The sequence below is a fragment of the Pongo abelii genome, chromosome 22 (assembly GCF_028885655.2).
Source record: "Pongo abelii isolate AG06213 chromosome 22, NHGRI_mPonAbe1-v2.0_pri, whole genome shotgun sequence".
Classification (NCBI taxonomy): Eukaryota; Metazoa; Chordata; class Mammalia; order Primates; family Hominidae; genus Pongo; species Pongo abelii.
This window is the reverse complement of record NC_072007.2, coordinates 38,441,727-39,488,297: the sequence shown is the minus strand read 5'-3', so window position 1 is coordinate 39,488,297 and position 1,046,571 is coordinate 38,441,727. Positions and strand designations below refer to the sequence as shown.

General features: G+C 38.5%; 7 protein-coding genes, 2 long non-coding RNA genes, 1 other non-coding gene and 3 pseudogenes across 27 annotated transcripts; 8 read left to right on the top strand and 5 right to left on the bottom strand.

Moving 5' to 3' along the window:
* Positions 1 to 104,923: 104,923 nt before the first annotated feature.
* LOC112130542 (small nucleolar RNA U3) lies at positions 104,924 to 105,138 on the top strand. The gene has a single exon (XR_002912792.1). It is a non-coding gene; the product is annotated as a small nucleolar RNA U3 (small nucleolar RNA).
* Positions 105,139 to 109,654: 4,516 nt separating this feature from the next.
* On the bottom strand, positions 109,655 to 163,547 carry MAP3K7CL (MAP3K7 C-terminal like). 2 transcript variants are annotated; one of them, XM_063720799.1, is made up of 6 exons: positions 163,330 to 163,547; positions 154,633 to 154,761; positions 152,143 to 152,251; positions 136,286 to 136,347; positions 125,525 to 125,640; positions 109,655 to 110,817 (listed from the first exon to the last, which is right to left on the bottom strand). In XM_063720799.1, exons 1-6 carry the CDS (start codon positions 163,342 to 163,344, stop codon positions 110,637 to 110,639), a joined length of 612 nt encoding a protein of 203 aa, XP_063576869.1. In that variant the 5' UTR covers positions 163,345 to 163,547; the 3' UTR covers positions 109,655 to 110,636. The 2 variants fall into 2 exon arrangements, with proteins under 2 accessions (XP_063576869.1, XP_063576870.1); XM_063720800.1 differs by lacking the exons at positions 152,143 to 152,251; positions 154,633 to 154,761; positions 163,330 to 163,547 and adding an exon at positions 139,945 to 140,135.
* A 33,702-nt stretch (positions 163,548 to 197,249) lies between these two features.
* On the bottom strand, positions 197,250 to 204,289 carry LOC100446570 (uncharacterized). The gene is given in 5 exon segments (XM_024239408.3): positions 197,250 to 197,517; positions 198,210 to 198,240; positions 198,243 to 198,302; positions 198,396 to 198,471; positions 204,004 to 204,289. Coding segments are annotated over 5 exon segments (492 nt in total). The 5' UTR covers positions 204,061 to 204,289.
* Positions 204,290 to 216,329: 12,040 nt separating this feature from the next.
* Positions 216,330 to 233,355, top strand: CCT8 (chaperonin containing TCP1 subunit 8). 2 transcript variants are annotated; one of them, NM_001132213.2, is given in 15 exon segments: positions 216,330 to 216,446; positions 219,639 to 219,729; positions 220,466 to 220,545; positions 222,254 to 222,403; positions 222,888 to 223,068; positions 223,182 to 223,243; positions 224,853 to 224,990; positions 226,415 to 226,593; positions 227,388 to 227,454; positions 227,532 to 227,619; positions 227,704 to 227,819; positions 228,379 to 228,450; positions 228,529 to 228,693; positions 229,283 to 229,402; positions 233,127 to 233,355. In NM_001132213.2, coding segments are annotated over 15 exon segments (1,647 nt in total). In that variant the 5' UTR covers positions 216,330 to 216,386; the 3' UTR covers positions 233,205 to 233,355.
* Positions 233,356 to 235,187: 1,832 nt separating this feature from the next.
* On the bottom strand, positions 235,188 to 266,781 carry USP16 (ubiquitin specific peptidase 16). Of its 6 annotated transcripts, none has more exons than XM_054542870.2 (19): positions 266,622 to 266,755; positions 265,622 to 265,684; positions 263,448 to 263,549; positions 260,646 to 260,824; positions 254,851 to 254,954; positions 253,405 to 253,508; positions 252,311 to 252,495; positions 251,357 to 251,452; positions 250,631 to 250,761; positions 250,219 to 250,306; positions 249,099 to 249,177; positions 247,680 to 247,771; positions 247,254 to 247,310; positions 246,183 to 246,359; positions 242,434 to 243,094; positions 240,788 to 240,882; positions 239,475 to 239,561; positions 235,720 to 235,876; positions 235,188 to 235,612 (listed from the first exon to the last, which is right to left on the bottom strand). In XM_054542870.2, exons 3-19 carry the CDS (start codon positions 263,506 to 263,508, stop codon positions 235,491 to 235,493), a joined length of 2,475 nt encoding a protein of 824 aa, XP_054398845.2. In that variant the 5' UTR covers positions 263,509 to 263,549; positions 265,622 to 265,684; positions 266,622 to 266,755; the 3' UTR covers positions 235,188 to 235,490. The 6 variants fall into 6 exon arrangements, with proteins under 6 accessions (XP_054398845.2, XP_054398844.2, XP_024095189.3 ...); XM_054542869.2 differs by having other exon boundaries at positions 252,311 to 252,498; positions 266,622 to 266,754; XM_024239421.3 differs by lacking the exon at positions 265,622 to 265,684 and having other exon boundaries at positions 252,311 to 252,498; positions 266,622 to 266,781.
* A 5,302-nt stretch (positions 266,782 to 272,083) lies between these two features.
* Positions 272,084 to 285,316, top strand: RWDD2B (RWD domain containing 2B). The gene is given in 5 exon segments (NM_001133950.1): positions 272,084 to 272,180; positions 281,083 to 281,309; positions 281,397 to 281,464; positions 281,581 to 281,943; positions 283,055 to 285,316. Coding segments are annotated over 5 exon segments (960 nt in total). The 5' UTR covers positions 272,084 to 272,113; the 3' UTR covers positions 283,290 to 285,316.
* A 4,918-nt stretch (positions 285,317 to 290,234) lies between these two features.
* Positions 290,235 to 290,826, top strand: LOC112130502 (large ribosomal subunit protein uL14-like; annotated as a pseudogene).
* Positions 290,827 to 295,290: 4,464 nt separating this feature from the next.
* LTN1 (listerin E3 ubiquitin protein ligase 1) lies at positions 295,291 to 359,815 on the top strand. Its single transcript, XM_002830588.5, has 30 exons — positions 295,291 to 295,529; positions 301,396 to 301,599; positions 302,092 to 302,190; positions 303,401 to 303,631; positions 305,962 to 306,014; positions 307,025 to 307,205; positions 316,533 to 316,706; positions 317,245 to 317,435; positions 318,393 to 318,528; positions 320,807 to 321,616; positions 322,081 to 322,122; positions 327,260 to 327,449; positions 328,282 to 328,521; positions 329,445 to 329,598; positions 330,510 to 330,654; positions 331,038 to 331,224; positions 334,604 to 334,763; positions 335,714 to 335,818; positions 340,347 to 340,489; positions 341,672 to 341,807; positions 342,008 to 342,152; positions 343,351 to 343,564; positions 344,030 to 344,267; positions 344,602 to 344,676; positions 346,535 to 346,721; positions 351,223 to 351,394; positions 352,590 to 352,810; positions 355,256 to 355,450; positions 356,624 to 356,791; positions 357,440 to 359,815. Exons 1-30 carry the CDS (start codon positions 295,350 to 295,352, stop codon positions 357,500 to 357,502), a joined length of 5,439 nt encoding a protein of 1,812 aa, XP_002830634.4. The 5' UTR covers positions 295,291 to 295,349; the 3' UTR covers positions 357,503 to 359,815.
* Positions 359,816 to 384,464: 24,649 nt separating this feature from the next.
* On the top strand, positions 384,465 to 386,679 carry LOC100443610 (THUMP domain-containing protein 1-like; annotated as a pseudogene).
* Positions 386,680 to 392,103: 5,424 nt separating this feature from the next.
* On the bottom strand, positions 392,104 to 402,295 carry LOC129052445 (uncharacterized). Of its 2 annotated transcripts, XR_010138802.1 has the most exons (4): positions 402,090 to 402,172; positions 398,288 to 399,189; positions 394,867 to 394,892; positions 394,114 to 394,556 (listed from the first exon to the last, which is right to left on the bottom strand). It is a non-coding gene; the product is annotated as an uncharacterized LOC129052445 (long non-coding RNA). The 2 variants fall into 2 exon arrangements; XR_010138803.1 differs by lacking the exon at positions 394,114 to 394,556 and adding an exon at positions 392,104 to 392,246 and having other exon boundaries at positions 394,867 to 399,189; positions 402,090 to 402,295.
* On the top strand, positions 398,275 to 402,120 carry LOC100443247 (60 kDa heat shock protein, mitochondrial-like; annotated as a pseudogene).
* N6AMT1 (N-6 adenine-specific DNA methyltransferase 1) lies at positions 402,152 to 896,228 on the top strand. Of its 10 annotated transcripts, XR_010138799.1 has the most exons (20): positions 402,166 to 402,331; positions 404,477 to 404,563; positions 405,288 to 405,378; positions 407,586 to 407,669; positions 409,207 to 409,348; positions 411,018 to 411,197; positions 414,775 to 414,901; positions 464,946 to 465,014; positions 658,825 to 658,916; positions 692,657 to 692,721; positions 719,528 to 719,634; positions 722,815 to 722,960; positions 740,232 to 740,287; positions 741,595 to 741,711; positions 765,206 to 765,406; positions 851,978 to 852,160; positions 867,520 to 867,710; positions 869,990 to 870,142; positions 880,749 to 880,832; positions 895,458 to 896,228. XR_010138799.1 is itself a non-coding variant. In XM_002830586.5 (6 exons), exons 1-6 carry the CDS (start codon positions 402,198 to 402,200, stop codon positions 411,122 to 411,124), a joined length of 645 nt encoding a protein of 214 aa, XP_002830632.1. In that variant the 5' UTR covers positions 402,152 to 402,197; the 3' UTR covers positions 411,125 to 412,865. The 10 variants fall into 10 exon arrangements, 1 of the variants encoding a protein (XP_002830632.1); XR_008517487.2 differs by lacking the exons at positions 692,657 to 692,721; positions 867,520 to 867,710; positions 869,990 to 870,142; positions 880,749 to 880,832; positions 895,458 to 896,228 and adding exons at positions 533,423 to 533,573; positions 853,632 to 863,885 and having other exon boundaries at positions 719,528 to 721,722; XR_010138800.1 differs by lacking the exons at positions 692,657 to 692,721; positions 765,206 to 765,406; positions 851,978 to 852,160; ... (2 more) ...; positions 880,749 to 880,832; positions 895,458 to 896,228 and adding an exon at positions 533,423 to 533,573 and having other exon boundaries at positions 719,528 to 721,722; positions 741,595 to 750,441.
* Positions 896,229 to 900,584: 4,356 nt separating this feature from the next.
* LOC134760808 (uncharacterized) lies at positions 900,585 to 906,879 on the bottom strand. The gene is made up of 3 exons (XR_010138804.1): positions 906,754 to 906,879; positions 905,965 to 906,316; positions 900,585 to 902,592 (listed from the first exon to the last, which is right to left on the bottom strand). It is a non-coding gene; the product is annotated as an uncharacterized LOC134760808 (long non-coding RNA).
* Between the last annotated feature and the right edge of the window lie 139,692 nt (positions 906,880 to 1,046,571).

Sequence of the window (1,046,571 nt, the reverse complement as noted above, 5' to 3'; positions counted from 1 at the left end):
TCCTGAGATAGGGGCCAGGAAAAACCCTTTGCAAGTTCCAATTAGCATGATTGCCAGGGTAAACTGAACAAGAACTCAAGTGTGTTAGTCCAAGTCCTCTAACAAGCCAACACCTAGAACAGGATTAAACATGCAAGGAATTGATTAGAAGGAATGCCTGTGTGAAAGGAAACAGCAGGTAGAGCAATAAGACTCCATTGCAAGCCTAATCTCAAGCAAAGAAGAGAGGAGGGAAGATTGCATGGAAGCATCTTAGAAATACAGTGCAGTCTAACGAAGGTTCAACAAAGTTAGCAGAAAGTCCTTGAGCCTAAGTGGACACTGGTAGGAGTCCCATGGCTCTGTGAATGAGTCTGCCTTTGTATCCCCACTACACTGCATCACTGGCAAGGAGCAGCCCATGGGAAGTATAGCCTCAAGCCTCAAGCAAAGGTACCCATGCATTTCAAAACTTAGTAGCTGGTGCCATAGGCCAATTACAAATGGCCTTCCACTATGCCCTGTGGTAGAAGGTCTGGGAGGTGCATTCTCATGGCCTCTTTATCAAGTTTCCAAAAAGTCTTTGTTTGAAAGCTACAAGGCAACATCCCTTTTATTCTCAATGTTTCACAGAAAAATAATGCATCTAGTCACCTTTTATTGAGCACTCATGTGCACCAATCACTGTGCTAAGCACTTTATATATTTTTTCTTTTAGAGTCCTCACAGCACATTGAGGAAGATATTATTCCCACTTTACAAATGAAGAATCCAAAGCTTGAAGAGGTTAAAGAACTTCCTCAATAATGCAAAGATAGTAAGGGGTAATGCCAGGATTCAACTCAGACACACTGACTGCTGTTGCAGATCTCCATGTGGTAACTCATAATAATAACGCCAACTATGCTATTAGGTAGGATTGTTGTGAATACTCATTGAAATCGTTCATATAAAAGCCCATCACACCTTGCCTGGCCAGGCAGTAAGAGCTCAAGGAATGCTGTGATTATTCAGTAGTTGTGCCAAGATGCAGATCCAGCTCTGATTGATGCCAATATCTGTGCTCTTGGCCACTGATGCTGAACAGCCATCAGTGTAACTTCAGTGTTTCCATCAGATAGTATTGGGAACAGCTGAAAGGCATTAAAAAAGAAAGAGGAGGACTGGAACTAAACATTTTTTCAAGAATTAGTTTCAGTCACACAGATAGAATTCAATGATAGGAAATAATTGAAATGTAAGGAATGACTTCCTTTGATTCCCTGAGGAAGAAAGTCACACAGGTGTGGCCCATTTACTACTTCTTCATAAATAGAAATCTGTCAGATTTATGAGACTAAGTGCCAATGGGAGAAAACAAAGAAAAAATGTGTTTGCAGAATGTGTCTGGATTTCTGCTTATGACCAAGATAGGGTAACAGAAACAAGGTTTTACCCTCTGATGTGGTTTGGATCTGCATCTCTGCCCAAATCTCATGTCAAATTATAATCCCCAGTGTTGGGAGAGGGGCCTGGTGGGAGGTGATTGGATCATGGAGGTGGATTTCTCCCTTGCTATTCTTGTAATAGTGAGTTCTCATGAGATCTGGTTGTTAAGAAGTGTGTAGCATCTCCCCCTTCTTTCCCTTCCTCCTGCTGTGAACATATGAAGACATGCCTGCTTCCCCTTCATCTTCCACCATGACTGTAAGTTTCCTGAGGCCTCCCCAGCTATGCTTCCTGTACAGCCTGTGGAACTGTGAGCTAATTAAACTTTTCTTTATAAATTATCCAGTTTTATATATTTCTTTATAGCAATGCAAGAACTAATACACCCTCCCACCAGAAACTAAAAAATCAGAAAAAAAAAAAATGAAACAATGGTTTTTCTATTGGATTCTAGCAACACAGGACAGTGTTCCCTGAGAGTGGGAAAACAAATAAAATGAGTCCTATGGGTGCCCCAGATTACTGCCTGAACAGAGGAAACCCAAGTGGAGCCTGGTGGTCAACCAGAGTTAAGAAGCTGGAGCTGGTCATCTGGAAAAACCAAGGCAGCTGGAATTTGCAGAGAAGAATGCTGAAGAAAGGGAGCTTCATAGAGAACTCCAGTGATCTGCAGAGAGTCCCCCTCATGTCTCCAGCTTAATAATGTTCACTGCATGCCTGTGAGGCAAAGGTTGATGGATAGGCAAAGAACCATATGAAAGGAACAAAGGAAGCAAATACTGGAGCTCACAAGACAGGGAATAGTTCAGGTGTCTCCCAGCGAGAGTGGAAAACTTCATTCATGAAGCATTGGATAGAGAGTACTCAGAAGAGTATTCTTTGAGTAATGGGGCAAAATTAGCCGTAAACTAAAGGCTGCTCTCCTCCCAAATCACAAAGCTTAAAAGTTTGAAAGGCTCAGACTATATTCATAACTGCATCCCAATAAAACTCAAATATTTACAGGAATACAAAAATATCAATAACCCCAACAAGATAAAATTTTCAATGAACAACATCCAATCAAATATTACCAGGTACACAAAGAAGCAGAAAAATATGAAAACACATAATGAAAGAAAAAGTTAATCAATAGAAATTGATCCAGAAATGATGGATCTACAACTGATAGAATTTGATCCAGAAATGATGGATCTACAACTGATAGAATTAGTAGACAAGGATATTAAAACTATATTGTAACTCTATTTCCATTGTAACTATATTCCGTATGTACAAGAAGGCAGGAGAAAGTTGAAACATTTTTAATAGAGATTTGGATATATTAAAATGACCGAAATCCAACTCCTAGAAATAAAAAGTACAATGTCTTAAATAAAAATTCCATCTGTTGTATGAGATTAACAGCACATTAGACACTGTATGGATACAAAAGTACGGATTTGCCCACATTATTGTGTGTATCAATAGTTCATTCATTTTATTGCTGAGAAGTATCAATTTGTGACTGTACCACAAAAGAAAGGACTAATGTGAAGACAGAGCAATAGAAACTCTCCAAAATGAAACAGAATAAACTGAAAAAAAAAAATGAACAGAGCATCACTTAACTGTGAAACAATCTTGGGCAGCCTAACATACATGTAATTGGAGTTCCCAAGGATGGGAGAGAACATAAAAAAACATTTAAAGACATAATGCCTGAAGAATTTTTCCAAATGTGATGAAAACCATAAACATATATAGCCAAGAAACTCAACAAAGCTTGATATGGTTTGGCTATGTCACCACCCAAATCTCACCTTGAATTGTAGTAATCCCCACGTGTAGTGGGAGGGACCCGGTAGGAGGTAACTGAATCATGGGTGCAGGATTTTCCCTTACTGTTCTTGTGATAGTGAATAAGTCTCATGAGCTGATGGTTTTATAAAGGGGAGTTCCCCTGCACACGCCCTTCTGCCTGTGCCATGTAAGATGTGTCTTTGCTCCTCCTTTGCTTTCCACCATGATTGTGAGGCCTCACCAGCCATGTGGAACTGTGAGTTAATTAAACCTCTTTTCTTTATAAATTACCCATTCTCGGGTATGTCTTTTTTTTTTATTTTTATTTTTTTAAGACAGAGTCTCGCACTGTCGCCCAGGCTGGAGTGCAGTGGCGTGATCTCGGCTCACTGCAAGCTCCGCCTCCTGGGTTCACGCCATTCTCCTGCCTCAGCCTCCCCAGTAGCTGGGACTACAAGCGCCCGCCACCACGCCTGGCTAATTTTTTTTTTTTTTGAGTAGAGGTGGGGTTTCACCATGTTAGCCAGGATGGTCTCGATCTCCTGACCTCGTGATCCACCCTCCTTGGCCTCCCAAAGTGCTGGGATTACAGGCGTGAGCCACCACACCCAGCCACTCGGGTTTGTCTTTATTAGCAGTGTGAGAATGGACTAATACAAACTCCAAGCACAGAAAAAGGCATCTTATAGTACAATGCAAACAAATTTAGAATAGAATGATTACACAACCATAAACGTTGCTTAGATAAGGAGATAACATCCCCAAATTGTATTCCAAACAAACAGGAGCTTTAGTGCAGGAAGTCAGGTGAGGTTTGAACTCTCCATCCAAACTATTTAAAAAACAGATGAGGTTATACATAAGGAAGAAGCAATCAGAAGAATCAAAGAGATTTAAGAAAGAAAAAAAGCTTACATACTAGACCAAAGTGTAGAATAAAGCCAAGGTGAAATTGGCAAGAAAGGATGACCTAACTACCTCATATAATAATGATGGGAAGACAATATCCTCCTCCCTAACCTATTTCTAAGCTTTCAGATCTTTACTTTTTTTCTTCTTTTGAGACAGAGTCTCTCTCTGTCACCCAGGCTGGAGTGCAATGGCGCAATCTCAGCTCACTGCAACTTTGACCTCCTGGACTCAAGTGGTTCTCCTGCCTCAGCCTCCCAAATAGGTGACTACAGGCATGCACCACCATGCCCAGCTAATTTTTTTGTATTTTGTAGAGATGGGGTTTTACCATATTGCCCAGGCTGGTCTCAAACTCCTGGGCTGAAATGATCCACACTCCCTCAGCCTCCCAAAGTGCTGGAATTACAGGCATGAGCCACCATGCCCAGCAGATCTTTACTTTCAGTGGCCCCAGGCATAACCATAGTCCCAAAGTTTCTTAATTCTGTACATCCATTTTATGATCCTACTTCCTCCATCACCCCATCTCGTTCCTCACCTCAAACTCCTTCGTTGCTTATATTTTCAGTCTCCATTGATGATATCACCCTCTTCCACCAGGCTAGCTTGTTCTCATCTCTGTTTCATCTGGATTCCTCAAAACCAATCAATCACCAAATCCTATGGAATTTACCTCTGAAATATCCTTAAAATCGGGCACTTTTCTCCCCTTCTCTCTATTAACATTACTTCAGGCCTTCATTATTTCTTTCATTTTAATTTAATATAAATCTTTTATTAAAATGAAGCATGCATATAGAAAGATACATAAATCGTAAGTATAAAACTTAATTTTTTTTTTACAAAGTGAATACACCTATGTAAACACCACCTAATCAGTATGTAGAATTTTTCTATTATCCCAGATGACTCCCTGGTGTCCCTTACCAATAATTACCTGTGTCCCCAAAAGATAACCATTATTCAGCAACCAAACACCACAGATTAGTTTTGCCAGTTTTTTTAACTTCATGTAAGTTTAAATTAATTTTTAAGTAGAATTATACAGTATATAATCTTGTGTCTGGCTTCTTTAGCTCTATTTTTTTTTGCAAAATTTATCCCTGTTATTAGGAGTAGCAATAATATCCGTATTTCATTGCATGCATGAATGTACCACAGTGCATGTATCCATTGTACGGTTGGTAGGCATGTTTGAGGCCATTATGAATAAAGTTGCCATGAACATACTTGCAAATGCTTCCTGGTACATTTATATGCACATTTGTTTTGGGTATAAAACTAGGAATGGGATTACTAGATCAAAGGGTATGCAGAGGATCAGCATTCACAGATGCTGCCCAACAACTTTCCTAAATGGTTCTTCAATTAACATTCCAATGAGTGGTGTATGAGAGTTCCAAGTATTTCACATCCACTAAGACACCTGGCACTGTCAGTTTTTGAAGTTTTACCCATTCTGGTTGTTGAGTAATGATATTTATTGCGGTTTTAATTTGCATTTCCATGATGTTAAGCCACATTTCATAAACTTATTGACCATTTTAAACCCTGACATGTGAGGCCTTGCTCAAGTCATTTGACTTTTTTCATTGGACTGTCTGTATTTTTCTTAATGAGTTCTAGGAAGATTTTGAAAATATATAACTTAGGGATATATGTCTTTTAGATTTTTTCTCATTCTGTGGCTTTTTCAATCTCTTAATTGGATTAGTCAGTGTAAAATTTATTACCGTAACTGCACAGATTTTAAGTGTACAGTTCTGTGAGTTTTGACAAATGTATATACATGTGCAACTCCAATCATGATATAGAACATTCCCATCATGTCAGAAAATTCTCTCATGCCCCTTTACCATGACTTATCCTCCCTCTCCTCCAAGCAACACCTGATCCGATTTCTTTGACCATGGCTTAATTTTTGCTGTTCTCAAGCCTCAATTAAAAGAATTGGAAAGTGTGGATTCACCCACCTTATTGTGTGTATCAATAGTTCATTCATTTTATTGCTGAGAAATAGTCATTTGTTTGACTGTATCATAAATTTGCTTATCCATTCACCTATAGAAGGGCATGTGGGTTGTTTCAGGTTTAGACTATTATGGATAAAAGTGTTATATTCATATACAATATTTTTTATGAATATTTGTTTTTATTTCCCTCATTTCCCTAGCAGTGGGATTGCTGGACCTAAGATAGGTGGTTCCCCCCGCCCCTTTCTTAGAGTACAGTGGCATGATCTCGGCTCACTGCAACCTCCACCACTCAGGTTCAAGCGATTCTCGTGCCTCAGCCTCTGAAGTAGCTGGGATTACAGGCACGTGCCACCATGCTGGGCTAATTTTTGTATTTTTAGTAGAGACAGGGTTTCACCATGCTGGTCCAGGCTGGTCTTGAACTCCTGACCTCAGGTGATCCATCCACCTCCGCCTCCCAAAGTGCTGGGATTACAGGCGTCAGCCACCACACTGGGCCAATAGGTGTATTTATAACTTCATGAGAAATCCCAAACTGTTTTCTAAAGTTTTGTAACATTTTACACTCCCATCAGCAATGTGTGAGCTCCACATTCCCTGCAACTCTTATATTGTCCATTTTTTAAACACTAGTTATTCTAGTGGGGATGACATGTTCTCAGTCAGGTGTGGTGGCTCATGCCTGTAGTTCCAGCACTTTGGGAGGCCAAGGCAGGAGGATTGCTTATGCCCAGGAGTTCAAGACCATCCTGGGCAAAATGGCAAAACCCTGTCTCTACAAAAAATACAAAAATTATCCGGGCTGTAGTTTCAGCTTCTTAGGAGGCTGATGCAAAATGATTGATTGAGCTCTGGAGGTCTAGGTTGCACTGAGCTGTGATCATGCCGCTGCACTCCAGCCTGTGTGATGGAACGAGACCCTGTCTCAAAAAAGAAAGAAATGTAGTCTCATGGAGATGTATTTCCATTTCACTGACAACCAATGATGTTGAACACCTTGTTACCTTTCCATGTATTTATTGGCCATTCCTATATTTTCTTTTGTGCAGTATCTATTCAAGTCTTTCCCTATGTATTACTGTCTGTTTATACTTTTATTCTTGATTTTTAAGAGTTCTTTATGTATTCTGGATTTAAGATGCACATGCTCGCACATACACATGTGCACACACACAGAGAGCAAGAGAGATATTTTATTCTTGTTTATTCTGCCTTTTAATTATCTTAATGATGTATTGTTCTGAAGTCTTATCAGTTTTTCTTTTTATAGATAGTGTTTGTGTCCTAGCCTAAAAATCGATGGCAGTGGCAAGAGCACAAAGACATTCTCCTATGCTTCTGGAAGTTTTACCATTTTATCTTTTACATTGAGGTCTACTTCCCATCTTAAAAAATGTTGTGGATGATGTGAGGCAGAGGTCAGGGTTAATTTATTCTCCCATGCAGATACATAGATGTTCCACATCATTTGTTGAAATTGTTCTTTTCCCATTGATTTCCTTTGGCACTTTGCCAAAAATTGGTTACCGTGTAAGTATGGAACAACTTCTAGATACTATTTTTTTTTTTCTTGGATCTACTTGTCTCTCCTTATACTAATGCCATATTGTCTCAATTATAGAAGCTTTAAAGTATACCTTGAAATCAGGTGTGTGAATTCTCCAATAAAATTTTTTTTCAGAATGTGCATATTCTAGGTCTTCAGCAATCCATAAATATATTAGAATTGGCTTCTAGATTTTTTTTAAAGCAGGCTGAGATTTTATTTGGAATAGTGTTAAGTTTATATTTGGGAGAGAATAGATGTCCTAACAGTCTTGAATCTGCCAACGTATAAACATGATATATTTCATTATTTATTTAGATATATTTTATATTAGGTATATTTAGATATATTTTACTTATTCTCTGCAATGTTTTGTATTTTGTGCTATACTAGAGGTAATAGGCAGTTCAATAAGGCAAAAATACGTAAATAAATATAATAAAAAGTGAACAGAAGACTTCATATTAATAGTTGATATGTTCTTTTATGTAGAAAAATCATAAGAAAAAATTTTTAACTTATTAGAATTAATAAGTGAACTTAATGAGGTCAGAGAATACAAAGCTGATATAAAAAAAGTGCCTGCCACACATTTGGCTGAATTTATTCTTAATATGTTATGATGGTTGATAGTATTGTAACTGGTATTGTTTTGAAATTTTATTTTTTCAGCTTTCTGTTGCTTTATAGAAAAAATTGCTCTGTACTTTTTCACCTGCTATCATCTCATCCTGAATGGAATTGTACCCAAAGTCACCCACCTCACCTCTTTTTCACTCATTACTTGCTTTCAAGACCAGCTTAAAATTCATCTCCTGATTGGAACCTTCTCCAACCTTCCTAATAGCTCTATGCTACATGCTTACGAAAATATCCAATAGGAGAAATAAATGAATAGGAGTCAGTCAATAGGGAACACTTAGTATATACTTAAGTCACATTTAAGATTTGCTATTTGTCATTACTTTAAATTCAATAAGGAAAAATTAAAGAGAATAAGATACATTTAACACTGCCCATAAGGAAAGTGATAAAGATGTTGGAGAAGGCTGGAATCTGTTTTTAGTTTAAATTTTCACTCTCCTGATTTTTATTAAAATCATATTAACAGTCTCGGTCTTTAAAAAGTATGTCATGACTGTCAATGAATTATAACATTCAACACAGAGTTATATCTTTCTTTAAAAAGTAGAAGTATTCAATTGGGAAAAATACAAGTAATTATGAGGAATAAAACTTAGTACTTCAAATTTTAAGAGATAAAATTAATATTTTATACTTATTTATTTCCATAATAAAGTAGTTCACTCACTAGGTTAGTGTCAATCACCAAGCTCTAGTTATACTATCTACTATGCTAAAAACTTAAGCTTTCACTGTATATTAAAGATTATCATTTTAAAAGGTAATATTTTAAATGTAAACTATAAATTACTTCTTATGAAGATGAAATGCATTTTAAATTGAATGAAATTGCAGCTAAATGACAAAATGTAAGTGTTTCAATTAAGAAAAATACAATATAAAAAGAAATATATTTTAATGAAGCACTATGAATGCTCTTCAAAGAACCACTGAAAATAAGGAAAACATGTCATTATACATTTGTCCAAACTCATAGAATGCAGAACACCAAGAGTGAACCTGAATGTAAACTATGGACTCTGGGTGATAATGATGTGTCAATTAGGTTTATTGACTGCAACAAATGTACCACTCTGGTAGGGGATGTCAATAATGGTGGAGGCTATGCATGTGTGGGGTGGGGAGACATGGGGGATCTCTGTACCTTCCTCTCAATTTTGCAGTGAACCTAAAACTGCTGTAAAAAAAACAAAGTCAAAAAACATAAGGAAAACAAACAACATCATTTTATCTTTCCCTTTCTCATTCCTACTTTCTGGATAATACCTCTTCCTGGTGATTGCTTTCCTTTCTGTGGTGATTGGCTTCCTTTCTCATCTAATTCTTCTAATTGCATGACGAAATGAATATAAAAGCCTTAGCACAACCTCTACCCCTGATAAGTGCTCAAAATTGGCAGCTATTATTCATTATATAAAGAATTTCTAGGCACCAGGACTTCTGGTAAGGAACTAATGGATGATATAGAGGTTTTAATTTAATCAATGGGGAGAAAGGAAAACTAGAAAAATCCATAGGAAAATTCACTAAAAACATAAAATCCATAATTTGCTATATCCATTCTAACGCAATGTTTAAATCTTTTTTCTTTTTAGTAAAAGTTTTAAAATGCCTAAAAAAAGCCATTTGTGTTACAAGTTAGATATTTAAACTAACCCTTTCATTTCTATTATGTGACCTACTAAAACTGCAAAACTCAGTGACACATTGAGATATAGGGGCCAGCATTTATATTGTGTAAAGTGACACATAACAGAGCACGAGTTATTTTGAAATAATTTATTATTAATATGTTGAATGTCAAGGCGCTTGGTATGAAAAAAATAGCCACTGGAAGCATAAGTATAAAAGAACCATAATTAGCTAATTTTGTATTAGTCTATGGTTGTGTAATTACTGTAAATCATAACAGCTCAAAATAGCAATAAATATGTATTAACTCCCAGTTTCTGCGGGTCAGGAATTTGGGGACAGTTAGCTGAGTGGTTCTGGCTCAGAGTCTCTCATAAGGTTGTAGTCAAGATGCTATCCAGGACCACAGTCACCTGAAGGGTTGGATGAAGCTTAGGATTGTTCCCAAGAAAGCTCACTCACCTGCTGCTGTTTCCCGGCAGGCGGCTTCAGATCCTCCTCTTCTGGGCTTGCCCATGGGCTGCTTGAGAATCCTCATGATATAGTGACTGGCTCCCCATAAAAGTGAGAGACCCAAGACAGAGCAAGACAGAAGCTGCATTGTTTTTCATAATCTAGCTTCAGAAGTCACACATGGTTATTTCCACAATATCCTATAGCTACAAAACTCCATCCTAATCCAAGTAGGAGGGTACTGCAAAAGGGCATGAATATGAGGAGTTCAGGATCACTCAGGACCATCTTGGAGGCTGGCTACCATGAACCTTAATTGGAATCTAATGCTTAAGTACTACATCAGGAGAGTATCAGTTTTTAAAATTATATTACGTTCAGTGCAACAAAAATGTTGTTTTGCTCTTTTAATTTTTACCTATATATAAACATAAATCTATATACTTGTATTTATTTATTATTAAATAAATTCACTAAAAACATAAAATCCATAATTTGCTATATCCATTCTAACACAATGTTTAAATCTTTTATCTTTTTAGAAAAAGTTTTAATATGCCTAAAAAAAGCTATTTGTGTTACAAGTTAGATATTTAAACTAACCCTTTCATTAGTTAGATATTTAAACTAACCCTTTCATTTCTATTGTGTGACCTATCAAAACTGCAAAACTCAGTGACACATTGAGATATAGGAACCAGCATTTATATTATGTAAAGGTAGTATGCTATAGATAATGTCCTGGTAACTTTTTTCCATTGGATAGTATATTAAGTTGATGCAAAAGTAATTACGGCTTTCGTCATTGCTTTTAATAGAAAACAACACAGTTACTTTTGCACCAACCTAATATTTGTAAGATTTATCCAATTGTGGGTGTTGTAGTGTCTTATTAGGTAAGAATACTATGTAATATGTCATTATGTGATTACACAACAATTCTTGAATCCACACTCCTGTTGATGCGCATTTGAGTTCTTTCCAGGTTTTTGCTTTTAGGAACAGTGTTGCTGTGACCAGTCTTAAACATGTGCAAGAGCTTCTCATATATTCCTAAGAATAAAACTGCTAACTCACCTGGTATATGAATATCCATCTGTTTTCCAAAGTTATTGCACCTGTTTACCTCCCCACTAAAACTTCAAAAGATTTTCAAGACTTTTAATTTTTATTAATTAAAAACTATAATGACCTTATATTATCCTAAAAAGTAATTAAGAAATATAACCCTGTCCTGGAGAACATAATCTAAACTAAAAGAAAAATTGTATCTAAAACATATAGGCAAACAGACAATTCCAAGATATTACATATGTAAGGATAGTTCCTTATAGGGTGATAATACATCTCAAACAAGCTTTTCTGGGAAGGTACCCCTAGTGATAGAGAAACATGAACATGCAGTTTGTCTCACCTTATACCTATTCCCACATCTCCTCACCAAGTCTGAAGATATGGCAAAAACTTCAGAATTCATTTGAAGTTTCATGTTTCATTGTAAATGTTGCTTTTTTATTTTTGCCTGTTACTCCAATATATGACTATTTTGTGTCAATATATTTTATTATGAAACTTTGAGTATAATTGATCACCTAAAAATATGTGGCATGTTTATCTCATGTTAATCTACTGTTCCTTGGCCAGGCACTGTGGCTCATGCCTATAATCCCAGCACTTTGAGAGGCCAAGATGGGCAGATCACTTGAGGCCAAGAGTTAGAGTCCAGCCTGGCCAACATGGCAAAACCCCATCTCTACTAAGAAGTACAAAAATTAGTCGGGCGTGGTGGCACATGCATGTAATCCCAGTTACTCAGGAGGCTGAGGCACAAGAATCACTTGAATTCGGTAGGTGGAGGTTGCAGTGAGCTGAGATTGTGCCACTGCACCGCAGCCTGGGCAACAGAGCAAAGCTCTGTCTCAAAAACAACAACAACAACAAAAAAAAACACTGTTCCTGGCCATACTCACAAATACAAATACATCCATTTAAAAAGTACAACTATAAGTGGTGGGAATGTCTTGGATTTTCTTGCATAATCCAATATTCTTTTTTTAAAAAAAAAATTCTAGAGACAGGGTCTCACTTTGCTGCCCAGGCTGAAGTACAGTGGCTCAATCATGCCTCACTGCAGCCTCAGACTCCTGGGATCAAGCTATCCTTCCACCTCAGCTTCCTGAATAGCTGGGACTACAAAGCATGCACCACATGCCTGGCGAATTTTTAAAAATTTTTAGTAGAGATGGGGGCCTCTCTATGTTGCCCAGGCTGATCTGAAACTCCTGGCCTTAAGCAATCCTCCTGCCTAGGCCTTCCAAGGTGCTGGCATTACAGGATTAATTAACATCCATTTTTAAAATAGAATAAGTTCACACTAGAAATATTTTCATACTATTTTGAAAGGCTTTTTTTATACCATAATTTTCTTTTGAAAAATTAGTGCTTTCTTACACATTGTTGAAATGTCATATTTACTTTGAAAGGACAGACTGTGTTTATTTGCTCAAAATATTTGCTCCGTAACATGATTCTAACAGCCATTTATCTTTACAGAAAAAGTCAGCAAATTTGGATTGTTTGTGTCATGCATACATCTTTTAAATGCTTTGCCAGAAATTGAGCCAGGAACTTCTGGGTTACAAAACATTTTAATGGTTTACTAGTTCCACCTCTGTGATTGCTTGCAACATAGACATAAATTCTACCCATTCCTGCAATGTGATTTTGCAGACCCTACAAGAAAAAGGCAGAGTATTTTTCTCTAACCTTTGAACCTGGGCTTGGCCATATGACTTGCCTTAGCCAATGAGACATTAGCAAACGTGATGCAAGCAAAGGCTTGAAAAGGGTGTGTGCTTCCTCTCTTTCTGCCGTTTGCTCTTCATTAATCGGCAAGTGAAGAAATCCAGACTAGGCCAGGTGTGGTGGCTCATGCCTGTAACCCCAACACTTTGGGAGGCCAAGGCGGACAGATCACCTGAGGTCAGGAAATCGAGACCAGCCTGGCTGACATGGTAAAACCCTGTCTCTATTAAAAAAAATACAAAAATTAGCTGGACGTGGTGGTGTGCCCCTGTAATCCCACCTACTCAGGAGGCTAAGGCAGAAGAATTGCTTGAGCCTGGGAAACAGAGGTTGCAGTGAGCAGAGATTGCACCACTGCACTCCAGCCTCGGTGAGAGTAAGACTCCATCTCAAAAAGAAAAAAAAAAGAGAAATCTAGACTAGTCTGGTAGAGGATGAGAGATCATGTGGCACAGGGGATTGTCCCAGCACTCCCAGCCCGCCATACTTACTAATAAAGTAATAAAGTCGTCCTAGATTAACCCACCTCAAACAAGGACGTCAGAAGAACCACTCAGCTTTCGTTCAGGCTTCACACAGAATCATGAGAAAGAATAAAAGTTGGCAGGGCGTGGTGGCTCACGCTTGTAATCCCAGCACTTTGGGAAGCCAAGGCGGGTGGATCACCTGAGGTCGGGAGTTCAAGACCAGCCTGACCAACATGGAGAAACCCTGTCTCTACTAAAAATAAAAAAAATTAGCCGGGCATGGTGGCGCATGCCTGTAATCCCAGCTGCTCGGGAGGGTGAAGCAGGAGAATCACTTGAACCCAGGAGGCGGAGGTTGCGGTGAGCCAAGATGGCACCATTGCACTCCAGCCTGGGCAACAAGAGTGAAACTCCATTTCAAAAAAAAAAAAAAAAGAATAAAAGTTGTTGTTTCAAGCCACTAAGTTTTCAGGTGCTTTGTTACACAGTAAAAGCTGATTAATACACTCCATCTCAAAAAGTATCACATATTCAAAGGTCTCATTTTTATAAATTAACACAAAGATGACCTCCTATAGTACATCGCTGATAATACACCCTAAGATTCTCAGAAATAAACCAATGGCAGAAGGAACCGATGTCACCCCATCCTCCCTCCAGAAGTATGCATTCTGACTTACTGGTCCACTGAATACATTAGTATCAATCTGTATATTACACATCAGTAAAGCATAATTTCTATTATTCAGTTTTAGGAAAATTAAATCAATAAAAATAGAACTGTTAATATTGGCTTCATTTACCTCCGTTTTGGAGCTCAGAGGTTTAGTGAATCATAAAGGCAATGTCTATTTTTCTGCTTTCTCCCAAACAGGCTATAACACAATATTAAGAAAGGGAAGAAAAAGACGATGGCAATTTCTGTTTTTCTTTTTACCAAATACATCTTCTATTCATTTGATACTATTAAATTAACATTTGATACTCTTTGGTGTTGAGTTTTAATATTTTGGGAGGATTTTCTTTGCAAGTAGCAAAATAAAACCCAATATTGTGTCACAATTCTGTGAAACCCATTTTTAAAAATTAATCTTTAGTGACTGTATTAGTCCATTTTCATACTGCTATAAAGAACTACCTGACATTGGGTAATTTATAAAGGAAAGAGGTTTAATTGACTCAAAGTTCAAGATGGCTGGAGAGGCCTCAGGAAACTTACAATCATGGCAGAAGGTGAAGGGGAAGCAAGGCACCTTCTTCACAAGATGGCAGGAAGGAGACGTGCTGAGCAAAGGAGAAAGAGCCCCTTATAAAACCATCAAATCTTGTGAGAACTCACTATCACGAGAACTGAATGGGGAGACTGCCCCCATGATCCCTCCGCCTAGTCTCTCCTTTGTCACATGGAGATGATGGGAATTACAATTCAAGATGAGAAGTGGGTGGTGATAGAAAGCCTAACCATACCAGTGACCTAGAGTGACTAACCATTCCAGTTTTCCAGGAACTGAGAGGGTTCCTGGGAATTGGGACTTTCAGTGCTAAACCCGGGAAAGTCCTAGGCAAACTGGGATTATTGTTTGGGATGATGATTGTTCAGCTGGCTTTCAAAGGACTTGAGTCCCTTGGTAGTTCTTTTTTTTTTTCTTCCCCCAGTGGCTTCTGTTTGACCTTTGCTATACAAAATCTCTGAGGAAACTGAAAAGGCTGGGCAGTGCCAAGTAGGGGTATTTGAGGTGGTTTCTATTTTCTAAGTGTTTTTAGTAAGAAAAGTGCCACCAACCTTTGCTGAAATAACACCTCAGTACTCTGAGTAGTAGTTCCTGAAAACTCTAAGATAATCAGGATGATTCTGAGTGTTACTTGTCCTCAGAGAAAAAGGTTGTATGTGCTGAAATAAAACTAGATGGTTTTTAAATGTGGCCTGGACAACAGACAGACAAATGTCACATGTTCTCACTTATTTGTGGGATCTGAAAATAAAAACAATTGAACTCATGGACATAGAGAGCAGAAAAATGGTTACCAGAGGCTAGAAAGGGTACTGGTGGGTGAGGGAGGTGGAGATGGTTAATGGGTATAAATAAAGCAGTGGGGATAACACCTACTATTTGAAAGCACAACAGGGTGACTATAGTCAATAATAACTTGGTTGTACAGTTTAAAATAACTTAAAAGAGTTTAAGTGGATTGTTTGTAACTGAAAGGATAAATGTTTGAGGGGATAGATCCCCCGTTCTCCATGATGTGATTATTTCACATTGGATGGCTGTATGAAAACACCTCATGTACCCCATAAATATAAACACCTACTATGTATCAAAATACTAAAAATTTAAAAAATTTTATAAAAATAATAAATGAATAAATAAAAGTGGCCTGGAAAATTATGAATTTTCTCATCAAAATGCAAATACAGTCATTTAATTAAATGTTTAAATAATGCTTATAATTGGCATCCTAATTTAAAGGAAATTTACACTGGAGTCATATTTATATACTATATATCTTTTTTACAGCAAATTGAAGTTCTTTATATACTTTACAGTGTATTTTTTACTCATTTTATTGGAGTTGAAGCATTAAATTTCATATTTTAAAAGGATATATAGAAATTTTACTTAGCTTTTCTTTTATGTTCCTTTTAGTCAGTGCTATGAATTGTTTCATGTTGAATCAGCAATATAACCCCCAATTATATCATTAGTCTAATAACATACTGCTTTTAAATGATGAAGTTTCTGAGAATACGCTGCAAATAAAATTAGGAATTTTGGGTTTTTTGTTTTTGTTTTTGAGACAGAGTCTCACTCTGTCGCCTAGGCTGGAATGCAGTGGCGTGATCTCAGCTCACTGCAACCTCCACCTTATGGGTTCAAGCGATTCTCCTGCCTGGGCCTCCCGAGCTGGGACCACAGGTGCCTGCGACCACGCCTAACTAATTTTTGTATTTTTAGTAGAGACGAGGTTTCACCATATTGGCCAGGCTGGTCTCAAACTCCTGACCTTGTGATCCACCCGCCTTGGCCTCCCAAAGTGCTGGGATTACAGGCGTGAGCCACCACTCCCGGCCAGGACTGTTCTTATATTACAATACAACACTTCAAAATGCAAAGTCCGTATTTTTTATTTATGTACATATATTTTATGTTTGTGTGTGTGTGTGTGTGTGTGTGTGTGAATGGGCAGGGGAGAGAAAGAGTGAATCTTGGCTGCTAGCAACAGAAACGTGCCCTCTGCTGTTCAGTGCCCCTCACATTTTAATGTGCACTTGAATCACTTGGGAAGCTTCTTAAAATGCAGATTCTGAATCTGGGGTAGGTCTCAGGTGGTTCCTGAGATTCTTTGTTTCTAACAACCTTTCGTATGACACCGATCCTCCCCGGCTGCTGGCCACCCTTTGAGCGGCAAGGTTCTAGCAAGCCTGTAGGAAGTAAGATGCACCGTCTCCCTGGTAACTCCTGTGGCTTCACCGTCATATATTCTTTATTGCACTTCCCTACTGCATCGTCTTATTTCCTTCTTTGTTTACAGGTATGCTGTCTGTCTTCCTAGCATGGCATTAACTCCTGTATCTCCCGTATCTGCCACTAATGAATAATGAGCCACCAGTACTAAAGATCTATTGGTTAAATAATGTATATGCACAAACACATAGTGTATGTGTGGTGCAGGCTACCAGACAGAATCCTTGTATATATTAATACAAGGCAAAGTGTTACTGGTTAAGAGCATGGGCTCATAAGTGCATCCCCCAGCTGCGACTGGCAAGCAGATTAAAGCCTCCTGCTTCTGTGTCCTCATCCATAATATAGGAGTGATAATAACTGCAGTCACAGTACTGTTGTGAGACCGAACAAGTCACTACATGTGACATAGAAAGGTGACTGCCACATAATAAACACATTGTAAATGTGAGATCATAAGTTACAATGTTTTTAACACTGACAGGTGTTTTATTTATAAAACCTGGAAGTGGCTGCGCGTGGTGGCTCACGCCTGTAATCCCAGCACTTTGGGAGGCCAAGGTGGGGGGGATCACAGGGTCAGGAGTTCGAGACCAGCCAGGCCAATATGATGAAATCCTGTCTCTACTAAAAATACAAAAATCAGCTGGGCGTGGCGGCGGGCACCTGTACTCTAAGCAAAAATAGCTGGGCATGGTGGCGGGCGCCTGTAGTCTCAGCTACTTGGGAGGCTGCCTGGGCGACAAAGTGAGACTCCATCTCAAAAAAGAAAAAAAAAAAAAGAAAACCTAGAAGCTTCTTAAGGTGGCAGGCATATCCTCTGCTGTATCTGAAAGGGATCAAGACTAAATGGGTAGTTTCCAAACTGTCCTTTGCAGAGATGCACAGGGTCTGTGGAAATCTCTAAGGGCTATCTCTGAGGGAACAGTGGACAGAAAGGTGGACAGAACCCAGCAATCAGGGCTCTGTCCCCACCACCAATACCGCACAAAGTAGCTCCACCCTCTTTTTTATTACCTGCTGACATTTCAAATAAGCTTCCCAAATAAAGGGATGTGTCACGCTAAATGAAATTAACTTGAGAAGCACAGGACAAGGTAATTTTAAAATCTTTGTTCAACTCTATAGTCTTATCAATTCCTAGAGACTCAGGCATTCAATAGCCCTTCTTATGACCCACTGCAGTCTTCAGGTAGGTCTTCAATATACATTAATGTTATATATTAGTTATAAATTACATATTAAGCTATAGTAAATAAATTATTGATTGAGGCTTGGTAAGATCAGTTTCAGGAGGATGGAGATCATGACTGTTGGTTTAGATGGATTAAGAAGTGGAGGGAATAGAAACTTTGAGCAGCCTCTACTCTTTAGAGACAAGTAGGTCTGGAGAAGGAGACAGCATCTGAGGAAGGTTAAAGACCAAAGGAAGATTCTTTCATGGATGCTGTGCAGATGAGGACATTGATTTTTTTGTTTGTTTGTTTGAGATGGAGTCTCACTCTGTCACCCCAGCTGGAGCACAGTGGTGTGATCTTGGCTCACTGCAACCTCTGCCTCCCAGGTTCAAGCGACTCTCCTGCCTCAGCCTCCTGAGAAGTTGGGACTACAGGTGTCTGCCACCATGCCCAGCTAATTTTTGTATTTTTAGTAGAGACAGGGTTCCACCATGTTGGCCAGGCTGGTCTCGAACTCCTGATCTCAAGTGATCAACTCGCCTCCACTTCCTGAAGTGCTGGGATTACAGACAGGAGCCACCACACCCGACCAAGGGCATTGGTTTTAAAGTACTGAGTACTTAATCCGTTTCAGCAAGTATTTATCGTCTGGTTCAATTAGGTGCTTCTACTTTTTTAGGCCAGTGATTCCCAGCCCTGATGACTCATTAAAATCCCCTGGGGAGGTTTCAAACAGTATCAACTCTCCCATGAGTTAAAACACCATCTTTGCGGCTGAGTCCCAGGCATGGGGTGGTGGTGATGGTTGTTGTCCCCACAGTCCCAGAGCTGCCAGGCAAATCTAATATGCAGTCAGGTTTAAAAATGGAAGTTTCATTTCAAATCAAAATGTCTAGGATTTACATCAGTGAGCTTTTAATATGTTGTATTAGTCTGTTCTCATGCTGCTAATAAAGACACACCTAAGACTGGGTAATTTATAAAGGAAAGAGGTTTAATTTACTCACAGTTCCATATTGCTGGGGAAGCCTCACAATCATGGCAGAAGGGTGGAGGAGGAGCAAAGTCACGTCTTACGTGGCAGCAGACAAGAGGGCACGTGTAGGGGAACTCCCCTTTGTAAAACCATCAGATCTCATGAGATTTATTCCCTACCACAAGAACAGCATGGGGGAAACCCACCCCCATGATTCAATTATCTTCACCTGGCCTGGCCTTGACATATGGGGATTATTACAATTCAAGGAGAGATTTGGATGAGGACACAGCTAAAACATAACTCATGTTAATCAAAAAGTATTACATTTACCTCTCTTTTTTTTTTTCTTTTGAGGCAGAGTCTCACTCTGTCACCCAGGCTGGTGCGATCTCAGCTCACTGCAACCTCCGCCTCCTGGGTTCAAGTGATTCTCCTGCCTCACCCTCCTGAGTAGCTGGGATTACAGGCACCTGTCACCACACCCAGCTAATTTTTGAATTTTTAGTAGAGATGGGGTTTCACTATGTTAACCAGGCTGGTCTCGAACTCCTGACCTCAAGTGATCCACCCACCTTGGCCTCCCAAAGTGTTGCAATTACAGGCGTGAGCCACCACACCAACCTAAATTTACCTCTTAAATAGTTCTTGTTTACAGGTTTGTTGCTGTTTACATGTGATGTGTTAAATCTTGTGATCAAAGAATATTTAATGAACACGTTTATAATGAAATTATAGGAAAAATAGATGTGGAAATTTAAGTAAAATGTATGTTTTTCTTTCATTGGGAAAAAAATGTATACATATAAATATATAATATATATTATATATGTAACTATATACAAAATGAATTCCAGTATATTAATCACATTATTGAATCCACAACCTGATAACTGGAGAACGAACTGGAGAACATCTTTCTATGCACACACCCTACCCCTCCCCACCATACTAACCTCTGCTTGGTCTTCTTTGGCAGTACAGAAATCTTCACTGAGGAGTGGAAGTGCTTCAAAATGGACCGATCTGGCTTAAATGCTGGCTCTGCCCCCAACTCTCTAGGACAAATTCTGAACTTCTCTGAGCCCAGTTTCTTCACCTAGAAATGGAAATGATGTCACCTATTTCCCATGGTTCCTTTGAGGAGTAGATATGATAACTATAAACGACTCAGCAAAGCATCCAGCATATTTCAAAGACACATACCTCTCCCACTAACAACAGTAAGAGCAGATAATGTCCACTGATCATTTTCTATGCGCCACACCTGGCTATGTACTCTTTATATATCAGTTCATTTTATTGTAATGCAGTGTAATCCTTCTTTTAAAGTAGGAGATGGAAAAAGAATAGGATTATAAAGTGAGGTCAAGTTTATTTCAGATTCCTTGGCATAGCAAGGTCAGGAGACCACCTTATTGCATGTTGTGAAACTACAATACTTGTAACATAAAACACATCTCAAAAATAAGTGCCTTATCTAAATAGTCACATGTACTGTAAACTCTCATTAACTATGAAAGTATCTGTCATGAATTGTGACATTTATAAAATGAAATATGCTTTCTTACCAGATAAGCTTGGCTTAGTAAATATAGTACATATAAGAGAAGGTGAAAATGTCCTTCAAACTACAGGCATATCTTGTTTTCTTGCACTTCACTTTATTGGGCTTCGCAGATACTGCGCTTCGCAGATACTGCGCTTTTTACAAATTAAAGGTTTGTGGCAACCCCGTGTTGAGCAAGTCTATCAGTGCTATTACTCCAACAGCATGTGCTCACTTTGTGCCTCTGCGTCACATTTTGGTAATTCTAGCAATATTTCAAACTTTTTCATTATTATTATATCTGTTATGGTGATCTGTGAGCAGTTATCTTTGATGTTACTACTGTAATTGTTTGGGGATGCCACAAACCCCGCCCACATAAGACGGCAAACTTAATAAATGTTTGTGTTCTGACTGCTCCATCAACTGGCTGTTTCCCATCTCTCTCCCTCTCTTCAGGCCTCCCTGTTCCTTGAGACACAATATTAAAATTAAGCCAATTGATAACCCCACAATGGCCTCAAAGTGTTCAACGCTCAAGTGTTCAGGTGAAAGGAAGAGTCACACATCTCATATTTTAAATCAAAAGCTAGAAATTATTAATAAGCTTAGTGAGAAAGGCATGTTGGAAGTCAAGATAGGCCAGAAGCTAGGTTTCGGCACCAAACAGCCAAGTTGTGAATGCAAAGGGAAAATTCTTGAAGGAAATTAAAAGTGCTATTCCAGTGAACACAAGAATGATCAGAGAACAAAACAGACGCATTGTTGACATGGAGAACGTTTTAATAGTCTGGATAGATCAAACCAGCCACAACACGCCCTCAGGCCAAAGTTTAATCCAGAGAAAGACCCTAACTCTCTTTAATTTTATGAAAGCTGAGAGCAATAAGGAGGCCGTACAAGAAAAGTTTGAAGTTAGTAGAGATTAGTTCATGATTTTTAAGGAAAGAAGCCATCTTTATAACATAAAGTACACGGTGAAGCAGTGAGTGCTAATGTAGAAGTTGTGGCAAGTTAACCAGAAGATCTACCTAAGATCATTGATGAAAGTGGCTACACTAAACAACAGATTTTCAGTGTAGGTGAAACACTCTTCTACTGGAAGAAGATGCCATCTAGGACTTCTAAAGAGAAGTCAGTGCCCGGCTTCAAAAATTCAAAGGACAGGCTAATGCAATTGGCGACTCTAAGTTAAAGCCAGTGCTCATTACCATTCTGAAAACCCTACAGCTCTTAAGAATTATGTTACATCTACTGTGCCTATGTTCTATAAATGGAACAACAAAGCCTGGATAACAGCACATTTGGTAACACCATGGTTTATCAAATATTTGAAGCCCACAACTCACTGTTGAGACCTACTGCTCAAAAAAGGGATTCTTTTAAAAGCATTACTGCTTACTGACAATGCATCCGGTCACCCAAGAGCTCTGATGGACATGTACAGGAGAATAATGTTTTCATGCTGCTGACACCACATCCATTCTGCAGCCCTTGGATCAAGGAATAATTGTAATCTTTAAGTCTTATTATTTCAGAAATACATTTCATAAGGGTATAGCGGCCATAGTGATTTCTCTGATAGATCTGGGAAAAGTAAATTGACTATCTTCTGGAAAAAAAAATCTTCATTTTAAGTGTCATTAGGAACATTCATGATTCATGGGAGACGGTCAAAATATCAACATTAACAGGAGTTTGGAAGTTGATTCTAACCCTCATGCATGACTTTGAGGGGTTCAAAACTTCAGAGGAAGAAGTCACTGCAAATGTGGTGAAAATAAGAGAACTAGAATTAGAGGTCGAAGCTAAAGATGTGACCAAATTGCTGCAATGTCATGATGAAACCTGAATGGATAAGGAGTTACTTCTTATGGGTGAGCAAAGTGGTTTCCAATGTAATCTAATCCTGCTGAGGATGCTGTGAATATTATTGAAATGGCAACAAATGACTTAGAATATTACATAAATGTAGTTGATAAAGCAGTGACAAAGTTTGAGAGGATTGACTCTAATATTGAAATAAGTTCTACTGTGGGTAAAATGCTAACAAACAACATTTTCTACAGAGAAATCTTTCGTGAAAGGAAGAGTCAACTGATGAGGCCAACTTCAATTGTCTTATTTTAAGAGTCAGCAACCACCACCCTGATCAACATTCCACCAGCAAAAAGATTACAACTCACTGAAAGCTCAGGTGTTTGTTAGACTTGTTAAGCAATAAAATACTTTTTAAATAAGGTATGTACATTTTTAGACAATGCTACTGCACACCTAATAGACTATAATATATCATAAATATACTTTTATATGCTCTGGAAAACAGAAAAATTTATGTGACTTGCTTGATTGTGATATTTGCTTTATTATGGTGGTCTGGAACCAAACCCACAATATCTTTGAGGTATGCCTGTATTGACTTGCAGTAGAACCCAGACGCAGGCCGTCTGACTCAAGCTACACTGCCTCAAGGCAAGGGCAGGAACTCTTGTCCATTCCTGTAGCCGATGTTACATTGAACACTGCCTCTCAATCCAAAAAGCTGTTTGCTATGGGCAGAAGTAACTAAAATGAAGAAAATAAGATACACTACGGTTTTCATTTAGTTAATGCTATTTTTCCAAAATAACAAAAACATAAATCCTAAAGAAGATGACATTCAAACATTCAATATCATTTATATTAGTACCTACATAGAGTTGTCTCAGTTACTAACTGTGAACATTTCTGAATCACTGCTTAACCTAATCCTGGTTTTTCCCCTGGTTCAAGTAAATCTAATTCATGCTGAATCTCGTAATTTGAAGATTGAGCTTCCCAAAGCTTATCTGGCTTCTCACCGTCTTTATATCCAAAGACCTTGCAAGCACTTTTATCCCACCTTTGATTTCCTTAAAAAGTGTGATTGATAGCTACTCCTTATAATTTGTGATGGAAAATACTCCTTCGAAGTTTTTCTCTCTCTTGCTCCCTCCCTCCTTCTCTATCTCCTTCCCTCCCTCCCTCTCTCCTTCCCTCCTCCTTCATTTCTGGACCCAGTAGAAAAAAGTGTTAATCACACCATCGCTGTTGACTCAAGTGAAACATGATTTATCTCTAATTTATGAACTTTCTGACAGTTTTCTTCTAAGTCTTAATCAATATTTTCTATTTGAAAAATTCTACAGCTTCCTCTACCCAATTTCTGGTATCTTAAATATAGTTTTTAGAGAACATTATTTAACATGGATTTCTGTCTGTCATCAAGACTGTGTTAACTGAAAATTCAGCCTATAATAGATCCTAATTCCTTAAAACATACTTATCCAGCACATATTAAAAACCTTCAAGCAATGATATGAGTTGTCTTCTCCATAACTGTAATATTAAATTATAATATAGGATACTTTTTAAAATCATTTACGACATTGTTGTAGAAATCCAGCATTTTAAAAAAATCAATTCTTGTGAATCCCTCATGGAACTAAGAGTGGACAATGCCTCATAAACTGTGCCAGGTGCTACGCCTCCACTTTGGCTACTAAGTTGCCAGATTAGTATTTAGGCAATAATAATAATAATAATAGCTAACACCTGAAACTGTATTCTGTGTAAGTACCATTCTGTTTATATCTATTAACATTTAATCAAAATAATTCAATGAGATGTTTCCTTTTATAATCTCCATGTTACTGGTTAAGAAACTGAGATGCAATAACTTGCCAGAAGTCACACAGTTAGTTAGGTGTAGAGCCAGGATCCAAACCAAGACCACCTCACTCCAGCTTCCTTAACCTTTGAGCAACACTGCCTCAAGGCAATGTCTTCATTCATTCACTCACTCAGTTAACAAATATTTATTGAGTATGTACCTCATCAGGCCAGGGCCCTGCCCTAATGCGGCAGTCAAATAATTTGAAAAGAGTATGGTATCGTGATAGGCATAGAAAATAGGAGTAATAAAAGAGCACAAAATCAGTCTAGGGACATTAGAGAAGGCTCCCAGAAAGAAGTCATGCTTAAGTTGGGTCTTGCTATGGTTAGAATATTTACCCCCTCCAAAACTCATGTTGAAATGTAATTGCCATTTTAGCAGTATTAAGAGGGGGACCATTAAAAGGTGATTAGGCATGAGAGCTCTACCCTCATGAATGGATTAATGAGTGTCATGTTGCTGGAGTGTGATCATTATAGAAGGGTGAGTTCAGATCTCTCTCTCTCTCTCTCTCTCTCTCTCCCTAGGCCTCACTATTGTGAAGACACAGCAAGAAGACCTTCAATCAGATGCAAGCACTTGATCTTGGACTTCCCAGCCTCCAGATATGTGAGAAATAAATTTCTGTTCATTTAAACATTATTCCATCTATGGTATTCTGTTAGAGCAGCACAAAACAAAGACAGGTCCTAAACAATGAGTAGGAATTAAAAACAGGCCAAAAGTAGCTACAGGATGAAGATGAGCTTCCCAAGGCAGAGAGAATAATAAGTGCAGAGGGTAGGAGGGGAGAAAGAGGAAAACATTCTTCAGGTAACTCTTAAGTCAGCATAATGGCCAGGCATAGAGTGGGGTGGGAGCACATGAGATGGGCTGGAGAGACAGGTAGGGGCCAGATCATGCTTCCCTGAGTCTGATGACCCTGTTGAAAGATACTAAGCAGATATGATCAGGTTTTCTCTTCAGAAGATGACTCGTCCAGCTTCAGTATATGGAAGATGGGAAGGTGAGCAAATCCAGGACCAGGACAACTAGACAGGAGGCTGATCTGGTAACTGGAGCAAGAGATTACACTGATCGAACTGAGCTGACCATCCCCTGAGCAGTGAAGCTAGCCAGATGATGCAGATTATTATCTTATGATATAAAGCTGTGATACACAAAAATAATGATGCACAAACACTATGTCTGATGAAATATATATGTAAATAATATATATATTTGCATATACAAAAGATATATATAGAAGATATCTTCTTAAATAGAGTACTTTGGAGAGGTTTTGGAAAAAAGATATACAAGCTGCTGGTAGGTATTTTTCAAAAATTATACAAAACACTCAAGAGAGAAGCAGCCGAAAATAAAAGGCATTTAAGAATGAAAAATAAAAAAGAGGATACATCAGGAAGAAATCCTCAAGAATTCACTAAATTGTAGTTTACTGTAAATAATCATGTCCCAGAGGAAATCTCAAGGGATAATATTTTCCTGCCAGAGACAAAGGGAAGGAAATCCTAACAAAAACAAACCAGAAAGGATTGCACAATTTTCTATAATAAAAAAAAGAGAGCTGACTGATGCGAGCTATGCAACAGGCAAAAATCACGTAGGCACAGCCTCCAGAAATTGGAAGAACAGTATGAGCACATGCCAGGAGGCTGCACCCAAATTCCAATCTCCTGTTCCATGAATTTTCTTCCCCTTCTCTTGGCTGATTCAAACAGAAAGAAATCAGAATTCCTGCAATTGATCCCAAGTCCTAGGTTTCTCCCATTCTCTGTCATCTATATATCTTCTTGCCCCTTCTCTCCTAAACTTTTGGAATTGTATTTTAAATATTCACTAAACATATTGATTTGGGGTGTCCCATGTTTGTGAGTACCATTGCACAGCATCACTTTATGTATAACTGATCAAATTACCTCAAAACAGGACTAGTTCTTAGCATTTTTCCTGTGTGATTCATACTCAGCCTCACTTGAATGTCTCAGGGTTAGTAAAATAATTGTGGCTGCAATAGGCAAAGAAGGACTAACATTTACTGGATTTCTCTTGTGAACTAGGCTCCAAGACAGATGCTTATCATGTTTGATCATATTGTATTAAGCCTCATATCCCATAAAGGAGGTGGTATTATTTTCATTTTACAGGTAAGGGCACTATTTTGGTGGGGGGTGGAGTTGGAGTCTCACTCTGTTGCCCAGGCTGGAGTGCAATGGCACACTCTCAGCTCACTGCAACCTTCGCCTCCTGAGTTCAAGAGAATCTCCTGCCTCAGCATCCCAAGTAACTGGGACTACAGGCGCATGCCACCATGCCCGGCCAATTTTTGTATTTTTAGTAGAGAAGGGGTTTCACCATGTTGGCCAGGCTGATCTTGAACTCCTGACCTCAAGTGATCTGCCTGCCTTAGCCTCCCAAAGTGTTGGGATTACAGGCGTGAGCCACTGCACCTGGCCAAAGAGCATTATTTAGAAAGTTTCCTGAAAGTACTTAGATTTTTAGCATCTGTCAGGATTAGAGCTTCTGTCTGACTCCAAAGTCTATACTTTTTCTACTATGCCACATTCTAAAGTTCTTTAGTCTAATGTCCTTGGAAAAAAGAATGATATTTTCCTCCTTCATACTTCATAAGGACATTGTGAGGATTAAAGAGGAGTTTAAAATTAATTTACCCCAAGAAAAGTGGCAAAATAGGAAACCTGAAGGTCACTTCCTTGGAAAATTCCAGCAACTCTGACTTTTGTCCACTTTACAATTTAAGTAACAAGGTATTTTTAAAAACTTGATTTGAGAATTACATGTTAACATTCTTGAACAAAGAGGCAGGTGGTATAGAGAAATGACAATGGGTTCCGAGGTCAGACAGAAATCCTGCAGTGCTGACTTCACCACTCAGGCAAGTTATGCGACCTCCCAGACTATCAGTGTCCTGCTCTGAAAGAGATAGGTAATAGAAGTTGCTTTATATAAATGTTATGAAGATTAAGTAATAAAGGTAAAAGGCCTACCATAGCACCCAGGACATTATAGGTGTTCATAAATTATGCACATAAGTTAAATCACTGGGTTTTTAAAAAACACAGATGATTTTCGTGATAGCTGTATTAGTCAGGGTTCTCTAGAGGGACAGAACTAATAGGATGTATATATATGGAAGTTTATATATATATTATATAATATATAACAAATGTCACCAAGTATATTGTGATCTAACCTTAGAAGTCACACAGTATCACTTCTGTTGTTCTCTGATGATTAAAGCAGCCCCAAATTCACACAGACTCAAGGAGAGAAAACCTAAACTACCTCTCAATGGTAAAAGAGTCTCAGATAATTTGCAAGTACCTAAGTAGGTCCAAGCTAATACCTAGAGTGATAAGAAGTTAGAAAATCTGACCAAGATGTTGGTAAGAGTGAATATACCCAGCAAGAAAGGAGATGGTAACTGTAGTGCAGTTGGGGAGAAAGAAGTCATTGAAACAAAAGTTTTCTGTTTATACCATATCATGTTGAGAATTCTCAATAAACTGTTTACAACAATTTACCATATGCAAGAAGAAGCCAGAGTCTGTGCACTTATGTGAAAGCCAAAACCAAAAATTTTATCATTCAAAAGCGACCTGTTGGTCACATCCTTGCCTCTTTGCTTAAGATTCTAGTTTCTTTTGAACATGTAATAAGTAAAAATATTTTGAACTTGGTATCTTTTTTAAATAGAAGGCATATATATGTGGTAAGGATTTTTATTGGCTAATCTCTTTACAAATCTTGTTAGTACCTAATCCTACAAACATGCCATGATGTGTTAGCATAATTAGCCCCATTTCACAGATTTTTAGCAAGGAGATTTAGGAAAATATCAAACTCACTGAAGATCACAAAATGAACTTATGCAACACTCATATGTTAGCATATGGCTCAAGGCTGCTAAGGCAAATGCTGCTTAGAGAGCAATGGTTACTTCCTGAAATAATATATCTTGTTAAAAATAATTTCAAAGCGTCCTTTGTCACTAGAATGGATAGGGAAGCTAAGTGATTGGATGCCCTCCCTTACAGCTGGTAGCTCCAATCTGCTGAACTTTTTATTTTCCTAGAGGGATGATGACTGTGAATCATATGAGCTCTTGCTTTGAAAATAGTCCACAGACAATGGGAGCAGATGGGCTTTTTGGCAGCAGTACCCGTCTTTCCATCTGCCACAGGTGAGTAGTAGGCCACTTTCTTACATAAGCCCCAATGGCTACTTCAAGTACTAGCAGATTGCAAACATCATAGCCAACTTAGGACAGCATAAGATATACATTTAAAGGAGGATGACAGTTCTTGGACTTAGACGAATTGACACATACTAGAAAATGGTAGCCAGTTCCAGTGTCATAAATTGTGCCAAGTTTTTATCGTTGCATATTATCTAGGAAGTGAGTGGTGAACCTTTCCTTCAGAAAAGTAAACATTACAGATGACATAGTCAGATTTTGAAATATTGCGGTAGCAGAAAACAGTGTAGTACAAAAAAAGGAGGAACCTGAAAAAAACACTGAATCAAAGAGCTAATAGGCCAAACCAATTTCAGCCAAGTGTGTGGGAAAATCTACAACCCATAGGCAAGTGAATGTGAACTCCCCCTAAACACCAAGCCCCAGTGCAGGATAAAGCAGGCAATTTTAACTACATGCCATGTAGTATATGCACACAGTAGGTCGAGAACAAGAGTTGGGGAGAGGAAAAGGAGGAGGAATCATTGCTCATTGGATACAGCACACATAGCTTAAACGACCTCCGGAGAATGTAAGGAAAATGGAAATTCACACATGCCAGTCACAATGTAAAATGGTTCAGTCACTTTGGAAAACAATTTTGCAGTTTTTTAAAAAGTTAAACATATACTTATGGTAGGACCAGCAATTTCACTCTAAGTATTTACTCAAGAGAAATGAATATGAATGTTCATAGCAGAATTACTCAGAATAGTCCGAAATTGGAAACAACCTAAATCTCCTCCAAATGGTAAATGAGTAAACAATTTGGTACATTCATACAATGGAATACTACTCAGCAATAAAAGGAATGGACTACTAATTCATGAAAAATCATGGCTGATCCTCAATATTACGCTAAGTAAAAGAAGCTAGACACAAATGACTATATATATATTTTTGTGTTGTTGTTTTTGAGACGCCGTCTTGCTCTGTCACCTAGGCTGGAGTGCAGTGGCATGATCTCGGCTCACTGCAACCTCTGCCTCCCAGGTTCAAGCGATTCTCCTGCCTCAGCCTCCCGAATAGCTGAGATTACAGACGTGTGCCACTACGCCCAGTTAATTTCTATATTTTTAGTAGAGATGGGGTTTCACCATGTTGGCCAGGCTGAACTCCTGACCTCATGATCCACCCGCCTCAGCCTCCCAAAGTGGTGGGATTACAGGCATGAGCCACTGCACCCGGTCACAAATGACTATATATTATATGATTTCATTTTATATGAAGTCTCTAGAACAGGCAAAGTTATAGAAACAGAAAGCAGACCAGTGGTTGCCTGGGGCTAGGTGCAGTAGTGGAAAACGACTATAAATAGGCAGCAGTGAAGTTTTTGTTTTTTGATGAAAGTTTTCTTATTATCCATGTTTTAATCAAAAAGTGCTAGTCACACAAAAAACCAGGAAAGCCTTGAGCTGAATGAAAAATGCAAGCAATAGATGACAGCACTGAGATAACAGAGTCTGAAAAGAATTAACTTAAAAATTTTAATAGTAGTTTATATATTTTTACAAGCAAAACTTAATAGAAGAGTGGTTATGAGAATTTAGAAGTCAATACATTCCAGTATTGATGTAAGCAAAGACATGTTGTACACTTATTTATTTACCCCAGAGAAATAATACCATGTCCACAAAACGGGTATACAAATGTTCACAGCAGCTGCGTTTATAATAGCTAAAAATGAAAAACCAACAAAATGTCCATTTATAGGTGAATAGATAAACTAATTGTGGTAAATCCATACAATGGCATACTATTTAACAAGGAAAAGGAACAAACTAATGATATATGCAACAACATGAATGAATCTGAAAAACATTATACTGAGCAAAACAAGTTAGATGTAAAAGAAGACTTACAATGTGATTCTATTTATAGGAAAGTCCGAGAAAACTAATCTATAGAGATAAGCAAACATCAGTGATTGCCTGGAGCTAGGCAGGATAGGAAACTGAATGCATAAATGCTGGAAGACAGTTTTTGTGTGAAGGAAATGTTCTATATTTTGACTGTGGTAGTGGCCATTGTCTAGTTTGTAACAAGGCCCAGTCTACCTGATTTGTATCTTGGTTCAGACACTTACTTGGTGATATGGTTTGGCTCTGTGTCCCCACCCAAATCTCATCTTGAATTGTACTCCCATAATTCTCACATGTTGTGGGAGGGACCTGGTGGGACATAATTTGAATCATGGGTGTGGTTCCCCTATACTGTTCTTGTGGTAGTGAATAAGTCTCATGAGAGCTGATGGTTTTATCAGGGGTCTCCACTTCTGCATCTTCCTCATTTTTCTCTTGCCGCCACCAGGTAAGAAGTGCCTTTTGCCTCCCACCATGATTCTGAGGCTTCCCCAGCCATGTGGAACTATAAGTCAAATTAAACCTTTTTTTCTTCCGAGTCTCAGGTATGTCTTTATCAGCAGTGTGAAAATGGACTAATACAGTAAGTTGGTACCAGGAGTGGGGTGTTGCTGAATAGATACCCAAAAATGTGGAAACAACTTTGGAATTGGGTAACAGGCAGAGGTTGGAACAGTTTAGAGGGCTCAGAAGAAGACAGGAAACTGTAGGAAAGTTTGAAACCTCCTAGAGATTTGTTGAATGGCTTTCACAAAAATGCTGATAGTGATATGAACAATAAGGCCCAGGCTGAGGTGACCTCAGATGGAGATGAAGAACTTGTTAGGACCTGGAGCAAAGGTGACTCTTGTTATATTTTACCAAAGAGACTAGTGGCATTTTGCCCCTGCCCTAAAGATTTGTGGAACTTTGAACTTGAGAGAGATGATTTGCAGTATCTGGTGAAAGAAATTTCTAAGCAGAAAAGCATTCAAGAGGTAACTTGGGTGCTGTTAAAAGCATTCCATTTTGAAAGGGAAATAGAGCATAAAAGCTCAGAAAATTTGCAACCTGATGATGCAGTAGAAAAGATAAACCCATTTTTTTGAGGAGAAATTCAACCTGGCTGCATAAATTTGCATAAGTAACAAAAAGTTGAATGCGAATCCCCAAGACAATGGGGAAAATGTCTCCAGGGCATGTCATAGGTTTTCATGGCAGCCCCTCCCATTGCAGACCCAGAAGCATAGGAGGAAAAAATGGTTTCATGGGCTGGGCCCAGGGTCCTCATGCTGTGTGCAGCATAGAGACTTGGTGCCCTGTGTCACAGCCACTCCAGCCATTGCAAAAAGGGGCCAACATACAGCTTGGCCCATGGTTTCAGAGGGTGCAAGCCCCAAACCTTGGCAGTTTCCACATGGTGTTGAGCCTGCAGTTGCACAGAAGTCAAGAATTGAGGTTTGGGAACCTCCTCCTAGATTTCAGAAGATGTATGGAAATGCCTGGATGCCCAGGCAAAAGTTTGCTACACAGGTGGGGCCCGCATAGAGAACCTCTGGGCTAGGGCAGTACAGAAGGGAAATGTGGGGTCAGAGCCCCCACACAGAGTCCCTACTGGTGCACTACCTAGTGGAGCTATGAGAAGAGGGTTACTGTCCTCCAGACCCCAAATGGTAGATCCAACGACAGCCTGCCCTGTGCACCTGGAAAAGCCACAGACACTCAATGCTAGCCCATGAAAGCAGCCAGGAGGGGGGCTGAACCCTGCAAAGCCACAAGGGCAGAGCTGCCCAAGACTATGGGAACCTACCTCTTGCATCAGCATGACCTGGATGTGAGATATGGAATCAAAGGAGATCATTTTGGAGCTTTAAAATTTGACTGCCCTGCTGGATTTTGGACTTGCATGGGCCCTGTAACCCCTTTGTTCTGGCCAATTTCTCCCATTTGGAATGGCTGTATTTACCCAATATCTGTATCTCATTGTATCTAGGAAGTGACTAGCTTGATTTTGATTTTACAGGCTCATAGCTGGAAGAGACTTCCCTTGTATCAGATGAGTTGGACTGTGGACTTCCAGGTTAATGCTGAAATGACTTAAGACTTTGAGGGACTGTTGGGAAGGCATGATTGGTTTTGAAATGTGAGGACATGAGATTTGAAGAGGCCAGGGGTAGGATGATATGGTTTGATTCTGTGTCCCCACCCAAATCTCATCTTGAATTGGACTCCCATAATTCTCACGTTGTAGGAGAGACCCAGTGGGAGATAATTTGAATAATGGGGGCAGTTCCTCCATACTGTTCTCATGGCATTGAATAAGTCTCACGAGATCTGATGGTTATATCAGAGGTTTTCCCTTTTGCATCTTCCTCATTTTTCTCTTGCCTCCACCATGTAAGAAGTGCCTTTCACCTCCTGCCGTGATTCTGAGGCCTCCCCAGCCATGTGGAACTGTAAGTCCAATTAAATCTCTTTTTCTTCCCAGTCTCAGGTATGTCTTTATCAGCAGTGTGAAAATGGACTAATATACTTGGGCAAGTTATTTAACTTCTCTGTGCCTCAGTTATCTCATCTGTAAAATGGATATCATAATAATACCTATTTCATAAGGTGATTGTAATTGTTAAAAAATGAGTTAATAAATAGAGAGATTGTAAAGTACCTGAGATACAGACATTTCCATGTGTTACCCATTATTATTTTTAACAAAGGATAAAGTTACCTATGTAAATATGTTTGTCAAATAGGTGTTTACAAAAGCAAAAACTGGCTTGCATAGGTATATAAGCTATAATGCTTTTCACCTGATGAAATATTATATAGTCGCTACATTGGTGAACATTACAGAATCTATTATATAAATTCTAATTTTAGTAGCTCACATAAAAAATCAGGTAAATATTGCAATAAATGCAGAAATGACATAAAATACAACACCCATTTCTGACACAAAGCAAAATTGATCAATTCTTACACTTAATCACATCAAAAGCTAGCAACAAATTTAATAGTAAACTTCCAATTTTCCATTCAAATTTCACAAACAAAACAATGGTGCTATCACAATTATTGTCCATTGTTCTGGAAGTAAAATTTAATGCAAGCAAATAGATATAAATAAGGAGAGTATATGTACTAGAAAAGAAGATGCATAATTGTTATAATTTGTAGATCACAGGACTGCATAAAAGGATAAAATAATGTGGCTGGTTAAAAATGTTATTTACAAAAATGAGTAGTTTACCTATCCACAAAATCATAAGAAAAAAAGGATTAAACAAAACCCCGTAATAACAAGACAAAAATAATTAGAAATCATCTTAGCAGTTAACATACAGGACAAATAAAAAGAAAATATTACAACTTTACTGAAGAGACATAAAAGCAGAATTGAGTAAATGTCCCTATACAGAAAAACTCAAAACTCTAAAATTATCAAATCAACTTTCAAAAATTCAAAAAAAGCAACAGGAATTCTGGAGGTATTTGAAAAAATTATAATAAGTTCGCCTGGAAGATTAAACGGAAAAAAATGTGGAAAAAATAAGATGAGGCAGAATTATTTTTATCAAATATCAAAGCATATAAGACTACAGGAACTAAAGCATTTTGTGGCAGGATTAGTGTGTTAGTTAATTATTGCTGCATAACAAATTTCCCCAAAACATGCTGGCTTAAAACAACACACACCTATTATCTCATAGTTTTGTGGGTCAGGAATCAGGGCATGATTTAGCTGAGTTCTCTGACTATGGGTGTCTCACAAGCCTGCAATCAACATGTCTACTGGGGCCACAGTCATCTCAAGGCTCAACTAGGGTAAGACCTGCTTCCAAGCTCACTCACTTGGTTGTTGGAAGGATTCAGTTCCTTTCAGGCTGTTGGACTGATGACCTCGGTTCCTCATCAGCTGTTGGCTAGCGATCTTGCTCATTCTCTTGCCACATGAGTTTCTCCACAGGGCAACTCACAACATGGCAGGTGGCTTTAGCAGAGCAAGCAAGTGAGAGGACGAGAGAGCGAGCGACAGAGTACCAGTAGGATGGAGGTCTCAGTTTTTGTAATCTAATTGCAGAAGTGACATCCCATCACTTTTTCAGTATTCAGTTCATTAGAAGCAAATCACTGGGTCCAGCCCACATTCAAGGGGAGGGGATTACACACGGGTATGAATACCAGGAGGCAGGGATCATCGTACAAATCTGCCTGCTACCGCTAGAGAGATAAACCAATAGAAGAAAACAAAGTATAGAAATAGACCCAAATTCCCTTGAGAATCTAGTATATAATAAAGATAGCATTCTAGATTAATGATGACAAGCTCTATGAATTATCATGCCATTGGCCAAATCAAATCATGTCCAAATGATACTTCCAAATAATTAGCTAGGCATCTATGAAAACCATCTGGGCACCTATCTCTGTCCCAGAGATATAATAATACTGATATAATAATTCTGTGGAAAATACATATAAAATTAAGGCATGGAAAAATACATATATACTATAATTATCAAACTGTTTTAAATATATATATACAGGGAAGCAAAAGAAACTACCAATAAAGTAAACAGACACCCTACAGAATGGGAGAAAATATTTGCAAACTGTGCATTCAGCAAAAGTCTAATATCCAAAATATTAGGAACTTAAATCAACAAAAAAAAAATTCCACTAAAAAACTGGCAAAGGAGATGTACAGATACTTCTCAAAAGAGGATATACAAGCAGCCAACAAACTATGAAAAAATACTCATCATCACAGATCATCAGATAAATGCAAATCAAAACTACAGTGAAATATCATCAAATACCAGTCAGAATAGCTATTATTAAAAAGTCAAAAAGAAAATTCTGGAAGGCTGCAGAGAAAAAAGAACACATATACTGTTGGTGAAACTGAAAATTAGTTAAGCCACTGTAGAAAGCAGTTCAGAGATTTCTCTAAGAGCTTAAAACAGAGCTACCGTTCAACCTAGCAATCTCATTACTGGGTGTATACCTAAAGGAAAATAAGATCATTACACTCAAAAGACACATGCACTCATATGTTCATCACTACACTATTCACAATAGCAAAGACATGGAATCAACCTAGATGCCCATCAGTGGTGGATTAGACAAAGAAAATGCAATACCTACATACCATGGAATACTATGCAGCCATAAAAAACAATGACATCATGTCTTTCACAGGAACATGGACGGAGCTGGAGGCCATAATCCTAAGCAAACTAATGCAGGAACAGAAAACCAAATACCACATGCTCTCACTTACGAGTGGGAGCTAAACATTGAGCACACATGGACATAAACATGGAAAAAAGAGACACTGTGGACTACTAGAGATGGAGAGGGAGAGGGAGAGAGTGTGGATTGAAAAACTACCTATTAGGTACTATGCTTATTACCTGGATGAAATATAGCCATGTAACAAACCTGCACATGTACCTCCTGTGTCTAAAATAAAAGTTGAAGTTTAACCAATCAATAAGTAAAAACATATAGAGGGGAGAAAATGTTTAAGAAAAGAAAAAGAAGTACTACACATCAACAGTGGTTGTGTATAGTTGGGATCATTGGCATGTTTTAAGTCTTTTATATGTTCTAAATATTGTTAATAAAAACGTGGTACTTTTATAATGGAAAAAGAAAGCCTTCTAAGTGATGGTTTCAGATTTTTAAAGAAGTGGGAATCTCTTCCAAATGAATTCTTATACAGAATCCTAATCATAAAGAAGACATGTAAATAATTTCTGAATGAATTTTGAAGGTTTAAAGTTGAAAATATTTGAGAATACCTAATGCAGTAAGATATTAAAACCTCTTCAATGTCACTACGGTAAAATAGATATCACTATCAATCATTACTGAATTTTTTTAAAAGTACATACTCATACTTCATGCTTTTTAAAAACAAAGTTCTGGCTTCTTATTTTTATTCTTCACCAAATAATCGGATTATAGGAAAAAAAATTTGAAAGCTGGAAAGGGTTACTTTAAGTGTGAAAATAAATAAAAATTTTAGTTCTAGCTGAAGCTGAACAAGTCTTGTTCTAAAAATCTCTGCATATAGCCTTCTTATCAGGAAAGCAGAGATGGATATAAATTACATGATTTCAGGAGCTCAGATGGAACTCCAGATTTATAGAATCTGGAACAGGAGAATAAAGGAGTGTTTGTCTTTTTAAAAAATAAATAAATAAATAATGCTAACACCCACCCACACAGCTCTCCACACAGAATGAAAGCTATGTTATAATAAATTCTGTTTCTCATTTATGACTCAATGAAACATCAGAACACTTGATATACAATATAACTTTTAAAGGAAGGTTGACCAATTTTCTTCTTGGAAGAAGAAATGAAATCATCTAAAAAAAGCACTTTGGGAACTATGACAAAAATGAGGAAATAAGCTCTTCCTCTTATGAATAAAGATTCAGTGTCTCTGTATCTAATAGTAAATAGACTGAAAATAGGAGACATTCAATAGGGAGCTTAATGTCTGTTACTAAAATAATAAATAAAAATAAAAAATTAAAGATAAATAAAAATTAAATTATCTAGAAACTCAAAATAGAAGTTCATGTAACCAAAAGACAAAAGTTCTCTTAGAAAAAATAATCATTCAACAATATGTATCCCACTTTTAGCTATTTTCTATATGCGAACAAAAATCATTATACAGTCAATGGGAAACAGCAATTGAATACTGCATGAAATAACATTGGACAATTTTTATTTTCGATTAACTCAAGAAATGTAGAGTTATAAGGAATTGAAATGTAGGACAGAAACCAGTTTCCCAGTCTGGAAAATGGTGAAACATGCATTGTTACCAGAGGTCAAATCAAAGCTTACTAGCTACATTTCCTCATCTTAATCATAAAAATTTCAAAGTATGAGAAATCTTCATATGGACATTCTTAAGACAAGTGAAGAAATATTTCCCATTTGCACCTTGTACAATCAATTTAAAATATGAATTTTAAATGTAAAATATGTTACTATAATTTCCTGTGTTATTTCTTGATGGGGAAAAAATATACCTCAGAAGCACATCCAAGTTCTTCTCTGCAGAAGCATAGCCTTGGGAGTGGCCAACCTGAAATTAATTTCCGTGAATAAATTTTGCAAAGCTGCCAGGTGGAGAAATTTTCCTTTAGAAGAGAACCTAGGGTTTGCTAAAACCAGCAAATGGCTTACTATCAGAAAACCTGAAATCATCATATCAAAAAGATACTTGCACTTGTATGTTTATTGAAGCACTAGTCACAATATCAAGGATATGAAATCAACCTAGATGTCCATCAAGGGATGACTGGATAAAGAAAATGTGATACACACACACACACACACACACACACACACACACACGCACATACCATGGAATACTATTCAGCCATAAAAAAGAACAAAATCATGTTTTTTGCAGCAACATGGATGGAACTGGAGTCTATTAAGTGAAATAACTCAGAAAGTCAAATACTGCATGTTCTCACTTATAAGTGGGGCCTAAATGACGTGCGTATGTGGACATAAAGAATAGAAGAGTAAACACTGCAGACTCAGAAAGGTGGAAGGGTGGGAAGGGGGTGAGGGATGAAAATTACTTAATGGGTACAATGTACACAATTCAGGTGATGGTTACACTAAAAGCTCAGACTTCACCACCATACACTATATTGATGTGACATAATTGCACTTGTGTCTCCTAAATCTATAAAAATTAAAATAAAGAAAAATAAAAGAAAATCTAGGTTTTGGACTCAGCTTATCCTTAGAAGCTTGAGCAAGACATAACTTCAGTTGGCTTCAGTTGCTTCATTTGTAAGATTGACAGGCTGTCAAATAGCTGTCACATCCTGTGATTCCCATTGGACATCATTATGTAATCATTCATCCGAACAAATCCAGGATCAAGAGAAGATTGCTCTATAACCTGGCTCTTTGTTATCAATCTCCTCTCAAGATCATTTATGTAAATATTTTAGTTTACTCAAGATAATGGCCATTGATAAGCCTATAAAATAATTATTTTCTCAAAACTGAACATTCCAGTGAACAGATACTCTTTAGCAAAGTAGCCTGCGCACAACTAGTTCTTAACACATATTTGAAAAATGTATTTAAGATTATAGTCTGGGCTGGTCGTGGTGGCTCATGCCTGTAATCTCAGGAGTTAGAGACCAGCCTGGTCAACACAGTGAGACCCTGCCTCTACCAAAAAAAAATAAAAATTAGCCAGGCATGGTGGCATGCACCTGTAGTCCCAGCTACTCGGAAGTCTGTGGCAGGAGGATCACTTGAGCCCAGGAGGTCAAGGCTGCATGCAGTGAGCCATGATGGCACTACAGCCTGGGAGACAGAGCAAGACCCTGTCTCAAAACAAAACAAGACAAACAAAAGAAAAAGAAAAAAATCTAAGAGTATAGTCTGTACTTTTTCTCACCAATTTTTTCTTCATATTTGTTAAAAAGCATCAAATAAAAATATGTGGTATATTTTCTCTTTCTTAAACTATTTCTCATGAATACAAAATTTTAATTGCGTAGAAATCGTGAATTTTAGGCATATTCATAGAACATTTCTCAAAACATATTTGCAAGTCATATCATTCCCTTTTAGCATACAGTCACTCAGATGTAGTAATAGAAACTTCAGTAGTATTCTTCCTACGAAACTTAGGTAAATTAATATTAACAAGACAGCTCAAAATCCTAGGATGAAAATGAAACATATATGGAAATATATTTTTGGGCTTGTTTTTAAAATTTGACTGATACTGTAGTGGAATGAAAGGGTAATGAATTCATGGGCCAATTCTGTCGCTGTAAGCTGTAACTTTGGGCAACTGATTTTAACTTGGCTTTCTTATCTGTAAAATGGCCATCATGCCCTTCTACCCACCTCACAGTCTGATGTGTGGATAGTGGGGAAAATCTATACAATGCCCATTTGACACCACAAATATTAATGCTGATGGCACAAGGAGCTTGTTCATTTGTTCTGGCCTGAGAGATACAGCTTGGGAATGGCGTCGAACCATTGAAATTGGTTCTGTTGTTACAGTGGTGGGGTGGTTGTGGTTTCAGTGACTGAGTTTAGAGAGAGTGGGAAGAGAGTGGGAAGTTCACTGCAATGTATCTGACCAAGATCTGCTGGAAGGTGAAAGTGTGTAGCTTCTCGGTGCAGTTGTGTTGCAAAAGGGAGACCATTTGTAAGACATAGTTGAGTTAGGTCTATGCTTAGGAGAGTGGATCTTTCAGTTGTTTACAGCAACGTGCCTAAAATGAGCTCACCCTCTTCAGCTGACAAGATAAATGTCCCTGTAGAGCAGGTCTGAGCTGTTCTTTTTAGGGGCACGGCACAGGCAAGCTGCTGAGAAATGTGGCCTGGTGTGCACAGGATTCCCGGCATAGGCAATTAAGGCTGATGGTCCAGTTTCCAGAACTCTCCAAAATTACAGAGGAGGCTCATGTGAGGTCTGGGCTTGCCTGGCTCTGTCATCATTGCTTCCTGTCTCGCTGGTCAAGGGCCTGGGCAGACAGTTGCCACAATGGGCACAGGGAGAGACCAACTTACCTTCACAGTTGGAGGAGGAGAAACAGAAACTCAGATGCCTGAATTTTAACCTCAGGTATTTCCCAACTACACTTGGGGAGAGTAAATAAACCATTACTATTTTAATCATTTAACTACGAAAATAATATTTCTGGCTTTCCAGCTGGATAGAGGATGCGTCGAAACAGTGCCCTCTGCCTTACGCTCTGTTTGTGAGCAGTGCGTGACCACAGACTTATTTTGGGGTATCCTAGGGTGGCTTCTTAAAATTTACAGATATCCATATGAAGCTTCCTGAGGAACAACATGTTACAATACACGAAATCTTCCGGGCCTCATCTTCCTGCTCTCTAATGCACCACCTTTAACAAAACTGATTCATATTTTTCAACTATGAAAGTATAAAAATGCAATGTTTGTGAGTTCTGAGAAGCATCCTTTCTGAAAGTGCTTACTTAAAAAAATTATGGGTACATAGTAAGTGTACATATTTATAGGATACATGAGATATGTTGATACAGGCATACACTGTGTAATAATCACATTAGGGTAAACCGAGTATCCATCACCTCAAGCATTTATCATTTGTTTGTGTTACAAACATTTTGCTTATACTCTTTTAGTTATTTTTAAATGTGCAATAAGTTATTGTTGGCTGTAATCACCCTATTGTGCTATTAAATATTAGATCTTATTCAAGTGGAGAAAAAGGAACCCTTGTATGCTGTTGGTGGGAATATAAATTAGTACTAAATTGGAATGTAAATTATTCTCCACAGCCACTATGAGAATAGTATGGAAGCTCCTCAAACAATTAAAAATAGAACTACAACATGATCCAGCAATCCCACCGCTAGGTATATACGCAAAAGAAAGGAAGTCAGTTTATCGAGGGGATATCCACACTCCCATGTTCCTGCGGCACTGTATATAATCGCGAAGATTTGGAAGCTTCCCATTTTTTTTTTGATTAAATTATTCAAGAATAAGTACATGCCACGGAATCCTAAATAACAAGAAATGGAATACCACCCTTGCTCTCCACACAATTGTGCATCTTTTGCACCTTCCTACAACTGCCAATTGTTTAAGGGGTGAGTCACTGGGGTGAACAGCCTGGCCAACATGGTGAAACCCCATCTCTACTAAAAATACAAAAATTAGTTCTGCATCATGGTGCCTGCCTGTAATCTCAGCTACTCAGGAGGCTGAAGCAGAAGAATTGCTTGAACCCGGGAGGTGGAGGTTGCAGTGAGCTGAGATCATGCCACTGCACTCCAGACTGGGCAACAGAGTAAGGCTCCTTCTCAAAAAAAAAAAAAAAGAAAGAAAGAAAGAAAGAAAAAAGAAAAAGAAACATAGGATAAATCTTTTAACACTATGTCACTTATATATTTGCTATGGTTTGGGTGTTTGTCTCCCCAAAACCCACATTGAGCTTTGATCCCCAGTGTTGGAGATGAGGCCTAAGGGGACGTGTTTAGGCCATAGGGGTGAATTTATCATGAATGGCTTGGTGCCATCCTTATGGTAATGAGTGAATTCTTGCTCTATCAGTTCCTGTGAGAGCTGATTGTTAAAAAGAGCCTGGCACCTCCTGCGTCTCTTGCTTCTTCTCTTAATGAATGATTTCTGCACACACTGACTTCCCTTCACCTTCCACCATGAGTGAAAGCAGCCTGAGACCCTCACCAGATGCAGATGTTGGTGCCATGCTTCTTGTATGGGCTACAGAAGTGCGAGCCAAATAAACCTCTTTTCTTTATAAATTACCCAGTCACAGATATTCCTTTATAGCAACACAAATGGACTCAGATAATTTTCAAACAACATAATCTGCATTTCTTCAACTTCCAGTCCCCTTCAAAAGTATAATGAATATAGTAAGCTTCCTATGCTGCCAGAATTTTTGGATGGTCAATATGTTTTATAAGTTATTTTTTTCTAGATCAGCAATTAGGACCATTATTTTAAATCATGAACAAATCCACTTCACCTGAAAGCATATTATTTGAAGATAACTAACATACTGTTTTAAGAAAAGTTTATTTTGTTTCCTGACTTTGCATATATATCTTATAGAATGGAGACTGGAAGACAAACAGCAATAAATTATTTGCCAAGAAATGTAGTACATTAATAATGTAAACTGTAACTGTGTAAGGCCTTTTGAAGATGCTTAATACATACATCTACACTCTGATAATTTATTTTTTTTGAAACAGTTTCACTTTTATTGCCCAGGCTGGAGAGCAATGGCTAGATCTCAGTTCACTGCAACATCTGCCTCCCGGGTTCAAGCCATTCTCCTGCCTTAACCTCCTAAGTAGCTGGGATTTCAGGTGCCTGCTACCACGTCCAGCTAATATTTCTATTTTTAATAGAGACCGGGTTTCACCATGTTGGCCAGGCTTGTATCAAACTCCAGACCTCAGTTGATCTGCCCACTTCAGCCTCCCAAAGTGTTGGGATTACAGGCATGAGCCACCACGCCCGATCAACACGCTGATAACTCTGAGCTATTTAATCCTTAAAAATTACCAGCCTCATTTGCCAGAATGTGTTGTTTTGATGCCTAATGCCAGAGTGTAAGCTCCCTAAAGGTAGTAATATGTGTAGGATTTGTTCACCAGGAATTTCCAGTACTTGGAAATGGGCCTGGCACATAGAACGCATTCAATAAATAATTTTAAATAAATGCTGCCATACATGGAAAGAGGATTAACATGATTTAGCTACTTAAACAATCAGCAACTCATCTGAATATTACTGGTTGGGCAAAGTCCCCAGTGCCTCTTGCTCAGGGATAGCTTACATAATGAGAATCTCTCTGACCACGAAAATTATTTGGGAATTCCTCCAAATATGTCAGCTTAACAAAGACACATCAGTGAGTTATCTTGAAAATTCATTGTCTTCCTTATGTCTAAAGAAATATAGCACATTTTGACAGATAGCCACCATTTATGATTTCATGACATAACTGACACAATTGCAGCACTTAAAATAAGATTTTCCTGCTTTTGGATAGGTCTTCTCATGCCCAATGTATTTTTTAAGAAGTTATAAACAGTGAAAAACAAATTCGTTGCAATTATATAAAGTATGTTAGCATAGTTCTTTTTAGAGAAAAACATCCTCATTATAAGTATGTTACTGTAAATGTATATTTATATTGTAAAATCCTAATTCTAAGACACTACTTTTGTTGGTAGGGTAGAAGTAAGACACTAAAGGATCTAAGGGATTCATAGGGAAACTAAGTGGAAAATATTGGGAAATAAGATGAGGCAGACCAGCCAAGCTTTGGGTTTTTTGTTTGTTTGTTTTTTGAGATGGAGCTTCGCTCTTGTTGCCCAGGCTGGAGTGCAATGGCACCATCTCAGCTCACTGCAACCTCTGCCTCCTGGGTTTAAGTGATTCTCCTGCCTCAGCCTCCCGAGTAGCTGAGATTACAGGCACCCACCACCATGCCCAGCTAATTTTTGTATTTTTAGTAGAGACGGGGTTTCACCATGTTTGCCAGGCTGGTGTCGAACTCCTGACCTCAGGTGACCTGCCCACCTCAACCTCCCAAAGTGCTGGGATTACAGGCGTGAGCCACTGTGCCTGGCCATGCTTTGGGTTTTTATGGTACCAATAACCACTTCTCTGAAGTTAGAGGTGTAAACTTCACCTGCCTGTTGTACTTTTTGGAAGAGCCTAGGTTGGAGAGAGGTATAAGGGATGAGAGGGGTGAGCACCAGAAAAAAACTTATAAAGAAAAGCCTGTGTTTGTTTTGAAAACAAGTAACCCATGGCTGGGAGAAGAGCTACTGCCAGATGCATGGGCAGAAAATCCAGGCAACCTGACTGTGAAAGGCCTACTCAGCAACAGCTGCAAGGCTGCTCACTGAGTCTTCAGAAGAGGGAATTTTATGCTAAGTCAATCTCTTCACTGCATAAACTAGAATTATTTTACTTAGCAATGCCTGCTTTTCAAAGTATGGGTTGTAGAATGAAATAAACATTGTTCTCATCCCAAGCTTCACCACTGACCAGCAGTGGGACACAGGACAAGGAAAACTCTTTCCAGGCCTCGGCTCCTGTATTAGTCCATTTTCATCCTGCTGGTAGACATACCCAAGACCAGTTGATTTATTTAAAAAAAAAAAAAAAAAAAAAAAGAGGTTTAATGGACTCACAGTTCCACGTGGCTGGGGAGGCCTCACAATCATGGTGGAAAGCGAAAGGCACGTCTTACATGGCAGCAGGCAGGAGAGTATGAGAGCCAAGCAAAAGAGGTTTCCCCTTATAAAACCATCAGATCTTGTGAGACTTATTCACTACCACAAGAACAGTATAAGGGAAAACACCCCCATGATTCAATTAACTCCCACTGGGTCCCTCCCATAACATGTGGGAATTATGGAAGCTACAATTCAAGACGAGATTTGGGTGGGGACACAGTCAAACCATATCAGTTCCACACCTCCAAAATGGAGAGAGTAATCCCTCTTCCCATGTCTGTAGAAACCTTTGCACAGTGTCCCGTGTACAGGAAAATGTCAATTAGTGGTAGGCTGTTATTTTTCATCTTTTGAATGGGAGTTGTAATTTTTTTTCTTTTTACATTTTCTTTTAGAATTGTAGTCAATTTTTAAAATATTGGGTTCTAAGAGTGCTAACATGGAGTAAAAAACGTGATACTGTCATTGCTTGGAGTTGGAAGAGAAAAAGCAAACACCAGGAGTCCTGGCACAGTAGCTGCAGGTCCGTGAGGTAACTCAGCATGGAAGGCAGAAAAGCCAAGGAAAGAAGGTTGGGAAACTGGGGCAGGCAGGCATTCCCCTATCTATTGCCTGGTCTGCATTTGTTGTTCTTTTGTTTTCTGGAACAAGACTGTGTATTTTGCTCATTCATTGGCTTAGTTATTCATTCCATTCAATACAAATGCCACAAAAGGCCGGAGGCAGAGGTTCACACCTGTAATCCCATCACTTTGGGAGGCCAAGACAGGCAGATCACTTGAGGTCAGGAGTTCGAGACAAGCCCGGCCAACATGGCAAAACCTCATCTCTACTAAAAATATGAAAATTAGCCGGGGGTGGTGGCAGGCACCTGTAATCCCAGCTACTTGGGAGGCTAAGGCAGGAGAATCGCTCGACCCCAGGAAGCAGAGGTTGCAGTGAGCTGAGATCGCGCCACTGCACTCCAGCCTGGGCGACAGAGGGAGACTCTGCCTCAAAACAAAAACAAAAACAAAAACAAAAAGTGCTACAAAAGACATTGTGCAAAATGTGGAGAGAGGGAACAGAAAATGGCTGGAAATTGAACTTCTCTCAAATCTCAAGTCCCTGTAGGAGATCAGACAAGGAAACTGACAAATGCAAAACCGGATGGTGAAGGGAAGGGGTTTAAGCAGATGTTCCCATGCAATTCTTTTCCCAATAAAAGACCACTGCTTTGGGTGCCAATAACCATGTAGATATGGAAAAAAAATTAATGACATTATGTATTATAAATATCTATTCTTTTACAAACAAGCCAATAAAAATAAATAATAACTGGAGGGTTTATATTACTTTATTAGCAAAGATTGTTTTACATATGCTGGAAGTAATTTTGATTTCTGCAAAGAGGAAATTTTCTGATTATTATATACTGCAATCAGATTTTTTTCCTATTTCAAGTTATTATACAAAATTCATTGTTGTCACAGATCAGAAACACCCATCCTCTTTGACTTTCCAGAAAGTCTAAAAGTCAAGAAAAATAATTTCACCATCTAAGCTATATGTTCCACGAGAAAGACACTGCTAAAACAGCAAAATGGTCCAAAAAAGATTCACCTGTGGAAAGTGAAGAAAAAAATGTTAACTTTTATAGTCTCTTTTAAAACAGGGAAATAGATGCATTTATTCCTATGTCTAGCTCTTCTCCTGTAATCTTCTACTTCTTGAATCTGCCTGAGACCAAGAAGCCCACATCTCTGCTGATACTGATTCCTACATCTTCTGGTCTGATGCCAAACCACAGTGATTTTGCATCTGCAAGAGCACATTTGAGAGTCAGCTGAAAGAAGAGCAAAACATTTATTAACGCCAAAGCCATCCACTGCAATCAAAAGATGAAGCCAAACAAATCGAGCAATTTGCAGAAGAGGAGATACCGTCTAAGGCAGGAATAAGTGAACCTGAAGGGTGTTAGAACAAAAACAGATCCCATCTCATAAAAGGAATCTTGGCACAGGCCTTCCCAAATATAAAAATCAAAGAGCTATTCTCCCCTGTCTTCCTTACATAACAGCACTCAAGGATAGGAAAGATAGATTTATGGATCAGAGGCTTCTGTCCAGAGCATGGCCTTTCTCATGAAGTTACCTGTCTAGCACGTGAACCTGATGATCGATGGGACTGTTATTCCCCATATTGGCTTTCTTCCCTGTAAGTGATTATACATCCAACCCATTTCCGAATGACTTGCAGTGCCTCTCCATACTTGGAGAATATTTCTCTGCCATGTTTTCAGGCTTGGCAACATGAGGTGTCTGGGCCAACGAAATGTAAGCAGAGGTGACAGTGTGCCAGTTCAAGCAAACACTTTGAAGCATGACGTTTTCCAGCCAATTCTCTGTTTTTCTCTCTGCCACAAAAACAGCAGTCCCAAAGCCAGGCACAGAAAGATAAATTTTGCAGGTTCTCACTCATATGTGAGACTTAGGAATCAAAACAATTGAACTCATGGAGGTAAGGAGTAAAATGATGGTTACTAGAGGCTGGGAAGAGCACAGGGAAGGGGAAGGAGTGCAGACAGCTACTGGGTACAAAAATGCAGTTAGGAAACAAAAATAGCAAGTCCCATTTATACATGGCTACGTTTCTGATTCCAGGAAAGAGAAGACACTGGGAGCAGAACTGTAGCAATCAATGCACGACCCTCACTATGTAATGCAAGTGGGAAATGAAAATTTGTTGGCGTGAGCCCCTGAGATTTGGAGACTATATATTATTGCAGTGAAACTGACTAATATATATGACACCACGAAGCAGTAACACAACTGCATTGAAATAAGCATTCTATCTCTAAGGGCATCCCAATCCATGAGAGGCTTGGCTTTTATTCTAAAAATGAGTGGAAAGAGATTAGATAGGATTGGTTCAAGCACTATGTCATCTGTAGTCAGAAGGTACCAGGGATAAAGGTACAATTTTTCTATCCTAGATTAACTATGTTGCTATAAGATAAGCCATAGTTATCCTGGAGGTCATCTGTTGCACAATTCTGGAAGTGGCCATGAAATAGATCAGCCTTGAGGGAATGGGGCATAGCATAGGTTTATATTTGCCCCACTGCAACCATTTCTTCAAACACATAGTAAGTTCACTTGTCCTCCATTTTAGGAGTCCAGGGAATAGCCACACACAGTCAGGGCTATTAGAGTCACTAAACAGAAAGTGCTGCTTTTGGCTTCTAGTTCTGCAACTGCTTTTACGGCTCCACCTCTTCCTTTTAATTTGCTTATTAATGGCTCTTTGACAACCCCACAGCTAAGTCAGTGGCCTTGGGGGGTATAATTACAAATACTTTAAAACTCAAAGTTAGCATGTTTTTCCAATCAATTAAAAGTACTTAAAAATATCTAGAGAAGCCAAAAGCAACCTAGGTCCTAACCACATGCACCAGGCCACAGGAACTCAACAGGGCCTGACAAATTCAGTCTTGCCAGGACCAGCAGGGAAGGGCAAGAACTGTGAGATTCAGAAAATGAGTTGGAAGGCAGCGATGCATGGCTGAGCAAAGGGGATTTGTTCCTAGAATGCTGCTGCCTAATCCAAGAAGGACAGACAGGGCTGGGAAGCAGATCTGAAGCAGAGCTATGGAAGGAACACCGCATTCCTTGGCAAGCTTAGCTCTGATGGTGGGGCCTGGGGCTCATAAGGACAGCCAGCCGCATGCTCACTGGCTCCATCAGAGATGGTTCCTCCTGCCTCTGGAGTGAGTTATTCTTCAGAAGATTAGGAGCTAAGAGGATTCATTCTTTGGCTAGCCCAGCTTGATTTACTCTTTGGCTAGACTCACCCTCCGGGTCTTACAGAATCTACAAAAGGACGAAAAGGAACTCACTGGCAAGTAAAGCTTAATGGGAACAAAACAAGGATTGTCCAACAAGGATGACCTATCACAAGGATGCTAGAACTCCTGACAGGCCAGTCTTCTTCTTTTAAGGATGGGGAAACTGGGCCCAGAGATGCAAAATGACCCACCTAAGGCCAAAGTCAATGACAGCATGGCAGAGGCAGGGCTCAGGGCCTGACTGATGAATTCCTGACTGATGCTGAGAGCTCTTCCTTAAGTCTCTCCACTAGCCTATTCTGAAATAAATACAAGGACTTTGTAAGAGCCCCTAAAGTCAGAGAGAAGGTGTGACTACAACAGGAAGGGCTTATGTATCTGAAACACTGTTGTTATTGAAAATTGATCCACCCAAGACATCGACTTTTCTACGTAATGTTTTCACAAAGAACAGGGGCTGAGATACTGTTATGTGGATATTATCCACATGTGGAAGGAAAGAAAATCAACCATGTGATGTACAAACCACTGAAACTTCATATTTGAGAATTCTGCAAGTCAACCATTATTGTCAATGGACAGGATCCTCCCTAATGAGAATTTCATAAAGCGTAAGTATAATACATCACACTCCATTAGAGGCTGGGGTTGGGGACCTGGAGGAGGTTGAAAAGGAGGGGCTCAGAGAGGAAGGAAGATGAGGGAAGTGATTAAGAAAAAACACTGACAAGTAGTGAAAACAAAGAACTTGCCTGGAGAGGATGCAGCTAAATGAAGTTTTCCTATGAGAAACAAGGTAAAGGACTCATTTAAAATGCCTGCAGGTAGACTGAAAGTTGTTTCCAAACACCGGATTGACGAAAAGATCTTAGAAATAGACAGAAAATGCCAATGCCTGTAGCTCTTTCTGACTCTTGCCAGTGGTCATACTTTCATTTCCTCCCAAATCAGATCCTAAGTACCTATTCAGCAAAATAGAATACATGAGATCACAAACAGACACTTTCAACCACCAGAAACACAACTTCACTTAATTCTACAAATATTGTCAAGCCCCAGTGGGAGATGTTCTTTCCCCTGGCATTTGGTTGCATTTGAGTTTCACAAAATAGTGAACTTCTCAAGAGGAAATGCTTCTCTAGAGCTTGCTGGATTGATTTAGTCACTTCTCCTGACTGCCCCTCAGGGTCCCCGTTAATTGCTACTTGGGGCAGACTATGATCAGTTTCTCTTGGCATAAACCACACAATAACCATGACAGCATAGCTTTGAGGGTTTACTAACCTGTGACACACTCAAACCATGCGAACTAAAGGGTTTCAAAAATCCTGAAGCACCTGAAATGCTTCTGAAAATGATTCTATGACCTGGCTATTAATAGGGATGAAAACAAGTTTGAAAATTAAGAGAGAATGAGAAGTTAGATAGGAAGTTGCACGCAACTTGGGTTCTTTCCCTGCAAAGTAAGGCAAAGCAGACATAAGAGAGGACTTGAGCTTACACTCATTTTGGAGGAAAATTCCTTGAGACGCTACCCTCCCCACATCCCTGGAGCCCCCACCCCAGACCATAAACCTGATCCTTGAAATAATTAAAATCCACTTCTACAAAAGGGTAAATACTAAGTAGATTGATTTTAAATCTTCCACAATAATGCAGTATGTATCAGGGCAACAGTGGTGTTAGATTGATACTAGGACAGAAATTCAGTCTTTGCCAGAGCAGTGACTTTATAGCCAACTCCTCATTATGTCAACCTGAAATAATCGAAAGGGTCAGATTCCAATTTTAGAGAGTTTATTCAAGCAAAAACCTGGGAATGGCCATTTCTGGATGCTCCATCCCAGAGAAATGGGGGTAGTGCTCTGAAGTTAAAAGCTAAATTCTCTTTTATATAAGAAAAAGCAAAGAAGTTTAACAAGATTACAACATTTTCAATACAGGGCCGGTTTATGAGTTACAACAAATTAATCAGTTTCTTTTCTTTTCCATGCAGCTTGTTTTCTTTTCTTTATCGCTCCTTTTCGTTTCCTTTTTATTTTAAAAGAGTGTGCTTAACATTCCATCTTGAGGCATTGAGATGGCCATAAAGTTTTTGTGTGAGAAGAAAGTGGTCGATCTATAATGAAAGTCAACAGTAAGAGGGAAGGGGTCTCCTCTGGCATCCTTCACTGATATGGACAGGAGACAGGGAAATACTGGGTAGAAGGGGGCGGTTCCCCAGCAAACGGCCCACCCTCAAGCCTGAAGACCCACAGCCCTAAAGGAGGACAGGCATTTCTGTTTTCACGGTCAAAATTTGCCTTTTGGCCTGCCATGCACCCCCCATCCTGCCCCCATATAAACCCAAGACCTTAGCGGGCACATACACAAGTAGCTGGTCATTAAGACCAGCAGACCAGTGGACCAGTGAACCAGCAGACCAGCAACAGTGGAACAATGCGGCAGAGAAAGAGAGAAAAGGAAGGATGTCTGGACTCGTAGGCGAGCTCGGCCAGGGGTAGCTGGAGAAGAGTTGGGCCGCTGGATGCCCGACTCCAGAGAAAGACCACCTTCCCACTCCATCCCCACTTCTGCCTCCCCATCCATCTCACTGAGAGCCACCTCCACCACTCAATAAAACCTTGCACTCATCCTTCAAGCCCATGTGTGATCTGATTCTTTCAGGACACTGGACAAGAGCTTGGGATGCCGAAAGCTGTCATGCTGGCCCCCTGCCCTTACAATAAGGCAGAGGGTCCGTTAAGCTGATTAACACACAAGCCGTCTGCAGACAACAAATCTGAAAGAACTTTGTAATACATGCCTACATGGGCTTCGAGAGTCACAGAGACCCACCCCTAGACTCTGCCGTGGGACAGGAGCCCGAAAGTGCTTGTACTGGCCTCTGCACCTGCCTGTCTGCATGCTCCTCGTAGGGGTTTGAGCTTTGGGGCGACCAAGCAGGCGAGCTACACCTGTCGCACGTCCTACAACCATTCACAACATTTTACAAAATAATGTAGGTAAGGGAAAAGACAATTCAGACAATCAAAAATATTACAAAAACTTCACAGCTGCCTAGTTTACAGCTGCCTGTCTTGTGACTCAGGCCCCATAATTCACATTTCCTTATGGCTCAAAATAATTTAAAGTTCCAACAGCTTAGATTTTGAATCACTTATTTTCACAATCACAAAGCATAGTAGGAGTCCCAGAGAGAGAGCATAGCTCACATATAATCCAAAAGTCTTTTCTAGCCCGTAGTTTCAAAATCACTCTTCCCAAGAAAGGTGAGGAAAGCTGGTATCATAGAAACCAAATGGGCCCGTCTGAGTTTCATTTCCCTCCCCCTGAGAGGTAATGATGAAACAGCACACAAGTACTGCTTTGAAAAGCACCTGGATTCCCCAGGTTCTTTTAGATTACCTCATGGGAAATAAAATAGAAACAAATTTAAAACTATAACTAGGTTGGTTTTTTGTTTGTTTACCAGTTAAGACCTCAGGTAGGTATATGCTATGGGCTGAATTGTCTTCCTGCAACCTCCCCCAAATGTATATGTTCAACTCCAAACCTCTAGTACCTCAGAATGTTCCTGTTTTGGGACATGATAAAAGAAAAACTTCAGCCGATTTAAATTTAAAGGAGTTTAATTGAGCAATGAACGTTTCGCGAATCAGACAGCCCCCAGAATCACAGCAGATTCACAAAGACTCCAGCGCAGCCATGTGGTGGAAGATTTATAGACAAAAAAAAGAGAAATGACATTCAGAAATTGGAAGTGAGGTACAGAACGGCTGGATTGGTTAGAGGTTGGCGTTTGCCTTATTTGAACACAGTTTGAGCACTAAGCAGTGTATGAATGGTTGAAATACGGCTGCTGGGATTGGCTCGGATTTAGCTATTGTTACAGGTGCATACTACTAAGTTAGGTTTTCAATTTTATCTGCCTATTAAGTTAGGTTACGGTTCATCTACCAGGACTCAAATACAGAAGTAGGGAGTCCTTCTCAGGCTATATTTAATCTGCTTTAACAGACATAAAGCCTTTAAAGAGGTAATTAAAGTAAAATGAGGTTATTGGCATGGGTCCTAATGTAATCTGACTGGTGTCCTTATAAGATTAGGACACAGACACACAGAAGGAAGACAATCTGAAGTCACAGATCTACAAGCCAGGGAGAGGGGCCTCAGAAGTCAACCTGCTGACACATTGATCTTAGATTCACAGCCTCCAGGACTGTGAGAAAACAAATTTTTGTTTTCTGAGTCACCTAGCGTCCTTCTGGCACTTTTTTATGGCAGCCCTAGTGAACTAATACAGTATATTAACTTCTCCACAATTTTAGTGCATATTTAAAAATCCACCCTTAGGGAGTTGCTTACTAATCTGTCTCTCACTTTTAATGCTTTGTTGACATCCACATTGCATCATAACCATGTCAGAATAACTGAAATAATGGCACAGCCAGTCTGAAGGTTTGGGCTGTCAGATTCATAACCCTTGATCCAACTCTGTGGACATCATCGACATGTACAGTTTGTTACGATCTCCATTTTACAGATATGAAAAATGGGGCTTGAAGAGGCTAAAATACTTGTTCGAGTTCAGCAACTGGCGAAGGGAAGGGCTAGGATTTGAACACAGATGGCTTGAGTCAGAGGGTGTGCTCTTAACAATTATGGGACACTGCCTCCCTAAGCAGGGAGGAGAGGAACTGTGATATTGAAACTGCCTTTGCAAAATTATGACTGAGACAGTGAAAGAGATCTGACCTAACCAACTCCATCTTCCTTCTAACCTTTAAGCTGTCCTTGTTCCTTCCTGGGCATAGACCAAACTAACTTTGGGAGGAATTTCGTTTATAGTTTACAACAAAGACCATAACAGCCCTTTCCCAAAACAACCCTCCTTGCCTGGGGACTAGACTGCCTTTCTAGGACCAATTAGCCACAAGATTTGAAATTATGTTTTAGGACTTATGCAGCTGGAGGCTACAGGATTCTGACCCTCACTAAACTGCTTGTAAGATTAGTGCTTGAGATATTTTGCAGATATTTTGATGGATCAGCTGGCACCACCCAGATTGATAAACTGGCTCACCTGATCTTGTGGCCCCCACCCAGGTATTGCCTCAGCACAAGAGGACAGCTTCAACTTGCCATGATTTCATCTCTGACCCAACCAAGCAGCACTCTCAATTCACTGGCCTTCCCCCACCCACCAAATTATCCTTAAACACTCTGGGCCAGGGCCAGTGGCTCACGCCTGTAATCCATCACTTTGGGACGCTGAGACAGGCAGATCACAAGGCCAAGAGATCGAGACCATCCTGGATAACATGGTGAAACCCCATCTCTACTAGAAATACAAAAATTAGCTGGGCATGGTGGCAGGCACCTGTGGTCCCAGCTACTGGAGTGGCTGAGGCTCCCACTTGAACCTGGGAGGCAGAGGTTGCAGTGAGCTGAGATCGCGCCACTACACTCCAGCCTGGCAACAGAACGAGACTCCAATCTCAAAAAAAAAAAAAAAAAAAAAAAAAAACCGCCGATCCCCAAATGCTCAGGGAGACTGATTTGAGTAATAATGAAACTCTGGTCCTCCACACAGCCGGCTCTATGTAAATTATTCTCTCTCTATTGCAATATTCTTTCTCTATTGCAATTCCCCTGTCTTGATACACTCTGTCTAGGCAGCAGGCAAGGTGAACCCACTGGGTGGTTACAATGTATCTGAGCTTTAGTGACTAAGAGAAAGGTTGAATCACTAGCAGAAACAGAGAAGATCCCAAAGTCTTCTTGTGAGGAGAAACATGATGATGTGGATATTAGACCTGTTAATGTCGATTTAGAGCCTTCACACAGAGCTGGGAGATTCATGGCAGGGCCATGGGTGAAGAACTGGGGCTTCTCCATTTAAGGCATGGTAGCAGAGGAGACCTCTAAGCAGAAAATCGCAAAGAAGAGAATTATAAATCCTTCCTTTGGGTGTGGCCACAGTTAAGATCAGAATGAGGGAGCAGCAGCTGTGAAGAAGCCAAAGAGGCCGAGCATAACCAGAAAACACAGAGTCCTGGGATTCCAGGGTAAAATATGTCAGGGACGTGGTAGTAAACACTCAGAACAGCAAACTGCTGACTAGTGCTGTCAGCAGACTGAAATAAGTGCTGCATTGAGGGCAGGCAATTGGTTTAACTCCAACATGCTCAACTTTTCATTATTGAGATAATCTGGGCACCATCTAATAAAAACTAGCATTTTCCAAAAAACTTCTTAATTCTCTGCGCTCACTTACATATTGAAAAAAATTGTAAAATACACAGAAACAGAAACATATGATTGGCTTTGTAAATAATCATAATGATCTGAATATTCAAGAATACTGTAAAATCACTTCTTAAATTCAGAAAATATTCAAGCATTTTAAAAACCAACAGAGATAGCTATATGTTGACAAAATAATGGATATTAGTAATGTAACTGTCTAGTGATCTCTAACAAACTGTAAAAAACAAAACTGTAATATAGTAAGAAAGAATTAGAAACCCCATTGTTTGGCTTAATCTGTGAAAAGATATTTTAGTAGTGTTGTCGATAATGAAAAAAGTGCATATAGCCCAGATATTTATTATTTTTTTAAAAAATTAGACTAGCTCTTACTACCCAATATAGAGTCTTTGAGTTGGAAAGACGATCCAAGCTAAATCACTACACCAAATATATAGATAGAAATTTTCTCTACAACATGCCTAATAGATGGTCATGCAACGGTCCTGATATGGTTTGGCTCTGTACCCCTGTCCCCAAATCTCATCTCAAACTGTAATCCCTACATGTCAGAGGAGGAACCTGGTGGGAAGTGGTTGGATCACTGGGGCAGGTTTCCCTCTGCTATTTTCATGACAGCGAGTTCTCACGAGATCTGATGGTTTAAAGTGTGGCATTTCCCACCTTGTTCTCTCTCTCTCTCCTACTGCCTTGTGAAGAAGGTGCTTGCTTCTCCTTTACCTTCTGCCATGATTATAAGTTTCCTGAGGCCTCCTCAGCTATGTGGAACTGTAAATCAATTAAAACTCCTCTCTTTATAAATTACCCAGTCTCGGGTAGCTCTTTATAGCCATGTGACAACAAACTAATACAAGTCCATATCATTGTCTTTTATTAATTATAGGAAGCTCTTCTTAATACTGAGTTTAAACCTGCCTGCCTATAACATCAATCGGAATACTTCCCTTGGGACAGAATAAGACAGTCTGTAATAAAATAGCCTGTCTCTTATTAACCTTCTCTTCTGTACTCGTCTGCTTCTTCCATTGGACTTCCTAGTATGTGGTTTTTAGACCCTCTTTGCTGATCTATCATTATTTGTGTGCACTCCAGGTTAACAACTGACCATTAAAGTGTAACAGACAAATTTTAATTTAATACTCCTGCAAAGACCTGATCATTATAGTTGTTACTGAACAAATAATAATTAAGAATCTACCAAACACAATACATTGAGCTGAACATTGGGGATAAAACATGTGGTTTAGAATGCAGATCTTCAATATCTGCAGTGACTGTCTCAGCTTTTGGGGGCCATATGGCATTTTGGTCTCACAGCAAATTCGTAATTAATTTATTTGTTTATGTCTTATTTTTGTTTTTACAAAAGCTGCTGCCACAAAGATTTTCAGATCTTATATCTTATCATTGTAGATTTGCTCTTTTAAAGCTGACAATAGTAACTTATATATTTCATGCCATTTCATAGCCAGTTGTCCAGCCTGGTGAGATTACTTAGAATTTTCATCTTCAACTAGCAGCAAAAACAAAACAAAAAAAAAATAGTTCTTTTCACTAAGCTGGCAGCTTTTTGCATTACAAATTTTTAAATTTGATAAATGTGGCTTTTATGCTTATATTCAAGTCTCCAATAACATTTTTCACAGAAGTCCAAGAACAAAGAACTAAAGAAACTTCTTTTAAGGTTGACCTCCCTTGGTTTATACCCTTTTTGTGTGATTGTCCAACTACTTAAAAAATCATCTGGAGCATCAGATGTAGCCATCCCACATGCTTTTATCTCGCTCATAAGATTATTAAAATAGGCTTTATTCATGTATAATACAATAATAAAGGTTGCCAGGGGTTCATTTGTGCTATTTGTTGTTACTTTTATGGAAAGAAGAAAAATGAAGAACTGCACAGATTATCTAATGGATAAGAAGGCAAAGGAGGAACCAACCACAAAACAACAGCAAAAACAACAGCAGAAACTGTCTGTAAGGAAACCACAAGGCCCAGATAGTGGGACACACCACCAAATCATGTACAAAAGGTCATGACAATGAAGAAATCCTTATCCCTTCGAAAACTCCCATGTTTCTAGGCAATATGCCTCTTCACTCTGCTAGGATATTGTAGAAATGTTTAAGGTGCATGAAAGGATAAGTACATTACAGGATGCAATAGATACCATACAATGATAACAGAGATAGAGGCCACCCACTTGGGTCATGGAAGATGAAGCCTTTGAGGACTTAGAGTTAAGATCTGATCATTCTTTTTGTAGACAGTCTTGAGACTGGTCCTTGCTAATTCATTTGAATTTGCTGGTTACTGTATCTTATTCTGTGTGGATTTTGGCCCAATGATGACAACTGGTGGGGGGGGGGAGGGGTGGTCCCAGAACAAATAAGTGAACATTTTGTCTGCTATTTTATTGTGATCATACAATCTAGGAAACTTAGAATAGAAAGAAAATCGGAGTTTACTTTACCTGATCTATTCGAAGGAAACGTGTGTCAGTCCTGACTGATTGCCATCTTCTATTCCAAATGTTCAACAACGATCTAGCTAATAAAAAATTCGGAGAAAAGGATTTCTCAGATACACTTTTTAAATATTTGCACATTTCCAAGCTTCTTTCATCTCTGCAGTTCCCTACTGTCTCTGACAACACATCCAGGAGACCTTTATACCCTGAAAAGTAATTTACCTAATACTGGGGGTATGAGCACATTTAAAACATCTTCAGGTTCTCTTACTCCTTATTCTCCTATTCTGGGCTTGATGTTAGAGTGGGAAGAAAACAGCTTTAAATTAAGACCACATACCAGACTCCTGGTTCTGCCACTTATTAGCTGAGTTACTTTGGGAAAATTACCAACCCTCCCAAGCCTCACTTTGTTTCTCTATTAAATTGAGGATTCCTGTTAATTCACAGAGTTACTATAAGGACAAAATGAAAATATGCAAGCAAACAAAATTAATTAAAGATATTATTCTCACATTACAATTGTTAACTTTTCCAGTTGGAATATCATATCCCTTAATGCAGAAGATTTGAACTTCACTCAATAATTATTGAGTACTTACTACGTACCAAGATAAATATGAAAAAGATACAGTCTCTGCCTGAAGCAGGCTTAGACAAGTAAAATATAAGTGTCAAACAGCATATACAGGATATTTTGAGAGTACACAGGGGACTGAGATGAGGAAGGTCAGGGAGGCCACCAAAGGAGCTTATTCTTGAATCTTCTAAGCATGTCCTAGACAGGAGAGGAGCTGTGACAAGGGAGAGTACCCCAAGCATAAAGAACAATTTGTGCAAAGGCACAGAGATGAATAAAAGCTTGGTGAAATAAATGCAATGGCTGGAGTACAAAAACAAGAGAGTGTCAACATGTGAAAATGGACACTGGCAGGGGTCTGATCACAAACAAACAAACAAACAAACAAACAAAAAACAGAAAGAGCAAATGTGCCTGGGAGTTTATTCTCTAACTCAACCACTGCAGAGGGCCTCTGCTATACACTGTTTGTATCCCCCAAAATTCATATGGTGAAATCCTAACCCCCAACATGCTGATATTAGGAAGTGTGACCTTTTCTGGAGTGATTAGGTCATGAGGGCAGAGACTTCATTAATTGCACGAGTGCCCTTGTAAAAGAGGCTTCAGAGAGCTAGCTTGAGCCTTCCACCATGTGAGGACACAGCTAGAGGGTATCTTCTATGAACCAGAAATAGACCCTCCCCAGACACTGAATGTATTGGCATCTTGATCGTGGACTTCTCGGGCTCCGGAACTGTGTGAAACAAATGTTTGTTGTTTATAAGCCACCTAAGTTTATGGATTTTTGTTATAGCAGCCTGAAAGACTAAGGCAAACTCTAAAGGATTTTCATGATAGTGAGGGGTAGATAATATTCCTAGAATCATACTTTAAAAATATGGCTTGGCTACAACATAGAGAATAGTTTAGAAGGAAGCTAAAGCCAAAGGCAGAAAAATCATTTAGAGGCTTCTGAAATAATCCTGGAAAGAAGTAAAGGGAATCTGAACAAGTGCAGTGCAGATAGGCTAGAGAAAATGGAATGCCTCCTAGAGATATTAAAAAGGCAAACTTTCAAAACTAACACACCAGTTGGGGGATTAGGGAAAGGGGGTAGTGAAGTACCCCAGTTTTTGTCTTGGATAAGTGACATTTGAAAAAGAATGGTATGTAACAGGAAAAGGAATTGGAAGACAGATGATGAAATTCATTTTGAACATATTAACTTGAGATAAATCGATTTCAAGATCTAGAGGTCTTATTTTGTTTCACTTTGAGATAAAATCTGATTTTCTTGGAATTCTATCAACTGAAAATTTCTATTATTTGGAACTGACTTGGCAAGATCAGGAATGAAAGAGAATATATGACTACAAACCCCATGGATGTGAAAAAAAGACAATATGTAATGGCTACAAATAACTCTATACACATACATTTGACAACTGAGATAAAATGGACCAATTTCTCCAAAATCAATAAATACCAAAGCTTACCTAAGATGAAATAGATAACCTGGATAGTCCTAAAACTATTAAAGAAATTGAATTGATAGTTTAAAACATCTGAAAAAGATATCTCCTGCACAAATTATTTCACCAATCAGTTCTACCAAACATTTAAAAAAGAAATAGCACAAATTCCACATAAGCTCTTCCTTAGAAGAGGAGGAAACACTTCCCACTTTATTTTACTAGACTAACATTAGCTAGACATCAAACAAACAACCTAATCTTAAGGGGAAAAAAACCAAAGCAAACAAGAAACAGAAGGAACATTTTCTTTAGTTTTCTTTTTAAAAAAATTCTCTTTTATATTTTTGTTGTTTATTCTTTTATATGACTCAACTGCAGCAAGAAGGAACATTTTCAAAAGAGCTTTGAGTAATAGGACAAGCTTACAATAGCCACTTGAATTTGACAAAATGAGAGCAAAAAGATTAGAATATAAAGAATGCTATAGTATGAAACAGGAAAACACTATGCTTAGAAAACAAAATAAGAACCAAAATAATGTCATCAAAAATAAGCAAGCTAAAAACACAAGTTAAAAACAAATAACATCGAAAGAGCAGAAAACAAAATCAATATACTTACATTTAGAAAAAGATTGTGATAATTACAGTAATGCAAATAAACATGAGGTGCTTAAAGAATCATAGAGAAACTACTAGATATGGAGGACAAAAATAGAGAGCCCAACAAATGTTAATTGATGCCTCAGAAGAAAAAATAACTCAACAGTGGAATAAAAAAAGTATTACAAAGATATATCACAAAATAAACAACAGTCCTGAAATGAGAACTCAATTGGCACAGTGAATGAACATGAAAATTAAGTATGGACCTCTTTGATATATATCTTTGTTAAGTTATTGAATTATAAGAATGAAAAATAATTGTTCAGGTATCAGAAAGCTAATCACCTACAAGGAGAAAAAAAAAACCATACAGACCTCAGACTTCTGCAAAGCCAAACGCCCAACTAGAAATGAGAACTATCTGCAGTGTGCTGTTCAATATGACAGCTACATCTGTGTTTTGAGCACTTGAAATGTGACCACTTCAAACTGAGTTTCATTCTGAATGTAAAATACATCCTGAATTTTGAAGACATTATGAATAAAAAGGTAAAAATCTCATTAACATTTTATGTTGATCACATGATGAAACATTTATATATATTGGGTCAAATAAAATATATTAGTAAAATTAATCCAATTTAGAAATGGGCAAAGGACATGATTAGATTATTTTCTATGCCGCAGTATTAACAATATGACTTAACTGTTGCTCTTTAGCTCTTTTATAACCATATACCACAAAACGGGCAAAATTGCTTTTCTTTAAAATAGTCATTGAAAAATATTCTTACCCAGCAAGATTTCATTTAGAACTGAAAATTTTCAGGGTATAAAATAAGCAATTGTGTTACAAATAGGATCTGCCATATGAGGCTCGAGCTTCTCCAGATTTTGACCGTGTTTGTGCTTTCTCTGCCTTTTCTCCAAGTTACTTACTGCTTTCCTCTATAGCATTAGCTATTTTAAAAAAATAAGCTACTATTTTTGTTTTTCAGCTTAGGCTCTTTGGTCAACTGAGGTCAACTATCCTGGTACCGTGAGATCCCCATTTATATCATCTCACCCTAAAAATGTATCCCTCCAAAGTCAAAAGATGTCTTTTTCTTTCTGAGTCATTGTATATTAGTCCGTTCTCACAGTGCTACAAAGATACTACCTGAGACGAGTAATTTATAAACAAAAGAGGTTGAATTGACTCACAGTTCCGCATGGCTGCAAAGGCCTCAGGAAACTTACAATCATGGCAGAAGAGGAAGGGGAAGCAAGGTATGTATTACATGGTGGCAGGAAAGAGAGGAGCCCGCAGGGGAAACTGCCACTTATAAAACCATCAGATCTCATGAGAACTCACTCACTATCATGAGTACAGCATGATGGAAACCGCCCCCATAATCCAATCATCTCCCACTAGCTCCCTCCTTCAACATGTGGGAATTACAATTCAGATTATAATTCAAGATAAGATTTGGGCGGGGACACAGATCCAAACCATATCACATTGTGACAGGTATCTGACTCTTGAAGAATTGTAACTACTAGAATTTCAAGCAGTAAGAAAGCACTGGGGTGAGAAAATCCTTTTGTCAAAATACCTGTATTTCTTGCTGTTTCTGCTTCAGTTTTTCTCCCATGGTTAGAAAAGAGATTTTCCAGTCTTTGGGGTGGAAAGCTGTCCACAGAACAAAACAAAATTGAAAGGGGCTTCCCAGTTCTCTGAGAAAAGCAACAACTGGAGCTTTATAAGAAAGTGCCAGTAACTCATAAACAACTCAGATATTTTTTACAAGGGAGCTTAATTTCCAAAATGATAAACCCATTGCCTGATACTGATTCACATATGAACATAAACCATCTGAACTCTTTATTAAATACTATCTTTCAGTATAATTTCTTTTCTTTTTTTGAGTACAGGAGACTTTATTGATGGTACACAAGGTGGGGCTCCCTAGGCCCCTCCCACTTCAGGGTGTTTGCCATGGAACCAGTGAGGAGGGGAGATTCTCACTGTGGTGGGGGACTGGGTGTGGCATGGACTCCCCAACAGCTGAGGGCCTCTCTTTTCCCTCTCGTGCTCTCGCTGGGGCTGGCGGTCTGGGGACCTTACTCCTTTGAGGCCTACCACCCTATTGCTGTAGCCAAATTCATTATCATACCAGGATATGAGCTTGACAAAGTGGTTGTTGGGGGCAATGCTGATCCAGCATGGAAAGTGGAAGAGTAAGTGTCACTGTTAAAGTTGGAGGAGTCAGCCTGGTGCTCAGTATAGCCCAAGATGCCCTTGAAGGGGCCCTCCAATGCCTGCATCACCACCTTCTTGATGTCATCATATTTGGCAGGTTTCTCCAGATGGTAGGTCAGGTCCATGACCGACACATTGGTGGTGAGGACATGCCGGTGAGCTTCCTGTTCAGCTTGGTAGATGCAGCACCAGTAGATGCACAGATGATGTTCTGGAGAGTCCCGCGGCTGTCGCACCACTGTTTCCCAGAGGGGCCATTCCCTGGTCTTGTAGGTGGCAGTGATGGCATGGACTGTGGTCATGAGTCATGATGCCAAAGTTGGCATGGATGACCTTGACCAGGGGGGCGAAGAAGTTGGTGGTACAGGAGGCATCGCTGATGATCTTGAGGCTGTTTTTGAACTTCTCATGGTTCACCCCCATCTCGAACATGGGGTCATCAACAGAGAGGGCGGAGATGATGACCATTTTGACTCCCTACTCTCAGTATGCCCCAGCCTTCTCCATGTGAGTGGGAGTGAAGATGCCAGTGGGCTCCCCAACATAATGAGCACTGGCATCACCCCATTTGCTTTTGGCGGGATCTTCCTCCAGGAACATGGTGATAGGATTTCCACTGATGACAAGTTTCCCATTCTCAGCCTTGCCAATGCCACGGAATCATACTGGAATATGCAGAGCATGTAGTTGAGGTCAATGAAAGGGTCATTGATGACAACAATATCTACTTCCCAAAGTTAAAAGCAGCCTTGGTGACCAGCAGCTCAATATGGCCAAATCTGTTTAGTCTGACCTGCACTTCCACCATGGTGTCTCAGGGACACAGCTGACACTGCACGAGAAAATGTGGCTGCCAAACCGGAGGAGCAGTAGAGCTTAATTTCCTTTTAAATACCTTAAGGATCTTGCTTATGAGCCTACGCGTGGCCAAGATGCCTTAAGCAAGTTTGCCATCATTCATTAAATGACAAACATTTCAATTTTACTACTTTTAATAAGTTCTACCATATGTTTAAATATTGATCTAAATATAGTACTTTGGGCTTAAAAAGAAAAAAACACAATCTTTTTTACCTGAATGATCTACACTGTGCTTCACAAGTAATCTCATGTCAATAACCATCCATTTTCTGAAACTCACTAACACTGTAATGGAGCCAGTTTATTGCCAAAAAGGAAAAGAAAAATGAAGCCCTTTGTGCTCTACCAATTATTTCAATTTTCTTCTGATATCAGCATGGCTCTGAGGCTGTGCCATCTTGGTGGCATGGTAAATTATTAGATATTTTCATGACAGATACATTTTACTCAAAGTCCATTCAAACATTAAAAAACTAACTTTCTCTTGAAGAGAAAAATCTATTCTGGACTTCAGATAGGATAATTCTCCAGCATTCCTTAAATAGTAAGGTGCGTCATCAAACCCAAAGCGCCACACACTCAGGGTCCCTACAAAAATAGTCATTTTGTTTGTTCAGCTGCACATAACCCCACAAATCTCAGCCCCATACATGTTTGGTATATTTATTTAGTAACTGCTCAAGTTGCTTATCTTTCTTCAGCATATTCTTTAATAATCCTAAGTAAAAAGCTTCTGCTGCTCCAAAAACACATTCCCATTTTGCTTATGATCAATGCGTCTTGTGGTTTGAGATTCTTTCTCCCACTCTTACATTCAGGGAAGGTTATCACTTCTCCACAAAATTCCATTAAAGGAGCTCTGATAAGAGATGAGATCATATTTGCAATGCAGGAATTATTGGGCCTCTGCATCCACAAGTATAAGCATTGTGGTTACCACCCGCAGGCAGTATGACAGTCAAAATGGCTGGGCAGATGGAGGCTGTTGCTTAGCTCCATCCAGTATGTCTTGATTCTTACTTCTTGGTTGGTGATAAGGTGATAAGGAAAATGAATGAGCAGGGTGACTTTGTATCAGTATATCCAAAATGGCCTGGCCCAGTGGCTCACGCCTGCAATCCCAGAACTTTGGGAGGCCCAGGCAGGTGGATCACTTGAGGTCAGGAGTTCAAGACCGCCCTGACCAACATGGTGAAACCTTGCCTCTACTAAAAATACAAAAATTAGCTGGGCGTGGTGGTGGGAGCCTGTAGTCCCAGCTACTTGGGAGGCTGAGGTGAGACAATTGCTTGAACGTGAGAGGTGGAGGTTGCAGTGAGCCAAGATTGTGCCACTGCACTCCATCCTGGGTGACAGAGTGAGATTACATCTCAAAAATAAAATAAAATAAATTCAAAATATTCGTGGTGCTTTCCGGATTTTAAGGAAAAGGGATATATACCAAATGATTTCTAATAAAGCTTCAACTTATATTTCTAGGAAGACCAGAAGGAGGTGGTTGTATTTGTTCTTTTTTTTTTTTCCTGTGAATAAGGAAGGAAACAGAAAGAAAGATGTTTAAATAACAACATCTGAGATCTAGATTCAATTGTGGAAGGATTTTTAGACCTATCAGTTAAATTTAGAGGTATTTTACTGAGTGAGACTTTTATTTTCCCACGTGGCAGGGTTCTAAGAAGAGCCTGAGTATTCATCAGAAAATAATGACTCACTTTAAACTCACAAATAATTGCTTTAACAAAATGGACCCAGAAACTTCCTTCTGTCTCCTTCATTAGTATTGATAGGTTATCTAATATTATGGTTAAAAATACAGACTCTGGAGCCAGCCTATCTGAGCTCAAATCCTAGCTCTATCATTTTTGAGTTTGGTCAAGTTATTCAACCTTTTGGTGACTCAATTCCCTCATGTGTAAAAAGAATATTCATAGCACCTACATCAAAATGTTGCTGTAAAAAGTAGATATGTGAATTTAAGGTGCCTGGCACATGGGGGGCACTAGATGTGATTGCTGCTAGTTTCAATAAACATCTTACATTTCACTTCTTATCAGGATAAAATAGTTTAAATTTGACTTTCTTAATTTATTTATAGATGTGGCCTAGAAACACGGCATAAAGACAGAGAGAGAGGAACTTTTCTGTCTTTTTTTTAGAGTCTCACTCTGTTGTCAGGCTGGAGGGCAGTGGCGTAATCATAGTTTATTCCAGCCTGGCACTCCTGGGTTCATGTGATCCTCCTGCCTCAGCCTACTGGATAGCAAGGACTACAGGTGCACACCACCATGCCTGACCCAGGGGAACTATGAAATTCTATTATTCCTACTATTCTGTTATTTCTTATTATCCACCCATTTTATGTATTCACTCATTCATTCATTATTTGGCTTGTATTAAATGCCTGTTATGGACCCTGCAAAGCACAGGACCCTAAGGACACAAAGATAAATAAAATATAATCTTCAAGAAGGAAAAAGGACTCATGAACACAATGTAAGCACACTAGTGTCATGGGTCTTATGGTTTAAAACTAAACAGTGTGTGGTGGAAGTACCAGTGAGGGAGAGACTAATTCTAATCTGGAGAAAGGTTTAAAAAAAGGTCAATGGAGAAGCGGATGCTCGGCTGAGTATGAAGAGCAAGGTTGCCCTGCAGTCTGGGTTGGTTTGATGACAGAGTGTTCCATGTAAAGGAGGACGTGGGAATAACCACAGCAGGTAACACAGAGGCCCTCCAACAACCTATTGGACTACACTGACACCAATTCTCCCACATGCTAGATAAAACAGCTTACAGAAAAATGGTTGAGCTTGAAAAAAGAAAACAGAAACAAACCCATAGGTTTAAGCAAGGAAGAGGGAAATTAAATACAGGCTAGTAAATAGAGCTGATGCAGCAGCCTCTCAAGGGGTTGTCAGGCCTGCTTAGCAATACAGCTGAGTTTTAATGTCCAGGCAGGAAGAGGGTAAGGACACTGACCCATGTGAGATGTGAAGTGGAGAGCTAGAGCTGAAACCTCTACATTTAGCCAGGCCCATCTGTTAAAAGGGAACTAGAAATACTCCACCCAAAAGCCTAGAGAGGTAGCAAGGAAGTTTGCCATCTACCTGCGACTCAGTAGGGAAAAAACAAGAAATTCCAAACCTAAGGTACACAAGCATGTAAGGCTCCAATTTATATTGTCCCCATGCTATCAAAATCCCAAGCTGGGACATTAACATAGAGCTGGTCTAGGACCCATAAAACCACTAGGAAACTGGCAAAACTGGTACTTCTACTACCTGGGAGTGGGAAGCGAATCAATCCCTGCTGAAAATGATCTCACAATAAAATAAGCAAATAAAACAAAACTCACCCACACACAGGCACACTAGGAAAAAATCCATCTCCACCACCATGAGAGTCAGTAAATGTAACAAGTGGAGAATTCACCTGTCTGTAAAATATGGTTTAAATAATCAGGGAGATAAAAAAAGAAATAGAAAGAACAATGAAAGAATAGGACAATGATGGAAAATGGCTACAGAAGTTCCTGCAGTGTGGTCCATTTAGATAATTACTTGTAATTCAGCATCTATAAAGCAGGTAGGTGGGGTGGAAAGTGCAGGGTTGTGGGGTAGTTGTGTGTATTGGTGGGGGACTGAGGGGAGAATGGAGAAGACGCATCAAGAGATAAGTCATGGAAGGTCGAGAGGATTAAATTAAGTAAGGTCTTGGATGCCATCCTGAAAAAAATTTTATCCTTTAGCAAGGGGAAGACTTCGAAGACTTTTAATTAAGAAAGTAATAAACAGATTTGTTTGGGAATATTCTCTTTGGCAGGAATTGGAGAATAATTGAAAGGAAACATGAATAGAGGAATAGAGACCATTCAGAAGATTTTTATAGTAGACCAGATGTCTTTAGTTCCAAGCTGCATTTATAGGCCCGAGAAATATTCAAATATACTTATTAGAGTTCCAAACTTGGGTTTCACTGAGAACATCAACAAAATCCCAAAGCTGAAGGACTATTCTCAACTTTACAGTTAGGAAATATTGAATACACATGGAGCATTTATGCTGTCAGCTGGTGCACACGTTGGGCATACAGACATGAATAAAATATAGGCTGTGTGTTTTCTCTTCTTCAAGAGCTCACAAACTAGCAGGATAATCAGACATGTAAATAAACAATCATTACACAATGTGATGTGGATAGGAGAATTATGAGCTGAGCACTGGGGAGACTGGAGGAAGTGGGGTGTTGACAAAGGCGTTACAGAGAAGAAGGCATTTGACCTGAATCATGAAGGGAGAATAACAACATTCAATATAGGAGGAATTTTGTAATCGCAAAGATGCATAAATGTGTCATCAATATGATGTAATTCCAGGAAAATCTCATAAACCATATCCTGATGATATGCTGTCATATGAATCATTACGTGACATGAGAGGAGTCCAAAACTTGATCCTCAGGGAGCTTTTAACATATAACAATTCTTTATTTTGGAATATCATAATAATTTCAGAGGCATTCCATATGTGCTTTTTTTTTTTTTTTTTCCCCTGGAGACAGAGTCTTACTCTGTCACCCAGGCTGGAGTGCAGAAGCTCAATCTTGGCCCACTGCAGCTTCTGCCTCCTAGGTTCAAGAAAATCCCCTGCCTTAGCCTCCCGAATAGCTGGGATTACTGGTGTGCACCATCATGCCCAGCTAATTTTTGTATTTTTAGAAGAGACGAGGTTTCGCCATGTTGGCCAGACTGTTCTCGAATTCCTGACGTCAAGTGCTCCACCCCCCTTAGCCTCCCAAAGTACTGGGACTACAGACACGAGCCCACTGCACCTCGCCCACACATCCTCTTATTTTATCCCCACGATAACTCCATGAGGTTGATCTTATTCTATCTACCTTGAGAGGAAGGAATTTCTTCATAAAATAGTAACTAAAAACAAGACTAACCCATGAGAAATAACAACCATTAGAGGCGAAGCACTGTGTGTAACAGCAGTGGTAGGTCCAGAGTTGTTCCATCTCACAGGGAAATTCCCAGCTGTTCTGATCAGTTGCATCTAGGCCAGGACACCATGTTTTTCTTTCATGCTTTCTGCCCTGACAAGGCAACCAAGAAGCCTACCTTCTGTTCAGGGGACAAATAAGGACCCAACACTTTTAGAAGGTGTATTGTCCACGGGCATTGAGTCACTGAGGGCAAGTTGATTTCAAGCACAGTGTGGCATTGACTCCTTCCACTTCCTGGGCCTCCTTCCACTTCCTGGCCCTTCTTCCACTTCCTGGCACTCCTTCCGTTTCCTGGTCCTACTTCTACTTCCTGGTCCTACTTCTACTTCCTGGTCCTACTTCTACTTCCTGGTCCTCCTTCCACTTCCTGGCTTCACTCTGAAAAATCTGTTGCCTCCACACTTTTCTCTCATATCCCAATCACCCCTCTTCCATCTTCTCCTCACAGTCTCAGCCCCAGGTCCAGGTAGTCTTTACAAGCAAGCATCTGAAATGCTTAGATCAATGTGTGATTAGAGTTTACGGGTGCCCCTGGGTTCACTGAAGGTAAGAAACAGAAGGAGAGGGAATCACACAGAGATCAGATTAATAGCCAAGATAATCCTGCCATATGTGTTGCAGCAGCTTGAAGTCAGAAAAGAAACAGCTAATTTAAACTTAGATAATGTTCCAGGCCAAAAGGGGCTTGCATGGAAAAGATGCATTTGAAAATAGAAAATAGCTAATAAATTTGAGGACTGCTTGGGACCTTGGAGATCTTGGAATCTATCCTCTGACACCCCCACATCCTGGTGGGAAGAGCCATATACGCAAAGATCCAGCCTGGACCACATGGAGCCCTGTGAGGAGATAGACCTACCAGAGGAAGTCTTTAATGCCAAGAAATGGTTGGGAAACAGGCATCAACTCAGGAAGATGCTGATAAATATACATCTGTGAATAATGAACGCTTCCTTTGACAGGCAGAGCCAATATTACCATTTTATTGAGCACATAATTCTTGTCCATTAAAGAGTCCATTCTCTTGATGACCTAGGAGACCATAGGGGAACAGATTGTTCTTAAACATGTACTATTTTCTTAACATGATATTCATTGTATTTTCCCACTCACAAGTACAGTAGAATTAGTGAGGCTTAACTTGCTTCCTCTTAGTAGTAAATTACACATCTTTGATTGAACATCAGATCTTTAGACCACTAGCAAACTACTGAGAAGATTACTATTCCACCACAATATACTATCATTCAACTATGTAAAAAGACTTTGAGTTTTGCCATACACAAATATACTCTAGATGTGAAACTAAGTCAGTAAACCACTCTTAGTTTAGTACAGGAGAAGCTGCAAACTAGAGCCCTAGAAGGAAATCTGTGTGCCATCTGTTTTGTAAATAAAGTTTCATTGGAACACAGCCACACCCAGTCATTTACAGATTGTCTATAGCTGCTGTCCTGCTACAACAGCAGCGTTAAGTAGTTGTGAAAGAGTCCAGGTGGCCAACAAAGCATAAAATATTTACTCTCTGGCCCTTTACTGAAATAGTTTGCCCATTCCTGGAGAGCGTTAGTTTTCTTGCTTGTAAAATGTGATCAGAAATAGATCCTAATCTTACCTATTTCTCTCTATTCAATAAACATTTATTGAGCACCTACTATGTGATAGGCACTTTGGAAGAGGGGTAACAAAGAAGAATAAGACATGGTTCCTTCCGAGAACATTGTAAGGACTGAGAAAGAGGTAACATGAATAATTTCAAGGTGCATATGAAGTATTGAGATAAGGGTATGCATTAATACTATCAAGTCAAAATAGGAGAACTTAGTAGAAACTGGCAAAGGCATTATGGAGAGATGAGACCAGAGCCAAGTGATAAAGGACGAGTAGTGTTTTTTATGTTGCATAACCTGACAATATTGTATTGTATACTTACAAACCTACTAAGAGTATTTTTCATGTTAAGGATTCTTATCACCAAAAATATAAGAATAATAAATGAAGAGGATAGATGGAAACTTTCGGAGGTGATGAATAGGTTTGTGCCATAGATTGTGGTGATGGTTTCATGGGTATATACTAATCTCCAAACTCATTAAGTTGTACACATTAATTATGTATGGCTTTTTGTATAGCAGTCTTACCTCAAGTAATTTTTTTTAATGAGTAGGAATTAACCAATGAAAGTGCTGAACAAAAATTGGGAGGATTCAAGGGACTTTTTTGCAGCCAAAGGCCAAAAATGGACTCTTTTTGCATTTCTGCTAAAACAATCTTTACTAAGTTCATGGACGCCTCCGGCTGCAAGGGAGTGGGAAGAGTGTCTTGTATATTACACGCTTTGCATGGTTTATTTTATAATGAGAACTTGCTGCTTAAAGACTAATGAAGACAAGGAAAACAATGAAAAGCTTTAAAATTAAACTTGTGTGAAAGCTTTAGTCTCCATAAAACTCTAGTCATTTTTAAAAAGCCACTTAGGACTTACTGATAAATAATTCTACTTGCAAAGAATAGAAACATCATATATTAAATCTGGACAATATCTACTATATAATAGGGTATGAAATAAAATTTTTCCGTTATCTTATTTTTGGCTGAGCCCCCAAAACCAATTCAATAGATGTCAAATAACTGCCTAGAAGGAATTCTTTATAGGCTCGTCTATGTGGTGTGAACTGAAGAGAGCAAAGAAGGTCCTGACATTCCCTAAGTACTTCTTCTATGATCAGTCCCTAAGTACCTCTTCTATGGTCAATCCCTAAGTACCTCTTTACGGTCATTCCCTAAGTACCTCTTCTATGGTCATTAGAGGCAATCTTGTGGATTCACACAGTAAATTTCCAAAGGCCATTTGCCTGTCAGGTGTACATTTGGTGCCTGAGAGATATCACATAAGAATGTCTTTTTACCCCCACCAAGAACACTATCAGGAATTACTTTTTCTTGGCAGTGAGTAGAAAGTGAAGCCCAAAGGCCTAGGACAAAAGACACACAAATGTTGTCAGGATTTACAAGGCATGGGAGATCCAGAACATGGTAAATGGCATTGGAAGATTGAAATGGAGTATACGGTGTAGAAGAAGGGTCAGGGGACAAATAGGAAGCGGAAAGACTAAGGGCTTGTTTTCCCATACACAGGTGTGTTTAAGTGTCTGTGTGTGTGTGTCTCTGTGTGTATCTGTGTGTGTCTGTGTGTGTGTGTGTCTGCGTGTGTCTGTGTATATATCTGTGTGTACATGTCTGCGTGTGTGCCTGATGTGACTGTATGTGTGTCTGTGTATATGTGTGTATATGTGTGTGCCCGCGTGTGTCTGTGTGTCTGTGTGTCTGTATGTGTGTCCGTATGTGTGTCTGTGTATATGTCTGTGTGTCTGTGTGTCTGTATGTGTGTCCGTATGTGTGTCTGTGTATATGTCTGTGTGTCTGTGTGTCTGTATGTGTGTCCGTATGTGTGTCTGTGTATATGTCTGTGTGTGTGTCTGTGTGTGCATGTGTCTGTGTCTGTGTGTCTCATATGTGTCTGTGTGTGTCTATGTGTGTCTGTGTGTCTGTGTGTGTCTGTGTGTGTGTCTGTGTCTGTGTGTGCCTGTGTATGTGTGTGTGTCTGTATGTGTCTGTGTCTGTATGTGTCTGCGTGTGTGTCTGTATATGTCTGTGTCTGCTGTGTCTCTGCTTGTGTGTGCGTGTGTGTCTGTGTGTCTCCATATGTGTCTGTGTGTCTCTGTGTCTGTGTCTGTGTGTATGTATGTGTGTGTCTGTGTCTGTGTGTGCCTGTGTATGTGTGTCTGTATGTGTCTGTGTATGTGTCTGTGTGTGTGTCTGTATATGTCTGTGTGTCTGCAGTGTCTGTGTGTGTCTGTGTGTGTGTCTGTGTCCGTGTCTGCATGTGTGTCTGTACATGTCTGTATGTGTGTCTGTAGTGTCTGTATTTGTGTCTGTGTCTGTGTCTGTATGTGTCTGTGTGTGTCTGTGTCTGTCTGTGTCTGTATGTGTGTCTGTATGTGTGTCTGTATGTGTCTGTGTGTGTGTCTGTGTCTGTGTGTGTCTGTGTCTGTATGTGTGTTTGCATGTGTCTGTGTGTGTGTGTCTGTGTGTGTGTCTGTGTGTATGTGTCTGTATGTGTGTCTGTATGTGTGTGTATGTCTGTGTGTGTGTATGTCTGTGTATGTCTGTATGTGTGTCTGTGTGTATGTATGTCTGTGTGTGTCTATGTGTTTGTGTGTTTGTGTGTGTGTTTCTGTGTGTGAGAGAGCATGTATCTGTGCCTCCATGTGTGGCAGGAGCAAGGAATGCAGAGGGTTGCAGGGGCAAAGCAGGTGGGATATTGACAAAAAGAGGAAATCAACTCTTTTACATGAGTGCATTAGAGTTCAACTTTTCCACATTTCAATGTCTCTTTATCCATTTTCCAAAATCATCTTAATTCTAGAATTGAAAGGTAAATATATTTAAATCCCATGAAGGTATGTCCACACGTTAGTGTACATCGTGGGCTATTCTGAGGTGATTCATGCTTAAGAGAAGATGAATATTGGTTTTTATTTGCATTTTAGTACGGAGGGTTAGAAAAAATATTTTAAATGTATTTATATTCCTTGTTCTTTCTAAGTCATGTACCTCACAATTTTGAGGTTTCTCCAACCAGAGACAATTAATTATTTCGGTGGAATTATCATGGTGCACCATATTTCAAAACCTAAAGAGAGCATTAGAATATCTGTGCATGATTTGCTAAGAGGTGACTTGAACCTCATCTACTTCACCTTCCTTCAGTTTCCATTCAGGAGGAGTACAAAGATTAATAGGGATTTCTTTGTATGTTTGTCCCATCTACCCCTGGGAGAGTAGCTGGAGCGCTTCTCTCCCATTCTCATATTGCCTTAGTTAGTTCAGACTGCCATAACAAAAATGTCATAGGCTGAGTGGCTTAGGCAACAGAAATTTATTTCCCACAGTTTTGGAGGCTGGAAGTGAAGACCCAGGTGCAGGCTGAATCAGTTCTTGGTTATGTCCTCATGTGGTGGAGAGAGGAAGCAAGCTCTCTCATGTCTCTTAAAAGGACACCAGTCCCATCATGAGGGCTCCACCTAATTACCTCCTGAAGTCTCCACCTCCTAATACATCATCTTAGGGATTACAGTTTCAGCATATGAATTTAGGCGGGGCGGGGGACACACGTTCAGTCCATAGCGCATGCCAAATGAGAGTCTTCAGAATAACTGCTTATGGAGACTGGGGTGTCTGGCAGGAAGGGAGTAAGACAGCTTACCATTACCACACCCTTCCCATCGTCCCCCACCCCTAGCCAGCTGGTGCCAGCTAAATTGGAGCAGGTTCTGGGTACCAGCAACAGCATGGGCCCTGAGAGGAACTAGAGTTTCCTGGACTTACAGGGACACAGGACAGGTGCCTGATTCTCATCTGACAAAGTCTAATGAGAGGCCGGCTAGAGCTCCCTTCTAAGCAAAGTGAAGAGAAGCGGCCTACACCTTCATACACTGTCTGAGGCCAGGTGCTGAGTGCTCTACGGGTTAAATGGAGACTATGGAAGGTAACCATCTTGGGAAGACTTGGCCATATAGAAGGCATCTGCCTGACAGGGCAAAGCAACCCCTAAAGGAGAGGCTATGGGATCCGATCAGATGAGGTTGCTGAGCAAGGCTCATAAGCAGTCATCTGATCACATAGCTTACTTCACAACCAAGTCTTTCATACTCAAAGCCAGAGAACAAGGTAGTGAGAGGACCCTTTGGGCATTTTCAGAAACCACTTCATGAGAGAAAGTGTGGAGGGTGCCTTTGGGCATCTGCCTCTCAGAGGGCTGGAAATAGCCAGTTGTAACAGTGCCAGCCAACTAAGACTGTGCTATGCCTCTAGTCTTCCCACTCTCCTGCATTCTACCCTAGAGGCGTGAGGAACTGTGGGTGAGAGAAAAGGTGTTCAGGAGGACCAGAGAAGCTGACCGCAACACCCCTTCCCCACTGTAGGCTTCCAGGACCCAGGCACCTGAGCTGTGGGGCATGGGAGAAGGTTTAAATTGGACAAGTGATTGAAAGTTTAATGTTACCCTAGGTGGGACTTCTTCTTTCCAATTTTTTAAATTGTGTTAAAATACATATAACTTAAAATTTACCGTCTTAGTCATTTTTAAGTATGTGTTCAGTGGTATTAAGTACATTTATAATGTTGTACAACAATTATCACCATCGATCTCCATAACTCTTCAGTAAAACTAAAATTCTGTACACATAAACCACTAACTCTCCATTTTCCTCTCCCCGCTGCCCTTGGGGAACACCACTCTACTGTCTCTATCAGTTTGCCTACCCGAAGTGCCTCATATAAGTAGAATCAAACAATATTTGTCTTTTTCTGACTGGTTTATTTCGTTTAACATAATATCCTCAAGTTCATCCATGTTGTAGCATATTTCAGAATTTCTTTCCTTTTTAAGGCTGAGTAATATTCCTTGTATGTATTTACCACATTTTGCCTGTCTAGCCATCAATCAATAGATAATTGTGCTGCTTCTACATACTAGCTATTGTGAATATAATGCTGCTATAATCATGGGTGTACCATTTTCAATTCTTTGGGTGTATACTCAGAAGTATAATTACTGGATCATATGGTAATTCTATTTTTTAATTTTTTGAGGATCCACCATACCATTTTCCACAATAGTGCACAATTTTGCATTCCTACCAATAGTGCACAAGCGTTCCAATTTCTCTACATCCTCACCAACACTTGTTATTTTCTGTGTTGTTTTAAATAGTAGCCATCCCAATGAGTGTCAAGTGGTATCTCCTTTTAGTTTTGATTTGTATCTCTCCAGTGACTGGTAATGTTGAACATCTTTTCACATGCTTATTGACCATTTATACATCTTCTTTGAAGAAATGCCTATTCAAGTTCTTTGCCCATTTGAATCAGGTCATTTGTTGTTGTTCAGTTTTAGGAGTTCTCTATATATTCTGGATACTAATCAACCCCTTCTGTGAGTTGCAAATGTTTTCTCCCATTCTGTGGGTTGTCTTTTTAGCCAGTTGATATTTTCTTTGATGTCCAATTTTAAAATTTTTCATGAAGCCCAATTTGTTTATTTCTTCTTTTATGGACTTTGCCTTTGGTGTAATAGCCACCAAAAGATCATTTTCAAATCCAATGTTGTGAAGCTTTTGCCCTGTGTTTTTTCTAAGATTCATATAATTTTAGGTTTTACAAATGGATCTTTGATATACCTTGAGTTAATTTTTATATATGATGTTAGGTAAAGATCCAGCTTCATTATTTTACATGTGAATATTGTTTTCCCACGGGCTGGACTTTTTAATACCTGAAAATGGGATCTTTAAGAAAAATTTACCATAGACAGGAAAGAGAAATCCAAGAGGGGGTTTGAAAGAACAAGGCTGACTTCTACTTGGCCTCCTATGTCCAGCCCATTCAAAAAATTGGTTCCATAACCAAAGCACAATTATCAAGTAATGAAACTGGTTTCCTGTGTGGTATATAAACCAACCCTGAAGGAAATACTCCAAGAAAAAAACAGTTTTAAGAAACTCCATTAGCAAGACATTTAAAAATAAAGAAAGAGCTCAAAGGGAGCATTTTGGAGGCTATCACATGTACTAGTTCGTTATCTAAAGGCTTTGCCAGTGGTATGATGACAGGTGGGCAGTGTGTGCCTCAAAAAAATGGGTCACCTTATTTAGACTAATCTCAGATTTTAAACATCAGAAAAGGATAAAATATTTAATCTTTATCACAAAATAAATCAAAGGGCTCAGTAAAGTCATTTAAAAAGAACATAAATCACAATAGAAGAAAACAGAAGATCCAGACATATGGCACCAGCAATGATTTTACCTCCTTCCCTGTGTTCATAATTTCCTCCACCTTTTTTCTATATACAAGCCTGCCTCACAGACCACATGTATGAGGATATTTTGGACTTCATATCAAGCATTTCTATGACTCATATAACATCATCTAATGGACCACTTATGTCATTATTTCCAAGAAACTAATCTCTAAGGAATGGCACTAAAACTTTGTTCTCATCTAAGGTATTAAAGGTTTTTTTCTATATACATAAACTAGAAAATAGTATTAAGACATAAAAATAATGCTTTAAATTATATGTTAACACCGTAAAGAAAATATTCCTAGGGTTGCATTATCCAACCCTGTAGCCACTGGCCACATGTAGCTATTTAAACTTAAATTTTAATTAATTGAAGTTTAAAAAAATTAAATATTCATTTAGTAGTGGCCACCACATTAGACAGCATATACATAGAAAATGTTTATCATTACAGAAAGTTGTTTTTTTTTCAGAGACAGAGTCTCACTCTGTTGCCCAGGCTGGAGTGCAGTTTCATAATCTCGGCTCACTGCAACCTCTGCCTCCCGAGTTCAACCGATTCTCCTGCTTCAGCCTCCCGAATAGTTAGAACTACAGGGATGCACCACCAACCCCAGCTAATTTTTGTATTTTTAGTAGAGATGGGGTTTCCCATGTTGGCCAGGCTGGTCTCCAGCTCCTGACCTCAGGTGATCCACCCACCTTGGCCTCCCAAAGTGCTGGGATTACAAGCATGAGCCACCACACCTGGCCTATTACAGAAAGTTGTTTTGGACAACACTGTTCTAGAATTTCAGAGCCAATCACTTTGGAAAACTAAAAAAACTCCTGTTTTCTGTGCATGACTAGGTTCTTAATATCTTAATGTTCAATGAATTTGAGCTTTTGTAAAGTAAGAAGATACGTGATGTCACAGGCTTGTAAAGGCAGAATATTATTCCTCAATTTAGAGGCAGGCTGAGTATCCCTTGATACTTTATTTTTAAATTGCTGTATTAAGGCCAAGAGACAGGCAAAAATTCAAAGTTGCAAAACTTCTTCCTAGAAGCCTGAATGCCCTTCAGATTGCTTGCAAACCATGAAAATTCAGCACTGAGGGATTTAAAATGTTGAGTTAGTGACCTCATGCACTTAGCTTTTTCACAGAAGTTTTCACGGTTTCTCGACTAAACACATAATGCACTTCTTTGTATCACATTTTTTCCCATATTTGTCATTTTCACTTCCCTTTTACATGATTCATCCTTTAATGTGTTAAGATTACATTATTTACTGGCATGCATAGACATTTGTAAGAGTACTGAAGAAGGGAAAACTTACGGGAAGTTTTTTTAAATTCTGTTATCTAGAAACTCATTATTTACTTGGAACAAGGAAAATTAGGAGTTTTGAATAGTTGACATTTTACTATTCAGCTCCCTTTCCCCACCAAAGAACAAGCTGAATAAATCTTTGTCAGAATTTAAATTTGTCTTTAACTGCTTCCTCCGGAAACATGCAGAGTATTAGATCATCAAAAATTACATTCATTTGTCTAATGAAGGCATGTCCAAATCTCAGAAGCTTTATCTAATGTCTAACCAGAATATGTGATTTCATCTGCCTACAGTGGAAAAATCTATATGTAGCCTAAAAATTCTCATTATGATATTCTTAAAACTTTATCATAGGGAGACTGGAAGGAGCAAGTACAGTCTCTTTACAAGCAATGTGGCTACCAATGCCCAGCAACACCTCAACCCCATCCTGGAGCAGTGGCGCCGTTAAGGAAGCGTCTTTGCTAGAGAAATCTATACATGGGCTTTTTGGTTCTCATTGTGGCTCTCACTATATGGTTCTGACAGTCTGACTTCTGAAACTATTGTGTGTCTACGGCCATACCACTCTGCACATGCCCAGTCTCATCTGAAATTAAACTATTGTGATAATGAATGTTATTTTTTGTATAGGCAGAACTTAGATTTTTAACTCTTAGCAACCTTTATTAAATGGAAAGGGATTGTTAACACACCCAGCCCCATACCTTGTCCCTTCCTATAACTAAAGAAAGACCTAGAGAGACTGACTTTGGAAAATTAATTGACAGTTGCTATGTTTTGAATGTCCCCACAAAAACTCATGTTGAAATTTAATTGCCATTGTAAGGGTATTGGAAGGTGGAACCTTTATTTAAGAAGTTAACACTATAAAAAAATATAAGGGCTCTGCCCTCATGAATGGATTAATGCCAGTATATTGGAAGTGGGTTAATTATCACAAGAGTGGGCTTCTGATAAAAGCTTAAGTTCAGCCTCTATTTCTGTCTCTGTCTCATGGGCTCAATCCCACCTTCCACCCTTCCACTATGGGATGCCACTCGCCAGATGCCAGTGCCATTGGGACTTCCTAACCTCCAGAACCATGATCTAAATAAACCTTTCTTTATAAATTATCCATTCTGTTATAGCAGCAGAAAACAACAGTGTTGAACAATTTATGGAATTTTTAAAATTTTATAAAGTTTACTGTGGTCTTCTGAGAAATTTCCCAGGTCCAGGCATACTATTGACATTAAAAAAAACACACACATATAATATTAGAACTCAGGGAAGGAAAAGAGGAACAAAATTTCAATGGAAGTGAATGGTAAAGATTATGAATTTCCAGGAAGAGAAGTATTGCAAAGAATTCCAGATGGGGTAGGCAACGAAAGGAGGTAGAAGAAATGAACCTAAGATATGTCAGGAAGAGGAAGAGTACAAGAGGCTGTAATCAATGCTTTTCAAACTTTAACATGCCTCGGAATCACATTTTGCTACAATGCAGCCTTAAATAAAATAAGTCTGGATTAGGGCCTGAGACTCTGCATTTCTAGCAGGCACTCAGGTGATTCCAATGCTCTGCTTTCATAGGCCACATTTTGAGTAACAAAGCTGCAGTCAACTCAGTTACCGTAATCACTGAATAACTCACATTTATGTTGATCCTTTGTTGCATAGGACGGTCCCTCACATAATTTACCTCTTTTGATCACTAGATGAGTAAAACAGGATTCTGTGAAATATCTAGTCTTATTTTATCTCTGTTATGGAAACACAGGGAGGCTTTGAGGACTCAGCATCGCACCACACTCCTGGATTTTTAAGAAACTCTCCTTTTAACAAGTTCTAAAGATCATCTCAAATATTCTACACTTGCCTTTCCCAAACTGGATGTGATTGATATGCCAGTGACAAAAATGTTTCATGCTCAAATAAGTTTGAAAATGTGAGTTAAACACAGTTAGATGTTTCTTTACTATAAGACTCTCAGAGCGTTTGATACGAATGTACATCAGAAGTCTTTGAGAGATTTGACCACAGACATAATGCTTTCTTTGTAGTAAACCTATTAACACCTGCTGGAGAAACTTCCCTACATTGTGAACAGTGAGGTTTTTGACTACTAGTTCTGAAGTCTCATTGTTCTTAACTTCATAGATATTACTTTGACCAATGTAATCAGTGACCTATGCTTAAATATAAGTCATTGCTAAGAGGGTTTTCAAAGCTGGCCAGGGCATCCAGTTAGAAACAATGATCACCTTTGCACCAGTCGATTAGATGGGGTTGAGCAGAGAACAGCTACTGTAGAAAACGCTGGAAAGAGCATCATGCTGAGAATGTACAAAGGACACATAATACAATTAGGATATTGAAAACCATCATTTTAAATGGTGCACCATAGCTGTAAACCGTAAGGAAATGATAGTGGCAAACAGGACCAGTCTACTGTGTACCAAACAAACAGAATAGCTCATCATAAGTAAGCAGAGAAGCGCCCAACCCAAGGACTGTTTATACAGAAGTTTTCCAAGCACAGCCCATAGTATCCTGTAATCACTGCCTTTGTGAGTGAAGAGAAATACCAAAAACTTTCCAGCACAAGACTTCGGAAGTCTGACCTCACCCTTCCCCACTATGATAACTAGGAGAGAAGTTTCTAACTATATAAAATATATGAAACTCAAAGCTACAAAAAATACCTCTCTGACCTTTCTTTGGACTGGTTATGTTAAAATAAATTGAATTGAGGTTTTGCCTACAACAAATGGACATAGAGCAATGATAAGCTACTCTCTATAATGAATTCTGAGTAAGCAGAAATGAGCTCTTTTTTTTTTTTTTTTGAGACGGAGTCTCACTCTTTTGCCCAGGCTGGAGTGCAGTGGCACGATCTCGGCTCACTGCAAGCTCCACCACCTGGGTTCACACCATTCTCCTGCCTCAGCCTCCTGAGTAGCTGGGACTACAGGCACCCACCACCACGCCTGGCTAATTTTTTGTATTTTTAGTAGAGACGGGGTTTCACTGTGTTAGCCAAGATGGTCTCAATCTCCTGACCTCATGATCCACCCGTCTCGGCCTCCCAAAGTGCTGGGATTACAGGCGTGAGCCACTGTGCCCCACTGAACTCCTTTTTTTATATAAAAAATAAAAAGAGCTTTAAACAAACTGACTTTCTCCTTTTACACAAAGAAATAATTGATGCTTTCAAAGTTTAGGAGAAAATTCTAAATACGCTGTCACGATAGCTAATGAGTTTCCTTTATATCTGTATTAGTCTATTCTCACGCTGCTAATAAAGACATACATGACACTGGGTAATTTATAAAGGAAAGAGGTTTAATTGACTCACAGTTCCACATGGCTAGAAAGGCCTCACAATCATGGTGGAAGGCCAGTGAGGAGCAAAGTCACATTTTACACGGCAACAGGCAAGACAGCTTGTGCAGGGGAACTCCCATTTATAAAACCATCAGATCTCGTGAGACTTATTCACTACCACAAGCACAGTAGGAGGGAAACCGGCCCTATGATTCAATTATCTCCACCTGGCACCTGGCAGGGGTTATTACAATTCAAGGTGAGATTTGAGTGGGAACACAGCCAAACCATATCATATCAATATCAAAGTTCCATCTCGTAGAAAATTGATATGCAATGGTTCTCAAAATTCAGCTGCATCAAAATCACTTAGAGAGCTTGCTGGGATCTACCCTGGAGTTTCTGATTCAGTAAAACTGGGATGGGGCCTAAGGATCTGAATTTCTAACAAGTTCTCAGGTGATACTGATGCTGCAGGTCTGGGGGCCACATTTGAATACAGCTGGAATGGGATGAGCCTTAGCAATCAGCTGATCCATATCTTTACCTTACAGATGAGGAAGTGGGGCATAGAGAAGAATTCATCACTGAAGGCGAGGCCAGCAACAGCTACCTTGAACACCGCTGCACTCTGCTCTGTCCTCTTCCACTGTTTTAGTCACATGTCCAGGGTCTCAAAATGTTATACTGCTTTTCTCTACACTCTCCTCTTCATTCCCTTATCAAGAAAAACTATGAAAACTTTACTGTGGGGAAAAAAGGTTACCAGGACTCTGTCTATCTATCCTTCTAGTGTATCTTTGCCTTGTACTCTCTTTCAGCTGCTTCACTACTCTCAATATTGTCAAAAACTAATAACACAAATGATGCTTGCCTGAAGAAATGAAAGTGAATTGGGCCCTGTGAAATATAATTGATATTGGGCTGTAGGTATTAACCCAATATGCCTGTAAAATGATTTCAGCATTCTCAGTTCCCTCTGTGTGTATGTGTGTTTAATTCTCTTTTGAATGTATAATATCTTAATATGCTCCACAATAAATAAAGAGTTAAATAAAGTCTTTGGCGTGTGTTCATTTACTATTTTTATAATTTTTGTATCGTGGTTTATGTTTTTAAAAAAACTTATCTTTTAATATGCTAAAAAAAACAGTACTTCTTGAATGGTAGAATAAAGACCATCAAAAATCTGCTCATCCAATGAGATCAGTGGCAATGAGATCAGTGGCAAAAATTGTCAAAATTAACTTTTTCAGAATTCTGGAAATTAACTAAAAGATTGCAAAATGTCAAGGACTGTTTAGTCAGGAAAAAATGGCTGAATCTTGGTAAGACCAGTGAGCTATTCTGTGGCATTTTAACTTGATCTAATCCCACTTCCCCACCCCAATTCCATGGTAACGTTGAAAACCAACAGCCTCGCAACTATGGTAGCTACGAAAACCAGCAGCCTGGCAGCCACTGGAAAGGGTCAAATGGATATGGATATAAGACTTCCCCCAAATCTCGTAATTGTTAAGACTTGACCTGTGTGGCAGTTCACTGAAAATATCCATTCTCAGGGCTTTTCTGTATTTGACCTAACCCAGAATTTGCTCTGTGCCAACAGCCCTATCCCTAGGGCATTTGTTTAAAAAAAAAAAATAGGTGGCAATTATTTCACATTGCAGCTGCCTGAGACAATGTTACTGGTTGGAGCTAACAGGAAACCAACCGAAACACAACAACCAAGGAATTAAGATGTCCATAAGAGACTTTGGAAAGAAACACATATTCCTGCAAATACAGAAGGTCATTCACATGTGCAGGGCTGTGTACCCGCAGAGGAAAGACCTGAGAAGATCCCAATTCCTCACCTCTGGCTTACCTTAAGATTACATACAAGCAGGAAGAAAGTTTAAGGCAAAGGTGTAAACTGCCTGTAGGAATATTAAAGATATACCCCAACCTACACATATATCCCATCACCCAAAACTGGGAAACTTATTGGTTCAAGGAATGTAAGGAAATATCTGTCTAATCATTAGCTGACTACCAATCTAACCAGGCAGAGACTTCAATGGCTGCATGTAAAAGAAGAATATAGACTTTACAGAATTAGTGCAGGAAAGTCACTAAAAAAATGAATAAACAAACAATAATAATAGTAAGAAAAAATAGCAACAATAACGACAAACTTTGGGGAGAAGAGAGCATCTGATTTCCTGAATAGACATATTATTTAAAATGTCCAGTTTTTAACAAAAACAGAGAGACACACATACACACACAAAAAAGAATGTCCCATGCAAAAGAAAACAAGCAGTAAATTCTCCTTGACAAAGTCCAGACTTTGGATTTAGCAAACAAAGATTTTATTTTGCTTCTTGTTTTATAATTTGACATTTTATTTTAGACTCACTGGGTACATGTGCAAGTTTGTTGCATGGGTATACTGTGTGATACTGAGGTTTGGGGTATGAATAATCCTCACTCCCAGGTAGTGAGTATAGTACCCAATAGTTGTTCTTTTTTAACCCTTGTCCCCCTCCCTCCCTTCCTCTTCTAGTAGTCCCCGGTGTCTATTTTTGCCATATATATGTCCATGAGTACTCAATAAACAATGACTTTTAATCATCTAATGAACTAAAGGAAACCGCATCTAAAAAATTAAAACAAAGGGTGAGAATAATGTCTCATCAAACAAAAATATCTATAAAAGACATAAATTATTGTTTTAAGAGAATAGAAATTCTGAAGTTGAAAAGTATAACTGAAATTAAAATCACTAGATGGGATTAACAACAAATTTGAACTCATAGAAGAAAGAATCAGTGAACTTGAAGATAGGCCAATTGTGATTATCCAGGACCAGAAAGAAAAAAGATTAAAATAAAAAATAACAAGCTTCAGAAACCTGTGGGACACTATCAAGCATACCAACATATGGCAGTCCAAGAGAAGAAAAGATTGATAAAAAGACAGAAATATCATTTGAAAAAATAATGGCCAAAAATTTTCCAAATTTGGTCAAACATATTACACAGTCAAAAATCTAAATAAATTCAAGTAGAATAAACTCAAAGAGATCCACAGTGAGTTACATTGTAATCTGACTGTAAAAAGACAAAGACAAAGAAAGAATCTTGAAAGCAGCAAGAGAGAAATGGCTTACCACATACAAAGGATTCTTAGCAAGATTAACTGTTGGTTTTTCATCAGAAACCATTGAGATCAGAAGGAAATGGGAGTTAATATATTCAAAGTGCTGAAAGAAAAAGATTGTCAATCAAGAATTCTATATTAAGCAAAAGTGTCTTTCAAAAATGAAGGAGAAAGTAAGATATTCCCAGATAAACTAAAACTAAAACTAAAATAATTCATCAGTAGCAGACATGCCATATAAGAAATACAAATCACTCCAATCACTAAAATCAGAAATGTTAAAGAACATTATTAGGGTGTTTAAAGAAATAAAAGGATTATTAGAAAATACTACAAACAATTGTGTGCTAACAAATTAAATAACCTAGATGAGGTAGCCAAATTCCTAGAAAGATACAAACTACCAAAACTGACTCAAGAAGAAACTGAATATTCAAATAGACCTATAATAAGTAAAGAGATTGAATTAGTAATCCAAAAACTTCTCACAAAAATCCAGGCTCAAGTGATTTCAATGATGAATTCCACTGAATAATTTAGAAAGAATGAAGATCACTCACAAACTTTTCTGAAAAGGTGGAAGAGAAAGGAACATTTCCCAACTAATTCTATGGAGGCCACATCACCATAATAACATAATCAGATATAGATATCGAAAGAGAAAAAAAAAACAGACTAATATCTCTTATGAATATAGATGCAAGAATCCTCAACAAAAGTGTAGCAGGCCATATTGAACAACATATAAAATGGATTATACACCATGACTAAGTGAGATTATCCCAAGAATGCAAGGTTGGCTCAATATAAGAAATCTATCAATGTGATATACCATATTAGTAGAATTAAAGATAAACCCACATAATCATCTCAATAGATTTCCTTAAAGCAATTGATGAAATCCACCCCCACCCCCACAGCAAACTAAGCATAGAAGAGAAGTTTCTCAACCCAATAAGGGCCATCTATGAAAAACCTCTAGCTAACATCATGCTTAATGGTGAAAGAAAGTTCAGGAACAAGATAAGGATATCTACTTTCACCACTTCTAGTCAACATTGTATTGAAAGTTCTAGCCAGAGCAGCTAGGCAGAAAGAAAGAAATAAAAGGTAAGCACACATATATCCCATCAGCAAAGACTGGGAAACTTAGTGGTTCAAAGCATTTAAGAAAATCTCTGTCTAATAATTAGCTGACTGCTAATCAGACCAGGCAGAGACTTCAGTGGCTGCACATAAAAAAGAATACAGACTTAACAGATTACAAAGGAAGAAATAAAATTATTTCTCTTTGCAGATGATGTAATCTTGTATATATAAAATCCTAAGGAATATCTACCAAAAAACTATAAGAATCTAATAAACAAGCATAATAAGGTTGCAGAATACAAGATCAATATATGGAAATGAATTTTATTTCTATAAAATAGCAATAAACAATAAAAAATACAATAAAAAACAATTTTGTTTGCAAAAGTATAAAAGAAAACCTCAGGAATAATTTTTTTTTAAGTAAAAGACTTGTACACTGAAAATCTGTAAAAGATCATTGAAAGAAATTAAAGAAGATCTAAATAAATGGGAAGATACCTCATGTTCATGGATCAGAAGACTTGCTTGTGTTAAGGTGGCAATATTTCACAAATTAATCCACATATTCAACTCAATCCTTCTCAAAATCTCAGCTATGTTTTTTCAGAAATTGACAAGCCAATCCTAAAATTTGTATAAGAACTCAAAGGAACCACAATAACCAAAACAACCTGGAATTGTAGGACTTAGGCTTATCAGTTTCAAAACTTATTACAAAACTGCAGCGATTAAGACAATGTAGTACTGGCATAAGCATAGACATACAGATCAACAGAATAGAATTGGATTCAGAAATGAACTCTTACATTTATAGGTCAAATGATTTTTCAGCAAAGATGTCAAGAAAATTTAATGAAGAAACAGTAGTATTTTCAACAAATGGTGCTGGGACAACTAAATATCCATATGTAAAAGAATAAATTTGAAGCCCTACTTCACACCATATACAAAAATTCATAGACCTAAACATAAGGGGTAAAACTATAAAAGTCAACCATAGACCTAAATATAAGAGGCAAAACTATAAAAGTCTTAGAAGAGGCCAGGCATGGTGGCTCATGCCTATAATCTCAGCACTTTGGGAAGCCAAGGCGGGTAGATCACCTGAGGTCAGGAGTTCGAGACCAGCCTGGCCAACATGGTGAAACCCCGTCTCTACTAAAAATATAAAAACTAGCCAGGCATGGTGGTGGGTGCCTGTAATCCCAGCTACTCAGGAGACTGAGGCAGGAGAATTGCTGGAACCCAGGAGATGGAAGTTGCAGTGAGCCAACACCGTGCCACTGCACTCCAGCCTGGGTGACAGAGTGAGACTCTATCTCAAAAAAAAAAAAGTCTTAGAAGAAAGCATAAGAGTAAATCTTCATGACATTGGGTTAGGCAATGGTTTCTTAGATTTGTGAATCCAAAGGTACCTGAGACAGGTCTCAATCAATTTAGAAAGTTTATTTTGCCAAGGTTAAGGATGCACCCGTGACACAGCCTCAGGAGGTCATGATGGCATGTGCTCAAGGTGGTCGAGTACAGCTTTCTTTTATATATTTTAGGGAGACATAATACATCAATCAATACATGTAAGATGTACATTGTTTCGATCTAGAAAGGCAGGACAACTTGAAGCGGGGCTTCCAGCTCATAGGTAGATTTTAAAGATATTCTGATTGGCAATTGGTTGAAAGAGTTAAGTTATTATCTAAAGACCTGAAATTAATAGAATGGAATGTCTAGGTTAAGATAAGTGGTGGTGGAGACCAAAGTTTTATCATGCAGATGAAACCTCCAGGTAGGAGGCTTCAGAGAGAATAGATGGTAAATGTTTCTTATAAGACTTAAGGTCTGTGTTGATGTTAATGCTGGAAGGTTTTTCCTGAATTCCAAAAGGGAAGAGGATATATAATGAGGCACTTCTGACCCTCCCTTCCCATCATGGCCTGAACTAGTTTTTCAGGTTAACTTTGGAATGCCCTTGGCCAAGAGGAGGGGTTCGTTCAGATGGTCGAAGGGCTTAGAATTTTATTTTTGGTTTACAGACTGATACTGTTTGGCTGTGTCCCCAGCCAAATCTCATCTTGAATTGTAGCTCCCATAATTCTGTTGTGTTGTGGGAGGGACCCAGTGGGAGACAACTGAATCATGGGGGAAGCTTCCCCCACACTGTTCTCATGGTAGTGAATATATCTCATGAGATCTGATGGTTCTATAAGGGGAAACCCCTTTTGCTTGGCTCTCACTCTTCTCTTGTCTGCCACCATGTGAGATGTGACTTTCACCTTCTGCCATGATTATAAGGCCTCCCTAGCCACATGGAACTTTTGAGTCCAATAAACCTCTTTCTTCTGTAAATTGCCCAGTCTCGGGCATGTCTTTTTTTTTTTTTTTTTTTTTTTTTTTTCTTTTTTGAGATGGAGTCTAGCTCTGTTGCCCAGGCTGGAATGCAGTGGTGCAATCTCAGCTCACTACAACCTCCACCTCCTGGCTTCAAGCTATTCTCCTGCCTCAGCCTCCCAAGTAACTGGGATTACAGGCATGCACCACAATGTCCAGCTAATTTTGTGTGTTTGTGTGTATTTTTAGTAGAGATGGGGTTTCACCATCTAGGCCAGGCTGGTCTTGAACTCCTGACCTCATGATCCACCCACCTTGGCCTCCCAAAGTGCTGGGATTACAGGTGCAAGCTACCATGCCTGGTCATGGGTATGTCTTTATCAGTGGTGTGAAAAGGGACTAATACACAGATATAACACCAAATGTACAAGCAACAAAAGAAAAAGCAGATAAATTGGATTGCATAGAAATTTAAAACCCCGTTTCTAAGGACACAATCAATAAAACAAAAAGACAGTGCACAGAATTTGGAAAAATATATGTGCAAATCATATATATAATAAAAGACTGAATATACAATGCAGAGTATATGAAGAACTCCTAGAGATCCACAATAAAAAGACAACCCAATTAAGAAATAAACAATTTGATAGACACTTCTTCAAATATGTCCAAATGGCCAATGAGTACATAAAAAAATGCTCGTCATTAGGGAAATACAAATAAAAATTACAATGCAACACCACTTGACACCCACAAGTGAGGACAGCAAACCAGTCCTCACTGTCCTAGGGGTTATGACTTTTCATTCTGTTCCTCACCAAGACCATCACTTCTCACTGCCCCACATTTTCTCCTGCCTCTCCTCCTTTTTCCCATCCCTAGTGATAGAAATGACCCAGGCAGTTGCCCCAAATTGAAACGGGAAAGTTTCCTGATCCCCCTCGCAGGACATGCAACAGAGGTGTGGCTCGCCTGTTCAGTCAACACCACTGCTCTTCAGTTGTCACCATTGCTCAAACCCCTGATGGGAGGGGAAACACACAGACTGACAGGTGTAGGAGCCGGGGCAAGTGCTTTGGGCTCCAGCCCCGTATCTAGGGGTGGGTGCCTGCGGCCCCTTTTTGCAAGGGCAGAGGACCAGTATGGCAGCTTTCTGTATCCCGAGCTCTTGCTCAGCATCCCAGAAGAATCAGGTGACCCATGGGCTTGAAGGATGAATGTGGGGTTTTATTGAGTGATGGAGGTGGCTCTCAGCAGGATGGATGGGGAGCTGGGAGGAAGATGGAGTGGGAAGATGATCTTCCCCTGGAGTTTGGCCATCCAGCGCCAAACTCCCCTCCAACCACCCCCAGCTGAGCTCCTCTCAGCGTTCAGATGTTCCTTCTCTTCTCTTTCTCTGCTGCGCTGTTTGTCTGTTTGTCTGCTTGTCTCCTCATCTGCTCATCTGCTTCTGGAGCCTGGGGTTCAGGGTTTATATGGGTACAGGATGGAGGGGCATGGCGAGCCAAAAGGCAACTTTTGGGGCACATAATGCCTGTTCCCGCTTACGGCCACGGGTCTCAATGCTTGAGGGTGGGGACTTTGCCGGGGAACCCCCCTCTTCTACCCAGCATTTCCCTGTCTTCTGTCCATATCAAAATCACCTTCTCTCCTCCACAACAGAAATCAGGGTTTTCCCCTCTTCCTTCCCAGATTTATCTATGTGGCAAGTATTTTTGTCTCCAGAAGTCCTATTCTCATTGCCCAGCCAAATGGCTAAAGGAACATCACCCCACCAGCTGTTAGAACCGTGGTGAAGGATGGGAAAATATGTCCCTGGTAACCAAACGGGAAAGCCAACTGAACCTTCCCCACAGAAACAATATTACACACACCTCAGCCATTTGGGTGTAGGATAGGCTTGAGTGGATAGTCTAGCAGTCCTAACAATCATCGAGGATGTATACGTAAAAAATGGAAACTACGTTTTCACTTTCAAACAACCAGCTCATAAATGAATGTTTGGATCAGACCCATTCTTCTATTTTTCAGTCAAATAATTTTTTATTTCTATTTTTTGGTATCTAACCTTGTTTCGATTCTTGTTGTCAATCAATTCGACACTGCATTCCTCCAGAAACCCATGAGTATGTTTTGAAAACTTCGCTCCTGTCACCCAGGACCTTGGCTAGAAAGAGTCATCGTAGCACAAGAGGAAGATGGAGCAGGGGTTTTCCTGAGTGTGTGGCAATAGCAGTGACTCATGCTACTTCCTTTTTCTAACCCTTTCCATTAGTGGGGTGGGGGAAAGTCACAGTCAGACCTGGGGAAAGCCGTCTTTATTTAGAAGGTGCCCCTAGTGTAGTGAGTGCTTTTTGCTTTCTTTTTGCCACAATGCAAAGCAGGGAAATAAAAATGCACAGCACGATAGCGAGAATTTAGAACTTTAACTATAGGACAGCCAAAAAAAAGTCATTTATAAAAGAATGCAACATACGCTAAAATTAGTTCCCTAGTGTATGCAAAAAAGAAAGTCAAACTCAGCACATTTCTTTTTGTGTAGTCAGGTACTAAATGTCTCTTGCAGCATATGAAGTGGATAAAGAGAACAGAGACAAAGAAGAAGAAAGGAGAGAGAGGAGTGCAAAGAAGAAAATAAATGTGAACATAAATTAGCTTTTCAGTGTGTGTAGTCTAGATACTATCTTAGTTCCCCAGACAATGTTTGCTTTGTGATCTCATTGCATAACTCTTTCAGATGTTTTCTCTCTGAATGGCTAGAAGTCAACAGCTCTAGACCCTAACTCTGTAAAAGCAAAGGATTCAAGTCCTCTTCAAGTCTTTCCACTCATAAAAAGGGGAATAAATGAGAGTTTTATATCTTGTGAGCTTTTTAAAGCATTTCACAGAAATTAAACATCAGGGATTACATAAAGCTATATATAACTTTTCAAACTGAGGGGAAAGAAGCCAAGTTGTTGAGGAAATCATAGCCAAAGAAGGATGGCTGTTTAGTTCCCTGAACCACGCTTTTGAAATACTATAATCGAGATCATTCAATGAAACTTGTTTGCTTAAATTTTTTTTTACCTTATTGAAAAGAGGGGCTGAGAGGAAGAAAGGCATGAACTGCTGTTTCACAAATTAGCATAATTACATCCACTGTATATGCTATGACGGAAATTAAATTTAAGAAATTATAGCAAAAACACCTAGCACGGCGTCTGGCACCTGTTAAGGGATCAATAAGACTCAGATGTCACAGTTTTTATTATTATTGCTGTTATTATCATTGTGATTATTATAGAGGGGGATCTGTGAGTTACAAGGAGATTGCTGGTAGTTGGATAACTGACTCAAATCATTCCAAATGCTTATATTGTATTTCATGGACCATGTACAGAAAATAGAATGATGGTTCCATTTTTGTGTCAAATTGTAATTAGTTAACGCCATGCCCTCAAAAGAAACCTTGATTTTTATATTATTATCCAAAATGAATTTCATTCCCAAACTCTTGAATGTGAATATCTTTGACCTGTAGGAGATGAAAATATGCCTGTTTGGCATAAAGATTATTTTGAGCTATTTTGAGAAACTGCAGACACAGGAGAAGCTCTGAAAACAGAGTAAAAGTTACCCTTTTGTAAGAAAAATTTATATCTGTAAAGGAAATCTCCATTTGTAAGCGTCTTCCTCTCTGTACCAGGATGAGAAGGATGACTAAATCATCAGAGACTCAGTGGAGAAGGCACCAACTTAGATCTGCATAGCAAACTTGACCTTTGCTTACTGTGTTTTCCTGGGCGTCTCACCGTAACTGGCCTTCCCCTCACTCTTCTGTCTTTGTTTCAGTGGAAGATAGGATTTAAGCCTGAATTCAAAGCCATGTCTTTGAGATTTGTTCATTTCTCTAAGTTTCTCCCAGGTATACAGAAGATATACATGTTATGAAACGTCTGTTTTTCCCTCGTTAATCAGTCTTTTGTTACAGGGGTCTGCCCCAGCTAAAAGATATGCAGAGTAGAGAGAAATGTTTTCCTCCTACAGCCCCCAATACTTAATTTTATTCACTAATTTCTGGATCTTGATTTATTAATCATTGAAAAGGTGTCAGATGCACCAAAATCACCCTGGTAAAGAAAAAATACGTAGAGAAAAAAGGTGAAATGCTTTGTCTAGCTCATCCGTCCGGGTTATCTGTGCCTTTGTTTCCCTCTGACTGGGCTATTTCACAACTCTTTAGACACAGAAGTTACCTTGGAGAAAATTGATTGGAATGCAAATAATCTCTGTCCATGAAAATGCAAATTGGGTTTGTGTGGATATTGACCAGTTTTGCCAGTTTTGCGTTTGTTTGTAAATTCATTTCACATTCCTTATTTAACCATAAATGTGTGGTTCTCTTTTGAACTCCTTGCAACATCTATTTATCACCTTATTAATTCCTGAGTTAAATAAAATCTGACACGTGTTTATTTTATATTGTATGAAAGTTGTAATTTTCTCCTCATTTAAAACATATTCCTTAATGAATATAAACAGCAAACTTACGTGATTCATTGAGGAACACATCTGAAATTCAAACATGTTCCTTTCCTTGCAAGTTTTCTCTCCAAGGCCAGAACTGCATCCTTCCTGCGTCATCCAGATAGTCATTGTTAAAGAATCAGTCAATCAAAGATGGCTTTGTAAGCTTGCTGAGTAAATAACAGAGTCCTGGACATTTCTGAATAGCTTTTTCTGTTAAACAAAAAACAACTTGCAGGGCTAGGTGCGATGGCTCACGTCTGAAATCTCAGCGCTTTGGGATGCTAAAATGGGCTGATTGCTTCACCTCAAGAGTTCAAGACCAGCTGGGAACATGGTGAAACCCCAACTCTACTAAAAATGCAAAATAAAAATAAAAATTAGCCGGGTGTGGTGGTGCATGCCTGTAGTCCCAGGTACTCGGGAAGCTGAGGTGGGAGGATCACTTGAGCCCGGGAGGCAGAGGTTGCAGACAGCCGAGATTGCGCCACTGCACTCCAGCCTGGGCAACAAGCCTGGGCGACAAAGTGAGACCCCGTCTCAAAAAAACAAACAAAAAAACAAAACAACCTGCAAAGCTTCTAAGGCAACCTATTGTTCCCAGTGGTTACTCCAATGTACTGGTGGTGAATCCACAGGCGTCTGCAGCAACTTCAGTTCTTGCCTCCTCAGATGAAAAAATTCGACTGAGGGGCATAAAGCAGAAAAAAAGACCAAGGCAAGTTTCAGCACAGGAGTGGAAGTTTATCTAAAAGGCTTTAAAACAGGAAAGAAAGTTCACTTGTAAAAGACTCAAGAGGGTGCCTGAAGGTCAAAAAGAGAGCGTTTAACCTTGATCCTCGGGCTTTACAGGCTTGCCTCTTTCCCGTAATTCTTCCGTTAGGGTGGGCTTCCCGCATGCGCAGTGCCCTCCTTATTTCTGGGAATTGAGCACACAGTGAGTTTAAGAAGTTGTACACAGCCCCGTCTGATCCTTCCTTCCCTTTTTTCCGATGGAGTGTCCCCAAAATGTCATACTCCGCCAACTTGTCTCTTAGGGTACATGCCCAGGAGGCTGCTTTCCCTGGCATCTGCATTCAATTAACACTTTAATGTTAACAGCTGTGGATCATCAGGAGATTGTCTCCCCCTGGCACCGGCTGCTGAATTATCATTGCTAGAGAGGCAGTGTGATAATTGTCAAACCATCCCCGGACATTCCTAGTGGGTGGGGGAAGAGCCCTCTCCTGCCCCACTCATGCCTAGCTAACTACCTGTAACAATACGAATAAGTTGCTAACAGATCATAAGTAAGCATTACCAAAAGGAAAGTAAGATCTGTTTAGGGGGCTTCTTGGAGAGAGTATTTGCAAACAAAATTTGGTTTAAAAGGGGATGATAATGTTAGTTCATCTTATCGGAGTGTATGCAAAACAAACTCTTCAATGTTTTTATTAAAATTTGGCTAATGTCTTTTGAGAAAGCAAAATTTTGAAAAATTTTGTTTTTAGTTTTTATTTTTACAATTGTATTTTAAAACTTATAGGAACACAACTGTTCAGCAGCTTTTCTCTAGAGAGTATGTTGCTAAAATTTTAGGCCTTCTTTTAACTGAATTTAATTTTACGTAATTACAGACTTGAGTATTTTATAGCTATAATACCATTCCAGTTATGTAAGTAATATTTTATGTAATTGAAATAATTATGTGGGAGGAATTTAGTCAACTGAACTGTATAACCATTCATGTAGTTTATAGAATTATAAAAAAGTTTTAGACATATTTCTATGTGAATGTGTAGTGTTTTTGCAAAAACAGCACCAAACTATAATCATATAAGTAGCTGAAGGTTTTAATGATTTAATGAAGATTTAATTATTTAATTTAATAAATAATGACCATCTAATAAATATGACTAATGATGTTTGTGGTAGCAAGTATAAGAATTTGTGTTTGTTGGCCGGGCGAGGTGGCTCACGCCTATAATCCCATCACTTTGAGAGGCCGAGGTGGGCGGATCACCTGAGGTGGGGAGTTCGAGACAAGTCTGACCAACATAGAGAAACCCCGTCTCTACTAAAAATACAAAATTAGCCGGGCATGGTGGTGCATACCTATAATCCCAGCTACTCGGGAGGCTGAGGTGGGAGAATCGCTTGAACCCAGGAGGTGGAGGTTGTGGTGAGCCGAGATGGTGCCATTGCACCCCAGCATGGGCAACAAGAGCAAAACTCCATCTCAAAAAAAAAAGAATGTGTGTTTGTCACCAATGTGATCAGCGTGGAACATTTAATAAAAGGTTACAGAAACCTAATGAGAGCTTATTAGGGTGAAATACATGTGTTTTTAAAACTATTAATATTTCTCTTACTGGTGAATATGTTTCATGCATTGCCTGTTATTAACCTTATTAGAAAATGAGATCATTTTCATCAATCACCACTCAAGCATCATCTCCTTCCAAAGCCACCCTTGATGTCCTCAAGACAGAATTAGATGCTCCGTCCTGTCTGTTCCCACAGTGTATCTGCCATAACTGCACCATAATTATTGTTTATCTGTGAGTACCTATCTATAGGTGTGGTAAATGGAAACAATATAGATGTTGAAGTCAAACCAGATTTGAATTTCAAAATAACCAGTTGCTAGTTGAGTGATCATAGATGAGCAAATAAACATTGTGAAATTCAGCAAGATGCACATTAAAATCATCATAGTATATACCATAGTATTATAGTATTGTTATGAAGATTAAGAGAAATAACATATGTTGCCACCTGGAACACAGTAGGTGCCCAACTTTATTATCTAAACATTTCCCCCTCTTCTTAGAGTACAAATAAGCTATTTGTATCTGTTTTATCCTATATTTACTATATAATGCTAAACACATGTTATAACAGAAGAGAAAGACAAAAATTACAAATGCTGTAGAAGTTAATAGCATTTCCCACATCATCACATCTTGTTTTGATAAGTCATCATTAGTTTTCACTTTTCCCTCAACTTTGCTAGACATGCTGTTTTGACACCAGTGTTTTTGAAAAAATGCAAACATTGAGCAATGTATGACCCTTGCAAAATGTTCCTGGTGTTTCTTCTTCACTATTTCCAGAGAGAGACTAATGTTCAAGCCTAATTAACTAGGTAAGGATGAAACATTTGCCCAGGCAGCAAGATCTAGTTCTGCTTGTTCACAAAGCGTGGCCAAGGCGAAGGGGGCAGGGTGCCCAGGAGACTGAGGCTTTGGAACATATGGAGTCACCAGGCCCTGCCCAACCCTCTAGTTGGGTTTCTCACCACCCTTTCACACTCTGGCCAAACCAGACGTCAGCCAGTCTCTGATCCTGCCACAGTATCACCTTTTCATCTGAGGTTTCTTCTACCAGAACTGCACCTCCTCACATTTTGTCTTGTGATCTTTGCAACTCAACTCAGTTCCTATCTTTTCCAGAAAACATTTCCCAAATCATTTACCTTTCTCCAAGACCTCCATTCCATCCCTGAAAAAATGAAAAAACAAAAACAAAAGCAATCTCTTACAGCTCCAGTTCTTCTCATTGAGAGTTGATAAAATATAGGATATCCAATCAAATTTGAATTTTAATAAGCAATGAATAATTTTTAGTATTAGTATCTCCCAAATAGTCCATGAGATATATACATACTATTTATTGCTTACCTGAAATTCAAATTTAACTGGGCATCCTGTATTTTTATTTGCTAAATATGGCAATCCTATTCTCTTGTCTTGTGTTGTAGTACTGTATTATGTCACATGTCTTGTATTACACCATTATTCACAATTATTAATAGATTACATGTTCTCTGAAGCCAGGAACAGTGTTCAATTTTTTGGTTTCACTACCACCTCTACCTCACACTTCCTGATGCCGCCTTACCGAATACTCAGCACAGTGTCTTAAATGTTGTTGGGAGTACAGGAATCAAGTCCTCATTCATTCTTTCATTCCTTCTTTCACATAGCATATATTTACTAAGCTTGTAATTTCTGGGGATACGACTTTAAACAAGAAATAGCTATTGTCATTAAGGAGCTCCCAGCTCATTCAGGAAAACAGACATGTCAGAAAGCGATTTCTTTTTTATTTTATTTTCTATTTATTTATTTATTTATTTATTTTTGAGATGGAGCCTCGTTCTGTTGCCCAGGCTAGAGTGCAGTAGCGCAATCTCGGCTGGCTGCAACCTCTGCCTCCTGAGTTCAAGTGATTCTCCTGACTCAGCCTCCCAAGTAGCTGGAACTACAGGCCCCCACCACCATGCCCGGCTAATTTTTGTATTTTTAGTAGAGACGAGGTTTCACCATGTCGGTCAGGCTTGTCTCGAAATCCTGACCTCGTGATCCGCCCGCCTTGGCCTCCCAAAGTGTTGGCAATACAGGCGTGAGCCACCGTGCCCTACCAGAAAGCAATTTAAATCAGTGACATAGTTCTAGAGTAGGGAGACATGAGAACACAGGGGAAAAGCACCAAGCCCAGTCTTTAGGGATTAAAGGAGACTTTTGGGGAGGAAGTAACAGCAAGGCTGAGACCTAAGAGTTAATAGGAGTTATTAATAATAAGGTGATGGCAGACAGCGAAGACATTCTACACAGAGATAATAGTTGGAAAAAAAAACACTTGAAATAAGAGAAAATGTGGCATTAATATTTGATTCATTAATCAAATCTTCCTTGTAGTTCAAGCTTGTTCTGACTCATGCATGCAATGTCTTTGAGGCCTCAAGCCTCTTCTTCACATTTTTTTCTCAAGGAATTCAGCAATGACAATTCTTATTTCCCGTGCCACATCCACCTTCTCTGAGCTCTAGGCTGGTTTTTATCCCCCATCCTTGGTGTAGTCTAAACTACTTCTTCAAGAATTTAGAGCTGAATGTGACCAGCTATCTCAGCCCTCCTCACCCTTCTCCCATTCAGTCTCACTCTGTCTGCTCCATCCAATATTCTACTGATTTTTTCCCTCAGTTTACTCCTTCCAACTCCTGTTGCCCCACTGAGGCTGATGTCTATGACCATAGCTGCTTTCTGATCCACTTTTGAGTAATTCCACTCACTCAGTCTTCTGCATTTCCTACATAACCAAACCATATTCCACATAGTAGTGCTGATGGCACTCATAGGATTCCAACTTTAAAAGTGCAATCACAAGAGAAAATAAATCACATCTCTGACAAGAAGGACTAAAAGTATAGGAAGAAACTCTCAGGTAAAATCCACTTAATAAAGCTGTTTCTAAACCAATGTCCTGCCAGGTGCGGTGGCTCACGCCTGTAATCCCAACACTTTGGTGGGCTGACGCAGGTGGATCGCCTGAGGTCAGGAGCTCAAGACCAGGCTAACCAATATGGTGAAACCCTGTCTCTACTAAAAATACAAAATAATAGCTGGGCATGGTAGCGAGTGCCTGTAATCCCAGCTACTAGGGAAGCTGGGGCAGGAGACTCACTTGAACCGGGAGGTGAAGGTTGCAGTGAGCCAAGATAACGCCATTGCACTCCAGCCAGGGCAACAAGAGCAAAACTCCATTTCAAAAAATAAAAATAAAAATAAAAATAAAATTACTACAATGTCCGTTGTAGTAATCAGCCATTTGCAGTCATCTTTGCAGTCCTAACCTGTGCCTAGCACAAAGCAACCAACTGATGTAAGAATTTACATCTAATTACATCTTTCGTTCTAATTAAACTTTGTTCTAATTAATCTTAAGTTACGGCCAGGTGTAGAATTAAACAAATGATGAACAGTAACTAACTTTCTGTACCAAGTATGAAACCAGGAATTTTAAGTGCTATACAGAGTTTCTGACAACAGGATATCTGTGGTACCTTAATTTCATGTGTCAACTTGACTGGGGCACGGGGTCCCCAGGTATTCAGTCAAACATTATTGTGGGTGTTTCTTGGGGGTGTTGTTGAGTGAGACTGGCATTTAAACAGGCAGACCAAATAAAACAGATGGCCCTTTCCAGTGTGGGCAGGCCTCATCCAATCATTTGAAGGCCTGAATAAAACAAAAAGACTACTGTCCCCTAAGTAAGAGAGAATTCTTGCTGCCTGGCTACCTTCAAACTGGGACATCAGCTCCTCCTCAGTCTTGAGCCTGCCAGGGTGGGTCTCTAGCCAAGCTTGCTGACTCACCTCCAGATCTTTGAACTTGCTCACTTTCATAATCACAGGAGCCAACTCCTCACATGTAATTCCACTCACTCATCCTTCTGCATTTCCTACATAACCAAACCATATTCCATATAGGAAATTTATATACACCCTATTGATTTTGTTTCTCTGGAGAACCCTGACACTGATAATAGAGTATTCCAGGAAATAAAGCAATCAGAAGTTACTTTGATGAGAATACATGCCTTTAATTTGCCTTATAAGTCTTTTATGATCCAGATATATGCCATCTCCCTTGGTAATTCATCCATCTGTGTTACATGTGGATGACTTAATTCTTACAGGTCATTTTTTCATATTCAGTCTCAGGACCTTTGAAGAATCCTCTCAATTTATTGATGCTAATCCATTGGCTGCAAATAGCCACACAAATGTTCACCACATGCATACACAGGACTATGAAGCTTTGTATGATACGGAGTTGTATTAGGGTAAGTCATAAAATAGGGAAAAGGGCTATGAGTGCTGATATTCAGAAATAAAAATGAAAAAAACCTAGGTTAAAGCCAATTAATACTTTCTCATCAGACCCTGTCATGTTTCATAGTGTTGTACACAAGTAAAGTTTTGGAAAAAAACAGAAGAGTTGGGGACTTGGGTGGGGAGGGGAGGAGGTAAGAGTTTTGTAAGGAATTCAGGGACATCAAGGTGCTAAATGTATAACATTGATCAGCGTCTGCATCCTAGCTGTGCTACCTGTGCAGTTACACAGAGTCCTGCGCTCAGGAGGACCCTGAATTGGCCTTGAAACTCTGTCATTATCTTGAGATTCTTAATATTTTTTTAAACAAGGGACCCCAAATTTTCACATTGCGCTGGGCCCCGCAAATTATGTAGTTGGTCTTGCTGCTATGTAAAACTTTCTTAAGTTAAGTAACCAATTAAAAGTCAAAAGTAAATGTTTATTCAACTTTCTACCTAATGATTAGTTTGATGTCCTAACAATAACAAACCAAACTGAGGCTCCGTACTCCCATGCTCTTCCTGCACATGGAAAGAACAGCTGGCAAGAAATGGCTGAGCAATAACCATCAAGAGCTATGGATAAGTGGTTCTTGTACAGAACTTGAGAAGACACGCAAGTTCCTATCATCAGTTCTTATAAGAGCTTGGATAGCTGCTTCTGAACTCAAGGACTAGACCTCTTATATTATAGTGGCATCTGCCCCTAGATTGAAAATCCCCAATCTAGGAACTGAGGAAGGTAATTTGGCACTACTGTCAAAACTTTTCTTTATCATCCTTCACCCTTGACTCTGTCTAGTATAAGAAAAAGCAAATGCCAACCATTTGGGAGTTTATTACTTGCTGTACAAAAGTAATCACCATTACTTCCATTCCAGGGATTAAGGTAGACCAAATATCCTATTTCCATGTTTTGCACGCGCACACACACACACACACTCAATCATGTAAACACCAACATATATCAATGGACAAAGTGCTATTTATAGAGATACTGTATTTAAAATAATCTGGATAGATAGTAAAAATGAAGGAATTTGGAAATGATTAGTATCTTTCATAAACTTTCGTCTGGTAGGACAGAGGAAGGCACTATACTCAATTTGATAAATGGAAGACATAAACTGCTAAAATGACAATACTTTTCATTGGCTCCTGAAATAAAATACTGCACCAACATTATTGCTGAGTCATAACTGCCCTCAATGACTTGAACTCCTCTCCTGCAGCAAAGTCTTTTAGCTCCACTCCTATATATTTCATCCCATATACTCACTCTCTTTCTTGCGTACTAAATTCCAGACAATAGGATTGTATTAGTCAGCCTTGTCCAGAGAAACAGAACCAATAGACAGAGAGGTTATCAATGACAGAAAGATAGATAGATAGATAGATAGATAGATATCAATATATAATAAGGAATTGACTCATGAGATTATGAAGGCTGACAAGTACCAAAATCTGCAGCCAGCAAGCAGGAGACCCAGAAGAGCCATGGTGTAGTTCCAATCCAAAGGCTGGCAGGCTCAAGATCCAGGAAGAGACCAATAATTTAGTTTAAGACTGAAGGCAAAAAAGAGCCCATGTCCCAGGGTCAAGGCAGTCAGGCAGGAAGAGTTCTCTCTTACTTGTAGGAGGGTCAAACTTTTGTTCTCTTCAGGTCTTCAGTAGATTGGATGAGGCCCACCCACATCAGGATGGAAAATATGCTTTTCTCAGTGTGCCAATTCAATTGTTATTTGCATCCAAAAATACTCTCACAGACATATGCAGAATACTGGTTGACCAAATATCTGGGCATCCTGTGGCCCAGTCAACTTGATACATAAAATTAACCATTTCAAGCATGTAACTGAAAGCATCTTGTCTCAGCTTCCAAGAGAGCCAGCCAGCCACCCCACTGCCTCAGCCGCTTCTTTGTTCCTTCCTCCTCTGGTTGCCTGGAACATATATGCCACCATCTTGGACCATGAGATTGAGGAACATTGCTCAATAATGGTAGAGAAGTTTGAGGCCTTGGAGATTTGATGGAGAAGAGACTCTATTTCAGCCCAGGACTACACATCCCAGTGTTTTGCATGAGAGAAAAGGAAACTTCCACCTTGTTTAAGAAACCGTTATTTGGAAGGTTTCTGTCCTTCACAAGTAATTCTAATCCTAACTCATGTACCTCCTTTTCACTTCCACTGCATACAGCAGGGTGGAATTACAGACTGGACAGCAAATTAGATAAAATACCTATGACCAGAAAGGGAGAAAATTGTGAAAAGCCCATCAACTCTACAGGGAGGGTAATTCGTATCCTCGCAGTAATATTTGCACAGCCTTTCACAACATTACTTCATTTCTTTCCAAAAATAACCTTGAGAAGCAGACAAAGCTAATGTTTTTATCCTCATTTTTCTCTCTGAATAATCTAGGATTGTTCCTGCTTAGATGATAATTTGGTTTTAATTGATTCTTCATATTAAGCTAAGCAAAACCAGTATCAAGTGAACAAGTTAATAGCTTATTAAATACAATGCTATTACTTTGCAAACATTTATAGAGAGCTTTAAAACATCTTTGTAAATATAAATTTAGTCTTAAAGCAAGATTATGAGGTAATAGTAAAATTTTACTTTAACATGATAGACACCAAAATGACTTTTTAAAATTTAAACTGCATTTCAATGGAAATCTATGGTCACACTGAAACAGATGAATATTGGGCCGTTTCTTTGTTGTGATGGTTTTCAAATAAAGCAAGGAAAAATGCTATTATTGCTGTCACAATGCATGTTAGCATTAAGTCCCAGGAGAAATCCTAAAGCTGTGAGAACTATTTAACTTTATTTTAATCCAGTGTTTTTTTAACTTCTTTGACTATGAAACAGTGTTTAGGATTTTTTTTGTTTATTTGTTTGTTTGTTTGGAAATACTTAACATTTCAAACATTGGTGTTGAAAGAACAAGGTTTCAGAAATGCTATACCATATTCAAATTCTAATTCTAGTATCTTTAGGGAGAAGGAAGTGCCCTTAGAATTACCATATTTATAAAAATACGGGATGCCCAGTTAAAATTGAATTTCAAATGAACAACAACTCTTTAAGTATAAGTATATCTCACGCAATATTTGGGATATACTAAAAAAAAAAAGGTTATCTAGTTTCTGAAATTCAATTTTAACTGGATGCCTGTCTTTTCCCTGGCAACCCTACTGTCTTAGTCCATTTTGTCTTGCTATAACAGAATACATGAGACTGGGTAATTTACAAAGGAAAGAAGTGTATGTAGTCCACGGTTCTGCAGGGTGAGAAGTTCAAAAGTATGGCCATGGCTTCTGGTAAGGGCGTTCTTCTGTATCATAACATTGCAGGGCAGAGTAGGTCAGAGGGGAAGCAGACAAGTGAGAAGAGAGAGGATCAAACAGGAACAGGAACAGGAACTTTGCTTTATAATAACTCACACTTTAGGGAACTAATCCATTCCCACAAGAACTAATGCAGTCTCACGAGAGGAAGAACTCTCTACCTGGAAAACTGCATTATTCATAAGGCCATGCTCCTGGCCCAAACACCTCCCACTAGGCCCCACCTCTCAACACCACCATATTCGTGATCAAATTTCAACCTGAGTTTTGGTGGGGACAGACAAGCCAAATCCATAGGACCTACCTTTGATCCATTCCTAGGGAAGAACAGTTGCTGGTCCTTCTGATTCAGACTTCCAGACATTTAACGGGGCTTTACCACTAGGCAAGATCCCATGATTAAAATCACAGGCCTGGCCGGGTGAGGTGGCTCACGCCTGTAATCCCAGCACTTTGGGAGGCCAAGGTGGGTGGATCATCTGAGGTCAGGAATTCAAGACCAGCCTGGCCAACATGGTGAAACCCCGTCTCTGCTAGAAAAAAATACAAAAATTAGCCGGGCGTGATGGTGCACGCCTGTAATCCCAGCTACTAGGGAGGCTGAGGCAGGAGAATTGCTTGAACCCAGGAGGCGGAGGTTGCAGTGAGTCAACACTGCGCCATTGCATTCAAGCCTGGGTGACAAAGCAAGACTCCAACTCCACAAAAAAAAACAAAACAAAACAAAAAAAAACACCGACCTGGCCATCCTGCTTTCTTTTCTGAAGCATTTCCATCTCTTTCGTTTGTCAGTGGTCTGTGCCCGACACTTTCCATGTTCCCCTGCAGATCCACTCTCCACCCTTTCACTCTGCTTTGCACCCTGAAAGACTGGCTGTATGATGGACCCCAGCAACCAAGCTCCCTTGTTCTGTCGTTTGTAGTTGGGCTTGGCCAGTGGCAGCCACCAGGAGAGGATGGAAGGACAGAAGGAGAGAGAGATTTTCTGCTAAGCCCTAGGTTGGCTGTAGCCCAGCTCCCTCACCAAAGTGCAAGTTTGTGAGAAATGTCAGTGGTCCTTTGCTTGCCCTTGAAAGTGTAGAGAAGACTTGCCTGAAGTAGCCACCCCAAGGACCTCATCAACCCTTCTTATTTCCCTTAACTCTTCCTCTAACTTTATAATAATCCCTTCATTACTTTCTCTTTTTATCATGCCTTCTTAAGTGTGCTCCTCTTTCCTCCCAAGACCCTGACTAATACAGTGTAAGACTGAGATGCAGGGTAAATGGAGATTCCCTACTTGAACCTTAATCCTGAATCTTAAACTCACTCCTAGTTTTGACAAACAGTCCTACTTGGGGAGTTTTAGCACTTGAGTAATAATAAAGAGGTCACTCATTTTCCATTTCTAGATAGGCTAGTTAAAGATCAACAAAAGCCATTCAGTAGGCTTAATATAAATTATTGTTGTTCCCAGCACTTGTGTTATTTGGGGGTGGGGCTCAGCGTATTTAAGTGATGTCAACACTTCTCTCTCTCCACTTTATAGAAAAGGAGATCATATAACCAAATTCATATTTGCCTGCAGATCACAGTGACTGTATGGTGAACCTTGTGTCTTGTTATCTTTTGTTTTTTGTTTTTTGGGTTTATTTGCCTGGGATCTGAGATCTGCCCAGCACGTTCATACTGTTAATTTCCAGAACCCATAAATCCCTAAGATTTGCTTGGCAAACTAGATGTTGTGAGAATACTTAGGGTGAGATACAATAACAATTTAAATGATAAACAAAAACAAACAGAAAAGAATTCATCCTAACTTACCCAGGACCAATTTCTTGCTGTTTTTTTCCCCAGCTATTTTTAAATAATCAAATCACTGTAGTATCTATGGCATTTTAGAGATTGCAAGGTCTGTGAGTCATATCCTTATTTACAGGAATGATGGGAGAAAGTCAGCTTGTTCAGCATTTACTCCATTTATGAGAAATGTGCAGGCAAATAAGAAGCTGGGGAAACGCTGTTTTGTGTATCATTTCACCTTGTCCTACAATCTCTTTCTCTTTCCCTTTTCAGGACTCAGACCTGGGAGAACAGCCACTGCCCAGACATGTTCAGTGACAGATAAAACAGTATAACATTTTGCAAAGGCAAATTCCTCCTCTTCTGCTGTAGAAAAACTTGGTTTCTTCTTCATACACACTGAGTCCTTCTGCTCATAATGCTGGTCCTAAATGCCTTAATCCAAAAGCAGCCAATAAAAAGTTTTTAAAAGCCCAACTCCTTAGGGAAAAACTTTGTTTTCCAGTTTGTGGGACTCAGGTCATCAGCTCATGGTCATTGTCAGAGCCCCAGTCATCTACATGTGTCAGCACCACCCCTTTTATCTCTCTGTCTTCAGTACTGCCTGAGAAGTACACAAAAAGGACTGAACAGAGACATTTTCAAAGTTTCAGAGAAAAATGAAATGATATGATTTTAACACTGGAACTGAATACTCTCTTACGCATAAATTTTTCCTCTAGGGAGCATTTGTTTGTAATTATGAGAAATTAAGGAATATATTCCCAGTGAATTAAAACGTAGGAAATTAGAACTGGAAGGGTATTCAGGAAATCTAGAAGTTCATGCTATCAGCTTTGTGAGTGATTTCATCTCTCATTTTGTGCATTTCCCTTTCTATGTTCATGTCTGATGTGAGCTGCATTCCCAGCTCAGATTATTCTCATTCTTTAAAAATAAGAGGGGCTGAGCACAGTGGCTCACACCTGTAATCCCAGGACTTTGGGAGGCCGAGGCAGGCGGATCACCTGAGGTCGGGAGTTCGAGACCAGCCTGACCAACATGGAGAAACCCCATCTCTACTAAAAATACAAAAAACTAACCGGGCATGGTGGTGTATGTCTGTAATCCCAGCTACTCAGGAGGCTGAGGCAGGAGAATTGCTTGAACCCGGGAGGGGGAGGTTGCAGTGAGCTGAGAACGCACCAGTGCAATCCAGCCTGGGCAACAGAGCGAGACTCCATCTCAAATTAAAAAAATAATAATAATAAAATAATAATAATAGACCAGGTGTGGTGACTCATGCCTGTAATTCCAGCACTTTGGAAGGATAAGGCAGGAGGATTGCTTGAGCCCAGGCCAACAAGTGAGACCCCCATCTCTACAAAATATTTTAAAAAATAACTGGGCCTCATGGTGCATTCCTGTAATCTGAGCTACTTGGGAAGATAGCTAGAGCCTGGGAGATCGAGGCTGCAGAGAACCGTGATCACACGACTGCACTCCAGCCTGGGTGACAGAGCAAGACCCTGTCTCAATAAATAGACAGATAGATAAATGATAGATAGATAGATAGATAGATAGATAGATAGATAGATAGATAGACAGATAAAAACAGAGAGGTGAAAAATACGGTTTTAAGGGTTCTGTTTAAGAATACTCTGTTCCAACATGGAGTTTGTCAACTCTAAAGTGGTAAAAAACAAGAAGGATTGTAGACATTTTCATAAAAGGCAGGATTATTTGGTGTCACCAAATTCAATATGCTAATGGTCACAGCGGAGGCCGACTCAATCTGCCTTTTATTCTGCCAGGCTATTTGATACTGCTGAGGGCTTACCTATTTTCTGAGGAGAAAAATAGTCATTAAAATGACCTTACAAAGACGACGCTTGAAGGGATCATTTCTATAGCTCACTACCAGATAAGTTTCTCCGAACATGTAGAGCACCAGAAACCACAGGTGGCGGTGCAGCACTCTCTCGGGAGCCTGACGCTGGCTCTGGGTGCTGCTTCACTGCAACTTCCATTTGCCATTGAGAACCGTTCCGCTCTTCCTCTGGGAAAGTAAGAGAGAGAGGATGCAATCTGAGGGGTTTCCCTTCTTGTAATACAAAATAATAGCAACCATCGAGGACATTGCAAGTAAAATGTGTGTAACAACCCCATCTAAAGAACCCTATCATCTTTCTACTATCTGTCTACCTAAATATGTATAGTATAAATAACCCTATATATCACTCTAAACAACTTAAGTTAGGTAACTTAGAAAACTCTTTTTTTTTTGAGACTGAGTCTCACTCTGTCACGCCCAGGCTGGAGTGCAGTGACGTGATCTCGGCTGACTGCAACCTCCACCTCCTGGGTTCAAGTGATTCTCCCATCTCAGTCTCCCAAGTAGCTGGGATTACAAGTGCGCCACCATGCCCGGCTACATTTTTTTTTTTTTTTTTTTTTTTAGTAGAGATGAGGGTTCACCATATTGGCCAGGCTGTTCTCGAACTCCTGACCTCAGGTGATCCGTCCGCCTTGGCCTCATGAAGTGCTGGGATTACAGGTGTGAGCCACTGCACCCAGCCAGAAAACTCTTAAAAAACATGCTATCCTAGCAAAAAACATGTTACCTCTGTAATATGCTTAAAATTCTCCCAATGGCTTCTCTTTGCTTTTAGGCCAACATTCTTAATGTGATCTTCAAGTTCTTGCCCTATTCTACAACCGTACCTTATACTATACTACCTAATACTATATTCTCCCTACCCCTTCATGCTCAGCCATCCTGGCCTTTCTTCAGGTCTTTGAGCATGCCACAGGGCCTTTGCACATGTTTTTACTCTGTCTAGGTTGTCTTCCTCCACCTGCCTTCTTTGCCTCTTTAGTTCTTACTCATCCATTAGATCTTAGCTCAGTAGACACTACATTAAGCAGCCATCCCAGACTCCCTATCTCAGTAAGATTTCATGTTTGCTTGTTTGTTTGAGACAAAGTTTCACTCTTGTTGCCCAGGCTGGAGTGCAATGGCGTGATCTCCACTCACTGCAACCTCTGCCTCCCAGATTCAACCGATTCTCCTGCCTCAGCCTCCCGAGTAGCTGGGATTACAGGTGCCCACCACCATGCCTGGCTAATGTTTGTATATTTAGTAAAGACAGAGTTTCACCATGTTGGCCAGGCTGGTCTTGAACTCCTGACTTCAGGTGATCCACCCGCCTCAGCCTCCCAAAGTGCTGGGATTACAGGCATGAGCCACCGCACCAGGCAAGATTCTGTTTTTAAGGTGCATTCATCAACTACATTTTGTCACTTATCTCATTTATGTGGTTATCTTCATTACCTATTGCTGCAAAACAAATCACCCCAAACTTAGCAGCTTAAAACCAGTATTATTGCCTCAAAGTTCCTGAGAATCGGGAACCAGGGGCAGTTCAGCTGGGTGGTTCTGACTCAGAGACTTTCGTGAGGCTGCACTCAAGATGTCAGCCAGACTGCAGTGTTTGAAGTCTTGCCTGGGGCTGGCAGATCTGCTTCCAAGTTCACTTACGTGGCTGTTGGCCGAAGGTGTCAGTTCCTTACCCTGTGGGCTTCTCCGTGGCAGCTGGCTCACCCCAGGGCAAGTGATCCAAGAGACAGCAGGTGGGAAGGAAGCTCCAATGTCTTTCATGACCTAGACTTAGAAGTCACATGTTGTCACTGCTGCTTGACTCTATTTGTTAAAAACATGTCTTTAAGTCCAACCCACACTAAATGGGAGAGAAATTAGGCTCTACCTCTTATGGAAATTTTTTGATATGTTTTAAAACTACCCCATTTGGGTATTTAGATAAATATCTACCTCCCTTACTAGACTAAGGGTTCCTTGAGAACCCAATAGAACCCTTGTTTCTAGTGTTCACTTTTGTGTCCCTTGTATCTTCCAGAATGCCTGGTAGAGCGTGGACTTTCAATAAATATTGACTATATGAATTAATGAGTGAATGAAACTTTGCACTTGAATCCCAGCTCTGAGGACTTTCTACAAATTATACAATATTAGTTTCTGATTTTGGAGAAAAGGGATAATCACAGCTGTCTCTCAGGTGGTTAAAATAATAGAGCCTATACAAAGCACCTAGTATAGTCTGGCACTGAAGGAGGTCATTAAATGTTCTTTCTCTTCCTCTTCCTTGCCTCAATCACACATGCAATCCATCCCAAGCCCTGTGGAGTCTACTTCCCATTATGTCTTTCCCATCCCTCTTAGTCTGTTACTCTCTTTCAATTGCTGCTGCTCTTAGACTTGCCTTGCACATGCTTTTCTATTAGCCTTCTATCAGTTCCCTGTGCCTCTGTTCTCTGTCTAGTGCAATCCATCCCTAAATGTGCTAGGACCACATCATCTTTGTCATTTTTGCATCTTCTATTGCTGTTGCTCTGCCCTGCACCAGCTAAGTGTATAATAAATTTTTGTTGAATTGAATTTCAGTTCCAGATCTCTTTTATTTAGCTCCTTACTTGCACTGAGTTAATCATACACTCAAACTCAGGTACCAGGATGAGATAGAGAAATATGCCCTGCCCTTACCAAAGGTTGTAAATTTTCTAGCTACATGTAACCACATTCTTTTCATGTCTACACAAAATAAATGGCCCATAAATGACAAATTCTTTAGTAGAGCAATTACAGAATATAATGTGAGTTACATTTTAATTCTATCTCTAAAGCAAGCACCCTCACCCTAATACTATAGTACTAATAACACCATAATACTTCTGTGCTTGTTTTCATGCTCTATAATATTGTCATTATTGCTAATAGCAAGAATATTGCAAATATAATTGAAGATAGAAAATTCTTAAATGGTCTTCATTATATAGATAATATGCAATGGTAAATAAGATTGGTGGAAATTTGTCAAATTAATGAAAAAAAGAGACAGATAATATAAGAAATTCTACCTTCTGACATGAGATTTCTCTGACATGCTACAAAAGTAGATGATATTTTCATGTTCTAATAAACAAAAATCTGCTTACAACACATACACCTAGGGAAATGCTTGCTTTTGAGTCACAAATATATATCTTTTGGAAATAGTAAAAAGTCAAGCTAACACCAGCAAAGATAAGAAAACTATCATTGACTCTTTAATGTAATAATAGTTGTGTTCAAATACTTTTACTTTGTTAAATTATTTTCATTCTGGTAAAGCAAAGAGATTTTGGAACCGTATTTCCCAGCTTCCCATTTACTAGAAGGGACTGTGACTGCTTGAATTCTGTAAATATATGCAACTGTCTTCAGATGAGCAGTGTCCAAAAACTAATCTTTATATTTAAAGATGAGTAACTTACCTTTCTTCCTCTCATTCTGCTAACTTTGTATTTGTATTAACTTAGTGAACAATTCCTCCCTTATACTGGTGTTTATTAGCCTTATACTAAAAAGAGGAGGTGGGTTACTGAAACAGAAGGTTCTCCCAGAACAGTAGAGAATTTCACCTTTGGTCAAATGTTAAAGCAGCTTAAGGGTGAATAGGCTCACATAACATGAAAACTTTGAGGTCTATCAAAAAGCTTCATTTCACAAATGAGGAAATTGAAGATCAACATGCATAAGGGCCTCCCAGCTCTGCATCACGTGGCAAAAAACCTGTGGCCCCGCACCATGCCTCCCTTCACATTTGCCCAAACTGTCCAGAGACTTGTCTATCCCAGGGCACATCAATCTCAGTGCTATTGTCACACTGAGGTGGACAACTCTTTGTTGCAGGTGCTGTTCTGGGCAGGATGGTTACAGTATCCTGGACTCAGTCCTCTAGATACAAGTAGGACCCCCTCATGCTAGCTGTGGCAACAAAAACTATTTCCAGACATTGTCAAAGGTCCCCTGGGGGCAAAATCACCCCCGTTTGAAAACCACTCATTTATCTGAGGTCATCTTGTTTTAATGAATTATTCCTTTTTTCTGTTTTTGGGGCAAATATCTAAAGATACAAATGCATCACATTCAATATTGAAGTTCTGAGTTGTTCATATGTGAAATCACAGTCTTCCTAAGAAATGGGACTTCAGGCCAGGTGTGGTGGCTCATGCCTGGAGTCCCAGCACTTTGGGAGGCCGAGGTGGGCAGATCACCCAAGGTCAGGAGTTCCAGACCAGCCTGGCCAACATGGTGAAATCCCATCTCTACTAAAAATACAAAAATTAGCCAGGTGTGGTGATGGGCACCCGTAATCCCAGCTAATTGGGAGGCTGAGGCAGGAGAATCGCTTGAACTCGGGAGGCAGAAGTTGCAGTGTGCTGAGATCTTGCCACTGCACTCCAGCCTGGGTGACGGAGCAAGGCTCTGTCAAGAAAGAAAGAAGAGAAAGAAAGAAAGAAAAGAAAGAGAAAGAAAGAAAGAAAGAAGAGAGAGAGGAAGGAAGGAAGGAAGGAAAGAAAGAAAGAAGAAAAGAAAGGAAGAAAGGAAAGAAAGAAGGAAAGAAGGAAAGAAAGAAAGAAAAAGAAAGAAAGGGGACTTCACTTCTTTTTTTTTGGCACACACAAATACAGCTAAGAACCAGTTTCGGACCAGGGCTAGGTCATCCCAACGTCTAGCACAAAGGAGGTTAAGAAAGGAGCAAACTGGAAACTATCAGTTTTGATCCATGTTTAATGAAAAAGAAGTTACATGAATAGAAATGGACATATAACAAAGAGTTCAATTTGAGAAAATGTGGTGATAGGTAGAACAAGGAGAAATTGTTTCAATTCTGAATTTACTCATATTCCTGTTAGCTGTTACTGATCTAAAACATCTCCTTAAATCCAAAACAAAACAATAGTTACAAGTTCACTGATGTTTTCATGGGCACTCACCCAAGTAATGTCCAAACAATATTTTTCCATGTGCCCCCTCCCCCAGAACACACACAGGCAAAGGCAGAGATGTTTACTGTGAGGTCACATGGCATGAAGCAAATGCAGCCTTATCTGTTTATTATTACAAGAGCCAGTTAGCATTGGCAAATGTGCTTTGGTTACAAACATGGTTTCTGCTAATAATTTCATGAAGAAGCTTTTAGGATGTGTGACCATTTATTCTTAGTATAATCAATCATTGAAGGATAAAAATCAGAGTATAAAAGTTTATACTCTGGCGAATATAAATACAGGCAGAGAAGTTTCTGACAGTTTAAATTTGAGCATATTTGAAATATTAAAGGCATGAAATTTAAAAATACACATACGTGAAACTACGGTGAACATGTTATGGGTTTGTCGCATGGTTTAACTCTGCTCAGCCCACAATTCTTAGCTGGGTCAGTCAATAGTCTATTTTTATCATTTTCTACCCTGTTGTACAGCATGATAAAAAAGAAAAAAACATATATCTTTGGAAAAGAATTCTGATCTCCAAAAACATATACTAGTAATAGTTTCACGTTAATGATCTCATTTAAAATATCCCTTCTCTCAAGCTAGAAGCTGGCAAGCAGTAAACTCATTATAGACAGTTGTCATGTGGGTAATACAGAGAAGCAATAGATCTGACTCACTATTCGTTTAAAATAAAAATATTTTGGCCAGCACAGGGCAGTCATCAACCTCGTATGCTCACACTGAAAAATTTAAAGTTAGGACGAGCCCTGCCTCTTCTGATACTGTATTCGAAGTTTCTCCAGTTGTTCCACACATTGAGACTGGGCCAACCTCAACGTCCGATTCTCCTCCGTCAGAGCCTCGAATTCCCGAACCAGCTCAGCAGCATCCACCTTCTCCTTTTCTGCCTGATCTAACTTGGCAATTAGCTCCTTCCTGAAGATTCGGGGTAAAGGGCAGGAAGAAGCACAGAATTCAATGCAAGCAAATTAAATTATTCAGTAATAGCACGATGGAAATAGAATGATTCATTCTGCTGTTCTGAATTTTTTCCCATCTCTACTTGCCTCCAATGACTTTTATTTGTCCAGCTTTGGAAATTTTGTATCCCTTTATTCTAGCACCTCTACCAGACACTTCCAAAATACTAACCACACACCAAAAGTCCCATAGGTTCTTTAGTAGTCAAAAACATGATCATTTTAAAAATACAAAAAAATGTAAAAATAATTTAGAAAAAAATCTGTGTAGAATTTTTCATAATTTAAGATGCTGCCTATTGTCTTGTAGGGAGGACAACTATAGTTTTCTCTTGGCTGAGTCTTTGTCCCCCAAATTCAGTTGTTATCTTCCTTTGTTTCCTATATCTGAGTTGAACAAATCTCCAATAGACTTCTTTGAACTACAGAATCCCAACTCTGTCCTTGTAGATAGTACCTCCTCTGTCTTTCCCTAATCCTTACATATGTATTGCAGCCCAAATTAACAAAACAATGTGTCCACATTTGATGCTGGCCTGACTCCAGAATTGAGGAAGCAGGCTGAAGGTACTGTAGGAAAATTGTAATGACAACATTTTAAAGAAACTCAGTTCTTAGTTAATATTTGTAAATAATTCATTGATTTAAATATACATTATAAGGAGCTAAAGGCTGGGCACAGTGGTTCATGTCTGTAATCCCAGCACTTTGGGATACCTAGGCAAATGGATCACTTGAGTCCAGGAGTTTGAGACCATCCTTGGCAACATAGCAAGACACCATCTCTACAAAAAATTGGGAAATTAGCTGGGTATGATGGCTGACAACTGCAGTTCCAGCTACTCGGGAGGCTGTGGCAGGAGGATCACTTGAGCCTGGCAGGTTGAGGCTGCAGTGAGCTATGATTGTGCCACTGCACTCCAGCCTGGGCAAAAGAGTGAGATCCTGTCTCAAAAAAGGAAATAAAGTAATGAGCTAAAGATCTTCAGTCCATGTGTAGATTTAATAAACACGACAACCCAAAGGATACCAGGTCTGTCTCTGTCATGGAGGTCAGGTAATCCTAACCTAGACAAAATCTAACTGAATTCTCCTTTGCCTTACATTTCTTCCTCCTCTGTAGGGCAAAAAACAGTTGGTAAATGTCCTTCAGATACATAGTTTTCTAGATGAGTTTTCCAAACGGAAGGCTTTGTACTGCTGGTGTTAGCATTAGATGACTGTAGGTTGTACTGAAAGCTTCATTAGACTTTTGAATTAAATTAAATAAATGTGTATTTTTAAAGATAAACCAACACATCTAACCCATGATTTCAAAGATCTTGTGCCCTAAAAGGAGGCTAATTAAAAGAAGATCTACGTAAAGATGACTTACAAAAAAAGTTTGAGTCAATAATAATGTAGATGTGGAAATATCTGGAAGTTACTTCATGATCATTCACAGAAGTTGTACCCAAATGACCAAAGCTTAGGACACACTGCCACCAGTCTCAGTTCCAAGCCTTCTCCTCCTAGGTTCCCCCTACCCTGAAAAGCTTCTGAGGTTTTACAGTTGTGTTCCTAGGAAACAGTTTTGAACCCTTGTTTTAAAGTAGTAATAACATTGCTTTAGCATAAAATACGTGCAAATACTATCTTCCTTACATTCTTTCATCACTACAGTTGGCCACATTTCTAAAAGCCTCTCCTCTTCCTTCTTCCACTGATCAGATACTGATCTGACACTACATAATATGAAAAGAAGAAAGGAAAATACATATATTCCTGAAAAGCAATAATATTCAAGTTTATATTGGAAATAAGCCTGTGGCCACTGGGAACAAGGGGCGGGGGGAGGGGGGGTTGTTCATCAAAACACAACCTGTAATGTTTCAATAATCCAGAGCTAGAAAACAGCCTGACCATCTCATTCAATTAGGTCTCCAAACACGTATTATTATATAATACTATTGGTTAAAAAAAATTGAACACAAACCCAAACTACTTCTACATATGTCTGCATATTCATTCATAAATTATATATCTGCCAATATATTACATACATTATAAAGCATACCCAAATATGGATATGTAACAGGATAAGACCGGATGCTAAACCCAGGGGGTGAAAGTCTGATAAGGAACAAAATATTTACGTAACCTCAGTGTCTCCTACAAATTACTTAATTGAAAAGGGAAATGTGTGATGAAAACTGGAAGGCCACTTTCACCAAATGACCAAAGTTGACACTGCTAGTCATGAGATAAATAGACATCACATGCACTGTGAAACACACATCATTTCTGTGGTATTCCTGCCAAAAATGTACAATCTATATCTAATCATACAGACAAAATCAAATTCAGGGAAATTCTACAAAATTGTTAACCTGTATCTTTAAAAATGTTAAGAACTCCTCCATATTTAAAGAAACCAAAAAAAAAAAAAAAAAAAAAAATGACAACACAGGCAATGTGCTCTTCTGAACTGAAAAAAAAATAGTTTTGAAGAACATTATTGGGAAATTGATGCAATTTGAATATGGCCTGTGAATTAAATAATAATACTGTATCAATGCTAAATTTCTTGATTTTAATTATTATACCATGGTTAAATGAGAGAACGTTATTGTTTTAGAATATACTTACTGAAGTGTTTAGGGCAATGTGGAGCATGATGGTATGTGTATGTATATACACACATATATGCATATGTATACATACATGTATTTACACACATATATACATACACATATGTATATATGTATGTGTGTGTGTATGAGAGAAAGAAAACCCCAGTACTGTTGTGGGAGGAAGAATAAGGCACAACTGGGGAAAGTTTAGTAACTGATGAATCCAGTAAAGGATATATGGGAGTGTTTTTTTTTTTTTTTTGAGATGGAGTCTCACTCTGTCACCCAGACTGGAGTGCGGTGGTGTGATCTTGGCTCACTGCAACCTCTGCCTCCTGGGATCAAGCGATTCTCCTGCCTCAGCCTCCCGAGTAGCTGGGACTACAGGTATGTGCCGCCACACTTGGCTAATTTTTGTATTTTTAGTAGAGATGGGGTTTCACCATGTTGGCTAAGCTAGTTCTGACCTCAGGTGATCCTCCCACCTCGGCCTCCCAAAGTGCTGGGATTACAGGTGTGAACCACCGTGCCCAGCTGGGAGTTCTCTATACTACTTTTGCAATTTTTCTCTAAATTTGAAACTATCAAAATGCAGTTATCCTGAAAAAAAGACAAGGAGTAAATAAGGATAAAAGTTCTAGTATTTTCTTCCTGCACCCAATGGCCTGCCTTGGATACCCACTTTGGTGTCCACTGAGCAAAACCAGACATTAGAAAGTGTCCAAAACTGGAAGATAATGTACATCACTGATATGCATATAAACAAAGTTCCTTTGGGCTCTTACTGATTTTTGGATCTTCCGTGCTGTTTAGAATAGAATAGGCTCACAATAAATACTTACTGAATAAATAATTGAAGAAAAAGGTAGCTCAGAGATACAGTAATTTATGTTTTAAAAATGAGGAAATAGAAACTGAAAGTGCTCCATTTAAAGGAAAAAGTCACACAGCTAATAAGAAAGAGCCAGAAATCAAGCCTATCTTCTGATTAAATGTTTAGAGTTTTGTGTCCCTAAGCATAGCTTAGGTAGTAAATGTCAATAATTAAATATCGATTAGTAAAATTCCTCATGTAATTATTTTTAAACATTAATGAGTAAAATCTATATAAATTAAAAAAAAAAAAAAAGAGAGACCAGGCACAGAGGCTCACACCTGTAATCCCAGCACTTTGAGAGGCCAAGGCAGGCAGATCACTTAAGGTCAGGAGTTTGGGACCAGCCTGGCCAACATGGTGAAACCCTGTATCTACTCAAAATACAAAAATTAGCGAGGCATGGTGGTGTGTGCCTATAATCCCAGGTACTCAGGAGGCTGAGGCAGAAGAATCGCTGGAACCTGGGAGGCGGAGCTGCAGTGAGCCGAGATCACATCACTGCACTCCTGCCTGGGTAACACAGTGAGACTCCATCTCAAAAAAAAAAAGAAAAAAAAAGAGAGAGAGAGAGAGACATGCTTTAAATCCCCTACGCATCAAACAGATCATCTATTCCTGTTCTATTTTTCTCTTCAAATTACTTGTGTCATATAAACAATTTAGGTGGACTTTGCTTTCAAATTACAGTCTGGGAGGTGGTGCTAATGGGGATAACAATGGCTATTTCCCTGGCTCCATATCTAACCTCATGTAAAACTCCTGAAGCTATCTGTCATTAATTTTGATTGTCAGAGATAAAAAAATCACAAAATCATAGATTTTTACAATTTGAAAGAATAGTCTAAATTGTCTAGTCTGATCTTCTTGCATTGGAGAAAGTCAATAATAATTTCTTCTTTACTGGAACCCAGAAGACTCAGTGGATATGTTTCTAAATTAGTGTCATGTATTTGATAAGTAATTATACAGACATCCAATGAAAACTGTCAAAATGTCTATTGTTTCCTGTCCAGGACCTATTTATATAGACATATTTATGCTCATCCATTATCTAGTCATAATTAAACCTTGGCACATCAAGCTACAAAAACAATCTTATAGATAGATGATCTGAAGAACAAATCAATATTTATTATAGGCTAGAATGTGGTTCTGCCTTTGATTTATCGGTTCTATTTGTATCATTTCCTTCAATGTAATGTAATATGGGGGTAGAAGACCACAGTTAGAGAGATCTTATTTCTGCAGTCACGAATCTGTAACATAGCTTTCCACATGATGCCGTTCAATAGCCTAAAAGGTCATAACTTTGGAGTCCACCATAGCTCATCTGTTGTCCCCATCCTAAGCCACATGCCTGGAAAGATTTTTAGTTACTAAAACAAACAGGGGAAGGGAAAATCCAAGTGAATTGGTTAAGAAAACTTTCAAACTTTATGGAAATTAATTCCAAAATTAAGGAGATTCTTTACATTGCAGGAGTTTGAGAATGGATTCATCACTGGAATAAATATTTCTCTGTGCTGAGGAGACCACTACAAGGGATCATGGCCCTTTCAAAGTTAACTAAGGACTTTTATTTGGGAAAGGCAAAATTCTAGACAGTTTGGCCCCAGTGAGCTAAAGAATTTGGGGAAATAATATAATAAAATACCTTTATCACAGGGAGAATTTTACTTTTAAATAGGGATTTAGACTGTATTGTTGGTAGATCTTGAGAGACTTATGTCCAAGTAAAAGCATTCATACACAGGAGAGGAGTCAATGCCTCAAGATGACAGAAAGGATATCAAAGTCTACCTTCATTTTATCCAGGTGGAGGAATAATAAATGATATTGAACTGAGATTTCCAATGCTCAGTCTAGACTATGTTGTTGAAGCTGTACAAATGCTTAATGCATGAACAAATGTACTAATATCTATTGGGAAGCAAAGGGCAACCCTGCACCTGTGCAGGAGGAAGTCAGACTTGCTCCAAAGCAGGATTTCTCATCCTTGATACAACTGACATTGTGGGCCAGGCAATTCTTTGTCGTTGGGCACTGTCTATACATTGGCGTTGTAGGAAGTCTAGCAGCAACCTTGGCCTCACTCACTAGATGTCAATAGCAAACCCACACTCACCAACCAAAAATGTCTCTTAAGTATTGCCTCTTAAGGCAATGTAATTGCCTTAAGTAAATGTCTCTTAAGTATGTAGGGTGGGGCAGGTGTGGAGAATTTCCCGGTTAAGAACCATGACCTAAAGGAAGTGGAGATTCCCACTATCAATCAACCTGACAAGAGTTAATCCTGGGACAGGAAGAAAGTGAACGGCAAAAGGTTTCTTCACTCTGCTTCCCCAGAGATTGGATTGGAGCCTCTTTCCTCAGCAAGGGAAATCTACTTAAAAGAGCTCTCACTGAGAAGAGTAAATATACTGTCCCTTTTAACCCACTTAACGCCTGAGGTTGCAATTTTTTGAACTTGAAAAATCAGACCTTGGCAATGACCTTGAGCAGTAGGATATAAATAACTCCCACATTTAGTGTTCCAATAATGGAACACTAGGCATAAATTTAATATAGTTTTGGGCAGACAATTAGGTGTAGAAATACCTGGGAATGAAATTCCCATTAAATGACTGGGCTGCACGTAATTATGTGGTGTAAAATACCCAAATCATTGTGATTGGGGCATTAACAGCTTAATCTCACAGCCTGATGGCATCTGCGATATTGAAATTTCACAAAAAACTAAATACTAAAATGAAAGAATACCTTTGGTTACATCTCTGTCTCCATAAACAAAGTAAAGAACTGAGGCAGGCCTTTGCTCTTCTACTCATTTGCTCAGCAAGTATTTATTGAAAGTCTGTTACAAGTCAGGCACCGTCTTCTATTCTTGCTAGCCAAGTCAGTCTTGGGAAGCGCATCTCCATAGCTGGAAAATGAACTCAAATCTCATATCTTACCCGGAAGGCATCTTACTCATATCAGACATCATAGGAAAGAGAAGATAGAACTTTTCCCCACATTACTATATATCCTGCAAACACTTGTGGAGAAATATCTCCATTTACTGTGTATTTATGTTAACGAAAATGTAATTTCTGGAGGCTGAGTAAATATTTAAGAAAAATATCTTAGGTATATAAAAGTGAGGTTTGGTTTTCAGTGTTACCTTGCTGTGGAATCCTTTTTCAAAGAAAGTCATACCCTGAAGGGATGCAAATAAAATGGATAAAATTGGTCCTTCTCTGCCTGGCGCGGTGGCTCACACCTGTAATCCCAGCACTTTGGGAGGCCGAGGCGGGTGGATCATGAGGTCAGGAGATCGAGACCATCCTGGCTAATATGGTGAAACCCCGTCTCTACTAAAAATACAAAAAATTAGCTGGGCGTGGTGGCAGGCGCCTATAGTCCCAGCTACACAGGAAGCTGAGGCAGGAGAATGGCGTGAACCGGGGAGGTGGAGCTTGCAGTGAGCCCAGCCTAGGTGACAGAGCAAGACTCCGTCTCAAAAAAAAAAAATTGGTCCTTCTCTGGTTGATCTTGGTATAGTCCCCTGCCTGACACCCTCTCCCTCCCGAATCTGTGAGAGACTCCTCAGAACACAGTTTAAAAGCCTCTGCCTTTGGGAATATCCTAAAGAAATAAACACTTCTGGTTAAACATAGAAAAAAAAATTAAAATCTCCTGTTATTAGAAATCTCAGAATAAATGATGACTAAAAACAAATCAAAATTGCACTAATTTTAATTTATGCCTTTGCAAATTACATATGCACCCTTTTGCCCCATCCTGATATATTCCCCTAGATGAGATGTTACTCCCCTAATCATCATTTTATACATTTTAAAAAGACATGAGAATATAAGTCTCACATTGATTTTGATAGCCTCATATGAAAACCCTTTTCTGATGTTTTGCCTGAACACACTAAAATTATGTAACATTTTTCACCTCAGAAACAAAAAGACAACCAAATTTAAAAATGGGCAAAAGATCTTTGAGATATTTCTCCAAGAAGACATAGAAATGGCCAATGAAGCACAGGAGAACCTGTGTAATGTCATTAGCCATCAGAGAACTGTAAATCAAAACCACAATGACACATTGTTTCACACCCACTAGAGATGGCTAGAATCTAAAAGGTACAGGAAGTGTTGGCAAAGATGTGGAAAAATTGGAACCTTGATATACTGCTGGCAAGAATATAAAATGTCAACCCCTTTGAAAACAATCTGGCAGTTCCTCAAAAGGTTACACATTGAGTTATAATATGAGCCAACAATTCTACTGCTAGGAACCTACTCAAGAGAATTGAAAACACATGTCTACCTCAAAAATTGTACACAAATGTTTATAGCAGCATTATTCACAATAGCCAAGAACTGCAAACAACCCATTAAATGTCCATTAGCCTATGAAAGGATAAAATATTGTATATTCATACAATGGAATATTATTCAGCAATAAAAAGAATGAAGTACTGATGCATGATACAAAGTGGGTGAATCTTAAAAACATTATAGTAAGTGAAAAAAGCCAATCACAAAAGATTACATATTATATGATTCCATTTGTATGAAATGTCCAGAATAAGCAAATCCATAGAGACAGAAAGTAGATTATTGGTTGCCAAAGTCCAGAAGTCAAGGGTCAGTGGGGCGTAACTGCCAAAGGGTGCCAGATTTATTTCTGGGGAGAAGGAAATGTTGTAAAGTTGGTGATGGTTGCACGATTCTGTGAATATACTGAAAACCACCGAATTGTAATAGCCAGGATATAGGATCAGCCTAAGTGTCCAAGTGTTTACCAGTAGAATAACAGATTTTTAATGTGATATATCCACACAATGGAATATTATTCAGCCATTTTAAAAAATGAAATCCTGTCATTTGCAACAACATGGATGAACCTGGAGGACACGATGCTAAATGAAATAAGCCAGGAACAAGGACAAAGACCACATGATCTCACTCCTATGTGGAATCTAAAAAAGTTGATCTCACTGATGTAGAGAGTAGAATAGTGATTACCAGAGGCTGGGGAGGGTGGTAGGGAGAGGGGTATGGGGAGGGGTTATTCAATGGGTAGTTATAGTTAGACAGGAGGAATAACTTCTGGTGTTCTCCTGCACAGTAGGGTGACTGTAGTTAACAATGATGTACACTTCAAAATAGCTAAAAGAGAGGATTTTGAATGTTCTCACCACAAAGAAATGACAAATGTTTGAGGTGATGAATATGCTAATTACACTGATTTGATCATTACACAATGTGTCCATGTATGAAAACATTACACTAGACCCCATAACTAAGTACAATTACTACATGTCAATTAAAAACAAAATAAAACTGTCCAGGCACATAGCTCACACCTGTAATCCCAGCACTTTAGGAGGCCGATCACTTGAGGCCAGGAGTTTGAGACCAGCCTGGCCAACATGGTGAAACCCTGACTCTACTAAAAATATAAAAATTAGCCCAGAGTGGTGGCACACACCTGTAATCCCAGCTACTTGGGGGGCTGAGGTGGGAGGATCACTTGAACCCGGGAGGCAGAGGTCACAGTGAGCCAAGATCATACCACTGCACTCCAGCCCAGGCGACTGAGCAAGACTCTGTCTCAGAAAAATAACATAACATAACATAACATAACATAACAAAATAAAATAAAATTGTTTATTAAAAAATATATAACATGAGGATGCAAAGACATAAGGATAATACAATGGACTTTGGGGACTCAGGAAAGGGTGGGAGAGGGGTGAGGAATAAAAGAATACACATTGTGTACAGTATACCCTGCTTGGGTGACAGGTGTACCAAAATCTCAGAAATCATCACTAAAGAACTTATTCATGTAACCAAACACCACCCGTGCCCCAAAAACATATTGAAATTAAAAAATTAAAAAATTAAAATGAATAAATAAAACAGTCTTCAATCTGACTTTTCTGAGTCTGTCTATTTTTCTGACATTTAGGTTAATCTTCTAAACACCAAAGTACCCAATACAATATTTCATACCAAAAAAATAAATAAGTGGTTTCTCTACTGGACAAGATAAAATGCTTTATCTGGAACAAAGCAAACTTTACAGTTGATTGTAGTTTAATAATATAATTTTAAAAATTTCTGTCAAACAATTTGGTAATAGATTTCATTTTTTTATTTTTTTTTCTAAATTTGGTGATAGATTTCAAAAGCCATAAGATGTCTATATCTCACTTCAATGACTTTCATAGTACATACACAAAAAGCTAGGTATGTTGTAGAAAAATGCTTATAATATTTACAGAAAAAATTATGTTATACATTCCATGTTACTGTATATGCAATTATATTAAATGTCTATTCACATGCAAAAGGCCTAGAAATAATTAGATAAAAATGATAGCAGGAGTTCTTTAAAGATATCAGAATTCTTGGTAATTTTTCAAAGCTTTCAAGAAAGTCCTTCCCACCTTTTTCACACTGAGAAGAAAAATAAATCAGTAAAAATACAACAAACCTCTCATACATCATTGGTCATAAGCCAGAAGTGATTCTTTAAATTGGATTCAGCCAATGCTGAGTTTATAATTCTAGAAAATGTTTAACTCTCTTTCTCCATCCAACAGATATGATTTAAAATAACAGTTTCAGCATCTTCTCATCACACCTCTTCAAATTCTCCCAAACTTGATCCAGGGAGACCTCCTCTGGAGATGAGAGAGAAGTTCAGTTTGGAGTTCAAACCTTAAGCAGTGTCTGAACGACTCCAATAAAGAAAAACTCTCTTTTAAAATACCTTAGCGTCTTTCTTTGCATCTAGCTTATGCCAGCCAAGCTAGAGGCAACATAATCAGCTACACTTTATGAAATAATGAGAAAGAAATTCTCAACAGAATCATCAAAAAATGGAGAGCTAACTACTTGGGTCAAATTCATTTGGCCCAATATATCTTGCTTGAAAATAAAGACTGTTTAGGAAAAGATATGTTGCAAAATGAATTTCCACTTCAGTAAAGTCTTAATGAAAATAACGAATATTAATAATCTTTGGAAAACCAACTCATGTATTTATAAATATAAGATATTACCATATTTCCCAATTTAACAATACATCCTAGCAGTTCTTTTTTTTTTTTTGAAATGGAGTCTCGCACTGTCACCCGGGCTGGAGTGCAACGGTGTGATCTAGGCTCACTGCAACCTCCACCTCCCAAGTTCGAGCAATTTTCCTCCTAGCAGTCCTTTATTGCTGATATTGACTGTGTAATACCAGCACTTTGGGCGGCTGAGGTGGAAAGATTGCTGTAGGTCAGGAGTTTGAGACCAGCCTGGGCAACATAGCAAGATGCCATGTCTTTAAAAAAATTTTTTTAATTAACTGGGCATGCTGGCATGCACTTGTGGTCCCAGCTATTCAAGAGGCTGAGGTGGGAGAGTTGCTTGAGCTCAGGAGGTTGAGGCTGCAGTGAGCTATGATTGCACCACTGCACTCCAGCCTGGGTGACAGGGCAAGACTTTGTCTCAAAAAAAAAAAAAAAGGAAGAAAGGGGCCTGTTAGGCCAACAGCTTGGTGTAAACAGGGGCTCAGTGACTGGAGGACCCATCTCCTGCCCCGGGAGAAGTGAGGAGGCCAATGCAGCTGAAGTTGAGAGATGAGATTGGAAGTTCTACAGAGGTTCCAAGGCATCCCCAGGTAGGTCTTGAAATCTATGCCAAGAACTGACTGTCATTTTCTAGCAACAAGAAACCCTAGGCAGGGAAACTAGTTACAATATTGCATCAACCAAGATCTCAAGTAATAAGTCCCAAGCCCAAATGGTAGAAGTGAGAATGAAGAAAAAGGAACTTGAGACTTTATGAAAAAGAAAAAATATATATAATGAAAGAATTTGGCCTTGGCCCTACATCTAGCCAATTATTTAGGGAGAAACTTCAAGTACTTTGGGGAAGGAAACAAGATGAGTTCTGCAGAAACACACACAGGCATATAAGTTATTAAGGAGGGGGTCCGGCCCACTTGCGTGTGGTCTCGAAGGTCGTATAAAATACCTCCACTAGCCTGCTAGCCATGTTATTTCTAGAAGTTGACTTTTCCTTTTTTTATTTTTATTTTTTATTTTTTTGAGACAGAGTCTCACTCCGTCACCCAGGCTGGAATGCAGTGGCGTGATCTTGGCTCACTGCAATCTCCGCCTACTGGGTTCAAGCAATTCTCGTGACTCAGCCTCCTGAGTAGCTGGGATAACAGGCACGTGATATCTACCACTCCCGACTAATTTTTTTGTATTTTTAGTAGAGACAGGGTTTTGCCATGTTGGCCAGGCTAGTCTCGAACTCCTGACCTCAGGTGATCCGCCTGCCTTTCCTCCCAAAGTGCTGGGATTACAGGCGTGAGCCTCTGCGCCTGGCCCCTTTTTTCATTTTAATATTGTTGTAGTGGTACCCAGAGTTATCATTGCTTTCAATGTGAACAGTAAGGATATATTTCAAACATTAGATAAGAGTCACTCTCATGTCATTATCCTACCATATCTTTTTTTTTTTTTTTTTGAGACAGAGTTTTGCTCTTGTTGCCCAGGCTGAGCACAATGGCACAATCTCAGCTCCCTGTAACCTCCACCTCCTGGGATCAAGCAATTCTCCTGCCTCAGCCTCCCGCTGGGATTACATGCGTCCGACACCACACTGGGCTAATTTTTGTATTTTTTAGTAGAGACAGGGTTTTGCCATGTTGGCCAGGCTGGTCTCGAACTCCTGACCTCAGGTGATCTGCCTGCCTCGGCCTCCCAAAGTGCTGGGATTACAGGTGTGAGACACCGCGTCTGGCCCCTACCATATTTTTTTTAATGCAACATAAAAAAAACTTATAGAACATGTAATTTAGGGGATGAGTATTGCATTTCCAAAAAAAAAAAAAAGCTACACATAAATTTAATTTAAATAACAAAGTCCTCCAGTACCTTCAGTCTGAAGAGTTTAGAAATAGAGACCTAATTACTGGGGATTTTTCTATCATACCACCACACTTCATACACACACACCAGAAGACATGTTTACAGGCTATTCATCATATAGATCTTCTTTGACCTCAGTATGGGTCACATGATTAATAATCCTCAATTCCTTCATGAAATTTTTTGTAGGACTCCAACTGTGTGTAACCATGCAACCTGAGTATTCCAAGCAACTTTATCAAAACTCTTAGAACAAAAAGAAAGTAGTCAGACATAGGAGAGAAAAGTTGTATTTGTGACCTCCTAATAAACATCTTTTAATCCCCTGTAGCCAAAAATCTAGATACAATTTTATGTTTGAAGCATGGCAAACCAAGCAAGGAAGGAAAGGTTTGTAAGGTACTAACTGAGGTTTTGCAGAAGTCTGGCCCCAAAACCCATACTGTCCACCATCATGCTATACTGTCCGACCACCATTCTGGGAGTCTCAAAAAAATTCTAAGGATTTCAGAAATTTCTCAACACAAAATATATTTCATTCACATTTTGTAAAAATTAAATTTTGTGTGTGTGTGCGTGTGTGTGTGTATTTTTATTATACCACCACACTAAACATACACACACCAGAAGATACATTTAGTTACAGGCTATTGATCATATAAATCTTCCTTTGACTTCAATATTGGTCACATTATTAATAATCTTCAATTCCTCTATGAAATTTCATATCTATATTAATGAAAATAATAATCATTAATAACTCTTGGAAAACCAAGCTCATGTATTTATAAATATAAGATATAACCATATTTCCTAATTTAACAATTCATCTTAGCAGCCCTTTATTGCTGATATTGACTCTGTAATACCAGCACTTTGGGAGGCCAAGGTTGGAGGATTGCTTGAGGTCAGAAGTTTGAGACAAGCCTGGGCAAGATAACAAGATCCCATCTATAAAAAAAAAAAAAATTTTTTTTGAGATAGAGTCTCACTCTGTTGCCCAGGCTGAAGTATAGTGGCACGCGATCTCAGCTCACTGCAACCTCTGCCTCCCAGGTTCAAGTGATTCTCCTGCGTCAGCCTCCCGAGTAGCTGGGATTACAGGTGCCCGCCACCACATCCGGCTAATTTTTGTATTTTTAGTAGAGACAGGGTTTCACCATGTTGGCCAGGCTGTTCTCAAATTCCTGACCTCAAGTGATCTACCCGCCTCAGCTTCCCAAAGTGCTGGGATTACAGGCGTGGGCCACTAAGCCCGGCCCCCACAAAATATTTTTTAATTAGCTGAGCATGGTAGCATGTTTATTTCTTCTCCCCTTCCTTTTATTAGGGTGACATGTGATATATAAGAAATAAAGAATCACAAGATGTTTGTGTTCTGTTTCACACATTCAACAATAATTTACTAAGCCTCTAGGTGCCACATATCATACCAGGCTCCAGGAATCTGATGGTGACAACACCTGACTATCAGTGCTTTTATGGCACTTACCACCTAATAGGAGATGTAATCAAAAGGAGATCTGATTAGATCCTAGTAATCAAAATATCTCATTAATAAATGGGAAATCCCAACCGGCTAGTACTGTGAAGGAAAGGTGTCTACTCTGATGCTTTGCAAGTATAAAAGAATGGGATTCACTGGGGTAGGCACTGGTGGAATCAAGTGCAATTAAAAAGAAGGATTCAGAAACAAAAAGTTATGAGTGAGTAAAATCAGAATGCTTTAATTAATAGAACTGTATAATTCCCTACAGCAGAACTGTAATAGTAATAAAAGCTATCAAGATAAAAACTTACCCTACTATAAAATGTAGTCAGTCAACTAATACGTTTAGGTTATTTTGAAGAGCTATCCCAGTGGCTTCTTCACGTGATGTGGGAATGCCATCATTTAAGCAGAAATTAAAATTCACAGCAAGCCACAGTGCTCTGCAGCCTCTGGACACATTTACAGAAAACATAGTATGGTTTTGGGTGGTATTTTGGCATTTTTAATTTCCTGAACTAAAATGTCTTATTTAAAAAATTAAGTTTTGAGTAGGAAGCATTCCTGGTATTCCTTTTGCTACTCCATAAAGTAAAGCACTTAATCTCCAATAGCACCACTTGAATCATTGCTATAACCCCCTTGCCTCCCTGTCATCCTCACACTCAGCCTGTCCACTACCCACCACCCCTGGTCCTTGCCCAGTAGGCAGTGCTCAGATGTAGAGTGAAGGGGGTAGGTACTTACTTCCTTTGCTCAAGCAGGGTGATTTCCTTTTTGACCTCATGGTATTCTTCTGCTATTTGGCAGTGCTGTTTGAACACCTCCATGGATTCCTCAGAGTCATGACAAGGTGGCAGGGGCTTGACAAACAACAAGAAGAAATTAGTCCATTTCTTTGCATCAGGATAAATTACCAACCATTTTGCTCTGCTGATATTCTCTAAACGAAGGTTTTTTCTTTCTTTCTTTTTTTTTTAACGTGAGAACAGCATTGTCAGTCAACATTCAACAGAGTTCAGCTGATTCTATTTGACTGAAAATAGAGAGGTGGACAGATAGTCTCCACATTTATCTCCCAGTGTCATTCATGGGCATCTCAGGCCTGAGCCAGAGCCCTGAAATCCATTACATGTCAGTTACCTGTCATGTGATGGAGTAAAAATAAGTCTCCCAAAGATTCTACAGTACTCCCTGGAAATCAGACTCTGCTTTAGAGAAGAGCAGTGGTGGGGAAATAGTTCAGTTGTCTGTTTCAATTACCCCTTGCTTTCTGTTTCTGTAGCCAGGAGGTATAATCTCATCTTGCAGAGTAGAGAAGAAAAGCTCTCTTCTGAGAAATGCATCTGGCCTAAAGAAAGATGCTGAGCCAGAAATAATGCTTGCAAGGATTAACCAACCTGTAAGAAAGGCCGGATCTCCCTCCCCCTAAAAAAAAAAAAATCCCTATAAGATTCATGTCTTTCTTTTTCTCCCATCCATGAAAGAGGCAAAGGCCAGCGTGGCAAACCTTTCTGACCGCAACATGGTGAAAACCCTACTTCTAGGAATTATTTTTAAAGAACGAGTTTTCCTCAAGTTTATTTTTCTAATTTCTTGTTTAGCAATGAGTGATTAAAAGTACTACTTTTAGGCCAGATGGATCACTTGAGGCCAGGCGTTCGAGACCAGCCTGGTCAACATGATGAAAACCCATCTCTACTAAAAATACAAAAATTAGCCAGGCGTGGCAGCACGCACCTGTAGTCCCAGCTACTTGAGAGACTGAGGCAGGAGAATCGCTTGAACCCAGGAGGTGGAGGTTGCAGTGAGCCGAGATCATGCCACTGCACTCCAGCCTGGATGATAGAGTGAGACTCCATCTCAAAAAAAAAAAAAAAAAAAAAAAAGGACTACTTTTAGGAATACTAGTTAAGAGGTTTTTTTAAATCACCCTTTTCAATTACATATAGAAAAAAGTATATAAAATCTGAGAAATATCAGTTTATTGTGAAATAGGCTCTTCAATCTTATCCTTTCTTCACAATGGTCTCTATATATAAACTATGTATCTGACAAGGTCATATTGCCACTAATTTTATATTAGGAAATTGAGAACTAATGAATTTTTTACTATTTGTCCCTCTCATTATATTCTTCAAGAACACAGATTTCTGTGGGTGTCATATTTATTTCTGTTATCCCTCCCATGATGTAATAGAAATTCAATAAAGTTTACTGTCTGATTGATAGATAAGATGACCTTCCCTATTTATCATGAGGCCTCTGAGTAGAGATGTTTAAAGGAAATAGAATTCTAAATAGATTTAGATCAAATTTATCTTCACGTGGAACATCTGTTATGTCCTAGTTCATGGAAAATCTAATAATAAATCATATTAGGTAGCATCTTTCTCTACTGCCCATGAACACATTCACAGCATAAACTCAGCCTGTTGGAACCATTATCCCTTTCTATACAGGATTAAATTGAAAAATAATGCACAGTAGTACTACAGTATAACTCGCCCCATGAGATAAAGCTGTTGCCAAAGGAATTCAGAACTCCTGGCTCCTCCAGTCTGTGCCCCAGAAATTGCTACCCACTCATCAATTTTCACCTGTTACACTGGCAACTTACCAGGTATAACAGTAAGGGGAATGAAAGCAATTTATTCTGGGCACCATAGCCAAGCTGTTAAATCATCCGTGCCCTGTTAAAGAATTTGCCTCCTGGAAGGCCCTAACACTCTACACATCAGATCCTGTCCTTACAAACACCACACGGGCTATACTCAGTTGAAACAAGAGCTCAGTACGTGTAGGTACCTGAACCATAAAATCAGCGCAGTTAACTATGTGACAGCGAAAAAGTTCTAGAACTCTGCATAAAGGATTCACAACTTTAAGAGAACATAGAGAGCAGCCGTGTAAAGGGAGATATGTCTTTTGCTGCTGTAATTTAAAAGGAAAACTGAAAAGTACATTAATAACTTTCTTAAGAAGGGAGAGGCCTTCCCTGCCTCACCCCCAGCTTGCCACCTGTAATGCTTTTTACTAAGTGGGAAATGTTGTCATTTGTTCTTTTTTTATTATTGGCACCTCTTAATTGTGGGAAATTCGAAGATGTTATTATCTATAGGTAGCGTGATCATGCCACTAAGGGTATGTGATGGTAGTACATATTTCAAGATATCCACATGTGCTTTCAGCAGCATGATCATGCTATCTATACATAATAATATTTTCAAGACTTCCCATCATAAAGAACGGACAATCAAAAAAGAATAAGCCTAAAATACTTTGTATCCAGTTTTCAGGGAGTACAAAGATTCCAGGGGTCATTTCAGCCTCTGGATCCTGAAAACTAAGCCTTCAAATTGACATACAACTCAGCACCATTTCAAATGCTCCCAGTTTGTATGAAAACATTAAAGAGCAATATAGATTTCTCTTTTTTAAGCAAAGAGGAAGGTTATATTGCATAACCCACCAAAACATTGTAAAATTCTCTCATTAGTTGCCATAGGAAGAGGGAAATAAGGACTTGTTGTTTAATGGGTACAGACTTTCTATTTTGCAAGATGAAAAAGTTCTGGAGCTTGGTTGCACAACAGTGTGAATATACTTAACACTACCAAACTGTACACTTAGAAATGGTTAAGATGGTAAATTTTACCATATGTGTTTTTACCCATAATAAGAAAAAAATTAATGCAAAAAAATTATTTCATTAAACCTTTCTGCTGTCTCTAGCTCATCTTCTTAGCAGCGCTACCAGGGTTACCTAGGAGAGGCTGACTCCATTTGTACTCAATCTTTCTCTCTTTCCCAAATTTCTCCCCAGAGAACTTCAAATTTCTCACCCCTTTATAATCTCGAGCCATTCACTGGTAACCCCAAACATTGCTGAGCAAATCAAAGTGCTCTCGGGTCAACAGAATCTACTGTTCTTAGAGGGCAGTTGACATCATTGGCCATTTACCCCAGCCAGGAAACTGATCAAAGAATTTGCTTAAATATCTATGGTTCTCGTCCCAGCAGGAATTCTGGTGAATACAAGTATTAAGATATTCAGGTTTTATACCTAATATAAAAAGTGGCACTATAGAATAATGTGATGTATTCTTCCGTGTAGGATGGAATAACTCTCATTGCTTTGTGATATAATGTATGTATGTGTGTTGTACCATCAGGTCCTGACTGAGGGTAATTCTCTCTTACCTTACCTTTTGAGAGGTAATCCCTCAAAATAAGAGACAATATATGGCCAAAAGTATTAATCAAACACAAGCTCCTGCCTGAGGAAATCGATTCCTAGAATTCCAGAATCAGGTTTCCAGTTTAAAAATGGAACATCAGTATGCTTAAGTAACATGACATGTAAAACACCGGCACTCATGAATTAATTGGCTGTACGTGGGTTTATGTAACACATGCTCAAATTAAAAACTGAAAAATAAAAGAATACCTGTGGGTAACTAGATGAAAAAACATCTATTAAATTCTTGGAATAAAATTAACACTATTTCAGTTCTCATTGCTTGATTTTGACTTTTCTTGTCAGAGAGATTTTCATAGTTATAAGCCCACGCTGGGAATGGATGTACGATAAATAAACTCTTAATGTTGATAGTTAATTTTTTTTCACATCAGGAGGAAAAAAATTCCCTTGTTATTTTCTCCACAATGATGCTACATCCTCCAATTTTGGATACACTTATCCCACCTTCCTGCTTAAAGAATGAAATATTGCACTCCAAAGAAAAGGAATCCAAAGATAGTTGAGTTGACAAATTGAAGAGTAAAGATACTGCTAATGTACTAGAGCACAAATTCTGTGTGGTCACAGCAGCAGCTTTTCAGATGCACTCCCTGCCATCGTATCTGGTTTACTATACAACGCAGCCAGTCCTAAGGAGGTGAAATTAAGACCTTCTCCTAACAGCGCCTCAAGCCAACTTTGAAACACATGTTTCCAAGACACAGATTGGGGCTTGGGTGAGGTCACAGCCCAGGAGGAGATACTTCCTCCTCACCCCCTTTTCCTCCATCTCCGCCTCCTCCCGCTGCCGCCTGAGGATGGAGCTTGCAAGGGCTTAATATCTCATGGCAGTGCAGCGTGAAGGAGCTGCTACTATCTCTGGTATCCGCCCCAATTATCAGGACCGATTTAACAAGATGAAGTAAGAGAGAAACCGCAGGGTCCGGTTCCAAAAATGCCGGCTTGAGCCACACGGTGCTATTCTGCTCTCTGCCTGAGCTGCCGGTTCATAGCAAGCTCCTCCCGAAGTGGATTCCACTCCCTGGAACAGGCCCCATGGGGAAGGACCCAGCCAAGCCACCCTCGGCTAGGAGCAAAGCCGGCTCAGGCGTTTCCGTTTTCTATTTGGCTTCTGCGAATACTACTGGCCCCATCCTCTTCAAAAATGTAAGAATTTAATTTTCCTATCCCAGCTTCCCACACAGGAAATATATTTAGGAAGCTAAACATTCTACACTCGCTGAGCAGTCTTTGTATTTATTCCTTGATTCTCAGGGTTACCTACTTTGGGGAAAGATGGTGCCTGATTTAAATTTACATTACATTTTAATGTCTTAAAATTAACAAGAATCGTTTGTTAAAACTGAGAGGAAAAACACAGTCCATGCTGATTTCGATATTTAAGAACTCTATTATCTTAGAACTTTAAATATTTTAAGAAATGACATTTATATAGTATCTACATTACAGTACAAGTTGAGCACTATCAATTATACTACAGAACTTATACATCATGTTACATTGGAGTAAAGTATATTTAAGTCATTTCTGTTGACATAAACAATATCAAAAGGAGAAAGAACACAAGAGTAGCAAAATTTTGAACAAGCCATACCCAAATGACATCTGAGCTTCTCAAAACAAACAAACAAACAAAAAATTAAACGCATTATTGAAAAGCTCCAAAGTATCTATATATGTTTTCTGTGTGGACACAGCAATCAAAGAAAAATTGCAGTATAAGATACTTTTCAATGTGTGTATGAGAGAAAATGTCAGCTACATCTGGTGCTTTCTATGAGAATATATCCTAACCACATTTCCAGATGGATGTTAAAGACCAGTGTAGCAGAATCCTGGAAGGCTAGACTTCTTCATTTTCTATCATTTTCATTTCCCATATGTCAAGCAATATATTGATGCAAAATCTAAAAGAAATTTCCGGAGAGGCTGCTCAGATAACAGGATATTATGGTACACAACTGAAGCTACGAAATTGTTTATTTGTGGAGGTGACATCAGCTTCTGGACATATCAGACTCTGTTAGTTCAGTGTGTACCACAGAGACACCTGTCACTGTCATCTCAGATTAGATAGGAGGACTTTAAGGAGGGATTGAAGCTATTGCTCAATTTAGTTAAAAAAAAAAAAAAGTCATATTGTTCTCGAAGCACTTCGGCTTAATGAAAAGAAGAGGGCATCAGAACTTCTATCCCTAACTTAAAAATCCAAGGAGATGCTTTTATTTCATTTTACATGAATAAAAATAAATTACTTATTCTTAAGTATTTCATTCAATATATAATTTCACCAGAGAATGAAATTTACATTAATTGAGCAATTATTTTGTCAAGGACTGTGCTAGATCTACTCATTACCATATTTAATTCCCACAACAATGTGAGATTGATATCGTTATCTCCACTTTGCAGTTGAGGAAAGTGAGCTTTCAAGAGAGTAAATAACATGCTAGAAATCACAAATTTAGCTGAGATCCAAATCCAGGCCAACCCAATGCTAATGCCCATGCTTTGGTCATTGTCATTCTCATTAGTTATCATGTCCTCTACCTGACAATAAAATGTATTTCTCATTCCAATGCAGTTAAGACCATGTTATAACATAGTTTTGAATCATGTGTAAGTCAAATCATGGTTCCAAAAACATAACATGCTTAAGCAGTAAGACAGGCTTGGTCTTGACCCAAACACTGGAACCATGAAAGGATGCCACTATCTTTTAGAACAGAGAGAGACAGGTCAAACAGAAAGAAGCTGAGACCTGAAGAAAAGTAATGGCTGGGTGCAGTGGTTCACATCTGTAATCTCAGCACTTTGGGAGCCTGAGGTGGGTAGATCCCTTGAGCCCAGGAGTTTGAGACCAATCTGGGCAACATGGCAAAACCCCATCTCTACAAAAAATACAAAAATTAGCCAGGTATGGTGGCATGCACCTGTGGTCCCAGCTACTCAGGAGGCTGGGGTGGGAGGATCACCTGAGCTCGGGGAGGTTGAGGCTGCAGTGAGCCATGATCATGTCACTGCACTCCAGCCTGGGTGACAGGGCAAGACTTTGTCTCAAAACATAAAAAAGAAAGAGAATAGTGATTTTTCATTCATTCTTAGAAATGGACATAGAATTGGGCGCCCTTTCTTCTGACTATATCATCTACACTAGCTCTACTCAAATACGGTCCCTGATGGGCATGGGAAATTTAGAAACCTAGTCCCAAGAAAGGAATCTGCACAAATAGAATTGACCTTCCACCTACCCCTGGACGGAGGCCCAAGGCTCACAAATGAACAGTATAAAGAGATGTTCATTTTAACACCTACCTTCTCCTGCGGTCTCTTGCTCAATATTTTGCATTAATAGAGACGTCAAGAGAAATGTTTTTCACTGCTATTCTTGCACAAGGCTTTTTTTGGCTTCTGTGAAAATAGAAGCACTGCAAATTACATGCTCAAACTTGTCCACATTCTTGGCAAAACAACAGAAAAATCCTGGGGGTCAAATAGTGATTGAGTGTCTACCAAATAGCTATTTTATAGCAGCATTTTATAAACTACCAAAGCATGCGTAATGGATATCAGAAAGTCAAAACAGATTTTACAAGGTTATTCTATAACTACATTATGGCAATCTTGCAAACCAGAAGCAAACAAAAAAAGTTTCCACTTATCAAAGTAATTTAAGCAGCCTGTATGTTCCTTAAAAAGCGTAAGGGAAAGAGGGGAATAGTAAACGTATTTAGACCAAAATTTGGCCTCAAGTTTCTCATCTGTAAAGTGGAGACATAATAGTTAGCTTACTAATTATTGCAAGGATCAAATGAGATCATATGTAGGGAAACACCCCTTGCCTAATAGGTACTCAGTGTGCTTCGGTGGGACTTAAATCTGAGGTTTTGCAGAGAATGGGGCTGACAATACCTAGCATCATCTATTTTCCACCAAGAAAATGTTTAAGTCTCTGATAGAGGTAATCAATTCATTCTCAAGAAAATAGTTGCAACCACAAGGCACTTCATATGCCTTTGTAACCCAACTTTTACTCTTCCATAGTGGATGATGATAGTCGATAAAATTTCAAGAGCCATTACTGTGTAATGAAAGCACATGAGACTGACTATAAAGATGGCCTGCTCCGTGTAATAGATTGTTCCTTTTGTACATAAAGCATTTTCACTGCTTTCAATACAGAGACTTCCTGCAACAGACGGCTTAAATGTATATGCTTATGCTAAGCATAGAAATAAAAATCTGCTTTTAGATGTCATTTTCGATTAGATTTCTCCTCCCAACCATCATCGTCTTGCTGTTTAGTCACTCACGCCCTGGAGTACAGAATAAAGATAATAGGCAACAGCTCTAGACAGAGGCAACCCTACCCAAAAGCCTTGACAACTGGTAAATGTTTGTAACACTCACTCCTATCCTTCACTCAACAAACAAGCACTTACTGAAATGTGTTTAGTTGTATTGCTGGTAACACACTCTCCATTCACAAAGAGATAAAGCACTATCATACTTTAAGGGGGAAAAAAATCAAAACCATGAGCCAGAAACTCAAAGATCAATGAAGATGAAATAGTTTCATTGGAATAAAATAATTAAATAGACTTAATTTCTAATATATGTCAAGTGGAATTAAAGCTATAAAATTCAAATGGACCTGGCAATGCTTTAACAGAAAAATTATCTGGATAATTGCCAGAGCTACTGTGAGTCTTGTGGAGAAGGATCCACGAGCCAGAGAAGACCATTAAAGTTTCCAAAGGAAAAAATGTTCCAAAACAAAAAAGTAGAATTAATGATCCATAATTTGATGAGAGAACAATAACCTGAATATGCTTTTAGTGTTTTATTTTCAAAATATGTTTACTCCTTATTTTCACCTGATTTCCATGATAATAAAATAGCTTTGACGTGACCATAGAATAAAGAGGAAAAAATGTGACTAGGGGAAAAAATAGCTATTAGGTTGGTGCAAAAGAAGTTGTAGTTTTTGCCATTACTTTCTTTTTTATTTTTTTGAGATGGAGTCTTGCTCTGTTGCTCAGGCTGGAGTGCAGTGGTACGATCTTGGCTCACAGCAACCTTCGGCTCACTGCAACCTCCGCCTCCCGGTTTCAAGTGATTCTCCTGCCTCAGCCTCCCTAGTAGCTGGGACTATAGGTGTGTGCCACCACACCTGGCTAATTTTTGTATTTTTAGTAGAGATGGGGTTTCACCATATTGACCAGGCTGGTCTTATCCACCCACTTCAGCCTCCCAAAGTGCTGGGATTACAGGCGTGAGCCACGGCACCTGGCCAATGGCATTACTTTCAATAGCAATCCCAATTACACCACCAGCAGCACATAGACAGCCTCTCCGTGAGAACAGAACCTAAGCAAGAACTATCATTTGCAGTGTGAACAGACCAGAAGAAAATGCAGGCCAGGCGCGGTGGCTCACGCCTGCAATCCTAGCACTTTGGGAGGCTGAGGCGGGCGGATCACTTGAGGTCAGGAGTTTGAGACCAGTCTGGCCAAGATGGCAAAACCCCGTCTCTACTAAAAATACAAAAATTATCCGGGCGTGGTGGCACATGCCTGTAATTCCAGCTACTAGGGAGGCTGAGATGGGAGAATCGCTTGAACCCAGGAGGTGGAGTTTGCAGTGAGCCGAGATCACATCACTGCACTCCAGCCTGGGTGACCAAGGAAGACTCTGTCTCAAAAAAAAAAAAAAAAAAAAAAAGGAAAGGAAAGGTAGAGGGAGGGCTGAATTGTTCTTCATGCTGAAAAGAAGAGATATTGGTGGGCGCAGGGGAGGGAGAGACTATGGTTAGGTATTAGAAGCCAGGAGAGCTGGGTTGAGAACCCTGCATGAAGGATAGAAAAAAGAGGGAGACGTGATGGCTGATAGCTAGAGAGGAAATTTTAGGTGATGACAGAGCTCTTTTGACAGCTGTGTGGTGATCAGTGTAACCCTCCAACCTCCTATACAATTTTCAGTAATACCTACATAATTGATAATGCTCTGTTGAGCAGCTTTCTGTTGGAAAGCTAAGACAACGCCCAGGACTGCTACAAAGGTGAGAACGAGGACTCCTCCAAGTGGCCAGGTCACACCTGAGTCACCCTCAATTGGTTTTTAGAGACCACCCTGGCAGTAGAACACCAGCTCTTCAAACCTGACCTGGTAGCTCCCAGGTTTTTAACACAGTGCTCTGCATACTGAGGTAAGAACAGAAGCAAACAAAAAGGAACAGTATCTTGGCTTGTGGAAGGGCTCATTCTTGGTTCGTCTTCCACCTCTGTTGAAGGCTGTCCAGGAATAAGAATCCCAAACTCAAATGACCTTAGGACACAAGGCACACCCACAAATGGGAAAAGCTGCTGTGTATAAGATAATAGGATATGTCAGGGCCTGTTGGGAACTGGAGGTTACAAACCCCTCCTAAAGGCTTTCAAAATCAATATTCAGGAGAAAAAAGTGGTGACCAAGAAATGTCTGTGTACAGGATTCAAGACCCCTATTGGACTTGCCTAAATGTGACTACAAATTTAAGTATTCAAGTGAATGGCTGGCCCAAGGCCAGTATCCCAGTATTTTAGACAGAACCTCTTCTGAAAGCCATTTTTGCCTGGAATCACCATGGATAATCTAAAGAAAATTAAAATGTGATAAATGAGCTCCTTTCAAATAATTCTGGTGTATTAAAATATCTTTCAATAGATCACTCAGAAACTACATATACAAAATAATTTGTCATGGGTCCAACAAGTCAATTTTCAGAAGGTTTAAGTTAAAATAGTTATATTCCATTAAAAGTTGTCAGAGAACTGGGGAAGGGGCAGGGAACAGAGAAAGGAAGGTTCTTCCAAAGTCTTGGCAAACATGGTAAGTTTTCTCTGCAGAGTTTAACACTAAATCACTAACCCCAAACAAGCCAAAAATGCAGTGACCTAGAGACAGCCATACCGAAGTAGAGAAGGGACCCGTCCTTTTCCCAGGCTCCAGAACTCCTTAAAAATAGGAGCCAGTTTACGCTATAAGCACTTGGTGTCCTGGTGCCATAGCCAGATAACCAGACAGGGGCATTCCATGAGGGCTTCAGCCTGACTTTGGAGCTCTAGAAATGTAATCCTTGATGACTTCAAAGCCCCACATTCTGGGTCCAAGTCAGTCTCCCCTAGTCAGGCCACTCTCCACCCAGCTCGCTATACTTTATGACACTAGGGAGGAAAGAAGAGAGACTTTAGAAAAATCCTTACCTGTAGCTGCTGGTCTAATTCTGGAAAGACCAAAGGAATGGAGTCTTCAGTGGGTGTATCATCTAAAACAAGGAAATAAAATGATTCTTCACTATGGAGCTCTTTCTTGTAGGAGAGGTGTCCTTGGACTCCCCCATAGTTAGACCATCAGTATACACTGTTTCAGTCATTTCATCACTTCAGTTGGGGACAGACAGAATGTAAAGGACAATTTTGCTCGTTTTCTGTACACACAGATGCGTGGAGAGCTTAGGTCGCCTGAACAAAATTTTGCAAGCAAATATCAGAATCCTCAAATGTCCAGGCTGGCAGCTCTCCAATTAAGAAGGACTGCTTGTCTTTCAATACTCTTACATTGGCCAAAACCAAAAAATACGATATGAAACAAAATGCTTTAACAAGGTGCTAATGAGGTAGCCAGAAGGACTTTAATGGGACAGGAGAACATGTTAGTGAAAAGTAGAAGCGTTCGTTCTGCTCTGAATGACTCCAAGTGCCGAAAGCTGTGATGGTATTGCTGTCTGCTCCTACCACAAACCACACTAACAGGCAGTTAACCAGAAACTCATTCTGGGTTACAGTGAGAAGCAGGCAGCAACCCAAATGGGGCGTTTCTTTCCAATACACTAGGCAGCGCTCCTACCCTGCAGCAGAACTCACAGCTTTGTTAGGGAGCGCCAGAGCCCAGAGAGTCCCGAAAGACCTCCTAACTCGTGCTTACGTTGACTGGTTGGCAATAGGCAGCTGTTGCTGGATTGGAAGATGCAGTTCTAAGAAGCATTTGAGGAAACCTGACCAAAATATGGGTCAAAATATCCAAGTCACCCCCAAATCTCTTCAAGAACATAGTGCTAACCCAGCCTTGGTGCTAGAAAGCAGAACTTCCATTATCTCCAGGTACTCTCAGGCTTTAAGGTCCATTGGCCACTCATTTCCAATCCCTACCCCAGTACATACACAGTACACATATACATACAGTACAGGTACAGTACAGATACATATACAGTGCACACACACATACAGTACACCTACACATACATATATAATAGAGATACAGTACAGGTACATACACAGTACACATATACATACAGTACAGGTACAGTACAGATACATATACAGTACACACATATACAATACAGATACACACAGTATGCCTACACATACATATATAATAGAGATACAGTACAGGTACATACATAGTACACATATACATACAGTACAGGTACAGTACAGATACATACACAGTACACACATATACAATACAGATACACACAGTATGCCTACACATACATATATAATAGAGATACAGTACAGATACATACACAGTACACATATACAGTACAGGTACAGTACAGATACATATACAGTACATATACATATGCAATACACACACAGTACACATACACATACACAAACATATATAATATATAATAGAGATACAGTACAGATACATATACAGTACACATACATATACAATACAGATACAGTACACATACACATACATATATAATAGAGATACAGTACAGATACATATACAGTACATATATATACAGTACATATAGTTAGATTTATACAGTACTCATATATATACAGTGCAGATACAGTTAGATATATACAGTACATATAGATACAGCACAGATACATACACAGTACACATACATATACAATACAAATACGCATACAGTACATTACACATACAAATAGAGACAGTACAGATACATATACAATACACACATACATACAGTACAGGTACAGTACAGATATACAGTACACATATACATACAGTACAGGTACAATACAGATACATACACAGTACACATACATATACAATACAGATACAGTACACATATACATATATAATAGAGATACAGTACAGATACACAGTACACATATGTATACAGTACAGATACAGTAAGATATGTACAGTACACATACAGATACATATGCAGTACATATACATATACTGTACACATACATATATGCAGTACAGTACATATACATATACAGTACATACATACATACAGTACACATACACAGTGCCGATACATATACAGTGCGTATACGTATACAGTACAGATACAGTGCATATACTACATATACAGTACACTTATACATATAGTACACATACATATATAGTACCTATACATATATACATTTACAGTACACATACGCATATACAGTACACATACTATGCATACACAGTATGTATGCAAAATATAAGGTGAAAAAATAATTTTAAAACCAAACTATTTTAAATTATAATAAAGCAAGAAAAGATAACAGTTTTTATGTTTTCATAGTCATCACCAACTTTCTTGATAAAAACTTGTTGTTCTTTTTGAACTAGAGGAAGTGACATGGGCCAGATACAATGTGGAAACAAGTATCCTCTCCCAATGCGCTAATAGTACAGTCCAGAATAAAATGCAGCACACAAGGCATTTCTGGCATCTAAGGCATTGAAAGCATCGAAGATAATCACCAGAAAGATAATTTAAACAAGCATGGTATTCACTTTGACCAAACCCCTCAAGGGTCATATCACTTAATAGTCTCTGGTATAGTTTAGTCAAGAGTAGTATAACAATACCTCCATTTAAAAGTAGTTTAAAATAATGACAATGCATCACCAAATTTGAATCTGTTTTGTATCTGCTCCTGTGCTAGACAATGGCTGTCCTCAGATTCAGTGATATCACTTAACTTTAGCTCACAGAACAAGTAGAAACTGAGAAATTTCCCAAGGCCCTTGCTGCAGGTTAGAGGACAGTCTTCAGAGGAATTGAGATTCCGTCCCCAGGCCCTTTGAATGCTCTACTTAGACTAGAAGTGACAAATTCTGCCAATTACTGTGCCTTGTTAAATCCACCCCAACATTTGCAAAGAATTGGACAAAAGGCAGAAATAATGCACTTGTCACTACTGAACCTTTAGAGGTAGGCTTCATTATAAAACCTATGCTTTGTGAAACTGATTTTGGTCTTAAGTGCATTTACATTCACTGCAGTACAAGTTTAATAACCTAGACATCACGACCATTTTAGCTCATTGGGTCCAAGGCCAGAACGATTTGGCAAAGGTAAATGGGAACATACTATACTTGTGCATCCCAACCCTAATAATCATAGACAAGCAGGCACTTGTTGGAAGGAGAAACCACTCTGTAAAGTATGAGAGCAGCTGAGACATTCTAGAATTCTAGAAGACAGCCAGGAATGAACCTCAAGGCTTCCTGAGACTTAATCCGCCTTGCCCCCTGTGGAGTCACACTCCTTCCTGCTTAATTATTAAAAAAAAAAAAAAAAAAGTTATCTATTTACTTTACTACAGTAATGTAAATAGCAAACACCTGGTATAACAGACTTAATGAGGCCTGTTGTGGAAATCTGCGTCCTTATTTATGGTCACACCATGTCGAGTCACACATATGTGACCATACTGATAAATTTACAGATAAATAAAGTAGCTTCAAATTGGACTCCTTGAGTTGAAATAAAAGTCTAATTGATTAACATAGAAATCAACATACAATGGATGTTTTAGAGAGTCGAGCAAAATAAAAAGTAAGACTTTTGTTAAAGAATGGATCAAGTTGGATTAACCCAAGCAGGAAATAGCAACGGAAACAAGAAAACCAAAGACAGATGTATGAAGCCTACCAAGTCTGAAAGCCAGGCCCGTATTTCACTGTTTGATGCCATCTGGTTTAGCTGGCATCCCTACCAGCCAGAAATTTCAGGGCTTGCGAAGCTGCTTACAAAGCTGCCCCAAGTTGATGTGTGGTGTGTTTACTTTTAAACAGTGGCTGCCTTCTTTGACTGGTTTTAAAAATAGGCAAATATTCTAAAAGCAGGATGATGAATCACTGGATTGGGCCAAAAGGAAAGAAGGAAAATGACTCAGGCTGACTAGTAGCACAGCTGTTCCAAAAACATTTGGCTGAATCGTTGTAAAACATTTTGACAGTGATACCGGATCAGAGTTCCTGACAGCAGTTAAGTTTGTTTTGACAATTCCAGAAGCATAAAGTAGACTGTACAGTAGCTGTACAAGAGACCCTGTAGCAAATTTAGCTTTTTTTGAAAAAAAAAAAAATAGTTGCTAGATATGTTTATAATGGGACAAAATCACAGCACAAGTACATTTTTATTAAAATCTATTTACCAAATACTTATTGTGCAAGACTGGGACTCAGACTTATGCAAATTGGCAAATCACTTTATCATATTTTTAATGCATTAAGGAAGTAATTTGAAGGCTTCTTCTTCAAAATGGCACTGTAGACTTACTAGACCAAGCAAAATGTATCCTAAGAAATTTTTTAAAAGATGAAATATAAAGGAAAGAAGTGGAAAATTCTTTATATAAACAGATGTTCACTGCCTGTTTGGCAAATACAATATGACTAAGCCAATGTCCTTAAGCTAGAACTTTCTTATTGATAGCCCAACCATTATGATGTACCATAGTACATTTCATGATGGGCTCTTTTCAACATCTACTGAGCAGCTGTTGGGTTGGTTTCAGGATTATTTTGTTTGTAGATTCCCTTCAATTGTCTTCTCTGTGTTTCTCCATAACTTGAATAAATAGGACACTGTAATCCAAATCCTCCCTGTTATTTAGCAATGAGAGCTAGCAATCAGTTAGCAGAGAATATTGAAGCTGGAAAGGACTAGGCAACCATGTGGTCCAGCCCCCTCAGAGTAGAGCTAAAGACAAGGACCCCAAAAAGGGAAAGAAGCTACCCAAGACTCCACGATTCGTGGCCATGTAAGACTAAGGTGTGTCTTTCCACCATACCACTCCGCTCTTCTTCACTTACTAGTCCTTAGGTTCTCAGACTTGTATTTCATGAACCAGTAAAATTTTCCCTAAAATATTCTGGCCAGGCACAGTGACTCATACTTGTAATCCCAGCACTTTGGGAGGCCCAGGCGGGAGGGTCGCTTGAGGTCAGGAGTTCGAGACCAACCTGGCCAACATGGTGAAACCCCGTCTCCACTAAAAATACAAAAATCAGCTTGGCGTGGTGGCACATTCCTGTTGTCCCTCCTACTCAGGAGGCTGAGACAGGAGAATCGCTTGAACCCAGGAGGCTGCAGTGAGAACTGGAGGTTGCAGTGAGCCAAGATCAAGCCCCTGCACTCCAGCCTGGGCAACAGAGCTAGACTCCACCCCAAAAAAAAAAAAAAAAAAAAATCCCGAAAATATTGGGAATTATGTCTTAAGAGCATCCAACTTTTTATTTAGCTAGTGAAGATGATTCAAAAATGACCACCGGATATCATTAGTATCCCTTTATGACAGAGAGAACATTTCAACCAAAATCATAAGGCAATCATTATTAGATACAGATAAAAATAAGCATATACCCAAAACACCTCACTGTCGTACCCTTCTTTCTTTCTTTATATCAGAGGGGTGAAAACTTCATCAAAGCCAGACCAGGTTTTGAGAACCACTGTTCTAAACAGCATTTTCACTGGGTTTTACAATCAATCATCTCCCCCTCCCACTGTGCTCCCCATCATAGACATAACTGGGGTGTAAGTTGAGACGCCCTAAATCCTTGTTAAAAAGTGTTCAGGTTGGGCCGGGCATGGTAGCTCACGCCTGTAATCCCAGCACTTTGGGAGGCCAAGGTGGGCGGATCACCTGAGGTCAGGAGTTCGAGATCAGCCTGACCAACATGGAGAAACCCAGTCTCTACTAAAAATACAAAAATTAGCCAGGCATGGTGGCACATGCCTGTAATCCCAGCTACTCGGGAGGCTGAGGCAGGAGAATTGCTTGAACCCAGGAGGCGGAGGTTGTGGTGAGCCAAGATCGCGCTACTGCACTCCAGCCTGGGCAACAAGAGCAAAACTCCGCCTCAGAAAAAAAAAAAAAAAAAAAAAAAAAAAGTGTTTAGGTGTCCACACGGAGAAGACCTCAGGTGAGGGAAAGCCATGCCCAGAGGACATTCCCAAGCCCACTCCACTCCCCAGGCAGAACACAAGAGGCAGCCTTGCCCAGGATCCACTGAATGTTGACATTTCCTGCAGTTACAGCTGGCTTCATGGGCATTGGACCTATGTGATCACACAGAGCCCTCCCTCCAGATGGGCCCCATGCTTAATTTAATGTTCTGCTATAATGTCTTGAATTTCTTAATAATTTTTGAATGAGGAACCCTGCATTTTCATTTTGCACCATGCCCTGCAAGTTATGAAGTCGATTCTACCTGCAGTATGACCTCTGAGTGCTGGTGTCCTGTAAATTGTCCTGCAGGTCACCAGGGACAAACTGACACAAGGCAAGTGAATCTGAGTAGTGGCTTAAGTGTTGAGGCTCATACAGAAGCTTTCCTAGGAACTGTTTGCCTATGAAGGCTCCTAACCACTAAGAACACAGCGGGTCAGTACAACGTTCAGTAGGACACAGACTTGCATTTGAATCTCAGGTTGGCCACTTTTTAATTGGTGAATGTGAAGAATTGGCATAATCTTCTGGAGACTCAGTTTCCTCCTCTGCAAAATGAGAAGGGTATTACCTGTCTCTGAAAATTGCTATTGATAAAGGAATGTATATGTCAATCACTAGCCTAAAGCCCAGCACCTAGGAAATAACCAGTAATAATAATGAATGCTTAATATAATTAAGTTCACTTTTCATTCCTTTTCACCATAAACCCAACCAAAGGAGTAATGTGGAGACAGGAGAGCTGTGTGTGTATACATGTGAGTAGTGGCACTTTTTCCTCTAACCCATGTCTATTCTATCAAGCTAAACTTCTGAGGTGGGGAATTATTCTTCATCATCTGAATAATACAAAGGCAACACACAGGGTTAAGGTCACTGACTCTTAATTACTGAGTTCTCCCTCTGCCACTTAAGGGAGATTTCCTGATGCAGCCATAACCTCAGGTCTTGTGGATTTACTCTCTTCATTTAAATCTGAACTTAAGAATCTTCTGTCCAGGTGCAGTGGCTCATGCCTGTAATTCCAGCACTTTAGGAGGCTGAGGTGAGAGGATTGCTTCAGTTCAGGAGTTCGAGACCGGCCTAGGTAACATGGCAAAACCCCGTCTCTACAAAAAATACGAAACAATTAGCCGGGCATGGTGGCGCACACCTGAAGTCCCAGCTACTTGGGAGGCTGAGGTGGGAGGATCGCTTGAGAATGGGAGGTTGAGGATGCAGTGAACAGAGATCATGCTACTGCACTCGAGCCTGAGTGACAGAGTGAGACCTTGTCTCAAAAACAAAATTTACTTCCAAACACTTTTTATATGAAAGATTGTAAAAAAAAAAAAATTAACTTACTCATGAAAGGTCTTTGAGTACTGTCATTTTAAATCTAAATTTAAATTAATATTTTATTTTTAGGAATAAAATATGTGATAAAAGGTAGCCAATGCACATTCCCAATATATCAAAAAAATTTAATTTCTAGATACCTAAGTCCTTGTTAGAGTATCACATAGTTTTAAGACACATCAAAAGCTTTTTAAAACTTTGCTTCCTTCCTGCTTATTAAACACTAGAGACGTGAATTATTTAATATACATTAGATTTTCAGGGCCCATAAGATTACAAGTATAGCTATAGAGATGGATGCGGATATTAACACAGATATGGATAAAGATAGAGATTTGGGATGACAAAGCAGGTTTTCAATTCTTTGTAAATTAATAAACATGATGTTATCTTAACCAGTACCTAAAATTGTCCCGCTAACAAGACCATGCATCAATAGACTGGTTTTGCTATACAAAAAGAGACTTGATTTAGTTAAGGACAATTTCTCTTTTTTTTTTTCTTTTTTTTTTTTGAGATGGAGTCTCGCTCTGTCGCCCAGGCTGGAGTGCAGTGACTCAATCTCGGCTCACTAAAACCTCCGCCTCCCGGGTTCAAGCGATTCTCCTGCCTCAGCCTCCTGAGTAGCTGGGACTACAGACACCCGCCACCACACCCGGCTAATTTTTTGTATTTTTAGTAGAGATGGGGTTTCACCATGTTAGCCAGGATGGTCTCCATTTCCTGACCTCGTGATCCCCCAACCTCTGCCTCCCAAAGCGCTGGGATTACAAGCGTGAGCCACTGTGCCCAGCCAAGGACAAATTTTATGTTTCTTGGAAACACCTATTCACTATTATTATAGCTATCATTTTGTGAACGTCATCGATTTATCCTGTTGTTAGAATATTTTGACTGACTTAGGTTATAACATACTCACTGTCCAAAAAACACCTGCCTCAAGAAGAACTTACTGGGGCCAGGGGCAGTGGCTTACGCCCATAATCTCAGTACTTTGGGAGGCTGACATGAGTGGACTGCTTGAGCCCAGGAGTCCAAGCCCAGCCTGAGCAACATAGTGAGATGCTGTCTCTACAAAAAATAAACAAGAAACTGAGTATTGTGGTGCATGTCTGTAGTCCTAGCTACTTGGGAGGCTGAGGTGGGAGGATAGTTTGAGCCCAGGAGCTTGAGGCTGCAGTGAGCCAAGATTGCACCACTGCACTCCAGCCTGGGCGACACAGTGAGACCCTGTCTAAAGAAAGAAATAAATAAGCAAACAAACAAGAGCCTATTGGAAGTATATTTATCCTTCAGCACACCACAAAATAAAATTTACCCCTTTTTTTCTTCTTTCCTACCACAACATACCAGAAGTAACCTTCCTCCATCAACCCCATGGCCCTTGGGAAGCTATTTGTTGTCAGGAAGCTTTGAGCTTTCTCTTATAACATGAACTCTGCCTCTAAATGGGCAATGAAGTAACAGTCCTGAGGACCTGGCTTTGAACCCTCCTTTTATTTATTAATTGCATGATTTGAAGCAAGTCACTTTGCCTCACTTAGCAAACATTTATTTCCACTTTTGTGAAAATGAGTGGAATAGCACCTTCCTATGGGGTTGCAGCCAATATTAAATTGATGAGAAGATGCCAGTAAAAGCACTACTCCTAAGTACTCAACAAACACTCACCTCCTTTCTGGCCTTTCTTCACAACTTTATATAACACATTCCAACCAATAAATCCCATAGTATCTCAGACTCTTCATCTGACACCAGGATAACGAACCCCAAGTGGTTATAGTGTATTACTGATTTTATAAGTATTTGATAATTCAGTTTCTACTATAGTTCTCAACTCTGCACTCCATCAGAAATGTAAATACAGGAGACACCCACCTTCCACCGTGCCCTTAAGGCATTTGTGACTGAATGTTGTCACTGCATGCTGAGGCAGTTTTAAATGTAAGCTCATGTTGGGACAGAAGGTGATTCGAGAGAGTTCATAATGACTGTCTGAGCCTCGGTTTCCTGCAAATGCCTGGTTCCTGGTTTCTAAAATCCCAGTGGGAACTTTATCCCTTGACTTCCTACAGAGTTCCCTGTGAATATGCCAAAAAAAAAAAAAAAAAAGCCAGAGACGGGGCCTGGGCGTCGTGGCTCACTCCTGTAATCCCAGCACTTTGGGAGGCCAAGGCGGGTGGTCACCTGAGGTCAGGAGTTTGAGACCAGACTGGCCGACATGGGGAAACCCCATCTCTACTAAAAATACAAAAATTAGCTGGGCGTGGTGGCACGCGCCTATAATCCCAGCTACTCAGGACGCTGAGGCAGGAGAATGGCTTGAACCCTGGAGGTGAAGGTTGCAGTGAGCCGAGATCACACCACTGCACTCCAGCCTTGGTGACAGAGTGAGACTCCGTTTCAAAAAAAAAGAAGAGAGGGGAAAATGGTAAACTCAATATTCATTTATAGCTTAGTGTGGATGAGGTTTTGCAGAGTTATTCCAGAGAACAATGATTAAAAGTGTGGAGAGAGGAGATTACTAGATCCGAAGATTACTTCGGATCCTGAGGAGGACAAGGGGAATAATACTGAAGGTAGAAAAGGTTGAAGGAAGAGGACAGTGACAAAAGACACTTTGTGGCTGGTCCGAGTACAATGGTGTTTACAACTAATTAATCACAACCAACTACAGATTTCTTTGTTCCTTCTCTTCTCCCAGTGCTTCACTTGACTAGCCTTAAAAAATAATGATAAATAAAAAGACACTTCACCTGCACCACAATTTTGCTGAGAGCCAGTTTTAAAAGTGTACACAAAAAGATTTCACATAACACCCAACTTGTTGCATTGGAGTCAAAGGTGGCTATTGCAACTACTCCATGTAATTCTCCCTACCACACAAAACATCCTGATATTTTAGGAGAAAATTGTATTATTTAAAAGTGACACCAATGGTATGGGTTCTGGATTACAAAACAAAAAACAAAAAAAAAACTAAGTGTCATACGATTAATTCATATCCAGATATAAAAAATTTCTAACAACTTGAAAGAATTTTTTTTGAGATAGGGTCTTGCTCTGTCACCCAGGCTGGAGTGCAGTCGTGTAATCATGGCTCATTGCAGCCTTGATCCCCCGGACTCAAGCAAGTGCCCCAGGAATTGGGACTAAAGACATGCACCACCACGCCCGGCTTATTTTTTGATTTTTTTATAGAGATAGGTCTCATTATGTTGCCCAGGCTGGTCTTGCCTGGCCTCAAGTGATCCTCCTGGCTCAGCTTCCCAAAGTGCTGGGATTATAGGTATGAGCCACCGTGCCTGACCAGAAAGAATTTTTAAAAACAAAATATTAAAAGCTACCAGCTTGAGCTGATACTAGTATTCTTGACTCTTTCTAAGTAAAACAAAAAACTGTTCTAAAAAATGCAAAAGACAGAGATAATTCCAAAGCCAAGGTCTAAATTTACAAAGGAGCATGCCAGATTTTAGCTTAGCTGAAGATGAAGAAAAGTCTCATATAATTGACATGAAATCCTAATGTCTGTCCAACTCTAAATTCCCTCTAGCTGGAGAAGGGCCAGTGATTCTTGAATAACCCAAGAGGTGGGATTCATATTTTTCTTCTGCACTTTTTCTATTAAGAAAATTAATTCCATGAAGTTTCCAGTTTAGAAAGTTTCGACTCTTTGAAATTTCCAGTTTAGAAATAATACTGATTATCATTAATATCATTAGCTCATTAAAGACAGGCATCACTGCCTCTGGGAATTACCATTAGCTAAGTTTACTTTAAAAAGCACTCTGATGATAGGCTGAAAATGGAGATTGCATTGTAAAGGAATATATATATATTTGTGTTCTCCAAAACCTTGTTTCCTTTATTTAAGGACCCCTGGAGGTCCATGTTCTATTCAAAGTCTTATGGCTCATTCTGCTATCACTGAACAATGACCAACTCCTCATCTACCAGGGCCAGTCTGTCACCAAGTCCTTTCAACCCTTCTTTCAAAATGGACTCTGAATTAAGTCATCCCATTACATTATCTAATGCAGGCTCTCATCACTTTGTACCATTATAAAATGCCTCTTCCATTCTCTCATCTCTCCACATTCTAGACTATTCCACCAAATTTTTACTATTTTCATCATATTATTCCCTTTTCTAAGGACTTTTGACACTTCATTGCTTTTGATCAAGTCCAAACCCTTTTGCTGAACTTTGAAGATTGACTTGGTAACCCTAGTCTATTGCTATCTAAACAGGTACCCTATGTAAGTATCCAAAACAATGGCTGGCTCAAGCAGGGCTCGGTAGACAACACGTTACTCTTCCACAGTTCAGACCTCTGCTCCAAACGACTAGTTTTAGTCTTTTCTGAACACACCATGTTCTTCCTGACTCTTACGTTTTGCTCCTGCTTTCTGTTTAGAGGGAAAAGAAAGAAAACTGGTTACAAGATATGTAGCCCCTTTTTTGTAACTAGTACCCAGGAATGGCATCTGTCCTGTACTGCTCCTCTACACTCTACCTGCCCTCAAGCCCAGTTTGACTATCACCTCTTCCAGGAAGCTATTACTAACTGCTCTGGGTGACACAGACTTTTCTCCAAACATCTTTGCCTTACAAAGCCCATGGGAGGTCATGCTGTTCTCTTTTGCACATCCCACCCACCTCTGGCAGAGTGCTGGAAACACTGAAACCAAATAAATTCAGCTAATTGACTAGAGGTAAAATAGGATATGAACAATCTACTAACTGCATAACTAGTCCCTAAATGACTGCAGGTCAGTAATGCTATAAAATCTACCTTGACATCAAGGTGAGATGTAGGTGAGACACAACTGCTTAGTGGTTTACATTTCCCTTATACTCCACAATCAATTATCATAATTTCAGGGATAAGTTGAATGCTTAATTTGTATCAAGCACTCTGCTAAATACTTTACCTATAAGATGTCATTGGCTTCTTATTACAACCCTGTGAATTACTACTATACGCATCTTACAGGAAACTGAATTTCAGCAAGGTGGAATGATCATACAAATAGTGTTGGAGGTAAGTCTAGAAATCACGCCTCTCTGGCTCTAAAGCCTATATCCTTAACCTCTACACTAAATCACCTCAGGAATATATAGTCCTGAAATGACTGGATGAAATGAGCACTAGGCTAGGCTTATCAGAAATGAACATGTCGGGCCGGGTGTGGTGGCTCACATCTGTAATCCTAGTACTTTGGGAGGCTGAGGTGGGCCGATTGCTTGAGGTCAGGAGTTCGAGACCAGCCTGGCCAACAAAGTGAAACCCCATCTCTATTAAAAATACAAAAATTAGCCATGCGTGGTGGCAGGTGCCTGCAGTCCCAGCTACTCAGGAGGCTCAGGCAGGAGAATCGCCTCAGGGAGGCAGAGGTCGCAGTGAGCCAATATCGCACCACTGCATGCCAGCCTGGGTGACAGAGAGAGACTCTGTCTCAAAAAGAAAAAAATGAACATGTCAACATTCACAAGCAAAGATGTTTCCTTTTCTCATGGACTCTACTTATTCATCAACAATAAATCCAACAACGTAGAATTACTCCCAAAAAGTCCACCTTAGTGCCCTCATTTACTATGAAAGTCTAGGGGGTTTTCCTTTGTTTCCCTCTACATGTGTGGTCTGCAGGCCACATGCACTGGAATTCAAAAGGCACGCACAGCTCGCTTGATGGCAAGTGTTTTCCTGTGTGACACTCCACATGTTCCTTATTCAAGAATTCAAAGGGAGTGTCCCAAATATCTGCAAAGCATCTTTTTGTGCACTCAGCCGCATGTATATGCAAAAATAGAGAGTCCTGGGCCCTGACTATTCTTTGAAATCTTGCATTTGTGATATGCATAAAACATAGGAGGGGGTTTTCTTTTTCTTCTTACAACAATAATGGGTCTCCTGAATCAGAATATATAGGAGTGGGGCCTTAGAACATGTGTTTTCAATGAGTGTTCTCAGGTAATGATTTTTATCAGGCAAGGTTGAGGAACACTGAACCTCAGCTCCTGCCCTAGGTTCTCCAGGTAGGTGCCCTTTCTAGAGATATGAGGACACACTGACCATAAGATTAAAATACTTAATTTGGGGAGTTTTTTTCATAAGCATCTTTTGGTGGGGCTAGAGGGTAGGAATTATTTAAAATAAATTATAATCCCTTTTTGAGGCTACCTATTAAAACCATGAATTTTGAAAGTGGGCATTCTGGAGTCATTTGAAAGAGAAGAGAAAGACACTGGAACAAACCAATCTAAACTGATGGATGAAAAACATCTGTGAGCTCCTAGTCAAGGACCAAGAGAGTTCAAAGAATGGTGACAAATTAATTGCAAGTTGTACATCCTGTACTTCAATAAAGAGGTTATTCAGGCAAACCAAAGATGGAGATTCACCTCTCCACGGCTCTTTTCTGTACATAAATTAAATTCTGTTAAAATGTTGACAAGGGAACCGTACATTTATTTGGTCCAAAATTAATACTGCCTGAGATAAATAAGCTTTATATACTGAAATTTTCTTTGTGAGACTGTTGATTGTAACAGGACTTGTTCTGCTCACATGCAGCATGAGTAAAAAAGAAAGGAAATTACACATTTTCCTTCCCTCTGGATTTTGGGTTTGCATGCGTGTGTCTTGAGAGCTAGCCACTCAAGATGCCATGAAAAGCACTGACTATTCCTTGAAATCTTGCCTTTATGAAATGTATAAAAACAGAAAGGGCTTTCATTTTTCCTTTTAGAGAAGGAGCATCGAAAATAGAGAAAGTTCAGACTTCAAGCCTAGGGCCCTGAGTTACCAACAAACAGTGTGGTCTCTGGGCGGCAATCTCTGTGTCTGTACATAAGGAATACTAATGCTTATGTTGCATGGTTGGGTTTTGTTTTTTTTTGTTTTTTTTTTTTTGTTTTTTGCGACGGAGTCCTGCTCTGTTGCCTAGGCTGGAGTGCAGTGGTACGATCTCAGCTCACTGCAAGCTCCGCCTCCCGGGTTCAAGCCATTCTCCTGCCTCAGCCTCCTGAGTAGCTGGGACTACGGGCGCCCGCCACCATGCCCAGCTAATTTTTTTTGTATTTTTAGTAGAGACAGGGTTTCACCATATTAGCCAGAATGGTCTCGATCTCCTGACCTCGTGATCCACCCGCCTCAGCCTCCCAAAGTGCTGGGATTACAGGCGTGAGCCACCGTGCCTGGCTGCATGGTTGTTTTAAGGATCAGAGATAATATAGGCGAATGTTTATTATGACAGAGAAGTATAGTTAATGGCAGTTGTCATTTCTATGTTGGGGTGGATTGATTTGCCTGTTGGGAGGATTTCTTCTCACCACTGTCTTTCAGGGTGACCCTGAGTGAGGACATAGTACAACGGCAGATCATGAGAAGAGGTTTGGAAAAATCGATTATGAAGAGTCAAGCCTTCACCTCTTCCTACTATGGAATATATCCTCCATTGGAGGCTAACAGTCTAGGAAACTCCAGGTTAAATGTGTCACCTGGCATAGTAACCCCAAGCCTGCAATGGTTGTGTGACATCAGATTTCACAGAGCTCCTTACTTTGCATTATTTTGGAATGATTCTGTCCGTTTTCAATTACTACTTTTTTTTAAATAGAGATGAGGTCTGCCTGTGTTGCCCAGGGTGGTCTCAAAATTCCTGGGCTCAAGGGATCCTCCTGCCTTGGCCTCCCAAAGTACTGGGATTACAGTCGTAAGCCACCATGCTTGGCCAATCATTACTTTTTAAAGCATCATCCCTACATGGGCATTATAGTAACAGAGAGAGTCCTCAAAAGACCCAAGGTTTAAATGGTAATGTTGTTTAAGCATGTGATTTTAACAGATGACATTAAACTAAGAGCAATGGCGGATGCCAGTGGAAGAGAGCCAAGCCTTCCTTTCCTCAGCACCATGACCTCCCGCCACATGAGGTCCTTTGTTCAAAAGTGGTGCAATTCAATATGTGTGTTAAGAGGTCATTGAGGGGAGCCATGACGAAGGGCTCTAAGTATGGCAGTTTCACCTCAGACCTTACTATTTAGAGAGGCTCCTCCTCACCTGTCCCATTTATCATTCCTGCTGAAGTCTGTTGATTTAGCCAGAATTGTGGGAGCACCAGTGAGAAACCAGCATTTCGAACTTACGCTTCAGCAAATGTTGCTGGAAACTGAACAGGGATATTTTCATATTACCTAACCAACTGCCAGCTCCTAATAAATGTTTCCTCATGCAGTTTTAACACTAACACACTTTGCTATTGTTAGAAATTGTTATAGCTCAATGAATTTTATTCTAAAAGAAAGCTAGAATGGGGAGGGAGGAGAAAAAAAATCAGTTTAAATGACCCAAGGACTCAAGGTGGAGGAAAGCATCACTAGAGGCATTTCTGGAAGCCACCATCTAACAATGCATGATGAAATATCACATTCCCCATCATCAGGTCATGCGAGCATGCAACTTTAAGTTTTCCACAGAGGCGTGGCATTAGAAAAGATGCTGGAAAGGTGGGGTATGAAGGAAACAACCCTTCTTCCAGAGCAGGGTATACCTGAGGCGTCATTGAGGCTAAAGGCGATGCGTACAGGCTTGTCGGCAGGTACCCTGGCTGTGCTGATCATGTGGGCACCTGAGCCCCCGCCTTCTCCTGGGTCTTCCAGCTGTGACAGCAAGAGAGAGCCATTGTCACTTTATCCAGCATCATCCCCCTAAATACTCAGAGGCCCTTGGAAATTACAGGTGAAGTTATTAAGGTTAGTAAGCATTACCTGCTTATTCTAAAGATACTCCTAGTTTTGAGCTTTCTTTTTCTATGTCAAAAGTATTCATCTGCCCCATTTAAATCTTTTTTTCTTGGCTCAAGAAAAAATTGCTTTTGCAATATACATCTAGAATGAATGAAATATGGGAAATATCTCTACCTGCCTTATTTGCTCAGTATCGTTTTACACTGACCAGTTCAATCCTGCCCCTTTAAGGTCATATAAAGTATTTTACTTTCAATTGAGGAGGATAAAAAGAGATATAGTCTTAGTAAGGTATCAGATGGCTTCAGATTAGACTAGCTTTTCATGTTCAAAAGCCTAAATTAAATCTGAATTATTAATCTGAGAGTGGTAAAGAATGAGTTTCATGGAATCATTTAAAGAATACCAAAAGTCGCTGGGTGTAGTGGCTCATGCCTGTAATCCCAACACTTTGGGAGGCCGAGGCAGGCGGATACCTTGAGGTCAGAAGTTCAAGACCAGCTTGGCCAACATGAGGAAACCCCGTCTCTGCCAAAAATACAAAAATTAGTGGGGCATGCTGGCAGGCACCTGTAATCCCAGCTACTTGGGAAGCTGAGGCAAGAAAATCGCTTGAACCCGGGAGGCAGAGGTTGCAGTGAACCGAGATCGCACCACTGCACTCCAGCCTGGGCGACAGAGCGAGACTCTGTCTAAAAAAACTAAATAAATAAAGAATACCAAAAACCACTTTAAAATATCTGTTATATGATGAATATCATATGCTTTAAATATCTGATTAACTACCTGTAAGTCTATCAAACATTTCTAAGGTTGCACATCTTAACAATCTATAAAAGCAAAAGACAAGACTCAAAAACATCCTATAGATATTCTACTCCAGCTATCGAATCATCATTTAACTAAGGTAGAATGAATGGAAAAAAACATCCTGCAGATAAAATGGAATGGGCAAAAACACATGAATATTTCTGGTTATAATCAGAGAACTTAGCCCAAATATATTTTAACCAAGATATTTGATAATTTGATGTCTATAGGGGACTAGGAAAACATAGTTATAAATACATGATATCTTTCTTATTTAAAAACGTATATTTAACTTTTCTATTTTTAGTCCCACCTCCCCTAAACCCTCTACTTTCCTTCTCATGTAGACAGTAAACCAAAAAACCTGAATGATATTTTAAGGGAAATATCTCTAAAAATGGCGAAGTATAAATAATCTCTTTAGCCATCCTTAAAGAGATTCTGGGAAATGCTTTAGCAGGACATTTTCTCACAGCACGGTTTCTGACTTTTTCCCATAACTTTCCTCTATCTAAAAATAGTGTCCAGAACACTGAATTTTGTTTTTAAAAGTATTTATAGAGCCAAAGCCAATGCATATATATATATACATGTATATTTAGACATACATACATATGGAATCATCTTACCCAGCATATGAAAAAAAATCAGGCTTATATTAAAACCCTAGTATAGCTTTGGAGAAAAACTAGCAACTGTTTATTAACCAGTTAGAATCATAATTTGGCCCATTTATTTAGCACTACAAGTAGCAATGCATCAAAAAGCTCTCCACTGTCCATATCATGTAATTCTAAGTTAGAAAGAAATAGTAACATGAAACATTTAATTTTAAAAAAGGGTAATATAAAATATCTGTTATTTGATTCAGGATTTGTTTTATCTTAACTCTGCCACCCTTCTGTCCAGTCTTACCTGCTCAGAATCAAGCATTTTTTTTAGCCACCTAGGGAATGGCATGGATTGTCTCAAATTCAACAGAAGAAACCATTAAAATTCCCTTAACATTTTAGCTAAAAAGAAAAGTTTTACTGTTATGCATTGTACAATCACCGAATCACTTTAGCATAATATCTAAGGATGGAAAGTTGCACTCCTCTTTTGGCTAAATCTCCCAACACTTTCCCGCACCAAGAAATCAAGCACAAGAGGTAGAAATTTGCCTCAAGGATTTTGTAAATAGTCCTCTGGTATGGTTTCCAGCTACAGGAAATAGAATTAATAAACACAGCTAATTAGTGTCCCTCCCCTCCGCTCAATGGAGAACATCTGTCTGCCTGTGAAAGGATGGTGGCAAGACTGAGTGGACTTTGAGTTCCACACCATGTTGACCACAAGAGCCCCTACACCAACTTGCCTTTTCATCACACCGTCTGGGGAAACGAACCACAGGTTCCTTCTCTCGGCTACAAGCTGTAACAGAGCTTTGGTTAAGTTGCTGCTGATCTGAGCATTTAGTTCAGTTTTCACACCTGTTGGCTTACCTCACTTAGTTGAGTGTCTGCACTTGTGTAACCCAGAGCCAGCCACTGCCTTGGCCAGTCGTTGCCTTTGTGGAGTAGAGACTCAGTGAGAGACCAGGCTGCACCTGCTGCATAGCAGCCACTGACAATCTGAGGAGTGGAGACAGCTGTCAGGGCAGCACGCTGCTACCTGCTCTGCCCCAGACCCCAGCATCCCACGGGACCTCCCTTCCCTTCCCTTCCGTTTCCCTTCACAACCCCTCTCTCCTTTCCTTGCCTCTCTAACAGCCAGGATGTTGTCATGTTTCTAGAAAAAGCAAGAGCAAAAGAAAACCCTCCTCCTGTCAGAGGCATTGATAAACAGCAAGTTGTGGAGAGTCCAAATGTTTTAATTCATTAGTCCTGGCAAACTTAAAATACAAACAGACTTGCTTCACAAGACAGGAATGTCTTCAGCATGACCCAATCGGTGTCTGTGTCTATTCCAGCAAACTGGCAAAGATAGCATGACTCCAGTCAGCAAAAATGTCGGCCGCTCCAATCAGCTCAGCCAGACCCAGCCAACTTGGAAAGGCCACAAGCTGACTCTCAGATGATAGCAGCGATGATCCTGGTTAAGAATGTGAGGTTTGAGGTTGAGCCCATGTTGGGCTTGATGACTTGATTCATTCTTCAAATGCAACCGACCACAAAAGGAGTCAATGGTAAATAAGAATACAGCATTAGGATTTGTCAACCTTTTTAAAAACTGTAAACCTGGATGTCATTGGTACTTAAAAAATAATTGGATTGTGATTTTGAGGTTAAATAAGTAAAATAAATATTAGGAGAAGGCAAAGACAAGCCACAGACTGGAAGAAAATCTGCAAAATACATATCAGATGATGGACTGGCATCCAAAATATACAATGAACTCTTAAAATTCAACAACAGAAAAACAAACAACCCAATCAAAAAATGGGCAAAAGATCTGAAAGATATCTCACTACAGAAAATATACAGATGGCAAGTAAGCATATGAAAAGATGATCAACATCATATGTCATTAGGGAATTGCAAACTAAGACAACAATGAAATACCACTACACACCTATTGGAATAACCCAAATTGAAAATACTGACAACATCAAATGTTGGTGAGGCTGTGGAGCAACAGGAACGTTCATTCCGTGCTGGGGGGAATGAAAACATAATAGTACATCCCACTTTAGTAAACAGTTGGGCAGTTTCTTACAAAAGCAAACATACTTTTACCACATGACCCAGAAATCACACTTCTTGTTATTTCCCCAAAAGCCTGCATACAGATGTTTATAGCAGGTTTATGCATAATTGCCAAAACTTGGAAGCAACGAAGTTCTTCAATAGGTAAATAAATCCTGGTATATCCTGACAATGGAATATCATTCAGGGATAAAAAGAAAAACTATCAAGCCACAAAAAGATATGGAAGTATCTTAAGTTGCATATTACTAAATGAAAGAAGCTAATCTTGAAAGGCTACATGCTGTATAATTCCAACAACATGACATTCTAGAAAAGGCAAAACTGTGGATACTGTAAAAAGATCAGTGGTTGCCAGGGATTCAGGACGAGAAAAAGGAAGGATGAATAGGTGGTGCATGAGGGATTTTTAGGGCAGTGAAACTATTCTGTATGAGACTGTAATGGTAGATACACGTCATTACACAATTGTCCACATCCATAGAATGTACAACACAGAGTGAACCCTAATGTAAACTACGGACTAATAATGAATAATAATGTATCAATATTGGTTCATTAATTATGGCAAAGATGTTAATTAGGGGTTACAGGGATGAGGAAATATATGGGAATTCCGTACATTTCACTCCGTTTTTTTCTGTAAATCTAAAACTGTTCAAAAGGTATTAAATATACGAGTAAAAGGACTCAGCACGTTTTCTTAATCTAATGAATGGAAGGCTAATTTGTTATGATATATACAACAATAAAGCTGTATAGACTCAGACAATTAAAACATTCACATATAAGCTTATTCTTTTCAGGAATTAATATTACTGTTTTAATATTATTTTATGGTTATAATAAAACTTACTAATGCATTATAATTTCTCAAAGTGAATTTCTTATTCACGACCTCATTTTAATCTTCCAGAAGATCCTATACAATAGTCATGGTCAGTATTGCCATCCCGATTTGACAGATGAGCAGACTGAGGTGCAGACAATTCAAATAACAGGCCTGAGGATGAATGACCCTAATAGAATTAAGAACCCAGTTAGGATCCAGGTTTTCTAATTATTAGTTCAAGCTACTTCCACTACACCAGGATGCACTCTGTATCAAAGATTTAATTGGCCCGGCACGGTGGCTCACGCCTGTAATTCCAGCAATTTGGGAGGCTGAGGCAGGCAGATCATGAAGTCAGGAGATCGAGACCATCCTGGCTAACACGGTGAAACCCCATCTCTACTAAAAATACAAAAAATTAGCTGGGCGTGGTAGCGGGCGCCTGTAGCCCCAGCTACTCGGGAGGCTGAGGCAGGAGAATGGTGTGAACCCACGAGGCGGGGCTTGCAGTGAGCCTAGATCGCGCCACTGCACTCCAGCCTGGGCAACAGAGTGAGACTCCATCTCAAAAAAAAAAAAAATATTTAATTGAAATTTTTTAGAATAAGTCTGACTCTCAGCTTTTGTTTGGAGGAGACAAAAGTATCACTTTCTTCAGTGGTCCAGCATCCAGGTTCATCTGACACAAGCCATCTTTATCGTGACACCCAAGTTCCACCCCAAGAAAATCAAAGTTCTGCATCACTATGTGTGCCAATGGGAAAGCAGATACCACATCTGTGCTGTCTCTCAAATTGGCCCCCTGGGTCTGCCTTCAGAAAAGCTGGTGGTGACACTGACATTGCCAAGGCAGTCAGTGACTGGAAGTGGCTGAATTCTAGTGAAACTGACAGTTCAGAATGGACAGACCTAGGATGAAGTAGCACCTTCCTTTTCTGCACTGACCATCAGGCTTTCAAAGAACCATATGGAGATAGAAAGAGACAGTTACATATTAAACACAATGGAAATATTGCCTTCTATGATACTGTCAACAGCTCCTGACCAACACAGCATAGATCTTTATCCACAGAACTCTCTGGAATCATTAAAGTGAACCTGGGGATTGCCCACTGTGTGGGCTGCAACATTGACAGCTATATCCTCATGACATCAAAAATGACATCAAGAGAGGTGTGGTAGATGCCCAGTTGGTAAAGGGCTACAAAGAAAAAGATTTCATTAAAAGATAATTTGACAACAATGAGAAAGGAACAAAAAAAATACGTCTAAATTGTCTAAATGTTCTCTTTCTGAATCTGATAACATAAATTCAAGGTTTTCACAGTCGCAATTAATATTTACCAGCTTTTCTGTTCCCATATGAGCAACAATGTATTTCTTGGCTCTTTATCCAAACACTTTCAAGAGAGTAACAAATCTGAAATCCAAGTGAAATCCCTTCCCATAACTGAAACCCAAAATAACTACATGGTATTTTAAGAATTTAATAGAATTATATAAATTCAATCCAGAAAGGATGTGTTTCTGCATCAATATATAAACAGATTAACAGTATGTTTCTTGGTGGTGGCAATAATGTATAATTTTTATTTTATTATTTTCAGCAACAAATGTGTTTTTACAGTTATTTGGAAAGTTATTTTCAATAATATTCAAGGAGCTTTTCACATACTGAGCTCTAGACTTGCTTCTGAATTATGATCAATAATACACTCCTACCACAGACTATTGTCACAATTATGTAATATCAATTCCTCAGTACAACTCAATATGTATGTAGCTTGGTATGTTCCAGGCTAGTGTTTCTCAAAAGTACCTGATTACTAGGTGCCTTTAAAAAATGCCCATTCCCAGGCTTTGCCATAGTGACTCAATAGTCTGGGTAGACCCTCATTCTGGAAATTTTAAAAAGAAATTTTAATGGCTATTCATAGCATTTAGAGAATAGTTGAGAAGACATTTTCCCCAACATTTTAAAGTCAGCTCTGTATTGCTATGTGACATATGCAGCTGGTAGTCTCCAACAAAGAAATATTCCATGATGGCGAAGTAATCACTCTTCCATTATATCCAGAGGTCAGCACAATTTTTCTCTAAAGGGCCATATTAGAAATATTTTACACTTGTGAGCCAGGCGCGGTGGCTCACGTCTGTAATTCCAGCATTTTGAGAGGCTGAGGTGGATGGATCACCTAAGGTCAGGAATTTGAGACCAGCCTGGCCAACACGGTAAGACCCCGTCTCTACTAAAAATACAAAAATTAGCCAGGCATGGTGGCGAGTGCCTGTAATCCCAGCTACTCAGGAGGCTGTGGCAGGAGAATCACTTGAACCCGGGAGATGGAGGTTACAGTGAGCCGAGTCCGCACCATTGTACTCCAGCCTGGGCAACAACAGCAAAACTCCATCTCAAAAAACAAACAAACAAGAAAACAGAAAGAAAGAAATATTTTACACCTGTGAGCTCTTAAGGATCTCTGTCACAAGTACTCTTCTCTGCCTCTGTAGCATAAGGGCAGCCATAGACAACATGTATAGGAATGGATGGGCTCTGACTTTATTGACAAAAACAGGAAACAAATGCACATGGCTGTGTTCCGAAAACACTTTATTTGCAAAGAGAGAACAGCCTGGATTTGGCCTGCAGACTATAATTTGCCAGCCTCTCCAGATCGAACATCCAGTGGACGGCCTTATCCTGATTGAACATCCAGTGGATAGCCAAGGCACAGCTCCCCCCACAGTGCCGTACTTCACGGGCAGAATCCTCTGGGAGAAAAGTAACTCTTCTTTTGCTGCCACCTTCTTCAATTCATTCTTCCCAACTCCATCCCCATAAAAAAAATTTTGTCAGATTTCTCAGTTAGTAAAGCAAAAGTCCCAAAGTTACGTATTAACCCTGCTTTTCTATAAAGCACTGATACATCTGTTTGAAAAAAACACCAGTGAATAAACACCTCTTCCAATTGGTTCATGAGACTGCATGTGCAGGCCATGGTGAGAAAGTGCCACGGGGACCTGTTCCATATTGTGAGCTGGTCTTGTGCCATTGTTCTTTGGAGGAGCCTCTTCCTCTGCTCCTGACCCCAGTGAAACATCAGGTAAGGTTTCCCAGGTTTCCCAGGAAGCCTTCTTGCAGTGCTAACTTGTAGTAATGTTGTTACTCCTTCTCAAACCTTCTCGTAAGGCAATGCAATGAAAAACCACAAAGCAAGGATCAAGGCTCAAGGACAAAAACAAGACACCACTTCCCCCAGGAACTTCATTTTATTTTAATTGACAAAGAAAAATTGTACGTTTCTAGTGTAAGGATTTCTGATCATATACTCTCACAGCCTTTGATTTTAAGGGTAACTGGGAGCCACTTTTCCTAATCCAAGTTCACTTCCGGCTTAAGATAGCAGAATGATCAACCCTATATCATTTGTGCCCCCAAAGCTCAAGAGAGGAATGACACGGGTTAGAACCACTGAACCACTCAATGGTTTCTCTTTCACTAGCTTTGTGGTTCCCTTAATGAAGGAGACAGAGCAATGTGCAACATTTAAGTCAGGCCACCTGGGTCTCCAACCCAGCTCTGTCTCTTACTCATGTAGGACTTTGGTTAAATTACTTAATAAATTATATGCCACAAATTCCACAAGTATAAAATGCGGGATAATTATAGTACCTGTCCTACAGGTTGTTATGACAATTAAAAGAGCAATACAAGTATGTGCAACAATGCCAGAAATAAAACAGGCACTATGTAAATAGAAATCATTTTTTCAAGGGGGCAAAAACATAGGAAAATACCACATCCAAAGGGTACCTAGATTCAGAAGACCTAGGTTTGCATTGTGATGCTGCATTCCAAAGCTGTGGAAGTTTAGACCAGACACTTCATACCTCCAGGACTCAGTTTTTTCATCTAGGTTGACAAACTTTTTTTGTAGAGGGCCAGGAGATAAATATTTTAGGTTTTTCAGGCCATACACTTTCTGTTACAATTACTCATCTCTGCTGTTCTAAGTTGAAAGTAGTCATAGACAATATGCAAATGGATGGATGACTCCAGTAAAACTTTATTTACAAAAACAGTAAATAAATGTGTATAGCTGTATTCCAGTAAAAGTATAGACACTGATATTAGAATTTCATATAATTTCCAAATGTCACCAAAGATTATTCTCCTTTTGATATTTGTCAAATATTTTAAAATATTAAAACCATTCTTAGCTCCTGGGTCATACCAAAACAGGCTATGGGACACATTTTACCTGATCCTCAGAGTTTTTGGACCCTTGATTTGTATAGCCAACAAGCAAGCATGGACTAACGCAGGGTTTCCCCAGATGGGAATAATGTGATGTGTATGTAGCCACTGTTTTGCCTTTTTAACTTGATTTAGCCATCTATTTATCTAAATGGATTAATCTTTTATCTAAATATTTTATTTACAAAAACTTAAATAGTTTTATATAATTTGAGTTTACCATTTAAAGTTAATTAAATGTGACATATGTGTTCTTTTTTTTTTTTTTTTTTTTCTTTTTGAGACGGAGTCTCACTCTGTTGGCCGGGCTAGAGGACAGTGGTGCGATATCGGCTCACCGCAACCTCCGCCTCCCAGCTTCAAGCGATTCTCCTGCCTCAGCCTCCTGAGTAGCTGGGATTACAGGTGCCTGCCACCACGCCCAGCTAATTTTTGTATTTTTTAGTAGAGATGGGGTTTCACCACCTTCGCCAGGCTGGTCTTGAACTCCTGACCTCATGATCCACCCGCCTCAGCCTCCCAAAGTGCTGGGATTACAGGCATGAGCCACCACCCTCGGCCTGTGTTCCTTTTCTATAAACACCTAGACAGCAGACTCTTGCAGAAAGAATAAATTTCCTTTAATATTTTTGACTGTATGAGAAAATAATGTTTATCCTATATTTTAGTATTTATATCTTTCCCAAGAATATAACCTAGAAGGACTAACAGCACCAAATTTTAAAGCTTGTTATTATAGTATAGATAGATTTACTTTACTTTCTTAATGTTATCCTAAGGAAAATATAAACTTCTCATCATCTGTTAATATCCCAGTGTGTACCCCAAAAAGGAAGAGCACTCTCTTCATTAACAGAACCAAATAGCACCATCACACCAACAACCACCAGAGTAATTCCCCAACATTACCCATCATCAGACAGCATTCAAACCTCCAGTTTTATCACAAACATTTTCCATTGTTTTCTCCATTAATTTTTAAATTTTTAATCAAGATCCAAAGTCCAGACACATGATGGACTGCTAAGTTTTTATATTTATAAATCTACAATTACTCTTCCTCCCTCTTTTTTTGCAAATTTATTTGTTAAAGGAACTATAGAGGTCCCAAAGTTGCACCTCCATAATGTTTTTTAATATGCTTCTCTGTTCTCTTTGTCCACTGTAAATTAGCCATTGGATCTAGAAACTCGGTCAGATTCAGATGTGACTTTTTTTTTTTTTTTTGCAGGACTACTTCATAGACAGCGAATAACATTTATTTAAAAGATCAGCCGGGTGCAGTGGCTCACGCCTGTAATCCCAGGACTTTGGGAGGCCAAAGGCAGGTGGATCACCTGAGGTCAGGAATTTGAGACCAGCCTGACCAACATGGTGAAACCTCGTGTCTATTAAAAATATACAAAATTAGCCAGCCCTGGTGGTGGGCACCTGTAATCCCAGCTGCTCCGGAGGCTGAGGCAGGGGAATCGCTTGTACCCAGGAAGCAGAGGTTGCAGTAAGCCAAGATCACGCCATTGCACTCCAGCCTGGGCAACAAGAGCAAAACTCCATTTCAAAAAAAAAGATAAAATATTCTCCAGTATTGACTTCATTTTAAAAATAACATTACTTAAGTATAAGCATAAAACTATATATAATCTTTTTATAAAACTCTTATAAAATCAAATCTACAAAGCTCTTATAAACCAATTTTATAATTTAAATTCAAAGTAACAAATTTAAAATACAATTGATATGGACAGGAGGCAGGAAAATACTGGGTAGAAGAGGGCAGTCCCCAGTGAGGACCCCACCCTCAAGCCTGGACCCATGGCCCAAAATAAGAACACGCATTCCTCTTTTCCCACTCAAATGTTGCCTCTTCCAAAATCACCCTGGCCTGCCCTGACCCCCATCCTGTACCCAGAAAAACCCCAGCCTCCACTGGCAGCAGAGTGGCAGAGAAGTAGAGAAAAGAAGCAGCAGCTAGACGTCGGTGAGAAGCAGCTTAACTTAGGAGGGACGGCTTGATGGCAGGGCCTCGAAGAAGAGTTTGGCAGTGGACGGCCAAACTCCAGGGGAAGACCACCTTCCCGCTCCATCCCCTTTCCAGCTCTCCATTCCACTAACAGCCAGTTTCATTGGCAATAAAATCGCCCACATTTATCATCTTCAATTCGTTCGTGCAACCTGATTCTTCCTGGACACTGAATGAGAGCTCAGGATACAGAGGGCTGTCACATTGAGCTGTTAAACACTTAAGCCATCTGTGGACAGCAAAGCTAAAAAAGTGCAGTGTAACACACGCCCTCTAGGGCTCCAGGGGTCACGGGTACCCCCTCAGATGCTGTCACATGGCCGCACAAAGTTCTGCTCCCGCTGACATCCAGAAACACTCATCCTGGCCCCCGCACCCACTTACCTGCATGTTCCCCATCCCATGAGGGACTGAGTGCTGTGGGCTGAGTAAACAAGCCACCCCTTTCACAAATCCTGCAAAGGGTCAAGGAAGATTTCCTGTTTTACAACTTAACTACATAAATTTAACATGAGGGAGCACTTTCCAGAAACCAAACAGGTGCACAAACATGGGACACATTCTGTAGTGTACACTTGGTTTGAGTTCCTCCTCCCCTTGCTGATGACTGAGTCCTTGCAGGACTTTCCCTCTGTGGCCTGCTTTGCAACTCAAATTTGACTGGTGCCTGTGACATCCTTGGTCTTCATGCAGCAAGAACACATTGTGAGGAAAGTGCTGAGTGCCTGGTGTTCATAAATGTTGGTCCCTCTCTTTTTTCCCCAACCACAGCTACATTTACCCATGAATACAAGCCTCTTAAAATCAGAAGGCCTATGAGATGTAGCCTAAGTACCCTTCAGACGTTTCTCAAATAAGCTTCAGTATTAAGGTCATATCTTTACTGAAATTATAAAGGAAACTCATTGAAGTATTTCTAAAAATCCCAAACACTGAACTGCATGGCTCATTAAAGATCTGGCTCACTACCTTTCCGGTTTATGTCTTTACTTAGACATCCTCCTACTGCAAGAAAGGACCAAATGCCAACCAAACCTCCCATGTGAATGACAGAAAAGAAAAAAGAAGTTGAGCTCTGAATGAGCCTATATTCTTTCAGTTGCAGGAGTCAAGAACCAACTTAACATTAGCTTGAATACCAACAGGTAATTATTGGTTCACAAAAGTAGGAAATCCAGGGGCCTTTTTGTTTAGACATTGATTTACCAAAGGCACAACTGATACCGTTAGGGAACTAACTTACTCCACTTCATGGTCAGCTTTCTTTATATTAGCTTCATTCTCAGATGGAGTTTTCCCATGAGTTGGCCACCAGCTGCCTACATTTATGTCCTACCAGCTTTACAAACCCATGAAGAGAAGACCTTTTCCTTCAGAATTCCCAGGTAAGACAGTCATTGCCCAAACTTGAGTGCCATTTCCTTCACTGTAGATAACGGGTAGAGTACTTGAACAGATGAAGCCTGCAATAGGGTCTCATGAATGAAGTTGGGAAGACATTTTCCCTCAGAATTCCCAGGTAAGACAGTCATTGCCCAAACTTGAGTGACATTTCCTTCACTGTAGATAACGGGTAGAGTACTTGAACAGATGAAGCCTGCAATAGGGTCTCATGAATGAAGTTGGGTAAGAATGGCATTATTCCTCATATATACACTATATATATATATATCTTTTTTTGATACAGGGTCTGACTCTGTTGCCCAGGCTGAAGTACAGTGGCACAATCATAGCTCACTGATGCCTCAACCTCCCAGGCTCAAGTGATTCTCCCACCTCAGACTCCCAAGTAGCCGGAACTACAGGTATATGTCACCATGCCTAGCTAATTTTTGTATTTTTTGTAGAAGTGGGGTTTCACCATGTTGCCCAGGCTGGTCTCGAACTCCTGGGCTAAAGCAATCCACCCACCTTGGCCTCCCAAAATGCTGGGATTATAGAAATGAGCCACCATGCCCAGCCTATTCCTCAAATTGATTAAAGAAAGAAAAGGAAGGAAGGAAGAAGGAAGGAAGGGAGGAAAAGAAAGAGAAGGAGAGAAAGAAAAGAAAGAAAGAAAAAGAAAGAGAGAGAGAAAGAAAGAAAGAAAAAGAAAGAGAAAAAGAAAGAGAAAGAAAGAAAAGAGACTCAAACATTCTATGCTAATACCTTCATGAGTAGAATATGTCGAAATCCCATGAAATATTCTGGTTTTAAGGTGATGAGAAATGAATTATGTGGGGCAAATACTATGTCCCAGACACTCAGCTAGGCCCTTTTCATACCCATGTTGTAATTTAATGCACAAAACACCCCTTTAAGACAGCTAGTATAATTCCTGCTTTATAGAGGAACTAACTGAGACTTATAAAGTTTCAATGATTTGCCCAAAGTTCCAGAGCTCATAAAGTGTAAGAGCCAATTTGTTTGCCAAAATTAAATCTCTTCATTGACACACCAAAATCCTGTTTATGGTATATGGCTCAAATTGCCTTTGTAGGAGATACCTTTTCATTGGTGCCAAAGATACAAATATACAAAGATACAAATACACAAATATACAAAGACACAAAGATACCAATAGATTGCGAGACTCTGTCTCAAAAAAAAAAGAAAATTCCCCAAACTGGAAACAAAAGATCAAGCTTCCAAGGAGGAAAAAAATAAGATCTCATAAAAACAATCAATAACCAGAAGTGTTTTCATATTTCTTCGTAACAATGCTGGAAACCAATAGGAAATGGAACTAATTTTCAATATTCTAAAGGAAAAATTATTTCCAACCTAAAGTTCCATATCTGACCAAACCTATCAATCAAGTTTTAAGATTAAAGGCCAGGCATGGTGGCTCATGCCTGTAATCCCAGCACTCTGGGAGGCCGAGGTGGGTGGATCACCTAAGGTCAGAAGTTCAAGACCAGCCTGGCCAACATGGTGAAACCCCATCTCTATTAAAAATACAAACAAATTAGCCAGGGATGGTGGTAGGCGCCTGTGATCCCAGCTACTTAAAAGGCTGAGGCAGGAGAATCCCTTGAACCCGGGAGGCGGAGGTTGCAGTGAGCCGAGATCATGTCACTGTACTCCAGCCTGGGCAACAAGAGTGAAACTCCATCTCAAAAAAAAAAAAAAAAAAGTTTTAGGATTAAGGTCTTCAACAAAATTTTTATATCCCGTGCATGTTTTTCAAAAAGCTACTGGTGTAAACGAGGAAAGAGAAAGCCTGGAACACAGGAAACACAAAGGCACAACTGCACACAGGGTAAAATGGCCCTTCAGGACGACAATAAAAGGGAATCACAGAGTGACCGTGTGCCAGACCTCACAGAAGCAGGTCTGAAAGCCGCAAGAATGGCTCCATTAGGAATAGGAAATGGTTAGACTGCTGATTGATGCCATATTGAGAAGACATTTAGGCAATTGGCAGAAGGGCAAAGACCTTTAGGGTTGAATTAGTGATGAGTACATGGAATAAAAAGGCAAGCAAACAAACAAAAAAAAATTTAGCCTGCCCTTCAGGGACAGGGCTGAAACTCTACTGTCAAGTAAAAATAACCATCGTTGACTATTTGCCTCAGCTGTGAATACATTTACATGAGCCTGATACTGTCAATACTGAACGTTGATCTAACAAAAATTACACTGTGGAAAGGAGGTGGCAGAGAAAGGGTGTTTGTGTGTGGGTTGGTGTGGGGATGCAGGGAGAGAACCAAATCCTCATCCTCCATGGGGAGAAGCCAATAGATAATGGCCGAGACTGGGAAAAGCAAGAAATAGTCATGCAAACACATCTCATAAAAGTGGGAGGTAAAGACCAACACCATCATTAGACAGTGTTTACCTCTGGAATGGGGAATATGGGAAGTAGGAGGGCTGAGCCCTCTTGGGTTTTTTGTAATAAATCTTGCAGAACTATTTGACTCCTTAACATATGTGCATGCAAAACTTTAACAAAAATTAAAATGTTTAAAGATCCATTTGTTGGCTCACTCTTGCCTAAAGAATCACGTCTTTAGTTTGGCATCCAAAGCCCTTCATAATTTGTCCTCCTTTCCTCCATACACATCTCATGCTCCCACCCTCCCTACAGTGGGGTCACACTGAACTTCTCTCAGTGTTTTCAGATACTATGGCCTCGTTGTCAACTTTGTGCCTTCACAGATCAAGGCCCTCACTCCTGTCACCTCCTCTGTGTAGTCATTTCAACCCCTGTCCTCCCAAAACCTTTTGTTCATTCTCCTGCTAATGCACTGAGTACCACATTGTGTTGCTTCCATTTACCACCCCACTGTCACCCCCAATTCAACCAAAGACACATGATCAGTGCCTTGCCCTTAGCAGGGCCTCAGTAAATATTTCTGGAACTAAATTGAACCTGGGATGCAAGTGCCTAATAGAGAAGGTACCCATAAAAGTCAGGGACACATGGAGAAAAGTTAAGACACATGAAGAAAAGTTAAGACACTTTGGGAGGCCGAGGCAGGCAAATCACCTGAGGTCAGCAGTTCAAGACCAGCCTGGTCCACATGGTGAAACGCTCTCTCTACTGAAAATACAAAAATTAGCCAGGTGTGGTTGCACACACCTGTAATCCCAGCTACTCAGAAGGCTGAGGCAGGAGAATCGCTTGAACCCGGTAGGCAGATGTAGCAGTGAGCCAAGATTGCACCATTGCACTCCAGCCTGAGCAACAGAGTGAGACTCTGTTTCAAAAAAAAAAAAAAAGAAAAAAGAAAAGTTAAGAGATCCTGGTTTACTTTGCCAATATCTGTAGTTTTGTCTACTGCCAGACCCAGGTCCAAGTTAACCTTTTTTTTGAGACGGAGTCTCGTTCTGTCACCCAGGCTGGAGTGCAGTGGCGCGATCTCAGCTCACTGCAAGCTCCACCTCCCGGGTTCATGCCATTCTCCTGCCTCAGCCTCCTGAGTAGCTGGGACTACAGGCACCCACCAACACACTTGGCTAATTCTTTTTGTATTTTTAGTAGAGACGGGGTTTCACCGTGTTAGCCAGGATGGTCTCGATCTCCTGACCTCGTGATCCGCCTGCCTCGGCCTCCCAAAGTGCTGGGATTACAGGTGTGAGCTATCGTGACCAGCCCCAAGTTAACCTTTTAACTTTAGATCTGTTTTTGTGAAGAATCAATATCTCAAACCCACAGGTATGGCCAAGTGAATTGAGGCATCCTTGCCCCCAAAAGGCATGTAAGAAGAACATGCATGCTCATAGTTTACCACAGGCTGTTGTTTAGCTGGTGGGAGGTGGGGGAACACATATTCTTCAGGCTGCAGCCAAGTGACTACAGATGATAAAGAGGATTTTAAAAACTGTGTGAGGAAAGGGGAGGGGAGAAAGGGGACAGGGAGAGAAGAGAAGAAAAACATTAATTGTCACAGACAGAGGTCCAAAAAAACAATCTAAGCTTTCCTGTGGGCCATGTGATGAAACCATCCTCCCCGTACCACAATGAAACATCCAGTAAAATCCACATCATTCCCCAATGCTTCTGGAGTTCTGTATTCTGGAGATGTAAAGAGGCAGTGAGGCTTAACTCGAAGTTGGTTGTGGGCTGACAACATAGGCTACCCAAAGGGTGCAGTCGATTTGGGGTATGACTTCATTCCTGCACAGTGTCACAAAGATGTCTCTCCGATCTGGTTGCAGTCATGCTCACCTTGAATAAGGCTTTTTGTTGTTTAATAATGCATACTTTTATTTCAAACACAGAGCTCCAAAGACATGGAGAGTTGCAGCAATCATCAAAATGAGAGGCTGCTGCTATGGAAACATTTTGCTGTTGATGGTGGCAGTATTTTCTTTCTTTGTTTTCTTTTTTTTTTTTTTTTTTTTTTTGAGACGGAGTCTCACTCTATCGCCCAGACTGGAGTGCAGTGGTGTGATCTGGGCTCACTGGGAACTCTGCCTCCCCAGTTCCCACCATTCTCCTGCCTCAGCCTCCCGAGTAGCTGGGACTACAGGCGCCCACCACCATGCCGGGCTAATTTTTTGTACTTTTAGTACAGACAGGGTTTCACCGTGTTAGCCAGGATGGTCTCGATCTCCTGACCTCGTGGTCCACCCATCTTGTCCTCCCAAAGTGCTGGGATTACAGGCATGAGCCACCGCGCCCAGCTGGCAGTATTTTCTTAATAAAGTCACCAAGTCAAACTTTTTCATTTGATTATGTATTTAGATATATTCAATGTTTTCAGAGGTGGGGTCAAAAGTGAAATGGCATAGAGGTGGAGTGTGGGGGTGGGGAACACCTTAGCAATTTGCCTTTTAGTGGAAAAAGCCATTAACACACAGATATAAGAAAGAGAACTCTAGCTTCATGAATGGCATCAAACTGTCTTCAAATCCTTTCATCTTGGTTTTGTCTGAACTCATTTGGCTACAAGAATGTTGTCATTTAATGTCTCTGAGCCTTAATTTCCTCATCTGGAAGGAAGAGATTTAAAATTAATACTCTCCGCCGGGCGCGGTGGCTCATGCCTGTAATCCCAGCACTGGGAGGCTGAGACGGGCGGATCACGAGGTCAGGAGACAGAGACCATCCTGGCTAACACGGTGAAACCCCGTCTCTACTAAAAGTACAAAAAAAAAAAAAAAAGCCGGCGTGGTGGCGGGCACCTGTAGTCCCAGCTACTCGGGAGGCTGAGACAGGAGAATGGTGTGAACCCGGCAGGTGGAGCTTGCAGTGAGCCGAGATCGTGCCAGAGCGAGACTCCGTCTCAAAAAAATAAAATACAGTAAAATAAAATTAATTACTCTCTGGCTGGGCACAGTGGTTCACGACTGTAATCCCAGCACTTCAGGAGGCAGAGGCAAGTAGATCACCTGAGGTCAGGAGTTTGAGACCAGACTGGCCAATGTGAAAGGAAAATAAATCTTGGGGCCCCTACATCACTGGGCTAAAAGGAAAAGTCAAGCTGGAAAACTGCTTAGGGCAAATCTGCCTCCCATTCTATTCAAAGTCACCCCTCTGCTTACTCAGATAGATGCATATCTGACTGCCTCCTTTGGAAAGGCTAATCAGAAACTCAAAGGAATGCAACCCTTCATCTCTCACCTATCTGTGACCTGGAAGCCCCATCCCTGCTTCCAGTCTTCCTGCCTTTGCTTCAAGTTGTCCCGCCTTTCCAGATCGAACCAATGTACTTCTTACATATATTGATTGATGTCTCATGTCTCCCTAAAATGTATAAAACTAAGCTGTGCCCCAACCACCTTGGGCACACGTTGTCAGGACTTCCTGAGGCCATGTCACAGGTGCATCCTCAATCTTGACAAAATAAACTTTCTTTTTTTTTTTTTTGAGACAGTGTCTTGCTCTGTCACCAGGCTGGTGTGCAGTGGCGTAATCTCGGCTCACTGCAACCTCTGCCTCCCGGGTTCAGGCGATTCCCCTGCCTCAGCCACCCGAGTAGCTGGGACTACAGGCGCCCACCACCACGCCAGACTAATTTTTTTGTATTCTAGTAAAGACGGGGTTTCACTATGTTGGCCAGGATGGTCTTGATCTCCTGACCTCGTGATCTGCCCGCCTCGGTCTCCCAAAGTGCTGGGATTACAGGCATGAGCCACCGCACCCGGCCCAGCAAAATAAACTTTCTAAATTAACTGAGACCTGTCTCAAATTGTGGGGGTTCACACCAATATGGAGAAATTCTGTCTCTACTAAAAATACAAAAATTAGCCAGGCATGGTGGCACATACCTGTAGTCCCAGCTACTCAGGAGGCTGAGGCAAGAGAATCACTTGAACCAGGAGGTGGAGGTTGCAGTGATCTGAGATCATGCCACTGCACGCCAGCCTGGGCAACACTGCAAGAGTCCGTCTCAAAAAAAATTTTTTTAATTTAAAAAATAAAATTAAATTAATACTCTCTAAAGTTTCTTACAATTCTAAATTGTAGTAGATGGAGCCAGACCCTGAATAAAAAAATAATTATCCACAGAATTTCTTCTCTGGTTTTAATTATGTAAAGACTCAACTGGTTTGTAACAAACCAAAAATACATTTTACAGCAGTCGTCAAGAAAAGAACAGAATAAAGATAATCTCTTCTTCTTCCTGTGGAAGGTAGTTACCAACACAACCCTCAATTTTACTGCCAAACCCATTTAGTCACCAGATATTTGGTACCTGAATAAAATCCATTCAGTCTCTGATCACACTGTGAAACCTGAGGACATTCAGAAAAGTGACAAGAAAGAGATCATGTTTTGTTCATAACAACATTTTTCAAATTAAGCCATCACATCCTAAAATAGTAGATTAGAATCACCCAGCAGGACTTCTTCCTGAAAGCATGCAAATGCACAATCCTTGTTTAGAAGTGAGTGTCAATTACTTGTGCAGACACAAAAATGACTAATCGCTGGGGCCTAATAAGACACCTGTCAATTTTCCTTTTTTTAGCCTAGCTACTTTCAATTCATAGGAGTTGTCCAATACAAACAGCATTTTGCTGACAGTTTTGTGTGTGCTTCAGCAGTGATAGCATTCAAACTAAAATGGAGCATCAGATATTTCTATCCACTTCTTAAAAATACATTTTAAGAATTACAGTATTAACCACAAATGAATGGCTGCCCAGCCTCACAAATGAGATACAGAAATAGCATTAAGTCCATCAGAGAAGGAATAGCTTTCCATCACTGCTCCAGCTAAATGGGAATGAAGATTTCCTAGAAGAGTCCACAAATAGAAAATGACATTTTCCTGGAACAGAAAAATTCTAGTGAAGGACAGGAGATTATCTTCTTTTGAGATTTAAGGATCTTATAATTTATATTAATTATATTAAATTAAATTATGTCAAATAGAAGAAATATATTGATAGTTAAGACAGATTTCACAGATGCTTTTGTGTTTGAAATAAGAGTATGCATCATTAAACCACAAAAAGCCTTACTCAAGGTGAGCATGACAATAATTAGAATCAAAGTGATATTTCACCCGTTGCCAAATTAATCTAAACAATTCAAATTAGACAAGTGTGTTCTGCAGTGCCCTTTATGGCCTAAGTACCATGGAAATGGAAGTTATTTACATATCAGGAAATCATTCCTGAACATGAAAAAGTATATTGCTTTAAAAAGCCTTTTGGACTAACTATAGCTGATTCACACCCTGAATGATAAAATTATTTATATATTCAAATTTTTAAAGAACTCTTTGAAGAGCCTAATTAACATGCTTTTAGTATTCTTTTTCCAAATTTAGATTCTGAAATTCAGAATGAACAAGAATGACATTCCCTGTTTATCAAGAAAAACTAAATGAAGATGAATCAGAATACAGATAGAAGTTTGTACTCTCTTTGGATTTCTTAAAGGAAGACTTTAGGAAAATTTTATCTGTTATTGACCTGAGATATTTTTAATGATTTTCTTTAAGGACACATTAGGAACCAAAAAAATAGTCATTTTAACGAGATCTTTCCATTTGTGGCTACATGGGCAGTAGGAAAGAATTGAGGACCATGTGATTCTGTCACTAATGTTAGAGCTAGAAGACTTCTTTCAGATCATCTAAATCATCCTCTGATTTTACACGAGAAAACTCATCCATCATTTATATTTACATTTATATTTTTTAAATATTTGTACTTATAAGTTTTCTTCACGTGTTGATACCAAGATCCCAGATGTCATTTACTTGACTCTTCTAAATTCATGTGACTTAATAAGGTAAGAATCGCATGGCTTGTTCAGTGACAGTATAGCTTAAAATTTATTGTAGCCTGCTATAGCACTGGAAATAGAAATAACGAATAAAAACAAAACTCATGAACTACCCATTGCCACTGTTTACTGTTGCACATGGGATATAGAAAAGCATTCAAAAATGCTGATTCAATGAAAGAGCTTCACGGAAGAAACCACTAGAGTATACATAAATAAACTATGCAGAAAGCTACAGAACAGATCGAATCCAAGGCTCGCTTTACCACCAATTCACTGTGTTACTCTGAGCTAGTAAGAATTTCTCTGGTTCCCAGATTACTCCTCTGTCATTTTTTCGATTTAATTAATGTTTACATAGATCGCATATGTGCCAGGTAGTACATTAAGGGCTTTAAATACAATAATTAATTTAGTTCTCACAATGATCCTGGGAGCAAGGCCAGCTTCCTGGTAAGTGTCACAGGGCCCATGCTCAGAGGGGTCCCACACTTGGTTTGATGTTATGCTGCTGCCGTCTTGAAAGTTGAACAAGGGCCCCAGCATTTTCATTTCATTGAGATTTGAACAAGAGTCTGGAAGCTATGTAACCAGTCCAACCTATGAGGCAAGAACTATTATTACCCCAGTTTTACAGATGGGGAAACGGAGGTAAAGGGAGGTCAAATAACCTGCCTACGGTCAAAAAGCTAGTCATTTTTGAAGTCAAGTTTCACATCCAGGCCATGACTGTGACCACTCTGGCCCCCTGCACTCAGGGATAACTCTGGAGGCCTTTATTGCTAAGTTCCCTGATATTTCTGCAATTCCAACTAAGGCCCTCTACTAAAAAGAATGTTGATTTCACTCTTTCCTCCTTCCATCAATGCTTTTTATAGATGCAGAATTGCAGTGAATAGAGAAAAACACAAACAAGCCAAATTTGAAAAAAGAACTGCTTAGCTAAATGAAAGGTGAGATGGTTTTAAATGGTCGTGGCAGGGGCTTAGCTATTTAAATGACAAGCTAAACAGGATACCTTTTGGTCTATTTCAGACTCTGATCCTCAAATTAGAGTTTTTAGGAGTGGGATCCAGAGCCCTACATGGGGAAGACCAAGTTAGCCCGGCATGGTGAGGCCACAGCACAGGCCGGACACATCAAAGGAAGCACTCTGCACTGCCTTTTATAGACATGAAAACAGCCCAAACCCCCTGCTGTCCAATGGGCAAACATAAATAAATGGTTTGCATCAGCTGAGGATCAAATACTAAAGAAAACAGTCAAGATTTCCTCAGGGCTCTGTGTCAAAGGTCAAGTCTCCTGTAGAGAGAGGCATCTGGCCTCCTGTGGCTCCTAGATTTTCTTGTCCAAGCCTTTCCACACCCACCTTCTATCGAAAGTAACCTTGGGTGACTCACTTTGACTAGAATATTTGAGCTCAATGGGATGGAATGTAGACATTCCCATTAATTCAGGGCCTGGTCTACACCCTACAGTCTCTGAGAGTTTATTATTATTATTATTTGCTGTCATTTAGGTTTCCATCTACACTCTGCTTTTGAATTTTAAAAATCATAGCCGGGTGCAGTGGCTCATGCCTGTAATCCCAGCACTTTGGAAAGCCAAGGCAGGTGGATCTTTTGAGCCCAGGAGTTTGAGACCAGCCTGGGCAACATAGCAAGAACCTGTCTCTACAAAAAATACAAAGCTTAGCCAGGTGTGGTGGCTCACACCTGTAGACTCAGCTACTTGAGAGGCTGAGGTGGAAGGACCAATTGAGCTCGAGAGGTCGAGGTTGCAGTGAGCCGTGATTGCACCACTGCCCTCCAGCCTGGGTGGCAGAGCAAGACCCTGTCTCAAAACTAAGTAAATAAATAAATATAAAAACAAAATAAGGCCTGGCGCAGTGGCACACACCCGTAATCCCAGCACTTTGGGACACCGAGGTGGGCAGATCAATTTTGACCAAGAGTTCAAGACCAGCCTGGTCAACATGGCGAAACCCTGCCTCTACCAAAAATACAAAATTCAGCTAGGCATGGTGGCGTATGCCTGCAGTCCCAGCTACTTGGGAGGCTGAGACATGAGAATCTCTGGAACCCAGAAGGCAGATGTTGTAAAGAGCTGAGATTGCGCCACTGCACTCCAGCCTGGGCGACAGAGCAAGACTCTGTCTCAAAAATTAATTAATTAATTAATTAATTAGAATAAAACTCTCCTTTTATTTGAGTTAACTCCCAAATACAGATCAATGAAAAGGCACCCCAGATTTGGGCAGAAATGATGCCTCTAAAAAGAACCACAGAAGCTATTCTAAACCAAGCACACTCCTTCCTCATTGCCAAATGCCCTCACCCAGTGCAGACCAGAACCATGTGAGCAACGCTGAACAGGTCAGCAATTGATGCTTAAGTAGGCATTATATGGCCGGGCATGGTGGCTCACACCTATAAGTAATCCTAGCACTTCGGGCGGCTGAGGCAGGCAGATCATCACCTGAGGTCAGGAGATTGAGACCAGCCTGACCAACATGGTGAAACCCTGTCTCTACTAAAAATACAAAAATTAGCTGGGCATGGTGGCTCACCTGTAATCCCAGCTACAGGGGAGGCTGAGGCAGAAGAATTGCTTGAACCCGGGAGGCAGAGGTTGCAGTGAGCCGAGATTGTGCCACGGCACTCCAGCCTGGCACGAGAATTGCTTGAGCCCAGGAGGCAGAGGTTGCAATGAGCTGAGATCATGCCACTGCACTCCAGCTGCAGTGAGCAGAGAGCGAGCAACCAGATAGACTGTTCAGATTTACACATGCCAAGAGAAAGAGAGATGGGGGAAGGCCTCTGGGAGAACAGTGAAAGAAGTCCAAATTCAAGTCTGACATCAGTCTGGAGCTAAAAATTACAACTTCCCAACTAATATTGCATGAGTTGGAAGAAAGGAAGGCCACGTTGAGGTCCAAAATAGTGGCATAAAATATTTAATAGAATAAATATCTTAAAGCACAAAGCAAAAATATACACGATGGAAATTATGAAGGAAAAGAATTTTGAGAGAATATGGTCACAATCCAAAAATCCTATATCCAAACCACCTGCCAGTTTAAATCATAATGAAATTCCAAGGCACAGAGGAAGAGGAAAAGAAAATAAGATATAGATAGATGGGGCCGGGTGCAGTGGCTCACACCTGTAATCCCAGCACTTTGGGAGGCCAAGGCGGGTGAATCACCTGAGGTCATGAGTTTGAAACCAGCCTGGCCAACATGGCAAAACCCGTCTCTACTAAAAGTAACAAAAATTAGCTGGGTGTTGTGGCACATGCCTGTAATCTCAGCAACTCGGGAGGCTGAGACAGGAGAATCGCTTGAACCCAGGAGGCAGAGGTTGCAGTGAGCTGAGACCGCGCCATTGCACTCCAGCCCGGGCAACAAGAGTGAAACTCCATCTCAAAAAAAAAAAAAAAAAAAAAAAAGATATAGATAGATGGATACATAGATAGATAATATATATGCACACACACAGACACATAAATATATCTTAATAATATATCATAGAATAATGATATAATATTTACGAATGTGTTTTAAAATGTTAATAAGTTAACATTTATTGAACTGTGAATCAAGTACTGTTTTAAGTATTTTTCATAAAGTAACTAATTTAACTCTCACAAAATTCCTGTCAGGGGCCAGGTGCGGTGGCTTACACCTATAATCCCAGCACTTTGGGAGGCCAAGGCAGCCAGATCACTTGAGCCCAGGAGTTTGAGACCAGCCTGGGCAACATGGTAAAACCCTGTCTCTATAAAAATTACAAAAAAATTATCTGGGTGTGGTAGTGTGTACCTGTAGTCCCAGCTACTCGGGAGGCTGAGGTGGGAGGATGACTTGAGCCCGGGAGATTGAGGTTCAGTGAGCCATGATCATACCACTGCACTCCAGCCTGGGTGACAGAGTGAGACTCTGTCTCAAAAATAAAGAAAGAAAGAAATAAAAATAAAAATTCTATGAAGATGGTACTAGTGTTAACTCCATTTCCCCAAGGTGAAAACAGAGGCACAAAGTGATTAAATAACTGATCCATAGTCACAAAATCAGGAAATGGCAGAGTCAGGATTCAAATCCAAGCAGTCTGGTTCCAGATACAAAGTTTCTAAACACACTATCCAAGGATTATTTTCAAATAGGAACCCTTAAAGAAGAAGCATACCAGAAGAAGAAATTCTAATGGGAGTACAGAATCAAATGCTCTCAACTATTTTGTCGAGGTATTGGAGATGAGAGTCGAATGTAGGGGTGAGAAAGATGTAGCATAAAAGTTCCAAAGGTCAGCCGGGCGCAGTGGCTCACGCCTGTAATCCCAGCACTTTGGGAGGCTGAGGCGGGTGGATCACAAGGTCAGGAGATCGAGACCATCCTGGCTAACACGATGAAACCCTGTCTCTACTAAAAACACAAAAAATTAGCCGGGCATGGCGGCATGCGCCTGTAGTCCCAGCTACTAGGGAGGCTGAGGCCGGAGAATCGCTTGAACCCGGGAGGCAGAGGTTGCAGTGAGCTGAGATCGCGCCACTGCACTCTAGCCTGGGAGACAGAGTGAGACTCTGTCTCAAAAAAAAAAAAAAAAAAAAAAATTTCCAAAAGTCTTGTTTGCTGGGAGGAAAGGCAGAAGAATGAGGAAATGTATTCTGATGGAGGGAGAAAGCATGAAGTTTAAAAGACATCTGGATTAGGGAAATAATTGGTATCTTGTTTTCAAAAATCATAAAGAAATGTCTATGTAATTATGAGAGATGGGAACGGAACACAGAATGGAAAAATATACTAATTATCAAGGGAAAAGAAACAAACTGAACTTGATCAAACCTACCAAAGAAAGGGAAAAAAGAAAATAACATAAAAATGTATAAAATAAATAAATATAAAGTCAGATATATGAGATAAAATCTAATACATCAATCATTAAACTACAAAGCAGAGACTGGGTTTTAAAAAAAATCCTAGGTTAATACTAATTGCAAGGAAGACACATAAAACAAAGTAATAAAGAAAAATTTGCTGCTATAAGGATTGAAGAGTGTATCTAATTTCAGTCCTTCCAAAAACTATAATGAAAGATTTTTTTATGTTTTATTTTATTTTATTTTATTTTTTTGAGACAGAGTCTTGCTCTTTCGCCAGGCTGGAGTGCAATGGTGTGATCTCAGCTCACTGCAACCTCTGCCTCCTGGGTTCAAGCGATTCCCCTACCTCAGCCTCCCAAGTAGCTGGGACTATAGGTGCACGCCACTACACCTGGCTAATTTTTTTGTATTTTAGTAGAGATGGGGTTTCACCATGTTGGCCAGGATGGTCTCGATCTCCTGACGTCAGGTGATCCTCCCGCCTCGGCCTCCCAAAGTGCTGGGATTACTGGTGTGAGCCACCGTGCCTGACCTAACAAAAGATTTTGCAATGAAAGAAGACAGAGCTTTAAGGACATGGAGCACTGGAGAGGAGACAATACAAAGTCTGGGTTTGGAAAGCAGACATAAGAATGAGAGCTGGCTTAGTACATCAGCGGGTTTAAGTCATCCATGGGAAAGGTGAAGAATCAACTTGATTTGCAACACAGTATTCACCAAAAGCTCAGGAATGGGAGGCACTAGGTGCCGCTGGAAGTGGGGGCAAAGTGAGAAACTAAAATAAGGATGGTTTGAAATCTGTTTAAGACACAATCAGACTCTTCAATCCCTTTCTACTCCACCCTCCTTTCCTCACCCCAGAGTTAGGCTTCATTCTTTGGAGAAGGGGGAAGAAAGGCTGTCTCCCTACACCAGCCTGGACTTAAGGGGGATTAAGTGAAAACACGTAGACTTCCAGTCCTTCTCAAAATCCACAATGTGAACAGTCAAGCTCTTACCCTCCAGGCAAGAGACTGAAGATTCTTCTCAAGAGACTTGGACAAGAAGATAGATCTAAACATGTTGATGTGGTGCAGTGGGAAGGGGGACAGTGGAGGGTAGGGAATAGAGCTCCTCACAAATCCAAACAGTGGGGTCACTCTGTACTCCACAAGCCCACCTAACACACCCAGAACACCAGCCACCCTCTTAGCTCCCCACTGTTAAATAAGAGCAGACAACTAAGGATGACGAGACATCCAAGGAACGTTTTTTGTTGTTGTTGTTGTTTTGTTTTTTCTTTTTTTGAGAAGGAGTCTCGCTCTGTCGCCCAGGCTGGAGTGCAGTGGTATGATCTCGGCTCACTGCAACCTCCACCTTCCAGGTTCAAGCAATTCTTCTGCCTCAGCCTCCCAAGTATCTGGGACTGCAGGCACCCACAACCACGCCCGGCTAAGTTTTTGTATTTTTAGTAGAGATGAGGTCTCACCCTATTAGCCAGGATGGTCGTGATCTCCTGGCCTCGTGATCCGCCCGCCTCGGCCTCCCAAAGTGCTGGAATTACAGCCGTGAGCCACTGCGCCCAGCCCCCAAGGAACGTTTTTTACATGGAAGACAGGGACCAAAAACAGCAATTAGAGAGAATGCTGAGAGTGAGAGAACTCTTTCTAAAATATATACATTCAGATTTAAGATATTGCATCCATGAAATACGAATAGAATAGCATTTTTAAAAGAAACATTCAGAAAACAAAAAGCAGTTCTTCACAATTAAGAACATGAAAGCAGAAACGAAAAATTCAATAGAAGGAGTGGGACATGAAGTTTAGGAGCTACCATCAAATAAAACAAAAAGGTACAGAGATGGCCGAGCGTGGTGGCTCATGCCTATAATCCCAACACTTTGGGAGACTGAGGTGGGGGTGGATCATTTGAGATCAGGAGTTTGAGACCAGCCTGGCCAACATGGTGAAATTCCATCTGTACTAAAAATACAAGAACTAGGTGGGCCTGGGGGCACACACCTGTAATCCCAGCTACTTGGGAGACTGAGGCAAGAGGATTGCTTGAACTGGGGAGGTGGAGGTTGCAGTGAGCTGAGATCACACCACTGCACTGCAGCCTGGGCAACAGATAGAGACCCTGCCTCAAAAAAAAAAAAGATACAGAGATAAAAAAATGGAGCAACAGGATAAGAACATTAGAGCATTAGTACCCCAAGCATCTGAATATAGAAATTTCAGAAAGTGAAAAAGTAGACGTACCTCAAAGTTAATGACTTTAGTCAAAATTGTAACTGATGTGAGTGATGGAGGGATATAGTGGCAAAGAAATATGAATATATGTTCTAATAGTGGATGTGTTTTTTATTTATGGAAAATAGATTAATTTTGTGTTTAAAGAAAAATGGCTGGTTGCTGTAGATGTAATGGAAGATAGTAAAAGAAAAAACTCGAATGGTTAAAAGTTATACAAAGCTTGAAGAAGAGTAAAAATACGCTCAAATTTACTAATAGTCATAGAAATGCAAGTAAGTACACAGTATCATATCACTTTATACAGCATTGTACTCATAACCTTCTAAAAATAGCATCTCTTGTTGGTGGGTTTGCAGGAGAAATGTACTACACACATTGCTAGATTAATGTCTTCTTGGAGAGCAATCTGACAATAACAGAAGACAAATTCAACATACCTTTTGACCCAGAAATCCCACTCCTGGGAGTCTACACTATGTATATATATAAGAAGCAGCATCAGAACATAAGATATAAGTAAAAGATAATTTATTAGACCATTTTACAATTTTGCCTAGGGCCAGCTTAAGATATAACTGTTTGTATAAGGTTTGTATAAGGTTGCAGTGAGTCGAGATCACGCAGAGAGCTCTAAATGCAGAGTAATTATCACTTATAGACATTCATCATTACTATATCAACTCTGTGACGAGGGGAATAATGTGCTATTTACATTAAATGCGCAGTTTATAAATCAAAAAATGGATTTCAGTAGAGTAAAGTACTTATGGAATTGCTGGTCAAAATCTATTCCTGTATCTCTGTCAACAACTGTTAACAAAGAGAACAACCGAATGCTGAGATGGAGGTTTTGCCAGAAGTCTCACGCTTAGTGAAATACTTAACACCTCCTGGCTGAGCATTTTTTAAAGCTCTCTCTGATTTCAAGGAGTTGGTCTATCTTTCTATTACTAATGAAAATCAAATGAATTACTAGAAGCAATAGTGATCATGGCATTAATTAAATGGGCATAAAATAAGCATTACACACACATGCACTATCTGGTTATATACATGGAATTTCTTCTTCCTCAGAGCTCATAGCACTTAATACTTACCCACCCTTCCCTATGTCCATACCTGCAGTCCGCACTGGTAGAAAGGGCGTTAGGGAAGAGGAAGAAACAAGCATCTTCAGTCAGACCCAGATGGTCTTCATAATTTGGAAATGAAATGATGAACAAGGTTTCTCTGATAGGATCCAGGAAGGTTAAGAATGTCAACCTAGTAGGAAGATACAAAGTAGCAACATAGGAATATAATTCTGCAATGAGGAAAGGGAAGTCCATAGACTCTTTGGAGCTACTTTTCTAGAATCAGAAAATTATTTGGGTCCAGCCGACACTGAATTCAGATTCAAGTTGACCTTCGAGACTAACCAAAGCATTCATGCATTTCTCATTTTGACTAATTTTCACACCGTTGGAGCTGACTGAATACTGCAGAATTATATTTGACCTCCTAAACATTCTACAGTTTATTCTACTGAGGCAGGGAGATGAATAACACCACCAACAATACTTATGTTTTCCTTTACAGTTTGCAAAACATCTTCTCATACTTCATCTCATTGGAACTCCCAACAGTGCTGTGAGATGGCACCAACAAGACAGGGATTATTATGATGCTAATTTGACAAATGAGGATACTGGGACTCAGAGAGGGGAGTGGTTTGTCCAAGCATACCCAGATGCTGTAAGGTATACTGCAATTTAAATTCAGTTCTTCTAAGGTTACATTCAGTACTGGTATAAGCACAGGGAAATATGTATTTTTTTATATGCTACTGGTAGGAATGCCAACTGGTATAATGTTTCTGGAGGACAATTTGGCAGTAGGTATCAAAAATCTTTTAGTCAGCTTAGGCTGCCACAAGAAAATACGATAAATTAGAGGGCTTAAACAACAGGAATTTATTTCTCACAGTTCTAGGCTAGGAAGTCCAAGATCAAGGTGCTAGCTGATTCCATTCCTGGTGAGGGCTCTCTTCGTAGCTTGCAGACAACCACCTTCTTGCTATGTCCTCACATGACCTCTTTTTTGTGTGCGCATGGAGAGAGGGGCTATCTGGTATCTCTTCTTACAAGGACACTAAGCCTATCTGATCAGGGCCCCACTCTTACGACTTTAATTAGGTCCTAAAGACCCTGTCTCAAAATACAGTCACAATGAGGGTAAGAACTTCAACATATGAATTCTGGGGGGACACAGACATTTAATCAATAACGATATGTATACTCTTCAAGCTCGTAGTTTCCTTCCTAAGAAATTAACTCAAGAAAATAACTAATCCCATTTATCAAAATATATGTAAATAAGTATGTTCCTTGCAATGTTGTTGGGCAAAATACATTTCTGAATTTCAGTTTACTCATATACAAAAAGAGAGATAACAGCAAGATATACTGCATAGAGTTGTTATGAATATCATGAAGTCACAGCACAATGCCTAGCAAACAATAATTTCCATATCAGTTATTTTCACTAACCTTTAATAGAATACTGAACAAAAATAGTTTAACCAATGGACATTTATCCTCTCACATAACAAGAAGTCCAGAGACAGGACTGATTAATGTAGCAGTTCAATAAAGTCAACACTTTGTTTTAGTGTCCCTGTTTTTTTCATAACTTTATTCGCTCACGGTCTCAACATGGCTGCTGCAGCTCAAGATACCACATCCCCAAGTGACAACTTCCAAAGGCAGGTAGGGGTGGCGAGGGAAGAAAATCTTTCCCAGAAGCTCTCATTAGACTTCCCCAGAACCAGGGCACAGGCCTATCCTAAATCACTGCAGAAAGAAATAGGATTATCATGATTCACTTACACCACTTTTCCTATGGAAACAAAATAGGATCACAAAAGGGAAATCACTCTTGTTTGGGCTGCTGGCAGTCTCTATACTGTTGCTTTCTGTTCCTGAGAGTTCATCCTTCATCTTAGACCAATTTTCTTTACAAGTCAGACTTTTTTGTTTTCTTTCTTTCCTTTTTTTAGATGGAGTCTCGCTCTGTCGCCCAGGCTAGAGTGCAGTGGCGAGATCTCTGCTCACTGCAACCTCCGCCTCCTGGGTTCAGGCAATTCTCTGCCTCAGCCTCCTGAGTAGCCAGGATTACATGTGTCCACCACCATGCCCGACTAATTTTTGTATTTTTAGTAGAGATGGGGATTCACCATCTTGGCCAGGTTGGTCTTGAACTCCTGACCTCATGATCCACCCGCCTCGGCCTCCCAAAGTGCTGAGATTACAGGCGTGAGCCACCGCGCCCGGCCTAAGTCAGACTTTAATACACCCCAGACTTTGAATGCCAGCCATCTTCCTTCTCTTAGCAGTCAGCCCTAAAGCCCTACACAGGCCTGCCTTCTTTCTTCCCCAACAAGCCGCAGCTTGGACAGAATTGGACAAAGCTATCAGAAAGAGCAAGATCCTGTGCTTCAAGGACTGGCAGAATAGACAAGTGTTCAGGATGGGGCTCGGGGCGGAGAGTAGGGCAGAGGCCTGCTCCAACAGCTTGGCCACATGAGGCTCTGTGCACAGAACCACAACAAGGCAGAAGCTAGTCTGGGATGCAGAGACAAAGCCCACTGCTCGGAGCTGGGACATCAGGCCAGAGAGGGACTAGTGGCAGCAGTGACTCAATTCTAAACCTTTCAATACTGAACTCATGTCTGATCCTTAAAACTCTCTGGCCAGAGGTCATGTTCCCGAGCTGCCACACGTGGTTGTACAGATTGTGATCAGTGCAAGGGCCCCAGACTGAGAGAAGTGGATGGGGATAAAACCGAGCTCAGCAATGCTCTCCAAGCCATAACCCCATTATTGGATTCTATCATCCTAAAGAAGTAGGTGCCTCTTTCTTCAGAAGTACTGCCTTTTTCGGGCGGATCACCTGAGGTCAGGGATTCGAGACCAGCCTGGCCAACATGTGAAATTCTGTCTCTACTAAAAATACAAAATTAGCCAGGTGTGGTGGTGCATGCCTGTAGTCCCAGCTACTCGGGAGGCTGAGGCAGAATAGCTTGAACCCAGGAGGCAGAGGTTGTGGTGAGCTGAGATCATGCCGCTGCACTCCAGCCTGGGCGACAGAGCAATACTCCATCTCAAAAAAAAAAAAAAGTACTGTTTTCTTAGTACTCTCAAAGGAGTCTTATCCTTGCCATGCCCTGGACCACACAGAAGAAGATGCCTTTTCCTGATTTGTGTGGAAATTCCATATAGGTTACTTATGCCCCAGTCTGGCTTGATCTTAGAGCCTGGGGATTAGTGTGAGCCTATAGATGAGAAGACAGGGAGGTTCATGGGGTCTCAGTTTTGTGAAGAAAAGGCCAGGAACCATGCAAGACCTGGCCAGGGATTAATTTTGTAGAGCTACCTTCAGCAACATTTTAAGAAAAAGAATTCATAAGGAGTAGAATTTTTTTCTGTCTCCCTCTATGTAGCCCTCTTCCAACAATCAGAGTACAGGATCATATGCATTTTTTCTATCCAAGCATCAACTCCAGACAGGACTCACCTTAGTTCCATGCAATGTGGGGAGGTGATTTAAAATGCTCATGAATGTCCCCGCCCCTCCTCCCCGACTGGCCCCTTCCACACAGAGCTTCTAAGATGAGATTTATGAAAAGACTTTCTCTGAAAGAACTGCTTATAAGCCCTTCTCCATGTGGTTTCATGGCCCTGTGCCTCTATCTGGTATGTTTTTTCCCACTGCCTGGAATCTCTTGCCCCATCCCACTTCTCCAGATAAATAATTACACACTCCTTCCTCAAGGATCCCATAGTTCTTGAGTGTCCTTTAGATCATTAATCACACAGTACTAGGATTATTCCTTTATAGGTATAACTGGATAACTAAGCAGGAAGCTCCTCCCCGAGGCCAAAGACCTCATCCTTATCATCTTGGTTTTCAGCTCAGAGCTCGAGAGGCTCAGTGGAATGAGCAACAGGAAGAAGGCAGGGCAGAATCAGATCTGTTGAAGGTTAATCATCAGCGTGGCATGGGAAGGCGGAGGAAGAGAATGAACGATCACCTGTAGGAGGACCGAGAAAGATCAGAGAGCAAGGCCTTTTTCAATATAGCATTCCCCAGGGCAAGCTCCACTTCCAGTGATGGGGTCATTGTAGATGGAAAGCAAAAAATGAGGAATTGCCCAGAGAATGATTGGTGATTAGATCCCACCACTAACTCAGAGCTGGATTCTTGGGTGGAAATCAGACAGCTTCTGCCATTTGAATGTTAGGGGGCTTCCAATGAGACCTTCTTCCCTTTTTAGGAAACATGTGGGAAAGTCTTACCTGTGGCTTATTTCCAGTTCCCTATGCATGGTTCTTCAATAATTAGAACCCTGAGTTTCTCCAGGAGAGCTGGTGATTCATGAAAAACTATCGAATGGATCTGGTGGGGGCAAAGCTAGGCCTGTGTCCAGAGTCTTAGGCCAAGGCATGAAAAGACTGCAGGAAGGATACCACTTCGAAAAGAGGGTACATGTAGAAAGAGAATCCACCTCAGCTAATGAGGATTAGCTGAAGGACACGCTGTGGTTCATAGCAAGCGCACTTTTGGGGTGATGCTTCCTGGAGTGCTGTAATTGGAGACAACCGCACACACATTCTGCCGTTCAGGCAGGTCAACAAATACCCAGCCTTTCCTGTGTGTGATTCCAAATACTGCAGCTCAGGACAGTGTCAGGTTTCTATGGAGGACTTTTCTAATCCAGACAAGCTTTCCCGGCTTCGGCAAAGGAGGTTCTCAAATTCACGGCATGTGCGTAAGGCTGGTTAGCACAGAATTGAAAACAGCAAAGCTTGCCTCCACGTGGAGGATTTGCTTATTGTTCTGTCCACCATGCAACTGGAAATGAAACAACTACTGCAGGCATCACCAACACAGGCCACGAAAGATGGGATGAGAAGTCAACTCATTTAAAGGTAGGGAAAGTGATTTTCTTCTGCAGAGACAGCAATAGTTTACATGTAAACCACAGCTCTTGCCGAGAGGAGAAATGAAGAATAGTTTTGAAATGAGAACAGAAAAAACCCTGAGAAAAAAAAATGTCTGTTGTTTTTAAAGGGTTGTCTGTGCTGGTGCTGATGCTGCTGGGACCAAGTACCACCTTTGAGCAGCAGAGCCTCATAGGACACAAGGCCTGATACTGATTTGCAAAAAACCAAACAAACAAAAAACACACAAACTACAACAAAATAAATACGTATCAAGAAGGGGAAACAAGTAAACAACATCACGGCAAGAGTTTGTGTTGCTGGGTGCTCCCAACACAAATTAAAGCACTGTCAGTTTCCTCCATATTAGGTATCTACTGCTGTGCAAGAAAAAAAAATACTCCAAAAGCTTAAAACAGGAATTGCCAAACTTTTTATTTTAGTTTAGTTTAGTTTTGAGACAGGGTCTCACTCTGTCACCCAGGCTGAAGTGCAGTGGAGCAATCACAGCTTGGCTCACTGCAGCCTCAACCTTCTGGGCTCAAGTGATCCTCCCAACTCAGCCTCCCTGAGTAGCTGGGACTACAGGTGCATACCACCATGCCTGGCTATTTTTTTTTTTTTTTTTTTTGAGACAAAGTCTCACTCTGTCACCCAGGCTGGAGTGCAGTGGCACGATCCCGGCTCACTGCAACCTCCACCTCCCAGGTTCAAGCAACTCTCCTGCCTCAGCTTCCCAAGTAGCTTGGACTACAGGAGCATGCCACCACGCCTGGCTAATTCTTTTGTACTTTTAGTAGAGATGAAGGGTTTCATCACATTGGCCAGGCTGGTCTCGAACTCCTGACCTCAAGTGATCTGTCCTCTTCGGCCTCCCAAAGTGCTGGGATTACAGGCATGAGCCACTGCATCTGACAGTAATTTTTAGTTTTTTTTTTTTTTGTAGAGATGGATCTTATCATGTTTCCCAGGCTGGTCTGGAACTTCTGGGCTCCTGTGATCCTCCTGCCTCAGCCTCCCAAAGTGCTGGGATTACAGATGTGAGTCACCATGCCCAGCCACGAACTTTCCTTCTGTAACATACGGCCAAATGGTAAACATCTTCAGCTTTGTGGGTCACGTAGTTGCTATCACAATTACTCAACTGTGCTGGTGTAATGGGAAAGTAGCCATAGACACTATATAAACCAACAGACATGGCTTTGTTCCAATAAAACATTATTTACAAAGACAGGCTGCAGACTGGATTTGGCCTTGGAGCAGTACTTTGCCAAGCCCTGGCTTAAAATAACAAATACCTATTTCCTCTCACGGTTTCTATGGGTCAAGAATCTGGGAGCAGCTTAGCTAGGTAGTTCTGGCTGAGAGTCTGTCTCGCAGTTGCAATCGATCTGTTAGCTGGGGGGCAGCAGTCCTCTGATGGCTTGACGAAGGCTGGAGGATCTGCTTCCAAGATGACTCACTTATATGGCTGTTAGTAGGAGACCTGAGTTCCTCATTACATGGACCCCTCTATAGGGCTGCTTGAGTGCCCTCACCACATGGCAGCTTCCCCCAGAGTCCATAATCCAAGAAAGAATAAGAAAGAAGCCATGAGGCATTTTATGACCTAATTATACGTATTCTGTCATATTTTATTCTTTAGAATTGAGTCATTTATCCAGTCCACACTTTTAAAAAGGGAACTTAGTCTCCCCACTTCTGGAGCTAAAAAGATGAAAACAAGAAGGTCATAGAATCAATTCAATTTCAGCCAGGCACAGTGGCTCACACCTGTAATCCCAGCACTTCGAGAGGCTGAGGAAGGAGGATCTCTCGAGCTCAGGAGTTCCAAACCAGCCTGGGCAACATAGTGAGACCCTGTCTCTAAAAAAAAAAAAAAAAGAGAGAGAGACAAGTCAATCTTGATGTCTTGGCCAAACGTGTGATCTATGTCTTAAAAAGCTGAGATTTAGCCTTATTTCTGAGGCTTGTTTCCACCATATACTTAATTTTTCTGTTTCTTGAGCCTCAGTTAAGTCAACTGACTTGAAATTCCAAGAACAGCCTCTTTGATAATGAGAAGCCACAGGTCTGCCATGGATTGTTGTACCTTTTGTGCAATGCACAAGAAGAGGCACAGATGAGAAGTGACTGAAATCCAACCTGCATTCAGTTCACCACACTCTGTTCCCAAAAGGAGATAATCTTTGTCTTTCTTCTGCTCAAAGAGGGCACCTCTGCAAGGATCCCCACAATGTGATTCATGTGCCAGCAGTGCCCCGGGATGTTGATTGTTTACATGATTTAGCCCCAATCTTGGTACTTTCTTTAGATCCTGACTGTGACATTCACCACATTCTCCATCTCTCAGTCACTTTCTCTGTTGGTGTGTTTTGCACACCCAGAGAGTACATAAGAATCCTTTGGGATTCAGGTGAAAAAATAATGGAACTTCTATTTGTAACTTTTTAAATCTAAAGAAAGAATGAAAGTAAGTCACTATTAGTTAATAGATTAATACTGGCATATGTGTTAACTTATAAATAAATATATATATTTGAAGTGAACACTTACAAGTTTTTACTGATACATAATCAAGAAAAATTAGAGACTATTGTTTTATATCATCATCTAAGTCACTGATAAAAATGTTAAATGTGGCCAGGCACGATGCCTCAAGCCTGTAATCCCAGCACTTTGGGAGGCCAAGGCAGGCAGATCATGAGGTCAGGAGATCGAGACCATCCTGGCTAACACAGTGAAACCCCGTCTCTACTAAAAATACAAAAAATTAGCTGGGTGTGGTGGCGGGCGCCTGTAGTCCCAGCTACTCAGGAGGCTGAGGCAGGAGAATGGTTGAATCCGGGAGGTGGAGCTTGCAGTGAGCAGAGATGGCACCACTGCACACCAGCCTGGGTGACAGAGCGAGACTCCGTCTCAAAAAAACAAAACAAAACAAACATGTTAAACAAGACCAGGCTGAGAACACAGCCTTCAGGTGAACATTGATCCAATAATCTGTGTGGGTGACATTATCACTTGACCCAGCATCTAATCCCAAATCAATCATTATGAAGCAGATACTCTGTGCTAGACAGCCTGGAAAATGGTCCCCAATGATTCCACCTCCTGCTTTTCACACCCATGTAAATGGCATTTTGCATGACCTATCATGCAGGTTTGTAGTAGATCCTGAGCCTGAGGTATCCAGCTAATCCATACCCAGATTGCTGACCCACAGAAATCGTAAAGATAAAAAATGTTTGCGGCCGGGCGCAGTGGCTCACGCCTGTAATCCCAGCACTTTGGGAGGCCAAGATGGGCAGATCACGAGGTCAGGAGATCGACACCATCCTGGCTAACGTGGTGAAACCCTGTCTCTACTAAAAATACAAAAAATTAGCCAGGCATGGTGGCGGGCCAGCTACTCGGGAGGCTGAGGCAGGATAATGGTGGGAACCCAGGAGGTGTAGCTTGCAGTGAGCCGAGATCGCACCACTGCACTCCAGCCTGGGTGACAAGAGTGAGAGACTCCGTCTCCCCCGCCAAAAAAAAAAAAAAAAAGGTTTGCTGTTTTAAGCTGCTAATGTTGGGGCTATCTGTAACACCGTAATAGATAACTACTACACTTTTCCAGGTGATGCGCAATAGATTGCAATAACCAACAACTCTATGATCTAACTATTGTCATCTTCATTTTACAGAGAAAACGGAGACTCGGAATATTTACATGACTTTCCCAAATTCAAAACAGCTAGTAAATGACAGTACTGGAAGTTAAACCCAGTGTGGCTCTGAAATCCACACTCTAACTAGCTGTATGACTTTGGGCAAGTTACTGCAACCTCTTAGTAGTCAGTTTCCTCATCAGTAAAATTAAGGACTGAAACAAAGTATTCATGTCTATTTTTCTAAAATTTCATACCCCTCCTCTGCTTTAGCCCAAGAAGCGAACTGAAATGATATTTATACTAAGAAATGTGGAGTGGGGAAACAAGGGTTTGAAGATTACTCAATTGAGATGAAGAAATGCGACCATGCCGAAAACCAGTGAGGCTTGTGACTCTCCAGGGCATACGTGGCTGATGCTGACAGCTTCCTATTCATTCTGGGGCTGCCACTCAGAGAACAAAGGTGGGAGGAGGAGATCCATTTCCTTTTTTTTTTTTTTTTAAGACGGAGTCTCGCTCTGTCGCCCAGGCTAGAGTGCGGTGGCGCGATCTCGGCTCACTGCAAGCTCCGCCTCCCGGGTTCACGCCATTCTCCTGCCTCAGCCGCCTGCGTAGCTGGGACTACAGGCGCCCGCCACCACACCCGGCTAATTTTTTGTATTTTTAGTAGAGACGGGGTTTCACCGCGTTAGCCAGGATGGTGTCGATCTCCTGACCTCGTGATCTGCCCATCTCGGCCTCCCAAAGTGCTGGGATTACAGGCGTGAGCCACCGAGCCCGCCCCCACCCCCACCCCCCCGTTTTTTTTTTAATTAGTCTGTCACAGGAAGATGGAGATCTGTTTCTTAAGAGGAAAGGAAGAAGAGGTTTCTAACCTGCTCTGACCAACTGTTAAGTTGCAATATCTTCACAGAGATCCTTCCAGCTGCAATAAAGGTAATAAAAGGAATACAACATACTTTTGCTACAACTCAGTACACAGACTCTTAAATACAGTGAGGCCAGGCAGATGGAACATGTGGAACAAAGCAGGGGAAGGGCGTAATAACAACCATGATAACCGTGGCTGTACTTATATATATTGAGATGTTTTATTTTATTATAATTTGTTATTATTATGCTGGCTTTTTGTGTGTGAGCTGTTTTGAATCTTTCAACTCCTTTAAATGCCTTCAAACACCAGTATTTTAGCTGGGCGCAGTGGCTCATGCCTATAATCTCAGCACTTTGGGAGACCAAGTAGGAAAATGGCTTGAACCCGGAAGTTCAAGATCAGCTTGGGCAACATGGCAAGATCCCATCTCTAAAAAAAAAAAAAAAAAAAAAAAAAATCAATTAGCTGGGTACAGTGGTGCACACATGTAGTCCCAGCTACTTGGGAAGTTGGGGTGGGAGGATTGCTTGAGCCCAGAAAGTCAAAGCTGCCGTGAGCCGTGATTACACCACTGAACTCCAGCCTGGGCGAAAGAGCAGGCCCTGTCTCAAAAAAAAAAAAGAAAAGAAAAGAAAAGAAAGCTAGTATTTTAAACTGTGCCTCAGACCTAAAAATGAGTGAACCACTGCCCTGAATCGTGGAAGAGCAAGCCCAACTTGGTTGGGAGGAGGCCCTTTCCATATGGGGTCAAAACTGTACCTGCCACTTTGGCATCTCTGAGAATTAAAAGAATAGAGACCTTCAACTTCACCCTGAGGGGACTGCTATACTCATAACTGAGGAGGCAAAGTCCAGATAAATGAGCAGATAAGGTAGAGAAAGATACAAATGATTTCTCTCTTCCTCAAAAGAAAGAAGCCCAATAACAAACCTCCTTCAGTGCTTAATAATGTTTGTCGAGGTAGTCTAGTCGAAAGCTTAGGACTTGGCTGTTTAAATCATCCATTCATTTCTTCAAAGGGTTTGCCACTTACTAGCTAGGTGAACACAGGCTAGTTATTTGCCCTGAGTCTTAATTTCCACCTTTGCAAAAAGGAATTATAATACCTCCCTTTTCCTTTATTATTGTAAAGATTAAAGAAGATCGTTTCCTTGAAAGAATGGTGCACAGTGGCACAAATAATGGAAATTCAGAAAATATTGTGTCCTTCTTTCACATTCCTTTTTTTCTAAAGAAATTTAAAACCAGTACATGTTTTTTAAAAATCATTCCAGCTGCTCCATGGAGACCATATATAAACTGAAAGAATGGAAATAGAGGGGTGAGTCAGGAGACTATTGAAGATGTCCAGATGGGAGATAAAAATGGCTCAGGCTCAGAGAGTAACAGTAGAAAAAAAGAGAAGTGGGTAGATTTGGGATGCATCTTAAACACAGAGTTGACAATACTTACTGTGGAGCACACGGAGAGAAAAATCCCTCTTAAAAATTTTATTTATCTTATTTCATTCCAAAGAAAGGGAACTGACTCACTGGTGCTGTGTAGATTGGTGCTCTCCAACAGAACTTTTTGTGATGATGGAAATGTCCTAGATGGTTATTGTCCAGTATGGTAGACATGAGCCTCATGTGCCCCTTGGCACTTGAAGTATGGCTAGTATGACCAAGAAACTAAATTTTTTATTTTATTTAATTATAATTAATTCAAAGTTATATAGCTATCATACTAGACAGTGCAAATCTAGGTAATAGACAACCTAGATTTTTTCCCTATAATTCCTTCAAATTATACAGACACAACAGTTTATAGAATGTACAGTTTGTCCCCACATACATTTTTTATGATGTAGTCCAACCTTAACTGTTCAACCAGTTTATGTTAATTGAGCTAAAATCTGGGTGCGGGGGGTAGAAATCAACATTCTTTCTACTTCTATTAATCCCAATATTATAACATTAATCAGTAAGCCATTTTTGACCAATTAAAAACATCATATAAATTATATCTTTGCATGTTTTCATCATGTTGCTCCTTGGCTTAATTTATGTGAAATCAATTGCTATGATAACTACATATCGTGTTATTTGACCATAATGTCTACAGGAGAAATGACTAATAAAAAAAAAAAACTTGTAAAGGAGACTATGTAGCAAATCTGACTATTAGCCTAAGAACTGAAGTAATCATTACACCTTAAATATTTAAAAGGTATATCAAGGTTGACGTAAGGGGAATTGCAGTGGCAATAATAAAATTTAAAATAAATTTTAATTTTGTTCTACCTCCTATGTTTCATGAACAATAGTAATATTTTTGATTTATAAAAGCCTTTTTCTCTCTTCTTCCTCTCTGTTATTTTTCTTTGGATAATAAGTTCTAAATATCTATCTACTACCCTATAGTTTATAGATACTTAATCAGTTTCTTCAAAACTAAACTTACCATCTATGCTGCAGTTAGGAAAAACCATGATTACTATAGTATGCATACTCCCTCCAAAGTCCTACTAGATACTCTGAGTGAATATTTTTGGGTTCTGTCTGCCCAGTATTATGTGTCCCTCTTTTCCTGATAACTGCAACTCCTTTCCCACTAAGGTAGTATCCCTTACCCCTACTTGTGATTTTGGTGGGATAGCCAATCACAATACTCCTCTCATCCCCCAGCCACAATCGTTAGCCTAGGATTAAACATAGTGCTCTTCCAAGTTCCTATCAGAGTTCTTAGCCGAGATTTTACACGCATTCTGAAAGAAAGGTGACCTCCTATTTCTTTTCAGTTGCTAAACTGGGTTGCTGTACACCTTGAGCTATCTGTAATCATACTGTCATTTCCCAACCATATGAAGGAAGCGCTCCTGAAATGGGGAAGAATAAGAGCAGCACATGGAGGGAAGTAGAAGAGAGGAAGAGAGCAAAGAGATAGATCGGACGATTTCATTTCTCTGCCTAAGGCCAGCTCCACCCAATGGACTTCCCAGTTCAGTAAACCAACAATTTCTCTTTTATACATAAGCTTCTATGAGTTGGCTTCTGGCATCTGTAATCAAATGTGTCCTGTTGAATATAGTGCCTCTCCAAACTCATAGCCATGCTCCCCTTCACTCTCTGCTCAGCCATACTTGAACACAATCTGGTCACTGTGCTCTTTCATCCCTGGACCTTGGAATATATCATCCCTCTGCCTGGAGCCATTGCCTTCAGATCTCAGCTTAAACATCACTGTCTTAAGGAGGTCCTACCTGACTTTTAGATGTAGGTCATTCACCTGCTATAAACTCTTTGTGCACTTTGTGCTTTCCCTATCATCAACCTCACCCTAGTTATTATTATTATTGCCTCTTTGATGTTTCTCTTTACCACTAGACTCTGAGCTTTGTGAGATCAGGGAACTGCATCTGTCTTATTCACTGATATATTCCCCAGCACCTAGAATAGTGCTTGGCCCAAAGTACGCACCTAAGGAATATTTTGAATGAACAAGTAAATGAATGGTGTTTTCTATGTGTATCGTCAATATATTTTCAAAACTCAGTGTACATTTTCAACCCTACTTCCTAGCAGAACTAAGCTGGTAGACACTAAATTTCCTAAGATCCCACAGCTCAGAAGGCCAATTACCAGGCTGAAAATGTGACTTTCAACTCCTAATCCAGCCTACTTCTCACTATAAACACTTACTTCTAAAAACATTTTTTCATGCAGAAAATAAATAATAAGCTTCTCAGTTGCAGCCAGAGTTAAGTACCACTGTTTCAAAATCACCTCATTTTTCCTCTTAGAAACAGCTGATACTATCAAGTGGCATTGCCCTAATTGTTTTGTGTTTCTCTGTATATTAATTCTAATTCTTTTAATGAAATTGTTAATTCCTTGACACTTTAGTCTTGCTACTCAAAGTGTGGTCCCTGGACCAGTAAAATCAATATCCCTCCAGGAGCTTTTCAGATATGCAGAATCTCAAGCCCCATCCCAGAACCTATAGAATTAGAAACATTTTAACAAGATCCCCAGATAATACCATGTACAGTTCTCAACCACTGCTCTGGAATAGTCGGTCACAGCAGATGTTTTTGTACCATAACATTTGTATTCACAGCACATAAGCTGGGAGACCACAGGTGAAGGAAAATATTTAATACCGGCTTTTGAGGAATCAGATGTTGAGGTGGTCAATTAATTCAATGAGCCAAACTGAGAGTAACAATCAGACCTTTATTTTCTTCTACAACAGTGCGGGCAAGAGGCAAAAGAGGACGGCTCCAGCTCCCCCACATTCCCCTTATCCCCATGGAACAGCTCTAGGTGAGGATCGGATGACACGGAGAACAGACAAGAAAAATGAGCCCCTGCCCCACACAAAAGGCTCCTGCCTCTTTTTACAGCCCACAGGCTGGGAAACGGGAAAGGGCTAGGAGTAGAAAGGCGCGGAGTCCAAGTGGAGGAAAGTGCCTCAGCCAAGGCCCCCAACAGACAGCCTCTGAATAGAGACACCTGGGCTAGGCATACATGCGGGTGCGGGGGTGTGGGGGTGGGGTGGTAGAACAGAATCTTTTTTTTTTTTTTTTTTTAAATGAATGAGCCTAACCTTCCCTTCCCCTACCCTCCCCTCTCCTCTGCTCCCTTCCCCTCCCCTTCCATTTCCTTTCATTTTTGAGACAGGATCTGGCTCTATCACCCAGGCTGGAGTGCAGTGGCGCAATCTCAGCTCACTGCAACCTCCGCCTCCCAGGCTGAAACCATCCTCCCACATCAGCCTCCCAAGTAGCTGGGACTGCAGATGCATGCCACCATGCCTGGCTAATTTTTTTGTATTTTTGGTAGAGATGGGGTTTTGCCATGTTGCCCAGGCTGGTCTTGAACTCCTGGGCTCAAGCAATGCTCCCACTTCGGCCTCCCAAAGTGCTGGGATTACAGGTGTGAGAAGAAGGATACCAGCATGAATCCTTGAATGCAACTCCCTAGAGGAAACCGTAAGGCACTGGCTGTGCACCGAGTCTTGTGTGGGAAGGGCAGCTTCTTCCTTCCATGGAGCTTGCCTTGTCATTATCTCAAATCACACATAGATCACACAAAGGATTTTGGCCTAGAGTCAAACTTCTCAACTAGTTGATACAAATTTTGCACCATTTAATAAGATACTACTTTGCTCAGTAGGCTAAGCAAAGTAGTCTATCAAAGCGACCCATGCATATTGAAGAATTTCTCTTCAGAAATGGTGCTCAAAGAGCAATGTCTGGACCAGCAACATTAGCATCACCTGGGAACTTCCTAAAAATTCAAATACTTGGGCCCCACCCTATACTTTCTGAATCAGAAAATGTCGGGATGGAGTCCAGCCATCTGTGTTTCGATACTTCCCCCGGGTGACTCTGACAGATGCTGACATTTGAGAACCCACTGCTATCTAGCAGAGTTTCTCAAATTCAGCACTATGGACATTTGGGGCCAGATAATTGTTGTTGGGGGAAGCTTTTCTGTGGATTGTGGGATGTTTAGACAAGCCTCTGGCCTCTAGCTACTAGATTCTTGTACCATATCCCTGGTTGTGACACCCCAAAATATCTCCAGCCATTGCCAAATATCCCCTGGGGGAAAAATTGCCCCCAGTTGAGAACCATTGCCCTAGAGTAATTACTATGACCTAGATTGGTCCAAGCCTAAAGCATAACATATAAACTTACAAAAATGATATTCACAGATACATGACAATGTGACATAAACTAACCTTTAAACACTTAACAGTTTACAAAGCACTTTCACATATAGGTCATTTGCTCCCCACAGTAATCCTAGAAGGAGGGTAATTATCATCATTCTCATCTTAGTGGTAAGGAAATTGAGATTCATACAAGTTACTTGATATGACCAAGGTTACTGCCTGCTAAGTGGCAGAGACGGAACTTAAACCTAGGTCCTTCTCGGCCGGGCACGGTGGCTCACACCTGTAATCCCAGCACTTTGGGAGGCCAAGGCGGGTGGATCGCGAGGTCAGGAGATTGAGACCATCCTGGCCAACACAGTGAAGCCCCGTCTCTACTAAAAAAAAATACAAAAAATTAGCCGGGCGTGGTGGCGGGTGCCTGCAGTCCCAGCTACTGGGGAGGCTGAGGCAGGGGAATGGCGTGAACCTGGGAGGCGCAGCTTACAGTGAGCCGAGATCACGCCACTGCACTCCAGCCTGGGCAACACAGCGAGACTCCATCTCAAAACAAAAATAAAAACAAAAACAAACAAACAAACAAAAAAACCTAGGTCTTTCTTTTTCATAAATAAAGAGAATTACCTTATTAAATGAGCTATGGAGGGGTTATTTCTAGTCTTTAACAATATTATTGCTCTTGGAAAAAATTCAGTATTAGCTGAGAAATAATAGTTGTAGGGATACTCTTAACAGATTATTCAATATGAAAAATGGATTGTGCATCCAAAATAAGGGAAGCCTATCTATAGATATTTACACAAGTTATTATATGAGCTATTATTTGGAAATAGAAGTCTTATGATAGTCAGCTGGGTGCAAGGGCTTACGCCTGTAATCCCAGCAATTTGGGAGGACGAGGCGGGCGGATAACTTGAAGTCAGGAGTTTGAGTCTAGCCTGGCCAACATGGTGAAACCCCATCTCTACTAAAAATACAAAACTTAGCTGGGCGTGGTGGTACATGCCTGTAATCCCAGCTACTCAGGAGGCTGAGGCAGGAGAACTGCTTGAACCCAGGAGGTGGAGGTTGCAGTGAGCTGAGATCGTGCCACTGCACTCCAGCCTGGGTGACAGAGAGAGACTCCTTCTCAAAAACAAAAACAAAAAAGTCATAGTGAGCCTGAGTCAGAGATGTTGGAGAAATTTGTAATCAGTTAAGAGGAGTAAAAAAACAGCACAATCGAAGAAACTCAGGAATAGTCTTTCTCCTGTAAACTGCAGCCCCTGCCTGGTGAGAAAGTGAAATCACAATCCTAGCACATTGACTGAAGGAGATAGAAGAACACCCAGCACATCGTAGAGCCACTATCCTGCTCTGACCCAGATCCCTGCAGAATGAGGTGCTGCCCAACCAGCCTTAGGCTCCCATGGTGCAGTGTGTAAAAAGCCTTCAGAGCCTGAGACTTCCAGAAAGTGAATGGAATACTCACCCAGAGGGGAGATGGGGATTTCCACGGGCACAGTAATAGACTTTGGCTTCAGAGTGAGCATCCAATCGCCAGTAGCCAACTTGCTGACCTTTGGATGGTCCTCCAACATGGCCAAACTTGTTGCAGAGCATAAAACTGAAATACTAAATAAAGATCAAGGCCAAATCAAAGTCATGATGAGACAAATGACCCCACACAGACCTTTTGATGTCAGTTCTTTTTTTCCCTGAGAAGAACTTGAAACCTCTTGCCTCCTCTTTAGAGAGGGTTGTTAATGGTCCTATAAACTGGAGTTTAAATCTGGAAACGTTTCTCATCAGGGGAAAGAGCACTGGGCTTGGACTCAGAATCCTGGATTCTAGTCCTGGATTTTCAACAGAGAAACCACTCAGCCTCGCTCTGCCTCAGATTTTTCTTATAAAAACAAAGACAGCTGATTATAAGAACTCTAGGATTTCTACCACTTCTACAATCCTACCCTTTACCAACATCTTAAATTTGCATTTAATATACTCCCCACTTGGGAGACACCATGCATAAAATTACAGAAGGCAGGATTTGGAGTCATGCAGGCCCAGCTTGCAATCCCAGCTCTGCAGTATTCTAGCTGGATTATGTTAGACAACTCACCTAGCCCTCCCCATGCTCAGTTTCTTCATCTTTAAAACAAAGGTGATAACAACAGTATCCAACTCAAAAGGACTTTTGTGAATATTAAATGGAATTATATGTATAAACAATTAATACATAGTACCTGGTACACAGGAAGCACTCAGTAGATGGGAGTTACTATCATGTATTTGAGAATGGACAGGCCAGGTGCAGTGGTTCATACCTGTAATCCAAGCACTTCAAGAAGCCAAAGCAGGAGGGCTGCTTGAAGCCAGGTGTTCGAGACCAACCTGGGCAAAATAGCGACACTCCATCTCTATGAAAAAAAAAAAGAAAGAAAAACTTAGCTGGATGTGGTGGTGCACGCCTGTGGTCCCAGCTACTTGAGAGGCTGAGGTGGGACAATTACCTGGGCCCAGGAGGTCAGGGCTGTAGTGAGCCATGATTCCACCACTGCATTCCAGCCTGGGTGACAGAGCAAGGGGCTGTATTGAAAAAATAAAAAAGAAAAAAAGAAAAGAAAATGTACACTCAGGAAAATAAAATTGAAGGACTTTTATTAAGAGCTATAGCTCATTTTGTGATGGAGGGAACTAGAGTGACTTAAAAATCAACTGGCTAAAAACATTCTATTTTTTAAAATCTCAAAACTGTAAACGACAGTCTCTTAGAAGGAACACAGGCCATTTCTCATGTTTCCTGCATGATTCAAATTGGTGGATAATTAGTCATAAAGATTTTCTGAGTAAACAGCACCATTTTGTAATACACTGTTTTCTGCTAGTTTGGTTAGGGATGGAGAAACTGTGAATGAAAAAGGAAGGTATATAGATGTGTTGTCCAGTACAGTAGCCACTGGTACCATGTGGCTATTCATAGCTTAAAATGTGACCAGTTCAAGCTGAGATGTGCTGTAAATACAAAATTCACAGTAGATTTCAAAGATTTGGTACCAAAAAAAGTAAAATATTCAATAATATGTTTATACTGATTATATGTTGAAATGATAAAATTGGTAAGTTGGAGTAAATAAAATATTTTAAAATGAATTTTACCTCCTTTTTAGTTTTTTAATGTGACTATTAAGCAATTTTAAATTACATATATGGCTTGCATTATATTTCTATTGACCAATGCAGTGTAGAGAGGAAAAATAAGAACACACATACACAAAGAGCAAGAGAAAAAACGAAGTCCCGGGGATGTAGCAATTTAAAAAAAAAAAAAAAGTGAGGAAGGCCACAGGCTTGATGATCCTGGCTTCATGCAAAGAAAGTCACTAAAATTGATTTTTCTATTAACAAAGAAGCTGCTGGGCGCGGTGGCTCACGCCTGTAATCCCAGCACTTTGGGAGGCCAAGGCAGGCGGATCACGAGGTCAGGAGATCGAGACCGTCCTGGCTAACACAGTGAAACCCCATCTCTACTAAAAATACAAAAAATTAGCCGGGCATGGTGGGGGTGTCTGTAGTCCCAGCTACTCGGGAGGCTGAGGCAGGAGAATGGCGTGAACCCGGAAGGCGGAGCTTGCAGTGAGCCGAGATTGCACCACTGCATTCCAGCCTGGGCGACAGAGTGAGACTCTGTCTCCAAAAACAAAACAAAACAAAACAAAAAAAAAAACAAAGAAGCTAATAGAGATTGCATTCCCTATGCCTTTTACGTATTTCATTTTGTAACATTTGGTAGAAGAAAGAAAAGAGAAGTTGTGCCTTCCTCATCTCTTTCATTGAATAATCTCTTTTAATCTTATAAAATGTGTCCTCTTTTGGTCATAAGTGGATGGAAAGACATAAAAATAAGGAAAGTGCACCCTCTGCAGGCTACTTAGTGATATAGAAATATTAAACAGCAAAGTTCTGTAAAAAATACTGCAGAATGAATAAATGAATGGATGAGTTACATTTCACATTACTGCATCTACTGCTGTCATCACTGATTCAATAATGGTGAAAATAAAGGCAAGGAAATGGGTCGAATAGTATCAAAATTATTAGGTTATATCAATTCTTTTTTCCTTCCCTCCTGCCTTCTTTCCCTCCTTCCTGTCTTTCCTTCTTCTTTCTTATTCTCCTTACTCCCTTCCTTTCTCCTTTTTTCCCTTCCTCCCTCCCTCCCTCTCATCTTTCCCTCCTTCCTTCTTCCCTCCCTTCCTCCCTTTCTTCCTTTCTTCCTTCCTCTTTTTTCTTGCTTTCACTCTTGAACAGCTTAGACACATCTTGTTTGGAAATCCTATATAAAGACAGAGGGCAAAAGGCCAAACTCAGCCTAGAGATTTATGCTGTTTATTTCGGTACAGTTTCTTTATGAGGTTAATGCTTCATTCACGTTTCTAAATCCAATCTGGCAGACAAAGTAAAGAAATAACAAGGCCACAAACATCACCAGCCACAAACTTAATGGTGTCAAGTATGTGATTATAAGCAGCCCCTAACTTAAGAAAGGGTTACCTTCCCAAAGGCAGTTTATATTTTGGTTGCTTGGAATGAGAAATCTTTTTCTCATTTTTTCTGGGCCAGTTCACAAGGGCACAAATACATATTAACCTATAATGTATGTGAGATAGATAATAATAACATCATTATTTTTACTTTATAAAACACTAATATATAACAGTATTTTTATGGAAAAAGACAAATGTAAGGCCCATCTTGGGCTCTCAGAAGATTATCCTTCTTTCTCCAGGTGGTATGAGCAGTCTTCCCCCAGTTTCTTGATTCAGAGATGATGGTTACGTCTGGGAGATCCATGCCAGACAACCCCAGGACCAGTGTCTTTTTTTTTTTGAGACGGAGTCTCGCTCTGTCACCAGGCTGGAATACAGTGGTGCAATCTCGGCTCACTGTAACCTCTGCCTCCTGGGTACAAGTGATTCTCCTGCCTCAGCCTCCCAGGTAGCTGGGACTACAGGCGTGCACCACCACATCCGGCTAATTTTTGTATTTTTAGTAGAGATGGGGTTTCACCATGTTGGTCAGGCTGGTCTCGAACTCCTGACCTAATGATCCACCCACCTCGGCCTCCCAAAGTGCTGGGATTACAGGCATGAACCACCACGCGTGGCCAGTATCTTGTTAGCGCTCTTTAGTGCAAAACAAGGAAGCTAACTCACAGGTACAGTCACACCCCAAGATTTCTGAACTGGAGAACAAAGAAAAATTAATATCATCATCAGTGAAAGCAGCGCCCAAAAGGTGGACTCTCTCTGCTTTCTTCAACACACACACACGCACGCACACTTTCGTGTGTCACCAACACTCATTTCATAGATTGGGCATCTGTAGGTTAAGACTGACTGTAATGATAACCGGGCTTCAATAGCTTTAAGAAATACAGCACTAGTGTTATGGAATATATTTCCTATTAGCATTTTTATTATTCACAGCGTAATTTAAGACCAATTTAATTCCTTTTAACCTATTAAACAAAACTAGCGTGGTTAAATTAAACTTTGCAGTGTGTAAAATAACTTAAGGAGAGCTTATGAAAGGGAATTTGGAATAACCCAGAAATTATATTTATTGCTTACACATAATTCAAAACAGTGCGAAAATGTAATGCAATCTGTAAACTTGTGTTTTTGTCAGATTATATATTTTAAAATAAACACTTGCAGGAAAACACAACAAAAGGTGATAGCATTTATTATTTGCTTTTTCTTATGGTTACATTTAAACTTTTTGATCCAGAATATATACAACAGCCTAAATTGTGTGCCTATTAAAGCTTCACCTCTCATAGTTAAAATGCTGGAAAAAAAAAAGCATCTATCTTGATCAGAGTTATGAGAACATAAGTGAAACGTTTTTGCAGCTCTGCTCTCTCTTGAGTGCAGAGACATACAATTTGGAGCTTTTGAGAAATATGGTCCCTATCTAATGCACAGTGGTTCAACGAAGAAGCTCTTACTCACTTAGTGAGTAGAGTAAAATACAATTGGAATTTCCTCTTTGGGAAGCCAAGTTTAGTTTTAAGCTATAATCTTTATGTGATTCCAGGTGTGATGTACAGAAATCTCATAGTGTTGTATAGCATGATCATTAAGAAAATGATCATGACCGGGCACGGTGGCTCACACCTGTAATCCCAGCACTTTGGGAGGCTGAGGTGGGTGGATCACGAGGTCAGGAGATGGAAACCATCCTGGCTAACTCAGTGAAACCCTGTCTCTACTAAAAATACAAAAAATTAGCCGGTTGTGGTGGTGGGCACCTGCGGTCCCAGCTACTTGGGAGGCTGAGGCAGGAGAATCGTTTGAACCCCGGAGGCGGAGCTTGCAGTGAGCAGAGATCGCGCCACTGTACTTCAGACTAGGAGACAGAACAAGACTCTGTCTCAAAAAAAAAAAAAGAAAAAGAAAATGAGCATTAGATTTACAGTTAAATCCTGCATAAACCATTTAGGAGATATATGACCTAAGACATAGCTTAACCTCTCTGTTCTTTAGCTTCTTCATCCAAAAACTGGGGTTCATTCATTTATTGAATACTTGACATGTGCCAAGCACTGTTCTGAGAACTGGAAACATAATTAAAGAACATATTTGGTCCAAATTCTCAGGAAGATTACATCCAAATTGGCAGAGATAGAGAGCTTTTAAAATTAATTAATGTGAAAATGTTTAGGGAGTATTAGCTTTTAGGATAAAAATAAAATAGGGTGATGTAAAAGGAATATTGGGGAAGTTCCTGGAGACAGAGTTGTCAAGGACACCCTCTCTGGGGAGATGAGATTTAATCTGGGACCTGAAGGAGGCGTCAACCACACTAAGGTCTGGGAGAAGAGAGGTCCAGGCAGAAGGAAAAGCTGGTGAAAAAGTCCAACAGAGAGAATGAGTGTGGCATGTCACAGGAACAAAAAGAAGGTAGTGTGGCTGGGGCAGAGCAAGTGGAAGACGCAGGACATGAAGTAGGCAGGAGCTAGATCATGCCACTCCTTAGAGGAACTGGTTTAGAGTTTGGTTTTTATTTTAAGTACAGTTCAAAGGCATTGGAGGACTTTCATCAGGATGGTCGTGAAGACTGAGATAACACGCATAAAGCACTCAGCACAACGTGCAGAGTGAACACTCAGGAAAGGGGGACGTCATCATAATCATTGTTGATATATGATAAAACCCTAACATACAATATGTGAAGTCCAAAATATTTATTATTTTAAAACTCAGGGTCAAGTTATTGCAAGATTAATGAAGAAAAAACAGGGCCTTAGCAGAGGATAGGAGTCTATTGCCAATCACCACCTGGCCAAATTCTCGTTATTGTGGAGCAGGCTTTACTATATTTCTTGTCATCATTATCATTCTCACCATCAGCTTTATTATCAATGAAATTTAAGTAAAATCTTAGGCCAGCACTGCTCATCACTGAAGTGAAATGTTGACCAGCCCACAGCAAAATGAATCTGAAGGAGTAATACTCAATGCTGTGGTCACTATGAAGTAACACCAGCATTCCTTAATTTCCCCTAGAGCATCATCAGGTAAGCGGACTTTCTGTTTTCCAAGCTGGGTGGGAATCCTTCCACCCATTTTCCAGAGCTGGTGGGCAGCAAACACTTACGGGGCCATGAACCTCGAGAAGTTCATTTCAAGCTGGAACTCACATAGATGTGCCAATGATTTTTCCTGGCCACATTTTATCCTCTGTGCCTGCTCTTTCTCTAAGAACACCATATAAAGCAGTCCTTACTCCACGGATCATTTAGTTTACTAAATCATGGTTTATTTTTTCCGCAGGATATCACATGCTATTTTAGAATCAGTTTTCAAAAGGTCTTAAATGACTTGGCTCAAAATTGGTTTTGTATTAAGGGAAAGAACTGGTGTCCCAGAGTTTCAATCAGCACCTTAACAAATAGTCTGCCGACCTCCCACAGATTGCCAACAGTAATGGTTAGAGACTTCCAAGGTCCATTTCTCTCTGCTTCTTTCCTACATTTTTCCCACCCTGTTTTCACTGAAAACAAGATTATAGTCGACAGTTTTACAGGAAGGGGTTGGGGGAAGGCGGTCATACCTTAAGATCTGCTGCCTCGTTCCACATAACTTCTAAAGGTGCAATCAGCTGAACCATCTAGTCGCTTTGCATGACAGTAATTTAACCACTCAAGTTGTCTTTCACCTGGGGGATATAGAGAGTTATGATTCTGCATCAAAGCCATCACAACATTCCTTCAAACAACATACTAACCATGCTGTTAGCATTCAATTAATGTTAAATACGGTAACATTTCATTCACATACAATATTGGGGAGAATGAGGTTTTCTACATAAATGAATTTTGCAGACAAGCAAAGTTCACCCCAACAAGAACAAAAAGATATTAGTAAACTTTAAATCATTTTTGATAGAATTTAAATGCATTTTTTTTTTTTTTTTTGAGACGGAGTCTGGCTCTGTCGCCCAGGCTGGAGTGCAGTGGCATGATCTCAGCTCACTGCAAGCTCCGCCTCCCGGGTTCACTCCATTCTCCTGCCTCAGCCTAAATGCATTTTTTATGTCCAATGACCACTTAAATAAGGTGCAGGGATCTTTATTTTGTTTATTCATAGCCAATGATCACTTTAAGCGTAATACACGGCTACATGCAATGCAATGGTTTCACCTAAAAGCCTCAATTATGTTTCTCAAGTTCTGGTGAGCAAGTCTCCTTGAAGCATGTCAAGCCCTTGTTGGTCTAGCTGTCGCTTTTGCTACTATTGGCAGGTTTGACTGCTCTTGGCTTGCACATTCCCACCCCATTCTCATTTGCTCTGTGTGAGAAACAAGATTATAAAACTTACGAACCTGAGCAGTATTACTTTACAACAATTCTCAGTCCAGAAGGACCCCGCTAAGGGCTTAAGGGTTATTCCATACCTCAAATGAGAGAAAATATGGGCTTAGAGACAGGTATTTTCCTTGCTGACTTTTTTTTTCCTTTGTGAATTTTTGGCAAAGTTTGAGAATCATCTTGAGATAAGTTGCATTATTACATTTCCCAAACATATTCTCCTCTACTTCTCGTTTCTCACTTCCATTTCCTAAATAAACTTTCTTACTCATCTCAGAAAGTTAATTTCTAATTGCTTTTAGACTATATTTGCCTAAGTTGTCAAAAATCGCTGTGTGATGATGTCAGGGAATGAAAAGATCTTTTGGAAGGGATTTTTGGTAACCATTACCCTCCTTCTTCATTGAGATTCCTGATGTGATTTAACTTTCACCTCGATGGTGCATTTGGCATAGAGTCAGAGAGTGAATATCTGGTAAGAAAGAAAATAGTCTAATCAAATAGCAATGAGAAAATGTAATTGCTCTAGCAGACTGCTACATAAATAGACACATAGATCCTCCCTTGATTTTATTCCCCTGAGGCTAATGACTGACCCTAATGAAAATCCCAGAGGAAATCATTGTAATAAAAATAGCCAAAACATTAAGAACACGGCAAGTGAGAATGATGACGGCTGATAAGCATTTGAACCATCAAGCATCCTTACTAATCCAACTACAAAAATAAGTACTGGCTCATGGGCTAAGTACCTAAAACAAATCAGGGACCATCTTACATGAATCAATTAGTGTGTAGACCTTAAGAAAAAATATTCTACAATGACCCTCTAGTTCCCATTATTGTTTTTAATAGAATCTATATATAGTAATGTAAGAAGGTCTCAAGATTGCTTTTTATGCTTTAGTGTTGTGCTACTTATGATGTGGTAGTGTTTCTAGTTTAAGCCACAAATTATAAATTCTTCCTTCTAAGTAAAAAACAAAATCTTTCTAAAGTGAAATTGCTAATCCCTTTAATCAACCCCAAACCATCTGTGAATTCATAAACTAGCAATTTTGGTAAAAAATATATATATACGTATTATACATGTATATATACATTTAATATTATATATAATTATATTACATATATTATATGTCATAAAATATATACATATACATGTGTGTATACATGTTATATACAATTATATATATTATATATTATAATATTAAATGATTATTTCAGAATGAGTAAAACAGAGATATATATATTATATAAAGAGATGTAATATATATATATTACATATACACACATACATATATATATACACACACACACACACACACATCCCAGCTGATTCCATAAAGAACTTGATGTGGCTTATAAAAACAAATAAAATCACTAAGGATTTTTTTTAAGTTGAGATAGTCTGAGCAAAAAAGAAAGAACAATCAGGAAAATAGTAAAAGCAAATGTTAAGAGTGGTAGACAGAAATGTTGCACCAGAGCCCTGTAGAGTTGGTAGAGATGGGCTACACATTTGGCTCTAAGTTTCCAGCAGTTAAAGAGAGAAACAAAACATTGGAAGATTCATAGCGGCCATAAAATAAAAACCATGGTTGAAAGATGAGATAAATTTTTCCCACAGGTCATATAAAAAGGATACCATGTAACGAAATGATTGACATCCATTAAAAACAGGCATCGAGGAGAGATAACAGTCTATGATAGTTTGCCGTTCCTTTTAATTTTCCTTATTATAAGACAATGGCATGATACCAAAATGCAATTTATCAAACTCAGTTCTCCAAAGGACTAAAACTTTAATGGTCTGGCTTCTTCCGAGGGCAAAATTAATTATCTAAATGAGAATGTACTGCATGGCATTGAGGGAATTTTGCTCAAACATAAATTTTTGCAATTAGGCATTTGATAAGGATTGGCTAAGGAATGGTTAGAAATTATCTTCTCAAATTAGAGTCCAGGGTGCAGATTTCTGTGTAATAGAGTAAGGCAAAGAAAATTGAGGAACTGCCCAAGGCAAAACACCCAAGTACCTTTAGAAAGGACCAATATCACGCCCTCCAAACATTTCTGAATTCATTTCAAAATATAATTAAATGGGAAAGTAAGACACCAATGCTCTATGACACAAAGAACGATGACACTTATGTTTAGCTAGAGTTTTTTTTTCAATACAGATATTAATAGTCACCTGCTGTGGGGGCTCAAGAAAAAAAAAAAGCTCAGTGAAACATCAAAATGACACCTTAATTTAAGCAATATTGCTTTCTAGTGAATCCTGCAAAGTAAATTGATCCCAATATTTTCTTAAGAAACCTGTTGAATGAAGTTGTTGAACACAAAGTAAATGAATGTTGGAAAACTCTTGCCAAAAACAGGGACTGGGGTTTTAGAGTGTCCGTGGTAGACTGACTGCACTATTGTCCTCAACTTACATGCCTCCATGTATCTACAGTCTTTGATACTGCCCTGCCACACTGATCCTGGGTGTGGCCACATAACCTACTTCAGCCAATGGGCTAATAGCAAATTTAACAAGGTGCTTACACATTTCTGTTTGCTCCCTTGGCACCCTCTACTTTCATGAGAGCAAGCCCAGGTAACCTACTGGAGGCTGAGCCCATGTGATGCACAGCTGAACTGTTGCAGCTGAGACCTCCAAGCCTGCCAACACTGCTCCCCAACCCCAAGCCCACCCACCAGCTGACGGCAGATACATAAACAATCCCTGCCTAATACAGTAAAGCTTGGTCAGATCAGCCAAACCACCCAACCAGTCCTAGGCATGTGAGAAATAAGAAGTAGCTGTTGTTTTAAGCCACTGAGATTTGGAGTGGTTTGTTACACAACAATCGCTAACTAATGCAGTGCCTGAACTTAAGCCATTTCTTTATGTAATATTAGGAAATAGGACCAAGAGCTGCTAGAGTCATCTATGAACTTAATAATATTAGTAGATAATAATTATTACTTTTACTCTCAGTGGAAAGAGGGACAGATTCAGTTAGCTCATCCAAAAGTAATATTATATTATGAAACAAAAAGAAACAAGGTAGTCAAAACATCCCTGTTTTACTCATTTTGAAATAATCATTTAACTTATCAAACCCAGGTCTTTGCACTGGTGTTAAGATGCAAATTCTATATAAGAATCAGGACTGGGTTCAATATTGTACATAAGCAGGCTCGCCTACAACTGGTTCCTATGCACAGAATCAAATATTAAGTAAAGATCAGTAAAAGTTGCAAACAATCTTATCTTGTTATTGAAAGATTTCTGCATAAAATATACAGAAAGAAAAGTAATTTGATGTGGAAGAAACTTGCCAAAAGCCTGCGTCTTCCATAGAACAATGGTCTGAGGAACGCAAACTTGCAATCTGTGGTGGGAAACTGGCTAAAATATAAAAAAGAATAACCAGTAGACTGATGAATTCATAATAAAAGAAAGAGTAAATTTACCTTTCTTTACAAAGGGAGAGATGGGAAATATACTATATTTTGGTCCATCAGAATCAAGTTGGGAAGGCCAGATACTAACAGACCATAAACAATTTTTTTTTTTTTTTTTGAGACGGAGTCTCGCTCTGTCACCCAGGCTGGAGCGCAGTGGCGCGATCTCGGCTCACTGCAAGCTCCGCCTCCCAGGCTCACGCTATTCTCCTGCCTCAGCATCCCGAGTAGCTGGGACTACAGGTGCCCGCCACCACGCCCAGCTAATTTTTTTGGTTTTTTTTTAGTAGAGACGGGGTTTCACCGTGTTAGCCAGGATGGTCTCAATCTGCTGACCTCGTGATCCGCCTGCCTTGGCCTCCCAAAGTGCTGGGATTATAGGCGTGAGCCACCGCGCCGGGTTGACCATAAACAATTTTAATAGCAGAAAACCTCCTCCAGGTAATTTACATAATTTGGCTTTTTTAATCAGCAAAACTATGAAATGAAATGTTCCCTACATGTACTAAGGAGAGGAAATTTACCTCAAAATATAAGCCTGAGAAAAGAGGCCCTCTTGTATTTCTAGATATTGTGACTACTTCAACTTTCTTCGTCAGGTTTGTCTTAAAACCTTTCCTGATATTCAATTCTAACTGCCAAGTCTGGGCGAGTCACAATAATTAATTTTTAAAAGTAAAATGTTTTTAAATCAAGAGTAAAAACTGGATTTGGTAAGATTCTGAATGACTTCTGAATTTCATTTCTGATGTGAGCTCACAAGCCTGGCCATGGCTGTTTTTAGCTTTGTAACAATCATAAACACAGGAATTATGTCATACAGCATGTAGGAAACAAAAAGCACTCAAGCAGAAGGGCTTTAATACAGGAATCAGATCCTTCAAAAACTCTTGATGGGCTGGAGAAGCAAGCTCTAAAATGGGCTTCCGGGAATAGGTCCCAGATGTAACAGAATGACTCACCTTGGGGGCTACACTACGAATGATCAGCAAGGTGGGAGGGATCAAACAATGCCACTGGATGGACTGAGATCAAGAACACACCACCAGGGCTGTGACCAAGAAAGCAGGAAGCCAGGATTACGAAGCTGTCGCCAGCTCCACGGCTGCCCTTGTACATCTGTAAGCATGGAGAGCAAGATGTATTTTTGGCAAAGAGGTGCCAAAAATGCATCATCTCATCACATTCCTTACACTAAGTTTACAAAAGACCCTGGCCCCTGGACACCCATAAGTGCATCAGGAATTCTTGTTTAAACCATGGCAGCCGTAGGGGCTTATGACAGAAATGCCAAAACAGCATGAAAATAGGCTTTGTTTTCCTACCACCTTCCAATCCTCGCATGAAAGTATCTAATTGGTGGAGGCTTATTTGTACCCACAGCCATAACTGCAACAGAATCCAAGAAACACAGTTTCTGCTTCCCAGCTTTGCAGTACAAGACCCCACGTGTGCCAGTCTAGCACTGATCAGGGGAACTATGACAGTAACTTCTATCTTTGCTGAAAGAGAGACTGATAAACACAGTTTTAGTTCATCAACAGTTGATTCATAGAGGCTCAAGAGAACCTTCTCTCTCAAGTCACCTGAAATAAAGATTTCATCTCTAGATATCTAAGATATTACCAATAGGATTTAAATGCATCTCACTCCATTTCACCCTTCTCATTCCCATTAATCTAACCAGCTCAATCACACCTAGGCACAAAAGACACCAGGACAACTAAACCAACATTTAAACTAAGAAAAGAATCAATCACTTTCATCCAGTTCAAGATCTTCCCTCTTAGAATGGTAATAAACAGGGAGTGATTATAATACATTTCATTTCTTGTGACTTTGCCCTAACCTGGAGAGACTTTAAGGGAGCTACTCACTACAGTACAGCCTCAAGTAGACTGATTGGACTATTCTTGAAACTCTGAATGTGGGCCACACACAGAGCCCACTTTGGAACAAAACAGCCACAGAGCATTCTCACACCAAGGTTACAGATGACCCACATGACCCTGGCCCTCGTTTGCCATTGAGTGCACCACCAATTCTTGCTTAAGCCAAAGCAGCCATGGAAACTTGTATTTTCTGAAGTTGCTTGACTTGAAAATTTAGCAGAACCTGGGGGCTTTTTGTGGCAAAGCAATAAACTGAACCAATCAGATGCTCCCTCTTGCGATGTTTGAATATGAAACACGTAGAGACCTTCCTGGGGGGAGTGGAGAGACAGTATGGGGAAGCTGAGAGACCCACAGAGAAAAGGAAGCAAGCCAAAGCTAAGAAATAGCTTGGCATTTGGCCAAGACTCAGATTAGCTTGGGCCTTTGCCTGCATGCCCTTTGTGGATACACCAGGGCAGAGCCACTTCCTTCCTGTCTCTTGGCACTGCTTCTCCTGTGGCCTGAGTCTTGCCAAATGCCTTGTGATCCACCTGGAACACAAGAAGATGGAGACCTGCAAAGAGCTTCTCCAAGGCCATCTTCCTTTCACCTCCTGATCTCACCTGGGAAGCTGTCATGAAGCAGTTTCTCATTACCTCCAGTGTTCTGATGAGACATAGGTCTTCCTGTTTCACCCTCTCTTAATAGAGTGGCAGAACATAAAACCACCGAGCTGCATTACCCAGCTCACATTGCAATCTCCAAGTCCCTTTGGTTTCAGTGTCATTCTTTTTGATGAGCAGAACAATGACTTCAAGGAGTTGGCACATTTGGCTAGTCTTCCTTTTGTCATCTATGTAACTAATAAACTGTCTGATTCTAAAAAAGTGTCCTTGTATCTTTACCAGTCGAATCAGTCAGGACTTTACCTTAGCCATGCCTTGTCTCATGTGTGCCTGACAGAAACTAAGTGGAACTGTGGGACCAACATGGTAGTCCTAGGCCCAGTCTCCCCTCAACCTCATCCCCACTCCATAGATAAAAGGCAGAAGAGTGGGAGGGAGGTTTACAGGGAGATTAACAAAAGTAACAATTATATTGAGAGGAGAGTATTGTTTAGTCTTACTCTTTTGGTTCCCCCCAGTTCTCGGCCTCTCAATCCACTCCTTCTGACCCACATTGGAAGTTACCTCCCTGGTAAGGGATTGACATGGGGCCACCTTTCTTGATTGCATGGAGTTAACCCATTTAAAGTCTCTCCTTCTCTGAATTCAGTGCAAAGCAGTAATGATGCCCAGCATGCCTGTGCTTTCACTCTAGGCCACGTTCTCCGTAGTCCAGCGAGACTGAATTCCAGCCTCCTGACCCCTCTAACTATTTTCTTGTTGTTTCCAAACTCAGAAAATGAATAAGGGTATAAATTATTGTGCCCTCTTAAGCCTAAATAAATTCGATTAAAAGAGAAAAAAATTTAAATTTATAAAGGAATATTAAAAGATTTTAACAACAACAAAAATATCCTGAAGCAAAATAATGAGCCAACACAAAATGAGTCAGACTCCAAAGCCAAACAAAAGAATTAAAATTCAACAGAAAAATATTGAAACATAAGATGATATAGTAACATGAAATACACAATACAAATGGAGGAAGAAAAAGAAAAGTCAGGAGGTTAAGGATTTAATGGGAATTGGGAAAATTAAATAATAATACAAAAAAAATCAAAACACATAGACAAGCCAAAAACATTAAACAATTCTGACGTACAGGGGTTAAAACTTTAACATAAACAAACAAAAAATGAAAAAAACAGAAACAAAGTAAGTAGAAACAAATAGTGAACTGAGTCCTTATCAGAATGCTAAGACGGCTCAGACATCCCCAACCCCCAATCCTCACAGCTTTTAGCTCTCCTGGAGGCTGGAGGCCACGTTTTCAGGCAGCACCTAACATGAGGATCCCAGGCTTTTGAATCACTATAACAGAAACCTACAGTCTCCTTGGCCTTTTGCAAACTCTGCAGCAAAAACCCTCTTGATTGCTTTGTGTTGTTTTCTGGTTTTACTTCATATACGTCTGGATGGGAAGAATAGAGACCATACCTCCCATGTCTTAATCTGTTTGGGCTGCTATTGAGAGGTGACAGCGTGCTGGCAGTCCTCACAGCCCTCCCTCGCTCTCGGCGCCTCCTCTGCCTGGGCTCCCACTTTGGCCGCACTTGAGGAGCCCTTCAGCCCACCACTGCACTGTGGGAGCCCCTTCCTGGGCTGGCCGAGGCCAGAGCCGGCTCCCTCAGCTTGCGGGGAGGTGTGGAGGGAGAGGCGCGGGCGGGAACCGGGGCTGCGCACAGTGCTTGCGGGCCAGCGTGAGTTCCGGGTGGGCGTGGGCTAGGCGGATCTCACACTCGGAGCGGACGGCCGGCCCCACCGGCCCAGGGCAGAGACGGGCTTAGCACCTGGACCAGCAGCTGCTGTGCTCAATTTCTCGCCCGGCCTTAGCTGCCTTCCTGCGGGGCAGGGCCAGGGACCTGCAGCCCGCCATGCCGGAGCCTCCGCAAGGAGCGCCGCCCCCTGCTCCACTGTGCCCAGTTCCATCGACCACCCAAGGGCTGAGCAGTGCGGGCGCACAGCGGCGGACTGGCAGGCAGCTTCACCTGTAGCCCTAGTGCGGGATCCACTGGCTGAAGCCAGCTGGGCTCCTGAGTCTGGTGGGGACGTGAACAACATTTATGTCTAGCTAAGGGATTGTAAATACACCAATTGGCACTCTGTATCTAGCTCAAGGTTTGTAAACACATCAATCAGCACCCTGTGTCTAGCTCAGGGTTTGTGAATGCACCAATCCACACTCTGTATCTAGCTACTCCTGTGGGGAGGTGGAGAACCTGTGTGTCTAGCTCAGGGATTGTAAACGCACCAATCAGCGCCCTGTCAAAACAGACCACTGGGCTCTACCAATCAGCAGGATGTGGGTGGGGGCCAGATAAGAGAATAAAAGCAGGCTGCCAGAGCCAGCAGTGGCAACCCGATTGGGTCCTCTTCCACACTGTGGAAGCTTTGTTCTTTGCAATAAATCCTGCTGCTACTCACTCTTTGGGTCCTCACTGCCTTTATGAGCTGTAACACTCACTGCAAAGGTCTGCAGCTTCACTCCTGAAGACAGCAAGACCACGAACCCACCGGGAGGAACAAACAACTCCAGATGTGCGGCCTTAAGAGCTATAACACTCACCGCAAAGGTCCGCAGCTTCACTCCTGAGCCAGCGAGACCAGGAACCCCACCAGAAGGAATAAACTCCGAACACATCCGAATATCAGAAGGAACAAACTCCGGACATGCTGCCTTTAAGAACTGTAACACCATGAGGGTCCATGGCCTCATTCTTGAAGTCAGTGAGACCAAGAACCCACCAATTCCGGACACACTATAACAAAATACTACAAACTGGGTGGCTTAGAAACAGTAGAAATGTGTTACTCACAGTTCGTGAGGCTGGAAGTCCAAGATCAAGGTGCTCCAGATACAGTGTCTGGTGAGGGCCTGCTTCCTGGTTCATAGATAGCACCTTCTAGCTGTGTCATCACATGGTGGAAAGGCAAATAAGCTCCCCTGGGCCTCTTTCCTAAGGGCGCTAATCTTTTATAAGGGTGGAGACCTAATGAACTAATCATCTCCCAAAAGGCCCTACGTAATACCATCAGTTCAGGGCCTAGGATTTTAACAGGTGAATTTTGGAGGGACACAAACATTGAGACCACAGCACCTCAATTCTTCGATATCCTCTTCTGGATATCCATTTGGTCACCCAGTAGTTCATTTGATGCCGATTTATTGACTCCTTACTCCGTGCATTGTCCAATTACAGTATAAGTACTGGTGATTCATCACCTACCTGCTGGTGGAGAAAGATGACAAATAATTCTGTCATTACAACTGTGGTAAGTGCTATGAAGGAGAAACACAGAAGCTATGAGAATGACAAACAGCGAATGTCTTGGGAGTCATCAAAGACTTTCTAATGAAAGTGTCTGCATACTGAGGTAGAATTAATTCAGCCAAAAGGGAATAGAAGAGCATTTTAGGTAGGAAGAACAGCAGAGGCAAAGACCCTGAGGCAGAAGTGGTAAAGCAGACAGCACGAACTATTCCAGGTACTGGGGCCAGAATACAAGACATTAATGCCAAATGGAGAAGATACCAGTGAGACAAGGACCAGAACCTAGGCCTCGAAGTCACTTTAAATATAGATTAATATGTATATTAATATATATTAATCAGCTGTCATTTTAGCTCCTTTCAGTTTTATTTCAGTTTTATTTTGTGTTAGCTGTTTTTATAAGTAATATTATCTCTGAGTCAGAGGAATGTGCTTTTGTTTATTTCTTAGCTAATCCAGGGAAAAATCTTGGATTGTTCTGTTGTTCGGGACTGATCATTGCAGTAGTTCTCTAACATATCAGTCTCAGAACACCTTTAGACTCTTAAAAATTATTAACTTCTCCAAAGGTCTTTTATTTATGTGGGTTATAGGTATCAATATTTTCTATATTAGAAATTAAAACCGAAAAATTTTTAACGTTATTTAAAAAATAACAATAATCCTATCGCATGATAATATGTATGTTTTTATTTAAAATATCTCTATTTTCCAAGAATGAAAAGGGTGGCTGTATTAGTCCGTTCTTGAATCGCTATAAAGAACTACCTGAGACTGGGTAATTTATACAGAAAAGAGGTTTAATTGGCTCACAGTTCCACAGGCGGTATAGGAAGTATGGCTGGGGAAGCCTCAGGAAGCTTACAATCAAGATGGAAGGTGAAGGGGAAGCAGGCACCTCCTACAAGGCTGGAGGAGGAGGAAGAGACAGGGTGGGGAGGTGCCACACACTTTTAAACAACCAGGTCTTATGAGGAGTCACTCACAACCAGGTCTTATGAGAAGTCACTTATGAGAAGTCACTCAGCTGGGGATTATAATTCCACATCATATTTGGGCAGGCAATCCAAACATATCAGTGGCATTTACATTTTTGCAAAAATCCAAACCATATCAGTGGCATTTACATTTTTGCAATTTTTTTTTTTTTTTTGAGATAGGGCCTCACTCTGTTGCCCAGGCTGGAGTGCAGTGGCATGATCTCAGCTCACTGCAGCCTCAACCTCCCAGGCTCAAGCAGATCCTCCAATCTTAGCCTCCCAAGCAGCTGAGACTACAGGTGCATGCCACCAAGCCAAAGGGATTTATATTTATCTATAAATTCATATATAAATCAGATATATTTATATAAAATGTATATATTAGATATATATAAATCAGATAAATAAATATGTATTTATATCTGATCTTAAAAGAGTAAAAGGGATTTATATTCCCAGGAAGAAGTAGAAAAGAGGAATATAGATAGTGGTTAAGAACCGGCATTTTGCAATAAGTCTGATCTGGATAGGAATTCTAGCTTTAATATTTACTAGCTCTGTGATCTTGGGAAAATTATTTGCCGTTTGTGAATTTCAGTTTCCCTTCTACAAAATAGGGACAATACCATTTAATTTTTTATTTTTAATGGTATCGTCTCCATTTAATGGAAGGAAAACTAAATGGTATTTTAATCGACAATTCATTAATTTTTAAGATTGACCATTAACAGAGATACTGCATGTAAAGCAGATCACACAGAACCTGGCGCATGTAAAGCAGATCACACAGAATCTGGCACACGTGAGCACTTGATATGTACTACGTTACCCTTAGTGACGACTTTAATTATCATGCGCATTCCCAGCGCTTCCTATGGTGCCCAACACAGAGCGGACGCCCAAAGACAATTTTGGGGGATGGGGCAGATGCTCTGCCTCGGGAAAAAAAAGCACACCTGCCCTGATGTTGGTGGCTGGGTCTGGAAGATTACGTGGAAATTAAGCTAAGGATGTGTGGCTCCCAGACCAAAAACCGCAAAAATCTAACGCCCCGACTACTGAGTATGGTCAGAGAGCACAGACTGGAGCAACCTCCCACGACCTGGGATGTCTGCGCGTGCGTGAGCCAGAGCCCAGGCGCTCCCTGGGCCCGCCCTATCGATCTACCCGATCGGGGATCGTCAGCTTGGTTCTGGCCACAGAAGTTGCTCTTCTCGCGATGCTTCAGACCTGGCGGCGGGGAAAGGGTGGGCTAACTGGAGAGCAAGGAAGAGCGTGAGGCGGCCGTACGCTGCTTCCCCAGAAGGCTGTGCGTGCTCCTCGCTTCCTCCGCGGTCTTCCGAGCGGTCGCGTGAACGGCTTCCTGCAGGCTGGCAATGGCGCTTCACGTTCCCAAGGCTCCGGGCTTTGCCCAGATGCTCAAGGAGGGAGCGAAAGTAAGGGCTGAAGGAAAGGAATGAGGTGGGAGAGTCAGCATAGGGCTGCGGCGGCCGCGGCGAAGTAGAAGGGCCTACTAACGGGCTGAGCGTGCTGCCCTGGCACAGCGGCCGGGGGAAGAGAAGATTCCAGAAAGGGAGGTGATTTTGGAAGGGCTTGGCCCCCGGAGCCTGCAGGCACTTCTCTTCCTCCGCGACCGGGAGAAGGCCCAGGGGTTGGCGGCACGATCGATATTGTACACCTTGAAGGTGGACGGACGTGAAGCCCCGCATGCGTTTTGCCTCCATCCATAAATAGGGCTAAGGCCCGTCACCCTTAAAAGGGGTTGTGAGGGTGAAATTGAATAACGTAGATGAAATTGTCTTGAGAACTGCGACGTCGATTGACACATAGCTCGCGAGTTGTAGGATGGGAAAGAACGAAAACTAGGCGATCCAGAGAAGAGACTGGGAAAAAGGGCTGGGTCTTGGTTGCTTCCTTCCCAGTGAGAAACATACGGCTTTCAGCTTAGTTGACAGAAGCCACGCGTTGTAGCCAAATGAGTTCCGGTCCCAACTTATGTTAGCTGGCTTAATCTAAAATCTAACTCTCTTGGGTTTTGTTTTCTTCGTCTTTAAATTATGGAGATTGGACCAAGAGGTGGTGTCTGAGTTCTGTGTAATCTGCAGGATAAGTGGTACAGGGGTGCAGTTAACACTGTTTTGTTTAATGGCCTTGTCTTGAACGTTAGTTCGGTAGCATAGTTTTAAAAAATATCTTACTGCACTATTGATAAATTTGTCTCTTGTGCTATTCAAATTGCGTTCCTCTGTATGTCCTCCAGATTTTGTTAATTCAAGAAATAGATCAGTGTGGTTGAATTTAAGGTTTTATGCGAGGTACGGGGAGCATTAACAGTTTAATAGAACTAGGTTCATGTTTGTAGGATGCACTTTTCAAATAATGTCGGTATAGTAAGTAAATGTCAGGGTTTAAGGTAAGTGTTGGTGGAATAATCTTTTGAAAATGATATGGGCTGATTCCGTTGAAAAAATCAGGCTGCGATAATAGCTTCCAATTTGGGTTTTTTTCACTAATACAGTTTTGGAAAACTCGTGTATCACAAAACATTGTCATTCCAGTGCTAGTAGTTTCTTACAGAACACTGAGCTATTTCATTCAATAAATAGGTACTGAAGGAACTGCAGTGAAAGACAAAAGTCCCACTTCTCGTAGAGTGTATGTCCTTCTAAGGCAGAAATAATGATTACATAAAAAGAGAATTCCAAATAATGATGAAAGAAACTGCGCTATAGTAGAGGATGACAGGAAGTAAAAATGTCTGTAAAAGAAGGATCAGGAATAGACAGAACACTTAGATGTTTAGGGAAGAACTCTTAGCTCAGTGCTTAGTGAGAGAAGCCCTTGAGCCTGGGCTGTTTCCCCCCACCTCTTACTTAGGGGGAAATTCCAGGCTCAGGGACTAACTAGTACAAAGACCTTGAGGAAGGAATGATTTAGACCGGTTTTTTTTTTTTTTTTTAAACAACAACAACAACAGGTTATAGGGCTGAAGCTTACCAAAGAAAGGAAGAATGGTAAATTCAGAGGAGGAGCCATACAAGGGCCGGGATATGTAGGGCCTTGTTTCCTTGAAAAGGGATTTGCATTTTATCCTAAGTGGGTTGGGAAACCATTGAAGGGTCTTAAGTATGAGAATGAGGGGATCTGATCAGATGGTAGTTTCTCACAGAATGGGGAGTGAGGGGAAGAAGCAAGAGTGTAAGCCAGGAGTTCAGACTTAAGTGTTATTGCTGGAATACAGTTCTTATTGCTGAAGATGGTTTTAAAGTAGTGGCTATTGGCAGCGGTTGGTGGCTCACACCTGTAATCCCAACACTGGGGAGGCCGAGGTGAGTGGATCACTTGAGGCCAGGAGTTCCACATGGTGAAACTCCGCCTCTCAAAAAAATACAAAAAAAACAGCCTGGTGTGGTGGCGCGCGCCTCTAGTCCCAGCTACTCAGGAGGCTGAGCCTCCAGAATTGCTTGAACCCGGGAGGCCCACGTGGCACGTGAGATCATGGCACGATCTCAGCTTACTGCACTCCAGCCTGAGCGATAGAGGAGACTCTCTCTCTCTCTCAAAAAAGAGTAATGGCTATTAACCTTGGTTTTGGATCACAAAATCATGGCTTGTATTGTAAAGCAGTGCTATGTAAATAGAACTTTTTGCAGTGCTGGACATATGCTGTATCAGTGCTGTCCAATGTGATATTCACTACCCACATGTATCTACTGGGCATTTGAACTGTGGCTCCTGCAACTGAGGAACTGAATTTTTTAATTTTAATTACTTGAAAATTTATTTTAATTGCTTTTACTAGCCCCATGTAGCCAGTGGCTACTGTACTGGGCAGCGCTTCTCTAAAGAAATGTTCTCATGCACAGTAGATTAGTGAAATACATCTGAGGACCCAAGTAAACCTCAACTCTAAAAAAAGTCCAGTGTAGAATTTGTGAGAATTTTTAGTACTGTGAGCAGTTCACTTTTTCAGTACATATACATTGGGATAATGTTGCAATTCAAAAAAAGTATTCAGTCTCTAAACACTTCAGTGGCACATACTTAAAGAACTTCTGGCTTTACAGAAGCCCAGATTCTAACACAATAAGAAAAATATTCCACGTTTCAACAGTTAGTTAGAAAATACTGATAAACTCTGGAAAGGTATTCTACTTGAAGTACCTCATACCCATTCTCTAATTAGTCTTAGCATGGTTCCGTGTACTTTTCACTACTTTTAATAAAAAAATTATAAGTCTTATGATTTGATGTGTAAGTAGGTATCTGCGGTCCCCCAAAATGTTATACTTTATTCATTCAACTAGAGAGGAAACGTATGCATCCTTTATGAATATCAAATGCTGTGTTTTACATTAAAAAATCTTGTTTGATTGTCTCAACAATCCTATGAGTTAGGTACTATTATAATTACCTCATTTTATAATGAAGAAATATTAAGAAAATTGCCCAAATTTAAAAAGAGCCAGAAAGCTAAGATTTGTAACCAGCCCTCTTGTGCCAAATACCTAAGCTATGCTCCTCCCTCTTTATTAGAGGCAAGATATAAGCAAAGATATCTTGTATTTGAAAATTCTTGTTTCACTGTCCTGTCTAATTAGCGGGGTTTTTTGTTGTTTTTTTAACAGCACTTTTCAGGATTAGAAGAGGCTGTGTATAGAAACATACAAGCTTGCAAGGAACTTGCCCAAACCACTCGTACAGCATATGGACCAAATGGTAATTTCTAAATTAATATTTGTAAAGATACAGTAGTAGAATATTGTGTACTACGTCTTCTTTCAAACTTGTTCTGAGGATGTTATAGTATGGCTTCGGAAGTTAATTTGATAGCTCAGTGAATAGTTCATTTCCAATTTTTAGTTATTTCTAATTTTCAATCAACTCATATCTCTTTAGAAAAATGGAGGTCAATATATTACTTTTTATCCTGTTGAGAGGATAGAAAAATTGTAACACTTTGACTAGTAAGATAGTACCTAATGTTCATTCTGACAAACACTAAATATAAAAGTGACATAGTTTAAGGAAGAAAATTCTCTCCTTCCTCTTGCCTTCTACCACCAATTAAATTTAAGTGATACAGTTTCATGGAATAAACATACAACTAAATATACTAAGTAGATTATTTTGGCCTTTTTACATGTTAATTTCTGTTGAGCACTTGCTGCATGACAGTCATGTTGCAAACAGAAGATAGAAATTGGCAAAAATGTGAGATTTGGCATCTTATGTAGTAAATATTGTAGGACATTAGAAAAGAAAGAAAGAATATGGGTCTGCAGTCAGAGAATGCCCATGGGGCTATAAGATAAACTTGAAGAATAGATAGTATGTGTTTTCTTGCAAAGCTCTTTTTTTAATATACAAATCTATATTTTTTTTTACTAGATTTTCCTGGGTATTTGGGGAAGGATTTGATTAATAATGGCTTTCTTTTTCTGTTACTTTTGAGGAATGAACAAAATGGTTATCAACCACTTGGAGAAGTTGTTTGTGACAAATGATGCAGCAACTATTTTAAGAGAACTAGAAGTAAGTTGTTTCTTTAAAAAGTCAAGAAATATTTTGGTGACATCGAAATTAAGTAGATTTTAACTAGAAGAAATCTCTTATTTCAGATTGGATAAGGGACTGTTTTTCCAACTTGAAAATTTATTGTACAGATTGTTCTAAAGAGTCCTCTTTAGATGGAACGCTTTAGCCACTGAAATCTTAAAAATCTCCTAAGTTATTAATTTATGGAGGGATTGGTTGTGATACATTGCTAATTATGATATGAAATTGATTACCATTGTTTTCATTCTGTAGAGTGACTCTGAAGTGAACTATTCCACAATGCAAAAACGTATACATGTAACAGTGGTTTTTAAAAAGATCCAACCATTAGGTTTTGTGAAAATAAAAACAATCAGTTGATGGCATTTTACTTTGTTCAGCTTCATTTTTACTATTAGAGTCTATAAAATAGATACTGCCTGCCAGCAGGGTTATAAGGAAGATCTGGCACCTGAACAGGCAGAGAGAGCCATTCCTCATTCCCGCCTTGTAATTATATTCAACCTCAGGAAATTTTCCTGAACCTTAGCCCTTGAAAGCACTAGAACTTAATCTTTTGTTTTAAATGAAACTATAGAAGAATCAACATTTTTCTAACCTCTTAAATAATATATTTTTGGTTGGACGCGGTGGCTCACGCCTGTAATCCCACCACTTTGGGAGGTCAAGGCAGGCGGATCACCTAAGGTCAGGAGTTTGAGACTAGCCTGGCCAACATGGTGAAACCCCATCTCTACTAAAAATACAGAAAAAAAATTAGCTGGGCGTGGTGGCGCACACCTGTAGTTCCAGCTACTCAGTAAGCTGGGGCTGGAGAATCACTTGAACCTGGGAGGCAGAGGTTGCAATGAGCCAAGATCGCGCCACTGCACTCCAGCCTGGGCGACAGAGCAAGACTCCATCTCAAAAAAGAAAAAAAAATACATATTATATATATAAATTCTTAAAGAACTTAAAAGTTAAATTTTAGCTCCACAAAACATTTGTACAAGGATTTGTCACTGTGAATGTTAATGTTGCACACTGATGATCTCAGGAGTTACATCTCAGGAGTTATTAAAGTACAGTGGTGATACTGTCAAAATAATAAAATCACAGGGCTGACTTTTTATAGTTTTCTCATTGCTCTCAGTTCTTACTCCTTGGCTTGTTTCTGTAAAGGTATCTAAAATCCTAAGAATAAAATCCACATAAAATTATGTTATATTTTAAGAAAAATTTTATACTCCTCCTTTTCTTTAAATCACAAATGATAACCCTTACAACAAGAATATATAGTAAAATAGATATTGAGAGTCATGACCAAGTTAAGTGGTATCTATTTTAGTTCTCCTGAAGGCTTTTAAAAAATACCTAGGTTTGGTGGTTGTAATTACTTTGTTTTTTAATTTAGTGAAATATAATGATATGCTGAACCATATGTGTGGCACTGTATGTAGAGGCCACCAAAAGAGGATGCACTTTGAAATTCTTATTTATAGTGATACATTTGTGCTGATCGGCATAAAGGGACTTGGATTTTTTCTTGTGACCACACTATAAGTAGCGTATAGCAGTGTAACAGTGTGATCAGATGGAGTTACCTAATCTACAAGAAAATTGAGTCTATTTAAGAAATGGAAATGAACAATTTTATGTTGCTTTAAGGATCAGATGTTTAACTTGATATTACCTTTTCTACTAGGTACAGCATCCTGCTGCAAAAATGATTGTAATGGCTTCTCATATGCAAGAGCAAGAAGTTGGAGATGGCACAAACTTTGTTCTCGTATTTGCTGGAGCTCTCCTGGAATTAGCTGAAGAACTTCTGAGGATTGGCCTGTCAGTTTCAGAGGCAAGTGTTCATTTATAATTTACTCCTACTTAATTTTTGCTTACATATACACCTGCTTAAAACATAAACTAAAATCATTATTATAGTAGTAGCTAACATGCACTGAGCAGTTTGCTCTGTACCAGCCATTATAGTACATAGGCTTCACATGCAGTATCATTTCAGTCTCACAAAAACCCTATGAGTGAGGCCTTATAATCCCATTTTATCTGGTTTTTTTCCCACTTTATTTTAGATGAGAAGAGAGACTAAAATTAGAAAAATCTTGTCCAAGATCTCATAGCTAGTGAGTTAGGTAGAGTTAAGATTCAAATTTGGGCTGTCATCTAAGCCTCCATTCATAACTAGTAGAGTCTACTATATGTATTATTCCGAAGTATATTCTTTGTCATTTTGTATCAAAAATAAACATCCATATGCATTGGGTTACCAAAATAAGCTACTTTAAGTCATGTCAGAATAGGAAATGTTGTTTATGTTTTAGGTCATAGAAGGTTATGAAATAGCCTGCAGAAAAGCTCATGAGATTCTTCCTAATTTGGTATGTTGTTCTGCAAAAAACCTTCGAGATATTGATGAAGTCTCATCTCTACTTCGTACCTCCATAATGAGTAAACAATATGGTAATGAAGTATTTCTGGCCAAGCTTATTGCTCAGGCATGCGGTAAGTAAATATCAGTGAATGAAAAGATCCAAAATAAAAATGTCTTTAACATGACTAGATACTTTCTCTGTTGTCCCAAAATAATCTTTTGATATGTCTCATTTTCTTAACAGTATCTATTTTTCCTGATTCCGGCCATTTCAATGTTGATAACATCAGAGTTTGTAAAATTCTGGTAAGTAGAAAATGCATTAATGCTACATATCTAGGTCAGTTTTTTTGTGTTTTTTTGTTTTTTTTGTGCAAAAAGAAGAAAAATGTGTTCATCTAAACCTAAATGTTAACTTCATGATTTGGACACTTAGGACTTTTTTTGAGGCGTTATTTTTATTTGTGTATTTATTTATTTTTGAGACAGAGTCTTGCTCTTGTTGCCCAGGTTGGAGTGCAATGGCATGATCTCGGCTCACTGCAACCTCCGCCTCCTGGTTCAAGTGATTCTCCAGTCCCAGCCTCCCGAGTAGCTGGGATTACAGGCATGCACCACCACACCCTGCTAATTTTGTATTTTTAGTAGAGATGGGGTTTCTCCATGTTGGTCAGGCTGGTCTCGAACTCCCGACCTCAGGTGATCCACTTGCCTTGGCCTCCCAAAGTGCTGGGATTAACAGGCATGAGCCACCGGGCCTGGCCTTTGAGGCATTATTTTGTAACATTTTGATGTTGCTAAGTTGTAATAATACTACTACCTATTTAAGTTTAAAAGGATATTGACATATTATCTCCTTATAAAGTCATTTTCTCTGATGTCTTGTGGGTTTAAGAACAATGTATAAACAAAATACTAAATTTTTTTTTTTTTTGAGACGGAGTCTGGCTCTGTTGCCCAGGTTGGAGTGCAGTGCCGCGACCTCGGCTCACTGCAACCTCCGCCTCCCAGGTTCAAGCGGTTTTCCTGCCTCAACCTCCCAAGTAGCTGGGATTGCAGGTGCATGCCACCATGCCCAGCTAATTTTTGTATTTTTTTAGTAGAGGCAGGGTTTCACCATGTTGGCCAGGCTGCTCTCAAACTCCTGACCTCATAATCTGCCCACCTTGGCCTCCCAAAGTGCTGAGATTACAGGTGTGAGCCACCGCGCCCAGTGCAAAATACTAATTTTTTTGTGTTCTTCATAATACTCTGAATTATAATAAGCTTATAAGACGGTGTTGAGTGGGGTGGAAATTGTCCTATTCCTCTTCAGTAATAGAATTCACACTTTAATGTTAGTATTAAAATATTAAAGTATATTTTTGATAAAATGTGCTTGATAGAGTAAAACCTATCATTGGAGTCGTTTTGGTTTTGCACATTGGCATTCTGATTGTTAATGTGAATTTAGCGTAACATAAGTACATGTGCTTTCCCCGAAGATACTCATGTGTTCTATGTTTGCTGTCTCCCTCCACGTACTGCCAGCTTTTCCCATTAAATGTAACCTTGTGAGAACAGAATCTTTGCTTTGTTCTGTGTTGTACACATTTGCAGTACTGACAGCTGTGGCTGGTATATTGGCACCAAGTTCTAGGTAACTGAATGGCTAAGAGCAGTTCTCTGCCTTTGGTTCTTCCCAGTACATGGAAGGACCTCCCCTCCCTAAAAGTAGCTCATTCCCTCAGTGATTTCTGCCTAGAGCAGAAGGGTGTGCTGTATGTCCACCACTCCACCCCATATCCCAGGAGTCACTGCCTTGGTTTATGACTTTATTTTAGAAAGGGATATTTTTGGTATATGGAGAATCAACAGTTTGACTGTAATGTTATTTTCATGAGATTGCTGATGGTTTTGGTATTCAATTCCTTAGGGCTCTGGTATCAGTTCCTCTTCAGTATTGCATGGCATGGTTTTTAAGAAGGAAACCGAAGGTGATGTAACATCTGTCAAAGATGCAAAAATAGCAGTGTACTCTTGTCCTTTTGATGGCATGATAACAGAAACTAAGGTATGTAGACTTCAGACCTTAAAAGTAATAATTGGGGTTGCACTTTCAGATTGTTTGAGTTAGCTCTTAAACCAGTAAGTACTTCTTAAAAAAACTGAACATTGCAGGATCTTACCTATTTTTTTATGCCAGATTTATAGTCTTTGAATATCTAATTCAACTACTGAACATTAAACTTGCAATATAAAGATGGTGGCCGTATTATTTATTCTGACACACAGCCCTTCTAGTAGAGCTTATACATTCAGCAAGTGAAAGAATATGAGAATGTGAGTATTTTGTGTGCTCTTCACAAAAATAAAGTTGACATTCTGTAGCATCCTGAAACAAGATAAGCTAATGTAATTTGAAAATGGTAGGTATGTTTCTAAAAATACATGTTAGAAAGTTTGAAGTTTGTGTTTATAGTCAATAGTGGCTGACTTCATCTCTAGAATTCTTGAAATCCAAGTTGTTGATAGTTTTAAAATTTTGTAGCATGAGGTGGGTCTGGTCATTTGGTCCACATTTTATTGTATTTTATTCTTTTTCTTTTTTTTTTCTTAAGAGTCTTGCTTTGTCACCCAGGCTGGAGTGCAGAGGTACGATCTCGGCTCCCTGTAACCTCCACCTCCTGGGTTCAAGTGATCTCTGGCTAATTTTTGTATTTTAATAGAGAAAAGTTTCACCATGTTGGCCAGAGTGGTCTCCAACTCCTGACCACAAGTGATCCACCCGCCTCGGCCTCCCAAAGTGCTAGGATTACAGGCATGAGCCACCACGCCCGGCCTAGTCCACATTTTAGAAAAAGTTTGAGAACCACAATGTTGTTTTGGTAACACCAGTTAGCCTTTGTCAAAAGACAAACACCAGGACACCTACCTACCTGACATATTTAAAATAAAAGCACTTCTTGGCCGAGCACGGTGTCTCACGCCTGTAATCCCAGCATAGGCCAAGGCAGGCAAATCACGAGGTTAGGAGATCAAGACCATCCTGGCCAACATGGTGAAACCCCGTCTCTACTAAAAATGCAAAAATTAGCTGGGCGTGGTGGCGCTTGCCTGTAATCCCAGCTACTTGGGAGGCTGAGGCAGGAGAATCGCTTGAACCAGGGAGTCAGAGGTTGCGGTGAGCCAAGATCCTGCCACTGCACTCCAGCATGGTGACAGAGTGAGAGAGTGTCTCAAAATAAATAAATAAATAGATAAAAGTACTTTTCCACCTAAGTACTTATCAAAAGCAGATGCATCTGTTTTGAGAGGGGGTTCTAGAAGCAAGCTGAGTTTCTATTTCACACCTACAGTATTCTGCTGCTTCATAATATATGCACATTTATCATTTTTTTTGCCAAACCTTTATTTCTTCAGTAAACTATTATCTAATGACTTTGAACGCCAACGTAGTGAAATGATTTTAAAGGGAATGTTTACTTGTTTTGCCAGGGAACAGTGTTGATAAAGACTGCTGAAGAATTGATGAATTTTAGTAAGGGAGAAGAAAATCTCATGGATGCACAAGTCAAAGCTATTGCTGATACTGGTGCAAATGTCGTAGTAACAGGTGGCAAAGTGGCAGACATGGCTCTTCATTATGCAAATAAATATAATATCATGTTAGTGAGGTAAGAAAAAGCCGAATTCTTTTTACCTATATATCATAAATGGTTTTTTGGTGGTGAAAACACTAAACAAAATAGACCATGAAGACTGTTAATAAAGGGAAAGTAAAGGTACTAGGTCAAATAGCAGAAGGACTTAGTTTGGGGAGGGGTCAGGAAACACCTCTGAGAAAACATAAATTTAAGCTGAGAGCTTGAAGAACCAGTTACCAGATAATTGAAGAGGGAAAAGCATTCCAGGCAAAAGGAACAACTTGTCCAAGAGACTAGACACAAGCTTGGTGCATTGCCTATCAGAGTGTGGAGTCAGGAAGATCCCTTTTAATCCATGAACACATTTATGGTGCACACTAGACAACTTACCCATTTCTACCTACCACCATCCCTAGTACCTAATAAAATGTGCAAAATAAATCACTCTTGTTCACAGAACATTGATTGCACAAAGTAAAGCAAAAATTTTCTATATGCTGTTGAGTTTTATAAGGGTTTCTCTGGTGTTTTAGAACTATAAACCACTGACATCCTAAAGTGACTTCCATTCTCCCAATTCTAGAACAATGCTGTACAACACAGGCTTAAGATGTGGTACTATTGGCCAGCTGGACTCACTCACAGAGTCAGGAATCAGCTTCCTGGACTCAGTGTTCATTGCAATCCAGACATGTTCCGAGTTAAAATCCATTGTCAAAGGAATGTGACGTGGGGGCTGGTATACAGGTTCCTCTTTAATTTGAACTTTATATGCTATCTGAAATTGATTAAAACTTTTATTAAGGTCTTTGTGTTTTTTAAAGGCTAAACTCAAAATGGGATCTCCGAAGACTCTGTAAAACAGTTGGTGCTACAGCTCTTCCTAGATTGGTATGTATTTTGGAAAACACTAAAAGATAGTTGAAGATGATGGAATTTTTATTACAACAGTCACTTTCTTATTACAGACACCTCCTGTCCTTGAAGAAATGGGACATTGTGACAGTGTTTACCTCTCAGAAGTTGGAGATACTCAGGTGGTGGTTTTTAAGCATGGTATGTAGGAATGGTAAAACATGTTTAAGTGTAGGGCTTTAGCTTCTTGTATTTAATCACCAAATATATTTAATTTTTTGATAGAAAAGGAAGATGGCGCCATTTCTACCATAGTACTTCGAGGCTCTACAGACAATCTGATGGATGACATAGAAAGGGCAGTAGACGATGGTGTTAATACTTTCAAAGTTCTTACAAGGGTCAGTATTAGCAATAATCTTAGTAGTTTGTAAGGTCTGAGTAATTTGTATGGTCTTAAAAGTACGGTTTGCAGACTCTTGCACATCATGAGAACTTCAGAATGAGTGGTTTATATGAAATGAAGCACCTGTTTTTGTTTTTACCTAAGACTTAAGTGTCCACTGTTACTGAATATGATAGTTTCCAAAAAAGATTGTACAGAGTTAACAGCAAAACAGAGCTTAAAAAAAAATTGTTTATAGTTGTTTTCCATTGTAATGTACTCTTAGTTGCTAAAGTAGTTCTTAGTGCTGTATCTGTGGATATGCAAAAATGATATGGTGCTATTTCTATTCTTCACTTTGGTCCTTTTCATATACCAGAAACTGTGCACTAAGAAAATTTGCCCCACCCACTCATTTTTACCAAATTTGTAATATGTATTTGAGTAACAGTGACTGATAAAAACTCCTGTTTGGTGGGGTACTGGAATGTGTAAGGATTAGAAAACTGCAAACTGCTTTTGAGTGAATTTGTTTTGTGTTCATTTTTTTTTTTTGGTGGGGTGCTACATAACAGGATAAACGTCTCGTACCCGGAGGTGGAGCAACAGAAATTGAATTAGCCAAACAGATCACATCATATGGAGAGGTACAGCTTTTTCTGTATAAATTGACTTTCTTTCCATTGCTTGAATAAAAGACAGTAATTAACACATTTTTGTTTTAGACATGTCCTGGACTTGAACAGTATGCTATTAAGAAGTTTGCTGAGGCATTTGAAGCTATTCCCCGCGCACTGGCAGAAAACTCTGGAGTTAAGGCCAATGAAGTAATCTCTAAACTTTATGCAGTACATCAAGAAGGAAATAAAAATGTTGGATTAGATATTGAGGTATTTGAAAAAACACTGAACTTAAATTGCTTTATTTGGGGAATGCACAACCTAAAAATAGTATGAGTTTAAAAGAAATATCAATGAGAAACAGTGTTCTGATTTGGGAGCAGATTTTTTCTTAGTTTTTTACATAGTTTGTCTGATGGAGGAATGTTTCATTTTCCTTCTGTTTTATTGATAGTCTTTTGTTCTGTAGTGTGTAGTCAGCCCAGTTCTGTATCCATTGATTCAGCCAACCACAGATTGAAAATATTTGGAAAAACTAAAGACATTTAAAAATACACTATAACAACTATTTACACTGTTATATAATTAATCTGGAGACGATTTAAAGTATATGAGAGGATGTGCATAGATTATATCCAAACACCATGCCATTTTATATAAGGGATTTGAGCATCCACAGATTTGGCATCCTTGGAGGTGCTAGAACCAATCCTCACATACTAAAGGATGACTCTGTAAGGTAGGACTGTGCTTGGTTACTTTCCAGTACTATTTAAGGAGCTATGTGGGGCTTTTTGTGGGTATAAACATTTTCACATAAAAGGATTTTAAATGAAAGGATGAAAATTGTGTTTGACAGGCTGAAGTCCCTGCTGTAAAGGACATGTTGGAAGCTGGTATTCTAGATACTTACCTGGGAAAATATTGGGCTATCAAACTCGCTACTAATGCTGCAGTCACTGTACTTAGAGTGGATCAGGTGAGCAAAGTGAAATTTTCATCTTTAAAATACTCATTTGCATACGGTTTAATAGTATATTTTCCCAGAACTAGAACATAGCATAGTTCTAATTCAAAGGATTCTTAGTCCTCCAATTTTTTTCTGCTATTATAAATTGTATTGAATATATTACAACTAATTTAAAATGGAGATCTTTCCACTGGAAGAATCCTTTGCCATTTTAAGTTGGAATCAGTGGAACAAATGTAATTTAAATATAACTTTCAAACCTTTTAGCCTTAGAACCCATTTGTACAAATAATTTAGAGAGTAAATTTAATATATAATACTAACATGGAATTTGGAAGGACCATAAAGCCCTCAAGCAGACACTGCAGACCACCAACTTGAAGGAAAATGGAGTCTCTAGCTGTCTGCAGATAAGAGGACTGGGCATTGAAAATTTTTTCTGCTATGACAAATTATAGCTTGAGGTACTAAAAGATGTTAAAGGTGTTTAAAATCATATTTCTACCCTTTTTTTTTTTTTTTTGAAGAATTGTGGTAGACTGTTCTATATATAGAAGTAAACCTGAAATCATAATTATTTTTCCAAAAGGTGTTTTCTGGCAAACTTAATTAAATACATTTCCCCACAAAATTCTGAAGTAATAAGCAATGACTATTTATAAGTACTTAATAGAAAATTTTAATTTGCTAGAGGGACAGCATACATCCGTTAGGTAAAAGTCATGTCATATTAAAGGTGAAGTAAGTCCTAAGTAGAAATCAGTGGAAAGACATTTCAGCTTTTAAGTACAGTAAGGACCAGTTGGTGGTAATTATAACAAATTTATTGCAAGAACTATGATAGCAAGAGATGACCAAAAATGGAACTGGATATTTAGTTTCAAGTCATTGGAAATAAGCAGAAACTAGATGTCTATGTACCAGATTAACAGGGATTTCTCTGTCAGCTTATTAGGTGATTTTCAATGGAAGAATATGTTTGAGTTCTTAAATAAATAGAAACCTAAGAAAATACTTACTCTAGAAATTAGAATGTGGCTGAGAATAAAAGGGGAAACCAAAAATAGCAGGGATGGAAGAAGCTAAGTAGACTGCAGCATAAGGTACGCAGAAATTCCAACTGTGTTAGTTAGGAACTTTGAATGTCAATTATCCAAGCAAGACAATAACCACCACCCTTGGTCACAAAGGCACTTTGAATTTTGGCTTTAAACTAGGGAGTCTGCTTTATCTTATGGTAGGGGAAGTTGTTGGTTGATCTGTTCCCCCAGTCTTTGCACTCTATGTGAAGTATGTATCTAAAGAACTCATCCAACTATATTAACCAGTTTGTGTACATAGTGTATAGTATAGTGAACCTAAATTTATATAGTATATATTCTAGAAAAGGAATTGCACATCAAGCTTTAAGCATTGGATAGTGTAGTATGGACTGGATTAATCTTTGTTGGAATGTCTATTTCACTAGTTCTCAAAGTATGGTCCCAAAATAGTATCAACATCACCTGAGAACTTGTTAGAATGACAGATTCTCGGCCAGGTATGGCAGCTCACACCTGTAGTCCCAGCTAGGGAGGAGGCTGAGGTGGGAGGATCACTTGAGCCCAGAAGTTGAAGGCTGCAGTGAGTTATGATCACATCATGGCACTCCAGCCTGGTTGACAGAGTGACACTCCATCTTTTGAAAAACTAAAAATAAATAAGAAATACAGATTCTTGGAGGCCAGGCGCAGTGGCTCACGCCTGTAATCCCAGCACTTTGGGAGGCCGTGGCAGGCGGCTCACGAGGTCAGGAGATTGAGACCATCCTGGCTAACATGGTGAAATCCCGTCTCTCTAAAAAAAACAAAAAATTAGCTGGGCTTGGTGGCAGATACCTGTAGTCCCAGCTACTCGGGAGGCTGAGGCAGGAGCATGGCGTGAACCTGGGAGGTGGAGCCTGCAGTGAGTAGAGATGGCACCACTGTACTCCAGCCTGGGCGACAGAGCAAGACTCCATCTCAAAAAAAAAAAAAAAAAAAAAAAAAAAGAAGAAGAAATACAGATTCTCAGACGTCACTCCAGACCCACCGATATCAGAAGATGCTGGAAGAGGCCTAGCAGTCTGTTTTAATGAGCACTTTTGATTATGGTGCCCACTAAAGTTTGGGAACTACTTGTTTTAGTGTTTTGTTTGTTTGTTTTTTGAGACGGAGTCTCGCTCTGTCACCAGGCTGGAGTGCAGTGGTGTGATCTCAGCTTACTGCAACCTCCACCTCCCAGGTTCAAGCAATTCTGCTGCATCAGCCTCCTGAGTAGCTGGGACTACAGGCGCATGCCACCATGCCCACTTAATTTTTTATTTTTAGTAGAGACGGGGTTTCACCATGTTGGCCAGGATGGTCTTGATTTCTTGAGCTCGTGATCTGCCTGCCTTGGCCTCCGAAAGTGCTGGGATTACAGGCGTGAGCCACCGCACCCAGCTTTTAGTTATTTTTTAAAATCAAGGTGTACTTAGGTTCTAAAAATTACACTTAATGCCTTTATTTCAGTCTGAAATTACTCTCAATCAGTAACATGTTATTCTGAGAATTTCAGGTTTAGGTATCTTTTTTGTTGTTGTTGTGATAAGGTCTTACTCTATCACCCAGGCTGGAGTACAGTGGTGCAATCATAATAAGCTCACCACAGCCTCAAAATCCTGAGTTCCAGTGATTCTCCTGCCTTAACAACCCGAATAGCTGGAACTGTAGGCAGGTGCTGTCATGGTTGGCTGATATATATATATATATATATGCCCAGTTCAGGTTTGCAGATGGTAATTAAGATGTTTTCCAGCCGAGCACAGTGGTTCACACCTGTAATCCCAACACTTTGGGAGGCCGAGGCGGGTGGATCATGCAGGAGTTTGAGACCAGCCTGGCCAATATGGTGAAACCCCGTCTCTACTAAAAGTAAAAAATTAGCCGGGCGTGGTGGCGGGCACCTGTAATCCCAGTTACTCAGGAGGCTGAGGCAGGAGAATTGCTTGAACCCAGGAGGCAGAGGTGGCATTGAGCCAAGATTGCACCACTGCACTCTAGCCTGGGCAACAGAGCAAGACACCGTCTCAAAAAAAAAAAAAAAAAAAAAGCTAAAACTTATTTATTTTAGATAAAGTAAGGTGAGGTTTGTGGCGCTTTTTTTAAGTTGGGAACTGAGGGCTTAGATATTTGTTTATGAAAACTTCTGGCTGCTTGAATGATTCTCATTTACAGGTTTTAGAAAATTTCAGTGTTAAACTTTGTATATACTTAATGTATCAACTACTTTAGATTATAATGGCAAAGCTGGCAGGTGGACCTAAAGCTCCTAAACCACAAGGAAATTGGGACAGAGATGGTTGGCAAGACGAATCTCATATATAAATAGCAAATCAGGTGCCAAACTGACTGACCGACTTATACCAGTGATGCATGCACATATTTTCACTTTCAGCTTTTTGAGTTATTGAAGTGCATGTCTTGGAATGTTCACTAATCTCTGTGGATTTTGTTGCGGTTATCCATAAAAGCAGTAAACTTTCTCATGCTGCTGAAAGTTTACAATTGAATTTCTAACAAGGGAGCTAGCAAACTCTGTGCTGTAGTGTTTTATATGCAGTACATAATTATATCAAGAAGACTGCTTAATCTTAAGTCATGCTAATAGAAGCATTCTTTTCATGCTAAAGGTTAAGTTTAAGCATACTCCTGTGTGATTCTTTTTTATGCAGATCATCATGGCAAAACCAGCTGGTGGGCCCAAGCCTCCAAGTGGGAAGAAAGACTGGGATGATGACCAAAATGATTGAAATTGGCTTAATTTTTACTGTAGGTGAAGGCTGTATTTGTAGTAGTACTCAAGAATCACCTATGTTTTCTTATTCTCCTTAAATTAAGAGGTATTTTGTGTTTGTATTCTTGGCTGGATGTTATAATAAACATATTGTTACTGTCAAAGCCTTATTGTCTAATGACCACGGTTATTGGCTCTAAATGATGTGTTCCTCTCAACCTTGTTAATCACATTAGCTGTGGGACTTAAGGCAAGTCACTTATGTAAGTAAGTAGAGGCCTATTACCCATGTATATCTGGCCTACTGCCTGTTTGTGTAAATAAGTTATTGGAACACAGCCATGCTCATACCATTACATATTGTCTGCAGTTGCTTTCTAACAAGGGAGTGGCAGAGTTAAGTATTTTTGACAGAGACCAAATGGACCTACACAGCCTAAAATATTTACTATCTGGCCCTCTACAGGAAAGGTCTGCCAACACCTGGACTAGATTTCCAGAGTGTTTTTGTCACAGCTCTGGAATTCCTGACTCAAGGTGACTTGTTTCAATAGCAATTAATAATTTGTTGAATGGAAGACACTCTACTTAGCAAAGTACAAAAAAAAAATGCTTATAACAGAAAATAGATAACCTGACATACAAAATTAAGTCAGTTTTCATAAAGTAGATTCTATTTTGTTAAAATCAGTAAGGAGTGTTGAAAAAGCCAAGAACATTATAAATAAATTATTATAAATAATTATACTGAATTTTATAGGACATGTGCTACTACATGTGTTGGTTATGTAAGGTCCATAATACTGTTTGAAATTGTGTGTGTATGTATTTCTTGAGACAAGGTGTTGCTCTGTCACACAGGCTGGAGTGCAGTGGTGAAATCTCAGCTCACTGCAACCTCTGCTGTTGGGCTCAGGCAATCCACCCACCTCCGCCTCCTGAAAAGCTGGGACACAGGCACACACCACCACATTTGGCTAATTTTTAAGTTTTTTGTAGAGATAGGGTGTTACTATGTTACCCAGGCTGGTCTCAAACTCCTGGGCTCCAGGTTTCCTACTGCCTTGACCTCCCAGAGTGCTGGGATTACAAGCATAAGCCACTGTGCCAGCCTGTTTTTAGTATTCTTTCCAAGAGATTTTAGAAGCAGTATGACTGACTGGGTCTTACATAAACTCAACAGGTGTTAGGAATGATAACAACTCTCATTACTGCCACAGCAAGTTAGAAGTGTTCATTGTATGTTGAAGTCGTCCTCAGAGAACCTTTCAAGAAGTTCAGAGACGCTTGGTGTCCCTAAGCTCTTTGCGTTGCATGTAACTCAAACAGTGGCTGACTTGGGACAGTTCACAGGCTTTCTCCAGTATGCTGGTATTAAGGGGTTTGGTACCCAGTTATACTCATAGGAGTGAGACTGGTTTGTCTTACATCTGTCCCAGATAGTTGACCACTGGCACAGAGCAAATACAGAGTAAGGCCTTATATACCCCAGCTTATGCACACTATGGCATCAGAAGGATTATAAAGAAACATTGCTCCCATTTATATTCTGCTGTCAATATAGATGCTTATAAAATTAACACGCTTGTATGGCCAAGCACAGTGGCTCAAGCCTGTAATCCCAGCACTTTGGGAGGCCAAGGCAGGTGGATCACAAGGTCAGGAGATCGAGACCATCCTGGCTAACACGGTGAAACCCCATCTCTACTAAAAATACAAAAAATTAGCTGGGCGTGGTGGCGGGCGCCTGTAGTCCCAGCTGCTCGGGAGGCTGAGACAGGAGAATGGCGTGAACCTGGGAGGCAGAACTTGCAGTGAGCTGGGATCGTGCCACTGCACTCCAGCCTGGGCGACAGAGCAAGACTCCGTCTCAAAAAAAAAAAAAAATTAACACACTTGTAATGAAGCTTCATTAGCCAGTCTGATGAAACATTTTTTGAAGTGTTACCTAGTAGGGTAAGTCAATAGAAGTTAAAATCTTCCCAGTAATAAAACAAGATTTTAGGGTAAGTCAGTTTATTGATGTGTTGTGATCCATCACCCAGATATATTAAACACAAAGGACTTAAGTAATTCAGGATTTCCTTTCCAGAAACAAAGCAGGAATAAAAACCACTATATGACAATATAAAACCTTTGTACATTTTTCGGTTTTTCCTTTCAATATTTAAATAAACATGATTTCTTCTGGCATGTATTTAATGTTAAGTGAACATGATTTTAATTAGTCTTTACTTTTTTTATTGTTATTTCAGCCATTATAAAAGCCATAAATGTGTTTCCAGAAAAAGTACTTTTGATATTACAGTATTCTCTCATAAAATAGGAGGTACGCTTGTGAGTTTAGTACTTTAGTTGTAGGCACAGCTTGCACATGTGTGTCGCTGATGTGAAACCACTGCCCTTTTGATTCCATTTCAAAATCTGTCAAGAGGAAATGAAAAATCAAACATAAATGGAAAGATTCAAGTTGATTACTTTTTGGTTTTGCCATAATCTGCTGAGTGCCTGAATTTTCCAAGACATCTTACCTTGTGGAATATCACCGTGAAGAACAAGATTAGAGAGATGACTATTTGCGGTTCTTGCCTTGGCATAGGCAGTGTAATGCCCCGACCTCATAGTACCACTGTGTTCAACAACTCCATATAAGGAATAGAGTACCCTTGTATTTTCTTCTGCAACATTCTTTAAAAATGAGTAGAATCCAAAAGTTAGTTCTAGTTCCATTTACACAGATGTCATGGGCAAGACAAGTTTACACTATGCAAAGGGTCTTTAAGCATTACTTTGAGAGTGCAGAAATCATTCATGAGTCTACTCTTTTCTCCATACCTCTTCTCAGCCTGAGACACTTCCGTTTTTATTATAAATTTACCATTGTTCCCCTGGTAGAAAAGCTATAAGCCACAGGCCACTTGATGCAGTTACCTGGCTCAGATACTAAATAACTGAATTCAACTTGCCAGTTTCTTTAGGAGCCTGAGGATAATTCCAAAATATCTTAACAACCCTAGCTATTAACAACTCTGAATACCCTGTTTAAAAAAAGGTAAGCCCTGAACAGGAAGAAAACAGTATTTTAGGTTGTGCCAAAAATTACCCTTACATCTTTAAATGTCCCTAAGGGAGTTGGTGAGAAGCACATTAAACCTCTCAAGTGTTCACTTTCCCCACCAGAGAGTGCAGGCTGCTTATTCTTCAGGCATTCTCTAGACCAGGAGCCACTTTTCAGACAACTATTTATGTTCTCATGTAAAAAGTCCGTAACAGGCATCACTGCCCTTCAGTAGTACTGTCTCTATACTCAGCTTCCCAATCTGTGCCTCCATATTCACTGAAGAACTTAGTACTCCTCCGTCCATCTATGATCCTCACAGGACTTTAAATGCCATTCCATTTTAGTCAACCACACCCAGGACTAGAGTCTGGGCTTGTCATCACTCAAAATTGTTCAACTTCATAAAATTCTTTTTGAGACAGGGTCTCCGTCACCCAGGCTGGAGTGCAGTGGCGTGATCTCAGCTCAATGCAACCTCTGCCTCCTGGGCTCAAGTGATCCTCCCACCTCAGCCTCTGGAATAGCTGGGACTACAGGTGCACACCACCATGACCTGCTAAATTAATTTTTTGTAGAGATGGGGTTTCAGCATGTTGCCCAGGCTGGTCTCAAACTCCTGAGCTCAAGGGACATAAATCTTATTTTTAGTCTTAGTCCACAAGTTTTCTATTTCTTCAACTCTCATCTCACCTATTCTGTACTCTTTAACCTAACAGGATCTCCAATGCTTATATTCTCCTCGCCTATGAAGACTTTTGGCTTCATTCCTGATATGGTTTGGCTGTGTCCCTACCCAAATCTCATCTTGAGTTGTAGCTCCCACAATTCCCACATGTCATGGGAGGGTAGCCATTGGGAGGTAACTGAATCATGGGAGCAGGTCTTTCCCATGCTTATTCTTGACAGTGAATAAGCCTCACGAGATCTGATGGTTTCATAAGGGGGAGTTTCCCTCCACATGCTCTTGCTTTGCCTGCTGCCATCCATGTAAGATGTGACTTGCTCCTCCTTGCCTTCCGCCATAATTGTGAGGCCTCCCCAGCCATGTGGAACTGTAATACCAATAAACCTCTTTGTTTTGTAAATTGCCCAGTCTTGCCCAGTATATCTTGCCCAGTATATCTTTATCAGCAGCATGGAAACTAATATAATTCCCATATGCAGTCTAGACCATCGCTATTCAAAACGTGGTCCATGAACAGCCAGCATCAGCATCACCTGAGAGTTTACATTAAACATGCAGAATTTTTGATCCCATACCAGACCTACAGAATCAAAATTTGTAGGTCTGATTCCCACATACACATTGAAGTTTGGGAACTTCAACCACATTTATCACTTACAAATAATCTCCTCCATATCCAATTCATCAGAAAGCCTCACCCTGAATCCTATAATGTACCTGCCATGCCCCAAACCCAGACGGCCGCTACTGCTAAGAAACAAAAGTATAATAAATGATCATGTACCTTGTCATAGTCCTCAATGTGACCAAATCTTATAAATTGTCCTTAGCTGCCTCTTCCATTATGCCCATCACAGCAACTGGCCCAGACTGTTTTTTTTTTTTTTTTTGAGGGAGTTTCCTGCTCTGTCACCTAGGCAGGAGTGCAGTGACGCAATCTCGGCTCACTGCAGCTCTGCCTCCCGGGTTCCAGCAATTCTCCTGCCTCAGCCTCCCTAGCAGCTGGGATTATAGGCGCACACCACCATGCCTGGCTAATTTTTGTATTTTCAGTAGAGACAGGGTTTCACCATGCTGGCCAGGCTGGTCTCAAAATCCTCACCTCAAGCGATCCACCCGCCTCGGCCTCCCAAAGTGTTGGCATTACAGGCGTAAGCCACCATGCCCAGCCCCAAATTCTTCAACATGGAGATTCTTTGAGATCCTTTGTGGTATCCTCACTTTCTACCCCTGCCTCTTCCACTCAGATACTTAGGAGGGTCCTGTCATTGGCCATCTCCTTTTTCTCTCTTCAGACTCTATACACAAGGGATCCCATCTTCTCATAGTTTAAACTACCACATATGTACTGATTTCTAAATCTTTGCCCTGGGCCCATCCTAACCTCTCTGCTATAGGTCTCAGATATGTATATCCAAATGTTTTCTAGACTAAGCACATTAATTTCTCAAAGGTATCTGACACTCAAATGTATCTAAAACTGAAGTCATTATCCTTTCTCTACCCGCTTTTCTCAACCTGCTTTTCTCCCTATATATCCTATCTCAATTTACAGCACTCCCATCTGTCATGCCAGGCCTCAGGAATCATCCTCAACCCTTTCTCTGCCACCCTCAGCATCCACTTATAAAAGGCCTCTGCCTCACCTTACAGTGCCAATCAATCATTAAGTCTGGTTAATTCTACCTCCTGAAATATTCCTTCTATCTCCCCATCTCCTGCCCAACTTTAAGCCCTCATCAACTACTGGCTGAATTAATACAACAGCCTCCAAACTCATGTCCCCACCTCTAGTCTTTCCCTCCTAAAATTCAGCCTCCATAAATCAACAAGTAACCTACGTCATATGAAGATCTGACCATGCCACCCCAGTGCTTTAAACTCCTCAGGGCTCCCCATTGTATACCTAATGAAGTCCAAGTTCCTCACCATGAGAACCCTCCAAAACTTCATTCCTATCTCACTTCTCTGGCTTCATTTCTCAACTCTCCCTATACCTTGTACTGTAAACTCTAGAACTACATACGTTACCAGTCTCTGGCAATCACCATCCTATTTTACACTGCTGTTTTTACTCCTGCTGTTCCTTCTGCCTGCAAAACTCATTTCATCTTGATTCATCATACTTTTACTCCTTCTTTAAATATAGTTGAGGCATGGTTTACTTAACAAAGCCATTCCTGAACCACCAACATGCTGGGTTAAGTGTATACCACTCCTGACCTATGTTCACCAGCCTTAACATTCAACCACATTAAACAGATTATTCATTAATAGATCTGCTCACCTTTAGTTTTATGCCCTCCGCTCACAAGACAATGTATGCCATAATAAAGGGGATTCCAAATGTTGAAGTGAAATAACCCATTCTTCAAAATGATTCATCACTAATCTTCAAATTATAAAGGTACAATGATCAAAGACCCACTCTACTCAATAATTGTTATCAACTTCATACTTAAGTGAGTTGCTACTGGAGCATTAGGTAAGCTATGATTTGACTTTAAAGGACTTTCCTGAAAAAGACCACTTCGACTTACCTTACATTTAAGGGTGCAAAAAGGAGCCAAATCTAAGATTTCCGGAAACTTTATGTGTTTGTTAACTTTGCGTAGGTTAAAACCAGCCTAAAAGAGAAGCATAACAGATTGACTTCTTTTCCTGGAAAAGCAATACACGTTAAGTAAACCGAAGTCCCCTCCGATGTCCAAAAGAATATCAACATTAAGTCCTAGTTCAATTTTCTTTGGAGACTCAATTCTTCCTGACCACTAACTGATTCCAAGTTGGTTTGCTTTTGCTAAGTACACACGTATCACACAAAAAACACACACCAACACATTAAGAAAGCTATTCCCAGCTGGACACGATGGCACATGCCTGTAATCTCAGCACTTTGGGAAGCTGAGGCAGGAGGATCACTTGAGCCCAGGAGTTCGAGACCAGCCTGGGCAACACTGTGAGACTGTCTCTACAAAACAATTAAAAAATTAGCTGGACATGGTGGTAGTCACCTATAGTCCCAGCTACTATAGAGGCTGAGGTGGGAGGATCGCTTGAGACCGGGAGGTCAAAGCTTCAGTGAGCCATGATCGTGTCATTGCACACCAGCCTGGGTGACAGAACAAGACTGTTTCAAAAAGAAGAAAAAAAACTTCTCTCATGAGAAAATTCTCAATGTTTCTGCTTCAGCCATCCAGAAATGCCAAATTAGACCACAGGTTCTGAGTGCTTAAAACTCAGCGATAGCATAATACTTTTCTGTGAAACACACGCTCTCAGCCTCATGCTCGAACCAAGCTTAGTGAATTGTTAATAAAGGCCCACCCAATTAGTCAAGCCCATACCAACCACAAGAGGAAAAACGTTCTGAAGATACTGAAAGTACTTTCAGAATTTGCAACACAGTTTAGAAGTTATACAGCTATAGCAAAAGTTTTCCAGAAAAGACGAGGTCACCAAAATGATGACAATCCAAGACACCAATGTCTTTTTATCAAGGGTCCGTAAAAACAAGATGCCACACACAAAACAGAAAAAATCACTAATATTCCTAAGCATGAGATATATGTAACACACCAGTCTTTTTCTTTTTTTAACCTGAAATAAAAGATGCCAATAGTACTAAAAAGAGGGACATGAGTTCTAGGAAATCTGAGGAGATTGTGCCTCCACCTTCACATGTGCCTCTGCCTAGCCCCTATGTTTTTCCCTTTCTGACTTCATTGACATTAGAGTTAAGAAACAACAGAAAACCAAAGAAACAAAGTAGTATGTTGAGACAGTAATGAAAAAAATAGGTAATAAAGTAGGTGTTACATATTTAAAACAAATTTTGGGTAACAAGGAGTACCTGCTGAAATCTCTTTAAATGAAGAGTAAGAACAGGAGGAGCAAGAGAAATTAGCATCTGCTTTTTGGCATTGGTGTAAACATGCTTCCTTTCACCTAAAGAAAAGAAGAAATTTTTAACAGGGAGAAAATCATTTTAGACCCCTACAGCATTCAGATTTGCTATAAAATCATTTCAAACATCTAAAGCAAGGATCAGTAAACTTTTTCTATGAAGTACTAGATAACAAATATTGTAGAATTTGTGGAGTAAGAGGCAAAATCAAAGATATTTTATAGGTATTTATATATGAGATAAAAATGTCCATAAATTCTTACGATGAAATCAAAATACAGTAATAACTGAGAATGATTACAATCAGAGAAAAATTGAATTACTGTGGAGAGACACATATTTTGGTTAATGAGGTTCAAAGTTTAGTATATTCCATCACATCAAATCATTTGCAAATGCTCATCTATAAAAAATATTTTTTAGGCTGGGTGCAATAGCTCACGCCTATAATCCCAGGACTTTGGGAGGCCTAGGCGGGCAAATCACTTGAGGTTAGGAGTTCGAGACCAGGCTGGCCAACGTGGCGAAACCCTATCTCTACTAAAAATACAAAAATTAGCCAGGTGTAGTGGCGGGTGCTTGTTAAGTCCCAGCTACTTGGGAGTCTGAGGCAGGAGAATCTCTTGAACCCGGGAGGTGGAGATTGCAGTGAGCTGAAATTGGCCACTGCACTTTATCCTGGGAGACAGGGCAGGACTCTGTCTCAAAAAAAAAAAAAAAAAAAAACATATATATATATACACACACACACACACACACACACACATACGTATGGTCTCTGAGCTGATACATATATAGACAAAAAGTAAGCCTATTTTTGTATGGTCTCTGAGCTTATACATCTATCTGAGCTGATATATATATAGACAAAAAGTAAGCCTATTTTTGTATGGTCTCTGAGCTTATATATATATATATATATATACATACACACATATATATACACATACACACATATGAAATACATATATACACACACACACACACACACACACACACAGGCTTACTTTTTGTCTCTACATGTAAATAAATGAAATTCTACTTAGAATTTTAAAACGTTTCAACAATTCTACTAAAAATCCTTGGGAATCCATGGCCCCTCCACATCCTATTTACCCAAACTCAAAAAAAAACGTAGTAGGGAGATAAGGGAAATTGTCAGTATGATCCTTTTTCCCATTTGAGGAAGACTGTAAGAAAGCACTGTCTTCCCAGTGCTTTGCACTGGGCATGTCATATTAGTTCACTGATAAATTCAAGTGTGGCATCCTGGGTGCAAGGGAGATAAGAGTGGAAAAAAATAGCCACTATGTGTCAGGATGCTGTGGTGACTGCATTCCAAGGGGATAATTCACCCACAGGTAGAGATGTCAGGGAGAAAACTGTCCCATTTAACTGCTGCTGGGATGTCACAGTGTATTAGCCACTTCAATAAAGTCCTACTTCTTCCATCCTTCTATTAAAATATTTACACAGAAAAGGACACTTATTCATGCCATCCAAATCCTGATACAATTAGGAGTACTCTACCTATGCAGTGCAAAATGTGCCCCTGAATATTAATTTTACTTACAGTGACAGCATTAAAATACCTTTTATATTTGCCTTTGGTCCATTACACTGTCTCCTTGTGCATACTTCACAAAGCAGTTTATTCGCATCTCGAAGTTTCTCATTACGGGTGAACTGATATAAACAATGTTGGATTGAACACTCATCAGTATTGAAAACTTCCCTGTTTGCAAGAGTACAGAAAGCAGTTTCTGGATCTTCATTTACAACCTCATACACCTTTGTTCCAGGAGTATGACTATCATTCAGAATCTCTATATTTATTTCATCAGGATGAAGAGCAGCATTCAAATTTAGGTTTTTGAAACCATTGGAAATGTCCACTTCTCCATTGCTCCCTTCCGTTAGGTAGGCACCATTTAAATTCCTAGTACAGTCAGTGGGAGATGGTAAAACCACCAGATCATTATCCATGTTGATATTTTTCATATCTACTTCCTCTGTGGATTTTTGATTGTCAGTTACACTTTCGATCATTTTTGCTTGGCCATTCAAATCTTTCTGGTTGATACAATATTCTTTATGCATAACACCCTCTTGTGAAATATGGTTGGATTTAATATTTACTTCTCCTTGAAGTGACATTTCAGCTTCATATTCACTGTCTTCAGGATGGTCAATAGTACAAATATCATTTAAATGAAGAACTTTTCCTTGAATTTTTTGTTGTCTTCGTTGGTTCTGGGTAAAAAGTATATGGCATTAAAAAAGAAAGAAAGAAAAAGAAAGAGCGGGAGAAAAGGAGGGAGAGAGACAGAGGAAGAAGGAGAAAACACACACATGTACTATATCCAGTTTTGCTGCTTGTCAATCAAAAATAATTTCCTAAGGAAGAGTTCACTCTCACAATCTGATCCTAAAAAGTTCCTTTGCTATCAAGGATCAAAAAAATTATGACGAAATTGGCTGGGCATGGTGGCTCACACCTGTAATCCTAGCACTGTGGAAGGCCAAAGCAAGAGGATCACAAGAGGATCACTTGAGGAGTTCAGGACATGCTTGGGCAACATACTGAGACCCCATCTCTAAAAAAAAATAAAAATAAAAATTAGCTGGGCACGTTGGTGTCCACCTGTAGTCCCAGCTATTCAGCAGGTTGAGGTTTGGGCTCAGCACTTGAGCCCAAAAGTTCAAGGTTACTGTGAGGTATGATCATACACACTATACTCCAGCCTGGGTGGCAGAGCAAGACTCTGTCTCAAAAAATAAATAAATAAATTATGAAGAAAAGTTATTTAGGCCAGGTGCGGTGGCTCACACCTGTAATCCCAGCACTTTGGGAGGCCAAGGAGGGCGTCTCACTTGAGGTGAGGAGTTTGAAACCAGCCTGGCCAACATGGTGAAAATCCATCTCTACTAAAAATACAAAAATTAGCCAGGCGTGCCTGTAATGCACGCATGGGTGGTGCGTGCCTGTAATCCCAGCTACTCGGGAGGCTGAGGCAGGAAAATAGCTTGAACATGGGAGGTGGGGGTTGCAGTGAGCCGAGACCACACCACTGCACTCCAGCCTGGGCAACAAAGTGACTCTGGTCCCAAAAAAAGAAAGAAAAAGTTATTTAAATGAAATCAGGAATAAACCATCACCAACCATCAAAAAATCACCCTACTGTAGAAATAAAAATATGCAAGACATGGTCTCTGTGCTAAAAGAAGTAATCCAGGCAGAGTACTAAGACTGTTAAACCCAGGCAGTCAAATGTTATACCACACGGTGGGTCTAACCCCACACGTAACAGAAAGAAATGTATCCATAGGAGTTACTGGGTCAAGGTTTCACTGAGAGAAAAAAAAACCAAACTGAAAGAAAACTCAAGGATGCACAAGTACAGGACTGCTTTGGTCAGAGGAATGGACAAAAGTATTCTGGGAAAAAAATGGCCTGAAGTTAGCAAAGAAGCAAGGTAGCCACACACACAGAAGAGAGTAAAGAACTTTTCCCTTTAAAATCACTCTTGCCACTTGCAACCTACTTCCAAATAGAGGAAAAGAAGGCATTTCATCAAGATTCCTGTTACTGAAATGCCTAAAAACCCAAAGGCATTTCTGGTTGTAACTGAAAGAACTGAAACAACAGCCCCCGTGAGGCTACTCTGTAATACCAGAAGAATGAAGGGCAGCAAACAGGATGGGACCCAAACATTTTCTGATGTGTTTCCGTAAAAACAGAGGAACACATGAATAAAAAATGAGAAAAGAATATAAGCAAAAACTTCAAAGAAATGAAATGCAAATGGCTCTGAAACATAAAAATATGCTTAATCTAATTTATATTAAAATAAATGCAAAATAAAACTGCACTGAGATAGTATTTTCCATCTAACATACCAATCAAAATCTGGAAGTTTGATAACACACAGCTGTCAAGGGTCAGGAGCAACCTTTGTGAAGGACAATTAGTATCAACGAAAACTACAAATGCAATCCCTCTTCTCAAAATTTACCCTACAGATGACTTATGTATAGGGTTATTCACTAGAGCACTGACCATTATAGCAAAAGACTAGAAACAACCTAAATCAATAGAGAAATGGTTAAATGAATTATGGCACATCCATAACACAGAATCATGCAACTGTTAAAAAAAAAAAAGGAAAGAAAGAAAGAATGAATGGGCCAGGCACGGTGTCTCACATCTGTAATCCCAGCACTTTGGTAGGCTGAGGCGGGCAGATTATCTGAGGTCAGGAGTTAGAGACCAGCCCGACCAACATGGTGAAACCTGTCTTTACTAAAAATACAAAAATTAGCCAGGCACGGTGGCACATGCCTGTAATCCCAGCTACTCGGGAGGCTGTGGCAGGAGAATCACTTGAACCTGGGAGGCAGAGGTTGCAGTGTGCCAAGATCTCACCATTTGCACTCCAGCCTGGGCGACAGAGTGAGACTCCATCTCGGGGAAAAAAAAAAAAAAAAAAAAGAATGAAGAAGTTTTACATACTAAAATGGAAAGGACTCCAAGAATCTAAGTATAAACAAACAACACAATCCAGAATGGTGCGAATGGTAAGAAAGGGGGGAAAAAACCAAGGCTGCATATTTGTATTTGCTCATATTTTCCAAAAGAAACTCCAGAAGGATACGTAGGAAAAAACAAAAATGTTTATCTTTGTCATAAAAGGAAAGTGGTGGTCGGCCAGGCGCAGGGGCTCATGCCTGTAATCCCAGCACTTTGGCAGGCCGAGGAGGGCGGATCATTTGAGGTCAGGAGTTTGAGACCAGCCTGGCCAACAATGGTGAAACCCTGTCTCTACTAAAAATATAAAAATTAGCTAGGCTTGGTGGCATGCGCCTGTAGTCCTGACTGCTCAGGAGGCTGAGGCACGAGAATTGCTTGAACCTGGGAGATGGAGGTTGCAGTGAGCAGAGATCGTGCCACTGCACTCCGGCCTGGGCCACACAGCAAGACTCCGTCTCAGGGGAAAAAAAAAAAACAGTGGTGGGAGGGGGACTTATTGTTTACCTTTATATATTTTTAAATTTGTGGGTGTCAATAATATTAACTCCAAAAATTAAGTTAATTAAACTTACTATAAATACTTGTTACAAGCAATGCAGGATTGAAAAAAAAAGAAGCACGACGTTTTCTTCACATATATTCAAAGCAATTTCCCTGCAGAGAATACTAAATGAGCTAAATTCTGTAATTGTCAAATGAAAGTGCTATATCTAAAATAACAGACATGTCTAACCAATGTCATTCAGACTACAAACTCAATAGTTCAAAATATAAAATTAGAAGCATATGATTTTCCTCCTAATTACCCACCTTGGCTTGCTTTTTGGCTTGTTTCTTTGCTTTTTTCTGTAAGTGCTTACTTGTTCCAGAAGGAATATCACTTCTCTCTTTCATGTAACTGTCATTATCTTTTTCTTCCTCGCTATCTTGATCTTCATCCTCCATTGTCTTTTTCAGATTTTTATCATTTACACTTTTCTTACCGCTCTTAAAATATAGATAACATAGGTCAAAAACAAAATTTTACAACTACCGTTTCGTGAAAAAAAATCCACACTATGTAAATATTTTTCTACTTCTATTATATACTAGCTTTTTTTTCCACAATATTTGAAAATAGATGAGACAAAATTTCTTTATCTCATATACTAGAAAGCAATCTTCATATAATGAGAAAACAAGCAAACAAAACAGCAAAAGGCAACATCACATGCAAGTGTAATAGAAATATAACGAAATTTATTAGATACATGCTGTGTCACACTGTAAATACGTCCATTTCCAAATACATTTTCTAAGTGACTTATATAAGTCACCACGGTGTATTCTTTTTTATTCTTTTCTTTCTTTGCATGCATATGACAGTTTCAGAAAAAGAGAAAATAAAGTTTGGTGAGACTTTAATTGCCAAGTAACAAGCCAAGGGTCTCATAATTCATACGAAGTTGAAGAATGATTTATCCAATACTCATAACATCTCTTCTTTTTTCCTATTACTACTTAAAAGGAACCAAATTAAAACGAAATAATACTCTTTATTTAACATTTATGAACTTAGGTGTGTGCAAGGGATTCGTGATTAGTCTTAAATAACAAAAATAAGTATTAATTTTAATATAAGGAAAATACTTCCCTGTATGGAAACCAATCAAACTAATTATGTGTACAGAATTCTGAATACATCATCTTTTTTTCCATCCTTGTTTTTAAAAGTAGTTACCCTGTACTTTATTCAAATCCTAAAAATCATTCTACCTCAAATTAAGAAAAATTTCTGCATGGGCTAGTAATACACAAACTTAAAAAGAGTAACAAGGCTTCCCCCCATAAAATCTTACAGGAAAAAAAACTACTTGAATAAAATAAACTCAATAGTCTTACCTGATCATCCAAAACTGGGAGGGACAAATCAAGGAAAGATTCATGAACCAAGGAGACCTTAACCAATCAGAAAAGACAGTGTAAAAATATAAATACTGTAAATGTTACATAGTAAGATCCTCCCTGCCCTGTGGGATGGCGGGGGTAGGGGGTGGGTTTCAAAATAAACAAAGACTTAAGAAAATTTGAAATGAAAAATTACACAACAATGAGGACTTTGGGTTGGGGGAAATAAATCAAAATGTTTAACTTCTTCAAGATTTAAGGAGTGCTGACATTTCCCACAAAGAACCATGCACATCTGAATAGCACCTGAATAGTTTAAAAAGATATCCTATGAAGGTAGAGATTTCTGCTTTTGAAATAAACAATTGATAAACTGTTGAATATTAGCGAATAAACCCAGTACACATGACATCTACTTACAGTTCTGCATTGATCACACATGATCATACTAGTTAGTTCACCACCAAAGATGCGGTCAACAAAACTTGGTATTGATTTTTTCTTCTCATAATCTATGGAGAAAAAAAAGTCTATCAATTACCAATTACCATTATATAATTAAACAAGAAAAGCTAAAACTACTTACCTATCTAACTCTAAAATTTTATTTTAAATTTCCTGTCCCACAGACTTCTTCCTCCATTCATAATCACCGTTATTTTTTTACGTGATAGAAGTCAGTATTATATATTCCACCTCTGAGCATAACGTAATTGAACACAATCACCTTTTATGAATAAGACAAAAAAGTCCTTATCCAAGATCTAGTCAGTGGGAAGTAAACTGTGCAAGTCAGTGAGACTTCTATGTCTTTCTCTCTCTCTCCATTAGTATAAAATGAACAGCTCGGAGTAGGCTGAATGACAGTCTAGTTCCTTAGTTCTAGCTCTAACATTCTAACATTCAAGACTGATGAAAGATACCAGAGTGCCAAACTGGGAGAGAAAATGCATGTAACTTGTTTTGTGAACTCTAAGACCGAACTCCTTTGATGTTTTAAAAACAAAAGAAAAACCTCGGGAAAATATTTCAAACAAAATCTTCCTTTTATTTCCCTATGCTCCCAGAAATAATCTTGATAAGTTTAATATAACTAAAAGCCATAATTTTACTACTTGCTCAGCCAATTTTCCAAATACATGAAACCTATAAGCATTATTCAAATGATAATTTATGCAGAACCACACTTTTCTGACAGAAAATGCCAGTGGGGGTAATTCTTTCCATTACTGGCCAGGCTCTAAAGGGCACCAAGGAGGCAAAGAGTTGCTATAAGTTGATTCAAATCTGTGCTTTATAATACAGTAGCCCTTAGTCATTTGTGGCTATTTAAATTTAATTACAATTAAATAAAAATAAAAATGTAGTTCCTCAGTTTCACCAGTCACATTTCAGGAGCCACATGTGCCTAGTTTCTTCTATGTGGAACAGCAAAGATATAGAAGAGTTCCATCAACATAGGAAGTTCTACTGGGCAGATCTGTCCTAAATCTTTACATGCCACATAATAAGAACTAAGTTTGCTCCATGATTAATAAACCAACTACTGACAACTCACAGTAACAAATATAATTCATGTATTACTGCTAATTATAATTTTAAGCTTTTGAAAAGTAAAACTGTAATTCATCTTAGTTCTATCTTTAATACATAAAAAGAATACACCATGGGTTAAAACTGTTCACTTCTGGAGCACTGAATAATTTTTACTAATCAACGTTGATAAAGAGAAATTATACATTAATAATTGTGGACTTGGAAATACATGTGCCAGCAATCTTGTTCTAAGGTACAGAGGAATTCAACTATAGTGTTTTAGTTCAAAAAGTCAGACATTACCTTTAACTTTATTTTTTAGTTCTTCATCCAATTTTTCTGTAGAATTACCAAATGCTTTAAGTATTCCTTTACTCACTCTCTAAAAGTAATAAAATGGATATATATATACTATTAAATTTTAAATTTTATTTTCCTTAGAAAATATGTAATCAAGTCAAGAAAGTGATCAGGATACAGCTCCCATATTTACTAAATAATTCCAAAATCACATTTTCAAACTTAATTCAAGGAGCTAAAAAGGAATTACGCCACAAAGCAATCACTAACCATTGAATAAAGGTATTATCTTATCATTTCAATATCTTAAACCTCTTCAAACCAAAGCTTTTCAGAACATGCCCACCTCCTTTGAGAAGAAACTGAAATAGCTTGTCCTACAAGCAGAATGATTACATGACAGCCACAGGGTCGGACTCCAGTGCTTAAAGCCCAGCTCCATTATTTCTGGGGGACCTTAAACTAGGTACTGAACTTCTCTACAGCCTAGATTCTCAATCTATGGAATAGGAAAAAATCACAGTATCCACCTCGCAGAAACCTTGTGAGAACAAAGTAAGGGAATTAATACAAAACACTGAAAACAGTGATTGGCATAAAAATAAGTGCAAAATAAATATTAGTTATTATCACTATTATTAGTACTCATTAATTCATATCCCCAAATACATTATTTTATATTCTGGCAAGTAACAAAAATTTTAAAATGCAACAAATGTTCCCTGACTCTTACAAAATGAAAATACTTCCTAGGTTCAAAAAACAGTGTTAAATCAGACTCAGAATTAAGAGTAAGGGTGTGCTGCACCTGGGTTTGGGAGAAATAATTTCCAATATTTGGCAGCTCTCTTCGTACAGGTTAGTACAACAGAATCTTTCAAGAACATTAATGCTGTAAACATCAACTAAACTTAAGCCATCATGAGAAAGAGAATCACTGCTAATTCTCTGGATTCATTCTAATGGTGAAAACATACTAGTTGAAAAAGCTGGTGTAAGAAAAAATTTAAAAGTATGATGGCCTTAATAACTAGCTTTCATTGTTTTAACTCGTAAGATATCAAATGAGACAGAAAGCTTATGAAGATAAGATTATAAAATACAATGGTCATAACATGCTAACTTGGTGTTCTTCTGCTCTCATCCCATCCAATAAATAGCGAAGCAGCTCCTGGCTGTCTTGCTGCTGATAGCCTTTAAACCGCACTGCTCTAGAGAAAAACAAAAAGACAGAAAAGCAGTCTTCAGTCTACTAAGATCTGAAGCTATTTTTAGAAAATCTTAGGATCATATCCAAAATCTCAGAGACTTCTGGTTTCTACAAATTTCTGTTTAGTCCATTAACACCCTTGGGAGATTTAACTATCACATAAAATATATTTTAAAATCCAAATGAAAAAAAGCTATATCTTTTGTATATAGAGGGTTGACTAAATGTAATGCTATTAATATTTTTATATTTTACTATTTAATATTAATATTATTTCTCAGCATCTCAGTGAGGCACTGAAAGCACAATCGAAGTGGATACTCACTTTTTACAGACCTGAGAAAAGAGTTCTTTCGGTGTCACAACCCCCTTTTTGGTCTCTTGCATCTCATTAAGAAACTGGCTCATGGCTAAAGTAAGAGGGCCTGGAGGCTCAAGGTTTATTTCTAACGGTTCCTGAATATGGGAAAAGAAATTACTTCCTTCAGTCAAATTTTGGAATCACTGACTTTACTAAAATCTAATTAGTTAACATATACTGCCAATGTTCCTCACAGAACTGCCCCATTTAAAAGTTTAAAATGTACATCAAAAGAGATAGAAACTGTTTGGTCACAGACTGTCTTATGCAGAATTCAGCTCTACTATTTTAGTTTTAGATTATCCGGAACACTTACTATCTAAGAATTGAAAGAGCCAAAGCAAAATGTAAATAATAAAAATGGATAAGGCAATATTTATTTGGTTACACGGCTGTTAAGTCACCTTAAAGATGGTAAAAATAATAATGTAAGCCTAAGGCTTCACAAACATATACGCATTCCCAAGAAGGAAGCTTAACACTCGAGCATAGAAAAACAGAGCACGCACAGAGCAAACAGATGTAAAGGCTCCTTATAACTTCTATTAGCCTGAAACTGTTCAACTTAGTAGCCTAAAGTAAAACAAAACAAACAAAAACAGTGGAAATGAGTGTCAGTTATTTAAAATAATTTAGAAAACACACATTCAGAGAAGAAAGTTACAGACTAGAAAAGTTTAAAGAACATACTGTTAATGCCAAATCAGGTGGTTCAATTTTTACAATTGTTCCAGACATTTTCACTTCTTTTAGTAGTTCTCTAAGCACTGGTGTTTGTGACAAGTTCTAGAATGTAGGGTGAAAAAAAAAGAGAAAAATTATTTAAAGGCAAATCAACTCAGATACTTCTTAAGTATCTATTCTACCAAAACAGAAAATCATGACCAACACTGAAAACTCTATACTTGGAAAATGAAAAGTTACAGATGCTTCTCTCCCTACTCTATTTGGGTCATAACTACTTCAGTTCTGAGCTTATTCATCACCTCAGTGGGGCATTCTCCAACCACCCAATCAGAAGTAGCTATCCCCAATCCTCCACCATGACTCTCTCACAACCACTTACCACCACCTGTAGCTACGTATTTGCTTCTATACGAGGTTATCCTGTGTTTCCTCCACTCAAGTGCAAGCTCCATGAAAGCAGCAGCAATATTTCACTGCACCCGAGTGCTCATCAAACTGTTTCACTGTCATGCAATAAAACTTTCCTGAAGTTTTCTTTGGCCAAGCGTGGTGGCTCACGCCTGTAATCCAAACACTTTGGGTGGCCAAAGCGGGTGGACTGCTTAAGCCCAGGAGTTCAAGACTAGCCTAAGCAACATGGCGAAACCCCGTCTCTACAAAAGATACAAACACTAGCTGGGAGTGGTGGCGCATGCCTGTAGTCTTGGCTACTCTGGAGGCTAAGGTAGGAGGATTGCTTGAGCCCAAGAGGTAGAGGCTGCAGTGAGCCGAGATCGTGCCACTGCACTCCAGCCGAGTGACAGAGTGAGACCTTGTCTCCAAAAAAAAAAAAAAAAAAAAGTTTTCTTTGTATACATAGAAATAAATTACTCAGCGGGGGAAAAACTCAATAATGTAAGTAGCAGATTCTATGTGGAAAAGGACAGTTTTTTTAAAGGGAAAAAAATGACAATGTACCTGCATAACTGCATTGAAGAAACATGTGTTTCCCAAATTACTGAGTCCTTTCACGGTTATTTGGCAAGGAGAATTCATGGGAGGATTCTCTTTAGCCATGTTTTCCTTCTTTTCTCTCTCTTGTTCATTCTTACTCTCTTTTTCTAATTTTTTATTTTCAAGTTCAATATTTCCATTATCTTTCTCTGCTTTAAAAAAAGAAGAAAAGATTTAGCAAAATGTGTAATACAGTCATATCGAATGCAGAAATATACTTGGGAAACAGTACTAGAGTTTGTGAGTTTACCTAAAGTCATTCTTTCCAACCCACCCACCCATGTGATTTTAAATAGATACAGGTAAATTGCCATCCAAAAAAAAAAAAAAAAAAACCCAATAAACAAAAAATACTCAGACCTAAAGTAAGCATTAGTTTGATAAATGAAACCAAACAGTATGTGCTTTGGTATAAATCTCCCTTTTTTACTGCACAAAAATTCTTTACAAATGAAAACATCTTATCTTGTGAAATTAAGAATATAAAACAATCAAGAACATGGACATGAAATAAATTTTTTAATGAATTCTGTGGGTCAAAAATCAATCCTAAAGTAACAAACAAATAATTCTGGCTCTGACAAAGATACTTGTGACAATAAAAACTTAAAAAACATGCTTAAAGCAAATGCTGTTTGTCAGCCAATTAATTTAATTATGCATGGAAAGAACCTAAGAAATATCTGACCATTAGAAGGAATCACAAATGCTTTATGTTATCCCAGCAGACAGACTGAAATCTTGCTACTACAAAATGTACGACAGTAAGAACAGTGTAAGGCAGGTGTATAGGAAGCCTGGCTAGGGTTATGGGAATTATCTTAGTCTTAGCATTATTGGCCATTACCTTAGTCTATGGCCTTCATCACATCTGACTAGATCATTTCTCACAGCCCTTCTAATACCTTATAGTTAAACCAAAAATAGTTTCATAGTTTGAAATCAACCATAACTAATGTTACTCAGCTGTATGTAACTCTAGGTAGTATAACAAATCTAAGTATCAGCAGATACATAAATCAACATTTGGTGTATATTAAAGAAACAAATTATTTTACCTGGCTTTGGAGTTGTAATGCCGGCTTGTTTTCTGACATAATCAACCACTTGACCCAATTGGTTTGAACTACAATACTGGACCTCATTATCACATATGTAACACCTGTGACCCAAAAAGCACAGATGAAAAATGACAAAATGACAACTAAAAAGGGGGAGACAAATAATAATTCCTGGAATCAAAGTGTGTAACTGCCAACTTATTCTATTAAAGAAACTGAACGTAAAAATTCTGTTTTCCTGAAGAAGACTATGCATATTAACTCTGGTTTATTATTAATAAAATTAGCCAGAATTATGGCTGCATATAAGTAGTACAATGAAATACTCCAAACGTTTTACTTTACTGGTTATGACATTGAAGTCAAAAGATTTTTCTACATATATTTTAAAATACAGAATTACACTAACAAAAATAATAACTTTTTTTTGTTTTGTTTTTTGTTTTTTTTTTGAGACGGAGTCTCGCGCTGTCACCCAGGCTGAGTGCAGTGGCAGGATCTCGGCTCACTGCAAGCTCTGCCTCCTGGGTTCACACCATTCTCCTACCTCAGCCTCCTGAGTAGCTGGGACTACAGGCGCCCGCCATCACGCCCAGCTAGTTTTTTTTTGTATTTTCAGTAGAGATGGGGTTTCAACGTGTTAGCCAGACAAAAGTAACAACTTTTACAATTGAAAGATGCCATTCAAGCCAGGCACGGTGGCTCATGCCTGTAATCCCAGCACTTTGGGAGGCCAAGGCATGTGTATCACGAGGGGATCACAAGGTCGGGAGTTTGAGACCAGCCTGACCAACATGGTGAAACCCCATCTCTACTAAAAACACAAAAATTAGCCGGGCGTGGTGGTGCATCCCTGTAATCTCAGCTACACAGGAGGCTGAGGCAGAAGAATTGCTTGAACCTGGGAGGCAGAGGTTGTGTTGAGCCGAGATCGCACCACTGCACTCCAGCCTGGGCGACAAAAAGAGATTCCATCTCAAAAAAAAAAAAAAAAAAAAAAAAAAGATGTCATTCAGTGAAGACTACTGTGAAAATGATTTTTAAGACGTAAAAATCTGTTTCAATGATGTTACAATGCAGTATCTATAACATACCAACCTGACATTTATTTTCATGCAAATTCATAGCCAAAATTTTATTACAATTTTATCTGAAATTTGTTCTTAGCGTCCCTATCTCCACTATATGCCTTATAATATCACAAGCAAGAAAAACAAAGGGGTAAAGATTCTTAAGTCTTCTATGTTACAATTTTTGTGTTTGTGCAAATGTCCAAGTAAAAGCTTCTCATAATACTGCATTCTTTAGCTTTGTGAAAGTGATGGTATTTTAAAACATACTACAAAAATTTTAAATTGCTTTCTTCTTAAACATATTTAAACATTTCCATTCTCTAATATTTCAAATAATTTCCACCCAAGAGGCAGAGGAACTGAAACTCACCATACACTCCAGTTGTCCAAACTAAGAACCAGACAGTGAGGTTCAGATCTTGGCGTCAGATAGTGCTTCAAGGCATGCTGCTCCTGAGAATTTCTGCCACAGCCCTAAAAAAATCATAATCATAAACCTCAAAGCCATAAAAATTCAGCAAGAGGGGAGAATGCATAATCTATCATAAACAAGGAAGTGGCTTATGAAATTCTGCCATTCTTACAATCTTGAAAAGAAAATGTTAGACTCTAGAATCAGTATTTTGTTAAAACTTAAATATGCACAGGCAACTGAGAACATTTAAGTCAAAGTATTTAGAAAACCATGCACTCGCTAGGCGCAGTGGCTCACACCTGTAATCCCAGCACTTTGGGAGGCCGAAGCAGGGGGCGGGGGGATCACCTGAGGTCAGGAGTTCGAGACCAGCCTGACCAACATGGTGAAACCCCGTCTCTACTAAAAATACAAAAATTAGCCAGGCGTGGTGGCGCACGTCTGTAATCCCAGCTAATTAGGAGGCTGAGGCAGGAGAATTGCTCAAACTCAGGAGGCAGAGGTTGCAGTGAGCCAAGATCACGCCTGGGCCTGCACTCCAGCCTGGGCAACAAGACCAAAAACTCCATCTCAAAATAAAAAAAAAGAAAACCATGCACTCAAAGTACTCTTCCTCTCCAACTTTCCAGCCCAAATTAAACCACACTAATGCAGTCAAGTCTGGTTTGGATTCCTTAACAGTCTCCTAAACATTCCCCTAACTTCAGCCTTCTTCTTCACATGCATATTCTTTCAGTTTAATGTTCCTAAAACAAAGCTCTGTTCATATACCATTCAAAAACTATGAATTGCTCTTTTAAACTCCTAAAAAACAAACCTGACATCCTCTGACCCCGACATATCTCTCCAGTGTTAACTCCCACATTCTCTTATTCACAAACCAACAACCAGCTAAAAAACACACTGAGCACTTTTCACAACTATGCAATTTTGTTCACATTATTCTATTTATCCAGAATCCTTTATGAACACTGCTACCTAACCAAATCCCACCCACTCTTCAAGATCTTGCTCAAAAGCCACCTCCTCCCAGAAGCCTATACTTATCTCCCAGATGAGAAAATACTGTCTCCTTCCTTTAAACAAATTCTATAAAACATGGTGTAAATTCCTAGTGGCATTCCTTATTTTTTACCTTGTACTAACATTATTGATATTTATATCCTTTCTCACCTGGTCTATAAATCCCAAAGGCTCAAAGCAATAGACTTAATCTATTACCAAATATTCTAGAACACAGGAGGTGGTCAAAAAACACTATTTAAACAAGTAAATGGGAGACTTTTACCTATAAGATATATAGGCTTATTCATAAAAGAACATGACCAAAACTTCTGCTTCCAGCTAGTCAGATCACTGCTAAGAAACATATCTTCACTGTGTATCTACTGGAACCAGTCTATCAACTTTTGGACCACAGTACAACAACCGGTCCTGTTTCCATTGCAGCCAGATAATATACTTTGGAGAAGAAATATACATTGGTAGTTTCTAATTCCTTAACTATGATCCCAAACACTATTCGCTTACTTTATCCCACTGAACATTTAATTACAAAATAAATTAACATTTGATACTATTTTTGAAAATTACAACATCATTTGAGATCATTTGAAACATAGTTGTCTTGAGACAACAGTTAAGAATCATTAGCTAACAGTGCCAAAGGTATCTAGTGGGAAAAAAGTTAGCAGTTTATACTGACATGTCGTATTCTTACAAATTAAAAAGGTAGCAAGTAAAATTTGTAACACAAAATATATTCTGAAAAACCGAAATAGCAAAGTATATTCATACTCACCATATGTATTTAAAAGGTTACAATTAAACCTTTCAAATACAAGTAAACAATATTCTTTTCTAACATACAGATTTTTTTAACTGACCACAATGAGATATCAGTATTTAACTATCATGATGGCTAAAATAAAAAACCGTGACAATTGTAAATGCTGACAAAAATGAAGAAAAAGTGAATCATTCACACACTGCTAGTAAGAATATAAAAGGTAGAGTCACTGTGAAAAAACAGTTTGGCAGTTTCTTAAAAAACTAAACATTAAATTGCCATAGGACCCAGCAATTGCACTCTTGGACATTTATCCTAGAGAAATGAAATCTAAGTGCACACAAAAACCTGTACACAAATGTTAATAGCAGCTTTATTTGTAATCACCAAAAATGGGATCAGCCCAGATGTTGTCATTCGACAGGTAAACAGCAAAAACAAGCTGTTGTACATACATACCATAAAATATGCTCAGTAATAAAAAAAAAGAGCAAACTTGATACACACAGCTTTGATAAATCTTCGGGTGATTATGCTGAGTGAAAAAGCCAATCCTGGCTGGGCATGGTGGCTCACATCTATCATCTTTGCACTTTGGGAGGTCCAGCGGGGTGGATCACTTGAGCCCAGGAGTTCAAGACCAGCCTGGGCAGTATACTAAAACCACATCTTTACAAAAAATACAAAAATTAGCCAGGAGTGGTGGCATGCAGGTGTAGTCCCAGCTACTCAGGAGGCTGAGGTGGGAGGATCACTTGAGCCTGGGAGGTGAAGGCTGCCGTGAGCTGTGATTATACCATTGAACTCCAGCCTGGGTGACAGAGTGAAACCCTATCTCAAAAAAAGAAAAAAGCGCTCCCTCCCCCTCTCCCTCCCCCTCTCCCCTTTCTTGGGTCTCCCTCTCCTTCTTTCTTCGGTCTCCCTCTGTTGCCAAAGCTGGACTGTACTGCCATGATCTCGGCTCGCTGCAACCTCCCTGCCTCGGGCTCCTGTGATTCTCCTGCCTCAGCCTGCCGAGTGCCTGGGATTGCAGGCACGTGCCGCCACGCCTGACTGGTTTTTGTATTTTTGGTGGAGACGGGGTTTTGCCGTGTTGACCGGGCTGGTCTCCAGCTCCTGGCCTCGAATGATCTGCCCGCCTCAGCCTCCCGAGGTGCTGGGATCGCAGACGGAGTCTCGCTCACTCAATGCTCAATGCTGCTCAGGCTGGAGTGCAGTGGTGTGATCTCGGCTCGCTGCAACCTCCACCTCCCAGCCGCCTGCCTTGGCCTCCTAAAGTGCTAAGATTACAGCCTCTGCCCCGCCGCCACCCCGTCTAGGAAGTGAGGAGCGTCTCTGCCTGGCCGCCCATTGTCTGGGATGTGAGGAGCCCCTCTGCCCTGCCACCCCCTCTGGGAAGTGAGGAGCGCCTCTGCCCGGCCGCCATCCCATATAGAAAGTGAGGAGCGTCTCTGCCCGGCCGCCCATCGTCTGGGATGTGAGGAGCGCCTCTGCCCGGTCGCCCCTTCTGGGAAGTGAGGAGCGCCTCTGCCCGGTCGCCCTGTCTGGGAGGTGAGGAGCGCCTCTGTCCAGCCGCCGCCCCGTCTGGGAGGAAGTGAGGAGCACCTCTGCCCGGCCGCCCCATCTGGGAGATGAGGAGCACCTCTGCCCGGCCGCCCCGTCTGGGAGGTGAGGAGCACCTCTGCCTGGCCGCCACCCCGTCTGGGAGGAAGTGAGGAGTGCCTCTGCCCGGCCGCCCCATCTGGGAAGTGAGGAGCGCCTCTGCCTGGCCTCCCCGTCTGGGAAGTGAGGAGGAAGTGAGGAGCGCCACTCCCCGGCCGCCCGTCTGGGAGGTGAGGAGCACCACTGCCCAGCCGCCCTGTCTGGGAGGTGAGGAGCACCACTGCCCAGCCGCCCTGTCTGGGAGGTGAGGAGCGCCTCTGCCCAGCCGCCCTGTCTGGGAGGTGTACCCAACAGCTCCGAAGAGACAGCGACCATCGGGAGCGGGCCATGAGGACGATGGCGGTTTTGTTGAAAAGAAGGGGGGGAAGTGTGGAGAAAGGAAGGACAGATCAGATTGTTGCTGTGTCTGTGTAGAAAGAGGTGGGCATAGGAGACTCCATTTTGTTCTGACTAGGAGAAATTCTTCTGCCTTGGGATGCTGTTGATCTATGGCCTTTCCCCCAGCCCCGCGCTCTCTGAAACATGTGCTGTGTCAACTCAGGGTTAAATGGATTAAGGGCGGTGCAAGATGTGCTTTGTTAAACAGATGCTTGAAGGCAGCATGCTCTTTAAGAGTCATCACCACTCCCTAATCTCAAGTACCCAGGGACACAAACACTGCAGAAGGCCGCAGGGACCTCTGCCTAGGAAAACCAGAGACCTTTGTTCATGTGTTTATCTGCTGACCTTCTCTCCACTATCATCCTATGACCCTGCCATATCCCCCTCTCGAGAAACACCCAAGAATGATCAATAAATACTTCATAAAAAAAAAAAAGAAAAAGAAAAAAGAAAAAGCCAATCCCCAAATGCTGCACACTGTATGACTCCATTTACATCACATTTTTGATGAAATGACTAAATTTAGAAATACAGAATAGAATGGTAGTTGCCAGGGGCTGCAGAGAGTGGTGGCAGCAGGGAGGTGGGTATGATTATACAAGGGCAACACAAGAGATCCCTGTGATGTTCAACTATTTAGTATCGTGACTGTGGTGGTGAATAATCTACACAGGTGACAAAAGTGTACAGAATGTAATACACATATACACACACACACATGCACAAAAAAGAAGTCAAACTCAGGAGATCTGATTGCGATTGGTGTGTTGTTTCAATCTTAATATCCTGGTTGTGATATTATACTCATTTTGTAAAATGTTACCACTGGGGGACTCTGAGAAAAATGCATAGGGATTTCTCTGTATTATTTGTTAGATCTGCACATGGATCTATAATAACCTCAATAAGATTTTCAATTTGAAAACGTAAAAAAAAAAAAAAATCCTGGCTGGGCACAGTGGCTCACGCCTGTATTCCTAGCACTTTGAGGGAGCCAAGGTCAGTGGATCACTTGAAATCAGGAGTTTGAGACCAGCCTGGCCAACATGGCAAAACCCCATCTCTACTAAAAATACAAAAATCAGCCAGGCATGGTGGCACACACCTGTAATTCCAGCTACTTGGAGACTGAGGCAGGAAAACTGCTTGAACCTGGGAGGTGGAGGTTGCCATGAGCCAAGATTGTCCCACTGCACTCCAGCCTGGGTGACAGAGTGAGACCCTATCTCAAAAAAACAACAAAAGACTGGCTATCTGCTTCATCTTGAAGCCTCATGACTTCATGACTACTGCCTAGTAGCCCAATTTCCTAACATATAAGCTTAACTTGCCACCACTAAGGGTAACTGAGAGACCCTGACTTTAGTACAACAGTAATAACTGTGAGCTGGTAGAGTAGACACTGTGATGTGCCAGCCAGACATGCCCTCACTGCCAAAGATCAAGGTACTACTCATTCCCCCAGGTGCTGAGAATGTGGCCGGCTGAGAGCTCACAGTCTAGTCCATCCATCCCCAGGAATCAGTCTCAACAAAAGGGAGCTGTCTTGCCCAAGGTTACTTCCTGCTCTAGGGACAGGCCACATCCAATGACTGGTCTATGCACAGGTAGAAAGGTCTAGCTCCTTGCCTCAATTCAGGCAAGAGATCACTGTGGGATTGGCTGAGACCCTGTTGCCACTGCCTCTTCATTCAACTTCTCCCTATGCTTAATCTTGCTTCCCTTACTTTTACTGATGTGGTACCAGAGAACACTCCACCACCTATACACACATCTCAGACTCAGAACTGGTTCCCCAGAGAACATGATCTATGTTACTAGTATCCTTTTATCCATACTGTACTTTCACGTAATACCTTCTAAAGTAAGTTCAAAGAGTTTTCTAAAATCCCATGTTGATTTTAAAACGTAAGCATACCTGATGGCCACATTTAAGACATAGCCAAACTGAAGGCTTTTCTTCTGTTTCTTCTTCAGCTTTATCTTTCACTTTATTGTCAGTCTTACAGTCTTGGCAGATATTCCATTCCACATTCACTAAAGCCTTTTTCAAGTTACCTTGTTCCAATCCTTTTCTAATGTGTCTGCACACAGGTTCTATTAAAACAAATAATAGACAAGGAATATATAAGGTCAAAAATGACTTTCTTCAGTTAATCTCAAAACTTACCCTTGATTCACATTTCAAAAATGAAATTTACTCTATAAACTGTTAAGATATTCTGAACTTAAAATTGTTTGATATTTGAATAATATGAGATAAATATGTGAGAAAGAGATTTGACACAAATTTGTGAAGTTTCGCTTTCTTGAAGTCCTAAATATAACCACCACTGTCCCCCACTACAAATTCATTTCAATTTATTTGGCTATTTCCTTTAAATTAAGGCCCTTTATCATATTTATGATTCTCTTTATCTTTAAAGATTTGTAGAAAACGTCCTTCATTCAGTCAATAATACACCTACTATAGGGCAGGCACTGTGCTAGACGCTCAGGAGCCCAAAATTGACCAAGTCACAGCTGTTTTCTTTGAGTAGCTCACATTCTGGAAGGAAAGGCAGCTAAATAAATTAATGTATAAGAATCTCCAAAACATGGTATAGCAGCACAAGAAGAGAAGGCTAAAGTCACCAAAAGTTTCACAGGGGAGGTAACATCTGTGCAATCCTAGAAGATAATAACAGTAATAAAAATTGCTGATATTAATTAAATACGTCCTATGAACTTTGTTAAATGTTTTGAATACATTATCCCATTTAATCCTTACAATCACCCTAGAAGACACTATTATTCCCAATGACAAATGAGAAAACTAAGATTTAGTGCCCACATAACTACTGAGTATCTATGCCAGAATTTAGACTCAAGTCTTTCAGACTTCATACCTCACACTTTAAACTGCGACCTCAGGGAGTGAAGGGCAATCTGAAAATGCCAATGCCAAGAACAAAAACATGTAAAAGTGCATGCTGTCTCCCCAGATGATGGAGTTACACAATGTGCAAAAATGAGCAGCTGAACCTGAGGCTGAAAACTCTGTTGGGACCAAGATAAGTAAAGAGCTTTGCAAACCACTCTACAGTGCTGAGTTGTTTCAGGAACACTGGAGGTTTAGAAACTAGTCAAGTGGCATAATTAGCTTTATGTCCAATGATCTTGCACCAAGAAAAGAAATATAAATGCAAATGGGATCAGGTGGAAAAACTACCAAATCTCAGTAGTCAAAGAAATACAAACTAGAAAAAGAAGGTACCCTTTATTTTTTTTTTTTTTTTTTGAGATGGAGTCTTGCTCTGTTGCCCAGGCTGGAGTGCAGTGGTGCAATCTCGGCTCACTGCAAGCTCCGCCTCCCAGGTTCACGCCATTCTGCCTCAGCCTCACAAGTAGCTGGGACTACAGGCGCCCACCACCACGCCCAGCTAATTTTTTGTATGTTTAGTAGAGACGGGGTTTCACCGTGTTAGCCAGGATGGTCTCGATCTCCTGACCTTGTGATCCGCTCACCTCGGCCTCCCAGAGTGCTGGGATTACAGGCATGAGCCACCGCACCCGGTCAGAAGGTACCCTTTTTTAACTATCAAATCAGCACAGATGTTTACAGATGATACTAACCAGCGCTGATGAAGGTTCAGGGAAATGGGCACTTTACTACGCTACTAGGGGGCCTGGAAATTAGTAAAACATGTCTGGATGGCAATTTAGCAACAGAATCAAAAGGGTCTTAAAAATGTTTACACCCTTCGATTCAAAAATTATATATGTGTATTAGGAAAATATTTGGATGTACACAGAGATTTAGCTATAAAGTTGTTTACTACTGAGCCATTCATGATACTAAAAAGTTAAAGATTACCTAAATTTGTAACAGTAGAAAATTATCTAAATAAATTGTGAAATATGCATCCATGGTCTTTGCTAAATGCAATAATATGCCATTAAAAACGTTGTTGAAGGTAGGGCACGGTGGCTCATGCCTGTAATCCCAGCACTTTGGGAGGCTGAGGCAAGCGGATCACTTGAGGTCAGGAGTTCAAGACGAGCCTGGCCAACATGGTGAAACTCTGTCTACTAAAAATACAAAAATTAGCTGGGTGTGGTGGAGCACACCTGTAATCCCAGCTACTCATGAGGCTGAGACAGGAGAATTGCTTGAACCCTCAAGGCAAAGGCTGCAGTGAGCTGAGATCACGCTACTGCACTCCAGCCTGGGCAACAGAGCCAGACTCCGTCTCAGAAAAAAAAAAACAAAAAAGATGTAGAAAGTCAGGTGCAGTGGCTCTCACATGTAATCCCAGCACTTTTGGAGGCCGAGGCAGGCGGATCACTTGAGGCCAGGAGTTCAAGACCAGCCTGACCAACACAGGGAAACCCCATCTCTATTTAAAAAAAAAAAAAAAATTAGCTGGCTGTGGTGGGATGTGTCTGTAATCCCAGCTACTCAGAGGCTGAGGCACGAGAGAACCATTTGAACCTGGGAGGCGGAGGTTGCAGTGAGCTGAGATTGCACCACTGCACTCCAGCCTGGGCGACAGAGCGAGACTCTTTCTCAAAAAAAAAAAAAAAAAAAAGTAGAAGACTATTAAATGACATATAGATACAAACATTATATTAAAATGCAGATAACATAACAATAATATGCAGCTTTATACCATTTTCATATTTTAAAACATACTCATTTAGAGATATAAACATTAAAGATTCAATCAATGAAATATACCTAAAGTTTCAGAGGAATCATCGATCGGAACAGTTTTTCCCTTTGTCCGTTTCTTTCCCATGTTGGCACTTTATGGATTACTTACTGACACAGAATAACAATCTAGAAAACAAGATAAAGTTAGCTTGACCAAAAAAAAAAGTATGTCTTATATTTCTCTAGGAGACAGTAATATAACTAAGCCACATATATTATGCATGTCTATCACACTGTAATTTACAAAGACCAATCACATATAATCATCTAATTTTCAACAGGAACTCAAGTAGATAGAATAGTTATCTCCCGTTTTTCATAGCATAGGAAAGTGATTCTTAGCAAGCTTAAGAGGTTTTCAATACACGTAAAGTTCAGGAGAGAACCTTGGTCATCTTACACAGATCTTGAACAGTTTCACAACTTGATACTCTTAGGCAGGTGACTCCTCACTACATACATGTGAAATAATGGTGGCACTTTAATCAGAAAACTGATTTTCTTCCTTTCTAAGCTACCTTTCTTAGCTCTGCAGTCTATGCAAATTAAACTGATAATTTCTCTAATAAAAATTAAAAATAATTCTAACAACCTCCTGAAGGGAGTTAGAAAATTTCCAAAATGGCTTCAAAGCCAAATACAAAAAGTGATACACTGTTGTGCATTTTCCACACCAGGATTTCCTATGCGTATCAGCTAAATGGAAATTGATTACAACTGCATTCTCAACTATTTACATTATTATATTATTGCCAAAACCACTTTGGAAGGCTATGACAAATCTAGCTGCACATCAAATCTTCACCTTTTTAGTCAACAATTCAAACTTAGAAAACATGAAAAGTGCTAAAAGTACATACAGGTCTACCTAATTATACAGAACTATAGATTTTAAAAATAAATACAAAAAATAGCACCCAAGTTCTTGCCTCCAATCCAACTCACTCTAATCGGTGTAGGAGTTCAGTACTAGATTCATCTCCCAGTTATGCCATTTTTATCATATCACTCTCTTGATTGAAAGCATTTAACAGTTTCCCGGACCACACTCCCTAAACTTTGCACTCATAGGCCTTTATAAATTCGGCCCCAATGCTCGGCTAATCCTGACTATTACGCCTCAACAACAACAAAAAAAACCACTAAAGTTATAACTATATAGTGCTTTTGATCTTCAAAGCCCTTTCACAAACATTACTACATTGGATTTTCATAACACTTTAAATAGAGGCATTTCACTCAAGGAGAAAAGTCATGAAAAAAAAATGGTGAAAGATCACACAAACGATGAGCTAAAAGGCAGATGTTGTCTGGGTGCGGTGGCTCACGCCTGTAATCCCAACACTTTGGGAGATCGAGGTGGGAGGATGGCTTGAGGCCAGAAGTTCAAGACTAGCCTGGGCAACAAAGCGACACTCTATCTCTACAAAAAAAAAAAGGTAAAACGCGGATGTTTGGGTTTCAAGACTACCACTTTTTACCTGCCAATCAAGTCCGTCTCTTTTTTTTTTTTTTGAGACGGAGTCTTGCTCTGTCGCCCAGGCTGGAGTGCAGTGGCACGATCTCGGCTCACTGCAACCTCTGCCGCCCGGGTTCAAGTGCTTCTCCTGCCTCAGCCTCCCGAATAGCTGGGATTACAGACGCCCACCACCACGCCCGGCTAATTTTTGTATTTTTAGTACAGACGGGGTTTCACCATCTTGGCCACGCTGGTCTGAACTCCTGACCTCGTGATCCACCTGCCTCGGCCTCTCAAAGTGCTGGGATTACAGGCGTGGGCCACAGCACCTGGCCAAGTCCGTCTCTTGTACTCCACTCCAAAACACTTCGTACCCTCCCCGCCTTGATGTCTTTGATTTCTAGCTGTAATATTCTATCTAAATCTTACCAATCTTGCAAGCTCTCCATTTCAAGGAAGCCTTAGACAATCATTCTACTCTAAATAAACCTCTCCACTGAACTTCCCCAGTATTTATGGTATGCTCTAGTCATCTTGTCCCCTTATCCCATATTCTAGTGAATTTCTTAAATCTTTAATCTGGGTTTATGTTATTTCTCTAAGCAGAATCTAAAGTTCTTAAAAAATAAATGGTATCAAGCATAGTTTTGGAACTGCCTATAATATCTAGCATAATGTTAGTACATAGCAGGTCCTGAAGAAATACTTCGTGCATTGAAATAGAAAAATAGAATAGTACCTGAGACATAAAGGATGATTAGAAGGTGCAAAAGTAGGTACATAAGAATGAAGCAAACAAGTTCTGGTGAAAAAGAAAAGGGTGAAAAATAAGAAGTCAGAAGTCTGCGGTAGTGAAGACAGGCAGCACTAGTAAATCTGGTTTGAGGATTGCAGCAGCTTAGACTCCATAGGAAAACTTGAAAGACGAATTGTTAATTACTGCAGGCAGAGGACATAGAGGGGTCACTCCAGTGCTGCGGAAAGAGCCTCAGTAAAGTTCTGACAACTATAAAGGCAACTAATGAGTCATGAGGAGAGAATACTGTGACTTCCATCAGCTATAAAACATCAATAAACTTAATACACTTTTCAAGTAGTGTCATCGGATGAGCATTAACGTCTTAGTGAAATGACTCTTCGCAGGACTCCATACAAAATCTAAATCAAAGATAGTCTTGCCGGTTCTCATATTATTCCAAGTCTCTTCTCTCTCTGCACTCCCAGTCTTCCCCTGCCTACTCGGTTCCATTAAAAATGTAAGCGTGTGGAAAACTCTGTCAGCAGGTCTTAACGTGGCTTTCAAGTTTTGTGTATATCAATCCTCTCCTAGGTAGAGTCAATTGGATAAGTGACAGATCCTGCTTTTCCTACCAGCCGTATGAACACGGCTGCAAATCCAGCCCCAACCCATAGGGTAGTCCCTGCCACGCGCCACCCACCCATTTGCTCGGCGCCTGCCACACCTTCCCTCTCCTCCCCTTCTAACTGCTCCGATCCCACGGGGGAACCTCGGGGTCCACGGGGTCGAGAAGGCCGCCAGCAGCGGCATCTCATTGGCCAGCTTCTGGAACTGACAGGACATGCAGCCAATGAGATCGCAGTACCGGAGAGTAGCCGGGTTACGCGCTTCAGGAGAGGGGCCTTCAAGAAGAGAACGAAGTTGGGGCGGAAAACAGGGGCTCTCCCAGCGCAGGAAGCCAGGCGAGCGACGACTGCCAGGTAGTGGGACCAGAACTCACCCACGGCAACAGAGCCCATAACTGCATCCCCTCATGGGCCTTTGGGCTGTGCAGCCAGCTCCGTCTTCCTCCTGGTGACGAATTGAGAGCGACGGAGTCGAAGCCAGAGTGACCCCTGGAAAGCAACAACTTCCGGAACGCGGCATTATGGGAAGTGACTAGGCCACCACCACCCCACCCCCCACCTCCCGGGACCATCGGCTCTGACGCTAGTAAATCTGCGCCTGCGTGCGGCTTGCGCCGGATGTTCGGGCTTAGGGGTTTGGTTGTCAGTGCGTTTTCTGGTCTCTGACATAACCATGAAGTTATACAAATGCTTCTGAAGTGTGGGCATCCGGTGGTGGTCTGAGCCTTGGAGTTTCCTAGATGGTTACCTTAACATTTGGAGGCTAAGAGGGGGAACGCTTAAATTTGTTTCCCTAATTCTGTCCTGTCGACTTCTAAAACTGAGTACTTAAGTTGTCTTGAATTTACCTTCCTGCACCATGTCAGAATAAAAAACGCAGCGAGTGATTTTTTTTTTTTTTTTTTGAGAAGGAATATCCCTCTGTCGCCCAGGCTGGAGTGCATTCTTCTGCCTCAGCCTCCCGAGTAGCTGGGACTACAGGCGCACTCCACCACGCCCGGCTAATTTTTGTATTTTTGGTAGAGACGGGGTTTCACCAGTTGGCCAGGCTGGTTTCGAACTCCTGACCTTGTGATCCGCCCGCTTCGGCCTCCCAAAGTGCTGGGATTACAGGCGTGAGCCACCGCACCCGGCCGCGAGAGTGAATTTTTAAAGCAAAACTGAAAGACGGTGTCAGATAAATTGCGGGGGAGGAGGGGATTTTCAAATATTTACTGTTCATTCTTTGAAAATTTGTAAGTGCGAGCCCTGGCGCGGTGGCTTACCCCTGTAATCCCAACACTGGGAGGCCGAGGCGGGTAGATCACCTGAGGTCAGGAGTTCGAGACCAGCCTGGCCAACGTGGTGAAATCCCGTCTCTACTAAAAATACAAAAAATTAGTCGGTCGTGGTGGCGGGCGCCTGTAATCCCAGCTATTCGGGAGGCTAAGGGAGGAGAATCGCTTGAAGTCTGGAGGCAGAGGTTGCAATGAGCCAAGATCACTCCATTGCACTCCAGCCTGGGCAACAAGAGCAAAACTCCCTGTCAAAAAGAAAATATGTAAGTGCACACTTTGTGCCAAGCCTTCCCTCAAATGAATTAAACATAGGCCTCTCTGCCCTGGAGTCTTAGTTTAGTAGAGAAGATAGTAATCGCTACCGTGGGGGTCGGGGGTTGGGGGTCGGGGGAGTTGCAGATAGCTATAGAAAAACAGGTATGTAAACAGGTAATTCACCATAAAAGAACAATTGGTCATAAAATAAATGTCCATCCTTACTAATCAGATAAAAGGAGTTTAAGATGGTGGCATACTAACCACCAGAGTAACATTTGGTTAAATTTGGGGGAAAACTAGCTCTCTTGCTTTTTACTGCTGAGATAATATTTATTTATTTATTTTTTATTTTTTTTATTTTTTTTTTGAGACCGGGTCGCACTCTGTTACCCAGGCTGGAGTGCAGTGGCACAACCTCAGCTCACTGCAACCTCCATCTCCCGGGTTGAAGCGATTCTCCTACCTCACCCTCCCCAGTGGCTGGGATTATAGGCACATGCCACCGCACCATACCCAGCTAACTTTTGTATTTTTTGGTAGAGGCAGGGTTTCAGCATATTGGCCAGGCTGGTCTTGAACTCCTGGCCTCAAGTGATCCACCTGCCTCAGTCTCCCAAAATGCTGGATTACAGGCGTAAGCCACCGGACCCAGCTTAGTTTTATCTTTCTCTGTATTCTGACAACATTATGACATTAAAGTCCAAGAGATATTGGGCTGGTCCTTGTTTGGATAACACGAATGTATTATCTCAAAAAGTTAGTAGCAGCTACTGTGCAAAGTTCGAAGGCCCAAGTCAAATCCTGGGCATATCCACGGATGTGTGGTAGGGCATAGGCTCCAGCTCTCATGCAAGAAAGAGCAGGAGTGGGATGAGATAATTTTTTAAAGCTTTCTTCTCGAAGCTCCGGAAATGCAGGCTTTTTGCCCCCACCCATTTTAAAACAAAGCCTTAGGGTCATTGTACCACGTGCTTCCTGTCTGAAAGCCTCTTCCCCCTGATCTTCTGGGGTTGGTATCTTATTGTCATTCTGTTCACACCTTATTTTTAATTTACTTATTTTAGAGACAAGGTCTGGCTTTGTAGCCCAGGCTGAAGCGCAGTCATAGTTCACTGTAACCTTGAATTCCTGTGCTCAAGTGATCCTTATGTCTCAGCCTCCCGTAGCTGGTACTGCAAGTGTGTGCCACCTCATCAGCTAACTTTTTTTTTTTTTTTGAACTCACCGTGTCTCTACAAAAGCCTGCTGCCCAGGCTGGTCTCAAACTCCTGACCTCAAGTGATACTCCAGCCTCAGCCTCCCAAAGCACTAGGATTCCAGGTGTGAGTCACCACATCCAGCCTCTATACATGCCTTAAAAGTCACTTCCTTCCAGTTACAGGGCAATCTAAGTAACATAGTCATCTGATCACTCACATCACCTTACTTTACTTCTCTGCCCAGCAATTATCCACTATCCGGTAATTTTCTTTTTTTTTTTTTTTTTTTTTTTTTGAGACAGAGTCTTACTCTGTTGCCCAGGCTGGAGTGCAGTGGTGCAGTTACAGCTCACTGCAGCCTCAACCTCCCAGGCTCAGGCAATTCTCCTACCTCAGCCTCCTGAGTAGCTGGGACTACAGGCCTACAGGCAAACGCCCCTACGCCTGGCTAATTTTTGTGTTTTTTGTAGAGATAGGGGTCTCTCTCTGTTGCCCAAGCTGGTCTCAAACCCTGGGCTCAAGTGATCCTCCTTGGTCTCCCCAAGTGCTGGGATTATAGGAAGTAGCTATCATACCCAGCCATAATTTTCTCTTTTTTTCTTTTTTTTTGAGACACACTTTTGCTCATTGCCCAGGCTGGAGTGCCAATGCCGCGATCTCCGCTCACCGCAACCTCCGCCTCCCAGGTTCAAGCAATTCTCCTGCCTCAGCCTCCCCAGTAGCTAGGATTACCAGCATGCACCAACACGATGTCCAGCTGATTTCTGTATTTTTAGTAGAGACGGGGTTTCTTCATGTTGGTCAGGCTGGTCTTGAACTCCCAACCTCAGGTGATCTGCCCGCCTCGGCCTCCCAAAGTGCTGGGATTACAGGCATGAGCCACCGTGCCCGGCCCATAATTTTCTTTTATTTTTACCTTTATGTTTAGCCCTCTTCATACATACACAGAAATGTGCAAATATAAGCTCTTTGAGAAATGTGACATCTTTGTCTTGTTCGTGGCTATAATTAGTACCTGGAAGTGCCTGGAATATAGTAAGTGCTCGATAAATATTTATTAAAAAGAAAGTCCTGAGTAATAAAATGGTATATAAGAACATTCACAGCAGCTTTATTTATAATAGCCAAAAAACTGAAGACAGCCCAGGTTTCTATCAAAACAAGAATGGAACTGGTATATTCATATGATGGAATACCACTGAGCAATCAAAAGAAAGTGATACACATGATATCAGATGAAAATATTACCCTGAGTGAAAGAACCCTTACACAAAAATATCTATTGCATGACTCCAACCATATGAAGTTCTAGAACAAGAAAAATAAGTATGGTGGGGGAAAAAATCAGAACAGTGGTTACCTTTGGGGAGGACTGGGTGGGAACTAAGAAAGGGCATGAAAGAACTTTCTAGGGTGATGGTAATGTTCTATACGTTAATATGGCTTGAGTTCCATAGGCGTGTGCATTTAAAAACTGACGTGTGTTTAAGGTATGCATTTCATTTTTACCTTAAAAAATCCTTAATTTGAACTCCAATGATGTGCATTAGAGGTGCTTAGAAGCATACTGTCTGCAGTTTACTTTTAAATGTATGAAAACAGATGGATTGATGAGGTATGTGACAAAGCTGGTAGAGTAAAATTCTGTACTCTCCAGGTCAGTGTTTTTCAACCTCAACACTATCAACATTTTGGACCAGCAAATTCGTTGTTGTCGGGGGATGTCCTGTTCGTTGTAGGAAGTTGAGGAGCATCCCTCTGCTCTACCTACCCCATGCTAATAGCATCCTTCCAGTTGTGACAACCCAAAATGTCTTCAGCCACTGCTAAATAGAGGGGAAATCCATCCTTCCCTTTCTCTTGAGGTCTGCTCCACTGTAAAATTTTCTCGACTTTGCTTTACACTTGAATTTTTTCATAATAAATGTTGGAGGAAAAAATAAATGATGACATTGAAAAACGCTCATGAAACACCATGCAGAAGATGTAGTTTATGAAGACCTACAATACATACTGTCATATTTTTGTTTAAAAAAAAAAGTGGAGGGGAGAGCTAGCAGCGATATTTAGTATTGCTAAATGTCAATGTTTACAAATCTTATCTATGACATTTCTAAAATGAATATTATAAAGTGTATTGCATATAGTTGGATTGGGAAGAAAAACATTTCCAATTATTCTCCTGTCAGCATCTCCTTCAAACTACCCTTTTATTAACAGGGATAAATATGCATTCCCACGGTTCCTCTCAGCTTGGTTAATGGGCAAGAACACCTAAGATAGCCAAGGCCACCATGCATCCAGGCTCACATCTCCCTAATTGCCCTCCTCCATGATTCAGAGACAAGGAGGATCACCATCGTGTGGGAAGATACTAGAAATGTAGAATTTGGAACCCCACCCCTACCTACGGAATCCTGATCTGCATTTCAACAGGATCCCCGAACTATTCCTAGGCACATTCGAGTTTGAGGAGCATTAACGGACCAATTATTTGTCCCTGAAAAGTGCCCGTTATAGAGTCAGCCGCTGGGAAATGACAACGGGGTTGGCATGGAGAGGTATTAAGTAGAAAAACTCCGGCCGAGGGCGGTGGCTCAGGCCTGTAATCCCAGCACTTTGGGAGGCCGAGGCCGGCGGATCACCTGAGGTCAGGAGTTCGAGACCAGCCTGGCCAACATGGTGAAACCCCGTTTCTACTGAAAAATACAAAAATTATCTGGGCATGGTGGTGGGCGCCTGTAATCCCAGCTACTCGGGAGGCTGAGGCAGGAGAATCGTTTGAACCCAGGAGGCGGAGGCTGCGGTGAGCCGAGATAGCGCCACTGCACTCCAGCTTGAGGGACAGAGCGAGACTCCGTCTCAAAAAAAAAAAAAAAAAGAAAGAAAGAAGAAGAAAACTCTGCGACTGAAAAGTACCTAGCAGGGACAACGCATTCCCTACGTCGTTCCAAGTGCAGACACCAACACCGGCAGACGCGGCTCCCGACAGGCGAGCTCCAGCTTCCGGCCCGCGGCCTTGGGCGCGCATGCGCCGCATGCTTTTTTTTTTTTTTTTTCCGGTAGGTCGCCCGCTGAGGCGGTTTGTAAGTTTTGGGTCGCAGTATGCTAGAATTTTGAGGCTCCCTTCCGATGAAAATTGAGCTGTCCATGCAGCCATGGAACCCAGGTTACAGCAGTGAGGGGGCCACGGCTCAAGGTGAGTCTCGCCTCAGCTAGCGCCAGTGGTGAGCGCCACGGGGGTTTCCCATGCTGCAGCGCCCAGTGCAACCCTTTGGGAACTTGCCCGGCATCGCGGCCCCGGTTCCCCTCCACTGCATGCGCCCATCGGTCGGCTCGGTCCTCGGCGTTGCTTCCCGGCATCTGCAGCCCCAGTCCAGCCGGGGACCTCGCCCCGGGGGCAAGCAGGGTGCGAGGGCGGCTGCGTGCTGGGCTTTCTTCCTGAGAGCGTCGTGGCTTAGGTCGCGGGGTACCCTGCTCTGTTCTTCAAAAAAAATCTGCAAGGAAAAGATATTATTCCACTTAGAAATCTCAAGTTTCAGTCTGCGTTCTCTTAAATATATTTTATGTTTTTAAAAAATAATAAAGGCGAGCTCTCACTATGTTACCCAGGCTGATCTTGAACTCCTGGGCTCAAGCAGCCCCCCTTTCTCTGCCTCCCAAAGTGCTGGGATTACAGGCGTGAGCCACCGCGCCCGGCCACAGTCTATTATCTTACAGCATTCGCTGAAATCTTGAATCATAAAATTATCTTGAGGGTTTTTTGGAAGGACTGAAATCTCTTAAGCGAAAATAATTTGGCAGATAAATGACCTGTGACATCACTCCCGTAGTTGTCCGTTCAAGAGTCCCTCCGTCCCGTTCTTCTTTGCTAATTCCATTTCATCTTCGATACCTCCAATTCAATAGGACCCTCTCCCAACTTTACTCACTCCCTGGGAGACTTTAAACAAATATATAGCTCCAAATAAGTGTTGACTCCCAAGATTATATATCTAGCTGAGTCTCTCGTAGACTTCAAAATTGTATATCTAACTGCCTGCTAGACACCTCTATTTAACAAGTGTCTTAGTAGGCACTTCATTACTTGTGTCTAAAACCAAGCTTCAGCTCTCCATGACCATCAACGTCTAAATAAATGGCACATCCATACTTTCAGTACCTTAAAGCCTTGGAGTCATTCTTCCGTATCTCATGTAATTCATCTGTAAATCCTGTTGCCTCTGTTCTCTGCATGTATCCAGAACCTGAAGCTCACCAACTTGACCACTATAATCCTATCAAAGCCACCATCCTCTCTCCCTAGTTATTGCAGTGTCTATATCTGGTCACCCCACTTTTCCTTTCACTTTTCTCCATAGCAGCAAGTGTGGGGATCTTCATAAGTCAAACCTCTGTTGTAGCTCTTACATGTCAGTCGGGATAAAATTCAAAATTCTGGCCATGCTTTACTAGTACCAATGTAAACTGCCCCACATTTCCTTACTAAACTCTTCTATTCCCCCTGTCCCCAGCTCACTGTGCTCTGGCCAGCTGCTCTAGCACTCTCCTGCCTCAAGGCCTTTGAACATGCTGTTCGCTTTCCCTCGAACACGCTTGGCCAAAAAAAACCACATGACCTCCTTTTTCAGTTCCTTAAAGTCTCTTCTGTACAGTCACCTTAGGAGAAAGGCCTTACCTGACAACCCTGTGTGCAGTCTCACCCCCTGCTGCCTCATTGTTTCCCTTATCCTTGTTTTCTTCTTCAGGTTTCTTCATAGCAGTTATTCACTGGGTATAAAAATTCTTTTTTGTTTTTTTTTTTGAGACAGTCTCACTCTGTTGCCCTGGCTGGAGTGCAGAGGTATGATCTTGGCTCACTGCAACCTCTGCCTCCCCAGTTCAAGCGATTCTCCTGCCTCAGCCTCCCTAGCAGCTGAGACTACAGGCGTGGGCGACCACACCTGGCTAATTTTTGTATTTTTAATAGAGATGGGGTTTCATCATGTTGGCCAGGCTGGTCTCAAACTCCTGACCTCAGGTGATCCGCCCACCTCGTCCTCCCAAAGTGCTGGGATTACAGGCGTGAGCCACCGCACCTGGGCTGGGCGTATAAATTTGTTTTTGATGTCATGGTATCCTCCCACCAGTAGAGTTGTTTTATTACTTTCATTCATTGTTATCTTAGTACCAATGCTTGAACATAAGTGCTTGAGAAACATTTGTTGAAATGATGACCAATAATAATAATAGTAATAAGCGGCCGGACACGGTGGCTCATGCCTGTAATCCCAACACTTTGGGAGCCCAGGGCGGGTGGATCATGAGGGCAGGAGTTTGAGACCAGCCTGGCCAACGTGGTGAAACCCCATCTCTACTAAAAAACCCAGAAAGCAGAGGTTGTAGTGAGCCGACTCTGCACTCTGGCCTGGGTGACAGAGCTAGACCCTGTCTCAAAAACAAAGGTTTTTTTAATTAATAATAATAGTAGCAAGCACGCATATAAAATTTACTCTGTTGCCAGGCACTTTCCACAAATTCTCATCTAATCATCACAGCAACCCTGTCATCCCAGTTATGGAGTTGGGGAGACTAAAGCACAGATAAATTAAGCCACTTGCCTAAGGTCGTGCAGTTGGTAAGTGGCAGAACCAGGAGTTTGCACCTTGGCAATCTGGTAATAGAATCCAAACGCTGGTAACAGAGCCACTCCAACAAAAAACAAAGTAAACCACTTCCTCTAATAACCACCCAAGGAGTTGTTTTTTATGTTTCTCAACTCCAAAACAGACTAGCAAATACATATATGGAATTCCAATAAGTCCAGGGATTTTAAGTATGTATGAGGATTTTGTTTAAAAAAAAAAAGAAGGCCGGGCGCAGTGGCTCATGCCTGTAATCCCAGCACTTTGGGAGGCCAAGGCGGGTGAATCACCTGAGGATGGGAGTTTGAGACTAGCCCAACTAACATGGTGAAACTCCATCTCTACTAAATACAAAAAATTAGCTGGGTGTGGTGGCGCATGCCTGTAATCCTAGCTACCTGGGAGGCTGAGGCAGGAGAATCGCTTGAACCTGGGAGGTGGAGGTTGCAGTGAGCCAAGATCGCACCATTTCACTCCAGCCTGGGCAACAAGAGCGAAACTCCGTCTCAAAAAAATAAATAAATAAAAAATCTGGAAAAAAAAATGCGATTAAAGGAGGGAGGAATATTTGCATTTCCAACAGTTATTAGAAAAGGAAAACTTCAAATTAAACATGAATAGACATATTAATACATATATGTTAATATATGTGTAAATATTATCAAGACTACCCACCGTCTTTTATGATACTTTAAATGCTTATATTTAAACTACTTAAATTCAGGTGACTACATGGCAAAGCAAGGAATCCTTCTCTGTTCTGTGCAGAGGAGGGCTAATGTCATTTGGCCTAAAAAAACATGTTCTGGAGTCAGACAGAATACTGAACACCCCTCTTGGAAATTCACAGTTTAAGACTCTGAGAAGTCACAAATAAGAATTGTGCCCATATAATCTATTGCCTAATTAGGATTGCTTTTGTCTAGGATAAATACCTAAACCATATGGGGCCGGGCATGGTGGCTCACGCCTCTAATCCCAGCACTTTAGAAGGCCAGGGTAGGTAGATCACCTGAGGTCAGGAGTTTGAGACCAGCCTGGCCAACATGATAAAACCCTTTCTCTACTAAAAATACAAAAAATTAGCTGGGCGTGGTGGCAAACACCTGTAATCCCAGCTATTCGGGAGGCTGAGGCAGGAGAATCACTTGAACCCAGGAGGCGGAGGTTGTGGTGAGCCAAGATTGTGCCATTGCACTCCAGCCTGGGCAACAAGAGCAAAACTCCATCTCAAAAAGAAAAAAAAAAAAAAAAAAAGCCTAGGTGTGGCAGCTCACGCCTGTAATCCCAGCACTTTGGGAGGCCAACGCGGGTGGATCACAAGGTCAGGAGTTCGAGACCAGCCTGTCCAACATGGTGAAACCCCGTCTCTACTAAAAATACAAAAATTAGCTGGGCGTAGTGGCATGCGCCTGTAATCCCAGCTACTCAGGAGGCTGAGGCAGGAGAATTGCTTGAACCTGGGAGGTGGAGGTTGCGATAAGCCAAGATTGCGCCTTTGCACTCCAGCCTGGGTGACAAAGCGAGACTCCCATCTCAAAAAAAAAAAAAAAAAAAAAAAATACGCATCATAATCAAACTTCTGAAAACCAAAGACAATGAAAAATTCTTAAAATTAGTGACAAAAATGAACCTTATCTATAAAGGGAAACAATTCAAATGAGAATGATTTCTCATCAGTAACCAGAGAGGCTAGATGAAGAGGTACAGCATTTTTCAAGTGTTGAAAGTAAATACCTGTTAAGCCAGAATACCATATCCAGTGAAAATATTCTGCAGAAATGAAGGGGAAATCAAGACATTCTAAGATGAAGGAAATCTAGGAGATTTGTCACCGGCAGACCTATCCTAAAAGAATGGTTAAAATAGGTTCTCTAAACAGAAAAGAAATAATAAAAGAATTATTATTAAAGAAATATAATTTAGACCTATTTTATTTTACTTTATTTTATTTTTATTTATTTATTTTTTTTAGAAGGAGTCTTGCTCTGTCGCCCAGGCTGGAGTGCAGTGGCGCTATCTCATCAGCTCACTGCAAGCTCCGCCTCCTGGGTTCACACCATTCTCCTGCCTCAGCCTCCTGAGTAGCTGGGACTACAGGCGCCTGCTACCACGCCCAGCTAATTTTTTGTATTTTTAGTAGAGATGGGGTTTCACCATGTTAGCCAGGATGGTCTCGATCTCCTGACCTCATAATCTGCCCGCCTTGGCCTCCCAAAGTGCTGGGATTACAGGCGTGAGCCACTGCGCCCGGCCATTTAGACCTATTTTAGGACTGTTAAGACTGAGATGCTCTCTGCTGTGGTTTAATGTGTGCCCCAAAGTTCATGTGTTAGAAGCTTTATCCCAAAGCAATAGAGTTGAGAGGTGGGACCTTTCAGAGGTGATTAAGTGATATGCAGGGATATAACAAAAAATGTAACATTCCTGTCATCAGCGTTTCAGAAGGAGAAGAGAAAGAAGGCAGGGTTGAAAAAGTTCCCAAAGAACAGAGCCCTCATGAATGGATTAATGGTGTTACTACAGGAGTGGGTTAGTTATTGTGGGAGTGGGTTCCTGATGAAAGCATGCGTTTGGCCTCTTCATCTCTCTTGCTCTTGCTCTCATTCTCTGTTGCCCTCTGCCTTCCACCATGGGATGACTCAGTAAGAATGCCCTTGCAAAATGCAGGCACCATTCTCTTGGATTTCCTAGCTTCCAGAACAATAAGCCAAATAAATTTCTCTTCATTGTAAACTACCCAGTCTCAGGTAGTCTGTTATAGTGACAGAAAATGAACTAATATAACATCCAATAGAAATATATAGATATAGTTAAATTTACAAATATGGGGCTCGAGAATTTGGAACATCCTAAGAATTTGAGAATTGTGGACATTTAATATTCAATAATACTTGGTACCATGAGACAATAGAGAAGATAAAGACATCCTCAACCAAACCTTAAGGGATGCTAACATTTTAAAGATCTTGCTTGGCAGTAGTATGGTATGGTATATAAATTATACCTCATTAAAGCTGTTAAAAAAAACAACTTTACTGAAGGGAAAATTCTACGTTATAAACATATCGTCTTTTTCTGTATTAATCTTTAATTTCAATGCAATTACCGTTTTTTCTTGTTTTCAAAACTTAACAAAATTATTCTAATGTTTACATGTGAGAAGAGCCAGGAAATACCAAAAAAGAATTCTAGAAAAGAAGAGTGATGGCTATGAAGAGACAGAGTAGGAGCAATTTACTAACCCATCATAGTGATTTCAAGAGTTGAGTATTAGTTAGCTGGGTATGGTGGTAGCATGACTGTAGTTCCAGATACTTGGGAGGCTGAGGCAGGAGGATTGCTTGAGCCTAGGAGTTCGAGGCTGCAACGAGCTATAATCACACCACTGCACTCCAGCCTGGGTGACAGAGTGAGACTCTGTCTCAAAAAAAAAAAAAAAAAAAAGATTATTAGGACATGATATAGACAGATCAATATAACAAAATGGAGAATCCAGAAAAAGACTCAAATACATATAGGCGCTTAACATATGTTGAAAGAAACATTTCAAATGTATTATAAGATATACTGGTAAAAATGGCTAGCTAACTGGAAACAAAAATAAGCTGGAAACTTCCGTCACCTTTTAAACTGAAGTATATCCCAAATGGATCAAATATTTAAATGCAGAAATTGAAAATGTATTCCAGATAGAAAATAGAAGATTGTTTTTCTGTTGTTTTTTTTGTTTTGTTTTGTTTTTGAGATGGAGTTTCACTCTTTTTGCCCAGGCTGGAGTGCAATGGCACGATCTCAACTCACTGCAACCTCTGACTCCCAGGTTCCAGTGATTCTGTCTCAGCCTCCCGAGTAGCTGGGATTGCAGGTGCCCACCACCTCACCCAGCTAATTTTTGTAAAAAAAAAAGAAGAATTTTAAAATAATCTTGCAGTAGAGAAATCCTTTCTAATCAAGATATTTTAGGCCGGGCATAGTGGCTCACGCCTGTAATCCCAGCACTTTGGGAGGCTGAGGCAAGCAGATCACCTGAGGTGATACAAAAACAAAAAAAATTGGCCAGGCATGGTGGCATGTGCCTGTAATCTCTCCCCTTGGGAGGCTGAGGCACGAGAATTGCTTGGACCTGGGAGGCAGAGGTTGCAGTGAGCCGAGATCGCGACACTGCACTCCAGCCTAGGCAACAAGAGCGATAACTACATCCCAAAATAAATACATTAACAAATAATAAAATAAAAATATAAAAATTAGCTGGGGGTGGTGGTGGGTGCCTGTAATCTCAGCTACTTGGGAGGCTGAGGCAGGAGAATTGTTTGAGTCCGGGAGGTGGAGGTTGCAGTGAGCTAAGATCACGCCACTGCACTCCATCCTGGGCACAAAGCAAGACTCCGTCTCAAAAAAACAAAAAAACAAACAAAAAAAAATAAAACTTGAAACCTGTAAAAGAAGAGATTGATAAAAAGAACTATGATTTAGGTTGTTTATTTGTTTGAGACAGAGTCTTGCTCTGTCACCCAGGCTGGAGTGCAGTGGCATGATCTTGGCTCACTACAACCTCCACCTCTTGGGCTCAAGCAGTCCTCCCACCTGAGCCTCTCAAGTAGCTGGGACTTCAGGCACGCACCAACACACCCGGGTAATTTTGTTGTATTTTTTAGTAGAGACAGGGTTTCGTTATGTTCCCCAGGCTGATCTCGAACTCCTGGACTCAAGCTATCCATCCTCCTCGGCCTCCCAAAGTGCTGGGATTACAGGTGTGAGCCACCGTGCTAGGCCAAAAGGAAGTATGTATTAAGAATTTTCTTTTAAAGAAAAGAAACAGGGGACTGAGTACAATTGTAAACTTCTGTTCTGTATGGCAACTTTCTGGAAAGCAACTTGGCAATATCTATCAAAATTAAAAATGTACATGTTGATACAACAATCCACCTCTGTAAGTTTATTATTGAATACACAGTATTCAGTTTACCATACTATATATATAAAAAGAACTTGCATTATAGGATTGTTCATATTAGTAAAAATGTGGAAACAACCCAAGTGTCCATCAATAGGTAAAGAATTAAATAAGTTATGGCATATCTACCTGATTCAGTATAACAGCCAACAGTTACAAAGAATGAGGTAGACCACTATATGTTGACAGTGAATAGATCTACAAAATATATTTGGTGGGGAGGGAGATAGGAAATAGGAGGAAAAAGTATATATTATCCCCTTTGGATACGTTTTAAATATGTATACTGTATATATCTCACATTGTACACACTTATACATTATACCAGCATTTTTCACATATATATGTATAATGCTTAAAATGTTTTAATGTTAACAGGGGTGACTTAAGCTACAGGACAATTAACATTTATTTTCTCTTTATGTTCCTCTGCTTCTTAAAAACTAATAAATAGGCCAGGCGCAGTGGCTCACGCCTGTAATCCTAGCACTTTGAGAGGCCGAGGCGGGCAGATCATGAGGTCAGGAGATCAAGACCATCCTGGCTAACACGGTGAAACCCCATCTCTACTAAAAATACAAAAAATTAGCCAGGCGTGGTGGTGGGCGCCTGTAGTCCCAGCTACTCGGGAGGCTGAGGCAGGAGAATGGTGTGAACACGCCGAGGTGGAGCTTGCAGTGAGCCGAGGTCGCGCCACTGCACTCCAGCCTGGGTGACAGAGCAAGACTCTGTTTCAAAAAAAAAAAAAAAACTAATAAATGCCATGCACAGTGGCTCATACCTGTAATGCTAACTTTGGGAGGCCAAGGCGGAAAGATTGCTTGAGTCCAGGAGGTCGAGACCGGTCTGGACAACATAGCAAGACCTTGTTTCTACAAATAAAAAATGAAGCCAGGCGTGGCAGTGCATACCTGTGGTCCTAGCTACTCAGAAGTCTGAGGTGGGGGGATTGCTTGGGCGTGGGAGGTTGAGGTTGCAGTGAGCGGGGATCATGCCACTGCACTCCAGCTGTGGTGACAGAGCTAGACCCTGTCTCAAAAAAAAACTAATAAAGATTAATATTTATTTAAAAAGAAGAAATTGACTATCCACATAACAAAACTCTCTGACTTACTCTGTTCATTCTAGGTTTCCAGTGTAACCAGTCATATCCTCTCTTCTGGCTACATTATTGATACAGCTTTTTGACTACATAATTGGTTTACTTTGATGAAATTGCCCATTATGGTAGCTCAAAATGTCCACTCAACTATCTAGACACAGAAGAATGTGGTGTCTACTTACTATTAAGAGTTTTTTGTATTTGTTTTTTAATAGATGGTCTCAGTATGTTGCTCAGGCTGGTCTTAGCATAGGACTTAGCATGTTATATCTGAAAGTAGAGTAATAGGGAAAGAGACTAATTAAACTGTACAATTTATGAAGAAACCAAATACAATTTTAGTAAGTACCCATGTTGATGTATTCATTTCTTCCAAGACTGCATATGTAAATTGTCTCTCTTATCTTTACCTCCTTAGAAACTTACACATGTCCAAAAATGATTGAGATAGAGCAGGCGGAGGCCCAGCTTTCCGAGTTAGACCTGCTAGCCAGTATGTTCCCTGGTGAGAATGAGCTCATAGTGAATGACCAGCTGGCTGTAGCAGAACTGAAAGATTGTATTGAAAAGAAGACAATGGAGGGGCGATCTTCAAAAGTCTACTTTACTATCAATATGAACCTGGATGTATCTGAGGAAAAAATGGTAATTCAGTTTTGCTTTTAGAGGGACTGAAACATGTTGAGACTTAAAACATTGGTTAGTGCCCTTTTTCTTCTTCTCTTTAATCAGGCGATGTTTTCTCTGGCCTGTATTCTTCCCTTTAAATACCCGGCAGTTCTGCCTGAAATTACTGTCAGGTACGTTACAGAAGCTCTGGCCAACTTTAGAGGTCAAAATTAATCTGAGAATAAAAGCAATTCTCGAATTTGTTTTCTGTTTCAAGACAATATTTTTCTTGTATCTTTTCTATTAGATCAGCATTATTGAGTAGATCCCAGCAGACTCAGCTGAACACAGATCTGACTGCATTCCTGCAAAAACATTGTCATGGAGATGTTTGTATACTGAATGCCACAGAGTGGGTTAGAGAACACGCCTCTGGCTATGTCAGCAGAGATACTTCATCTTCACCCACTACAGGAAACACAGTCCAGTCAGTTGACCTCATCTTCACAAGACTCTGGATCTACAGCCATCATATCTATAACAAATGCAAAAGAAAGAATATTCTAGAGTGGGCAAAGGAGCTTTCCCTGTCTGGGTTTAGCATGCCTGGAAAACCTGGTGTTGTTTGTGTGGAAGGCCCACAAAGTGCCTGTGAAGAATTCTGGTCAAGGTTTGCTTTTACATATGTATGTGAAGTCATGTCAATAATGTTAATACTAAACAAGATATAGTCATGTGCTGCCTAGTGACGTTTTGGTCAACAGTGGACCACACATAAAACAGTGGTGCCATAAGATTATAATGGAGCACATATAGAAACCTGATATATGGCACTTGATCTTCCCACTACTGAATATCAGAGTGATATTCAGTAATGGTGCTGGGACATTTGGTTTTCTATATGAAAAAATATAAATGCAAAAAAAGTACCATCTAGGTTTGTGTAAGTACACTCTATCGTGGTGGTACAACAACAAAATAGCCTAAAGATACATTTTTCAGAATGTATCCCCGTTGTTAAGCAACACATGACTATTAGAGATGTGGAGATAAGTATGTCCCAGGGGTTGTGTCTTTATGGGGATTCAATCTCAAGTTGATGGATATGGCAGAAATCACATGTAATCAGCATTTTCCCCCTCACCTGACAAGTGCATGTAGGAGACATTCTGTAAATATACACTGAATGAATTGAGCTCCTGCCCAAGACACTCTGACCCCATCCACTTCCATGGATCTGGTCCTTCCCTCATTTTAGTGATGCTGCAAACTGTATACCCTGTGAAGTAAGGAGCTTTCTAGAAGCATTAGAATTGCCACTATTCTTCTCATTTCTCTACTGATATACTAAATGAATTTCTGAGAAGGTCCATAGTAGTTTGGGATTCAGTAATTCCTACATTTCTAAACTACTGATACAAGGCGGTAGTAAGGGCAACAGATGAGTTCAGGGATGGGATTATGACCAGAATCATATTTGATTAAAATAAATCCCTGTGAGATAAAAGTAGACTTCTTGGACAGGGTGTGATGACTCACACCTGTAATCCCAGCACTTTGGGAGGCTGAGGCCGGAGTATCACTTGCAGCCAGGAGTTTGAAACCAGCATGAGCAACATAGCAAGACCTGCCTCTACTAAATCAATAAGTAAAAGTTATAAACATTTTAAAAAGTAGACTACTTCTAGGAAAAGGCATTGATAAATCTGTTTTATAACTTCTGTTTTAAATGCTCTAGAATATACATTTTGAAAATGTTTACTTTGGAAATTTCTTTTCAGACTCAGAAAATTAAACTGGAAGAGAATTTTAATTCGCCATCAAGAAGACATTCCTTTTGATGGTACAAATGATGAAATGGAAAGACAAAGGAAATTTTCCATTTTTGAAGAAAAAGTGTTCATTGTTAATGGAGCCAGGGGAAACCACATGGACTTTGGTCAGCTCTATCAGTTCTTAAATACCAAAGGATGTGGGGATGTTTTCCAGATGTTCTTTGGTGTAGAAGGACAATGACAGCAAGAGTAGTTGAAAGTATCTTGCCACTGTTGGCCTTTTGATTTTTTTTCCCACTTTTTCTTGAAAGATTAAGTAATTTTATTTTAGTTCCATTCTGGAATGTTGGGGAGTGGGGGACAAGAAAAAATAGTATAGCTGAAAGGCATCTGTTAAAAATGTCATGATTGAAAGCAGAACTGAGTTTCAAATTACAACCTTAAAATTGTTGTTAGATATTTCTTCACATATTGGCTGCCCATTTTGAAAAAGAAATTATCCACAAAGGTAATGTTGGTGCTCCAATTTGCCAGCCATTCCCAACCCCCTTCTCCCTTACCTGCCTTCACTAAAGAACCCAGAAAAGCTAATTGCTCCCCTTTCAGCCTCTGTTGCAACTAACAACTCTCAGTGGCCTCAGGACACAGCTTTGGCCTTGGGAATTCTGGGAAAACTTTTACTTCCTGATTAAAGATACATATGAAGCTAGGCCACCTCCTCCTCCTCTTACTGCCATAAACACCTAAGTGATGACTGGAGCTGGAGGAGTTATTTGAACGATGACAGAAGGAAGGGCCAAGAGAACCACGAAGATGCCAGTTGCCATATTGTTGAGCTGCTGACCCAACACCAGCCGTTGCCTATCTCTAAACATCTTATGAAATAAAACCAGTTTTGTTTAATTTCTAGGCTTTTTTTTTTTTTTTTTTAAACAGACGGAGTCTTGCCCTGTCGCCCAGGCTAGAGTGCAATGGTGCAATCTCCGCTCACTGCAACCTCCACCTCACAAGTTCAAGCGATTCTCCTGCCTCAGCCTCCCAAGTAGCTGAGATTAGAGGTGCCCACCACCATGCCTGGCTAATTTTTGTGTTTTTATTAGAGACAGGGTTTCACCATGTTGGCCAGGCTGGTCTCGAACTCCTGACCTCAGGTGATCCTCCCACCTCGGCTTCCCAATGTGCTGTGATTACAGGCATGAGCCACCGCGCCTGGCCAATTTCTAGGCTTTTTACTAGCAGTTGAAAGCTAGTTTGTCAGAGTTTTTCAGAGCTTTAGTTTTGCATTTACCCCAGCCTTTTGATACACAAATAGGTGAAGTTTTTCTGAAGTGGAGTTTGCAGTTCATCTCTTTTTGTATACTCACGCTCTGCCCCTGCTCCTGGGCTTGCCTCAGACAAGGCTGAGGCATGAGTAGGGCTTAAACTTTTTTAACAAGCCTCAACAAGTCATCAAATTAGTAATTTAGAAAATTTGTTTGGCAAATTGTATTCTGACATTTTTTGTTCCGGAAATGGCTTTCTGTACATTTATTTTTGCCAAATTGACCTAGCATTAAATAAACACACCACCCAGTTTTTGACGACCTCCATAAATCAGTTCCAAAAGCATTTATTATTTACTAATTTGCTAGCATGCAGGTTGATACCAGGTGTTGGATATTTCTTGACCAGTCAGACTTGGTTGAGGAATGGGATTGGGGTGAGAGACAATGCATTAAGTTAGTAAAAAGTTGTAGGCAAACTATGCTCATCACAAAATGAATCAGTAAGTAAAAGATAGCATATATTATGTAATACAATGTAGAAATCTGAAGGAATAAAATGGAAGAAGGCAATGTGGATAGATCTTAAATATAAAGGTGGTTAAACATAAATGAGAATCAGAATGGTATTTAAAGCACGGTGCTTGTATTGGAGCTAAATGTTATGTACCTCCCCGGATTTCCTCCCTGCTGCCCTGTCCTATCACCCTGTCAGTTGCCCTGGAAATCCCAGTTCCTCTGCTGCCACCAGACAGCCAGATGGACCAGTTGTGTGTCTAGTTTCTGATTCCTCCAGCGACTAACAGATTTGTATGAAATATCCTACAGAGAATGGAATCTGACATCCCTACCACCAAAGGGGGCAGATGATGCATATATTACTTTAAGCAGCTAAAGTGGCAGCTAAACTGCTAAAACTTTTTCAGTCTCTGTACATTATATTAAAAACCAGATTGCTATGTATAATATGCAGATTTCAAATGTCACATAAACACATAGAATGCAACAGAGCAGTTTTATAAGTTTTCTTTCCTGGGACATCTGTCACATTTAGACGTTTATGATTAAGTCATACTAAGCCAGGGAAGTACAGACTTTCCAATCTTGTGATGACCAACTTCCTTTGAGAATGGATAAATGTAGTTAAATGTTAGAAATGTTAGAGTATAAACAACATAGCTTTCTTAGGTTTCTTTCCCTTTTTTTTTTTCTGGAGACAGAATCTGGATCTGTCACGCAGGCTGGAGGGAAGTGGTGCAATCTTGGCTTACTGCAACCTCCACCACCAGGGGTTCAAGCAATTCTTCCACCTCATTCTCCCGAGTAGCTGAGATTATAGGTGTGTGCTACCACGCTCGCTATTTTTTGTATTTTTAGTAGAGACGGGGATTCACTATGTTGTCCAGGCTGGTCTTGAACCTTAGATGATCCACCTGCCTCAGCCTCTCAAAGTGCTGGAATTACAGGCGTGAGCCACCGTGCCCTGCCCAGTTTCTACCAATGATTATATACTTGATATATAAACATCCTTAAATATAAAATGTTCCGTATGATTGCACATAAAAAATTTGTTCAGCAACGACAATTTGTCAACATATTAATGTAATAAATAGTTTGAACTGGAATCACCTATAAAAAATGATAAATCCTGAAAAGAAACAGTTTCAAGTCAAATTATGTTTAAAAGTTACATTTTCTAAAGAAAACAAATATAGGCGGGGAATATTGGCCACATGCCTTTTTTTTTTTTTTTTTTTTTTTTTTGTTCTAAGACGAAGTGTCGCTCTGTAGCCCAGGCTGGAGTGCGAGTGCGGTGGCGTGATCTCGGCTCACCACAACCTCTTCCTCCCAGATTCAAGCAATTCTTCCTCAGCCTCCCGAGTAGCTGGGATTACAGGCGCGCGCCACTGCACCCGGCTAATTTTTTGTATTTTTAGTAGAGACTTAGGTTTCATCATGTTAGCCAGGCTGGTCTTGAACTCCCGACCTCAGGTAATCCGCCCGCCTTGGCCTCCCAAAGTGCTACTTATTTTATTATTATTATTATTAAGAAAGATGCGTATCAGGGAAACTAAAAAATAACAGACTATGGGTGAAATTCCATAAAAGCGGCAATGCAGCCAAGGTTTAAAGGTATTTAAGGGCAGACGCAGAAATTGCGTTCCCGCCCCACCCCCCCAGCGATTATTAGAACTACTTGAGAAAACTAAGTCCATAAAAATTCAGCAAAGGGGCACCACTTAAACACAATCTGCCAATCTGAAGTCATCAGATCGGAGAAGGAATGTAGGTCGTAAAGTCCTTTGCCATCCCTGCGAGGGACAGAGCTGGGCGACGGAAGATTCCAGATCAGCTTGGAAGTGTCTCCTGGCTGCCTACAGACACCCGGGTATCGCAAGGCTCCCAGGCGCTCTGGGGCTGTCATTGACAGCTAGGCTTTCTCTTGTGACCGCGGCAGCTCCCGAGCACTCGCAGGCCTCACACGCAGCCAAAGAGCCCGGAGTGACGCGTGCCGTGCTTCGCGCGTGCGCCTTCCTGGGCCGGCGTGACCCGGAAGCACTAGCTTGTAGGTTGCCGGGATGCTGTGAGCACGGGGACTTATGGGCAGGTCGCGTCACTGCAGCTGCGAGCGCTGCGTTTCGGATCTCGGCAGTAGCTTCCGACCCCGGGCTTGAGTCCTAAGCTGCGGACTCTCCTCCAGAGTGGGCATCTCGCAGGCCAGCCAGATGTTGCTTTGGGGCGAAGTTGGACTTTTTGTTTATTTTTTGTTGTTGACGCTTATTATCTTTTGGAAAAACAGGCATCGATCCCCATTCTCGGGACTTCCCAGATGTTGCTGCAACTGGGGGATTAGAGGAATGGTGCAGCCTGGGACCCGGGTGGTGCCTTCGAAGTCCAGGGTGTTCCTCGATTTTAACCAGGGAATTACCAAAATCGAGGGTTTTTTCCCCACTGGGGCATTCGGCTTTTCGGATTTTGTAAACCTGCTTTCCCTTGTTCCTCCCACCAACAAATTATATATATTATTTATATGTTATATATAACGTATTACATATATGTATTATATATATGATTACACATAATATGTATCATTATAGGAAGAGTAGAAATAACCGGATTTTAAAGTCACCCACAATCCCGTGTCCAAAAAGACAATATTAAATTTTGGTTTTACATTTTATTTTCTAGTATCTTATTTTTGCATGTGTGTATATGCGGGGTTTTCTTTAAAAGAAAAAAAAACAAATTAGGCCGGGTGCGGTGGATTACGCCTGTAATCCCACCACTTTGGGAGGCCGAGGTGGGTGGATCACCTGAGGTCAGGAGTTCGAGACCAGCCTGGCCAACATGATGAAACCCTGTCTCTACTAAAAATAGAAAAAATTAGCCAGGTGTGGTGGCAGGCGCCTGTAATCCCAGCTCCTCAGGAGGCTGAGGCAGGAGAATCGCTTGAACCCGGAAGGCAGAGGTTGCAGTGAGCTGAGATCACGCCACTGCACTCTAACCTGGGTGACACAGTGAGACTCCTTCTCAAAAAAAAAAAAGAAAAGAAAAGGTGCAGCAATGACTAGCCTTGTGCATTCATTCTTTTCCCCCATCTTTAACACTTATTTTTTTAACAGAATTATGGACCGACTATAGTTGAAGATGGAAGTTTCGTGGGAAGGGATGATATTCAACATAGTTAACAACCAATATGACCTGATCACCATCCATTGGAATAGCCACATGTCTAGGGCTGGAATGGGGTTTTAGAAGCCTAGTAAATCAGCAATTAACACTTTAGCCAGGAATCAGGGGGAGGTCAGAAACGTCCTAGGGAAACGGCAAGGGCAATGAAAGAACGTTTCAGAGGGTATCAGAGAATTTTACTATTTTAACAACCATTTAGTTAAACGGCGTATAATAATCATCAGCCCAATTTAAATGTTTGCTATTGAAAAGATAAGGATTATAATCTGATTATCTTGTCCTGTGAAATTGGAGGAAAACTCATCTGTTGAAGTCAAGGAGGAAGGTAGAATGGTCAGAGTTTTGAAGAAGTGTTCAAATAATTAATTGCTGGGAGTCCTAAAACATTACGGAAGTATGGTACATTTGTTGGGCTGTAATGAAGACACAACTAAGGCATGGGATAATTAATTCTTAGTGGTCTAAAGCTTCTGTTGACTAAATTGTTTTCCAGGTAGTGTTCAACTTTTCTCTGGAAAAAAACAACCTGAAAACAAATAATTGGCTTTGTGTAGTGTTTGGTTTCTCCAGATGAATAGGCTGAAGGAGCAGATGTACAAGAGACTTTGTGGTATTGGCAAGAGAGTGATTGACACAAAAGATCATGAACTCTAAAGTGAACAATGAAGGGAGTAAAGAGAAAAGAGTCCTTAGAGTTAGGGAGAAAATATAAGGGCCAATGCAAGGTTAAGATTTCCTTGAAGAATGTCTAGGTGGAAACAGTTAAATGAGGAATCTGTCAAGAGAGATTGTGACCCAAGAGTGGGGTGAAATTGGGAAAATTTAAGTATTAATATCAGGATGTGACTGTGGTGTGGTAGATGAAGTGGAATGGAGGAAAAGGATATGAGAGATGAAGATTTTTATAACCGAGAGGCCAAGCAGTGGACAGATATACCACACGAACCTAATTAGGACTTTAAAAAGACCATCCAGGATGATGTTTGGAATGAGGGTGGAGAGCCAAGTGCTAAGTCTTTAGAGACTAAAAGGGAGTGACCAGGAGGCTGGTAAGAGGACAGATGTCAGAAGGTGTATTCTGTTGACAGCAGCCCGAAAAGAATGATTTATTGTTTTAAGGAAAGTGGAAGCAAAGAGGATCCTATTCTTATCTGCAGACCCCGAGGTAGGTAGGATTTTAGACAATAAACAGCACTCATGAGAGGCTGCTATGGAAGCACTGTCATTAGCTACACTGTAAACACGTGTTGAGAGTGAATATTGGCTAATCACGGAAGCTGCAATTCCAAAGAATATGTGGGAAGAAAGGGCTTTGTAGGGCACATAGGAGTAGGGGTTAGACCAGCAAGAAAGGACACAGTTTTTTGTTTTGTTTTTTTTTTTGAGACGGAGTCTCGCTGTGTCGCCCAGGCTGGAGTGCAGTGGTGCGATCTTGGCTCACTGCAAGCTCCACCTCCTGGGTTCACACCATTCTCCTGCCTCAGCCTCCCGAGTAGCTGGGACTACAGGCGTCCGCCACCACGCCCGGCTAATTTTTTGTATTTTTAGTAGAGACGGGGTTTCACCGTGTTAGCCAGGATGGTCTTGATCTCCTGACCTCGTGATCCACCCACCTCAGCCTCCCAAAGTGCTGGGATTACAGGCGTGAGCCACCGTGGAAAGGACACAGTTTTATGTGGTAAGGAAATATATATACATGTATCTGTATCTCCTTCCTGCCTTCTTGACTTCCTGAGTCCAGACTCAGTATTACAGTTTCCTTCTAGATTCCGGAAATCTTTTGTTCATCAGTTTTAATTTTAGTTATGTTGTTTTTGTCTTCTTCAATGTTTTCATCAATTTTTTTGTGTGTATGTGAATTTGAGAGGGGCTGCTAGAAGATGCTATTTTGAACTGGAAATTCACCTATATATTCCTCTAGTACTATTATGGTTATTTTCTTTTCTTTTAAATCCCTCTGATATAGTTTGGACATTTGTCCCCACCCAAATCTCATGTTGAATTGTGGTGAGTTACAGCTGGTGTATACTGAAATTATTCTTATTGTACATTTATTTTGTAATGTTAGCAAGCTATTATATCTTATTTTCTCAATTGACTCTCTATAGATCTCAGTTGAGAAACAAATGCTCTCCTGGCACATATTACCTATGTAGTGTTGCTGCTATTTAAATAAGAAGTTTGCTTAAAAAAATTTAAAAATACTTTTTTCCTTCTTTCCAGCGTTCAAGATGTCAAAGCGAGGACATGGTAGGTCCTCTTGGTGTGAAATTCTGGACTTCCTTGGGTCTTCCAGTAGGAGCTGTGATCAACTGTGCTGACAACACAGGAGCCAGAAACCTGTATATCATCTCCGTGAAGGGGATCAAGGGACAGCTGAACAGACTTTCTGCTGCTGGTGTGGGTGACATGGTGATGGCCACAGTCAAGAAGGGCAAACCAGAGCTCAGAAAAATGGAACATCCAGCAGCGGTCATTTGACAATCAAAGTCATACCAGAGAAAAGATGGTGTGTTTCTTTATTTTGAAGATAATGCAGGGGTCATAGTGAATAATAAAGGCAAAATGAAAGGTTCTGCCATTATAAGACCAGTAGCAAAGGAGTATGTAGACTTGTGGCCCCGGATTGTGTCCAATGCTCGCAGCATTGCATGATTCTCCAGTAGATTAAAAAAAAAAAAGAAAAAGAAAAACTTTAAACCCATTAAAAAGTATTTGTACCCCCCCCAAAAAAATACATCTTAATAACAGTTGAAGGTAAAGTACCACTAAGTTTAATAAAGATTAATTAATGCTGAGTTGTTTTGTTTTATTTTGTTTTTGTTTTTGTTTTTGTTTTTTTTTGAGGCAGAGTCTCGCTCTGTTGCCCAGGCTAGAGTGCAGTGGTGTGATCTCGGCTCACTGCAAGCTCTGCCTCCTGGGTTCACGCCATTCTCCTGCCTCAGTCTCCCGAGTAGCTGGGACTACAGGCGCCTGCTACCACGTCTGGCTAATTTTTTGTATTTTTAGTAGAGACGGGGTTTCACCGTGTTAGCCAGGATGGTCTCGATCTCCTGACCTCATGATTTGCCCACCTCGGCCTCCCAAAGTGCTGGGATTACAGGTGTGAGCCACCTCACCCAGCTGAAATATATTTTTAAGCGCTTGATGTCTGATTTTCCTCCTCAGAAACTTGTCTGGATGGGTAAGATTATTTTAACATCAGAGTTCTGTAAGGCATGCCCAATATTTACTTAGGGAAAAAAGGCTATAATTCTGATGTGTAACTCTTAATCTGTGAAAACAAGAATTGATAATATTAATAATTATGAATGAAGAAAGGAGAGTTTCAAATCTTTTTTTTTTTTTTTTTTTAACTCCCAACCTGATTTCTGAAGAGTTTCTAATCTTGGCCTTAAAAGTATTGACATTTCTTTTTTCTTTTTTTCTTTTGAGACAGTCTTGCTCTGTTGCCCAGGCTGGATGTGACCTCAGCTCAGTGCAACCTCTGCATCGTGGGTTCAAGTGATTCTCCTGTCTCAGACTCCTGAGTATGTAGGATTACAGGCACGCACCACCACGCCTGGCTAATTTTTGTATTTTTGGTAGAGACAAGTTTTCACCATGTTGGCCAGGCTGGTCTCGAACTCCTGACGTCAGGTAATCCTCCTGGCTCAGCCTCCCAAAGCGTTGGGATTACAGGCGTGAGCTACTGCACCTAGCCGACATTTCTTGACATAAACTTTTACATTTTGACAAAAATTAAACATTATTTTTAATGTTCTTCTGTCCAAACCTTTTCTGCCTATCACCTACTGTATTGATAGAAACAATTATTTTCTGATTTCTAAAACCTTGTATGAATCAGTTAAAACAAATTTGCGGATATCTACTTTGGCAGGCACTGTTTAGAGTACTATGGAGACAGCCTCACCTTCAAAGGATTTACAGACTTGCTGGAAAATCTAAGCATGAGAAACTGTTAAATCAATGAGACTATTTTCAAGTTCCCAAAGCAGTAATATCCTACTGACTTCTGGGTAAAAAAATAAACCAGTTATAAGTTGATGTCCTAGGAAAATCGAAGAGAGATCTGTGTGGCCTGGAGTAGTTGAGGAACATGGCAAGAGGCATGCATCCCTGTTGCGAAAGGTGGAAAGTCTCATCAGAATACAAGGAAATGAAATCAGGAGATATTTCCAGCAAGAACAGACAAAATTTAGGAAACAATTAGTAAATAGGAGCACAGATGATCATGCCAGTCTTGTCCTTCAAGTTTTTTTTTTTTTTTTCCTGGGTAAGTCTGTACTGAAGTCAGGCTAGATTCTTGACTGTCCTTTCCAAAATCTGTGCTAATCCGACTCACTGTCTCTGTCCCTCTCTCGTCCCCATTTTGAATGTTCTCCCTTTTATTTTGCTTTTCCTAATGTTTTCCAAGCTTTGGGCTTTGGCTTGGAAAGCCTATCTGACTACTCAAGCACATGTAAATCTTCCCCTTCTGTAGCATTTTTGATATGTGACACCCACATTTTCAGTGAATGGCATGATATCTAGTAGTGTTTCCAATGTGTTAAACTGTTTGCAGCTATATTATATAACTCTCGAGAATGAGGACACTACAATTTGTATAACCAATGTACCATGATTTATGTAACCAATGATTTATTTTAAACAAACAATTTAATATTTGTTGAGTTGATTTTTTTTTTTTTTTTGAGATAGAGTCTTGTTCTGTTGCCCAGGCTGGGGTGCAGTGGCACGATCTTGGCTCACTGCAACCTCTGCCTCCTGGGTTCAAGCAATTCTCCTGCCTCAGCCTCCCGCGTAGCTGGGGTTACAGGTGCGTGCCACCGTGCCTAGCTAGTTTTTGTATTTTTGGTAGAGACGAGGTTTCACCATCGTGGCCAGGCTGGTCTTGAATTCCTGATCTCAAGTGATCCACCCACCTTGGCCTCCCAAAGTGCTGGGATTATAAGCATCAGTCACTGCGCCCAGCCTGAGTTGATTTTTAATTACATAATTAATACATGAAGATGTTGTCCTTGTATAAAACAAAATCTTATAGATAAGGCTTAATTTCCTTTGACTATAACTCATAACGCTAATGTCTTTTCTTGCCACTTTTTCCCACAAAAACTACAATGATCAGACTGGTATGTATTCTTGCAGATCTTTATTCTATTTTTTTTTTTTTTTTTGAGACGGAGTCTCACTTTGTCACCCAGGCTGAAGTGCAGAGGCGCGATCTTGGCTCACTGCAACCTACACTTCCTGTGTTCAAGCAATTCTCCTGCCTCAGCCTCCCTAGTAGCTGGGATTACAGCCGCCTGCCACCATGCCCAGCTAATTTTTGTATTTTAGTAGCAACGGGGTTTCACCATGTTGGCCAGGCTTGTCTCAAACTCCTCACCTCAAGCAATCCACCCACCTCGGCCTCCCCAAGTGTTGGGATTACAGGTGTGAGCCACCGCACCCGGCCTATTCTCTGTATTTATATAATATATATATGCATATATATATATATATATATATATATAATTGTGTTGTGGGTTTTAAAAACAAATAGTATCATACTGTATATATTACTTGGTATTTGCTTTTTAAAGAATGTGTCTTACAATTCTTCCTATGTGTGTACAGATAAACCTTATTCTTCTTAAATGCTGCCTAATAGCTTATTGAATACATATAATTTATTTAGCAGTTCTCCAATATATAAACATAGGTTGCTTACAATTATCTTCCTATTATAAAGTTTTTGTGAACATCCTGTAATATGTCTCTTTGTGTGACTTTTTTCTGAGACAGTCTGCTCTGTCACCCAGGCTGGAGTGCAGTGGCGTGATCTCGGCTCACTGCAACCTTCGCCTCCCGGGTTCAAGACATTCTCGTGCCTCAGCCTTCCAAGTAGCTGGGATTGCAGGCACCTGCCACCACGCCCAGCTAATTTTCGTATTTTTAGTAGAGATGGGGTTTTGCCATCTTGGCCAGGCTGGTCTCGAACTCCTGACATCAGTCAGGTGATCCACCTGCCTCGGCCTCCCAAAGTGCTGGGATTACAGGCGTGAGCCACCGCACCCGGCTTTTGTGTGCATTTTAAAATCAGGGTCTAGTCAGAAAAACAAATCACATTAGTTATTGACAAATATTTTAATATGGGAAATTGGTCAAAAGGAATTATAAAAGATAACAGGTAATCACTGCAGGTAGCAGCTACCAGTCCTAGAGTTAGGAAAGGATGGAACAAAAGAGGTGGTTGGAGTCATCAGAACCTAAAAGCTTGAAGGAGGGCCCTGAACACCTTAGTTCAGGCCTATGAAGAATGAAGAGAGGGTGATGGCTGGCTGTTACTGGATCTCTGAAGCACAAAGAAGGGATCCCACGGTGTTGAGGCTCAAACTTCTGAGGAGGTGGCTCAAACATTGGCTATCTCAGGAGCTCAGGGGAGGGGCCGCATGAAGGTAGAATTCAGATCTCTGAGGAGAGCACTGACTGCTGCTGTGATTTCTGAGAGGTGCAATAAGGCTGATTCTGTGATTGTTGGAAAAAGGATGGAGATTAAAACCACCTGCTGGCTAAAGCAATTGCTCCTGCCACTGTAAAAGGCAGCTGCTGCTGGCATGATGCTCACAGAATGGAGCAAGTCCCTTCTTCCTCTTGCCTTTGTTTCCCTCTAGTTCGTCCTGTTGGTGGAATCTAGCAGAAGCCCCCCAGTAACATGGAGTTGAGTATAAAAGGGTGACTGCGTGGACAAGAAACAATAACCAGCACACATTTACTTGTTTCTCTGGTGTGATTCTGAGTCGCACAATCAGTAGGTTACAGGATTTGTACATTTCAAATTTTAAGAGGGACTCCCACATTATCCTCTTTCCTAAACTGCACGTTAACAGTTTCAATATGAATAAAAGGCGACGGGGAGGGGAGATTTAGAGAGAATATTGCCTACAGCAGTAATCAAATTTTAACAAGACTTGGGAATACTGTCAAAATGCAGGATCTGATTCAGGAGTTCTGAGGGGCCCGAGTTGGCTTTTTCTAACAAACGCCCAGGTGATACTGATGATTGCATCATGCTGGAAGTCTAAAACATTCCTATCTTCCCACAGCCTCTACCATAACATTCTAATGCTACCCTTATGTGAAACTGCCCTCTGATGATTCACGCCAGTTTCCTACTCGCTAAGCAAGGAACAAACCTAGCTTCTGAAAACGGGGAGGACAGGATTTGGCGCCACGGGTCCAATGCTTGGCTTCCTATTGGCCAGGAATGACATCACTCAGACAGGCGTGGCTTTAGCTGTGACGTCTCCGGTGGCGGATGGTCAGGGACACAGGGGGAGGCGGGAGCGGAAGTGGGGCAGCAAATGGACAGGGTGGGTGGTGGAAAAGGGCCCGGGGGAAGTTATTACAGGGAGTCCTCTTCCGGCGCCAGAGGCCGGAAGTTGTGTCCCGGACGTGTCAACCGGGGTCTGAGTGCTCAGAGTACAGCTGCAACCGCGACCATGGGCGGGAAGAACAAGCAGCGAACTAAAGGGAACCTGAGGGTGAGCGGGGGTTGGCTCGGCCGACCCGGGAGCCTCGCTTCGAGGCGGCTGGCACCGCCCAGCGCGTTGCTGGAGGGTGTGTGGAGCGCGGCTGTGGGGAGGCGTGTGTTTCCCTGTCGAGTGTGACCTGTCTGTTGTGTGTGCGTCCCTGAGGGCGGTTTGGGTTATCTCTGAGCAGATTGGGGAATCGTGAGAGAAAAGATGTACCATGCCAGAGCTGTCCGCATCCGAGCACACACCCACAATATTCATGAAGAAATGATAATGTGTCAGGTTCACTGGAAGGTGATCTGGCCGAGGTAGCGGGTTGGTTGGGGGAGGGCGGCGCTAGGAAGAAGGAGAGTTGGGAGAATGTTAAAGTGAACCTACTGTGGAGGTTACCGCAGATTGTGCCTCTCCTTTGCTACCTACAGTGGCAGCTCCTAAGCTAAAGCTCTTAGGATGGTATATTTGGTTTCTGGACTGCCTGTTACCCCTTTCCATCTGCAGTCCCATCTTCAGCTCCCTCCTCTTGGCTTACTTCATCCAGCCACACTGATCTCTTCACTGTGCCTTGACTACCTGGCCGGCTCCCAGCGCTCTTCAGTTAGGTGGCTCCAAACTTTGCTCTCGACACCTCAGTGAGGTCTCCCATGATCACCCTCTTGTAGCCCTTCCCCACTCCCTGTTCTTCCTACTTTATTTTACTCCATTGTATTTATGACATTTATTGTCTTGGTTCACTAATGTAAGTATTTTGAAAGCAAATGTTTTTATCCTCGGAGCCTAGAACAGACTGGCACCTAATAGAAGCTCACTAAGTACTTGTTTAAAGACGACCTTAAAGTGGATTCGTGTAAAACTACACTATGAGGGGTTTCGTAATGGTATTTTTTTATGGCGTTAGATTTATTACAGCACAGTCCAATTTTATGAGAATGCTTTTTTTTTCCTGTTTCTGATATAGTTAATTCTAGTGATTTCAATGTCACCTTTTCTTAAATCTGTCACTTAATCTGTTTTGGAAGATAATAACAGTATTAACAATTATAGCAACCTATTGTGTTACTGTGCTAAGCACTTTACTTGCATCCTCATTTAATGTTTTTTATTTAACAGATTTTCTCAAATGTTTTATAGTTGAAAAGTTCTTATGAGGAAAAGTTGCAAGAATATTAGAACGACATCCCATATACTCTTTACCTACATTCACCAATTGCTAATACTTGGTTGCATTTGCTTTCTCTCTCTTAATTTATGTATTTTTCTGAACTGTATGAGAGTTAGTTGCAGAAGTCGGGACTCTTAACTCCTAAATACATCAGCATGTATAATTACAATACATCCTAAATACATTAGCCGTTCATTACAATGCCATTTTCTAGCCTGCAGCAATTATAATAATGGTTATAGCATGCAGAAACTTTGACTTTTGTGTAATACTGTAATCCAGGATACAGCCTTGTATTTAGACTTCTGTAGTTATCCCAATAATGTTCTTTTTTTCTTTTTCTTTTTTTTTTTTTTGTAAGACAGGGTGGCTCTGTCTCCAAACCTGGAGTGTAGTGGTATAATCATGGCCCACTGCAGTGTCAACCTCTTGGGCTCAAGCAGTCAGTCCTCCCACCTCAGCCTCCTTAGTAGCTAGGACTCCTGGCTAATCTTTTTTTTTTTTTCGGGACAGAGTCTCACTCTGTTATCCAGGCTGGCGTGCAGAGGTGTGAACTTGGCTCACTGCAATCTCTGCCTCTCGGGTTCAAGTGATCCTCCCAGCTTAGCCTTTCCAGTAGCTAGGACTACAGGTACAGGCCATCACGGCTAGCTGATTTTTGTAGGGACAGAGTTTTGCCATGTTGCCCAGGCTGGGACTTTTTTAAAAAGATAAACTGTTTTAACATTTGAGATTCAGTCAAGGATCACTCATTCCATTTAGTTGCCATTTGGGTTTCTTTGATCTAGACAGTTTCTCAGTACTGTTTAAGCGGGGAGAGGAGTGTCTTTTTTTAACAAAATTTGGAGGAGCCTGGGCCATTTGTTTGATTAATTCAGATTCATCTAGTTGTTTCCTTATGATTAGATTCAGGCTAAACAATTTTGAGAAGGAATTCTTCATAGATGATGAGTCTTTCTCAGTGCATCACACCAGGGGCACTTTGCACCTGTTTGTCCCCTTATTGGTGGTATTTGTTTAATTACTTGGTTAAGGTGTTGTCCATTATAAAGTTATATTTTTCCGTTGGCCAATAACAAATAATATGTTAGTTTGAAACTGTGAATGTCCTGCTCTTCCACAAACTTTCACCTAATGGTTTGAGCACCCTTTGATTCTTGCTGGAATCAGTTATTACTATGGTGATTTAAAAACTTATGCTTAATCATGAAAACAACCGAAGTAATGAATTAATTACTCATATCTCATTTTAAATGCGGTGAAACTGAGGTTTAGAGAAATTAACTTGCCTAAGCTCCTGTAGCCAGGAAGTTGTGGAGTTGGGATTTTAACTTTAATGTGGCAAAGTCTTCAATAGAAGACTTTGATACTGGATGTCAGGTATTCAGAGATAATAGATGTCTGCTGTTCTTGAACTGTTAGTTTGATGATACAGACACATATGTAAGCAAATGTTATATTAAAGAATTATGATGCAGGTATTAGAAGAAAGAATGTGGGAGAATGGAAGAGAATGGAGGAAGGCAAGTGTTGCAAACATGAGTTTGAAAGATGAGTAGGAGTTTGTCAGGCAGTGAAAAGAAAGGAAGCGTTTTCAGGTAGAGAGAAAAGGTTGTATAAAGATCAAATTGTGAAAGGCCATCACATAGATAACTTTTTTTTTTTTTTTTTTTTTTGAGACGGAGTCTCGGGTCACCGCAACCTCCACCTCCCAGGTTCAATCAGTTTTGTTGCCTCAGCCTCTGGAGTAGCTGGGATTACAGACGTGCGCCATCACACCCGGCTAATTTTTTTGTATTTTTAGTAGAGACAGGGTTTTGCCATGTTGGCCAGGCTGGTCTCAAACTCCTGGCCTGAAGTGATCTGCCCAAAGATACGCTCAGCCTCCTAAAGTGCTGGGATTACAGGTGTGAGCCACCATGCCCTGCCTCAGAGAACTTCGAATTTGGTTTGGTACTAGGGCATGAATGATGGCAAGGTAATTTGGAGAAGGGAGAAGGAAGGGGCAAGGGAAGGAAAGAGTGGCAGGAGATAAGACTGGGAAAAGTTGAGGTTAGATGGTGAAAGGTCTTGTAAGTCTTCCTTGGTTTGGTCTTTGTAGACTCAGGATTTGCCACCACAAATAACTCTAGAAGCTTGGCATGAAAGAGTGTAGACAGAAGTAGGCATAGTACAAAAAAGAAAAGTGCCATAAATAGAATTGTTTCTTAATTTTTATTGAACTATGGGTATAGCACTTAACATACAAAGATCATAAGAGTAACTATATTTTAAATTTAAAGTAGACATTCAAAAAAGATGGTGCATTTAAAAGTAACTTGTTACTTTTAAATTGGAGACGGGAAATTTGATACCTTCTCTTTTGCCCCTAGTTATCAGTCCTAATTCTGTTATTTCAGCCTCAACTCCTTTAGATTTTAGCAATAATTAGTTTTTTATTCTGTTTCATAATAAAACCATTTACACATGAGATTGTAGAAGATTCTGATATCCTAAAGTCATCATATTTAGGTTTTAGAATTGTAATGCACTAACTACTTCCTTTGTGGTTCTTTATTCATGTACCAATATTGAGAAAGGGGAATTGAATAATTAATATTAATTCATTTTAAGAAACTTAAAAAATAGAGAACAGCTGCTTTGCCTATGGAGTAGCCATTCTTTTATTCTTTTCTTTTTTTTTTTTTTGAAATGGAGTTTCGCTCTTTTTGCCCAGGCTGGAGTGCAATGGCGCGATCTCGACTCACTGCAACCTCTGCCTCCTGGGTTCAAGCAATTCTCCTGCCTCAGCTGGGATTAAAGGCATGTGCCACCATGCCTGGCTAATTTTGTATTTTTAGTAGAGATGGGGTTTCACCATATTGGCCAGGCTGGTCTTGAACTCCTGACCTCAGGTAATCTCCCTCCTCAGCCTCCCAAAGTGCTCGGATTACAGACATGAACTACCGCGCCTGACCTATTTTCTTAATAAACTTAATTTCACTTAAAAAAAAAAATAGAGAACCTTTTTTGGAATTAGTCTTAAATGCTACAGGGTGAAAAAAAAAATGTATTGCAGGCCATCATTTTCTTTCCTGTTCACTCAATTCAGTTTAGGAAGTAGGCCAGATTATTCCTTGTCAGATGAATTTTCCAAACACACTTTTGCTAGGTATTAGCAATTTTTTTTTTTTTTTTTTTTGAGACAGAGCCTCACTCTGTTGCCCTGGGTGGAGTGCAGTGGCACGATCTTGGCTCACTGCAACCTCAGCCTCCCAGGTTCAAGCAATTCTCATAACTCAGCCTCCTGAGTAGGTGGGATTACAGGCACATGCCACCACGCCTGGCTAATTTTTGTGTTTTTAGTAGAGACAGCGTTTTGCCATGTTGCCCAGGCTGGTTTCGAACTCCAGGGCTGAAGTGATCCACCTGCCTTGACCTCCCAAAGTGTTGGGATTATAGGCATGAGCCACCTTGCCTGGCTGGTATGAGCAATTTGTTTTTTTTGTTTGTTTTTTTTTTTTGAGATAGAGTCTCGCCCTGTCACCCAGGCTGCCAGGCTGGAGTGCAATGGTGCAGTCTTGGCTCATTGCAACCTCCGCCTTCTGGTTCAAGCGATTCTCTTGCCTCAGCCTCCCCAGTAGCTGGGATTACAGGCGTGCGCCACCACGCCCAGTTAATTTTTTGTATCTTTGGTAGAGATGGGGTTTCACCATGTTGGCCAGGCTGGTCTCGAACTCCTGACCTTGTGATCTGCCCGCCTTGGCCTCCCAAAGTGCTGGGATTACAGGTGTGAGCCACTGTGCCCAGCTGGTATGAGCAATTTGAATCACACATTTGAATAACTGTTGGCAAACATCTTTATAGAGAAATAAGAAATAGATGAGTTTAGATGGCTTGTGATGTCAGCTTGGTGGTCAAACTGAAGCATTTTCTGTTTAGATAACAGTAAGTTAATTTCTTTTAGCAGTTCAAATATTTTCTTTCTCTGTATCAACTAACCTCCTTTTAGTAGAAGACTACTATATTGTGTATCAGTCAAATAAACCACTAACTATGATTCAAAACAAAGGAGTCTGTATTATAGATTGACTGTTGTATTGATTTTTATGGCTATAATAATGTAATTTTAGCCCAAAGAGGTTAGGCTAGGTTTTGGAGTATGTGGAAATGAGTGTATCCACCCTCAAGGAACTCCCAGTCTAGAGGCAGCTATCATTAGACCTGGGCTATTGTGATTGTTTAATAAATATTTGTTCATTTAATGGGTGAATGAAGGGATGGGTTCTATTTATGAGTTAATTTTACATCGTTACATAGTATACATATGTGTATACATACTATTTATATGAAAGTTGGAAATGAAAAATTCATAAAACAGCATTTATGAAAATTTTACCACGTGATACATTCTGATTTTAAAAATTTTAATCAATTTCTTTAAAATTCTGTCATGGTCCATTATATTGATATCATGAGCCACTAATGGATTGTATCCACGGTTTACAAAACATTCTAATGTTTAGGAAACGGAATAATTTCTAGGATCAGTATTGATGGATTCTTGGCAACAAAACCATTAATCTTTGGGGAACCTTGCAATAGATGAAATTTTAGGCTAGGAAAAAAGAAAATAAAATAAAAGCTCATTCTGACCATGGGAATAGCCAAGGAATTACAAAGTTAAGTTTTGAACCCTTTCTGGACTCTGACTTTTTTTCTCCGTAATTTTATCAGCCTTCAAACAGTGGCCGAGCCGCAGAACTCCTTGCCAAAGAACAGGGAACAGTGCCTGGATTTATTGGTTTTGGAACATCTCAGAGTGACCTAGGCTATGTTCCTGCTATTCAAGGAGCTGAAGAAATTGACAGTCTTGTAGATTCTGATTTCCGAATGGTGCTGCGGAAACTTTCAAAGAAAGATGTCACCACAAAATTAAAAGCAAGTTTTCTTGTTTTCATAAAAATTATCAAGAAAATCCCTTTGTTAAAATAAAATGTTATTAGCATGTTTTATGTAAAGAAAAATGAACAATTTATTGCTAAGTTCTTTTATAATTGTACTTTTTTCTGACACAGAGTCTTAAACTTAGTTGATATTTATTTTCTAGGTTGTAAATTAGTTTGTTACACTGAACTTTTTTAAACTGCTTTGGAATTTTGGCTGTATAGTTTTTCCCATTAGGGAATGTAACTTTGACCTTGTAACTGTAAATGAGGTTTTTTTGTTTGTAGATGTTTTATTTTTTAAAAAACAACTGAAGAGTTTCTACCATAGTAGCCTGTGAAAGAGCTCTTCAAACTAGTCTCATATGGCATAAACAGAAATAGTGTATTCTCCTATTACATAAAATAGACAAAGCTTCCAGAACAGAATAATCAATAGCCAGTATTATGGTTGTTAATCCTAATGATGTTAATAACTTACTTTTAGGCTATGCAGGAATTTGGAACCATGTGTACAGAGAGAGACACAGAAACTGTGAAAGGAGTTCTTCCATATTGGCCTAGAATTTTTTGCAAAATTTCACTTGTAAGTATTAAAACTTTGCTAGTTTATTTCTGTTGTATATTTTTTGCTTGGAGTCATGGAGACTCTCAAATTTATAATGTTGATTTTTGGTGAGGGTTATTAAATGTTATGTCAGCATTGTTATGCAGATTGAATTGTTTACACTTGAGAAGAGCGTGGAAATAAAAAAAAGAGATTGAGGCCTGGTATGGTGGCTCATGCCTGTAATCCCAGCACTTTGGGAGGCTGAGGTGGGCAAGATCACTTGAGATCAGGAGTTCGAGACCAGCCTGGCCAACATGGTGAAACCCTGTCTCTACTAAAAATACAAAAATTAGCCAGGTGTGTTGATGGATGCCTGTAATCCCAGCTACTTGGGAGGCTGAGGCAAGAGAATCGCTTGAACCTGGGGGGCGGAGATTGCAGTGAGCCAAGATTGCACCACTGCACTCCAGCCTGGACAATAGAGCAAGACAATGTCTTTAAAAAAAAAAAAAAAGGGATTGGATTGTGTTGGGTTATGAAGAATATTTAGGAAGTCTGTTTTCAGAAATTAGGTTGTTACTAGAGAATTACCCAGGTGCTTTCCAGTTTTAATAAATTTTGACAATGATTTTATTCCCTGTATATTTGCTGCAGAAGAATGAGTGAGTTGCTTAATTATTGAAGACCCAGCTTTTTTTTTTTTTTAATTGAGATGGAGTCTCATTCTGTCACCCAGGCTGGAGTGCAGTGGCGCGATCTCTGTTCACTGCAGCTTCGTCTCCTAGGTTCAAGTGATTCTCCTGCCTCAGCCTCCTGAATAGCTGGGATTACAGGTGTATGCCACCATGCCCTGCTAATTTTTTGAATTTTTAGTAGAGACAGGGTTTCACCATGTTGGCCAGGCTGGTCTTGAACTCCTGACCGCAAATAATCTGCCTGCCTCGGCCACCAAAAGTACTGGGATTATAGGCGTGAGCCACCAGGCTCGGCCTCAAGGCCCAACTTCGAATCTGTCTTGAATACAATCCTATCTCACTGGGAGAAGGGGAGAAAGAAAAATTAATAAATTATTTTACATAGTTTCTGATTTAAAAACCTCCAAATTACTGATTTTAAAAAAATGATTTCAGTTTAGCTTAATACATAGGTGAATTCTTGGTAATGGGTCATTATAGCATATCCAGAAATGTCTGTGATTGTTTTTATGGGCTAGAGCTATTTTAAATCACATTTATATTTTTAATAGGATCATGACCGTCGGGTCCGAGAAGCCACACAACAAGCTTTTGAAAAACTTATCCTTAAAGTAAAGAAACAGTTGGCTCCCTACTTAAAAAGTTTAATGGGATATTGGCTAATGGCTCAGTGTGATACTTACACACCAGCTGCATTTGCAGCAAAAGATGCATTTGAAGCGGCTTTTCCTCCAAGCAAGCAACCTGAAGCCATAGCATTTTGTAAGGATGAAATTACAAGTGTAAGTTCTGGAATCATTCTGAATCTATTTTTTTTTTTTTAAGTATTTAAGGGTTATAAGCATAATGACAGCTCTTTTACTTGGGATTGTAGGGGAATGAGTAAGTATAGTATTTCCAACTGAAGGTTGCCTTTTTAAAATTCTGTTTAGTAAAATAACCATTTTGGATCTTTAACAAAATTAACATTTTGGATTGGATCTTTCTACAGTATTTACATTTTCCATTTTAATTTTGAAGTCTTAATTTATTATATTTTTAAAAAGTAGACATGTTTTATATAATCTAAACAAGTAATACATCTAAAAAAAATCTAAAATTATTTTCTCTCATGTTTCCATATCTATATATATATACAGATCTAACTTAGTGTCTTTTTCTTTTTATTGGCTCTCTGGTATTACTATACATGGATGTACAATAGTTTATTTAACTCTTTTTAGATTAATATACATTTGGATTTTTTTCCAATTTTTATCATAACAAATGCTATTTCAGTAAACATTCTTGAGTAGATCTCTTCATACCCTTGTGGGAGTGATACTTACTAGAACTTCTAGTAAGCATATGTTGGGCCAAAGAATAAGAACATTAAAAATTTTTATAGATAATGATAACTGGCCCTTCAAAAGGCCAAACAAATTTATACTCCCATTTTCAGATAAAGTTTCTCCACACTGGGCCAACACTTTTGCCATAACTTTCTCATAAAAAGTTACCAGCCATACCTATTTGTGGCTTTCAGTGTGTCTGTTTCTAGTAGTGTCTCATTTCTTCCCCCTTCATTTGCTATTCCCAATATATGGACTAGAAAAACCAGACAACAGAGTTGTTAGAATTATATTGAGAAATAAAAGTAGATGAAGTATAAGTGAGGAGGGAATTGATAATTTTTTGAAAAATCTATGCTTGCATTTATTCCCTTATTTAGTACTCCTATGTTTCCACAACACCCTGTGTATAACCCTACTTAAACATTTCCATCTGACCCTCTCTCCCTGCTTTGCTTCCTCCTTTCAATTAGCCATCCTTCCTGTGGCTCTCCATTACACTTTAAGTTCAAATTTCTTGTCTTGACATACAAGGCTCTGCATGATCTGGTCCCTGCTTACCTATCTAATCTCTTCACCCAGCACTCCCCGACACATTACTTGATTCTAGTACCCCATTTGGGTTCTTCCATTCTTCATTTCTCAGGTGTACCAAGCGTGTTTTTCTAGAGAGAGTGTTTGTAGCTTTAATCATATGCTCAAATGGAGTTTTCTAACCCATCTGTAACATAAGAATCATTGGTTCATTTAAAATGCCAAGTTATAAATGTTACAAGAGTGAAGCGTCATGAGTTTGGACACTAAGAGCTTTAGGAAATGGATTTTGAGACAACTAATTTGGCTCTTCATAGGCTTTAAAAAAATAAATTTGTTCTTGGCTTTGTCATGAATGGATAACTAATCATTGAACATGTGGGTTATTTCTTCCATTTTATTTTCCTTTTAGTTGGCTATGTTACAGTTCATTACAGCTATTGGCATTGAACTGTCTCTAGTTCCAAACCCATGTATTAGAGAGGAGTTAGGCAAATGAAAATCAAAATGTCACCATTATGATAGTATATCATACTGTCTATAAGACATGGGCTCTGGGTCACACCATTGGTTCTAGACCCACTCTGCCATCAGCTAGCAACTAGGTATGTGACCTTGGGCAAGTTTCTGTGCCTTCATTTCGTATCTATAAAGCAGGAATTAACTTGTACTTCATGGAGTTTTGAGGATTAATTTAGTTAATGCCTAAAATGTGCTCAAAGCAATACCTGGCACATGCAAAAGCTCAATAAGTGTTAGTTATTTTTATTTCTGATAAAGCAGTTACTGGAACAGTGGACTCCCTTGCACTGCACCCCAGGAGGAAACAGACTTCCCCATATTTGAAAACCTCATACCTTCCTCTGTGATGGAGCAGAGCACAATGTATGGTGTTCTTTGTGGGCAAGCAGGCTTACAGAAAGAGGGGAGAGGAAAGCAGAGCCTAATTTCTCTCCCAGATTCACATTCACTTCATTGCTGTGTGCAAGAGAAATGGAGGAACAAGTGGTCAGGAGTATTTATAGGTGCGTGGGGAAGAAGTATCTAAAGCAGCTAACCTTGGGAATTGATAGGAAAAGGAAAATTGGTAAAATTCAAACCTTTCAGTTTTGCTACTTGATTCTGCTCTTAGGTAAGATGAGGTTTATGGGGATTTTAAAAAATGGATTTTATTTAACTAGGCTCTGTCTGTTCACCATTGACAGTTCAGTAAAACCAAAGGCTTTGGTATTTTCCCCCCTTTGTAGGTGCTGCAGGATCATCTTATAAAAGAAACACCTGATACACTCAGTGACCCACAGTAAGTTGTATTGTTTCATTGTAACTCATGTTAAGGATTTGTTTCACTCATAAGTAATCAGATGATTTCAATGTGACGTTTTGTTTTTTTTTTGAGACAGAGTCTCACTCTGTCACCCAGGCTGGATTGCAGTGGCGCAGTCTCAGCTCACTGCAACCTCCAGCTTCTGGGTTCAAGTGATTCTCATGCCTAAGCCTCTCAAGTAGCTGGGATTACAGGCATGCACCACTACACTTGGCTAATTTTTTTGTATTTTTTATAGAGACGGGGTTTCACCATGTTGGTCAGGCTAGTCTCGAACTCGTGACCTCAGGTTATCCACCCGCCTCAGCCTCCCAAAGTGTTGGCATTCCAAGCATGAGCCACTGGGCCTGGCCCAGTGTGACATTTTTAAAAAGAAGGAATAATATATGTAGAGATGAAAATAACATAATGCTATATGTGAGATGCCGTATTAAGTGCTTTTACTTGCAAGTTGTCCTGCTATTTAACTTGAATTACCTGGGAGCTACGCATTTGGTTGTATTAGAAAGAGATGTTTTTATATGTTTCCTGCTTTACTTTTTGACAGTTGTAGGAGGAAGTAGTTTAAGGTCTGGTTGAACATAGTTGAAGAATATAAATAGTTCTGTTGAAAGAGTAGTAAAGTATTTTGTTTACTTCTATATTCTAATTAAAATTTTAAGAGTCCTTGAGGGAAAATAGTCTTAGATGGCTTGATATCCATTCCCTGGGATCACCCTTGTACATGCTACTGAGAGCGGTATACTTTCTCACTTATTGCAAGCCTTGGCTTTTCATCTACTTTCACCTTGCATTAGTAGTAAAGTATGTGATTAAATTTCTTTGTATGTTTACATTTTGAGGGGCGTTGGCACAGGGGAAATAGAAGATAGAAATAAAGCAACTTTGGTAGATATTTAATGATAAAACGTTTTAAATAGAACCACCAGATATATAGTTGGGCTAATTCTAAATTTTTTAATATATTTATTTTGTTTTATATCAAGAACTGTTCCAGAGGAAGAAAGAGAAGCTAAATTCTACCGGGTTGTAACTTGTTCCTTATTGGCATTAAAGAAATTGCTTTGCCTTTTACCTGATAATGAGCTTTATTCTCTGGAGGAGAAATTTAAGTCTCTTTTATCACAGAATAAGTTTTGGAAGTATGGAAAACACAGTGTACCTCAGGTATATTAATCTTTTTTATCTTAAGACATTTCTCTGATTCCTTACCCCCATCTTCTTAGTTTATGTTTTATGTGTATTGTTTATACTTAGAACTCTGCAAGCACATCTCAGTGGTAGGCTATTCATTTACTGAATTACCTCTCTTACTAGAATGTTACTCTGTTTTTACTTTTTTATTTAGTTTGGGCCTCAGATTTAGAATTATCAGTATGAATTACCATACTCCTTTGTTCATAGCACCTTAAAATTGGTGTGTGCAAGTCTCTTTTCATTTAATTAATTTATTTTTTCCCTTTTGTCTATCTCTCCATTCTCTACTTTCACTGGCTGACTGGTCTGCTATGTTTAATATATGTGCTTTTGTTTGTGCAGTTGATTATCATCATTCTTAGTAGCTACTTTCTATAAACTCATCATGAATACTGACTTAGTGAATGCTGAGGCATTGCCCTTACGGGAAATACAGGGTTAGGTTCTTGTGAGCTTCTATTCACAGCATTTTTGTCAGTTGATAACTGACATGACCAGTACATAACCTTGTTTTATGTGTGTTTCTGTTTAAAGACACCTTTTTTCATAGCTATTGTTGATTCATTAGCATTGAACTCACGGCCAACAGCACTAAAACTCATGCCTGAATAAAGCCTATCTAACTCATATTTTCTTTGTAAGGCACATCATAGCGTTCTTGTGCTTAGACACAATAGACAGCACTTCAGTGCTGCTGCTTGGAGGCCATTTAAAACATGAAATCACCAATCAAAAGCACAAAAATTTGAAAAAATACTGTGAAAAGGACACTTGTTTACAGTATGAGAGCTGAAATAAGGGAATGTTGTCTTGTTCAACCTCAGCTGGGAATGTGCACGTGGGTGACTCAGATATTTTGCCATTCTATGCATGTCCACAAATGACTGCAAGACACTGCAAGTTTTTTGTTTATTTTTCCAGATGGAGTTTCGCTCTTGTCACCCAGGCTGGAGTGCAATGGCGCGATCTAGGCTCATTGCAACCTCAGCTTCCTGGGTTTGAGTGATTCTTCTGCCTCAGCCTTCCAAGTAGCTGGGATTACAGGTGCCCGCCACCATGCCTGGCTAATTTTTTAATATTTTTAGTAGAGACAGGGTTTCACCATGTTGGCCAGGCTGGTCTCAAACTCCTGACCTCAGATGATCCACCCACCTCGGCCTCCCAAAGTGCTGGGATTACAGGTGTGAGCCACCGCACCCGGCCTAAGACACTGCAAGTTTTGTTTTTGGGGTTACAAATAAATTTTAGCAAGTAGGTGAACTGGCAAACATGGGATTTGTGAGGATTGACTGTATTTTTGAAAAATGTGCTTTTGTATGTGCTTGAGTTTTTAATTCACATAAATGATACTGTTATATTTTATTCCATTTATTACTTTTTCTTTATTGCTTTTTCAAAAAAGATCCCTCATGTTCCTGTATGTACATCTGACCCATGACTTCTACCTGCCTTGTAGTATTCAGAAGTTTGCATGTACCTATTCATTTAACCTGCCCATTCCTCCAGTGATAGATCCTGATTGCCTCCAACTCCTTGCCTTCACAAGTAATGCAGCAATGAACATCTTCATTCATGTGTCCTTGGATCTTAAGAAATTATCTGAATTGCTGAGTCAGTGAAGTGTGTGCATACCTAATTTCCTAAAATAGTGCCAGATTGCTCTCCTGAATGGCTGCATTACTCTAGACTCAACCATCAATACATGATGACTCCTATACTGCATAACCTTATATTCTAGCCATCACTAGGCAGCATTCAGCTGCTACCACATAATCTTATATTCTAGCCTTCAGTAGGCAACATTCAGCTACTTAGTTTTTCATCAGCCTAATAGGAATTCAGGTGATATCTCTCTTTAATTGGAATTACTTTCCTTATTGGTGATTTTGCATCTCTTCAAGAATTTTTAGCGTTTTTGTTTTTGTGTTTCTTGTTCATTTTTCCTTTTTTGGAGTTCTCTTTTTCTTTTTATGCAGGAGTCCCTTTTATAATTTAAATATTAGTCTTTTTGTCTTTTTAAAAAATTCTAATCTCATGACAGATTATCTTTTGTCATTTTTAGGCAATGCAAAAAAGCTCCCATTCTGTCACCTCTCCCATGTGTCTTATGTCAGAAAGAAATCTTAATTTTCATGTGCTCAAAGTCACTGATTTTTGCCTTATGAAGGCTATTCCCACCTTTAAGTCATAAAGATATTCTTATATTTTGAATTTTTTAGCTTTGTAGTTGTAGGCTTTATATGCAATTTTAACTTTCATATAAAATCTTTACTTCATCAATAATCTACCTTTTCATTTGGTGTTAAGTATAGATCTGGTTACATTTTTCTTCATATATGGTGAGTCAGTTTTCCTAACATTACCTAGTAAACTGTTTATTTTTTTTCCCTGTTGATCTGTGGTCATGCCATTACAAGACATTAAGTTCTTATATATTGCTGGGCACAGTGGCTTATGCCAGTAATCCCAGAACTTTGGGAGGCCAAGGCAGGTGGGTCACTTGAGCCCATGAGTTCCAAACCAGCCTGGACAACATGGCAAGACCCTGTCTCTACAAAAAAATAATTAAAAAATTAGTTGGGTGTGGTGGCACACCCCTATTGTCCCAGCTACTTGGAGACTGAGGTAGGAGGATCGCTTGATCCCAGGAAGTCAAGGCTGCAGCGAGCCATGATTGTGCCACTGCACTCCAGCCTGGGGGAAGAGCAGGAACCTATTTTAAAAAAAAAAAATCATACATTCAGAAATTTGCCCTAAATTATGTTCTGATGCATTGGTCTCTGTTTCTTGTTATACCAGTGCCACTGTCAGTATGACATTATGATATGTCTTTTTTTTTTTTGAGACAGAGTCTTACTCTGTCACCTAGGCTGAAGTGCAGTGGCACGATCTCAGCTCACTGCAACCTCTACCTCCCAGGTTCAAGCAATTCTCCTGCCTCAGCCTCCCGAGTAGCTGGCATTACAGGTGCCCGCCACCACACCTGGCTAATTTTTGTATTTTTTAGTAGAGACGGGGTTTTGTCATGTTGGCCAGGCTGTTTTCTTGAGACAGAATTTCACTTGGTCACTCGGACTGGAATATAGTGGCACAATCTCAACTCACTGCAACCTCCGCCTCCCAGGTTCAAGCTGTTCTCCTGCCTCAGCCTCCCGCGTAGCTGGGATTAGAGGCGCCTGTCACCATGCCCAGATAATTTATGTATTTTTACTAGAAACAGAGTTTCACCATGTTGGGCAGGCTGGTCTCGAACTCCTGACCTCAGGTGATCTGCCCGCCTCAACCTCCCATTTGGGATTACAGGCATGAGCCACTGTGCCTGGCCTTATGATATGTCCTAATACCTGCTCAGGTTAGTCACATTTTTTGGGTTGTATTTTTATTTTATTTTTTTTTTTTGAGATGGAGTCTCACTCTGTTGCCCAGGCTGGAATGCAGCAGCACGATCTCAGCTCACTGCAACCTCCACCTCCTGGGTTCAAGTGATTCTCCTGCCTCAGCCTCTCGAGTAGCTGGGATTACAGGTGCCTGCCACCACGCCCAGCTAATTTTTGTATTTTTAGTAGAGACAGGGTTTTGGCGTGTTGGCCAGACTGGTCTCGACCTCCTGACCTCAGGTGATCCACCTGCCTCGGCCTCCCAAAGTGCTGGGATTACATGCATGAACCACTGCGCCTGGCCAGAACTTTATTCTTTCATAAAAATTTCAGTAAATTTGGGCTGAGCGTGGTGGCTCATGCCTGTAATTCCAGACCTTTGGGAGGCCAAGGTGGGAGGATGACTTGAGGCCAGGAGTTTGAGACCAGCCTGCGTGACATAGTTAGACCCCATCTAAAAAATGTAAAAAAATTAGCTGGACACAGTGGGGAGTGCTAGTAGTCCTAAGTACTTGGGAAGTTGTGGTGGGAGGGTCACTTGGGTCTGGGAGATTGAGGCTGCAGTGAGCTTTGATTGCACTGCCACTGCACTCCAGCCTAGGCAAACAGAGTGAGATCCTGCCTCAAGAAAACAAATTCCAGTACATTTATTGAATTTCTCAAAAAAGTCTAACTAGAATTTTAATTGGGGTTATACTCAATTTATAGACCAATATGGAGAAACTTGCTTTCTTTATGTTGTTGAGTCTTCGTATCCATGAACTTCTCATCTCTTTCAATTTTGTTTTTGTGTTTTTTTTTTTTTTTGAGACAGAGTCTCACTTTGTTGCCCACGCTGGAGTGCCATGGTGTGATCTTGGCTCACTGCAACCTCTGCCTCTTGGGTTCAAGTGATTCTCCTGCCTCAGCCTCCGAAGTAGCTGGAATTACAAGTGTGTGCCACCATGCCCAGCTAATTTTTGTATTTTTAATAGAGACAGGGTCTCACTGTGTTGGCCAAGCTGGTCTTGAACTCCTGACCTCAAATGATCCACCAGGCTTGGCCTCCCAAAGTGCTGGGAATACAGGGGTGAGCCACCATGCCCGGCCTCTCTCAATTTATTTGGGTACTTTAAAATATCCTACAACAATTCTAAAAAAATCAACTTTATTGAAGTATAATTTGCACACAGTCCTATAAAATGCAGCCATTTTTACAGTTTAAGTTTTGACAGATGTATACACCTGTCTACATGTATATATACCCATATAACCACTACAATAAAGAAATATAACTTTTTTACCCAAAATGCGTTCCTTTTGTCCTTCCAAGTCATCCTCTGCCTTTATCCCAGGCAGTCATTGATTTGCCTCCCATCGCTACAGATTAGGTTCGTCTTTTCTATGCTTTCATATAAATGGAACTAGACATTACTCTCTATCTAGCTTCTTTTGCTTAGTGTAATGTTTTAAGATTCATTCATGTTGTTGCATATATCAGCAGTCCATTTTATTGTTTAGTTTCATATAGTTTTCGTGTGAACATATGTTTTTATCTTTCTTGAGTGAGGAGAGGAATTGATATGTCATATGGTAAACCAGTACACATTTATAGGAAGCTACCAAGATGTTTTCTAAAGTTGTAGTACTCCTACCAGCAATGTGTGAGATTTTTGCTCCATATCCTCATGTTTCATATTGTCAGCCATTTTAATTTAGGTCATTCTTCTGGGTGTGAGATCAGGGATTGCAATAGCGCGTGTGTCAAATCTGGCATATCTGTTTTTGTTTTTTTCATCCGCATGGACACGAGGGAAACATCTATTTTTGTAAATAGTTTTATGTATTATCCATGACTACTTTACTTCTACAAAGCAGAGCTAAGTAGTTGCAACAGAGACGACATGGCCTGCAAACCCTAATATATTTACTCTATATTTCTTTATGGAAAATGTTTACTGGCCTCTGGAATAGAGGTTTCTCATTGTGGTTTTAATTTGCACTTCCCTGATGACTAATGATGTTGAATATCTTTTAATATGTTTATGGGCCATTTGTATATCTTCTTTTTGGAGGTGTCTCTTGTAATCTTTTGCTTATTTTTTATTTCATATATTTTTTATTCCTAGAACTTCCACTTGGTTTTTTATATTTTCTGTTTCTTAGATGAAATTGTCTATTTTTTCCCCATTCATCCTCATTGTATTTTCCTTTACCTTATTGAGTATAGTTTTAATAGCTTTTTAAAATGCATGTCTGATAACATCTGGGTCATCTTGGGGTTGACATCAGTTAACTGTCTTATCCCTTATGATGAGACCACATTTTTGTGGCTCTTGGTATGTTGAGTAATTTAAGATTGTATACTGGACATTGTGAATGTTATGTTTTGGAGACTGGATTATTTTATATTCATCCAAATGGTATTTTTTTTTTGTTAGCAGGCAGTTAACTTGATTAGACCCATACCAAACCATTATGCCTGTGGTGGGAAATGGCTTAGCTCTCAGTTCATTTCTTGTTTTAGCTTTAAGCTGCTTCTAGTTTACTTGAGGCCAGGGGTTCAAGACCAGCCTGCGCAACATAGTTAGACTCATATCTCTAAAAAAAATTTAAAAATTAGCTGGGCGTGGTGGAGTGCACATGCATGGTTCAGAGATAAGCTGTAGATTTAGGCTGTTAAAATACAGAATATAGGGGTTCCTTTCTGTGGCCGTCTCCTTTCTAGAGTCCCCTATCACTCTCCTGCATCATCCCGCATTATCCTGGCCTTCTTTCCTGGTTCTTCTAGTTCCTCTGGCCAGAAAGATGTCAGTCTTTCTACTGAAGTTGTAGCTGGTCCTCTGCCTTTGTGATGGCGAGCACAGCCACGTTTGGGCAAAGCTGCAAAAATTGGGATCTCAATCTACATGGATCACTTACTCCCAGTATGATTCTCTTCTAAAATGCATCTGTATTTCAGTCTCCAGTGTCCTCAGGTAGTTGTTTTTTGTGTGGGTTTTACCCACAGAGCCTCCTTTTAGGAGGATTGATATATTGGGCTCTCACTCATCCATACTTTTTGGTCCATTTTAAAATTGCAGTTTGGTTATTTTTGAGTTGCAAGTGTGCTGTATTTATCCTGAGTAGAAATATGTGTCAGATAAAAGTATGATGAATGATTTCTTCCAGTATGTGGCTTGCCTTTTAATTTCATTAGTGTTTTTGAAGAGTAGATGTTTTAATTTTGATGAAGCTTAATTGATCATTTTTCTTTTATGGTTGTGCTTTTGATGTCTTATTTTTTATTTTTATTATTTGAATGGCCAGTTAATAGATTGATGTCTTATCTAACAAATCTTTGCCTAAGTTTGCAAAGATTTTCTATATTTTATTTTAGAAGTTTTATAGGTTAGCTCCATGTAGTGGATTTAGAGGGTTTTTTTGCATATAAACTGAAGATGAGAGTCAAAATTAATTTTTTGGTTATGTAGTATTCAGTTGCTAAAAGACTATCCCATCCTTACTCTGGCATCTTTGTCACAATTCACTTGACTGTATATGTACAACTTTAATTTTAGACTCTGTTCTGTCCATTGATCTGTATGTCTATCCTTACACCCAATACCATGCGCTTGATTATGAATGTTTTATATTGTGTTGAAAACTTCCAACTTTGTTCTTTTTCGAAATTCTTTTGGTTATCTTAGGTCTTTTGCGTTCTAGAATAATGTTTTACAATCTGCTCAGTCCTTATGGTTTTTGTTTCTTTCATGAATGAATGCTTGATTTCTAAGCAAAGCAGAATTTTCTTGATTTTTCTGATGTTTTATGATCAAAGTTTCTCAGTATAGCTAGAAGTTTGCTGTCTTTATAAATGTCATGTCTTTTAAAATACTTTGCTAACTTTGATTTGGTAATATTTTATATAAAATATACATAAAATATTTTGTGGGGTTAGATATGTATGTATTTTTAAATCTCACAAAATATTATACTCTCAATCTTTGTTTAGATTTGCCTATATATTTGCCCTCATTCTTTTTTTTTGAGACAGAGTCTTGCTTTGTCACCCAGGCTGGAGTGCAGTGGTGCAATCTGGGCTCATTGCAACCTCTGCCTTCCAGATTCAAGTGATTTTTGTGCCTCAGCCGCCCAAATCCTGGGATTACAAGCATGTGCCACCATGCCTGGCTAATTTTTGTATTTTTAGTAGAGATGGGGTTTTGCTATGTTGGCCAGCCCGGTCTTGAACTCCTGGCCTTAAGTGATCTGCCCGCCTCAGCCTCCCAAAATTCTGGGATTACAGATGTGAGCCACCGTGCCCAGCCTTCATCCTCATTCTTGAAAGAGATATTTGCTGAGTATCGGATTGTATGTTGGTAGTTATTTTTGTGTTGAAGATACTATTCCATGTCTTCTGATTAAATTATTGCTGTCAAAATTAACTATCAGTCTTACTGTCCTTCTTTTGAAGATAGTTTATCTTTCTCCTTGGGCTACTTTTAAGATCTTCTCCTTGTGTTTTCCCAGTTGCATAATGTGTCTTTGTGTGGATTTCCTTTATGTATCCTGCTTGGGATTTGTTGGGCTTTTTGAATCTTTGACTTGGTGTATTTCATTGGCTCTGTAAAATTCTCGGCTATTATCTCTAGGTATTTCCTTCCTCATTCTTCTCTTGTTTTGGGATTCTGATTAAATAGATATTAAACCTCACTGTATCCTCTATGTCTGTTACGTTTTCTTTGTTGTTTTTCATCTTTTTGTCTCTCCATGATGCTTTGCGGATAATTTCTTTTGCTCGGTCTTCTAGTTCACTGATTCTCTCTTATTTGTATCTAACCTCCAGCTGTCTTAGTCCATTCAGGCTACTTTAACAAAATGCCATCAGCCTTCCATATTTGCAGATTCTGCATATGTGGATTCAATCAACTGTAGATGAGGAACCCGTGGATATGGAGGGCCGACTGTATTATGCCATTTTATGTCAGGGACATTTTATGTAATTCCTGAGAATTTGGTATATGTGTGGGAGTGGGAGGGTGGGATGTCCTTGATCCAATCCCCTGCAGGTACCAAGGGATAAACTGTACCTTAGATGGAGTAATTTGTAAATAATAAAAATTTATTTCTCACGGTTCTATAGGCTGGAAATTTCAAGATCAAGGTGCCAGCAGATTCAGTGTCTGGTGAGGGTTGCTTTCTCTGTTTCAAAGGTGGCTCTTTTTTGCTGTGTCCTCACATGGCAGAAGGAGTAAATGTGGTCTCTCATACCCTTTTGTAAGGGCCCTCTGATCCTATTCATGAGGGTAGTGCTCTCAAGACCTAATCATCTCCTAGAGTCCTCGATTCTTAATACTATCACAGTGGTGATTAAGTTTCAACATATTAATTTTGGAGGGAGACATTCAGACCATTGCACTGTTCTTAAACTATGAGTTGAGCTTTAAATTTTAATTATTTTTAGTTTAGTAATTGTGCTTGATATTCTTCAGATCTGCTCTGCTTTTTCCAGGATCCTTTTTCCTACAAGTTTTTTAAAACTTTTGTTCCTTTAAATATAATAAGCATTGTATTATAGAATTTGTGACTGATCATTCTAAGATTTAAAGTCTCAGATCTTTTATTTCTCCTGATTATTGCTCATGGTGTCATATTTTCTGTTTGTTTGGCTATAATGGAGGCCCCAAATGAAGGCTTCTGCTACTAAAGAGGATTTGTGTTTGCTTCAGTCAAAGAAAGAGAAAGTTGAATTAATTCTTTCAGCCTTCACTTTTGCCTTGGTAATTCCTTATGCCTTTTCAGCCATTTCATACTCTTTAAGATTTTAAAAAGTATTTTTTCTAGCTATTTTAGTTTTCTTAGTGGGAGGGTTAGTGTGAATAATCTACTATTACCATAAATTAAAAATCTTATCAAGTTTTACTAGGTTTTAATTTAATTCAGCTTTGCATTCTTTTAGATTCGCTCAGCTTATTTTGAGTTAGTTTCTGCATTGTGCCAGCGCATTCCACAGTTGATGAAAGAGGAAGCATCCAAAGTGAGCCCATCAGTTCTACTTAGCATTGATGACAGTGACCCAATTGTCTGCCCAGCTCTCTGGGAAGCTGTACTCTATACACTTACAACTATTGAGGTATGTAAGAGAGGCACATTTAGTACACTGAGGAATGAACCTATGAGATAAGAATATCCAAAACTTACTGGGAAAATGCTTTCTTGGAAATAAAATAATCTAAACTTGGCATGAATCTGAAAGTGACTAAAATGGCATAGAGTTTTTATTTTATTTTGTTGTGCCAGTATTAATTATTCTTTAAACCTTATGTGGCCTAGTGCAGTCATCATATCTGAATTTTATATTTAAGATGAAATATAATTAAGATTGAAATATAATTGTCCCTTTTAGAAAGCAGCTTTTATAGAAATAGAAGTTAAATAATTATTTCTAATTATTTCTAATCAATACTGTCTTGTAAGCATGTCGAATATATGATCATTATATGTAATACATTTATAATTTCAGTTTTAGTTTTTAATGGTGGTGAAAGATTTTAGCTTTTTTTAGGTAAAATACTTGGTTTTTCTTTTTGAGAGCCTATATGTTTTCTCTTTTAATTGAGAAAAGTATGTTTATGATCACTAATTACTACTATAATCTTTTGTTTGGTTAGGACTGTTGGCTTCATGTAAATGCAAAAAAGAGTGTGTTTCCCAAGCTCTCAACTGTGATTCGTGAAGGTGGTCGGGGTCTAGCTACTGTCATATATCCTTACCTTCTGCCATTCATCAGCAAGCTCCCTCAGTCCATCACAAATCCAAAGTTGGATTTCTTCAAAAATTTCCTCACGTCTCTAGTTGCTGGGTAAGTAATTGAAATTTTCGATTTTTAAAACAAAACAGGTTTTCTTGTTTTTGTACTCATTTTCTTTCTTACTTAAATTTCTCCAAGTTGTTTTACTATTCATTAAATACTTTTAAAGTTTTCAGAGAATTACAATTGGTATTTTTTTCTTGAGTACATTCAAGACTTTAGTGGTAGCACACAGCAGGAAGTTAGATAAATAAGGTAAAGCTCCTAGTTGGAAATAGGTCAACTAGGCTATTTTTCAAATTAGCCATTTTTTTAACAGCAGAATGCGCTAACCAATTGCACCACAGACACATGTAGCCATTTTTTATTTTTTATGTTGATAAATACAAATGTCTAAATGCAGAAAATTAGCCAGTGAAATTTGGAAAACATCCACAATTTTAACTACTATAGATGTTTAAATTCACACTTAAAAAAACTGTTTCAGTACATTTGTTGAACTTAGAAGATACATCATTTTATTAATGATTACAAATTTTTTTTACTACACCATTATCTTTATTTGGTTAATAAGTTATCTCGAATTTGCAGGTGGATTGGTCCATGACTAGAAAATTAATATCTCGGCTAGGCGTGGTGCTTCACAGCTGTAATCCTAGCACAGGCCAAAGTGGGAGGATTGCTTGAGGCCAGGAGTTCAAGACCAGCCTGGTCAAGATAATAAGACCCTATTTCTGAAAAAAAAAAAAAAAAAGAAGAAGAAGAAGAAAAAGGAAATATTCTCTTATTTTTATACTGATACATTTTTTGAAAAACTTCTTCAAATTTTTTAAGTTCATATTCTCATTGGGCTATATGTATTTTTGTTGGTATTTAATTTGTAGTTTAAGAAACTGCTTTAAAAATGTTTCTTCTGTCATGATGCCTTTTTGAGGTCTTTATTTTGATAATTCTGAGTTCTTATTTCTTCTTCATGAAAGAGTAATCCAGTTATTAATTATTTCTTAGGCTGTCAACAGAGAGAACTAAAACCAGCTCTTCAGAGTCCTCGGCAGTAATATCTGCTTTTTTTGAATGCTTACGTTTTATAATGCAGCAAAACTTAGGTGAGGAAGAGATTGAACAGATGCTCGTCAATGATCAGGTATCTATAATGTAAAAGTCGTCAGTGTCTTTGCATACTGATTATATAGGATCAAGCTCATTGTGTCTTATTGCCATTTTCAGTAATAAGCCTTCCTTGTAAACATTTTATTTTTATAATTTACTAATTGAGTAATGTGTATTTCTGACCAGATAAGTAAAAATTCTGTACTCTCAGTTGCTAGCATGGTATGATACCTAAGAGACTAATCAATGTCTGGATGCAAAAATCCCTTTTTTTTTTTGAGACAAAGTTTTGCTCTTTGTTGCCCAGGCTGGAGTATAATGACGCGATCTCGGCTCACTGCAACCTCTGCCTCCCGGGTTCAAGCTATTCTCCTTCCTCAGCCTCCCAAGTAGCTGGGATTACAGGCACCCGCCACCACCCCCAGCTAATTTTTGTATTTTTAGTAGAGACGGCGTTTCACCATGTTGGCCAGGCTGGTCGAGAACTCCTGACCTCAGGTGATCTACCCGCCTCGGCTTCACAAAGTGCTGGGATTACAGGCGTGAGCCACCGCGCCCGGCCTGTAAAAACCCTGTTTTAGAAAGATATAATGCAGGTTGGGCGTTGTGGCTCACGCCTGTAATCCCAGCACTTTGGGAGGCCGAGGTGGGTGGATCACCTGAGGTTGGGGGTTCAAGACCAGCCTGACCAACATGGAGAAACCCCATCTCTACTAAAAATACAAAATTAGCCAGGTGTGGTGGTGCATGCCTGTAATCCCAGCTACTCAGGAGGCTGGAGAATTGCTTGAACCTGGGAGAGGGAGGTTGCAGTGAGCTGAAATTGTGCCGTTGCACTCCAGCCTGGTCAACAAGAGCGAAACTCCATCTCAGGAAAAAAAAAAAAAAAAAAAGATGTAATGCAAAGCAGAATTTTGAAGTTGCTATTTATGGTCTTTTGTAGTAAGTTTAAATAAATCATGAAGCAATCATCTTGTTAATTCTAAAATACTCAAATTATGCTTTGTGAAAGTTTGGCTTGGCTTTTAGAACCAGAGATGAGAGAAGGTTATGGAATATGGTTCTTTACAGCAGGAAATTAGTGAGATTATAGAAGCCCAGATCTTAGGATGTCTCTACCCTTATTTTTGTAATTTAGGAAATAGGATTCCTCACTCTGTGAGTCCTAGGTATCTTTCATATTGACTGATAATCTCATATCTTAGATTTGCCTGTAGTTAAGGCAGAAAAGCAAAACACTTAAATCCAGAAGATGCAAAGAAAACTAGATTGTTAATGACCAAGAATCCCAGTCAGTTTTATCATGAAAAAGGAATAATTGAGGTGAAATCATTAAGCTCTTGTATGATATGAAAGGGATCTTTAGGTTAACTTTTTCAGAGTTCTAGGGGAAAATTTATGTTTTTCAGTTATTAAATATGAAATTTTATAGTGTTTTACAAATACTTTGTTTAAATTTTATTTCTCTTGAAAATTGAACTTTTATATTTTTTACCTTCTGTGAGTGGAAAAAACAGTTTTTCCTCTACTCTCACATCATAGTAATCAACACAGAAGACTTCTGTGACCAAATATGTGGAGATTTCTCCCCACCCAGCAAGCAGTCAGTTTTGCAGCAGATACCAGCTATGTGTCCTCCAATTCAATTCAGATCTCACTGGCTTAGGACTCAGTCCCACAAGACCGCTCCCCACTTCTGATGCCAATCGCAAGCCCCAGGCTGTTTTACCTGGGCTTCGGACCAACCAGCTGTACATCTAAATCAGGGATCCCATGACCCCCTCCTGGGGTTTGCTTAATTTGCTAGACTGGCTCACAGAACTCAGAGAAACAATTTACCAGTTTATTATAAATTATATTACAAAGGATACAAATGAAGAAATGCACAGGGTGAGATACGGGAAGGGGTGAAGAACTTCCACGCCCTCCCTGGGTGCGCTACCCTCCAGGAACCTCCACATGTTCAGCTATCTGAAAGCTCCCTGAATGCTGTCTTTCTTGCATTTTTGTGGAGGCTTCATTACTAGGCATGAATGATTAAGTAATTGCCACTGGTGATCAGCTTAACCTTTAGCTGCCTTTCTATCCCTGGAGGTTGGGGAGGTATTGAAAGTTCTAGCCCTTTAATCCTGACTTGGTCTTTCTGGTGATCAGCCCCCATCCTGCTATATAGGTGCTGCCAGCCATCAGTCAGCCCATTAGCTTACAAAATGATATCACTTTGGAGATTCCAAGGATTTTAGAGTTGTGTGCCAGGAGATGGGGGTTGAAGACCAAATATATATTTTATGATATTCTACCTTTTCTTTCAGTTGATCCCTTTTATTGATGCAGTTCTCAAAGACCCAGGGTTGCAACATGGGCAGCTATTTCACCATTTAGCAGAAACTCTAAGTTCCTGGGAAGCCAAAGCAGACATGGAAAAAGATGAAAAAACAGCTCACAACTTGGAGAACGTACTGATACATTTCTGGGAAAGACTGTCAGATATCTGTGTCGCGAAAATCAATGAGCCAGAAGCAGATGTTGAGTCCGTTTTGGGTGTATCTAACCTATTACAGGTGCTTCAGAAGCCAAAGAGCTCATTGAAATCAAATAAAAAAAAAAATGGTAAGGTTAGATTTGCTGATGAGATACTTGAAAGCAATAAAGAGAATGAAAAATGTGTATCTTCAAAAGGAGAGAACATTGAAGGCTGGGAATTAACAACTGAACCTTCTCTCACTCATAATTCTGCAGTCCTTTTGTCTCCTCTAAGGAAAAAACCTTTGGAAGACTTAGTCTGTAAACTCGCAGATATAAGTATTAATTATGTCAATGAACGAAAGTCAGAGCAACATCTAAGGTTTCTTTCTACTCTGCTTGACTCCTTTTCTTCAAGCCGAGTATTTAAAATGCTACTTGGTGATGAAAAACAGAGTATTGTCCAAGCCAAACCTCTTGAAATAGCCAAGCTTGCACAAAAAAATCCTGCGGTGCAGTTTTTATACCAGAAACTGATAGGTTGGCTAAATGAAGATCAAAGGAAGGATTTTGGTTTCCTAGTGGACATTTTGTACAGTGCTCTCCAGTGCTGTGACAATGATATGGAAAGAAAAAAAGTCTTGGATGATCTAACCAAGGTATTCCTGTTGTATATCTTTTCAAACTATTTTAATAATAGATGAGTAGAATGAGCCTGCATATTGTTGTCTGGTTGTTTCTTCACTGTGAGTGTCAATTTTAGGACAAGCAATATATTCTTGATCATGATTTGGGAAGTATCTAGGGCTGCTGGGTAGATGTTCAGCAGTACCAGGGTGACAAATACTTGTAATTAAAAGGTGAATTCTTTTAATCTATACATTTAAAAAGTTGAATAAGAACATTTTAGTTTTGTATTGGTTACATGGGTACTTCATTTACTTTTTAAAAGTTTTAGCTGGGCATGTTGGCGCATGCATGTGGTCCCAGCTACTCAGGAGGTTGAGGTGAGACATTGGCTTGAGCCCATGAGTTCTAGACTAGCCTGGGCAACATAGCAAAACCCCATCTCAAACAAAAAGTTGTTCTAGCAGATTGTTTCTAACTCTTTTTTTTTTTTCAGGTGGACTTGAAATGGAATTCTCTTCTTAAGATTATTGAAAAGGTATCTTAGGGATTTTTTTTCTTTTTTTTTTGTATTTATGGGAATAGAAATATTATAACCATAGTCCTATTCACACAATAAATATGGTCAGATAGTCAGGTTCTGTGTTAGAGAACTTCCTCATTATTGTAACTTTCTTCCTATAATGTGGGAAGATATTTGTTCTTTTCCTTTCCTGTAGTAGTATTTTTCTGGTTAGTAATATTAGGGAAAAATGAACAGGCTCTGGAAAATCCAGTGTTTCTTTCCTAGAAGGTAACAAAGGCAGATTTAAACATTTTTTTATCTTTTAATTAAAGCTACAACTTTCTGCTCTTATCCTAGTTACTTTTTCTACTGCAGAAATGGATTGGTGGTTCTAGCTTTGGGTAGAACACATGAGAAAATTAAGTTTTCTCTACTCTGGAACACTATGTATGATTGCCACTGACTAAGAAAATTAGTGGTAAGAATAATGAAAAGAAATGAAAGAACATAAACAATTTACAAATTTTCAAAACGGCTTAAGTATTCTTTCCTAATGAGGATGTAAACGTTATAACTAACACTTTTCCAACTGTAGTGATGTTATGACTAGCTACCTGAAATTCTTACTCCTTTTTAAAGCATTTTCAAATTATTTTTCTGTTTTCATAGCTAACTCTTGAATTTGCAAGTTTTTTTCTATTTTTTAAATTGTAGTAAACACATAGCATGAAATTTGCCATCTTAACCATTTCTAAATGTACAGTTCAGTAGCATCAAGTATATTTACATCGTTGTGCAGTTTCCATAACTTAATTCATCTTGCAAAACTGAAACCCTGTATCCATTAAACAGTAACTCCCCACTTTCCCCATAGTTTTATTTTTACAAAATAAATACAGAATATTTATTATTTTTCAATGAGGAATATGACTTATCAGGCACACTATTTGCCTTAGTTTACCTGGTGCCTTCTCTCCCTGTAGCCAAGTTACATGAAGAGCTAAATTATCAGAAAGCTCCTTGATAAGCCTTGATTCAGAGCAGGGGGTGCAAATAATTTGATAAGAGTAGACTAATGTATCCATTTCCAACTTAGGAATGTACCTGCCGTGAAGTGCAAATACTCACATCTGTGTGGAAGAAAATCCTCTTCCTGAGCAGTGATTGGAAGTTCCTAGCCAGTGTTTGCTGCCTGCGCTTCCATGACTCACTAGCCTCCTCATCTCCTTACAGCTAGGCAGCTTCTTTCATTAGATATGTTCATACTGGCATATCTCAGAGACATCGTAAGTTCAGTTCCAGACCACAGCAATAAAGCAAATTACACAAGTATTTTGGATTGCCAGTGCATATAAAAGTTATGTGTACACTATAGTCTATTAAGTGTGCAATAACATCATATCTGAAAACCAATGTACATATCTTAATTTAAAATTACTTTATTGCTAAACAGTGCTAATGATCATCTGAGCCTTCAGCGAGTTGTAATCATTTTGCTGATGGAGAGTCTTGCCTCGATGTTCATGGCTGCTGACTGACCAGGGTGGTGGTATCTGAAGGCTGGAGTGGCTGTGACAATTTCTTAAAATAAGGGCAACAGTGCAGTTTGCTGCATTGATTGACTCTTCCTTTCATGAAAGATTTCTCTGTAGCATATGATGCTGTTTGATAGCATTTTACCCAAAGAAGAACTTCTTTCAAAATTGGAGTCAATCATTTCAAACCCTGCCACTGCTGTATCATCTAAGTTTATGTAATATTCTAAATCCTTTGTGGTCATGTCAACAATGTTCATGGCATTTCGCCAGGAGTAGATTCCACCTCAAGAAACCACTTTCTTATCCGTAAGAAGGAACTCCTCATCCATCCACATTTTATTATGAGATTGCAGCATTTCAGTCACATCTTGAGGCTTCCTGTCTCATTCTAGTTCTTTGCCTCTTTCCTCCACATCTGCAGTTACTTCCTACACTAAAGTCTTGAACCTCTCAAAGTCATCCATGAGGGTTGGAATCAACTTCTCAACTCCTATTAATGTTGCTATTTTAGCCTTTTCTCGTGGTTCATGAGTGTCTTAATGGCATCTAAAATGGTGAGTTTTTTCCAGAAGGTTTTCAATGGATTTTGCCCAGATCCATCAGAGGAATCACTGTCTATGGCTGCTATAGCTTAATGAAATGTATTTCTTAAATATTAAGACTTGAAAGTTAAAATTACTCTGATTCATGGGCTGCAGAATGGATGTTGTGTTAGCAGGCATGAAAACAACATTAATTTCCTTGTACATCTCCATCAGAGGTCTTGGGTTACCCAGGTGCATTGTCAATGAGTAGTAATATTTAGAAAGGCATTTTTTTTCTTTTTTTCCTTCGTTTTTCCAACAGTGGGCTTAAGATATTCAATAAACCACGCTATAAACGTGCTGTAATTTAGTCCTTGTTATTCCGCTTATAGAGCACAGGCAAAGTAGATTTAGCATAAGGTTAAGAACCCTAGGATTTTTAAAATAAGAAATGAGCATTGGCTTCAACTTAAAGTTACCAGCTATATTAGCCCCTAACGAGAGTCAGCCAGTCCTTTGAAACTTGGAAGCCAGGCATTGACTTCTTGCTACCTATGAGAGTCTTAGATGGCATCTTCTTCTAATATGTGACTGTTTTACCTCCACTGAAAATCTGTTTAGTGTAGCCACCTTCATTATTGATCTTAGCTAGATCTTCTGTATAACATGCTGCAGCTTCTACATCAGCACTTGCTGCTTCACCTTGTACTTTTGTATTGTGGAGATGGTTTCTTCTTTTAAACCTCATGAACCACCCTTTGCTAGCATCAGTCTTTTCTTGTGCAGCTTCCTCACCTCTCAGCCTTCATAGAATTAAAGAGAATTAGGGCCTTGCTCTGGATTGAGTTTTGGCTTAACGGAATGTTGTGGCTCGTTTGATCTTCTTTCTGGACCACTAAAACTTTGTCCATATCAGCAGTAAGTCTGTGTCACTTTCTATTACTCTTGGGCTCACAGGAGTGGCACTTTTAATTTCCTTCAATAACTTTTCCTTTGCATTCACAACTTGGCTGTTTGGCACAAGAGGCCTAGTTTTCCACCTCTCTTGGCTTTCAACATGCCTTCCTTGCTAAGCTTCATCATTTCCAGCTTTTGATTTAAAGTGAGAGATGTGTGACTCTTCCTTCCACTTGAACATTTAGAGGCCATTGTAGTGTTATTAATTGGCCCAATTTCAGCATTGTTGTATCTAAGGGAATAGGGAGGCCTAAGGACAGAGAAGAGAGATTAGGGAATGGTCGGTCAGTGGGGCAGTCAGAACACACACACAATATTTGTTGACTAAGTTTGCCCTCTTATATGGCAATGGTTTGTGGCACCCCCAAACATTACAATCGTAACATCAAAAGTCACTGATTGCAGATCACTATAACAGACATAATAATGAAAAAGTTTGAAATATTGTGAGAATTACCAAAATGTGACACAGAAACACAAAATGAGCATATATTGTTGTAAAATGGTGCCAATAAACTTGCTCAATGCAGAGTTGCCACAAATCTTCAATTTTTAAAATTGCAGCATTTCCAAAGTGCAATAAATATTAAGCCCAATAAAATGAGGTATGCCTGTACATTATGTTGAATTTCTTATCTTGCTAACTCGAGAGGCATTTTATTCAGAAGTTTATTTTGTTTACCAGGATTCTGCAGAATAGATTGGTTTTACTTGGCAAACTACACTGGTAAAGCAGGTATCACAGCCATCTAAACTCTAAAGTAGTTTTTCTTGTTTTATGGAACCTTAATACTTTATGAGCAGAGTCTTAAAATCATCTTTTTTTTTTTTTTTTTTTTTTTTTTTTGAGACAGAGGCTCACTGTGTTGCCCAGCAGGCTGGAGTGCAATTGCAACATCTCGGCTCACTGCAACTTCTGCCTCCCGGGTTCAAGTGATTCTGCTGCCTCAGCCTCCCGAGTAGCTGGGATTATAGGCACCTGCCACCATGCCCAGCTAATTTTTGAATTTTTAGTAGAGACAAGGTTTCACTGTGTTGGTTGGTCAGGCTGGTCTTAAAGTCATCTTTTTAAAAAACCATCAATTAAAAAACAGATTTGAGTTTTGGAACCAGAAAAGGACCTTAGAGTTTTTCTAAGTTAATCTTTCCAACTTTCAAATTAGGAGATAGGCCCACGTTGATTAAAAGATTTGTCCAAGGTCATAGGCTAGTTAGTGATAAAGCTTGGACTAAAATATAAGCTCTGGTTACCTACAATTTTTAAATAAAAGGATAAAGTTTTCCAAGCACTTCCCAATCTGCACTTGGATTTTTTTTTTTCTTCCAGATTGCTTTGAAATGAACCAAGTTGCAAATTCCTTACTTCTCAGCCCTTAAAGCAAAAGAAGCTCTGGGAACATGGATCAGCATGCTTTGGGGTGGATTTACAGTTTTTTTTTTCTTGCTTCCCCACCTCATGAAAATAAGTTGCTGTCAGATATCTGGCCCTAGTAACTCTATATCAGAGAATTTGGGGAAATAAATCCCATTGTTCATATTGAAGTAATTTACCATTATTATACATTAATTGTTCTTTAATTTTAGCAAAATTAATGAACAAAAATTTATAGAGCATTTATAAATCTATCTTCAAAGTTTATTCATTATTCATTGAACATATCTACAGTGTTGATAGCAGGTATCAAAGAAGTTTAAGACAGTCTCTACTCTCAAGGAACTTACAATCTCATTGGAAAGACAAGATATACACAGATGAAACATTTAAATAATTATACAATCCAGTAAGTGCTTTAGAAATTCAGAGAAAAGCAGTGATCATTGTGGGCTGGAGTGGATGGGGAGACTCCATAAAGTAGGTGGGATTTGTACTGATTTTCAAAGAATGGATGGGATTTTAAGTTAAAAAAAAAAAAGGGGGTGGGGGAATATTTATGGCTGGGAAGGTAGCATAGCAAAGCATGGAAATGAACATCATCCAGGCTTAGTGGGGAACAGGGAGGATACCAGTCTTCCTAGAACTTCAGGAGGAGGAGGAGGGGGGATAGAATTGGATCCATGATAACGAAGAGATAGTAATATGGTACAAGTAATATTTTGGACAGAGAGTATTTGATCTTGCTGTTAATCTTTGCTTTAATTTTATGGTTTTAGGCGTGTTCTAGTTCAGATAAACATGCTTTAGTAACTCCTTGGCTCAAAGGCGATATCCTTGGTGAGAAATTGGTCAACTTGGCAGATTGTCTTTGTAATGAGGACTTGGAATCCAGGGTATCTTCAGAATCTCACTTCTCAGAAAGATGGACTCTTCTAAGCTTGGTATTATCCCAACATGTTAAAAATGGTAGGACAAATATGGCTTTTGTTTTCTAATGGGGAATAATCCATTTCACCTTTGTGGGGGATTCCATGGGGCTCAGCTTATGTGTTATTGGTTGAAAATAACAGGACTTATTCATTCAAATTTTTTTTTTCTTTTCTTTTCTTTTTTTTTTTTTTTTTGAGACTGAGTCTCCCTTTGTCATCTAGGCTGGAGTGCAGTGGTGTGATCTTGGCTTACAACATCTGGGTTCAAGTGATTCTTGTGCCTCAGCTTCCCAAGTAGTTGGGACTACAGGTGCATGCCACCATGCCTGGCTAAATTTTATATTTTTAGTAGAGACGGGGTTTCGCTGTGTTGGCCAGGCTGGTCTCGAACTCCTCACCTCAGGTGATCTGTCTGCCTCAGCCTCCCAAAGTGCTGGGATTACAGGCGTGAGCCGCTGCGCCCAGCTCATTTACATATCTTAATATTGTAAGCACCCTAATTGTTTATTAATCTTCATACCATGACTTGGAAGATATTTAATATTTTTAGTTCTATATCCTAAACTTTTTTTTTTTTTTAACTCATATAAAGTTGACTCATGGCTTAAAGGGTTTTCAGTGTAGCAAACTTGCTCACCCTAACTGTGTAGACCATTTCTGTTTTCTACTTAATTTAAAACTGCCTTTTTTTACCTGAGGGCCTTTATGTGTGAGAGAATGTGTTGATTTGTTGATAAAATTTTGTCTAATACATAAACACCATTTTAAAATCCAGGAAAGACCCATAGAATTATTAATCCAAAGTAAGATATTTAAAAATACACATTAATATTTTTATTTTTTGTCTGTTTGAACCTTTTTTTCTCTAGATTACTTGATTGGAGACATATATGTTGAAAGAATCATTGTTAAACTTCATGAAACTTTATTCAAAACAAAGAAATTATCAGAAGCTGAAAGTAGTGACTCATCAGTGTCTTTTATCTGTGATGTGGCCTATAACTATTTCAGCTCAGCGAAAGGATGCTTGCTAATGCCATCATCTGAAGATTTATTATTAACTCTCTTTCAGTTATGTGCTCAGAGCAAAGAAAAAACACATTTGCCAGGTAATAGCCTACTGCTCAAATGTTTTGTTGGGAATCTCCGGCTCTGACCTTCATAGTGAGTGTAAGTGCCCAGGCTTTATTAATTGAATCATAATGTGTTTGAAAGTTTAAAGCATTTTGGGTAAAGGGCTACAGTCGTAAACACTTTCAGCCTGAGAAAGCAAGTTAAAGATGTACGTAGATGTTATTTCTAAAGATCTTCACTTGATATTCAGAGAAATTTGGAATGAGCCATAATTGGTTAGGTAGAATCTTAGTCCATTCAGCAGTTCTGGCATGTTCCTTAATTTCTCGATGTCTTAGTTTCCTCATTTGTAAAAAGGGGATAAAAATATCCCTTTATTATAGTAAAAACATTCAATCTTTGGTGTATATCAAAATAGAATTGAGATTATCTTTTTAAGGACTATATTCTTGCCTTATATGCTAATTCAGACTTATTTGTGAAAGGAACATAAAAAAATACTATCTATAGAGAGCTCTCCTCCTCCGACCCTTCATTCTTTCCTTTCTTTTTTTCTTTCCTTCTTCCTTCCTCTTTCTCTCTCTCTTTCTTTTTTTTCTGCCCATCATTGGCTACGAACCCTTTCTTAAATACTAACTTCTGTATTTGGAAAAGGTGTAATAATTTTTTTTTTTAAATGTCTCCAAAAGGACAACTCTTGTAAATAAGTTCAAGCATAAAAAATGTAACTTTAAAAATCTTACCACTTTACATTTATATGATACGCGCTAGCTTGTATGATTGCATGTTTATGGCACTTGCTTTGTTTGGCAATTGAATTTTGAAGGGCAATTTAAAATTTGTCTTTTTTAAATGGTATTTTAAAAAATCTCAGATCTGTAGAGTTGTTTCAAACATTTTGTGCTGATTAGAGTTAATTCAGTGAGATTACAAATTCCTGTTGACATCTTGATTTTAGATTTTCTTATCTGTAAACTGAAAAATACTTGGCTCTCTGGTGTAAATTTATTGGTTCATCAAACTGACAGTTCATATAAAGAGAGTACCTTCCTACATTTGTCTGCTCTGTGGCTGAAGAACCAAGTTCAGGCTTCATCTTTGGATATCAACAGGTAACCTTTTTTGAGCTTGGTTTCAGTGTCTCTTTTATACTTGAACAGTGTCCTTAAATTAGATTCCATGATCAGTGTGAATGCCTATGAAAAATGACTTGTAGGGCTCGTCCCTATAATCCCAGCTACTCAGTAGGCTGAGGTGGGAGGATCAGTTGAGACCTCCAGGAGTTCAAGACCAGCCTGAGCAACATAGTGAGATGCCATCTCTTAAAAAAAACAGAAATGAAAAGTGACTTGTTAGGTAACAAATCTATAGGACTCTTATGAAAAGATCCAAACAAATTTTTCCAAAACCATTTTGTTTCAATGACCATCCATTTAAACTGCCAGTTAATGGAAGGATAATTTGCTATAACATACCTTCTGGACTCATAACTTATAGACAGTAAAGTGATGGTGATACTATCCTTTGTCATAGGCTGGTGTGCATTGTAGCCTCTCATGGTCACCACATATACTGATTGTTCCTGGTTATTTATTTTTGGGGGACAGGTAGGCAGTGTTTTAAGATGTTGAATTGCAAGTATATTTTACATCTCATACCTAAATCCATGTAATAAAGGAGAAGAGAGAATGCATTTAGAGGATATTGGGTTTAGGTAAAATAGTGCTGCATTTCATAAGGTAGCTATATTTCTGAAATACCTGGTCTGAAATAGATCAGGTCCTCTACATTCTGAGATAGATAGGAAGCAACACTAGATTTCAAATGATAAATATTGGATTACCTCCCCAGTTTGACTGTGTTATGTTGGTGTGTCATCGGTGCAGGAACATCACTTACCTCTTTTTATTTTCATCATTTCTTTTTGTTCAGGTGAGCTATTATAGGGTATTTAATATGTATTGGGGTATTCAAACTAGTCATAGCGTAACTACAACAGTTAAGTTCTCTGCATTATTTTTAGTCTCCAAGTCCTCTTGTCTGCTGTTGATGATTTACTAAATACACTTCTAGAGAGTGAAGATTCTTATCTTATGGGAGTTTATATTGGAAGTGTAATGCCAAACGACAGTGAATGGGAAAAGATGAGGCAGTCTCTTCCTATGCAGGTATTTTTGAAATTGAAGAGTACATATCTCATTCTGAAGTTTGGATTTCATGCAAGCTTGAATAATTTTATTTTGGGGAAGAAAAACATAAATAAAATGAATATTTTGCTTTGCTTTGATGTCTTTGTATGCTCATATACTGGATGTTTGGTTTTTGTAAGACACCATTTGACAGTGGCAGTGGCCATGGTACAAAGACTTAAGACCTAGTTCTGTACATAAGGAGTCTTAAAGAAATACACATGTTGATAATTTCCTGTAAAAGAAAACAAACTTCTAGGTTTCTGTGGTTTTGGTAATAAATAGTCTCACAACTTCATTTTTGTTCAGTCTCAATTGCTTACATAATGAATAATTTTGTATATAACGTATTCTTTTCACAGTGGTTACATAGACCTCTTTTAGAGGGAAGATTGAGTTTGAATTATGAATGTTTCAAAACAGATTTTAAGGAACAGGACATAAAGACACTTCCCAGCCATTTGTGTACTTCAGCATTATTGAGCAAAATGATCTTAATTGCACTGAGAAAGGAAACAGTCTTAGAAAATAATGAGCTTGAGAAAATAAGTAAGTATATATGAGTATTTACATATAACATAATACATGAATGAATATAATTTTGAAATAATCTTGATTATACTGCAATTTAAATCTTTAATTCAAGAATCTTCAGCTTTCTTTTTCCTATTTTAATGATAAGAACCTTGAAGTTACTTAAGTGGTGAATGTGAAATTGCAAATTAGATACAAATATATTGGAATCTTGCTATAATCTTGTTAACTGTGGATCATAATTTGGTGTTAGCTACTCAGGCTGTCATGACATCAATATAAACAGATCCTGTGGCACATACCCTAAAGAAAATGGGTGAGGCTTTGGTGTTTTATCAAGGATTCAGAATTTTCTGTTGATTAAAAAAAAAATTGATACCTGATAATTTTACATATTTATGGGGTACATGTGATATTTTGATATATACATAGAATGTGTAGTGATCAAATCAGGCTAAGTAGGATATCCATCACCTCAAACATTTATCATTTCTTTGTGTTGAGAACATTTCAAATCTTCTAGTTATTTTGAAATATAAATCATTGTTAACTATGGTCATCCTACCGTGTTATTGAATACTAGGTCTTATATCTTCTCTCTAACTGTATTTTGGTACCCATTCACCGACCTCTCTTCATCCCCTGCTCTCCCTGACCCTTCTCAGGGTAACCATCAGTCTACTTTACTACTCTATCTTCATGAGATCCACTTTTTTAGCTCCCATATACAAATTAGAACATGTGATGTTTGTCTTTCCGTGCATGGTTTATTTCATTTAGCATGATGATGTCCAGTTTCATCCATGTTGCTGCAAATGACAGTATTTCATTCTTTTTTTTTTTTTTTTTTTGAGACAGAGTCTTGCTCTGTTGCCCAGGCTGGAGTGCTGTGGCGTGATCTCAGCTCACCACAACCTCTGCTTCCCAGGTTCAAGTGATTCTCCTGCCTCAACCTCCCGAGTAGATGGGACTACAGGCGCACGCCACCATGCCCGGCTAATTTTTGTATTTTTAGTAGACATGGGGTTTCACTATGTTGGTCAGGCTGGTCTTAAACTCCTGACCTCATGATCCGCCCGTCTCAGCCTCCCAAAGTGCTGGGATTATAGAAGTGAGCTACCGTGCCCGGCCTCATTCTTTTTTTAATGGCTGAATAGTATTCCATTGTGCATATGTACCGCATTTTATGTATCCATTCATTCATTGATGGACACTTAGGTTGATTTCATATCTCAGCTATTGTGAATAGTGCTGCAGCAAATATGGGGGTGCAGATATACCTTTGATATACTGATTTTCTAAATACTCAATGGGATTGCTGGATTGTGTGATAGTTCTATTTTTAGTTTTTTGAAACACTTCCATATCGTTTTCCAAAATGGCTTTACTAATTTGCATTTCTACCAACAGTATATAAGTTCCTGTTTCTCTGCATTCTTGCCAGCATTTGTTATTTTTTGTCTTTTTTTTTTTAGAGATGGGGTGTTACTATGTTGCCCAGACTGGTCTTTATCCTGGGCTCAAGCAATCCTCTTGCCTCAGCCTCCCAAAGTGCTGCGATTACAGGCAGTGCCACCATGCCCAGCTTATTTCTTACCTTTTTGACAAGAGGCATTCTAATTGGGGTTTTGATTTACATTTCCCTGATGATTACTAATATTGAGCATGGGATTTTTTTTTTCCTTTCTTGCCGTTGAGTTGAGTTCCTTATATATTCCTTATTTTAGCCCCTTGTTGGATAAATAGTTTGCAGATATTTTCTCCCATTCTACAGATTGTCTCTTCACTTTGTTGATTGTTTCTTTTGCTGTGCAGAAAGCTTTTAGTTTAATATAGTCCTATTTGCCTGTTTTTGTTGCCTTCGCTTTTGAAGTCTTAGCCATAAAAATATTTGCCTAGACCAATGTCCTATAGCATTCCTCGATGCTTTCTAGTTGTTTTATATAGTTTCAGTTCTTATGTTTAAGTCTCTAATCCATTTTGAGTTGATCTTTTTAGATGGTGAGAGATAGAGGTCTATTTTCACTTTTCTACATATGAATATTGAGTTTTCCTAGCACAATTTCTTGAAGAGGATGTCCTTTCCCCAATATATGTTCTTGGCATTTTTGTTGAAGACTTTGTCAGTTGGCTGCAAATATGTGGATTTATTTCTGGGTTCTCTAGTTCTGTTCCATTGATCTGTGTGTGTCTGCTTTTATACAAATACCATGCTGTTTTGATTCCAATGGTTTTGAATACTTTTGTATTTCATCGGGCTCTAATTTTTTTTCTGGCAAGTGGACGTTCAAATGTTGAACCCTAAGAGGACTTAGGGCCTCAGCAGATTTCCCTGTTTCAACAAATGGTTTAGAATTATAGGTGGTGGAGTGACTTTTACAAGATGGTATTAAAGGTAGAGAATTTGCAGAAACCCTGTATCAGTCTTGTTTGTAAGCCCTCAACTGTAACACAGTTACTAGAAGGGGGAATATATGCTCTGTGGAAGAAAGTTGAAACACCTCTTTTGGGCAGCCACCTTCACATTTAGTTAAGGGAAAGGAAATAAGCCTGTAGTTTAACATTGCTCACAGAGTGAATCTGTGCAAATCCAAAACTAGTAAGTAGAGTAATAATTTTTTGTGTTACTAATTACAAACTGGCAATATTATTTCTTTAATTTTTCCGAGCTCATTAGTCAGATATTATTGTTGTTTTTGTTACCATGACTTGATTAGAGCTGCTTAGCTGGTAAGTGTAGGATTAGATTTTGAACCAGGTCGCAATGCTTCTGACTCCAAAATCTATACATGGCTTTATAAAAGGGAGTTGTGACTGTGTATTAGAAACCTATGATATGCCAGGCTTCATGATAGATACTTGGCCATTTAATTATCACAGCAGTCCTGTGAGGTAGTTTGTAGTATCCTAATTGATAACTATTTATATAGCTTGAGAGAGAGATGCAGATTTGAATCCACCCCAATCTGTAATTGAGGCCTCATGTTCTTTTACTGTATCATACTGTCTCCCATTTCTCCCATTTGCCATGACCTTCTCACCTCAGGTCTTGGGTCCCTTAGTTGTTTTTCCTGTCTGGAACTTTTTACCAATAGTGCCAAAATGGTAGGAAGATTCTTTCAGTATCTCTAGTAACTTAGGTTCTTGTCACATTCTTAACTAATCAGAAAAGAGACCAAGTAAAATTTGGGAAAAGGGTGGTATTTTGTATCAGACAAATATTCTCAGTTTTCATTATCCTTGAACATCTCAAAGCAGATTTGAAAAATCAGTTCATAGGTGTTTTGAGATGAGTGGGCACAACAGTGTTAGAAAACAAGGTGGAGAAGTGAAAATAATTGAAGGGTTTGTTCACAAAATACTTTTGATAATTTAGTGCTGTCTCTTCTTTTAGTTGCAGAACTGCTTTATTCACTGCAGTGGTGTGAAGAATTAGATAACCCACCTATTTTTCTAACTGGATTTTGTGAAATGCTTCAAAAAATGAATATTACGTATGATAACTTACGTGTACTTGGTAATACGTCGGGCCTTTTGCAGCTGTTATTTAATAGGTAAGAATCTCTTTCAATTTCTGTTTTTAAAATGACGATGCTACTTCTTTATGGCTTTGCCTTCTGTAAGAGGTAACCCTACTTCATGCTAATGTTTCAGACAGGATTGATCTAAATAATTCCTATTCTTAATAATAAATAGTTTATGAATTCTAAATACTTGATTTAACCTTCTCAGGGGAAGATATTTGTATTCTGCCTGTCTTATTAAATCCGTAAATACATACAGGGGTCAGATGACGAAAAAGAAGTAGAAGCTTGTAGAGGTTGTTTTGATTTATCTGTGACTCATCCTCCCAGTGCTCTCAGATTCATCCTTTATCTTACACGTTGTTATAGGTATGTCTTAATGTTATGACCACAAAGCCCTCTTCCCTAGATTAGGAAGGCAGGTATGAAAACAGTCCTTGTAGAGGTTGTAGTAGTAAGATGTTTAGCTTTTTGAAATTACCGTATTGAACTGTTTTCTCTTTAAGAGTTTATCACTTGCCGATAGTATTTTGAGTATGCTTTGCTGTATCAGAGGACCCAGGCTTCCTTTTCAATCCCATTCTACTTAGTTGACACTCACAACTTTCCTCAGAACCAAAGAACCTCTTTGATCAACTTAAGCCTGCCTAGGTGTCCTCTGGGAGATGTCTTTTTCCCAGCTACAGCCTCTGGTCTTCAAGCCTAATCTCTAAGATCATTTCCCCTATTGGGACTGAAGAGACTGTGGAGTTGCCTAGGGATGAGAGCTCAATACCAGCTGTGAAGGAGTGCTGAAAGCCTAAACTCTCAGTTCTTTGGATAATTACTGGCAGTTGCTTGGGTGCAAAGTCTTAGGTGAATTGATGCCATCACAAGGTGCTTTATTTAATTCTGTAAAAGGAATCCAGCTAGCCAGTGTTTAAACATTTTATTCAGTACACTTTCAAAATGGAATATAATTTTTTTCTTTCCTTTTTCAGGTCCAGAGAACATGGCACACTGTGGTCTCTTATTGTTGCTAAGTTGATCCTTTCCCGAAGCATTTCATCTGATGAAGTAAAACCACATTATAAGAGAAAAGAAAGGTATTCTTATTTAAAATGTTTTTACTTTGTAATTTACTGTAATTGGTCACCTTGGCAACCCCTAATTCATGAATAATTTCTAATGAATCAAGAAAACAGGTTTAGGAAATGAAGAAATTAAAGACTTCAAGGCAAATTAAATTGTTTTAGGTTAGGGACATACCTTTGAATTTATTTATTTATTTATTTTGAGACAGGGTCTCACTCTGTTGCCCAGGCTGGAGTTCAGTGGTGCGAACATGGCTCACTGTAGCCTCAACCTCCTGTGGTCAAGTGATCCTCCCACCACACCCTCCTGAGTAACTGGGACCACAGGTGTGCACTACCACACCTGGCTAATTTTTTAATTTTGTAGGGATGGTGTCTTGCCATGTTGCCCAGGCTGGTCTTCAATTCCTGGGCTCAAGCAGTCCTGCTGCCTCAGCCTCCCAAAGGCCTGGAATTACAGGTGTGAGCCACCATGTCTGGCCGACACCTTTTTTTTAAAGTAAGTAGTTTTAACTCTATAGCCTTTTGTTGTAGAATTTTATACTGTACTTTTTTTTTTTTTTTAAGCCAACAGCATTTCATGAACTTGTTTTCTTTTCCCCAGAAATCTTTCTGATAGAAATCTTTTCTTTTGCCCTTTTCTAATACTCTTTTTCCATCACTTTATTTGCTATATGGAAGTGATAGGGAAAGTTACTCTTCTCTTAAATAACATCATCCTATTGAAATATGTTCTAGAAATGTAACAAATGTGTTCTGTTCTTAAGACAAAGAAGTAGATTGTGGGTTTGGGTGTGCTGGTGAAGCTCAGCATTCAAATTACTTAGCTGAGATTTACCAAGAGGCATTTTGAATTTACTGATTTACCAAGAAGAATTCTGAAATGATAGATACATATTCTGGCATAGTAGAATTCTAAATTAAATTTTGGCCGTTTTTTATCTTAAAAGTTTTAAAAAACTTTTTATTTTGAGGTAATTGTAGATTCACATGAATGTGTAAGAAGTAATACAAAGAATAAAAATCATACATCTACCCAGTGGTACTGTTTTGCATAATTTTAGCATAGTATTACAACCAAGGAAAAGGCATTGATACAGTCAGCTGACTTAGTTTACATGCACATGTTTGTGTATGTTTGTGTGTGTGAGATAGAGTGTGTGTGTGTTCTATGTAGCTCACATCTGTGGCCACCACCACAGTCAAGTCCAGAACAGTTTCCTTATCAGGATCCCTTGTGTTATCCATACATAGCCTCAGCCACCCCGCTTCCCATTGTCCTAATCTCTAGCAACCACTAATCTGTTCTCTCTCTTTGTAATTACGTCATTTAAGAATATTTTATAGATGGAATTTGCCGGGTGTGGAGGCTTATGCCTGTAATCCCAGCACTTTGGAAGGCTGAAGTGAGAGGACAGCTTGAGCCCGGGAGTTCGAGACCAGCCTGGGCAACATGGCAAAACATCTCTACAAAAAATACAAAAATTAGCTAGGTGTGGTGGTATGCACCTGTAGTTGCAGCTACTCAGGAGGCTGAGGTGGGAGGATCACTTGAGCTCAGGAGGTGGAGGTTGCAGAGAGCAGAGATCACGCCACTGCACTCCAGCCTGGGCAACAGAATGAGACCCAGTCTCAAAACAAGACAAAAAACAATATTATATAAATGGAATCATACTGTATGTAACTTTTTGACATTAGCTTTTTTAGCATAATTAACGTTTTTTTTCTGATTAGAAAAGGAATATGGAATTAGCTAAAGAACTGTTGGAACTAATTACTAAGGAGATGGATGTATACTTACCACACAAAAATGAATAGCTTTCTTATTCACCCATAGCAATCAATTTAAAAAATGGTATGGGAGAAAAAGAAGATTCCATTCACAATGACAACAAAAACTATAAATACTTAGAAATAAATTTAACAAAAAATTACAATTATAAAACTTGAATAAAGATCACAAAAGAAGGTGGGAAGATAAATTGTCAAAATGGTTGTGTCAGTCTATAATTTCAGTGCAATCTCAAAATTTCAGCAGTTTTTGAAAAACTTAGTAAACTGTTCTGAACATAGTATACATTTGAAGGAAAAAGTTCTCAAAAATAAGAAATTTTTGAAAAAAATGTAAGAGACTGCATGCCAAGTATAAAATATATTATTGAATTATAGTAATTAAGCAGTATGAAATTGAAGAGTAGACCAATCAGTGGATACAGTCCAGAAACCTATCCTCACATATATGTGAATTTAGTTTTTAATATAGGTGGCATTTCAAATCAGTGTGGTGAGTAAATAATAATGATAGGAAAATTGGTCGTGTGTTTGGAAGAAAAATACTGAGACCTTCTCCTTTACATTTTATGTAAATATATATATATTTGATTCTGTAAAAATGAAAACTTCTTGCAACCTAAGTGCCCATCAGTGGATAAATGGATAAATAAAAGTGTGGTATAACCATATAATGGAATATTATTCAGCCTTAAAAGGGAAACAAATTCTGACATGCTACAGTCTGTATGAACCTTGAGGACATTATGCTGAGTGAAATAAGCCAGTTACAAAAAGGCAGATACTCTATATATAGAGTAGTCAGATTCATAGGGATAGAAAGTAGAAGGTGATTGCCAGGGGCCGAGGGTGAGAGAGGAATGGAGCATTCGTGTTAGTGGGTAGAGTTTCAGTTTTGCAGAATGAAGAGTTCTGGAGATTAGCTGCACAATATTTTGAATGTACTTAACACTGCAGAACTCTACACTTAAAAATGGCTAATACATAAATTTTATGTGTATTTTATGACAGTTAAGATTTTTTATATCGTATTTCTGAAAGATGAAAACTGTGACAAAATATGAAGATTACAGGGACAAATGACAAAATGGGAGATGACATTTGCAAATCAACAAAAAATATCTGTAATATGTAGATAGTTTATATAAATCAGTAAAACCCTCCAAATTGAAAAATTTATCAAAGACTTAAAGAGGCAATTCATAGATGAAATGGTCAAAGGTAGCTCAATACTGAAATGTGAAATATGAAAGGATTTGCCTTACTAATAATGACAGAAGTACAAATTAAGAGCAATGGTTTTATCCACTATATTGCCAAGAATCAAAAAGATTCATTAAGTGTGCAGCTAAACAGTCACACCTGTGCATATTTGGTGAACATGTAAATTGATTATGCGTTTTCAGAAGCAATTTGAAATCACCAACATATAATACATTCAAATCCTTTGAGCTTTCAATTCCACTTCTAGGAATTTAGCCTAAAGAGGTATTTATACATACACAGAATAATATCTTCTTAAGGATATTTATTGCAGCATTATGTGTGAGGGCAAAAATTTAGGGGTGGGGAAGAAACCTAAATGTTCACTGATAGGGAAATAGTTAAACAATGATACATCCATAGTATGGAGTTTTAGGTAGATTTTGTTCATTTTTGTTATGTAGCTTTAAAACAGAATAATTTATATGTTCTGACAGAAAGTATATGTAAGTGGTAAATGATAGAACAGTATGTTTAGTGTCATCCTTTTTATGTGAATAAAACCCAACTATATATATATGCGTAAATACGAATATCAGTTCAAAGAAAGGACACACAGGCCTGTAATCACAGCACTTTGGGAGGCCAAGGCGGGTGGATCACCTGAGGTCAGGAGTTCACGACCAGCCTGACTAACATGGTGAAACCCCATCTCCACTAAATACAAAAAAAAAGTTAGCCGGATGTGGTGGTGCATGCCTGTAATCCGAGCTACTTGGGAGGCTGAGACAGGAGAATCACTTGTACCTGGGAGGCAGAGGTTGCAATGAGCTGAGATCGTGCATTGCACGCCAGCCTGGGCAACGAGAGTGAAACTCCGTCTCAAAAAAAAAAAAGAAAGGACACACAACTGGTACTATTTATTTAAGTTGAATCAATTGACTCTTTTTTTTTTTTTTTTGAGACAGAGTCTTGCGCTATCGCCAGGGCTGGAGTGCAGTGGCGCGATCTCAGCTCACTGCAACCTCCGCCTCCCAGGTGCAAGCGATTCTCCTGCCTCAGCCTCCTGAGTAGCTGGGATTACAGGCGCCTGCCACCACACCCGGCTGATTTTTTGTATATTTAGTAGAGATGGGGTATCACTATGTTCGCCAGGCTGGTCTCAAACACCTGACCTCATGATCCGCCCTCCTCAGCCTCCCAAAATGTTGGGATTACAGGCATTAGCCACCGTGCCCGGCAATTGACTCTTTTTTTTTAAAAGAGAACATAATGTCATGTGGCTAGTATAATTTTAAAAAATCATATATGGGGAAAAGTTATATATGCTTATTTTAAAAATTTATGCAGAAAAGAGAAAAGGAGCAAAAAAAAAAAAACCAATTTCATCAAGTCAGCACTTGTTAAATCTATCATAGTTTCTTTTTATGTAATTATATGTGATAGAATTATTCATCTATCTTTTTCAATAGTCCAAATAAAAGAAATATATAAAATAACTGTATGTTTGGAAGAAATCTAACTTGTGTTTTTTTTCTTTAAACAGTTTTTTCCCACTAACTGAAGGCAATTTGCATACCATTCAAAGTCTATGTCCATTTTTGTCAAAAGAAGAAAAGAAAGAATTTAGTGCTCAATGTATACCTGCTCTTTTGGGCTGGACTAAGAAAGATCTTTGCAGCACTAATGGTTAGTTGCTTGATAATAAATATTTCATTAATTTAATTATTGCTTGAGATGAAGAACTGTTTCTAATATATAAGACCATATCTAGCAGAGGTAAATTGAATTACAGCTGATTTGTTCTGAGATTATATGGATGAGTGTCGTTAGACAGTGGCTGTTACCATTTTACAGTACAAAAATGCTGGGCCTTAAGGGAAGACTTACACCCAGAAATACCTTCTAAGCATTTCTTTTCTATCTATAGCTTTTTAAAGCTGTGCCTCATTTCTCCCTAGCCAATCAATGATTGAACATATAAAGGCAAAAATAGCATCTGTTGTATTTAAAACACTGCACTTTTCATTTGTTTGTTAATTGAATAAACATTTATGAGCACCTGCTACATGGTAGTTCCTGTTGTAGAGAAGACAAACATAAAGTTGTATCATGTGATAACCGATGTAGCAAAAAGATGTACTATGTATAGAAGTGGCAGAAAGGAAGGAGTTTCCACTCTGCTTTGAGGGTGTTAGTGGCAATTTCACAAAGAGAAATATTTCTACTGGGTGTTGAAGGATAAATAGTTTTCCATATGGACATAGTTGGGGAAGGGCATTCCAGGTACACAAAAACATACAAGGGTACAGATTGTTCATTTTGGCTGGTATGTAAGATAGAAGGTTGGGGACAGAGGGTGTTAAGATACACCAGTGGATGGATTTTGAGGAATGGTAGAGATTCTAAAGAGTGGGTCCACATCAGAGTTTACCACATATAATAGCTGCTATTGAGTGAATGAATGTATAAATTATGAAACAGTATGTTCTATTTTCCATTTGCTGTTTCCAGCTACTCTGTAGCTGTAGGTTTCTTTTTTTTATTTGAATGACGAGTTTGCTGAATATGTCCTGCACTTAAGAAACCAAAACAAAAACAGCATAAGTCAGTTTAAATTACAGTATCATTCACTCTTTCCCCTCCCCCAAATTCTCTATTGTGTGCTAGGTGCTGGGTATGGAGACAGGGTCTCTGCCCTTTGGAGCTTATAAGCTCATTTGTTGACTCTTACATAAAAGTCATTTTTAGAGTTCTTAACCTGAACACTTCTCAAGAAAGTTTTTTACTTCTCAAAGTGGACTTTTTTTTTTTAATAGTAGCGATATAGTTCTTAAAAATTTTTAATTTTCATTTTGAATTTTACTTTAGGAGGTTTTGGACATCTTGCCATTTTCAATTCTTGTCTGCAAACCAAAAGTATAGATGATGGAGAGCTATTACATGGAATATTAAAAATCATAATATCCTGGAAGAAAGAGCATGAAGATATTTTTCTTTTCAGTTGGTAGGTGATACTTTATACTACATTTTTCTTTCAGTATACAATTCAGACAAAGATTACGTATCTGTGTCACAATTTTGTAGAGTAATTATGGTAGACATTTAAGTCAGTTATAAATATGTAAGATTTAAAGTAGCATATTTTCTAATTGAATGTCAATATAATTATTCTTTTATTGTCATTTGTTTTTATCTTTATCACAGTAATCTATCAGAAGCAAGTCCAGAGGTACTGGGTGTAAATATAGAAATAATCCGATTTCTTTCCCTATTTCTGAAATATTGCTCATCCCCTTTGGCAGAGAGTGAGTGGGACTTCATCATGTGCTCCATGTTGGCTTGGTTGGAGGTAAATTAACCCGATATGTCATCACCTCTTGTGGGTCTTTGTACATACTTTTGCATCAGAACTATTTACTAATCTCATTCTTTAAGTGATGATTGTAATTGGTTCCTTTGTATAATTTAAAACACTTTATAGATGTTGTTCTTACCAGCTACTATTTGACAGAATAGTAAAGTGATAGATTTTTAATGACTACCAGCATCATTCAGTGACCAAATCTCCCGTTATTAAAATGCTTTCTCCATTAGCTTATTATAATATTTGCAGCACAGCCCTTTCAGGTTTTATGTTAATGACAATTATTTTGGTCTTTTTTGGTTATAATTAGATTATTTCTAACACATACTGTGTGAATATTGTGAGAGTAATGCATTAAATAGTAGCAGATTCAGAGGGAATTAGTGTAATTTTATGACCCAAAGCAACCAGAGGTATATTACTTGTGGGCTCCAAGGCAGCGAGTCAGTCAGGGTTGAATTGGTCTGAATCTCTGCTTTGCTTGCTATTAGCTATGTGACTTAGAGTTTTAAACTTAAACTATTTGAGACTCAGTTTTCTTTTTTTTTTTTTAATTTGAGATAGAGTCTCGCTCTGTTGCTTAGGCTGGAGTGCAGTGGTGCGATCTTGGCTCACTGCAACCTCCGCCTTCTGAGTTCAAGCAATTCTTGTGCCTCAGCCTCCCAAGTAGCAGGATTACAGATGCCCACCAGCATGCCCGACTAATTTTTATATTTTTGGTAGAGATACGGTTTCACCATTTTGGCCAGGCTGGTCTTAAACTCCTGCCCTCGTGTGATCCACTTGCCTCAGCCTCCCAAAGTGTTGGGATTACAGGCATGAGCCACTGTGCCTGGCTGATTTTCTTATTTTAAAATAATAACTTACAACTTGTAGGGCTACTGAGAAGATTATAAATGTGTATTTAATGTGTCTGACTTAGTGTTTTCTTCCATAGGTTAGAAATTAAAAAGGGTATTTAAGAATAAATTGTTTATTAATGATTCTAATTCATGGTATTTGATTTTGAAGAAAAAAGTTATTTTGATGTAAAATTTTTATGTTTCTCCTGAGACTACACACTTCAACTGCTTTTCGTTGTAAAATTCAAAGAAATGAAAGAGGGGCTTTTCTTTATATTGGCTTTATTTGTAGTGTTCTGGTAGAAGTCTGTTTACCTATTTCATTTTTGTTGTTTTTTCAGACAACAAGTGAGAATCAGGCATTGTATTCTATTCCACTTGTGCAGCTGTTTGCCTGTGTCAGCTGTGATTTGGCCTGTGACCTCAGTGCTTTCTTTGATTCCACAACTCTGGATACCATTGGCAATCTTCCTGTAAATCTAATCAGTGAATGGAAAGAATTTTTTTCCCAAGGCATCCACAGTTTGCTTTTACCTATTTTGGTGACTATTACAGGCAAGTGAAAAAGGGAATAATAATGAGATTGATTCATTGGAAATGACTTACTGAAAAATTCAAAACCAAAAATTTTGATGTTTAAATCAAATAATACTAAATAGTAAAAGAAAAAGCCAGAAGAGAAAGCTTGGCTTCTCAGAAGCATCATCTATGCTTTACTTTACAGACAAAAATTGAAAAATGGCAAGGTATCCAATGACTGTTGCAAATTAAAATAATAATAATTCAGATAACATGAGTTATTAAACATTTGCTTTCTTTTTAGATAAGGATCAGATAAAAATCATTAAAACAGTTGAGATTAACTGGAATATATATTCAGTTCATGTTTCTAGTTAAGACTGCTTTATTGTTTATGTCTAGTTTTTATTTCATTTTCTTAAATGACATTTGATTGTGAATCATTTAAGCTATACTAACTTACTTTTGAGACGTGCATGTTTCTTTCCTTTTTGTCATTAGGAGAAAACAAAGATGTGTCTGAAACATCCTTTCAGAATGCAATGCTGAAACCCATGTGTGAAACATTAACTTATATCTCAAAGGAACAGCTCTTGAGTCACAAACTTCCTGCAAGATTAGTTGCTGACCAAAAAACAAACTTACCAGAATATCTCCAGACTTTGTTAAATACATTGGCCCCATTACTCCTCTTCAGAGCTAGGCCTGTGCAAATTGCTGTTTATCATATGCTATACAAGTAAGAATTCATCCAATTGAATCAATATTACAGTGGTCTAAAAAAATAGAATATATGCTTAGTTTTTACTTTTAATTATTTAAAAAAGTAAAATTTTTAAAAGAAGGAGATCTGACTGCTTCACTTATAGGGACCCTAAGTTGCCTCCATCTTTTAGGTTATTGTTCTCTATACACAATTTATATTTCAATAGTCCTGGCTATAGTAGTTATTTTAGAGAAAACTCATTAAAACATTTACTCATTATAAAATAAGTATTGGTCTTTCTGCTCTTGAGCATGACTTAATAAACAGTTTAATATCACATATTTAAAAATAATGTTCTAATTTCTAGATTGATGCCTGAATTACCACAATATGATCAGGATAATCTAAAGTCATATGGAGATGAAGAAGAAGAGCCAGCCCTGTAAGGTTTTTTTTAAATAATTTGTTTTATTAAATTCTTATAATCCATCTCACTTATAATGTCTTTAGAGGACTGAAGCAGCACAGAAGCTATGAATTAGAGTTATATTCATTCTACAGATAGATCTTTTTAGTTGTCTATAAGATATAAATGAAATATAGATTTCACCCAAAAGATTGTCTCTCTCTCTTAATTGTTCTTAAATCACATTTTCCGTTTGCTACTGTTCAGTAAAACTGTCTTTGGCCATATGGTGGCTGTGGAAAGAGTGTATCGGTTCAAATATTTATTGAGCGTCCACTTTGTGCAGAGTATTAATTAAATGCTGAGGGGAGTATGCAGTGTTTAGTGAGCACTTTCTTTTTCTTAAGGAATTTATCTGATACAGATGATACTGTAGCATTATAGAAAATATAGTATATGATAAGTGCTAAGAAAAAGGATAGATAACTTTTTTTTAAAGGTCAGTTAGGCCTATATAAGATAGCATGTTATGAGGGCACAATTAATGTACATCAGGAAGGGAAGACTTTCTTTTGAGGAAGAGGCATTTAAACTGGACCTTTAAGGTTAGGTAGCATTTCTGCAGGACAGGAAAGACAATGTAAGTTAAGAGAACATATGTACAAAGGCACTGAGTCATGAATATGAGGATATGCTTGGAGAATATTGAGTAGTTACCACTTAATGTATAGTTTTATTGATAATATCTTTCTTTACTAGAATGTAAGTTCTGTGAGGGCAGGAATTTCTCTCTCTCATTTCTGAGAGAGAAATAGGCTAGAATGCTATAGGCCAGAATGCTTCCTGGCCTATAATGAATGGCCTTAAACATGACTTTTTTGGGGGGATTCAGTCATTACTTGGTAGGAGATAGGGCGCCACCAGCTGATTCTGACACTAGTGTGAAACATGAATTGTAAGAAGCAAGCAGAGGTGGAGGTGATTGCAGAAGTTAAATGACAATGCATGGAGGGCAATGTGAAAAGTGGAGAGATTTTGGAGCTGGTATTTTATAAGATCTAGTGACTATCAGTATGGAATATAGAAGGCTGGGTACATGAGATGGAGGTGTTGAAGGAAAAGACCTAAGAGCAGAAGTTAGGAGAGGGCCTGTGCTTGTGGGCTGGGAGAAGGAAGCCACAAGGGAAGAACCATTACAGAAGTAAAAGGAGAGAACCAGGCTAGAGTATCATGGAGAAGAGAGTTAAGTATTTTACTTTTTGAGAATCTCATAGGTTCCCCTGAAAGTATAAATGAGTAGAGTAGTTCAATAAAGAAGAAAATTAACTTACATTGTTGTGAATTAATCTGAATGGTACATTTATTTTCCTAAAAAGATACAATATGATTTTTTAAACAGGCACATAATTATTTTCTGTGTTTATCTGATTAATAGTATCATTGTGATATTTCTTAATAGTACTAAGTAGATAATATGCAATAAAATAGAAACTAGAATGAAGTGACAAAGTTCGAAGTCTTAATCTTCACTTTATCTTTTATAAGATGATAAAAGGCCTGGTGGGATTTAGAATCCCTAACAGTTTCCCCTACTAACTGAAAGACTTTGGACTCATCATTTGGCTTTTCTGGGTGTGTGATTTTTTTTCACTTATAAAACAGAAAATTGAAAGAGACGTTTTCTAAAAATGTCTTTCCTTCAAGTGCTATGTCTTTTTTATTTTACTGTTATGTGAGATTAGGAGTTAAAATTGGCTCAATAGAGGGGAATTTTTAAAACGTTTTTTGGAAAACAGAGAAATTTTTCTAAAATGCTTGACGTTTACAAGTACTGTCAATTTGTTAAGGAATGAATTATAAAAAAAACTTGTGGTGTTTAATCATTGATTCTTAGGTCACCACCAGCACCACTGATGTCTCTTCTTAGCACTCAAGAGGACTTACTAGAAAATGTTTTGGGGTGTATTCCTGTTGGACAGATAGTTACTATTAAACCACTGAGTGAAGACTTCTGTTATGTTCTGGGATACCTTCTCACTTGGAAATTAATACTAACTTTCTTCAAAGCTGCGTCATCACAGGTAAATAAATATGTGACAACTTTCCATAGTTCAGTCCTAATATGCTTCTGATACTGTTCTAAATACCTTCCTTTCAGTTTAATAAAAGGGAAATCCTTATGTTTTAATCTCATCTTTTAAAATTTATTTTATTTTATTTATTTGAGACAGGGTCTCACTCTGTTGCCTGTGCTGGAATGCAGTGGCACAATCTCGGCTCACTGCAACCTCTGCCTCCTATGCTCAAGCGATCTTCTCACTAAGTACCTGGGACTACAGGTGCAAGCCACCATGCCTGGCTAATTTTTATATTTTTGTAGAGATGGGGTTTCACCGTGTTGCCCAGACTGGTCTCAAACTCCTGAGCTCAAGCGATCCACCCACCTTGGCCTCCCAAAATGCTGGGATTACAGGCATGAGCCACTGCCCCCAGCCTAATCTCATTTTATCCAGCTAACTTCAATCTGCTTAATAAGTTTACTCCTGTCCCTTATACCTTACCCTCCAAGCAAAAGTAATTACTCTGATAGGTGGCCAGATCAACTTTTTTCTAACTGAATGTAGTCACCAGGTTCTTTTATTTTAGGAAATAATGTTTATATAATTTAATTTTGTACTATCATAGTAATGATTTCAAAATAATTGGATCTTGTGTTTTTTGTTTTTTTTGGGAGGGAGTCAATTTTTCACTCTGTTGTGGAGATTTAACTTAATACATCATCGGAAATTTACCTCACTTGAAAATCACTGTTTGGAGAGAGATCTGTGAAACATTACCTATGTAATAATTCAAACTGTTACCTAAGTGGTGAAAAATCTGAAATATTTTGTCCAAATTATTCTAGGAGCCACTAGATGTCTCTGTTGTCTCATGTTTAGGAAGTAAGACCTTGTCCAAGAAGAAACTGGAAAGATCTCTCTAGTTTTTCTTTTAGAAGGATCCCCACTTGTGGATAGTTTGAGCTGGGGAAGTGGAGGTTGCAGTGAGCTGAGATCATGCCACTGCACTCAAGGCTGGGCGACAGAGCCAGACCCTGTCTCAAAAAGAACAAGGAAGATCCAAATCTCTGTCAATCTTTGATTGAATTAACCTAGTAAAATATGTGCCTTCTTTTGACAGGTCAGTACAAAAAGATTTAGTTTATCACTTAGTGTGATTAAGTATTCATGGCATTCATTTCCAATGTGACTTTTTGGAATTTTTAAATTATAATTTATGTTGTTGCTCATAACCTATACCCTGGTACAAAGATATCAGTTTTTGCATCTTTGCATTTTATATCTATGGGGAAAAGTCAAATCACAGAAGCAGCATTGATCTAGTTGTTAAATAGATTAGTTTTCTCTTTAGGCCTGTCACTTCTTTTTGTGACTTAAGCTAGTTTTATTTGCTGATGATATATTTCAAGAGCTCCTTATTTGGCTTTTACATCAATTTCTTAAAATATTGTTGATCATTAAAAAATAGCAGCAGATTGAGGCATTTGTGTATAAGAATTTTGTTCTCATTTTATGTTCAGAAATTAGGAAAATGGCCATGCATCACCTTTTTCATTAAGCTGGGATTGGGTTAGGGTGAAAAATTATACGGCAGCATTTATTATTATTGAGTCTGAAACTTGAACTGAGCTGTGGGCAGATAAACCAGAATAACCCACTAAGTAATACTAATTAGATGAATCCTGAAATAAACAGAATTTTTCTTCGGAAAACTTTAAATGTTCCTAAATCATGGGTTAACTTTTTTCTCAAAAAAACTAGCAAATCAGATTGAACTGGAAAAAGTTGTATATCTACATGTGTATGTTTATGTGTCTGTTTTATAAAGCTTTACTGAGATATTGCACATAGCATAAAATTTACCCACGTAGCATACACAGTTGGTGTTTTTAATATGTAGTCATCCCTTGCTATCTGCCGGGGATTGTTTCCAGGCTCCCTCCTATGACCCCCACCCCAGCGAATACTCAAGTTCCTTCTATAAAATGGCATATAGTATCTGCATCTAACCTATGCACATCTTCCTGTATACTACTTAAAATCACCTCTAGATTAGTTATCACTGATACAATGTAAATGCTATTGAAATAGTTGCTATACTGGATTAAAGTTTTAGTATTTTTATTGTTTTATTGGTTTTTTTAAATCACTTTTTTTGCCCCTCAAATATTTTCAATCTGCGATAGGTTGAATTCTCAGATGTGGAACCCATGGAAGTGGAGGGCTGACTGTATTCACAGAGTTGTGCAACTGTTACCACTATATAATTTTAGAACATTTTCAACATCCCATTGTAATTGATAGAAATCACTTCCCATTTCCTCTCAAACCCCACAGCTCCTGACAACCATTAAACTGTGTTTTGTCTCTGTGCATCTGCCTGTTCTGGACATTTCACATATCTGGTCCTTTGTGTCTGGCTTTTATCTTAGTATATTATTTTCAAGATTTGTCAAATTGAAGCATGTATCATAAGTATTGCATTTATTTTTGTGGCTGAATAATACTCCATTTTGTAGATCTATCACATTTTGTTTATCTGTTTATCCATGAATGGACATTTAGGTTGTTTCCTTTTTTTTTTTGGCTATTGTAAATAAAGCTGCTGTGAACATTCATGTATAAGCTTTTGTGTTGAAATATGTTTTCATTTCACTTGTGTTGTATACCTTGGAGTGGGATTGCTGGGTCATATATGTGTGTTTTTTAAAGTCCATTGATATTGGTGATTAATTTTTTAAAAATCTCCAGCTTTTTATTTTGAAAAATTAAACAATGAAGTTGGAAGAATAATTCAATGAAAAATCACATACTCTTTTAGATAAAAAAGTTACATACATCTTTTAACATATTGCTACATTTGCACATACTTTCTCTGTATTTACTTTTTTCTTCTGATCTACCTAAAAGTAAGTTGCAGACATTATGATGCTTTACCAAAAGTATTTAAGCATATATCTCCTAAGATCACGGACATGTTTCTACATAAGCGTAATTTTTATACTCAAGAAATTTAATTTTGGTGCAATACTATCTAATTTTTATTTAGATACTTTCAGTTGTCCTAGTAATATCTTTATAGTTTTATTTTCTTCTCTATTGAAGATCCAATCAAGAATCATGTTTGTATTTGCTTGTTGTATTTCTTTAGTTTCTTTAACCTATAATTTCTATACCTTTCTTTTCTTTCTTGTCATTGTTTTGGCCAGCTGTTTTTAGCCTGTCAGACAATGTGAATTTGTCTGCTCGTTTCCTCTTTAGATTGTGGTTAATTTTCAGCAACAGTACTTACTGCACAAGTTGTTATGTGTTCTCAGTGTCTTACCTCAGGAGCCATATAATGTCATTGTGTTCTTTTACAGGTTGAGTATCCCTTATCCAAAATGCTTGGGACAAGTAGTGTTTCTGATTTCAGATTTTTTCAGATTCTGGAATATTTTTGTTACACTTACTGGTTGAGCATCCCAGATCCGAAAATCTGCAATGCTCCAGGAGCATTTCCTTTAAGCATCATGTTGGTGCTCAACAAGTTTTAGATTATGGAGCATTTTGGATTTTGGAGTTTCAGATTTGGGATGTTCATCCTTCATTAGTGATGTTAAGTTTGATGATAAGAGCATATTTTAAAAATCAATTCCAAATCCTATGACTTGATCCTCGTACTTAAGTATTCATAGTGTTCAGAAAATGCTATATTTTACACAAAGAAAGGATAAATGCTTGAGGTGATGAATACCCCACTTGCCCTATTACATATTATATGCCTATAAAATACCTTATATGCCCCATAAATATCTACTGTGTACCCACAAAAATTAAAAATACAAAATTTTAAAAAAGAAAACGAAAATGATATCTTTGTACTGTGAGGAGATATGTGATATAGTAGAAGAAATTATCTTAAAACCAATACAGATACCAAAGAACTGCAAAGTCAATGTGGAAAATGCAAGCTGCATTATGGAGGGAAAGCAGGAGTTGTGAAGCACAGGTCTCACACAGATACCTGCAGTGCTCCCACTGGTGGCTCGTTTTTCTGTTTTTAAAAGAGAAGCCAGAAGTCCATATTTTTATGTGAAATTTCCTGATTGAAAAAACAACTCTGAGAAGACCCCCATGACATTTTGGACCACTAGTGTGTGCTCTCTGTCGTAAAGGGATGTCGGAGTTTTTGATACAGGGTGAGGTCAGCCATAAAAGTGGGATTAGTTGTAAGCAGGAATTTGAAAGGTTAAGGACAATGGTGTGGAAGGAATGTATGGAAGATTTGGGAGGAGAGTGAGGGAGTCATCTGTGGGAATGGTGAATAGATTTTCTTGTCTCAGACATTCTAAGCCAAGGTGAGTGTATTGTAATACAGGAAGACAATTTGAGAAATATATTAGAAATGTGTTACAATAATGAGGGGATAGAATGTCTGCTAGTTTATGAGGAAAGGAAATTTGTTACACTTTGAGTTGTTCTTTTATACCAATTGTCTTGATGTGTTTGGTTTACTAACAAATTCTTTGCTCTCCACCAGCTTCGGGCTCTGTATTCGATGTATCTTCGGAAAACAAAGAGCTTGAATAAATTGCTCTATCACCTGTTCAGGCTTATGCCAGAAAATCCAACCTATGCAGAGACAGCAATTGAGGTCCCAAATAAGGACCCTAAAACATTCTTTACTGAGGAGCTCCAGCTGAGTATTAGAGGTCAGTAAGATATGTGTTTATGTTCTTTCTTGGACACTAGATTCAGACTAGGTTGAATTAAACTTTTCCCTGAGAATGTGGAGAATAACCCCAAAGGTGGGTCCTGGCTATGAGAATGTTGAAATTGACCATTTTCCATACTTCTCTGAATAGGATGAATAATTAGTTTTTACCCATAAGACTGTGAGGAATTTAATACATTTTTGAAGCTTAGTGTGGTGAGACTATTAACTTTTGACTCTGTAAACAAATATTTCTTACGTGATAACATTTTATAGGCATATAAATAAGGGGAAATAAAGTTGAATAACATTTATTTCATTCTGGGAGCTCACATGTGAGCTGAGAGGATAGATATGCATGTATCTGGTTGTACTACATTATTGGAAACAATTTACTAAGAATGTGAATTTTTTAAATGCCTTGGAGATCTGAGGATGGACTGCATCTTGTGAGTATTGAGTTGGGTATTCCAAGACTTCTGCACAGCAGTTCAGCGAGCTCTGGGGAAAGTAAAGGAGGCCAAACTCCTTTTCATAATTTATAACAGCAAGCATCTTTAATTTTTCCTTCTTTTCAAAATATGTGTATTCTATTTTATTTGTGGTCTTCATGTTAAATACAGAAATCTGTTTCTAGGTAGATTTTTCAGTGTCAATTGGGATTTTCACTTTTTTTTTTTTTTTTTGAAATGGAGTCTCGCTCTGTCGCCCAGGCTGGAGTGCAGTGGTGCGATCTCGGCTCACTGCAAGCTCTGCCTGCCGGGTTCACGCCATTCTGCCTCAGCCTCCCAAGTAGCTGGGACTACAGGCACCCGTCACCACGTCCACCTAATTTTTTGTATTTTTAGTAGAGACGGGGTTTCACCGTTTTAGCCAGGATGGTCTTGATCTCCTGACCTCATGATCCACCCACCTCGGCCTCCCAAAGTGCTGGGATTACAGGTGTGAGCCACTGCGCCCAGCGGGATTGTCACTTTAAAAAAAAATTCTTTTGCCATTCTTATGGTTCATTTTGAATGTGTGGAAAGATGCTCATACTCCAGAGTTCTGGTTTCTCTGGTATGTTTGTTTTATGAGCTATAGCTCTATTGTTGAGAAATTAAGGATCACTTTCTAAAGAAAATACTAATATTAGTCTGTTATTCTATATAAAGAAATATATGTTACTAATCAATAATTTGTTTTTTCCTCAGAAACAACAACGCTTCCATACCACATTCCACACTTGGCTTGTTCAGTCTATCATATGACATTAAAAGACTTGCCTGCCATGGTTAGGTTGTGGTGGAATAGCAGTGAGAAGCGTGTTTTCAATATTGTGGATAGATTTACAAGCAAGTATGTCAGCAGTGTTCTTTCTTTTCAAGAAATATCTTCTGTACAAACAAGTACACAACTATTTAATGGCATGACGGTTAGTATTGTCTTGACTTTCTCTAGAAAAGTTGTTTTAATATTGGGTATGTCTGTCATTGTTAATATCATAACAGACTGTAGCTCTTAACTCAATTTATAGAAACTGGCGGCCAGGAGTCGTGGCTCTTGCCTTAATCCCAACACTTTGGGAGGCCAAGGTGGGAGGATCACTTGAGCCCAGGAGTTCAAGACCAGCCTATTTTATTTTCTAATTTGTGTGTCAAATCTCAACATTACTTCATGCGTGGATTGAAACAGTGGTATAATTTCATTCACACACTGTATTAGTCTATTCTCAGATTGCTATAAATGCCTGAGACTGGGTAATTTATAAAGAAAAGAGGTTTAGGCTGGGTGCAGTGGCTCATGCCTGTAATCCCAACACTTTGGGAGGCTGAGGTGGGTGGATCACTTGAGGTCAGGAATTTGAAACCAGCCTGGGCAACATGGTGAAACCCCATCTCTACTAAAAAAATATAAAAATTAGCCATGCGTGGTGGCGGGCACCAGTAATCCCAGCTACTCAGAAACTTACAATCATGGCGGAAGGCAAACAGGAGTCAGCACTTCACATGGCCAGAGCAGGAGGGAGAGAGGCGGGGAGGTGTCACACAATTTTAAACAACCAGATCTCATGACAACTCACTCACTATCACGAGACTAGCACCCGCGGGAAATCCATCCCCATGATCCAGTCACTTCCCACCAGGCCCCACTTCCAACATTTGGGATTATAATTCAGCATAAGATTTGGGCAGGGATACAGATCCAAACCGTTTCACCCACCAAATAGTTTTTGAGCATTCATTAGTTCATTCAAAATCTGTACTGGAATACTTACAGATGCCAAGCACTGTGTTCCAGTCACCAAGGATATGAACAATTTAGTAGGACCAGATTCTTGTCCTGTAATAACATACAGTCTAATAAAGGGAAAAGAGCGAGACTGATAATGATTTTTGCATTGGAAAGTAGCATATTAAGAGAAAGAGTGCCTCGTGATCTGAGTGGGAAAGATTCATCTGGCTGAGGGGATTAAGTGAGATTTTATGGAAGAAAATCACTTGGAGGTGGGCAGGATTTTGTTATGGGGAAAATGAAGGGAAAGGCATTTACAATAAAGAAAATAGACCGAGTGTGGTGGCTCACGCCTGTAATCCCAACACTTTGGGAGGCTGAGGTGGGTGGGCAGACCACCTGAGCTCGGGAGCTCAAGACCAGCCTGGCCAACATGGAGAAACCTCATCTCTACTAAAAATACAAAATTAGCCGGGTGTGGTGGCGCGTGCCTGTAATCCCAGCTACTTGGGAGGCTGAGGTAGGAGAATCTTTTGAACCTGGGAGGCGGAGGTTGCAGTGAGCCGAGATCACGCCGTTGCACTCCAGCCTGGGCAACAAGAGTGAAACTCTATCTCAAAAAAAAAAAAAAAAAAATAGAGAGAAAATAGTATTGCAAAAGCAAAAAGCACAGAAGTGAGAATGTCATTTCACTCGTTGCCCAAGAAATGATAAATAATGCAGTACTCCAACTCTAATAATGCATAGGAGTCCCAAGGGTGAATAGACTCAACAGTGAATTAGAGGTATGTTGGGAAGGACCTCATATAACAGTCTAAAGTGGTACAATTCCGCCACTGAACATTTTTCATTCGGGCAGTAGCACGATCAGAGTTATAATCTTTGAAATTGCTCCGACCACAATCTATAGCATGATCTGTTGGCAAACAGTTTGGATTCAAATGAATGGTTAGAGGAGACTATTGGGGTAGACGTGAGCAAAGGACTAAGGCATGGGTGAGGCAGTAGCAGTGGGAATATAAAAGTAGGGATGTGAGAGATTTTGTGCTAGTGATTTAGTTAATATCTAGGATGAGGTAGAAGCAGAAATTTAAAATGATGCTATCATGATTTTTTAGCCTGGAAGTAGGAAATTCAGAAGATGAAGTTTGTAAAGGATGATAATGTATGTGTTTTATGTTGAGTTTGCAATGTTGGTTTGAAAACCAAACAAATAACTATAAATGTTCTGGCAGTTGATGGTTGGCCCCAAAGCTCAGGAGGATAATATGGTACAGGAAGACTTGTTAGACGTAGAAGTGACATTCGATACTCTGGATGTAGAAGAGAAGGCATAATAACCCATTCTGTCACTTACCTATTCAAGGTTTATTGAACTATTATGTGACAAGCCTAATATAATAAAACTTTTTTATGAGCAATTAATTTCTTTTAAAACAAACTTTGAATATCACAAAATCACTGTAAAAATATACCAGGCAGGTATTTAAATGTATTTCTTAATTATCTCATGTCAGATAAGTGAATGTATTTACCTGCGTTGTCCTTGAATGAAGTCTTTAGCTTTTAATAGTCAACCTATCAAAATGTTTTCTGGTTGAAAGAAAGAAATTTGGCAAACAAAATATCCTTTGTTGTATTGCAGGTTAAAGCTAGAGCTACTACTCGAGAGGTAATGGCTACTTATACTATTGAGGACATAGTTATTGAACTTATAATACAACTGCCTTCAAATTATCCACTGGGTTCAATAACAGTAGAAAGCGGGAAAAGAGTAGGAGTAGCTGTTCAGCAGTGGCGGAACTGGATGCTGCAGTTAAGCACTTACCTCACCCATCAGGTAAGTTTCTGTTTACACATTTGGCTTTACAAACTTGAAAAAGATGATCTATTTAAAAGGGCATTTAAACATAAAATATATCTTTTCTGCTTAAGATAAAAGTAGATATTAAACTTCCTTGGATAAATACAGATATATGCCTAAATGGATTAAACCTGCCTTTCTGTTTTAATTGTTAAGGTTCTGTAATTTATTTTCTGGTGTTTGAGAGGGATTGACTTTATTTCATTAACACTGTAGAAGATGTAGAACAGTACATGGTATTAACGAAATTGTTTCAGAGAGGATCTTTTGAAAGATACTGGACAGATGAATGCCTTCTGAGCTACTTTCACTTTTATTCTTACATTTCAACTCCTCTTTGGTTAGAGAAGTCCCAGGACTCTCAAAGACCTTTGACCTCTAAACACATTTTAAATCTTCAGTTCTGTTTGCACACTGTGTATCTCAGGCATTCTACAATAAAGAAAAACTTTTTTTTTTTTTTTATTGGAGTTTTTGCTCTTGTTGCCCAGGCTGAAGTGCAATGGCATGATCTCAGCTCACTGCAACCTCTGCCTCCCGGTTCAAGCGATTCTGCTGCCTCAGCTTCCAGAGTAGCTGGGATTACAGGCACCTGCCACCACACCTGGCTAATTGTTTGTATTTTTAGTAGAGATGGGGTTTCACTATGTTGGCTATGGTGGTCAATGAACTCCCGACCTCAAGTGATCTACCCACCTTGGCCTCCCAAAGTGCTGGGATTACAGGCTTTACCTACCGCTCCCGGCCAAGAAAAACTATTTTAAAACAAATATGGTCACCAATTATTGTAGAGCTGGAACAAATCATTTGAGATAATTTCATCATTTTCAGTTAAACATTAGAACTAACCTAAATGATTTAATTATTAAGAGAGTTTTATCAAGCAATAAGCTTAAGACTATAACACTTTCAAGTATTGGTCCAGAAGCCTTTAAAGTATGTCTTTAATGGAGAAAAATTACATCTGGTTCCGAAAACTTGGGAGGTTATTTTAAAAACCAACATTCATAAAAGTTAGGAGACATGAACATAGCCAAGCAGATTCTCTTCTTTCAGAATTGTAATTCAACTTTAAAATTTGTGAAATTGAATAAAAATAAAATTGGTGGTCATCAGTGTGTAGTGACTTGTTTTTCTTCTTGTTAACAGAATGGAAGTATTATGGAAGGCTTAGCTTTGTGGAAAAATAATGTAGACAAACGTTTTGAGGGTGTTGAAGATTGCATGATCTGTTTCTCAGTCATTCACGGTTTCAACTATTCCCTTCCCAAAAAAGCCTGTAGAACATGCAAGAAAAAATTCCATTCAGCCTGCTTGGTAAGTCTAAAGAGAAATTAACTTACCTATATTTTATGTATTTTATACACATACACACACACACACACACAGACATGCACACACACACACAGACTTACACAATGTCTAACTTTGGAAGAGAAAATGTATGTTAAACTTAATTGTAGCTAATGGGAGATATATTAAAAAGTGATTTTTTTAAATCTGCAAAAGATAATTAGCAGTTTACCGAGACTGGTAGAATCAAGGCCCTCTAATAAATGGGTATTTCCAGTGACCTTTTACCACTCAAGAAGTAGAAGGTCTTCCGAGATCTAGACCGTGAGGGAGACTGCAGGAGTCGGTACGGGAAGCCATCTGGCATTAGAGCCCTGTGCTCTTTTTAAACATACTGAAAAAGAAGTTGCCATTTGTTCATTTGTTTCACAGGAGATTTCTTATATCTTAGTGATTGTGTGCATGAGCCTAAGTAGAAAGAACTTAGTGTAGCTATCGGAAGTAATACTCATTTGTGTTGATTTTAGAGATACAGAAAGAGCAAAAATTTTAGTATTCTTCCCTTTTCACTTTATCATTTGAAGCTTACTTTAGATGTATATGTACTTTATGATGTATGTTAGAGGAGAACTTGAAAAGTTCTTTTAGTATTTAAAACCTTTTCTTTTTCAGTATAAATGGTTTACATCTAGCAACAAATCTACTTGTCCACTGTGTCGTGAGACGTTTTTCTGAGATTTTTTTCATTGGAAGGGATCCCTGAAGTACATCAAGCAAAGGCATTGGATTTGGATCCATCTGAAAGTGTGGATGTGGGGAAGCCAGTGAGCATTACTTTTAAATAGGACCTTCTCTGGAAAATTATTTTGGTTAATGTAATAATCCTAAAATCAGGTTTACTTAACTTTAGATTACTTTGTAAATGTTTGGAAACTTTCTTTTACAAAAGAATATTACATATTTGAGAGAAAATATTTCTATTAATGGTTTAATCTCTTTGTATATTTAAAAATAAATATGAAAAACCCCTAAATTACAGAATTGGAATTTGTGAAAAGATTGCACAACTATATTATTGATAAACCCATTCCGTTTGTTGATCTGTGTTTTAGATAGTCCAAGTGAAGCAAAACGAACTGAGAGAGCTGATTTACATCTATAGATATTTTAAGCCTTATTTATTAGTTATGACAATAAATTAGTATTCTGATATTTGTAGATTATTTTAATGAAAAAAATGACACTAAGCTATTAATACGGCTTGTCTTAAGATATCTGGAGGCATGCTCTGAAATCCTATATAAAAGAGTTTAAACTGAACTTTAAGGTGCCTCCATTTATCAAAGGTTATGAAACTCAGAAAATTAAATTCTTGAGCTGACCTTTTTGCTTGTGGGAGAATTATTTCTATATATTAGTGAAATTTGAATTGTAAACTTGTCAGTGAATTTATTACTCTGTTTGAGCGAGTCTCTAGAGGGTGAGAATTTGAGAGAAATAGTAATTTGATTATTTCATTCATGAAGCAGAGTGGTAGTTATCCTTCTATTGAGAGGGAAGAAATAAATGAGTATTACTGAAACTTAAAGATCAGTGGAAAAAAAACATTTAAAAATGTTGTAGGAGACTTTCAATTTTGGAAGCAAACTTAGCTATTCTTACCAGCCAAAATTACACTAAATAAGAGACTTGGGGGAGCAAATGTTTTTCAGCCTTCAGAAATGAAAGTTAAGGATTTTAGCACTAAGTAAAATTCAGTATAATAGGCTGAAGTGGAGTAAGTGAAAACCTGCCTTTTGCCACTCTTAAAAATTGTGCCCAAAATATAAAAGTGTGGAAGTTTAGAACTTGGAATAATTTTATTGCAATCTTCCATTACATGGAAATAGCATATCTAATATCTAGGTTACTTGAGAGACCAGCTAATCATCTCTGTTGCACATGCTTAATTGGCAAAAAGCAATTCATGATAAATAAAATTACTGCTTTCCATCTACTGGGTAAAATGACTATTGAAATAGTATGAATGTGGTCAGAGGATTATAGTTGAGAGTAAAGTACTATGTGTGAGTTATAGATCTCTCGAATTATATTTATAGATGCAGTGTCCTGCCCAGTTTTGTTTGCCTCCTACATTTTTCTGTAAAATATTTATTGTCTTCTAGCCTTGAGACTCTGAGGGTCAGTAAGTGAAGTACAGATAGCAAAATTTTACTACCTCGTTAACCCTTTTCTTAAAATATTCTCTATCTTTCTATGTCTCTCTCTGACATAGTAATCCCAAAGGATTGTGTTACTCCCGTGAAAGTTATTACTTTTCCTTTAAAAATGGTTTTATAATAAGACTGTTTAAAATCTTTCCAGTATTGGTACATCTTGGCTTCTGGCCCAAACCTCAAGCAGAAAAGAAAATGGAATAATGGAGCATTGTTTTTCCACGTTAGTATTAGGGCATCAGATTCTTGGTGAAACACTATAATTAAGTAGCTATAATTAAATAACTGTTCTTCATACTTAGGACTCTTAATACATTTCTTTAAGACTTGTAAGTATAATTGTAAAGCTTGTTAACTGTTTATGTACTAAAGAAAAAGCTTTACAAGATAAGACTGAAATTCAGAATACCACATTCAAATTTTATCTGTACAGTGTTGACAACTCTAACAAAAAGGATTACAGCCCTTAAAATTTTAGCTTAAGGACATTTTAAAATTGCATGAGATTAGTAAAGTTATTAATTTAAAACCCCAAAGTAAATTGCAAATTTTAAAATTTATTTTTGACTCTTTTATCACATGCTCCAATGTATGTACATAAGTTTCTGTGGCTTAAATAATATGTTGTTATTTGCTACATTTTTGTGGTGCAAGTAATTAATGTTATTATTTGATTGTTATACCATATGTGCCCATTAAAATTCTTTTTAATTAAAAATATTTCAAATATACGGAAAAATAATAATATAAATGCCCTTGTACCCTTCACATACTATTTTGCCATATTTGCTTCTGATTTTTAAATAAATAAAATGTTACTCTTTTGTACTTCTCCCTGGCGCCATTCTCCTCCTTCTTTCCCTAGAGCTAAGGTACTATTCTGAAGTTGGTGTGACTCCTTCCTGTTTAAGATTTTATACTTTACCATGTGTTTTTATCCAGAAACAATGTATAATAGTTAACAAAAATTATGTTAGTGGTTTTACTGTATGTAATCTTTTGTAACCTGATTTTCCACTTAACATAATGCTGTTCAGTGTCTTATCAGTTTACTTACCAGTTCCCTTACTAAAGATTGTTTAAATTGTTAATTTTTTTGCCATTTTGAACAGTGCTGCAAGTGTACATTCTTCATCATGTCACCTCATGCAGATGTGCTAGATATTCTGGACATATGTCTAAAAATGGAATTTCAGCCCGGCACGGTGGCTCACGCCTGTAATCCCAGCACTTTAGGAGGCCAAGGTGGGAAGATCACCTGAGGTCAGGAGTTCGAGACCAGCCTGGCCAACATGGTGAAACCCCATCTCTACTAAAAGTAAAAAAAAAATTAGCCAGGCATGGTGGTGTGCACCTATAATCCCAGCTACTTAGGGAGGTTGAGGCAAGAGGATTGCTTGAACCCGGGAATTGGAGGTTGCAGTGAGCCCAGATTGTGGCACTGCACTCCACCTTGGGCAACAGAGCAAGCAAGACTCAGTCTGAAAAAAAAAAAAAAATACATATATATATATATATATATATATATATATATATATATATATATGGAGTTTCAGGTAGTAGGATGTGTATACTCTGTCACTTTAGATGTTATCAAATTGCCCTCCAAAGTGATATGCAAGTTTGCTCTCCCAACTGCAGTTTAAGAGAATTCTGGTTTTCCTATCTTGTCACCAACACTTAGTCTTATCAGAATTTTTAAGTTCTGCAGTCTGAAAGCTATGAGATAGTAGCTCTTTGTTTTAACTTATATTTCCTTAAGAAGCCTAGCTTCATTTCATATATTGGTCATTATTTGACAGATTTTTGTCCATAATCTATACCTATTTTTCTGCTAGGTTACTTGTATTCTTGCTGATCATAATGCTTTAGCTCATAGGACTTCTAATATGTGGCTTGTCTTTAACATTTTCTGTGACTGTCTTTAATCTCACAGAATTTTTTGGTTAAATTTAATCAGACCTTTTTTTTTCTTTTATGATTGAGCCTTTTTTATGTTAGGTTTTAAAATTTTGTTATTTAACTGAGGTTTAAAAAATTCCGTTATATTTTGTTAAAAGTTTTAAATTTCAAAATGTGCCTAATTTACCTGGCATTAATTTTTTTTTTTTTAATTTTACTTTAAGTTCTGGGATACATGTGCAGATGTGCAGATTCATTACATAGGCATACATGTGCCATGGTGGTTTGCTGCACCTGTCTACCCGTCATCTAGGTTTTAAGCCCCACATGCATTAGGTATTTGTCCTAATGCTGTCCCTCCCCTTGCCCCCAACCCCCCAACAGGCCCCAGTGTGTGATGTTCCCCTCCCTGTGTCCACGTGTTCTCATTGTTCAACTCCCACTTATGAGTGAGAACGTGTGGTGTTTGGTTTTCTGTTCCTGTGTTAGTTTGCTGAGAATGGTGGCTTCCAGCTTCATCCATGTCCCTGCGAAGGACACAAACTCATTCTTTTTTATGGCTGCATTGTATTCCATGGTGTATTTGTGCCACATTTTCTTTATACAGTCTGTCATTGATGGGCATTAGGGTTGGTTCCAAGTCTTTGCTATTGTAAATAGTGCTACAATAAACATACATGTGCATGTGTCTTTATAGTAGAATGATTTATAATCCTTTGGGTATATACCAAGTAATGGGATTGCTGGGTCAAATGGTATTTCGTGTTCTACATCCTTGAGGAATCGCCACACTGTTTTCCACAGTGATTGAGCTAATTTACATTCCCACTAACAGTGTAAAAGCGTTCCTATTTCTCCACAGCCTTGCTAGCCTTGATTGTTTCTTGACTTTTTAATAATCACCATCTGACTGGCATGAGATGGTATCTCATTGTGGTTTTGATTTGCATTTCTCTAATGATCAGCAATGTTGAGCTTTTTTTCAAATGTTTTTTGGCCACATAAATGTCTTCTTTTGAGAAGTGTCTGTTCATATCCTTTGTCCACTTTTTGATGGGATTGTTTTTTCTTGTAAATTTAAGTTCCTTGTAGCTTCTAGATATTAGAGCTTTGTCAGATGGGTAGATTGCAAAAATTTTCTTCCATTCTGTAGGTTGCCTGTTAACTCTGATGACAGTTTCTTTTGCTGTGCAGAAGCTCTTTGATTTAACTAGATCCCGTTTGTCAATTTTGGCTTTTGTTGCAGTTGCTTTTGGTGTTTTCGTCATGAAGTCTTTGCACATGCCTGTGTCCTGAATGGTATTCCTAGGTTTTCTTCTAGGGTTTTTATGGTTTTGAGTTTTACATTTCAATCTTTAATCTATCTTGAGTTAATTTTTGTATAAGGTGTAAGGAAGGAATCCAGTTTCAGTTTTCTGCGTATGGCTAGCCAATTCTCCCAGCACTATTTATTAAATAGGGAATCCTTTCCCCATTGCTTGTTTTTGTCCTGTTTGTCAAAGATCAGATGCTTATAGATGTGTGGTGTTATTTCTGAGGTCTCTATTCTGTTCCATTGAAGACCACAATTTTCTAAAGTATGCCTTTAAAATGTACAATCATTTCTATCCAGTGTGATAATTTTTCTTCTTAATTGTAACATTTAGTTCATTTATATAATGTAATTACTAAGATAGTTTATAATTCGTTTTCTAATTGTATTCCATTTCTCTTTTTTATTTCTATTTTCCCCTCCTATTAGTTTCTTTTCTTTCACATCATAAAATATATTATTTAAGGTTATCCTAGAGATTCCAACATTAATACTTGACTTATCAACATCTCATATAAATTCTTTTTGTCACTTCCTGGAAAATTCAAAGTACACACCTTCATCCCAGCACTTTGGGAGACCAAGGCAGGAGGATCACTTGAGCTCAAGAGTTCAAGACCAGGTCGGGCAATGTGGCAAAACCCCATCTCTACAAAAGAAAATACAAAAATTAGCCAGGCATGGTGGTGTGCACCTGTAGTCCCAGCTACTTGGGAGGCTGAGATGGGAGGATTGCTTGAGTCTGGGAGGTCAAGGCTGCAGTGAGCTGAGATCATGCCACTGCACTCCAGCCTGGGTGACAGTGGGAGACCCTATCTCAAAAACAAAAAATTCAAGGACCTTAGAATAACTTCAGTACTATTATTATTATTATTATTAATATTATTATTATTATCATATTTTGTGATCAAGTCTCATTCTGTCACCCAGGCTGGAGTGCAGTGGGGTGAACTCGGCTCACTGCAACCTCCACTTCCTCGGTTCAAGTGATTCTCTTGACTCAGCCTCCCAAGTAGCTGGGATTACAGGCGTGTGCTACCACGCATGGCAAAATTTTGTATTTTTAGTAAAGACAGGATTTCGCCATTTTGGCCAGGCTGGTCTCGAACTCCTGACCTCAAGTGATCTTCCTGCCTTGGCCTCTGAAAGTTCTGGAATTACAGGCATGAACCACGATGTCCGCCCCAGTACTATTATTTTTTATACTGTTGTTTAAATGCCACAGGACATTATTATTGTTTTATGAATCTATATATTCATTTATATTCTTCTTCACATTTATCCTTTTTATATTTCTTCATTCCATTTTGCATCTGGTAATTCTTTCATCATCTTGGCAGTATTACTCCTTTGTCTTTTGGAGTTCTACTGTTTCTGTTGCAAAGTCATCTGTGAGTCTTATTCCTTTTAAGAAAATGTGTACCCTACCCCACTCTACCCCCAGCTGCTTTTATTTTCCCTTTGTTTTGGGTTTTAAACGGTTTTACTATGATGTCTCTAGGTGAATCTGTGATTTGGTGTCTTTCATTATTTTTGGAAAATTCTCAGGCATGATCTCTTCTTATATCACTTTTGCCCCAGTTGTCTCTTTCCTAGCCTACTCAGTTAGGGCTTTTCACCATTAGCCATACGTGTGTTAGATTCTTTTCTGTTTTGTTGTTTTATTCGTTTTTTCTCTTCATGCTCATTCTGGATTTGTATTGACCTATTTCGTAATTCACTGAACTTCTCTTCAGCTATGTGTAAGCTGTCATTTAACTCATTTACTGTGTTCTTAATTTCAGTTCTATTATTTTTAATTTCTACAAGTTCCATTTAATTATTTTTACTGATTTGGACCCTCTGCTGAAATTCATCATCTTGTACATTTTCTAGAGCATATTAATTACAGTTACTTAGAAGTAATTTGGAAGCCCATGCTTGATAATTCTTAATACAGTTTCCACTTTTCTATTTTCAGTCATTTGGTCTTATCTTTTAGTATGGTCAATAATTTTTGTCTGAATGCCTGACATGTGAATGAAAAATTATTGAGTTGATGACATTAACTCTTGATACTATCTTTTTTTTCACAGACAGTTTTCTTTTTGCTTCTAGCAAACAGTTTGGATAAGATCAGATCAGTGTGGCAATTAGCTGATTAAACAGCTGAGCTTTAGTCCTTTTGAGGGTTGGTATATTTACTTTTCATTCAAGGTTCTTTCACCTTGATTGATCCTGAACTTGTTTTTGTATTCCCAGACATGTAAGACAGCCTAAAATTCTGCTCACCTTTTCAACCTCTGGGCTTCTGTTTTCTGCTAATTATTTCCCACTATTTAGCTTCTTAGCCTTAGGCTACTGCTTATGAATTGGCAGTTGCCTCAAGGGGAAAACAGGTGTTAAATGTCATTCTCACCTTTGCACTTCCCTTTTGGACATGGTCTTGACCCTTCAATTTCTTACTGCCTTGGTGGCTCTCTTGTTTAAGCGAATATCCTCATCTATGTTTCTGTATCTGTAAGTATATCTAATTTTTGAGTAGAGTCACTGGCCTCATAAAAGTATATTCTAGCCAAAATAAGATAAGTCCCCACAATTTGTTTAATGACAAAAGCTCCACTAGAGAGAAGCAGTTACCTAGATAAGTCTTAGAATGTCAATTCCATTCTTTCTCTTTGCTTTTTATGGATAACTTATAACCTTTATAGCAATCATATATGCACATACAATGTTTTGGTATCCCTGCTTGAGCACTTTTGGAAAACCTTTACCATCTGTGCCTTAAATCCACGTAGAGCTTGTGAACACAAAATATCTGAGACAGGTCTCAGTCAATTTAGGAAGTTTATTTTGCCAAAGTTAAGGATGTGCCCATGGCACAGCCTCAGGAAGTCCTGAGACACATGCCCAAGGTGTTTGGGGGTACAGTTTGCTTTTATGCATTTTAGGGAGACATGAGACATCTATGTGTAAGATGTACATTAGTTCAGTCCGGTAAGGCAGGACAACTGCTGGTAAGTGGCCCCGTTAGAAGTAGATAAGAGGCAAAATGTTGCATTCTTTTAAGTCCTAGATCAGCCTTCCACTGAATACACAATTTAGTCTGGTTCAGTGGATCTGCATTTTCCCAGAAACAATAGGAGAGAGGAAGCAATCAGATATGCATTTGTTTCAAGTGAGCCTCAGAGGGATGACTTTGAATAGAAGGGGAGGCAGGTTTGCCCTAAGCAGTTCCCATCTTGGCTTTTCCCTTTAGCTTAGTGATTTTGGGGTCCCAAGATTTATTTTACTTTCATGGGCTTTTATATGCATTCACCAACTCAAGCTTAGCTGCACAGAGGCTGGGATGTGAAAGCAATGGTTAAGTCAGCTGTGGATTGCACATGCCCTTTCTATCTGATCTCTGCAAACCAGGATACCATCTGGCTTGGTTCAGAAACTTTCACTGTGTATTTTAGTTTGAATTTAACTTTTTTTTTTTAACCTTGGATACTTTGGCAGACTTTATGACTATTTTAATTCACAAGAGACTCACCTTAAGAGATATTATAATATTCAATTTATTGCAGGGCAAGAAAACATAAGCAAGTTTTCTTTGGCCAAATCCTCACCATTGTCTTTATTGTTAAGACTAGGACACCCTTTAAAAGGGCTTCCTAACTAAGTAATGATTGCCTTTCACTTCACTGTACACCCCTCCACTCTCCAGATAAGTTCATCAGTTTAACTTCAGCCAATATGCACAAGTGAATGCACCTTAATTCATTAGCAGAAATACTAATTGATATACATTTATTCTTAAATCCTAGATGCAGTATGTACCTTTATATCTAAAACAGGGGTTAGCACAATAGTGCACACCAAGACATTTCAAGAGGTACTTGTGCAAGGAGAATTTTAACACATTTTCATTTCCTCCACTTCCTCGGTACTCTTTCCAAAATTTGATCTTCCCATTTATATACCTGTCTCAGACTGCTTCTCTTTTCCCACCTGCCCTTTCACGTATGTCCTTCTTTTTTAAAAGAAAGGCATACTTTTCATCCTTCTTTCTCAGTTTCACCATTGTCAAGGCGGGAAAAGCAAAACAAAAAAACACTTGGAGTATATACAGGTCATTTGAAAATGTGTTGAGAAAGAGACTCCAATAATGGCTAACCCTTTTTTGCAACTCACTGGTTTTCAGTTATTTGCTTTCAATAAAATTAAAGAAAAGCTTAGGCAGGCTGTCAGCCATTAAATCATTAAAATTTATTTCATTTTTGACATACTACTAAAAAAATTGATGGATGCAGTGGCACTGAGTGACAAAGAATTGAGTTATTACAAATCTCCATTCTCTGGATAAAGAAAATGTACCTCTGCACAGTGGAGTGCTATTCAGCCATAAAAAAGAATGAGATTCTGTCATTTGCAACAACATGGATGGAACCGGATGTTATTATGCTAAGTGAATTAAGCCAGGCATAGGAAGGCAAACATTGCATATTCTCACTTATTTGTGGGATCTAAAAATCAAAACAATTGAACTCATGGACATAGGGAGTAGAAGGATGGTTACCAGAGACTGAGAAGGGTAATGGCACAGGGGGCGGGGTGGGGGGTGGAGGTGGGGATGATTCATAAGTACAAAAAAATAGAATGAATAAAACCTAGTATTTGATAGCACAGCAAGGTGACTATAGTCAATAATAATTTAATTGTACAAGTTAAAATAACTAGAGGAATATAATTGTAACACAAAGGATAAATGCTTGTGGGGATGGATATCCCATTTTATATGATGTGATTATTACACATTGCTTGCTTGTATCAAAACATTTCATATACCCCATAAATATATACACTCATGTACCCATGAAAATTAAAAGTTAAAACAAAAACAGAACAAAATGACATTCTCATCTATTTGTTTTACATTAGCAGTGATCTCATCTATAGATAGGAAAAATGGGAATATAATTTGTGTTGACTGCTATGTCATGCTAGTTGTAAATAATATATACCCACGGAAAGATGAACTAAAAAAAAAAACAACACTACAAATTGGTCTTGATTCTCAGATGAATTTCAGGTAAGATTTTTAATGTTTTATGTTTAATACTTGAGTGTAAAAATATTCATGTTTGTGATATCTACTGCATTCTAATAGTTATTGTAATAATTTAGAAAAAAGTTATTTTTAATACTTATAGCCTTTTAGTCACAGGAAATTTTTTAAATTTCAGTTTATGTTTGTTGCAGAGAAGTACCTTAGGAGATAAATATTTTAAGCAGTAAAATATACTATAATTCTGTGAGGAAAGCAAAATATATACAAAGATCCAGTGAATGATGTTTAATGTCTCACTATTGAAGAGCTTGTTTATGTATTATGTTGATAATGGTGGGAATCAAATTACCATGGTACTTAGATTCTATTAGATACATTTAAAAGAATGATATAAAAGTTTTTATTTTTGAAAATGTAAATATTTACAGTATACCGCTGGAAATTATCTTATTTGCACTTAAATTTATGATGATAAATGTTAGTTATCAACTTAAAAATACATGAAAGTGTACATACTTTCTTCAATTTTATTTAGAGGTATGCAGGTGATAAAGTTTGAAGATACTCTTCTGGCAAATATGGTAAGTGAAAGTTTAGCAGGTTCCCAGACCAGAGTTAAACACACCAGCAGATCTTTATTGACTGTCTTATAGAAATTTAAAAATATCTCTCAACTTTAGATTTGGTGTTAGGGAATCTATCATGAATAGAATCTCACACTGTCTTGCAGGTGAGCCAACCAAGTCCTAATGCTAGAAATGTTGAAAAAACTGCCTTACTCCTTGGGTGAGATCTTCCAGAGACTCTGTTGCTAGGAATCTAGCCATTGTTGGAAAAAAAGGAGAAATGAAATAGAAATTCTATGTAATCAAAGCCTAATTCTTCCCTAGTAATAGAACTGACAGCTTTTACAAAGTGAAAAGATTACATTTTCTATCACGGAAAGAATGTATTATTAAAAGTGGTTTTCTAGCTGTTTGTCACAAGATTATAATTAAATACTTACATTTTTGGAAAGCACTTTCCTTCATTTAACATCTCCTTATCCCAATACATACTCCCTCTCATGCCTGCATAACATGAGCTTTGTCATAGTCTGCTTGACAGTTTTGAAGACAGTGCCTATGAATTTCACATCTTATTTTGTTTTCTTGTCTTAGCCGGGAAGACTTCTTAGTAAGCAGTTACCTTTGTCTTTTGATTGACTTTAAAATGGAATATTTTAAGTCATTAAATGTGATGTACCCCAGCTTTGAGCTACTTCCACTATATTAGGTTAGGAAGTTTCTATTTGCTTATATTTTTAAGTCCTGAGTGGATGATGAGTTTTATAAAATGCTTTTCCTACATCTATTAAGATGGCAAGTGTTTCCCCCCTCCCCTCCTTCTCTCTATTACAGTGGATTACATAATTTTGAACCATTCTTGCATTCTGGGATAAATCCAAATTGGTCATGATCAGTAGTATTACTAATAATATACTTGTAGATTTAAAATATTTTATTTTTCAAATTTTGAACCTTCATTTACAAATAAACTATAATTTTTCTTGTTCTGTATATTCATGAGATTAATTTTCAATATATTCATAATTTTTTGTTTTTTGTCATTTTGTTTTCATTTTTTGAAATAAATGTCTACATGTACTTCATGTGATTATTGTTTTCTCCCTTCCATACTCTATTCCTTGGAAATGAACCACTAAGTCCATCTCACACTCAAGTGCTAGAGAAGTAGACTTTACTTTTTTGGACAGAGAGGTGTCAAAGAATGTGTGGACATGCTTAAAATCCCCACAATGCAGGTAATGCATGTACAGATTATATGCTAAATATGGTGTTCTTTCTAACTTAAGAAAGTTATAATGCCAAAATGAATTTGAAATTGATTGTGATGTCTATATAATTTATTACTTTATCCAAAGTCTGATACTTTGTCAATCAAAACAGCTTTGTAGTTATCAATTTACACACAGATATTTCATACTAATGGAGATATAGAACACTTAAAACAAGCTGCACTCTAGCCTGGGCAACAGGGTGAGACTGTTAAAAAAAAAAATTCTGATTGGGTGTGGTGGCATGTGCCTGTAGTTCCAGCTACCCAGGAGGCTAAGGCAGGAGGACAGCTTGAGACCAGGAGATCAAGGCTATAGTGTGCTATAATAGTGCCTGTGAATAGCCACTGCACTCCAACCTGGGCAACACAACAAGATTCCATCTCTTAAAAAAAAAAAAAGGCATCTGACCACATCGATCCTAAAGTCCACTGGTCATGCCTTTTTTCGGGTGGCTGACAATATAGCTCTCCTTTTCAGAGCAGGGGGTTGGGGGCTGTCTGTCTCCTTTACAGCACAGCTTTAATTTTCTTTTTTCTTCCTTCATTCATCTGCATTTGGGTTTACACCTCTTGCCATCAGGAGTGTCCAGTAGCTTTGGTACCGCCACAGATAATATGGTGTCAGAATAGGCAGAAAAGAAGCACCCCTTCCTCAGTCATCAATGGACAAGGACAGCACCCTTTTTGGGGACCATTGAATCACTGTGACTGGGTCCATTGCCATCACTGGGTGACATGCAGATGATACTTATAGCTTGAGAAGTGGTAACATCAATGAACTGGCACATGCTCAATATGAAGGAGGAAAATAAAAAATATATAAAAGAAGGAATGGGCCTGTGATGTAAGTTAAAATTATAGCTTACATTTTAAGTTCTCACTAAATTACCTTTTTAACCATGAGTATTAGGCTAGGTGATCTCTAAGTTCTCTTCTAGTTTTATAATTTCTCGGGCTAGGTGATCTCTAAGTTCTCTTCTAGTTTTACAATTTCTCTTTATTTTAGGCCAGGTGCGGTGGTTCATGCCTGTAATCCCTACTTTGGTAGGCCTAGGTGGGTGGATCACTTGAGGTCAGGAGTGCAAGACCAGCCTGGCCAACATGGTGAAACCCCATCTCTGATAAAAATACAAAGAAAAAAAAATTAGCCCCACATGGTGGCGCACCCCTATAATTCCAGCTACTCGTGTGGCTAAGGCAGGAGAATCATTTGAACTCAGAGGTTGCAGTGAGCCGAGTTCACGCCACTGCACTCCATCTAGCCCGGGTGACAGAGTGAGACGACTCCATGTCAAAAAACAAAACAAAACAAAACAAAAACAAAAACTTCCTCTATTTTATTCCAGCTCTAGAGTTATGGTATTTCTGTATCATATATTGCTTTATAAATCAAACTATAAAGTCTTTAGAAACCATAGCTGTGCCTCAGACATGCTTTCACCTCCCATAGAATCTATGTTTCTATACACAGAAGATTTTGTCATACACACTGATTGATCGCTCAGTATTTTAGTCTCTGGATTTCTCCATATTCACTTAATTATTTCAATAATTGACATTACCCACAACCAACCAAAGGTGATAGTTCTGGCAAATGGAAGCATGAGAGTGCTATTTCTTACCGACATTCATTTACCCTTTACATGTAAAGCATTCATTTATCCTCTTCATTTGTTCAGCACTGGCAGTTCCATCTATTTTACAAGACTTTTTGCAGTTATTATACCTATTCATAATTATTCCTGGCATATGTTGCTTAATGATGGAGATATGTTCTGAGAAATGTGACATTAGACCATTTTGTCATTGTGCAAATATCATAGAGTATACTTACACAAACATTGATGGTATAGGTATACATATATATTTAATTTCTACATATTTTTCATATGGAAAACCAAATGTCTCAGAACCTTAACTGAATTATCGGTCATTTCCCCTACTTAATCTGCAGTGCCAATATCAAGTGTTATATATCAGGTTTCTATTTATGTTCTATTATAATCTTATGGGACCATTGTCTTAAATGCGGTCATTGTTGGCTGAAACATCATTATTCGGCACATGACTGTACTTGGGTTAAATAATTGTTTTGGCTACAAGACTGGGCACAGAGGAATTTCTGGGGAATAATAATCAACTGCAAGAAACTGGTTACCCAAAACAAGCTGGTCATTAATTTTGTTGAAATGTCAAAAGCTCATATCTGAAAAGGGTGGGCAAAATAAGCAAATAGGTAACTTTTAATAGGTAGTACACTCCTACTGCTGCTCACATGAAGACATTAATAAATGTTCCCAATCCAACCAAAATAGCTTCTTAGCATTCCATCCAATAGAGCCAGGAATCTTTATTAGCTTCTGAGAAGCTCTCACATCCGGAAACTATTTGAAGTGTTTCCACCTGACTTAGGATTTATTAGATTTTCTAGTTTAGTTTTTCGTGTTAGTTTTTTGGGGGGTTTTACGATTTTGGTTTTTGGGTTTGTTTGGTTTTCATTTTTGTTTTGGTGTCACATAAGTATTTCAATTTTGCACAACAATGTTATGGACTAGAAAGGGAATTTGCAACAGGTGATTCAAGTTATGGTCTTGGTAATTCCAGACAGAAGCTATTGACCTGGAAGAAGTCACTGACCCCCTGGTACTTTTTGGGAAAATAGGAATAATAACCTTCCACTCCAGAAAAATATTATAAACTCTGATGACATGAAGAATGTTTACATATTTGTCTTCCTTGGAATACACCTTGTAAAGGCATAATGTTATTTCTAAAAGCTGTATTTTCAGAGGCAAAGTCTTGCACTTATGTTACCAGTTAAGTCTCTGAGGATAATTAAGTTTATTACAAACACACTGCTAGAGACACAGGCCACTAAGATTCTAGTGAAGTCACAGATGCAAATCAAAAACTGCAGATAGCAAGTTAATGGTTGGAGTGCTGGTGTGTACAGCATAAGGCTTGATGGGTAAGTTTAATTTCTACAACAAACATATTCTAACAAATATAATTTTCCTTAACATAATAAGAAAATATAATTTTTTTTAACCAACAAAGAAGGATGGCAAGCACACAGGTTGCTTTACACAGCCACATGTAAAGTCAGAACATCCAAAATTAGGTCAGCGGTCTTTAGAACTATTAAATCAAATCTCTTATGATTACAGCAAAGCTCTTTTCCATTTGTAACAAACAAACTTGGAAAAAACTCAATTACAAATAGAAACTAGCTATGGATAGATATAATTTAAATTTTATGACAACTCGTTCTTCATTAAACTGCTGCCACTCGCAGCTGCTAGAGTCAGTTATAATTTCTAATTAGGGCTGAATTAAGCATGAGGGTTATAATTTTCTATTGCCAACCTGTACGCCAATAATAATAATTGTTATAACAACAACGATAATACCAAAAGTAGGTAACACTTCTGGAGTGCTTACAATGTGCGAAGATTTTAACTAAATATTTTATTTAATCCCCAGAACTACCCTATGAGGTGGGTACTATTGTGATATTCATTCAACAAATGAGAAAATGACAGTTTAAAGACGTTAAGGGCCGGGCATGGTGGCTCACCTGTAATTCCAGCATTTTGGAAGGCTGAGGCAGAGGATTGCCTAAGTTCAGGAATTTGAGACCAGCCTGGGCAACATAGTGAGGCCTTGTCTCTACAAAAAATTTTTAAAATTAGCTGGGCATGGCAGTGGCTTGCCTATAGTCCCAGCTACTCTGGAGGCTGAGGTGTGAGGATGTCTTGAGCCCAGGAGTTCAAGGCTGGGGTGAGCTATGATCAAGCCACTGCACTTCAGCCTGGGTAACAGAGTAAGATCCTGTCAAAAAAAAAAAAAAAAAAAAGGTTAAGGCCACAGAGCTAGGAAGAGGTAGGTTCTTATCTGATAACTCATGCCCTCATGCCCTTAAGGATCAAACCATGTCAAAGGGCCAGGCCTGGTAGCTCACGCCTGTAATTCCAGCACATTGAGAGGCTGAGGCAGGAGAATCACTTGAACTCAGAAGTTCAAGATCAGCCTGGGCAACACAGTGAGAACTTGTCTCTACAAAAAATATTAAAAATTAGCCAAACATGGTGATGCGTGCCTGTAGTACCATTTACTCGGGAAGCTGAAGCAAGCAGATTGCTTGAGCAGCAGGAGGTCGGGGCTTCAGTGAGCTGTGATGGTGCCACTGCACTCCAGCCTGGGCAACACTGGGCAACAGAGCAAGACCCTGACTCAAAAACAAGACAAAACAAAACAAAAAAAAACCCCCAAAAAACAAAAACAAAGGGTACAAACTTTCAGATAGTGTAAGTTCTGGATATCTATTCAACAGCATGGTGATTATAGTCAGTCATGATGTATTGTAGACTTGAAACTTGCTAAGACAGTAGATAAGTGTTCTCACCACACACATAAAATAACTGTGAAGTGACAGATATGTTTGATTCAATAATTTCACAATGTATACATATACCAAAATATCACATTGTATACCATTTAAAATATTAAATAAGATAATAAAATTTAACCAATAAAGCAAACGAGTTAAAGCATTTGTACCTCTCATCATTCTAGAACCTGATGTTTCTGAAATGCCCTCTTAACAGAATTTAATATGATAGTGTTTTTAATGGAGCATACTGCCTACTTTATGTGGGGTCATCACATGTTTCTTTCCACAAAATACTACTTTCTGATCTCTTTCTCATCATCATACTGCCTTCCTTTATCTCTCCTTTATTCCTTTTATCTATTATTTCTTCCCTTAGCCAATCCCCATTTTCCCAACTTTTATCCCATTTTCCTTGTCCATGCAATTAGCTTGTCAGGAGCACGCAGCATACTCCAAAACTCCAGAAAGCTGATTCTCAGGGCTCCAGAGGGTGGTAGTCCTTGAGCCAGAAATGAGAGACCAGGAACAGAGGCTGGGAAAACAGAACTGTTTTCCCTCCTGCTTATTTTGTTTTGAAAATTGCTTCTAGCTCCCATTTATCTTGGTGTAATTATCAAAATAAGAATAACACCTGCTTCATATAAAAGTAATGGGCTCTGTGTAAATTTATTTGCATTTGGGGGTAGAATATTCTGAAAAAAATAGAAATTGAGATCAAATGGTCATTTATTTTGGCTCTTTTAGGAGATAAGTGGTTATGATCTCATTTAAGCTTCATTACTTCCTTAGAGGCCCATCTCCAAATATAGACACATTGAAAGTGTTAGGGCTTCTGGGTATGAATTTTGGAGGGATACATTCAGTTCATAACACACAACTTAATTTTTTTTAAAGACTGAAAGTAAAATGATGGAAAAAGCTAAAATATGCTAAATATAAATCCAAAAAAACCTAGTGTTATGGACTGAATTTGTCCCTGCAAAATTCATATGTTGAAATCCTAGCCCCCAGTGTGATGGTATTAGGAGGTGGGGTCTTTCGTAGGTAATTTAGTACACCAAGGTGGAATCCTCATGAATAGAATGCATGCCTTTATAAAGGGATCCAAGAGAGCTCTCCAGCTCTCTTTCTCTCATGTGAGGATACACTGGGAAGATGGTAGCCTGTAACCTGGAAGAGAGCCCTCACTCCAACCCAGTCATGCTGGCACCCTGAACTCAGACTTCCAGCCTCCAGAACTATAAAGAGTAAATTTCTGTTGCTTAGAGGCCAGTCAGTCTATGATCCTTTGTTATAGCAGAGCAAACTGACTCAGACACGTACTATACCTATGCTAATGTCAGACAAAATAGGTGTTCAGGTAAAAAGCTTTACTAAAGATAAAAAGGAACATTTCCACAATGATAAAAATTCAATTCACAAAGAAGATAAAATTATTCTAAATTTGGTCACCTACTAGCATAAGTTTGAATTCTATGATGCAAAAAATTGAAACAGCTAAAAAAAATAGAATTATCCACAATCACAGTGGGAGACTTCAACACACCTCTCTCTGTAACTGATGGAACAAGCAGACAAAAATAGGTAAGTAAGGGCATAGACATTTCAAACAATGTGAAAGTCATCAAAGGGCTAGGACCAAAACAAAGAAAAACATAATATGTGTCCGTATATATTATAGCGGCAGTAGCTACAGAGGCATATATTGTCTTTATTTTCAGTTACAATTTCATTTTACAGAAGGAGAAACCAAGGCTCAGAGAGGTGAAATAACCTTACACAGTCCAAGTGGTAGAGCCAGAAAATTCACTGTTTCTTAAAAGTTTAGTAGAACTCATCAGTGAGTTTCTTACCCAATAAAGATAATATATGCCCCTACAGCTACTGACATTGGGGCAAAGATAAGCCTATCAGTATTTTTGAATTTGACTTATGGAAATAGATATTAGGTCTTGCAAGCATGAGAAATATTTCTTGGTGTGATGAAATTCGGAGAAATCCAGCTACTCGGGAGGCTGAGGCAGGAGAATCACTTGAACTCAGGAGGTAGAGGCTGCAGTGGGTGGTGATCGCGCCACTGCACTCCTAGTGACTCAGAATTATTCTAGAAAATATAAGCAAAAGATGTGAGATAGCAGTGGGAAAGAGAACAAAGTGACATAAAGCCCACTAAATTATTTAGTTCAGGGGAAATAAGGGCATTGAAAAATATAAGAACTCAATAGAAGAAAATAAATACGGCCAGACACAGTGGCTCATGCCTGTAATCCCAGCACTTTGGGAGGAAGAGGCCAGTGGATCACCTAAGGTCAGGAGTTCACGACCAGCCTGGTCAACATGGCGAAACTCTGCCTCTACTAAAAATACAAAAAGATGCAGGAGAATCGCCCGAACCCGGTAGGTGGAGGTTGCAGTTAGCCAAGATGACACCACTGCACTACAGCCTGGGCAACAATGTGAGACTCCATCTCAAAAATAAATAAGCCCAGAGAAAAAATTTCAAACTATTCAATTAAAAGTGGGAAATTGAAATTATAGTCAAAAACTTCCCCTCTCAAAAAAAGCCCACCCAGATGGTTTCACTGGTGACTTCTATTAAACTTTTAAAAAACAATGAATTTTCTGGCTCTACCACTTGGACTGTGTAAGGTTATTTCACCTCTCTGAGCCTTGGTTCCTTCTTCTGTAAAATGAAATCGTAACTGAAAATAAAGTGCTTAGCACGGTGCCTGGGTAGAAAGCATCCAGTAAATACTATAATTTCTGCTATTTTTACTACTTTTACTATTATGATTGCTACTTCTACTACTATTATTCATGAATCTTTAGAGTCTCCTGAGTCCCTGACAGCTACTGACATTGGGGCAAAGATAAGTCTATCAATATTTTTAAATTTGACTTATGGAAATAGATACTAGGTGTTGCAGGCATGAGAAGTGTTTCTTAGCGTGATGAAATCTGGAGAAAAAAGTTTGAATTAATTCTAAAGTAAATCAGAAGTAATAGTTGGTGGCACTGCTAATGGAGCTGAATGCATTAGAAAATGTCAGTTATAAAAACTGACTGATTCGGGTGTGAAATCAGTCCAGTTACAGTATTGCCCAGTTACAGTAAGTTAGAAAGAGGAATGGGATGGGAAGAGTTCATTCTTGTCAGTGATTTACTGGTGGGAATAAGGGATGACATCGCTAACTAGGTGCCTACCCCAAGCCCCTACATCTTTGCTTCTGTTTAGTAGAGAGCAAATTTCATTTGGAAGTTTGGCTTTGCGTATAGTCACTGCTCAAAAATATGTTTATCCATTTGTCAATTTTGGTCTATCTGTCAATTTTGTTCTGTCAATTTAACAATTTCAATAGCTTTGTCTACTTATCAACTAGGTCATTCATGATTTGTCACTCTTCTTCAGATAGCCAACATTTTCAAAATTGACTTCTTTACTAATATCAGATCCTCAGACGGTAAAGACTCTACTAATAAAGTGAAATTCACACCAGGGGTTTGTGTTCCTTATTATGAACAAATAAAAGAAAATGTGCATTATAATCACTCTCTACAAAAACATGGTGACCAAACTACCTTTCCAGAAGCTTGACTTAAAAATTTAGTATTTACTGAGAACAAGAGAGATGAACACCTGAACAGGCTGGAAAACATATGAGGATAAATGCCTGAGTTCACAGAAAAATGTCTGGTAAGAGAAAGAATGTTAGTGTGAAATATACAGAAATTTTGGTTATACATTTTCCCACGAAAGTTTCACTTCAAAAAACAAACAGTGCAGACTAGTTGTTGTTTCAGAATGGAAAAAGAGTGTACCTTAGGAACTAGTTCAGGAGGATATTTTAGTTCTCTTGCTTTGTTTTTTTCAATCAATCATGTGACTAGTTTGTGTATTTCCTTTCCTTGGGGAAATATTCTAACTCTGATCCAGTGTTTTTTAAAAGCTCTTTCATCGTGTGCAAAATATCTTTGGTTTGTGAATTTACAAAATGTTCTTAACCTCAGAGAAAATAAATAAGTTAGAGAAAATTAAAATAAATCCAAATCATTAAGTACATTTTTTGAAATCCCTCTAGCGTAGGAAGAATGTAGGTGGAACAGAACAACAGTCAGGCTTGGGCCAGAACCTAGAGAAATCGCCGAAGATGTCAAAAATGATTTCATATGAAGAGTTGTGTTCTTTTTTTCTTTAGGACTTCTTCAAAAGCAGAGGAAGAGCTGGAGAAAAACATGAAAAAGAAAAGCTTATCAGAATTCAAGGTCTGGCAAAAATACTTTCCCAAGCCCATCCAGCTTACCATCAATGATAATTCAATTTCAATCAAATCAAAGAGAAGGTGCCATGCTATGTGCTGAGCTTGTATAGAAATATGAACAAGACTGTATGCTCACCCACACAAGCTGTTTAAGATGATGAAGCTGGGTTGAAGATGAAAGATAATAACTATAATATTTTATGAGATTATAATATAATAATATTATGGAGAGGATTTTCAAGCCATCTTCTCCCAGAAGTCTAAGTGAGAGGAGCTCTATCTCTCACCTGTTCAAATCCTTCCTATCCCTCAAGGGCAGCATTAGTCCCACATCTGGTTCAGACTCTCCAAAACTTTCCAGCCTGTTCTTGTTTATATCACAGATGTGAGGCCATTATAAACACCTCTTGATTTGGGTTATAAAAACAGGAAAGGAGTGCATTTTACTCTGAGGGAGAAGACAGCATAGTATGCAGAGGCAACAGAACAAAGTGGTCAAGAGAACAGATTTCAGGGCCAGCTGACTTTGCTGCAAATCCCAGGATCACCACTGGGGAACACTGGAAAAGTTACTTAATCTTTCTAAGCCTCAGTTTCCCCATCTTCAAAATGGAAATATTAATAGTTCCCACCTCATGGAATTGTGAGAATCAAATGAGGCAGCAACTGTACTTAAAATACTAGGGGGCAGGCTGGGCGTGGTGGCTTACACCTGTAATCTCAGCACTTTGGGAGGCTGAGGTGAGCAGATCACTTGAGATCAGGAGTTCAAGACCAGCCTGGCCAATATGGTGAAACCCCATCTCTACTAAAAACACAAAAATTATCTGGGTGTGGTGGTGCACAATTGTAATCCCAGCTACTTGGGTGGCTGAGGCAGGAGAATCACTTGAACCCGGGAGGCAGAGTCTGTAGTGAGCTGTGATCGCACCACTGCACTCCAGCCTAGGCAACAGAGCAAAGCTCTGTCTAAAAAAATAAAAAATAAAAAACACTAGGGGGCACAGTCAAGCACTGTGGCACATGCCTGTAATCCCACTTACTTGGAAGGCCAAGGCTGGAAGATCAGCTTAGCCCAGGAGTTCGAGTCCAGCCTGAGCAACACAGCAAGACCCCATCTCTAAAGAAAAAATGATGGGGGGGGAATAAATATTAGACATGTAAATGTTTGTTGGTTATGACTAATGTTCATCTATGCACTTCACAAATGTTCCTTAGGTGCCTTTTCTCTGCAAGATGCTGTTCTAGGCACTATATCCCAACAGTGGATAAAACAGACAAAGTTCCAGATCTCATGGAGTCTCCATTCACATGTCAACCAGAAAACAAGCTCTATGGAAAAGAGAGCATATAAAATATCATTGTGTATTTCCTATGGTGCTTTACACAAAATAGACAACCAGAGTCTGTGAAGGAATTCTAAGTGGAAGAAGGAAGACGTGCTTGGAAAATCTTGCACTCCTGCACAAAGAAAAAAATTATGTGAACAAACCATCTGTATTTTATGAAGGTCTTCTAGAATCTAGTCCTTTAATATTTCATAAAATTCAACTCCTCGGTAATTTAAAATAGAATGGATTACACAACATTTCCACTGCACCATGCCACGCTTTGCTCACGTGGCAGAGTAATGCATGGCATGAAAAACATTTCTGGATTACGACGCTCAGCCAGGTGAGCTCAGGTTACTTGTGTTTCACGGCCTTTCAGTCTGGAGTTTGATTGCCAGTTGGAAGCCTTGGATTGGCTCCTTGATCTTAGAGCTACAGGAGGTTAGCCATGTGGCTAGAGTGACTGCAGGAGGCCAGGGAGGCTCAGGGATGCCTAGCTAAAGAGTTTCACTTCTTTAAGACTTGGGTTACTATTAAAACACATTCCTCAAACGCCGGGTGCGGTGGCTCACACCTGTAATCCCAGCACTTTGGGAGGCCGAGGTGGGCGGATCACCTGAGATCGAGAGTTCAAGACCAGCCTGACCAACATGGAGAAACACCATCTCTACTAAAAATAGAAAATTAGCTGGGCTTGGTGGCACATCCCTGTAATCCCAGCTACTCGGGAGGCTGAGGCAGGAGAATCGCTTGAACCTGGGAGGCAGAGGTTGTGGTGAGCCGAGATTGCACCACTGTACTCCAGCCTGGGCAACAAGAGCGAAACTTCATCTCAAAAAACAAAAAACAAAAACACATTCCTCTAGGACAGTTAGTAATTTGGGCTATTAACAGTTATTCAGTCTTCACAGAAATAAGGACTAGATATATTCTCTTTTTTTAAAAAAAGAACTTTGGCCAGGCATGGTCGTTCACGCCTGCAATCCCAGCACTTTGGGAGGCCAAGGCGGGCAGATCACTTGAGGTCAGGTGTTCGAGACCAGCCTGACTAACATAGTGAAACCCCGTCTCTAGATTAAAAAAAAAAAAAATTAGCCAGGTGTTGTGGCACATGCCTATAGTCCCAGCTACCCAGGAGGCTGAGACAGGAGAAAGCTTGAACCCAGGAGGTAGAGGTTGCAGTGAGCTGAGATTGTGCCACTGCACTCCAGCCTGGGTGACACAGTGAGACTCCATCTCAAAAATAAATAAATAAATAAATAAATTCAGCCTAATAATAAAAATAGTTTTGTTCATTGTAGGCAACCGGAAGCTATAACTTTACCTACATCTACAGTCTTAAGAGCAAGTTTTTAGAATTGTAGAATCACTTAGAGGTAGCTTGAAAAAACACTGGCCTAGGAAGTCAAGAGACCTGAGTTCTAGTTTTGACTAAGTAAGCTGACTGAACTTAAACAATGGATATAATTTTCAAGCCCCAGTTCCCACATCTGTAAAATGAGAGTTCTTAGGTACCCCTTCCATCGTTTTTTTTTAAGTACTTATGAAATAATTATCCATCATATACCTACCTCTTTCATACAATATTCAGAACAACGACCTTGTATGATAGTGTCTTAGTCTGTTTTGTTCTAGTACAACAAAATACCTGAAACTGGGTAATTTATAAAGAACAGAATTTCATTTTCTCACAGTTCTAGGGACTGGGAAGTCCAAGATCAAGGCACCAGCATTTGGTGTCTGGCAAGGGCTTTTTTGCTGTGTCCTTATATGGGGGACGTTAGACGGTCAAGAGAGACTAACTCCCTCCATCAAGTCCCAGTTTGATGGCATTAATCTATTTATAAGGGCACAGCCCTCATGATCTAAACACCTCCCAAAGGGACTCACCTTTCAGCACTGTTGCATTGGGGATTAAGTTTTCAATACATGAATTTGGGGGAACACATTCAGACCAGAGCAGATAGTTACATTTGACATTGAGGAGATTAAAGCTCAAAGAAGCTCATTTATTTACCCAAGGCCATAGGCCATGGGGCAAAGGTGTGATTTAAGGTTATCTGCCAACTAAATCACATCCTCTTCCTCCCGAAGTACAGCTGCCTTTAATTTGCTAGTATATGAAATAGCTCTGGGTTTGAAAAGAAAGAATGACTCTGACAAAAAAAATCTCATTGCCTACTTGACCCTTTTGCTTAAGATTCACTCTGCTCTGTCACTTAACCATAGGGCAATATTTTTTGTTTACATTTCTGCAGTGAATAGGTTACAAAGTTAAGTCTTACCTAGAGAGGGTATCTGAGTTTCATTGAATGGATATTCAGAAGATTTGCTCTCAAATAAAGGGGATCTTTATCTTCTTTCCACTTGTGTTCCAATGATTGTGAAGAAGTGTAATCAGAAAGTAAGATGGCATGCAGATCTAACTTACCCATAACAAACTCTCAAGGACTGTCAGGCATATCATTCATTATGCCAGTCACACCCTAGCAAAAGGAAGTTGTCCACCCATTCCCCTCACTGAAGGGCAGCCTTCTTAATGAACATCTTTAATTGGATTAGGAGTAAAGGCCTGTCTGTCCCATCACCAGCCAATCCATAAACTAGTGATTGGGCTAAAATGTGACCTGGCCAATAGGTCTGTGCTCAAACAGGCTAGAATGCCTGTTTCGAGAGCCTGAATTGTGAAATACAGAAAACACAAGCCCTTTGGTGGACAGGGGAGCACAGAGAAGACAACAGATGCATAGTGTCTTCACATTAACATTGGGCGCTCAGAGTGAAATTAATGGACTTCTACTTCTGAGGATCCCAGACTTGTCTTGGGTTCCAAATCACTTCCACTAGAAATTGTTCTATTACAAATCCTGTTCTTGGATTTCTAAGAGATGATCTTTCTCAAATATATATATTTGTGTGTGTGTATTTATCTATAGATATATATCATACTGATACATTAAAATTCTTTTAATTGTTGGAATAGGTGACTTTCTATTCTTTAAAACCAAAAGAACTGAATAAAACTCTGTACAACTATTTTGTTAAACTATATACTGTAATTCTACTCTGTTAAATAACACTGAAATTAGTAGGGATTTGGCACCTGGTCTGTCAGTTTCAAGGCCTGATTTATAATTGCTGCATTATACCATCTGAAATTCTTTTTGCTACTGCAATTGGCTCAATCATACTCATTTAGATCAGAAGAATTCAGTAGGACTTTCCAGTAAGAGATATCTAGTATGCAACTTACCTCTCAGCTCAAAGACTACCATTTTCTAAGACCAATTCCCTATTCTCTGGGGGATGAATTTTAAGCATTTGGTTTTAATCCATCTATAACTTCTATACCATGAAGAAGCTGAAATATTTTAAGTACGATGAAACTATATGTAAAGATATGTGGTATTAATTATTTATAAAAGCAATGACTGCTCTTCCAGTAGGGCAAACAAGCTTCTTCTCTTTAGAGGCTTCTTTGCTCACCTAATGAAGATTGGCCAATAAAGTTGAGCCAGAGGATTTCTAACTTCTGACTTAGTCAAGGCACTCAGCCTTGTTGTTTTTGCTTCCATCAACAGTAATGAGTTCTGCATGCCTTAGAAAGGAACAAAGCACTTGGTTATTTCCCAGATTTTCACTCTCAATGTTCCTACCCCATCTAGCTTATCTGATGCCTGGAGGAATCCTTCTTCACATATTTAAATTTAATGTTAGCATTTCCTTCATTGGCTCATTAACTGCCCTCTGGTGCAGGTTAACCAATGACCCTAAAAGAGGTCTCCAGTTGCTCTGCAAGGGTGATGAGCAATTCTCACCCTGCATTTCAGCCAACAAAAATGTTGTGCCATTTTACAAGCAGCAGAAGTCCCAGAAGGCCACACAGTTCCATGGCCTGATATATGCAGAAGAATAATAAAAAATTTTATGGCTCTGGGGAAACCAATCAATCCCAGGAGTGCCCCGAGGCAGGTAAAGCTGGTGTGTCCTCACTCAGCCTCCTGCTTTGACAACTTTACCCGAGAACACTTAGACTTGCAGTGCATGGTCTGTAAACATAAAAACAGTCCTGGGTTTGAGATAAACACATGCACCAGATTCTGCCTATATGCATTCACAGCTAACTGTATCTTACCTTAGAAATCAGGGGAATTGTTTATTTGAAGCATGAAACCTAAGTTAATGAATGGGATATTTTTGTATTCTTGCAAAGCCAAGAAATATACATTCTACTGCCCACCGGGGAAAAACCAGGACATGTGCCAATGGAAGTCCAGTTAGGATGTTAGCCTCTGATAGCAGCTGACTTCCATCTTATCCAAGCACTCTTTCAAAAGTTTTCCCTACTTTCTGATAACTTTTCTCTCTCTCTTTTTTTTTTTTTTTTTTTTTTTGGGACTGCATCTCACTCTGTCGCCCAGGCTGAAGTGCAGTGGCGTGACTATGGCTCACTCAATCAATCCTCCCATCTCACCTCCCGGGTAGCTGGGACTACAGGCATGCACCACCACACCTGGCTAATTTTTTTGTATTTTTTTGTAGAGACAGAGTTTTGCCATGTTACCCAGGCTGATCTCGAATTCCTGGGCTCAAGCGATCCTCCCGGCCCTGATAACCTTTCTGTACATATACCACAATGATAAATGTACACGGATTTGTCAGGAAGTGGGGAAACTTTTCATTAAAACACCACAAGTGGTCAATACTTACATCAATTAGTAGATGCAGCCCCTAGATGAGTGTGGCAGCCCCTACAAAATAAAGTAAAAAACTGGTGATGGGTTGGGGGAGGGATGATCCAAGTAATTTAAAGAGAAATCCTTCCACTAATACTAATTTATGACACTTATTTACTTATTGAAATTATAAAGCTTGTACAAATTTTCTGTTTTTCTTTTTCTTTTCTTTTTTTGGAGACAAAGTCGTGCTCTGTCTCCCAGGCTGGAGTGCAGTGGCACAATCTCAGCTCACTGCAACCTTTTGTCTCCTGGGCTCAAGTAATCCTCCTGCCTCAGCCTCCCAAGTAGCTGGGATTGCAGGCATGCACTACCATACCCAGCTCATTTTGCACTTTTAGTAGAGACAGGGTTTCGCCATGTTGGCCAGGCTGGTCTCGAACTGCTCGCCTCTAGCCTCACCCACCTCAACCTCCCAAAGTGCTGGGATTGCAGTTGTAAACCACCACGCCCAGCCTAAATTTTCTTAATATATATATTTTCATGCTGAGTGTCAAACCATGAACCTCATGTCCTAGGTGATATTTAGCACTCGCAAAATGGTATGGAGTGCCCAGAAGGCAAATGTTTTGTCTTTTACCAAACATACATCACTTTGCTTTATATATATATATATACACACACATGCCTAATATACATATATGGTTTTTTCCACACTGAACTCTAAGGTGATCGCCACGCAAAACATAATTGCTTTCGGATCCTGTTTAGTTCCCTAAGATTTCTTGATCATACAAACATAACTCTGGTCCAGGAAGCTGCACTAGCTAGATGCCTTCATGAAACACTAACAGGATTTCAAAAGAAATTTGTTTCTTCGGAAAGAGAAAGATGTGTCCATGAAGCCTTTGTGAGAAGACAAAAAGCACTTAAGTGATTCAAAACTACTTATGGTCTGTAGGTAAAAAGGCACATGTATGCCAAATGTTGAAGCCATCATACTTCTTCTATTCACACCCCTAAACCGTGTAGAAGTTCGCCGGGAGGTGAGAACGCCAACAGCGGTGGAGAAACGTTTCTCTTTCCTCTCAGCTTGCACACATCATGGCGGCTGCTGCCCAGCAGCCTCCTCAGCCTGGCGGCAGGAAGCACAGAGGCAAGGCTCAGTATGTGCTAGTCAAGCGAGCTCGGCACTGCGAATCTGGCGGGCCCAGTCAGCTAGAGCCCGGGCTACGGGGCTTCCTCATCACATGCAACATGAACCAGCTCAAGTGTGTGGAGGAGGCCCACACCCTGCTCAACGAATATGGCGATGACATGTATGGGCCAGAAAAGTTTACAGACAAGCATCAGCAGCCCTCTGGGAGTGAGGGAGAAGATGATGATGTGGAGGCTGTCTTGAAGAAAGAAGTTGGTGACATTAAGGCATCTACAGAGATGAGCCTAAGAGGATTCCAGTCAGTGGAAAGTGGAGCAAATAACGTCGTCTTCATCAGGACACTTGGGATAGAACCTGAGAAACTGGTGCATCATATTCTCCAGGATGTGTACAAAACCAAGAAGACTCAAGTTATTCTACGAATGTTACCCATCTCAGGCACATGCAAAGCTTTTTTAGAAGATATGAAAAAATATGCAGAAACATTTTTGGAACCCTGGTTTAAAGCTCCAAACAAAGGGACATTTCAGATTGTGTACAAATCTTGAAATAGCAGTCATGAGAGGTGAAGCCAGCTGGACTTCCTGGTGGAGTGGGGACTTGGAGAACTGTTCTGTCTTACAAGAGGATTGTAAAATGCACCAATCAGCGCTCTGTAGCTAACAAGAGGTTTGTAAAATGCACCAATCAGCGCTCTGTAAAATGGACCAATCAGCCTCTGTAAAATGGACAAATCAGCAGGATTCTAAAAGTAACCAATTGCAGGGAGGATTGAGAAAAGGGCATTCTGATAGGACAGAAATAGGACATGGGAGGGGACAAATAAGGGAATAAAAGCTGGCCACCCCAGCCAGCAGTGGCAACCTGCTTGGTCTCCTTACATGCTATGGAAGCTTTGTTCTTTTGCTCTTCACAATAAATCTTGCTGCTGCTCACTCTTTGGGTCTGCGCCACCTTTAAGGGCTGTAACACTTACTGCGAAGGTCCGTGGCTTCATTCTTTAAGTCAGTGAGACCACGAACCCACTGAAAGGAACCAACTCCAGACACAGTCACATAAATAGAGAAGTTATCAAAGAATTGGCAGGAATAGTGTGCACTCTCAATTCAGAAAATAAAGTGGATCTCACCAATCCACAGTATACGGTGATAGTAGAAATCATGTTGCCTGAGTGTCATGAAAGATTACATGTAGTTTAGAAAATAGTTTCCGTCTGGGTGCGGTGGCTCATGCCTATAATCCCAGCACTTTGGGAGGCCAAGGAGGCAGGCAGATCATGAGGACAAGAGATCAAGACCACCCTGACCAACACGGTGAAACCCCATCTCCACTAAAAATACAAAAATTAGCTGGGTATGGTGGTGCAGGCCTGTAGTCCCAGCTATTCGGGAGGAGGCTGAGGCAGGAGAATCACTTGAACCTGGGGGCGGAGGTTGCAGTGAGCTGAGATGGTGAGATGGTGCCATTGCACTCCAGCCTGGCAACAGAGCATTAAAAAAAAAAGAAAAAGAAAATTCCATCTCCAGGAGGTGATAAAGAGCTCTAAGGATCCATCACAGCTTAATTCAAAGCAGGGAAATGGGAAAGAAGGTAAACTGGAAGCTGCTGACAAATCAGATCAAAACAATACAGCAGAAGGGAAAAATAACCAGCAGGTACCAGAGAATACTGAAGAGCTAGGGCAGAAAAGAACGTCTAATCCGCAGGTGGTAAATGAGGGAGGAGCCAAACCTGAACTTGCAAGTCAAGCCACAGAAGGGTCCAAATCAAATGAAAATGATCTCTCGTAGGAGGCCATTTCGTGCTGGAGGTGGGTTTCTCAACTGGGGCTCTATGAGATGTTGCTGGGGTTTCACCTTAAATTGTGACTAAAAACAGTTTTTTATTTGTGTGCTGTATTGTGCTATTCTCACAGTAGTGAACAATGATTGCACCGCCCTGTTAATCATTTTGTTAGGGAACTTTCAGCCCTCATGGTATTATGTAGAGGCGGACCCATGTGCCACACTATTGCAAAGAGGGGAGGATGGGAGGAGAGGGGGACGTTGGCCTCTCCCAGGCTCCTCTTATCGGTGTCAGCTGACTTACTGTAGTGAACTGACTGTAAAGTAGAAAATCAGAGGGGAGTTTTCATTTGAAGGAAGGAGGTTTTACATGCCACAGCTCAGCTGTCCCCCTGCCATTTTGTTGTAAACATTGCAAAAATGTGGATCATGTAGGTTAGATCATGAATTGTTTGGTGAAGTTTTTGTACTTTGTGATTTTCTTGTTTGGTTATGTCTATGTGTATATATATGTATTTTTTTCCTTTTCTTTTCTTTTTTTTCTTGAGACAGAGTCTCGCTCTGTCGCTCAGGCTGGAGTGCAGTGGCACGATCTCGGCTCACTGCAAGCTCCGCCTCCTGGGTTCACGCCATTCTCCTGCCTCAGCCTCCTGAGTAGCTGGGACTACAGGCGCCCGCCACCACGCCTGGTTAATTTTTTGTGTTTTTTTCAGTAGAGACGGGGTTTCACCATGTTGGCCAGGATGGTCTCGATCTGACCTCGTGATCCACCCGCCTCGGCCTCCCAAAGTGCTGAGATTACAGGCGTGAGCCACCACACCTGGCCTGTTTTTATATTTTATTAACATTTGTGTGTAACAAAGCTGACAGTTCAGTGCTGCAATTTTGGAAGGTAAGATGTGAGAAAGAAGAGAGGCATTTTAGGCACAGAGCTACAGATATTTCTGAAAAGGTTGGTGATTAAGAATTTTGGTCTTCTGAGTATACTTCAGTATTCTAGTACTACAAGGGACACAAAGAAATTCTGTCTTTATAATGAAAGCTACTCCTCAAGGGTTTTATATGGACTCAGTCCAAGCTGTCCTATCCCACTGTGCATTGTCTGTGGCATGCAACTTATAAAACTAAAAATTGTAACTATAAATCACAGCCACTTGACAAGAAAGGATATTCATTATTTTCAAATGGCTCTCGGACTATCAAAACAGTAAGGCTTTTGTTCAAAAATCACTTTTAGTCAAAATGTTTTGGAAGGAAATTATTTAGTAGAAGAACTTATCTCAAGAAAGAAAAATATGCATAGTTGATAAGAATCTAATAACATTAAAATGCTGGGGCAGGATGCAGTACAAAATTGAAAAGACTTTATTCTCAGTAAGTTGATTTACTGATGATATCTCATATGATGCTAAAAAGGTTTTGTGTCATTAACTGAAAAGCAGCAGCTTCAGGCTGGGCACAGTGGCTCACGCCTGTAATCCCCGCAATTTGGGAGGCCAAGGCAGGAGGATCACAAGGTCAAGAGATGGAGACCATCCTGGCCAACATGGTGAAACCCTGTCTCTACTAAAAATACAAAAATTAGCTGGGCGTGGTGGCATGTGCCTGTAGTCCCAGCTACTCGGGAGGCTGAGGCAGAACTGCTTGAACCCAGGAGGCGGAGGTTGCAGTGAGCTGAGATACGCCACCGTGCTCCAGCCTGATGACAGAGCAAGACTCTGTCTCAAAAAAAAAGAAAAGCAGCAGCTTCTCTATCCAGGATGATGAGTCAACAGGTTTCACTAATATTTGTCATGCTGTAGCATTTGTAAGATTTGTAAATGATGAAATTCAAAGAAAACTTTTTCTATTGCTAGGAGCCTGCCAAAACAAAGGCCAATATACAATGTTGTGACATCACATCTGATAACCAGGGGTCTGTTATCTACACTCCTGGTGCCCCATCAATGGTTGTCTCCATAAGTCATTTTGCATCATTAAAAAAAAAAGAAATCCTGATGTTGACGCTATAGCACACTGCTTTCTTCACAGAGATGCTGATATCAAAAACTTGAAGATACAATGACATTCTGAATAATGCTACAAAACTGGTTACCTGTATCAAAGACCCATTTATGCAAAAATGTTAAAAAAATAAAAACACCCAAAACAAAAACCTGGACAAACAGCACATAAACCTCCTGCACCATACAGACATCCAGTGGCTTATCAGAGGAAGAGTTCTCTACAGGACATTTGAGTTGAAAGGTGAATTGCCAGCGTACTTACAAGAAAACAGCCAGCTTTTGCTGAATGCTTTGGAAATGAAAAATAGCTACAGAAACTAGCCTATTTAGCAGACAATTTTCATCACATGAACAAATGAACAAGTCTCTGAAAGGTTCTGGGGAAAATTTTTTTTCTTAAAGTGACAAGAGTCTTAGATCGAAAAGGAAACTGATTTGCTACCTTGCCAGGGGAATCATTGAAATGTTTCTGCAGCCATTTGGATTTGAAAATGAAGAGTACAGCTCTCAAATCTTGCTATAACCCACCTGGAGGAACCACAAAACACAATTAAGTAGTATTCTCTCTCCTTTTCCCAGCACTAGTATATGACTGTATGGGGAACCCTTTCTCCAAATCTGCTCAGCTTGAAATTTTGTCTCTGAAGGAAGAGAATGAACTCAGCCCTGGTCTGACACTCCTACATTTCTGTGAAATAAGAGTATTCTTCAACTTAGTGCTCACACTCACACACCATGAGGGTTCCCTGCAGGGGTTTCCTGAATTTGAAAGTTTTTTCAAGGCCTATTTTTGGGTAAAATAATTGAAAAAGGCAGACACCAACAAAGTCTGCAAAGTAAACCGTCCAGATTAAGAATATTAAGGAGCTGTAAAGTTAGCTTGTGGAAATGGGCTTATCCTTAAGTTTTAAAAAGTTAAGAAGTAGTAAAAATGTTAGGCTTCCTGCACAAGTGGCTATGTTTATTTAATGGCTAGTGAACATGGGAACATATTTCTATCCTCCTAGCTAGTGGTTCTATTTGGTAAACCAGACTAGAATGATTTGAGAGGGGCAAAGAGAATAGGCAGGACCTTCCTTCTATAGCTTTACATATTTAGAATATTAATTCTTAATGGCGTTGAAGTTACCTTGAAAGGATTGATAAGAGGTTTATTAATACTATTTAGGGGAATAGGGAGGATAGAATTTTGGTGCCTTCTTCAGCTGACTTGCTCCAAGACAAAGATTCTTTTATTTTGATGGTGCAAGACAAAAGGACTCGGAAAAGAATTGACCATATGCCTACAGAACATACAATTCTGGGGAACGAAGTTGTTTTTACTTTGTGAAAGCTGCCACTCTACGGAAATATTTTGATTTTATAATTTGCTTTTAATTGCCTTTTATATCTATTTGTATTTGGTAAGGCTTGGTTGTTATACAAGCTGTTCTTTCCCAGCTACAAAATCCTGTGTTCGGTTGTAACCTGAACTCATTAAAAGACTTGTTTTCAGGTTTATCAACTGTTTATTTTCACTGACATTTGAGCATGTTATTTTATAAATAATGAGATTCCAGGGTAGGAGGTAAGTGCTTTTTATTCCCCTCTAGTTTTTTCTTCTAAAAAATTATGTCAGTTAAAAAAAAAACAAACCTGCAGTCTTGTGGTTTAGAAAACTTGTTTAACTCTATAGAGAAAAGAATGTTAAACTTAGTATTTTAAAACATGTTTCTCTAAGGTTAAACATGGTTTTCAAATGTTATTTTTACTTGTACTTTGCTTTTGGTACAGCCAAATATCAACCTTGTTTTTCATAGTTCCTGATATTTTCAGAAACATCAAAATAAATTTGTTTCCCCCCCCAAAAAAAATTAGTTTGCCAATGGTCTAGGAAGCTCTAACCTAATCATTCTATTGGTAGCATATTCTATTCCTAACCAGACACACATGTGTTAATGAAGCCACAAGGTTCAGGTCTTTCCTAATGGCTTCAATTGGGTGATTTTTAGCCAAGCAAGCTGCCTCCTCTTTTTAATTCTGTGTCTTCCCTGAAAGTATTCCTACACTAAAGGGAAAAAATATGTTTTTCATTTTACCAAAAAAAATTACCTAAATTAAGGTTTTTATAGTAACAATGTCTTCATAGGTATGGACTACTTTTCCTTCCTTTAAAAAAAAAAAGCAACAAAACATCCACAAAGGTCACTTTCACCCAACACAGAAAACCCTACCTCCCGCCATCCAAAAATGCCACCTTTGAGCTGCCAACAGGATTTCTCACTATTCCTTAGGCATTCATCCAGATATTTTTTTCAAAGTCTGACTTAACTCACCACAATTTAATTTGAGATTTGTAGAGGTCAGACTCTAGCAAAATATGACTACAAAAACTGGAGATGCTAGTTTTAAACTGCATAAATATATATATAAATAAATCCATTAACTCTCTCAACTGCAGCAGTCTAATCATTAATCAATAATCTATCAATTGACATAAGTAACCTACATTATATTAATTACATCATTACATAGAATTCATCTGTTTAGAGCAACACTGTCCAATAGAAATAAAATATGACTTATATATGTAATTTAAGTTTTCCTATAACAGCATTCATAAAGTTAAAACAAGTTAAAATTAAAATTAGTAATATATTTTATTTAACCCAATATATCCAAACTAGTATCATTTCAACATGTGATCAATATTTTAAAATTATTGCCAGGTGCAGTGGCTCAAACCTGTAATTCCAGCACTTTGGGAGGCTGAGGCAGGTGGATCACTTGAGGTCAGGAGTTTGTATCAGCCTGGGCAACATAGTGAAACCCCATCTCTACTAAAAACACAAAAATTAGCCAGGCATCATGCCATGTGCCTGTAGTCCCAGCTACTTTCGGGAGACTGAGGCAGGAGAATTGCTTAAACCCAGGAGGAGGAGGTTGCAGTGAGCTGACTTTGTGTCACTGCACTCCAGCCTGGATGACAGAACAAGATTGTCTCAAAAACGAAACAAAACAAAAATTATCAAGGTATTTTGCACTCTTCTTTACAAAATCCATAGTGTATCTTAGACTTCCTGCACATCTCATTATATTCTAGATACATTTCCAGGGCACAGTAGCTCCACGTGGGGTGGACAGTGCAGGTCTAGAGGGTGCTGGGTTAAAGGGTTGGACAAACACTGGGTGAACACTACCAGTTCTCCCAGTCTTCAGTGTGCCCATAGATGTCAGAAGGTTAAATTAGCCTCTTATATTCACTTAGGTTTGTCTCTTTAGAGAATTTGACAACTAGTGTGTAAAGTTTAAATTGCTTTTAGGTTGGTATTAGTTGCACCACGTTAAGAAAATAAAATCAGTGTTGATTTGCTGTATTCTTCTCCTATTGCTACTATAACAAATTATCACAAATTTATTGGCTTAAAACAACATATATTTATTATCTTGCAGTTCAGGAGATCAGAAGTCTAAAACAGGTTGGCATGGTTGTGTTCCTTCTGGAGGCTCTTGGGGGAATTCATTTCCTTGCCTTTTCCAGCTTCTAGAGGTGGCCTGCATTCCTTGGCTCAGGGCCCCTTCGTCCATCTTCAAAACAAAACCAGCAGCATATCATCTTCAAATCTCTCTCTCTCTTTCTCTCTCCTCTGCTCTAACATCATATATCCTACTCTTATTTCTGACTTTCTTCCTCGCTCATAGGAGACTTCTGATGACATTGAACCCACCTGGTTAATCCAGGACAATCTCCCCACATCAAGATCCTTAACTTAATCATGTGTGCAAACTCCCTTTTGCCATGTAAAGTATCATATTCACAGGTTCTGGGGATTAGGATGTGAATATCTTTGAAGGACCACGGCAGACAGAACTGTCTACTATAATGAAATAGGCTGATATGCTCAACAGATCTACAGGTGAGATTTTATCACAACACATCTAGTTATGACATAGCTATGGCAAAAACTAGCTGTGCCCTCGATCAGTGGTCCCCAGCCTTTTTAGCACCAAGGACCAGTTTCGTGAAAGACAATTTTTCCATGGCCAGGAGGCGGAGGGGATAGTTTCAGGACAAAACTGTTCCACCTCAAATCATTGGGCATTAATTAAAATCTCATAAGAAGCACACCGCCTACATCCCTCGCATGCGCAGTTCGCCATAGGATTTGTGCTCTTATGAGAATCTAATGCCGCCGCTGATCTCACAGGAGGCGGAGATCAGGCAGTACTGCTCATTTACCTGCCACTCACCTCCTGCTGTGCAGCTCAGTTAATACCAGTCCGTGGTCCAGGGGTTCGGGACCCCTGTCCTGGGTGACTATTTGTTTCAATCAGTATTTCATAAAAATAAAAATGTAATGTAAAAAATATTAGATGCATGCTTGGCATTTGTGTTTAATAAGTGAATGTGGTGGTTTCTAGAATTTAAATATATATGCTTAGGGAAAGTCAAGATAGTAGGTATATGAGTTGAATCTGGAAAGAAAGACTCTTCAGCTGTGTATTACCTATTTTTTAAGCTGCTGTTCCAAATTTGCCAGGAAAAATCTTCACCTTCACACTCAAGTAATTAGTACCACATTTAGCATGGAGGATACTTTGTCACAAGAATGTGATAAAATTCTTTTATAAGAATTTACTCTGCTAAATACATGTGATGAAGTAAAAAACATCTTAAATCAACAAATATTTAATAAGAATATTATGAGGAAGGCACAGTGCCCAGTATAAAATATACCATAACTTAAACTATAAATGTAACTTTCTTAAGAATAACAACTACTTTTAAAATTTTCCTTCTTAGCAAATCAGTGCAAACAAACAAGTAATTTTACTTATAAACTGTTCATGGATTCCACTGGAATACTGCCCTTTAATGCTTTCTCTTCAATTTAATCTTATTTGGAGGTTACATTTACACACTGAAAGAGAAAATAGAGGCAACAATTCCAATTTTAAAACATGTGTTCCTGAACTGTCTGGACCAACATCTGAGTTTGCACCATCCCTGTGTGCTCAGGCTCCAAGTCTCTTGTCCTTGGGGGATGGACAGATACACCTTGACTTGTGATGGGGTTATGTCACAATAAACTAATCATAAATTGAAAATATCTTAAGTTTAAAATGCATTTAATACACCGAATCTACAGAATATCGTAGCTTAGCCTAACCTTCTTGAAACATGCTCAGAATACTTACATTAGCCTACAGATGGGCAACATCACCTAACAACAAAGCCTATTTTATAAAGTGTGGAATATCTCATGTAATTTTTTGAATACTATACTGAAAGTAAAAACCAGGATGACTGTATGGATACTCCAATTACAGTTTCTACTGAATGCTTTTCACTTTTGCACCATCATAAAGTCAAAAAAGCATAAGTGGAACCATCGTTAGGTTGGGGACCATTTCTATTCCTCAGCTCATGCTGCAATAACAAAATACCATAGACTGAGTGGCTTAACAACAGACATTTATTTCCAGTTATGGAGGCTGGAAGTCTTCATGCACCAGCATGGTTGGAGCTAGATCCCTCTTTCTGGCTGGCAGATGGCTGCCTTCTCACAGTGTCCTCACAGTGGCAGAAAGAGACACAGCAAGCTCTCTGAAGCCACTTCTTTTAAGAATATTAATCCCATCATGAGGCCATGGCCTCATGACCTCATCTAAACTTAATTATCTCCCAAAGGCCCCATCTCCAAATACCATGACATTGGGGGTTAAGGCTTCAAAATACGAATTTTACAGGGACGTAATTCAGTCCATAGCATGGAATATGCAGGACCTAGGCAAAAAAGGGCCTCAGGGCGATGGACCTAATCTGGCAAACTGGATCAAACTCAGCCCTTTAGTCATCCTCCAGCTTTCTTGGTGGCTTCTTCCAGATGCCCCAGGCTGTGGGGAGAAGAGTAAATGTGATTACTGCTGAAAGCTCATTTCTCAGGTTCTCTAAATATGGGTTCAATGTGCAACCCTCAAAGGGAATTTTCTACCCAAAACTGTAGCTTTGCAGCTAAACAATTATATTCTTGAAATGATGTCTAGGGGACTGAGTTTTCTTAAATAACACCTCTAAGGAGAAACCAAATGCCTAGCAAGCAAGACGACTTTCTTGCCTAACTTTACTTTTTAAAATATTTTTACTTTTCTTGAAATAGAAATAAATAGGGTGAAGTTTTATAAGCCAGGGAAAAGATTCACTTACCAATTCTTGAACTAAATATCACTGAGCTGAAAAGAGAAGTAGATGATGAGTGTGTATATGACAATCACTTTCATGAAAATTCAATTCTAGAAAGACACTAAATTTCATTCATTGTTTGTTCAAAGAGAAAGTGCAAGCATAGAAATTAATGGGCAAGACGGCCAAAAAGTAACTGTTCTAGTGCTTTATTCTGGATAAACGCAGTGTAATTTTGATTCTTGTGAATTTCAATAAAGCATGATTTAATACTATAGCAAGGGTGCCATTAAAATGTGGGTATTAACTTTCCAATAATTTCTAGAAATTGAAATGGAATCTATTTGGCAATAACATGACATTTTGACACCAATGAAAATATTTTATGTAGTTATGTAAGTGATAAAAATAAATGCTATAAAAATGTGTCCAGAAGGACTTATAACTAGGAAAAACAATCATAATTAACAAGATTTTGTGAAGTGTGCAGCAGCCAAAGACAACTTTAAACCAGCTGAAGGTGATGAGGTAATTTCTGGTCCTAAGTTCATAGAATCTGACCACCTGTAGAGATTTTTTTTAAAGCACTTAAAATAATTAATTTTCCAAATATGGAGAAGCTGAGAGAGTCTCCCTCTTTTACGTGACTTTCTATTGTGCCAACGTAATGGAATCAAATACACACTCCAGCTTTTTAAGCAGCTGTTCCTATGGTGCAGGAGTAAATGTGTAAACTCTACCAGTACCAGCTGGAAAAAAAGAACATGAATCTATTATTTCCGAATGTATTATGAAACCTAGATTTTGTTTCCAGTATAGAATGTGTCCAAAGCAACCAAATGAAGAGGAGGATTGTGAAATTATCCAGTGGCTAAGGAACCATCTTGACATTTCAACTGGCTGATACAAACAAAGCTATATGGGCAGGTAACCATGCCTCTTGTTGCATGAACTGTGCAGAGTCCACCACAATATTGAAGAGATTCTTTTTACTGTTTTTAACTGAGATCATTACAGCACAAGACTTTTAACCACAGTAACGCCAAAAGAATAAGAAGCAATTTTATCAAGTATATGTCTTTTTCAACATGAACATGACTGATCTCTAATTTCATAATGTCTACTGAGGATTTCTAAGTCAAATAATAATAACTATGATGATAGTAATAACAATAGAAGATATTTCACTAAAACATGCATATCTTTTGACTCTACTTTTAAATATAATCTTAATAAAATTGTATTTCTAAGTATTTCCAAATAAGGACAAAAGAAGTTTTAGTGTGTCATAGTGTTTTTCAAAATAAAATTTATCTTTTAGAGAAGTTTTAGGTTCACAGCAAAATTGAGTACAAAGTAGAGGGTGTTCCCATCTACACCCTGTACCCCCTGACACACACACGCAGCCTCCCCGACTATCAGCCTCATACGAGAGAGTGGTACATTTGTTACAATCAACAAACCTACATTTATACACGTTTATGACCCCAAATCCGTAGCTTACATTAGAGTTCATTCTTGATGTAGTATATTCTATGGCTTTGGACAAATGTATAATGACATGTATCCACCATTATAGTATCATAAACAATAGTTTCACTGTTCTAAAAAATCCTCTATATTCCATCTACTTATCTTTCACTCCTCCTTAACCCCTAGCGAGTCCTGTTCTTTTTACGGCCTCTATAGCTTTGTGTTTTCCAGAATGTCATATGTTAGAATCATACAGTATATAGCCTTTTCAGTTTGGCTTCTTTCACTTAGCAATATGCATTTAAGTTTTCCCCATGTCTTTTCATGGCTTGATAGTTCATTTCATTTCAGTTTTGAATAATATTCTGCTTTCTGGATGTACCACAGTTTACCCATTCACCTAGAGAAAGACATCTTGATTGCTTCTAAATTTTGGCAATTACGAACAAAGCTGTTATAAATATCAGTGTGCAGGTGTTTGTGTAGACACAGGTTTTCAACTCATTTGAGTAAATACCAAAGAGCACTGTCGTTGGAGTGTATGGTAAAGGCATGTTTAGTTTTGTAAGAAATTGCCCAGCTGTCTTCCAAAGTAGCTGTACCATTTTGCATTCCCATCAGTAATGAATGAGAGTTCCTATTGTTGCACATTCCCATCAGCATTTGTTGTCAGTGTTTTAGATTTTGGCCATTATAATAAGTGTGTAACAATATTTCATTGTGGCTTTAATTTGCAATTTCCTAATGCCATATCATTTTCAGGATCCTTACACATGCGTATTTGCCGTCCACATGTCTTCTTTGGTGAGGTGTCTGTCCAAGTTGTTCCTTTTCTTATTGTTGAGTTCTAATACTTTGCATATTTTGGATAGCTGTCCTTTATCAGATACATCTTTTGCAAATATTTTCTCCTACTCTATATTATAGTGTTTTAAGTGTTGGTCAACCTTGAGGCTTTATAGCAACAAAAAACAATTTGAACAAATTATATTTGTTCTTGAAGCTGCATTTAAAATGATTCTTGAAGATGCATTTAAAATGATCTATTGGCTGGGTGCAATGGCTCATGCCTGTAATGCTAGCACCTTTGGAGGCCAAGATGGGAGAACTGCTTGAGCCCAGAAGTTTGAAATCAGCCCGGACAACATAGGGAGACTCCATCTCTACAAAAAAAATTAAAAATTACCCAGGTGCAGTGGCACATGCCGGTAGTCCCAGCCAATTGGGAAGCTGAGATGGGAGGATTGCTTGAGCCCAGGAGGTCAAGGCTGGAGTGAGCCATGACGGCACCACTGCACTCCAGTCTAGGTGACAGAATGAGACCCTATCTCAAAATAAAAAATAAAAATAATGAAAAAAATTATCTATCTTAGATTATTATTTCACTAACTACTGTGAAAGTTGTCAGAATCAAAATGGAGTCACTAATGTTAAAACACACACACACACACACACACACACACACACAAACCTGACATACGAAAACCAGACAAGGACACAATAAAAAAAGAAAACTACAAGCCAATATCCTTGATGTACATAGATGCAAAAATCCTCAATGCAATATTAGCAAACGGAGTGCAACAACACATTAAAAAGGTCATTCAGCATGATCAAGTGGGATTCATCCCAGGGATACAAGGATGGTTCAGCATGTACAAATCAATAACAAGTTTGATACATCATGTCAACAGAACCAAGAACAAAAGCCATGTAATCATTTCAATAGATGCTGAAAAAGCATTCAGTAAAATTCAGTGTTCCTTTATGATAAAAATGCTCAACATGTTGTGGGTAAAAAAATACACACAAACTGGGTATACATGACAAACTCACAGCTAACATCATACTCAACGAGGAAAAGCTGAAAGCCTTTCCTTTGAGAATTAGAACAAGCCCCCTCGCTCATCACCGACAGCCTGCGTCAGCGTGCGCAAGCCCTGCCACCGCCCTGCAGAAATGATTCAATTACCTGCAGTCTTAAGTCAGATGACACCAGCGTCGAGGGTCCTGGCTCCTCATGTCACTCGGGTTTATGCCAAAGATGTAAAATTTTTGATGCAGATGCCTGAGTCTTAATGCTTCAAGGTGTAGACCTTTCACTCACTGCTGTAGCCATTACAATGGGGCCAAAGGGAAAAACAGTGATTATTGAGCAGAAGTGGGGATGTCCCAAAGTAACAAAAGATGGTGTGACTGTTGCAAAGTCCACTGACTTAAAGGATAAATATAAAAATATTTCAGCTAAACTTGTTCAAGATGTTGCCAATAACACAAATGAAGAGGCTGGGGATGGTACTACCACTCCTACGGATGCCAAGCAAGGCTTCAAGAAGTTGAACAAAGGTGCTAATCCAGTGGAAATCAAGAGAAGTGTGAGTTTAGCTGTTGATGCTGTAATTGCTGAACTTAAAAAGCAGTCTAAACCTGTGACTATCCCTGAAGAAATTACTCAGGTTGCTACAATTTCTGCAAATGGAGACAAAGAAATTGGCAACCTAATTTCTGATGCAATGAAAAAGGTCAGAAGACAGGGTTTCACCACAGTAAAGATGGAAAAACGCTACTGATGAATTAGAAATTATTGAAGGCATGAGGCCAGGTGCGGTGGCTCACGCCTATAATCCCAGCACTTTGGGAGGCAGAGGCGGGCAGATTACGAGGTCAGGATATTGAGACCATCCTGGCTAACATGGTGAAACCCCATCTCTACTAAAAATACAAAAAATTAGCTGGGTGTGGTGGGATGCGCCTGTAGTCCCAGCTACTCAGGAGGCTGAGGCAGGAGAATTGCTTGAACCCAGGAGGTGGAGGTTGCAGTGAGCCGAGATTGTGCCACTGCACTCCAGCCTGGGTGACAGAGTGAGACTCCATCTAAAAAAAAGAAAAAAAAAAAGAAATTATTGAAGGCATTAAAGTTTGAGGATATATTTCTCCATACTTTATTAATACATCAAAAGGTCAGAAATGTGAATTCCAAGAAAATTTCTAGTGTCCAGTCCATTGTATCTGATCTCAAAATTGCCAATGCTCACCGTAAGCTTTTGGTCATAATTGCTAAAAATGTTGATGGAGAAACTCTAAGTACACTCATTTTGAATAGGCGAAAAGTTGGTCTTCAGATTGTAGCAGTCAGAGCTCCAGGGTTTGGTGACAATAGAAAGAACCACCTTAAAGGTATGACTATTGCTACTGGTGGTGCAGCGTTTGGAGAAGAGGAGTTGACCTTAAATCTTGAAGATGTTCAGCCTCATGACTTAGGAAAAGTTGGAGAGGTCACTGTGATCAAAGGTGATGCTATGCTCTTAAAAGGAAAAGGTGACAAGGCTCAAATTAAAAAACGTATTCAAGAAATCATTGAGCAGTTGGATGTCACAACTAGTGAATATGAAAAGGAAAAACTGAATGAACGGCTGGCAAAACTTTCAGATGGAGTAGCTGTGCTGAAGGCTAGTGGGACAAGTGATGTTGAAGTGAATGAAAAGAGTTACAGATGCCCTTAATGCTACAAGAGCTGCTGTTAAAGAAGGCATTGTTCTGGAAGGGGGTTGTACCCTACTTCGGTGAATTGGTGCCTTGGACTCATTGACTCCAGCTAATGAAGATCAAAAAATTGGTACAGAAACTATTAAGAGAACACTCAAAATTCCTGCAATGACTATTGCTAAAAATGCGGGTGTTGAAGGATCTTTGATAGTCCAGAAAACTATGCAGTTCCTCAGAAGTTGGTTGTGATGCCACGGTCAGATTTTGTGAATATGGTGGAAAAAGGAATTATTGACACAACAAAGGTTGTGAGAAGTGCTTTACTGGATGCTGCTGGGGTGGCCTCTCTGTTAACTACAGCAGAAGTTGTAGTCACAGAAATTCCTAAAAAAAGAGAAGGACCGTGTATTGGGTGCAATGGGTGGAATGGGAGGTGTTATAGGAAATGGCAAGTTCTAATGATTAGAATAGCGTTTTACTTTAATTAATGAACTGTGGCAGGAAGCCCAAGGCAGTGTTCCTCACCAATAACCTCAGAGAAGTCAGCTGGAGAAAATGACTGAAGAAAAGGCTAGCAGATGTTTAGGAAATCACTATAACAATCAGTTACTGGTTTCAAGTGACAAAATATATAATGTTTTACTGCTGTCACTGTTCATGCCTACAGATAATTTATTTTGTATTTTTGGATAAAAAGACATTTGTATATTCCTAATACTGGGTGCGAGAGCACCTATGGTTCCACTTCCAGCTACTCAGGAGGCTGAGGCAGGAGGATCGCTTGAACCCAGGAGATCAAGTACAACTCTTTCTCTCTTTCTATATATATATATTTTTCATATTTTTACATAATAAAATTCTATATGGCAGTTAAGAGGAGTAACCTAACCATATATCAAAACATAAATCTCATATAATGTTGACTGAAAAAGAAATTTGAAAAATGTCCAACATAGTACCAGTTACGTAAATTTTAAAACAAATACACCATATGTTGCTTATAAAGATATGAACGTCTATAAACGTATAAATGCAAGATCCATGTTTTTACATGGATTAGATGGACATACACTAAATCCATAAGAGCCTTAGAGAGAATGTTACACAATTAAACTGAAGGCAAGTAGAGAAAGAACACCCATCTTATTTGTAATATTTTAGTTCTTGTATTCAAAAAATATTTTAAGGAAACATGAGAAAATACTGTCATTTCTGGGTTTAAAACTTGGGGTTTTGAAATTTGTAACCTAGCCGGGTGCGTTAAAGGCTCACACCTGTAATCTCAGCACTTTGGGAGCCCAAGGCGGGTGGATCACCTGAAGTCAGCAGTTTGAGACCAGCCTGGCCAACACGGGGAAAACCCGTCTCTACTAAAAATACAAAAATTAGGCAGCCGTGGCTGCAGGCGCCTGTAATCCCAGCTACTCCGGAGGGTGAGGCAAGAGAACCGCTTGAACCTGGGAAGCAGAGGTTGCAGTGAGCCTAGCTCGCGCCACTGCACTCCAGCCTGGGGGATACAGCGAGACTCTGTCTCCAAAAAAAAAAATACATAAATAGAAATAAAATAAAATAAAATTTGTAACTCAAATACTTTTCTGTATTTTTATTTCTCAAATTTAAAAAACAAGCTGTAAAAATGTTTCATTGCGAAACAAATTTCAGAAATCGACTCAAAAAGAATGCAAATACTTGAATAGTCTAATAACTTATAGATGTTGCAAAACATCAAAGATCCATTCACTCAAAAAGGCACCAAGCCCATCCAGTTTTAAGGCTTTCTACCTAATGTTCCAGAAACAGCGTCCTAACTCATATAACGAGGGTAGCGTAATCTTGGTAAAAAAGCGGAGCCAGATTATTAGCGTCCCCAATTCAGCAGTGTATTAAACCGCATCATCTTGCTTAAGGTTTATAAAAAGAGTGCATTCGTGATTCATCAGGAAGGCAATTTATAAAGTACAGTAAAAAAAGAGAAAAGTCTTCATCTTTATAGTGTAAAGCTTAAAGTTCAGCTGACAAAAAAACAGTAAAATTTATTATGTATTTTTTCAAATCCTTGCAAACTAGGAATAAAACAGAATTTCCATATATCATTAGAATGAAGAAAGAACATCCACCTTAGTCAAAAACAACTCAGAATGCCCACTATCAGGTTCTAGTTCACAGAATAAAATTTAAATGTTCCAAAGAAGAAAGCAAATGTCAATAGTCACGGATTATACAACTGTCTACTTAGGAACTTCAAGGACAGCCACAGACAAATTTAGAATTAAGACGCAACAACACACCGGCCGTCCGGAACTCCAGCCCCACTCCTAGGCCTGCGCTTGAGAGTATGCGCACGCGCATGCGCACGCCCTGCGCACGCGCATGCGCATGGAACGCAGTGAAGGACTATGGCAGGGCAGAGCTTTCCTACGCCGTTGCACGGGCACGTGGGCCGCGGCGCCTTCAGCGACGTGTACGAGCCCGCGGAGGACACGTTTCTGCTTTTGGACGCGCTCGAGGCAGCGGCTGCCGAGCTGGCAGGGTGCGAGGAGGGGAGGGGCTCTGACGGGAAAGGGTTGCGGCGTTCTGAAGAAGTGCGGTGGAGGAGGGCCGGAACGGTGACTATCACCGCCCTGAGCCGGAGGAGGCGGGGTCCACTTGCAGATGATTGACAGCCAGGACGCCGTTAATAAGAATTTTCCTGTAGATACAAGTAATGAGTGTGCCGGGGACGCGTCTCCTTTGCCAGGGGGCTGCTCTGTCTCATGAACTGCCTGACTGCTTACCATGCAAAGGCGTATCTTTTCCTGTCACCTGTTAATCTGAAGAACACATGTCCCTGAGAGAAGCGATAGTATAACACGTTTGGAAACAAAATATTCCGGAAACATTGCTTATTGATATTTTTAAAGTATTACATATTAAAATTGCATGGTATTATTTGATTTACTCAGCACATAGAAAGCACCCTTAACAAACATGAAAGAAAGTTGTGTTACTGGAGTGGGGAAATATTTTTAAATCCACTGAATAGCATAGTCTAGCATCAGCCAGTCCTCACATGTGGCTACAGAGCGCTTGAAATGTGGCTAGTGCTACTGAGGAACTGAATTTTTCATTTAATTGTTACCAAGAAAAAGTTACATGCAGCTAGCAGACAATAGTCTACCCTAGCACTTTATTTAAATGGATTTGTTGAAGTGATTGCCATCAATTTTAAATTAATAGCAGAAAGAATGAATACTGACATTGTGATTTTTAAATGTAAGGAATTTGGGTTGTTAGATTTGTTTGAAGATAAGATGAACTGGGTTTTCTCAGGATGGAACAAACAGCTTTCAGGTTTCTAAGATTTATATTGTATTTATTTATCCCTCTTAAACTTGGTCATATTTTTCCAGTATAAAATGCCCCAGCTCTTATTAAACTAGTCTTTCATTGTAGATGATGGAACTTTTGGATTTACTGGAATATACAGTGGAACAGTACTGTTTTATAACTTGTCTTTTCTTCTCAAGATAGCCCAGAAAGATTTACAAGCACAAATTGCACTGCAAAGTATGCTGTAAAAGGAGCTGATTTTGTTATAAAGTCTTGGGTTATTTCTAGTTTGGAATTCTAATTATTTATGAGACCATGATAGTTATTTTCAAAGAGAAGCCACCTGGTGAGATTCTCAGACCTTATTACCACCTAATAAAGACTTGTCAGATGTGTAGACTGGTTCCAAAAGTTTAAAACCTCTGGAGCTTGTCACTGGGTAGTTGTTTTGGGAGTTCAGTGCTAAAAATTTCCCTAAATGCTATCAAGCTGATCTTTGTAATGGGGATGATTTATGCTTTTGATGCATGTATAACATTATAGAGGGCTGGCACTGTGGTTCATGCCTGTAGTCCTAACTACTCGGGAGGCTGAGGCGGGAGGATCACTTGAGCAAGCCCAGGAGTTAAAGGCTGCAGTGAGCTATGGTGGCACCACTGCCCTCTAGCCTAGGTGACAGAGCAAGAGCCTGTCTCTAAAAAAGAAACAACTTCCAAGATTATAGGCAAGAATATAAATTTAATGGAAAGATAAAGTACAGTAGAATGAAGATTTTATAGTTAACAGCATTCTAAGATGGTTAACATTCAAAGATCAGATACTGTTTTCCCAATTAGCATATAGCTGTCCAGAAAAAGAATTTTTGTCCTGCTCTATTATTGGGGGACCTTTTAATTCTCTAGGATATACTGATGGCTCTGTGAATGTTAGGTATTAAAAATGATAGAGGAACTTTTTTCAAAAATAAATTTTGTAATAATACAAACCTTATTTTAGGAAATACTAAGCTAGGAGCTCCTTGTGTGAAGGAATGATGTCTTTCACATTAATATTTCCAACCCTAGATTAACATTTTTCCATACTTTTTAATGTAATGGTTTGTTGAAATTAACTGAAAGCCATGTTTGGTAATATATAACTTTTATGGACTTAAAATATATTATGTACCCAAAATATTAGTAATTTTGAGTTATGCAATATTAAGTACAAAGTAGTTGTCAGAAATTATAAATTTCTATTTTCATATATTTCCAGGTGAGTGATGATGCTAGAGAAATATATATGCTAGAAATAAAACTAACATGAGCGTTTTCTGTGAAGAGTATTTTGATTCTACTATACTAATATTTATTTATTTATTTTTTAGAGTGGAAATATGCCTGGAAGTAGGGTCAGGGTCTGGTGTAGTATCTGCATTCCTAGCTTCTATGATAGGCCCTCAGGCTTTGTACATGTAAGTAAATCATATTCATCTAGATCTTCCACCGACAGGTTAACTATGATAACTCTAATGAAATAATTTTTAAATAGTATGTATCTTATAGTATTTAAGCGTAGCAAAAACTCAGATTACGAACTATGCTTCCCTAAAAATTATTCATGTTCAAACTGCTCCATCATACTACGTAATTGTAGAAGCAGCATAATTTTAGATCATCTCTAAATTTGATTTCTTAGGTAAATAATTTGATATCATAAGAAATTTAAAGTTGCTTAAATTTATGGAAGATTGGAGAATGTAGAAAAGTATAAAGAAGAAAATTAAAATCACCTATAAATTTTACTATACATGGTCCAACTGTTTCCTTCTGTTTTTTTTCATTTCCTGTGTTTTTAATTTAATTTTGTCTCATAAACATTTTCCTATCAAAAATTCCTTTTAAATTTCATTTTTGGTGGCTGCATAGTACTCCTTCATTGGATGTATAATTTCATAAATTCCTTCAGATGCATGTATGTGTATTCTTCTACTCTTGGACATTGTATCAATATTAACAGTCTTTTTCATCAATAGAACAAATCCTTGTTCTCTTTTTCTTTGCCATTATTGAATACATTCTAATTTTTTTTTTCTAAATCTGTTCTGTGTAGAATTAACGGAACATTCCTTGAAATTACTCAGTAACAGATTTGCCTTATGGACATAGGATATAGTTTCCTTCCATTTCTGTTTATAGGTGCACTGATATCAACCCTGAGGCAGCAGCTTGTACCCTAGAGACAGCACGCTGTAACAAAGTTTACATTCAACCAGTTATTACAGATTTGGTAAGATATCTTTGTCCAGTAATAATTTTCTTTTCAAATAAGGTTAAGATGCTTTAGGTCAAAGAAACTTTGGTAAATAATTAACTTTTGACCCACTAAGCAGTATACCATATACAAAGTAAATTCTTTGTTGATGTAATCCATCTTTTCCACAATTCAGGCCTCTTTCAGTCAGAAGTGATAGTGAACCCCGTTCAAACTGGCTTAAATTTAAAAAGTTAGTCCGGGTGCAAAGGCTCACACCTTTAATCCCGGTACTCTGGGATGCTGAGGTGGGATGATTGCTTGGGCCCAGGAATTCAAGACCAGCTTGTACAATATAGTGAGAACTCGTCTCTACAAAAAATAAAAATTAAAAAAAATAGCTGGACATGGTTGTGTGCACCTGTCGTGCCAGCTACTTGGGAGGCTGAGGTGGGAGGATCGCTTGACCCTGGGAGGTTGAGGCTGCCTTGAGCCATGATCGTGCCACTGCATTCCAGCCTGTGGAACAGAACAAGGCCCTGTCTCAAAAAAAAAAAAAAAAAAAAAAAAAAAAATTGATGGCTTCAGCACAGCTACTTCTAGGACCTCTAAGAATGCTATAGACATCTTTTTCTTATCTCTGAACTTCTCTCTGGTGGCTGTATTCCTAGGCAGTCTTTCCCTTCATGGTAACAAGATGTTTGCATATCTGTATCTTATTTCTCAACACCTTCCCAAGGAAAGAGGCCCTTTCTATTCAGTTACTCTAGAAGAGGCCCCAGAATGAGTATTATCTGGATCAACTTGGGTTATGTGCCTATCTCTCAATCTTTTGCTGTGGCTGAAGGAGATTTGAATATGGAGATGATTGGCTTCAAACTGGCTCATAGTTCCATCCCAGGAGCTGGATTGGGATAAACCCTACTCAGGCCACTTAGATTGAGAATGATGGGAGGTAGAACTTCCCTAACAAAAGTCAAGGAAATTAAATCAGAAGAAAGGGGCAGTGGGTCCTCAGTAGGTAAAAACAACAAATGACAACTGCACAACCATTGTTTTAAGAAGTTAACAGCACACATTTTCAAGTGGCAGTTTTAAATTTGTAGGTTTTTAATTTATATATGTCAAATACCTTTTTATAGGCAAAAATAATAATAGCATGCACCAGGTAGACATATGAAATACAAAATACTTCTGTGCTGCTTAACCTGCACTTTTCTTACAATGATGAGGGTAGGTAGCTTTCCTGTTTTTTTTTTTTTTTAATTTATAAATGATTTTGTAGCTTGGAATTAAGCCAAAGAGATAAGAAATTATTTTCATATTATTAGAAGTTGTTACTGCTAATAAAAGCTAGAGTATCAAGAAAGGTACTCCAGTGATTTACATGATATCAATGTGGTGATTTTTTTTTTTTATTTTAAAAATTTCTTCTTTCTTTCTTTTTTTTTTTTTGAGACAGAGTATCACTGTCGCCCAGGCTGGAGTGTAGTGGCGCAATCTTGGCTCACTGCAGACTCCGCCTCTTGGGTTCAAGCAATTATCGTGCCTCAGCCTCCCCAGTAGCTGGGATTACAGGCACCCACCACTGTGCCCGACTAGTTTTTGTATTTTTAGTAGAGACTGGGTTTCATCATGTTGGCCATGGGTTGGTGAGGCTGGTCTCGAACTCCTGAGCTCAGATGATCCGCCTGCCTCGGCCTCCTAAAGTGCTGGGATTACAGGCATGAGCCACTGTGCCTGGCCTAAAAATTTCTTTAATGTTTCCATAATTAGTATTAAGTAAGTGTTTTTGATAGAATGGTGAAACACCAGAGATAGAAGAAACTATAGAACAGTATCCAGTAAATAATGGTAGGTATCTGTACAGATATCGGAAAAATTGTGAAAATGTTAGCAAATATAGTTGTAAACTTATATCCAAGTCTATACAGATTATACAGAATTAGAGTTTGCTTTCTTATTTCATTTTCTAAAAGTGAACCCAGAATATAAATATATGTGCTGTTGAGGAGTACAGGCTTTTTAATATTCATTCTGATAGTTTAATTTCCTTATTTTTATTTAATTGCATGTATCATTTTTCTGAATGAAAACATAAAAATACTTCATTTCTCTCTGCAAGTGTAGCCCGTAACACATTATTTTCCCAAAAACATGGGAGATTATTTTTAAAGATTGATTTGTCAGTTATTTAATTCAGAGTTTAATGTAAAATTCTTACTGTTGTTGAATACATTTAGGTCAAAGGCTTGCTACCAAGATTGAAGGAAAAAGTTGATCTTCTGGTGTTTAATCCCCCATATGTAGTGACTCCACCTCAAGAGGTAAAACATACAACAAAATTTAATTATTAATATTTTCAATTATTTTGTTTGTAAAATCAAATGAATGTTATCCTATGACATCAGTCAACTGCTCTTATCACAGACTACTCTGATTTTACTCCTAATTGTCAGTAATTGAGTCCTATTAAAAGACCTAGGAAAGGAACCTTAAATGATGGAAATACAAACTGTGACACATATCTATCCTTAAAAATCACATTCATATCAGGCCATGGTGTTTATATTCATATATTCGAATATACATGTACATATATATTACATATATCCTTTATCATGAATAAAAAATTTGCAAAACAAAAGGTTTTAACCGGCCGGACGCAATGGCCCACGCCTGTAATCCTGTACTTTGGGAGGCCGAGGCGACAGATTACCTGAGGTCAAGGGTCAAGACCAGCCTGGCCAACATGGTGAAACCCCACCTCTACTGAAAATACAAAAATTAGCGGGGCCTGGTGGCACACACCTGTAATCCCAGCTATTTGGAGACTGAGGCAGGAGAATGGCGTTAACCTGGGAGGCAGAGCTTGCAGTGAGCCGAGATCGAGCCACTGCACTCCAGCCTGGATGATAGTGCGAGACTCTGTCTCAAAAAAAAAAATTAGCCAGGTGTGGTGGCTTGCGCCTGTAGTCCTAGATACTTGGGAAGCTGAAGTGGGAGGATCACTTGAGCCCACAAGGTGGAAGCTGCAGTGAGCCGTGATTACACCACTGTACTCCAGTCTAGGTGACAGAGCAAGACCCTGTCTCAAAAAAAAAAAAAAAAAAAAGAAACAATATACAATGATAAGGATCTAAAGATTTTTTAATACTATATAAACTCTTATGGGTATTGTTTCTAAAATATAATTAGATTGTTAGAGGAAACATGCTTCAGTATGCCTTTATATAATATATAATAAATATATTTAATAATATATAAATAAAATAAATAAATAAATGAGTTCCTTAGAAAAGATCTATGTGTTTCACACTTTAAACTACAAGAGGGCCAGATGCACTGGGACATTTTGAAGCTTTGTTTCTGTACAGTAGGTCTCTTATAATACAAGCTGTTCCTTCTAGCTTCTTTCTATGTTAAGTACAAAAGCTACCCATGTCTCTCAATGTTAAGCATTGTATTAATAGTAATAACTTATTAAGCCCTTGATATATGCAGGGCAATGTTCTCAAAACTTTAAATATACTTCCTTATTTATTCCTAACAGTGGATAAAAATATTTTTTTATTAATAAAAACATTTTTTATCCACTTATTATTTTTCTAATTGTACATATGGAACTATTCTTTTTCTAATTTTACAGATAAAGGAGGAAAGTAATTCACAAACAAGATTACCAATTTACCCAAGGTTACACACTAGAAAATGATCAAACTTAGATTCAACTTTACTGCTCCTTGATCAGCTGTAAAATGCAAAATATATACTTTTTTGGTGATATTACTTGTCAAAAAGATTCAGCTTGTGATCTAAATCAAACTTGAGTTAAAAGAAAACATTCTTTCTAATTGTTCACAGGTAGGAAGTCACGGAATAGAGGCAGCTTGGGCTGGTGGCAGAAACGGTCGGGAAGTTATGGACAGGTTTTTTCCCCTGGTTCCAGATCTCCTTTCACCAAGAGGATTATTCTATTTAGTTACCATTAAAGAAAACAACCCAGGTAATACAGACCAATTTATTGTTTAAGCACTTATGTTGCTGAAATCAAAAGTTAATAATGTAAAATGCTTTAATTTATAAGACAACCTGGCATGTTAATGAATCACTTAAAACAGTTAATCACTGACAGTAGCTTATACAGGCATAAATTTATATTGAAAGAGAAAAGAGGTTTTCAGAGGTAAATTTTTCTGATTTTAAAAAGTATTATCTTCTCTTTTCCCCGTTTATAACCTAATATTCAAGTATAAAAATCTCTAATGTTTTCTTCTAACACCTCACCCTCAGTATTATGAATTTTCTCTCTACCCTCCAGTCTTCATGCCCTTGACAATTGTGCTGTACTCTTTAGTTCGTCAGTTTTATCATGAAAGCTATTGAATTGTATAGATTTTTGTATCTTTGTTTTCAGATTGCTTTATAACTAAATTGACCATAATCTTTCTTCTCTTTTTCTGTACACTTCAAGTTTGATTTTCAGCTTATACTAAAAATCCTCAGCCCTTCAAATAACGATTGCTAGTTTTCTCTTGTCTTTCTTTCTCCCTTCCTTCCTTCCTATTTCTGTCTCTCTTTTCTCTTTTTTCTTCCTTCTCTCCATCTTTCTTTCTTTCTTCCTTTCTTTCCTTTCCTTTTCTTTTCTTTCTTTTTCTTTCTCTCTCTTTTCTCTTCTTTTTTTCCTTCCTTCTGTCCGTCTTTCTTTCTTTCTCTCTCTCTCTTCTCTTCTTTTTTTCCTTCCTTCTGTCCGTCCGTCCTTCCTTCCTTCTTTCTTTCTCTCTCTCTCTCTTTCTTTCCTTCCTTCCTTCGTTCTCTTTTCTTTTCTTCCCTTCCTTCCTTCTTTCTTCCCTTCTCTTCTTTCTTTCCTTTCTTTCTTTCTTCCTTTCTTCCTTCCTTCCTCCCTTCCCTTCCCTTCCTTTCCTTCCTTCCCTTCCTTTCCTTCCTCTCCCTTCCCTCCCTTCTTCCCTTCCCTCCTTCCTTCCTTCCTTCCTTTCTTTCTTTCTTCCTTCCTTCCTTTCTTTCTTTCTTTCTTTCTTTTTCTTTCTTTTTCTTTCTTTCTCTCTCTCTCTTCTCTTCTCTTCTTTTCCTTCCTTCTGTCCATCCATGCGTCCTTTCCTTTCCCTCTCTTTCCTTCTCTTCCCTTCCCTTCCCTCCCTCCCTCCCTCCCTCCTTCCTTCCTTCCTCCATTTTCTTAGTTCAGTCTTCTTAGTTTTATTTATTTATAAGGCATGTTTTCTTTTCTCAATATGCCTGAAAGAAATAAGCTACTTCTTTCACTCTCACTGTGCAATGTCTCTATTCAGTTTGTCCACACCTTTATTGTCTTTTGTCATCCAAAGAGAAAGACATAGGGCAGAGATTGGAGCCCATCAACTAAAACACTGATCACTTGCTATAATAATGACAGTTAATGTTTCTGCTGAGCCAAAAGTAGGCTGTGACTGCAAAGCAAGCCATTTATTCTGATTAGACTCACCAACAACACTGAAAATACAAAGTGCTCCCATTTAGCTGAAGACCAAGTTCACTTTAGTAGACATTTATTTGATATACATTGTTTTGTCAGATGAATACAATTTATAAATCATCTGTGTTTAACTTATTAAATTGCTTATTGATCATGCACACTACCAAATGGCTTAATGGATTTTACCTTTTGATTTTTATTGTAGAAGAAATTTTGAAAATAATGAAGACAAAAGGTCTGCAAGGAACCACTGCACTTTCCAGACAAGCAGGCCAAGAAACTCTTTCAGTCCTTAAGTTCACCAAGTCTTAGCGTACAGTGTGTGCCCAGAACTACTGGAAACTGAATGCATTTAGCATATTTTGAAACTGAAGTCATTCATTAGGTAACAAGGAATTTTATCAGAAATTTGTCATTAAAAAAAGGTAGAAAGGTGGAGCATTCCCTTTCAGTCAGGCCTATAGAATTATTTGCACAAGTACAAGTAAATATGTATATTATACTTATAATTTGCATTTTAAATATAAAAGTTATGTATAAAATATTTATTTCAGCATTATGTGGTAAGGCAATGGAATTGATCTGGCAAATGTCTTTTTTTTTCATACCAGTCCATAAAGGCAGTTTGCTTTCAGATGGCAGGGCCAGCAACACACCTTCATTGTCGTATCTCCTGTGTGTATCAACTCTTCAACTCTATGTCACGATTCAGTTCATGGGGATCTTGATTACTTTTCCCTTCCACAAAATATTACACTGATTGGTTATATTGATGACATTATGCTGATTTGACCTAGTGAGCAAGAAGTAGGAACTACACTAGACTTAGTGGAAAGACATTTGCATCACAGGGTAGGAAATAAATATGACTACAATTCAAGGACCTTCTACCTTAGTGAAATTGGTAGGGATCCAGTGACATGGGGTATGGTGGGATATTTTTTCTACGGTGAAGGATAAGTACTTGCATCTTGCTGCTCTTAAAACCAAGAAAGAGGCACAATACTTAGTGGGTCTCTTTGGGTTTTGGAGGCAACATTTTCCAATTTCATTATGTTACTCCAGCCTATTTACCAATTGACTCAAAAAGCTGCTAGTTTTGAGCAGGGCCCAGAACAAGAAAAGTCTCTGCAATAGGTCCAGGCTGCTGTGCATGCTGCTCTGCTACTTGGGTCATATGATCCAGCAGATCAGTGGTGTTTCAGTGGCAGTGGCAGATAGGGATGCTGTTTGAAGCTTCTGGCAGGTGCCTGTAGGTGAATCTTGGTTTAGGATTTTAGAGCAAAGCTGTGCCATTACCAACAAATAACTAGTCTCTTTTTGAGAAACAGCTCTTGGCCTGCTACTGGGCCTTAGTAGAGACTGATACTTAATGAGTCACCAAGTTACCATGCAACCTGAGCTTCCCATCATGAACTGGATGTTATCTGAGCCACCAATGCACAAAGTTGGATATGCACAGCAACACTCTGTCATCAGATGGAAATGGTATACACATGATTGGGCCTGAGAGGCCCTGAAGGCACGAGGAAGTTACATGAAGAAGTAGGCCAAATTTCCATAGTCCCCACTTCTGCTACCTGCCTTCTCTCTTCCAGCCTGCATCTGTGGCTTCATGGGGACTTCCCTACGATCAGCTGACAGAGAAAGAGAAGACTTAGGCCTGGTTTACAGAGGGTTCTGTATGATATGCAGGTACCACCCTAAAGTGGATAGCTGCAGCACTACAGCTCACCTCTGGTCTACCTTGAAGGACAGTGGTGAAGGGAAATCCTCCCAGTGGACAGAACTTTGAGCAGTCCCCCTGGTTGACTTTGCTTAGAAGGAAAAATAGCCAGATATTCAATTATATGCCAATTCATAGGCCGTGCCCAGTGGTTTGGCTGGATGGTCAGGGAGTTCAACATAACTGGAAAATTGGTGACAAAGAAATTTGGAGATGAGATATGTGGATAGACACTGAATGGGCAAAAAGGGTGAAGATATTTGTACCCCATGTGAATGCTCACCAAAGGGTTAGCAAAAAAGGGTTTTAATAAAGTGGACAAGATAACCTGTTCTGTGGATACTAGTAGGCCTCTTTCTGCAGCCACCCCTGTCATCACCCAATTGTTTCATGAACAAAGTAGCCATGGTGACAAGAATAGAGGTTATGCATGGGCTCAGCAACGTGGACTTCTACTCACCAAGGCTGACCTGGCCAGGGCTATCTCTGAGTGCCCAGTCTGCCAGCAACAGAGACCAACACTGAGCCCCTGATATGACACCATTCCCCAGAGTCATCAGTCAGTTGCCTAGTGGCAGGTTCATTACATTGATCTGCCTCTATCATTGAAGGGATAGTGTTTTGTCCTTACTGAAATAGATCTTACTCTGGATACAGATTCGCTTTCCCTTCGTACAGTGTGTCTACTAAAACTACCATCCATGGACTTACAGAATGTCTCGTCTATGACCATGGTATTCCACACAGCATTACAAGAAACTCAGTTCACAGCAAAAGTGTGGCAGTGGGCCCATGATCATGGAATTTTCTTAACATGTTGCCTACTATCTTGAATCAACTGGCTACATAGAGCAGTGGAATGGCATTTTGAAGACAGTAATAGCACCAGCTATACAGCAGTTCCTTGTAGGGCTGGGACAAGGTTCTCTAGAAGGCTGTCTATGCTCTGAATCAACATCCAGTGTATGGTGCATTTCTCTTATGACTGGGATTCACAGGTCCAGGAATCAAGGGGTCAGAATAGGAGGGACACCATTTGCTATTAGCCCTAGTGACCCACTAGCAAAATTTTTGCTTCCTGTTCCCATGACTTATGCATTGCTGGCCTAGAGGTCTTACATAGGGTGGAATATTTTCCACTGAGAGACGCATTCATGATTTAATTGAACTGGAAGTTTAAGACTGCTCCTCAGCCATTTGGGGCTTCTCATGCCTCTAACTCAATAGACAAATGAGTTACAGTGCTGGCTGAGTGATTGTTCCTGACTATCAAGTAGAAACTGGAATACCCCTGAATGGTGGTAAGGTAAAGTATGTTGGGAATACACAAAATTCCTTAGGGCATCTCTTAGTGTTATCATGCCCTGTGATTAAGGTCAATGGAAAACTACAGCCTAATTCAGACAGGACCACTAATGATCCAGACCTTTCAGGAATGAAGGTTTGGGTCACCACCGGGTAAGTACCATGACCAGATGAAGTGCTTGCTGAAGGCAAAGGGAATACAGAATAAATGGTAGAATAAATACTAGCTTTGATCGTATGACCAGTTACAGAAACACAGACTGTGATTGTCATAAGTATGTCCTCCATATTTTGCTGTAACTACATTTTGTGTGTGTGTAGCTTTGTTTTCTTTCTTCTAATTTCCTTATTCTCTAACATAAGATGCATTGATTTTATAGCATAGTGTTTAAATATTGTTAATTTTTTTAACTGGCTCCAATGTTCAACCTTGATTAATTTTACATGATAGTATTTAAGTTATGGGATATCAAGGAGAGAGTAAACATCACATGAAGACTTTACCTCCTCTTCTGGGAAACGGGTTAGTGTGTTTCTGGTGGAATGCTGGATTGTTAATTGTGTTAGATGGAATTATGACCTTGTTGTTGTCTTTATGTGGCAGTTAAGTATGGTTTAAGGAGATGTGTATGGGTGCCAAGTTGACAAAGGTAGACTTGTGATGGTTAATTTTATGTCAACTTAAATAGGCCACAGGGTGCCAGATATCTGTTTAAACATTATTCTGAAGTGTCTTGAGTGTGTTTACGGAGGTGATTTGCATTTGAACTGGGGGACTCAGTAAAGGAGATAGCCATCCCCAAGGTGGGTGGACATCATCCAATTTGTTGAGGGCGTAAATAAAATAAAAGGCAGAGGAAGGAAGAACTCACCCCTGCTTTTTTTTCCTGCCTCATTGTTTGAGCTGTGACATCTCATCTTCTGTCCTCAGATGGATTTACATCACTGGCTCCCCTGGTTCTCACGCCTTTGGATTCAGACTGAATTATACCACAGGGCTTCCTGGGTCTCCAGCTTACAGATGACAGATCATGGGACCTCTTAGCCTCCATAATCATGTAAGCCACTTTCTTGTAGTACTGGTAAAAGATATATTAGACCAATCTATAAAACAGATAGCTATGAAAGAGAAGGGCGACAGGCACAAGCCTAGGCACATAGGGAAGGGTTCCTGGAGAGCCTCTGACTTGCCCAGGTCATTGTGCACAGGTGGCTTGCCTGAACATGCCCACTGTGAAAAATTCCATTTCTCAACACATGTGCAGTAACGGAAATAAATCAATGTGGCTCAGACTAAGCGCCCACACATGGGGTGGAGCCACGAGGAGTTTGCGCCTTATGCAGGGGAGAAGCCATGCCTCTTCAGCTTGTGTGTGGTGGCCTGGCATTCAATTTGTGAGGTGTAAAACCTGCATGAAGGACCCCTCTTTTTGTGGAGAGCTTTCCTTTTGCCTAATAAATTCTGCCCTCCTCACCTTTCAGTGTGTACGCTTGCCTAATTTTTTCTGGTCATGTGATAACCCAAATTTAACTGAACTAAGGAGCAAAAAATCCTGCATCAGCTACATTAATAGCTGATTGTACTGGATTGAGTAGTGTCCCCCCAACAAAATTCGTGTCCAACTGAAACCTGTGAATATGCTCCTATTTGGAATTAGGGACTTTGCAGATGTAATCAAGTTAAGACAAGGTTGTACTGGATGAGGGTGGGCCCTAAATCCAGTATCACTTGTGTCCTTGTAAGAACAGGAAAATCTGAACACAGAAACAGAGACATAGGGCCATATGAAGACAGAGGCAGAGGTTGGAGTGATGAGTCAACGAGTAAAGGAATGCCAGGGGTTGCTAGCAACTGCCAGAGGCTGGAAGAGGCAGGCAAGGATTCTTCCTTCAAGCCTTCAGAGGGAGCATGGTCCAGCCCACACCTTTATTTCAGACACCTAGCCTCAAGAACTGTGAGAGAATGCATTTGTTTTACAACAAACAGTTGTAGAACTGTGAGAGGATGTGTTTGTTTTACAACAAACGGTTACCCAGTTGGTGGCACTGTTACAGTAGCTCTCAGAAATTAATACGCTGAGTAGAAAATGAAAAGCATGATTAGGAATAGACATGGACACTGATGCGGTTTGGATTTGTGTCCCCACTCAAATCTTCTGTTGAATTTTAATCCCCTAGTATTGGAGGAGGGACATGGTGAGAGGTGATTGGATCGTGGGGGCAGACTTGCTCCTTGCTGTTGTCGTGATAGTGAGTTCTTAATGAGATCTGGTTGTTTAAAAGTGTGTAGCACTCCTTCGCTGTCTTCCTCCTGCTCCAACCGTGTGGACGTGCCTCCTTCCTCTTCGCCTTGTGCCATGATTTTAAGCTTCCTGAGGCCTCCCCAGCCATGCTTCCTGTACAGCCTGTGGAACCGTGAACCAATTAAACTTCTTTTCTTTACCCAGTCTCAGGTAATTCTTTATAGCAATGCGAGAACAGACTAATACAGACACTAAAGAATGATAAAGGTTTACACTTTACTAAAATTGTGTCTAGTAGATACAATTTTAAACTTTAATCCGACTAGGAAAATTGCTTCATACTATGTAAAATAAAAATTTGCAAGAATAAATTTGCAAATTGATCATACAGGAGGATTTCAAATCATCTGTCTCAATTAGTACTACATCAAGGAGACCAAAAAGGCAAAGAGGAGATTTGAACAATAGCGGTGAGTTTGATATCATAGACTAATATAGAACTCCGAAACTAACAATCAGGGAATGCATATTCTTTCTCAAGCACTCGTGGGATGTTTACAAACATAATTACATATTAGACCAAAAGTAAGTCCCTATAAAATTCAAAGAATCGATATGATATAGCTAATCTTCTGTGACTATAAAGTGTTTAGGTTATAAATTGATAACAAAAATAAAATTGTAAAGTCTCCATACATTTACAAAATTTAAAACATGCTTCTAAACAATTCATATGTCAAGGAAGAAATAATGACATTTTAGGCTGAGCGCGATGGCTCATGCCTGTAATCTCACCACTTTGGGAGGCTGAGGCAGGCAGATCACCTGAGGTCAGGAGTTTGGGACCAGCCTGGCCAACAGGATGAAACCGCATCTTTACTAAAAATAAAAAAATTAGCTGAGCATGGTGGCATGCACCTATAATCCCATCTACTCGGGAGGTTGAGGCAGGAAAATTGCTTGAGCTTGAGAGGTGGATATGGCAGTGAGCTGAGATCATGCCATTGCACTCCAGCCTGGGCAACAAGAGCAAGACTCCATCTCAAAAAAAGAAGAAATGACATTTTGAAAATTACTGAACAGAGGGTGAACCCTAATATAAACTGTGAACTTTAGTTAGTAATAGTGTATCAATATTAGTTCATCAATTGTAACAGATGTACCACACTAATGCAAGATGCAAATAATTGGGGGGAACTGTGCTTGTGTTTGTGCAGTCAGGGAGAGGAGGTTTGTGTAAAGTCCGTACTTTTTTTTGTTTTTTAACCTGTGTCTACAACAAAACTCTCTGTACTTCCTTATCAGTTTTCCTGTAAAGCTAAAACTGTTCTAAAAAATATTTGAAAGGTCTTTTAGTATAAGAGAAAACCAAAACAAAGCAAACAAACAAAAAGGCAACAACATAATGATAAACAAAAAATTCAGGCTAGTGCTAACCAGTTGGATGAGAGGAGGTAAGGATTACTGGGAGAAAGGCTAGAGGAGAACCAGGCACCCAGATAAACAGCATAAAGGGACTGGCAGTGTTCCAGTTCTAAAGTTGGCCAGAGAGTTTCTTGGGTATACGTTTTATTATTTTAAATTCATGTGAACTGGGCCACGATCTTACAGTCTGTGTTATTCTCATGTACAGAGGTTCAACTGGTGTACCAAGTTCTTTATTAGTGACACACTAAAAATTTATTGCTTATGCATTTTATAATCTAATGTGCTTTGTCCGGGGCGTAGAAAGTGTTCTATTCCATTTAGTCATTTGGAGACTCAGGATCCCTCTGTTTTGTGCCATCATCACATTCAGCCTGTAACCTCTAAGTCAGCATGGATATGGAAAAAAGAGGAAGATCATGCATGAGAGATTTTTGAGCCAGTCCTGGAAGTAGCATAAGTGACTTCAAATTCCAGTGGCCAGGGCTCATTCAGATGGTTCCAATATAGTTGAACTGTATGCCCAAGAAGAAGAAGTGGTTCTTATAATTCTTTCCCCTAAATAATTGTGTTAGACAAAACCTTGATAACAAAACCAGGTAAGGGTTATGTAAGAAAGGAAAGTGACAGGCCAACCACATTCACATAGAGGAAAAAAAGAATAAAACTTCAACAAACTAAATCTAGCAGTATGTATAAAACAGATGATACACTATGACCAAGTTGAGTTTATCCCAGGAATGTAACCACAGTTTAATAGAAAAATCTATAAATTCCATTTATCATTCTAATAGGTTAAAGGGAAGAAAAATAACACATTATCACCTCAACAGATGTGGATGTACATTTGTTGAAATTCAATACACTTGGCAAACTAGGAAGAGAAGGAACTTTCTTAACCCAACATGGTCTGTATACAAAAAAACTGTGGCAAATATTCTGAAAGTAGAAATACTGGAAGCATTCCCTATAAAAATCAGAAACGAGAAAATTGCCACCTATTACCACTCCTATTCAACATTTTCACTGGAAGTCCTAGCCAGCAAAATAAGAAAAAAAAAAAAAGTGAAAGGGAAAAGGATAGGAAAATATGAACAAAATTGTCATCATTAACAGATGATATTATTTACCAAGAAAATATTTAAAAAACCACTGACTTATTATAATAAGAGGGCTTAGGAAAGTGGTTGCCTGTAATAACAATATTCAGAAGTCATTTGTATTTCTATACGTTAGTCCCCCAAAGCAGGAAAATGTATTTTAATAATACCACTAAAAATGATAAATAAGGCATCGTGGAATAAATATAACGTGTACAGGACTAACATGCAATTTGATTAAAATACTTTTTTGTTTTTTGAGACAAGGTCTTGCTCTGTCACCCAGGCTGGAGTGCAGTGATGTGAACTTGGCTCACTGCAACCTCCACCCTACAAGCTTAGGCAATCCTCTCACCTCAGCCTCTTGAGTTTCTGGGACCAAAGGTGTGCACCACCACAACCAGCTAATTTTTCGTATTTTTAGTAGAGACGGGGGTCTCACCATGTTGCCCAGGCTGGTCTTGAACACCTGAGCTCAAGCGATCCTCCCACCTCAGCCTCCCAAAGTGCTGAGATTACAGGCATGAGCCACCACGCACAGCCTAAAAGATACTTTAAATACCTAAGTAAATGGAAAATTATTTTATGTTTATGACTAGGAAGACTCACTGTTATAAAGATACCAATTGTTCCTATACTTAGAGTAAAATTCCAGTCAAAATCTCAAAAGTGTTTTTCATAAAATCTGAACAGATGACCAAGAACAGCCTAGACACTCCTAGATAATAGGAGGAGCATGAGAGAGCTTGAACTACTCAGATGCCAAATACTTATTATTAAACAACAGTAATTGAGACAGTTTTATATTGACCCAAAGATAAATAAACTGAAACAGAATGGAAAGTCCATAAAGAAACATGTACATATATAGAAATGTGTATATGGTGAAATGGACTGCAGAACAAATGGAATAGTACTGTATAAGTGATTATACACAAAGGGAAACAATGAAATTAGATTCTTACCTCACACCATATACAAAAGTCCACTAAAATGGATTAAGTTGTAAATGAAAAGGTTGAATTTTAAATTTGGAAAAAATATAGGAGAATATTTTTATGACAATGGAATGGGAAAGTGTATCTATAAAATAAAAAGGAATCACAGACCCTAAAAGACTGATAAATCCAGTTACAGTAAAGGGTTTTGTTCATCAAAAGGCATTATAAAGAAAATTGAGGCTGGGCGTGATGTAATCCCTGCACTGTGGGAGGCCAAGGAGGTTGGATCCATCTGGGCCCATCCATGTTGTCCCCATAAGACTTGAGGCAAGGGGAAACTGATGAAACATGCTGTTGCTCATGCTAATTGTTGTATTAATACTATGAGTAATAAAGTTCCTTGTCTCTGACCCAAAAGCCTTGTTTTTTTCTGCCAATAGTGAAACTGTGGCAGACTAATTTGGGTTGCAGGTGGAGTAAAATCTCAGATCCTTTACATTTCTCGACAGTGCAGTGTGCTGCAATTTTCCCTTGTTAGAACTTCCTTTAGTGCTGCCTTACTGGAGCCAACAATTTTTCACTTGCCTTTGGTGATGGCACATTGGGATTTTTTTATAGATTATAAATAGATTTTTATACATGTCTCAAATTGAGTTTTCTGCATAATATTTTTGTGCAACTTCTCCATGTTGATGAGTTATTCACTCATTTTCACCAATATATTCCACTATTCATTTATTCATACTTTGGTCATTGAATTTTAGGTTGTTTCCAGTTTTCCCTATTATGAATAATGTTGCTATAAACATCTCTGTACATGTCTGTTGGTACTCTAGTCAATACCTAGAAGTGGAATTTCTAAATCATACGGTACAATTATGTTTCATTTTACCTGATAATGCCAAATTGTTTTCCAGAAAGATGCCAGTTTACTTGCCAGTAGTGTATATGAGTTTCTATAGCGCCATATCTTCACCAATATTTGGGACTGTTAGACTTCTTAGATTTTGCCAATCTAGTAGGTCTAATATAATATTGATTTGTATTTTCCTAATGAATAATATGGTTGAAATTTTCATATGTTTATTAGCCATTAGGTATTTTTGCTTTATTGTCATTTAAGCATTTTTGTATCAGATTTCTGTTGTCTTTTTACTTGTTGATCTGTAAGAACTAATTATTCATATATTCTGGCTACTAATCTCTACATTTTGCAAACATTTTCTACTCAATCGTCTCAATTTTCTTTCTTTCCTTTTTTTGTTTTTTGAGACAGCATCTTGTTCTGTCACCCAGGCTGGAGTGCAGTAGCGCAATTTTGGCTCTCTGCAACCTCTGCTTCCAGGTTTCAAGCAATTCTCATGCCTCAGCCCCCCAGATAGCTAGGATTATAGGCATGTGCCATCACACAAGCCTCTGGAGTAGCTGGGACCACAGATGTGCATCATCACAACTGGCTAATTCTTGTATCTTGAGTAGAGAGGGGAGTTTCACCATGTGAAACTAATGCTTATTAGACTGTAGAGAAGAATGTGTGCTCCTTATTTATTTATTTTTTTTGAGACAGAGTCTCACTCTGTTTCCAAGGCTGGAGTGCAGTGACATGATCTTGGCTCACTGCACCCTCCGCCTCCTGGGTTTAAGCAGTTCTCCTGACTCAGCCTCCCGAGTAGCTAGGATCGCTCTGTTGCCCAGGCTGGAGTGCAGTGTTGTGATCTCAGCTGTCTGCAGACTTGACCTCCCAAGCTCAAGTGATCCTCTCACCTCAGTTTCCCTAGTAGCTGGGATTACAGGTACGGGCCACTATGCCTGGCTAATTGTGTGTGTGTGTGTGTGTGTGTGTGTGTGTTTTTCTGTAGAGACGGGCTTTTGCTATACCATGTTGCCCAGGCTGGTCTCCAATTCCTGGACTCAAGCGATCCACCCCTGCCTTGGCCTCCCAAAGTGCTGGAAGTACAGGCATGAGCCACTGCGCCTGCCAAAACTTGGACTATTCTTATTGGCTAATAAAAGGACAGTGAACTGTGATTGTGTCACTGCTCTCTAGCCTGGGTGACAGAGTGAGACCCTGTTTCAAAAAAGAAAAGAAAAGGACAACTTTAGAATTTTGGAAGCCTGAAACAGTGGGGATATGTGGCTACAGTTTGATGATAGAGGAACGCACAGAGAGTTTTGGAGACTGTGAAGTTGATACATCCTAGAATTGATAATGGCTAAATTGAGTCTAGAAAGGAGAATGGGATTCAGGCAAGTGCAAAAGAGGTGAGAGGGCATTCAGCAGAGGGAAGAGTGCATGGAAAGGCCTAGAGGCTTCAGGGTCAGAGTCCAGCATATTCAGGGAGTTGCAAGTAGCTCAGTCTGGCTAGGTCCAGGGTTCAGGTGGAGGACTAGTCAAAGAAGAGTCTAGGATAGAGCAGGAAACAGCATTGAGTGCTCACAAATTATGGGAAAGGATGTAGTCTTTATTCTGAAGATGTGCTTCTAGAAGCAAGGAGTCAACAAAATCAAACGTGCTTTCAAAAGATCATTCTGGGCTGGGCGTGGTGGCTCACGCCTGTAATCCCAGCATGTTGGGAGGCCAAGGTGAGCAGATCACTTGAGGCCAGGAGTCCGAGACCCAGCCTGGCCAATAGGGTGAAACCACCTCTCTACTAAAAATACAAAAATTAGCCAGGCATTCTGGTGTGCACCTGTAATCTCAGCTACTCAGGAGGCTGAAGGAGGAGAATCACTTGAACCCAGGAGGCGGAGGTTGCAGTAAGTGGAGATTGTGCCACTGCAGTCCAGCCTGGGCAAGAGAGCAAAATTCCATCTCGAAAGCAAAAACAAAAACAAAACAAAAGAAAAACTAAAAGATCACTCTGGCTGTGGGGAATGGACCAGAAGCAGGTTAATCAGGAGATGGAGGACCCTCTTGAGACTGCTGTGGTTAAATGAAGAGATGGTAGTGGCCTGAACTGAGGTTAAGGCTGTGGGAATGGGAAGGGGGAACATATTTGCATAGGGTAAGGAAGGGACAGCGCTTGGTAACTGATTGAATACCTGTATCTATAGATTCTGTCTGTCTGTCTGTCTATCTATCTATCTATCTATCTATCTATCTATCTCATCTATCTCTATCTATCTCTATCATCTATCTATATCTACCTATCTATCATCTGTCTGTCTATCTATCTATCTATCTATCTATCTGTCTATCAGAGAGAGAGGTAGGACTGAAGGTGACTTGTGGGTTTTTAACTTGGGAAGCTGAGAGAATAATAGTGCCATTCCCAGGAATGGAAAACCAGAAGGAGGAAGCTTTGTGGAGGGAGAGTAAAATGGAATAGGGGGAAGATGATAAGGACAACATGGGGACAAGTTAGGATTGAAGTGAAACTTTTTAAGTGGACATGTCCAAGTGTTTATGCATATGGGTCCAGGTTGAGGAGAGAGGAAATGAACTAGAGTTACTGAAATAGGAGCTATTATCATATGAGGAGGGTTTGAAGTCATGTGATTGAATGAGCTCATCAAAGGACAGTCTTCATGGGACAACAGTTTTCAGGAAAGATTAAGCTGGTGCAATGCTCTTTTAGGACATACATCTTAAATGCTAATGTAAGACGCATAGGGGTCAAATTAATACACTTTTTAAAGTGTCTAATATTTGAAGCTGTAGAAATCTTTTTAGCTATTTACCAAAGGTGTCTTTTGCTTTAGAAGGCCTTTGGTTTTATAGCTCTCTCTCTCTCATCTCTAGATTTATGCAAAAGGAGGTGGGTGGTTAAAGTTCTAGCTTGGGAATGCCAGCTCTTATGTTGCTATAACTTGTAATCCTTTCATCCAGCCAAGGGGAGGATTCTGTTCAAAAGGAACATTAAGACCGTTTCTGGGGGCCAGGCACTGTGGCTCATGCCTGTAACCCCAGCACTTTGGGAGGCCAAGGTGGGTGGATCACTTCAGGTCAGAAGCTCTAGACTACCCTGGCCAGCATGGTGAAACCCCGCCTCTACTAAAAAAATACAAAAAATTAGCCAGGCATGGTGGTACACATCTGCAGTCCCAGCTACTCGGGAGGCTGAGGCAGGAGAATTGCTTGAATCTGGGAGGTGGAGGTTGCAGTGAGCCAAGATCGTGCCAGTGCACTCCAGCCTGGGCGACAGAGCAAGACTGTCTCAAAAAAATAAATAAATTATAGAAAAGACTGTTTCTGGCACCAGAGCAGCAAGTGTTCAGTGAGGCCAAGGAATAAGAACAGTTTCAACGGTCCTGATAATCTTACTCTGAAAAACAAAGAAATGACAGACAGTCTCTCCTTGGTGGTCTCTTAATCTGAAGTTTATGGACTTCCAGAAACCTGGCCACCCTCTGTGTATACGTAAGGGCTTTTTCCTTCTAGAGAAAGTATGTCTAGCTTTGTTTAGGTTTTCACCAGTGTCTGTGATCTCCTATAAGTTAACACCACTTACCATTTTCTCAAAGCCTTGTAGTAGAATACAGTAAAACGGAACCTTGGTGTATTAGCATTCTCTAGAGGGACAGAACTAATGGAATAGATACATATATATATATATATATAAAGGGGAGTTTATTAAGTATTAACTCACACAATCACAAGGTCCCACAATAAGCCGTCTGCAGGCTGAGGAGCAAGGAGAGCCCATCCAAGTTCCAAAACTGAGGAACTAGGAGTCCCGTGTTCATGGGCAGGAAGCATCCAGCATGGGAGAAAGATATAGGCTGGAAGGCTAGGCCAGTCTCTCTTTTTACATTTTTCTGCCTGCTTATATTCTAGCCATGCTGGCAGCTGATTGGATTGTGCTCACCCAGATTAAAGGTGGATCTGCCTTTCCCAGCCCACTGACTCAAATGTTAATCTCCTTTGGCAACACCCTCAGAGACACACCCAGTATCAATCCTTTGTATCCTTCAATCCAAACAAGTTGACACTCAGTATTAACCATCGCAGATCCACCCCTTGTCAACTTGAGCCTATACACATCTGCTGAGATCACACATAATCTTCAAATAAAGACAATAATAAGGTCATAATGACACCTAACATAATTCAACTATCCTTCGTACAACCAGAAACGCACCAATCCCCGACCCAAATACATAAAGTTAACAGTAATTAAATGGTGATGTGAAGTCCATAAATCTTATGTCACATGATAAAGGAGAAAGGAAATAAAATGAAGATATTTTCTTAGTACAAGTGTATGCATGCAAAAACATGTTTTTAACAAAAGGAGGAAATACTCATGACAATTACAGTCCTTGTTTCTGCAGTTGGTCACGTTGTCGTAGCTGGTACTGATGACTACCTTCTTCTACTACACATTCTGTATTCCCTTTGCCTTCAGCAAGCATCTCAGCAGGTCGTGGTTTTTTTCCTGGTGGAGTGACCCAAACCTTTCTTCCTGCAGGGTCTGGGTCATTTGTAGTCCTGCCTGGATTGGGCTGTTGTAGTTTCCTACTGACCTTAATCACAGGGCATGGTAATACTAAGAGACACCCTAATTAATCTCCTGTATTCCATGCAAACTCTTCCTTACCTCCTTTGCGAAGTAGTAGACTGATTTCATCTTGAAAGTCCAGGTCAGTCACCCCAACCAACACTGTAACTCCCTTCTTAGCGTGTTGACTTAAAGGTAGGAGGAGCCCAAAGTGTCCAGGTGGCAATCTTAACTTCCAGTTTAATGGAATTGTTGTGTCTCCTGGTGGCAGCATTTCTCCCTCTGCAACTAAGACCTCTAGGCCAGCACAACGTAATGTGGTGGGAACAGGAAGCAAAAAATTTGGTAGCTGATTACTAAAGGTGATGGTGAGTGGTGCCCCTTCCACTTCCACCCCTTGATTCCTGGACCTGTGAATCCTGGCTGTGAGAGAAACAGTACCATATATTGGACACTGATTCACAGCATACATAGCCTTCTGGAGAACTTTGCCCCAGCCCTGCAAAGTATTGTCACCTAGTTGGCATTGGAATTGTGACTTTGAAAGGCTAATCCACCATTCTATCAATCCAGCTGCTTCAGGATGGGGAACATGGTAAGACCAGTGAATTCCATGACCATGATGTCTCCTTGGGGAAGGATGGGAGAATCACTGCATAAAGTGTTGGTAATATGGTGGGGTCCTTCCTCAAGGGGAAGTAAACCGTAAACTGGCTCAAGTCTGGAAATTGATTGAGGGGCCGTGATTCTCTGTATTTGTAATTCAAATTAGTCTTTTGTCCATTTGACCTAGAAGTTTTCTGCTTATATAAATTAAGAATGCAGCAGGCTTCCTATCAATTTCACTTCTAGGAGCACCATGATTAATTAGCCAGTGCCAGAGCTCTACATGAGTCAGACTATTCTGATTGCTGCTTTGCCTCTGCTGTCTATTACAGCAGCTATGCCCACCTTGCCTTTGATAGTTGAGTGCCACCACTTGGCCCCTGCCACCTTGCGATCCAGTTACTCCCATTGTACTTTAATTTTGTAGTTGAGTGTCTGCAGTTCTCACTGTTAGATCTGACATACAGACAAGAGCAATTACAGGGCTCTTCAAAGATGCAGGTGCTGCCTTTATGAATCTATTTCGTAAGACATTGGTCAAGGGTATATCTTCTGCACCCTCCCAGCTGGGATGAATAGGTCTAAAGTGTCTAATTCATTCCACCATGCCAATTTCCCTAAGCCTTTGGATCCCTTTCTCTACATTAAACCAAGGAAGATCAGGCATTTCCAGCTCATTCACAGTGGGCCATCTTTTAATCCATATTTCAGCTAATCAAGCAAATAAACTATTAGAACCTTTTTTAACTCCCTGAGCTGCAACATTAAATGCAGAATCCCTACTTGGTGGGCCCAAATCAATAAATTCAGCCTGATCCAACTCCATGTTCCTTCCACCACTATCCCACACTTTTAATATTCATTCCCATGGCTGTTCTCCAGATTTCTGTTTATATAAATTAGAAAACTCAAGCAATTCTTGTGTCTGTTTTTTCACAGTTTCAGCTCTTTCTTGACAGTAGATTAGACTGTCACTCAGGGCAATCTTAGCAGATTTGAGGCTCAGTATCTGCTTCTGAAGCCAGGAGATAGAATCCTTGAGTTCATAATTTTTTAAAATTTCTTTATTCAGTGAACTTAGGAGTAACCAACTAGGTTCATTGTGTTCTCTCTCTCTCTATATATATATTTTATATATATTATATATGTTATATATGTTATGTATATATATTTTGTATATATAAATGGGAGTTTATTAAGTATTAACTCACACAATCACAAGGTTCCTTCATAGGCTGTCTGTAGGCTGAGGGGCAAGGAGAGCCAAGTCCGAGTTCCAAAACTGAAGAACTTGGAGCCCAATGTTCAAGGACAGGAAGCATCCAGCATGGGAGAAAGATGTAGGCTGGGAGGCTAGGCCAGTCTCTCTTTTTATTTTTCTGCCTGCTTCTTTTCTAGGCACGCTGGGAGCTGAGTAGATTGTGCCCACTCAGATTAAGGGTGGGTCTACCTTTCCCAGCCCACTGACTCAAATTTTAATCTCCTTTAGCAACACCCTCAGAGACACGCTCAGGATCAATCCTTTGTATCCTTGAATCCAATTAAGTTGACACTCCGTATTAACCATCACACTCAGTATATCTTGTTTCGAAAGATGAAGCTCAAATAGTTCATTTAGTCATTAATTAAAGACAAATACTGGGGCAAAGGATGCACAGTATCATTTTTGGGGACATAGTGACCTAAATTTGGTTACTTGTTTTCTATATGGAGAGCCAGGGGAGGGGGATGTGAGCTTGAGGTTTCCACGCTCAGGTCTGGGGTGGTGAGGGCAGCTGCTGCTTCTCCTTCCAGCATCCATGGGAGTCCAGCCATTCAGAATTCTCCACAATACACATGAGGTCCCCATAACTATCAGAGATAAATAACCACAAATATGAGGGTACCATAGATGAGAGATGAAAATATCAGACAAAAATTAGAGCACAAACCCAGTGGAAGAGAATTGTTAGAAGAGCAGAAGAATGGCTGAATTGAAAAAAAGTAACTGCACTTAAGGCAGCGGATAAAAGACTTCTTTGACTTTAACACCACGATTTCTCAAATAACTCAGTAGATACATTTAAGATAAGGATGGTCATTATTGATCTCTGAATTGGTAAACTGGATGATCAGGTGCAAGGCATAGCTCAAAGCACAAATGAAAATGTTGGCAACTTGAATGCAAGATTTGAGGATCCCTACCATAAAAATAATTGGAGATTCTTGAGGAAAAAAAGCAGATGGAAGATAGGCAATCATTAAACAAAAACTAAAAAACAATTTATCTAAAGTAAATACAGTTTTGAGACTTAGAGTGTAAGAGCTTTCCAAGTTGCAGGCTTTACTGATGAGAAGAGATACACACCAGATATGTCCTGAGGGAATCCTGGAACTTTAATAATGAAGATAATATTACAGGCTTCTAGGTAGAAATAACAAACAACCATCAAAGGAATATATGAACAAAGCACTGGGCAATGGAATCCCCTGTTATTTTTTAATTAATTTACTGAAAGCTGGCTGATAGTGAAATAGCATCAATTAAAGAATTGGAACCCAAAGTATTCTCAAATAAGATAATTGACATGTCAGAGTGACAGAGAGATATGTGAGGATAAATAAAAATTCATGGAGTATGTCAGCCATGTACCCCTTTTATTTTATTTTGTTTTGTTGTTAACATTTTAGAGAGTTGCTCAGACACCCAGGCTGGAGTGCAGTGGTGCCATCATAGTTCCCTGTGACATTGAACTCCTGGCATGGTCCCTTTTAAAAAATTTCTCGAGAAAATACTCTAACTGAGCAATAAATGAACCACAGCACAAACCTTAGGATGGAGAAAATAAAGAGGCAAGGCAACAAGGCCACAGTGGTGAGCAGCAATACTTGTCCTTCCCTCCTTCCTTCCCTCCTTCTTTCCCCACTTCCCTCCCTCCCTCCCTGTCTTCGTTACTTCCTTCCTCCCTCCCTCCCTCCTTTCCTCCTTTCCTCACTCCCTCCTTCCTGTATTCATCTAAACATCTATCTGAATAAGAACATAGTATCTCAAAATGTGATCCATAAGCAAGTCTCTTGAAACAGGAAGGATAAGACATTTCTAAAATGTACTACCCAAATTCAGAAAACTTAGGAGCTGGTGATTTTGGTAACAATGGAAAGTAGAAGCATCCCAAGGTTATAACTGGTGCAGAGAATGAAGTTGGGGAGGAGAGAGGAGAAGTGAAGGTAGTCTATGGGCTTCAACTTATTGGGCTTAAGGAAGAAGTAGAAGTGAAGTAGGGCATACTGATGGGGGAAAAGAGTGGTTAGGGACATAGTTGACAGAGATTGTAGACTAGGGTACAAACAAATCATAGCTATTTGCTATGTACAAGAAAATAAAACCTCGCTTAAGCAGTGTTAACTGCTTAAATTGAGAATTGAGCGAAAAGATAAGAGACATATTCAAATAAAAAGAAAGGAGCATGTGGTAGAACCTTACAGCTGTTTTGTTGTTCAGTCACATAAAGATAAGACCAAGGATAGAAGATCTTCATTGTAGGATTGTAGGCTAAGTGGGTCAGCATGACCTGTGAAACAAGAGGCCTGTTCCTGTTGAAAAGTCAAAGCCAACCACAACACCTGACACAATCTGGATAGTGTTTGTATGAACAGTGGACTGTGTGGACCCTGTTCTTAGAACATATATAGCTTTGTGACATAAGTGTATGCTAGTTAAACAGTAGAAAGATTTAACATAGAGAGTAGCTCATATAATCTCTTTCCCTAAAGGAGGGAAATCTTTGGTTGTTCTTAATAAGACCCAGAACATCTATGTTCTGACAGGATTGCAATTAATTTTACATAACAAATGGCAATATTAATAACAGACAAGGTTAAATGTAAAGTTAAATGCACTGAAGAGGCATGTTATATAATAATGAAAGGAACAGTTTATGAAGAGTATATTACATTTATAAATCTGTTTGTATTAAATGACACAGCAGCTAACTACATGAGGAAAAAATTTGGGAAAATAAAACTATCATGAGAGACAAATTATTTCTCTTTCAGAATTACACAGGTCTAGTTAAAAACAAGCAAAAAAAAGTTATACAGAAAAGAATCATACAATCAATAAACTTTATTTAATAGATGTACATTAAACCTTACATCCTTTCAACGAAGAATCTTTCTTGTATATGTTCATTGAACATTTACAAAATATGTTTTGTACTTGTATGGTGCTTGGTTTCAGGAAAACCTCTACAATTTTAAGGTAGAAATTTTGTAGTTTATGTTTTTTTGATCAAATTCAATAAAATTAAATAACAAATTCAATAAAATAAAGAACTTTATACAAAGTTTGCTAAAAAGTTTAATCTCCTTGGAAATTAATAAGCATACTTCTGGGTAACTCTTCAATCAAAACAAATTTAAAAGGGAAACTATAAACTCTGTGTAAAACACATGGTCATCTTGGGCAATCTCCAGCCTGCTGCTGCTGCTGGCTGGCTAGAATTCCAAGCCAGTGGGTCTTAACTTGTGAGGTGCTGTGGGAGTGGGGCCCAATGAATGATGCCACTTGGCTCCTTGGCTTCAGCCACTTTCCTAGGGGAATGAACAGATCTCCTGCCTCACTGGAATTCCCGGGGCTGGAGTATGCAAAAACTCCTGTGTCTCCATGTATGCCTGAGCAGCTGCTGGGATTCCGCACAGCTCAGTGCTTCAGACCCAAAACCCTGGTAGCATGGGCTCACGAGGGGATCTCCTGATATGCAGGATGCATAGAACCATGGGAAAAGTACGGTTTCCTTGGCAGGGTTGCACAATCACTCATCGCATCCCTTGGCTAGGGGTGGGGGATCCCTGGCTCCGTGCTGCTCCTGGGGGGACTGTCGCCTGACCCTGCTTTTCCTCACTCTTTGTGGGTTGCACCAATTGCCTAGTCAGTCACAATGTGACAACCTGGATACCTCAATTGAAGGTACAGAATTTACTCGATATTTTCATTCTTCTCTGTGAGAGGTGCAGACTGCAGCTGCTTCTAATTGGCCATCTTGGACCACCAGATTTTTCATTCATCACATGGATTTTATCAACCCAAAATAACCTTAATTCTTCTTCTTCTTTTTTTTTTTTTTTTTGAGATGGAGTCTTGCTCTGTCAATCCAGGCTGGAGTGCAGTGGCACGATCTCAGCTCACTGCAACCTCTGCCTCCCAGGTTGAAACAATTCTCCTGCTTCAGCCTCCCAAGTAGCTGGGATTACAGGAACCTGCCACCACTTCTGGCTAATTTTTGTAATTTTAGTAGAGTCAGGGTTTCACCATGTTCTCCAGGCTGGTCTCAAACTTCTGCCCTCAAGTGATCCACCCTCCTTGGCCTCCCAAAGTGCTGGGATTACAGGCATAAGCCGCTGTGCCCAGCCCAAAATAACTTTTAAAAAAGCTGCCAAAGGTGTCCAACAAATAAAATAAAAATATATCACTCTAACAAAGGAATATAGAGGATAATTCTTAATACATTTTACTTAATAATATCTGCAATGTATTTAAAAACATATTATTTTTTGTCTTCTGCTAGTTTGATTCGGTCTTGTTTCTCTAGCTCCTCTAGGTGTAATGTTAGGTTGTTAATTTGAGATCTTTCTAATTTCTTGATGTGGGTGGTTAGCATTGTCAACTTCCCTCTTAGCACTGCTTTAGCTGTGTCCCAGAGATTCTGGTATATTGTATGTTTGTTCTTATTAGTTTCAAAGAATTTCTTGATTTCTGCCTTAATTTCATTGCTTACCCAAAAGTCATTCAGAAGCAGATTGTTTAATTTCCATGTAATTGCATGGTTTTATATGATTTTCTTAGTATTGATTTCCATTTTCATTGGACTGTGGTCTGAGAGTGTGTTTGATGTAATTTTATTTTCCATTTTTTGAATTTGCTGAGAGTTGTTTTCTGATTGTATGGTTTATTTTAGAGTATGTGCCATGCGCAAATGAGAAGAATGTATATTCTGTTGTTTTAGGGTGGAAGAGTTCTATTAGGCCCATTTGGTCAAGTGTTGAGTTCAGGTCCCAACACTTATAATTAATATCTTTGTTAGTTTTCTACCTTAATGGTCTGGCTAATACTGTCAGTAGGGTATAGAAGTCTACCACTATTATTGTGTGGGAGTCTAAGTCTCTTTGAAGGTCTCTAAGAACTTGCTTTATAATCTGTGTCCTCCTGTGTTGAATGCATGTATATTTAGGACAGTTAGCTCTTCTTGTTGACTTCAATCCTTTACCCTTACGTAATTCTTTTCTTTGTCTCTTTAGAATGTTGTTGGTTTAAAGACTGTTTTGTCGGAAATTAGAATAGCAACCCCTGTTTTTTTTTTTTTTTTTTACTGTTTGCTTGGTATATTTTTCTCCATCTCTTTACTTTGAGCCTACAGGTGTCATTATATAAGAAATAGTCTCTGGAAGACAGCATACAGTTGGGTCTGCTTCTTTATTCATCTTGCCACTTTATGCCTTTTAATTGAGGCATTTAGCCCATTTACATTCAAGGTTGGTGTTGGTATGTGTGAATTTGTTGCTGTCATAATGTTGTTAGCTAGTTCTTATGCAGACTTGATGGTGTGGCTGCTTTATAGTGTCAGTGATTGTAATGGTTAATATTGAGTGTCAACTTGATTGGATTCAAGGATACAAAGTATTATTTCTGGGTGTGTCTGTGAGGGTGTTGCCAAAGGAGATTAACATTTCAGTCAGTGGACTGAGAAAGGCAGGCCCAACCCCAATCTGGGTGGGCACAATCTAATCACCTGCCAGTGTGATTAGAATATATGCAGGCAGAAAAATGTGAAAAGAGAAACTGGCCTAGCCTCCTAGCCTGCATCTTGCTCCTGTGCTGGACGCTTCCTGCCCTCCAACATTGCACTCCAAGTTCTTCAGTTTTGGAACGTGGACTGGCTCTCCTTGCTCCTCAGCCTGTAGATGGCCTATTGTGGGACCTTATGATTGTGTGAGTTAATACTTAGTAAATCCCATTTATATATCTCTATCTCTATGTATATCTGTAGATATAGATATATAGATATATTTATTCCATTCTGTCCCTCTAGAGAACCCTGACTAATACAGATTTTGGTACCAGGAGTGGTTCTAGAGGAACAAAATATTAAGGTTGGAGTTCTTTCATTGGTTTTAGGGTTTCTGGACTTGGCTGCTTAATATGATTAGACCCAAAAATGTTAAGGACTCTACTTCTAATAGTGTGGAGAACACTTATAATCCTTGGCATGAATTATATAGAAAGTTATGCAAAATAAATGCATTTGACATTCCTGATTCATCGGTTGTGAGAGGCAAGGAACTTAGCAACTCTGTATGTAATACCTTTGATCATATGTGGGGAACCAAGGAAAATAATGAAGCTGGTTGGTTGCTCCTAAGTTCAGTGGACAAAATGATGAAAAAAAATAATGAACTCAGGGATTCTGTCTCCTGGCTTCAGAAGCAGATACTGAGCCTCAAATCTGCTAAGATAGCCCTGAGTGAGAGTCTTATCTCCTGTTGAGAAAGAGCTGAAATTGTGGAAAAACAGACACAAGCTCTTATCATGTATATGGCTGACCTGCAGTGAAAGGTGCATGTACAGCCTCACCAGGTGTCTACTGTTAAAGTGAGGGCCTTGATTGGAAAAGAATGGTACCCTGCAACTTGGAATGGGGACATGTGAGAGGACCCTGATGAAGCTGGGGACATTGAGCTTGTAAACTCTGATAAACCTTTTTTTACCTGAAGAAATAGCTTCCTCAACTCCAATAGTGGCAACATCCCCTCCCCAAACCATGCTGCTCTCAGCGTTTCCACCTTTGTCTGAGGAGATAAACCCTATGTTGCCTGAGGCAACAGTGATGGCCTCCCTTGAGGCAGTTTCCAGGCAAGATAATGTTGATTCTCCTTAGGAGCCACCCCCAACACTCCTGTTGGCTTCTAGACCTATAACTAGTCTAAAGTCCCAGTAGGCCCTTAGAGGTGAGGATGAGAGTGTGACCCATGAGGGGGTGCACTACACCTGAAAATAACTGCTTGAGTTTTCTCATTTATATAAACAGAAATCTGAACAACAGTCATGGGAATGGACATTAAGGGTGTGGGATAATTGTGGAAAAAACATAGAGTTGGATCAAGCTGAATTTATTGATTTGGGCCCACTAAGCAGGGATTCTGCATTTAATGTTGTAGCTTGGGGAGTTAAAAGAGGTTCTAATAGTTTATTTGCTTGATTAGCTGAAATGTGGATTAAAAGATGGCCCACTGTGAGCGAGCTGGAAATGCCTGATCTTCCTTGGTTTAATGTAAAGAAAGGGATCCAAAGGCTTAGGGAGATTGGGATGCTGGAGTGGATTAGTCACTTTAGACTTACTCATCCCAGCTGGGAGTCCAGAAGATATACCCTTGACCAATACTTTGTGAAATAGATTTGTGAGGGCGCACCTGCCATCTTTGAAGAGCTCTGTGATTGCTCTTCTCTATATGCCAGATCTAACAGTGGAAACTGCAGTCATTCAACTGCAAAATTTAAATGCAATGGGAAAAATTGGATCCCGAGGTGGCAGGGGCCAAGTGGCAGCACTCAACCATCAAAGGCAAGGTGGGTGTAGCTACCAGAATGGACAGCAGAGGCAAAGTCGCAATCGGAATAGTGTGTGACTTATGTAGAGCTCTGACATTGGCTAATTAATCATGGTGTTCCTAGAAGTTAAATTGACAGGAAGCCTACTGCATTCTTACTTAATTTATATAAGTGGAGAACTTTCAGATCGAGTAGACAAAAGACTAATCTGAATTACAAATACAGAGAATCACGGCCCCTCAATCAATTTCAATACTTGAACCAGTTTACAGACCTATAACCCCTTGAATGAAGGAGAGGTTGGGTCTTTTTGTGGAAGGACTCCGCTACACTACTAACAATTTATGCTGTTAATTCTTTCTCCAATCATTTCCCAAGGAGACCTCTAGCTTCTACCAGGGTAACTATGGATTGGGGAAATGGAAATGATCAGACATTTCAGGGACTGCTGGACACTGGCTCTGAGCTGACATTGACTCCAGGGGACACAAAATGTCATTGTCATTCTCCAGTTAAAGTAGGGGCTCATGGAGGTCAGGTAATTAATGAAGTTTTAGCCCAGGTCTGACTTAAAGTGGGTCCAGTGTGTCCCCGGACTCATCCTGTGGTCACTTCCCCAGTGCCAGAATGCATAATTGGCATAGACATACTTAGCAGCTGGCAGAACCCACACATTGGCTCCCTGACTGATAGGGTGAGGGCTGTTATGGTGGAAAAGGTCAAAGGGAAGTCATTAGAGCTGCCTCTACGTAGAAAAATAGTAAATCAAAAACAATATCTCATCCCTGGTGGGATTGCAGAGATTAGGGCCACCATCAAGGACTTGAAAGATGCAGGAATGGTGATCCCCACCACATCCCCTTTCAACTCTCCCGTTTGGACTGTATAGAAGACAGGTGGATCTTGGACAATGACAGTGGATTATCGTAAGCTTAACCAAGAGGTGACTACAAGTGCAGCTGCTGTACCAGATGTGGTTTCATTGCTTGAGCAAATTAACACATCTCCTGGTACCTGGTATGCAGCCATTGACTTGGCAAATAACTTTTTCTCCATTCCTGTCCATGAGGCCAACCAGAAGCAATTTCCCTTCAGCTGGCAAGGCCAGCAATATACCTTTACTGTCCTACCGTCAGGGTGTATTAGCTCTCTGACTTTGTGTCATTGTCTTATTTGGAGAGACCTTGATCACTTTTCCCTTCCGTAAGATATCACACTGGTCTATTACACTGATGACATTATGCTGATTGGATCCAGTGAGTGAGAAGTAGTGAACACACTGGACTTATTGGTGAGACATTTGCATGCCAGAGGATGGAAAATAAGTCCAACTAAAATTTAGGGACTTTCTACCTCAGCAAAATTTCTAAGGGTTCAGTGATGCGGGGCCTGTTGAGATATTCCTTCTAAGGTAAAAGATAAGTTGCTGCATTTGGCCCTTCCGACAACCAAGAAAAAGGCACAACTCCTAGTGGGCCTATTTGGATTTTGGAGGCAACACATTCCTTATTTGAGTGTGTTACTCTGGCTGATTTATCCACTGACCTGAAAAGCTGCCATTTTTCAGTGGGGTCCAGAACAAGAGAAGGCTCTGCGACAGGTCCAGGCTGCTGTGCAAGCTGTTCTTCCACTTGGGTCATATGACCCATCAGATCCAATGGTGCTTGAGGTGTCAGTAGCAGATAGGGATGGTGTTTGGAGCCTTTGGCAGGCCCCTGTAGGTGAAACACAGTGGGGGCCTCTAGGATTTGGAGTAAGGCCCTGCCGTCCTCTGCAGGTAACTACTCTCCTTTTGAGAAACAGCTCTTGGCCTGTTACTGGGCTTTGGTAGAAACTGAATGTTAGACTATAGGTCATCAAGTCACCATGTGACCTGAACTGCCTATCATGAACTGGGTGTTTTCCGACCCATCTAGCCATAGGTGGGGTGTGCACAGCAGCCTTCCATTATCAAATGGAAGTGGTATATACGTGCGTGACTGGGCTCAAGCAGGTCCAGAGGGCACAAGTAAGTTACATGAAGAAGTGGCTCAAATGCCCATGGTCTCCACTCCTGCCAGCCTTCCTTCTCTCCCCTTCTCTCCCCCAGCCTTCACCGATAGCTTCATGGGGAGTTCACTATAATCAATTGATAGAGGAAGAGAAGACAAGGGCCTGGTTAATAAACTCCCCTTAGTAAACTCCCTTTTATGTGCACATCTATCCTATTAGTTCTGTCCCTCTAGAGAACCCTGACTAACACAATGGTTTATGTATTTAAGTGTGTTTTTGTGGTGGCCAGTAATGGTCTTTTGTTCCAATATTTAGCACTCCCTTAAGGACCTTTTGTAAGGCAGGTCTGGTGGTAAGAAATTACCTTAGCATTTGCTTGTTTGAAAAGGAGTTTATTTCCCCTTCACTTAGGAAGCTTAGTTTGGCTCCATGTAAAATTCTTGGTTGGAATTTCTTTTCCATAAGAATGCTGATCACACCTGTAATCCCAGCACTGTGGGAGGCCGAGGCGGGTGGATCACGAGGTCAGGAGATTGAGACCATCCTGGCTAACACAGTGAAACCCCGTCTCTACTAAAAATACAAAACATTAGCCGGGCGCGGTGGCGGGCACCTGTAGTCCCAGCTACTCGGGAGGCTGAGGCAGGAGAATGGTGTGAACCTGGGAGGTGGAGCTTGCAGTGAGCCAAGATTGCGCCGCTGCACTCCAGCCTGGGCAACAGAGAGAGACTCCATCTCAAAAAAAAAAAAAAAGAATGGTGAATGTAGGTATTCCGTCTCTTCTGGCTTGTGGGGTTTCTGCTGAAAAGCTGGCTGTTCACCTGACAGGATTTCCTTTGTAGGTAACCTGCCCCTTCTCTCTAACTGTCTTTAACATTTTTTCTTTCATTTTGACCTTGAAGAATTTGGTGACTACATGTCCTGGAGATCATTGTCTTGCATAGTATCTCACAGGGGTTCTGTGCCTTTCCTTAATTTGAATGTTTCCTTTCTAGTTAGGTTAGGAGAATTTTCATGGATGATATCCTCAAATATGTTTTCCAAGTTGCTTGCTTTCTCTCTTTCTCAGGGATGCCAATGAGTCGTAGATTTGGTCCCTTTACATAATCCCATATTTGTTGGAGGTTTTATTCATTCTTCTTTATTATTTATTTTTGTCTAGTAATTTTGGAGAACTGGTCTTCAATATCTGAGATTCTTTCATCAGCTTGTTTTATTCTGCTGTTAGTACTTACTATTGTATTATGACATTCTTGAAGTGAGTTTTTCAGTTGTATCAGATCCGTTTCTTTTTTTCTTAAAATGGCAATTTCATGTTTTATCTATCGTATCATTTTATTGAATTCCTCAGATTCCTTGGGTTGGGCTTTGACTGTCTCTTGGATGTCGATGATCTTTGTTCCTAACCATATTTTGAATTATATTTCTGTCAACCATTTAAGCCTGGTTAAGAATCACTGCTAGGGAACCAGTGCAGACATTTGGAGATGAGAAGACACTCTGGCTTTTTGAGTTTTTGAGTTTCCCGAGTTCTTGCTCTGGTTCTTTCTCATCTGTGTGGCCTTATGTTCTTTCAGTCTTTGAAGTTGATGTCCCTTGGATGGGTTTTTTTTTGTTTGTTTTTTGTTTTTGCTTTTATCTTTTTTGATGCTCTGGGAGTTTGATTGTTGTATAATGTGGGTTCAGCTGACTGGGGTTTTTTTTTTTTTTCTGGAAGATACCAGGGAGCCATACCTCAGCTCAGCACTCCTGTCTGCATACTGTAACTCTGGGGGGCTGGTACTGGGCCCCTGGCTTTTGTTCTCTGGCCCCTCAAAGTTAGGAACCTTCTGTACTGGAGGGGCTGAGGTCTTCCCAGTCCACTGGCCACGACACTCTGATGGGTGGTTGTGGCCAAAGCACGTTGTCAGGGTGGTGGCTGTAGGATCTGTGCTAACTCACATGCCAGCAGCTGGGGCAGCACAGTGGGGTGCATTCGTGTCAGCTGGGGTGGGGTACTGGCGGGAGTGGGGCTGCAGAGTTCCTGCGTGCACTCGTACCAGTGGCAGAGCGCAGTCAGGGGCAGGGTTGCTGGTGTCTGTGCTTGCACTCACACTGGCAGTGACCAGGGTGGGGTGCTGATGGGTGTGAGGCTGCTGGCCTCCATGTGTGTATTCATAGTTGGTGGTGGCGGCACAGCTGTGGGTGGAAAAATGCAATTCACAGAGCGGGTTTTTGTTTTAGATTTTCAGTTGTTGAACATTAGGAAATTTTATAAACATAATCTATTATAACAACACATTAAAGGAAAACTGTAATTTTATCAATAGATGCCTAAAGGAGTTTGAAAGAAATGAATCATTTCTAATAACATTGCTAAGTAAAAGAGAATATAATAAAATTAGAAAACATAAAGCCATTCAGAAAATACTTTAAATTTTAAAATGCTAAAACTATTTTAATTAAATTAGTTACTAGAGGAGGACACTCATTATCATTCTATTTAACATTACCTCAGAAGGGCTACTGAATATAGTAAGATAAGAAAATTTAAAAAAACTGATATAAACTTACAAAAAAGAGATCAAATGATCTCTTTTTGTTGATAATATTGTATGCCTAGAAAATTTAAGAAACCATGGTAAATATTACTAGATTTAAAAATAAGAATTTTCTACAGTGAGAATTACAAAACATGGCTAAAAGAAATCAGAGACCACATGAACAAATGAAAAAACATTCCATGCTCATGGATAGGAAGAATCAGTATTGTTAAAATGGCCATAATACTGAAAGCAATTTATAGAATGAGTGCTATTCCTGTCAAACTATCAATGACATTTTCCACAGAATTGGAAAAGACTGTTCTAAAATTCATTTGGAACCAAAAAAGAGCTCGAATAGCCAAAGCAATCCTAAGCAAAGAGAACAAAGCTGGAGGCATCACACTACCTGACTTCAAACTGTGCTATAAGGCTACAGTAACTGAGACAGCATGGTACTAGTACAAAAGCATACACACAGACCAATGGAACAGATTAGAGAACCCAGAAATAAAGTTTCACATCTACGCCTATCTGATCTTTGACAAAGTCAACAGTAGCAAGCAATGGGGAAAGGACTGTCTCTCTTCTGTAAATGGTGCTGGGATAACTGGCTAGCCACATACAGAAAACTGAAACTGGACTCCTACCTTTTACCATACACAAAAATCAAGTCAAGGTGGATTAAAGACTTAAATGTAAAACCTAAAACAATAAAAATCCTAGAAGAAAATCTAGGAAATAGCATTTTGCACATTGGCCATGGCAAAGTCTTCATGATGAAGATGCCAAAAGCAATTGCAACAAAAACAAAAATTGATAAATGGGACCTAATTAAATGAAAGAGCTTCTGCACAGCAAAAGAAACTATTAACAGAGTAAACAAACAACCTACTGAATAGGAGAAAATGTTTGCAAACTAAAAATATCTAATTGCATCTGAAAAATATCTAATATCCAGAATTTATAAGGAAATTAAATTAACAAGCAAAAAGCAAACAACTTTGTAAAAAGGTGGATAAAGAACATGAACAGACACTTTTCAGAAGAAGACATAACCATGGCCAAAACGCATATGAAAATATGCTCAACATCGCTAATCATTAGGGAAATGCAAATCAAAATCACCATGACATGCCATCTTGCATCAGGCAGAATGGCTATTATTAAATGTCAAGAAATAAATGATGCTGGTGAGGTTGCAGAGAAAAGGGAATGCTTATACATTGCTGGTGGGAATATAAATTAATTCAGCCACCGTGGAAAGCAGTCTGAAGATTTCTCAAAGAACTTAAACAGAAATACCAATCCCATTCCTGGTTGTATACCTAAAGTAATATAAATTGTTTAGCCATAAAAATACATGCATACATATATTCATCACAGCATTATTCACAATAGCAAAGACAAGGAATCAACCTAGATGCCAGTCAATGGTGGACTTGATGAAGAAAATGTGGTACGTATATACCACAGAATACTACACAGCCATAAAAAAGAACAAGATAATGTTCTTTGCAGCAACATGCACGGAGTTGGAGGCCATTTTTCTAAGTGAACTAATGCAGGAACAGAAAAACAAATGCTACATACTCTTGCTTATAAGTGGGAGCTAACATTGAGTACACATGGGCACAAAGATGGAACAACAGACACTGGAGCTTACTTGAGGGTAGATGGTGGGAGGAGGCCAAGGATTGAAAAATTACCTATCAGATACTATGCTTATCACTGGGTTATGAAATAATCTGTATACCAAACCCTTGTAACACACAATTTACCTATATAACAAATCTGCACATGTACCCTTGAACCTAAAATAAAGGTTAAAAAAAATTGACAAAGGGCATGAACAGACACTTCTTAAAAGAATACATACATGTGGCCAACAAACATGAAAAAATACTCACTATTACTAATCATTAGGGAAATGCAAATTGAAACCCCAACAAGATACCATCTCGCACTAGTTAGAATGACTATTGTTAAAAAGTCAAAAAACAATAGATGCTGGCAAGGTTGCAGAGAAAAGGAACACTTATATATTGCTGGTGGGAATGTAAATTAGTTCAGCTATTGTGGAAAGCAATGTGGAAATTTCTCAAAGAATTTAAAACATAAGCACCAGTTGACCCAGCAATCCCATTACTGGATATATATCCAAAGGAATAGAAATCATTTCTACCATAAAGGCACATGAATGCATATGTTCATTGCAGCACTTTTCACAATAGCAAAGACATAGAATCAACCTAGACGCCCATCAGTGGTAGACTGGGTAAAGAAAATGTGGCATATGTACACCATGGAATACTGTGCAGCCATAAAAAAGAAAAAGATTATGTTCTTTGCAGCAACATGGATGGAGCTGGAGGCCATTATCTGAAGCAAACTAATGTAAGGACAGAAAACTAAATACCACATAGTCTCACTTATAAGTGGGAGCTAAACACTGAGTACACATGGACACAAAGAAGGGAACAATAAACACTGGGCCTGCTTGAGGGCAGAGGGTGGGACGAGGGTTTGAATTCTAAAACTACCTATTGGGTATTATGCTGACTATCTGGGTGACAAAATTATCTATACATGAAACCCCCAAGACACACAATTTACCCATGTAACAAATCTGCACATGTACCCCTTGAACTTAAAATAAAAACTTTAAAGAAAAAAAAGAGAATTTGGTAAGGAGATGAATAGAAGATAAATTTTTAAAAAGCATTAGTTTATCTCTGTGTTAACAAAATACTTAGAAATAGAAGTGAGAAAAAAATTTCTACTTACAGTTATTGGAAAAATATAAAATACTTAGGAATAAATCAGACAAGAAAAGAAACTGCATAAAGAAAAATATAAAATCTTACTGAAAGAAAATAAGATTTGAACAAATGGAAAGGCATATCACGTTGAATAGAAATACTTAATAAGAGAAGCATTAAATACACACACCTAGTGAGTGTATAAACATAAGGCAGTAAAATTAGAATTGGCATTCTTTGGAGGTATGATTGGCCAAAGAAGGTTGAAGTTTAAACTGAAGAATAAATGCTTCAGAATAGCTAAGAAAATATGCAAAGGAGGAATAGTGAGAGGTCTTGTCTTACTGGATATTAGTATAAATAATAAAACTACTGTATCATAATCATGTGGTTGGGAAAGGAATAAAAATTGCAGAAATAGAACCCAGTATAGATGAGTTTAATATATTTCCAAAGTAGTAGTTCATTTTAGTGTGAAATGAGTCAATTATTTGATAAATGATGTTTGAACAATTGATTATCCATCTGGGAGAAAAGAAGAGAGGATCACCATTTTATTCTACCTTTAAATATAAATTCCAGATGGCTAAGAAGCTTACATGATCAAAATAAAATTGTAAAAGCCTTGAAAGAAGATCTAGAAAACTGAATGTATACAAATGTATGAACTGAGAGCATCTTTTCTAGAAGCTATAAAAGATAGACATATTTGAACCTTGATGTCACAAAGGGTATCATAAATAAAACAATAGACAGACATTCAATTTTCAACAAATATTTGTAACTGATTTTTTCAAATAGCTGAACATTTGGCCAAAAGTAACACAATCCAATTAAAAAATGGGCAAAGAATTATGAATCCATATGTCCAAAAAATATGTAGAAGGATTCTCAAGTTTGTTATTAATAAGGAAAATGCAAATTAAAAGGAAGTATAATTTTACATCAATCAGATGACAAAAATTGAAGAGTTATAATAAATATTACTGGTGGTGATTTAGGGAAAGGATTAGTCTCATGGCTGGGAAAAATATGAGGTGTTACAGGTTTTGGGAAAGCCATTTGCCAACATCTATTGAATTTTAAAATATATGTGTGCTTCTTGGCCCAGCAATTCCAGTTCTTGGACTTTATTCCATAGAAAGATATTCACATGTAAGGCCATGTGTTTGTAGTGGCAAAAATGTCATTAAAAATAATGATTAGTGCTATACCTATTGACCTGTAGTGATTTCCACAAGGTATTCCACACAAAAGTTTGAGGAGACAAGATATGGAAATTGTAGGATCCCTTTTTGTAGAATAAACAATAATACTTATATATGTAGACTTACATCACATTTCTATATGGGATTGCATGGTCAGGGAGAGAAGTATGGAATTAGGCTAATATGATTTATTAGAAGATGGATAGCTTCTCCGCTTTGAAAGAATGACCATCAGCCACTGTTGAGTATATTTAAAATCAGATGGTATTGACTGTTAATAAAATTCCTAATGAGAAATTCAAACAATTAAAGCTTACCAAATTGACCACTATGGAGGATATATATGCTTGAAATTTGTGTGTATGTATTATGTTTAAATGTGTATATACATATAATTCCTTTGTCATTTCTCTTATTGCTTCACATATTGGAAGTAGGTATTATATAACCCCTAAATAAGCAATAGATTATTAAAACTTTGACTTAAAAACAATCACACCTATAATATGCTCTAATAGTGCATATAAATATGTTTTATTTTTGAGCATTTTAAAATTCAGATTCCCTTAAAATTTCTTAAAAACACTAATTTCACATTATACGGCTTCCCAGTCCTGAATTACACATTTTACTACTATGTGAAGCTGGATGCCCTTCGGAGAAATTGGCAAAGGATAATGGCATGTTAAATACTGTTCATTTCTCATTTCCCAACCATGAATAGTAATATCCACATTATAAACATAAAATATACTCCTCAGACTTCATGTCCACAGAACTGGCTTATCTGCACAGAAAATTTCATGTTTAATCAAGAAGATCTTTAATCTGAAAGGAGACCATGACATGCTTTAAAAGACTAAAGAATTTTCTGGTTCTATCTTCCTACCTTTCTTTGCAAAAATAATTGGGTTCTGATTGAAGTTTGTTATTATTGAGTGTGTCTTTTTTGGAAGAAGATCATTAAGTTTGAATTGCACATGTGCTACCTTTTCAGAATTCCCAGATAAGGACTTAATATGGTTTTGGATTGTAATCCGAATTATAATCACCACATATCAAGGGAGGGACCTCATGGGAGGTAATTGGATGATGGTGGTTGTTTCCCCCATGCTGTTCTAGGACAATGAGTGAGTTCTCATGATTGCCTTTCTTCCCCTTCGCCTTTGCCATGATTGTAAGTTTCCTGAGGCCTCCTCAGCCATGCAGAACTGTGAGTCAAGTAAACCTCTTTCCTTTACAAATTGCCCAGTCTCAGGTAGTATCTTTATAGCAGTGTGAAAATGGACTAATACAGGGCTGTGCATAATTTGTCTTTACAAAACACGTGTTGAAACCACATGTGTTTAAAGTTCATGAGGATACTATTAGTCTCATGTAAGAGAAGACTCAGCCAATAGTGACTAGACAAAATGAACATTTACTTTTCTTGTTTAAAGGAAGTCTAAATATAAGTAGTTACAAAGTTACAGTTCAACAATTTTATCAAGATCAAACTGTCTATCTTCCCATTCTTCCATCTCCAGTAATTTGATGCTATCTCCCATTGTAGACTTGGGATAACAACTGCACACTTAGCAGCAGGTTTTTACATATCCATCTCCAAAGTTAGGCAAAGGGACCCTCCTAACTAACATCTACCTGATTCTGTGTATACAATCAGAGGAGGAAATATTCCCAGTTGCTTACTGGGATATTCTACCTTTGTCTCATCATTCATAACCAGGTCCCATGATCACCTGAAATAAATCATTGGCAAAAGGAAATGCGACTACTAGCACTAGCTTAGACTAGCCAAGATTTATCCTCTGGGACTGGGCACATTGTTGCTGAACAAAACTCGGCTTCTGTTAGGTGGGGAGAAGTAGTAATGGCTTTGGGTAGGCAATCAACAGTGACTGCCACATAAGCAAATACTTTCCAGGTATCGTCTGGTTCTACCCTCTACAAGTCATCAGGAAGGAACAGTAGAAAGCACCATCAAATACTATCAGGCCAGTTGCTAACAAGCATCCAGTTATTTCATGGCATCTGTTGATAGTCTGAGAAGTTAGGATATTAGTTGATGTGTTCAGTAGAAATACAGCTAAATCAACAAAGGGTGAGAGAGGTAAATGTTTAAGGAAAAATAAGACAAGAAAGAATTATCTCAGTCTTTTATTAATAGTGTATAGAAAACTGAGTTATGTAGTTATATATGTGATATAATAAGATATAATTTTATATGAATAAATAATGTAATATATAATAATGATGCCAATAACACCCATGGAACACTTTAGGCTAGCCATTATGTCAAGTGCTTGATATGCATGTTGCTGTTTAATCTTCACAATTATCCTTTGAGATAATGTATCAGGCATCTATCCCTAAGACCACCCCAGGTTCAGTGACTTTCTAGAAGGACTCATAGAACTCAGAAGTTGTAATAGTTACAGTTACAGTTTATCGTAGTGAAAGGATATACAGCAAAATCAGCAAAGGGAATAGGCACATGTAACTAAATACAAAGGAAAGCAGCCTCAAGCTTCCAAGAGTCTCTCCCAGTGGAGTTGCACAGAATGTGCCTAATTCCTCCAGCAATTAGTTGAGACAAGTGTGAAATGTTGTCTTTCATCAGGGCTCTCCTAGCCTAGGAGTCTAAGGGATTTGTTTTTATTATTTATTTTTTCATAAATTATTGGGGTACAGGTGGTATTTGGTTCCATGAGTAAGTTCTTTAGTGGTGATTTTGTGAGATTTTGGTGCACCTGAGCAGTATACACTGCACCATATTTGTAGTTATTTATCCCTCATCCCCTCCCACTCTTCCCCACAACTCCCTAAAGTCCATCGTATAATTCTTATGCCTTTGCGTCCTCATAGCTTAGCTCCCACATATCAGTGAGAACATATGATGCTTGATTTTCAATTCCTGAGTTACTTCACTTAGAATAACAGTCTCCACTCTCATCCAGGTCACTGCAGATGCTGTTAATTCATTCATTTTTATGGCTGTGTAGTATTCCATCATATATATTATATATCTAATATTTATATATAATATTTTATATATTATATATAACATTTTATATATTATATATAATATTTTATATATTATATATAACATGTTATATATTATATATAATATTTTATATAATATTATATATAACATATATTATATAATATATAATATATAATAATATATATTATATATTATATAATATATGTAATATATAATATTTTATATTTTATATTATATTTATATTATTTTTATATAATATTTATTTATATATAATATATAATATTTATATATAATATATATTATTTATTTTTATATAATGTATATTTATTTATATATAATATATTTATATATTATATATTTATTTATAATATATAATATTTATATATTATATATTTATTTATAATATATAATATTTATATATTATATATTTATTTATAATATATAATATTTATATATTATATATTTATAATATATAATATTTATATATTATATATTTATAATATATAATATTTATATATTATATATTTATATATAATATTTATATATTATATATATTTTATATATATATAATATATATATAATATATATGTATCTATCACAGCGTGTTTATCCATCCATTGATTGATGGGCATTTGGGTTAGTTCCACGATTTTGCAATCGTAAATTGTGCTGCTATAAACATGCTTGTGCAAGTGTCTTTTTTGAATAATGACTTCTTTTCCTCTGGGTAGATACTCAGCAGTGGGATTGCTGGATCAAATGGTAGTTCTACTTTTAGTTCCTTAAGGAATCTCCATACTGTTTTCCATAGCAGCTGTACTAGTTTACATTCCCACCAACAGTGTAGAAGTGTTCCCTGTTCACCACATCCATACTAATATCTACTGTTTTTGATTTTTTGATTATGGCCATTCTTGCAGGAGTGAGGTAGTATCACATTGTGGTTTTGATTTGCACTTCCCTGATCATTAATGTTGAGCATTTTTCATGTTTGTTGGCCATTTGTGTATCTTCTTTTGAGAATTGTCTATTCATGTCTTTATCCCACTTTTTGATAAGATTGTTTGTTTTTTTCTTAGTGATTTGAGTTCATTGTAGATTCTGGATATTAGTCCTTTGTCAGATGTATAGATTGTGAAGATTTTCTCCCACTTTTAGGTTGTCTGTTTACTCTGCTGACTGTTCCGTTTGTGATGCAAAAGCTCTTTAGTTTAATTAGGTCCCAGCTATTTATGTTTGTTTCTTTTGCATTTGCTTTTGGGTTCTTGGTTATGAAATCCTTGCCTAAGCCAATGTCTAGAAGGGGCTTTCCAATGTTATCTTATAGAATTTTTATAGTTTCAGGTCTTAGGTTTAAGTACTTAATCCAACTTAAGTTGATTTTGCATAAGGTGAGAGATGAGGATCCAGTTTAATTCTCCTACATGTGGCTAGCCAATTATCCCAGCACCATTTGTTGAAAGAATGTCCTTTCCCCACTTTATGTTTTTGTTTACTTTGTCAAACATCATTTGGCTGTAAGTATCTGGGTTTATTTCTGGGTTCTCTCTTCTGTTCCATTGGTCTTTGTGCTTATTTTTGTACCAGTACCATGTTGTTTTGGTAACTATGGCCTTATAGTATAGTTTGAAATCAGATAGTGTGATGCCTCCAGATTTGTTCTTTTTGCTTGGTCTTGCTTTGGCTCTGCAGGCTCTTTTTTGGTTCTGTATGAATTTTGGAATTGTTTTTCTAATTCTGTGAAGAATGATGGTGGTATTTTGATGGGGGATTGCATTGAATTTGTAGATTGCTTTTGGCAGTATGGTCATTTTCACAATATTGATTCTACCTATCCATGAGCATGGGATATATTTTCATTTGTTGATGTTGTCTATGATTTCTTTCAGCAGTGTTTTATAGTGTTCCTTGTAGAGGTCTTTTGACTCCTTTGTTAGGTGTATTCCTAAGTATTTTATTTTATTTTTGCAGCTATTGTAAAAGGGGTTGTGTTCTTGATTTGATTGTCTGCTTGGTTGCTGTTGGTGTATGGAAGAGCCACTGATTTGTATACATTAATCTTGTATCTGGAAACTTTGCTGAATTCTTTTATCAGTTCTAGGAGCTTTCTGGAGGAGTCCTTAGGGGTTTCAAGGTAAACAATCATATTGTTAGCAAACAGTGACAGTTTGACTTCCTCTTTACTGATTTGAATGCCCTTTCTTTCTCTTGTCTGATGGCTCTGGTCAGGACATCCAGTACTATGTTGAAGAGGAGTGGTGAGAGTGGGCATCCTTGCCTTGTTCCTGTTCTCAGAGGGAATGCTTTCAGCTTTTACCATTCAGTATTAAGTTGGCTGTGAGTTTGTTGCAGATGGCTTTTATTACATTAAGGTATGTCCCTTGTATGCTGATTTTGTTGAGAGTTTTAACTATGAAGTGATGCTAGATGTTGTTGAATGCTTTTTTCTGCATGTGATTTTCGTTTTTAATTCTGTTTATCTGTTGTATCACATTTATTGACTCACATATGTTAAATCATCCCTGAATCCCTGGTATGAAACCCACTTTATCATGGCAGATTATATACATATTTTTATTTATATATATATATATTTTTTTTTTTTTTTTTTGAGGTGGACTTTCGGAGATTCGCTCTTGTTGCCCAGGCTAGAGTGCAATGGCATGATCTCGGCTCACCAGAACCTCTGCCTCCCAGGTTCAAGCGATTCTTCTGCCTCAGCCTCCCGAGTAGCTGGGATTACAGGCATGTGCCAACATGCTCGGCTAATTTTGTATTTTTAATAGAGACACGGTTTCTCCATGTTGGTCAGGCTGGTCTCGAACTACCAACCTCAGGTGATCCGCCTGCCTCGGCCTCCCGAAGTGCTGGGATTTCAGGTGTGAGCCACTGTGCTTGGCCCTAGATCTTTTTTATATATTGTTGGATTCAGTTAGTTAGTATTTTATTAAGGATTTTAGCATCTGTGTTCATCAAGGATGTCGGTCTGTAGTTTTCTTTCTTTTTTTTTATTTTGAGACAGAGTCTCACTGTCGCCCAGGCTGGAGTGCAGTGGCGCTATTTCGGCTCACTGCAAGCTCCGCCTCCTGGGTTCATGCCATTCTCCTGCCTCAGCCTCCAGAGTAGCTGGGACTATAGGCACCCGCCACCACGCCTGGCTAATTTTTTGTATTTTTAGTAGAGACAGGGTTTCACCTTGTTAGCCAGGATGGTCTCAATCTCCTGACCTTGTGATCTGCCTACCTCGGCCTCCCAAAGTGCTGGGATTACAGGTGTGAACCACCGCACCCGGCCTGTAGTTTTCTTTTTTGGTTATGTGCTTTCCTGGTTTTGGCATTAGGGTAATGCTGCCTTTATAGAACAAATTAGGGATGGTTCCTTCTTTCTTTATCTTGTGAAATAGTGTCAAAAGGATTGGTACCAATTTTTCTTTAAATATCTGGTAGAATTCTGCTGTGAATCTGTCAGGTCCTGGGCTATTTTTTTATTGGCAGTTTTAAAATTGCCATTTCAATCTCGCTGCTTGTTATTGTTTTGTTCAGGATATCTAATTCTTCCTAATTTAAGCTAGGAGGGTTCTGTTTTTCCAGAAATGTATGCATCTATTCTAGGTTTTCTAGTTTATGTGTGTAAAGGTGTTCATAGTGGCCTTGAACGATCTTTTATATTTCAGTGATGTCAGTTGTAATATCTCCTGTTTTATTTCTTAGTGAGGTTATTTGGATTTTCTTTCTTCTTTTCTTGGTTAATCTTGCTGATGGTCTTTCAATTTTATTTATCTTTTCAAAGAGCCAGCTTTTTGTTCATTTATCTTTTGTATTTTTTTTGTTTCAATTTCCTTTAGTTCTGCTCTGATCTTGGTTATTTCCTTTCTTTGCTGGGTTTGAGTTTGGTTTCTTCTGTTTCTCTGGTTTCTTGAGATGTGACCTTAGAGTGTCAGTTTGTGCTCTTTCAGTCTTTTTGATGTAGGTGTTTAGGGATATGAACTTTCCACTCAGCACTGCCTTTGCTGTATCCCAGAGGTTTTGATAAGTGGTATCATTATTGTCATTCAGTTCAAAGAATTTTTAAATTTCCATCGTAATATCATTTTTGACCCAGTGCTCATTAAGGAGCAGGCTATTTAATTTCCGTGTTTTTGCTGGCTTTGAAGATTCCTTTTGGAGTTGATTTCCAGTTTTATTCTGAGAGAGTGCTTGATATAATTTTAATTTTCTTAAATTTATTAAGGCTCATTTTATGGCCTATTATATGGTCTATCTTGGAGAAAGTTCTGTGTGTTGTTGAATAGAATGTGTATTCTGCAGTTGTTGGATGAACTGTTCTGTATATATCTGTTAAGTCCATTTGTTCCAAGGTATAGTTTAAATCCATTGTTTCTTTGCTGACTTTCTGTCTTAATGACCTGTCTAGTGCTGTCAGTGAAATATTGACGTCCCCCACTATTATTGTGTTGCTGTCTATCTCATTTCTTAGGTCTATTAGTAATTGTTTTATAAATTTCGGAGCTCCAGTGTTAGGTGCATATATTTTCAGATTTATGATTGTGGTATTTAGGGTTTAGGATTGTGATATTTTCCTGTTGGACAAGGCCTTTTACCATTATATAATGTTTCTCTTTGTCTCTTTTAGCTGCTGTTACTTTAAAGTTTGTTTTGTCTGATATAAGAATATTTACACCTGCTTACTTTTGGTTTCCATTTGCATGAAATGCCTTTTATTTTAACCGCTTTACTTTAAGTTTATGTGAGTCGTTATGTGTTAGCTGAGTCCCCTGAAGGCAGCAGATGATTGGTTGGTGAGTTCTTATCCATTCTGTGGTTCTGTGTCTTTTAAGTGGAGCATTTACATCATTTACATTCAATGTTAGTATTGAAATGTGAGGTACTTTGCATTCATTGTGCTCTTTGTTGCCTGTATACTTTGCTTTTTTTTTGTTTTTTGTTTTTGCTTTTTAGCTTGTATTTTCGTTTTATAGGTCCTGTGTGATTCATGCTTTAAAAAGGTTCTGTTTTGATGTGTTTCCAGGATTTTTTTTCAAGATTTAGAGCTCCTTTTAGCAGTTCTTGCAGTGGTGGCTTGGTAATGGTGAACTCTCTCAGCATTTGTTTGTCTAAAAAAGACTATCTTTCCTTCATATATGTTGCTTAGTTTTTCTGGATACAAAATTCTTGGCTAATAATTGTTTTGTTTGAGGAGGCTGAAGATAGGGCCCCAATCCCTTCTAGCTTGTAGGGTTTCTGTTGAGAAATCTGCTGTTAATCTGATAGGTTTTCCTTGCTAGGTTACCTAGTGCTTCTGTCTCACAGCAGTTAAGATTCTTTCCCTCGTCTTAACTTTGGATAAGCTGATGATAATGTGGCTAGGTGAAGATCTTTTTGCGATGAATTTCCCAGGTGTTCTTTGTGCTTCTTGTATTTACATGTCTATGTCTCTAGCAAGGCTGAGGAAGTTTTCCTCAATTATTCCCCAGAATATGTTTCCCAAGCTTTTAGAATTGTCTTCTTCCTCAAGAACACTGATTATTACGTTTGGTTGTTTAGCATAATCCCAGACTTCTTGGAGGCTTTGTTCATATTTTCTCATTTTTTTTCTTTGTCTTTGTTGGATTGGGTTAATTTGACGACCATGTCATTGAGCTCTCAATTTCTTTCTTCTACTTGTTCAATTCTATTGCTGAGATTTTCCACAGCATTTTGCATTTCTAAAAGTGTGTCCAAAATTTTCTGAATTTTTTATTGTTTTTCTTTAAGCCATCTGTTTCCTTGAATATTTCTCCCTTTACTTCCTGTATCATTTTTTGGATTTCCTTGAATTGCACTTCGTCTTTCTCTGGTCCCTCCCTGATTAGCTTAATAACTAACGTCCTGAATTCTTTTTCAGGTAAATCAGGCATTTCTTCTTGGTTTGGATCCATTGCTGGTGAACTAATGTGGTTTTTTGGGGGTGTTGAAGAGCCTTGTTTTGTCGTATTACCTGGGTTGGTTTTCTGGTTCCTTCTCATTTGGGTAGGCTCTGTCAAAGGGAAGGTCTAGGACTGAAGGCTATTGTTCAGGTTCTCCCACGGGTTGTTCCCTTGATGTAGTACTCTCCCCCTTTTCCTATGGATGTGACTTCCTGTGAGACGAACTGCAGTGATTGTTGTCTGTCTTCTGGGTCTAGCCACCCAGTGAGTCTACGCAGTTCTGGGCTGGTACTGGGGGTTTTCTGCACAGTGTCCTGTTATGTGAACCATCTATGGGTCTCTCAGCCATGGATACCAGTGCCTGTTCTGGTGGAGGGGGCGTGGGGTGCAATGGACTCCATTGAAGGTCCTTTGCTTTGGTGGTTCAATGCTGTTTTTGTGCTGGTTGGCCTTCTGCCAGGAGGTGGCATTTTCCAGACAGCATTAGCTGTGGTAGTATGGGGAGGAACTGGTGGTGGGTGGGGCCCTAGAACTCTCAAGATTATATGCCCTTTGTCTTCTGCGACCAGGGTGGGTAGGGAAGGACCATCAGGTGGGAGCTGGGCTAGGCATGTCTGAATTCAGGCTCTCCTTGGGTGGGTCTTACTGCAGCTACTATGGGGGATGGGGGTGAGATTCCCAGGCCACTGGAGTTGTGTACCTAGGAGGATTATGGCTGCCTCTGCTGAGTCATGCAGGTTGTCTAGGAAGTAGGGGAAAGCCAGCAGTTACAGGCCTCACCCAGCTCCCATGCAAACTGAAGGGCCCGTCTCACTCCCACCATGCCCCCACCACCAGATCCCCATTCATTTCCAGGTGGAGAGCAATATGGGTTTGAAAACCTGCCTCAGTCTACCCACCTCCACGCTGCAAAAGAAAGGGGCTTGGGTCTTCCCTTGCCTTTGGAGTCTGCACGCCGGATTTGTGCCCTCCCCTGAGTTCTGGCCAGGAGGCTTCTCCCCCCATTCTAATTGTTACAGAGTTCAGCTAGAGATTTCCTTCTCCCTGTGTAGTTTTATCCCCTGCTCCTCTCCTGTTGGATCCCTGTGGTAACAGGCAGGAATGGCCTGCTAGGGGACCCGGTGAGCTCCCAGAGCCTTTCTGCCACTTCCCCTGCCCCTGAATTTCACTCAGCTCTCTAGATTGACTTAGCTTCAGGTAAAGTAAGAAAATTCTCCTGCAAACAGACCTTCAGCTTCTCCAGTGGGAGTGTGAGTTCAGGAAAGGAGGGTCTCCCTTTTCCGCTTCCAAGGTTGGGGCACTCACAGTTTTTGGGGGTCTCCCAGGTCCTGTAGGAGCTGTCTGCTTCCTTCAGAGGGTCTGTGGGTCCTCTCAGGATTGCTGGTTTGTTCTTGCAGTTGATCTGGAGCTAAAACTCACAATGCAAGCCCTTACACAGTGCTCTGTCTGGAGTTGCAATCTAGTCCTACCTCCCATCTGCCATGATTGAGCGAGTCTAGGGTTTTTATTGGGGATCTTTCACACAGGCACATGACTTGTGCCATTGAAGCTCCAGGCTCCCAGAAGCAAGCATAAACCACGTTGCACAAGTATCCAGACAAAGTGGTATAGTATGGCTCAAGAACCCATGTGAGAAAAATACTCTTAGTTCTTGGAACATTCTAACAGTTTAATTCCCAGAAGCTGGTCAAAGAGCAGTCATGAAAACAGGCCTTTCTTGGGAATGTGCAAGGTTTGAACAATTCAGCCCTGCTGAGTTAACTCTTTTCTGCACAGGTGGATATCGTTGCTGTACCCATTTTACAGATGAGGAAGCAGAGACTTAAAAAAGTTCAGTGACTCACTGCAAATGTAGTGAGAAAACGATAGAGGCAGGATTCAGTCCAACCTTGCCTGGCCTTGTCCAAACCTGAGCTTGTAACTCCAAAGTCCATACTTTTCCCTAAACATGGGCATATGTGGCCTCTTTCCATAAATTTAGAAAAACATTTTTAAGTTAAAAACCTCACAAAGTTAGAAATTTGAAAATGGTAGAGCCAAAAAAGAGGGGTAATGTAATTTATGTTTGTTTAGTTGAAAAGTAGTTTCTGTTTAGTTAAAGCACTGGCATGTACCTGGTAAGTCATTCTTGGTCTTGGACATGTTCTTAGAGTCATTGAGAAAGATCTTGAGATTATGTAACTGCCATTACTGGATTTGTCACATCCATCTGTTTATGTTTATGTCTCTGCTGTAAAATTATTAGGGCACAGTACTTCTAGGAATGAAAAGATGTGATGTCACCTGCCACTTGGCACATCTCCACATCACATCTCTGGAGCCTGTGGTTGCTTGGCCTTGTGTGGGCAAAGCTATCAGCCCATAGACAAAGCTGGCTAAAATTCTGTGTGGTTTTATTTCTTTCTAATCAAGCTATAAGTGGCTTTGTTTCTTTCTGATCAGATATTCTTTTACATAGAGGAGGAGAGTAAAAGCATGGACCTAAGACAGACAATACTACCAATTGGAAAGAGCCAGAGAGAAGACTCAGGACCAAAAAGCCAGTTTTAAGTCTTGACTAATTTTATGACTTCAGGCAAGTCACTCACCTTTTCTGAGTGTTAGTTTCCTATCTATAAAATAAAAAATGCCAATGCCTACCTAAAAGGTTGTTATGAAGACCAAATGAGATAATGTGTTAAAGTAACTAGTTCAATACCTAGCACATGATAGGCACCTAAATAAGACAAAGTCTTTAGCTCAATACCTAGTGCATGGGTGTTACTCCAGAAATATTAGCTGAATCTGAATTTGAGTTCCTTCAGAGCAGGCACTCAATTCATCATTGCTGTTTGAACATACGTATCAATACACGAATGGTTATGGTTAACTTAGTAGTCTGTATGTAGGGCAACACTTGTTTGTTAAATCCTCTAGTAACGGATAAGTGAGATAAGCCAGATATTTAGAGTATGAGTATTTGTCACACAGGTTGTGAGAATGGGAGAGTTAATGGTTCTTAGGTGGAACATGATGTTTAGAGAGAGTTGTAACTCTGAATATAGGAGGAGCTAGATCAGAACAATCTTCTCAATTTATATCATAATACAAGTTCTTTGTTGCAGCACAATCTACCCTCAATTCAATGATTCATTTGTTAGTTTATACTACTGCTATTAAATTTGTGTTCAAAAGAGTTCAAGTATTTCAACATTTTTGCTTCCGGCTCTTATTACTAATTATTTACATCAATGGTAATGGAGACTCTTGGAGAGGTAGAGAGAAGAACAAGAAGACTCCAGGTAACAGAGACACACTCAAGACTGCTCCTGATTGTTATTTCCTCTCTCAACCCAGCTTTGTGATTGTATCACCTTTGGCTAAAACCACATCCTGAAACATGACTGTGCCTCTTTGTACTGCCTCAAGCATGTTTGCCCTACAATGTGAGATCTTTTGCCCTTTCCAGGGAAGGATACTTAAGTCCAGTCCTGATAATAAGGCAGAGTGACTCCAGGGAAAAATGCCTGGTGTCTGGGCTCTGCTCTGTTGGGTTTATGATGAAAAACTGCAAATCAAAATGCTTTATGTACAGTAATGGTGCTTTTAAAGTCTGAGAGTGCTACATAAATATACATTCCTTGTTAAAAAAATAGTTAATTCTCTTTAGCAGTTTGCTAGTATATTAACTTTCCACCTCCTACAAATATATTTTAGTAAACAGTTATACTATATACCTTACAAAATCTGAATTAAACAGTGTTTTTTGTTTTCTGTCTTGTGTACCTATAGTAAAAATGACACAGAATACAAACAGCTATGGAACATGAGTGTGACAATACTCAGCATATAGGTATTAGGGACCCATCACTGTTTGAAAGGTGATACTGTTCTTTCTTTCTTTCTTTCTTTTTTTTTTTTGAGATAGAGTCTCGCTCTGTCACCCAGGCTGGAGTACAGTGGCATGTTCTTGGCTCCCTGCAACTTCTGCCTCCCAGGTTCGAGTGATTCTCCTGCCTCAGCCTCCTGAGTAGCTGGGATTACAGGCGCCCGCTACCACGCCCAGCTAATTTTTGTATTTTTAGTAGAGACGGGGGTTTCACCATCTTGGACAGGCTGGTCTCGAACTGCTGACCTCAAGTGATCCACTCACCTTGGCCTCCCAAAGTGCTGAGATTATAAGCATGAGCCATAGCTCCCAGCTAATACTGTTCTTCTTTGTGAGTTTTAATCACTAAGTTTCTTCTGTTTGCTTAGCTATGACACATGGCATCCCTCCTGCCCCTACAAATTGATTTCTACTCCTTTACTGAATACCAGTGGTCCTGGGCTCATAAATCTACAAAGTGGAATCCAGAAGAAATCAGAATAAAAGACAATACATATTTTTAAAAATTTTCCACAGATGGATAGAATACTAATTTTCCATTTCCTTTCTTCCTTTCACCTTCTATTCTTTCTGCTACCCATCTTTTTTTTTTTTTTTTAAGATGGAGTCTTGCTCTGTCACTCAGGCTGGAGTACAGTGGCACGAACTCAGCTCACTGCAACTTCCTCCTCCTGGGTTCAAGCGATTCTCCTGCCCCAGCCTCCCAAGTAGCTGGGATTGCATGCGCCTGCCACCATGCCCGGCTAATTTTTTGTATTTTTAGTAGAGACAGTGTTTCACCATGTTAGCCAGAATGGTCTCGATCTCTTGACCTCGTGATCTGCCCACCTTGGTCTCCCAAAGTGCTGGGATTACAGGTGTGAGCCACGCGCCCGGTCCCCATCCATATATTTTTTTTTAAATAAACAACATTTTGAAGATATTGTAGAGTCTTCTCACACTGCTATAAAGAACTACCTGACCTGGATAATTTATGAAGAAAGAGGTTTAATTGACTCACAGTTCCGTAGGCTGTACAGGAAGCATGGCTGGAAGGTCTCAGGAAACTTACCGTCATGGCAGAAGGTGAAGGGGAAGCAAGCACGTCTCACCATGGTAGAATGAGAGAGAGAGTGGAGCAGGGGAAGTGCCACACACCTTTAAACATTTATCAGATCTCATGAGAACTTACTATCGCAAGAGCAAGGGAGAAATCTGCCCCCATGATCCAATTACCTCCCACCAGATCCCTCCCCCAACATTGGGAATTACAATTTGACATGAGATTTGAGTGGAGACACAGGGCCAAACCGTATCAAATATTTTCTGCTGTAAGTGTCTGGATGTACCATACCCAGGGTTCTCAGTTTTAGATAACATAATTGTTATCTAATTATACAGACATAAGATATACTCTCAGCCTGGAGGACTAGTCTCTGGCAAGAATTCAGGGAGACAAAATGTGGCTAAGATCTTAGTGTAGGAAGAGCCCACCCTTCTCTGACTGGGAGCAGACAGATATTCTCCCTCTTAGGATTCCATATCGGGAGTTGGGACCTCTGCCTACCATCTTTCCAGGAATTTTCTCCAAGTGAACAGGACATGTCATGGAAGTTTGCCAAAATGAAACGTTCATTATAATGGGTATCAATGAAATTTTCACTCTGATATGAACCACATCTTTGTTTTCCAAAGTTTTAGAAACAGATAGAGAGTGTATGTTCTTGTAAACTAATTGGTCTAGGGAAAATACCTCTTTGAGAGGACATAATTAACTGTCCCTACCCAGATGTCTTAAAATCCATGGAGTTTTGTCTTAAAAAGAATTGCTGCAGCTGAGAATGGGATATTGCCTTAGTCTGTTTTGTGCAGCTGTAACAGAATACCTGAGACTGGATAATTTATAATGAACAGAAATTTATTGGTTCATAGTTCTTGAGTTGGGAAGTCCAATATTGAAGCACTGGTATCTATCAGGGACTTTCTTGCTGTGTCATCTCATGGTGAAAGGCATAGGATGTCAGAGGGGCAAAAAGAGGATGGGAGAGAGGAAAGGTGACTGACCTCATTCTTTTATAAGGAACCTACTTCCATACATTCATCTATTCATAAGTGCAGAGCCCTCATGTTCTAATTACCTCTTATTAGGACCTACCTCCCAACAAACACTGTTGCATTAAAGGTTAAGTTTCCAACATATACTTTCTGAGGGACACATTCAAACCTTAGCAGATACCAAGGGGCAACTCCCAACTAACAAGACTTGGGTAATGGTAGATGACTAAGTGCTTACTATGTAATTAGCAATTTCACTTGTTCTAAAGAAGGATTTCTCAAGAGACAGCTGCAGTCCATCTTCATCAAAATCGTTAAAAATGAAGATTGTTGAGGGTCCCTCCAGGCCTTCAGAATTAGAAATTTTGAGAGGAGCTCTTGAAGTCAGCAATTTTTATAAATCCCCAGATGAACTTTAAACCCACTAAAGTTTGAGAAACACCAGGAATGTAAAGGAATGCAGGTCTATTAAAAATTGTTAAAGCTCTTGTTAAAATCACTCATTTTCAGCCTGTCCTCTCCCTGCTTATAATAATCACTGTATATATAGTTTTATTAAATATTGCATTTAGATTTTACAAAGAAAGATGCTATTCTAAGGCTTAATGAATTAAAAAAAATAGGTTGTTGCAGCTGAGTCGATTTCTTTACAGAGGTGGATATTTGTAAAGTGTTAGGTGGCTATTTGGGTGAAAGATCAACAAGCCTACTGGAAACTTTTGGAAGGTGAGCTGGCATGGAATTTCTGGAAGAAAGGGAACGTTTTCTGACAGTGGTTGGTCATGCAGAACTTTCAGATAATGATGGATTGGCAGTCGAAGGGCTACCTAAGCTAAGTGTCACCAAAGTGCCTTTGGTCTGTTTGACCTGCTTAGTGTCTAGTAGCTTCTTAGTTTAGAAAAAACTGAAGGCTGCTTCAATTTATTTACAAATGTGTTGTTCAGAACCGGTGCCACTATTATGAGTGTTCACCTAGTAGTTCTTAGAGCCTCATTCATATTAGAGTTACCTACATTCTCTACTTCTTGTTGGCACATGAAGCATTAAAATGAGGGCTTCAAGGTCACTTTAGAGGAGAAAAGCCCCTCAAATCAACTCCCCTCTTTCCTTAGCTTGAAATCTCTCATGATAAGCCCAACATGTGCATCTGAATCCCACTTCCTCCCTACTTACTGTGTCTTGGGGTTTTAAACCCTTGGAGTTGGGCACATCTGCACACAAATCCTGTTTCCATCACCTGTAGTCTGCAGGGTTGGATCAGGCTTTGTGGGTCTTAAGCTTATATCAGTTTTGAAATACTCTTGCAAAAATAGATAAGAAAATATATGACCGTGCAAACATGTTTCTAAGAACCCTTTCTGGGACCTTGGAAAAGCCTATGCTAGTGGACGATCTGTAGCCTAAGCTACCAGGGGTAAGTTACCTGATACTCTACATTACATATACATATATAAGAATATAAGTATACGCACATACCTACATACATACCCCTCAGAGAACTATGGGAATTGACAGAGATGATATATACTGGCTCAGAGCAAGTTTTCAATAAATTGCAGCTATTGTGGTTAAGTCCCACAGAGATTGGTTCAAATAAAATGGTTGCAAATTATCAACTCAAATAAGGAAGTATTAAAAGCAGCATGCAATTTCTTGTAAGAACTCATCAAAGCAAAAACTAGATGCATGCAATTATAACAGTAGAATACAAATCATCAATATAGACATTCTAATAGTTCACTACATAAGTGATTTCAACATAGTGGTTAAGATCTTGAACATGAAGCGGACTGTCTGTGTTCACTTCCTTGACCCATCATTGACAGACCGAGGGTAAACTAGTTAATCCAACTGTGATTCATTTCCCCTTGATTTCTAAAGTGGAGAGAGCATGCTGCTTGTCACGCAGGGCTGAGGATTGAGTGGAGTAATGTGTGCAAAACACACAGTGTAGTGCCTAGCACATAGTAAGTATTCACTAAATGGTAGCTGTTGACAGTCTTAGAATAACAGTAACATTTGATGAGATTCTGATCTCTCAGAAAAGCAATAATTATTTTTTTCCCAAAAGTGACTCAAATAAGAAGCTTCTGAGAAGGAAGGGCTTAACTCTGGTATCAAAAACAGTTAGTTGCACTGAGAATAATACAAGGCTGGGGAAAATTCTCTCTCTTCTGTGCTTCTCTGAGGTTGCATATATCCTTTTATTATAAAATGTCTTAGAGGTACTGCAATTACTTGTTAATTTGTCTGCTTGTTCTATTTGATTACAAATACCTATAAAGCAGTTCCATTAGACTTCGTAGCCTTTCTGCCTAGCATGGGGTCTGGCATTGAGATGGCACATCATAACTATCTGTTGAATGAAAGATTGAATGGATGGGCAAATTCCTGTTTCTTCTGGCATTTTCTCCCAGGTTATCTGGGAGATTTTCAATCTTCTCCACTCTGCTCTGAACTCCCACTTCAGCTCTGGGAGAGTCTTCTCATTAGATCCCTCTGTTTCAGCCTACTTACTGGATGACATGGCTCATTCCAGAAGGACATAGGGTACTTGCATTTTGAAGATGCTGGTTATGCCAGATTCTCCTTGATCATGAAGACTCAGCACATTGGGACACTCAATTCACTGCGTGAATATTTGAAGTGTGATTGAGAAGATTATTTCTACATAAGCAGCATTTTGCAGGAGTTAGTTGCTGGGAGGATGGATTAGTTCAGTGTTTGCTTTTGGATTTTGTGATGGTTTAGGTACTTTCCCTGGTGATGATCCTTGTTACTGTTAAATGTTTTTTGTTATTATTTTTATACAGTCTGTGGATAACGTTAGTGAAGAACATCTTAAACATCTCTCACGATTAGTAGGCTGTGTTCCTGTCAGTAGTGGCCCTCATGCTCCCCATTCTGGTGGAATATTAATATTTGGTTATGAAAGAGATTTGAAATAACTCTGGCATGCTGGGAATGACACTAAGGATCTTAGGTGAAATCCACATTCCCAACAGAGAGATTATTTCCCCAGATTTAAATGTCCTTTAGTGTTTTAGTCATTTTGAACTGTGTGTTCATTCCACTTAGCTTATTTTTGTGTGTGAAGGAAACCAAAAGAACATGGGAAACTGCTAATATTTACAAATGGGTTTTAGTTCCCCTACTGGTGTGTACTTATCAGGGCTCTTTAAGGCTATACTTACAATGAGATCTTAACTGTGTGTGATGATTGTCAAAAGGCAGTGAGAGAGACTTCCATCTACGGGGTGTCTGGATGGTTCTGTTTGTGCTGAACTTTTCCACTTTCATGAGTTTAGAAAAACTGCAGGCCTGAGGAATCATTTAACGTGTTTTGCCCATTTAAAGCAAATGCATTTCAGCATTTATAGACAATATTTCTGGGTGCCCTTTTATCCTCTCTTGAAGGCTATAGGTTGCAATGAGCATCCTGGCTCTCTGCCTCGTTTTCCAACTGGCTCCTCCTCTTCTCATGTGTGCTTTCTTTTCTTATGGCTCGAGTCAACTGACCCAGAGATGTAGGTGGATCTAGGCTGTAGTCTCCTAAGAGCACAATTAGGGTGACCAGATGTCTTAGGACTGAGGGGTTTCTAGGCCCTGCACTTTCAGTGCTGAAGTAGGGAAATTCCTGGGAAAACTAGAATAGTTGGTCACCCAACTTTTATGGTTGTCAGGGGATCTTTAAAATTCCTAATTCAGGAACTCTAGTGACTGACCATTAAGTCTGTGCTCCTGAATGATTGCTTACGCATTGAATTTTGCCTTGTTCCTAAGGCCAACACCACACCTTGCACCCACATTCAGTAGAAAGATCTTGGTCATACTTCTTTAAGATGGAGCTCCTGTTTTGTTTATCTGCCTAGTACTCCAGATCCTCTTAGCCTGGTCCTGCCATGTTAGCTCAGATTTGCTCAGTGCTTTGAGTCCTGCCTTTGGTCCCTATCTTGTATCTCTGCCTAATGTGGCCTGCTAGCTCCCTGGTGCCAAGACATCACCTTCACACCTATTACTTATGCTCAGCTGAAAGTCTAGGCCAGCACTCAGAGCAGTGGTTCTCAAGGCGTGATCCTGGGACCAACAGCATCAGCATCACATGGGAATGTGTTAGAAATGCAAATTCTAGGCCCCTCTCCAGACCTACTGAATCAGGAACTCTGGAGGTGGTGCCCAGCAATTTGTGTTTTAACAAGCCCTCCAGGGGGTTGTAATACACACTCAAGTTTGAGAGCCTCTTCCTTGGGTCATGCACTGTGCCTCCTCAGCTAGACTTCAAAGCCTGAAGCCAAGTCTACCCACCTTCATGGATCTTTAGATTGTCCCACTCCCTGCCCGTTGCTGGCCTGGCTGATCTTCCTAACTAACCTTAAACTCCCATTCCTACATAGATCTTCAAAGCACTGTTTATTTCCACTGCTGATAGGGATTGTCCAGGTTTGCCCAAGACGGGTTAACTGGGCACAGGACTTTCAGTAGTAAAACTGAGAACATTCTAGGCAAACTGGGAGGGATTAAAAACCCTAACTGAGCAAGCCTATTAATACATTCAGTAATGTTGCCTTATGGAGACAGAAAAATGGAGAAATAGAAGGAGGATTATTGACCCTTTAGGATATTCTCTTCTTTATAATAACAACAACAAAAAAGCCAAGAGGAAGACTGTCCATTATGGAGTGTGGATGGACTACTTATTTGAATAATTTTTAGTATTGAATAGGCTACATTTCAACTAGGACTGTTCAAAGACTATATCTCTCTCTCTTTTTTTATTTCTGGGAAGCAACTCCAATGAAGTCAGAATTTTAGAATGAATTTGTTGTGTGATCTCAGGCAAAGTACTAATCTTTTGCTTTATCTATAATTGGAATACTAATACATTTTTCTTCTAATTACATTACAGCAGATGAATTAAAGATAAATGAAATTTTGTGCCATCTGTAAAAATTGTTCCTTGGATGGGTGCTATATAAATATGTAATTTTTAAAACAATAACAAACTCAACAAACAAACAAAAATTTAAAACAAATAAAACTTTTCAAAGAGAACATGAAGTCTTTTGCAAGATATGAGAGGAAATCAAAGGTAGTATCTGACCACTTCAGATAGAAGTGATTTCTTCCTGTCGTAAATTCTGATAGAACCTAAAGTCTAGAACCATGGTTCACAGCCTTGGATGCCCATTAGAGTCACATGTGGACTTAACAACAACAACAACAACAGCAGCAACAACAACAACAATGACTGATGCTCAGGTTCCCCCTTACCCCAGAGGGTCTGATTTAATTGGTCTGCTGTGGTACTAGGTCATTGGTGGTCCTAAATTCACCAGGTGATTCAAATGTGCAGCCAGGTTTGAGAATCCTGAGTCTAGAATAGTTCTCAAACATTACTCATAAGCATCATTTGGGAGAAGCTTATAAAAAAATGCAAATTTAGCCCCCTCCTCCAATCAACTAGATCTGGGGTGGGATTCAGGAATCTGCTTAATACACAAGCTTACCTGAGGGTTCTGATGGAGATGATTGGCAGATCAGGTAACTTTTAGAAACCTTCTAGAAACCTTCAACTGTGACTTTTTTTTTTTTCGCAGTATGTAACACATAGTTAGTAGAGGGTTAACATATGGCAGGTACTTAACATGTGCTGAATGAAGTTTGCTGATTTATGTCCAAGAGACAATGATTTTAGCTCTTAGATTGTAGGGTGCTAGGTCCTAGGATTTGTGGGCTACTTTTTAACTTATCTATGGTCTCAGTTAAGTCTGATACGGACAAGGTAATATAAGAGCTCAGTATACATCTCTATAGTGCTCAGATCCTTACCCAGTTGGAAAATGCCCCAACAGTAGGAAGATAACCCCACATTGCGGATTAGGTTGTAACCCAGCTTTGTGTTTCAGTGTCTGAGATGGTTCAGTGGAAACAGAGATCCCATGTAAACTTTAAACAAACAAACAAAAAAAGCACCAGCCAAAAGAAATTAGCAGAGCATACTGTGATATCCAAATCTATGTTTTTATACAATGATTTTTCTTTCTCTTAGAACCTAATTTTTAGGCTTGGATTCAGCAAACAATGATCTATTGAGTTTTCGAAGTGTTATCATGGACTCGGAGATGAAAATCCCCAGAGCACTTTGAGCTTTCCTGTTGAAAAATCACAACAGAAAAGCAAAGCCTTGGATATAAAATTGTCAAAAGCCTTTGGATATAAAATTGTCAACTTGGCAGTTTAACAAGGCCCACCCTGTTTGCAGCAAAAGGCCAAAAGTCCAAGACAAGCAAAGGCCTATAGCAATCACTTAACAGAATTAACCCTGCTGCCCTGTTCACATTACACTGCATTTGTCAAGCTTGATAGCCATCTCTCTTCCTGGAGGAACCAACTTTTTTTTAAGTTGACTTTTGTTTTCTGAGCCATGCCAACATTCCAGCTACATGAGAGAGCCTGAACAGATTTAAACCCCAAATTCAAAAATGCAAAGTACTATTTGTACTACAAACATATTACAGTTGTTAGCAAGTAGTACACAAACACATTAGAAGGGGTGAATGGAAATTGAATGGACATTAATATCTGGGATTAGCCATCAGGTGGAATGCTACATTTCAGAAGGTCCATCTGAATTGTAATGGGCTTCCCAAAAGTTTATATATCAAGTCATTATGGCACAGAGCTTTGTTGATGCTAATTACAGCAGCTCAGCTAGATAATTAAATATAACCTTCAGTAATAATTGGGGAAAGGAATGGCTCCAGCTGGAGTTCCTCAGCTTTTTCATAGCAAAGCTAGTCTAGCAATCTAACAATTACGAGGGCTCAGGGATATATATATGTGTGTGTGTGTATATATATATATATATGCATTGTAGCCACTTTTATGGTGTGGCTCATTTAAGGAAATAAACTAGGAAATTCCTTACATATTTTATTCCACACATGTTTTATAAATTTTTTGTTGCAATTGGTCTCCTACGATATCTTTTTAGAACATGAGCCAAGAAATTCAGCATTTTTAAAGCAAATTACTATTTCATATGATGTGTGATTTAAATTGTGGTATCTTAATATTGTAATAGGACTTGGGCCACAATTGCCAAATGATTAAAATAGTCGAACCTTATATTCTGCTCAATTTGGAATGATATCATTAGGTAAATTTGTAACTGCTAAGGAAATGAAAAAATACTTTATTTTCTTTGTCCCAGATGGTATATAAGATACCTCCCTGAGTGCTTCTAAACCGATTGGCTCCACTACAAGTCAAAAAGGAAAATGACTCTTCAGAGTGTGGCTAAACTAGTGATTGGAATTCTGTAGCAGAATAAAATGTCCATAAAAGGGAAGCAGAGAATGTAATATTCTACATGATAGAGTATCTCTCTTCTTCGCAGTTGTTTGTCCATATTGCCTCATTCAATTATACTAATATTTGTGTTTATCTCACTTTGTGGTCCTCCAGGAGGTATTACTGAAGTAAACTTCCAGTATCCAGATCCAAAGAGGTGGACAGTGAAAATAACCGGAACTAGTAAGTGTTGCCACCGACAAATGGAGAAAGGGCAAGGTCTTGAAATACCTTCTGATGTGTAAAAAAACCTTCTAAATTATACTTTAATTTGAGTATATTTGATTATGTTACATTTTTCTTTGAAGATTGAGCCACCAGTATATTCTAGCAGCAAACAGATGTCAGAATTGTTGTTTTTATTATTAGTGGTTGGGGGAGGGACACTGGAAATTCTTGGGAAGAGTATTCTTGGGTTTTGTGAGACTGGAAATTTGGCAGAAGTCTACTGATTTTTTCAGATAAACATTTTAGCCTCTTTTCTTTGGTACTCTGCCATTGAACTTTCATTTAGATTGTTAAGATAAAGGGGTACGGTGGAAAAGTGGTATGAGTTTATAGACACAATCATTGTTATTCCTCCTTCCAAATTCCTCAAACTAGGGAAGAGAAACTAGAATTTACTAAGTATCTATTAAAAGTCAGTTTCTTTCACATAGGTCAACTCATTTAAATATTTCCAGATGATTACTCAGTTTTGCTATTTTCTCCACTTTTACAGATAAAGGAATAGAGGCTCAGAGAGGTTAAGAATCCCTCAGTGGGGCAGCAGAGATTCAGACTGAGGTTGCCGATTCTGGAGCCCACACCCTCTCCCTCTGTAGTGCAGTGTAATCAGTGCTAGACAATGGAATAGGTTTTGGAAGGTGTCAGTGAACCAAACGGAGGGGGCCGGGGTGGGGTGATGGTGGGTGGAGTGGAAAGTTGGCAGGAAAAATCTTCAAAGAAAACTGAACAACGGAATAAGTCCAAAGTCAGACAAAAACTGCATTTCAGGCATTTATTGTTTATGGTTTACTATCTTTATTAAGAGTCACAGAATTATAAATATAAGAAATGAAAACATTTGATTTATGGAAAAGTAAGAAGAGGAAAGGAATACACTGATAGGTAGGGGAGAATGCTCAGACAACTGGGATACCTTTGGAATTTAGTCCTTGATGTACATGTTGAGAAACCACTTTACTTGTGTATTTCACATAGGAGGTAAAACAAAAACATATGATTGCTTCAGATTCCCTGCATTTCAGCTTCCCCACATTTTTATAAGACAAAGAAAACCCCCTATGGAAGACATTCAAAAAATAAGAGCCAGAAATATAGTAACCCAAAAGTTACACACTTTTTGTATGGGTGAAGGGAAAGCTTGGAAAAGTTTGCAAAAAAATCAACTCACAAAAATTTAGATTAATAAAAGAAAAGGCACACAGATTTATTACTATTATGTGCATGAAGGGAATCTCAGAGTGATTGTCCAATATTCCAATGGGATACAGGTGTTTATATACTCTACTTCTTAGGGGAAATGGAGATGGGGAAGTGTGGATAATTTTAGGAGGATAGTAAATGATTTTTAGGGGAAATCAGTGGGCTTGAAGAATATACAGTGGTCTCTTGGGCCCACAGAACAGTCAAGAGTTTGTGACAAAAGTCTGTCGAGGTCTGTTGACAGACTTTAGTCTTCCTTTTCGCAATATGGGTTCAGTTAATGAAAACTCAGGGAAGGGACCGGAGGTCATTGTTTTCTTCTTTGGTAGGTCCAGACTTTGGGCAGATGAGGGAACTTCAGCTTGTGTTTGGGAGAGGCAGAGGATTGAGAGGCAAGAGGTAGGGGAGGAAAACAATTCCTCTCTTTATGGGTCTGTCTGGTCTTTATGCAGATAGGGAAAAAGTCTGTTGATCTAAAATCTGTTGATCTCTAAAGGCCTTTAGTTCAAAATACTCATTATACCAGGGAGCCATATTTTGGGGTCAAGTTCCCTGAACTCCTTCACTTTAAAGCATTTGTACATCATGATGAAATCTGGAGATTTTCTTGTACATTTAACTTTTTATGAAAAAGACATAAATTGTTAACCCATGAATTCTTATCACTTAATAAACTGACAGCCAGAATGATATTTCTGAGGCATTTTTACAATAAGAACTCATTGGTTAAAAAGTTATGTACCTTAAGTGAGATAAAGCTACTAAGTAAAGGACCTGGGAAGACTTGGTAAAGAAATCGTTAGAAAATAAAGGTGGAGCCAGGCGCAGTGGCTCATGCCTGTAATCCCAGCACTTTGGGAGGCCGAGGCGGGTGGATCACGAGGTCAAAAGATCGAGACCATCCTGGCCACATGGTGAAATTCCATCTCTACTAAAAATACAAAAAATTAGCCAGGCATGGTGGTGCCCACGCCTGTAGTCCCAGCTACTCGGGAGGCTGAGGCAGGAGAATCACTTGAACCTGGGAGGCAGAGGTTGCAGTGAGCCGAGATCGCGCCACTGCACACTCCAGCCTGGCGACAGGTTAAGACTCTGTCTAAAAAAAAGAAAAAAAAAAAGAAAAAGGTGGAAAGCTGAAGGAACTCTTTGGTAAATCCTCCACTAACTAGAAAATTCAATAAGCCAAAAGATTACCCAAATATTCTCATATATTTGAGTTAATCGAATTTTTTGGTTATATAACTTTTACCTATGCTTAAACAAAAAAAAGTTAAAAGACTTCCTATACAAAGCATATAAAAATATGTATAAGCATATGAATGGCATAAATTTAAATGACCAGGGCCTTTTTTTTTTTTTTTTTGAGCTAATAAACTGCATGGTTGCTGTGTAGTTTAGATGGCACATTTTGACTCAGCAAAATGAAAGACTTTATGTATCCTTACATCATGGGTATCCAACAATACCCATCTAGTTTTACTTGAGGCTTTTCTATACCCTATTATTTGTTGGCTTTTCCTTGAGCAACTACCAGAGCTTCGAGAATTTCCAGCTTCTTTAAGTATTCACTAACTGAGGGTAACGAAAACATTAATGACTGATTATAGATAACCCACAGTTCTTAGGCTTGGAAATGGTAAAGACAGGACATGTGAGGAAGAACATTGAAAACAAAACAGCAAATGTAGGTCTTAGGTCAACATACCAAAAAGCAACTTTTACATTAGCCAGAACATTCCTCTGTAATTATGTTACTTCTGGAACTAAGAAATGAATCCTAGTTTCTTTCTTTCTGGTCCACTTTTTTGTAGGAATGATCCGACATGATTTGGGGAGGCCATGAAAACCACAGTTCTTTGCCTCAATGTGGTAGCAATTAATGGTGAAGCTAGGCTGATGCTGAAAGAGCTTATTATTGAGCCCCATGGACTGTGATGCAGTCCCTGTGAGGCTTCAGGGAAACTGCAGTGGGGTCCAACTGTGGCAAGCCCATCAGGCCAACTCCTCCCTGCAACTTTCTCAGAGTATGGATTGGCTGAAAATTCCTAAGGAGAGGGTGGGCAAAGAAGGGGAAGGAGAGAAAAACACAAGGTGCTTTGGAGGTGAGGAGGGTCTCAGGCTCTGTCTAGACATTGCTCTATATTCCTGTCTGTATTAGTCAGGGTTCTCTAGAGGGACAGAACTAATAGAATATATATATACACATATATATATATGAGTTTATTAATGAGTGTTAACTTACGCAATCATAAGGTGAGGTCCCACAATAAGCCATCTGCAAGCTGAGGAGCAAGGAAGCCAGTCCAAGTCCCAAAACCTTAAAAGTAGGGAAGCCAACAGTGCAGCCTTCAGTCTGTGGTCAAAGGTCCAAGAGTCTCAAAGCAGAAAAACTTGGAGTTCGATGTTTGAGGGTAAGAAGCATCCAGCGAGGGAGAAAGATGGAGACCAGAAGACTGAGCAAGTCTAGTCCTTTCATGTTCTTCTGCCTGCTTTTTATTCTGGCCACATGGCTGCTGATTAGATTGTGCCCACCCAGATTGAGGGTGGATCTCCCTTTCCCAAGTCTACTGACTCAAATGTTAATCTCCTTTGGCAACACCCTAACAGACACACCTAGGAACAATATTTTGCATCCTTCAATCCCGTTAAGTTGACACTCAGTATTAACCATCACACTGTCCTTATGTGCAGGTGGTTGGTCACCAAGGGAGGGTTGACTTATTTATCTACACGGCAATTTTACAAGATTTTATTAATTCCACTTTAACAATGGACACACCAGAGCTCTGAGATAGTAACTGTCATGAGTAAGGACATACAGCTAGTGAATGGGAAGCTGGGACCTGAGCCCCATCTGTTTTTGATTACTGCACTGTCTCCCAACACTAATGGCCAAGGGATAGAAGGCGCAATTGAGAAGGGTCAGTGTTCCCTGACTTTTATAGACGTTTTCTTCACTCCATCAGACATTTATTAGCAGTTACATGGTATAATTACTACTCTCAAGGAAATCCTTCATTTCTCTTTCTTAGTGACTTTCAAAGTATATATATTTCTCAAAAATGAATACTTAAGCTTACGTTTTTCAGTTGAAGTCTAGAGTTAGTAAACAGGATCCCCAAATAAGAGAATAGTGATCCCATTTTTGTCCTCTTTGCCCAACCCTACACCTGTCATGGAGAGATCACTTGTGATTTTGTTTATAAAAGGTAATTAAATAAAAATAATATATCAATAACTTTTGAAATAGCTACTTTTTAAATTTGTTTTCTACAGTTTATTGTATTCCATATCTTCCTCTTCATTATACGTTATCTTTAATTTTTTTGGAATACATCCTTCAGAAACTATTTCAGAAAGGGTAAACAAATAAGCTTTCTGGGTCCTTGCATATCTGAAAATGTCTTTGTGTTTGAAATTGGGCTGGAAATGGGATTCTAGGTTCAATGTGAATTTTTCTTGAGAATTTTGAATATAATATTCCAACATTTCTTAGCACCCAGTGTTGCTGTTGTGATTACAGACAGTAATCTAATTTTCATTCATTAGTTTATAATTGCTGCCCTACCCCCTGCCCAACTGGAAGTGTTTAGCGTTTTCTTTTTCACTGGATTTTGAAGTTTCACGTGGATGTGTTTTACTGTGCTTCTTTTATTCACTCTGCATGACATGTGATGGTCCATTTGAATGAAAACATTCACGTGTTTCTTCAGCTCTGAGGAAGTTTCTTCAGTGACTTCTAAGTTATCATCTCATGTCTTCTATTTTCTCTACTTTCACTCTGGAGCACTTACCAGGCAGCTGCTGAAGCTCCTGGATGCACCCTTCATGCCTTCTAGCTCTTCCTTCGTACTTTCTACTTCACTTTTCTTTGCACAGCATTTTAGGAGAATTTCTTAGCTTGATCTCCCAGCTCACTAATTTATTCTTCAGCTGTATCTCTTCTCTTAGGTAAATTTTAATTTTTTTAAGAGACAGGGCTCACTCTGACTGTTAGGCTGTAGTGCAGTGGTGTGCTTATATTTCAGTGCGGGCTCCAACTCCTGTGCTCAAGCGATCCTCCTGCCTCAGCCTCCCAAGCAGCTGGGACTACAAGTGTATGCCACCATGCCTGGGTAATTTTTCATTTTCATTTTTATTTTTTGTAGAGACAGTGTCTTGCTTTGCGGCCCAGGCTGCTCTTGAATTTCTGGCTTCAAATGATCTTCCAACCTCAGCCTTTCAAAGTTCTGGGATTACAGGCATGAGCCACTGTGCCCAGCTGGATAATTTTAAAAAAATTATTATTTTTTATTTCCCTAGGATATAGATCCTGACACAAATTAATTTTAACACTCACATTCTAAATTTCCAAACTATTTAGTTTGTTTTTCCTGGTAGTAATATTCTTGTGACTTCTTTCTGAGAATATCGCTATTGTATTAGTTTGCTAGGAACAAAGTATCACAGGCTGGGTGGCTGAAATAACAGAAATTTATTTTCTCACAGTTCAGAAGGCTGGAAGCCCAAGATCAAGGTGCCAGCGCAGTTAATTTCCTCTGAGGCCTCTCTTCTTGGCTTCAGATGCCATGTCTTGCTGCCTCTTCACTTAATCTTTCCTCTGGGTGTGTACATGTCTGGTGTCTCCGTGTGCCCTCATCTTCATTCAGATTGTGTTACAGCCCACACTGACAGCCTCATTTTACCTTACTTAACCTCTTTAAAGGCCCAATTTCAAAATACAATCACATTTTTGAGGTACTAGGGGTTACAGCTTCAATATATAAATTCAGGGGGACATAATAATGCAGTCCATAACAACTATATGTATGATTTACTGTAAAGACCTTCCTCCCTCAATTCTTCTATGAATTCTGTTTTCTCAGATGTTAGTTATTTAGTTGGTTGGATTTGGTGCCATTTTTTGATGCTGTTGCTGTTACTCAAATATTTGGTAATTTTCATTTTTGTTTTGCTCATCTTTGTCTTTGTCACCTGCTTAAAGATGCTGACTGTGATAACTGTAGCTCTCCTTCAGTGAATGTGTTGGAGGCATGGAATGTCCTGTTGGTGAAAGGTGCTATGTAAGGTGGCACCCTGTTCCTCCTTGGGTCAGTTTTTACCTGGACACCACTGTGTTTTGGGGGCCATGGAGCTGATATTGGTGCTTTACTCCAATTGCCATTTTTTCCTGGCAGCTATTTAGTAGGATGTGGGAGAGACTAACCAAACCAGCTTAGCATCTTCAAGGCTGCTTTTAGACCCTTCCCTTTTTTTTCTTTCTTTTTTTCAATTATTATTATCCTTTAAGTTTTAGGGTACATGTGCACAACGTGCAGGTTTGTTACATATATATACATGTGCCATGTTGGTGTGCTGCACCCATTAACTCGTCATTTAGCATTAGGTATCTCTCCTAATGCTATCCCTCCCGCCTCCCCCCACCCCACAACAGTCCCCGGTGTGTGATGTTCCTCTTCCTGTGTCCATGTGTTCTCATTGTTCAGTTCCCACCTAGGAGTGAGAACATGCGGTGTTTGGTTTTTTGTCCTTGTGATAGTTTGCTGAGAATGATGGTTTCCAGCTTCATCCATGTCCCTACAAAGGACGTGAACTCATCATTTTTTATGGCTGCATAGTATTCCATGGTGTATATGTGCCACATTTTGTTAATCCAGTCTATCATTGTTGGACATTTAGGTTGGTTCCAAGTCTTTGCTATTGTGAATAGTGCCTCAATAAACATACATGTGCATGTGTCTTTATAGCAGCATGATTTATAATCCTTTGGGTATATACCCAGTAATGGGATTGCTGGGTCAAATGGAATTTCTAGTTCTAGATCCCTGAGGAATCGCCACATCGACTTCCACAATGGTTGAACTAGTTTATAGTCCCACCAACAGTGTAAAAGTGTTCCTATTTCTCCACATCCTCTCCAGCACCTGTTGTTTCCTGACTTTTTAATGATTGCCATTCTAACTGGTGTGAGATGGTATCTCATTGTGGTTTTGATTTGCATTTCTCTGATGGCCAGTGATGATGAACATTTTTTCATGTTTTTTGGCTGCATAAATGTCTTCTTTTGAGAAGTGTCTGTTCATATCCTTCACCCACTTTTTGATGGGGTTATTTGTTTTTTTCTTGTAAATTTGTTTGAGTTCATTGTAGATTCTGAATATTAGCCCTTTTTCAGATGAGTAGGTTGCAAAAATTTTCTCCCATTCTGTAGGTTGCCTGTTCACTCTGATGGTAGTTTGTTTTGCTGTACAGAAGCTCTTGAGTTTAATTAGATCCCATTTGTCAATTTTGGCTTCTGTTGCTATTGCTTTTGGTGTTTTGGACATGAAATCCTTGCCCATGCCTATGTCCTGAATGGTATCACCTAGGTTTTCTTCTAGGGTTTTTATGGTTTTAGGTCTTACATTCAAGTGCTTTTTTTTGAGATGGAGTTTTGCCCTGTCGCCCAGGCTAGAGTGCAGTGGCATGATCTCGGCTCACTGCAACCTCTGCCTCCCAGGTTCAAGATACTCTCCTGCCTCAGCCTCTCAAGTACCTGGGACTATAGGCATGCACCACCATGCCCAGCTGATTTTTTGTATTTTTATTAGAGATAGGGTTTCACCATGTTGGCCAGGATGGTCTCAATCTCCTGACCTCGTGATCTGCTCACCTCAGCCACCCAAAGTGCTGTGATTACAAGTGTGAGCCACCGCGCCCAGCCCATGTTTAAGTCTTTAATCTATCTTGAGTTAATTTTTGTTTAAAGTGTAAGGAAGGGGTCCAGTTTCAGTTTTCTGTATATGGCTAGCCAGTTTTCCCAACACCATTTATTAAATAGGGAATCCTTTCCCCATTGCTTGTTTTTGTCAGGTTTGTTAAAGATCAGATAATTGTAGATGTGTGGCGTTATTTCTGAGGCCTGTGTTCTGTTCCATTGGTCTGTAAATCAGTTTTGGTACCAGTACCTGCTGTTTTGGTTACTGTAGCCTTGTAGTATAGTTTGAAGTCAGGTAATGTGATGCCTCCAGCTTTGTTCTTTTGCTTATGATTGTCTTGGCTATATGGGCTCTGTTTTGGTTCCATATGAAATGAAAAGTAGTTTTTTTCTTATTCTGTGAAGAAAGTCAGTGGTAATTTGATGGGGATAGCATTGAATGTATAAATTACTTCAGGCAGTATGGCCATTTTCACGATATTGATTCTTCCTATCCGTGAACATGGAATGTTTTTCCATTTGTTTGTGTCCTCTCTTATTTCCTTGAGCATTGGTTCACATCCCTTGTAAGTTGTATTCCTAGGTATTTTATTCTCTTTGTAGCAATTGTGAATGGGAATTCACTTCATGATTTTACTCTCTGTTTGACTATTATTGGTGTATAGGAATGCTTGTGATTTTTGCACATTGATTTTGTATCCTGAGACTTTGCTGAAATTGCTTATCAGCTTAAGGAGATTTGGGGCTGAGACAATAGGATTTTCTAAATATACAGTCATGTCATCTGCAAAGAGAGACAATTTGACCTCCTCCGTTCCTATTTGAATACACTTTATTTCTTCCTCTTGCCTGATTGCCCTGGCTGGAACTTCCAATACTATGTTGAATAGGAGTGGTGAGAGAGGGCATCCTTGTCTTGTGCCGGTTTTCAAAAAGAGAGAAGAATCAAACAGACACAATAAAAAATGATAAAGGGGATATCACCACTGATCCCACAGAAACACAAACTACCATCAGAGAGTACTATAAACACCTCTATGCAAATAAACTAGAAAATCTGGAAGAAATGGATAAATTTCTGGACACATACTCCCTCCCAAGACTAAACCAGGAAGAAATCTAATCCCTAAATAGACCAATTTAGGTCTGAAACTGAGGCAGTAATTAATTAGCCTACCAACTAAGAAAAGCTCAGGACCAGACAGATTCACAGCTGAATTCTACCAGAGGTACAAAGAGGAGCTGGTACCATTCCTTCTGAAACTATTTCAAACAATAGAAAAAGAGGGACTCCTCCCTAACTCATTTTATGAGGCCAGCATCATCCTGATACCAAAACCTGGCAGAGACACAACCAAAACAAAATTTTCAGGCCAATATCCCTGATGAACATCGATGTGAAAATCCTCAATAAAATACTGGCAAACCGAATCTAGCAGCACATCACAAAGCTTATCCACCGCAATCAAGTTGGCTTCATCCTTGGGATGCAAGGCTGGTTCAACATACCAAATAAATAAATGTAATTCATCACATTAATAGAACAATGACAAAAACCACATTATTGTCTCAATAGATGCAGGAAAGGCCTTCAATAAAATTCAACACGCCTTCATGCTAAAAACTTTCAATAAACTAGGTATTGATGGAATGTATCTCAAAATAATAAGAGCTATTTATGACCAACCCACAGCCAATATCATACTAAATGGGCAAAAGCTGGAATTTTATATCAATATTAAATAACTCTGGGAATGCCATTATACTATCATTCAATAGCATCAGATATTCAAATACTTTAAAAATGCCATTAATACCTCTGGCTAGACCACAAATACTTGATGGCTAATGCCCAGCAATTTTCGTTTCTATCTTCCTAAAAATATTTACTTCTTCTATTTTTATCTCCACATCTCTTCCTAAATGTTTTCAATAGTCATGTGGATCCATAAGACATCTGGACCTTAGGATTTTTCCACCATTCTGATGAACCACATTATTAAAAACCACTACTAACCTTTTAAGGGGAGAAAGTTTTAAAGAACAGATGAATTTTATTTTAGATATGTGGTGTCTGAATGGCTAAGCAATATGTTCATAGGAACATTAAGCAACCAGTTGGAGATGTGGTAGAAAATTTTTCAAGCTCCATCTTACTGTTCCATTTATTCATGAAAATCCTGCTATATAATTGGCATCATATTATGTAGCAAAGATACAAAGCTTAGCAATGTACCTACAACCCAGTGAGAGAGTCAGACACATGAATATTCAGACACATACAGAATTATTGTAAAACTGGTATGTTCAAAGGGTAGGGGAGGATGAGTGGGAGTAGTGAGGATAAGCTACTCCCAAATCTATATGCTCTGTGGATTCTCTTTGGATTGGAATATGCCAAAGTATGTTAAATATGAATGTTAAGATCATTATTCTTAATAAGAATGTTAAATGTATATCAGCCTTCTTGGCTTTCTTTCTTTTCTTTCTTTCCCTCCCTCTCCCTCCCTCCCTCCCTGCCTCCCTCCCTCTGTCCCTTCTTCCTCCCTTCCTTCTCTCTCTGTTTCTCCTTCCTTCCTTCCTTCCTCCCTTCCTTCCTTCCTTCCTTTCTCCTTCCTGCCTTCCTTCCTTCTTTCCTCCCCTCTCCTCCCCTCCCCTCGCCCCCTTCCTTCCCCTCCCCTCCCCTCTTCTCCCCTTCCCTTTCTTCTTCTTTCTTTCTTTCTCTTTCTTTCCTCTTTCTCTGTTTATCTCTTTCCCTCTTTCTCTCTTTAGAGATGAGATCTCAATTTATTGCCTAATCTTGAATTCCTGGTCTCAAGAAAGCCTCCTGCCTTGGCCTCCTAAAGTGCTGGGATTACAGGCATGAGCCATTGTGCCTGGCCTATGTCTGGATTTTCTGTACATAGTTGGTTTTCTGTGCATAGGCTGGTTCACTGAAACACTGTTCAGTGTGTATTGCACAACTTAGCCTTTTCATGTTAGGGACTTAATCTTTGGCTTAGTGAAAGTCTCGCCACATGATTCCTTCTCCATCTTTGAACCTGCAATAATGCATACACTGTTATTCAAACTCTGGAAAAGTAGCCCTTTGGAAGATCAGATGTGGACGATGCTAGTTTCCACTGGGGAGCAGACATGCTTATAAGAAGGACTGGCAGAACACAGAATGCAAAAGGAAGAAGACTGAACTGAGCCTCTGAAGGGAAATCACCACAGTGAGAATACTGTGGAAGAACGAGTATTTTTGGGGAGTGGTTTTGGCTATGGGTTATGAGGTAAAGGAAGATGTGCTCGATATTGTCTATTAGTTTTCAGCAATATCCTTGCCAGTCTTAAGTCCCACCCTACATTGTAGGGCTGGAATACTAAAAATTACATTCCCAGTTTACCTCATCAGCAAGATCCAGTTTAGATTATCCCAATGTGAGGCACATGTGTGAATCTGGAAAAACAGAAAAGGAAGGCCACTGATCTTTGGTTGCACCAGCAGGCAGGTGACAGAAGTGAGGTTTGGAAATGATTGCTGGGTGAGCTCCTGAGAGTCAGCCCCTCTGGTACTAGTGGATATTTCCTTAAATTCATGCCCTTTTTGATTTATTGACTGTAAATGAAAGCTTCTGTGACTGTTGCTCTCTCAGTCCTTTTAACAGTTTTGTAAGTCCCTGAGTCCTTCTATTAAATTATTACTGGTTGAATTACCTAGAGTGGCTTCAGTTTTCCTGATGGAAAGCTGAGTGACCAAATGGAAATGACTGCTTCTTGAATGGGTGGGAAAAATTTGTGTCCTATTGGGGAGACCTAATCTAGCACTATACCAGAGATAGTTTCCCCAAGAGCTAAAGACATTGATACTGCTTAATGGAGAGAAGCACATTTCTGGCAGAGCAGTATATTAGCACTGGGCTGAGGGAATCTATGGATACTCCATGGCCATGGTGGCCCCAGGCATTCAGACTAGTATGGTTTTGTTTTATACCATTTCAATAGCCTTGTAGACCATGACATTATATAGAAGAGTAAGGCAATGAGAGAATACAAGGAAATTTGTGCCCAGAAATGAATAACCTTACAAGGATTGGATCAACTGCTACTCATTCCTTGAAGCGTTTGCTTGTGTATTTTAAAGGTGATACTCCCTTTGGATGGCATTCAAGATAGATACAACTGTCTATGAATTCTACTCTGTAATTAATATATTTATTATGAATTTTTAGCACTATATATCAAAGCCATTTTAAAAAGCATTAGAATGCAAGATTTTTTTTGTCTTGGAAAATTTCATCAACATAGCAGAAATTGCTTCTTCATTTCTGAATGTTAACTATGTATCAGCCTTATATTAAGTCATTCTTACAGGATTTGACATGGGAACTTCCAGCTGTTGCGTTTTAAATGAAGTTAGTAGCCTGTCTTCAAGAACATAAATTATTTATTTGGCTTTGCAAAAGCACTGGTATGGGAAAACTGTTCAGCTCTTACATGAACTGTTAGCCGTACAAGTATTTATACCTATTATCTCCTCTCAGAGCTCAAGCTTTCTTTGGCTATGGTCTAGTTGGAAGATTTCCTCTTGTAATTCTTCACTACTTAAAAACCTTTACATAAGTAGACCATAAAATCCAAACTCAGTAGCTGATCATTTGAGACCTTCTGTTATTATGTTACTGATACATAACAGTATGATTTGTTCTCTGCCTCTATATTTGGAACTTGTTTTGTTAATTTCTCCCTCTACCTGTGCTTACTTTATGCCTGTATCTTTCCTACCACTAATTTGACTGTCTAAAATTTCTTCAAAGGCTAGCTTAGATATCTTGATCTCCAAAAGTTTTCTTCAGTTCATACTACTAATCAGCAATCCCTCTCATTATTTGAAATTATGATGAATATGTCACCTCTATAGAGCAATTGTGAATTTTTCTAGCACAGTTCATTAAAGACAAAATTTTATTTTGCTTTATTGCCACTCTTTATGCACAAACTAGCAAAAGTAAAATTTGATGACTGAAATGACAGTTTTAATCTGTTGTTCTTGAGTGCTTTGAAAAATGAGTTATCTTGATGAACATTAATAATACCATTCTCTTAATTAAAACTATTAAATTTGAATAAGTTGAAATGCATTTTGTTAAATACTAATATAAAGAGCAGACAGAAAAAAGTAAAATTGTCTTTATTAGCAAATGACATGGTTGTTTACATAAATAATTCTAAGAGATCTACAACCACTAGAACTCATAAGTGAATTTAGCAAAATCACGGTATACAAGGTTAATGTAAAAGATCAATTTTATTTCATATACTAGCAGTACATAATTGAAAAATGAAATAAAAACAACTGCATTTATAATAACATAAAAATATAATGTACTATAAGCTCTCTACACTGAAAACTACAAACCAATGCCAAGGGAAATTAAACAAGACCCAAATAAAAGGAGATATACCATGTTCATGGATTGAAACATTCAATATTGTTGAGATGTTATTTCTCATCAAATTGATCTACTGATTCAATGCAATCCTCATCATGTTTCCAGTAGGCTTTTTTTTTTGGAAGGGTAGAATTTGACAAAGTAATTAAAAAAATATGGAAATGCAAGCAATCTGGAACATTTCAAAAATATTGGAAAAGAAGAACAAAGTTGAATGAATTACATTACATTACCTGACTTCAAGACTTACTATAAAGTTGTAGTAAACAAGGTAATGTGGTCCTGAAGTGAGGTTTGAAAATCAAACATCACTGGAACAGTACTCCTCATGGGAGTTTTTGTTGAGATGTTTGCCCTTGTCCCTGTCCATGCAGCCCAATTTAGATTCTGCCCTTTTGTTGGGGCCCATGACTTCTCTGCTCTCATCATCTTCCTTGTGTCTCCTCTTTCATCTTGGGGGCAATCTTGTTTCAAGGTTTTGGGGGAGGCACTGTACTCTCTTCAAGCCATTTGCTCTAGCTCTCTGTTTCTCTCAAACATTCTTTATAAACCCAAACATTTCTTAGCATCCCAGAAAGACCCAGCTGATGGAAATTCATTCTAGAAGACTCTTTCACATCACCTCCTGTAATTAAGAACACAGAAAAACTGGCTGAGTGGGAAAATGGAGGGGATGGACAGGAAAAAAGTTAATCATTAGTTTTCCTGAATTTTCACAGGTATTTAGTTTTACAGGATTTATCTGGTCAGGATATTTCTTCTTTCTCTTCTAGTATAGCAGTGGTATGCTATCCAGATATTTTTTCTGAACCAAGGTACTTATTACCTTAGCTGCTGAAAAATTTGGAGGCTGATGGCTCTCCACTAAGGACTCTCTCCAGGAATTGCTCTCTGCCAAAAAGAACCATGTCAGCCAAGGCTACATTCCCTTATCAGGGATGACCTGCACTCACTAACTGGAGTTGGGGTAAAGATGACTCAAGATAGGGGCCCTCACAGATCCAGAGTTCTTTGTAGGATGAACTGAGGTCTCTGTGGTGACTGCATTGCAGTTCAGCTTCTCCCTGTGTCTATGGATGTTGATTCTGAGGGCAACCCCTGATAACAATTCTGCATGCTAATCTCCACCTCAGAGTGTGTCTCCCAGGAAACTGACCTGGACGTAGAATTTAGAGGACACACAGATGGATTGGATATGGTGGGTAGGCAGGAAGGAATTAGGATGACTTCCGGGTTTTTCTTTAAATAACTTAGTAGATGGTGATGTCTTTATTTAGATGCAGTAGACTAGGGGAAGTATGGGCAGGCAATGAATTCAAAGTCCTGCTTTGGTTGTGCTAATTTTGAGATGCTATTAGGCAAGAGAAGCTACCTATAGGGTGGTTGCAGATTTGATTCTGGAGCTCAGGAAGTGGTAATGACAGTAGATAATACCTTTGGAAGTCATATGATATAAATGGCGTTTAAAGTCCTGTGCTGAATAAATTCACTTAAGCAGGAACCTCAGTTTAGTTCTGCCTGCCTCTGACACTTTCCAGCTGAAAGTACCTTCAAGGGCTCTGTATTTGTTTCCTAGAGCTGCCATAAAGAAGTGCCACAAACTGAGTTGGTTAAGAACAGCAGAAATTTAGTCTCACAGTTATGGAGGCTAGAGGTCTGAAATCAAGGGATTAGTAAGTCATGGTCACTCTGAAGTGACCATGGTCACTCTGAAGCATCTGGGGAGCATCCTTCCTTGTCCTTTCCTAGCTTTTGGTGAACCCAGGCATTCTTTGATGTGTGGCAGCATAATTTGAATCTCTTCTTCCATTTTCATTCGTCCATCTTCTCCCTGGATGTCTCTTCACATAACCTTTTCTCTCTGCATGTCTATGTCTGTCCCATTTTCCCTTTTTAATTTTATTTTCTTGTCTTTTGCAGACCAGGAAAGATGCACCATCCAGGCAGTCCAGCCTCTGTGGGACTGCCCAATACCTCCTTTTTACAAGTTCACCAGTCATATTGGATTAGAATTCATTCATGACCTCATCTTAACTAATTTCATCTATAATTACCCTATTTCTAAATAAGGTGGCATTCTGAGTTACTGGAGGTTAGGACTTCAACATATTTTTTTTTGAGAGAACACAGTTTAACCCGTATCAGGTTCATACAAGGATTTTCTACCAAGTTTACTGAGTTAAAAGAATATCCTTAAGTTACAGTTATGTTACATATGGCATATGACATTTTACATGAACCAGCATATTAAATTCATTAAACTATTGCTTTGTAGATTTATTCTGAATAACTAAAAGCCCACAATTCCATAATTATCTATCGTAACAACATTTCCCTTAGAAAGTAGGTGCAGAACACTTCAGAGGCATCACAGGCTGATCAGGCAGTCATGTGGGGGCACTGGAGACGTAATTCCTGGAAAACACACTCAGATTCCATGAATACGGTACTTTACCAAATTTGTATATAATAGTTGAACAGCTGACTCATGTTTCTGGATTTTTGGAAAACAGACACTATGCCATGGGACATACTGATGAGTGTACTCAAAAACAAACAAGGGAAAAGAAATCACAAAACTGCTGAAAAATCAGAGTAGGCAGAAACACTATGTACTGGCTGAGTTTTTGGACAATCTCAATTTCAACTTTCCGTCAAGGTTTTGCTTGTTTCAGTGTTACATCATTTTTCACAGTTGTAGACTTTTAAAACATGTAGCACCTATAAATACATTAGTTTCAGAGAAAAGAAAGCGGAACTTTTAAATAAAACAATGTAAAGTCGTACAGAAGCATCTACCCAGCCGAAAGAATCAGGGATTCAAAGTCAGAGACTTTTAAAGCATGTAGCACCTATAAATACACTAGTTTCAGAGAAAAAAAAGCAGAGCTTTTAAATAAAACAATGTAAAGTCGTACAGAAGCACCTACCCAGTTGAAAGAATCAGGGATTCAAAACATACCCTGAGACTGCTTTGTTTGAGAAGCTACTGAGCTGACGGCAGCCTCCAAATTTCTGACAAGTTGTGTCAATTAGGAATAGCTTGTTGTAATTCCCAAACATTTTGGTTTCAATCCACTCTTTTTACTTTATAGAGGTATGGTTTGAGACAATTAGAAAATAGGATATGATTCTCATTAGTTTGTCTTCCTGCTCAAGTTGCAATGCAAAATTTTATCATATAATAACCAATAATATAATTCAAGAGCCTATATGGTGCTGGATTTTATGGGCGGGTGGTGGGAGGGAAAACAGGCAGTAAGAAGCTATAACTGCTATAGATGGGGAACCGAAGCCACTATTCCAGTCATAGAGTGCAAATGGAGTTTTACTGGGATGTGGCATGGCCCAGTGATAAAGTCAGCTTTAGAGCCAACCCACTTGAGATTGAATATCCAGCTCTCCGTGTGTCATCTGGGTGCCCTGATAAATTGTTTAGTTCTCACAGTTTCCTTGCTTCTGCAAGACAGAAACAGGGAAAATAATTTTACAACATCGTAATGAAGAGTACATTTTGTTAAAACACAGATTTCTGGGCCCCAACCTAGCCCAACTGAATCAGAATTTTCAGGGGTGGGGCCTGGTAAGCTGTATATTTAATGACAACCCAGGTTTCTGTAGATTTAAGAAACTCTCAGGGTACTTTGAGAAACATGAATTACAAACAGTAAGTAAAGTGTCTAGAATAGGGTATGTAGCATACTTGTCACTCAACGAACGCTGGTTTTCCTCCCAGCCCTTTCCATATTGTGTGTGCAGGAATGAAAGAAATGTGCACAAGCCAGGTGGTCCATCTAATGTTAGATTATCAAGTGTTCTGAGTGATGAAGCTTTTGGATAGGACTTTGGTTTATGATCCATCAGCCTACCAAGTGCCATTGTCTCTTTACCACAGGGTAGATCCTTTTAGGGGCATATGTATTACCTTTAAAAATGATTTCAATGTTTATTTATTATTTTATTTTATTTTTAAGTTATATTTAGAGATGGGATCTCCCTGTGTTGCCCAGGCTGGTCTTGAACTCCTGGGCTCAAACGATCCTCTTGCCTCAGCCTCCCAAAGTGCTGAGATTACAGGCGTGAGCCACTGTGCCCGGCCTCAACATTTAATTATATGAGATATTCAAACCTATTGCTGGAATTTTTCTGTTGACAGCTAAAAAGAAAATCTGGCTGTTCTTATCTTTATTTTGAATTACAAAATGTTCAAGTCTTGTTTTGCATTTTTTGAAGTAATGGAGCAACTGTAGATAAACATAAGCAGTACCAAAGTCACAGATAGTAACTCTTGGGCTAGTTGGAACAGCACAGAAAATCAAGTAAATTTGTCTGAACTTCCTGATTCTAGAAGAGATGGGAAAAAAGCTTTTTCATATGAAGATAGCCTTTATCTTTTCGAGATAAAGCTAATAAATACCATATGTTAATTGAACAAGATTATTTAGAATGTTGGCTTCATTTTTTAGACACTGATAGAGTACTTGTGCTTCATTTCTTCATTCCAAAACAATTGTCAGTATGAATTTCCTAAGAAATATGCTACAGTCATTTTGGAAGAAATTCTATTAGCAGTACAATGTTGATAACTGCAACTGTAACAAGGACAGAAATTATTTGTGAGTATGCATAACTCGTTGCCCTTCTCTTGCCCATGAAAGACAATTCTGGCATTGCTCTGAAGTTCTGCCTCCCCCAACCCAACCCTTATAATTCAGACAATTACTCTAATTGGGGTACCCAAGAAATAGAAATGGATGATTCACATTTGAATAAGTGAGAAGAGGGAAGAGTAATAGAGGTAGAAAGAAATGAGGTAAGGAACAGAAAATCTATGTGGGTGAAGGTGGGGTATAAACAGGAGGAGAGAGTTTTGGGAAGCAGCTACTATTAATAGCTTTATGGAGGAACCTAATAGAGGTAGTGATGAGACAGAATTTAAAATGTGTTTTTCTGGGCATTAAGAATATATTTCCTTCTTTGGCATTTTCTTAAGAAGCTGAAAAAGAAAACCTTGGAAGTTTCTTTCAGTACTTTCTGGCTGCTAAGCTGTGATTCTTTGACTATAGCAGTAGACTGAGATTGGACCACATTGGACTCCAGGCTTTATTTGGGTTTCACAATTTAATTGAGTGCAGTAAAATAAAAACTTATTATTTCAAAAAACTGACTATGTATACAAAGTCCATTTCTTAAGATTCTATTATTTTGCATGATCACAAATTTGTGATCAAAGATGGTTAGTCTCCAAAGCTTGAGATTTTAGGATGTGTATGTTAATCCCTTGGGATCAACACCCATATATATTCAGGCTAATTGCTTAGGAACCAACAGAACATGAAGTGTATGTGAAATCGAGGGAAATGATTTTTTCCAAGACTTCTGCTGCCTGGGTTTTTGAGAAGCCAGTTGCTTCCCTTTGGGAATGACATTAGTATTCTGAATTTTATATTCTGATGAGTACGGTTGTGTGCAACCAGGGCTAACTTCACAGGTGCCCGACCCATTCTTAGAAGGGCCCCAGTTATTGGTTTAATGCTCTGCTGCTGCCATGTTGAAGTTCTTAAAAAGTTTATAACAAGAGGCCTCATATTTTAATTTTCTCAGAGTCCCACAACTTACGTAGATGATCTAGTGTATAAATGATATAAACAAACATCTACTCCAAATCCTTTATTGATCATTCATAAGACTCATTTATTTATTTTTAAGTTAAAATTGTTTTGAATAGATAATGCATTCACCTGGTTCAAAATGCTAAAATTATTAAAAGGTTGACAAGAAAATATATTTGTCATTTCTTTTTTAATTATTTATTTATTTATTTTTGAGACAGAGTCTCACTCTGTCACCCAGGCTGGAGTGCAGTGATGTGATCTCAGCTCACTGCAACCTCCTTTTCCTGGGTTCAAGTGATTCCCCTGCCTCTGCCTCCCAAGTAGCTGGGACTACAGGCTCACGCCACTATGCCCAGCTAATTTTTGTATTTTTTTTAGTAGAGACAGGGTTTCACTATTTTGGCCAGGCTGGTCTTGAACTCCTGACCTCAAGAAATCCACCCACCTTGGCCTCCCAAAGTGCTGAGATTACAGGCCTGAGCCACCACACCTGGCCTATCTGCCATTTCTGTTCCCCATTCCAGCTCCCTCTCTATGTAACTGGTATTATTAGTTTTTTATGTTGTATCCTTCCAGAATTTCTTTATGCATAGAGAAGAAATATGAATGTAGAGACTTATTTCTCTTCCTTTTATTTTAAACAGAGGGTAACATACAACACACGCTGTTCTGTATTTAATTTTTCCACTTAATATTTCTTGGAGATCTTACAGGTATGTCTGTACATAAGAAACTTCTTCTTACTTTTTTACAAGCTGTATAGAAAGTCATTGTACCAATGACTCATTATGTTTTTAACTGGTCCCTATTGCTAGGCACTTGCTTATGTATTCCTACTCTTTTGCTATTATAAACAAGGCTGAAATGAGTAACTTTGTACACTCATCATTTTGCTCACGCATTTATACAGGATACATTCTCCAAAGTAGAATTGCTTAGCCAAAGCTTATATATATATGTAATTTCAATAGATATGCCAAATTGGCCCCCAAAGATAAGTTAATTTATACCAATGATGTGTGAGAGCCTCTGTTTCCCCACAGCTCACCAAATAGTGAGTTTCCAAATTTTTGGATTCTTTTTTTATTAATCCAACAGTGATGTTCTAATTTGCCTTTCTCTTCTTACAAGTGTTATTGAACATTCTTTCATATGTTTCATAGCTATTTGTTTAAATCATTTGAAATTGCCAATTTTCAAACATTTTTAAAAATCAGTTTCATATGATTTAACCTAATCTTATACTCTTTTTCTCTAAACTCTCTGTTTATATCCTTTGCTATATTGTGTTGGTCTTTTTCTTGTTGATTTCTAGGTGATCTTTGTGTATCAGGGAGAGTAGCCTTTTGTGATATAAATTTCAAATATATTTTTTCAAATTTTCATATTGATTGGCTTTTAATGTTTCTGTCCATGAAGAAGTTTGTCATCAAATTATCGTTTTTTCTTTTTTCATTTATGTATTTTGAATTATGGCTAGAAAGATCTTCCCTAGTCCAAAATTATAATTTATTTTTACAACTCCAAGATTATAAAGAAGTTATCCCTTTTTAAAAAAGATATTTATAGTTTTATTTTTTACTATAAAATATTCGATCCATTTGTAATTTGTCCTGGTATAAAATGTGAGGTATGAATCCAATTTTATTTTATTCTTTCTAATTGGCTCCCAGTTGTCCCCAAACCATTTATTGAGTAGCACCTTCCCCCCATGGGTTTGATATGCCACCTTTGTCATATGCTAAATCCCTGTCAACATGCCTCTCTGTGCATTTGGTTAATAAATGTTTAGAGGATACCTCATGTACTCAGAATGCTTTGACAAAGCTGGCCTGAGGCACAAGTATGAAGCTGGTGCCCTGTTTCTTCCACAGTGTGTTCTTTTCCTCTTTCCTGGTATCTGTCCTAACCCTAGTACCCTGTCCTGACCGGTAAACCTCTGTCTGTTCACCCTTTCTCCCTACCGTTCTCACAATGCTGCTTCATTTTTATTAGGAAGAGGCTGTATGAGATGAGTAAAAAGGCTACTTAGTCAATGATGGGCCCACAGGTCATTTTATTTAGGAGACCATTTATTCTGCTTTTCTTTTGGCTACTTTTGAAGGCTGAGATTGTTACTGAATAACATGAGCTACTTGAAATCAATGAAAATTGGCCTTTTCTAAAAGAGTATTAATCCAGGAATTGACATTATTACTCTATATGTTGAAAAACAGCTCCTTTTAAAAAACACAGGCATTGTTTGATACTTTATCAATCTTGTGAGGTCTCAACAATCCTCCACTACATACACACATATACATAGATTTACGGATATATACACACATAGGCATACACATGCACACATATATATTTACATACACACAGATACATCTATACACATAAAACATACGTATGATAAATATATATACATTTATATATAATGTGTATAAGCATATATATGTACATGCATTTACAATTATGCTTTTAATATAATGGGTACAGATCAGGACCTGCCAAATGCAGGGAAACATAGGGTGTGATCTGAAAGGGTCCTGAACACAGAGCTTACACATCCTCTCCTCAATTCCACTACATTAAAAAAAAAAAAAGATTACATTAAGGCATTGTTTTAACTGGATTTCTTAGTGGTTGGGTTGGTTTTTCTGTTACAACATGAAGCAATCCAAGATTGTGTAGTGCGAGAATTTCACATGTACGTAAGCATGAGATGAGTCTGTCTGGTGTTTAAGCACCACTGCTTTAAAACAAAGGGGCCCACTTGAAGGCAAGAGACAGCTAACTCAGTCATGGTGACAGTGTTTTGATTTCCCAACCAATGTAGGTCTGGACTGATGGGTACAGCCATTAGGAGTTTCCCTGTCTTGGAAAGCACGATTGCACGTAAACTGCAGCATCACGTGCATAAAACAGGATTGCCAAAGCTACAATGTGAGTTTCAAAGTGTATACTGCTAGACTTGAGTGTTCTTGGAAAATGCTTTTACTTGTAGACATAAAAAATGGGTATCTGGTTATGTACTTGAAGCTGGGTCCTCTCATCACTGAACTACACAAAAAACAAAACCATAAAAGAAGATTCCAAATTTGGGCATGCCAAACATTTTACCTGATCAAAAATATGGATAGTTTTGCATAAATAAAGATACAGATAGAAAAATGAGAGGATAAGTTAAAAATAATATTTTGTATTCACATTGGGAAAAATAGGGAGCATTTTTGAAAATCTCATAGGGCTTTCCAAACCTTCAGGAGTTAAGCACTAATATGGTTGATGAAATCCTTCAGAGGGTTTAGAATTGTGATTTTATAGGAGGAAACCAAGTTTAGTGCTTTGGCTTTCGCAGTCATTTGAAAACTGTGAGCTCTTTGTCTACAAAGTTTTCTCAATGAGATGATGAGGAGAGGACAATGTTGAAACAGATGAATGCAGACTCACTCTGGGTGAAGAGGGTTTGAGTCTTGGAACCTGATAGGGTTTGGCTGTGTCCCCCACCCAAATCTCGTCTTGAATTATAGCTCCCACAATTCCTACATGTTGTGGGAGGGACCTGGTGGGAGGTAATCAAATCATGGGGGCGGGTCTTTCCTGTGCTGTTCTCATGATAGGGAATAAGTCTCATGAGATCTGATGATTTTAAAAAGGGAAGTTTCCCTGCACAAGCTCTCTTCTCTTGTTTGCCACCGTGTGAGACATGGCTTTTACCTTCCTGCATGATTGTGAGGCCTCCCCAGCCATTTGGAACTATAAGTCCATTAAACCTCTTTCTTCTGTAAGTTGTGCAGTCTTGGGTATGTGTTTATCAGCAGCATAAAAATGGACTAATACAGAACCCAAATTGTTGATCATGCCACCAGCCCTGGCAATCCTAGGGAGGTGCTGTGGAATTTGGAAATCTCTGTTGTGTGCACAGTGCAGTTGGAAAACCACCAGTTCAGTGTCAGTTTACATTCTTAGGACAGCACTCAAATTAGGATTCCAGCAGGTTGAAAGAGCATCCTGAAAGATCCTTAGGAAGGCACAGACATCTCAAATTACTGGTGAGGGATAGGGATGCCTTTTGCTGCAGGAGATGTAACTGCCCTAAGGCCGCACACATCTCTAGCTGTAATAGTAGTGGCAATGAGCAATGCATGGAGATTTGTGTCCTTAGCACACTCCTTGGCACAACCCAAGGAGTTGTATTAGCTGTATTAGCTATTACTACAGCTTCTACTACTAGTGGCACAATTCCTACTATGACACCCACCATGACTACTATTCATCTCTATTAATTGACGGCTCTGGTGCTACCATTTCTTTTCCTGTCCAGGCCCGCAAAGAACATAGGACAGGGATCAAAAGGAAAAAACGAGTGGCCACACATCCCTTATTTAGTTTCCACTCAGGCTACAGAGTTACAGACTTTATGGGTGATAAATAGAACAATTATAATAAATAAATGAAAACAGTTGGTCTCACTTATTCAGTTATTAGCATGGTGTCTAGCACAGAGTAACTGCTGAACATACAGTATCTCATTTTATTCTCACAGAAACTCTATGGGGTGGGTATACCTATATGCTCACTTTACAGATGGGTAAACTGAGCACAGAGAGATCAATTAAATTGCCCCAGGCCACAGGGTTACCATGCGAAAAAAGTATGTCTGCAAAGTTCAGTGCTGTTCTGTTTATCTTTTGATTGTTCTTGAATTTCATCTGGAAGTGGTCAAGAGGCATGGAGGTAGTGATTTTAAACACCCCCCTCAAACCCCAAGCCGAGCTTCACGTACTCGGAACCCGTCTATACTCCGTGTGCAGAGAAGCACTGAAAATAGTGGTTGCTGCTTGATGAACGAAGGAGAGAAGGGAGAGCAGAAAGATAACACAGTGTCGCTTGCCTGGATCCTCAGGACTGGCTGTTGGCAGAAACTAAGCCTAAAAGGAGGCAGGGTGCGTGGTGTTCCAGTTAGAAGTGAAAGGATTGAAAACTCATGGAGCATGAGGGAAGAATGTTTGGTGGGATCAGTAAGTCCAGCCATGCAGATAGGAATCAACAGAAACTTTGATTATCTGTATCAGCTCCAAATACTCCTTTAAGCCTCTCAATAGCTCCTTTTGCACCCACATGTCACAGAACCCCTTATTTTTACCTCTTAGCAACAACAGGCAGTACCTTTTTAATCTTCCAACTGTCATCTCCTGTTTAACACAAGCTAGTTTTCCTCATTATTATGATGTTGGGTTTTATTATCTTGTGCCTATTTCAACCTAATAGCTCTTACCCAAGTTATTTTTTTCCCATCTTTTAATACTGAGAATTGGATTCTTCAGTCTCTAGGTTTCTCATTTTCTTTTTTTTTGAGACACAGTCTCATACTGTCACCCAGGCTGGAATACAGTGGCACAATCTCCACTCATTGCAACCTCCACCTCCCAGGTTCAAGTGATTCTCCCACCTCAGCCTCCTGAGCCGCTGGGACCACAGGCACGCATCACCGTGCCCAGCTAATTTGTTTTTTTTTTGTTGTTTGTTTGTTTGTTTTTTTTGGTTTTTTTTTTGGTAGAGACAGGGTTTCACCATGTTGCCTTGGATGGTCTCCATCTTCTGGGCTCAAGCAGTCCGTCCACCTTAGCCTCCCAAAGTGCTGGGATTACAGGCATGGGCCACTGGTTCCGGCCTTCCTTTTTCTTTTTGATACATATCTTGAAAGCTTTTTCCTCACTGGGTTCACTCATTTCCTGTCCTTCCTTTGTTCCTTCAGAACAGGAGTGCAATGTGCATTCAACAGTGGGGATGGCTGTGGGCCCCAGTGAAGAGTTAGAGTCTGCAGATGGTTGTAGATGACTTCTGCTAAGTGTACATAAAACAAGAATATCTTGGCATCCAAGGCAGTTTACCAATTCCTCATCTCTGTTGGGAGAAAGACCCATTTTCAGTCCTAGAAACTGTCGGAAGGATCAACCAACAGCCTAGGGAATACTTGGGTGCTACCAACAAAACATAGAATAAACTAAAAATATAAATATACAAAATAGTGACCCTGGAAAAAACTTAAATTACAATTTGAAATTTATATTGAAGTGCCTTTAATATTAATTGTTATATCCTAAAGGAACAACCAATAGGCCAAGTGCAGTGGTTCATGCCCGTAATCCCAGCACTTTGGGAGGCTGAGGTGGGAGGATCACTTGAGCCCAGGAGTCTGAGACCAGCCTGGGAAACATAGGGGGACTCCCGTCTCTACAAAATAAATTAATAAAAATTAGCTGAGTATAGTGGCATGCACCTGTGGTCCAGCTACTTGGGAGGCTGGGGTGGGAGGATCACTTGAGCCCAAGAGGTAGAGGCTGCAGTGAACTGTGATTGCACCACTGTACTCCTGCCTGGATGACAGAGTAAGACTCAGTTTTTTTTTTTCTTACTCATCCATCAATAGTTTATTAATTCTGTGCATTTTTTTGGAATAGTTCTAATGGCCTCTGACTGAAGCTGAAGTCTGAAATTTCAGAGTCTAGCTAATTGGAACATATATCCCAGATTTAAAATACATTTATTTGGCTGGGTGTGGTGGCTCACGCCTGTAATCCCAGCACTTTGGGAGGCCGAGGCAGACAGATCACCTGAGGTCAGGAGTTCTAGACCAGCCTGGCCAACATGGTGAAACCCTGTCTCTACTAAAAATACAAAAATTAGCCAGACGTAGTGGTGGGCACCTATAAATCCCAGCTACTTGGGAGGCTGAGGCAGGAGAATCGCAGAGAGTGGGGCGGGTGGCGGAGATTGCTGTGAACTGAGACAGCGCCACTGCACTCCAACCTGGGCGACAGAGTGAGACTTGGTCTGAAAACATAAAATAAAATAAAATACATTTATTCTAGCTGTGAAGTATCACTCTTCTGTTTGTCTCTTAAGAGCAGGAAAATCTGTGTAGAGTCAAGGCAGAATAAGAAATCTCATTTGTTTTCAGAGAAAACAGGAGGAAGAGGGCACAAGGCCCCCTGGGACACAGTAGCTAGCAGCTGGAGACTCAGTTTTAAAAGGTAAGGAACAACCAACAAACCTTTAAACAGTCAAACTGCTGATCACTTTCTCACTCAGATTTCCAATATTGTCATCAGACTCAGGCCAAGCCTTCAATATCACTTTAGGATAATTAATTATCATATACCTGATAATTACAAAATCATAAACCAAATTTCCTTTTTGATCAGCCTCTAAGTTATCAAACCTATGCTCCTAACTCATACTGCAGATAGTTTGCATTTCCTGAACACTGGGCTCCTCTTAATATATTTTATGAATCATCATGATTGGGATATTTATCTATGATTGACATTTCCACATGGAAATGGCAAATACTTCTGAAATGTTTTGTATTATTTTTCCTGAGCCCTTTCCCTTTTTTCTGTACCTTTTATCTGTTCACCCAGTAAACACATATTGAGTGCTTTATTATGAATGATCACCATGGTAGGTATTGCAGATAAAGAGATGAAGAGACTAGGTTCCTTGTCGTTTGTGACTTTGTGACACCAGCAGAGTCTGTTGGAACTGGAGAGGGGAGGCACTTGACCAATGGCCAGTTCATTAGAAAGATTTTTTTTTGAGGTCCTTATTAGGCAGTGTTTTGGCATCAGCCAGGAAGTAGCAAAGGTTCTGGGAGAGAAGCACCTTAGTTATTGGCTCTGTGATATTGGGGCAAGTTCCTCACCCATTCTTAGTTTTAGATTTCTCATCTATTAAGAAAGAAAATTGATATTACTTTTCATGGATTTATAAATGACAGCCATCATTATCAGAGTAACTCTCTTGCTTTCCTTCTTTCTCAGTGTATCTATCAATTGTTTTTAAAACAGTGAGAACAAAAAATAATGGAATTAATTCAACAAAGAAAGCACTTTGATCTCATAGGGATGTTGTTCATTCTCTGCTCAAACTTTCATTTGACCCTACAAGGCCCTTTACATTTTTATGTAGTGTTCTATTTGAATATATTTGTTCAGAAAAACGGCAGAACCTAAGCCTTTGACACATCAAAGTGCTACGGCACCAGGTCTGGACTTTAATGGCACTCATTGTCAACTCTTGGGCTCCAGAATTCTATCAGCACATTTACTGGAACCATCCCATGAGCATACCACAGAATCCACACTTTTTGCTTGAGTCTCATGTTACATAGAACCCCCAGTTCCGTAGGAAAGAAACAGCCTTCACAGAGTCAGATATGAAACAGAGGCATCTGGTGCCCTGTCCCATTGTTCTTCAGTGGTTATTTGTCAACTCTGTAGTCAGTGAACGATTTAAAACAGACATCTTCATGCATTATTCAGTAAAAGCAAGGCTGTCATACAATATGTGGATACCACATTTCCTGAAGGGAATTTTCTGCCTTTGATTATTTGTACATTTCCTTCCCTGAAATTCTCAAATATGCAGTTACAAGATTACCTGCTGATCTGAACAACAGTTTTATGAATGCCTCCATTTAATTGTATTGACATTGTTGTTTTTAGTGTTCGCATACCTTCCAAATACTTCACATGATAAACAACTCATGAACATTCCTGTTGAATTGACTATGCTGTCCCAACTGGACATGAAATTTGAGTTATTCTCATTACGCTCATCAATATTTAGGCAAAACTCTTATTGCTTCATGTCCTATCTTAGAAAGAAGAATTTTAGTTGATTAGTCTTTCAGTTAAGGTACTTGTAGTGAAAAACTTCTGAAATGAAAAGTTTGCTATCCAAAATACTTTTGAAAATTGTAGGTAGACAGTGAAGTATTTATGCTGTTGATTGAATACCATCCTATAATATTGTAGAGCAATGAACTTATATGTATATTATTAAAAAAACTTTAGGTACCTAGGTCATTTCCAAATATGCTAGTTTTGTTTTCTGAAGGAGTGTACTGAAAAGAAAGGAAGAGGAAACCATACTACTTTCTCAAGTCTGCTGTAACAAATTACCACACAGTGGATGTCTTAAAACAACAGAAAATTATTTTCTCAAAGTTCTTCAGGCTGGAAGTCTGAAATGAAGGTGTCAGGAGGGCTACATTCTCTCCGAAGGATCTAGTGGAGATTTCTTGCCTCTTTCAGCTTCTGGTGGTTTCAGGTGTCCTCTTGGCTTCTGGCTGCATTAATTCCAATCTCTGCTGTTGTCTTCATATGGCCTTTGACTCCTCCCTGTTTTTTCTCTTCTTCTCTAACATAAAGCACTTGTGTTAGATTTAGGGCCCACCTGGATAACCCAGGATGATCTGTTTTCAAGATTCTTAACATAACATAATAATGATATGGACCAAGACTCCATTTCCAAATAAGGTCACATTCACTGATTTTGGGGATTGGGATGTTGACATACTTTCTCAGGGGCCACCACTCACCTGACAGCATCCTCTAAGGTTTTATCACTAGTCATTTCACTTTGGATGTGTATGAACTATTTCATAACAACCACTTACTTTTATCAGTCACACAACTTCTGAATTCACTAAAACACACTTATTTGACAGAATTATGAGGTTGGTTTTCCTTCATAAGTTCAAATAAATAGCAATAATTTATCCTGGGGGTGTTTACACACACAGATTGGAAGTGGCAAAGCTCTGTTGACAAATAGGTGCATTTTGTTTTAGGCAAATGAGTTATTGAAATTGACCAGCCACTTCCCAAAAAGTTTTGTCATTAATAAAAGTTGAGAAACCTTGTATTTGCAATTCAGGGGTGGTTACCACTAGATGGGAGTCTTGGCTCATTAGAGAGCCCCTTGTACCAAATCTCTTGACTAGTGGCTTAAAGACCATCACTTCAGAAGGCGTGTTTGCTTTCCTTTAAGTACGACACAGTTAAAATACTAAAATCCATGTGAATAAATGTGTGCTCTATAGATAGAGAAACAAGACATTGAATTAAAATAAAATGCAAGGAGAACAGAATTCCCAGGCATTATAAGTTACCTTCTCCAGTTTTCTTCCTTTTGGGCTAAGGCGGTAATTATAAATCCAAGTTGCCTTACTTGTACCCTCTGTTTTTTGGTGCAGTGGTTCTCTGCTTGGTTGCACATTGAATCCTCTGGGGAGCTTTAGAAGATACTGTTGCCTAGGTGCCCCTGATTTACCTGGGCATTGGGAGCAAATGCTGGAAGAATCCAGATGGAGATGAAAAACAGTGAGAACCCTAGGAAGGCATAGGAAGCTGTACTCTCGAGAAAGCAGGCATAATGAGGTAGAGAAGACGCAGTACTGATAAGCTCAGCAGTTGCTGAGCAGGTAGAAACCAAGACAGGGAGCATTGCCATGTCACCCTAGGGGCAGAGGTTCAATACACAGCTGTTGCTGAGTTAGACCATTTCACAATTTGGGGATTCTTGTGGAAGTCACATTTCTCTTATTGTACCAAATATTCACCCAGAAAGACATCATCTGAGATAGACCATGGGACTCTGTTTCTTACAACCACAAGAGCAGGGCACAGAGGACCTTCCATTGAATAGTCTTTGGAGTTCCTGAGCTTTTCCCTCTAAGTGGGGACTTAAGAGATTTTGTTACCAGAAAGGGATTCTGGTCCAGATCCCAAGAGAGGGGTATCGAATCTTGAGCAAGAAAGAATTTGGGACAAGTCCACAGAATAAAGTGAAAGCAAGTTTATTAGGGAAGTAAAGAAACAAAAGATAGGCTACTCCATAGGCAGAACAGGCTATGTTGATACGGAGAACAACCAGAGGACTGCTGGTTGGCATTTTGATGGTTATTTTTTGATCGTATGCTAAACAGGGGGTTGATTATTCAAGAGTTTTCCAGGAAAGGGGCGGGCATTTCCTGGAACTGACCATTCTTCTCCTTTCAGACCATATAGGGTAATTTCCAGACGCTACCATGGCATTTGTAAACTGTCCTGACATTGGTAGGAGTGTCTTTTAGCATGCTAATGCATTATAATTAGCATATAATGAGCGGTGGGGTTGATCAAAGATCACTTTCGTTGCCATCTTGGTTTTGGTGGGCTTTCTTTTTTTTTCTTCTCTGCATCCTGGTTTATCAGCAAGGTCTTTATGACCTGTATCTTGTGATACCAGTCCTGCCAACCTCCTATCTTTTCCTGTGACTAAGAATGCCTAACCTGGGAATACAGCCCAGCAAGTCTCATCCTCATTTTCCCCATCCCTTATTCAAGATGGAGTCACTCTGGTAATTTGGGCACAGTGGATTGGCCAATCCTCCTACTGCTGCTTAAAGTTGCCAATGACTCCCTCGTGGTCAACCCAGGCACAAATAAATCCACTAGCAGAAGACACCAGAGTAGTGGGTCTCAATTTTGACCTTCCCCGACACAAAATGCTAGTAGAGATTTCTTAAAATTGTTTGTATGTTTCTATTAAACATTAACTTTTATAAGATTATGTCAAATAGAGCATGATAAGAGGAATCTTGTTGGAAGAGGAAATATTGAATACTCAGCTTCCCTTAGCCCCACTCTCTCACCCTTTTTTTGAATTATGTTTATTTTTTGTTTCCACTTTATTCACCTCCCAGTTGGGAACACAGTGTAGAAAAAGGTGAAAGCTTCTTAGCCCAAGAGGAACAATACCCCACCATCTCAGAAACACAGGGTGAATTTTCATCCATTGCTTGTCTCAAATGTAGCTTTCTGCACACTATTCCATGGGACAAGAGAAGAATTAGAGTCATATCTGTTATTCTCAACCTTGATTGCATAATGAAATCACTTTTTAAAATATTGATGCCTGTGTTCTACCCACACAGATTTTGATTTCATGAATGTGGGGTGTGACCTGGGAATTGGGATTCTAAAAAAACAACTGGGGTAATATTAACATGCAGCCAAGGTTGGGAACTCTTGGTCTACATGCTGTCCCTAATCCATCATTTTCTATGTCTAATCACTGGCTCAGAAATGGAGTACTGTCAATCAGGGGTGTTTCTTTTACTTTATTTGAAAAATATTCTTTAGAAAATACAAAAAAAGCATTTAGAATACACACATATGCAATATTATTTAAACTATTTCCAAAATGTTCTCAATGAATCCAGAATTCATTTTTCCTTCATTAGTATTTTTTCCTAAATTTGGAGGGAAGCTACAGAAGTATTTATTCATTCAATGACTATGGATAGATCCCTTACTCTGTGCCCGGAATTGTTCCATCAGATAATTCTGCTATGCTTTTCTCACACCAGCCCTGGGGTAATCTTGTGCTGTGTCTTTCATGGTTAATGCCAAATGGAAACTGTTGTATTTAGAACAGTCACATATTGTCCAAAACAAAGGATCAGCAAAACACCTGAACTTTGGTACTCTCTGTGGCAGTCTGCAAGACGCTTGATGCTTGACAAATGCAGGTTTCACGGATTTAAATTCTTTCTGAATAATAAAAACCATTAACAACAATTAATCCCCCCCTTCCCACCTAACCAAATAGCAGTTTGATGTGTAATGAAACCGGGAGAGTGGGTTGAAAAAATATTCCTAGTTTATTGCAGGTGTTTATCATCAAAATGGAATCATATTTCCGAGTTTTTGTTTTGAAAACTGACATTCAAAAAGATTTCAGAGATGTTTTATGATGTAGTTCATTGCTTCAAATTACCAAAATTCATTTCATTTCTGTAAATAAACTATATTATAAAGTGATTAGCCATGAAGTGTTTGTGAAATGGCCAAGTTTGTTTTTAAAAATGGAAACACTATGTTAAAAATGTAGTTAGTTAACTAAGTAAGTTAAAGTTAACTCACAAGGCAGTGGGTTTACAATGCTATGTTGGTGTTTAAACTTTTTAGCATTAGACCAATGTTGTTTAATAAAAAAAATCTTCATATGGGTATTGTTTTCTATGAGTGAGTGAGTGAGTGATTTTAGTCTGGTCTTAGTCTAAACACTCTGCTTTTAGTTGCTCAGGAGCTATCAGTTACTGGCCCTAAGCAGGGCCTTATCTACTTTGGTTCACATTTATTCAGGGTGGTTTTGCAGACCTGCCCATTAGAGGCTGAAGCAAATATATGTCATATGTGGGCTTGCTGTTGCTTGCAAGACTTTCTCCAATTATTCATATAATCTACATGTTGGCTGTTTTGTGTCAAACTTTAAGTAGGACTTGATATCATTTAATGCCAAGGAAGAATCCACTCTAGAAAGAATTTACCTACTTCTACCCCAAGGCATTAGTTAGCAATGTAGATTTTACTGAAATGCACTTGTAGAAGATTAGAAGGATGATTTTATCTTTTAAGAAAATAGCATAACATTTCATAACTGTCCCTCATATCCCCTCTCCCATGCCCCTTAGGCCTCTGCCAAGCATCTTGTCTTCTTCCCCCTCCTTGCTAGTGCTAACTTCCTGGCTTTCAGTTGGGCATCCATATCTTTCCACAATTGAGAGCTATACGCCGTTTATTGAGCTATTTCTCAGCACCTTACAGCCAATCTTACATCCTCAAACCCATAGAAAGCAGTAGAGCATTAAAAATAAAAAAATAGCCTTCTATTACCAAGGTTGCCACATATAGAAGATAAAAATACTGCCAATGTTACCTGGGACATCCTTACACTAAAAACTTACTTGATATCCATCTGAAATTCAAATTTAACTGGATATTTGCCTTTTTTTATTTAACTTAAAACGACAAAAATTTATTTTTCACAATTCTGCAGGTCAGAAATCTGAAATCAAGGAGTCAGCAGGGTTTGTTCCCTCTTAGGGGGTTGCAGGGAGAATCTGTTTCCCACCTCTCTCCTTGTTTCTGTAGCCCCAGCAATCCTTGGCATTCCCTGGTTTGTAGATGCATCACTCCAGTCTATGCCTGCGGCTTCACATGGCTGTCTCCACTGGGTGTCTTTATATGGCCTTCTTCTAAGGACATCACTCATTATATTAGGGCCCTACCTAATCCAGTATGATCTCATCTTAACTGATTACATCTGCAAGGACCCTATTTCCAAATAGGGTTACATTCTGAGAGTCTGGTGGACATGAATACTGTTCAACCCAGGACAGTGGCATTTTTTTTTTTTTTGGAGTACCTAAAGATTTTTATTTTATTTTTCCATAGGTTATGGGGGGTACAGGTGGTATTTGGCTACATGAGTAAGTTCTTTAGTGGTGATTTGTGAGATTTTGGCTCACCCATCACCTGAGCAGTTATACACTGCACCATATTTGTAGTCTTTTAACCCTTGCTCCCCTCCGATTTTTCCCTCAAATCCTCAAAGTCTGTTTGTATCATTCTTATGCCCTTTTGTACTCATAGCTTAGCTTCCCCATATCAGTGAGAACATACAATATTTGCTTTTCCATTCCTGAGTTACTTCACTTGGAATAATAGTCTCCAGTCTCATCCAGGTCACTGCAAATGCTGTTAATTCATTTCTGTTTATGACTGCATAGTATTCCATCATATATGTATACACATATATATGTGTGTGTGTGTGTGTATATATATGATGGAATATATATGTATATGTATATACACATATATGTATATTTACATATATACACACACACATACATACATACATATATATATATATGATGGAATACTATGTTCCATTGGTCTATGTGCCTATTTTTTATATCAGTACCACGCTGTTTTGGTAACTATGGCCTTATAGTCTAGTTTGAAATAGTGTATATATATATATATATATATATATATATATATATATATATATACACATACCATAGTTTCTTTATCCACTCATTGATTGATGGGCATTTGGGTTGGTTCCATGATTTTGGAGTTGTAAATTTTGCTGCTGTAAACATGCATGTGTAAGTATCTTCTTCCAATAATGACTTATTTTTCTCTGGGTAGATACCCAGTGGTAGGATTCCTGGATCAAATGTTAGTTCTACTTTCAGTTCTTTAAGGAATCTCCACACTGTTTTCTCTAGTGGCTGTACTAGCTTGCATTCCCACTAGCAGTGTAGAAGTGTTCACTGCTCACCGCATCCACGCCAACATCTACTGTTTTTTCATTTTTTAAATTATGGACAGTCTTGTAGGAGTGAGGTGGTATCACATTGTGATTTTGATTTGAATTTCTATGATCATTAGTAACGTTGAGCATTTTTAAATATGTTTGTTGGCCATTTGTATGTCTTTTTTTGAGAATTGTCTATTCATGTCCTTAGCCCACTTTTTGATGGGATTGTTCTTTTTTTTACTGATTCGTTTGAGTTTGCTGTAGATTCTGGATATTAGTCCTTTGTCAGATGTATAGCTCGAGAAGGTTTTCTCCCACTCTGTGGGTTGTCTGTTTACTCTGCTGACTGTTCCTTTTGCCGTGCAAAAGCTCTTTAGTTTAATTAGGTGCCAGCTATTTCTTTTTGTTTTTATTGTATTTGCTTTTGGGTTCTTGGTCATGAAATCCTTGCCTAAGCCAATGTCTAGAAGGGTTTTTCCAATGTTACCTTCTAGAATTTTTATAGTTTCAGGTCTTAGGTTTAAGTCCTTAATCCATGTTGAGTTGATTTTTGTGTAAGGTGAGAGATAAGGATCAAGTTTCATTCTCCTACATGTGGCTAGCCAATCATCCCAGCACCATTTGTTGAAAAGCGTGCTTAGATCTCTTGGTCCTGATCTCATTTCCATTCAGTTAACAGACATTTAACAAGCATCTAGTCACTGGGTTATGCACCAGGAATCAAAGATAATGCAAAGTTCTTGTCCATAATGAATTTGTTGTCCAGAAGTAGATGGGTGCAGCAAGTGTGAAAGACCACAAGGAAAGTGTGAACAAGGAATATAAACAAATATCTTAAAATTCACTTTTAAAGTTTTCTCAGATCAAATAAGACATGAGTATGAGTTGACTGATGAAATTTTGAGTCAGGCGTCCTTTTAGAAGGTCTAAAATATGCTAATGGTAAGGGGTATGGTGTATACAGGAGACAGTCATAAATTTTGAGTCAGCAATTTAGGCTGGGCTCAGGAGGGTGGTTCTTCTGGTCTCATTTGAATTTGTTTATGTGTAGGGAATGACTGAGTGTTGGCTGGGGCTATGAGGATGATTTGACTTGCTCTAATGCCCCTTATTCTCCAGCACGCTAACCTGGGCATATTCACATAGTGATGACTGAGGTGTAAGAATGTAAGCAGAAATGTGCACCTTTTCAATCCTCTTCTTGTGTAACATTTGCTGATATCTCATTGCTACAAGAAGTTACAGCACTGAAGCAAGAGTCAAAGTGGGAATACACTTAATGTTACATGGCAAACCTTGTGGATATACGGAGAAGCAAAGAATTGGGGACATATTTGTGATTTATCATGGGGTAAATGCTAGCAGTAAAATTGCTGTGTTAAGTTACATGCCTAATTTTAAAGTTTGATACATATTGCTTTATTGTCTTCCTGAAAAGTACCAAATTATATTACAAGTTAAGCATCCCTGATTTAAAAATTTGAAATCAGAAAATCTGAAACTTTTTGAGTAATGATATTGTGCCCGGAATTGGTGGGTTCTTGGTCTCACTGACTTCAAGAATGAAGCCGCGGACCCTTGCGGTGAGTGTTACAGTTCTTAAAGGTGGTGTGTCTGGAGTTTGTTCCTTCTGATGTTTGGATGTGTTTGGAGTTTCTTCCTTCTGGCAGGCTCGTGGTCTCGCTGGCTTCAGGAGTGAAGCTGCAGACCTTCGCGGTGACTGTTACAGCTCTTGAGGCATCTTGTCTGGAGTTGTTCGCTCCTCCTGTCTGGGGTTGTTCGTTCCTCCCGGTGGGTTCGTGGTCTCGCTGGCCTCAGGAGTGAAGCCGCAGATCTTCGCAGTGAGTGTTACAGCTCATAAAGGCAGTGCAGACCCAAAGAGTGAGCAGCAGCAAGATTTATTGCAAAGAGTGAAAGAACAAAGCTTCCACATTGTGGAAGGGGACCTGAGTGGGTTGCCACTCCTGGCTCCGGCAGCCTGCTTTTATTCCCTTACCTGGCCCCACCCACATGCTGCTGATTGGTCCATTTTACAGAGAGCTGATTGGTCTATTTTACAGAGAGCTGATTGGTCTGTTTTGACAGGGTGCTGATTGGTGTGTTTACAATCCCTGAGCTAAACACAAAAGTTCTCTAAGTCCCCACTAGATTAGCTAGACACAGAGCACTGATTGGTGCATTTACAAACCTTGAGCTAGACACAGGGTGGTGATTGGTGCATTTGCAAACCTTGAGCTAGACACAGGGTGCTGATCGGTGCGTTTACAAACCTTGAGCTAGACAAACCTTGAGCTGATTGGTGTATTTACAATCCCTGAGCTAGACACAAAAGTTCTCCAAGTCCCCACTAGATTAGCTAGACACAGAGCACTGATTGGTGCAGTTACAAACCTTGAGCTAGACACAGGGTGCTGATTGGTGTGTTTACAAACCTTGACCTAGACACAGAGTGCTGATTGGTGTATTTACAATCCCTTAGCTAGACGTAAAGATCTCCAAGTCCCCACTAGACTCAGGAGGCCAGCTGGCTTCGCCTAGTGGATCCTGCACCAGGCCACAGGCAGAGCTGCCTGCCAGTCCTGCGCTGTGTGCCCGCACTCTTCAGCTCTTGGGTGGTTGATGGGACCAGGCGCCACGGAGCAGGGGGCAGTGCTCGTCAGGGAGGCTCAGGCCGCACAGGAGCCCACGGCGGTGGGGGGAGGCTCAGGCATGGCAGGCTACAGTTCCTGAGCCCGGCCTTGTGGGGAGGCAGCTGAGGCCTGGTGAGAATTAGAGCACAGCGCTGGTGGGCTGGCACTGCCGGGGGACCTGGCGCACCCTCTGCAGCTGCTGGCCTGGGTGCTAAGCCCCTCACTGCCCGGGGCCGGTGGTGCCGGCCGGCCGCTCTGAGTGCAGGGCCCACCGAGCCCATCCCCCCCCCGGAACTCGTGCTGGCCCGTGAGTGCTGCATGCAGCCCCAATTCCTGCCCGCGCTGCTCCCTTCACACCTCCCCGCAAGCAGAGGGAGCTGGCTCCAGCCTCGGCTAGCCCAGAGAGGGGCTCCCATAGTGCAGTGGTGGGCTGAAGGGCTCCTCAAGCATGGCCAGAGTGGGTGCTGAGGCCAAGGAGGTGCCAAGAGTGAGCGAGGGCTGCCAGCACACTGTCATCTCTCAATATGATGCCACAAGTGTATAAGTTCTTATCTGGCCTTATGTGACAGGTCGCAGTCAAAATACAGTCAAAACTTTGTTTTATGCACAAAAATATTAAAAATATTATTTAAGGTGGGTGCAGTGGCTCATGCCTGTAATCCCAGCACTTTGGGAGGCCGAGGTGGGCAGATCACCTGAGGTCAGGAGTTCAAGACCAGCCTGACCAACATGGTGAAACCCCATCTCTACGAAAATTACAAAAATTAGCCGGATGTGGTGGTGGGTGCCTGTAATCCCAGCTACTCGGGAGGCTGAGGCAGGAGAATTGCTTGAACCCAGGAGGTAGAGGTTGCAGTGATCTGAGATCTCACCATTGCACTCCATCCTGGGCAACAGAGCGAGATTCTGTTTTAAAAAAAAAAAATTCTTTCAGGCTATGCATATAAGGTGTTTAAGAAACAAATAAATTTTGTGTTTAGATTTGGGTCCCATCCTCAAGATAGCTTATTATATATATGCAAATATTCCAAAATCTGAAAAAAATCCAAAATCCAAAATACTTCTGTTCCCAAGCGTTTTGGATAAGGGATACTCAGCCTGTATCAGGGCTGTCTGTATGAAAGAGATCATTATTCTACACTGTTACCAGCACTTGCGAAAAAACATTTTACACACTGGTCAACTGTTAATTTAATTTATAGAGAGATTGGCCATTTAAAAAAGTAATAGTAGTTTTATTGAGATATAACCACTGAGGTATAATTATTGAGGTAATTCAAATACTATACAAATCACTAATTTAAAGTGTACAATTCAGTGGCTTTTAGTATATTCAGAGTTGTGTAACCATCAGCACAATCATTTCTAGAACATTTTTTATCACCCAAAAAAGAAACCCCATACTCATTAGCGATCACTCTCCATTTATCCCCATGACCACTTAAAAATTTAAACATTTAACAGTTTTCTTTTCATGGGTTCTTTATATATCAAGGATATTAAGACTTTTCCCTATTACATATGTTATAGTTATTACTTAAGGTTTTTTGATTATTCGTGTCTCCTTTTATGACATGAAGAAGTTTTAATTTTTATTTAACTATTTATATTTTCCTTTTGAATAGGTATAATTGAATAGGTATAATTTGTGGGTTAGTGAAGGCACAAGGTAATGCATTTACAGATAATGTTTCTGAACTATATGTGTACATTGAATGTACTGGATTTATTGCATTTAGCTAGGAGAGGAACCTAAGCCTTGATTGTTCCCTGAAGATATAGGTCCATTCCTTTTGCCCAGAGTGTCTATAAATGTTGAGAATCAAACAGAAACATTTTAGGCACAATATATTTTCCTAATATTATGTGTATATTATAGTATTAGGTGAACCTTGACTGCTGGGTGCAGTTCTGTTCTCTATGTGTCAACTAAAATAATTAAAATAAAGAAGGGAAATGACCAGAGGAATAAAGTCACTGTCACTTGGGAACACACTGCAAAGATTAAGACTATTCAGTTTTGAAAAGTTAAAGGGGAGAATGGCTAGAATGTGATTCATGCTTATGTTGATGATTAAGCAATTTTTGCATCTTGAATGAAATAGTTTTTTTAATTAAGAATTATAGGTGGCCCCAATGAAACTCTATAGTAAAGGATCAGCTCAGCAGATTGTTCACATCCTGCACAATCCAAAGAAAGGTTGACCCTTTCTCTGGAGGTAACCTCTAAGCCCTTAGAATATCCTCCCTGATAGCAGTGTCTGTTTACCTAGAAGCCTCGGGGCCAGAAAATCTATGCAAACAATTGCATTATGTGTGACACTGGGCCAGGCAGTGTCAATGTGACCACTAGAGGGACTGGAGACTGAAGATCAGCCATGTGCGTGGAAAACTATGCCCATATAAATGACTCCCAATAAAAACTCTGGCCTAAAGGCTCAGGTGAGCTTCCCTGGTTGGTAATACTCTGTGCATGTTGTTCCACATTGCTGCTGGGAGAATTAAGCTGTTCACACAAATTCACTGTGAGAGGACAACTGGAAACTTGTGTCTGGTTTCTCTTAAAATTTGCTCTATGCACCTTTTACCGTTGCTGATTTTCATCTGATTCCTTTCACTGTAGTATTACCATAACTGTGAGTATTACAGTTTTCTGAAGTTCTGTGAGTCCTTCAAGTAAATTATTGAGCCTGAGGGTGATCTTGAGGACCTCTGAACACACGAACATGCCTTGGGAGCTCTGGCGTGGCTTCATGGGTAGCTATATGTCTCATTTGCCCAGTTACTCAATGATCCTTCTGGGAGAAATAATAAGAATGATAGAGATGGATGAACAGGTTGAAAGCCTCTAAAGTTGATATAGAACAGAAGCATACAAAGCTATCTTCTAATTTTCAGGGAGTACTTTGAGTTGATAGGTAATTTACCTGCAGGAAGAAGTCAAATAATAAAAGAGTGCTTTTGGATTTGATTTGATGAGTTGCCTCTTTCATATCTGCTGTCCTGGCCCTGGGTGAATGTACTCTAAGAAACTTGAGATAGAGGCTTGGAAAAAAACCTGAAAAATGAGGATAATAAAGCCATATTTGTAGAAGTTATTTAGGAACCAGAGAGAGAAAGGAAAATGCTTTTGGGAAACTCTTAAGATCTATGAACATGATGAGAGAACTCTTCCTGTCTCATTGAAAAGTCTTGACTGCAGGATAAGTGTAGCCTGTCTGGGAGCTATGGTGATAAATGAGTGATGTCCCTGAGCAGTGACGTCATAGTCACCAAGGAGGGGTGGTGGTCAAGAGCCAGAGCAGCAGGGGAAGATAGAGGCCACCAGGAGGCGGGGATGAAATAAAATACAATTGCAGAAGAACTGTAATGGCTGCTTAAAGGAATTCTTAAGTCTCTCATGACGTCTAGGGAGTTGGGACTTGGATTTGAACAACTTTATTTCATAGACATTGGGTCTGACTACTTTAGTGAGCAAAGCTTTAGTTGACTATTGTGGTGGTCCCTTTGAATCTCAAGGTTAGAATGAACTTTAAAAGTTCTCTGGCTGGGCTTGGTGGCTCACGCCTGTAATCCCAGCACTTTGGGAGGCCGAGGTGGGCAGATCATGAGGTCAGGAGATTGAGACCATCCTGGCTAACATGGTGAAACCCCGTCTCTACTAAAAATATCAAAAATTAGCTGGGTGTGGTGGCTCGCACCTATAGTCCCAGCTACTTGGGAGGCTGAGGCAGGAGAATTGCTTGAACCTGGGAGGCAGAGGTTGCAGTGAGCCGAGATGGTGCCAGTGCACTCCACCCTGGGAGAGAGAGTGAGACTCCGTTTCAAAAAAAAAAAAAAAATTGTCTAGATCAGTCTTCTAAAGTCACCCAAGCAGAACCCAGTGAAGTCTCATTAGCTACTCATAAGCTCATAGCTCATGGGCCTGAGTTATAGTGCTTACAATGGGAATCCAGTCTTTGTTGGTCAGTGAGACTCTTCCTGCTATGGCAGGTTTCAGTTTGTGGGTTTTTGTTTGTTTAAAGTGACACAGATGATGAGTTGGCAGAGGGAGTTATATGTCTAATAAAAAATAATGTAGCAACAAAAGAAATGCTCAGGAAACAGCAGCACTAATCTCAGGTGTAGATGGCTTTTTTTTAAACAAGAAAATTCTTACAATAAACTCTTTTTGCATACTGAAAGAGGAGCCCAGGAGCTAAGTCTCAGGTGAGTGTTTGGAGTTAAGTTCCTCCACCTTGTAAAGAAATAGACACCTTGGAATTGTCCTTTGGTGCTTGAGAAGTTGAGAACTGGAAGAAGAGAGATGACAGAGAAGATCTAGAGAGAAAGTTCCTGGGAAACATGGCAGGAGAAAGTGACCCAAGGAGACAGAAGATCTCACTTACCCATTATATTTTTGTGGTAAGATGTTTGAAATGTACTCTTAGCAACTTTGAAATATGCCATACCTTGTTATTAACTATACTCACCCTACTGCTCAATAGATCTAAAAGCCTTATTCCTTCTGCCTAACTGAAGCTTTATACCCTTTGATCAACACCTCTCCAACACCCTCCTCCCAACCTCTGGCAACCATCATTCTACTCTCTATTTCTAACAATTTGACTTTTTAAAATCCCTCATGTAAGTGAGATCATACAGTATTACTCTTTCTATTCCTAGCTTATTTCACTCCTCATAATATCCTCCACATTCATCTGTGTTCTCACAAATGACAGAATTTCCTTATTTTTAAAGGCTGAATAGTGTTCCATTGTGTATATATACCACATTTTCTTTATCCATCCATCCATCCATTGATGAACACTTAGTTTACTTCCACCTGTTGGCTATTGTAAATAATGTTGCAATGAATGTGGGAATGGAAGCTATCTCTTTAACATACTGATTTCCGTTCCTTTGAACATCTATCCAGAAGTGGGATTGCTGGATCATATGTAGTTCTATGTTTAGTTTTTTAAGGAGTTAAGGAGGCTAATTTTAATGTCTAGCTTCAAGTCTCCTTGTCTTATGGCTTCCTTTTGGGTTGATCTGGATACCAAAACATGATGCATAAGAGGAAAAATCGATTAAGTTGGATCTCATAAAAATGAAAAACTCTAGCTCTGTGAAAGCCCATGTGAAAAGGATGGAAAGATAATATATAGACTGAGAGAAAATAATTGCAAACCACATATCCAGCAAAGTCTTGTTTCTAGTATATATAAAAAATCAACTAAACCCAATATATGAAGAAAAAAGTCAGGTAAAAAAATTTAATTAGTAAAGTGCAAAAGACATGAATAAACACTTCAATGAAGAAGATATAAGATGGCAAAAAGCACATGAAAAGATATTCATTGTTAGCCACTGGGAAAATTAAACTGGAAACTACAGTGGGATACTAGCACATACCTATCTGGATGGCTAAAACATGGTGATGAAACCTAATGCTGGCAAGGATGCAGAGAACCTTGACCACTTCTACATAGCTGGTGGGAATATAAAATGGGACAACCACTCTGAAGAAGTAGTCTCTTACTTATAAAACTAACCTGCAATTGCCATAGGACACAGCAATTGCAGTTTTGGACATTGGTTGCAGATATATTGAAACATGTTCATATAAAAATATGTTGATGAATATGTATAAAAGCTTGGTTTACCTTCAACAAATGAATAGTTAAACCATGACACATCCATAGCATGGAATACTACCCAGCAATAAAAAGAAATGGAAGACTAATACATTCAACAACTTGGATGAATCTTCAGGGAATTAGGCTGATAGAAAAAAGCCAACCCCTAAAGGTTAAATACTGTATGATCCCACTTACGTAATATTTTGACAAAATTTTAGAATTGGAGGATAGCCTAATAGTTGCTGGGAGTGTGAAAATGGGTAGGGTAAGGAGGTGAGTATGGTCATATAAAAGCTGAGCCATTTCTCATTGTATACAAATTTCACAACATCGTGTTGTCCACCATAAATATGTATAATATTTGTCAATTAAAAATGTAACACCAAAAAACTTACGACAATTCTTTTGTACTACTGAGAATGTTTTCAAGGGTAAACATTTATTTTTTAAAGTAAAGGTTCTCATGGGATTTTGGAAGTCTTGCTCATAAGTAAATATGTTATTTAAATTTAGGAAATTTTCTTTAGAACTTTATAGATGTCTCATAGATACAAATACCCCATTAACTTTGTTTAATAAATAAATGAATTCACTAGCTAGGCTTTTGAAGATATCTCTGAAATCAAACACTGTTTGATGACCTTATCCTTCATCTTTTGGAGGACAAGAATGCTTTATACTCTAACAACAAAGGTCCTTCATTTGTGACCAGACCTCCTCCTCTTGCCAAATGTGTTCTTTAATTCTGCTGTGACAGTTGTTGGTCTATCCTAAGCCATTTCATCCACTTTTCCTTGAGGGCAGATACTTGATTTCATCCTGGTGTCACCTAGTCATGAGTTCAGGGTAAGTGACAACCTCTCTGGACCCCCGAGAGTGAATTATGTTTGGGCTAAGGCAATCATGGTGGACTCATTTCCTTTGTAGACATTGATTTAGGGATGGGCATGTGACTACATCTAGCCAATAAGACCTGAGGAGAAGTCAATTGGGGGAGTTTCTGGAAACTTCCTTGCTAAAAGCAATTGAGATACAGGAAGAAATTCACCTTCTCTTCGCTGGGTATTTTTGTGTCCGCAGTTGTTGGCTGATGCTGCTGATACCATGTTTGGACTGTAAAGAGGTCACATGACACACTAAGGATGACAAAACTGACATAGAGAAGGCATAAGGGTTCTTGATGATATTGCTTTTTTGCTTCATTGCCATATCATAAGCCTTCTTAGTGTTTGAACTACTTCAAATTGGATAGTCTGTGACTTGCATCAAAAATATTCTAATGGATTACTTAATGCTTAAGGAAAACTGAATGAACACATTTTAGTGAAAAACATGTTCAGTAATACATAGAATAACCACTGTGATGGTTAATATTGAGTGTCAACTTGATTGGATTGAAGAATGAAATGAAGTATTGTTCTGGGTGTGTCTGTGAGGGAGTTGCCAAAGGAGATTAACTTTTGAGTCAGTGGACTGGGAGAAGCAGACCCACCCTCAATCTGTGAGGGTACCATCTAATCAGCTGCCAGAGCAGCTAGGATAAAAGCAGACAGAAGAACGTGGAAGGACTAGATTGCCTGAGTCTTCCAGCCTTCATCCTTCTCCTGTGCTGGATGCTTCCTGCCCTTGAACATTGGACTCCAAGTTCTTCAGCTTTTGGACTCTTGGACTTACACCAGTGGTTTGCCAGGGACTCTCAGGCCTTCAGCCACAGACTGAAGGCTGCACTGTCAGCTTCCCTACTTTTGAGGTTTTGGGACTCAGACTGGCTTCCTTCTCCTCAGCTTGCAGACGGCCCATTGTGGGACTTCACCTTGTGATCATGTGAGTTAATACTCCTTAATAAACTCCTCTTCATATATACATCTATGCTATTAGTCCTGTTCCTCTAGAGACCCATGAGTAATACAACCACAGTCCACAGCCTTTCTTTTACTCTCACCACACTTGTGTGAGCCTCTCTCAGAATAGGATTATACACAGCAGCCTACTAGTAGGGCAAGAATTTTTTGAATTGCACCTCATTCTGGGCTGGTGCAACTGATTCATCAGGCAGATAAGCCACTGGCTCTGTGGCATCCACTCTTATGTTAAAAGATGTCTTGACTTCAGCTGGGTTGCCTATAGAAGGCACAAGAGATACTTTCATGTTTTCTTCATGCTTCAAGTTTTGAGAATAAATCCTAATCAGGGCTGCTTACCCTGTTCCCAGGCTTGAGGCATCACCACTGAAACTCCCAGAAGTCTACAAATTCTTCTTGATGCTGCCTGTCTTTGCTAGACTTTTCTCCCCATTCCTTGAATTAAAAAGGGACCCATTCCCCTTAAGAACTTAAGGGTTAAAACCTATAACTCCTCTGCAGGATCCTTTTCTGCCAATTCCTGTTAAAGGCCATTGCATATTTTGTCTTCCCTCTTTTTCTTACCCTCACCTCTACAATTTCCACCATTCTACTGAATCCTTTCCAATGGCATTTTAACAGTCACGCCCTTCTTAATAAAATCCTCCATTTACTTCACTTTGCTCTCTATTTTCTCTTAAATAACAACTTGAAAGGGTTGTGTACACTTAGTTTCCATTTTCTTTTCTCTCACTCACCATTTATTTAATCTTTTATAATCTGGCTTCAGTATCCATCACTCCACTGAAACAACTCATGTTATTGTCAACAATGACCTTTTATGTCCTTAAATTCAGGTACCTTTTACTGTCTTTCTTGTTGAACTTCTCAGAAGAATTTGACATTGTTGGGGGAAGAAAAGCATTATTTTTTGACTTCCATGGAGCCTCATTCTGGGTGTTTCTTCTGACACTTGGATAGTTCTCCCTTTGTCTCTTTACATTCTTTCTATCAATCTCTCATTCATGGCTATGGCTAAAGCTTATGATTTACATAGCGATACTTTTACACATGTGTGTATATTTCAATATTTTATGTACACACACACACATTTTAAATTCTCCTCAGCTCAAGACCTGTATATCCATTTCTTTTCTGGACTTTTTTTTCCTGAATGTTCTGCAGGCATCTCAGTCTCAACAAGTTCAAACTCTTGACTCATCATTTCTTCTCTTCCTTCACTCTGTCTGCCTCCTCACCTGTACATCATTTCTAGAGCTCTCAATTTCAGTAAATGATCATCTCTAGAGCTTTCAATTTCTGTAAATGCCAATATCAGTCACCCATTTGCTCCAGCCATAAATCATGGCTTTGATTTTCCTAACCTCCAGAATAAAAGGGTGGCATAAGATTATCTCTAATGTTACTTTCATTTCTTCAAGTATGCAAAATATTAAATGAAAACCGAATAAAAGGAATTTGAGATGTGTTTTGCCTGAAGGGCCTCCTTCCTTATACTGTACATTTTCCCATTTTGAAGGAAAGTCCTTTCTTTCTGGAATATATTAGTTTCCACTTATAGGATTCTTTTCTGCCAGGTTTTCCTCATGAAATTATTAAAAACAAGATGGATCTAAATTTAGATGCATCTTGAAGATAAGTTGAGGAGACAATCTTTTCAAAATTAAGTAAATATTACAAAGATGCTCATCTTTTAATTGCTACATACTAATCAGGAATACATAATGTAGATTCGAAAGAAATAATACTTATGTATTCAAAAATAGATTTGAAATAGGAAAATATTTCTACTCTTAGTGACCTTGGTAAGGTTTTTATGAGATCATCATATCACTAGAGAGAAGGAATAAGAAATTTAATTTGCTAATTTAATTTACAATATTTCAAGGGAAGTCTGAATAGTTCTGTATATGGGTATTTCTTTTTTCTTTTTTTAGAAGCAGGGTTTTCCTTTGTCACCCAGACTGGAGTACAGTGGCATGATCATAGCTCATTGTAACCTCGAACTCCTGGGCTCAAGCGATCCACCTGTCTTAGCCTCTTGAGTAGCTGGGACTGCAGGCATGTGCCACCACACCCGGCTAATTTTTAAACTTTTTTGTGGAGACAGTGTCTCACCATGTTGCCCGGCCTGGTCTTGAACTCCTGGCCTCAGTGATCCTTCCACCTTGGCCCCCAGAATGCTGGGATTACAGGTGGAAGCCACCACACCCGGCTTTTATGGGCGTGTCTTAATATTGGTAACAGTTTTTAGTAGGTATGCTTGATTCTCCAGATATCCTGATAGTATGTTCCAGGAGAAGCCTGAGACATCTGAACTTAAAAACCAAATAGTCATAGGCCTCCAGATTTGGAGTGTATCTTAGAGATAACCTTGTCAATCTCGTTTATTTTGAAGATAAGATAACTGAGTTTGAGAAGTTAAGTAGTTTGCCCAAGCTCATACAACTTGTGAAAAGCCTAAACAGAACCAAAACCCATGTCTCTGGGTTTCCAGCCAGTGTTGCAGGTGTAAGAATTGCAAATGATAAGGAAAACTTGGACTCTACTCTTAAATTGTGGCTTAGTTCCTCTGTGAAAATAAACTCACAGCTTCAGAAAGACTTGTACCGTTCTTGATATTTGCAAGCAGAATTCCAGCCACAAATTGCAGCTTGGGAGCAGTTTTCCTGCTACAGGACATCAAGTATCAGGCCATAAGAAAACAAAATCAAACTAGATTGGTGAGGTTCTGGCTTTCAAGTAGAAGCCATGGAGAATCTGATACAGAATACCAGTAGAACATTGCAGCTGGGATTTTCCCAGAGATGATCCTTGTCTTTGAATTAATCTTTGCAAATCTCTTCCCATGCATGGCTAGAGATCTTGGTCTGCATTATTTATGGGATCTCAGTGGCACATCGTGTATATTTAAAATGCAGTTACTAGGAGAGTACCTGTTTCTCTTGGAAACAAACTCTACTTGCCCGCTCAAGTCACATTGTAGGTCAATATTTTCTGTTAAACAATCTTTTCAATCTTTTAGATATTAAAAGAGAGAATCTTCTATTAATATGTTTCTACATTTGTTCATATGAAGTCAGTTCTGTGTCTTTACTGAGCTCTGTATTTCTAGTTGTTAAAGATGCCTAGTATGTATTAGGTGTTTAAATATCATTAGTTGGTAATGAGAATTGCCGAGTGAGAGAGTGTCAGGGAGTTTTGAAATGAAGTAAATACAGAAGATCCTGCTTTAATTAATTATTAGCTAGCTTGCCTGCAATCAGCCAAATCAGGCCAAATATTCAGTGCATTATTCACCTACTTGGACTGTGGTATTTGGTGTGGTCCCAATCTGAGACAATATTTGCATCAGAAAATGTTTTGTTCATATCCTGGCACCAGTGGAAACTCAAAATTAACTCTAGAGTGGGAGAGGCACTAGAGCTACCTGTTCTAAGAGATTGAGGCTTGGGTCTCATGTAATTATTAAAATGAGCAAACTACTTCAAACAAACCAAAAGAACAAACTTGAAGCATTTTTTATTTGATAAAACTCATATGATTACATGTAATTTAATCAATCGTTATTGGATGCTAATTCCAGACACCCTGTCAGTTTCCTCAGATGCAAAATGAATAACATGCTGTCTTTCCCACCGAAGGTACTTTAATTACTTTAATTAAAGAAGAAAGACAGAGACAAATACAATGTAGAGCAAAATGATTGTTACATATGCTTAGTGAATATAGAAGCAATATGGTTGGGAGCAGAGAAGCACATTTGGTTAATGCTGATGTGGGAGTCAGGAACAGATTAATGGAGGAATTGGTATCTGAATTAGATTTTGAGTGATAAGGAAAATTTTGAGAGAATGTGAAAGGGATAAAAGATATCCTAAGCTTAAAGAAATGAATGAGCAAAACTTGCCAAAATGCTATAATTTGAAAATACATTAAATGAGGCAATACTTATAACTTATTCCATATTTTTCTTTAATATGAAGCAATTAAGAGCATTCTAAGGTATAAATAACCTTTACCCAGAATGGGATAAAATGTGGAATGCTTTTCAGAGAAATGCATGTGAGCATTAATAAATCTTACGGCATTAAGACAGTATAATGAGCTGCCAAAACCAGAGACCAGCCAGGCAACACTTTAAACAAGTTGGTCTTGCTCTTATAATAATATTTTAAAGGCCAATTAAAATATTTTATTCACTTGATTGCATGCTTTCAAAGTTTACATGTGAGTCCTGTAATGTAAACAAAGATGTTCTCCACTAAAGTTGCCTTATCATTCTTTGACTTTTAGGACTTGCCCAACATAGGCATGATTGAAACAGGTTTTATTACTGAAGCCCATGGGATTTGTCTTCCGACTAATTAGGCTTTGATTTCAGAACCACAGACGATGCATTTTCTCCACATTGTCTCTTCTGTTCCTGCAAACCCCAGAGAACATGCTGTATGAGTGTGATGGAAATAATTTCACTTTCTCTGACTTATGATTAGTGAAGAGGATTTCAGGCTGGCATCAAGTTACAGGTTTGTTGTCTTCATTTTTTTTTTCTTTTAAGATTTCTCATAGAAATGGTATGTTCCAGGGTAACCACTCTCCTCACCCCTAGCCCCTTTCTTGGGACAGGATTCCAGGAAGCAGGGGTAGTGAGCGGGATTGGATGTGTAAGTGGCAGACGATTGGCTTGTTTGGTCACTGTTCCCAAAATAGTGTTCACAGAGCATTTTGTTCCAAGCAGGGTGCTATTTCTCAGGAGATTCTTTGAATGTCAGTTTTTCCTTCAGTCACACTCCCCTTGCTTCCTAAAAGGACCTTGGAAAGTCATAGTAAAAGATTAACCTAAAACAAGACTGTTAAAATGGACACAAAGAATTAAAATCCAAAGAGAAGAATGGGTAGGGGAAAGGAAAATATGCCAACTAAACCAGACCCCTAGAGCTGGTGTCTGGATCACAGCACTGTGGACATTTTGGAGTAGGCAATTCTTTGGGGGGGAGGGTGCATCTTGTGCATTATGGAATTTTTCACGGCACCCCTAGCCTGTACCCACTAGGTGCCAGTAGCAGTCCCCAGTTGTGACAACCAAACATGTCTCTGGCCATTGCCAAATGTCTCCTGGTCAGGGTGGTGGGAGAGGGATGCAAATAACCTCTGGTTGAGAACATTTGACCTAGATTTAATATGAAAATATCTGACTTTATACTTCCAAATCATCTCTCCCTGAATCGTAACTCCAGAGAGTATAAATTCCAATATTGTAATATTAGTACTTGGCCATCATAAGTCCTGTTCACAGAGCACAGTGGTGACCTCAAACTGGGATTCAAACCTTGGCTTGCCACTTGCTATTTGTGTGGTCACTGTGTCTCAATATCCTTGCCTATAAAATGGGAGTAACAGTTGTTTGTGAGGATTAATTGATATAATGTTTCTGAAGCACTTATCACAGTGTCTGGCATGAAGTAACTGCTCTATAAATTCCAGTAAGTTGCGTGTGTGTGTGTGTGTGTGTTTTAATCTTATTTCTCCATCCAGAGTCATGGCTAGAATAAGGAAGAGAGACAGCATTTGGTACTGACTCACAGTGGAGAAAGAGGTGGAGAATTGTAGCATGATGCTACTCAGGAGATATTCTAAGAGGAGTCTGATCTAGGTGCTCAGTGTGTAGGTCAGTTTGATGCTGCTATGAGAGAATACCACAGACCAAGCAATTTATAACAAAGAAAAATGTGTTTGGCTCATGGTTCTGGAGGCTGGTAAGTCAAGGTGTCAGCATCTGGCAAGAGCCTTCTTGCTGTGTAATCTCATGGTGGAAGGTGAGAGCGAGTGAGAGAGAGAGAGCTGAACTTGCTTTTATAACAAGCCCACTCTTGAGATAATTAATTCACTCCCACAATAATGACATTAATCCATACATGATGACAGAGCCCTTGTGACTTAATCACCTCTCATTAGGCCCCACCTCCCAACACTGTTGCATTGGAGATTAAGTTTCTAACACATAAACTTTGGGGGACACATTCAAATGATAGCACTTGGAAAGGTCTCAGTATCATAAAGATACTGGACATATCCTTGGGAAGCCTCATTCCCCATCCTCTTCCCTTCACTTGGAAACAAGTTGAATTGAATGGTAAGGAAAACCTAAGAAGAGCCCAGAGGGAAGAAAGTAAAGGGGCTTGATTACACTAGGTGGCCATGGGGTATAGAGAAGAGGAAAAATCCTAAAGGAAAGGGTTTCTTCCTACCAACTCTTAACATGGTGACCTGTTGAGGAGTCAGGATGTGGGTGAGGATTTGTGGGATGCACAAGAGTGGAGAAGCAATCCCCAAACTCTACTTCCTTGTGAAATCTTTTGAGAGATGGAAAACACAACTTACAAATTCAACGTCACAAAAGCCTTGCTTTAGGGAAGGCAAATAAAAATCATTTATTGATGGTACATTCTGCAGAAAAAATTCAGCTCTCAGACAGTAGCTACTATTGCCTTAGAAGTACTGCCCCACAATGCTGAGGGTGCTGGCTGATGACTTTGAGGCATTCAAATTGAATTATGATGTAATTCATTAGCCCAAAGGCAGGAAATGTCTAGTCAAAATGTGACCCTTGTAAGCAATTGATTCAGTGCAAACTATTGCTTACAAAGGAAGCCTATTTAGAAATTATTCAGAATAAGACAGCTTTAGAGTTAGAAAGCTTTGAATTCTTGTCCTGGGAACTGGACAGCTAAAACTTTCCAAGATAACCTAGATAACTTTAGTATGTGCAGGCTTTTCCATGTAGGACAAGAAAGCTTACACTTTGTAGATTTGGTTAAGAAAAATTTCAGTTCACTGGTTCCCTTTTGAGTCATTATAAGCAAGTGAGAGAGAAAAAGGGGCTCTGTTTCAATGGGAAATACTTAAATTCAAAGGGATTAAAATATCTATGATTATTTTGTATCAACCTCAAGAGAATCCACAACCTTACTTTAATAATATTCTAGAAAATTTACATCTGGAGTAGAAAAGACAATGAAGTCCAAATATGGGTCTTCCAGGGCATATATCTGCTGCTATTAGGAACCAAGTATCTGGATTCATTATGCTTTTCTGAAGGTTCTAGTAGGATCTTTGACGTTCATTTTTGGGGAGAAAACAAAGACCTCCCTTATGCTACTGAGCTGAGAGGTAAATTCCAAACCGTATAAGTTAGCTATCTGACAGCCCAGCACACAACTTTTGCAATAGAAAAAGTACTTACACATCATCTAGGGGTAATGCCAGAAGCTTCAGGGTAGAGATTGGGTCTTGTTTTGAAACCTGGGGGTCCCGGGTGGGCCTAAGATCCCTGACATCTGGAGAGATCTCCTGTCGGCTAGTAGACCAGTCAGGATCCTTGCCAGTTTGTAAAATTCAACCGGACCTCTGTTTGTTTGCCAGGGCTGCTATAACAAAATACCAACAGTCTAAGTGGCTTAAACAACACAAATTTATTTTTTCACAGTTCTGGAGGCTAGAAGTCCAAGATTAAGATGTTGGCTGGTTAGCTCTCTCCTGAGGTCTCTCTGCTTGGCTTGCAGATGGCCATATTCTTGCTGTGTCCTCACATAGCCTTTTCTCTGTGCATGCTCACCCCTGGTGTTTCTTCTTTGTATAAGGACAGGAGTCCTATTACGTTTGGGGCCCACCCTTATGACCTCATTTAATTTATTACCTTTTTAAAGATCCTGTGTCCAAATATAGTCACATCAGAGGTTAGGGCTTCAACATATGACTTTTAGGGGGTCAAAATTTAGTCCGTAACAGGACCTTAGAGCAATGACCTTCAATCCATCAAGAAACTGGAGGGAAAGGAACTCATCTCACATGACCATGAGATGCTCCATTAGTTGTACTCTAGAGGAGACTGACGAGGATCTGCCTCTTCCTTCTTGTCCCCTGTCTAGGAGTGGGTGGTAGGCTGAACATGAGGAGAAGGGTACTTCTTGGATGGAAGTTGAGGAAAGGGAGAATATGGTCTGATTTCCTCTGAGTTGAGTGTGGGATGATGGAGATCTGAAATGAAAAGGAAGTGGTATTTCCATATGGGAACACTCACAGGAAATCCTTTATCTCTTTGGCCAATCCATGAAATAAGGTGAGCACAAACTGAGTGGACACTCTGCAAGTGGCTGGATGCTGCATGCTACACAGTAAGAATCCCCAGTATTCTGTGTCTGTGGTGGGGAAGAAGTAGAATGTACCCTTTGGACAGGCTTCAAGAGTTAGGTTAGGTAGAGGATGGCCTTTTGCTTCCACCAACCTCCAGTGGCCTCCATGGCATGATACGTGGCTCATAGAGGGAAGCCTAGGGTAAGAGAAGTGCATCCTGTTTGGGCAGAGGAATAACATCTCTGCTAGGAGACTACCTCTAGCTGTGAGAGGTCTCAGCCTCTCAGAGATACAATGAGAGAGAGAGACCCTCTTCTAACTCTTTTTCACATTTTCCCGACACCCTAATTCCTTGCTGCTCATCCATAGAGGACGCATATGGACCCGAATAACTGACAATCACATTGGAGGCTGAAACAAAAAAAAGGGGGGTCGCTGGAGGGGCACATAGAAAAGCTAAAGGGACTGTGGGGTCCTGTGAGAGAAGAGTTCTCACAGGACTTGCCAGCCATGAGACAGGTGACTGCGAGAGGATGTCTCATGAGCCAATGTTAAAGAATCCATGATTGTAAAGGAGTTGGGCAGAATGAATTTATGGAAGGAAAGAAGTCACTCCTGAGACACCAACTACTGCCTACCCCAAGGCACATCAACTGTTATGTGTTAGATGATATGACTTGACTATAGAGTAAGACCTGTTTCATATGCTCCTCTCGGCTCTGTGTGTGGTTACAACAGATTCCAGTAAAGTCATTTCATAATAAATTTTATAACTCCCTTCTTTCATTATCAAGGGTATTATGTGAGTTAGCATAATGTTGTTGCTCTTGCCAATTGTTTAACGACTACCTTTTATCAGATAGGTTTATGTGCAGACTGGAGTCCTGAATTCTCCTGGGTCTTGGTCAGTGCCCTGTAGTCTCAATAATTTTTCAAGAACATAGTTCTTTTTTTTAAAATCTCGTGCCCTTTTTGTTTCAAATCATAGCTCTTAATTTTTTTTTTAAATTTCAATAGTTTTTGGGGTGTGGTGCAGGTGGTTTTTGGTTACATGGTGTATTAGTCTGTTTTCATGCTGCTGAAAAAGACATACCCAAGACTGGCAATATACAAAAGAAAGAGGTTTAATTGGACTTACAGTTCCATGTGGCTGGGGAAGCCTCACAATCATGGTGGAAAGCAAGGAGGAGCAAGTCACATCTTACATGGATGGTGGCAGGCAAAGAGAGGAGCACTTGTGCAGGGGAACTCCCCTTTTTATAACCATCAGATCTCATGAGACTTATTCACTATCACAAGAACAGCACAGGAAAGACCTGGCCCCATGATTCAATTACCTCCCATCAGGTCCCTCCCACAATACATTGGAATTCAAGATGAGATTCGGGTGGGGTCACAGCCAAACCGTATCACTTGGATATGTTCTTTAGCAGTTACTTCTGAGATTTTAGTCCACCCATTACCCGAGCAGTGTACAGTATAACCAATACATAGTCTTTTATCCCTCATCCCCTCCCAACCTTCTCACCCCTGAGTCCCTAAAGTCTGTTATATTGTTCTTATGCCTTTGCGTCCTCATAGCTTAGCTCCCACTTATAAGTGAGAACATACAATATGTTCTTTTCTATTTCTGAGTTACTTAAGATAGTGGCCTCCAGCTCTATTCAAGTTGTTGCAAAAGACATTATTTCCTTCCTTTTTATGGCTGAATAGTATTCCATGGTGTATATATACCGTATTTTCTTTATCTATTCGTTGGTTGATGGGCATTTAGGTCGGTTCCATATCTTTGCAACTATGAACTGTGCTGCCTTAAACATGAGTGTGCATGTGTCTTTTTCATATAATGTCTTCTTTTCCTTTGGGTAGATAGCCAGTAGTGTGATTGCTGGATAAAATGATAGTTCTGCTTTTAGTTCTTTAAGGAATCTCCATACTGTTTTCCATAGTGGTTGAACTAATTTACATTTCCACCAGCAGTATAAAAGTGTTCCCTTTTCACCGTATCCATGCCAATATCTATTGCTTTTTGACTTTTTAATTATGGCCATTCTTTTTTTTTAAAAAAAATTATTATACTTTAAGTTCTAGGGTACATGTCCACAATGTGCAGGTTTGTTACATGGGTATACAAGTGCCATGTTGGTTTGCTGCACCCATCAACTCATCATTTACATTAGGTATTTCTCCTAACACTATTCCTCTCCTAGTCCTCCAACCCCCAACAGGCCCCAGTGTGTGATGTTCGCCTCCCTGTGTCCATGTGTTCTCATTGTTCAACTCCCGCTTATGAGTGAGAACATGCAGTGTTTGTTTTTCTGTCCTTGTGATACTTTGCTGAGAATGATGGTTTCCAGCTGCATCCATGTCCCTGCAAAGGACATGAACTCATTCTTTTTTATGGCTGCATAGTATTCCATGGTGTATATGTGAATTATGGCCATTCTTGTAGGAGTATGGTGGTATCCCATTGTGGTTTTAATTTGCATTTCCCTGTTGATTAATAATGTTGAACATTTGCAAATCATGGCTCTTTAGCTAGTCATTACTCACACTTGGCTTTCTGAAATTTCTCCTGAAGCTCAAGTGTGAGGGAAATGGAGCTCACGGCACCAAATATTTCCTGCTGTTTGGAGGTTGATTCTGACCTACAGGGGCACAGTAAGACTTGTCAAGTTATTCCTCATATCTGGCTATTATCAGGGTCTCTCTTATCACTCACCCAAGGAATTGTGTGTTGGTGGAAACCTTTTTGGCTGATTTGGTAGCCTGTATTTCAAAAAGGCAATGACAAATCCAATAATTTGCAAACCCCATGGTTTATTGGTTTAAAAGTATTCAATATAAATAGCAAAATTCTTAGGACTAAAATCCAGTAAGTCAATACAAGATTATAGTTAGCATATTATTTAGCTATTGCTGTGTAACAATATTAGCACACACTTAGTAGCTTAAAACAACACACATTTATCATCTTACCTTTAGCAGTTTAAACCAACACACACTTATAAGTTTCTGTACATCAGGAGTTTGAGTGTACCATAGCTGGCTCTTCTAGTCCTTGGCTTCATGAGGCTGAAACCACAGTGTTAAATGGAGCTGCAGTCTCACCTGAAACTCGATTGGGGAAGGATCTGCTTCCAAGCTCATGTGGTTGTTGGGAGAATTCAGTTCCTTGTGGCATGTTAGGTTGAGGGCCTCCATTTCTTGCTGGTTGTTAGCTGGAGGCTATTCTTTCTTCCCAACTTACCCACTTGGTCCCTCAGAGGCCATAAGGGTGAAACTTTCCTTGAAAGAAATACATCAGAATCTTATGTAATGTAATTACATATATTCTATCAACTTCATCATACTCAGTTGGTTAGAAGCAAGTCACAGGTCCTGCCCGCACTCAAGGGGAGAGAATCACACAAGAGATTAAATGCCAGTAGGATATTTTGAATATCAGGTGGATCAAGGGGACAATTTATAGTGTGCCTGACAGTTAGCAATACTGAAAAACTAGTAATACTCATGTCCAGAATTAGAAGTAAATGTAGCTGTCATTATACATTTATGATTTGCTGAAATACCTAGTGGAAGGAGGTGAAATAATCACATTACCTGATTTCTGGCCACTGAGAGTGGTTGAGCCTGTCTCCCTCTCTTTCCTGACAGCTGCAGCCTTAAGTTATAAAAAAGGAGTTATCAATTTGCATCTGTGAGTTCTAGGAGGGGGCAATACTGGATAGGAAACGAGATGCCCTCGCTATTCTCTCCTGAAGATGCTGAGTGCAACTGATGGCCTGCCAAAGGGACATGCTTCTTTATCTTTTATAGGACTTTTGTGTTCTCTGTGTATATCCTGATAAGACATAAGTGTGCTAGAAGTAAAACAGGTTTCATTGTAGCTTTTTTTTTCTGTCTCCTATATTCCTTGTTTATTATAAGGGGCGTTCTTGTTATCGTCTTCTTTTGCTGATTTTTGGGCCTGTGTGGAAATATTTCTTGCTCAAATTCTCTCTTGTCTTAGCAGCTTCTGCCTCACTTTAAAATTTTTATTTAAACTCACTCTAGCCACTCGTTTCCACATAGCAAATATGAATGCACAACAACTTGCAGATACAGTTTGTCCTGCTGACACAACTCCCAGGCTTGGATATTAGACTACCTGCTGGGTATTTCTACTTGGCTATCTTAGGTTGGCTAAGTACCCAGTAACAGACTCTAAGATAAGGATTTGAGTGTAAATAGTTTATGTGGGAAGTGCTTCCAGGAAACAGCAGCAGGGAGTAGGGAGGTGAGTTAGGAAAAAAAGAGAAAACTATTAAAGAGTGTGATATTAAGTAGGTCACTGCTGTGTACAGCTGAGGTTTGATTCTGCCGGGGGAACACTATGCAACATGCTTCAGAGTTGTTGCGCCTGCTCCTATCCCAGGATGAGGAAGCTGGGGTTTTCAGTCACTGGTTGTGGATTGCTTCTAGGGATACATCAACTCCCTAGTCTGCTCCATGTGGTCCATGTGGGCTACAATGGCCAGAGATCACCTCAGGAAGAGAGTAGATGGTGTTGGCAGTCAAACGAGTTGGTTTGGGAGCAACAATCACATCTGCTTAACTGTACCTTACTGTGTCTCCTGAAAAGAACATGGTCATACTCATCAGCTCATTCCCTTTTATGATGACATAGCTTCCCCTTTTAACACCTATATCTGTCGAGCATTACCACACCTCCATCATTAGGCTTGAGTTTACTGGGTTATCCTCATTCTTTTGATAAGGCTGCTGAGGCTCAGAATGTTTAAGTGTGATATAGTTGAGATGTTCGTCCCCTCCAAATCTCATGTTGAAATGTGATTCACACTGTTGGAGGTGGGGCCTGGTGGGAAGTCACTGGATCATGGGGTCTGATCTCTCATGCATGGCTTAGCACCATGCCCTTGGTGATGAGTGAGTTCATGCAAGAGCTGATTGTTTAAAAGAGCCTGACCTCCTCCTCTTGCTCTCTCTCTTGCTTCCTCTCTCACCATATGACATGCTTGCTCCTGCTTCATCTTCCATCATAAGTAAAAGCTCTCTGAGGCCTCACCAGAAGTGAGAAGATGCCAGTACCATGCTTGTACAGCATGCAGAACCATAAGCCAATTAAACCTCTTTTCTTTATAAATTACCCAGCCTCAGGTATTTCTTTATAGCAAAACGATGGACTAATACAGACTGACTTACCCAATGTCCCATGACTAGTAAATGACAGAGTTTTGCACTACTCTACATAGCAAGGGTGTCCCATTGGTGGAAAAGGGCTGAAGCAGCTTTGTGTGCAGAAGCTTTTACCTTGTGAAGTCAGATGATCTAACCTGAGGCAATAGGAGTCACAGTTCAGTGCCATTTTTCTCTGGGCTTCCTGTTTCTGAATTTCCTGTTTCCCCTAAGCTGAAATTGGTTCACTAGCTCTCTGTAGTTACATAGATAATTTAATAAGCCTACTGAATCTTTGTCCTGTGTCTTAGTCCATTCTCTTTTGGTGTAACACCATATGACGGGTGGAGTAATTTATAAAGAAAAGAAGTTTATTCAGCTCACAGTTCTAAAGGCTGGGAAGAGCATGGCACCTGCACTTGGTGAAGGCCTTCATGCTGCATCATAACATGGTAGAAGGGGAAAGATGAAGAAAAACAGAGCCAAGGGAATTTGCTTTTAAAACAAAGCCACTCCTGCAATAACAGACCCACTGCAGTGATAGCAACATTATTCCACTACTCCTTTCATGAGGGCAAAGAGATTAGGTTTCCAACACATGAACTTTTGTGGGGCACATTAAAACCATTGCAGCTTGCTACCAATTCCATTTAGTTCTGGAACACTAGTCAAAGTACATACTCTCTCTGGAGTTAATTTTTCACATTCAGTGATTTTTGGTGACCCTTTCAACCCCAACAATGTGAGACAGGTGAGAGAGGCCTTGCTTTTTATAGTGGGCTGGATATAAATAAATAAGGTGAGACTCAGCTTTATTTGTTTTTAATGTAGACCATGGTTTGGATAACCTTCATATGTCAAGCAGAAAATATTGTAGACATTTAAAAAATATCCATGGGTATGTTCTTTGTTTCCTTGTGCAAGCCTTTAAAGGATTACAGGAATAGCAAGTGATGTGGGTAACTTGGGCCAATAATGGTATTAATAAATGCTGTGAAACATAATGTGCTAGAGATAGCATCTCCAGGAGTCAACACCCAGGCGGCATTCCTCTCTTCTTGTGTGAATTTCTGCAGGTTGTCAGCAATCTGAGGGCAACATCTTTTCTTAAGGAAAGCTAAGATATTCAGATTTACCCCAGAGTGAGTATCAAATTATCTGTGGGTGTAAGGAATACACAATGGTAGAGATTTTATTCCTAATGAGCAGAGACTGGAAACACATTTGGAAGTATATCATGATGTTTCTTTTCCTACCTCAGTCTAGTGATCTCATTGGGTTGAATTCTCTGTGGTTTGGCTTCAGACTCTTTTCATTCCAATCTTCATCTTTTCAATTTGCTGCCCCATTTTATGGTCTACATCTTTCCTTCAAAGTTCCTGCTGCTTTTCATCTTCTTGATGCCTCATCATTTATTCAATCTGTTGTGTGCCTTCTCTGTGTCTTCCCTCCATTTCATTTTATAAGGCATTTTAGTGCATTGTATGTGGCAAATGGGGGAGGAGACAGAATGAAGAGAGACCAGTAACCCTTCCCAGGCCAGTTTATACAGTTTTTCTTTTTATTTATTTATTTATTTATTTAGTTAGTTAGTTAGTTAGTTAGTTATTTTTTGAGACGGAGTTATGTTCTTGTTGCTTAGGCTGGAGTACAATGGCGTGATCTTGGCTCTCCAAAACCTCTGCCTCCTGGATTCAAGCGATTCTCCTGCCTCAGCCTCCCAAGTAGCTGGGATTACAGGCATGCACCACCACACCTGGCTAATTTTTGTATTTTTAGTGCAGACGGGTTTCTCCATATTGCTCAGGCTGGTCTCGAACTCCCAACCTCAGGTGATCCACCCGCCTCGGCCTCCCAAAGTGCTGGGATTACAGGCATGAGCCACTGCGCACGGCCACTCTTGTCTTATTTTGAGAAGTGTCTGTTCGTGTATTTGTCCACTTTTTAATGGAGTTATTTGTTTTTTGTTTGTTGAATTCTTTAAGTTCCTTATAGATTCCGGATATTAGACCTTTGTCGAGTGCATGGTTTGCAAACATTTTCTCCCATTCTGTAGGTTGTCTGTTATTTTTTTTTTTTTTTCAATTTAGTATTAAATATATGGGAAGCCAGTTTTTCTAAGGCTTCCCATATATTTAATACTAAATTGAAAAAAATAAAAAGCTTTGTAGAGCAGATAGAGAAACTGAGACACCAAGTGAAGAAAGGACTCAGTCTGAGTTATGTGACACAGGTAACCAAGGGAATAAACTTCAGGTCATCCGATTTTTACTGTAATCTGTGATACAATGAGATGCCTCCTTTCTCTACAGCAGGGCTGGCAAATTTTGACTCATGGGCCAAATCCTGCTCAACACAAGTCCTTGCAATTAAAAATACTTTTAATATTAATTTTTTTGCTTTACTTTTAAAAATTTTGGATAATTTCTTACAGAAAAGTTTTTAAAATAGTGCAAAATAATGAAATAAACACGTGCATATGTATTTTTTTCACTGAATTGTTAAAGAGTAAGTTGCAAATATGGTGCCCATTTATACCTAAATTCTTCAGGGTCCATTTCTTATGAACTGATTCTTGAAGGACATAGATGATTCAGAAAACCTCAGTCAATAAGTTTCAGCTAATTTATATTTGTTGAACATCACATTTTTCAAAAATAATCATATACTGGGCCATAAAAGAAGTCCCCTCAGAACAAAGCAAACAGTAATAAAATCACTGGAATTATTTTTTCTGATTATATATAATTTAAGGTGAAAATAAGTAGTAACATAAACTCAATAATAAATGAATAGATCTATGACAAAAGGTAAATCTGTATATGTTTGAAAGGGAAAGACCGGATTATCCCCGAATAAAGTAGAAAGAAACAATAAACACACAGTAGAAATTATTGAAATAGAAAATAAATGCGAAACAGAATGAAGACCAAATGTTGGCTTTGTCAAAACATTGTTAATTCAGTGTATATCTGGCAAGATTGGACTTTGATCAAAAACACAAATTACCCATGTCAAAAATGAAGGGGCCATCATAAGATGGGACAGTCTACAAAATAAATGACTATCCTCTAAAAATATCAATGTCATAAATATAAAGAATGATACGGAAAGTGTTCAAGATTAAAGGGAACCAAAGAGTTATGTTGAGTTAATGCTATATGTGATATTGGATATTATTTTGTAACTAATGGATACAGTCAAAACAATTTACAAAATATACAGAAAGTCTGTAATCTGTATAAAAGGTTTTTTTCCAGTGTTAATGTCCTTGGTACCTGGGTTGTGCAATTAAATTTTTAACAGAATACAGACATAACTGTTTAGGTATTGTCTGTGTCTGCTTTCACATTGTCACTGCAGCAAACATCACATGTGCCACAAAGCCTAAAATTTTACTCTATAGCCATTTATGGAAAAAGTTTGTTGAATCTTGAAAGTGATGAAGGCCTTGATATAGCATGGGCTTGATATTCCTGATAATTGACTCTAGAAATATGCTGCAAAGCCTAATTGAAACTTTCAGAGATCACCAAAAACCTCATCCATCTACAGGGATTTCCTTTTCCATCATCCTTCTCACCCTGAGAGTTGGGAGTTGTTATTGCACCCTCTTCTTCACAGTCAAGATAGAAGCAGTAAGATGCCTTGGACAATTGCTGCATTGTGAGATTTTATACATTTGGTGTGGTAGTTTGTACTGTAAGGAAAGAAGTCCGGAAAGAAGTCCAGAAAATATCCCACAAGTGATGGAAATTCAGTCCTTGTTCAGTTTTAGTGCAGGACACAGATCCCAGGCAGGACCACTTACATAATTTGTGATGTTCAGTGTGTAGTAGACTGTTTTGACACTGCTGATAAAGACATATCCGAGACTGGGTAATTTATAAAGAAAAAGAGGTTTAAGGGACTCACAGTTCCACATGGCTGGGGAGGCCTCACAATCATGGTGGAAGGTGAAAGGCATGTCCTACATGGTGGCAGACAAGAGAGAATGAAAGGCAAGTAAAAGAGGAAATCCCTTACAAAACCATTAGATCTCATGAGACTTATTCACTATCTTTAGAACAGTGTGGGGGAAACTGCCCCATGATTCAGTTATCTCCTATTGGGTCCTTTCCACAACATGTGAGAATTATGGGAGCTACAATTCAAGATGAGATTCCACCCCTGGCCCCTCCCAAATCTCATGTCCTCACATTTCAAAATCAATCATGCCTTCTCAACAGTCCCACCAAGTCTTAACTAATTTTAGCATTAACTCAAAAGTCCACAGTCCAAAGTCATACCAAAGACAAGGCAAGTCCCTTCTGCCTATGAGCCTGTAAAATCAAAAGCAAGTTAGTTACATTTTAGAGACAGTGGGGGTACAGGCATTGGGAAATACAGCTGTTCCAAATGGGAGAAATTGGCCAAAACAAAGGGAATACAGGCCCCATGCAAGTCTGAAATCCAGTGGGGCAGTCAAATCTTAAAGCTCCAAAATGAGCTCCTTTGATTCCATGTCTCACATCCAGGTCACACTGATGCAAGAGGTGGGCTCCCATGCCCTTGGGCACAGTGCAAGATGAAAATGCTGGGATCTTGCTAATAAACTGTCAAGAATTTTAAGATGGTAGCAGCTGAGCATTAAACCAAGTGCAGGACCCACTGGAGAACAGAGCCTTGTGCAAATGCACAGATTGCATGCCCAGAAAGCTGGCCCTGATCCTAGGACTTTGGAGCTCAAAGGGACATCAGAGGGCACCTCTCCATTTATTGTGACAATTGCATTTTGAAAACCAGCTATGCCAGGCTACTCAGCTGACTACCAGGAGTGAGAGTGCAGCAGACATTGGTAGCCCTGGAGAGGGGCTGCAGCAGGTGTACATACTTCTCTAACTTGGAATGAATTGCTGGATTGTGTACTTTCTGGATCTAAAAAGCCTATCTGGATCCACAAATCACTGAGCTCCAGCCTATTCACCAGCTTCCCCTGGTACCTGGAAGTTATTTTTAGGTAACCTGTCATGGGGAGGTTTGACATGTTATTTTCATGCCCGAGGGCTGGGTTTCATGGGAAGTGTTCCAAAGAATTTAATATAATGCAACACACATGTTATTAAGGGCACGTTGGTTTTATTCTTGTTGCCTTACTATTAAGACTTTCTCTTCTTAGTCATCTTCTCTTCTGCTTGTTGCCCTTCCTAACTTAGTTTTCTCCAACTTCATAGTTCTCTCTTGTGCCAGTTGCTGAGCTCCTCACTGCCACACGGATTTCTTTTCCCTCATCTGCTGCCAACTCTCTGGTTCTCTGCGATGGATGAGTTACTGTTGTGACCAACGTCCTTTTTGTCTTTTCCAGATTCCTTTCTGCTTTTACTCCTTTGCTATGATCATATTTGCCTCTTAATTTCTAGTTCTTAAATCCAAAAATTGACTTTCTCTTTCTGTCCCGCCCAACCTGATTGCACAGAGCAACTCATTCTTAATCATGGCTCCTGCCTTTCTTGTTCTGTTGTTTTCTTGGCCTCCTATTCAGTCTTCCATCTACACTAGAATACTAAGGTGTTAGGAAATAACTGACCAGCTAGTCTGTATGCCTTAGCTCCTTCATTTTTTGTCTTAGGACCACAATCTAGCTGTATTTAATCTTCCTTCTTAGAATCTTACTTAGTTTATTTGTCCAACTCTTCCATATGGCTAAGAGGAAAATCATCCGTTATACATCCTCTGCCCCTAAAGTAAAAAGAATTACTGAGAATGCATATTTAAAATGAATCTCAAAGTGAATTTTCATTTATAATAAACAATTGAAAGCAATTGAGATCTTTACTCAGTTTACTGAGAAAATGATGGAATGGAGAAATTCATTCATAATGCATAGCCTTACCTGCTGTATTTCCTCTGGTTGCAGTCTCTCTCTTATACCCAGGAAAAGCTCCTGAACAAACTCTGTTTCTGCTGTCCCAGAATGCCCTCCTCACACTCCTTCATGGAAACCCCCTCTGGGCCTTACACCTACGCTTATCCTAGTCAATACTGTTGTCCACTGTCTTGTCCTGAGGCACCTGACCAACTCAGTTCTTTCTTCTGGCCCTGCAGTCACTAGGGAATTCTCTGTTTTGTTGTATCTGCTGTCGATTGTTGTGTAGCAAACTACCCTGCAACTTCTCATCTGCAGACAACAGTGATTTAACAACAACAAATTTAAACAACAAATTTAAATTAAACAATTTAAAACTAACACATCTGTATTTGGGCAGGGGAGTTCCTTTGTTGTCTTCACTTGGGCTCACTCATGCAGCTGCATCTGTCCAGAGGGTCCGCTGAGATCTCGGCTGCTGCTGTCATTGATTCTGTTCAGCAGATGGAGGAATGGGGCAGGCAGGAATGAGAAAATCTAACATATATTTCTTTAAGGAAACAAACTAAAATTTGTTTCCCTTTCATCTTTTCCTCCATTCTGCTCCCATGGTATGAAATATTCTTATAAATACATAAAAATGTGCCAACTGGTTTTATTATTTGAAAAATTTAACCATAATTGGATTCTCTTCATTCCTGTCATTTAGTTTGAATCACTTACATGATACCTGAATTAAGCATGGATGACACCTTATAAATAGATCGACTTAGAGTGTGCTGGCATAATTTGATATTCGTAATACTGTATGGTATAGCATCTTTACTATAGAAAATATTTAATAGACATTTGCTGAATAAATTAATGCAAGAATAGCAGTATGTGTAGTGGAGTTCAAAGCAATACTGACTATCCAGGCTATTCCATGTACAACATGATGAAACTAAAATATTGAATTTGCAATGAATGATAGAACAAAAGTTATTAAGTGAATTATTTACCATAAGTAGAAAATAGCATTGATTACATCAATCTTCGACACCCTTCTTGAGAAAAAGCTATCTAAGTCAGAACATTGTCTATATGCTGAAGGAGACTTATGAGTAGTTTTACATGATATTACTATTGGAAGTTTTGGTTTCTTATGTTAATTTCATGTCAAAATGTAAAAATTCTCCTTTCTTATTTATAGCAGATGAACCATTAGTACTATTGTTTTACCCTAGAAGGACAAAGTGTTTGGGAATCAAGAGGCCTTGGTTTGTAGACCCGTTCTTTCACTTACTAGCTAAACTCTCTGGCAAAAGGCACTTGTCTTCTCTGTAAATTGTGATAAGTGATATCTATCTCACAAGGTTGTTTGGAGAATCAAGTGAAATGGTACATATTTAATGTGTTTTATAATACAAGGTGAGACTCAAATAGGAGCTAAAGAATAAAATAAATTTTTGGTTTATTGTTGGAATGGATGGAGATTTTCCTGAGATCATATTCTACATGGAATGAAGTAGAGAGTGAAGTGTGAAAAAAGGCTGCCTGAAGTGACAGTAAATGGCTACAGGGTGCGGAAAGACAGAAAAACTGGGCACATGGTATGTGCATGATCTGCCTCTGTAGGAAGGTGCAGTGAGGAAGAGATTGGAAGTTAAACCACTAAGTGGTTTAGCCACCAGTGGGCTGTTGGCTAAGGTTGGTTGGTTGTGACATTAGGTGGCCCCAGGGTAGACAGATGCATAGTTCATAGGGAATGCATGGTTGAACAACTCACCTGTTGCTCGGAAAAACAAAGTGTATCTATGGCCACTAGTAATGAACCAAATGCCAGAACTGGCCTTGTGTCTGTCTTCTTGAGTTATGGAGTTATGGAGAACACTCATGAAAACTGTGCCGATGATCAGAAGTTACTTGACTTCAGCTGCTACAATTCTGGCCTTAGAAATGTGAAAATTGGGCTCACACATGTATTTTAATGTTTGGTTCAATATACCTTTTGTGCTAGAATATATCCTTTATTTCTAGCTCTTCTCTTCTTCGTGCATATAGGTATAAGGGTATATGCATATAGGCATCTGGGTATAAGAGAGAGACTGCAATCCATCAGTAGACTGACCAGTCCTGTTCTCTCACACACAGAAATGGCGTTGCTCTTATTTCTGTCTTATTAGGCATTTCTCAGGCACAATTTTCATCGCCTCATACCTGTGTAGACAGTGAGCACTGAGTAACTGTTTGTTGAATGGCTATGCAGTAGCGCCTGGCTGGCTCTATCTGGTAGTGTCATAACTTGGCAATCAGTCTTCCTGACAATTGCTAGACAATTATTCTTTAAGTATCAATTTACAGGTAAACATAAAGGTGATTCCTGAGCAAGCCTTCCAGATCTCTTACCACAGAAGATAGACATCACACCTCTTGTATTTACTCCCACAAACTCTATGGTAGAAACATAAATTGCAGCTTCTTGGTCAATCTGTAATGAGAGGGAGATACCTAAACTAAAAGCCAGGACAAAGAGTACATCAGTTGCTGAAAAAGGAAGAATTGCTGTAAGGTGGCGTGCCTAGAGTGTGTTTGTGTGTACATGTATGTGGTGGACACACATGTTTTTAACATGTTCAACAAATGAGGATGAAGCCTTGCCTCCCTCTGGCCTAATTTATCACTGTTGTGGCTTTGGCAGTTTCACAGAAATGATACCCTTCCTTTTGTTTAGAGTCTACCGCACTGTAGTGCATTTTCTAGGTGCCATTAGCCTTCTCATTTTGAAAAAATCCTATCCCTGGTGATGATGAAGACCTCTGAAGACCTCACACGAATTCTTCTACTGCCCTGGACTTCCCATCTCTGCACACACCCATGCTGCTCCCTCTGCCTAGAGCACTCCTCAGCTCTGCTTGGCCAACTCTGTCTACTCTGAAAGGCCCACATCAAAATGCCACAACCCTCAAGAAGCCTTTGCCAGTCCTTAGCAGAAAATTAATTCCTCCCTTGTCCCTTTCTCCCTAGCTCTTGTTTCTTGCCTCTTCTAAAGCCTGGATCGTGGTTTGCCTTGCCCAGAGCAGCTCATTCTCAGGAAAGGTTTTAACGCTTTTCTTATTGCAGGCACATTAAAAATAAGAACAGTTATTTATTTGACCTTATGGTCGCTGTTAAGCCCAACAAAGTGCCTTGTTTTTAATAGGCTCTCAATAATTATTTGTTAAATAAATTATATTACATTTTATAAATGTTTACAAAGGAGAGATCATTGCCTTACTTGGTTTACAAAAACAAAATTCTGTTGAGATAAAAATAGACAAACAACAAGAATTTAAGCTGAAGGGTTACTTCTTACACAATGAGGTTGTGTCGTTTTGGATATTTGGAACGCCTCTCAGAATTTCCGCTTCCTAAAGAGCCTGCTGCTCTAGCATTTTGCCCACATGCTAAAAGGCATCAGAATAGATTTTGATAAAACAGAATATTTTTAGGCATTGTAATCAGCCTTGCTCTGCCAAATTCCTGGCCTTTGGTATGTGCTGCTGAGTAATGTCAGACGCTCACACGTACACACACTGACATTTACAAGGCACGAGGTAGGCTCCGCCAAGTTCAGAACAAAGCCCCCCTGTTGATTGGTTCACCAGAACTTCCTCAGATGCATTTATTGTTTGCTACTGGAGGAACTGACAGTCTGCTGGTACCGATTGAATTTCCATTCTTTTCTTCACTTCCATTCTTCTCTTCACTCGGGGAGGTGAAGTTGTGGACTCATGAGGTTATATACTCAACTGCACGAGGGGGCCCTTGGGCCTCTCTGGCATTGACACTGATGGAAGCTACACATAGGAGTGGGGCTGCATTAGATCTTTCTGGTATGAGATTTGTAGAAATGAAGGTGAACAGGGCTTCACTCCAAACACGTACTGAATGATCTTAGAAAGTTCCTTCCTGAAAAAATACTTTTACCTAAAAAGACAAAAACAGATGAAAAGAGAGCACTATTTTATTATTGCACGCCATGAAAAAGCCAGAGTATATTTAGTAACCTCTGGAATTCCACTGCCTTTTTAGATGGAGGCGCATCCCAAAAAAGGAGACAGGAGGGCATTGCATGTGCACATGTGTTTGAAAGGACCAAATCTCTATCTAGACAAAAATAGTAGATAGGTAGGTTATAGAAAAGAATTTCATAAAACTAAGCAGAATAAATTCTTTTTCCAAAATAGTGCTGTTTTGTGAAAGGTGTTTCTTTTCACATTACTGCGTATGGCTAACTCTGAGATTTGTAAGTGGCTACCCTTGGAGATGAAGTTACTGCTGAGGATTCAAATCACCTGCCTTAAAAGCTGATACAGGATTTATGATGTATTGGGCATTATTTTCTCTTTAGGGGCATCCTTTCTCCAATGATGATTGAGAATGTCAATCCTTCTGCTCCCATAATGACCCTGGGAGTTAGGGGTGAACTCTGGGAGGTGCCAGACGATCTATTCTGGCCATATGCAAGAAAGCACATGCTCTAGTATTGCAGGCACTAAGGATTCTGGAAAAATGTAAACATGTGCGTTACCTTCTACTTTTTTTTTTTTTTTTGAGACAGAGTCTCACTGTGTTGCCCAGGCTGGAGTGTGGTGGTGCAATCTCAGCTCACCACAACTTCTGCCTCCTGGGTTTGGGCGATTCTCCTGCCTCCACCTCCCAAGTAGCTGGGATTACAGGTACACACCACCATGCCTGGCTAATTTTTGTATTTTTAGTGGGGACGGAGTTTCACCATGTTGGCCAGGCTGATCTCCAACTCCTGACCTTAAGTGCTTCGCCCATCTTGGCCTCCCAAAGTGTACCTTCTACTTCTTAACCCTGAAGAACCATTCTTGGTTAAGAGCCATCTCACCAAGGCATCACACAGCCTCATTTCCATAGCAGGGACTGCAGAACTTAACAATAATGGTTCTTCAGGGGTAAGAAGAACCATTCATGGTTCATGATGCCAAGCACGAATGGAGAAGGATGGGCTCAGTGTGCACACAGGTCATCCGTTGATACCTGCCCCACATCCCCATGGGCCTCTGCCGTGGCCCTCTGTGTCATGACAATGGGGTGCTCCTGGCTTCACCCTTTGCATTGTAACAACAGCAATACCTTACGTTTTGTAGTGCTTCTGCTTTTCAAGAGGCATGTAGAGCTGGCTTTATCCCTTTCTCTCTCATTTCTGCCCCCATCAGATGAAGACATGTGGTGCAGAGACTTGCTAAGGACACAAGGCTGGGAAAAGACTGAGTTGAAAGTGGTCCCTGTTCTCCTGATGGCTAACCCAGGGCTCTGTTCGCTGTGTGTGGACACTCAGTATCCAGAGTTGGAAGGGTCTGTCTTTAGGTGAGATTGAAACTTTTCCATTTTTTTATGACGGTGGAAGTAAACATATACTATATTGCAAGAATAATAGTATTCAAGACATGACTATGGAAGAAGCATCAAGATTATTATAGGGCATTTCTATGTCTCTGAGGTATGTTGGAAGCCAGGCTCACATACCTAGATTAGAAACGTCTTAGAAGGACTTTATGATGTGCTCAGTCAAGTGAGGTGCTATTAACTGGAACAACAGCTGTTTGTTTGGTCGTTTGGCCTATCCTGGGATCAGTTGATTCACTCTCTGGTTATTATGATGACCAGATAACCAGATAATGATGCTCCTTCCAGTTATTTTGATTTTCTATTTGTTTAGCTCTGTAAGATTGGACTTTGTTTGGTTTGGGGGCAATTAGTCTATTCACTGGTAAACAGGAATTGAGAAAATGTACATTAAAAACTGGTTTCATGACTTACACATGGTACTTTAATTTTAGAGATTTTAAAACTTAAGTGGGAACCAGAGACTAATCCAATTGTTTTTAAGACAGTGAAAGGGTTTTATGTTCTGTTCAATTTATTCTTTCCCAATTTCTTGTCTATGAAACTGACATTTTTTTTTCTTTTCTTAAAAATAAATCTTGGCCAGGCATGGTGGCTCACGCCTGTAATCCTAGCACTTTAGGAGGCTGAGGCGGGTGACCAGCCTGACCAATATGGAGAAACCCTATCTCTACTAAAAATACAAAATTTAGCTGGGTATAATGGCCTATGCCTGTAATCCCAGCTACTCGGGAGGCTGAGGCAGGAGAATCGTTTGAACCCAGGAGGCAGAGGTTGCGGTGAGCCGAGATCATGCCATTGCACTCCAGCTTGGGCAACAAGAGCAAAACTCTGTCTCAAAAAAAACCAAAAAAAACAAAAAAATCCAAAACTTTTGCTTATGATGGTTCTGAACAAAGCATAGATGTTAAAAATTGGCTTTGAAATTTTTCTGTCTAAATCTTCATTTGCAACATCTCTTCTGCCCTTAACTAACTGTTGGTTTTAGACACATGATTTCAAAAAGAAAATGAAAAAAATTCTGATCTACTTCTGGAATAACCCACAGTGGAGTTTTTAATCTGCACATGGTATGTGCTCTGACATTAATCTTCCTCTGTTTAAATTCTAAGCTCAACAAAGTTACTTTGAACAGTAGATATGTTTCCAAGCAACATTCAGAATGATAGTGGGTTCTTTTCAAGATGATTTAAGAAGAATTCACGCATTTGATAAGAAGCCCACACCGTTAGAAGTATTAGGTAGTGAGTAACTTAGGATCTCTCTGTGTCATGAAAGTGAACTAATGAATCTTTTTTTTTTTTTTTTTTAATTGAGACAGAGTCTTGCTCTGTCGCCCAGGCTGGAGTGCAGTGGTGCGATCTCAGCTCACTGCAAGCTTCGCCTCCCGGGTTCACACTATTCTCCTGCCTCAGCCTCCCAAGTAGCTGGGACTACAGGTGCTCGCCACCACGCCCGGCTAATTTTTTGTATTTTTCATAGAGACAGGGTTTCACCTTGTTAGCCAGGATGGTCTTGATCTCCTGGACCTTGTGATCTGCCCGCCTCGGCCTCCCAAAGTGCTGAGATTACAGGCGTGAGCCACCGTGCCTGGCCGAACTAATGTATCTTAATGCTCTCTGAAGTTTCTAAACATGGCGAGTGGAGAAGAGATGGCTGAAAGGTTCTGTATCACAACATTTTAGGCCCAACTGCATTTCTGTTGTCAACAATTCTTTCTTTCATTTTTGTGAAAGACTGAACCAGGTTGTAGAGTTGGCTCTGTCACTAATGAACTGTATGAGCCTGGGAATATTGCTTAACTTCTCTGAGACTTTGTTTGCCTTTTTTTTTTTTTTTTAATTTTTTTGAGATGGAGTCTCACTTTGTCACCCAGGCTGGAGTGCAATGGCGCGATCTCTGCTCACTGCAACCTCCGCCTCCTGGGTTCAAGCAATTCTCCTTCCTCAGCCTCCCGAGTAGCTGGTATTATAGATGTACATCACCACATCCAGCTAATTTTCATATTTTTTTTTTAGTAGAGATGGAGCTTCACCATGTTGGCCAGGCTGTTCTCGAACTCCTAGCCTCAAGTGATCTGCCTGCCTTGGCCTCCCAAAGTGTTGGGATTACAGGCATGAGTCACCACTCCTGGCTGAGACTTTGTTTTCTACTCTATGAAACGTGTTTGGCCTAGTTGACATCTACAGTTATTTCTGAAGTTATTAAATTAGTCTATTAAACTGTGTGTCTGTACTGGGATGTTCTACACAGTGGTCTTAGAATAGATTATCTTTACTTACAGCTAAAAATTAAATATGGCGAGGGAACCTAATTTCATATTTAGAAGATGTTTCTCCTCAAATCTCATTCTATAGGATATTCATGTGTTTCATTTGCTTAATTTAGCCTAATATATGCCTGGGTTTCTACATATATTAGTGTATTTATTCACTGTGTTGTGAATACTGTTGGTTAGTGTACTCTCTGTGTATTTCAGAACTATTTACTCGGCTATTAGTCCTAAACTTCAAGATGAGTGACTTGTCTGCTTCTTGTAAAAGCATTGGCCTGTTCAATTAGATTGGTGAAAATAGCAATGACAAAACAACTGACTTAATAGCAGATTATTTTTATTTCTCAACTAGTGGTTTTGGCATGTCAATCCAGTTTGCTGTCCTTTTAGAGAATATGCCAGTTTTTGGAAGTGAATGTCAACATTACATAGCTGTAGACACTCCTTTGATGTTCTCGTAAGTGATACCCTATCTCTCTCTGGTTATGTTCATTTTAATTTCTTACAGACTGATCTGTTAAATTGGCTGAGAGCCATGTCCTCTTAGCCTTGAATTGCAATGCTCATCCTGCTCCTGAAATTGCTATCCTCGTGTGCTGTGAGCAAAGACCATGTTAAAACAGATTGCCTTTTAGAGGATCATACTCTGACGATCAAGTTTAAGGTCACCAAGTGCTGAACAATATCAGTATTCACACTTCTTGATTGGATTCTTGCACATTTAAAAAAGTGACAGGGCTGTTAGGAATTTTGTGTGGAGTTTTGGCTGTGTGTCATTCATGGCAGAAAACAAGTTTATACTTTCAAATTATCTTAAGATGGGCAGGTACTTTGGATCCTCTGACTTTGAGGTAATCATTTCAACTTTCTCTACCTCACTCTTCTCCTCTAAAAATGGGATGATAATAGTATTTACCACATAAGTTCTTACGAGAATTAAATGAATTAATTTGAACATGGATGCTTGGCCCGTATAACATAGTAACAATATAAGTTGTGCTATTAGGATTATAAAGATATATATGTATATGTAATGATTTTCATGACTGAGAAGAAAATCGTCTCCTTGTTCCTAGTCATATTCGTAGTCTCATAAAGTTTTAGGGTTCCAAGAAATCATAAAGGGAGGGTAGTCCATTCTTTTGGCCAATGCTGGAATCTCCCACAATATTACAGCTACATTAGGAGGTAGAGCAAACTCGTACAGCAGAATGTAGCTCACCGCTGGTTAGCTAAATTAACTCTGCTTCTGGGGATCTAAGGAGCCATGTCTCCAAGGTCTGATAATATGTTAAACTCAGATCATAAAGTGTGTGATGTTTATTGGACAACAAGATTTATCAAGAATCTAGATCAATTTGCTCAAATATGGCTCAGTTGGTGGGACACATATCTTCGTGAGTTTGGTAATATGAGTAGTTCAGCTGACCTCCAAGTCTTTGGAGAAAGCAAACTAGAAAATGGAAATGCTATAAAAGTTCTAAGGAACAGGGCAGGAATATTACCAATCTTTGTAATCTTTCTCTGACAGTGGAAAGAGGAACCAATTTTTAAAATGAAGGTTAGCTCCATATAATTGATAATGGTGCATGTTTTCCCAGAAGATGGAATATTTATTTCCATGTCTCTGTTTCCTGTTAATGTATGCTTTGTCCCAAATCCTTTTGGTTTCCGGAATTTTCTTTAGAAAACCCAGATATCACAGCAATAATCCCCAAACCTCACAGAATCCTTCAAAAGTAACTTGAGGGAAAGAATCAAGGCCAAGTGGTTCAATACTTGATGGAAACTTGTGTGAAGAGCAATGTCACTGCCAAATGAAAAAGAACTTACTCCAATCTACCATGTTTATTTAAAAGCACAATGATACTTTTGTTATCTAGAGGACTTTTTAAACTGAACTCATAATTATTTTTTACCAAGGTATAGTAAAAGGTGAATATCATTGTTAATTTATATTCTTATGCTTCTCTTTTAAAAATAATTTCAATGTTTATTTTATATTTTTCAATGTTCATTTTAGATTCAGGTGGTACATTTGCAGGTTTGCTACCTGGGTGTATTGCGTGATGCGGAGACTTGGGGTTCGAATGATCCTGTCACCCAGGTAGTGAGCACGGTAGCCAATAGGTAGCTTTTCAGCCCTTGCTCCTGTCCCTTTCTTCCCACTCTAGTAGCCCTCAGTATCGTTTCCATCTTTATGTTCGTGCATACACAATGCTGAGCTCCCACTTATAAGTGAGAATATGTGGTATTTGCTGTTCTTTTCCTGTGTTAATTCATTTAGGATAATGCCTCCAGCTGCATCCACGTTGAGAAGAGAATGTCAACATTACACAGCCATAGACGCTCCTCTGATGTTCTCATAAGAGATATCCTATCTCTCTCTGGTTATGTTCATTTTAATTTCTTACAGACTGATCAGTTAAACTGGCCGAGAGCCATGTCCTCTTAGCCTTGAATTGCAGTGCTCATCCTGCTTCTGAAAGCATGTTGGTGCAAAGGATAAGATTTCCTATCCACGTTAGTGCAAAGGATACGATTTTGTTTTCTTTTTATGGCTGCATAGTATTCCATGGTATATGTGTACCGTATTTATCTAGAGGAATTTTGACTCCCAACATTTTCAGGATTATGTAACATAAAAGTCTATTTTAAACAGGTAGTGGAGTAGGAGTATTGTAACTCTGAAAGATAACTTCATCTTCACTTCTGGACATTTCCTTTGAGGGTTGAATAGAACTATTTTGTTTTCTTCTGCACAGGATCCCCCAAATTAATTTTCATATGTATTTGCATCATTAGCCATTGGCTTGGAAGGTTTTAAAGTCCTTCTGTGTCAACTTCAATTAAATCCCACGAGACTCGGAGAAGCTGATCTGGCAGGAACTTGCTCCTGCATTTTTACAGATAAGTACATTAGGGCTCCGTGAGGTCCAATAGCTGGACTGCGGTCAAACAGGAAGACAAAATGGGCTTCTCCATCCAGGCCTTGTAGGACAACTCTAGATTTGCTTCTTGCCACCCAGAAACTTTCTCCTCCCACGTCGTAGCAATTCCCATATCTAAGCATGACTTTCAGTTCATCTTTTCCCTTCTGTTCCACATTGAAAACATCAAGTACACCTTAGATTCCATGGCCACAACAAACCTGGATCTTCTAGATCTGTCCATTTCCATTGCTAGTCAAAGATGGTGTCTCTTGAGCCTCTATTGCACGTGATTTCTCACTGGGTATCTTGCTTTTATGTTCTCTGCTCCATAAATTCCTGTCTCCATGGAGCAGCTGGAGTGATCTTTTTGATAGGCTCAGAGCCTTTTAAGAACTTCTCTTCCCATCTGGTAAAAAACCTCATTGCACCGCCCTGGCTTATCAAGCCCTCCATGCTGTGGCTGTGTTTGGCTCTCAGCCCTCCCTCTTCCACCCTCTCCCTCCCCTTCTTCACCCCTGCCAATGGCCTTATTTGTGTTCTTCAAATATGTTGAAATGCTTCCCCTTTCAAAGTTTTTGCACTAGCTCTTCATATCTTTCTGGAATGTTCTCCATAGATCATCATATAGAGAGTTTTTTTTTTTTTTTTTTTAGATTGGCCCTACTTTAATATCACCTCTTCTTGGACCACTCAATGTAAGATAGCCTGTCAGTCACTTTCTATCACGTCACCCGATTTTGATTTCCAGTATAGTTTTACATTTTATAAGCTACATTTATCACTCATATATTCCTTTAAAAATATTTATTTTCTGTTGTTCATCTCCCTACCTGCACACATTGTCGTGAGCAAAGACCTTGCTTGTCCTGATCTCTGCATTCTCAGTGCTCAGTGATATTTGTTGAATGAATGCAGGGCAATGCTATGTCTATGCTTTGTCATTATCTTCTGACTCACTGCAAAGACAGGAGTTCCCCACGAACAAGGAACGGGCAAGGAACATACTAAGAGTAGTATGTACCTCATGTTGTTATTGAGACATTTCAAAACATGTAAATATATTTACAGTGATAAAGTATACAGAATACTGCCTGCCACAGAAGAAGCTCCAAATAAGTATCAGCTGTTGTTACTGTAGGATGTGTACATATTTTTATTTATATTCATATAGTTTTGTTATACATATAAAACAAAACGTTTTATCAGTTTTTATTACTTACACGTCTACATTATATATGGTGTTAGCTATTGTTATTCTGTTATTTGATAGAGTATCCAATAAAATATGTTACAAGATTTTGCAAAGTGCCATAAACTAAATGCCAACCACTTCTTTCTCACCTGGCTCTATTTCAAGATTCAGCCAGGTTTCTCTTTCTGGGAGTGTTACTATTTCAGCCAGGTTTCTCTTTCTGGGAGTGTTACTATTTCTTAGCTAAGCCGCTGCAGTACCTGCGCTTACTGAAATCGTCCTGAAGGTGGCAGCGGAGAGCTAAGGTTTGGAAAGTGCGCCTATGTTCTTGTATATATGCTAGGATAGGATTTGAAGGGGGTGAGAAAAGTTATTCCATGGGCCTGTTTTTGCATCTTCAAAATTCCTTTCATCATTATTATTGTTGGGAAGGGGTGTGTCATATGTCGGGAAGCTGCTCAAATGCAAATGATATCTGGGAAGTGGCAGCCCACTATTATTCATGAAACCTCAGGCAACGTGAGAGCATTAGAGCATTCATCCAGATGCAGGGAAGTGGAACTGCTGGTGAGGTGAGATAGAGGGCAGGTCAAGGGAAGAAAAGGGCTTGGTTTTGGATGGGCACTTTCTTGGTTCCGAGGACTTCTTGATCTGTGGAGAGGGGTACAGGTAGGGGAGGTCAAAGCTGAGCCCTCTAACTGGCGGGGCCGGGGCAGGGCCCCTCTCGTCCGGGTCTAAGGCAGTAAACTCCTGGAACAACGTCATACAACATCCATCTGCTTGTTTAAATAACAAGCCGATGCTATGATGTCTATGTGTACAGAGCAGATTCTCTGGGGAGTAAGTATGTGAAAGGAGACTAGAAACATCGTGAACGATTTTCAGACATTTTCTCCAACTAAATCTGAAATACTGCATACTGACCACGAGATGACAGTATTGCACCACTAAATGCTTACACCACAAGATTCCATCTTGTAAGCTCTTAGAAATCTAACACAAAATCACTGTGCTTCCTTCCACTCGCAGCAGTCATTGGAATTATGCTTATAAACAGCAATTATTCTTTATTTGCACTTTTTCCATAAATGAGGAATACATTTTTTGCCAGTAGTGGCTACTGTACGTATACTTCAGTTATTGCGTTGGGAAAACGGGTGTTGAAAAAATTGAATTGTCTGTGACTCTACGCATTTTATAATTCAAAATTTGTGAATAAAATTAATCAGCATGTGAGCTAAAGTGCAGTATTCCTTCAGCTAGAACTGCAAGACCAAAAAAAAAACCCCATAAAAGTGTTTGGTTTATAATTTACTGTTTTTAATTTATGGTCTGTAGTAAGATTTTCTAAAAGCATGAAACAGAATGGTTCTAAAATATGGTTTTATATAGTTTACATATTTATAACTATGTCTATCTAAAATAGCTCTCTAATGCATTTATGTGGTTGAAGAGTTTGAAAAGGTGATTATCAAATGAAATAATGTATGTAAAATACCCAGCTCAAGCCTCACACATGGCAGGAATCATAATAAATAGAGGCTCTTGTTTCATTTATTAAGAAGAAATCATAAATTAGTGGATAAGTGCAAAAATCCTTTGCTACTATGGAACAGGAGAGGCCAAACAGTGAAATATCATAGAGTGAGTTGCCTCTTACTCCTTTCTAGTTGAGTAGTCAGAGAATGGAAAACTACTTAAGGTTCTACCCTTCCACAGACACTGCAGATGAAAGTGTTCGGCAATTAACCATGAATGACTTTCAGGAACAGCAAATCCATGCCTTTCTATTTTACTCAACTTGGATTACATCTGTAGTGCAAATTTAAAAGAATACTTCCGGGGACAGTTTTTCGCAGGATCTATTTACTGTCTCATTTTTTTCTTTTTTTAATTGTTAATTTATTTTATTTTTGAAAAATATTTTAATGTTTATTTTAGGTTCAGGAGTACATGTGCAGGTTTGTTATATAGGTAAACTCATGACTCAGGGGTTTGGTGTACAGATTATTTAATTACCCAGGTACTAAGCATAGTATCAGATAGTTTTTTCTCTTCTGAACCTCTCCCTCTTCCCAGCCCCCACCCTCAAGTAGGCCTCAGTATCTGCTATTTCCCTCTTTCTGTCCATGAGTTCTCATTATTTAGCTCCCACTTATTAGTGAGGACGTGTGGTATTTGGTTTTCTGTTCCTGTGTTAGTTTGCTGAGGAGATAACAGCCTCCAGTTCCATCCATGTTTCTGTAAAGGATGCAATCTTGTTCTTTTTCATGGCTGTATAGTATTCCATGGTCTATATGTCCCATGGCTATTTTCTTTGATAGCCTCAGAACAGTAAAACATTCAGTACCCACAGCAACCCTTGTAGCTACCAGACCCATTTGCATGATCCAAGCATAACAGTTAAAGATGAATGGCCTTAATGTCTGGGGTCATCCAACTTTTACCATCTTCTATTTTGGACTTTTTCCTCCTCCTAATAGGCATAGATGGGATGAATTCCTTAATTAAACAAGATCTCTTGTTTGAACCAGTTTAGACTGCAATCATTCATCAAACTTTTCTTTCCTCCCTCCCTTCCTCTCTTCCATTCTCCCTTCACCTTCTCTTCTTCCTTCACTCTCTTTTTTCTTTCCTGCATCCCGATGACTTGTTACTTACTGTATTCTGTTAAGTTTAGGTACAAACAATAGAAGCAAGTGCTTTATTTAACTCCTTATTTCCTGTTATGGGCTGAATTCAACCCAGTCAACACCTTAATCTTGGACGTCTAGCCTCCAGAACTGTGAGAAATAAATTTCTGTTGTTGAAGTGACCCTGTCTCTGGTACTTTGTTATAGTAGCTCTGGCAAACGTACACATCCCCTTAGATTCTCTCTCTCTTTTTTTTTTTAAAAACACGGAACGCTTTTAGGAATGTGCATGTCATCCTGGCGCAGAGGCCGTGCTAATCTACTCTAAACTGCTGCTGAAGCAAGCACTCCTGTTAGATTTTTCAACCCCCACATTTTCCAAGACTTCTTAAAATACTGGCTTTTCAGACCTTTGGGTCTCATCCCTGCTGTTGCTACACTCCACCACTGCAGCGCATTTGACATTAGTGACTGCGTTTGTGTGAACGTGAGCAGATAGTAAATCCCAACATTTTTGAACAGTTTCATTGCACTCCTACCAGGTACAGCACATTCATTAATTTTAATATTTACTGTCACAATGGGACCTAAGAAGTTATGAGGAAATGGAATAAACTTAAAAATGGTGCGTAGGAGAAGACGACGGAAGACTGTGACCACAGAGAAAATTTTAGCCTAAAGCCTCCTTATACTGTTGTGCTAGCAAAACGTTTCTCCCTCAATAAATAGGTATGTGTCTATAGGGCTTCTTCAGATTCTGGTGTTTGGGTGAAAATATTGAAATACTGTAGATGGCACCATGACATTGCACATGACTGTTTTAGAACAAAACCACTGTGTCGTTATCTCCCTCCCCCATTTTTTTTCCTTTTTTTTTTCTTAGTGGGTAAGTTATTGGAATCTCTTAAAAAATGATCATTTATGATTAAAACTTGGAAAAGGAATTATGCCCATTTTTTTCATGTTTACTCTCATGGCCTGTACTACAAAGCACTAGTCAGTAACTTCCCCTTGAAAAGTCTTTGGATAAGTACATCATTATTCTAGCTACCAGCACTTGGTGAATCCCCATGTTAAACTCAATGTGTTTTGAAATTAAACCTCAGAGATGTTCCCAACCTTCTTTTATGTCCCTAGAGATAAGTTTACCAAATGTTAACAAAGAAATAATTGTTCTGAGAACTTATGGCAGCAAAGTGATGAGATGTAAAGTTGCTTTAAGACCAAGGCACAAATGGTGCTCCATGGCAAACATAAAGAAACTGTTCAATAATTACTGTTTTCAGCAAATGTAAAACTCGAAACCAGGGGCCAGCAAACTTTTTCTGTACAAGTCCATCCAGATAGTAAATATTGTCAGCTTTATGGGCTACATGGTCTCTGTCCAAGCTACTCAGAGCTGCCATTTTACCCTGAAAGCAGCCATAGACAATACATATACAAACGGGCATGGCTGTGTTCCAACAATACTTTATTTACAAAAACAGGTGGCAGATTTGGTCCTGAGCGATAGTTGGCTGTCACCTCCTCAAACCCAGGCTTGCTTTCCCTCTAAAGAAGGCTCTCTCGTGGTGATTCCTCAAAGACCTAAAGACAGAAATACCATTTGACCCAGCAATCCCATTACTAGGTATATACCCAAAGGAAGAAATATATATCATTCTATTACACAGACACAGGCACACATATGTTCATTGCAGCACTATTTACGATAGCAAAGACATGGAGTCAACCTAAATGCCCATCAATGATAGACTGGGTATAGAAAATGTGGCACATATACACCATGGAATACTATGCAGCCGTAAAAAGGAATGAGATCATGTCCTTTGCAGGGATATGGATGAAGCTAGAGGCCTTAGTATCCTCAGCAAACTAACACAGGAACAGAAAACCAAATACCACATGTTCTCACTTATGAGTGGGAGCTAAATGATGAGAACACAGAGACACACAGAGGGGAACAACACACACTGGGGCCTAGTGGAGGGTTGTGGGTGGCAGGAGGGAGAGGATCAGGAAAAATAACCAATGGGTACTAGGTCTGATAACCTGGGTGATGAAATAATCTGTACAACAAACCCCCATGACACAAGTTTACCTATGTAACAAACCTGCACATGTGTCCCTGAACTTAAAATCTTAAAATAAAAGTTAAAAAAAGAAACCTCTCTCTGTATTAGGTTTGAATGCCTAATACACACATTTTCCCTCCCCTGCCTTTTAAAACTTCATGCTTATGCTTTCCCCGTATGTTTCAAGCATGATCTTGTGTCATCTTTTTTGGAGGTAAAATGTTGGGTTGAGTGGGTTAGGAAACTGACTTGTGAGTGTGACATTGGAGATGGGTCTAATCATGATGTTGGCCTGGACATATCTCATTTCTTCCCATGGGACCCGTCTGATTTGATCCAACTTTAGAATAAGAGTTCAGATTTGGGATTGTGCTTGTTTGGAGCTGGCTTGGTAAGCATGAAAATGCTTTTCAGTTATCTTGGAGCTAACACATGTGTATATTAACCAAACAGAAACCAACTTAGGAAGTAAATTATAGTAGTAATTGTATTAGAGGTAAAGCATATATACAGTTATGAACAGTGCCCTGTGTCCAAAAAAATGCATTACATAATTTTCAAAAATGTAATGAATGTATTAACATATTTATCCATAGTCAGGTTCCACAGGAGCTAATTCTGAATATGGTTCACTCAAGGCCACTCTGGCCAGGAAGTTGGGCAGAAGGGATCAATTCCCTTAAGAGGCATTGATCTGTTAGGTTCTTTCTTGCCTATCTAGACTTGAGCAGACTCCAGAAGAATAAAGCCAATAATTTCTAGGAATTCAATCTTGTAAACTTCTGGGTCAGGTAAAGATAGCAGGTTGCTTTTGATAGTTTTTGGCCTCGTTTGAATTCTAAGCTTATGAGAACACTGTAGTTGTGAAATACTTTAGCATGAAGCCGAGGCTGGTGAAGGAAGGGTACTTTTTCTCTCCCACAAAAATCCTCTCCAACTAGATTTGATATATTTTGCATGGATTAATTCATAAACAATCGCTATTGCCCATATGGAAGCTATGATAGCCAACTGACTGAAAAGTAGGCTGAAATCTGCAGCTGGCCCTCAGGTTTTGACCCACTGTCATTTGAATTCCTGCTTTATTTCAGCTCTCATAGGGAATAAGACATTCCAAAGGGTTACCCACACAATAAAGGACTTTGTCTATGTTCATGTGTTTTGGCCAGTTTGAAAATCTTATTGCGTGGTCTGGGCTACACAAATAGACAAAAGTAAACAGAGAAACCTGCTTCATGGAATAGCTTTGGAAACTGTGGTTGCTAAGATATAGATAGGCTTTAAGTAGAGAGAATTTCCGTTATAAATATACTAAAAGGATCAGAAAAGTGAATTTACATGAAAAACATACACTGGGTGTCTGGAAAGTGCTTTTTCTATAGACGGTGTGTAAAACGCATATCAAGGGAACTCTTTGGGGGAAGACAAGAATTTGCACAAGGTGTTGGGATGAAAAATATTGCTAACTTGTTTTAATTATTGGCTGAAACTTGATGGAAAGAGGAAAAAATCCTCCAGATGATACAAAGTAGACCTTTCTCCTCATGCTCCATAGAGGTCTTTCGGGAAAAATTTCCCATTTCTACTCATGTTTGGAAAACCTTGGGTGTGTATTTTCACTGTGTATTTAAGCTTCTTTCCTGGCTTCTAGAACTGTGCTGTCCAATATGGTAGACACTGGCCATGTGTTGCTTTTGAGCACTAAAAATGTGGCTACTGTCGCCGAAAAACAGAATTGTTCATTTTATTGAATTTTAGTTAATTTAAATTTGAATAGGCATCTAGGGCTAATGGCTATAGATAGGGACAGTACAGATAGAGGACATTTCCATCATCACAGAAAGTTCTGTTTAGACAGCGCCCTGCTCTAGAGGGTGACCGGACAGAAATTTTTGCTCATAAGACTTGTTTTTAATATTGAAGATTTAGTTTTCTCCCAACTGATGAAGTTTAGGGAAAAATGCCACGAAGATGGCATTCAGATCTTATTAACATTTTCTCACTACTCATTTTTTCCCTCAGTTCTGAGTAATTCTGTCTATTTTTGTCTATACCATATTATATTTAGTTCCTTCTAATGTAATTAAACGAAAATATCTTAATTTCAGAAAACACTTCTTTAATTAGTTGTGCTTGAAATGTCCTTACTAATCCTTACTGTAATAACTGAATGGCCAATTTCACAGCCTCAGTGAGAAAAACAAAAAAAGAGAAAGACCTGTGTTCTTGATCTGTGCCAAATGGGAAAATACTGTGGTTCAGCAATAGAAAATGAAGAGCGAGGAAATGTTTTAGGTCATCAAATGGGGTCAGAAATACGCATGTCAATGTACTTTTGCTGCTCTCGCGAATTTCTCAAAAGGGTATCTGTGAATACCTAATTTAGGTTTTTTTGGTTTCACTTTAAGTACACATGAGCTTCTGGAAAGGGCGACATTTATATATTTTTTTTCGCTGTGGTTTACAATCCAGTGTAGGTATATTTCAGGATGTCACTCACGATTTCAATATGGTCATAGAATTATTCAGAAAAAGCTAATTGAAAGCAAAATGCATTAAAATGACTAGGATTAAGCTTCCCACGGACACCAGCTGCCTGTTTTGTACCCATTGTAAACACAAGTGCCCCAGAAGTGCTTGTGCTGAAGTTGGCCCCTGTTGAATGAATGCATTTAAATGTGAAAGTTTTTGTATTATTATAGGGTAAGAAATGTTGCAATTGCAAAAATGCTGGGGACTAGAGCCATCTCTGGGAGGTTTTCCTAGGACGTAAGCTCTACTGTTTCGGAGTTCGGGGAGTGGGGCAGTGACCTGCATAAAGAGCCCCCAGGGTAAAGGCCCAGGGTCCTGGCTTCTCCTTGGGACTGTTTCCTGGGTCACAGAAAGGCTTCTGAAAGGGAGACCCAAGTGTCAGAGATGGGCAGATTGAACTGTCCCTGCTGGTGTTTACAAGAGACACTTGACTTTGATGGAAAGCAGAGGGAGGACAGCAAGAGGGAGCCGTTCTCTGTGTCCACATCAGCACCCTTTCCCCCTTCCTTGCCCTTTATCTTGTCTCATCCTTACCTTGTTGGAAAAACACATTGGCAACGTCACACCCCACTCAAAAGGTTGCCAACACCTTCTCCCAATAATAGCGATCAACATATGTAATAGACTTCAGCTGTTTTTTTTGGGCGATCTGGCAACAAACTTAACTGAAAAAAGTCAGATTTTTACAAAGAAACACTGCTTTATTGCTTAAATGTGGAAATAATACAGAACACTAGCTAAGCTAATAGCTTTCTGAGAAAGAAAGTTCAAAGTGTCCATTGCTACTTCAATAACACATACATAAGCGGAAGGTGACAAAAAAGATGAATACGTAAAGAGGAGCCCTCCTGTGTCAGCAAATTGTTGCTATTCTGAGCTCTCCACTTACAGCAATTATCTGACTGTCCTCGGAAGAGGCTAAGAAACAATACTCCAGCTCTCCCATAATGCCCTCTCCAAACAAATGAAAACACAGTGCAATTGACTTTTCAGTGTTTGCTCCCAACCTGCCCCTTCCTGTGTTTCTCCCTGAACATGATTCTTTACTTTGTAGGTCATCCTCTCACCCTTGCATTCTTTGTGTATATTACTGGCTAGCTGCCAATCAGCAATGGACACCTCCCAGAGTTCTGGCAGACCTGGCTTGTGAAGTTAAGCAGGGCTTGGTGAATTTAGCTCATTTAACTGAGATATGAGAGCAGTGAAGTAATGTATGTAGAGAAAGGCACAGTTCTCCAGAGCTCTTGAGAATCCTTAAAAGAAATATATGTCCCTTACAATTTTTCATTGTAAGCTTGGTGCACATTTCTAAGGCGGCTGGGGAATCATACAGCAGCTCATCTTTTTTTCTTTTTTTTTTTTTTAACAGTCTATGGACTAATTAAGCTCTGAAAACCCATTAAAACAAGTAGACCATGAGCTAAAGAAAAAAAAGAGGCAGAGTTTTGAAGTCTTGTTTTCTCTGGCTCTGCCTCTAAAGCCTCAAAAACATTTTATAATAAGTGGATAAAACTCCACTGAGGGATTGGGCGTGGTGGCTCATGCCTGTAATCCCAGAACATTGGGAGGCCGAGGTGGGCAGATCACTTGAGGCCAGGAGTTCAGGACCACCCTGGCCAATATGGTGAAACCCCATCTCTACTAAAAATACAAAACTTACCTGGGTGGGGTGGTTCGCACCTGTAGTCCCAGCTCCTTGGGGGGCCGAGGCCCAAGAATTGCTTAATCTCTGGAAGCAGAGGCTGAAGTGAGCCGAGATGGTACCACTGCACTCCAGCCTGGGTGACAAAGTGAGACCCTGACTCAAAAACCAACCAACCAACCAACCAACCAAATTTTACTGAGGACAGAAAATCCACCTCCCCAACCCCAATCATTTTGTATTTACTGGGACCCTTGTCTCTTTTTACTTCTGAGTTTATGGGGAGCCTCTTTTAAATCTCCCCAGCTGCTCAAATTTTATATATGGAAGGGAGGTGGGAACTATTCAGTCTTAGAAGGACAAAGTTTAAACCCCTGTGAATCTCAAAATATCAATAAATGAAAGGACACCTAACTGTCAATTCTGAGTTTCCCAACCGGATCAGTTGTGACTTTTATTTCCTTTGCACCTGCCTCTCTCATCCTTTTTTTTTTTTTTAAATTGTATCCAAACACAGCCAGCAGGTTTCTGAAAGGATATTATTTTTTATTTTTTGAGATAGAGTCTCACTCTGTTGCCCAGGCTGGAGTGCAGTGACACGATATTGGCTCAACGGCAACCTCTGTCTCCCAGGTTCAAGCGATTCTCCTGCCTCAGACTCCTGAGTAGCTGGGATTACAGGCATGCACCACCACGCCCAGCTAATTTTTCTATTTTTAGTACAGTGGGGTTTCACCATGTTGGCCAGGCTGGCCTCAAACTCCTGACTTCAGGTGATCTGCCCACCTCGGCCTCACAAAGTGTTGGGATTACAGGCGTGAGCCACCGCGTCCGGCCACTGAAAGGATATTAACATACTCAGGCTTCAAGTTTGTGAACAAGCAGCTCCCCACTTCTAGGCTCACTTAAGAGAACTGTGAAAGTATCCTGATTTGCTGTTCTATTGCACTGATGAAAGAGCAGGAGGCAAAGATAGCTGGGCTTTGTGAAGTGGAGCAGCTAGGAAATAGAGATGGGTGAGCCTACTTCACGGACAGTGTGGGCCTGACATTTCTTGCTTGTCCTTCCATATTCTCATCCTAATAACTAGAAGTGGGCTCTCTCTGCAGGCCACCTTGTTGCAGCAAGAGCTATTATAAGGCATTGAGCTGCCTGGATTTTGTTAAGTCTCATATATCCTGTCTGTAGCAGACTGCAAAGTCTGGTGTTGATCCTATACCCCTTCCTTGTGTCTACCCTCCTTGTAATGTGCCCTTGTAGCTCCTTCCTTCAAAAGGTAGAATCTGTTTTCCCACCGTTTAAATTTGGGCTGATCTGCTTTAGTTTTTACTATGGGGTAGAAGGGCCAATGAGCCAGTCAAGCCCAGGCTTCTGCAGGAGGCTGAATTCCAACATGACCCTTACTCTTGTGTAATCTCCTTGCCTTCACTGTGGTTGGCACTTATGAATATGATGAGCTATTACTCTTGTGATTATGTTATGTTATATAGCAAAAGGGATTTTGCAGATATAACCAACTTTCCAAATCTGTTGAGCATAAGATAGGGAGGTTATCTGGGTAGACCTGACCTCATCACATGAGTTCTTTAAATCTGAGTCTAGTGGTCAGAGACAGAGGCAGTCCAAGGTCTGAAACATGGGAAGAACTTGACATACCCTGACTGTCTTGGAGATGGAGGGAGCTTTGTGATAAGGAATGTGGGTCATCTTTAGTGGCTGAAAGTGGCCTCTCACTGACAGTCTGCAAGGAATCAGGGACCTCAGTCCTACAACCACAAGTAACTGAATTCTGCTAACACCAAGAATGGGATTGGAAGCAGATTTTCACCCCCAGAGCCTCCAGCTAAGAACTTAGCCCAGGTGACACCATAATTTCAGCCTCATGATACCCAGGGTAGAGAACCCAGTCCTATTGCACTAGACTTCTGATTTACACAACTGTGAGCTAGTAAATGAGTGTTGTGTTAAGGTGCTAAGATTGTAGAAATTGTTATGCAGCAACAGAAAACCAACATAGCCCCAAAAGACCTCATACACTTCTATTCTCTCTCTTGGAACCTTGGCAAGATCAGGAAGCCATGCCCAGACTAGCCTTATGGGGAATGAGAGATCAATGTAGCAGTGCCAAGGAGCCCCCACTGAAGCTGGCCAACTTCCAGAAGCAGGGCCACCTGACCAACCCACAGTTGATCACAGATGCCTGATGGAGTTCGGCCGAGTATAGAACCACACAGTTTATCCTACTCTGACTTGCTGACCTCCAGAACCATGAGTTATGCAAGTGATTGTTGTTTGGGCCATTATGCTTTGGGTTGGTTTGTTACAGAGCCATATCTAATTGATATAAAGTCTATCTTTATAAGCAGACACCAAACTTGTCTTAATGCTGAGCGTGCACACTGCCTCATTTAGAAAGGTTGGAACTGATGATTCTTCAGATAGAAAGCTTTTGTTGACTCATGATGAGACCCACCCATTTCAATGAGGTACTTAAGCAGCACACCGTCACAGAGCTGATCAAAGCTGTGGCATGGGTTCAATCAGGATTATTCCATGGGTCATATCAAAGTTCCTCACTGCCCCTTCACTTCATGTAAAAACAATTCATTTATAAACTTCTTTTTATGATCAGGAGCTCAGGGTAAATTAGTTTACCAACTCACCTTTTCACCATTATAAATATGATTGCAAATTATAAATAAAATATTAAAAAAAAGTTGTCTTGCCAAATTTCTGATTATAGTTGAAAGCAGACATGCCGTGGCAGACAACAGATATAAAAAACAAAGATGAAAACATTTCAGTGGTGTACTCATGCTGTCAGAGTTTAAAACTTATATTTATAAATATATGCAATGTGTCTCTGTGTGGAGTCTAAACTGTTTGCAATGAACTCAGCCTGTTTGCAAACTTGGATGTCTTCTTCGGGGGGCTACTGTCTACTTTATATTCCTAAGATAATCAGGCAGGTGTGTGAAGCAAATGTGAGTGGCTCAGTTTCATTTTGAACTCGTGATATGGATATTAGGGATCTTGGACTTAGAAGGTTTGATTGCTATAGTATTTCAGTAATAGGAGGGCTGCAATGGCATCTAATGTTAATACCCTCTCCCAGGAAAGATGATAATGGCTTTTCTCCATCCCTAAATGAACCAAGAAATGATAGAACAGACATCTGTGGATGGAGGTTGCTGCAACATTAGTGTGAAGGAGAAAAAGAATCAGCAATAGGGCTGCTGTTGCTGGGAAGGGGGTGAATGAACCATTCCTAAATGAACCAAGAAATGTTAGAACAGACTTCTGTGGATGGAGATTGCTGGAAGATTAGTGTGAAGGGGAAAAAGGATCAGCAATAGCGCTGCCGTTGCTGGGAAGCGGGTGGGGAGAGGCTGTCGCAGAGGAAGACTAAACAGTGACGAGTTTATGGGTGCATCACACCAACATGGCACATGTATACATATGTAACAAACCTGCACATTGTGCACATGTACCCTAGAACTTAAACTATTATTTAAAAAAAAAACCAAAAACCGGGGCTTGCAAAGGATGGCAGTCAGGCTACCAAAAGGTTACATGGGGCAAAACTCCTGTGTGTGAGAAAAATGGGGTTGGGGGGTGTGGGTAGGCAACTTAAGTCAAAACATTAGTGACCCACAGAGAAAAGGAAGAACAAAATGTAAGGTGTGGGTGGAGGAAATACTGTTCAGGTTCAACTGTAGAGAGGTCCACAAGTGCATCACTGGTTCCTTTATCATGAGACCTGCATGTATGTCCCAGGAGGCAGTGATTGGATGTTTAGGGTACATGATGGGATTTTCAGCTGGAGACTGTTGTGTATGCTTAGCCGAGAAACAAAGCCAATGTTATCTAAGAGGAATTCTGCTACAAACAGGGAAATGGAGGACCACACAATTTGTGTAAACAATATCGCTGCTTATTCTTAATGTTTTTGTTTGTTTGTTTGTTTGTTTTGAGACGGAGTCTCACTCTGTTGCCCAGGCTGGAGTGCAGTGGCGCAATCTCGGCTCACTGCAAGCTCCGCCTCCCAGGTTCACACCATTCTCCTGCCTCAGCCTCCCAAGTAGCTGGGACTCTAGGTGCCCACCACCATGCCCGGCTATTTTTTTGTATTTTTAGTAGAGACGGGGTTTCACCATGTTAGCCAGGATGGTCTTGATCTTCTGACCTTGTGATCCGCCTGCCTCGGCCTCCCAAAGTGCTGGGATTATAGGCGTGAGCCACCATGCCTGGTCATTCTTAATGTTTTTGTTTGGGAGACGTGATGAGTAGAGCACAAGTTGACCCCAGTGAAGCTTCAATATTGCACAGTCCTTATTCTGGAGGTACCTGGATATTACCGACAAGCAAAATTTTATCTAGAGGCAGACAGAAGATTTTGAAAGACATTTGGGAGAAGGGAATAATGGTCAGGTCTGAGACTCAGCAAAAATCAAAGTTTTTCTTGTTCAGGCACAGTCTTTCCCTCTGAGGAGCGGAGAATCTCAGATGATTTGGGTGCACATACTGGATATATGCTGGTGATCCTTTCTGTTGTCTCCTTGGGAAACATTATTTACACAAGTTCCCTTATCCCTACCTGTGGCCCCCCTGCCAGTCCCTTTCATGCTTACATCTACTCCTCCTGCCTACAGCCTTCTTTTTTTCTGGGCGAGGGAAGAGTAACTTAGTGAACTGGGTCCCAGAGAGGGAAATTGATAGTGACGTCCACAACCCACAGTCTTCTGCCTTTGTGAATCCTCTTCACATATGCAGTCCATCCTAGGAGATGCTACGTGACCTGGGACATCCCTTGATGCCAGCACATGCTGTATTATCTTCGGGAATTCACACTAGACCGTGTGTGCTCCTGCTTTATTCATCAGTGACCCTCAGCACACATCACAGTGCCTGGCACACGATGGCACTGAAATACCATTTAATAAAGGACACTAACTATGACAGCACACATAGAACTATATAGCCATTCAAGTAAATATTTTTCCCATTCTCTTTAACACAGGACATGAAATCTTGAAGAGACGATAGTCCCTGGGCATTCTACGTCTGTGCAGCACGTAGGGCTAGAAATAGCCATTGTCCAGCCCTGTACAAAGGCAGCAGGAAGCAAGTGTCACCATCTGTGATTTAGCCCGCGTCCTAGAACAAAACGGCAGGAGAGGCTGGGTGGCTGATGAAAACAAGTATCTTGTCTCAGGTTCAAAGCAACGCTTTTCCGACCTGCTAGGTTTCTAGGAGTGACACGTGCCACCCAGGGACTCTAGACAAGTTGCCTTGCGTGTCACCACCTCTGTGTGGGCTACCAGCTACTGGCAAGGTTCATGGCTGCAGGCACAGGCTGTGCAGTCCTAGGGTGCTCTGCAGAGTTCCCAGACAGCTTGCAGGTGGCTCCAGGGACTGCTCACTTCTCTTTTTTTCTCTTTTCTCTGTAGTCCTGTGTCATGAAGGTACTGCTCACTTCTAAGCCAGGTGTGTATTTTGTTTCCTGGCCAAGCCATTGTTTCATAAAACTTTAGATTTAGGGGACATCTAAGGACACAGAGAGAATGAGGCAGCATCATTCCTGAAATGGGATATTTTCATGGGCAAGTATAAATGTCTTCATCAGATAGCTGCTTCCAACAGATTCTGAGTATAGGACATATAATTATTACACAGAATATGGCACTTTTTCAGAAATTGGATATTTATAGATTCTAGCTGCATTACATAGTATCTTTGTGACCTTGGGTTACTCAAGCTCTATAAGCTTCAAGTTCTTTATATGTAGATTGAGCATCATAATATAAACAAGGTATTGTGAGAGTTAGCGGGTTCTCATTCCTTACTACTAATGCTCCTTTCGATTTGAAAAGGTCTGCTCCTTCCCTCTTCTCCCTTCCCCCAACTTTTTTAGCCTAAGGCTTATAGCCTCTCTCCACCACTTCCTCCCTTATTCAGGATTTATTTATGCAATCGATGGGTATGACACAGCATGTGCCGTGTATCCCATCCTCTATCATTTCACCCATGGAAAGGCTTCTTATAGGGAGCATGAGTTTTTTCTGCTGGGATGGGGTAGAGGGAGGCCTCCAATCCTCCCAGAGCACTGCTTGACTTGTCTGTCACGGTGGGCTGCCTCTGAGAAGGGCACCTATAATATTCACACACATGTATAATCTCTTGCTCTTGAATGTGGCTGGACTTAGTGACTTGCTTCTAACAAACAGAATGTGGCAAAAGTGGTAGGATGTGACTTCTGAGATTAGGTTGTAAAACATTGTGACTTCTGGCTTGCAGTCCTCTCTTTCTTGCTGTCTTGGAGCCCTGCTATAGAAGGAAGCAAGCTGCCATGTTCTAAATAGCCCTATGGAGAGGTCCACATAGCAAGGACTCAGGTCTCCAAGCTAACAGCCAGCAAGAAACTAAGGCCTCAGTTCAATAGCCTGTGAGGAACTAATTCCTGCCAATAGCCACATGAGTGAGTGTGGAAGCAGGTCCTCTTCCAGTGGAGCCTTGAGGTGACCACAGCCTGGCCAACACCTGGATTATAGCCTGGTGAGAGGCCCTGAGCCAGAGAAGCCATGCTGTACCCAGATCCCTGATCCATAGAAATTGTGAGAAAATAAATGTGTGTGTGTGTGTGTGTGTGTGTGTGTGTGATTGAGACAAGGTTTGCCCAGGCTGGAGTGCAGTGGTGTGATCATGGCTTACTGCAGCCTTGACCTCCCAGGCTCAAGTGATCCTGTTACCTCAGCCTCCTGAGTAGCTGTGACTACAGGCTCATCCCACCATACCTGGCTAATTAAAACTTTTTTTGTGTGTGTGGCAATGGGGTCTCACTATGTTCCCCAGGCTGATCTTGAACTCCTGGGCTCAAGTGATCCTCCTGCCTTTGCATCCCAAAGTGCTGGGATTATAGGTCTGAGCCACCAAGCCTGGCAATGTTTGTTCTTTTAAGCTGCTTAGCTTTGAGGGATTTTGTTACAAAGCAATAGATAACTAGTACAGCTGGGTAGGTCTGGCTAATCTCGTGTTCAGTCTGAGGAAGCCCTTTGCCCCTCAGATGTAAGTGGATTGTCTGACCTTCCCTGTATTGGGTCGTAAAGATAACAGTTTGTTCTCCGTGTGTGTTTTGCATTATTTCCCAATTATTTTTTAATTAGAAAAACTGGGCAAGGGAGTGGTGTGCTATTTATCACTCGCCAGCTCCTCTTCTAAAAACCTCAACATGAAAACTCTCCATAGATATTAGTTTCTTGCAAGAATTTCTGTAGGCCAAGCTTGTCCAACCCACAGCCTGTGGGCCACACGCGGCCCAGGACAACTTTTAATGCAGCACAAAACAAATTTATAAACTTCCTTAAAACATTATGAATTTTTTTTGGATTTTTTTTTTTTTTTTTTTTTTTTTGCTTATCAGCAATCGTTAGTGTTAGTGTATTTTATGAGTGGCTCAAGACAGTTCTCTTTTTCCAGTGTGGACCGGGGAAGCCAAAAGATTGGACACCCCTGCCATAGGCATTTCTGCAAGTGAAATAGTTGGGATCCAGCTTTGCCTGAGACAGTGCTCTTCCAGTCCCTCTGCTATCAACAAAAATGCCCACGCTCTTTCTAGGCACTGCAATAGGACTTGGCAGAGGCTTATGTGCTTTGGGGTCCCTTTACCTCTAAGCCCATTCACAAACATTTTCTAGGCCACAGTCTTGGTTTTGCCATTTGCTCCTATTAAAACCCCTCCCATTCAAGGCCTAGATCTCAGGGACGAACATCTCAAGTTCATGCAAAGCCAGCATGGGAGGAATTTTGGAGCTTAAGCAGCAACTAAATTTTGAGGTTACTTGAAGAGGGGAACAACAGGCTTTCGCAGCTGCCATGTTATTTTGGGGAGAAGCAGAGACAGAGAAACCTAGAAGATTATTAAATGATTAAAGACTTTCCAGAAAGCGTTAATAAGGCCACACGTATTTGGGTACCCTTTGCTTTTTCTCACGCATTCTCAATTCAGGGAAACTAAATAAGTACATTCTCAGTCCCAAAGCTTCAGTGTTCCTGGCCATGTTTAAAGCATGGTCTGGGAATGGACACTATGAATAGCCCCTCACCAGAAGTCACAGCTCCCTGGAGGGTGGGGAGTGGGCACTGCTTGATCCCTTCTGGAGGGAAAGAGGGAGAGATCTGTGTCTTGGCAGCTTGAGAAGATTAAAATGTACTGTCTCAATTTCTTCCCTTGTGTCCTATTTCAGAATCTGTTAAAAAAGTATTTAAATCAGAAAAACAGCATTTGGATTTTATAAAATACAACAGATCAATTCTTACTTGTGGTTTTACCCTGGAGCTTGGCATGGAGAACAGTTTTAACAGACATTTTTCAAAAATCATTAGGCTCACCAAAATTCAAGCTGGCCCATGACATTTGGATTGGATCCATTTTTTTTCAAGCTAATACTTTTCCACCCCCTGTGGTCTGTAGCTTTTAATCATTCCCTCTGCATCATGAGTTTAGAAGAAAACAAGTATTTGCCTACCGAAGACATACTTAGAGTTCTTCCATGTTCATGAATTTCTGGGCAAACATAACCACTTGAATAGGAAAGAAAAGCACAGTTGATAAATTTCCCACCCTTTAGGGAGGCCCCATGATTTCCAATAACTCCTGATTTCTACTGCTCAGCCCTGTCAATTTCCTTTGGGCCTAGCTGGTGATACACTTATTTTCATATCTGTATTAGATTACTTAGGGCAATCAAAAGTCACAGGTGATAATTATTAAAAAATGGAATTTTATTTTAGAGGACACTAAATACTTTTAATGTAGGATGATTATGGGATGTGTCTACATAGTTAATTTGTAAAGGCATGTCATTTTATTAGGGCACTGAATTAGTTTCCTATTGCCACTGTAGCAAATTACCACAAACTTAGAGTTTAAGACAACACAAATTTATTATTGTCTAGTTCTGGAGGTCCCGAGTCTGAAATGGGCCTCACTGGGCTAAAATTGCACCCTGCCTTCCTTGGCTTATGGCCCTGAATCGCTCCAGTATCTATTTCCATTGTCACATGTACTGCTGTAATTAAATAGCAGCAGACTGCTTCAGATTATTATATGGATGCATGCACATACTTCATGAAAAACAGAAGCATTTTAAAAATGAGGGATATGGGCCCTATTTTTTTTTATTGGGAACAGAAGAATTTATCAGTTTATTTCAAGCAAGCCCTCAGGCTTACTTGAATGAAACAGGTCTGGTCTGAATTGATTTTCTTCCCAAAGAAATGAGGCTTATAAACAAGTGGTCCTATTTGAACATAAAATTTACCTACGCATTGCAGGTTATCTAATGAGTCCATGCACAGGCATTTTTAACATCCCCGCAAATTAATCTATTATATGCGCTTCTTTTCTTCTCCAATAAATATTAAATCTACAAACTAAAGGCCCAAATCAAATGATTGAACTTCATGAATTCTATAGCATCCATGATGGATGTGGCTCCTTTGTTATTTTGAGCACGCAGGGTGCAACTTTGAAAGGTTAGCTAATGTATTTTTTATTGCTAGAAACTATTTGTCCTCTATCCTTCCCTCCTTTCCAGGCAGCTGCCTGGGCATTAGGTTTTACTAACTTCTCCTGAGGATGATATAACCAAACCAAAGAGTTAATTCTTAGTTTCTGGGTTTCAAACACTTGAGCTTTGAATTTCGTAAGGCAAAACTAAGAAAGACTTTGGGACCATACAGTTATTCCAAAGCCACTGAAGTGTAAATGTGTGAGTGTCCTGGGGATGCGTCTACTTCCCAAGGGAGTACGTGGGGACTGAGACAGTGTCAACAAAATCAACCTCCAGATCCTCAAATCCCCTGTATTTTCTTTTCTCAGACTTATCTCTCCATAGGCACCCTTATGACTTGCAGAGTTTCTTGCTTATTTTTTTCCCCCACACTTGCCCTTTTCGTGTTCATACCTCCATCCTTTGATTCACTCCTCATCTTGCTATGGTGGAAAAACCCAAGTAAAGGGACCCTGTGAACTAGTACTGATATTGAGAAAACTAATTGATCTGATAACTGGGGACCACATTCTTTTACAATGATTTTTCATTCTTTGCTCAGAATAAAATTTGAAAACCTACTTAGGATATTCCAAATAAGTATTTTTTTTTTTTAGATAGGGTCTCACTCTGTTGCCCAGGCTGGACTATAGTGGCACAAGGATTCTCATGCCTCAGCCTCCCAAGTAGCTGGGATTACAGGCACCCACCACCACTCCCGGCTAATTTTTGTATTTTTAGTAGAGATGGGGTTTTGACATGTTGGCCAGGCTGGTCTTGAACTCCTGACCTCAAGTGATCCACAGGCCTTGGCCTCCCAAAGTGCTGGGATTACAGGCGTGAGCCACTGCACCCAGCCTGAAAATAATCTTTGACGGTAGACTACTATGCTATGTTTAGGATGTAACTCTAAAAAATCTCAAAGAATTGAAAGACACTGCTATAATAAAATCGATTCTATTTTCAACTACTTAAATAAATTCTTTTTGGACAAGTCTTTTCAGTGCTATTTTCTAAACAAAGAACAACATTGATATTAACCTCTGTCTCATTCTATTGATAAATAGTATTCATTCATGAAGAGATTAACTAATTAGAAAAATCCAGTCCTGCCCATTTCATTGAGATGATTTTCCATTAAAATTTAAATTTTTAAGTTTATTTATTAATATTTAAAATATATTTGTATTGTTTTGATCAATGGTGAACTAAGTAAAACATAGTATGGTAATTCCCAAAAGAAAACTTAAAAAAATACATTTGAACCTATACAGTCAAAGGACCTTTTTTAAAAAATGTTAATTTATACCCTTTTCTGTGGTGAATTATGACAGACTTATTTAGTTAAATTCTTTCAAGTATATTATTGTATTTGCATAAAGTTCTGTGGGGAAATGGAATGGAAATGTGACTTTAAGGAACATTGTAAAACAAGATAAGCATGTACAAATTTACATCGTTAAGTGAACGGTGATGAGTATCACATTTCTTTGGAATTTTGATTCCATTGGAAACATTTAAAGGATCTGAGTAACCATTTTATTTTAGATTTTCAATATTTACAATTTACTGGAAGTCACTTTTAGCATCTACTTAAACTGATGACCAAAAAAGCCTATAGATGTCAACCTAATAATGTGCTAGGGGTACAATGTCTTTTGAAATTATTTTAGGGAATAGATGAGTAAAAATAGACAAATTGAAGACCAAGTTATAAAAATCATCCAGAATTACTTAAAAGCAAGACTTGAAATGAGATTGAGAATCTGGACTGAGGATGGCAGAGAGCATTGCTTCTGACAGTAACTGGGGTCTGAGTCAGGACATGATAGAACTTGCAGAGTTCAGTCTGAGAGTTGGCAGCACCTAAGCCCTAACTCTTGTCTGATATCCCTGGGAAGCTGTTGATATGTGGTTAGGAGAAGGCTAAGGGGCAGAAATGCCTAAGATTTCATCAAGTTCCCTCCATGTGTTTCCTCCCAGTGTTCCCTCTGAGTTTGCAGCTTAGTTGTCCACAGTGATTACCTGTCTCATGAATGTATCCCTTTTAGTTTACCTCCCTTCCTAGTCTCACTTTCTCCATTGCCCTACCTGTGCTTTCTGAGGTTATCTCCCAAATAAACTACCTGCACCCAGGTTCTATCTCAGAATCTGTATTTGGGGAACATCAAAACCAAGAGATGTGCCACAAGTCACTTACTTGTATAGAATAAATTTAATTTCAATCCAATTTAACATGCATTTATTGGGTGCATACTACGTTGGCTCTAGGGACACCCAACAACATTGATTGACTTATTAATCAGGATGGAATAGTCAGGACTATCAGCGGGTCCTCTCTACTGAGTGTACATAAAGAGATTTAGGGAAAACTGACCTTGAAGAAATTAATCTTAAAAAGACGTGATACCACTTTGGGAGGTCAAGGAGGGCAGATTGCTTGAGGCCAAGAGTTTGAGACCAGCCGGGCCAACATGATAAAACCCCGCCTCTATCAAAAAAATTCAAAAAATTAGCTGGGTGTGGTGGTGTGTACCTGTAGTCCCAGCTACTAAGGAGGCTTAGGCAGGGGAATTGCTTGAACCCAGGAGGTGGAGGTTGCAGTGGGCTGAGATCATGCCTCTGCACTCCAGCCTGGGTGACAGAGTGAGACCCTGTCTCAAAAAAAAAAAAAAAAAAAAAAAGACCTGATACATGTAGTGAAGAAGCTCATCTGTCAAAAGCCAGAAAGCAAATGCAGAGGCATACTAAAGTCAAATATTTAGGGGAATTCTTTTGGAATAACTAATTTTTCATCAAACAGTTTTTTCTTCTTATGAAATTTGCTGGCACTCTGTTATTACAATCAGGAACTATAAGGAACCCAAATGTAGCGTCTGGTTGAAAAGCAAACAAACAAACAAACAGTTAAGCTTTATTTGTAAGAGCAAATAAAAATCATGTTCTATTATGGAGTTAATAGGAAATAAGCAGGTTTTCCCCCTTAGCTTTCATTATGGCTCATGCAAATGCTAGTAATGCAATTATGTAAATATCTTGTTGAGGTTTGGAGTGCTGCCTTTATTATTTAACTCTAAAGTTATAAAATGCCTTATTTGCATATTACATTTTGCAGCAATGGTATAAAGCTTATAAACAAGGTTCTATTTTTTAGAGAAGTGTTTAAAACAGAGGTTTCTGCCAGTGAGAATATGAGCCTTACCTAGTATTTAGCCTTGAGCTTTGAGCAAGGGATTATGTTGATAGCCATAAATGAAGAAAACCAAAATTAAAGAAAAATAAAAAGCACGTTAATAACTCTCACAAGTAATTAGCAAACAGAGCCCAAGGGCTTGAGGAAGGGATTGAGTTTCTGATCTCTCTTGGGTGGTTCCTCAACATGTGTGACCTTGACCAAGTATTGTCCTCACTTCTTCCATCTGTGAAGATGAAAGCAACTCTTAATACTTAAAATCATTGCTGAGGCATTGGTGTCAGTTGGTTCACTTTCTGATGGTCAAAGTTATGGAATAACTCCTTTTCTCACCACAAAGTTGCAGCGTTTTAATAAGGAACAGGCTTGAGTCAGAAAAAAAGACACCATGGCAAGGCAGTGCTGGCTGCATATCTTCATAGCATGTCTGAGCTGGAAAGAAGCTGAATTATCATCTAATTTTAAAAAATCATTTTTGGGTTCATAGTACGTGCCAGGCTAAACACTGTGCTAAACACTTTACAAAGATGATCTCACTCCTTCATTTCATCAGTCCCATGAGGCGGGCATGATTATCAACATCTTATTGATGAAGAAACAAGCTCCAAGAGGTAATGTGGCCAACGTCTTAAACTTAAAGAGCAAGAATCTGAGCCCTGTTTTAGATTTTTAATCTCCGTGTAAACTTCTTCCTTTTGTTCCATCTTTTCTCTTTAGAAACAAAGCCCTTGGAAACTTTATTTTTTGGCATTGGATATGCCAAGATCCCCAGGGTAATAAGTAACAGAGAGACTTCGAATGCAGGTTTTCTGAGTCCCAGGCCGGTGATGTGGTTCAGCAACACCTGCTACTAGTCCAGGCTTCCCTGTATAGCAGAGGAGTTGTCTCCATGCAAATGTGCAGTGACATGTAGACTAATTGTTCTCAGTGTTTTAAAATGAAATCTAGGCCAGGCACAGTGTCTCATGCCTGTAATCCCAGCACTTTAGGAGGCTGAGATGGAAGGATCTTTTGAAGCCAAGAGTTTGAGACCAGCCCAGGCAACATAACAAGACTCTGTCTCTACAAAATAAAAATAAAAAAAAATTAGCTGGTCATGGCAGTGTGCAACTGTAGGCGCCAGCTACTTGAGAGGCTGAGGCAGGGGATCGCTTCTGCCCAGGAGTTGGAGGCTGCAGTGAACTATGATTGCACCACTGCACTCCAGCGTGGGTAACAGAGAGAGAGACTTGTCTCTATTTTTTTTTTTTTTAATAAAAGAAATCTACAAGGCCTGTATGGAGTTCTGAAGATGCAGATCCTGCAGGTATAAAAGAGAGTCAGGCTCCTCTCATGGCCTTTCTGGATGCTTTTTTTGTTGTTGTTGTTGTTTGAGACTGAGTTTCACTCTTGTTGCCCAGGCTGGAGTGCAATGGCGTGATCTTGGCTTACCACAACCTCCACCTCCCAGGTTCAAGCGATTCTCCTGCCTCAGCCTCCCGAGTAGCTGAGATTACAGGCATGCGCCACCATGCCCGGCTAATTTTTTTGTATTTTTAGTAGGGACGGGGTTTCTCCATGTTGGTCAGGCTGGTCTTGAACTCCTGACCTCAGGTGATCCACCTGCCTCGGCTTCCCAAAGTGCTGGGATTACAGGCATGAGCCACCGCGCCCGGCCTCTGGATGCCTTTCTTCCCAGGAATAACCAGCACAGGAGCCAGGTCATTGTCCTTTGCTGATAAGTGAATATAATCATTATTTTTTAAATGGAAACAACTCTCTCAAATAATTTTCAATTGAGTTTTGAAACAACAAACAAGCAGATTTATATGGGCAGCTTGAGCAGTTTTGTTTTACCAATCCTAAGTCTGTTTATTTAGCACATTTCTGCCTCTTCCATCGGACTCCTGTTCCTGCTGGCTTGGTTCTTCATTTACCTAGAACCTTAGTTCATCTGCAAACTTCACTGTATGCTATCTCTTCTCATTTGAAAAGTTCTTTTTCTAATATTTATCCCTAAATCCCCTTTTATTTTTTTTGTATTCTCTTTTATTAGTTTTTTTTTTAACCAATAAAATCGGTATATTTTTACTCTGTCTTCCTACCTTTTGACCTGTGTTTCTATATTAGATCTAGATGGAAGACAGCACAATATCCTCACATTCATGGTGGCTCAATTTTTGCAAAACCTTGCAAAACTTTTGGAAGTTAATGTTCATTCCTTTATAAAAATGTCTGTTTCTTTTTATATCTTCAGAGAATGCAACTGAGGCATAAGCTATGATTTCTATTTACTGATAAGTAATTTTTATTTTATGGGTTTGATGATTGCATCAAATAGATGTGTGTGTGTGTGTGTGTGTGTGTGTGTGTGTGTTTGATGGTTAAGAATGTGAGCTATATTACTTAGGTCAAATCTGGCTCAAATCTAGTGTGACCTGGGGCAAATCACTTCACTTTTCTTTGCCTCAGTTTTTCATTTGCAAAATGAATAGCATCTATCCCTGAGAATTCCAGTGAGGATCAGTCAAGTTAATATATGTAAAGTAATATATGTAATTAGTAATATATGTAAAGTACTTAGAACAGTGCCTGGTTCAGAGTAAGTAGGATGTAAGTGATAGCTGTTATATGGTGGTCTACTTCACTATTTTCACTATAAATTCTTACTATAAATCCTCCCAATTCAGCTGTTTATTCCAAATCAGCACTGTCTAATACAGACACAGTGCAGTCCATATAAGCCATGTAACATTTTCTAGTGGCCACATTTTAAAAAGGTTAAAAAAAGATAAAATTAATTTCAATACTTTTAATGCCTATTATGTAAAAATACTTCAATATGTAATCAATATAAAAATTATTCATGCTGGGCATGGTGGCTCATTCCTGTCATCCCAGCATTTTAGGAGGCTGAGGTGGGAGGATACCTTGAGCCCAGGAGTTCGAGACCAGCCTGGGCAACATGGTAAAACCTCTTTCTACAAAAAATACAAAAATTAGCTGGGCATGGTGGTGCATGCCTGTAGTCCCAGCTACCAGGGAGGCTGAAGTGGGAGGATGGATTGAGCCCTGGAGGTCAAGGCTTCATTGAGCTATGATTATACCACTGCACTCCAGCCTGGGAGACAGAGCAAAATCCTGTCTCAAAAAATATTCACAAGCAGTTTTACATTATTTTTATCATACTGTGTCTGAAATCGACATCTCAGTTTGGGCTAGCCACCTTCAAGTACTCAGTGACTACATTTGCTGGTAGCTACTATACTGAGCAGTACCAATCCATACTGTCAAACATTAAGTGTAAAATCCTGAGATAATACCTCTTTTGCCATGGATAGTTTATGTGATATTATTACCAGATTATTTACTAATACTATATACATAGCAATAGGGTTGGGCTCAAGAAGTATGGAGAAGAGGTACAAGTTTGTCTGGTGTTTCTCCAGCTCCAGTTCTGTGCTCTCCTGTTTCGCATGACACTTCCTTAGTTTCTCAGGGTGGAGCCCATCAAAACCTCCATCCAGGCCCTTATATATATATTTTTTGAGATGGAGTTTTGCTCTTGTTGCCCAGGCTGGAGTGCAGTGGCGTGATCTCGGCTCACTGCAACATCCACCTCCCAGGTTCAAGCAGTTCTCCTGCCTCAGCCTCCTGAGTTGGTGGGATTACAGGCGCCCGCCACCATGCCCAGCTAATTTTTGTATTTTTATTAGAGACGGGGTTTTGCTATGTTGGCCAAGCTGGTCTCAAACTCCTGACCTCGGGTGATCCACCCACCTTGGCCTCCCAAAGTGCTGGAATAACAGGCATGAGCCACCACGCCTGGCCCCAGGCCCTTATATTTTAACATTACTGTCTGTTCTGGGTCCTATTCCTCCAGGACCAGAATGTGATGCAATTCAGTTGATTCTCATTATTCATAGTAGTTGTCTTCTATAAAGTCACTGTAAACCCTGAATTAGCAAATACTGAACCATTGCTCCTGGGGGAAATACAGGGTTATGCTCCCGGGAGCCTCTGGTCACAGTATGTTCACCATCTGATCATCACATACCTTATGTGTGTTTCTGTTTAAAATTACCTTATTTACTATCTATTGTTGGATTGTTAGTATTGAACTCATGGCCAACAATGCTGTAGCTCAGGTTTGAATGAAGCTTGCCTAACACATATACTAGACAACACTTCAGCACTGTGCTTGGGAACTCTTAAGCAGTGAAATCACCAAACCGAAGCACACAAATGTAAAAAACAGGGCAGTAAATAGACAGTTAAAAGGACACTTGTTTTACAGTATGTCCACTGAAACAAGAAAGCAGCGTGTTGCCTTGTTTGACCTCAGCTGGGAATATATGTGTCATGTGACTCAGACTTTTTTCCTGTTATGTGCAAATCTGTGAATGGCCATGAAAGCACTGAGAGAATTGATTTTGAAGTTACAAATAAGTGAATCTCTGAATAATGAGAATAAGCTGGGTTGCTTTTCGTCAACATTTGCATGTTAAGAGATGCTTTCCATGTATTTGGGTGGGCAGCTGAGAAGCTACTGGGTTCCTTCAAACCCTGTCACTTGGATATTCATAATGGTGAACTGCCCACTCCTACTCCCAGGGAGTGGATCAGCCAAGTGAGTGTATCATGGAGCTTGGTTGGTGTATTATTCTGTTCTTACACTGCTAGTAAAGATATACCTGAGACTGGGTAATTTGTAAAGGAAAGAGGTTCAATGGACTCACAGTTCAGCATGGCTAGGGAGGCCTCACAATCATGGCAAAGGCAAAGGAAAAGCAAAGGCATGTTTTATATGGTGGCAGGCAAGCGTGAGCTTGTGCAGGGGAACTCCCATTTATAAAACCATCAGATCTTGTGAGACTTATTCACTACCACAAAAACAATATGGGGGAACCACCCCCATGATTCAGTTATCTCCACCTGGCCCCACCCTTGACACGTGGGGATTATTGCAATTCAAGGCAAGATTTGGGTGGGGACTCAGCTGAAAGCTATCAGTTGAGCAGAGTCAACTGTAAACAGAGAGAGCCAGAAAATGAGCAATGCCCCCACTTGGCAAAAGGCAAAAGCAGATAAACCCAAAGCATAATGATGCTCAATTGCAATGCTCCCACAAGGGCTGGAGATGAAGTCAAAAGATGAGAGCCCATAAAAGAAGGCATAGAACTAAGAGCCAGACATCAGCCAGGAAGAAATTGAAAAGGCCAGGACTCTTGGGTGAATGGGCTGCGGTACCCATTGTTGCCTTTTTTGGGGACTGGCTTTGTGGGGCATGAGTAGGTTTTTCTGGGATAAAAGCATAAGATTGTAAGTGAAGACATTAACCTTGACTCATGCCTAAGCTTGCTGTGCACAATCATTGACAGATTTTGCAAGAATTTTTGATATTTTCATCTACTCTTTTGTCTTATCATGAATCAAGTTGACCGGATTTTCTGAATTCATTAGGACCTCACCTTTTATCTCTTTTGTTAAACAATTTTCTTTGTTTGAAACAAAGAAAAATATATGTATATGTTGTAAATAATTCTGATTTTATTGAGAAAAAATGCAGCATATTTAAAATATATAGTGATTCTATTATATAAGTTTATCTGTTTTCACATAACTCTCCTTTGGATAAATCTCAAGCAATTTATTTTTTTTTTTAAAGTGGAGATTATGTTGGAGCACTGAGATTCATAAAACAAGTACTTCTAGACCTAAAAAAAGACTTAGCCACACAGTAATAGTTAGAGACTTCAACATCCCACTGACAGTGTTAGACAGATTTTTGAGTCAGAAAACTAACAAAGAATTTCTGGACTTAAATTCAACACTTGACCAATTGGACCTAATAGACTTCTACAGACTACTTCAGCCAATAGCCACAGAATATACATTCTTCTCATTTGCCAATGGAACATACTCTAAGATCAAGCACATCTTCAGCCATAAAGCAAGTCTCAGTAAAATAATAATTAAAAAACCATACTAAGCATACTCTCAGATCACAGTAGAATAAAATAGAAATCAATGCCAAGAAGATCTCTCAAAACTAGATGATTACATGGAAATTAAACAACTTATTCCTGAATGACTTTTGAGTAAACAACAAAATTTAAGGTAGAAATCAAAACAATTTTTGAAATAAATGAAAACAGACACAACATACCAAAATCTCTGGGATGCAGCAAAAGCAGTGTTAAGAGAAAAATTCATAGTACTAAATGCCTGCATTAAGAAGTTAGAAAGATCTCAAATTAACAATTTCACATTGTACCTAGAAGAACTAGAAACACAAGAACAAACTAAAAAGCTACCAGAACAGAAGAAATGACTAAAATCAGAGCAGAACTGAATGAAATTGAGATCCAAAATCCATACAAAGGACCAAGAAAACCAAAATGCTTTTTTGAAGGGATAAATGAGATCAATAGACGGCTAACTAGATTAACGAAGAAAAAAGAGAGAATATCCAAATAAGCACAATCAGAAATGACTAGATGGCCAAGTACAGTGGCTCACGCCTGTAATCCCAGCATTTTGGGAGGCCGAGATGGGCAGATCACCTGAGGTCAGGAGTTGGAGAACAGCCTGGCCAACACGGTGAAACCCTGTCTCTACTAAAAATACAAAAATTAGCTGGAGGTGGTGGCACGCACCTATAATCCCAGCTACTTGGGAGGCTGAGGCAGAAGAATTGCTTGAACCCAGGAGGTGGATGTTGCTGTGAGCCGAGAGCATGCCACTGTACTCCAGCCTGGGTGACGGAGTGAGACTCCATCTCAAAAAAAAAAAAAAGACTAAAATGACATTACAACTGATCCCATAGAAATACAAAAGATCCTCAGAGACTATTATAAACACTTCTAGGTATACAAACTAGAAAATCTACAGGAAATGGGTAAGTTCCTGGAAAGACAAAACCACCCTAGATTGAATCAAAAAGAAGTTGAAACCCTGAGCGGACCAGTAATACCAGTAATGAGCTCTGAAATTGAATCAGTAATAAAAAAACACCCAACCTTAAAAAGCCCTCGACCTGATGGATTCATATCTGAATTCTACCAGACATAAAAAGAAGAGCTGATCCCAATCCTACTGAAACTATTCCAAAAAATCAAGGAGGAGGGACTCCTCCCTCATTCTACAAACCCAGCGTCATCCTGATAGCAGAATCTGGCAAAGACACAATGAAAAAAGAAAACTACAGGCCGATATTCCTGATGAACACAGATGCAAAAATCCTCAACAAAATACTAGCAAACTGAATCCCAAAGCATATCCAAAAGTTAATTCACTATGATCAAGTAGGCTTCATTCTTGAGATGCAAGGTTGGTTTAATATACACAAATCAATAAATGTGATTCACCACACAACTAAAAACTGAAGACATAACTGCAAACAAAACTGTATGATTATTTCAATAGACACAGAAAAGCTTTTCATAAAATCCAGCATCCCTTCATAATAAAAACCCTCAAGAATTAGGCATGAAGGAACATACCACAAAACAATAAGAGTTGTCTATGACAAACCCACAGCCAGTACTGAATGGATGAAAGCTGGAAGCATTTCCCTTAAGACCTGGAACAAGATGAGGATGTCTAGTTTTGCTACATAGTACTGGAAGTCCTAGCTAGAGCAATCAGGCAAGAGAAAGAAATAAGAAGAAATATAGGATGCTTTTATCATTGTTTGCTCATGATATGATTTGATATCTAGAAAGCCCTAAAGACTCTGCCAACAGGCTTCTAGAACTAATAAATGACTCCAGTAATGTTTCAGGATACAAAATCAAAGTAGAAAAATCAGTAGCATTTCTATGCATCAATAATGTTCAAACTGAGAGCCAAATCAAGAACACAATTCCATTTACAATAGCCACAAAAAAACACAAAATACCTAGGAATACATCTAGTCAAGGAGGGGAGAGATCTCTTCAAGGAGAGTTACAAAACACTGCTGAAAGAAATGATAGATAAAATAAACAAGTAACAAAACATTCTAGGCACATGTATCAGAAGATTATTATTAAAACAGCCATACTGGCCAAAGTAATGTACAGATTCAGTGCTATTCCTATCAAACTACCAGCATAATTTTTCACAGAATTAGAAAAACTAAAGTTCATATGGAACCAAAAAAGAGCCCAAATAGCCAAAGCAATCCTAAGCAAACGAATAAAGCTGGAAGCATCACAATACTCAATTTCAAACTAAACTGTAAGGCTATGGTAACCAAAACATCATGGTACAACTTCAAAAACAGATACATAGATCAATAGAACAGAATAGAGAACCCAGAAATAAAGCCTCCTGCCTACAATCATCTGATCTTCAGCAAAGCCAGCAAGAATAAGCAATAGGGAAAGGACTGTCTATTCAATCAATGGTGCTAGGATAACTAGCTAGCCATATGCAGAAGAATGAAATTGGACCACTGCCTATCATCATATACAAAAATTAACTTAAGATAGATTAAAGACTTAGATGTAAGACCTAAAACTATAAACGTGGTAGAAGAAAATCAAGGAAATACTCTTGTGGACATAAGCCTTGGCAAAGAGTTTATGAGTAAGTTTTCAAAAGCAATTGCAACAAAAACAAACATTGACAAGTGAGACATAATGAAACTAAAGAACTTCTGCCCAGCAAAATAAACTATCAACAGAATAAACAGACAACTTACAGAATGGGAGAAAATATTCATAGACTATGCATCCTACAAAGGTCTAATATCCAGAATATGTAAATAATTGAATTCAACAAACAAAAAATAAATAACCCTATTAAAAAGTGGGCAAAGGATATAAACAGACACTTCTTAAAATGAGATATACACGTGGCCAACAAATATATGAAACAATGCTCCACATCACTAATCATCAGTGAAATGTAGATCAAAACCACAATGAGATACCATCTTGCATCAGTCAGACTGGCTATTAATAAAAAGTAAAAAAAAAAAAAAATAACAGATGCTTGCAAGGCTGCGGAGACAAGAGAACGCTTACACACTGCTGGTGGGAATGTAAATTAGTTCAGCTGCTGTGGAAAGTAGTTTGGAAATTTATCAAAGAACTAAAAATATAATTACCATTTGACCCAGTAATCAAATTGCTGGATATATACCCAAAGGAATATAAATCATTCTACCAAAAACACATGCACTTATATGTTTATCGCAGCACTATTAATATGAGTAAAGACATTGACTCAACCTAGGTGCTCTTCAGTGGTGGATTGGATAAAGAAAATGTGGTACATATACACCATGGAATGTTACAAAGCTATAAAAAAGAATGAAGTCACATCGATTGCAGCAGCATGGATGGAGCTAGAGGTCATTATCCTAAGTAAATTAACACAGGAACAGAAAACCAAATATCGCATGTTCTTGCTTACAAGTGGGAGCTAAACACTGGGTACTCATGAATATAAAGGTGAGAACAATAGACACTGGGGACTACTAGAGGGGAGAAGAGGGCAAGGGTTTAGAAACTACCTATTGAGTACTATGCTCACTACCTGGGTGACGAGATCATTTGTATCCCAGACCTCAGCATCATGCAATATACTCCTGTGACAAACCTGCACATGTACCCCAAATCAAAAATAAAGGTTTAAATTTTAAAAAATGAAGATTATGTTTGGCCTTCTGTGTATTAGTCAACTCTTTGTCACAGTAGACACTCATTAACCATGTTTGTTCCTTTAACCTGAAGTGTTATCTGGTTTCATTGTTTCCAACCTGGAGCTGATTTTTCCTACTCTTTATTCTATGTATAATTCAGCCTCATCTCATTGTCTGTACCTACCATATTTCAAAACACTCTCCACACCCTAACTATATAGGAAGATAGTGATATTTTGAGCAAAATTAATAGGCCTCAATGGGCATATTTTCTCAATTTATTGCATCTTTGCAAAAATTAAGGAGAACAGAGGCAAAGAGTAGAAATAATATATCTAGAATGACATAATATGATACAATGGGAAACCAAATAACTAACCTGGAGAAAAGTTCTAAGAACACAAACAATACATTAGAATCTGGGTAAGACAAAGCTTAGAAAAATTTATCCATCATTTAGAAGGCTATTTTTATGGAAGAGGCATCAAGTCAATGACATAGAATAAAATGTTGAGAAATAGAAAAATGGCCCCATAACTCTTAACATGAAGACAACTCTATAACTGTTAACTATTATTCTGCAGTACAGTACAAGGTGTTGGTCAGGAGTGTCTGCTGAAGCCAGACTCATGGACAAACTCCAGGTCCATTATTCCTGATGAACAAGTAACTTAAGAGTCTCTCAGCCTGAGTTTTCTTAGCTATATATGGGTATATAATGTACATATAATGCACATGTACATATTGTGCATATAAAATGATGAACCATATACCTGAGGCAAGGTAACATATAATTGAAATAATTTCTTCACACACTTATTTCTTAAGCCCCTGCTATTTGCCATCTTCACAGAGTTCATGGTCTAAAGAAGGAGGTGGACAGTCACATGGGCCCATAGGTAGATAATAACAGACCGAAAAGGAAAAGTGCAGAAGGTTACAAGCTTCCAATAGGGAGACCTGGCTTGGTCCCCAGGGACAGGGAAGGTTCCCTGAGAAAGTGATACTAGGCTAGGATGCAAAGGAGGAATGGGAGTTAAATGAGTAAAGAAGGAGGGGCCTGGGGAAAGAGCATCCTAGCAAGAGGAACTGTACATGCAAAGCCCCCAGTTGGGGATCACAGGTTTTCCTGGGGAACTAAAGATTGGCCATTGTGGCTGGAGCATCGAGAATGAGCAAGGGAGTCCTGAGAGTCAAGGCGGAATAGGCGGGCAGAGGCCACTTCGCTTTATCCTAAGTGCAGTGGGAGCCAATGCAGGGCTTTAAGCTGGGGAGAGACATGAGCTTCTGTGCTGTTAATAGAATGGCAGAGTAAGGGTGAATGTTTGCTCTTGCTGTCCTCCCAGTGAGAGATGATGGTGGCTGCGACTGGGTGATGGCATGAGCAATGGAGAAAAGTGGAGGAATCTGGGAAATATTTAGGAGGTAAAATGGATGGGACTTTGTGGTGGGCTGGATATGGCAGTGGAAGAAGAGGGAGGTGTTAAGCATGAATCCTGGTCTCCCAGATTGGAAACTCAGCCTGTGGTGATGCCATTCATTGCAAAAGGCAATACCAGAAAAGTACTGACTTTGCAGAGTACCTGTGTCCTTATTTACTTGCAGACATATTTCACAAATCTGAAACCTTAGTGTACCTTTTGCCTAAAATCTTATTTTCATTCATGAAAGAGCATCATATTCATATGTATGTATCTATGGAAACAAATATACACAAAAATATTAGGTTTGCCATGATTGGTGTAAATTAGTCAAAACATTTATTTAGCTTTATTATAAATGTAAGTAATTCGAACATTTTATACTCATTATTTTAAAAAACCAATTTCATATGCTTTCTTCATAGTTAGGTTTCTAAACAATTGTAATGTATCAATTCCCTGATCAAACATTTATTCTCTTCCCCAAAGTCTATGGAATGAAATGTATGCTACTTGCAATTAACATCATATCCAAGATCTTGAGTCACTTTCCTGCCTCATCTTCATGGCTTCTCTATTGCCCCCAAGGGTGTTCTTGGCTTTGATTGTTGGTTCCTCTCCCTGGGATGTCCTCTAAACACTTCTGCCCAGCTGAATCCTACTAATTCTTCAAAGCCTCCTTGAAGCATTATTGCCTCTGGAGCTTTTCTGGATCCCTGTCATATTGTTTCTGAGCTTTCTTATTTTTATGTGAGTTTATATCACAGACAGACTTGAATTTAAGTTAAATTGTTCACATCAGCTCCTTCCTCTAGATCAACAAGTTCTCCAACTTATTTTGCGTCTTCTCTATTACTAAACATTGTAACATACCCTCTGATTGAAGTTGGGCTTCCCCCAGAAGCAGATCCTGAGATACAGATTTGAGTGTAAGTAATCTGTTTTGGGAGGTGATCCCAGGAAGTGCTTTTGAGGGAGTGGGGAATTATCAAGCAGATCATGATGGTGGGCAACCAGGGATCCTTTCTGCTGGGACCTCTCAGAGGCTGTGTAGAACATGCCTCATAGTTGTTGCAACTGAAGGCAAAGATGCTGGGGAGATTGTCCTTTGTTATGGACTCAAAGTTTATGTCCTTCCAATATTCCTGTGTTGAAATGTAATCCCCAAGGTGATGGTATTATGATGTGTTGCCTTGGGGGAGGTTATTAGGTCATGAGAGTGGAGCCCTCAGGAATGGGGTTAAGTGTCCTTGTAACAGGGACCTCAGAGAGTTGCCTCATCCTTTTCTGCCATGTAAAGACAAGTGAAAAGATGGAAGTCTGCAAGACGGAAGATGGCTCTCACCAGAGCTCGACCATGTGGGCACCCTGATCTTGTACTTTCAGCCTCCAGAAGTGTGAGAAATAAATGTTTGTTGTTTAAGCTACCCCGGCTAGGATATCCTCTAAACACTTCTGCCGAGATGAATCCTATTAATTCTTCAAAGCCTCCTTGAAACGTTACTGTCTCTGAAGCTTTTCTGGATCCCTGTCAAATTGTTTCCAAGCTGCTTTGCTCTTACGTGAGTTTATATCACAGACAGACTTGAATTAAAGTTAAATTGTTCCTATCAGCCCCTTCTAGATCAACAGGTTCTAAAACATTTTTTGCCTCTTCTCTATCACTAAACATTGTGAGCACACCGTCTAATTGAAGTTGGGCTCCCCAACTGTTTTAGCAGCTCAAACTGAAAAAGACATCCTCTCACATCAGGCAGTGGTTGAGGGCTGCTCTGGGGAACCATGACTCCCCAGCACTTCTTGCCTGGTTTGGCCTGGACCAAATTCACTTCAGCAGCCAGAGGGCTCCCTCAAGCAGAGATATGCAGATATTTGATGTTGAAAAGGCACTAATGGTGTCTGCAATGCCCCCCCAGCCCTCATATACATAGAATATTTTCTTATTTATTGCTCATATACAATAATGAAAGCTTCTCATTCCTCCTCCAAAACAATTAAGAGGACATAGTATTTGGAAGCGAAAATGGGATATTATCAGAAGGGAGTGTAGGAGGTAGGGACTTGGATTTTTTATTTTTTAATTAAAAGTACCTAGACTTTCTAGCTAATATATTTTAATAGTTGAACATATTAAAAATCGAGATCTAGTATTTATAGTGGATGTAGAAGTAACGTAAAAAATAACAAGGCTCTGGAGCTTGACAACTTTTAGCATATAGGTGCCACCAGCAGAAAAGATGGGTTATAAAATCTTATGGAATATGGGAGGCATTAAACCACGTAGTTTAAAAAAGGAGAATTTTCTCATGAATAATGTAATGGAAAGCTTGATTAATGAAGAACTTGGAATTTGGGTGGGATCTTCATTTAGGAATGTGTTTTCTGAAGTTTTAAAAAATAGCAAAAATACTATACATGAAGCATATTCATTGAGACAGGATCATTTGATTCTTTCCTATTGAAGAAAAGAAAATAACTGATCCTTTTCTTCCTATCCTCCATATATTTCATTCCATTCTCCATTGCACCCTCTGTTCACTCCTACTCCTTCTTCCTCACTCCCCAGCACTGGCTGCTTTTTAAGGTGATGTGATTTCTGGATTTGTGGAGGATTTAATGTTTTGAGAAATGAAACGGCACTGAAATGCTGTCATGGTGCCTGAGTTATAAAGTATTTAGGTGATTTGTGGTCACACACATATGGAGAAAGTATCTTTACTTGAGGAAAAGCATATAGGTTCTTTTGTACATCTGCACCATTTTTTAAAATCACGAATAGCATTTTAAAGTAAAAAAGAGGTAAAGTCTAGGTGGGTTTGTGTTACTTTAAATTACTTTTAAGAACAAAATTAGACCACCATTGGCTGGTTTTTCTATTTCCAAATCATATTCCCAACAGGATGCCAATGCAGTCCAGCAGTTTAATTCATTATTATACAGAGTCCAAGGGAGTGAAATTTTAACCTTTGCTTCTAACCACTTCATGTTGGTTTTATCTGTAATTAACTTAGTGAAAGGCATCTGATGACAGATTCTTCCCTGTGCTCCAATTACCTAACTTAGGAAGTTATCCAAGGAGCTTATTTAACCACTTTCTTCTGAAAAGTGTCATGTGGTAAAACAGAAATCATAAGTAGGAATTCTAGGTGTTTTAATAGGGAATCCCAAAGAGTATTATTGGATGAGCCCACATGGGAATGTTTGTAAACCCTTGACTGGTGTGGTTAGGTCTGGGGCAGTATCATGGTCAAAAGAACACAGCACTGAAACCAAAATTAGCTTCAAGGTAACCTAAATCCTTTACATCTTTCAAAAGCAATGCTTTCTAGTATCCTCTTTTTTACTCCTCTCCCATTCTCCGTGCATATTCTCTGTAGTTATACCCGGACTTTTATTTTCAAATGTCCTTCACCTGGGAAAATCTCTTCCTCTAGCCCCAGCCCTCTAGTTTCCTGTGCTTTTCTCCCCGCCCTCTGTCTGATTTTGCCTTACAAAGCCTTACAGGGTCAGTCTGGCAAAGGTGGGAGCTCCTTGGAGGGTGGAAAAAAGGAAGACAGACAAGGAAAAGCTAGAATCTTTTTTATAGGGCAGAAGGATGGGAAAGGCAAGGGACCCTCATAAGATAATCTTTGTATTTAAATTATATAAATAAGGATATAAGAAATTTTTCTATCTGACAGCACCAAGGGACATTTTCTTAACAGTAGACTTGGTTGTCCTTTATAACAGCTGGTTGGAGATACTGGAGAAGTGCATTCCGAAGTTCCATCCTATATTATGACTCTCATTCATGACTTTACCCTAAGCCCTTCCTGAACCTACTTATATTTTAAATTTGTGCCACTCCTGGGTTCCACAATGGAAGGTAATTTGAGAATTCTCAGATTAGATAAACAACTCTAAATTGGCCTCCATATTAACTCTGTATTCTACATATACCTTTTGTAATTTCAAAGACTGCAATGGACGGAATGTTTGTGTGTCTTCAAAGTTCATGAGTTGAAATCCTAATCCCCAGTGTGATGGTGTTAGGAGAATGAAGGCTTTGGGTGGCGATTAGGTCACTAGGGTGGAGCCCTCATAAGTGAGATTAGTGCCGTTATAGAAGGAACCCCAAAGAACTCCCTAGCTCTTTTACCACCATGGGAGGATAGAACAAGTTGATGACAGTCTGCAACCTGCAAGAAGGCCCTCACCAGGACCAGACCATACTGTCACCCTGACTTCCAGCCTCCAGGATGCTGAGAACTAAGTTGTTTATAAGCCACTCTGTCGTTGGTATTTTGTTATAGCTACCTGAACTAAGACAGTCTTCATTTACACATATAACCTTTCCTTTTTTTAATCTCTCATTTTTGAGAAACTGCTTCATTCTTTTAAGCATTTTAGTTAATCTTCTTGGATTTCATCCAGTTTGGCTATGCCTTTATAGAGGTCATGGTTGCTCACAGTGTTCTAGGTATGGTATGAATCCGTTTTGAATAAAGAATGACAGACTTGTATGATTTACTTTTAACACCCTTTTTTGCTATTACCTAGCATTATTTTTGTTGTTAATAGCTTTCCTAAGGACAAATATCTTTCAAACCGCACCATAATACTTTCTATTTTTCCTTGGTCATAACCATTGTTGACAACTGTCATAGCTATCTTTCTGTACATATGCTTGGAATTAATTGTTGCACCTGTCTAACCTATGCCCACATGAAATCTTATTTGCCATTTCCTTTCATCCCTGGGATTATAACCATATCCTGGGGATTATGATCCAAGAACAACTTAATGGAAATTGTAAGATAAATTATAATCATTTACTACATAAGCATGAATAACATAATGAGTAGAAGAAGACAAAGAATACTCTTTGGCAGGAGGCAAAAAAGGATTAATGTAGGAGAAACCAGTAAAAATAAAACCTAATTTTCAAAAGATCTTTAAGTTTCCACATGTAAGTTTCATATGGTAGAATAGTTTATTGAGAAGAGCATTTTAACTAAATGTAGTAAAAAAACTATTTACAAGCGGGTAATTCTCTGGTGAGTCTAGCTGCCTTCTACTAGGGTGTACGTTAAAGAGACATAAAAATATTTACATCGAGTGTGGTGGCTCATGCCTGTAATACCAGAACTTTGGAAGGCCGAGGCAGGTGGATTACTTGAGGCAAGGAGTTTGAGGCCAGCCTGGCCAACATGGTGAAATCCCGTCTATACAAAAAATAGAAAAATTAGCCCAGTGTGGTAGCGCATGCTTGTAATTCCAGCTACTTGGGAGGCTGAGGTGGGAGGATCACTTGAATGGGGGAAGCGGGGGTTGCAGTGAGCTGAGATCATGCCACCGCACTCCAGACTGGGTGAGAGAGTGAGAGTTCATCTCAAAAAAAAAAAAAAAAATTAAAATTATGCAACTCTTCTAAGTTTTGTAATTTGGAAAATAGAGTAAATTTTCATTAAGATGTTATTTGTGTTAACCTTTAATGTGTTTATTGTCATTTTAAAACTAATAAATATTTAAAAATTCTCAATGTAATTTTCTAATATTAGAAATATGAGTACACAAAATCCACATGAACTTTGAGGCCCTTCACTTTTGAGAGTGTAAAGGGATGTTGAGGCCAGAAAGTTTGAGAACTGCTAGACTTTAGAGAATCCAAATGTCATTTCCACCTTCTTTGTGTACATTAAATATTTACTTTTTCAAAGGGTCCATTACATTTCATTCACTCACCAGAGTATTTATATTTATCTGAGAGCATAGAGCAGTTTCCTACTGACTGGGAGTTTCAAAAGTAGAGCACAGTACATAGAACAATAAGGAAATACAGTAGCAGAGAATACAGCTACCGAGAATAATGCTAATTTCAGTTTTTTGTGGTTCAGAGTGAGTATCTGAAATTCCATATTTAGCCTCCAAATAATAATTTTATAAACTGGGCTTATTTTATAGTCTTGAAAGTACAAGGCTTGCTTTTTCTGCAGTGATAACATTCATGAAGGGAAAAGAAAATTGCAAAATCAGAAAAAGTCATTTAATTCTTAAGAAATTTAGGAAATTCTGTGCTTTAAAAGATGGATTAAAGAGAAGCCTCAATATTTCAGATAGAGAAAACTGAAGAGGTAAAGAAATTAAGTTTATGAAACTAGCTAATTTTTTCTGTTTCCAAGATGAGTAAAGATACTGCAAGAGTCACTTTATGGCCATATTTTACACACACTCCCCTTCTAACTACATGTGAATAAGACATGAATGACATTTGATTGAGGCCTGATAAGGACCATAAATTTCTCAGAAAATATAACTAGGATGTTATAGAGTCGTTAGATAATCCTTCAGTGTAACCAAACCATTGTGGAACAGATGAAATGAATTTGTAGTTGCAACTGTCTACTTCTGAATGCTCAAAGATATACACTAACGAAATCTTTAGGTGAAAACAGAGGAGATTTAGAGACAGGTTTGAGATTTCTTAGAAGAACTTAGAGTTACGTCAAATATAGAACAATTAACCTATCACTTTGTCCATGTGGAATGAGGCACTGATTGGTGGTGTTGTAGGTAGAATAATGACCACTTCAAAGATGTCTACATCCTAATTCTTGGAATATGTGAATATGTTGCCTTACAAGGCAAAAACGACTTTGAAGATGTGATATTAAAGACTTTAAGATGCAGAAATTATCTTGGATTATCCAAGTGGGCTCACGCTAATCTTAAAAGCAGACAACCTTTCCCATTGTCATCAGAGAAAGGAAGATGGAATTACAGAATGGTCAGAGAATTGCATTTCTCTCCATTTTTGTTGCATTTGGCTTTGAAGATGGGGGAGGGAGTCATGAGTCGGAATGTGGAAAGCCTCTAGAAGCTGGAAAAGGCGAGAACATTGATTTACCCTTAGAGTCTCCAGAAAGGAACACAGTCCTGCAGACACCTTGATTTTGGCCCAGTGAGATCCTTGTTGGACTTCTAGCCTACAGAACTGTCAGATAATACATTTGGGTTGCTTTAAACCTCTAAGTTTATGGTAATTCATCATGGTGGGAAATGAATACAGCACAGTCTTTGAAGTTGGACATTTTTCTGACTCCCAGCTCTTCACTCTCAGGTACAGTATTGTGTAGGCTGTACTATGAAGCTAACATATTAACCAAGTAATAAGAGAAGAAGCCAAGAGATATATGTTGTTTTTCTATTTCTTTCATGAGGAACACATGGGAACCTATTTCTAAGTCTTTGATTCTATCAATGAATGAGTTAGGAAGGCAGCCTCCTGAAGAAATTATTTAAAAATCTTGCCTTTTCTTTGGGTAGATAAAGAGAAGAAAAGTAGTAAAAAAGAGTCTTAAAATTATTCAAATCAATGAAATACTTTATTGTAGTTATTTAAAGTCCATAGACATATGGATTTCAATTTATAGGAGAGAATGGGCTCAGTAAAATGTTAAAAAATATTTGTTAATATTTTGAGCCTTCATCTAGTAGTATGATAGTGGTAGGAATAAGTCAAGGTAGGACAAGAAAAAAGAAAAGAAATGAAAATTTACTAAGCTGCTTGGAGAGAAAACTATGGTTTCTATTTCTTTCACCCTCACATAATTTTGTTGACTTCAAGCCAAAGATGCCTAGAGGGAGATCTGCAAGTACGAATGACAGCAGCAGTGAAGGAGGCCGTTACTCCGAATGTAAAATTAGAAGTGCCAAAGCAGTTTGAAGCCAGTGAGGCAGTTTGCCAAGCCAGGAAAACATCAATGCTTGCTGCCTTTACATGCTCCACCTGGTACAGGGACCAGGACAAATTAAGTTGTGTTTACAGTCAGCATTTTTATTTTGAAACTTTGTATACTTTGTCATCAACATTTATTTTAAGTGATTGGCTTTAAATTGGCTGTAAATTACTTCAGAGTAATTTTAGTCCATCTTAGGGGTGACAGTTTTCCTTTGAATGTCTGCTGAAAGTCAGGGGTAAATTAGGCTTACCTGAAACAATTTGACTTTTTTTTTTAAACGCTTGTTCCCTTCTGTGTCCATTCAAAACCTACCTGCATTTCATAACCCTAGTATAATGGGAATAAGTTTTTTGTTTTTTTTTTTGCCAAAACCTTCTGGAACATGCTGAATATCATGGTATGAAGAAAATATTTAGTAAAATTGCTAAGCAAAGGGTTTAGAGCTAACACCCTAATCACTTGTGTCTCACCCAGATGGTGTCCCAGATCCAATATAAATTTTCTACCAGGACGTAAAAAAAGCAAACCTTTAACCAGCCATGCGTTTTGTTTGAAGTCTCAGGGCACTTAGGAAATGCCTCATGAGTATAAGGAGATTTAATTGCTAGAGCAGTGCATTAGGAGGTCTGAGAAGGGATAAAAAGGGGAAAAAGTGTTTTCTATGTGGTCTGAATTATATTCCCCAACTGGGCTTAGTTTATAGAAAGTCAGCATTTTGAACTACCTCTGGCTTCCCTCTACAGATCTAGGAAGATGCAGCTAACTTACCTAATTTTCAAGGCACGAGAAGGCGCTAGAAACATGACCTCCCAGCTAGTGTTTATATATCAAGGGATTTATTTCTTCAGTGTCTTAACTTCCAAAACAATAGTTTGGATAGTGTTTCAATGGTAATGTGACATGAGCAGACATGTTGTATGGGTTCACAATATTAATTAGCATTAACCATAGTCAAGTAGGCTTCAAGTCCACGAAAACAGCATGAAATGTTGGTGTTCTGACCTAAGAGAATAATGTCTAAAATGCCAAGAGAAGGATGGAAAATATGTAACACCTCATTAAATACAGTGTTATTACACTGTAATTTTTTTTCTGTAACTCTGAATCAGAGCATCCAATAAATTTTACACGGGACGAATGTAATTCTATAAAAACAATGTTCTTTCCTGTTCCAGAGGATGCCAATAAAATGTAAGGGATGTAGAACGTAAGAAATGAAATACAGTAACAGCTACCACAGGGAAGTGCTGCCTTTGGCTTGGACCCATGGGTAGAGCACTGGAACAGACGTCTGGGGTTTCAGCCTGTCTTTATCCATAGATAAAGGATGAGCAGGTAAAAGATGCTTAGTTCCTCCCATGAGCTTCTTATTTCATAATACAATGTCAGTAACATGGAGCATTATTGTAAAGACTATGTTAGAAAAAGGAAGCAAGACTTCCATTGTGGTGCCTGACATCTGGTGCTTAATGAGGTTGGCTTTATTCGCTCCCTGGCCTTAACCTGCAAAACCAGGATAATAATGCTTATTGCATCCCCTCCCCATCTGTCCAGCCAGCGATCCTACAGGAAATCATCCTTCCCCCACCTTTTTTTTTAACTTTTATTTTAGTTTCAGGGGTACATGTGCAGGTTTGTTATATAAGTAAATTGTGTGTTTCCAGGGTTTGGTGTAAAGATTATTTCACCAGCCAGGTAATAAGCACAGTACCTGATAGGTAGTGTTTTTGATTCTTACCCTCCTCCTAGTCTCTTGCCCTCAGGTAGGCTCCCCCGTGTCTGTTGTTCACTTCTTTGTGTCCATGTGTACACAATGTTTAGCTTCCACTTATAAGTGAGAACATGGTATTTGGTTTTTTTGTTCCTGTGCTAGTTCACTTAGGATAATGATCTCCAGCTCCATCCATATTGCTGCAAAGGACATGATCTCGTTCTTTTCTTATGGCTGTGTAGTATTCCATTGTGTATATGTAACACATTTTGTTTACCCAGTCTACCATTGATGGGCATTTAGGTTGATTCCACATCTTTGGTATTGGGAATAGTGCTGCAATGAACATACAAGTGCATGTATCTTTATGGTAGAATGATTTATATTCCTTTGAGTATATACCCTATAATGAGATTGCTGGGTTGAATGGTAATTCTGCTTTGAGATCTTTGAGAAATCACCAAACTGCTTTCCACAATGCGTGAAATAATTTACATTCCCACCAGCTGTGTATAAGTGTTTCCATTTCCCTGCACCCTCACTAGAATCTGTTATTTCTTGACTTTTTGATAATAGTCATTCTGACTGGTGTGAGATGGTATCTCATTGTGGTTTTGATTTGCATTTCTCTAATGATTAGTGACACTGAACATTTTTTCATATGCTTGTTGGCTGCATGTGTGTCTTCATTTGAAAAGTGCCTGTTCGTGTTCTTTGCCCATGTTTTAATGGGGTTGTATGCTTTACGCTTATTGATTTAAGCTCCTTATAGATTCTGATGCATAGTTCGTAAATATTTTCTCCCATTCCGTAGGTTGTCTGTTTAGTCTGTTGATAGTTTCTTTTGCTATGAAGAAGCTCTTAAATTTGATTAGGTCACATTTGTCAATTTTTGTTTTTGTTGCAATAGCTTTTGGCATCTTTGTCATAAGATCTTTGCCAGGTCCTATTGCCAGAATGGTACTTCCTAGGTTACCATCTGGGTTTTTATAGTTTTAGGTTTTACATTTAAGTCTTTATTCCATCTTGAGTTGGTTTTTGTATATGGTAATAGGCAGGGGTCCAGTTTCAATCTTCTGCATATGGCTAGCTAGTTATCCCAGAACCATTTATTAAATAGGGAGTCCTTTCTTTGTTGCTTGTTTTTGTGACTTTGTTGAAGATCAGATGCTTGTAGGTGTGCTGCATTATTTCTCAGCTCTCAATTCTCTTTTATTGGTCTGTGTATATGTTTTTGTAGTGATACCGTGCTGTTTTGGTTACTGTAGACTTATAGTACAGTTTGAAATTGAGAAATGTGTTGCCTCTAGCTTTACTCTTTTTTTCTTAGGTTTGCCTTGGCTATTTGAGCTCTTTCTTGGTTCCATATGAATTTCAAAATAGTTTTTTCTAATTATATGCAGAATGTCATTGGTAGTTCGATAGGAATAGCATTGAATCTGTAAATTGCTTTGGGCAATATGGCCATTTTAATGATATTGATTCTTCGTATGCATGAACATGGAATGTTTTTCCATTTGTTTATGACACCTCTGATTTCTTTAAACAGTGTTTTATAATTCTCATTGTAGAAATCTTTCACCACCCTGGTTAGCTATATTTCTAGGTTTTGTCTGTGTGTGTTTGTGTGTGTGTGTGTGTATGTGTGTGTGTGTGGCTATTGTGAATGGGATTGTATTCTTGATTTGAATCTCAGCTTATATGTTGTTGGTGTATAGGAATGCTACTGATTTTTGTACATTAATTTTGTATACTGAAACTTTGCTGAAGTTTATCAGATCAAGGAGTTTTGGTTAGAGGTATGGAGTTTTCTAGGTATATAGAATAATATCTGCAGAGAGGGATAGTTTGACTTCTTCTCCTCCTATTTGGATGCTTTTTATATCTTTCTCTTGCCTGAATGCTCTGGCAAGGACTTCTAGTATTATGTTGAATAGGAGTGGAGAGAGAGGTCATTCTTGTCTTGTTCTGGTTTCCAAGGGGAATGCTTCCAGCTTTTGGCCATTCTGTATGATGTTGGCTGTGGCTTTGTCATAGATGGCTCTTACTATTTTGAAGTATGTTCCTTCAATGCCTAGTTGAGGGTTTTCATCATGAAGGCATGTTGGAGTTTATCGAAAACTTTTTTCTGCAGCTATTGAGATAATCATATGGTTTTTGTTTTTAGTTCTGTTTATGTGATTAATTACAGTTATTGGTTTGCATATGTTGAACCAGCCTTACATCCCAGGGATAAAGCCTCCTTGATCCTGGTAGGTTAGCTTTCTGATGTGCTGCTAGATTCAGTTTGCTAATATTTTGTTGAGGATTTTTGCATCTTTGTTCATCAGGGATATTGCCCTAAAGTGTTCTTTGTGTGTGTGTGTGTGTGTTTCTGCAAGCTTTTGGTATCAGGATGATACTGGCCTCATACAATGAGTTAGGGAAGAGCCCCTCCTCCTCAATTTTCTGAAATAGCTTCAGTAGGAATGGTACCAGCTCTTTATGCGTCTGGTAGAATTTGGCTGTGAATCTGTCTGGTCCTGGACTTTTTCTGGTTGGTAGGCTTTTTATTACGGATTCAATTTCTGAACTTATCATTGGTGTGTTCAGGGATTCAATTTATTCCTGGTTTAATCTTGGAAGGTTGCATTTCCAGGAATTTATCCATTTCTTCTAGGTTTTCTAGCTTGTGTGTGTAGCAGTGTTCATAGTAGTCTCTGAAGGCTTTTTAAAATATTATTTCTGTGGGGTTGGTGGTAATGTCCCCATGGTTATTTCTGATTGTGTTTATTTGGAAATTCTCTCTTTTTTTCTTTATTAGTCTAGCTAGTAGTCTATCCATCTTAATAATTCCCCTTGTTTTTTGAGAAAGCAAAATATTTTGGTGACTGTTTAAAAATGGAAATGTGTTCTTCTGAGGTGAACAATACTTCAAATACCATTGATTGTGATGAGGACAGTTGTCATAATAGAGGTATTATTGAGAGAACAAAGTTAGAGAGGTGAAGCAGAATAGGAAAAGCTACATAGTGGGGGTGACACCAATTCCCTGGTGGGGGGAGAGGGGAAGGGGGTCACTACTTGGGAGGAGGAAAAGAGATGGGGACACCCTGGGGATACATTTCTCCTCCTGGATGTTTTGTTAAGTCTCGAACACTGTGTTGGCCAGGGACTGTTGGTCTGTTTCTCACCTTAAGGATCAGTTGCTGCTTTATTTAGCATTTAGTTTTGGGGGAAAGAAAATTGGTATAAATTTATTAAACTGTATTGAAGAAATCTAAGTGGTATGGAAAACATGGTTAATATTTTAGTGATTTAATTGTAAAATTCAATGAAATTAATCTGAGTGAGGATTCTTGTCACATAAATCAAGCATTTGCAGTTCCCATTTCATGGGGCATGACGAAACCCTATCTGAACCATCTGTTCTTGCACAGTGTTAACAAACTCAAAGTTGGAAAGAGGACAGACATGTTTGTGCTTGCAAACTTTTTCCTTAAATATATTTAATGAAAAACTTTTATGCCTGCCCTTGGCACTCCACCCTTTTATTGATTATATCTTCTTGGTAAACAAATTTGTCTTAAATTTGATAAAATCTTAAATTGAACTAAAGTTCAGTGAATGCAATTTTATTTTTACCTTTATCAAACCCTAAAATGCCAATGATACTTTAAAAAATCATGTATTCTTCTTGTTAAATTTTTGTTTGGTCCCACATTAATCTTTCTCCTAAAATAATTCAAGCTCAGCTGACTGATAAACTTACCTGTAAATTTTGACCCAACTTAATATCTTCAAAATCTTTGGATAATTTCAATGTATTCATTTTTCCTAAATGTGGACATAGCTACAAGGCACGATCTGTGAACTAGGAAGCAGGCCCTCACCACACATCAAAATTTTTTGTGCCTTGGTCTTGGAATTCTCAGCATCCAGAACTGTAAGAAATAAGTTCTGTTGTTTATAAATTATTCAGACTAAGACACTTTGCAGTAGTAACACAAACAGACTAAGACAGTCATGTAGCATTTTATTAAAAGGGTAATTTTAACTAAAAAGCATAGTTTAGATTTTCTCTGGTGGTTCATGAATTACCACTAGAGGCCATTCAGAAAGATGACTTCCAACAATAATTTGAGCAATGGTTGCATGAATTAAAATATGAAATAATACTAGGAGGTGAACATTTCAGAGATTAAAAAAACACATGAATGCTTACATTTTGGTTGACCTTATAAAGAATATACAAAACCATGGGATAATGTGAATTCTGATAAGTTTTGGTGATGGATTTCATTCACCACCCATGTGGGGTTTGGTTGGGGTAGGTATGCAAGATATAGTGTGTCTTTTTAAAAACATAATTGATCTATCTAATCAGGGAAAATATCTAATCAGTGAAAATATCTTTGTTCAAACAGTTCATAGAAGATATATTCATGAAAATATCTAATCAGTGAAAACATCTAATCAGTGAAAATATCTTTGCTCAAACAGTTCATAGGAGATGGAGGAGAAACAATTAGTTTTTATTAGCCTTGTAATACTTCAGTCTTTCATAAAATTGCAGTTTTTGGATCTTATTTACAGCTTTTGGTGGTTTTACTGTATTAATTACACATTTTCATAGTCATTCCTCATTTCTTTTCTTTCTTTTTTTAAATTAAATAATTCTTTAAAATAGAATCTCTCCCCTTGAGGGGGGATGGGACCAAGTCTTTATATTCCTGGCATGTATGCTGTAATACAAATAATTACAATTATAATATCAGTAAGCACTAACATTATTTGTAATGTGCTCAACATTATTTTAAACAATTTTTAATTTTAACTGATTTAAAGCTATGAAGCAGGCTTTATATATATATATATATATATATATATATATATATATATATATATCTCCAGTTTATGAGAAAATTGAGTTAAAGAGAGGTTAAAAAGCCCATTCTAATAGCACACAGCTAGTAAGTAGTTGCATAGTGATTCAAACACAGTTGGCTCCAGAGCTCATGCTCCAGCTAAAAGTTGTATGCTGTGCTATGGTCTGAATCTTTGTGTGTTTCCTAAATTCATATATTGATACTTAAACTGCAATACAGTAGTATTAAGAAGTGGGTCCTTTGTGAGGTGGTTAAATCAGGAGGGTTGAACCTTCGTGAGTGAGATCCATCTCCTTATAGAAGAGGCCCACAGGAGCTTGTTCACCTCTTCCATGTGAGAACACAGTAAAAAGACACTGTTTATGAGCCAGAGAATCAGGCCTTTACAAGACACTGAATCTGTCCTGATCTTGGACTTCCAGCCTCCAGAACTGTGAGAAATAAATTCCCATTGTTTACAAGTCACCCAGTCTATGGTTGTCTGTTTGTTTGTGTTACTGTAAGCTAAAGGAATACCTGAGACTGGGTAATTCATAAAGAAAAGAATTTTTTTTTTTTTTTTTGGGGGGCTCATGGTTCTGCAGGCTGTACAAGAAGCCTGGTGACAGCATCTGTTTCTGATGAGGGCTTCAGGGAGCTTCCACTTATGGTGAAAGTGAAGGGGAGCTAATGTGTGCAAAGATTACCTGGCAAGAGAGAAAGAAGGTGGCAGCTTCTTTTCAACAACTAGCTCTTGTGGAAACAGAGTGAGAACTCACTCATTACTCTGAAGACACACTGGAACTGGGTAAGAGACAGAGGTTGGAACAGTTTGGAGGGCTCAGAAGAAGACAGGCAGATGTGGGAAAGTTTGGAACTTCCTAGAGACTTGTTGAATGGTTTTGACCAAAATGCTGATAGTGATCTGGACAATAAGGTCCAGGCTGGGATGATCTCAGATGGAGATGAGGAACCTGTTGGGAACTGGAGTAAAGGTCCCTCTTGCTATGCAAAGAGACTGGCAGCATTTTGCCCTTGCCCTAGAGATCTGTGGAATTTTAAACTTGAGAGAGAGGATTTAGGGTATCTGGGGGAAGAAATTTCTAAGCAGCAAAGCATTCAACAGGAAGCAGATCATAAAAGTTTGAAAAATTTGCAGCCTTAAAATGCAGTAGAAAAGAAAAACCCATTTTGTGGGGGAGAAATTCAAGCCTGCTGCAGAAAATTGCGTAAGTAATGAGGAATCAAATGTTAATAACCAAGACAATAGGGAAAATGTCTCCAGGGCATGTCAGAGACTTTCACAGCAGCTCTTCCCCTTACAGGCCTGAAGGCCTAGGAGAAAAAAAAAATGTTTTCCTTGGCCAGGTCCAGGGCCCTCCTGCTGTGTGCAGCCTCCGGACATGGTGCCCCGTGTCCCAGCTGCTTCAGTTCCAGCCATGGCTAGAAGAGGCCAAGGTACAGCTCAGGCTGTGGCTTCAGAGGGTGCAAGCCCCAAGCCTTGGTGGCTTACATATGATGTTGGGCCTGCAGGTGTACAGAGGTCAAGAAATGCAGTTTGGTAACCTCCGCCTAGATTTCAGAGGATGTATGGAAATTCCTGGATGTCTAGGTAGAGGTGTGCTGCAGGGGCAGAGCCCTCATGGAGAACCTCTGCTAGGGCAGTGCCAAAGGGAAATGTGGGATGGGAGCCCTCACACAGAGTCCTTACTGGGACACTGCTTTGTGGAGCTGTGAGAAGAAGGCCACCATCTGCTAGACCCCAGAATGGTAGATCCACAGACTGCTTGCACCATGTGCCTGGAAAAGCTACAGAAACTCAATGACAACCCATGAAAGTAGCCAGGAGAGGGTCTATACCCTGCAAAGCCCAGGGGCACGGCTACCCGAGACCATGGGAATCCACTTCTTGAATCAGTGCAACCTGGATGTGAGACATGGAGTCAAAGGAAATTATTTTGGAATTTTAAGGTTTAAAGACTGCCCTATTGAATTTCAGACTTACGTGGGGCCTGTAGCCCTTTGTTTTGGCCAACTTCTTTCATTTGGAATGGGTATATTTACCCAATGCCTGTACCCCTAATGTGGTTTGGCTGTGTCCCTGCCCAAATCTCATCTTGAATTGTAGCTCCCATAATTCCCATGTTTTGTGGGAGGGACTTGATGGGAGATAATTGAATCATGGGGGCAGTTTCCCACAAAACTGTTCTTGTGGTAGTGAATAAGTCTCATAAGATCTGATGGTTTTATAAGGGGAAACCCCTTTCGCTTGGCTCTCATTCTCTCTTGTCTGCTGCCATGGTAAGATGCGCCTTTTGCCTTTTGCCATGATTGTGGGGCCTCCTCAGCCATGTGGAACTGTGAGTTCATTCAACCTTTATATATTTATAAATTACCTAGTCTCGGGTATGTCTTTATCAGCAGTGTGAAACTGGACTGATACAACCCCCGTTGTATCTGGGAAGTAATTAACTTGCTTTTGATTTTACATGCTCATAGGTGGAAGAGACTTGCCTTGTCTTAGATGAGATTTTGGACTGTGGACTTTTAAGTTAATGCTGAAATGAGTTAAGACTTACTTTGGGGGACCATTGGGAAGGCATGATTGGTTTTGAAATGTGAGGACGTGAGATGTGGGAGGGGGCGGGGGCAGAATGATATGGTTTGGCTGTGTCCCTACCCAAATCTCACCTTGAATTGTAATAATCCCCATGTGTCAAGGGTGGGACCAGGTGGAGATAATTGAATCATGGGGGTGGTTCTCATGGTAGTGAATAAGTCTCATGAGATATGATGGTTTTATACATGGGAGTTCCCCTGCACAAGCTCTCTTGCCTGCTTCATGTAAGACATGACTTTGTTCCGCATTCACCTTCTGCCATCATTGTGAGGCCTCCCTAGCTATGCTGAACTGAGTCAATTAAACCTTTTCTCTTTATAAATTACCCAGTCTTGGGTATGTCTTTATTAGCAGTGTGAGAACAGACTAATACACACACCAAGTCGTTTATGAGCAATCTGCCCCCACAACCCAAATACCTGTCATTAGGCCCCATCTTCAACATGGGGATCAGATTTCAACATGAGATTTGGAGGGGTTAAACAAAACAAACTATAGCAATGGTATTTTGTTGTAGCAGTCTGAATGAACTAAGACAAGCTGCTATATATATTTTTTCACTGGTTCATTATTTGTTCATTTAGAAAAAAATATTAAGCACTAACGCATCAGGCAGTATTTTGGGCATAAGAAAGTCAAGATGAAAGATCACATATTGGCCTTCGTACCTGACTCAGCCTAGCTAGGAGGAGAAGGTTCAGCAAAGTTTTACAATGTTGAATCTTTTTTTTGTTTGTTTTTTTGAGAGAGAGTCTCACTCTGTTGCCCAGGCTGGAGTGCAGTGGCACCATCTTGGCTCACTGCAAGCTCCGCCTCCCGGGTTCACGCCATTCTCCTGCCTCAGCTTCCTGAGTAGCTGGGACTACAAGCGCCCGCCACCACGCCCAGCTAATTTTTTGTATTTTTAGTAGAGATGGGGTTTCACCATGTTAGCTAGGATGGTCTCGATCTCCTGACCTTGTGATCCGCCCGCCTCGGCCTCCCAAAGTGCTGGGATTACAGGCGTGAGCCACTGCGCCTGGCCCCAAATCTTGAAAAAGTAATTACTCCAAGAACCAAGAAGAGATAAATGTTCCAGGCAGACAGAAGAAAATACGAAAAAAAATAGAGGAGAGAAATTGAACATTTGGGAAATGCAAGTATAACTACATTGTAGAGTGTGTCAAGCACAGTTGAAGAAAGAGGATAGCGTAGTGAGGCAGAGACCAGATTATGACTGGTTTTGTGAACCACATTAAGGTCTTAGAACTTCAACCATAAATGATGGAGGGAGGCTTTAAAGAATTTTTAGAGCTTGTAATGTTGATGACTCTTAGTGCTATACTAAGATTTTCTGTATCTTCCTTTTGTTGTTTTTCTCATAGTACTTAGAGCATTCAAAGATGATATGCATGTTAGTTATATAGATATTGCACACAGACTTAAAAGACATTCCTGCAAATTAGGTCAAAGCAAATTCTACATGTTGGGTAGTCTACTATTTAGGGCAAGTGTGTACCGTAACCATTAAAAGAAAGAAGAGAAAATGGAAAGTAAGCCTCAGAGTGTACTTGGTATGAATGCCCAGTGTGCTTGAGGGATGGAATTGTCCAAGAAAGTGTAGGCCAGGCCAGTAATTACAAACAGGTACCCTTCCTTTGACAATCTACCTTTGAAACTGCATCTGTAATTACATCGTAATGGTTAAGCAGACATATTTGGTAATCATTTAATGCTTTGTTTACACTATCTAATACTCATACATTTGTAAATAAATTTTTAAATGGGTACATTTTCCTGGAAATATTTTGAAAAAAAATTCTCTCTTGATTGTGTGGATAAAGAAGTGAAAAATCCATGTTGAATTTTAATTCAGCTTAACACTGATTAAGAAAGAGAAAATTAGAGTCTTTCTTCCTTCTTTTTGACAGTGTATAAAAGGTGATATATGTGCATCTTAGATAGCTAGATGAGATTGCCAATGTGTCACTGTTATCCTCAAGGCAAGTTAGGTAAACCATCTGAAATGATGAGGGCTCACTGTCTTTAATATGATAAAGAAGAAAGCATGCTTTCCTGCACGTTCTATGAATACGAAATGATGTGATTCCCAAAAGATAAAAATGTACTTCATTTTGGCAGGCTGCGGCATGCTCAACGGGTGTCATTTTAACATTATTGCTGCAGCAATCAAAATGTTGAAGCAGAATCAGAGATTTTGATTAAGAAATACATGTACAACCTGAAAAATTCCTCATTCTTTTGGGGGCTTGGCAGAAAACTTTCACCTCCAGTTGATCAGGCTTAAAAGTGAATCCTTGTTAGGTTGAAAATGTTATAAGTCATAGTATCCAAGTCCTTATTACTATGATGACATTAGCTTTAATAATTTGTCATGCTTGCTAAAACTTGGGCAAATGGTGCATGCTTCTATGCCTAAAACCCCTCACAAATGCCACTTCTTTGTAAAGATTTCTAGTTCCTCTCCTGTTCTCATCTGTATAGATCTTTATAAAAAGTAAATATTTTTTGAATGAATTATTTTACCATCTACATTATACATATATTTTAAAAGTTTTTACTGGAGACATAATTCATTACCACAAAATCCCCCCTTTTAAAGTGTACATTTCAATGGTTTTTAGCATTTTCATGAAGTTATGCAATCATCACCACTATCTAATTCCAGAATATTTTCATCACCCCACAAAGAAACCCAGTACTAATTAGCAGTCACTCCCCATTCCTCCCCCTCCTCCAGCTGCTGGCAAAACACTAATCTATTTTCTGCCACTTTGGATTTGCCTATTTTGAACATTTCATGCAGATGGAAGCATACAAAATGTGGCCTTTTGTGACTGGCTTCTTCGACTTAGTATAATGTTTTCAGAGTTCATCATGTTGTAGTCTATACTTTTTTCCATTTTATTGTAGAATAATATCCTCTTGTTTGAATATACCACACTTTGTTCATCCTTTCATCAGCCGATGAAAGGTGATTTGAACTTTTTAGTTATCATGAATAATGCTGCTAGAAGCATTCATATACAAGTTTTTGCATAGATCATGTTTTACATTTAAATGTATTTTATTGAAATTAAAATACTAATATTTAAAAACTTTATTCAATCACTGCAGCATAAAAATATCGAAAATAAATAAAATATACTATTAATCATTTTGGTTTATTTCCTTTTAGATTCTTTGGTTAGTTTTATAGTGTTTTTATTTAAAAGAGAAAATGGTATCAAAATACAAATATTGTTCTATATTCTATTTTTACTTTACTTTCCTTATTGTAAAGTATATACAGTATATATATTCCTAGGATAGAATTTTTAATCATTGCATATAGCTTCATATTTTATTTTAATTTTTAGATTGCATTTCTGTACACTATTAATTGCATTTCTTGAGGACAGTTGCTTTTTTTGTCCCTAATTGTATCTCTTTCTTTTGCCTCCATTAGTATCTCATGGGTACCTAGAGTAATAGTCTCTTGCTGAAATAAATTTATAATGCATATGGAATCATAGAATGTCCAGGGTTGCAAGGAATCTCATGGGTCAACAGTACTGTGAATAACACGGGTGATACAATCTTTTAGATAAAGTGGGTTTTAATTAATGACTATAATTTTGGCCTTTAAACTTGCAGTTTACCATTCTGGTGTATTCTTTAATTAAACCACTTAGGAAGATTGAAAGAAGAGTAGAGCATTTGTTCCAGTCAAATAATGAGTAAGATTTAATAGCTTCCTGCATTTCTGTATGATAAACTTTGAAATTTGGAGAGAGCCAATAAACAGTTTTTTGGCTAGTTTGTATTGGTGAAAATGCATATTATTTTCTGAAATAATGAAATGTTTAACAAAGTCATTTAAAGAAAGTTCATCTATCTCCAATGTTGTCTTGTTAGATATTCAGAGCTTATTTCAAAAGAGTAAAACATATTTGATTCTATGTTGGGTCCCAGCTTTATATTCTGACATCTTTGTTGACACTTTATCTGCTGTTGAATCATAGTAACATCACTATCTCTTGCCAACTTGAGTTTGTTCCAATTTTTAAAATGTCGTTAATCCTAGCTCCTAGATTGTGGTGTTGAAATACCATTTCCCACTGAGGCAACCAGAACTTTTTGGAGAAATGGCTGATTCCAGGCTTGGGGGCAGAATATGTATAAGATCAACCTGTAACACCTTGTCATGCCAGATTTCAAGGAACCCACCAGAGACCATCAGGGTCATGAGAAAAGGCTTCAGAAACCAACTTGAAGAGGCCAACTCACTGGCCAAAAATGGAACAATTTGGGCTTTAATAAGGATTTTAACTGATGTGGAGTGAACCCCATCAGAGATATTTAAATCCGTAAATTCATAAAGATATTTAAAAATTAATTGATTATCTTTGGAAGATGCTGAATCAATTCATTGTTTCAAAAACTGGTTAAAAGGAAAGAAAAAAACCCAAGCGTTCAGTCTACCTCTCTCATATGAACTGTCTCACTGGGTAATCAATAGTAGATGAGGGGAAGCATCTCTTTAACAAGAGTATTCCAATGAATAAATGAGAAAGAAGTGATAGAATTATCACCATTTTGCAACACACATGAAATACGATCTAGGTATTGAGCTGCTAATGTCATGACCAGAGTGAAAATCAGACCTTCTGTGCCTCCTAAAGGGAGAGAAGTACAGCAACACCTATAACCTTGACAAAGGGATGCAATTTGAGATTGATCAAGACTCTGTATCTAGCTGCCAATTTGCAGAAAATAGAGAGGGCAGAGAAGCTTGCTGAATGGCACTGTGAACATCAATCAACAAAATCCTGACCGAGAGAAGCTCTACAGGTTAAAATGGCTGTGTTTTTATGCAGATGGACTCTAAGGAAAAGAAGGAGATGGAGGGAGATGCTGTATATTGGAAGTAACAGACGTGTTGATTTCTAAAAAATTGAGGTAGATTATACATAATACCTGGGGCTTATCATTTTGATGATAAGACTATACAATGCAAGAAAGAAATTACTTTGAAGTTACTGTAAAGGCAAGAGAGTGGTTTCTTTGTGGAGAAAGAGGTGGCTGCATTTGAGATGGGGCACATAGAGGGGGCTTCTAGGTGGCTGGCAAAGCTCTACTTCTTGGTTCAGGTGAGGATATCAAGGGCATTGTATTAGTTCTCTATTATTGCTGTAACAAATTGCTATAAACTTAGAGGCTTAAAAAAAACACAATTTATTTTCTCATGGTTCTGTAGGTCAGAAGTCCAGGTGAGCTTGACTTGCTTCTCTGCTATGAGTCTCACGAGGCTAGAATCACATTGCTGGTCAGCTGGGCTCTTATGTGGGGGCTCTGAGCAAGAGCTCACTTCCAAGTTCATTCAGATGATTGCCACAATTCAGTTTCTTGAGGCTGCAAGGCTGAGGATTCTGTTTTATTGATGGCTATCATCTAGGAGCTCCCTCAGCAATATGGTTTGGCTGTGCCCCTACCCGAATCTCACCTTGAATTATAATAATCCCCATGTGTCAAGAGCAGGGCCAGGTGGAGATAATTGAATCATGGGGGCAGTTTCCCTCATACTGTTCTCATGGTAGTGAATAAGTCTTTCTAGATCTGATGGTTTTCTAAATGGGAGTTCCCCTACACAAACTCTCTTGCCTGCCGCTGTGTAAGACGTGCCTTTGCTTCTCCTTTGCCTTCTGCCATGATTGTCAGTCCTCCCCAGCCATGAGGAACTGTGAATCCACTAAACCTCTTTCCTTTATAAATTACCCAGTCTTGGGTATGTCTTTATTAGCCGTGTGTAAATGAACTAATATACTCAGCTTCTTAAGGCCACCCCTACATTGCCCCCTTCATCTTCAAACAGCAGCAGTAAGCGGAGTCCCTTTTTTGTTTTGAATCTCTCAGATTTCTCCTTCTATTGCAGCTCTTCTGCTTTCCTCTGCTGCTTTGAAGGGCTCATGTGATCACATTGGTCCCACATGAGAGTACAGGATAAGCTCCCTATTTTAAGGTCAGTTAATAAGTATCCTTAGTTCCATCTTCAATGTCTCTTCACAGCAGTACTTAGGTGAGTGTTTGATTGAATAACCAGAGGACTAGAATCCTGGGAGGATGTCTTTAGAATTCTGCCTGCCAAAGATGTGATCACCTTATACATTGTTTTGTGTTGTTTTCTGTGTTTGTATTTTATTTCACAAATAATGTATGAAGGCTAAAAAATTACTGAGATATACAAACTGATGCCTTCTTGTGATATTTGAAAGTTACTTACCAAAGGTACTTAGCCTTCTTTTTAAGAAAAAAACAGACAAAAAAGAAAATTATTTTTTTCTTAGCTGAAATATTTCTCTAAGGATAGCGAAAATGTAGGTATAAAAAAGTAAATTCTTGAACTGGCTGCTTTTGTTACTGTAACGCTAAGACATTTGTGATTAAATGATTATATCTTAACATCTACAATTTGCATGGAATTATTAAGCGTGACTTTTAATGGGATATTCTTTATAGTGGATGCTCAGATTCATAATGTACAAGGAATGCCTCAATTCATTTTGGCAATAGCTTTTAGAAAATACTCCTTTGATTTTTTCTGCCATTTTATAACTACTTTTTGGTATAATTGTCATTACATTTTTTCTTAATTGACGGTATGTTATACTTTACACCGGGGTGGGCAGACTCTCCCTGTACGAGGCCAGACAGTAAATATTTTCAGCTTTGTGTGCCATATTGTCTCTGTTGCAGATATTTAACTCTGCCATTGTAGCCTGACAGCATATGAACAATACATCAATTAATTGGCATGGCTGGATTTGGCCCAGATATCACCAGTTGTAGATCTCCTGTCTATGCATTTAAAATTCCCTCTCCTATTGTGTGTGTGTTCTGTATTTTACTAGGGATATATTTTCATTGTATTTGTTTATATGGGCATATTATATAAAAGTAAACAAAATGGAGACAGCCATGAAAATCTACTGCTCCTTTAGTCATAGCACAAACATTTCTTAGAATCAATTTTTACGCATCTGTAGTGTACATATCTGGATTCTTCTCTGAGCTCTGATAATAATGCTAAGTATATTTTTGTATCAACTTACTCATACATTTATTCATTCAACAACATTTATTGAGCACCTAGTATGTGCCATTCTAGATCCTGGAGATAAGCAGTTAACCAAGCGAAGTCCCTGCTTCATCATGCATGCACTCTAGTTGACATGCTGATATCAAGAGTCCAGGATATAATAAACTTTTTCTAACAACTTCTCCAAGACCTGCCATAGAGCAGCATCTGAATATAAAAGTTAATGCATTTTTGTTGTTAGATGTAAGTATTGTTTGCATATGTTTCCTATAAATTGTCCAATTACTGTTGAAAAATCTGAGTTTATGTTGTGTGTTCACTATGTTTTGTTTCAGATTTACATTAGAGTATATTTGAAGGCAAAATTATTTTGAAGAATTTCACTCAAACCCATTGAATGTACTCTCAATTAATGGGCAATGTACTCTCATTCTTTATTGTCTTCAAGTTGTGTTATGCAGTTTGAGAGATGTTGCTTTCATTTCACGTGCAGTTGTGAATGGAATCCTGGTTGAAAAATCAGCTGGTGATCATCAGGCATTTTGACAGTTTAACTTGAGCCACATCCATTCACCATATCCATCAACAAATCTTCTTGGAAGCTTTATTTTTAACCAGTGATTCATATCAATTTTCAGCTTTAGAAGGGTTTATTTTTCTTATCTGGGGAAAAGAAACAGATAAAAAGACCCCAAGACTTACAATGCATCTAGCCTTAAAATTAAAAAGTCAAATTTTAACAAGAACTTACAATAAATGCACAAAATGTTGGGCCTTTCCTTTCTATTGCATAACTGACAACTATGCTGTGATGAGGGCATCCATCCTTAAGCTTTTCCTGGCATTAAGCCAAGTACATTACCTGTATCCTAGTCATGTCCCTCGTCACGTACTTTTACGTGAATTGACATGCATGGGCCTAAATTTAACAACAAAAAAGGTTGAGTTACAATCTACCTTCTCAATCACATGTTTATAGTATCTTTATATATAATTTACAGATATGGTTAGAGAAGCTTTATTCTAAGATTGAAAAAAACAAGTTGGTCTGGTAGCACTATGTCTACTCTGTTGAATTTTGCTGGGTGTGTGCATGCTATGCTGGCATGTACATCGTACTTTCTCTTTTTTTCTTTAAAAACACATTGCAAATAAATGATATAAAAATGTATATCACAGGTTTGTAGGATTCCTGAAGCTCCTCCACAAAACCCTGTTTCTGTAGGACAAATCTGAGAAATGTGACCTAAGTCAATCCATTTATTTTCTAGAGGAGGAAAATGAGGTCCAAAGAGAAGGTGTGTCCAAGGTAGGTGCCCTAAAATCAGAATCCAGGGGTCCTAGCCCCAGGTGCAGTGTGTTTGCCATTGCCATGGTTGAACTTTGTATAAGACACGTATTACAATCTCTGTAATTTACTTTAAAGTACATACAGCATGAGCAAACTTTAGTTAAGGCTTTAATTTTATATGTGGTCAGATAGAATGCTAGCAGGGCAGCACAGTTCAGATGTGGCAGGGGATATAATGTGAGAGGGGCCCACTGTGGAAACAGCTGCTGCATGCCCTTTATTGTATATCCTTTTGTTCAACCTCTGATACTCTGTGAACTAGCATATCAATTCCAAATTTGAGTTTCCATTGCTGAATCTAGTGTTTGTTGATTAGCCTGATGGATGTTAGAAATAGGCTTTGGCTCTCACTGATGAAATTTTGAACATATTTTGAACATATGGATTGGCTAAAATAGTTCAGAGTCTCTCCATCCTTTTTAAAAAGAGTATAAAAATGCACAAAGGCCTGTCCTGATATTTTTAAGGATGACAGTCATGGTTTGATTCCCTTCAATCCAGATGTTGACTTAGGAGAATTTCTGACTGCATGGTGCTGTGTAAACACAGAATCCTGCCTTGGAAATCTCACAGTGTCTATTTCAACTGAATGTTTCATCCCTGGGCCACCTAAAAAGCGTTCATCCAGCACACAGAACAAATAGTATAAACTCTTTTATGCTTTCTTGCTAATGAATAGTTGCTACTACATGTCTGTCTACATAAAGAAATTTATGCTGAGATTTGTTTTTGTTAAAACTTAATGGTGGCCAGGTGTGGTGGCTCACTCCTGTAATCGCAGCACTCTGGGAGGCTGAGGAGGGAGGATCACGAGGTCAGGAGTTCGAGACCAGCCTGGCCAACACAGTGAAACCCCATGTCTACTAAAAATACAAAAATTAGCCGGGCATAGTGGTGGGTGCCAGTAATCCCAGCTACTTGGGAGGCTGAAGCAGGAGAGTCGCTTGAACCTGGGAGGCAGAGGTTGCGGTGAGCTGAGATTGCGCCATTGCACTCCAGCCTGGGCAACAAGAGCAAAACTCCGTCTCAAAAAACAAACAGCAACAACAACAACAACAACAAAAAAACAAAAAAAACCTAATGGTGAGGTGTGGGAGAGTAGTAAATTTTCACTATAACAGATTCCCTCCTTCACCAAACTCTAGCCAGGCTCTTTGGAGCCCTCTTCTTGACTAGGCCTCAGCCTGGCATATAAAGACTTGAACTCTCACTAATATAGTTTCTAATAGCTCAAAGTAGTGTTCCTAAGAATGACCCTAGACCCACATATAAAATGCTTGCCTGAGAACACTCAAGGCTGTCACAAGGATGTACTGTTTGTTTCAGCCAACACCTGAATACAGGGACCCTGTCTCCCAGTCTCTGTGGGAGGGAAGGAGCCTAACTCTGATAAGCTCCAGTTAGCAAAGTCGTGTGGATTTTACATGAACCAATTCCCTGTTTCTGTTTTTTTGTAATTTTTTACTTCCCTGACTCTAATACCTCCCGCTCCCTACTCTCTCATTCTCCCTTTAAGCAACAGTCGCCTCCCTCCAAACTGAAGCTGAGTTCAGTTTGTACAGAACGTGTTTCCGTATTGCAATAGTACATTACTGATGAAAATCTGTCCTTACCTCTTTAGCATCTGGCTTTGTTTATTCTTGACACCATTTCAACCTTTTTGGTGACCACTAGAAATCTAAGTGTGCATAACCAAGCTGGCTTATGTAAGTTTTCAACGATGGGCTTTGTTTTGGTTTGAGAGTCAGTGGGGTCTTAAATCTTCTGCTTTCTTAATATATTTTTCCTTTTCCACTTTACCACAGCCTTTAGCTAAATTTTAAAAAAGAGGGAGTCATCACTGTGGCTCTTTGTGACTTTCTGATGAGTGTTTGGTCTTGCTGTTCTTCAACTTCCTGTCCTTTCTGGTGTACTGGCTTTTGAGACATAAAGGCTCATGATCAGTTGAAAAGATGAAATACATATCATAGCATATTGTACAAAATAATGCCAACAATTTAAAATAGTGAAAAAGACTTAAAAAAGGAAAATCTAACATATGGAAAACATATGGCAAGGAAAGATTGTGGGTAATTGCATAGAGATAGACCCTAAGAGCTAACTTTTATGATCACTAACTATATTCTGAAGTCTTGCATCCTGAGATGCTTCACATGAACCAATTCCCTGTTTCTGTTTTTTGTAGCTTTTTTTTACTTCCCTGACTCTAATACCTGCTCCCTCCCAACTCTCTCATTCTCCCTTTAAAACACCAGTCACCTCTCCACAAATTGAAGTTGACTTCGGTTCATGCAGAACTCATTTCCCTATTGCAATAGTACATTACTGATGAAAATCTGTCTTTACCTCTTTAACTAGTGTCTGGATTTGTTTACTTTTTACACCATTTAAATCTTTTTGGTGGCCACTAGAAATCTAAATGTGCATAACCATTCCTTGTAGAATAGGGCTGATCTCACAGGTACTTGGTCATCAAGGTGAGGAAGGGTAGTTGAATGTTCGACCCAGGAGCTTGAAGCTCAAGTGAGCCCATGGTCCACTGGAGTTCCCAAGTACTATGGGTGGGATTGTGCATCCCCCATTCATGTGTTGATGTCAGGTTTGGATCATAATCCTGAAAGACGCAATCCTGAATGCCGTAATCTCAAATGATGAAATCCCAAATGATGAAAATCCCTGCAGTATAATATCCCTTATGTCTAAAATGATGAAAGTCACAGTCACAGGATGGTTGCATCGTGTCAGGTTGAACTATTACCTTGTAGTCTTTATGCAGAAGAAAATGGATTTCAATTGAATTCCCAAACCGTAATGACAGACTCAAAATTAGGTGTCATAAAGGATTATAAAAGTGAATTTCAAGGTATTACTAATGAAGTTTGTTTTTCCGTTCAGCCTAATGCATTTGGAGGGAAATTCAGATGGATAAATTGGTCCAGTGAAAACTTCAGTTTAAAAAATGTGTCATTTACCTGCATTGACGTTCCTTCCTAGCTGACAACATTCCAGATTTTAATGAATTAAAGCTGCATTTGGCTGAAGAAGCCAGAGAAGTTACTTAGTGTTTGAGAATAATTATGTGCACGGTAGGATAATAAGACACACAATGGTGTTGCTGTTGAATCACCGGTATTGTTTCTGCCAAATTTGTGGTCTGCATATAGGTGCATGTGGAATGGATTTCTGAGTATCCAAAACAACATATAAGCATAGCACAGAAGATGGGAGAGTTTAATAGTTTAAGATGGGAATGCTCATGTTGGTGTTTATTGAATTATAGAGTAATTTTAAAAAGAGCAGTGCCACATAGAAAATAAATGTCAACATATTCTCCAAGGAGATACATATCCCAAAAGATAAAAAGAAGCTTCTCATGATGCCAGACTTCAGAATATAGTTAGTGATTATGAAAGTTAGCTTTTAGGGGCTATGTGCAATTGCCCACAGTCTTTCTTTGCAATGTGTTTTTTCATGTTAAATTTTCTTTTATTTTTAGTGTTTTTCACTATTTAAAATTGTTAGCATTATTTTTTACAATATGCTGTGCTATATATTTCACCTTTTCATAATTGCTAACACTGGAGATGTAAACTGTATAAAGACTTCCAGAGAGTTCTAATTTGTTTTATGTAATTTTTTACAAATGTGATTCTGTGAACGTGCATCATCACAATGTTGACTAGGTGTGTAAACATTGTGCATGTATGAAAAATGTCATAGAAGAGATATCCTTTTTGTACATTTGCATTTGTGAAAGATAAAATTTCTCGAGATACTGGCTCTTTGGGCTACTTACAGTGATGACGTGGCAGTGACCCATCATGGTTTTGGATTAATCTTATCAAAAGACTTGGGTTGTTCATCACAGTGTTTCAGATGACTGCAGTTATAAAGCTGGGTGCACACAGTTACCAGCCATAGTGATAAGCGTTCATACATTTTGCTTTTTGACCTGTTTCTTTATGAATATTGTTCATCTGCTCATAATTGTTATACCTGTGTGACTGTTGTTAGTATACCTGTTTATGCTTGCCAAAATGTGTATGTTATTATTACCTATTTTATTGTGTAAAGTGGCTTATGAAGTGTTTTCTTGTGTTTATGTGTTTCTGAAATAAATCCCCTTTAAAATATAATATAAATATAATCATAAATGTAATATAGAAATATTTTAAAGAATTTTATTTTATTTTTATTTTTTAATTTAATTTTTTAATTATACTTTAAGTTTTAGGGTACATGTGCACAACGTGCACAACGTGCAGGTTAGTTACATATGTATACATGTGCCATGTTGGTGTGCTGCACCCATTAAATCATCATTTAACATTAGGTATATCTCCTAATGCTATCCCTCCCCCCTCCCCCCACACAGGCCCTGGTGTGTGACGTTCCCTTTCCTGTGTCCATGTGTTCTCATTGTTCAATTCCTATCTATGAGCGAGAACATGCGGTGTTTGGTTTTTTGTCCTTGCGATAGTTTGCTGAGAATGATGGTTTCCAGCTTCATCCATGTCCCTACAAAGGACGTGAACTCATCATTTTTTATGGCTGCATAGTATTCCATGGTGTATATGTGCCACATTTTCTTAATCCAGTCTATCATTGTTGGACATTTGGCTTGGTTCCAAGTCGTTGCTATTGTGAATAGTGCCACAATAAACATACGTGTACATGTGTCTTTATAGCGCATGATTTATAATCCTTTGGGTATATACCCATTAATGGGATGGCTGGGTCAAATGGTATTTCTAGTTCTAGATCCCTGAGGAATCACCACACTGACTTCCACAATGGTTGAACTAGTTTACAGTCCCACCAACAGTGTAAAAGTGTTCATATTTCTCCACATCCTCTCCCGCACCTGTTGTTTCCTGACTTTTTAATGATCGCCATTCTAACTGGTGTGAGATGGTATCTCATTGTGGTTTTGATTTGCATTTCTCCGATGGCCAGTGATGATGAGCATTTTTTCATGTGTCTTTTGGCTGCATAAATGTCTTCTTTTGAGAAGCGTCTGTTCATATCCTTTGCCTACTTTTTGATGGGATTGTTTGTTTTTTGCTTGTAATTTGTTGGAGTTCATTGTAGATTCTGGATATTAGCCCTTTGTCAGATGAGTAGGTTGCAAAAATTTTCTCCCATTCTGTAGGTTGCCTGTTCACTCTGATGGTAGTTTTTTTTTTGCTGTGCAGAAGCTCTTGAGTTTAATTAGATCCTATTTGTCAATTTTGGCTTTTGTTGCCATTGCTTTTGGTGTTTTAGATGTGAAGTCCTTGCTCATGCCTATATCCTGAATGGTATTGCCTAGGTTTTCTTCTAGAGTTTTTATGGTTTTAGGTCTAACATTTAAGTCTTTAATCCATCTTGAATTAATTTTTGTATAAGGTGTAAGGAAGGGATCCAGTTTCAGCTTTCTACATGTGGCTAGCCAGTTCTCCCAGCACCATTTATTAAATAGAAAATCGTTTCCCTATTGCTTGTTTTTCTCAGGTTTGTCAAAGACCAGATAGTTGTAGATATGCGGCATTATTTCTGAGGGCTCTGTTCTGTTCCATTTATCTATATCTCTGTTTTGGTACCAGTACCATGCTGTTTTGGTTACTGTAGCCTTGTAGTATAGTTTGAAGTCAGGTAGCGTGATGCCTTCAGCTTTGTTCTTTTGGCTTAGGATTGACTTAGCAATGCAAGCTTTTTTTTGGTTCCATATGAACTTTAAAGTATTTTTTTCCAATTCTGTGAAGAAAGTCATTGGTAGCTTGATGGGGATGGCATTGAATGTATAAATTACCTTGGGCAGTATGGCCATTTTCACGATATTGATTCTTCCTACCCATGAGCATGGAATGTTTTTCCATTTGTTTGTATCTCTTTTATTTCATTGAGCAGTGGTTTGTAGTTCTCCTTGAAGAGGTCCTTCACATCCCTTGTAAGTTGGATTCCTAGGTATTTTATTCTCTTTGAAGCAATTGTGAATGGGAGTTCACTCATGATTTGGCTCTCTGTTTGTCTGTTATTGGTGTATAAGAATGCTTGTGATTTTTGTACATTGATTTTGTATCCTGAGACTTTGCTGAAGTTGCCTATCAGCTTAAGGAGATTTTGGGCTGAGACAATGGGGTTTTCTAGATATACAATTTTGTCATCTGCAAACAGGGACAGTTTGACTTCCTCTTTTCCTAATTGAATGCCCTTTATTTCCTTCTTCTGCCTGATTGCCCTGGCCAGAACTGCCAACACTATGTTGAATAGGAGTGGTGAGAAAGGGCATCCCTGTCTTGTGCCAGTTTTCAAAGGGAATGCTTCCAGTTTTTGCCCATTCAGTATAATATTGGCTGTGGTTTTGTCATAGATAGTTCTTATTATTTTGAGATACAGCCCATCAATACCTAATTTATTGAGAGTTTTTAGTATGAAGGTTGTTGAATTTTGTTAAAGGCCTTTTCTGCATCCATTGAGATAATCATATGGTTTTTGTCGTTGGTTCTGTTTATATGCTGGATTATGTTTATTGATTTGCATATGTTGAACCAGCCTTGCATCCCGGGGATGAAGCCCACTTGATCATGGTGGTTAAGCTTTTTGATGTGCTGCTAGATTCAGTTTGCCAGTATTTTATTGAGGATTTTTGCATCAATGTTCATCAAGGATATTGGTCTAAAATTCTCTTTTTTGGTTGTGTCTCTGCCAGGCTTTGGTATCAGGATGATGCTGGCCTCATAAAATGAGTTAGGGAGGATTCCCTCTTTTTCTATTGATTGGAATAGTTTCAGAAGGAATGGTACCAGCTCCTCCTTGTACCTCTGGTAGAATTCAGCTATGAATCCATCTGGTCCTGGACTTTTTTTGATTGGTAAACTATTAATTATTGCCTCAATTTCAGAGCCTGTTATTGGTCTCTTCAGAGATTCCACTTCTTCCTGGTTTAGTCTTGGGAGGGTGTATGTGTCAAGGAATTTATCCGTTTCTTCTAGACTTTCTAGTTTATTTGTGTGGAGGTGTTTCTAATATTGTCTGATGGTAGTTTGTACTTCCGTGGGATCGGTGGTGATGTCCCCTTTGTCATTTTTTATTGTGTCTATTTGATTCTTCTCTCTTTTCTTCTTTATTACTCTTGCTAGCAGTCTATCAATTTTGTTGATCTTTTCAAAAAACCAGCTCCTGGATTCATTGATTTTTTGAAGGGTTTTTTGTGTCTCTATCTCCTTCAGTTCTGCTCTGATCTTAGTTATTTCTTGCCTTCTGCTAGCTTTTGAATGTGTTTGCTCTTGCTTCTCTGGTTCTTTTAGTTGTGATGTTAGGATGTCAATTTTAGATCTTTCCTGCTTTCTGTTGTGGGCATTTAGTGCTGTAAATTTCTCTCTACACACTGCTTTGAATGTCGCAGAGATTCTCGTATGTTGTGTCTTTGTTCTCGTTGGTTTCAAAGAACATCTTTATTTCTGCCTTCATTTCGTTATGTACCCAATAGTCATTCAGGATCAGGTTGTTCAGTTTCCATGTAGTTGAGCGGTTTTGAGTGAGTTTCTTAATCCTGAGTTGTAGTTTGTTTGCACTGTGGTCTGAGAGACAGTTTTTTATAATTTCTGTTCTTTTACATTTGCTGAGGAGTGCTTTGCTTCCAACTATGTGGTCAATTTTGAAATAAGTGCGAAGTGGTGCTGAGAAGAATGTATATTCTGTTGATTTGGGGTGGAGAGTTCTGTAGACGTCTATTAGGTCCGCTTGGTGCGGAGCTGAGTTCAATTCCTGGATTTCCTTGTTAACTTTCTGTCTCGTTGATCTGTCTAACATTGACAGTGGGGTGTTAAAGTCTCCCATGAGTATTAGTATTGTGTGGGAGTCTAAGTCTCTTTGTAGGCCTCTAAGAACTTGCTTTATGAATCTGGGTGCTCCTGTATTGGGTGCATATATATTTAGGATAGTTAGCTCTTCTTGTTGAACTGATCCCTTTACCATTATGTAATGGCCTTCTTTGTCTCTTTTTGTCTTTGTTGGTTTAAAGTCTGTTTTATCCAAGACAAGGATTGCAACTCCTGCCTTTTTTTGTTTTCCATTTGCTTGGTAGATCTTCCTCCATCCCTTTATTTTGAGTTTATGTGTGTCTCTGCTCGTGAGATGGGTTTCTTGAATACAGCACACTGATGGGTCTTGACTCTTTATCCAATGTGCCAGTCTGTGTCTTTTAATTGGAGCATTTAGCCCATTTACATTTAAGGTTAATATTGTCATATGTGAATTTGATCCTGCCATTATGATGTTAGCTGGTTATTTTGCTCATTAGTTGATGCAGTTTCTTCCTAGCCTTGATGGTCTTTACAATTTGGCATGTTTTTGCAGTGACTGGTACTGGTTGTTCCTTTCCATGTTTAGTGTTTCCTTCAGGAGCTCTTTCAGGGCAGGCCTGGTGGTAACAAAATCTCTCAGCATTTGCTTGTCTGTAAAGGATTTTATTTCTCCTTCACTTATGAAGCTTAGTTTGGCTGGATATGAAATTCTGGGTTGAAAATTCTTTTCTTTAAGAACGTTGAATATTGGCCCCCACTATCTTCTGGCTTGTAGAGAGTTTCTGCTGAGAGATCCGCTGTTAGTCTGATGGGCTTCCCTTTGTGGGTTACCTGACCTTTCTCTCTGGCTGCCCTTAACATTTTTTCCTTCATTTCAACTTTGGGGAATCTGAAAATTATGTGTCTTGGAGTTGCTCTTCTCGAGGAGTATCTTTGTGGCATTCTCTGTGTTTCCTGAATTTGAATGTTGGCTTGCCTTGCTAGATTGGGGAAATTCTCCTGGATAATATCCTGAAGAGTGTTTTCCAGCTTGGTTCCATTCTCCCCGTCGCTTTCAGGTACACCAATCAGACGTAGATTTGGTCTTTTCACATAGTCCCATATTTCTTGGAGGCTTTGTTCATTTCTTTTTATTCTTTTTTCTCTAAACTTCTCGTCTCGCTTCATTTCATTCATTTGATATTCCATCACTGAGACCCTTTCTTCCAGTTGATCGAATCAGCTACTGAGGCTTGTGCATTCATCACGTAGTTCTCGTGCCTTGGTTTTCAGCTCCATCAGGTCCTTTAAGGATTTCTCTGCATTGGTTATTCTAGTTAGCCATTCGTCTAATTTTTTTTCAAGGTTTTTAACTTCTTTGCCATTGGTTCAAACTTCCCCCTTTAGCTTGGAGTAGTGTGATCATCTGAAGCCTTCTTCTCTCAACTCATCAAAGTCATTCTCCGTCCAGCTTTGTTCCATTGCTGGTGAGGAGCTGCATTCCTTTGGAGGAGGAGAGGCGCTCTGATTTTTAGAGTTTCCAGTTTTTCTGCTGTTTTTTCCCTATCTTTGTGGTTTTATCTACCTTTGGTCTTTGATGATGGTGACGTACAGATGGGGTTTTGGTGTGGATGTCCTTTCTGTTTGTTAGTTTTCCTTCTAACAGTTAGGACCCTCAGCTGCATGTCTTTTGGAGTTTGCTGGAGGTCTACTCCAGACCCTGTTTGCCTGGGTATCAGCAGCAGAGGCTGCAGAACAGCGAATATTGGTGAACAGCAAATGTTGCTGCCTGATCATTCCTCTGGAAGTTTTGTCTCAGAGGAATACCCAGCCATGTGAGGTGTCAGTCTGCCCCTACTGGGGGGTGCCTCCCAGTTAGGCTACTCGGGGGTCAGGGACCCAGTAGAGGAGGCAGTCTGTCTGTTCTCAGATCTCCAGCTGCATGCTGGGAGAACCACTACTCTTTTCAAAGCTGTCAGACAGGGACATTTAAGTCTGCAAAGGATTCTGCTGCCTTTTGTTTGGCTATGCCCTGCCCCCAGAGGTGGAGTCTACAGAGCCAAGCAGGCCTCCTTGAGCTGCGGTGGGCTCCACCCAGTTCGAGCTTCCCAGCCGCTTTGTTTACCTACTCAAGCCTCGGCAATGGCGGGCGCCCCTCCCCCAGCCTCGCTGCCACCTTGCAGTTTGATCTCAGACTGCTGTGCTAGCAATGAGCAAGGCTCTGTGGGCGTAGGACCCTCCAAGCCAGGTGCGGGATATAATCTCCTGGTGTGCCGTTTGCTAAGACCGTTGGAAAAGCACAGTATTAGGGTGTGAGTGACCCAATTTTCCAGGTGCCTTCTGTCACCCCTTTCTTTGACTAGGAAAGGGAATTCCCTGACCCCTTGCGCTTCTCGGGTGAGGCGACGCCTTGCCCTGCTTCAGCTCACACTCAGTGCGCTGCACCCACTGTCCTGCACCCACTTTCCGACACTCCTCAGTGAGATGAACCCGGTACCTCAGTTGGAAATGCAGAAATCACCCATCTTTTGCATCGCTCACACTGGGAACTGTAGACTGGAGCTGTTCCTATTCGGCCATCTTGGCTCCACCTTAAAGAATTTTAAAAGTCATTTTTTCCAGAATTATATTGTTGTAGGACTCTCTCCTTAGTTCCACTAAAGATGGGGGTCCTTGCCACATGGCCACAAAAAATTAGGCTCACAGACAATTTGAAGGGAATTAGGCTCACAGACAATTTGAGAATAATGGAATTTATTGGGCAAAAGGGGGAAAAAGGGGAAATAGGGACCCTCCGCAAAGCCAGGGTCCTGCTAATGTGCTTTCTGCCTCACAGATTGAATCCCAGGTACCACCCAGGAAGAGGAGGGGCCAGGCTCCTTGCTGCTGCAAAGGCGCACACTTCTGTGGCTACACCCCAGTGCATGCTCCTCCCAGTGTGCAGGCCAGTTGGAGTTTCTCTGGGGACCCCCTCCCACCTGGCTGTCTCAGTATTTTCAGGATTTTGATCTTTCAGGATTTCAAGATGATGACATTTGAGATTGTGTCTTTTGTGATTATGATCAGCTCCTGTTGAAGTCCTAACCCCCTAGTACCTCAGAAAGTGACTGTATTTGGAAATAGGGTCTTTGAACAGGTAATTAAATTAAAATGAGGTCCTACTGTGGGCCCTAATCCAAGCTGACTGGTGTCTTCACAAAATGAGGAGATTAGAACGTAGACACACAAAGAGGGACTACCATGTGTAGATACAGGAATCTACCAGCTAAAGACAGAGGCCTCAGGAGAAATCAACCTTGTTGACACCTTGATATCAGGATTTCAGCCTCCAGAATTGTGAAACAATAAATTTCTGTAGTTGAAGCCACCCAGTCTGTGGTAGTTTGTTATGGCAGCCCTAAAAAGCATACACCAGGGCAGTTTGCTTCAAATTCTACCTTGCTGGCTTTTGTACTTTATCTGCTGCTGAGCTTTGGCTCTGACTCCGAAGGCCCAGACACTGGAATTGGGGTTAAGCATGAAGGATTTTGTGTTGGAGTAAATTCCAGGGGGCAGGGTAGTGCCCAGCTGGACTTGCAAGAGAAAGTGGCCCGAGAAAAAAAGAACTTCATAATTCCAAATGAGAAACTTCCTGTAGCAGCTCCAGGCCCTTCTAAGAAGAGCTAACAGAGATGTAACATTCTGGATTACTTTTACTGTCCTCTCTGCGGGTGAGGAAAACTGTATCTGACTCCAAGTTAAAAACACAACAGTCCAATATTGCAGGAATTATTAGTAAGATGAGTTCTCAACTCTCTGTTCTCAATCCCCAAAGATGGACTGGGCCCCAGGGTTTGTGCCTTTCCCAGCTCCAAGTCAGAATATGCGTTCCTGAAAATCTGCCCTATTGGTTGAAATGCAAGTCATCAAATTAATCTTGATGCATCATCAATCCTTATAGTTTCTAAGGGCATGCCCTGAGCAAGGTTAAAATGTTCCTTGTTCTGTCTCTGTCTTGTAACATTTGTGTTCAACTTGCCCTCTTTTTGTTGCCAGTGATGGATATCCTGCCCTACTGCTGACAATCTTCTTGGCAGTCACTTTAGATATTTAAAACACTTAATAACAGTTAGATCATGAGTTTTTCAAAATAGGGACACTGGGAGGGGGTAATAAGTCAGGCTGTGCTCTGCCTGACATAATTTGTGAATTGCCAACTTGAGATGTATTCATTTATTATCTTTTGGGATTGATCCATTTTTCATTTTTATTATCATGTTTGAATAAATGTATTGTTTAAAGCAGCGAAACGTTGCTATTTCACTTCTGTAATCATTGTACATAAAAGAGGAATAAATTTACTTGTTCTGTCTTATATGAGGAAGACATGGACAAATAAGCCAGTTGTTTGGAAGCACTTGGTAAATGTGCTAAAATCACACACTAAGTATAAGTTTACTATAATTTACCAATGTGTTTTAGCCCCTAGGTCCTTAGGTAGCTAATGAATCATTCAGTTACTGGGTGCTATGATCTAAATGTTGATGTGCCCCCAAAATTCATATGTTGAAACCTAACTCCCGATTCAATAGTATTAAAGAGTGGGGCCTTTTGGGAAGTGATTAAGTCATGAGGACTCCACTTTCATGGGTGGGAATAATGCTCTTATAAAAGAGGTTGAAGCGAGCTGCCTTGCCTTTTTGGCCATGTGAGGACACAGAGAAAGCACCATCTGTGAGAAACAGGCCTTCACTAGATACTGAACTTGCCAGCACCTTGACTTGGGACTTCCCAGTTTCCAAAACTGTGAGAAATAAATTTTTTATGATTTACCCAGTCTAAGATATTTTGTGACAGCAGCAGGAATGGACTAACATACTGGGTCTAGCAAAGAGTTCTCAAGGTGAGTGCTCAGATCTGGAGACAAAAAGAACTAAAACCAGAAAAAATTAATGCAGTTGGGCAATCAAGGAGTGAGATCATGAAGTGAGCCTTCCATTTAACTCCAGAGAAGCAGGACAAGCTCCCTGGGAGACTCATTCTCTCTGCCTCCCTCTGAATGAGTTATGCTTTTGAGAGTCTTTGACTGGGGCTGCTGTTACCAGAAAGGTGTCCATATCCGGACTCCAAGAGAGGGTTCTTGGATCTTGAGCAAGAAAGAATTCAGGACAAGTCTATAAAGTGAAAGCAAGTTTATTAGGAAAGTAAAGGTATAAAAGAATGGCTACTCCATAGAGCAGTCCTGAGGGCTGCTGGTTGCCAATTTTTTATGGTTATTTCTTGATGATATGCTAAACAAGGGGTGGATTATTCATGCCTCCCCTTTTTAGACCATATGGGGTAACTTCCTGATGTTGCCGTGGCATCTGTAAACTGTCATGGCGCTAATGGGAGTGTAGCAATGAGGATGACCAGAGGTTACTCTTGTCGCCATCTTGCTTTTGGTGGGTTTTGGCCAGCTTCTTTACTGCAGCATGTTTTATCAGCAAGGTCTTTGTGACCTGTATGTTTTGCTGACTTCGTATCTCATCCTGTGACTTAGAATGCCTTACCCCTCAGGGAATGCAGCCCAGTAGGTTTCAGCCTCATTCTACCCGGCTTCTATTTAAGATGGAATGGCTCTGGTTCAAATGCCTCTGACACTACCATCTGAGTTATCTGAGTGGTTAATTTTAACGAATGTTTTGTCCTCAAACCTTGAAGGACATTGTCGATTATAATGCAAGAGAAACTATTCATTTTATGCATTTTTCACTTATGTAGCTTTTTCAAGTCATATAGTCATATGACCATATATGTGGGTTATATGTGAGCTAAGTGTTTGAGTTTGGAATATTGCTGAGAATATAAATTTATCTGAAGTTTATTTTTGGAGTGAGAAAGTAGATTTAAGTCCACTTTCAGCAATGTAAAGAGAAATAGTGTCAGACAAATTTCTTTTCTTTAAATACTTCTAAATTTTCTGAATCAGACAAATTTCTGATTGGAGAAAACAGTTATGAATGATTCATTTCAATGATTGCTAAAACACTATCATGCATTTTTCTAGACAATCTTTCTTTCTGCCCCTTTCATCCTTTCTTCTCTCTGTTTTTCTTTCTCTCCCTTCCCCTCCCTCCCTCCCTTCCTTCCTTCCTCTTTTTCTTTCCTTCCCTCCTTCCTTCTTTGCTTCCTTCCTACCTTTCTTTCTTTCTTCCTTCCTTCCTCCCTCTCTTTCTCTTCTCTTTTCTTTCTTTCCTTCCTCCCTCCCTCCTTCCTTTCTTTCTTTCTCTCTCTTTCTTTCTTTCTTTCTCTTTCTCTCTTTCTCTTTCTTTTTCTTTCTTTCTCTCTCTTTTTTATTTTCTTTCTCTCTCTCTCTCTCCCTTCCTTCTTTTTGCGTTTATCATGTAGAAGGAAGAATAGAAAAGGAAGGTAGTTTTTGTTTGCTTAGTTGAATCAGGAATTGGGAGATAAAAGGAAGAGCTGAGACTTAGCTCACATTTGTGAGGGAAGAATTACATTTTTAATTTTTAAATTAAAACAAGTCAAGAAAAATGGAAAGAGAGAGCAGCGTCAAGAAGAGAAAAAGAGCAGGGCATTTGGTTGCTTTGAGTCATACAAGTGTCTTGGATAGCCTACTAATACAGCTCCACCTTAAACCATTGTCTTTAAATATTCTGTCTACATTTAATTTAAAGGAGGGGTGTACACTGGTTGGGGAACAAGAGGAGAAAGACCACCTCCTGGAGAGCCCACTCTCTTCTCTATTTATAGAGAAATTCAGCTCAGGCCCCAAAACTTGCATGTTCTTTTCTACCAAACAGGAGCCTTGCACATTTCTGACAGGGCAGAGGAGCAAACATTTATTTGCAATTCTAGGATTCACTGCAAGAGTCTTTTTGGCTACAAATGACTTAAAGCTCTCTTTGTAAACATATGCAGTCCTCTCCTTGGAAAATATTATGGTCAATACCGTTTTCTCCATCTTAAATTTCCAGTGGAAATTTAACACCCAGTGATAGGCAGCATCCCTTATAGATTGGTACTTGGGGCAGTTGTTAACCTGAGGAAGACAGAGGGTGAGAAAGAGACAGAGAACAAGCCTCTGTGGAGGACAGGACTCAGCAAAGGGAAGTTCCAAATGATTTAACATTTGTTTCAAGTGAAGAGAGAACTAGACAAATGTTTAATGAGAATGATAACTATTTAAGCCTATGTTTCTTTTTCTGGGAGTTTGCTTTGCAAAAGGGCCTACTATCTAATGTGCTCTGGTGATTGAAAAACAACATGTACTTTAAAAATGCCTATGACTGGTCATGTGATTGATGGGTCTTGAGTTGTTCTGCTCCACTGTAGAATGAAGAAGTCACAGAATTTCACAATTTTCTGTTTTCCAGTGAAATGATAGGCGAGACCATATATTGGCTTAAAGGTTTTGCAAATTAAATTATGAATATTAGTGCTATGGCAGAAGTTACGTGTGACATTAAAACTAACATTTTCAAAGAGTGGAAATGATTCAGAGGATCATGTTTATGATTGTGGAAGCAACCGTCAGATGTAATAAAAAAGCCAAGCTTCCTAGTGACTAAGGGTGTAAACGAGATTTATGGAATGATGATATCCCTGGCATTGCTATACTAAACTCAGCCTCTTGGGAAACAGCATCAAGCACTCTGAGTCTTCCAAACACATTATAAACACCAGGTTATTTGCCCACCCCACCCCTACCACACTGCAGTAATCCAGGTTGTATTTATCATCATAGTCTTCTGGGCTGGGAAATCACTTCATCTAGTCCCAGAAATGTTTGATTTCATGTCAAATGAATACAGAGTTGGTCTTTGCTCACCTCTAAGGCTGGATATATGGAGGATTCTTCCTTTTCTAGCAGCCAGAGGAAGAGGTTGCCTGCAAAAGGAGGCTGCATGGTAGTGTTAACCTGAAATCTTCCTCTCATGATTAGGGCCCACTTTATTACCTTGGGTTTTCAGACAGGATTTATTTGGACCTTTACTCTTTCTTCCTCTAGTGCACTGTTTCTCTCCCACCACTGCCTGTTCTCACTTTCTTTCGAAGATGTGATTAACAGTTTCCACATCTGTTTGGTCCCTCAAAAGGCAAAGGTGAAGTGTACCGGAGAAATATATGGATCACAGGCAAGATCCAAAGCTGGCTGCAGTCTCTGAGGCCTGAGCCCTTCCATGAAGGCTCTTGCCCCTCCTTGTTCCATACATCTTTCTTCTTCATAGCAAGACATTTCCATTAAGCCCAAAAGCCCAGAATGCAACTCAGATATACAATATATTACCTGTTGCATCACTTTCTTTGATATGGTTTGACTCTGTGTCCCCAACCAAATCTCATCTCAAATTGTAAGCCCCATAATCCCCATGTGTCGAAGGAAGGACTTGGTGGGAGGTGATTGGATCATGAGGGTGGTTCCTCCCATGCTGTCATGTAATAGGGAGTTCACACCAAGATCTGACAGCTTTATAAGCATTCCACAGTTCCTTTTTCACATGCTCTCTCTTGCCTGCTACCATGTAAGACACGCCTCCTTAGCCTTCCGCCACAACTGTAAGTTTCCTGAGGCCTCCCCAGCCATGTGGAACTGTGAGTCAATTAAACCTCTTAGCTTTATAAATTACCCAGTCTCAGGGAAGTTCTTTTAGCACTAATACACTTTCTAACAGGACAGAGCTCTGACAATACTTCTCAGATTCACTAGTTTAGTAGAAAGATCTGCCTTGCAATGTCAGCCTCCAAGAGTCTTGAGATGATAGAGGCTGTCTGTGTGTCAGAAGTTTTTCTTGAGTAGTTTTATTGAATAGAGAGAAACTGTGTCCTTATGGCCTCAAGACAGTACACAGCAATGAGAAAAGAAAATGGACTCTGGAGATGTAAAAGATATCACATATGGCTAAATGTTTGGTTGAGTGACAGAATAAATTCTATTTTATGTTTTAATTTCATTTTTACAAAATAAAACTAAGAATATTTTTAATCATGTGGGACAGAGTCATTTGCATCAGTTCCTTTGCCGATTTAGACTGTAGGCTCTGTTTCTCAAAACTATAAATTCTGTATTTAGTTTAAGAAAGTGTATTTTTGATTGAGGTTAAAACAGTATTTAAGTTAATGGAAAACATGCTTCCATTGCAGAGTATTTCCACCAGGATTGCTGGATTCTGTACAACAATCTGTTTCTATTTTGAAAAAAAAAAATGATGCTGTTATATGACCTAAATATTCCTATTTTCTCTTATTTCACTCTTCTACATTCATATGCTTCGTTCTTCAGGTATATTCAAATAAATGACACACTATGAATTCAGATGAGAATACTTCCTAGTAGTATATATCCTTAATGTTTCATAAAATTAGGAAAATTATTTTGCTTAAAGTCTGAGCCTCTTTTCAATGTAGGGAGCATGAGTTCCCACTCCTGCTACCCAAATAATGCTAAAACTGGGGAGAGGGTATGAGTTAGCTTTTGCTGAGTGACAAGTCACCCCAAAATCCATTGGCTCAAAATTGCAATCAGTTTTTCTTTCATGTGTATGGATTTCATATGGAGGTGGATTGATCTAACTGCTCTTAGGAAAGAAGCTCTGATTCAAGTTGGGTCCAGCTGGGCTTGGCTTCTTGCTTGGGCTTAGGCTGGTCAATGTGTAACTCTGGGGTCCTGTCTGGACTGGAAGCAGCTACCAGGAAAAGCTGTTCTCAACGTACAGATCAAGAGGGTAAGCAGGAACACGGTTTAAGCTTGGAACTGGCACTCTGTTACTTCGCCCACATCTCATTGGCCAAGTGAGTCACATGGTTAAGTCTAACCACAAGGCAGGGAAACAGTGGGAGGAACTACAAAGTCAAATGGCAAAGGTATGAACACACAGAGGGGAAATAATTGGGAGCCAACATCCAATCCATCAGAAACGTCAGTTTATTCTCTTCCTTTTTTGAATCTCACTCTGTCACCCAGGCTGCAGTGGTGTGATCTCGGCTCACTGCAGCCCCCACCTCTTGGGTTCAAGAGATTCTCTTGCTTCAGCCTCCCGAGTTGCTGGGATTACATAAGTGTACCACCACATCTGGCTAATTTTTGTATTTTTGGTAAAGACAGGGTTTCACCATGTTGACCAGGATGGTCTCGAACTCCTGTCCTCAAGTGATTGGCCCACCTTGGCCTCCCAAAGTGCTGAATTACAGGCATGAGCCACTGCACCCAGCCCAGTTTATTCTCTTCTTTCTACAAGTGGGAATGTTGTTGTGTCATCTTCCCTTCTTCCCTGGGACAGCAAGTCAAAAAGTAGGCACCTGCTCTGAATAGTGACTTGTCCTAATCTCTAGGCATAGCTTTCTGCAAACCAGTGATTCTCAAACTTTGGTGTATGATGGGATTACTGATGAGATTGGTAACAATACAGATCCTAGGTCCCATCCTCAAATGCATTACATTAGAATCACTGTGGGAAGGCCAGGTCATTTATATTTTTAACAATTTCCCAAAAAAAAAAAAAAAAACTAAAAAAAAACAATTTCCCCAGGTGATTTTGATGCTCTTCAACATTTGAGACCTATATCACTAATATACAGTTAATTGAAGTAGTCAGTGTATGTCTTGAATTTGATGGAACGCTGGTAGTTTGGCAAGTGTGATCGATTGTATTATTGTTCAGCAAATACTGCCCTTGACCATACTAGCACAGGAGGCGTGTACTTCCTTGTTACATAGCTGTTGGACATGGTCATGTGATTTATTTTTGTCAAAGAAATGTGAGCAGAAGTGACCTACTTCCTGTTCAAATAAGGTTTTCAATTTGTTTATGTCATTGGTTTTTTTCTGTTGTGTTCCTTCCCTCTGCCATGATAAAAACTTCTTTAGGTGGCTACAGCTGCATCAGCCTGTGAGCGATGTTATAAGTCTTAGACTGAGGAACAGGAACCAGATATATAGCCTGGAGCATAGTTACCATGGCTACCTCACAGATCCACGTGTGACAAACAAATTTCAGTTGTTATAAGTCAATGAGATTTTGGTATTGCTTCTTATACAGCATTATTGCAGCAAAAGCTGAAAAATACATCCAATAACAGCACAGAAAAACTGGGATAAAATATGGTACTCTAAATTCCTTTTTCCACATTTCTCTTAGATTTCAGGATGCCTTTAGTGCCTTATTTAAGGTTATCTTTAGTGTTTGTTCTAATTTGACTTAACCTGGTTGAAAATGCTGAAAAGAGGGGGAAAATTGGCTTATAATGAGATTTGACCAGGACCTAGAACACTCTCAGGATTGTTCTTGATTCTGAATTTTCCCCCAAAGGACTTCTGTGTTTCCCAGACAGAGTACGAGTTTTTTTCTCATTTGCTGTTGGGTTGATTAGCAGTAATAACAATGAATACTTAATAAATATTAGTATATGCCAGGTGCCATCCTGAATACTTTCCATGTATTAATTCATTTAATTCTCCCAACAGCTCTGTGAGGTAGTGATTATTATTAACCTTACTTGAAGGATCACAAAGGATCACACATTCATAACTCAGATCTCACAGCTAGGAGGCCATACCAATGGGAAGATGGATTTCAGAACTTGTTTCCTTGACCCCTCTGTTGTTGCCTCTAGAATAGTGTTTTTAAATGAATTTCACCCTCTTTTACTTTTGTAACTTTTTATTTTTAACTTTTGTAGATGCATAGTAGGCGTATATTTTATGAGTTACATGAGATGTTTTGATAGAGGCATGCAATGTGAAATAATCACATCATGAAACAACATAAATACTCCTAGAAAAGCAGTCTGATTTCCACCTAGAACAGAAAGATTCCAGATTTCAGAAGCAAAATGTGTATTCAACACATTCTTGAGAGTGAATGACAATCTGCTGCAATGTTTGCTTCTTTATTCTCTCTTTCCCCCTATTCTCATAGTTTTGGTTTAGAATACTCTTTTCCCATATTCTAATTCTTTCATCAAAGAAACACAAATTATGGCTTCTCATTTCACTTTAACCCAGAAACCTGATGGTGGATTATATATTTTTTAGCAAAGCACATCATTGGAATAAAAATCTGTCAAAACAACACATGTTTATATATTCCATGAGTTCATGGCAATGAGATACAGCTTGCACAGGGAGAAATAGCAATTTAAAAATTATGTAAAATAAGAGCATATATTTCATCAGGACCTACTCTGAGGCATTTTATATATATTATCTTTATTTCTAATAACAAGTCTACAGGAAAATTATTATCTTCCTTTATGAACAAGATGATTAGGTCTTTACAGAGTTGCATAGCTAGGTGATAGAGCCAACATTTGAGCCATGGTTTTATGATTCCAAATTCTGTTGTCCTGGGCTCCATACCTCATGACTTCTGTTTCTTTGAAGAAAAAATACTTTCAGATTACTGCATAACAACTAGTTTTTTCTATTTGTTCCCATAATATAGAAATCTCTGAAATGAATTTCTCTGTCTTTTGTATAGTAAGTCCAAGTGACCAGATAAGAACTAACGACTATATTTTCTAGTCTCTCCTCAGAACACATTATGGTTAGACGAGTGGTTAAACAGGATTTATATATATCAAGAGATATCTAATTCCGAAAAAGCTGCTAAGCTATTTATTACCCTTCTACCTTTTGCTCCAATCTAGGCAAATATATTACAAATCTATAGGAAAACCTGCCCTCCTCTGTTATTAATGATTAAGTGGAGGACAGATTCTTAACTGTTTCCAGTAGTAGACCTAATCATCTAATCATTCATGTCTCTCTTCAACATGGTGTGAAACTAGTTTGATATTCTAAAAGTGCTAAGTCTATTTATCTGCCAAACTGAAGAAGACCACATTGCCAGAAGTGTATTTTTTCTTGTTTGCATGTTGGATTCTCCAAAGGCATGTATTAGCAACCTCAACTCCTTTTCTAGTATTAGGTGTATAGTAAAAATTGAACAGACAACTACTTTAAAGAATCTTAAATGTATACTGCAAAGGGAATCTAATAATTAAATGAGAAAATAAATTCTGTAAATTTCTCACCAAAGTCACACATTTTCCTAAATACCAAAAAAAGATAAATGGGAGACAGAGTAAGAAGAAATCTTCCTTCCTTCCAATCTGCTTCCTTTCAAAGCTGCGACAAATGGGAACAAACTCAAAAGTCCAGGGACACGAGGGAACAGCGTAGGTCCTAAGTTGAGGACCATTTGCAATGTTAGAAATAGATTCTAATTTAAAATATGCATCATGCATAATCAATTTAGAATTGTGATTTTAAGGTCAAGACAGAAGTTTATCAATAATATTAGAAAATGTAAGAGAAATTGATGTCCCTCAGATTTATAAGTTTATTTTATAGAGAAGAATTACATAAGCAGTTGGCAAGGTTATTTTTTAAAAAAAATGGACAATGAAGTACCCAAATGTATAAATGCAACTTAAAATATTTAAAGAAATATAAATAACTAAGTTTTCAAATGTGTTTATAAATTAATCTTTTTTAAATTTATTTACTTTTGGAATAGGGTCTCTCTCTGTCACCCAGTCTGGAGTGCAGTGATGAGATCACGACATCTCACCACAGCCTCAACCTCCCAGACTCAAGACATCCTGAGTAGCTGAGACCCATAGGTGCATGCCACCACTCCTGGCTAGTTTTTTTTTTTATGTTTAGTAGAAATGAGGACTCACCATGTTGCCCAAGCTGGTGCTGAACTCCTAGGCTCAAGTGATCTACCCGCCTTGGCCTCCCAAAGTGTTGGGATTCTAGGCGTGAGCCACTGTGCCTGGCCTATAAGCCTCTTTAAAAGTAACTAGAGCTATAAATGGAGTAAGATTTGTATGTTGAATTGAAAAGCTTAGGGATGAATTCGTCTTACAAACTTTTAACTTATAATAAATATTAATTTTTAAAACCAAAGTAATCTTCTGAACAAAATCTACCCCTCTTGAGTATCAAAAACTAGCATTTATTAATCATATAGTAATGCTATTGTAATCTAAAGGTCTACTTTATTTTCCTTTCTCAGCATTTCAACCTGTGAAATAATTATTATTAGAGACTGAAGCATGCAGGAATTATTTCAAATGTAGTGCACATAGAGAAGGACCTGAAGGTATAGTCTGCTAGAATTCTAGTAGAGTGATTATCTTTTCTCTTTAGCTTACTATATATATATTTTTTAAAAGGCAGAGTTTTAGGAGGAAAAAGTCATGCTTTCAATACTCTGCACTATCCTATTTTATAAGAATAAACTGTAGTACAGGTGGTTGATGGTAGTGTAAGTAAAGTGCTAATTTGAGTTGGGTGAAGGTAGAGAAAGAAGAAAGAGAAATATTGTATTTGATAAAATCCACAGCTCCTTCAAAGTGTGAGCCTATGTAGTGATTTATTTTTCTTGAATAAGAGCAAGTAAGATACCCAGAAACATATGACACAATTTATACAATGCATGTACATATATTTATTTATGGTTTCAATTGTACCAAAAGAGAAATTATAATGGCTTTGCAAAGACCACAAATCTTTTGCATACAAGTCAAAGTGTCTATTCCATGTGGCTTAGGAATATGTGTAAAGCTTCCATATGGGAAAAAGATTTTCTGATACTCAAACAAATGAAAGAATCAAGCATCAAAGAACTTACTAAAAGATTTGACAAATATAAACACATATCATAAAACTTCTAATTCCAGTTTTAATGTCTACACATTTTATTTTGCAATATACTTTATTGTTTTGTAATAGAGCTGTACAAAAGTTTTTGCCAAAGACAATGAAGCTTTATATATGAGCGTACTATATGTACAATGCGTATGTATGTATATATATCGGTGTTAGTCTATTTCAATTTGCCTTCAGTTTGCATATTCAACTACATGTCCCACTGATGGACTCTTGCTCTTACAAACTAAAGAGATGCCCGCTCTCTTGAAGTAAATGCCAAACCCTCAGAATAATGATTATATGTTTCATTTATACAGTTTATTTCCTCCAAAGTGTTAATTTTAAATTAACTCCACATTGAAGTGAGTGATCGTGGTAGTGGCTGACAGTGCTAGGTTAGGCAGACTTTGTCCTAACGTCATCAATGACAATAACAAAAAAAAAAACAGAGAGAAACAACAGAAACAGCAACAAAAAGAAACCCATCCCAAGTAACCAACATTGCATTAAAAGTAAGGTTGTCACCTAATGTTGAACTAGTCTGTTCTTGACGATGGGCCATGTGATGGGATAGTTGAGGTCCATATATCATTGCTGCAGAGCCCCTTTTGTCCACATGCTGCACTGCAGAAATCCCAAACCATGGCCCACAGGCTGGATTTGGCCCATCGCTGTGTTTCATTTGGCTGGTATAATGTCTAAAACTTTCCTGAGCCAACATTTTGAAATTGGATGCTTTCACGTAAAAATCCAGATTTCTGGCATCTCTCAAAAAATTAGGAGATCTGGGAACACTGGACTCACATTACTGCACTGCAGTCCCAGGCTGGCTGGATGGCTGCTGCCCTCTTTAGACAGGCATGTGTCCTCCACAGTCCCTACTGGTTTCTGCGACTTCACTACACTTATCATTGCACTTGCTCATTTCTCTTTTAGTAGGAGATTATGTCTTTCTTCCAGTGTCTTTATCAAAATATGAAAACAGCATGGTAGAGTTATATCTTTACATCAGATTATTTGTGTATTCTCTTCTCATTTTTTCACTCATCCATTGAGAGATTATTTCATTGAGAGATTATTTTTGTCCCTTATCTCCCACTGAAGTTGAAACAAAGATCTAAGAAACTGTGGATCAGTGCTGGAGGTGCTGGAAGGTTCTCAGAGGTATGCTTTTTCTCTTAGGGAGCAGTTAAGATTGGGCTTGGGGAAAGCAAGAGGAGGGGAGAATGGAGAAACAGATAAGAGAGTATGTCGGTGTATCAGTCCGTTCTCATGCTGCTAATAAAGACATACCTGAGACTGGTAATTTAAAAGGAAAGAAGTTTAATTGACTCACAGTTCTGCAAGGCTGGGGAGGCCTCAGGAAACGTACAGTCATGGTGGAAGGGTAGCAAGCACGTCCTTCTTCACATGATGGCAAGAAGGAGAAGTGCTGAGAAAAAGAGGGAAAAGCCCCTTATAAAATCATCAGATCTCGTGAGAAGTCACTCACTATTACGAGAACAGCAGCATAGGAGTAACCATCTCCACAATCCAATTACCTCCCACTGGGTCCCTCCCATGACACACGGGAATTATGGGAACTACAATTCAAGATGAGATTTGGGTGGGGACACAGTCAAACCATATTAGTTGGTTTTGGGTTCTTAACTTTGAACACACCCTTCTGTGATTGGCTTCATGGTGCCTGGACCTGGACTCTGAAAGCCACCTTTTTGCTTTATGAAATGCTTCCTGTTAGACTCAGCCAGCAGAGGGGGAAAGAGGGAGACTGCATGTCTGGAGGCAGATGACACACCTGCTCCTTCCAGTTGGTTCCTGTGAGAGCAAAAGTCTATCAGTGGGGCATCAGCAACATTCCTTCAGCTTGGCAGCAGCAATTCTTTCAGGACGTGACAAGCTGAATACAGCTTGTAGTGTACAGTTTACACGTATCAGCGTGACCCTCTCCCGCCCACCCTCATTTCCCTTTCAGAGATCTGCTCCTGCTTCATGGGCCTCTTCCCCAAGCTTCTAAGTTTAATATTTCAAATTCTTTATTTCCTTCCCTCAGCTCTAGAGATGACAGTTGCTTCCCCCAGTTGCCACTTCTGTGATGCCTTAGAGTCTCTCTTTTTCTCTAGTTAACAAAATGTATACTTAGTTAACAATTTCTCTCTGTTCAAATACCTTCTTCCTGACTACATCCTAACTAACAGAGAGAGAATGGAATGATTCCACTTGTGCTGTTCAATGTGGTAGCTTCTACTCACTTTGGTTACTTAGATGTAAATTTAGTTAATTAAACATAAATAAAATATAAAAACTGTTTCTCAGTTACACTAGTCACATTTCAAGCACTCAATAGCCACACGTGGCTACTGGCTACCGTATTGAACAGTGGAGATACAGAACGTTTCTGTCATCACATAAAGTTCCATCAGACAGTGCTGGGCTAGAGGAATGAGGAGTTCTTAAGGTGGAGAGGAAATACGAGTAAAAGAACTTCATTAGAACCAGGAAATGAAATAAAAGAGACTCAGCATGAGCTTCCTCAAGAAAAGAGAATATATATATATATATATTTGCATACATATATATGTTATTGTCATTGTTGATGTTAAGACAGAGACAGCAAAACCTAGTGCTTTTAGTCATTAGCATAATCACAAAATTGAAAAATATAGTTTCTCTGATCACAGTGCTGTTAAAATCCCATATATTTAAAAATTAATGATATGATAAAATTATAGTGAAATATTGCATAAATAAAGTAGTTATAAATAAAGTAGTCCTTAGAGGAACATTTAGAGCCTTAACTAAATATTGCAGAAAGATGAAGGTGCAGTTAGAAATTTATGTGTCTGTCTCAAGAAGTTAGAAAAAGAACAGAAAGTGAAATACAAAGACGGTAGAAACTTAAGAAAATCAGAAAGATACCATAAATTAATTAGACATCAAAGACAGAAGAAAAGACAATGCCAGTAATTAGTTATTTTGAAGGATTAATAAAGTTGGTGAGCTCCTGGGAAGAATGATGAGGAAAAAATAGAGAAGGCACAAATAATGTCAGTAAATAACCATAGAACTGATAGAGATGGGAAAGATAAGATATTTTTAACAACCCAAGTCCAATAAACTTGGAAATTTAGAAGAAATGGACCTATTTCTAGAAAAAAATTTACCAAACTGGCCTTAAAAAAGTAGAGTATATAAGTGGTTCTTTAAGTATTAAACGATTGGTTCATATTTAAATGCTTCGTTCAAAGATAACTTCAGGCTCACATAGCTTCACTATTGAGTTCTGTCCCATTTTTAAAAAAGACTTAATGGCAATCATTTACAAATTCTTCCAAAAAATAGTAATAGGGGAACAATCGGCCATCTCATTTTATGATGTTCTTCAAACCTTGATTTTAAAACCAGACAAAGGAAGAAAAATTACGGGACAATCTCACATATTAACAATGGTCCAAAACTCCTAAACAAAATAATCACTAACCGAATCTAACAATATGTTACACCACGATTAAGTTTTTTTATGTTCTAGGAATGTGAGATTAGTTTAAAACTTGATCACAAACCAATGTAGTCCATCACATTAAAAAACAAAAGATAAAAATATTATAAATATATAAAATAATTTGAGAAAATTTATGATTAAAATTTCTTAGTATAGATAGAAGTTTATATAGAAAAAATTCACAATCTGATAAAGAAGAGTTACCCCAAATCCTCCAGCTAACATTTTCTGTAAAAGTAAAATAGTAAGAACTTTGCCTTTGAGATTAGGAACAAGTAAAGCTTGCCCAATTTACTGTTCAACATGTTAGTGGAAGTTTTTTATCATTTCCAGAAGGCAATAAAAAGAAGTAAAAGCTATAAAGATTAACAAAATTATAATTATTCACAGATGATATTAAGTTTTAGGTAGAAAAATCCAAAAATCAAATGATAAATTATGAGAATTGATTTGTGAGTTTAGCAAAGTCATTGTATTTCAGCTTGATCAGTTTTATTTTACACTCTAGAAAAAAACAAAGATTAAAAGTTAAAAATAATACCATGAACAATAATATAAAATGTTGAATATCTGGAATAAGTCTATTAAAAGTTGTGCAAAACCTCCATACAGAAAGCTACAACACGTTATTGAGAAAAATTTAAAAAGGATCTAATAAATAGAAAGCTATAATCTCTTCAATATTTCAATTCTCCCCAAATTGATTTAGGTTCAGTGCCATCCCAATACAAATTCTAGCACTTTTTTATGTGCTTGCACATATGTGTGTGTAACTAATTGTTAGGATAATTCTAAAATTGGTGTGAAAGGCAAGAGACCAAAGATAGCCCAGGCAATACTGAAGATGAATAACTAGGTGAGAGGACTTACCTTATCCGATATGGAGATATTTGGTTAGTGGATTGTGGAAAATAATGTTATCCTTTGGGCTAAGCATGAGATGTCTCATTACCTATTTCTCTTTTGTTAGAAATATACCCCAAATCTTCAAGTCCAACCCATTTTAATTTTTCATTATATTGCAATGTTGATTCCAGGGTATATGAATATGGAAGGGAATTTCATACTCAAATAGTTCTCTTTGGTTTCTACCTTTCCTCTTGAACAGAAAGTGTGGCAATGAGCTTCTTCACTTCTTTTGGCACTTTTTAAAAAATGCCTGGGATGAAGATAAAGGTGTTGAAAAATGAGAAATGGGCAAATGCTGCTAAAATAGTTATCAAAATTCTGAATTGATAAAAATATTTTGATACAGATTGAGGAACTTGATTGTCTGTTTGGAACAAAATGCTCTAACAGATTAATTAAAAGGTATCTTTTGAACTCTTTGAGAAAGCTGAAGTGCTTGCAGTGGGTTATTATTAAATCATGTAGAACAAGGCTTTTCAAATTTTCCAAATTTCTTTATTTAATAAAGCTTCTAGGCTGATTGATTAGGAAAATGTATATCAGAAACTAGTTTATCAGACAGATACATTAGTCTGCTATGTTATGTTATAGAGAGAATATCTTTGTGGACAAAAAGAAAAATGTCAGGATGATAATATATTCAGGAGAATTTGTAAAGTTTTGAATGATAGTTTGTATCTAAGAAAAGCAATCAATATTTTTGACAGTCAGGAAGTAGCTGGTTACATGCAGCAAATGTTTGAGATTATACCTATTCAACACTGTTGGTGGGCTTAGGAAACAAATAGTTAACATGGACTTTGGAACTTTAGCTAATATACTGGAGGGCAGAATCGAGATCAGATGCAGGTAAAATAAGTGACCAGGTTTAACAAGATGAAATGTAATAGCAATTAATGTAAAGTGCTACAATGAATCTAAAGATCAACTACACAAATATGCAGCAGACAAGATGTGCCTTAACATTAATTTACATGAAAAGGACAAGAGGTTTTTGTCAGTCATGAGCTTGGGACAAGTCAACAATATAATATGATTTCTTAAAGTCTAATTGAATCTTAGGCAAATAGCTCATATGAGATTGGTAAATATGACATTAAAATCATGCCAGTATAACATGGAAGCTGTATTGGTTTACATGTCATTTGTTTTTAGTCAAAAGGAGTCAGAATAGCAGGACCAGATTACAACCTCCTGCAGGCAGAACAAAGGTCTTCAACATGGCAATTGCACAGGCAGAAGACCTTTCAGCTCTATTTTAGGGCAATTTAAAATGGGCACCTAGGCTTCATCTTAACTTGAAGTGGGTTGTATTTATTCCTCTGCTACCTCATCAGGAGCCCCACTGAATCAGAATTCTGTTCTATGCATTTTCTTAGGGCCCTCAAGCTAACTTTCCCACTCTATTGGTTTTGGGCATTTTTAATATCCTTTGAAGTAGCCTCTAACCAAACTGAGCTACTGTAACTCTAGAGGCTCCAGTTATTCTTTTATTAGTACCCTAGTTACAAAGTTGTTTGGGTTTTGGATAGTAGGCCTTTAATATTGTTTTTCTTTTACGTCCTATTATTTTGGTGTTAGAGCCAAATACCACACAGAGATTAGTTGAGATCTGTCCCTACAACCTATATTTGACATGCACACTTGAGTTTTGGAGTCATAAACATAATTTTAAGCATCCCACAACTTCTAGGATTTTTGCACACATAGCAAGAAATGGCTTGTCTTAATTCACAGAACTACCATTCAAGAAGTCCGTGTCCCCATTTATTCAAAATTTGAGGTATTTTAAGAATTAATTTTATTCCTCTGCATTTTTTCTTTTTGCCTTTTTCCTCTCAATATCCATGTTATACAGTTAATAGCCCTAGGGTAAAGAGCTGTTTCAATCCAAGTCTATCTAGGAAGCTTGGCCCAAGATACCATTATTTATGGTTAAAAAAGATCATTGTTGTGCTAAGTTATTTTTCCTGGTTGGCAGCCTTAAAGGTTTGGGTTGCTGGCTGCTCTTTTGGGATTATATCATAAGTATGGATGAGTTGAAGTACAAACATTTAAAAAACTCCGGTATTCTTTGTCCAAGCAAAAGAATAACCTTCCAAGTTATGAAGAGTTGCATCTCAAGTATTCTGACTTCCAGAGGTTTTTTTGTTTTGTCTTTTCTCTGCAGTTACAATTTTCATGGTGTTGTTGTAGTCTGCCAATGTCAACCAATTTGTGTTTTCTGGGAGGATAATTGAGTTGAGATTTTTCTCCTTTGACATGAAGTCAGAATATTAAAGTTACAAACTCATGGGTTAGATCTTTGTAGAAGTGAAATCTAATTCCTCTCTGAAGTCACTCTTGGCATAATTTAGGTAAATAGGACTGCTGTCCTTTTGAATAAACAGTAAATTTTCTATTATTTAGGAGCTGATCAGGTAACTTGTATATAATTCAGTTCTTTGACCTTTCTTTTTCTTAGGGTTTGCTGCTAACTCTTGACTATTTAATCACTCTTCTGTATCTTTATGCAGATCTGTTTAACCTAAGCAGGATCAAGAAATTGGTCATTTAAATTAGGAAATTTCAGCTGATGTTTGTTTTAGGAAGTTTATACAATAGAAAAACGTACATAGTTGTGTATGAAAACAGTTTAATATAATGTTGAGAAAACATGAATGTAATATACTTCATGACAAAAAATGATCAGCAAGAAATGTTACTCTATCCATGCCACTTAAAATAGATATTGATAAAGGCTAATTACTTGTTGAGCACTTACTATGAAACAGAATTGTCACAAATATTATTGTAAATGTTGACAGTAGTCTTAGAAGGTAGGTGTTTTTCATTTTTCTTTTGAAGAAATGAAGGATCAGAGAGTTATGTAATTTGTCAAAGTTACACAATGGTCAAGTAAAAGAGCTAAGATTTGACCGTTGGTCTTTCTGACACTTAAGTCCTTGTACTATATTGCCTTTGGTTGATGGGCTTATCATGCTTTGTATTTAGAAAGAATTAACAGTGGCAATGTGGACTCTTTGCCTCTTTTTTGAGGCAGATGATTAGTATGTCTTTGGTTGTGTAAATGATGGGTTGCATTAGTTTAGGTGGAGGCCTGATGTTGTCATTGTCTTTATTTGGAAATTAAAGATGGTTTTAGTAGTAGGATGGATGCTGAGTCAATGAGTTAACAAGGGTATTGCATAGACTGTGCTAGGTTAGTTGTTTTCAACGTGGCACCACCACCAAGAGCCCTGTCTAAGGCTGAGGACTATATTTCCCTGTGTTCTTATTCCTAAGTGGTGCTGGGTTAGAATTCACCCACAAGAGGGATTTGAGTGGGATTTGGAAGGTGCAAATGAAGTAAAAGCTGTTATCCTGGGACTGTCCTGATTGTTAGGTGCAGCTGGTTTCAGACCTCTCCACAAGCTGTTAGTGGTTCTGGTACTTTCTTGGACTTCCCCAGACCATGTTTTCTATAGGTTGTGGCAAAGGATATGGTTTCTAGAATTTTCCACAAGGTCCACTTCTTGGGTTGTGTCAGTTTCTTGAACTTTCCAGAGATAAATGGCTTTCCTCCCCTAGTTGAGAGATACCTCAGCCATCATCTTCTAAACCTTCATTGCTGCATCCTCTATTTGTGTAGCCTGAATTTGTATATTTAATTCATTTTTCTCATAATGTTGATTTTGACTTTATTTTCCTGACAAAACTCAGTTGGATATTTAAAGTATGACTTTTTGTACATTTAAATAGATTCTAATCATGCACAAATTTTACATTTTGGTTTAGGGGTGAGGAGTAAGATAGGATATGTACAAATGAGAAAGTAGAAGCAATTTCAAGTTAAGAAGAATCAAAAGTTGGCAAAAGTCCTATTAATTGTAATTATTTCTTATATAAATGCAGATATTTTATAGAGTGGAAATAACATTTAATTTTATCTCATTCGGGAAACAGTCATTGAGTATCCAGTATGTAAATACCTGAGCTGGGTGTTTTGGGAAATATTAGAGAGCTAGTACTGACTTGGCGCATACCATGAGTCAGATGCTCAGATCTTTAATTCACACCACAATCCTATGAAGTAAATATTATTATCCTTATCTTACAGTTGGGAAATTCAAGCCTAGAGAGAATAAGAAACCTGGCAGAGGTCACATAGTGGTTTAAATACCTGGGCTACTATCCTGAGTTGTCTTATTTCAAATTTCCAAGGTTCTACCCACCAGTCTGAGCTGCTTCCTGCCCTCAAAGAGTTTTTAATTCAATTGAAATGGATTTGGAAAAGAAAATATATTTCCTATTCTCCTTGATGAATTCAAATGGATTTTTAAAACTACTTAGATTCAGATTTATTTTTTTCTTATTTATAGCAAATTTTTATGCAGCTAGACACTATCATATTTACAAGCAATTACCTCAGGCAGCTAACCACATAGTTTTCATTTGTTCATTTTTTGCCCTATACTAGTTTGCTCAAAACAAATTCAAAATAAAAAACTTATTGTATTCATTGAAATTAGTGAAAAATAGAATAGACAAATAGAGGAGAGGACTTGGGTATTTTCCAACAGTATAACATTTTGTCACAATATTTTAATAGAAAAAGAGGGGTATTTTAAAGGTATATTAGGCTCAAAATGTGCTTTGAGAACACATGTAATTTTTTCTATAATACCCATCTATTGGCCTCAAATTTTTTTTGTAAATATTTGCTTTCAAAGTGAATTAGTTTCCAGGTGAGTTCATGAAAGATGGATATTTAAGCAGCACAAAGTGAGTGGTGAGCGTAAAAGACAACATTTTCAGCAAGTACATGTCTTTTACATACCTGGTCAAAATAGATATTCAAGTAAGCAGATGAAAATTGGATTTTATATCCAGCATTTTGTATCCTTGGCATAAGGAATTCTAGGCTGCCAAACTTCTGTTTTTAGGTATCTACAATAACCCTATTGCAGAAAACAACTAACTTAATGTATTAACCTAATGTGCAGAACCACTTTTCTAAAACTGGGCGCTTTATGCTAAAACTATGAATTCCAAGCAGGTTTCATTGACTTGTTTCAGTAAGTCTGAACTTGTAGCCAGGTTTTTGTTTGGACAGCACTGAAAATGAGACGTTAAGAGAAATACATTAAAATGTGTGTTTTATTTTTTTCGAAACAGTAGAAACTCTGTCCTGGCAAGTTCCACGGGAGAGAACATCTGCTCAGAAACAATTCTTATGCTTTCCTTGACTTGGGGTGCTGGTGAAAAAATAGCTTTATGGATCTCTAACTTTTGTGCCTTTCTACCACCAAAAAAAGATACTACTTGTCAGAGATTATCCTTCAGTCTCCTTCCCTTCCAAAGTGAGTAACTAAGCAGAGAAAGAAAGAAAATGCTGGAGATAACAGTGAAAGCTATTAGTGGACTTCAATATTTTTTGGACTCTGTGCAGGCAGACAGTATACTTAATTGCACAAAACACTGTGCTGTTTTTGAAATTAACAAATTAATGGCCTTTAAGGATAGGGCCCACGATCCATAACTTACTAAATGCTCTTTCATTGTACGAACCTGTTCTGATCGGCCTTCAAGAAGACAGTGAGACCAGTGCAATGTTCTGTGACTCAAATCCACATGTTTTCTCAGAGTTTTATCAGATCTTCCTCTTCATGGTTGCTGTACTTTCTGCTCATTTGACAATTGTCAGATCATTTTTGTTAGTGACTTTCAAATACCATTGGTCAACAATAATTCCAGTTGGTAAACACAGTTTGCATGTAGGTTAGCGTTTGAAGTTGTTTTATTTCATTAGTCTTTTTGACTTAAAGCTAATGACTTCAAGGGATAAAAAGATAGTTTATAGTTTTTTCTTTTGCTAATCATAGAGCCAGACACATTTTTCATGATCATTTAGGCTTACATAATTTCTCAATAATATCTGATTTTGTTGCTAGTACATGCATTAGACCTAGTCCAGGTGGCAATTGAGATTTCAAAACTCTTTATAGTCCAATGAACTAAACACAAATAGTGCTTGTATCAGGGGTCCAAGATTTCTATGGAAGCAGAGATGCTTTCATTTATTTATTCTTGTGGGCAGCTGAGACAGTAAACAAACAAGAAACTTGTCAGATGTTAAGAAATGTTGTGCAGAAGTGATACGCAATTGACTGAGAAGCGACTTTAGTATGGGTGCTTGAGGGAGGTCCCTGTGAGGTTGTTTCCTTTTAAAAAAAGATCTGAATGAAAAGAAGACATTAGTCATAAAAGTATTAGAAGGATGAGCCTTCCAATTGGGTTGAATAGCTAGGACAAGGATCCTTAAATTGGAAACAAGGAGCTGGACCAGTTTAGTTGGAGTCTAGTGCATGAAGGAGAGAGTGGGTGGTCATGGGTTCAAGGAGTTTGAAGGGAGAGATCTTGTAGGGCTTTGTTATCCAGAGTAAGCAGTTTGAGTTTTCTTCTGAGTATGGTGGAAGACATTGGAGAATGTTAAACAAGCAATATTGATGCAGGACAGGCAAGTCCCAGAGTTGGGATTTAGCCTTGGAGGGTTTTAGCCTTCACCCAGGAAATATTTTTAAGGATGAGCCAGTGGTGTTAGACATCCATCTTTTAGTGACTAGTACTGCTCCTTGTGGAGCAGGGCTAACTCACAGGAAGTGTGCCCAGAGTTGGCAATGTATGGACTCTTGACAGCTCTCTTTATAATCGCACCCACTTTCAATTACATGCAAATTAAGGGGAGGGTTAATGCAAATTGAGGGGTGGGTTATTCAGAACTTTCTAGGAAAGGAACAGTAACTTTTGGGTCAATGCCACAGAAAGGGTCAGTAACTTCCAGGTAATTGCCTGGCATTTGTAAACTGTCATGGCACTGGTGGGAGTGTCTTAGGCTAATGAGCAATGAGGGCGTCTAGGGATCACTTTCTTGGCCATCTGCTGGTTTCTGCTGATTTTTTCACTTCATCTCTTCAAGATTGGGAAATAAATGCTGTGGTCTCTTATCTCAGGACAATCTGGTTTATGTCTTAAGAAGGCTAAACCTCAACTCAAATGAAAATAAACAATAATGTTACTTATTTTCTTTTATTTCTGGTAGTCTAAAGGGTAAAGTGGGTTTCAGGTGGAATGAACAATAGTTTAATGGGGTCCTCAAGAATTTAGTTTATTTCTATATTTCTGCTTTGCCATTTTTAATTCTAAAGTGGGTTCCCCTCATGGGAACAAGATGACTGTCTGTGACAGCTGGGACTTCCTGCTTCCTTGTTCGTGTCCAGCAGGAAAGAAAGACAGAAAAGAAAGAAGGGAGGGAGGGAGGGAGTGAGTGAGGAAGGAAGGAAGAAAAGAGAGAAAGAAAGGAAAAAAGAAAGAAAAGGAAGAAACTATAAGCCCTTCTTTACAATCTGATTGGGTCAACTTAGGTCATAGGTTCATCCTGGTGTTGGTTTCCTGGGCAATGACATGCCCAAGATTGGCTTAGGCTAATCAGGATTTCCCCAGTGAAGAGGGGAGAGTGAATGCCTAAATAAAATCAACACTCTGAAAGGAAGGAGGGAAGAAATATTGTTGGGTAGGTGATCAACTGTATCATAAATATTACCTAACTTTTCTTATGTTTTAATAAAGTCAGCAGCCACTGTTTGCATTTTAAGATCTTAGGGGACTAAAAATACGGTGTGAATAATTCTGAAAATAAAAGCTTTACCTCCATAGGAAAAAATGTAATGAAGCAACTTCAGAAACACAGCTATTCAAATCAAATCCAAAGATCTTAAATCACAGAAATGTGGTAATTTAATTTTCTGTTCCATGCTTAGGGGAAAATTTATAAGACAGGTATAATGTGGTATGTTGTGGACTGTTGGAATTTGAACAAGTTGTCTTACTTGATTTTCACATTTTGATATGGTTTTTATTCCCATCCCCACCTACGTCTTTTATTTAAATTTCTATTAAACTTTTCTCTTTTGGAAAATAATGGCATGTTAATAACATGGCAGACTTTATTTTCTATTTCTCTGTAATGACATTAACAGAGATTCTCTGAGGTGGTTGATATAGAGAGATTCCAAGGAAAACAAAGTGTTTTGAAAGAAGATGGTCTGACCTTCGTGATAATGCTCTATGCAAGATATTATATCAATTTGGTAATTATACAAAGGAGACAAAAATGAAATCATTCTTGTGATAGGTATTAATTTTGATTGAACTCAAATTGCAACTTACAATTAAAAATCCATAAACAATGGTCTATTCAAGTGACAATGTTTAGAAGCTAAATAACACTACTTTATTCTGTTTTGTTCCTATTCTGTTTCAAGTACCCTCTTTTTGATAAACTACCGTCACATTTATTTCCATAAAAGCCTTGATTCAGTTCAACAATAAGTAGAATATTTTTTATAGTTTTTCTTCTAAATCACACTTCTGGTAGATTCTTCTTATGGCTAAGTTCAAAAGTACAGTGATTTATTAAATTGCTACATTCTTTATCCATAATTTGCATGGAGTCTGGGGGGGAAAGGAATACTTCTCACTGTGAAATAGGTCTTTATTATGTTTTAAAGTGACTGGTATTTGACAGCTGGCAAAGATTTTATTGGAGCAGAAAACTATGCGCTTTGACTAGCACAATTTATACTTATTTTCAGAATAGCAATGTAGCCCTATCTTCCTGAATAAGATTTACTTGGTGCACAGAAATAATAATTACACAATTCCAACTATGGTCTCCTCTCCTCTTGACAATATTTTTGACATTCTTGATTCCTTGCTGCTTCTCTCATTCAATCACTTTCCCCCCTACCACTCTGTACCCACCTTTAGCATCCTTTGATGGTTCTTTTTTGTCCTCTCCCCATTTAAATGAAATCATCCCCTAAAGTTCTCTTCTGCATATCTTTCATAGCCTCTTCTCAGCTGTCTGTTTCCTCAAGCCCCTTTCATCTTCTGAGTTAACATCATTCACCCCCATGGATTCAACTCCCCTTTATATGCCGAGGACTTCCAAATCTACATCTTTACCTCTTCCTTCTCAAGACTAGACTTCAACTCTGAATAGTTGGCTAGACACCCCTCTCTAATATTCTAAGATGTCTAACCTCCAGGTACGACCTCACCTGAACTCATCTCACACAATTGCTCCCCAAGATGTTGGCTATAGGTACTTCCATTCCCCCATTGCCCAATTTGGAAACCCATAAAGTTTTCTGACTCCTTCCCTCTCTCAACTCCTATATCTAATTGGTCACTTCATACATTATGCTTCCACCTCTGACTGTCTCTTAATTCTCTCTATTCCTTTCCATGACCAATACCACTATGCTGATTCTGCCTCCAATATTAAACGGACGATGGCATTCTTTTTTTGAGATGGAGTCTCGCCCTGTCGCCCAGGCTGGAGTGCAATGGCGTGATCTTGGCTCACTGCAACCCCTGCCTCCCTGGTTCAAACGATTCTCCTGCCTCAGCCTCCCAAGTAGCTGCTATTACAGGCACCTGCCACCATGCCCAGCTAATTTTTGTATTTTTAGTAGAGATGGGGTTTCACTATGTTGGCCAGGCTGGTCTCAAACTCCTGACCTCATGATCCACCTGCCTCGGACTCCCAAAGTGCTGGGATTACAGGCATGAGCCACCGCGCCTGGCTGGCAATGTTTTTTGTCTGAACTCCCTGCCTCTTTACACTTCAATGCATTTCCTGCATTCATCCATTTCAGCATTTCTCTTGATTTCCCATTGTCTGAAGAATAAAATCTAGAATTTCAAATGTTCTTTACAGCCTCCCAGCCTTGGTTTCCGACCTCATTCCTGTGCATGTATTTGAATTATTTGTTTCCAAACATGCCATGTAGTTTCATACTTTTACATTTTTGTTATTTAAAAAAAAGTAAAAATTTTATTATTATTTTATTATTTTGCTTTTCCTCGAGCTGTTTCCTTTGTCTTGATTTTCTTCTCCACTTCCTTCGAATTCTTATTGCCCCTGAACCTTAGCATTTGTTGTTCCCTTGGCCTCTGAAATATTTCCTTAGTGCTTAGCATGGCAAGCTCCTTCTCTTTGTAGACTCCAAATAAAGTGTTACCGCTTTTGAAAAGCCTTCCTGATCATCTATTCCAATGGAGACCCTCTCCCAGCAGTTATCCTGTATCCCAGCATAACATTTATTTACTTCCAATTACTTATCACTCTCAGAAATTCTCTTGTTCAGGTAGTTGTTTATTTCTGCCTCCCGAACTAGAATATACTCTACTTGTGGGAAAGGACTTTGTCTTATTTGTTACCTCTTTCCAGTTCCTAAAACAGTGTCTGTCACAATGTAGATGCACAGTGAATATTGTTGAATGAATAAACGATCAAAGGTTTGTTCACTGAGGTGATATGTTTTGGTTCTTTAGTGTACCTTATACTTATTGCTTAATCGGGTCAGATAAGAGCCCCCTTTCCACCCTCATTCTTTCCTTCTAGATGGGTTTAGTTTTTGTGAACATTCTATTCTACTTATGAGCGTCCTCTTTTAATTTAGTTAAGTGATATGACTTTAAGGGGAGAGGGGAAAAGCAAGGAAATATTGATACTGCCTTGGAGACAGAGCCAGATTCAATCTGTCTGGTTAGTGCTCAGCTCTCCTGCTGTACCGTGGCGTGGAGAAGAAAACACAGTCATGTCCTTTGTAGGGACATGAATGAAGCTGGAAACCATCATTCTCAGCAAACTATCGCAAGGACAAAAAACCAAACACTGCATGTTCCCACTCATAGGTGGGAATTGAACCATGAGAACACATGGACACAGGAAGGGGAACATCACACACCGGGGCCTGTTGTGTGGTGTGGGGAGGGGGGAGGGATAGCATTAGGAGATATACCTAATGTTAAATGACGAGTTACTGGGTGCAGCACACCAACATGGCACATGTATACATATGTAACAAACCTGCACGTTTTGCACATGTACCCTAAAACTTAAAGTATAATAAATAAAAATAAAGAAAGAAAGAAAGAAAAGAAAACACAGTATGTTTGGGAAATCCCTGAATTCAGAGACAAGAGACCTGAGTTTTGCTTCTTTCTCTGCCATTGACATACTTCTTTATGCTGAGTAGGTTCTTTAATGTCTGTGGATCTCAGAATCACAACATAGAAGATCAAGGTTGATCCAACAAATTTACAAGAAAAAAACAAACAACCCCATCAAAAAGTGGGCAAAGGACATGAACAGACACTTCTCAAAAGAAGACATTTATGCAGCCAGAAAACACATGAAAAAATGCTCACCATCACTGGCCATCAGAGAAATGCAAATCAAAACCACAATGAGATACCATCTCACACCAGTTAGAATGGCAATCATTAAAAAGTCAGGAAACAACAGGTGCTGGAGAGGATGTGGAGAAATAGGAACACTTTTACACTGTTGGTGGGACTGTAAACTAGTTCAACCCTTGTGGAAGTCAGTGTGGCGATTCCTCAGGGATCTAGAACTAGAAATTCCATTCGACCCAGCCATCCCATTACTGGGTATATATCCAAAGGACTATAAATCATGCTGCTATAAAGACACATGCACACGTATGTTTATTGCCGCATTATTCACAATAGCAAAGACTTGGAACCAACCCAAATGTCCAACAATGATAGACTGGATTAAGAAAATGTGGCACATATACACCATGGAATACTATGCAGCCATAAAAAATGATGAGTTCACGTCCTTTGTAGGGACATGGATGAAATTGGAAATCATCATTCTCAGTAAACTATCGCAAGAACAAAAAACCAAACACCGCATATTCTCACTCATAGGTGGGAATTGAACAATGAGAACACATGGACACAGGAAGGGGAACATCACACTTCGGGGACTGTTGTGGGGTGGGGGGAGGGGGGAGGGATAGCATTGGGAGATATACCTAATGCTAGATGACGAGTTGGTGGGTGCAGCGCACCAGCATGGCACATGTATACATATGTAACTTACCTGCACGTTGTGCACATGTACCATAGAGCCTAAAGTATAATAATAATAATAATAATAATAATAATAATAATAATAAAAAAATTACAAAAAAAAAAAAAAAAAAAAAAAAAAAAAAGAAGATCAAGGTTGAACTAAATGATCTCAAAAGTCTCTTCTACTTCTAGAGTTCTGGGATTCTTTGACTCATCAACCTAATTTAATTATTCATTTAACAAACCTTACCTGAATACCTTTCCTGTGAGAGGCACCAAGTTTAGTGCTAGAGATGCAATCAGTAATGGGCAAAGCAGACTTGGTCCCTGTCCTCAGGGATCTTACAGACTAGTGACAAGGACAGACATTTATAAGTGATCACACAGCTCTATTGCCAGGATAAAATAGGTATTTCTATTGAACCAAAACACCCCATGCTTAACCTACTTTTTGCCAAAGAACCACCTCTGGTGCAACTATTAGGTTTAACTCTCAGGATTTTTCCAGTGGAAAGTGGGTCAAATGCTTTATTTCAAAAAAGTATTTACATACATAAAGTTAGCAGGAGCAATCTGAGCATCTTAGTAATGTCCAAACATGGAATAATTATTTTTAAGCTGCTGTCATAATTTTTCAAGTTCCTAACATTTTCCAGGGACTTCTGATTGGGAAGGAGGTATGCAAAGAGGCAAAAGTATAAAACACCATTAAGAAATCTCAGCCTCTGCTGATAAATTCAGTTCTGACTAGTGATTTGCATTATAATCTGGTAATTACACTCTCAAGTCTCACGTAGAGTAAATATTCAGTCACATTCAAGAATCACTATCCCTCATAATGGTCTTCAGCTCAGCTTCAAGGAACATGGTAGAGAAGAGGGAAGGTTTGATCTTTCTGTCACAATCACTCCCTCTTTTTCTTGCCCTAATGCCTGTGCATCCTCTGAGCAATACTCAGTGCATCCCAAGCCTGAGTGGAAAGGAGAGGTGGAGGAGGGCCTTTTGTGTTGGTCTTTGCTGTCAGAATGGGGTATGTGTGTGTATGGTTGTGGTGTCCATTCACTTCATGTAAGAGGTCTGCAGGGTGGCCTTCTGCAGCCCTCAACCCTCGCCCCTGGGGAATTCTTGCAGGCAATGCATGGTTCTAGCCTTTGTTCCCTCTGCTATAATTCCAAGGCCTAATGAACCATAGGGAGGTGATGTTGGGTGGAATTTTTGGTTGACCCCTCAGAATTCCCCCAGTGCTACTTTCTTTTTCTTTTCTTTTCTTTCTTTTTTTTTGGGGGTGGAGTTTCGCTATTGTTGCCCAGGCTGGAATGCAGTGGTGCGATCTCGGCTTACTGCACCTCTGCCTTCCAGTTTCAAGCAATTCTCCTGCTTCAGCCTCCCAAGTAGCTGGGACTACAGGCATGTGCCACCATACCCAGCTAATTTTTTGTATTTTTTTTTTTTTTTTAGTAGAGACGGGGTTTCATCATGTTGGCCAGGATAGTCTCGATCTCTTGACCTTGTGATCAGCCCACCTTGGCCTCCCAAAGTGCTGGGATTACAGGCGTGAGCCACTGTGCCTGGCCCCCAGTGCTACTTTCTATACCACCTTTTAGATTTGTATTAGCCCATCCTCAGAATCTTGGGTACCTTTTGCATTTTCTTCCAAGTTCCCTTGGTGGAAAAACAAAAACAATCTCTGTACCATATTTCAGAGCCACATTCTATGGAAAATCATATATTCAAAGATGGCAGCCACAATATCTTTCACCTTTAATGTTCTTTTCCAATATGACTTTACCACACCCCTTATTAAGAACAGGAGCCTATTTCTTCTTCTCTTGGATTTGGATTGGCCCAAGCAACATGCTTAATCAGTAGAGTGAATCAGAAGGGATGTTCTGGGACTTATGAGACTAGTTCACAAGAGGACTTGCTCTTGGATCAGTCCTTTTCAGACTTGCCATGCCCCAACCAATGCTGTTGGAAGCTCAAGCCAAATGGAGAGGCCACATACATGTGCTGTGCTTGACAATCCCAGCTGAGCTCCAGGCTGACACTCAGCATCAATTCCTAGTCATATGAGTGAGCCATTTTACATGCCTGGCCCATGAACCTTCAGTGATCTCCAAATCCAGCTGCCACCTGACTGATACTACATGAAAAATACCAAATAAGGCCATCTGACTGAACATTGTCAATTGATAGAACCATGGAGATAACATTGTTATTTTGAGCCACTTTGTTTTGGGGGTGGTTTGTTACATAGCAACAGATAACTGAAATACCCTCAAACTTTATGAGAGAGTCTCTGGGGTCAAGCCTTTGAAGGAGGAAGGACAAGTTCAATGTTCTTCCCCCTCCACTCTCAGGGAAATGTTAAGAAAGAGGCAGTTGTCCCTCCATATTCTCTTCTCCCTCTCTCTAATCTTCTAGTATGAAGCAGGGATAGGGCATGGTGTCCTTCAGGATATGCTTAAGTGAATCACCCAGCTCACTATTTATGGGTTATCTATCAGGACATCAGGCTTTTCCTGAGATGACGGGTTGATGCAGGAGGAAGGAGCACCTCCCTCTTTCTCTTCATAGTCATCCATATGCTGCTCATATTATAATAACATACAGACATCAAACCTCTGCAAACATGTGCCAGATGTTCTCTCTCAAGATACAGATATTTCATCAAGTGACCCTCACGACCTTCTTTTGATGCATAATTAGCCTTTTCTTTCATGATTCTCAGCTTTAATATGAATTAAAATCACCTGGGGAATTTGTTTAAAAATTCTGAATCCCAGCTCTATCCTTAAGAGAATGTGAATTTATAGGTATATAGTGGGTGTCTTGTTCCTTTTGGGCTGTGATAACAAACAGGGGTGGCTTATATACAACAGAAACTTATTGCTCACAGTTCTGAAGGCTGGAAAGTCTAAGAGCAAGGCACTGGCAGATTTGGTGTCTAGTGAGGGCCTGCTTCCTGATTCAGAGATAGCACTTTCTACTTGTGTCCTCACATGATGAAAGGGGCAGTCAGGCTCCCTCAGATTTCTTTTGTGAGAGCATTAATCTCATTTACAAGGGTTCTGACCTCATGACCTGATCACCTCCCGAAGTCCCCACCTCCTAATATCATTGCATTGGTGACAGAGTTTCCACATATGAATTCTGGGGGATGCAAACATTCAGACCATAACAGTGGGGCTCAGGAATCTGTACTGTTAAAAAAAACAGCTAAGTTGATGGTATGCAGAAATTTAGGGGACCGTGATGTGAAAAATTCTTTTTGACTCTTTTTTCTCTGAAATTTGTGTCAATTTTTCTTAATCCTTCAATACCTTTATAGGTCTCTGAAACTTCTGAATTATTCTTACGTTGTGTTTGGCAGTCTATAACTGAACAGGATCTTGGACAAAAGCTGACAGTGAGATAAATGGAATAATTTCAAATCTGTTTAGAGTAGAAGGCATTTATTAGAAACCAGAGGCTGACTGAGATAGACTAAATTCACCGAATATTAAGAGAAGTCTTATCTGAAACCCTCCCTAAATGAATTTCCTGGTGTAAGCTTGGGGATGCATGCAGTTAGTAAAAGGGCAGTGCAGTGCAGCATGGAGAATTAAACAGAGTCTGGCAGGAAAATGTGCCCTGTGTGTCTCTGGAACTCCAAAGGGAGGACAAGTAGATTACCTGTCTGGCCTCAAAGACTCACTTCATAGTCTTTGAGATGAGGAGAAGGAGGTAACTCTGTAGCTTCCCTGATGAGGACACTCCTACCCCAAGGGCATGGACATTCAGTTCCATTCCTATAACTCACCAAAAAACCTTCGGATCTGTGGCCAAGTCTCCAGGCCCCAGAGCACTGGCCTCAGTCTAGAGAGGTTCTTAAGCTCAAATGCCAATCTCTCATCAGATTAACAAAAATATGGAGTGAGGCAGTATTTGTACATTTCTGAGAAACAAAAAATTAGATTTCCAGTATTTTACATTGCCTGGTCATCAAAACCACCAGAACAAATTAGCCAATTTATTATGAAATAGTTATTAGAATGAGAAATTGATCTACCTAAATATTTTCAGGATTTAAATTTCACAAAAAGAATTAAGACTCTATGAGTTGTTTGGGCCATTGGAAAGTAGTCAGAATTTAATACTTTGTTTTGTTATTTCCTCAGTTATTAGCTCATTTAATCCAGAAGAGTGAAGAAACATAAGCAGGGAGAAAGAGCTATGATGTTCTGTGGCTGGAACTTGAGATAGGCTGGTTGTTTACCAGACTGATTTCCACTAATTTCTAGGCACACATTTTCCATATTTCTTTGCAGTGGCCAATAAGTGGTGGTGGTGGGATGGTGGGTGATATGGTTTTGCTGTGTTCCCACCCAAAATCTTACCGTGAATCGTGATCCCCATAATCCGCATATGTCAAGGGAGAGACCAGGTAGAGGTGACTGAATTATGGGGGCGGTCTCCCCATGCTGCTCTTGTGATAGTGGGTGAGTTCTCATGAGATCTGATGGTTTTATGTTTGGCAAGTTTCTCGTTTGGTCATTCTTCTTCCTGCCACCTTGTGATGAAGGTGCCTTGCTTCCCCTTCGCCGTCCACCATGATTGTAAGTTTCCTGAGGCCTCCCCAGCCATGTGCAACTGTGAGTCAATTAAGCCTCTTTCCTTTATAAATTACCCAGTCTTGGGTATTTCCTTATAGTAATGTGAGAACAGATCAGTACAGTGGGGTTTGATGTGCCTGAATTCATGTCAATGGAATTGGGAGGTAAGTGTTGCACACAACTTTGAGTCTTGGCCCATGGAACCTTCTCACATGCAGTTCTTCATGCTCCTATCACTGGCTTAATGTAGAGGAAGATGAAGCCTTAGAACATGCTGCTATCACCAGATGGCAGGAAACTGCATCCCTGAATGACTACATGGAGCAGAGCTTCCTGCTGACTTCATTTGATTATTACATGAGCTAGTGTCTTAGTCTATTCAGGCTGCTAGAACAAATTATCATAGACTGGATAGCTTATAAACAACAGACATTCATTTCTCACAGTTTTGGAGGCTGGGAAGTCCGAGGTCAAGGCTGCAGGATAGGTGTCCGGTAAGGACCTGCTTACTGGTCACTCTGTTGCCCAGGCTGGAGTGCAGTGCTGCAGTCCTGGCTCACTGCAGCCTTGAACTCCTAGGCTCAAGCGATCCTCCCACCTAAGCCTCCAGTAGCTGGGACTACAGGTGTGCATAACCTCGCCTGGATAATTTTTAATTTTTTTCTCTAGAGAAGGGGTCTTTCTATGTTGCCCAGGCTGGTTTTGGACTCCTGACCTCAAACAATCCTCCCCCCTCAGCCTCTTGATGTGCAATTACAGGCATGAGCCACTGTGCCCAGTCAACATAATCTTTTCTCTGTGTTCTCATATGTGGAGGGGTGAGGAGTCTCTCTTCAGCCTCTTTTATAAGGGTACTAATCCCATTTATGAGGGCTCTACCCCCATGACTTAATCCCCTTCTGAAGTCCCAGCCTCCTGCCACCATCACCTTAAGGGTGAAGATTTCTGCATATGAATTTTGAAGGTACGCAAACATTCAGACCATAGTGCAGAGCAAGTGCAATAAGCAAAGCAGCAGGAACTGGTGGGGACTGTGAAGAACACATGCCTGTCCAAAGAGGGCAGCAGCTACCCAGCCAGCCTTAGACTGTGGGGTATGGGACCACTGCCACGGCCCAAGCTTCTAGTACTATTGATATAGAAGGGCTGGGCTCCCGGCTAAACCCCACCCTTAGCCTGGAACTGCGACCCTAAGCAAAAACAGCTGACCTGGTTTTTCCACCCAAATGTTGCCTTTTTGGCCTGCCTTGCCCCCATCCTGTGCCTATAAAAGACATTAGCCAGCAGAGCAACACAAGTGGCTGAGCATGAAGGATGCTTCTTATTCAGACAGCTTGTATCAAGCAGCTGAGCAGTGAGCAGAGAAGCAACCAAGTGTCAGAGACTACAGTCAGATGCGGCTAACTTTGGATGGTGCAGCTTCAGAGAGGGCCCTGGCCGGAGATGGCTGGGCTTCAGGGAAAGATCACCTTCCCATCCCTTTCTGCTGAAAGCCACCCTCCGCTCAGTATAAGTCTTCTGCATTCATCACCTTTCAGACAGTTCATATGACCTGATTCCTCTTGGACGCCAGACAAGAACCCGGGTGTTGAGAGGGCAGGGGCTGCCACCCTGACCCTCCACTGAGCTGGTTGGTACTTGGCCATCCCCAGAGGGCAGAGCTGAAAGAGGATTGGTAGTAACACGCTTGGATACTGCTGCTGGGCCTGCATAGAGCCTGCTCTCACCAGAGAAGAGTGACCGGATGCTTCCAGCATTTGTTCACTCCGGTTCCCACACTTACTCGCTTGCACGCTCCCTCCCATGAGGAGTGGCCAGTGGCAGGCTGACTGAAATGAGTCCCTCCAGTTCCTGCCCATGAAGGGGGTCAAGGGAACTATCCCACCTCAAGATCACCTTTGGGGTTAGGATTTCAGCTTTTCAGTTTTGGGGGAACACATGCATTCAGCATAGAGCAGCAAGAAATAAACTCTTAATGTGAAATTTTGGGGTTGTTTCAACATTTAATGGACTACTAGTATTCAGTCAGCTCCTGAAGGTGCCTATTTACTAATATGTCAGGGGTTCTCACTTTTTCAACATCAAATTTCTTTTGAGCCCCAACGTGATGGCTTGAGTCTCACATGTATTCATCCACCTCTGGAATTCAGAACCATCTGTACATTTGGCTAACTGATGTGGCAGATACACCGGAGGCCTATTTGCAGTAGACATTGTTGAATCTTGTGGGAGAGAATTTATCCTCAGGGACAGAGATCCAGAAAGATAAGCTTGGCCTGACAGCCAAGCAGTGGTTGTGTGAGGGAAGTGGCTGCTCTGAATATGGCTTTCTGTTTGTTTTTGGATCCATCCCTGGCCCAGTTCTAGCTGAGAGAGAGAGGCTTGATAATAAAAACTGAAGAAATTGTATAATTTGTGTCTCTGTGCTTCACTTATGTGTGCAAAAACCACTATATTTTTCTAAGTGAAATAAATCTCTCGGTTCCTGTTCATTAGGGTTTGTAGAATATTTAAACTTAGTTATGTTTTGGTGGGTGTCCAGTCTTTACAACAACCAAGGAGCTTTTCCAATCCAGAAGATTGGAGTAAATCCTTTGACCTTCTGTCCATCGTTGTCTCTTTTGAGATGCTCATTGTTTAGGGTTGTCTGTTCCATTAGGAAATGGGTGGCTCTGGCCTCAGGATTAGAAGACTTCCAGGTGGTCAGGCCTGAAGCCATTATATAGCCCATTTTTTAGAGGTTCTGCTGCCCTTGTGTGTGGGTAGGAGGGGGGAACACTGCAAGTTCATTGTCGCCACTGCCTTCTTTTAACTCAAAGAAGCCACCCTAGGTATTGGGGCACTTCAGTTCAAAACATCACCTTCCATTACTCTTCCTGACTTCTTCTATCTTTATGGATCCGAAATATGAGAACTGTACTTTCCCCTGGAGTTGTAGTTGAAGGAGAGCTTAGACTTTTAAAAACACAAATGCTGGTACCTTCTATCTGTGGTGAAAGTCAGGAAATGAGGATTTTGTTATTCCTTTGTGAGTTTACAGCAGCAAAAGAAAAATGACAGATGAAAAAAGCATGAAAAAAGGAATAGAAAGAAAAAAACAATAACAAAGAGACACTAGTCAGTTTTTCTTAACAGTAAATTTTTACAACAATTTTTACTAAAATGCCCAATACGTGTGGTAGGGTAGAATATTCCTTTAATTTCCTTCTGAGAGTGTCAAAGAGTATCTTTGCCTAACGTCATATATACTTGGCACTGTGATTGTTCTTCATAGAAGCCATGATCTCCTGCAGGGCAGACCAGAGTTAGGCAGAAGGTGAAATGTTAATTAGAAGTGGATGCACCTAGAACAAAAGGCAGGGTGTTGGAGGATGGCAGATCACATAAACCAGAAGGCAGCTGGGCAGATGAGAAAGAAACATTGGATCAGTCAGCCAAGTCCTAGAGGATTGGATTTGTTTTGAAGCCTAGATCAGACATCCACTAGGGACTCCAAGAAACACTCAGTGGTAGTAGTAGTTGTCAGAGGAAACTTTCCAGGTAGCTAGATTTCTGCAGATGCAGGGATTTCAGAGATATCTTAATTTGATTTAGGGTGAGAATGTTTCTGTTGATTTGTGGTTGCCCTTGATTCCTCTGTAGTACCATTCTGATTGTTTCTAGGATCTGCATGTTGACTCAACTCTTCCCCAAACTCAATGAATTATTATGTAAACAGCTTCCTTGCTGGATACGAGAAAAATTTAGAAATATTCGTGTCCATCCTGTGCCCTCACACAAGAGCTCCAAGCACTTTTGAAGGACTCTTAGATGGCGACCCCTCTTCCTGAGCCATCATGAGCCTAAAGATCTTCGCTCTCCATTGTGTCTCCATCTCCCCAGAGCACTGGTCATCATGGGAGTTTGGTAGAAAGTGCTTCCTACTTGTGTCTGCTACTCTTCGTTTTCTAATTCCACACTGTGTGGAACTCTCAGAATCACAGCTTAATATCTTCCCTCCCCATTCCCTGGTTTGCATTCTTCTATCTATCCGTAGATTCATTTAAAAATTGTTATTTTCCATGTGCCAGAGACTGTGGGTTTCCTCTGGACTTTGTTTTCTCTTCTAAATTGGAGTGAATGTTCCCTAAGCCTCTTTGCTAATAGGACCTTGTCTCCAGGATTACAACTCAGCCTTTCTTTCTCTCCCTCCAACCTCCTCCACCCCCTCAGATCCCTGCTGGTTTCCTAATACCTTCTCTTCAGTCTGGCTTTGCTCCTAGCATGCCTTTGTAATGGATGATTGGCTCATTACTGGCGCAAGTTTTGACAGATTTTTAACAACTAGAATCTGAAGCCCAAGAAATAATGTGTAAACCAGATTTTCTTAATCAGGCTTCCTGGTCTGAACCACAGAATAGTGAACATGATTTGAATAACTATTTATTTCAATTCTCTTAGCAATGGAATGTGGAAAAGACATTAAAAGTATGTATACTAGTCATATAGATGATACTCGGATAAATTAATATAATACTAATATTTATGAGACTTTTTGGTTATAAAATCCACCTTATTTAGGCCCCACCTGCTCCATGAAGACTTCCCTGATTCTTCTGGAATTTCCTTCTCTGTTCTGTATCACTTTCTATCTTTACTATATATTTTATCATTTGATCAGTTACTATTTTCTATTATTACCTGATTTCCTGTGTACCTTGTTTCCTGAAGTGTAAGTTCCTTGAAAGTAGGGTCATTAGTTGGCACTAGAACTGGGGGTGTTAAATTAATATGTGCTAAATAAAATTGATCCACATTCTTCTCTACTTTCTTGATGCACATCTGGAACTTGCATAAGGATTGGCCATTGGTATGTTGTTAAGATAATTCAATAAACACATAAGGCACACAAATATTTAGTTTCTATTTTTCTTTTGGTCAAACTAGAGATTTCTTCTTCCTCATCTTGATCCAATCAATCATGAAATTCTACCATTTTACCCATGAAGGTTTCCTAACTTGGTTTCCTTTTCTCCATTGCTATCACTTCTTTAGATTAGGCCCATTATCTCATTTTTAGGCTACAGTACACAGCATCTCCTAACTGGCTTTCTTGTCTTTGGTTGTACTTCTCTGTAGCAGTTTGGTAAAACTTACAGTTTCTCCCATAAAAGTGAGCCATTCATCTCCACTACACCTCTCTTGAATCTAGGCTGGCCTTGTGACTGGCTTTAAGAAATGGAATGTGGTGCTGATGACATTGTCCACATTGTGAGCTTGGGCCTCAAATAGCCTGGCAGATTTTACTCTTGCTTGTCCTAGAATCCTGAGACCATGTGAGTGAGCTCAAGCTAGTGTGCTGGTGCATATGAGGCCATGTGGTGGAAAACCAAGGAGCTCCGGCAGACAGCCTCCAACCACCATGTACGTGAGGCCAGCCTGGATCATCTAGCTGCCAGACAATTTGCCAGCTGACTGCAGACACAGGAGAGGGTCAGGTAGAATGAGCTGAGCTGGGCTGCTCGGAAGAACTGCCCTCAGGATCATGAGCTAACTATTCATTCTTTTAAACCTCTAGGTTTTGAGGCAGTTGTTTCTTTTGCAGCACAAACCAACTTATATGCCACTAAAAACAAAATCAGACATGTCCTCTCCTTTGCTTAAAACCCCAGAATGCTTTCCACCACGTGCTATAAATGAGACCCTCAAGATCAGGATCTTGCTGGCCTCTCTAGGCTTAGCTCTTATTAATCTCTACCTCATGGTTTTCTCTCTGGCAATGTGGAAACACTTAATTTGCCTGTGCACCGTGCTCCTCCTTCCAGTCCCTTTGCTCTTCCTATACCTCCTTTCACATAGTGACCGTCTACATATCCTTCAAATTGCAGACCAGATCCCACCTCCTCCAGGAAGCCTGACGGGTTAGATGCCTTTCCCTATGCTTTTCTGATACTCCATTCATATTCCTACCACTACACTTAAGGACTTTCTTTTAAAATATTTATGTTAATACCCCCTAAGTAGATTGTGAGCTTCTTGAGGGCAAGATTTGTATCTTGTTTTCGTTGTGTTCCCTCTGCCTAGCAGGATGAATGACTATTGAATAAATGCATACCCCAAGTTTCAGGAATGTAAAAATAAAATGTGGAAGAAAATGGTACCCATAATTTGTGGCTACTTTGTACCTTCTAAAGATCAAATAACCACCTATGATTTTCATCTATTTATTTTCATGTCTATAAATTCTATTTTTGTCCTTTACAACTATTGCTTCCTGATTGAGATATACTTCATGGATTCAAATCAAATTAGAAGCAAGAACACAGAGAATTTTTTTTCTTACTCATAGCTATTGTAAACTATCATGCTTACATAAAAATGCTTCAAAATGTAAAACTTAAAACTGGTCTCACTTTTTCATAATAGATGAATTCAGCTAGCTTGGCTTCCTAGAGAAATTCTACAATTACTTTCAGAGTGAACTCCTACGCCCGCATAGAAACCCGCCTAGCAAGAAGGCTGCTCAAGTCTCAACATTTATGAGCCATGAAAGCGAGTGTTGACTCAAAAGTTTTTTGCTAACCGCGGGTGGAGAAGTGAGGCGTTTGTGTGGCATGAGAGGCCTATGCCAGTCATGCCTCTGGTAATGCGATTCTCAGCTTTATTGAGAGCAACACATGGGGCTTCTTCTCCTATTTTTTTTTTTTTAAATTTCTGTTACATGCAGAGGCAAGTGCCCACTGTTACATCAATGAAACAATTGTGTATCCAAGTGATCTTTTAATCCCTTTGATTCATTGTGTCTCAAAAATCACACAAATGATAACCTATGAACACATCAATAGGAATGAAGGTTGGAAAGAAAAGAATCCAATGAAAACAAGAAAAATTTACGTATCTCGGAATCACCACCCTAATATCATACAATGATGGATAAGTACATAACACACATACCCTTTCTGCCCACAAAATTGTGGCAAGGCTGAGTCAGTCTATATACAGAAAAAGATATGAATATTTTGCTTGGAAATCCAGTCTGAAAACAAAGAGAGGAAATGACTTAGCAGAAGATTTGCACATGAACTACCCAGTCGACTCTGAGCACAGCAAATCAAACTGAACTACCTGAACATGCCACTTGCTTTTAGACATTATCGGATAATCATCATGTCATACTTTTAAAGCTTGTTTAAGATTTCAGGTTTGTCTGTGAGGCTTCTGTCATGTGGCTTCTAAGCAAAAATGATCGCAGTTGTGATTTTGGAAATGCAGTTTTGAAAATTCTGATTACAAGCAATGCTGTATGAGGGACTTGGGTAAAAGTGACGGAGTCGTACTCTCTGCCCTGATTACAAATGGGACAGCACTTGTTTGGATCGAGCATCACAGCACAGATAATTACATAAAATGGGAGTGGGAAGCAAGATGCATGTACTATCATTCTAATGAGATTATTTTCTTCGTTGCAATATTGATTTAACTCAGAACAAAAAAGTACTCCTTTTTGTGAGTTTTGTTTGCCTGAGTCTCTCTGAACTTGGGCAGGTTTCACTTGGCAAATTACAGTGGTGCAGTGGGAGGCAGAGGTTGGACATGAGGGAATGGAAATTTGCAATTAGGCATGCTTAGGGTAGTTAATTTTATGAAATGGAGGCAAAAGTAAAAGCATAATTTGGTGGATCAACGGAAAGCCAAGTTTGATGGTATTACGTTAAAAAGTGATATGATGTCTATTTTTGTCCATCAAGGCTCCATTTTCAGCTCAGACAACAATAAAGTAGTTGCTAGCTCTACAAAAGAGGGCAAAATAGAACTCGTGTCCTAACTAGAGAACATGGGGTGGCCATGTGCGGAAAACTGCATGTAACCTGTGGCAAGAGGATAGTGTCTGGCATCAAGCAAGTGCAACAAGTAGGCAAAAGGGATAAAAAGTTACAGGTTGAACCATTATTAGTGAGGTATTTTGAAGGCAAAATCTCCTTTTACTGAAGATAATCAATGTACCAAAAAAGGCAACTTATTTTTAAAGAAGATAGTAATAAAGGTCCTGAATGAAGAAACTCCAACCACTGTAGGCAAGTGTGGAACAAGCACAGTGTGGATAAGGGTCTCTACTAGTTTCTTCAGTGGAACTGGCCCTTTAATAAAGCAATGCAACGGGGTGGTCTATGCATGTGTTGTCCAATAGCCACCAGCCACCTGTGGCTATTTAAATTTAAATTAATTAAAATGAGATGAAATAAAATATTCTATTCCTCAAGCATATTTACCACATTTTAAGGGCTCAATTACTACATGTGCCCAGGGCCTAGCATACTGGGCAGCACAGACAAATCAGTTCCATTATTGTGGAAGGTTCTATTAGACAGCACTGAAAGAGCATTGTCTTGGGAGCCTGGGAGTGAATCATGAGTCTGCAACTTAGTGATGGAGTGGCCACTGTTTCCTCATATTTAAAATAGGGATAGGTGATATAGTACCTACCTCCTGGAGCTATTATGAGGATTAAATAAATGAGTTATTTTTAAATAAGATGTGTAGAACCATGCTTGGTACACAGTAGTGTAATATCAGTAGTTTTTCAATGAATGGATGCCTGCTGCCTATATTCTATAGTTTGTATATATTTAAGCTCATGTTAATTTTGAGTGGTAACGATGACTAACATTAATTGTACACTTAATCCTTGTGGGCTTGATGTTTTACTTGCTTTGATTTAAGTGCCATTAAAATCTCATGAGGAAGACTTGATTGTTACTTAATAGATGTGGACACCTGTAATCCCAGCACTTTGGGAGTCCGAGGTGGGCAGATCACGAGGTCAGGAGGTGGAGACCAGCCTGGCCAACATGGTGAAACCCTGTCTTTACTAAAAAATACAAAAATTAGCTGGGTGTGGTGGCAGGCACCTGTAATCCCAGCTAGCTTGGGAGGCTGAGGCAGGAGAATCACTTGAAACCAGAAGGTGGAGGTTGCAGTGAGCCGAGATGGCACTACTGCACGCCAGCCTGGGTGAAAGAGTGAAACTCCATCTTAAAAAAAAAAAAAAAAAAAGACGAGGACATTAAACACATAGATCACAGATCATTCAGAGATAATTTTGAACTTTGCTGACTTTTAACTGCTATAGCATTTACCAGCGTGATGAACTACCAGACTCCCAAGTCTATGCTATATTGTCTTTTATCCTTTAAACTAAATGTAACACATGTCTCTCCTGGCTTTAACTCTGAGTTAAAGAAATATTCAAGAATACCTGGTGTGATAGTAACAGCTAACCTTCACAAGCACTTAACATATGCATCACGTAGTACATAATATGTGTCAGTCACTGAGCTAGAAAATTTATATGCAGTATATTAATTTTATCGTTACAATATGTCTATAAGATACAAACTAGTATTACCCCATTTTATAAATGAGTAAATTTAAGCTCAGAGAGGTTCGGTAAATTGTCTAAGTTCGTATAACCAGTAAGTCACACAACTAGCCCAAGGACGCAAATCCTATTTCTAATGTCTGTTTTCATAAGCCCTGTGCATACTGTCTTTCAGTATAGAGTACAAGAATAGACAGGTAGTTGACCTAGGGGGATGCTGCCTGACTAGTGCAAATACTGGTGCTCAGAATAGACAAAGTCAAGGAACTTCACTTAATAGCTACTTAACTACTTAAAGAAGGCTATTTTGGTCCTGTGTGCTATGCATGCATATCCTGACTCGCCCTTTCCTTGGGGAAAATTGGGAGAAAATAGTACATACATGGAAATGTACTATTAGCTACTGCAACAGATTTGGCACGGGCTGTGGACCACAGCCTCTCAGCAAAGGAGGAGAGCGTCCCTGCCAGCAAATACCTGCTTCCCAAGCTCAGTTCCATAGGATTCCCCCCTTGCACCCTTCCCAGTCTCCTTCCAAATCAGCTGGATCCCCGTGAGAAAAGGAAAAGTGATGTATTTGGGAAGTCAGATCTAAGCAAAGACCAACTCTCTGCTTGGAGTTCTCAAAATTATTTTTAATGAGATAAAGCTTCTTGAGTCAGAGGATATGACATTCTCATTTGCATGATTCAGAATGGCAGTGACGCCACGGGCAGTCAGTCATTGAAAAGGAGTTCCCGAACATGAAACGCTGAACAATTAAACAGGCACTGTAGCTGGCACAGAATGAATTATCTTAGACAACCGAAGCCTGTTCCATTGGGCCCAGCACAGGAAGCTGGTGACTATCAGAACTTCACAGTAGGTTATTCCTGTTACCGCCCTAACGTTTTCCTGGTGTGGAGACGGATGGCGGATAGGTTTCAGAAGGACAGAAGTTGCTGAACTTCTTACCCTGAGCATAGTATACAGTGCTTATTTACTTACACCTTTGTCTTTGCAATGGCTCAGAGAACTATTCGTATTGTATTACAATGGGAATTTGTAACCTGGTAGCCACGCAGAGGAAAAAGCTCTTTAAGTCATCTCGAAATCATATACAGAAGGTTGATTTTGTGTCCTGAGAAAAGGGTTCACAGTTCCTATTATATTCTGAAATGGGCCTCTGGTTTCTAAAAGAACAGAACTTTAAAAAATACCTGGTATTTAAAAAAATACTTGGGAATGTGGGTATGACTGCCAGACTTAGCTACTAACAGCCCATTTATTTGGTAGGCTTCCTGTTCAGTCTCTTCTATTCCCTAAAAAAGTTGCCGTAATTTTGAAAACAAATAGACCCAGAGAATTGTCCTGTGTGCTTTTAGAATCACAGTTTCCACTTAAGTAGGAGTTTAAGATCTCACCTGTGGATTTTCAATAGTAAATGATGTCGATAGTAAAGATGAGGTATTTGTGGATCATCCTGGCTCGTGGGGAGAGCCAGCTTTGTTCGTTTTCTCTCTGTGACTGTGCACACTAGTGCTGGCAGGCCTTTTGACAATTGAGGACTGCATTCCTAACCTCTGTAGAGACCCAGCCTCACCCTATCAGTGCACAGGTTCAGACTTGCTTCCTCTCAGGCCACCTGGAGCAAATACTCCTTCTATAGTGATGTCAGTCCCCATAATCTCATCCAGTGGGTGAGCATATCACAATCAGAGTTTGGGGGCTGGTTTTAGAGAAAAGCTGTGGATTGTGAAAATGGGGTCCGGTCAAGTGGCAGGAATGCTAGCAGCCATACGAATGGGAGGAAATAGGACTCTGACTATCAATTTCTTATGTGATGTGTTGACAGTTGAAATAAGCCACTTGCAGCAGGAGAAAACCTGTCTACACTGCCTCTACTTTTTGCTCATCCCACCGTCAAACTCCAGTGCTATCTTTTCTATGGTGATTCATCAGGGAGGCATTTGCTGCCAAGAAATCACTTATTTTGGTTTTCTGTTAGCTACTGTCATTAGCTAAATCCAAATTGTACAGCAAGAATTGGAAGAGAGAGTTAGAAGCAGGCATCCTGATAAAGTTTTCTATAAATATAACTTTTTCCCCTGTAAGCCAAAAGTTATAAGAACAAATAGTTCGATTTCTGTTTTACCGTGTGGACAGAGAAACAGAGTTGGTAATGTTGACATCGATAGAAAATGAAAACACATTTTGTGACTGCTCCCTAACACTTCTTTCTACTAAATCGAAGAATGGTTGGAAAAAATGAAAACATCTTATGCTGTTATTGAGAATAATTGGTCAAGAAACTCTTCTGTTTAAAAAAAATTGAAGTTACTTAATTATAAAAGGTTAAAATGCAAGAAAATTCACTTTCAACTACAATTTTGCTGCCACAACTGATAAAAACATGTGACATAGTAGAGATCTCATTTAGAGTTCTTACTCTGATAAAAGCTAGGAGACTGTTAGATTTTGGGGTTCCACCCAAGACATACTGATTTCTAGAATCTGCATTTTAAAGACTCTCAGGGAATTTGTATGCACATTTAAGTTTGAGAAACTCTGATATAGGGTAATATTTCACAAACTTAGATAACCATCATAATTGCTTATGTGTAGAGCTCTTCAGAAATATTGTACAGAGATAATTCGTGAGTCTTATTCAACTCACTCATTGTTTAACAAACTTTTGCCTTTACTTCAGTAAGATATTGACTAGTTACCACAGCAAGCTGACTAGTCCTGGTTTGTAGCTCATTCTCTAGTATTCCAAAGCATTTCTGCACACTCCACTTGATTGTATGTGTTTACTGGATACTGTTGTGTTTGTTCATAAGCCTGCTAATGATGCAATGTAAATAATGTAAATTGATAAAATCTGAGTGTGAAGAGAGTGATACCATTTATTTGTTGTTGTATGTAGACAGGGCAACTGTAAGTGATAAAAAAAATTTTAAAAATCTAAGAGATTAGGCTCCTGTTTTTTTTTTTTTAACAAAGTCTTGAAGTGTTCACTCCAAAGAAACTAAAACTGGAGATTATATATATCTTGCCTTTGTGTGTGAAATACACAAGAAAGATGGATTTACTATTTCATCAGTAGACTTATATGAGAAAAAGCCTGTACTTGACATAAAAAGTCTGTCAAATGCATATGTTTATGTTTTAGTTTCATATAAAGGATTAACCTTAAAGATGTACATATGTCATTTTTTTTTTCTGATTTCTTGCTTTATGAAACTTTGGGGTTGAGCAAATTGTATGCTAGTTATAATTTTGTCAGGGTTTCTACTACACATATTTCCAGATCTCATCCAAGACCACTGAATTAGGGTGGGGTTTAGAATATGTATATTTAAAAAGACCTGCCATTCAGCTAGGATTGGAAATTATTGAAGTAGAGAATCCTGGTTGACCAAGCAACGTTACGGAAGTAGAAAAACTTTTACAGGTTTAGATATTTTAAGAATGTTACTAGCACATTTGCTAAAGAATTTCCAGAATTTTTACAATAAAAAGCAATCTCAGCTGATTCCACAGATAATCTTTTGGATATTGTCTCCTTTCCTAGTATGATGTTTTTGAAGTTTTCCTGGGACTGGACCAGCTGGTCCCTCTGAAACTGTCCATTTATAAACCAGGAAGAGGGAGAGCTTTGGATCAAAATTTCCCTATGTCAGTTTTGGAATATCTAAATTTTCCTCTGCACCCCAACCCCATTGAAGTTGGTGAGAGAGGCACACATACTTTGTTTGGGGAGATTCATTACTCTCTAGTGACTTCCTGTTTCCTTAGTCACTGTTAAACCTACATAAGAAACTGAAATTAATTAATCATTAACTTTCTTTTTTTTAAATTTTATTATTATTATACTTTAAGTTTTAGGGTACATGTGCACAACGTGCAGGTTTGTTACATATGTATACATGTGCCGTGTTGGTGTGCTGCACCCATTAACTCGTCATTTAGCATTAGGTATATCTCCTAATGCTATCCCTCCCCCCTCCCCCAACCCCACAACAGTCTCCGGTGTGTGATGTTCCCCTTCCTGTGTCCATGTGTTCTCATTGTTCAATTCCTACCTATGAGTGAGAACATGTGGTGTTTGGTTTTTCGTCCTTGCGATAGTTTGCTCAGAATGGTGGTTTCCAGTTTCATCCATGTCCCTACAAAGGACATGAACTCATCATTTTTTATGGCTGCATGGTATTCCATGGTGTATATGTGCCACATTTTCTTAATCCAGTCTATCATTGTTGGACATTTAGGTTGGTTCCAAGTCTTTGCTATTGTGAATAGTGCTGCTATAGACATACGTGTGCATGTGTCTTTATAGCAGCATGATTTATAATCCTTTGGGTATATACCCAGTAATGGGATGGCTGGGTCAAATGGTATTTCTAGTTCTAGATCCCTGAGGAATCGCCACACTGACTTCCGCAATGGTTGAACTAGTTTACAGTCCCACCAACAGTGTAAAACTGTTCCTATTTCTCCACATCCTCTCCAGCACCTGTTGTTTGCTGACTTTTTAATGATCGCCATTCTAACTGGTGTGAGATGGTATCTCATTGTGGTTTTGATTTGCATTTCTCTGATGGCCAGTGAAAAAAAAGAAAGTTAATGATTAATTAAGCTTTATAACTTTACAGCAAATCGGCCTTAAGATATGTTAAAGCTTTCTCCTTTTATTAATAACGTTGCGGCATTATGATGTAGTGGAAAATATATAGGATTTGGAGTCAGATATACTTGATTACAAATTGTAATACTCATACTCACAAATTGTGTGAAGTTATGACTCTCAAATCCTGTTACTTTAATAAAAATCTTTTTGAAAGTTAAATAAAATAATATATCAAAAAAAAAAAAAAGAAACTGAGCAAAGGGGGTTTTGAGAAGACTAAGCTGTACTGATTCCCTCTGGACCAGTGGACTAAGCTTGTCCTTCGATCCCCTGATCTGGTTTATGCAGCCACTGTATATGCCTTCCAGGCCCCTGCAGAAACCTGGATACTGGTAGGTTATGTCTCTATGGAAAGATAAACAACCTTCACATGACAGGAGGGCTGGAAAATGAGATTATCACCTGCCTTTTAAATTAGAGATGGCAGCTACAGTTATTCCTGGATCAGATTTGAGTCTTGCCTTTAAGGCTTTAAGAATGTACATTTTAAAAATGATGTTTTAAGTGAGCTGTCTTCTGGACTTGCCACCCTGCCTGCGGTCCACTCTTCTAGCTGCTCTGCATAGCTCCAATATTTGGCTGTCAGATACATACCCAATGTCCACATGAGCATTTGTTTATATTAGGGCCTTTGCTTTGGAAGTGCACATTCTGGCTATTTTGGATGAAAAATGCCATGATTTATTTTGACGTGTAGGATCTGGGTTGGAATATCTGCTCGATGTGGAGGTGATTGTGTGACCATGCTAAACCTAGGCCCACTTATTTATAACTGGAGACAACACCACAGCACTGTCTCCTTTGGCTTCAGAATCTGGCTGTCTGGTTATAATTTGCCACCCACCTCCTCCTCTCTAATTACCAGTGAGACTTTAGAGAAAGAGGTAATCCAAATCCAAGCACACTAAATGCATCAAATGTCTTTGAGAAGAGACCTGCCAAGACTCTGGGGTAAATTCTATGGTTTCTCACATTATGCCTGTGTTTCCCAGACTTGCCTGATCTTAAAAGTCCTTGTGTATGGGGAGGGATGAGGAAGGGCTGTACTTAAAAAATGTAGATCCCAAGCCTTGCCAGCAATTTTCACTCACTTGGTCCGTTGGGGGTGCGAGCAGGTGATTCTTATGAACAGGTAAGTTCAAGAATCCCTGCTTTAACTAATGTTTTGGGATTTATTTCATTCTGATGCTCTAATACTGCAAGCTCAATAAATTATGACCAGGGATGTGTGTGAACACAGTTAATGCCAGAGCACATGGATGAAGGGTGCTAAATGCTTCTTGTGATTCTGAAAAAGCCAATGGCAGCACGTGATGCTCACTTGTTCTAAACAGTAGGACTGTTCAAGAAAACCTTTGCAGGCTGGGCGCGGTGGCTCATGCCTGTAATCCCAGCATTTTGGGAGGCCAAGGTGGGCCAATCACCTGAGGTTGGGAGTTTGAGACCAGCCTGGCCAACATGGTGAAACCCTGTCTTTACTAAAAAATACAAAAATTAGCTGGGTGTGGTGGCAGGCACCTATAATCCCAGCTAGCTTGGGAGGCTGAGTCAGGAGAATCACTTGAACCCAGGAGGCAGAGATTGCAATGAGCCAAGATCGTGTCATTGCACTCCAGCCTGGGCAACAAGAGTGAAACTCTGTCTCAAAAAAAAGAAAAAAACCTTTGCAGAACCTGTGATCGAATCTGAACTCCAAAGAATATCACAGAAACTAAAGTTGGCCTTATTTATAATAATGCAGTCAAAAGCAATTCTTAACTCATAGTGGTTGCAAAGATCAATTAACACCATGTCCAGTCTTTATAAAATAAAAACACCGTATTTTTGATATTTTAAAATATCAATACTATTAAGTTAGCATGTCAAATAAAAAGGAAGCTTATACTATATATAAATGTATGTATTGTATACATACATATGTGTATATCTGTGTAGATACATATGCTATTGTTACCGGTGGAGGGTGCCCAGGTTCTTGGCTTTTGAATAAGGAACTGGACAAAATGCACAAAGCAAGGAAAGAATGAAGCAACAAAAGCAGAGATTTATTGAAAATGAAAGTACACTCCCGAGGGTTGGAGTGGGCAAAGCATAGGGTCTCAAGAGCCCTGTTACAGAATTTTCTGGGGTTTAAATACCCTCTAGAGGTTTCCCACTGGACACTTGTTGTAGTCCCCATGCAAATGAAGTAGTCTGATTGGTTGTGGAAAGCAACCAGTCAGAGACTTAAGTGATGTTACAAAGGTTACACCCTATGCAAATGTCTGATTGGTTGTGGAAAGCAACCAATCAGTGGTACTTTCAATTTTCCATCTGCCAGGCAGAAAAAGGGCAGGGAGGTTGCAAAGAAAGTAGCCTCTGGTCCTTTTGTTACTTAGGTGTGGTAACTTGGGGTTTTCCTTTTGATTTAGTTCTAGGAAGTCAGTGTGAATTGGCCTTAGGTTCCCTGCCTCCAGATCTTATTCTCCTGCCTCACTATATACACATATCTTTATCCATATAAGGTACATGAATAACACTAGGTATAGAAAGTTTATGGATGGTACCTGACTTATGTTAATTTTAGCATTGGAAATAGTTCAAATGGAAGAGAGCTTACAAATAATTTATTTCAACTACTTCATCTTACTCATCAGGATATTGAAACGTGGGGAGGCTAAAATGAAACAGATGGTTATTGTTGGAGCATGGACAAGAACTGTTACTGTCAATATTTTGCTCAGAGCACATTTTAATTTTATTTTAAATCAGATTCATCAAAGCATAATTTATGTGATAGAAAATGCACCCATTTTCAGTGTTCAGTAAGTTTTGACAAATGTATGCCCTTGTGTAACCACCGTCCTGATCAAAACAGGTAACATTTCCATAACCCCAGAAATTTCTCTCATGCCTCTTTGCAGTGCACTGCTCTGATCTCTATCCTTATAGATTAATGTTACCTGTTCTAGAATCTCATATATACAGAATCATACTACATATGTTCTTTTGTGCTTGGCTTCTTTTGTTCAACGTAATGTCACTGAAATTGATTCATGTTGTTGCACATTTCAGTATTTGTTCCTTTTTATTGCTGACCAGTATTTTATTGAGTGAATATGCCACAATTGGCGTATTCATTCAGCTGTTAATGTGCGTTTGGATTGCTTGTAGTTTTTAGCTCTTATGAATAAAACTGCTGTAGACATTCATGTAAATGTTTCTGTGAATATAAATTTTCATTTTTTTAATTAAATACTTAGGAGCAGAATTGTTGGGTCATATAAGTATATGAGTGGGTTTGAAGTAGTGTCTCATTGCAATTTTAATTTGCATTTCTCTGATTACTAGTGACCTTGAGCATCTTTTCATGTACTTGTTGGCTACTTGTATTTCTTCTTTCGCTTGTTCAAGTTTTTCGCCCTTTAAAAAAATTTTTTAACTTATTTTATTTTATTGTTTATGTAGAGATGGGGCCTGGATGTGTTGCTCAGGCTGTGTGAAACTCCTGGTCTTAAGCGATCCTCTCACCCTGGCCTCCCAAAGCATTGGGATTACAGGTATGAGCCACTGTGTCTGGCGTCTCTTTTTTTTATTGCATTGTTTGTCTTATTATTATTGACTTGTAAGAGTTCTTTATGTATTGTAATATAGGCTCTTTTTGAATATATGTATTTCAAATATTTGCTCCCAATCTGTGCTTGCCATATCATTTTCTTAATAATGAATTAACTAATTTGTTTTAGGATTTATCTTATTTGCTCTATTGACTTCTTAGTTAAATTTCTTTTTATTAATATTTAGTTGTTGTTCTAGCCCTAAAAGTTACCAAAGTTTACTACTTCACACTTAATAGTTCCTAGTTAACACTTACACTTACTATAACTACACTTAATACACTTCTCATTGCAATAACCATATAATAGTTTAATTCTATTTTCTACTCCACCCATCCTTTGTGCCATTTTTGTGCCATGTTTTACATATAACATAAAAAGTCCACCATTTAATGCTTTTTTTTTCTTTAAATAGTCAGTTGTCTTTTAAGGAAATTATAAGAACAACAATAAAAATGTATTTGTTATTTACTGTTTCCAGTGGGTTTCAATCCTGGTATATTTCAATTTCTATTTGATATCATTTTTTTCCCTACAGCTTGGAGAATAGCCTTTAGCATTTCTTCTAGTGCAGATTGATGCTAACAAATTCTTTCAGCTTTTGTTTGTCTTAGAATGATTTTTTAAATCCTTTCTTTTACAGGATATTTTCAATAAATATATTGATCCTTGTTGTTATATTTCTGGTGATCTTCATTTTCTTGTGTAGATCCATATTTCCATCTGGTATCATTCCCTGTCTACCTTAATCTACCTACCATGCCAAATAGGGTACTAGAAATAATCTCTGTTTTTTTTATTTTTTTATTTTTATTTTTTTTTAGAGGGAGTCTTGCTCTGTGGCCTAGGCTGGAGTGCAGTGGCATGGCCCCGGGTCCCAGCTCACTGCAACCTCCACCTCCTGGGTTCAAGTGATTCTTGTGCCTCAGCCTCTGGAGTAGCTGAGATTACAGGCATGCACCACCATGTTTTTGTACTTTTAGTAGAGACGGGGTTTCACCATGTTGGTCAGGCTGGTCTCGAACTCCTGATGTCAAGTGATCCACCCACCTTGGCCTCCCAAAGTGCTGGGATTCCAGGCATGAGCCACCAAAAATAATCTCTTTGAACTTTAGTTTTCTCATAAGCAAAATGAAAGGATTAGACTGGATTGTGTTAGGGTTCCTACATGTTGTAATCTTTTCAAGAATCTTCTAAAAGTATGTTTTGATTACTGGGCTTATTTTAATATAAGTTCCATAAGTATCTTTTGCAATAGCTAGCTTTTTTCTTTATAGAAAATTTTTGAATAATCCTTCTCCTAAAATAACTTTATTCTTGAAACAAGACAGCTCTACAAAAATGTACCTGTTTGTTTTTGCATCTAATCTCTCCTTTTATCATTTTCTACTGACCTATGGGCAGAGCTCAGTGATAACGTGACTTTTCCTCAGTTGATTTCAGTAAGTTGGGTGCATGACTTAGCAATTTGTAAAAGGCTGAGGATTTGTAAAAAGGCTGAGGCCTGTTCTAATAGTAAACCAAAGTAGCATAAATGCAAATATAGCTATTCACCTACCAGACAAAAGTCTTACACTCTGCCTTTCATCCCTAGTTTGGCTGAGCCTTGACATCTATTAGCTCATTCTGCTTAATACAGGAGAAGCCTAGCCTAGGCCTAGGTCTGCAGCTGACCTCTTTGGTGCTTGGTGTAGTTGCTCAGAATCATGGGTAAGTGTGAGTGCCTCAGGTGCAGACAGGCTACCTTGTTTCTTCAGCTGGTGATCTGGCTTTCTGCCTTGGGTACCTGATTAGTGTTCTTAGTCCTGTCTGTGCCTGGTTCCATATTCCAGCTCATTAAGCCAGGAACTTGTTATTCTTCTCAGATCTTTCCAGGGTCCTTCTCTAGAGTCTTTAGATCCCAAATAATCATAGTCACTTGACTTGAGCCTGATACAAAACAGACTATTGTCTTAGGACAGTGATGGGACCAGACACATGACTGTGGGTGTCATCATGCCCTAAAAACCACCGCTGCCACCCTCTTCTGACTAAGTGAATATTCCCCTTCGATGGCAGCAGCAAACAGAACCCACAACTCTGTTTTTATCCTCATTCTCTTAACCTTTGTTTTAGATCGTAATAGAAGAATGTCACTTCATATGTATTATGGAGAGAAGTGATTGACTTAGAACTGTGTCTAATTACCAATTTTATGGATAGGATGATGGGACTTCTCAATGGAGAGGAGAGGCTACTTTGCTTTAGCATCAAAATTCCCATAGTGGATGTGAGCATTAATTTTCTCTAAAATTCTGGACAAAATCTGAATATAATTTTTTCTCTGTGCTTCTGGTATTACAAAGACTAGAAATGAACTTTGTTGTTTCTTTTTGAAAAATGGCTCATACATTCCAGTTTATACAGCTAACAGAACACACATTAAAATTGTTTTGCCGATAAGACAATAACTTCTTTCTCAGTTTTACAGCCTTCTAGTTTTTCCTTACTCATGAGTCTGAAACTGCTGGCATTTGCTTGACACTGCAAATTGGCATTAGAGTTTTTTTTTTTTTTTAATACTTTAAGTTCTGGGATACATGTGCAGAACGTGCAGGTTTGTTACATAGGTATACACGTGCCATGGTGGTTTGCTGCACCATCAACCCGTCATCTACATTAGGTATTTCTCGTAATGCTATCCCTCTCCTAGCCCCCTACCCCTGCGACAGGCCCCAGTGTGTGATGTTCCCCTCCCTGTGTCCATGTGTTCTCATTGTTCAACTCCCACTCATGAGTGAAAACATGCAGTGTTTGGTTTTCTGTTCCTGTGTGAGTTTGCTGAGAATGATGGTTTCCAGCTTCATCCATGTCCCTGCAAAGGACATGAACTCATCCTTTTTTATGGCTACATTAATATTCCATGGTGTATATGTGCTATGTTTTCTTTATGCAGTCCATCACTGATAGGCATTTGGGTTGGTTCCAAGTCTTTGCTATTGTGAACAGTGCTGCAATAAACATATGTGTGCATGTGTCTTTGTAGTAGAATGGTTTATAATCCTTTGGGTATACACCCAGTAATGGGATTGCTGGGTGAAATGATATTTCTGGTTCTAGATCCTTGAGGAATTGTCACACTGTCTTCCACAATGGCTGAACTAATTTGTACTCCCACCAACAGTGTAAAAGCATTCCCATTTCTCCACATCCTCTCCAGCATCTGTTGTTTCCTCACTTTTTAATGATCGCTATTCTAACTGTCATGAGATGGCATCTCATTGTGGTTTTGATTTGCATTTCTCTAATAACCAGTGATGAAGAGCTTTTTTTCATATGTTTTTTGGCAACATAAATGTCTTCTTTTGAGAAGTGTCTGTTCGTGTACTCACCCACTTTTGATGGGGTTGTTTTTTTCTTGTAAATTTGTTGAAGTTCCTTGTAGATTTTGAATATTAGCCTTTTGTCAGATGGATAGATTGCACAAATGTCCTCTCATTCTGTAAGTTGCCTGTTCACTCTGATGATAGTTTCTTTTGCTGTGTAGAAGCTCTTTAGTTTCATTAGATCCTATTTGTCAATTTTGACTTTTGTTGCCATTGCTTTTTATGTTTTAGTCATGAAGTCTTTGCCCATGCCTATGTCCTGAATGGTATTGCCTAGGTTTTCTTCTAGGGTTTTTAGGGTTTTAGGTCTTATGTTTAAGTCTTTAATCCATCTTGAGTTAATTTTTGTATAAGGTGTAAGGAAGGGGCCCAGTTTCAGTATTCTGCATATGGCTAGCCAGTTTTCCCAGCACCATTTATTAATTAGGGAATCCTTTTCCCATTGCTTGTTTTTATTCAGGTTTGTCAAAGATCAGATGGTTGTTGATGTGTGGTGTTATTTCTGAGGCCTCTGTTCTGTTCCATTGGTCTATATATATCTGTTTTGGTACTAGTACCATGCTGTTTTGGTTACTGTAGACTTGTAGTATAGTTTGAAGTCAGGTAGTGTGATGCCTCCAGCTTTGTTCTTTTTGCTTAGGATTGTCTTGGCTATATGGGCTCTTTTTCAGTTCCATATGAAACATAAAGTAGTTTCTTCTAATTCTGTGAAGAAAGTCAATGGTAACTTGATGGGGATAGCATTGAATGTGTAAATTACTTTGGGTAGTATGGCCATTTTCAAGATATTGATTCTTCTATCCATGAGCATGGAATGTTTTTCCATTTGTTTGTGTCCTCCCTTATTTCCTTGAGCAGTGGTTTGTAGTTCTCCTTGAAGAGGTTCTTCACATCCGTTGTAAGTTGTATTCCTAGGTATTTTATTCTTTTTGTAGCAATTGTGAATGGAAGTTCATTTATGATTTGGTTCTCTGTTTGTCTGTTATTGGTGTATAGGAATGCTTGTAATTTTTGCACATTGATTTTGTATCCTGAGACTTTGCTGAAGCTGCTTATTAGTTTAAGGAGATTTTGGGCTGACCCATCTCACGTGCAAAGACATACATAGGCTCAAAATGAAGGGATGGAGGAATATTTACCAAGCAAATGGAAAGCAAAAAAAAGCAGGGCTTGCAATCCTAGTTTCTGATAAAACAGACTTTAAACCAACAAAGATAAAAAAAGACAAAGAAGGGCATTACATAATGGTAAAGGGATCAATGCAGCTGTCAGGCCCCTGAGCCCAAGCTAAGCCATCATATCCCCAGTGATCTGCATGTATACATCCAGTTGGCCTGAAGCAACTGAAGATCCACAAAAAAAGTGAAAACAGCCTTAACTGATGACATTCCACCATTGTGATTTATTTCTGCCCCAACCTAACTGATCAATGTACTTTGTAATCTCTCCCACGCTTAAGAAGGTTCTTTGTAATTCTCCCCACCCTTGAGAATGTACTTTGTGAGATCCACCCCCTGCCCCCAAAACATTGCTCTTAATTCCATTGCCTATCCCAACACCTATAAGAACCAATGATAATCCCACCACCCTTTGCTGACTCCTTTTTTGGACTCAGCCCGCCTGTACCCAGGTGAAATAAACAGCCATGTTGCTCACACAAAGCCTGTTTGGTGGTCTCTTCACACGGACGCGTGAAACAGCAACAAGAGGAGATAACTGTCCTAAATATATATGCACCCAATACAGGAGCACCCAGATTTAAATTAGAACTCAGGATTAAGAAACTCACTGAAAACCATGCAACTACATGGAAACTGAACAACCTGCTCCTGGATGACTACTGGGTAAATAACGAAATTAAGGCATAAACAAATAAGTTTTTTGCAACCAATGAGAACAAAGACATAATGTACCAGAATCTCTGGGACCCAGCTAATGCAGTGTTTAGAGGGAAATTTATAGCACTAAATGCCCACAGGAGAAAGAGGGGCAGATCTAAAATCGACACCCTAACATCACAATGAAAAGAACTAGAGAAGCAAGAGAAAACAAATTCAAAAGCTAGCAGAAGACAAGAAATAACTAAGATAGACACACAAAAAACCCTTCAAAAAAATCAATGAATCCAGGAGCTGGTTTTTTGAAAAGATTAACCAAACAGATAGACCACTAGCCAGACTACTAAAGAAGAAAAGAGGGCCAGGTGCGGTGGCTCATGCCTGTATCCCAGCACTTTGGGAGGCCGAGGCGGGCAGATCATGAGGTCAAGAGATCAAAACTGTCCTGGCCAACATGGTGAAAGCCTGTCTCTACTAAAAATACAAAAATAAGCTGGGTGTGGTGGCATGTGCCTGTAGTCCCAGCTACCTGGGAGGCTGAGTCAGGAGAATCGCTTGCACACAGGAGGCGGAGGTTGCAGTGAGCCCCGATTACACCACTGCACTCTAGCATGGGTGGCAGAGTGAGACTCTGTCTCAAAAAAAAAAAAGAAAAGAGAGAAGAATCACATAGGCACAATAAAAAATGATAAAGGGAATATCACCACTGATCCCACAGAAATACAAACTACCATCAGAGAATACTATAAACACCTCTACACAAATAAACTAGAAAATCTAGAGGAAATGGATAAATTCCTGGACACATACACCCTCCAAGACTAAACCAGGAAGAAGTCAAATCCCTGAATAGACCAATAACAAGTTCTAAAATTGAGGCAGTAATTAATAGCCTACCAACCAAAAAAAGCCCAGGACCAGACGGATTCACAGCCAAATTCTACCAGAGGTTCAAAGAGGAGCTGGTACCATTCCTTCTGAAACTATTCCAAACAATAGAAAAAGCGGGACTCCTCCCTAACTCATTTTGTGAGACTGCATCATCCTGATACTAAAATCTGGCAGAGACACAACAAAAAAAGAAAATTTCAGGCCAGTATCCCTGATGAACATCGATGTGAAAATCCTCAATAAAATACTGGCGAACTGAATCCAGCAGCACATCAAAAAGCTTATCCACCACGATCAAGTTGGCTTCACCTCTGGGATGCAAAATTTGAATGTCCTCTCTCACCACTCCTATTCAACATAGTATTGGAAGTTCTGGCCAGGGCAGTCAGGCAAGAGAAAGAAATAAAGGGTATTCAAATAGCATGAGTGGAAGTCAAATTGTCTCTGCAGCTGACATGATTGTATATTTAGAAAATCGTGTCATCTCAGCCCAAAATCTCCTGGCATTAGAGTTTTAAGAGACATTTCCTTAGATTTACGAAGTCATATGGTGTTTATCTCAGATTACGGTTTGTGGGAACAATAGTTCCTTAATCTTCTATTGATTTGCATGCTATCCTTAGTCCTTAGCAACCCAAACCCAAATTAAAACCATATCACAGTAGGAACATCAATTATTGTTGACAATGGAGAAGAAAGGAAAGCACTGAATCAATAGTTCTTCTATTCAGTCCTTTTGTAATAAAAATGCAGTCTCTCCACACAATTTTTTTAAAGGACTCTGAAAGAAGGTATGTTAAAGAAGAGCAGAAATAAAATGAAGATTTTAATGGTAGCCAATGCCTAGAAAGGACTAAGAGCTCTTTTACTAGTTTATTTTAGTATCTTTGTGAGAAGTGCCAATGGGTGGTAAAATGAATGCTTCACAAATGTCAACTTTTACAGGACCATGAGATTTGGTGAAAGTAAATTCCATTTACAAAAAGGCAGTAAATTTGCTTTGGCTTTAATTTGTTATTTCAAAGGCTTTATGTCACCTTATGGTATTTACTTCATGTTCTCTTAAAGATATATTGCCAGAAAATAACTTCTCATAAGGCACAAAATTATATGAGCTGTTTCTAATTTTTGCAGACTCTTTGTTATAAACCAGTGTATTAGTTTGCTAGGGTTGCTGTAACAATAGTCATGTATCTTCTCCAAGCTCTGAATGCTAGGAGTTCAAAATCAAAATATTGACAGGATTGGTTCCTTCTGAGGGCTGCGAGGGAAGAATACACTCTAGGCTTCTCTCCTTGGCATGTAGATGGCCATCTTCTCCCTGTGTCTTCATATCATCTTCCCTCTGTACATGTCTGTGTCTAAACTTCCTCTTCTTATAAGTACACCAATCATATTAAGTTAAGGCCTACCCTAGTGACCTAATTTTAACTTCATAGCTTTTGTAAAGACCCTCTCTCCAAATACAGTCATACCGCTGAGGTACCAGGGGTTGGACTTTACATGAATTTTTTTAGTAGACACAATTCAGTTCATAACGACCAGTGTACATGGAATACCTCATCAAAAGTTAGTTTATTATTATATATAAACTTGAATGTTAATTTTCCACAGTCACACTAATAAGTGTAAAAAGTGATCATTAGTATTGAGTGAGCTGTGTGCCAATGTACTGTCAAAAAGTAAAAGTACCTTAGGATATGTGTTCATGTGTGCAAGGATGAGTTATAGGAGAGTGTTGTATAGGATCATTGACAGATTATAAATCTGTTTCTAATTGTTTTTTCAACAATATCAATTTACATAGTAATTTTTAAGAAGATGGAGATCAATCCAAAATATACAGTTAAATGAGGTTCACCTGTGATTCAACAATATTTTACTAGTGGACCTAGCTTTGCTTTAATAATCAATTCAAAATAAAATTTCCAAGTGTAGTTTTGACACAAATCTTTTATTTATAGTAGAGAATGATTTAGAAGTATAAAACACACTATGAACTATGTGTCAACATATAAGCCATTAATCAAAGATTAAGTGCACGGTAATTACAAGAAAATAGGCCAGAAAATTCCTTTTGTAAGTTCAAGCAAAAAACATGTTTGTTTTTGTGAATATACAGTTGTAAGTCATGAAAACCTGAACATTTTGCTTTGAAAAGTGAGGTCGCAGAGGAAGAAGCTATGAGAGATTTGAAATTCTTAAGTCACATTTCAAGGAGAAGTAATTTAAATCTGCTTATTGTACCACTCATATTATTAATTTTAAATTCTTATCCTAATTTTGATAGCTCTTGATTCTATTTGTCTTGTTATTCTTTTAATCTTTAAAACAGCCAGGGCTGGGCATGGTGGCTCACACCTGTAATCTCAGCCCTTTGGGAGTTCAAGGTAAGAGGATCACTTGTGCCCAGGGGTTTGAGACCAGCCTGGGCAACATAGTGAAACTCTATCTTTACAAACAGTACAAAATTAGCCAGGCTTGATGGCATATGCCTGTAGTCCCAGCTACTCAGGAGGGTATGGTGGGAGACCACCTGAGCCTAGGAAGTAGAGGCTGCAGTAAGCCATGATCATGCCACTGCACTCCAGCCTGGGTGATGGGAATGAGACTCTGTCTTAAAAAAAAAAAAAGGCAGTCAAGAATACCAAATACCAGAATATTAGAGATGAATCAAGCATTCTCATTTTGCTGTTTCCAGGAATAACTTACAATTTTAATTTACGACCTTTAGAAATATTATTTTGTCCAGGCACTGAACAAGGAAGTGCCATATCATGAGCTGCTAAGGTAGCAAGAATCAGTAGATTGTTTGGATTGTGAAGAGACAACTTTTATATGCATCTCTCCGTGCGGCAATGGCCAATGCTTTGTAGAGCTGAGAGAACTCGTAGTATTGTGACTAGAGGTGGCAGTCTGAGAGCTTACAGCAATGGTTGGCTGATTACCAGTAAGTACTTATGAGGTATGAAAGGGAAGCAGTGAGAGATTTGATACTGACACCATTAAGGGTCTTCAGTATGAAATCAGCACAAAACAACATATTCTTAGCATGTCATGCAAGGTCTTTCATTATTTGGTCCTTGTTTGCGTCTCCAGTCTCATTTTGCACTGTTCTCCCTGCGTCCCTCTACTCCAGCCCTGCCAGATGTGCTTCAGTTTCTCAATGCTAAACTGCTTCCCATCTTAGGGCTTTGGCACGGGCTGTGCCTCTGTGTGGAAGGTTCTTCTAGATCTTCAAATACATGTAACCTTCTTCAGCAAGGCTATTCCAGACCACCCAATTCAAATTAGCCACCAAGTCGCTCTCTGACCTATCACCTTGTTGTACTTCACTGTCTGGCTCCTATGTCTAAGTCTTATTTTTCTTGTTTATTTGTTTATTTTTTTCCCTTACCAACTAATTGTCTGTGGCCAGCTCTCTGGAGCCTAAGCTCTATCATAGCAAGACTTTATATACTTTGTATCACTGTACCTCAATGCCTTAAAAAAGTGCTTGGTACCTGATGGTTTCTTATTTAATATTGGTGAAGTAACTGAGCAAGAATGACAATTATTTTATTGCCTGCCACAATGATTAGATCCAATCCTGAGTGATGTGTTGAGTTTTTTGAGTTGGACAGAGAGAAACTGGAATCCATCCACAAATGAGAAACTAGAATAGCAAAGGGTATACAAATGGTACTTATAGGATAGGAACTGGCAATATTCAATCTGGAAAATATTTAAATGACTGGGAAATAGAAAAACAAAATTACAAAAACACAGTATCCAACTTGTTAAAAGAAGAATTTTGTGATAATTTTGAGCTTTCCTACAATGGCATAGGCTAGCATTTCAACACAGGAATTTTTCGTGTATCAGGGAAGTTTTAGAGAGAATTTTGCGGGTAATAGAATTTAAAAAACTACAGTTTCTTAAAAATCTAATATTTTATTAGAATAAGACTTTTCATAAAAATTCATAACTTTTCAAACAAGACTAATTTTTTTAAAAAAATTATCTTTAGCTAATACATTTAAGGCATGATTCATTCTCAGTACTGCTGGATAAAAGTCCATATTTCCAATAATTTTTTTATTGTTTCAATGGCAAGACTTCTTGTCATATCTGATGAAAATTGCCATTGTTTTTCAAAATCTCATGATGTGATTAGCGAAGAACCTCTCCCCAAAGCAGAAGAGTTAGTTCTACATTTCCTTGTTGCTTATATTATTAGCACTGTCTTCAGCCTTGAAAAATCTTTTAAAGCTACTTTTCGAGGATTAGAGAAATTATGTCTAGACAATTTGATCTGTAAGCTGAAAGTGATCAGTGACTGAAGCTTCCACTGTCAACCCCTGTTTATTACAAAACGTTCCCTCTGGAGACCCCATGTACTAAACATGACAAGTGGCACTTGATATATGGACCTAGTGAAGTTGCCATTATTTGTACTTTAAATATTAGTTATGATTATTTTTTTCTTCTTGTTATAAAAATCAACATAACTTTTGACTTGTTTTCATACCTCAGTGGGCTATCTTAGACTTCCTGTGATTTATCTACCCCACTCTGGAGATCACTGCACTAGTTCCTATATAACATATAGCATTAAAAATATAAAAGCAATCGTTAAGCCTTTCCATTTTGAACCTAATTATAATGCATTAACGAATAAAATTCTAGCCTTGTGGAAGGCAGACAAACATGGCATTCCATACCATGTGGACTGTGGTTCTAGTGATTTCACTTTGGGTTTTCCAGTACAAGATTTAAACAAGGGACCAAAGAAAGGTGCCCCTCCTCCTGGTTTTGAAATAACCGGAAGGGAAATAAAATCTACACTTTTTATTTTTATTTTTTTGGCAAGAATTTATTGTAATGAGCAGAATCTGAAAGCTCAGTTCATTCCTGACTTTTTGGTCCTCATGCTGGTGTGCTTATGACTCCAGCTTTGTGACTCAACATTCCTCTCTGCTGGTCCTGTGGTCTAATCTCATTCTTGGAGGTGGGGGTTTGTGGGGAAGAGACAGAGAGAGAGAGAGAGAGGCAAAGACAGAGAGACAGAGAGAGGAAAAGAAGAAGGAAGAGAAGGAAGAGGAGGAGGGGGAAAGAGGGAAGGAGGGAGGAAAGGAAATGGGAAAGAGAGAGACGACCCTAGTAAAACCCCAAAGAATGTATTTCTTTCTTATTGCTTTCTTCCTTCCAGCATCTTACTCCCTGCCTCTTCCTGCTTCATTCAGGGTCATGAACTACAGATCTTTCTAAGAATCATTTGAATGCAGTGGGAAATTAAATTCTTCCCTTATTTGCAGACAAATAAGAGAGTCAGTTTTATTAATAAATGAGGAAAGAGAGAAGCCACCCATATCGCCCTTGTACCTCACCATGCTGGAACATTCCTACTCTGCAGTTAAGAAATTCTGTCCCTGTAGACAAGAAGAGGCATTCTGAACCATGCATTACAGAGAAATGTTCAGAGATTAGGAAGGGGTTATGGAATTTTATATAGAGTAGGAAAAGGCCTCACTGAAAAAGCAATGCTTACAAGATGGAAAAATATCACTCAATGCTCTGAAGGGTTTTGAAACTCAAGAGAACCACTTTTGTGCTGTCCTTAGAGGCTGCTGTGTTAGCGAATTCTCTAGGTGAGCCTGTGCCATGTGCCATGTGGAGGCATTTGTGCTACTTCCGATAACAAACTTCTTGGATAGGATTTGAGTCAGATGTCATCTATTAAATTCCATATTCTAGTGGTTCATATGTCAGCAAGCTGTCACTGTAATCTAATTTATATAAGGACTTTTTCTTCCAAAAAATATCATTTAGTTTTACAAATTGCCTACCATGTTTTTCTTAATAGCCATAGAGCCCAAGAAAATGGCGAAGTCTCAAGTTGAAATCTTGGCTTTGGCTTACACTATTTGATCATATTTTTCACTCTGAAAACTTCTGGAAAGCTTTTTATTTCAAAGTTTTGTTAAATTGCAAAATGTCTGATGGACAGGTTTCAATATATATTTTTTTAATGTATGAAAACCAGTAGAGTGAATTATAAAAAGTAATCCTAACTAACATTATGCTCCATAGTGAAGAGTTGAAGAAAAATTTAAAAGCATTACCGTAGAAACTTAAAAAAAAACCCACCAGATTATAAGAATATCAGTCTAGTGTAAAGGATATATATGTTCACAGATAAGAATAGACATCTTAGGTAGTTCTAATTTTGTAAACTATATATAATTAATCTTTTCTCAGTCAATTATCTACCATGGTTAGAAAGTTTTGTATATTGCACCATGATTATAAATTCAATTCCTGGATGGAGATGGGGGAAAAAAAGAGAGGGAAAGGAATTATAAACTTTATTCAAATTGACATGCATTGCTGCAATAGGGCCTCATAATGTGTATGCAAGAGACAGGCATTGGTTTGTTGGTGCTTCTAGAAAATATTCCCACAGTGAAGAAAACATAGCACTGCACTTGACCCCTGGGAGAAAGTCATGGGTATCTTTTTCCCTGAAGAAAGTGCACTTTTATAATGATGCTTTACAATGGAAATATAAGTCCTAGTCAGCAAGCTTCATCAGTGTAGGAGTACTGCAACTTAGATTTGAGGACATTGCTTACATGTTTAACTCCATTTCTTTTTTTTTCTTTTAAAACACTTAAGGTCTTTATTTAATACAAATGCTATCTTGGAAATGTGACACATTAAGCTAAATGACTTGGCCTGACTCTTTTTAGTGAATTAATTATATTGTTAGATAGGTCCTGGGGACATAGAATACGTAAGTTTTGGTTAAGGGCAAAAAAAAAAGAATATGCAGAAAGAAAGGAGAGAAGGCTACCATAATAGTGAGGATCCTGAGAAGACAAGGCGAATACTTTTGCTGGTGGGTAATTTGAAAAAGTTATTTAATCTCTCTATACCATGGTTTCCCCATCTATAGTGTGGGAATTCTGATGGTATCCTATTTTATTTTATTTAATTAATTTTTCTCTTTGAACTTCGAAAAGTTTCTTTATTTTGACCAAGCTTTTTTGCTGCTGGCTAAAATGAGTGCAAGCTATGTGCAGTCACAGTTACATTATGGAGGGAGGTATCAGCAAATATAGAAGTTCTTGATTCCAGAGTCAAAATTTGCTGGAAGTCACCCCGATCATGTGTACCACTTCAGGTCCACCAGTATAGAAGCCACTCTGTGGTTTCTGTGCTATATATACATACAGATACATATTTATGTACAGTCACATAGCTTGCACTCATTTTATATAATATATATATTTAGGTATCTATCTGTAGATCGATCAATCTATCTATCTATCTATCTATCTATCTATCTATCTATCTATCTATCTATCACATTTCTTCATCCACTTGTTAATTGATGGGCATTTGGGCTAGTTCCATATTTTTGCAGCTGTGAATTGTGCTGCTATGAACATGTGTGTGCAAGTATCTTTTTTGTATAATGACTTATTTTCCTCCAGGTAGATACCCAGGAGTGGTATTGCTGGGTCAAATGGTAGATCTACTTTTAGTTCTTTAAGGCATCTCCACACTGTTTTCCATAATGGTTGTACAAGTTTACATTCCCACCAATAGTGTAAAAGTGTTCCCTTTTCACCACATCTGTACCAACATCTATTATTTCTTATTTTTTTTTTATTGTGGCCATTCTTGCAGGAGTGAGGTGGTATCGTATTGTAGTTTTGATTTGCATTTCCCTGATAATTAGTGATATTGAACACTTTTAATATGTTTCTTGGCCATTAGTATATCTTCTTTTAAGAATTGTCTATTTATGTTCTTAGCCCACTTTTTGATAGGATTTTTTTTTTTCTGATTTGTTTGAGTTCCTTGTAGATTCTGGATATTAGTCTTTTGTCAGATGTATAGATTGAGAAGATTTTCTCCCACTCTGGGGTAAGCCAATGTCCAGAAGGGTTTCTCCAATGTTATCTTCTAGAATTTTTATGGTTTCAGGTCTCAGATTTGTCTTTGATCCATCTTGAGTTGATTTTTGTATAAGGTGAGAGATGAGGATCCAGTTTCAGTCGTCTGTATGTGACTTGCCAATTATCCCAGCACCATTTGTTGAATAGGGTGTCACTTCCCTACTTTATGATTTTGTTTGCTTTGTTGAAGATCAATTGATGTAAGTATTTGGCTTTATTTATGGGTTCTCTATTCTGTTTCATCAGTCTATATGTCAGTTTTTATATTGGTACCTTTCTGTTTTGGTGACTATGGCCTTACAGTATAGTTTGAAGTCAGATAATGTGATGCCTCCAGATTTGTTCTTTTTGCTTAGTCTTGCTTTGGCTATTTGGGCTCTTTTTTGTTTCCATATGAATTTTAAGATTTTTTTCTAGTTCTGTGAAGAATGATAGTAATATTTGAACAGGAATTGCATTAAATGTGTAGATCGCTTTTGGCAGTATGGTCATTTTCACAATATTGATTCTACCCATCTATGAGCATGGGATATGTTTCTATATGTTTGTGTCATCTATGATGTCTTTCAGCAGTTTTGTAGTTTTCCTTGTAGACGTCTTTCACTTCCTTGATTAAGTATATTCCCAAGTATTTTATTTTTTATTTTTGCAGCTATTGTAAAAGGGGTTGAGTTCTTAATTTGATTCTCAGCTTGGTTGCTGTTGGCATATAGAAGAGCTACTAATTTGTGTACTTTAATTTTGCATATGAAAACTTTGCTGAATTCTTTTATTAGTTCTGGGAGCTTCCTGGAGGGGTTTTTAGGGGTTTCTAGGTAAACAATCATCATCAGCAAACAGTGACAGGTTGACTTCCTTTTTACCTTTTTGGAAGCCCTTTCTTTCTTTCTCTTGTCCGATTATTCTGGCTAGGACTTCTGGTGCTGTGTTGAATAGAAGTGGTGAAAGTTGGCATCCTTGCCTTGTTCCAGTTCTCAACTTTCAACTTTTTCCCATTCAGTGTAATGTTGGCTGTGGGTTTGTCATAGATGGCATTTATTACCTTAAGGTATGTCCCTTGTATGCCGATCTTGCTGAAAGTTCGGCATACAAGGGACTTTCAGCCTTGTATGAAAGTATGAAAGGACTGAAGGGACTTTCAGCCTTGTATGAAAGTATGAAAGGACTGAAGGGACTTTCAGCCTTGTATGAAAGTATGAAAGGACTGAAGGGACTTTCAGCCTTGTATGAAAGGATTTTGTCAAATGCTTTTTTTGCATCTATTGACATGATCATGTGATTTTTGTTTTAAATTCTGTTTGTGTGGTATATAACATATATTGACTTGCAGATGTTAAACTATTCCTGCATTCCTGCTATGAAACCCATTTGATCATGGTGGATTATCTTTTTGATATGCTATTGGATCTGGCTAGCTAGATTTTTTTTTTGAGGATTTTTGCATCTATGTTCATCAGGGATATTGGTCTGTAGTTTCCTTTTCTTGTTATGCCCTTTCCTGGTTTTGGTATTAGGGTGATACTGGCTTCATAGCATGATTTAGGGAGGATCCCTCTATCACTGTCTTTTGGAATAGTGTCAATAAGATTGGTACCAATTCTTCTTTGAATGTCTGATAGAATTTAGCTGTGAATTCGTCTGTCCTGAAATTTTTTTGTTGGTAACTTTTTTTTTTTTTTTTTGAGATGGTGTCTCTCTCTGTCACCCAGACTGGAGTGCAGTGGCACAATCTTCACTCACGGCAACCTCTGCTTCCCTCCTGGGTTCAAGCGATTCCCCTTCGCCAGCCTTCTGAATAGCTGGGACTACAGGTGCCCACCACCATGCACAGCTAATTTTTGTATTTTTAGTAGAGATGAGGTTTTGCCGTGTTGGCCAGGGTGGTCTTGAACTCCTGACCTCAAGTGATCCGTCTGCCTCGGCCTCCCAAAGTGCTGGGATTACAGGTGTGAGCTGCTCCTGGGATTACAGGTGCAAGCTGCTCCCATTTAAAATGATAATTTTAAATTACCGTTTCAATCTTGCTGCTTGTTGTTGGTCTGTTCAGAGTCTCTATTTATTTTTGGTTCACTCTTGGATGGTTGTATATTTCTAGGAATTTATCTATCTCCTCTAGATTTTCTAGTTTATGCATGTAAAGACGTCCATAGTAGTCTTGAATGATCTTTTGTATTTCTGTGGTATCAGTTGTAATATCGGTTGCAGTATCCAAGAGGTTTTGATAGGTTATGTCACTACTATCATTTGGTTCAAAGAATATTTTAAATTCTACCTTGATTTCATCGTTGACCCAATGATCATTCAGGAACAGGTTATTTAATTTCCATGTATTTGCATGATTTTGAGAGTTCCTTTTGGAGTTGATTTCCAATTTTATTCCACTTTGGTCTGAGAGAATACTTGCTGTAGTTTTGATTTTCTTAAATTTGTTGAGATTTGTTTTGTGGCCTATCATATGGTCTGTCTTGGGGAATGTTCCATATACTGATGGATAAATGTAAATTCTGCAGTTGTTGGGTAGAATGTTCTGTAAATATCTGTTAAATCCATTTTTGTTGTAGGGTATAGTTTAAATTCATTGTTTCTTTTTTGAACTTCCATCTTGATGACCTGTCTAGTGCTGTCAGTGGAGTATTAAAGTCCCACACTATTTTTGTGTGGCTGCCTATCTCATTTCTTAGGCCTAGTAGTAATTGTTTATAACTTTGGGAGCTCCAGTGTTAGGTGCATATATATTTAGAATTGTGATATTTTTCTGCTGGACTAGTCTGTTTATCATTACGTAATGTCTCTCTTTGTCTTTTTTAACTGCTGTCGCTTTAAAGTTTGTTTTGCCTGATACAAGAATAGCTACTTCTGCTCTCTTTTGGTGTCCATTTGCATGGAATATTTTTTTCTATCCCTTTACCTTAAGTTTGTGTGAGTCCTTATGTGTCAGGTGAGTCTCTTGATGACACTTTGTTGGTGAATCCTTATCCATTCTGCCATTCTGCATCTTTTAAATGAAGCATTTAGGCCATTTACATTCAGCATTAGTATTAAGATGCGACATACTATTCTAATTATCATGTTATTTCTTGCCTGAATATCTAATTTTTTTCATTGTATTGTTGTTTTATAGGTCCTGTGAAATTTTTGCTTTTGGGAGGTTCTATTTTGGTGTATGTCAAGGATTCGTTTCAAGATTTAGAGCTCTTTTTAGCAGTTCTTATAGTGCTGGCTTGGTAGTGGCAAATTTTCTCAGCATTTGTTTGTCTGAAAAAGACTATCTTTCCTTCATTTACAAAATTCAGTTTTTCTGGATACAGAATTCTTGGCTAATAATTGTTTTGTTTAAGGAAGCTAAAAATAGAACCCCAATGCCTTCTAGCCTGTAGAGTTTCTGCTGTGAAATCTGCTGTTAATCAGACAGGGTTTTCTTTGTAGGTTATCTGATGCTTTTGCCTCACAGCTCTTAAGATTCTTTCCTTTGTCTTGACTGTAAATAACCTGATGACCATGTGCTTAGGTGATGGTCTCTTTGTGATGAATTTCCCAGGTGTTCTTTGAGCTTTTTGTATTTGGATGTGTAGATCGCCAGTAAGGCTGGGGAAGTTTTCCTGGATGATTCCTTCAAATATGTTTTCCACACCTTCAGATTTCTCTTCTTCCTCAGGAACACCAATTATTCTTAGTTTTGGTCATTTAGCATAATCTGAAACTTCTTTGTTCTTTAAAAAAAATTTTTTGTCTTTGTCAGATTGAGTTAATTCAAAAGCCCGGTCTTTGAGCTCTGAAATTCTTTCTTCTGCTTGTTCTATTCTATTGCTGAGACTTTCCAGTGCATTTTACATTTCTCTAAGTGTGTCCTTGATTTCCAGAAGTTGTGACTGTTTTTTATTTACGCTATCTGTTTCACTGGAGATTTTTCCATTCATATCCTATATCATATTTTTTTTCTTTAAGTTGGACTTCACCTTTCTCTGGTGCCTCCTTGATTGGCTTAATAGTCAACCTTCTGTTTTTTTTTTTTTTTCTGGCAATTCAGAGGTTCCTTCTTGGTTTAGATCCATTGCTGGTGAGCTAGTGTGATCTTTTGGGGGTGTTAAAGAACCTGTTTTGTTGTGTTACCAGAACTGTTTTTCTGGTTCCTTCTCATTTGAGTAGACTATGTCAGAGTGAAGATTTGGGACTCAAGGGCTGCAGCTCAGTTTCTTTTTCCCATGGGGTGCTCCCTTGATGTGGTGCTCTCCTCTTTCCCCTAGGGGTGGGCTTCCTGAGAACTGAACTGCAGTGATTGTTGTTTCTTTTTTGGATCTAACCACCCAGAAGAGCTACTGTGCTCCGAGCTGGTACTGGGGAGTATTGGCAAAGAGTCCTGTGATGTGATCCATCTTCAGGTCTCCTAGTCATGGATACTAGCTTCTGCTCCCATGGAGGTAGCAGGGGAGTGAAGTGGACCCTGTGAGGATTCTTGGTTGTATTTTTGTTACGTGTGCTGGTTTTGGGTTGGTTGGCCTCCAGCCAGGAGGTGATGCTTTCAAGAGTGCATCAGCTGTGGTAGTAGAGGAAGGAACAAGTGGTGGGTGGGGCCATAGAGCTCCCAAGAGATTATGTCCTTTGTCTTTGATGACCAGAGTGGGTAGGGAAGACTTTCAGGTGGGAGCAGGTTTAGGCATTTCTGAGCTCAGACTCTCCTTGGGCAGGGCTTGCTGTGGCTGCTGTGAGGGATGGGGGTGTGGTTTTCAGGCCAATGGAATTATGTTTCCCAGGGGATGATGGCTGCCTCTGTTGAGTCGCCCAGGTTATCACTGAAGTGGGGGAAAGCTGGCAGCCACAGGCCTCACCCAGCTCCCATGCAGCCCATAGCCCAAAAGGCCGGTGTCACTCCCACTGTGCCCTGCCAATAGCATTGAATTTATTTCCAGGCAGCCTGCGAGCATGGCTGAGAACTTACTCAAGGCTACAAGCCTCCCAGCTGAGAAAGCAAGCCAACTCACAGTTCCTCAGCTGTCTCACAGAGCCTGCAATAGCCATCCACCTCCTTCAAAGGGTCTGTGGATTCTCTTGGGTTTCCTGGTATGTCCTTCAGTAGTTCTTGGAGCAAAAGTTCATGAAGTGGGTCTCCATATGCTGCTCTGTCCATCTGAGTGGGAGCTGCAATTTAGTCCTACCTCCTATCAGCCATTTTTTCCGGTATCCCATTTCTATTTTTTTTGAAGTTGAAAATGTATTAGCCTTGAAGCTAATAGGAGTTTTTAGTTTACTTGAATATACAAATTGAAAAACGCAATTGATACCCTAAAGTGAAAATTTTAAAATTGGAGAATGAAAACATATTATTAAACTGACTTGGGTTTTGGTTGAAAGTGTCTCCTTGCTTTTTCAGCCCTGAAAGACAGTCAGTTTGTATCTCCAGACCTGTTCTTTCATGTCAGTGTTCCATATTTTCAATTTAATACTAGATATTTTCATTTCAACATTCTGCCTTATTTTCAAATTCAGTGTGACTACAACTGAACTTAACATATCCCTCCAAATGGTCCTGCAGCTCAAGTCTTGGATTTCCTCAATATCGTCAACATAATTTTGTTTGTTTGGGGTTGAAAACATGGGGCAAAGTTGTTCAAAATTGTTAAGTCATTTGTGAAAATACTATGTAAATTATCAAGGTCTGTACAGATGCAAACTGTTAATATTTTTGTATCAGTCCCTCTTGCATCTTCTATATAAAATCATGCTAATCTAATTTTCAATGTTTGCAGTATTTCTTCCTCTCTTTTCATCTCCATAATCTTAATTTAAACCTTTATTATCCCATGGTCTATATTCTGTAATAGTTTCGTTTACTTATTCGTTCATTTATTTCAAGCTGTGTATTGAGCAACTTCTCAATGTGCCAGGTAATATGCATAGTGGTTATGGTAGTAAATAAGACAGAAAGAGCTTCTGCCTCCCTGAAGTTTACAGTTTAATCGCAAAGGCAGACAAAGAAGAAAAAAGTAAGTTTAAACCTGTTGGCTAGAGTGAAAGAGTAGAGTCATATATTTGCATGGATTGGGTGAACATAACCTAATCTTGGATGTCAGGAAACCTAGTTGATCTCTTCTCTGCCTGCAATGATGACACCAGTTTTCCTCAGACAACATTTTATTTATTTATTTATTGATGTATGTATTATTTAATAATTATTTTTTTGAGATGGAGTCTCGCTGTATTGCCCAGGCTGGAGTGCAATGGCACGATATTGGCCCACTGCAACCTCTGACTCTCAGGTTCACGCAAGTCTCTTGCCTCAGCTTCCCAAGTAGCTGGGACTACAGGTGCACGCCACCATGGCTGGCTAATTTTTTGTATTTTAGTAGAGACAGGGTTGCACCGTGTTGCCCAGGCTGGTCACGAACTCCTGAGCTCAGGCAATGCACCCGCTTCGGCCTCCAAAAGTTCTAGGATTACAGGCATGAACCACTGCACCCGGCCCTCAAACAATGTTTTTACCATATCATTCATATTAAAAATTGACTAAGTCTCCACCCGTAATTCAATCTGAATACCTCTTGCAAGCCTCCATAATCTCTCCTCATCCTACTCATTGATATATGTTACTTTGGTCACTGAATTCTGGTCAGAATTTCTTGCTGTTCAATAAATATGTTATACTTTCCCCAGTAAAAATTTCACTTTAGCAAGTTGGCCAAAAATAATTTATTTCAAAGAGAAAATCAGTAATAGGTTAAGATAGCAGTTTCTTTGTCCAAATATCATAGATATTTTAATGGTACATAATTATCATAATTTTGCTTCTTTCATCTTTGCCTGCCTTTGCCATTAAACTGTAAACTTTATTGAGGCAGAAGCCTTTTCTGTCTTATTTATCACTGTAACCACCGTGCGTATTGCCTGGCACATTGAGACGTTGCTCAATGTGTAGCTTGAAATAAATGAATGAATAAATAAATGAAACTATTACTGAATACAGACCATGAGATAATAAAAATGCCTCCATTTAGGACATTATCAGCTTTGTCTTTTACCTGAACACAGTTTTTTCCCATTTTTTTAATGCTTCTACCAAGTTTATTTGTGTAGTTTATCCTGCCTTCTTTGTTACCCCAAAGTTATTTTCTACTGAAGAGTAATAATCGGAGTGAGATGACCAGCCAGAGGAGTCAGGAGATGCCTGTTGCAGGGCAACAGAGTCACACATATTTGGCTTCTTTATGGAGCTCATGGGCAAACATAATTTGGATGGGTCTCCATGTACAACACTGTTTTAGTTGTAATGATATATTCTGGAGAACAATACGATTTTGGTAACTTAGAGAACTACCTTTTAAGGCTCCCTGGCATTTTTGTTTTGTTTTTTTTTTCCCCATTTTTAGAAGTCCTGCCCAAAATGAATTTTGAGTGCTTGGGGCTTGGATTGCCAGCCGTATTACAGTACTATCTCTGTATACTGTTACGACTCAAAATTTGTCTTTGATTTGTGAATTTTTGGATATTCCAACTGGTACTTCCAACACTACTTTCTCAGGTCTGCAGTTTCTCTTTTTATTATCCTGCAACAGGTTGTGTGAGTGTATATGTGTGTGTGTGTGTGTTGTTATGAAAATTTTACTTTAACATGTTGGCCAAAAATAATTTACTGTACTGAGAAAGTCACTAACAGGTCAAGAAAGCATTGTTTTTGTCCAAATGTCATGGATACCTTCAATAGAACATAATTGTTATAATTTTATTGTTGCTGTAGTTTGACATTGAAATAGAAACATCCTAGTTATGGCACCTACTAATAAAGTATATTAAATTTTTCAATCAAAACTGGCCTTAAAATGAACACTTTCTATACCTGATATACACATATACATACATAAACACACAATACATGGATTAACTCACACAGATACACATATTTACTCACACAGATTTACTCACACAGATATACATATTTACATTCAATGTGTTTACATATCTGTATATATATTAAAATATTTAAGCATGAGGAAATTTGGATTGGCCATTCAGGAAGATGGAAAAATATGGTTTTCATATTGAACAAAAGCTTCCATATGGATTCAGTCATGTTTAAAGAGCTAAAAAACTGACTTAGTTAAAAAAAATCACAACTTGCCATGGCCTTTATTCTTAATTTAGAACAAGTGCTTTTGACATATTTGAAGACATTTGACTTAAAAATAGCCAAGTTGAAAGTATTTAAGAGTGACACATGAGTGCCATTCTCCGCTGCACTCTCTATGTGTTGCAGGCATCCATTTCTTTGACTTCAAAGAGAGTTCTTCAGAACGAAACCACTACACAGAGGAACAATCTGTTCTTCTTCCGCTTTCAATATATTTGAAACTCAGCATTAATATCTGTGTGCAGTTGAACTCAGTGAAGTCTTGGGTCTGTCAAAACAACCAGCATTCTAATACATGCCAATGGAGTTCCTTTGCAAAGCTTCTGGTTCCCAAATGGGAATTCTGCCTTGGCTGTGTGGAGGTGCTATGAGCAAGAGCAGACCAAGGCCTGAATGTTTGAAATTATGCGTGCTTTTTGTTGACATAAGTGCATCCACATGTGGATCAATCCTACATGATACATGCCTAAAATCAGGAGGAAAACAATATTCAAGGACGGGGTCAGTGCAGATTTAGGACAATCCTGTCTCCTTAAGGTAGTTACATGCACGGACCTGTACAAGAAAAATTCATGCTCAAGAACAATTGTCTGTGGCACAACATGGTCCCAATGCATCAAAGAAGACTTCAACTCTGACCACTCCACTGTATTACCAAAGCAGGAAAGAGGGCAAAGACATTTTAGTAAGATCTGTGCCAAGCTAAAAAGCAAATGGTGTGAGGCTTTGGAGAGGCAGAGTGGTATGTGGAGTGCAAGCTTTGACAATAGAGACACTGGGGTTTGCACCCTGAAAATATTCTTTACCATATGGTCTCAGGTTAAGTCATTACAACTTACAGAACTTCTATTTTCTCATCTGCAAAATGAGGAGAATTGCTGAGCAGTTTGTACAGTAGGTCATTTACTGGTCAACGTGGAATAAAATAGACATTTCTATCTTCACCCACTCTAGACATTTGCTGAATGAAAAGTCAAAGTTGTTACTCATCTGGAAAGTTCCCATCTGTCTTTCTCATATAGGGAATGGTACAAACTACTCCTGTGACAGGCAGAAATTTGAAGGGCCCTCTTTTCTTTTTTTTATTATACTTTAAGTTCTAGGGTACATGTGCACAATGTGCAGGTTTGATACATAGGTATACATGTGCCGTGTTGGTTTGCTGCACCTATCAACTCATCATTTACATTAGGTATTTCTCCTAATGCTATCCCTCCTCCAGCCCCTCACTCCCTGAGAGGCCCTGGTGTGTGATGTTCCCCACCTTAAAGGGCCCTCTTTTAAAGGAAAAAGACAAAATCCAGTTCTATATGAAGCAGGGTAGACTGAGGGTCTAAACACCGATTCTGATCTCAGATCTTGCACCAAAACATTGTGTGACAATGAGGAGCCTCAATTTTCTCATCAGAAAGTAGGGATTGAACCAGGGTGACTTGTATGATCTTCCAGCCACAGAATCCTTTAATTCTAAGGACTGTGTTCACCTCTCCCTATAGCAGTTGGCCTGCCTGAACCAGATGAGTACGCAGAGCTTGCTGCATTCAAGAGTTCAGGCAGGCCACCTGCGTGGCTCGCCACCAACTTCTGGGTAGACATGCACCTTGGAATCAACCAGGTAGGAACCAGAGCCCTGTCATAAAGACAATTGAAGACAACACTGCTGTCACCCCATATATGAGCTGAGAGTGAAAGTTCATTTATTGCAAGGCAGACTCCAACTGAGCTGCTGAAAATAAACACATTGTGGGAGTGATGTGGCAGGATGAGCTCCTTCAGAAAACTACCCAGGAAAAGAAAACCTTCTTGGGATTGTAGTCATATAAGAATTAAGAAGGAAATGCAAAAACAGTATTCTAGAGCATTCAAAGGTTTTATATTACTTTCCCCTTGCAACCTAAAACATACACAAACACACACACACATATATATATATCCTCAGTAAAATAATACTGTGGAAGAGTTAAACTCTCTCTCTAGAGAGAGAGTTTGTATCTATCTATCTATATATATCCTCAGTAAAATAATATTGTGGAAGAGTTAAACTGTATGGGCTGCCTCCTGGAAAGCAATATTGTCACTTGCTAAATGTCACTAAGGGATTGCCTATGAATTCACTATGTCACCATAGAATAAGAAAAGGGGGGCTCTATGGGCAATGCCTGAAAATGAGACTAAGAGGGTGACCTAGATTGGGTTCTCCAGAAGTGATCTTTGAGATTAGTATTAGTGGCAAATGATTTATTAGGGAAGTTTCACAAGAGAAATTTATAAGAAGGCTGAAGAAGCAGGGCAGGGATGGGGATGAAGCCAATGAGTTGTTGAAGATAGTGTCAGCCCGATTCTGCAAGGGTACTCTGGTGTGTGGGTTAAGCCTTAGTGTGTCCCCATTGGAGGCCAAGGAGCTGGGCTTTCCTCCTTGAGATGAGAATTCACCATCGTGGCTTTCCATGATGGCTGCAGGCAAGTGGTCTTCAGGGACCCCTGAGGGCAGTTGTCCTAAGATGAGTGTCAGGTGCTGGCCATTGGAAGAAAATAGGCAGCAAAGTACAGAAATGGCAAAAGGGATACAAGGAGGTCTAGGAGAAGCACTGGGTGTCTTTAGCAGGCTACTCCTCTTGTTGATTGCTCAGATGCACTGCATGAAGTTCATTCCATCCAGCTGTGGCTACCTCAATATGGTAGCTGGAGGGTTAGTGAGATAAGCTATAATCATTCCTGCCCCCAAGGTTGGTCCCAATGCTAAAACTGTTATCTATCATTTCCACTGCACATGCAAGATTCCTTTCACCCTCTATTGGCTCAGGAGTCTTGCCTTCTAATGTGACACAGTGACACAGATCTTCATACTGTGACCTAGACCCTCTTTCCTGAAGGCTATAGCTTGTGATTTCTATGCACTTTTCAGGCTGCAGCTACAATTGTGCATTCATAGTGAAAACAACATGGGAGCATCAGAGATATCCTAGTGGATTTCTGGAGGCATAGTGTTCGAATGGCATGTGGTGAACCATTGTTCACTTCCAGGATTAATATGCACAAAATGTAGAATACAACAATTCTAAAGTCCCAGTTATTTATTTATTTATTAAATATATTTTTTATTGTAATGAACGTTGAAACCCAGAAAAATAAGTATGTCAGTTTTACTGAGTAGCACATCCCTTGGCACATATCAGATATTTAATAACCATTTTTATGACTAAATAAATAAATAAACACATTGTAGGTGCTCCATAAATACATGTAAAAATGAATAGAATAAAGTAATTTAAAAAACACAGTCCATATATTTAAGTTATCAAAGACAACCAACGAAGCCCAGTTTTCCAAGAAGAAAAAAAATGCAGAAATAGTCCTTTTTTCTTTCATAGTTAAAGGAATAGATAATTAAAAGTTTTTCTTGTTTAGGAAGCCGAAATTCTTCCCCCTGAGGAAATAAGGCTTGTACAAGCCATTATCTGATGACAATGTACAGTGAATTAAATGGTTGAAGCATTGCATAATTCACTAGGAGGACAGTGCTCTATTGGGCAGCTGTTTCTCGGTCCTCACACTTGCTGCTTCCAGACAAGGTTATAACAGGATGTGTCCAGGGGCTGGGTTTAATGGTGAGTCTGCTGATTACAAAATGATGTTATGTAACACTTTCCGTTGCTTTTCAGACATTCATTCATTCATTCACTCATTCATTCAACAAATACAGTCTGTGTTGAGTACTTAATAGTCTGTGCTAGCTTTAGTTCTTGGAACTAGAAAAACAGTAGTGTATGGAAAATCTCCTTGCTCCTTGGGGTTACATACTAGAAAGAAAGAGCAATCCTAAATAAATAAATTACAGAAAGAGAGAGAGAGAGAGAGAGAGATGTCAGAAGGTGACTAGTGCTAGGGAGAAAAAAACTAAAACCAAGGGAGGAGATAGGAATTGCCAGGTGGTGAAGTGGGTGTAGTGCAATTGTAAATAATAAAAAGTGTTAGTAGAGAAAGTCTCAATTGGAGGATTACATTTGAGCAAAAACCCTAAGAAGCTGAAGGACAGAAACGTGCTTATCTGAGAGACTAATGTTCCAAGAAGAGAGATCAGTAGGTGTAGAAAGCCAGGGAGCACCAAAGAGGCCAGTAAGGCTGGGGAACAGGGGGTGAGGGGAAGTGCAGTGAGGATGCTACTGGCTCAGTAAATGCAGGTCCTTGAAAGCCACTGGTAGATTTGGATGTTTGCGCCCAGTGAGATGGTAGTGCTGGGAGATAAATGACATGACCTGATCATGTTTTACCAGGATCCCTCTTGCTGCTGAGTAGAATATGCTGGGATGGAGCATGGGCAACAGGGGGTGAGGGGAAGTGCAGTGAGGATGCTACTGGCTCGGTAAATGCAGGTCCTTGAAAGCCACTGGTAGATTTGGATGTTTGCGCCCAGTGAGATGGTAGTGCTGGGAGATAAATGACATGACCTGATCATGTTTTACCAGGATCCCTCTTGCTGCTGAGTAGAATATGCTGGGATAGAGCATGAGGATGAGGAAAAGAACCAGGCACGTGATACTGGTGGCTTGGAAGTAGTGAGCAATGGTTGAAGCTGAATGTATTTTGAACCAGAGTTGACATAATATGTTAGAAGATTGAACACTTGGTTTGAGGAAAAGCTGAGTAAAGGATAACTCCAAGGTTTTTGGCTTAAGCAGTCAGAAGAATGAAGTAACCATTAACTGAGATTTATTATTATGGAGGAGTGGAGTTTTGGAACTTATTGGAAACTGGAATAAAGGTGACTCTTGCTATGTTTTAGCAAAGAGACTGGTGGCATTTTACCCCTGCCCTAGAGATTTGTGGAACTTTAAACTCGAGAGAAATGATTTAGGGTATCTGGCAGAAGAAATTTCTAAGCAACAAAACATCCAAGAGGTGACTAGGGTGCTGTTAAAAGTATTCAGTTTTAAAAGAGAAGCAGAGCATAAAAGTTCAGAAAATTTGCAGCCTGACAATGAGATAGAAAAGAAAAACCCATTTTCTGAGGAGAAGTTCGAGCTAGTTGCAGAAATTTGCATAAGTTACAAGAAGCCAAATGTTAATCACCAAGACAGTGGAGGGAATGTCTCCAGGGCATGTCAGAGACCTTTGAGACAGCCCTTATCATCACAGGCCCAGAGGCTTGGAAGAAAAAAAGGTTTCATGGGCTGGGCCCAGGGCGCCCCTGCTGTGTGCAGCTTAGGGACTTTGTGCCCTGTGTCCCAGCCATTCTAGCCATGGCCAAAAGGGGCCAAGGTACAGCTCAGGCTGTGACTTTAGAGGGTGCAAGCCCCAAGCCTTGGCACCTTCCACGTGGTGTTGAGCCTGCAGGTTCACAGAAGTCAAGAATTGAGGTTTGGGAACCTCTGCCTAGATTTCAGAGGGTGTATAGAAATGGTTGGATGTCCATGCAGAAGTTTACTGCAGGGGCGGGGCCCTCATGAAAAATCTCTGCTATGGCAGTGCCAAAGGGAAATGTGGAGTTAAAGCCCCCACACAGAGTCCCCACTGGGGCACTGCCTAATGAAGCCATGAAAAGAGGGCCACAGTCATCCAGATCCCAGAATGATAGATCCACCTGCAGCTTGCCCATGCACCTGAAAAAGTCACAGACACTCAATGCCAGCCTGTGAAAGCAGCTGGGGAGAAGCTGTACACTGCAAAGCCGCAGTGGTGGAGCTGCCCAAGATCATGGGAACACACCTCTTGCATCAGCATGACCTGGATCTGAGACATGGGGTCAAAGGAGATAATTTTGGAGCTTTAATTTAATTACTCTGCTAGTTAATTAATTTAAGCTTTAATTTGACTACTCTGCTAGATTTTGGACTTTCACTGTCTCTGTAGCCCCTTTGTTTTGGCCAATTCCTCTCATTTGGAATGGATGTATTTATCCAATGCCTGTACCCCCATTGTATCTAGGAAGTAACTAACTTGCTTTTAATTTTACTGGCTCATAGGTGGAAGGGGTGTGCCTTGTCTCAGATCAGACTTTGGGCTGTGGACTTTTGAGTTAATGCTGAAATTAGTTAAGACTTTGGTGGACTGTTGGGAAGACATGATTGGTTTTGAAATGTGAGGACTTGAGATTTGGGAGGGGCTATGGGCAGAATGAAATGGTTTGGCTCTGAGTCCCCACCCAAATCTCATTTTGAATTGTAGCTCCCGTTATTCCCACGTGTTGTGGGAGGGACCTGGTGGGAGATAATTGAATCATGGAGGTGGTTTTCCCCATACTGTTCTCATGGTAGTGAATAAGTCTCACGAGATCTGATGGTTTTATGAGAGGAAATCCTTTTCACTTGATTCTCATTCTCTCTCGACATGCCTTTTGCCTCCGCCATGATTGTGAGGCCTCCCCAGTCCATTAAACTTCTTTTTCTTAATAAATTACGCAGTCTCAAGGATGTCTTTATCAGCAGCATGAAAATGGACTAATACAACACTACTTCACCATCAAGAACGTTGATATTCATTTATTTTTCACTGTTTTCCTCTGTATGCTTGCATGTGCATTACCCTGGACCACATTAGCATCATAGCTTCTGAATCCCCTCAACTATATTTGCTTTTACCTTCACTCTCAATCAGTTTACTAGCTCCATAGTGCAGACTAAACTTTAGGATTCTTTGCAACTTTGCCCATCATTTCTGAAGTGCTAAACTCCAACATCATGTCCTCACTACCTTCAGTCCTTTACTATTCTTCTTTCTGACCTTATCAGTAACTACAGGGACTACTCTTCTTTCAGCCTGCTGTTCCATCTTGACTTCATGTTAATGCTTATTCAGGCTGGATTCTGTGGCATTTTTCCTATAACTCTGTCTTCAGTGTCCCCAACTCTTTTCACTTACTGTCCTGTGATTGAGAAAAACTTTCAGTCAACCTGTACTCACTGTTTTTGACTTGGTATTGGGGAATGGGTAATTCTATAGAATTCCCAGGAATCCCTAAGATCACTCTCAGGCTCAATAATTTACTGGAAGGACTTGCGGACTTGCAGGACTCAGAAAACTCACTAACTCATGGCTGTGGTTTCTTACAGTAAAAGGATACGCATTAAAATAAGCTAAGAGAAAAGGTGCATGAGGCAACATCCAGGAGAAACCAGGCATGAGCTTGCAGATGTCCTTCACAGTGGAGTTGCATGGTTGTGCTTAATTCTTCCAAGGATGTGTAGCAACATATGTGATGTGTTGCCAACTAGATAAGCTCATCTGAATCATGGTGTCCAGGGTTATTTTTGGAGATTTATCACAAAGTCATGCAATGACTGTCTGACTGACCTCAGCTACTCCTACTCCAGCACCTCAGAGCAAAATATGTCATTCATATGCAACCATTAGAAAAATCATTCAACACAGATCATATTGTCAGCATAAACCTTATGATCAAACTAGTGCTGCATGGCCCAAGGCCTCAGGCATACAAAAGTATTCTTATCAGGCAGAAACTTTCAAAGGCTCAGAGCTCGTCTTCCAGGGCCAGTCCTGAAGACAGGATTTTCTTGGAAATGTTCAGTTTGAGCAACCCAGGCCTGCTGAGTGAACACTTTCCTGCACGCCTGTGAGTTAGCATTCATCTCATACATGATCCTGATCTTTTTTAGGCTCCTCAGTTCCAAGTCTTCTTTCTTTTCTGTTCCTCAGTGTAACTTTTCAGCTTTCACTTCTGTGTTTAAGTTCATGCTTCTTTTGTTCCTCCTATCACAATGGCAAAAATGACGATTTCTGTTCAAGTTTCTTCCATCCTTAACTTCAAATTATCTGAACTCATTCTTCCTTCTTGTCGCTAGGAAAGATCTGTACTTATTTCTATGTAGGATTTGCAATTTCACCTTTAAAAAACCTTATCCCATCTCCCTTCTCTTAGAAACTTCTAAAATTCATCTTTTGTGACTGTTTTCCCATCAGTCTAAAATCCTTATCAAGTCTCTCTTATCCTAAAAGTACTTCTTTCTGATAAGTACCCTTGGTGCATGACTGGTAAATGTCCTTTTAATTCCTTAGCTCAAATGTCTTTCCCATCAGGATTTTCTTCTCCGTTTCCAAACTGGTACTGCCTAGTTTATGATGTATTCCATATAACATCATGACGGAAACCTAACTGGTTCCCCTGCCTCCAATGTCTGCTGTTTCTCAAGTCTTCCCTCAAAGCTACCAGAAAAAGAATTTGATCACTTCCCTGAATCACTTAGAAATTCTGTTAGTTACTCCTTTGTCTAGTGAATACAATAGAAACTATTTAGCATGATTTATAAGACTTTCTACTATGGTGCTCACTCATCTTCCAGTGTTGTCTCTTTTCTTGTTCTCACCCACCTCTCACCTTAACAGATGCCTGACAGTTCTAAGACTAAGCTATGGGCTGGCTTGTTCAGGCAATTCTCTCTGTCTAAAATGTCATTCTTTCTATTTTTCACCTGTTGATGTGCTATTTATCCTTCAAGACATAGCTCAAATATTAAATTTTCTGTGGTGCTTTTGCCAAACTTTTTCATTTACATTCTTGTTCCCTTTTGCCTATCATATCTTATTGTGTTGAAGTAATTAATTTATTTAGCGTGTCTGTTTCTTTCCTCAGAGCAGAATGCTCTGGTCATTGATTTCCCAAAGTGACTGACAGAGTAGGAATCAAAATAGGCTAGTTTAATAGAGGGCTGGGATCTGAATTAAAAAAAGCTAAGAAAATTCTAAATTATATATCTTTAAAAAATAATGTGTATATGTGTGGCACTTAATTCTAATTATGTATTATTACTGAAAGCTATGGGACCTATTAACTCCCAGGAGTATTTTCCCGTTTTCAGTATGGAGCAAACTGACCATCGAGATACTTCTTTTAAAATTCCCAGTAACATATAGTGATTTCTTGAAATATCTTGAATTAAAATTAGTGTATCTTCCATCTGCCAAGACTGAACTTAAATTATCTTTTACAGATTCTAGCTATAGTTACTAGATTAAGCAAAACATAAAATTACATTTGTAATTCCATTTGTAATTTTCTCAAAAGAAAAATAAATCAAGATTTGCTTGAGTTGCAGCGAATTATGATAACATGAATATTCTGAATTAAAGCCTCTCTGACTTGGTAATTACTGGGAGCTCTTTCATGGTATATCCTGGATTATAGAATTATTCATATATAACAATACACATCATAGTGAGATTCAGGGAGAGATTTATTACATCACTTATAATTTAGAACAAAATGTAGGGATTTAGTCTGTGCATTATTTGTTGTAATATTGAGATCAGAAAATTTATGAGAAAGATTTGCCTAATAATAAGAACTGTTTGGGCCAGGCACGGTGACTCATGTCTGTAATCCCAGCACTTTGCGAGGCCAAGGCGGGTGGATCATGAGGTCAGGAGATCGAGACCATCCTGGCTAACACGGTGAAACCTCGTCTCTACTAAAAATACAAAAAAATTAGCCTGGCGTGGTGGCAGGCGCCTGTAGTCCCAGCTACTCAGGAGGCTGAGGCAGAGCTTACAGTGAGCCGAAATCGCGCCACGGCACCCCAGCCTGGGACAGAGCGAGACTCCGTCTCAAAGGGAGGCCGAGGCGGGCGGATCACGAGGTCAGGAGATCGAGACCATCCTGGCTAACACAGTGAAACCGCGTCTCTGCTAAAAATACAAAAAATTAGCTAGTTGCAGTGGCGGGCGCCTGTAGTCCCAGCTACTCAGGAGGCTGAGGCAGGAGAATGGCGTGAACCCAGGAGGCGGAGCTTGCAGTGAGCCGAGATTGCACCACTGCACTCCAGCCTGGGCGACAGAGTGAGACTCCATCTCAAAATAAATAAATAAAATAAAATAAAATAAAAAATAAAGTAAAATAAAATAAGAACTGTTTGGAGGTGTCTCAAAAAACTAAAAATAAGAGTTACCATACAATGTAGCAATCCCACTGCTGGGTATATGCCCAAAGAAAGGAAATGAATATATCGAAGAGATATCTGCCCTCCCATATTTCTTGCAGCTCTGTTTACAATAGCTAAGATTTGGAAGCAACCTATGTGTTCCTCAACAGATGAATGGATAAAAAAGAATGTATTATACACAATGGAGTACTATTTAGCTATAAAAAATGAGATTCAGTCATTTGCAACAACGTGGATGAAACTGGAGGTCATTATGTTAAGCTAAATAAGCCAGGCACAGAAAGACAAACATCACATGTTCTCACTTATTTGTGGGACCTAAAAATCACACTATTGAACCCATGCAGATAGAGAGTAGAAGGATAATTATCTGAGACTGGGAAGGGTTGTGGTAGGGGGAGGTGGTTAGGGGGATGTGGGGACGGTTAATGGGTACAAAAAATAGAATGAATGAATAAAGCCTAGTATTTGATAGCACAACAGGTTGACTATAGTCAATAATAATGAGGTGTACATTTTAAAATAACTAAAAGAATATAACTGAATTGTTTGTAACACAAACGATAAATGTTTGAGGATATAGATACCCCATCTTCCATGATATGATTATTATGCATTGCATGCCTGTATCAAAACATCTCATATATCCTATAAATATATACACCTACTGTACCCACAAAAATTTAAAATTAAAAAAATGTAATAATAATTGCTATAGCTTTTAAAAATATATTATCTATAATATAATAGAAATAATTGATCATTCCAACTTCATATTCTGCTTCAGTGCCAATAAATGCTTGTTAAAGCCTGGAGTCAAACAGTAGGAAAGTGATAACAATTTCAACTATTGTGAACGATGCAGCAATATGGTTTAATCGCCCTGGTAAATGCTGAATGGCTCTTTGCTATACAGGACAACAAACTTCATTCTAGCACAAATTGAGAGTTTAGGTTTAGTATTCAATGACACAAAACAACTAAGTGGCTATTTATAAAGGAAAAAGAGATTTGGATTTAAAAAATTTGATGTTTATTATCACTTAAAATTAATCATCTTTGGGAGAAAATTAGTTTTGAAATTATAATAAAAGTTACAACTCCCCCTTACTGTTGGGGAAGTAGATAATAGCTAGTCAAATAGGAATTTCATATATTAAAAAGGCAGTATTGCCTAGGTTTAAGAGCATGCACCCTGCAGTCAGACTGTCTGCTTTTTTAAAAATTAATTTTTTATTTTAAATAGTTTAAGTGTACAGAAACATTGTGAAGATAGTACACATAATTTCCATATAACATACACTCAGTTTCCCTTATTGTTTATCTCCTACATTAGTTTGGTACATTTGTCACAATTAATGAACTAATATGAGTGCATTATTATTAATTAAATTCCACATTTTATTTTGATTCCCTTAGTCTTTCCCTGTTATCCTTTCTCTGTCTCTGAATTTCATACAAGATATCACATTAAATTTTGTCCTCATGTCTGCTCAGTCTTCTCTTGGCTAGGATAATTTCTTAGAGTTTTCTTATTTTTTATTACCTTGACAGTTTTGAGTACTGATCAGATATTTTGTAAAATGTCCCTCAATTTGGGTTTATATTATGTTTTTCTCACAATTAAACAGAGGTTATGGGTATTTGAGAGGAAGATCACAGAGGTAAAATGCCATTCTCATCACATCATGTCAGGGTAAGTGCTATCAATGTTACTTATCACTGTTGATGTTAACCTTGATCATGTAGCTGAAGTAGTGTTTGTCGGATTTTGCTGTTGAAAGTTGCTCTACCCCAGCCCTTTTCCAACTGTCTTTTTTGGAAGGAAGTCACTATGAGTTATGCTCTACCTCGATGAGGATAGAGTACATAAAATACTTGGAATTCTTCTGCAAGAGAGATTTGTCTATTCTCTGCATTTATTTACTTACGTAGCCATTTATTTACATCTAAATGGACTCATGAATATTTATTTTATACTTGGGTTATAACCCAATACTACTGTTTTTTATTTTGCACAAACTGTTCCAGCTTTGGCCAGTGGGAGCTTTTTACTCAGCTCCTGTGTTTCTTTGACATACATTCGTTATCATGAATTTTTTTGAGTACTTCCTTACTTAATGGCACTACAAGTTGCTCCAGGATCATCTGGTATATTTCCCACCCTAGCCCTGGAATCAACCGTTTCTCTGAAGAGTGATGTTTGTTTCTATTGAAGAATAGTATTAGAAACCAAGACCTGGGAACTGGGTCTACTCATTGCTAATGTGATGTTGTTACTTCTTTCAACTGTGAGAGTGAGAAAATATAGGTGTACATGCTAATCCATGTATACAGGTTGAGTATCTTATCTGAAGTGCTTGGGACCAGAAATGTTTGAGATTTCAGATTTTTTTGGTTTTAGAATATTTGCATGTACATAACGAGATACCTTGGAGATGAGATCCAAGTCTAAACATAAAATTTATTTATGTTTATATGCACCTTATACAAATGGCCTGAAAGTAATTTAATATATGTATATTTTTTGAGACAAAGTCTTGCTCTGTCGCCCGGGCTGGAGTACAATGGCACAAATCTTGGCTCACTGCAACCTCCATCTCCCGGGTTCAAGCAATTCTCCTGTCTCAGCCTCCTAAGTAGCTGGGATTATAGGCGTGTGCCACTACACCTGGCTAGTATAATATTTTTAATAATTTTTTAATATGAAACAAAGTTTGTGTACATGGAATCATCAGAAAGCAAAAGTGCCACTATGTCAACCACCTTTGTGGATAATCTGGTTGTTTGGCATCACCATAATTCCTGACTCTGAATTTAAATGCTACTGATCAATAATCATTTTCTTACACTTATTGATGTAAGTACTTAGTAAAAAATACGACCTGTCCTTTGTATAGTAAAATCAAACCCAAGAATAGCTGGATCAGCTGTTAAACAACAGCAACAACAGCAGCAACAGTAAGCTTTCAGTCTCCTCCTCTGATGCTGTGTTTTGATTAAAAGCTTATTGTATGCTATATTTTATATTTTTACGTGGGAAGAAACATCAGAAGCGTTTGAAAGACTGGGAAGTGAATCCCCTAGGGATAAGAGGCATTCTGCTGGATGGCTTTTAAAAATGTTTCTTCCAGAGTCGTCTGCCTCCTTAAGAATAATTTTTGTCTTAGAAGCCTCTTTAATTTTAGAAACTGACATGATTTCTTGTTCTGTTATAAATGCATGCTGTTTTAGTCCTTCAATAAGCCCATCACACATTTTCACGTATTGTCTGCAGGCACTTTTTCTGCAGTGTTAATGACGCCATCTTCATCATCACTATCATCATGATCATCTTGATTCAGAACTTTTTGGCTCCATTGGTCAATGACTGCACAACTACAGCCTCATTACTGATGTGTAAAACCTCAACATCACTGATCATTAGAGAAATGCAAATCAAAATTACAATGGGATAACATGTCACACCAGTAAGAATAGCTATTACTAAAAAGTCAAAAAATAACAGGTGCTGGTGAGGTTGTGGAGAAAAAGGAACATTTATACACTGTTGGTGGGAGTGTAAATTAGTTCAGCCATTGTGGAAAACAGTGTGGCGATTCTTCAAAGACCTAAAAACAGAACTACCATTCAACCCAGCAATCCTATTACTGGATATATACCCACAAGAATATAATTGTTCTATCATAAAATTACATGCATGCGTATGTTCCTTGCAGCACTATTCACAATAGCAAAGACATAGAATCAACCTAAAAACCCATCAATGGTAGACTGGATAAAGAAAATGTGATACATACACACCATGCAACATTATGCAGCTGTAAACAAGAACGAGACAATTTCCTTTGCAGGAACATGGATGGAGCTGGAGGTCATTAGCCTTAGAAAACTAACTCAGGAACAGAAAACCAAATACACCATGTCCTCATTTATAAGTAGGAGCTAGATGATGAGAACTCATGGGCAAATATAGGGGAACAGACAATGGGGCCTACCAGAGGGTGGAGGGTGGGAAAAGGGAGAGGATGAGAAAAAATAATTATTGGGTACTAGGCTTAGTACCTGGGTGATGAAAAAATCTGTACAACAGACTCCCATGATGTGAGTTTACCTGTATAAACAATCTGCACATGTACCCCTGAACTTAAAATAAGAGTTAATAAAAACTTATTAGATATGCAGTTTGTTCAACTTACTGATGGACTCTGAAAATATATTATTTGCATATGTAAGGATGTCATGCATCATTTTTTTTTCTCACTTGACATGCAAAATTCTTCAAAGTCACCACCTTGTTCATCATTATCACTGAACATACTCACAGGCCAGAAGTTGTGCCAGGCATGCAGCAACTGTGTCTGTAGTCACTGTGTTCCAAGGATTGGCAACAGCATATATATGGCATTTTTCATGCTAACTTTCTCTTGAAAACCTTCCATACCCAAGTGTCTGTTCACTGCTGTTAGCCTGCTGCTCAAGAAAGTGTTTTTATATGTAGTCTTTTTTTATGTAATGTGATCTGGTCACATTGGCTGAATTAATGAAGTCATATTTGGGAAAAAGTACATGGCATAGACATTATTTTTTATGGGAATGTCAGCTGGAGGATCAGCCAAATAGTTGTGAAGGAATAACACATTCTTGCCATTTAGTCATTATCCATCCAGCTTCCCTGCAATCAGCAGGAAGTGCTGTAACAAAATGTTTGTGAAGCTAATCAGAAAAGATGTCATTGGTGATCTGATGATGACTTCTTATTAGCATAATAATAGACCGGTAAGAAATTCACTCCTTGAAAACAGAGAGGATGCAAGCTTTTGTCTAAGAAGAGTTTACACTTATGCATGCCTGCTGCATTAGCACATCCCAGCACAGTTATTCTGTCCTTGGCATCCTTAATTCCTGGAGGGGCTGTCTCGTCACCTGTAGCAAGTGTCTTTTTGGACCAATAATGCCCAAGCATTGATGTTTTGTCAGCATTAGAGACTTGTTCTGGTGCCAGATTTTCATCAGTGATGACTTTGGCAAACTCATCAATTAATAAATTTCCCTGCTGCTTCATGATTGGCAGATGCTTTATCACCACAAATCTTTAACAATTTAATGCCGTGTCTTTTCTGAAATTTCTGCAGCCAGCTTGTTGCATGTATTTTCAATTCCTTCCAAATTTCAGTTCACTATGATAGAACTTTGCTTGTTTCATGATCAGTATACCATTAAGTGGCATGTGTTCACTGCAGTGTTGATGGATCACTCTTTCAATACATGATCAAGATATTAATTTTTAGCTTTATTCAGTTTTTTATTTTTCATTAATTTGTGTTCATTACTATCAGCATAGAGAACTTCAATTGTTCATCTTTCTGTTTCTTCAGTTTGTATATGGTGGTCATTCCAACACCATGTTCTTCTGTAAGATGTTTCACGCTTACACTGGTGTCCAGTTTCTCCAACAGCTTGACTTTGTGTGCTACAGATAAACATAAATGCTTCCTCTTTTTCTTATCAATCTTACCCATAGTTGTATCTGCAGGCTTTGTTGACATTTCAACAATATCTTTATGCCAAAGAGCAAAGAATAAGCAAAAAACAAAAAGTCAAAAACAGAGAGTAACACAGGTAAGTCTTAGCTCCATGTGGGGCATCATGGGAAACCTGTTACTGGCACATCCAGCCTCCATACATGCCATTTTATTACCCTTTGTGGGCGTGTTTGCATGGGGAAATCTCGAAATGTGTGGGAAAGATATATCGCAGCTGAAGGAAGCTGGGAGAGTCTTCTTCCTTTGAGGATGCTGATTAAAAGAAAACTGTGTGTTATGCACCCGAGTTTTGACTGCAATCCATCTCATGAGGTCAGGCGTGAAATGTTTTCACTTGTGTCATCATGTTCTCCAAAATTTTTAGATTTTGGAACATTCTGGATTTTGAATTTTTGAATTAGTAATGATCAACCTATACATACATATCTAAAAATATTTCTATATGTATCCATTTTTATATCAAAGCAAAGCATGGGTTCATATTGATTTTTCCAACTCAAATCTAGTATACCACATGGATCATTCTAGTTTTCCCCTTTTGCTTGTCTGTAACCTCCTGGGCCAAAACTGAGAAGCTTGGCTCCCACTGTCCACTGTCGTTTACTTAATTATTTAATTTCAGCCTACATGCATAATGCTTTCAGAATTGTTAACCCCTATGCCCATGGCAAACAAGTTTATTAATAGAGTACAATGCCCATGTGAAGTTCCTTTGCCTGTCTTACAGTCTCCACTCATTTCCAAAGTTACTTTGTGTAATACCTTTCTCCCCCAACTCCCTCGTGAGGTTGTTTTATGTATTTGTAATATAGTTATATGATTTTGTAACATCTTGGAATCCCTTGATTTCCTAGACGGTTTTTTAAAAAAACTGCATATGTTGAAATCCATTCTGTGCTATACAGTTCTATGAGTTTTGATAAATACATATTGTCATGTATACCTCAATACAGAATAATACAAAATAGTTTCACTTCCCTAAAAAATTGCCTGTACTTTGCCAATTAAACCCTTCTCTCTCCTCAACAGCCTGATAACCACTGATGTGTTTATCAACTATAATGTTTTGCCTTTTTTATAAGTTTATATAAATGAAATTATGTAGTATGTAATCTTTTCAGACTGGTGTTTTTCACTTAGGGATAGTAATTTGAGATGATTTTGCATAGCTCAATAACTCTTTTTTTTTTTTGAGACAGTGTCTCTCTCTGTTGCCCAGGCTGGAGTGCAGTGGCGCGATATCTGCTCACTGCAAGCTCTGCCTCCTGGGTTCATGCCATTCTCCTGCCTCAGCCTCCCAAGTAGCTGGGACTACAGGTGCCCGCCACCACGCCCGGCTAATTTTTTGTATTTTTAGTAGAAACGGGTTTCAGCATGTTAGCCAGGATTGTCTCGATCACCTGACCTTGTGATCCGCCCTCCTCGGCCTCCCAAAGTGCTGGGATTACAGGTGTGAGCCACTGCGCCTGGCCCTAACTCATTTTTTTTTTTTTTTAATCACTGGATAGTACTCCATTGCATGGATGTGCCCCAGTTTGCTTATTCATTTGCATATTGAAGGACATCTTGGTTACTTCCAGTTTTGGTGATTATAAACAAAATTGCTATAAATCTTCATGTGCAGGTTTTTATGTGAACGTAAGTTTTCACTTATATCTAGAGTATGATTGCTGGGTTATATGGTAAGACTGTATAGCTTTGTAAGAAACTTTCAAACTGTCTTCCAAAGTGGCTGTACCATTTTTCATTCTCAACAGCAATGCATGTGAGTTCCTGTTGCTACATAACTTTGTCTGCAAATGGTATTGTTAGTTTTTTGAATTTTAGTCATTTTAATAAATGTATAGTGGTAACTTACTTTCTGGTTTTGAATTCCTGAATAGTTGCTAGCTGTGTGTGATTGTTCAAATTACATAGCCTCTCTAAGCCTTATCTTTAAATAGGGATAATAATAATACTGATCTGGATAATTATTGGAGGGTGGTGGTTAATGGTATATGTATAGTACTTGGCATATATTAAGTGCTCAGTAAACCTTGTCTCTCCTGAGACACAGGAAATTACTAAATGAAAACATACAATGGTCTGAAGCTAAATGAAATGAGCTATTCATTTTAAACCCTTCTAAATTCACCCATCCCCCTAAATGTATCAAAATTCTGCTCTTTGTATTTTAGAATAGTTCTCAGAAATTTTGCTATATACAATACTCCTTTTTCTCTGATAGAATTATGATGCTGATATTATTTGGCTGTGTCCCCATCCAAATCTCAACTTGAATTGTATCTCCCAGAATTCCCACATGTTGTGGGAGGGACCTAGGGGGAGGTAATGGAATCATGGGGGCTGGTCTTTCCTGTCCTATTCTTGTGATAGTGAATAAGTCTCATGAGATCTAATGGTTTATCAGGGGTTTCTGCTTTTGCTTCTTCCTCTTTTTCTCTTGCTGCCACCATGAAATAAGTACCTTTCACCTCCTGCCATGATTCTGAGGCCTCTGCAGCCATGTGGAACTATAAGTCCAACTAAACTTCTTTTTGTTTCCAGTCTCGGGTGTGACTTTATCAGCAGCATGAAAACAGACTAATATCGTAAATTGGTACCAGTAAAGTGGGACGTTGCTGAAAAGATACCTGAAAATGTGGAAGCGACTTTGGAACTGGGTAACAGACAGAGATTGGAACAGTTTGAAGGGCCCAGAAGAAGACAGGAAAATATGGGAAAGTTTGGAACTTCCTAGAGACTTGTTGAAGGTCTTTGCCCAAAATGCTGATAGCGATATGGACAATGAAATCCAGGCTGAGGTGGTCTCAGATGGAGATGAGGAACTTGTTGGGAACTGGAGCAAAGGTGACTCTTGCTATGTTTTAGCAAAGAAACTGGTGGCATTTTGCCCCTACCCTAGAGATTTGTGGAACTTTGAACTTGAGAGAGATGATTTAGGGTATTTGGTGGAAGAAATTTCTAAGCAGCAAACCATTCAAGAGGTGACTTGGGTACTGTTAAAGGCATTCAGTTTTATACAGGAAGCAGAGCATGCAAGCTTGGAAAATTTGCAGCCTGACTGTGCAATACAAAAGAAAAACCCATTTTCCGGGGAGACGTTCAAGCCCAAGCCGGCTGCAGAAATAAGCATAAGTATCAAGGAGCCTAATGTTAATCCCCAAGACCATGGGGAAAATGTCTCCGGGCCATGTCAGAGACCTTCATGGCAGCCCCTCCTATCAGAGGCCTGGAGGCCCAGAAGGAAAAAGTGATTTCGTGGGCCAGGCCCAGGGTCCCTGTGCTGTGTGCAGCCTAGGGATTTGGTGTCCTGTGTCCCAGCAGCTCCAGCTGTGGCTGAAAGGGGCCAATATGGAGCTCAGGCTGTGGCTTCAGAAGGTGGAAGACCCAAGCCTGGGCAGCTTCCACGTGGTGCTGAGCCTGCAGGGGCACAGAAGTCAAGAAGTGAGGTTTGGGAACCTCCACCTAGATTTCAGATGTATGGAAATACCTGGATGCCCAGACAAAAGTTTGCTGCAGGGACAGGGCCCTTATGGAGAACCTCTGCTAGGATAGTACAGAAGGGAAATGTGGGGTCAGAGCCCCCACACAGAGTCCCTACTGGGGCACTGCCTAGTGGAGCTGTGAGAAGAGAGCCACCGTCCTCCAAACCTCAGAGTGGTAGATCCATCAACAGCTTGCACCTTGCAACTGGAAAAGCTGCAGACAATCAATGCTAGCCTGTGAAAGCAGTCGGGAGGGAGGCTGTACCCAGCAAAGCCACAGGAGCAGAGATGCATAAGACCATGGGAACCCACCTCTTGCATCAGCGTGACCTGGATGTGAGACCTGGAGTCAAAGGAGATCATCTTGGAGCTTTAAAATTTGACTGCCCCACTGGATTTCAGAGTTGCATGGGCCCTGTAACCCCTTTGTTTTGGCTAATTTCTCCCATTTGGAACAGCTGTATTAACCCACTACCTATACCCCCATTGTATCTCGGAAGTAACTACTTGCTTTTGATTGTACAGGCTCATAGGCAAAAGGGACTTGCCTTGTCTCAGATGAGACTTAGGACTATGGACTTTTGGGTTAATGCTGAAATGAGTTAAGACTTTGGGGCACTGTTGGGAAAGCATGACTGGTTTTGAAATGTAAGGACAGGAGATTTGGAGGGTGGGGTGGAATGATATGGTTTGGCTGTGTTACCACCCAAATCTCAATTCAAGATTGTATCTCCCAGAATTCGCACATGTCGTGGCGGGGGACCCTGGGGGAGGTAATTGAATCATGGGGGCTGGTCTTTCCTGTGCTATTCTTGTGATAGTGAATAAGTCTCATGAGATATGATGGATTTATCAGGGTTTCTGCTTTTGCTTCTTCTTCATTTTCTCTTCCTGCCATCATGTAGAAAGAGCCTTTCACCTTCCACCATGATTCTGAAGCCTCCCCAGCCACGTGGAACTGTAAGTCCAATTAAACTTCCTTTTGTTCCCAGTCTTGGGTATGTCTTTATCAGCAGCATGAAAATGGACTATTACAGATGCCTTCCCGTATCAACTAACTTTGAGTTTCTAATTGCTGTAATCTGTTTATACCACCTTTCACATCTTTGCCTTTCAAGATTTAAGCCAGCTTTCACTAAACTCAGTTAATATGTCATTTTACCCAAATAACTCTTCCTCGATGACTCCAGCTGGTTGAGGTCTCTTCCTGTTCGAAATTCTCTATGAGACCCTGAGGTTTTTAAAGCTATAGGGTGATTCTTAATGGCTTGGTATGTCCCAGAGTACTTTCATAAATATTTGTTTAATTAATGGAATTATTGAATAATGTCATATGAATGTTCTATTTACAATGTTTGTATTTGAAATGTTGTTGTCTTTTAAAAAATTGTTGTAAGAACACAATATGAGATGTACCCTCTTAAATTTTTAAGTACCTAGTATGGTATTGTAAACTATGGGTACGATGCTGTGCAGATCTCTAGAACTTATTAATCTTGCATAATTGCTCCACATCCTTGCCATCACTTGTTATCTTTTGTGTTTTTGATAATATTTATCATAACAAGTCTGAGGTCATGTTCCATGGTTTTTATTTGCGTTTCCCTGATGATTAGTGATGTTGAACTTATTTTCATATACTTATGACCATCTGTATGTCTGCTTTGGAGAAATGTTTATTTCATTCACAGATGAAGAATGAAAATTACATGATCAGAAAATTACGTGCAGAAAAAAAATTTGATAAAATTCAACCCTCATAATAAAAACTCTAAAGAAACTAGGTACAGAAGGAATTTACTTCAATAAAACAAAGGCTATATATGAAAACTCACAGCTAGCATTATACTTAACTTTGAAAAGCTAAAGGTTATTTTCTCTAAGATCAGAAAAAAACAAGGATGCTTATTCTTGCCACTTGTTTTCAGCATAGTACAGGAAGTACCAGCCAGAGCAATTAAGTAAGAAAAAGAAATAAAAGGCATCAAAATTGGAGAGGAAGAAGCAAAATGGTCTTTTGTAGATGACATAATCTTCTATGTAGAAAATCCTACAGACTTCACACACGCGCACACACACACACACACACACAGGAAAACTTACAACTACTAAACAAATTCAGCATAGTTGCAGTATAAAAATCAGCATGCAAAAATCAGTCACATTTCTTTTTTTTTTTTTTTTTTAGACGGAGTCTCGCTTTGTCGCCCAGGCTGGAGTGCAGTGGCGTTATCTCGGCTCACTGCAAGCTCTGCCTCCTGGGTTCACGCCATTCTCCTGCCTCCACCTCCTGAGTAGCTGGGACTACAGGCACCCGCCACTACGCCTGGCTAATTTTTTTGTATTTTTAGTAGAGACAGGGTTTCACCGTGTTAGCCAGGATGGTCTTGATCTCCTGACCTTGTGATCCGCCCGCCTCGGCCTCCCAAAGTGCTGGGATTACAGGCGTGAGCCACTGCGCCCGGCACATTTCTATACACTAACACTGAACCATCTGAAAACAAAATTAAGAAAATAACCCTATTTCTAATAACATCAAAAATAATAAAATAATTATGAATAAACTTAATCAAGGAAGTGAAAGACTTGCACACTGAGACCCTAAAAAACACTGATGAAAGAAATTAAAGAAGACAAATAAGTGGAAGGACATTCTGTATTCATGGTTAGAAAGAATTAGTATTGTTACAATGTCATACTCCACAAAGCAATTTACAGATCCAGTGCAATCTCTATCAAAATTATAATGACATATTTTTACAGAAATTGAAAAAGAAATTCTAAAATTTATATAGAACTGTGAAAGACTCTGAATAGCCAAAGACTCTGACTATCTAATCTTGAGAAAGGACAAAATTGGAGGCATCACATTCCTGGGTTTCAAACATATTATAAAGCTATAAAGTAATTAAACCAGCATGGTGCTGGCATAAAAAGAGACATAAAGATGAATGGAATAGAATAGAGAACTCAGAAATAAACTCATGCACACATGATCAACTGATCTTTGACAAAGATACCAAGAATACACAATGGGGAAAGAACAGTCTATTCAACAAATGGTCTAGTTTTGGGGAAATCTAGATGTTCACATGCAAAATAATGAAATTGGGCACCTGTCTTACAACATATAAAAAACTAACTCAAAATTAAATTTAAAACCTGAAACTGTAAAACTCTAGAAGGCAATAGTGAAAAATCTTCATGACTTTAGTTTTGGCAACAATTTCTTAAACATGACACCAAAAGTAAAAGCAAGAAAAGCAAAAATAGATGAATGTGACTATATCAAATGAAAAAGATTCTGCACAGTAAAGAAAACAATTCGGTGAGAAAATATTTGCAAGCCATTTTTCTGATAAGCAGTTAATATTGAAAATATGTGAGGAACTCCTACAATTAAATGGCAAGAAAAGCCAAATAACCTGATTAAAACATTGACAAAGGCTTAGACTTCTGATTTCTAATCATTTAATAAATGTTGTTTTTTTTCTTTTTGAGACAAGGTCTCATTCTGTTGCCCAGGCTGCAGTGCAGTGGTGCAAACACGGCTCACTGCAGCCTCTACCTCCTGGGCTCATGTGATCCTCCCACCTCAGCCTCCTGAGTAGCTGGGACTACAGGCATTCTGATTTTTTTTTTTTTTTTAAATAGAAACAGGGTTTTGTCATGTTGCCCCGGGTAATAAATGTTCTTAAAATCACCCATTAAGTGCAAAGCAATTGCTGTATGTAGAGATATAACATAAAAGACACAGGCTTGTGGGAGAAGTAACTATACAGTGACAGCCAAGTGATGAATTCCATAGAGAGGTTTTGGTTTCTGTTTTTCTGGAATGGTCATATTGGTCTCTATTTGCAGAAACTGACCAGAGGTGGTTCCTGTGGTGACGGTTTTCAAAAGATCAGGCTTTGGTGGTTTGTCAGTAATTCTCATTACATGCATATACATTAGGTGGCTTTTTATGCCTGAAAAATGATATCCTAATCAAGATAATGTGATCATTGATTATGTTTTTTGAAATCTTTTAAGAAAATTATGCAGCATAATTTATACTATAATTTTTAACTCCTCTGTTTAATTATGGTCAAAAGTACTAACTATTCAATTCAGATGAGGCGTGAGACACTTTTCTCACCAGTATAGGTTTACTCCAATATAAATTGAATATTGGTTAGATCCTTCTGAAAGAAATTTCTTTTGTATTTATGGAGGCGTTGCGTTTTTTAAAGTAGAAACATACATTATTAGGGGATAATACACTGGGCCTTTACGTCTTTGAGCAAATGATTTTTTAATAAACTTTAAGACTTTAATATTGAATACTAAGTGTGGTTGTTTTAGTATCTGACCTACTCAATAACGACATTGAATGCTCACCCAGATGGACTTTTCAGATCAGGCAAGCTTCTATTGGTGGGTCCTTCTTTGTAAATCTCTGAGAAATACCTTGGCAAAGTAAAAAAGAGAACATGGACATTAGATTTGAATATACTTCTGTGACCTCAAGCAAGTTCTTTAATTTTCCCAAGCCTCTATCTTCTTATTCTTAAAATAAATAAATTGGTTATCTCACCTGTGAGGATGAGATGAGGTACTATGGGAAAACTTCTCAGCATTGTGTGGTTGCCATAAAAATGATAGTGAATATAATTGCCGTTTCCAGTTTTCTAGTAAAAAATCTAAAGTGGTATTATAGAATTAATACTATTGTTTCTAAACTTTAATGGAAAATAGCCATGAAGAAGTTACTGATTTTGGTTTGGGGATCGAGTGAAAGCTAATGGGGTCATGCCAGAGGAACTCATTTCAGAAAGTCAACCACTACCCTGTTTTGGGAAAATTAAAGCACTAAAAAAAAATTAGACAGTAATTTATTATAATACATTGAATTTTTTTTTTTTTTTTTTTTTTTTTTTTTTTTTTTTTTTTTTTGAGATGGCGTCTCCCTCTGTCACCCAGGCTGGAGTGCAGTGGCGCGATCTCGGCTCACTGCAAGCTCCGCCTCCCGGGTTCATGCCATTCTCCTGCCTTAGCCTCTCCGAGTAGCTGGGACTACAGGCGCCCGCCACCATGCCCCGCTAATTTTTTTGTATTTTTAGTAGAGACGGGGTTTCACTGTGGTCTCGATCTCCTGACCTCGTGATCCGCCCGCCTCGGCCTCCCAAAGTGCTGGGATTACAAGCGTGAGCCACCGCGCCCGGCCAATACATTGAATTTTTAAAAGATCGGTTAATACTTAGGTATAATATAAGAGAGAGAAAGTGGGAGCAAGAAAAGTATTTATTTTTCAATAAAGAAAATATTCTAGTTAACAAATGTAGAATAAAATTTGATATCAATGAAATAATTTATTTGGTGTCATTATAGATGATATTATAATCGTTGGGTTAAAAAGATCATGAGGCATAGTATAAAACTATCACCCCACAATTACGAAGAAAAATATGTTCCCATGTGATGGTGGACAAGTGAAAACATTAAGATTTAAGTGATAAAATTCGACATCATTAATAGTGGAATAACCTGATATTATATGTCTCCTAGTATGATGTAGTATGGAGTACGCAATACCACTCTATTTAAAAAAACGTTTGCCTGCATTTAATCAAGGCTATAGACCTAACTTCCTGGTTACAGGAAATAGAGGTGCAGGTGAAATGACTCCAAAAGGAAGCAATAAAACAAATCCAAAATGTGGATTTTTTTTTTTTTTTTGAGACGGAGTCTCGCTCTTGCCGCCCAGGCTGGAGTGCAGTGGCGCAATCTTGGCTCACGGCAACTTCCGCCTCCTGGGTTCAAGCAACTGTCCTGCCTCAGCCTCCTGAGTAGCTGGGATTTCAGGCGCCCGCCATCATGCCCGGCTGATTTTTGTACTTTTAGTAGAGGTGGGGTTTTGACATGTTGGCCAAGCTGGTCTCAAACTTCTGACCTCAGGTGATCCGCCTGCCTTGGCCTCCCATAGTGCTGGGATTACAGGCGTGAGCTACCGCAGCCGGCCGGAATATTTTATAAGATGAATAACTAAGACTCTTCGGGGGACTGTTTACATAAAAAGAGACATACCAACTGTATTTAATGTGTGACTCTTGATTATAACCTGGATTAATAAAAAGAAAAAGGAAAAAGAAAGTCATATTTATTAGTATACAGTATGTGTGTCAGATTATACATACACATATGAGATCTCATGTGTATGAGATAACGGTTTTTGTTGTGTTCTTGGGTATAGTAATGATATCGTGGTTATGTAGAAAGCTGTCTTTGTACGAGATAGTTGCTGAAGCATTTTCAATTGGTATATCTTATTGTCTGTAACTTATTTTCCAGTGTAGCAGAATTTAAACAATTGGTGAATCTAGGTGAGAAATATGTGATGTTTATTGTACAAGCCTTTCATCTTTTCCAGAGTTTTGGAGAATTTCTTTTTTTTTTTTTCTTTTTATTATTATTATTGTTATTATTATACTTTAGGCTCTATGGTACATGTGCGCAACGTGCAGGTAAGTTACATATGTATACATGTGCCATGCTGGTGCGCTGCACCCACCAACTCGTCATCTAGCATTAGGTATATCTCCCAATGCTATCCCTCCCCCCTCCCCCCACCCCACAACAGTCCCCGAAGTGTGATGTTCCCCTTCCTGTGTCCATGTGTTCTCATTGTTCAATTCCCACCTATGAGTGAGAATATGCGGTGTTTGGTTTTTTGTTCTTGCGATAGTTTACTGAGAATGATGATTTCCAATTTCATCCATGTCCCTACAAAGGAAGTGAACTCATCTTTTTTTATGGCTGCATAGTATTCCATGGTGTAGATGTGCCACATTTTCTTAATCCAGTCTATCATTGTTGGACATTTGGGTTGGTTCCAAGTCTTTGCTACTGTGAATAATGCCACAATAAACATACGTGTGCATGTGTCTTTATAGCAGCATGATTTATAGTCCTTTGGGTATATACCCAGTAATGGGATGGCTGGATCAAATGGAATTTCTAGTTCTAGATCCCTGAGGAATCGCCACACTGACTTCCACAAGGGTTGAACTAGTTTACAGTCCCACCAACAGTGTAAAAGTGTTCCTATTTCTCCACATCCTCTCCAGCACCTGTTGTTTCCTGACTTTTTAATGATTGCCATTCTAACTGGTGTGAGATGGTATCTCATTGTGGTTTTGATTTGCATTTCTCTGATGGCCAGTGATGGTGAGCATTTTTTCATGTGTTTTTTGGCTGCATAAATGTCTTCTTTTGAGAAGAGTCTGTTCATGTCCTTTGCCCACTTTTTGATGGGGTTGTTTGTTTTTTTCTTGTAAATTTGTTGGAGTTCATTGTAGATTCTGGATATTAGCCCTTTGTCAGATGAGTAGGTTGTGAAAATTTTCTTTTTGGAGAATTTCAAAATAAAACTTTGAGCGAAAAAGTAAAAACATTATAAAATAATTGTTTCTCCTAAGTTTAAAAATTGTAATTATAATAAATTTCCCTTCTTGAAAAAGTTAAAGTAGACATAGACAACTGGTGTTTATTTGTGTGATTATAGATGAAATTAGTTCTATATACCAATGAGGTAGAGAGTGTTAATCTCTTTTGGTGGCAATGATAACTTTCTCAGATTATCTGAAGTCATTAAACAAAATTAAATATATGAGGAATTACATGGCGATAGAGAAGGCAGAAATCCCTGTTCCCAGGATCCCTTCACAACCAGGTGTGTGGGATCCTGGGAACTGCTGTAGAGCCTGCCTTTATGGTGGCTGCCCGTAGTTGAGGAAGCGGAAGTGCCTAACACGGTGTCTCTTGACAGACAGGGGGTCTTGTTTCTTCAGCAACAGGAACTTGATGCTCTTTCATCGTACTCTCTTTCTACCACTCTCATTGCTAGCAAATTTCATCTATCTCCCATATACTCTTATTTTTTCCCCTTTTAGCTCTTTTTTTTTTTTTTTTTTTTTTTGAGACGGAGTTTCGCTCTTGTTGCCCAGGCTGGAGTGCAATGGGGTGATCTCGGCTCACTACAACCTCTGCCTGCCGGGTTCAAGCGATCCTCCTGCTTCAGCCTCCTAAGTAGCTGGGATTACAGGCATGTGCCACCGTGCCCAGCTGATTTTTTTTGTATTTTTAGTAGAGACGGGGTTTCTCCATGTTGGTCAGGCTGGTCTCGAACTCCCGACCTCAGGTGATCCTGCCGCCCTGGCCTCCCAAAGTGCTGGGATTATAGGCATGAGCCACCGCACCTGGACCCTTTTAGCTCTTTTCTTCTGTCTCACCCATGGCTTCTATTGCATCATTACATCTATGTTGCTCTTTCTTTGTATGTTTTTCAAGTTTTGTACCTTTTATCAATCGACTAACTTTCTTTTTTTGTTTCTGGTTTGAATTCTCCACCCCAACAATCTGATCAGGTAAATTGCTTATCATCATCTCTGATTGGGCAGGACTTCTGTTAAATCCTGGTCACCTACTGAGTGGGATGACAAACTTTGAAATTTTCAGCCCTTAGCTGTCCTGGATCAGTCAGGTGGATTGGATCACAGAAAAGATGTGTAGCTGTTATGGAATAAACCATCAATATGTAAGGAACTGCCTAAAGTTGCTCCTGGGGCAGAGCCTGTAGTGTGAGGGTGACAGTTTCCACTAAATGAAGTAATGGGTAGAGCAAGAAGCTTGATAGGCCTTTTTGGTGCCCCAAATCAGCTTTCTTACAACACTTTTTTTTCACTTTGCCTAAATATTACTTCAAGAATGTGGAGAGTCTCTTTTTACAATGTGTGAATTTTATTTGCCACATAATTTATGTCTACCTTTAAAAGATCTAAGAAGTTGTCTTTTGAAATCTATGAATGTTTACCTATTCAAGAGCTTATGTTAGTCTCAGACGCTCACTGGGGAGGAAGAGAGAACACCCCTGCATTTAATAGTCCTGATCTTTCTGCCAGCTGCAGCTGGGGTTGGCATACAAGTTGTCTTGCAACATCACACTTTTCCTTGTCTTTTGACCAAAATGCTCTCTGTGTATATCTGCATGTGAAGAATACCAAAGTATGCTATTTTAATCTCTGCAAACAAATGAGGACTATGATGGTCAATAAAACTTGATCATTTATTTATCTATTTGGGCTTAGAAGAGTTTCTGAACATTCACTTTGCATTTTGAATTTCTGGAATCTTCCTTATGTAGTAAGTAAAGAGATGACAGACTGTAGATCAATTTTTTAAATTAAAAAACTCCAACTCCACTGGCATTTGTAGATAGTTGAAAATGTCATTTAGTGGGATAACAGTAAATTATTAAGAAATGGGGCTGAACACACCGATTAGTAACCACAATTGGAAACGCGTGGAAAGGAAGAACAAATAACCTATCCCAGAAGGAAAAGGTGGCTTACACATGTAGTAAATTAGTTTTTTAGGTTGCCTACTACTAATGAGTGTCTTAGCAATTTGTAACAGTAATTTCACATACTTTCTATATCACCAGGAGTAGATCAATGAACTAATCTATTTGTTTAAAAACCAACCAATTAATCTATTATATTTATAATTTACCATATAAATATATCACAACTATTATAAGGATTAGAGTAAGATAATAAAAAATCAATTTAATACAACCCACAACCCAGGTTAGGTGACTGAATCTTCCAAGGAAAACATCAGGCTTGGTAAAAATTGGCATGAGTAGTTTAGAGCAAGCATTGTGGGATCACAGAGCCTGGGTTTGAAGTGTTTTTTTTTTGTTTATTTCCTTGTCTGATATGCCTACTCCATTTCCCATGTGTTACTATAAAATAGGATAGCTTGCAATTTTTAGATTGCTAATTTATCTTTTATGGCTAAACTATCTCTTACTGGGTTTTCTTGAATTCAGTTTTTTGTAATCATAAATATTGTATTTTTACACAAAATATACAGATGCTGCTATGGTCTGAATGTTTGCACCCTCTCACATTTCATACGTTGAAATCCTAATCCCAAGGTATCAGAAGGTAGAACCTTTTGGGAGGTGATTAGGTCATAAGGGCAGAGCCCTCATAGGTGGGGTTAATGCCCTTATAAAAGAGGCCCAAGGGAGTTCATTCACCACCCCCTTGTGAAAAGACACAATGCTATGAACCAGAAGGTGGGCTCTCACCAGACATGGAGTCTACCAGAGTCTGTGTCTTGGACTGTCCAGTGTTAAGAACTGTAAACAAGAAATTTCTGTTATTTATACTCTACTCAGTGTCAAAAATAAAATCGGGTACAATTGAAAGTTTTAAAAGTTTATTGTGGATACAAAGGAACAGTTTGCAAACCAGGAATCCTTAGATGAAAGTGATAAGAGGAAACTCAGAGGCATGGCATTATAGGATGGCTTATAAAATGCAAATGAGGTAGTTGTTTAGCATTTGCAGTGATTCGTTGTTACCATGGGGGTTTCAAGATGGCAAAGGATTGGTAGCAAGCAATCATCTTATACTATTTTTGGAAGACAACTTAAGCTTTATTTATGATTATCAGAGGTATTTGCAAGAAATAACCTAAGTTATTTTGCTGTTCTCATTTTGCTTTATTTTAACACCAGTTTAAGATATTGTGGTAGCAGCCTGAAAAAACAGATATGGATTCCTCTTCAATCTTTTTATGATAGTATAAGACTTTTTCTTTGAAAACTGTGATACAAAATTTTAGCCTTTTTATTTACAGACATATGCATAATGTTTAGCTCCACTAATTTAAGTTTTTTTTAAGTTAATTTTTAATGCATGATCCTGGTTTAGAAATTCAAACATCACAAAGATGCTTATTGCAAATGCACCATTTCTCTATCCCAGCACTTTCTTGCTCCCAAATCTTTCCCAGGGGCAACATTTAAATCTATCTTTCGCCTAGCATTTGTTTATCATAGTGTTATAAATAATATGTGCATCCTGCCATCTTATAATTCATGAATCTTAGGGAATATCTACTTACTGGATATTATTGTGGTGGAGGATTAAACTATCTGTGCCTTATGATTTCTTCCTTCCTTTCAATATGGTTATTTTATAATTTGCTTTATTCAAGATTTATTGGACTTCTTTATCTGAAGATTTATGTCTTTCAATAATCTGGTAAAATTTTTAGCCATTATCTTTTTTAATGTTTCCCCTTCCCCATTCTCCCTATAATTTACTTCTAGAGCTCAGAATAGACAAATATTGGGCTTTCTTACTCTTTCCTCCATGTCTCTTAACCTTTCTCTCGTATTGTCCATATACTCTTTTTCAGATCTGTCATCCAGCTCACTAATTTCCGCTTCAGGTTTGTGTAATCTGCTGCTTTATATTTCCATTGAGTTTGAAATTTTAGTTTTATAATTTTATTTCTAGAAATTCTTTATTTTAAAAAGTCTGCCTTGTCATTTTTTGTAGTTTTGTTTTGATCTTTCTCTGATTTCCTTACACATGTTAACATAGGTACTCTATGTTCTTTATCTGATAATTCCAGTATCTGAAGCCTTTATGGGTCTGGTTTGGTGTTTCAGCTGATTTTCACTGAAGGTGATATATTTATTGGATTACTTCTGATATTTATTTATTTATTTATTTGTTTATTTATTTAGACAGAGTCTTGCTGTGTCACCCAGGCTGGAGTGCAATGGCACAATCTAGGCTCACTGCAACCTCCACCTCCCAGGTTCAAGCGATTCTCCTGCCTCAGCCTCCTGAGTAGCTGGGATTACAGGCATGCACCACCATGCTCAGCTAAGTTTTGTGTTTTTAGTAGAGATGGGATTTCACCATGTTGGGCAGGCTGGTCTTGAACTCCTGACCTCAGTTGATCCACCTGCCTTAGCCTCCCAAAGTGCTGGTAGTTCTGATTTTTAAGAAAGTTGTGAGCATATACTGGCAATCACCTCTAAGTCCTGTGAGGCTTGAGTAGAAGATATTTTTATCTAGAAAGGAATTGTCTTTGTTTCTGCCAAGTATTCATGGTGCTATCCATATCCACTTTTAACTAAAATTCTCAGCTTTGGCTTTTTCTTTGGTGCATAGTAAACATTTGTGTCATGGTAGATGACTTAGTTCTCTTGTTTTGGAGAGACAGATGATTTTCTTTGCTTCCTATCTCGATTGTGCCCTTTTTCATCAATTTCACCCTCTCCCTTATAGTGCAGCTCTCTATTAGCCCCAGCTTTACATAGGGTTGTCTCCAATTTGCTTTCCTACTCTGCCCAAGTCCAAGGCTTAGTCCACAGTACCCTGCTCCCCTGGGCCCACTGATCACCATTCCACCAGGTGCTTTTGACTTCCTGAGAGTGTGGGGAACTTTCCTTTCTGGAGTGGTGTTTTCACTTTAATGAGATGTGACTCCACTTACTTTCTTATATGCTCTTCTCCTAAATTAAAAGTGTTTGCTTTCCTGACATTTTTGAGATATATTTTAGAAAGACTTTGATCTAAGATATTATTATAAACAGAAATTCTTCAACTGGCTTTAGAGATAATGAATTAATTTAATTCTTTATCTTCCTCAATTATACTCAGAAGCTATGAGCAGAACTATAACTGTCCTCAATGTACTAGTAAGTACTGATTCCATTATTACTGATTTGCTCTTGTAAATAAAATCTTTACAACTTAAATTCAAGTTCCTGACTCCCTAATTTATTGATAATTCATACAAAATAATCTTTTGTGTTGAATGGCAGCTCCACCAAAATATCACCAAAATTAACTGTTGGTAAGTCAAAATTAAGTTTATTCTTACGAGGGTAAGAAAAGAACTCCCTTGAGAGAATTGTAGTAGTATCCTAGATTGGAAAGGGCAAAATTGGAATATTTTTGAGACTGTGAAGTCTAGTTTAAGGTGAGTTTTTCAGTACAGGTTAGGACTGGATAAGGGCTGTGATATATTTGTTTAGGACTGGTGTGCACTCTGGGGATTTTGGCATGTAGCTTTCAGAGACTGCTGTACATTTTCTTTTGATTCTTTCTATTGAAAATTTGAAGGACCTTTCAAGATGATCCTAGAATGAAAAATAAGTGATTAGAAACTGTTATACTCCTGAAATAGTAAAGTTATATTAACAGAGAGTGAAAGAGTAAAGTCCTGTTAATGTGACTACTAAGCTGTAAGGGTGTAGATGCTATGCTTTCTGTTCTTGAGCATAAAATAGCAGCTGTTTATGATAACAACTTAATGATAACAAAGGGAAATCATTCACAGAACCATGCAGTGCTGCACAATTGGGGCAAAATATGGCTGTGGTGCTAAACACACCTGTCTTAACAAGACTTCCAATTATGGTACAAAGATAGAAGTGTTCTCTGAAATCATTTAATAGAATTAAAATGATGAGACACTCTTGAGCACCCTGATTTATGCAAAACCTGAAATGATGTGTTCAGGAAACGATTTTATTCAGATGTTCATTTTGATGACGTAGCCCTAGTTCAAGGTCTATGTTCTTCTGTGATCCCCTAAATGACCTCAGACTTTCTCATTCAGGGGTGACCAGAGGGCAGGGAGGACTTTTCCCAAGGTCTGCATGCTTTGGATAAAGAGAGAACAGAATTCTTGAAGGGGTTTCTGTTTCTGGCTTGGGTCTTGCCATTTTGCTCAATAATCTACAGCCATTGTGTGTCATTAAATTAAGACACCATCTATTGGAAGAAACTCCATTATTTTATGTACTACTAACAAACACTTCCAATTGAATCATGTAGTAATGCTCTCTTTTCACCTAGAATTTTTATTTTATAATCATTAAAATATCTCTTTCATGTTTAGAAATGTATTTTCATCTTATATAATTCTTTAGCTATGTAAAAAATAAAATAAATTGTTCAAAGTATTTTAAAAATGCTTTCACATTCAGATAGCAACTCTTCAGAAATAGCTTTTGACTCAGTCTCATTGATACTGTTTTTCCAATAATATCACTATCTATGTCATCAAGAGCGTTGATAGTACCACATTTCTTGAGAATGTTCCTCTATTGTCTCTGAAATTCTCTTTCAATGACACCCATTCTGTAAAACCTTGATGGTTGTACTGTCTTGATATTATCAACTAGTATAAAAGGTTTTCAGATAACAACCAGGATTCATATTTCTTCCTCAAGTAGTCCTTAAGTGGTTTGCTGGCTGATTTTTTATACCATCAGGGAAAAACACCAAATTTATTTATATGTAGACAATGGCAACGACATTGTGACAACAGCCTGGCTACTACTGTTTATAAGATATCAATAATTGTGTATCTTGGAGTCAATGAAATAAATTATTTTGTATGAAAAAAGCTACTGATTATAGTATTTCCTCTCAATCTTTCCTAATGTATTCTCTACTATGTACTCTTAATTTGATTTTGTTAGTCCTCTGGGAGGGCTTCCTTCTTGCTTTAAATGTTTAGCTCTAAGACTGAGAACCCTGGCAGACCCTCTGCAGAACTTTAGAGGGTGACTCCTCTGTCTTATAAAAGTCTCACCCTGAAGGCCATAATACACAATTTTCAGAATAATATGTTACTGGTAAAACATACTTGATTCCCCCCAGGTGGTTTAAGTGGAAGTTTCAATTCCAAGTGACAACATGACATCAAATCAAAGAACTGGCCTTGGGAAGCTTACCATCTGAGAAAAAAAATGATATTAATATATCCCTTCTGGATTAAATTATTTAGACCAGAGGTGTCTATGAGTGTGAGCTGGACTACCGTCTGGTCCTGGAACAAAGCGAGACTAATAAATTCATTGAAAGTGTCAGCTTCAGTTTAAACTGTGTGAACTGAGTGGTCCCCAGACAGAAAACTGAATAGCTCAGTCTTTTGCTATTCCAGTTTCCATTACCCTCAGCAATAAACTAATCCCAACTGGTGAAATAACCACTTCAGCATTTGTGGCCCCTTTTCAGTTAATTTGGATCACACTCTGCTGGTTATAATATAATAAGAAAAAGCATAAAAATTAGACTAATACAGTTTGCATTTTGTAAATACTGTCTCTAGTCTTTAGGAACATAGTGAAAGATTATGTCTACATTGTCAATCATAACTGTTAGGGCATTTTAAACATTTTCCCCCCTTTTAAAATGTATCAGCCATTGCAAGCTTCATACTGCATTCCAGAATTTACTAAGATCATTGGATTCAATTTTCCTTTTTAATTTGGCTGGATAACAAAAGTGCAGGGCAATTCTCTAGGTGGCTTTAAACCAACCTAGTTTTTACCACTTTCTTGCTTATAGTTCTCAAGAATAACTAGAATGTGCTGGGAATGGGAATACAATACACTGAGATAGAAAGCAGCTGCCTGGAACAATCTAGGCCTTGTCCCTGTCTCTCCTAGGGAATATCACATCTTGAGTTAGGGAGAAATTGCTCAGGGAGAAGAGGCTTTGTTCCTCTTTCCTCTGGAAGCAGTATATTCCTTCAAAGCTTTAGTGCAGTGAGTGACATTGCCCTTGAGGTATGTAACCCAGGGTGGGCTGCTATTAAGTTTCCCTCAGCTGTGGTGCAATTGTACCATGCTCAGTCCAGACTCCTTCTGCCCTGGGTGCCTTTCTTGAGTCTCAGGGGACTTGCTCACAATGAATCCTAGGCTTTTTTCCTTGCTGCCTAGCTGTTAAAAAAAAAAAAAAAGCCATACTTTTGCACCAAACTGATAATGAATCCACTCCACGTAACTCGTGTATGAATAAGTATGTTCTGTCTCACCAGATTCAGGCAAGGTAGTAACCAGTGCACAGTGAAACTACTTGACAAAGGGGCCTTTATTTTTGGTATTAAGGGACAAGATATTGACCCTTTACCATTTTTCCAAAGTTAAAAAAAAAATAAGATTCATGGGTACCAGAACAAAGGCCATTATTCACGTTGGCGATGGGGGTGTGGGTAAATTCATCATTATTAAACCCTTATTTGCTTAACTATGGATCCTGATCAAGGCCATACTAGGAACTGGGGATATAAGAGGCACAACCCACGATTTCCCAGGATTTTTTAGTACTTTGCTTTCTAGCTGGGAAGGGAAACACCTATAGAGAAAGCTGTGAATCACAACAGGAACAGGATATGCACACAGCAGAAAGGAGGCAGGGGAGACAATAAGCGTTTTAGATATCCAGGTTGGGGAGGATAATTGTCGACTATTGGGTTGGAGGGAGTTTCATGGAGGAGGCTGAGTGTTTGGTGAATTTCAGTGATATTTTCTTTTCATTAATTTTGCAGGGAACAGGGCAGGCACTTTCACTGTGCATACTAAAGCTGTTGCTTTGTCTTCTTCTTCTTCTTTTTTAAGTGCATTAAACGTTTCTCATTTTAGCCAAGCCAGTTGAACTTGGTAAAAATGGCTGAGATGGTGCACCAGAAGCCAGGGAATATTGTTTTGCTCAAATGGGTGGGGAGTGGGGTGGGAGGCTAAACAGGATCCAGACAGCCACTTGTTGGAGAGCTCTGCCCTGCCCGTGCTAGCCCTTCTCCCAGGTTGCATTCCTTTTCCAAACCATGTAACCTTGCAGGGCTCTGTAGAGAACTGCCCCTTGCCCAACTCTCTGGGCCCCATCATGATGGGAACAGGCCAAGAGACTGTGAAGTGAGTACATTTCTAGGGTCTTCTTTCTTTCATTCATGCTGGAGGGGGAGAATGGCTTGCTTCTCTTAGAGGATCTTTGCCCACCTGCTGCCTACAGACACTGCTTCTCACCAGCTCACTTACGTAAGAAGTGTACAAAGTGGTAGAAGCCGAGTCACCTATCAACTATATTCAGAAATTGATGGTGTTTACTTTTGACAAGAAAATCTCACTTTTTGCCTACTGTCAGATTTCTTAATGATCTCTTAGAGATTCATAATTGTGATCTGACAACTATTTGCACCAGAAAACTCACTGCCTCACTTCTTTTATGCTTTGTCAGTCAAATTGATGCTTGAAATTTTTAGTCATGATGTAAGCTGCTTACAAGATGAGGAGAACTTGGGAATTAAGCTTTTTCACAGAAAGTTCAGTCACCAGAGTGAGCAGTCAAACTTTGAATATATAGGAAAGCAAAACTGGGGCCCTTTGCATGCCCCAAGGGTAACATTTTTCAACATTGCTGAGCAAAGAATTGGATCCAGGCTAATGCTCTTGGTGTTAAATCGGACTAACAAATATGCACAATTTTGAATAGGTAAAAATTGCCACACTGCCCTGACATGGGTCATTCCTATTCCATTCTATTTGTATTATGGTATGTTTACTTAGCTCTCTTAAATATATATTATTTTAAATTTACAAATTAATAAAAACATTATTAAAAATAGACATTTGCATTTAAATATACTTTTATTTTCTTTTTCTAAGACAGCTATTTTAAATCATGGTTTATTTAAAGCATGGTTGCTGAAGTATAACTTCCAGAAAGGTAAAATAATGAGTCTCATGAAAATACAAACATGCATTAAAGGTCTTATTAAATTCCTTAATGAGGAAACTAATAAGAGGTTCAAACTTGTTCAAAGAAGAATTTGAAGAATATACAATTATATATCTTAAATACATATGCACGTGTATATGTAAACACATACACATAAGAATGCTGAAATAAATTTGCTACTGTATGATTCAAAATTGGTTAATAGTCTATAAGGCAATAAAATATAATGTAATGACATATGTTTAGGGTCATCTACAGTGTGGAAATGAATATTTCTACCAACAGAATTCATTTGCATTGATATGGACAAAAATCACTTGCATTACCATCCATTTTCTACAACTCAACTTCTACCCCTACTGAGTTCACAAATAGCTTGTTACAAATACAGTCAAAAGTACGTCATTCAATAGAATCCGGTAACCTCTGGAGTCCATAACTCCACCAAAAGAACATCTTTTTCCCATTTCCAACTCTTGGACAATTTTCCTGACATTACATTTAATTCCATATCTGAATTTGGGGAGAGGTAAATCTTTTTTTTAGGTGCCATTCTGGAAGCAAGCATGAGCCGTTGCACATACTTACAAATTTATTAGTTGTGTGGCTAAAATTAAGTCCCAATATTACGTGTGCTGCCTTGACATCTAGTAAAACTGGGAGGGCCTTGAATGGCTTAGCCACAAGTTTTGCTCCTCACTTTCCTCCCATGGATAAGGTCCCCTATCAAACAACCCTTTTTATCAAGGAAACCAGGGACAGTTCCTACTTATCCCTGAGTAGAAGATTTCAGTTCTCTGCCAGCCCATATGATAATTCAAATGAGCCAATGTGATCCTCCCATGGGATCCGGGGGGGGGGGGGGGGGGCACCTCAACCTCTTTAAACTACTAAACCTGCCTCCCACACCTCCTGATTGTTCACTCTGTTCCCCAGTGCAACGCCCCCTGTGGCCCTGTGTGGTTCATCTGTTTCCACTGGTCTGTGATTGTATGCAACTAACAAGTACTGTCAATAGCATCTGTCCTGTTTCAGGTGTTGGATGTTCAACCATCCCCATCACCTGAGGGTGGAAATCCTTCCTTCACCGGAAGGGTGAATAGGAGGTGATTACAACCTTGTTATGGAGAGCTGAATCAGAGCAGAGCAGGGGAAGGGAAAATTATCTTTCTATCTGAGGGCAAAAAGATTTAGGTTCAGCAGAAAAGGGTAGTGAGATTTATGTTATTGGCTGAAAGCATGCTTTAGATAGAAAACAATTTATATGTAAATATTGGAAACAAAGGGCGGAGTTAAGCTTTTCCAGGAGGCTGAAAGGTTTTTCAAAATGGCTGGAGTGTATGCAGAGTGCAAAACAGTGATTGTTTAGAGATAGGATATAGCAATGACAGCTGAGTTTAGGAGTTTAGACTTGATCTTAAATTAATGGAAACAATGGAACGGGTGTGATACAGTCAGATTTGTTTTGAAAAAATTGTTTTAGCTTTAATAGAGAGTAAAGGTTGTTTTGACTGGAGTTTGGGAGCCAATTAAAAGATCATTAAAACAATCTGGATATGAATGTGGTGTCTTCTTCAAAAGTAAGGGTACTAGAAATAGAAATAAATGGACTGACTTGGGTAATATTGAGGAAGTAGGATTTAGAGGGTTTAATGATGAATTGGATGTGGGTAGGGGTGTCAGATTTATCAAATAAAACTACATGATGTACAGTTACATTTGAATTGCAGATAAATCACTTTTTAAAAAAATATAAGGTCAATATTTAGGATAGATACTAAAAATTATTTATTGCTTAACTGAAATTCAAATGTAGCTGGGAAACCTGCATTTTATCTGGCAACCCTAGATATGTTGTTAAGTAAAATAAATTGTTGAGGATGGGTCCTGGGTTTTGGAAATAAAAAGTTGTCAGGTGGGCAAAACAAGGGTGTTTCATTTCCCAGAATATCAATGCTTATTGCAAATCTATTAATGTCTTATGGATAAAGAAAACTTATATCAAAATACATCTTCCTGAAGGTAATTTTACATTTTTGTCTTTTTCATGAAACATAGTATGTTTTGAAATTTCTTTATTTCAGGGAGAAAAGAATGGGAACTGTGAGGAAAAGAATGACATGAACAATGGGAAGACCAAGGTCCCAGCACAAGTAGTAGATGCTGAGGAAGAGAAGAAGTATGTTGTGGAGTAAGTGAGTGGGCCTGAGTTGAGAAGATCCTGGCCTTGGATTTTTAAGGCCTAAGATTTTTAAACTGTCAAGTGACTATGGTTGTGCTGGTCTCTGCTTTTCATTATGGATATATGTGAGTTTTACTTTCTATTAAGGTAAGTGGCTCCAGTCAACACTGTGCCAGGGTTTCTTAATTTTCAAAGGTAAACAAATGAGATTCTGGACATTAAATCTCAGCATCTTAGGGTAATGGTTCACAGAAATTAATTTGGGAGGAATCATAGACCAAAAAGCTAGGGCTGGGCGCGGTGGCTCACGCCTGTAATCCCAGCACTTTGGGAAGCTGAGGCGGGTGGATCACTTGAGGTCAGGAGTTCGAGACCAGCCTGGCTAACATAGTGAAACCCTGTCTTTACTAAAAATATGAAAATTAGCCAGGCATGGTGGCGAGCACCTCCAATCCCAGCTACTCGAGAGGTGGAGACAGGGGAATTGCTTGAACCCAGGAGGTGGAGGTTGCAGTGAGCCGAGATTGCACCATTGTACTCCAGCCTGGGTGACATGAGTGGGACTCCATCTCAAAAAACAAAACAAAACAAAACAAAACCCAAAAAGGTAAAAGCTAAGCCTACAGAGCTTCTGGGAAAAAACATTAGAGTGCATCTTCATAATCATGGCATAAAGATTTCTTAAATGGGATGAATAAAGAGAAACCATAAAAAATTATAAATTGAATTTTATAAAAATTAAAATTCTATCAAAGACATCGTTAAGAAAATGGGGATAAGACAGATTGAGAAAAATATTAAAAATACATATATCTGGCAAATAACTTGTATTAAGAATATTTTAAAAACTCCAAATCTCAATAATAAAAGACAAACCTAATTTAAAATAGGGAAAAAAACTGAAAGAGATACTTCACAAGAGAAATTTATGAATGGCCAATAAACTCATGGAAAGGAAGTCAATATCATTAGTGTTCAAAGAAATGTATTTTCCTGAAGACTACAATGAGATAGCACTTACCCACAAGAAAGGCTGAAATGAAAAGGTCTGACAGTACTGTTGACAGAGTCGTGGAGCAACTGGAACTCATATATGCTGGTTGGGGAATAAAATGGTACAAACACTTGGGGCAATAGTTTGGCAGTTTCTTATAACATTAAATATATATTTACAATATGACCCAGAGATTCTTTTCCTATGTATTTATATGAGATCAATGAAAACATATACTCATAAAAAATTTATCCAAGAATGCTCATTACAATTTTGTTCATGATAACCCCAAATGGAAAAAAATCCAATTATCAATCAACTGGTGAATAATTAAACAATGTGTGGTATGATCATACAAAGGGTACCACTCAATGATAAAAGGAACAAGCTGCCTATATGTGGAACAACATGGATGCATTTCAGAAACTTTATGTTGAGTGAAAGAACAAACACGGAGAACATACTATGTGGTTCTCTTTATGTAACATTACAGAAATAAAAACAGAGGCAACCACCTCTGAGGCAGTATAGAGTGAGATAGACTGGAAAAAGGAAGAAAGGAAACTCTAGGTTGATGGAAATGTCTGTGTCTTCATTGGGTGGTAGTTGTGTGGGGATATACATTTGTCAAAATTTATTGAACTATATATTAAAGAACTGTGCATTTTATTGGATGTAAATAATACCTCAATTAAAAAGACAAAAAAAAAATCCACAGTGATTGTGATGGTTAATTTTACATATCAACTTGCCTGGGCCACAGGATGCCCAGATAGCTGGTCGAGCAGTATTTCTGGTATATCTATAAAAGTCTTTTTGAAACTGAGTAGTATTTGAATTGGTGGACTGGGTAAAAGCAGAGTGAAACAGAGCCATCTGCCTTACTCAGTCCACCACTGGCATCAACCAACTGGTCAAGGGCCTAAATGGAACAAAGAGGAGAAAGAAGGTTAAATTCACTCTCCGCCTGACTGCTTGAACTGGGCCATTGGTCTTCTCCTGCTCTCTCCTCAACTCTTAGGCCTTCAGATTATACCACTGGCTTTTGTGGGTCTCCAGCTTGTGGAATGCAGATCATGGTGCTTCTCTGCCTTCATAATCATGTGAGCCCATACCTTATAATACCTTATAATAAATCTCATTATATCTATTGATACCTATTTTGTACTCTGGCTTCACCTAATCTTATCCAGGTTTCTTAGGCTCAGTGCTCTATGACCATGTGGATAAAAATATATATGTAAAAGTGCTTGGTAGAAGCCCAATTGTTAAGTAAGTACTCAGTAAATGTCAGTTATTTTCTCTTTCTCTTTGTGTTACTGTCCTGAATAGTGACTAGTTAACTAGCTTGAAGAATTTGTCCAGATCAAAGAACACAGGGTTGATATCAGACACACAGAATCAACCCAATAGTAACTAAAAAGAGAGAGTCTTAAAAGAAAATTAAAATTTTTTAAATGAGCTTTGGGCTTAAAACTTATGTTGCATCATTTTCAAATATTTTTTTCTGGTTAATTACTGGATTTTAAATTAATTAAAATCTTTTAAAAGATCTACTCAAAAGTATTTCTTCTATAAGAACTACTTTAAGCAATATTTTTTCCCTTAGGATATTCTTCCCAAGAATTAATCTCTGCCCTGTATTCTGTAGAAGACATTTTAAGTATAGTTTTAGTAATTTAAAATATTCACAGCTTATCAAGGAATGCTGAGCTAGGCATATCAGTTTGTTAGGATAACTGAAGTGAAATAAAAATGAAGAAAATACATGGTTTTGTAACACTGAATTAATATTAATGTGATCTTGAAATGATGATCACATTATTTACAGCTTAAACACTCAATTCAAATATTTCTCATATCTGCAGTAAGAATTTCCAAGAGATATAAAAGAGAAATCTTGTTTTACAAAGATTCCAATAGCATGAGTATTTCTTTAATAGAGTTGACAATTTCCTTCATTTCAGTAAATTTAAAACTTATAAAATAAGCACTCTACCAAATGAGGAACAAGAGACCTCCTATTTCAATTTTAAATATTATATCATTTATCCTGCAATAAGTAGTCAAAAATTGAAGAGAGATTATGTTTTCCTTTTTTATTTAACAGTTTTATAAATGTTATCTGATTTTTGCATGGATGAAAAATGAGTAAATTCATAAATTATGTTTCTGTGCACACTTCTATTTTAAAGCCTATATATTCAATATTTCCTGTGATCTTCAGACTGAAGTAAAATGATATAGTAAGGAAAGAAACGCAGCATATACAAAAACAAGAGCCCAGGGTCAAATGTGAGGATGAGAACATAAACCTCTTAGAAGTTAAAAAGGAACTGAGGTAAGCTTTGAGCTTCAACAGTGCATAAAATGGCTCATTTTAACTGAATTTCAAGAGACTGGGACGCTCCAACTGACTGCTGATTTATAGCTATTTTAAGTTTACTTTTTGTCACCATTCTGAGCTTACTATTTTTCATTGATTTTCAGTTGCGGCTTGTAGATATATAATTGTATCATTGATAATTGCAATGGTGCTTCCTTCTGCTCTTTAATATTTTTAAATCTCATTTATTTTTTAATGCTATATTTCATTGGCTAGGAAATATAGCATTTAACATTTGTAGGAAAATGTTGAATAATAATAAAAATTATAGGCATCTTTGCCATTTGCTGAATTTAGTAAGATTAATGTTTTAATCTCACCATTAGGCATGACTTTATTTTATTTATATATGTGTGGATATTTATTTTCATATTATATATAGATTTTTTTCCAAAAAATATAACTAAGAATGGAAGCTAAATTTTACGAATTAAGTTTTCAGTTCCTACTAGGAGCATATAATTTTTTTCTTTTGATTTACAATTCTGACAAATTATAAGTTTTACTACAAGATTCTATTTACAGATATTTTACTTAGGATTTAAAAACCCATACTCAGTGATGACTGTCTATAGTTTTTGTGTTTTTGTGTTACTAATATGATTTTACATAAAGAATTTATTTTCTTTCTGTAAGATGAAAAATAGCTTAAATAACACAAGAATTATGTATCAGCATTTGAAGAAATTCACCTCTGAAACTACCTGTCGCCTTTTGAAGGTAGTCTTTGATAAGATTTTCAGTTTATTCTATAATTATATAATTTTCAATGAATTTATTAACTTATTTATTAGTGAGATTGAATTTGTATTAGCTTGTTTTCACAAAATGTTTAAGATAGGTAGTGTAAACATTAGGAATTCAATCTTGTATTTTATAATAATGCCACAATTTAATTTTATTAATAAAAAGCTATTGTTTTTTTATATTCCACATTCATATCGAGTGGATTAAAATCCTGGGTGCAACATAAAGTCAAAATAACTGAATAATGTAACATGTTGAAAACATATTTCTGTCCAAAACTTGGGCCATGAGTCACTTTGAAAACAGTTACTGTGTTTTACACACACACACACACACCCACACACACTTAATCATCTGCCCTTATACAGTGTCCTGGCATATAGTAGTTGTTCAATAAATGTTTGCTACTTTGTAAAAACATGTGAATGAATCAGCTGATACAGACAGTTTTTATTTTATTTTATTTTATTTTATATATATTTTTTCCACAGTGGAAGATCATTGTACAGGGACTCTTGCTGGTGCTATCTCTGTCCTGGGAGTTACAGAGAGTGACCAGGACAAGTATCCCTGTACTCCTTTCTCTTAGAAGCTGCAAAACACATCACGGTGGGAGCAGGTGCTGAACTTTCTCTGATTTATCCTGCAAAGCTTAATCATCTTTAGGGAGAAGAATAAAGTTATCTTGTTAAGAGTAAAAGAAACAAAGGGAAGGTTAAAAGAAGCAGTAAAATGTTAAGTTTTTGTCCTTGGAAGGAAAATATGTTGTTAAATGTAGGCTTAATAAAAAACATCACCGGATAGATGAATAGCAATATCTTTTTTAGACTCTTAATTATCATAATAAAAAGTATCTTTATGTTTATGTAACAACAAAAACTCATCTTTATGTAACAATAAAAATTAATAGCTAATTGGTTCTCATTTCTCTCTAATTTATTGCACATGCCATTAAATTGGCATGTGCAATTGCCATTAAATTGGCGTGTGCAATAAATGAGATAAAAAATGAGAAGCAACCCTGGAAGCTGGGTTTTGAATTCACTCTTGTCTGGCTTCAATGTTATGCTTTTAGATACAGTATTAAACATACTTTGATTATTTTCTTTAAGTTATAAAAATGTGTTTAAACCTTTTCTCTGGGTCTCCTCGAAATCACCCCAGTAACCTTCCCCAAATTTCATGACTTCCTCAAAAATCAACTGAACGTACTCAGTTTCAGGAAGACAGCTCTAATTTTCCAGTCTCTTCAGCTTTTAAATTCTATATGCTTTACCTTACCTACTTCCATGACCATCGAGAACCCGATTTTGTTTGTATGACAAAAAGAACACTGGGCTTTTTTTTTTTTTTTTTTTTTGACTAATCAATCACCAATAACATTCTGGGTGCTTTTTGCAACTAATTTTTATTTAAGGAAATAAATTAACACATTGATAGTTAATATGAAAAAATCATGTTGAAAACTATCAGTGTGTCCCAAATAATGATCACATGCAAGATATTTCAATTATTTGATAATACTTTCATCAATCTATGCTGATGTGATCTCCTTTTGCACATTTTTGGAGCAATAAATTACCTTTTCCAACCTGATTAGTTTCAGTTTTGGAATAGTAATTATTTATCTTGTTGCTTACAGCCATTTGTCTTCCCTTCTACAAAATATTTGTAGGCATTTTAAGCTAGTAATGTTCTTAAGAATTGAGAGCATAAGAGGTCACACTGAGCTTGACTTATCAAAACATATCCAAATGTTCTGGCCCATACAACAGGGCTCCAAAGAATTTAGTGAATACACAGCACCAAAAAAAGTCACTGCCAAAGGCAGGTCTTGCAACATTTTAGGGTGAGTTGCATATTTTTTCCTGGAGTGATTTCTACTCATATGAGAGTGAACAACTTTTCAATTCTTGTAAACTAAAATTTTATTTCCTATAGAAATGGACTTATTTATCTAACTCATCCCAAATGCATATATTTTGGAGTATAAGATATTGAAATATGCAAGGGCTATTATAGATCAAAGCAAGGGAAAGTGACTGAATAAGATACAATAATAAAATAGAATAATTAATTTGTAATAATATGATACTGTTTATCTGTATTATAGTTATAAAATATAAAATTAAAAATTATATCATATATGTATTATATTATGTATTAGTAATATAAATAATAATAAATATAATAATGGAAATACTAATAGAAACAGAGCAAAGTAAGAGAGTTTGGTGGCTCAAATAGTAATTGAGCTCAGAAGAGTGCCTTGTATGGTGGAATGGCAGTAAGGTAGAAACGTCATACTTGTATCGCACTTTTCATGTTCTATTTTGCTGACTCTGATGATACTAATTTAATAACTGTCTTCTAAAAATACAAAAGAACACATACAAAAAAGTAAAAATGACTAATATTGCATTACATTAAATCCCATGAAATTATACAAAGAAAGAAATGAAACTATATCCTCTATAACTTTCCAGTTATGCCTGCTGAAATAACCATTGTGGTTTTTTTGGTTTGTTTTTTTTTGTGATTTCTGACAATACCTCTTGTACTGGCTGCAGCCTCATCACCTAAAGCTCTGGCTTTTCCGTGATCTGCAAGTTTATTAAGAAGTACAACCTAAGCCATAAATGGTGGGGTGGGGGGGCAGAGACAGTGCTCTACTTAACTACTCAAGTCATTGTTCCTCTGTCACGTGGGTGGGGGTTCTGCATATACTTACCTACTTTCAACTGCTTGGCATTTGGGTTCCCTATATCTGGACCAATTCCTTCTTTTTCTTTCTTGAAGCATAAAACAGGTGCCAAAACTCAGCCTGTTGATCATTTCTGCTTGAGAAATCTTCCAGTTCTTTTCTCTGTCCATTGACTTCAGGGTGAGGAATAGTCTCCCGAAACACCTGCTTCTTTGCCGCCTTCAATAAAAGCACACCGATTCTCTTTGTTCAAGGATTTTCTTGCAATTTACTATAGGGCATGCTGAATTTTCAACCTGAATAAGAGAGAGGGTCTCTGAAAGAAAATTATATTTCTTAAAAATAGAGGTTTGCAATGGAAATATGTGTGCCATGGTAAACTATGTGTATATGCAGAGAGGTAAAGAAAGAGTACTTTAAAGGAAAAATAGGGAGGATTACATAACTGTTTTGGGACAATTATCCATCCATGGCCACAAGGATCAATAAGAGTGGCTCCACACTTTGGGAGGCCGAGGCGGGTAGATCACGAGGTCAAGATTTCAAGACCAGCCTGGCCATCATGGTGAAACCCCATCTCTACTAAAAATACAAAAATTAGTGGGGCATGGTGGTGCAGGCCTGTAATCCCAGCTACTCAGGAGGCTGAGGCAGGAGAATTGCTTGAACCAGGACCCAGGAGGCAGAGGTTGCAGTGAGCTGAGATTGCACCACTGCACTCCAGCCTGGGCTACAGAGTGAGACTCCGTCTCAAAAAGAGTGGCTGCAGTCCAAGGCTGGACAAGCAGTTGCTGGGCAGATGTCTTTATAGAAGTATTTGTGTTTGTGTGTGTAGGTTTGTGATAGCCTTTTTGCTAGATTGTAATTTTTGCAGGGTCTTTGTGCTAATTCTTGTCACCCATTTATGCATGAGAAATCTCCTTTCATGGCATTTCCCAGCTCTAGTGTGTGTGTGTGTGTGTGTGTGTGTGTGTGTGTATGTATCATAGGTGACTCTATTTTGATTCTGACAACTTTAATGTTTCCTCTTTTGATCAAAATTTTTCCCCAGAAGCATCTCTAGCAAATCATCCTGTAGTTAGGTTTTAATTGTTCTTCAGTGCTGGGATGAACCTGTCTCTGGTTGCTGGTCTGGATCCATGATGGAGAGAGTGAATGACAGCTAGAAGCAGTGTCGAAACCCTTTTAGCCACCTTTGAGCAGTAAGGGAGGTTTGAAGGGATGTGGCTCTCAGACTAAGTCTACTTGGAGTCCATTGTTAAGTTCAATTTTGTTACTATCATCTCAAAGTGGTGGGCCAGCATTATTCTGTTAAGAGTTGTACTTCAGCAAAAATTTAACAAATAATAGATATAAAGTTTAAAAAGGGACAATACAAAGTAAAATTAATGGTAATATTACAATCTCGGTTTGCATAATGGTTTCAAGCCAAGTATTTAGGCTTACAGGCAACCGAATAAAAGCATTGAACATTATCCTGCCAAGTGAAAAAGATAGGCATTAAGAGAGGAAAGAGTCTCATTATGATGTGGAATCTTATTTTGATATCTTGAGAAAAGCTGTCTAGAGTGTGAAGCTGTCAAGTTCTTATACTGGTTTGCAGTTTGAATGTCTCTGGTTATGTCATTAAGCAGTTTGGTGAACATTTTGTATGAGGCATACATCAGGCACAAGACTAGCCTCTTAAAATTTATCTAGCTTCAGCTAATAGGGCTTCAGAAACATAAGCTTTCATTTTTAGTAATTTTATGAAATAAAGTTGGAAAGAGGAACCTAGAATAATTTAGGATTTGGTCCAGCCTACAGGCAGATAAAAAGAAATTTAAAATGATGCACAGGGCTACAGTCTAATAATAGGTATGGTATAGTCTTAGGAACATAACTTTTTCTCTCTACATTGATCACATAGGAATCTCAGATTTAAAAACCTCAGGAGGTTTTTAAGAGGCCTCTAGAGGCTAGAAAGCCAAAGCAAAACAGACTTTAGATTCTACCCAGAGTCTTAAGGTTTCTGGGCATGCCAGGAATTGACAGTTTTTATTCATTCACTGTAGGGTTATGAATTCTTGAAGTTAGACATTCAATGCACATTCTCAGATATAACATTTTAATCAAAACCTTGGTAATGTAACCAGTGTTTCCAATTGTATCTTGTTACAAAGAATGTAGATTCTTATTAAACTTATGAAAATAATGATTTTGTCCCCCCAAAAAAATAATACTCATGGATAACTTTTGAATTTTGGAAGATCAAGTAAGGAGAAAAAGCAAATGTTTCCAGCTTTGTTCATAAAAATGTGCTTTGCCAAACTGATGTAAACAATAGATAGCTTAAGAGAGAAGATTTCCCTAAATGTGAAAAACAGAACACCGAAGAATCAAGAATGTTTCAAATAAAAGTTATAAAAATGTTATCTTTAGATGTTATTTCATATCATATAATTAATTTTTAAATTTTGTTTGATCTTAATTTGCAGTTGCAGGAACCCATTAATTTCTTTCTTAGAGTTCTGGAAAATTTTTATTATGTTCATAAATCTTAGAGTTATTAGAAACTTATATTTAAGTGTACTTGTTAGACTTTTTTCCATCAATCTGAGTGCAAATACTTTTACTGAAAAAGAAAAACAATAACTGTGGGTGACAGAGACTGAAAATAGCAATGGTTAAAAAGCTAATGGAAGTTTAATTAGCAATTGACAGGGGACTTTGGTTATTTTTTATGGATACAACATAATAACCAGAACTATTTCTGATGTCATTTCAGATTTTTAAGATTTTCATACAAGTTTGGAACATTTATATCAATAACATACCCATAAATGTAACTGACAATAATACTTCTCGTATAATTTACTAAATAATATGAATCATTTATTATCTACACAAATGAATACATACATCCTTTGAAGATCTTCAGGGCACCAACAAGAAAGTTTCTAAGCTAACTTTAGGTTAAAAATACTTAATTTTGAATTTTGATATTGGGGAAGCCTATGAAAGATGCACTTTCAAGCACTATTAAGTGCTTAAAACACTTGATCAAAACAAGATCATAAGTCATGGTGAAACAATAGTTACTCATTTAATCAGGGTTATAATTTAAAAAACTGCAAAAGCAATAAAGTTAAATAGATGTAAAAAAACCTTAACTTTTTTAAAGTTCAATTTTCCTAAGTAATCAAAAATCTAATAAAGACAACAAAGAAAATCATTTGGATAAAACACAAAGTCTTTATTTTTTAAAGTCAATTGTTGTTTTGTTGTTTTTCTCTTTTTTAAAACTTTTAGATTCAGGGGGTACATGTGCAGGTTTGTTATCTGGGAATGTTGCAAGATGATGGGGCTTGGGTTATGAATGATCGCATCATCCAGATAGTGAGCATGATACCCTATAGTTAGTTTGTTAACTTTTGTGACCATCCCTCCTTTCCCCCTCTAGTATTGCCCAGTTAGTTCTATTGTTGTCATCTTTGTGTCCATGAGTACCCAGTGATTAGCTCCCACTTATAAGTGAGGACATGCGATATTTGGTTTTCTGTTCCTGCATAATTTGCTTAGGATAATGGCCTTCAGTTGCATCCATGGTACAGCAAAGAAAATGATTTGTCCTTTTTTTTTTTTTTTTGAGACAGAGTCTCGCTGTTGCCCAGGCTGGAGTGCAGTGGCGCAATCTTGGCTCACTGCAGGCTCTGCCCCCCGGGGTTCATGCCATTCTCCTGCCTCAGCCTCCCGAGTAGCTGGGATTACAGGCACCCACCACCTCGCCCGGCTAATTTTTTGTATTTTTAGTATAGACAGGGTTTCACCGTGTTAGCCAGGATGGTCTCGATCTCCTGACCTCGTGATTTGTTCTTTTTATGGCTGCACAGGATTCCATGGTATATATGTACCATATTTTCTTTATCCAATCCACTGTTGAGGCATACTTGGGTTAATTACATGTCTTTACTATTGTGAATAGTGCTGAAATAAATACGTGAGTTCCTGTGTCTTTTTGGTAGAATGATTTGTTTTCTTCCGCATATATACCTAGTAATGGGGTTGCTGGTTCCAGTGGTAGTTCTGTTTCAAGTTCTTTGAGAAATCTCCAGACTGGTTTCTACAGTGGCTGGAAGAAACAGTGTACAAGCATTTGCTTCCCTCTGTAGCCTCGCCAGCATCTGTTTTTTATTTTTTATTTTTTAATAATAGCTATTCTGATTGGTGTAAGATGGTATCTCATTGTGGTTTTGATTTGTACTTCTCTGATGATTAGTGACGTGGAACATTTTTTTTCCTATGTTTGTTGGCCACATGTATGTCTTCCTTTGAGAAGTGTCTGTTTATATCTTTTTCCATTTAATGGGATTATTTGTTTTTTCCTTGTTCAGTTGTTTAAGTTCCTTACAGATTCTGGACATTAGATATTTATTGAATGCATAGTTTGCAAATATATTTTCTTATTCTATATGTTGTCTGTTGATAGTTTCTTTTGCTGTGCAGAAGCTCCTTAGCTTAATCCACTTGTCAATTTTTATTTTTGTTGCAACTGCTTTTGAAATTTTCTTCATGAAGTCTTACCAGGGCTGATGACCAGAATGGTACTTTCTAGGTTTTCTACTCAGGATTTTATTGTTTTAGGTTTTACATTTAAGTCTTTAATGCATCTTGAGTTGATTTTTATATGTGGTGAAATGTAGTTGTTCAATTTTAATATTCTGCATATGGGTAGCCAGTTACCCCAGCACCATTATTGAACAGGGAGTCTTTCCCCATTGCTTGTTATTGTCAGCTTTCTTGAAAATCAGATAGTTGTAGGGTTGTGGCTTTGTTTCTGGGTTCTCTAACCTGTTCCATTGGTTGATGGGTCTGTTTTAGTACCAGTACCATGCTGTTTTAGTTATGGCCTTGTACTATAGTTTGAAGTTGGGCAGTGTGATGTCTCCAGCTCTGTTCTTTTCTCTTAAGATTGCTTTGGCTGTTTCGTCTCTTGTTTTGGTTTCAAGTAAATTTTAGAATTTTTTTTTCTAATTCTATGAAAAATGTCATTGGGAGTTTGATAGGAATAGCATTGAATCTATAATTTGCTTTGGGAAGTATGGTCATTTTAACAATATTGATTCTTTCTATCCATAAGCATGAAATGTTTTTCCATTTGTTTGTACCATCTCTGATTTCCTTGAGTAGTGTTTTGTAATTTTCATTGCCGAGATCTTTCACCTCCTTGATTAGCTGTATTCCTAGGCATTTTAATCTTCTTGTGGCTGTTGTGAATGGGATTGTGTTCTTGATTTGACTCTCAGCTTTGACATTATTGCTGTATAGAAATGCTACTGATTTTGTACATTGATTTTGTATCCTAAAACTTTGCTGAAGTTAATTATCAAATCTTGGAGCCTTTGGGTTTTCTAGGCATAGAATTATATCACCTATAAAGAGAGATAGTTTGAATTTCTCTTCCTATTTTCATGCTTTTTATTTCTTTCTCTTGCCTCACTTCTCTGGCTAGAACTTCCAGTATTATGTTGAATAGGAGTGGTGAGAGCAGACATCCTTATCTTGTCCCAGTTCTCAAGGGGAACATTTCCAGCTTTTGCCTGTTCAATATGATGTTGGCTGTGAATTTGTCATAGATAGCTTTTATTATTTTGAGGTATGTACCTTCAATGCCTAGTTTGTTCAGAATTTTCAACATGAAGGGATGTTAGGTTTATAAAAAGCCTATTCTGTATGTATTTCAGATGATCATATGTTTTTTGTTTTCAGTTGTGTTTATGTAATGAATAACATGTACTGATTTGCATAAGTTGAACCAACCTTGCACCCCAGGAATAAGGCCTACTTGATGTTGGTGGATTAGCTTTTTGATGTGCTGCTGGATTTGGTTTGCTAGCGTTTTGTTGAGGATTTGTGCATCTATGTTCATTAGGCACATTGGCCTGAATTTTTTTTTTGTGGTGTCTCTGCTAGATTTTGGTATCAAAATGATTCTGGCCTCATAGAATGAATTAGAGAGGAGTCTCTCCCTTTCAATATTTTATAATTTCAATAGGACTGGTGCCATTTCTTCTGTATACATCTGGTAGAATTTGGCTGTGAATCGTTCTGGTCCAGGGGCTTTTTTTTTCTCTTTTTGGTTGGTAGGCTGTTTATTACTGATTCAATTTCAGAATTTGTTATTGGTCTGTTCAGGTATTCAATTTCTTCCTGGTTTAATCTTAAGAGGTTGTATGTTTCCAGGAATTTATCTGTTTCTTCTAGGTTTTCTAGTTTGTGTGCATAAAAATGTTCCTAATGGTCTCTGAGGGTTTTTTTTTTGTATTTTTGTGGGATCAATGGTAATGCCCCCTTTGTCATTTCTGATTGTGTTTATTTGGATCTTCTCCCTTTTTTCTTTATTAGTCTAGTTATAAGTCTATAAATCTTATTTATTCTTTAAAAAATTAACTTTTGGTTTCATTCTGATCTTTGGAATATCATGTTTTTTCTCATCTTCATTTCATTCAGTTCAGCTCTGATTTTGATTATATCTTTTATTCTGCTAGCTTTGGAATTGGTTTGCTCTTTTTATTCTGTTTCCTCTAGGTGTCATGTTAGGTTGTTAATTTAAGATCTTTTCAATTTTTTGATGTGGGCTTTTAGCACTCTAAACTTCCTCTTATCACTACTTTAGTGGTGTCTCAGAGATTCTGGTATGTTGTATCTTGTTTTCATCAGTTTCATTAGTTCTTGATTTCTGTCATAATTTCACTATTTACCCAAAAGTCATTCAGGAGTACATTGTTTAATTTCCATATAACTGCATGGTTCTGAGAGAGCTTTTTTGGTATTGGTTTCTATTTTTATTGTCCTGTTGTTCAAGAGTGTGGTTCGTATGATTTTGAAAGTTTTTTTACTTTTTTGAGACTTGATTTATGGCCGAGCATGTGGTCAATTTTAGAGTATGTGCCATTGCACATGAGAAGAATATATATTCTGTTTTTGTTGGGTGGATTGTTTTGTAGATGTCATTAGGTGCATTTGGTCAAGTGTCAAGTTTAGGTCCTGAATATCTTTGTTAGTATTCTGCCTTGGTGATCTGTCTGAAATTGTAGTGGGGTGTTGAAATCTCCCAGTATTATTGTGTGGTTATTGGGGTCTCTTAATAAGTCTCCAAGAATTTGTTTTATGAATCTAGGTGCTCCAGTGTTGGGTGCATATATATTTAGGATAGGTTAGTCTTTTGAATTCAACCCTTTATCATTATGTAATGTCCTTCTTTGTTCTTTTTTACTGTTGTTAGTTTAAAAATCTTCATCCGATATAAAAATAGCATCCCCTGCTCTTTTTTGTTTGACATTTGCATGGTATAAGGAAGGGATCCAGTTTCAATTTTCTGCATATGGCTAGCCAGTTCTCCCAACACCATTTATTAAATAGGAAATCCTTGCCCCATTGCTTGTTTTCATTGGGTTTGTTGAAGATCAGATGGTTGTGGATGTGTGGTGTTATTTCTGAGTTTAATATTCTGTTCCATTGGTCTATGTGCCTGTTTTTGTACCAGTACCATGCTGTTTTGGTTACTGTGGCTTTGTAGTATAGTTTGAAGTCAGGTAGTGTGATGCCTCCAGCTTTGTTTTTTTTGTTTTTTTTTTGTTTTTGCTGAGGATTGTCTTGGCTATGCGAGTTCTTTTTTGGTTCCATATAAATTTTAAATTTTTTTCTAATTCTATGAAAAATGTTGATGGTAGTTTAATGGGGATAGCACTGAATCTATAAATTGCTTTGAGCAGCATGGCCATTTTCACGATATTGATTCTTCCTATCTAAGAGCATGGAATGTTTTTCCATCTGTTTGTGTCCTCTTTGATTTCCTTGAGCAGTGGTTTGTAGTTCTCCTTGAAGAAGTCCTTCACTTCCCATGTTAGCTGTATTCCTAAGTATTTTATTTTCTTTGTGGCAGTTGTGAATGGGAGTTCATTCATGATTTGGGTGTCTGCTTGTCTGTTGTTGGTGTATACGAATGCTTGTGATTTCTGCATATTGATTTAGTATCCTGGGACTTTGCTAAAGTTGCTTATTAACTTAAGAAGCTTTTGGGCTGAGATGATGGGGTTTCTAGAGATAGAATTATGTCATCTGCAAACAAAGACAATTTGACTTCCTCTCTTCCTATTTGAATACGCTTTATTTCTTTCTCTTGCCTGATTTCTGTGGCCAGAACTTCCAACACTATGTTGAATAAGAGTGGTGAGAGAGGAAAACCTTGTCTTGTGCCAGTTTTCAAGGAGAATGCTTCCAGCTTTTGCCCCTTTAGTATGATATTGGCTGTGGGCTTGTCATAAATGGCTGTTATTATTTTGAGGTATATTCCTCAATACCTAGTTTGTGGAGAGTTTTTAACATGAAGGGATGTTGAATTTTATCAAAGGCCTTTTATATGTCTATTGAGATAATCATGTGTTTTTTGTCTTCAGTTCTGCTTATGTGATAAATTACATTTATTGATTTGCATATGTTGAACCAGCCTTGAATCCCAGGGATGAAGCCAACTTGATTGTGGTGGATAAGCATTGTGATGTGCTGCTGGATTTGGTTTGCCAGTATTTTATTGAGGATTTTTGCATCAAAGTCCATCAGGCATATTGACCTGAAATTTTCTATTTTTGTTGTATCTCTGCCAGGTTTTGGTATCAGGCTGATGCTGGCCTCATAAAATGAGTTAAGGAGGAGTCCCTCCTTTTCAATTGTTTGGAATAGTTTCAGAATAAATGGTACCAGCTCCTCTTTGTACCTCTGGTAGAATTCAGCTGTAAATCCATCTGGACCTGGGATATTTTTTAGTTGGTAGGCTATTTGTTACTGCTTGTATTTCAGAACTTGTTATTGGTCTATTCAGGGATTCAGCTTCTTCCTGGTCCAGTCTTGGGAGGGTGTATGTGTCCAGGAATTTATCCATTTTTTCTAGATTTTCCAGTTTATTTGCGTAGAGGTGTTTATAGTGTCTTCTGATGGTTATTTGTATTTCTGTGAGGTCAGTGGTGATATCCCCCTTATTGTTTCTGATTGTGTTTGTTTGAATCTTCTCTCTTTTTTTTCTTTATTAGTTTTGCTAACAGTCTATTTTATTGATTTTTTTTTTTTTTCAAAAAACCAGCCCCTGGATTCATAGATTTTTTGAAAGGTTTTTCTTTTCTCTATCTCTGTCAGTTCCACTCTGATCTTGGTTATTGCTTGTCTTCTGTTAACTCTGGAGTTTGTTTTCTCTTGGTTTTCTAGTTCTTTTTTTGTGATGTTAGGGTGTTGATTTGCGATCTTTCTAGTTTTTTTTTTTGAGACAGAGTCTTGCTCTGTCGCCCAGGCTGGAGTGCAGTGGCACCATCTCGGCTCACTGCAAGCTCCGCCTCCTGGGTTCACGCCATTCTCCTGCCTCAGCCTCCCGAGTAGCTGGGACTACAGGCACCCACCACCACCATGCCCGGCTAATTTTTTGTATTTTTAGTAGACACGGGGTTTCACCGTGTTAGCCAGGATGGTCTTGATCTCCTGACCTCGTGATCCGCCCGCATCAGCCTACCAAAGTGCTGGAATTACAGGTGTGAGCCACTGCGCCCAGCCTCTTTCTGGCTTTTTGAATTGGGCATTTAGTGCTATAAATTTCCTGCTTAACACTGCTTTAGTACATCCCAGAGATTCTGATATGTTGTCTCTTTGTTCTCAAAGTTGGTTTCAAATAACTTTTTGATTTCTGCCTTAATTTCGTTATTTACCCAGCAGTCGTTCAGGAGCAGGTTTTTCAATTTCCATGTAGTTGTGTGATTTTGAGTGGGCTTCTAAATCTTGAATGCGCCGTAGCCTGAGAAACTGTTTGTTATGATTTCAGTTCTTTTGCATTTGCTAAGGAGTGTTTTACTTCAATTATGTGATCAATTTTAGAGTAAGTGTCATGTGGCACTGAAAAAAATGTATATTCTGTTGTTTTGGGGTGGAGAGTTTTGTAGATATCTATCAGGTCCACTTGGTCCAGAGCTGAGTTTGAGTCTTAAATATCTTTGTTAATTTTCTGTCTCAGTGATCTGTCTGATACTGACAGTGGGGTGTTAAACTCTCCCACTATTATTGTGTGGGGGTCTAAGTCTCTTTGTAGGTCTCTAAGAACTTGTTTTATGGATCTGGGTGCTCCTGTATTGGGTGCATATATATTTAGGATAGTTAGCTCTTCTTGTTGAATTGAACTCTTTAACGTTTTGTAATGCACTTCTTCGTCTTTTTTGACCTTTGTTGGTTTAAAGTCTGTTTTGCCAGAAGGTAGCATTGCAACCCTTGCTTTATTCTGCTTTCCATTTGCTTGGTAAATTTTCCTCCATCCCTTTATTTTTATCCCTTTAATTTGAGTCTGTGTGCATCTTTGCACATGAGATGTGTCTCTTGAATACAGCGCACCAATGGGTCTTGTCTTTGTATTCAGCTTGCCATTCTGTGTCATTTAATTGGGGCATTTAGCCCATTTACATTTAAGGTTAATATTGTTATGTGTGAATTTGATCCTGTCATCATGATGCTGGCTGGTTAATTTTGCAGACTTGTTAATATAGTTGTTTCATAGTGTCATTGCTCTGTGTACTTCACTGTGTTTTGCAGCGTCTAGTAATGTTTTTTTCCATCCATGTTTAGTGTTTACTTCAGGAGCTCTTGCAAGGCAGGCTTGGTGCTGGCAAAATCCCTCAGCATTTGCTTGTCTGAAAAAGATTTTATTTCTCTTTTGCTTATAAAACTTAGTTTAGTCGGATATGAAATTCTAGGTTGGAACTTCTTTTTTTTTAAGAATGTTGAATATTGGCCCCCAATCTCTTCTGGCTTGTGGGGTTTCCACTGAGAGGTCTGCTGTGGTAGACCTTTTTGTGGAGTATCTTACTGGGGTTCTCTGGATTTCCTGAATTTGAATATTGACCTGTTCTGCTAGGTTGGGGAAGTTCTCCTGAATGATGTCCTGAAATGTGTTTTCCAACTTTTTTCCATTCTCCCCATCTCTTTCAGGTACTCCAATCCGTCGTAAGTTTGGTCATTTAACATGGCCCCATAGTTCTTGGAGGTTTTGTTCATAACTTTTCATTCTTTTTTCTCTAATCTTGTCTGCCTGCCTTATTTCAGCAAGATTGTCTTCAAGCTCTGATATTCTCTCTTCCACTTGGTTGATTTGGCTATTGATAATTGTGTTTGCATCACGAAGTTATCCTGCTGTGTTTTTCAGTTCCATTAAGTCATTTTTGTTCCTCTTGAAACTGCTTTTTCTAGTTAACAGCTCCTGTAATCTTTTATCGTGGTTTTTAGCTTCCTTACATTGGGTTAGAACATAATACTTTAGCTTAGTGAAATTTATTATTACCCATTTTCTGAAGCTACTTCTGTCAGTTCATCCATCTCAGCTTCAGCCCTATTTAGTGCCCTTGCTGGAGAAGTGTTGTGATGATTTGGGGGAAAAGAGGCATTCTGGCTTTTGGGATTTTCAGCATTTTTGTGCTGTTTTTTCTTATCTTTGTGGATTCATCTACCTTTGATCTTTGAGGCTGGCTGTTGACCTTTGGATTTCTGTGAGGTCACAGAAATCCAAAGTGGGGTTTTTATGGGGTCTTTTTTTGTTGATGTGGTTGTTGTTGCTTTCTGTTTGTTTGTTTTTCTTCTAACAGGCCCCTCTTCTGCAAGTCTGCTGCAGTTTGCTGAGGGTCCACTCCAGACCCTGTTCACCTGGGTACCACCAGTGGAAGCTGCAGAATAGCAAAGATTGCCACCTGCTTCTTCTGCAGAAGCTTGTCCCAGAAGGGCACCAACCTGATGCCAGCTGCAGCTCTCCTGTATGAGGTGTCTGTCCACCCCTGTTGGGAGGTCTCACCCAGTCAGGAGGCATGGGATCAGGGACCCACTTGAGGAGGCAGTCTCTCCCTTAGCAGAGCTGGTGTGCTATGCTGGGCAAATCCCCCTAATCAGAACCAGCTGGTCTCTTCAGAGCCGGCAGGCAGGAAAGATTAAGCCCTTTGAACCAGAGGCCACGGCTGCGCCTCCCCCCAGGTGCTCTGTCCGAGGGAGATGAGAGTTCTGTCTGTAAGCCCCTGGAGCTGCTGGACTTCCTCCTTCCAGGTATGAAGGATCTAGAGAAGCAGTCTGGCCGTAGCCATTTTGCTGTGCTGTGGGGAATTTCACCCAGTCTAACCCTCCCAGTCTCCTTAGCACTGTCAGAGGAAAACCACTGACTAGAGCCACAGTAATTGTGGTCACCCCTCCCCCTGGGAACTTGGACATCCCAGGAAGACTCCAGATTTCTGTGCTGGCAGTGAGAATTTCAAGCCAGTAGTTCTTAGCTTGCTGGGCTCCGTGGGGGTGGGACCCACTGAGCGAGACTGCTTGGCTCCCTGGCTTCAGCCCCGTTTCCACGGGAGTGGATGGTTCTCTTGTCTCGCTGGAGTTTCAGGTGCCACTGCAGTATGTAAAAACTCCTGCAGCTCAGTGCCTGCCTGAATAGCCACCTGGTTTTGTGCTTGAGACCCAGGGCCCTGGTGGTGTAGGCTCATGAGGGAATCTCCTGATCTGTGGATTGCAAAAATCTGTGGAAAAAGCGTAGTACCCCTGGTGGGTAGCACAGTCCCTCACTGCTTCCCTTGGCTTGGGGAGAGGTCCCCCCATCTATGCACTTTGGTTCTGTGTGCCTAGTTTAATGTTTTGTTTGATCTGCATACTTGGGTTAACATGTTTGTGAATACTCTGATTTTGGTTTGGTTGGGTGCGTCTATAAATGGTTTGGCTCTTATTAATTGTTTCTGAAAATCTTCCAAGAGCAAAAATAAACATTCTAAATGGTAGGCACAATATGGCTAATTAAAAGCCACTAGGGCAGTTACCACCATCTAAAATAGCCCAAACTTCTGATATTTTCTGGCAGGATTTATAAGATTTTCTCTGTTCTTAAGGGGTTAATAAAAAATAAATGAGATTCTCAAACATTAACACATGCTAAGTTTTCTGAAACTCCAGTTGGCTACATATTATGGCCCACTCTCATAATCAGAGAGCTCAAATGTCATTATTCAAACTTGCTTAACTTATTAGAAAACTGCAAACAGACTATAGAGTTTAAGAAGTAGAACCTTCTAAGTTATCTTTCGTAATTTTTTTAATAGGGACAGGGTATCAGGCTGTAGTGCAGTAGCGTGATGATAGCGTGAAGTAGAGACGACCATACATTGTATTCTACCCAAGACTTGTCATATCTCAGATTTAGGTTTATTATCCCATCTGACTAGTAAATGGCCATGGGGACAATTGACTTACCTGTGACAATAACAGCAGAGGTTGACCAGTAAGTTGTGACTCGTGGAAAATAGAACCATCATGCATATTAATTGTGAATTTAATTGTAAAATGTAAATGTTATCTAAGTCCCATATTAAGTCTTGGATTTCACAAGACTATAAACTCTTTGAGGGCAGGGACTAATTGTGATGGTAGGTATGGAACATAATACTCAATAAATGTTTTATTCCTGAATTAATGTTCTTCTTCTATTCATAGGTACACATAATGGTCAAATATAATGTGTAATTTATTGATGAATATGGTAATTGGTAAAATGCATTGGAAATGAATGGATATTATTCTTGCTTCTAGGCACATAATTAATTTGACACTAGGGATATTCTGAATATCAATACTATTCATTAGGATTTTCTATATATATAATCATATAGTCTCATAATACATATGTGTTTCCTTCTTTTCAACCTTTATTACTTTGCTTCTTTTTAACAACCTTATTTCTTCAGCAAGACCTACATATGATATTAAATAGAAGTGGTGAAAGTAGACATCTTTGATCTGGGTAAGTGTTCACTATTTCACCATTAAGAAATATGTTAGCTGTAGATTTCTTTGCAGATGCCTGTTGTAAGATTGATTTAGTTACTCTGTAGTTATAGTTTGCTAAGAGATTTTTTAAAATCCTGAATTAATGTTAAATTTTGTCAGAAATGTTTTCTGCATACACTGAGATGTTCATAAGATTTTTCTCTTTTATACTGTTAATCAGTTATGTTGACTGATTTACAAATGTAAAATATTGAATACTTGATCATAAGGTATTAGCCTTTTATGTATTGCTGATCTGACAAATATTTGATAAGAATATTTACATTTATTTTCATGAGAGATATTCATCTGTAATTTCTTTTCTTATGATGCCTTAATTATATTTTGGCATCAGAGTCCTGCTGATCTCATAACATCATTTGGGAAGTAGTCCCTTATTTCCTATATTCTGAGTTTATATAAAACCGATTATAAATGTTTGATAGAATCCATCAGTGAAGCCATCTTGATTTGCAGCTTTCTTGTGCCATTGTGGAAAAGTTTTAGATTATGACCTCGATTTATTTAATGCTATTCACATTGTCTCTTTTTGTGTCACTTTTGGGGAATTGTGTTATTTCAAGAAAATTTTTGTTTCAATTATCACATTTATTGGTATAAATTTGCTGAAAATATTTTCTTATTAGCCTTTGGATGTATGTACGATATATAGTGATATTGTCACATTTATTTCTGATATTAGTAATTGGTTATTAATGTGTCCTTCCTTTTTAAAAAAATCTTTTTAGGCATTTATCAGTTTTTGTTAATCATTTAAATCCATTTGTGTTTTGGTTTTCTCTCTTGTATTTTTTCTTTTACAATAATATTAATAATTTTTTATTATGTTCCAAATGTGAGCATCATGAATTTTGTAGCACTTATCTCTAATTCTCAAAATAATATTGCAGGGAAAATATTACTATTATTGGTTTAAATGGATGGAAAATAAGATGCAAAGAGGTTAATTGTTTTGATGTATCTTATAAATATCAAAAGCTGTATTTAAGTCTAGGACTCTCTGATCTCAAAAATGATGCCTTTTACTGCAACATAGTGTTTCACTGCAAAATTGCCGAGTGTTTGAATGCATGAATTATGATTCTAAGTCCACTTCTGGCCATACCACTAATCAACACCACTAAATTTATTAACATCAGTATATTAGGGATACCTTATTTGCATGACTATAAAGGCTAGTTTTGGTAGGATAATAGAACCAACATAGGCACTAATCATATCTACAAACAATATATTGTTGTTTTATAATTTGCATGCAAGCCATCTTATCAAGGGTGTGAACAGAAAAATTCCTGGAGGAACTAATCAGAATACAGGAGTATACGATCTCTTTTATCTTACACTCCATGGCAATTGCTCCCACTGAAACATGCACAGGTATGCTCTCTCTCTTCTGTCCTCCTTCTGGAAGGTCTGGTTTTTGGAATTTGCTCTCATGAGAGATTTCTTACTGGATTCAATCTAGAGCAATGGCCTAGGAAGCTACCGGGGGGAAAGTATCCATTTGATATATGGTAAAAAGGGCCCCAAGTCATTATTACCCTAAGACACTGCTATCTGCTGTGGTCTGAATGTTCCCCCAAATTTTTATGTTGAAATCCTAATCCCCAAGATGATGATATTAGGATTGGGGGGAGGGGGGGGTGCTGTGGGAGGTGATTAGGTCATGGGTACATAGCTTTTATGAATGGGATCAATGCCCTTATAATAGAGGTCTGAGAGAGACCCCTCACCCTTTTAAGCAGGTGAAGACACAGTAAGAAGATGCTGTGTGTGTTAGTCTATTTTCACATTGCTATAAAGAACTACCTGAGACTGGGTAATTTATAAACAAAAGAGGTTTGACTCACATTTCCCCATGGCTGGGGAAGCCTCAGGAAACTTACAATCATGGCAGAAGGTAAAGGGCAAGCAGGCATCTTTTTCACAAGGCAGCAGAAGAGCGAGTGAGTGATAGGGGAGCTGCTAAACACTGTTAAAACAATCAGATCTTGTGAGAACTCACAATCATGAGAACAGCGTGGGGAAACTGCCCCTTTGTTCCAACTACCTCCCACCAGGTCCCTCCCTTGACATAGGATTACAATTTGAGATGAGATTTTGGGGGAACAGAGAGCCAAACCATATTATTGTGTATGAGCCAGAAATTCAGCCTTCATCAAACACTGAATCTGCTGGCAACAGAAGGCTTTATGTTTCATAGCCTCCAGAACTTTGAGAAATAAATTTATGTTGTTTATAAGCCACTTAGTTTATGGTAATTTGTTATAGCAGCCCAAATGGCCTAAGGCATTAATGGACCATGATAGGCACTCACCTAAGGGCTTTTACCTCTACCCTAAAGGAATATGCGTGTAGAGGAGAATGAATGTGTATAAATAACAACATTTGGTCCACAAAAATCAAATTTTTCTATTTTGGAGATTTGTTTGTTATGGTAGAATAATCTTGTAATAAATATAAGTAATTTGAGAAGGCTACCTTTGATCAGTTTTCTGTTAATTACAAGGAAATCAGTAGAGTAAATGCAAAAATCAGTAGCTTACTGTAGATCTTAGACACCTACTACTTTGGTAAAAGTAAATAAATGTTACTATTAGGATACCTTCTGTTTATTTTTGATTATTTCAACTGCTCAGGAAGTTGTAAGTTCTTATGTAACCCTTTGACTGCCACAGTTCCTCCCCTTCAGTGCCTGTAATAAGAAGCATCCATCCTGAACTTTTTGACTTTTTCTTTGTCTGCTTCCTATTTTTAATAAAATGTATTTACTTGGTTTCCTATTTATATGCATTCCTGTCAAATGACAGAAGGCAATCATATAACCAAAGCTGCTTTATTTATAGCTAGAAAAATCTTAACATAGGCTCTTTATGTACCTAAATGTTAGAAAAGAAAATAATGAAAATATCATAAACCCTAGGAGGTAGCTAATTCTGTCAATATATAAGTCCGTGAATAAATAGTGCATAATGTGCAAACTAGGCTTTTAAAATTAGAATTAGTCTAATGATGGTTCAACTTCCTCATCTGTGAAATTGGCATAATGATAATATCTCTCCTGTAAGTTTGCCATAGCAATAAAGTGAGATGACACATAAAAAGCTTTTCTGATGTTGTGCCATAGTAAATATTGAGTAAACATTAGTTGTATTATAATTATTTCTAGACATTTAGCAGTTTAAGAATATGTAGACTGAAATAAAGGGATCAGAGTGTAAACCTTTTTTGAGGTTAAAACATAAGGAGAAAAAACACATTCCTAAAAGTAAACTTTTACAGTAGTAGTTTTTTCATCCTTTGTAGTTAGTACTACCCCTTTGGGCAGTATATAATGTGTTGTATTACATGTTTCAAGAGTACTTTCTAGCATCCATTGGTCATATTTCATTAAGAAAGGTATAGTTTTACAAAAAGAAACTGTAACTTGAGAGAACATGAGAGGCAAGGTCATAAAGAAGAGCAGGGCCCCCCATAAATCAATTAAGGGTGATAGCTGGGCAAACGGGAACCAGAGGAGAGAGAGAGTGATGGTCTCTGCAGTGCAGGCTAAAACACTTCCAAGAACTGAGTAATCTACATTTCAACATTCTCAGATAGTACATACTAATTTTTATAAATGTAATCTTGATGAATGGCTTTGTTACAAAACAAAAATCCCTGGACTATCATGATGAAGGTACGAAACACAGGGAATTGATAAAGTCCAAATCCACATGCGGTAGATAGACACGTAATCATACTAAGACCATACAATATGACTAAGATGCTTTGACAGCTTAGAGAAAGATAGCAAATTTTGCTTGGGGGCTTTGGCAAGGACTGCATGGAGGAGGTGACACTGCATCAGACTGTAAAGCCTAAGTAGAAGTCACGGAGTAGTAAATTGGGGGCTCTGGGAAGATTAATCTTTACTAAACTTGTCCTACATCTTGTCTTGTGGTATTGTGGTCAGTGTTTCATGAATATTGCCTTACTTGAACCCTATGATCACCATATGGCTGGATATCTTATCCCCATTTTACAGGTTTTGAAATTAATGTTCGTAAATAACAAAGGCTCAAGTTTACACAGTTAGATAGAGGCAGATGTGACCTCTGAATCCATGGTTGCACGACTCCATGTTTCTTCTACTTCAAAGCACTGCTCTGGGAACATTCTATGAAAGAGCCTAGAGTAGCAAAGTTACATCATTTTGGAAAAAATGGCAAACTGAAGAATGAGTAAGTAGGTCAGTGTCACTAAAGCACATAGTTTTGGGAAAGGAAGAAGGTGCTGCAAAGAAATGTAATTGAAGAATTTTCTCATATTCCATTCTCTGTAAGGCCTGTTGTTTAATTTCAATGTTTATATTCACTCACACCTACTCACTTACACAACCGAGGCCTTCTCTTTTCATACCCACCATCCACACATCGTATCATCAAGCTACAATCCCGTGTTTCTAGGTTTATTCTCTTTTTTCTATTTTATTCTTAGTATCATCTTTGTCTTTATGAAAGAATTATCCTAGCCATAGAGGTTTTTATCCCAATAGTTAGATCAAAAAGTGTAGGCATTCTGTTTCCTATACTCCATCTTATAATGTTGAACTTAAGAATGAACCTTAAATTAACCAATTGTAACTGACCTGTAGCCATTCATGTCTCTTAGAAGCCAATTTTTAAAATTTGATTTACATTTCTGTTGAAAAGAATTCTGGTCAAAATAAATTAAAGCCCAAACTTTCTAGTTCAAAATTCACTGGCCTATTTTTCTGCAGTGGTGTTCCATTTCACATAAAGATGGTTTGGCTGGCTCTAGTCCTGATCTAGGCTGGTTATTCAAAGTCCCATGACATCGTTTTAAAAAGAGCCGGAATTGGCAAGCCTAGAGTTTTGGTCAAATTCCAGGTTGGATCATTAGGTTCAGCCTCTTAAATTCTCTCTGTGGCTTTTGATGGTATTCTGGCTTGTTTTGTCAGACTTCTCCTTGATGATTGAGAAACTCTCTTCAATAGTCAAGTGCACACATATACTTGTCTTTGGTACGAAGATCCAAGTGAGTAGGTCAATAGATTAGGGAGATTACCACAAAATTCTCTTATTGTAATAAGTGAGGAGTCTCTGGGAATCCTTTTGTTCTGGCAATCTATTGCTATGTAACAAATGACCCCAAAACTTAGTGGTTTCAGATAATGACAAAATTTATTTCACTTAAGTTTCTGCAATCTATGTGAGGTTTGTGTAGACAAATATTTCTGCTCTACTTGGCACCAATTGTATTATCCCAAAAGTTGGGGACTGGAATCATCTGTGGCCCAATCACTTGCATGTCTGGCAGATGATGCTAGCTGTTGGCTGGGACCTCTGGTGGGGCCTTTGGTCAAAACATCTCGACATGGCCTTTCTGTTTGGCCACTTGGGTTTCTCACAGCTTGGCTGTTGTGTTTTATGTGTGATTATCCTGAGAGGGAGTTAAGTTGAAGCTGAATCATCTTTTTTTCTAACTTAGCCTTCAGAATTATGCAAATACAACTTCTGCAACATTCTATTCGTTTAGAGTCATTATGTCCTGTCCATATTCAGGGGAAAGGGAATTACATGTTACCTTTTGAAAGACAGCATGTCAATAAACTTATGAATATATTTTAAAACACTGCACTTACTTTCTTGCCTCTATTTAAAATGAGAAAATGGAGCATCAGAGAGTGGCAGAGCTGTGATTAGATCTCAGGCTGTCTGACCTTGAATTGATTTTTTTTTCTCAATGTTAAATGTATTTGTGAACATTTTAAATGTACTTTTATGATAGAGTACTTGTACTATTTTGTCTAAATTAGGCATTGTCAAATCATGGCCTATAGGCCAAATCTGTACTGTTTGTTTTTGTAAGTAAAGTTTTATTGTGACACAGCCATATTTTAAAATTTCTATATTTTCTGTGGCTGCTTGTTATTCAATATTGCAAGCAGAATAGTTGCAATAAAGACTTTATGGGCTACAAATCCTAAAATATTTACTATTAGGCACTTTACAGAAAATGCAGGCCAACCCATGCTTTAGATTGTCAATCTATTGTACACATGATTTCTGAGCTTGAGGAGATGGGCCACTGGCTTAATGCTAACTGAACAGCAGGGTGCTAGACTGATGGAATTCTAAAACTGCTAACCTTTGGTCCCAGAGACCAAAGTGTCTGGATAGTTGGACTATGTATACCAAGCTGTATACAATGAAAAAGAGGTTTATAAAAACCACATTTGTTTTGTCAGTCAGGCTTCAATCAGAGTAGAAGAACCAGTAAGGATTATCCATAGAGACTTGACCTTTTGCAATTTTGGGGAGGCGATTCAATAGTAATATGGGAGGCTCTTCTATATTAGCCTGAAGTCATCACAGCAGGCATTTAAGAAGGAAACCATGGACAAAGTGGAACCTGACAGTCTGAGCTAGAACCCAGAAGGAAAAACTGGGACCTTCTGGATGAGTTGGCTTATGAAGATGAACTGGAACCCATGTCAGTCTCTTACTAAGAAGTAACCCTTGATAACATGGGTGTCCTGTAGAAGTCAGTCCCCTTTTTTACTTACCTGGCCCAAGAGATGCTAAAGAAGGAGCTACAGCAGGAACAGGGGGTTATACAGGAAGGAGGCTGAATGTTGCCACCAAGGTGAGTTGGCAGGTAGAACTTGACTCTGTAGTTACTGTGTCTCATACCCAGCTCCAACGTCTGGAGCATAAAAATAATCCAATGCGACTTCACTTCTGTCTTCTAAATCTCACACCAGGTGCCTCTTGAGGCCCATACTCACAAGAATCATGTGGGGAAGATAATATGAGAAATGGAGATCATCCAGTTGACAAAATACACATACATCTGTCACAACTTGAAAATATCACTATATACAGGGAGCTCTAGGTCTCATTGGAATAGTGTTCCACAGACATCTCAGAGTCTACACATACTCACCAAACTGACCCTGATCTTCTACATCCCATGCTTGATAATGCCACATCAACTCAGTTGTCCAGGCCGGGGACCTGGTAATATTTGAAGAGTTTTCCTTGTTCTTCAGCCAACTGTCTGAAGTGCCAATTCTACCTCTCAAGTGTGTATCTAATTGTTTCCTTCCTTGCTACTGCTACTACTTTAGCCATTGCCACTCCCCATGAGATTACTGCGTTGATATGATGGGGCTCTCCTGGTTACTAATCTTAAACTCCTTCAGTCAACTTCCCCACTACTCTCTGAGTAGAAAGTCTAAAATACAGATAATCATGACCTCCCCCCATCCACCACCCTGAAAGTCATTTTATGTCTCCTTATATTATTGAACACAATGTGTCAATTCAACATCGTACACAAAGCCATCCATAATTTGAACAACATCCTCTCTCTCCATTCTCCCACATTTAGATTATGTCCTGGCCCACGCTATCCTTTCATAAGTCTACCAACACTCCACATTCTTTCACATCCCCATAGTTTGGATGTGCTATTTAATCTGTCTTCTCCAAGCATTTGTACTTCCTGCCAAACACACATACTTTCTTCTCCAGAATAACTCATATTCATTCTTGAAGACTTGATTCAAGTTTTTTCTCCTCTAGGCGCCTTCTATAAACCTTCTTTCCTCTGCTCCAATTTGGGAAGTGCTGTTCCCTCTATACTCTCATCAACCACAGCAGCCTAGCCTATGTCTATTGTAGATTTGTCATACCTTGTTGTAACTATACGTTTATTAATAATGATAGTAATGATAATTATGGTACCTGTAGGTAATTGAATATAAACTTCTGTGTTAAAGTTGTACAAGAAAGCCATGCTTGGAGTCCAAAGCTTCAAGGTGGCCCTTTTTATTAGAGACTTGGGGGAGACTTGGACAGGAAGGATGTTTTTTGGCAGAGCTAACTGGCAGTCCCCATAGGCCGTCTCTGGTTTGGACAGCACCCTTGTGTGGGTGCTTGGTGCTTGATTAGATCACACCTTTTGATGTTGTCCCTGTTATCAGACTGTGGGAGGATCACAGATAGCACCCCCCATCCTGCCATTCAACATTGCCCCATTGTGCTCAAATACAAGCTCATCGCCTGTACTTGGATATGTTCTTTCTTCAAAGACCCCTTGGTCCATTACGTGCGCTGACTGCCAGTGGGCCTACCTTCCTTCTGGGCACCATAAACAATATCATTTAATTCTTAGAGCAGACTCATTAAGTGGGCAGCATTATCATCTGTATTTTAAATGTGAAAACTGGCCAGAGTTGACATAATTTGCCTACAGTTATATGCCTAAGAAGAGAGGTTCAAACTTGACTTTCAACTCTGTGTCAGTGTCTCAAACAGGGTCTGGCTAATAAGAGGCACTCATTAAATATTTACAAAGTTTTGGTTTAATAGGAGGAAGAAGTTTTTTTTAAAATCGATTGCACAGCATGGTGACATTGGTTAATAATAATGTAATGTATATTTCAAAATTGCTATAAGAGTGGATTTTAAATGTTCATAGCACATGCAAACAACAGAAGTATGTGAGGTTATGGATATGTTAAGTAGCTTGATTTAATCATTCTATAATATACACATACATCGCCTGGGCGCAGTGGCTCATGCCTGTAATCCCAGCACTTTGGGAGGCTGAGGCGGGCGGATCACAAGATCAGGAGATCAAGACCATCCTGGCTAACACGGTGAAACCCTGTCTCTACTAAAAATACAAAAATTTAGCCGGGCACCTGGCGGGTGCCTTTAGTCCCAGCTACTCGGGAGGCTGAGGCAGGAGAATGGTGTGAACCCAGGAGGCGGAGCTTGCAGTGAGCCGAGATAGTGCCACTGCACTGCAGCCTGAGCAACAGAGAAGACCCTGTCTCAAAGAAAAAAAAAAAAAAAAATATATATATATATATATTATACACACACACACACACACGTACATCAAAACATCACATTGTATCCTATAGATATATATAATTATTTGTCAATTAAAAAACTTAAAAAAGTTTAATGAATGAACAATTCAGTGAATGTTAATTTCAGTCTTTTAACATGGTCCTTAGGTTTTAATGCCCTAAATCGGAAAATGGCCTTTAAGCTGGTAATACTAGTCTTTATAAAAACCTGATGGAAGGCATATTTTTGGCAGGCAGACCGTTCAACTGTCTTGGATTACACCATACAGAGTGTGCACTCTGTATTCACATGAAGGGCCACCCTTCCAGGAACTGAGAATTTTCTTCTCAAAACATGCCAAACACTGATGATTACTGCCAGTTCTGGCTGAATTACAATGTCATCGCTTAATCCAAATGTCCAAACCATAGCCACATTTTAAGGTGAATGAATAATAAAATGATTGATACTTTAGATACTACCAAAATATAAATTGCATTAAAAATTTAAGAGCACAAAACTATATTAATAATTGAAAAAGATAAAAGTACAAATTAGGAAAATGAAATAAAACATATCTTAAACATAGTATTAGGAAAATGTTATAAGAGAAAGAATGGGAAATCAGTTTTCATCCAGTAGAATGGCTAAACTCATAAAGAAGATACTTTGCACACATTGATTGTTCTTTTCTGCCACCTAGCACCAAAACTCTCTCTGTATAGTTTGGTGAATTCATACCTTATGAATTTTGGTGGGAGGCACAGACTGCCTCCTACCAAAAGTTGTAAACTTTTAGATGCTACATTTTACGGTTTCCCATATAGTATGATTTAGACTCCTTCAAGTAGTATGAGAAACAGACGTGGTACCTTTGATGGAAAAGCAGACTTTTTTCTTACTGTCTATTCTCAACACTACACTTCGCCTCTGGTCACCAAAATGGGTGTGAGTTCTTCCCAAACACCAGACAGTTCTCTAGTGGACACCAGCTGGGTGTCCTCTAATTCACCCAGCTATCTACTTGGAGTTAGTGTCCGATTTCATAGGTTGAGGGCTCAGTTCCTCAAGACTCCTCCCAACTTCAGATGCCAATCACATGCTCCAGGCTTTGGCCTGTGCTTCTGAACAACCAGCTATAAATTGGGGTTTCCATGATCTTCTTGGTTCAATTAATTTGCTATAGTGGCTCACATAACTCAGGGAAACATTTTATTTACATTTATCCATTTTTTTTTAATAAAAAGTACTACAAAGCAAACAGATGATCCTCCAGGTGGAAGAAATGCCTAGACAAAGGCATGTGGAAAGAGGTACAGAGCTTCCATGCCTCTCTGGGTGCATCATCCTCCAGGAACTACCACTTATTCAGCAATCTAGAAGCTCTCTGCACCGTGATCTTTAGTTTTTTATGGATGCTTCATTACATAGGCATGATTAGTTAAATCACTGGCTATTAATGGTCAACTCTACCTTTTGCCCTTCTCCCCTCCTCAGAAGTTGAGGGCTGAGGTTGAAAGTTCCAACACTCTAATCACACGATTTGTTCTTCTAGCAGCCAACCAACTCCAATCATGAGGCTATCCAGGTACCCACCAAGAGTCACTTCATTAGAACAGAAGATGCTTCTATCGCCTAGGAAATTCCAAGGGATTTAGAAGTTCTTTGTCAGACACTCTTAGCACTCAGGAAATTATAAAGGTCTTAGGAGCTCTGTGCCAAAACTGGGCTCAAAGACCAAATATTAGAACAAAAGATTCTCTTAGCACCCCTATCTATGAGGTTATTAGGAGCTCTGTCTCAGGAACCAGGTGCAGATACCAAATATATATTTCACAATATCACAGTAAGAAATTCTCGGCCGGGCGCGGTGGCTCATGCCTGTAATCCCAGCACTTTGGGAGGCCGAGATGGGTGGACCACCTGAGGTCAGGAGTTTGAGAGCAGCCTGCCCAACATGGCGAAACCCTGTCTATACTAAAAATACAAAAATTAGCCGGGCATGGTGGCACATGCCTGTAATCCGAGCTACTCAGGAGGCTGAGGCAGGAAAATAGCTTGAACCCAGGAGGCAGGGGTTGCGGTGAGCGAAGATCGTGCCATTGCACTCTAGCCTGGGCAACAGAACAAGATTCTGTCTCAAAAAAAAAAAAAAAAAAAAAAAAAATTATCTAGAGGCAGTTGGCAGTTACTGCAAGTTTAATTTTTTTGGTGCAGTATTGGTAGTAGTGTGAATTTTTATTTTCCATGATTTTGAAATGGTCTCAAGTTTATTTTTTCATTAAATTAATTTGTTAAAAATTGAAAAAATAAACGCCGGGCATGGAGGCTCACACTTGTAATCCCAGCACTTTGGGAGGCTGAGGTGGGCGGATCACGAGGTCAAGAGATCAAGACCATCGTGGCCAACATGGTGAAGCCCGCATCTACTAAAAATTCAAAAATTAGCTGGGTGTGGTGGCGTGCACCCGTAGTCCCAGCTACTCAGAGGCCTGAGGCAGGATAATCGCTTGAACCGGGGAGGCAGAGGTTGCAGTGAACCGAGATTGCGCCCCTGCATTCCAGCCTGGTGACAGAATCAGTGATCAGATCAAGGTAATTAACATATTCATCATCTCAGACATGTATTTTTTGATCACTTCTATGCAATCCTATGCACTAGAATCCTAATGGATGCTTAGGTAGGGTGGATTAAAAACTTTCTTTGTGAGGTTATACCTATGAATTAAATCAAATACTTGAACTAAATAAGGTATGGTGTATATATTCTTCAGATAGAGGCAAAAAGAAAGACGCTTCTCCATTCCTCGTGGATATGCAGCAAATGAAGAAAATTGCTAGCACAAGGAATGGCAGTCTCGTGTGCTTTTTATTTCAGGGTAACAGCAAGCTCAGATTTCAAGCATCTACATTTGCTAACTTCTCTGCACTTATTCCAAGGCCAACTAAGGGAAGAGAATTCCTATTCTTTGTCAGAGAGTTTTCATTCCACACAGCAAGGTAATAGGCTGTAGGCCTCTCATGAAATAGGTTACTGTGATGGTTTGGGAGGGTTGATAGGCAGACACAGAGTTTTTAAAGCAGTGGAAATGCTTTTGTGTGGTACTATGGTAATAGATACATGTCTCTATACATTTGCCCAGATTCATAGAATGCACAACACCAATAGTAAACCCTAATATTAACTATGGACTTTGGATGATTGTGATGTGTTGATATAGGTTTATCAATTGTAACAAAGGTACTACTCTGGTGGGGGATGTTGATAATGCAGGAGACTATGCATGTGGGGCAGGAAGCATATGGGAAATCTCTGCACCTGCCTCTTAGTTTTTCTGTGAACTTAAATTGCTCTAAAAAAATAAAGTATTTAGAGAATTGCTATAGTGCCTATTAGCTAAGATTCCTTTGCCTTTGTGGCCCCTCTCTTCACTGAAGGGTTGCTGAAAGGAATGGGAAATTGTCCTACAGCAGGCAGTAGAAGGCAGGGGACTAACAGATATCACCATCTCCATTTGTAAATGAGGATAGCTATACTTAAAGAGAAAGTATTCTGCTCAAACTCTACAGTTAGTAAAAGGCCAGTATTTAAATTCAGAAGTTACTCCAATCTTGTGTTCATAACCACTGGACTCTGCTGCTTCCCAAAACTCACTTATTAGCATGACATAATGACAGTGTTTGGAAAGAGCTTTTCCACTCCGGATGTGTTTTATGTAAAAAATAATGCGTGCTTATTGAAATGAGTCAAATAATACTGAGTCATATAAGGAAAACTTTAATGTTATCTGCTTCCACTTTCTTGTTATAAACTCACTCCCTTGAAGTAACCAATGGCAACAGTTTGATATTTATCTTTCCGTGTGTTTATCTGCTCCATACAAATAGATCCCCCCAAAAAGCACAGAGGGGTTTTTATTTCTGTCTTCTTTAAAAATTGGATGATACTCTTTATATTGACCATTCCTTCAGGTATTTTAATAGATATATAATTATGTGTATAAATATATATGGCTTACATGTATAACTATATATGACATATATATATTGTATATGACAATCTAGTGCTTTTTTAATGTGTAAAATAGATTCCCAGAAAAGATAATACTGGGTCAGAGAATACATTTATTTTTTAAAATTTTATAAAAACTAACAACTTACTTTTCAAATTGTTTTACCAATTCACACCTCCTCAAGAGGTAAGATTGGCAATTTCCCCACACTCTTACCAGTCCAGAATCTTATCTGGTATGTCCATCTGAATGCCCACACACAGGCAATTCCATAGCTGGTTCATTCAGTAGCTCCACAATTTTAGTTCTCTGTGTTAACCGATTTGTAGTCTATTTGGCTCTTCCCTCATATCCACAAGATGGCTGCTGCATGTCTAGAGGTCTCTTCTTCCTGTTAAGATGTAAGCAGCAGAGACTATCCTGGGTGACTTAATCATAAAAAGGCTGTTAAAGGATGATCACTGGCTCACAGAATCATTGGGGAGGTTGAAGAACCAGATTTAGGGACAAATAGAACAATAGTCAAGCCATTGTATAGAAGAGATCAAAAAATACCTACCTAAGCCTAAAATATTTATCCAATACAGCATCCATTAGGATTCTAGTGCTGCTGTAACAAAATGCCACAAACTGGGTGGCTTAAACAACAGAAATGTATTGCCTCACAGTTCTGGAGGCTCAAAGTCCAAGATGAAGGTACCAGCAGGGTTGCTTTCTTCTGAAGGCTCTGAGGGAGAATGTTTCATGCCTCTCTCGGCTTCTGGTGATTTTCTGTCAATCTTTGGTGTTCCTTGGCTTGTAGACACATCACTGTAATTTCTACCTTCATCTTCACATGGTGTTCTCCTTACATTTGTACCTGTGTCCACATTTCCCCTTTTCACAGACACCAGTCACATTGGATTAGAAACCCACCTCACTCAAATATGACCTCATCTTGACTAATGACATCTTCAACAACCCTAACTCCAAACAATGTCATGTTGTGAAGCACTATGGGACAGGTTCCCAGCATATGACTTCTTGGGAGACACCATTCAGCCCACAACAGTGTGTTAAAAAGAATCAAAGAAATAATGGGCATAAGTTGTTTAGCACAATGTAAACTGTTTGGTAGATGTTATTAGCATTTTATACAGTCAGTCCCAATGTTTTGTCACTTGATATTTAGCTGTTTCACTCATTTAATCTGATAAAGAACTGTTCTTTTCTTTTACTATGTTGACTTACTCATTTGATGATGTTTAGCCACATCAGAAACACTTCTTCAGGGATCATGAGAATCTATATTGGAATGTTGTTTTAAGTTGTGGACCTCAGTCATGCATTATTTCATCAAAAGACTCATGTTGGTGGCTATAAAGATGGAAAAAATAGATACTGAGAAATCCAAAAGTGGGGAGGGTGGAAAGGGGGACAAGAATTGAAAAACTACCTATTGGATACTATGTTCACTATTTGGGTGATGGGTTCTCTAGAAGCCTAAATCCCAGCATTATGCAATACACCCATGTAACAAGCCTGCATATGTACCCTATGAATTTATAATTTGAAAATAAATAAATAAAAAAGATTTCTTTTTTACACACACACACACAAAAGAGGCTCAAGTTTGGACTGACATATCAGCAAGACATAGTGTCTTCTCAATCCTAGCCAGCCCCACATGTAGCATTCAAACAAAAACAAAAACATGTCTTTGTTCCTGCATTAATTCACTTAGGATTATGGTATTGAGCATACATGGACATATACATGGGAACAATAGGCACTGTGGACCATTAGACGGGAGGGAGCACGGGGGATGTGGGTTGAAAAACTACCCATTGAGTACTATGCTCAATACCTGGGTGCAAATATACACATGTAACAAACCTGCACGAATACTCCCTGTGTCTACAATAAAAGTTGAAATTAAAAAAAAATAATAATAACATGTCTGTAACTTCCCCAGTTTTAAACCTCAGAACTGTTAGCAGAATTTGTCAGAGGATCTCACAGTTTCGAGAACAGAAAAAGAGTTCAGGCCGGGCACGGTGGCTCACGCCTGTAATCCCAGCCCTTTGGGAGGCCGAGGCGGGCGGATCATGAGGTCAGGAGATCGAGACCATCTTGGCTAACACGGTGAAACCCTGTCTCTACTAAAAATACAAAAAATTAGCCAGGCGTGGTGGCGGGCACCTGTAGTCCCAGCTACTTGGGAGGCTGAGGCAGGAGAATGGCGTGAACCCAGGAGGCGGAGCTTGCAGTGAGCTGAGATCGCGCCACTGCACTCCAGCCTGGGTAACACAGCGAGACTCGGTCTCAAAAAAAAAAAAAAAGAAAAAGAAGAAGTTCAAATGACATAGGATTTCATTTCACGTTCAGAGTTCAGCTTGAAGCTACCACTGTGGACCACTCTTAGAAACTGGAGCCCTAGGGACATGAGTTCCTTGGGAATCAATGCATACTCATTGTATTGATACTCAGCCAACTTAACACGTGGTCTTTAAGGATGACCTTCCTAAGATCTTCTGTTAAACATAGGTATTTATCAAAGTGATTTATTTCTTCATTGGCCTTTTTTACATCACACTGGATAAGAATATACAAGTGACTCAGATGCATTAGTAACCACAATGGAAATAAAACTTTCTCTTAAAAATTGCATTTTAAACGTTCATTTAGAAGATGAGCAATCTAAAATGGTATTTCTATTGGAAGTGGTTTTCTATGAAATCGTAACTGCTTTCTCCACCATTCGTTTTTTCCATTTACTATCAGTATGTCAATATTATTTTGAAACTTTAGTCAATTGGACTACACTATAAATCCAAGTTTTCATTTTCCCTCACATTAACTTTTCTTCATCTCCCTTTTCAGCTATTAGTCATCATTGTTGATGCCAAAGTCCTTAGCACGTAGAGTTCAATTAGCTTGACAAAGTGTATTAGTTATGAAACAATTTGCACTTTATTTGCTGGCTATTGTTTTCAAACCAATCAGTTTAACTAAGTAACTTACATGAGTAAATAGGAAATAACAACTAGCAAATAATTGAAGCTCAGAGTATAGTTCTTTTGAAGTAGGTGAGTATATTTTGGCTGTTGGACATTGAGTCCTCAGCAATTCTAGGCTCACCATTCCTAAGCTTTTCTACTCTATAAACTTTCCTTAATTTCACATTAGCCATTCATGTGTGTGATTATACCTTGAAATTTCTCACCACCGGATCTGATTCTCTTAGGAAACTGAAAGCCAGAAATTTCCTACTTTAACAAAAGGACCCTTTATTTTTATGACTCCAATTATCTTGCTCCCTTTTTGCCTGTCCTTCAACCCTCACCATAATTGTCAAGTTCTTAACTCTGCTGTGTTCTCCAAATCTAATGTCTTTTGGTGGTTTCATGAAATTTATGGTAGATTTGTCATGACACCTTGACAATCTCAAACTCCGGACCAATGTAACTAAACAAATTTTTCTATTCCTTGGCTTCTAAGTAGGCTGGAGAAAAATCTATACCAATGCTTTTCTGATTTACTGTAAAGAATCATCAGAAGACAAACATAGTTTAATTTCAGGATTTTATAGTCACTGTTCTATGGATACTTCACCAACATTATAAATGGGTGCTCTGGTTATTTGTAACACCTGTTCATAACATTTTCTATATGAAAATTCTTGCAGCCATAGTCTTTCATGGAGAATTTAGACCTTTTTTTACTCATTTGCCTATATTTGCAGCAGCCCCAGGAGTGAGTAAAATGTTGGCTCTGCCCAAAGTCACTACCTTGAATCAACTCCATGCAGTCATTGGATGAAAGTCTATCCAAGCCCAAGTCTTAGTTAGGCTTCTCATTTTAATAAGGGGATGTCAGTATCCCTGCAGGCCTATTTGATTGTCAAAGCATGATAATCCTCTAGCTATTCCCTACATGCCATGTATAACCTTCAGGTTTTAGCCAGAGAATATAACTTAAAATGCTTTGCCATGTAATTGTTATCAAAAACTCAGTTTGAGTAATGTTATTCATGGATAACTTACTAAAGAATTTGTAATCTATGCGTTTTTGAATGTATTTTAAATTCCATGCCTAGATCATGCCAAATTAAACCACATTTTTGTTTGCTTATACAATTATTAAATATTTTTATAGAGTTTATGTGTTGGAACTATGCCTTTGGATTTATTCAGGGAGGTCAGTTGCAATGTTGCTCACTCTACCACTTGGTGCCCTTTTCATGAGGATTCATGGAAGAAATTTCGATTAGGTTTCTGTACTTGAAAAAAGCTTTTCTGAAGGAATGTCAGTTTTATTCTCTGCTTTGTTAACTATTAATAGCATGCTTAGATTGTAAGTGTAGGACAGCTATATAGTAGAATTTTATATTATGCAGTTTGGGATGTAACTTTCACCTTGGGCATTATTTCACCTGTACTTATTTTCTCCTTGCCTCAATTTTCTCATCCTATTTTTTATACTATACGTTCTTAAAATGCTGTTAAAAATCCTTTATAAAAATTAAGCAGAGACTAAATTTATAACTCAACAAGTAATGCACAAAAAGAATGACCTCTACCAGTATTTTCAGGAAAGACACATAGTTATAATGTCTTTTAAAACAAGGCTATTCTGTTGGCCTGAAATGGCTAGTGGTCTCTCAAAACTGAGCTGAGAGTGGCCCCCAGCAGAAAGCCAGCAAGAAAGCTAGGTGTTAGTCCTATAGAGGTAAGTAATCGAATTCTGCCAACAACCGTGAATGTGGAAGATGACCAGTAGTCTCAGAAAAGATGGTAGCCCCCTCTGACTCCTTGATTTCAACCTAGTGAGACCCTAATAAGCACAGGATCCAGCTAACTTCTGCCAAGACTTCTGATCCGTAGATATTGTAGTGAGGATTAAGCTCTGACTTTTTATCTTGGCCAAATTCTTACCCAAGAGGTCTAGGGAGTTCATGCCCTACAAACCATCAGTTCTCATTAGATGGGTTTTATTTGACCCTATATATCGTGACTTACTTTTCAATCTGACTCTGGCATAACATTATGAAACAAGGAAAAAGTATTTAACCCCAAAATGTATTTCCTTGCCATACCTTGAAATTGCCCTGAGAAGTCTCTTGTGGGAAAAATCCACATTCTATAAAGAATCCCCTCCCCCTTTTGTTTTCCTTCCATTCTTTGCAGATCCAGGAGATAATCAGCTAAGAGCCAGGCACCATTATAGGTCTGATAGGAAACATTTACAACCTGTTCTGTCTCTGAAGTCTGCTGAGAGCTTCCTCTGCACAATAAAACTTGGTCTCCACAATCCTTTATCTTAACCTGGACGTTCCTTTCCATTGATCCCAGGTCTTGAGATAAACTCAACCACTTGTCAACCAGAAAATGTTTAAATTTACCTATAGCCTGGAAACCGCTGCTTTGAGTTGTCCTGACTTTCTGAACCAAACCAATGTATTTATTCAATTTTGTCTCATGCCTCCCTAAATGTATTCAATTGATGTCTCATGCCTCCCTAAAATATACAAAACCAAGCTGCACCCCAACCACCCTGGGCACGTGTTCTCAGGACCTCCTCAGGGCTGTGTCATGGGCCATGGACACTCATATTTGGCTAAGAATAAATCTATTCAAATATTTTACAGAGTTTGACTCTTTTCATCGACATAAGATACTAAATTTGTATTGTTTTGAGTTGCTAAGTTTGTGGCAAATTGTTATATAACAATAGGAAATTGATGAAGAACCAAACAACCCAGGTGTACCAACATCATGATAAAGCCTAGTAAAGATAGTGAACTTGAAAAAATGTTCTTTGGACATTCAGCCTAACAGACAAATTAATTAATAATGCAAATAAAATCAAGTCATAGTTAAACTTGCTTATGTCGACAATTCTGTTCTTATAAGACCTACCTGCCCTCAAGAGAAATTATTTTCCAGAGCCCAACACATTGGTGTTTTATCAGCACCTAATTGACCTGGGGAAAGCAGAATGCCTAACTCCAGCCTGTGGTATTTTGTTACAGCAGGCTGAGCAGACTAATACAGATTTTAATATATAGACTAAAAGTAAAGGGATGGAGAAAGATACCCCTAGTCAAAATAAAGAAAGTAGTTATGTTAATCTAAGACAGAGCTGACTTCAAAGCAAGGAAACTTATTAGGGATAAAGAGGGTCAATTCTTCAAGAAGGCATAATAATTCTTTATTTTTACATGCCTAAAAATAGAGTGTCAAAATATCTGAGACAAAAACATGGAACTGAAATGAGAAATAGATGGATCCACTATTATAGTTGGAGACTTCAGTACTCCATCATAAATGAACAGACTCAGTGACAGATAATCAGGACATACTTGCACTCAACACCACCACTAGTCAACTGGATATGTTATAAATGACATCTATAGAATACTTTATCTAACAACTGCAGAATACACATTCTTCTGAAGCTCACATGGAACATTCAAAAGATATAACACAGTTTGAGCCATAAACCACACCTCAACAAATTTAAAAGAATAGAAATTATGCAATGTATGCTCTCAGAACACAATGGAATTAATCTAGAAATTAATAACAGAAAGATATCTGGAAAATCTCAAAATACTTGGAAATTAAACGACACACTTCTAAATAATGCATGGATCAAAGAATAAGTCTCAGAAGAAATTTTAAAATATTTTGAACTAAATGAAAATGAAGATGCAGCTTATCAAAATTTGTGAGATGCAGTGAAAGCAGTGATTATGGGGAAGTTTATAGCATTGCACACACATTTTAGAAAAGAAAGATCAAAGACCAATAATCTAAGCTTCCACTTTCAGAACGGAAAAAGAAGAGCAAATTAAATTCAAAGTAAGCAGAAGAAAATAAATATAAAAATAATAAAAATTAGAGCAGAAATCAATAAAATTGAAAACAGGTAATCAATGAATAAAAATCAAGAAAACTAAAGCTGGTTCTTTGAAAAAGAATCAATAAAATTGAGGAACTTCTAGCAAGGCTAAGAAAAAAAGAGAAAACATAAATTACTAATATTAGAAAAGAGGGATTATTATTACAGATCCCATGGACATAAAAAAGAAAACAGAATACCAGCAATAATTCTATGCCCATACATAGTTGATAACCTAGATGAAATGGACCAATTCCTGCAAAGACATAATCTTTTTAAAAAATAAATTTTATTGTGTATACTTAAGGTATGCCACATAATGTTTATAAATATATGTATAAATATATAGAACCAAACATACATATTTAGTAAATATACATATTTACTATACATATTCACTATAGTATAGCATGCCATCTCTCTTGCTCCCTCTCATGCAGTGTGACATGCCTGCTTCCTCTGTGCCTTCCACCATGAGTGGAAGCTCCCTGAAGCCCCACCAGCAGCAAATGCTGGTGCTATGCTTCTTGCATAGCCTACAGAACCATGAACAAAATAAAATTATTTTCTTTATAAATTACCCAGCCTCAACTATTCCTTTATGCAAAACAGACTAACACATTTCCAAAACAGAAAGCATCAGGCCCAGATGGATTCACTGGGGAATTCTACCAAACTTTTCAGCAAGAAATTATACCAGTTCTTTACAACCCCTTTCAGAAGATTGAAGCAGACAGTAATAAAAACAGTGTGGTATTAGCAAAAGAATAGACAAATAGATTAATAGAATGGAATAGAGAGCCTAGAAACAGACCTACATAAATATAGCCAACTGATCTTCGACAAAGGAACAAAGGGAATCAATGAAACCAAAATAGTTTTTTCAGCAAATGGTGCTGGAACAGCTGGACATCTACATGCAAAAAGAGGAATCTAGGCACAGACTCTGCATTGTTTATGAAACTTAACAAAAAATGAGCGACAGACCTAAATGTAAAACTAAAAACTATAAAAGTCCTGGAAGATAATATAAGAGAATATCCAAATGACCTTGGGTGTGGTGATGACTTTTTAGATACACAGCAAAGACAAGACCCGTGAACAAAATAACTGATTGGCTGGAGCTTATTAAAATCAAAATTTTCTTCTGTGTGAAAGACAATGTCAAGAGAATGAAGAGGCAAGCCACAGATAGAAATATTTGCAAAAGACGTAGCTGATAAAGGAGTGTTATCCAAAATATACAAAGAACAAACTCAACAATAGGAAAAAAATAACCCACAACCAATTAAAAATGAGCAAAAATCTTGTACAGATGCTCCATCAAAGAAGATATATAGATGGCAAATAATGAAAAAAATGGAGGTTGAGGCAGGAGAATCACTTGAACCCGGGAGGCGGAGATTGCAGTGAGCTGAGATCGTGCCACTGCATTCCAGCTTGGGAGACAGAGCAAGACTGTGTCTCAAAAAAAAAGAAAAAAAAATGGGTCAACATCATTTGTCATTAGAGAATTGTAAATTAAAAAAAAAGAGACACCCCTAATGGCTAAAATCCAAAACACTGATAATACAAAATGCTGGTGAGGTTGAGGAACAACAGGAACCCTCATTTATTGCTTGTGGGATGTGAAATGGTATTGCCATTTGGAAAACAGCTTAACAGTTTCTTATAAAACTAAACATAATCTTAAAAAAAAATCTTAAAATCCAGCAATCACTCCCTAGTACTTACTCAAATATGTAAAAATCTTATTCTGCACAAAAATCTGCACATAGATGGTTATAGCAACTTTATTCATAATTGCTAAAACTTGAATGCAACTGAGATGTCCTTCAGTAGGAGAATGAATAAACAAACTGTGGTATATCCACAATGGAATATTATTCAGTGCTAAACAGAAGTGAGCTAACAAACCATGAAAAGAAATGGAGACAATTTAAGTGCATATTATTAAATGAAAGAAATCTATAGAAAATGTTACATACTGTATGATTCCAAATATATGACATTTTGGAAAAGGAAGGATAATGGCAGGGTGGGTGGGGGGTGGTCAGGATGGTTAATGGGTACAAAAAGTAGTTGGAATGAATGAATCAGACCTACTATTTGGTAGCACAACAGTGTGACTATAGTCAATAATAATTGTATATTTTAAAATAAAGAGTGTAATTGGATTGTCTATAACTCAAAGGATAAATGCTTGAGGGCATGGATACCCCATTCTCCATGATGTGCTTATTTCACATTGCATGTCTGTATCAAAACATCTCATGTCTCCCATAAATATATACACCTATGTACCCACCTAATTTTTTTTTAAAATCAGTGTTTTCCAGGCGTTATAGGAGAGGGAGGGATGAATAAGTGGAACGCAGGATTTTTAGGGGCATTGAAACTGTTCTATATGCTACTGTAATGGTGGATATATCTTGTTATACATTTGCGAAACTCCATAGAATGTATAATAAGACTGAACCCTAATGTAAACTATGGAGTGTGGTGATGATGATGTGTCAGTGGAGGTTCACTGTAACAAGTGGGCCACTCTGGTGTGGAATGTTGACAGTGGGGGAGGTTATGCACGTGGGGCAGAGGGTATATGGGAACTCTATACTTTCTTCCCAACTTTTCTGTGAACGTTAAACTTATGTTAAAAAATAAAGTCTATTTTTGAAAAATCTCCTCAGCAAAGAAGACCAAACTAGACAACATAAAAGTAATTATTTTTATCTATCTATTATACGTCTCTCTTTCATTATCCCTATTCTGTCAATTTTTCAATTTCTCTGTTTCGAGTTGAGAAAAACCTAGTGCAGCCTTATGACATTAGGAAGGGTCCGCTACTGGTGTAATGAAGAGAGTTCTGGAGTGGGGAGGGAAAGAGAAGGATGTGAAATTCAGCAATAAGCTTTTCAGTGTACTGGTCAAAAATTTCCCAGTGGTTTTCCTTGGGAATTCCTGTGCACTTATTCTTCCTTCCTCCAGTCTATTTCCCTTTCACAATACAATCTCACTTTAAATAAAGGGGGAAAATAAAGGATGTCTTTTAGTTTTGTGTTGGAAAGTAACCCTCTTATATTTATCTTTTCACTGCTGAGTCTCTCAGCCTTAGAAGGTTTGAGAGATCCAGACTGCCTTGAGCCTGTTAGGGCTCTCGTGCTGATCTTATGTACTTTTCTTCCATTATATGTTATTCCATATGCATATTGCATTGAGATGTGTAAACTTTGCTTACTACATTGACCTTGCATGATGTATATAAAATGTGGTCAATTGATTTGGGCAATTGATTTGCTTCTATAAAATACTGAATTTCCTGACAAAAATTGCTAGAAGTTATAATTTTATTATCCTCATGGTTTTGAAATGCAGATGCTGAAGGTATAACAAGCATCTGTAACAGTTATTACAGTTTGTGCAGTTGCTTATTTGAAAGGAAGGTGCTGAAATTTATCTTCTTAATTTTTTTTTCAAGCAGAAGCTTGCAAGACAAAATGATTCTACTAGAAACTCTCAGTTCCTTGTATTAAGAGCAGCATCCAGTGACATAATTAAAGAGGATGAGGAAAGGAAACCATCACCAAATATTTCTACACTTAAGAGATGGTTTATCTCATCAAATGGGATAAATATATAAGTCTATCAGCTCTTCCTTCACCTCACAGACTTCATTACTCATCTTATACCCATCCTATGTTCTTGCACGTGAACTATTTCAAGTTTGCCCCCAGCAGTCTTGGTCTTTGCTGTTCCTTGTTGGAGACTCCCCACAAACTCCCAACTTAGGTTCAGTCCATTTTTCCTGTTCAATTTGAATGTAGAATTCTATGACCATTCAATAACACTTGTGAACAGGATGTGAACTGTTGTAGTAGGATCTGCAAACATGGCTGCCAATTCTTCCCATGTCTACAGCTCTATGCCACTTCATTCTCAAGAGGAAGAGTCTACTTCCCTTCCTACTGAATCTGGGCTGACCCTGTGTCTTCATTTGACTAGTAGAATATACAGAAAGTAAAAACATGTGATTCCAGACGTAGATTTTAAGAACCCTTGAAGCTTCCATTGTTGAACTCTTGAGACCCAGCACCATGTAAAGAAGCTTGAGTTCCACTGACTCGCAGATTTTTTAGTCACACCAAATGAGTCACTAGATATGAGCGTAAATCCATCTTAGTAGCTCAGCCCTGATCAAGCATCCTGTTGAATGCAGCTTTAGGAGTCAATATCATGTAGTGAATATCAGGAAGAGAAAACAAATCATGTAGATGAGCCCAGCCAATCTATAGAATCGTTAAAAAAGTCATTGCTATTTTAAGCCACTAAGTTTTGGGATTTATTTTATGTAGCAATAGGTAACTAATACAATTACCAAATCTAAACATTATTCTACTTTCAGATACCTCCCTTACGGGGGAGAAATAAAGTATGGCTGATGTATTTGTTGGAAATAATGGAGCCCTTCTCCAGTTTCTTCTAATTATTTCTGTCTACACTTGTCAGAGAAAAACAGTGCTGGGCTCTTGTTAAAGGTGGCAAGACAATTTAATTAGACTTACTGCAGTAAGTAAAGAGTCTCCAGTATAGACTGAGCCCCTGAGCTCAACTCCAACTAAGACAAAGATAACTGAGGTTTTTAAGGGGAGAACAGATAGAAAACAAAAAAGGACTTATGGGGAAATGAAAAAGGAAAAATGGACTAGGGAGCCATGTGGAAATGAAAAAACTACAGAAAGGGGTAGGTGGAGAATTACTGCAAATGGTTTGGCAAAATGGGTTGAGACAATGTATTTTTTATGGTTTGGAAGTGCTATACGTTCTTGGGTGAAGATTCAGTACAAGGCTGGGGTCACTGTTAGGGGCATGGCTTCCACCCATGACAGGAGGAACTCAAGCTAAAGTTTGGTCAAGTCTCTGAGCATAGTGTCTGGGGAAGTCTTTTGTGCCATGTGGGACTTTATGTTTTTACCCTTCTTGCAGGTGACCTCAGGTCCTTCTTCATGGATGAGATAGAGCATAAACTCTCAGCTTCCATTCCAATACATTCTTCACTGGGGCCAAAGAGGTGTTGCCCTATTTAAATTTTCTACGTATTTTAAGGTTTTCAGGTTTGCAGCTCCCATGATTGACTCTTGGGATCCAGCACCATGTGAAGAAGTTTGAGCTCAGAGAGCCCTCAGATGTTTCAGTTACAATGGATAAAGCACGAGATGTAAGAATGAAACTATCTTAAAATTTCAGACACCATCAAATACTCTGTTGAATGCAGTTGTGGGAGTGACCCCAGCCAATATCATAAAGGTATGGTTCTAGTTTTACTTACCTATCGTCTATCAAAGGAGTTAGCAAAATATACCTATGGGCCAAATCCAGCCTGCCTCCCTCTTCTTTTGGTAAATAAAGTTTTATTGAAACATAGCCATGACCATTTGTTTTATGTGTCATCTATGGCTTGCTTCATATTACAATGACAGAGTTGAGTGGTGACAATGGAGACTATATGACTTACAATACCTAAAATATTTACTAGCTGGCCTTTTATAGAAAAATTTTGGTGAAATTTGCTTGTGAATAAATGAATAAAAAGTTTCTTTAACAGGATAAATCACGTTATGAATAAAGTATAGTGAATTATTCAGGGTAACTCTAGCTTCCATAAACCCCAATATTTTTATAATTTAAACAAAACTAAAGTTTGTGTTGTTCACATAACAGTTAACAGGTTAGAAAAGCAGTCCCTCCTCAAGCAGTAATTCAGGAAACCTGGTAAATGGAAATTCTTCAAAATGCAATTTCTGAGTAACCCTGGGTGAGAAATAATGTGCCCAGGAAGAAGAGTAGACCATGATATTTGGTGAACAGGTAGCAGATCCTTCCACAAATAGTTTTATTACCACTGCTATAATTTTATTAACAATCGTCCTCTTTATGCAAATGATTGTTCTAGTTAGTTTATTAAGCTACCACTTATTCACATGAATAATTTTAATAAAATTCTTCTACCAGACACCGAGGTGAGATAAATGACACTTTGGCAAGGATCATGACTTTGGTAAGGACTCAGGGAAGAAGGCAAATCACCTTTCGATCATGGAGCATTTTGAAGGGAGAATAGTTTTCACATTGTGGGACTTCTGTTATTCAGAAAAAGGCTTAAGGCATTGAATTTTTTAGGATGTTGGGGAGAGAAGTGACCAGGAAGGTGTAAAGGCAGACAGAAAAAGAAATGTGAGGTTCTGGAGGACAAGCTTTGCATCTTTGTCATTGGCTGCTCGTGGCACAAGTTTTCAGGGAATGAACAGGGTGTTCTTGAGAGGTAGCGTCGTGAGGCCACCCTGGAGCTGGAGCCAATTGCCTTTCAGGCAAAGTGACTCGCTTTCTTTTTGAACAGTTTCCAAAATAATACTAATAACAAAAATGATGGAGACAGTAGATTACAGAGCTCTCAAATTTCAGTGATAGAAATGAGAAAGCCATTAAATTGAAAGTGTTTTCTTCTGGTAGATCAAGCTGTAGTTGTGTGGTTATAAATTCTGCATACTCATTGAGTTTTGGGACTCATGGAGATTGAGTCTTGGAGGAAAAATAAGCAAAAGAAAGATAAACTCGTTCCTTAAAAGACAAATTTCTTTAAAATTTTAATTTCAGGGGAAAATGTATGTCAGGTGAGAAATTAGTAATTTTGAAGAATCCTTCTATGTCTAGAAATTTAAGTTTCCCAATTGCTCCATGTACCAATTAGATATCTATTGAGCCAAAAAAAGGAAAGCTAAGGTGTACTATATTCTCTCAAGTAGTTCAGAAACACCAATTCACAGCCTAAGACAGTATGTAATGAAGGAAAAATGTCTAGGACTCATTGCAGATATATGGTTAATTCTCCAGGGAAATTAGAGGATTAGCAAATCAGTTATCTATTGCTAAAATAATGCTGCATAGCAAGCCATTTAAAACTTAGTGGTTTAAAACAAAAATTATTTATTATTTCTCACAAGTTTATAGTTTGGCTAGTTGGTTATTTTCATCTAGGCCAGAAATATCTGCTCTTGGTTTGGCTGATTCACACATCTTCAGTCAAATGGTAGGCCAGCTGGAGTTTGCTGTTCTAGAATGGCCTCAACCTGGATGATAAGGCTCTGCTCCATGTGGTCTCTCATCTTCCAACTGCTCTTGTGATCTCGTTCTTGTGAAGAAGACAAAGGAGCAAGAGAGAGAGGTCTTTGCTTAAAACTAGTATGCTGTTACTTGCATTACATTTTACTGGACAAAGTGAATCACAAGGTAGGCTAAGTTTCAAAGAACAGGAAAACAGACTCTACTTTTTGATGAGAGAAATTTTAAAGCTACCTGGAAAGGGCATGGATACAGGGAGATGTAGAGAATTAGGGCCATGTTTGCAAACAGTTTGTTTCATGGAATTTTATCAAAGAAATCTTGGTAGGGGAAGGTACAACTTAGCTTGAGCTTTGAAAGTAAAGGAAAGAATAGGGGGCATTTTTTAGGCAAGGATAACAACATAAATGAAGCCACTGTAGTAGGAGTTTAATAGAAGCAAGAAGTTTGGTTCTATAGCATGGGATACAAAATTAGGCATGTATTGAGCTGCTTAGGGGGTGCTAAACTGGCTTATCTTTAGTATAAATCAGAATACCTGTACAGAATAAATCATAAATTCATCAACTAAGATATGGAAATATACATGGTGTTTAAACTCCTGCATGATGGGATATGTGCATTTGTTCTTATTTGCCTTTTATGCCTGAGGACAGTGCTGCTGTCTTCTTAAATTCAGCACCTATTGATTACCTCAGAAGAAAAGTTCTCTTCACTAGCTCCATTTTATTTATGACTTATAGCAGGGCTACAGATTGTAAATACCATTATACATTGTTTGAGAGCAGGGTAGTCTATTTAAAATCTCAAACGTTCGAAGAAGTATCTCTGAGAGTTGTGCAGAGATATAGTACAGGCTCTATTCCCACCAGAGACGTGTACATGAAGCTTAAAAAGGAAGGGGCTTCTCTGTCTTAGAAATTCTCATACTTTTTGATCTTAGGACCTTCTTACATTGTTAGAAGTCTGAGAATCCCAAAGAGCTTCTGTTTGGGTTGGTTCTTTCTGTTGATATTTACTGTATTTGAAATTAATACTGAGAAAATAAAAAATATGTATTTACTAATACATTACAAATAATAGTAATGGACAAGAGCAATGAATGAAAAATACTAAACTTATTTCCATAAATGACATATTTCTGTGAAAAGTAACAATATTTTTTGAAACAAGGAAAGTGAGAAAACGTCATTGTTTCACATTTTTGAAAATCTTTTATGTCTGGCTTAATAGAAGACAAATTCTCTTATCTGCTTCTGCATTCAGTCTATTACAACATGTTATTTTGGATGAAACATATAAGGAAACTTTGGCTTCTTGCAGATCTTTAGATGGAAGAGGGAGAAAACTGTAGGGTCTTAAGAACCGTATTTGGAAAACGCTTCTGTTTAAGAGCTCCATAAGATTTATCATGGCACCTTTCAGAAAAAATAAAAATTAAGAATGCAAAAAGAACATCTAACAAATTGTGATGTTTTTCTCCCCAAAGTAGGCTATTCATTGTGAATTTCCAAAAAAAAAAAAAAAGAACACCTATTTCCTCTAATTTATTAATTTGTTGTAACAACAACAACAACAAAAAATTATGATTTTTGGGCCAGTGCCCCAAATCTCTTAGTCATCATGCCAAAAATGCAACAAAATAGAATGTTAACCATGGGAAAAAGTTTCAAAGGATCTGACCAAATGCCTAGGATGAATTTGATAAAACTGTGACCTTACTCACATATAGCTTACTTAATAGTCAAGGGATATTTTTTTTCACCACTCAAAAAATTCCAGCCAATTTCACTGATAGTCTTCCTTGTTCCAGAAACTTCCTCAAAGTTGACCTTTCATTCTCTGGTGACCTGGGCAAGAATTTCTCAGAAACCAAAAGCCTGGCTGTTCAGTTGGTTTGGGAGTGGCATTTCCTAAAGTTTTGATTGGAAAAGAAACCTGGAGTTCTAACAAATTCATTTTTAAAGAAATGAATTGAAGTTTCTTTGCCAAATGCCATATGCAAAGTTTATTACTAATTCTTAATAAATGTAATGCAATTGATAGAGAACGTGAAAGTGAATTATTAGTTCTGGTTTTAAAATCTCATTATATGATCTATATATTTTCTGCTCCACTTTTAAAAGTTGCTAGTGATATTGGTATTCACCAAACCTTTATGGTAGGTTATACATGATCAAATAAATGATTTTAAATAACAAGAATCTTATAATCCTATTATAAAAATATAGAAAATTTAAAAATAAGACAAACACAGAAGGAGAGATGATCACACAGTCTTCTCCAAAAGCTACCACTCTATTTTTTTGCATTTAATTTTGTTGGCATTATTAACAAAAACATGCCTTACTCTGATTTACAACTTTACTTTTTGCTTTAGATATATGATGATTTTTTTCCCTTACATTAACCATAGACATAGTTTTTAGAAAAAAATGAAACAGACAACATATTTGAGGAGATGGGGGTCTATGTTTACATGTAAACAATGACTTAGAAAATTTGTAAAAAGTGACCTCAGAGGGAGAAAGGGGAAACAAATCCCTTGGAAGCCTTAGATCCTCCCAGGCAGCTGTGGCTCTTGTTTCCTTCCTATTAAGAGGGATGTGTGGTTTGTATTGTCCTCCTGGGAGAATAATTCTGTCATTTCCATTAGGAAGATGATTTATTGAGGGCAGTTCCTTTTTAAGATTGAACAGGAAAACCAGTGTTGCAACCTGATGGTGCTATTTCCTTTGTAAAACGCTTCAGTGCTGAAGTTGTAGCAATTACCTTGGCCTTGAACTGAATCACAGACACCTCTCTGATCCCTTATCTGGTAACACACAACGGTAACCACTGTGTCCTCTTGGTTTGAGGTGGGTGAGAGACAGGGCATACAACTCCCAGATTTCTCATAAGAGGGCATCCAGCCCCATAACAGATATCCCCCAAGGCCATCGTGGAGCAGCCGGGATGCTGCGTAGGGGTTACAAATGCAGATGCAGTTGTTAAAGGGAATTTGACTGCAGCTGGAAAATAATTTTCTAAGAAGGCATATGGCAAAACATTTTGCTTCCATGTACCAATATCTCTGCATGCCTCCTTTATTCCTCATTGAACCTCAGGGAATATTTAATAGTTCAGTCCTTCTTTCAAAGGTATGGTGAAAGGCAGCATCACTGCATCCCAGCAGAGGGCAGTTTCTTCAAGCCTATAGTACACCATTGCAGGTCTCATTCATGCTCAGATGGTGGTTGTTCACACCTTGTTCTTAAGAAAAGTAAACTTGTATTCAGTGACCTAGTTACACAGCAGCTTGGGTTGTGCTAAACAGTCATTCATGCAGATACTTCCTTTAGAAAACTAAAGTGAATCCAGTTGTGGTTTGCAGAAACAAGCTCCACAATGAGAGTAAAGAGATCTGGGTACTGGTCTTGGATTTGTCACTAAATAGCCATTGTGCTGGTAACATTAAGCAAGTCACTTTAGCTCAATTCTGCATCTCTGGTGAGGGGTTTTGGACAGCATGACCTGAAGATTTTAGATACAGTAGAATTTTCACGTAATACCTCTATAACCCTGATAAAAATATATTTCGTAGCTGAGGGTTTGGAGTTAAAGAAATAGAGATTCTTCTTTAAAGTAATGCTAATTCAGATAGTTTAACTGGTTTGCAATATAAGCTTTATAGGTTATCCCTCTTCTACAATTGCTGAACTAAACCATCTTATATATTAGGAAAACTCAATTGGGCATGACTGTGAGAGAGAGAAGAATGGGTTTCTGGGCCTGTGTTGGCTTCTCTCTAGCTATTTGACTTTAGGTGAATCACCCCAACCTTTTGATTTCCAGTTTTCTCATTAGCAAAACGAATGGGTTGAATTAGATCAATGTTTCCTCCAAAAGGACCTGTGATTAAATGAGTCTGGGGGAAAAGGAGATAAAGATAAGCAGGGGTCTATACTGCATTGATTCTGAAACCATTTCCACAGAGTCATCCACCACAGATTTACTGGGAGCTGCCTGTCTGGTAAGACCTTTTCCAGGGTAACCTACTCTAAACAGTAAACAACTGTTCAGCCTGTCATTGACCAATCAGAATGAATGCTGGCTGCAACTCTGAAGTGGCTCTGAGACCCCCTGTATTAGTTTGTTCTCATGCTGCTGATAAAGACACACCCAAGACTGGGTAATTTATAAAGGAAAGAGGTTTAATTCTCACAGTTCTACATGACTGGGAAGGCCTCACAATCATGGCAGAAGTGAAGGAGGAGGAAAGTCATGTCTTACATGGTAGCAAGAAGAAGGGCTTGTGTAGCAGAACTCCCACTTATAAAATCATCAGATCTCATGAGACTTATTCACTACCATGAGAAGAGTATGGGGGAAACCACCCCCATGATTCAATTATCTCCACCTGGCCCCACCCTTCACAATGGGGATTATTACAGTTCAAGGTGAGATTTGGATGGGGACACAGCCAAACCATATCACCCCCAAGTGGAATCTGATATTTGTTTCTGGATCCTGGGGAGCCTGGATGCTCCTTCAGTGATTACTTATCAGTCAGCATGGAAGTATGTCAATATTTTCACAACTGGCATGGCCCTACCTACCTGCACATTCTCACCCCTGTGCTGTCTGAGGTTGCAGTGCCTTCTCTAGCCTTGTCTCACAAAATATGATCCAGGACCAACAGCAGCAGCAGCCCTGAGAGCTTGTTAAAAATGCTAATTCCTGGATTCCACCCAGACCTTCTGAACCAGAATCTGCATTTCTGTAAGACCCCAGGTGATTACTGTGTACTTTACAATTTGAGAATCACTGGTATGCAAAATAGGTCTGATTTATTTAAAATGCACAGGGCTGATCTGCTGATGTCTACAGGAGGGCAAATAGCTTGAGCCCAGGAGTTTTAGACTAGTCTGGGCAACGTGACAAACCCCCCTCTCTCCAAATATACTGGGTAAACCTGTGGTGGATGACTCTGTGGAAATGGTTTCAGAATCAATGCAGTATAGACCCCTGCTTATCTTTACCTCCTTTTCCCCCAAACTCATTTAATCACAGGTCCTTTTGGAGGAAACATTGATCTAATTCAACCCATTCATTTTGCTAATGAAAAAACTGGAAATCAGAAGGTTGGGGTGATTCACCTAAAGTCAAATAGCTAGAGAGAAGCCAACAAAGGCCCAGAAATTAGCTGGGTATGGTGGCGCATGCCTGTGGTCCCAGCTATTTGGGAGGCTGAGGCAGGAGGATCAACTGAGCCCAGGGAGGTCAAGGCTGCAGTGAGCTGTGATGGGGCCACTGCACTCCAGCCTGGGCAACAGAGTAAGACCCTGTTTCAAAAAAATAAATAAATAATAAAAAAATAAAGTGTAGTCTCTTTATGACGACTTGGCATAGAACCCTTTTATGATAGAATATATTGTGGGATGAGTGGTCAGTGAAATACATTTTGGAAAACATTGAACAAGATATCTGAAGTCCTCTCTAACTCTAAAATTCAATAATTCTGAGACAGTTAAATGTTCTCACATTTCTCATTTGTTCATAATATTCTTCAAATTAGTTCTACTATAAATTGGATTTACCATTGCCTTTGGGCACTCAAATGTCAGTAGTGATTGGGGATTTTTTTAGAACTTTGATTTTAATTTCTGAGATATTAAATTGATAAGGAAATGAAAATAATCTGGAACTCAGACAATATGTTTTGTAGGGGCCCAGAGTTTTTTTAAAAAATTATTTATATCTCATCGTAGTTTATTTTTTACTGTAGTGAAATGCATATAACATAAAATTTACCGTTTTAACCATGTTTAAGTATATAATTCAGTGACAATATGTACATTTACCATGGTGTGTGATAATCACTGGTCTCTATTTCCGGAGCTTTTTCATTATCACAACTGAAATTCTGTACACATTAAACAATAAATCCCCATTCCCCCCACTTCAGCCTGTGGTAACCTCCATTCTACTTTCTGTCTTTGTGAATTTCACCATTCTAGGTACCTCATATGAATGAAGTTATACAATATTGTGTCTGCCATCTCATTTAGCATAATGCTTTAAAAGTTATCTATATTGTAACATGCATCAGGATTTCATTCTTGTACATGGCTAGATAATACTTCATTTTATGTATATACCACGTGTTGTTTATTCCTTCGTCTGTTGATAGACACTTGGGTTTCTACCTGGCTATTGTGAATAATACTGCTACAAACATTGGTCTGTTTGAGCCTCTCTTTTAATTCTTTGGGGTCTATATCTAGTCATGGAATTGCTGAATCATGTGGTAATTCTATGTGGAGACTGAACTGTTTTCTATGGTGGCTGCAGCATGTTACATTCTCACCAACGATCCACAAGGATTACAATTTCACCACACCCTTACCATGAAAGGTTTTAAAGAAAATGTTTGTTTGATCCATTCTTGCTTGAGATTTGTTTTTGCAAGTTTTCACTGAAAAGAAAAGGATGCAGTAGATCTGGCTAAGTCCAATGACTTATTTCCCTGTTGGATGGCAGGCTGGCAGAGCATGCCCTTTCTTTGTTTTCTATGCTCTGGCTGCTTACTGTGCACCCTCAGCTGCTTCTCTGTTTCCCTGTGGCCTTGATTACTCAGGAAAGTTAGCTCTAAGGAGCAGATCCACATCTTGTAATAATTTGGAGGTTTCTAAGTGGGTTCTTGATCAGCTCCGGGCTCTATCCTCTCAAATTCAAAGTCTAGAAATTTGTTCTCCATAGCTAGCTTTGAAATCATGGCTGAGCCATTCAACTGTCATGGATTTCAATCTTCTCAGTTATAAAATGATCTCAAAGTCTTCCTCTCAGGTGGCGCCTGCTACATAATTTGTGGGGGAAAATGCAAAATTAACACGCAGTGCCCTTTGTTCAAAAAGCAAATAAAGAAAGTGTGGTTAAAGGAACTTTGGGAGCTCACTAAAAAGGCAAATGCTCATGTCTCTCTGCAGCCCTGCTTTCCCAAGGGGCTCTGACAGAATAGGTCTGGGGTGAGGCCAAGGGATTTGTATATTTAATAAGAATTCCAGGTGATTCTGATTCGAGTGGTTGGCATAACAGTGGATTCACACTTTTAATTCAGCATAGGGTTTTGGAATTTATATTTTAGCAAAACTGGACCAAAAACTTAATATAAAGCCTTTTCATGTAAAAATATTTTATTTCTAACATGCAATAAGGGCAATAGTAATAAATAAGTAACAACATAAACTTATAAATGCAAACAGTAATATTTTTGGTGACAGAACAGAATATGTTATACAACTTTATTGGTGGGATATGATTCATTGCATAATTTTTCTGGCTTGCTTATCTGGGAATTTATTTACTGGTACAGCACAATTTATACATTTAATGACTTTATTTTCTGGTAAATGATTTCAAAATATAAATTTTAGTACATCTAGAGCTAAAGAATCTCGGGGAACGGTTTTTTCAAAAAGATTTAACTTTTCATACAAATCAGTTTTGTGTAAATATGAATTAAATGCACATTTATATAGTGGCATTTAATGTTTCCTCTGACATTTCTGTATTTTAGGGAGGTCATGCAAGAAACTGAAAGTGGTTCATGATTTGTATAGAATTGGATATATTTGTTTATACATTCTATCACTTTATCTTCAGTTACAAGTTAAATTAGATTTAAAATTTTCTATCTCACTAATAATTTATCTGAAGTATCACATGAAAAGAATGCTCTTTTCCATCAATTGCAACAATTTTTAGTTTCTTCTTCTAAGCCTATGGATATTTACTTTGCAATATTCTAGCAGTTTTTAAACCAGAGATCCTAAACTCTGAAAAATCCTAATAGCTCCGTAATTTATTTCATTGCAATGTCCATGTGCCTGCTTTTAATGTGTAATCACTTACTGATAAAATATACTGCCTGAGCACTGGAAGTTCCTGTCCCTGCTCGTAGGCCAGGGAGTGGGTATTTGCGCAGATGCTGCAGAAATTGGTTGCAGGATAGCCAGGCCAGCTGGTCTCTCATTCTGAGGGTCCTTTCACCTTGGGAGATTCTCTTTTCCTCTGGGGCTGCAGCTGTTACTCTCACTACTACTGCCTTTGGTACTGCTGCCATTGTCAATGACAATCTGGGCCTGGGTCTTAGCCTGGCTGCCCCCTTGAGGCTGCAAGATGCCCAAGACTGCCCCAGGTGCGTGCAGTGGTTGACCAGGCTAAATGCTCCCTGCTGCTGACTGCTAGCAGTAACAGGGCCTGAGTCCCTGTGTGCCCTGGCTGCTTTCCAGGGTATGTCCCCTGCTCACGTACATGTTTCATTGTCCCTGTGGACTAAATGTACGAAACACAAGCTCAAAGATAAGATTCTTAAAATGTCAAGATGACTACAGCAAAGCATTAGACCAGGAGCCTGGCCCTGTCTGTAGTTGCCCTGTGCAACTACCCAAGTGTAACACCCAGGAAATTGGCCATGCTCTTAGGCATATCAGAAATTATGCTTCCAAATTGTATACATACCATTATTGACTCAGATTCTATATATATATATATATATATATATATATATATATATATATAAATTTTCATAAAGGAGCAGCCTGAGATTGAAGAATCTTGCTTCAATATTTTCTCTCCTGCCCAAGCTTTTATTTCGCAGCAGTTCTGATTACTTCCTCTTACCCTCACCTCCAACTCACTTTTTCTTGTCTTCTCCATCTTAAAAGGATGGAGATTCATGAAGGAGAGAGAGAGAAGATGAAACAAGGCAAGTAAAGAATTGTGTACGGGTGTTCTTTCCTGGTGTTGTGTTTCAGCTGATTTCAAACATTTTGTGTTTTCATTTTCATTTTGCGCTACCAGGAAAGAAGCGAATTTTTACTTTTCTGTCTTCATCTGAACTCTATTTAGTTGCAACAAATTAAATATTTTCAGACTTGAATAAAACACAAATAACTGTTATCATCTTATAAATTCAAAAGTTTAGTTTTAACTTCTTGTTTAGTGTATGATTTCCAGCCAGCTAAATGTTTGATTTTTCTGAGCTTTTGCTTTCTGTTGAAATGATTTATAACCTTAACAATTATTTTAGTGGGTTCTAGTCGCTAAAAAGAAAAAAAAAAGAGGTTGAGGAATGAAACAGTGCTGTTTTTATAACAGAGTGACTTTTTTTTGAATACTTCAAGAACTTTGGATTTCACCAATGTTTCCATTTCTTGTCAGATGTCTGAACACTAATGATTCTCAGCTTTAGGCAAGCCACAACTTAACTACGTTGCCATATTTATTTTAAAGGGACTTTTCAGCTATGTATAATTATATGCTAATTTAAGAAATGATACTTGAAATTAATTTCTTTATTTGATTGTATGTATTCCTTTACATTTAATCAACTTTTTAAAATTGTCATTTGCTCCACACTCAAATGTATCAGTCAATTTAATATTCTATTTAATGGGGTTTTAGAACTAATATTTACCTTATTTGTGAAATTTCTTTAAAATAAAAAGATTCATCTTGGATGAATTACTTGGATTCATCTGGATTCATCTGAGGCAAGTAGATAAGTGTACTTACATATTTTGGAATGGGAGTCAGAGAGATTGAAAATAGGTCTGTTGGACCACAGTGTCTCACTGATGATGTTTATCTTTATAGTTCCAACTCTGAGCGACAAAACACCTTATCATATTTATTAAATAAAATTTGATGTCCCTTTGATTTAATATTGGGGATGCTTTAAATTTGATACTGAAGGATTTGGCCTAACAGGCAGTTCCAGACCTCCTAGGCAAATGGGCTGGCAAAGTTTTTAGAACATTTTCTGAGACTTAGCATTGTGTTCAGAGCATGCCCAGCGTGTTTCCAGAAAGGCAAAGATACAGAGCTTTGAGGAAATTATCTGGGTAATTCAAGGCAAAACAACAACAAGAACATTGATATTGAAGAAAAGAAAGGGATAAGGTCTGAGTTAACTAGACTATATGTAATCTAATTAATTAAGTGATACATGTTTCTATTCTTAATAATTATAATAAATTACTTTGATAATCAATTCTTTATGCACATTTTATTTACTCATAGCTGTATATAAAGATCTCAGTATCATGGATCCTATCAGTTTGGCTAAACTGAAATTATACAAAACATCTATTTCTCCATTGTGTGCAGACACAGAACTAGTCCTAGGGAAAGTAATGCCATTAGATAACTCCTTAACCTTGTCTTTGTGCCTCTCCTACCTGTCTCTCTTCCAGCCTGTTGCATATTTGCTTGGTTGGATGTATTTCCTGGTATGCTCACTCCTGACACTTCTGCCTTTTACTTTCTCCAAATTGTAGAGATGACAAAGGTATAAGAATCTTGCCTCTATGAGAGGATCTTATAGCTTTATGAAGCCGATGCTTAAGGTACATTAGACACTTATGAAGAGAATATTGAAAATAACAATACAATAAAAACAATAACAATTATACTCTATAATAGTTTCAAATACTAGATTCTTGACTCTGGAAGGGATTTTACAGATCATATAGCTCAGTTGCCAGTTTGAGATATGAACTTTCCTCTCAGCATTAATATAGTAATGTCTTCTACTTCCATTGGAACATTTCTAGTGTGGCAAAGCTCATAGCTTCTAAAAACTCTGTTAGAAACGTATTTTCTTTTATTGAGCCCAAATCTATTTTTCTGTTACTTCTATCTGTTGGTGTATGGTGTGTGTGTGTGTGTGTGTGTGTTTGTGTGTGTGTGTGTGTTTGTGTGTGTGTGTGTATGTGTGTCTTGCAGATCATTTTGAATAGTTCTAATCCCTTTCATGGTTCAGCCTTCGCAGTATCTTAAGACATCTATCCTATTTAATGTGAGTCTTCTTTTCTCCAGGCTAAATATTTTCAGATTACCTCAACTCTTCATCATATTGCACTGATATGGCTCATAGTTTTAATAATTTCACATACCTCATTTCAATTTATTTTCCAGTTAAATTTGAGAAGTAGGTAAGGATTTGTAAAACTCTACATTTACAATAAGAAAGCTGAGTTGCAAAGACTTTGTTTGGAAGAGAAGTGAATCGATACCCATCTGCTTTTTGTGTTACAATTTTTCATTGCCATCTTTTTTTATTAATCATTTTAGAAAAGGGGCAGTTTTATTTTTGGCATAATTTGAGGTCAGATGATTACATTAAACTTTTAATTTTCAGGTGTCTTGATGTTTAATCAAGTATTTAAATTTCAGGAGTTCCTGGGTATTAAGCAGGTGAATCTTAAGACAAGGATGTGAGACAAGCCATCAGTTTTAGTTATCCAGTGATCTTTAAGAAACATATTTAAGCTACATATTTATACTTCTAGAAAATTTTCTAGACTCAAGTTAAAACAATCTACATATAACATTTCCTCAAATGAAATGGCCTCTTTTTGCTGTATTCTTATAGGGCCCTGATTTGCACTGCCTCATTTTCTTTGCATTGAGAGTTCTAGAAAGTTTGCTAATGAGCTCAGAAGTTTCCAGTCACTTATACATGATGGAATAGAGAAATAATACAGTTGGTCTCTTTCTAAGTAGGAGGTGTACTTTCTCATGGGAAAAATGCTTCTACCTGAGAGGTACAATTTCATTTTGTAAACTCTACCTTCTAAATGTTACTTTTCATGCTGTAATGAATTCAGGAGGAAACTCTACCCTTTCCTCTAAATGACTTATGATGTAATGCCTTTACAGATTAAAAGCACAATTTGACTAATGGGCTTCATTCTTACTTGTAAGGTTTTATACATTTCATCACGTTCACCCTATTGGACACACCACACACTACATAACTTGTTCTAAAAATAGACTGTATGAAAAGGGTTGATTCAAGGATCAGAGGTCTTATTCTAATCAAGTTCTTAGCTTGGAATTTAACCAGTAACAATGCTAAACTGTAATGTTATACAGATACTATTATGGTTAGGTAGAGTGTAAAAAATGCAAACCATTGACAGTATTATAAAATTGCTGTAAGTGAATATTATCTCTATAAACTGGTAGATTGGAAGCAGTAAAACCATAAACCTGGTGGCAAAATAAGCCCACTTGCAAAAATGCCTACTTTCTGATATTTTGATTTTTAAATGACTAAAAGTTCATATTTGTTTTTGATAATAAAAAATCTATTTAGATAGCTAGTCATATCTTTTGAATTAATTGATCCTTAAAATTCCTGGATAAGAAAGAAAATAAAAAAATAAAAATAAAAGGCAAATAAGGATGGGAAGGAGACAAGAAGACACATTAAAGTTTTAGGAGAAAATGATGCAATAGGAACACATTCTGATTGTAAGAAAGGTATTTAATATTAATTTTTTCAGCCTAATAACTACTCATGACTTTAGGAAAAACAAAGAAGCAAGCAATCATTCGAATAAAATTAATTAAGGTATGAATGTCCCTAGGCTCATTTCGATTTTTAGGTAGCATATCCTGTTTTTGCATTCACTTGTTAAACATATTTATTGAACAGGCATAAAATATTGCATATTTAGAAATTTCAGATGCCTGTTCCATTTTGCTCAATTGCGGAAGAATTTCTTCAATTTAGTCAGATGAGGTTCTGTTACTTCAGAAACACTTGAGCAACACTTGTCCAGTTGACTTTGGGGGAGCAAAGGGAGAAGTCCAGTCTGGGGTAGTCATGGAACAAGATGAGATCACCTAAATAGCAAAAGACACAGTTTTATAAAATCTCAAAGGGCTTTTACAGAAATGAAAATTTCTACCTTAAATTATGTTCATAGGAGAAAAACTGTATATTTAGGAATTTTTTTTTTTTTTTTTTTTTTTTGCCAAGCTTCTGGAGCTTAAGGGAAGCCAGAGCTATAGCTATAATGATTTCGCTTCTGTACTGAGACAGATGTTTACAGAATACTGTCTGTCTTCCGCATTCCTGGCTGCTCCTGTTTTTCTCTATTCCTTCTACCCAGCTTACTGAGAATTTTATTTAGCTAGTTAATTTTTCTAATTATTATATTTAGCATAATTAACATATACTTAAGTTTCCACAAACAGGCAGCAGTTAAAGCATGAGAATAAAATCCAGTTAATAAGATGCAAAATTAATAGTATTTTGTCTGAGAAATTTCCTAGTCTTAGCTAATATGAAGCAGTTGCTATTTATATTGAATGGATTTTTTAAAAAATTGGAATTAAAAGAGATTATGACCTAGATGTTCCTGTACAAGGACAAGTGGGTAGGGATGTTCCTGCTTCCCTTTAATACATTTGGAAAACTATTTCTACTTATCAGAAAGAATATGGAAATTTCCATAAAGGGATGATAGTTTCAGGATATTAATCGCTTATTAATAGACCAATCCCAGTTGAAACAATAGAAAACTCCAGGAAACTTGATTTATGAAAAGGGAAAACCCCACCTGTCCCCTCCCGTTTTTATGGGTCCTTGGGAAGGGTGTGGACAGGAAGAGGAATAACAGGTATTCACTGTATTTACTAGAATGGAATATTAAATTGGACATGCTGTTCACATCTAAGCATGAGTAGTAATGATTCCATTATATATTGACCTTTAGAGGAAGAGATAAAGGAAGCTGCCCAGTCAGTACTTGGATTCTAAGGCAAACAATTTCCCATTCCAAAATACAGACTTTCTGTACAAGATGAGGCTTATTTCAGAGAGCATTTCACAGTATTAAAAAAATACAAAATGCAAAGGAGTTCATACCAGGAATATGACAAGAGAAACTGGTATCTACACAAAGGAAAATGACATCCTAAGTATCTAACTTCCATTTGTGCCTCTTGCAATATTGCTCTATTATATACCAAACAGAGCAAATTAACAAACATTGAGATGTGGTCTTCCACTTCAATTATTATATAATATAAGAGATTCATAAAACTAATTCTTGTCAACCAAAAGGCAATTTGAACTACTAAGCTACTAGGCTGCAATGTAAGGTACCCATTATATTCTGGAATCAACAAATCTGCATGTTAGTATGAGGACTGTCATTTATTAACTTTGAGCAAATTATTTCACCTTTGATTCTTTTTTGTAAAATGGAGATAATCATTAAGATAATGTATAAGAAATCACTTTGTGAACTTAAATGTTTTCATGGTATTACTCATCATGAGGACAAAACTAAAAAAAAAAAGAAAAAATTGTCACAGAATCCAGTTTGCTTATCCAGTGAAGGGAAACGAAAATGTGGTTGGCTCATTTGGGGAGCTCAGAGTCCTCTGTCCATGGTAAAAATGGTGTAGGGGGTTGTCATTAAACAGTTACAGCAGCTACACCTGCAAACATAATTTTAAATATAACTTCTCTATATCCCAGTTTAAGTATTCCAGCCTCCTTTCTGCTAAGAAAAATTTGATTTTCCAATTGAAGTTAACATAATCACTCTGCATTTACATTTATCAATTTTGTGTTTAAATATTATTGTTCAAATTATCTCTTTTCCATTTGTCTTCTATCTCTTGGCAGTGATTTGGGTCCCAGGATGGGTTTATGTGTCATCCTGGCTTTCAAGATATTTGACTGTGTTGTAGATTTGTAAAAGGTATCCAGCACTTTCAGTAGCTTCATTGTTTCAGCCTATATCTGTCTTGGATTTCAAAAAAGAAATCTCTTGCTGTTACTGAATGTTTGGGGGAAGAATATGGTAAATGAAAAAACACAATGATAAACAAACATAAACTTCCTTAGAGGAAAGACAATTTACTCTCTTTCCAGGTCCACTTAACCTCTGAGTCAAGATCAGGTTAATGATGCTTGAGGCTGAGAGCCTCCAGCTGTTAATTCCCTGCGATGAACCTGATCTGGGGGAAGCAGGTCCATTTCAGCAGCTCTGTCATTGCCCTAGAGATGATGGAATGGAGTTGTAATATGGTGGTAGAGACAGTGAGAGTGGGGATGGCCAACTGGAGGGTACAACAAGGTGGCGACAGGGAGAGCTCACTTCCATTTATGCTACGCTCGTTGATTGGAATGGTCCCCTCAGTGACCTGGGCGACCCAAATCAAGGAAAGCTTGACACGTGAAAAATATTTCATGTAATTCAATTGCTGTATGATTCTTCTTTTCAGACAGAGTAATGGTTCTCAATGGGAGCTCATTTTGCCCTTGATTTTGCCCTCCATGGGACAGTCAGCCACGATGGGAGACATTTTTAGTTGTCACAACTGGGGATAGGAGGTATGCTACTCACATCGCGTGGGTAGAGGGCAGGGATGCTACATATCCTATTATGCACAGGACAGACCCTACAGTAAAGAATTATCCAACCCAAAATGTCAGTACTGCCAATGGTGAGAAACCTTGACTCAGAGGAAGATGTTTTCAGGGTTAATGTTCGTTCTACTATCCATCTGATGGGGTGGAAGGGATTTGAATCATAAAATAACTTTTTCGACCATGTCAGGCAAGAATATGTCTACTGTGAAATTTGGCAGAAACTCAAGTGGTCAATTCAGACTATGTCTACTTAATGTTTTAAAAGTGAACAGGAAAAATAGTAGTCAGTGATTAGATTGTTTGTTTGTTTTACATTCTGAAACAATCAGAAATCACTGAGGCCTAAATATTTTCCAACTTCGGCTGCTTATCAGAATTATCTGTAGGGATTTAATAGTACCCCCAGAAATTCTGATTCAGTTGTTCAGGTGTGGAGCTTACACATTTATGTTTTTTAAAAGATATAGATAAGATTCTAATGCACGGTCAGGGTAGAAAACCACTGTATCATAGTAACGTTAAGAAAGCTAACGCGATTTAAATAACATTCTCACTCTTGTTTCTCTGCTTACAAGCTGATTGTTTTGTGGTCTTAATTGATGAGAGGATCACAGATATGTAGAAACATATACTATTCACTCTGAATTCTATTTCTTACTCAGAGCCTAACTTCAGAGAACTACAAATGATTTTGGATATACAGATAGATGTACCTACAAAATCTTTTCTCTTTCTTGCTTTTAAGAATGAATTCTCCTGGCAAAAGTGTGTGGCCCATTCAGACTTGATGAGATATTCAGGCTATCTACATTACGATGCTTAAAAGAAATTATCCCTGTATTTCCCTGTTTGGCCTCTTGGCCTTCTTCTGACCCTTCCCCCGACCACACGCATTTGAATAGAGTTACTGATGAGGAAACAGGGTGCAGAGATTAAGGTCTCAAGATTACACAGGAAATCAGGGGCAGATTGAGATCACATTTCCAGCAACCAATCCAGAAATCCCACCTAAGTAGTTTATCCGGAGTTCTGTAAGGGCCAGCCCGGGCCAAAGCAGGTTTCAGATGAAAGAAACTACAAGCCGGTTTGCCCATTTGAAGAAAACACACACAGGGACACATATCCATACACATGCAAGGACTTAACTTTTCATTTTGATTTTCTCCATTGTTTATTATCTCCTGATTTCAATAGAATGTTCAAGACAATATCTACCAGATTCAAATAAGCACAAGATAAACTATGAAACCTAATTTATATATTTTCTGAAGTCTGTTTTAAAGATGTTGCTTTTTTTTCCTTCTTTTTCTGTTTTTGCTTCAAATGTGAGATGCCTTCTCTTTGTCTTCCTTTTTCAGGGAAGAGAGATCTCCTAGTGTTATCCATACCCAGAAATTATTGAGGGATATCTTCAATTCCCTGAAAAAATGTAATAGCATTTTCACTTTGACATTGCATTCACTGCAAGCACAGCTTAAATCATTTCAAGGCCTCCTCATTTGCATGGAAGAAATAACTAATTTTGATTAATGAGAGTTCTCTGAGAACATTTGATGACATGTTTATTGGGCAATGTGAATATGGAAACTGCTATCATTTCTATCTCTAAAAACCATTGCCATAAAAACAGTGAAAAACATTTTTGAGCCCCCAAAAGCTTTATTTTTACCCTGAACAGTAAAAATAGAAAAAAAAGGCAAGTCAATAGAAACATTATGTGTTCCAAATGAGTTTTATGTGACCACAGAAGAGGGTGACAGTGTTCTGAGAAATCAGTGACAGAGACTGAAAAAATTTAGACTGTAAGAACTTTTTGTGTTATCTAGAAAGAATGTCACACTTTATCTCATTACTCTGAAATAATGGTAGCTGATAAATGTGATTTACTGTCAAATGCCAAAGGCAGCTGTGATTGTCAAGATATTTTCCTTTTGCTCTTTACTGTGGGGATTAAGCACAAATAAGGTAGTCCAAAGAATAAAGAATTGCAGCCTGTGTGTTAGGAAACCCATCTCTACCACCCTGACCAACTGAGTGATTGTAAGAAGACTCTAAACCTCTGGGTCTCAGTTTCCATACAGTAGAAAGCAATACGGAGACCCCGAGGTAGCAAAACACATCGGTTACTGTGAAAATGGAAGGGCCCACAAACTCCTAAAGCTACCTTTTTTCATCCATAATATGTTAGGAATATAACACCAGACAAATGGGGGTGAGGATAAAATGAGATAACTTATGTGAAATGTAATGCACAGTAGATATCCTGAAATAACATTTTGTAGATGTTTTATGCCTTATGTATGTATACATTTCTTTATTGTGATTGAGAAGAACTCTGGAGAAAGTTAAGAATGCTATATTTAAATATGTTACTACTTTAAGCTTCTTTGATAACTCAGCTTTAGGAATAGAAATTTCCTTATTTATTTATTTTTTTACAAAATTGTTTTCCAAAAGGCTGAGAATAAGGGTACAAGGTTATCAGGTAGCCTAGCCGTAAGGTGACCATAGTCTGAGGAAAGATGAGTTTTACATCTTCATAACCATGCTCCTGTGGAGATTGCAGCCCTCTCCAGGGAGCACAGTGCCTATTTTTGCTTCCATTAGGACTATGCATTCAGTAAGAGTATTTCCATTAGACATCTGGGAGTCCTGTGCTCAGTCTTAGTTGATTGGAGAAAGGGGAGAAGAATGTAGACTTTACACTGATCACTTCCTATGTTGAAGGATGATCTGTGCACCCTTCAACTATTAGTGCTACAAAAATGCTGTGGTTTAAAACAAAACTCATCAGTTTTAAAGATGTGTGGGTTGTCTGGGGTTAGCTGTTTTTGGCTGGGCTTGGCAGAGAGCTCAGCTTCAGATTTGGGTAAACTGAGAGTTTTTTGTGGGGGCATTTCTATTGTGTGCCTATTTCTTCTAGGGCTGGCTGAAGGAGCAGCAGCTAACCAGGGACAGCTCTTCTCACAATGATGACAAGGGTGGGGCAAGCCTAATTCCTCATTAAACTTTGCTCATTGAGATAGTTTGGATATTTGTTCTTTCCCAAGTCTTATGTGGAATTGTAATCCCCAGTGGTGGAGGTGTGGCCTGGTTGGGAGGTGTTTAGATCATGGGGTGGATGCCTCGTGGCTTAGTGCTGTCTTTGTGATAGTAAATTCTCATGAGATCTGGTCATTTAAAAGTATGTGGCACCTCTCCCCCACCCAATCTCTTTCTCTCTCTCACTCCTACTTTTGCCATATGACGTGCCTGCTCCCCCTTTGCCTTCTGCCATGATTGTAAGCTTCCTGACACTTCCCTTAGATGCTGAGGAGATGCCAGCACCATGCTTCCTTTAAAGCCTGCAGAATCATAAGCCAATTAAACCTCTTTTCTTTGTAAATTTCTCAGTCTCAGGTATTTCTTTTATAGCAATGCAAGAATGGTCTAATACAGAAAAACCAGCACTGAGGAGTAGGCATTGCTATAAAGATATGGAAGCAGCTTTGGAACTGGGTAACAGGCAGAGGTTGGAAGAGTTTGGAGGGCTCAGAAGAAGATAGGAAGATGAGAGAAAGTTGGGAACTTCTAAGAAAGTGGTTAAATGGTCATAATAAAAGTACTAATAGTGATATGAACAGTGAAGTCCAGGTGACAAGGTATGAGATGGAAATGAGGAACTTACTGGGTACTGGAGCAAAGGTCATGTGTGTTATGCCTTAGCAAAGAGCTTGGCTGCATTCTGTTCATGCGCTAGGGATCTGTGGAAGTTTAAACTTCATAGTGATGATCCAGGGTATCTGGCAGAAAAAAAAAAAAAAAATTCCTAAGCAGCAAAGTGTTCAAGATGTCGTGGCCTGGCTGCTTCAAATAGCCTGTGTTCAATTGCAGAAGCAAAGAAATGACTTTCAAGTTGGAACCTAAATTTAAAAGGGAAGTGGAACATAAAAGTTAGGAACGTTTGCAGTCTGGCCATGAGGCAGAGAAAGAAAAAGATTTTTTGGGAGAGGAATTCAAGCAAGCTGTGGAGCAACTACTTACTGGAGATACTTGCATAATTAAGAGGGAGCCAAATGTTAATATCATAGACAATGGGAAAAAAGGCCTTGAGGGCATTTTGGAGACCTTTTGGCAGCCCCTCCCATCACAGGCCCTGAGATGTAGGAGGGAAGAATGGTTTTCTGGGCCTGGCCCAGGGTCCCACTGCCCTGTGTAGTATTGGGACACTGGCCCCCACCTCCAGGCTGCTCCAGCTCCAGCCTTGGCTCAAAGGTGCCCAGGTATAGCTCAAGTTGCCACTCCGGTGAATACAAGCCATGAGCTGCTTCAATGTGGTGTTAAGCCTGCAGGTACACAGAATACAAAAATGAAGAAGGCTTGAAGGCCTCTACCTAGATTTCAGAGGATATATGGAAAAACCTGGCGTCCAGGCAGAAGCCCATTGCAGGGGAAAAGGCCTCACAGAGACCCTCTACCTGGGCAGTGTGGAAAGAACATATGGAGTTGGAAGCTCCACGCAGAGTGCCCACTAGGGCACTGCCTAGTGAAGCTGTGAGAAATGGGCCACGATCCTGCAGACCAGAGAATGTTATATATACCAGCAGCTTGCACCCTGGACCTGGAAAAGCCACAGGCACACAACTCCAGCCTATGAGAGCAGCCTTGGGGGCTAACCCTGCAAGGCCACAGGGACAGAACTGCTTAAGGCCTGGGGAGCCCGTCCCTTACACCAATGTGCCCTGGATGTGGGACATGGAGCCTAAAGAGATTCTTTTGGAGCTTCAAAATTTAATGAGTACCCTGCTGGGTTTCAAACTTGCATGGAGTTTGCAGCCACTTTCTTTTGGCTGATTTCCCCCTTTTGGAATGAGAACATTTACCCAATGCCTACATCCCCATTGTATCTTGGAAGTAGTTAATTTGTTTTGGTTATTATGGGCTCATAGGTGAAAGGGACTTGCTTTTTCTCAGATGATGCTTTGGGTTTTGGATTTTTTTTTTTTTTTTTTGATATGGAGTTTCACTCTCATCACAATGGTGCGGTCTTGGCTCACTGCAACCTCCATCTCCCGGATTCAAGCGATTCTCCTCTATCAGCCTCCCAAGTAGCTGGGATTACAGGCCCATGCCATCACGCCTGGCTGATTTTCATAGCTTTAGTAGAGATGGGGTTTCCCCGTGTTGGCCAGGTTGGTCTCAAACTCCTGACCTCAGGTGATCTGCTTGCCTCAGCCTCTCAAAGTGCTGGGATTATAGACGAGAGCCACAGCACCCAGCTTTGGGCTTTGGACTTTTGAGTTAATGCTGGAATGAGTTTAAAATGTGGGGAACTGTTGGGAAGGTATGATTATATTTTGCAATGTCAGAAAGACATGAGATTTGGGAGGGGCTGGGACAGAATGATATAGTTCGGACATTTGCCCCACTCCCCACAACCTCATGTTGAATTGTAATGCCCAGTGCTGAAGGTGGGGCCTGGTGGGAGGTGTTTGGATCATGGGGGTGGATCCCTCATGGTGTGGTGCTATCTTCATGATAGTGCATTCTCATGAGGTCTGGTCGTTTAAAAGCGTGTGGCATCTCCTCACCTACAACGCACTCTCTCACTCTCCTGCTCTTACCATGTGATGTGCCTGCATCCCCTTTGCCTTCTGCCATGATGTAAGCTACCTGAGACCTCCCTAGAAGCCAAGCAGATGCCAGTACCGCACTTCTTGTAAAGCCTGCAGAACCATGAGCCAATTAAACCTCTTTTTTTATAAATTACCCAGTCTCTGGTATCTCTTGATAGCAATGCAAGAACAGCCTAATATAGTCACATTACGTCTACTACGTTCACTAATATCCTATTGGTCAAAAAGTCATGTGACAAAATCCAGTGTCAAGGGGCAGGGAGTACATCTTGCATAAGGAGGTGGGGGATGGGAGAGTACTTACCTATGAAGAATATTCTATCACAATCTAAGTGTATTATATTCCAATTGCTGCTGTAACAAATTACTACAAACTTAGTGGTTTAAACAACACGAATTTATTATTGTATAGTTTTGGAGGTCAAGAGTAAAAAGTCAGCCTTATAGTTCTAAAGTGAAGGAGCTAGAGGAATTGTTTTGGAGACTCTAGAGAGAATTTGTTTCTTTAATGTTTTTAGCTCCTAGAGATCACCTGCATTTTTTTGGCTTTGGCACCTTTCTCCATTTTTGAGATGCACAGTGTAACATCTTCAAATCTCTCTCCCACTCTGACCTCTGCTTTCCTTGTCATATCGCCCACTGATTAATTTGATCCACCTGCTTTCCTCTTATAAGGACCCCTGTGATTACGTTGGGCCAACCTGGGTTATTACAATAATTTTCCATCTCAATATTCTTAATTTAGTCACATCTGCAAGGAATCTTTTGCCATGTAAAGTAACATACCTACAGATTCCAAAGATTAGGATTTGGATATATTTGAGGGAGCCATTATTTAACCTACCATACTAAATATAGAAATCAGCTGGAGACCACTCCTCTCACTGCATCTGTCCTGGCTCTAGCCAGAACTTTTTACAAATGAAGCTCTGCTGGGCCTGAACTCTGTTTAGTAGGTGGGATGTGAAGGCATGCTCATCCTAGGCTGTTTTCCTCAGCTCTTACTTGACTCAACACTGTCAGTTGTTACAGTGGAAATAAAAATTGCTTTGGAGCATGTTTAAATAAAATGAGTTAAATCTTCCCTCTATTACCTTACAATAATATGGCTCAATGGAGATAGATCTGTATATGTCTCAAAAAGAATTTTTATACCATACCTATATGGGGGTAGTAATTCAATCTTCAGAAATTTTAAAATACATTTTATATATTTATATATTTTACATACCTATTTTGTGTATTTTTGTATTTTGAAAAAGATTTTTTCATTTTATATATTATTATACATACTATTTATGTATATTATATTTATGTTTATTTATGTATATTTGTTTATATTGTTATATATGTACTTTCCAATATATAGATATATGTTATGAATGAAATGCATACAAATATATTCCTAAAAAATGTATGTCTTATGAGCTTGAAGCCAAGTATCTGACTTTAATCAGTAATATTAATGGTTTCAAAATCAAAAATATAGAGACAAATTTTTAAACAAAACATTTACTTAGGAAAACAATTGCAATTTGGGGCATTTACACAGACCAAGGTGGTCTTCAGTATGCCTAAATTAAAATGAGAATGTTGGGAGTTTTAGTGTTAGTAGAAAAAGAAATGTTACATATTGTTTTGAAAGAAAGCTCAATGGCACTCATTGGCACTAGTGAAGTTTTGGGGAGCTGGCAAGCTGTAATTTGTGAGTGACGGTGGTAGGTTACACTAGTCTTAGAGTCACGGTAGTTTATTTCAGCAGCTACTAGGTGAAACTGGTCTTCACGTTATAGCAAGTCATTTCAGCAGCTGGTTTTTGAAATAATCCTTGGGCAGGTGCTTTGGTCCCCAAGTGCTTTTTCCCTCTGCACTCTTGACTCTAATTGAGTAGGGTATGGAAAGATAATCTTAATTTATATAGTCAATTTTCACATTTCTCTCTCTTGATCAAGATCTTTCTCTGAAAGCATCACTGGACAGCTAGCCTGAAGTTAGGCTCACTTGTCTCCTGGTAACGGGATGGATTTGGTGATCTCTGGTCCTGTACTGGGAGGAAACTAAGAGAATCAGCATCAAGGACAGAGGCCACATTTGAGCAACAAAGAGATCAGAAAGGTTAAAAAAAAACTCTTAGGACAGATTTGCCTGAAATTTAGAGTTAAATCCTGTCTTATTAGTCCCATGAACATTAGCATTGGGCTAACATTATTCTGTTGGGAGAACTGGCTTTACAAATATTTGATAGGCAACAAGCACAGAGCTTAAAAATCATAATACAAAAAATAATCAGCAACAATATAGTACATATATTCAGTTTCTACAATGGTTTTGGACTAAAAGCTCAAACCTAAGAGTAATCAACTAAACAAATCAAAAGACCGTTGGGGAGCTGGGTGAAACCTGTTGTCCTCATAGAGTAGCATATCACAACTGGGTTGAATTAAAGAAAAAAGTGCCAACTCTGTAAAAGGGACCACTAGTGAACTCAAACAAATATTGGTGTTAGGGATATTGCCAAAGTTACTTACGAGGTAGACTAAAGGATTTCTTACGTCAAGTTCTGTCAACTTAACCACAGCAGTTACTGATTGTGAAATTTTAATTACAGCATTATCCTGTCAAGTGAAAAAGGTAGGCATTAAGAGGGGTAAGAGTCTCATGATATGGAGTCTTGTTCTGATGGTCTTGGGAAAAATTGTTTACATCGTGAAGTTAGAAATTTTACAGTTCAAATGTCAAATGTCTCTGGTTATGGCACTGGGTAGTTTAATGAACTCACTGTGTGGCCCATGCATCAAGCATGAAGCTTGTCCTTGAAATTTGTATTAAGTTGTTGAGTTTAGTTTATAGGGCCTTAAGAAAGAGCAGTTTCTGTTCTTAGTAATTGCATAGGAGAAAATTGGATTAGAGGAACATAGAAGAATTTAGGATTCAGTTCAGTCTACAGGCTGATAATAAAAACTTGAAAACAATGTACAGGGCTACAGTCCAATAACAGGGGTGTTACAGACATTTCAATTTTTACTGAACATAATTAGAGAAAAATAAATTTGTTTGTAAAATAGATTTAGTTTAGTCTGGTTTGGCCTAAGTATTTATATAAGTATAGCAAGAACAGTGACTGAAGCTTAGATTGGATCTCTTTAACAAAATGTTGAGGCTGGGAAACCAAATCAAGGCAGGCTTCAGATTTTATCTATAGTACGTATCAAAGTTTTAAAATATAATATCTTAAGCTTTAGTAATATAATTAACATTTTAGTTACATCCTGTTGTGAAAACATATTTTTATTAAACTTACGTAAATATGTTGTCATAAAATTAAAAAATACAAAAAGTTTTCAAATTTTAGAGGGATCAGTAAGAAGCAAAAGTAAATGCTTCCACCTTTGTTCATAAAAGTATACCAGATTACTGTAAATTATAGGTAGCTCAAGAAAGCTTTCTTAAATCTGGAAAACAAAACATTTAAGTAAAGAATCCACAATGTTTCAAACAAAAGTCATACAATTCATAATTTTTTATCAGTTATATATTCTCATGTAAGTAATTTTTGTTTTGCTTGATCTTAATTTCTTTTATTAATCCATCTTTTTTATTAGTTTTGGAAATTTTTATTTAGTCCACTTTTCTTAAAGTTATTAGAAACTTGTATTTACAAGTACTTGTTAGAGACTTTTTAAATTTATTTATTTATTTATTTATTTATTATTATTATTATTCTTTAGGTTTTATGGTACATGTGCGCAATGTGCAGGTTAGTTACATATGTATACATGTGCCATGCTGGCGCGCTGCACCCACCAACTCGTCATCTAGCATTAGGTATATCTCCCAATGCTATCCCTCCCCCCTCCCTCCACCCCACAACAGTCCCCAAAATCTGATGTTCCCCTTCCTGTGTCCATGTGTTCTCATTGTTCAATTCCCACCTATGAGTGAGAATAGGTGGTGTTTGGTTTTTTGTTCTTGCGATAGTTTACTGAGAATGATGATTTCCGATTTCATCCATGTCCCTACAAAGGACATGAACTCATCATTTTTTATGGCTGCATAGTATTCCATAGTGTATATGTGCCACATTTTCTTAACCCAGTCTATCATTGTTGGATATTTGGGTTGGCTCCAAGTCTTTGCTATTGTGAATAATGCCGCAATAAACATACATGTGCATGTGTCTTTATAGCAGTATAATTTATAGTCCTTTGGGTATATACCCAGTAATGGGATGGCTGGGTCAAATGGAATTTCTAGTTCTAGATCCCTGAGGAATCGCCACACTGACTTCCACAATGGTTGAACTAGTTTACAGTCCCACCAACAGTGTAAAAGTGTTCCTATTTCTCCACATCCTCTCCAGCACCTGTTGTTTCCTGACTTTTTAATGATCGCCATTCTAACTGGTGTGAGATGGTATCTCATTGTGGTTTTGATTTGCATTTCTCTGATGGCCAGTGATGGTGAGCATTTTTTCATGTGTTTTTTGGCTGCATAAATGTCTTCTTTTGAGATGTGTCTGTAGATGTCCTTTGCCCACTTTTTGATGGGGTTGTTTGTTTTTTTCCTGTAAATCTGTTGGAGTTCATTGTAGATTCTTGATATTAGCCCTTTGTCAGATGAGTAGGTTGCGAAAATTTTCTCCCATTTTGTAGGTTGCCTGTTCACTCTGATGGTAGTTTCTTTTGCTGTGCAGAAGCTCTTTAGTTTAATTAGATCCCATTTGTCAATTTTGGCTTTTGTTGCCATTGCTTTTGGTGTTTTAGACGTGAAGTCCTTGCTCATGCCTATGTCCTGAATGGTATTGCCTAGGTTTTCTTCTAGGGTTTTTATGGTTTTAGGTCTAACATTTAAGTCTTTAATCCATCTTGAATTAATTTTTGTATAAGGTGTAAGGAAGGGATCCAGTTTCAGCTTTCTACTTATGGCTAGCCAGTTCTCCCAGCACCATTTATTAAATAGAAAATCGTTTCCCTATTGCTTGTTTTTCTCAGGTTTGTCAAAGATCAGATAGTTGTAGATATGCGGCATTATTTCTGAGGGCTCTGTTCTGTTCCATTGATCTATATCTCTGTTTTGGTACCAGTACCATGCTGTTTTGGTTACTGTAGCCTTGTAGTATAGTTTGAAGTCAGGTAGCGTGATGCCTCCAGCTTTGTTCTTTTGGCTTAGGATTGACTTGGCGATGCGGGCTCTTTTTTGGTTCCATATGAACTTTAGTTTTTTCCAATTCTGTAAAGAAAGTCATTGGTAGCTTGATGGGGATGGCATTGAATCTGTAAATTACCTTGGGCAGTATGGCCATTTTCATGATACTGATTCTTCCTACCCATGAGCATGGAATGTTCTTCCATTTGTTTGTATCCTCTTTTATTTCCTTGAGCAGTGGTTTGTAGTTCTCCTTGAAGAGGTCCTTCACATCCCTTGTAAGTTGGATTCCTAGGTATTTTATTCTCTTTGAAGCAATTGTGAATGGGAGTTCACTCATGATTTGGCTCTCTGTTTGTCTGTTATTGGTGTATAAGAATGCTTGTGATTTTTGTACATTGATTTTGTATCCTGAGACTTTGCTGAAGTTGCTTATCAGCTTAAGGAGATTTTGGGCTGAGACGATGGGGTTTTCTAGATATACTATCATGTCGTCTGCAAACAGGGACAATTTGACTTCCTCTTTTCCTAATTGAATACCCTTTATTTCCTTCTCATGCCTAATTGCCCTGGCCAGAACTTCCAAAACTATGTTGAATAGAAGCGGTGAGAGAGGGCATCCCTGTCTTGTGCCAGTTTTCAAAGGGAATGCTCCCAGTTTTTGCCCATTCAGTATGATATTGGCTGTGGGTTTCTCATAGATAGCTCTTATTATTTTGAGATACATCCCATCAATACCTAATTTATTGAGAGTTTTTAGCATGAAGGGTTGTTGAATTTTGTCAAAGGCCTTTTCTGCATCTATTGAGATAATCATGTGGTTTTTGTCTTTGGTTCTGTTTATATGCTGGATTACATTTATTGATTTGCGTATATTGAACCAGCCTTGCATCCCAGGGATGAAGTCCACTTGATCATGGTGGATAAGCTTTTTGATGTGCTGCTGGATTTGGTTTGCCAGTATTTTATTGAGGATTTTTGCATCAATGTTCATCAAGGATATTGGTCTAAAATTCTCTTTTTTTGTTGTGTCTCTGCCCGGCTTTGGTATCAGGATGATGCTGGCCTCATAAAATGAGTTAGGGAGGATTCCCTCTTTTTCTATTGATTGGAATAGTTTCAGAAGGAATGGTACCAGTTCCTCCTTGTACCTCTGGTAGAATTTGGCTGTGAATCCATCTGGTCCTGGACTTTTTTTGGTTGGTAAGCTATTGATTATTGTCACAATTTCAGCTCCTGTTATTGGTCTATTCAGAGATTCAACTTCTTCCTGGTTTAGTCTTGGGAGGGTGTATGTGTTGAGGAAATTACCGATTTCTTCTAGATTTTCTAGTTTATTTGCATAGAGGTGTTTGTAGTATTCTCTGATGGTAGTTTGTATTTCTGTTGGATCGGTGGTGATATCCCCTTTATCATTTTTTATTGCATCTATTTGATTCCTCTCTTTTTTTCTTTATTAATCTTGCTAGCGGTCTATCAATTTTGTTGATCCTTTCAAAAAACCAGCTCCTGGATTCATTTATTTTTTGAAGGGTTTTTTGTGTCTCTATTTCCTTCAGTTCTGCTCTGATTTTAGTTATTTCTTGCCTTCTGCTGGCTTTTGAATGTGTTTGCTCTTGCTTTTCTAGTTCTTTTAATTGTGATGTTAGGGTGTCAATTTTGGATCTTTCCTGCTTTCTCTTGTGGGCATTTAGTGCTATAAATTTCCCTCTACACACTGCTTTGAATGCATCCCAGAGATTCTGGTATGTTGTGTCTTGGTTCTCGCTGGTTTCAAAGAACATCTTTATTTCTGCCTTCATTTCGTTATGTACCCAGTAGTCATTCAGGAGCAGGTTGTTCAGTTTCCGTGTAGTTGAGTGGTTTTGAGTGAGATTCTTAATCCTGAGTTCTAGCTTGATTGCACTGTGATCTGAGAGATAGTTTGTCATAATTTGTGTTCTTTTACATTTACTGAGGAGAGCTTTACTTCCAAGTATGTGGTCAATTTTGGAATAGATGTGGTGTGGTGCTGAAAAAAATGTATATTCTGTTGATTTGGGGTGTAGAGTTCTGTAGATGTCTATTAGGTCGGCTTGGTGCAGAGCTGAGTTCAATTCCTGGGTATCCTTGTTGACTTTCTGTCTCGTTGATCTGTCTAATGTTGACAGTGGGGTGTTAAAGTCTCCCATTATTAATGTATGGCAGTCTAAGTCTCTTTGTAGGTCACTCGGGACTTGCTTTATGAATCTGGGTGCTCCTGTATTGGGTGCATATATATTTAGGAAAGTTAGCTCTTCTTGTTGAATTGATCCCTTTACCATTATGTAATGGCCTTCTTTGTCTCTTTTGATCTTTGTTGGTTTAAAGTCCGTTTTATCAGAGACTAGGATTGCAACCCCTGCCTTTTTTTGTTTTCCATTTGCTTGGTAGATCTTCCTCCATCCTTTTATTTTGAACCTATGTGTGTCTCTGCACATGAGATGGGTTTCCTGAATACAGCACACTGATGGGTCTTGACTCTTTATCCAATTTGCCAGTCTGTGTCTTTTAATTGGAGCATTTAGTCCATTTACATTTAAAGTTAATATTATTATGTGTGAATTTGATCCTGTCATTATGATGTTAGCTGGTTATTTTGCTCGTTAGTTGATGCAGTCTCTTCCTAGTCTCGATGGTGTTTACATTTTGGCATGATTTTGCAGCGGCTGGTACCGGTTGTGCCTTTCCATGTTTAGCACTTCCTTCAGGAGCTCTTTTAGGGCAGGCCTGGTGGTGACAAAATCTCTCAGCATTTGCTTGTCTATAAAGTATTTTATTTCTCCTTCACTTATGAAGCTTAGTTTGGCTGGATATGAAATTCTGGGTTGAAAAGTATTTTCTTTAAGAATGTTGAATATTGGCCCCCACTCTCTTCTGGCTTGTAGGGTTTCTGCCGAGAGATCCGCTGTTAGTCTGATGGGCTTCCCTTTGATGGTAACCCGACCTTTCTCTCTCGCTGCCCTTAACATTTTTTCCTTCATTTCAACTTTGGTGAATCTGAAAATTATGTGTCTTGGAGTTGCTCTTCTCGAGGAGTATCTTTGTGGCGTTCTCTGTATTTCCTGAATCTGAATGTTGGCCTGCCTTGCTAGATTGGGGAAGTTCTCCTGGATAATATCCTGCAGAGTGTTTTCCAGCTTGGTTCCATTCTTCCCGTCACTTTCAGCTACACCAATCAGACGTAGATTTGGTCTTTTCACATAGTCCCACATTTCTTGGAGGCTTTGCTCGTTTCTTTTTATTCTTTTTTCTCTAAACTTCCCTTCTCGCTTCATTTCATTCATTTCATCTTCCATCGCTGATACCCTTTCTTCCATTTGATCGCATCGGCTCCTGAGGCTTCTGCATTCTTCACGTAGTTCTCGAGCCTGGGTTTTCAGCTCCATCAGCTCTTTTAAGCACTTCTGTGTATTGGTTATTCTAGTTATACATTCTTCTAAATTTTTTTCAAAGTTTTCAACTTCTTTGCCTTTGGTTTGAATATCCTCCCGTAGCTCGGAGTAATTTGATCATCTGAAGCCTTCTTCTCTCAGCTCGTCAAAGTCATTCTCCATCCAGCTTTGTTCCGTTGCTGGTGAGGAATGTGTTCCTTTGGAGGAGGAGAGGCACTCTGCTTTTTACAGTTTCCAGTTTTTCTGCTCTGTTTTTTCCCCATCTTTGTGGTTTTATCTACTTTTGGTCTTTGATGATGGTGATGTACAGATGGGTTTTTGGTGTGGATGTCCTTTCTGTTTGTTAGTTTTCCTTCTAACAGACAGGACCCTCAGCTGCAGATCTGTTGGAGTACCCGGCCAGCCGTGTGAGGTGTCAGTCTGCCCCTGCTAGGGGGTGCCTCCCAGTTAGGCTGCTCGGGGGTCAGGGGTCAGGGACCCACTTGAGGAGGCAGTCTGCCCGTTCACAGATCTCCAGCTGCGTGCTGGGAGAACCACTGCTCTCCTCAAAGCTGTCAGACAGGGACATTTAAGTCTGCAGAGGTTACTGCTGTCTTTTTGTTTGTCTGTGCCCTGCCCCCAGAGGTGGAGCCTACAGAAGCAGGCAGGCCTCCTTGAGCTGTGGTGGGCTCCACCCAGTTCGAGCTTCCCGGCTGCTTTGTTTACCTAAGCAAGCCTGGGCAATGGCGGGCGCCCCTCCCCCAGCCTCGCTGCCTACTTGCTGTTTGATCTCAGGCTGCTGTGCTAGCAATCAGCAAGACTCCGTGGGCGTAGGACCCTCTGAGCCAGGTGCGGGCTATAATCTCCTGGTGCACCGTTTCCTAAGCCCATTGGAAAAGCACAGTATTCGGGTGGGAGTGGCCCGATTTTCCAGGTGCCGTCAGTCACCCCTGGAAAGGGAACTCCCTGACCCCTTGCACTTCCCGAGTGAGGCAATGCCTCGCCTCTGCTTCGTCTGGGGCATGGTGCGCTCACCCACTGGCCTGCGCCCACTGTCTGGCACTCCCTAGTGAGATGAACACAGTACCTCAGATGGAAATGCAGAAATCACCTGTCTTCTGTGTTGCTCACACTGGGAGCTGTAGACCGGAGCTGTTCCTATTCGGCCATCTTGGCTCCTCCGAGACTTTTTTATGAATCTGATTGCAATTGCCTTTAAAATGAATCAACACTACAGATGATTTTTCTTAGTAAAGCCATAGATATAATATGATGAAAATTCTGCAATAAACAAGAAAATTCAGTTGCTTCTATTGCATACAAAATTTTAATACAACAACCAGAATCATGAATGATAGCATCAAAACAGGACAAGTAGACCTTTATAAATTTTATACAATCTTTAGTACTTTCACATCAATAACATAGCCGTATAAATATAATTTAAATAATATTTAATATTGCTTTTTATTTGATAATGCTTTTAATACAACACTCCATATCTAATAAGCCTAATGAGAGATACATCCTTTTAATCTTTCCAGTGGTCCAACTGTGAATTCCAAAGTCAATTTTAGATTAAAAAGACTTAAATTAGAATTTAATTTTGGGAAAGTTTGTCAAAGATTTTAAAAGGCTTAAAACATTTAATTAAAATATAAGCAAATTTCATTGAGAGATAATAGTTATTTTATTTAATTAGAGTGATAATTAAAAGACTTCAAAAGCAAAAAGAATACATGACATAATTGAGAGAGAAAAGAAAACTTAAACCGGTGTTAGAGATGACTTAATTTTCTCAAGTAGCCAAAAACCTAGTAAAGACAGCATGAAGCATAAGATACTACCTTAAAATACAAAATGTCTGTTTCTTAGGCTAATTCCTTAAAAAGTAAAAAAAAAAAGAAAATCCTGCACTATGACTGCTTCTCATCATGGAAAGCCTGTTTGAATAATCTGAAAGCCAAACATCCTGAGAAGGTGTTTGAATTCAATTAGACATGAAAAGAGTTCAAGGTTATGGAGTATATATCATATTATAGAAAAATATAAGCAAGAAAATAATATAAAAAATATATAAAAAATAATATAAGCAAGAAAACCAGTACCTAAACAGGGGAATGCATGACTTTAGGAAAAAGTAAAAGCATGTTAAATTGACTGGTTATGCAGAAAAATTTACACACATTAAGAAAAGCCAAGAGCATACAATCAAGTTATACTATAGGAAACATTGTTCTTCTAGGCTTTTAAGAAGATTCTCAGGATCAGACCATAATAGCAGAGTCAGGACAACAATAAAAAGCTATAGGAACTGACAAAAATAATTGAGGGAGAGAGTCATAACTCTTGTTAAGCAAAAAGATACACCTTTTCAGAGAGAAGGGAGAAAAGCAGAAGGCAAGAGTGCATGATCTACAAATCACATGTAGTGAGATTAATAAAATGCTGAACCTGGGGATGTGAATCTGAAAAGCTTTAAGAGAAAAGCGCTACCTTGAGACATGAAATTATAATTTTAAATAAAGAAGACAGCACTTCCAACTTGAAATCAGGTAGAAAGTATAAAACCAGAAAAAGTTGTTGTTCAGATAATGGTTTCAAATGTAAATAAACATTTCAAAATTAAAACCAAAACCTCTTGCAGTTTTTCTTTACTAAGGGAAAATTGACATTCTAAGAAATCCTGCTGTTTCAAACAGAGAGGATCAGGCTTCAGTCCTATATCAGTGCACCCCTGACACCAATGCTCAATTCTTAGAGAAACTTATAAACAATTCCCTTCCAACCCAGCCAATCTCATCATGCAAGAAAGTCCCTATACGAGACCCATCCTTCTGAAACTCTCCGTGACCAGCTTAGATTTTCCATCATTCTCTTAAATTCTCAGTCTTTGTTCTATACTTTCTGTTTTTTTAATACTGGAATAACCAATCATTTTGCCTTTGGGCAAAATTTTACCTTTTTTCTCTTTATCATTGAGACTACACAAATTTTTTCTCATACAAAAATTATTTTTTGTATGTTTTGTATATAGAATAACATATTAATTAGAACTTTTAATTATTAGAAATCTTAATTTTTAGTAAAAAACTGAAAAGTAAGTAATTTAAAACTGTTATATATTAACATCTCATGAATATGTGATCTATAATCTTAATAGTTTTTATAGAACAATTTTTAATGTGGAACAGGACATTTTGTTAATGTATCCAAATATCTGTCTTCTTATGAGGTTTAAAAAGCCAAAACTAAATAAACTTTAATCTATGTTGGGCAGTTGTTTCATTATTTTATTTATTTATTTAGAAATTACTCAGATTTTATGAATATCTATTATTCAATATAACTTTAAAATTTCATACTATAAAAACTATAAAGATTTATCTCATTTACATATTTATCTAATTTATTTATTTCTAACAATTCTACCTAGATTACTTATGAAAACTGAGATATTAAACAGAGTTAGTTTTTATTTTAAGTAATTTTCCTGTCAAGAAAATTTCTGAAGGTTAAATTGGTATGCTTTATATATAGGAAACAATCGGCACTGCATTGCACTTTCATCTGTACCTTTGTTCTTAGAACAAACTCATACTTTTATGATATTACAACATCTAGCAGAGGCAAACATAACCCTGTCTGGCCAGCAAATCCAGGCTATATATACACACACACTATATACATACACACACATTAACAATTAGTGTATATATATATATATATACACACACAAAATATATACATACAAACAATTAGTGTGTATGTATATATACACACTATACATACACACACTAACAATTAGTGTGTGTATATATATACACAGACTATATACATAAACGCACACTAACAATTAGTGTATATATATACTAGTTAGTGTGTATATATACATATATATGTATACACACACTAAGAATTCTTAGAAATCTTCATTTTAATTTTATCAATATATTTAAAATCAGCATGTTTATCAAAAATTTACTTAAATCATATGACCTAAAAGGCATTTGGGTTAATTTTTATATTTCTAATGTACTTCATTTAAGGACTTATTTTTCCTTAAAGTTGATAGAGCTCTTTGAAATAATTTGGTAATAAAGTGTCATCAATCTGTCTCTGTGTATCCATCTATCTATCTATCTATCTATCTATCCATCATCTTTCTATATAATTTAAAAATTGTAAAAACATACAGATGAAGAGATGACAGTTTTTATTAAAAAAATTAGTGATGAGTAAAATGTAGTATTACAAATTTACTAGCTTATATGAAGACAGTTGAAGCCAAATTATAGTTCTGACAAAATGAATAAAGCTAAACTTTCAGATTTTTTATTTGTTCTAATAAGCCTATGAAAGCTAGTGATATGGTTTTGCTGTGTCCCCACCCTAATCTCATCTTGAATTGTAGTTCCCATAATCCCTATGTGTCGTGGCAGGGGCCAGGTAGGGATAATTGAATCATGGGGTGGTTCTCCCCATCCTGTTCTCATGATAGTGAGTTCTCAGGAGATCTGATGGTTTTATAAGGGGCTTTTCCCCTTTTGCTGTGCACTTCTCCTTGCTGCTGCCACATGAAGGATGTATTTGCTTTCCCTTCCACCAGGATTGTAAGTTTCCTGAGGCCTCCCCAGCTATGTGGAACTATAAGTCAGTTAAACCTCTTTCCTTTATAATTACCCAGTCTTGGATATGTCTTTATTAGCAGCATGAGAACAGACTAATACAGCTGGGTTGGACAAAGAACAGTTAATTGTAAAAATGTGACTGAATTACGTGAGGAGACTTAAAAGATAAGAGTTTTACTGACAAAGTCTGTACAGTGTTCTCTTGGTTTCAATTCCTTGTTTTTGAAGATAAGAGTGTCACCTTTCCTTCTAGTATAGAGAGGGTATCTTTACTTTGGAATTTCATCTTTTGCTTTTAAGAAACAGCATGAAGGTCAAAATATTTTTTTTGGTATCTACTATTTTTCAACAGACTTAACTTAGTCAATATGCCAGAATACCTGAGGAGTTTCAGAAAAAATGAGAGTTTAGCTTAGAGAAGGAGAAAGAGGAGAAGGTGTAGAAGGAGAGGGAAAGGCCCTGGGGAGGAAAGAGCCTCACTTAGCTTTGAGACAGTATTTTGCAGCAAGGTAATCTTTGAGTCCTGAATGCATTTTGGGGCCTTAAGATACCAAACGAGATATGCGCCCTATTTGGACTGTATGATTTTATAGCAATGGTCTTTTAGTTTATTTCTAAGAACAACAAACTGTTTGAATAGAACGGGGGATCTATCTTGGCATGCGTTTCAACTATGAGAGCCCAAACTGTAAATAAACTCATTTAGGTGATTCAGTTTAATGCCAACTACACAAAGCCAAAATAAAATCCGAGTGCACAAATGAACTGAAAGATAAAGTTTGTACTCACCAGGAAAGACAAGCTTTCTTTAACAGGAGGGGAATATAATCCCTCCTAAACAGAAGACCTCGTAACCAGGATGGAGAAAATCCCTCAAACAGAAGGCCTTATGTCCAGCAGGTGGAAAATCCCTCATAAGCAGAAGGCCTCATAGATAGGATGGGGGAAAGACTCCTCTTAAACAAATCCCTGAAGAACTCAACCGAAAGAAAAATGAGAGTTTGATGCAAGAGAGACTCACTGGGGGGAAAGGGGTACCCCGAGGAAGCAGTGGGGAGGCGGAAGGGGCCAGAGTTTGGGTACCACGTGACCCAGTTCCAGGGCTTGCTAATCTCTCTGAGGTGAGTCTACTTCAGACTCTGCTTCTAACATCAAGTATGAAAGAGTCAAATAAAAGTATAAAGATGAATCTCTAAACAAAAGATTTAATTTGGGAAAACAGAATTGCAATTTGAGGCATACATATAGACTGGGGTGATGTTCTCTGTGTTTGAAGAACAAGGAAAAGATTGGGGGTTTTATTAGAAAAAAAATGTGTATTGTTTTGAAAGAAAACTAACTGGCACTAGAGAAGGTTTGGGAGGTGGCAAACTGGTGAGTGAGAGTATAAATGGTGACTGGCTAAAACGAGTCTTAAATCTTATTCATTCTTTCTAACACAATAGGGTAACTATAGTTAGTCATAATTGTACACTTAAAAATTATTAAAAGAGTATATATAATTGGCTGATTTGTAACACAAAGGATAAATGTTTGAGGGGATGGGTACCTCATTCTCCATGATGTGACTATTATGCATTGCATGCCTGTATCAAAGCATCTCATGTACCCCATTAACATATATGCTACTATATGTACCCACAAAAATTAAATATTAAAAAGTAAAAATTAAAAACAAAATGAAATAACAACAACAAAAAAACTAGCGTTAGATTCATGGCAGTTCATTTTAGCAGCTACAGGGTAAAACTTATTTTAAGGTTCTAATAGGTCATTTTGGCAGCTGGCTTTAGAGACAGTCATTGGGCGGGTGCTTCGTTCTCCGAATGTTTTTTTCTCCGCTGGCCTCTTAACTCTAATTTAGTAGGGTATGGCAAGATAACATCAATTTATATTGTCAGTTTTTACAGTGGTCTCTACTGTTGATCTAATAAAATTTTCTTAATGGTTTGGTTAGCAGTTTCTGACATATTTTCTTCAATTCCTTAAATGCCTTCTTTAGATCATATTCGCAAGAAAATTAAAGTAGAAATATTAATTCAAAGACAATTTAAAATACAAGAGTATGATTCTTTAGATCATATTCGCAAGAAAATTAAAGTAGAAATATTAATTCAAAGACAGTTTAAAATACAAGAAATAATATAAAATATAGCATACAAGTGAATTCATAAATTTAAAGCCCTATTAGATAAAACAATCTAAAAGGCAAACAAAGGTTAATCTGATATAAATCTTAACTTCTAATAAATACATGAACATATTACAAGTTTTAGTGACAAAGTATTGTCAGCAGTCTATTCGTAAGTATTTTTTTCTAAACTAAATCCATAAACTGTTGGAGGTACAGGAAAAAAAAATTACTCAGTCTCATAGGCTTGTCCATTATATTTTGTAAAATTTATGCTTAAATATTTAAAAGATGACACAGGGGTCCATGCTAAGTTAAGTGACAAACTGTAGCTAAATCTTGATGTTTTAATTGTTACAAATGACAACACAAATGGCATCCCACTGACGTTGGTTGTTCGTCTTTCTTTATGTCCTACTTCAGACAGGACATGGCCAGTTCACTCTCTGTGTTCTGCATGTGAAGTGATCCCTGATGTGCTTTGTAAAATGAAGATTTGAAGTCACCTCCATAATTCCTCAAAGCTCCTATCACTCTTACTTTTTGAGTATTTCCTTGACCTGTGTTTTAGGCCTATATTTATTACCTGATTAATTGGCTCGATTTTCACCTTAGACATAAATATAGCTTATGATTATGATGAAGAACAAAATAACTTGACTTTGAATAAAACTCAAGATTGCAATATGGCATGACTTATAGCATAACACGACTTTTGTAGTCCTTTCCAACTTTAAAAATTTATGATGCTAACAACAAAAACATACCTGTGGTCGTCTTTTCCTGCAGTGTACAAGAGAAGGAGACCCTAAAAATTGGGTAATAACCAGTAATACCAAGAGAAGATCCATATTTGATCTTTTCTGCCAGACTGTATACCCCATCCACAGTTCACATATCAGAAAAAGCTCATAGCCTAGAATTTTTCCCAGAAAGAACAAAGGTAAAACCACCAAAACCCCAATATGATGATTTCTCCATTTAAGAGTTAAGTTTCTGGCTAGTTATATTAAAAGTAAATCACATTTTATTGTGACTTACTTATGAGGGAAAAACACATACTCACCATTGTTAAGTACTTAAAGTCCTCGGGTATCCAGACTGAGTGACTCGATGCATAAAGGAATGTGTTTGCAGATATGTTCTGAGTTTATATGTTGATCTGCAGATAGATTTGTTTGATATGCAGTTCTTTTTCTAAAATGACTTAGTAGCAGTCATTATTGGAGGTTGTTGTTAGAATTCATTGCAACATGAGAAGCCATAGGCCCTGAAGTCTGTTCTTAGGATCTAATTAGTAGAAATGTCTCTATGTACTAAGGGAACTTTTGTAGAGTAGCACTTGGTGGTGATGTAAAAACTTCTTCCTAGCTGTGCTTACAGACATTTCAGGGAAAAAGAGATAGACTCAGTATTGATCCAATTTATTTAGATAAAAGTAACACAACTGATTACTGCAGAGTACTAAATAGGTCACAGATGGGAAATCTGGAGATTATGGTTTGAAAGAGTCTAGGAACCAGGCTAGCTCCAGGAAATTTAGATTGAAAAAGCTGTTTAGTTAATAGCAGTTAAAATGATTAAGTTGTGTTTTTACTGGAGCTTCTGTTCCTCTCTAAATTCCAAAATCCCAAAAGACTCTGATTAATTTATTGTGGTTTACACATCCATTCCTGGTCTATAAAGGCAAATACCATGACTGACCCTCCAAGACAGGTTAGAATTGGGGCGTGTGTAGGTGTACGGGAGGGTGCCACAAGGAAATCATGGCCCTGAGATGAGAGTGGGAATAGGTCTATACATGGGCAAATTTTTATCATTCTTTATAAAAATTTCAGCAGATTTGAAAATGCAGGAACTGTAGATAATCTAGAAAAAGGGAATTAATACTGTGATTTATTGCTTTACTGGTCAAATAGAGAACTAAGGAATGCCAAGGTTACGAGCTGCTCTCAAGAGTTACTAGGTAGGGGTATCTCTGAGTTACTAACCCAGAGTGGAGAACTTGAATTTGGAGACGTTTCTGGAGACAATCTGGCCAAGCAATTAGGAAGTTTATTTATTTATTTATTTATTTATTTATTTTTACTTATTTATTTTTAAATAAGTAAAATAAATAAAATAAAAAGTTTATTTATTTATTTATTTTTACTTATTTATTTTTAAATAAATAAAATAAATAAAATAAAAATAAGACAGAGTGAGACTCTGTCTCCCAGGCTGAAGTGCAGTGGCTCATGATGGTGACTCACCACAAGGTCGAACTCCCGGGCTCAAGTGATGCTCCTGCCTCAGCCCCCCAAGTAGCTGGGAGTACAGACATGTACCACCATGCCTGGCTAATTTTTTTGTTTGTTTTTTTGTAGACATTCTTGCTATGTCGCCCAGGCTGGAGGAAATTTCTTAAAAGAGAGGAGGAGCTTCATGATGTCCAGATTGTAGGAGTATGTTTCCAGGCATCTAGACAGGATATTTCACTTTTGAATGTCTTACTACGCAAAGCCTCTGTTCTGATTCATCTTAACATATTATATTTGACAGCACTCATGTTGATAGCACAGTGCAGCTTTTTGTGTACGTGTCCTGCAGTTGAAAGGATAAAGGTTATCCCTGAAGCCAAAGAGCAGTAATTCACCTCCAGATAGCTCAGTGGAATTGGAGTTCCAGAAACACAGAATAGAGCCCAGGGCCAGCTACTCAGAGTCTGAAGTGTAACTTTAGCTTGGTTAAATTCTTGGTGGAGAATATGGCATAAGAAAAAGGGTTATGGTTGTATAACAGTGATTATCTTTGGTTTCAAAACATTTACTTACAAAATGATATTCAAGGGCATGTAATCACTGTGAAATTATAGTGCAACTTTCCAATCAAGCTGTGTATAATCATCAAAGAAAGAAGTAAGTCAGTTTACTTTAGATCTGTGAACCACACTTGTAGGGAAACAATGGATTCTAGTAGCAGCTGATCTTCCACAAACTCCAAGTTGACACTCAAATCACTGAACTTCCATGTGACCCAGTTTCTTCAGTTGTGAAAGCAATATAATAACCTGTATACCTAGCTCAGAAGGTTTTTGCAGAAGAAGATGAAGTAAGTCTTTTCTTAGCCTTTTTTTTTTTTTTTTTGAGATGGAGTCTGGCTCTGTCACCCAGGCTGGAGTGCGATGGTACGATCTCCGTTCACTGCAAGCTCCACCTCCTGGGTTCACGCCATTCTCCTGCCTCAGCCTCCTGAGTAGCTGGGACTACAGGCACCCGCCACCATGCCTGGCTAATTTTTTGTATTTTTAGTAGAGACGGGGTTTCACGGTGTTAGCCAGGATGGTCTCAATCTCCTGACCTCGTGATCCACCCACCTCGGCCTCCCAAAGTGCTGAGATTACAGGTGTGAGCCACCGCGCCTGGCTCTTCTTAACCTTTTTCTTAAAGGACAGGTTGATATAAAAAGGAACAAAAACATTTAGGGTTTGCTTATGGCCTACAACTTAAGGATTATTGTTTTCCGTGACACTGCAATGTGATTTTTAATTTTAGCACTTTATAATTGGCTTCTTATAAACTGCTGGTATTTTGCATTTGGTACCTGTGATGGGCCTTGTTAAAAAATTATAATGACAACATAATAACAGCAACAATAATTATTTGTTTTATTAATGTGTGCCAGACACGGATAATCTCATTTACTCCTAAAAGCAGTTGCAAAGCTATCTGCTGAGGAGATATTATGATCTCCAATTTTAGAGATGGGAAAACTGGGACATGGAGACTTTAGAAAAGTTGGTCATGTAGTGCTCTCAACATCATTACCCCTCAGAAGAAACCCACTCTGCTGACAGCCTGATCTCAGACCTCTAGCTACCAAGGTGACTCCTGTTGATACAGTAATTGAATGTTTAGAACTGTAAGAAAATACATCTCTGTTTTGTAAGCCACTCAGTTTGCAGAACTAGGACAGCAGCCCTAGGAAGCTAACACAGCAATGAAACAACTGCCTTCTATTGTGTGCAATGACATGGATGATTCTATTGACTAAATCTTTGGATGGATGAAGCTAGACTAAGTACAGACTATACAAGTCTATTTATATAAATTTCATACACAAAGAAAACTAATTCATAGTGGTTTCCTTTAGTGTGAGAAGACTATTATTATATAGGCTATAGGAAGACTTTCTGTGTGCTGTCACATTCAATTTTTTAACCATGTACTGGTTGCATAGGTGCGTTTACTTTGAAATAGTTTATTGAGCTGTATGTATTCTTGTGATTTGTTTATTTGTTTATATGCATGCTGCACATCAATACAGATGTGTATTGATGGGGAGAGGTAGAGGGGGAAGAAATTGAAGCTAGAGGATTTAGAAGTCATACTTGACATTGTGAATCAGTACCTGCAGTGGAGGCATAGGATCTCACTGAGAGCACAGTGGAGCATTTGGCTTAGATGGGAGGAAAGGAACTTCTATGCTTGCTGGGAAGACACTAGATACAGTATATAGAAGCAGGGGTTATAAGAAGTCTTCAGTTTCCACTTCATCAGAGTTTTCTTCTTTCTTTTATCTCAAGTAAAAATTCAGTGTAGTACTTAAAAAATATCGTCTTTGGCAGGCCTCTTTCCATTTTCTAAAATGCCTTTGAAACACCATCCATTTCTCTGGCAAAGTCAGGGAGCTTTTTGGTCCATGTGACATGGCTCCTGTTGCTATAGTAATTGAATGTTTACTAGAGAAAATATTACCAGTTAATAATAGCCTGGATGGAAATAATAGCTACTGCTGGGCCTTCAGAGTTACACACCATCAATTTCCAATTTGCTGAAATAGGTGCAATTTGCTTTTTGAGTTTGAGAGTATTACTTTTTCCAGGCCTCCAGGATCCTTCCTCCACACCACGCACCACAGGCCCACACCCACATACCCAAATGCTTCTAAAGAATGTTCAGCTTTTCCAAAATGATGATAGAGAGAAGCTGTTATGTTGGAGTCTTGTCATAATTTCAACAGTAGGAATAATGAATAAATTAGAAGGTTACTATTTATTGGCTTGGGTTAATAGTGCAATCACAGAGACGATAATCACAGAAAGAGAGTATAATTCATACTGTTTCTTATACTCAGCCTTTTCCAAAATCTCATTCCCAAACAGCAAACCAACAAGCAGATGTGTTGAATTATTCTGTCAAAAATCATGCCTATGCATAATAAAAATGCCCTTCAAGGTATTCAACTCACTATCTCTCTGAGTCTGGACTATTCCTGCATTTGTTCATTGATTGATTGATTGCTTCTTTCCATTATTCATTCATTCAGCAAATATGTATTGAGCCAGTCACTAACCTAGCTCCTAGGGATATAGCCCCTGCCCCTGCCCTCAGAGGAGCTTGCAATATTTTGATGAAGTTGCCCCTCCTGGCATCAGCCTTCCCACTGAATGCCAACAAAGAGAGCAGCTCGTGGTGACACAGCTCATTGCTCAGATTCCATGTCCTCCCACTCTCAGCCTCCTTTCACCCACATGTTGGAAGCTGTGTGTAAGCCTGGAGGTGTGCAGACTGATGCCTAGGCATGAGGGAGGGAAAATCCCTCCTCCAAAGTCAAGGAAACAAACAGCACTCCTGAGAATCCTGGCTTACGCTTCCAGAGAAAAGCTGGAGGAACACTCAGCTACTATGACAACCAATTCTATCACATTTTCTCCAAATCTATGAGGGCACCGAACCTGAGAGAGGATGCGAGGGGAGTCTGCGAGGAAGCCATTCCTCCAGCAGGTCTACCACGGGCATTTTGGCACCACTCGAGCCTGCCAGCAATCATTGTAGGATCATGGGGTGGAGAATATATGGCATTCATTTAAGAATACATATTATTTGTACTGTTTGTTTTATGGGCTGCTTGTTAGGCAACCAGTTTGTGTGGTAGCTAGGGTTAAGTCAAGGAAACAGGTACTGGGAGGTATATTTTTTGTTCTAATAGGTGGAAAAAATGAATGACTAGCTTGAAAATAGATGTCTCAGCTGCTCCATATTTCTAATGAATGTATATCCCTATTTTGGTAGTTTGTTCTACAGATCAGGGATTGGCAATCTGGGACCTGTGGGCCAAATCTAGCCAAGCTTATTCCATTACATATTGCCTGTGGCTGCTTTCTCCTTACAACAGAAGTTTTATAGTTTACAGAGACTAGTCTGCAAATCCAATTTTTTGCAGAAAAAAGGTTGCCAACACCGACTTTAGAAGAATCCTCTGGAAAGCTGGAATCATTAGGAGGCATTTCTCTTATGATTGACATCCATGAAAAAAAAATTTTTGATAATTTTAATGTTTTAAAAATACATACATATTAGCCTAACAATCTCCAAGAATAGGTTTGCAGGTAGGTATTCTAAATCTTATTTCTTAGATGAATCTTATTTCTTAAATGAAGGAGAGGTGGTGATTTGCTTGACTTTCACTCTGAGGAACCAGAACCAGCCCCCCAGTGTCCTGAATCTAAAGTCATGAGATTTCTACTTTTTGGCTCCATGCTAGAGCTAAGAGTGGAAGCTCATCTAACAAAATTTACAAAGTGCTGAGAGGTCCTTTGAACCCCAAGATGTGCAGCCAAAATCTCAGCATTAGCAATTCATTCCTATAGATCAACAAGTTCTCATTTTAAGATATAAAATGCCTCTGGCTGGGTGAGCATGCTAAGCCTCACTCCAAGTCACTTGTGTTTTCAGATGAAGTCTCCTAAGGGAATTCCTTATCCTAACAAGGAGATCTGCTGCTCTGTAGGAAAAGGAACAAAAGATGGGCAAAATGGTAGGTGCAGAAGGAAATATTTCTGAGCTTGGCCAGCTGGCCTGGGCATCAAGCAGTGAGAAGGGCAAGAATCAAATGTTTACTTGTGCCAAGTTTACTCATCTCCTTATTCACAATTCTATTACTCTATTTGGTGCTACAGTGAGAAGGGTGGTATGTAGGCAAATAGATTGTGGGTTTCATTTATTTTTGTAGTTCTTACATTCCTAGGATCTTGTCCTTGCTGCCCTATGACCAACCCTATGTTCCTTCTCACAGTTGCATGGATACTTGCATTCTGGGTGCTGACAAGCTTTCCAATGATGACAAATTTGGTTTTGTGAGAACTCTAGAATCTCACCACCGGAGTGTCACTGGAATAAATTTCTGGACTCTAAATATTCTCCGCAGATTGTAAATTTTGGACATGGCACTAGCAAAGAGACGATGGGACAGCAGCAAATGTCGGGATCACATGGTTTCCAGTTAGAATGTAGTGACATTTTGTATGATACACTGTGTTCTCTGCTCAAAGCTATTTATTCTTGAGAGTGAGAAGAAACGTTGCATGTTTCTTTTGTGCCAAGTAATGAATAATCAATGGTAGACACTGAGTGTTGTTAGGAAGAAACCGGAATTGTGATTCCTTTTGTTGGTGGCACCATCTTGACAAAGTGAAAACAACATGTTTTTCTGTTTCACTTTTTGGTGGATGACAAAAAATGGTGTTCAAACTCGATAGGTATGTGATAGGAAAACTTCATTAGAAAAACTTTCTGTAGGCGAGGTGGAGTGGCTCACGCCTGTAATCCCAGCACTTTGGGAGGCCGGGGTGGGTGGATCAGTCAGGAGTTTGAGACCAGCCTGGTCAACATGGTGAAACCCCGTCTCTACTAAAAAAATATAAAAAATTAGCTGGGCATCGTGGTGCACATCTGTAATCCCAGCTACACAGGAGGCTGAGGGAGGAGAATTGCTTGAACCCGGGAGGTGGAGGTTGCAGTGAGCCAAGATTATGCCATTGCACTCTAGGCTGGGCAACAGAGCAGGACTCCATCTCAAAAAAACAAAACAAAAACAAACAAAACAATAAAAAAATTCTGTAAACAATAGAGTTAAAATATATGCTCTGAAAATATGGAATGAACTTGGTGAAAGGATTAATTAATAAATTTTAGGACATTTCCAATTAAATAGAGAGAAAGATGCTGATAGCATTCATGAAACTGAATAATCATTACCTTTCTATAACTGTGCCATCTGTCCATGATGTTTGGAAAACTTTATCGATGTGTGGGAATCTTCCTTCATGTGGTAGAGAGTGAATTATACTGGGATTGGCACGCTCTGGGTTGCATCTCTGCTCTTACTCATAACCGATGTCTTCAGGTAAAACATTGTGTTTGCCTTGCTTGAGTTTTCTATCTGTGCAATGTAAGGACTGAATTATGTAACTTCTAAGTTTTCTTTCACCTCAGAATATAATTCTCTGCTTCGTTTTGGCCATGGACTTGGGTCAACATGTTTTATTTATTTATTTATTTTCACTCTGTTACCCAGGCTGGAGTACAGTGGCGTGATCTCAGCTGACATCAGCCTCCACCTCCCGGGTTACAGAGATTCTCCTGCCTCAGCCTCCTGACTAGCTGGGACGACAGGCATGCATGACCATGCCTGGCTAATTTTTGTATTTTTAGTTGAGATGGGGTTTCACCATGTTGACCAGGCTGGTCTCTGTCTCCTGGCCTCAAGTGATCCACCTGCCTTGGTCTCCCAAAGTGCTAGTATTATAGGCGTGAGCCACCACACCTGGACATATTTTCTTTCCTTTTGATCCTTTGATATGCATTTTTTAAATCTGACCCCTTAAAATTAAATTCTTTTACTTTGGATTTCTCACCTTTCAATCTTTTCTTTCTAGTTGTTTTATTCTCTATGTTAGAATCTGGGCTTCATGAAATTTGAGGATGCCAAGTTTAGAGTCTCACCTCTTATTCAAAACATCCTTGATAGATTCCTCATCTGATTCTTCTTATTCACCTCCAGGGACAGAGAGACTGTTACTTCTGAAGCTCAAAGCATTCATGCTGGCTTAATTTTAATTATGTCAAATATGACCAGAAGTTTGTATGAGCCTCTGACACATTAGATTTACTTAAGGGTGCAGCTATTCTATTATTTTTAAACCGATTTATTTGAGTAATGTAATAGGCTTATTGCCTCTACAAGAGTATATCATACAACCATTCCAACCAAAGCTTATGAATCATTATGATTTCATCAAGTTTGGAGAGAAGGAATGATTGGTGGTGTGAAGCAATGCCAGAAAAATCACAAAACCCATAGCTCTGTTTTTAACATTTGTGAAAGTGTTACATGTACAATTTTGCTTCACAAAAAGGGAGGGAGGGAAAGAGGAAGGGAGGCAAAGAGAACAAACTGGCTTAATAATAATGGTGCACAGCACAGTATAATGAAGGGGAGGTGGTGATGTTCCAGGCTGCTCTGAAGAGTCCATTTAGAGTGAGATGTCCACTTTAACACTATGACATATGAAGTAAGTACATCATATGGTTTTGTCTGACGTAATTTTCCCTGCTTTATTCCAGTTGTCTAGAGAGCATAGAATGAGATGGTGTCAAGTCATAAACCCACAGTTATGTAAGAACATTTAGCCAAGGGTAGGTTGGCGGCTTGGAAGCTTGTTTTATAACACGTACTGGATTCAACTCTGACTTTCTGAGAAAGTTTCTTCAATACTGAATCTGGGTTTCCCTGGGATATGAAATCTCAACAATAGAGTATACACATGAGCTGTGGTCAAACTCTTGATAATAAAGCTTTGAGGGGAATACAGTGGCCATTTTGAAACTGATTTTCGTCCCAATAGTTGCTAGGGAGGAATTCTGTCATGTACGAAGAGACACCTTAACAGACCGGCTGCATGAATTGACATGTGATTGATTCTTGTCGATCATTTCAGCCACAGTCTTTCATTTAAAATGCATTATTTAATCTAATCTTCTCTCACTATTTGAATTGAATTCTTTTGAATAATAACAGAAGTCAATCTACTGTTTTTTTGTTTTTGTTTTTTTTTTTTGAGACGGAGTCTCGCTCTGTTGCCCAGGCTGGAGTGCAGTGGTGCGATCTCGGCTCACTGCAAGCTCCGCCTCCCGGGTTCACACCGTTCTCCTGCCTCAGCCTCCTGAGTAGTGGGGACTACAGGCACCCGCCACCACGCCCGGCTAATTTTTTGTATTTTTAGTAGAGACAGGGTTTCATCGTGTTAGCCAGGATGGTCTCAATCTCCTGACCTCGTGATCCGCCCACCTTGGCCTCCCAAAGTGTTGGAATTACAGGCATGAGCCACTGCGCCCGGCCGTCAATCTAGTTTCAATATGGGAAATCCAGACCCAATGTTTGAAGACATTTATCTTCTTTTCTCCAAAACATATATGTATATGAATTAAAATGTCTATCAATAAAAGGAAACAATGATTGGTTCCAACAATCAATAAAATTGCAATTCAGAAGAATTAAAGGTCATGGAAGGCTGTAGTTTTTGTATTAGGCTTTGAGAAATGACAAGCAGACAGGAAGAAACAGGGCAAAGGTATCTGTGACCTTAAATTCTGATTTATTTCAAATTTAGCTGACTTGGGAGCCTGATTCAATTCTTCCTATTCTACATTTGTCCCACAAATGTTTCCTGTATTAAAAAAAAAAGGAAAACATCCTGTCTGTATATGTGTGGGAGAGGGTGGTGGAAGATAGCATTTCCAGAGGGTTTTTCTTTTCTGTCTTTCAGTATTTTGCAATCCATGTTATAGTTATTGAGTGTTGATATGCCAATCTCATTTACTTTCAAAGTAGGGCTATTTAGAATGCTCATCTTCACATTTAGACAGATTTTTTTGGGCCACCCCACTTTGTGATTCCAAGACACAACAATTCCAAATGAATGCATATGCAATAATTTTAGAAAACTGTTTTCAGCAATCACCTAATCTATAAAACAGATCCTTTTTTTCTGTCACAAGTTTTGTACTGAATTATGTTTTCAAATCTTTCATCTCGAGGGAATATTTTAATTACTTCAAAGTTGAAAAGTGTGGAATTTAAAATGGATGGCTGATTTGATTTGTCAGAGTTTAATAAAGGGTTCCATATGACTCATTGCATTGTTTTATTGTTTGAGAGATTTAAAATTAAGAATTTGGAGAAAAACTAGAGATCTGAATTATTTCCAGGCAAAGATTCAGATTTTCTCTTGTTACTCTATTATATTGACTTTTGGAATGTGACGGCCATACATGGGAAAACAAAAAGATAGCGGACATCTGACCTCCTGACCTCAGGCCCCTGGAGGACAAGCTCATCATGGTTTAGGACTTCCCCTTTGTAAGCACTCCTAACTCAATACTTTTGGAAAAAAATATAGGACAAAATTTACTTAATAGGAATCACCAAACTGGCTTTGTAATAGGCATGTTATGAGGACAAGCTCAATATGGTTTAGGACTTCCCCTTTGTAAGCACTCCTAACTCAATACTTTTGGAAAAAAAAATAATAGGACAAAATTTACTTAATAGGAATTACTAAACTGGCTTTGTAATAGGCATGTTATGACCAAGAGTTCTGCTCTGCCCCCAGCCCTCCCTGGAGGCCCCTGGTTATTCAGTCACCAGAGAAGGATGCAGGGAATACTTCTCCCTTCTCCTGGGCCTGCCCACACCACTTCTGCTGCTGTCCTTTGTCACACATGCGTCTCTTAGATTCCTTTTAGTTTTGAAACCACTTTTAGCTTTTCTTCCCTAAAGCCATCCTGAGTCCCCTTCTGATGCCCATTTCTTGGCCATTCCAGGTACCTGCATATTTCTTCAGTATATCCTTAGTCTTAGCTGGTGAACACATTCACTTTCTGCCTAGAGGCACACATTTCTCCCTCTTCTATGCACCTTCTGGAGCCTCCAGCCCCCGAAACAGGATTTCAAAAGGGAAGTACTTTTATGTTTTTATCTGAGCTACAAATTAAGTTTACTGTGCATTCCATTTGCAATCTCTCTTCTCTATTTGAATGTACACGAATCACCTGGAGAGGCTGGTGAAAAGCAGCTCTGAGTCACTAGATCTGGCCTGTACCCCACTGTGTTCCCAGGGGGTGCAGATGCTGCTGGTGCTAGGACCACACTGTGAGTGGCGAGGCTTTACAGTGCTTTATTTTCATTCTTTGAAAGCTGTACTAGTTTCCTAGGGCTGCCATTGCAAAGTAGTACAAACTGGGTGACTGAAAACAAATTTATTGATCCAGAGCCTAGAGGTCCAGAGTCAAGGCGTCTGTAGGAGCATGCTCCCTCTGAAACCTGTAGGGAAAGCCTTCCTGCCTTTTCCTAGATTCTGTTGGTCACTGGCAATCCTTGGAGCCCCTGGCTTATAGATGGCTCACTTCAGTCACATGTCTGTCTTCTCCCTGTGTGTCTTCACATTCACAATTCACACTCACAGTCTTCTCTCTGTGTGTGTCTGTCTCTGTGTCCAAAAACAAGAGACCTAATCATAACTTTCTTGTCTCTACTGTAAAGACTCTATTTGCAAATAAGGTCATGTGCTGAAGGACTGAAGGTTAAGATTTCAAGGATTTCAACATATCTTTTTGGGGGCCACCATTCAACCTATAACCTGTAACAGAGACCAGACCCATTTCCTTTCTTTTTAGAATGTGTAAGACTTTCTTTTTCCTTCTCTGATATCTTTTTTTTTTTTTCTGAATAGAGTTAACTATTTTGATCAACAACTGAAACATGAGAAACTAAGAGTCTTTATAACAGGCCAGGAAGTCAAGCAGACATCTGGAATCATTAAGAAAGAGGCAGTGAAGGAGGATTTTTAAAAAAGAACTTTTCTTCTAGAGTATAAAAGTAGAAAAAGCATTGACTTTTGAGTAAGCCAGTTCTGAAATTCAAATCTTGACTTGTCACTTATCAGTTCTGGGATTTTGGGGGCAACCTACTTGCTTCTGCTCAACTTCTGTTTCCTCATAAGAAACATGAGTATGATGATACTCATGACTGAGATGATCAGTAAGGCTTCCAAAGCACCTGTCACTTGTAGTAGGCATTGGGTACGTGTAATCGTTATCTTTATAGTGTAAGTCTGTATTCTGAATATCCGATTGGAACTGTCAACATTACTTAAACGGGTCACCCAGTGGGCCTTCCAGGGCTACCAAGTCAACCTTTCAGGCATCAAACTTGTACCTCCTCTTCTTCTCCTTAAACCACAATGATTCAGAAAAGCCAAAAGGACAAAGGGACTGCATTTCATGTATTTTCTGTGTAATTTCCCGTCCTAGATTTTAAAGAAAAATACTGGTTTCTCATATGTCTCTATATTTTAATGTATATCATCATTCTTCCTTGTTGCATTTCTGTTTTTTTAAAAACCAATTTCTCCTAAGTGGGTACTATACAAAGACATTTCCATATTTTGGTTGTTCGTGTATAAAGATATATGGTTGAAATGTGGGGACTTCTATAATGAATCCAACAGTCTTCACTGTAATAGGGGTCATTTGCTTTGATGTTTGGGTTAAAAAAATGGCCTTACTTGTTACTAGTCTAGTATTTAAATGCTCATTGCTTTGCCATTTATTTTAGAGATAGATTTTTCAAAGTAGGGTTTGAATGAAAATGGACATTGGTAAAGGGGAGTATGTGATAGTTGCAAATCTATTTGTTTTCTAGATGTGTAAGTCTTATGCTGCAAAAGTAAGAAAATACACAATGCTTAGCCTAGGTTGGGCTTCCAAGTTGAATCTGGAACGAGTATTACTCACCTCTCATATGCCAACTACACTGGAAGCTTACATACCCAAACAGTAGTGGATGTGATAGTGGAAAACTTTATCCTCATATTTTTGTTAACAATAAGGCAGGCATCATTCCTGAACTGGCTTATTATTATAGGTTCATATAAAACTACAGTGAACTAAAAGGATAATGTGTGTATATGAGTTGAATATGCAAGCAATACACATAGATGCAATATGCATACTCATATTTCTGTATTATTTTATAATTGCCAAACAAAATAACTTGTTTTTAAGGAAAAAATGTGTAACTTTTTTTTGAAGATTACTTGCTTTTTTCCACAAACCAGCTAGTAAAGGGTGGAGAAGTCTAAAAGCCAATTAGAGAAAAAGAGCCCTGCTCAATAAGGGTTTGCTTGAAGTCAAGAGAAATTGAATTGTTTCTCAAGTGAAGCAGGCTGACAGGAACGAGCAGGATATTCTGAATGCCTGCATCTGGTTTGATTCAAATGGTTTTGTATTCGTGAAGTTTCAAATTAAAATAAAGCTCATAGCGAAATGAAATGCTATTTAAACCATGTGAACTGGAGCCAATGAAAAAATGCATTCTCATAACCGCAATGTGTGAAGTTCTGCTTGGTAAGTCATTTTTCATGGAAGGTATGCAAAATTAAACCAGATACACCTGCATGCTTGGGTTAATTCTTGGGGTAAAATTAGGCCAACCGTTCTCATCCAGTTTCTCAGTACAATTTGCTCAACCTTGTCTCTTTTCCTTATGGAGCATCTACAACGTGTGAGGTAGCCCCAGAGGTGCTACAGTGGTGGTATATATTAGTTCGTGCCCTTGAGGGGTTTATACTCTAGTGATGAAGATGAAAACACATGTTTTTATGTGCTAGACTGATTTATTGAATACTATTGAAACTGATAAAAGAGGAGAAAGAAATAGAATTGGTTGCACCTCTCTTTAAGCCAGAAAGCTAGAAACAGATGGCTCTTTGCAGTGACAAATAGGGAATACCACAGCTGTGAAAAGTCTACACTACTGCTTTGCAAGGTTTTGGGGAGAACTCTTTCATAGTCAATCACAAAAGCTGTCTAAATGAAGAACCACCAAGTAAACTTTATATGCCTGCATTAGTTAGGGTTCTCCAGACAGATAGAACCAACTGTACATGTGTAAATGTATATATATAGAGAGAGAGAGAGAGGGAAAGATTTATTCAAGGAATTTTTTTCATGTGATTGTGAAAGCTTGGTAAGTCTAAAATCTTCAGGGTAAGCTGGCAGGCTGCAGACCCAGGGAAGAACACAGCCTAAGTCCAAAGGCAAAAGTAATTCTGTCTGCTGGCAGAATTCTTTTTAGCTCAGAAAAGGTCAGCATTTGTCCTGTTAAGGCCTTCAACTGATTGGATGAGGCCCACCCACATTATGGCCACCCACTTCTTATTCAATGTCTACCCATTTAAATATTGATCTCAGCCAAAAAATACCCTCATGGAAACATCAAGAATAAGTTTGACCAACTGTCTGGGCACTATGGCCCAGCCCAAGTTGACACATAAAGTGAACCATCACACAGCCACTGATGGATCTGGAGTACATCTGGGAATATGCTGTCTCAGTGAAGAACAGACCCCATACTAGGCCTACAGAGAGTCCTGCTTAGTTTCAGAGGGAGAATATTAGAATTTAGGCCTTACATTTGCTAGAAGATAGCACCCACAAGGGTAAACCACAAAAAGTAATGTAGAAATAAAATAATGGTGAGGTGTCTCAGGAAACCAAAAAGGGATCACATAGTGGAGTTGCTCTGATCCCACAGAAGTCTCAGCTCAGTCAGTACCTTTTCAGCTTGTTTCAAAATGTCAAGACCAAGGGTGGGTGTAGCTAGGGGCTGGATTCTCAACCTGATGATTGACACCTGTTGCATGAATCATCATGAGAACCCAACAGCTCTTACTCTAGTCAGCATGGCATGGCCTTCCAAATTTTTGGTAGAGGAAATTGGAGAGAGAGTCTTAGCTCAGTGATGAAGAGATGAAAATGGAGTTAGGTAGAGAACCAGCTCATCACCTGTTAGAGTTGACTCTACACCTGGCTACTTTTAAACCTCACCACCTCCCACCCTCTACTTTATGCAATTATGCAAAAACACCAAAGACATATCTGGACTCTCTGGGGCTGACACCTTTTTTGGCAACCCAATTTAAATTTTTTCACACTTCCTTCCACTTTCTTCCTCCCCATTGCACCCCTTGCCCTTTCCAAATGATGGTTTAAGGGGATCCTTTTCCTGATTAAATTTCCCCCTAAGAATTTATTCTTATTTGACATGCTATTTGTCTTAGTAATTTTATTTTTTTGCCCCTGTGGTCTGCCCCTATCACTAGTATGTAAGCTCCATGAAGGTAGAGATTTTTGTTTGCCTTGATCACTGTCTTATTTTCAGTGCTTAGAGCAGTGTCTGGCATGTAGTAAACACTCAATAAAGATTTTTTGAATTAGTAATTAAATTATTTCCCTGGTTGGAGTGTAGCCAGTGTGGATTGGAAGAAATTTCTCCAAAAGAAGATAGTGCCCTTTAGGAAGCAGAAAATTTGCCTAGTAGCCAGGCTTACCTATGTAGTAATTGGAGAGATTCAGGAAAACTGAGTCAGCTAATCTTTGAATGCCAGGACTAATATCCCAAAGAACCCAAATTCAGGATACAAACATGGTTCCATCTTGTTTGGGATGGCCTCTAGATGGAGAGTAAATTGTCTCTCTAGGATGACAATAGAGAGTCTTTAGGTGAAGAATAAATCAGACTACAAAGCTAACGTAGTAATTAGTTTGTTTTTCCTTTTGCCCCTTTCACGTTGACAGACTTTTTTTCCACTAAAGGGAGATGTATATAATGGGAACAAAAGCAGAAGTTGCCTTCACCATATTTCCCTTCCTGTCTTTTGCAAAAGCCAAAGTCCTCCTAAGAGACTGTGATAGGTATCCTGAACAGAGAATGGGGAGGGGTAGATAAGTGAAGAGACTTTTGACAGTGAGTGGGAGTAGAGGGTAGGGAGAATTGCCAAGAATTGAAAGAAACTGTAGAGTAGCGGTTTCCAGAGAGAGCATGGACCCAAGACTTTCTAGATGGTATTGTCCTTAGGGAGCATACCCTAGAGGCTGAATCTCAAACAGGGATTGAAATAAGAGAGTCACTATACCACCACCAAGTGGAAACCATAAATCTCAGTCATGGCTATAATGGGCAGATGGTAAGAGCCTCCTTTTCCATTTTAAGGAAACCCATTAGCATCTTGGATTCTGGATCTGCCTTGCAATGGTAGAGATGCAGGTGGACAGATAAACCCTCAAATTGGGGCTTAGCTGGAGAGGGCTCTTGACTTATATTGATGCAGGTGGACAGACAAGCCTCCAAACTGGGGCTTAGCCTGAGAGGGCTCTTGCCTTCATTCAGGAAAGTATTCAAGGGTAAACCAGTGCTACTGGATAGTAATCTTTTATTGAACTGGAGCTGTTCCTTGCAGAGCAGAACTCATAGACATTGTGCCTAGAGCCATGAGCTGTGCTTGTTGGCTGTTGGAAACTATATTTATAGTCACCTATGTGCACTTTCAATTACATGCAAATCAAGGGGTGAGGTAATGCAAATTGAGGGGCAGGTTATACAGAACTTTTTAGGAAAGAGGTGGTAACCTCCTGGTCATTGTCATGGAAAGGGACGGTAGCTTCCAGGTGGTTGCAATGGCATTAGCCAACTGTCATGGCACTGGTGGGAGTGTCTCGTGCTAACGAGCAATGAGGCCAGCTAGGGATCACTTTCTTGGCCATCTGCTGGTTCTTGATTGTTTTTTCACTTCATCCCATCAGAACCTGGAATTAAGTCCAGCTGGTCTCCTACCTCAGTAGTGGCTTCAGGGTTGTTTGGGATTGACATTCTCATAATGTCTGTGGATTAGGGACTCTGAGACAGATTAAATTAGTTCAAAAGTTTTTAAAATGCTGGATTTAAAGCTTAAAAATTTTAAAGTTAAAAAAATTTGGTTTGCAGACTGAGATTCATGGCTACCATATTTATAAGAGTATGCAGACGAAAAGTACTGGGGAAGAGTAAAGAGCAAAGGGTGTCTTGAATCTGGACATCAAAGAAAACTGTATTAAGGAGTTAACTTCTGAGTTAGTTTTGAGGGCTTGGGAAAATGAAGGCACTTCACTACAGCTCATCCTCTCAGGGTGGAAAATTCAGGTCTTTTACTGCAGTCTCAGCTTGTCTTTTGCCTTCCTGACTTCTTCCAAGCAATAGATCCTATAGGCCATGCACCCTCCAGCTATCTCTTCACTCCGAATCTCTCTTAACCTGCTGTGCCTCCTGACTATGTTCATGGTGCTCTGAGTCTGTGTACTCCAGAGCTCCTACTTTAAGCTGCTGCGTTAACACACACAATTGTTGAATTTGCAGAAACACACGTTCTTCTTTCTTTTCTTCTTTTTCTCTCTTCTTTCCCTCTTTATTTGATGAGTTCAACATGTCTCTATTTTAAAAATTTCTCTCCTTTCCAACTTAGACATCAGTTTTCAACAGTCAGTACAACTAGAACCCTATAGCAGACTTAGGAATATGTACTTATATCTTAAAATAAAAATGAGTCATAAATACACTCATATTTTAAAAACTTAAGCTATATTATAACATATACGAATTTTAAACACACTAAATAATATTTTTTAAGGCCACTACAGCGGGAATTTTACCAAAAAATCATGTGAGGTGGTAAGGAATCAAAGGAAACTGTAATGTAATGGTTACCTCTGTACTGGGGACTTGGAGTCATACAACTTAAAGCAGAAATAATACACAGCTTTACTTTAAAATCTTGATGGTAGAAAGTTTATTGATTACTTTCCCTCAATGTTTTTCAGAGCTGTTAAGACTCCTTTGTCTTCTTATCTTCAATCACTCAGTATTTTCAGGATGTTAGGTAGACAGCTTTTCTCTCTTTACATACTTGATGTATTTTCTGGTGTTATTAGGAAGATGCCTCCTCCCTCCAAAAAAAGAAAAATAATTTTCAAAAAGACTTTGACATAAAAACAAAACTTATTTATTTATTTTTTTAACTGGAAAGCTCTACTCTTTTCCCCCCACCAGCCTTTAACCACTTTAATACTTTCTATTCCAAATATCTTGGTAAATCTGTAATTTGGTATTAGCATTTTGAGCAAAATTCTACAAGACTCTCTAATATTATATAAAATTTGCATAGTATGACCATTATTCACTCCGATTATATGACAAACTTCCAGTGGAATAAACATTTTTAGCAAGGGAAGAGGCATTATGCACCCAAGCATATAGCAGAGAGGTCATAAACATGGAAAGAAAATTAAGGTTCTTTGATGTTCAGTCCTATGATTTGTCACTTTGACCAGTCTTCATTCTTGCTGCTGCCTCTCATTTTATGCCAACAGCCCTTATATTAATATTTGTTATATAGAATAAACAGAAAAGGGTTAAATATATCATCTAGGGCTCATTAGTTTCATGCAGTATATAAGTAAAAAAATAAAATCCTGAGCTCACATTGTTAACTTTTTTGTTTGTGTGTATTTTATGGTTCACTCTACTCTTTAAGGAAAAATAATTCTTCTCTGTGCTCTAATACTATGCTAAGAGTGTTTTAATCATATTAGTTGCTACTTGAATTAAATTACTTTCTCCTAAAGTGCTTCTAAAACTTTAATGTATACATGAATCCCCTGGGCATCTTGTTTAAATGCAGATTCTAATTCAGTAAACCTAAGGTGGAGCCTGAGATTCTGAATTTTTAATAAGCTGCCAGATGATACCAGTGCTATCCATCTTTGCACCACACTTTGACCAGCAAGATTCTAGAAAGGATTATTGACATTGAAGATAAATGGTATTTTGAAAGAGAAAACAGGACAAATGGTCTGAATACAATTAGAAGAGTAGAAGAATGATTAGAAGAATAGAAAACATTACCAAATCTTGGAAGCTGGTTTTATCACTAGCAATAATTTTGCTGGGGTCTTTCAAAAGATGTTTATTTCAGTTTTACCTGAAGGTGAATTCCCAAACCCTTAAATTTAATGGGCTCAGTTTCACCCAGTCCCTGGGCCAATTTTCACTAATCTGGGAAGAATTAGGAAGGCTATCTCCATGCATGATTTGGGACTGGTGTGAGACTTGCTTCCTTAAATGAAATATTTTCTGTGCCTAGAGTGAGCCCATATATCCCCTGAATTACAGACTTTCCTTCCACCCACCCCTCCTCAACCACTCCTGCTACAGTTATAGTTTGTGTGAATGGGCCTCAGCCTTGGAACCTGAGTGTATTCTTGATTCTTCTTTTAGACTGTGTACTGCTGTGATTCCCAGCCCACCTTTCTGGGACTGTTAAACATCTCTTACAATCCCTTTCCGCATGAGGATGGGGCATACATCGTGTCTTTATAGTCCATAGCCCTCATGAACCACTATGAAAGAGCCCACCCATTCCAAGTGGAATTACTGCCTCTACTCATGAAATCCAAGGGACAGATAAATTCTCATTGTATCAGTCAGAACAAATGGAAACAATTCCAAATATTAAAACCAAGAACGATTAATTTGTAGAAATTGATTACATAGATGGCGGAAGAGCTGAGATACCAAATGGAATGGGGAGCTAACCAACATATTAGTTATTACAGGACTGGGGAAGGCAGTTTTGCCAGACTCCAGGAATAGAGTGGCCCAATAGAAGCTAGAACCACAGCAGTTTTAGTGCAGAGGGGGTGGGAGCTTGGTGAAGATACAGCCCTTTACGGATACTCTGCCTAACGCAGAGGGGAACAGGGAGATTACCCAAGCTTCTCCCTTCCCTCCATGATCACATCTCCCAAAGGTTCTCCCTATTGGCTGAACTCAATGGGAAGCTAGAAAGTCAAATACTTAGATCTGGGATATGCAGACTGCAGGGGGGACCCCACCTGCTATGTTACAGAACAGAGTTGGTTTGTTGGGGCTAAAGGAGAGGAAGGAGAGCCAGGCATGAACCCACAGGCAAATAGGTCTGTAAATATATGCACTCAGCAGACCATGCTGTCTTGGAGGATAACGTCAGTGCAGATCAAACTCAAGCCCTCTCTTCCCCGTAACAGTGTGACTGTTAGACTGTTCGGTACCTCTCTGCAGTCAGCCCATAGCTAAGAAAATCTCTGTCAGCCTCAGCCCTGCTGTTTTCCCCTCTCTCTCTGACAGCTCAACACTGTAGTACAAGCTTGCCTTGAGCCAAGGTCACATGAATTATGACACATGATGCAAAAGTAATTTCTTGAATGTTTATTTCCCACACTGTTGACGAAATATGAAACCATCTTTAATTTCCCCTTTTAAATCTGAAAATCTTAGGTTGTCATAAAAGTTAGAATGTATGAGGTTGTTCTGAAATTCTATAAAACGCATTTTTTTTCTCCCTGCTTCTATTTTTTTTAAAGCACGAGAAACTCAGGAGGCTCTGATATTTTGTATTGGCTACTTAACTCATAAAAAAGATGAGGTTTAGTTTTGGAGTTGTGCAATAAAATATGGCTAGATTTACATTTTGGAGAAATGTGATCAAAATATTTCCCAAGCAACTTTTCCAGCAATAAACAATGCTACTATAGCAAATTAAATTGAAAATTAAAAAAATACATATTCATTCCGATTATATCTAGGTAAAAGTATTTCTTCTTTCCCAGTTGATGAGTTATAATTTTCATTAGATAAATGCATGGGAATTGTTACCTGTTTTGCTTGAAAATGCACACTTATTATTTTATATTATTAAAGACCCTTGTCCAGTTAATTTAGCTCCCAAACTCAATTCATCAGGATAAAGGTATGTTGAGGTTATGCATTATTTCTGTTAGCCCTGAATAAATAAATGAATACATAAACATATTTTTAAACTCTTGCATTTGTGTTGTTCATGAAGAAGTGTATTTAGTCTAGTTAAAAACCTTCAAAACCAACTGTGATACAATATATGCTTAGCAGAATAAAAAAATGATTTCAACTTTTATTTTAGATTCAGAGGTACCTGTGAAGGTTTGTTACATGAGTATATTGTGTGATGCTGAGGTTTGGGGTACAAATGACACCATCATTACCCAGGTAACGAGGATAGTACCCAATAGTTAGTTTTTCAGCCCTTGTCATCCTCCATCTCTCTTCCCTCTAGTAGTTCCCAGTGTCTTTTATTGCCATCTTTTCTTTATTAAATCCACCATTGATGGGTACCTATGTGGAGTCCATGTCTTTGCTATTGTGAATAGTCCTGCAATAAACATACAAGTGCATGTGTCTTTTTAGTAGAATATTTTCTTTTGGGTATATACCCAATAGTGGGATTGCTGGGTGCAATGGTACTGCTATTTTAAGTTCTTTGAGAAATCTCCAGACTGCTTTCCATAGTGGCTGAACTAATTTACATTCCCACCGACAGTGTGTAACCACTCCCTTTTCTCCACAGCCTTACCAGCATCTGCTGTTTCGACTTTTCAATAATAGCCATTCTGACTGGTGTGAGATGGTATCTCATTGTGGTTTTGGTTTGACTTTCTCTGTTTTTCATATGTTTGTTGGCTGCTTGTATGTTTTCTTTTGAGAAGTGTCTGTTCATCTGTTCATGTCTTTTGACCAGTTTTTGATAGGGTTATTTGTTTTTTGCTTGTTCAATTGTTTAAGTTCGTTATAGATTCTGAATATTAGACCTTTGTCAGATGCATAGTTTCGGAATATTTTCTCCCACTGTGTAGTTTGTCTGTTCATTCTGTTAACAGTTTCTTTTGCTGTGCAGAAACTCTTTTTTTTTTTTTTTTTTTTGAGATGAAGTCTCCCTGTTGTCCCCCAGGCTAGAATGCAATGGCACGATCTTGGCTCATTGCAACCTCTGCCTCCCGGGTTCAAGCGATTTTCCTGCCTCAGCTTCCCGAGTAGCTGGGATTACAGGCACCTGCCACCATGCCCAGCTAATTTTTGTATTGTTAGCAGAGACGGGGTTTCACCGTGTTGGCCAGGCTGGCCTCGAACTCCTGACCTCAGGTGATCTGCCTGCCTCGGCCTCCCAAAGTGCTGGGATTACAGGTGTGGGCCACCATGCCCAGCCGTGGAAACTCTTTAGTTTAATTAGGTCCCAATTGTCCAATTTTGTTTTTGTTGCAGTTGCTTCTGAGGACTTAGTAAAAAATTCTTTCTTAAGGTTAATGTCCAGAATAGTGTTTCCTAGGTTTTCTTCTTCCAGGATTCTTACAGTTTAAGGTCTTACATGTTTTTGTATTATGAAATGTTTTAATTTTTAATTTTTGTGGGCACATAGTAGAGATATATATATATATATATGCACACCTCATTGAGATTATATATATATATTATATATATATATATGGGGTACACAAGATATGAGGTCTCACATTAAATTTTTTAGCATTAATTTTTGTATATGGTGAATGGTAAGGGTTCAGCTTCACCTGCATATGGCTAGTCAGCTGTCCCAGCAGCAGTTATTGAATAGGGACTCCCTTCTCCGTTGCTTATTTTTGTGGACTTTGTCAAAAATCAGATGGCTGTAGGTATGAAGCTTTATTTATGGGTACTCTATTCTGTTCCATTGGTTTATGTGTCTCTTTTTGTACCAGTACCTTGCTGTTTGGTTACTGTAGTGTTTTAGTATAGTTTGAAGTTAGGTAATGTTATGCTTCCAGGTTTGTTCTTTTTGTTTAGGATTGCTTTGGCTATTAAGGCTCTTTTTTGGTTCCAAATGTATTTTAAAATTGTTTTTTTTCTAATTCTGTGAAAAATGATATTGGTAGTTTGAGAGAAATAATATTCATTCTGTAGATTGCTTTGGTTACTATGGGCATTTTATTGATATTACATCTTCCAGTATATTATCATGGAATGTTTTTCCACTTGTTTGTGTCATCTATAGTTTCTTTCAGCAGTGTTATATAGCTCTCCTTGTAGACATCTTTCACGTCCTTGGTTAGGTATATTCCTATGTATTTTATTTTTTTGTGGCTATTGTAAATGGGGTTGTATTTTTGATTTGGCTCTCAGCTTGAATGTTTTTTGGGTATTGAATTGTTACTAATTTTTGTACATCAACTTTGTGTCCTGAAACTTTACTGAAATACTGTATCAATTCCAGGAGCCTCTTGGCAGGATATTTAGGGTTTTCTAGGTATAGAATCATATCATCAGCAAAGAGAGATAGTTTGACTTCTTCTCTTTCTGTTTAGATTCCTTTTTATTTCTTTATCTTGCCTGATTGCTCTGGCTAGGACTTCCAATACTATGTTGAATAGGAGTGGTGAGAGTGGGCATCCTTGTTTGTTCCAGTTCTCAAGGGGTATGCTTCCAGCTTTTGTCTATTCAGTGTGATGTTGGTTGTGGGTTTGTCATAGATGGCTCTTATTATTTGAGGTATGTTCCTTCAATGTCTAGTTTGTTGAGAGTTTTTTTAAATAATGGAGCGATGTTGGGTTTTATCAAAAGCATTTCCATGTCTACTGAAATGATCATATGGTTTTTGTTTTTAATTATATTTATGTGGTGAAGCACATTTATTGATTTGTAGATGTTGAACCAACGTTGCATCCCAAGAATGAAGCCTAGTTGATCATGGTGAATTAATTCTTTGATGTCCTGCTGAATGTTTGCTAACATTTGGTTGAGGAATTTTGTGTCTTGTTCATCAGGAATATTGGCCTATAGTTTTCTTTTTTGTAGTATCTTTGTCAGATTTTGGTATCGGAGTGATGCTGGCTTCATAGAATGAATTACAGGGGAGTCCCTCCTGCTCAAGTTTTTGGAGTAGTTTTAGTAGAATTATTACTAACTCTTCTTTGTGCATCTGGTAGAATTTGGCTGTGAATCTATCTAGTCTGGGGCTTTTTTTTTTTTTTTTTTTGGTTGGTAGAATTTTTATTACTGATTCAATTTTAGACCTCAATATTGGTCTGTACATGGCTTCAATTCAGTCTTTATTCAATCTTCGGAGGTTATGTGCTTCCAGGCATTTATACATTTCTGTTCATAACAGTCTCTGAGGATCTTTTGTATTTCTGTGGTATCAGTTGTAATGTCACCCTAGTCTTTTTTTCTTTGTCAATTTAAGCAGCAGTCTGTCAATCTTGTTTATTCTTTGAAAAATCTAACTTTTGTTTTTGTTGATTCTTCATATGGATTTTTGTGTCTCAATTTTGTTCAGTACTCCTTTGATTTTAGCTATGTCTTTTTTTTTCGGAAGAATTTTTTAATGTTGAGACTTCTGTATGAATAAACTTAACATGAAAAATTGGCATGCACTAAAATTTTTACTCTTCATTAAGTAGCAAATGATCTATATGTTTTCCCATTGTTACTGATAAGCTCTAATGTATATTTACTCTTTGCTGTTATTGAATTGCTGTTTCATCTTTGATGCATTTTCTGAAAAATTTGAGACTAAGCTTCCCCAAAATGTTAAGATTGCTTAAAAAATAATTGAATGGCTTGTACTGAATTTGATAATTAAACGTATAATTTTCTAGTTCTTTGCATTTTATTTATGAGTTTTTTCTCATGAACAGAAAACAAATCCACTCATTCCGTAGGTAATGTATCTCAACTTGCCCAATAATCTCTTCAAAAAGGTTCAAAGCTGTTCATCAGAAATCTTGTATATACACCCAAATAATTCATCCTGTGTTCTTCCTTTATTTACAGCTTTTGTTTTTGTTGCATAAAATTATTACTTGGTCTTTCCACATTCATGTTGAATTCTGGCTATATCAGAAAAAAAATTGTCCAATCTGAGATTGGTTTGGTTTTTGTCAGAAGTCCGGAAAATTATTCTTTATTTCTGACAAGACTTACAAAAACAGGATTTTCTTTGTGTATTGTCTGTGGGTATGAAATTAAGCACACTCAGCATCCTTCATGTGAACTAGACCATCCATACTCAGATGCTAAGATGATCAGAGATGGGTAAAAGACACAATAACAAGCTCCGTTTCTCAATTAGGATATATCAGTTTTCTATCACCATGATAATGTTATATAATAAACCACCTCAAAAACTTGCTACTTAGAATAACAATAATTTATTAATTCTCATGCACCTGTGTTTGCTAGGTGTTAAAAAATCTCAACTTTAAAAAAAACGCTGATAAATTGTTTTAATTTATCAGCGTTTTTTTGTGCAAAAATCCTCAACAGCAACAATTCTCAAATTGGGCAGTCCTCAGAACCAGAACAGTTTCTAAGAACTTCTGCCTGCTACATGGTCAGACAGCATTTATGAACAGAAAACAAAAGTACTGCAGAAAGAACAACTTGGCTGCGTGTGGTAGCATATGCCTGTAACTCTAGTACTTTTGGAGGCCAAGGTGGGAGGATCTCTTGAGCCCAGGAGTTTGAGACCAGCCTAGGCAACACAGTGACCTTGTCTTCACAAAAAATAAACTAAATTAGCCACATGTGTTGGCTTGTGCCTGTAGCCCCAGCTACAGGGGAGGCTGAGGTGAGAGGATTGCTTGAGCCTAGGAGATAGAGGTTGCAGTGAGCTGAAACCACACCACTGTACTCCAGCCTGGGTAGCAGAGCGAGACCCTGTCAAAACAAAACAAAACAAAACAAAATTAAAAAAACAAATTTAATTGTTTATAGCTTGGCATTTTGTCTTATTTGGATCCACTGGCCATCCACAATTGACTAAACTTCAGCAGCTGTATGTAACTGAAACTCAGCTATAAGTATACTCTCAAGTTAATTAGTTTCATTTAACATGAATGACTCCATATTGATTTGCTTTGTTGGACCCAGCATAGGAGCTTAGTATAAATCAATGGTCTCCTACACATTTTATTATTCCAGAATAACAATAATTTATTATTTCTTAAGCATCTCTGTTTGCTGGACAATTCTGCTAATATGAGTTGAGTTCAGCTGTTCATTGTTTTTGCAGTTAGCTGGTGAGCTAGGGGCTGAGATGACTAGGCTATACTCTATATTGTATTTCCAGCTCTAGCTGGCTAGCTTGAACTTGTCTTATGGAAAAGGCAAAGGAACAAAAGACAGAATGAAAGTAAGGAAGGCTCTTTGAGGTCTAGAGCTGGAATAGCATACATCACAAGGCCAGCCTAGATTCAAGGAGTGGGAAAATAGATAAGAGGAGCTTCAAAATCACATTGTAAAGAAAACGTATATAAAGATGAATAGAAATTTGAAACCACTCTTCTTCTTTTGTAATGAATCCATCACAGTAGCTCATTTTCTTCTCAAAAGAATGCTAGTATTACTTGACTCTTCTACTCTTTTAACGTCTTTTAGGTTACTACTTCTCATATATGTTGTCTCTTGGGTCATTGAGAGAAGATAATTTGGCCGGAGTTTGGCTATCAAAGGTGTATGAGTTAGGGTTCTCCAGAGAAACAGGGCCAATAGAGTAACAGAAACATAGAAACAGAAGTAATAGAACTGAGAAAACAAGATATATGTATATCTATCTCTATCATCTATCTATAGATAGACATGCACAATATTTATTAAATTTATATTTAAAATATATAACATAATGTTTTGATATGCGTATTGAAATGATTACTAGAGGCAAGAAAATGAACATACTTGTCATCTCACATAGTTACCCTTGTATGTATGTCTGTGTGTGTGTGTGTGGTAAAACTAGCTAAAATTACTCTCTTAGTAAATTTCTAGTATGCAATATAATTTTGTTAACTATCTCCTAATGCTGTAATTTAGATCTCTGTCCTACTTTTCCTACATTATTTTAAGGAATTGGCTAATGTAACTGTGGGACTGGCAAGTCTAAAATCTGTGGAGTAGGCCAGTAGGCTGGAGAACTAGGGAAGGGCAGATGTTGCAGCTCCAGCCTGAAGACATTCTGGAGGCAGAATTCACTCTCGTGGGACCTTAGTCTCATTTCTCTTAAGGCCTTCAAAGGTTAGATGAGGTCTACCACATTATGGAGGATAATCTGCTTTAGTCAAAGTCTACTGATTTAAATTCTACTCTTATCTAAAAAATACCTTCACAGAAATATCAAAACCGGTGTTTAACCAAATATCTGGGTACTGTGGTCTAGCTATGTTGACACATGAAATTAACCATCACTGAAGATTTTCGTACTTTCCAACCAGGAGTTTCTTTTATTTTGTTAGGTACTTTTGGCAAATGATCAAAGATCTAGTGCAAGAGTAAACAAACTTTTTCTGTATAGGGCCTGGTAGTAAAAAATCTGTATCTCACAGCACTTCTTAAAAAACTTCTGTAAAAATGTAAAAAACGTTTTTAGATCACAGGGCTTATAATCTGTATTTGTAAATTTGTAAGATATGAGCTGGGTTTGGTCCATGAGCAATAGTTTACTGATTTTTTTGTCTAGTAAATGGAGTTTTACTAAGCAAATCACTATAATTCAGCCTATTTTAAGAGTGGAAAAAACCTTTCCCATGCCATGGTTTTAGATGCTCACATGTTAAATGTATTCATTGCCAAGAGCAGATTTAAGACTGATCCGTCACCTCCTAAGGTCATATATCCTTCTCTATGGCAAAATGCTGCTCAGAAGATGCTATACAGGATATGTGCAGAGAGTGACAAAAAGGTACTCAATGTATGTTCTAGGTTGAAAGGGAGAGTTTTCCCCATTGGCTTCTCTGATACAGTTAGTCAAACAAACTCATGACTCAAGGTTACATATCAGATAGGTGCTCTTGATCACATCACCACTGCATTGCAGCAACATGTGTGATTATGAAAACAGAAGCTATTTTCCCCACCAATAGAAAAATTTCTCTGGAAAAATGGAGGAAAGATAATTGAGCTCAGGAGGCTTTTACTCCCAGGCCAAAAGTCCATGTTTTGTTCACTCGAATATACACATAGAAAGGTACATGAATGATAAGTTTTATGCATTTTTACCTGCACAACTTTATGAATTTTCACAAGGTGAATATTCCCTTATAACCGCTATTCATTTCGAGTAATAGAACATTGCCAAAACACCAGAAGATGTTTGCCTTTCGGCACTATACTCCTCCTCCCCCAATTCAGCAATTATCTTGAACCAATATCATAAATTACTTTTTTGCTTCTTTTTATTTTTACCTATCACCTAGCTCATTAATTCTCCATCATAGATGGTCTGTTGTTAAACTCATCTATTGATATGTTATTTTCAGTAATTGTATTTTTCAGGATGGTTTTCTAGGGCTAGTCCTACAATTAGTCTAGTACCATTGTCTAGAACTAAATCTTTATTATACATTCCAGTGTTCGGGAAATGAAATTCTACATCTTGTCATCTGTTTTACTAAACAGATGTATTGTAATTACTGTAAGGTCTATTTCTAGTAGTTCTTATTTCTGGACTTCATTCATTCTGATTTTTCTCTCAATTTAGTCATTTGGTCAGTTTTCCTTGTATGGCTGGTAACTTTTTATTGAATGTCAGATAATTGAAATGAAATATTTTAGGGATTATTTGGGGATCTTGCTAATGTGTTTTCCCCCCAGCAAGAATTTACTTTTTCTTTTTGGCAGAGAATTAAAGTAGGTGAAGATTAGCCTTAAGCAGTCTGTGATTGAGCTGATCTGAAGCTGGGTTTTAGTTTTAGAAAAGCCGATTTGGTTTGTTTTGGCTATAGCCCTTCCGGGATCTTAATAGAAGCTGGGACCTCTTGTTATTATCTCCATAGCCCATTAGAAAGTTAAGATAATTTTTTTTTTAGGAAATATAGAGAAAAATGTTTAAAAGTTTTTTATTTGCCTGCCAAAATAACGCATTTTTAAATTGCTCTACTTTAAGACTCAACACTTACAGATTATGGTTGTTCATGTAGAGGAGACAAAAAACATGCAAAGATGATGTGAATTTTTCAGAAATTATCTAAGAACATATAGTTTTGTTTCATTTTCATGCCATGTTGCAGTTAATTTTTTTTATGTTTGAATCCAATGTCCTAAATGAAAGCAGATTGCATAAGACCAGCACAACATATGGTGGCAGTAATGAACATCCTTAAAAATGGTAGGAATGGCTGGGCGCAGTGGCTCACGCCTGTAATCCCAGCACTGGGAGGCCGATGCTGGTGGATCATGAGATCAGGAGTTCAAGACCAGCCTGGCCAATTTGATAAAACCCTGTGTCTACTGAAAATACAAAAATTAGCTGGGCGTGGTGGCACGCGCCTATAGTCCCAGCTCCTCGGGAGGCTGAGGCAGGAGAATCCCTTGAACCTGGGAGGCATAGGTTGCAGTGAGCCAAGATGGTGCCACTGTACTCCAGCCTGGGTGACAGAGCGAGACCCTGTCTCAAAAAAAAAAAAAAAAAAAAAAAAGGTAGGGATACTGGGAACACAGTCACAAAGGCAAAAAAATCAAAATGAGATCATATTTTGGAAGATTAAGATTCAAAATCTCACTCTCCTTGAATTATAGATCTTTTTTACTTCAGTAAATGTTCCTTTTTAAAAACATATGTATTGTTTTTCAGTCATCTGGCAGAGTGCTTTTTTAGAATCTTCTTTTGCAGGAATATAATGCCTTAAAGTGGAGTGGGTAAGGGAAGGACAGGCAGAGGAGTGGCTGAAGCACAACTCGTTCATCTGCTTTATTATAAGATTGTTTTTCCCCAGAATGTCTGTGAATACTGCACTGAACTACTCTATAATACTGAGGACAGAGAACAAGAAACTACCATTCCTGCTGAAATGGTCCAAAACCGACACATCACTTTTAGTTCTAAAGATTTGAATTTATTTTTATTTTGCTTTTGCATTAAGATGAGAAAAAAGCCAAACTTGTAATTCCACATATTGGAAGAATTAGTCTTCAGGATTTTAAAACAGAAAGAATAGGATCAGATGATTAGTGCCCTACATTGCTGACCTAGTTTGCATCTTTCTGTTTAGTTTCCTTATAATTATGAATTATTAGAGTTGTCTGTGACTTCAAAAAGCAATGTTTATGATTCTGTAAAATGGAATTTTCAGCTTCACATGGGTATGTGGTCATAAGATTTTATTCTTTCTCCACAAATATTTCCTATTTTGGTGGACAGTTTCATATTGCCTACTTTTATTAAGAAATTTTACATTATTTCTTTAGAAAATCATCTATCAGAAAATAACATTATTTTGTGAAGAGTGATGGAGACTTTTTCATGGCTTCTTAGCCTTATTTCCTGATATTCTTTTTAATCCATTCTATGCCACAATGATGGACCTTCCAGCCCATATCCAGTCCCCAAAGACACTGTGTTTGCAGGCAGCCCTGACTTTACACTTGCTCCTTTCCCCATATGACTGCTTGCCCACCTCCTTTACTCATTGTTGAAGACTAAGCTCAAATGTCATCTTTATGAGAACTCCCAGACTTCATGTAAAAAGTCATTCTTGTATGGTGACAACATGCTGTTTTTTTTTTGTTTGTTTGTTTGTTTTGAGATGGGGTCTCACTCTGTTGCCCAGGCTGGAATGCAATGGCACAATCTTGGTTCACTGCAACCTCCACCTCCCAGGATCAAGCCATTCTCCTGCCTCAGCCTCCCGAGTAGCTGGGATTACAGGTGCCTGCCACCACACCTGGCTAATTTTGTATTTTAGTAGAGACGGGCTTTCTCCATCTTGGTCAGGCTGGTCTTGAACTCCTGACCTCAGATGATCCACCCGTCTCAGTCTCCCAAAGTGTTGGGATTACAGGTGTGACACACTCTGTTTTATAATTATTTGAAATATGTTCACTTCTCTCTATTGAGTTGTGAATTTATGTGTGGCAATGACAGTCTTTTATTATTCTTTAAATTACTGATATTTAATATGGTCCTTGGCCCAAGTACACAATTAATAAATCTTCACTAAAAATAAAAAAAAATCTAAATTAAAGTCCCAAAATCCAGCATTTCTTTTGACATAATGTACCTTATATTCAGGTTTTCGTTGCTCTTGTTATTATTTAATTAAACATATTCTGGGAAGAGTAAAACTGTATTTATATCAATGTGTAGGTCTGTGAAATATCTAATACTTTATACTGTATCATTTCTAAAGATATATAGTATTCATTAACTACTATAATATGCTTTTGAGAGAATGTCCATATGGGTTTTCTTAGACTGATTCAATCTGTCACCCCTTTAGAAGTTCTTGGCAAAACTGAAATGAGCGATGGCAACAATATATCGACAGAGTCAAGTCTTAGACTGTAACATCAGCTTGTTTGGAATGGAGCTCTTTGGAGTATCAGGAGACGAAGAGACATTATGTGTGCCTTTTATGGGAAACTTTCCCTCTGAAGTATCAGTGCCCAACCATATAGAAGAAAAAGAAGGAATTGACTGCCTTTATTTAGCATGAAGCGAGCTTAAAACCTTTGCCCCAACGTGAGGGCCAACTTCTAGTCAAAGGATTGCATTTGGAGAGTATCACCATTGTACTGGTTACAAGAGAAACTAATATTCTATTTGGAAAGAGTCAGTATCTTAAATTACCTTTTATGGTGTTAACTCAAGAGGAATTTCACCATAATATAACAATGACCTAAATCAAACTATAAATATGGTTTCTGCTAGTAAAGAAATTGTCTTTACAGGACAATAATGGCTTGGTTTTAAAGAAAAATGTTCTGAGGTTACTTAAAACTTTTCTTACTCGTGAAATAAACATTGTCTGCTTACTATTTATTTAGTAACATTGTGCGTAGGGCATTGTTCATCAATTTACTAGTTCTGGATTCTGCTCAAATGCAATCTATAGCCAGATTCTTCAACTTTGACTGAATTCTTCAGAGTCACTAATATTCCTCTTACATTTTCCAGTATTTCAGGTAATCATGCATATCCACTGCCGAAGCCAGCAAATCTAAGTCTCTTAAGATTTCCAACTGTGCTTGCTACCATGAGAACATTTAGTTCCTAGAAGTTAAAAGCATACCTTTAAGCAGCTCATAAATTCTGGCTTCAGATTTAAACTGATGTCAGATGTCAGAGTCAATAACCCCCTAAACTGATGTGATCTCAATTCCATATGGCTCCGTTAGCCCACTTGATCTTAACATCTAAAACTGCTATGTGGTTAATTACCTGAGTCAGAACCATTCTTATGGGGAAGCAAAGGGACTTCAGTTCAGATACATATCAGGCTTCATTACTTTGTAGTTTGAAGGTTATCTCCTTACTTGAAAATATTTGGAAAGAGTGAAGTCTGTGGATCTCAATATTGAGAGTGCATAATTTTTATCACCTGGGGCATGTAAAATGACATTCGGGGGCCCCATCCCAAGACAATCTGGTTCACTGCATTGAGTTGTTGCAGATTTTGGAGATGCAAAAATCCCACTTTTGAAAACACTGTCTTGAGATTTATACCCTCATCTTGTTGGATTTGGGAGTCATCTGGAGAGCCACAGGGGCTGGTAAAGACAGTCTTCTGGGGAAAGAAGCTCCAGGGGGAAGGCTAGGGGCATTGATGAGCAGGGCACTGAGAAAGAAGATAGAGACCCTAAAAATGTTTGTGTTCACTTTAAAACATTACCACTGTGTTCATGCATAATGAGGAACTGCTTGGGGTTATAATTACATTCTAGTGAGAAATGACTGCTGAAATAATTAAGGGGGTTGACTCTGTCGATGAGAAGTGAATGACTTTGTCTTTGGTAATACTGAAGTGAGGCTCCACTCAATGCACCGATCAAGTTTGTATCCTTGGATTTGACTCCGTACTCTGTCTCCCATGTAACACACAGTGGTGGTGATCTTATGTAAGAAGTATGAAGACAGCAGTTGGGGTCAGATTTAAAAAGGGTCAGTCACAAGGAGCTATATCATTCTGCTTGTTAGGAGGGAGAATGAGTTGGACTCTGCTCCTGACCCTCAGTCAAAGCTGGAAACCTGGTGAGACCCCTACATGGTCAGGCACCAGTCCAGAGAAGGGGCCACTATTACATGTTGCTATCACATTCCAGGAGGAGGGCTCTAGCCATGTGTGAGTAGAGTGGAGGACAAAAATGAGAAAACCAGGTGAATGCTGTCAGCTGTCATTTTTGTGAGTGTGTGTGTGTGTGCGTGTAACTCAATTAGCTAGCGCCTTTTATGCCCTCCTTTGATCACATATTTATGTATGTGTTCATTCATTCTGTCATTTGATGATTCCACTAATATTTATTAAGGGTTCACTTTGTGCCAGTCACAGTGCTAAATGATGAAAATGACACAATCATTGCGAAATTAAATCTAGTGAGAAAAACAGATCAGGACAGGTAATAACAATACTGGAGAATAAGTGCTATGACAAGGAAATATGGGCACCTTGGGTGCACATAGGAAAGAAACATTGCTCGGACTTCGGGGATCCAGGAAGGCTTACCATTGGAAGGAGAATCTGAGCCCTGAAGACTGACAATTATTAGTCAAATAATGGAAGCAGTAGTGCTGAAGACAAAAGGAATAACTTGTGAAAGTCATGAAGCAGGGGAGATCGTGGTGTGATCAAGGAGCTGCAAAGCCAACATGTGCCAGGAACATCTTTCTATTAGTTTGCTCTCATACTGCTGATAAAGACATACCTGAGACTGGGTAATTTATAAAGTAAAAATGTTTAATGGACTTCACAGTTCCACATGGCTGGGGAGGCCTCACAATCTTGGTGGAAAATGAAGGAAGAGCAAAGGGACGTCTTACGTGGTGGCAGGCAAGAGAGAACTTGTGCAGGAAAGCTTAATCTTATTCACTATCATGAGGACAGCACAGGAAAAACCTGCCCCTATGATTCAGTTACTTCCCACTGGGTCCCTCCCATGACACAGAATTGTGGGTGCTAAATTCAAGATGAGATTTGGATGGGGACACAGCCAAACCATATTAACCTTGAAACCTGGAAATATGTGTTGCAAAGGATGAGGCTGTAGAGGTAAGCAAGGAGAAAATGGGACCTCACTGGGTCTAGGGAATTTAGAGATGAATAAGGCAGACTTGCACCCTCAGTAAGTTTATATTTGAGAATGCTCTTTTCATTCCATTTTTATAAAGTTATCAACCAATTGGGAACATATAGTGCTCAAATTCAATAGACTCCATCCACCATTTTAGATCCCATTACAAGCAAATAAATAATACATTTTATTGAAAGTGTCATTCATTAACTTTAGGCTAAGAAATATCAATGATGTTGAAGTTCAAATAATGCAGTACTGAATATTCATGGACTCTGTGTGCTGGACACTTTTCTAAACACTTTGTAAGTATTAATATAGTTAATCCTTATAAACAATTTTTGTCGTAGATATGATTATTATTTTTCTTGTTATGGATGAGCAGACAGAAGCATCAGGAGGTTATGTAACTTGTTCAAATTACATCAGAGCTTCTCTCTACAGAAGTCTACCTCCAGAATCTGTCTTTTCTACTGTCATGTTATATAGCCTCTCTGATTTAAGAAATGGACACTGTGAAAAATCAGAATAATAGAATTTCTTCAGTGGGTGAGAAGTCTGGTTGAAGACTAAAAGTGTCTGGTTTTTAATCACTAATAGAGAAGCTACCATCTTTACCACCAGAAAATGTGTGCGGAGGAGGCTAGTTTTAGTTAACTCTTGGATCTCATTCTTAATTCTGGCAGCCCCATCTATTATTGCAGATCCTGCCTGGGTATACTGGGCTTTCACTAGCTTTGTAGAGATAAGACCTGATATCTCTCTTTTGCTTCCTGCCATGGGGATTCTCAGCAGTTGCTGTGGGAACCCACTTGGTTCTCACACATGTGCAACCTGGAAATGCAGGAGAGCTGATGCAGTAGGGGGTGAGAGCTGATGCAATAGGGGGTGAGAGCTGATGCAATAGGGGGTGAGAGCTGATGCAATAGGGGGTGAGAGCTGATGCAATAGGGTGGGTGAGAGTCCATTGATCAATGCTTTCTCCTAGTTCTAAGATGTATTTTATAAGACTCATCAGATGGTCCTGTGGGTTTGGGCACAATCTGTTGTAGCAGTTGGCCATTTTGATAATGCAGCCTTGTACTGGCTTTTCCTCTTTCACGGATTCACTGTTCCTGGACTTCCCTTTAGCTCTCTGAAATCCCACTTGTATATAAACTCCTGGTATGCAAACCTTTATCTCAGATTCTTCTTTGGAGGAACACAGGCTAAGAGAATAAGTTAGGTGCATATGTCAGAGAAGTTTGGTAATAAATTGTAGTGTAAATGTAGAATACAGAATTGCTATTCCTGTAGGAATAAAACAATGATGATTCTCTTTTTAGGTCTAGAAACTGGGAAACAAAATGTGTATAAAAGTCATCACTCTGAGTTCCTTATACAAAACACCATAAGATTTTCCTCTAAAGTACAGAGATAAGAAGTACTCTACCAATAGAGCCTATTATAGTGACGTTAGCCAAGCAGCATTTTAGCTCCTGGTTCCATCACAAAATAGTTATGTAATTTGGGAAAGATAATGTCTTCATGACTTAGTACTTCTCTTTTCTGGCTAGAACACATGAATATGGATGATTATAACTTTATTTGCATAGTATTTCCTAGAACGATGTTTATAACACTCCTGCTGCTGTTTAAAGTATATCTTTGCATAACAACATACATAAGTGTCTATAACTATGAAGGGTGTGAGATTTTTTACCCTATTTGCAAATGTAAAAATCAGCCTGCCATGGATACCTGGATGCTGACAGAAGATGCAAGACTTTGGGGTCAGAAACAAAGGCAGTTTATTATTTGCAGCAATAGCAGTAGCCAGAGTATTAACATTTTTGTGCTGGTTCTTCAGTCTCAATTCCCACAGGAAGATGCAAACATTTTCAGGTGATACTTGTATGCTTAGTGGGTTGTATTACAGTCAAGGAATTCTGAACTTAGGGAACTCACATCTTTTATAATGAGAAATAAAATGCCTGCCCTTTTCCCTGGTAGGAGACATTATCTTTACTACCCTGGAGAGTAAGCAAGCATGCTTTTTAATTTGGAGGGAGTCATCATCTCCATGTAGTAGGAGGCCATAAGTTCTTTGTTCCAGAGCAAGACATTATCTCTCTCTTTTAAGGCTTCTCATCACATAAATATTTTTGAAAAGAAATAATGTGGAATGAAGGGTTGAACATGTAGAAATTTGAGAGACTCATGGACTATTGTCTCCCAGGGGCTCTCCAGAAACATTGTGTGAAAAGTATGTGTAGTAATGCCCTTGCCATACGGACACGTGGCAACTGCTTAAGACGAGAGAGTTTTGGATGCCACAAAGTGAAAGTCGTTATACTGATGTTACCGTTGCCCCAGGTTAGAAAAATATTTTTCTCTCACGTTCACTAAAACACCAGTTGCACATCTTACTGTCAGGAAATGCTTTACATAAGTACATAGATATATAGGTAGAGCTAATTATAGTGTATAGATATATAATTGTACTCTTATTCTCAGTACAAATGATACACATGATTTATTTTATTATTGCCACCTGTCATTTAAGAAGTATTTCCCTGTATTCTATTTTATTTGTGGAAGGCATGGAAATTATTATACTTTAAAATTAGAGAACATGTATAGGGGTGGTCTTTATCCTCTCTAGAAATACTTCCTTTAGAAGACATAAGTCAAATAATATATGCTAATGTATTTGTGTTGTCTCTCGCTGAGGAGATGATGGTCCTCAGAAAGAAGGACATTGCAACATGACAAGTTTATATGGTAGTAATTTCACAGGTCCTTCACCAAAGGAGCATATGAAAATTACTTGGGTAATATATACTGGGGAAAGAGGAATGTGTAGGCATTTTGAGGATAATTGGACATAAGGTCTGAGCTGACCTTGATACTCAGGAACTGAAGCACAATCATATACCACTGTTAGAATGGGCATATATGAGAGCAAGTAATAAATGGAGTGCTAGCTCAGGACAGGCTCCCAGTGGATCCACTGATTCCCCAGATTTAGATAGTAGTCATTACTCTGTGTCTCCAAATGTACAATTGGAATGGATATATTTTGCTAGCCAGAAGATGCCAACCTGAAAGAAGGATGAAACAGATCTTTTTTATGGTACAAATGATAGGCCAACTTGGTGTTGATAGTCTGCAAGCTTGCATACACCAGGAGGTATTAAGTACCCTCAATCAATAACCATAAACTGATGTTATTTTCCAAGTAGGTGTCTAGAAGCTAAGGGGTGGAGTGGCCCAGCTTACGACCACACCCATAGCACACTTGGGGGGAATTTTAGCTTCCTTTTTTTTTTTAAAAAAAAAAAAAATTAGGTTTTGTTGATCTAGAAGTACTTATTCTCAAAAGGAAATGCTTTCACCAGGGGAGACAAGGAAAGTCCTGTTGAGCTTTAAGCTATTACTGCTGTCTGGTCAGGCTCCTTATATCAAAGGATGAGTAGGAAGAAATGACTACATCGTGACAGGGTAGTTGACCCCAAATATTAGGGGTAGAAAAGGTAGCTGTTCCACATTTGGGGCAGGGAGGAACGTGTTTGGCACCACTGACCTACTAGTGTGTTGCTTGGTACTCCCCTTCCCTGTTGTGATAGGATGGTAATGAACAAAAATTTTGCAACTGTGACCCAAGAATTGCATGGTGGCTAAGACCTCAGACCCCTCGAAGATGAGTATTTGGGTCACCCCAACAGGTGGACAACCTAGACCAAAAGAGGTGCAAGCTGAGAATGTATGGAATATAGAATGGGGAGTAAAGGTGGACACTGTTGAGTATCATTTGCAGCCTTGAGACTAGCCCTAGTGGAAAGGACCAAAATTCCTCTAACAAATTTCATTCGAAAATGAGACCAACTAGAATCCCAAAGAGGATGTTTCTAGATTAAGAGAGCTTATTTACAAGAATCAAGTAGAACCAAGCATCATATATTAGAGTGAACTGTAGTGGATACGATTGTGTGTCACCCAGATTAATGCCTTCAGAGTCAAGGTGCTCATTCTCCAACCCTGAATATGTTGGCTGCTGTTGGATCCTAGCTGTGTTCCCTTGTAGAAATTGCCCTTGATGAAAGAACACTCCCTCAAGTGTCCAATGTTGAGTCTGTTGGGGATATAAACACCTGGCCCCCTTTGTCTCAGTTTGGGACATCTTTAGAGGGTCACCACAGATTCAGAGTTCTACAGACTCTCTGTGGGATGGGCTGGAGCCTTTGATTGAACTCTACTACATTTCAACTTTTCCTTCTGAAAAATCTTACTTCTTCACTCCCTTACAAGCAATATTCCTGAGAAGACATGCCAAGAAACTTCCTGTGCACAGATCTCAGTGTCTGTATCCAGAAGATCTGATCAATGGCAACATACTTATTTGTTTCCCTGTGGGACAGTTTGGGCAACCTAAATTAGTAATGGCATACCACTTTTTTGTTTAGTATTTACTTAGTTTGGAATGAAAGTGAGAGATTTCGGGTAATAGAGAATATAGATATCATGTAACTCATTATTTTTCTATAGTAGATAATCAAATAAAGGGAAGGTTAAGTGAATCTTCTCCCTTGGTAAAAGTTATAAAAGAGCAATGAGAGGATGCACTCCCTTTCTGAGGCTCTCATGTATGTGCACAGAGATGTAAGAAAGAAAGCTCATTCCAACTTGGGCATGGATTACCATATATTTAGCATATAAAGGGCAAAATTGGAAATGAGAGAATGAAAGTGAAAGCGTGAACATCAGCTTCTTCCTCGATTCCCTTGCTATTGGATTTTATTCCAGGCTGGCTCTCCCAGTGCTGTGAAACTAATGAGCTGTGTTCTCATTCTGACTCAGTGTAGGCCACACCATTTGCAGGCCTGTTTAGAATGAGAGTGACGAGAGAAAGAATTACAAATATTCACCTATTTTGTGTTCTTGCAAATTAAGAAATGTTGGATAAAATCCCTCATTTTACTCAATTCTGGGCAATTTCAAATTGAAGCATATTTGTGGCATCATAAAGAGCAGGCTTGAAGTCCTAATACCGGACTAAATTTATTTATGGACTAGGCATTCTCTCATTATGGCAATGCGGTGAAGTGGCCAGCAGCCCAGGACTACTCACTTTTTCCCTGCTTCCAGGAAGTAGCACAATGATTGTTAACAGACATGGCTGTAGAAAGCTTTTCTTTTTTTAAAATTTCTGTGACTATAATGAATTGTATGCCAAACATATACATATGTATAACTAAAAATGTGAGAAGCATGTATTATTCCAGTCACATTTAATTGCATCAACATGGAATTCCTATTGGCTTTTGCAGAAACAGCTAATGAGCCATGTGTGGAAGAATCCAGATGTTTGGATTCTATGCTCTTCCAATCCATTATATGAACGTCCATTTATTACAATGTGTTGCATTGTGTGGAATGGAGAACTGCATCACTAATAAGGAAGTAAAGTCGAAGGCTAATTATACTGTTGCTATTTTCAAATGAGGATTTTTCTGCTGGAAGTGTTATTTTCAACATGAAATGGTGAATGATTTCTGGCTTGTGTTTTCATAGAGCTCTTCTGTTTGTTATTACTTACATGGCCATATGTCTCTTTCAGCAACTTCATTCAGCAACTCCAATCACAAACTCCAATCACATGTATACACACACACGCACACATGCACACACACACACACACACAAAAGCACAAACACTCCTATATCCCTAAAATATAGGAGAACACAGCAAAGGCTTTAGCAGATATAAGTGCCCAGGGCATAGAGTGATTGACAATTCATTCCCTTTAAGAAGAATAGGAACAACTTTCTAATGGGGTTTTGAGATGAGATGATATGAGATGTTGAAAGGTGGGATTTTGACAGTTGCAGTTTGGGGAGAGGATACTCTTAAGTGGACAGAATTTAATAAATAAAAGACAGATGGTGAAGAAAAGGCAACATGTTTTAAACATTTGCTGTATTCCTTTAAATATATAATTTCTTCTTTTATGACAAAGCAGGGATGGAACATTTCAACAAATCAGACTGAACACATTTAACAATACCAAGCTGTAAGGCCCAGTGTCCTTCAGTGGGAGGTCACTTTTACCTCAACAACATTAAAACACCCACATCTCAAGTCGCCACCTGATCTGACATTTAGTCTGATAAATAGTTAGGAGAATCAGGTCCGTGGGCATGATCATAGAATGACATGAGCCTATGGATCTCTGAAGGGTCCATAGAGAGCACAGGGCTTAGAAATGTTTGTATCAGGACAGGCCTTGGAAAAGGAGCAGTTCTCAGATAGTGGTTGCTCTTCCTGGTCTCTTTGGAGCAAAAAGTCAGAAAAGCAATATGTACTTTAGATTCCAGGGCTCTTGGCACTGTTAATGTTTGAGCAGAAAGCAAGATAGATTGGACTTACAGATGAACGGTATGGATCCTTTTTGATCCACAACTATCAGTACTTGGTTTAATTTGCCTCCTTCTCTTTTTACCATTTTAATCACTCCTAGGACTCCAACTTTTACCTCAAAGTAAAAGTCATCTAAACTTATGTCCTTGGCCATCTCTCCCTGCAAAGCTCCCATTCTCCTTTTCCAGCTACCTGTTCTACCTCAAACTGAGCAGTGCAAACCTTGGCTCCCCATTTTACAGCTTATCTTTTCTATATCTTTGCACACCTCCCAAACCCCACTTTCCACCTTCTGTTGACCCATCTCAGGGCAGGACTTTGCTACTTGTTTTCCATAGTTAAAGCTTTGGCCTCGTATTCAACAGTTCTCTTGAACTTTAAAAATAAGTTGGTTGCATCCAACCTCTTTCAGTTCTACCTTTGAAATGACTCATGAATCCATTCATTCTTTTTTATTCCAATCACTGATGGCATAGTCTGGAACTTCAGTTCTTCCTACTCTGCAGCAATAGCTTCTTAAATGGTTCTTGTGAATCTGTTCTTTCATTCCTTGTATCTATCCATTTCCCAAAATACAAAATATGATGATGAAGATAACAATAACTAAATGAGGAAGAGGGGCTACAACTACCTACTTAATTGTTATGAACCTTAATCAAGATTAGTTTTGTAAAGCATGTAGCATAGTGCCTGGAATATAATACATCCTGAATAAATACTGGCTATTATGTTTCTCTTTACCTTAGAAACACTGCATGTATATATGCCAGTTCTCAAACTCGCCTAATTCTTCCCCACATCTGGAGCTCCTTGCATCTGTCCCGTTTGTTGGAATATCCTTCCTCTCTACCTTCAGCAGGCTACTTTCTCTTCATGCTCCAATCTCTGTTCAAAATTATATGTTTTCATTCCAGTCTTCCCTGAGTGCCAAGACCTGTTTAAACCACAGTGCTATGTGCTCCTGCAGAATGTTGTATTTCCAATCTTGAAGTTATTGAGTAGCAAAATAGAAAGTCATCACGTCAAAATACAGATGGACAAAGAATATGGAGATGATTCCTTTTCTGTAACTGATAGAATCTTCCTGAATGATGCCTACTCTAGTAAAGAATTCTAACATGCTTTTAATGGTATTTCGGTTTTTCCCTATATTTTTGTGTAGTTAGATTTACTTTAGGTTTATGTCCAGTCATTCAGATTTCCTCTCTGCTCCTTGTTTCTCACTGCAAGAGCCTCCACAGTGGTCTTTCTTGCTGCCTTGATGCCATCTGGCTCTTTTAGGCACTGTAGACCCCATCGAGCCTCGGCCACTTGCTATAGAAGCCCCCACTGCAATCTCACTGGCTCTTAATTTCCCTGCCTTTGGAAACCTCTGCATGGCACACGGGGACTTCTAAGCCCCTCTCCTGCCACACTGAAGCAGAGGGACACTCAAGAGCGTTACTTCAACCTTCCTTCTGCTCAGTCATGCTTGCAATAATCTGCAAGGACCTGCAGGCTTACTGTGATCCAGAGAAAGAGAAGATATTGCATTAGAGTAGTTTTATCCAGGAGAGAAACACAGTTGAGTGTTATCCCTTTCAATCCAGGGGAGGGTATGAAGGGTAAGAAATCAAATGAGAAGATCCCATTTGGGATTCTGGGAAGAGATGGCCTCACGTGATGCCTGTCACCCCAGCCTGGGGTAGTCTTGTCACAGTAGAAATAACAAGCATATTTAGTCAGAAAGAAGGCCTATAATCACACTCTTGAGCCTTTTTCTACTCAAAGCATTTCCTGGCACTTCCCTCTCTTTTCCTATGTTTTATCGTCTGTGTTTTTCTATTATTGTGCCTGTCATTCATTGTATTTTGTAATGTCTATCTCTTCCTTCTAGACCAGCAGTCCTCATCTGAAAGTGATTTTGTCCCCCGTGGAAATCTGGGCAATGTCTGGAGACATTTTCCTTGTCACAACCCTGGGGAGAAGGTGGTGAGGGGGTGCTACTGGCATCTAGTGGGAAGAGACCGGGGGTGATGTTAAATGTTCTACAATGCACAGGAAAAGTTCTGTAACAAAGAATTGCCTGGCTCTTAGTGTCAATAATGGTGAAGTTGAGAAATCCTGTTCTAGACTGTAAAGAACTTGAGGCACGGATGCTGTCTTATTTATCTTTTCATCTCCAGTACCTCAAACATTATCTGGTTTATAATAGAGACTTTATAATTATTTGTTTAATGGCTAGGTCATGAATGAATAAATAACTAGAAACATGAACAACATAAATGAATGAGTACCAGATATGTAATTTTTGAAATCCTCTAAAAAGCTCAATTGGTTTTGCTTATTTTGATTGATACAAAATTAACTTTTGTAGTTGATTAGAATAATGATCACATCTCATCTTTTCAGGGCTACAGATACCGGTTGTTCTTTTAAAATTTACATAGCTTATGAAGGAGAGGAGGGAGCTAACATGGCAAATATTAGCGGTCAGCATCAAGCCCTTGCCCAACAACCTCTTCACCCTCATGTCTCCTAACAAATGAGGGTGTTGCAGCACTGGAAAGACCTTCTTGGCTCTATGAGAAGAACAAACTGGATCCCTCCATTCAATGATCAAAAATTTCACCAGAAATGGTCCCATGGGCATGTAGCATCTGCATTCAGTTATGGGAACTGATAGTGAAATTGTAGTCTACATGGCACATGGTGTGCTATTAACAGTTCCTGGCCAGGTGTGGTGGTTCACGCCTGTAATCCCAGCACTTTGGGAGGCTGAGGGGGGTGGATCACTTGAGGTCAGGAGTTCAAGACCAGCCTGACCAACATGGTGAAACCCCATCTCTACTAAAAATAAAAAAATCAGCCGGGTGTGATGGCACACGCCTGTAATCCCAACTACTCAGGAGGCTGAGGCAGGAGAATTGCTCGAACCTGGGAGGCAGAGATTGCAGTGAGCTGAGATTGTGCTGCTGCACTCCAGCCTGGGCAACAGAGTGAGACTCCATCTTAAAAAATCAAAAACAAAAAAACCCCAAAAACTTCCCTTGGCAAAACCACTGCATGTTTTGGTTGCTTAAAAGTCATCTCCTAAATCCAACCCTGACTGAAAGAAATAGTGCAAGATGGTGGCTGTGCCAATGGCAGAGCTGTGGAAAGACGTATACAAAAGACATAGTGACCGTGGTTTAGATTATTCTCAGATGCCATTTATGTCCAGCAAAGATAGCTCACGTATAAATGTCCACAGTGTTCACTCTTAACTAGTTTAAACAGTTTTCTTTATTATGCTGTCTTTCTGATAATTTTAGATGTTCTTTAAAATATTTGACATTCTCGTTGATATTTTTGTCAAATTGATGTGAATTTGGCAAACAGTCATTTAGAAGATTAGAAATTACAATGTACTGATTTCTTAAATGGTCCTTTATATGAAAGAATAAGCTTGATTAGCAAGCAGATTTAGTAAGAAAGGTCTGTAATCACACTGGAGTTTTTTTTCTGCTCAAAGCATTTCCTGACACTTTCCTCTCTTTTCACCCGTTTTATCATATATTTTTTTCTATTATTGAACCTATGTGAATCGTTGTATTTTTAAATGTCTATCTCCTTCTAGACCATTTTTGCACAAGGATTACTATTTTAAGAGTAAGTGTTCTACTGAGATATGGTAGATAATTCAATGCATATTTTTAGATTATTTTTAATAAATATATTAAACCTTGACTATGGAATGAATAAATTTAAAAATACTTAATTTTTAGTATCCCTAGAAATTAATAATCACCACTTTCTTTTCATGAGAAAGCAATATTTTGTGAAATGAAGGGAATAAATCGCTTAGTTGGTAAAGGCTTGTATCAGATCAATGGCAGAGGGAGAAAGGAAGCGTTTAGGAGTGAGAGGGAATTCCAGCTTGTTGCAATCTCACCACTTGCCAGCTGTTCTATGATAATTGATCCTTAAACAACCCCAGAGAGGTATCTGGTCTTTAAGAGAGATATTTGTCCTCTATTTTAAGGATACAGGATCTGAAGCACAGAGAGCTTGATTCATTTGCCCCAAACCACACATCTCATCCTGTGTAATTTGAGTTTGAATTCTCATCTTATAGGAGAATTTCCTTCTATCACTCCACTACCATCTCATAAGCAAATAGATGAGGCCTGTATTTCTCTACCTTGGCTGCATATTATCATGACTTGAGGAGCTTTTAAAGAATACTGATGCCTGAGTCTAACTTCCCAGAAAGTGTAATATAATTGTTCTGAGGATGGAAGCCTAGGAATCTTCTCTTTTTTTGTTTCCTGCATGATTCTAAATTGTTACAAATGTTGAGAACACCAGATTAGGACTTAACGTTCTTGCAATTTGTTTTATTCTTTGTATCTGAGCAAGTGTATTTATTTTGGACTTTTTAATAGAGCTTTTACATGAAATTCACAAATAATTAAATTTACCATAATTTGAATGAATCAGAGTGACTTCTTTATTGTTTTGCAGAATAAGGCAGGATGTTTCTTATTAAGTCAGCTTTATTATGTGGGGTTTATAATTTAAGATCATAACGTTAATTGTGAGTAAGGAAACAAAGTGTTAGCAGTGTGAAGGGTAAGGAACCTTTTCAATGAAGGAACCTTTTCAGTTCTCTACGCCATAACATTGGAATCAGTTATTAGTGGTCTGGCGCATCACTGGAAGATTCTGGAGACAACTGCAAAAGCATGTACAGTTGACCAGGTCCTTGAGCTGGTCCTGGCTCCCAGTCATGTAAGCATTAGATTGGAGGTGGTTCTTGGCTTATTGCATCTGTTTGAAAGATGTATTCTCACATTAGAATGCTTTTGTCTGTGTTTTTCTCTCCAGGTTAATGTGTTTGGAAGTTATACTGTGGTGTTTTGCATTTTAAAGTGTAGCTCTGATGACAGTATTTTCTATGAGAAGTTGATCCCATGACTATGCCTTATTGTACATGAAACTTACATGTCCCCTGAAGCACCCTGTCTTCACACCACTACTTACCACCAGTTTTATTATATGTACTTTATTTCCTAAGTACTTTTATCCTTTTTGTTTATGTCTTTTTCTGTATAATTTCCCCTTTCCCAACCTATGTCTTAGGCCTACCAGAGATTTTTGTTATGTCTGTTATGAGTCTTATTCATCCTTGGTGTGATCTATAGGACTAAAGAGGTAAATTGCCCCTAGACTTAATATCAAATTCTTTCTGTTTACAGTCACTAGTGGTTTTGTGTATTAAGGAAAATACACACCTGAGATTTTGATTTTAGAAACAATGTTCATAAAAACTAAAATTTAACAAATGATGATGTTATGCCTCAAAACAATGTGCTATGAACTAAGCTTTTTAAAAAGTCAATTTAATTTGTCCATCTTTTAAAGAAAAACTCAAACAAAATTTGTTTATCAAGCACTAAATGCTTAAGATATTAGCTATTAGATGCTTAATAAGATGACATAAGACAAATCTGATTCATGAGTTTGTTGAAAATATAAATGTTAACATTTTCAAAAGCTTTATTTTGTAATAAAAATGTTATAGCTCTTCAGTATGAAAACTCACATTACAAATTAGCCAATAAATTTGAATTACAAGGTTCTTTGCATGCACTATTTTATTTAATATCTGCAGTTGGCTATATTTTCTTATTTTTGCCTTGGGACCCTAGAGATTTTGCACAGAGGCGGAAGAGTTGTGGTCTCACTGTAAAGAAAATGCAGTTCTTCATTTTTCTTTCCCTTTCTAAAGGAAAGGATAACCTATGTGTTATTTTGAAGTTCTTCAAGTCTGACTGAGGCCATTGAAGTTTGGTCAAGAATGCTGATAGGTGGGAATTGAACAATGAGAACACATGGACACAGGAAGGGGAACATCACACTCTGGGGACTGTTGTGGGGTGGGGGGAGTGGGGAGGGATAGCATTGGGAGATATACCTAATGCTAGATGACGAGTTAGTGGGTGCAGCGCACCAGCATGGCACATGTATACATATGTAACTAACCTGCACATTGCGCACATGTACCCTAAAACCTAAAGTATAATAATAATAATAATAATAATCATCATCATCATCATAATAATAAAGAATGCTGAGAGCAGAGAAGCCTGCTTCTAGGACCTGGGATCTGTGCTTTCTTAGCACTGAACATCAACTCATTGATCCTTCTCCCCAACTTTCTTCCTTCTCTACTTGTACATCTGTCATAATCTCCCTTTACCTCCCTAATATTCATTCAATTCCTGTGCACTGCAACTGAGGTTTCCAGATACATGTGTATGTTTTATGGCATGTGAAAAGATTGATGTGTCACCTACTTGAAGTTTGTATCATACAAAAGCTCTATTCTTCAACCTCATTTTTGCTGTTGCTATTACTTTTTTTTTTTGAAACTAGATCAGTGATGTTGAGATTAGCTTTGACCACTGGTTGTGAAATTCCTGCTGAGAAACCATAACGAAAATACAATTTCAGAATATAAAGTACTAGAAGTATTAGAAGTATGTCTGTAATGTGCTACCAAAAAAATTACATATGCATACCCTTGGTTGTATTGTTGTTTCTGAATTTTTGGACAGAATTGTTTCCTAGCAGCATTTTTCTGGAATTGCTTGACTTTTATTTATGCAGAGATTCCTGATTACATGGGATCCATAAATGATATGTTGTACTTTTTTAATCCTTTGGAAAATAATTACAAATAAGCAGTTCATTGCGACCTTATTGGCTGCACTTGACTTGGGTTAATGTAGAGGTAAAGATGAGTGATAAGAGAAGAATCAGCCACTTCCATAGTAGGTGAACAGAGTCATTAGACAATATTGATAACTAGACAGAATTATGAGACAATTTTGTTCCTTTTACAGTGTCCACACTGTATGTGTGGTCCACAGGGTAAAAGGCTATAACATCTCACAGGACATGTGTGGCTGGTAATTAAAAATTATTCATACAGCAGACATCATCTGATGAGAAAGCTTTGTGGAGAAAGTGGCATTTAGTTTGGAAATTCTAGCTAGTTTGAATTTTGATAGGTAAAGGTGCAAGAAGGGAGACAATAGTGAGAATAAAAAACAGCAGTGAATATGGAGTCAGAGAGGTGGAAAGGCCTTGGAAATTGTTCACTTAGAATATGAGAAGTGTATGAAAAAGTTGCTTTGAAAGATGAGGTTGGAAAAGCAGCTGTTGAGGACTGTGTTCCTGGAGATGATATGCTATTTTTCTGCTAGTGGCGTTTAGGAGATGATTTTTAGTATAAAATCAAAAGCTTGAAAGAGTTTATCTGGAATTTATACATGATCTAGTCCACCTTCCTCACTCAGAGATGGAAGTGGCCTTGTTGCTGATTAAGAACAGGGTATTGGTATTAAAGGGAAAGACCAGACTCCTAATATTCACTCCATAATTTATTAGCTCTGTGAACTTAGGTGGATTACCTAACTTTCCTAAGCTTTTTTTCCATATCTGCAAAACAGAAATATAACGTTTATTGTGAGAATAAGAAAAATGATGCATGTAGTGTTTAGTGTAGTGTTTGGAATAGTAAATGCTCCCAAAACATTTGCTGTTATAATACTGGTGCTATTGTTATTATTCATGACTTCAATGCTACAGGCTCTCATATTTCCTTGCTCTGTTCTTACAGGAATTGCATAAATTCGCTAGAATCAGAAGTCAGTTGTCCTGATCTCAGAACAATTTGGTGTGTACAAAGTCCAAGGTTTGAAAACTCATCAAGAAGTCAGCATCCTGCAAGAATCAGCCACCCATGCCACACTTTCTATAGTAACTTCTGTTCTGCATCAGACTACATCACTCTGGCTTTCTGGTAGGTGGATTTCTATTAGTCCATTTTCATACTGAGACCAGGTAATTTATTAAAAAAAGAGGTTTAATTGACTCATCGTTCCACATGGCTGGGTGGGTGTCAGGAAACTTACAATCATGGTGGAAGGCAAAGAGGAAGCAAGGCATGTCTTACATGGCAGCAGGGGGGGGAGAGAGAGAGAGAGAGAGAGAGAGAGCGAGCGAGAAAGGGAAATGCCAGACACTTATCTAACAACCAGATCTCATGAGAACTCCCTCACTATCATGAGAACAGCATGGGGGAAACTGCCCCTATGAGCCAATCACCTCCCACCAGGTCCCTCCCTCGACATGTGGGGATTACAATTCGAGATGAGATTTGAGTGGGGACACAGAGCCAAACCATATCAGACTGGTAGGAGTAACATAAGGGTAGCAAGATTGCATCCTCAAACTCTTCTTCTGCCTTTTGAATATTGTTGACAACAGTATTTTCTATAAACCCTAAGCAGCTGTAAATCTAAAGGAATAGGCAAACATGTTTTTCCTTTCCAAACATTAAAATACTTTTATTAAGTCATCCAATGAGCACTTTCTAGGGGAAAAAATAGTTTATGTGTGGTTTGGATGCTAAGCATTGACTCAGCGTCAGGCCTATGAAGGAGAAGGCCAAGCTATGCCTGCTGACACACAAGTAATCATGGAAAAAATAAAGACTGTCCCAAGTTTGTTAAATGAAGCCATACGTTTGGAAAAGCATGGTATGCCAAACTCTTATATTCTTCTTTTGTTGTTCAAGATTATTCTCTTTCTTGCCCATCAGAATCATGGTTTTTCCTTCCAATACACAAATGTTCCCAGATCTCACTGTTGCCATAATCTTCTCCCAAGTGTTCTATATTTTTGTACAGTCCTAGTCATACATAATATTAAGCAATACTTGAGAAAGCAAGGCATTTGAAATGACTATTTAGGCTAGGAATTTTATAGAGACTATATGTAGTTGTTCTTCTTACTTTAGGGATCACTTTTATAATACAAAGAATGACTGCAATATAAGCTTTGAAAGACTGACTCATTAAGGAAACAAGACAGGTTTGGAAAAATGGATCCTTTGCCATTGACACACTCTAGAGAACTCTTTAAAAAATGGTAATCTGAGAAATTTAATTGCTGTGTAACTGTTCACATAAAACTGATACTATCAGTAAGTGGATCATAATTAAATATTCTGTGAAAACATTGCATTTCACAACCAGGTGTTTTGATTTTTTGAAATGAAAGAAAAAAAAAGGAAGTCAGCTTTTAGCTATGTGGTGCAGTTGATCTTCTCTGGAAAGTTATTCTGCTGACCTACCAAATGAATTAAAGATGAGAAGACAAATGTAGGAGATAAAAAGACAAAGAAGAGATGTTTATCTGCTATGTACCACCTTTGTGATGGTGGATCCCTTCATCTTTCTGTGCCTCATTTTTTTCTTGTTTCTACATAGAGGGCACTATTCCAGGCCAGTGCTCTGGGAGGAATTACCCAGAATCCCTGTAGAAGCCACTACTGATGTCAGCTACAAGAGGAAAGGAACCCAAGTGGACTTCAGCCAGAACAAAGCTCTGTCACATGTTGGAAGTTTACTGAACTTGAACAAAATATTCTTCAGAAAAAAATATTTTAAAGTCAAAAGATTCCTAGGTGATTTCTAGGTCTTTTGCAGCATTAACTTCCTTTGAATCAATGCCTTCAATGATTATTTAAAAGAAAAGAAAGAAAAAATCAGAAAGTAAAGAAATGGATTTAGCTAGTAACCTTTAAAGAAAGCCCACTTTCATTCATTTTTCTTCAAAGATTTATGTGATTTTTTTCTTATCTTGATGTATAATAATAAAAATTAGCTGCAAAAAGCTACAAGAAAGGTTGCATAAGTGCATACATTTTTTTAGAGTTCTGCTTCCTGTGGTAGTTCTTCACTTTTAATGATGAGTTGCTGAAGCAGGCACTCATTCTTTTATTGCATCATTTATTCTTATCATCTGGGGAAGTAACAATGACAAGCTTTCCTAAGTAGTAGCCCAACTCTTTATTTGTGGCTCCTTTTCCTATGTCAATATTAGGATCATTCTGTCAACGAAGAGGTCCTATTACCTAGGAAACCATGAAAGGTAAGACCTGTGCTCACAGGTGCTTACATGCATGCAAATGTAAAAGGAATACTTAAACCCTCACCTAACTTCTTTGGAAGTTTCAGTACGCAGTTATTGTTGATAGGCAGTTAAGGTGCATGTGTTAGTGTAGTATGTGTTTTTGTAAGAAAAAAAGTAGAGGAAATGGGAGATAATTTAGTGTGCTGGAAAGTTATAGAATTTGATATCTTGTTTTGCATAGATGATGCATTGTAGGAGTGACATTATTGTGAAACTTTGTTCAGTCGGTTTTCCTTCAAGCGATTTTGGTGCAGTTTTTCCAATCCAGTGTTAAGGGCATGACAATGTATTTTTCACAAGCTTGTCTAAGAGGAAACTCTGACAGATTATGATGAGGAAAACTAAATCCACTCATGTCATGTAAACACATAGAAGACTTCTCAGTGGGGTCTCTGCCTTGTACCTCAGATGCCAAGGGGGAGTTTGAGATTTGTCAAGTTGTTGACAACTGCCTTAGTCCATTTCGTGCTGCCATAAGAGAATGACACGGATTTGGTAATTTATAATGAACAAATTTACTTCTTGAGGCTGGGAAATCCAAGGTTGAGGTGCCAGCATCTGGTAAAGGCTTTCTTATTGTGCCATCGTATGGTGGAAAGCAGAATGTCAAGAGAGAAGGAGGAAACCAAATTTACCCTTTTATAAAGTCACCCATTCCACATGTAAGGGTGAAGCCGTCATGGCCTGCCAGCTCTTAAAGACTCCACCTCTTGATACTGTCACAATAGCAATTGCATTTCAGCATGAGTTCTGGAAGGGACAGTTTCCAAACCAGAGGAGCAATTGCCTATCAAAGGATGCGAGAAAGAGGTATTTTACTATTATTCGAGCTACCATTTTTAGCTTTATCCATACTTTTAGAAATAGGTGTTTTATTGAACTCAAATTTTCCAGTTTGAGAATGTCATAATTTTCTATTAGGAGTCTGGCTGATCTAGTCATTAAAAAAGGCACATAATAAATGTATAAGCATGTTTTTAAATGGACAGTTTATAAGTTAATTAATAATATTAGTGTTAATTATTACTGTTACCACTAAATAAACCACTACATTTTACGTTCTTTCAACAATCTGAAAAAATATTTTGTAAAAAATTACTGTAATGCAAAATTTGGCTTAGTTAGCAACAGAGAGGGTAAATATCTGCCTTAAAGATCACAATGTCTGATGGCTATGAAACAGATGAGAAGTTTTGAGAAGATGACATCAATATGGTGTTGATTGGTTTCATGTGGCTTTGAGCTTTTCTGCCGCTGGGAAGATCACTACTGTACATAGTTTACATATGATTCATGTGTGATGCCAGATTGCAGCTTCCTTCTTGCTGTATCTTAAGTGTACTTGGTATTCTGATTCAAGAGTGAGATCTTGAAGCTTTGGCAAATAGAATTGCCTAATTTTCATTTGTCCACTAAGCAATGCATGCAGTTAAAAAAATGAAAACAATACCAAACCTCCTTCTTTTTGCAGTGAAGGAGCCCAAAACAAATTACTCTCTTTCCGTCTCTCTCTTTAACTTAGGATATTGGTTATTTTGTATTCTCACACATGTAAAATTCCTTTCCTTTAATGCATATGTTCTCAATAAAAAAGAATTTTTCACTGAATTTCCAGGAAGACTCAACATAATTTAAAGATGGCACCTTACAAAAAGAACTCTCAATAGACAAGAAGAGGAAGCAGTAATAAACAATTATTTTCAAGACAGAGTTACCTAAAATCTTTCCTTGGTTTCTTACTGGCTAGAGGACACTTTTCAAACTCTTTGGTTTCACTTTGACAAACTTGCTTCTTGCAATTCTCCTAAGGTTGTGTGTATACAACCACGTGGGATGTGCTGAATTTAGTCTGCTACAATGTAATAGTCTCTTCTCTATACATAAAATTAGATTTCTAAAATCCCTATGTGAGAAACTTATAATCCCGCCAGGGAAAAGTAGGATTGGGGAAATGAGATAATTAGTTAATCTCTCAAAAATCTGATGAACATAGTTTATGTTTTCTAAAATAGAGCCATGAAAACAGCCCACAAAGTAATGAGAATGTCAATATCTCACATGTTCCTTCATTTGGTAATTATTAGCATGGAATGGATATATATTAATTTATCATTCTTTGATCACCAGTGACTTTTCAATATCTCTGTTCTCCTTTTTCCATATTTTAAATACAGAACTTATACATTTGTTTTGTTTGATGGTGTTAATCTACAGTGCAGAAAAGTCCCTGTGTTTGTCCACTGTCTAATTTCCGAAGCCTCTCTGATTTTATGATTTTAATTTACCTTTTATCAGTGTGGTTTCACCGCATTTCTGCAGACACTCATGTGGATGCCTGAGCTGGAAAACTAACCTCAGGTAGTCTTTATTTCTCAACTTGCATTCCCCAGTGCAGGGCCCAATGGTGCCAATTCTGAACATAGTAAATTTACAAGAAAGCCCTTCCTCACCTATAACTCCAGGGATGTTTTCACCCATAAACCAAAACACTCAATTGCAAGGTTTGGGGATAATCTTCTCCCAGCTCTCTTTCTCTCTCCTACAGTTTCATTGCGTTGCCTCATCTCTCTTTGATCTTTTCCCTTATGAGTTATTTCAGCTTCCTTTTCTTAACTTCTAGTTTCCTATTTCTCTAATAATCTAAGGCAGGAAGAAGTGTAAATTCATGTGCATGGAAACTAAAATTTCCCCAAGGATATAATGTACAGGGTAAATCCATCTTCACTAGAATTTTAGAACTTGAGATCGGGCATGTGTGATTATTCTACACATTTTTAATGGGTCTCTGTGCTTTCATATGTGACTTTGCCTCTTCCAAAAACAGTCTTTGTGTTCTTCACCATCTGGGAAATGTGTTTTCATCCCTGTAAACCCAAATCGAATGCCATTTCCTCTATGGAAACTTGTCCAGCTTCATCAGGCAGAATAATTAGCTCCTCTGTAGGCAAATAACTCCTTGGTCTATTTTTGCCAAAGCAAGAACATCTTATTTTCCATACCTACTATGTGCTTGGCATTGTATCAGTACACATTTCTATTAGTGCATTCTAGCAGTACATATTTTCAGGCCTATCTTATGTGATTGGCTTTGAGCATTTCCAGAGCAAGGATATTTTTGCTTCTTATACCTACCTCAGGATTTAACATAGTGGTGTCTGGCATAACTAGACATGGTAAGAATAAATGTTTGTTGAATGAATGATGTGTGAATATTTGAATGAGCATATTATATGAGTTGGTAAGACTATTCAGTTGCTGGATGTCAAAACTAATTAACTGAATGTATTTTTATCTTTGGCTTTTTATTAGCTTGGTTGCAAATTCTGTGACAACAGAATCTGTGTCTTTCATTCTCATCTTTACACCCCCAGTTCCAGGTACCTGGTGCCCAACAGGCATTACTGGATATCTGTAGAATTTATGATTAAAGAATAAAAGGATAACAGTGTGGGATGAAAATAATTCAATCTTTGACCTTTTTTTTTTTTATAGAGACGAGCACATTAAATTTGATTTTTTTTTTTAGCCCTAAGCAGCATCATAGTTCTGTATCACTTTTATAAGCAGATAGACATGGAAAAGGTAAAAGTAAGGACAGAGGATGGAGGCATAACCTATTCAGAGTCAATCATATGACTTTTGTCTGAAAAATTTGTACATAAAAAAATGAATGGTTTGAAACAAAAGCGAACTATTGGATGGAAGTAATTTGCACATTTAAAACCTGTCTCGCAACCAAGTGCATCAGTTGATTCTCTGGCAAACTATTGCTTTGCCTTTTCTTATCCAATATTTGTTTGTTTTTGAAGGAAAAAAGGTATGAGACTGAGAGGTAAAATATATGTATTTTTTCACCATGAATACTTGTCTTTATGCATTTTGTTAAAATTGTAGTAATTGATAATATGTAAGCCTCTTTTGTAATGGTGATTTTTTTGTTATGCTATCTACAGATACAAATAGTGCATGTGTTAAGGAAACTCATGCACAAACAAAACAGCACATGCTGTACTCACAGCCAGTTACACAGAATGCTCATGCATGCATCTGTTGCTTATTAATTTTCTTCCTGCTGTTTACATCATTCTTTTGAAGAATCTCCAGCAAGCTTTGTGCTTTGCCCAATTGTTTATAATGTCTATAAATCAGGGGCTTGGACCAAATGAAATGTCTTAGTAGTGTTTGCAAAATATTTGGATATTCTGATTGTGTTTTATTTTCCCAGCTTTAGAAAACATATAGATTAACCTCTGATGGGAACTTATATTCTAGTTACTTCTTGTATCTTTTCTTTTTTCGGGAATTGGTCACTCTTTCAGCCAACTCGTAGGTTCAAACAATGTTTGCATGTATTGCTCAGTTTGTTTTAACTTCCTGCTGTAAACATTGACAGTTTTTTCTTCCTAAGAGTCTTATGAATAGGCAACACACAGAAGACAGAAACAAAAACAGGCAAAGTCCCAATCTGTTAACTACGTACTTAGAAATCAGGTGAAAGTGCTTGGTGAACAGTCTATGTTTTAGCAACTGTTTTTTAACATTCGGTTGTGACATTTTTTAACAACAGCCATAGTTCAATCATTAAACCATGTTTGGATTTGAGGTCTGAATGAGCTGAATTCAAAATATGGGACTTTTTATTAGAAACCCTGGTAAAGTGGACACTGGGGAAAAAGCCCAAGATTTCATGTGTTTGATTTATTGACTATGTGCGTCAACAGCCTGCTTTTAATTCTCAGAGTAAAATAAAAATACTCAGAATCTAAGTGCTGTGTTTTGGTGCATTATGAGTCTGTGTTTTTTGTCACAGACATCGTATCCAGTCCTCTCCCTTTATTTCACAGTCATGGTTTTAAAGAGGGATTTGGTAGACAAAAATTTAGGGCTAAGAGTGGGATAGAATAAGTTACATGTGACATTTATAAGATGCAGTGAGCAACACAAAACTCGGGGGAAAATACGTGTATTTTTTCAGAATTTAGAGGTAGATGGACTAATCATCCCAATTTAATACCTAGGCAGGTCTACACGATGTGACTGCAAGTTCAATGATAATCTATATCAATTTTGATTTACATCTGTTTTATTCATGTGACTTAGGTTTTAATGTAGATACATACCCAAAGAGTATGTGCTTCAGGTGAATAAGCTATTCCAATGATTAAGCCACTCAGTTAAACAAGGACAATAATATATTCTATACAACAAAAATATACTGAATAATACCATTCACATTTGCATGAAGAGTTTACAAAATACTTTCACCTCCTTGACCCACTTTAGCAGAATAAAAATTAATAGACCCATTCTGTAGATTAGGACTCTCAGGCCCAATACAATACATTGATTCATAACCAATATTAAAAAAATTTAACAAGACCAGTTGCAAGGTGTGTATGATAGTTCCTTTTATGTGTGTGTGTGTGTGTGTGTGTGTATAAATAGATGAAGATATACTTATTGCAGAATATGCATAAACTTTAGTTATCTAGCCACATGTTAAGAAGCAGCTTTTAAAACTTGGATTTCTGTGTTCTACCAGCAAAATGGAATTTGAAAACAATTATTACAAGCCACCAAAGATCCTGATGTGCCTTCAGAATACCGAAAGCAGGACGCTGCTTTCTCAAGAAGATATTCAGTGTATTATGCATGAAACATATTCTTATGACGAGTTAATGGGTGCAGCACACCAACATGGCACGTGTATACATATGTAACAAACCTGCACATTGTGCACATGTACCCTAGAACTTAAAGTATAATAAAAAATTATATATATATATATATAAAATATAACAATACCGATAATTTGACGGTTTGGGAGATGGTAGATTCTGCCGTGAATAGCTACTTCATTCCAAACCATCTTTTTGTAGAGCAACATCAGTCAATCTGCTTGGTTTCTTAGGAAAAAGCCAGTATACTGAAACACAATCTCTCAAACGGATATTCCAATGAACACTTGCACCAGGAAGGATGCCAATACGTGCTTCAAGAACAAATCGTGCAGGGTCAAACAATTTGATAAGTAATGCAAACAGATCCCAATCTTGGAGATTAAAATATTAGTTCTAAAGTAGAGAAACCTATTAAGTATTGTTTTCCTAGTGTTTCTTAAACTTATTGGAATACACACACATACACACATACAGACACATAAATATATAAACATGCATATATATAAAAGAATATAGATTAATAACTTGACAACAGGTTTGGAAAGTATTGGAAAAGAGACTCATTTCTTTACTTATTATTTAAAGTCTGCATTATCATAATGCTATTGTTTGAATGTGTCCCTCAAAGCTTACTTGTTGGAAACTTAATCCCCAGTGAACAGTGTTGAAATGTGGGACCTCAAAGAGGTGATTAGGTCATGAGAGCTAAGCCTCATGAATGGATTAATGCCATTATTGCTGGAGAAGGTCGCTTGTCTGAAGAGTGAATTTTTGATAAAAGGATGCTTTCATCTCACTTTCTTCCCTTCCTTATCCGATGCTGTCTTGCCCTCATGGCTTCTGCCATGGTATCCTGCAAGATGGCCTTTACCAGATGTGGCCCCTTCAACCTAGGACTTCCTAGTCCCCCGAAATGTAAGAAATCTCTGTTGTTTATAAATTACCAAGTCTGTGGTATTCTGTTACAGCAGTTGGACTAAGAAACAGAGCATTTAATAAGATTTATGATTTCTGCTAGGCCATATGATTTTGAAATATGACTGCAACAATTAAATTAGACATTTAAAATATAAATGAAACAGAGATTCAAAGTACAATAGAAAGTCCTTGATTTTCCGCACACAATTTTGCTTTTATGATGTTATTCTGCTTTTCCAAAGAGCCTTCAGGGTATGAATTCACTAACTTAAATCCTCCTTAAGTCCTCTGCCATGTGGGCCCATCTGCCTTCTCAACTTGCTTGTTTATCACATGATCACATTTTGGAATAATCTCTCTCCTTCCTCTTTGATGGGATCTGAATTCTTTTAGAGGTACCTCCACTGGGATTCTTGTGTCCACCAGACCCTCAAGTGTCCAGAGGCAGGGCCCAAAGCAGCCCCATGTTCCTGCTAACTTAAGACTTGAAAGTCCAGCCATCATATACCTCCAAAAGGCAGCTGTTTCATGGAAAGGCTGTCTTTGCTCATTATCCTGAGCATGGCTGACTCATGGTGTTCCATGCTTTGTTCCCTGGCTTTTGTTCCTTGACCTGTGACTCACCTCCTCCATGCTTTCTCCACCTTCAGCTTCATTTCTCCCAGCTGTGACCTGTGTTCCTGGTTTCATCCCTGGTTTCCAAGTCAGGTTAATTTTTTTTTTTTTAGACTTTTTCCATTTTCCTGCTTCTGACTTATTGCTGATATGTCTTTCACACTTTGCCCTCTGTCCTTGGCCATGACTCTGACTAACTGGAAATTGCTGATCAAAGGCTAGTGACCACCACGTTGAGCCTCTGACTATTACAGCCCCTGTACCATGATGACCTCATTTGTGCTGCTACAGCAGTAACATTTTCCTTTTCTGGATTACTACTGCATGTGTGCCCTGTTCTCATTACTTGCTATTTATCAAAGTGTGCTTTCTATGGTGAACAAGTCCCCTATAATGCAAAAATAAATAAATAAATAGGTAAGGTTTAAGGGATTTTGCTGAAAGAAAACTCAGATATGCACAAACATCGTTACTGACAGTGAATACTGGGCTGTTTCCAAATATTCTTGGGTCCTTTGTTAAATTACATCACCAGTCATTCATAGTCTCTGGTGTAGGTGTTACTGGTCCCAAGTGGGCAGATATAAGATATTAGAAGATAAGAGGTGAATATTTATCATAAGGGAGTAGGAATTGCTGGTATTGCAAAATGGTTATGTTGGCCAAGGTGTAGTAAAGGAGAATGATGACAAGAGATGGAAAAATGCAAATAAGAAAGGACATGTCTCTCCTTCCTCATGTATTTTTTTCTTTTTCCCTTTTAATACTACACAGTTTAAATGAGCAAAACCAGGATAAAGACACTTAGGTGATAAATGAACAAGCAATACCTCCAGGAAACTTTCTTGTGTGCTTCATATGCTGTGTATGTTATGAGATAATGGACAGGGAAAGGTAAGAAAGGGTATTTATTAATAAGTTAATTTACATTAAATCAATCCAAGGAAATCATGAGTGCATCTGTGTTTCTCCACTATAAATAGTGGAGATAGATCTACGTAGGGAAGGAGAGCAGAAAGCTAAATGGTGAAGACTAAAGCTGTGATTGCTCTAAGCTCTGTCTTCACTGATCCTTTCTCTTGATGTCCTCCTCCTGGCCCTCGGGTGGGAAAGAACCTGTGGCCTGCAAAGATACATCCCAAACTATGTTCTTTTGCAAAAATATACAAAGCTTCTGAGCAGAGAAAAGTCTTGGAAGCTTTTGTGATTGCTGATCTCTGAAAGTCTAAGGCAATAAAAACAGAGCAGGATCTCTAGTTCACAAAGTGTAAGAGGCAGGCATAGTTTATATGCCAGACTGTGGTGGAAACAAACTAGAGTGAAAATCTATATAATCCTTCTTATAGAAGTGATTTATACAAGAACAGACAGATCATGCAATTATACTTAGTCCATTTGATCCCTGAAATCATTGTTCAATCTTTCTATTTTCTGCCACTTTCCAGACTTTTGTATAGTGGACATGATGTGAGCCTTGATGGTCTAATGCATAATGTTTCATTTCACGAAATATTTATCTAGCATAATAGCTTTCAGACTTTGGTTCTAGTGGGCTGTCTTCTTAGAACACCGTCTTATTCCTTCTGGTCATGGACCCTGACAAGCCCAGTCTGCCTGTCTCTCACCCTCCTGTAGGTCCCCTGTCTACCTGCCATGCAGACCTTGCCAGAAAAAATACTAGTCCAGGAGTTTCCATATGTCTCAAGTGGGGCCAAACAGAGTAATTTTTTCGGTTAACATATCATCATGGGCCAGGCACGGTGGCTCACGGTGGCTCAGCTCTTTGGGAGGCCAATGTGGGTGGATCACTTGAGGTCAAGAGTTCGAAACCACCCTGGCCAACAGGGCGAAACCCTGTCTCTACTAAAACTACAAAAAAATTAACGGGGCATGGTGGTGGGCAACTGTAATCCCAGCTACTCAGGAGGCTGAGGCAGGAGAATTGCTTGAACCTGGGAGGTGGAGGTTGCAGTGAGCTGAGATCGTGCCACTACACGCCAGCCTGGGTGACAGAGCAAGACTCCATCTCAAAACAAAAAACATATTAACATGTGGAGAGAAAGATGTTTCCTTTATTTGAGAGGATGCAAAACTTAGTTGCTGGCAAACATGTTTCCTGCTAGGTGGAGAGAAGTCTCCTGCAGAAAGAAGCCAGTCAAATACAGAGCTGGGAGGTGGATAATGACCAGAATATTGGTTCCCATAGCTTTTCCTTCCATCTCGTAAGTTATACCAATACTATTCCCAGCTCCATGAGTTACAGATTTCCTTTTAAAACTGTTAATTCGAATAGGATTTCTGTTACTCACAATATATATAATTTAAAGCTTTTTAGTAGTTACATTTGTGAGATAATTTTCTTAAAAATAGGTGAAATTAATTTTAGTAATAAAATTTATTCATCTAATTATTGAAGATATGATTATTTTAGTATTTAATATAAAATTATCAATAAGATATTTTATATTCATTTTTCACATTAAGTCTTTGAAATCTGGCATGCACTATAGCATATCTCTCCTCTCACTGGGACCAGCCATATTTCAAGCATTTACTAGTTGCATGTGTTAGTGGCTACCATGTTGGACAGCTCAGGTATAGACCATAAATAGTAAAAATTATTTTTCCCACTAGTAAAACATAACCACTATTAACATATTGATTATATATTGCTAAGCTTTTTAACAGAGATACATATCTCCATTAAACATGTATAATATATATTTTTAAACAAAGCTCATATTATAAGACATAGTTTGAGCTTGCCTTTTTCATTTCGTCTTGTCAGTACATCACAGATGTCTTATTTTTATTCAGTTCCTCAATTGATGAAATAGTTTTTCAGTTTTTTTGTGGGGGGAGAGCACATGGGTAGTATCATTCCTGCATGTGTAAGAATACTGTTCAGTTGCCCTAGCAGTTAGATCTTAGGTTGATTGAGCATGAAGGTATTGAAGCTCAAACTCTAGAAATTTTGCTCTACTATCTTCTGAAATTTGATATTTGTGGAAAAGAAACACATTCACTTTTCCCCCATCTATTATCTCCTCTTTATAAAAATATTTAAATATTTTCCAGTATAATTATGTTTCTATTACCATAACGTGTTTTTAACATTTAATGTTTCTTCAGTTCAGAGAAATTCTCGACTATTATTCTATTGATTATTATCTCTCTTTTGTCTATTATATCTCCTTCTGAAATTTCTAATATGTTGTTTTGAGAATTAGGCTATTTTTTAGATTGCTTCCCTTTTTGTCTAGTATTTTCACCTCCTTGCCCTTTATGTTCTAAATTTTAAAAGAACTTCTTGAAACAACCTTCAGTGGAACTATAGTATACAGTGAGTCTGTAATATACATTTTTTGGTAACTTCTTAGTATTTGAAAATTTTATGATCTTACTTTAATCTTAAAGCAATATTTTATATTGTTAGATTATTACCACATGATAGTTACCACACAATGGCATATATAAATGCTAAACTGAGAGTGAATCTGTTTGGTTTTTTTTTTTGGTGTTAATGGAATAAGTAAGCATTTTAGGTCTAATTTTCTATCTTCTAGTTCAGTTACATAATCACCTAACATTTGACAGGAATACCTAAATCATATTTGGGGAAACCTGGTTTTCTATGAGCAGAATAATTTCCCAAAGATGTATCATTCATGGTAACTTTTACAGGTTTTCTTCTTGTGTCAGAGATTTTAATTGCACCCATTATCCATATTTCCCATATTCCTTAGTAACAGAATCCTGATGTTATTCCGGGCAACAATGTACTCATTTCCTTACCTTTCCTGCTATGTGAGGCTATGTCACTAAGTTCTGTTCAGTGAAATGTAAGCAAAAATTGAATCTGAGAAATAGCAAATGACTTGGCTCAGGTTATCTTTATTGCAGTGGTTAGAAATCATGACTCACTTTTTTTCCTTATGACTATTTTTCCTAATGACTTTGAGCTGCATAAGAATAAAGCCATGTCTTAGAATTTTGTTCAATAAATAGTTGCTCACTGCCTAACTAATCAATAAATGTTAGTGTACTGGGCAGGGAAGGGAAAGAGAAGAATTAGGTTGATGTAATTCATTTATTATCTGGAAGCTCAATAGGGAATGTGACATGAATGAATTTAAGCAAGTCTGGGCATATTGGGAGACAATTCTCCATGTATGTCTTGCAAATAAGGGCATCGATGATGATCACTCTATCTTTTCAAGGATGTTGATAGAGCAAACAGCTTTTGAAGATAGAGATGATTTCTCTCTCTGAAGCAAAAGGTGTTTGTCTACTTTCCAGTCTAATAAATACGCTGTCTTCATCTGGGGCAGACGTTGGTTTCTTTTCTGCAGCTCTTTATTAGAAACTGGGGTTTTGCCAGCAAGGGATTGCTCATCATCATGCAAACCCACTGTGTGTGCTGCGTCCACCTGGAAAAATATGAAGATAAGAATGCTCATTGTGCCTTCAGTAATAAAGCTTTTTCTCTTTGATCTAAGAGTCCAGTGTCTTCAGCCCATCCCCTTGAAGCTGTGGGGGCTAATATGTTAGCTTGCAAGTAGGTTAATATCTCATAGTCTTCGTTCTTGATAAAGCTTCCCTAGTTTCTCATGGGAGAAGGGCTTACTGGGATTATGGAGTCAGAGAAAGTGATGCACAGAGTTAGTCATTGGAAGCTGTACACATTCTAAATCCAGTAATCACTGTCCTGAGTGAACATGAAGTTCTGCAATTACTCAGTGATCACAAAGGTCCTCAAAGCTAACACTACTCATGAGGATGGTGTCAGTTACATTGGCTGACAAGCTCCAGCCATGGACACAGTTCCTTCTAGAAGCAAAATTTATCTCTAGACTCCTCCTGTATTTTAATTTAGCCACTTTTCTAGGGCCTACAATTTTAGATCTCCACAGGGCTCTTGAAACTTCTTGAACCTCATCAGTAACATGTCCATTAGTGGCATGACCCAAGAGTTCTAGAACATCCATTCAGCAAGTGTGTATCTGGTAAGTGAATATTCCTTCTATGTGTTCCCTTTTACATCAAACTACACACTGTCATTCCTCCTTTATCTCCAAAAGCTTGAAAATCCCTCACTTGTATCCCATTCTTTCTTTCTTAGAAAACTGATCACCTCTGATGAATTAGAACGGAATGACCAAGCTTTGGGAGAGGCAAAAGAATCTCGGTGTTAAAGACTCAGAGTTTAAGAAGCAACAAAAAGATTATACAGATGTGAATATGTGACCTTCCACCACCAGGGCACATTGCCCTGGAGTAAGACAATCTAAGCACACACTGCATAGCCTGAGAACAATTTTGGAAGTCTTTGCTTTATGGATATTTACATAAAGCAAATATGGATATTTACATAAAGGCTGGACCAAGGCCTAATTCCTCTAGAGCCCCTTGATCATGAACACCATTCTGTCATGATTTTCAAGGTCTTCCTGCTGTTCTCATTAGCACCATTTTCAATTTGCTGTGCTGTGGCCTTTTTCAGTGGTACAACTGCTGTATTTGCTACAGGCTTTAAAATAATAAGAGTTTTTCTCCTTGAGAAACATTACATCTTATCCCACCTGTCTTAAGAAATTTAGCCCAGGCTTTTCTTTACTGGATGGGAGGACATTTAGGTAGGACCACATAGAGGCACACTGAAAGCCAGAGTGGGTACCCTATGTCCTATGGGTCGAATACAGCTCACTGTTTTTGTATGGCTCACACACCAGAGACAGTTTTTACCTTTGAATCTCATTAGGTGACACATTATCCACCCTATAAAGAATTCAGCTTTTCCCATTAGTAGACCTATATTACAAAAAAAGTACTCAATTATCATTGTATTTTGAATTTCATCAACGAAAACATTCTGAGAATTTGTTTTCTCACTTGTTTTAAAAGTATATAGTATAATTTGTTTCTTGTCCCTAGAAACTAAAAATTTTTTCTGTCTGTTTTTTTACAGAAAAAATTTGCCTGCTCTGCTCAGGACCATCACTCTGCCTGCCTGGGGTGGAACTGGATTTTTTCCCCTTGATTCTCTTCTTGTTGGGAGTGAGTGCAATGCCTTCCATCTATCCCTGGCGACAAGCTGAAAGGCTGGGCACAGTTAAAAGTTTCTGCTTTGCTTCAGGGTGTAAATCTGGGTCCATACAGGTGAGAAATTTTATTCTGCTTCTCTGAACAAAATAATCACCTAAAAATATTTCCCTCATCAGCCATTTTCACTTTCTCCCTGTGGTATCATAGGTGAGTTGTTGAAGATTCTTGGGCTGAATTCAGTTCTCTCACTTGCACAATGTCTAGGTGGTATAAATTCTCTAAGAGTCCATGAATATATGTATTAGCTACTCTGTTCTAAGAAAGGGTAGAGTTGAAATAACATAATCCAGCAGGTTGAACTACAATATCACTATTTAAAATATGATTATTGGGCCGGGTGTGGTGGCTCATGCCTGTAATCCCAGCACTTTGGGAGGCCCAGACAGGCGGGTCATGAAGTCAGGAGTTCAAGACCAGCCTGGCCAACATAGTGAAACCCTGTCTCTACTAAAAATACAAAAATTAGCTGGACGTGGCACTAACTAGTCCCAGCTACTCGGGAGGCTGAGGGAGGAGAATCGCTTGAACCCAGGAGGCAGAGGTTGTAGTGAGCCGAGATTGTGCCACTGCACTCCAGCCTGGGCAACAGAGCGAGACTCTGTCTCAAAAAAAAAATATGATTACCAAAATATAAAGTTATTGTAATATATATTTTCAAAGCCCCCACTTTCGCTTTTTCTTTCCTTCAGGGCCATTTTTTTTAGGTGATATAGTGATACAGAAGAACCTATAAACACTGTGGGTAGAAGAAGGTGAATTTGGCATGTTTTTATTAAAACTACTCTAACATTTACTTAAACATTTTTAAAAAGCCCAAACATTGGAGCTTGGAAGATGAAGAGTTGTATATGTTATTCTTTCCAGGAAGTTAAATAATTATAAAGACACTAAAAATAGCAGCTGTTTTAAAAGAATAGCTTTCTCATAATTTGTCCTAAATTTCCTGGAATTAAGAATTATGATATGGTTTCATCCTGCTGTTACTGCAGTAAGAGAACAAACGAAGCTCCTTTTACGGCAAGGAAAGTGTTTTTGAGGGAAATCAAAACTTTTGTTTCTCCTGCTTCTCTGTTGACTGCTGTGATTTCCCACAAATGGGTCTTTTACTGGGAATAAGAAAATACTCATCCCCAAGGTAGTTTGCTTTCCCTATTTCATAAACACAAATTACTCTCTATTTCCCCACTACATGTGGTGTTAGCAGAACTGGCTGGTACTGTTCTCTGGAATATCCTTGCTAAATTTCCATTTTTTCTTGGCAAATTGATGTTTAGCTTTTGTTATAGTCACTTCCTCAACTCTAAAGAGAAGAGGCCATTGTCTTCCTTCTTACTCTCATCCAAAGTCCGTATAGATCGATCCAGGAAAAATGTTACCTATACATTATTTAAATTGTGTATTACTCTGTTCTTACATTGCTAATAATGACCTATCTGAGACTGGGTAATTTATAAAGAAATGAAGTTTAATTGGCTCACAGTTCCACATGGTTGGCTAGGCCTCTCAATCATGGTGGAAGGTGAATGAGAGCAAAGTCATGTCTTACATGGCAGCAGGCAAGAGAGCTTGTGCAGGAGAACACCCACTTATAAAACCATCAGATACCATGAGACTTATTCAGTACCACAAGAACAGTATGGGGGAAACCACCCCCATGATTCAATTATCTCCACCTGGCCCCGCCCTTGACACATAGGGATTATTATAGTTCAGTGTGAGATTTGGATGGGGACACAGCCAAACCACATCAAATAGCATCACATATAAAACTATCCACAGACTATTGACAAATCTTGTTAGTATAAACAGCCAAAACAGTTTGGCTGTTATTAGTGATCTCTACAAATGGCATATTTTTCCCCCCAATGTACAGCATTATGTCAGGGAATGAAGGTTGTAGGTATTTAGTCTTGGTTGGGGAGGCCCAGAGACCAGCTCAGGGTCCTTGCATGTCCTGTTTATTTGCCTGAGCACTTTTTTTTTCACTGTGTTTGACATCGCTATCTCATTTTTAGATTCATGTCTCCACACATCTCTTCCCATGGAGAGCTTCCCCTATTTTATCATCCTTAATTATCTTATTTATGCTTCTTGCTTGCCATCTTCTTCACCTCTGAGATGTAGGTTTCCTAAAAGCCTGACTTTGTCTCATTCTGTTATATCCATTTATCCTCCTAATCCCTTACCCCATTATTGACACTATGAGGCACTACTATTTTAGAGAATTTCAAAAGAAGATGTTTTAAGAACTGCTTCTCCCTAGAAACATCACAGTCAGGCTGCTTGGAGATGAACATGTCCACTGTTTTTAACTCTCCCTCTGTCCTCTCCAGTATCATGAAAGGGATTACAAGTGCAGCAAAGACACTGTCACCCTCAAACTCTGAATGATGATTTATTGCAACTCCCTGTTATAGTCAACTTTTCTTGAACTCTCCCTGCACTTGGTCCAGATGATATGAAGCTGTTGCTTCTCAAGATGTACAGTAAGTACACTGAAGGGAGCCAGCTTGTGTAGGCAAATACATGATTTAAAGGGAGACCTTGTTAATTCTTCTCCATTATTAAAATGATTGGGGTTTCCTTATTGTATATAATGTTTTGGTGTTGAAATGTATGTGTCAGAAAATGATAACATTCATGATGTATTAATGTAAAAATGTAGACAAATTTATTACTTAACATGGATGAGTTTATTGGGCATTTTTTTTCTGTGAGTCAATTTGAAGAAGAAGTGAGGAATTCATAAGGACCTCAGACATTCTGGACATTCCTAAGGAGGGAAAAAAAGAGGTAAAGGTGTTTGAGATGAGCATTTTCTGCTTTCCAGCCCCACTTAGGACTCTAGGGTTACATTTTTGGCAAGTTATTTCTGGAGACAATGTTTTTTTTTTTTATTTTCAGTGTTTTATGCATTAATTATCTCTCTAGCTTTTAATATAAGCATTGTGGATTTTAACAAGTGGGATATACATTCTATAAATTTCATGCATGCAGTGCAGAAAAAAACGCATTGCTTGAGAGGGAAATGTTGGCTAGGAAAGTCAGTGTATAATAGGAGATAGAATGCTTCTTTGGGGGCCAAAGCTTTAGCAAATTATGAACCCAAGAGATAGCAGATTTGGAAAATGGTAATGGAAGCTGCAATTGGTTATAATAATCAATGAAAAGAACCCACAAACTTTGTATATGGTCCTTTTCAGTCACTGATGCTATTTTCTAATTTTAGAAATCAACGATGTTTTTCTTTGGTACTTGCCATTGTCTTTTCTGTGCATCCTGTGTCTACTCCCTCCCCTCCTGCAGGCCTCATTTCCCAGAACCCCCTTGCAATACATACTTGCTTGTTAAGAAAGGTCTTACAAAATGCTTCTGCTTTTACCCTTCCTTTCTGGTAATAAAAATATATCTACTTGTATCCAAATCTCTGAGAATTTAGATGGTTGAATTCCACAGGTGTGTGCCATATGAGCTCCAGTTGATTTGGTTGTGAAGTCTGGGTTGACAGTTCTGTATCCACAGTGCATTAATCTTGAGATACATCAGCATCTGTAATCAATTTAAGTAGCTTTTAGTTTTGGCTTTGGAGACAGGCAATTTCTCATATATTTCATGGAGAAGAAGAGAAGTTAGGGTAAATTCCTAGACTATGTGTCCATGTACACGAAACAGTAGGAATTTGTTGACCATCACTCATTTGATTAATTCTGATAACCAGCATCTATTTCTTTGCCTGAATTAATAAGCTTGGTGGCCTATATTGATCAAATTTACTGGAAAATTCCTAAGTCACAATTTCAATTTGTTTTGTATAAAAATGCCAATAGAAGGCACAATTAAAACAGATCTTCACATAATTAACAAAATAGGCCTTCATCAATTACTTGTGAGTTTGGGGCAGAGTAAGCAACCAATGCTGAAATTAAGAAACCTTGTAAATAAGTCTCTCATGCATCTTTCATTAGAGAGCAACAGAAAACTATATTAGGCATGTGACCTTTTAATATATATTAAATATGTGTTCTGCTTTTAAAAATGTTTTAAATGAAAAGTTATTTATATAACTATGTATATAGTTATTTATATATATCTATATATTTCTATGATGAGCTGTATAAGAAAAAATATAAATTGGTCGAGTTTCCCATTTCTATTTCTTCATTAAAAAAAAAGCCCATGTAGAAATTGTAATTATAGAAGGGCTTTTATATAGGTAGATCTATGCACATAGATTCTGGCTAATGCACATAGATTTGCAAAGTCAAGTGGTTTAATGAACTAGAGGCTTCTTGGGAACCTCAGACTCTTTTTCAGACAATTTAAAAATTAAATCTTATATGAGGCTCAAGTGGGTCCAATAAAGAGAACTTTATTAAACTGCCTAAGTTTTGAACCAAGTGAGAAGACAAAAGATAAAAAAGAAGTGGAGCAAATTACCACTTTTTTTTTAACTTAGTAAATCTACTTTTGGAGAGTATGATTGCCAATTACAGCAGTCCTGGAAAACCACAAGTTTCCTCAATAGAGACAAGATCCTTTACAACATGGAGCAAAATGGCGCATATGAAAATTCGTGCTACTTGCAAGCCTTACACTTCCTAGATGAAGGAACTAGGATGAGGCTGGGAAACATGTGTTCAGTTTCCCCTTCCAAACTCAATACTCAGTTTGTGCTCTGCTACTCCTTGAGGAATGAGTGCGGACACCGCAGAGCCCCTGCACTGAAATGAGCTTTACTGGTGCCCACTTCAGATGTAAAAGGAGTGGAGTAGTCATTCACCCTTTACTGTGATAGGTTTAGTTAAATTTACTCATTAAGTATATTGTGGTACATAAGATTAGTTGTCTTAGTAATGTGTTAATACTTATACAATGATAAGTTTTTGGCTATGTTGAATTACTGAAATATCTTTTCCAAATCCTCTTATTTTTGCAAACATACTCAATTGCAACAGACAAGACACATTTCTCAGAGTTTCTGTGCTAAATATTTTCCTAAAGGGATAGTAACATTATCAAAATTATTATTCACAACTCAGGGCACATAGTTAAGAAAAATAAGATTGTGGTTTTTATGGAAAACTTCCAAATGAAAACTAAAAACACCAATATGCAGATATGTTTGTATATGCAGGCACTCGGTATTTTGGGAACTAAATATCCAAATATTTGGGACAGGGCACAGTGGCACATGCCTGTAATCCTAGCGCTTTGGGAGGCTGAGGTGGATCATGTGAGCCCATGAGTTTGAGACCAGCCTGAGCAACATAGTGAGACCTCATGTCTACAAAAAAGAAAAAAAAAAATTAGCTGTGTATGGTGATACAAGTCTGTAGTCCCAGCTACTTGGGAGGTTCAGGTGGGAGGACCACGTGAGCCCAGAAGGTCAAGGCTGCAGTGAGCTATGATTGCACCACTGCACTCCAGCCTGGACAACAGAGCAAGACCCTGTTTAAAAAAATGAGTATTTGCTAAATTTTTCCAGCTTTTGTCTGTGTGCATACCGTGAGAACTTGACTATTTACATCATGTGTCTTAAATGAATAAGTATCTTCACCAACATCTATGTGCATTTTATCAAGACTTTGTAAATTAGTTTTGTTTGTGAGGCACTTTTATATTTTAAATTGAATAGATAAGGAGTTACACTGTGAGCATAACACCTAAGGCTCCTTCTGTGCATGTGTTCTCTGATCGAAGACTTAGAAGCTAGGAGATTTGGAGGGTCATAAGTGAGTGGCTCACGAAGGCCAAAGGTACATTACTGAATCAACTTGCAAACTGTGAGAAATGCTCGTTAGTTTAAAAGTAGTTTTAAAGATAAAACACTAATGATTAGCCACATGATTTTTGTTAATAAGACTTGCCCTTTTGAATTTCCACCAAACAAATAATTCTAAGATTAAGATTTTAGCTTAAACATGCTTTAAGCTAATAAGCATTTATCAATTGACCTTTCTAGATACATTTTATTTCCTTGGTGCACAGGATAGATAAGAAAATCCAAAGGAGTATGAATGAAAACAGTTACTGATTGCATTTCAAAATGAAGAAATTAAATTGTGTTTAATTTCTTTTATCTTTTGCCACTATTTTCATAGCTTTCATTATTTAAAGGGCCCGGCAAAAAATACTGCTTGTATGAATTAGCAGTAAACTTTTTCACTTGTTCACTTGCTACAGCTTTAAGCAATACATATTTAATCAGAAACAGGCTAATTCTTTTTCAGATTTGTGTTGTGGTCTCTTGGCTTCCTGAGGAGGCATAAATAAAGCCACTAAGCCACATCATAAAATACTTTCTTTGCTTTGAGGTATTGGTTATTATTATTATGAGTGATATGCATTCAGAAGAATGGACATGCTAAAAGACAACTGCGTCTTATGTTTCTTAACTGAGTGTAAATTTCTGGTTGTCCTACAGAACAATAAACTTTTGAAGACTGAGTTTATGCAGTTTCAAGGCAAAAATTAGACATCTAAGTCAAGTTGAATGGTTGAGAGGTCAAGTAGTGGAGACATGCGAGTATTATTCTGGGGTGATTTGGGGCTGTCTTTCTGAATATATGTGAATTGAGTCATTAGCTGTTATTTGAACTTGAAACCATAATCTGAATGCATGGTACTTAGGATTGACGTGACCTCAATTTCCTTTTAAAAGTGTTGAAACTGGGGTCTCTGGTCATCAGACTTTGTCATATTCTATCTATATCCAACTTGAATGTGTAAATAAAGCAATGAATATTACTTTGTGCCTCTGTTGTTTATATAGGTGTTTATACACTCACAACTTCCTCTTGTTGAAGTGGTTGAAAAATTATCTGTACACTCACAACTTTCCTCTAGTTGAAGAGTTTGAAAAATTATTAATTATATTTCCCAGATATGCTTGCTGCTGCAGTTTAGAAGAAATGACGATCCACCAATTAGACTGATTTCCGTGAAATCTGAAAGGCGGGTGTGAGGGAGAAGTCATCCTTTTGTAGCTTTTAGCTGTTGCTGCTGGCCAGTGAGATCATGCAGATAGGAGGTCTCCTTAATTCAGTGCTCCACTGTCCGTTCTCAAGCTTCCATGGTGTCAAGAAGCAGGGGCAGAGGTGCTGGCGTCATGATCTGGCTTTCCAGTCTCAGAATCACAGCTCCCAGTATTCATTCTCTTAGCTTTTTGGATGTGGGAAAGACCCTGGAGCCACGTCAGTGGACTGTCTCCCTTCCATCACAGCTCCAGTGACCACCTTAGTGAGTCAGTTTTGTTTTTGAAGTCATTCCACGAGGTCCAGCATAGAAGCTGTTCTTCGGGCCTTTTCAATAATTTTGTCAGAAACAAATTTCCTATTTTAATCTGTCCGTGCTTAAAACCTTCAGTGTGGTTTCTGTGTCCCGCACTGACTTGAATTCCTCCTAACACATTAGGCAAGCAAATAAAGATGTGAATGGTGAAAGCACAAAATCTGATTTCACTTTTAATAGGGATTGATATCATCAATGTGAAGTTATACCTCCACTTTTATTTCCATTAAATAGTGGAGGGCCTGATGTGCCCAAATCCGAATTTACAAAAATCAGGGAGTAACTTTTCACAGTAAAACATTGTTTTTCATTTCATAACACTCTGGACTGTTAAGAAAAGTAAGGGTTAATTTATATTTGGCTATTTAGGATATAAGTCATTGATATCCTTAAAATGGTTTTAAAAAGCAGATACAAAATTTCAAGTTCCAGCTATATTGTGGTAAGAGAGGAATGTAGCTGTATTTTTAAAAAGAATAAAATAATACTAAATAAATTTAATAATAACAGTGCAATGTTGATTTTTTTTCCTGTCTGGATAGACAAAGGGTTTATGAAGTCTGGGTGAGCAGACAGTTCTATAGACATAAGTTCTCCATGGAAAACTCTTTGGAGCCCATTCAAAGCAAGTACTGTCTGAGCCTGGTTAAAATGATGGCTCAAACGATAGCCAGCCATGGAGCAAAGCACTGGCCTGGATACCAAGAACCTTGACTGACACAGGGAAGGCCTCATGACAACCATTGGACCTAAAATAAAGTACGTGTACTCTATCTCCCGGTTTGGTTTCCATGGAAATTTGTGTTGATGGGGAAGCCTTAGATTGTGTCTTCCTGACCAAAATATCTAGGCAGTTCAATCAGTTCAGCCATTCACAGAGTTCAGCTGGCTGGACTTTTTTGTCTTTATGGCTGGCACGAAGTGCTGATAGGATTGGTCAGGTGAAAAGTCAGACTCTGTACTTTTTGCAGGCTGATGGTTAGCAAATTTGGCTCATGGTTGTTTGATGGGATCATCCATGTCTGGAAGGGAACAGATGGTTTTAGCAATAGTTGGCATGTGCATTGAGAACTGAGTGGACTAGACAGGCCGTGGGTGAATTAGGATATTTCCTAATCCAAATTTTTTATAGTTATTTAATAATATGCTTTTAATTTTTTTGTCCCCCTGAGGGAACAGGCAGACAACTCACCGGATTGGTATGGCTGTTTCATCATGTTTATGTTACATTTCTAGAGTAGAAATGAGAGAAGGACATGCAATATTGAGACTTTCTCTCTTGAGGAAGCAGTTTATAATGCATTTCCAGGGCATTTCGAATCGATTCAGTTCAATGTACAAGCGTTTATTGTACACCACATCTGTATAGCTTACCATGCCAGATGTTAGGCATAAAGTTCAGGACAACAGGTATCTCTGTCCTTAAGAAGCTCGTGGCCTCGTGTTGTGGTTCTTCATCATGGCTGTGTGGTAGAATTACCTGGGAAGCTCTTTTAAAAATATATTTTTGCTTGGCCTTCCCTGCAGACCACTTATTATGTAATCACAGTTAAGAACAATGTTTGGTGGAATAGGTGTACATACACATAGAATGTGATGAATGCTGTAATGTATAGCTACAATTAGATGGGTATAGAGCTTTTAAGCACACTAACATTTTAAAAACCATCTTTTATAAGCATGTAGACAGAGTCTATGTGTCCTAAGTCCCGCGTAGCATTTGCCGCCATAGCAATTTGTACTTAGCCTTTCATAATACACATAATCACATTTGAAATGACATGTCATGCTTCGTCTTCCTGGGTAGATGGAAACTCGGTGGGAGTAAAGATCTTGTTGCTCTATTATCTAACACAGTGCTGTGCACATAGTAAATGATCAACAGATAATTTTTAATTAAATGAATAAATAACTTTGCAAAAGGTAAATTACTGTACTCATGTAAATCATTAATCATTACTAATGAGATTCTCACCTATATTCTGGGGTCATGGATTTTTCCTGAACAATGCTATCGAAAGTATAAGTCATAGATCTGCTATGAATGCTTGGATTCAGAACTACTTTTGTACCTTTTGCTTCAGGCAAGCTGGCCTTTCTACTGCACTGAAGAAACTAAGAATGTTTTTGTGCTTAGAGATTTTATTTTCTACTCTTCATTTTCACTTAAAAATTTTTAATTATTCTTTTATATTTTTTCCAACGTCATAGTAGAAGATATTATCTCAATTATCTGCCAAATCAAAAATGTATTTTTCTTAATTAAACTTTAATTGCTCCATTATCAAACTGCTGTTGTCATTGTTTTGGCAACGTTCTATAATTTGATTTGTATTATATCAAACAACTCATCATTTCTTACTCATTGGTTAGGGGGACACAGAATTTTGTGAGCCCTGTGACTCTTACAGCTAACAGTAAAAAGCCAGCTAACTCCGAAGCGGGAAGTAATCAGCCAATTCATGCATTATACTTCTGTTTAGACTTCAACTCCAAAGACTACAGGTTAACATAATGCTTTATCTTTTCATCAAAAGTGTTTCCATTAAAAAAATGTGGTCAGAGTTTGGCTCAGTGTTCAAAATACAAAACATTCAAAATCCCAGAACTTTTTCTCTAGAAAATCAAACCAACATCTCTGTGAAGAACAGAGTAATCTATTAACTAAAGAAACAATGTGTTTGAATTTTAAACAGAAGATAATCATTTCCAGACACAAATACGCATATATAGGACAATGGAAAAATTAAACTTATAACAATTAATAATATATACACAGATGTATAACTGGCTAAGAATAAGGAAAATCAAATTTGCTATACATATATATATATCTCCAAGCAGGCTTGACATGTGTTTGGCTTTGCCAAGTGGAATACTGGCTAATAGTAGACTACCTTCTAATAATTCAAAAAGGCTCCCAGAACAAACAGAGGTCACCATGACCAACTGTGTAGACACCTGCTCTGGAAACAAAGGGAGTTAAAATAGGGCTGACATCCAGGGAACCCACGAATGTTCTATGACTCATGGAAATCAAAGACGTGGATATTTCAGGGTGAAGGAAAAAACATTCTATGACATTAAAATAAAAATGCTCACCTTTATGCTGCACGTTTATGTCTTTAAAGAAGATAACAAAATTGAAATTATTAAGTTGCCAATTCTAATTAAATGTTTGGTGATAGTGTAATATAGGAAGAAATTGGAGTAGTTAGAAAATTCCCACCACACAGAATTTTACAACTTTTAACTATTTGATTATAAAAAGACAGCTTGGAATAGTGGATAAGAATCCAGACTCCAGAGCTGGACTGTCTAGGTTCAAATCCCTCCCTGTGTCTTACCCACTTTAAGTCTGTAGACACCACACCTAACTTCTCTAGACTTCAGCTTCCCTATCTGTGAATTGGGATAATGACAATACTCACCTTGGAGGGTAGTTCTGGGGGTTAAATTAATTGATATTTACAAAGTGCTCAAAGAGTTATGGCCCATAGTAGGGGAACTATGTGTGATTATTTTATTAGATAAATAAACTGCTGGATATACACAATATGTATCTTTGCCTTAGGGAAACATCTGAAAATCCTCTTGGTTTTTGACAGAGCCAGCTGTGTGGTCAGGCCAGGGCAGCTCACAGAGCACACGGATTCCTTCCATACTTTCCCAGAAAAAAATATTTCCTGGAAGCAAGAACTACACGGCTTGCTCTCCAGCATGACATCAATAAAAAAAACTGGGCCTTGATAAGGAGAATCCCATCACTGTGGCAAAAGTAAAGATATAAGAAATAAGACACTTCCAGACATGCCTTAGAACCTCCTATTTCTGTGTTGTTTCTTCTACCTATTGGGATTCCCATCCCTTACCTGTTCAAGTGCATCTGCTATGAAAATCCTCCTACCCACACCTCCTTCACAGGACAGAGCCAGCGATCATCTTCTTCTGGCCCAATGCCAGCCTGAAGTTCATACCTCTGGAGAACAGATTTAACACACTGCATTAGGGTCATCTGCTGTCACTAGCTGTGAACTCAAAACGGTTCTCTTTGGAGCCTTAGTCATTCTCTCATCCCCCCGTCTATAATTCCTCACATGGTTATTGAAGCCGTCGCCACTCCATCTCCCTGTCTAGCTCTGTGTTTGCTTTCACCAGAGAATAAAGGCTATTGGAAGCAAATGTTAACTTTCTGGCTTTTCTTCTTCACACTCATCTTCTCATGCCCCTTTGTTCACTCTGCCTTAGCAGAGATGTATCCATCACTATTCAAGTTCATGCCATCGTTCTGTGTTCTACCTCACACTTCTCTTCACCTCTTTGAAGAACGTGGTCCAAAAATTATTCTTTCTTTGTGTATCTTCTGCTTTTTACTCTTGATTGATGTTATCTTCGGCTTGGTAAAGTTTTCTTTATTCGTCTTTAAGATGAAACCTCATGGAGCTACTGTCTAGATGTCTCTATTCCTTCTCCTCTATTGACATTTATAATCATTGCACTTTGGCCTCACACAGCACTAATCTGTTAAAATTTTTCTGGCAACCATCATCGAAGCCCTTCAAGGTGTTATAACTAAAAAGAAAATTGTTCCTCTTTTTACCTGACCCTCTTTATGACATTTTATATTGTTTACCTCTTTATGCTCCAACTTTCATTTTTGTATGAATTCTTTTCTGTTTCTCTGGCCAATTCTCAGTGTACTTTGTAGCTCTACTTCCTCCATCTATACCTTACAGATAGAGATTCACCAGAATTTCATTCTTTTTTTCCATTTTTAAATAACCAAGGATGATTAATGGATATGGTGAAGTTTACCCTCCAAAAGATGTTTAAAAAATTGCATGAAAGTAAAAATAAATAAAGCTGTTGTAAAGCAGCCTTGTTTACATTGTAGCTCAGAATGAAACAAACATAAACTTTTTTCTTGCTACTCTGCAAGGGTAATTTCATTTTCTTATGTGCCTTCATCTGCGCTCAGTTGCTGATGAGTTTCAAATTTATTTCTCCAACCAGATTCTTCCATTGCTTTTTAAATAAAAACATTGATTCCACCTGGATATCTTCACCTGTTGTTTCACTACTAAACTCATATTCTCCTCAAATTTACTCCTCTACCGTCCTCTCTGTGATCCTAGACATTATCCAAGATGCCTCCCCTCACCTTACATCCAGCACCCACTCAAACCATCATCAAGTCCTGTTAACATGCCTCCAAATATCTTCTCCACTGATTCTGTTGTAGCATCAGCTCATCAATGCATGCCATCTCTTGCTTCAAGTGCTGTATAATTCTCTCTGCTTTTAATATCATTCTTCACCGGTCAGTTCTCTGCTTTATGCCAAAAATCTTTCTCACCGGTAAATATAAAACAGCCTCTGATTGCCCACAGGATAGAGTAAAAGATATTTAGTTGAACTATGCTAACCTGTCTATACTCATCTTTCAATATTTAATCTCCTAACACCTTCATAAACACCTGCACACCTGCACACACACACACACACACACATACACACATGCACACACCACTGAATTACTGATATCAGCTGGGCAGGCTGCCCCCTCTATTGCTTACAGTCTGCTTTCTCTACGTAGAATGTCTATGCCCAGCAAATGCATACTTATGACTCCAGTTGCCATTTTAAAGTTCTTTTTTTCCTATGACTTCTCCCTCGAGTTTGTGTGTGTGTGTGTGTGTGTTGGGGGGTAGATCTGGATGTTTCTCTTGTTATCTCACAGCACTTCATGCAGATCTCCATGATAGCATCTCTCTCATCACATTGTAATTTTTGTCCACACAGGTGCTCTCCACTGTATGGTAGGCTACTTGAGGGACCATGAGCTTTCTTCTCCATTTTCTCAACTTTGGCCAGAAACACAGCCAGGTAAGAGGAAGACTGGGAGAACCATTTGCAATATTTTAGAGATAGCATAAACTTTCCCTCATAGGAAAGAGAAAACAACCCTGAAAAAATTGTTATGTAGAAAGCCAAAGAGTGATTTTTCCCACATAGTTCCATCCATAGCACAAGGTCAGGGATAACACATAAGAAATTTAAACCATGTGGCAGGAGAAAAAATAGAAGGGATAGGGTTTCTGTAACAAAAAGACAAAGATTGTGGTGATCATAGTGCTGGAGGTGATTGCTGTAAATGGAGGTGTGTTGATTAATCCAGTTTTTAGAAATATGTTAAACCCAAAAAGTCCATTTGTTCTGTAAGGCATAGGGATCAGGGAAAGGAAAGAAGAGGAAAATGAATATTGGGAAAGCATGTCATCTTAGAAACCCTTAGAGAACATGAGAACTTGATTAAGTAGTCAATCAACCAGATATTTTTAAAATGCCTATCATACCCTAGGACATTGTTAGATACAGTGGGGATAAAATGTGGGCAAAACTAACAAGTAAACCCAAACCCAAACCCAAACCAACCAGCCAACCAATAAAACAAACAAATCACCCAAACATTGCCTCTGGTAGGGAAAGACTAAAATCAATTAAAAAGCGTATGAAACCATAAAGCATGACTGGAATAAATGTTAGGAAAAGGAGTTCTGTGGCACTGGGAAGGCACAGGCAATGAGGACTCTGTCTGCAGCTGGTTAACACAAAACTCCATTACAAACACAGGTTCCCATGTAAACCAAAAAAAAAAAAAAAAAAAAAGGGAAACTGGAGAGGCTGAGCATATTTAATTTCTTGTAGGTTCAGGATATAATTTCCATCTGGCCCACCCTGAATTCTTTCAGCCCCTGGGCATGTGGGATTGGGAGAGTTTATTTTATGGCCAGTGTTACCAGGAGTTACAAGTGATTGTTTAGGACAGAAACTATTTTCTGGATCATTTATTGTGTATCTCCTATAGTGGGTGCTGCAGTAACACTAGCAATGGGAATAAATACCTTCAGAACAAAAAGTGATTGAAGCCAATCAAGGGAGAGATACTTATATCAAGGCCCACAACCTCAGGGAGAGAAGCACATGATGCCACTGGAAATTGATGAAATCTTGTATAACTTCTCTTCCTCAGCGGATCAAAGTATTTCGTGCATCATTATTAATTCTTACACTAATAATATATGTGTTGGTATTGATTGTCAGTGCATACTTTAAAATTCTTATTTGGGAAAAACGCAAACAAAAGATAGGTGGCTTATGGCATTGTGGGACTGACCTTACTAGGTCCGAGTTTTGGAATTTTATTTGGTAACTAGAAATGAATATGCGGATATAACCAGATTATGAAAACACTGAGGTCACAGGTGTTGAAAGTGGATACGGTGACAAATTATAGTAACATCAAACATTTATTGGACAGTAGTTATGTGTCAATCAGTTTGAAAATTTCTCTACTTATCAAAGGCATTAATTTTGATTTCTTTTTTTAATTTTTAATTTTTGTGGGTACATAGTAGGTGTATATATTTATGGGGTACATAAGACATTTTGATATAGGCGTACAATTCATAGTAATAACATCAGGGCAAATGAAATATTCATTACCTTAAGCATAATAATCACATCAGGGCAAATGAAATATTCATTACCTCAAGCATTTATCATTTTTCTTTTTGGTACAAACAATCCAATTTTATCCTTTAGTTATTTTAAAATGTAGAATAAATTATTGTTGATTATAGTCACCCTATTGTGCTATCAAATATTACATCTTATTCATTCCACCTAACTAAGTTTTTGTCCACATTAACCATTCTCTTTCCCCTCCACCACAACCCTTCATAGCCTCTGGTAACCATCATTCTACTCTCTATCTCCATGAGTTCAATTCTTTTAATTTTTAACTCCCACAAATGAGAGAGAACATACCAAGTTTGTGTTTCTGTGCCTAGCTTATTTCGTTTAACATAATGACCTCCAGTTTCATCCGTATTGTTGTAAATGACAGGATCTCATTCTTGTTTGTGGCTGAATAGTACACTGGGTATACATACCACATTTTCTTTATCCATTCATCTGTTTATGGACACTTAGGTTGCTTGCAAATCTTGGCTATTGTGAACAGTGCTGTAATAAACATAGGAGGCTGGGTGTTGTGGCTCTGGTCTGTAATCCTGGCACTTTGGGAGGCCAAGGCCGGCAGACTGCTTGAGCCCAGGAGTTCAAGACCAACTTAGGTACTGTGGTAAGACTTCGTCTCTATTAAAAATATAAAATATTAGCTAAGTGTGGTAGTTCCAGCCTGTAGTCCCAGCTACTCAGGAGGCTGAGGTGAGAGGATCACCTGAGTCCAGGTGGTTGAGTCTGCAGTGAGCTGAGATCACACCACTGCACTTCAACCTGGGCTATGGGAGTGAAACCCCATTTCAAACAAACAAATGAAACCCATACGAGTGCAGGTATATCTTCGATATACTGATTTCCTTTTTTGGGGGTATATACCTAGCAGTAGGGTAGTTCTATTTTTAGTTTCTTAAAGAAGCTACAAACTGTTCTCCATAGTAGCTCCATGGGAACATCAACAATATTTGAGGGTTCCCTTCTATCCACATCCTCACCAGCAGTCATTATTGCCTGTCTTTTGGATAAAAGCCATTTTTACTGGGGTGAGATGATGCTTCATTGTACTTTTGACTTGCATTTCTCTGATGATCAATGATGTTGGGAACCTTTTTATATGGCTGTTAGCCATTTGTATATTTTCATTTCTTGTGCAGCCACTTCCCACTCCTATGGTATATCTGAAAAATGCCACGAACGCTATCCCTGTGCGTTTTATTTGTATTTGCTAACTGCAAAGAGTGCAAAGTGCAACATCACACAGGGATAATCTCATCTGGTTTTGAAACATGGGTTTTTCTCACTCCACTCAAAATTAACTTGTAGAGTAAAAGAGTAACATTTTAGCTAAAAATCACTAAAGTGAAAATTAAAACATTCCAAAACAAACATAAAAGCTTCTTGAAGTATACTAAAAGAGTCAAGAAATACTAGTTTTATTTGATAGGAGATGGAAATAGTTACATGAAGTACTGGAAAATGGTAAGAATCTATCCATATTAGTCAGCATGAAGAGCAGGTTACTTTATTCAAATGCCCCAAATGGTCTTTAGTAGAAAGAATCAGTAGCACAATTCCTCAACGTGGCAAGGATTCATGATATGCAGCCTAGCTAAAAATAAAGAATTCACACTGCTTCCTCTTGTGTTGGGACAGAGATTATTTTCTATAAAGGAACAATTTATTAGTTGGATCAATGCTGGGTTAAGCAGACACAGAAATCTTTGGTTGACTATGGGCACACAGGGAAAGTTAGTGAACATTATCTTTAAATTTCCATTCTCTCTTCAGAATAAAATGTGGAATTGGTATTTTTCTTCCATTTGAAGTCACTTGTGACATAACACTCCTGTTCTCTCCACCTCCACTTAAAAAAAATCTCTATTTTTGTTAATGTGCTTCTCGGCCAGGAAAAATGACATTAGGAAAAACATATTGTACAGGTTATGGAAAGGGCAGAAATAAAAGTCTCAAAGTGAAATATTCTTAATGAAAAAAAGTTATTTCATAGCTCTTTGATGATAAGAAATACCACCCAATTTTTTGAAAACTTTTGTATTTAGTTTTACTCCCCACCACCTTTTAGGGGAGTTGGAATACAGATTTCTTTGATGGACAGATTTAACTACAAATGACTGTTACTCAGATCTAGGAAATTTGTTCCCTAAATTAGAGAACCCAAATGTGTTCATAATGAACATATTTTTAGATATGAAGAAGAGGAGTAAGTCAATTTTCTTTTTCTTTTGCCAGTAAATATTCGGTTACCCTTGCTTCTCAAATGAAAAAGTACTTTAAAACATTTAAAATCATTTTCCACCTATGATATCTGAAATGTGTCCACATATGTACAGACTAAGGGTGTCTAGCATATGTTGACACATAGGCTTCATCTCATTTTCCTCCCCAAATAATTAAGGGTCACTTCAGAAGGAATGAAATATGTGTTCTTTTGAAATTTCATCTGCCGTGACATGCCAAAAAAAAAATAAAATAAAATCCCCAAAACTTTTCAAAGTACAATTGTAGCTAAACCATTTGGTATTAGTTATAATGATGCTTATTAAATTGAACTTCAGTCCCCAAGTTATTCTTAAGTATTTAAAAATTCAGATTGAAGATAGAGACATATTTTTAATAATTTGTTTAGTCTAGTAATTATCATCAACTTTTAACATGGGCCGAACCAGCTCTCTCTGTGATTGGTGTCCTTATTATCTGTTATTACATTGTTATTAAACAGACATGTTCTCATAGGAAATGCTAGGGCAAGTTACCCTGGGCCTTTGAATCAGGATGTCTGTTTAACGGTTTAGTCATGTAACTGGATTTGAGGTTGCTTGGCAGAGTCCAGCTTTTTATCTGGCCCTTTTGGAGTGGATAATGGTGAGGGTTCCTGTGAAAAGAAATGGTCACTTAGAACATTCCAGAGCTGTCTTCTCCTTTTCTGAATGGGGCAAAGACTTGTGAAATAAGCTGTCAGCTTTTTGGGGCTTCTCTATTGCTGACTAGCTCTCTGTGTACCCTATCACTTCTCTTGAACTCTTAAGACCTCTGATGAAGTCTGTGGGTCCCAGCTCTTGGTGCCTCAGTTCAACCAAATAGCTACAAATGTCTAGTCTGGGCAAGGTATTTTTCTAAAAGCAATAGGAAGTTGTGACCTCAGCTACCTTACTGTTGGGAGATGGTGGGGGGAAGGAGTGGGCAAAAGTACATTCAAAACCACTGTAATAACAGATCTCTATTTACTAAGTACCATCTGCGAAGTGGAACCTGAGGAAGAGTTTAATGGAGGAATTGACACTGGAGAAGGATTTTGACAAAGACCAAGTAGGAAGTCTTCTAGGCAGAGCCAACATTTGGTTTTAGTTTCCTACCAACTGGCTCCAAGTTACATTTCCAGTATTTGTATTTACTATTTAACCTTTCATTTAGTCCAAACTTATGCACATACATGGGTTAAGTATTATTTAGATCTAGGGGAAATGCGATTGTCACGTAAGAAGCTTACAGTCTAACAGAGGAGAAAATCCTGGTTTCAATGGGAAATTCTTAGAGAATAAGCTTTAAATTGGGAGATCTCCATTGTGAGCTGAGGTATTGTTTCAAGTATTGAAAGTACTGGATTTGAGATGAGTGGAGATGGACATGCCAAGGAATCAGTTATACACCTAAGACCAGAGAACTCACCCCAGAGGCAGACCTGGCAACTGCCTGTCTTGCTTTATTCATGTTTTCATTGAACAAAGAGGTTTTGATTAAGTGTGGTGGGTTACAAATTATGCTGGGCATTGGAAGCAGAGGAAAGAGACAAATAGTGACTGTCTTTTTAAAGTAGTCACAACCTGAAAGAAACAGGAGACTAAACTTCCAAAATCAACTCTTAAAACAGAAGGAAGAGGAGCATTTGCCTTAAAATAGGGAGGTAGGAAATACTTATTAAGGACTTTAGCAGAGTCTTGGAAGACTAGCAGATATTAGAAAGTCTCACAGGATAGGAAGGTCATTCCAAGTGGAGGGAAGTACATGCAAGAAGTCTGTGCAATGTGAGAGAACATGAATTAACTAGCAGATTTTTTAATTAACTATGGGAACTGCACATAGGCCAGATGGTTGAGGGTTGCTGGTGCATGTGAGAAGGCTGTCACATTTGAGAGGAGAAGAGATGGTGGGGCTAGAACATGCAGGGTTAATGTGAGGGCGCTGCACATTCCTATGAGAATGGGCCAGCAGCATAGAAAAGCGACATTTGATAAGGGATAGTCAAGGCTTGGAGTATGGCTGCATTCCAGGGCAGAAAATATATGGAGACAGGGTCTGAGGAACAGACCTTTTGAGTTGAGTAGTGCACAGAGATGTTTCTGGGGAAGAAAATGAGGAAAAATAACTAGAAATGGTTAGAAAACATAGAGAAACTAAGGCAAAAGATTAAGACTGTAGGTAAGAAAAAATGTTAAGAGAAAGTGTCCAATGCACTGAAGATGTCCTGTAGAATAAAACACAAAAGAAGAGAGAAGGTCACCTGTTTTGGCAATAATATAGTCATTAGTGAACTTTGCAAGCATGCACTTGGCATATTGTTGGAAATGGAAAGCAAATTACATGGGGTAAAGGGGAAAGTAGGTGGAGAGGAAACAGATGTAATGGGTGTAGAAAATTCATTTGAGAAATCTGGCAGAGCTCTTGCCTGGAAGTGAATGGCCAACGAGATGACAGTTGATAGCTAAATGAGGAAGCATGTTGTCATTTACTCTTATACATAATCCATGTGTCTCAGCCCGAATTGCCTAATCTCAGTCCCTGAATGTGTATTTGGCATTTCCTCTAGCGCATTTCTGTTCAACTCTCTAAATTATTTTTGCTCCTCTTTTCTTTTTAATCCAAATATATTGCCCATTTCATTTAAGACCATGTTGTGAATATATAGTAAGCATCCAACATATTTAATTAGTTGAAAACCTTCCTCTCTTTCATTGTTTTTAGAGATACTGCTAATATAAGTCTGTTGCAACAGAAAAAGAATAAAATGGATTAACGGCTTCGGGAAAATATAGGCATTTAAGATCTCTCATAAAAGAGATATCAAATCTTATCACAGTGAAGGCATAAAATAATTCTTTTCTGCTGGTGTCTATGGGAGACACTCAAGTAAGAACTGTGGTTTTAGTTTGACTATCCATTCAACAAGGGATCAAAAAGAAACAACTCACCCTCCCCTCAACTCATCATCTAAAGGGACTAAATTCACATTTTGAGTACAAAGCTGTCTTGAGGTGACAGTTTGTAGATTAAGACATGCAAAGACCTAACATTTTTTCTTCTATTCCTTCTGAAGAAACATCTATAATTTAAAAAATTATAACCTTCCAACCAGAAAAACAAATATTAATTTTACATTTATTATAGAACAGACATTGTGCTAGGAGCTTTCATGTATGTGATTTCATTTCCCTTCTCACATCAACCCAGAGAGAGAAGGGGAACATTAACATAAATTCAAAGACAAGTAAATTGAAGCTCGGAGATACCTGGAAACAGGTCTCAGGTGACCTTTAATATACAGTGCTTCAAGTAGAATGATGGTTTCCATGGGCTGGGGTGTAGAGGAAATGAAGAGATATTGGTCAAAGAATACAAGTTTCCACTTTTAAGATGTATGCATTCTGGGGGTCTAAAGTACAGCATGGTGACTGTAGTTAACGGTATTACACGGTGGCTCATGCCTGTAATCCCAGCACTTTGGGAGGCTCAGTTGGGTGGATCACCTGAGGTCAGGAGTTCAAGACAAGTCTAACTAACATGGTGAAACCCTGTCTCTACTAAAAATACTAAAATTAGCCAGGCATGATTATGGGCACCTGTAATCCCAGCTACTCAGGAGGCTGAATCGCTTGAACCTGGGAGGTTGAGGTTGCAGTGATCCGAGATCACGCCACTGCACTCCAGCCTGGGCAACAGAGCAAAACTCCATCTCAAAAAAAAGGAAAAAGAAAGAAATTTGCTAAGGGAGCAGATTTCAAGTGTCTTATCCCCTCCTCCACCCTGCTACACATACAAACAATAACTATAGGTTGTGATGGATGTGTTAATTATTTTGACAGTGGTAGTCAGTACCCAATATATACAATATATCAAGTCATCACGTTGTGTACTTTGAATATACACAACTTTTATTTATCAATGAAATTTTTTTTTAAAAGAGAGTGCTTCAACATTGGTGTTATTGTTACATTGCATAACCATTTTGTCCCAAATTTTATAAAAGGAGTCACTGAAAACTTGATTTTTTTCTAAAAAGACTACTTACTATAAGGACTGGAAGGGCTTAAAATAAAAAAAAAAAAGACTCAGCTATTTGTGATATTTGTGAGAAAACATGTTACGGAAAATATTAGAAATATTGACATCAAAGATAATAGACCTGCTATTGGTTATTCCACTACATTTCATTCTATCACATAGTACTTCAACTTTTTAATAAATGAATGTTTTCCTGTATGTGTTCCCATTCAGTTTGGGGAACTGAGTACTGGAAAATCCAGAATCTTACTGAAGTGTTTTTAATTAGTACCTTCTGGTTTGGAAAATGCACTGAACAATGTCTGCTTGAAAAGTTTAAACATAACAAAGTGTTTCTTTCTGCTAAGATTGGCCAGCCCCAAACATGCAAAAATATCAGAAGAAGAGTGCAAATGGAAAATAAAAGCTACATATTATAGCAAGAGTCGGCCCTGTGAGTTTGGAATGAGGCTTGAGGGTCCCCAGCTCTGGAACACAGATGTCAAGCATAGCTGACCAGCTCTGGAAATTTTCAGAAATTTCTGGCTGGTTTGCTGGGGCCTGGCTGGCTGTCCTGGAGGGGCTGTTCTTTGGGTTCTCCCTGGTCCTGAGAATAGTCAGTGTAGCCAGCTGACTTCTACATCTAGCCAAGCTGGCAGACAAATTGATTCTACATTTGGGGGACCAACAGTCAACAAGGCCCATGCTCAGCCAACCCACGAGCAAGGAAGAAGGTGATAAATTAGCTGAGGGATTCCAGTCACAAGTGGAGAACTGAGTAGCATGAACGGATGCCTGTCTTCACCGGTACTGACTCAGGTACCACTGAACTTGCATATTAATGCACTTGGTAACTGAGGCCCAATAGAGAATGAATGGGCTTAAAGTGTCATAATATGGACGTGACCAAGAGTCTTCCTTTGACCAAACTCTAGGTAGTCTCCACTGGGCCTTCCTCTTGGCTATAAAAACTCTTGATCTTGGCCTATAAAAACTCTCAGCACAGAAGATTTTGTCTGTCCCATCCTCCCACATTAAAAGACTGAAACAAACACTAGCATAGTTTCTAACATTTCAATTTCAAGGTTGCATCTCTAGGATGATCCCGGTCCCCTTACAGAGCCTGCCTGAGAAAGTTCAAGGCTGCCAAAAGAATTGACTGTTTGTCATAGCCAACACCTGATTATAGCGCTCTGACAACTCTTTTCAAGCATTTTCTAAAAACTGTTCATGATTGTGAATCTTTCATCCATCCCTTTGAGATGTATATGTATCTCCTACAACACAGAAGTGTGTTTTTCAAGGACTTGAAAGCCATTCCTTTAATATGCAACAATTAGGAAGGAAAGGGTCTCTGACTCTCAGTCTCTGTGACAGGAGAGAATTCTAACTTGGACAATTTGCAGCCAACAGATACAGCTGGTTTAATTGACATTTACTGACCAAGTCTCAGTAATTTTTCACTTCTGACTCTACTGATAGGCTGCTAGACCCCTTGTCAACCTTCCCATTCTCCCTTTAAAATGCTCAGTTACCTCTGCACAAATCAAAGTTGAGTTCAGCCTACACTGGACACTCTTCTGTGCAGCAATAGTATATTACTGATTACAAATTTGTCTTTACCACTGTAGTGTCTGGCTTTGTTTATCTTTGATAGACATACACATTAGTCTTTAGGAAATTAGCTTTAAAATGATCCAATACCAAAGTATAAGCACCATGACTTCCTTAGGAAAGTTAATTTAGGAGGAGAGTTTTCCCAGGTGACTACAGCAGGCAGTCTCTAAGGTGATCTGTGACATTTCCTACCTCCTGGTGTTTGTGACTTTGTGGAATTCCTACTTGTTGAATATGGGCTAGAGTATGTTACCTGATATGGTTTGACTGTGTCCCCACCCAAATCTCATCTTGAATTGCAGCTCTCATAATTCCAACATGTCATGGGAGGGACCCAGTGGGAGATAATTGAATCATGGGGGCATTTCTCCCATACTGTTCTTGTGGTAGTAAGCCTAACAAGATCTGATGATTTTACAAAGGATTTGCCCTTTCACTTGGTTCTCATTCTCCCTTCCCTGCTACCATGTAAGATGTGCCTTTTGCCTTCTGCCATGATTGTGAGGCCTCCCAAGCCACACAGAACTGTGAGTCCATTAAACTTCTTTCAGTTTATAAACTACCCAGTCTTGGGTATGTCTTTATTAGCAGCAAGGAAATGGACTAATACATTACCTCACTACTAATAAATAGAGTTGACCCTTGAACAACATGGGAGTTAGAGGTGTTGATATATAGATATATATACAAAAAATCTTTGTATATATATCTATATTTTTTGAGACAGAGTCTTGCTCTATTGCCCAGGCTGGAGGGCAGTGGCGCGATCTCGGCTCACTGCAAGCTCCACCCTCCAGGTTCAGCCATTCTCCTGCCTCAGCTACCTAGTAGCTGGGACTACAGGTGCCCGCCACCACGCCCGGCTAATTTATTAATTTTTTTTGTATTTTTAGTAGAGACAGGTTTCACCGTGTTAGCCAGGATGGTCTCGATCTCCTGACCTCGTGATCCGCCTGCCTTGGCCTCCCAAAGTGCTGGGATTACAGGCATGAGCCATCACACCTGGCCATCTTTGTATAATTTTTGACTTCCCCAACAGTTAACTACTACAGCCTACTGTTGAGTGGAAGCCTTACTGACAACATAAACAGTCGGTTAGCGCCTGTTTTGTATGTCATATGTATTATATACTGTATTCTTACAATAAAGTAAGTTACAGAAAAGAAAATGGTAAGAAAGTCACAAGGAAGAGAACATATATTTACTATTTATTAAGTGGAAGTGGAGCATCATAAAGGTCTTCATCCTTGTCATCTTCACATTGAGTAGGTTGAGGAGGAGAATGAAAAGGAAGAGTTGGTCTTCTTGTCTTAGGGGTGATAGAGGCAGGAGAAAATCCGTGTATAAGTGAATCCATGCCGTTCAAACTCATATTGTTGAAGAATAAACTGTAGAATGTGGTAGCAGTGATGGGTGTCACTTCTGAGATTAAGTTATTAAAAAAAACCTGTGGCTTCTATCATGAATGTGCTTTTGCCATCTCTTGCATGGTTCTCTTTGGAGAAAGTCAGTGTCCACGTCATGGGACAGTAATGTTGAGAAGCCCAGGAAAGAGGTCAGAAGCAAATCTTCTGAGTTCTCCCAACAACTATGTGAGTGAGCTCGGAAGTGGACCCTTTGTCACTTGAGCCTTGACATGACTGCAGCTGCTCTAGCGACATCTTGATTACGGAGTCATGAGATGCTACCTAGCTAGGTTGCTTCCATATTCTTAATCCATAGAAACCATGAGATAAAAAATGTTTGTCGATTTAAGCCACTAAGTTTTGGGGGCAATTTGTTATGTAGCAATAGGTAATGAAGACAGTGACCTACCTCTACCAAAGTGGCTTAGCCAAGTTTAGAATAAAATATTCCTATCCTTACATGCAGATCTTACAATTAATTCATTGTTTCTATAGACTGTTATCATGTCTAATACAGATATTTGAAAGGAATTATCAGGGCTTTTGTTTAGAACAGAAGTTCTTTGCTACGATAAGAGGGACAGATATGTCTAGCTTTATTTCTTCCAGAGAGTTTCCATCTGCTTGGATGTATGCCACGGATATCCATATTCAGATAAAATCCACAATTCCTGGACATTGGGGTCAGAACATACTTTGGGATATCACTCATTCACATTACAAAATAATTTCCTAAACCCATGTAAGTTTTGACTGAATACACTTTTAAATGTCTTGTGTGATTTATATTAATTCTTCTGTTTCACCTGAGAGGTCAACTACACATGATAGCTACTACTTCTGTGTGAATTTTCATTTTACATTTAATCTATGTATAGATTGTCTTTTCACCATGCCAGCAGGGCTTGCTGTGGCTGAATCTATTTTTGTGTGTACAGGATTCTTCTGTGTTTGTCTTATCTCACTCCTTTAATCACATCTCAGCCACAGAGTGGCTACCACTTTCAACTTAATTTCATTTAGACTGCAACCAAGTGTCCAAAATAAAATACATCATCCACGTGAGCCCTTTCCATGCAGTTGAGAGGCATTTTGCCTAGAGGTTGGAATATTAATTTTAGCATCAACATGCTCAATAGCTTCCAAATTGGGAGAGTATTTTAACCAAAGCAAAATGCCAGTCCACAACTGTAATAGGAGATTAATACCCCTCCCTCCCAAAGGTGTCCATGAGCTAATCCCCTACACTTGTAAATATGTTACCTTGCATGGCAAAAGGGATTTTGCAGATGTAATTAAGTTAAGGATCTTGAGATGGAAAGATTATCTTGGATGATCCACGTGAGCCCAGTGCAATCACAAGGCTGTTATAAGAGAAAGGCAGAAGGGTCAGAGTCGGAAAGAGACTGGAAGATGCTATGCTGCTGGCTTTGAAGATGGAGGATCTTCAAGGAATGAAGGTCAAATGAACCATTTAAGGAATGCAGGTAACTTTTAGAAGCTGGGAAAAGAATGGGAACAAATTCTCCCTTAGAGCCTTTGAAAGGAACCAGCCCTGCTGACATCTCGGTTTTAGTCCAGTGAAACCCATTTTGACCTCTGACTTCTAGAACTACAAGATAATAAATGTCTATTGTTTTAAGCCACCAAGTTTGCAGTGGTTGGTACCCACAGCAATAGGAAACTAATATGACCATCTAAATGGGGCAATCTAAGAATGAATTTTTCCATGTTTAATATTTAAAAAGCAAAATCTGTCTCTGGTGACATTCTTGGGATTCCTCATCTCCTTTATCTCACACTATGCCTCACTTTTCTCATGCCTATTTCTTTACCCGTTAATTAAATTGTAATAATTACACGTGGACAGTTGCTTTTAAAAAAGTTCCCTAATTCCACCTTTCCAGTGCACTGCACCCACACAGAATCTAGTACCAGTGGAATCTTGATGCATCTTGATTTATTGATCTGATTTATCACTATTTTCCATATTGCATATTTTATTAATAATTTTTCTGGAAAAATAATAATGCAAAATAAACCAAGATTTCTCTAAGAAATTACTGCCCTTTTGTTCTCTCTTTGTTCCTATTTTTTTTAAAAAAGATTTAATTTAAATTTATTTAAATTATGTAAGATGACTCTCATACCAAAACTATTACAGACTGTAAGAAATATGTTTTGAGAGAAAAATAACAAACAGATACTTCTTTTCTCTTGATATTTAAGAAACATGAATTTGTTTCTGTCCAAAATTTTTGTATTCATAAAAATTAGTTGTGAACCCTTAAGCCTGACCCCACCTCCCCATAGGCCTCTGCTTTTCTGTATATTTCTATATCCTAACTTTATCCCTTTTCTATGTGTCATTTATTTAGACAGCCTGAGCAATGATGTTCATCTAAGTTGTATGCAAGCATGGTGTGCTACAAGGATATATCTAATAAGTACTTTTGTTTTCCACTGAGATTTAAACTGCTTCTAAAAGATGGCATGGTGATCTCCCAACATAATTATTCTAAAAAAAAAGTGTTTGTCCTGAATAATTAGCTTTTAAAATTGATTTTTCAAACTGACTAGTAAAATAATATGTATTGATGGCATACAACATGATTTTTTTGATATATGTATACGTAAGTGAAGATATTTCATACATGCATTGTCTCACATACTTATTTTGTTGTGGTGAGAATACTTAAAATCTACTCTCAGGAATTTTTATGTATACGATGTATTGTTATTAACTGTAATCCCTATGACATACAATAGATTTCTTGAACTTATTTATCCCGTCTAACTGAAATTCTACGTGCTTTGACCAACACTTTCCCAGTTCCTCTAACTCCCAGCCTCTGGCAACCACTTTACTCTCTGTTTCTGTGAATTCTACTTTTTAAATATTCCGCATAAGTGAGATACTGTGGTCTTTCTCTGTCTGTGCTTGGCTTATTAATTAGTTTTTTGTAATTGGTTAGAGACAATCCTAACCTTCAGAAAAAGTTGCTGACATTGGAAATGAGTTGGCATTTTCCTTTATAAAAGTATGTATACTTTTATATATACTGTATCATGCTCATATAAATATTTTACACTCAGGGTGAGGTTTATCTAAAAACAGGAGCTGTTTCTTCATCTGTAACTAGCTGTGACTTGGCAAAATAATCTAAATAATTAGTTCACCATCTATGCTGTCTTAATGAGCAACTAAAATTTTTAATCTTTTTAAAAAATATTAATTTGGCAACCTATGGTTGTGTTTTTTTAATTCTTTTATTTTTTATTTTTTATTTTTTTTTGAGACGGAGTCTCGCTCTGTCGCCCAGGCTGGAGTGCAGTGGCGCGATCTCGGCTGACTGCAAGCTCCGCCTCCCAGGTTGACGCCATTCTCTTGCCTCAGCCTCCCCAGTAGCTGGGACTACAGCGCCCGCCATCACCATGCCCGGCTAATTCTTTGTATTTTTTAGTAGAGACGTGGTTTCACCGTGTTAGCCAGGATGGTCTGGATCTCCTGACCTCGTGATCCGCCCGCCTCGGCCTCCTAAAGTGCTGGGATTACAGGCGTGAGCCACCACGCCCGGCCGTGATTTTTATCTAGAAAAAAAAAATGAGGCTCTTTCGGTGTCAGCCTTGACACCTTGCTTGACCTCTTTGTACTATTCTCACTCTCTCAGAGGCTGTGGGCCCTCAGAGGCTGTGGGTATGTGAAGCTCACTATGCTCTGCAGCTGAGCTGTTTTACATTAAGAAGCAGATGGAGTGGAAGCCTGGCACAGGCCTTTCGGTCCAAACGGCACTCTTTGATTCAGAACCTGCAGAAAAGATGGGGTGAGTTTTGGGGATTAAGAAGCAAACTATACTTCGTATTTCCAACAGCTATTCTGAGTTACATAGGTGCTGTGATAAAAAGTAACGAAATGTAACTTAAGATATTTAAAATATTACAGTGTAGATGCAGGTAAAATAGTTTAACCAAGTAGAAGTAAAAATATTGTTTAGCTTTTGTAAGAAACTTATGCAATAATAACATGGTGGGTTTTTTTGTGAATTATATTATAAACTGTGAGTAAGAGATTGCCAGTATGTTCTATTTTGCGAATAGCTAGGAGCCCAAGAGGAGAGTCTCAGCCTGCCCAGAAATGCTAGGAATATTTTCTAATGTGGAAATATGTAGAGGAGAGGTACAGAATAAGAAGAAGAATAGCTAGGCCTCCTCTCACTAAGGTTGTGGGTAAAGTTACTGGTCCTTTGTGGGACTCAAGAGGAAAATGTGAAGTCTGAGGGGTTCCTCATTTTAGGGAACAGCAACTCCCTTCTTTGCACCTCTCCCCTCCCAATAAAATCAGGTCCAAATGGTCATCCTGGCTCTTTTAATCTGACCAGTGACTGCTCTGCTCAGGAGAATGAGCTAACAAAGGGTCAAATATGGCATGAGTAGGTGTGTCTTTGCTTCTTTAGGTTAAGAGAGAAACAAGAGGAGGAAGCCCATGGTCTTTATCTTTGGTGATGGCCATTTTATGTGCCACAGGTATGTTTAGAGGGCTGAGTGGAATAGCCTCAAGGATCTCAGATTAATTATTCCCTGTTGAACAACAGAAGTTAAAATACTTTAGTTTATTTAGCAGCTACAAGAAAAGTATGGAGATGAAGCAACTCAATGGAGGGCTCCAGAAAATTTTGCTCATAAGTGGGTCAGATAAGGTTAAATTTCTATTTTGAAGACATATATTGTACAATTTATTGGTTTATAGGGATTAAGTTCATGGTATTTATCAAGTTTTAAGATGACTTATCCTCTTTATCTATCTATATAGCTACCTATCACCAATCTATCACCCACCTATCTCAATAAACAAACAGCCATACAATCAGGCTTTTACTGTAAAATCTGAGTGGAGTTTGTTTAGATTTTCTCTTATCTCTTGGTTACACAAACAAGAATTACTAAGGCATTTAGAGAAGTATACCACTCTCCAGAATATTCCAAATATAATTTTTTTAATTTAGAAATTTGAAAGTTATTTTGAGTTCTCTTTTTTTAAATACAGCCAAATTGAAATATAAGGTATGCTATTATGTAATTTTTAATCCATTTGAAATATTTCAGATAAATATCTTACATTTAATGTTAGTTTAAATATTTTTCTTTTAAGTTAGTTTTACTTTCTTCTGAATTTAGAAAATTATCCAGTTTTTCCCTTCTTAGCACAATCATACATTCGAATATGAATATTTACTTGTTTAATAGATTGGTTAAATGTAACCTGCGTCTTACAAAAATTCACTTGTACATTCTATTAAATAAATGAGGTCAAGAAATATTTGTGTAACAATGGTGAAATGAAAGATGTAATGGTCAACTTGCAACCAAGCCTTTGCCTCTTATGTTTATATTACCTAATTCTGGAGAAATAATTTTGGAGAATTTTATTAAAAGTCATATTAACCACAAAGGTATTAAGCAAAACATGTCTGTCCTCAGACCAAAGCACTGATGAAAGTTTTTTGGCTTTGTGAAGGACCCCACAGAAACCTGAATTGCCTGAGATTGTTTTATTTGAATACTGTGCTTCAGAGTTTTTAGTTTTCTGGTGCTTAAACTTTTGCTGCAAAGGGAGAAATAAATCATTGTACAGATAATGTTTGGTAGCCCATCACATATATATCTTTTTAGCATATTCTAAAGCAAATTTTAAATATAATAGGATTCTGTATTAGTCTGTTCTCACACTGCTAATAAAGACATACCCGAGACTGGGTAGTTTATAAAGGAAAGGGGTTTAATTGACTCAGAGTTCCACATGTCTAGGGAGGCCTCACAATCAAGGCAAATGAGGAGCGAAGTCACCTCTTACATGGCAGCAGGCAAGAGAGCTTGTGTAGGGGATCTCTCATTTATAAAACTATCAGATCTCCTGAGACTGATTCAATATCATGAGAACAGCATGGGAAAGACCCAACCCCATGATTCAATTACCTCCCACAGGGTCCCTCCCATGACACATGGGAATTCTTGAATTGGGAGCTACAATTCAAGATGAGATTTGGTTGGGGACAGAGTCAAACCATATCAGATTCTAAGACATTGTATTAGTCTATTTTCATGCTGCTGATAAAGACATGCCCAAGGCTGGGAAGATAAAAGGTTTAATGGACTTAAAGTTCCATGTGCTGGGGACACCTCACAATCATGGTGGAAGGTGAAAGGCACATCTCATATGGTGGAAGACAAGAGAAGAGAGCTTGTGCAGGGAAACTCCCCTTTATATAATCATCAGATCTCATGAGACTTATTCACTATCCTGAGAACAGCATGGGAGAGACCTGCCCCTATGATTCAATTATCTCCCACCTGGTCCCTCCCACAACATGTGGGAATTCAAGATGAGATTTGGGTGGGGACATAGCCAAACCATATCAGATATCATCTTATTATTGTACATGGGATGATTTATTGTTCACTCCAACAAGTATGTGTGTCATCCAGTGGTGGTTTGTCTGAACCAAGTAGGAAACTTAATATTGGAGTAAAATTTTAGTTTTCTGTTTATTATATAGAAGTCAAATTCTCTCTGAGTAAGAAACAGAAGGGCTCTAAACAAACAAGGGCATTTTTTAAAAGCTTAAAGTTTTTAACTCCCACAATCACAGATGAGTTCTTATAAAAAGAAATAATATATTTTTAAAGAGATTAGAGAACTACTGTGAATAAAAAAGATTTTTTAATGAAATTACCAATATAACAAGATAATTTTCACAAAATGAAAAATAACGCAAACTCTGATCTCAAGCCATTTATGCACAATGTCAGTAAGAAAAGAACAATACTTAACAACTTGAATTTGATAAAATCTAATTATAAATTTTCTCAAAAAATTATGGTCTTGGTTTTGTGTTGGATCTAAGCATGATCCCATATGCATGAAATATGATGTTCTTTTATGACAGTTTTGTAATAAATTTTCTGAAACTTCTATGTTTAATACTTAGTTTTTTTTTCTGGTGGAAAAGGAGAGAGATGAAGTAAATGAACTCTATTATGGGATAAGAGTATAGCTATATACTTTTCAAATAGATTTTCAAATCTTGAGTTTATTTATTTCTTAGGTTTTATAACTTTGATTAACTGTATTTAGAAACTATATGTCAAGTACTTCATAGTCTGTAATTTGCAAAGCCTCCTGGAATTGAGAGATGGTTTCTATTCATGCCTCTAACTCATGGCCCAGTTTTTAAGGCAAAAAAAAAAAAAATGAGAGTGATCAAGATAGATCGTGTTCCATCTTTAGCAGATGGAAGAGGGGACTATGAAATAGCAATAGACACATGCTGTGGTGATGAGATTCAACCCTGCTTTCTTGGCTCTTGTGTAGTGAGCAACAGTCAGGAATGTCAGAGGACACAGATTGCCTGTGAAGCTCGATAACAGGAAGCTTCATCTTTACTATTCTCATAGCTGCAACAGTCCCATAGCCAGAGTATTTCCATAGCCCAGAGGACTATCAGCAAACAGAAGAGCTTAGAGTTTACTAAACTGATGTACTTCTCAAAAAAGATGGCTTCTTCCCTAAATGGCTAAATATTATTTTACATTTTAATTTTAGTATATATCTCATGTACCTATGCAGTATTTATCCTCAACCATTTGTTAAGAAAATCTAATTTTCAGTGGCTTATTTTGTTTTTTTCCCTGCTTTCAGAAAATGGGATGACATTGGCTGAGTCTCTTACAGGTACTCCTTAAACTCAGGTATATACCTATGCCTGTCTTTCATGGCTTTGGATAGTCTCACTTGGTAATGGTCTATACACTGTGTGATCTTCTCTTTCCTTTCCTTACCCCCGTTGTGTCTTTGCATTCTGAAATCTCTTGGCTTCTCTTTGTCTTCAGTTTTGTTTTCTCATTTTAACCCATCATCCCTCCTGCACCTAGTTCTTTGCTTTTGGCTTCTGTCTTCTGGCTATACACTTTTTATGCTCTTCCCACAATGACTACAATTTCATAGAAATCCATCACCTATACACGATGGTATTAGGTCAGATATCCTTCACCAAGTTGTCAGAAATGAAGATTCCTTGAATTTCCTTCATACTCCCCCAGCTCACCTTTGCTAATGGTGCTATTATCCAAATGACCTACATACCTTAGCCAAATAAACTGGCCTTTTATATGCTAGTCTTTCAGGCAATTAACCTGCATCCATCATAAATGACAGAGGGATTTTCCCCCCTCTTTAGTTGTCAAAACAGGACAATCTAGCACCTTGAATTTTTTTCCTCCATAAAAAATTTCAAAAATAGAGGTGGCTGTTTATCTTGTGAATAAGACTTTCAAATTTAGAAAAAAACAACAACTAGGTATTACAGGAATCTGTACTTTTAGTTCCTGTTTCTTTTGCCCTTCTATTAATTTATTTATTTGAAAAAAAAAAAAACTGAGAGGAAAAATTTGCTCTTGCTTCAAATCCCCAGGTAAATCTTGTTTGTTCAACAACTGTTGCTGTTACTGGAATAGTGATTATTCTCATTGCTTTAAGAAACATCCCTTAGATCAAAGCTTGGCTTGGTGACAGCATATGTTTTCTACTAATCAAATGAGGTCAAAGGGTAGACAATATTTACAATGATTTCATGGATTAGGACTGTGACAGAATGAAATCTGATAAGGTTAGGAAAAACAGAGTGGATAGAGCAAATGTGGTGCATCTGTGAAACCTGACAATTATCCATTAAATAGTCTTATTTAGACACTCACTTGAGCCTGGTTGGCTGCTAGGCATATTGCTGTGGAAGTCAAAATACCCAGCTCCTCTCCTGAGGATGGTAAAGAATGTCACAACTTTTAATAAAATTAAAGATAGAATGTCAAGCAATCATGAAGAGAAAACAAGATAATCTAAAAAAAATCATATGTACTTTAGGAAAATACAATAATTATTAGAAATGGGCTTGTGCCATTTTTTTATGCTATAATAATGCTGTCTAATTAACACCCTCAAGACCATAATGGTTGTCATCCTAAGTGTCAGGTTCCAGCCCAAGCTGGGGACCGAGGGCAGTGGGTGGACAAGTGGCAGGGAGCTGGAAAAACACGTGAGGAATCACAGACAGTTTTGACATGGTTCTTACTCTATCTCAGCACAAGCGAGCCCGGGCATGAGCCATGGGTGCAAGCCACAAGCCCAGGCACAAGCCTGGGCATGGGCCTGGGCATGAGCTGCAAGCCATATGTACAGCATTAGCAGGGTAATTATACCTTTTACAGACAAGAGTGGCTTTGAGACAAGCACAAGCTCATGTGAGTGATCACCTAATGTGCCTCACACAGTGTTGGTTACATAACGTGTGAAGTTGTGCACCTATGCTCCAAACCTACTGAGTCATGCTGCGCTGGGAGGCTTCCTCAACCTACTCCAGAATAACATGCAGCCATTTCCCTTATACTCCACCCCATAGGCTGAGGGCATCCTGTGTGCAGGGACATGTGCCCAAAGGGTGGATCCCTGAATCCATAACCCACAACAACGATAACAGGCTAACTTTCCATCCCTGGATAACAATGCAGCCACCAAGGGCTTCTGCTCTGGCTGATGATACCACACCTTCCAGCTCCCAATGGTTCCTTTGGGTCCTGTATCTGTGCCAAAGTCACAGGGGAGCTCCTAATAGGCAACACAGATAGTACATATGCTCCCCAGAGGAGGGTTCATCCCCTGGCTGTTTCCCTATGAACAGTCAACCATGGGGGGCATGCATTGAACAGCCAAGGAGTGACAGGCAAGTCATACTGTAGGCCCTTCTCCTAGGGAGCTATGATGGCCAACCAGAGGCAGTTGGGTGCTTGGAGGGTCCATGGCCACAGCCAAGTTTTCTGTTCCTCTGACTTCAGGGGCATCAGGACAGGCAACAGTAGGTTACTGTTCATCCCTATACCTGGTCGGAGAAGGTCATTCTTCCTCCTATAGATCTTGCCACATGGCTTGGCCTACATGGGCCAGTGAACAACTAGCTAATTTTGTAACTTCCAGGTAGTTAACCACAAGGTTAAACCTCGATAAACTTCCCAGCTATTAGTGCAGATTTCTATAGGTGTCACCTCCTTGGTGATCACCATCCATACTGCTCTAAGTTCAGCCCATTGGCTACTTTGCCCACACCCGGTTTCAAACCATATGGTGTCAGTACTAGGTTGGATTGCAACAGTGGTCAAGGCAGCAGTAGCACCTCAGCTAAACCATTTGTGTACCATGCCCCATCGGGAATGGAGGGATGCCCTTCTTTAAATGGTAAAGGCTCAGGGTCTAGGGGTGCCTCAGACCCCATGGCCTTATCTTGCATAGGACTACAGCTCCCAAGACCTCTAAGGGACTTGTACTCAGTGTACTCTGCTGCTCCAAGTAGGCACTCCACTTTGCCAAAGTGGATGTCTCCCCCATCCCAGTCCAGGGGGTCATTATCCGTGAATGCACTCATCCTGCTATTGGGTAAGTCGTCTGCATGAAGATTGTAACCAATCCTGCCAAGCTCTCATGAGCCTGAAGGGCAGCACATGCAGTTACTAACTGCTGCTCTATCAAGGAATACCAGAGCTCAGCTCCCTTTCATAGTTGGAATCAAAAGCCTACTGGTGGTCTCAAGCACTCCGTGCGCTGCCACAGGCCCCAACTGAAACCATCTGTGGTCACATGCACATCCAGCTCAAATGGGAGCCCCTGCTCAACTATCCACAGGGCTTATTCCTGCTGAATAGCCCACTTGGCTGCCAGGAAGGTGGTCTCAGCTGCACCATCGCAATCTCAGGCAAGAGGAGTACTGCCGCTTCTAAACCTGCAAGAGAATTAGAGGTTAGCATGATAGCATTAAAAAGACCATGAATAATATTAACAAGACTACAACATATGGTGGGGCTATGCACATAGCCCTGCAATAACCCTGTGAAAGTCCATTGTCACCTTCCCATGAAGGCAAATTGTTCCTGGCTCTCTGTTAAAAAAAATCCATTAGTCAAGTCCACCGCATAGTCGTACTGTCCCAATTCTGTTGTCAAGCAGTCCATCAAATATGTGATAGATGAGACAGCTGTCATGCTGTGTAAAGTGTCCACCCCCAGAATGGTATACAGGTATGGGAGAGACATACACAGTGCATAACCATGGGCCAGGTGGCTGATGCCAAGGTGCAGAGATACAGATTTCACTTTCATTGACCATAGACACTTCATAGCTGTCTATGCAGCCTTGCCTGGAAACTTATCTGGGTGCAGGGACCAGTGGATTGTCAATTTCACATGTGGCTTCTGGTTGCCCAGTGTCCCCTCAAGCTGGGCACCTCGCCCAGTTCCATCACAAACAGAAAAGGCTTTACATCCCTGCCTGGCTTCACTACATAGTCTTTGAGCTGGAACACCCCAGGCGGGACCAGATCACGCAGCAATGTTCTTCTCCCCTTCTTCCTCTTGGGCATTTTCTGGAATTGCTGTTCCAGAGACAACTGTCTCCACAAAGTTAAGAGTACTTCATTGGGCTGTTTATCAATTTTCTGTCAGTCAACCCTGGCCAAAATCAAATCTATCCACATCTTTGAGTGTGTTACTGGTTGGGGTCTCCTATTTTCCCGTGGGCATCTTCCCCTTCTTTACTGCACGGACCCCTCGGTCCCACCAGTGGCCTCCAGGCCTGCATTCACAGCAGCCTCTAATTCCTTTTTCAAGCTCTGTAGCCAGGCTTCCAGGGGGTGCCTGGAGGTCCCCATTCATGGCAGCTTCTAATTCTTTTTCTGAGCTGTGTAACCAGGCCTCCAGGTGCCTCGCCTATGCCTGGAAAGCCCTTACGTCTGCGGCATCCCTCAGGGACTGGGTGTGTACTCCAAGCGCAGTCAAAAATGCCCATCCAATTCTGCCAGCAAATGCTCCTTCCTTCTCAGTTGCTCTGTGCTTCCAGCAACTTCAGGGCCTTCTCCATGCTCACAAGGGACCCACCTACCACGGCCCAGTCTCCACCAGAGCCCATCCTCGCAGTACAGCTGCAGTCCGGTACCACAACCCATGTTGTGGCCACAGGGCCAACCAAGAATCAGCAGGGACCAAAGGCTCACCCACCTTGGGATCCTGTTTGTGAGGCCAATTTTCATGCGAAGTGTCAGGTTCCAGCCCAAACTGAGGACTGAGGGGAGTGGATAGACGAATGGCAGGTAGCTGGAAAAATACTCGAAGAATTGTACACAGTTTTGACATGGCTTTTACTTTCTCTGTGGGCGCAAGTGAGCCTGGGTGTCAGCCGCGGGTGCAAATCGCAAGCTGTACGTACAGCCTTAGTAGGGTAATTATACCTTTACAGACAACAGTGGCTCTGAGCCAAGTACGAGCGCAGATGAGTGATCACCTAATGCACCTCACGTGGCATGGTTACATAACAAGTGGAGTTGTGCGCCTGCATTCCAAACCCGCTAAGTCATGCTGCACCAGGCAGCCACCTCAGACTACTACTGAGTAAAGCGCAGCCATTTCCTTCACAGTGGTACGTAACAATGAAAATTTATTTTTGTTTGTGAACTTAGGACTGGGTTGGTGGTTCTGCTGATCTGGGCCAACCTCAGCTGATCTTGGTTAAGGTCACTCTTGCATCTGTGGTCAGTTGGTGGGTCAGCCGGGAGCTGGTTGAAGTTGTCTTCAGCGGAGATCATTGGTCTCTGTTCCATGTGGTCTCTCGTCTTCCAGAAAGCTATCTAGGGTTTGTTCTCCTAGCAAAGGTGGCATTCTGAGACAGTGAAAAGTGCAAAGGGCTTTTTGAGTCCTACCCTCAGAAGTGGTTAGCTGCCACCTTCACCAGATGCTATTAGTACAAAGCCAGCTCTATATTAAAGACTTGGAGGACAGGCTTCATGTCTTGGTGGAAAGAGCTGGAAAGTCACATGGCAAAGGGAGGCCATTAATTGGGGCCAAAAAAGCCATCTATAGCAGTACTTATGCCATAATCAGCTGCAAAGTAAAAATCACTGAAGAAAAATATACCCCTAAAGCCAAATAGGACCAAAGTAAATTAGGAAATAGAGCAAAATATATATCACTAGAAAGTAAGGCAGAGGGACTCTGACCTCAGTGAGTCAATCTGGAGCTCAGAGTCTCTCCACTAGAGCTGGTTCCTTTATCACATTGCTTAACCATCGTGCACAAGCTCACAGTTTCTGCTAAGCGAGGAGTTATTTATCAGTCACAGCTGGGTTAAGTGCTGTCTTTCCCGATGCTGGTTGGGAATTGGTGATAACACTGACCTCACTGCCAGCCATTCTAGTTCTGAGTAAAACTGAGGAATTAACCTGAAGGATTTTTCCACACACAATAAAAGCACTAGAAAGGAACAAAATAGTGGCCCAGATTATTAGGAATGTGTTCTTTGAAGCACAAGAAATAGGCTGTCAATGTTTCTTTATATTATTGCATCTCAGAAGAAGAAAGATAGGCAGGCTATTTTTTAAAAATTTAAAAAGTAAGTACATGAAACTTTGGAATAATTTATGCTAGGATGATGAGGCATCTGTGGACATGAGAGATCAGTGGGTTTATTCCAGAAAGGCAAACAAAAGGCATGTGATACAAATATGTAAAGGAAGGTTTGAGAAAAGACAAACATTCATTTCCTCTTAAGGGAAGAAGTAAAAGAGAGGCTTAATTTGAAGTAAGGAAAATGATGAGTAATGGAAAACGCTGTAATTAAAACCAATTGAACAATGAAATCCATAGCTAAAGGTAATTTGCAATTCTTGCCAAAGAGAATTAAGGACTGGGCTCAGACTGTCTACAGAGATTAGTAGAGAGAGCACAATTTGTGTATTAGGTTGCTAACAATAATCTCATTTAACTGGTTTAGTGACTTTTAACTTTCAGGTTTTGGAGTACATGTGCAGGTTTGTTATATAGGTAAACTTGTGTCATGGGGGTTTGTTGTACAGATAATTTCATCACCCAGATGCTAAGCCTAGTACCCAATATTTATTTTTTTCTGCTCCTCTGCTTCCTCCCATCCTCCACCCTCAAGTAGGGCTGAGTATCCATTGTGCCTGTCTTTGTGTCCATGAGTTCTCATCATTTAGCTTCTACTTCTAAGTGAGAACATGCAGTGTATTAGTCTGTTTTCACACTGATGATGAAGACATACTTGAGGCTGGGAAATTTACAAAAGAAAGAGGTATAATTGGACTTACAGTTCTACATGGCTGGGGAGGCCTCATAGTCATGGCAGAAGGCAAGGAAGAGCAAGTCGTATCTTACGTGGATGGCAGCAGGCAAAAAGAGAGCTTGTGCAGGGAGACTCCCATTTTTAAAACCATCAGATCTTGTGAGACCCATTCACTATCATGAGAAAAGCATGGGAAACATCCACTCCCATGACTCAGTCATCTCCCACTGGGTCCCTCCTACAACATGTGGGAATAATGGGAACTACAAGATGAGATTTGGGTGAGGACACGAAGCCAAACCATATTATGAGGTATTTTGTTTTCTGTTTCTGCGTTAGTTTGCCAAGGATAATGGTCTCCAGCTCCATCCATGATCCTGCAAAAGACATTATTTCATTCTTTTTGGTGTCTGCAGAGTACTCCATAGTGTATATATACCACTTTTTCTTTATCTGTTGACTTTTGTGTATTTATATTGTAGCCATTCTTATTGTTTTTTAACCTTATCTTAGTAGAGACACTCTTGTTCATCAAAATACCTTCATGGCTGACTTTTCTTTGGACAGTTCCTTGCTTCTAGATTTCTAGAACAACCAGCTAGTAATATTCTAAGGTCTGCTTTTAAATTTTTCTGTAGGAGGCTTTTATAAAACTGAAATGAAAGCCTAAGTATTGGAGAGAACATTTTGATGCCACAGACCTATTATTTATGGTCATTCAGGCAGGAGTTAGATTCCTGGATCAGAATTCCAGCTTTCCTGACAAGGTTTCTGTATTTGTGAAATGGCAATGAAAATAAACGTATTTACTTACACAAATTAGATACTGTAGCAGAAGAGAGAGAGAGAAAAAAATACCTCAACTGCTTAAAAATAAGAACAGTAACTATCGTCCGTAATAGGAAGTCCTAAGTCAAGGATGCCCCAGTCTCATGATGTCAGAAATGTTCTAGATTCTGTCCACTGTTCTGTCATCTACAGGGTCATTTCCTGGCAGAGACAATGTTTAAATGATGAAGATTTTTTTTTTCTGTGTGTGTTTTTTAAAACATGTTATAGGCTGAGTCATGTCCCCTCTAAATTCATCAGTTCTAACCCCATATACCTCAGAATGTGACCTAATTTGGGGATACTGGTAATTACAGTTAAATAAGGTCAATGGGGTAGGTTCTTATTCAATATGACCAGTGTCCTTCAAAGAAGAGGACAGATAGACAAAGAGAAAAGACCAAGGAGAAAGACCTTAGAAGAAATCAACATTGGCAACATCTTGATGTTGGATTCCTAGCCTCCAGAACTATGAGAAAATAAATTTCTGCCGTTTAAGCCACCCAGTCTGTGGTAGTTTGTAACGGCAGCTCTAACAAACCAGTACAATGTGTGAAGAAACTTTATTCTAGAAACCCCCTCAGTAGCTTTCTTCAAGTATCATTGGCCACAATTGTGTTCCATGGCTATTCCTGATCCCCTCACCAGCAAAGGGGTTGGGATTCTCATCACTGACTTAATGAAGTCCCAGCTTTTTGTAAGATACCAGACACCAGAAAATAAGAAATGTTTGTTTTTTTTTTTTTTGGAAAGGAAGAGATGTTATGGCAAGGAAGAATCAGCATTCAGAGAAGTCTGTTATGCTATCTTGTAAGTCATCATGAGGATTAAACCAGACAATGTGTGAAACACTTAGTATGGTGCATGGCACACTCCATTTACTATTATTATTAAGCTTTATTTAGCTGGAGTTTACAGGATTCATGCCTAGCAATTCTTTAGAGGAAAATATTTGTTATTTCAGTAACACTTCTTACATGTTCTTTTAGGAACATGTATTATACAACATTGCTTGTACTTCCAGCAATGTTATAGTATAATTTCAGCATAGTTCTAATAATAAATAATAATTGGATTAGTAGCTTTATGATCTTATTTGAAGGATGCATTACATAATAGCTGATAATTTTGCTGGATATATCCAAGAGGAAGCCAGGTTGAGATACTGTGTGAGTAGAAATCTGAGTGTCTAATTTGCCAAAACTTTTTCATCTCCTCCAAGGCTGCCCACCCAGAGAATAAGGATTTCTTTTAAATGCCAAAGATTTCACAGAGGAACACATACTAGTTATTTACTTTTTATATCTGTGAGTAGGAAAGTACATTTTCACCCCAAGACACTTTGCAAGCATTAGTAACTTCCTTTTGTTAACTCTGAGCTTCCAAGGGCCTATATTTCATTGAACCACTTGCAATTACCCATAACCACTCAACTCCATTTCTCCATTTCTGAGAGGACAGGAAAGGAGAGAAGAAGCATGGAAGAAGCGAGGCAAGGTGACAAAAGGGAGAAAAGGAGAAGAGAGGAGAGGAGATTGAGCTGCTCTTTAAAAAACAGCTGTAGCATTATGCCCTTAAAGATAATTTATTCTATTAATCTTTATCTTTTCTTTCACATAAGTTTTGTCTTATATCACATACAACAACAAAAAATGAAATTCACTAAATAATTGGGTGATTCTTATATGTGGCTTCCTGTACCTGTACCTATGTACCTAACCAAGTATGAATAATTCTGACATTATCACAACAAAGCTTGATATTTGGGGAAAAAAATCCCTGAGCTTTTAAATCAGATCAGGTACATACTGGCAAGATGGCAGACTGAGCGCTGTGACTGCTAAGACATAACCATCTGTTTTTAGAGATTCACACACACACACAAAAGCCTAGCAAAAAGAACTGAAATTTCTAGAATTAATGTTGAATTGTATACCAAATCCTTACTTTTGTCCTTTGTCAGTTTAAATTTATTCTAATGTGGGAAATAGGAGTCTTCTGTGATTGAAATCTGGCTTGCCTTTGGCTGTTTCTTGGTATTCATGCCAATGTTCTACAGGCTATGAGCAAACTGTGTCTGTAATCAAGTGCCAACTTCAACCTAAAAAGAATAATAATAAAGATCTCCTAAGAGTGTAGGGATAGTTTGTAATGATTAGCTCGAGGGCCCAAAACACTTAGCATGTAGCAACCTCAGGAAATTCCTGCCATCACGTGGACTTTCACTTTTCTCTAAAGAAAACAAGGAAAACAAAAAATAATTAATCCCTCTCAGGCATTAAACCCAAGATAATTCACATATTAAAAGCTTTATTTCATTACTTTCATTTGGTTTTGTTGAGGAGTAGTATATTCTGGCCCATAGTATTATTTTGGTATTCTAGTTTCTAAAGGAGGAGATGGTTCTGAGGATGCAGATGTCTAAGCAGTTAACATCACAACCTTCTTCAGTTGCCAAGGAAATAGGAAAACTTAAACTCTTCTGCAAAACTAATTTGCCAGCTGTGTGCTTCTATTTTGATTGTAACCACTTACTTTCAGTTATTGCTTTTGTCTTCACTGTGCCCACATTTCCATTTTGTTTGTTTTCAGATGTTTTATTCTTTGTCATTGATACATCTGGCTGTTATAGTTCTACTGTTGTACTGTTTGTTCTTCCTGTAATTTTTAAATATATTTTTAATTGCTATGGGTACATAATAGTTGTATATATTTATAGAGTACAAGTGATGTTTTGATACAGACATACAATGTGTAATGATCAGAACAGGGTAACTTGAGTATCCATCACCTTAAGCATTTATCATTTCTTGGAGCTAAAAAATAAATTGAACTCAGGAAGATAGAGAACAGAATAAAGGTTACCACAGCCTGGGAATGGTAGCTGGGAGAGGGTGATAAAGTGAAGATGGTTAATGGGTACAAAACTACAGGTATGTATTAATAGAATGAATAATATCTAGTATTTGGTAGCAGAATAGGGTGAGTATGATTAACAATAATTTATTGTACACCTACATCTTTTTTTGATTCAGTTTATACCCCTTGGTCTTGAGTGGGATTGTAATAAGAAAGGTTTGGAAGATACCATCTCTAATAATTTTACTTGAGTTAATCATTTACTTGCAATAATCAAGCTTGGGAGAAAATGTATAAGAAAATTTTGTTGTGACTTTGATTTTAGTTTACAGAAGACAGGCATTTTTTTTCCCAATACATTTGTGTCTATACGGTTGAGTGCTGTGTGAAATCTTATGGTGAAGTAGATGACATTTTTAAAGCTCCTTTTCAGTATTCAATTTGCCTCCTCAATTCCCTAGTGGAAGTAAGACCTTTATATGGCTTAATGGGTGACCTTATTTATTAAATTAGCAAACACCTATGGCCCATCTCTGATGTATACTTATACTATGGAAACTGCTGTGGAAAATGCAAAGAAACATGAAGGTAGTACCCTGTTGGGTGATAAGAAATGTATACTCACATAAAATGTAACTCAAGATATGATAACTCAAGATAATATCTAGTGTATGAAACTAGATAAATGAGAAACCCTATTTCTAACTAGAGTAAACATGGATTTTTAAAATTGTGCCTTTAAAAATAGGATTTTATTTAGTAATACAGAGGTAAGGAATCTGGAAGAGGGTGTGTAAGAGTGTGGAAGGGGAGCTTCAAATTTATGTGGATGGAAAAGGTATTATTTAGGAACACAGACAAAAATAGTAAGATTGGTTTAGACAGTCTGGCTTGAACAGTAGGTCTAGGACATGTCATAGGAGACTCTAAGTACTTATCAATTATTAATCAAGCAAGCAGCATGAGTTAGTTTTCCTTTTAGAGGATTAATGTGACACCACACGTAGACTATAGTAGAGCAAACCTTTTACATTGTTATCCTTTTACATTGTAACCTTTTACATTGTTACATGTAAATTGTTTACGTTGTTAACCCTTTACATTGTAGATTCACAGCCTACTTGCATCAGAATCACTTGAGGATGCTTACTAAATGTGCAGATTGTGTATACTATTGGTTTATCTGGGGAGGGCAATACTCTGGAAGTGATTCTTATCCACGAAAAAGCTTAGGAATGGAAGATAAGGTGCTAGAAAATCAGAAAACCTATTAAGTAACTATAATGGTCAGAGGGGATCATAAAAAATCCCAACTCATGTAGCTGAAAGAACAGGCATTGGGTTGTGATAAGCCTAGATTCAACTCCATCTCTACCATTTTGAACATTGCATGGGCAAAGTTTCTCTAAACTTCTGTTTCTTCATCTATAAAATAACATTAACTTTACAAACTCATAGTATTTAAAACATTCATCACACATGGTAATATCCTGTACAGAACATATAAAACAGGTCCTTAAAATATGGTTTCTTTGTTTCACAAATTAGGGTGATAAGTTCATGGATATAGGAGATCCTTTAACCACAAAAAATTAAGAGGACCTTGGAGATCTTGCCTTCACCCTTGGCTTAAGTTATTACCACATCCAGTTGTCTTAAAGTTTATTTCTTTAGATCTAATTTCTCTTCTAGGATCCATACTGCCTATTTGTGTCTTTTAGATGACTCAAAACTCCAGCAACTTAACATATGTTACAACATGAACTAATGATCTTTCTTATAAACGTAATTTTCCACTATTTTCTGGTTTGGTAAAGATTTTCACTATTCACTAAGGTACACAAGCCAGAAACTTAGACGTCATCCTCGACATCTTAATTTCTTCACTCCTCATATAAAATAATATTTTCCTTTTCCTGTATCATCAGTATTTCCTCTCTTCTGGGCATTTTCTTCTATATACAAACATTCTGGAATCTTCCATGTTTTTAAAAAAAAGTTCTTCCTTGGTTCTACTTTTCTGTCCGGTTATTGGGCACATTTCTCAGCTTTTTATTTTTTTGAAAAAATATCTTGACAGTGGTTATATTTTCTCATCAACTCTGTTTCTTTTTCTCCCTTTCTCTCAAGCCTACATTAGTTTGGTTGATTTTTTTTCTCCAAACTTCTACCCAAATTGTCCTGAGTAAGGCCTGATGACCTCCAAGTTGTCAAATTCAATAGTCAATTTTCAATCTTGATCTTACTCCACAGTTGATCAAACACTCACTTCTTTTGAAACATTTCCTTCACTTAGCTTTTAAAGCCCATCCCCTTGGTTGTTCTCCTATCTCAAGGGTTCTTCTTTCAGTTTCATTTGTGAATCCCATTCCTCTTCCTGATTGCTCAATGTTGGAGTGGTCCAAGCCTCAATGATCTACTTTTTTTCTCCATATCTACCATCACTCCCTAATAATCTCACCAGTCCCATTGCTTTATAGACCATCAATATCTGGTAACTCCCCCAACTACATCTCCAGCATACATCTCAATGGTGAAATCCAAGACTGATTTACTCAACATACTAGTCAGTTTCTCCACTTGGATATTGAATGGACAAAAGTATCCAGTAACAAATAATAATTAGTTGTTTTCCTCTCCAAATTTGCTTCTCTTTAGTCTTCCACATCTCAAAAAATGGCACAATTTCTCAAGTGATTAAACTCTTTGTTTTATTTTATGAAAAAATTATTGAAACATGCTTTTAATGTATATCTACTGTTACCTAACTCACAATTATAAGAGTCTTAGTTTTATTTTTTGGGTCAATAGCAGATAAGAAACAGAAAAGTAAAAATAGAAAAGGGTTTCCAAAGAAATAATTTCCATAAGGAAAAACCAGAAGAAAGAGCTGAATACAAAAGAGGAGAAGGGCTGATTTAATATAAAGAAAAACCATAAGTTTATATTCATAACAACATTGTCAGATCATCAATAAAAGGATAACTCATGTTAACTAAACACTGTCCACAGAAACGTTGAATTAAGTTGGTAAAACTTCCATCAGAAAAGCTAGGAAGTAATAACACTTGGCCTTGGAATGGTAAGCGTCAGGTTAGAAAATCATTCAATTTCAGGGAATAGCATCTTATTCTTTGACAATGCCCTCAAAATAAAAATGTTAATTTTTTTCTTCATTTTACATCTCGTTGTTTGTGACTATCTACAAGATAGACAATGATGTAAGTTACTTAATAGAAAATAATCCAATATCATTTTCCACCTTCCATGGTTTTTGCTGGTCCTTTCTATGCCTCTTTGTGTGGCGTGGGATCACAGCTTCAGTGCAAGTGGGCTTAATCCTCTTGAAAAAGTAATAGTTATAATTCACATTTTAAGTAAGAATTCCTGCCTGTGGAATATCAACTTTATTTTTTGTTAGTGTTGAATTTCTCTTTTGCTCTGGGTTTGTAAACCTGTGTTGATTTTCCAGAATGATCTAAACTCTCAATCAACGTACAGTTTTTCTTTTGTTTGTTTGTGTTAGAATTTCTCCCAGCTTTATTGTGGGATAATTAACAAATAAAAATTGTATATATTTGAGGTGAAATATTTTGTTTATATACATTGTGAAATGATCGCCACAATCAAGCTTACTAATGTATCTATCACCTTATATAGTTACATTTTTTTTTTGGTGAGAACATTTAAGATCTCTTAGCAAATTTCAAATATGTAATACAGTATTAATAGCTATAGTAAACATGCTGTACATTAGATCTCCAGAATTTATTCATACTGCAAAACTGAAAATTTCATTCAGTTATTTTTATACATATTTTGAACATGATAATAACCTTCTTCTACTTAGTTTGAATGGTACTCAGCATTACAAAAGGACAAATTTGAGTTTTATGGTGGAAGTCAGTCTTAATTGCTTAGTGTTAATTGGATCATGGGGATAGTTTGCTTTTTAAAATGTGCTATCTGGCATGTTCACAATGCACTTAAAATAAACCACCCTATATAATCTTGTTTACTATATGTTTATTGAGCAACTAATAGCTCTGCCAAAAGCAATGGGAGATGCAAAGTAAATGTGTCTGTAGTGTTAAAAAAAATTATTCGTCATAGTATCTCAATATACCAAAGAGTAAATAACTGAGGCATTGAATGCATTTGGATTTTCAGTGTCTTATTTTTAAATATGATCATTGATGATATTGTCATTTTTATAATTTGGACAGATTTAATTTCTGAAACAGCTAAAACATATTTCACTAAAAATAGTGAATAAGGTGAGTTGGGGGAAAAACGTAGTCAGATTATAAAGCACTATAGTGATTTTAGGGTGATTACATTCAAAGATCATCTCACCTTTTTAATTATGAAATCTACTGTTTATTGAGTGCTGGTTATAAACCAGGCTCTGTGTGTTAGCCCATCTAGTTCTTATAACAATTTTGTGAGGTTGTTCTCATTATCTCCATTTTACGGGAGAAAAAAATGAAAAAGAATAAGTAACTAGTGGGAGAGATAAGTAGGATTCCAACCCAAGTCTGTTCTTGTTTGAAATATCATCCTCTTAATTGTTATGATATAGTGTCTCCAAACTGCAGTTAGAATACTTAAAAGAAAGATTTGCTAAATAATTTGCAAATTAGTACAAAATATAGTCAGTCTTATTATTTGTCCTCAAATAGACCAAACACACCGGTGGTAGGATTTTTTATCTTCCCAAATGATTGTATTAGCATTATGTAGAATCAGATTCTTAGCTATGTACCCACACAGAGCACACACACTCACACACCCACACACAAACGCACATAGATACATACACACACATATACACAAATATATGGATGAACAAATCACCAAAGAGTATGAAAAGAGCACTTGGGAAAATTGTTTCCAGGGTTGCAATTAAGTCAGCTGGAGTTGACATCATAAAAAGAAACAGTAATTTGGAAGATGGTTAGAAAAAGATAGTATAAAGCACACTGGACTGAGTTGCAAAGCCTGAATATTGGTCCTAATGTTCCCACTTAGCACTCTGTGACTTGGACAATTCATTTGATCATATTTAACTGCTTTTCAGCCCTTGTACAAATGGCTTAATAATACTTATGATTCCTGGATTACAGGGTTTAGAATTAAGCTAGCTTCTAAAAAGAGATACTCTATCTTATCTATCTTGGCATCTCAAAAACTAGTTCATTGCCTAGTAATGACAGGTACTCAAGAAATGGGAATGAAAGCAACTTATAAACTGTAAAATATTAACATTTTCCCCTTATTCATCCAAAAAAACATTTTTTCAGGTATCTGCTATGCTGTCTGTTTTTATATGACTATGGTGTTTTGGATAATAACACATTATTTCAGCCCTTCTGAATACGACTCAACTAGTCATCTTGATGTGGTGCATTTAGATCATACATGAGTCACCTGCTTCTCATGCTCACACTGGCTAAAATGTCAGTACCCTCAGTGAATGCGTGAGATTAAATTAGTAAAATGCAAATAGTGTTGTAGAAATACACATGGTTTTCACTAAGTTATTAGTCTTTTTAAATGAGGCCTGTCATTATGTCATCGGATCTAAAACTCATCTAATGTCTGAATAGTGGACTTCTATGAAGCATGGTTATGTTTATTCCCTAATGATTTTACATCTGGTCTGGCCAAATGCAATATTCTGAAGTTTATCTTGTACTAATTGCTCTAATGATCTCTAACTTGCATTTTCTGGAAAACAGAAACTATCTAAAATTAGATTGTGGTTATTAAATAAATCTGATTCAAATAAGGAATTGTGTTACATATGCAAATGTGTTCTGTTTCTTTTAAGCATTTTAGTATTTTCCATATGAAAGAAAACCTTCCAGGTCTCCTAATTTTCAGGGGAAAGATTGAAAAATTATCAGAAAGTCAAAAGTGCCTGACTCAACAGAGTTTATCCTGTGTTCTTAATGTCTGCCAGTTAACTCCGTGCAAAACTCTGCAACACAAACTTTTCTACAGAGTTCTTCTAGAGAGCTGTCCCAAAAGGAGATTTAGCAGCAGAAAGCTGACTTCCGATGCCCAAGATTCAGGAAGGCAGACAACTGTGCTTTAATCATGGACAATTATATTTTGGTTAGGATACAAGGTGCAGGGCTAGAAAACAGATGCTTTTTTAGCAAAACCTCATGGGATAATTAGTGGAAATCACAATTTTCATTCTCCTGGGTGTCAAGATTTTAAATTGACACCAAGAATTCTCATTTCTAACCGAAGTTCACATTATTTCACTCTGTCAGTGTTTTGAAAGGAAATACCTGTTACAGATTGGAAAGGTGCTGAAAAATAGGAAAGACTCTTAATTGGGACACTAATTTATTCAATAACAGTTTGTTGCCATCCAATGAACTATGACAACAATGCCTCGGTTACATCTTTGGACATTTATTGATAAAGGTAACTATGGCAACAAAAGAAGAGGTCAGGAGAATCCTAGCCAGTGTGTTCCTGACTGCTTTGTTTAGATCAGCCTTGGCACTTAAGTCAGGCCACTGTTAGGGTTATGAGGCATCTTCCCTGAGTGATGGCATAGTTGCTTCAGATAATGCTCAGATGAGTTCTGGCAGCATGGAACAGTGGTCTTAACACTCTCATCTTCTGTAAGAATACAGATTTCTACTTTTCTAGAAAGATATTTAGCACCATTATCAAGATTTCTTAAAATGTTTTTTATACCCAAGCCATTTACCTTTATATCTAAGCGTCTATCCTAAGAAAAGAATTAGAGATATGTGAAAGATTTATATGTAAATGTTCACAGGCATTTTTTAAAATAAAAATAAAAATGTGCTAAAGACATAAACATTCAAATAAAGGGAATTATAATACTAATAAAGTTTTGATGTATTTCGGCACCATTAATCATCATGTGTTTGAAAACAAAGTAAATGCTAGCCTATAGAGGAATGTTTAATTATAGCAAACTCACATCTAGAATATAACCCAACCGTTAAAAAAGAGTGGATTTAAGCTATACCAGTTGGCTCAGGGTTTCTGTGAGATATAGGTGAGTGGAAAGCAAGATTCAGAAAGTATTTATGGTATGATTCAATTTAGGTAAAACAATATATGGACAAAAATCCAAGCCCTATATATCTATATACAAGTATGCATCTATGTACATAAATAAGACTAGGCACAGGAAAAATTTTGAAGATCACTACTGCATTGCAACGTGGACTACCTTGTGGCAGAGGAGAGCTGATATTGAATGAAAGGTAGAAAAAGATTTAAAGTAGAATATAAACTTTTTTGATTAAACAAAATTATGCATGAAAAACATTTAAACATAACTGTATAAAGAAAATAAATACAGTATTTTAAGTCATTCCTTTGCTGACATTTAATATGGGGGGCATGCCTAGGCTATGTTGCTGTGTAGGAAAATGATACAAAATCTTATTTGGCCTCCAGTTCTTATCCTTTCACAATGATTTTTCTTATCAAGGTCATCCATAACTTCTATGCTTTCAAATTCAATGGACTCACCTCTTAAATTATTGTAGATACTTTATTATCTAAGCACTGAACAGAATGGCCCCTTTGTTGAAACATCTTCCTCTCCTGGCTTGCCTGATTCTACACTTTTCTGAATTTCCTTCTGCTTTACTTATCTATTCTTCTCCTCTTACACAGTTTCCTATTCCTTTTTTTGTGTGATCTCGAAAGGTTGACATGCCCCAGGGGGAATGCTGGGATTTCTTCTCTCCCAGTTTTGTACACTCTCTCTCAGAGTTCTCATTCCGTCCTGTGGTTTGAAATTTGTTCTAAATTGCTGTTTCTGAATCTCCTCAAAACTTTTCAAGGTATATTTAGCCAATTGCGTATCTAGCATCTTCTCTCCACCCATTTGTCCTCTCCTGTCTGCCCCCCAACTTTCTGCTTTCTGATCTTGTTAATTGGCACCTCTGCAGTCACTTGTACCCAACAATAATCCAAGTGTTACCCTTGATACTTATCTTTCCCACACATCTAACCTGGTGGCAGGTTCTGTTAAGCATACCCCCAAAGATGTATCTTCCCCTACTCCTCTGCAGCTCTATTTCTTTTGCTTAAGTAGTCCTTGTTTCTCCTCTAAACATGAACACAATGACCTCCTGATGTGTCTCCTCCTTTGGTTTTTAGCCCTTAGCAGTCTTTTCTTCACCCAATAGTCAGAGGGATCTTTGAAAAATACAAATCAGATTATTTTAGTGGCCTGCTTACAGCACTCCAATGCTGCCCAATTTCTTGTGGACTAACACCCATGCTACTTTGTCTGGCTTACCAAGCCCTATGTGATCTGGCCACTCTGACTTCCCTGGTACCACTCTTCCCCTCATCCACTGAAAACCCTTAGCTGGACTAAACATTCCCTGGGTTCCTTGGACGTGCCACTTGCGTCATACTCTTCCTAAGCCCTTTACTCTGGCTGTTGACCTTGCCTGGAATAGCCCTCATCTTAATCTTCACATGGCTGCCTGATTCCTTCTTCCTATCTCTTTGGTGAAGCATTTTGACAACCTAACCTAAGCTAGCCACCCAGATACCTTTATAAAACCATGCTGTTTTTTTTTTTTTCTGAATTGCACTCATCTTTATATGATATCTGTATTTACTTTTTTGTTTATTATTTGCCTTTCTTTGCTAGAAGATTGTGTAGGATCATTTGCCTTGCAATTCAACCATACCTTGCCACATAGTAGAGGCTCAGTAAGTATCAGTTGAATGAACAAGCACTGTATTTATAGTTTCTTTATCTGTAATTTATGGTTAATAATAGCACCTATATCCTTGAAGGGAGGTAACATTTATTGAATGACAACTATGTGTTCTGCGGCATGCTTTGAATTTTATGTGTTTGTATTCATTGAACTTTTCAAAATAATTGTGTGACCTAAGTATAGTCCTCTCTAATTTACACAGAAAGAACCATGAAGTTCAAAGAGTTTCAAGATTCAAAGTCTTCCAGGCCAATATTCAAACACAGGTATATTTGCTTCCAAAGTCTATGTATTTTCTAAAACATAAAGCAACCTCCTTAATATTTTACTGCTCTTTACTCAAGATCCAGTCTTGGATAATATCACAATTTAAAAAATATATTTCTCTGCTCCTTTTCTTTGTGGTTTCAGATGCCTTCCAGGGACTAATAAAGCTATCTTGAACAGCTCTTCTACTAACTTGTGCTATATCTCTTACGTGGGTACTTATTGTTTCTCCAAAATATTTTTTCTCCTTTTGTGTTTACTTTTTTCCTCTTTCAAATTCTATTCCCTAAAATTCTTTCCTCCTGCTTCTGTTTCAACAAGCTCTCTGAATTCTGCTGCTACTCCCTCCCTATCTGTGATCTTTTAGTTTTCATGAATCTGCAGAAATTTAGGGCATTGCTTCAGTGATCAGGTTGCTGTGGATGATATCCAACTTGTTCTTACCTGCTTGAATAGCTCCTGTAAATTCTAATTTTCAGCTGCCTTTTCTATGTTTCTTTCTTTTTTGAGAAAGAGTCTAGCTCTGTCACCCAGGCTGGAGTGCCGTGGTGCGATCTCAACTCACTACAACCTCTGCTTCCCTGATTCAAGCAATTCTCCTTCCTCAGCCTCCCAAGTAGCTGGAACTACAGGTGTATGCCATCACACCTGACTAATTTTTTGTATTTTTGGTAGAAACAGGGTTTCGCTATGTTGACCAGGCTGGTCTTAAACTTCTGGCTTCAAGTGATGTGCCTTCCTCGGTCTCCCAAAGTGCTGCTGTTAACCAGTGGAGGGTGTTCAGGTTCTTGGTGTCTTGAACAAAGAATTGGACAAAACTCACAAACAAAGCAAGGAAAGAATGAAGCAACAAAAGCAGAGATTTATTGAAAATGAAAGTACACTCCACAGTGTGGGAGCAGGCCTGAGAATAGGGGCTTAAGGGCCCTGTTACAGATTTTTTGGGGGGTTTAAATACCCTCTAGAGGTTTCCATTGGTTACTTGGTGTATGCTGCATGTAAATGAAGAGGAGGAAGTAAAGTTACAAAGTCATGTGTTCGGCCTATTCCCTGCATAAATGGAGAGGATATTTCCTGTCATAGCTGTAATGTTTCCATGTGATTTAGTTCTAGGAAGTCCTTATGTTCCCTGTCTCCAAACCCTATTCTCATGCCTCACTGGGATTACAGGGGTGAGCCACCGAACCTGGCCACCTTTTGTGTATCTCTATATGGACATTCTTAACACAAACCAAACGAAAGTCAGCGTTTCTTCTCTTGAAATGGTCTCTGTCTTGTGGCACTTCTCTCTCTCTCTCTGTCTCTCAAATGCTATTATGAATTTTTGTTATTGGCACTACCATTCTTCAGTCAACCAGAGGTTTCAATGTTGGCTTTGACAGAACTCTCCTTTCCAATCGGTCTCAAATTCTTATGCATTCTACCTTTGTTTCACTGATTTTGAAAATTAAACATTTTCACTAAATGCAACTAGAAAATGTTAATTTCTAACCTCTTCACTCTGACATTATGTTACTTACCTGTGTTGGGGAGCAGAGCAAAATTTTCTTCCTCATAATTTTGGATGGAGGAACGTTAGTTAAAACGATCAGAAGATGACCTTTTTAGTTATAAGAACCAAGGATTCATGGTTAGTTCTGGAACTTCCTGTGTTCATTTTCTGTTAATGAATTTTTTAAGCTTTATTGCTAAAACTATGCAACTTTGACCTTTTGCTTCTTTAGGCTAATAATTACCTAATTAACTTTGAAGGCATTTACTTTTCCACAAAAGCATTTGGATTAACATGATTTCTACCTTTTCCTACCTTTGTACGCACAATTCATATCTCAATCTGCCAATACAAACATCCTTCACATTTTTAGATTAGCCTGTGGACAGAGGCTGAGGAAATGCCTGAAAACATAGAACTTACTTGCACTACACTGAAAGAATTTATTTCTGACGACAAAGCTAACAAGTGTTCATTGTAGAACTATTTCAAAACACCAGAAACCCCACATACACAAAAGATATTGCCTCAGACAGGTCACATCACTGGACCCCTTGCAAACATTCCCCAGCATCAGACAGGAGTGTTGAGCTTAACTGGGTAGCTAGACCCAGAGGAGCAACAACACTCACAGTACTCTAGAGGAGGGAGAAGTGTACCACATGAAGGGAACACCATGTGGGACAAAAGAATCTGGGTGGCAGGCCTTGAGCACTAGGTCTTTCTGCTGGTGGAAAGCTTCTTTCAGCAGTGGCATGGTTAAAGTGCTGGGTTGAGCAGGAAAAGTCTTCAGCTCTACCCCAACAGTTAGAAAGCCCTGGTACATGTGAAGGGTCTTAAGAAGAGGAAGTCTTTCCCACCTTGTCCACCATCATAGGCATCAAAACCTTTGGGATACAGCAAAAGCACTGCCAAGAGATAGTGCTAAATGCCTACATCAAAAAGAACACAAATTGACAACCTAATGTCATCCTCAAGGAACTGGAGAAACAAAAACAAATTAAAACAAAAGCTAGAAGAAGAAAAGAAATAACAAGGATCACAGCAGAACTAAATGAAATTCAAACAACAACAATAAAAAAAAACCCAAAACAGCCATGAAAGAAAAAACTGTTTTTTAGAAAAAATAAACAAATGTGGTAGACAACTAGCCAAATTAACAATGAAAAGAACAGAGAAGATCCAAATAAACTCAACTGGAAATGAAACTGGAGACATTACAATCAACACCACAGAAATAGAAAAGATCATTTGAGACCAATATGGAACACCTTTTTTCATACAAACTAGAAAACCTAGAGGAAATGGACAAATTCCTGGAAATATACAACCCTCTCAGATTAAATCAGGAATAAATAGAAACTTTGAACATATCAATAAGAGGCAGCAAGCTTGAGTCAGTAATTTAAAAATTGCCGATTAATAAAAGCCCAGGACCAGATAAATTCACAGGTGAATTCTACCAGACATTTAAAGAATTAGTAGCAATCCTACTGAAACTATTCCAAAAGATTGAGAAAGAAGACATCATCCGTAAACCATTTTATGAAGCTAATGTCACTCTGATACTAAAACCAGGAATGACACAAAAAATAAAGAAAACTACAGACCAATTTCTGTGATGAACATAGAGGCAAACAACCTCAACAAAGTATTAGCTAACTGAATCCAGCAGCACATCAAAAAGATAATTCAAAATCATCTAGTGGGTTTTGTCCAAGGGATGCAGAGGTGGTTTAATATATGCAAGTTAAAAAATGTGATACATCACATCATCAGAATTAAAAACAAAAACCATATGATCATCTCAATAGATGCAGAAGAAGTGATTGACAAATTTTAGCTCTCCTTTATGAAGAAAAACTCTCAACAAACTAGATATAGAAGGAACCTATCTTAAAATAATAAAATCCATATATGACAAACCCACAGTCAACATCATACTGAATGGGAAAAATTGAAAGCATTTTCTCTGAGAACCAGAAAAGACAAAAATACCCACTTTTACCATTTCTATTCAACATCATTCTGGAAGTACTAAAAAGAGCAATTAAGCCAAAAAAATATATATATATATAGGGCATCCAAATCGAAAAAGAGAAAGTCAAACTACTGCCATTTGTAGATGATATGAGTGTAGTACATCTAGAAAATTCTAAAGACTCCTCCAAAAGAGTCTTAGATTTAAAAAACAAATTTAATAAAGTCTCCGGTTACACAATCAATGTACACAAATTAGTAACACTGCTATATATCAACAACAACCAAGCTGAGAATAAAATCAAGAACTCAATAAATTTTACTACAGCTGTAAAGAATATAAAATACCTAGAAAGTGCCAAACAGGTGAAAGATCTCCAAGAAGAGAGCTAAAAAAAAAAAAAAATACTGAAAGAAATCACAGATGGCACAAACAGATGAAATGGCATTCCATGCTCATGGATTGGAAGAAACAGTATTGTGAAAATGACCATACTACCCAAAGCAATTTACAGACTTAATGCAATTCCCATCAAAATACCAACATTAGTAGCCACAGAATTAGAAAACCCTAAAATTTATATGAAACAAAAAAAGAGCCGGAATAACCAAAACAATCAAAAGCAATAAGTACAAATCTAGAGGCATCACATTACCTGACTTCAAGTTATATTACAAGGCTATAGTTACCAAAACAGAATGGTACTGGCATAAAAATGGACTCATAGACCAATGGAACAGAATAGACAATGGAGAAATAAAGCCAAATACATACAACCAATTGATCTTTGACAAAGCATACAAAAACAGAAATTGGAGAAGGGACACTCTATTTAATAAATGGTGCTGGGATAACTGGCAAGCCGCATATAGAAGAATAAAACTGTATCCTTATTTCTCACTATATAAAAAAATTTAAGATGGATCAAAGACAAATATAAGGTCTGAAACCATAAAATTTCTAGAAGACAATGTTGGAAAAACTATTTTAGATGTCAGCCTAGGTAAATAATTCATGACTAACCCCTCAAAGTAAATGCAACAAAAACAAAAAGAAATAAATGAGACCTAATTAAACGAAAAAGCTTCTGCACAGCAGAAGAAATACTCACCAGAGTCAACAGACAACCCACAGAATATGAGAAAATATTTGCAATCTATGCATCTGACAAAGAACTAGTATCCAGAATCTGTAAGGAACTCAAACACCAAGAAAAAAATCAAATAATTCCTTTAAAAAGTGAGCATAGGAAATGAATAGATATTTCCCAAAAGAAGATACACAAATGACCAACAAACATATGAAAAAAAAGCTCAACATCACTAATCATTAGGGAAATGCAAATTAAAACTACAGTGAGATACTGCCTTACTCCTGCAGGTAGGGCAATTATTAAACAGTCAAAAAACGGATGTTGCCATGGATGTGGGAAACAGCAAATACTTACAAACTGCTGGTGGGAGTGTAAATTAGTATAACCTTTATGGAAAACAGCATGGAGATTCCTTAAAGAGCTGTAAGTAGATCTATCATTCAATCCAGCAATCCCACTACTGAGTATCTACTCAAAGGAAAAGAAGTCATTATATGAAAAAGACATTTGCAAATGCAGCACAATTCACAAAGATGTGGAACCAAGTTAAGTGCCCACTGACTAATGAGTGGATAAAAAATGTGTTATATACACGCATGGACTACTACTCAGCCATTAAAAGAAATGAAATAATGTCTTTTGCAGCAACTTCAATGGAGCTGGAGGCCATTATTCTAAATGAAGTAACACAGGAGTAGAAAGCAAAATATTGTATTTTCTCACTTATAAATGGGAACTAAGCTATGATTATGCAGAGGCATACAGAGTGATATGATGGATTTTAGAGACTAAGAGGGGGGATAGGGATAAAAAACTTCACATTAGCTACAGTCTACCCTACCTGGGTGATGGGTGAACTACAATCTCAGAATTCACCACTAAAAATTTCATCCATGTAACAAAAGCCACTCGTACCCCAAAAGCTATTGAAATAAAAAAACTTAATTAAAAAAACTCATCATGGAAATTAAAATTTTAATAAAAATATAGAAATTATATAATAAAACCCATCATAAATATCCATCACAAAAAAGTAGGAGGATGAAGTTATAGTTATAGAATTTTTATTGGTATTTTGCTTGTTTGTTATTTCATTTGTTGATTTATGCAATCAGTGTTAAGCTGTTATCAGTTTAAAATAATAAGTTATACAATTTTATTTGCAAGCTCCATGGTAACTGCAAATCAAATAACACACAACAGATAAACAAAAAATAATAAACAAGAAATTAAAATAGTCCGCTGGAGAAAATCACTTTTACTAAAAGAAAAACAGAAAGAAAAGTCAGAAGGAAGAGAACACACACACAAAACACCCAGAAAACCGACAACAAAACAAAACAAAAAAGTCTTACAGGAGTAAGACTTTACTTATCAAGAATAACATTAAATGTAAATGAACTGAACTCTTTAGTTAAAAGACACAGACTCACTGAATGGATAAGAAAACAAGCCCAGGTGTGGTGGCTCACGCATGTAGTCCCTGCACTTTGGGAGGCCGAGGCATGTGGATCACCTGAGGTCAGGAGTTTGAGACCACCCTGGCCAACATGATGAAACCCTGTCTCTACTAAAAATACAAAATTAGTCAGGCATGGTGGTGCCTGCCTGTAGTCCCAGCTACTCTGGAGGCTGAGGCAAGAGAATTGCTTAGAGCTCAGGAGGCACAGGTTGCAGTGAGCTGAGATCATGCTCTGCACTCCAGCCGGGGTGACAGAGGGAGACTCTGTCTTGTAAAAAAAAAAGAAAAGAAAAGAAAAAAGAAAACAAGACCCAATGATATATAGTCTAGAAGAAATGCACTTCACCTGTAAAGACACAAGTAGACTGAAAATAAAGAGATGGAAAAATATATTCCATGACAATGGGAACCACAAAAGAGCGAGTCACTATACTTTTATCAGACAAAATAGATTTTAAGACAAAAACTGTAAAAAAAATACAAAGATGGCCATTATACAGTGATAACAGGATAAAATTACCAAGAGGATACAATAATTGTAAATGTATATGCACCCAACAGAGGAACACCTAGATATATGAAGCAAATATTGTCAGAGCTAAAGAGAGTGATCAACCTTAACACAATAATAGCTAAAGACTTCAACACTCAACTTTCACATTGCACACATCATCGAGACAGAAAATCAACAAAGAAATTTGCACTTAATCCACACTGCAGACCAAATGGACCTAATAAATATTTACAGAAAATATCATCCAGCAGCTGCAGAATGCACATTCTTCTCCTTGACACATGGAGCATTTTCAATGACAGATATTAGGCCAAAAAAACAAGCCTTTAAAAATTAAAAAAAAATCAAGTACCTTCTCTGACCAAATGAAATAAAAAGTAATAAATAATAAAAATAATAAATCAATAACAAGAGGAATTTTAGAAACTATACAAATACGTGGAAATTAAACATTATGCTCCTGAATGACCTGTGGGTCAGTGAAGAAATTAAGGAGGAAATTGAAACATTTTTACAAACAAACAATAATTGAAACACAGCATGCTAAAACCTATGGTATGCAGTGAAAGCAATACTAAGAGGAAAGTTTATAGCTATAAGGGCCTACATAAAAAAGCAGAAAAACTTTAAACATCCTAATTATGCATCTTAAAAAGCTAGAATAGCTATAGCTGACCAAACCCAACATTAGTAGTAGAAAAGAAACAGTAAAGATCAGAACATAAATAAATGAAATTAAAATGAAGAAAACAATACAAAAGATTAATAAAATGAATCAAAATTGGTTTTCTGGAAAGTTAAACAAAACTGACAACCTTTAGCCAGACTAAGATAAAGAGAGAAGACCCAAATAAATAAAATTAGAGATGAAAAAGGAGACATTACAACCAATAGTACAGAAATTTAAAGGATTATTAGAGGCCACTTTGAGCAACTATATACCCATAAATTGGAATATCTAGAAGGAATGGATAAATTTTTAGACACATACAGTCTACCAACATTGAACCATGAAGAAATTTACAATCTGAATGGACCAATAATAAGTGATGAGACAAAATGATAATAAAACATCTCCCAGGAAAGACAAGCCTGAGATATAATGACTTCATTGCTGAATTTTACCTAACATTTAAAGAATACCAATCCTACTCAAACTATTTGGAATAACAGAAGAAGAGGGAATATTTTCAAACTCATTTTATGAGCCCAGAATTACTTTGATAGCGAAACCAGACACATTAAAAAAAAAAAAAATCTACAGGCCAATATCCCTGATGAACCTTGATTCACAAATGCTTCACAAAACACTAGCAAACTGAACTCAACAACACATCAAAAAGATGATTTATCATGGCCAAGTGGGATTTATCTCAGAGGTGCAAGGATGGTCCAATATATGCAAATCAATCAATTTGATGTATCAACAGAATGAAGATAAAAACAATATGATAATTTCAACTAATGCTGGAGAAGCATTTGATATAATTCAACATCCCTTCATAATAAAAACCCTAAAAAAACAGTATAAAAAGGACATATCTCAATATAATAAAAGCCATATATGACAGACCCACAGCTAGTATCATACTGAATAGGGAAAAACTGAAAACTTTTTTTCTCTAAGATTGAGAACATGACAAGGATGCCCAGTTTCACTACTGTTATTCAGCATAGTACTGGAAGTTCTAGCTAGAGCAATCAGACAAGATAAAGAAATAATGAGCATCCAAATTGGAAAGGAAGGAGTCAAATTATCCTTATATGCACATATAATCTTGTATTTGGAAAAAATAAAGACTGCAGCAAAAAAAAAATGATGAGAACTAATAAATTCAGTAAATCATGGGATACAACATCAATATACAGATATTAGTAGTATTTTTATATGCCAAAAGTGATTAATCTGAAAAAGAAATAAAAAAGTAACACACGAAAATGGTAAGATATTCTATGTTCATGAATTTCAAGAATCAATATTGTTAAAAAGTCCATATTACCCAAAGCAATCTACAGATTCAGTGCAATCCCTATCAAAATACCAATGACATTCTTCACAGAAATAGAAAAAATAATCCTAAAATTTATATGGAACCACAAATAGCTTTGGCTATTCTAAGCAGACAGAACAAAACTAGAGGAACCCTAGTACCTGACATCAAATAATATTACAGACTTATAGTGACCAAAACAGCATTAATATTGGCATGAAGACAGACACATAGGCCCAGTGCAGTGGCTCATGCCTACTGTTACCCCAAGAATTTGGGAGCCCAAGGCTGGTGGATCACTTGAGGCCAACAGTTTGAGACCAGTTTGGCCGATGTGGCGAAACCCCATCTCTACTAAAATACAAAAATTAGCCAGGTTTGGTTGCGCATGCCTGTAGCCCCAGCTACTTGTAAGGCTGAGGCACAAGAATTGCTTGAACTTTGGATGCGGAGTTTGCAGCTAGTTGAGATTTTGCCATTGCACTCTAGGCTGGGTAACAGAGCAAGACTCTGTCTCCAAAAACAGACAAACAAACAAACGAATAAACAACGACAGACACTTAGACAAATAGAACAGAATAGAGAACCCAAAACAAACTCATTTTAAACAAAGACACCAAGAACATACAATGGAAAAATAAGTGTCTCATCAATAAATGGCGCTGGGAAATCTGGATATCCATATGCAGAAGAATGAAACATCTCTTGCCATTTAAAAAAATCAAATCAAAATGGATTAAACAATTAAATTTCAGACCTCAATCTATGAAATGACTACAAAACTCTCCAGGACATTGCACTAAGTAAATATTTTGAGTAATGTCCCACAAACAGTTTGCAAAGCAAAAATAGACAAATGGCATAACATCAAATTAAAAAGCTTCTCTACAGCAATAGATACAGTCAATAAAGTGAAGATATAACCCCATCGCATGGTAGAAAATATTTGTAACTATCCACCTGTCCAATTGTTAGTTATCAGAATACATAAATAGCTCAAACAACTCTATAGGAAAAAATTAATAATCTGATTAAAATATGGACAAAAGATCTGAACAGGCATTTACAAAAGAAGATGTACAAATAAAAATCAGGTGAATGAAAAGGTGCTCAACATCATTGATCATCAGAGAAATGCAAATCAAAACTACAGTGAGATATCATCTCATCCCAGTAAAAATGGCTTTTATCCAAAAAAAAAAAAAAAAAAAAGGGCAGAAACAAATGCTAGTAAGAAGGTGGAGACCTTGTACATAGTTAGTGGGAATGTAAATTAGTACAACTAACTACTGGAACAGTTTGAAGTTTCCTCAAAAAAGTAAAAATAGAGGTACTGTATGATCCCACAATCCCACAGCTAGGTATATACCCAAAAGAAGTGAAATTAACATATTGAATAGATATCTGCACTCCCATGTTTATTATAGCACTATTCACAGTAACCATGATTTGGAAGCAAACTAAGTGTCCCTCAACAGATGAATAAATAAGGAAAATGTGGTACATATATACAAAGGAGTACTATTCAGCTATTAAAACAAATAAGATCCTGTCATTTGCAGCAGCATGAATGGAACATGTCATAAACATAATGACTTGGAAGTCATTACGTCAAGTGAAATAAGCCAGGCACAGAAAGTCAAATTTTGCATGTTCTCACGTATTTATGGGAGCTAGAAATTAAAAGAATTGTACTCATGGGTATAGGGAGTGGGAGGATGGTCACCAGAGGCTGGGAAGGGTAGTGATTGGTGATGGGGTAAAAGTAGGTATGGTTAATGGGTACAAAAAATAGTTAGGAAGTATAAATGAGACCTTGTATTTGATAGCCTAAGAGGGTGACTAAAGGCAATAATAATTTAATTTTCTATTTTAAAATAACTAAAAGTGTATAATTGGATTATTTATAAAACAAAGGATAAATGTTTGGGGTGATGAATATCACCTGTCTATCTTGATGTGGTTATTAAGCATGTATTCCTATATCAAAATATCTCATGTACCCCATAAATGTATATACAAGCTATATACTCAGAAAAATTGACCACTAGGAAGGAAAAAAAACAGTCATGTAAACTGACACCTACAGTACCATTAATGTATCTTTGTGATGGAGGATAGTTGATAAGAACATGAGCAAAGCAGGCATAGGGTTTTTAGCACACAACTAGTCACCACAGCGCTCACCTGGCTGCACAGATCAGAGTGAGCAGATAAAAATCCCAGCTCCCAGCTCCTCTTTGGGGATTGAAAGAGTTGACTTAGACCACCCAATAATCCAACCTTTTCAGGGACTTCCTGAAGAACTGGTTTTATTTTTCTTGTCTTGGAGTATTGACGGCATCTGGCATATTCTAGATGCCTGTGGTGGTTGGGGGGTGAGTACAATAAAGAAAGTGGGTTGAAAAAACTTACAGGTTCGAGAGGTCTTCAGAATCTCTGGCCAGGCTGGTTAGTGAGAACTTCTTCTAGACAAGGCTAGTCTTTGAAGAGTGGAAGAAGTGACTGTTTTATCTAATATTTAGACAGCAACACAGAGAGGAAAGAGAAACAGAGAACTAGGCAATGATGTTCCAATCAAAGAAGGAAGACAAATCTCTAGAAACCTACCTGAATTAAATGGAGTTATATAATTTATCTAACAAATAATTCAAAATAAGCATCTTAAAATTTCTCACTGAGGTGTGGAGAATAAAGCATAAACAATGTGAGAATTTCAACAAAGAGACAGGAAATATTAAAAACGTACCAAACAGAAATCATGGGATTAAAGAATATAATAACTGAACTAAACAATTTACTAATGAAGTTTGACTGTAGACTAGATCAAACAGAAGAGAGCATTAGTAAACTCAGAGCCTGCTTATAAAAATTATTCAGTCATAGAAGCAGAAAGAAAACAGAAGAAAACAAGAGTGAAGAAAGATTAAGGAACTCATGGGACACCACCAAGTGGAGATATATATAATGGGGATCTTAGAAGGAGGAAAAAAAGATACTGAAAGCATATTTTAAAAGTTAATGCTAAAAATTTTCCAAATCTGTGTTAGGAAATGAATATATAGACCAGAAATCTGCCTCCTCAACCCAAGCCCAAAAGAATAAACCCAAAGAAATCTATACATAGACACTTTGTAATCAAATTGTCGAAAGCCAAAGAGAATTTTGAAAGTAGCAAGAGAAAAATGTCTTGTCTCATGTAAGCGAACCTCCTCAAGACTATAAGGTAATTTTCTCAGCAGAAACTTTGCAAGTTAGACGGGAGTAGGACGATTTATTGAAAGTGCTAAGAGAAACAAACAAATGAATGACTATGAACGAAATATACTATTGCTGGTAAAAATGTCCTTCAAAAATAAAGAAGAATAAGATTTTTTCCAGACTAACAAAAACTGAGGAAGCTCATCACCCTTCAATTTGCCTCTCAAGAAATGCTAACGGGAGTTCTTCAAGTCAAAAGGGAAGGATACTAACTGGTAACAGAATAGCATAAAGAGTATGAAACTTATTTGTAAAGGTCAATGTATAGGGCCGGGCGTGGTGGCTCATGCCTGTAATTTCAGCACTTTGGGAGGCCGAGGTGGGTGGATCACCTGAGGTTAGGAGTTCTATACCAGCCTGGACAACATAGTGAAACCCTGTCTCTACTTAAAATACAAAAATCTGCTGGGTGTTGTGGCAGGTGCCTGTAGTCCCAGCTACTCGGGAGGCTGAGGCAGGAGAACTGCTTGAACCTGGGAGGCAGAGGTTGCAGTGAGCCGAGATCATGCCATTGCACCCCAGCCTGAGAGACAGTGAGACTCCATCTCAAAAAAAAAGAAAAAAAAAGATAAATGTGTAGACAAATACAGAATACTGTATTATTGTAATGGTGGTGGACAAATCACTTTTAATTCTAATATAAAAGACAAAAGTACTGAAAATAACTATAATTTTAAAATATGATAATAGATCCACACTATAACTTAATTTAAATTAGGAAATCAATTACTGAGTGTAGGGGAAAGAAAAAAGTTTTTGCATATGCTTGAAGTTAAATTGTTATTTTTAAAAAATATACTGTTGTAACTGTAAGATATTTTATGTAAATCCCATGGTAACCACAATAAAATGCCTATAGCACAAGATAAAAAAAGAAATAAAGGCATATCAATAAAAAAACCCCAATGAAACACAAATTAAGAGAGCAAGAGACAAAAAGAGGCCAGGTTCGGTGGCTCACACCTGTAATCCCAGCAACCTGCGGGGATGAGGCGGGCAGATCACCTGAGGTCAGGAGTTCAAGACCAGCCTGACCAACATGGTGAAACCCCGTCTCTACTAAAAATACAAAAAATTAGCCCGGCGTGGTGGCGGGCACCTGTAATCTCAGCTACTAGGGAGGCTGAGGCAGGAGAATCGCTTGAACCTGGCAGGCAGAGGTTGCAGTGAGCTGAGATTGCACCATTGCTTTCCTGCCCAGGCAACAAGAGCAAAACTCCACCCCTCCCTGCAAAAAAATAAAATAAAATAAAATAAAACAAAATAAAATAAAAAGAGACAAAAAGAGAGAAAGGAACTATAAGACAAACAGCAAACAAAAAATGTTAATAGTAAATCTTTTCCTTTAAACTTTTAAAGTTTAAAGGATTAAACGTCCCAATCAAAAGGCTTCAAGTGGTTGAATGGACTAAAAAATTATCCAACTATACTGTATCCACATGAAACTGACATTAGATTTAAGGACCCATATATCTACAAGTGAAGGGATGGAAAAAGATATTTGACGTAAATGGTAACCAAAATACAACAAAGGTGGATACACTTATATCAGGCAAAATAGATTTTTAAGTCAAAAACTTTCACTAAACATAAAAAAGACATTATGTAATGATTAAACAATCAATTTCCCAGGAAGATACAATGATTAGAAGTACATATACCTCCAACATTAGAGGATCTAAATATATACGGCAGATGAGCTTTATATATTTATGACAAAGCTGAGGGTAGAAATAGACAGCTATGCAATAATAGTAAGAGACTTCAATGCCACACTTTCAATAATGCAGAGACATCCAGACAGACAATAAGTTAACAGATGAATAACACTATAGAATAAATGGGCTTAAAAGATATTATGTAGAACATCCAACCCAAGAGCAGCAGAAAACAAAGTCTTCTCATGTGTACATGAATATTTCTTTAGGATTGAGCACAGGCTAGGTCACAAAACAAATGTTAACAAATTTAAGAAGATTGAAATTATACCAAGTATCTTTTATGACCACAATGAAATAAAACTATAAATCAAGAGCAGAAGAAACACTGGAAAATTCACAAATATATGGAAATTTAAAAACACACTTACTTCTCAACAACCAATGGGTAAAAGAAAAAAATCAACAGGGAGGTTAGAAAATATTTTGAGACAAACAAAAATAAAAATACAGCATACTAAACATTTCTGAGATGCAGCAGAAGCAGTTCTAAGAAGGAGATTTATGGTAATAAATGCCTACATTAAAAACGAAGAAAGATCTTCAATAAATAACCTAACCTTACACCTCAAAAGAGTAAAATGGGTTGAAAAGTAAAATGAAGAGTAACCTAAGGCTAAAGTTAGCAGAAGAAAGGAAATTGTACGGTTTAGAAGAGAAATAAGCACAATAGAAAATAGAAAACAATACAAAAAGTCAGCAAACCTAAGTGTTGGTATATTTTAAAGACAAACAAAATTGACAACTTTTAGCTAGACTAAAAAAGAAGATAGAATAGTTAAATAAGTAAAATCAGAAATGAAAGAAGACGTATCTCAACTGATCACAAAGAATGTACTTATACATATATATCTATATGTACACATACCAATATATATACACATATATCAGTATAAATAAATATACCATATACATATATAGTATATATTGTGTTATATATGTTATATATAACGTATTTTATATAATTTTAATATATTAATTTTATATGATATATTTTTATATATTGTATATAATACAAATATCTAATATATTACTATATTATAGTGATATATCAATAATATCTAATATATTAATGATATATTAATGATGTAGCATCATCTGATATATTAATGACATATCAATGATATATCTTAATGTATTAGATGTTATATATTTATATATTAATATATTGATATATATTTATATATCAATATATTATATAATAATATAAATTATATTATTTATAAATTATGTCTATATCTATATATATTTATATAAGATTGGATCATTATTCAGAAACCTCTTAATAAAGAAAAGCCTAGCACCAGATGGCTTCACTAGTAAATTCTACCAAACATATAAGGAAGAATTAACATCAACCTTTCTCAAACTCTTTAAAAAAACTGGGAAAGTTTTTTTAATGAGATCTCAACATTACCCTGATACCAAATCCAGACAAATAAACTACAAGAAAAGAAAACTACAGGTCAGTATCCCTGAAGCTGTAAAAATTTTTAACAAAGTACCAGCAAACTGAATTCAACAGTACATTAAAAGGATCATACACCATCACCAAGTGGGATTTTCTCACTGAGATGCAAGATTGTTTTAACATACAAAAATAATTAATGTACTATGCCACTTCTATGGTCTGAATGTTTGTGTCACCCCAAAATTCATGCGTTAATACCTCATCACCAATGTGATGACATTAGGAGGTAGAGTCTTTAGGAGATGATTGGAATTAGTACTCTTATAAAAGAGGCCAGTGCCTCAGTTGTGAACATCTCATCCTCTAAAACTGTGAGAAATAAATTTCTGTTTATTAACCACCCAATCTAAAGTATTTGTTATAACAGCCTGAATGAACTAACAGAATAAAATCATATACATGTCATTTTAATAGATATGGAAAAAGTGTTTGACAAAATTCAACAACAATTTGTGATAAAAACTCTAAACAAACTAGGCATAGAAAGACATTACCTCAATATAATAAAGGCCATAGATGAAGAGCCCACAGTTGACATCATACTTAATGGTGAAAAGTTGCAAGTTTTTCTTCTATGATTTGGAACAAAGCAAGGATGCCCTCTTTTGTCACTTTTGTTGTTTTATTTAACATAGTACTGGAACTCCTAGCCTGAGAAATTAGGCAAGAAAAGAAAATCAGCACTCAAATCAGAAAGGAAAAATTAGCATTGTCTCTGTTTGCAGATGCAGTTTTTATACGTAGAAAACCCTAAAGACTCCGTTAAAAAAACTATTAGGACTAATGAAGTCAGTAAAATTTCAGGATACAAGTCAACATACAAAAATCAGTTGAGTTTCTATACAACAATCTGTCTGAAAAATATTAGGAAAAGAAGTCCACTTATAAAGCAACAAAAAGCAAAACATATTAAGGAGGCAAAATACTTGTACACAGAAAACTACAAAACGTTGATGAAATAAACAAGATACAAGCAGATGGAAGATATCCTGTGTTAATAGATTGAAAGACTTAATATTGTTAAAATGTCAATACTGCCCAAAGTAATCTACAGATTCAATGTAATCCCTATCAAATTCCCAATGGAATTTTTTATAGAATTAGAAAAAATAATTCTAAAATTAATATGGGAGTACAAAATACCTCAAATAGCTAAAACAATCTTGATCAAGAGGAACAAACCTGGAGGCATCACATTTCCTAATTTCAAAATTTATTCCAAAGCTATAGTAATAGCTAAGAAAGTGCATATAAAGTGTTCTCATCACAAAAATGATAACCATGTGAAGGGATGCATATGTTAATTAGCTAGAGTTAGTTATTCAACATTGTATGCATACTTTAAAACAGTACATTGTACACGGTAAATACACAAACTTTCATCTATCAATAAAAAATAAAAATAATATGTTACTGGTGTAAAGACAAACACATAGAAAAATGGAACAGAATAGAGAACCTGAAAATAAATTCACACATGTATGGTCAAATTATCTTTGACAAAGGTCATACAATTGAGAAAGGATAATTTCTTCAACAAATGGCTCTGGGACAACTGGATATCCACATGCAAAAGAATAGAATTGGACCTTTACATTAAATCATATGCAAATTCAACTCAAAGTGGATTAAAGACTTACATATCAGACCTGAAATTGTAAAACTTCAAGACATTGGTATTGGAAATAATTTCATGAATATGACATCAAAAGCAGGCAAGAAAAGCAAAATACAAAATTAAAATAAAAAATTAAAAACACAAAATTATATAATAACTGATTCCCAAGAGTGCCAACATTGAACCAGAAAGTTTCTGACATCAAAGGAAATAATCAATAGAGTGAAAAGGCAATCTAGGGAATGGAATAAAATCTTTGTAAACCATTTATTACATAAATGATTAACTTCCAAAATATATAAGGAAACTTTTATAACTTAATAGTAAAAAACTACCACATTAAGAAATGGGCTAAAGTCTTGAATAAACAGTCATTGAGACATACAAATGGCCAACAGGTATAAGAAAAGATGTTCATTGTCAGTAATCATCAGAGAAATGCAAATCAAAGCCATAATGAAATATCACCTCACACTTTTTAATATGGCTGTTTTCAACAATCAAAACACAACAGGTGTTGGTGAGGATGTGGAGAAGTTGGATCTCTTGAGCACTGTTGGAGAAATGCAAAATAGTGCAGCAGCTATGGAAAAGAGTAAGGAGTGTTCTCAAAACATTAAAAATAGAGCTATCACATAGTACACTACTCCCACTTCTAGTATTTATACAAAAGAATTAAAATCAGAATCTAGAAGAGATATTAGCACTCCAATGTTTATTGCATCACTATTTGCAATAACAAGATGTAGAAATGAATAAACATCCTTCTAAGGATGAATAAATAAAGAAAATACAGTATGTACTTACAATGTAATATTTATTCAGGCTTAAAAAAGAAGAAAATCCTGCTATATGCAATACCTTGGATGATCCTGGGGACCTGATGCTAAGTGAAATAAGCCAGTCATAGAAGGACTAAAACTGCATGATTCCCCTGACATGAGGTGTCTAAAATAGTCACACTCATAGAATTAGAGGGTAACATGGTGGTAACCTGGGGCTGGGGGCAAGGGACTATAGGGAGTTGCTAGTCAAAGAGCATAAATTCTCAATTAGGCAAGATGAGTAAGTACCAGAGATCTGCTGTACAACATTGTCCCTGTAGTTGATAACACTGTATTTTACACTTAAAAACTGATTTTGTGGCATCTGGCCCTTTCTCTATCTTTCATGCCAGTAGCATAGCATCTTGCTCCAGTTGTCACATTGCCTTCTGTCTCTGTGGTCAAATGTCCCTCTGCCTCTCTTTTTTAAGGACAAGTGTGATTACTTTTAGGGCTCATCCAGATGATATTGAATAATCTCCTTATTTCAAGATCCTTGATTTAACCATACTTGCAAAGTTCCTTTTGCAATATAAGGCAGTAGTCACATGTTGCAGGTATTAGAATCTGCTTTTCTTTGGAAACTATTATCCAGCCTTCCATACCAGACATGCTCATTTATTTGTGACTTTCTTGCTTCAATAGCAGAGTTTAGTATTGCAACAGAGAACATATGGGTGCAAAATCTAAAATGTATATGCGTAGTGCTTTACAGAAAATGTTTGCAGTTCCTTACCTCTAAAGAAGAAACATGTGCCTTAAAGGAAAGGCAGTTCCCGACATCAGAAATCACTGTTCCCTGGGAGATCATTAAGTCAAATTAAATCATGTCAAAGTTAAATTAAATCAAATATTTCCATGTTTGTCTACTAATAGGTAGGATAACCATGTTTTCTTCTAACAGCAGGGAGATTTTCTTCCGCTGCTTCACATTATTGTAATCTTGATTCTGACCCACTGGAAAAATTATGCCTGCAGAATTAAAAGCAAAACAATATTTCAGAGTCAGTACAGTACAACTTCTAAATAGGATTGATGGTATTTACTGACATAGTTTCCAAATGATATTTTGTCAAACAGTGAAGTAGCTGGTTAAGCAGGGCGCATGCTTATACAAAAGACTTTTTAGTTTTTTCTTCCTTTTTTTTTTTAAAAAAAAAACTACCACACTTTGAATCCACATTGTGTCAGTCTTGTTATTGTACAAATGGAAATTTAAATTTCAGGTTGACATAATGCTTATACCCCAAATATCACCAAAACTGCTATAGAAGTGCACAAAACATCTGGAAATACAGTGCTCTTTTGCAAACTATAGTTTTTATGGTATTGCAACAATGCTGTTAGTAAACACAAAATTATATAATAACTGATTCCTAATTTGATGATACTGGCAAAAAACATGCAGCCTTTTTGTTGGAAGAAACTAGTGCATTTGGCTGAGTCCTGGGTGGAATATTAAGAATTGTAGAGGTCACTGCATAGTAGACTTACAGTAAAGGGAAAACAAAAGCTGATTCTTGTTTAGAATGCTGTTCAAGCATTAAACACTTTGCATTTGGATTTTCATACATTTTTGTTTTTCAGCTAATGGCAGTTTAGGGATAGTAATAGCCAGTACATATGTATAGCTTCCCATGGGCCAGGCACAGTGTGAGTGTTTCACGCACATTGAGTCATTCAGTCCTTTCAACTGGAGCTATTATTACCATTTTACAGAGGGAAAGTAGAGGAGTAGAACTAAGTAATTCAACCAAGATCATACCACTAAATAGGAGTAAGGATTTAAACCCAGGAATATAAACACCGTGCTCTTAACCATTATGCAAGGCTGCCTCTCACACGCATTTTATGCCAAGTAGCTCTTGATCTCTGAGATACACAGGAGACATTAAGTGAAGTAATGAGAGCAGTCCTGAGGAGTCAGAGGAATTTTTTTCTAGAAAGTTCTGAGTCTTCTAAGAAAGGGTTACATGTTACTATAATATACCAATATACCTATAATTCATTTCAGATTCAGCCTGTTAATTTTGGTCTTTCAATCTTGGCTGCACACTAAAATCTCCTGGGGAGCAATAAAAAATACCAAGGCTTGGCTCTACTTCAGGCCAATTAAGCCAGAATCTCTGGGGATGGGCCCTGGATGTAGGTATTTGGTGAGAGCTCTCTGGGTGACATTAGCATGCCGCCAGGGTTGAGAACCCACCATCGGCTTTAACGTGCCTCATAGATGTGGTGGCAAGACTGCACATAATTTACTGCATTAGGCATTAGAGATGAGAACACTTTCAATTACCTGATTATTAATGAAGACTGGGAAACTGGGTGCACTTGGATAAATGCTTATATATTTTGGATTCACTGGTAAATCTCTGAGTGCCTTTGATACCTTTAGCATTTTCCAGAGCCAGCAGTCTGAGACTATTAACATGGCTTGAACATCAGTGAGCCAGCTCCATGGAAAGAGATGGGAGAAATTCCTTTCTGGTGTTAATTCCAAATTTTACGTTGCCTGCCAAACTAGAAGTAAAGGGAATCTGTGTGTGGCTATCCCACTGGATTTTCTTCTCCTGTTATGCACCAGCCTGTTTCTACTCAACATGTTGCACGATCTGTTTCCTTTTATTTAAGAAAGGTCTTCCAATTCATAAGAAAAAGCACAAGGATTTGTGCACATTCCCAGCATTCTGATTATAGGTATGACACTGAACAGATTGACAGACTGTATTTCACTTCAAGCTATCTGAACATCTAGCACTGCCATAAGCTTGAGCATTTTTTTTCAATGATGGAATAAGCCTCAAGTAGTCCAGCCCTGCAGGACTTATGTTAAAACCGTTAGGGCTCATTAGCACAGTACAGCAAGCTTGTCAGATATAGATGATGCTGATATTTTCTTCTAGTCCAAGTGGGTGCACGTGCACACACACACACACACACACACACGCACACAGTGAAAGAGTTCAGCTGGATGAGTCCTCTAGTTTATTAATAGCAATGAAAGGAATCATTGCATATGAATGCTTAAAAATACAATACTTTTGTGAATTCAGTGTCATTGCATTTATTAATTCTGGGAGAAAGAAACACTGAGAGGTGGTATGTGATGATAAACAGTGTTACTTTCTTTCATCATTTCTAAGCATGAATCATAGAACCTTGTTGTAGCTGGTTGGCAGACTGGGCATCTATGTAAATTCCAGAGGTGTGCCTTGCCTTTATCCTTGGAGATGCCCTAAAGCGAGGAGTTTCATTTGACAGCATCCTGGACTGTTGACGAAAGTAAGAAAAAGAGTTGACAAGATGATCTAATAGACCTTTTATGTTTCCTACTCCTTTTATTGTGTGGAAGTAGCAAGCATGCATTCAGAAATGGACCCTCTCTTTCAATGGGTGAATAGAAGATGCCCATATTTGTGCACTCTTACTCTACATATCCTTTCATGCATGAATTTCCATCATTGTGGACCAGTAGAAAAGTCAAAGAACAGCAGAAATGCTGGGAATCTGGCCAGAAGTTAAATGTGCTCATAGTAGGTCTTGGAGATGGAAGCGTTGACCACTGTAGAATTCTTTCTTTGAATGGGAAGCTGCATTTGGGCCAAAAGGTTTATCTTCCAGGCTCTCCTCATCTCTCAATACTTTTTTCCCTGGCCTTCTTTGGTATGGACCTCTTCTTTTATGTGCATCAGACTTTGGCATTTTCCAGAATACAAGGATCATAACTATAATTGGGACAACATTCATTGTAAAGCGGGGAGGGGATGACACACCAGAGTCATTTCTTGACATTTACATAGAAGGACAGTTAGATGCTCTATGACTTTGTTGTTGTTTTTGTTGTCCCTATGACTCTAATTCTAGAATGAAGACAAGACCGGTTCTCACCGTTGTCCTCAATGGTGAGATATGCATGAGGTTATGTGAAAAGAATAATGAGATGCATGACAAGGCTGTAGCCACACTGTGGCTACATAAAATTAATCAATCCAACAGAGCTGGCTTGTGTGATAGCTGCCAGAATGTGGTCAGTAAGCATGACTTTATTTTTCTTTTGTATTACATATTCTCAATTTCTATTCCTCTTTTAACACGCTTATAGCAACTTTTTTTTTAACCTTTATTTTAAGTTCAGGGGTACAAGCATAGGTTTGTTACATAGGTAAAGCTGGTCATGGGCACTTTTTGTACAGATTATTTCATTGCCCAGGTATTAAGCCTAGCACCCATTAGTTGTTTGTCCTGATCCTCTCCCTCCTCCCACTCTTCACCCTCAGAAAGGCCCCAGTGTGTGTTCTTCCCCTCTATGTGTTCATGTGTGAGATCATGTCCTTTGCAAGGACATGGATGGAGCTGGAGGCCATTGTCCTTAGCAAACTAACACAGGAACAGAAAACCAAATACCACATGTTCTGCCATATAAGTGGGCGCTTATAGCAACTTCTGACTGCTTTTTGGCTTCTGCTAAGGAGTTCTAATCTCCTCTCTTCCTTTGCTGAGATCATTCCTTCTATCTAAAGTCTTCTATCTGAAGTCTTCCTCTGCCAATCTGTGCTACTCTGACAATGACAGTGAACTCCACATCAACCCTTTCAAGTGCCGTTCACATTGGATCACTTATTTACATTGGTTGGGATGTACAATTTAAGATCTTGATATAACATTTTGGAAGTAATAGATCATTTTGTGCACGTTTCTTCGCGACTAGGTTTCAGTGTCCTAAAAGGAAGTCCCATGACTTCCAACCCCTCTCTCTCTTCTACTACAGAGTGAATGCTATGAAATTCATGATGACAAAATCTTTTTTTGGTGAATGAATCTGATGTGCTGAATAGAATTTTTAGTATTTCATAGAGAATGATATCAATGAAGTTACACTACTGTATGTATAATTCATATAGTGATAGTGAATTTATACTACATATAAATAAAATGTTCATTATATTTGTGTTTATGTATGTCATAGTGAATATTTTATAGATATAGTATAAATACATTTTTATATAGTATATATACAAATACATATAATGTCCATTGCTTACAGTTTAAAAGAATAAGAAACTACTCTGAAGAAAATCATGCTTTGGGCCCAAGTAAGCCTTACTAAATTTTCACAATTGCTTATTTTGGAAGACTTCTGAATATACTTATTCAAACAATATACATCATTGAATGTGAACTTGAGAGAAGTCATTTAGCCCAGAAAATGTTATTAGGAAAAAATAAAGAAAAATTAAAAAAAACTTTAGGCATGAATTTATTAAACTATTTCCAAGGCCTTACTAAAATAATTGTTTTTGAACTCTTAAAACATGATCAAGTTACTATAAAAGCACTTTTAAACCTTAATTTAACTTACAAGGTAACTTTGGAAAGATACTACTAATGAGGAAAAGTTGTGAGAGAGGAAAGTTATTTTTCTAAAATTCACATTTTAGGCATATTTTAAAAATATTCCCCTTTGAAGATTCACTTTCCTTTCTGAGTATTCAATAATGGTTACTGCCTGTAATGCCACATTTGAGAAAATGAGAAGAGTCTTCCAGCAAAGTAGCAGATCTTAAGGATTGATAGAGTCATAGGCCTGGTGGGAATCCATCCTAAAATTAATTCCCGTGGCCTATGAGAATTACTATACCTTTCAAAAAAAGTATTGTTTCTCTCTAGGAATAGCATGGTGAATTTAGCACCTAAAATTGTAGCTGTTTAACAGGTTTCTCTATAACTTTCTTAGAGGAATTGAAAATGTTTCTTAAAAACTTAACTGTGTTATGCTTGTGTTGTAATTAAATATTTTGTGTGATATTTGCCTTTCAAAAGTATTTCTTCAAGTTAAAAAATTGTTTTTTATTTCTATAAGTTGCAAGGATAGAGGGATGAATATTTTAAAATAAGATGCTTTGAGGGAGAAGAATTGCTTACTGTAGAACTAATGAGCTCATTCATCCTTGATATTTTACTAAGAAAAAAACTTGACAACTACAACATATTATATTAGCATATGTGTTTGTGTAATTTAATTGTATTGGGTACTTGAAACCCATATTTGTACATGCAAATAGAGCTTTGGTCATGCAAACACATCTGACTTCACCATGAAAATATTTACTTGTGCATACAAACAAATGAAGTTTCCTACTCATAAGCTACACTGCCCCATACTTTCTTTTTTAGGTAATAGTTTTTAAAACACATTTTATACCAGACTTCTAATTATGCTAAACAAAAAAAAAATTACAGCTTGACCAATATGCCTAAGAAGAATAGACACAATTCTACAATTTTCAAAATAATAAAATAAAATAGCATGTTACAAAATGGGTTGAACAAAGAAAATGAAGTATCTATAATATTAAGAAATGCTATGATCACTTAGTGGAAGAAAGCATACTTGGCTAAACAAAAGATATCAAAACTGTAATTCTCATTATTCCATTTTCTACCAGTTTGGGAATGATGTCAAGTTCAACACATTCTGGAAAGTAGCCTCCTTAAATTGACAGGCATGGGTGGTCTAATTACTCTGAAAGGTAATCTAGTATAACATTGTTGAGCTCATTTAGATGATTTGAGTGGCTAATTTTGTTAGAGGAGATTTTCACTTCTGCTTAGTCTCCAACAGTGAAATGATCCAAGATGGACCTTGTCTTTTTTTTTGTTGACTCAGTAACATCCTTTAATGATTTCACATGGTTTGAGAAGAGTAAGTGTTTAATGATGAAGACATTACATTTAAAAATTAGCTGACGTTTGCCAATTAGTGTTCTGGGCTTTCACACCTTTAATCTGGTCTCTCTCTTCCCATCTGAACTCATTCCTCCATTGACTTTCCATTAGAGAGCAAGCCGACCTGACTGCGTGTGGGACATGGTGTGGCAGGGAAAACTGAACTGGATGCCAGGCATCCTGAATGCTGATTTCTATTCTGCTACTTGTAAGCAGGCCATTTGAACACCTTGGACCTCCATTTCCTAAGGGAAGACATTCTGTTCTTTTACATTAGCTAAATTGGTTCTTTCATGATAAGGCTGTGAAGATTCTCTAAGGGGGAAGGCTCACACATTTGCTAGATGAGCATGTACTCAGATGGGCAAAATATTGTCGTTCTTAATTTACTACAACCAATGTGATTATCCTCACTAACAGTTACTTCGTAAGTGGTCAGGAAAACCTAAATTGCAACCTGAAGTTGATAGAATCACAGTCCCTTCCAGTTTATATAATACTTTTGGATATATCAGTCTTCTTTGTACAAGTGCTTAGGAGTTTAGATTTTCTTCTCCTCCACCCTTCCTCTCCACATGTGTGCAAGAAGGGAGAACCTCCATAGCAGGGTTCCCTGATCTACGAGGTGTCTTCTGAATCTTGCTGGTCTCTGCTAAGCAGAGACTTTCTGGTTTGGTCCCTGAACCCACAACTAGTAAAGTAGGACTCGCCCTATCTGCTGTGTGTTTAGCATTCCAATACCCATTACTAAAGTCCTTGGACTCAACCATTTGCCATTGATGGTGACATTTTTAAATATTGTGCCTTTTTAAGTCTGACTGCCCTGGAGGCCTCTTCTTGTTCGTGTTTTCTGTGCTTTGTTCTGGGCACACAGAATCTTATATCACCAATTACTGTGCCACTCATTCTGTGAAGATCATGAAGAGCCCTCCAGATAACCTATCTAGTCATCTCTCCTAACCAAACCTAAACATGACTACTTGAAATTTCTCTAAACTATACCACAAAAAGCAACAACTGTTCCCCAAATAGCATTGAGTTCCCTCCTCACTGGGCTGGTGTTTCTTTTGCATCGTTCCCTCTGTCCACCTACCATATTTCCACACCAAAAGGAAGAAAGTGAGAATAGGTCTGACTTTCCCCTCTTCTTTCCATTAGAGTGTTCCACGTTTTCTTCCTATCGAGAATTCTTCCCTAGATAGACCTTTTCTGCACTTTGACAATCACTGGCCATTACATTATGTCTTTGGATTTAATCTAAAGTCTGAAGAAACAGTGTGGGCACAGAGTGTGATGAAGTATAACTATTACTTTGAGGATAATAATGCAAAATTATTTTATAAAAGAGAAAAAAGGAAGAAGCAGCAGAAGGGGATGCAGGAGGAGAGGGAGGAAGGGGAGGAAAAAAAAATTTGATGTGTGAAGTCATGCCAATTTCCTGTTACCTCAAGGAAGACTGTATATTAAAATGGAAGCTGCTATTTATATTTAGCCATGAATCAATTTCCCATGCAGTTTCAAGCAGTGAATAGGAGCCTTTTGAAGGAACGCATACTTAGCATGAATACACATGTAAATATGGACACACTTGTTAATTGTTTTATTTTTCTTTCCTTCATATTCATCAGTTCTGTTCTTCATGATAAAACTTCACCTCTTTAGAAAATAAGGACAGCAACAACAAAATTCATCTGTGGAACTATACTGACAGCATGTCGAGTAAACCAATTATGAGAGATTCTATTGCCTACGTGCTTTTGCAGAATTCTGCCTCTTCTAATAAAGATGTAAAGTCTATTTTTCATGCCCTTGCATTTTGGTGGCATTTGCGGCTGGCTTGATGAATAGAATGCAGTGGATGTGACGTTGCGTGACTTCTAAGACTTCTGTCTACTCTCTCTCTCTCTCCTTCTCCCTTTATTTCCATCACTGTTTCTTTCTCAGAACATTTGTCTCTGAAACTCAGCTACCATTTTGTGAGAAAGCACAGAGGCCATGTGTAGGTTTTCTCCTTGGTAGCCCCAGATAAACTCAGTAGAGAGTGATCATCAACTGTCAAAAATGTGAGTGAACAAACCTTCAGTTTCTGAGAGGAGCAGAGAAAAGCTATATTCTCTAAACATTGTACAAATTCAGATTCCTGAGTAAAATAAACATGGTTTAAGAAGTGACCCTTCTTAGGCTCAGCCATATTAAATTGAAGGAATGAGATGAGAATTGTGATCCAGTAAGCCACTCCAACCATAGCAACTTAGTATGTATTAAATAAACATGCAGAAATTGATTTGAAGGACCTGAATAGCATGTGTTCAGTTAGATAGAGGCTCAGTCAAGACAACACCTCCATATTACTCTATGCTTATCTTTGCTCTGTGCCATGACCCCTGAAAGGTTCATGCCTGTGTTTCCTAACCTACTTCACCAATTCTTAAACTCGGAAATAGTATATTTACATATGCTATCTTTTCTATTACTACTGTTTTTATACCACTACTATTTCTACTAATGAAAAATCAGGCTGTCTTCCCATACAAAGTGAAATAGTTCCAAAGACCTAAGAAAGAAACTCTTCAACAACAGCAAACACTTTTACAATTGATTGGACTTACTTCTTTAACACTTTTATTTATTGTAGGATTTTTATGCATGCATATTTATAGATATCTTTTTGGTTATTTAGGCAAATAAAGTCTATTGGCATTTTGCTGCACATTAAATAGAGAATGTGACTCCCCTACACTTCTGGAATTGCTCTGAGATTATTAATCTGGAAGCAGTCAGCATGAGGAGAAAGCCAGACTAGAGTAGAAAGTCAGAAAATAGGGTTATAAAGTTATATATTTGTACTTGTTCATTTTAAGTAGAATGTGAGCTAGTAAAATATAAATCTATTTTAGAATTCGCCTAGTTTAAGAAAAACACAAAATGAAAAATTCATTTTTTTTCTTTTTTCTCCTGGGAAAGTAAACTTGAATAAATAGTAAAATCAACTGTATATGTAAATTTGGCTTCAGCAAGGAATACCAAGCTCTCAAATCACCTCTAACATTTTGAGTGGTTGCTTTATCTTACTAGACCAGTGCCCTCTATCTAATCCCAAAGGGATTTTTACTTTCATATGACAATTTCCCTTTGGTTTCTATAGTTGTTTATTCCTCTTTGATAATGAAACTGATCACCAGTTACCTTGCCTGATAATTTATCATTTTTTCAATGATAACCAAGAACAAACAAAAATGTCTATGCATTTCTGTTTATTCCCTAAGTAATTTCATCTGGTCTCATGGCTTTAATTAAATGCTACCTAAAAGTTGATGACTCTTCAAATGTATATGTAAGTTTTAACTAATTCTTTGGGAAAAAATCAAAATATTCAATTGCCTACATGTTGGTTATTTGTTAGAATGTCAAAATCAATCTGTTCAAAACAGAACATTACAGTAAAGGGACAAATGCTACTTCTAATAATATGTAGAAATGTCAGTGCCAAGTATCAGGAACAAAATGATGTTCCTGTTTTTCTTTTATAAAACAATCTGAATGTTGGTCTGATATTTTACTTTTGTAATGATACAAAAAATGTGGCAATAATTATTATCCAAACAGTTACACTCCAGTCACAGATTGGAGATTCTTTTCTTCTGTTTCCTGTTTTCCTCTCATTATTTTTACCAGGATTTATTATTAATTACAAGGAGGAACATCCAAAAACTAAATTCATCTCCCATATGAACTGAGTGCATTTCCCTGCCACAAAATACACTAGAAACATTTGTCCCCAGCTACCACAAAATTGTGGCATTCCCATGTTAAAAAAATTTTATTTATTAATCTAATACCAGCTTAATCTGCAAACATGTTCTCTTCTCTATTTTGTAATCCAGTTTCATTTTAAAACCAGATTTAGAAATTTAATATTAAAACCATTAGAATGAGAGAAGTCATCTTAAGACAACTTGAAAAAAAATTATAAGAAGTAAAAGGCAGACAAAGCATAACCAAGAACATACTTGGAAAAGAAAAAAAAAAGCAAAAAGAAGTGGTGTCTGCTTTACTGAAATCATTTAGACTCTATTTGGAGGACAAAGACAATCACTTCAACCCTTCAGCAGAAGAAGTTTACCCCAGGCCCACCTAGGAGCTCAATTATTATTAGTAGTAGTGATAATAATACACATATTGGCTGGGCACAGTGACTCATGCCTGTAATCCCAGCACTCTGGGAGGCCGAGGTGGGCGGATCACAAGGTTGGGAAATGGAGACTATCCTGGCTAACACAGTGAAACCCTATCTCTACTAAAAATACAAAAAATTAGCCAGGTGTGGTGGCACGTGCCTGTAGTCCCAGCTACTTGGGAGGCTGAGGCAGCAGAATCTCTTGAACCCAGGAGGCGGAGGGTGCAGTGAGCCGAGATCGCACCACTGCACTCCAGCCTGGGTGACAGAGCAAGACTCTGTCTCAATAATAATAATACACATATTATGAAAATATTTAAAATAATTTCATACCTGAAAATAGTAATACATCAACAACCATTTAGCTGAGGGCATGAAATTTACCAGACATATATGGCAAATTATTAAAATTAGTCCAGCAACCCTAAGAAAAAGATAGTATGACTATTTTACAGTTGAGCAACTATATTTCCAAGAATCTAAGAGTGACTTCTACAACCTTCAGTTTCATTCAGCCCAAAAAATATTTATCAAATTCTTATGACAGAACACAACCGTAGATGATATAGTTTCTTTTCTCTAAAGTCAGGAGGACAGACAAAGAAAGAAAAAAAGAAAAAGTGAGAGAAAGAAAGAGAGAGAAAGGAAGGAGGAAGGAAAGAAGCAAGGAGAAGAAGAGGAAGAGGAGGAGGAGGAAGAAGAAGAGGAGGAAGAGAAGGAGAAGAAGAAAAGGAAGGGAGGGAGGGAAGAAGGAAGGAAGAAGGAGGAGGGAGGGAGGGAGGAAGGGAGAAAGGAAGGAAGGAGGAAGGGGGGAGGGAGGAAGGGAGAAAAGAAGGAGGAAGGGGGGAGGGAGGAAAGAAGGAAGGGAGGGAGGGAGGAAGGAAGGAAGGAAAATGAAAGGGAAGCAAAGGAAGAGAAGACTCAAGTAATAAACCTATAAATAACTTTTTTTTTTTTTTTTTTTTTGAGACAGAGTGTTGCTCTGCTATCTAGGCTGGAGTGGAGTGGTGCAATCTTGGCTCACTGCAACCTCCACCTCCCTGGTTCAAGCAATTCCCCTGCCTTAGCCTCCTGAGTAGGTGGGATTACAGGTACATGCCACCACGCTCAGCTAGTTTTTGTATTTTATTTAGTTTCACCACGTTGAACAGGCTCGTCTTGAACTCCTGACCTCAGGCAGTTCTCCCACCTTGGCCTCCCAAAGTGTTGGGATTACAGGCGTGAGCCACCACACCTGGCCAATAACTCTTTACAAGGTAGAGCTATTGAGCATGGAAAGAGTGATCAACTGTTGGGCAAGATTGGTTTGGAGATTTACTTTAGCTGACATTTGAACAATGATGATTGAGAATTTACCAACTGAATTGTGATTGACTTTTACCAAGTAACTAAAAATGATAACTTTTTTTTTCTCCATTCCCAACATTTCTTAGCACCCCAGCTGTGAGGTCTTGTGAGGTTCCTGGGAGCCATTGAGTAAATTAAACATCTAGTCAGATGTTCATAGGCCATGATAATAGTTCTTAGGTGTCTTGAGAATTGGGTCACACTGGAAGGGTAGGGCCACTGGAGACAGAAGGAGAGGCCTCAGTGATGGTCTTCTCACAGACCTCTACGTGAGTGGCCTTTGCCCCAGTGACATCCCTCAGGCACAAATGCATTGGGGGCTCTGTTCTGGCTCCAAAGCTTTGCCTTTTCCTGTTCTACTATGAATTCTCCCCCAAAATCATGATGAGCTTACCAGCCTTGGAGTCATTTCCTTACTGCACTATAATTGCCATTTAATGTAATTCCTTCATCTCCTTTTAAAGGATTTTAATATTGAAGGATTATTTTCTTTTCATTTTCCAGCCAAGATTTCTTTCCATTGCTTTCAGCTTTATTGTCTCTAGAAAATCCTTAACATTCTATGACAAAACAGTAGAGGAAATGAGGCAAGAATCTGAGAATATACCACCGGAAATCAGCCCAAAGTTAATGCCTACACCATTTCTCTTGATTGGATATCTGATTTTATAGCTTCATCCAGGACACATGTGATGAAGTAAGTTGTGACTGATTGAAATGGAGTTAGGAACCTAGCTCTTCCTCCAAAAAAGAATGGGGAAAGGAGCTCTCGGTAGGAGTTGGAGTGCAATGGAGGCAATTGCATTTCTCGGACACTCAGGGGCTCTCATAACGGTTCCTGAAGAGCATCCCTGTTCCTCCTCTGACTGTTCATGCATGTGCATGGCTGGTCGTGGATGGCAAAGGGGAATTGGAGGAGAGGAAGTAGCTGAGCAAGGGCAGAGAAGAAGTTATAGCCGTGCAGTATGCTTTGCTACCATATATAATGAAAAGATTCTAGATTTTACTATGCTCTCATAGGACACAATTAACCCATGATTGTTGGGGTAACCTGTGAATTTTATTGAAAATCATTACATTATTTAACTAATGTCCAATGTTTAATCTTTTGCTTCTTGACTCTGAAATAAATGTGGGGAACTCAAGGTCCTTATATATACAAACAAGTGGAAGAAGAGCCTATTTCCCTTAATGCAATAGAGGTCAATTTTAGTGTCATAGACTTGGATCCCATGAAGCATGCCAACTACCACTGGGCCGGGGGTGGGGTGTGGGGGGAAGCCACTTTCAGGTATATTTTTATTTCACTAAGGGAGACTGATTTCTTACTAGAGATCACTTACAATTTTTTAGAAATTGATTTCTTTTATAACAACTACTGTAATTAGAAAATCCAGAATATCTGTTATATCTCTTTTGCTGTGGGTGGGTGTAGTTTGTACTTCTTTATCCTCATTTTGTTTTCAGAAGAGACAGAGATCAGTAGGCCACCATCTTTAATAAAACAACTTCACACAGTTACCATAGATTATTAAGTCATTCATCAGCATGAGTCTTTATCCTAGTATGGAACAATCATTGTAACACTCATATGAAATCATTACTTTGAACACCAGACAAGGGCGTTAATTTTATTTCTTTGACTCTCCACCCTAGCTGTCAGCATTTTCATCTTAAAGTGACAAAATCATAGTTTAGGAGACCATGCAATCCCACAAAAAGCACACTTCCTCATCCCCCAGCCACACAAATGCTTTCCTGCAGAGATGAAACAAAAATGTGAAACCGATAAATGGTAAAAGGGCAATCATCCCAAGACTGAAGCAACTTTACTCTAACCTAGGTCATGCTTGAGAAATTTAGCCATGAAAGGTTGGCAAGAAGAATCTTTCCTGAATTGCTCCCTGGGTGGGAACATTCAAGTCAGTTCAGAACAAGTTTGAGGAAAAAAAGTCATGTTTTTCTAACATTTTCAAAGAATTAAGTTGGTGAAAGGTGCTAGATTTGAAGTTCTTAAAAGTAATTATCTCTCCCTAGAGCACACATATTGTTCCAAGGATGGTAAAAACAGTGAACTCTTGTAGTCTTAAATTGCTATCCATTAAAGAAAGGTCTTCTCTCCTTGAGTTGCAGTGGTCTGGATACCACTCACTCTATGCCTTCTGTTGAGACTACAAATTATAGCTTAAAGATAGCCTAGCAAAAGATTTTTGAAAGTCACAAGGAGAAACAAATGGTTGGAAACTGCCAAATTTGCATTGACTTTATTCTTCTTTATCCCCTTCTCACTCTGATGTGCTGTTGTCTGCCTCTGCTCCATGCCCACTCCCATTGGATTGTCCCTGATTTTCTCATCCAGGAACTCTCATAGCAACTAAACGTGATATAAAGGAACTCCCAGGCACTGCATTACAACCCTAAGTTGTTCATATATATTGCATGAAGAGCAGGTAAAAAGAAAATAGGAAGAAGTTTGGGTGCAAAGTCATCTTTAGTTCCTATATCTCTTGGACTTTAAATTGTTTGACCTTTTCTCATGTCACTGCCTACTGTCTTTCTGGCAATTTACTATAAAGTCATCACGTATGTCCTCTAGATAGAAATTTGATCATTCTAATTCACTTGCACTAAATAATATTTAAATTTGAAATGGGTCATTATGTGTGATGAGTAATCCATTGTTGGTGCTATTGCAATGTGGTCAAGTTTATAATTTCATCAGGATGCTAATTTTTCAAATATAATAGCTACATTAACATTTTAATCTTGCTATGATGGATTAATAGTTGGAGGACAATTGTTCCAATGCTCCAAACAAAACAAAACAAACCAACCAGTGTCAAGTTTCTTTTCCTTTCTTTCTTTTTCTTTTTTCTTTTTTTTGAACTGGAGTTTCACTCTGTCACCCAGGCTGGAGTACAGTAGCGTGATCTCGGTTTACTGCAACCTATGGCCCCAGGTTCAAGTGATTCTCCCGCCTTAGCCTCCAGAATAGCTGGGATTACAGGTGTCTGCCACCACACCTGGATAATTTTTGTGTTTTTAGTGGAGACAGGGTTTCACCATGTTGGCTGGGCTGGTCTCCAACTCCTGACCTCAAGTGATCTGCCCACCTTGGGCTCCCAAAGTGCTGGGATTACAGGTATAACCCACCACGCCTGGCCCCAGTGACAATTTTCTAATTGACATTCTTTTAGACATAAAGTCTTTCTCTAAATTTTAGGAATATACTAAGATTCTCTTCTCAAAATAATTAACTCATGAATAAAAAAAAGTGATCTGTGGGTGATATTGTTTGGCTATGTCCCCACGGAAATCTCATCTTTAATTGTAATCCTCATAACACCCCCATGTGAGAAGAACCCAGTGGAGGTAATTGAATCATAGGGGAGGTTTCTCCCATGTTGTTCTTGTGATAGTGAGTTCTCACGAGATCTGATGGTTTTATAAGTGTATTAGTCTGTTCTCACACTGCTAATAAAGACATACCTGAGACTGGGTAATTTATGAAGGAAAGAGGCTTAACAGACTCACAGTTCAGCATGGCTGGGGAGGCCTCACAATCATGGCAGAAGGCAAAGGAGAAGCAATGGCACGTCTTACATGGTGGCAGGCAAGAAAGCACGTGCAGGGAAACTCCTCTTTATAAAACCATCAGATCTTGTGAGACTTATTCACTATTTCGAGAACAGGACAGGAAAGGCCAGGCCCCACAATTCAATTACCTCCCACCGGCTACCTCCCATGACACATGGAGGTTATGGGAGCTAAAATTCAAGATGAGATTTTGGTGGGGACACAGCCAAACTGCATCATAGAAGCATCCAGCATTTCCCCTCCTGGCACTCATTCTATCTCCTGCAACCCTGTAAAGAGGTGCCTTCTGCCATGATTGTAAGTTTCCTGAGGCCCCCCACTGAGCCATGCAGAAATGTGAGTCAATTAAACCTCTTTTCTTTATAAATTATCCAGCCTTGGGTATTTCTTCATAGCAGGGTGAGAACAGACTAATACAATGGGTATATTAATATTTCTTGAAATTTCTTTTGTAAAAAATGATCTCTAGTGATACCTCAAAATAGAGTTTTCAAAGCTTGTTAAATTTTAATTGAGGAGAGGTTGGACTTCATGTATTTTATTATGCATTTTAAACGTCCAAGGTTCAGAATAGCATGAAAATTCCCAGAGTTAGAACAAAAAATGCAAAAGATTATTGACTAATTCTAAGGATCATAAGCCAAAGAAGGAAAGCTTATTTAGTGAATTTTCATACATCACTAATTATATCCCATTTATGCAAAAGATTACTGACTAAACTTTGATGCTTAAATAAGGATCTATCAAAATTTAAGTCAGTAGAATGGCTGTCATGGGTTTTAACCTACAGGGCTGTTTAGTGGTAGGAAGAACTCTTGTGGATTTATTCTGAGATAGGGCCCTCTTGGAAAGAAGCTCAGCACCACAGGAACTCATTTGAAACAGCTGCAGGCCCTCTGCTTTTTCATCTGTTGCCTTAAACTTCTTGTGTTTTGACTAGCATGTCAAATTCATGGCTTCTGCTGTCTTCCTAGACAAATCTTTCATGACAAAGGAAAAACATTGCTGTAGTATCTCAGATCTCTCTCACTGAGCTTCAAAGAGCAAACAGTTAGAAGCCATATGGCAAAGTATGCTTTCTGTTAAATCTCTTGTTGGTCATTTCCCCTTCTAGGTTTCAATGAGTGTAATCCAAGATCGTGCTCAACAATCTTGTGTGAGCCACAACAATTTCAGTGTGAGCCACACTGAATTCCTGGAGATGTGATCAAATCAGAACCCTACCTATTGTGTCTGGAAAAAAAGCAACATAGTGCTACTAAGGTTCGATTATAATTCTGTGTTCACAATCAAATTGTCATTGAAAGTCTCTTTTATCTAAATATAATTTTAAAACGTGTCTCAAGTTAGTAAGTGGAGTATATGATTCCAAAGTTATGGCATATTTTTTATTTTTTAAGGAAATTCTTTATATGTGATATGAAACTTCCCACTAAAACCAACAACTAGAAAATGTTTGAGGAACAGGGCATAATTTTCTTATGTTTTCCTCAAACATTTTCTAGTTGCATGCCTTAGAAATTTCAACTTTGAAAATCTGTTTTGCAAGATATATTCTTACAAATAACAATCATTTAAAGAAACTTATTGATTATATATGCTTAAGGGTATGGCAAATTTAAAATAGTATTTGTGATTCTGAGTAAAACTTAGAATAAATTTGTAGGATTATCGGAAAGACTGGTTTATTTACTTATCTTAATCAATTTCTTTTTTTTATTTTAAATGTCTATCTAATGCAAAGAAGCCAATTATTCAAACTGGCATTTTAAATATATATAGTGTATAACACATATAATATATAAGAAAGAAAAATATTCATTTGGTCAGATTTTCAGAAATTTGAATTAATTTCAAAAATGCTGGCCGTGCGGTGACTCATGCCTGTAATCCCAGTACTTTGGGAGGCCGAGGCGGGTGGATCACGAGGTCAGGAGATCGAGACCATCCTGGCTAACATGGTGAAACCCCGTCTCTACAAAAAAATACAAAAAATTAGCTGAGAGTGGTGGCAGGCTCCTGTAGTCCCAGCTACTCGGGAGGCTGAAGCAGGAGAATGGCGTGAACCCAGGAGGCGGAGTTTGCAGTGAGTTGAGATCATGCCACTACACTCCAGCCTGGGCGATAGAGTGAGACTCCGTCTCAAAAAAAAAAAAAAAAAAGTTGCTTCGTAATCATCAAGTTTTTTACTGTTATAGATTTTAGTAACTTATGTGATTTTTCTTTGTTCTTACAGTATTATACTATTGTAAAAAATGATTTGTCTACATGAGAAACTTTCTGTTTGGCAGTTCTAAAGGAGTTCCTGAAATTTCTCAAACTCTATCCTTGAAATTTACTTAGGAAAACGCGTAATTCAAATGTAAACAAGACAAAGGATGGTTGTAGAACTATGAAAATATCTCCACAGATATTAAACCAATTGAATATATTTGTGGGGTTGGATTATAAGACAGTGAAATATGGATTGAAATATAGATAGGTATCTTCCCCCTTCTAATGCTCTTCAAAACATACTTAGGTTCCTTACTTTATCTATAGACAAGTGGATGATGATGGGCATTTAGCTAATTATGTTAAGGAAATCAACTATCCTGCTTCCTGGGGCTTCCTTTCAAAAATTCCTAAATCATGCAGATACTCCACTGCACTGCCAAAGTACATACATACTCTCACACAGAATTAAACATATGGATGGTAAATACTAATAAATCTGTTTTGCAAGATATATTCTGACAAATGACAATAAGAAAATTTCAACTTTGTCGAAGCTTTCGAATTGTCTTCATATATAAGGGTAGAAATACTTGCCTTGCTTTTTATTTAAATTCTTCTTTAAAAATACACTAGTTTAAGAGAGAAATGATTTTTAAAAATTATTTTATTGGAATAGAGAATGTTTTCTTCAGTATTTTTTGAAAGAAATCGATACTGGCTTTTGATGTTACCACAGTCAGAAATATATTGAGATCAATCTGAAAGAGCCAAATCCATGACAGCTTTAAAGGATGAAGATGATTTGAAGTCATAAAATGTGGTTTTGGGGTAAATAAGTACCAACAAAAGAAAATTTTTAAAAAAATACAGAGTGCTTAGAAAATATTTATGTGCATTTAACTAATTTGGAATGAGCATGAGACATAGTTAAACAGAAACTACTCCTTATTTCAACTTAAAAAATTTAGGAAAAATTCCAATTTTACCATTCATGCTTGTAGTTCTGCATTTTAAGGGACGCAAATATCCCATGGGACAGGCTTGTTTTACATATTAACTTTATTGATTTCAGCTTAGGAATAAAAGCCACTACGATCTTCATGAAAAATTAATGACTCTCCTAGGAGAAATGTTGCAGACAACACTGGAACTGGCATTTTTATCTAGAAGGCAGGCTTAAGACACCTCCACCCAGGGTGGGGTCAAAGGTTATTTCAATTTCTCCAAGGTGCTTTGGATGAGAAGGGAGCTTATCTTGAGTGGGAAAGTAACTGAACTGCCTAGACTTGATCCTGGCCACAGGATAACACTGGGAGTGGAGGAATGGGTACTCTCGTTGTAACACTTTGTGATGTTGGTCAATGTACCCCAGTCAAGCCCTTGGGAAAACATTCCAAAAGTTTTCAAGAGAGGAAGCTAGAAATGTCGTTGAGAAGTTCATCATTTTTTGTAATGGGTTGATGTTCAGGGTGCTGATACAAGGGAGGTACTGGTATTGAGAAGGGATCCTCGCCCCTTAGGGCTAAAGAAGTGCCAGCAGGGACTGGAAGCTCATTGGGAAGCATTTTAGTGGAAGAATGTAACAGGTCAACATCAGAGGTCACTATAAGCACAAAACAAGTTTCAAGTCAAAGTCCAGCCAATGTCAGTGAGAGAAGGGGGAATGCTGCAGCTATAGAATCGGGTAAACACAAAGAGAAGTGGGGAGACCAGCTGCCACTGGAGTGAAAGAGCGGGAAAGATTGCGAAAGAGAACATCTATGCTCTCAGTCAGGTGTGGCCAGAGACACAAGGGGCACATAAAACTGGCCGGAAGCCCCTCACATGTCCTTCTGAGGTCTTTTCCGGTTCTGTGTTTTTTTTTTTTTTTTTTTTTTTTCCTGTGGTCATTTCTAAGCAAATTTTGAGGAAGATATAGCAAAATTGAGTTTCCACTGTCCAAAATGAAAGATTTTTATGCCTGTGTTCTTTTGTAATGTGATTACTGATTTTTCCGCTTCTATGCTTTGTTTTAATTGGTCAAGAAGCATGGAGTGGAAGGAAACATGGCTCTCCAAACTTCTATCAGTTCCTGCAGCTCTTCCTCTGGGATAGGCATATCAGATGGGCAAACCCAGAACAATGCAGTATGCTAACAATAGTTCTGCCAGTTCAGAGAGCTAGGCTGCCCTTGGGTAAGAGAGTCTAAAAATGGGTATAGGGCACTGACTTCAGATATGCTTGTTAATAGAAGAATCTGAGTGGCTCAGAAACAGATCCTGGAAACGTGCATAATTTATTTTAACTGAGCGTCCTGTTAGAAGTATATCTTAGGTGCCTTAGGAAATCCTATCATGTTTAGGAAGCCAGCTGTATGATCAAAGACTCAAACCACGTGAGTTGATGCAGATAATATGAGTAATGCTTGTCAGTTGGAGAATTTGAATTAAACTCATCTGTCTCCAACCCCCAACACCCCAACCAGATAAAAATATAATATGAACAAAATTTCTCCTGAAAAGGTAACTTTATTGGTGCTTATTTTTATACTATTTATTTCTGCTTTTTTTTTTTTTAACTGAAGTGCTATATCATGAGACCAAATTCTTCTTCTCTCAAAGAGCAGTTTTCAATCTATCAAAAGCAGTATTAAGTGATGCTCTCCCCACAAAGTCACCACATCAGTGTCCCTGCTATTGAAAATCAGCTTCAAGACCAGCTTCCAAATCCTCTTTTAACCAAAGGGTTACTTTGAATTCCCTCTAAACTAGAAATTTTTTGTTAGCTAGAAATACCCTCATAATACTGCGAATGCCTCTACAACTAAGAATTTTGTAGTCACACTAGTGAGAAAGAAAATTAATAGTTCTTCTTTCCATTGAGCTCCAAAATATACTTATTACTCAAAAGCAGTTGCCAGCTCTCTCCAATCATCTTCCCGTGCAGTTGGAAAGTTGATAATATTCAAAAGTTCATGCTGGATTGGCTGGTTAGCATTGAAACTTTTGTGTTTTCTTTCTGATGCCTGTAACTAATCTTCCATTTCTTAAATTTCAGGATTATTTTAGAATTATAATCACTTTTTATACATAAGTGTTCAAAAAGCGATTTTAGTTCTTAAATTGTATGTGAAATCAACACAGACAGTTTGGCCAGATAACTAAAAATCACAATGCTGAAAAATTATTCTGATTTTTTGTAATACATCACAGTGTTTTCGTTTTATGTTTGTGCTTTTAAATTTTTTTTTCAAGTTGAAATGCCTAAACTTTAGAAAGTTTTGAAGTTTGGCACATGTTGGATGAATACTCAGAAACTTGGAGAAATTCACCTTAAGAATCCAAGATTTAAAAACTAATTGCAACATCTCAATGAATTAGTGATATTTCCTTGCCTTCGGTTGCAGAAAAATTATTATCTAGGTGTCCTTTCTTATGAGATTCCTGCCAATTCTAATTCCTGCTGTAAGTATGAGTTAAGACTAAAACTATTAAGGAGAAATCTTTAATCATGAGCAGCCCTATAATTTATTAAAACTCTTTTAGACAACAATTCTAATAATGCTTTAAGGGACCTATAGCTTGAAGTTCATTGTTTTTCCATGTTTTGTTCGTGTAAGTCCCTGCAGAATCCTACAGGTTGAATTTAGAATATTTCTTTATTGATCACTCCAACTAGCACACTTAATGGAAACTGAAAGAGATACTCACTAGACACAAGATGGCAGTAACATACCACCTAAATTTTATGATTTACTCATAGGGAATAGAGTTGTGTAATTCAAATCAGAGACTTTTTATGGTAATTTTTATCCTTTTGGGAAGGTGGGGACATAGACGCCTTTGAGAATCTGATTAAAATGATGGTCTCTCTTCACTCCAGCCACTAAGTATATAAATTTCTGATGAAGCCTTTTCATAGACTTACAAAGTTTAGTCCTGTGAAGACTAACTTATATTTTTCTCTTGAAAATAAATCCACAAAGGGAACAGATGATACAAAGAGTTCAGTAATCCAAGTTACAAGAGAAGGACAGACTCAGAAGTTGAGGCTTTTGATGGCATTTCATCTTCTGCCTTTCTAGGGAAGAATGATAAATTGCAAAACTTTAAACAATGTATTGTGTATTCCTAGTACTTTCCGCTATAAGAAAGAGACACATCAATAGGTTAATGATTATTTCTTTATTAGCAGTAGGTCCTTTTCTGTTTAATTTCTAATCTTCTGATTAAAAGTCATATTTTACCAAAAGTTTGAAAGTTTTCTTCTATTAATTATCTGACTTCAAAAAACCACAAGCAACTTCTCTTACCTCTTAAAAGTTGTATTTTTTTTAAAATTGTAAGCTTATTTTGTGTTGTTCTTATTATTGTTTTAAAACAGAGTATAATATAACCTGTATAGCTGAGTATCAACTAGCATTTCAGTAATTCTGATGTACACATATATCCTAAATTTGAAATATATATATATATACACATATATATATATATAAATAAAATAAAATTTAAACAGAGTGACATATGGTTGCAATTAAAGTTTTGTTGTTTGGCTTTACAAACCTTAGTAGAAATCCTGAGGAATGAGTCCTAACTCTGGCACAGGTACAGCTTAAGTAACCAGCTTCCATGATCAGTACATGCAAACTTGGAAGAAAATAAGCAGGGGGAGGGGCAGAGCTGATTACCATTCTAGAATTCTGATTCAGAGTTACAACTTCCAAGTTTGATAAGAAAGTACTGGTGATTTTCCGGAAGCAAGCAGCTATCCTGGTTTTACAGAACACAAGGTGGCAGAATTGCTCTTTTTAAATCACTGATCTTTAAATACCTTAAAATTTAGAAAAATTTCTAAAGAGCAACACATACTAAGAGGAATTGTTGAAACACTAAATTCCCACAAACATGAAGGTGATATTATGCATAATGAAACAAAATATATATTGTGAAAAGCTCATTATGCTAGCTTTTTGGAACTCTCATAAAGATGAGTGAAAATATTGACTGACTTCATTAAAAATGTCTTTAGTAAGTTACTAGAGCATCATTTAGTGAATTCTTTCTATAATTTGAGTTACTTTTACATTTTAACAAGTTGCAATAGTGGTTTTAGTATTTGAATTTAGAAAGGATACACTCAACAGATATCATTTTAATATATTGTTTCAGGTGAAATTTCAGCCAAAGGCTAGAATGTATGTTGACACCAGATTTTCTCATCTAAAAAATTAAATTTTATTTATCACACAAATATGTTAAAACCTCATACCATTATGGAAGAGACAGCAACAAAATATGATGTGAAGATCACATGCCTTCGAAAGGCTAGTATTTAAGAATTATTATAACTATAATAAAATTATTCTAGTAGACATAATGCAAGAATTATTTTATTGAATTTATCTGAAAGTACTAAATCAATTATTAGATATTTATTAGACACTGCCACCTGCAAAATATTTAAACATTTTTATATTGTAGCAGAGATTGTTGGAAGCTTTAGGGTTAACAGAACTCCAAAAAATTGGCCAATGATTGAACAACTATAGACAGCCCCCATTTTAATTAATAGTGGGTGTTTATAAAAAGACAATTAGAGGTATAATGTCTGGAAGTAGAACAATAGACTTAGAGACTATCAGGAGAGTTAAATTTCTGAGATCTGAAAAATGCTAATCCTTCCTTAATTTGGGAGTGAAAGGAGGTAGTGTCCTTCAGGACTGGACCATCCACTGGGTGAATGAGAGCCCCTGGATGTACCAGGAATCAGCTTCAGTGGAGGGGATCAACACCCACATACTAATTACTGATTACTGGGGAATCCAGTGGGGCATTTGTTCTTTCTCAGTCAGCAGTTGCTCCCTTGAGCTCCAACCTCTCCAATGGGCAGAGGTAGTGATGCAGGCAGCTTCCAATCTCTTAACTTCATCATCAGGTTACCTACTTTACACAGAGAAGGGATAACAGAGCATGTGTTTCTACCTCCCCCTTGCAGCCTGGTCAGTGAGTTTTGGGCCTGTTTTGGCCACCTTACATGAAGAGGGGATTATTTTGGACAATTCTTTTGCTTCTTAACGTTATGGCAATTCTACCTCTATCCCAGAGGAAACAGGTGGAGGGGGCTTTGAAGTAGGAAAGAGGACAGCAGCTCCTAGTGTCCCACAGGAGCAAGGGAATTTCAGGTGCCTTGGTGGGTCCTTTATAGACCAGGTGGAGAAAAAGGTCCTTTCACTTGACATTGATCTTTGTTCACAAATACTATCAAATGATCTGGTGTAGGGGCAATTCCACTCCCCTCTCCCAGCCCCTCATCCTCAGCCACATGACAAATTTGTTCAAATTTGTTAATAATCAGATAGTGTCTTAAAAAAAAACTATATGTACTTTGAAAGGTAGATTTAGATTTGCCAATGCACAATTTATATTCAAAAACAAAGTCAGATTATCTGAAGGCTGGATTTAGAGCAGTCAATATATGACAACTGTATATGGGCTGTCATATATAGAAAAGTGACAGATGATTTTTTTTCTCTCTTTTGAGACAAGGTCTTGCTCTGTCGCTCAGGCTGGAGTGCAGTGGTGCTATGAGAGCTCACTGGAGCCTCAACGTGGGCATAAGCGATCCTCCCACCTCAGCCTTCTGAGTCACTGGAACCACGGGTGCATGGCACCATGCCTGAATAATTTTTAAATTTTTTAAGAGAGAAGATGGGGACTCCTTATGTTGCCCAGTCTAGTCTCAAACTCCTGGGCTCAAGGGACCCTCCAGTCTTGGCCTCCCAAAGTTCTGGGATTACAGGTGTGAGCCACCATACCAGGCTCTTTTATATATATGTATATATATATATAAAAATGTGTATATATATGTATATATATATATGTATTTATATAGAACAATGTCCCATTTGGCTACTTTGGTGTGGGAGATATAAAGGACATGTGTGAGGGGAAAGGCAGTTCAATTTATTGAGGATATACCATGTTCTATGCGATGTGTTAATTTTTGTATTCCCTTTATGTTGTATTAGCTTCACATAATAACTCTATAAGGCAGAAATGCCATCATGAAGCCCAAAAGGTATAGTCTCTATAAGTAGGACTTCATCATCTGCTTACTGACTTTGTCTCTTTTTTCCATATTCAGAAACGTTTAAACAACATTTATTGCAAGCCTATTCCATGGTGACTAATACTGATTGCATAAAAATCATGATCTCGTTCATGTGTGGGTTTTACATAAAGGAGTATGTCTTCATTAGCAGAATTTCTCATCAGTGGCTGATGGGAAAGTGATTTAGGATGAAAAAAGACAGAGTTGGCCAGGATAACACTAACGTTACTGCTAACTCTCCAGGCATGAGTAAGAGTATCATCTCCTCACATTAAGTTTTCTAGCACAATCTCTAACATCCTACAGATCAATAATTAATATGACACAATTTTACTTATGCTAATAGCCTGTCAATTTAATTTTAAAGATAAATGAGCCTTATCTTTGAGATAGTATGCATTCCTCAGTCTCTGGACTATGATGAAGTATTTGAAGAATCTTCTTACATCCTAATTGTACAACTCAAAAATTCTCAGCTTCCCATTGTATCCATGAGTAAATGTGTGTACAGTTGGTGTACAAACACCCCTAACAGTTTATTAGAGCACAGAAACTTAAGAGATGAAAGAAGCAGAATTTTATGTTTTATGGATGTTTTATTTTGATTTATATTACCCAAAAGTCTCAAGATATAGAAAGGTACTTTTGAAATTTAATCCAGTTCAAAACTATAACATCTCTGTTCGAGACTAAACATCTCCATAAATTGTTTGTTAGATTTTATAGTTCTAAGGGAGAAAAACAGTCACCAAAGATGCTTAGCAAACACTATTTAAATCATTTAGATATAACTTCTTCCTTGGTATATTGCCAGAGTTTTCCTCCAAAACAAGTGTGTATTTCAAAATAAAAGATAACTACATTATAAATTATGAATAAAAATGAAAACATTTGAAGAAAATGTCCTGAGGCCTAGTCTCAAATATACTAATTAGTGTTTTATCAGCTCAATATGTTTTGCGAAAAACAATCTTCTGCTTGATTTTAGTGTTGTTTTTCAGTGAAGATCAGTTTTTGGATATCTTTCATTCAGGGCTAGAAGGCAAAACAAACAAAATAGAATAAAGAGTTATTTGTGTTTGACATGACAATGCACAAGACTGTTGTTTCATCTCAAAGCAGACAATATACACAGCTTTTTGTACAATTCTAAATGGAGAAGATCATGCATGTTTATTTCTGCGTGAATTTTTATCAAAACCGTTTTCATAATCCCACCATGGCAGCTGAATTCAACAGTTTCTTCTAGAAACAACAGTCTTTCCCCATTCTACCTAGCTTATCTCATTCAGAATACTAGTATGTATTGATGAATATGAAAAAAGTAACCAAATGCAATCAAGATAAGTTATGGGCAAGAAGTACAGAAAGAAAAAAGAAAGTTCAAAAAATGCTGTGAAGGTGATTAAAGAGAGAATGCCTTTGTTTTGCTATCATACATGTTTAAGTATTTAGGAGATATGGAAGTACGATATGTGCATTTAATCTCAAAGATTTAGATGTCTATGTCTATATTATTTATATGTGTAAAGAGAGAGGGAAGGGAGAGGAGGAATAGAAATAGAGTATGTGTGAGAAATGTTGGCAAAATGTTGATAGTTGTTGAATATAGCTATGAGTGTGAGTTTTATGTAACTATTTAAAAACCTTCCTGTAAGTTAAAATTTATTTAAAAATAAAATATCAAACAATGCATAAAAATGGTGACATGAAGGAAAATCAGTAATATTTGAGTAGGAAACATAAATTATTTAGTATTTAGATGCTTTTGACATTCTGTTTCTTCAGGGGTGCTAGTTGATGGTTTAGAACTCTTTTTTCTTTTATCAGGGAAAATCTGATATCAAATACAATAAACAACAATTATAAAACAAATAAACATGAAGCTAATATGATTGAACTAGAAACATGAGACATTCAGCTTCTCTTCACCTCTTCTTTAACCCCGCCATTGGTCTCTGCCTTAGTCAGCTTGGCTGGCATAACAAAATACTGTAGACTAGATGGCTTAAACAACAAAAACGTATTTTTTCATTGTTCTGGAGGCTAGAAGTCCCACATCAAGGTTCTGGCTGATTTAGTTTCTGGTGAGGCTCTCTTTCTGGTTTGTAGAGGGCCCCTTCTTGCTGTGTCCTCACATGGCTTTCCTTGGTACATGGAGAGCTCCCTAGCATATCTTCTCATAAGGAAGTCAGCCATATTGGATTAGGGACCCATCCTTATGACCACATTTGACCCTGATTATTTCTTTAGAGACTCCTTCTCTAAACACAGCCATACTAGGGATTAGAGCTTCAACACACGAATTTGGGGGGCACACAGTCATTCACTTCATAAGATTCTCTGACTCAAGTTCAGAGAAATACAGGTTTTCAAGAAACATAGAAAAGCAATGTTTTATGTTCTATGCTAAATTGTTTTTATAGTGTACAGTATAATTAAACAGGATGATTTTCCTAACTCTAGCTCACACTTAACTCAGCAAAGCATCATACTGTATTTTATTGAGATGCTTTTTTTCTCAAGTTTGTAACAAGTGAAGCACATCAAATGATGTCATTGTTCTTTTTTCTACAACTCTACTCAGTTAATTTTCTCGGTGTTGATTCCACTAATATTCTGTTTTGTGTTAATTATTTGGTCTTCTAGGCATTATGCAGTCTGAGTCTGAAAGTTGAAAACAATAAATTACAATTAAGTTGGTATGTCCATGTAAATATCCTTGACAACAATGCCCAGTGGATGATGGAATTATGTCTCCTGTTCTATAGCACCACTGAGACAACCCCATTGACATTCATTGGACGAAGATCAAATCCATTCTCCTTTATTACTCTCCTCCAAGTTCTCAAAATCATGACCCATTTTAACTTCCTTCATGTTTTTACCATTTTGCTTTTCTTGGTTCTTTCTGGAGTTTCTACGTGTTTTTATTTTGATTTGTTTTTCTTGTTAGAAAAGGAAACATATGTTTTCTTTGTTATGTATCCAATATCATCTATCTTTTTACTCATTCTATTGCCTAAAATCCAGTCCATTTTTCCTCTAGAAGTTTACTGGCTTCCTATTCTAATTTGAAGGAGTAACTTGATATGCGGACCATAATTGCTTATGCAGATGTTTGTTTTACCTGAAGTTCATGATTGATTTATTTTCTTTCAGGTTTTGTTAATATCCTTGATTTTATCTCTTCTTTCTGTCATGTAACCTATTCTTTAAGTGGACTTAATCTCAAATCTCCAGTCCTTTTGCCTGGAGACCTTCATTCTAAAGTCCACGTCCTTCTAATTTAGCTGAATTGGTGACTTTCTGATTTCAGAAGCAATCATCCTAGGTCAATAATTCCAAATTTTCTTATGTTATTTAATTCATTGTTTTCGTGCTCTGATGTTGCCTTTTTTTTTGAGATGGAGTCTCGCTGTGTCACCAGGCTCGAGTGCAGTGGCGCGATCTCGGCTCACTGCATGATGCTGCCATTCTTTTTGATATTTCCCCCTAATTTTGCTGCAGCATATTGTATCAGTTAGAGTTCAGTCAGAAAGCATAATCACCATAGAAGAAAGAACATTATTGGAATCAGAACATATATAATTGTGGGAGCTGGCAAAGAAGTCTATGGAAGGCTGTTGTCACTGTATCTGGCAGTGGGTCTGAAGTTGCTATAGATAGTCAAGGCTGGTAGTTCAGAAAAAAAGTTAGACATGGAATAGGAGACACAGCAGGGACAAACTGGAATCCATAAGGAAAAATTGGAAACACTGTCTGAAACTTACCTCCTCCAATCTTGATGATATGAGTGTTCTGTGTTAGGAAGAGCTAGCTACCCTGTACCTGGGAGCAACAATTAAACCTGAAGCTCTGGCAGGATCTGAAAAAGCTGTAGATCTGGCTGCTTCCACATGCCTAGCAGGTCAGTAACAATGTATGTGAGCTACAGGGGAACCTGGTACCCTACAATGACCTTCAGAGATTATAGCCATTGTTTCACATCTACCATTCCAATCTTGTGCAGTTTCTCTTTTGGCTCACCCTAACACAGAAAAACATAGAAAATAGAATTACAGAAGACCTAGTTTTAGCTTAACTAAATTGACATTGTATGAAGCTGTCACAGTCTGCCACTTGTCAACCTGATATTCATATACAAGCCTTTCAACTTAGCAAAATCATGTTTCTGCCTAATAACTGAACAGATACTAACTAACCATCTCACCACAAGAGAACAGCAAGTCCTTTTGGCCATCTTTGGGTAATGCTGTTTCCTTTTCTAGCTGAGACACATTTCCTCCTGGATATCCTTGTTGTGGAAAGTCAGGGACCCCAAACGGAGGGACCAGCTGAAGCCATGGCAGAAGAATATAGATTGTGAAAATTTCGTGGACATTTATTAGGTCCCCAAATTAATACTTTTGTAATTTCTTATGCCTGTCTTTACTGCAATCTCTAAACACAAATTGTGAAGATTTCATGGACACTTACCACTTCCCCAGTCAATACCCTTGTGATTTCCTATGCCTGTCTTTACTTTAATCTCTTAATCCTGTCAGCTGAGGAGGATGTATGTAACCTCAGGACCCTGTGATAATTGCGTTAACTGCACAAATTGTAGAGCATGTGTGTTTGAACAATATGAAATCTGGGCACCTTGAAAAAAGAACAGCATGACAGCAGTGTTCAAGGAATAAGAGAGATAACCTTAAACTCTGACCGCTGGTGAGCCGGGCAGAACAGAGCCATATTTCTCTTCTTTCAAAAGCAGATGGGAGAAATATCGCTGAATTCTTTTTCTCAGCAAGGAACATCCCTGAGAAAGAGAATTCGCCCTTGAGGGTAGGTCTCTGAAATGGCCCCCTTGGGTGTGGCTGTCTTCTATGGTTGAAACTGTAGGGATGAAATAAACCCCAGTCTCCCATAGCACTCCCAGGCTTATTAGGAAGAGGAAATTCCTGCCTAATAAATTTTGGTCAGACCAGTTGCTCTCAAACCCTGTCTCCTGATAAGATGTTATCAATGACAATGGTGCTCGAAACTTCATTAGCAATTTTAATTTCGCCCCTGTCCTGTGGTCCTGTGATCTCGCCCTGCCTCCATTTGCCTTGTGATATTCTATGACCTTGTGAAGCACGTGATCTTTGTGACCCACACCCTATTCATACACTCCCTCCCCTTTTGAAAGTCCCTAATAAAAACTTGCTGGTTTTGAGGCTTGTGGGGCATCACGGAACTTACCGACATGTGATGTCTCCCCCGGACGCCCATCTTTAAAATTTCTCTCTTTTGAACTCTGTCCCTTTATTTCTCAAACCAGCTGACGCTTAGGGAAAATAGAAAACAACCTATGTGAAATATCGGGGGTGAATTTTGCCCGATATCTGTCTGAATTTCCCCTGATATATCCTGGAGCTTAAATACTGAAATATCAAGTTAATTACTATTAAACATTTTATAGTAGTGTGGAAATGGGGGATGGAAATTTAAAATATCAGTTAATATAGACACAAATATGTTCATGTCTCAATAATAAATATTCATACCACCATAGTTCTCATTTCTACAACATATCATGTTGTCATTGCACACTTGGAAACGATATTGTAATCTTCCTTACCAGAACATATGCTCTGTGAAAGGAGGGACTGTTTCTCAATTACTTACTCCTCTATCACTAATTCTGAGCACAGTGACAAACACAGAGCAGACATTCAGTTAGTATTTAATTAGCATTCAATAAATGCAGACCAGTATCTGTGTATCTGTGTTTGCATGAGTGTGTATGTACATGTGCATGCATGCACATGCACATTCCAAGATGACCCTGGGTGTTTTAATAAGAACATCTTCTAAGTTGAATGCTTCCTGAGGAAATTTACCTGTAATACAGATATCATTTCACATATTATTCCCCTTCATTTGCACTAACAAATGTCTCCTCTTGCTCTTTTGTGCTAGTTCAGTCTCCAGCTACATCCACTTGGAGTTTCGCTGTTTAAGGGCTTCATTACCACTTTGGTATGAATTCTACTTTATAAAGATTTTCTTTCTTTTGTTCCTTAGAGCTACCCTGTGAGGCACTCAGAGCAGCTATTATTACTATTTTAATTTACAAATAAGGAAAGTGAGATTCAGAAAAAATGTAATGCATTGTGATGTCAGTGGTAGTTAAGAACTCAAATTTGCAGCTTGTTACTCTTAGTACAGTACTCCTACTATTAAGACATGCTGGTATTTAAAAATTTAAAATGGTTAGTAATGGACCAAACTTTAATAATACACTAATGGAAACATCAAATGAATCTCTTCTTCTTATAGCTATGGTTTTGAAACCATATAATATTGCTCAAGGGACAAATTAAATGTAGGGTTTTCTACTTTAGTTCAGTCTTACAAATTATGATTAGAGGCATAAAAAATTACCAGTGTTACTGAAAGCATTTCTTGACATTAGACATAACCTGTTTTAGTATTGTAAACTATTTTTGATATTTGGTCTTTATTGTATAGAATTTGGCTCTGTATTTCTGGCCCCTATATCACTTAATGGTCTCTGTGTATGTGCCTCAGGGCCCCTCCCTCAAATCTCTGTGATTTAGAAAACCAAAAGTGGCATTTCATTTTCTCTACTTAAAGACCTTCTTCATCATTTTGAAATTCTGATGACATTTATTGGGTACAGCCATGAAAAAGAGAATGGCCATATGCTTTTAGTTTGCCAAGCTCTTACCCAAAGCAAGTGTTCAGTATAAAAAGAGATACTTTTAAATTGCCAACACAGTCATTTTTAATTTAGTGGACATTCTTTGTCAGGAAAGTAAAGTTTCACATTCCTTTGGGTGTGAAATTGCATATGAATACGTTCTAGTTTCTTCTAAAAAACAAAAAAAATCCATTTTAGGAATAAAACTTAGGAATAACTTAAGCTTCAATTTCTGATACTCAGATTATTGTTTGGGAACAAGTCATCATTGTATTAAATCTGTTTCTTATCACAAAGGGAGTATCTATTACCTGAATAAATACTTTTAAGATATTTTTGCATATAATTTAAGTCATGCCCTTGCCATGAGCCAGGGTACCACACATTAACAGATTATTCAGAAGCGCTCAGAAACAGCGATGATTAAGAAATTTTAAGTAGATTTGTAGCACAGTAATGGGTTTTCAATCCTTTAATTTTACTTACCATCTCTACAAAGAAGGTTTGAGGTTGACTTTGACTTCATATATTTCCATATTTTCAAAATAACAGAAATGGATCTTTTTTTTACTAGTCGAACATCCACAATTAAAGTGAGCACCTCATGAAACAGGCAAAGAAAACACAGTTGAATCAATCAACTTAGTATTAAATCTTGTGGGTAAAAAGCCAGTACTAAGCAAGTGGCCACCAGGAATTTGACTGTTCCCACTCATAATGGAATTTGGGAAGAGCTACTAATCACGTGGTTTTGCCCTCCCTGGGCTCCAGAATCTTGATTGTAACAGTTAGGTAACTTTATCCTCTGTAACCACCATAGCTCATGCTGATTTAGTCTTCATCTTCTCCGTGGTTTGATCCTTCTTGTCTCAGTAAAATTATTCCACTTTGTGTTCTCTCACATGAGTCATTTCCATTTCTAAAATCAATATCTCTCAATGGTATTTTGCTTCCAGAAAGATGAAGTAGATATATTCCTGCTAAATCCAACTGAAAACCTTGAAAATTACATGTAAAACAAACCTAGGAAGACCTGAAAAGTGTAAAGAAGTAGGAAAACTAGCTAAGGAACTTGAGGACCAAAGAATGACATGGTGGTAGGTTTTCTATGTTTTCTTTTTGCCTTATGTATTTCAGACGTGGAGCTACAGAAGCTGGAAAATCCCAAAAATGCCAAAGGATGCAAAAACAAAAATCCTTAACAAAAGCCTACTGGCTCTAGCCAAAGTTTCAGGAAAGGCACATACTAGCAAGAAAGAAAACTTCTATATAATAACTCTTCTACCCTGACCAAATATCACAGAAAAAAATCTGTAGCCCACTCCCACCTTAGCTAGCAAAAGCTAAATGAGGAGCATAGATTTTCATTCTTTTTAAGCTATAAAGAGGTGTCCCAAACTCTCTCTAGGGTGATGTCAGAGAAGACTGAGGAGGAAGTTGTAACTTTGTTCTCTGCTAAGGATAATGAGTCACACTTGTGGCTCCTATTGTGTCAGTGAATACCACCTGAGAAGCTTTGCTTTTCACTCCCACCTGGTAATAAAGAAGAATGCTGTTTCTGGTGATGGTAGAAAAGGCCTAGAGGAGAGTCTGGACTTCCATCATTGCCCACTTTCCCCTCCCTTTGGTGTCAGTGGAGGCCACATGGGGAGCAATAACAAAAGCACGCCCGTATGATATCAGCAAATGTCTAGTGGGGGCATGAAAATCCCTCACTTGCCCAACAGTGACAAGGAGCTTTTCTCCTCTTTGACTATTAATAGAGGATAAGTATGGAACTTGAAATTCTATCCTCACTTGCCTTCTGTCCCTGTAGAGAAAACCAACTGAGTAGGTTTACATAGGATCCAGTCTCATAGTTCCAAAGGGTTCAGGTTTTAATAGAAAATCACATGTCACAAAATGGCCAGGAATACTTCTAACTGAATGAAGAAAGACAAGAGATGTCAACACCAATACAATGTAGATACTAGAATTATGTGACAAATCATTATAAAAATGCTTCTGAAAGTAATTACAAATAAACTGGAAATAAATTAAAAGAGAAAAGTCTTAGTAAAGAAATAGAAGATAAAATAAGAGTGAAATGAAAATTTTAAAGCTTAAAAATACACTAACCAAAATAGAAAACTCAGTGGATTAGTTCAACAGCAGAATAATGAGGATAGAAGGATGGATAAGTAAACAGGATTAGAGTTCCAGAAGGAAAGAACAAAGAAGGTAGGGGTAAAAAAATACACAAAAAAAATGACCAAAAACTTCCCAAATCTGGCAAAATACATAAACCTACAGATTCAAGAAGCTGAGAAAAAATCCATACAATATAAACCCAGAAAAGTCTGCATGAAGATATATCATACTCAAACTTGTAAAAACTAAAGGCAAATACAAATGATAGAAGCAACTAAGGAGAAATCACATTTTGGCTATAGGAGTAAAACAATTTGAATGATACTAACTTTTCAATCAGAAATCAGTGCTTCAGCATTTTTTAAGTGCTAAAAGAAAACTGTCAGCTCAAAATTCTAAATACCATTTACATTTTAATTAAGAATCAAAGCTAAATGATGACATTCTCTGAAGAAGGAAAGCTAAGAGAATTTATCACCGGCAGATATATTCTAAAAGAATGACTAAAGGAAATTATCTGTGGTAGTTAGCATAGGCTATTAATATACCATAGTCTGGATGGCTTAAACAACAGACATATTTTCTCACAGTTCTGGAGGCTAGAGGTCTTGAACAAAGACACCAGCATGGTTGGTTTCTGGTGAGGTTTCTCTTTCCTTCTTGTATGCAGCTGACATATTGTTGTGTGCTCACATGATCTCTTTGTGTGTGTGTGTGTGTGTGTGCAAAAAGAGAGAGAGACAGAGACAGAGAGGGCGGGAGAGACAGAGAGACAGCTTTCTAGTCTATCTTCTTAAAAGTACACTAATCCTCTTGTATCAGTGCCCTAACTTTGTAACTTTATTTAACCTTAATTACCTCCTTATAGGTCCTGTCTTCAAATACGGTCACATTGGTGGTTAGGACCTCAATATATAAATTTTGAGGGGACATAATTCAGTGAGAATTCACTTCAAAATTGGGTCAGAATTTATCATTCACTAAACAGAAGCGAAATGATAAAAAAGAAATTTTGGAATATCAGAAAGAAACAACAAGAAACAGCAAAAATATGGATAAGTAAAAGACGCATATTTTCTTCTTTTCTTGGGTTTTCTAAGTCACGATTGACAGTTGAGGCAAAAATTATTACACTGATGTGATTCTAATTGCTTAGAACAATATTAAAGACAATTATTTTATAAATGAAAGAGGAAAAAAGATGTGATGAGAGGAAAGCTTTAAAGCTTCACTTTAATTGGTAAAATGTCAACATCGATAGACTATAATGTTTTGTAAATATAATATAATACCTTGAGCAACCACTAAAAATGCTATAACAAGAGATATATAAAAATTATAGTATATGCATCAAAATGAAATTCTAAAATAATTGTCACACACATTGCTCATAAAAAGGCAGGAAAAAAGAAAACAGCAAACACAACAAAGAGAAAAGAGAGGGAGCAAAATAAGACTTACATGGTAGACTTAAATGCCAACATGTTAATAATGACATTAAAAGTAAATAAATACACACATGAAAAGACAAAGATTTATAGGGTGGATTAAAAATATATGACTGAGCTATATGCTATAAAAACTCACTTCGAATATAACATAAATAAATTAAAAGGATGGAAAAGATATGCCATGCAAATATTAATTTAAAAGAGCAGGAGTGGCTAGATTATTGTAAAATTAAGGAGACTTCAGAACAAAGAAAATTACCAGAGACAGAAGTACATTACATAATGATAAAAGGTTTATACACCAAAAAGACACCAATCCTAAACGTGTACATGTCAAACAATAGAGGTACAAGATATGTGAAACAAAAGCTGATCTAATTAAAAAGACAGGAGAAAAAGACAAAGACCATAGATAGCTTTGTTGGAGATTTCAGCACCTTTCTATCAATAATCAATAGACTATTTAGACAGAAAATCAGTAAAGATATATAAGAACTCAACACCACCAGCTGTAAGTATCTAATCAACATTTAAGGAACATTTTACACCCCAAAGAGCAAAATAAACATTTCTTCTAAGTACCCATGGAAAATATACCAAGATAGACCATATTTGGGCTGTAAAGCAGACCTAGACACACTTTTTGAAAATTGAAATCATATAAGGAGTGTTCTGTAATCACAATGGAATCAAACTGGAAACCAGTATCAGAAAGTTAATAGGAGGATCTCCAAACACTTTGAAATGAAATAATGTGTTTCTAAATAATCCCTGGGTTAAAGATGAAGTTTCAAGTAAAATAAAAAAGACACTCAATGAATTATAAATGAATATATAAACATATAAAGTTTTTCAGGACACAGCAAAATTAGTTCCAAGAGGGTTTTTTTTTTTTCCTTTTTTTTAGACCATGTCACTCTTTCACCCAAGCTGGAGTGCAGTGGCATGATCATAGCTCACTGCAGCCTCACCACTCAGGTCTCAAGGGCTCCTCCTGCCTCAGCCCCTCAAGAAGCTTGGACTAGAGTGCATGCAACCATGTGCAGCTAATGAAAAAATATTTTGTAGAGACAGGGTGTCACTATAGTGCCCAGGCTGGTTTCAAATTTCTGGCCTCAAGTGATCCTCCCGTCTTGGTCTCCTAACGTGCTAGGTTTACAGGCATAAGCCACTACACCCGACCCCAAAAGGAAATTTCTAGCACTAAATATATACAATAGAAAATAAGGAAAGTTCCAAATTAATCATCTAATCTCTGACCTCAAGAATTTAAGAACAAATTAAATCCAAAGTAAGCAGAAGGAAGAAAATATTAAAGATAATAGTTTAAATCAATGAATTTGAAAACAGAAAAGCAATGAAAAAATCAAAATAAGCAAAGAATTAGTTCCTTGAAAAATAAGTAAAATTTAAAAGCATCAAAACTGACTAAAAAAGAGGTCACAAGTTGCCAGTATTGGGAGTGATACCACTACAGCCATTACCGAGCTCAAAAGGATAATAAGAAAATACTATCAAGAACTCCCCAAACATCTTTGTTAACTTTGATAAAAATCGACCAGTTTTTCAAAAAGCACAAAATGTGACAACTCACCCAGTATGTAGTAGATAATTTGAATAGCCCTATAATTATTAATAAAATTAAATTATAACTAAGTCAAATTTGAAAAACTACTAAAAAGAAATCTCCAGGCACAGATGGTTACCCATATAATTGCACTAAATCTTTAAATAGCTAACACCAATTTTATGTAATCTCTTCCAGAAAAAATAAGTTTACAGTTTCCAATTCTTTTTATGATGTTTATACTACCCTGATACCAAAAACTAAGAAAGAAACAAAAAAGAAAATTACAGACCAATGTCTCTGACGACTATAGACTGTGTTAACACTCAAAAGCAGAAAAATCACAAGATCATATTCATTAATACAGCAAAAGCATTTGATAAAATGCAACACCCACTCATAATAACTTTCAGAAATATAGCAATAGAGGGAAACTACACTTGCTAAAGGATATCTACAAATAGTTATATATAACATCATAATGGTAAAATACTACATTTTTTACATCTAAGATTAGAAACTGACAAGGATGTTCACTTTCACCACCAGTATTCCACATAGTGCTGGAAAATCTAGCTAACACAGTAAAACAAGCAAAGCAAATAATAGGCATGCAGATAGGAAAAGAATAAATAAAATGGTCCTTATTTGCAAATTACATGATGGTCTATATAGAAAATCCCAAGTGATCTTCCCCACCCCATAAAAAAGACCAAAAACTCATAGAACTAATACATGAGTTCAAAGTCATAGAATTAAAAAAGACAGAAATCAATTATATTTCTGCATATTAGCAATAAACACATGGATTAAAAATACAGTGCCATTACAACTACTCAAAAAACAAAATGAAATACTTAGGTGTAAATTGAACAAAACATCTATAAGACTTATATGCTAAAAACTACAAAACACTGATGAAAGAAATCAGTGACTATCTAAATAAATGGAGAGACATATTCTGTTTAATGGATTCATAGGCTCATGTGTTTGTGGACTGGAAAACTCAACATAGTGAAGATGTCAGTTCTCCGCGTATTGATATACAGTTTAAACACAGTTTCTACCAAAATCCCAGTAATATTTCTTTTAGGTTCAGGGGAACATGTGCAGGTTTGTTATATAGGTAAACTGAATGTCACAAGGCTTGGCATAGAGGTTATTTCATCACCCAGGTAATAAGCATAGTACCTGATAGGTAGTTCTTCAATCCCCACCCTCCTTTCTTCCTCTACCTCAATATTAATCCCAGCCCTAGACCCTCCTTTCTTCCACAAACACTGATTTTGCAGCAATTCACAGGTGAATTTCCTTTGTGAGCAATCCGAAACTAATTAAAAGGCCCCTGCACCTTGAGGGAATGTGAAACCAGAGTTACCAAAGCTGGTAGGGATATTTGGGACAACCTTTCACTGGAGACCGTGACCCCACTGTAGCACCACACAATCAGGAAGAGACACTTTAGCTCCCAGATTGATCTTAGGGAAGGAAGGTGTTGGTTCAAGTGTCTAACACCCCAACTTTTTTGAGTGGGTTCCACAGAGAACCAACTTATGTCTTCCCAGTCTTGGAGCTCTGACAGGTTCTATGCAGTCTATCTAGCTAGGGGAGAAAGGAGGCAGTGGCTTCGGATGGTAGACATCATTAATCCCACCCCCACTTCTCAGCATAGAGCAAAGGGCAAAAATAAAATCTCAGCTCTCAGCTTCCATATGGAGAGAGAAAGAGTTCCTCCATGTTCCCAGTACCCAGGAGTCTCCAGGGACTGCCAAAGAACTAGCATCGCCTAGCTAGTATTAAAGCTCTGCTGAGGCCAGCACGATCAAGTTGCCTTGGGAAGAATGGAGGATGGTGGCTTGAGCTGATAGATGCTATAGCTTCTCCCTGGCTCAGCACAGAGTGAGCAGACGATTACCACAGCTGCCTGTGCCTCCCTGTGGAGAGAAAGAGTGGGTAGAGGCTCCCAGAATCTCTGGTTAGGCTCATTTATCAGGGTCTTCTTCAGAATGAGGTCAGCCTGTAAGACTAGAACAGTTGCCTGCTGTGTCTAATGGACAGACACCAACACAGAGAGTCAAGTAAAGCAAAGAACTAGGCAAATGATACTCAAACAACAAAAAAAAGAAGGAACAAGGGAAACTAACCCTAATAAAATGTAGTTATATAATTTACCTGACATAGAATTAATTTAAAAACAATAATAAAGATGCCCACTGAGATTGAGAGAACAATGCATTAATAAAGTGAAAATTTCAATAAAGAGATATAAAATATAAAAGGGTTCCAACAGAAATCATGGAGTTGAAGAATATAATAACTGAATGGAAAAAGTCACTAGAGCAATTCAACCACAGACTATTTCAAACAGAATAAAGGTTCAGCAAATCTGAAGACAGATAATTGGATATTATTTAGTGAGAGGAACAAAAGTAAAACAATGAAATATAGTGAAACAAGTTTGAAAGATTTAAAGAACATCATCTAAATGTATGCATTATGAAAGTCCTCAGAAAAAGAGAGGAGAAAGATCAGAAAGCGTATTCAAAATAGTGGCTGAAAACTTCTCAAATCTGAGGAAGGAAATGATAATCTATATCCAGGGCTATAAGAAGACCCTAAATAGATGAACCAAAAAAGTCCACAGAGACACATAACAATCAGATTGTAAGAAGTCAAAAACAAAGAATTTTGAAAGCAGTAAGAAAAAAGGAAATTTTTATGGATAAGAGAATCTCCATATGTGCAAAATCAATCCAAAATGGCTACATACTAGTGTAGTACACACATAATATTTTTGAAATAGTAAAATTTATAACAATGGAGAACGGATTAGTGATTTTCATGAGTTACAAAATGGCAGAGGGAAGTAGGTGTGGTTATCAAGAGGCACCATGAAAAATCATTGTGGTAAAGAAAATATTTGGTATCTTAATTGTGTCAATGTCATATTATGGTTATGATATTGAACTACAGTTTTGCAAGATGTTATTCAGGAATATGGACAAAGGGTACATGGGGTGTTTCTATTATTATTTTCAACTGCATGCCAATTTATAATTTTTTTAAAATAAGAAGTTTAGTTTTAAAAAGTCAGTGTAACTTATGGTAATATATGGTTGTCTAAGTCCATTTAGTACTGTTATAACAAAATACCTGTGACTTGATAATTTACAAAAACCAGAAAATTTTTTCTCACATTTCTGGAGGCTGGAAAGTCAAAGATCAAGTGACAGGCATTTGATGAGAGACTTCTTGCTGTGACTTTTCATGGCAGAAGGAGAAAGGCAAAAAAGGGGGACAAATGCTGTTCTTCACATGGCAAAATAGGAAAAGAGGCAGAATGGACTTTCACAAGACCTTTCTATAGCAGCATTAATTAGTTCACGAGGGCAGACCTGTTCTGACCTAAACACCTTCTATTAAGCTCCATCTCTCAATTTTGTTGCATTGGAGGCTAAGTTTCAATGTATGTCTTTAGAGGGATCAAAAACATTCAGACCAAGGCAGTGGTTGAAATACAATAGTTAAAAATAAATCAGAATGCTATGAGCCCGAGCCATGTCTGTTTGTTCAGGACTCAATACTCAGTCTTTAGGAGGATGCTTATATAAATTGTCAAATTAGTATTTTAGTATAATGAACAAATAAATGAATCTACAAGACATCCTGAAACTACTCATGACCTATTTCATGTGTCTATTTGCTTGGTCCTGCATTTCTCCTATTTCATCGTATTGCATATGTGCCCATTGTCCTCACACTTTTTGGGTGATAATAATATAACATTATTTCACATTGCTTCTTTTGGTAAAAATATATTATGATATATCTCAGGTAACAACCATCTAGATTCTAAAATATATGCTGCTAGATGGCAAAAATTTTGTGTTTTATTTACTGCTGTATCATCTAGTACCTAGAAAATGGTACATTCTTGGAGTATAATGCATTCATTACATTAATCATATTTATTGAGTATAAAGAATTTATCAATGTGTGGATTAATTATTGAACACTCCTCTTGTTGAACATCTCTGCGATTTTTATTTCATTCCTCCATTTTCTACTTTTGTGTTCTTTGTTCAAGAGCAAGATCAGTGACATATGTGGGTTGCACCTTCATGAAGCTTCCAGTTTTTATGGGGTATAATGATGAATAAACATAAAACCAAAGATATCATAGTAAGTGCTTTGATGTACAGAATGCCTGTATCACAAGACATGTAACTTGGATTTAGAAGTCAGATGAGTTATTTAAAGGAAATGACATTTGTAGCCAAAGAAAATGGAAGAATAGTTTTTGTGGAGGGGCCCAGCATAAACTGTGCACCTGTTTAGCCAATAAAATGCATATGTTAAATTAAAACCATGTAATTATGATGATTATGTCTATTAAATTTAGAAGGCATATTCAGACCTTGTATTAGTCTGTTCTCATGCTGCTATAAAGACATATCCAAGACTGGGTAATTTATAAAGAACAGAGGTTTAATTTACTCACAGTTCTGCATGGCTGGGGAGGGAGGCCTCAGGAAACTTACAATCATAGCAGAAAGCAAGACAGAAGCAAAGGCACATGTGACATGCAGGCAGGGGAGAGAAAGTGTGAACAAGAGAAGAGGGATGAGCCCTTTATAACATCACCGGATCTCAGGAGAACTCACTCACTATCATGAGAACAGCATGGGGGAAACCATTCCCCTGATCCAGTCACCTCCTACCTGGTCCTGCCCTTGACACATGGGGATTGTGGGCATTACAACTTGAGATGAGAATTTGGTGGGGACACAGAGCCAAACCATATCATTCCACCCTGGCCCTTCCCAAATCTCATGTCCTCATATTTTAAAACCAATCATGCATCCAGCAGTCCCCCAAAGTCTTAACTCATTTCAGCATTAACTCAAAAGTCCACAGTCCAAAGTCTCATCTGAGTCAAGGCAAGTCCTTTCCACCTATGAGCCTGTAAAATAAAAAACAGGTTAGTTACTTCCAAGACACAATGGGGTACAGGCATTGGCTAAATGTTCCTATTCCAAATGGGAGAAATTGGCCAAAACAAAGGGATTATAGGCCTCATGTAAGTCTGAAACCAGGCAAGGCAGTAATTAAATCTTAAAGCTTAAATTGATCTGCCTTGACTTCATGTCTCACATCCAGGTCATGCTGATGCAAGAGGTGGGTTCCCATGGTCTTAGATAGCTCTGCCCCTGTGGCTTTGCAGGGCACAGTCACCCTCCCACCCAGCTGCTTTCATGGGCTGTCATGGAGTGTCTGTGGCTTTTCCAAGCTCACGGTGCAAGCTGTCGGTAGATCTACCATTCTGGGATCAGGAGGGAGGTGACCCTCTTCTCACAGCTCCACTAGGCAGTGCTGCAGTGAGAACTCTGTGTGGGGTCTCCAACCCCATATTTCCCTTATCCACTCTCCTAGCAGAGATTCTCCATGAGGGCTCTACTCCTGCAGAAAATTGCCTGGACATCCAGGCGTTTCCATACATCCTCAAATTTAGGCAGAGGTTCCCAAACCTCAATTCTTGTCTTTTTTCTTCCTGCAGGCCCAACACCACATAGAAGCTTCTGAGGCTTGGGGCTTGCACCCTCTGAAGCAATGGCCTGAGTTCTACGATCCCCCTATTTAGTCATGGCTGGAGCTGGTATGGCAATGGCTGGGACACAGACAGCCAAGTTCCAAGGCTGCTCAGAGTGGCAGTGGGGCCCTGGGCCTGCCGCCAAGAAACAATTTTTTCCTCTTAGGCCTCCAGGCCTGTGATAGGAGGGGCTGCTGTGATGTTCTCTGGCATGCCCTGGAGACGTATTTTTCATTGTCTTGGCTATCAACTTTTGGCTCCTGGCTACTTATGCAAATTTTTGCAGCCAGCTTGAATTTGTACCCAGAAAATAGGTTTTGCTTTTCTATTGCATGGTCAGGTTGCACATTTGCCAAACTTTTATGCTTTACTTTCTCTTTAAATGTAAGTTCCAATTTCAGATAATCTATCTCAAGTTCAAATTTCCACAGATCTCTAGGGCAGCAGCAAACTGCTAACAGTCTCTTTGCCAAAGCATAGCAAGGGTCACCTTTGCTCCAGTTTCCAAGGAGTTCCTCATTTCCATCTGAGGCAACCTCAACCTAGACTTCATTGTCCATATATCACTATCAGCATTTTGGTCAAAACCATTCAACAAGTATCTAGGAAGTTCCAAACTTTCCCACAACTTCTTGTCTTCTTCTGAGTCCTCCAAACTGTTCCAACTTCTGCCTGTTAACCCAGTTTCAAAGTCGCTTCCACATTTTCAGTTATCTTTATAGCAGCACCTCACTCTACCAGTACCAATTTATGGTATTAGTCTCTTCTCACACTGCTATAAAGACCTACCTGAGACAGGGTAGTTAATAAAGGAAATAGGTTTAATTTGCCCACAGTTCCACATGGCTGGGGAGGCCTCAGGAAACATACAATCATGGCAGAAAGCAAGAAAGAAACAAAGACAAGTCTTACATGGCGGCAAGTGACAGTGAGAGCAAACAAGCAAAGGGGAAGAGCCCCTTATAAAACCATCACATCTCACGAGAACTCACTCGCTATCATGAGAACAGCATGAGGAAAACTGCCCCCATAATCCAGTCACCTCTCACCAGGTCCAGCCCTGGGGATTACAATTTGAGATGAGATTTGGGTGGGCACATACAGCCAAACCATATCAGACCTCTTAAATACTTTTGAAATATCAGAAGTTCCCAGAAATGTAGACTGTCAAGACATGGAAATATGGCTTTAATTATTACTTATTAGTTAATCCAATGGTGTCATAACTATTTTTATTCAAATGAAAGTTTATTTCTTAATTTAAAAAATGTGTAGCTTGACTGATATTTTTTCAACATTTATTTTTGGGATAAAATGTACTATTAAATGTGATAAAGATTTGACATGAAATTGGAGGTGAACATTACATACTCTTTCCTGAGAACAAATTTATTTCCTGAAACAAATTTATGAATGTTGTATTTATGTACACTTGAATATATAAAATGTTATATTTATGCACACTTGAATGTATAAAAGTCTGTGATTACCTTGAGCTTATTTCTGGGTAAATTTGCTCAGTTAATCCAAAGTACTTGAGATTTTCTTTTAGAAGCAATTATTTTATTGTTTTGATCACTCTCTCCTATTTTTGCCTTCTTTTATAGTTAATCAAGTTCTTGGTTCCAGTTAATTCCTTGGAAAATTTTGTAAACTGAAATTTTTCTTCTCTTTGAAGCCAAAAGTAGTGAAAAAAATCATATAAAACATTTGATTAGCTGAGGCCTGCAATGATTTACACTAACATTAGCACCTAGACTATTAAGAACAATTTTAAGGTAGCAAAAGTCTAATTTATGAATAAAAATGATTAGAATCCAATAAATGCTACATCTTCTAGACAGTAATATTTTCCACAGAAATTCTATTTCAGAAAATCTATGATACCACTAATATATATTAGAAAGATGTAACCATTTTACAATTAGTATTTTTATAATATAGAAAATTGTTTTCCTTACTTTTTATAGTCACATAATGGTGTGTAACTGATGACAATAAATAGCACTTTTGCTGCTTTCCAAGGATGTTTTCTGTACAAATTGTAAGAAAAATAATCCGGAGAAAAAGGAATTTGATCTGCGTACTTCACGATGTGCAGAAACGTAATAGAATCCTATAAATATTTTATCTCAAAGTATTTTCTAATTTTCCTTATCATGTCCTCTTTGACCCATTGGCTAGGAGCATGTTGTTTAATTTCTACATATTTGTAAATTCCCAAAATTCCTTTTGTTATCCCTCTATAATTTAATTCCTTTAATATTGAAGAACATACTTTGTATATTTTCAACCTTTTTGATTTTTGTGGTTTTTAATGAAGTAATATATAGTTTATCTTAGAGAATATTATCTGTGTACTTTAGAAGAATGTGGATTTTTCTATTTGTGTAGAATGTTCCATAAAATCTGTTAGCTCTAGTTGGCTTATAGATTTGTTAAATCTTCTCCTTTACTTCCCTGTTGAAATTCTTCTTAGCTTATTTTTATTCATTATTGCAATTGAGGCTATAGAAGTGTCCCATTGTTCTTGTTGACATGGCTATGTCTCCCTGTAGTATTGTCAATTTTGGCTCCACGTATTTTGGGACTCTGTTGTTAGATGCATATATGTTTATAATTGTTATGTTTTCCTGAAGGATTGACCCTTTTATCATTATAAAACATAGTTCTCTTTTTTTCTAATAATAATATTTTTCTTAAAGTCTATTTTGCTTGATATTAGTATCACCATTTCAGTTGTCTTTTGATTGCTATTTTTATGATATAATTTTTCCATCTTTTTAACTTTCCACCTACCTGTTTTTGAATCTTGAGTGTATTTCTTACAGACAACATATAGTTGGATCATATTTCTAATTAATTCTGCTGATCTCTGCCACTTGTTTGGAGTGTTTAGTATACTTTTGTTTAATGCAATATAGATAAAGTTGGATTTATATTTGCCATATATATATATATGTAGGTAGGTGCCTATTCTGGATTTATTTGGTACCTAGTTGGATTTATATCATGCATATATATATATGCAGGTGCCTATTTTCAGGCCTAAAAAATCATATATATGATTTTGGCCTGGAGCTGGACTCCTTATGTTCATGTGGATTTGAGTTGTTGACTAGTTTCCTTTCATTTGATTCTGAAGGACTTGCTTCAGTATTTCATGTAGTATATAGGTCTATTAGTGATGTATTTCTTCTTAAATTTTTTTTTTTGGTCTTGGGATATATATGTGTATATAAATATATATGTAAACATATAAAGTATATATAATGTTTTTTGTTCCTCCATTACTCAATTACTGCCTTGTTTGTGTTAATTATATGTTTGTATTGCACTATTTTAATTCCTTTTGTTACTTTTGTTATATTATTTTGCATTATTTTCTTAATGGTTGCCCTGGGCTTAAAATTTACATCTTAACTAAGACAATGTATTTTAAATTACTGTCAATTTTAAATTAATGTCGACAATCTATTTTAAATTAATGCATACCAACTTTCAGTGGTATACAAAAATTTTACTCTAATATAGCTTTGTTCCCTTACAATTCTTCTTGCTATTGTTTTCATGTGAATTACACCTTTATGCATTAAGGCCAATGAACACATATTCATGATTATTGCTTTATGTATTTGCCCTTTAAATCAGATAGGGAAAGAAAAGTGTTAGAAACAAAAAATACATTTATTACATCTGGTATATTTACCTATGTAGTTACTTTTACTAGTGCTCCGTTTTTTTGTTTTTTTTTTTCTTTTGAGACAGGGTCTCATTCTGTCAACCAGGCTGGAGTGCAATGGCATAATCTCAGCTCACTACAACCTCCACCTCCCAGGTTCAAGCGATTCTCCTGCCTCAGCCTCCCGAGCAGCTGAGAGTACAGGTGCACATCACCACACCTGACTAATTTTTGTATTTTTATTAGAGACAGGTTTCACCATATTGGCCAGGCTGGTCTTGAACTCCTGACCTCGTGATCCACCCACCTTGGCCTCTCAAAGTGCTGGGATTACAGGCATGAGCCGCTGCACCAGCTAGTGCTCTTTATTCTTTTGAAGAAAGCTGAGCTGCTGGGTGTTCACATTCATTAAGACAGTAAACTAAGCTATAAATAATAATTGTGCTGTTTTTCACTTACTGTGATAGTATAAGAGGCTAAATAGCAAAGAGTGCTGGCATGCTGCCTCCCTCAATGTTCTCATTTCCCCCATGGAATGGCAGTGTCAAATGTAGCAGGGTCAAATGTAGCAATACAGATGGAGAAAATATGTAACTTCCAAGAGAGCCTTGAACAAAGGACTTCTATCATTTTATGACCTGGGGATAGGGAAAGTGGAAGGGTAAGGGCTAAAATTCAAAGGGTCCTAAGTACTGAGTCAGAGTGGAAAAATTATCTTTGAGATCCCATTATAAAAATATAGAGGTGCTTGAGGAATGTCTCAGCTGAGGCTTCCCAATAAGGAGACTTCCTAATAGAGGTCCTTTGGCTATGAATAAAAATGCACATAAAAGCATGACCAGCCAGAGGGGCCTGAGTTCTTGGCTGCAACTTTTGCCAGAGACTTCAATGCACTGTCTGTATGTCAAGTTTGGTGTGGGGAGAGTAGATTTCCCCATGAGGCCTGCCAGGTAAAGCCTTTTCAGGTGCCTATTTCCAGGCCTGAAAAATGTTTATGTGGATTTGAATTACTAACTTCTTTTCGTTTGATTCTGAAGGAGTTGCTTCAGTATTTATCATAGTATAGGTCTGTTAGTGACAAATTTCCTTTTTTTTCTTTTTTTTTTGGCCTGGGGATATCTTAATCTCTCCTTAATTTTTGAAGGTTAGTTTTGCTGGATATTCAATTCTTGGTTGACATTCTTTCACTTTAAGCCCTTTGAATATGTTGTTTTACTGCCTTATAACCTACATGATTTCTGTTGAAAGTCACCTGTTAATTTTATTGAGATTCATTTGTACCTTATAACACTCTTTTTTCTTGCTGCTTTCAACACCCTCTTTGTTTTCAGCTTTTGCCACTCTGATTATAATGTGTCTACACTTGGATCTTTTTGAGTTAATCCTACTTGGAAGTTGTCGATCTTCTTGGATGTGTAAATTAGTGTTTTTTAAATCAAAGTTTGAAAGATTTTGCCTGTATTTTTTCAAAATTTTTTTCTATCTCTTTCTCTTTATGCTTTCCTCCTGAAACCCCAATCCCAGAGATCTTGCTTTTTTTTCTGTTCCTCAGACAGGATAATCTCAATGGACTTGTTTACAAGGTTATTGGTTCTTCTTTTGATAACTTAAATGTGCTATAAAGCCCCTGTAGTAAAAATAAAAATTGTTTGTCAACTTCAGAATTTCTATTGATTCTTTTTTAAAAATAATTTCTCTCTGTTTATTGATATTGAGTGAGGAATTTTTCTAACTTTATTTTCATTCTTTCCACAAGATTTTCTTCAGTTCTTTGAGCACATTTGGAATAGCTACTGTATGTGTCTAATAAATTCAACATCTGGGCTTCCTCAGGAACAGTTTCTATTGACTGCTTTTTTTCTCATGTATGATAATACATTCCTGTTTCTTTGGATGTCTTATAATTACTTGTTAAAAACTGGATACTTAAAATTATATCATGTGTTAGCTTTGGTAATCAGATCTCCTTCTTCCCCTAGTTTTGTTTTTGCTGTTGCTATTTGTTCGTTTCAGGTTTTTCATGAAATAATTCTCTAAAGTCTGTATTCTTGGTCATGTGCAATCACTGAAGTCACTGCTCATTTAACTGAGTGATCAGCTAATGATTCATTTCCTTAGATTTTTTGAGCCAACTAGTCCCCTAAACTCTCCTGAGGGGCTCTGTTTGTGTGTTGGGCATGTCTTTAATGCTCTGAGAGTTCACATTTGTGCTTCAGCCATTACTTCCTACTTGGATAAAGTAACAAAATTAACTAGAAATGAGAGGTTAGAACTTTCTCAGTTCTTTTCTGAGTATTGTACAGCCCTGTACATGTGTATGATCTTCAGATTCCCAAGAATGTGACAGAGCTTTTTCACAGCTCAGTTTTTCACATCTCCAAGTTTTCTTGTTAAGTTTTTTGGCCAGACTCTTCTTTACCCCAAATGATATTAACACCTCAGGCAGCTGAAATAATATGTAATTCCCTGTGAAATTTCTGATAAATGACCTGGGGAAGGGATTTTACTAGTGAGTAAGCTCTGACTTACTTCATGTAAAGATGAGCCCCCTATGAATGGTGCCAGACATTTCAAAAAATAACAATTCTCTCAAGATCTGGTTTTTGGAGCTCCAAACCCATTCTTCCTTCAGTGGCTGTTAGACTGCTGGTTCTTACAGCTACCATGGTTGTAAGGCTGCTGGTTTTCAAGGCTGTTGCTGAGGTACAGAGGAGCAGGGATGGGAACAGGGGAAATTAGAAATACCACAAATCGCGCTCTTCTTACTGAGATTCATTTGTTTGTTTGTTTTTTCAGTCTACCAATTATTGCAAGCCTTTGGTTAATTTTCAGAATTATAAAAATGTTGATTTTGAACAATTCAGCTAGTGTTCTCTCAGCTCTTATGGAGGAATGAATTTTCAGAGTTCTTTACACTGCTGAAGTGCTTCGGCTTTTTGCATTTCAATTGCATCTAAAAACTAGTGCCTAAGTTTCCCAATGTTTACAGAAAAAGACATGAATTGTATATGTGAAAATTGATTAACTACGTAAAAGGGTTTTGTCTGCAAGTGTTAGAGCCCTAATGAAATATGTGGTAAGGCCTATGTCACAATTGCCAGTTAGTATTAGTAAAAATTTGTTAGTAATTTGTCCTAAGCTTATTTCTTCTCTGATTGTTGCAGCAGGAGCTACACCTGCTTATTGATGCCAAAAGGCCTAGAGTCACAGGATAGGAATGTACAGGAATAACAAATAGATCCATCAGAACTAGACATGCTAAGAAGGAAGACTGAGCCATTCATAAAATTATAAATTATAGGAACTCTCTCTTTAAAAAATATGTATCTTCCAACTCTTGATTTGTTGTTGCCTTTGAAGGCATTCACCAACTCCATCCCCAAGGATATAAAACTTACACGTAGTAAACAACTCAGAATCTGCCAGAAAAATGAATCTTCCTCTAAGTCCAGATTCAGTGTCTCCGTTCTCATATGTAAACCCTTATAATTCTGGATTATTTACTTTAGGAAAGTACAAAATAGTTGTTAATTCCTGATGTGGACTATGTGGTTCACATATATTTACCATTTTCTCTCTCCTTTCTCCAATGTTTGGCATTAAATTTAAAAAATGTTGGACTACTTTAAACATTCTGGAAGATACAGAGAACAAGCAAAATGTACTTAAACATATTTGCAGAACATGTGCTAAAAATCTGTTTTAACCTCACTTCTCAGTCTTTTTCTCTCCCTTTCTTGCCAGCTGTGAGCCCCGTGCTTCAGACATTCCACTAGGGAGACAGACTTGCACTGGCTCTGTAGCACTGATATTTGAAGATGTGATTATTTCTTCTTGCTTCATTTGTTTACTCACTTCTTTATACTTTATGACTTCCACATATTTGTTGACATCTCTGATTTATTTATAAACCCCTCTCATTATTTTCACTTTTCCAGGTTTATACTCTTTTAAAATTCCACTTTGAACACATTTCTTGTTTTAGTGGGGTTTCTAAAGGAAAAGAGAGAAAGACGTACTTTCTTATTCCTTTATTTAAATGAATACAATCAGGCCATTCTACTTTATTTTAATATTATTTACTCTTGTCATTCTGCCATTTTATTTTATAGTTTTTCCTTTCTTCATTTTCTGATTTTTGTATAAATTTTCTTTTTTTTTTTCTTTTTAGTGTTTTGGAAACTATAAACTTGGCCATAGTCCTCAACTGTTTCTCAGTTGAAATAGTACCTATTAATATTTGTCTATGATCAGTTGAGCTCAAAGAGTTTATTAATCACTCATTATTAGTGAGTCACTCAATGTTCAGTACAGGAAAAAAGAGCCATTTTAGATGCTTCAAATAGAATGAAACTTAATTCAGAAAATTAGGTACTTCAAAAATTGTAGGGATGTCTGGAAGAGCAGAAAAGTTCATACTACTCTTCAGGAACATGTTTTTGCTACTGTACGAAGTTGGTCACTACAAAGTAGAACTTGAGGTTAGAACACTGAAAACATTTGTCCAATAATCATAGGAAGGTGACTTCCTTCTCATTATAATTTCTGAATTGTGCTTGGCAGAATCTTATGTCCAAAACCATAGCTGCGAGGGAGTCTGAGAAATGTACATTTTAGCTTTGTATCTCTCTAAATGGAAATAGGGAAAAATTGATGTCTGAGAACCAATCCGTGGATAGCAAGTAGATGCTAAACCAGAGTTTAGAACTTTTGATTCCTGACTCATTTCTTGTCCTAAAACTGCACTGTGGCTTCTTTTACTTGATTTTCAAGGCACGAGTTATATAAGTCATAGCTTTATTTGTATATTTTCCCCATCACATATCTGGATGGCTGCTCAATTTTTGTCAAGGAGCAAATAAAACTCAATAAAAAAATGCAAAGCTGAAATTCACATATTACATTATAAATAAGATCATCTACTTTTATGTTTTTCTTCATTTATATTAGTAGAAGATTCATTTTTAAACAAATTATACACACACACACATATATTTGTATGCATATATATATACATATCTATATATGTGCATAGTCTATTAATATTAAATAACAAAAACTAGCCAAGTTGCATGAAAGGAGTTTTCTTTTCTTTTTTTTTTTTTACTTTCTTTTTTTTTCTGTTATTATTATTATTATTATTATTATACTTTAGGTTTTATGGTACATGTGCGCAATGTGCAGGTTAGTTACATATGTATACATGTGCCATGCTGGTGTGCTGCACCCACTAACTCGTCATCTAGCATTAGGTATGTCTCCCAATGCTATCCCTCCCCCCTCCCCACACCCCACAACAGTCCCCGAAGTGTGATGTTCCCCTTCCTGTGTCCATGTGTTCTCATTGTTCAATTCCCACCTATGAGTGAGAATATGTGGTGTTTGGTTTTTTGTTCTTGTGATAGTTTACTGAGAATGATGATTTCCAATTTCATCCATGTCCCTACAAAGGACATGAACTCATCATTTTTTATGGCTGCATAGTATTCCATGGTGTACATGGGCCACATTTTCTTAATCCAGTCTATCATTGTTGGACATTTGGGTTGGTTCCAAGTCTTTGCTATTGTGAATAATGCCGCAATAAACATACGTGTGCATGTGTCTTTACAGCAGCATGATTTACAGTCCTTTGGGTATATACCCAGTAATGGGATGGCTGGGTCGAATGGAATTTCTAGTTCTAGATCCCTGAGGAATTGCCACACTGACTTCCACAAGGGTTGAACTAGTTTACAGTCCCACCAACAGTGTAAAAGTGTTCCTATTTCTCTACATCCTCTCCAGCACCTGTTGTTTCCTGGCTTTTTAATGATTGCCATTCTAACTGGTGTGAGATGGAATCTCATTGTGGTTTTGATTTGCATTTCTCTGATGGCCAGTGATGGTGAGCATTTTTTCATGTGTTTTTTGGCTGCATAAATGTCTTCTTTTGAGAAGTGTCTGTTCATGTCCTTCGCCCACTTTTTGATGGGGTTGTTTGTTTTTTTCTTGTAAATTTGTTGGAGTTCATTGTAGATTCTGGATATTAGCCCTTTGTCAGATGAGTAGGTTGCGAAAATTTTCTCCCATTTTGTAGGTTGCCTGTTCACTCTGATGGTAGTTTCTTTTGCTGTGCAGAAGCTCTTGAGTTTAATTAGATCCCATTTGTCAATTTTGGCTTTTGTTGCCATTGCTTTTGGTGTTTTAGTCATGAAGTCCTTGCCCATGCCTATGTCCTGAATGGTATGCCTAGGTTTTCTTCTAGGGTTTTTATGGTTTTAGGTCTAACGTTTAAGTCTTTAATCCATCTTGAATTGATTTTTGTATAAGGTGTAAGGAAGGGATCCAGTTTCAGCTTTCTCCATATGGCTAGCCAGTTTTCCCAGCACCATTTATTAAATAGGGAATCCTTTCCCCATTTCTTGTTTTTGTCAGGTTTGTCAAAGATCAGATAGTTGTAGATATGTGGCGTTATTTCTGAGGGCTCTGTTCTGTTCCATTGATCTATATCTCTGTTTTGGTACCAGTACCATGCTGTTTTGGTTACTGTAGCCTTGTAGTATAGTTTGAAGTCAGGTAGCGTGATGCCTCCAGCTTTGTTCTTTTGGCTTAGGATTGACTTGGCGATGCGGGCTCTTTTTTGGTTCCATATGAACTTTAAAGTAGTTTTTTCCAATTCTGTGAAGAAAGTCATTGGTAGCTTGATGGGGATGGCATTGAATCTGTAAATTACCTTGGGCAGTATGGCCATTTTCATGATATTGATTCTTCCTACCCATGAGCATGGAATATTCTTCCATTTGTTTGTATCCTCTTTTATTTCCTTGAGCAGTGGTTTGTAGTTCTCCTTGAAGAGGTCCTTCACATCCCTTGTAAGCTGGATTCCTAGGTATTTTATTCTTTTTGAAGCAATTGTGAATGGGAGCTCACTCATGATTTGGCTCTCTGTTTGTCTGTTATTGGTGTATAAGAATGCTTGTGATTTTTGTACATTGATTTTGTATCCTGAGACTTTGCTGAAGTTGCTTATCAGCTTAAGGAGATTTTGGGCTGAGACGATGGGGTTTTCTAGATATACAATCATGTCGTCTGCAAACAGGGACAATTTGACTTCCTCTTTTCCTAATTGAATACCCTTGATTTCCTTCTCCTGCCTAATTGCCCTGGCCAGAACTTCCAACACTATGTTGAATAGAAGCGGTGAGAGAGGGCATCCCTGTCTTGTGCCAGTTTTGAAAGGGAATGCTTCCAGTTTTTGCCCATTCAGTATGATATTGGCTGTGGGTCTGTCATAGATAGCTCTTATTATTTTGAGATACGTCCCATCAATACCTAATTTATTGAGAGTTTTTAGCATGAAGGGTTGTTGAATTTTGTCAAAGGCCTTTTCTGCATCTATTGAGATAATCATGTGGTTTTTGTCTTTGGTTCTGTTTATATGCTGGATTACATTTATTGATTTGCATATATTGAACCAGCCTTGCATCCCAGGGATGAAGTCCACTTGATCATGGTGGATAAGCTTTTTGATGTGCTGCTGGATTCGGTTTGCCAGTATTTTATTGAGGATTTTTGCATCAATGTTCATCAAGGATATCGGTCTAAAATTCTCTTTTTTTGTTGTGTCTCTGCCCGGCTTTGGTATCAGGATGATGCTGGCCTCATAAAATGAGTTAGGGAGGATTCCCTCTTTTTCTATTGATTGGAATAGTTTCAGAAGGAATGGTACCAGTTCCTCCTTGTACCTCTGGTAGAATTCGGCTGTGAACCCATCTGGTCCTGGACTTTTTTTGGTTGGTAAGCTATTGATTATTGCCACAATTTCAGCTCCTGTTATTGGTCTATTCAGAGATTCAACTTCTTCCTGGTTTAGTCTTGGGAGGGTGTATGTGTTGAGGAATTTATCCATTTCTTCTAGATTTTCTAGTTTATTTGCATAGAGGTGTTTGTAGTATTCTCTGATGGTAGTTTGTATTTCTGTGGGATCGGTGGTGATATCCCCTTTATCATTTTTTATTGCATCTATTTGATTCTTCTCTCTTTTTTTCTTTATTAATCTTGCTAGTGGTCTATCAATTTTGTTGACCCTTTCAAAAAACCAGCTCCTGGATTCATTTATTTTTTGAAGGGTTTTTTGTGTCTCTATTTCCTTCAGTTCTGCTCTGATTTTAGTTATTTCTTGCCTTCTGCTGGCTTTTGAATGTGTTTGCTCTTGCTTTTCTAGTTCTTTTAATTGTGATGTTAGGGTGTCAATTTTGGATCTTTCCTGCTTTCTCTTATGGGCATTTAGTGCTATAAATTTCCCTCTACACACTGCTTTGAATGCATCCCAGAGATTCTGGTATGTTGTGTCTTGGTTCTCGTTGGTTTCAAAGAACATCTTTATTTCTGCCTTCATTTCGTTATGTACCCAGTAGTCATTCAGGAGCAGGTTGTTCAGTTTCCACGTAGTTGAGCGGTTTTGAGTGAGATTCTTAATCCTGAGTTCTAGCTTGATTGCACTGTGATCTGAGAGATAGTTTGTTATAATTTCTGTTCTTTTACGTTTACTGAGGAGAGCTTTACTTCCAAGTATGTGGTCAATTTTGGAATAGGTGTGGTGTGGTGCTGAAAAAAATGTATATTCTGTTGATTTGGGGTGGAGAGTTCTGTAGATGTCTATTAGGTCCACTTGGTGCAGAGCTGAGTTGAATTCCTGGGTATCCTTGTTGACTTTCTGTCTCGTTGATCTGTCTGATGTTGACAGTGGGGTATTAAAGTCTCCCATTATTAATGTGTGGGAGTCTAAGTCTCTTTGTAGGTCACTCAGGACTTGCTTTATGAATCTGGATGCTCTTGTATTGGGTGCATATATATTTAGGATAGTTAGCTCTTCTTGTTGAATTAATCCCTTTACCATTATGTAATGGCCTTCTTTGTCTCTTTTGATCTTTGTTGGTTTAAAGTCTGTTTTATCAGAGACTAGGATTGCAACCCCTGCCTTTTTTTGTTTTCCATTTGCTTGGTAGATCTTCCTCCATCCTTTTATTTTGAGCCTATGTGTGTCTCTGCATGTGAGATGGGTTTCCTGAATACAGCACACTGATGGGTCTTGAGTCTTTATCCAATTTGCCAGTCTGTGTCTTTTAATTGGAGCATTTAGTCCATTTACGTTTAAAGTTAATATTGTTATGTGTGAATTTGATCCTGTCATTATGATGTTAGCTGGTTATTTTGCTCATTAGTTGATGCAGTCACCTTCTGTTTCAAATGAAAAAATGCCTTAGATATGCATCAAATATTGCAGTGTATTCCATATCCATATTTTTCTTCTTACAAGAACACTTAAAATGACTTTGTTAACATTGTGCTTTTCCCTGAATAAATATTATCTCTAAATAATATAACTACAATGTGGAAGATTATACTAAACTGTGGTAACAAATAGAAACAAAATGATCTAAATGCTTCAAATGCAATGAAAGTTTATTTGTAGCCCACACAATTCAAGGTGACTGTTTTCCGTGGGTGACTCAAAGTCCCAGTCTTCTGGATTGTGGCTCTACCTTTCATCATATTGGCATCCACAAGTACAAGGGGAAGTGGAATGGACAAAGGCAAAGCAATTAATTACATCCTTTGCCTGGAAGTGGCTCACATCTTTTCTTTTCACCTAACTTTGTTGACAGCTAATCACGTGACCACATCTGAATGCAAGCAGTGTAAATAAATGCACTTCTTAACTGGGTAGCTGCTTCCCAGCTACAAGTGACTAGCAAGGTTAGTGGAGACATTGATACTTCTACCGTCCATTTCTCTGACTGCCAAATTTACTCTTAGTTCTTTGGGTGGGAAAATTGCACATTTCTTCCCACTTGAAAACCACACCTATTCCATCACTAAGAGGAAAATTCCAGATTTTGATTAAGAAACTGCATCAGCTCAAAATCCATGATCTCTGGGAGTTTTACATTTGCTTCCATAGACCAGATATGACTTCTACCTGTCCAGTGACCTGCTAATCAAAATGACAAGCTATTTGCCCCTGCCTTCCTCCACACCAAATATGATGGTAGAAGGGTGGAATATATGTTAAAAATATCACAGTAGTCACTACTCCTTTGTCATATTCTGCTGAACAGACATTAAAATATCCCTATAATATATTATGGATTAGGCACTCTTTTTACAGAAAAATTCTCTTGCCCTTTGTTCTTCAAGGCCCTGAGTATTACCTCTAGATTGTTTCTCCTTCTTCAATCCTTCATGACATCATTATTTGCAGTGGATGTCAGAAACTCTGACCCTTTGAGAACTGATCAGCTTTCATAGCTGACTACTTATTCATTCAATTTTGGGGGTCCAAGTGTTAAGGCTTGCCCATTGGTCTCTGGATTTTACAGCCTAGACTCATGCATTCTTTCTTGGCACAGCCCTTTCAAAATTTTCAGGAATATTTGCTTCTAGTTAGTTTATTATGACTGGAGTCATACCCTGAATTTTTTCCTAGACATAGTTCTTACATCTGCCTTATAATTTTGCTGTCTTTCCCTTATGGCTATTTCTTCAAATTTAGTGGCCACTAAATAAAAACCATTTAAAACAATAAACTTGTGTGAGAAAACAATGCCTTTAACCTGACCTTTATCACATGGCTAAATTCTTTTTATTCTAGAAAGTCTTAACAATCTCTGGAGAGCAAATTCTATGTGGGCTTCAAGAGTTCTCTTTTTCCAGCCCTGCTACCAGTTGGTCAGTCATATATGAGCTAATCTTTTTCCTGAAATATTTTGCTAAACGCAGTCTGTGTAGCCAACACACACTAATATTTTGGCTCCTTCCAACAGTTTCCCTAGAACCACAACTGTATGTCTTTGGCCTTCTAACTTATCTCTGGCAATAGTTTGGGCAAATATTTTGATACTGCATAGCATAGGTCCCCAATTTCCCAGCATACATCAGCTATTCCTCACTGCCTGTACTAGTCAGGGTTCTCTAGAGGGACAGAGCTAACAGGATAGATGTACATACAAAGAGGAGTTTATTAAGGAGTATTAACACACAATCACAAGTTTCCATAATAGGCTGTCTGCAAGCTGAGGAGGAAGGAAGCCAGCCCGTGTCCCAAAGCTGAAGAACTTGGAGTCCAACGTTCAAGGGCAGAAAGTATCCAGCCTGGGAGAAAGAAGTAGGCTGGGAGCCTAGGCCAGTCTCTCTTTTTCACCTGTTTCTGCCTGCTGATTAGATGGTGCCCACCCAGTTAAGGGTGGGTCTGCCTTTTCCAGCCCACTGACTCAACTGTTAATCTCCTTTGGCAACACCCTCACAGACACACCCAGGACCAGCATTTTGCATCTTTCAATCCAGTCAAGTTGACACTCAGTATTAACCATCACACGTCCACCCCTTGTCAACTTGAACCCATGCAAATCTCCTGAGATCATACATAATCTTCAAATAAACTATCATAATTATACCTAACATAATACAGGTATCCTTCTTGAAACTAGAAATGAATCAATCCCCAATCCAAATGCTATTACATAAAGTTAACAACACTTAAATTCTAATATGAAGTCAATAAATCTTATGGTACATGAAAAAGGAAATAAAATGAAGATATTTTCTTAGTACAAGCATAAACATGCTCAAACATAGTACTATATATTGGACACTGATTCAGAGAACACACAGCCTTGTTAAGAACTTTGCCTCAGCCCTGCAAAATATTGTCACCTAGTTGGCATTGTAATTGCGACTTTGAAAGGCCATTTCACCATTCTATCAATCCAGCTGCTTCAGAATGATGGGGAACATGGTAAGACCAGTGAATTCCATGAGCATGAGCCTGCTGCCTACACTTCTTTAGCCATAAAATTATTGCCTTGGTCGGTGGCGATGCTATGTGGAATACCATGATGGTGGATAAGGCATTCTGTGAGTTCACGGATGGTAGTCTTGGCAGAAGCGTTGAGTGCAGGATAGGCAAACCTGTATCAGGAGTAAGTGTCTATTCCAGTGAGGACAAACCTCTGCCCTTTCCATGATTGAAGAGGTCCAATATGAATCTGCCACCAGGTAGCTGGCTGATCACCCCAAGGAATGGTGCCATATTGAGGGCTCAGTTTTGGTCTCTGCTGCTGGCAAATTGGGAACTCAGCAGTGGCTGTAGCCAGGTCACCCTTGGTGAGTGGAAGTCCATGTTGCTGAGCCCATATGTAACCTCCACCCCTGCTACCATGGCCACTTTGTTCATGGTCCCTTTGGGTGATATCAGAGGTGAGTGGAGAAAGAGGCCTCGGAGTGGTGTTCACAGAATGGGTTATCCTATCCAACATTGATTATTAAAATCCTTCTCTGTTGAGGTCACCTATTGGTGAGCACTCACATAGGATACAAATATCTTCACAGTTTTTGACCACTCAGAGAGGTGCATTTACATACCTCTTCCCCAAATTTCTTTGTCACCAATTTTCCAATCATGCTTCTTCCAAGTCCCTCATCCTCCAGCCAAACGATTGGCTACAGCTCATATATCAGTATACAATCGCACATCTGGTCATTTCTCCTTCCATGCAAAGTGCACAGCCAGGTGCACTGGTTGAAGTTCTGCCCACTGGGAAGATTTCTCTTCACCACTGTCCTTCAGGGATGTCCCAGAGAGGGGCTACAGTGCCACAGCTGTCCACTTTCGGGTGGTGCCTGCATGTTGTTCAGAACCATCTGTGAACCAGGCCCTAGTCTTCCCTTCCTCTGTCAACTGATCAGAGGGAACTCCCCATGAGGCCATCAGTGCAGGATCGGGGAGAGAAGGCAGAGTGTCAGGAGTGGAGACTATGGGCATTTGAACCACTTCCTCGTGTAAATTACTTGTGGCTTCAGGAGCTGCTCAAGCCCAATCATGTGTATACCATTTCTATTTGATGATGGAATGCTGCTGTGGATGACACACTTTAGGGCTGGATAGGTCAGAAAACACCCAGTTCATGATAAGCAGTTCAGGTGGCATGGTGACTTGATGACCCATAGTCAAACGTTCAGTTTCCACCAAAGTCCAGTAGCAGGCCAAGAGCTGTCTCTCAAAAGGAGAGTAGTTATCAGTAGAAGATGGCAGGGCCTTGCTCCAAAATCCTAGAGGCCTCCACTGTGATTCACCTATGGGGGCCTGCCAAAGTATCCAAACAGCATCCCTATCTGCCACTGACATCTCAAGCAACATTGGATCTGCTGGGTCATATGGCCCAAGTGGCAGAGCAGCTTGCACAGCAGCCTGGACCTGTTGCAGAGCCTTTTCCTATTCTGGACTCCACTCAAAAGTGGCAGCCTTTTGAGTCACTCAGTAAATGTGCTGGAGTAACACACTCAAATGAGGAATGTATTGCCTCCAAAATCCAAATTGGCCCACTAGGCATTGTGCCTCTTTCTTGGTTGTAGGAGGGGTCAAATGCAGCAACTTATCCTTCAACTTAGAAAGAATATCTTGACAGGCCCCACACCACTGGACCCATAGAAATTTTACTGACATAGAAGGTCCCGGAATTTTAGTCAGATTTATTTCCCATCCTCTGGCATGCAAATGTCTCACCAATAAGTCAAGTGTGTTTGCTACTTCTCACTTACTGAATCCAATCAGCATAATGTCCTCAACAAAATCAACCAGTGTCATATCTTGTGGGAAGGGGAAATTTGTGGGAATCTGCTGAGGTCACCCTGTTGGTGAGCACTTACGTGGGATACAAATATCTTCACAGTTTTTGACCACTCAGAGAGGAACGTCCACATACCTCTGGACCAAACAGCATCCCTATGTGCCACTGACACCTCAAGAAACATTGGATCTGCTGGGTCATATGGCCCAAGTGGCAGAGCGGCTTGTGCAGCAGCCTGGACCTGTTGCAGAACCTTTTCTTGTTCCGGACCCCAGGGAGAATTGATCAATGTCTCTCTGAACAAAATTGTGACACAAAGCCAGAGAGTGGATATACCCCTGAGGTAGGATAATAAAAGTATATTGCTGGCTTCACCAGCTAAAGGCAAATTGCTTCTGGTGGGCCTTATGGACAGGAATGGAGAAAAAGGCATTTGCTAAATCAATGGCTACATACCAGGTGCCAGGAGACGGTTAATTTGCTCAAGTGATGAAACCACATATGATACAGTAGCTGCAATTGGAGTCACTGCTTGGTTAAGCTTACAATAATCCACTGTCATTCTCCAGGATCCATCTATCTTCTGCACAGGCCAAATAGGAGAGTGGAATGGGGATGTGACGGGAATTACCATCCCTGCATCGTTCAATTCCTTGATGGTGGTACTAATCTCTGCAGTCCCTCCAGGGATGCGATATTGTTTTTGATTCACATTTTTCTAGGTAGAGGCAGCTCTATTGTCTTCCATTTGGCCTTTCCACCATAATAGCCTTCACCCTACCAGTCAGAGAAGCAATGTAGGGGTTCTGCCAGCTGCTAAGTATGTCTATGCCAATTATGCATTCTGGCACTGGGGAAGTGACCACACAATGAGTCTGGGAACACACTGGACCCACTATAAGTTGAACCTGGGCTAAAACTCCATTAATTACCTGACCTCTGTAAGTCCCTACTTCAACTGGAGGACCACAATGATGTTTTGGGTTCCTTGGAATCAGTGTCAGCTCAGAGCCAGTATCTAGTAGTCCCTGAAATGTCTGATCATTTTCCTTTCCTCAATGCACTTTACCCTGGTAAAGGGCCAGAGGTCTCTGTGGGGAAGGATGGGAGAAAGGATAACTGCATAAATTGTCAGTAGTGTAGTGGGGTTCTTCCTCAAGGGGACCCAGCCTGCTCTTCATTCAAGGGGTTCTGGGTCTTTAAATGAGTTCAAGTCTGGAAACTGATTAAGGAGCTATGATTCTGTTTTTATAATTCAAATTAGTTTTTTGTCCACTAGATCTGGACGTTTTCTTATTATATAAATTAAGTAGGAATGCAGTAGGCTTCCTATCAATTTCACTTCTAGAAACACCATGATTAATTAGACAATGCCAGAGTTCTACACAAGTCAAACTATTCTGATTGCTGCTTTGCCTCTGATGTCCATTACGGTAGCTATGCCCACCTTGCTTTTGATGGCTGAGTGTTGCCACTTGGCCCCTGCCACCTCGGGATCCAATTATTCACATTGCATTTACATTTCCTAGTTGAGTGACTGCGGTTCTCACTGTTAGATCTGGCATACAGAGAAGAGCAGTCCCTACAGAGCTCCTGAGAGATGCAGGTGCTTCCCTCACAAATCTATTTCACAAAGTATTGGTCAAGGGTATATCTTCCGGACTCTCTCCCAGATGAGATGAGTAGGTCTGAAGTGACCAATCCACTCCATCTTCCCAATGTCCCTAAGCCTTTGGATCCCTTCTTCTGCATTAAACCAAGGGAGAAAATCAGGCATTTCCAGCTTGCTCACAGTGGGCCATCTTTTAATCCATATTTCAGTTAGCCAAGCAAATAAACTATTAGAGCTTTTTTTACCTCCCTGAGCAGCAGCAATATTAAATGCAGAATCCTTACTTAGGCAGCTCAAATCAATGAATTCAGCTTGATCCAACTCTTGTTCCTATCACTATTATCCCACACCCTTAATATCCATTCCTGTACCTGTTCTACAGATTTCTGCTTATATAAATCAGAAAACTCAAGTAGTTCTCTTTAAGTGTAGTGCACCTCTTCATGGGTCACACTCTGAATCTCATCTCTAGGGGCCTGCTGGGACTTTAGTCTACTTATAGGTCTAGAAGCAATCAGGGGTGTTGAGGGTGAGTACTGAGGAGAATCAACATTCCTTGCCTGGAAACTGCCTCAGGGGAGGCCATTACTGTTGCCTCAGGCAGCACAGGGTTTATCTCCTCAGACAAATATAGAAAGGCTGATGGCAGTTTGGATTGGGGAGGGAATGTTGCCACTACTGGGGTTGGGGAAGCTGTTTCTTCTGGCAAAAAAGATTCATCAGAGTTTACAGTCTCAGTGTCCCCAGCTTCATCAGGGTCCTCCCATACATCCCCATTCCAAGTTGCAGGGTCTCATTTTTTTTTGAATCAATGCCCTCACTTTAACAGTAGACACCTAGCAAGGCTGTGCATATACCTTTTGTTGCAGGTCAATTGCTCGCATGATAAGAGCCTGTGTCTGATTTTCCACAACTTTAGCTTTTTCTCTACAGGAGGTAAGTCTCACTCAGGGCAATCTTAGGAGACTTGAGGCTCAGTATCTGCATCTGTAACTGGGAGTTAGAATTCCTGAGTTCATAATTTTCTTTCATCACTTTGTCCAGTGAACTTAGAAGCAACCAACCAACTTCATAATGTTCTTTGGTTCTCCATATATGGTCAAAGGTATTATGTATAGAGTCACTAAACTCCTTACCTCTCATGTGCGGTGAATCAGGAGTGTCAAATGCATCTACACAGTTCATGCCAAGGACTATCAGTGTTCTCCATACTATGAGAAGTAGAGTCCTTTGGGAGGCCGAGGCAGGTGGATCACAAGGTCAGGAGATTGAGCCCATCCTGGCTAACATGGTGAAACCCCATCTCTACTAAAAATATAAAAATTAGTTGGGCGTGGTGGCGGGCACCTGTGGTCCCAGCTACTTGGGAGGCTGACACAGGAGAACGGCATGAACCTGGGAGGCGGAGCTTGCAGTGAGCCGAGATTGCACCACTGCACTCCAGCCTGGGTGACAGAGCGAGACTCTGTCTCAAAAAAAAAAAACAAACAAACAAAAAAAGAAGTAGAGTACTTAGCGTTTTTGGGTCTAATCACATTAAGCAGCCAACTCCAGAAACCCCCAAACCAATGAAAGAACTCCATCCTTAATATTCTATTCCTCTAGAACCACTCCTGGTACCAAAATCTGTATTAGTCAGAGTTCTCTAGAGGGACAGAATGAATAGGATAGGTGTATAAATAAAAGTGAGTTTATTAAGGAATATTAACTCACATGATCACAAGCTCCCACAATAGGCTATCTGCAAGCTGAGGAGCAAGGCAGCCAGTCCAAGTCCCAAAGTTGAAGTTCTTGCAGTCTGATGTTCAAGGGCAGGAAACATCCAGTACAGAAGAAAGCTGTAGGCTGGGAGGTTAAGCCAGTCTAGTCTTTTCATGTTCTTCTGCCTGCTTTTTATTCTAGCTGCACTGGCAGCTGATTAGATTGTGCTCATCCAGATTAAGGGTTGGTCTGCCTTTCCCAGCACACTGACTCAAATGTTAATCTCCTTTGGCAACACCTTCACAGACACACCCAGGATCAATACTTTGCATCTTCAGTCCAATCAAGTTGACACTCAGTATTCACCACCACACTGCCCACTGCCCAGCTGTTATTCCCATGTCCTGTATTTTAGTGGTTTGCTAAATAGAAACACTTCACTTTAAGGTATCAGTTTCTCTACTAGTAAGCATATGCTAAGGATTGATAAAATATATTTGCAAAGTATATAATGGGTCAACACAAGAGACTGTTTTCACTGTCATAGTAACAGTCCAAGGTGGTTATTCATGATCCGTGGGCAGATTTTATTCCATATTCATAATGCAGAAACCTAAGTTTCTCCCATCTTCTGTCGTCCCATGGGGCTATAACCATTTTTATTTATTTTGTGGAAAGAGACAGTGAGTATGGAGGATGAATGATGTTATTACCTTGATCATAAAGTGGCATACACAATTACTTATTCTGTTGATATTAACTAGTCACAAGGCCACAGCTAGCTGCAAGATGGTCTTGGAAATGGAACCTAGTTCCTTTAAGGGACCACAACAGTATATAATAAAAATGGGAAGGAGATTTTGGTGGACAGCCAGCTATTCCTCCCATATTACCTATTGACATTTTTAATATATCTTTATAGATTACAAAGCAATTATATCATTGCATAATGTAAATATCTTAGCAATTCTCAAACACAAAAAGTTAACTGCAGCAAAATTAATGATTTGCCCAAGATATATTACTTGTAAAAGTCAAAGCCTGTATGTGAACTAAGAACTTCTCTTTCCAAATCTCATGCTCTTTCTTAAAAACTGGTTAGAAAATAAATAAATAAATAAATAAATGACTGTGTTCAACAGAATACAAACTTTGAAATGAATACCTTCAAGTGATCTCATAAATTTTTGATTAGTAACACGTGGCCATAAATCTTAGACAGTTTAATATTATATTTTCCTCTCAATAATACAGTTATAGAATCTAATCCCTTTAAAAATGACCAAAGAGTGTTCAAGTACAATTCTTTTTATCTTAAGTGGACAGGATAAAATTACTTTTTGTGAATGAGGACTCATAGTTCTTATTTTAATAATCGATGTATTTAGCCATTTATTTAAGACTTGAAAATCAATTTTTCTCATGGCATTGCACATCAGGAAGTTGTTTCTTATCAGATAGTCATTTATTCCTCCCTTTTATTTTTTAAAAGTCATTGAAAAATACTGCTTGGAAGGAAACTCTGTACTAACTGTTCCAGTGCTGAAAAGACACAAAAAGAAAATTCAATGAAGATAAATTTTCCCTTTTTTGAGCTTCTGAAAAAAATCAAATAAATATATCCAGTATTATGGAGAGAATTTTATTTGTTTTATTTCTGCCTGATCTATATTCAGATTTAAATATACTAGACAGTCACAAAGTCATAAAATTTAAAGTTGGAAAAGAGTTTTGAGATAACCTCACCCAATATGTCTGTCATTAAACTTCAGTAGAGCTTATTTGTATAATTTGTGAAAATTAACTAATGGCACACAGACTTCTTTTTTGTTTCACAGATTATGCAATTTGAGCTTTTTCCCCTGACCAAATTATTGTTGGTCATAACTTTCTAACTTTCTTGGCGGGGCAAGGAGAGTTCCAGAGGTCTGCCCGTCCATTAGACAATGTTATTGCCAATTGGCTCTTTACTTTTGTGGGCAAGGTCTTGTTCATTCCATGGCACTTCTTAGCTTTTATTATTGCACTGATTTGAATATATCCTTTATGTGGAATTTATTAAAAGCAAAACATACTTCAAGAACTGCATAGGGTAATCTTTTTTGGTGGTGTTATCATGTCTCAATGATTAACTGCTTTCTAAGGATGAAAAATTTAGGGCTTTTTACATATGTCAATATCTTATTGACATATGACATTTGCAGCTAACATTATAAATTGTTTTTAGAATAAAACTTGCTGTCTGGAATTCTTCAATTCAAATTAGAATTCTTCAATAAATAAGTATGATTTATCTAGACTAACATAACTTAGGTATTGTAAGTTTGTCTAATTGAACATTCTAGGCTTGGTGCATACTTAACAAATGCTGTGTAATAGCGTCAAATTAGCTTGACAATTTCCTGTACATAGTAAGATTGATTTTAGACTTTTAATATCAAATGCTTTGAATATGGCCATCTATTACAGTATATGACTATAAATAAGTTCTACTTGATGAGATCTGACTTTACTAGGGATTTGTTATTCCAGTATTTTTTTGTCAATGACTTTGAGGTAAGAAATTTATTTAAGTTATGCAACCACAGAATAACCTCTACATTGGGATTTGTGGCTGATTGTCTGAAGCACAGTCTAGACAATAGCAAATTTTTCAATTCGGAACAGGCTGCATATAATAAATTGCCAACTTGAACACTGATTTAACTAAAACATTACATTTCATATTTCAATGTTGCATTCCATCTGATTGCGCTAAATGTTGGACACAGAAGTAGAATTCTGGTGTCTTGATTCTGTGATCTAGCTCTGAGGCTGTGTTGCTTGGATACAACCCAGAGGACTTAAAGCCTGTCCAGAACACTGAACACCAATTTCTCCACTGCAAGCACTTCATTGTGTGTGTTTCTTTCCTGTTTTCTCCCGTTAAACAGCCAAGTGAAAAGCCCAGTACACAATGAGTCAAATTCTCACAGTGTATTGGTCACATCCTTGATGCTAGCTTGGTCATCTTGGTAATTGAGTCAATTCTTACAATTCACTCAGAATAATGAAGATGTTATTCATTGAAAAATATGGCTTAAAGTTGCATATGTTGTTTTGAAGAAGTTTTGGCAAGGTCAAATAATGTAATTATTTTCCTGGAAGATTAAATATAAAAATGTGATTCCATAAGTGATATGTTTATTCATTCATTCAGTGAAGATGTTTATTACATTTATTGCACTATTCTCAACATTGTTAAGAATATAAAAGAGGTAGTCATATGCTATATGCCTTTCCTTTAAATATTACAATTTAATTGAGATAAAAAGTTATGCACATGTTTAAATGTTGATGACAATGCAAGACAATAGCTTCCCAAAAGGTTGAAAGACATATTGTCAAATGTCAAAGCTGGGAAAAATAGGAATTTAGGGAAAAGTCACTCTAGTTTGAGTGTAGGTTTTATGGAAAAGATGTGGTTGACTAATCCATGATGAATGAAAACTAGTCAATTGTGGAAGAAAAAATGAGAACAAAGAGGGCAAGACAAAGAGTTGAGAAAATAAATGATTTGAGAGATAATGGACAGCTATTTTAACAGCAGCACAATATCTATGAGTATGAGTTCCTGTTGGAATTGGTGATAAAATAATTGGCTAGATACAGCGTCTGCCTTCCAGCTTTCTAGTGTGCAAGATTAACTAATAAAGGTTGATTTCAAGGCAATGTGGAGGGAAATTGATACCATAGTTATTAATGATTTAATCAATTCTTCATTCAGTACTGTATTTTGTCATTCATTTAGTCAACTTAAGATGTACCTTCATTGTGTCAGAAACTGAATTCCAAAAAAGAGTGAATAAGACATATATGGCCCCTACTCTCTTAATGTTTACAGGCTATTTCTCTAATATGCTACAAATAATAAACAAATAAATTGGAAAGGGCACTAGTAAACAAGAAAATAATGTGCTGTTAAAAAGTAGAGAGTCTGCTTAGAGAGGTTATCCATAGTAAGTCAGAAAGTAAAGGAAGAACAAGACTCAATCTTTCAAGGTCAAGGAATACTTTGGAAAATGCTTTAGTTAACTTTAGACCTCAAGGATAAGTAAGACATGGGAAATGCAGCAGGAGTGAATTCCAGACAGTGAAAATAGTGTATGTAAAGCATGTCTGAAAGAAAGGAAAGCATGATTCTTTATGGCCAGAGAAGTGGACCTGGGGGAAATGTAGTTAGAGAAAGACAAGCAAGGTCAGATGATGAAGTGTCCTGTGATATTGTCTGCTTATTTAATGTCAGTAATAATCTAGAATTTATGATATAAATTGAGCACAAGTATTCAGAATTTCTAAATTGTCAACTACTAGGGTTTCAGAGTTTTACATGGAAGATCAGTGGTGAGTACATATTTTCATATAGGATTTATTCTGCAGTATTAAATCAGTAAAAAAAAAAAAGTGGAAGTTGAAAATTAGGATGTTAGAGCTGCACAAGGTAGAATTGACTCTGGGAGGTGATTGGGTTGGAGGCTCAGATGAGTGTGAGGACTATGAAGTGTAAAAAGTGGTATGTTATGAGCGATTGGGGCAGAAAAGAGTTGAAGGGGTTCCCAGAAAGAAACCTAGTCCTCTTTAAGAATTATTTTATGCAGTAGGATACTGCTTGAGAGAGAGAGGAAGAGAGAGAGAGAGAGAGATAGAGAGAGAGAGAGAGAGAGAGATCTTTTCCTTCTTATAAATCTCCACAGTCCTATTAGATTAGGACCCCACACTTATGACCTAAATAAACTTCCATTGCCTTCTAAAGACAATGTCTCTTTGTACAGTCATACTGGGTTTGGGCTTCAACACATTAATTAGAGTGGGGCACAATTCAGTTGATAGCAGAAGGCTACATATGTGACCAGTGAAGGTAACTCTTGGGATTCTATATGTGCTCATTATATGTTTATCCCTGTCACAGCCTGATGACATGCTTTATTTTTAGAGTTTTGAAAGGCATACATATTTTGAGTCAGTCCCTGAGTTTCATCACGTGTAAGAGGAACACCACACTTTTAGCCACAGAATGTGAAGTTTTGGTTTATTTGCTAAAAACAATAATTGAAATTTCACACATCTATCCCTTAGCATTCAGTCAAAAAAAAGCACAAGAAATATTATAAGTAGAAGAAATTTTTTATGGAATTTAAAGATTACAATCATGTGGAAAGAACTGGGCATGTGAAGATTGGGAACAGGAAAGTGATATTCAGCAAAAGTCACTAACCGTGACAGCCTGTTGCAGATGGCCAGGTCAGAGATTGCAGAAAAGTTCCAGAAGATGTGCATCCTTGGCCACTGAATTGGGACTTAAATAAGGCAGTGCTTGAAGAGAGGTCTGTTGAAGGTATCACCTTGCTAGAGCTTGGTGGTTGGCTTGGGGCTGCTGTTGGTTGATGGAAACAGTAGAAAGATGAGCTGAAACTAGAGCCTAGTGAACACCCTGGGACTTTCTCTCACCCTGGCCTCCCACCACAGTCTTCCAAAATAAATGCCCTCTTCACTCGAGAAAGCTTCTCTTTTATCTAACTCAAATCCAGACCGCGTATGAAAGGGGATTCTGGGATAAATTCAGTTGATCCTTGAATAAGGTGGGGTTAGCAGCACCTCCTCACAGTCAAAAACTCACACATAACTTTCGACTCCCCTAAAACTTAACTAATAGCCTCCTGTTGACTGGAAGCCTTACCAATAACATAGGCAATTACCACATATTTTGTATGTTACATATATTTACTATTCATTAATTGGAAGTGATTATTCCAAAGATCTTTGTCCTCTTTGCCTTCATATTGAGTAGGCTGAGAAGAAGGAGAAGAGTAAGGGTTGGTCTTACAGAAATATTAATAACTTGGCAAGGTCAAGCAGGATGAGACTGAACATAGATTGCTAGATTTGGCAATTTGGATGCCATTGGAGACTTTTGAAAGAGTTATTTTATTAGAGTGGTGGTGAGCAGAAAATCTGATAAGAAACGAATTAGAAGTGAGAAAATAAAAGTGCATAAAATACATATGCACATAAACAAATATATGTACAAAATATTTAGCATTATCAGTTCATGAGCTTACCACTTTACTGGCAGTAACTAGTGTCAGGAACTATGAAGGATTTGAAATTTTAACCAGTCATAAGTTAGCTTGCCACAGTTGCCTGGATGCTGAAAGAAGGCAGAGTTTACTAGTCTTTACTAGACTTTAGTTACTAGTCACTAGCCAGTAGGCAGAATTAAGTCCAGGTTTATATTGTTTTTTTCTTGCTACCCATTCCCCAATCCCATGGGGTTGCTGTGGAGTTGGTCTATGTGCTTCTTCCTTTGGCTGGTCTTAATTTGTATCCCAGACCTCTGATTAATGCAATTGTGAGTACAATTATTTTCAGTGAGTTCTGTAAGTCTTTCTAGTGAAGTTTTGAACCCAAGGTGGCTGTGGTAACCTCTGAATTTGTTACCAACTGGTCTGAAATAAGGGTGGTGCTGGGGACGTTCAAAGACAGCTGGTACCTGAAGTGAGAATAGTCTTGTGACTGTGTTTTCAGATTATGCAGTTTCCCTAAATCTGGGAAACTCAACTTTTTTAGGTATGGTTAAAAGCATTTGTGTTTGTTTGATATGATAATGACAAAAGGTATGACTCCCACTTTTTTCTTTACTGACTTTTGTTCCAAATTTACTTATAGTCATTCAGAAAGCCTATTATATTCCAAGAGTCATACAACTCATCATATGGGACAAACCAAGATGTCAACTATCATGCAATATTTAAGATAAATGACGATTTGACTTTTAATTTTTTTCCCTATATAACTGTGATCCATTTTTAAGGTGACCATGGCTCGAGGAGGCTTCACAAAGCACAGAAAAAACTGAGAGAAGATAAATACATGTAATAAGGTGATTTTATTTGATGTTGAGAAACAAGTTAGTCTTCTTATCTTAAAAGCTTTGGTTTATAGTCATGAGTACTCATGCCATAAAAATTTCAAAACCAATAATTTGTTTCCATAATGTTTTTGTTGTCCTGATAACAGGAAGTTGACACTTCAGTTTGGCTCATGGTTTAATAATTTCCTGTAGATTGCCTGCCAGTGAAAAGAACATAAAATGCCATGTATAATTTTTACTTTTGAAATAATGTCTTTTTGGGGGGAAATTTTATTTTCCTCAAATATGAACAGCATTTTAGTCTTTTACCGATAAACATTAAACAAAAATAAATTTTGGCTAAAATGATGGTGCATAGTATAGCCAGAAGAAGGAAAACTTTAATATAATTTACATTTCATCACATATTAACTTAAGACAAATCATAATTTCTATGGGCCTCTGTCTTCTCTGTTTGTAAAATAGGAAAGAACATCTTACCTGCTAGAAGAAAGGGGTGATATTAAGGTCTATTTCTCTCCCAAGACTTTTTAAAAAATAAATGCTATGAAAAGCAATGTGTTAGATGTTATGGTTATCCTGGGTGTGAGTAACAGAGAATACAGCAGAAGTAGAAGGTGTTATAAAGAGCATAGAATATAGATCTTGTTCCAATTCTATCAGTTGTTGATTTTGTGACCATTGCAGTAATTCAACCTTTCTCATTTTTTTCCCCGGTCAAGTAGAGACAGTGTTCTTTGAGACCTAAATACAATTATATACAGTCATTTTTTAAAGTAGAAAACATTCTACAAGTGTCTGAATTCCATTAGTACTTCTGATAACTTACCTGTGAAGCTGTTAGTCCAATTGTAAGAACAATATTAATACAGATGAAACAAACAGGTGGTGGAAGGCAATTAAACTCAGAGAATGCCAATCAAGTCATATAGAAAGAAATTACTAAAACAGAATTTATAACTATATATAATTTAAGCCAAACTTATACCCAAATCTGGTCACCAATATATATGTAGTTCCAATAGATATAATTTGCTCATGACCAAATTAACAGAGGTGAATGTTTTTTTTGCAGTATATTTGTTTGGATTTAGGAAGTGAAGTGTAAGATACATTGTTTCTTAGAATTTTGTCAATTTCAGAGTAAAGAAATGAATCTAAAGAATAACATAAGTAAGCATTCCCAAATATTAAAAAATAGAAAACAAAAATGTGATTTGGACTTTATTTAATTTCCTCTTAAGTCACTGTATTAGAAATTCTTCAAATTCTTCTGGAGAAAGGAAAAATGAGTAAACATCTTTCTTATATTTAACAGTTCTTGGACCAAACTGACAAATAATTTTGAATATCAATTCAAAATTATATGACTGCCAGCTATTGGCAATTGCATGTTGCAAAATGAGTTCAGTGGTGAAAAGAAGGATTCCAAGCCTCAAAGTTGTTGTACTAAAAGTCAGGATATGTCTGTAAAGCAAAACAAACACTACCTTGGAATAATAAACTGTCTGGTATTCCTCACCATTTTGAAAACACATTGAGATGTCAAAAAAATTTAATCTGGTATCAATCGTGTAGTTTAAAGTAGCTTCCGGTACATAAACACCTGGAACAATGGGCGCCTATGCCAATCAAACCTGTTGTATTTCCTGTTTAATGCACCAATGATTGAAATCTTAGCACTGCGACTGGCACATAGTAAGTCTTCAAGGAATGGTAGTTATCACACTACTATGACTAAGGACCCAGTCTCAGAGAGCCTGTAGGGAAAGAGAAATGAGCAATTATCACACAATTCTGCAGCCTTTAGAGAATCCACAGACATCTTTTTATAATCTTGCTATAAGTTCATAGTAAAAAAGCAGGTTGCGAGAAGTAGTTCAGAATAAATTGGAGAATCAATATCATCCACATTTCTACAATTTTAAAAAATCAAATTATATTCTATCATTCATATCTTACAGTTAGGAATGTGAGTTTATTCTCTCTCTCTCTCTCTCTCTCTCATACGCATGCTTGAGCACACTGAAGAGACTGAAGCAGCAGGGAGATCTGATAATTGATCAGCATGTTTTCACTTTTTTTTTTCCTAGCAACAGACTGGTTATATTATGAATTCAATTTAAAAAGTGGATCATGTAGCTGTGATAAAATGCATTCTTTCCTCTACTGGGTGTTTCACTATTACATGAAATCAAATAAGTTGCTGGGTGTGTTTATTCCTTAATGATAGAATATGTAAGTTTTATGATGTGGAAAAATATATTTTATAGAGAAGAAACAGTTTTGTTCTTCCTAAATCGTGACATTCAGTTGGAACAGGACTACAAGGGACAGCACTTATTTCTAGGCAAATTGGAACTTAACTTTCATGTTGGTAACAGTCTTATTCTTCATTTTAATAATTGAGCAATCTATTAATTCAATATTAGTACCCCTAAATATTTTGTTTCTTGAATCATTCAGAGCTGGAGTATTCGTTTCCTAGGGCTACTGCAACAAAGTAGCACAAACTGGGTGACTTCATAGATATTTACCGTCTCATAGTTCTGAAAGTCAGAAGTCCAAGACCAAGATGTTGGCAGGGTTGACTCCTAAGGGTGCTTAAGGAGAATCTGTTTCTTGCCTCTTTCCTAGCTTCTGGCAATGACCAGGAATCCTTGGCATTTCTTGGCTTGTATATGTATCACTCCAATCCTTTCCTCATCTTCACATGGAGTTCGGTGATGGCTAATATTGAATGTCAACTTGATTGGACTGAAGAATGCAAGGTATTGTTCCTGAGTGTGTCTGTGAGGAGGTTGCCGAAGGAGATTAACACTTGAGTCAGTGGACTGGGAGAGGCAGACCAACCCTCAATTTGGGTGGGCATAATCCAGTCGGCTGCCAGGAGGGCCAGAACAAAAGCAGGCAGAAGAATGTGGAAGGACTAGACTTGCTAAGTCTTCTGGCCTCCATCTTTGTCCCATGCTGGGTGCTTCCTGCCCTCGAACATCAGACTCCATGTTCTTCAGCTTTTGGACTCTTGGACATACACCAGTGATTTGCCAGGGGCTTTCAGGCCTTCAGCCACAGACTGAAGGCTCCACCATCAGCTTCCCTACTTTTGAGGTTTTGAGGCTTGGACTGGCTTCCTGGCTCCTCAGCTTGTGGCCTATTGTGGGACTTCACCTTGTGATCACATGAGTCAATTACCCTAATAAACTCCTCTTCTATCCTATTCTGTCCCTTTAGAGAACCCTGACTAATACAGATATTGTTACTGGGCAGCAGGGTGCTGCTGTGAAGATACCCGGAAATGTGGAAGCAACTTTGGAACTGGTAACAGGCAGAGGTTGGAACAGTTTGGAGGGCTCAGAAGAAGACAGGAAGATGTCAGAAAGTTTGGAACTTCCCAGGGACTTGTTGAATGGCTTTGACCAAAATGCTGATAGTGACATGAACAATAAAGTCCAGGTTGATGTGGTTTTAGATGGAGATGAGGAACTTGTTGAAAACTGGAATAAAGGTGACTCTTGCTATGTTTTAGCAGAGAGACTGGTGGTATGTTGTCCCTGCCCTAGAGATCTGTGGAATTTTGAACCTGAGAAAGATGATTTAGGGTATCTGGGAGAAGAAATTTCTAAGCAACAAAGCATTCAAGAGGTGACTTGGGTGCTGTTAAAAGCATTCAGTTTTATGTATTTACAAAGATATTGTTTGGAATTGGAATTACATTTAAAAGGGAAGCAGAGCATAAAAATTTGGAAAATTTGCAGCCTGAAGATACAAGGCAAATGAAAAATTTATTTTCTGAGGAGAAATTCAAGCTGGCTGCAGAAATTTGCATAAGTAACTAGGAGTCAAATGTTAATTGCCAAGACAATGAGGAAAATATCTCCAGGGCATGTCAGAGAGCTTCACTGCAGCCACTCCCATCATAGGCCTGGAGGCCTAGGAAGAAAAAACAGTTTCACAGGCCAGGCCCAGGGTCCCCCTGCTGTGTGCAGCCTAGGGACTTGGTGCCCTGCATCCCAGCCACTACAGCTGTGGCTAAAAGGGGTGAAGGTTCAGTCGGCCCATGGCTTCAGAAGGTGCAAGCCCCAAGCCTTGGCAGCTTCCGTGTGATGTTGAGCCTGTGTGTGCACAGAAGTTGCGAATTGAGGTTTGGAAACCTCTGCCTAGATTTCAGAGGATGTATAGAAATGCTTGGATGTCCAACAGAAGTTTGCTGCAGGGAAAGGGCCCTCATAGAGAGCCTCTGTTAGGGCAGTGTGGAAGGGAAATGTGGGGTCTAAGCACACACACAGAGTCCCCACTAGGGCACTGCCTAGTGGAGCTGTGAGATGAGGGCCATCATCCTTCCGACCCCAGAATGGTAGATCCACCAACAGCTTCCACTGTGTGCTTGGAAAAGCCACAGACACTCAATGACAGCCGATGAAAGCAGCTGGGTGGGAGGGGGACTGTGACCTCCAAAGCCACAGGGCCAGAGCTACACAAGGCTGTAGGAACCCACTTCTTGCATCAACGTGACCTGGATGTGAGACATGGAGTCAAAGGAGATCATTTTGAAGCTTTAAGATTTGACTGCTTCTCTGGATTTCAGTCTTGCAAGGGGCCTATAGCCCATTGATTTTGGCCTATTTATTCCATTTGCAATGTATATATTTACCCAATTACCATACCCCCATTGTATCTAGGAAGTAACAAACTTGCTTTAGATTTACAGGCTCATAGGCAGAAGGGACTTGCCTTTCCTCAGATGAGACTTTGGACTGTGGACTTTTGAGTTAATGCTGAAATGAGTTAAGACTTTGGGGGACTGCTAGGAAGGCATAATTTGTTTTGAAATGTGAGGACATGAGATTTGGGAGTTGGAGGAGCCACAGATGAAATGATATGGTTTGGCTCTCTGTCCCTACCCAAATCTCACTTTGAATTGTAATCATTCCCTTGTGTTATGGGATGGACCAGGTGGGAGGTAACTGAATCATGGGGGAGAGTTTTTCTCATGCTGTTCTTGTGACAATGAATAAGTCTCACAAAATCTGCTGGTTTTATAACAGACAGTTTCCCTGCACATGCTGTCTCTTGCCTGACACCATGTAATATGTGCCTTTTTCCTCCTTTGCCTTCTGCCATGATTGTGAAGCCTCCCCAGCCATGTGAAACTGTGTATCCATTAAACCTCTTTTTCCTTACGAATTACCCAGTCTTGATTATATCTTTATTAGCAGGGTGAAAATGAACTAACATAAGTTCTCTCTGTGTTTACGTGTCTTCACATTGTTGTCTTTGTATAAGGACATCAGTTATATTGTATTAAGAACCTATCCTGGCCAGGCATGGTGGCTCACACCTGTAATCCCAGCACTTTGGGAGGCTGAGGTGGATGGATCACCTGAGGTCAGGAGTTTGAGACCAGCCTGGCCAACATGGCAAAACCCCATCTCTACTAAAAATGCAAAAACTTAGCTGGGTGTGGCAGTGGGCGCCTGTAATCCCAGCAACTTGGGAGGCTGAGGCAGGAGAACCACTTGGACCCAGGAGGTGGAGGTTGCAGTGAGCCAAGATTGCACCATTGCACTCCACTCCAGCCTGGGCAACAAGAGCATGCCTTCCATGCTTCCAGGAGCAAACTTCATCTAAAAAAAAAAAACAAAAACATCCTACTCAAGTTATGACTTTATCTTAACTAATAACCTTTGCAACGACCCTATTTCCAAATAAGGTCACACTCTGCATTCTGAGGTACTAGGAATTTGATTTCTAATATATATAATCTTTAATATATATATAGAATATATTATATATATACACATATTAAATATATACATATGTGTGTATTTGTGTATTTTTTTTTTTTTTTTGCCAGTGGTGAATGGAAGGGCACAATTTAACTTCTAACAGCTGGTGACCTAATTGTAATTTTACTTTATTTTTGTTTCTTCATTTTCATCTGTATTCTTATTTTATGGAAAATAAAGGGGGGGATTTTATTCCTATAAATGATTAAGTTCTACGCTTAATCATCTAGATTAAGGAGAAATCGGAAGCATAGTTTATCTACTACTTATTCCAGGATATGTCTTCCTGGATTAGGTATCAGAATAAACAGAGTTGGGACTCAGTATGGCATGAATAATTCCTAGAAAGAAATGAAGAGATTGCAGCAGAGGCTTTGTGGGAAACTGCATTGTCTGTGTTAACCTAGAAACCAGAGTGGACGTGGGAGGGAGAATTAAATGTTTAAGAAAGAAGGCAGAAAAGCCTCATGATAATGAGCTAGGTTTGAAAGAATATCTTTTTCTAAATGCTGAAGTTGGAGGAAGAAAATCCATGAGTAATTGTGTTCAGTGCCTATTGAACAAATTATTGGGTTAAACTACACTGGCAAGTGAAAAATTAGAGTATAGAAAAATTCTGTAACAGGCAGGTGCATGGGTCCTAGAAAAAAAAACACAGACGATCAAAAAAACCTGCATAAAAGTCAGAAGATTGCAAGAACTGATGTGAGGGAGAAACAACTTGAACAAGCTATGCAGTCACTGGGGAAGAAGATGTGGACAAAAGGAATTCAGACACCAGACTAGATAACAGCCAAAGGTAAGCAAAAGGGGGACATAGATAATGGAAACCAATTGCCATTCCAGGCATGAAGTTAGAAAGACAAGACTGTTTCCATCCTGGAACCAGAAGAGGAGAGCTAGCCCAGCAGGTTCATCTGTTAGAAAGGGGAGCTTGATAGATACTTGAGGGCTTGCTGGAGGTGGAGGCAAGAAAGAGAAAGAAAATATGGAACCCATGCTGGTATTATAATTTTCATTCCAGAAAACTCATCACAGTCAGTGTGAGTTTGAGGATTCTAGTTTGAATGAGTCTGTGAGGATTCTCAAAGAGAGTAAAAACAGCCTCTCTTTTTTCCAAAAGAGGAAAAAAAGAAAGCATTCTCTCTTTCTTTTCTCTCTCTTTAACTGTTCTCACAGTCCTTGGGCAAGCAAAACAATAATCTATTTACAATCTTGCTTCTCTCAATTATGGGACTTTGATCTTAAGGTTCCAACAGGCAGAAGTGGACTAAAATTAGTAGCTACATTTTTTATGCAGGATGTGACAGTGGCCCTCCTTCCTCTTGATTACAGGCTTAGGTTTAATGAGAGACTAGAGTGAACCCCAAGATGTTTAGGGTAACTGACCTGCAGGCTCCCACTTGGTACTACAATCTCGAGCTAACAGCTTTCCAAAATTCCCCAACACCCCATTGATCTCCTTCTACCTGGACATAGTCTTAACTCAGAGGGCATAAAACATGTGAGATGCTTTTTGGACAAGAACACTTAAAGATTGAGGATATCCAGATATCTGAATTATATTTGGTAAGTGAAAAATGCCACATACTGCCCTCTGGTTAATGGAGCATTTGAAAATTACTGAGGAACCATACATGTAGGAAGATGCACTGCCAACAGAAAAAGAATATTGCATTGTGTCCAAATATGGACGCCGTAATTGTCCATATTTTTGGGGTAAGGTGTGATATTTCAATACATATATACTATGTGTAATGATAAAATTGGGGTAATAGCATATCCATCACCTCAAATATGTATTATTTATTCATGCCAGAAACACTCAAAATCCTCTCCTTTATTTGAAATTATACAATAAATTATTGTTAACAATAGTCACCCTACAACGCTATTAGTCACTAGAACTTATTTTTCCTATCTTGCTGTATTTTTTTTTATCTGTAAGCCAACTTCTTCCTATCCTTCCTTTACCTTTCCTAATCACTGGTAACCACTATTCTATTCTTTTCGTCTTTGAGATCAACATTTGTAACTCCAACATATGAGGGAGAACATGGAGTATTCATTTTTATATGTCTGACTTACTTAACATAAGGTCTTCTAGTTCCATCCATGTTGCCACAAATGACAGAATTTCCTACTTTTTATGGCTGAATAGTATTCTATTGTATAAACATACCACATTTTCTTTATTCATTTATCCACTGATGGATAGGTTGATTGCATATCTTGGCTATTGTGAATAGTGCTGTAATAAGCATGGGTGTACAGATTTTTTTTGACATACTGACTTATTTTCCTTTGTATATATTCTCAGTAGTGGGATTGCTGAATGATATGGTAGTTATGTTTTAAATATTTTTGGAAACCATACTGTTTTTCATAGTGGTTGTACTAATTTACAGATATTTAATACAGTGTGGCTTTCCTCCACAATAGCAACAATTCATCCATCTCATCTTACTTCTGTGGCTGATCCCTGAGTTTGGATATGTGAATAAAAGACACACATAAAGACCAAATGAAAAGAGAGTACCTATGTTCCAAAGGACAAATTCCTGCCGAGTTTTTGGTTTATGTAATAACTGCGCTGGAGTCTTGTGTGCCCCACAATGTAGAAGAATGCACCAACATGACAAACCAAAAAGGAAGATAAATATTTTCTATTCATCCTTCCAGAATTCATGCTCATCCCCCATTTTCTCCTGCTCATATATCTTAAAAATTAATTCATTGATTTGTTTTGTCCCATTCACCTTTTTTTCTTCAATCCTGGCTCCAATTTCCATAAACTTCCTTTGTAATGTGTTTAACGTGCACCATGTTTTGTATAAGTGCTTTTGCAAAATGTGCATGCTTTGTGTACATGAAATTTTAATTTATATAAATGTATTGTGTTCATATATACTATTATTTTCATGCTTTTTTCACTAAAAACTATATTTTAAAATTCAATCATAGGGTTTTGAGTAATGAATCCATTGTTCATAACTACTGATTGACGTTGCATGGTGTCCATTCATCACGTTTTACTTGGTCATTCTCCCAGGTTTAGACTCCCAGGTTGCCTCCCAATTCTAACACTGCAATGAACACCTTACAAGTATCCCCTGTGAACCTGTGTGAGACTGTCTTTGAGCCACGCATCCAGCAGGAGAGTTGCAGAGCTGTGCGGGCTATATCCTTTCTATCCTGCATAACTAGAGAGAAATAGATTTGCTCTCCAAAATAGCATTTTTCACTAACAGTGCTTGAGGGCTCCTGTGTCCTTGAATTTCCACCAATACATGACATTCTAGCTTCCTAATCTTTGTTTAAAAGGTGCAAAGTAACACCTTGTTTTAATTGACATTTCTCTCATTACTAATGATCTAGTGATTTTGAGTGTGTCTTTATGTGCTGTTAATTTCTTTTTTATGATTTTTGCTTTTTTTCTTCAGGAGCATCTTTATTCTTGTTGATTTATAGACATATAATCTTTCTTTTCGTTTCTTTTTTGAATTAAATATCTTCTGCCATTTTTCCATCTGTTTCTTAACTTTTGTCTATGTTATGATTCAGAGACTATAAATCTGCATTTCGGCATATTGAAAATTATCTTTTTTTGTCTTATATTTGTGTTTTTGGTATTTTTGTTTAAGATACCATTCTAAGATCCTGCTACAAAGATATTCTATTACATTTTCTCTAGAAGTTTTATGGTTTTTAATTGACGTAGTGTACACGTGTGTGTGTGTGTGTGTGTAGGTGTGTATCATGTTATGTAGAAATCTAGGTTTTTCCTATTTATAGTACAAACCCTTTCAGAATTCAAAGTTGATTACAATTATGTTTAGGTAAAAAAGGATTTCAACAATATCAACACAAATATGGCATTTTCACTGAAAATCTGCCGTCTAACTAGGTACACAAAAAGGAAAGAGAAATACCTGGAAGATCCAAACAAATTTATACCCTGCCAAAATATCATTATCTAAGGAACACTGTTTTCTATTTGATATTTCTAGAATTACAGACTACTAGGAAAACCTGAGACAGCTAGCAGCAGCTAGTGGCACAGGTGAGATTTCTTTCAAATCTCAATGGCTTTCATGTGGATGTTGACTGATGGAAGAAGAAAAACCTGTCTTTGATAAAGTACAAACAATTGCTTCAAGCACTCTGACTTCACCTTGACCTGTTTTCAAGTCATTAATTTCATAATATAAATAGCTACAATACAACACTGACAAGGCTTCAGCTTAGACAACCCTTCACTCCTGGCTCTCAGGCCTCAATTCCTTTACTATTTATATCTTTAGGAGCTGGCACCACTTTTTCTTGTAACAATGCAACAATAACTACTAAATCTAGATCTTTTTATCTTCTGCCCAACCTCCCCCAAAATGCTGATGTTCAGAGTATTGTACAGTAGACAGACAATCCATCATGTCAAATGTGCTGGCAGACTGGCTGACTTCTGCCTTTCTGGAATTCAATGCCTTGCCAAGTAAATAAATATAGTAAAAAACACAGCCAAAATTAGATATGCCCTTAAATAAGTTATTATAGGAAATTTGCCAAGAGCTTTTTCTTTCCTGTCTCCCAGACTGCCTGTGTGTAAGGTCAAAAGGTCGGAGTAGATTCTGCCTCGCCAGTTCTAACATCACATCGTCACATAGTTCCACTCTGCTTCATGAACCTTCCTGCTAATCAAAGCAAGCCTGTGGAGTCTGTTCGAAGTTACTGAAGAATTATTTAGCAATCCTGCCAGAGCTCCTAGCTTATTGTTCACAACCAGGAGTGTTATCTCATCTTTGGGCCAGAGAACAGTTTATCTTTCCTGAGAAAGACAGATATGAAAGCACTTAAGGGGCACACACTCTCTAGCCAATCATGAAAAATCACATCCAAAAGCTATTTTGCAACTTCTCAGCTACTGGGTCAATTTGTCCGATATTTAAATAGTTCCTCCTTTTGTTAAAGAAATTCCCTGCTTTGAAGAAAACATTAGAGCATTAGAGACGAAAGTTTACAAAAACTTGGTGGAGTGAGAAGAAACTTGCATTGGACATAACGCATAACGAGATGCATTCCCTTTAAAATCAAACAAGGAGGAAACTTTTGTTGCAGTTAAACTGGTCCAGTTTCCATTATGTTTAAAATGATTTTTGTTCAGAAGTGTACAAACCAAAGGTGTTTGCTAAAAAACTTTACAACTTATGGTATTATTTTTAAAAAGATAAATAAACGTACCTCTTCTAAATATTTAAAACATGAAATATTTATCTCAAATGCAAATTGATTTTTGACGCTGATGATCAATTAGGGGTCTTGAATGCCGCACACTGAAGTGTGACTGCCTTTCCATGCAGGCATGACCAGAGCATAATTAATATCCCACATATTTGAGGCACAGAGATCTAAAAATCTCTATGTAGCACTGCCAGGAGCTTGAAATCGAGGAGCGAAAAGTATTTGAATAGCCAAAATTAACATTGCAAAGCCCTGACTTGAAAGCCAATGTAAATCCTACAAGTGAATCCCATGCCATAACTCATCTGATTAACTTGGGTTTTACATTTACTTTCCCCATTTTAAGCACAGAAAAGGACAGAGAGCAGGCTGGGTCCATATTACTATACTTGCTTTACAGATGAGAAAAGCCCAGACTTAATGAGGTTAACTATGTTGCCCAAGTCCAAACATTAAATGTTTTAGATTTTAGGGAATACGATCATAACTTGTTTAATAAAGAAAATAAATCAGAGACCCTTAACCATCAGAAACCCCTTTCTCAGTATGTAAAGCGGAGGCATATAAGTGTCTTTGCAGGTTGGTATCTGTCCAAGCGAGGGCTGGCTTTCTCTGGCCCTTCAGCTGCCAGCTCCATCTGCCGGTGTTGCTCGATCTTGGAGGTTTTTTACCAACTTGTGATAAGCTATTGAATAAGATCAGAATAGGGCTAAAGAAAGTCTATACCAGGGAAGTGGCAGCAGGATTAAAATGAGAGACTGATTTGAAAAATGTTTTAGAAACAATATTTGAGACTTACCGAAAGGTAAGCATCCGTCATCTATTCTATTCCTTTTTGGGAGATATCTTATGAATGGATGATATGAGATTGGCAGGTATAATTTCCAATGATTTATATTCATATGACTCATAAGTTTGTTTTTCATAAATAGCTTCCATTCATATTTAAACTATGTGATTTTATAATAAATATTGAATTGTTCTCTAAATATATAGATTTTATGACCAAACTATACTGTGACTGGATTTCTGCTTTACACAAACTGAATGTTAGATTAGGCTACACACCACCTGATGTGTCTTGATGATACCACTCTTAATGAACACAACCCTTTACGAAAATGACTAGCATCACAGATAATGCTATTGTATTAGTCCAGCCATCAGCTATTTCTCTTTATTAGATCTCCCCTGAAGGAACTAAGGACTTTAATAAGTCATTTCCTTATAAAGTGACCATACAACTGTAACACATGCAAATACAGGCTACTGAGATTAGTCTTGTGTAATATTGATCTTGTAGTCTTTATGGAAATCAGAGACATGTAAAGAGGTCACAATCTCTTCATCTATACTCTTACTGGCAGTATCTTCTTCCTCCATTCAAAAAGTCTCTTGCACACAATGTCGTCGGTATACAGTTAATCTTCATTATTCCTGAATTTGCCTACTTGTTACTTTATTTTATTTATTTATTGGTTTTTATTATACTTTAAGTTCTAGGGTACATGTGCACAACGTGCAGGTTTGTTACATATGTATACATGTGCCATGTTCATGTACTGCACACATTAACTTGTCATTTACATTAGGTATATCTCCTAATGCTTTCTCTCCCCGCTCCTCCCACCCCACGATAGCAAAGACTTGGAACCAACCCAATGTCGATCAATGATAGACTGAGTTAAGAAAATGTGGCACATATACACCATGGAATACTATGCAGCCATGAAAAAGGATGAGTTCATGTCCTTTGTAGGCAGATGGATGAAGCTGGAAGCCTACTTGTTAAAATGTATTTGCAACCCCAAAATCAACACTTGCAGTGCTTTCGTAGGCATTTGTGGACATACACAGAGAGAAAAATTAAGTCACTCCATGCACAGGTTCCCAGCTGATGTTGAAAAAGGTGATGCTCTGTCACCTCTTTGCAGCCCTGCTTTTAGTAAATGAGTGCCTTTTTCCTGATCTTTTTTAGTGTCATGTTTTTCACATTTTTGTGCTTTTTGTCGGTAATTTCTCTGTTTAAATTGGCCCCTCAAATGTAATGCCGAACTGCTATCTAGTGTTTCTAAGTGCAAAAGGTGTGCCTTCTGGAGAATATATGTGTGTTAAAAAGGCTTCATTCAGGCATGTGTTATAGTTCTCTTGGCTGTCAGTTCAGTGTTAATGAATCAACAGCATAGTACATCCAGAAAAAGGAAGAGAAAATTTTCTTATCTCGATGAGAGGTTACCCTGGAAAGAGCTAGTTTAACATGTATAGTTCATAATGAAACTATAGAAAAGATGGAAAACTGGCTAAATTTGTGGGCTCGTGAGATGACAACCAGTAAAAATGTGTAGGGGACAGTTTTGTTGTGAGGCTGAAAGTCAAAAAACTATGGTCATATAACCCAGGGTCAGGACAATGTTAAGCTCTTTGTGGCTCATGCTGAGAAGCTTACATATTTGGAAGGGCAACGTATCACGAATATGTTAAATTTTCAGGTGAGGCAGGTTCTGCACCTTAGGATGCTGTGGAAGAATTTTAAGAATACCTGCTAAGTGGGATACAGAAAGAGGATTAGGTGGGAGAGCAGGTTTTCTATTCTTATGAGACTGACTAGTGTTAGGAGGATGTTGACAAACAAATATTTATACTAAAAATGGTGTTTAGGTTGAGGAAAATGTCTTGAGCAGAGGCTTGTGGGAAAATAACTCTGGATTACCCTAGGAGCAGTAGTTTAGTATTTTCTAATTTAGTGTTCATGGGGGCTTTATAGAACCAATTACAGCAAATAGTAAGAATTGACTGTACTTGTCTTAGATATGAAAGAAATACTCTCTATTCTCTAAAACAGATTTCCCAAACTGTATCACAGAATATTAATAAGTGCTATTAAAAATGCTTAGTTCTTCAATCAAACAAATAATAAAGAAATAAATAATAACAAAAATCTGAAATCCCATAATTTTGTAAAACGCTGGCTAAAGTAAAATTAAATTATTTTTCTTTCTTTCTTCTGGATTTTTCTTTTTAGAAACAGGGTTTTGCTGCCATCCCAGCTGGAGTGCAGTGGTGCGATCATAGTTCACTGCAGCCTCAACTCCTGGGCTCAAGCGATCTTCCTATCTCAGCCTCCAGAGTAACTGGGACTACAGGCATGCAACATCACACCAAGCTAATATGTTTATTTTCCTGTAGAGAAGGGGTCTCACTATGTTGCAGACTGGTCTTAAGCTGCTAGCCTCAAGCTATCCTCTCCTGTGGCCTCTCAAAGTGCGGGGATTACAGACATGAGCCTCCACCCTTACCTATTCTTTCTTTTTTTTTCCTTTAATTTTTAAATTGACAAATAATAATAATTGTGCATATTTGTGGAACGTACCTCGCATTGTTTCAATACATATAATGTATCGTAATCAGAGTAGGGTAATTAGCATACCTATTATGTCAGACATTTATCATTTCTTTATGTTGGGAAAGTTCAATGCATTCCTCATTTTAGCCATTTGACTCTATATAAAATATAGTAATATATTATTGTCAATTATAGTCATCTTACAGTGGTATAGAATACTAGAATGTATTCCTCCTATCTAACTATAATTTTTTACCCTTTAACAAATCTCTTCCTTTCCTTCTATCTTTCCCAGCCTCTGGTATCCTCTGTTCTACTTTTTACTTCTATGAAATCAACTTTTTTTTTTTTTTTAACTTCCACGTATGACAGAGCATGTGGTATTTAACTTTCTGTTCCTGGCTTAATTCACTTAATATAACATCCTCCAATTGCATTCATGGTGCCACAATGACAGTATTTTATTCTTTTTTATGGCTCAATAGTACTTTTTTATCCATTTTCTTTATCCGCTCATCTGCTGTTGAGCACCTAGTTTGATTCCATATCTCAGCTATTGTGAATAGCACTAAAATAAACATGGAAAACAAATTTTCCCTACTAAATTTCTCAAAGCTGTTGAAATAATAATCTGTAAAGAGAAATCACATGTAGCTTTGCCTGAACTCTTTTCAACATCTGTGTTATGTGGAATAGTGAAAAACACTTCTTTAGCACTTTTTGTGTGCCAGTCATTCTTCTAGACACTTTTCTGTATTAACACATTTAATCTTCACAGCCACTGTATTAGGATAAGATCTATATATAATCCCATTTTCAAGATGAGGAAATTAAGGCAAAGAACCAAGCAAGCTGGCTTTCCTCCCTGTACTCTTAGGTTCTATATTGTGCTAAACATTTTTGAGAAAATAATGTCTTAAACATAGAAGAATCAAATACTAATCACAGAGTGCAATGTTCAGGCTTTTCTGTGATCTTGACCCACCTGTCCAATCACAGGTCCCTTTCCCCTTATACACTGCATTTACTAAAGTCTGTCACCCACTGACCAAGCCTTGTGCCTTGTACCATTGCCCATATTCCATATTCAGGGACTCAACATCCTTTTCTTCAACATTTCAGCTCCCAGTTGTGCAATGAAACCTTAAGCTGACTCTTCCAAAAAAGATATGGAAGTAAAACAAAACTGGAATCTGACTTGTTATGGATTGCAGTTTGGAGAATGGTTTAAAGAGAGGGTATAGTACATTTAGGATATTTTGGATTCAGGGATTTGTTTATGAATTGTATTTCGACCATATATTCTGATTTCCTAACCAAACTCCTTGAAAACAAGGTCTATGGATTGGATTCTTCACTCACTCCAAGCCCCAGTAAAATCTGGGAAAGTATCTCAGATATTGTATATCTTAATTGTATATTGTACATTTTAATATCTCTGATATTATATACATTATTAAGTCAAAATAAGCAAATGTTTTTCTTAATAAAATGCTTATATGTACAAATATATTTTTGTTGAAACATTTATCTCTCTTCAAATATTTTATTTAACTCAGAAATAAATAGATTATATTGAGGACTTAAAAATTTTATTTTATTTTAGGCTCAGGGGCTATATGTGCTTGTTTCTTACATGGGTATTACATGGGTAATTGTGGGGAATGCACTTCTAGTGCACCCATCACCCAAGTATTAAACATTGTACCAAATAGGCAATTTTTCAGTCCTCACTCACCTCTTATTGTCTACGCTTTTGGAGTTCCCAGTGTGTATTATCTCCATCTTGATGTTCATGTCTGCCCATTGCTAAGCTTCTACTTATAAGGGAGAATACATGATATTTGATCTTCTGCTTCTGAGTTAGTTCACTCAGGATAATGGCCTCTAGCTCCATTCATGCTGCTGCAAAGGATATGATCTTATTGTTTATTATGGCTGTATGATATTCCACTATCCAAGCAACCATTGATGGGCACTTAGGTTGGTTCCATGACTTCTCTATTGTGAATAATGCTGCAATAAACATCCAAATGCAGGTGTCTTTTTTTATATAATGCTTTCTTTTTCTTTGGGGAGATGCTAAGTCGTATAATTGCTGGTGGAATGGGAGTTCTATTTTTAGTGCTTTGAGATTTCTCTATACTGTGTTTCATAGGGGTTGAACTAATTTACATTCCTACAAACCATTTTTAAAACTAGAATTTGGCAATAAAAATAAAACAATGATTATTAAACAACATTTAGTAGAAAAAATAATTCTTAAGTTGGTGTAAATTTGAGGCTAACCATGAGCTAACAGAGTTTAAGTAAGCTTTCAGAGTTTTGTGTACATACAAAAAGATATATTGTGCAAGAAGTCATACAGAATTAGAAAATCAATTTTTATCTGCTTAGGAGGTAAGCCAACCATAGAGAAGACATTGAAAAAGACTTGAATAGTGATCAAATTTGAGTCCACAGTAGAACGATATATGTCTGGTGAGAATTTAAGCTTAACAAAATTGGATGAACAGTTTTCCTCTCTGTACTTAGAAACAGGTAGCAGTTTTTCAGTCATATGGATTAATCTGGTTCATTTTTTTTCACCATTATTGGCAGCATGTTAAAAATGCCTAATTCCTGTTAAGTAGGTTGAGACACTTCCATTTTACAAGTGTGGATTTATCTATTTTCTGAGTGACTTTCCTGCTACTAAGATGAGAGAAATGACAAAACTCAGTGTCAGAGATGCCTGGGTTTTAGCTGACCCTCACTGAGAAAATGAGGTCATTGAGAAAATTCCTTAATCCTTCTGTATTAAGGAATTAGTTTCCTATTGTTGCTGTAACAGATTACTATAAACTTTGGAATACAAAACAATACAAATTCATTATATTATGTTTGTGGAGGTCAGAGCCCTAAAATCCAGGTATTGTCAGGGCTGCATTGTTTTTGAAGGCACCAGGGCATCATCTGTTCCCTTGCTTTTTCCAGCTTCTAGAGGCCACCTACATTCCTTGGCTCACAGCCCCACTCTCTGTCTTCAAGGTCAGCAGCATAGCAACTTTAACTCTCTCTTACTCTTTCTCTCTGAACTCTGCTTCTCTCATCACATCTTCTTCCTCCTCTCATTACCTTATAAGGGATTTTGTGATAACACTGGCACACCTGGATGATTCAAAATAAATTTTCTATCTCAAGACCCTTAACTTAAATCATGCCTGCAATATCCATTTTGCCATGTAAAGCAATATATTCACAAATTCTGCTGATCAGGACAGGCATATCTTTGAGAGAACATTATTCTGTGTACTATACACTCTAAGTCTCATTTTCATCATGTATAATAAAATGGGAGTCATAATTAGTGCCTCAGTCTAGCACTGAAATAAGCTCTTAACATACAACCTGGCATATAGAGGGTATTCAATTCCACATAATTATTTTATGAGTCTGTGTGGTGATGCTTTATTTGTTTTGCATTGTCTCAGATATTTTATTTCTTGCTTTCTTCTTCTATGTCTCACTATGTTGAATCATATTTCAGACTTTTATTTATTCAACAAATAATTATTGACCAAATCAAATGATTGAATGTTTGTATCTCCCTCCTACCCCAAATTCATATATTGAAACCCTAATCCCAATGTGATGATATTTAGAGGTGGGGCATTTGAGAAGTAATTAGGTCTTGAGGGTGCAGCTCTCATGAATGGGTTAGTGTCATTATATGTAGTGCAGAGAGCTAGCTCTCTTTCTGTCATAGGAGGATGCAATGAGAAGTTGGTGATCTGCAACCTGAAAGAGGGCCCTTATCAGAACTCAACCATGCAGACATTCTGATCTCAGGCTTTCAGCCTCCAGGACTATAATAAATAAATTTATATTGTTCACAGGCCACCCAGTCTATGGTGATCTTTTGTTACAACAAAGTCTGAGCTGAGGTATCCAGTTAGTACCAGTGCTGGATTAGAAGCTGGTGCCCTATGCTGGGCCCCTTAAGTTTTCCAAAGCCAAATTATTTCAGATTGCACCTTTCATCTTGAGATTTATCATGTCCTTCACTGGCCTCCCATTTTCAAAACTCTCTTTTCCAGAGTTTGGTTCCTCACTGCTTTCATCTGTGTACCTTGCTTGGTCTGGAGGAATGTAAGCCTTTCCCATGCCTCAGATGACTCTTTGACTAAGAGTGGCTTCAGGCTTAATTTGGATAGCAGGATATTGGAGCACTCTCCTAGCATTACCAGCTCAGCACTCATCAGGAGATCCTGCCTCATCCCTCATTGTCTGGGGCTGGAGTCTTGTTTTGATACATGCAAAGAGATAGGCTAACAATTAAAAACACTGGTGATTTAGTAATGCAGTCTAAGAGGTGAAAACATTGAGAGAAAAATTAAGGAGGAAGAGGTGTCCAGCATAGGCAGCGACAAATGAAGGAGCCCAAAGAGTGAACACAGCGGTGTACTGAGGGAGATACAGGTATTGCATTTGATGCCGTGAACCAGGTGAGGTGAAAACAACAGGCTTGTGCAATTTCATGAGCAATTTCATGAGTAATTTCATGTGCTGTGTGTGTTGGTAGACTCAGGCAGCAACTTCACCTGCTCAGAAGGGCACAATTGAAAGGAGTTTTTCTTTGCTCTTCTCTGACTCACAGTAAGTCCTTGGAGGTGTTAGCTGATTTCTTATACCTGTCTTCCATGCAGGCATGTAATCAGAAACTCCCCAACAGGAGAGAGTTCTAGAGGAAGGTCTGCTAGATACAGATTTTTTGTAATATTCTTGGTGAAGACTGACGCAATGAAATGGAATGCCCCATATACATATAAAATCTGCTTGGGCAGATGTGAAAATTTATCAGTAGAGATAGGAATTAATCAAATAATTACATAAATATGTATCAAATTGCTAGATCTAAAATTTACATTATTCTTTCTTCTCTTTTAACATCTCTGTAATAGTATTGCATCTCACAATTATTGATGGCTTGCCAGTAGTTATGCCATGGTAGTTGCGATTAATTGCCTATGCATAAGCATGAAAATTTCCAGAATGGATGACAGCAATTTCCCAGAGACAAAAGTGGAAAACACTTTAAAGAAGTACTACACTATCAATACTCCTGATGACACAGCAGATATTATTGTATGAGCAAGCACAGGCATCAACCATTCTGACTTGAAAAGTAGTGCAGATTATTTGGGCTCTGAGGGATAATGAAGATATTTTATAAATACTTTAATCAACATTTTTGTTTTTCGAACAAAGAATGCAAAGTATGCAAAAGAATGTAATATTATAAAATATAAGTAGATAGGGCTAAACAGCTCATTCTTTAAGATAAAACAAAAATTCTAACTAATAAGTTTGTGAATGTCATAGTTTGATTGGCAATAGTTTTATTAAATAACAGACTTAGATTTGATGAAGTGTAGTGATAATTAGCACAATTGCATTTGTGATATAAAGAAGTATGAAATGGAGTGAAAGTATGAATTTCTAAATAGATGGCAATTAAATCCACAGAATAGGCTAAGTATGCTGAAGTGGACTGAATGGTGTTTACGGTCACCACCCCAAACCAAATATGTCTGTGTCCTTATCCCTAGGACTTGTGAATGTTATCTTATTTGGAAAATGGGTCTTTTAGGTATAACTAAGTGAAGGATCTCAAAATAAGATCATCTGGGATTATCCAGGTAGGCCCTAAAACTAATGCCAAGTAACTTTATAAGATACCCAGACCCAAAGAAGAAGGCCATATGAAGATGGAAGCAGAGATTGGAGTAATGCAGCCAAAAGCCCAGGAATATCTGGAGCCACGAAAGGCTGGAACAAACAAGAAACAGAAGCTCCCTTTGATCCTCTGGAGGAAATATTCCAGGCTTCCATCCTCCAGAGTTGTGAGAGAATTCATTTCATGTTTTAAGCTAGCAAATTTGTGCTGATTTGTTACAGCTACTTCAGGAAATCAACACAAATGCCTAGGATGAAATTTCAGCGTGATAAGGCAAGAGGGCCTGGGTTCTTGAGAAACTTCAACATATCAAGCCCTCTATGGGAGGTTGAATTGATGAAGAAACAAGATATAAACAGAGAAGGAGGAGAAGTGTGGTATCAGGGAAACCAAGTGAAGGAAATTCTTCAGAAAGGAGAAAGTTGACGGCTGTATCAAAAGCTAACGAACTATGAAGTAATGGGGCTCTAAGTAGTGATTCACAAGTTTAGCTATATGGATCATATTAAAGCTCCTCTAGGTATAAGACAGGAGAGTTTAACAGAAATTAAGGTGTAGCAAAGTACCTCTCTGATTATTATTCCCTTCTTGTAATGTCAGGCTTATGACTTGCTTATAACAAATAAAAGTGGTAGAAAGGATGCTGTGTGACTTTTGTGGTTAGTTCAAAAAAATTAGTTTCACATTAGTTGCTGGAACCCTTGTGCAAGAGCCTTGAGCTGTTATGCTGTGAGGAAGCCCAAATAGCTCACATAGAGAGACCATATGAAGATGGCTTGAGAAAACATAGAAAGAAAGAGATTTCTAGGCCTACTGATCCAGGCCCAGCTACCATCTGAGTGAACATCATGAGAGACTCCAAGCCAGAAGCGCTCAGCTGCAGCCTTTCTCCTGACCCACAAAATCCTTGAGAGCTGATATTAATAAAATAAGTGTTATGTTTTAATCCATTAAAGTATTTCATACAGGAATAGTAATCAAAACATGAGGTAAGCAGTTCTCATGTAACGTACTGAAAGATATGTTAAATGAAAAATAACATATTGCCATTATATAAATCCATTCTCCATAAGAACATAAAAGGGAATTGCAGAGCCAAATTATCACTTTAAAAACTTTTCCCATAAAGGTTTTGGTCACATTGCATCCTGGGAAACTTCAGAAAATTGCTTTATTCTCTCATAAAATTAATAGTAGATCAAATATAAATGCATAACTTAATAATTTACCTTTTAATTTTCAGCACACACATAGCATTATTCCTGAGGTAAGGTTGTCAAAAAGTTATGGAAAAATTAAGCCTTCTGGCAAAATGTCAAATCTGAATGGATGCTTATGCTGAATCTACAAACCTTTGTCAAAAAGCCCTTAAAACTAAACATGATTCAGAATTCAAATTTTTAAAACATTACATAACACCTCTAACAGTCTAAGACAGTACCCCATAATATAAAACAATAGATATATTTAGTAAAATGTATTATATGTACTCTAATTTAAATAAATATAGACTATACATGAGTTCTTACCAGAAAATTGGTTTGCAGCCAAAATAATTTGGAGAAAAATGGTTTTCAGGACATTTTGGAGTTTGGAATCATGGATAAGGAATTGTGAACCTACTTCTGCCCCATTTTTCTTCCCTCACTTATTTTCATAAGAAACTGAGTGCTGATGGAGAAAGCTGCAACCACAGAGCAAATGGTTTGATTATGTATCAATAATCATGATGCTCAAAGGAGACCTTGAAACCACCTGGCATTTCTATCAAGTTTCTCTTGTGTCTCATCAAAATTCAACCAACTTTTCCTATTCATTTTTGGTAGATGAATTCATGTTGTAATTTACACTGAAAACAAAAGCCATTCGGTAGAGAATTTCTCATTTTTCTGATATCAAACCTGACTCTCTTACTATAATAAAAAGATTTCCCATATACCTTCTGTTTGAGGCCACTTGTACCCTGTGCTTGAGGTCCTAGCCCCTGCTACCTTCCCAGAACCCCCACACTATGTAGTAGCTCTTTCTTGTATTGAACAGGGTAACTCTTAATTCTCTGTTTTTCATTACTGGATGGGTGATGATGAATTAGCTAGCATTGGAACATGGGAAGATAAATAAAATAACAAGATCAAGTTTGTTTATGTGTTTGTGAGATATTAAGTAATTGTTGTATAGATAAATTATTTCACACATAAGTTATCTGTGAACGTTATTATTGAAACTTTGGACATGGGTGAAATTAACTCTTTTAAGAGTGTAGAGTGGAAAGGAAAGGGGGCTTAGATTGGGGCCATGAGTTTAGTGACAGGAAGAGTAGATGCTTTTAAAAGAGACAGAAAAAATAGCCAGCTGGGGTGAAATCCAAGACACCATAATTCATACAAAAATTAGACAAAGCTTTCCAGAAATTTGACGTAAAGGGAAAGTTAAAGCTGTAAAACTGTAACTGGAGAGAAATGAGGGGAATATGTAGGCATTGTTTTTCTTAATCCTTTTCATGTGGGAGCACACTGTACCATACAATTATAAATGAGTTTCTTCCAGGGGACTAATGCACTCCTAATTATGGTTTCCTTCATTCAACCAATAAATTTTTGAGTCCTCGGTTCTCTGTCAGGCTGGGAAACTGAAGCTGAATAAGACATACTTGATGATCTCAAAATGCGCAGAGTCAAATGCAGAGCTTGACATCTGGTAATTTTTGTTGTAGGATCTTGTTACCATATCTGTATGATTATGGGGGAGTAAAGGTTGAAGACATCTTTAAAAAGTGAATGATATAGTTTTATAAAACAATTTATTGTGTGCGTGATTCATGATAAAGTCTAAGACACCTTTGAAATTAGAGAATGAGTGGAGGAAGTAGCATAAAGGCAGCAAATCACTCTAGTTATCTAAAAATGGTCACTGAATGGACAGACTGCAAAACCTGAATTTTTCGCTTTTAGACTTATATAGTTCAGGGTATCTGATATGGTTTGGCTGTGCGCTGACCCAAATCTCATTTGAATTGCAGCTCCCATAATTCCCACGTGTTGTAGGAGGAAACTGGTGGGAGATAATTGAATCACGAGGGCAATTTCCCCCATACTGTTCTGGTGGTAGTGAGTAAGTCTCACGAGATCTGATGGTTGCATAAGGGGAAACCCCTTTCACTTGGTTCTCATTCTCTCCCTTGCCTGCTGCCATGTAAGATGTGCCTTTCACCTTCTGCCATGATTGTGAGGCTTCCACAGCCACGTGAAACTGTGAGTTCATTAAACCTAATTTCTTTATATATTGCCCATTCTTGGGTATGTCTTTATAAGCAGGCTGAAATCGGACTAATATAACATCTTCCTTCTTAATACACTATTTTTGACAAATAGTGGGCTCATCAATAAGTGTTTTCTCCGTATTCTCACCATAAAAATCACATTTTGAGCTAAAATATCCTATTATAATCAGAGGAAGCAATATCATGATGCAGACAAAGCACTTCTAATGTGCTGTATATTCCGACATTCTCCATTGCATCTGTGGGATAGTCTAACAAATTAAAAATGTTATTTATCTTCCTTCACTTTGGGCTCATTTAATATTGTGCTACAAACAAAGACAATTTCAGGAGAGTTATTGTATGTGAATTTATCTCTGGTTTCTTGAGTGTTCAACATTTATGTTCTAATTTATTTCTCAGTGGAACAGATATTGCTCATCTTTTGGATTTGAAACTTTTTGGAGTAAGTGACATCAGAAAATGGGTTTCCTTTTCTGTTATCTTTAAGGAAGGATAATTATCATGTAATATATGATGTGTTTATGGTTTTCTGTGGATGTTATCTAACCTAAAAAGTGAGTGATCAGCAAGAAGGAAAGCAGATGGTGAAGTATCTGGTTTGTGTCTGAGAGCAAGTATATCAGAGGGCTATAAAGTCTTGAAGTGTGGGCCACTTGTCATGCTCACTGGCATTTGGAAAAGAGGCCCTTTAAACCTGAAATCATTAACAGGCATTTATTTGGGAAGTTTGAGAGTAGAAAATATATGACAAAAATGTGATCTTTCTCATGCCTTTCATTTGGATTGTTTTGCATTTAATATACACACACACATACACACTGAGATAACAATACAGAGACTGCAATGAATTGATTATACTAAATTTAAAATGTAGGACATTTAAACTTTAGTTACCATGAATTACAAGTTTTATAGAAATTAATGTGGAATTTTGTTTTTAAAGTTGATATGGATTTCACTTTGTGGTTACATTTTTAAGTTCTTTGGACTGGAACTGCATTTTATAGACTTTGGCACAGAACTCTCCATGAGCACATAGCTCTGACCCAATTTCAACATTGAATTATAATGATATTTGTCTGTCTGCCCTCTCACTATGAACCCTTGAGAGTTTAATCTCTGTCTCATTGTTGTATCCTGATGCCTTTTGCGTGCCATGGTTCGTAGTTTCTTCAATAAGCGTTTTAATTAAAAAATAGGTGTTTATACAATTATTATAAATAAATTTATACTAAACAAATATATCAATGGTTACCTTGTAATTTACAAGGTATTTTTCATTTCTTATAGTATCTGGAGTGAGAATATGTAGCCTACATTTTTTTTAACTGCCCTTTTTGCAGTGCTTTTATCATATCAAATTCTAAAATAAACCTGAAATCTGTTGTTTAATAGTTACATTAAGCTTTATATATGTTTACATGTGTTACCAAGTCAGTGGGTATTTATAGAGCTATTAATTCATGAAAAAGCACGTTTACAATTTTATTTTTAACAATAATATATTGTAAATGTGAACTTTCTTCAGTACATTTCTTATGAAGAGTGAGTAAACTGAATCTTACCACAACTTCATATTTAAAGTTGAGCTATCTTAAAACTACTATATTGCTAAATATAGCAACAGGAGACATCATTACCACGTGTGGCCTTTAACTGAAGATACTATTGAATTCAAACTGTGGAGCTGAACTTATATCTGATCAAAATGATTATGTTCTATCTCAAAATGCATTCCCGGATGACACTCCCAGATGATCTGCAGTATCTTCCAAGAGTTGTTTGCTAATTGAGGTATCTTACGTGCATTTACATGCCCAAATATTTAATAAACTGCCTGATTATTTTTATATGTGTATACACCCATGTAATCACCACTCAGAGCAAGGCATAGAGTATTTTAAATAGCTTAGAGGGCTCCCATGTGTTCTTTCCTACTCAGTACTCCTCTCCAGAGTAGCTACTTCCTGGCCAACATAGTGAAACCCTGTCTCTACTAAAAATACAAAGATTAACTGGGCGTGGTGGCAGGCCTGTAGTCCCAACTACTTGGGAGGCTGAGGCAGGAGAATCACTTGAACCTGGGAGGCAGAGGTTGCAGTGAGCCGAGATCGCGCCACTGCACTCCAGCCTGGTGACAGAACGAGACTCCATCTGAAAAAAAAAAAAGAATTAATCCATCCAGCTGTATGCAGCAATAGTTCATTCTTTCCCGTTTTCTGCTTTAAATTTCATTCTATACTACCAACGTGTGCCACAATATATTTACTTATCATATTATTAATGGATATGTGGGATGTTTCCAGTTTTGTACACGATGAATAAACTCCATTATGAACATTCTTGTGCATATATTTTGTTGAATGTTAAGTACTCATTTTGTTTAGGGACATACTCAAAAGTGAAATAGCCAGGACATAGAAAATAATACCAAAATTTTTTTTCAAAGTGATTGTATCAGTTCATCCTCTCATGAGCACTGTAAGAATTCTAGTTGTTTCATATCGTTGTTGACACTGGATATTGCTAGTTTTACTTTAGTCTTTTTTTGTGGATGTATCTTAGTATCTCGCTGTGGGTGTATTTTGCATTTTTCTGATGACTAATTATGTTGATTACCTTTTGCCTGCTTTCTGGTTTTATGATATCTCATTTTGTGCAGTGTTTGTTCAAATTTTCCATCTCTTAACTGGATTTTCTTTGTCTTTTTCTTATTTACTTATAAGAGCCCTCTATGTGTTCTAGATACTATTTCTTTGTTGAATTTATACATTGCAAATACTTTCTCCTAGTCTGTCATTTTTCTTTTCACTTTTTAAACGGTGATTTTCAATGAACAGAATTTAATCCTAATTAAGATCAGTTACTGATAATTGTAATGAGGGCCAATTTATCAATCTTTTAAAAAATGTATGTATGTCATGTTTAGAAATCTTTGCCCAATCATATATATGGATGTCTTAAAAAATACAGTAATATCTGCTGGGTGCAGCAGCCCATGCCTGTAATCCCGGCACTTTGGGAGGGCGAGGCAGGTGAATTATCTAGGATCAAGAGTTCAGGACCAGACTAGCCAACATGGTGAAACCCCATCTCTACTAAAAAAAAAAAAAAGAAAAAAGAAAAAACAAAAACAAAAACAAACAAACAAACAAAAAAACCCCACAAAAATTAGCAGAACGAGGTGGGCCTGTAGTTTCACCTACCTGGAGGCTGAGGCAGGAGAACTGCTTGAACCTGGGAGGCAGAGGTTGCAATCAGCCGAGATTGCACCACTGCACTCCAGCTTGGGGACAGAGCGAGACTCTGTCTCAAAAACAAAACAGAATAGACCCCAAAACCAAAACAAACAAACAAACAAATACAAGAATATACAATTGGCCCAGTACAATTTTTGCATATATGCCGCATGAAGAAATCAAATATTAATACATGCAACAACATAAATGAGTTTATAAAGAACTATACTAAGTTAAACAAAGGAGGCAGCATAAAAGACTACATACTGAATGATTTCATTTCTTTGTAATTCTGGAGAGGGAAAAACCAGTATTTTAAAATATAGGGCAGTGCTTTTCAGGGACCAAAGCACGAGAGAGGGGAGGGATTGCAAAGGGCCATGTAAGAACTTTTTGGAGTGATAGGGATATGCTGTATCATGTTACGGTGTAGGCTGCATGACTGTATACATTAGTTAAGACTTTGAACTATGCATTTAAAATTGGTACATTTTATTTTAAAGCAGCAATACTTGCTAAAGAACAGTCAGGCCATGTTACTTTATTATATTTTCTAATCTTTGAGTATTTTTTTAGCATCCAATTTAAACTGGAGTAAGTATCAAATATAGAATAAATATCACTATTGCCAACAATTAACCTAAGGAATGAGAAAGTTAAGGTTGTCTAGGATCACACGGCTAATATGTGGCAAAATGTGAATTTGAACCTGGATATATCTTACCCAAAGGACTCAAGTCATTGATTACTAGGTAATTTTTGCAAATAGGTTTTGTACCTTGATGGATACATTTTTCACATCATTCTCCTTGCAAAAATAAACTATTATTCATATAGTATAGAAAAATGACTTAGTTCCCTCATATCAGACAGTAAATATTGTGGAATTTTAGCTGGGCAAAGAATAAAAATGTTGAGGGATTAAATATCTACTTTTTTGGATCCATGAAATTTGTTGTTCAGATAGACTATTTAGATTTGTTTTGTGTGTTAAATAACCTTAAGCCTCTTTAATGTGGATTCATCTAATTTAAACAACAGTTGATTTTTTGAAAGTCATCAGCATTTTTCAATTCAAAATAGCTATACTAGTAAAATTTATAATGTCCATATAATAATTTCTTTATCTCCTAAACCTCTTAATGTCTACAAAAATATACGCTCAACCTATAATTATAGCAAGACTATCTCTAGTCAGTTGTAAACTCATCAGTAGTGTTGCTGCAGGACTAAGAATCAATGTATCTTTTGAAAATTATAAATCACATATTTAAAATTGGCATAAAACATTTTTTTCTATTTCTAAAAGCCTGATACCATGTTAAAGATGTGTGATTGTGAGGTAGGTTTCTATTTTTTATTTTTCCCTTCCCTGACTTACATGCAATATTTGTTTTTATTATATAATTTTTATTTATATATATTTATTTTATTATTATATTTTAGAGACAGGGCCTTGCTCTGGCACCAAGGCTGGAGTGCAGTGGCACTACTATAGCTCACTGTGACCTGGAACAACTGAGCTCAAGCAATCTTGCTGTCTTAGCCTCCTGAGTATCTAGGACTACAGGTATGCACTGCCAAATCCAGCTAATGAAAAAAAAATTTTGTTTTTGTTTTTGTTTTTGTTTTTTTTGTAGAGATGTGGTCTTTCCATGTTGCCCAGATTGGTTCTGAACTCCTGGCCCTAAGTGATCCTCTCATCTAGGCCTCCCAAAGCAGTTTTTGTTTGTTTGCTTTTTTTTTTTTTTTTTTTTTTTTAGCTGAAAAGGACCTGCCTAAGTTTCTTCCAAGTCTCAAGGGAAAGTTTTATTGCTGAATAACAAACACTTCAAGTATTAGCCTATAACTATTTCTGGTTTTTTTTTTTCTTTTTTTTTTCTGAGATAGAGTCTTGCTTTGTCATCCAGGCTGGAGTGCAGTGGCCCAATCTCTGCTCACTGCAACGTCTCCTTCCTGGTTCAAGCGATTCTCCTGCCACAGCCTCACAAGTAGCTGGGATTAAAGGCACCTGCCACCATGCCTGGCTATAGAACTATTTTTTTAATGGCTTAGTTACATAAACTGTTTTTAAATAGTTGTAACCAAAGTTTTTTTTAAATTTTATTTTTGTAGGAAAAAAGCTAGTGCATTGTATCTGGATTTTATTTAGTTGCTAAATAAATTAAAGAGTAATGTTAGAATTACATATTTTAAATATTTATTAGAAAGCATTTATTGAGTGCTTATGACACTTTTTCAAAAACATATTGCCATGGTTAATTTTAAGTGTCAACCTGGCCAGGTTATGTTGCCCAGTTGTTTGGTTAAGCACTATCTAGTTATTGCTGTGAGAATATTTTTTAGATATGATTAACATTTAAATCAGTAGACTTTGAGTAAAGTGGATTCCCCTACGTAATGTGGGTGGGTCTCCTATAATTATTTGAAGGCCCTAAGAGCAAAAACAGGATTCCTGAATAAGGAATTCTCCTTCAGAATGAAATAATACAAATTCTCCTTGTGTTCTAGCCTGCTGCCCTTTGGAATTTACACCCAAGGTTGCCACATCAACTCTTACCTGAAGTTTTAGCTTTCTGACCTGCTCTACAGATGACAGGCTTGCTAGCCCCTACAATCACATGAGCCAATTTCTTAAAATAAATCAGTCTTCAGGCCAGGTGCGGTGGCTCACGCCTGTAATACCAGCACTTTGGGAGGCCGAGGCGGGCAGATCACCTGAGGTCAGGAGTTCGAGAGCAGCCTGACCAACATGGAGAAAGCCCGTCTCTACTAAAAATACAAAAAAATTAGCCGGGCATGGTGGCACATGCCTGTAGTTCCAGCTACTTGGAAGGCTGAGGCAGGAGAATCACAAATCCAGGAGGCAGAGGTTGCAGTGAGCCGAGATCGCGCCACTGCACTCCAGCACTCCAGCCAGGGCAACAGAGCGAGACTCTCTCTCAAACAAACAAACGAACAAAAAGTTAGTGAGGGATAGCTTAGATCAGCTGCTGTAGCTGAAGTGAAGAATTTCTTTCCATGTTTCTATGGGTGATTTTCCTAGAGTTCATATTTTGGAGTCTCCATATATTATATGTATGTAAATATGAGGTTGTGGCTATAAGGACAAAACACCAAAGATGTTTATAGGGTAACAATAAATCTAGAGGAGCAAAACAAGAGTCTTGGAAGTCATTGGTGGCACAACTCACCTGTTTCATGGGGTTTTAGGACCAAACCATACTGGTATGAGCCACGTGAATTTGTCTGAATGTCCTTCTACATCTCTCTTGGAAAGCTTCAGCAATGATGGGTGTTGAATTGGAGATTCGTGGCTATACCACTGTTTTTCTACCAGAGACATGACTAAAACCAAAAATAAAAAATATACCTTATTTAGTTGCTTGCAAGAAATCAAAAATTGGACTCATAGACAATTCTTCTTGAATTTAATGTGATCTTAAATGTCACCTCTTTGCTTTCATAAAACTACAGCAATGCCATTTTGACAGTTCTCACAGGAACTCACTAGTTATCCATCTTCCAATTGCCACACGCAGAAAAGGAAATCTCCACTGGAAATGAACCTAATCATCTGGTCACCGCTTTATTTAAAAAACATCAAACAACTGTTAGAAGAAAAACTTCAGCTGAATTAAATTTAAAGGAGTTTAATTGAGTAATGAATGATTTGCGAATGGCGCAACCCCCATAATCATAGCAGATTCAGAGAGACTCCAGGGATGACTTGTGATCGGAGCAAATTTGTAGACAAGAAAAGGGAGGTGAGGGACAGAAATTGGCAGTAAGGTACAGAAACAGCAGGATTGGTTACAGGTTGGCGTTTGCCTTATTCGAACACAGTTTGAGCACTCAGCAGTCTATGAGTGGTTGAAATATGGCTGCTGGGATGGGCTAAGACTCAGCTATTGTTATAGGCGCATACTCCTAAGTTAGGTTTTCAATCTTTTCTGCCTATTAAGCTAGGTTACAGTTTGTCCACAAGAACTCAAATATAGAAGTACAGACTTTCTCAGGGCATATTAGTTTGCTTTAACACAACAAAACCAAAATAATAATAAATAACAGCAACAAATGTAGATGTTCTTAACATTCCCAAAGCTGTTGATATAATTAAATTATCTTTTGAAATTATTGAAATTATTATTATTTTTTAATTTATTTTTATTTATTTATTTTTTTTTGAGACAGAGTCTTGCTCTGTCCGCCAGGCTGGAGTGCAGTGGCGCGATCTCGGCTCACTGCAAGCTCCGCCTCCCAGGTTCAAGCGATTCTCCTGCCTCGGCCTCCCGAGTAGCTGGGACTACAGGTGCCCGCCAACGCGCCCGGCTATTTTTTTTGTCACCATGTTAGCCAAGATGGTCTCGATCTCCCGACCTCGTGATCCGCCCGCCTGGGCCTCCCAAAGTGCTGGGATTACAGGCGTGAGCCACCACGCCCGGCCTGAAATTTTTTAAATTATTGACTGAGGTTGTTGGTTTTTCAAAGTAAATGTATCAGCTTAGTGGATTCTTATTTCTCTGAAAAAGCAGTAATTTGGGGCATTATGTTTTCTAAAATGAAACCTGACTGTCTAAGTTGGAGTTTTTAACAAAACTGGATTTTGCGTTCCTAGTCGTACTTCAGTGCTTATTTTGATTTTTAAATAAATATACCACCTGGAAGTTGGTGGAGTCAAAAGAAAAAGTTTAATGACTAAAGGCAAAACAAATATATTCATCAGATATTATGATATTGCTATAGGAAAAAGTTTATAATATATATTTAGGTTTATTTCAACTGAGAAAAGAGTGACCGCTTATGCTTCTAGATTACTTACTACTATAAAGTTTCATAGAAAAAAATAGCAGTTATTTAAATCAGCATGACTCAAATCCAATTTCTTTTATTCAACTTTGTTAATGTGTTTCAAAAAAAAAAGTAAATCATTGACCAATTCTTGGGAAATTAATGAGTCTGTTGACAACAATTGATTTCAAAACAATCCCAATTCACTCATCAGCCAACTGACAGGAACTAATTCAAGTACCCTGGTATTTGAGGATTTGAGAAAAGGTTAGGAAAATTTGATTGAACTTTGTATTTCCTTTACCCTTTTCTTATTCTTTAAAGCACTGAAAATTTTTGTTAGATGCCAAATTCTTGGGGAAAAATTCACTTTTTATTACACATGCACACGATTTCTAATCAACTTGAGCCCTTTAGGGATTGCTATGTTTATAAATAAAAATGAAGCCATCATTGCAGCTCACTCTTCTTTTCCATGATGTGTAACTTTTTGTTTCTTGGCTACAATTAATAACAATTCACTCAGGCTTCTCTTATGTAACTGTCATTTTATTGAACTAATGACTCAGAAAGTTTTCTCTTTATGTGGTAAGGTTTAATTCTGCTTGATTAGTTCCTTTGCAAAGATTTCTTTGAAGTTTTGAATGTTCTCCTATAAATCATAATCTTAAAAAAACTCTGCTGATCAATCATAAAACAGAAATCTAGATTATCAATAGACTATTGAAATTATAAGATTTAATTTTATTCAACTTTAATGATTTTAGTATATTTTGGTGATCAGAGATATAAAATTAAATAAGGTCTCTTGGGAATTAAACTTAATTTTTTAAAAGAATGATCCATTTCTTTTGCAAATAAGTCCTCCAGGACAAAGTGAAAATATGGATTTATATTTATTAGGGATTTTAGGAATGTTAAAAGTTATTGTCATTGGCTTTATTGTTTACCAGCTTCCTATAAATAAAATTGATTCTATAGAAGCCAACATGTGGAAATAAAGTAATTTCATACAGTTAAGAACATGGGTTCAAGAGTTATAATCTTGAGGCCTAATTCTGTCTTTGTCACTTACCAGCTGTGTGACTTTAGGTACTTTAACTTCCTTGTGTTCCATTGTTTTTCTTCTGTAAAATGATCTGTTTCTTAGAGATAGATTTGATGATTAAATGAGATAATACAGGTGGCTGGAGTATGTCAAACCTCAACTCTATGATATCTGTTATTATTACATCAAAAGCTAACTGAAATTGTTAATATTTTTATTAGGTGAGATGGCAAATTTTTAGTTTTGCCAACATAAGCATAATATATTCATGTGGATAGCAATTTATTTAATTTTTATTTAACCTTCATAATAACTCTAAGTCGTAATAAATGTTATCCATTAGACTCCTAACATCTTACTGCATCATATGATGACTTTATATCAAGAATATTAGAAATTTTAATCGCCGACAAGCTATAGATATTCACTGAGCATTACGTATAAGACACCAAGTTTTAACAAGTTACTTTAATATTGGCTAGTTATTGAGCACATCCTTTTGTAAAAGCCATTAGTAGTACAGAACATATATTTTTTTAAAAATGTCTCTAAAAGTATTGAAGAATAGATTAGCCAATGAGGAGCAACTGGGACAAAATTGTAGGGGAAGCAGGTGTCCAGATATGTGAGCAAGCATGTAGAAAGAAACCCACTTTTGTCCCAAAGGCATTGAACGATCTAAGTAGATTTGGGCTTCATATTTGTGGCCTTGAAGAATCAAGGTCTTGAACCCATCAAGGTGAGAAATGTAGTAAAGACCCTCCCATCATTAAGCTGGGTCATTAAAGAGTTACACGCTTAGGGCATATATGAGCTCAGGAGACAAAGAAAGGTAGAAAACAGTCCCTGAAGTTTTGCATTCTCATCCTGAGATGAATGTTCTCAGTGTCCTCAAACTATGAACTTGAATTGAAGAATTCTTAGACTGTTAGTGTACCTAGAAGCAAAGCCAAATCATCTTGAGGAGGGCAACCTCATCTAGTCCTTAAAGAGTCCCATAAATATTCTTTTTGTAAAATGGGCATATCCTTCTAAGACAACTGAGTACACAATAAAACAAAATGTCATGAGCAAGAAACAGCAGGAAAAAAAAGAAACAAGGAATAGATCTGCATGTATTTCAAATGTAGTGATTACAGATAATAAAAATTCACTATTCTTACTCTTTTAAAGAAATAAAACACTAGCTTTAAAATCTGGAAGGAATGGGAAATATGAAATGAAGCATAGAAGATTTGGGGAAAAAATCAAATTGGGGGCTGGGCACAGTGGTTCACCACTATAATCCCAGCACCTTGGGAGGCTGAGGCAGATGAATCACAAGGTCAGGAGTTTGAGACCAGCCTGGCCAGCATGGTGAAACCCCATCTCTACTAAAAATACAAAAAATCAGCTGGGCATGGTGGCATGCACCTGTAGTCCCAGCTACTTGGGAGGCTGAAGCAGGAGAATTGCTTGAACCTGGCAGGCGGAGGTTGCAGTGAGCTGAGATTGTGCCACTGCACTCTAGCCCAACCTGGGTGACAGAGCAAGACTCCATCTCAAAAAAAAAATTGAGTTTCTGGAAATAAAAAATCAAATAACTAACAGAAAAATCTCAATGGTTTGGTTGAACATCAGAATACTACAATTAAAGAGATAATTAGTAATCTAGGATCTATATCCAGAATGGTGCACAAGGGGCCAAAAAAGATGGAAAACATGAAAAAGTGGTTATGAGACATGGAGGTTCTGAATATGCTTCAACATGTTTAATTGGTCTTTAAGAAGAGTAGAGAGAGGAGAAACAGTGGCAAAATGTGAAGAAGTAATAGTTAAGAATTTTCCAGAAGTGATTAAATATACTTGTTCACAGATTCAAAAAGCCCAGTGAACTCCGAGCAGGAAAAATAATAAGAAATCTACACTGTGATACACCATAGTGCACATCAGTACATCAAATACCTGAAGGAAGAGCTGCATAACAGTCAGAGATAAAAGGGAAGGTTTCTTTCAAATGAGTGAGTGCTAAGTTGCCAGCTTATTTGTCCACAGTCGATGTGTAAAGAAAACTTCCATTCTATAATTTCATACTTTGCAAAATAAATTTCAAGGATAAAGATAAAGTTAAAAGAAGCTGAGGGAAAGAAAGAGAGAGAGAGAGAGAACAACAACAAAAACTGAGTTTGTTAAGAATACCCTTGATTCAGGTGGAGGGACAGTGAGCTCAGACGTAAAGTATGGGAAGCAAGAAAAATGAAATGCAAAGAAAGTGGCAAATATGGCTAAATTGAAACCAGAGTTTCTCAAGATCAGTATGATTGACACTTTGAGCCAGGAACTCTCTGCTGTAGGGAGGTGACATGGTTTGGCTCTGTGTCCCCACCCAAATCTCATCTCGAACTGTAATCCCCATGTATCTAACGAGATACCTTGTGGGAGATGATTGGATCTTGATGACAGTTTCCCCCATGCTGTTCTTGTGATAGTGAGTTCTCATGAGAGCTGATGGTTTTATAAATGGTAATTTCTCCTGCTCACTCTCTTTCTCTCCTGCTACTGTGTAAGATATGCCTGCTTCCTCTTCCACCATGATTGTTAGTTTCCTGAGGCATCCCCATGCATAAGGAACTGTGAGTGAATTAAACCTCTTTTCTTTATAAATTACGCAGTCTCCAGCAGTTCTTTTTAGCAGTGTAAAAACAGACTAATACAGGAGCTGTCCTGTTTATTGCAAGTCATTTAGCAGTATTCTTTTCCTCTCCCACTAGATTCCAGTATCACCTTTTACCCTTAGCTCCCAATTGTGGCAATCAATAATGTCACCGTGCTTTGCCAAATGTTCCTTGGGGTCGATTTTGAGAATTCCTTATCTAAATTTGAGAATCACTAATCAAAACAGATATTCATTTATAAAACAATAATAAAATGTCATATAGTTAAAAAGATTGAATTAAAATTTACAACAGTAATATAGAAATCAGGAGCAGGAAAGAGATCCAGTAGAAGAGGATAAAAAAATAAAATAAAAATTACCCAAGGGAAAGGAAAAAAGGAGAGAAAGATAAACAGGACCAGCCGAAGATAGAGAAGTCACCAATTAGGATCAGGGACTCAGGCCTAAATAAAGGAGTATTAACATTAAAGGAAAACTTAATAAATGCTCCTGTTAAAGACAAAGATTTGCAGATTAGGCTAGCAAATAGAATAAAACTGTAACTTTGTCCTGCTAATGACAAACAAATCTAAAACCAAAGGAAGTAGATAGTTTGAAGGTAAAGAAAGAAAGAAAAGATACATCTTGGAAAAAAAGGAAGCGAAGAAGGCTGGTGTAAATATTATTATCAGACAAAATAGTTTTGAAGCATCGTGGATTAATCAACATTTGTCTTCATTGTTTCAAATCTGTGATGCAATGGAAAGAGTTAGCCTTTTCTTGTCCTTTCCTGACGTGTTTGTACGGTCTGTTTTGTGCATGTAAAGCCAGAAAAGAAGCACAGCAGAGGAAGAACAGGATTTTACTTCAGCCAGGAGCAAAACTGATAACATTGATGGCCACAACACTTCCAGCAAGTCTAACACCAAAATGGACTGGCTTTCCTCTTAATGACAGAAATAAAAACATTTTGGAAAATATACATCAAAACTTACTGAATGAGAAAGCAGGACCCCTGCTTTGTAATGAAAACATTTCTTAATTAGAAAGTCACTTATAAAACTGTGTTAAGTAACTTTTAATGACTCTATAATTATGGTCTGTCTTTCTAACTCTCTGTCTTAGCTTTGCCTTTCTCTCTCTCACACACAGTAATAAACAGGAACCAGCATATGGAGACATTTATTTCGTACTCTGTTCAGAAGAAATCTGAACCTGTTTAAAAAATTGTTTAGCATAACCCCACAGAATCATCTTCTTAATTTTATTTATTTTGGCAAAGATGCTGTCACAGATGTTCATTATTAAAAAAAGAAAACATGTTAGTAGAAGAAGGCTCAAAGTGGAGTAGAGGAGCGACACGTGAAGCGAAGAATCCACATAAATTTTATAAGCAAGTTTATTTGTGACCTGGTCATGGGTTAGCAAGTGTATTTTAGCAACTTGTAGGAGTCTGGTTTCCTTTTAGAAGGCTGAGGTAAATTCACTTAACCCTAATAGAAGCTGTTGATATAATTGAGTAATCTTTAATGGAAGGGGGACAAAACTGCACCTAGGTAAAAAGGCCTTCAAAGAGATGTTCCAGAGGATCTGGGGAAGATAAAAAGCCCAGCCTGCTCTGTTATCACTTTCTCATACCAGTGTACCTCCAACACAGCCTAGGGAATTTGGACCTTGAGGTTACAGTCTCTCTTCACACGAAAATTCTGCATGACCTTGTCAACTCAGAGCAGTATGATAAACAGCCCAGAACTCCTAGGAATGACCATGTTTTAAAAATACTATAAATAGACTCTGGTTAATTATTAAGCTCTCAAGGCTGTCTAGTTAGTGAGCAATGAAACTAATAACCTGAAAAGCTCATTCCTATGCAGTTCCAAAGCCTCTGAAATTTGGATCAACTTCCTTGCTCATACTCATTATTAACAGTGCTTCTTGGTTTCCATCCTGTATGACTGAAAGTGTGTGTTTCTTTATATATCTTCATACTCTGCATTGCTAATAAGAGCTCTGTGTATATGGGCAGCTTCAAATTTGATGAAAGCATCAAAATTACTTCCTCACATATAAATATAATTTTAGTAAGGACCTACATTAAACATTTCATATAGATCCACATTGTTTTAAAAATTTGTTTAGGATTGCTAAAATGTGCAGTTTCAGTTCTATATTATATTATATCTTCATTATTCTCGTTTTACCACCAAATATCTTTTTTGTTACAAACATTAGACTTTTAGTCCCTAAAGGAAGTTATTTCCACTGTTATGAGCGCCTTAGACATTTGTTCTCTTCAAACCTCAACTCCCCAAATCACAACTCAATATTTTTTAAAAGCCTATTTAAGAATAGCTTATATTATATTCAGATATACCAATCCAAGAATGATAATATTAAACAATGTCTTTGTTTTAGAGAACTGTTCCTCCATAGCAGGACTGGTGAATGCATTTGTTAGGCAGAACTTTTCACTGAATAATGTTCACAGTAACTGGATCAGGCAACCACTCTTACCATAGGCTACTTTCCAGGACATATTACACTTGTTATATGGAACCAGCCATGACAATGGTTTTTATTTAGATGAATTCTGCTTCTGGGTCCAAAAATATGTTTAAGGTCACAAAAATATCCACTGTCTTCCTGATATGAATAGGTTCTGCACAAAGTTACCACACTTGTTTTATCTTTTCTCTAGTCAATATCCATATTTATCCTAGCTCTAAAATGATGTCCTCTCTCATAAAAGATGATGAATTTTTCACTTATTTGTTCTGAGTTATCTTTCCAGGAATGGTGATTACTACTAAGCTAATTCTGCTGTTACCACATTATGTGAAAGGTATGCTTATATCTTACATTAAAGAAACAATCTAAGTGTTGTGTTAGGTGTTAAGCAGCCCTGATACCTTGCCTCTATTTGTCTCACCTTGACACATACATTTTGTGTTGTCTAATATTCTTGCAGAATTAAACTACTTTTGTGTGTGTGTGTGTGTATATATATATATATTCAAGAATAAGGGGTAATCAGAAATATGACAATAGTATTTCAGAGTGTTTGGCAGAAGGCATTTTAGTGATAAACTTTTTATAGGTATGATGTATAAGACCCAGACAGAATAGAGAATTGTATTTGCATTACATTCTTTCTTGATACTCAGATTAATTCAACAAGTGTACATAGAGTCCTTCCTTTGTTTTATACCCTATTCTTGGAGGTAGAGGAAAAAATCATCTTCCAAAGGTTGACTTTCTAGTGGGGAAGTTAACTGTGTTCCTTTGGTGTGATTTCACATATGTGGCTTTTAGACCTGAAGCTTTATGAAAATAGAAATTCCTGTCTTTATATGCTTGTTATGCATCTTGAATATCTACAAATGGCCCTAGAACATAGTGTATATAGTTGTTCTTTGGTATTCATGGGGGATTGATCCAGGACCCCCACAGATACCAAAATCTGTGAATGCTGAAGTCCTTTATATAAAATGGCATAGTATGGGCATGGTGGCGCACACCTATAATCCCAACTGCTCAGGAGGCTGTGGCAGGAGAATTGCTTGAACCCAGGAGACGGATGTTGGGGTGAGCTGAGATCATGCCACTGCACTCCAGCCTGGGCAACAGAGCAAGACTCTGTCTCAAAAAATAAACAGACAAACAAACAAACAAATAAATAAATAATTTTAAAAGGCATAGTATTTACATATAACCTATGTATATTTTCTCATATGCTTTAAATCATCTCTAGATTACTTGTAATAACTAATACAATGTAAGTGCTATATAAGTAGTTGTTATGGGCCTATGAGTTTAGCCCCGTTGAAGGTAGATTTAGCATTTATTTGAATTGCATAGATTTCTAAAGCACTTTAACATTCATTTTGGTTAACACTACTAAGTGATGATATGTTCTGGATGAAATATACCTTAAATGCATAGATGAAATTATAACTTCATTATTGCTATTTAAAAATCAAAGCTAATAAAACAGTGTATTTTTTTTTCACAGTGTAAGACCAAATGTAGACTTGAAAATTGATCACGAAATGCCATCAGCGGCACATCTGCATAGCGTGCTGAAGGGAGGAGGCAAAAGAGGCTCAAAACACGCCCTGAAATATGTCAGGGTGTCCACAGCACAATACTCTACTAAGTGAAAACATTCCAGAAAGTGATAATTCTGTCCCATATCCATAATAAGGATGGAACAAACATGCAAGGCAAAGGGGATAATTTAAAGTTTTTAATTTTTAAAAAATTTCTTTTCCTTGCTATCTTCTCCTCTGGGAAAATAAGTTCAGTCCATTATGGGCAAAGTCAAAATCATAATAAGGAGCCACTATATGGTAAAAATGTATGCATAATAAGTGCAGAGTATTGTTTCAAGAATTTGAATTGTGTTTTTAATGTAGAGGCAATGGATTGAGAACAGTGTATGCTACAAAAATAAAATTCGAAACAGAAAAATACCTCCTCCTAATATATTTCTATGGGAAGTTTTACATAAAACCTTCAAAGATGCATTAGAAATGCTTATAGATTGGGAAGTAAAAATGACTCTTAATTGCTAAGTGAGCTACAACTCCACTGATAGTATATGAATAATCATTTTCTGGCTGTACACTTGCTTTCAACAGTATCTCATGCAGTGGCCGGAATGACTGGAATTACTGCTCATCAATGAGTCATGTTTCAATTAGTTACACTCCAGAATGTTCTGAAGTTGTGAGAAATATCTCTATGTACTGAGTATGATGAATTAATTCTATGACAAGTTTATGTAATTAAGTTCCACTCCCATCTCTCTTCTTTTTCAAACCTGGAGTTAACACATTTTTCCCCTTTTTCTCAGTCTGATCTTGAGATGAAAAACATGGTTTATGTCTCCCTAAGACATTTGAGAGGTCATCCATTTGCCACACACTGAGATGATTTGACAGCAAAAGACAGACACTATGAAACCCGTTGTTTTTTCCTAAACATCTTTAGCTTTACATTAATATTATTAAAAAAAGGAATGCATTTTAAACATGTTTACAGTACGTGAGAAGAATGGAACCAGTCACAATACTCCACTGACTAGACTTGCTTCCCCAGAAGACAGAGCCAGTAAATGTTTCACGATGCTGTCAGTTTCAGTGAAGTTTATGGGCACAGCCTGAATACTGACTTGAATAAGGTTACCAGACTTAACAAATAAAAACACAGGACACGTAGTTAAATTGGGATTTAAGATTAATAATGAATAATTTTTCGGTAAAAAGTTCCAATTACTGACTCATGCATCCAATTCAGTATGCATGAGACATACTGAAAAA

What these genes read in the sequence shown, in the direction of transcription:
- MAP3K7CL (XM_063720799.1), bottom strand. An exon ending in CAGACACTCAACTAAGTGAG is followed by an intron (nt 152,252 to 154,632) that starts GTAAGCCAACAG and finishes TTGCTGTCACAG; the next exon opens with CTGGAAGACCCAGGAGAAGG. An exon ending in TAGCCTCAATGACGCCTCAG is followed by an intron (nt 136,348 to 152,142) that starts GTATACCCTGCT and finishes TCCTTGTTTTAG; the next exon opens with ATGATACACCCACTGAAGAC.
- CCT8 (XM_054542412.1), top strand. Translation starts at nt 220,468, where the DNA reads ATGAACAAAATGGTTATCAACCACTTGGAGAAGTTGTTTGTGACAAAT. An exon ending in GCTTATTGCTCAGGCATGCG is followed by an intron (nt 223,069 to 223,181) that starts GTAAGTAAATAT and finishes TTTTCTTAACAG; the next exon opens with TATCTATTTTTCCTGATTCC. An exon ending in GCATGATAACAGAAACTAAG is followed by an intron (nt 224,991 to 226,414) that starts GTATGTAGACTT and finishes TTGTTTTGCCAG; the next exon opens with GGAACAGTGTTGATAAAGAC.
- USP16 (XM_024239421.3), bottom strand. Translation starts at nt 263,508, where the DNA reads ATGGGAAAGAAACGGACAAAGGGAAAAACTGTTCCGATCGATGATTCC. An exon ending in CACCTGATTTGGCATTAACA is followed by an intron (nt 250,762 to 251,356) that starts GTATGTTCTTTA and finishes TCCCATATTCAG; the next exon opens with GAACCGTTAGAAATAAACCT. An exon ending in TCACGGTGATATTCCACAAG is followed by an intron (nt 235,613 to 235,719) that starts GTAAGATGTCTT and finishes TCCTCTTGACAG; the next exon opens with ATTTTGAAATGGAATCAAAA.
- LTN1 (XM_002830588.5), top strand. Translation starts at nt 295,350, where the DNA reads ATGGACAGGGTGGGTGGTGGAAAAGGGCCCGGGGGAAGTTATTACAGG. An exon ending in ATGTCACCACAAAATTAAAA is followed by an intron (nt 301,600 to 302,091) that starts GCAAGTTTTCTT and finishes ACTTACTTTTAG; the next exon opens with GCTATGCAGGAATTTGGAAC. An exon ending in AGATGCTCGTCAATGATCAG is followed by an intron (nt 318,529 to 320,806) that starts GTATCTATAATG and finishes CTTTTCTTTCAG; the next exon opens with TTGATCCCTTTTATTGATGC.
- N6AMT1 (XM_002830586.5), top strand. Translation starts at nt 402,198, where the DNA reads ATGGCAGGGCAGAGCTTTCCTACGCCGTTGCACGGGCACGTGGGCCGC. An exon ending in GGCCCTCAGGCTTTGTACAT is followed by an intron (nt 404,564 to 405,287) that starts GTAAGTAAATCA and finishes TTCTGTTTATAG; the next exon opens with GTGCACTGATATCAACCCTG. An exon ending in CATTAAAGAAAACAACCCAG is followed by an intron (nt 409,349 to 411,017) that starts GTAATACAGACC and finishes TTTTTATTGTAG; the next exon opens with AAGAAATTTTGAAAATAATG.